Source organism: Chlorocebus sabaeus, chromosome 20 (genome assembly GCF_047675955.1).
Source record: "Chlorocebus sabaeus isolate Y175 chromosome 20, mChlSab1.0.hap1, whole genome shotgun sequence".
Lineage (NCBI taxonomy): Eukaryota > Metazoa > Chordata > Mammalia > Primates > Cercopithecidae > Chlorocebus > Chlorocebus sabaeus.
Window position 1 is genome coordinate 8,645,502 of NC_132923.1, and position 1,132,867 is coordinate 9,778,368.

At 46.5% G+C, this 1,132,867-nt stretch overlaps 35 protein-coding genes, 3 long non-coding RNA genes, 7 other non-coding genes and 4 pseudogenes across 127 annotated transcripts; 25 read left to right on the forward strand and 24 right to left on the reverse strand.

Moving 5' to 3' along the window:
• The first annotated feature begins 63,941 nt into the window (after positions 1–63,941).
• On the forward strand, positions 63,942–110,336 carry ADAR (adenosine deaminase RNA specific). Of its 5 annotated transcripts, none has more exons than XM_007976960.3 (15): positions 63,942–64,019; positions 88,921–90,503; positions 92,957–93,140; positions 93,568–93,716; positions 94,275–94,419; positions 94,547–94,737; positions 101,967–102,114; positions 102,452–102,623; positions 102,909–103,002; positions 103,697–103,819; positions 104,113–104,246; positions 106,002–106,184; positions 106,497–106,609; positions 107,065–107,192; positions 107,366–110,336. In XM_007976960.3, exons 1-15 carry the CDS (start codon positions 63,975–63,977, stop codon positions 107,601–107,603), a joined length of 3,630 nt encoding a protein of 1,209 aa, XP_007975151.1. In that variant the 5' UTR covers positions 63,942–63,974; the 3' UTR covers positions 107,604–110,336. The 5 variants fall into 5 exon arrangements, with proteins under 5 accessions (XP_007975151.1, XP_007975149.1, XP_072864444.1 ...); XM_007976958.3 differs by having other exon boundaries at positions 63,943–64,019; positions 101,967–102,192; XM_073008343.1 differs by having other exon boundaries at positions 63,963–64,118; positions 101,967–102,192.
• Positions 110,337–115,404: 5,068 nt separating this feature from the next.
• Positions 115,405–124,650, reverse strand: CHRNB2 (cholinergic receptor nicotinic beta 2 subunit). Of its 2 annotated transcripts, none has more exons than XM_007976964.3 (6): positions 124,337–124,650; positions 122,842–122,987; positions 122,613–122,657; positions 122,083–122,192; positions 120,286–121,258; positions 115,405–116,635 (listed from the first exon to the last, which is right to left on the reverse strand). In XM_007976964.3, the coding sequence occupies exons 1-6, from the start codon at positions 124,398–124,400 to the stop codon at positions 116,465–116,467; spliced, it is 1,509 nt and encodes a 502-aa protein (XP_007975155.2). In that variant the 5' UTR covers positions 124,401–124,650; the 3' UTR covers positions 115,405–116,464. The 2 variants fall into 2 exon arrangements, with proteins under 2 accessions (XP_007975155.2, XP_007975154.2); XM_007976963.3 differs by having other exon boundaries at positions 122,613–122,676.
• Positions 124,651–124,663: 13 nt separating this feature from the next.
• On the forward strand, positions 124,664–126,382 carry LOC103223918 (uncharacterized). Of its 2 annotated transcripts, none has more exons than XR_493934.3 (3): positions 124,664–124,886; positions 125,700–125,853; positions 126,276–126,382. It is a non-coding gene; the product is annotated as an uncharacterized lncRNA (long non-coding RNA). The 2 variants fall into 2 exon arrangements; XR_493936.3 differs by having other exon boundaries at positions 125,767–125,853.
• A 7,305-nt stretch (positions 126,383–133,687) lies between these two features.
• UBE2Q1 (ubiquitin conjugating enzyme E2 Q1) lies at positions 133,688–142,787 on the forward strand. Its single transcript, XM_007976976.3, has 13 exons — positions 133,688–134,142; positions 136,407–136,511; positions 136,842–136,946; positions 137,592–137,642; positions 139,588–139,728; positions 139,945–140,029; positions 140,303–140,363; positions 140,584–140,674; positions 140,790–140,848; positions 140,950–140,998; positions 141,274–141,369; positions 141,762–141,828; positions 142,299–142,787. The coding sequence occupies exons 1-13, from the start codon at positions 133,816–133,818 to the stop codon at positions 142,328–142,330; spliced, it is 1,269 nt and encodes a 422-aa protein (XP_007975167.1). The 5' UTR covers positions 133,688–133,815; the 3' UTR covers positions 142,331–142,787.
• On the reverse strand, positions 142,432–193,538 carry TDRD10 (tudor domain containing 10). Its single transcript, XM_007976974.3, has 11 exons — positions 193,436–193,538; positions 192,062–192,120; positions 172,561–172,631; positions 171,459–171,615; positions 150,565–150,607; positions 149,791–149,881; positions 148,538–148,685; positions 148,132–148,277; positions 147,700–147,854; positions 145,286–145,356; positions 142,432–145,089 (listed from the first exon to the last, which is right to left on the reverse strand). Exons 1-11 carry the CDS (start codon positions 193,536–193,538, stop codon positions 145,057–145,059), a joined length of 1,077 nt encoding a protein of 358 aa, XP_007975165.2. The 3' UTR covers positions 142,432–145,056.
• A 3,909-nt stretch (positions 193,539–197,447) lies between these two features.
• SHE (Src homology 2 domain containing E) lies at positions 197,448–230,980 on the forward strand. Of its 2 annotated transcripts, none has more exons than XM_073008345.1 (6): positions 197,448–199,282; positions 201,483–201,609; positions 212,519–212,824; positions 214,856–215,012; positions 215,481–215,600; positions 230,192–230,980. In XM_073008345.1, the coding sequence occupies exons 1-6, from the start codon at positions 198,692–198,694 to the stop codon at positions 230,235–230,237; spliced, it is 1,347 nt and encodes a 448-aa protein (XP_072864446.1). In that variant the 5' UTR covers positions 197,448–198,691; the 3' UTR covers positions 230,238–230,980. The 2 variants fall into 2 exon arrangements, with proteins under 2 accessions (XP_072864446.1, XP_007975159.1); XM_007976968.3 differs by lacking the exon at positions 230,192–230,980 and adding an exon at positions 217,197–222,189 and having other exon boundaries at positions 197,488–199,282.
• Positions 230,981–231,085: 105 nt separating this feature from the next.
• Positions 231,086–293,408, reverse strand: IL6R (interleukin 6 receptor). Its single transcript, XM_007976966.3, is given in 11 exon segments — positions 231,086–235,435; positions 245,108–245,201; positions 249,989–250,058; positions 251,820–251,866; positions 263,838–263,892; positions 263,894–263,980; positions 264,799–264,965; positions 265,253–265,434; positions 269,288–269,411; positions 270,453–270,701; positions 292,774–293,408. Coding segments are annotated over 11 exon segments (1,407 nt in total). The 5' UTR covers positions 292,859–293,408; the 3' UTR covers positions 231,086–235,188.
• Positions 271,455–286,976, forward strand: LOC140709401 (26S proteasome non-ATPase regulatory subunit 8 pseudogene; annotated as a pseudogene).
• A 56,036-nt stretch (positions 293,409–349,444) lies between the features above and the next one.
• Positions 349,445–375,975, reverse strand: ATP8B2 (ATPase phospholipid transporting 8B2). Of its 5 annotated transcripts, none has more exons than XM_073008347.1 (28): positions 375,956–375,975; positions 372,896–372,963; positions 370,603–370,661; positions 370,128–370,241; positions 369,910–370,008; positions 369,549–369,610; positions 369,376–369,448; positions 369,029–369,099; positions 368,307–368,386; positions 366,755–366,913; positions 366,429–366,517; positions 363,467–363,663; positions 359,946–360,154; positions 358,441–358,484; positions 357,999–358,164; positions 357,659–357,847; positions 357,402–357,517; positions 356,917–357,081; positions 356,720–356,831; positions 356,474–356,579; positions 356,187–356,331; positions 355,816–355,999; positions 355,425–355,648; positions 355,075–355,158; positions 354,491–354,736; positions 354,209–354,347; positions 352,150–352,280; positions 349,445–351,888 (listed from the first exon to the last, which is right to left on the reverse strand). In XM_073008347.1, the coding sequence occupies exons 2-28, from the start codon at positions 372,924–372,926 to the stop codon at positions 351,610–351,612; spliced, it is 3,573 nt and encodes a 1,190-aa protein (XP_072864448.1). In that variant the 5' UTR covers positions 372,927–372,963; positions 375,956–375,975; the 3' UTR covers positions 349,445–351,609. The 5 variants fall into 5 exon arrangements, with proteins under 5 accessions (XP_072864448.1, XP_037853796.1, XP_072864447.1 ...); XM_037997868.2 differs by lacking the exon at positions 375,956–375,975 and adding an exon at positions 375,376–375,543; XM_073008346.1 differs by lacking the exon at positions 375,956–375,975 and adding an exon at positions 375,369–375,543.
• On the reverse strand, positions 362,208–362,267 carry LOC119624592 (U7 small nuclear RNA). The gene has a single exon (XR_005240751.1). It is a non-coding gene; the product is annotated as a U7 small nuclear RNA (small nuclear RNA).
• Positions 375,956–389,695, reverse strand: AQP10 (aquaporin 10). Of its 2 annotated transcripts, none has more exons than XM_073008349.1 (6): positions 389,491–389,695; positions 388,977–389,103; positions 377,979–378,116; positions 377,739–377,857; positions 377,292–377,509; positions 375,956–376,817 (listed from the first exon to the last, which is right to left on the reverse strand). In XM_073008349.1, exons 1-6 carry the CDS (start codon positions 389,593–389,595, stop codon positions 376,619–376,621), a joined length of 906 nt encoding a protein of 301 aa, XP_072864450.1. In that variant the 5' UTR covers positions 389,596–389,695; the 3' UTR covers positions 375,956–376,618. The 2 variants fall into 2 exon arrangements, with proteins under 2 accessions (XP_072864450.1, XP_072864451.1); XM_073008350.1 differs by lacking the exons at positions 388,977–389,103; positions 389,491–389,695 and adding exons at positions 379,030–379,156; positions 379,545–379,699 and having other exon boundaries at positions 376,249–376,817.
• A 20,564-nt stretch (positions 389,696–410,259) lies between these two features.
• Positions 410,260–410,366, reverse strand: LOC119624584 (U6 spliceosomal RNA). Its single transcript, XR_005240744.1, has one exon. It is a non-coding gene; the product is annotated as a U6 spliceosomal RNA (small nuclear RNA).
• A 9,366-nt stretch (positions 410,367–419,732) lies between these two features.
• On the reverse strand, positions 419,733–419,803 carry LOC119624612 (small nucleolar RNA SNORD59). Its single transcript, XR_005240768.1, has one exon. It is a non-coding gene; the product is annotated as a small nucleolar RNA SNORD59 (small nucleolar RNA).
• Positions 419,804–431,619: 11,816 nt separating this feature from the next.
• Positions 431,620–434,966, reverse strand: HAX1 (HCLS1 associated protein X-1). Of its 2 annotated transcripts, none has more exons than XM_007976981.3 (7): positions 434,793–434,966; positions 433,984–434,246; positions 433,621–433,808; positions 432,528–432,579; positions 432,269–432,375; positions 432,026–432,116; positions 431,620–431,883 (listed from the first exon to the last, which is right to left on the reverse strand). In XM_007976981.3, exons 1-7 carry the CDS (start codon positions 434,843–434,845, stop codon positions 431,798–431,800), a joined length of 840 nt encoding a protein of 279 aa, XP_007975172.1. In that variant the 5' UTR covers positions 434,846–434,966; the 3' UTR covers positions 431,620–431,797. The 2 variants fall into 2 exon arrangements, with proteins under 2 accessions (XP_007975172.1, XP_007975173.1); XM_007976982.3 differs by having other exon boundaries at positions 433,984–434,102; positions 434,793–434,951.
• Positions 434,967–436,039: 1,073 nt separating this feature from the next.
• UBAP2L (ubiquitin associated protein 2 like) lies at positions 436,040–492,800 on the reverse strand. 30 transcript variants are annotated; one of them, XM_037997892.2, is made up of 28 exons: positions 492,609–492,703; positions 488,430–488,559; positions 485,939–486,016; positions 484,575–484,685; positions 475,020–475,188; positions 474,485–474,580; positions 471,722–471,767; positions 471,196–471,308; positions 466,792–466,844; positions 465,070–465,155; positions 462,008–462,179; positions 459,137–459,335; positions 456,578–456,855; positions 456,240–456,412; positions 453,777–453,966; positions 452,976–453,030; positions 452,545–452,719; positions 452,111–452,183; positions 450,276–450,471; positions 450,100–450,188; positions 448,496–448,549; positions 447,498–447,579; positions 446,409–446,626; positions 445,821–445,926; positions 441,006–441,073; positions 438,592–438,786; positions 438,137–438,187; positions 436,040–436,667 (listed from the first exon to the last, which is right to left on the reverse strand). In XM_037997892.2, exons 2-28 carry the CDS (start codon positions 488,517–488,519, stop codon positions 436,629–436,631), a joined length of 3,255 nt encoding a protein of 1,084 aa, XP_037853820.1. In that variant the 5' UTR covers positions 488,520–488,559; positions 492,609–492,703; the 3' UTR covers positions 436,040–436,628. The 30 variants fall into 30 exon arrangements, with proteins under 30 accessions (XP_037853820.1, XP_037853818.1, XP_037853824.1 ...); XM_037997890.2 differs by having other exon boundaries at positions 438,592–438,789; XM_037997879.2 differs by having other exon boundaries at positions 436,534–436,667; positions 438,592–438,789; positions 474,987–475,188.
• Positions 447,665–447,800, reverse strand: LOC119624622 (small nucleolar RNA SNORA58). Its single transcript, XR_005240778.1, has one exon. It is a non-coding gene; the product is annotated as a small nucleolar RNA SNORA58 (small nucleolar RNA).
• A 181-nt stretch (positions 492,801–492,981) lies between the features above and the next one.
• Positions 492,982–507,241, forward strand: C20H1orf43 (chromosome 20 C1orf43 homolog). 6 transcript variants are annotated; one of them, XM_007976993.3, is made up of 7 exons: positions 493,009–493,307; positions 493,702–493,803; positions 499,356–499,473; positions 499,993–500,046; positions 501,336–501,502; positions 501,582–501,640; positions 506,319–507,241. In XM_007976993.3, exons 1-7 carry the CDS (start codon positions 493,242–493,244, stop codon positions 506,512–506,514), a joined length of 762 nt encoding a protein of 253 aa, XP_007975184.1. In that variant the 5' UTR covers positions 493,009–493,241; the 3' UTR covers positions 506,515–507,241. The 6 variants fall into 6 exon arrangements, with proteins under 6 accessions (XP_007975186.1, XP_007975184.1, XP_072864453.1 ...); XM_073008352.1 differs by having other exon boundaries at positions 501,582–501,674; positions 506,319–506,426; XM_007976996.3 differs by having other exon boundaries at positions 493,059–493,230.
• Positions 507,242–513,455: 6,214 nt separating this feature from the next.
• Positions 513,456–515,443, forward strand: CFAP141 (cilia and flagella associated protein 141). Its single transcript, XM_007976992.3, has 2 exons — positions 513,456–513,755; positions 515,001–515,443. The coding sequence occupies exons 1-2, from the start codon at positions 513,558–513,560 to the stop codon at positions 515,100–515,102; spliced, it is 300 nt and encodes a 99-aa protein (XP_007975183.2). The 5' UTR covers positions 513,456–513,557; the 3' UTR covers positions 515,103–515,443.
• Positions 515,444–522,639: 7,196 nt separating this feature from the next.
• LOC119624287 (uncharacterized) lies at positions 522,640–527,505 on the forward strand. The gene is made up of 4 exons (XR_012089949.1): positions 522,640–522,889; positions 523,057–523,171; positions 523,489–523,614; positions 527,322–527,505. It is a non-coding gene; the product is annotated as an uncharacterized lncRNA (long non-coding RNA).
• Positions 527,506–531,566: 4,061 nt separating this feature from the next.
• TPM3 (tropomyosin 3) lies at positions 531,567–559,670 on the forward strand. Of its 5 annotated transcripts, XM_073008361.1 has the most exons (9): positions 531,567–531,806; positions 538,843–538,976; positions 542,218–542,335; positions 542,438–542,508; positions 543,294–543,369; positions 544,687–544,749; positions 544,928–544,997; positions 546,012–546,090; positions 547,802–557,435. In XM_073008361.1, exons 1-9 carry the CDS (start codon positions 531,675–531,677, stop codon positions 547,803–547,805), a joined length of 747 nt encoding a protein of 248 aa, XP_072864462.1. In that variant the 5' UTR covers positions 531,567–531,674; the 3' UTR covers positions 547,806–557,435. The 5 variants fall into 5 exon arrangements, with proteins under 5 accessions (XP_072864462.1, XP_007975196.1, XP_007975199.1 ...); XM_007977005.3 differs by lacking the exons at positions 546,012–546,090; positions 547,802–557,435 and adding an exon at positions 558,318–559,670; XM_007977008.3 differs by lacking the exons at positions 543,294–543,369; positions 546,012–546,090; positions 547,802–557,435 and adding exons at positions 543,910–543,985; positions 558,318–559,670.
• Positions 559,671–560,692: 1,022 nt separating this feature from the next.
• NUP210L (nucleoporin 210 like) lies at positions 560,693–728,857 on the forward strand. The gene is made up of 40 exons (XM_073008364.1): positions 560,693–561,472; positions 563,737–563,873; positions 573,163–573,294; positions 575,510–575,603; positions 577,135–577,285; positions 578,856–578,988; positions 580,673–580,831; positions 587,410–587,478; positions 589,338–589,444; positions 590,271–590,411; positions 593,572–593,709; positions 594,493–594,648; positions 608,259–608,457; positions 611,703–611,848; positions 617,000–617,221; positions 622,234–622,407; positions 637,365–637,557; positions 646,921–647,009; positions 647,542–647,646; positions 648,263–648,364; positions 650,244–650,372; positions 650,756–650,883; positions 652,003–652,135; positions 654,290–654,352; positions 654,743–654,922; positions 673,701–673,781; positions 673,870–674,001; positions 690,047–690,205; positions 692,510–692,601; positions 694,379–694,553; positions 696,488–696,663; positions 697,755–697,972; positions 700,876–701,012; positions 707,555–707,681; positions 711,057–711,206; positions 718,205–718,455; positions 719,123–719,327; positions 726,185–726,289; positions 728,605–728,679; positions 728,757–728,857. Exons 1-40 carry the CDS (start codon positions 561,270–561,272, stop codon positions 728,855–728,857), a joined length of 5,667 nt encoding a protein of 1,888 aa, XP_072864465.1. The 5' UTR covers positions 560,693–561,269.
• LOC103223935 (ribitol-5-phosphate transferase FKTN-like) lies at positions 658,794–669,601 on the forward strand. The gene is given in 2 exon segments (XM_007977015.3): positions 658,794–660,848; positions 668,864–669,601. Coding segments are annotated over 2 exon segments (1,395 nt in total). The 5' UTR covers positions 658,794–659,899; the 3' UTR covers positions 669,310–669,601.
• Positions 679,532–679,638, forward strand: LOC119624540 (U6 spliceosomal RNA). Its single transcript, XR_005240706.1, has one exon. It is a non-coding gene; the product is annotated as a U6 spliceosomal RNA (small nuclear RNA).
• Positions 722,349–722,429, forward strand: LOC119624516 (small nucleolar RNA U3; annotated as a pseudogene).
• On the reverse strand, positions 724,435–726,467 carry LOC119624288 (large ribosomal subunit protein eL34-like). The gene has a single exon (XM_073008363.1). It carries the CDS (start codon positions 724,775–724,777, stop codon positions 724,439–724,441), a length of 339 nt encoding a protein of 112 aa, XP_072864464.1. The 5' UTR covers positions 724,778–726,467; the 3' UTR covers positions 724,435–724,438.
• A 690-nt stretch (positions 728,858–729,547) lies between the features above and the next one.
• Positions 729,548–730,983, reverse strand: RPS27 (ribosomal protein S27). 2 transcript variants are annotated; one of them, XM_007977018.3, is made up of 4 exons: positions 730,908–730,983; positions 730,487–730,595; positions 730,033–730,143; positions 729,548–729,633 (listed from the first exon to the last, which is right to left on the reverse strand). In XM_007977018.3, the coding sequence occupies exons 1-4, from the start codon at positions 730,911–730,913 to the stop codon at positions 729,605–729,607; spliced, it is 255 nt and encodes an 84-aa protein (XP_007975209.1). In that variant the 5' UTR covers positions 730,914–730,983; the 3' UTR covers positions 729,548–729,604. The 2 variants fall into 2 exon arrangements, with proteins under 2 accessions (XP_007975209.1, XP_037853837.1); XM_037997909.2 differs by having other exon boundaries at positions 730,676–730,947.
• Positions 730,984–735,711: 4,728 nt separating this feature from the next.
• RAB13 (RAB13, member RAS oncogene family) lies at positions 735,712–740,400 on the forward strand. The gene is made up of 8 exons (XM_007977016.2): positions 735,712–735,986; positions 737,312–737,372; positions 738,499–738,559; positions 738,791–738,868; positions 739,284–739,373; positions 739,494–739,559; positions 739,650–739,703; positions 739,879–740,400. The coding sequence occupies exons 1-8, from the start codon at positions 735,863–735,865 to the stop codon at positions 739,954–739,956; spliced, it is 612 nt and encodes a 203-aa protein (XP_007975207.1). The 5' UTR covers positions 735,712–735,862; the 3' UTR covers positions 739,957–740,400.
• Positions 740,401–744,949: 4,549 nt separating this feature from the next.
• JTB (jumping translocation breakpoint) lies at positions 744,950–748,393 on the forward strand. Its single transcript, XM_007977017.3, has 5 exons — positions 744,950–745,708; positions 745,865–745,902; positions 746,104–746,186; positions 746,990–747,069; positions 748,070–748,393. The coding sequence occupies exons 1-5, from the start codon at positions 745,626–745,628 to the stop codon at positions 748,224–748,226; spliced, it is 441 nt and encodes a 146-aa protein (XP_007975208.2). The 5' UTR covers positions 744,950–745,625; the 3' UTR covers positions 748,227–748,393.
• A 152-nt stretch (positions 748,394–748,545) lies between these two features.
• CREB3L4 (cAMP responsive element binding protein 3 like 4) lies at positions 748,546–758,528 on the reverse strand. 9 transcript variants are annotated; one of them, XM_007977031.3, is made up of 10 exons: positions 758,439–758,528; positions 753,773–753,950; positions 753,289–753,535; positions 753,012–753,133; positions 750,088–750,180; positions 749,849–749,955; positions 749,664–749,732; positions 749,467–749,551; positions 749,196–749,292; positions 748,546–749,040 (listed from the first exon to the last, which is right to left on the reverse strand). In XM_007977031.3, the coding sequence occupies exons 1-10, from the start codon at positions 758,471–758,473 to the stop codon at positions 748,847–748,849; spliced, it is 1,227 nt and encodes a 408-aa protein (XP_007975222.3). In that variant the 5' UTR covers positions 758,474–758,528; the 3' UTR covers positions 748,546–748,846. The 9 variants fall into 9 exon arrangements, with proteins under 9 accessions (XP_007975222.3, XP_007975224.3, XP_007975225.3 ...); XM_007977033.3 differs by lacking the exon at positions 758,439–758,528 and adding an exon at positions 754,293–754,974; XM_007977034.3 differs by lacking the exon at positions 758,439–758,528 and adding an exon at positions 754,313–754,787.
• SLC39A1 (solute carrier family 39 member 1) lies at positions 758,040–763,095 on the forward strand. Of its 2 annotated transcripts, none has more exons than XM_007977025.3 (4): positions 758,040–758,129; positions 758,878–759,096; positions 759,274–759,404; positions 761,452–763,095. In XM_007977025.3, the coding sequence occupies exons 2-4, from the start codon at positions 758,910–758,912 to the stop codon at positions 762,106–762,108; spliced, it is 975 nt and encodes a 324-aa protein (XP_007975216.2). In that variant the 5' UTR covers positions 758,040–758,129; positions 758,878–758,909; the 3' UTR covers positions 762,109–763,095. The 2 variants fall into 2 exon arrangements, with proteins under 2 accessions (XP_007975216.2, XP_007975215.2); XM_007977024.3 differs by having other exon boundaries at positions 758,087–758,565.
• Positions 763,096–763,550: 455 nt separating this feature from the next.
• Positions 763,551–774,940, forward strand: CRTC2 (CREB regulated transcription coactivator 2). Of its 3 annotated transcripts, none has more exons than XM_073008353.1 (14): positions 763,551–763,848; positions 767,453–767,554; positions 767,631–767,744; positions 768,295–768,359; positions 769,008–769,076; positions 769,249–769,352; positions 769,775–769,804; positions 769,959–770,038; positions 770,163–770,212; positions 770,346–770,590; positions 770,943–771,346; positions 773,228–773,497; positions 773,968–774,154; positions 774,283–774,940. In XM_073008353.1, exons 1-14 carry the CDS (start codon positions 763,690–763,692, stop codon positions 774,501–774,503), a joined length of 2,100 nt encoding a protein of 699 aa, XP_072864454.1. In that variant the 5' UTR covers positions 763,551–763,689; the 3' UTR covers positions 774,504–774,940. The 3 variants fall into 3 exon arrangements, with proteins under 3 accessions (XP_072864454.1, XP_072864455.1, XP_072864456.1); XM_073008354.1 differs by having other exon boundaries at positions 763,552–763,848; positions 769,974–770,038; XM_073008355.1 differs by lacking the exon at positions 763,551–763,848 and adding an exon at positions 763,978–764,131.
• A 943-nt stretch (positions 774,941–775,883) lies between these two features.
• DENND4B (DENN domain containing 4B) lies at positions 775,884–792,353 on the forward strand. 5 transcript variants are annotated; one of them, XM_007977039.3, is made up of 29 exons: positions 776,210–776,307; positions 777,297–777,445; positions 778,181–778,520; positions 779,445–779,697; positions 779,953–780,022; positions 780,219–780,388; positions 780,462–780,706; positions 781,134–781,200; positions 781,285–781,343; positions 781,526–781,670; positions 781,952–782,127; positions 782,305–782,405; positions 782,756–782,971; positions 783,512–783,657; positions 784,382–784,521; positions 784,612–784,738; positions 785,471–785,677; positions 786,028–786,156; positions 787,226–787,433; positions 787,877–788,044; positions 788,309–788,697; positions 788,849–788,971; positions 789,138–789,307; positions 789,390–789,525; positions 789,716–789,952; positions 790,792–790,909; positions 790,999–791,164; positions 791,253–791,317; positions 791,414–792,353. In XM_007977039.3, the coding sequence occupies exons 2-29, from the start codon at positions 777,436–777,438 to the stop codon at positions 791,557–791,559; spliced, it is 4,527 nt and encodes a 1,508-aa protein (XP_007975230.1). In that variant the 5' UTR covers positions 776,210–776,307; positions 777,297–777,435; the 3' UTR covers positions 791,560–792,353. The 5 variants fall into 5 exon arrangements, 4 of the variants coding, with proteins under 4 accessions (XP_007975232.1, XP_007975231.1, XP_007975230.1 ...); XM_007977041.3 differs by lacking the exon at positions 777,297–777,445 and having other exon boundaries at positions 775,884–776,303; XR_012089948.1 differs by lacking the exon at positions 777,297–777,445 and having other exon boundaries at positions 775,956–776,303; positions 790,792–790,833; positions 791,414–791,457.
• LOC103223945 (uncharacterized) lies at positions 791,550–798,526 on the reverse strand. Of its 2 annotated transcripts, none has more exons than XR_005240316.2 (4): positions 798,223–798,526; positions 797,190–797,438; positions 795,226–796,265; positions 791,550–792,957 (listed from the first exon to the last, which is right to left on the reverse strand). It is a non-coding gene; the product is annotated as an uncharacterized lncRNA (long non-coding RNA). The 2 variants fall into 2 exon arrangements; XR_005240318.2 differs by having other exon boundaries at positions 795,226–795,420; positions 798,223–798,524.
• A 150-nt stretch (positions 798,527–798,676) lies between these two features.
• On the forward strand, positions 798,677–918,256 carry GATAD2B (GATA zinc finger domain containing 2B). Of its 2 annotated transcripts, none has more exons than XM_007977035.3 (11): positions 798,677–798,917; positions 894,390–894,725; positions 903,339–903,468; positions 904,467–904,598; positions 904,929–905,060; positions 905,552–905,722; positions 906,491–906,806; positions 909,569–909,771; positions 910,863–910,973; positions 911,146–911,263; positions 912,696–918,256. In XM_007977035.3, the coding sequence occupies exons 2-11, from the start codon at positions 894,391–894,393 to the stop codon at positions 912,827–912,829; spliced, it is 1,782 nt and encodes a 593-aa protein (XP_007975226.1). In that variant the 5' UTR covers positions 798,677–798,917; position 894,390; the 3' UTR covers positions 912,830–918,256. The 2 variants fall into 2 exon arrangements, with proteins under 2 accessions (XP_007975226.1, XP_007975227.1); XM_007977036.3 differs by having other exon boundaries at positions 798,807–798,917; positions 906,494–906,806; positions 912,696–912,962.
• LOC103223943 (perilipin-2 pseudogene) lies at positions 865,194–871,252 on the forward strand (annotated as a pseudogene).
• An 8,271-nt stretch (positions 918,257–926,527) lies between the features above and the next one.
• On the reverse strand, positions 926,528–929,183 carry LOC119624143 (uncharacterized). Its single transcript, XM_037997299.2, has 3 exons — positions 928,738–929,183; positions 927,214–927,515; positions 926,528–926,731 (listed from the first exon to the last, which is right to left on the reverse strand). Exons 1-3 carry the CDS (start codon positions 929,181–929,183, stop codon positions 926,583–926,585), a joined length of 897 nt encoding a protein of 298 aa, XP_037853227.2. The 3' UTR covers positions 926,528–926,582.
• A 15,720-nt stretch (positions 929,184–944,903) lies between these two features.
• On the reverse strand, positions 944,904–949,844 carry SLC27A3 (solute carrier family 27 member 3). 3 transcript variants are annotated; one of them, XM_007977045.3, is made up of 10 exons: positions 948,944–949,844; positions 948,381–948,590; positions 947,863–948,021; positions 947,200–947,324; positions 946,703–946,897; positions 946,505–946,595; positions 946,175–946,373; positions 945,839–945,936; positions 945,577–945,707; positions 944,904–945,218 (listed from the first exon to the last, which is right to left on the reverse strand). In XM_007977045.3, the coding sequence occupies exons 1-10, from the start codon at positions 949,662–949,664 to the stop codon at positions 945,042–945,044; spliced, it is 2,106 nt and encodes a 701-aa protein (XP_007975236.3). In that variant the 5' UTR covers positions 949,665–949,844; the 3' UTR covers positions 944,904–945,041. The 3 variants fall into 3 exon arrangements, with proteins under 3 accessions (XP_007975236.3, XP_037853845.2, XP_037853846.2); XM_037997917.2 differs by having other exon boundaries at positions 946,703–946,798; positions 948,944–949,774; XM_037997918.2 differs by lacking the exon at positions 944,904–945,218 and having other exon boundaries at positions 945,599–945,707; positions 945,789–945,936; positions 948,944–949,774.
• Positions 949,845–951,053: 1,209 nt separating this feature from the next.
• Positions 951,054–999,549, reverse strand: INTS3 (integrator complex subunit 3). Of its 2 annotated transcripts, XM_007977044.3 has the most exons (30): positions 998,719–999,545; positions 986,684–986,767; positions 986,050–986,133; positions 980,472–980,585; positions 980,179–980,263; positions 978,462–978,528; positions 975,966–976,110; positions 974,776–974,905; positions 972,481–972,578; positions 968,498–968,689; positions 966,677–966,764; positions 965,904–965,983; positions 965,379–965,470; positions 964,621–964,727; positions 963,445–963,564; positions 962,930–963,059; positions 962,410–962,464; positions 961,749–961,852; positions 961,240–961,284; positions 960,912–961,031; positions 957,576–957,729; positions 956,096–956,164; positions 955,225–955,300; positions 954,821–954,934; positions 954,402–954,450; positions 953,153–953,320; positions 952,699–952,799; positions 952,428–952,500; positions 952,061–952,217; positions 951,054–951,949 (listed from the first exon to the last, which is right to left on the reverse strand). In XM_007977044.3, the coding sequence occupies exons 1-30, from the start codon at positions 998,869–998,871 to the stop codon at positions 951,872–951,874; spliced, it is 3,132 nt and encodes a 1,043-aa protein (XP_007975235.3). In that variant the 5' UTR covers positions 998,872–999,545; the 3' UTR covers positions 951,054–951,871. The 2 variants fall into 2 exon arrangements, with proteins under 2 accessions (XP_007975235.3, XP_037853844.2); XM_037997916.2 differs by having other exon boundaries at positions 952,428–952,799; positions 998,719–999,549.
• Positions 972,994–973,097, forward strand: LOC119624651 (small nucleolar RNA U13). The gene has a single exon (XR_005240804.1). It is a non-coding gene; the product is annotated as a small nucleolar RNA U13 (small nucleolar RNA).
• A 2,514-nt stretch (positions 999,550–1,002,063) lies between the features above and the next one.
• On the reverse strand, positions 1,002,064–1,003,698 carry LOC103225873 (gem-associated protein 2-like; annotated as a pseudogene).
• Positions 1,003,699–1,032,045: 28,347 nt separating this feature from the next.
• Positions 1,032,046–1,048,050, reverse strand: NPR1 (natriuretic peptide receptor 1). The gene is made up of 22 exons (XM_007977049.3): positions 1,046,805–1,048,050; positions 1,045,913–1,046,112; positions 1,045,320–1,045,433; positions 1,044,778–1,044,913; positions 1,044,024–1,044,115; positions 1,043,106–1,043,241; positions 1,042,793–1,042,877; positions 1,041,522–1,041,642; positions 1,040,413–1,040,487; positions 1,040,093–1,040,170; positions 1,039,544–1,039,648; positions 1,039,208–1,039,279; positions 1,038,941–1,039,097; positions 1,038,509–1,038,664; positions 1,038,052–1,038,220; positions 1,037,172–1,037,318; positions 1,036,961–1,037,084; positions 1,036,738–1,036,806; positions 1,036,278–1,036,452; positions 1,035,921–1,036,019; positions 1,032,843–1,032,934; positions 1,032,046–1,032,686 (listed from the first exon to the last, which is right to left on the reverse strand). Exons 1-22 carry the CDS (start codon positions 1,047,523–1,047,525, stop codon positions 1,032,624–1,032,626), a joined length of 3,186 nt encoding a protein of 1,061 aa, XP_007975240.2. The 5' UTR covers positions 1,047,526–1,048,050; the 3' UTR covers positions 1,032,046–1,032,623.
• Positions 1,048,051–1,055,006: 6,956 nt separating this feature from the next.
• Positions 1,055,007–1,055,078, reverse strand: TRNAM-CAU (transfer RNA methionine (anticodon CAU)). The gene has a single exon. It is a non-coding gene; the product is annotated as a tRNA-Met (tRNA).
• A 231-nt stretch (positions 1,055,079–1,055,309) lies between these two features.
• Positions 1,055,310–1,064,801, forward strand: ILF2 (interleukin enhancer binding factor 2). Of its 3 annotated transcripts, none has more exons than XM_007977047.3 (14): positions 1,055,311–1,055,411; positions 1,056,111–1,056,170; positions 1,056,462–1,056,504; positions 1,057,726–1,057,830; positions 1,058,206–1,058,283; positions 1,058,627–1,058,729; positions 1,060,859–1,060,924; positions 1,061,242–1,061,358; positions 1,062,054–1,062,132; positions 1,062,394–1,062,481; positions 1,063,232–1,063,293; positions 1,063,378–1,063,492; positions 1,064,036–1,064,126; positions 1,064,277–1,064,801. In XM_007977047.3, exons 1-14 carry the CDS (start codon positions 1,055,407–1,055,409, stop codon positions 1,064,435–1,064,437), a joined length of 1,173 nt encoding a protein of 390 aa, XP_007975238.1. In that variant the 5' UTR covers positions 1,055,311–1,055,406; the 3' UTR covers positions 1,064,438–1,064,801. The 3 variants fall into 3 exon arrangements, with proteins under 3 accessions (XP_072864468.1, XP_007975238.1, XP_072864467.1); XM_073008366.1 differs by having other exon boundaries at positions 1,055,346–1,055,443; XM_073008367.1 differs by lacking the exons at positions 1,063,232–1,063,293; positions 1,063,378–1,063,492 and having other exon boundaries at positions 1,055,310–1,055,411.
• A 203-nt stretch (positions 1,064,802–1,065,004) lies between these two features.
• On the reverse strand, positions 1,065,005–1,068,129 carry SNAPIN (SNAP associated protein). Its single transcript, XM_007977052.3, has 4 exons — positions 1,067,927–1,068,129; positions 1,067,629–1,067,675; positions 1,067,250–1,067,368; positions 1,065,005–1,065,628 (listed from the first exon to the last, which is right to left on the reverse strand). Exons 1-4 carry the CDS (start codon positions 1,068,067–1,068,069, stop codon positions 1,065,527–1,065,529), a joined length of 411 nt encoding a protein of 136 aa, XP_007975243.1. The 5' UTR covers positions 1,068,070–1,068,129; the 3' UTR covers positions 1,065,005–1,065,526.
• An 8,686-nt stretch (positions 1,068,130–1,076,815) lies between these two features.
• On the reverse strand, positions 1,076,816–1,088,273 carry CHTOP (chromatin target of PRMT1). Of its 2 annotated transcripts, none has more exons than XM_007977056.3 (6): positions 1,087,996–1,088,273; positions 1,085,685–1,085,766; positions 1,083,891–1,084,044; positions 1,079,851–1,080,034; positions 1,078,908–1,079,045; positions 1,076,816–1,077,217 (listed from the first exon to the last, which is right to left on the reverse strand). In XM_007977056.3, the coding sequence occupies exons 2-6, from the start codon at positions 1,085,747–1,085,749 to the stop codon at positions 1,077,012–1,077,014; spliced, it is 747 nt and encodes a 248-aa protein (XP_007975247.1). In that variant the 5' UTR covers positions 1,085,750–1,085,766; positions 1,087,996–1,088,273; the 3' UTR covers positions 1,076,816–1,077,011. The 2 variants fall into 2 exon arrangements, with proteins under 2 accessions (XP_007975247.1, XP_007975245.1); XM_007977054.3 differs by having other exon boundaries at positions 1,079,851–1,080,037.
• Positions 1,088,274–1,090,310: 2,037 nt separating this feature from the next.
• Positions 1,090,311–1,094,368, reverse strand: S100A1 (S100 calcium binding protein A1). Of its 2 annotated transcripts, none has more exons than XM_007977058.3 (3): positions 1,094,195–1,094,368; positions 1,092,024–1,092,177; positions 1,090,311–1,090,652 (listed from the first exon to the last, which is right to left on the reverse strand). In XM_007977058.3, exons 2-3 carry the CDS (start codon positions 1,092,162–1,092,164, stop codon positions 1,090,509–1,090,511), a joined length of 285 nt encoding a protein of 94 aa, XP_007975249.1. In that variant the 5' UTR covers positions 1,092,165–1,092,177; positions 1,094,195–1,094,368; the 3' UTR covers positions 1,090,311–1,090,508. The 2 variants fall into 2 exon arrangements, with proteins under 2 accessions (XP_007975249.1, XP_072864469.1); XM_073008368.1 differs by lacking the exon at positions 1,094,195–1,094,368 and adding an exon at positions 1,092,367–1,092,457.
• Positions 1,094,367–1,104,082, forward strand: S100A13 (S100 calcium binding protein A13). Of its 4 annotated transcripts, none has more exons than XM_007977063.3 (4): positions 1,094,367–1,094,570; positions 1,095,094–1,095,209; positions 1,096,167–1,096,380; positions 1,103,842–1,104,082. In XM_007977063.3, the coding sequence occupies exons 3-4, from the start codon at positions 1,096,228–1,096,230 to the stop codon at positions 1,103,983–1,103,985; spliced, it is 297 nt and encodes a 98-aa protein (XP_007975254.1). In that variant the 5' UTR covers positions 1,094,367–1,094,570; positions 1,095,094–1,095,209; positions 1,096,167–1,096,227; the 3' UTR covers positions 1,103,986–1,104,082. The 4 variants fall into 4 exon arrangements, with proteins under 4 accessions (XP_007975254.1, XP_037853850.1, XP_007975252.1 ...); XM_037997922.2 differs by having other exon boundaries at positions 1,094,367–1,094,481; XM_007977061.3 differs by lacking the exons at positions 1,094,367–1,094,570; positions 1,095,094–1,095,209 and adding an exon at positions 1,095,320–1,095,559.
• A 1,633-nt stretch (positions 1,104,083–1,105,715) lies between these two features.
• On the forward strand, positions 1,105,716–1,108,699 carry S100A14 (S100 calcium binding protein A14). Of its 2 annotated transcripts, none has more exons than XM_007977066.3 (5): positions 1,105,716–1,106,083; positions 1,106,581–1,106,641; positions 1,107,000–1,107,107; positions 1,107,555–1,107,701; positions 1,107,918–1,108,699. In XM_007977066.3, exons 3-5 carry the CDS (start codon positions 1,107,078–1,107,080, stop codon positions 1,108,053–1,108,055), a joined length of 315 nt encoding a protein of 104 aa, XP_007975257.1. In that variant the 5' UTR covers positions 1,105,716–1,106,083; positions 1,106,581–1,106,641; positions 1,107,000–1,107,077; the 3' UTR covers positions 1,108,056–1,108,699. The 2 variants fall into 2 exon arrangements, with proteins under 2 accessions (XP_007975257.1, XP_007975258.1); XM_007977067.3 differs by having other exon boundaries at positions 1,105,716–1,106,046.
• A 1,042-nt stretch (positions 1,108,700–1,109,741) lies between these two features.
• Positions 1,109,742–1,115,966, forward strand: S100A16 (S100 calcium binding protein A16). 3 transcript variants are annotated; one of them, XM_073008370.1, is made up of 4 exons: positions 1,109,871–1,109,975; positions 1,110,511–1,110,712; positions 1,114,696–1,114,874; positions 1,115,180–1,115,966. In XM_073008370.1, the coding sequence occupies exons 3-4, from the start codon at positions 1,114,722–1,114,724 to the stop codon at positions 1,115,336–1,115,338; spliced, it is 312 nt and encodes a 103-aa protein (XP_072864471.1). In that variant the 5' UTR covers positions 1,109,871–1,109,975; positions 1,110,511–1,110,712; positions 1,114,696–1,114,721; the 3' UTR covers positions 1,115,339–1,115,966. The 3 variants fall into 3 exon arrangements, with proteins under 3 accessions (XP_007975262.1, XP_072864471.1, XP_007975263.1); XM_007977071.3 differs by lacking the exon at positions 1,110,511–1,110,712 and having other exon boundaries at positions 1,109,742–1,109,975; XM_007977072.3 differs by lacking the exons at positions 1,109,871–1,109,975; positions 1,110,511–1,110,712 and adding an exon at positions 1,113,532–1,113,999.
• Positions 1,115,967–1,132,867: the final 16,901 nt, after the last annotated feature.

Genomic DNA, 1,132,867 nt, shown 5'->3' on the forward strand with positions numbered 1-1,132,867 from the left:
GTGACGTGATCTCAGCTCACTGCAAGCTCTGCCTTCCGGGTTCACACCATTCTCCTGCCTCAGCCTCCCGAGTAGCTGGGACTACAGGTGCCCGCCACCACACCTGGCTAATTTTTTTGTATTTTTAGTAGAGACAAGGTTTCACCATGTTAGCTAGGATGGTCTTGATCTCCTGACCTTGTGATCCACCTGCCCAGGCCTCTCAAAGTGAGCCACCGCGCCGGGCCCACTAAGTGCTTTTTTTCTTTTGGTTTTTCCTTCTAACACTGCTCAGACTAAGACTTACTTTTATGAAGAGCAAATATATTCTGACCTTTCCCCTCAAAGTTGTATTCCATCTAGAATCAAGGAAACAAATGCAAATTCATCATTTGGGGAAAGTAGACCTCTTGACAGCAATTCAAGTCCATGGCTACATGCTAACCCTTGCTGCTCAAAGCGTGGTCCACAGACTGGCAGCGTTAGCATCATCTGTAAGCTTGTTAGAAATGCAGAATCTCAGGCCCCACACCAAACCTTCATCAGAACTGGCCTTTTAACAAATCCCCAGGTGACCTGTATGCACTGGAAATATTGATAAGCACTGGCCTCACCTCCCCGTAGTGATAACCAACCTTATTAATAATTAGATAATGAAACTATTTCTTCCTTGAGTCTCATTTACAGAATTATTTGACCATGTGAAGGTCCTGAATGATCATAAGGATTAAAAAAATGCATCTTAAAATTCCACTTGAGGTTATATAACTTGGATGGTCTACATCAAACATAATAAAGTCAATAAGAGATAGTCTTTTTCCAGTCTTCATATCCTTGAGCCACCTCAAAGCCCCCATTTTTAAGTTTTAGCCTTTTTTTTTTTTTTTTTTGCCTAGGCTAGCAGGGACATCAGAATATCAGGTGGAACCTCAGGGCAGGTCCTCTGGAAGGTTACAGGGGTCTCTGCTTAGCATAGTACAGAAATTGTTGTGTTTCTTGATGCTTGTGTTCTTCCCTTGAGGAACTCAGCATCTCGCCAGTGAGAACTCTTCTCCCCTAGAGGAAACTAGCAAGATAAGTTAGTTTAACCATCTAGAAACATTGCTAATCTCCTTTAAAGCCAATTCTCTTATTCATTGCACCAACAAGAAACACTCCAAGGTGGGCAAGGAAAGATGTGAATTCCGATATTGGCGCCATAACTTGATATGTACCCAGAAACAGTTATGTTCTAAATTAATGGCTTTAACCTGTTCATTGTAAAAAGTGCCTTGGACTTCAATCTAAAGAGGTCAGTATAAATATGTATGTGTGTGTGTGACGTGTATGTAGGCAAATATTTACAGATTTATACATACATAGGTACACACACATATACCCGCACATTCATATATAATATATACATACATATATAAATGCTTCATAATATTATCATATTGCTATTCACAGCTCCATTTCTTTTGTCTGGTCCTATGTTTATTTGTTTAGTGAGACCTTTACATAGAGAGGTTCTATTCGCAACATGGATGTATTTTTTGTTTGTTTTTTACTTTTTATTAAAAAGGTAAAGGATATTAAAAAAAAAAAAAAAAAGTCAAGTGCCTGAAGGTTTTGAATGGAGTTATGGTAAACTTTCTCAGGTCACCAAAGAGGAAACTGATTTTTCCTTTGGAAAACATTTTTCTGTTTCAGTGACTTTGTTTTCCCTTGGTGGTAATGCATAAATAAGAGTGGTTACAGTGATTTTGTAAGTTTTATTTCAATCCATTTCTGTGGTTCCCATAAGTCAACAGCTAAAAATTTGTTCAGTCTAGTATCCAGTTTTCTCCACACATCAGCATCAGAAGGGCCCGGTCTTCACATGCTCTGCGTGGTTTTGTTCGCATTGTTACTGTGTTCCTTACTAAGGAAAGGCAAATGAAATTACAGGGGCTGGAGCTTAGACCAGCTCCAAATATGGCTTCCTTTTAGTAACATACATGGAAGGTGGACTAGTGGGAAGTCTCTCTCCCTGAATCAGGTGGGAACCTGTGTCTTAGAAGGTGGAGGAGTCCAGTGAACTCTCCACAGCTCCATGGGCCCTGCCTGTCTACAGTTATGCCTGTATGAGTCAGCCTTTCTCTACCTTAGCCAAAGGTCTTCTCTTTCTATGGTATAACAGCTTGTAATGAACCAACTTACTCTGGTTAGAAGTCCCTAGAGCTCCAGGAAGAGTCGCCAGGTTTCCACTGCTGTGCTCAAAGCTCAAGGACACATTATACTTCTTTAAACCAACTAAAGCTCTCTAGCTCCCTGCCCCCATGGTGACACTTTCATAATAGGCAGGGCCAAGTCAGAGAGGTCATGCCCTGTATACAGTGTCAATCAGAAGAGACACTGCAAAATGTCAGAGGTGACCAGAAAGACAACAGATCTCTCCCGCTGTCCTCACAGCTGCAGGCACATTTGTGGAATTGTGAGTAGGAAGGCTTGGCAGCCAGGGGATGGGAAATGAATTTCTCCAAGTTGAAAACCCTGTACCCTTACTTTCCTTCCCATAAATTTTTCTGTAGTTCTAGGCAAATAATAATAATAATAATAATAATAATAATAATGCAAATTAGGTGCTTTAGAAGGAGTATGTAATATCTGGGACTTTTTCTAAGTTGGTAGACCTAAAAAATGTTTTCAAAAATATATCTAGCTGCATTTCTACTGCTGTCATTCCTTAAAACTCTCCTCCAAAAACTCCATATGAATGAATACATTGACCAACTCAGTGATTACTAAATAATAATACTTTATACTTGTATACAGTAATACTTTTCATCTAAGGACCTCAAATGCCAATATATTAGTCATCGCCCTGTAAGGTGGATGACATATTATTCCCATTATTCCAGTGGGAAAATTGGGCCATAGAAAACTGAGGAGCAAATGACTCATCTACAGGAATTAAATGGAAAAAACAGCCTAGGATTTCTCAGCACACTTTGGGAGTGAATGAAAACTTAGAGGCTTCAATCCTACTGCTGGCCACCATTGGATTTGTCAGATCCAGGATGTATGTTGACCACATGTGTCCAGACCCACCAGGCTTAGAGCATCTGGAATGAGAGTGGTGGACTGGTGTGTGGGTCTGAGGATCTGGATGGGAGACTGCATTTTCTTCTCTGTGCAAAGTATGGGAGTGTGACCTTGAAGGTGGGCTTAGTCTATGGCCTTCCCCACTCCCTTTTGAACTGAAGCTGGAGAGCATGGGCATTTTTAAATGTTACGGCATATGCTAATATAATATGATGGCATTAAATAAAAACAAGAAGAGAACTGACTAAAACCAAAAAACCAAAACCGCAAGCGACTGATTTCCTTTAATTTTATCTTCTTCCTTCCCTACGTGTATAGTTGTGAAAGCAAGATTTTTTAAAAGAGGAAATCTTAATTTAGATCGGAAACAGCGTCCCCTGGAAAAGGTTGCTTCTTTAAGCAAGGCCAGAACTGCTGTGGTTTTCATGGTAGTGTTGACTCAGGAGACTGGCCCCCCCAACATGGAGACACATGGAAGGCCTTAATACCAAACCCAGTTTTAACCACCTAGAGAGAGTGAGAGCCGCTCCTAAGGTGAATGGCTGTTCATCAATGAGAATATCTAGACACACTGATGTGTGATAAGGCACACTTGCAACTATGTTCAAGTAAAGTATCAGGCAGTTCAACACAGCACTGCTTCCATTTAGCTGAGCAGAGGGTCTCAGTAGACTCATCTTAGAAGCTTTTGAAAACCCCAAGTCAAGCTTCTCAATCCATGGAGACTCAGAAGCAGAGTCTGGGTGACACCTGGGCATGTCCCTGAAGCACCACAGGTGGTTCTAATGGGTGCCCTGAGTTGAGCACCACTGATCCAGAGCTTGCTGAGGTGAGGCCACCAGTGCCTAGCTTGGCACAGCCCTCTCCTGGGTCTCTCCCCTCCCCCTAGTTGGCAAGGAAAGGGGAGGGGAGGAGAGTGGGAGGGGGGCAAGGTTTTTCTAAAGATGGTGATTTACCCGAAGCTTGACCCCTTTTCATCTTGCCCTCATGTCTCTTCAGTCCTGGCCCCATGGGACTGTGCTGATCTGCAGTCTGGCTCTACGTGCACTGACAAACGATGCTGCTGGGTTACTCTTCCCTCACACGGTATTTCTCTGGCTGGCTGCTGCTTTCTCCTGGCACACTGTCTGGGTGTAATGTCTTCCTTTGGCCTTAGCTCTGGGTGAGGATTGAGGGAGGGCTATTCTGACATTTTTCACTAGATGAAAAAAGTTAAAATTAAACATAACACATTGTGCTTGCTAGCAGGTAACTCACTAAACCTAACGCACAAAAATGGGGTAACCTGCTATGTTATACACATTGATCTCTTCCAAACTATATTTAACCATTAAATAAAATGTTGTCTCCTATTATAAAGAAAATTCAATCCATTATTACATCATGCATAACTGTGGAAGCTGGAAAAACAGGACATTAGAACTCAAAAAAAAAACTGGGCCCAGTTTTCCAAAATGGACAATTACGCTAATTCAGAATTCAGGAGACTCTGAGTAAGAGCACCCCCTGCAGGCGGACGGGAATAGAGCAATCTGAGGGAAAAGGAAAGGCCCCTTGGCGTCCAGAAAAAGGCTCATCTGTATGGCTGTCAGAAACAGGGTGCTGGCACTGTATGTGCATGCAGATGAGAAGGCAGGCCATGCCTGTTAGAGCCGTTCATCTAGGTCATGGCCCTTGCCTTACACGTAGGAGACAGAGATTCAAGAGAAGTGATTTGCCCAGACTCAAATGGAGAATTATGGGCAGAAAGTGAACTGGAACCTTTTCATGCCACATTGAGAATGCCTTCTGGGCTGATGTGGTAAATTGAGGCCTGCCCTTAGCCTCTCCATGCTGTTCTTGATTCATCCTCATAAAATAGTTGGTTATCCATTCTGCAAATGTTTTTAAGAAGAAAAGACCCCTGCCTCTCAACACACGCATACACCACTAATGCATACACCTCATTAGCAATCTCTCAAAGAAAACAAAGATATGCATATTGTGACTGGTTAAAATAATTCATAGTGCATTTTGCATTCCAGAGGCATTGATCATTTTCAAAGTTATCTGCCTTTAGTTTAAAGAATTCACAGCTAATACTTGCAAAACTACAAGAACCCCCACTGGTTAGGAAACATTAAATTCGATTATTAAAATGATGTGATTTTACATCCAGCATTACAGTGGATTATGCTAATGATGGTCAAGGTTATTAATCTTCATTGCAGTCACCTCTGCAAATAATACATGAAGATTAGCCAAAATTAACTTAATCTGCTTGTAGCATGAATTTGAAATTTATACTTTATTTTTCCTGAGAACAAGTCACACATAATAGCATCTATTAAAATGCATTCCTACCCCCCTGGAAAACCAAAGGTGGAAAACATGCATGCAGTACGTTACCACTACCTGAGGGCGACTTCCTCTTCACTTAGGTAAAACGCCTTTCCAAACCTCTTCTGCTTCCTACCTTCAAACACTGGGGTATCACTTAAAAGCAATCAAGTACTTCTCAAGAAAGAATGCATACAGTAATGGGGCACCCACATCCCAGTCACTCATAAAGGGAAATGTCAGGTCTTCTGTAAGTGCCTGTAAGCTGTGATTCAATTGCCCTTTCTTAGAACACCCTCCTCACCTCCCACCTCTTGGAATGAGAAGGTAGATATATAACTCATCCTAAACTTCAGAATTTGGGAATCTTAACAAATTTACTCTTAGGATTTCCTAGAGACCTTTTTCCAAGAAAAACAAGGCAATGTTTACTTGATTCGCAAATTTGGGAACATAGGACCCTGTTTGGATGCAGTTTAGTTGAGAAAATACTCGGTGAGTATGGTCAGGTCATCAGTAAGAGGAACTGACACTCTCAGTTCTGTACTTGGAAATAAGATGTGAGAAAACCGTAGAGGACGTTTATTCACTATCTCCAGAGTTCCCATTCCCCAATTATCTGCCGACAGCATGCAGTTTTCTTTAGTGAATTTGCTCTTCCCCCATCCCAACTATGCACTTGGGTGGGGTTAATACAAGTTCCAGACCTCTGATGGGCCATGACAGGCTTAAGACAATCAGAGTGCCTCATCACCCTAGCCAAGGGATGGGCACATGGCCCAAATCAAGCCAATGGGAGCAAGTGAACCCCAGAGCCCAGGGCTTGAGCCGCAGTGACCAGAAAAGACCCTCTGCCCCAGGAAGGTGAGGTGCTGCTTGGTCAGGAGCTGCTGCAACCCTTTTGTTTGATGAGGGGAGAGGGAGGAGTTGACAGAGGGCCACCATGTGGAACATGAGGATGAAGACCACCAAAGGCAAAGGGAGAGGAGAGAAATGGGGATCGTGTGTGGCATAATAAGAAATATATTTTGGGTCTTTGTCCCTTGTTCCTGGCACAGAGCTCCTAAATCCCATGGGATTCCCTGGGTGATAGGACTCACTTCTTGTTATAATGAGGTGACTCTTGCTGGGCTCCTGGATAGCTCCAAAATTGGAGCTGGTCACCAGAAAGACCAAGCTCTGATTAGAAACCTGGAACCTTCAGCTTAGCTAACATGGTGAAACCCCACCTCCACTAAAACTATAAAAATTAGCCAGGCATGGTGGTGCACACCTGTAATCCCAGCTACTCAGGAGGCCGAGGCAGAAGAATTGCTTGAACTTGGGAGGCAGAGGATGCAGTGAGCTAAGATCGCACCACTGCACTCTAGCCTGTGCAACAGAGCGAGGCTTTGTCTCAAAAAAAAAAAAAAAAAAAAATTGATCATGCCTATGGGATGAAACCTCCACAAAATCCCTTAAACAAAAGGGTCTAGAGAACTTCCAGGTTGGTGAACACATCCATGTGCCAAGAAGGTGGCATACCCCAGCTCCATGGGATAGAAGCTTCTGTGCCTGGGACCTTTCTGGGTCTTGCCCTATATGCTGCTTCTCCTGGCTCTTCATTTATATCCTTTAAAATAAATCCATAAACATAAGTAAAACATGCTCCTGAGCTCTGTGAGCCATTCTAGAAAATTGTTGAACGTGAGGAGGGAGTTGTGGGAACCTCTCATTTATAGCCAGTCAATCAGAAGTATGAGAGGTCAGGACTTGTGACTGGCATCTGAAGTGGAAGGCAGACTTGTGGGACTGAGTCCTTCACCTGTGGGGTCCATGCTAACTCCAGATAGTTAGTGTCACAATTGAATTGAATTGTTGAATGCCTGTTCTTGTCTGGAGACTCAGAGAACTGGTTGTTGATGTTGGAGAACAACCCCCTTGGTAATATCCTTGGAGCCACTGAATCTCCTAATTACGTGAACCAATGACTTTGCTTTATATTGCAACCATTTGGAGATGAATTTTCTGTCATATCCAACATAAAGAGTCCTGGTGGAGAAGAACCAACCTCCTGGGCACACATCAAATCTCCCAGAGGAGTAACCAGAATGAGAATTAAAGAGAAATGCCACCTCAATAGTTCTGACATTTAAGAAGTTTAAAACACAAAAATTAAGTAGGATAACAAGAAAATTTGGAATGTCAAAATTGACTTTAGAGTGTACTTTGACCACTAAGTTAGCAGAGTGATGGAGAAAGAAAAGAACCACAGAAAGAGATTCTGTTAAATGAACCAACGTGGTTTGGAAAAAAAAAAAAATTAAAGCAGAAAATTATCTCTCAGTCAGGAAGGGGTGATGAGTGGAATAAAAGTGACCTAAGATCTTAGTATTTGTCTTCATCTATTTTTTGCTGCTATAACAGAATACTCGGGTAATTTATAATGAACAGAAATTTATTGGCTCACAGTTCTGGAGACTGGGAAGTCCAAGATTGAGGGGTCAGCATCTTTTGAGGGCCTTCTTGCTCCATCATCCCATAGATGGAAGATGGAAGAGCAAGAGAGGGCACAAGAGTGAACTTGCAGCCTCAAGCTCTTTTAAGAGTTGGCATGAATCCATTCATGAGAGCTTTGCCATAATAACCTAAAATATCCCCATAGACCCACCTCCCGACACTATTGCATTGGGGGTTAGGTTTCTACACATGCTTTTGGGGAGACACATGCAAACCTTAGTAGTATTGTTTGGAAGGAAGGTAAATATTGATAACTTCATAGTTTGATCATTTAAATTAAAAAAATATAATTAAAACAGAGCTTACAACTTTCAAACTAGTAGAGTTTGAAAAATAGAGAAAAAAATCAATTCAAAAGAAGGTAGGAAAGGATGAGAAAACACATAAAAGAACAAATTGGAAGGATGAAACAAAATGGTATAAACATAGCCAAATTTTTCCATAATCACAATGAAAGTTATGGACTCCAGGCAAAAGAAAAAGATTGTCAGACCAAATGTTTTAAATTATTCACATAAATGCTATTTACAAGGAACACATTTAAAACATAACATAAAGAAAGATTGAAAGTGTGAATTTGTAAAAGATTCAAGTATATTTTAATTTAAAAAATGTGGGTATAGCTAATAAATACCAGACGGTAGGGGGGAGGCTTTGATGTAAAAAGCACTGAGTTCTCCAAGAAAAGATAACAATTTAAAGTATATAGAATACACTTAATAATATGGCCTTAAAATATGTAAAGCAAACATTTACAGAACTACAACAAAACAGACAAACCTACAACCATAACAGGAAAATTTAATACATCTTTCTGAGGAAGTAGTTGATCAAGTAGACAAAATAAAAATCTAAAAGGATATAGAAAAATTGAATGACATAATAAAATCTGTAGGATATACTTTTTCCTTATACATTGAATATTAATGAAAATTGACCACATAATGGACACTAAAGCAAGCTCAACAGATTTTTTTTTTTTTTTTTTTTTTTTGAGGCAGTCTCACTGTGTCGCTCAGGCTAGAGTTCAGTGGCACGATCTCGGCTCACTGCAAGCTCCACCTCCCCAGTTCATGCCATTCTCCTGCCTCAGCCTCCCAAGTAGCTGGGACTACAGGCACCTGCCACCACGCCCAGCTAATTTTTTGTATTTTTTAGTAGAGACAGGTTTCACTGTGTTAGCCAGGATGGTCTCGATCTCCTGACCTAGTGATCTGCCCGCCTCAGCCTCCCAAAGTGCTGGGATTACAGGTGTGAGCCACCGTTCCCAGCCAAGTTCAACACATTTTAAAGGAATGGTACCATACAAACAAAATTATCTGACTTCAGTGTGATATATACCAAAGTTCAGGCCAGGCACAATGGCTCACACCTGTAATCCCAGCACTTTGGGAGGTTGAGACAGGTAGCTCACTTAAGGTCAGGAGTTTGAGACCAGCCTGGCCAACATGGTGAAACCCTGTGTCTACTAAAAATACAAAAATTAGCTGGGAGTGGTGGCACCCACCTGTAATCCCAGCTACTAGGGAGGCTGAGGCAGGAGAATTGTTTGAAAATGAGTTGAATGAAATTTTAAGAAATTAGAAAGATTAGGCCGGGTGCGGTGGCTCACGCCTGTAATCCCAACACTTTGGGAGGCCGAGGCAGGCAGATCATGAGGTCAGGAGATCGAGACCATCCTGGCTAACATGGTGAAATCCCGTCTCTACTAAAAATACAAAAAATTAGCCGGGCATGGTGGCAGGCACCTGTAGTCCCAGCTACTCCAGAGGCTGAGGCAGGAGAATGGTGTGAACCCGGGAGGCAGAGCTTGCAGTGAGCTGAGATCATGCCACTGCACTCCAGCCTGAGCGACAATGTAAGACTCCATCTTAAAAAAAAAAAAAGGAAAAAAGAAATTAGATTAACGTGAGATTTCCAAATAAAGTGGAATATACAAATAGAGACAAGAGCAGAAACAAATAGAAAGTAAACTCACACTAGATGAGGTTTTTCAAAAGTCAAAAGTTGTTCCTTTGAATTTACTAATAAAATTGATAATTCTCTGGCAGGATTAAACAAGAGACAGAAAAACAGAGAAAGGGAGAAAAGGGAGAGAGAGAGAATACAAAACATATTAGGAATGATGCTACAAATGCTAAAAAGATAAGAAGATATTTGGAAATGAAAAATATTACTTACCAAAACTGACTGAAGAAGAAATAGAAAAATGGAATAATCATAGTATCATTTTTAAAACTATAAATGAAAGAATGATTCAAAATTTTGTCATAAAGAAAACTGGCCTAGATGATTTTGGCAAATTCTACCAAACGTTTAAATAACAAAGTAAATCCAATTCACATATTTTTTTCCTAGAGCATAAGAAAAAAAAAGAAAAAGACTACTTCCAAAGTCATTTTATGAGGCTAGCAAAGGATTGATATCAGAACCTGATGAGGACAGTACAAGAAAGGAAAATTATAGACAAGTTTTACTTAAGACTGTTGATTCAAACATCCTAAACATGCTATGATCAAACCAAATCTAGAAATAGGTGTGGGAGGTGGGGGAGTACACCAGAATTAAATCTGACCCAAAGAATACAAGTTATTTTTTAATCTTAGTAAAGTAAAATAAAATTTACCAATGAACCAAAGACGAGAAATAATCTAACAATGATAGATTTTTTTTAAATGAATTAAACATTGGTAAATTCAAATTAAAAAACAAACCCTGAGCATTGCTTCTGGCCAATGGAATGTGGCAAAGGTGATGGGACGTCACCCCCAAGATTATGCTTTTTTATTTTTTATTTTTTTAAATGAGATTCCATGTTAATGGACTAGTGAGATTTTCCTACTGGCCTTGATGCAACAGATCTGTTGTGAACTGCCAAGGCCCACGGCAGGGGACTGTGGGCAGCCACGAGGAGCCGAGAGTGACCAACAGCCAATAATAAGCCAGGGCCACCAGTCATGTAGCCACCAGGAAATGAATTCTGCCAGCAATTTGAATGAGCTTAGAGAAAAGAATCTTCTCTAGTTGAACCTCCAGACAAGAATGCAGCCTGGCCAAATGTTGACTAATCCTTGTGAGACTCTGACCAAATGACCCAGCTAAGCTGTACCCAGGCTCCTGAACCATGGAAACTGAGGTAATAAATGTGTGTTGTTCTGAGTCATTAAACTTGTGGTGATTTGTTATGCAGCAATAGAAAGTTAATACAAAAGGGAACTTAATACAATCAATGGCATCTGCAAAATGATATCTTCCTAAAGCACACATCATACTTACCGGTAAAATCAAGATGCCTGTTATTACCCCCTCCACAGTGGAGGGTCTGGCAGTGTAATAAGGCTGGAAAAATAAATAAGAGGAAAAGGATTAGAAAGGTAGAAAATTTTGTCATTATTGGCAGCTGCTATGTTTATCTACCCATCTACTTAAAAGCATCTAAAGATAGATTATTAGAATTAATAAGACAGTATGATTGCTGGTACAAATTCAACATATACAAATTAATTACATTTCTATATCTTATCAATAAGAAGCTGGAAAATGAATTTTTTTAAAAAAGAAACCATTTAAAATGGCATCCAAAAATATTAACAACTTAGCAATAAACTAACAAAAGGCTTGTTAAAGCTTTACAGAGAAAATTATGAAATACTGTTAAAGAACAATTAAGAAAACCTAAATAAATGGAAAAATATCCATGTTCAGGATTATAAAGAGTTTATTCTTCCCCAAACGAGTCTATAAATTTAATGCAATGCCAGTCAAAATCCAAACATATTTTTAAATGGAAAATGGCAAACTGATTATAAAATTTACATAAAAACAAAAGAGGCTTTGCCATTTCTTTTCTTTATTTTATTTTTTGGTTTTTTTTTTTTGAGATGGAGTCTCACTCTGTCACCCAGGCTGCAGTGCAGTGGCACTATCTCGACTCACTGCAACCTCCGTCTCCCGTGTTCAAGTGATTCTCCTGCCTCAGCAACACCCTAGTAGCTGGGATTACAGGCGCCCGCAACCACACCTGGCTAATCTTTGTATTTTTAGTAGAGACAAGGTTTCACCATGTTGGCCAGGCTGGTCTCAAACTCCTGACCTCAGGTGATCCACCCGTCTCGGCCTCCCAAAGTGCTGGGATTACAGGCGTGAGCCACCGCGCCCAGCCGAGGCTTTGACATTTCTGAAGGAGAACAAGGTGGAGGGATTTGCCTTACCATATATCACGGGTGTTTGTCATAAAGCTTTAATAATTAAGGTAATGAGGTCTTTGTGTAGGGAGAGAAAGGCAAATTGAACAATAGAACACAACAGAGAGCTGATAAACAGACTCATACATTGATGGAAACTTGATATATTATTGAGCTGGCCTTGCAAATCAGGCAGGGAAGAAAAGTGGGATATTCAATAAATGATATTGGAACAGTAGTTATCTAATTTTACATACAAAAATTAACTCTGGTTGAATTAAAAGCGTAAATGTAAAGAAAAATTGTGATTTTTTCAGAAGGCAATGGAAAACATTTCTTAAAGAAGACTCCAAAAGCTCAGATCCTAAGGGGAATGATTGACAAATTTGAGTAGATTACATTAAGCCCTTCTGTTCCATAATTTTTTTTAAAGTGAGCAGACAAGCCACAAATTTGGAGATGTTTGCAATTCATATAACTTACAAAGTCAAGCAATTCCCCCTTCGAGGGAAAAATAAAACAGGCAAAAGCAAGGAACAGGGACTTCACTGTAAAAGAATCACAAATGACCGTAAACATGAAAAGATGGTCAACTTCATTAGCAATCAAGGAAATGCAGACGAAATCACAAAGTATCATTTCCCAACCACTACAGTGACCAAAAAAACCCCATGAAAATCAGACAATACCAAACATCGTATATGGAGCAATGGGACCTCTCACCCACTACTAGTTGATATGTAATTGGCATAAGCACTTTGGAAAACCATTTGGCATTATTAAGACAAGTTAAATATGTGCATATCTAAAGACACAGTATTATTTGCAAAACTAAACCCCAAAACCAATAGAATCAACCCAAATCAAGAATAGGATGGATAATAATCCATTTAATGAAGAGTCATCCAAAAGAATATGATGCAACAACAAAAATGAAATAGATGAACTACAGGTGTGTGCATCAGCAGCCATGACTCTGTCTCACAATGTTGAGGGAGGAAGTAAGCCAGGGAAGATGGCTTGTTCTGCATACAATCTGCATGTTCCAGTGGTATGATCTTCAAACACAGGCAAAAGTAAATAATAGGCTTAAAGATACACACGTTGGATCTCATGGGGGAGGCACAGGGATGAGGTTGGGGAGGGGTGCCAGGGGAATTCTAAGCTCCTGACACTGTTCTAGTTCTCAATCGGGGTAGGCAATACACAGGTGTTCACTTCATTCTCCTTTAACTTGGATAAGGACGTGTTTATACACTCTTTTGTATGCCTGCTATGCTTTATGGTTTTAAAATTTCTTAATAAAGCAGCTTCCTAAAAATGCAGTTTTCCCTCTGGTCCAGTGTGGCTGACTGGCATAGAGAGTGTATTCGCATCTGAGGTCACTGGGAGGAATGACCTGACACCCAGCGAAGCTGGCAGAGCTGCAGGGCACACTGGAGCCTCTGGCCATCTGGAGTTCAGATGACAAGACGTCCACACTTCAGTTAGGAGCGGAGCTTTTATCTCCAGAGGACTTTGACATTGAGCGTATGACAGAAGCTCCTAAAAACTGAGAAGGGACAAAAGAGAAAACAGTCCTTGCAAGTTTCCATGAGGAAAAAGAGCCCTGCTTAGCCTGGGATTGGAGTCAGCTAGACCAGAATTCTTATCTTGACTTAGGTACTTACCAGCTAGTAACCTTCTACGAGAAAGTTGCTTCAATTCTGAGCCTCAGCGTCCCCATCTGCAAAAGGGGAAAAATGATGGGACCTTTGCCAGAGGATTGCTGTGAAGATTAAATGGGATAACGTATGTGAGGTCACCTCCTGCAGGCACATCCAGCCGAGCCTCGTGTTGCTTGTGTAGGCTGCTTATTATTTCCAAGCTTTGTGTTTTACCCAGAGGGAGTTGACTTACCTAACCATTGTTTCTTTTCATCTAATGATGGCGACTTCTAGTCTCTGCCATATCTAGCTCCAACTGACTCTCAGCATAAAATAAGGAGGGCTGGAAATCTCAACATAGTGTCCCAAGGGTTGCAAATCAAGAATGTGGCTGGCACGGCTCATATTATACCCAGGGAATCTAAGTACATCAGGCACTGTGATTAAAAAGAGGCTTTACTGCTTCAATCTTGATCATCCTCCCAACCATCAATGAATTGTTAGAACTGACAAATATCCCAATCTAATTTTACAGAAATCTGAATTTTTAAAAGAAGATCATTAAAAAATTGAGCCCAGGCAGGGCGCGGTGGCTCACGCCTGTAATCACAGCACTTTGGGAGGCCGAGGCGGGCGGATCACGAGGTCAGGAGTTTGAGACCAGCCTGGCGGACATGGTGAAACCCCGTCTCTACTAAAAATACAAAAATTAGCTGGGCGCGGTGGCAGGCGCCTGTAATCCCAGCTACTTAGGAGGCTGAGGCAGGAGAATTGCTTGAACCCAGGAGGCAGAGGTTGCAGTGAGCCGAGATCGCACCACTGTACTCCAGCCTGGGCGACAGAGCAAGAATCTGTCTCGGGAAAAAAAAAAAAAAAAAAAGTCGAGCCCAGAACATTAAGTAAAACTCTGCGGCCCTGGGGAGGTGGCAGCCACTTGTTGCTGTGGAGGAGGCTCTCAGAGGCCTGTGTCTACTGTGTTGCCTCCCCACCTCACCCCTACAGAGCTCCCCTACACTGGTAACCCCGGCAGGCCTGCAGCTCCTTCCCACAGCTCTCAGCCCTTCTGCCCACCTAACTCACTAGTTAGTTAGGCCCCTCTGCCATCTTCCACCGGGTGGGGACTGGCACACAAATGGATTCTCCCCAATCATGCCTCCATATCCTACACTGTGAAAATACTCACTTTTCTTCCTTTTCCCCCCAAATGAGGTAAGTCTGTGAAATACACCCACCGTACATTCAACCCAACAGTCTACTCTCTTCTCTCACCAAAATTGCTGTGATGCCTCTGGCTAAATTAACTATAAATTGTGATCTCTCTTTTCTTGCTTATGTTCATTTTCCTTCAATATATCAAAATTCTTGGAGCCAAAAAGATGAGCTTTTAAATAAGAACCATCTAGAGCTCAAATTATACTCTCCTCTGCCTGAAAATTCTTCAGGGGCTCTCCCGGCCTGTGGGATAAAGTCTAGATTCCTTGGCATAATTTCTTTTTTTATTTGTTTGGGTTTTTTTTTTTTTTTTTTTTTTTTGAGAGGGAGTCTCACTCTGTCGCCCAGGCTGGAGGGCAGTGGTGCGATCTGGGCTCACTGCAAGCTCCCCCTCCCAGGTTCACACCATTCTCCTGCCTCAGCCCCTGGAGTAGCTGGGACTACAGGCGCCCGCCACCATGCCCGGCTAATTTTTTGTATTTTTAGTAGAGACGGGATTTCACCGTGTTAGCCAGTATGGTCTCGATCTCCTGACCTCATGATCCGCCCACCTCGCCCTCCCAAAGTGCTGGGATTACAGGCATGAGCCACCGCGCCCAGCCTAAATGATTACTTTGTTTGTTTGTTTGAGACGAAGTCTCTCTCTGAAGCCCAGGCTGGAGTGCAGTGGCACGATCTTGGCTCACTCCAAGCCCCGCCTCCTGGGTTCACGCCATTTTCCTGCCTCAGCTTCCCAAGTAACTGGGACTACAGGCGCCCGCCACCACGAAAAGAAAACCTGCCTTGGCATGATTTCTAAGCCTGTCATATGGTAGCCCCAACCCGCCTTTCCAGCCTCTCCTCTCTGCCTTTTGCCCTCCTTCCTCATCCCCCTCTCCCTCAGTTACCCTGTCTCACACTTAACACACACACAATCAGATTTCAGAAACCTGTTTCATAGACCTTTATTCCCTGTGGCTTTGCACCCGCTGTTCTCCCTGCCTGAATGGCTCTTATCTACATTTTGTTTAGGAAACTCTACCACATCCTTCAAGATTCACTCTATAAAGCCCTCCCTGTCTCCCTCACTCTGATGATAACAGCTCCCATTTATTTAAACACCCACTGATTCTCAACCTGCACATCAGGATCACCTGAACTACCAAGGATCATCCCAGAACTACCGAGTCAGAATCTCCCATGGTGGGAATAAAGCACTGTTCTTTTCCCAAAGCTTCCCAAGTGATTCTAATGCATGGCCATGGCTAAAAAGCTGTGCTGTGTGGGGCAGCAACTGAGATCCTGGGCTCTGGAGCCAAACACTGTGGGTCTAAAGGCCAGCTGTGCTGCTAACCAGTTGCCTAACCTTGGGCCAGACTCAACTTCTCCATGCTCTGTAAAGTAGGGATAATGGGCTGGGCACAGTGACTCACACCTGTAATCCCAGCACTTTGGGAGGCCGAGGCGGGTGGATCATAGGTCAGGAGATCGAGACCATCCTGGCTAACACGGTGAAACCCTGTCTCTACTAAAAATACAAAAAATTAGCTGGGCATGGTGGCAGGCGCCTGTAGTCCCAGCTACTCCAGGGGCTGAGGCAGGAGAATCACTGGAACACGGGAGGTGGAGGTTGCAGTGAGCCGAAATCACGCCACTGCAATCCAGCCTGGGCAACAGAGCAAGGCTCTGTCTCAAAAAATAATAATAAATAAATAAATAGAAATAAATTAAATGGAGGCACAGAATGGCTACAGTTTGTGAATTGCTTGATTTTTTCTTATCTTTATTTTATATATTCTATATATTAAATGTGATACACATACATATACTTCTAGTTTATATGTCTTTTAATATAGTAAGACACTTCCAAATCGTCTATGAAAATAGTGTGTTAGTTTGAGCTGCTGTAACAAAAATAGCATAGATTAGGTAGCTCAAACAACATAAATTGATTTCTCACGGTCCTGGAGGTTGGGAAGTCCAAGATTTGATTTCTGGTGAAGGACCTCTTCCTGGTTTGCAGACAGCCACTTTCTTGCTTTACCCTGATGTGGGGGAGGGAGAGAGAGAAAGAGAAGGAGTGTGTGCGCATCTCTCTTATGTCTCTTCTTTTAAGGGCAGTTCTCCTGTTCAAGAGGGCTTCACATTCATGACCTAATTACCTCCCAAAGACTCCACCTCCCAATACTATCACATTGCAGATTGGGGCTTCAACATATGGATTTGGGGAGACACAAACATTCAGTCCATATGAGATAGTATATAGATCCATTAACAATGTTTGTCAGTGATGTCGTTTTTATTCAAATTTAACTCCTTGAGAGAAGGGGTGGAGGGCTGAAATTCCTATTTGCTGCTGCTCTCTAATTAACAGAAATGCAAACATTTGTAATATGTGTTTGTTGAAGAATATGTTTGTTTTAAAGCATATGTGTCAAATGGAGGAGGCACAGGGTTGAGTTGCGGTGGAGCCAAGTAGCTGGCAAAGGTAGCAGCCACAACAGCAGCGGAAACCAACTCCAATGAAGACAAATCATTCTCTAGAGGGTAGATGTCATGTGACGGCAGCTCCTGCTGGCTGGAAGAGCAGCAATGGCCTCCACCGGGGCAGGAAGCAGCCCGAGATACCTGTCCTAACCCAGCCCGGTGGATGCTCTGTGCTGCAGGGACCTGTGTTAGGCTCAGTTGCTAGTAACAAGTGAGGGACCAGGGGTCAAGATCACACCCCATCATCAGAGCCGGGTAAAGTCGTGGTTCCCAACTCCCAGATCCCCAGTCGTATTTTTAAGTATTATTTTGGCTTTGTCTGTATAAGCTTTTTGGTCTATGGTCTTTCTTTCGTGTCATTCTGTTTCTCAAAAGCCTCTATTTTTCCCTGCGAGCTCACATTTCCTGGGAAGTGTAATGTGCACATCACAAGGGTGAGCGGCTGAAGCCCAGCCCTTGACCTATGATCTTCCTGGTGAGCTGGGGCAGCAGCAGGTGGGCTGGAAGGGTAGGTGATACTCACTGGGGTCACAGGCCTCTCTGGTGCCCAGTCTGGCTCCACACTCCTTATTCCTAGCACCCTGCCAGGTAACAGACAGAGGCACATCTCTTTTATAAGGGGTTGGTTATAGCAATCCCTTCTGAGGAAGAAGATGGGAGAAAACATTTAGGAACTCTTGGACCCTTGGGTCTGGGGCAGGCTCTGGAAGTTCAGATCAATTAGATTATAATAACCAAGTTTCTCTTTATTATTTATTTGTATCTTTTTGAGACAGGGCCTTGCTCAGTCACCCAGGCTGGACTGCAGTGGCACAATCAGGGCTCACTGCAGCCTAGACTTCCCGGGCTCAAGAGATCCTCCCACCTCTGCCCCCCAAGTAGCTGGGACTACAGGCATGCCCCACTACGCCCAGCTAATTTTTTTGAATTTTAGTAGACACAAAGTCTTACTGTGTTGCCCAGGCGGTATGGAACTCCCAAGCTCAAGTGATCCTCCTGCCCCAGCCTTCCAAAGGGCTGGGATTACAGGTATGAGCCAACATGCCCAGTCCAAGTTTCTCTTTACAGATGGCTACTCCAGGTAGCAGGTCAGACTTGCCTGGGACTGGAAGTGGCCAGCACAGCTGGTCTCCTCTGTAAATGTGAAGGCCTCCTACCTACCCACCTCTCTCCCTCCGTGAAGGCCTCTTTGGGTGCATTTGAAAGCCCAGCATGAGCAAGCCTATTCAGTTTGGACCAACCAGGTAAGAGCTGAGTGCAGAGGCTGAGTGCAGAGGAGAAAGAGGAGCTGAGCAGGAGCCTGGTCAAAGGGAGGCGACCACTGTGTTCAGCTAGACTGGAAGCCATAGCTCTAACCAGGCTGGCTCTCTCAATTCTCTTCTTCTGTGTCCTCCCCCTTCTCCACAAATGTTTAGAAAAAAATCCATCCCTGTCTCTGAGAGATCAGGCTTTAATATTTGATATAAAGTTGGGGGGCCGGTGTTGGAGGAAAGTTTTGCCGAGTAATAAATACAGAACAGATTCTCTCAACTCATCGCAGGCTGATGCACTGACGGCTCAACAATTGCTGGGCCCTGCATATGAGTCATTAATTTGCTGATTCACTTCTAGAGAAAGCCCACCAGCTTTAATTTCCTCATTTATTTCCATAGATAAACGGTGCCCTCTCTCCATGGGCAAGCTAATGGATTTTATAATTACTCACGTCTGCTTTCTTTTCACCTTATATTCCAGTTTCAAAATTGGAGTTTAGTGATTGAAATACCTATAATATCAATATTTCATTTCCAAAGACATTTTAATCTTTTTTAAAATTTTAATTTAATTTTTTTTTTTTTTTTTTTAAAAGACGGAGTCTCTCTCTGTCGCCCAGGCTGGAGTGCAGTGGCGCAATCTCGGCTCACTGCAAGCTCCGCCTCCCGGGTTCATGCCATTCTCCTGCCTCAGCCTCCCGAGCAGCTGGGACTACAGGTATCCGCCACCATGCCCAGCTAATTTTTGTATTTTTAGTAGAGACGGGGTTTCACTGTGTTAGCCAGGATAGTCTTGATCTCCTGACCTCGTGATCCACCCGCCTCGGCCTCCCAAAGTGCTGGGATTACAGGCGTGCGCCACCGTGCCCAACCAAGACATTTTAATCTTAAGTGAATAATCCAAAGAATCATGTCCCGTTACACACAAGTCCAGCTGTTTATTTCAGGTTGGCAGTTTGCTTCATTACTTTCATACCAGGCGAATTGCAAAGATTAATTATTATTGCTAACCTCTTAAAGATTAAAAGCACTACACTGGTGTTGGGCATTGTTTCATGTTTTCTGGAGCCATATGATTCAGAGAAACCCCCAAAGTATGATTTATTCCCTTTTTCTTGCAGAACAGTGCAGTGGACAGAGCAAGAGTTTGGCATTAAACCTACCAGGGTCCACATTCCAGCCCTCCACTGACTAGGGTGTGTCATTAGGCAAGTTATTTAAGCTTCTGAATCTCAGTCTTCTCATCTGCAGAATGGGGACAAAAATATCCATTAAAAGGACTGCTAAGAATTAAATGTGATTGTTTAAAGCAGTGATTCTCTGGACCAGCGGCATCAGCATCATCTGAGAACTTCTTAAAATGCAAAATCTCAGGCTCCAACCCAGACCTACGAAATCAGAAGTTCTGGGGGTGGGGGCCAGCAATCTGTGGTTTTTTGTTTGTTTTTTGAGACAGGGTCTCACTCTGTCACCAGGCTGGAGTGCAGTGGTGCAATCATCTCTTACTATAGCCTCAACCTCCTAGGCTCAAGCAATCCTCTCACCTATGCCTCTTGAGTAGCTGGGACTACAGGCATATGCCACCATGCTTGGCTAGTTTCTTAAGTTTTTCTTAAGAAGTTGGCTGATCTCCAACTTCTGGCCTTGAGTGATCTTCCTGCCTCAGCTTCCTGAGTATCTGGGATTACAGGCGTGAGCCACCATGCGAAGCCAGTCTGTTTTAGCCAGTCCTTCTAGGTGATTCTGATGCCCACTCAATTTGAGAACCCCTGGTTTAAAACATATAGCATACACCAAGTGCTCAATAGTTCCTTTTTCCTCCATTATCTTTAAATAACACTAGTAATTCTCTACATTAAATGACTTGTACACAGAATGAGCTGCTGAGTTCGGCCTGCTTGCTCAGTTTTAGCTAACACCAACTCTGGACCTAGATAGCCCTTTGAGGATGGATGCCTATAGTCCAAAAACATTGTGTCTTTCACCTCAAAGATGTCATTTTCCACGAAGTACATTGAAGAGCGGGTGGGCAAATAACACTGTCTATTAGTTTATGGAGGGTTCCTTCATGGGAAGAGACCTAAAGCACTGTTTTCATTTCAGGAAGAAACCAGGTCTTACGAATTCCCAGAGTCAAGCCCCTAGTGGGGCCGGAGCCCTGAGTAAATGCTGCCATCCTGTGGGCAGAAGCGAGACACAGTGCATGGCCACCCAGTCTGTCCAACTAGCACTTACCAGGTATCTGGAGCATACCAGGCCCAAAGAGGGGTCTGGGCAGATATAAAAGCCATACCCCGAGGTGCTTGCTACAGGATAGTGGACATGAACTTGAAAGCAGGTAAGTACGCACCCAGTGCAGAGGCCAGAGCAGGGAGGTGCTCAATCTCAAGAGCCTGAAAGGACTTTTTTTTTTTTTTTTTTTCCTGTAGAGACAGGGTCTCACTGTATTGCCCAGGCTGGTGTCAAACTCCTGGGCTCAAGTGATCCTCCCACCTTGGCCTCCCAAAGTGCTGGGTTTACAGGTATGAGCCACTACACCCAGCCGAGACTATTTAAATATACAATATTTTTCCTATGCGCAGTGGGGCATTTGCAGAGCTATTAATAAATTTTTCACAGAACAACAAATACATGGATTTTTTAAATGAGAAACTGAAAATTAAGGGTGATAAAAATGCTATTCAAAGGCTCAGTTTCTAATTATAGTCTTCTAATGGAGAAAACATGGAACAAATTCATTTCTCTTGCTGTAACAGACGCTCTGTGAGAGCTCCCATTGAGAAATAGGTGCTGTCATTAAATATCTGTTCATGCCACATGATGTAAAATTCTGGGAGGATATTTCATTTTAACACAAAATACCATCTTTTGAGCAAATGCAATTAACTTAAATTCTAGATATACCTTATTCAGCCTTTCATATAAGTAAAAAATCTTTATCTACCTACCAAAACAAGAAATTGCTTAAAACAATGATGGAGTGGCCAGGCATGGTGGCTCACACCTATAATCCCAGCACTCTGGGAGACGGAGGTGGGCAGATCACCTGAGGTCAGCAGTTCCAGACCAGCCTGGCCAACATGGCGAAACCCCGTCTCTACTAAAAGTACAAAAATTAGCCAGGCGTGGTGGCGGGCGCCTGTAATCCCAGCTACTCAGGAGGCTGAGGCAGGAGAATCGCTTGAACCCAGGAGGTTGCAGTGAGCCATGATCTCACCACTGCACTCCAGCCTGAGCGACAAGAGCAAGACAGTCTAAAAAAAAGAAAATAAAATGATGGAGCATGTCAAAATCATATGGAAGCCAGTTTGCAGGCACACTCAGTGGCCAAATCTAGAACAATTTAGGTATCAAAATCAGTAATCAAGTAGGCCGGGCGTAGTGACTCATGCTTGTAATCCCAGCATTAGGTAGGCCAAGGTGGGCAGATTGCTTAAGCTCAGGAGTTGGAGACCAGCCTGGGCAACATGGTAAAACTCCATCTCTACCAAAAATACAAAAAATTAGCTGGGCCTGGTGGCATGTTCCTGTAATCCCAGTTACTTGGGAGGCTGAGGTGGGAGGATCACTTGAAGCTGGGAGGTGGAGATTGTGGTATGCTGAGATGATGCCACTGCACTCCAGCCTGGGCAACAGAGCAAACAAAATAAATAAATAAATAAAATAAAAACAAAAATAAGTAATGAAGTAATAGCAGATAGATTGCAACCCATTGAATGAATAGGAAACGTGAGTCTAAAGTGATGCATATCAATTAAATAAATAAATAGAAAGTTTGATGAAGAATAGGATATTTATGTAGTTTTGGAATACCACTCTGCAAAATATTAATTACAAAGGGAGTAAGAGTAACTTTACGGTGAAAAGCCCTGGCAGACACCACTTAAATCAAGTGATCAGAGCACACATTATCAATAATGGAACAAATCAGAATCTTGTTGCGCCCGATGGAATGTGATGGGGACACAGTATCACTTCTGTGATGCTCCTCTTAAAGGTGTATAAGCTGAATCTAATCATGGAGAGACGGCTGACAAACTCAAAGTGAGGGACACTTTACTAAATAAGCTGTAATCCTCAAAAGTGTCAAAGTCATGAAAGTTAAGGAAAACCTGAGGAACTGTTCCAGACTGAAAGAAAGTAAAGACACTTAGGACCTAAATACAACATGTGATTCTGCACTGGATTCTTCTGCTGTAAAGACCATTATTGGAACAACTGGCAACACTTGAATAGGATCTGAGGGCTAGAGAATAGTTACATATCAATATCAAGTTTCTCATGGCGATGGCTGGAGTATGGTAACACAGGAGAATGACCTTGTTTGTAGGAATCACACACTGAAGTATTTGAGGGTAAAGGGACATCAGGTTGACAGCTTACTCTCCGGTGATTTTGGTAGTGGAGTTCTTTTCTTTTCTTTTCTTTTCTTTTCTTTTTTTTTTTTGAGACGGAGTCTCGTTCTGTTGCCCAGGCTGGAGAGTGCAGTGGCCTGATCTCGGCTTACTGCAAGCTCCACCTCCTGGGTTCAAGCCGTCCAAGTAGCCTCCCAAGTAGCTGGGATTACAGGCATGCACCACCACGCCCAGCTAATTTTTGTATTTTTAGCAGAGACAGGGTTTCACCATGTTGGCCAGGCTGGTCTCAAACTCCTGACCTCAGGTGATCCACCCGCCTAGGCCTCCCAAAGTGCTGGGATTATAGGCGTGAGCCACCGTGCCTGGCCTGTGGTGGAGTTCTTCGTACAATCCTTGAAACTTTTCTGTAAATTTGTGATTTTAAGATTAACAATAAAACTATTTTTTAAAAAAGAGTATCAACTCTGGAGTCAGATTATTTGGATTGTAATCCAACCTCTTCCCCTTAGTAGTTACATGCTCTTGGGTAAGTTACTTAAATTCTCTGTGCCTTAATTTTCTTTTTTTTTTTTTTTTTTTTTTTTTTTTTTGAGACGGAGTCTCGCTCTGTTGCCCAGGCTGGAGTGCAGTGGCCGGATCTCAGCTCACTGCAAGCTCCGCCTCCCGGGTTCACGCCATTCTCCTGCCTCAGCCTCCCGAGTAGCTGGGACTACAGGTGCCCACCACCTCGCCCGGCTAGTTTTTTGTATTTTTTTAGTAGAGATGGGGTTTCACCGTGTTAGCCAGGATGGTCTCGATCTCCTGACCTCATGATCCGCCCGTCTCGGCCTCCCAAAGTGCTGGGATTACAGGCTTGAGCCACCGCGCCCGGCCTAATTTTCAATCTGTACTATGCTAGCCTGATAATACCTAGCTCCTAGGATTACTGCGAGGATTAAATGAGAACAGTAAATGTTACATATTAATATGGTAACATATAATTTACAACAGTAGGAATCATTTAATTTATCATCCAAACTGGATACTTTTGAGAGTATAATATGTGTCAACTGCTCCTTCCCCAAAGAGATCATAAAAGCAACTTGTTTATCAGCAAAGCTAAATGTATTGTTTAATGGGGCAAGGAAGACTACTCCCTTGACAGCCTTAGTAGTATCTAAGGAGGAGATCATGGGTGGGATATTCACATGGGTTACAGGGTCTGGCTTAAAGTGGGTCTTTCAAGGCAGGGGCCTGGGGCACGGGGATGACTGCGATTGAGCAAAATTCATGATATTAATATAATAGTTTAGGATTGGTGGATACGGGGAGGAGAGGGTTTTGAAGCCAGCCTTGAGGAGTAAACAGCCCTTTGATGAGCCAGTTGAGTGACCTCCTGCTCTGAGAAGCAGGCTATTAACCTGATGAAGGCCAGCTGAGTTGTCTATATTGCGATAAATGAATTTTCTGTAAGTTCCTAAAACAAACAACAAAGCTATTTGTCACTTCATCTTCTTGGGCAAGAATTTCCTGGAATTGAAGACATATTAACTCCATCTTAGCTCTTAATCCTATTAAACGGTGTGGCTAAAGGTGGTTTCCACTCTCAGAGGACACTAACCAGACATGACTTAGGGAAAACAGACATAAGCCAGCATGTATGGTCACCCTACCTACCACGAGGCAGACACCAAAGCCATAGAGTATACATGGTATTATCTCCACCTTGCAGATAAGGAAATTGAGGCTTGTGGCCATTAGGAAGAGCAACTAATTGAGCTTTGGCAGATCAGCAGAGATTAAAGCCAAGTGTAGTTCTGAATAATTAGCAAGATGTAATTAATCAGGTGACAAAGGGAAGAGGTGAACAGATGGGGTAGAACAGGGCAGTGTTCTGTGGTGAGTGAATCTGCCGCCAAAGGACAAGGGAGGTGACAGCCTCTGAAGAAAGAGGCTGACAAATTCAGTTTCTCTGAAAGAAATATTTAATAGGAACTTATGAACCGAAGCCATGTCTCAGGTGGCTGCAAGATGGTGAATCCCCAGCCTGGCGCAGTGGCTCATGGCTATAATCCCAGCACTTTGGGAGGTCAAGGCAGGCGGATCACCTGAGGTCAGGAATTCGAGACCAGCCTGCCCAACATGGCGAAACCCCGGGGGTCTCTACTAAAAATACAAAAAATTAGCCAGGCGTGGTAGTGGGCGCCTGTAATCCCAGCTACTTGGGAGGCTGAGGCAGGAGAATCGCTTGAACCCGAGAGGCAGAGGTTACAGTGAACCAAGATCATGCCACTGCACTCCAGCCTGGGCAACAAGTGTGAAACCCCGTCTCAAAAAAAAAAAAAGAAAAATAGATGGTGGATCCCCACACTGGCCCTCCAGAAAGTATCTTTTGCAAAGGAAGCTTTTAGGGTAAAGACATGTTGAGCTGGTCACATCTCAGATTTTCTTGCTGAAACTCATAACCACTGGGAGCTCAGGTAAGCAATTTTTTGTTTGTTTGTTTTTTGTTTTTTGTTTTTTTGAGATGGAGTCTCGCTCTGTTGCCAGGCTGGAGTGCAGTGGCATGATCTCGGCTCACTGCAACCTCCGCCTCCTGGGTTCAAGCAATTCTCCTGCCTCAGCCTTCTGAGTAGCTGGGACTACAGGCACGCACCACCATGCCTGGCTAATTTTTGTATTTTTAGTAGAGATGGGATTTCACCATGTTGGCCAGGATGGTCTTGATCTCCTGACCTCATGATTTGCCTGCCTCAGCCTCCCAAAGTGCTGGGATGACAGGCGTGAGCCCTGGCCCAGGTAAGCTATGAGGAGTTATCTACGCTACAGGCATCACTTAAAAACGCTGCTGCAGAACACGTTGGTATGTGGGAGTCAAGCAGCCATCAGAGCAGTTTTGCTTCAAGATGGTATTGATGCAGGACAGGAGAGCCCCAAAACTGGGACTTAGCCCTGGAGGGTTCTTGGCTTTACTCAGGAAAGAATTCAAGGATGAGCCCATGGTGTTAAACAGCAGCTTTTATTGAAGTGACCGTGTGCAGCAGTAGCACAGGTACTGCTCCTTGCAGAGCAGGGACACCCTATAGGCAGTGGGCTCAAACTAGCAGCTAAGAGGCAGTTCAGCAGTGGCCTTTATACCCACTTTTAATTATATGCAAATTAAGGGGTGGTTTATGCACAAATTTCTAAGAAAAGGTAACTTCCAGGTTATTGAGTCATTGCCATGGAAATGGGCAGTAACTTCTAGGTGCTGCCATGGCATTGGTAAACTGACATGGCACACTGATGGGTGTGTCTTGTGGGAAGCTGCTTTTGTCCCACCCTGTTTAAGCATCCTCAATTTGGTCTGGTGTCTGAGCCCCACCTCCCGAGTCAAGTCCCACCTCTTATTTCACTGTTGCTCTTGCCATGCAACAGGTCGTTTTCCTACAGGCAGGAAGAAGTGTTTCTAGCAAAAGGAGCAGGGTCCTCCTGGGGAAGTAAAGTACTTCATTCTGGCAAGAGCTGCAGTGGAAGCAGAGAGGGCCCTGAGAAGAAGCCTGGGATCTCTTGCTGTGGAATTTGGGCTCCATTCCAAGGGTGATACCAAGTCACTGAAGGGTGGTGGACAGGAAGTGACTTGTGCTCAGATGAGCGTTTCAAAAATTAAAGCTGGCTGCAGTGGTGGAATGATGAGTTGGAAAGAACTGTTAGGGGCTGATTCAGTAATTCAAAAAGAAATAAACATGAATCTAAAGAAATTAGACTCAGTAATTCAAAAAGAAATAAACCTGACTCAAAATAAATTAGAATGGGAGAGAAGTGGGCTGATGGGAAAAAATGAAGCAGAACCAACAGGACTTCAGTGTTTTGAATAGAAGTAGGGGGACAAGGAGAGGGAGAAGGGAATTTTATTGGGATTGCAACTGACATGAGAGTGAATCCTCCTATCCATGATCATAATTCATCTTTTTTAAAAGTGTTTTAAAAATTGTCATTGAATAGTTCTATAATTTTCTTCACAGAAGGCTGAGATTTCTTTATTCCTATATATAATGAATATTGACTTGCTATTGTAAATGGTATCTTAAAGCCTTGATTCTCCTTCCCAAGCTGATGGGCTGAAACACAGCTATTAACAAAATGGCCTGTTTTATCTTTGGGCCAAATGCCCGGCCACTTTGGGACTCTAGCACATAATAAAAGAACTGTACCATCCAGGGCGGCAGCCAAGTGGCTGAACAGCAAATTGAGCTGGTTCCCTGGCTCCTTTCCTCAAAGACAGCAGGACCACAACTCCAGCCCCTAGTGGATGCCAAAGCTGTGATCCGTGCCCAGGGAAGCACTGATCTCAAGCTCCAAGGTGGGTTGTGAAGAAAATGCCAACACCCAGGAAAAAGAGCAGATCACCAAAAGATTTCTGTCCAGGAAGTGGTGTGCTATTTGTTAACATGTAGCTTATCGGGAACAGCAGGCAACAAGGAAGGCCTTTGGCTTAAAACAGAGTTCCAACCGCATAAGGGAAACACATTACCCTTAGACATCTAAAATTGTACATTTGTTGCTCTTGTTGTTTACTTAGAAACGAAGTAAGGAAGCTGTTCTACTGAATTTGCACAGAAATAACTGAGCCTTATACAAATGGTATTAGGTGTATAAATGCTAAAGAATAAAGGAAATTTTCAGAAACAGTTCAGATGCTATGTGGGTAATAAGCAATATTTTTATCTCACCCTTTTCCATTTCCAAAGCCCTTTTCTAGATTTATTTAATCCTCATAAAAACCCTATGAAGTGAGCAAGGAAGATATTACTAGCCCAGTTTTGTAGATGGGGAAACTGAAGCTCAGGTGGTTTCAGGACATGACCCAGGCGGGTCATAAAGATGTCACCCAGGAGAGTCAGGACCCAAAGGCCTGATTTTAGGCCACCAGGCCTTTGGCAATTCCACACTGCCCTTTTAGTTTTGAGTGTCATTTAGAAATCTACTTTCAGCTACTCAAGGTCTCTTGCCAGTTTGAAAATTGGACGTAAATATTAGCAGGGGGTGGGGGACAAGAAATAAACCGAAAGATAGATTGAAATATACTTACAATTTTTATGCTAATATAATTCAGTGTTTTACCCATTTCTTATGAAGTCATGGGAAAGCATGATGAAGGGGATTCTCAGGATAGCAAACTGGCCAAGAGATGTGAGCACACGGGAATTTTTCCTCACCTGGCATTTCTGATCACCAATAGCATTCCCTGAGCAGGGACTTGGCTGGCCTCCCTAAAGCCATGTACAACTGCTCAGATCGGGGTTGATCTTTAAGAAGTTTATGAAACTGTGAATAGGTCAAACTTCCATTGCGAACATCCTTGATTCTTGAGATGGGAAGGCAGTTATATAAAGTAGGCTTCACTTTTATTAAATATGCCATTAGGTAAAATAGGTTCTTTCCTGTGATAACTACATTACTTCTAGTAGAATATAGACTAAATGGTTCTTCCTGGAATAAAAATGCACTGGAGAATATCTGCTGCCAGCAACCAAATTAGCTTAAGTCTTTTTCCAAATACTCTAAGAAAAGTTGTTTTTTTTACCTTTGGGACATTAAGAGAAACTGGAAACCAAGAACACAATAACAACTGGCTTTAATCTACTCTGGCTAAATACAAGAGTGATAAGGAAATACTTTGAATAATGCATTAGAACCATTTGCATTAAGTAAGTTCAAATCTATGTATACTTGTTACCTCACAGTTCAGGCATGGCTTAACTGGGTGCTGTGCTTCAGAGTCTTTCACAAGGCTGCAATCAACGTGCTGACTGAGGCAGTGATCTCATCGGAAGACCCAACTGGAAAGGATCTGCATTCATGCTCATTTGCATCGTTATTGGCAGGATTCAGTTCCCCGTGAGTTGTTGTACTGAGGCCTCCTTCAGGTCATAGCCAGGTAAGTCTGTCTGTGAAGCATCTCACAATATCAGAGTGAGCAAAAGGGGTGAGAAAGTGCCAGCAAGAGAGAGAGTACTAGCAAGATAGGAGTCGTGGAAGTGACATCTCATTACTTCTGTTGTATTTTATTTGCTTATGGAAGCAAGTCACTAGGTCCAGCCTACACTCAGAGGGAGAGGATTATACAAGAGCACTAATACCAGAGGTGGGGACCATTAGGAGCTAGGTCAGGAGTTTCCTATGATCATTAAAATGGCCTGGAAGGTTTCCTGAAAGTGGAGGAATTTAATAGGTACAATTTGAAAGAATGAAAATTTGGGCAGAATTAGAGAAAAGTGGAGGGGAACATGAAGGGAAGCACATAAATGAAGATGCATAGGTAGAAAAGTAAATTAGCAGACCAGGCATGGTGTCTCACTCTTGTAATCCCAGTGCTTTGGGAGACTGAGGCAGGAGACTTGCTTGAGCTCAGGAGTTCAAGGCTACAGTGAGCTATAATTGTGCCACTGCACTCTACTGATCTCAGGTGATCTTCCCTTTGGGTGACATAGTGAGCCCCTGTCTCTATAAATAACCTTTTAAAAGCAGATAAGCATATTCAGAGTAGAACTAGACCACATTGTTGGGAAAGGTAAACTTTTCTTGGGAGTAATAAGGCTGGAGGAATAAGTTAACACCTGAATGCCAACCTAAAGAATTTTAAGTTTATTATCTGCAATGGCTAGCTATGCTTATTAATTGATATCCTTACCAAAAACTTACCCTTTTCTAGTTATGACATATTAATGACTTACTGATGGTTCAGGGTGATTATTACTATAAGGAGAGGTATCACATCATAATAGTATTACATAATAGGTATTACATCATAATATTCTGTGAATATTGTATTCACAGAATAGATACGTTCATAATAAACTGAAAGTTATTATATATTTATTCTAACCTCAGTATATTGCTTTGATCTCATTTTGTATGAGTAAATGTCAGATGTCACATAAGGAACCTAAAGATTTTGAAAATACTTTTACCATGAATTATATTGATTCCAATGTTATTAAATATTTAATATACATACGAATTCAGTACCAATGTTGATGCATCATGATGCAGTGAAATAAACAATATGTTTTGAAGCCATAAAGAGAATTTTAATATCATTTGTAACTACTTTTTGAATGTTTCAAGAAAAAAGGATGTGATAAAATGTGCTAAATACTACTAATAGGTTAAATAAGGCAAAGACACTGAAAGGTTCACTGAATATGGCAACATGGAGATGGTTGATAGCTTCAACAAGAGCAGTTTTAATGAAGTGGTAGAGACAGAAACTAGACTGGAGTGGGTTGAAGAATAAATGGGACTTCCATTCTGGCAACATAGAAGACAAGTTATCATTAAAAACATAACAAAACAAAAAACCCTCCTACTAAAAAAACTCCTTAAAGTACTGAATAAAATCTTTTTAAAAATCTCTTTTTATGCATAGCTGAGCTGGCAAGAGAGTAAGGGAATTCCTCAGAGTCCAAAATAAATCAACAGCACAAATCCAGTGGGTGAATGAGCACTGAATCCAGCAGCTTTCCAATGGGCATCTTATAAGCCCCAGTAACCTATCACTATCAACTATGCTATAAAACCAAAGGCAAAGCTTAGCGCCCTTGCAAGCTGGAGAATTGGTTGTAAAATCTTCCATAAAGTCAGGACCCCCAAAGGGCTATCCTCTCAGTGAAAGAATGAACTAGAAAGAAAAGCCTGTCTCATAAAGGAGAATGACACAGCTCTGACTAAAATGAAATAAAATCTCCCCCAAAATAACTCATAAGCATTAAATTGTCCTTCACAAAGCATTGGTGCCAAAATTCATGCTACCCGCCTGGTCAAAACAATTCCAAGCCAAGAATGTAAAGTGGTCCCAAGTTTGGTGTGTCCCTAATGCACTCAGCAGAGGAAAAACAAATTCTTTCTAATGGAATACACCTTTAATGTAAATTTCAAAGATTATTCACAGGTGCAGTTCCAACAAACATGAGATCACAATGAAAATTATAGGATACACATGAGGAAAAGACACCATATGAGAAAGTCAGCAAAGAGGCCGGGTGTGGTGGCTCACACCTGTAATCACAGCACTTTGGGAGGCCAAGGGGGCGGATTACAAGGTCAGGAGATTGAGACCATCCTGGCTAACACGGTGAAACCCCGTCTCTACTAAAAATACGAAAACAAAATTAGCCGGGCAGGTGGGACCTGTAGTCCCAGCTACTCGGGAGGCTGAGGCAGGAGAACGGCGTGAACCTGGGAGGCAGAGCTTGCAGTGAGCTGAGATAGCGCCACTGCACTCCAGCCTGGGCGACAGAGCGAGACTCTGTCTCAAAAAAAAAAAGAAAGTCAGCAGAGAAATTAACAACAAAATCAGACTCGCAAAGACTTCAGCATTGACATGACCATATGAAGTAAAACAAATGAGGAATTGACAGGTTTTTAAGAAAGATTTTAAAACATGATAAAGGAACAAAAGACTATAAAAATGACCTTGATATGAAAAAATGTCAAACATAAATTCTAGAAATAAAAAATAAAATTGCTGAAATTAAGACTTCAACACCGAAAAGGTTGGAAACTAATAATCTTTTTTGTTGTTGTTTGTTTGAAATGGAGTTTCACTCTTGTTGTACAGGCTGGAGTGCAATGGCGCCATCTCAGCTCACTGCAACCTCTGCTCCCAGGGTTGAAGCGATTCTCCTGCCTCAGCCTCCCAAGTAGCTGGGATTATAGGCGCCTGCCACCACGCCCGGCTAATTTCTTGTATTTTTAGTAAATATGGGGTTTCACCATATTGGCCAGGCTGGTCTCAAACTCCAGACCTCAGGTGATCCACCTGCCTTGGCCTCCCAAAGGGCTGGGATTACAGGCATAAGCCACCGTGCCCGGCCGGAAACTAATCACTTTAAATGCTTATAATTTAAAAAGTAGAGAGGATAAAAATAATGAGCTAAATCTCCAACTTGGAAAATCAGAAAAAAAAAAAAAAACAGCAGAATAAACATGAGGAAAGTAGTAGGAAGAAAAAAATAACAATACGTAGAGAAAGTAATGAAACTGAAAACAGAGGATCAACAAAGCCAAAACTGATTCTTCGAAAGTTGAAAGACTTCTGGAAAAATTTAAGAGACAGAGAGAGAGAGAGAGAGCGAGAGCGAGAGAGAGCGAGCATATACAAATAAGCAATACTGAAAATGGAAAAGGAGATAAAATGTGTAACTATGGTTATAGTGAACATTTAAACATAAAAGTATAAACAAATCAATGCCAATAATTCAAAACATAGATGATATGGAAAACTTCCTAGAAAATATAATTTACCAAAACAGATTCAAGACTAGAAAGGCAGAATGAATAGCTCTATAATAATTAAAGAAATTCAACCAGTATTTAAAGTGTTCCAGCAAAGAAAATACCAAGCCCAGATATTCTCCAGGTGAGTTACACGAAATTTTCAAGGAGAAGATCATTCCAATCTTACAGGAGTTTTTATGGATGATAGGAAAAGAAAGAATACTTGCTAGCTCAGTTTTGGAGGCATCTCTCGCTATCTCTGTGAGGTCTTTACATATGATCTCTCTAGCATGGTGGCTTCAGGGTAGCTAGACTTCTTATATGCTGATTCAGGGCTCCCAAGATGCTTGGAGAGGGTGTGTCTATGTGTGGAGAGAGACAGAGACAGAAACAGACACACACACGCACACACACACACAGAGAGAAAGAGACATGATATGACAAGTGTCAGCCTTAGACTTGCTTTAGCCAATGCAGAGTGAGTAGAAGTGACAGACTCCCAGCCAGAAGCCTAAGAGCCGGTGCATGCTTCTCCAAGCTTCCCTTTTAGGCTGAGCCCCAAAGTAAGAATGATAAAAATGTGGAACATTCTAAGGGTTTTAGAAGGTGAAAAAATATATACAAAAAAAGTAGAATGTGGAATAGAGCCCCCTGACTCATGATGAACATGTAGCATGAGGAAGAAATAAACTTTTCTGGTTGTTTTATTGCCATAGCACAACCAGTCTTTCCCGACTGATACAGGCACCTGGGAATACTTGCAGTACTGATACAAAGAAGATTGTAATGCTTTATTGAAATACATCAGGAAGAATTAAGTAAAAAGAGAGAAAGATTATCAATGGCTAGAAAGTCTCAATATCCTAAATTCTCACCCAACTGACTCATAGATTCAATGTCATTTCTATCAAAACTCTAAAGTGTTTTTTGTAATTTTGAGAAGCCAATTCTAAAATATATGTGAAAGAGTAAAGAGCCAAGATGATCCAAGATACTCTCTAAAAGAGAATAAAATCAGCAATTACATTCTTGGGCATTTATCCCAGAGATATGAAAAGTTATAGTCACACAAAACCTATGCTCAAATGTTTATAGCCACTTCATTCATAATATCTCAAAACTGAAAATAGCCCCAGTATCCTTCAGTGGGCAAGTGGTTAAGCAAACTGGTATATTCATACCACGGACTAGGATTCAGTCATAAAAAGGAGTGGGCTATTAATACGTGTAACAGCCTAGATGAATCTCATGGGAATTATGCTGAGTTGAAAAAAACAAAGCCTATCTCAAAAGGCTACAAACAGTATTATTTCTTTTATATAACATTACTTAAGTAACAAAATGATAGAGATGGAGAACACGTTAAAGGTTGTCAAGAATTAGGAATGAGGGGAAGGGGCAGTGGGTGTGGCTATAAAGGGGTGGCACAAGGGAGCCTTGCAATGATGAAGCTGTTCTTTATCTTGATTTTGGTGGTGGTTACACAAATATATACACATGATAAATTCGATACAAGACATGAATATAGACACCCAAGAAGTAAAATAAACTAAAGAGACCCACACTAAGACACATTATAATCAAACTTTTGAAAGACAAAGAGAGAATCTTCAACGCAGAAAGAGAAAAGCAACTTGTCACACACAAGGGATTCTAATTAAGATTATCAGCAAATTTATAATGAGAAACTTTGGAGTCCAGGAAGCAGCTGGGCAATATATTTGAAGTGCTAAAAGAAAAAAAAAAAAAAAAAAAAACTGTTAACCACGAATCCTACATCCAGCAAATTCATCCTTCAAAAACAAAGGAGAAATTAAGACATCTCAAGATAACCAAAGCTAAGAAAGTTTATTACTAGTAGATCCACCCTACAAGAAATGCTCAAGGGGGTCCTGCAAGGTGAAATGAAAGGACACTAGACAGTAACTCAAAGCTGTATGAAGAAATAAAGGTTCCAATAAAAGCAAACACATAAGAAATAATAAAAGCCAGTATTATTGTAAAAATGGTTTATAACTCCACTTTTTGTTTTCTACATGATTTAAGAAATGAATAGTTTTTAAAGAAATTATTAGTCTAAATGTTATTATAACTTTGGTTTGTACTCCACATTCTGTTTTCTACATAATGTAAGAGACTAATAAATTTAAATAATTATAACTTTATGTTTTGGGACACACAATGTATAAAGACACAATTCTGTGATATCAACAACCAAAAGGGGTGGGGAGAGAATGGTAAAGAAGCAGAGGTTTTGTATGTTACTAAAGTTAAACTGTATAAATTCAAATTAGAGCATTATAATGTTGGGATGTTACATGTAATCCCCATGGTAGCCACAAAAACAAACAAGCAAACAAACAAAAAAAACCAGATATAGAATACATGCAGAAGGAAATTAGAAAGAAAGTTAAATATTTCACTACAAAAAATTAAATACAAAAGAAGATAGTAAGGCAGGGAATGAGGAACAAAAAAGCTATACAGCATATGGAAAAAAATAGCAAAATGATAGAACTGAGTCCCTCCAAATCAGTATTTATTTATTTATTTATTTATTTATTTATTTATTTATTTATTTTCTGAGATGGAGTCTCACTCTTTCACCCAGGCTGGAGTTCAGTGGCACAATCTCAGCTCACTGCAAGCTCTGCCTCCTGGGTTCATGTCATTCTCCTGCCTCAGCCTCCCGAGTAGCTGGGACTACAGGTGCCCCCCACCACACAGGGCTAATTTTTTGTTGTTGTTGTTTTAGTAGAGACAGGGTTTCACCATGTTAGCAAGGATAATCTCGATCTTCTGACCTCGTGATCCACCCGCCTCGGCCTCCCAAAGTGCTGGGATTACAGGCGTGAGCCACTGCGCCCAGCCAGTAAGTGTAAGTTGGACTAAACTCTCCAATCAAAAGACAGAGATTGACAGAATCAATAAAAACAGATGGTCCAACTATATGCTGTCTCCAAGAGACTTACTTTAGATTCAAAGACACAAGTAGAATGAAAGTGAAAGAATGGAAAAAGATATTTCACACAAATAGTAACCAAAAGGGAGCAAGGGTAGTTATACTAATATCAGGTAAAAACAGATTTCAGATTATAAAAAGGTTACAAGAGACGAAGAAGGATATTAATATAACATATTAATAAAACATTCAAAACAGCAAGAAAACATAACACTTACATGCATTTTTGTACCTAATGACAGACCATCAAAATATATAAAGCAAAAACTGAAGGAAGAAATAGACAGTTCTACAATAGTAGTTGGACTTCAATACCCCACTCTCAATAATGGCTAGACCAACCAGACAGACGATAAGTAAGACATCAGAGGACTTAAACAACATAATAAACCAACTAGATCTAACAGACATATAAAGAACACTTTACCCAACAAGAACATATGCATATGTTTGGAAGCACACGTGGGACATTTGCCAGGATAGACCATATGTTTGGGCAAAAATTAAGTCTCAATAGATTTTAAAAGATCTACATCACACAAAGTATCTTCTCCAACTATGACAGGATAAAGTTAGAAATCAGTAACAGATGTAAAACCAGAAAATTTACAAATTTGTGGAAATTAGACACTAAACAACCATTAGATGGAAGAATAAATTAAAGGAATATTAGAAAATCCCCAGAGACAAACAAAAACAAAATCACAACATACCAAAACATGGAATGCAGCAAAAGCAGTGCTAAGGGAGAAATGCATAGCTGTAAATACTTACATTAAAAAAACAAGAAAGATATCAAGTCAACAACCTTAAGGAACTGGATGCACTTACGGAACTAGAAAACTTACAACTTAAGGACCTAGAAAAAGAAGAACAAACGAGACCCAAAACTGCCAGGAGGAAGGAAATAATAAAGATTAGACCAATATACAGAACAGAGAACAGAAAAAAACAGTAGAGAAAAATCAGTGAAACCAAAAATTGTTTCTTTGAAAAGATCAACCAAGTTGGTAAGCCTTTAGTGAGATGGACTAAGGAAAAACATAGAAAAGACAAAATACTAAAATCAGAAATGAAAGTTGGGACATTACTACTGATTCCATAGAAATAAAAAGGATTATAAGAACAATTGTATGCCAACAAATTGGATAATCTATATGAAATGGAAAAATTCCTAGGAACACAACACCTACCAAGACTAAATCATGAAGGAATAAAAACCTGAATAGACCTATAACTAGTAAGGAAATTGAAGCAGTAATTTAAAAAATCTCCCAACAAAGAAAAACACTGGACTTCATGACTTCACTGATAAATTCTACCAAGCATTTAAAGAAGAACTAATGCCAATCCTTATTAGACTTTTCCAAATAATGAAAGAGAAGGGAAAACTTCCTAATTTGACACATGAGACCAGCATTACCCTGATATCAAAGGCAAAGACCCTACAAAAAAGAAAAACTACCATTATAATATCCCTCATGAACATTGATGCAAAAATCCTCAGGAAAATACTAGCAAACTAAATACAGCAGTATTTTAAAAGGATTATACACCATGGCAAAGTGGGATTTATTCCTGGGTTGCAAAGCTAGTTTAACATACAACGATTGAGGCAATACACCACATTAACAGAATAAAGGAAACAAAAATCACATGATCATCTCAACTGATGCAGAAAAGGCATTGATGAAATTCAACACCCTTTCATGATTAATAAAAAACAAAAAAACAAACCAAAAAAAAAACAGCCAGATGCGGTGGCTCACACCTGGAATCCCAGCACTTGGGGAGGCTGAGGCTGGCGGATCACCTGATGTTCGCCAGCCTAGCCAACATGGCGAACCCCCGTCTCTACTAAAAATACAAAAATTAGCTGGGTGGTGGCATGCGCCTATAATCCCAACTACTGGGAGGTTGAGGCAGGAGAATCACTTGAACTCGGGAGGCAGAGCTTGCAGTGAGCCAAGATCATGCCACTGCACTCCAGCTTGGGAGACAGAGCGAGGACTCCATCTCAAAAAACAAACAAACAAATGAACAAACAAACAAAAACTCATCGAACTAGGATTAGACGGAAACTACCTCTACATAATAAATGTTCAATTGTTCTAAGCTGAGGCCATCTTAGATCAGTCTATAGGCAGCTGAACCTCAGACATGTGAGCAAGCCTAGTTAAAATCATCTGAGCCTTCAGACAACCCACAGCTAACGGCTAATTGCAGACACATAAGGAAGCCCAACCCAGATTAGCTGAACCCCACAGACTTGTGAGCTAAATGTGGATTGTTGTATGCCAACTGAGGTTTGGGGTGGCTTTTTAAGGTAGCATTAGAGTGCCAAAAATTATCTGAATCAACCAGACAGAAAATCAATAAAGGTATAAAAGATTTGAACAATACCATAAACCAACTAGACCTAACATCTACAGAACATTCCGCTCAACAATAGCAGAATATACATTCTATTTAAATGTGAATGGAACATTCACCAGGATAGACCATATGCTATGCCATAACACAAGCCACAATAAATTTAAAAGAACTGAGATATACAAAATACTACTTCTGCGCACAGTGTAATTAAATTAGAAATCAATAACAAAAAAATTCGGAAATTCAAAAATATGTGAAATTTAAATAATACACTCATAAATAACCAATAAATTAATCACAATGGAAATTAGAAAATATTTTGAGACAAATCAAAACAAATATACAACATACTGAAACTTGTGGAATGCAGTGAAAGCAGTGCTTAAGAAAAATGTATAGCTGTAAACACCAGTATTAAAATAGAAGAAAGGCCGGGTGCGGTGGCTCATACCTATAATCCCAATACTTTGAGATGCCGAGGCAGGTGGATCACCTGAGGTCAGGAGTTCAAGACCAGCCTGGCCAACATGATAAAACCCCGTCTCTACTAAAAATACAAAAAATTAGCCAGGTGTGGTGGTGGGTGCCTGTAATCCCAGCTACTTGGGAGGCTGAGGCAGGAGAATCACTTGAACCCAGAGGTGGAAGTTGCAGTGAGCTGAGATCGCGCCATTGCACTCCAGCCTGGGTGACAAGAGCGAAACTCTGTCTCAAAATAAATATATAAATTAAATTAAAATAGAAGAAAGATTTCAAATAAATAACCTAAACTTATATTTTAAGAAATTAAAATGAAAAAAGCAAACTAAACCAAAAACAAGCAGAAGGAAATAATAAAGACTAAAGCAGAAATAAATGAAATGGGGTATACAAAGAAAAAAACTAATAAAATCAATAAAACCAAAGTAAATTCTCTGAGATCAACAAAAATGACAAACCGTTAGCTAGACTAAGAAAGAGACTCAAATGACTAAAATCAAAAGTGCAAAAGCAAATTGTCTTAGTCTATTTTTGTTGCTGTAACAAAATATCTGAGACCAGATAACTCTGAAGGTTTGAGAGTCCACGATTGAGGCACCAACAGATTTGGCATCTGGTGAGGGCTACTTTCTCCAAGATAGCACCTTCTTGCTGTGTCCTCACATGGTGCAAGGGGACAACAAGAGACCAACGCTGTGTTCTTACAGGGTAGAAGAAGTGGAAAGACAGGCCAGGCATGGTGGCTCACGCCTGTAATCCCAGCACTTTGGGAGGCCGAGGTGGGCGCAGCACCTGAGGTCAGGAGTCCAAGACCAGCCTGGCCAACATGGTGAAACCCTGTCTCTACAAAAATACAAAAATTAGCTGGGCATGATGGTGGGTACCTGTAATCCCAGCTACTTGGGAGGCTGAGGCAGGAGAATTGCTTGAACCCGGGAGGCAGAGGTTGCAGTGAGCCAAGATTGCGCCATGGCACTCCAGCCTGGGGGACAGAGCAAGACTCCATCTCAAAAAAAAAAAAAAAAAAAAAAAGAAAGAAAGAAAAGAAAAGAAAAGGAAATGGAAGGGCAAAAGGCACTCAGACATTCCCTTTACCCTTTTTTAAAAGAGCACTAATCCATTCATGAGGATACTACCCTCATGACTTAATTACTTCGCAAAGGCCTCCTCTCTTATTACCATCACCTTGGGGTTTCAGTTCCAAAATATGAATTTGGGAGGGATACATACATTCAAACCATAATGGGAACATATCTACCAACCTTATGGAAATTAGAAAGAGTGTAAAAAAATACTATAAACAGCTGTATGCCAACAAATTAGGTCACTTAGATGAAATGGAAAAATTCCTAGAAAGCCACAAATTACTGAAACTAACTCAGTAAGAAACAGAAAATCTAAAAGAACCTAAAATGAGTAGAGATTGAATTGGTAATTTAAAAACTTCCCACAGGCCAGGCGCGGTGGCTTACGCCTGTAATCCCAGCACTTTGGGAGGCCGAGGTGGATCACGAGGTCAGGAGATGGAGACCATCCTGGCGAACACGGTGAAACCCCGTCTCTACTAAAAATACAAAAAAATTAGCCAGGCGCGGTGGCGGGCGCCTGTAGTCCCAGCTGCTCGGGAGGCTGAGGCAGGAGAATGGCGTGAACCCGGGAGGAGGAGCTTGCAGTGAGCCGAGATCGCGCCACTGCACTCCAGCCTGGGCGACAGAGCCAGACTCCGTCTCAAAAACAAACAAACAAACAAAAAAAACTTCCCACAAAGAAAAGTCCAACAGAGCAAGTCCCCATCTCTACTAAAAAGAAAAGAGAAGCCCTGGTTCACATTTCGTCACAGGTGAATTCTGCCAAACGTTTAAAAAAGAACTAACAGGCAGGGGGCGGTGGCTCACGCCTGTAATCCCAGCACTTTTGGAGGTTGGGAGGTTGGGAGGTTGAGGCAGGTGGATCACTTGAGGCCAGGAGTTCAAGATCAGCCTGGGCAACATAACAAAACCCCATCTCTACTAAAAATACAAAAATAAGGCTGGGCGTGGTGGTGCATGCCTATAGTCCCAGCTACTCAGGAGGCTGAGACATGAGAATTGCTTGAATCAGGGAGGCAGAAGTTGCAGTGAGCTGAGATCATGCCATGGCACTCCAGCCTGGGTGACAGAGTGAGACTCTATCTCAAAAGAAAAAAAGAAAAGAAAAGAAAAGAAAAAACAGTAATCCTTCACAAACTCTTCCAGAACAGAAGAGGAGAGAACACTTCCCAACTCATTCTAGAAGTCCAGAATTACCCTGATACCAAAACCATTCAATGACATCACAAGAAAATTGTAGAACACTATCCCTTGTGAGGATAGATGCAAAACCCTCAACAAAATACTAGCAAACCAAATCCAGCAACTTATAAAAAAGGATGATCTATAATGATCAAGTGAGATTTATCCCAGGATTACAACATTGGTTTAATATTCAAAAATAAATTAATGTAATACAGCATATTGATAGAATAAGAAGACCACATGATCATCTCAATGGATACAAAAAAAAGCATTTTATAAAATCCAAAACTTTTTTATAACAACACTCAACAAACTAGCAATAGTAATGAATTTCCTCAACTTGATAAAGGGCATGTATGCAAATCTTGCAACAACATCCTATTCAATGGGAAAAGACTGAATGCCTTTCTACTAGGATTGAGAATAAGACAAGGATATTTGCTCTTGCCACTATTCAACATTGTACTGGAAGTTCCAGGCAGTACAGTTAGTCAAGAAAAAGAAATAAAAGGCAACCAGCCTGGAAACGAAGAAGTGAAACTATGTCTTTCACCGGTAAAATGGTCTTGTGTCTAGAAAATCCTAAGGAATCGGCTGGGCACGGTGGCTCACGCCTGTAATCCCAGCACTTTGGGAGGCCAAGGTGGGCAGATCACGAGGTCAGGAAATCGAGACCATCCTGGCTAATAGGGTGAAACCCCATCTCTACTAAAAACACAAAAAAATTAGCCAGGCGCAGTGGCGGGCACCTGTAGTCCCGGCTGTTGGGGAGGCTGAGGCAGGAGAATGGCATGAACCCAGGAGGCAGAGCTTGCAGTGAGCTGAGATCGCACCACTGCTCTCCAGCCTGGGCAAAAGAGCAAGACTCCGTCTAAAAAAAACCAACAAAAAACAACCACAGAAAAAGAAAATCCTAAAGAATCTACTAAAAGCTATTAGAATGAATAAATTCAGCAAGATTGCAGTTTATACGATAAATATACAGATCTATTATATGTCCACATACTAACAATGAGTGTGTGGGCCTGGTATGATAGACAGCGGAATAAAATTAACAGTCCAGAAATAAACCCTTACATTTATGGTTAACTGATTTTTGACAAAAGCACCAACACAATTCAGTGGAGAAAAATAGTCTTTCAACAAATAGTACTGGGATAATCGAATATCTATATCCGAACAGATGAAGCTGGATCCTCTACCTCATACCATATACTAAACTAACTCAAAATGGATCACAGACCTAAATGTAGGAGTTAAGTCTATGAAACTCTTAGAAGAAATCATAGGACCAAAAAGCAATATTTTTTTTTCTTTTTACATATGACACCAAAAGTGACAAAAGAAAAAAAATTTTGAGATAGGGTCTCACTCTGTCACCCAGGCTGGCATGTAGTGGCATGATCACAGCTCACTGCAGCCTCAACCTCCTGGGCTCAAGGGATCCTCCCACCTCAGCCTCCCAAGTCGCTGGGACTACAGACATGTGCCACCACAACTAGCTAATTTTTAAATATTTTTGTACAGACTGGTCTCACTATGTTGCCAAGGCTGGTCTTGAACTCCTGGACTCAAGTGATCCTCCCACTTCAGCTTCCCAAAGTGCTGGGATTATAAGCATAAGCCACCATATCAAGCCAGAAAAAAATGTTTCGATAACTCAGACTTTATCAAAATATCAATTTTTGAACTTCAAAGAACATCATGAGGGAAGTGAAAAGACAACCTGCAAGCTGGAAGGAAATATTTGCAAATAACATATATGATTTAAAATCAGACTATTAAATAACTCTTATAATTCAATAAGAAGACAAATAGCTCAATTAAAACAATAGGTAACAATTTTGAATAAACATTTCTCCAAAGAAATATACAAATATCCAACACCAGTAGTGTCAATTAGAGAAGTACAAATCAAAACTACAATGAGATACCACTTCACTGTCTAGAATGGCTATAATTAAAAAGACAGACAAAAATGTGGAAAAAGTGGTACCCTTGTACATTGATAGTAGGCATGTAAAATGGTGCCAACATTTTGAAAAACACTTTGGCAGTTCCTCAAAATGTTATCTTTTCTTTTTTGGAGATGGAGTCTCACTCTGTCGCCTAGGCTGGAGCACAGTGGCGCGATCTCAGCTCACTGCAACCTCCACCTCCTGGGTTCAAGTGATTCTTGAGTCTCAGCCTCCCGAGTAGCTGGGATTACAGGCACACACCACCATGCCCAGCTAATTTTTGTTTTTTGTTGTTTTTTTTTTTTTTGAGACAGAATTTCCCACTGTCACCAGGCTGGTGTGCAATGGCGCGACCTCTGCTCACTGCAACCTCCACCTCCCAGGTTCAAGTGATTCTCCTGCCTCAGACTCCCAAGTAGCTGGGACTACAGGCATGTGCCACCACGCCCAGCTAATTTTTGTATTTTTAGTAGAGACAGGGTTTCACTATGTTGGCGAGGCTGGTCTCGAACTCCTCACCTCGTGATCTGCCTGCCTTAGCCTCCCAAAGTGCTGGCATTACAGGTGTGAGTGACGGTGCCTGGCCTAATTTTTATATTTTCAGTAGAGATGGGGTTTCATCATGTTGGCCAGGCTGGCCTCGAACTCCTGACCTCAAGTGATCTGCCCACCTCAGCCTCCCAAAGTGCTGGGATTACAGGTGTGAGCCACTGCACCCGGCCTCAAAATGCTAAACATAGAAGTATCATATGACTGTAAAATTCTACTCCTAGCTATCTACTCCAAGAGAAATAAAAACATGTCTATGCAAAAAGTCGTACACAAATATTCATAGCAGCATTATTCATAATAGCCAAAAAGTAGAAACGACCCAAAGTTCCATGAACAGATGAAAGACTAAACAAAATTTGGCATATCTACATGATGGAATACTATTAAGTATTACAAAGGAATGAAATACTAACATAGAGCCAGGTGTAGTGGCTCACGCCTGTAATCCCAACACTTTGGGATTATAAATCCACCAAGGCAGGTGGATCACTTGGGTGTGGGAGTTCAAGACCAATCTGGGCAACACGGCGAAACACTGTCCCTACAAAAAATACAAAGATTAGCCAGGTGTGGTGGCCTGCACCTGTAGTTCCAGCTACTTGGGAGGCTGAGGTGGGAGGAGTGCTTGAGCTGGGGGAAGCTGAGGTTGCAATGAGCTGATATTGCACCACTGCCCTCCAGTCTGGGTGACAGAGCAAGACCCTGTGTCAAAAACAAGCAAAACGGCAGGGCACAGTGGCTAGCGCCTGTAATGCCAGCACTTTGGGAGGCTGAGGCGAGTGGATCACCTGAGGTCAAGTGTTTAAGACCAGCCTGGCCAACGTGGTGAAACTCTGTCTCTACTAAAAATACAAAAATTAGTCAAGTGTGGTGACACACACCTGTGGTGCCAGCTACTCAGGTGGCTGACATGGGAAGATTGCTTGAACCTGGGAGGTAGAGGTTTCAGTGAGCCAAGATTGCGCCATTGCACTCCAGCCTGGTCAACAAAGCAAGACTCTGTCTCAAAAAACAAACAAAAAACAAACAAACAAAAACCTCACCTTGTGTAATTTTATTTATATGAAACATTCAGAATAGGCAAATCTATAGTGACACAAACTATATTAGTGGTTGCTGAGGACTGGGGAAAGGTTGGTTTGATGGGAACAGAGAACGATCTCTAAGGGTATGGGGTTTCTTTGGGGGTTGATGAAAATATTCTGAGTCTAGACTATGAGTGATGGTTGCACAACTATGTTAATATTGAATTGTGTACTTTAAACTGATAAATTTTATGGAGTGTAAATCATATCTCCATAAAGCTATTTTTTAAGGAAGAAAATGGATATAATGTTGATATAGTTTGGATATTTGTCCCCTTCAAATCTCATGTTAACATTGGATCCCCAAAGTTGAAGTCAGGGCCTGGTGGGAGGTGTTTGGGTCGTGGGGGCAGATCCTTCATGAATGGCTAGGGTCCATCCCCTCAGTGATGACCGAGTTCTCACTCTCTTAGTTCTCATGAAAGCTGGATGTTTAAAAGAGCGTGGCACCTCCTCCTCTTACTCTTGCTCCCTGTCTCACCATGTGACAGGCCTGCCCCTGCTTCACCTTCTGCTATGAGTGGAAGCTTCCTGAAGCCTTCACCAGAATCTGATGCTGATGGCATGCTTCTTATATAGCCTGCAGAACCATGAGCCAAATAAACCTCTTTTCTTGATAAATTACTCAACCTCAGGTTAAAGTTCCTTTATAGCAACACAAAATGAATGAATACAACTGTCTTTCTCCTTCTTCTGCTTGATTTTTCTTCGTTGTACTACCTGAAATTATACGCTCATTTATTTTTTTCTGTCTTTTCCTTCTCCAAACCAAAGTACAATTTTCATCAGGGCAGGTACTTTGACTATTTTTTCATAGCTGTATCCTCAGCAGGTAAAACTATGCCTAATACATAATGGGAGTTCAATAAATTCTGCTAAATAAATGGAGTGAACAAGACAAGGAAATCACTGCTAAGTTCTACTGTTGATCACAGACAATGACATAAGACCGAAAGAGAGCGGAAGTGAAATTGGAAGAGACAAAATAATCACTACTTCTGGACAATATTGTCTACATAGAAACACCAAAAGAATCCATTAAAAATTACTATGACTAATAAGATAATTAAATTAGGTATCTGAGACCAGGTGTGTGACTCACGCCTGTAATCGTGGTACTTTGGGAGGCCAAGGCAGGAGGATCACTTGAGCTCAGGCGTTTGAGACATGCCTGGGCAACATGGTGAAACCCCGTCTCTACCAAAAATGCAAAAAATAAAAAATAGCCAGATGTGGTGGCATATGCCTGTAGTTCCAGCTATTTGAAGGGCTGAGGTGGGAGAATCGCTTGAGCCCAGGAGGTGGAGGCCCCCAGAGATTGTGCCATGGCACTCCAGCCTGAGTGACAAAGTGAGATCCTGTCTCAAAAAAAAAAAAAAAAAAAAAAAAAAAGGTAGCTGAGTAAAAGCCCAACATTCAAAAATGAAAGCAACCTTTATCTACAGAGTCAATGAAATGTCAATTAAAATCTCAACAAGTTATTTTGTGGATATTGGCAAACTGATTCTAAAATTTTACAGAGAGGCAAAAGAACCAGAATAGCTAACACAATATTGAAGGAGAAGTAAAAAGTTGGGTAACTGATATTACCAGACTTCAAGACTCCCCATAATACTTTTTTTGTTTTTGAAGTGGAGTCTTGCTCTGTCCCCCAGGCTGGAGTGTGGTGGCGTGATCTCAGCTCATTGCAACCTCCGCCTCCCCAGTTCAAGTGATTCTCCTGCCTTGGCCTCCCAAGTAGGTGGGATTACAGGTGTGCACCACCAGGCCCAGCTAATTTTTGTATTTTTAGTACAGATGAGGTTTCACCATGTTGGCCAGGCTGTTCTCAAACTCCAGACCTCGGGTGATCCACCTGCCTCAGTATCCCAAAGTGCTGGGATTATAGGTATGGGCCACCATGCCCATAATACTTTAATTAAGAGGTGTGATATCAGAAAAAAAAAAAAAAAAAAGGCAAATACATCAGTGGAACAGAGTAGAAAACCCAGAAATAGGCCCATATAAATATATTCAATTGATCTTTGACAAAGAAGCAAAGGCAATACAATAGGAAAAAGCCTTTTCAATAAATGATACTGGAGTAAACGGACGACAACACACACGCACACAAAGAAAAGAATCTAGACACAGACTTAACAAAAATTAACTCAAAATGGACCATAAACCTAAACACAAAATGCAAAGCTACAAAAACTTTTAACACTGTAATACTCCTAGATGATAACATAGGAGAACATCTAGATGACCTAGGGTTTGGCAATGGCTTTTAAGATACATCAGGCCAGGCCTGTAATTATACCTGTAATCCCAATCACAGCACTTTGGGAGGCTGAGGTGGGCGGATCACGAGGTCAGGAGTTCGAGACCAGCCTGGCCAATAGGGTGAAACCCCATCTCTACTAAAAATACAAAAATTAGCTGGATGTGGTGGCGCGTGCCTGCAGTCCCAGCTACTCAGGAGGCTGAGGCAGTAGAATCACTTGAACCCAGAAGGCAGAGGTTGCAGTGAGCCGAGATTGCACCATTTCCCTCTGGTCTGGGCAACATAGCAAGAATCTGTCTCAAAAAAAAAAAAAAAAAAAAGACCGGGCACAGTGGCTCACGCCTGTAATCCCACCACTTTGGGAGACCGAGACTGGCAGATCACGAGGTCAGGAGCTCGAGACCATCCTGGCTAACACAGTGAAACCCCGTCTCTACTAAAAATACAAAAAATTAGCCAGGCGTGGTGGCAGGCACCTGTAGTCCCAGCTACTCAGGAGGCTGAGGCAGGAGAATGGAGTGAACCCGGGAAGCGGAGCTTGCAGTGAGCCGAGATCTGGCCACTGCACTCCAGCCTGGGCGACAAAGCAAGACTCCATCTCAAAAAAAAAAAAAAAAAAAAAAAAATCAAAGGCACAATCCTTGAAAGAAAGAATTAATAAGCTGGACTTCTGTTAAAATTAAAAACGTCTACTCTGTGAAAGACACTGTCAAGAGAATAAAGACAGAAACCACACTAGGAGAAAATATTTACAGAAGACATATCTGATGAAGGACTGTTATCCAAAGTATACAAAGAACTATCAAAATTAAGTAATAAAAAAGTAAACAACCCAGTTAAAAACTAGACCCTCATTTGATCATTACACATTGTAAACATGTATTGAAATATCACATGTACCTCATTAATATGTACAATTTTTTTTTTTTTTTTTTCCAAACGAAGTCTTGCTCTGTCGCCAGGCTGGGGTGCAGTGGCGCTATCTCGGCTCACTGCAAGCTCCGCCTCCCGGGTTCACGCGATTCTCCTGCCTCAGCCTCCGGAGTAGCTGGGACTACAGGCGCCTGCCACCACGCCCGGCTAATTTTTTTTTATTTTTAGTAGAAACGGGGTTTCACCGTGTTAACCAGGATGGTCTCAATCTCCTGACCTCGTTATCCGCCTGTCTCGGCCTCCCAAAGTGCTGGGATTACAGGCGTGAGCCACCGCACCCGGCCAATATGTACAATTATTACATGTCCATTGAAAATAAAGAAATATAAAAGGGGCCAACGACCTCAACAGACATGTTACCAAAGAAGATACACAAATGGCAAATAAGAATATGAAAAGATGCTGCTGGTCACATCATCAGGGAAATGCAAATTAAAACAAGATACCACTCTACCTCTATTAGAATGGCCAAAATCAAGAACATGGACAATACCAAATACTGACAAGGATGTGGAGCAACAGGAACTTGCATCCATTGCAGGCAGGAATGCAAAATAGTGTAGTCACTTTGGAAACAGTGTGGTGGTTTCCTGAAAAACCAAACATATTTTTAACACACAATCCAGCACTCACACTCTTTGGTGTTTACCCAAATGAACTGAAAACTTACGTCCACACAAAAATCTGTTCTATGGTGTAAATATGTCCCAAAAGTTCATGTGTTGGAAATTTTCTCGCCAATGCACCAGTGTTGAGAGGTGAGAGCTTTAAGAGGTGATTCTTATGAATGGATGCCATTATCTCAGGAATGGGTTAGTTATCATGGGAGTGGGTTCCTGATAAAAGAATGATTTTGGCCAGATGCAGTGGTGCATGGTTGTAAACTCAGCACTTTGGGAGGCCAAAAAGTGAGGAATTGCTTGAGGCCAGGAGCTCAAGACCAGCCTGGGCAATATAACCCTGTCTCTACAAAAAAAAGAAAAAAAAATTGGTAAAAGTGGTGGCATGTGCCTTTAGTCCCAGCTACTCAGGAAGCTGAGGCAGGAGGATCACCTAAGCCCAGGCATTAAGGTTACAGTGAGCTATGATTATGCCACTACACCCCAGCCTGGGTGACAGAGCAAACCCCTGTCTCTAAAAAAATGAAAATAAAAAATAAAATAAAAAGAGTTTGGCCACCTTTCTCTCTCACTCTTGTGTGTGCCTTCCTGCCCTTTCACCTTCCACCATGAGATGATGCAGCCCTGAGAACCTCACCAGATGCCAATGCCATGTTCTTGAACTTTCTAGCTTTCAGGATCATGAGCCAAATAAAATTCTATTGTTTGTAAGTTACCCAGTCTGTAGTAGTCTGTTGTAGCAGCAGAAAACAGACTAAGACACCTGCACACAGATGTTTATAGCAGCTTTTTTCATAATTGCCAATATTTGGAAGCAACCAATATATCTGTCAGTAGATAAATAAGTGGATATGTCTATCAGTAGATAAATAAATGGATAAATAAGCTGGGATACATCCAGACAAGGCAATATTATTCAACACTAAAAAAGAAATAAGCTATTAAGACATGAAAAGACATGAAGTCAACTTAAATGCATATTACTAAGTGAAAGAAGCCAATCTGAAAAGTCTACATTCTGTATAATTCCAAATCTATAGCATTCTGGAAAAGGCAAAACTATGGAGACAGTAAAAAGATCAGTGGTTGCTGGAGGTTGTTAGGAGGGAGAGATAAATCCATGGAGCACAAAGGATTTTTAGGGCAGTGAAATTACTTTGTTTGATAATGTAATGGTAAAATATGTAATTATACATCTGTCCAAACCCACAGAATGTACAACACCAAAGTGATCCCTGATGTAAACTATGGACTTTGGGTGATAATGATGTGTCAGTGTAGGTTCATTAATTATAACCAATGTGTTACTCTGGTGGGGGATGTTAATAGGGGGTATGCTATGCATGTAGGGGGGAATGGGGTTTCCCACAGGAAATCTCTGTGCCTTTTGCTCAATTTTGCTGTGAATTGAAAACTGCTCTAAAAAATAAAGTCTATGAAGAACAAAAAAGGAGGATGGAGAGAGCAAGGGGGAGGAGGAGGCCTGACTAAACTGAAGGGTGTGCTATAATAATAATTGCAAACAATAGCAAAGTCATGGAATCAACCTAGGTGCCCATCAACAGGGGACTAGATAACAAAAATGTGGTATATATACACCGTGGAATACTATGCAGCAATAAAAAAGAACAAAATCATGTCCTTGCAGCACCATGAATGCAACGGTAAGCTATTATCCTAAGTGAATTAACACAAAAACAGAAAACCAAATATTGAATGTTCTCACTTATAAGCGAAAGCTAAACGTTGGGTACACATGGATGTAAAGATGGGAACAATAGACATTGGGAACTCCAAAAGTGGGGAGGTAGGCAGGAGGGGCAAGGGCTGAAAAACTTCCTATTGGGTACTATGCTTGCTATTCATAGATAGATCAATAGAAGCCCAAACCTTGCATTGTGCAATATGTCCATGTAACAAACCTGACATGTACCCACCCCTTGAATCAAACATAGTTTTTTTAAACAAAAAAGAAACAGCGAAAGTATCTATCCCCTTTCTCCATAGTGTGAGGCCTTGTGTTGGCCCCTCTCCTGCTCCATTGAAAGACTTAGGCCTATTCTATGAAGAAAGTAAAACAGGGCCTCTAGTTTGGGATCAGATACAGTTGAGATTAAAGGTTATTGTTCTGAAAACAGGATAAAGGGAATACTTATTTGTTAAATGTTAAGACCCCTCAGTCCTCCTCCTCTGCTCAGTTATCAGAAAGTTATTAACCAGGGTTATATCCTCTAGGCAGGAAAATGGAAGGTTTTTCACAGGGGAATCTGAACAGCTTGAGAGAAAAGTAAAAAAAAAACCAAACATACCAACATCAGGGATTTTCCAACAATGGCCCAACCAGATCACCCTACAGCTGATGTTCTCAAAATCAGCTGCACATTAGATTTCCAAGGACCTCTTGAAAATCTCTATGCCCAAGCTGTATCCCACACCAATTCAATATGTAACTCTGGGAATAAAACCCAAGCATCTATAATTCTTACTACTTTTTTTTTTTTTTTTTTTTTTGAGATGGAGTCTCACTCTGTCACCCAGGCTGGAGTGCAGTGGCTGGATCTCAGCTCACTGCCTCCCGGGTTTACGCCATTCTCCTGGCTCAGGCTCCCAAGTGGCTGGGACTACAGGCGCCCGCCAACTCGCCCGGCTAGTTTTTTGTATTTTTTAGTAGAGACGGGGTTTCACCGTGTTTGCCAGGATGGTTTCGATCTCCTGACCTCGTGATCCACCCGTCTCGGCCTCCCAAAGTGCCGGGATTACAGGCTTGAGCCACCGCGCCCGGCCAATTCTTACTACTCTTAAATAGCATCTATAGCTATGTCCCCTTTCTGGTTCTGACTTTATTTTTGCCTCCTCTCTTTTATTCTAGATCAGTTTTATCAGTTTTTCTATTTTATCAGTCTTTCCAAAATACCAATTTGTGCCTTTATTGAGTCTCTATTATAAACCTGTTTTATATTTTATTTGTTTCTACTCTTTTTTGTTTGTTTGTTTGTTTGTTTGTTTGAGACGGAGTCTCGCTCTGTCGCCCAGGCTGGAGTGCAGTGGCGCGATCTTGGCTCACTGCAAGCTCCGCCTCCTGGGTTTACGCCATTCTCCTGCCTCAGCCTCCGGAGTAACTGGGACTACAGGCGCCCGCCACCTCGCCTGGCTAGTTTTTTGTAGTTTTTAGTAGAGACGGGGTTTCACCGTGTTAGCCAGGATGGTCTCGATCTCTTGACCTCGTGATCCACCCGTCTCGGCCTCCCAAAGTGCTGGGATTACAGGCTTGAGCCACCGCGCCCGGCCTCTACTCTTATCTTTATTTTTTATTTTCATTTTTTGTTTAACTCACAGGACATCTACTCCTATCTTTATCATTTCCTTTCTTTCTACTTTCTGTGTTTAATGTACTGTGTATGTGTGTGTATTTTTTTTTTTCTAATTTCTTGAGATGGATACTTACATCACTATTTTCAGGCTTTCTTTTTTCTATGTCATTATTTCTATACATATTCTGTGGTTCAATTGATACGTTTTCAATTTTAAGCCTATAAATTTTCCTCTAACGGCAGCTTTTGTTGCATCTTGTAAGCTTAGCTATTCTTAACATTATTTAGTCCAAAATGTCTTTTCATGTATATTGTGATTTCTTTAATCCATTAGGTATTTAGAAGTATGTTGCTAATTTCCAAACGTTCAGAGATATTCTACTTACCTTTTTTATTATTAATTTCTAAATTAATTTAAGTGTGGCCAGAGAAGACACTCTGTTTGATTTTAATCATTTTAAATTTGTTGAGTTGCTTTATAATCCAACATATAATCAGTTCTAGTAAATGTTCCATGTGTACTTGAAAAGAATGTATATTCAACAATTGTTGCAGTGTTCTATATGTAACATTTCAGTAACATTTATTGCATCATTCAAATCATTTATATCCCTACTGATTTTTTTGTCTGATAGTTTTCTAGTTAACAAGAGATGTTGAAATCTACTCTACTACTCTAATCAAGGATCTCTCTATTTCTTATTTTAGTTATGTCTTTTTTTTTTTTTTTTGCTTTCTATATACTGATGTCTTGTTATTAGGTACATACAAATTTTATATTGTTGTATTTTCTTGGTGAGCTGACCCCATTATTATTATGAAACATTTCTGTTTATTCCATTTTATTTTATTTTATTTTATTTTATTTTATTTTATTTTACTTTATTTTATTTTTTTGAGACAGGCTCTCAGTCTGTTGCCTAGGCTGGAGTACAGCCGTGTGATCTCAGCTCATTGCAACTTCCACCTCCTGGGCTCAAGTGATCCTCCCACCTCAGCCTCCCTAGTAGCTGAGACTACAGGCATGTGCCACCACACCCAGCTAATTTTTTTATTTTTTTCATAGAGATGGGGTTCTACTATGTTGCCCAGGCTGGCTATTCACTTCTTATCTTGCTTTATACATTAAAGTATTTATGCTACATCTGCTTTCTTTTGTTTTGAATTTGTGTTGTATCTATATTTTTTTTCATTATTTTGCTTTCAACCTTTCTGTGTCCTTATATTTAAGCTGTTTTTATTATAATCAACATATAGTTGTGTGTGTGTTCTTTAAATCCAGTGTGACAATCTTCCTCTTTAATTGGACTTTTTAGTCCATCTATGTTTAATGTAATTACTGACATATTCAGGCTTAAAATCTATCTTACTTATTTTTTCTATATTCTGTATTTCTTTTTCTCTCCTTCTTGCCTTCTTTTGAATTTTTCAAATCCTGTTTTCTTTATCTATTAGCTTACAAGTTATATCTTCTCTTACTGTTCTTTCAGTGGCTAATCTAGATTACAGCATGCATCTTAACTTTTTAAAGTATAATAAAAATTAGTACTTTTACCACATTTGGACAATGCAAAGAACTTAGAACTTTATATCTATTGACCACACTCTTTTTTTTGGTAAAATTATTGTCATATATATTTAAATTTTCTATAAATTTTAATCCACAAAATATTACTGGAGTTTTACCCTTTCCATTGCTCTTTATTTCTTCCTTAATTATTATGCTTCCATCTGAAATCATTTCCTTCTCCATAACTCTCTTCAGTATTTTCTTTACTGTGATTCTTCTAGGGATAAATTCTCTCAGGTTTTTTTTCTCTGAAACTGTATTTTTGTTTCATTCCTGAAGGATAGAGTCACTGGGTGTAGAATTCTTCGTTGTTACTTATTGTCTTTAAGTGCTTTTAAGTTAAAATTCACTGTCTTTTAGCTTTCATAGTTTTTATTGAAAATTTAACTCAGTCGGGCCAGGCGCGGTGGCTCATGCCTGTAATCCCAGCATTTTGAGAGGCCCAGATGGGTGGATTGCCTGAGGTCAGGAGTTCGAGATCAGTCTGGCCAACATGGTGAAACTCCGTCTCTACTAAAAATACAAAAAAATTAGCCAGGCATGGTGGCACATGCCTGTAATTCCAGCTACTCAGGAGGCTGAGGCAAGGGAATTGCTTGAACCAGGGAGGTGGAGGTTGCAGTGAGCCGAGATCGCGCCACTGTACTCCAGCCTCGGAGACGCAGCAAGACTCTGTCTCAAAAAAAAAAAAAGAAGAAAATTTAACTCAGTCTAATTGTTGCTTTTGTTTTCAGCAGCTTTACTGTAATCTGCCTAGGAGTAGATTCCTTTGTATTTATCCCTGTTGAGGTTGAACTAGCACTTCTTGAATCTATGGATCAACATCTCTTGACAGTATGGGGAAATTCTTAGCTATTATCTCTCTAAATATTTCTTCAGCCTGTGCTCCATTCTCTCTCTTCTCATTCTGAAACTCCAGTTACACATGTTAGATGTTTTCACCTTGTTTCAAACATCTTTTTTTTCTAGGTAGAAGATACTAGACTTTTTTTTGTGGGGGCTAGACTTTTTTTTTTGGACAAGGTCTCACTCTGTCACCCGGGCTGGAGTACAGTGGCATGATCTCAGTTCACTGCAACCTTCACTCCGGCTCAAGTGATCCTCCCACCTCAGCCTCCCAAGTAGCTGGGACTACAGGTGTGTGTCACCATGCCTGGCTGATTTTTGTATTTTTTGTAGAGATGGGGTTATGTTGCCCAGGCTGGTCTCAAACTCCAAGATTCAAGTGATTCACCTGACTCAGCCTCCCAAAGTGCTGGGATTTATAGGCATGAGCCACAAATATCTCTTATGCTCTTATATGTACTTTATATTCCTTATCTCACCATATTTCAGCCTAGATATTTTCTTCTAATATTTTATTTCTTTTATTCTCTCTTCAACTGCTTCTAATCAACTGTTAAACCCATCTATTGAATTATTAATTTCATTTATTGCATTTTTCAGTTCTAGAGTCTTCATTTGATTCTTTTTTTATAGTCTCTAGTTCTCTCCTGAAATTCTGCATCTTGTAATTTAATTTCTAGAACACATTAATCAAAGTTATCTTAAATTATGTGTATGATTTCTCCAATATCTGGATCTTCCATAGGTCTTTTTCTACTGTCTGTCTTGTAACTGAATTTTTGGCAGTCTTGTCTTTTTTTGCGTGCCTATTTTTCATTATCTGGATCTTCCATAGGTCTGTTTCTATTGTCTGTCTTGTAACTGAATTTTTGGTAGTCTTGTCTTTTTTTTTGCATGCTTATTTTTCATTACATGCTAGACATTATGTATGAAAAATTATAGCAATAATTTGAGGTACTGGACAATATTATCATCACCCAGAGAGGACTTATTCTTATTTATAGGAAAGGTTAAGGTAGGGGCATGGCACCAGAATAAATCTAAAATCAAGTTGCTTCAAACCAAATTTCAGTCTTTGAGAGTTAGTCAATTTTGGCTCATCCTTACTCCTAGGATATAGCCCTTTAGGAATCCCAATTGTAAGTCTGGGATGTTTACCAGCTACTCAGGAGGCTGAAGTAGGAGAATCACTTGAACCCGAGAGGCAGAGGTTGCAGTGAGCTGAGATCATGCCATTGCATTCCAGCCTGGGTGACAGAGCAAGACACAGTCTCAAAAAAAAAAAAAGAAAAAGAAAAAAGAAAAGAAAGAAAGTCTGGGATGTTTACTAGAACTCCTTCTCATTGATGAGCCCTGAACCACAGTTATTGTTTCCTCTGCCCAGAGAGACTTCCAAAAGTTCTGCTCAACTTCTCATTTTCTCAGGTTTGACTTTGAAACTAGGAACACCTCAGTGGTGCCAGATGTTTGTCTCACCTCTAGGGAATTCTCCCTTCTCCAGAATCTTGACCCCTAAGTTCTTTTCTATCTTGGTAGTTCTCCAATGCTTCCAAACAGATATTTTAAAAATATTTTGAACAGCTTTCCTAACTGTTCTTGATGGGAGGCTTGATCTGGTTTGCAATGTCTTTGGGTGATTTCTATTTATTCTGCCCAGCTCAGTGAACTTGAAAAAGGAAGCCATTAACAGTACCCGGGGTATTTCTCAAACTTCTCAAATGTAAAATTCTGCCAGCAATAACTTTGAGAACCCATTGGAACAAAGCAAGACATTGTGACACATAATTCAGCACCGCTCCTGGCAGCGATGCTGAGATGGACCATTCTAAAGCCTTTTCTTTGCCTTGTCTTTATCTCTCCCAAACTATCAAGCAAAAAAACATCTACACGTACAAACCTCTTTTACGCTCTCCCAGTAGCCTGTTTCTCTACTTCTAATTATTCCCAATGTTAGGAATTCAAATTCATGTGTTTCTAACCCTAAATTCTAGAGATTGCAAAAAAGGCTCACAGAAGTAAAAATACATTTACAAGAGTTCATATAGTAGGACTCCTTCGTTAGAAACGAATTGCTATTCTTGCATCTTACTAAAATAACAGTGCTTTCTCCATATTTGTATCTCTAAAATGCTGCTCCTTGTTTTGAGAACATTCTCTTTCTTTATTTCCCATCATATGCCCCACTTCAGATTCTCTTGGCCTCACCTGTCTCCAGGACATTTGAATCCACCTCCAGTCACTGCTGTTGGAAAAATAAATCTCAGGATCCCACATCACTAAGCCAAAGGGGAAAATCAAGCTAAGAACTCCTAAGGGCAAACCTGCCTCCCATTCTATTCCTAAAAAAAATAACTACTAAGATAAAAAAGCTATACACTTCCCTCACAATTTGCCCAAAAGGAAATTCCTTGGGGACAAAGGACAGACAGAACTTAGTCATCCCTCTGCTCACTGAGATAAATGTATATCTGATTGCGTCCTTTGGAAAGGCTAATCAGAAACTCAAAAACATTGTCTCTTACCTACCTATGACCTGGAAGCCTGCTTCAAGTTGTCCCGCCTTTCTGGACCAAACAAAGTACATCTTACATATGTTGATTGATGTCTCATGTCTCACTAGAATGCATTATAAAATTTAATATAGAATGTAACATAAAACCAAGCTGTACCCCACCCACCTTGGGCACATGTTGTCAGGACCTCCTGAGGCTATGTCGGACACACATTCTTAATTTGGCAAAATAAACTTCCTAAATTGACTGAGACCTGTCTCCGATTTTTAGAGTTCACAGAACTAAGTCTGCAGGGATTGCATTCACCTTCACGCAGGCACACGATGACAAGACCTTATTCCATACCAATACCACATGCTTCTTTCCACCATTCTGTTGATGCTGAGTCATCAAACACCAGGGGACACATATGTATGAGACAGAAGGGCAGGGGACTTAACCCTCATAACAGGAAAAACAAAAGCCAGTAGAGAAATTCCTCTCTTCTTTTCTCAAAGCAGTTTGTTGAGGGATTGAAGATGTCTTTATTCCCTCAAGCATAGTTTGCTGAGACACACTTTATACAACTTCTTGGAGGACAGCCCCCATTGATTGAGCTATCCCAGTTGTATTTAGTGGCAGCTACTTTGCAAACACATCCTCATATTGGCTTTGTTTGTTTCCCTGTATGTAAATCCTAACATTGCCTATGTAAAATAAAATGACAATTACTAATTTGTGGAGTTACAAAGAAAAGAAAGAACCAAAAAATTAGACAACAGTACCATATAAGTCAGAAAAGGTAAGAAAAGAATTAAAATATTCTAAATGTTTTATGCTATCTAGAAGAGAACAGTAAACATATTTAAAATTTATGCCTTGTTAAATTAAAATACATGACACATTTCTGAAGTAACCTCTAAAAAAATAAAGTATAATTCCAAATCTTTAGTGAAAACCTGGAAGAGGGAGAAAGGTGCAAAAAGAACTCAGTTAATCAAAAAAAAAAAAAAAAAGTCCAGAGACCTAGAAAATGTAGAACAAATATAAATATAAAAGGAAGAATCAAAGTCTAAATATATAAAGAATCATAATAGGCCGGGGGTGGTGGCTCAAGCCTGTAATCCCAGCACTTTGGGAGGCTGAGGTGGGCGGATCACCTGAGGTCAGGAGTTCAAGACCAGCCTGATCAACATGAAGAAATCCCATCTCTACCAAAAATACAAAAATTAGCCGGGTGTGGTTCCGCATGCCTGTAATCCCAGTTACTTGGGAGGCTGAGGCAGGAGAATCACTTGAACCTGGGAAGCAGAGGTTGTGGTGAACTGAGATCGCACCATTGCACTCCAGCTTGGGTAACAAGAGCGAAACTCCGTCTCAAAAAAAAAGAAAAAGAAATCATAATAAATATACATGGAACAAAATTAACAGTAACAAGACAGATGATCAGTTAGGACTTTTTTTTGTTTTGAGATGGAGTCTTGCTCTGTCGCTCAGGCTGGAGTGCAGTGATGCGATCTCTGCTCACTACAAGCTCCGCCTCCCGGGTTCACGCCATTCTCCTGCCTCAGCCTCCCCAGCAGCTGGGACTACTGGCACACACCGCCATGCTTGGCTAATTTTTTGTATTTTTAGTAGAGACGGGGTTTCACCGTGTTAGCCAGGATGGTCTCGATCTCCTGACCTCGTGATCCGCCCGCCTCGGCCTCCCAAAGTGCTGGGATTATAGGCTTGATCAGTTAGGACTTTTTAATACAGCTGTATGCATTAACACATCTAAAGCAAAGGAACTTAGAAAGGTTGAAAGTAAAAGGATTGCAAATATTACAAGTAAACACTCACTAAAAGAAAGCTGATTTGTCTATGATAACATCAGACAAAACAGACTTTAAGACAAACAGCAATGTAGGGATAGAAAGGGATAACTGTGTCATGATATAAAATTTAATTCACCAAAATGATAACACAATTCTAAACACATAAGCACCTAATCAAATGTGTTCCAAGTACAGGGAGCATAAATTGATAAAAACTGGAGAGGCTGACAAATCTACCATCATTGTAGGAGATTTTTCAACATGCCTTTATCTGTGACTGGTAATTCAAGCAGAAAGCAAGAAGCAAAGATACAGGATATTTGAACAACAAAACTAACAATCTCGTAATAATGGACATATATCAATTTTGCATTAACAATGAGAGAATACAAATTCTTATCAACCTTGTATTTCTCGGACTAGGTTATAAATTAACCAATTAGGCAAATATCAGCACATTTTAAATAAAAGTATAATAAAAATTATTATTATTATTATTATTTTGAGACTGAGTTTCGCGCTTGTTGCCCAGGCTGGAGTCCAATGGCGCCATCTCAGCTCACTGCAAACTCCACCACTTGGGTTCAAGCGATTCTCCTGCCTCAGCCTCCTGAGTAGCTGGGATTACAGGCGGGCACCACCATGCCTGGTGAATTTTTGTATTTTTGGTAGAGATGGGGTTTCACCATGTTGGTCTGGCTGGTCTCAAACTCTTGACCTCAGGTGATCTTCTCGCCTCAACCTCCCAAAGTGCTGGGATTACAGGCATGAGCCACCATGCCCGGCCTAAAAGTATAATAAAAATTAAGATAACAATGCAAATATGTCAGAAGAGACAGGGTCTGTTACCCAGGCTGCAGCATCAAACTCCTGGGCTCAAGTGATCCTCCCACCTCAGCCTCCTCAGTAGCTGGGACTACTATGCCTGGCTAATTTTTTATTTTTATTATTTTAGTAGAGATGGGGTCTCACTATTTTGCCCAGGCTGGTCTCAAACTTCTGGGCTTAAATGTTCCTCCAGCCTCACCTTCCAAAAGTGTTGGGATTACAAGGTGTGAGCCACCATGCCTGGCAAGAACATACTTTTTAAATAATGAGTCAAAGAAGAAACTACAATAAAATTTTAAATATTTTTGAACTGAATAATAATGAAAATGTTATATATAAAAACTTGTGGGATACAGAAAGCAGTGCTTTGAAGTAAATTTATTGCCTTAAATGTTTTTAAAGAGGAGAAAAACGGCTGAAAATTAATGAACTAAACACACAACTTAAGAAATAAACAGCCGGGCGCGGTGGCTCAAGCCTGTAATCCCAGCACTTTGGGAGGCCGAGACGGGCGGATCACGAGGTCAGGAGATCGAGACCATCCTGGCTAACACGGTGAAACCCCGTCTCTACTAAAAAGTACAAAAAACTAGCCGGGCGAGGTGGCGGGCGCCTGTAGTCCCAGCTACTCCGGAGGCTGAGGCAGGAGAATGGTGTAAACCCGGGAGGAGGAGCTTGCGGTGAGCAGAGATCCGGCCACTGCACTCCAGCCTGGGTGACAGAGTCAGACTCCGTCTCAAAAAAAAAAAAAAAAAAAAAAAAAGAAATAAACAACAGAATAAACTCGAAGAAAATGGAAGGAAGGGGATAATTATAAGAGCAGAACTAGAGATAGAAATGAAATAGAAAACAGGGAGAATCAACAAGGACCAAAGTTGGTTCTTTGAAAAATACCAACAAAATAAATAAACCTCTGCAATGATTTATTTAAGAAAAAAATGATAAGAAGTCATAGGCAAAAAATTTATCAGTCAGTTTTCACTATAATATGCTTTGGTAACTACAAAATCCCAAGTCTCTGTGTTTATTTCTTATTTGCTATATATGTTGACTCTGCTGGGCTCTCCTCTACATGTATTTTTCATTCTGGGGTCCCCAGTCAAGCACATGCCATTCTCATGGAAGAGAGAAAAGAGCAAGAAAGCTGATAGAAACAGGTATGATACCTTTTAAAGTTTCTGTTCATATATGATGATCAAGCCCATTCACAGCTGGTTGGGTATTAATTCTCCTGTCACAAGAGTCACCTCAAGTCACATAGCATTAGGTAGACATGCATAGTCCTCTTACAAAAAAAGAAGCAAATATTTGGAGAGCAATAACACAGTCTACCACAAGTAATATTATAAGTGAAAAAAGAGCTATAAATACAGCAGAGATTAAGAAGATAATATAATCAATAACTATGCCAATAAGCTTAAACCCTTAGATGACATGGAAAAAATTCTAGAACCTATTATTTTATTAAACTGACTCAAAGAGAAAGAAAATACTTGAATAGTTTCATAACTATTAAATAAATCAAAGTTGTATTTTACAATCTTCACACAAGGAAAATACCTAGCCCAGATGGTTTTGCTGTTCTGTTCTGTTTTGTTTTGCTTGGTTTTTGTTTTTTGGAGATGGAGTCTTGTTATGTTGCTCAGGCTGGTCTTGAATTCCTTGCTTCAAGTGATCCTTCTGCTTGAGCCTGTCAAGTAGTTGAGATTATAGGTGTGAGCCACTAAACTCAGTTCCAGACAGTTTTATTGGTGAATTCTACTGATGCTTGAAAGGAGAATCACTCCAATCTTATTAAAATTCTTCCAGAGGATACACAAAGAGGGAATACTCCTTATATCACTTTATGAGCCTTGAAACCCAAACAGATCAAGACAGAATGAGAAAAGAAAATCACAAGTCCATGTTTTTCATAAACACAAATACAAAAATCCTACATAGAATATAACATAGACACAGAATACAGAGTCGACAATAGCATATAAAATTGAGACTTTATGGTCCAGTTATTTATCCTAGGAATGCAAGGATAAGTAGTTTAATATAAACTCTATAAATATCATCTATCATATTAACATATTAAAGGGAGAAATTGTGTGATTTCAATAGATGTAGAAATAAATTAAATTCAAATTCATTCAAGATTTTTAAATTTTATTCAACTAGGAATAAAAGGTACCTTCCTTACCCTGATAAAGGAGATTTACAAAATGCCTACAAAAATATCATTCTGTTTTATCATAAAATACACAAAAATAATTCTAAGTTCCCTTTTTGAATATCAGGAGCATCAAGAATGCCTACTATAACCATTTCCAACAACACTGAACTGGAACAATGCATTGCCTTCTCCCCCAAACCAGTGTAACTTTTTTTTTTTTTTTGAGACAGGGTCTGGCTCTGTCATCCAGGCTGGAGTGCAGTGGTGTGATCTCAGCTCATTGTGAGCTATACCTCCCGGGTTCACACCATTCTCCTGCCTCAGCCTCCCAAGTAGCTGGGACTACAGGCACCCACCACCATGCCCAGCTAATTTTTTGTATTTTTAGTAGAGATGGGGTTTCACCATGTTAGCCAGGATGGTCTCAATCTCCTGACCTCGTGATCTGACTGCCTTAGCCTCCCAAAGTGCTGGGATTACAGGCATGAACCATCGCACCTGGCCAAATCAGTGTAACACTGTAAGATAGATAAAAAGCAATAAGAGTTGAATGTAGGAAAGGGGAAAACTGGCATTATTTTCAGATAATGATTGTTTACATACAAAATCCAAAAGAATCAATAAATAAATTACTACACACAAGAGTTTAGCATTGTGGCTGGGTACAATATCAACGTACAAAAATCAAATTTATTTCTATACCATCTTCAAAAAATTAGAAAGCATATTTTTAAAGGACATCACTTGTAATAGCAACAAAAACTACAAAGTATCTAGGAATAAACTCCCCAAAAGATGTGCAAGATCTGAACAAAGAGAATAATGAACCCAAATTAAAGCATTAATGAAGACCTGATAAAAAGAGAGTTATCCCTTGCTTATGGAATGGAAGACTCAGAATCATAAAATGTCAATTCTCTCAAAATTTATATATTATTTATTATTCAATGCAATTGCCAACAGGTTTTTGTTGTTGTTACTGCTGCGTGTTGCGTGTGTGTGTGTGTGCAACTTGTTTGTGTGTGCAACTTGAGATGCTTGCCTTAAAATATGGTAAAACTAAAGACCAAGCATAGCCAAAAAAAAAAGATGGATGAAGAATAAAAGGGAGATTTTGCACTACTAAATATCAAGACTTTTCATAAAGCTATGGTAATTAAATATTGTGGTATTGACATCAAGATAGACAAATTTTCCAGTAGAATAGAATAGATAGATCAGAAATAGACCCATAAGTAACAGGAATGTTGATATATAACAAAGTTGGGAAAGGTGGGGCTAGTCAATAAACAAAGCTGGGGGAAAATAAAGGTCATTTGTATGTAAAAAGTAAAATGGGATCCCTACCTCACACTATATACAAAAGTAAATTCCAGAGGGAATAAGGATTTATAGATTTTTAGGAGTAAGAGTAAGTGAACATATATTAGGTAGGGGGAAAATAAAAACAGGATAAATATTAATAAATTCAAAGTTAAGAACATCTATCAAAATAGAAAGTGAAAAGACACCAATGGGAGGATAAATTTGCAACACATATAACTGACAAACAATCAGTGCCCCAAGTTTATGAATAATGTAACAAACAATCCACTAAAACAACAGTAAAAGACTCAAACTGACTGTTATATAAAGAGCCAAAGATGGCCTCTGTATCTGAGTCCCCGGGTTGTTTATTTCTTCACAGAAAGCTGGTATCTATCATCTCAAAAGTCTTTCAGCACCTAATTCAAATGTTTATACATTCAGGCATTTTAGATATAACCCAACTAAGCAGATTTTTAGGCATTTAGAGCTGCTTGCCTGCTTTGTATAACTCAACAAACTGTGCCCAACATCTGTTAGTCATAGATAAGATAAATCCATGGTTCATGAAGACTCCAATTTACTGCTGCCCTTGGGAGCTTTCTGAAACAGAGACTTCCCACAGGCCGCTGAACATCATCACCTGGACATGGTAAGGCCACTCCCTTCTGGAAGTTTCCTTCTCTCCTCCCTTTTTGGATGGTTTCTCTCCACCCCCAATCTCTGGATCCTCTCATGCTGCGAGCGACTTCCCTTAAATGCAAACCTGTCAAAGCTCACACAAATAAAGCTTGAGTGTGCTAATGCCACCTTTTGGTCATATATTTTTTTCTTGCTCAGTCCTAAAATCCCTCAAATGCCCTACACTGACATTTCACAGAAGAGAAACTACAGATGGACAACACATATCTAAAAGAGATGCTTAACCTCAATAAGGCCAGTTTGAGACCATGCATTAGCAAAAACCAAGAAATCTGAGGTGTTAGAGAAGATGTACATGCTGGTAGGAGTATAAACTGGTACAACCACTTTGGATAAAAATTTGGTACTATCATATAAAGTGGAATAGTGGCATTCCAAAATCCTATCAATTTTATTCCTAGGTAAATACACCCAAGAGACATTTTTGCACGTGGCACCAGAAAGCAATGCTGATTTCCAACACTGGAAATTGCACAAAGATTTGGCAGCTGGAGAATGGATAAATTATGGTACATAATGGATTTTTACGTAGCAGTGAAAATGAACAAAATGTAACTTCAGTCAACGAAGATGAATCTTAGTAACATGTTTGTAAAGAAAAATGTACCAGGCCCAGGACTCTAGATGAAAGTTTGGAAACACACACAAAACTAAAAAAGTAAAAATACATTGCTTAGTAATATAAATGCGAAAAGAAAGTAAAGCAATATAATAGTTGTGTAAACACAAATTCAGGATGGGGGTTACTTCTGATGGAGAGGCAGTGGCAGAAGATGGGGACCACTTAAAAGTTGATGAAAGTTAATTGATAATATTTTAGTTCTTAGCATGTCAAGTTAAAGAAGGTGTTCATTATATTATTTTAAAAATGAATTCGTTTAATTTAATTTAAACGGTCCATTCAAGGTCTACTGGTTATAACGTATTATTGGCTAATTCTGTGGTCTATTTTTAAAAAGAGGATTGTACCTACGTATCTTCTCAGGCCTTCCGGCCCAACCACGTTATAAATGACTAAGAAGGAGTTCAATCAAGGCCATGGGCAAAAATGCAGCATCCTAAACCCATGTACCTACTCCCCACCCTACCCAAAACAGCGGCATTAACACAACGTAAAAAACCAAGGAAGACTTAGCAACAAAAACCTTGATTTCCTAGAGCGCAAACAAAAGAGGGTAGAATCACGTGGTTCTTCCTTCCACGCCCGGCGCGCCAATGATGTCACCAATCTGCGACCACACCATTGATTCCCGACTGAAGGTAGAGAGGGCTACGTGGTGGGGGAGGGCGGGGGGAGGGTATCGGCCGCACTGGCAGCCTCCGGGTGTTCGGCCGTGTCCGGAGGAAGTACAAGACCCGGTAAGAGGCTCTGTCCTTCTCGGCCACACCTTCCTGGGCTGGAACGCCCGGCGCGTGCGGCCTCTCCAGTCTCTGGCGTTGATGTTAGAGGAAGCGCGGGGGCGCCCCGGCGGGGCACTGAGAGTGGCCTCAGGGCTGGGTGGGGACGCGGCTGGTAGGGGCACAGTGGCCGGTCTCGGCAACTTTCCAGGAGGCGGACGCCCAGGGCCGGTGTACTTTTGTGCGTGTGTGTGCGCCCGTGTGTTCGCCTGTGTGTGCGCGGGTGTGGGCGGCAGAGGCTGCGCACGGATGCTCCGGCGCTCGTGCCAGCCGGAGCCCAACAGCTGGGTACCAAAGGCCCTTGTTTCCCTCTCGCCGACTCCCCCGCCTCGGAGAGTGACTGGAGAGCGAGGCTCCTGGGACTCGCCCCGGTAGGCGCTTTGCTGCGCCTTCTCCCACAAACTGCATTAGGACCGGCCCTTTATCCCAGAGATAACATCGCCGCCCTGGCGTGCCTTCCACAGGGAAGGCGTAGGAGGCCACTGTGGAGAGCCCACTGCGGGGTCACGGCCGCCGCGCTCAGCCTGTTTGGCGCAGGAGGCCTAGTTGCGTCACCTCCCCTTCCTTCTCTGTTTAGCTTGATTTGGGGGCCACACTAGAGGGTAATCCGGCCCCAGGTGTTTCGTGTTGGTGTCAGAGTTTGGGAAACTTGCCTTCCAAAAAGGGATACCTGTCATTGGATTTTGAATGTTGTGTGGAGGAGCCCAAGCATGCAGTTAGCGGAGGGAGCAGAGTCTAGGCTGCTACGGGGGGAGACTTGCAAACAGAGGCCTACATAGTGTCTTCTTGCTAGCGAGGGAAGCAGGATTGCTAGAGCGGGTCATTGGGAGCAGAGAAGGCAAGGGCGTCAAACTGTCAGCAGTTGTGATGCCAACTTCTTTTTCTACCAGAGAAGCCTTGTTTCCCATCTTTTTAAAGATCTTGAAATACCTTGTTCATTATTTACAAATAGTTAGTGCTTGCTATATGGGAAGCAGGGAAATAGAGTGGAAAGCAGACATGAACTTTGGAGTCAGGTCTGCCACTTAGCAGCTGTTTGACATTGAATGAGTTATTTAACCTCTCCATTCCTACTTGGGCTTATCTACAAAATGAGGATAATTATATCTACCTTGCCCTGGGTGTCAGAATTCGAAGTGTCTAGCTATTATTAGTAAGGGCCCAGTACCCAGGCGCTTGGACTTGCTCCCTTGCTGAAGGTTTCCTATTGGTACAGCTGCTTGAGAAGCAGGAGAACTTTTTGCTATTTTAGATGTTTGCTATACTGCCAGATATGATACGTAGACTTGGGGGGGGGGGTGGGGAGAATCTCAAAATCTATAATCTCTCTGCTGTAAAATCTCTCTGCATTAAATTCTAGAACTGCAAAGAGGTGAAAATCTCACTTTAGGCTGGGAGCAGTGGCTCATGCCTGTAATCCCAGCACTTTGGGAGGCTGAGGTAGGTGAATCACGTGAGGTCAGGAGTTCAAGACCAGCCTAGCCAACGTGGTGAAACCCCGTCTCTACTAAAAATACAAAAATTAGCCCAGCATGGTGGTGCACATCTGTGATCCCAGTACTCAGGAGACTGAGGCAGGAGAATCGCTCGAACCTGGGAGGTAGAGGTTGCAGTGAGCTGAGATCCTGCCATTGTACTCCAGCCTGGGTAATGAGAGCGGAACTCTGTCACAAAATAAAAACAAAACTCACTGTATTAATTATAGCTTCTCATTTTATTTTATTTTATATTATTTCTCATTTTATCCCAAGTAGCTGGCATCAAAGATGTGCACCACCATGCCTGGCTAATTTTTTTTTCTTTTTTTGAGACGGAGTCTCACTCCATCCCGCAGGCTGGAGTGCAGTGGCGCGATCTCAGCTCACTGCAAACTCTACCTCCCAGGTTCAAGTGATTCTCCCTCCTCAGCCTCCCGAGTAGCTGGGATTACAGGAGCATGCCACCATGCCTGGCTAATTTTTGCATTTTTAGTAAGACAGGGTTTCACCATGTTGGCCAGGCTGGTCTCAAACTCCTGACCTCAGGTGATCCACCTGTCTCGGCCTCTGAAAGTGCTGGGATTACAGGTATGAGCCAATGCGCCTGGCCTATGCCCGGCTAATTTTTGTATTTTTAGTAGAGACGGTGTTTCACCATGTTGGCTGGGCTGGTCTCGAACTCCTGACCTCAAGTGATCTGCCCACCTCGGCCTCCCAGAGTGCTGGGATTACAGGCATGAGCCACCGCACCTGGCCTTTTGCTTCTCTTTATATAGCACTTGCTGTGTACCTGACACTGTGTCAAGCACTTTACATATACTAACTTATTTCGTCCCTCCAGCAACCTAGTGCACTAGATATTATCCCCATTTTACAGATGCAGAAGTGAATCTTGGCTAAGGTCCTGACACTAGTTAACGACAGAGCTGGAACTGGAAGCCAGCTATGTGGTTTGAGTCTTGCTCTTTCTCAGTGACTAGTATCCCAGCAATGTAAACCTGGCGTGGTGGGGGAAAGGAGGCCCAGAGTTTAGTGGGCCAGCACTGGCTACAAGAGTAACATCTCAAATTGTCCAATGATACATTACCTTTTATTTTACATTTTTTACTCAGCATTGTCCAGATATGAACCAAGGTTTGGCCTTTTCACCCAGAGAAAAAGGAAAGGCTCATGGGCACACAGTGCTGTGATCCTGGGCACAAAGTAGGTATTCGGAAAATGCTTGTGGAAAAAAGAAATCCTGAGGCATTGTTATTTCTGCCAGAAGGAGGCCCAGTGCTTATGACACAAAGGCTGCTTAAGCCAGCTAATTTTATACTATAACACACTGTAATATGAGCATTTTTCTGGTTCTTGGATTTAAAGATTTGAAGCTCTGTTTCAGACCAAGATTGGTAGTATTATCTGTGACCAACTGATTAGAGTTCTCAGACATGTGAACAACAGAATCTGAGCTTTTGGGCTTCTGTAGTAATCTCTTGAGATAGAGCAATTTGTTTTGCTATAACATCTGTTAGACTTGGACCTTAATGGGTACAACTGCTTGAGTTTTCTGGAGAGCACTGGATGGTTGTTTCACATCAGGGATAAAGAGTTCAAAATATTATATTTGTCTCAAAATTAAATATTTGGGAAAGACCTGTCATTGATGTGCATTCATTGTAGGAACAGTACACTAGTTTCAAACAGATGATATTCCTGGTATTTTTGATGAGCTATTCTGTGTCTTAAAGATATTTAAAGATGACTTATGGTTGCATAGTGAACTATTAGGAACATACAAAATTTATATAAGCCATCCATATAGACTGCGACTTACACACACACTTCTCAGTTTCTCCATCCAAGGAGGTCTAGTTGCTGCTTCTATACCCTCTGGTTACCTTAAAGTTACCTATTTCACCATATTTATCAGACTTAATAGGTGAGACCCTCTGACATCAGCCTCCCTTTCCTTCTGTACCACCCCTTGCCACACGCACACAGAATTGAAGCTCTTCTCCAAAAGGACTGTATATTAATCTACTTGCAAGTGGCACAAACCCAGTGTGAATTAACTTAAGCAAAAGCAGTTTTTTTCCTCCCTTTGATTATTTAACTAGAAAGCCCAAAGGCAATCTTCAGGCATGGCTGGATCCGGGGTCTAAAATGATGTCATGAGGGCTTTCTTGGTCCTTCCTTTTTCCACTCCGTTTTGTTTATTGACCTCATCCTCTTTTGCTGCTTTCTTTTCTTTTCTTTCTTTCTTTCTTTTTTTTTTTGAGATGGAGTCTTGCTTGTCTTTCTCTGTCGCCCAGGCTGGAGTGCAGTGGCACGATCTCGGCTCACGGCAATCTCCACCTCCCGGGTTCAAGTGATTCTCCTGCCTCAGCCTCCTGGATAGCTAGGATTACAGGCACCCATCACTACCCCCAGCTAATTTTTGTATTTTTAGTAGAAACAGAGTTTCACTATGTTGGCCAGGCTGGTCTTGAACTTCTGACCTCAGGTGATCTGCCCACCTCAGCCTCCCAAAGTGCTGGGATTACAGGCATGAGCCACCGCGCCCGGCCTTCTTGCTGCTTTCTCTATGCGTACTGAAAAAGCTCCCAGTCAGCAGCCCCAAGCCTATGACCTGATGGCTGTCTTTTAGCATTGTAACCTAACCATTGCTGACAAATAGGGAGACCACAATTGGAGAGGTCTGCATCATAGACTCACTCCTGGGATGAGAAAGTAAACTGCCCCTCCATAACCTTATGGGATGGGAAGTTCAGAGGTCCTAGGCAGGCAGAAACAGCACATGACTACTTCAGGGGTGTGTGTATGCACACGTGTGCTTACATGTGTACTCTTATCTCACTTCTTTGGGGTCCTTCTAGAACCTTCCAACTGGAATGAATCCAGTGGGTTGTGTTTGTCCATCAAACTTAGACTCCCACTGTGGTATCCATTATGTGCTCTCCGTCCTTTCCGTACCTTTGCATCTGCTGTTTGGGTTGCCCTTCCCTGTTGCTTCATCTAGCTGATCCTTATAGATTCAGGTCATACTTCTCCCAGAAGCCTTCATTGACACCTTCCTTAACAAGCGAGGCATCCCTTCTCTCTGCTCCCATAAACAGCTGAGCATAACCCCCTTTTAGATTTTATTTCTGTTTGATAATTGTCTGTTTATTGGTCATTTCTCCACTAGACTGAGAGCCCCTTGAGGACAGAGTGCCCTTTGCTTTGTATTCCTTATCTCCTACCCTTAGCTAGCATTATTTGTCTTCATAGCACTCATAACTGACATTGTATATTTATTTCTTTATTGCCTATCTCTCCTCATTGACTGTCTCTCATTAGCTCCATGAGAACAATGTGGAAAGGAATTTTCTTTGTTATCAGAGCAAAACAAAACTACCTTGAGGCCTAGGACAGTGCCTCATACTAGCATATAGTATATGTTCAGTAAATGTTTATTAAATGAATGAATGGAAATCTTCCCACAGGAAGAAAACGCTGGCATTATGTTGATGAACATTCCAGTCTGCATGATAGATACACTTCTCACTGTAAAGATCTGAAACTTGAGTACCGTGGCATCCCAGGAAGGCAGCACACCTCTGCCCATATGTGTTTGAACCTGCAGAGGTCAGGCCCAAGGAGTCTCCAGCTGGAAATTCTACCCTGTGTGATGTTTCACTCCTCTCAAACCTTTCTGAACTTTGATGGGTTGTATATTAAGGCTTTCTCCATATTTTCAGGCCCTTTCCTTGGAGTATTTATTTTTAAAACATTTATTTAAGAACTTACAAGCTGACATGCACTCTTCTTAGTCCCTTATAAATAGGAACTCACTCTTGGACTGGAGTTTGGGGACCAAGGGTTGTCAACTTTAAAACTTTTTTCTTTTTAAATACCAAAACACTCAAGAACAGAAATAAGACTACTCTGCATCTAGTCCATCTCGCCCTCCATTAGAGCTATCTAACAGCCTGATATAGGTCTTGTCCCTGCCCTTTCCTCGAGTTTTTACAGCCATAGCTAGTAATTATACTGCATCTCATCGCCTTTGTTTGGTCTTCACCCAAATGCAGCCATGCTCTGCCGCAGGATATGTAGTAGCCAGGTGGGGAACCAGTGGCTCAGAGCCCACTCTGCTCTTCAGGACATGGGCTGCTCAAGCGTCTGTCTTCAGCCTTCTCCCAGGAAGGGCCTAAGCCCACATCCTCAGGCCCCTGCAGAGCACATCCATCTTCCTGGTTACATGTTATGCCTTATCTGCGGGAACCCTAGCCGTGCCACACCCACCCCTCAACACAGGAAGAAAGGGAAAAAAATACCTCTTTCTTTCTTTCAACAACAACAAAAAAGTACTTTTCATACAAATAGAGACTTGAAATGACAGGGTTATTATTTAACCCTGCTCTTACTCCAAACATCCAAGCGGCAGTTTCAGTCTAGCTGCAGTACTCTGTTGTAGGGCTTAGTCCTGATTTGCTTCCTAAAAAGTGAATACCAGTTTCCACTGCCATCAGCAATGCCTGAGTACTTACTGTGCCTCTCCCTCACCCTACCCTCCTCTCCAGAACTGAGTATTTTACTAAAAAAGGAAAATCTTAGCTAAATTTGAAATAGCATCTCATTTTAATTTGCATTTTTATTATAATTAAGTTTGAGCCCTTTTTACCCATACTTAGCCATTTTTATTTTTACTTTTTAAATTTTTGGTTAATGTTTTGTCTATTCACTTACTGCGTTTAAGTGATTTTTTAAATATACAAATATTCTAAAAAACATGAGTTTGTCCTCATAAAAAGCAAACAATTTTGTTTGCAGTGAATTTTTTTTAGTTTATTGTTTGTCATCTAATTTTGGCTTTATCATTAAAAATACAAATCTAATTTTCATTCTTTTGTAGACAAATTTTATCCTTTTTGTTTTCTTTTGCTTGTGAGCATAAAACGGTTTTTTTCCTTATTCTGTGTTCTAGTTTTTTTTTTTATGGCTTGCATTTTTACATACGACTTTTATAAAGCTAGCATTCAGTTTTATTTCAGATTTTAACAAGATATTTGATGAAAATAGTATAATATTTTAAATAAAATCAGTTTTAATTAAAGGTCTATGTTTTGTTTTAAGGATGTTTCTATTACTGTACTTATGTTTTTTCTTTTTAAATAATTTATTAGAACAGTAAAAAGCTTGCTTGACAAAACTAAGATTCACATATATAGATAATCATAATTTTAGTATTCTTAGTGTTTCCATAAATTGCTGCATGAAAATATATTTATGTATGGCTGTCTGGTTTAAAGAGGCACTTGTGCCTGGCAACAGCTTTTCAGCACGTAGCCAAGATGAGGAATTCAGCCTCTTCCAGTACCCCTTCCTCACTATTTCCGTAAGACTTTTTTCATGGGGGTATGTCTGTGTGTACCTCTGTGCACAGATTTTATGTGTACCTTTCAATGTATTTTAACAAAAATATATACCATTTAACTATCCAAATCAAGAAGTAAAACATTTTTCATTACCTCAGAAAGCTCCCCTATGGCCCTTTCTAGTCACCACTACCCACAAAGGCCAACACTATTGATGTCTGATATCTATCACTATAGATTAGATTAGTTTTGCTTGTTCTTAAATTTCATGTCAGTATGTGCTTTTGTGTGTGGCTTCTTTCAGTGAGGATCAACCGTGTTGCATGTGTCAGTATCCATTGTGTGAATATGCATCAAGTTATTTATTCATTTAGTTGATTGACATTTGGGTTGTTCTGATTTGGGGCTATTAAGAATAAAGCTCTATGAACAGTTTTTTTTTGTTTTTTTTGTTTTTTTGTTTTTTTTTTTTTGAGGAGGAGTCTTACTCTGTCGCCCAGGCTGGAGTGCAGTGGTGCAGTCTCAGCTCACTGCAAGCTGCGCCTCCCGGGTCCACACCATTCTCCTGCCTCAGCCTCTGCAGTAGCTGGGACTACCGGTGCCCACCACCACACCCGGCTAACTTTTTGTATTTTTAGTAGAGATGGGGTTTCACCGTGATAGCCAGGATGGTCTCGATCTCCTGACCTCGTGATCCACCCGCCTCGGCCTCCCAAAGTGCTGGGATTACAGGCGGGAGCCACCGCGCCTGGCCTCTATGAACAGTTTTTTTCCTGTCTTTTATTGTGGTAAAATACACAACATAAAATTTACCATCTTAAACCATTTTTTTTTTTTTTTTTTAAGACGGAGTCTCGCTCTGTTACCCAGGCTGGAGCGCAGTGGCACGATCTTGGCTCACTGCAACCTCTACCTCCCAGATTCAGTTATCTGCCTTAGCCTCCCAAGTAGCTGAGATTACAGGCACCCACCACCATGCCTGGCTAATGTTTGTATTTTTAGTAGAGATGGGGTTTCACCACCTTGACCAGACTGATCTTGAACTCCTGACCTCGTGATCCACCCGCCTCGACCTCCCAAAGTGCTGGGATTACAGACATGAGCCACTGCACCCGGCCCTTAAACCATTTTTAAGTGTACAGTTCAGCAGTATTAGGTATAGTCACATTGTAGGTGTAGTCACATTGTTGTGCAACAAATCTCCAGAACTTTCTCACCTTGCAGATCTAAAACTATATGCATTAACAGCTCCTCTTTTCCCCCATCCTCCAGCTCCTGGTTCTATGAACATTCTTGTATAAATCTTTTTGTGGCCATTTTTCTTGGGTAAGTACCCAGGAGTATAAATGCTGGGTTTAGCCTTAGAAGAAACTGCCTTACAGTTTTCTCAAATTGTTGTGCCATTTTATGTTCCCACGGTATACAAAAATGCTAGTTTGCTCCATATCCTCACCAACATTAGGTGTTGTGAGTCTTTTTTATTTTAGCCATTCTGTAGCCGTGAAGTGGCATCCCATTATGGTTTTCTCACATATTCTAGTCAGTTATTTACATGACTGTTCCCATTACTAGACTGTAAGCTTCATAAAGGCAAGATTCATGCAGTAAGTAGTTGGTTTTTGTTATTGTTGTTGTTGTTCTTACTAACCTTCCTCTTCTTATTTTGAGGGTGATACATGCTTTATTATTAAAAAGAACTTGAAAATTATAGAAAGCTATTAAAAAGTCAATAAAATCACAGGTTAGCCCACCTCTCAGACATCATCAGGAGTATTTTGGTCTTTCAGGCAGTGTTGTGTTGGTTCGTACAGATAGAGCAGTTCCCATGATGGTTGATTCAGCAACCCAGCAGTGTTCCAGCCTGCTGCCTTGCCGTCCTCTGGACATCACTTATTCCCAGCGAGGAGCCCTTTCTCTCAGACAGCCCCAGACAGATTGTTTTTGTGGTTTGCTGGTCACAAATGTTTCACATGTATCACTGACAAAAGAAGTGGAATCCTCAATACTGGATTAGATTAATTAACATCCTTCCTCTGGGGTTGGGGAGGGAACCTGGCCTTCTTAGGAAAGTGGACAGAATCACGGCACTCTCAGAAAGGGAGGCATGGTTCTAGCATAGGCCGCTAGCACTATCTGCCTCATTTTTTTTTTCTTTTTTTGAGATGGAATTTCACTCTGTCGCCCAGGCTGGAGTGCAGTGGCACGAACTCGACTCACTGCAACCTCTGCCTCCCGGGTTCAAGCGATCCTCCTGCCTCTGCCCCCCTAGTAGCTGGGATTACAGGTACCCACCACCATGCCCAGCTAATGTTTGTATTTTTAGTAGAGACGGGGTTTCACCGTGTTGGCCAGGCTGGTCTCAAACTCCAGACCTCAGGTGATCCACCTGCCTCGGCCTCCCAAAGTGCTGAGATTATAGGCATAAGCCACCGCGCCCAGCCTGTTTCTTGGTGTTTTTATTTAATTTTTTTACACTTAGTCTTTCAATACATTTGCAATTTGTTTTGGCCTATTAATATAAGGCTAGACCCTAGACTTTTTTTTTTTCTTCAAATAGCCATCCAGTTAGCCCAGCTCCATCTGTTGAATAACCCTTCTTCTCACTGCTGTTTTTGGTTCCTCCTCTTGCATTGGATTTCTGCACACATTAGGCTCTGTTTGGAGGGAGGTGGTTCTTTTCTGTTAGTCTGAAGCTCTACCCTTGCTTTATACCAGTGCTGCTTTGGTTTAATTAGCATAGCTGTCTTCTTTTTTAAAAAAACTGTTTTCTTTGTTCTTGTACTTGAACTTTATTTATTTATTCCCATCCAGGACCTATCAATTGCATCTGAACTTTAGAGTAATCATTTTGTCAGGTATCCACTCCTTCCTGCCCCAACCTCATAGTATTTGCAGTAAATCGTTATTTAATTTGGTATTAATTAGCATTCATAAAGTATTCTGCCATCACATTTGAGACTGGTATGTCCTTCTATTTAAGACATATTCCTCAGCAGAGTTTGTACTTTTCCACATGTAAGCGCTTCACATTTCTTAGGGTTATTCCTAGATATTTCTTTTTTTTTAATGTTTTATTTGCTACTTATGGTAATTTTCCTTGCATATAAAGAAGCTATTGTGTTTTATATATTTCTCTTATATTCAACCATATTCTTTGGTATTGGTTCTAAGAGTTTTTCATTTGATCCTCTTGGATCAACTAGGGTTATGATGATATCATCTGCAAATAATCTATTTTTCTTTTTAATAGTTTATCTCTTATTTTTGTTTTGTAATGTAGAATATGTAAGAATTTCCATATGTGTAAAATATATTAAATATATATAGTAAACATATGTGTTAAATACCATATTTCTCTTAAGACCATTGAGCATAAGGACATGCTATCGATTTAATAACAGATTTGGGGGACACTATATTAAATGTATACTTATACTATAATTCATATTCCAATATCAGAAATGTTAGGATATAAAAAGCAGTGCATCTTAGAATTAAGGAAAATAGCAATGGTAATGGTAGCCTGCCGTTTTGTTTCTCATTTGAGTGGTAGTGTCTAACTGTTCCATTCTACATATGATATTGGCTGTTGGTTTATGATAGATGGTCTTTATTATATTAAGTATCCTCTCATGTCTTCCTGTTTGGAAGAGGTTTCATGTTGGTTTAATCAGCTTAGGAGGGAAAGGTGATCATTAGCGTCAATCACTTTCATGCAGAATCCCACCTCTGCCCACAATGCCTGCCGTCTTTGAACTTTGTTAAAGTTAAGAATCTAGACTCTGGCATCAAAGATTGATATGCTAAGCAGAAGTTTTACTGCCCAGCAGAGAACCGGTTCAGTGCAAAAGTTAGGCTCTGTCTGAGATGTAAGCTTTGGGGGTGGCAATGAGGGATGAGGTAGGTGTTTAAAACTCACAGTCTCTGTCCCATATTAGGGAATCAAAGTCTCCAAAAGCTACTTACTGGCCAGTGTTATCTGGACTAGGCACTGTCTAAGCAACAAGCAGGACAGGATGCTTGCAGGGGCTTTTGATAAGTTCTCTCTCACTGTGTCTATGAGTCAGGATAATAGTGCCCCAGTCATTGTTTTAGTAGAAGTCCAGTCCACTGGCTAGGCAACCATGTTGGGATTCATCACTTTGTAGTTTTTAACTTTTCACTGTACTCCATATTGGGAACTTTAGCCCTCCTCTGAGATACCCATTATCGACTAGAACTCCAGACAAGTGCTGGAGAGGGCAGTGGGCCAGGTCAGGAAGACATAAGCCAGAGTTGAAGTACAACAGTGGAAAGAACAAAGTCTTTAGAGCAGTGCCTCTTAACCTTCGATTTGGGTGCACAGATCTATCTGGGAGTCTGAAAGCTATGGACTGTCTCTTGAGGGAAATGCACATGTTGAGTTTTTCAGTAAATATTTTTGAGCACACTGAAAGCAAAACACTAGTATAACCTTAGCTTCTTGGAACTTGTAGTAAGAGAGACGGACATTTACCAAAAAAACCACATGAAGAAATGTAAAATTACAAATGTAAATATGAGAAGGGGAGCTTGAAAGCATGCAGTGGGAGGGGGTAGGGGTTAGAGCTCAAGCTCTTCCTCCAGAAGTGTGGACTACGCAGAGATCTGAAGGGTAAATCACAGTATAGTGAAAAGGATGGGAAATAATCCAGAGAGAGGGGCAAGTATGTGGCAGGAGGGAGCATGGCAATCTAGAGGGAGGGAAAGAAGGCTCAGGGAGGCTGGGGGACAGAGAGATGGGGCATGGTCCAACAGAAGGGAGAAAGGTGGCAGGGCTAGGCCATGTAAGGCCTTGAAGCCATTGTGTAAAGATGTTTGCCTTTATCTTAAGAGCATTTGGAAGCCATCAAAGTATTTTTTTGTTAATAATGTAAATATTTGATTTGCATAAAAGATTCCTGCAGCATATATGTATCACTGAAATACAATAATGAAATGAATGTGCGTGAACCTAACACCTTCCCCCGAATGAGAACCTTATCTGTATTGCTGAAGCCTCCCTTGTCCCCTCTTGGAACCCATCTCCCTGTGTTCCCCCTCCCCCCTTAATTGCTAGTTTAGAATTTTCTTGAATTCCATGCATAACATGATCAGATTTTGGTTTTCAGAGATCACACAAGCTGTGTCGAGAAGACTGGATAGAAAAGAGGCCAAAGTACATGCGGGGAAACCGGTTAGGAGGTTGTAATCACAAAACACAATCTTACTAAAAGTTTGTCTGCATTTTATTTTATTGCCTTGGAAATTTATTTCTTTCACAGATGATTTATTTTCATCATTTAAAAAATAAATTAATGGTATCTTCCTAGAAAAAAAAATGAAATCAGACAAAACTAAAAGCTCTAATTCTGTTGGACAATAACAAGAAGGCTGTACTGTTTGGTTTAACTAAAAATGTGGCCAGGCATGGTGGCTCACGCCTGTAATTCCAGCACTCTGGGAGGCCAAGGCAGGCAAATCGCTTGAGCCCAGGAGTTCGAGACCAGCCTGGGCAACATAGTGCGGCCCTATTTCTACGAAAAAAATTTTTTTAAATTAGCCAGGCATGGTGGTATGTGCCTGTAGTCCCAGCCACTCAGGAAGCTGAGGCAGGAGGATTGTTTGAGCCCAGGAGTTTGAGATTGCAGTGAGACATGACTGCACCACTGCACTCTGGCCTGGGTGACAGAGACCTTGTCTGTTTAAAAAAAAAAAAAAGGACATCATGGCTGTGTATAAGTACATCTGTGACATCTAATCTGTTTTGGCCTTTTCCCTTTGATGTACCCAAATGCAGAAATTCCTGTCTGGCCTAGCAAAGCCTCTGGCAGCCCTGGACTTGGAGCTCCCTGGTTTGTACTGCCCAGCAAAGATGCTGTAGTAGTTTCCCATGGCTGTCTGCTGTAAAAAATAACCACAAACTAGGTGTTCTAAAACAACAGAAATTTATTCTCTGACAGTGCTAGAGGCCAAAAATCTGAAATCACTATCATTGGGCCATGTTGGCAGGGCTGTGCTTCCTCCAGAGACTGTAGGGGAGAATCCATTCCTTTCCTCTCCCAGCCTCTGGTGGGTGCTGGCATCGATTGTCTTGCGGCCATGTCGCTCTAGTCTTCAAGGCCAGCATGTTCCAATCATTCTCTACTCTGCCTTCACATGGCCCTCTCCTCTGTGTGTGTAGATGGAAATTTTTTTGAACTTGCCAACACTAAAAGAAACACTTCTAAAGACAAGTGGTCACTTGGAAATGGCTCTCTGTCAAATTCCAAGAAAACCAGTTCACTGAAAGTTCTACAGAAGCCCCTCCATCCTACCCCTTTGCCTCCTCAGTTTTCTCCTCAATCTTCTGCTCTGCAGCAGCAGGGAGACAGCAGAGCACATTTCCTCTAAATTCTATTAAGAAGACAGAATAAAAACTGGTCAATTAAGACTAGGGAGATTTAAGAAAAAAGTAAATGCAACATATTGGTTGTTTCGTAAATTGGTTATTCAAGGAATTGACCATTTGGCAAATTGACTTTCCGCAAATTGGCTGTTGGTGAAATCAGCCTATTTCCCTGAGAAACACTGCAGAACTCAGGGCAGTGGCTGCCTTGAGCCTGCCCAGGACAGGACTGTGATTGTCCCCTCCTGTTTTCTACGAGCCATGGAGATGGGGGCATTGCTCTTGCATGAGGCTGGGACTGAGAGCAGCCCCCACAGGCTGGATCTGAATCCTAGGGAAGAAGAAGATGGGAGATCTCCCACTTTTGGTCCCCACTCAGTAGAACCCAAATGTAGGCCAGTAGCTGAATGTCTGTGTTGGCCAGAGCCCGGCCAGAAGTCAGTCAGGTGCTGCATCGAAGACCAATCTAGCATCGGAGAGGCGGCTTAAGGGTATCAGGATATAATGTATAAAACCACAAGTTGTATAGGGTCACCCTGTGGGGTAATTATCAGACTGAATGTACATTTATTGGTTATATATACTTGCAAAAGATTGTACACAGGCCTATTAGTCATTATTGTTAGTATTATTTTACATATGTAATATTACAAATGTTATATCTTTATTATATAATACTTAAGCCTGGCACATATAGATAGTTGATAAATACCACTTTTTTTCTTTGTTACTAGATAACTTACTGGATTGGATAAAGGCACTTAATAGCTCTTAGATACCTCTTTTTCTTCTGGGGGTACCTGAGGTATTTCTTTCTTTTCTTTTCTTTTTTTTTTTTTTGAGACGGAGTTTTGCTCTTGTTACCCAGGCTGGAGTGCAATGGTGCGATCTTGGCTCACCACAACTTCCGCCTCCCAGGTTCAAGTGATTCTTCTGCCTCAGCCTCCCTAGTAGTTGGGATTACAGGCATGTGCCACCACGCCCGGCTAATTTTGTACTTTTAGTAGAGACGGAGTTTCTACATGTTGGTCAGGCTGGTCTCGAACTCCTGACCTCAGTTGATCTGCCCGCCTCAGCCTCCCAAAGCACTGGGATTACAGGCATGAGCCACTGCACCCGGCCACATTTCTTGCTTTCTGGTAACTTCAAAAGCCAGTTGTAGCCGGGAGCAGTGGTTCACGCCTGTAATCCCAGCATTTTGAGAGGCCGAGGCAGGCAGATCACCTGAGGTCAGGAGTTTGCAACCAGCCTGGCCAACATGACAAGACCCCACCTCTACTAAAAACACAAAAATTAGCCAGGCATGATGGCACATGCCTGTAGTCCCAGCTACTTGGGAGGCTGAGGCAGGAGAATCAGTTAAAGCTGGGAGGTAGAGGTTGCGGTGAGCTGAGATCACGCCACTGCATTCCAACCTGGGCAACAAAGCAAGACTCTGTCTCAAAAAAAAAAAAAGAAAGAAAATTAATGTTGATTGTTAGGAGCTGTTTTAGTGGAATAAAAAATTCAATGATAAAGAATTGAGGAGAAACAACAGTAACAAAAAAGGAGGGCAATAAATTTGTGCCTAGCAACTCTGAATTGCTTGCTATGCATTTCCTAAGAGTTATTCTAAAATGATACCCTGGTACTTAAAAATAACTGAGTAATTTATTACTTTCTTTGATAATATGTTGCAGATTGTTTAGGATACATTCACATGCAGTACATTTCTGTCCCAGTATCACTGTATGAGCAAATACTGAAGGAGTTTGCAGACATCTGCTTTACAGTAGACAGGGAGATAGACGTTCCAATTGGATATAGCCCATATGTGTAGTAAAGTCTGGTTATAGGAAATTACAGACTAAAAAAGACTGTTGTAAATATGTATCCCTGCATGCAGTAAGGTTAAACAGAAGATCCACAACAAACCAAATTAATAATTACTAAGCCAGACTAACAGTTACTTATAGTTAAAAAGCAAAAATGTCAGGGATTGGAAAACAAAACCAACTCCGGAACCCTGATAATAGCATGTCCTTTCCTATAAGTGGGGAAGTCTCATCCCCTGAATGCAGTTATGGAGCTAGAGCTTGGCACAGCTATGTGGAAGCCAGACTTCTGAGAATACTGAGTTTCTGAGTGCTTCATTTTTAGACAGTAACACTTAATCATTTAGGTGGTTTTTAATAACTCTAGGTGGTATAGACACATCTGGGGTCATTTCACAGGCCCCTGGGGAGGTGAGCCATTCTTTATAGGAAGAGCTCCTCCCTTGGGAGAGGACTGACCACCCATGTGTTGGCGGTGCCTTTGAGTGTTGGTGGTGCCTTTACGCACAGGGAAACCGCTGAAAGGGTAGGCACGGATGAATGATGAATTAACAATGGGTGATTTTTATTGTGTTTGCTGGTCTGTATTTTCTGAAATAAACCTATTACTTTTGTTTACTTTTTTAAAGACCTTCATCCAACTTGTCAAGTTCCTACAATAGAACAGTTAAAAAAAAAAAAAAAAGACATCACCACCTCTCAACCTTGGGGGAGTTAAAACAATTACTGAGGAGGAGGAGAAAAAACATTTATGAATAAGACTGCAGTTACTTGAGCTGCTAAGATTAAATGACAATAGGAGTTGTTCTTTCAAGGCGTAAACTGACCTTCTGTTGAGGAAAGGTCACTGCTTCGCCACTGTGTCCTATGTTAGATTAAAAGGGATGGGGGGAGCAGTGGTCCAGCTTCCCGCACACAGTAGTTGTGATTAAAGCTTTTCTGGATCATTTCTGAAGAAAGGTTAAAGGCTTTCAGATTGTCTTGCCTGAAGACAAGAAAGCAGAGGTAAGATACAACTCCTGTTACTTAAAGGAAGGGAAAAAAAACATGGGAAAGTGGACTGGAATTGCAACAGCAAGAGTTTGTTGTGGTTCTTGTTTGTTTTTAGCTTTTAAATTTGTGAAATACAGCATATATATATAGAAACGTGAATAAAACATAAATGTATAATTAAATGATTGGAAAGCAAACATATGTAGCCACTACCCAAGTCAAGAGCTAGAACATCACCAGTACCCAAAATATTTCTTCCCAGTCAAAACTCCCACCTTTCTACCTAGAAGTAATTAACCACAATTTTGTCTTTTTTTTTTTTTTTTTTTTTTGGAGACAGATGTCTTGCTCTGTCCCCAGGCTGGAGTGCAGTGGCACGATCTTGGCTCACTGCAACCTCCGACTCCCTGGTTCAAGGGATTCTCCCACCTCAGCCTCTGCAGTAGCTGGGATTACAGGCGCCCGCCACCATGCCCAGCTAATTTTTTGTATTTTTCATAGAGACGGGGTTTCACCATGTTGGCCAGGATAGTCTTGATCTCCTGACCTCGTGATCTGCCCACCTCGGCCTCCCAAAGTGCTGGGATTACAGGTGTGAGCCACCGCGCCTGGTCTCATTTTGTCTTTTATGCAGAGCATACTATAGTTTGGTTTTGCCTGGCTTGGGACTTTCTGTAAGTGGGACCATATAGTATACGTATGACTTTTCCCACTCAGTATCATATTTAGATAATTAGCTACCTTGTTGCATGTGTAGATCTTTCATTTTTGTTGCTGTATCGTATTCCATCATAGGCATATGCCACTATTTATCCATTTTACTTTTGCTGGACATTTGGGTTGTTTCCAGTTTGGGGGCTATTACAGACATTATGAATAATGCAACTATGAACTTCTTGGGGTGTGTAAAGTCAGACCTTTCTAGATAATGGTAAACTGGTTTCCTGTAGTGACTAGGAGCTGCTCTGCATCTTTGCTGCCACTGGTCTGATCAGTTGGCTAATGCTGTCTATTGGTGAATGGACAGTAGCTCTCTGTAGCTATACTGTGCATTTCTCTGATGTGATGGGGTTGAGGACCTTTTCATATGTTTGATATTTTGTTACCTCCTGTGAAGTTGTCTTTCGATTGTTTTGCCCTTGTTATACCTACTGAGTGGTCTGTTATTCAACTCACCAGCCCTCTGAAGGTGAAATAGGGATATAAAATATGCTGCCTGCCCCCGAGGAGATGACTTGACAATTCTAGAGGCAGATATATGAACAGGAAATACATGATAATTGTGATTACTGAGGCATCCATCTTCCCCACCAGACTAGCTAAAGGATGGCACTCTTATTTGTGCCATATCCTGGGTGCTTAACACAGTATCTGCCTCATAATTAGGTGCTTAGTAAAGTTTTGTTAAATGATCGAGTGGGGCATTTTTAGCGGAATGTACAAGTGCCCTATTAGGGATAGGTGCCCAGTAACTCAAGAAGCATGGAGTAAGAAACCACAAACAGCACATGCTCCCCCTCCCCTCTCCCTGCCTGCTGTGGGGAAGGCCTCCCTTGTAGATTTGAAAGGTTGCTTCACTGGAAGCAGTGGAGGAGGCATGCTAGGCCAACGAATAGAATGTGCAAAGGCCCAGAAGGAAGACAGAGCTCAGCCTGCAAGGGAATGTTAATTTGGAGTGACTAACACCGTGAAAGGGCATTAGCTGGAAATACTGCTATAAAGGGACTGTCTTGTAATCTCAGAAGCAGGGGGGTAAAATTAAGATCAAACACAGGGAAAGAACTTTCTCACAGGTGAGGATGGTGTTGAACCCTACAATAATCGTTTCCCAGATACCTTGAACAAAAATCAAGTAGTTAAAGAAGCCTGACTGGCCGGGTGCAGTGGCTCAAGCCTGTAATCCCAGCACTTTGGGAGGCCGAGGCGGGCGGATCACGAAGTCAGGAGATTGAGACCATCCTGGCTAACACGGTGAAACCCCGTCTCTACTAAAAAATACAAAAAATTAGCGGGGGCGTGGCAGCGGGCGCGTGTGGTCCCAGCTACTCAGGAAGCTGAGGCAGGAGAATGGCGTGAACCTGGGAAGCCGAGCTTGCAGTGAGCGGTGATTGCGCCACTGCACTCCAGCCTGGGCGACAGAGCGAGACTCCGAATTAAAAAAAAAAAAAGAAGAAAGAAGAATTCTGACCATGAAGCAAATCTGACTTTTGTCCCTCCAGATAACAAAAGTTATCTTTTTGAAAGTAATGGTGTAATTTGAATGAATGTAGAGAAGCCCCGAAGACTGAGCTTTCCGCCTTCAGATGTGGATTTAGCAGCAGCATGACCTTAGTCAAGCCTCGGTTTCTACACCTGCAAAGTGGGTATAATGCCTACCTTGGAGGGCTGTTGTGAAGATTAAGGGAGATGTAAAGTACTTAACCATTGCCTGGTGGGATAGTTTTTATGACCTAGATCCTAAATTGTTCACTGCTGCTGTTGCTACTCTTGGTACTTTTTACTGGCTGGCATCTGCTTAAGTTTGTAACATAGTAGGAGCATTAACAAGGTCCCACGGTGGGGACCTTCGTCGTTTGAAGAGATCCGCGCTCCCGCCCCCCCCCCCAACCCCGCCACATTGGCGACGCGGCCACCACCGCGCTGGCGCAGCAGGAGGGAGGACAGGGCCTCATGCTGTTTCTGGCCTGAAGTTTTGCGTGCCTTTGTTTTTCTTTTGCTCTATTCGTGTATTCCTGCCTAAGGCCTGTGCGGGGAATTAGGAGCTCAGTACTGGAACGGCAGTTTTGCTAAAGAAGAGTACCAGCCGGGCGAGGGGCTGACGCCTGTAATCCCAACACTTTGGGAGGCCGAGGTGGGCGGATCACTTGAAGCCAGGAGTTCGAGACCACCCTGGCCAAAGTTGTGAAACCCTGTTCCTACTGGGAAAAAAAAAAAAAAAAAATCCGGGAGTGATGGCGCGCGCCTGTAATCCCAGCTACTCGGGAGGCTGAGGCAGAAGAATCGCTTGAATCCGGGAGGCAGAGGTTGCAGGGAGCTGATACTGCGCCACTGCACTCCACCCTGGGCAACAAGAGCGAGACTGCGTCTCAAAAAAAAAAAAACAAAAAAAAGAAAAAATGCCTTCCGTAGTTCTCATGCAAGGGAGGGGTTCGACTTGCAACCGACCTGAAACCAAGCACTGGCGCAAGATTTGCTCAAGCCCCTCCTCTTGGCCAAACTTTCCGGAGGGGAAGGCTTTCCGAGGAAACGAAAGCGAAATTGAACCGGAGCCATCTTGGGCCCGGCGCGCAGACCCGCAGAGTTTCCTGTGCCGACGCTTCGGGCCACTTGCAGTGCGAAGCAGCAGGGGTGTGGGGGCCTCGAGGGGCTGGCGCGGCCCAGCGGTCTGGCCAGGGTCGTGCCGCCGGCGGGTCGGGTCGGGTCGGGCAATGCCTCGCGGGCGCCATGAACCCGCGGCAGGTAAGCCGGGCCGGCCAGGCAGGCCCTGGACCTTCGCCGCCGTCTGGGCTTGTCTTATAACCTCACGGGCTTTGTGTTGGAGTGCGTAGCATGTGCTGTCTTGTGAGTGTGTGTGTGTGTGTGTGTGTGTGTGTCGTCTTGCCAAGCAGCATTGCTGGTTTAGGAATTTGTGCGTCTTGTGAGTGTTAGAGTGTGTGTGGGGTGTGTGTGTGTGTTTGTGTCTGTGTGTGGGTGTGTGTGTGGTCTTGCCAAGCAGCATTGCTGATTTAGGAATTTGTGAATTTGTATCCTGCTTATTAATTCTGCAGAATGGAGCAGTGAGTGAAGAGGGCTTGAGGGAAAATGCGCCCCCGTCTGAGTAGGAAGGCCTGAGCCCATGTCAAGGCAGATACCCCGTCTCCCTTTCTGCTAGGGCCCCTTGGGAACCCCCTACCCCCGCTTTAGCACCATTTGAACAACTTTCGGACTCTGAGCAGCGCACACTATCCTCAGCGTACCCTGTCCACCTCCCGAAGGCCTTCCGGGAGTTAAAAATGGCCCTTCTTAAGCTGTAGGAGAAAGCTTGTTAACCGCTTTATAAATTATAGTTAAAAACTGGAAGAACACAAATGTCCTTCAGCAGGTTAACAGATAAACTGCTGAGCAGTGAGGAGGACCTACTGTTACAGGTAACAACACGGGTGACTCACAAGTGCGTTATGCTAAGCACGAGAGGCCAGACTCAAAAGACTGCATACTATATGAGTCCATTTATATGACATTCTGGAAAAAACACACAGTTATAGGGATGGAAAGTGGATCCGTGGGTGCCAGGGACTGGGTATCACGGAAGAAGTTGATTGTTGAGTGGCATGAAAAAACTTTTTAGGGAAATAGAAATGTTCTGTATCTTGATTGTGGTGGCAATTGTCAAAACTCATAGATTTATACACTTAAAAGGATAAATTTTACTGTATCTAAATTATATACCTCAATTTTGTTAAGATATACATACATACCACTCCTTTGAAAGGATTAGGGATGCCTGCCTTGAAGGAAAAGCATTTCTGCACAGGGATCAGTGTATGACACTGTGGAACCTGTGTGGTAAAGGCAAAGGGGGTGGTGCTTATCTCTTGGTCTGGTAGTGAGACCAGATCAAAGTGAAATTTGGGGAGCAATGAATGTTAAACAACTTGTTATGTAATTTGCACAGAGGCGATGCTGAGAGATTTAGAAATGATCACTATGGGTTGCTTGCTCACTTTCTTGCTCTCTTATTCAGTAGCTTTCCAAATGGCTGTTCTCAGTGGTGGCTTGGTTTTTAGGGGATTTAAGGGGGCAAAAAGAAAAATTAATCTCCGCCTCTCCCTCTAACCCTACTGCCCTAAGATATCCTTTAGCAAATTTATGTATCCTTTCTTTTCTCTATGTTCATTCCAGTGTGCACACACACATTCATGGATTTTCTCTTTTTGTTTAGGGGAAAAAAATTATAATGTACATATTATTCTACAACTTTTTGTTGTTTTATTTAACATATGGTTCCTAAATTATCCCCAGATGAATACAAATAGATATGACACATTTTGAAAAAATAAAATAACTGACCGGGTGCGGTAGCTCATGCCTGTAATGCCAGCACTTTGGGAGGCCAAGGAGGGCGGATCATGAGATCAGGAGATCGAAACCGTCCTGGCCAGCATGGTGAAACCTCGTCTCTACTAAAAATACAAAAATTAGCTGGGTGTGGTGGCACGTGCCTGTAATCCCAGCTAAGGCAGGAGAATCACTTGAACCCGTGAGGCAGAGATTGCAGTGAGCTGAGATCATACTGCACTCCAGCCTGATTGCAGTAAGCCGAGATCATGCCACTGCACTCCAGCCAGAGCGAGACTCCGTCTCAAAAAAAAAAAAAAAAGAAAAAGAAAAATAACTGTGTAAGTACTATTCCATAGAATGAATGTATCATAATTTAACTCTTCTATAGCCAGACATTAAAATATTTTCCAGATTTGGGCCAAGAGTAGCAGTTTAAAAAACATTTAGCTTTTAACTGACTTTAGCCACTTTGAAACACAGTTTTTTTTCCCAAGGTCACTCAAAGAGCTAATAGGAGAACCCCTAAGCTCTGGGAGCCAGCACTCACTGTACACACATTTGCCTCTGTTCCTAGCAATATGGTGGGCGCGAGGGTGCAGCAAGAGGAACAAGGAAGAAGATATGATTGCTTGCATAGTGCATAGCGGCATCTTGTTCATGCAGTCATTAATTCAACAAATGTTTGTTGAGAATCAACTTTGTGCCAAGTGCTAGGGAGGCAGAGATGATTGAAGCATAGTCCTTGATCCCCAGGAGCTCACCGTGGAATCAACTGAAGCCCCTCATCAATACTGTGTTGGGAATGTTGAGAATAGAGAGTTGAGTATAACTTGTAGGACACCTAATGTTAATTACCTTTCAGACACTACAATCTGTGTGTGCCATAAAAAAAAAAAAACCATAACTCTGATACAAGGTAAAGTAAATGGTCTAACAGGTACTGAGTGGGAGAAGCTCAAGGAGAGGAAACCCCAAGGGCTGAAGAAGGTGGGAATCAAGGAGTTTCTTGAAGCAAGTGGCATTTAAGGAGCTCTATAAGGAAAGGGTCAGAGTTGTGATAGGTGGCGGTGGAGGGAGATGTGCCACCTGGATTGGCATGTAGAGGGATAGGAAGATTAGAGGCCGTTGCAGTGGCCCAGTAAGAGGCAATGAGGGGCTGGAACTGAAAGAAGACATGTAAGAGACAGTACAGAGGTGACAGACAAGGTGGGACTTGGCAACTACCTGATTAGATCCAGGAGATGAGGCCAGGAGGCGGGCAGCAAAGATGACTCAGGTTTCCAGCCTCAGTAGGCTAGGAGGAGAGTGATGCCATTAGCAATAAGAACTACAGGAGAAGGAGCTGAGTTTGAGGGGATCTATTAATTTTGTTCAGAATATGTGCTGCTTGAATTATGGCAGGATATTTAAGTGGACAGATTGTCGACATAGTTGGAAATTCAGATCTTAAGCTCCCACACAAGGTAGTGGCTGGACATAGTAGATTTGAGTGTTTTTGCTTCAGAGGGCTAGTTTAGGTTCGGGCAGTGATTAAAGCAACCTAGGAAATAAATTATAAAGGAAGAAGAGGTCCTTAAAACCTTGGAGACTGATTATATAAAGGGTGGAACCGTTAATACAGTAGCTATTTAAAAAATTATAAGGGGTGGGAAAAAGGGACAAAGAAAAAAAAAAAGAAAGCACCTTTGGTGCTGTGTCACCAAACCCTGGGAGGAGAATTTTTTAAAAGAAGAGCGCTCAATCCACAGTGCACTAACGCATGTTTGTTAAACAGAATTGACCACCACACAGCGAAGACCCAACTGAAGTTGAAGAGAAGGAATTTTTATGGGCCCTGTTAGCATAAGTCAGGGGCCTTCTCCAGTACCATTGGGAAGCTTTGGAGAAGAAAAGGGGTACAGTGGGCCTTGGGTGGAGAAGGGAACTGACATGAGATCCAGGAGGGGTGAGGAGGTATGTGAAGTCAGAGTGGGGAAGAATCAGGGTGGCTGAATGGCGGCTTCGCCAGGGTCATGCGAGGAGCAGGTTTCACCAGAGTAAGGAGCGGAAGTTGTAGAAACACAGGGAAGTCACCATCAGAAAAGAGCAGGAGTCAAGAAACAATGGCCCACAGGTACAAACGACCTGTTTTTATAAATAAAACTTCATGGTAAATGAATTGTAAATAAAGGTTTGGCTATTGTGTGAGGCTGTTTTTGCGCTACAGTGGCAGAGCGATCTGGCCCTTTATAGAAAAAGTTTGTCAGCCACTGTAAAAGAGTTGCAGGATTTGAGGTCTTGGTGTGATGGCCTAGGTTACAGTCATAGTGAGATTGAAGGAGTAGCTAGACAAGCCAATTGTGTGGCAGAAAGGTAGAGATGGAGATTACTGGGTTAAGGATCCCTGTAGCCAGGGCACCGTGAGAGTGATTGACAAGAATGCTAAAATCCCCTAAGTGTGTCAGGATGTGGAAGAGTAGAAGGCTAGAGCTATGCAAGAAAGGGTCCCAGCAAGACCTGTGCAGCCTTCAGGAGAGTCTGAGGAGGGGGTGGTGAGTGTGAGCAAATGTTGCCAGAATCCCTCCTCCCAGTCTGCAAGCCTCAGGGAAAGGAAGCAAGTTATTTACTGACACCCCCAGGCTTGTAAGTACTTCTTGGCTCCATCACCCTCCAATGAACAGCCCTGGGGAGAAGACAGTACTGGTTTGCAGGTGGGTGGGTGGGGAAAGGGGTCACAAGTGCTCGGTGTTGTGGTAAATGTGCAGATGAGAACATGGGGTTGCTTATGCCCTGTCCGTCAGGCTTCAGAAGAACATGCGGTGGAAGCAGCTATGGGGAGGTAGCTAGGGAAGGAGGGCTGGTCTGAGGTGGTGAGGAGCAGATGCTGCCAGCTCCACACATCCAGGAGAGCCTGGGTGGTTTGGGCAAAAGTCTCTGGCATCCCTTCTGAGCCTGGGTACCACACTGAAGAGTGAGGACAGTGTGCCATTTTTATCAGGAAACCCTCCAGCTCCCTGAAAACCGAATTCTGATCCTCCCGGGATGGCAGTGGAGAGCCACAGAGATGACTCTCAGGTCCCGTGGCCTTTTCCCACCTGGAGGTTGTTTTCGTTACTGCACTGTTACAGCCTTGGAGGACTGGGGTTCAATTTGATCCAATCAGATTTATTCTTTTGTCGTAGTCATCCAAACGATAGATCTTAGAGACAGGTGGGCGGAGGTGCACTAGCTGTGCGCTAGTGAGCCTGACTCAAGGAGAGGTCATCTCGTCCCTTCCCTAGTCCCGTCTCCCTTGGTTATTTCATGTGATTGTACTGGTTATTTCAGGTTTCTGTTTTTGTTTTCAAAGCAAAATAACATTTATTTGTTGTTTTAATTTTAAAAGGGTAATTGTTTTGACTAGAAAATTTTCTTCTCAACTCCCTTAAATTCCATCAAAGGGAAAAGTAAGTTAGGTTGCTGGAGAGGCTATGCTGAGGCCTCAGAACCTCTGTGCTCCTGGAAGCTCCGCGTGCTTTGCTTCCTGCCCCCCTCTCCGTGTTCCTGTTGGCAGGCCCCTAGGCAGGTTTTAGGAGGTAGGCAAGTCACCCTAGCTGAGTCCATAAGCCCATGGCTCAATTGCCTTCTCAGCCCATGAAGGGCTGTTCCACAGGCAGCAAAGGGAGGGGCCTCCACAGGTTCGCCACTGCAGCCCTAATTCATTTTCTTTTCTGCTGTCTTATTCTGCAGGGGTATTCCCTCAACGGATACTACCCCCATCCATTTCAAGGCTATGAGCACAGAAAGCTCAGATACCAGCAGCCTGGGCCAGGATCTTCCCCCAATAGTTTCCTGCTTAAGCAAATAGAGTTTCTCAAGGGGCAGATCCCAGAAGCGCCGGTGATTAGAAAGCAGACACCATCACTGCCACCTTCCCTCCCAGGACTCCAGCCAAGGTTTCCAGTACTACCTGCCTCTAGTACCAGAGGCAGGCAAGTGGATATCAGAGGTGTCCCCAGGTGCGTGCATCTCGGAAGTCAGGGGCTCCAGAGAGGGTTCCAGCATCCTTCACCACGTGGCAGGATTCTGCCACGGAGAGGTGTTGATTGCCTTTCCTCACATTTCCAGGAACTGAGTATCAACCAAGATCAGGAACAAAGGATCTTAAAGTTCTTGGAAGAGCTTGGGGAAGGGAAGGCCACTACAGCACATGATCTGTCTTGGAAACTGGGGGCTCCAAAGAAAGAAATCAATCGAGTTTTATACTCCCTGGCAAAGAAGGGCAAGCTACAGAAAGAGGCAGGAACACCCCCTTTGTGGAAAATCGCGGTCTCCACTCAGGCTTGGAACCAGCACAGCGGAGTGGTAAGACCAGACGATCATAGCCAAGGAGCCCCAAACTCAGACCCAAATTTGGAACCTGAAGACAGAAACTCCACATCTGTCTCAGAAGATCTTGAGCCTTTTATCACAGTCTCAGCTCAGGCTTGGAACCAGCACAGCGGAGTGGTAAGACCAGACGGTCATAGCCAAGGAGCCCCAAACTCAGAGCCGAGTTTGGAACCTAAAGACAGAAACTCCACATCTGCCTTGGAAGATCCTCTTGAGTTTTTTGACATGGCTGAGATCAAGGAGAAAATCTGCGACTATCTCTTCAATGTGTCTGACTCCTCTGCCCTGAATTTGGCTAAAAATATTGGCCTCACCAAGGCCCGAGATATAAATGCCGTGCTAATTGACATGGAAAGGCAGGGGGATGTCTATAGACAAGGGACAACCCCTCCCATATGGCATTTGACAGACAAGAAGCGAGAGAGGATGCAAATCAAGAGAAATACGAACAGTGTTCCTGAAACCGCTCCAGCTGCAATCCCTGAGACCAAAAGAAACACAGAGTTCCTCACCTGTAATATACCCACATCAAATGCCTCAAATAACATGGTAACCACCGAAAAAGTGGAGAATGGGCAGGAACCTGTCATAAAGTTAGAAAACAGGCAGGAGGCAAGACCAGAACCAGTAAGACTGAAACCACCTGTTCATAACAATGGCCCCTCAAAAGCAGGGTATGTTGACTTTGAAAATGGCCAGTGGGCCACAGATGACATCCCAGATGACTTGAATAGTATCCGCGCAGCACCAGGTGAGTTTCGAGCCATCATGGAGATGCCCTCCTTCTACAGTCATGGCTTGCCACGGTGTTCACCCTACAAGAAACTGACAGAGTGCCAGCTGAAGAACCCCATCAGCGGGCTGTTAGAATATGCCCAGTTCGCTAGTCAAACCTGTGAGTTCAACATGATAGAGCAGAGTGGACCACCCCATGAACCTCGGTAAGAGACCACCCAGGACTGTACCTAGGGTTGGGGTCAGGTGCTCTTGCTCCTGACGCAGTCTTGGCTGGTTTGTGAGCAGTGCCATTTGGTGGCGCCTATCTTTTCCTCCTTCCCTTCTGCCTTTTAGCTAAATCCCCCTTGATTGGCCCTTTCTGCAGATGTTGAGCAGGGAATATAGACCTTGGACCAGCCAGAATCTTGGCTAAACAAGGGGGAGGTTGACTCTGTTGACTGTAATGAAGCTTTTCAGAAATGATTGGTTTTGGCTGTACGTGGTGGCTCATGCCTGTAATCCCAGCACTTTGGGAGGCCAAAGCAGGCACATCACGACGTCAGGAGTTTGAGACCAACCTGGCCAATATGGTGATACCCTGTCTTTACTAAAAATACAAAAATTAGCCAGGCGTGGTGGCACGTGCCTGTAGTCCTAGCTACTCAGGAGTCTGAGATAGGAGAATCACTTGAACCCAGGAGGCAGAGGTAGCAGTGAGCTGAGATTGTTCCACTGCACTCCAACCTGGGCCACAGAGCGAGACTCTGTCTCAAGAAAAAAGAGAAATGATTGGTCTTGAGGGTCAGGGGCAGTGGCTCACGCCGGTAATCCTGGTACTTTGGGAGGACAAGGCAGGTAGATCACGAGGTCAGGAGTTTGAGACCAGCCTGGCCAACATGGTGAAACCCCGTCTCTACTAAAAATATAAAAATTAGTCGGGGGTGGTGGCGCGTGCCTGTAATCCCAGCTACTTGGGAGGCTGAGGCAGGAGAATGCTTGAACCTAGGAGGTGGAAGTTGCAGTGAGCTGAGATGGTGCCACTGCACTCCGGCCTGGGTGACAGAGCGAGACTCCATCCCAGAAAAAAAAAAAATGATTGGTCTCCATGCATCAGCATCATGCCTGCCTCCTAAGGCCGGAGGTAATAAAGACTTAACTCCCTTCTATAGGCCTTCCCGTCCTTCATAAGCTGTTTCTGAGAGAGGTGCAGGAGCAGGTGGGTTGGGGCAGGCTGTATACACAGAGTGGGGGGTGGGTTGTGCTGCTAAGCATCTGTAGGTCCACAGTCCCCCCTCTGCATAGCTGCTGGGGGGAAAGGATGGAGGAGTGCATGCACGGCTGCCTGCCTGCCTATTGAAGGTGGTGGTTCTAATTTTATACACCTCCTCTGCACAGATGGGTGGGCTAGCACTTGCTGCCACTCCTGAGCTGTGAAGTCAGCAATTACCTCACTCAGATAGCTGGTCAGGCCCTACACTGTAGGTCCTAATAGGCCAGTGGACAGATTGAGGAAAACAGGAGCTGCTGAAGAGCATAAAAGAGAGCAAAACCACTGAAGCTGAGTGGCTGCAGCTGTAGCCAAAGAAAGAGCCAGTAGGATGGGGGAGAATTCCACTGACCTTTATGTTTACATAGCCTGATTTCTAGGGGTGTAGATTCCTGGCTAGGGCCCTTATTCCTTGTCTTGACTGTCTTCATGATAACAATTTGGCATTTCAGAAGAGCTGTTAAGAGAAGGGGATGTGTCTGTCCAAAAGCTGGCAAGGCCAGAGCTGGATTGTTTGGGGTAGAGACTGGATGGCCGTCATTCTCTTTTGTCTCCATCCCTCCTCCCTAGAGTTGGAGGAAAGCAGTGGGTTTTGTGGTTAATCATTCTTTGGACTCACACTATAAGAAACATTGGTGCCATGTTCAAATATATCGGAAGACCTAGGAAATAAGAAAGACCTACTTTTCTAAATGAAATCGCAGACTGAGCAAAGAGCTCACCACATTTGAACGCTTGAACAAAGGGGGGCCTAGGCTAAGTCCAGAAGCCTAGAACCAATGCTTTTTTATTTTCTACATAACAAGGGGAAATTCCTTGTTATGTAGAAAATAGCTTGAGACAAATGGAGCTATAGAGTGACTCTTAACAAACTACAGTGATATAGGTCTAGGGACAAAAGCCAGCCACTAATAAGTGGCAAATGCCTGATCCCCCTAGGTAGTGGGGAGTGTGAGACTGGGTTATAAGAAGCCTTCACTATCTTTTAGGACCCTCCCTTGAGGAAGCCAGTCTATCACAGTTGCTTTAGAATGAAGGTCTTTTGGTTGCTCACAAGACTGTAATGGCGATTTTTGGCCCATCAATTTTGTGTGGGGGGAGTTTATGTTAATTCATTGTTAAAAGATAGTGGGTTCCCCCTGAGCTAGTGTCCTATCATCTGTGCCTATGTTTGCTTCACTGAGCTATGGGGAAAGAGTCACTGGCTGCTTTGTTTACAAAAAGAAAGGACAGGCTGAACCTTAAGTAGTAGGAAGGAGTTCCTTGGCCTGTCCTTCATCTCGCCCACAAGTCAAAAGTCCCTTAGCGTAGCAGAAAATTCCAGGTTGATTCCAGGTTGAAGGTCTCTTTGGAGAAGGCAGAAGGAATGACTTAGACTCCTGTTCACACATCTAACCACTTTCCGTCAAGATTTAAATTCCAGGTTGTCATCAATGGCCGAGAGTTTCCCCCAGCTGAAGCTGGAAGCAAGAAAGTGGCCAAGCAGGATGCAGCTATGAAAGCCATGACAATTCTGCTAGAGGAAGCCAAAGCCAAGGACAGTGGAAAATCAGAAGAATCATCCCACTATTCCACAGAAAAAGAATTAGAGAAGGTAGGTGTCCTCCTGCCATCTGGGAGGCTATCAGTTCCCTGTCAGTGTCTGGATTGTAACTGACTCCCCTGAAGTAATGCCAGCCTAAAGAACTGACACTATCTCGGAGTCAGCTTCCCACTGTTCCCTCTACCCTACCTCGCCAGCCCATCTTTCCTCCTCTCATACCCAGCTCCTCTCTCTGCTCCTGTCCCAACATAATTGGATTTACAGAATTTCAGAGTTGAAAGAGACCTGAAAAGTTATTGAGGCCAATCTCCTCTCTTGGAAGATACGGAATGAGAGCCCCAGCAGCTCCTTTAACTTTGGAAAGCCAACCTGTTGACAGTTGGTGGGAAGAAAGTCCCCCATCCCCATCCCCTCTTCTGTGATGGACTAACCAGTGTTTTCTTAGTTTTGTTTTCTTCTTGTCTCTCATTTTCTCTAGACCACAGAGTCCCAGACCCCCACCCCTTCAGCCACATCCTTCTTTTCTGGGAAGAGCCCCGTCACCACACTGCTCGAGTGTATGCACAAATTGGGGAACTCCTGCGAATTCCGTCTCCTGTCCAAAGAAGGCCCTGCCCATGAGCCCAAGTATGTCCCACGTGTCCTCTATCCAGCTGAGGTTTTCTCAAAAAGAAAAAGAGACACATTTTCCTCCTTGCCTCCTCAGGGATGGCAGATTGACCAATTTCTCCTGTTTCAAAATGGGGTAAGGAGGGCTCTGAGGGCCTGGTTGCTACTTGTGAGGCAGAGAATTAGGGATTAGGAATTCAAAGGGAATTCCTGGCCCACTCTATCTTTTCTACAAGCACTGGGGAGGTTCATGGTTTGGAGGTCACTCACTGTTGGTGGGACAGAAAGGTACAGGACCTGAGAAGCTGTCTGCCTGTGGGTTTGTAGACTCACATATTCAAGAGAGGTGTTCCTGGAAGAGGTGAAACTAGGTTGATGCTTAAATGTTGAAAGGGGTCAGCCAGGCTAAGAGACACTGGCTGTTCAAGGCAGAAGTGACTGCATGAGATGTGACTGCACAGAGGTGATGTGTTCAAGGAAATTACCAGTAGTGGAAGATGGCAGCCTGGCAAAGGCTAGATCAGGCTCGTCAATCAAAATCATTTTAATCCTCCTACTTGCTTCATCTCCTATCAGGTTCCAGTACTGTGTTGCAGTGGGAGCCCAAACTTTTCCCAGTGTGAGTGCCCCCAGCAAGAAAGTGGCAAAGCAGATGGCCGCAGAGGAAGCCATGAAGGCCCTGCACGGGGAGGCAACCAACTCCATGACTTCTGATGACCAGGTAGGGCATTTTCCTACACAAAAGATACAGGCCATTTTTAGCAACTGAGTGGTTTGAGATTGCCAGTGACTCCCTCGACATTTCCTGAAGTGTTTACGGCTCCTCTGTTTGACGGATTCTCCTTTAGCCTGAAGGTATGATCTCAGAGTCACTTGATAACTTGGAATCCGTGATGCCCAACAAGGTCAGGAAGATTGGCGAGCTCGTGAGATACTTGAACACCAATCCTGTGGGTGGCCTTTTGGAGTACGCCCGCTCCCATGGCTTTGCTGCTGAATTCAAGTTGGTCGACCAGTCTGGACCTCCTCACGAGCCCAAGTGAGTGTCCTAGTCCTGGCTAATGCATGTGTCACCAGTTGGGGCGGTCTGTAACCCAGGGAAAACAAGGGTGTGCTTTAGCTGTGTAGGACAGAAGGGGCGAGTTGAGGGAAACAAGTCCAGCCCTGTCTCCATGGTCTCTTAGAAGACAATAGACTTGACAAGAGTGAATGTGTTCACTCTTCCAATAAGCATGATCCTTTTTAATTTTTTGACTTTTTAATTTTTAAAGGAATGTATATGTACATTAAAAAATCAGTCAGGCCAGACATGATGTCACACGCCTGTAATCCTAGCACTTTGGGAGGTTGAGGCAGGTAGATTACCTGAGGAGGAGTTTGAGACCAGCCTGACCAATATGGTGAAACCCTGTGTCTACTAAAAATACAAAAATTAGCTGGACGTGATGGCAGGCACCTGTAATTCCAGCTACTCAGGAAGCTGAGACAGGAGAATTGCTTGAACCTGGGAGGTGGAGGTTGCAGTGAGCTGAGATCGCGCCACTGCACTCCAGCCTGGGCGACAGAGTGAGACTCCATCTTGAAGAAAATCATTTAAGCTGATTGAAAAAGTAGTCATTTCAATGAAAAGTCTCCTTTCTGTCTCAGACTTCCAGTTTCTCTCCCCAGACCCATATACTACTATAGTCATGCATTAGCAACTGGGATGCGGTCTGAGAAACATGGTTTTGTTGTTGTGAGAACATCAGAGTGTATTTACATAAACCTAGATGGTATGGGCTCCTACACACGTACAGGCTGTATGGTACGGCCTGTTGCTCCTAGGCTGCAAACCTGTACAGCATGTAACTATAGTGAATACTGTGGGCAGCTGCAACCCACTGGAAAGTATTGGTGTCTCTATCTAAACAGAGAAAAGACAGTAAAAAGACAGCATAAAGGATAAAAAATACTACACCTGTATAGGGCGCCTGCCATGAATGGAGCTTGCGGGACTAGAAGTTGCTGTGGGTGAGTCAGCCAGTGAGTGGAGAGTGAATGTGAGGGTCTAGGACGTGACTGTACACTAGTGTAGGCTTTGTAAACACTTCACTTAGGCTAACTACATTTATTTAAAATAGTTTTCTTTAATAATAAATTAACCTTAGCTTACTGTAATTTTTTTACTTTATAAACTTTTTTATTTTTTGTTTCTTTTGTAATAATACTTAGCTTAAAACACAAACATGTACTGCTATCCAAAAATATTTCCTTTGTTTATATCCTTATCCTATAGTCTTTTTTCTGTTTTTAAATTTCATTTTATTTTTTAACTTTTTAAACTTTTTCCTTAAAAGCTAAGATGAAAATACATTAGCCATTAGCCTAGGCCGACACAGGGTCAGGATCCTCAGTATCACCATTTTCCACCTCCACGTTTGTCCCACTGGAAGGTGTTCAGGGGCAATAACATGCATAGGAGCCGTCATCTCCTATGGTAACAGTGCTTTCTGGAATACCTGCCTGAGGCTTTTTTTAGTTACTTATTTTTCTAAAAGTAGAAGGAGTATACTCTGAAATAATGATAAAAATATAGTAAATACATAAGGAGCGTGCAACCTAGATCCCTTGCATGCACAGTTCACAGTAGAGTTCGCACTCCCTATGAGAATCTCATGCTGCTGCTGATCCGACAGGAGGCGGAGCTCGGACCAGAATGCTTGCTTGCCCGCCACTCACCTCTTGCTGTGTGCCCAGGTTCCTAACGGGTTACAGACCCCTGCACTTGGTGATAAGAATTTTTCAGCTCCATCATAATCTTATGGGACCCCTGTCATATGTGTGATTTGTCATTGAACAAAACATTGTTATGCAGTACATGACTATACCAGTTTCTTGAGTCCTTCTAGAAATTGCTATGCTTAACTAGCACATTTTCCCTTTTGTCTTTTTAAACAGATATATCTTCTGTTTTACATGTTGACTCCTTTACTTACCAGACTCCTTGCATAGCTGCATAATATTTCATTGAATAGAAGCTGACAAATTCAGTTTCTCAGAAAGAAATGTTTAATAGGGACTTAGGAACAGAAATGATGTATTGGGTGGCTGCAAGACGGTGGATCCCTGCACTTATCCTCCAGAAAGTATGCTTCCTATAGAGACTCTTTTGGTTAAACATGCAGCTGGTCACACTTTATACTTTGTTGTGAAACTTATGAGCACTAGCTGGCGGGGAGGCTTGGTAGAAATCTTTGTGTGGAGTTATTTATGCTACCAAACACCTTGGGATGCAGGAGTCAAATATTGGTGGTCATGGTGGTTTTGCATCAAGATGGCATCATTCTTGCCATGCAACAGGCATGTTTTCTTAATCTCTAAGGTCTATCACAAAGTGGAAAAGCAAGGTGTAAAGTGAGGGGAGAGGTGAAGATTGTATATGGCTAGAATATTTTCTTGAAGGATCGAAAAAACTGGCAACTGTGTTTGTTTCTGGGGAAGGAGGGACACTTTAAAACTTATAAAATGCTATCTTGTTACTTTAAAGTTGTCTCTCCTTAATAGGAGTAATGTCAGCCGGGCGTGGTGGCTTACGCCTATAATCCCAGCACTTCGGGAGGCTGAGGTTGGTGGATCATTTGAGGTCAGGAGTTTGAGACCAGCCTGGCCAACATGGTAAAACCCCATCTCTACTAGAAATACAAAAATAGCTGAGCGTGGTGGTACGCGCCTGTAATGCCAGCTACTCCAGAGGCTGAGGCAGGAGAATTACTTGAACCTGGGAGGTGGAAGTTGCAGTGAGCTGAGATTGTGCCACTGCAATCCAGCCTGGGTGACGGAGTGAGACTCCGTCTCAAAAAAAAAAAAATAGAAGTAATGTCATTTCATGTATTCATATTTATGTGTTATTTGCATTTCCTTTTCTGTGAACCACCTGCTCTTGTCCTTTTCCAGTTTTCTTTCAGATTGTTACTCTTTATTGATACGTAAGAACTTTTAACATAATTTTTTAAAGTAGCCCTTTGCCCAACATGACCCAATTTAGAACACACATCTGCCCACGGTTTAAGCCGTCTGGAAAAGGAGAGGCCCAGTCTCTCTCCAGCTGCTCTTCTACTACTTCATATCCTTCACTTTCAATAAGCACCTCCTTATCTTTAAGCACAGGCCTTCACATGATAGGTTCAGTTCATTTCCTCCTTCTCTTCTGTGAAATCTTCTATGAAATCCTTTCTAGGACTTCAAGTCAGCCATTCACTGAGAATGTAAGAACTCACTATGAACTAGATTGAAGATATGAAAAAATGTTGCCCAAGTGCATAGCAGACATATAGCCATAGCTGTATTGAAATGTGCCATCGGGCCGGGCGCGGTGGCTCACGCCTATAATCCCAGCACTTTGGGAGGCCGAGGCGGGTGAATCACAAGGTGAGGAGATCGAGACCATCCTGGCTAATATGGTGAAACCCCGTCTCTACTAAAAAATACAAAACGTTAGCCAGGCGCGGTGGCGGGCGCCTGTAGTCGCAGCTACTCAGGAGGCTGAAGCAGGAGAATGGCATGAACCCGGAAAGTGGAGGTTACAGTGAGCTGAGATTGCACCACTGCATTCCAGCCTGGGTGACAGAGCGAGACTCCATCTCCAAAAAAAAAAGAAGAAAAAGAAATGTGCCATCAGAGGTGAATGCAGAGTGCTGTGGGGACACAGAGGGCACTGCCGCCAGTGTCTGCCAGGGAGTTGAGGAAGGTTGCATAGAGAGGGGAAATGCTAATTGAGTAACTACGTTTCTTAATAACATACTCTCGTTCTTTCTTAATGTGAATTATGCTGGGTCTTCTTTTTTTCCTTTCTCTCTACTCTTGTTGGTGACATTAACTAATTTTTTGACTTTTTTTTTCTTTCTTTCCTTTTTTTGGAGGTGGAGTCTCACTCTGTCGCCCAGGCTGGAGTGCAATGGCGCAATCTCTGCTCACTGCAACCTCTGCCTCCCGGGTTCAAACAATTCTCTTGCCTCAGCCTCCCGAGTAGCTGGGATTACAGGCATCTGCCACCACATCTGACTAACTTTTGTGTTTTTAGTAGAGACAGGGTTTTGGCCCGGCTGGTCTTGAACTCCTGACCTCAGATGATCCGCCCGCCTCGGCCTCCCAAAATGCTGAGATTACAGGCATGAACCACCATGCCAGCGATGACTTTTAATATCTAAATGCTGGAGACCACTCAGAGCTCCAGATTCCTCCATCTAGTTGCTTACTTGTCACTTCTCTTTGGATGAACATCCCGAATCTTACATGTCCAAAGCAGAACTCTTGGGTTTTGCCCCCTTCACTTCATTTCCCTCCAGTCTTTCCCAGCTCAGTAAGTGATACCACTGTCTGCCCAGTGGCTCCAGTCAGAAACCTGAGGATCATCTTTTCCTCTATCTCCTTTACCTCCTTTGTCAACTCATCCTTAAGTCCTATTAGTTATACTTAGAATTTCTATCCCATATCCCTTCCTGTTCTTTCCACCTCCAGTGTCGGCACTCTAATCCAAGCCACTATCTCATCTAGACTGTCAAAATAGCCTCCTAACTGATCTTTCTACTTTATTTACTCAACACTTATTTATGGAGTATCTTCTTTATTTTTTTTTTTTTAGAACAGGAGCCAAACATTAACCAATAGTCACCTAAAAAAATGTAAGATCTCATATTTGATAAGTATTCCAAAGGGCTCGAGTTGCAGTGAGAATCAGTTATAGCACAATTTGACTTAGTAAGCAGAGGGGGAAGGGCTGCTCCAAGAAGTACTGCCTGAGCTGGGACTTTAAGGATGATGAAGAGAGAGACCAAGGGTTCTAGGTGAAGGACACTGTTAAATCCTGTGGTGGAAGAAGAGCAGAGCTGGCAAAGGGGCTGAGAGGAGGCCCTTATGGGTGAAGCAGAGAGCACAAGGGAAGGCTGGCACTAGAGGATGTTAGAGAGGTAATCAGGGTGGCCCACCAGGGCCTGCCTTGTTTAGTCACGTTAGTGCTTTGACCACAAAAGCAGTGGAGAGCTGTTGAAGGTTTTTAATAAAGGACTGTGACTTGCCCTCTCCCCACACTCTTGTCCCTTTCCCAGCATTTTTCTTCTTAATTTTCTTTCCTCTGCTGAGAGAACCATTTCAGACCTTTGCCTCTTTCTTCAGATTTCCACCCATACCCCGTTCCTCACTTTCAACTACCTTACTTCACACTTAATTGAAAAAATAGCAGTAAGCATACAAGAAATACCTTATCCTTCCAGTACCAAACTACCCCGCTACCTCCATCTGTACCAGCAAGAGTGAAGGACGTATCCCTCATTCTATCCCTGTGTCCTGGATCCCCCATCCCTCTCATCTGCTCTAAGACTTTACCACTTTGGTTGTCTCCTCTCCCCTCATCTGCAGCATCTCCGTCTCAGATCATTCCCACCAGCCTTGAAACATGCCCATGACCGTCTTTTAAAAACCTTCCCTCTACCCCATATCTTCTTGCAGCTACCATCTCATTTCTTTGCTTCTCTTACAGCCAAACTTCTCAAAAGAGTTATTCATACTCATTGTCTTCACTTTAACTCATTTCACTAAAAAGGCCAACCACTAGCCACATGTGGTTATTGAGCACTTGAACTGTGGCTAGTGTGCTGTGGCACTGAATTATTAATTGCATTGTAATTAACGTAAATTCAGTAGCCCCATGTGGCTAGTGGCTACCATATTGGATAGCACAGCTCTAAAGGGTTCTAGTTGCATAATTAACAAACTTTATCATATATGTAAATATACTATTATAAAACTTTGCACATAAGAGTTCATATTCTTTTCAAACACATAGGGCAGTCATGAAATTCTCCTGGATCCCTGAGGTAAAGATCCTACACAGTCTGTCCCTGACCCCCTTCACCATCCTGTCTTCACGCCACTGTCCCTCTCATTCTGAACTTAAGCCCACTGGCCTGCACGAGCCTGCTAGCGTGGGCAAAGAAAGGAGTGAAGGCATTCAGTTGCTTCGGATCATCAAGGAACAGTGAGAAACTCCATGTGGTTGAACATAAACATTGATTCCTTTTACTGTCCGAGCTGCTAAGTCTTGAAACTGAAGCCTCTGTTGTATGCAGTTTGAGTATCCAAAGCTGGGTTTTCAGCCAATAGATTAGGATCTGGTTGAAAGTTAGGATTCTTGATGCCTTGTCTGATACATTTCCAAGCTGTTTTGCTTCACCATGCCCTTCCCTCTGTGTTTGTGGAAATTCCCGGCCGGAGCAGTAGAAGCCACCTCCCTGCTCCACTTGGGCACTTTATTATCAGCACAGCTCATGGGCCCAGGATCCATTCCTTAACCCAGAGTTAGCTCAAGCCTGCCAGGAGTTGCAAAACTACTCCCAGAAAAGCCTGGGTGCCTGGCCTAAGGCTGACCTTGACCTAATGACCTTTCTAGGTCAAGTCCCCTTGAGCTAATAGGAAGTAAATGAGGGAATGGAGTTGGGTGCTTTAAAAATCAGACAGTGTATGAAGTAAGAGTCCAAGTTGGTAATGGTATCTGGTCAGAATTTTATAACATGATTTTATCATATCCCGTTTTACAGCCACTTTCAATATGTGGCAGGTGATACTGGTTTTCCATTTACAATAGTGATACGAAGTTTCCTATTTCAGTGTGTTTACATTTTTACCTCTTTTTTCATACCTAGTATTGCAGATATTTACATTTTTAAAGAGTCTGTTTATTTATTTTAGAGATGGGGATCTTGCTCTCTCGCCCAGGCTAGAGTGCAGTGATACGATCATAGCTCACTGCAGCCTTGACCTCCAGGGCTCAAGTGATCCTCTCACCCCAGCCTCCCGAGTAGCTGAGACTACAGGCACACACCACCATGCCCAGCTAAATTTTTTTTTTCTTTTTTAAAGAAACAGGAGTCTTGCTATGTTGCCTGGGGGATTACTACGTTGCCCAGGCTGGTTTTGAACTCCTGGCCTCAAGTGATCTCCCACCTTAGCTCCTCAAGTTGCTGGGATTACAGGTGTGAGCCACATTGGCTGACTCTAAGAAGTCAATTTAGAGAAAAATATTAAGTAATAGTCCAAGTGATACCTGGATCTGGCACAGATCATGTGGCGATTCATGAATGACCAAAATCTAGGACATGCTGCCTTAGAAACAGCTTCTGTTTGACAGGTCCATATGTCTGCAAGACCGGCCACATCTTCAGCAAAACTAACCCTTCCTTGGAACAACTGTCAGGATCTGGCACTTGTCTTCATTCTCTGCTTCTCATCCCAAAGGTTCGTTTACCAAGCAAAAGTTGGGGGTCGCTGGTTCCCAGCCGTCTGCGCACACAGCAAGAAGCAAGGCAAGCAGGAAGCAGCAGATGCGGCTCTCCGTGTCTTGATTGGGGAGAACGAGAAGGCAGAACGCATGGGTTTCACAGAGGTAACCCCAGTGACAGGGGCCAGTCTCAGAAGAACTATGCTCCTCCTCTCAAGGTCCCCAGAAGCACAGCCAAAGACAGTTAAGACGTCTACTTTTGGTGCCTTTTTTTGGGGTGGGGGGTCCTCCTAACTTCTCTCTAAGTGGAGGTGGCTCTTGCTGTCATGCGAGTTATTCCTAGGCTTTACTTTTAGCCTCAAGAGAGCATATAACTGGGACACTAGATATAAGAAGGAAAAGATGACTCACACGACAAGTAGAGCTTGATCTCCCTACCATGGTGAATATGGTGGACGCAGCCTCAGCTTTGTGGTGCTGACACAGCCTCCTTTCCCCACAGCTCCCTCTCACTGGCAGCACCTTCCATGACCAGATAGCCATGCTGAGCCACCGGTGCTTCAACACTCTGACTAACAGCTTCCAGCCTTCCTTGCTCGGCCGCAAGATTCTGGCCGCCATCGTTATGAAAAAAGACTCTGAGGACATGGGTGTCGTCGTCAGCTTGGGAACAGGTGAGTGAGGCTGAGTCATGCCGCCTCCTGTGGCGCCTGAAAGCGGGTCCCTCTCATCCTCCCCTGGAGTCCGTGCAAGTCCAAGGCAGGGAGAAGAGACTTCATTTTAGCTGCAGTCAATTCAGAGTGAGGAATGAGTTAGTTCCTAGAGGAGAGAATATGGGAGTCTAGGATCTGAGAAGTTGAGGGTGTTTCTGCCTTGAAGCTTTCAGAACAAATAGCCATCATCCTGTTTGTCATCAGTTTCCTTCCATTATTCTATTTCTGTTTTAAACACCTTCCTAGGGAATCGCTGTGTGAAAGGAGATTCTCTCAGCCTGAAGGGAGAAACTGTCAATGACTGCCATGCAGAAATCATCTCCCGGAGAGGCTTCATCAGGTGAGCAAGATCAGAGCTGTGGCCTGGTTGCCCGGCTCTGGAGAGCTCCAGTTCCCTGTCGCACGTGGCTCTGACATGGCCTCTCTGAATCCCCCTCAGACAGACGGGTCATGATGTGGCAGTGGCAGCCTTTGCTTTTCACCCATCCATTTGAACCTGTCTGGTGGAGTCCATCCCCTCTGTGACCTGAGCTGCCTCCCACTACTCCGCGTGGTTTTAAATGCTGTCCTTTTTTCTGCTAACTCTGCTGCTTCATGTCCTTTTCTGAAAACACAAAATGACCTTTTAGTCCTCAGGGCCTTGGGGATGAGGCAGCTTGCCATTTCTATTTGAGGACCTGCACAACCCTGATGCCCCTGCCAGCTTTCTCCTCTAAGTCACCTTTTCTTTAATTTATGAAGGGAGAGACTTGGAAAGGAGCAACAGCTTCCTGTAGTCCTTGAATCAGTTTGCTCTGCCCTAGAATCCCTGTAGCTGCCATAGCGAGGAGCCCTCAGCAGAAATGAAGGAGACCCAAAGGGCTAACTATGCTTTATGAAATGCTGGGGTCTCCCCGGAGAATTTCCACCGGAGAAACTGAAAGGTCTGCACAACTGAGGCTTTTCCTTACTTGCTCATTTGGAGGTCAGATTATAGAAGCAGCTGTTTTTCCCAGGATTGAACCTGCCTTCCTAACCAGACTTTGTTTTTGTAGGTTTCTCTACAGTGAGTTAATGAAATACAACCCCCAGACTGCGAAGGATAGTATATTTGAACCTGCTAAGGGAGGAGAAAAGCTCCAAATAAAAAAGACTGTGTCATTCCATCTCTATATCAGGTCTGTACAGTTCTTGTTGCTGCCAGGGTGGGCCCTGCCAGGCTGTTAGAATTGGGTATCCGAATGCTCTCTCGGCCTGTAAATCGGACCTCATACAATAAGCCACACTCCACCGTGGGTTTGAGGTCCATATTCAGGTGTAGAATGACTCACGTATACTGCTGTCCACCTCCAATCTCCCATGGTAGGCCTTAGAAAACGTCCATTGCTTCTGTCACATCTAACTGTTTTGGAGCCCCATGAAACTGCAGATTTCCCACAGGTGAGTTTTAACAGCCACCCCTGTTTTTCAGCACCGCTCCATGTGGAGATGGTGCCCTCTTTGACAAGTCCTGCAGCGACCGTGCTATGGAAAGCACAGACTCCCGCCACTACCCTGTCTTTGAGAATCCCAAACAAGGCAAGCTCCGCACCAAGGTGGAAAACGGTGAGTGATACATGCCCCCGCCTCCTTTTTGCAAAAGGCTCTGCAAGACCCCGGGCCCCCAAGTCTCTGCAAGGCTGTTAGGATTTTACCATTAGTCACTGGGCACAGAGGTGCTGTTTACAGGAAAGGGAAGACCTGGGTGGGGAGCTGTGTGGTAAGATCAAGGTTCTATTTTGAATGTGTTAGTTTGGGAGACCTTGGAGATCCCCAAGTCAAATAGGAAGTGGGGGTTGCCATGTGAAGCTTAGAGGAGGGAGCTTGGCTGGAAATAGAAATATGGGAGTCATCCCCCTATAGGGTCTTCACAGCCACGGGAATGCATAGGATCACCTCGAGAAAGGGGGGAGGAAATGAAGAGTGCGGCACAACCAAGCCTTAAGGAGGTGACAGATGAGGATGCCAAGTGCCCGGGTCCCTCCTGTCTAGCTGGCAGTTGACTCTGCCTTGTCCACTGGCTCCTTCTCTCCTATCCTCTCCTGTCTCCTTACTGTCTCCTCACATCCACTCCGTTGCGTTCAGGCCACGTCAGCAGTCATCATGGTGGTCCTGAAACCCTGCTAAATACCCTAAAGTATAGACACAGTTACCATGGAGCCAGTGCTCCACTCCTAGGTGTATGCTCCAGAGAGATGGAGGCCTGTGTCCACACGGAAACTAATATGTGAATGTTCATGGCAGCGTTACTCACAAGAGCCAAAAAAGTGGAAACAACCCAGATGTCCATCAGCTAATGGATTCATAAATAAAACATCAAGTATATCCATAAATTGAGTATTATTTGGCCATAAAAAGAAGTGAAGTGCTGATACATGCTTACGATATGGATGCACTTGAAAACTTGATGCCAAATGAAAAAAGCCAGTCACAAAAGATCCCATATTGTATGATTCCATTTATATGAAATGTCCAGAATAGACAAATCCATAGAGACAGAAAGTAGATGAGTGGTTGCCAGGGCCAGGAGTGGGAGGGTTGGAGAGATGAGGAGTGACTGCTCCAATGGGTAGAAGGTTTCTTTTTGGAGCGATGAAATGTTCTAAAATTGACTGTGGTGACAGTTGCAGAACTCTGTGAATATACTAAAAACGACTGAATTGTATGCTGTAAATGGGTGAACTGTATGGCATGTGAAGTATATCTCAGTAAAGCTGTTTTTTTTTTAAACCCTATGGTGGTTTCCCACCGCACTGCATATACAAGCAAAACCTGCTGTGATCACCCGGCCTCCTCTCATGCCACTTTCCCCATTTCTCGCATATGCTGTGTCCACACCGGCTCTCTGTCTGCCCCCTGAACAGCCAATCCGCTGGCTGCCTTGGGGCCGTTGCTTTTGTCCTGTGTGCCTGAAACACTCTTACTCCAGCTGTCCTTCTCCTCCATGTCTGGGCTCCCCTGCTGCTGCTGTCCCAGGAGGTTCCCCCTGTGGTCCTCCGTCATAGCTCCCTCAAAGCCTTCAGAGCACTATCAGCATGTGGAATTCTTCTGTATGTACTGGCTCCTGTTTTAGTGTCTGTTCTCTCCCCTTTCAATCTCCTCACCACCGTAGATGTTTTAGGAGGACAAGCATCTTACTTGGTTTTGCTAACCGTTCTTTCCCAGCACCAAGCATAGTGCCTGGCACACAGCAGATGCTGTGAAATATGTGAAGAATGAATGAATGTTGCCTGTGGCTCAAGCTTAAGGAGGATAAAAACCACGCCAGGGAGTGGTTTGGTCCATTGGCCCCTGTAAGTCTGACCCAAGTCTCTCACATAGGAGAAGGCACAATCCCTGTGGAATCCAGTGACATTGTACCTACGTGGGATGGCATTCGGCTCGGGGAGAGACTCCGTACCATGTCATGTAGTGACAAAATCCTACGCTGGAACGTGCTGGGCCTGCAAGGGGCACTGTTGACCCACTTCCTGCAGCCCATTTATCTCAAATCGGTTACATTGGGTAAGAGGCCTGCCTTGGGATCTGGAACTGGTCTGTCGTCCTTGTGCCCAAATCCCAAACAGCATGTTTTGTTGCCAGGTGTTTTGTCTCCCCTGTCAAAGTGAGCATGAGTCACCCCTCAGTTACTGGTTGTCCAGTCTGCTGTGGTAGGGAGATCCTGGGTAGCCCCGGTCAGAAGGTGCTTCCTAACAAGGCAGCTGTTTCTCTTTCTTGACAACTGTATTTTGTGCCTCCAAAATCCCCACATGCCCCTGCCTCTTAACAGCATTTGGTGCAAACACAGGTATATATGTTTCTCTTTTTTGTACACAGGTTACCTTTTCAGCCAAGGGCATCTGACCCGGGCTATTTGCTGTCGTGTGACAAGAGATGGGAGTGCATTTGAGGATGGACTACGACATCCTTTTATTGTCAACCACCCCAAGGTGCTATAACCCCCTTCTATTTTCCCTGACATTTTTCTCCTTTTCAAGCAGTCATGTAAACAGAGGAAAAATGTACAATGTGAGCAAGGGGAGCATTGCCTGCAGTGGTAGCCCACATTGGAACACTGCCCCCAGGGGAACACTGCCCGCAGTGGTAGCCCAAAAGGGAACATTGCCCACAGTGGCCCACCACCACCATTTGTTGGTGTCCCAAGAACTTTAATTGTCTTCCTTTTGGATGCCAAGGGCTTTCATTCTCTTAGTCTGGAATTAATCTGAATCGAGGTAGAGTTAGTATGTCTAGAGTGTGCTCTGTCTTAGCCAAACAAAACCCTAAATACAAGAGAAAGATCATGACTCTACATTTCCTCTTTGCTATAAGTCTTGAGTCCCTGCTTCAGAATCTTATTCCTGAAAGGTTTCCATCTTTCTCCCATTGCTTCTGGGATTCCTAGGTTGGCAGAGTCAGCGTATATGATTCCAAAAGGCAATCTGGGAAGACTAAGGAGACAAGCGTCAACTGGTGTCTGGCTGATGGCTATGATCTGGAGATCCTGGACGGTACCAGAGGCACCGTGGATGGGTAAGGAGACAGGAGAGCGCAGTGAGGACCAAGCCTCTGCCCTGACTTGCAAGGGTGCATCATACCTCTGCAGTCTCAGGGCTTGAGAGCCACCTTCCCTGCCACGGTTTCTCCACTGTGAGCTCCTCATCTTACAGGTCCCAGGTGAATAATGAGTGCTTTTGTTTCTCTAGGCCACGGAATGAATTGTCCCGGGTCTCCAAAAAGAACATTTTTCTTCTATTTAAGAAGCTCTGCTCCTTCCGTTACCGCAGGGATCTACTGAGACTCTCCTATGGTGAGGCCAAGAAAGCTGCCCGTGACTACGAGATGGCCAAGAACTACTTCAAAAAAAGCTTGAAGGATATGGGCTATGGGAACTGGATTAGCAAACCCCAGGAGGAAAAGAACTTTTACCTCTGCCCAGTATAGTATGCTCCGGTGACAGATGGATTAGGGTGTGTCATACTAGGGTGAGAGAGAGGTAGGTCGTAGCATTCCTCATCACATGGTCAGGGGATTTTTTTTTCCTCCTTTTTTTTTTCTTTTTAAGCCATAATTGGTGATACTGAAAACTTTGGGTTCCCATTTATCCTGCTTTCTTTGGGATTGCTAGGCAAGGTCTGGCCAGGCCCCCCTTTTTTTCCCCCAAGTGAAGAGGTAGAAACCTAAGAAGTTATCTTTTCTTTCTATACTCAAAGCATACATAGTCACTGAGCACCTGCAGTCCATTTCCTCTTAAAAGTTTTTAATTTTTTTCCATTTCCTTTCCCTTTGTGTTTGCTACACTGACCTCTTGTGGTCTTGATTAGGTTTCAGTCAATTCTGGATCATGTCCGAGACTGATGATTTCTTTTGTGGATTACAAAGACCCCTCTACTTCCCCTCTTCCCCTTCTGAGATTCTTTCCTTGTGATCAGAATTTCTCCTTTTCTCCCTCAGAGGGTAAAAAGGCGAACTTAAAGGATTTGGTGAAACATTTGTAAGGGTAAGAGTTGAAAACTGCAGTTCCCAGTGCCACGGAAGCGTGATTGGAGCCTACAGATAATGCCCTGCCATCCTCCCATCCTGCACTTTAGCCAGCTGCAGGGCGGGCAAGGCAAGGAAAGCTGCTTCCCTGGAAGTGTACCCCTTTCCCCAGCAGCAGGGAAGTCTAGAACCAGCCAGACTGGGTTAAGGGAGTTGCCCAAGCAATAGCGGAGGTTTCACCCAGCAAGGTGACACAGACCACTTAGCACGGGCATGCCTTGGAATATTGCCAAGCTTCCAGCTGCCTCTTCTCCTAAAGCACTCCTAGGAATTTGCCCTGCAAATGCTGGACGTACACCCTAGCCAACGTAGGAAAAAATCCAGGACAAATCCTAGAGGGTAGAAAATCATCTCTGCTCAGATAATCATGACTTAGCAAGAATAAGGGCAAAAAATCCTGTTGGCTCACGTCACTGTTCTACCGTACATAATATCTCTCATGACAGTGACACCGAGAGAAGTTGACTAAGTCATATGTAAATTAGGAGTGTTTAAAAGAATGCCATAGATGTTGATTCTTAACTGCTACAGACAACCTATAATTGAGCAGATTTAAAATTCAGGCATACTTTGCCATTTATCCAAGTGCTTTCATTTTTCCAGATGGCTTCAGAAGTAGACTCGTGGGCAGGGCGCAGACCTGATCTTCATAGTGTTGACATAGAAAGCAGTAGTAGTGGGTGAAAGGACAGGTTGTCTTCAAACTCTGTGAGGTGGAATCTTGTCTACACCTCCATGAACATTGACTCGTGTGTTCAGAGCCTTTGGCCTCCCTGTGGAGTCTGGCTCTCTGGCTCCTGTGCATTCTTTGAATAGTCACTCGTAAAAATTGTCAATGCTTGAAACTATTTCTTTTACTCATGTTGAAGGGACTTTGTTGACTTTTAGAGTGTTGGTCATGACTCCAAGAGCAGAGCAGGGAAGAGCCCAAGCATAGACTTGAGTGCCGTGATGGCTGCGGTCCAGTTTTGTGATTCTGCTTTTACGTGTTACTTGATAACAGTCAGCTAGACACACTCAGGAGGACTACTGAGGCTCTGCGACCTTCAGGACCTGAGCCTGCCTCTCTCCTTTAGATGACAGACCTTCATCTGAGAATGTGCTGAGCCAGCACCCTCAGATGATTTCCCTCCAAACTGCTGACTAGGTCACCCTCTGTCTGGTAGAGACATTCACATCTTCGCTTTTATTCTATACCCTCGGTACTTTTGACCAAAAATTGACCAAAATAAGAAAATGCAACTTTAAAAAATAGACTAAGGATGCCTTTGCAGAACACCAAAGCATCCCAAGGAACCAGTAGGGAAATGATGCCTGTCTCCTGGGGTAGAAGAGGCCTGCTCCCTGGCTCTGGGTCTGCTGGGGGCACAGTAAATCAGTCTTGGCACCCACATCCAGGTCAGAGAGGTCTGTGGTTCTCAGCATCAGAAGGCAGCGCAGCCCCTCTCCAGGCTACAGGGTTGTCACCTGCTGAGTCCTCAAGCTGTTTGGCCTCTCTGGTCCGTCTTGGGCATTAGATTCTCCAGCAGAGCTCTGGCCAGCTGCCTCCTCTTTAACTGGGAACACGGGCTCTCACAAGATCAGAACCCCCACTCACCCCCGAGATCTTATCTAGCAAGCCTGTAGTATTCAGTTTCTGTTGTAGGAAGAGCGCGAGGCATCCCTGAATTCCATGCATCTGCTGGAAATGAGCCGTGTCAGATCGCACACCCCCGCGCCCCCATGCCCCTCTGAGTCACACGGGACAGAGGAGGCAGAGCTTCCGCCCACTGTTATCTTCACTTTCTTTGTCCAGTCTTTTGTTTTTAATAAGCAGTGCCCCTCCCCACTCTTGTTTTTAATGATTTTTGTAGTTGATTTGTCTGAACTGTGGCTACTGTGCATTCCTTGAATAATCACTTGTAAAAATTGTCAGTGCTTGAAGCTGTTTCCTTTACTCACATTGAAGGGACTTTGTTGGTTTTTTGGAGTCTTGGTTTTGACTCCAAGAAATGAGTCAGGAAGACCCCAAGCATAGACTTGGGTACCGTGATGATGGCTGCAGTCCAGTTTTATGATTCCGCTTTTATGTGTCCCTTGATAACAGTGACTTAACAATATACATTCCTCATAAATAAAAAAAACCTAGAATCTGAATTCTTAGAAAGTTTTAAGTCCTGGTTTCTTGGGGGAGGTGAAAATGGGAACAGGGGGACCTGTGGCCCTGGGGTTTCTGATAACAGCACCAGTGGCATCTGACATGAACCTGTTGGGGACAGGGCTGTCCCTCAACCTTTGGAAAGGAGCAGTTTCAAAGAACCTCCCTTTGTGGATAAGTTTGCATCTGGGTGGGGTAGGGTTCATCAGGCACCTTTTGATTAACTTCCCCAGCAGAGCCCACTATTTAGTTATTTAGAGATGGAGCATTGCTCTGTCGTCCAGACTGGAGTGTAGTGGCAGGATCTCGGCTCACTGCAAGCTCCGCCTCCTGGGTTCATGCCATTCTCCTGCCTCAGCCTCCTGAGTAGCTGGGACTACAGGCGCCCACCACCTCGCCCAGCTAAAAATTTTTTTATATTTTTAGTAGAGACGGGGTTTCCCTGTTAGCCAGGATGGTCTCGATCTCCTGACCTCATGATCTGCCCAGCTCGGCCTCCCAAAGTGCTGGGATTACAGGCGTGAGCCACCGCACCCAGTCAGTGCCCACTATTAAATATCGTGTCCCACGGGACTTGAGATGCACGATTTCAAGGCCCAGAGCAGGAAAACCCCTTCAGAGAGAATCACCTGTTAACATAATTCCAGCTCTCCTTCAGGGGCGTTTTCTACCTCCAAACCCCACTACTCCCAGCTGTTTGACTTCCAGGAATGTCCATATTTGGAGTAAAGTTGCAGCCGGGACCAGGACAGGCTTGGCTGTAGTTTTAGGAGATAGACCATTTTGTTTTTACATCATAGATGACATCCAAATTATCTCTCCATCTTGAATTTCAGAGAGAATGTACCTTTTTTCACATGTAACTTACATCAGAATTTCTAGAAGACTCATCCTGGACCTTTTAAAAATACCATACCAGAGGATCTAAAGTACCTAACAGGCTAAATCCCAATGAAACCTGCCTCATCCATTACACAGAAGGAACAACTGAGGCTAGAAGGGCCAGTGACACGTTGTTTGTGGGCATATTTCTTGAGGACCAGAACGTCACACCACCACAGGTGTCCTTCATCATCTACTGAGATTACATTGCTGGGTGAGCTGAACAGTGGTTTTTTGTTTTGTTTTGTTTAAGACGAAGTTTCGCTTTCATTGCCCAGGCTGGAGTGCAATGGTGTGATCTTGGCTCACTGCAACCTCTACCTGGGTTAAAGCAATTCTGCCTCAGCCTCCCAAGTAGCTGGGATTACAGGCATGTGCCGCCACCACACACAGCTAATGTTTTGTATACCATGTTGGCCAGGCCAGTCTCAAACTCCTGACCTCAGGTAATCCACCTGCCTCAGCCTCCCAAAGTGCTGGGATTACAGGCGTGAGCCACCGCACCTGGCCAACAGTTTTAAATTGAAGGACAGTGAAGGCTGTTGTCTCCACCTGCTATGATGTACCAGGAACCTCGAGTGCCTCTGTCCTCTCTGTTCGCAGACTGCTCCTGTTCCACATGGAGGGAAATGTAGTGCCAGGTCTTTCAGAAAGTGGACAGTTTCCTTAAAGCCTGAGGCAAGTGCCCAGCCAGTTTGTCTCCAGAGGGAACAACACTGTCCTCCCACAGCGCTCCCTGAGTGGGCTGGGAAGTAGGGCTGCCCTGTGGGAGCGCAAGAGGGAGTTTCTTCAGCTCATTTCAGTTGCTGTCCACCCTGCATTTCATTGAGGGGACTCACAATTTCATACTGTTTCCAGGATGTAGGCCCAGGTCTGCAGGTCTGGTCTTATGCAACCTGCAGCTTTAACTTCCCAGACCACAGGGACTGTGAGAGGAAACCCCAGCCATCCCCACCTCCAGGAGAGTGGTCCTCGCCTCCGACCAGTCCTTTACAAAGGACTCCCGGAGGCCTTTTCTGGACTCTGCCTACTCCAGGCCCAGTCGTTTGGCCATTTCTTTTACATCTGATGAGTGAATTTGTAAAGCAACAAATCACAGTGATTCAGCAGACTGTCACCACTCACCTTTTCTTTGGATTCTTGTGATGTATTTAACCTCTCATGAGTCCAGTTTCTCTAGCATTCTCCCTTTTTCCTATATTGGCCAACACTGGCCCCCGCGGGCTCTCTCCCAACCCCCAAATAGAGTGACAAGACAAATTTGGAAACAACTTTCTTTACGAGAATCTTGAGTTCCTAATGAGTCTGACCTGGAGTGGGCTAGACCAGTGCCAATACTCCAGGAGTGCAGATGGGGGAGGTGAATGGCAGTGTGGAGAAGATGGGGGCATCGAGGGTGGCTGAGTGAGTGTCCTAATAATTCCTAGACCTACGGTCCCTTAGGAACCGCGTGGCCATCACACTGACCGTCTCGACCTGTTGGGATGAATACTAAAAGGTGGCTGTTCTCTGTCTAGTCAAGGTCGGTGAATGGGAGTCTGGCCAGCACTGGTTGGGCCGGGAGGGATGCTATGACACCTGCCTGACTCTGCCCAGAAACAGAGGAGGACAACTGGAACCGGGGGTCTACTCTGGCTTGGAGAGTGATGCAGAGAAGGCCCTGAATGCCCCTCACTTTCCTCCCGAGGAGCTCTTCTGCCTGCCTCAGCGGCTACAGCAAGAGTATGAACTTTGGGGTTCAGGCCTGGCACTTGGGGTTCAGGCCCAGCACTACTCACTAGCTGTCACTTGGTCTCTCTGAGCCGCATTTCTGTTATGTAGGTGGAGGCCCCTTCCCCCAGGATTGTGAGGAATAAAGACAGCACACGCTGAGGACCTGGCGCAGAGCAGACCCTTAGTAACGGGAGCTAATACTGGGATACAAACAGCCCAAGGTCTCCAAACCACCCAAAGAGCCCTCCCTGAGGGGGAAACGGTCTTGCTCTTCCTCTGCCATAGCCTTCCTCAGCAGAACACACCACCTGGGGGCTGCTGTGTCTTGTTTGCTTTTAAATTTTCAGTAACTTGGTACCAGCTGTTACAGTATTTCTACCTCACTGCCAGGAAGCTGCCTTCCTCCCACTGCAACGCCACCTGTCAAAAGCAGAGAGCCTGTGCGCGCCTTCTTTTTAGACAAAAATAGTTCTCAGATCACCTGCGGCCTTGCCAGCTCTGATGGAGATAATCTCAACCTGTTTCCTCACTTCCCCTCCCAAACCCTTGCTCCAGGTTTCCATCCAGTCTCTGCCTCCTCCGGATCTGGAGCTTCCTCCAGTCCTTGCCCAGCTTGGGCACCTGATTCTCTGCAGAGATAGCCCCACCACGGGAAGGAGGCATAGGGGCTTCCCTGACATCAAGAGAAGAGGACACAGGATCCAAGAGTGGAAGAGACTGTGGTTCCCCAAAGCTTCCCAGTGCACTTGAGGGTTCACACTCTGTCCCACCACATGGTAACACCCTGCCTGGGCAGTGGAGCCTCCACCTCTGCCCTCACCTCTTCCTTATTGTGATGGTCCCCAAAGGGCTGCATACAGAGATGGAGAGAATGACACTGCCCAGGTAACCCTCTCATATACACTGACCCCTTTCTTCCTTGCTGAAGACCTCAGCTAGCTCTGCCTTCTTCATTTTGTAGATGCAGCACGGCTGGTTTTTATAAGAGGTCAAACAGTAGACAACCTCTAGGCCTCTGTTTCCTTGTGTGTTAACCGGGTCATGGAAAGGAGCTGGATAAGCTGCTCTCTGCCATCCCCTCTAGCACCATTTGGTGACGACTTGGACAACAGCCACATATGGGAAATATTAAAAGTAAGCACAGCCCCAGCAGCAGCTGCTGGGGCCTCCGGCTAGCCCAGGCCCTGGGAGGGCCAAGAGGGAGGGCCTCAGGCCGGCATCCTGCCCTTCAGAGGGAGGCTCCTGTCCTGTTGCTGCTTCTGGTTCCAAGACGCCTTCCCCAGGACCATGAGTTTGAGGAGCGTTCAGGCATAATACAGGCAGCTCCCAATCTGCTCTAGAAGAGGGGAAGTTTCCATAGTGCAGAGACACTCTCTTTGCTACCAAGAAAAGGTGTCCGTGAGCCCCTCCTGACAGACGAGGAGATGTGCTGAGGCCTGTCTCCTGCAGCCACTGGCTTCCTGTCCCAGTGATGTGCTTCCACAGCCAGTAGAGGACTGGAGCCTGAGGGCCCTGAGCACACACCTGCCCCAGAAGGGAGGTAGGGGCAGAGCAATGGTTCAGCCCAGGAATGGAATGAAACTGCTGAGGGGGCTCCAGAGAGAAGCCCGCCCACCTGCTAGACTCCCTCTGGTGTTCCTGTAATGTTCCTCCCAGCTCCCCCAGCTCTTCCTGATAAGGGAGACTTGGTTTCCTCAGGGAAGAGATGGGGGAAGAGTGGGCCTGGGAGGGAGGCTGGCATGACAGTCGGAACCCCATTCTCACCAGCACCAGCTCCAGTTGCCTCTCGGACTCAACATTCATGAAGCATCTACTCTGTGCCAGGTACAGCACTAGGCTTTTTCACAAGCACTGACTCACCCTCACAGCAATCCCAGGAAGAGGGCATTACCACCCACATTTTGTAGGCCAGGAAGCTGAGCTCTAGCAAGGTGAAGGGACTTGCTCGAGCTGGCTCACATGAATTATTAGCAGGGCTGGGACTTGAATCCAGACTCTGGGGTCACTGCCCCATGCTCTATGCCTGTGCTGTGTCTCCTCCCTCCTCTGCCCTCCCTAGGGAAGCAGGAGTCCCAGCTGGGCTCTAGGGACAAAATGACTTAGGTCAGGTCCCTCAGGTGCATTTGGCAGGCTGACCCCTCTGTAACCCACCATCTGCTGGCCCAGCATTGAGCCCAGGCTGGGAACACAAGCAAGCAGGAGATCCCTTAAGAGGTCTGTTCCCTGGGCTACCCAGCCAGGTGGCCTCCAGCCGGCCTCTGGGAGCAGAGTCAGGGTATAGCTTCCAGGGACAGGAAGCCAAGGCTATGCTTTCTGAGGTGTCGCTGGCAGCAGCAGCCCTGTCCTTCCCGAGTCCTGCTTCAAAGCTGCTCAGGTTTGGTTGGGAGGGGGAAGAAGAGTAACAGCCAGAAGGATGGAGCCACGAGCAGAACAGACTGGAGCAGCACGGATGTAGCAGAGTTCCAGCTATTCACCTCAGTTCTGCTGTGGGCAAAGAGGCTGGGCTGGCTTAAAGCTAACATCCTTAGTTCACTTCCTTCGAGTAACCAGTCAGTTCAAAGTGGGGAAAAACAGGGCACTCGACAGATGGATCTCAGGGCAGGGAGGAAGAGTCAGAGACCCACCTGGGCTTGAATCACCGTGTGGGTCAGTTTCTTCATCTGCAACATGGCTCATGTTGGAATCCATGGCTGTACAAAGTTCTTCCAGTTCCAAAAGCCCATGAACTTGGACTTCTCACAGAGTTCAAGTATTTGGACCTGAGACTCCAAGCAGGTCACCCAAAGATTCAGAACTTAGAAGCTCCCCTAATACTCAGCCTTGCCCACCACACCTTGAGCCTGAAGAAGGAAGGAAGGAGAGGGAAGTCCAGAGGGCGCAGAATTCTTCAGTGGGGAAAGAGGATCTGGGGCAGGTATCTGGACCCCTTAGAAGCAAGGGGCTGTGGGACTGATCTGGAAGCCTCCCCCAGGGGTCTGTGACAGTGGGGCCAGGCTAAACCTACTGGGCAGGCCCACCCAGTCCAGCTACTGTCCACTCAAGTAGTGGCAGGTGTCAGGTCACACCCAGGCCTCTCCTCTTCCCCTCCCTTCAGAGCTACCATTGTGTCAGGCCAGCCTGGTGCGGTCTGAGCTCCTGCCCTTCCACCCCTTGTCCTACACTCCTCTTCTCCCATGACTTGGAGGCAGCAGACAATCCTGGCCCCTTGCCCATCACTCTCTCCTCAAGGTAGATGGCTCTGCTATCCCTGTCTTCCACTTCTCAGCAGCCTTGCTCCCTCATCAACACTATTGCCTGGACTGGTACAAGAGGAGGAGAGCAGCCAAAACAGAAAGCAGCTGGTCCAGCCTCCAGGTTGGAGCTGCTGTGTGTGGATGGAGGTGTGAGGGAGGAGGGGCTCCAGATGAAGCAAAAGGATAGATCTGTGGGGGCGGCACCCCTCTTCTTGATAGCTCACTCGTCCGTCCTCCATCCAACACTACTGTGCAGCAGAGGGTGGCGGGGTGAAGGAGCATGGAGAGGAGGAAGGGCCTCACTTGGAGCTGGGGGCTGAGTGGTCTGAGTGGAGGAAGGTGGTGGTGGTGTAGTTCTGGAAGAGAGGCTGCAGGAACATGCCAATGGTGCCAAAGACACAAACAAAGACAAAGATCCAGAGGAAGAGGCGGTCGATCACCATGGCGACGTACTTCCAGTCCTCACTCACCTGGATGGAGGAGACGGAGGAGGCCCGGGTCACATGATGCAGGATGGGAGGCAAACATGTATAAACGGGTCCCAGCACGCAGACACACACCCCGCTCCTCTCCTGCCGTGATCCCAGAATGACCTTGCTGAAGCATGGCTCTGATCTTAGTCAAAGCCTCCAGTGGCCCCACTGCCTTCAGGGCCCATGCAAACTCCCAAGTCTGGAATCAAGACCCACCCATGACAAATATGAGCCTATCTCCTCCTCCTCCCACCGCATAACATAGCCCTACCAAACCCCAGTGTGTCCTCCCAGGTCTCTGTGTCTTTGGGTTTCGTTTGTGTCTGGAAATCCTGAGCTCCCTTTCTCTACCTGGTATACTCCTACATATCCTTCAAAGCCCAAATCAAACCTCACCTTCTCTGAAGGCTGCCTCGACCCCCAGATCAGCACGAACTATTGGCTGCTCTGGGTTCCCTCTGCACTGTGTACATGTCTCCATCATAGTATACTTACTGTACTGTATTGTTTCAATTTGCATGCCTGTCCCCCTACTAAGCTACAAGTCCCCAAACAACAAGGACCCTGATTCATCTTTGTCATCTCAGCATCTGGAACAGAGTGTTGAGTAAATGGCTGATGCTTTAGTGAGTAAATGGCTGCCTCAGCCGGCCTGGCTCCTTTTACGATCACACATTGAGCCCCATCCAACCACACCACAGTCCCCAGAGGGTGAGGACCAGGTCCCAGATGTGAACAAATCAGTCAAAAAGGTAATCCTGTCTGTGAGTTTGAGAGCCAGTCACAAGGCTTGCACAAAGGGCCAGCGCCTCCTCAGAGCTGCTCCATTCCTGCCTGAGTCTGGGCCTTTGTGCACGTGTTCATCTGGAGCCCGGCCAGCTCGGGGTGGGGAGACAGCCACTGAACATCTTTATTTAGTCAGCAGCTGAAGAACTCATTCGAGTGGCAACTGTGCCTGTTATATACCTGGCACCATGCTACACACTGGGGATGCGAATGAACAACAGAAACGCATCCAGTGGTTTCCAGTCTACTGAGGGAGGCGGAGCAAAAATAAGCACAAATTTAAAAATTCCACACTGGCAAACAAAGGACTGAGATAAAGAAGAGGAGGAGGTATCATTTAGAGTGTGGTCTGGGAATGCCTTTTTGAGGAGGTGAGATTTAAACCAAGGCCTGATGAGTGAGAGAGAACCAGCTGCATGAGGAAAAAGTTGAATAAACAAACAATCAGACAAACCCAAACGGGGGGACATTCAGCCCGCCTGGACCCTTTAAAAACGTTTATGCCATGAAAGACAAAGGTAAGGAACTGTTCCAGATTCAAGGAAACTAGAGACACAACAACTAAATGTAATTTGAGACCCTGGATTAGGACAAGGGTGGGGGGTGATGCTACAAAGGACATCACTGGGACAATTGGGAAAATTTAAATGTGGAATTTATATGAGATAAAGATATCAATGCTAAATTTCCAGAAGTTGATGACCGAACCTGGGTTATGCAAGAGAGTGTCCCTGTTCTTAGGAGAGACACACTGAATTATTTGGGATAAAGGGTCACAGTGTCTACAATTTACTCTCAAATAGTAGAGTGAAAGTTAATAATTGTAATAATTTTTTAAAAGAAAAAAACAGGGCATCTCAGGCAGAGGGACCGATGCATGCAAAGTTCCTGAGGCCACAAAAGAGCTTGGTTTGCTTAAGACAAGATAAGCCAGGCCGGGCGCAGTGGCTCATGCCTGTAATCCCTCCACTTTGGGAGGCTGAGGCAGGTGGATCACCTGAGGTCACGGGTTCGAGACCAGCCTGACCAACATGGTAAAACCCGTCTCTACTAAAAATACAAAAAAATTAGCTGGGCGTGGTGGCGGGAACCTGTAATCCCAGCTACTCTGGAGGCTGAGGCAGGAGAATCGCTTGAACCCAGGAGGCAGAGGTCGCAGTGAGCCGAGGTCATACCATTGCACTCCAGCCTGGGCAATAAAAGTGAAACGTCATATCAATTAAATAAATAAATAAACAAACAAACAAATAAAAGATAAGTCAGTGACCAGTGACCTGGGCAAGGAGGGAAAGGCATGAGCTGAGAGGGCGACATTGTTTGGATGCAGGAGCACAGGAACTGAAACAGGGAGACTGTTAGGAGACTCTCGCCCTAGACCAGGCAAGAGCTGATGATGTCCTAGAATCAGGGTGTTAGCATGGAGATGCTGAAAAGTGGATGAAGCTGAGAATTACTTTGGGCTTGTGACAGGACAAGACTTCTGATGACTTGGACAGAGAGGAAGGTGAGAAAGGACAGGGTCAAGGATCACTCCGAGTTTTCGGTCTGAGCCATTGAGTGAATGGTGATGCCGTGTACTAAAAACTGGTGGAGGAGCAAGTTGGTGGTTAGGATGTAGACCAAATACTCGGCTTTGAGCATGTTGAGTTTGAGGTGCCTGTGAAGCATCCAAGTAGGTCACCGCATCCTCAGCACCTAGCTCAATAAATGCACAATACATGCGTGACTGCAGCAGGAGAGGTGGAGGTGGTCACCACAGCCTGCTGAGTCCCTGAATCCCAGCATCTCCACTTGGTCTCAGCTGGCTCTAAGGTTCCCACCCCATCTCCTCTAGTGTTTGCCTCCCTCTTCTTCCATCAAGATTGTAAGATGTTCCCTGGCCCAAGCTTCAGCTCCAACCCATCTCCTGCTGTCCAGGGAAACATCTCTGAGGCCCACACCGCAATGCCCTTCCTCATCCCCCAGCCGAAATGGCAGCTGTCCCAGAGGAAACCTGGCCAGTCACCATGGCAACAGCTGAGTCTCAGCCTGGAACCAGCCAGGTAGCCAGAGACTGACCACAGGGTGGGTCTGGCCCCTGCCCAAAGTGCGGGGAGCGGGGGTGGATGTCAACCTATCATATCTCCCCTCAACTCTTGGTTCAGTCTCAAGGCAGCTCTTAGGGAATGCTGGAGAAGAAGTCAAAAACCGGGTGTGCAGAAAGCCTGGGGAAGGGGCCAAGGAGCCCTCTCCTTCACCCACCCCAATCTCCATAAATATTTCAGGAGGCCATCCCCTGGGACTCAGAAGAGCAGGGATATTGATTTGGGACTCCATCCTCTCCGCCACAAGCAGGCTCCTGGAATCTCTAACCCCACCACCAACGCCACCCCTCCCCCAACACACACAACTCCTACTGTCCTCAATTTTGCCCCCTCCTGCCCTGGGGTGCACAAAGGACTCATCTCCACTGGTGCTAAGAGCTGCAGGTTAACAACTTGGATGTGGGCATGCAAGCAGCAGTGAGGGACTCTGGGGGTCACAGCCACAGGCTGGCTGCCAACCCTAAAGGGCCTCCTCATGTTTCAGGCCTCCCTACCCATATAACGATACCCAGCTCAGGGATTTCGCCCTGGGTGCTAGCCCTCAGGAAGCAGCAAGGTCATCCTCCACCAACCCCAATTTAGGCTGCACCATCTCCCGGAAGCCAACCCAGAGGGGCCCTAGCCAGCGCCCAGACCCGCAACACAGGCCTGACTCACATTTCCCTCTCCTACACTCCTACTAGGTCTGCATGTCTACAGAACGCCGCTGCTTTCCAGACACCCGGGCCCTGGCAGACCCTGTATCTCACACCTGGGGTCCCAGCCTGCGGCACTCACGCTCTGGTCGTCGTCCTCGCTTCGCATGTGGTCTGCGATGAAGCGCACGCCGTCCACCGCCTCCCGGAGGCCACAGCCACATGGCTCCCCTGAGCGCCCCGGGCCCGCCACCGGTGCAGGCTCAGCCCCGAAGGCCCCAGCCAAGCCCTGCACGGACGCGCGGTTGACGAAGCACGTGCAGGAGTCGGCCCCAGGGGCTTCGCGGAAGAGGAGGGCTCCGGCGCCCTGGCGCTCACGCTGACGTCGCCGCAAGCGCAGGCGCTGGCGGGCGCAATGGTGGCGTGGCTGCTGCATGAAGAGCAGCGCGGGCAGCTTCTCCAGGAAGACAACCTTCACCCAGGGCGCCATGGTGTGCGTGGTGGGCGAGCGGTGGTGCACGTTGAGCACACACACGCTGGTGACGATGGAGAAGGTGACAAGCACCATGGTGAACATGAGGTACTTGCCGACGAGCGGCACGTCGAGGGAGGTGGGAGGCACGATCTTGGAGATGAGCAGCAGGAAGACCGTGAGCGCCAGCAGCACTGAGATGCACAACGTCATCTTCTCGCCGCAGTCGGATGGCAGGTAAAAGACAAGGATGGCTAGTGAGGTGATGAGCACACAGGGAATGATGAGGTTGATGGTGTAGAAGAGCGGCTTGCGGCGAATGATGAAGTCATAGGTGATGTCCACGTACGTGGAGTCGTCGGGGTTCTCATTGCGCCGGCCCGGCAGCGCCACGATGTCCCACTCACCACTAGGTGTGAAGTCGTCCAGGCTGGCCACGTCACTCTTCAGCACCAGGTCGATCTCCGTGCGGTCGTAGGTCCACGAACGGAACTTCATAGTGCAGTTTTGCTGGTCAAATGGGAAGTGCTTTACTTCAATCTTGCATGCGCTCTTGTAGATGGCAGGCGGCAACCAGAAGATGCTGCCGTCATAGGAGACCACCGCATTGGAATAGAAGGAGACCTCGTACATGCCGTCAGCACTGCCAAGGGATGGGCACAGTCAGCCCTGGCCTAAGCGTTCCTTCCTCCCTACCCATCAACCCAGCCCCTAGTTGGAGGAGAGCAAAACCAGAGGGAGACATGGGGAAGGGACACCTAGGTCTGAGAGTAACCTCCAGGAGTATAGAGAGGTGGAGCAGGAATTGAGCAAGAAGGGGATATGGGGGGTGGTGGTTAGTAACTAGAAGAAGTGTCCTGGTCAGAAGGCCTGTGTGATACCTTGCAGGTAGAAGGGGGTGGTGGGTGGATGGAGGGGACACGTCTGCTACTTGTCACATATTGTACAAGCTGGTTGATCTTCATGAGGGGGGAGAAGTTGGGGGAGCCAGGAGGCCAGTGTAAGGAGCCCCAAGCAATGGAAGGGGACAGGGCATGGTCCCATCAGTTGAGGAAGGTGGCTTTGCACCTTAGAGATGAGATGGATTATTGCAGGAGACAGGATAGAACCTGGAGGAGAAACTGGGACATTAAAGTTCTTTGATCCTTCCCAGGCTTCCAGGAAAGCCTGTTACTGAATCAGTTGAGGCACTGGGGGCTGTCAATACTTGTTTGTATCCCTACCACATCATCAAATACATACTGGGAGTCCTAACTGGCTGGGAGTGGGCTGGTCACTGCCCAGGTCACCTTGGCTGTCCACACTGTATACCTCACTGGTCTGGGTCTGTCTGTCTAGGTAGTGACTGTATATCTATTACAAGTCCCTCCCCTCCCACAGCATAAGTTAATTTCTCTTATTTTCCCCATAACCCCTTCCCTCCCTGAGCCCTCCAATCGTCTCCCCCAACCTTCCCATTGCTCCTACTTGTTGTACAGGACCACATCTGGGAGCCAGATGTGTTTGGAAGGGAGCCGAACTTTCTTCATATTGTCAAACTCTTCAGGTTTCCAGGTGAGGCGATAATCTTCCCACTCCTGGGAAATGAGAGAGGGAGGCAGTACCAACTTCTGCCCTGGGAGGGGCTCAAGGTTAAGGAAATGAACTAGAGGGGGCCCATATGGCTTGAGGGAGCTTTTAAAAGCCAGCCTCTTCCCCACAGTGACTTCTCTGCCCATCAAGTGTAGCTCATACGGTACTTTCTCATTTAATTTGCACAGCTAGGCCAAAGTACAGTATTAGAATCTACGTTTACAAATGAGAAAATGAATCTTGGAGAGTTTAATATGTTTAAAGTCACAAAGCTGGTGAGTGCCATGATTCAAATCCAATTATTTAGGACTCCAAACTCTATACCTTTCTGCCTCTTTTGAGAGATTAAGAAAGAAAAAAGCACATGGGGGAAAAGGCGGAGACAGAAGGCCAGGGGTGCAGGTAGAAGAGAGCACTTTGCTTACCTGGGTCAGCCAGACATTGGTGGTCATGATCTGCTCCCGCTCATGCTGCAGGGAGGAAGAGAGGCTGCCGAGAAGGCCCCTCAGCCTGTGGGCTCACTGCCACCACCCAGGGTCCCTCTCACACCTCCCCAAGCCTTGGAAACACCAGAGGAGGAAGCACACCAGCATTAACACATTTTGGCGGGGCTGACTTCAGTAGCTGGGCAGAGAGTCTGGGACCCCCACTCACCACACTGATGAGCTGGGCCAGTGATACCATGAGCTGTACTGTGACCAGCTCAGAGCCATTGGTGGCTGGGCGGATAAGCTTGTTGTAGCGGGAAGGATCCAGGAGATGCTCCACCAGCCGCTCCTCTGTATCTGTACCCCACACCCCTGGGCAGGGGAAAGGCAGGAAGAAAGTAAGCAGGCAAGGAGAACCCATCCAACATCCCACCCTCCCCGGGCAAATGGAACAATCCAGGCCCAACCAGTATCTGCCTACGTCCCTGAGGATACTGCAAAATGCGTAGATTACCCCCAGGGAAGCCCCAGATTAACGTCTTCGTAGAAAAGCCCCTCTCTGAGACCACTGACCAAGGAGTCCAGACAGCCCAACAGAGATGCCTTGAGACTGAGAACCCACTCTGCAAAGATTCGTGGAGACCAGCTCTTCCCCCAAAGTCTCAGAGGGCAGTTTGAGATTTCTGCTTCCATCGTTTCCCCAGCAAATACCTATGACTCAGGGGAGGTTTTGCAGGGCGGTGAAAGGGAACAGTTATTTGTCCCAGTTATTTGTGTCCCACAACACATGCCCTTTCTCCTGCTGATTGAGAAGGAGAAAGCATATGTGTGGTGGGACACAAATAACTGTTCCCGTTCACCATTTACATGTGCAAATGGCATTATGTGCCTCACATAATGACACGTGACTGTGGTCACGACGCCATCCTCCCCTCTCCCTAAAGGCACTGAGTTGGAGTGGAATAGCTGGGCTGCCTAAGCTGTGCGTCAGGCATATATCTAGCCCCAAGTTTCACACACACAGCAGCCCACCCCCAGAGGTGGCCTGTAGGTGTGGAAAGCCCATTCGGTTGTGCATTCGTTTCGTGCCTGCCCTCCCCACAGTGCACCCCCCTCTGCAACTCTGCGCGAACACACCCCTTCCCATCCCCTCAGAGTTCCTTCCTAGTCCTCAGCCTGGCAGAGCTTCTTCCCTTCCAAGTCTCCTGTCCCACCCTACAAGAGGGTTGAAAAGTCCGTTCCTTTCTCTCCCCTTCTCTGCCCCTGTGGGGTGACGAGAATCTGGAGCCCAATGTGGGGGATGGGAACCGATGGGGAGCCCAGGGAGGGGTGCTGGACCAGGTACCTTTCTTGAGATAATGTTTCACAAAAAGTCAGATGGCATCTTAGCGCCCTCAGAGCCGGCCCTCCTGCCACCCCAGAACACCTGGGGAGATCCCCTGCCTCCTTGCTCTCTGTGCCTGCACCACCCCTACCACCGCTGGCCAGGTTACCATCTCTTTTTTGCTTCACTTACTCCTTCGAGTATTGTCTCCTTCCCAGTGCAGCCTCCCAGGTGCTCTCTGCAGTCCCGGGGGCTCTCCCCTAACCCCTAGCAGACTATCCCACCTCTAGGGAATCCCTTCTTCCACCTTCCGGCCTAGCAGGGGTGAGTCACAGCACGCCGTGTTGGGCCGTTGGCTGGGGTGGGAGAACCTGGCCAGTGCCCGTCTTTCCCTTACCTGAGCACAGCCGGAGGAGGCCGAAGCCAAGGAGCAGCGCCACGGGGCCGCAGCGCCGGGCCATGCCGCGGGCATAGCTCGCTACCTCGCCTACACCGGCTGGAGCGCGCCGCCAGAGGGAGGGCCGCGGGCGGGGCGCTGTCCGTGGTGCTGAAGCCGCGCCCGCCTGGAGCTGGGCCCAGGTGGTGCCGGGCGCCTCGGTGGTTCCTGAGGCTCAGGGAGCCGGCTGCGAGGAGAAACCAGCTTCTCGCCTATCCCGGTCTGAGCAGGCGGAGGCTTTTCCGGCTGCTCTTCCAGGGAATACAATTGGGACGGTGAGGGGGAGGAGTCTGCGCCCCGGAGGCGGAAACGCTGGTTCCCAGAAAAAAAAAGGGGGGTCCCTGGGTGGGATAGTCTTCGATTGGTTCTGCCTGGGTAGGGTGTGGGTGAGGCAGAAGAAGGGCTGTCCCTCCACGGCACGGTGGAGGAGTTCTGAAGTCCTAAAGTTGGGGCAGGACCTGGAGCGTGGTCGGAGAAGGGACGTGAGACCCGCCGGGAAGCAGCAGCAGGAGTAAGACGAGTGGGTCAGGGCCTGCTTAGTACTGAGGGCCAGAGGGCCAGAACGAGGGTCGGGAGACAGGAGGAGTTTTCGGCCTCCTTTTTTCTCTTACCAAACCCAAATGATCCTGCTCCCCAGGTAGGCTGAGGATACAGCAGAGAAAATGCGTTTAGGCCCTTAAAGAGATACGGGGCTCTGGGTTTGCTATTTTTAAGAAAGCAAACGGCTTTGGAGTCTTGGAACAGCATCCCCTCACTTGTCCCCTTCTCTACTTCCCTGAAGTCCCTAAAAGGCTAAGCTTCCTGCCCACCCACTGAGGGTCTACCTGAGGAGGTCTAGACTTGCCTGCAAAGAAGGCAGCCTTGAGGGTAAGAGTGGAAAGATGAATAGCCCCTATTCATCAGCCTTCCTCACCCCTTTCTCTTGACTCTAGCTGTTGGCTTCTGTGTGACTAGGGAGATCAGAGACCACTCACAGAGGCCTGACCAAGAGAGAAGCTAACACAAAGGAGACCAAGGATGAGAATCCTGAACTCTTAGCCCCTCTTTTTCCTTCAGTGGGTTTGTTGTCACTTTCAATATTCCTAATGCAGACTTATCATACAGCAAGGCTCTGTCCTGTTCTGTCCCTGCTTACTTCAACCTCATCTGGGTCACTCCACCCGCAGCTCCACATTCCAACTATTGGCAAGGTCTTCAGGATCCTTGAACATTTTATCCGTGCCATCCCCCACACTTCAGGGACTTAAATGCATAGCTCTCTTTGGCTCTTTTATAACCCATGTTCCCCCTAATCACCTTCTACCTAACTGTGAGCATTTGGCAGGAATGTCAATTCAAGGAAGCTGCGCTTGACCAAGGACTAGATCAGATACCTTGTTATATGTTTCCAGAGCATGACCAGTGAATAAATGAATCCACCTGAGGCAGTGGCTGCCTCTCTAGATTATGAATCAACACAGTCCCTAAGGGCTCAACAGGTAAGGAAAAGGGCTAGTACTGGACTGACACTTTTTAATGTGTAGGGAAAATTCCTTTCTAAAAGCTCAGCTAGGGGCCAGGAGAGGTGACTCAAGCCTATAATCTCATCACTTTCTAAGGCTGAGGCAGAAGGATCACTTGAGCACAGGCATTTGAAATCAGCCTGGGCAACATAATGGGATCATGTGTGTACAAAAAGTTTAAAAATTAGTCGGGCATGATGGTGTGTGCCTATAGTCCCAGCTACTCGAGAAGCTGAGGTAGGAAGATCACTTAAGCCAGGGAGGTCGGGGCTGCAGGTTGGGGTGTGATGGCGCCACTGCACTCCAGCCTGGGCAATGAAGCAAGACCCCATTTCAAAAACTAAACAAACAAATAAATAAAAGCTCAGCTAAAAACGATGTATTTACCATGTCCCCAGGTCGTGGAATTCAGGGAAGAATCAGAAAAGTTCTAGAAGAGGACTGAAGGAGGACTACAGACCCGATGATGCACATGGAAATGGGCGTAAATCTGCACCACTTGCTCTGGGACATGCGCATGTGTAAACGCACAATAATCTCTTAAGAATTAAAGAAATCTTGGAACAAAGAAAAGGACTGAAGAAAAACCTTAAGGAAAAGGGAAGGAATGTGTGTGTAGTCTCTCTACTTAAGGAAAAGTTAGAGGGTGGGAAGAAGATCTTCCTTCAACAATTTAGATCAACATTTGTTAGGTATACGTGGTTTGCCAGGAAACCACATGTGTGTTGTGGACCGTATGTGTTGAGGATGCAAAAAGACTTAGTCCCAGCTATTAAGGAGTTCACAGTTTGGCAGCAAATTATTACAGAATGTGGTGGCTGTTCTAACAGACATATAAAGAAAGTGCTATGGAAGCACAGAGGAAGAAGAGGTTAATAGTGTCTAAGAACCTAGAAGGGATGAAGATGAAAATTGAGATTTGAAAGGTGAGAAAGTCATTAAGACAAGGATGACTTAAAGGTATTCCAAACTCCTAAGAGATACAGGGAGTTTTGGTGGATGCAGAATGATTGAGGAAGGCTGTGAAAGTCTTCTCTTACAAAAATCTCTTTCTGTAATGGTTGCTTGTTTATGGGACGAGAAACGGGGGGGTTATTTGCTTGCTTAAAGCCTCTGGCTTTTCCTGATGCAACTTCCAGGCCAGTCTACCTTCTCTTCTCAAATCCCCCAGCTTTTGCTTCAAGTTTACTTCCAGCCTGGCAAGGAGTGAGTCTTCTGAGCACAACCGCTCCGTGTCTAAGCAGGGCTGAAACACCCTCCTTCCCCATCTCTCCCACACATACTCCTTCCATACCCACCAAGAAGAAAGGCAGCCAGGAAGAGTGGACAGGTCCAGAACCACAGAGGGTGATGAACAGACATAGAAGTATCAATCCTGAGGCTAAATAGTAATTGGGCAAAGTTTTGGTGAGACACTCCCATTGTCTCTGATAAGGAATGTTTTCTCTTGAAAGGCTTAAAATTGGTGGAAAGCGGTGGCTCACGCCTATAATCCCAGCACTTTGGGAGGCTGAGGCAGGTGGATGGACTGAGCTCAAGAGTTCAAGATCAGCGTAGTCAACATGGTGAAACCCTGTTTCTACAAAAAAATTAAAACAATTAGCCAGGTGTGGTGGCATGTGCCTGTAGTCCCAGCTACTTGGGAGGCTGAGGAAGGAGGATATTGTGAGCCCTGGAGGTGGAGGTGATTGCAGTGAGCCGAGATTGTGTCACTGAATCCAGCCTGGGCAACAGAGCCAGACCCTGTCTCAAAAAAAAAAAAAATGCAGAAAAAAAAGGCTTAAAATCAATGTTATTGTCCTTTATTTAAGGTGTTTTAGACTGAGTGTGGTAGCTCACACCTGTAATCTTGGCACTTAGGGGGCCGAGGTAGATCACCTGAGATCAAAAATTCAAGACCAGCCTGGCCAACATTGTGAAACCTCTACTGAAAAATACAAAAATTAGCCTGGTGTGGTGGCACATGCCTGTAATCCCAGATACTCAGGAGGCTGAGGCAGGAAGAAATGCCTGAACCCGGGAGGCAGAGGTTGCAGTGAGCCAAGACTGCACCACTGTACTCCCAGCCTGGGCAACAGAATGAAACTCTGTCTCAAAAAAAAAAAAAAATGTTTTAAATTTTAAAATTTTTATTACAAAAGTAATACATGTATTCATGAATACCAATTGGAAAACAAGTTAGCAAAACATAGTAAGTACAAAATGGATTCATACTCCTACCTCCCAGGAAAAAAAATCAGTGTTAGCAATATTTCACACCACACCCCCCCCTCCAAATTTATCTATATGTACTTAGATATAACATTCATACAGCAAAGTATATACAAGTGTATAGCTAATTTTTCACAACATAAACACAGCCATACAGCCACCATTTAGATTTTTTTTTTAAAGGAACACACATAACTAATATCCAGAAGTCCCCATGATGACCCTTCCAGTAGTTATTCTCTCTTCTTCAAAAGTAACACCTTGGGGCCGGCGTGGTGGCTCACGCCTGTAATCTCAGCACTTTGCGAGGCTGAGGCCAGTGGATCACAAGGTCAGGAGATCGAGACCATCCTGGCTAACACAGTGAAACCCTGTCTCTACTAAAAATACAAAAAAACTAGCTGGGCGTGGTGGCGGGCGCCTGTAGTCCCAGCTACTCAGGAGGCTGAGGCAGGAGAACGGCGTTAACCCGGGAGGCGGGAGGCGGAGCTTGCAGTGAGCCAAGATTGCACCACTGCACTCCAGCCTCGGCGACAGAGCAAGACTCCATCTCAGAAAAAAAAACAAAAAAAAACTAACATTTTGGGAGGAGGGAGGAATGGGGAGTGGTGACTACTTACCTGGAACTAGACAGTGGTAATAGTTATACAATTTGTGAATGCACTGAATGCCACTGAGTCGTACACTTTAAAATACTTAAAGTAGCAGACTTTATGTGTATTTTACCACAAGTTAAAAAAAATGACTGAAGGTAAAATAAAGTACTGTCCTGTCTTCTAATAGCAGAGATCAACATTGCCTGCTGAACTTTTTATAAATGGAATCATAATCTTTTTTTTTTTTTTTTTGGCGTTTTGCTCTTGTTGCCCAGGCTGGAGTGCAATGGCGTGATCTAGGCTCACTGCAACCTCTACCTCCTGGGTTCAAGCAATTCTCCTGCCTCAGCCTCCTGAGTAGCTGGGATTACAGGTATGTGCCACCACACCCGGCTAATTTTTTGTATTTTTAGTAGAGACAGAGTTTCACCATGTTGGTCAGGTTGGTCTCAAACTCCTGACCTCAGATGATCCACCTGCCTCGGCCTTCCAAAGTGCTGGGATTACAGGTGTGAGCTACTGTGCCTGGTCTGTGTCTGTTTTTTTAAAAAAACATGCCAGTGAGAATCGTGAACACTGCTGAATCTAGTTGTAGTTCATTCACCTTCATTGCTGTGGACTATTCCATTGTATGAATATACTATCATTTATCAATTTCACCACTGATGGATATTTTGGTTGTTTCCTATTTGGGCTATTGAAAAATAATACTGCTGTGAACACTCTTTTTCATACTTTTGATATACAAATATAGTCATGTACCATGTAATGACTTCTCAGTCAACAACAGATTGCAATATACAAAGGTGGCCCCCATGAAATTATAACACTGTATTTTTGCTGTACCTTTCCTGTGTTTAGATAGATACACGAATACATATTATGGTGTTTCAACTGCCTACAGTAATTGCAGGAATTCTAGTGGGCACGGGGGATGCAGCGACTGTATTCAGTAGAGTATAACATGCAGTACAGGTTTGTAGCCTAGGAGCCGTTAGACCCTATAGGCTAGGTGTGTAGTAGGCTACACCATCTAGGTTTGTGTAAGTACACTCTATGACACTTACACAACAAAAAGCCACCAAGACACATTTCTCAGAATGTATCCCATCATTAACTGACACATGACTATATATGCATTTCTGACGGGTACATAACGAAATCACATATTTTTGTTAATGGAGCACACTGTAATATAGCTTTGTAACCACCTTTCTTTTTTAAATTTTTTAAATCTTCAGCTCACTTCAGTCTAATCTTTTTTCATTTACTATTTCTCAAACAACTCTCCATACCAATAAGTATTTTTGATAACTATTTTTCACAGGTACATAGCGTTCCCTTTTAGGCAGATTTGTGCACATGCCTTTTCTTTCCAAGTGTAATTGCTGGGTTAAAGTTTTAACGTGTTTTTAATATTAATTGCTAAACTGACTTTCAGAAGCATTGATACTACCAGGCTATCAGGGTTACCCTGGGATCTCAGGCGATAGCACCAATGACCAACACCTCTACAACTCTTGCCTGTGCTGAGCTCCCTCCTTGTCCCTTTCCCTTTTTTTTTTTTTTTTTTTTTGAGTCAGAGTCTCACTGTCACCCAGGCTGGAGTGCAGTGGCACCATCTTGGCTCCTTGGCTCGCTGCAACGTCCGCCTCCTGTGTTCAAGTGTTTTTCGAGCCTCAGACTCCCGAGTAGCTGAGACTACAGGTGCCCCGCCACCACGCCCGGCTAATTGTTGTATTTTTAGTAGAGATGGGGTTTCACCATGTTGGCCAGGCTGGTCTCAAACTCCTGCCCTCATGTGATCTGCCCACCTCAGCTGCCTCCCACAGTGTTGGGATTACAGGCATGAGCCACCATACCAGCCCCCTTCTTAAGTCATTCTTTCTTTGTTTTAGACCTTTCTTCCCAACCTCCTTCTACTTTAGGGCCTAGTTCTTTCAGAATGTTCTCCCATTCCACCTAAGAAACTCTTACTTTCAAATTCTTTTTTGGGAGTTAATCCTATTAATAATATTGCCCTTGAAGGCCCTTCCCCTTCTTGATCCCTATTATTGTGTTCATCATACTGTATTACTGTCAGTGAGATCTGGCTTCACTTCATCCATCACTGCGTGCTCCTAAGGGCTGGAGCAAGAATACAACAAAAGTAATGAGTAGGAGCTGTCACGTTAGGAGCCTCTCCTCTGTACCACAAATCATGTTCCCACGGGAGCCATTATCTTCTTTATCTCTGCATCCCCAGTGCCCTCTACAATTCCTGCAAAGATCAAGTGCTCAGGACATTATTTGTTGAGTCAATGACAGAATTCTATGCTCAGGGAGCAAGTCAAAGGAGGTTGCTCACTCTACTCCAAATATGGGCACCTGTAATGAATGATTTTTTGGAGGAAAAAAAAAAAATCCCTACAATCCATTTTCCACAGAACAGCCAGAGTGATCTTTTAAATTTGTTTTTGTTTTTAAGGGAGTCTTCCTCTGTCGCCCAGGCTGGGGTGCAGTGGCGCGATCTCGGCTCACTGCAAGTTCCGCCTCCCAGGTTAACGCCATTCTCCTGCCTCAGCCTCTGGAGTAGCTGGACTACAGGTGCCCGCCACCACGCCCGGCTAATTTTTTGTATTTTGTTTAAAAGAGACGGAATTTCATCGTGTCAGCCAGAAAGGTCTGGATCTCCTGACCTCGTTATCCACCCACCTTGGCCTCCCAAAGCGCTGGGATTACAAGCGTGAGCCACCACAAGAGGCCATCTTTTAAATTTTTAAATCAGCTCATGCCACTTCCTGCTTAAAATCCTCCAGGGGTTTCCCATTGTGCTTTGAATAAAACCCAAACAATGTACTGTGGTCTCCATAATCTAGCCCCTGCTTTCTTCACTGGACTTATCTCCTACCCTTCTCTCCGTTCACTAGACACAAGCCATGCTGAGCCCCGATTTTTAAAAAAATGTTTGAGTTCTTACCACTGGCACTATTTTATGCACTTTACGTGTGTTCTTACATAATCCTCCTAACAAGTCGGTACTATTACGATCTCCATTTTACAGGTGTGAAAACTGAGGCACAAACAAGCTAAGTAATTTCCCCACAGTCACATCATTAGTAGTTGGCAGAGCTGGGGTTCAAAGCACTAAAAAAGGCAGAGTGGGGTACAAGGGCATGGACTTTGGAGACAGGCCTAGAAACTCTTGTTTACAGGCTGTATCTCCTTGCAGAGTCACTCCTTTCCCCCAGTTGTAAATAGGGGTAAAAATACTTACCTTGCAATGTTGTTGGGAGATTTAAAAATATTTGTACCTGGGCACAGTGGCTCACATCTGTAATCCCAGCACTTTGGGAGGCTGAGATGGGCAGATCACTTGAGCCCAGGAGTTTGAGACCAGCCTGGACAACATACCAAGACCCCTTTCTACAAAAAAATACAAAAATTAGCCAGCTGTGGTAGCACGCACCTGTAATCCCAGCTACTTGGGAGGCTGAGGTGGGAGGATAGCTTGAGGCCTCCTTGAGGAGGTCGAGCCTGCAGTGAGCTGAGATTGTGCCCCTGCACTCCAGCCTGGGCGAGGTAGCAAGACCCTGTCTTAAAATATATATATATAAACACCTTCGCTCAGGAAATAATAAACAGGAATTCCTACCACAGCCTTTTAAGCTTTCAGCTTGCACACACAGACACAAAGTCAACATGTAACGAACCGTTCAGGCTACCCAAACCAGACAAATGGCCCCAGGAAGACCAGGAGCAGACCGTAACCGTAATCATCTTTAAATATCCATACCCCAACTTGACCAAAGGAGGCCTCTGCAGAGGTAACTGAATAGTCTTTCAGGAAAGGCTAGCTTATTTTAGTCCAAGTGGGAGAGAAAGCGGGCAATCCGGCTGGTGTAGGGGCTGAGTTGGCCCAGCAGAAATGACCAGGCCTTACCACAGGCTAACACCTGCCCTTGGCAAACGAACGCCAGCTCGGGATTTCTGTAGCTTCAGCCAGCTTTGTCCTTTGTGATAGTGCCACCTAGCGAGGGTCCGGAGGCACTACCTACTCCCGGCAACTGCCAGGACCACTGCGACAAGGTGTTTGCCATTTAGGCCTAGGAAGGGTAATGGGGTCCACCCGAGTCAGCACCCTTCCATGACTCCGTAGAGGAAGCCCATGCTGTCCTTCCCCCAACCTCGTCCAGACCCATGGAGTCTGAAAAGCGCGAAAAGCCAGATATTGACTAACACTTGTACATAACCGAGCAGTGATCTATTATCATTCCTCATTTTATGGTGTCCTCGCATCGAATCCCTCCCTGGGAATAGGAAAAACAGGCATCATCCTCATGAGAACCATTGTACAGATGAGGAAACTGAGACTTGGCGGGAAAGTGGTTAACCCAAGGTCACAAAACGCCATCAGAGAAAGGGCTAGGACGAGAATCCCCGCCACTTGCATTCCGGTCCCCGGCTTCTACCCCGTCCACACACCCCTCAGTATGAAGACGCCGCATGCCCACCCCCACGGGGACCAGAGGCTCCGGTATCCTGCGCCGAAAACCAGCATGGGGGCGCAGGATAAAGACTGCACGGCGAAGACCGCACTTCTTTCTTCTCTGTCCATGGAGCGCCGGGCACGCTCGCCACGGCTCGGGGGCGGGGGAAGCGGGACCCGAGGCAGGAAACAGCGTCCTGCGCGGGTAGCCCCTGGGAGCACGCGGCGCCGGGTCACGTGAAAGGGGAGCGCAGGCGAAGGGGCGCCGCGCGCAAGCACGCACGACGTACGCAAACACGCACAGAGGCGCTCACAGAGGCAAGCCCCAGACCCCGGGTCACATGTGGAGGGTGGCAGGCGAGAACAGGGGGGCGGGAAAGACGGAGAGATCACGTGGAGGAGGCCAGAGCAGGGAAGTCACGTGAGGGGGACGGAGGCGGGGCCGCCCAGGAGGAGGAGGAGGAGGAGGGGCGCGCGGCTTCCGGCGGCTGGGGGGGGGGGGCCAGCGAGCGGAGTGGGGGGGCCTGTCCCGGAGGTGGCGGCGGCGCCATCTTGGCGAAGGGGGGATCAGGAAGTGCGGACCGCGGCGGCGGCGGCGGCGGAGCCCGGAGCGGAGGCCGGAGGCTCCCGGCCCGCCGGCCCCGGAGCGGAGCGGAGCGGAGGATGCAGCAGCCGCAGCCGCAGGGGCAGCAGCAGCCGGGGCCGGGGCAGCAGCTGGGGGGCCAGGGGGCGGCGCCGGGGGCCGGGGGCGGCCCAGGGGGGGGCCCGGGGCCGGGGCCCTGCCTGAGGCGAGAGCTGAAGCTGCTCGAGTCCATCTTCCACCGCGGCCACGAGCGCTTCCGCATTGCCAGCGCCTGCCTGGACGAGCTGAGCTGCGAGTTCCTGCTGGCTGGGGCCGGAGGGGCCGGGGCGGGGGCCGCGCCCGGACCGCATCTCCCCCCACGGGGGTCGGTGCCTGGGGATCCTGTCCGCATCCACTGCAACATCACGGTGAGGACCCCCTCTCGTGCTCCTCTGTGGGGGCCCCTTGTCAGGGACCCGGGATTACTCCATCCAGCTTTTTGCTCTTGAAGGACCTGGGAGGCCGAAGCCCCTCTTAGGGCTCAGCTCTTTCTCTCCAGGTTACATTTGTTTCTGCTGCTAGAGGTTATGCGGTGCACCCAGAATCTCTACCATTGACCCCGATAGTGAGGGACACCCCGACATATGGCGCTTAGACTACCCGTTTCCACGAACCCACCCACCATCCCAAGGTTCACGATTTTGGCTCTTTTTGGCTACTCCTCCACAACTTTATCTTGCTACCTAGGAATGCTCCTTTCTTCCCCTTACTCTTATTTCAAGATACTAGGCCTCGGCACTGGTCCTAGCTGAAAAGACCTGGCCTGAAACCCTCTGCACATTTCAGTGATGCCCCCTTCTCAGTAGTACCTCTGACTTAGGAGGTTGCCACCTGTGGGATCCCCGCCTAGGTATCCCTCAGGCAGCCCCTCTTGCTCTCTCAACTTCACCAAGTGATAGTTTGCAATTCGTTGACTCCTCTTCCTTCTCTCCTTTTAATTCTCTCTTTCTGGTGTAACCTCTAACTCTCCTCTTTTTGCCTCAGCTGGTAGCAGTTCTGCCACTCCCCTCCCTGTTCCCTGTGGATATGTCCATTTGCCCTGGGTTGTTGCTTTTCCTGGTAATGATAGTGATGTGATGTGCCAGCGCTACCCCCATTTATTCTAGGCAGTAACAGTTCCATTTCTCCCCTGTGAGCGTTATTCCATCCTAGGCATACACCTTACATGTCTCCTGCCTGATCTACCCTCAGACATCCCTTGAATAGAGAATTGGCTTCTGCTAATTTGGGAATGTCTGGTACTGCATGGTATAGCACTTACATTGGTTGGTGTTACCTGCTGTGATGGTATTCTCTCTACCGGAGCAGTAGCTGAAATGCTAGCAGACAGTACTTTATCCAAGCAGGCAGACATAATCGGAGTAGCCTGGGGAAAGGCAGAGTTGTGAATTCTCTGCTACTTGGGGGACTGAATTCAACTTACATGGTGATTTCTGTCCGTTTTCTTAATCAGACCAGGTTAAGGTTTGGTGAGGTAAAGCCTCAGTTTGGATTGATTGGTGCCCCACCAAAACTCGTATGTCCCATTTCTCTTTCATTTCCTTTCTCTTTACCTGCTAGAAACTTAAAATTGAAGGACTAGGAGTGGCTTAGTCAAGTGAAGACTTGGGCATCTTTGATAACTATTTTTCCTTCAGCATTGAGGATTAGAGTCATGACAATGCTAAGATACCCAGTGGAGGTGGATAAGGTTTCCCTGGCTTGTGTGGGAACCTCAAGAGTTAATTTTGTTCCTGAATTAAGCTTCTAATTTCTTAAGGGTAGGTTTGCCCCCATCCAGCTGCTCTTTCTGTTGCCAGAGGCCATTTACTGCTTTTGTCCCTGGCAGGAAGTTAAATTTAGGGGGTCCTCAGCCAGACTCCCCATGGCTATAAAGGATACTTGGCCTAAACTAGCCCCCTTGGTTTGGGCAGAGGGGGAGTCTGGTCAGGCTGCATTTGGCACCGTGGCTCAGGAATGCTGGGAATGTCAGAAGCGTAGGCTTTCTCCCAGCCTGCCATGTGGAGCCCTACAGCCCACGCCTGGACTGAGAAGGTGGCAGGTTCCCAAGGGAGAGGTGGGGAGAATTGGTCTTTGAGGGGCTCTTCTGGGAGCAGTGTGGGTAGATTCTTGCCAGTACCCTTTTACTCTTGGGTTCTGGAGATACAGTCTAGTTTTTATACTTTCCTACAGAACTCTTTGCTTTTTTCACTTCAGTGTCATTGTGATGAGGTGATCCCTTCCTCAGCCCATTCTGGAGTTTGAAAAGCAAGCTTGGAGGACTCTGTTCTGGGTCCAGGGAGAACTTGAAGTCTAGAACTTGTATAGGCAGTGCAGGAGATGAGGACTCCCCCTTCGCTATTAGCCAAGTTTGGCTGTGCTAGGTTTCCTGGTTTGTACTCTCGAAGAAGAATGAAAAGGTTCCAGTCTGCTTCTTGGAAAGGGTCATCCCAGGGACTGTTTTTCGTCCAGTTTAGAATTTGTGGTGAAGCTGCTTGGTTAGATGCTGACCTGAGTTGGGCTTTTGTGTGTGTGTAGGGGTTGGGGGTGGGAAGAAAAGGGGCTAGAAGTCTTGGGGGAAAGAGGACAGGCAAAATTTGGCTTTTCCCAGAGTCACCCATTTTGATTGCTCTTGTTGCTCTTTTCCCTTCAGGAGTCATATCCTGCTGTGCCCCCCATCTGGTCGGTGGAGTCTGATGACCCTAACTTGGCTGCTGTCTTGGAGAGGCTGGTGGACATAAAGAAAGGGAATACTCTGGTGAGGGGGCCACAGGGTAGGGGTGCATTTTGTTCCTATGAGGCCCATGCCACAAAAGCATCCTGTGAAAGGGATCTTGAAAAGTGGACAGTACACAGCTCAACATTTAGGGTACGATCTCTCAGGGGAGTTGCTTACCGAATCCAGAGGGAGACCCTGCACCGGCCCCGGGATTGGTCCATCAGGAGACTCATTCCCACCGCCACATGGCCCATAAGGCTTAGAGAACTAGGTATTGGTGTGGGGCCCGAACTAAGAGCTTATCCATGTACTTGTCCAGATTGGAGTGGGGAAGGAGTATTTGATATCTCTGTGCTCCCCTACCTGTAGCTATTGCAGCATCTGAAGAGGATCATCTCCGACCTGTGTAAACTCTATAACCTCCCTCAGCATCCAGATGTGGAGATGCTGGATCAACCCTTGCCAGCAGAGCAGGTGAGCAGCTGAGGAGCCTCGGGCCCTGTTGTGCAGAGTTGCCCCACAGAGTACTCAGTAAATAAATGAGACAAATCTGCAGTAGTTTTTCTCCATCCCCACCAGCTCCCAAAAACGTACATGTCTTATGACTCTCACCCTTGTTCTTCTCCAGATGGGAATCTTCTCTTGCTAAATGGGGCACTGGTAGCTTCATCTCTCATATCAAAACTCACTCTCATGGGCGGCATCCCAAATGTTGAAAGGGAGCAGGGGAGTTTTTACCATTATCTTAGCAATAACAGTTGGTGGCCACTGGGGACCCAGGCCCCTTAGTGAGAACCAAGAATGCAATATCAGTCTAAAGAAGATCAAGAAAAGGAGGGGTTCTTAGGAAAATTAAACTGGGATTTATGAGGTGGGTGACAGAGACAGCCATTTTGCTTTTCTTTTATTCTTTGGCAGTGATAGGCGAAAAATAATGGGCTGGTAGCAAAGCCATTCCCTGGGCTGTTGCTTCCACTCAGATCTGGCTGGTAGAGAGACTGGCAACATGACAGGCAGGCACACAGCTTCCAGACCTGGGGACTCAGGGGAGTAGGTTGGAGGCTGCATTGTAGCAAGCCACTGGGGCTCTGATCTCCATCTTTCCCCTCCCCGCTGCAGTGCACACAGGAAGACGTGTCTTCAGAAGATGAAGATGAGGAGATGCCTGAGGTAGGCTTGCCCCCTGAGGTGGCACTGGCTGGAAGCTCTTTCAGTCAGCAGCATTGATCACCCATATCCAGAACTCAGTCTAGAACTGGAGAGAGAAAAATACCAAAGGAATTGATCACCCATATCCAGAACTCCAGTCTAGAACTGGAGGGAGAAAAATGTGAAAGAAATAAAGACAGATTTACTGACCCGGAGGAATAGCCAGTGTAGTAGAGGAGACAGGGCACCCATATCCAACCACTGAAGACAGGTGCAACGTGGTTCAAACCAAATACTGGGTAAGTTCATTTCAAATAACTTTGGAGTCCAACAAACCTGTGTTTGTATCCTAGCTATCCTAATTGAGGAATTTTATGTAATCTCACTAAGCTACAGTTTTCTTTTTTTTTTTTTGAGACAGTCTCGCTTTGTCGCCCAGGCTGCAGTGCAGTGTCGTGATCTGCGCTCACTGCAAGCTCCACCTCCCGGGTTCACGCCATTCTCCTGCCTCAGCCTCCCTAGTAGCTGGGACTATAGGTGCCCGCCACCACGCCCGGCTAATTTTTTGCATTTTTAGTAGAGACAGGATTTCACCATGTTAGCCAGGATGGTCTTGATCTCCTGACCTCGTGATCCGCCCACCTCGGCCTCCCAAAGTGCTGTGATTACAGGTGTGAGCCACCGCGCCCGGCCTAGTTGTCTTACCTATAAAGTAGGATTATAATACCTACTACGAGTGGTGGTTTTGAGATTAAATGAGGTGTTATATATAAAATACTTCAGACGATACATAAGTGCTAAACAATCTATCTGATATATTCTCTAAAAACATACTTGTACAGAATATAAAATCATGGTTAGGAATTTGAGATTTAGAGCTAGACAGAACTTGACTGAATCTTAGCTCTGCTAAGAGTTCTGGGACTTTGGGCATGATAATCAACCTCACTAGACTCAGCTTCCACATCTGTAAAATGGATAATGATAGAATAATGAGTGGTGGTGGTAAGAATGAAATGAACTAGTATGTGTGGCACCTAGGACAGAACCTGGCATGTAATAAACACTCAGTACACGTTACCTGCTGATGTAATAATTAGGTATGTCCTGCCAGAAATGGGGAGATCACTCTGATTACTTTTATTTCCTAACATTAGGTTAATATCCTAGGTTCTATAACCCTGTAAGGTTCTTGAGACTGGCAAAGGGCTGATGACATGAAATTTACTACTGCCAGACAGCGGACAGCCCTCTGGGCCACACCCCCAACATCTGGCTGAGGGGCTGAACCCTAGATAGGGTCTCCTCCTCCCCTGTGTTCAGTGAGCTAGCTGCTTGCTCACTTAGAGCAGGATGAATAAGGGGCTAATTCTGTTATTGACCTCTTCCATGTATCTCTCTGGACATCCTTTCTCATTTCCATCTGGCAGTGGGCGCCTCCGCATACCTGATTCATGCCCTCCATTTGTAGCGAGGAGAGGAGATTTAATGATCCAGGTTGCTCTTTTAGGCTTGGGGCCCTGAGAACTCCCGGGTGCAATAGTCACCTGGTGAAACATGAGCTTTGAGTCACAGGGTCAGGCCCAAGTCATTTCTGCTAGGAATTAGGGAAGAGTTTCTGCTGCCAAGGGAGTTTTAGGAACAGTTGGAGCAGGGTCAGTCCAGGGAACAAGAGGGCTAAGTCCCTGCCTGAGTCTCAGCTGCAGCTCTGCTCGCTTCCTAAGTCCTTGCTGTAGCTTGAGAGCTGAAGAAGACATTTGCCTTAATCCTTTAGACTGTGGGGGGAATGGGACTGGAAATTGTTCTAAAAATGGGAAGCGTGTCGCATTAATAAGACTTGCTGGATGGACTGCTGCACCTTAACTTTTGGCTCTTTGCCAAATGGGACTGGGAAGGTGGTGGTCATTCTCTAACCTGTGTTGGTTTTTTTCCTTTTCTTCTCACTCCCACCCCACACCTCCCCCAGGACACAGAAGACTTAGATCACTATGAAATGAAAGAGGAAGAGCCAGCTGAGGGCAAGAAATCTGAAGATGATGGCATTGGAAAAGAAAACTTGGCCATCCTAGAGAAAATTAAAAAGAACCAGAGGCAAGATTACTTAAATGTACGTGACTTCTAGAGAGAGGCTGGTGAAGGGGTTGGTGGGAAATGGCTGGGAAGTAGTAGGCCATCGTATCTCAGTATGGAGAGCAGACTCCTTTTTTGGGGTGTACCTAATCCTTCCTTAAATCCTGGGCAAGCTGCCAGACTGCCCCTAAGGTCTAACGTGTGTTTACAAACCACACGACCAAGGAATGTTCGTGTCATCCGTCCCTCACAGGGTGCAGTGTCTGGCTCGGTGCAGGCCACTGACCGGCTGATGAAGGAGCTCAGGGATATATACCGATCACAGAGTTTCAAAGGCGGTGAGTTTGCCCCAGAGAGGGGTCTGCACAGGAGTCACCCATAAAGAAGGGTATGGTGGCAAGGGGCCCAAGAGGTTCTGGGGTCCAGGACTGCTTATGAACTTTTCAGGCCAAGAATGGAGCTGCTCAAGCCAGTGGCTTGGTTGCATGTCCATCTGTGGTGAACCTACAGCTGTTGATCTTTTTCTCTCAGTCTGGGAAAGGGGTCTGCATTAGAATCCACTCTCACCACCTGGACCATCCTAGTAACACCTATCTTTTCCCTCCTTCCAGGAAACTATGCAGTCGAACTCGTGAATGACAGTCTGTATGATTGGAATGTCAAACTCCTCAAGTGAGTGGGGACTCTGGAATTGGAGAGGAAGTTGAGGGGGAGTATGAGTGGGGCTACTGTGGTGGGATCTCCAGGGCAGCCCCATCCAGCATTTTCGTTCAGGGTCCCGAAGTGGGTGTGGGCAGTGGTTTGGTGGTCTGCTGACAGCCAGGGCAGGGGAGCCCTTATGAAGCTCCTGAGCTGGAACCAGGCATCTGAGCCTAGGGTTGTTGCTTCTTAGAGTTGACCAGGACAGCGCTTTGCACAACGATCTCCAGATCCTCAAAGAGAAAGAAGGAGCCGACTTCATCCTACTTAACTTTTCCTTTAAAGTAAGGCTTTTCCTTTCCAGTGTCTCCCTCTGGCCTAGGCTGCCCTGCCTGCCTGACAGTCCTGTGGAGGATGTTGGCCTCCCTCCCCTGATTGTCATCTCTCTGTCTCTCTCAGGATAACTTTCCCTTTGACCCACCATTTGTCAGGGTTGTGTCTCCAGTCCTCTCTGGAGGGTGAGTGGCTGGCATGCGGAAGAGGGCATCTCCTCTGGCAGAGGGCGGGGAAGAGACTTGGAGCTTTTGTCAGGCACAGCTGACTAACCTTTCTCATGCAGGTATGTTCTGGGCGGAGGGGCCATCTGCATGGAACTTCTCACCAAACAGGTGAGCCTGCCTCTCCTTGGCCAGGCCAGCCTGGCTGGGGATTGGCTGAGCTTTACAGCATAAACCCCTGCAGGCTGGGTGATAGGCATGATGTGGCCCTTTCATTCTGCTGGGCTAGGTCTGCACCCACTGACCCAGAAAGACAGGTGGTGGCAATGCTGGGGGCAAAGGGCAAGGGCCCTCCTATAGACACAGCTGATTGCCCAGAGGACAAGCATGAGGCTTCTCTGGAAGCTCCATCCGGACCTGCTTGCCTTGTCCCTCCATTCACCCAGGGCTGGAGCAGTGCCTACTCCATAGAGTCAGTGATCATGCAGATCAGTGCCACACTGGTGAAGGGGAAAGCACGAGTGCAGTTTGGAGCCAACAAAGTAAGGATCTTGGCCCTGGGGCCGGTGGGGCTGGGTGGAACCAAGTATACTTGGGGCCACTAGCAGGCCAAGGCTGCCTTCTTTAGAGGAATGAGCATAAGGCCTCTGGACTGGTGGCATTGGATGAGAGGGCCTAGGGTCCCCACATTGGAACAACTGTGCCTTGGCCCCTAGGGGCACCCCTAGGACTTTTGGGAGGGTGCCGGTCTGGAAAAGGAAGACTATGGGATTATGCCCCCAACGGACCTCCCAGGTGGAGGGTACTTAGTGTTTTACTAGACCACAGTGCTGGGAGCTGGGACTCCGGGGTCTCTGGGTGACAGCCTGCAGAAGGTGAGGGGCAGTAAGGCCACAGCTGGCCATGGCCTGATGTGGTGGCTTCCTCCTCCCAGTCTCAATACAGTCTGACAAGAGCACAGCAGTCCTACAAGTCCTTGGTGCAGATCCACGAAAAAAACGGTGAGGCTGGAGCCAGGACTCAGGAGATTCGGACACTTGCCACGCCCAGGTTTTCACTTCCAGCCACAGAGCAAGAACCCCTTCTGGGTTTCTGATATTCAACCACCGATTAGCACAGCACCTGCCCCAGTTCTCCCAGGAGGGACTGGCGGTGGCTAACGTTCACAACCTCTTCCAGAAACACACCAAAATGATCATATCACCGATAAACTTGGTGCTACCCACTTCTTAACCACCTTTTGAAACAGCTCATCTAACTCCCCCATCATCTCAGGTTGGGCACATCATTCCCCTTTCTTTCTCATCTCCAGGTATGCAGGCTCTCAGCTTCCCATACACCTCTCCCCACACAGCATAGCCCTCCCCAACATCCTCTTACCTCTGACACTGGAGACATCGTCAGGAATTGGGGCAGGACAGGGAGGGTGGGCCTGAACCTCCACCTCACTGACCGTTCCATTTCTTTGCAGGCTGGTACACACCCCCAAAGGAAGACGGCTAACCCTGGAGTATCACCCTTCCTCCCTCCCCAGGCACCACTGGACCAATTACCTTTGAATGCTGTATTTGGATCTCACGCTGCCTCTGTGGTTCCCTCCCTCATTTTTCCTGGACGTGATAGCTCTGCCTATTGCAGGACAATGATGGCTATTCTAAACGCTAAGGAAAAAAAAAACAAACACAGAACTGTTTCAAGTACTCGAGACTGACTTACAGACCAACCAACCACCTTGCTGGAACCCTTGCTAGCAGGCATTCTTATAAAAGAAACTTTCAAGCCTCCTTATATTGCTGGAAACTCAGCTGTGCTCCAGACTAGAGCCTCCTTACCTATGCTATGGATTTTTAATTTATTTTCTCTTATTTCATGTACACTGCTTTTTTTGGTTACAGTGTATGATGGATGTGTATGAAAAAAATGTATCTTTGGGAAAACAATTACAGTTTGTTAATTTGAAGATGCTGGTCTTGACTCATCTTTATTTTTATTCGCACATCCCACCCCATCCCCTGAACTACTTGGGAGGTGGGGTGGGGTACGAGTCCACTGTTGCTTTGGTAGAGATGAGAGGCTGCGTTTTGCTGCTAAAGCAAGAGAAACATGGAGCTGAAGCACGCACTTGGTCTGCCCCTAGATTTCTCCTCAAGGCCTCTGGAGCAACCAGCACTTGCCCCCTTGGAATGCAGAGCCTGGCCTGCCAAACTACAATGTGGTAGGCTGAAACGATGGTGTTAATTCTTAGGACTACTTTTCTAGTCACAGATGTTTTCAAATTTCTAGGAAAAAGAAAATGAGGCTCGAGAGGCTGCTTCGTAGAATTCCTTTTGAATGAATTGAGTGGGGATGGGGACACAGTCTCCAAGTGTGTATGTGGTCTTTTCTGATCTCAGCTGTGTGGCTGCAACTCTTCGCTGTTCACTGGTTCCTCTCCTGGAAAGTGGCCTCTAACCAGCACCGGATGGTGATCATTGGTAAGCTCTGCTCACCTTCCTCTCTTGCTTCATTTGGCTTTATCAAAAAGAACAGGTGTAGCTCTGAAGTTGTTTGGCTTGGGAAATTATGGATTCTTTCAAGCCACTCCCCCTAGGTGGGTCCTACTAGAAAGGGTTAGCATTTTAAGGGGGTTGTTGTATACACCTGTGTCCTTATCCCAGGCTCAGGAACATCCAGGAAGGGAAGGTGAGGTGGGGAGTTTGTACTGAGATGGAACTGTCAGTGCTGTGTTGTATGTACTTGCTGTTGTAAAAGTTTGGGCATGACTTTGCATCTAGCGGGTGCTGCCTGTATCACTTTGTCTATAAGCTTGCTCTGGGACTGAGACAGCCTCTTAGGACCTACGATGCCAGCAGCTCTCATAAAGATTGAAATTACAGAGGCCAAGGATGGCCAAGTGAAGACCCAAGTCTCAGAAAACCCAGACTTGGGACAGCTGCCTGGGAACTGTAGGATGCTAGAGCAGTTCTGTAATGCTTTGAGACACGGCAATTTTCACATTGGCCATTCTTTCCCCCTCCCCCACCCCTTTTCTTTTGAGGGACTTTTAATGTTTGCTGCTTTAGGTGGATGGAGAGTCCACCAGTCCCACTCAATGCTGCTCTAACCCTACCCACACCCACATAATTAGGGGTGCTAATAAAACATATGCTGAGGTTGAGATAAAGATGGGACATAAGGGGAAAATTCATTCCATAGAGCTGAAATCTGGTTTTCAAGGCCTCTGTGGCTTTCTTCTGAACTTACCACCAGCCCTGGCTGGAATGTAGATTGTGTTTTTAGTAACGTGTACTGTGAGCTGTCTTCTGTATAATGTATTTTGTAATGTATTTTTCTCATCTACCAAAGGATGAAACAAATAAAATTATTTAAATAGTTTGGCTCTAATAAAATTATTTGAAGAAACAGTGGGGTTCATGTTCACTTTACATAGAGGGAAATGCCTGCTCCTGTGAGTTGCATAACACCAACTCTAAGAGAATCCTCCATTTTTCTTGCCAAACCCAGCACTCCCTTTTATGACCTTAAGTTTAGGGTTCTAATAAAGTACAAAGTATAAAAAAGAATCAAGGCCATATCATCATGAAACAATTTTCTTCTCTCCACTTAGAAGGCAAGAAGAAATGAAACTAACTCTTACCCTATACCTCAAGCATGTATCTATATCCCAGGCAGGGTTTGCATGGCCCAGAGCCCACACTGGCAGGCTCTAATCTCACTGCAGCAGTTTTAGAGGGCAGGGCAGGGCAGGGCAGTGGAAGGGTGGCTGGAAAGAAGTATCAATCACTCCAAACTCATGAAACATGCCAACATTTATTTGCTCATTGGTTAAATATTCTCTACCTATTCTACATTGAATGCCAGGAAAACTAGCAGGGGGCTTCTCTATTATCCAGAATCTGTTAGGACCACTTATATCATGCTCTGGGGTACAAAGAAGAGACACAAGAAAGACCATCCCAGCTGCCTCAGGCTTTCAACCTAATGGTAGTTTCCTATGTTTGGTTCAAATGTTCATGCCAAGTCGAGGAACTGAAGACACATGACAAATGAGACTTCACTCTCTTTTGGGAGGGAAGTTGAGAGTAAAAGCAAAATGAAAATCAATCCTGGGCACAGTCTGGCTTTTTTCACCTCCCAGGCCTCAAGGGTGAAAGAGGTACGAGAAGGCAGGGCAGGTGGCCTCTGGATCCGTGGCAAACAGGAGAGGGAACATGCTGAGGGGAGCCCCATTATTTAGACTCTTCAAACTTTAGGATGTGCGACTGGAAGAGAAAGACAAAGCCTTGGTGGGAAGGAAGGCCCACCCCAGCCAGTTCACCCAACCCCTCAGACAAGCAATTCATTTGATCTAAGAATGCCAGGTAAATACTGTATCCAGGCCTAGGCTGCAGCCTGCTGCAGAGACCCCAAGGGCAGGAGCAGAGGGAGAATGGCCAAGTTAGAAGCAGGGGCAGTTACCTCCGAGTTCAAAGCACCAGTGATTTTCCCTTTGAGGATTCGATGAACAACCTCATATGAACTCAAAATGTCTGCAAAACAAGACACAACAACAAAACCTCAGTGGCACGGGGTTGGGCAGGAGAAGGAAAGGAGGGAAGCAAAAGGCGGGGGCTGCAGGGAAAGTGCTCTGGCCGCCAACCAGCTCCAACCAGCAAGTCTCTGCTAGTTCCTGCTAAATCCCTGCTGCCAGGATCAAATGAGATGATAAATGCTGAAAAGGTAGCATAGGGGGAGGGCAAAATAACAGCAGATAAAGGGAGGAGGCACTTGTTAAAATAATTACAGGGATCTGGGATTTTTAATGAGAAATTCTACTGGGGACAGAAAATCATGTTCACTGAACTCTGTTCTGAGTGTTTCGGCTGGATAGAGGAAGGTTAAAAGTGGAGAGGTTTTCACCATGAGAAGCAGGCACTCTTACATGCTGGAACCACGCAGGGAGCTCATCAAAAACCCACCTTTCCCAAGGATATTGTCCCTCATGCAACTCCCACCATCCCACCACAGCCCCCAAACTCTGGGACTCTCTGTATGCATGAAACTGAATCACTAAGAGTCAGACCTAGGTTTCATCCCCAGCTATGCCATTTTCTTGCTATTAAGTACAAGTTCATTTCACTTTTCTGAGCCATATTTTCCTCATCCATAAAGGGAAGAAAACTGACACTTGTCTGACTTATCTCTGGGTCGGGGATTCTGGCCCTTCTGACAGGCTGGGATCTGCACTTTGAGACAGGAAGCTCCTCTTCCCTGGGTCACCTGAAGAAGCTCCTGATGCCTGACTGTTCCCAGGCTGGGCAGCAGGGACCCTCTTCATGCAATGACCCAAGACAACCTCTGGGTGGTGCTCCCTGCCCACTGGGCAGAAGCCCCACCAGCCTCCTAGGAAGCCTTGGCCCTGCACAATTGGGAGATGCCTTTCCATCTTTAAATATATATATATATTTTGGCCGGGAGTGGTGGCTCGCACCTCTAATCCCAGGACTTTGGGAGGCCGAGGCAGACAGATCACGAGGTCAGGAATTCGAGACCACCCTGACCAACATCGTGAAACCCCATCATTATTAAAAACAGAAAAATTGGCCAGGCGTGGTGGTGCATGCCTGTAATCCCAGCTATTCAGGAGGCCAAGGCAGGAGGATCATTTGATCCTGGGAGGCGAAGATTGCAGTGAGCCGAGATCGCGCCACTGCGCTCCAGCCTGGGTGACAGAGCCAGCCTCCATCTCAAGACTTAGTTTGTCTGAGGGCCGGGTGGCTCACACCTGTAATCCCAGAACTTTGGGAGGCCAAGGCAGACGCATCATGAGGTCACGAGTTCGAGACCAGTCTGGCCAACATAGTGAAACCCCATCTCTACTAAAAATTTTTTTAAAAAATAGCTGGGTGTGGTGGCGGGCACCTGTAATCCCAGCTACTCAGGAGGCTGAGGCAGGAGAATTGTGTGAACCTGGGAGACGGAGTTTGCAGTGAGCCAAGATCACGCCACTGCACTCCAGCCTGGGCGACAGAATGAGACTCCATCTCAAAAAAAAAAAAAAAAAAAAAAACTTAGTTTGTCTGTAAAATGTTTCCATCTCAGCTAAGCACAGCAGCCCATGCCTATAATCTCAGCACTTTGAGAGGCCAAGGTGGGAGGATCGCTTGAGCCCAGGAGTTTGAGGCTGCAATGAGTTATGATTATGCCACTGCACTCCAGCATGGGCAACAGAGTGAGACCCTGCCTCTGGAAAAAAAAAATTTTTTTAGATAAAACTTTTCCATCTTACTTCCTGTGTATGTATATGTATGCTTCTTCATCTCCACTTCTCCTGACTGCCCCCTAAAGCATTCTTTCATCCTTTTACATTTCACCTAACTTCGATCTTGAGAAGGGGCCTCTTCATTTTCACCTATGGAGAAACCCGCAGGTGTCTGAGGCTAAATGAACCACATTAGGAAAGTGCGGTGCTAAGTGGTGTGCTCTGGCCTCTAGCACTGGTATTCGAGTGCTAATTTTCTTCTATGGCAGAATCCTTTTCCAGTGAAATCTGAAGCAACATGCAAAGTATGTAAAACAGATGAAAGCTGAACAGCTCTGGTGGAAGCAGGGGTGGGAAATCTGCCCTCTTCTCTTCCCTTCCAGAGAACTCAGCCTTTGGGCAGCATCTGAGGTCCCTCTTGGGATCTTGGGCTCCAGACCCCAGGCATGAAAACCAACACTTGAGAGGCAGCTTTGCTGGGGTCAGATGCTGAAAACGGGGGTTGGGTTTTCAGAAAGAGAAACTGAAGCACCTTGGCCGCCCACTATGCTGTTTCCTGCTCAGGTCCCAGAAGCAACCATGGCTTCTCCTATCCCTGAAACCCTCAGTAGGAAGGTAGAAGATGTCTCACCTTTCTCCAGCATGAATGGCTGAGTCAGGGGTGGGATGGTCCAGAAGTCGTCACTGTCCAGGCTGCGCAGAGACCGCACAGGGATGGTGGCCAACTGTCCAAAATCAATGAACATGACCACAGCCCAGGTGTCCACCCTGTCCAGCACCCAACACCTGGCAGAGGAAAGGAGAAAGACAGAGGAAAGTCATTCCGCCTAGTGCCATGCATAGCAGTCTTCGACAAAGCGGATGTGAAAGTGGAGGTGGGAGGGAGGAAGAGCAAGTTTGCTCTGTTTCTCCCCAATTCTTGAGTGAGGAAATAATGATAAAGATGATTTTGAGAGAAGAAGCCACAGGAAAAAAAACCAGAGCCCAAAGGAAGAGAATGCAAGAAGGGAGCATTTTCCCTGCACACCTCTCCCATAGGTTCTACCCCTGCCCAGGTACACACCTGTTCCAGGCGTGTCCATAATCCCCCAGGTGGTACTCTGCCAGACAGCGAGTCCCACGCTTAACAGCGGAGTCCTCCAGGTAGGGCTGCTGCTCCTCCGCCTGAGCCAGGGTGTTAAACAGCGCCTGCATGTTCTGGTGCAGAGCCTGTGGGATGCAAAATGCAATGGCCCCATTGCCTGCACTGCATTACAAATCTGCCTCTGTAGATGTCACCTGTTACATTAGCACTGCTAATCTTTCCCAAAGGAAACAGGTACGAGGTGGGAGAGAACGAAACTGAACCTGGGGATCAGACTGTAGTTACCCTGCATCTCCACCACTGACCGGCCCTGTCACCGTGCCCACCCTAGGGAGGCCACGCAGGAAGGCACAGGAGCCTGAGGGGGCCAACAACCAGTCCATACCTCAGTGATGTGCATGGCCCAGAAAAACGGGGTCTTCGGGACGATACTGGTCACCAGCAGCCCTGCCTCCCCACGGACACTGTGGATGAGCGCCAGCCAGCTCAGGTCTCGGAAGCATTCCCTCAGGAGCAGCACCAGGAAGGACCCTCTGCGGGAAGAGCAAGGAGAGCAAGGAAAGGAATGACTGGACCAACGCCTGTCCTGCAGGAGGCTGAACTGCCTGGGGGATGAGACCCCTAAGCAGGACGGCTGTGCCCACCCTCTCCAGGGTGGGAGCCAAAGCCAGTTCCCAAGTAATCCCAGTCCACGGCAGAGGAAAGGAAGGGCCAGTCTGGGGGCGCACGGGTTGAAGAGTGCAGGAAAAGGATGCAGCAGAGGGAAACAAAAACACATTGAGAAACTCCGAGATAGAGAGGTGGACAAAAGTCCTCAATGGGTAGATTTTGGGTCTCCTAAGTGATTTATGAGTCTCTAAATGATGCAGGTGTGGACTGTCCACCATGCAGGATGTGCCTTCCATCCCAAAGCTGCTCCTCCCCTGCATTTACGCACATTCCAAATGTCACCTTGCTGCTCCACTCACTCAACCACCTGCCTAAACCACGTGACAAGTGACAAAAAGCCACAGGCCCTACAGCATTTCAAGTCAAACTGATAATTCTGGCACTCCTGACATTAAAAACAGTATCCACTGTTAAAGCAAAGCAGGGAACATGGTTGGCATGATGATCTCCTGGCATCCAGGGCAGGGGACAGTCACAGGCCTTTGCTATACGTAAATTTATTTATTTATTTATTTTGAGATAGAGTCTTACTCTGTTGCTCAGGCTGAACTACAGTGGCACAATCTCAGCTCACTGCAACCTTTGCCTCCTGGGTTCAAGCAATTCTCCTGCCTCAGCCTCCCGAGCAGCTGGGACTATAGATGCCCACCACCACGCCCGGCTAATTTTTGTATTTTTAGTAGAGACGGGGTTTTGCCATGTTGGCCAGGCTGGTCTTGAACTCCTGACCTCAAGTGATCCACCCACTTTGGCCTCCCAAAGTGCTGGGATTACAGGCATGAGCCACCGGGCCCAGCTGGGAAGCTGATTTTATAAGTCAGTGTGGGTCACAGCCTTACAGCTTGGATCTGACACACGAGTTCCTGAAAACTATCCCCCACCCCAGTACTATCCCTGTCCCCACTCTCTGTGGGACAGAGATGTCTGTAATCGCCATTTGCCCTGGTGGTCTTTCTATACCTTGCTCACCTCATTTCCAAGGGGACTGCAAAGAAGGCTGCCCTCAGTTTCTCTGTCTCACACAGGTCAACAGGAGCTTTAGGAGCGAGCTGTATAATAGCTAGAAAGCAGAAGACTAAGTCCCGGAGGCACCAGAGCTACCCAGAGAGGAATGTGCTCCCCTAACCCATAAGAGGCCCTCGCCCTGCCCTCAAAGGAAGCATAAAATGGGCCAAGAAGCTGCACCCTCCCAATTCTCAGTCTCTAGATTCTCATCTGGGTGGGAAGGGTCGGTCGGATGATATTCTTTAATTAAGAAAGCATCCTAGGGCTCGGTATGGTGGCTCACACCTGTAATCCCAGCACTTTGGGAGGCTGAGGTGGAAGGATCACTTAAGGCAAGGAGTTTAAGACCAGCCTAGGCAACATAGCAAGACTCCATCTCACAAAAAATTTTAACAATTAGCCAGGCATGGTGATGCACACCTGTAGTCCTAGCTACTGTGGAGGCTGGGAAGGAAGGATGGCTTGAGCCCAGGAGATCGAGGCTGCAGTGAGCTATGACCACGCCACTGCACTATAACCTGGGTGACAGAGCGAGACCTTGTCTCAAAGAAAAAATACAAGCAAGCAAGCATCCTAGAGGAACAAAGGGAAAAGGGATATTTCTACACTAAGGGTCACCAGGGGATGGAGCTGGAAGGGAGGCTGCAGAAGGGGGAGCCACCCCAAGTGGGGCTGGAAGAGGTCCATTAGGAGCTGCAAAGCCACATCCTGTGAACAGATGGCAGCACAGAATCTCACCAGCGGTTTTGCCAAATCCTTCACCAGAAGCCTTCTCCAACACCTGGGGAGAAAAATGAAAGGTCTCACTCAGCCACAGTGGCATTTGTTTTATTGATTTCTATGCTGAATCACTCCAGGTAGACTGAGAGACAGAGCATCAGCAGCCCCTGTTTTGACTCCGACTTTAGAGCTGACTTTTGAGACATCCACCCACTTTCTCCATCCTCATGGCATCCTGAGCCAACCCGAAAAAAAGATGATCAGGAGCAGGGAAGGCAGGGAGCAGGGCTGCTGCCAGGGAGCCCTCATCCGGAGGTAGAGTCACAGAATGAGCTGCCCAGCAGCCTTCCCTAGACAGGGGCAGAAGGCACCACCGGGACACTTAGCCTGGTGCCCTGCTGGCACTACCTGCAGGGAGGAAGACAAGAGGTAGCAGTCACACTGATGCAGGGCTGGGTGGGGACAGAAAGGCCTAGATGCCCTGCCACTCTCCACAGCCCTGCAGCCCCCAACCCACGCTGGTCTCCCTCTCACCACTGTTCTCATCTGAAAAACCCCCAACCCTGGGGACACCCAAGTATCCGTCCCCCTTCCCACTGCCCTGCATCCAGGTGCTTCCATCCCACTACCACCACCCACCCACCACACGCCTCGACTTTCCTTCTCTCCAAAGGACCTCATATCCTCTCCTTTCTTCAAAATGCCCACAACCCCTGCCCATTAACTTGCCTCTTCATCAGAGAGCAAACGGGAAGCAATGAGACAGGATGTCCTCTTCTCCCCACCCCAACCACCAGCCCCTCTCCCACTCCTGCCCTCCCTGCCATCCCTCCCCTGCACACTTGGCTGCATGGACCTGCTCCCTCCCGCTCTGGCTCAAGCCCTTACTCTGCAGACCCACCCTGCTGCTCCTCCAGCACTGTCTCCCTCCCGTGTGGGCCTTTTCCACGGCAAAACAAGCAGGATCTAACACCCATTTGGAAAGACCCTGACTGACCTCACAGCTCCCCCAATTCCTGCTTCTGTGTTCCTCTCACTGCAACTCCACAGTTTTACGGTCTCTGTGCTGTTTACATCCACACTCGCAAGTCTCCTCTCAGGCTTCCCCAAAATGGCCCTGCACAGGGTCAGCACGAACTGTCACGCTGCCAAATCCAACAGTCACTTCCCTGTTCTGAAGCCACCTGCAGTATTCTCTCTGCTCCCTCTTTCCAGAAACGCATCTCTTGGCATCACATGTATCTGGTTCTCCTTCTCTTTTCCTGGCTGGCCTTCCCAGTTCAACTGCTCAACACTGGCACATCTCAGGACTTGTCCTCTCCCCATCCACCTTCTCTCCAAGGCCATCTCCAGTGCAACGGTTTTAGGTATCAAGAATGTACCGTGCACTCTCAAAGCTGCAGCCCCAGCACTCATCATTCTCTGGAATTCCACTCACATGTGATGTCCACTTGACAGGAGAGTAAAGAGGTACACAAACTTAGCATGTCTGCATCAGACTCACCCAAGGAGTTGCAATCACAAACAAATAAAGCAGACCCTCCCCAGGCTAGCTTTCTCCATTTGAGTGAACTGCATCTTTTGTTGTTGTTGTTGTTGTTGTTGTTGTTGCAGCAGAGATGGGGTTTCACCATGTTGCCCAAACTGGTCTTGAACTCCTGGGCTCAAGCAATCCGCCTGCCTCAGCCTTCCAGAGTGCTGGGATTCCAGGCATGAGCCACTGTGCTCAGCCTACCACATCACTAACTACAAAGCAGTTCACCCAAGTTCTCTCTCCCAAGCTCCCTACAACAAATTCATCAGCAAGCCAAGCTACCTCCTCCTCCAAAACACACCTGAGCCCATGAACATTTTTCTCCGTGTCCATATCCACCACCCCAGTACTCGCCATCTCTTACCAGAATGACAAGGACAGCAAACAGGGAGCTCTGCTGCGGCACCTGCCCCCACAATCCAATCACCTGAGGACAGTGATCTTTTCCAAACAAAAAGCAGATCACATGACATCACTGGTTAAAATCTTCCAACATCTCTCCATCATGCTTACAAATAAAACCCAGTCTTGACCTTGGCTCTCAAGGCTTACCAACGGACGCCCCTTCCCAGTGACCTCTCTGCCTACTCCACTCCCCTTCACCTACCAGGCTCATACCTTGGGCCACTTGCAGGCCTCCCTCTGCCTGGAATGTTCTTAGTCTGGTCTTCCAAGTGGCTGGCTCTGAGCTGGCATTCAGATCGCAGTAGAGATGTCACTACCTCACAAAAGGGGGCTCCCTAAGAACCATCTAAAGAAGTGACATCTCACTCTTCATCACATCATCATATTTTAGTTCTCCAGCTGCTACTCATTATCTGGTATTTTCTTTTTTATTGTCTCTTTTACCACTGGAATGTAAGCATCGCAAGAACAAGAATGACAAGTGTCTTCCAACAATTACCTTGATCATGGAGGTAACACCAGGCCCTAGGAAATGCCTGGTGCATATTAAGCTCTCAGTAAATATGTGCTGAATGAAAGAATCAAATAAGAAATGACCTGGCGGCTGGGTGCTGTGGCTCACACCTCTAATCCCAGCACTTTGGGAGGCCTAGGTGGGCAGATCACATGAGGCCAGGAGTTCGAGACCAGCCTGGCTAACATGGCAAAACCCAATCTCTACTAAAAATACAAACAATTAGCCGGCCATGGTGGCAGGTGCCTGTAATCCCAGCTACTCAGGAGGCTGAGGCAGGAGAATCGCTTGAACCTGGGAGGCGGAGATTGCAGTGAGCCAAGATTGTGCCATTGCACTCCAGCCTGGGTGACAAAGTGAGACTCTGTCCAAAAAAAAGAAAAAAGAAAAGAGAGACAAGAAAGAAAGAAATGACCTAGGGCAAATTATTCACTCTCTAAATCTTGGTTTCCTTTTCCACACCAGGAATCCCACCTGCCTTGATATGAGGATTTAGTTGGGCTCAGGACAATGACACGCAGTAGGTACTAAGAAACAGAAGCAGCACAACACAGCAGTTACAAGTGCGGATTCAGGAGTTAGCTGTCTGGACCCCAATCCTGGTTGGGAGATTGGCTGCTTAACTCTGGGTGAGTTACTTGGTGTTCACATCTGCAGAACGGGATAGTTAACAGCACCTACTGCTGTAATTAAATGAGTTCATACAGTAAAACAATTAGACAGTGAGTCCTCAGTGAAAGTTAACTACTGCTATCAATCAACGAGACCCAAATTGAACCTTTCCTCGCTAAACCAACCACATTCTGCCTCTCTTCTTTATCCATAACAAAGCCAAGCCACGGTGCTAAAAATTGGCCCCCTCTAGGCAAGCACATAAGGTGCCTTTTTATTCAGAATCTCACTCTGTCGCCCAAGCTGGAGTGCAGTGGTGTGATCTCGGCTCACTGTAAGCTCCACCTCCCAGGTTCATACCATTCTCCTGCCTCAGCCTCCCAAGTAGCTGAGACTACAAGTGCCCACCACCACGCCTGGCTAATTTTCTGTATTTTTAGTAGAAATGGGGTTTCACGGTGTTACCCAGGATAGTCTCGATCTCCTGACCTCATGATCCACCCTCCTTGGCCTCCCAAAGTGCTGGGATTACAGGCGTGAGCCACCGTGCCCGGCCTCTCCTAAGGCAGTTCTAAATACCAAGCCCACAAACCAATTATCACCAGCAGTTTCAAGCTAAAAATGATTATTAATACAGAAGCATTTTACATCATTTTTGGTCTAATTATTATTCCCTAATGATTTAAGTGATAAATATAACAAGCCCGTTTTGACAGTTTATAAAATTAAGTTCCAGAGGAAAATCAACATAATTATCATCCAACAGCCACAGCAGGCATGTCACCTAAACACAGACCTCCAATTTCCAGATGTGTCTGTAATACAAAGGTGGCCACATGGAAGCCACAGAGATCAAGGCAGCACCTCAATAGCTGCAAGATCAGCTAATTTTAATTAAGTTCCATTGTTGCTACAAGCATGGTCACCCTCATGCCCAGATCAATCAACAGCTGTTAATTATCCCTTTACTTTGTTCTGAGACATTTCTACCAGCTGGTCAAGTGTTCTAAGAGGTGCGCCTGCTCCAGAGTGATGCTGGGGAGTCCGTGCAGTGGGAGAGGAGAAACAGGAACACAAAAGTTGGTCGGCAAAAGGCTTGGAGGTGGGACCATCCATCCAGTCCCCTCTACACACCTGGGAGAAGTTCTTGCATACACTCAGCAGGGTACAACCTCATGACACCCAGAACACAGGCAGCTTCCCAACCTGCAGCCTCCAAGTCTGCTCACTGCCACAACCCTGGGTCAACTCTCTTTAAGTGCTGTCTACCCCTGCCCTGACCTCCACCAACCCGGGGAATTGCACCTGGGAATACCTGAGGGGCCCATCCTGGTGGAAATTCCACATTTGCAGCTCTAACCTCAATTGCTTCCCTTTCATTCTTTAATCACTTGCACTGCTATGTGCCAGACACAAAATGACAAAGATGAAAGACAAAGACCTTTGCATGGGCTCCTCAGGGAGCCCCCATTTAGTCACCCACAAATATAAAATGCCACCACAAAGCTCACATTCTCCTGGGGGCAGCAGACACTAAATAAATATACAAAGAGGAATAATGTCTTTGGCTGGCAGTAAGAGGGATGAAGAGACACAACTCAGAGAGAGGGGATGAAGGGAGCCAGGGCTGGGTGGTGTCTCACGGAAAGTCCTCCTGAGGTGATGACTGCTCAGTGGAGCCTAGAATGAAGGGAGCTGGCAAATCCTATAGACACCTGGGAGAAAAGACTTTTGGGCTAACAATGGTAGGTCCAGAGGCCCTAAGGTGGGGATGCACTTGGCGTGTTTGGGGGGCAGCCTCAGGGCTGGTGTGACAATATATTTTCACCTCTTCCCTGGACCGCCAGAAGCAGGTCTTCCTGCCTCCATTCTGGCCTCCTCCAGTGGGTTCTAGAAGGTCCCTTTAAAAGTTAAATCTAGGTGCAAGGATGAGTAAATGGTGGCACATGATACAACAGAGTATCACTTAGCAATAAAAAAAGAACTGCTGATGGTGCAACCACATGGATGCATCTCAATAACATTCCGCTGAATGACAGAAGCCAGACACAAAGAAGCACGCACACCCTGATGCCATTTACAGGACACGCTGGAAAAGCTCCATCTCATCGAAAGGATGGACAACAGCTGAGGGCTGCTGGGGGCCCTGAAGGGGGAATCTTTTGGGCGACTGAAATGTTCTCTATCTTGATTGCGACAGTGGTTACATCCTGCATGCACTGGTCAAAATTCATCATGCTGTACACTTAAATGGGTTCACTTTAAGTAAATTATACTTCAGTAAGTATACTGAATACTTCAACAAAGTTGATTTTCTAAAACATATGAACATGTGAATGGGTTCTAATCTGGCTATGTCACTGCCTGCTCAAACCCTCCAGTGTTCTATTATGTGACTGAAAATCCTGATCACTATTGAATCAAGTCATGTGTTATTTTTTATTCTTTTTTTTTTTTTTTTTTTTTTGAGACGAAGTCTCGCTCTGTTGCCCAGGCTGGAGTGCAGTGGCCGGATCTCAGCTCACTGCAAGCTCCGCCTCCCGGGTTTATGCCATTCTCCTGCCTCAGTCTCCCGAGTAGCTGGGACTACAGGCGCCCGCCACCTCGCCCGGCTAGTTTTTTGTATTTTTTAGTAGAGACGGGGTTTCACCGTGTTAGCCAGGATGGTCTCGATCTCCTGACCTCGTGATCCGCCCATCTCGGCCTCCCAAAGTGCTGGGATTACAGGCTTGAGCCACCGCGCCCGGCTATTTTTTATTCTTAAGCAACTTTTTTTTTTTTCTTTTTTTTTTTTTTTTTTTTTTGAGACGGAGTCTCGCTTTGCCGCCCAGGCTGGAGTGCAGTGGCACGACCTCAGCTCACTGCAAGCTCCGCCTCCCGGGTCCACGCCATTCTCCTGCCTCAGCCTCCCGAGTAGCTAGGACCACAGGCACCCGCCACTACGCCTGGCTAATTTTTTTGCATTTTTAGTAGAGACGGGGTTTCACTGTGTTAGCCAGGATGGTCTCAATCTCCTGACCTCGTGATCCGCCCGACTCGGCCTCCCAAAGTGCTGGGATTACAGGCGTGAGCCACCGCGCCCGGCCTTTTTTTTTTTTTTTTTAACATAGAGTTTCGCTCGTATTGTCCAGGCTGGAGTGCAATGGCACAATCTCAGCTCACTGCAACCTCTGCCTCCCAAGTTCAAGCGATTCTCCCGCCTCAGCCTCCTGAGTAGCTAGGATTACAGGCACATGCTACCACACCCAGTTAGTTTTTGTATTTTTAGTAGAGACGGGGTTTCACCCATGTTGGCCAGGCTGGTCTTGAACACCTGACCTCATGATCCACCCCACCCATCCTGCAACCTTTTCTTAGGAATTAACTGCTGCTTTTTCCCTAGTCCATTTACTTGGATTTCCTTGAATCTTTAGCTAAGTTTTCCTGTAACCTCCAGTGACCCTTTTCCATTTTTCTTCCTGTCAACGTCACCCCTAGAGTCTCACCCCGTCCTGCTCTGTTCTGGACTGCTTGCTGCACTGTTCCAGGACTGCCTGTGGCCAATCTGGGAAGCCTCTCATCTCTCTCCTCTTGGGTCTGGGTTGGATACCAGACCCTGTCTTGTTTTGGCTTCACTGATTCATTTTTGTTGGAACACACTCCTTCATAGCTTTCTGAGAACACGTACATGGGAACACGTACATGGGAACACGTACATGGGGCACACATTTTTTGAGACCCTACCTTTCTGAGCAAGTCTTTTTCTACCTTTTTTAAAAAGTGACAGTGTCTTACTTTGTTACCCAGGCTGGAGTGCTGGCACAATCATAGCTCACTGCAACCTCAGACTCCTTCAGCTCAAGTGACCCTCCCATTTCGGCCTCACCAGTAGTTGGGACTACATGTGTGTGCCACCACACCTGGCACATTTTTTGAAGACAGGGTTGCCCAGGATGTTCTCAAACTCCTAGCCTGAAGCAATCCTCCTGCCTCGGCTTCCCAAATCCCAAATCCCAAAGCACTGGGATTACAGGTGCACACCACTGCAGATGGCCTACCCATACACACACACACACACACACACACACACACACACACACACATATATATATATATATATTTTTTTTTTTTTTTTGAGATGGAGTCTTGCTCTGATGCCCAGGCTGGAGTGCAGCAGCATGATCTTGGCTCACTGCAACCTCTGTCTCCTGGGTTCAAACGATTCTTCTGCCTCAGCCTCCCAAGTAGCTGGAATTACAGGTGTACACCATCACGCCTGGCTAATTTTCGTATTTTTAATAGAGATGGGGTTTCATCATGTTAGCCAGGCTGTTCTCAAATTCCTGACTTCAAGTGATCTGCCCATCTTGGCCTCCCAAAGTGCTACCCTTATTCTTGACTGACTTGTTTGGGCTTGGGCATTATTTTCCTGAAGAATTCTATCACACCACCTGATTCCATATCCTTCAATATGGATTCTCTTTCTAAGGCTTATCCCTAGTATTCTAAAATACTTCTGTAAAGTGCCTCCATGTAGGTTTTTATTTTCTCATTCATTATCCTGGGCACTCACTGGCTGCTTTGTATCTGAAAACTCACATCCTTACCCCATGGGAAATTATCTTACATCATTTGATAATCTCTCCCCCATGCTGACCTGAACTCTGCCTGGATGTGTGTGTCGTGCTACGTAAGCTGATCTTCTAATGTTACCTTTTCTTTTCTTTAAAACAATTTTACTACAAAATATTTCAATCAACAAATCCTCTCCCCAAAAAGCAATAATAAATCTTGACAAACTGTCAAAAACAACCACTTTAGGACTCTGGAAATTGACTGAAGCATACTTGAAATTGAACACATCTATTAAAAAGAAAACAGTAACAAGGACTGACCCTTGTATGAAAACAGTGAGCATCTGGGGCTTCCCCACTCCCTGCTCCTTCGGCAGACAGTTCTACCAGGATGGGCAAAACCACAGAAACCAGCAGCATCAAAGGTGGCTGACTCGACTGGAGCAGGTGATAGAAAACCACCAGGTGCCTGGGTGTTGTCAGAAACTGCCACCTTGTGGTAAGCAACGGGAAAGTTGCAGCCTGCGGATGTGGTCCTGCTGGCTTTTATGTATCTTCACCTACAAAATGCCTATTCCTAGCTCTTGCCCATTTTTCTATTAGGTTGTTTCTTTCTCGCATTGATTTCCAGGCACTTTCATCCTGTTTTTTTATTTTTGTTTTTTAAAAAATAGCCTAGATCTTAGCCCAGGAACTGGCAAACTTTTTCTGCAAAGGGTCAAATAGTAAATATTTTAGATTTTGGGGGACTTACTGTCTGTCATGAGTCCACTCTGCTGCTGCAGTGAGGAAGCAGTCACAGGCAATCTGTAAACAAACGGCTGAGGCTGCATGCCAGGAATGCTTCACGGACACAAACTGAATTTCATACAATTTTCATGTGTCATGAAATATTCTTCATTTTTTTTCCCATTTAAAAATACAGCTGGGGGTCTCACACCAATATAATCCCAGCAGTTTGGGAAGTGCAGGGGAGAGGATCGCTTGAGCCCAGGAGTTCAAGACCAGCCTGGGCAACATAGTGGGACCCTCTACAAATAGAAATTTGTAGAGCGGGATCTCTACAAATAGAAAATGAAAAAATATATATATATATATGGCTGGGCCTAGTGGCTCCCCTGCAATCCTAGCACTTTGGGAGGCTAAAGCAGGAGGATTGCTTGAGGCCAAATTAGCTGGGCATGGTGGTACACACCTGTAGTCCCAGCTACTCATGAGGCTGAGGCAGTATTGCTTGAGCCCAGGAGTTCGAGGTTGCAGTAAGTTCAGATCACGCCACTGCACTGAAGTCTGGGCAATAGAGCAGGACCCTGCTCTAAAAATATAAATAAATAAAAATTGTTCTTAGAACCTCCACTCTGAGAATATGAAATATACATACTTCATCTTAGTTCTGTTAAACACAACTAAGAGCCTGGGACATTACATATAAAACAAACATAAGAAGACTCTGAGAGGTGGAGAGAAGGGAACAGGCTGGCCAGAGACCTTGGAACTCAGGGTACAACGTGGTGATGACTTCTCTGGGTTTTCCTTTTGCTTTATATATTCCAAACTTAGAACTGAAGAGGCCAGCAACCCAGAAACACCAATAGGCACAGAAAAAAAAAAGCCCCAACAAAAGCCTGCTCTTTCTAGCCAAAGCACCAGAAAGGAGACAGGCTAGGAAGACAGAAAGCTTGTAGATAATAACTCCTCTACTCCAGCTAAACGCCACCAAAAAGGCGAGCCCAACTCCATGCATGCCAGCAAAGGCAGCATGCAGGACCCAGACATCTGCCCTCATGAGGCTGGGATGAGTCGCCCAATACCCCCACCCTGATCACAAAAGGCCAAGCAGGCAGCCAGGGATTTCATCCCCCACCCAATAACGAAACCGATCTCTCCCTACGGCCACCCTGCCTGGGTGTCAATATAAACTACTTGGGAACCTGGACTTCCACACCGACCTCACAGACAGAAAGCCCCCAATCTCTCCGTATTGGGGTGGTGTCAGAAGAGGTATAGTGGAGAGTCAAGACTTTCCCCAGGGGTAATGAAACCATCCAAGCCAAGATGTCAGTGGAGACCACAAACCAGAACTAGCAGTAACAAGGGGCTCCCTGACGCCTTAGAGGCTGAGTAGGGAGCCTGACTTTCATTCTCACCTGGCGCAGCGAGGCAGTACCATGTTCCCCTCTGGGAGCAGCGTCAGAGGAAGCCAGCTAAAACACAAGGTGTACACAAAATCTAGTCCAGCAATATAACAAGAAAATGTCCAAGTTTCCAGTGAAACTCACTCATACCAAGAACCAGGAAAATCTCATGTGGAATGAAAAAAGACAATCAACACCTGCCAATGCCGAGACGATACTGGTGCTGGCACTACCTGACAAACATTTTAAAGCAGCCATGACAAAATGCTTCAAGGAGCAATGACAAGCACCTTTAAAACAAATGAAAAAAAAAAATAGAAACTCTCGGCAAAGAAACCAAGTCTCAGCAAAAAACAGTATTTAAAAATGGAAATTTTAGGCCAGAAGTGGTGGCTCACACCTGTAAATCCTAGCACTTTGGAAGGCTGAGGCGGGAGGATCACTTGAGGTCAGGAGTTCAAGACCAGCCTGGCCAACATGATGAAACCCTATCTCTACTAAAAATACAAAAAAATTAGCTGGGCGTGGTGGCGGGCCCCTGTAGTCCCAGCTACTTGGGAGGCAGAGGCAGGAGAACCGCTTGAACCTAAGAGGCCGAGGTTGTAGTGAGCCAAGATCGTGCCAATGCACTCCAGCCTGGGTGACAGAGTGAGACTCATCTCAAAAAAAAAAAAAAAAAAAAAAAAAAATTTAAACTGAGAAATACAATAACCAAAATAAAAAGCTCAGTGGGTAAACTCTACAACAGAATGGAGGACCAGAAGAAAGAACTGGTGACTGGAAGGCACAGCAATAAAAATTTCGCAATCTGAACAACAGAAAGACGGTAGACCGAGAAAACCTAGACTCAAAAAGGCAAGCGAACCCAAAACAGCAAAAGCACAAAGAAATGCATGCCAAGACATATCATAATTAAACTTCCGAAAACCAAAAACCAAGCAAAAATCTTGAATGCAGAGAAAAACAATTTGAATGACAACAGATTTTTCATCAGAAACCATGGAGGCTCAGCTGGGTAATCTCAGCACTGTGGGAGGTTGAGGCAGGTGAACCACTTAAGTCCAGGGGTTCAAGACCAGCCTGAGCAACATGGTGAACCCCCCCTCTGTTTCAAAAGAAAAAAAAAAATTTAATGAAAAAAATCCTTAAAAAAAAAAAAAAAAAGAAAGAAACCATGGAAGCCGGAAGAAAGTGGCACAATTATGTTTCCAGTTTGAAATAAAAAAACTGTTTATCTAATGAAAATGTTTTTAGGCCAGACACTTCATGCCTCTAATCCCAGCATTCTGGGAGACCAAGGCGGGCAGATCACTGCAGGTCAGGAGTTCAAAACCAGCCTGGCCAACATGGTGAAACCCTGTCTCTACTAAAAATGCAAAATTAGCTGGGTGTGGTGGCGGGCGCCTGTAATTCCAGCTCCTCGGGAGGCTCAGGCAGGAGAATCACTTGAACCCGGGAGGCAGAGGTTGCAGTGAGCCGAGATCGTGTCATTGTACTCCAGCCAGCCTGGGCAACAACAGCAAAGACTCTGTCTCAGAAAAAAAAAAAAAGAAAAAGAAAATATTCTTTAGAAATGAAGGGGAAATTAACACATTCTCAGATGAAGGAAAAGTAAGAATTTGTTACTAGCAGACCTACCCTAGGAGAACAGCCAAAGGAAGTTCTCTAAACAGGAAAGAAATGATAAAAGGTAGAACTTTGGGACGTTAGCAAGTAAGAAAGAAGCCGGGCGTGGTAGTTCACACCTGTAATCCCGGCACTTTGGGAGGCCAAGACAGGCAGATCACCTGAGGTCAGGAGTTCAAGACCAGCCTGGCCAATGTAGTGAAACCCCATCTCTACTAAAAATATAAAAATGGCTGGGCGCAGTGGCTCACGCCTATAATCCCAGCACTTTGGGAGGCCGAGACGGGTGGATCACGAGGTCAGGAGATTGAGACCATCCTAGCTAACACAGTGAAACCCCGTCTCTACTAAAAAATACAAAAAACTAGCCAGGCGAGGGGGTGGGTGCCTATAGTCCCAGCTACTCGGGAGGCTGAGGCAGGAGAATGGCGTGAACCCAGGACGTGGAGCTTGCAGTGAGCTGAGATCGTGCCACTGCACTCTAGTCTGGGCGACAGAGCAAGACTCCGTCTCCAAAAAATATATATATATATGTGTGTGTGTGTGTGTGTGTATGTGTGTGTATATATATATATATTAGCTGGTGTGGTGGCGGGTGCCTATAATCCCAGCTACTTGGGAGGCTGAGGCAGGAGAATTGCTTGAACCTGGGAGGCAGAGGTTGCAGTGGGCCGAGACCACGCCATTATACTTCAGTCTGGTCAAAAGGAGTGAAACTCTGTCTCAAAAAAAAAAAAAGAAAGAAAAAAAGAATGAACACAGAAAAAATATGGGTAAATACTACGTTGGTGCAAAAGTTATTGCGGTTTTTGCTATTACTTTAAATGGCAAAAACTACACTTACTTTTGCACCAACCAATACATCTTCCTTCTCCTCCTGAGTTTTCTATTTGACAGTTGAAGCAAAAATTACGTTTTCTAGCCAGGTGTGGTGGCTCACGCCTATAATCCCAGCACTTTGGGAGGCTGAGATGGGTGGATCACCTGAGGTCAGGAGTTCAAGACCTGCCTGGTCAACATGGCAAGGTCTCTACTAAAACTACAAAATTAGCTGGGTGTGGTGGCACATGCCTGTGATCCCAGTTACTTGGGAGGCTGAGGCAGGAGAATTGCTTGAACCTGGGAGGTGGAGGCTGCAGCGAGCTGAGATCACGCCACTACACTCCAGCCTAAGTGACAAGAGGAAAACTCCGTCTCAAAAAAAAAAAAAAAAAAATTATAATTCTTTCCGACTTGGATCTAAATGTATATAGAGTAAATATTTTATTTCAAATACAAATGCATTATTAACAGGGAAAGGTAAAGGGAAGTAAATAGATGTACTCAAACTGGTAAAACCAACATGAGTAAGCTGTAAGTTATATGTATATAATGTAATAATGTAACATCTAGCACAACCATTTAAAAAGGTATACAAAGAGATGCACTTAACACTATAGATAAATAAAAATGGAATTCTACTTATTTTTATTATCATTACTTTTTTTTGAGACAGTGTCTCACTCTGTAGCCCAAGCTGGAGTGCAGTGGCACAATCTCACTCACTGCAACCTCTGCCTCCCGGGTTCAGGTTCTCCTGCCTCAGCTTCCCAAGTAGCTGGAATTACAGGCATGTACCACCACACCCGGCTAATTTTCGTATTTTTAGCAGAGACAGGGTTTCACCATGTGGGCCAGGCTGGTCTCCGCCCATCTCAGCCTCCCAAAGTGCTGGGATTACAGACATGAGCCATTGTACCTGGCCTATTTATTATTTTCGTTTTTTGTTTTTGTTTTTTTTTTGAGACGGAGTCTTGCTCTGTCGCCCAGGCTGGAGTGCAGTGGTGCAATCTCGGCTCACTGCAAGCTCTGCCTCCCAGGTTCACGCCATTCTCCTGCCTCAGCCTCCTGAGTAGCTGGGACTACAGGTGCCCGCCACCATGCCCGGTTAATTTTTTGTATTTTCAGTAGGGACGGGGTGTGTTAGCCAGGATGGTCTCAATCTCCTGACCTCGTGATCCACCCGCCTCAGCCTCCCAAAGTGCTGGGATTACAGGCGTGAGCCACCGCACCAGGCCTATTTATTATTTTTATGTTTAAAAAAATTTTGTGGTAGGGTGCAGCATGTCACACCTGTAATCCCAGCACTTTGGGAGGCTGAGGCGGGCGGATCACCTGAGGTCGGGAGTTCTAGACCAGCCTGGCCAACATGGTGAGACCCCATCTCTACTAAACATACAAAAAAATTTGCTGGGCGTGGTGGTGCATGCCTGTAGTCCCAGCTACTAGGGAGTCTGAGGAAGGAGAATCTCGAACCCAGGAGGCAGAGGTTGTCCAGTGAGTGAAGATCATGCCACTGCACTCCAGCCTGGGCAACAGAGCAAGACTCCATCTCAAAATAGATGAGGTTTCCCTATGTTGACCAGGTTGGTCTCAAACTTCTGGCCTCAAGCCATCCCTCACCTTGGCCTCCCAAAGTGCTGTGATTACAGGCATGAAGCCACTGCACTCAGCCAAGAAATGGAATTCTAAAAAATGATCAAGTAAGCCTCAGGAAAACAGAGAAACAAAAACTATAGAACAGACAAAAAGTAAAATGTTCTGTATTTGGACTGGGTCAATGTTACTATCCTGGTTGTGATCGTTTTTGTAAGATGTTACACTAGGGAGAAACTGGATAAAGAGTATATGGGATCTTTCTGTATTGTTGTTACAATTGTACGTGAATCTGCTATGAATCTCAAAATAAAAAGTGTAATAAAAAAGCATTTTTCGCTTGTCAGCAGTATAAAAATGGGCAATAGGCCATATTTGAATCACTGGCCAAAGTCTATGACACTTTTCCTGATCCTTTGTTAGTTATATTATTGCAAATATCTTCTCCCAGTTCTCAGCTTGAATTTATCTTCCTTTATATATCAACTTTCAAAGAGGTGGTCTTTATTTTAACTTATCCATCTTTGTTTTTCACCTGATGCTTTATGCCTTGATAAATCCTATCTGAGATCATATCTGGTAGGACATCTGACAAGATCATCTTCACTGAGATCAAAAAGATATTCGACTATGTTTCTTCTAAGTTTTTAAGTTTTGCCTTTCATTACCAAGTTTATAATCCACCTAGAATTTTTGTGCATGGGATAAGGTAAGGATATAATTTCATAGTTTTCTTCATGAATAAGCAATTGTCCCAGTTCAATTTACTGAAGTGTGTATCCTTTCCCCAGAGATCTACCACTCTACCTGAATAATAGTTTCTGTGTACGAATGAGCCTCTCTTTGAGTTATCCATTATATGTTATTGGTCAAACTGTCTGGCCCTAAGCCAATACAGCTGGTCTTCTATATCTGTGGTTTCTACATCCACAGATTCAACAAATATTAAAAAAAAATTCAGGGCCAGGCGCAGTGGCTCACGCCTGTAATCCCAGCACTTTGGGAGGCAGAGGCGGGTGGATGACCCGCATCAGGAGTTCGAGACCAGTCTGGCCAACATGGCGAAATCCCGTCTGTACTAAAAATACAAAAACTAGGCGGGCATGGTGGCAGGTGCCTGTAATCCCAGCTACTCGGGAGACCAAGGCAGGGAGAACTGCTTGAACCCAGAAGGTGGAGGTTGCAGTGAGCTGAGACTGCGCCACTGCACTCCAGCCTGGCGAGTGAGTGAGACTCCGTCTCAAAAAAAAAAAAAAAAAAAAAATTCAGGCAGGTTGCGGTGGCTCACACCTGTAATCCCAGCACTTTGGGAGGCCAAGGCAGGCAATTACTTGAGGTCAGGAGTTGGAGACCAGCCTCGCCAACATGATGAAACGCCATCTCTACAAAAATACAAAAATTAGCCGGGAATGGTGGTGTGTGCCTGTAATCCCAGCTGCTTGGGAGGCTGAGGTAGGAGAATGGCTTGAACTCAGGAGGCAAAGGTTACAGTGAGCCGAGATCACACCACTGTACTCCAGCCAGGCGACAGAGCAAGACTTTGTCTCAAATAAAAACCAAAAAAAGGTGAAAGTTTTGGTTTTTTGGGTTTTTTTTTTTTTTTTTTTTTTAGAGAAAGGGTTTCACTCTGTTGCCCAGGCTAGAGTGAAGTGGCATTATCATAGCTCACTATACCTCCCAGGCTCAAGTGATCCTACCACCTCAGCCTGCTAAAGTGCCTGTAGGCATGAGCCCTTGTGCCTGGCTAGATTTTTTTTTTTTTTAATTTCAATAATGTCAACTTTTTTTTTTTTTTCTTTTTTGAGATGGAGTCTCACTTTGTCGCCAGGCTGGAGTGCAGTGGCACAATCTCAGCTCACTGCAACCTCCCAGGTTCAAGCAATTTTCCTGCCTCAGCCTCCCAAGTAGCTTGGGACTACAGGTGCATGCCACCACACCTGGCTAGTTTTTCTTCTTTGTTGTTGTTGTTAGAGACAGGGTTTCACCATATTGGCCAGGCTGGTCTCGAACTCCTGACCTTGTGATCCGCCCACCTCAGCCTCCCAAAGTGCTAGGATTACAAGTGTGAGCCACTGCACCCAGCCTTTTTTTTTTGATACAGTCTTGCTCTGTTGCCCAGGCTGGAGTGCAGTGGCGCAGTCTCAGCTCACTGTAACCTCCACCTCCGGGGTTCAAACAATTCTCCCTGCCTCAGTCTCCCAAGTAGCTGCGATTACAGGCACTCACCACCACGCCCGGCTAATTTTTGTATTTTTTAGTAGAGATGGGGTTTTGCCATGTTGGCCAGGCTGCTCTTGAACTCCTGACTCAGATGATCTGCCCACCTTGGCCTTCCAAAGTGCTGGGAATACAGGTGTGAGCCACCGTGTCCGGTCATTAATGTCTACTTTCTACTTGGATTTCAAAATTACCTACTTCTTCAATCAACTCTTAGCTCATTAATATTCAACCTTTCTTCTTTGCTCCTCTAAGGTTGGACGAACCTCTAAATATTGCCTTCACTATATCCCGAAACTTTTCAGGGGTAGTATTTTCCTCATTATTCCATTCTAAGTGTTTTTAAGTTTCTTTATAATTTCTTATTTGACCCATGTGTTGTTTACATAGGAATGTTTTTAAATGTCCACATGTATGGAGATTTTGTGTTCAGCTTTTGTGTACTTATTTCTGATTCAAAAGCAGTGGGAACACTGGAAAATCATCTTTATCCCAAGAGAAAAAAAAAAGTGAGAGCCATGATTCTCTTTTCCAGTATCTGGTTCCGGCATGACACAACTTAACTCTCACCCCAAACAACTCTAAAACTGGACAAAATACAGGAACTCACCGTTTCCAGCATAGAACTAATGAGAGTAGATGGCAGAGGGCTGTTTCCTGAGGAAAGGAAAGCACGTGAGTGCCACATTCACCCTGGCCTTCTGCCTGGGGGCATTTTCCCAAACCACAGCAAAGGGAAACAGAGCCTAAGCAGAAAGTGGCTGTCTCACTGGGCAGCAACAGAGTTTGGGTGACAGGAATCTGGGGACAGAGGACCAAAGAGGAAGGAGCCACACAGAAATCCAAGGAATCTAAGTGTCTACCTCAGGTCCTTGGTTGAGGCCTAAGCTGTCCGTGGTGCAGGACAAGTACCAGGAGGCCTTAAAGAGAACAGCTGCTGTGAAGGTGGGGGAGAGGGCACTGAGAGAGGACACAGATGCCGGAGGTCTCACAGTGCTGGAGACAATGGAGTTCCAACCCAGCAAGGGGGACAGACCTTGGCAAGCACCCGGAGCACTCACCTGGGACCCTACAAAAGCCAAGCCTTAGGAAAAATGATGTTACCCAAGAAGAAGGCTCACAATGAAACATTCCAATCCTAACTATGACACACACACAAAAACCCTTAATAAGATAAAAGATCTGCTAGTAATTTAATCTTTGCTAGAAAAATTTCAACACCATTTAGAGGACAATAACATGTCTCCACAATATAGCATCCATAATGTCCAACATACAATAAAAAATTACTATAGGCTAGGTGCAGTGGCTCAGCTCATGGCTATAATCCCAGCACTTTGAGAGGCCAAGGTGGGCAGATCACTTAAACCCAGGCGTTTGAGACCAGCCTGGGCAACATGACGAAATCCCATTTCTACAAAAAATACAAAAATTAGCCAGGCAAGGTCTTGGTGCATGCCTGTAGTCCCAGCTACTAGGGAAGCTGAGGCGGAAGGATGGCTTGAGCCCAAGAGGTGGAGGTTGCAGTGAGCCGTGATTGAGCCACTGCACTCCAGCCTGGGTGACAGAGCAACACCTTGTCTCAGGAAAAAACAAAAAACTATTTGTAAAAGGACCTGAAAATTTTACCCATAATCAAGGGATAAATGTCAATAGAGCAGAGTGGCTCAAGCCTGTAATCCCAGCACTTTGGGAGGCCGAGACGGGCGGATCACGAGGTCAGGAGATCGAGACCATCCCGGCTAACATGGTGAAACCCCGTCTCTACTAAAAATACAAAAAACTAGCCGGGCGAGGTGGCAGGCGCCTGTGGTCCCAGCTACTCAGGAGGCTGAGGCAGGAGAATGGCGTGAACCTGGGAGGCGGAGCTTGCAGTGAGCTGAGATCCGGCCACTGCACTCCAGCCTGGGCGACAGAGCGAGACTCCGTCTCAAAAAAAAAAAAAAAAAAAAAGAAGCAGATTCACAAATGACTCAAATGTGGGAATTAGCAGAAAACGATTTTATAATAACTACTATAAAAATATTATCTTAAAAAAAGAGACAAAATAGGTGAAAAGATGAAAAAGTTCAGCAGATAAATGGAAAAAAAGAATCAAATGAAAGTTGAAAAATATCTAAAATGGAAAATTCATTAGATGGGCTTAAGAGCAGATTGGACATAGGAGGAGAAAAGATCAGAGAATTCCAAAACAGGTCAGTTTGGAACAGTGGGAAAGCCTGTGACCATACACACATACTGAGACCAGTTAGCAAGGTTGTGTGAATGTCTTCAGGGGCTCAGATGGTGGGTTCAGAATAGGCAGAGGGCTGGCTTCAACTAGGATTAGTGTTCTGCAAGCTATAACCTAGTGAGAAAAGGGCAATGGAGTTAAAGATGTTTGAACTAAGGTAGTTATTGACTATAGAATTTAGGCTAAGAGGAAAATGAGAGAACAAAGAGAATATTGAATAATGAAAAAACGGTGGGGTCAGTGGACTTTGGGTGCCTATGTGTGCCAATGCATCAACTGTTGGACTGAGGCTATAGAGCCTTGCTACTAAAATGTGGTCCCAGAGCCAGGAGCATCAGCACCACCTGAAGCTTGTGCAAATTCCCAGGCCCTACCCTACATGTACTGAGTCAGAATCGCTGAGGCTAGGACTCAGAAAGCTGTGTTCATAAACTCTTTTGTTGATTCTGATGCTTGTTAAAGCTTGAGAACCATTCTTTCAGAGTAAGAGAGCTGCAAAGACTAGGGGACAGTGCAGAGTGGGATGCTTGAAATGGTTACAGTGATGACAAGGTCTGAAATAGAGCTACGGGAATGAGAAACTGTGACCAAGTGGAAGAAAAGATCATTAAAGATACAACAATCCAGGTGGAGTGCAGTGGCTCACGCCTGTAATCCCAGCACTTAGGGAGGCTGAGGTGGGCAGAGCATTTGAGGTCAGGAAGGAGTTTGAGATCAGCCTGGTCAACGTGGTGAAACCCTGTCTCTACCAAAAAACACAAAAATTAGTCAGACATGGTGGTTCACACCTGTAGTCCCAGCTGAGGTGGGAGAAACCCTTGAACCTAGGAGGCAGAGGTTGCAGTGAGCTGAGATCACTCCACTGCACTCCAGCCTGCGTGACAGAATGAGACCCTGTCTCAAAAAAAAAAAGATACGGCCGGGCACGGTGGCTCAAGCCTGTAATCCCAGCACTTTGGGAGGCCGAGACAGGCAGATCACGAGGTCAGGAGATCGAGGCCATCCTGGCTAATACGGTGAAACCCCGTCTCTACTAAAAAATACAAAAAAACCCAGCCGGGCGCGGTGGCGGGCACCTGTAATCCCAGCTACTCGGGAGGCTGAGGCAGGAGAACGGCGTAAACCCAGGAGGTGGAGCTTGCAGTGAGCTGAGATCCGGCCACTGCACTCCAGCCTGGGTGACAGAGCCAGACTCCGTCTCAAAAAAAAAAAAAAAAAAAAGATACAACAGTCCAGGAAGTAAGTGACTGGACTCAGACAAATCATCCATGTGGATGCTAAATCTGCATGATGATAAGACAGAAAGATAATGAGCCAGAAGCGGAAGTTTTCGGTGAAGGGCATAACACAGAGAAGAGCAGACAACTGCTACTAGGAAGGTTCCTAAGCAGTATAGTCTGACAGTTTGCCCTTTCAAAGAGGGCGTAAGAGAGAAGGGAAGAGAAAGAGTTTGAAATTAGCAAAGGGAGTCACCTCTGACAATCTTTTTTTTTTTTTTCCTGTTTATAGAGATGGGGTCTTGCCATGTTGGCCAGGTTGGTCTCAAAGTCCTGATTTTAAGCCATCCTCCTGCCTCGGTCTCCTAGTGTTGGGATTACAGGTATGAGCCATTGTGCCCGGCCCAACTCTGAAAATCTTATTGTAGTCAATAATTCCAACCCATCTCTTGGCCTCCACCTCCAACCTCTCTAGCTCTGTGGCTGACCTTGTTAACTGCCAGCCATATGCATGCTCTGCTTCCTTGCTGACCCAACCCCAAGTTTAGCAACAATGTGTCTATCTTTCAAAACTACATCTCTCAGCATCTGTGCACTTAAGGCCACGAGTTACAGGGATATCCAGTGAAACACAAGCAGAACTGTCGTCAGGGCTCCTGGAAAGCCTTTTAAGCGGACACAGGCCCCTTTTGCCCTCTGCTTCTCCCCTTCTTCCTGCCTAGAACCCTGATACCACCATGGAGGCTCCAGAGCAACCCTGGACTCCCTACCTCCTGACTTCTACAGGAAAGAAAAACAAATCGCTAACTTGTTTAAGCCACTATTGTTCAGATTTCCTCATATGTGCAGCCAAGTCAGCTTCTAGCACTAACACTTCAGGCTCTGGAATGGGATCTTTTTCTCCTGGTTCACCTCTGTGTACCGAGAACGGGCCTCCTCCTTTTGAGGGAAGTTCCCAGGGGTTAGTTATGGACCTTATCTTCTCCGCCTGCAGAGGCAGCCTCCACCATTAACTGCCCCTCATACCTCATATTTGGCAATGTTTATCTTCCTGCCAGGAAGAACTGGATTTTATTGACTTGTCTTATACTTCACACCAGCAGCCAGAACAAGGCTGTACAAACAGTAGACACTCAATGTCTGCTACATTAACAAGGAAAACCTAAATTTCAATATTCCACGTTGTAAAAGCCCTTACTAAATAGCCTAATGACCCTTTGTATCCTTGCCAAAAATATAGTCTCCTTAATTTACAAATTCCAAGTTTTCTGCATCTGACCTTACTTCTGACTGTTAAAGGCCATAAAAGTTCCCTGATTTCACCGAAGACCCTGCCTGCTTCTCCACAGTCAGACTGGACTGGAGGTGGATGAAAGCACTGAAAGCAAAGTCAGCCACACTCCAAACGGTGAAAAGGGAACGCCCCAGAGCAGAAAGGCCAGAAGATATACCAGTGGCATCTGGGGCTGCTGTATCACATCAGGGGTCCTCTTGGGGGGCCTTCTGCTTGTATTCACGAACAGTTTTCGCTTGTGGAAGAGTTTGCCATTCAGCTTCTGGATTGCAAGTGTCACTTTCTGCATGGAGCCCAGATCTACAAATGCAAAGCTGAAAAGGGAAGAGAGAGAGGGCGGCTTTGAGCACATCTCCAGAGAAGCCCAGAGCTGCAGGGAGGCACCAAGCCCGAGCTGGAAGGGCAGTGTCCTCTCTCTCTGCAGTGACAGAATACGAACAAGCAGGCTACAAGTATGTCCAGACTTGGGGCTGTGCCACTGTGAGATACTGTCATGGGCCTCTAAGGAGCAGAAGAAATGAGCTGACTTTCACTATGCAGCATATGTCTATGACTTTGAGTTTCATTAATACTACTGCCCCAAAAGTTCAAAGCAAGCCAGGTGTGGTGGCTCACATCTACAATCCCAGCACTTTGGGAGGCCAAGACAGGAGGATCACTTGAGTCCAGGAGTTCCAGACCAGCCTGGGCAACATGACAAAACCCCATCTCTACAAAAAAATACACTAATTAGCCAGATGTGGTGGTGTACACCTGTAGTCCCAGCTACTTCGGAGGCTGAGGTGGGAGGACTGCTTGAGCCTGGGAGGCGGAAATTGCAGTGAGCCAAGACTGTACCACAGCACTCCAGCCTGAGCAACAGAGTGAGACCTTGTCTCAAACAAACAAACATTTAAACCACTTTTTACTGCCTTGAAAATAAGAAAGGGAAAATATAAGTAGGTCTGGTTTTCAGGAACAACTAAGGCTGAGGGTGGTATAGCAACTTATCTCAAGTCAGAAAACACAGCAAGGGCATGACCAAATATATACCCAGGTCTCTGGACTTCTAAGCCAGGATTGTGTTGATAAGACAGTATTCGCTGCTGGGTCAGAGGGTTAAATATGGAAAGGGGGTTTCCCAAATGTTCCTTTGCCAAGTCAGAGTGGGTGTGGATGTGGCGGTTGCTGGGCTAGTCTGCAACGTGAGTGCATCAGCAAAATGAACAGGGAGGAAAGGAGCTGCTTCCCAAAGAAAACAAAGGAAGAACAGTCATTACCATTTGCAGCCATTCTGGATTTTGTGGACATCAAGAGGGTTGAAGTCCTTTAGAAGGTACAGAATTTCTTCCTACAACACCAGGGTTTAAAAGAGAGAGACCCAGAGACATAACTTACAAACAGTTCTCAAGGTTTCAGATCCCCAGACAGCAAGTCTGGATCCAATTTAACCCATACTTAATGAAGATCTATTATGCGCTGTATGTGCCAGGTTTTGTAGGATACACAAGAAAGGCCACAGCCCTGTCTTCAGTGAAGCTCACCAGTCAAGCAGGGATGCAGACAACACAATCAAGTAAACAGACCGTTTCATCACTGCACATACAGCTGGCTATGGGTGCACACGTCCTGTCATTTAATCCAGATTTGGAGGGAAAGGAGGTGGTCCGGGCATGCTCCCAGGAGGAAGTGACTTCCGAAGCTTTGCAAGTACCTCCTCCTCACTGCTTCTCAACCCTGCCTGGCCTCTGCCCAGGGATATGGTTCCCTTCCTCATCCCCAGACACTTCCCCATACCCTTCTTAACTCCTCTCCTAGTCTGCCCTCAGGCCATCTTCCTCACCCCATCCCCTGCTCCCCATCCTGCTCCACGGGTTTGGGTTGCTGTCTACACAAAGGCATCAACCTCCCCTGCTTTATGATAATGTCTATGCCACCCTGAGGCCTTTTCGAGCTACACCCTATTTTTTCTCTTTTCTGCCAAACTTGTAGAAAGAGCCGTCTCCACCTAATGCCTCCATTTCCTCCCTGCCCACTCCCTTCTGACTGCCTGCGCCAGGCTGGTTCCAGCCCGACTGAAATGCTTCCTTGCAGGTCACAGACGTGCGCTTGCTGCCCACTGTGATGGCTTCACTTCAGGCTTCAGCTCTTTCAACTCCTGCCTGTACCCCTCAATACTTCCTCCTTCCTTGGCTTCCCCACAAGAGTGTTAATGATTATAACATTTCACAACCATGATGAAAACCAATTTTTCTCTGGAAAACTCTATTTTGGAAAAAATTAATATTTATACCATCTTCCAAAGTCACTTTGTTGGCTCAAGAAAATAGAAATGCATTATGTATAACTCATTTTTCTCAGTCTTAATGTTTATACTATGTTTATATTCAAATTTTCTAATTTGCTTTATCTTAAATATTTAATGTTTATTACACATGAATCTACAAGATGCTGAGCAACAAGCAATTTGTGAGAATGAGCAATGTGTGCTTAGCATTTTCAGTTTACCAAGCACTTTCATATCCTTTATTCCATTTGGTTTTCACAACCACCCTATAAAGTACACATTATTACTACACTCATTGCACAGAGGCATAAAATAAGGATCAGAGAGGTTAAATGATGTCGCTACGGCTATATAGCCAATTTAGAAACAGGACTTGAACTCCAGACTCTGAACTTCAAATCCTACATTTTTTTTTCCATTATATAGTGCAAAATCATAGTTTTCTTCTCAGGTTTTACCACTGTTAAAATAAAATAGAAAATGAATATTTTGGCAGGTATCAGGAAACCATAACCTTGGGCCAAATCCAGTCCACCACCTTTTTTTGTAAATAAAGTTTTACTGGAACACAGCCATGCACATCCATTCACTCATTGTCTACAGCTGCTTTCAGGTTACAATGGCCTTGAACGCATAAAGTATTTACTATGTGGCCGGGCACAGTGGCTCAAGCCTGAAATCCCAGCACTTTGGGAGGCTGAGGTAGACGGATTGCTTGAGTCCAGAAGTTCAAGACCAGCCTGGGCAACATGAGACCCTGTCTCTACAAAAAATACAAAAAATTAGCTGGGCATGGTGGTGCATGCCTGTAGTCCCAGTTACTCAGCAGGCTGAGGTGGGAGGATAGATTGAGCCCAGGAAGTAGAGGTTGCAGTGAGCTGAGATCATACCACTGCACTCTAGCCTGGGCAACACAGCAAGACCCTGTCTCAAAACAAAAACAAAAACAAAAACAAAACAGGAAAACAAAACAACAAAAAGCATTTACTATCTGACCCCTTACAGAAAAAGTTTGCAAACCCTTGTGCCATAGCAATGGTTCTCTATTTCGACTACAGACAACATTCAGTTGGGGAGTAAATACTTTTTCTCTTTTAATTACCAATGCAACACCTAGCCCACTCCAGGTATACAAAACCAGAATTGCTGGGGTTGGGACTAAGGCATCGGTGTTTTGTTTTGTTTTGTTTTGTTTTGAGACGGAGTCTTGCTCTGTCGCCCAGGCTGGAGTGCAGTGGCCGGATCTCAGTTCACTGCAAGCTCTGCCTCCTGGGTTTACACCATTCTCCTGCCTCAGCCTCCCGAGTAACTGGGATTACAGGCGCCCACCAACTCACCCGGCTAGTTTTTTGTATTTTTAGTAGAGACGGGGTTTCACCGTATTAGCCAGAATGGTCTCAATCTCCTGACCTCATGATCCACCCGTCTCGGCCTCCCAAAGTGCTGGGATTACAGGCTTGAGCCACCACGCCCGGCCGGCATCGGTGTTTTTTAAGAAGCTCCCCAGATGATTTCAATACACAGCCAAGACTGAAAACGAAAATGACTGTTCCATGGTTTCAGATTTAGGAAGCACGAGTTTCCAGAAAATGTGCCTGAGGGTGAGAGAAGAATCTCCCTCGCTCCCCACAACATACACACACAAATACTAAAAACCCAATGACATCTTTTTATCCACGGAATTTCTTATTTTCTTTTTTTTTTTTTTTTTTTTTTTTTTTGAGACAAGAGTTTGCTCTTGTCGCCCAGGCTAGAATACAAAGGCGCAATCTCAGCTCACTGCAACCTCTGCCTCCTGGGTTCAAGCAATTCTCCTGCCTCAGCCTCCCAAGTAGTTGGGATTATAGGCACCCACCACCATGCCCGGCTAATTTTTTGTGTTTTTAGTAGAGACAGTGTTTCACCATGTTGGTCAGGCTGGTCTTGAACTACTGACCTCAGGTGATCCGTCCGTCTCAGCCTCCCAAAGTGCTAGGATTACAGGTGTGAGCCACTGCGCCTGGCCCATCCATGGAATTTCAATCAGTGTTATCAGTAAGGGTGCCCCATCAGCAGATGCTGCTACAGTTGATAGTTATCACTAGGAATTTCTAAAATCTGAAAGCATGCCCTAATTTTGACATTTTTTCCTGCCCCTTAACAGTTTAATTTGTTTATTTAAAAACGTTTTGATCGGCTGGGCACGGTGGCTCACATGCCTGTAATCCCAGCACTTTGGGAGGCTGAGGCAGGCAGATCACAAAGTCAGGAGATTGCGACCATCCTAGCTAACACGGTGAAACCCCGTCTCTACTAAAAATCCAAAAAGAAATTAGCCGGGCGTGGTGGGGGGGCGCCTGTAGTCCCAGCTACTCGGAAGGCTGAGACAGGAGAATGGCGTGAACCTGGGAGGTGGAGCTTGCAGTGAGCCAAGATTGTGCCACTGCACTCCAGCCTGGGCGACAGAGCAAGATTCCACCTCGAAAAAAAAAAAAAAAAAAAGGTTTTGATCAATTATAGATATGAAAGGAGGCTTGGTACATTAAGCTAAAATTGCCTCATGCCCCGTAGGGAATTCTACATCTCATTTTAAATCATAAAAGTAACTTACCAGGATTTTTTAAAATTACAAAGACATTGAATGTGTATTGTAGAATTTTTTTAAAAAAACACAGATAAGCAAACTAGAAGTATTGTTCATAATCCTGCCACCAAAATATGAACACTTCACATCTACTATAAATATCATGAAATCATACTGTACCTTCTGCTTTGTAACCTATTTCACTTAAAGACACATCCCTTTCAGTTAATCACCGCCAACCACATGGTTTAAAGGATCTATAGCCTGCTATTAGTTAAGGCACCAGCATTTATGGACCACTGTCTCTGTGCCAGACAGGCAGGAGGTTACTGCAGTCACCTATGTGCTAAGTAATTTCATGCCAATCCAACTGGCAGCAACTTAACAGTTGGGCAACACCAAGCATTCATGACAGAGGAACCTTGTGCTGCTGGTGGGAGTGCAAGTCAGTCCCCTTCCTGGTCCAGCTGTGAGGACCATGCGGCCCAGATGCCCCACACCTAGGTACAGGCTCCAGAGGCACTCACACCTCGCACACCGATACGCATACAAGCTGGTTCACTGAAGCTCTGCTTAAGGTAGCAAAACCTAGGAAAATATTAGTTTGAACCATGTGAAATTGATGATTTTGCAGATTTAAAAAATGGTCCAAGCCGGGCACAGTGGCTTAGGCCTGTAATCCTAGCACTTTGGGAGGCCGAAGTGGGCAGATCCCCTGAGGTCAGGAGTTCCAGACTAGCCTGACCACCACATCTACTAAAAATACAAAATTAGCCAGGGATGGTGGCGGGTGCCTGTAATCCCAGCTACTTGGGAGGCTGAGGCAATTCCTTAAACCCCGGGGGGCGGAGGTTGCAGTGAGCCGAGATTGCACCACTGCACTCCAGCCTGGGCAACAAGAGCAAGATTCCATCTCAAAAAAAAAAAAAAAAAAAAAGGTCCAATACCAGCTATTTCATATGGTACAACCTAAGAACTGGAATGTCTATTTGCAGGTAAACATACTGTGGTAGGTTCATACAAAGGAATATTGTAACAGCCGAAATTTCTGCCTAGAGCTGCACATGCCAACACGGACATGATCAAAGCAAGCCACAGACAAACACGCAGACAGAAGGTGAGGGATCAACAACCACCTGCCCAGCATCTCAGCTCCCTGCTTTCCAGGGAACACCCCAGACATGGTCATTCCCAATGCCTACCCCCAAATGACAGCTTTGAACCCCGTGCTCTCTGACCCCCTCCTATCTTTCCTGCTCACACCTCTGGTTCTCCAACTCTTTTCCTCAGTACTGGGACCCTTCAGGCTCCACCGCTTTCCACCCTCCTGCAAACCCCTGACTCTGACCCTTTTCTCCTAACCGTCCTGCCCCACCCGAACCTACAATGTTCTTGCTGTGCTTTTTTTTTTTCAGTCAGGGTCTGGCTCTGTTGCCCAGGCTGGAGTGCAGTGACATGATCTTGGCTCACTACAGCCTCTGCTTCCCAGGCTCAAGCCAACCTCCCACCTTAACCTCCCAAATAGCTGAGATTACAGGCATGCGCCACCATGCCTGGCTTATTTCTGTATTTTTCATAGACACAGGGTTTTGTCATGTTGCTCAGGCTAATCCGAAACTCCTAACCTCAAGCAATCCACCTACCTGGGCCTCCCAAAGGGCTGGGATGACAGGCGTGAGCCACCGTGCAATGCTCCTGGCCCCGTGCTGTGCTCACTAACCAGCTTAGGTGCCTGGGTCTGTCACTGCAATCACTACCTGGTGTCCAGTACTTCATGGCATTCCTACTACTTATTCCTCATCATCAGACCCCCACTCTCCCAGAAAAAACTACCGTACACACTTTGCACATCCTTTCTATTCAGCAGAGAACCCTGATTTTTATTTCACTAAGAGAAGCAACCAAAGGGGAACTTTCATTCTCCCACCACCCCCACATCTGTACTCATCCCTCTACGTGGAAGACCTCTCCCTGCCCCGATCCCTTCCTTCCCACCTTCTCGAGGCCTCTGCCGCTAAATCAGCTCCTCTCTTTCCAGCATCAGTTTCCCTCTCCATTGGATGAGCATACGAATTCGCCATGTTAATACTTATCACACATAACATCTCAGACCCCTTACATCCCTCCAGCTACTACTCCATCTCCCTACTCTTCTTTTTGACTAAAATCCTTGAAAAAGTCATCAACGCTATCTTCACTTCCTCTTACTCTTTCATTCAATAGATACTTATTAGGTGCCCACCCTGTGCTAGAAATGTGTTAGGTGCAGAAAGCAGAGCCCTCCTGGGCTCATCTTTTATGGGGAAGAGATCATCACTAAGAGGAGTAAGTAGCAGGTGGCAGGGCATGGTGGCTCACGCCTGTAATCCCAGCACTTTTGGAGGCTGAGGCAGGCAGATCACCTGAGGTCAGGAGTTTGAGATCAGCCTGGCCAACAAGGTGAAATCCCATCTCTACTAAAAAAATACAAAAATTAACTGGGTGTGGTGGTGGATGCCTGTAATCCCAGCTACTCGGGAGGCTGAGGCAGGAGAATTGCTTAAGGAGGCGGCGGTGGCAGTGAGTCAAGATCGCACCATTGCATTCCAGCCTGGATGACAAGAGCGAAATTCCATCTCAAAAAATAAAAAAATAAGAGGAGTAAGTAGCAGGTGTGGTGAGTTCAATGGTGGAAAGTATTAAGGAGACATAGAGCAGGAAGGACAGGAAGAATGGGGGCTGTAACTGAGGGAGAAGAGCCAGGGAGGGCCTCTGAGAAGGCCACCTCCGAAGCAGAGCAGTGAGCAGAGGAAACTGCAGGTGCAAGGCCCTACGGCAGGTTCTGGGCTGAGCAAGGCCAGAGAAGCTACTGTGGAGCAAACAAGGAAGAAGGCAGGAGTGAGGCAGGCACAGGGAGTGGTTCACACAAGCCCACAAGGGACTCTGCTCTTCCTAAATAAGAAGGGAAGCCACTGGAGGCTTCTAAGTGGAGCGGGGCCAAGACCTGCTTGCCACTTTATGGGGTCACTCTGGCTGCTATGTTAAGATTAGACTGCAGGGGATTAGGGCAGAAGCAAGAAGAGCGGGCTGGGTGCAGTGGCTCATATCTGTAATCCCAGCACTTTGGGAGGCCGAGGCAGGCAGATCACTTGAGCCCAGGAGTTTGAGACCAACCTGAGCAACACGCGAAATCCCGTCATAAAAATTAGCCAGAGGCTGAGCGCGGTGGCTCATTCCTATAATCCCAGCATTCTGGGAAGCCAAGGTGGGCGGATCGCCAAGGTGGGCGGATCATTTGAGGTCAGGTGTTCGAGACCAGCCTGGCCAACATGGTGAAGCCCCGTTTTTAGAAGCCCTCTACTAAAAACACAAAAATTAGCCAGGTGTGGTAGTACACGACTGTAACCCCAGCTACACGGGAGGCTGAGGCAGGAAAATCGCTTGAATCCAAGAGGCAGAGGTTGCAGTGAGCCGAGATCACGCCGCTGTACTCCAGCCTGGGCAACAGAGTAAGGCTTCGTCTCAAAAAAATAAATACATAAATAAATAAAAAAGCCGGGTATGGTGATGTGTTCCTGTGGTACCAGCTACATGGGAGGCCGAGGTAGAAGGCTTGCTTGGGCCTGGGAGCTCAAGGCTGCAGTGAGCCATAACTGCACCACTGCATTCTAGCCTGGGTAACAGAGCAAGACCCTGTCTCAAAAAGAAAAAAAGACAAATGAACTAAGATCCCTGGCAGTAATCCAGATGGGACAGCAGTGCAAGCAGTGGCGTGACAACAGGTGCCAGGTTCTGGATGTAAGTAACTTTTTGTTATGAAATAATTCCAAACATACACAGAAGTAGAGAGTACAATAAACTCCCACAAGCCTATCACCATGCTTCAACCAGCACCCCCATTCCATGTGTTTCCCGTCTCTCCACCCCTTATTCACCAGTGTCTTAGAGAATCCCGGGCATTCTGTCATCTCACCTTTAAATACTTTAGCCTACTCCTCAAAGAGGCATTTTCTCACTAGACACACCATTATCAAGCTAAGAAAAACAATAATGTCTTACTATCAACAGGTAAACCTCACCAATTGTCTCAGAAATGTCTTTTTGTGGTTGTTTTGTCCAAAACAGGATCAAGACAAAGGCTAATCATTGTATTTCACTGTCATTTCTAAGTCTCTTCTATTTTATTTTATTTTTGAGACAGAATCTTGCTCTGTCACCCAGGCTGGAATGCAGTGGCACGACCTCAGGTCGCTGCAACCTCTGCCTCCCAGGTTCAAACAATTCTCCTGTCTCAGCCTCCCAAGTAGCTGGAATTATAGGCACCTACCACCATGTCTGGCTACTTTTTGTATTTTTAGTAGAGATGGGGTTTCACCATATTGGTCAGGGTGACCTGTCTTGGCCTCCCAAAGTGCTGGGATTACAGGCACGAGCCACCACACCCAGCCCCTAAGTCTCTTCCAAATCTCCTTAAATCTCTATCAGATCTACTTCAATTTTTCCACGACTGACTTGTTCTGGAAATCAGGTCAGCTGTTCTATACACAAGAGTGCTACTGCTTTATGGCGGCATTGTTATTTTTTTATTTTTTATTTTTTTAGGTTTTCTTTTTATAAAAATTATTATACTTTAAGTTCTAGGGTACACGTGCACAACGTGCAGGTTTGTTACATATGTATACATGTGCCATGTTGGTGTGCTGCACCCATCAACTCATCAGCACCCTTCAACTTGTCATTTACATCAGGTATAACTCCCAGTGCCATCCCTCCCCCCTCCCCGCTGCCCAAAATAGGCCCCAGTGTGTGATGTTCCCCTTCCCGTGTCTAAGAGATCTCAATGTTCAATTCCCACCTATGAGTGAAAACATGCGGTGTTTGGTTTTCTGTTCTTGTGATAGTTTGCTGAGAATGATGGTTTCCAGCTGCATCCATGTCCCTACAATGGACACAAACTCATCCTTTTTTATGGCTGCATAGTATTCCATGGTGTATATGTGCCATATTTTCTTAATCCAGTCTGTCACTGATGGACATTTGGGTTGATTCCAAGTCTTTGCTATTGTGAATAGTGCTGCAATAAACATACTTGTGCATGTGTCTTTATAGCAGCACGATTTATAATCCTTTGGGTATATACCCAGTAATGGGACAGCTGGGTCATATGGTATTTCTAGTTCTAGATCCTTGAGGAACCGCCATACTATTTTCCACAATGGTTGAACTAGTTTACAATCCCACCAACAGTGTAAAAGTGTTCCTATTTCTCCACATCCTCTCCAGCACCTGTTGTTGCTTGACTCTTTAATGATCGCCATTCTAACTGGTGTGAGATGGTGCCTCATTGTGGTTTTGATTTGCATTTCTCTGATGGCCAGTGATGATGAGCATTTTTTCATGTGTCTGTTGGTTGTATGAATGTCTTTTGAGAAATGTCTGTTCATATCCTTTGCCCACTTTTTGATGGGGTTGTTTTTTTCTTGTAAATTTGTTTAAGTTCTTTGTAGGTTCTAGATATTAGCCCTTTGTCAGATGAGTAGATTGCAAAAATTTTCTCCCATTCTGTAGGTTGCCTGTTCACTATGATGGTAGTTTCTTTTGCTGTGCAGAAGCTCTTTAGTTTAATGAGATCCTATTTGTCAATTCTGGCTTTTGCTGCCTTTGCTTTTGGTGTTTTAGACATGAAGTCCTTGCCCATGCCTATGTCCTGAATGGTATTACCTAGGTTTTCTTCTAGAGTTTTTACGGTATTAGGTCTAACATTTAAGTCTCTAATCCATCTTGAATTAATTTTCATATAAGGAGTAAGAAAAGGATCCAGTTTCAGCTTTCTGCTTATGGCTAGCCAATTTTCCCAGCACCATTTATTAAATAGGGAATCCTTTCCCCGTTTCTTGTTTTTGTCAGGTTTGTCAAAGATCAGATGGCTGTAGATGTGTGGTATTATTTCTGAGGGCTCTGTTGTGTTCCATTGGTCTATATCTCTGTTTTGGTACCAGTACCATGCTGTTTTGGTTACTGTAGCCTTGTAGTATAGTTTGAAGTCAGGTAGCGTGATGCCTCCAGCTTTGTTCTTTTGACTTAGGATTGTCTAGGCAATGCGGGCTCTTTTTTGGTTCCATATGAACACTAAAGCAGTTTTTTCCAATTCTGTGAAGAAACTCATTGGGAGCTTGATAGGGATGGCATTGAATCTATAAATTACCTTGGACAGTATGGCCATTTTCACAATATTGATTCTTCCTATCCATGAGTATGGTATGTTCTTCCATTTGTTTGTGTCCTATTTTATTTCACTGAGCAGTGGTTTGTAGTTCTCCTTGAAGAGGTCCTTCACATCCCTTGTAATTTGGATTCCTAGGTATTTTATTCTCTTTGAAGCTATCGTGAATGGGAGTTCATTCATGATTTGGCTCTCTGTTTGTCTGTTACTGGTGTATAAGAATGCTTGTGATTTTTGCACATTGATTTTGTATCCTGAGACTTCGCTGAAGTAGCTTATCAGCTTAAGGAGATTTTGGGCTGAGACGATGGGGTTTTCTAAATACACAATCATGTCACCTGCAAACAGGGACAATTTGACTTCTTTTTTTCCAAACTGAATATGCTTGATTTCTTTCTCTTGCCTGATTGCCCTGGCCAGAACTTCCAACACTATGTTGAATAGGAGTGGTGAGAGAGGGCATCCCTGTCTTGTGCCAATTTTCAAAGGGAATGCTTCCAGTTTTTGCCCATTCAGTATGATATTGGCTGTGGGTCTGTCATAAATAACTCTTATTATTTTGAGATACATTCCATCAACACCAAATTTATTGAGAGTTTTTAGCATGAAGGGCTGTTGAATTTTATCAATGGCCTTTTCTGCATCTATTGAGATAATCATGTGGTTTTTGTCTTTGGTTCTGTTTATATGCTGGATTACGTTTATTGATTTGCGTATGTTGAACCTGCCTTGAATCCCAGGGATGAAGCCCTCTTGATCATGGTGGATAAGCTTTTTGATGTGCTGCTGGATTCGGTTTGCCATTATTTGATTGAGGATTTTTGCATCGATGTTCATCAGGGATATTGGTCTAATATTCTCTTTTTTTGTTGTGTCTCTGCCAGGCTTTGGTATCAGGATGATGTTGGCCTCATAAAATGAGTTAGGGCGGATTCCCTCTTTTTCTATTGATTGGAATAGTTTCAGAAGGAATGGTACCAGCTCCTCCTTGTACCTCTGGTAGAATTCGGCTGTGAATCCATCTGGTCCTGGACTTTTTTTGGTTGGTAGGCTATTAATTATTGCCTCAATTTCAGAGCCTGTTATTGGTCTATTCAGGGATTCAACTTATTCCTGGTTTAGTCTTGGGAGAGTGTGTCCAGGAAATTATCCATTTCTTCTAGGTTTTCTAGTTTATTTGCATAGAGGTGTTTATAGTATTCTCTGATGGTAGTTTGTATTTCTGTGGGGTTGGTGGTGATATCCCCTTTATCATTTTTTATTGCATCTATTTGATTCTTCTCTCTTTTCTTCTTTATTAGTCTTGCTAACGGTCTATCAATTTTGTTGATCTTTTCAAAAAACCAGCTCCTGGATTCATTGATTTTTTTGGAGGGCTTTTTGTGTCTCTATCTCCTTCAGTTCTGCTCTGATCTTAGTTATTTCTTGCCTTCTGCTAGCTTTGGAATGTATTTGCTCTTGCTTCTCTAGTTCTTTTAATTGTGATGTTAAGGTGTCAATTTTAGATCTTTCCAGCTTTCTCTTGTGGGCATTTAGGGCTATAAATTTCCCTCTACACACTGTTTTAAATGTGTCCCAGAGATTCTGGTATGTTGTATCTTTGTTCTCATTGGTTTCAAAGAACATCTTTATTTCTGCCTTCATTTCGTTATATACCCAGTAGTCATTCAGGAGCAGGTTGTTCAGTTTCCATGTAGTTGAGCAGTTTTGATTGAGTTTCTTAGTCCTGCATTCTAGTTTGATTGCACTGTTGTCTGAGAGACAGTTTGTTATACTTTCTGTTCTTTCACATTTGCTGAGGAGTGCTTTACTTCCAACTATGTGGTCAATTTTGGAATAATTGTGATGTAGTGCTGAGAAGAATGTATATTCTATTGATTTGGGGTGGAGAGTTCTGTAGATGTCTATTAGGTCCGCTTGGTGCAGAGTTGAGTTCAATTCCTGAATATCCTTGTTAACTTTCTGTCTCGTTGATCTGTCTAATGTTGACAGTGGGGTGTTGAAGTCTCCCATTATTATTGTATGGGAGTCTAAGTCTCTTTGTAAGTCTCTAAGGACTTGCTTTATGAATCTGGGTGCTCCTGTATTGGGTGCATATATATTTAGGATAGTTAGCTCTTCCTGTTGAATTGATCCCTTTACCATTATGTAATGGCCTTCTTTGTCTCTTTTGATCTTTGTTGGTTTAAAGTCTGTTTTATCAGAGACTAGGATTGCAACCCCTGCCTTGTTTTGTTTTCCATTTGCTTGGTAGATCTTCCTCCATCCCTTTATTTTGAGCCTATGTGTGTCTCTGCATGTGAGATGGGTCTCCTGAATACAGCAAACTGATGGGTCCTGACTCTTTATCCAATTTGCCAGTCTGTGTCTTTTAATTGGACCATTTAGTCCATTTACATTTAAGGTTAATATTGTTATATGTGAACTTGATCCTGTCATTGTGATATTAGCTGGTTATTCTACTCGTTAGTTGATGCAGTTTCTTCCTAGCATCAATGGTCTTTACATTTTGGCATGTTTTTGCAATGGCTGGTACCAGTTGTTCCTTTCCATGTTTAGTGCTTCCTTCAGGATCTCTTGTAGGGCAGGCTTGGTGGTGACAAAATCTCTAAGCATTTGCTTGTCTGTAAAGGATTTTATTTCTCCTCCACTTATGAAGCTTAGTTTGGCTGGATATGAAATTCTGGGTTGAAAATTCTTTTCTTTAAGAATGTTGAATATTGGCCCCCACTCTCTTCTGGCTTGTAGAGTTTCTGCTGAGAGATCCGCTGTTAGTCTGACGGTCTTCCCTTTGTGGGTAACCCGACCTTTCTCTCTGGCTGCCCTTAACATTTTTTCCTTCATTTCAATTTTGGTGAATCTGACAATTATGTGCCTTGGCGCATAACTGGGAGAGGAGTATCTTTGTGGCGTTCTCTGTATTTCCTGAATTTGAATGTTGGCCTGCCTTACTAGGTTGGGGAAGTTCTCCTGGATGATATCCTGAAGAGTGTTTTCCAACTTGGTTCCATTTTCCCCCTCACTTTAAGGCACACTAATCAGATGCAGATTTGGTCTTTTCACATAATCCCATATTTCTTGGAGGCTTTGTTCATTTCTTTTTCCTCTTTTTTCTCTAGACTTCTCTTCTCACTTCATTTCATTCATTTGATCTTCAATCATTGATACTTTCTTCCAGTTGATCGAGTCGGTTACTGAAGCTTGTGCATTTGTCACGTAATTCTCGTGTCATGGTTTTTATCTCTATCAGTTCATTTATGGCCTTCTCTGCATTGATTATTCTAGTTATCCATTCTTCCATTCTTTTTTCAAGATTTTTAGTTTCTTTGCACTGGGTATGTAGTTCCTCCTCTAGCTCTGAGTTTGACTGACTGAAGCCTTCTTCTCTCAACTCATCAAAGTCATTCTCCGTCCAGCTTTGATCCGTTGCTGGCAATGAGCTGCATTCCTTTGGAGGGGGAGATGCGCTCTGATTTTTTTAATTTCCAGCTTTTCTGCCCTGCTTTTTCCCCATCTTTGTGGTTTTATCTGCCTTTGGTCTTTGATGATGGTGACGTACTGATGGGGTTTTGGTGTGGGTGTCCTTTCTGTTTGTTAGTTTTCCTTCTAACAGTCAGTACACTCAGCTGCAGGTCTGCTGGAGTTTGCTTGAGGTCCACTCCAGACCGTTTGCCTGGGTATCAGCAGAGGATGCTGCAGAAGGTAGAATATTGCTGAACAGCGAGTGTTGCTGTCTGATTCTTGCTCTGGAAATTTAGTTTCAGAGGTGTGCCCAGCCATGTGAGGTGTGAGGTGTCAGTCTGCACCTAGTGGGGGATGTCTCCCAGTTAGGTTACTCAAGGGTCAGGGACCCACTTGAGCATGCAGTCTGTCCGTTCTCAGATCTCAACCTCCAAGCTGGGAGACCCACTGCTCTCTTCAAAGCTGTCAGACAGGGTCATTTACATCTGCAGAAGTTTCTGCTTTTTGTTTAGCTATGCCCTGTCCCCAGAGGTGGAGTCTATAGAGGCAGGCAGGCCTCCTTGAGCTGCGGTGGTCTCCACCCAGTTTGAGCTTCCTGGCGGCTTTGTTTACCTACTTAAGCCTCAGCAATGGTGGGCGCCCCTCCCCCAGCCTCACTGCTGCCTTTCAGTTAGATCTCAGACTGCTGTGCTAGCAATGAGGGAGGCTCCGTGGGCGTGGGGCCCTCTGGGCCAGGTGTGGGGGTATAATCTGCTGGTGTGCCGTTTGCTAAGACCCTTGGTAAAGCACAGTATTAGGGTGGGAGTTACCCGATTTTCCAGGTGTTGTGTGTCTCAGTTTCCCTTGGCTAGGAAAAGGGATTCTCTTCCCCCTTGCGCTTTCCAGGTGAGGCAATGCCTTGCCCTGCTTCAGCTCTCGCTGGTCGGGCTGCACCAGCTGACTAGCACCAATTGTCCAGCACTCCCAAGTGAGATGGACCCAGTACCTCAGTTGAAAATGCAGAAATCACCCGTCTTCTGTGTCGCTCGTGCTGGGAGCTGGAGGCTGGAGCTGTTCCTATTCAGCCATCTTGCTGAGGATCTCAGTGGCATTATTTTGGTCTTCTATTCCCTATATTTCCTTTTGACCACAAATCTGTCATAGAGCTTGACTAGTATAGGTGTGTTTTTTTGGTAGAACTTTAAAATGCTGTGGTTGCCTTTATCTTGTATCACTTTTTAGGGGGCTCATATCTGGTTATCTCATTTTTAGTGAGGCTAAAATTAGCAAGTTCAAATGGTAACATCCTGATCCATCCATTGTAAAAGTGCCCATCAATACTTTACCTGATGAATTAAGGAAGCTCAGATAACCACTGTCTGAAACAGGTATCTTACTGGTCTTTGCACAATGGTCATTTTTTAATTCTATCATTTCTTCTGCATTTATGAGCTAGAGTTCTTCTGTAAAGAACTTTCTCTCATTCACCAGGGTTTTTTTGCTCTGAAAATGCTATTACATTGGCGTTGGAAAACAAGATAAATACTTCTTCCTTCTCTTTAATTATCAAGTTTTATGTTAATGAACCATTATCTTTCCATTTTTAGTTGTGTCCAGTGCTATTTCTCCCTTCTTTATACCATTACAAATTAATGCTTTTTTAAATCATTGGTGAATTTTAATCAACTGTAGTACTTGATGCTCAAATTGCTCCATCTTTGGCGCATGGGACACCCTCTTTGTTTGCTCTTGTGTCTTTTTCTTTTTGTTTGGAAACTTTCAAATCAGAATAAAAACAGATAAAATAGTATTACAAATCCCTATATGCCTATTACTCAGCAGCCTCAGCAATTCTCAATTCATGGCCATTCCCATTTCATCGTAACATCTCTCCCGGCCACTAGTCTATTCCGAAACAAATCTCAAACACCACATTGCTTCACATGCAAACACTTCAGCACAAACTCCAAGAAATAAGACCACCACCTCTAAATAAACCACCTCTGAATAAAACCTCCTGTCTTTTCATTCAAATTTCAATAGTCTTTGATAGCTTTCTGGCATAACAGCTCCAGATCTGGAATCAGCCATTTTTCTAAGAAGGCCTGGTTCTCTTTAGTGGAAAAGAACACAATCTATGGGCTAGGTGTGTTACTGCTATTGGGTAATCAGAGCTCCAAAGTCTCTCAGCAGACAGAGCTAGAAGATATGCACCTTAAAAGAGGAAAAAGTCGCCGGGTGCAGTGTCTCATGCCTGTAATCCAAGCACTTTGGGAGGCTGAGGCGGGCAGATCACCTGAGGTCAGGGGTTCGAAACCAGCCTGACCATCATGGAGAAACCCCCATCTCTACTAAAAATACAAATTGAGCCAGGCGTGGTGGCGCATGCCTGCAATCCCAGCTACTCGGGAGACTAAAGCACAACTTCTTGAACCCGGGAGTCAGAGGTTGCAGTGAACTGAGATCCAGCCACTGCACTCCAGCCCGGGCAACAAGAGCGAAACTCTGTCCAAAAAAAAAAGAGGAACAAAATACTAAGACACTCTAACACAAATGAACCCTAAAAACATGCTTAGTGAAAGAAAACACAAAATTCCACATTGTATGATTCTATTGATATAAAATGTCCAGAATAGGAAATCCTTAAGAGACAGAAAGTAGATTCGTGGTTACCAGGGGCTGGGAGGAAGGGGGAAAGGGAAGGACTGCTAATGGGTATGAGGTTTATTTTGGGGGTGATGAAAATGTTCAGAAATTAGGATTGATGGCTGCACAATCTTGTGAATATACTAGTAACTGAATTGTACTTTTTTTTTTTTTTTGGAGACACAGTTTCACTCTGTCGCCCAGGCTGGAGTGCAGTAACCCGATCTCATCTCACTGCACCCTCTGTCTCCTGGGTTCAAGTGATTCTTGTGCCTCAACCTCCTGAGTAGCTGGGATTACAGGTGTGTGCCACCATGCCTAGATAATTTTTTGTCGTTGTTTGGAATGGAGTCTCGCTCTGTTGCCAGGTTGCAGTCCAGTGGGGCAATCTTGGCTCGTAGCAACCTCCACCTCCCGGGTTCAAGTGATTTCCCTGCCTCAGCCTCTTGAGTAGCTGGGACTATAGGCACGTGCCACCATGCCCAGCTAATTTTTTATATTTTAGTAGAGACAGGGTTTCACCATGTTGGCCAGGCTGGTCTCGAACTCCTGACCTTGTGATCCACCCACCTCAGCCTCCCAAAGTGCTGGGATTACAGGTGTGAGCCACCGCGCCCGGCTAATTTTTATATTATTACTAGAGATGGGGTTTCACTACGTTGACCAGGCTGTTCTAAAACTGCTGATGTCAAGTTATCCACCCGCCTCGGCCTCCCAAAGTGCTGGGATTACAGGCATGAGTCACCACACCCGGCCTGAATTGTACATTTTTAAATAACAAATTTTCCAGACTGGGCAACATGGTAAGACTCCATCTCTACTAAAATTACAAAAACATAGCCAGGCATGGTGGTGTGCACCTGTGGTCCCAGCTACATAGGAGGCTAGGATCGCTTGAGCCTTGAAGGCAGAGGTTGCAGTGAGCTGAGATCGCAACACTGCATTCCAGTCTGGGTGACAAAATGAGACCCCGTCTCAAACAAACAAACAAACAAACAAACAAAAAGTTAATGGTAAATTTTAAGATATGTAAATAATATCTATATTAAAAAAAATTTTTTTTTTTTTTTGAAACAGGGTCTTACTCTTGTTGCCCAGGCTGGAGCACAATGGCACATGATCTCAGCTCACTGCAACCTCCACCTCCTGGGTTCAAGTGATTCTCCTGCCTTAGCCTCCCGAGTAGCTGAGATTACAGGCATGCGCCACCACGCCCAGCTAATTTTTGTATTTTTAGTAGAGGCGGGGTTTCTCCATGTTGGTCAGGCTGGTCTCGAACACCTGACCTCAGGTGATCTGCCCGCCTCTGCCTCCCAAAGTGCTGGGATTATAGGCGTAAGCCACCATGCCTGGACTTTAAAATGTTAATTACATGAAAAGTTTTTTTAAAATAGTGGCTATTGTAGTAGATGATCTTTCAACTCTGACCCAAGAGTCTGTCTTCTACCAGAAACTTGGAAACTGCTGCAGGCCAATTTATTAGTTTGTAATCAGGGTAAAATCTCAGACGTTTCAGTTTTTTTGTTTTTGTTTTTTTGAGATGGAGTCTCACTGTGTTGCCCAGGCTGGAGTGCAGTGGCACAATCTTGACTCACCGCAAGCTTCACCTGCCGGGTTCACGCCATTCTCCTGCCTCAGCCTCCTGAGTAGCTGGGACTACAGGTGCCTGCCACCACGCCTGGCTAATTTTTTGTATTTTTAGTAGAGGCAGGGTTTCAGCATGTTAGCCAGGATGGTCTTGATCTCCTGACCTTGTGATCCGCCCGCCTCGGCCTCCCAAAGTGCTGGGATTACAGGTGTGAACCACCACACTCGGCTCGTTTCACAGTTCTTGACACGGCATTAATGTTATCATTAGAAATTTCTTTTTCTCTTTTCTTTGTTTTAAGAGACGTGGTCTCACTATGTTGCCTAGGCTGGTCTTGAACTCCTTGGGCTCAAGTGATCCTTCTGCCTCAGCCTCCCAAAGTACTGGGATTATAGCTGTAAACTACCATGCCTGGTCTAGAAATTTCTTTTTAAAACCCTACTCCTTCTCTAAAGCACAACTCAAATCTTTCTTATGAGGCTGGTCCAAGTTGGAGTCGAAAGAAGGCACTACGGGGAGGGCTGCTGCTTTCTGTGAAGGGGATGAGGATGAAACGTTCCCTTACCATGATGTGGGACAGTATGGCCAAGCAAGCCCCAGGTGCTGGGCTCTGGAATGGGGTCTACTGGGTAGGGGGGAAGAGAAAGGTGGCAGGACTGCTCAGCATCTTACCTCCCCGGACCACTGCAGGACCCACATGTAGGGCTCCTCTGCCCACTGCACTGTCAAGTAACAGGTTGGAGCAGCCTGCCAAAACGGGGGAGAAGAACCAGCCCCAGTAGGCTCATCTATCAGGTGCCAAGAATCCCCCAGCCTGCCCCTTTGATTGAACATGATTTCATTTATTGGATCACAATGACTTACTATGCTCCAATACCATTTTCTTCTCTCTGTCAGACAAAACATAATGGTCCATCTCTTATTTGGTGAGTTATTTCCATATCTTATCGGTTACATGATTTGGCACAAAGCAAAGAACATGGGACTTGGGAGCAACTGAACCTGGATTCCACTCCTGGCTGACCACTCACTAGGTCTGTGTACTTAGCTGAGGGATGTGACCTCTCAGAGCCTTGGCTGTCTCATCTCCAAGATGGGGGCATTACCACCAACCAGAGTTACAATAATAATTTAATAAAATCACATGAATAAAGCATTTAGCTTACTTCCTAGAACATGCCTGACAGTTAAAATATAGTAAATAGTGTAAAGGAATAAAGTACAACTGGGCGGAGATGATTGAGTGGAACTGGTTAGCAAGGGAAAATGGAGACAAGAAAATTGTGAAAAATGTCTGCCATGCTGCAGGGGATCCACAAAGGTTAGTTTCTCTCATCCTTCTTCCAGGATTGAGCTCCTTGAGGGCAAGGACTAGGCTGTTTATCTTTAAGCATGACAAACTGGGGGCACAATATTTTGCATGTAGTAGATGCCAAAAAAAAGAGTCAGGCGGTGCTTCAATTCAATAGACCACACTTCCATTCTCCTTTCATCTGTATTTCAAATATACTTACTACAAAATTTAAGCACTTATATTGTTTTATAATTATTTCAGGTTTGTTGGTCTGGCCTCTCCAAATAGACAGTAAGGTGCCTGGGGTCAAAAATACGATTGCTTACATTCTACTCTCTAAGTCCCACTAACACAGCACTGACTTAACCAGCTCATTTCAAAGTCAAACAGGTGTCATTTTTTTTGGCTGAAACCAACTACTCCCCCTTACCAAAGGATCAGCACCTGAGCCCTAACAAGGTCCCTTCCTAAAAGAAAGCTGCCTCAACCCAAAGTGACAAGAAGGCTGACCAACCCTCCAGGTATACAGGGATAAAGAGTGGGACTAACTGTCCGGGATGCCAGTTTAGCATTTCAGTGCTAAAACTGGGAAAGTCCGAGGCAAACTGTGATGCATTGGTTACCCTAGTCACCAACCAGTGACTGTCTGCACTATCATAGCTCTCAAACGTCTTTAAAAACTGGGGAAATTAAGTTACTGGCAGGTTACTAAGTCATATGGGAGGGCCAAGGAAGATAAGCAGCCTATTGTGAAGAATACCTTAGAAATATCCAGTGGAAGATTGCCAACATACACCTCTGTCTCTCTTTTCTTGAATCCTAAGAAGAAAAACAGCATTAAATGGCAGGCATACATATGGTTACAGGATTCAGAGGAGTCAGAACACATAAGTCACTTTTTGTATTTCTTTCTTTCTTCCTTTTTTTTTTTTTTCCTTGAGACAGAGTACTGCTCTGTCACCCAGGCTGGAGTGCAGTGGTATGATCATGGCTCACTACAGCCTCGACCTCCCACGTCTACACAATCCTCCCACCTCAGCCTCACAAGTGACTGGGACTACAGGCACATGCCACCATAACTGGCTTTTTTTTTTTTTTGGTAGAGATAGGGTCTCTCTATGTTGCCCAGCCTGGTCTCAAATTCCTGTGCTCAAGCAATCCTCCTACCTCAGTCTCCCAAAGTCCTGGGATTACAGGCGTGAGCCACTGCACCTGACTTCACTTTTTCTTCAATGTTAAAATATTCCCATGCACATACACCCCTACAAACATCCCCCAACCCCCGTGAACACTGAATGGCTATACTGTACCCAATCATTCAGCAATACTTATCAATATTAAGGAGTGGTCCATGATAAGTGCTGGCCGTGCATATCCCTGCCCTCCCCCCAGCAGGGGATCACTCTGCAGGGACCTAGAGCCATGGGCACATCAGGAATCCAGCGCTTGCAATCAGAGAGGTAATTATGAAGTGTTTCAGGACCCATGGGGTTGTGCTTCCCGAGTTAACACTAAGCTGATGGTGGGGAGCATGCAGGGACCCAGGGGAATGCAGGAGGGAGGCTGAAGGGAATCCAGGCAGAGGGAAGAGCCCATGCCAGGACATGGAGATACGAAAAAGCTCAGCACATTTGGGAAATTGCTCACAGCCAGGACTAGGTGCCAGGTGGATTGCACACTGCATGCAATGAGTGGTGAGAGAGGAGGCTAGAAAGGCAGGTGAGGCCAAACTGTGAAATAACAGAAGGTTGTACCACAGCAGTCACAGTTTATTCCACTGGCTGGGTGATACGGGTGAGGGCTGTAACCGGTTAGGGGGTGTCAATAAACCTCGGTTTCAGAAAGATCACTTTGGAGATGGTAGAGGGAAAATTGGAAGAAGGCACAAGTGAAACAGAAGCACGGGATTAGGTGCAGCAGGTGCACCAGGGAGTAAGGGTCTGCATCGCAGCAGTGGCAGGCGTCACAACCACTATGAGACAGGAAACATGGTGGCTGACTAGAGGAAAAGCAGAATTTAGGCAGATCCCAAGTTTCACACTGAACAGAAACTGGGCAGACTGGGAACCATTAACTGGGATCCAAGTTGTAGGATGAGAGTTCCAGCACCAGCGAATCCCCCAGCCTAACTTACCTGGAGATTTCTGCTCTCCCAACACTCCATTCTTCCCAAACAGTTTAGCAGACAGTTGGGGGTCACTACTATTCCAGGACCTGTCAAACACAGGTGTCAGCATTGAACCTCCCAAGCTCAGACTCCGACAAAAGGAAACATGTGCCAGGCATAACCAGAGGGGCCTTGCATAAACCTCCATTCCCCTTCCTGACCAAGGACTTCCCTTTCTCTTCCCAGAATCAGGTTCCAAGCCAGGAAGACCTTCACTAGACCTTTTAAATCACTAACAGTTAAAGTATACTTAGGGTTAGGATTGACTGGCAAGAGATGCCAGTCTTAAGACCGGGGCATGGTGAGACAGGAATGGGAGAAAGAGAAGGCTGGGGGATGGAGTGAGGCTTGTTCATTAGCAAAAGGAAGTGACTTACATGCTGCAGTTGCTTTCCAACAGGATCTCCTGCAAAGCCAACCGGCCACAGTTAGAGGAATGCCAGGATAGTTCACCATCATGTAACCACTGAATAGGTACTGTGGTAAGCAGAATAATGCCCCCTCCCCCGACCAAAAGTGGTCTACATCCTAATCCTTAGAATCTGTGAATACATTAGATTCATGGCAAGGTTGCAGATAGAGTTAAGGTTGCCCATCAACTGACAAAACAGGCCCGGCACAGTAGCTCACGCATGTAATCCCAACACTTTGGGAGGCCAAGGCGGGTGGATCACCTGAGGTCAGGAGTTCGAGACCAGCCTGGCCAACATGGCAAAAACCTGTCTCTACCAAAAATACAAAAATTAGCTGAGTGTGGTGACAGGCACCTGTAATCCCAGCTACTCAGGAGGCTGAGGCAGGAGAACTGCTTGAACTCGGGAGGCAGAGGTTTCAGTGAGGCTAGACTGGGCCACTGCACTCCAGCCTGGGCGACAGAGTGAGACAACGTCTCAAAAAAAAAAAAGAGAGAGGTGATAACTGAAACAAAGTTAAAGCGATGTGATATGAGAAGGACTGGACTACTGTTGTTGGCCAGATGGAGGAAGGGGTTGCAGGCCAAGGAACGCTGGCAGCCTCTAGAAGTTGGAAAAGGCAGGGAAATGGATTCTCCAACTAAAGCCTCCAGAAGGAACACAGCCCTGTCGAAACCTTGATTTTAGCCCACCGAGAAGTGTGTCAGACTTGTGACTTACAGAACTGTGGGATAATATTTGTGTTGTTTAAGCCACTAAGGTTGTAGTATTTTGTTATGAAAGCAAATAGAAAACAGCATGAGCAACTTTAAAACCACACATAGTTCCGCACAGTGGCTGGCCTGTGGAAATAACAGAACTTTTGGAGTTAGATGCATCTGTGAGTCCAGTTTAGAGACCTTGGGCAAATTTCAACTGTCAAATCAGAATCAAAACACCCATGTCATAGATCATGGCAGTGAACTGAGACACTGCGCTTAAAGTACTTTTCAGGTGTCAAGAACTCAATGGTAGTTATTGTGTTTATTTTTATGGTTTTCACGGGCACTTTCCTACAATTCCGTGAGTATTATCTTCCCATTTTACAAATGAGAAAACCAAAGCTCAAGGATATCAGGTGATTTTATAAAATTATAAAAGATACTGAAGTAACTCAGTCCTGTGATTCCAAAGCCTTGGTTCTCTTTCTACAGATTACAAGGCCGTCAAAGTCATTTTAAAGGGATTTTTTTTTCCTGTACTTTACAGAAAACATAAATTAAAACATTAAATTTTAAAATAAAACAGTAACTCTTTTCTCTAAATTATTCCCAGCTGTAGGAGAGAACAACCATTTTAGCTGCAACCAATTCTAAATAGAACTAAAAGTAGTTCGGATAATTAAAAGACTTAGGTATGGATGGATAAAAATGGAGAGAGAGGTTTGTAGGCAAAATCAGAGATACAGGATGTTAGTCCCAGTTCCTGGTAATCCCTGGAAAAGCCTATGGGCTTCTGGAACAGAACAGGCACTGAGACCTCCCAAGCCAAGGCCCAGCATAAATCTGTCCAAGATGCCTTTAAGGGCCTGCCAGGTACTATGCTAAGCAGCTAAAACACATTCTCATTTAATCCTCACTCAAATTCTAAGAGGGAGACATTGTTAACCCACGTTACAGATGAAGTCCCAGAGGTGCAGAGGTGATGACCTAGTATCTGGCCAAGATCACTTAGTACCCATGCTCACAAATGGGAGAAGCCTGTTTTTGTTGTGAATCCAAACCATATGACCATATGATTCCAAAGTGCTGAGTTTCTTTCCAATCTATTGTTTGGTCTGGAGAAGTATCCTATTTGCGTAGTTTTTTTTGTTGTTGCTTTTTGTTTTTTTGTTTTTGTGTCACCCAGGCTGGAGTGCAATGGTGCAATCTTGGCTTACTGCAACCTCTGCCTCCCATGTTCAAGTGATTCTCCCACCTCAGCCTCCCAGATTGCTGGGACTACAGGCACGCACTACCATGTTGGCTAATTTTTGTGTTTTTAGTAGAGACGAGGTTTCACCATGTTGGCCAGGCTTTATTTGTGTTTTTAAAAAGACCTAAAGAATACATAAGGTGCTCTTACGACTCACCAACAAAGACAACAAATAAACCGATTAAAAAGTGAGCAAAGGATCTGCTAGATATTTCTCCAAAAATATACAAATGGCCAATAAGCACATGAAAAGATGCTCTGCATCTTTGGCCATTAGGAAAGTGCAAATCAAAACCACAATGATAACACTTCATATCAATCAGGGTGGCTAAAAGCAAGAGATACAGATAACATCCTGTATTCCTAACAAGTGTTAAGGACATGAAGAAACATGTCCTTAACTTAATGCTGGTAGGAGTGTAAAACGGTGCAGCCACTTTGGAAAAGTTTAGCAGGCTCTCAAAAAGTTAGACAGGGAATTACCATATGACCCAGCAAGTCCACTCCTGGGTATCTATTCAAGAGAAATTCAAATATGTGTCCACACAAAGACTTTTCCACAAATATTCATAGTAGTGTTGCTTATAATAGCCAAAAAGTGAAAACAATCCAAATATCCATCAACTGATGAATGAATGAAGTGCGGTATAACAATACAATAGAATATTATTTGGCGATGTAAAAGGAATGAAGTAGTAATACATGCTACACAACCTGGATGAATCTCAAAAATGATGCTAAGGGAAAGAAGGCCACATATTGCATGATTCCACCTCTCTGAATAGACAAATCAGTAAAGATAGAAAGTAGATTAGTGGCTGTCCAGGATTGGGGAGGCAGAGAGGGAAATGAGGAGTGACTGCTGACAGGAGATCTCTTTTGGGGGTGATGGAGATGTTCTAAAATTAGATTGTTATGATGGTTGTACTATAAACACACCAAATATACTGAAAACACTTGAGGTGCACACTTAGAACAGGTGAATTTTATGGTATGTGAATTATATCTCAATAAAGCTTTAAAAAAATGTCAATACGCATTTTCAAGAACGGTCAGTATGAGCACGCATTTCTTCAGCTTTCCAACCTCACAAACCACCACCCACACAAATGAGGCCGTCCACAGCCGGGATCATTCTGTTTCCATGACTTGTATATGAGGACTCAGTGTTGCTCAGCTCCTGCAGCACATTTAGTTTGCTAAACTAAAAGATTTCTGTTCAGCAAACTAAGTTTAAATTTCGTTTCTTAAACCATAAAGTTTTTTTTTGGCTTTTTGAGACAGAGTCTCGCTCTGTCGCCCAGGCTGGAGTGCAATGATAGGATCTTAGCTCACTGCAACCTCCGCCTCCCGGGTTCAAGCGATTCTCCTGCCTCAGCCTCCTGAGTATCTGAAACTATAGGCGCGTACCACCACGCCCAGCTAATTTCTGTATTTTTAGTAGAGACCGGGTTTCACCATATTGGCCAGGCTGGGCTCGAACTCTTGACCTCAGGTGATCTGCCCGCCTCGGCCTCCCAAAGTGCTGGGATTACAGTCGTGAGCCACCGCGCCCGGCCTCAGAAAGTTTTTAAAGGGCTTCGAAGGGACGGAGGAATGGCACAGGCGTCTTTTCCCATAGAGGCCACAGTTCTGCACATGGCGCTCCCCGCCTGCACAAATAAGGACTAGGAGGGCCGCTCCCACCCGGGGCGAGCGAGCGACGTCCCCGCGGGAACAGCGACCCCTTTCCCCCGTCCATCGGGACGAGGGCGTTTTCCATAGCTGCCTGCCGACGCCCCTCCCTCCCAACCCTCGCCCGGCAGCCCGGGACCTGGGAACAAGTCATACCTCGTCTCGCGGGCCACGCGCGTCCACCTGCGGTCACGACGCCCAGCCTTCGCGCCTTCTCCCTCCGCGCTCCGCCCCCTCAGAGCCCGGGGGCACGGGGCGGGGCTTGCCGGCAGCCAATCCCCAGCGGCCACGGGGGTAAGCGCCTCGCGGCGCCCAGGACCGTGTACCGCGGGAGAGTAACGGAACTAGCGCAGGAGCTGGCGACCGTTGTCCCTGCGCCCGACCCTCAGCCCGCAACCTCTGCCCTACCGCCAAAAATAACGTTTGCAGAAAGAGTGCAGCGGAGTAGGTGGGCGAGGGGCGCCTAGCGCAGTGCGGGCCAAGGGGCTTCCTTCCTGGGGGTGAGCGGCGCACGTGACACACTCCTGGGCGCGTGTGAAGGCAGCGCCCGGCCGAGACCGGCACCGTGCAGACGTGGGCTGTCGGCGGCAGCAGGGAGCTCTCCGCACAGTGGGGCGCGGCTGGTTCGCACGTGCGGCCGCCGCCCCTTTCTCCCGACCTCGTAGCCTCGGACCCGCCTCTCCCGTGGCGCTCACCCCGCCGCCCCTGGCTCTGGGCAGGAGGTGGCGGGGCTGGGAGGCGCCAGCCGCGGAGGGGAGGGGCGCGCGAAGTTGATGGGCTGTCCGCCGTCCGTCCACCGTTTGTCACGGCGCCGAGGACACTCCCGCCGCCTCCGCTCGGTCCCCTCTGGTCCCTGGGAGCGTGGGCTGGGCCGCAGGGGGCTTCCGTGGGCCTGGCCTCTCCCACCGCGGGAGCAAAGAGCAGGGGGAAGCCCCCGGCGCCCGCTGTCTCCGAGAGCCACGGTGTCCTCGGGACGGGCAGGCGTTGAAGACGAGCCCGGGCGGGGCCCCCGTGCGTCGTGCCTGTTGCCTGCCGTGTCCGGAGCAGAGGCTAGCGCCCGCCCGCTCGGCGCCCCGGGCAGTGAGGACCCCACCCTGCCGGGCGTGGGCGACGGCCGGACGGGTGCGCGCGGAGCAGCCGTCGCGGGGTCTCGCCGCGGCCTCCAGCGCCCGAGTCACGGGGAATGCAGTGGCCCCCGACCCCTGGCGCCTCTGCGTGTCTGGGCTGGGCCTCCTCGCTCGCCTCCTCCACGGCCGCGACGCTCCTGGGCCGAGCCGGCCCAGGCCCCCTCATGGCGGCCAAGTGGTTCAAGGAGTTCCCCCTGAACCTGAAGACCGTGTCGGAGCGGGCCAAGCCCGGGGGCGGCGGCGGCAAACTGCGCAAGAACTCGGAGGCGGGCGGCGCTGGGCCGGGTTCTGGCAAGGGCCGCAAGAACTCGGCGGCCGAGCTGGGGAGCGGCAGGGCCGGCGTCGGCCCCAAGGACAGCCGGCTGTCCCGCGACAGCCTGCAGGGTCTGATTCAGGCCGCCGCGGGCAAGGGCCGCAAAAACTCCCGGGCCACAGAGGAGGAGCCCCACCGGGGTGCGACCAAGAGCTCCGGCTGCAGCACCTACATCAACAGGCTCATCAAGGTGGACACTCAGGAGAAGAACGGGAAGAGCAACTACCCCAGTAGCAGTAGCTCCAGCTCCAGCTCCTCTTCCTCCGCGTCCTCTTCCCCTTCCTCCCTGGGGCCAGAGCTGGACAAGAGCAAGATTATTAAGCAGCAAGACACGGTAAGAATACAGCCTCCCTTGGACCACCTCTCAGTTGAAGGGGAGCCCGGGGCACCTGCTAAGCCCTAAGCTTCTTTAGACCTAAGAGGCGGTGAGGATAGGTTTCCTAAGGTCCTTTCTTCCTCCACAATTCGGGAACTTCTAAACGACCATTTAAAATTCTTAGACTGTTTTTTAATTCTTGAAAAATTCTTATTCTAGGGGTGGGGAGCTTTGCAGAAATGTACTAGCCATTGAATTCTGTTAGCAGTTTAGAAGAGTCGTTGAATGAGATATTCCTCTTTGGTTACATTTGACCCCTTTATAGATGTAGTTTATTTTAATTTTGATATTCAGGGGAATTGCGAAGCTAGACTTGTGTATGACTTTTATGCTTCTTGAACATAAGGAATGGTAACCTCTCAACTGTGTAAGTATGCATTTCAAAGCTTCAGGAAATGGGTTGACCAACGGCCTTCTCCACTGATTTGGAAGTTCCATCATTTTCTGCAGTTCACCGAGTAAAGGGCTCCTCGGAGCTTCAGCAAGTCTCCAAGACTGCTGCCCTTTCATTCATTCCATGGGTATTTGTTGTGCAGCAGCCATATGAGAAAAGGGGCACAGGGCATCAGGGACTGTGGGGAATACAGAATATGACAAGAAAATGCTCTCAAGGAGATTACAGATGAGAAGAGAGGGTGTGTCCTGCGACCGACACACTGGAGGTTTTCTGGGTGCTGTCCAGTGTGGAAAAGTTAAGAAAAGGAGTGTGAACATAGGAAGGGACTCCATCCATTCTTGCTGAGTTGAGTTGGTCTGATTTGGTTGTTTTTATCTTCTCTCCGATGTGAAACGGGGAGAGAAAAGAGCTCAAACCGAGATTTCAGACTCCGGTCCAGGCGATCATTTCCTAACATGGGAGCTTTAATATTCTCTTGCCCTGGCTTCAAACCTGCTACCTCCCTGTATGAAGTCAAGAGCCCATAACACATGCTATGTATGTCTGCATTGAGCACTTCTATTTACTCCTCCATTTTTTCATGCTGTAAATACAGCATGCCCACCCTGAGCCAGGCACTGAGTGGAGAGCTGTGTAAAGATGGACAGGGACCCAGCTCATATGTTATTCAGTGGTCCACCTGACTGTGTGACTAGATCAGAATCACCTTGAAGCCAAGGGCTGAGTATCATCTTAGGTTCCTCTGCAATACACATGGTGGGTAGTCAAGATAAATGTTGGTTAAGTGAATGGCAGTCGCAGTCACAGTCCCTTGCAGTGGTTGTCTGGTTATTTTTATGGTTGTCACTTCTGGATGTCTGAGGTTTCTGAGGCTATTTCCAGGCTGTTTCCTCCTCTTCGCTTCTCCTCATGTATCTGAATTCTCACCAACTCCAGTGTTATTTCTAAACTCTTTGGAGAATGTAAACGGAGGTTGTGGAGCAAGGCCTGGAGCTTCCTCCCTGAGAAGGGTCCCCTAAACCTCTGGTGTTGTCACCCATGTTGTCACACATCACCTCCTCAGGCACCTTCTATTTTTGGAAAGACAGATGCTTTCTGAAACAAAATAGGGGATCCCAGATAGGGATCAAAACCCTATCTGGTCTGTAGCCTGTGACAGTCAATTTGCCTGTGAATTATTGAACAAAGAACGCCTACAATACTGTTTAGTACTGATCTATTTCTCATTTATGAAGCCTGTCTCTTTGGAGCTGTGATCCACTCCTTGAGGACAGGAAGCATGTCTTAGATTTATTTTGACTCCCTCACAGTGCCTAGCCAGTGCTGGTGGATGACTGACTGACTCATTATGACTGTACTGCTCAGCGGATTGAAGTTTGAAAAACTCAATTCATAGGGTATATGGTAAAGCCACATACCCTTTTTGCTGTAAAGCCACGGGTACCCTTCACTCCCCACATCCACCCCTGCCACCCTCTAACCCAGAAAATGTTTTATTGCTTGGGGAAATGAAGGAAGGTATAAAGAGCCTTGGGGATAAGTGAAAGAGTTTAGATGAATTGTTGCAAATCAACTATACAACCAAAAAAATCAGGTGTTTGTCTAACTGGGACACATAATCAAGTGCAAAAGCTATCTGGAACTGGTTGTAGAGATTTTGACCTCTTTAGAGATGCAGGAGATGTCAGTAGCCATTTTGATACCATTGCCATTTTGGTTTATGGTGGCCCTTAGCAACTGTCCTCTCTTGTTCTTTTATAGGTCATCATTTTAGAAGACTATGCTGACCCTTACGATGCCAAACGGACAAAGGGTCAAAGGGATGCAGAGAGAGTCGGAGAGAACGACGGTTACATGGAACCATATGATGCACAACAAATGATAACAGGTTTGTAAGCAGGCTCTGCAGAATAGGGACTGAAATCTCACACTCAGTGAGAGTGTTGTAATACAGCAACCTGTGTCTATTGGGGAAGAGGGATAAAACAATTTAACCAGATCCTGCTGACTTGAAGAAACAGAAATTAGACCCCAAACTAATGTCAGACTAGGTAACTTCCTTTACGATTTAGTATCCTTCAGAGTTTTAGAATTTAAAGGAGTCTATTAAAGTTTTTCTAGTTCTGTGCAAGATGACATTTATGAGTGCAGATCTGCCCAGAATGTCATGTTCAGTTTTAACATGATTATATACATTTTGGGGCCACTTTCAGAAGCTTTAACATTCATAATGGGAGTCATACATCTTACCAAGGATCTAATACATACTTAAGGGAGTGTAATCTATTAAAGAATGCAAGCATGGCCAGGCACAGTAGCTCATACTTGTAATCCCAGCACTTTGGGGGAGAGGTGGGCAGATCACATGAGGCCAGGAGTTTGAGACCAGCCTGGCCAACATAGTGAAACCCCATCTCTACTAAAAATACAAAAATTAGCTGGGCATGGTGGTAAGCACCTGTAATCCCAGCTATTTGAGGATCTGAGGCATGAGAATCACTTGAACCAGGGAGGAGGAGGTTGCAACAAGCCAAGATCACACCACTGCACTCCAGCCTGGGCAACAAAGCGGGGAAAAAAAAAAAGGCCAGGCACAGTGGCTCACGCCAATAATTCCAGCACTTTGGTAGGCTGAAGTGGGAGGATCACCTGAGGTCGGGAGTTCAAGACCAGCCTGACCAATGTGGAGAAGCCCTGTCTCTACTGAAAAAAAAAAAAACCACAAAATTAGCCAGGCATGGTGGTGCATGCCTGTAATCCCAGCTACTCGGGAGGCTGAGGCAGGAGAATCGCTTGAACCTGGGAGGCGGAGGTTGCAGTGAGCTGAGATCATGCCATTGCACTCCAGCCTGGGCAACAGGAATGAAATTCTGTCTTAAAAAAAAAAAAAAAATGCAAACATGATGCGATTCTGCATTTTGTAGTAGAAGACTTTCTCAAGTTCTACAATATTGGAGCCAAAAGTTTAATTACTAAGCAATAATTAACAATCACTGCTGGCCAGGTGTGGTGGCTCACACCTGTAATCCCAGCACTTTTGGAGGCCGAGGTGGGCGGATCACCTGAGGTCGGGAGTTCGAGATCAGCCTGACCAACGTGGAGAAATCCCGTCTCTACTAAAAATACAAAAAATTAGCCGGCATCATGGTGCATGCCTGTAATTCCAGCTATTCGGGAGGCTGAGGCAGGAGAATCGCTTGAACTCGCGAGGCAGAGGTTGTGGTGAGCCGAGATCGTGCCATTGCACTCCAGCCTGGCCAAGAAGAGCGAAATTCTGTCCAAAAAAAAAAAAAAAAAAAAACTGCTGTAAACCAAGCCATTCAAGGCAAACCACCTAAAACCAAAGACTAATCTTGTAACTTTTCAAGTCAGAACAATTCCAGTTTGTGAGCTAAGCAGTCACTCTGTCATTCTTAGTGTCAAACTTTTCCCTTTTAGTCATAATTAAGTTGATATAAATGATACTTAAATAGGAATAATATAGAGTTATTTGTGAACTTTATGTATTCACCTAGTTTTCCTTAAACATTCTTCTATCCATAATGAAAAATGTAGTTGCTGAGTGCTGCCTCAGGGGAGCCTTATTTGAATCTTGTGGGTTTCATGCCTGGGAAGAGTAACTGGTCCCACATGAAAGACTCTGTCCCTTCTGTTTAGAACAGATTGAAGAGCTGTCAAGCTCAGGTTCTGTAAGTATAGTCTCAGAATGAGTTGAGCAGAGGGTAGCGGCAGCACACTGAAAGGGCCAAGACAGGCTTCAGAATGAAAACGAGCTGGAACAGGAAAGCCTGGCTCCACTTCCTGCTTCTCTGCTTACAGAGATAAGGCAGTCCGTGTGGGGAGGGTGTACCCTGGCCAGGCTGTGACCCTGAAGGTCACTGGACTGTGACCCCTAATGAAATCTGTGAATGAAAGGAAGTGAAAATGAACTGTCAGAGTTTTAAAAAACATCAGAGCCTTGAAAGGAATAGGGAAAAGGATTTACTTTTACATAAAATTGAGGAAAAGGATTTTCTTACTTTTATGCTTAATTGTGATTCACCTTTCTTTGTCCTTGGGTTATTATTCTTTTTAACTAAAGTAGGTAGTTTATACCGTACATCTGTTTGTTTGGAGAGCTGCACTGATAAGAGGGAATGTGCTGTGATTTTATAAAAATGAATATAATTTTGGGGGGTTTTTGGTTTGTTTTTTCATGTAATTCCCACAAGAGCTCTGTAAGCTAGGGGACTACAATGCTGTCCCCCTCGTGACAGGGTGAAAAAAAACAAGATCAAAGGGATTCAGGCTTGCCTGTGTTCAGGAGACGTTTTAAGAGACAGAGCAGGAATTAGCACCCGGATCTCCCACTCCACATTGAGTGGTCTGCCCCCGACACCACATGGCGTTCAGGACACACTTGAAGTGCCATATGCAAAACCACTGTAAACTTCACCCGTAAGTGAGGCATCTTTCCGCCCAACCAAGAATGTTGTCTTCAGAAGTCAAAATTGTCCAACATGGAATAAATGTAATAATAATCACTAGCATTTAGTATTTGAGGGTGTATTAAGTTCCATGCTCTGTTTTAAACAATTTCTGAAAATAAATTCATTTAGGAATACAAAATTAATATATTCAATTGGCAAATAAATTCAAATTTATTAAAAATCCAAATTACTTTCTAAACTGGTGATCTAAGTGTACTTTGCTCTTAACTTTAAAAAAATTTTATTTGTGGATTTTAAAGTTTCTTCATTTCGAATATCCGAAATCAGTGTAGAGACTCTACCTCTTATTCTACTCATAGGTTAGAAGCTGGACAGAATAACAGGAAGTGAGTTTATTGGAAGCTAGAAATAAAAGATTTGCTGCTGGGCTTTTGTTTTTTGTTTTTTAAACCTTTTACTTTTTTATTCAGTTTGCTCCTTGTGTACCTGATTGTCAAGTCCGAGTTCAGAAATTTCCCATCTTTCTTGAGAAACGATGGAGATTTTTTTTACTTGTTTCAACGTTTCTGGAGATGGAAAGGATTTTAATGAACACAGTTAAACTGTGGAGTGGTTAAATCTGTGTTGCCATTTCTGTATTGCCTTTTTTCTACCAGTGAAATGGGAATTACAGGCCTGGTTTTAACAGTATCTTAGGTGTGTGGAATACTGCCCATATGTTGTTTTAGAATACCCAACAAATATTTCTTGGGAGTTTATTTGTTATGTACTAGGCCCTGTCCTGAGCTCTGGGCATACAGGAAACAAGACCCACATGATTTCTGCCCTTGGACCTCACAACCTAAGGGGGAAACAGACCTAACACCAGCAAAGAAAATAAGTCATTGAAAAGCATGATTAAGTGCCATGAAGTTGAGAATAGGAGCCGGGCCGGGCGCAGTGGCTCACGCCTGTAATCCCAGCACTTTGGGAGGCCGAGATGGGCGGATCACAAGGTCAGGAGATTGAGACCACGGTGAAACCCCGTCTCTACTAAAAATACAAAAAAAAAAAAAATTAGCCGGGCGAGGTGGCGGGCGCCTGTAGTCCCAGCTACTCAGGAGGCTGAGGCAGGAGAATGGCGTGAACCTGGGAGGCGGAGCTTGCAGTGAGCCGAGATCGCGCCACTGCACTCCAGCCTGGGCGACACAGCGAGACTCCATCTCAAAAAAAAAAAAAAAAAAGAGAATAGGAGCCAGCATCTACCTCAGGGGCAGAGGAAACCCAGAGAAGCCCATGACTTTCCTGTGGCCAAATCGCTATGGGACCCAGGCTCCCTGGGTCTCCCCAAAACTTTGCTCTTTTAAAAGTTAAGAATTTATGAATTTATGAGTAAATTATCACTGAGATTTATCCAAAGGATTGTTCATAAAAAGATATGACTGAATACAAGGCAATATTCATATAAACCTCTGTTTTTCTGCTAAATTCACAGGAACATTTTAACTAGTCTAGCTAAAATATTTAGCTAAATATTTAGCAGAAATATTCTACATAGTCTAGCATTAGGAGTTTTAGCCAGCACTTTGAAACGTTAGCATTGGATGGGTCTTTAAAAGTTCCCATTGGCTAGTTAGCATGAGGATTCTTTCCGCAGTTGATGTCATACAGCTGTAAATTGAGAGCTTACTAGGTACCAGCCTGGCCAAATTACCTCACTAAATCTTGCAACAACCCTGTAAAGTGTTTTGTTTGTTTGTTGAGATGGAGTCTTGCTGTGTTGCCCAGGCTGGAATGCAATCTCAGCTCACTGCAACCTCTGCCTTCCGGGTTCAAGTGATTCTCCTGCCTCAGCCTCCCAAGTAGCTGGGATTACAGGCATGTGCCACCACACCTGGCTAATTATTGTATTTTTAGTAGAGACAGGGTTTTACCATGTTGGTCAGACTGGTCTCAAACTCCTGACCTCAAGTGATCCTCATGCCTCGGCCTCCCAAAGTACTGGGATTGCCAGCCACAAAGTGAGCCACCATGCAAGTGGGTTTCTTTATACGGTTGAGGAAACCTAGGTTCAGAAAGATTAAATAATTTGTCCAAATTACACAACTGAAAATACCATGTCATTCAGTAAGCTGTGGTTTTAGCTTTTGAGCTCCAGTCGAAGATTATTTTTAAAATTTTATTTTTACTTCCAAATGATTTTGTTGGTTTGTTTAAATAGCCAAATCTAAAAGAGAACCTCACTGTTCGAGTTTCCATTAAAAAAAAAAAAAGCTATTATGTCCATCTGGCCAGGCCCAGTGGCTCATGCCTGTAATCCTAGCACTCTGGGAGGCCAAGGTGGGAGGATCAGTTGAGACCAGGAGTTCAAGACCAACCTAGCCAACATCGTGAGACCCCATCTCTAAAATAAAAAATAAATAAAAAAAAAAAAAATTATGTCCATCTTTGCCTGAGATTTAAACAGAAAAAACCTTATGGAAAAAAGTGCAAATGAAGACTGGTTTTGATTTGTCTTTATTCTCCTTGCTAAATTTCAGGGTTTCTGAATTATACTTGCTTTTGTTCAGATGTTTAGATTTATTCAGTAAGAAAATATTAAAGTGATTTTAAAAGCTTGAGCACTGATCAAAGATGTGAGTAAAAAATTGCCAAACACCCCTGTTTCTGATGCCAGAAGGAAAATAGAGTCTTAAGAGGCTCTGAGTTTAATGTTTTGGAAACATGAAATGGATTAAAATGGATTAGGGAAAAAGGCATATTATCTGGAAATTGGAATTAACGTTTTACATGAAATCATTTGAGCATAAGGCATGGACTCTGGAGTTGGTAATAATTGGCCTCACCATAACTACTGCATGACTGTGGCTTCCGTGTATTCACCTGTGAAAATGGGGTAACACATCTGTCACTGCCTTAGTGAGGCATCAGTGAGATTCTGGGCATAATACACCTAGCAGGTGTATACCTAGTCGATACAGCCATGAGTTAGACACTCCAGAGACAATTCTATTTTCATAGAGCATTCTGGACTGTATAGGGCAATACTTACTGCTAACTACAATTAATTTAGTAAAAGAAAATCTTAGTCTTCTGCTAAGACTTTCTTGTTTTTGTGTGAATGGCATAATTACCTGCAGCGAGTTGGGGATTGAGAAGGGAAAATTTTGGGCCCCTATAATGTTTCACACCAACCAACCGCATGTTTTTAGTAGGTGCAGGTCAGTCCTGAGCTTCAGCCCCAGGCGCAAATGAATGTTTATCTGCTGCCCGTCCCCTGCATTCTGTTGTCTGCTGTGGTAAATGGCCTCTATCGGCAGCCAGGGTGTAGCTTCCTCTTGCCATTTCCTCCTTCTCAGGCTCGTTTCCTCTTGGAGCCAGCTCTGCACGTCAGGGGCTATTCTCCCTGCAGGAAGGGTCGGCTTGCGGCCCCACGATTGTTTCTGTTTCTGTGGCGCCTCAGGTTTGGGGGCAGCCAGGTGTTGGAATGGACTGGAAGGTTACTCCCCTTGAAGGGAGCGGGTGGTATGGGGAGGGGAGGCCTGTGCTCAAGCCCTTTCTCCCCCTAATTAAACATTGATTCAAAAGATGATAGCAGTTTGCAGATTTTGCCTAATCCCAGGATCCTGCAAGAAAGCATTCTCAACTCCATGCTTTGTGTATCTCCCAGAACTTTAAGTATGGGGAGACTGTCTATATAGAAGGACCTCACTGCAAAAGTAAAAACTCAAACACGTGTAATAACTCAAGATTCTAATCACTATACATCATTTTATTTTATTTTAGGGGAGGTGGGCTGGAGGGCCTGGTGGGAACACTGCCCGTCCAGCCTGTACATCATTTTAATCCAAATGTATTGAAATGTCCTTGTGAGCAGGGCTCCTTCTGTCTTAAGGTTGGAATCACCTCTTTTTCCTTTTAGTTTAGCTGGGGCAGAATTGCAGCGAGGACTTTGGGAAAGGGTTTCCCCAGCCTGTGCCAGATGGTCTCAACTGAGTGTAAACTATGATTAGAAACCTAAAAATTCTATTCTATATTCATCCTTCAAACTCCTTTGTGTTTTCTGCTTCCCTTTTCTTAGTTCTTTAGAAAAGTTCCTTTTAAAAAAATTACAGCCTTGTCTTAATTGAACCAAGAACAGAGTATGTTTTTGTTTCTTGTTTTCCGTATCTCCGTTTGGAGTAAGCAATGAAGAAGAAAAGCTGTAGGATTGAGAGTCCAGGAACTCAGGATATGCAGCTCTGACCTCAGACAACCCCAGATACCTGGCCTGGCCTGGGGGTGGGGGCCAGGGACAGTTCTTCCGACTCCTACATTCTGATGTGGAAGTTGTAGACACAGGCAGTACCTTTCTCCTCAGGATGGGACTAGCAATGACAGATAGGCTCCGGAACACGAGGAAGCAGGATAGGGACTGTGGGCACCCAGGAGGTGTGGAAGTGGTTCTCAGGTTTAGCTGCTCTTCAGAATCACCTGGGGGATTTTTACACTCTGACTCCCACACTGCGCCCCAGACCAATCCAATCCGAACCTCTGGTGGTTAAAGCAGTATGTGTTAAAGCCCCCAGGTGATTTCAGTGAGCTGTCCCTGCACAGAATTTGAGACAGCTGCTGACGGCCCCTAGTCAGCAGAGAACTATAACCTCAGCCTGTACCTAAGTTTTGCGCTTTTGAATTTGGTGTCCTGATTTTAATAACGTTTCCCTGATTTGTTGCCCTCTTTTTATTATAGAGGTCTTAATGAGTCAGTGGTGTTTCTCCACGGGCCATCCCCATGCCTGTTTTGAAGTTACAGATAGAAAGTCTTTCCACTCTTTGTGTCTGCGGCCCTGCGGTCTCTTAAGCCTCTTCCTCCTCACCTGACCCCTCAGCCTTCTTGGCTGGCACCTCTCCTTCCAGCCACCCTTAACTGAAGGAGTCCCAGATTCTGCCTTTGATCCTCTCTCGTTTTCAATCTGCCCTCCTTTTCTCTTGTGATTGCTTTCATTCTCACAATATTCACAACGATCCATTTGTTAACCCCTTGACATTCATCCAGATCCACACTGTCACCTGCCTGGAGACATTCTACAGCTCCCTCCCCTCCCTCTCCTCCCATCCATCCGTCCAGTCATTATTTAGCACAATGATATGTCCTGCAATAATAAACAAGATAAAGTGGTCTCTGCCCTGGCAGACTCCACCAAATTGAAAATACAAATGCATCAACATATAAATGGATGCAGTGGGAGAAGAGCAGGGTGAGAGTGGGTTGGTCCAGCCTTAGCACCTGATCAACTCTGTGGGGCATCAGAGAAGAAGGTGGGCAGGAAAGGCTTCTTCAGAGAGGAGAAGATGCTGAGTTAGACTGTAAAGGATTGCAAGATTGCCAGGACACCGGTGGGCTCAAGACAGTGTAGTATGCAGGGAACTGTAGAAGTTCCACTTGGTCAGAGCAAAGCGTTGAATTGTGGAGAGATGGGGCAGGGTAGTGTCGAGAAATTGGGGAGAAAGACAGTGACCTACTCATACAAGCCTCCTATGCCATTCTGAGTGTTCTTCACTTCTTTTTTTTTTTTTTTTTTTTTTTTTTTTTTTGAGACAAAGTCTGGCTCTGTCTCCCGGGCTGGAGTGCAGTGGCGCGATCTCGGCTCACTGCAACCTCCACCTCCTGGGTTCACACGGGTTCTCCTGCCTCAGCCTCCCGAGTAGCTGGGACTACAGGTGCCTGCCACCACACCCAGCTAGTTTTTTGTATCTTTAGTAGAAACAGGGTTTCACTGTGTTCTCCAGGATGGTCTCGATCTCCTGACCTTGTGATCCGCCCGCCTTGGCCTCCCAAAGTGCTGGGATTACAGGCATGAGCCACCACGCCCAGCCTCTTCACTTCTTAAGTAGACAGTCGGGAGTTTATGAGGTGTTAAGAGGTGAGATAAGATGAGATATCTGCATATAGAAAGTTTCTCCTTGACTCTGACCAGGTAGAGGATGGTTTGAAGCCTTCCTGATGGGCGTTTAGAAGAGCCACAAAAATGATGCTTCTGTTGGTGTATAATGTAGGCTCTATATCACCAGCTCTGGTTGTCCAGACTCCAGCCATCTCTAAGTCTACCTGGCAAGGCCCTTGACCCCAGGCTGCTCACCACCCTGTGCTGCTAGTTCCTTTTCACTGTGGCTGGCTGGCTGGTTAGCTAGCTAGTAGTTGGTTGGTTTGCATCTGGTTTTTTCCATCTATTTTTATGCCCCAGTTCAGACTGTACCTTTCTGATTTACTCTATCCTGTACACCATGGTTAGAGTTATCTTCCAGTGAGACACACATGTAATTGTTATTCCTTGCTAAAAACAAACAAACAAAAAACCTTATAATGGTTTTGTATTACATACACAACCGTCTAAACTTTGTGTCCTTACTTTTAAAATGTCTACACCTTGGCACCTGGCTTGCCTATGCTTCCAGCTGCTTCTCCTACTACCCATTGCCTCTCTCCTTTGTGGCCTTCTGGCCTTTAGACTCATCTCTCAGCTCCTCATTATGGAACAAGACCTCTGTCGTTCCCACCTCCATATCTTCACTCATGCAGCTTCCTCCACTGGAAATGACCTTCTCTATCAAAGTCAACTCATCTTCCATTTCTCTTCCACTTGGAGTCAATCCAAGTGTAGTGGCTAAAGAGTATAGCTTCTAGAGCCCAACTTCCTGCTTCTGAATCCAGGCTTTGGCACTTACTGGTTTAGGCAATTTCCTTAAACTCTTTGTGCTTCAGTTTTCTCGTCTATAATAAATAATGATATCCCATAATCGCAGAGTGATTGTGAAAGTTACTAGATACTTAGAATAGTGCTTCATACATGTGAAGCCATTGATAAATGTTAGCTGCTGAGTTGTTATTACTGGTTTTCCTTGTAACACTTCTTTTACTTTGATTTATCCTGGAGTTATTAGCCGAATACATATTATTTGTGAATGTGTCTGGCTTCCCCCAGTTTATTGAAACTGCATAGGAGTCAAGAATTCTGACTGATGCACATAAATGCTTTAACTCAGTGTATATGCAGCAGTGCTTTGAATATCCAGACAGTCCTTGACTTACTGTGGTTTGACTTACAATTTTCAACCTTTACAGTGGTGCAAAAGTGATATGCATTCAGTAGAAATTGTACTTTGAGTCGCATATAACCATTCTGGTGTTTACTTTCAGCATTCAGTAGATTACATGAGATATTCTTTTTTTTTTTTTTTTTTTTTTTTTTGAGATGGAGTCTCACTCTGTCACCCAGGCTGGAGTGCAGTGGCACAATCTCGGCTCACTGCAAGCTCCGCCTCCCGGGTTCACGCCATTCTCCTGCCTCAGCCTCCCGAGTAGCTGGGACTACAGGCTCCCGCCACCTCGCCCGGCTAGTTTTTTGTATTCTTTTGAGTAGAGACGGGGTTTCACCGTGTTAGCCAGCATAGTGTCGATCTCCTGACCTCGTGATCCGCATGTCTCGGCCTCCCAAAGTGCTGGGATTACAGGCTTGAGCCACCGCGCCCGGCCAGATTACATGAGATATTCAAAACTTTATTACAAAATGGGCTTTGTGTCAGATAATCGTGTCCAGCTGTGGGCTAATGTGTTCGTTTAAGGTGGGCTAGGCTAAACCATGATACTGAGTAGATTAGATGTATTAAATGCATTTTTGACTTGCAGTCCATTTTATTACAATTCTTTTATCTGGGCTTCCTGACAAGATATAAAAACTTTGAAGGTGAGCTATACTCAGAGCAGACACCAGAACCTGGAACTTAAGCAGGTTACCCTGAGGCCACTACTTACAAACTGCAAGTGGCACCCCAGAGGTGTGCTTGTCTTCAGATGTAATCTCCCACCTTAAAAGTGGATCCCAGCCAGCACGGTGGCTCACGCCTGTAATCCCAGCACTTTGGAAGGCCGAGGTGGGCGGATCATGAGATCAGATCGAGACCATCCTGCCTAACACAATGAAACCCCATCTCTACTAAAAATACAAAAAAAGAAAAAAAAATTAGCCGGGCGTGGTGGCAGGCGCCTGTAGTCCCAGCTGCTCGGGAGGCTGAGGCAGGAGAATGGCCTGAACCCAGGAGGCGGAGGTTGCGGTGAGCCGAGATCTCACCAATGCACTCCAGCCTGGGCGACAGAGCGAGACTCCGTCTCAAAGAAAAAAAAAAAGTGGATCCCATTATCTGACTCAGGCAGCTGGAGGGAATAAGTTGTAGGCACCTTCGTTTTGCTTTTGTAACACAGCTGAGAAGTAATCAGCCCATCAGGGAACAACCTTGGAGTTATCTGCCACCTTCAGACAGACAGAGGTGCTGAGGTAATTGGGTTAATGACCAGGCTTTTATGGCACCTTTGCTTTCAAGGCATTGTGTATGGTGTGTGTTTTTCAGAAATTAGACGACGGGGTTCCAAAGATCCCCTGGTGAAGGCTCTCCAGCTGCTTGACAGTCCCTGTGAACCTGCAGAGGGTGGCCTGAAGTCAGAGACCTTGGCCAAAAGACGGAGTTCCAAGGACCTCCTGGGGAAGCCGCCACAGCTGTACGACACTCCCTACGAGCCTGCAGAAGGGGGGCCCAGGGCAGAGGGGAAGGCACGGCCCCCTGATAGCCGGCTGCCCGAGAACGACGAGCGGCCCGCGGCTGAGTATGAGCAGCCGTGGGAGTGGAAGAAGGAGCAGATCGTGCGGGCTCTGTCAGGTGAGGGCGCCAGGCCAGGCCCACCCCAGTGTGACTTCAGGCTTCCAGCCACCGCACCGGCCCGGCATTTGTTTTTTTCCTTGTGGGTACCTTTATATTCCTTTCTCTTCTCAGTGTGCAGCTGTTTTGGAAATGCCTGAAATGACCATTGGAAGAACACACCTGGCTGGGTGGGTGGCTTGTGCCTGTAATCCAAGTCACTTTGGGAGGGCAAGGCAGGTGGATCACTTGATCCCAGGAGTTCAAGACTAGCCTGGCCAACATGGCGAAACTCCATCTCTACTAAAAACACAAAAATGAGCTGGGCCTGGTGCCGGGCACCTATAATCCCAGGTACTGGGCAGGCTGAGACAGGAGAATCGCTTGAACCCAAGAGGTAGGGAGTTTGCAGTGAGCCAAGATCGCGCCAGTGCACTCCAGCCTGGGCGACAGAGCAAGATTCTGACTCAAAAATAATAATAATACAAAAGTATAACCAGGCCAGGCGTGGTGGCTCATGCCTGTAATCCTAGCACTTTGGGAGGCCGAGGTGGGCGGATCACTAGGTCAAGAGATGGAGACCATCCTGCCAACATGGTGAAACCCCATCTGTACTAGAAACACAAAAGTTAGCTGGGTGTTGTGGCGCACACCTGTAGTCCCAGCTACAGCTCGAGAGGCTAAGACAGGAGAATTGCTTGAACCCAGGAGGTGGAGGTTGCAGTGAGCTGAGATCTCCCCACTGAACTCCAGCCTGGGTGACAGAGCGAGACTCCGTCTCAAAAAAAAAAAAAAAAAGTATAACCAATGTGAAGGGAGAAGGTAATATATTTGATAGCAAGCATTTGGGTCAGTTTTTGTCTTTTTTCTTGTTTTTTGAGACAGGGTCTCACTCTGTCACGCAGGCTGGAGTGTGTTGGTGCAATCATGGCTCACTGCATCCTCAACCTCCTGAGCTCAGGCAGTCCTCTCACCTCAGCCCCCCAAAGAGCTGGGACTACAGGTGTGCACCACCACTCCCGGATTTTTCTTTAATTTTTTAGAGATGGGGTCTCACTATGCTGCCCAGGTGGGTCTTGAACTCCTGAACTCAAGTGTTCCTCTCACCTCAGTCTCCCAAAGTGCTGGGATTACAGGCAAGAGCTACCATACCCAGCCTGGAGTCAGTTTCGTTTGATTTGAGTTGCCTTCTCGGGTACCTGCTCATCTCTCAGTCCTGTACCAGGTGCTGCCGTTTCATCTCCTTCTGTCCAGCCTAGGTGTCATGGCATCTCAGATGTATTATTTGGTAGTCTCTTTCTGTTTCTGAGTTGTCTTTTCTTTTTGCTTTCTTATTTCATATTAAGAACTGTTGGTTTGGTTTTATAGGATGGTACACATTCTTGCAAGGATTCAACCTGTAACTATGTTTAATCTTTTATTCTAAACATAGCAAAACAACAAGTAGTTTGACTTTTTTTTTTTTGTTGAGACAGAGTCTCACTCTGTTGCCAGGCTGGAGTGCAGTGGCGCGATCTTGGCTCACTGCAACCTCTGCCTCCCAGGTTCAAGTGATTCTCCTGCCTCAGTCTCCCAATAATTGGGACTACAGGCACGTGCCTCCACACCCAGCTAATTTTTGTATTTTTATTAGAGATGGGGTTTCACCAGATTAGCCAGGATAGTCTTGATCTCTTGACCTTGTGATCCACCTGCTTTGGCCTCCTGAAGTGCTGGGATTACAGGCATGAGCCACCATGCCTGGCTGCAAAACCACAAGTTTTTTGAAAGTCCGTGTTGAAATATATTAAAGTGGTTTCCTCTCATAATCTAAAACTGTTTTATACTGATGAATATTTTACAGAAAAAGTGTCTGTATGTGGGATGCTAGCAGTGTGATAAGATATCAAAGACAGCAGGAGCTCAGCTAGCCAGGGTAATTTGCAGTATATTATAGTTAAAGGGGGAAAATGCTTATTTCCTGAGCCAAGGCAGGCAAAGAGGATTTTTTCCTTTGGAGTTTACATGGATCACCCCAGTGGCCTGCGATGTTAAATGGAGTCTTTCTTCCAGTCCAGTTTGAAGGAGCTGAGCGACCTTCCGTCAGGGAGGAGACAGTGAGGCAGCACCACCGGCAGAAGAGCTGGACCCAGAAGATCCTGAAGCCAGCCCTCTCGGACCACAGTGAGGGGGAGAAAGTGGACCCGGGCCTGCCCCTGGAGAAGCAGCCGTGAGTCTCCTCCTCAGACCCTTGTAACAGATAATAGCTGGGAGCTTACTGACAGATTTGTATCGGGGAGCACACTGGCCCATTTCACATGATTATTTTTGTTAATGAATAGTTGCCTAGATGGGGCTTTTAATGAAAACCCATCTTCAAAGCCCAGTGCATTGTGCAAAATGGAAAGTGCACTGCATCTCAACAAGCTCATTGTAAATCTTATTCTTCTGTAGAGAGTGAAAACTGTTGAAATGACACTAGTGCCGTTAACTCACTCTTGTATGATTGATAGGCTTTGTGATCCGGGATCACCCAGATCTGCATTTTGTCTGTTCTGAATGTGAAGCAGGATCTAGTTCAGGCTGTTGCATCTCTGCCAGAAGTTCATTTCAAACAACGCTTTATGGAACGATGCCCAGTCTGGATTTGTATTTTGACACTCATGGTGCCTTCCTCTCTTCCACCCCCATTTTTCAGCTGGTATCATGGTGCCATCAGCCGTGCTGAGGCTGAGAGTCGACTACAGCCCTGCAAAGAAGCTGGTTACCTGGTTCGAAATAGTGAATCAGGGAACAGCAGGTACTCCATTGCCCTAAAGTAAGTAAGCCCCATGGCTTTCCTCATCTCCAAGGGGAAGGAACACTGTGTGACAGTCTTCTAGTCAAAGAAGACATACTGTGAAGGTGGTTCATAGGAGTGTGCATTGCAGAAAATAAGAGACATTTGTTTGGACAACGGAACATGAGACACTCGGATGAGAATGCAAAATTGGTATTGGGTAAATGCCTCCATTATCTATTATGATAATGAAGGTCTTATTGCATTATCTTTGTGCATTAGTCAATTTGTACCTTACATTACCTAATCTGGAGTAGGTCCTCTCAGTAGAGAAATAATTGCTGATGAAAAGAATTATTTATAACAGGGTAGTACAGTCATTTTTCTTTTATTGCCTAGTATTGGGGACTTTAATAAATAAAGATCCCCAATGATTGTCAAAATGCCAACTGCAATTTTGACACCAGTTTCTTCTGGTAAAGAAGGAAATACTAACTTGCCTGCTGCTCCCCCTGTCTGATCGTACACAGAAAATTCACTTTTGCCTGGTAGGCCTGGTGGAGTGTGTATGATGGAAATTCTCACTGCTCTGTGAGTTCAGTGGCCCTATATTGGAGGATCATTGTCAAGAGCTCTAACAGCATTTCCTTCCTGAGGAAGCTGAGCCCCTGCAGCTGAAACAATCAGGCTGGAGAAGAACAGAGTGGGGCGGGGGAGTTGAGCAATATGGCTCAGAAAATGGGATAGGCCACCAGATATACAATACCAGGAATAGCTTGACTGTGTTCCTGAAATTGGTGCTTGTGGATTAAATCTTTGAGCTTTCTGTGCCAGCTTTCATTTTATACAACCAGGAATGGTCTTTCCAGATGCGAGGGGAGGAAATGGTTATTATTATTATTTATGTGTTCTTTTTGGGAAAAAAAGGGAAGAAGAACCCTTACATATGTCCTTTTAGCTGTGGTGAGAAGGATGAGGGTTTTTTTTGTTTGTTTGTTTGTTTGTTTTGAGGTTGAGTCTGACTCTTGCCTAGGCCAGAATGCAGTGGCATAATCTCGGCTCACTACAACCTTTGCCTCCTGGGTTCAAGTGATTCTCCTGCCTCAGCCTCCCAAGTAGCTGGGATTACAGGTGCCTGCCACCATGCCTGGCTAATTTTTTTGTATTTTTTAGTAGAGATGAGGTTTTACCATATTGGCCAGGCTGGTCTTAAACTCCTGACCTCAAGTCATCTGCCCACTTCAGCCTCCCACAGTGCTGGGATTACAGGCCTGAGCCACCATGCCCAGCCGAAGATGAGTTTCTGTCTCACCTTAGTAACCTCGTGCTTGGGCATAAGCACGGGTTTTGCAATTTGAGGGCTAGAAGGGACTTGGCATTCTTTTTCATTGTTTTCTTTGTTCCAGTACCTGATGACTCATATGTAATAAGGATAAACCACTCAAGGATTACATGCATTTAGACTGAAATTTCTGAGAGCTCCACTAGAGTGTCAAATGCATTTATATGTGTGTAGAACCATTCCAGGAATGGATGAGAACCTATCAACCTAGTGTGAATCTGGCTGCAATTGTTTCCAGTGGGGAGGGATCCTCTGCCCACTCATTCATGTCTCCTCCTTGATTTTTATTCTAGGACTAGTCAAGGATGTGTCCACATCATAGTGGCTCAGACCAAAGACAACAAATACACACTGAATCAGACAAGCGCTGTGTTTGACAGCATCCCTGAAGTGGTACACTATTATTCCAATGAAAAGTTGCCTTTCAAAGGGGCAGAACACATGACTTTACTCTACCCCGTGCACAGCAAGCTTCACTAAGGTTCAGCCACTGCAAGCCCTGGGCCTCTGGCACCTGCAAGGGCACCATCAGCGCACAACCAGCATCTCAGAGGACAAGGCTGGACTAGCAATTGCTGGAAAATGGGAGTCTTCCTTGAAAAGTCGGAGTCTTTTGTTTTGTTTGAGACAAAGTCTCGCTGTGTCGCCTAGGCTGGAGTGCAATAGCGCAGTCTTGGCTCATTGCAACCCCTGACTGCTGGGTTCAAGCCATTCTCCTGCCTCAGCCTCCCAAGTAGCTAGGACTATTAAGTGCGCGCCACCACTCCTGGCTAATTTTTTGTTTTGTATTTTTAGTAGAGATGGGGTTTCACCGTGTTGGTCAGGCTGGTCTCAAACTCCTGACCTCAAATGATCCACCCACCTCAGCCTCCCAAAGTGCTGAGATTACAGGCATGAGCCACCGCACCTGGCCAAGTCTTTGGTCTTAAAGTGATTCCATGACACTTTGTTTCTGACCTGTCCCTTGTTTCCTTGCTAAGTAGTTCTACAATAAGAAATCATGATTTAGCTGTTGCCTCCAGCTCGAGTTTGGTGTTCTTTTTATAGTGTGACCCTCAGGAAAGTTAAGTCAAGAGTTCAGGAGCATCAGAGTTCTCCAGAAATGTGCCTACTTACTACCTGGAATACCTGGTCTCTAAACAAATCCACGTGGCTTTTTCACACGATGGTGCGGACTGGAAGAGTATGTTATATTGGACTCATTATTGGGGAAATAAATGAGCAGTAGAAAATGTGAATGACGGGCAAGAAGGTTGTATTTCTCCCTCAGAAGTCCTAATTCAGCTCTAGAGTTCATGGAAATTCACAACTTCAGAGTGTGGCCTAAGTATTATTTTGTTGGTCAGCCTTTCCAAGAAAGTGTGTGTTCTCTCAATCTCTATGGATTTTCTCATTTTTTAGCAAATCAATGAGATAAGCATAAATAGGAAGATACCCCAGGTTTACGTATCACCAATATTGTTAGGCATTGGCATCATTATTAGAATTCTGAATTATAGAATAAAAGGTACAACAAAGATTGCATTTCTGAATTTTAAAATTCTGGAAATTTGCAAAGCTCCACAACTGTTTTGTTACTGAATTCATTATATATAACTTCTGTGTCTTTTGTTTCATCATCATTGGGCATTTTAGTTGCTATGGAATAATTTTTAATTTTTGTCTCTAAAATTAGATTTGCTTTGTGTTTGTAGTAAATTTTTTAAAAATATAACCCTGAAATCTGATTGTACGAACTGGGTCTCTAAAGTCCACAAAGATTCTCTCATTCTGTACTGAAGAGACTGCCTCGTCCTTTACAGAAGTGTTTGAAAAGACCTGGAGGTTTTCTCTTAAATACCGTTACTTAAGATTCATAGTGTTAGCATCTTTATGATTTATCATGAGCTGATATCACCGGTTTACTTACTGTGAAAAGAAACCATGGGAATGGCATACTGTGAGGAGAGCACTATGGTGAGTGGCTCCGGAATTAAAATTCAGCAGATGTGTCTGTATTCTGGGGTTGGTCACTTGGGTCTCAAAACTGCCCCATATGCAAATGTACTGACTGACATCAATCAAAAGTTAACCTTTGTAGCTTATAAATACACACAAAATGTTGATTTGATTAATTTTTTAGGAAAATATACCTTTCTAGTTATTAGTTATATTTAACTATAAGATTTAGAGGTTAGTAAATTTTTGCTGCTTTATTCAGATAAGATCTCAGCCAAAAGGTTGTGTGATCTTTGATTTTAAAAATTTAAGAGGAACTTTTCCTCACTGGAACACAATGATTTTATTAATAAAGAATGTAGGCTGGGTGTGGTGGCTCATGCCTGTAGTCCCAACAATTTGGGAGGCTGAGGCAGGCAGATCACCTGAGGTCAGGAGTTCTGACACCAGCCTGGCCAACATGGCAAAACCCCACCTCTACAAAAAATACAAAAATTAGGCCAGGCACGGTGGCTCACACCTGTAATCCTAGCACTTTGGGAGGCCCAAGCAGGAAGATCATTTGAGGTCAGGAGTTTGAGACCAGCCTGGCCAACATGGTGAAACCCCGTCTCTACTAAAAATACAAAAATTAGCTGGGCGTGGTGGTGGGCACCTGTAGTCCCAGCTACTTGGGAGGCTGAGACATGAGAATCACTTGAGGCATGAGAATCACTTGAGCCCAGGAGGTAGAGGTTGCGGTGAGCCAAGATCACGCCACTGTACTCCAGCCTGGGTGACAAGAGCGAAACTCCATCTCGGGGAAAAAAAAAAAAATTAGCCTGGCCTGGTGGTGGATGCCTGTGGTTCCAGTTCAGGAGGCTGAGGTAGATGGATCACCTGAGCCCAGAAGGTCAAGGCTGCAGCGAGCTGTGATCGCACCACTGCACTCCAGCCTGAGTGACAGAGTTGAGACCGTGTCTTAACAAGCAACCAACCAACCAAAAGGAATGTTTTTTTCAGATACTGATAGAATGTTTTAAATGTGTATTGGTTCATTTACTGTATCTTTAGTGTAAGATTTTAAAAGATTTTTTCAGCATCCATTCAACAAATATTTATTATCTTTTTTATACAAATTATTCATTGTGTTAAACTTATTTTTAGTTTAACATTCTAGAAATGAAACCTTTTAACCTTATTCTACAAAGGGAATACAGCGTTATTCTAATTTTAATAAATGCTAAAAGCTTTATACAATTTTTCTTTGTGCACTAAATGATTTTTGGCCCATACCCAGCAACTGTGATGAATGTATAATGAAGTAACATTTTGAAAACAGCCCAGATACATTAAGTATTTATTGAGCTTCTATCATATGCCCAGTATTGTGCTGCTTCTATACTGTTTCTCTGTGACAAGTCATACTATATTCTTTATAGAATTAAAAGTAGAGGAGAGGCATAGTTTATATATTGTCCAGTTGCTTTACAGTTGTAAAGGAGGTTATAAGAAGAAATATAGTAAATTAGTGGGAAATGGGAGGTGGGGGGGTTAGTGAGCTACTGTTTTCTTCTTGAGGTTGTGACACAAGCTGACAAAAGCCAGGGAGTTTGCAGCTGTGTGGTGGCACAAAGTTCCATATGTTCTAAAAACAATTAGGCCCAGCAGGGTGTCCCTAATGGCTTCCTTGTTAAGCCTCCCTGGCCAGCTGATCTGAAGCTCTGTGACATGTTCTCTGAGCTCTGAACGCTTTGGCTTTTTGTCATTTTGTCTTGAGACAAGTATTTTCCTGTAGTCCTCATTGCTTTGAGTTACTCCATCTCCCAGGATATTCTCTCGTGAGAAGAATGTCTTTTAGTGAATTTGCCTTGAATTTAGCATTTGTAGAGCTGTGTCAGTGTTGTTCTTGCTCACACCTCTTGTAAAAAATACTCTGCTTGTGATGACTGGGCAAGTTCATTTGGTTAGTTTCAGGCCTGTAAAAATAGAGAGTAAAGGACCTTGTTATTTACTTTGATGCCATAGTTGTATCTATCAGGATGGCCTGCAAACCACTGGCCTTGTGTGTATTTAAACTAGGAATAAAATAATGGAAAAATGTTAATATGTCTACAAAAAGGTAAATATTGATATACCTACTGTCTGTCAGGGGCAGAAGTGTCATTTCAAGTTATTCAAAGCACTTTCTTAAGCATTTTAGAAAGCCTTTATTCTTTGCTGTTGGAAGTCTCCGTACTTTGCAGAATTGGTATTTGTGTACTAGCCTCTGCCACAGGATGGGGAAGTGGGCAGGTAGTTGATAAGGCAGCCAGGAGTTTTTGAGGCGGGTGGGAAATTGTCCTAATTTGTTAATTGGATTATGTAACTCTGTTACTAGTCTGTTATTGGCTGTTATTATTGGACGCATCTTGATACTCAGAACAACAACTGTGAGGCATTCTTCAGTTGCTTGTGAAGTGGGGTTAGTTTCTGTTCTATCAGATTCCCTTTTTCAGTCAAAGGTTAGCTCCTTGTTTCTGCCTCCTTCCAGGGTCCAGGGAGTGCAGTGATGTCGCTTTCATTTCCCTTCCCTGCACACCCTTGACACTCAGCAGGATTGCACTGAAACCCTTCTCAGATCTCTCGTTCATTAGTTGTCTCCTATTTTTCCATAACGAGCACTAGTTTGGCCTTATGACCTGGTTAGAATCGCTCTTCTGTATTCTCCTTTCTAATTTTTGTACTCCACCGACTTGGACTTAGATAAACTTGGCCTGCTGTGCAGTGGGCCTTCTCTTCAACTTTCCCTCCTTCACCACTGACCCTGTGTGAAGAAAGATGGTGCGTTACTGCCATCTAGTGGAAAAAGAGAAAACTACAGTTGGGAAAAGCAGCTATGCATTTAACGGTAGGGCTTTCTGAAGGATTTCTGTTACAGTCCAGAAAGGGGAAAATGATGACACAGCAGTTGCCATCTTGAAAAATGCCCTTTCCTGCAGAAAGGGTGCTTTTAAGCCTGATACAGCTATCATCACAAGGTCCCTGGACTAGGGCTGGATCGTGTAATTTAGAATCTCAAATTGTATTTTAATTAATATGCTGGCAACAGAATCATTGAGACAGGCATCTCATTTTGTCAAGTTCTTAGCCGTTCAGTTTGTCAGGGACTTTAATATTTTAGATATCAACTAATACATAGTTTCAACTTTTAAAAATATTTGAAGATTGTATGTGATATAGGTGCCTATCTGTAGTGCCTTAGTAATTTATATCAGAAATGTTTTATAAAATTTCTGGTTGTATTGCAGTAGCCAATATAGGCTTCATGCCCTCCTGAAGATGGTTTCCTCTGAAATGTAACTTTAAATAAACATTATTCCAAGAAAACTACAGTGGTTTTGCTTAATTCAGTTAGCTCTGAGAATCATCTTCCTTCAGAAAAAGACTTCCCATGGTAAGAGCTACAGCAGAGTTTCATTTGCAATCACCATTAATGAAATATAGAAACACCATGATGGAACATAACCAGCAGAATTCGATCTTTTCTTTCCTCTTTCACATTTAGAGTCCTTCTATTATGTTTTTTCTTCCGAGTAAAATAGTAATACAGGGACGTTTTACTCCCATTTCCTTGGCCCATTTCTTCCTGAGTCGAAAGTGCACTGGTTCTCATCCCTCTCTAGATAGAAGATTTGGGCTCTGCTTCTGTTTTTATCAGTTTGTTATTAATACAAATGCCCCATGCCATCTGCGGGATGCCCTAAGTCTGTTGCAAAGTTCAAAACCCTATTTTAAAAAAAGATTCTACCAGGTGATTTGGATACACAGCCAATGGTGGAGAAGCCCCGGTGGAAGCTCCTATTTGGAAATGCCCAAATAAATTCACGTGAGGTCCTAGAAGGGCATACTGTAGAGTCTGCTGTCAAAAAGTTTTCCCCTGAAAATTCCTGTTTAACATGGTATCAAGTTTTTAACTTCCATTAAACATTTATGTAAGTTGCCACCAGGTGGAACAAGTGCCTATTGTTTTTTCCCCATCTGTGTGTAAGAGAAGAGGAAGTTCGCATTAAGCAATGCTGCTGCCAACCAGCACCCGAGCAATTGAGAGTAATGGTTTTCAGAATTCAGATTGAACACAGGTTTACAAGCACCCAGGGTTTGGGTGTTGAATGTTGGATTCTGACCCTGTGAAAGGCCAAGATGTAAGTAGTGAGGATAGACTCTCTCCGCACCAGGTGTGCTGCTGGACAAATGCTTTTCATCATAACAGCGTCTCATTTTAACCCGCCACAACTCAGCCAGGTGGGAAGTTGGTTTTTCACATAAAGACACGGGTGCTTAGAATGATGAAATAACTTGTCCTGGGTCAGTCATAGAGTAAGTGGTAGAGCCCAGATTGTGGCCCAGGTCTCACTCTAGAGTGGCTTTTTGGGTTTTTTGGTTTTTTTGTGTTTTTTGCACTTTTTATGGTTTCATTTAAAAACAAAACATACACTGAGCTGTCTATTCATTGTCTTCACTGCACAGCCTGGCCTTGGGAGTGGTGACTGGTGGCCCACGGGGCTGCTCGCTCCACAATGGCCTGTGGTTCTGGAGGAAACATTGTGAGCAATCTCAGCTCAGTATAATTTGTTGCACATCAGCAGCACTTCACTTCCAGCTCCTTGACCTTGTAGATCAGGAATTTCTGGAGGCCACTGGGCAGCGTGTGCTTCGTTATCTTGCTAATCCCATAACTGACGCTGGCAATACAGGGGAGTATCATTCAGCCTCAACAAGGAAGGGAATCCTGACACAGCTTACAGCATGGATGAACCGTGAGACCATTATGCTGAGTGAAACCAGTCAGTCACAAAAAGACACGTGCTATATGATTCCACTTACATGAGGTACCCAGTCAAATTCATAGAAAGTAGTGGGGAAAAAGGAAATGGGGAGTTGTTGTTTAATGAGTGCAGAGTTTCTTTTCTTTTTTTTTTTTTTTTTTTTTTTTTTTTGAGGCAGGATCTAGTTCTGTCGCCCGTGCTGGAGTGCACTGGCGCAATCTCAACTCACTGCAACCTCCACCTCCCGGGTTCAAGCAATTCTACTGCCTCAGCCTCCCAAGCACTACAGGCATGCACCACAATGCCCAGCTAATTTTTGTATTGTTAGTAGAGACAGGGTTTCACCATGTTGGCCAGGCTAGTCTCAAACTCGTGACCTCATGTGATCCACCTGCCTTGGCCTCCCAAAGTGCTGAGATTATAGACACGAGCCACCACACCCAGCCCAGAGTTTCTGCGTGAAATAAAAAGTCCCGGAGATTGGTTGCACAACAATATGAATGTAGTTATTCATAACACTGCTGAATTGCACGCTTAGAAATGGTTAACATAGGCCAAGCGTAGTGGCTCGTGCCTGTAATCCCAGGGCTTTGGGTCAAAGTAGGTGGATCACTTGAGCTCAGGAGTTCCAGACCAGCCCAGGCAACACGGTGAAACCCCATCTCTTATAAAAAAGATTAGGTGGTTAAAATGGTAAATTTTATGTGAATGCATTTGTTACCACACATACACACACAGAAATGCCAGTCTATTATCTTACAATGGAAATGCATCTAGCAGACTGCACATTCGGGTCACCTGTGTCATCAATGTGCTCTCTACCCATAGAGGGGCCGCATGGACTCAGAGCAAGGGAAACAGGAATTGCGTTTTCGGTGTCCACCTCCACCTCCAGGACAATCCTCTGCTGGGTCTGGCAGGTTGCGTGCATGGGCCTAAGCAGCCTTTCCCCTGCTTGGGAGAGTCTCTGCCTATAGAACTGGGTAGTGTGAAGTCCTTCAGGTCATTTAAGTTCTGATAAACATACCTTGAGGAGATAAAGTCTGAGGCATGAGGTTATCATTTCCAGAATCCACAGGTAGCACCAGAATTACTTCCCCTTTGTGAATCATGTAGTATGAATCACTGTAATATCTTGATTCAAATTTAAAATACTTCCTACATGACATTTTTAAATGGTTGCCTTCTAATTTATGTGCATAAATAAGCAGGTTTACTAATTTGGATTGAGGGAAAGATAAATTATTACTTGATGAGCACATAAAAGCCAATTTGTTGATCAAGCTATCAACCAGCATGTTGGTAAGAAACATTTTACTTAAAAGATAAGAAAGGTGTGGATTATTTCAGATTGCTGTAATTTTTTTTTTTTTTTTTTTTTTTTTTTGAGATGGTGTGGTTTATTTTGGATTGCTTTACTTTTTTTTTTTTTTTTTTTTTTTTGAGACAGTCTCACTCTGTCACCTAGGCTGGAGTGCAGTGATACAATCTTGGCTCACTGCAACCTCTGCCTCTCTGGTTCAAGCCTCAGCCTCCTGAGTAGCTGGGATTACAGGCGCCCACCACCACACCTGGCTAATTTTTGTATTTTTAGTAGAGACAGGGTTTCACTATGTTGGCCAGGCTGGTCTCGAACTCCTGACCTTGTGATCCTCGTGCCTCAGCCTCCCAAAGTGCTGGGATTACAGGCGTGAACCACCATACTCAGCCTTATTTTACGTTATTTTTGAGATAGGGTCTTCTCTGTTGCCGAGGCAGGAGTGCAATGGTGTGATCATGGCTCACCACAACCTTGACTTACTAGGCTCAAGCAATTCTCCCATCTCAACTTCCCAAGTAGCTGGGACCACAGGTGTGTACCACCACACCTGGCTAATTTTTTGATTTTTTGTAGCAACAAGGTCTCACTATATTGCTTAGGCTGATCTTGAACTCCTGGGCTGAAGCGATCCTCCTGACTTAGCCTCCCAAAGTACATGGATTATAGGTATGAGCCACTGCACCGTCCTGGACTGCTTCAGATGGTGTGCTTGCAAGTGAAACATTCTTTCTAAAACACTTGCACATTTTAAAATGGAGAATCTCCAGCTTTTTTAAGAAACCAATACAATAGGCCAGGCACTGTGGCTCACGCCTGTAATCCCAGCACTTTGGGAGGCCGAGGCAGATGGATCACTTGAGGTCAGGAGTGATCCACCTCCAACCGGGAGGTGGAAGTTGCAGTGAACTGAGATCGTGCCACTGCACTCCAGCCTGGGCAACAGAGTGAGACTCCATCTCAAAAGAAATGAATACAATGAACCACACTGTCCCATCACCCAGCTTCAACAATTATTGTCTTACAGCCAATTTTGTTTTGTCTGTGATCCCCACCCACTTCTTGTACATTTTAAACAATTTTTCGTAGGCCATATAATATGATTGGATTATTCCAAAATAGAGGGGTTATAATTGTTTAATCAAGCTATCTTTAATTCTAAAAACAATGCTCATTTAAAAAAATTTAAATATGTACACAAGAAAAAAGAGCAAATCTGGTCTTCAGTGACTTCGTAAATGTGCTTAGAACATTGCAGAGGTTTGGCCGGGCATGGTGGCTCAAGCCTGTAATCCCAGCACTTTGGGAGGCCAAGGCAGGCGGATCACCTGAGGTTGGGAGTTCAAGACCAGCCTGGCCAACATGGAGCAACCCTGTCACTACTGAAAAATACAAAATTAGCCAGGCATGGTGGCGCATGCCTGTAATCCCAACTACTGTGAAGGCTGAGGCAGGAGAATCGCTTGAACCTGGGAGGCGGAGGTTGCGGTGAGCCAAGATTGCGCCATTGCACTCCAGCCTGGGCAAAAAGAGTGAAACTTCGTCTCAAAAAAAAAAAAAAGAACATTGCAGAGGTGCTCAATATAGTAGACATCCAAGGCAGCCTCTCTCCCACCTGGCCCCTGCCCGCAGCCCTCCCCTGCAGCCCTGGGCAGGCCTCTCCATCCCCAGACCCTCCTACTCTGCTCCCTCACTCCCTAGATCAGATTAGTCATTTGCTCCCAGACACAGCATTTGCTTGTTAATTGTGTGGCTGGCCAGGCACACTGCCAACTCCTGGAGGAGGACATCGGTTCCTCTTGTACCCCACACCCAGCACAGTGGCCTAGTAAACATTCCTTGAATGAATCGTTGCACCCAGAGAGCAACTCCACTCACAGAGTGGTGACCATCGTTTCAGAGGGAGTGGATGTAATAAGGCAATAAAGCACAGTTTGGCTGGATGTGGTGGCTGACGCCTGTAATAGCACTTTGGGAGGCCGAGGTGGGTAGATCACTTGAGGTCAGGAGTTCGAGACCAGCCTGGCCAACATAGCAAAACCCCATCTCTACTAAAAATACAAAAATTAGCCGGGCATGGTGGTATGAGCCTCTAATCCCAGCTACTCAGGAGGCTGAGGCAGGAGAATCGCTTGAACCTGGGAGGCAGTTGCAGTGAGCCGAGATCACACCACGGCACTCCAACCTGGGCGACAAAGCAAGACTGTCTGAAAAATAATAATAAATAAAGCACAATTGGAAGATTTTCAGGAAGTTCCCCAAAATTTATACCAAGGAACCAACAGGAGAAAACCAAACCATTCATGCCGTACAGAGGTGTGGATAGGTATAGATGGAGGGGAAGTGGCTTGATTTGGCCCCTGATCAGAGAGTTATTGTGTCAGAAATCAGTTGCTGCCCCTCTCCTTTGTGACCCATCTCTGGCTGCCGCTGCCTTAAGGTCATCTATGGGAGCCCCGAAGCCGTGCCTTTGTATGTGCGCTCAGACTCCCATGGGTTAGCCTCCAGCCCTAGCTCACACTGATAAACGTGACAAACCACATGAGGACACCAGGTCCATCTCCTCCCAGAGTGAGTGAGTTAGGCCCCACCCCACACAGGGTGAGGGCGCCTGGCCTGAGAAAGGGCTTGGTAAGAGAAGCCCCTGAGTGGCTGGGGCCTGAGCCCCATGGCAAAAGCAAAGAGCACTTAGAGTCCAGCAGACCCAGGTTTGGAGTCTAGTTCAGCCTCTTAACTAGCATGGGCATCTTGGACCACTGTCTTCAATATAAGCCTCAGGTGTCTCATCTGTAAACGGGTGAGAATAATTACATTGCAGCCACATTAAGGAAGAATATCCTGTTTACAAAGCACATGGTGGAGAGGCAGTAAATGGGAGCCGTTTTTTTGTTTTGTTTTGTTTTGTTTTTTTGAGGCAGAGTCTCACTTGTCACCCAGGCTGGAGGGCAGTGGTGTGATCACAGCCCACTGCAGCCTCAGACTCCCAGGCTCAAGTGATCCTACCACCTCAGCCTCCCGAGGAGCTACGACTACAGGCGCGTGCCAGCATGCCCAGCTAGTTTTTTGTATTTTTAGTAGAGACAGAGTTTTGCCATGTTGGCCAGGCTGGTCCCAAACTCCTGGGCTCAAGCAATCCACCCACCTCAGCCTCCCAAAGTGCTGGGATTACAAGCATGAGCCGCAGCACCCAGCTGCCATTATTTTTTTTTTTCTTTCTTCCCCTTCCACCCCTGTCCCCCCGACACACAGTGTCTCAACCTGTTGCCCAGGCTGGAGTACAGTGGTACTATCACAGCTCACTGCAGCCTCCAACTCCTGGGCTAAAGGGATTCTCCTGCTTCAGCCTCCCAAGTAGCTGGGACTACAGGCATGCACCACTATGCTCGATTAATTGGTTTTTTAAAAATTATTTTGTAGAGCCGGGCACAGTGGCTCACTGGAATCCCAGCACTTTGGGAGGCTGAGACGGGCAGATCACCTGAGGTCGGGAGCTCAAGAGCAGCCTGACCAACACGAAGAAACCCTGTCTCTACTAAAAATACAAAAAATTAGCCGAGCATGGTGGCACATGCTTCTAATCCCAGCTACTCGAGAGGCTGAGGCAGGAGAATCGCTTGAACCCGGGAGGCAGAGGTTGCGAGATTGTGCCATTGTACTGCAGACTGGGTGACAACAGCAAAACTCCGTCTCAAACAAACAAACAAAAAATTATTTTGTAGAGATGGGTCTCACTATGTTGCCCAGGTTTGTCTTGAACTCCTGGCCTCAAGCCATCCTCCCACCTTGGTCTCCCAAAATGCTGGAATTACAGGTGTGAGCCACTGCGCCCAGCCTGTAGCCATTGTTATTAGGTAATTTTAGTAGATATCTCTACCATAAAGGGCCTGTGAACTTCTAGGTAACCAGTAAGGCCAGTGGTGTACTGCTTTGCTGCCATAGATTTTTGTTTCCTAGTTAATACCCACGGAAACATGAATCTTACCTCCAGCCCTGTGGTCCCCGGCACAGAGATCTTCAAAGCTGGCTGCGCAGCAGCATCACCTGTGGAACTTACGCTCATGCTATTGTGATTGCCCGGGTCGAAGGTTGGCACCTGGCCTCCTCCTGATGCACAGGCCCACCCACAGAAGGGATCCACTGAAGCCCACCAGGTCCGGAAGTACGAGGAACCCCCAGCACCCACCTCATTGTGGAACTCACGGTCCAGCCACTCTCAGGATGGATCACCACCTTCATCAGAACCCTCTGAGCAGCTTATATAGCTTTCTGGGGGCCCAGCTCAAACCTGTTGAACTGGAATCCGTGAGGGTGAAGCCAGGAATGGGGTTCTAACAAGCTGGCCGCAGTGCATACCAAAGCATTTATCTTCTGCAGGAAGACGCGCTGCCTGCGTGAGTAGTGCGTGCAGGTGCTGGCTTCCATAAAGACACTAGAGATTGGGCAGTGTTTGAAAGATGGTGCAACAGGCCCCTCACCCTGGGGCCCGCGGGCTCACCACTCTGCCTAAGGAGTTGCTCTGAGCTCTCGCCCCAGCCCTTGTACACAGCAGTGCTGCATTTGAACCTTTCTTTAATTTTTTTTTTTTTTTTTTTTTTTTTTTTTTTTTTTTTGAGATAGAGTCTCACTCACTCTGTCACCCAGGCTGGAGTGCAGTGGTGTGATCTCAGCTCACTGAAACCTCCACCTCCCAGGTTCAAGCAGTCTTTTTGCCTCAGCCTCCCTTGCAGCCAGAATTAAGGTGCCCACCACCATGCCGGGCACATTTTTTTTATTTTTTTGAGACGGTGTCTGGCTCTGTTGACCAGGCTGGAGTGCAATGGCATGATCTCAGCTCACTACAACCTCTGTCTTCCAGGTTCAAGCGATTCTCCTGCCTCATCCTCCAGAATAGCTGGGATTACAGGTGCTCACCACCACGCCCAGCTAATTTTTGTATTTTTAGTAGAGATGGGGTTTCGCCACGTTGGCCAGGCTGGTCTCGAACTCCTGACCTCAAGTGATCCACCCACCTTGGCCTCCCAAAGTGTTGGGTTTACAGGAGTGAGCCACTGCACCTGGCCTTAAAGGCCTTTCACCTCGCCAGCACACCTCTGCTGCTGGAGGATGGCAAACACTGTTTCCTGCCCCTGTGCTGTAATTCTCACAGATACGCAGAAAGATTTGTTTGCCCTGCCTCAGTAAATAAGGAAAATACTTTCTTAGGAGGCTGTTCCAATAACTGCACGTTCCTTGCCGTCCTCTACAGAAATCACCATCTGCTCTCCCAAGTTCTTCTGGAAAGAGCACCGTAACCATGTCATCCTAACAGCGATGCCATGAAGAAAGGGAGGCAACTCCCTCCATGTCCTGGCTCCAGTGCCCACTCCTGTGTCCCCTCCACGGCCCACACAGCCTGGCCACCTGGGTGACATCTGGTGCCTGTGTCACTTTCTGCAAGACAAGGACCAGCCTCAAAGAGGAGAGCATGTTGTTCTGAAGGAGATGGTGGCTGCCATCACCTGTCCTGTGGCTTTCCTCTGACTGCCCAGGTGGGGGCCCAGAGGCGGCGCCTCTCACTCCAGTGGAGTTACATAATTTCCAGGCTTCCCTGCAGTTTTCTCCTCCCCATCCCTTAACTGTTTACACAGCAGCTCTCACCCACAGAGTCCGCGTGATGGCTTTTCCTCTGTTTGAAAGATGTGGATGGCTGTGTCCCAAGTTTTTCCTACCTAAGATCCTTTTCAGTAGGGGATGGATTCGGCCTATCTGATGATCAAGAGATCAGGGTGGCCTTTGTGATACTGTTACACCCGCTCCCAGGTCCAATAAACAGTCTTCTGACAAATAATGGCCCTTCCTTTTCCTTCCCCACCTGTCCACCACCTGGTAATGTAAGCGTGGCAAAATCCCACACACCCCTTCCAGAAATCCCAGGACTCGTGTGGGAAATACTTTCATAATTAAAGCCTTCTGAGAAATTGCTTCTTCCTTGAACTTACCTACTTTTGAGCGGTGCTTTAATCCTGCATTAAGGGGACACCCCCCAAAAATGGTTCTACTTAATTACCCACCCTTCCTCAATCCTTTTTCCTCATTAATCATGCAAGCCTTTTTTTTTTTTAGATGACCCAAGTGCCCAAAGCAATAATTGCATTTCAAGTGTATTTTAAAAAATTATTTATTACAAACATTTACAATGTTCACTTTAAATGCAAAATAGCTTGTAAAAGAAAAAAACACTGAGAAATATACTGACCCTTTGCCCCATATACAGACATCAGCCTTTGGTATTTGCTTTCAGGTAATTAAGTAAAACAAACAAACAAAAACTTGAAACTATTATTTATCTCCAAGAAAACAACGTAGAGTTGAGGTATTCTATTTAACAGATGTGATCTCCATCCAATAAGGTCTCTCTGTTAATTAACAGCCTTGCGACATGCTGTTCCAATCCTTTCCTCCTAAAGTAGAATTTCATTTGAGCATATGTTCATAAAACTGACAATGTTCCTTAATAATCACTAAGGTTGCCATAGAAACTCCCTGGTGCTGGCGCCCAGCCGCACAGAGGACAGGAGGCTGAAGGGCCCTTACAGGGCACTGAGGAGGGCCTAGCACAGACCCTGAACTGGCCCGCCTGCCCCTCCATGTGCAGCCCCCTGCCCACGGCTGCACGGGACAGCTGGGTGCAGGGCTCTTGCCTCAAAGGGTCACAGGTTGCCCCTGTATCTCCAAGCTAAGACAGATTTCTCACCAACTCCACCTGGAGCTGGTGTCCGCATCCTCCCCACCTGGGTTAGCCTTCAGGACGTGCTGTGAGATAACAGAGCTCAGCACCAAAGCAGCCAAGAAGACATTCCTGAACATTCTCCAGGAAACAACCCATAGACCACAACACTCCTAGCCTGCCCCGCTGGGCCCTGTTCACTACCAGGTGGGCTTCCAGCCTGGTTCCAGCAGCAGATTCCACACCCTGCCGCCACAACCAGTTTCCGTTCTCCCGAGACTGCAGGGAAATGCCAGAGGCTCCGTGTGAGCTCAGAGCCTGATAAAGAAAGTGCAAGGGCAAGTCGCCATCAGGGCCAAGAGCTTTCTGAGTTACCAAAGGCCTCGTCAGCATAGCCAATCTACCCCCAGACACATTTCTTGAAAATATTTCATTAATGCTACAAACATTATTTATCATTTTACTTTAGACCTTGAACCAGCATATTTTTTACTTTCCCCACCCAGCAAGATAAGCTGTCGTATTTAATCTAAATGGTCTCTGTCCCAGCGTTTCATGTCTGGCTGTGTGGCAGATGGCTACAGGCATTAGGCAAATAACAGCACTGCTGGGGACTCAAGGCAGTAGGGGTGCTGCAGAAATACAGGTAGAAGTGCCCCGTGGATTGAGACACATATTCAGTCACCACAAATTAGAGAACAGAGAGAGCTTAGGATGTATACCTGTGTACACTGAGCCAGGCCTACAGCCCAGAGAAGACACTTTTTCTTCATTTACAGTAGCTTATGAAAAATAAAGGGAAAAAAACCCTCTTCAATACAAAAACAAAACAAAGAAAAAAAAGCAAAAAAAAAAAAAAAAAAAGCAGTTCCATTACAATAAAAATGAAAGCAATAACAATTTGGAGATCAAAGCTGCCTAGCTCTTGGCAATAATGAGCTATCTGAATTTCACATCTTCCGCTAGCATGGTTCTGCCCGGCTTCGGTAATACCACATGTGGGTAAAACGGTATAAAGAATTAACTGTGGGCACATAATCACCCTTCATGCAGATTCTCATTCTTAATATTTCCCTTTAACAGCATTTTTGCTGTTCTCAAGTCTCAGAAACTTTATGCGGCAGGATGGGAGGGAACCACTATAACCACCTGCCTGCCTTTTTTTCTTCTTAAATGTTATTGTTTATAATAGAGATGGTATCTCACTATGTTACCCAGGTTGGTCTCAAATTCCTAAGCTCAAGCAATCCTCCCACCTCAGCCTCCCAAAGTGCTAGGATTACAGGCGTAAGCCACCACACCCAGCCATCCTGCCCTTTTGCCAACTTAAGATGAGGTGCCTCAAGCAGCAATAGGGTCTAAAATCTACAAACCAACCCAGCAATGAAAAGCACGGCTTGCTGAAGACAGTTAACTTAAACCTGGAAAACCGTAAACAAAACATGGTCACTTTCCTCCTTTTGCACCTGTCTGGTGATGGTGGCTGTTTTTCTAAGAGGGTAGAGTATTAGAAAGGTTTTGTGGTCTGGTAAATTTTGGGTCCATGGTTACATGGCTGATTTAAATCGTATCCCCACTGTGGAGTACCCTGATAACTTGAGAGCTAACTGGGTAACCACTAACACCACTGAATTTTCAAAGCTCGGGCAGAAAAGTCAGCTGAAGTGGTTAATCACGGTGTTACAATTAGACATGTAGTTCTGCTTCAATTCTTGCAGAGCTGAATCAACTCAAGGAGCTAAATAAAAAGAGGAAGGCACCGAGGTAAGGGATTTTTTTTAAAACCTCCCCCTTTGATAGCAGAAAGCTCAGGGCTTTCAGGGTGGGGAATTTCTAGGACCCTGCCGGGTAGTCGTGGGAGGCTCCCTTCTCAGCACTGGGACAGGGACCGGACGCCCTCTCCATAACCGCCTGGGGGAGTAGTCACACGCTGGTTTTTCCCTAGCGTAGAGAAGAGGCAGGCTATTTTTCCACTTTTAAGACAAAAACAAAATACACAATGAAACCACAATCTCTTCTCTAATAGGGAAAATATTTTTTCTTTTCTTTTTTGAGACAGGGTCTCACTTGCTCAGTCACCCAGGCTGGAGTGCAGTGGTGCAATCTCGGCTCACTGCAGCCTTGACCTCCCAGGCTCAAGAGATCCTCCCACCTCAGCCTCCCAACTAACTGGGACTTCAGGTGCACTCTACCATACCTGGCTAATTTTTATGCTTTTTGTAGAGATGAGGTTTTACCACATTGCCCAGGCTGGTCTCAAACTCCTGGACTCAAGTGATCCTCCCGCCTCGACCTCCCAGAGTGCTGGGATTACAGGCGTGAACCACCGTGCCTGGCAGGAAAAATATTATTTCTCTTCCTCCTTTTTCACTTGACTTAGTTTTGGGCTAAACAAAGTTATGGTGCTTCCCCCACACCTAAGTAAGTTACTTCTATGCTGACACAGCGAATATTGGCTATTCCACCCTCTCAAGAGAAAACAGTCAGCAGTTTTTTAAAAACCAAGTTAAAATGCATTCTTGCCGGGCTCATTTTTCTTTTCACATTGTCTTCCTTAATATTATCTTCCTAGTTACCCAGGTTCGGTTGACAACAAACAAAGCTGCAGTAAAACAGTTTTGATCTCAGCACTGGCAGAAGCCCTCCCTGCTGCCAGCTCTCCTTTGTGGGAGGTGGAGAACAGAGAACATTGGTTTTCAGAGGCTGTGATCCCCCGCTCAGCTCCCACTCTACAGGGGATGGTGGAGACCCTGTGCCCCTCTCCTCTCCTTCCTCTGCTTCTCACCTGAGGTCCTGCAACCCAAAGCCAATGCAGCTGCCTCTGTATTCAACAAATGCCTAAGATTACCATTCACATTTAGCAAAATGCTAATGAGGAACTAATTATAATTCCGTTGAAAACGACCAGGCCCTGAGATACTGTATTATTCACCCACCCACCCTCAGCTGTTTTTCAACTGTGGGGAAGAAAGGGAGGAGAGAGCTTCTTTCCCCAGCCTTGGCGGTTTAAGTAAAAGCCGTCCCCAGGCTCAGACAAACAGAATTTGCAAAGGCACTTGGGTTTTAGGAGTTTGAGCTGGAAGATGAAATGATGCAGTGGGCCAGGAGCGTGGCGGCTGAGGGAGGCTTTGGCTGGAAATCCACCCCCCCTGCCTGAGGGTGCAGCTTTTGCAGAGGTGTTGGGGGATGGGCTGCCAGCCGCTTCTCCACACTGAGGCCCCCACCAAGCTGCCCAGCTTTTGAGTGTCCGTGTTGAGTGTCCAAAGAGTCTTGACATGGTTCTCTTCACAGTGGCCCAAGTTCACTCTAACCCCTTTAAGCCAGGCATTTGGAAAGGGAGGTTTGAAACCTCAACCAGCTGAACACTGGAGCAGGCTGATTTTCCCCTGGTGTCGAACCTTCCGCAAGGCTCTTCCGTGAAGCCAAAGGCCCCACTCCCCTGAGATAAGCTGGCATGGCAGTAAGAAGCATCCTTTGCTGAGCCCGTTTGTGCTCTGTCATCCACAGGGTCCAGCCTGCTAGTGCCACCAGGCCAGCTATCTGGGGAAGAAGTAGTCTGTGTTGCTGATGTCGTAAGGGCTCCGTGGGTCCCTGGCATCTGGTCGGTTGTGGCTCGAGGTGTTGTCAGACCCCAGGCTGCTGGGGGACACTGGTGGGGAGATGAGAGGAACAAGCACTGGGGTGGGTCGCGGCCTCTCTGGGACCAGCTGCCCCAAAGAATACGGCGGGTGCATGCTTGTCTTGCCTTCCTTCAGAGCCCGCAGCTTCCACGTCTTCTTGAACCTTCACATAAACACACAAAGACAAACCACACAGATGTTTAGCTCCCCCTGTGACAAGCCCACATTGGAAAACACCAACAGCTGGCTGCCCTGGTGGCCTGGCGCTCCCAGGTTTCAGCTCAACGAAGCAAAAACTATCAGCTGTCTTTTTGTTTTTTGTTCATTTGTTTGTTTTGAGACAGGGTCTTGCTCTGTTACCCAAGCTGGAGTGCAGTGGCGCGATCTCAGCTCACGGCAGCCGCAACCTCCTTGGGCTCAGGTGATTCTCCCACCTCAGCCTCCTGAGTAGCTGGGGCTATAGGCGTGTGCCACTACATCCAGCTGATTTTTGTATTTCTCATAGAGATGGGGTTTCACCACGTTGCTCAGGCTGGTCTTGAATTCCTGGGCTCAAGCGATCTGCCCACCTCGGCCTCCCAAAGTGCTGGGATTACAGGTGTGAGCCAACACACCCGACCCGACTGCTTTTATCACCAGGGAGTTCACCATACTCTGAAGAGTTGCTGAGTTTCCAAAACGCTCCCAAGGAAATAGGTATTATTGGACCAATTTACAAGTGAGGAAACTGAGGCACCAAAAAGTCACTTAACAGTCCCTTAATTGTCCCATTCCAGAGGCTGTTCATTAGGCACACATCATCAGTCCCAAATACATTTACTTAAAAAAGAGAAAAATAGGCTGGGTGCGGTGGCTCACGCCTGTAATCCCAACACATTGGGAGGCTGAGGTGGGCAGATCACCTGAGGTCAGGAGTTCAAGACCAGCCTGGCCAACGTGGTGAAACCCCGCCTCTACTAAAAATACAAAAATTAGCTGGGCGTGGTGGCAGATGCCTGTAATCCCAGCTACTTGGGAAGCTGAGGCAGGAGAATCGCTTGAACCCGGGAAGCAGAGGTTGCAGTGAGCCGAGATCGCGCCATTGCACTTCAGCCTGGGCAACAAGAGCGAAACTCTGTCTCAAAAAAGGAAGAAAGAAAGAAAGAAACAGAAACAGAAAAGAAAAATAAAGTATTATTTTAGTAGGGAAAGAAAATGGGCCTCTCAAAGTAAGGCTGGCAGGAGCAGATAATTTGCAACTGCCATGTAATAGCAGGAAAAGGGTCCCACTGCTCCCTCAACTGCCCTCCTGTTCCTCTTGCTCCTAATGTTGCCAACCTCCCCAGTTCTCCCTACACCTCTGGGTCCACTCCTACCATGCTGATGAGTCCCCACAGACTCAACTGTGGGCACCACTGGGCACAATTTGACTCATCTAACAGGAAAGTCAATGCTACACAGGAAGGAGATAGACATCTCTCTGATCACAGCTTCGTTCACAGTGCTCCACTCTGGGCCCAAAGCCAGGGCTCAGTAACTGAGAAAAGTCACTTGACAGCTCAAAGAAAGATGAAATAGTGACATGGATCTTCAAAAGCACAGTCACGTCCCGTTCCTGAAGGGGCTCTTCAACTGTGCCAGGGTGGCCAGTGCGCCAAGCCTCAGCCCCTCCCTCTTGCTTCACACTTTGTGACTGACATGCCTACTAACCCCAAAGTGGGAACAAGGTGGCCTCCCTCAATTCCATGGAAGATCAGTTACACCAGGAAGGGCTGGGAAAGAGGAGGGGAAACCAATGTCAAAAACAAGATTGGGGGATTTTCCTTGGGTTTCTTTTTATATCGACAGGTTATTCCTGTCCTTGTTATGATAAATAACTAATAGTTGGCTCCAAATCTGCCACTGGCTTTTAGCTTGGTATCCAAATGGAATAAACAATCTGCAGAATGTTATTTAGGGCTTCACCATGTGGACACCACACAGGAAGACAGCCCAGTAGGGCTGCTGACTGGAGCTATGCTGAGTCACTGAATGGAGTTCTCCTGTAGGAAAGGACTGAGGAGAGAGTCATTACACTCTGGATTTCAAAGAATTCAGACTCTCTGACCCAGGAATTCTACTTCTGGGAAAAGAAAGAACATAGCTATAAAATAAAAAAACCTTCATGCACAAAGATGTTCAACACAGTGTTGTTTATAAAAGCAAAATAAGGCTGGGTGCGATGGCTCACGCCTGTAATCCTAGCACTTTGGGAGGCCGAGGTGGGTGGATCACTTCAGGTCAGGAGTTCAAGACCAGCCTGGTCAATGTGGCAAAACCCCGTCTCTACTAAAAATACAAAAAGAATTAGCCGGGTGTCATGGCGCATGCCTGTAATCCCAGCTACTGGGAGGCTGAGGCAGGAGAATTGCTTGAACCCAGGAAGCGGAGGTTGCAGTGTGCTGAGATCGTGCCACTGCACTCCAGCCTGGGCCACAGAGTGATATGTCTCCATAAATAAATAAATAAATAAATAAATAAATAAATAAATAATAAAACAAAAGCAAAATAATACCCAAATAATTGGTAATGTTTGGGTGCCACCAATTAGAAGTAATAGGAGGTTGATTAAGAGAACTCGGTATATCCACCTAATACCACAGCTAATGAAAGTGAGATTTATGGCCAGATGTGGTGGCTCACGCCTGTAATCCCAGCACTCTGGGAAGCCAAGGCGGACAGATAACGAGGTCAGGAGTTCGAGACCAGCCTGACCAACATTGTGAAACCCTGTCTCTACTGAAAAATACAAAAATTAGCCGGGCGTGGTAGCAGGCGCCTGTAATCCCAGCTACTCAGGAGACTGAGGCAGGAGAACTGCTTGAACCCAGGAGGCGGAGGTTGCAGTGAGCTGAGATTGCACCATTGCACTCCAGCCTGGGCAATAAGAGTGAAACTCCGTCTCAAAAAAAAAAGAAAGTGAGATTTACAAAGATTTTGTACTAATGTGAAAGAATGCCTATGTTATAGTGCTAAGTGTGAAAGGCAGGATACAGAGTTGAGGATACAGAATAATCATGGCTGTGTAAAAACAAACAAGAAACTAGGCAGAGGAAAAAGACTCAGGAAATTTGTCTAAATATTAAGTGTTCTTGATCTGGGTGTTGATTGTGAAACCATCTCCACAGGGTTGACAAAAATTGCATGCTGGGCTCTGGACAGAAATACATTAATAGTTATAATGAAGCAGTAATCAGGCTGCACTTTGGCCCATTTCCTTATTGCAAAAAGTCACGTAGCCCTAGACACTGACCATCTGCATCCCCGTTGTTTCTGTAGATAGGATTTCTGACATTAGGATCCTAAGACTTTTGTTTAAGGATCACTTAAGATGTTTTACAGACCCCGAATTCCGGCAACCAGTTTGAAGACCCTCACAGAGGAATGGGATTGGCATGAGAAGACAGCTTCTTCATCTCCCTGTCCCTGGACCTCACCCTACACCCTGCAACCAGTCAACCATCTCCACACTTTGGCCCAGTCCAACATTTTTACAACCCTAGCCCCAAATTCCTTGGGGAGACGGATTTGAGGTGCTGGCGGAGGATTACCTAGGTGCCGAGGCAAGAGACTGAAGGCACAAACTGTTTCAGTATACTAAAGAAAATAGAGTAGGCTGGGCGCGGTGGCTCACGCCTGTAATCCCAGCACTTTGGGAGGCTGAGATGGACGGATCACAAGATCATCAAGACCATCCTGGTTAACACAGTGAAACCCCATCTTTACTAAAAATACAAAAAATTAGCTGGGCGTGGTGGCAGGTGCCTGTAGTCCCAGCTACTTGGGAGGCTGAGGCAGGAGAATGGCATGAACCCAGGAGGCGGAGCTTGCAGTAAGCCGAGATAGCGACACTGCACTCCAGCCTGGGGGACGAAGCAAGATTCCATCTCAAAAAAAAGAAAGAAAATAGTTAGAATAAGAATAGTCATAATACAAATTAGATATACAGATGATCATTGACAATTATCAATCATTATTATAAACATTATTAATCATTAGCTTTTACTATTACTCTTTGTTACATTACTAATATAACCTAGGAATAACGGGTGGGTATAGGGTCAGGAGCTGAAACGACATTGTGAGACATGACCTAGATGGCAAGAGGTGAGCCTTCTGTCATGCCCACGCAAGGGCCGCTTGAGGGCTCCTTCGTCAAGCAGTAACACCAGTGTCTGGGAAGGCACCCGTTACTTAGCAGACCACAAAAGGGAGTCTCCTTTCCTTGGAGGAGTCAGGGAACACTCTGCTCCACCAGCTTCTTGTGGAAGGCTGATATTATCCAGGCCTGCCTGCAGTCATCCGGAGGCCTAAACCCCTCCCTGTGGTGCTGTGCTTCAATGGTCATGCTCCTTGTCCATTTTCATGCTCCTCCCGCACTCGTGGTTCCTCTTTGAAGTTCATAGTAGATAGCAGTAGAAGAAATAGTGAAAGTCTTAAAGTCTTTGATCTTATAAGTGCAGAGAAGAAAACGCTGATGTATGCTGCCTTCTCTCTCTGCTTCGGCTACCTAAAAGGGAAGGGCCCCCTATCCTGTAATCACGTGACTTGCTTCACCTTGTCAATCACTTAGAAGATTCACCCTCCTTACCCTGCCCCCTTGTCTCGTATGCAATAAATATCAGCACGCCCAGCCGTTCAGGGCCAAAACTGGTCTCCGCATCTTGATGGTAGTGGTCCCCTGGGCCCGGCTGCTTCCTCTTTATCTCTTTGTCTTGTATCTTTATTTATTACAATCTCTCATCTCCGCACATGGGGAGAATAACCACTAACCCCCGTAGGGCTGGATCCCACAGAGGTTTCCTCCCATCTCCTCCTTAGGTGACCCTCTGATTAAACCTCTTTCTCTGCTGCAACCTGGTGTCTTGGCATCTTGACTTGCCACGTGCATCTCATTATAATTACAATGACATGGGTGCGTACACTTCATGGCACTGTACATACGATGTGGGAACTTTTCTGTATATTTGTTAGACTTTAATCACATTTACATTTTGAAAATTAACAGTGGCTCTCTTTGGATGACATATTTTTTCCATTTGTCATTATTTAAGTCCCTGTTGACCTAATATGGAAGCAATCTCTGTCCTCAGTATTTTTTTTTTCAAAGTAACCGAATGGGTAGCCAAGAACGGTGAGCTTTCCTTCTGAAATATTCTAAGGAGAGTACGAATCCTTTTCTGAAAATCACTAAACTCAAAGAGGACTTTGAAACCAGCCAACCTGAGGGTGCCCAGAGCTGGCCTGGATGGGTGTGAGCAGGGCCTGGGGGCTGGAGAGGACGCGGGGCAGGCAGATAGAAGAAACAGATGAGCTCTCTGCTGCCTTCTTTTGCACCTGGACCTTCACCTTTTATCTATTTTACATATTTGGGCTTCAAAAAGTTTTGTTTAAAGAAAAGATTCTGTAGCTAAAAGAAGTTTTTAAAAATGCTCAAAACTCTCACTTTTTTAGAAAGATATGTAGAAACCAAGGTGCCACCCCTTACCCCAAAGGCCACAGACAGTGCCCACTGCACCCAGCCACCTCCACGGCCCAGAACACCATGAAAGTCCCTCTGCCCGTCCCCCAGCTGTGGAGGTAGGAGAAGCTCTGATTTTAAAATACTGGAATGATACACTACATTCAAAACAAAATGATGTTTAAGTCATAGGCATACACATAGGAAGTCCTCATTTAATGATGTAAGTTCATTCTAGATAAATATGCAGAAAAATAATTCTTTACTAGGAGAATCCTATTTTCCCAATGCCTGATAACCTAACATAAAGACAGAGAATCCGTGGGGGACAGGGAATAGGGTGGGAAGAATTGGCCCCTGTAAGATGGCAAGCCTTTTCAACAGCCTATTTGAATTTTAAAAAATCATCTATGATTCAGAAAAAAAGAATGAGTAATGAAAGACAAAGAAAAAAATCACCTATATTGCTGGAAAAAGATTTAGGGCCATACAAAAAATATAGTATAGACTGGCAGGATGAAGTCAACCTGCCTCTCACACTTCACCTACTGTAAATGTGGCCATCCCATGGTAACCATGGTTCAGCCATTTTGGCAGCCCAGAGCCCCACAGTATTTCTAAGTTTATACTCTTTGCTAGACAGAGGGGATTTGGGGAATAGAAGGATTCTTCATCGCTTGAAATAACTGGCCTCTTTCCAAGCAAATTTGCCTTATACAGAAGAAAATGGAAACTCACTAGGCTAGGAAATAAATTCCTGGCATGTTCTCAGCACAGGGCACTGGCCCTGTCTGTGCCTGCGGGGACTCTGGTTGTTTAGCAACCAGCCAGTGTCCAAGCATCATCAGCAGAACAGCAAACCAGGTCTGTTCCCAACCTGATGCTCCTCTATTTGCCGTTACGACACACCAAGACGGTGCTGTGTGTTAAGGGCTAGTGGTGGGCCGATGGGAGCAGCTGGGCCCAGCTCTTAGCCAAGAGCAGGTGGGTGCCATAGGCAGGGACTCTCAGGGCGTGTGTTCCACTTCTGGTTCTTGCTTGTCCTTAGGCAAGTCATTTTACCTTTGGGGGCTGTTTCCTCATTTATAAAATAAAAGAGTTTGACCAGATGACCCCTAAGGCCCTATAGAAAGAGCAGGAGTTTTTGGTTTGATTCTTGGCCTTCTTCTTCTTTTTTTTTTTTGAGACGGAGTCTCCTTCTGTTGCCCAGGCTGGAGTGCAGTGGCACGATCTCAGCTCACTGCAACCTCTGCCTCCTGGGTTCAAGCCATTCTTCTGCCTCGGCCTCCTGAGTAGTTGGGATTACAGGCATGCACCACCATGCCCAGCTAATTTTTGTATTTTTAGTAAAGGCAGAGTTTCGCCATGTTGGCCAGGCTGGTCTCGAACTCCTGACCTCAGGTGATCCACTCACCTTGGCCTCCCAAAGTGCTAGGATTACAGGCGTGAGCCACTGTGCCTGGCCTATTCTTACTAGCTGTTATCATACCATCTGTTTTAGCTTCAGTTTCCTTCCCTGTCAAATGGATATCACATCTGCTCTACTGGGCCTGTGGTGAGTTATGAGAAAAGCCTGTTGAATTCCTAATATAGACACAGAGCCAGAACACAGGAGGGTATACCTAGGGTGAGGCAAGGAATCCTTTGACAGGCAGGAGGTGGACCCGTGAATGCTGACATGGCCCCTCACTGGCCAAAATATATAAAAGGCTTTGCGTCCTCCAAGAAGCTACCTCCACTCATCAAGAATCTTATCTTCCACACACCCTTTAGATGGCTTGTTCTCTACTTCATTGAAAAAGCAAAGTGAAGGCCGGGCACGGTGGCTCACGCCTGTAATCCCAGCACTTTGGGAGGCCGAGGCGGGTGGATCATGAGGTCAGGAGACTGAGACCATCATGGCTAACACAGTGAAACCCCCTCTCTACTATGAAATCCCCTCTCTACTAAAAAAAAATACAAAAAATTAGCCAGGCATGGTGGCGGGCGCCTGTTGTTCCAGCTACTCAGGAGGCTGAGGCAGGAAAACGGCATGAACCTGGGAGGCGGAGGTTGCAGTGAGCTGAGATCGCACCATTGCACTCCAGCCTGGGCAACAAAGTGAGACTCCATCTCAAAAAAAAAAAGAAAAAGAAAAGTGAAAACAACCCTGAACCCAATTTGAGAAGGCATCTTGCTCATCTTTCAACCCACACCACACTTGGTAGTCAAGCTAGGTCAGGGCTACTGGCAGGGTCTGATGAGCTAACGGGTAGGAAGCTCTCTAGGTGTAGAAAGAAGGACTGAGTGCAATGTCACCTCCACTTGTATATTATCACAATAAACCACTGCCCAGAAGACCCAGCCTGACTTATTTTAGGGTTTCAGCTTATGAAAAACAGCCAGTTCCTGCAGTAAAATTGTGAACACTGAAAAATTTCATTATTGCTTGTTCGTTGAAGGCACTGTTGGCTGACTTTTCTGCAAACGTGGAAATGAATGACAAAACCAATGACCAAATGGAATGAAGATGATTGGGATGAAATGGGCATGAGGAGACAGAGGCCAGGGTGCAGCTCAGCGTGAAAGAGTATTTCCTAACCATGGCTGGAAAAGAACACTAGGGCAGAGCATTTAAAGGTGACCTTTAAGTTCCTGGATTGATACATAGAATATTCCTAAGGAGGTCCTGCTGGGCGCCTTGGATTTAACTGTGTGGTGCTTCTCAAAAGTTATTTTTTATTTTTTATTTTTTTTGAGACGGAGTCTTGCTCTGTTGCCCAGGCTGGAGTGCAGTGGTGCAATCTCAGCTCACCGCAACCTCTGCCTCCTGGGTTCAAGCGATTCTCCTGCCTCAGCCTCCCGAGTAGCTAAGATTATAGGAATGTGCCACTATGCCCAGCTAAATTTTGTGTTTTTAGTAGAGATGGGGTTTCACCATGTTGGTCAGGCTGGTCTTGAACTCCTGACATCAGGTGATTCACCCACCTCGGCCTCCCAAAGTGCTGGCGCAAGTTGCAGTGAGAAGAGATCGCACCACTGCACTCCAGCCTGGGCAACAGAAGCAAAACTCCATCTCAAAAAAAAAGAATCAATTCATGGCTCTCCAATCCATTGCCACCATCCTAAACAGTTTCTTATTATCTCTTGCCCAGACCCTGGGCTACTGTATCCATTTGCACCCACCTCATCCAGTCTCCAAACTGCATTTAGAGTGACTTTTTGGTTTTCTTTATTTGAGATGAGCCTCATTCTGTCGCCCAGGGTGGAGCGCAGTGGTGCAATTTCAGCTCACTGCAACCTCCACTTCCTGGGTTCAAGTGATCCTCCTGCCTCAGTCTCCCGAGTAGTTGGGATTACAGGCATGTACTACCATGCCCGGCTAATTTTTGTATTTTTAGTAGAGACAGGGTTTTATCATTTTGGCCAGGCTGGTCTTGAACTCCTGACCTCAGGTGATCCACCTGCCTCGGCCTCCCAAAGTGATGGAATTACAAGCGTGAGCCACCGCGCCTGGCCCAGGTTCTTCTTAAAACTCCAACAGACACTCATTACCCTCAAGAAAAGGCCTAAATTCCTCCCACCTCTCTTTCAAGGCCTTTTATGACCTGGCACCAGCCTACCTCTCCACTCTTCCCACCCCATATTGCCCCAACCACGCTGCCCCCCACAGACACATGCATGCACACACTGTCAACCATATTACATTCTGGGCTTCTCTCGTAAGAACCCTTTTTGGGCCAGGCGTGGTAGCTCACACCTGTAATCCCAAAACACTAGGAGGCCAAGGCAGGTGGCTCACTTGAGCCTAGGAGTTCGAGACCAGCCTGGGCAACATGAGACCTCATCTCTACAAAAAATAGAAAAATTAGCTAGGCAGGGTGGTGTGCACCTGCAGTCCCAGCTACTCCAGAGGCTAAGGTGGGAGGATCACTTGAACCTGGGAGGCAGAGGTTGTCCTGTGAGGTGAGATTGCACCGCGGCACTCTAGCCTGGGTGACAGAGTGAGACGCTGACTCAAAAAAAAAAAAAAAAAGAACCCTCTTCTTTCTCAGACCAATTCCTCTTCCTCCTTAATGCCAGGTCAGTTCTCCTCACCGTGGCATGCTTTTTGTAGCTCTTACCACAGCAGTGATTACCTCACCTCTTAGTGTCTGGCTTCTTCCTGAGACTGTACCTGCCCTGCCCAGCATTGTCTCCTGCAGCACCTAAAACAGGGCTTGGCATAATACTAGGTGCTGTGTGTGCTGTGGTGTGTGCATTCATTTGATGAATGGATAAATGAATAAATAAATGCACTGTAAATTTCATAATGGGCAAAGGAAAGCTACATAAATATGAGAACACCACAGGGCCATCCCCCAGGACCCATCTCACCTCAGAACAATGGCAATGCACAGGAGCGTTCCGAACGCCAGGCTCCCTCCAGCAACCAGGAATGTGGGCAGTGGTACCGAAGAAGAATCTTGCACTAGGTTAAAAAAAAAAAAAAAATGAAGATAGAGGAGGAAGAGGAGAATATGGAGAAAAAGGACCAGGAGGAGGAGAAGAAAACCACTTAGCCAGAGCTGTCAAAAGCCTCAAAGGAACTTTCCCCTCCAACCCCTCTCCCAGAAAATGAAACAGTTCTGCCAATCAACAGGCCGCTTGAAAAGCTTCACTGTTTTTTGTTTGTTTGTTTCTTAACAAAGCCCACTCTAGAAGAATCACCCCCAGCTTAATCTGGCAGACCTCAGGATTCCACCATGTGGCAAGAGAGACACCTCAAGCTCAGGGTTTCTGAGTGCCTGTGGCTAGCCATGGACTCCTATTCACTTTCAGGGTGGTTTTTCTGGTGGCATTCTACCGGCCCCCATAAGACACAAAGAGGGTACAAGAAATGGAAGACTTTGGGGACCTCCTTGATGGCAGTTCCTTTGAGGACAATGTCAGAGAGGATTGGATGCTTTAAACCAAATATTTGGAAGCAGTTTTCTCCGTGCGGGTGTCATCTCTTGCCTGTCCCCGCATTTGGTACTCAAGCCCCAGCTTGAGTTCTCCAACAAGCTTGTCGGTTCTCCAACAAGCTATGATCTTTTTCCTCCAGGGCTCTCCACACACGTTCCCTCTTCTTGCCTGTCTGCTTTCTCCACCTTTGCTGTACCCCTTTGCTGTCCAGTCCCTACTTGGCCTTTGGATCTCAGATGAAGTGATGTTACTTCCTTTGAGAACTGACCCCACTCCAAGCTGAGTAAGTGCCCCTCCCAGTTATTTCTCCAGTTCCACCTCTAGATTGAGTTTCCTGAAGGCAGGGACCGCATGTGTCTTTTTCACTGTAACACTGCCAGCAGCTTACACAGTGCCGAATACAAAGTAGGATCTCCAAAATACTTCCTTGAATGAAGGAAAGAACAAACAAGCTTTGCAAGCAGCCATGTCTTCCCACAGAAAGGCTCTTCCTACCACTGCCAGAGTTCCTGGACTGGACAGAGGGCACATCTAAGCAAAACCATCTCCTTCTGCTGGGAATGCAGTCACAGTTGTATGGACCCAGCATTCAGGCTCTTCTACCCAAAATGCAATCCACTGCTGAAGAAGAGGCTGCCTGCCAGCCATCACTTCAGATGCCTACTGGAGGCAGGCAGTGCAATGAGCCCAGACTAGTGGCTGCAAGGACAAGTTTCTCCAAGCGTGTCCCATGTCTCTTGAGAGATGCAGCCGTGTAATGAAAGCAGTATGCTTGGCTTGCTTATTTATTAATATTTCATCATCTTTTATATTTGTTCCTTCTTTTTTTTTGAAATGGAGTCTCGCTCTTGTCACCCAGGCTGGAGTGCAGTGGTGTGATCTCTGCTCACTGCAGCCTCCACCTCCCGGGTTCAAGCAATTCTCCTACCTCAGCCTCCCAAGTACCTGGGACAACAGGCACGCGCCACCACGCCCGGCTAATTTTGTATTTTTTGTAGAGATGGGGTTTTGCCATGTTGCCCAAGCTGGTCTCCAACTCCTGACCTTAGGTGATCCGCCCACCTCAGCCTCCAAAAGTGCTGCAATTACAGGCATGAGCCATGGCAGCAAGCCATATATTTGTTCCTTCTTTCATCCAACAAATATTCTTTGAGTGCCTATCATGTGCCTAAATGGATCTTACATCCAATCAAGGAAGACAGACAAACACATGTTTTTTAAAAAAATTCTCAAGAAAAAGTTCCCGGAGAAGGGTGCATCTGAGCAGAGACTTGAGTGATAGGAAGGAGCTGGCCAAGTGGATGTCAGAGGAAGCCTGTCCAGGCAGAGCACACAGCAAGTACAAAGGCCCTGAGGTAGAGCATGTGTGGAGGAGCAAGGAGTGCACTGTGGCTGGGGCAGAGCGAGGAAAGGGAGAATGGAGAGGCAACGTCTAAAGATAGGGGACCACATGGCTTCGCTGGGACTCCCCGTAGAAACTGGGGACTTTGTCAGGACTTTGACTTATACTCTGGGGGAGATGGCACTGAGCCAGAGAGAGCTTGGATTTGTGTTTTAAGGGACACTCTAGGTGCTGGTTGGAAAAGAGTTGGTTGGGGGTTAAGCCTAGAAGTTGGTAGACCAGTTGGCAGCCCAGGAAATCCTGCTGGATGAGAGGTGGCAGGGGCTGGACTGGGTGTTGGCACTGGAGATGGTGAGGAGAGGTCAGCTCCTAGATACGTCTCAAAGCACAAGGACAACACTTGTTGAGGGACTGGCCACAGGATGAGGAGTAGGGAGGAAGTGTGCCCGATCCCCCATCTGAGCAAATGCAGTACCAGTTATTGAGATAGGGAAGATGGAGAAGAACAGATCTGGGTTGAAGAGGTGGGGAAGTGTCAGGTGTTCTCTTTCAGACATGTTAAATTTGAGAATGCTGGCCAGGCGTGGTGGCTCACACCTGTAATCCCAGCACCTTGGGAGACTGAGGCGGGCAGATCACCTGAGGTCGGAAGTTTGAGACCAGCCTGACCAACATGGAGAAACCCTGTTTCTACTAAAAATACAAAATCAGCTGGACGTGGTGGCACATCCCTGTAATCTCAGCTACTCAGGAGGCTGAGGCAGGAGAATCGCTTGACCCCAGGAGGCAGAGGTTGTGGTGAGCTGAGATCACGCCATTGCACTCCAGTCTGGGCAACAAGAGCAAAAATCTATCTTAAAAAAAAAAAATATATATATATATATATATATATTTGAGACTGCTAGCGGATGTCCCATGTGTCAACTAGGCAGTTGGGTACATTAGTCTGGGTCTTAGTGGACAGATCAGGGTAGGGATATAAAATTGGGTGTTGCCAGCCTGTGGATGGTCTTTAGTGACATGAAGCTGGATAAAATCATCAGTGACAGGCTGGGCGCAGTGGTTCACATCTGTAATCCCAGCACTTTGGGAGGCCAAGGCGGGTGGATCACAAGGTCAGGAGATTGAGACCATCCCGGCTAACACGGTGAAACCCCATCTCTACTAAAAATACAAATAATTAGCCGGGTGTGGTGGTGGGCGCCTGTAGTGCCAGCTACTCGGGAGGCTGAGGCAGGAGAATGGCGTGAACCCAGGAGGCGGAGCTTGCAGTGAGCCGAGATCGTGCCATTGCACTCCAGCCTGAGCCAGACTCCAACTCAGGAAAAAAAAAAAAAAAAAGACCTCACTAAAGACCATACATGGGCTGATCTTTAAAAAAAGTTAAAAAAAAAATCATCAGTGAGGGTGGACGGAGAGGACTGGAGGGTCCCCTCCTCCATAGCAGCCTTTGTTTTTGTTGTTGCTGTTGCTTTTGGTTTTTTTTGACATGGAGTCTCACTCTGTGGCCCAGGATAGAGTGCAGTGGCTCAATCTTGGCTCACTGCAACCTCCACCTCCCCGCGATTCTCCTGTCTCAGCCTCCCAAGTAGCTGGGATTATAGGCACCCACCAACACGCCCGGCTAATTTTTGTATTTTTTAGTAGACATGGGGTTTCACCATGTTGACCAGGCTAGTCTTGAACTCCTGATCTCAGGTGATTCTCCCACCTTGGCCTCCCAAAGTGCGGGGATTACAGGCGTGAGCCACTGCGCCCGACCCATAGCAACCTTTGAACACTCAACCTCTTGCATCCCACCCATGCCATTCAAAGCCTATTTCAAATGGCACCTCCTCCATGAGCTTTCTGTGACTGCTCAGCTTGATGCACTCTCTCAAATCTCTAAATTCCACTTTGCTTTATCTGTGCCTCCCTTTCCGCCCATCTCACATTCTGGTCTTTGTCACAGTTACCAGTTTACTCTTTGTGGGGGCTTGGACTGTAGCCTCCTTGAGAAGAGGGATGGCTCTAATCCTCTCTGAGTCCCCAACTGTGCAGAGCTCAGGCCCAGGTATCTAGCAGGTCTTCCACAGGTGCACTGCACCATAGTAGGGCTTGGCACCTGGGCTGTTGTAGCAGAGGCAGCCAGCATCAGGTGCAGGCAGGAACCCACCCAGGGATGGGGAACGAGGGCAAGGACTGCCTCACAAAGCCCAAGAGTCATCAGCTGGAGCCACTCAACTACTGAACCTCTGGAGTCTGGATTCCATAAGTCCCATACACCTAGTCAAACACAGGACTTGTGATCTTTCTTGATTCAAATACTGGCAAGTTTTCCTGGTCTTGCAGGGATAGGGAATCAGAAGCATTGAAATCAAGGGCTCCCAAAATAAAGATTTCCCTCAACAGGTATTCCATTTCAGACTCCAGTAATCTTGTTTGCAGCACATTCATTTGTATTGTGGGCCAATTGTGAAATATCTCACTGATTTATCCCATTTTTCTTACGGTCTCCTCATTATAACTTAGCTAACAATATCAAACTTCAACATATAAAGTAACAAAAGAATATTTCTGGCCAGGCACGGTGGCTCATGCCTGTAATCTCAGCACTTTGGGAGGCCGAGGCAGGCAGATCACGAGGTCAGGAGTTCGAGACCAGCCTGGCCAACACGGTGAAACCCCGTCTCTACTAAAAATATAAAAATTAGCCGGGCACGGTGGCATGCCCCTGTGATCCCAGCTACTCGGGAGGCTGAGGCAGGAGAATTGCTTGAACTCGGGAAGTGGAGGTTGTGGTGAGCCGAGATCGCACTGCACTCCAGCCTAGGCAACAGAGCAAGACTCTGTCTCAAAACAAAAACAAAAACAAAAACAAAACATTTCTGCCATTGATCCTCTGACGACCTGTCCAAATAAGAAAGGACTTTCCGCAGAGACAAATCTGTCCCTCAGACCCTGTGAATATGAAAATACCCAGTCCTTACCTGGGAGGCTTGTCGCATTTGCAGAATCTCTGGAGAGAATATTATCGTCGTCTTTATTAGTAGTAGGTGCCTAAAAGAGACATTCCTCACCATCAGCCTGTTTCTGCAGATTCCACCACCATTCAGAACCAGTTCAGGAGGTACCTCCTCCTCAGAGCCCTCCCTGATCCGCCCAAAGCATTCCTTTCTCCATTTCATTCATAACAGTGGAAAAATCAATAATACTATTATTTGCATTTTTTCTATCCACACCGTGTCTGCTAAGGGTGGAGCTTTCTTTGCACCTGCCTCTCCACCAAAAGCTGAAGGGCACAGCACCCTGCACAGAGAAGATGCTCAGTGGATACACTGAAGCAGCTGTTGTCCTTACAGGTCCGATGCAAAGGTGCAGGTACCACTGTGACTGGAATCCTGGCTCCACTACTTATGAGCTATGTCACCTTGGACAGATTTCTTTTTATTTTTTGTTTTTTTGTGAAATGGAGTTTCACAAAAGAAATAGAGATTCTCGTCACCCAAGCTGGAGTGCAATGGCATAATCTCAGCTCACTGCAACCTATGCTTCCCGTGTTCAAGTGATTCTCCAGCCTCAGCCTCCTGAATAGCTGGGATTACATGCACGCGCCACCACGCCCAGCTAATTTTTGTGGTTTTGGTACAGACGGGGTTTCCCTATGTTGGCCAGGCTGGTCTGGAACTCCTGACCTCAGGTGATCCACCCGCCTCAGTCTCCCAAAGTGCTGGGATTACAGGAGTGAGCCACTGCGCCCGGCCTCAGACTTCTCTTTTTTTTTTCTTTTTTTCTTTTTTTGAGATGGAGTTTCGTTCTTGTTGCCCAGGCTGGAGTGCAATGGTGCGATCTTGGCTCACCGCACCCTCCGCCTCCAAGGTTCAAGCAATTCTCCTGCCTCAGCCTCCCAAATAGCTGGAATTACAGGCATGTGCCACCACACCCAGCTGATTTTATATTTTCAGTAGAGACAGGGTTTCTCCATGTTGGTCAGGCTGGTCTTGAACTCCTCACCTCAGATGATCTGCCCGCCTTGGCCTCCCAGAGTGCTGCGATTACAGGCGTGAGCCCCGGCACCTGGCCCTGGCCTCAAACTTCTTACCCCATGTTAAGCAGCCCTTACAAGCACTCCCTTGTAACGTTAACATAAGGAGCCAATGAAACAGCAAATGCAAGGCTCACAGTTTAGCAGGATGAGGCCAGTCGTCAGTCGGTGTCAGTTTCCCCAGAACCTGTGTTGGGAGCACTCTAGCCCCATGGGTATGGGCTCCACTTGCAGCTGTTCCTACATGGAACACAGATAAGGTTCAAGAGCCCCAGGCTCCTTCCCTGTGCTGCACAGCTCCAGAAGTGGCTGTGCCTCCCAGCTTAGCATTTAGGGAATTAAGGGCCACAGGAGGAGATATAGTTGGATAGGAAATTGGATTACTCATGGAATTTGTTAAGCAGCTTCAGAGGTAATCCTCTTTCCAGCAAGTTATGACACCAGGAGTCCACAGGGGAAGGACTCAGATGAACAGAATCCAATCTCAAGCTAAGCCGTTAGCAGTGTCCAAAAAGCTCAGAGATGAAATAGCTGCCGCTAGATGCAGGTCAGCTCTGCGTGCCAGGCCAGCGCTGCTCCACTCTTTACAGTCCTGGGACAAGATAATTTTTATGATTCCCTTTCACAGAGTCTTGAAAAGCACAGATAACTCACCACAGCCACATTTCTACTAAGTGACAGAGCTGGGATTTAAACCAAATTCAGTTTGGCATCCGCCCACACTCCTAACCACTAGGTGCTGCTGCCCTGACCCTTTTACAAGAACAGGAGCTCACCTGCGTGGGGGTGGACACCTCGTTCTCAGCTGGAGGACTCCTGGATTCTGTGGACAGAAGAAACGGTTGTTATTAGTGATTCACGGGCCCCGGAGTCCTGTCTCAGGCACTTGAAAATCAGAAAAAAGTTCATCTCAATGTTATTTAAAAGAACAGCATGGACTGGGCGCGGTGGCTTATACCTGTAATCCCAGCACTTTGGGAAGCTGGGCGGATCATCTGAGGTCAGGAGTCCCAGACCAGCCTGACCAACATGGAGAAACTCCATCTCTACCGAAAATACAAAATTAGCTGGGTATGCTGGCACATGCCTGTAATCCCAGCTACTCGGGAGGCTGAGGCAGGAGAATCACTTGAACCCAGGAGGCAGACGTTGCGGTAAGCAGAGATCATGCCATTGCACTCCAGCCTGAGCAACAAGTGAAACTCCGTCTCAAAAAAAAAAAAAAAACCCCAGCATGCTGGAGATAACCAAATATCCAACCATAAGGGACTAGTTATAGAAATTATGATATAACTACATAATGCAGAAACCTTTAAAATTTATTTTTTTTTTATATATATATATATATATATATTTTTTTTTTTTTTTTTTTTGAGATGGAGTTTCACTCTTTCGCCCAGGCTGGAGTGAAGTGACACGATCTTGGCTCACTGCAACCTCCACCTACTGGGTTCAAGTGATTCTTCTGCCTCAACCTCCCAAGTAGTTGGGATTATAGGAGCCCGCCACCACACCCAGCTAATTTTTGTATTTTTAGTAGAGACAGGGTTTCACCATATTCGCCAGGCTGGTCTCGAACTCCTGACCTCAGGTGATCTACCCGCTTTGCCTCCCAAAGTGCTCGGATTACAGGCATGAGCTACCGTGCCTGGCCAATTATTATACATTTTCAGAGATAGGGTCTCCCTCTGTTGCCAGGCTGCAGAGCAATGGCATGATGATGGCTCACTGTAGCTTTAACTTCTGGGCTTCAGTGATCCTCCCATCTCAGCTTCCCAAGTATCTGGGACTACAGGCGTGTGCCACCACGCCCGGCCAAAACTATTCTAGAAAAACATTGAAGACATGACATAATGCTGTACGAAAAATGCAAGACAAGAAAAATTCCACGTATTTTGATCCAAACTTTCTAAAGAAATATATTTTTATGATTATTTATTGTGTATACAGTATATATAATAATACTATATATTTGCACATAGGAAGAAGAAAATGGAAAGATACATATCACCAGAGATAAGCACTATTTCAATTTCCTTCTATGCACCTTTTTACAATAAAAAATATATAACAAACAAATATTCATTTGCCTGTGTGGGTTTAAGTACACATTGCAGCAGCAGAGATGTGGACCAGGCACCCTCACGGCTCCCTCCCCCTCCACGGGAACAGTGTTTCTGCAGAAACCCCAAGGCAAGAGGAGGCTAAGCATCCAAGCGAAAGCCTGGGCCTGGGCCTTAACCGTAACAGGCAGTGAGTGGAATGCTCTGGATTTCAAAATATTTTCTTGTCAGCTCATCATTTTTCCATCAAGAATTCTAAAATTCCACAGAATGGTTTATACAAAAATCATGAGCCTCACTGGGCCAGGAGTAAAAGGACTAGCAAGGAGGCGGGGAGAGAGTGACTCTGCTTCTACATGGGGGAGGGTTTCCAGAATTCCTGGAATATGCTGTCACCAGTAAGGGGGAAACCACACACCCGCAGCACTAGAGGGAGTATAAGAATGCATCCACTCTTCCCATTGTACAGAGGGGAAACAGAGGCCCAGAGAGGGAAAGCGACTTGTTCGAGGCCGCACAGCAAGTGTGACCAGAATTGAACCTAGAATTCATGGGCGGGATCCAGTTTCTTATTCCTTTGTGTTCTTCCCAGCTCAGCCCAGCCCAGCAGAGAACAGTCATACACTCATAGCCCAGGGTATCTAAAGCATGACCTGAGGGCATGGAGACACTAGAATGAAAGCTAAAATCAGAAGACAAAGAAGATGGAGCAGGCCTGACTCACACCTGTAATCCCAGCACTTTGGGAGACTGAGGCGGGAGAATCCCTTGAGGCCAGGAGTTTGAGACCAGCCTGGGTAACATAGTCAAACCTTGTCTCTAAAAAAAAAAAAGAAAAAGAAGAAAACAAGAAGATGGGGCAGCCCTAAATAGAAAATATGGCTGCCCACGGATGCTCATGCCGCCCAGCAGTTTGCCAAACCCAGCCAGAGTCAGTTTCATCTGGAGCCTTGTAGGCTCCACCTTGCTTGTCGCCGCAGAACCATGGAAATGAGACCCAGTCATTAGGGTTTTTTAAAGGCTCCCCATACTATACTCAAGACAGATGCTTCAGGAAGAAAGTTTCTACCCACAGTCCTGACCCCCAACACCGCCTGTGGCCCAGAGAATGCCCAGTAACCTCTGGAGGCTCAGGTTGCTGGGGTTAAAGTGGGAATGAACCACAAAGCCACAGGAAGAGGGGAGGAGAGACCGTGGGACCCACAGGCTCAGCAGCGCCAGGCAGCTCCTCCATGCTGAGCCAGCAGACCCTACTTCACACCTTTCCTCACAGCCTTTCAACCACCCAACAGACAGCTCATCACTGCTCCTCCATTCGTACAGAAACAAATACATAAACCTCACTGAGGAGCCTCCCGAGGAGAAATGACTCACCTCCAGCTGGGTCCCAAACGCCACTCGGAATGGTCTGCAGAGAGAAGCCTAGTGGCTTCAGAAAAGGCTGTGTGTACATCTCCACGGTGTCTGGTGCCAAAAGCGCCCCTCATTCTCACGTTTCACCCTTCCTCATCTGGGGGGGCGGGTGTGGGGGGCCGTTAAAGCAAGGTCGTTTTTTGTTATTAAGACAGGGTCTGGCTCTGTTGCCCAGGCTGGAGTGCAGTAGTGCAATCATAGCTCATTGCAGCCTCCAAATGCTGGGCTCAGGTGATCCTCCCTCCTCAGCCTCCCACTTAGCTAGGACTACACGTATGCACTGCTATGCCCGACTAATTTTTTTTTTAACTTTTTTTTTTTTTTTTTTTTTTAAGACAGGGTCTCCTTATGGTAGCTGGCTGGTCTCTATCTCCTGGGCTCAGGCAATCCTCCCCCCTCAGCGTCCTAAAGTGCTGGGATTATAGGCCTGAGCCACCACGCCCAACCAAGCATCTTTTAAGAAATTATGGTGACGGTTGGCCAGGCGCAGTGGCTCACGCCTGTAATCCCAGCACTTTGGGAGGCTGAGGCGGGCGGATCACGAGGTCAGGAGATCGAGACCATCCTGGCGAACACGGCGAAACCCCATCTCTACTAAAAACACAAAAAAATTAGCCGGGCGTGGTGGCGGGCGCCTGTAGTCCCAGCTTCTAGGGAGGCTGAGGCAGGAGAATGGCGTGAACCCAGGAGGCGGCGGAGCTTGCAGTGAGCGGAGATCGCGCCACTGCACTCCAGCCTGGGCGACAGAGCGAGACTCTGTCTCAAAAAGAAAAAGCTGGCAACCTTAATTGGTCCCCAGAATTGTTTTTGAAATTTTACAGACCCGTGAAATCCCAATGTTTAGGAATCGCCCAGTTGTGCACAGGGATGTCAGGCAGGTAGGCAAGGGGAGGATGCGGGAGGAGGGGCCGTGGAGAGAGGCACGAAGAGTGGAGTGCACCAGGCCGGCTGACTGCTAGATCCTACTGAGATGTGGTGAGAATCCAAACCAAGGCAGAGACGTTTGGCGTGATGTGCGAGCTCCTGGCTGGGTAGCTGGGTGGGTGGGGAGTCTGTCCCCTGGACAAGCAGGGCAGGGAGGTCTGTGAGGGGTGTGATATGTTTGGTTTGGGTCATGCTGAGCACCTGGCACAGGAGGGAGGATCTGGCCAGAAGTCTGGGCCGAGTTGAAGACATGAATCCAGAGCTCGAGAGACAGGCTTGGCAGGAGACACGGGTGAAAGGCAGTCCTGCTGGCATTTATTGCACCCTTGTCATGTGCCAGGCTCTGTGCTAATTGCTTCTCACCTCATTGAAGACTCACAACCCAGCAAGGCTGGGGTTCGGGTTTTTTGAGGCAGGCATTACTATTCCCACTTGACAAATAAGCTAACTGAGTCTCAGTGAAGTACTTCCCCAGGGTCGTGCTGGTCAAGGGCAAGGGCAGCAACTATACCGAATGCTACCTGACTCCAGAGTCAGTGCTCTGCACAAAGTGGCAGGTGATGCAGTAGAAGTGGCGGGGCCCCCAGTGGAATGTTCCAGAAAGCTGCAGAAAACAGGGCCGAGAGGGAATTCGGGGATGCCACATGGAGAAGTGAACAGGGCAAAATCTCTCCAGAAATGTGTAACCAAGGCTCTGTAACCCCAGAATGTCCCACTTGGGAGTGCTGCAGAGAGGAACAAAACAAACTCCTCCAGAATGGACAGCCAAAGAGTTTGAGAAGATAATATATAGCTGGAGGGACTGACTGCTCAGTCCTGGCTTCAGGGCACCCCCTCATGTGCAAATGCAAACCTTTGGCAGTACCTCCTCCAACAGGTGTGATTCCCATTCTTGGGGAATAAAGGAGGGAGTTAAAGGGATGTGTGAGGAGCAAGGAATAATCCCCTTGTGCCTAATGGGCTTTTCCCAGGCATTTTGCCCCATGCCCTCTTTGAAAAGGGGCTCCAGCCTGGCTCAGTGGCTCATGGCTATAAATCCCAGAGCTTTGGGAGGCCGAGGCAGGAGGATCACTCAAGGCCTGTGCAACATAGGGTGACCTCATCTCTGTAAAATATTTTTTAAAAAATTAGCCGGGCATCGTGATGCATGCCTATAGTGCTAGCTACTCAGAAGCTGAGGCAGGAGTTCAAGGCTGGAGTGAGCTATGATTATGCCACTGCACTCCGGCTTGGGCAACAGAGTGAGATCCCATCTCTAAAAAAAAAAAAAAAAAAAAAAAGATTTTGTGGTTCCCCCAGACTCAATGTTGATGTGACAGGGAGAACTCCCATCAGGGGAGGATAAATTCAGAACTCCTGCTTGAGAGAAAGCCGCCAACCACGCACCCTGTCCACGGATACCAGCCTGCACAATTTCCATGAGCCGCCCCTGCAGGTGCTGACAGATGTGACCTGGCCTTGCTGGCCAAAGCAGGGCTACGACAGAGTGACTCTGGGACCCCCAGCTTCATGCAAAAGGTTGTCCTGGGCTACAGTCTGTGCTGGGGCCAAGCCCCAGCCTCAAGGGCACCTTCAGCACCTGCTGAAGTCCAGGCTCCAGAGCCCCCCTCTATGGCATTCCACTTCCACTCCTACAGGGGCCCACCAAGGCCGGCCTCCACCTGTCCCACTCAGACCACCCACCCACACATGTGTCAGCCTCACCAAGCAGCTCCCTGCCACCCTCCCCTTGCTCACAGTTCCGTGCCTTTGTACCTGCTGTTCCCTCTGCCTACAATCCCCATTTTCTATCTGGGACCCTCCTACACATCCTTTAAGACACAATTCAATTGTCACCTCCTCCATGAAGCTTTTCCTGCTATCTCTAAACCGCCCCAACAGAACAGTCTGCTTACAGCCTTATCGTGCTGTAAGCACCATCTATTACGTATTAGATATACTACGGTGGGGCATGCGCCCTCCTCCAGCCCCCTCAAGCACATACTAAAACCACCAGGAAAGTTTTCTCAAACCGCCCACTCCATTTCCTCCTCCAGACTCTAACGCAGTGAGTTCAGGATGACCTCCAGGATACTGATTCTGGGACGCCTCTGGTCCCATTCTCCTCCTCCCAAGCAGCAGCACTGTCCTGTAATTGCTGATCCCCTTATATGTGCAGTATGCTTTAGCATTTCTAAAGAATATTTTTTCATCAGACTCATAAAAACTCTCTGAAAGGAACAAGATTGGTGCTATCATCCCTACTTTACAGATGACAAGACTGAGGCTCTGGGAGCTGAACTAACTTTACCAAGGTCATACAACCTGACTCCCAGGTGCTTCCCAGGACCTCTGTGTCTCCCAAAGGCCACCACTCCCACACCTAGGCTGGGAGGCAGGTGCATCCTGTCTGTCTGGGCTTTGAGAGCTGAAGGTCCTTGGGGTGGGTAAGCTCACCCCACATGGTGATACAGTGTCTAGTACACTGACGCATCCCTAACAGCCTAATAACTGTGGTCCACAACAAAAGCCTCACCTAGTGTTCTAACCTTCCTCTTATTTTTCAGAACTGTCTGCCAATTTCCAACCTGAATCCCCCTCTTGCATCAGAATCATCCAAGTTCCTCTTGCTCTGCCCTCAGCAGAGAGGGGAGCAGCAGGTTTCTTTCTTGGATATATTCACCACTGGGTTTTGAAGACTTCCCCTGCCTCAAACCACATATGTATAGGGTGGAGGGCTCAAAGTCTTCCGCTTCTTATGTGAGAAGAAACCAACTGTTCTGTCTGAGCTCCCACAGAAGCTGTGTCTATGCCACAGAAGTATGTCCACCCGAGGCTGGAAAGTGAAGACCATACCCAGTGCTGGCCAGACAGCCCCCACCACACCATCTTCCAAGAGAGGGAGGGTGTCAGCAACTTAAAGAGGGACATCCACAAATGAGACCAGATTCAGAGGAAGGGGGCCAGACAGGTAAAGAATTCACAGACCACCCCATGTAACAGCCTGGGAAGAGGAGCCCAAGCAGATGCAAGTCTGGGAACTCCAAAATAATTCAGAGAGCAGACTAGGAAATTTGTCATCAGTTATTCCTGAGGACAGAGCAAGGGCCAGTGAGGCCAGAGTTAGGTTCACATAAGAAAGAACTTTCTATTCGAATAGATATTTCTTCACAGATACATGAATGGCCAAGAAGCACATGAAAAGATGCTCAGCCTGGGCGTGGTGGCTCACGCCTGTACTGGCAGTACTTTGAGAGGCCTAGACGGGCGGCTCACTTGAGGTCAGGAGTTGAGAACAGCCTTGCCAACACGGCAAAACCCCATCTCTGCTAAAAATGCAAAATTTAGCTGGGTGTGGTGGTGCACGCCAATCCCAACTACTCGGGAAGCTGAGGCACGAAAATCACTTGAACCCAGGAGGTGGAGGTTGCAGTGAGCCAAGATCGCCCCACTGCACTCCGGACTGGGTGACAGAGTGAGACTCTGTCTCAAAAAAGACATTAATCATTAGGGAAATGCAAATCAAAACCACAATGAGATAACACTTCACATCCACAAGGAGGACTATTGCAGCAAAATGAAAAATAACAAGTGTTGGCAAGGATGTGGAGAAACTGGAACCCTTATACACTCTGGTGTAAGTGTAAAATGGTGCAGCCACTGTGGAAAACGGCATGGCATTTCCATGAAAATTTAAAATTAGAATTACCATATGATACCACAAATAAACTTCTGAGTATATACACACAAAAGAACTGAAAGCAGGAATCTAAACAGATATCTCACAGCCATGTTTATAGCAGCATTATGCACGACAACCAAAATGGGGAAGCAAACCCAGTGTCCCCTGACGAACGAATGAATCAACAAAATATGGTGTCTCTACACAACGGAGTATTATTCAGCCTTAAAAAGGGAGGAAAGTCTGATACATGTTATAACATGAATAAATCTTGAAGATATTATGCTAAGTGAAGTAAGTCAGTAACCAAAAGACAAATACTCTCTGATTCCACTTATTTGAAGTACCTAGAGTGCAGCCTGGGCAACATGGTGAAACCTTGTCTCTATAAAAAGTACAAAAATTAGCCAGGCATGGTGGTGCATACCTGTAGTCCCAGCTTTTGGGAGGCTGAGGTGGGAGGATTTCTTGAGCCCAGGAGGTCAAGGCTGCAGTGAGCATGATCGCACGCCACTGCACCCCAGCCTGGGTTGTAGAGGGAGAACCTATCTCAAAAAAAAAAAAAGAAAAGAAAAGAAAAGAAAAGAAAAAAGAAAGAAAAAGAGAAAGGGAGAGGGCCAGGCGCAGTGGCTCACGCCTGTAATCTCAGCACTTTGGAAGGCCAAGGCGGACGGATCACTTGAGGTCAGGAATTCAAGACCGGCCTGGCCAACATGGTGAAACCCCATCTCTACTAAAAATAAAAAAATTAGCCAGGCATGGTGGCAGACGCCTGTAATCCCAGCTACTCAGGAGTCTGAGGCTGGAGAATTGCTTGAACCCGGGAGGCAGAGGTTGCAGTGAGCCAAGATCACGACAGTGCACTCCAGCCTGGGTGGGCGACAGAGTGAGACTCAGTGTCAAAAAAAAAAAAAAAAAAAAGAGAGAGAGAAAGAAAGAGACAAAGGCAGGCAGGCAGGCATGCAAGCAAGCAAACAGTCAAGCAAATGAAGTACCTAGAGTAGTCAAACTCACAGAGAAAGCAAGTAGAATGGTGGTTGCCATGAGCTGGGGGAAGGAGTGGGTGAAAGGAGAGTTACTGTTTAACAAATTCTGAGTTTCAATTTTACAAGATGAAAAAAGTCCTGGAGAAGTAAAGTGGTGATGGTTGCACAACGATACTTAATGCCACAGAGCTGTACACTTAAAAAAATAATATAAATGGGCAGGGCGCGGTGGCTCATGCCTGTAATCTCAGCACTTTGGGAGGCTAAGGTGGGTGAATCACCTGAGGTCAGGGGTTCAAGACCAGCCTGACCAATATGGTGAAACCCCATCTCCACTAAAAATACAAAAATTAGCCAGGCACGGTGGCGGGTGCCTGTAGTCCCAGCTACTCGGGACGCTGGGATAGAAGAATTGCTTGAACCCGGGAGGTGGAGGTTGCATTGAGCTGAGATCACGCCACTGCACTCTAGCCTGGGTGACAGAGCAAGACTCCATCTCAAAAAACAATAATAATAATATAAATGGTAAATATTATATTATGTATATTTTACAATTTGAAAATTTTTAGACGAGGAAACTTTCTAACAAAATGAGATTGCTTCAAGCTGCTTATGACTATCTAAACTAAGCGGTTGGAATAAAAGGTAAAATAGGGGTCAGCCTATATCTGGAATTCCTATTCCTCTGCATGATGTTAGAGCTGATTTCTCCCCCCTTAAAAAGGCCCCCAAAGCCATACTGATGCTCAGCATTCAGATAAATCAGTGTATTTGGCTCAAAGTATACACAAATCAAAGAAAACCATGGACAGGTCAATACGATCTACCCTGAAGGATGCACTGATTTATTAAAATGGTCTAAGATATAGTAGTTAGGCCCCACTCCTTGTCCAGGCCTGAGCAGGAAAAAAGCTTTTGAGGAGAGGGCTCAATAGAAAGCTGCCTCCTGTTCTTGATGAACAGGGAAAGTGCCAACAAAGGTGGAAGCTTGTACTTGATATTACTGCATCCAACTAGGATTACATCCTAAGCCCCAGCCTACTCCTCTGGCTCTCCCCAGGACAGGAAAGACAAGGGACAAGGACTCCACAGAACAAAGCCAGCCAGGAGGAACAGCCATCACCCCACACCATCCAATCTGGCAGAAGAATGTGCAGCTGGTAGATGAAAGCCTTCTCTCCCTGGGGCCAGGGCTGGGAGAAAGTGGCAGTGGTAGGGATGGGACTGATGTCAATTCTGCCTTTTCCTTTTTATCCATACTTACTCAAATACATAGGTATCTTATTCTTTTTTTTTTCCTAACTGCGAGTTATTTAAGAATGATTAATTTGGTTCAACTATGCCACAGGGCTAGAAACGTTTGACCCCAAAGTGAGCCAGGAGGCCATTCTACAACAAAAACACTGGGAAAAATAAAACAGATTGCTACAAGAGGTAGTAAGCTCTCTGGCTCTGGAAGCATTCAAGCAGAGGCTGGCTGACCACTGTCTGGGTTGTGGTCAGGGAGATTCCTGCATTCTAGGTCTGCTTCATCCTAACCTTTCATAGCAGGGTGTTAATAGATAATGTCTCAAGTGGTTTTATCGGGAAAAGAAAAAAAAAACCATATAAGCTTGTTGTTTAGAGTTAAAGAGGGCACCAACAGAGGAACTACAAACAGAAAGAGTCAAGCAACTTCCTTAGAAAGCAGGACTAGAAATGGAAGGCATGGGACAAGGGACCACTGCTCAGTGTTATAAGCTGTTTATTACTTCTTTGCCATGTGCATGTATTAATTTGATTACAATTTTAAAAGTTTAGGCCGGGCGCGGTGGCTCACACCTGTAATCCCAGCACTTTAGGAGGCTGAGACGGGTGGATCACGAGGTCAGGAGTTGAAGAGCAGCCTGGCCAAAATAGTGAAACCCCATCTCTACTAAAAAATACAAAAATTAGCTGGGCGTGGTAGCGTGCACTTATAGTCCCAGTTACTCGGGAGGCTGAGGCAGGAGAATGGTGTGAACCCGGGAGGCAGAGTTTGCAGTGAGCCAAGATCACGTCACTGCACTCCAGCCTGGGTGACAGAGCGAGACTCCATCTCAAAAAAAAAAAAAAAAAAAATTTCTTTTTTTTAAGTTTAGCCAGGTGCGGTGGCTCACACCAGTAATCCTAGCACTTTGGGAGTCTGAGGCTGGTGGATTGCTTGAGGCCAAGAGTTCAAGACAGCCTGGGCAACATGGTGAAACCCTGTCTCTACAAAAAAATTTTTAAAAATTAGCCAGGCGTGGTGGCACATGCCTGTGGTCCCAGCTACTTAGGAGACTGAGGCAGGAGGATTGCTTGAACCCAGGAGGCACAGGTTGCAGTGACCTGAGATTGCACTGCTATACTCCATCCTGGTTAACAAGGAGAAACCCTGTCTCCAAAAAAAAATTTAAGTTTAAAAAAATTTCCATGGGGTTTTTAAAAATATATATTGATGATGCAGTTACTAAGTTTCCAAAAGTAATTGACAACATGGGGACTATCACATTTATACATATAAATACACACACACATACATGTACTTAGAAAAAGGAAAGCAGCATACTAACATCATCTCACTGGTTTTCTCTAGGGAGTAAAACTACTGGTGATCATTATTCTTCATATTTTTCTGGAATTTTTCATGTTCTACAACAAACATGCTAATTTCAACAGTCCGCAAATGGCAATTATTATTACCTTTAACATTTGAAAAAAATAAAAAGCATGAGTGACTGCCCTAGATTAAATATGGCTAACTTCGCATCCCTCCAGCTGTGGCGAGATCCCCACCCGCCTGCCCTGAGTCTGGGCTGGCAGCTGAGGGTGAGAAGCCATAGGGAGAACCAAGGGCCCCGACCACCAGCCAGCACCATCGTCAGACATGTGACCAAGGCCACCTCAGACCATCCCAATCTGATGGCAGCTGCATTCCTGATTCAGGCAAGACCAGCAGAAAAGCTGCCTAACTGACTGTATTTTTGGAATCCCAAGCAGATAAATGATTGCTGTTTTAAGCCGCTAGCTGTTTATTTCTTTTTTTTTTTTTTTTTTTTTTTTGAGACGGGGTCTCGCTCTGTCGCCCAGGCTGGAGCGCAATGGCGCGATCTCCGCTCACTGCAAGCTCCGCCTCCCGGGTTCACGCCATTCTCCTGCCTCAGTCTCCCGAGTAGCTGGGACTACAGGTGCCCGCCACCACACCCGGCTAATTTTTTGTATTTGTAGTAGAGACGGGGTTTCACCATGTTAGCCAGGATGGTCTCGATCTCCTGACCTCGTGATCCGCCCGCCTCGGCCTCCCAAAGTGCCGGGATTACAGGCGTGAGCCACCGCGCCCGGCCGCTGTTTATTTCTTTTGAGACGGAGTTTCGTTCTTGTCGTCCAGGCTGGAGTGCAATGGCGTGATTTCGGCTCACTGCAACCTCTGCCTCCCGGGTTCAAGAGATTATCCTGCCTCAGCCTCCTGAGTAGCTGGGATTATAGGCAACCACCACCATGTCCAGCTAATTTTTTGTATTTTTAGTAGAGACGGGGGTTTCACCACGTTGGCCAGGCTGGTCTCGAACTCCTGACCTCAGGCAATCCACCCGCCTCAGCCTCCCTCCCAAAATGCTGGGTTTACAGGTGTGAGCCACCGCACCTGGCCTAAGCCACTAGTTTTGAGGCGACTTGTCACATAGCAATGGATATCTGATGCAATGACAGTTGAAACACCCCTTCCTTCCTCAGTGCCCACCCCAGTACCTGTCCAAGGCGTGCCCATGGCCTCTGGGCTCCACTCGCTCCACTCGCCTTGCCCCGAACTCCTCCTGGGCGCGAAGCTGCACCACATGCCTCAGGCCGCTCCAGGCGTCGTGGATGACACAGTGATGCTGGAGGTCCTTGACCTGAGGGTGGGGGCACAGTGACTCTGGGGAGGGGTCCAGGGTGGTGCTGGGCAGGCATCTCCCCAGTGGGTTGGTGCCTTGACCAGCCCTGTGCTTCAGCTGGCAGAGGCCTCTAGAGGCTCTCACCACCCCGGAGGCTCCACTAGTGAGGGGGTTGCCCTCAGGGCCCACGGGAGCTGAATCAGAAAGTCCCTGCCCCATCCATGCACTACAGAATCCTGCAAGCCACAATGCTTGACAGGTTTATAGCCCAAATCCCTTCCCACATTGCTCTCCTCACAGGCAAGCCTGGGAAGAGGAGACTGGCCTAGCATTATCCTTCTCATTTAATAAATGATATATCACCAAGGCTCAGAAAGCTTAAAACATTTATCCAAAGCGACGAAGGTAGCCAATTTTGAAGCAGGACCTAGAGCCTATGGTTTTCTTTTTAGTATTCTTTCTTTCTTTCTTTCTTTCTTTTTTGAGATGGAGTCTCCCTCTGTCACCCAGGCTGGAGTGCAGTGGTATGATCTCCACTCACCACAACCTCCACCTCCCGGGTTCAAGGGATTCTCCCGTCTCAGCCCCCGAGTGGCTGGGATTACAGGCGTGCACCACCACGCCTGGCTAATTTTTTGTAATTTTAGTAGAGACGGCATTTCACCATGTTGGCCAGGCTGGTCTCCAACTCCTGACGTCACGTGATCCACCCACCTTGGCCTCCCAAAGTGCTGGGATTACAGGCGTGAGCCACCATGCCTGGCCTCTAGTACCCTTTCTACTATGCCTAAGCATCTGGGGGCACCTCTCTGACCAGAAGTAAAACATAAATTTACCATCCATGTTGTGAATGTCTTTGACCGTTCAGCTCGATATCTGAGCTCAAACCGTAGTCTGTAGAAAGATGAGTTCCAGGAATGGGGGTCTTGCCAGGTGACACTGAGCCAGCGGGGGTTTCTGGCCACGGCAGTGACTGTGATGTTGGCAGGCGGATCAGGCTGCACTGTGGGAAAAGGGAGCATGGCTCCTATGCAGCAGCAAATATAGTGTAGAGAAGCCCATGTAGGCTGAGTTCCCAGCAGGCAGGGCCCCACCCAGCCCCGTTCACTCCCCGGGCACAGCTCCATAAGGGCCTGCTTCATCATTGCCACACCTCCCGGCAAGCAACGCCCAAAAGCCACCAACTCACCAAATCCCTCAACCACCCCTTCCCTGACCCTCTGAGAAGTCGATAAGAAGGATTAAATCAAAAATGAAGGAAACTGCTGGAGGGGGGAAGAGTTTACGTACAGATTCCACAACCCTGAAAGGTCTGAGTTTTGCTGAACTTGCTCCCGACACTACTGGCGACGCACATGGACACTATGTAGAAAGAGCTGTCTCCCTCCGGGACTGCCAACTGGCAGGAGAACTTCTGGGACTCCTGGGAATACTGGCACGGCTCCTGGAAGTCTTCGGCCGGACTGTTCTGACTGTTAGACACAAAACAAGGGCAGGGCTCGCCTGTCAGTTTCGCACAGACTCAAGAGGGGAGAGAAGGGGGAAGTGGAATCCCGGGGTTTGAATCCCAGCTCCAGACTCATGAGCCCTGTACCTCTAAGTCTTCTTTTCTCATTTACAAACAGGAATATTAATACTACCTATCTCGTAGGGGTTCTGTTAAGATTTTTTTTTTTTTTTTTTTTTTTGAGATGGAGTCTCACTGTGTCGCCCAGGCTGGTGTACAGTGGGGTAATCTCGGCTCACTGCAACCTCCGCCTCCAGGTTCAAGAGATTCTCCTGCCTCAGCCTACCGAGTGTGCCCAGCTAATTTTTGTGTTTTTAATAGAGATAGGGTTTCACCATGTTGCCCAGGCTGTTGGCAACATGTTGCACCACGTAAGCCATCATGCCTGGCTGGTTCTGTTAAGACTGAAAAATAATGGCCGGGCGCGGTGGCTCACGCCTGTAATTCCAGCACTTTGGGAGGGCAAGGAGGGCAGATCATGAGGTCAGGAGTTCGAGACCAACCTGGCCACTACGGTGAAACCCTGTCTCTACTAAAAATACAAAAAAAGAAAATTAGCCTGGCGTGGTGGCACATGCCTGTCCCAGTTACTCGGGAGGCTGAGGCAGAAGAATCGCATGAACCCAAGAGGCAGAGGCTGCAGTGAGCAGAGATCGTGCCACTGCACTCCAGCCTGGGTGACAGAGTGAGACTCCATCTCAACAAAAAAAAAAAAAAAAAAAAAAAGAGCAATAAATGTAAAATCTACAGAGGAGGAAACTAGCTGGATTTATAAATATATATAAACACGTAGCCTAGCGCCTGACACGAAGGGTGAGGGGAGCTAGGCTGGAGGGCTCATTCAGTCACTCAGGCCTTGGTGGGCTGGCCAGCTCTGGTCTCCCGCTGGGCCTGTGCTCTTGGCACTATAGGGGATGTAGAAATGAATTGAGAGGCCCCACCCTGGCTTTAAGGCACTAACAAAAAAGACCTGTCCTCAGATGACTAGACACCCAGCAGAAACGCCGCTCCAGAGATGCAAAAAGTGCTAGAGGGATTCTGGCAGGGGAGTCCAGAAAAGAATTCTGGGTGACTGAAGACGTTCGAGGTGAGTCAGTCACCATCCCACCTGGCCTGGAAACCTGAGGTTTCACCCTCTTATGACACATGTGGGGATATGAGGCCACGTCAGCCACTCACCATCTGGCTGGGGTGACGAGTCTGCCATCTCTGACTTGGGTTCGAACCCTGGGCTCCTGCTGAGTCCAGCACATGGGACAAACCCAACCTTTCCAGGCTGAGTTAAAGCCCCCTTCCTCCTCCCCACAACACCACCCAGGCTTCCACCTAGCCACAAAGGCAGGGTCACCGACTGCTTTACGTGTGTGCCCAGGCGGGGTCAGAGGGCCGGGGCTCAGTCTTGTTGGCCTGCGTCTCTCCCACTGCCCCAGCACCACGCCTGGTCCAAGGCAGAGGCTGAACTCACCCATGCCTGTGGAAGAAGGAGTGAATGGTGCTGCAATTGGGCCAGGGTATGAAAGCAGACACACATGAGAAAAAGCAGAGCTCCCAGTAATCCCTTTCCAGGGGCCTGTCTCTTCCAGGCCCTGCAGTGGCCTGAGGTCCGGGTAGGGCCTCAGTGGGGGCTGGGGCCCCTGAGACTCTCACAGCCACTTCCCCTGCTCTTTCCTCACTTCAAAGGTGCCCAGTGGCCATGCTGACTCTTCAAAGCAGATGGAAGCAAACGCTCGAGGCTGCTCAGGAGGAGGACAAGCACTGTAACACGGACACCGCACCCTCTCCCACTCCTGCTGTCAACATGGAAAGTATTCCAGTCAAGCCGGGCGCGGTGGCTCACGCCTGTAATCCCAGCACTTTGGGAGGCCGAGATAGGTGGATCACCCTAGGTCAGGAGACCAGCCCAGCTAACATGGTGAAACCCCATCTCTACTAAAAATACAAAGATTAGCCGGGCGTGGCGGCGTGCGCCTGTAATCTCAGCTACTCAGGAGGCTGAGGCTGGAGAATCGCTTGAGCCCAGGAGGTGGTGGTTGCAGTGGGCCGAGATCATGTCACTGTACTCCAGCCTGGGCGACAGAGCGAAACTCCATCTCAAAAAAAAAAAAAAAGTATTTCAGTTGAAGTGTCAGACATGACAGAGATTTCCACAGGCTGGCCTGGGAAGCTGCCAGCCAACGTCTCTATCCTGCCTAATCCTGTCTATGGTACAAGCCTTTGAGGTACAAACAAGGCGTATCCTTCACTGGACTGCGAAGCTACCCAGGCTTGGGGCATGAGCTGACGGTGCTGATGGCAGCTGCATCACTCACAGATGGGTAATCCGCACTTTTCATTATAGAGGACAGAACAAAAATACGACTGCCGGGCGGCCCAGTAACTCTATGGAAACAGACCCAAGTGGGAGCCGAACCACCCTGCTGAAGTCACTGCTCTGGCTTTCTGATGCAGTAGTCCTGCCTTATCTGAGGTTTTGCTTTCCAAGATTTCGGTTACCTGTGGTCAACTGCAGTCTAAAAATATTAAATGGAAAATTCCAGAAATAAGCACTTCAGAAGTTTTAAACTGCCCCCTGTTCTGAGAAGTGTGATGAGATTTCATGCCGTCCCGCCCAGGACGTGAATCATCGTTTTGTTCAGCATTTCCACGCTGTACATGCTACTCGTCGCTCGTCCTGACATCCACCACCATCATCATGGCTCAGTGATCCCGAGTCACCCAAAACAGGTGATCCTCCTTCTGACACATGGTCAGAAAGTCCTAGTAGCCTAACACCAAGTCACAATGCCTACATCATTCACCTCACTTCATCCCATCATGCAGGCATTTCACGACCTCACATCATCACTAGAAGGGTGAGTACAGTAATAAGAGATTTTGAGAGAGAGACCACATTCGCATAACTGTTATTACAGTATATTATTATCATTGTTCTATGCTATTACTATTAACTTCTTACTGTACCTAACTTATAAATTAAACTATCATAAGTACATATCTATAGGAAAACATAGTATATATAGGGTTCAGCACCATTTGCAATTTCAGGCATCCACTAGGGGTCTTGGAATGTGTCCTCCTTGCCACTGTATTCTGATGACTGACAGCTCAAAATCAATTGTAAACCTCTGGACTGGGGAGACTGTGGCTCTGGGATGGAGACTGGCAAAACCGCAGAGGCAGATTTGTTTTCAGCATCTTCTACCTCCTCTACATCCATGCCTGAACCCATCCCAAGTCTTCCCATGTTAAGCCGTCTTCCTGTGATGACGCAGGGACCCTCAGGCAGGTGTGACTTCTTGCCCCATGGCCCCTAGCTTCCTCTCCCCTGACCATCACCGCTTTCTCTCTTGTGCCTTTATCATGGAAATAGCCTGAGATGCCCACAAGGGCCCAGACACTGATAAGAGGCTGGCTGTGCTACCCTCTCCTAGGGACATTTGCATGTTTTTCAGAGCAACGCCCATAACCTTCGGACTTTGAATGAAATCAGACAGACTGGGACTGAATTCTCAGCAGAGCCACTTACTAGTTAAGTGACCCAAACCCATTAATCAGTCTCTGGGCCTCAGTCTCTCCATCTGTTAAGTGAGAAAAATAATGCCCACTTCCCATAGCTGTTGGGATAACAGTGAATAGGACAAGGTTCCAAGCACAAGCACAGTGCCTAGCTCAGGGGGGCAGTCAAATGTAAATCTCAGTTTCCTCTCATCTCCTCTTCCTCAGCCTGAAGGAATTACTTCCTAATTGAACCAGCCCCTCTCTGGGGGCCTCGGAAAGGAGGGAGCCGACGTGCACCCAGCTCAGCCCAAGATACTTACAACTTCCTCACCAACAGCACAGCCTTGGTCGTCGGAGATGGGGTGCTCCGAGGACCCCACTCACAAACAACGTTGCTGAGGGGGCTCTTCCGGAAGCAGGAGAGCTGGGGCTCCTCGGGGGGAACTGAAAGGAGAGCATCACAGGTGTGAGCAGGCCGGCGGGGATCCTGGGGCACACCCGACCTCGCAGGCAGGGCAGCCTCCCTTGAAGGGAACGCATGGCTAGGGGCCAGTCCTGGGGCCAGTCAGGACCAGACACCATGGCCACACTTCGTCACACACGAATGGAATCGCAGCTTGGAAATTAAAGGACACCAAAGACCTCATGTCAGTCTGGGACACGCATCCGGGACAGGGGAAGGGAAGCACCTCAGGGCCAACTTGTCTGAAGAGGAGATAGGATGATTGAAAAAAAAGGGCTTTGGAGTCGCACAGACCTGGCTGTGTGGCCTTGGGCAAGTCGTAGCCGCTCTTCAGTTTCCTCATGTATAAAATAAACTGATGATAATGTAATGATGATGGCAATGATGATAAGCCTGCTTTCCCTGACAAGGCTGCTGAAGGATTACAAGAGATACAAAGAAGAAAGTGCCTTGGCATAGGGCTCGGCACACAGGGCACTGGTTCCAGCAAGTCTTTATCTACGTGTGAGGGAGCTAAGAACTTGCTAATTCTAAAAAAGAATAAGAATAGCTAATTTGAGAGCTTAGGATGTGCTATACAGACTTTTTAGCACCATATGTGTATGATACACACATACACGCGCACACATAGGCGAATTCATATATACCCCCTTTGCAACAACTCTAAGGTAAGGTAATAAAATTAACCTTATTTTGCCAAAGATGCCACTGAGGGGCGGAGAAGTTAAGCTGTATGTGAAGGAGTAGGATTTAAACCCAGGCTGCCTGACTCCAGGCCCCAGGCTATTCACCAATTCACCGGAAGTCCTAACTCCCAATGCCAATGTTCCCCATCAGTCAGACGCTCCCACCCAGCAGCTGTCTTTGCCGGCATCTGGGTGGCAGACATTGGTGGGCCTTCCCCAAAATTCTTGCACCAAGGAAATGGAGGGAGTTTGAAGGCTCAGACAGGGACTGCCTGGAATGCACAGAGCCTCATTTCTTACGAGAACTATCTCCAGGAGCTCTGAGGCACCACTCACCATCCACCAGCAAGTGCACAGTCCCAGCCGGGTGGCCGGCCCGGTAGCATGAATAGTTTCCAGAGTCATGGAGCTGCACCGACCTCAGCAGCAGCCTCCTTCCCACGCCAGCCCATCTGCTGAGGTGCGAGCCTGCAGCTGGCTTCCTGAGAACCCAATGAACAGTGGCATTGTCTTCCGGCTCTCCCCCTGGGCAGGTCAGAGTCACGCTGTCTCCTGGCAGACTGGTCAGCACACCTCTCGCCACCTCTGGAAGAGGGAGAAGACACTCGGTGAGCCCATAGCCACTGAAGAAGGGGCTTCGTTCTGGTCTGAGGAACCCACAAGAGGCCTCAGTGATAATCATAAAGTGGTCCAGGCTACCGTCACCTCTGCCTGGATTAGGGCAGCAGTCACCTGGTGGCCTCCCCAACCTGGTCCTCACCATCCAGCTGCCTGGGAGAGCCTTCTGAAGCTACAATCCAGCCGCCCCACTCCCTGGATTAGAAAACCCTTCAAGGGCCTGCCACCATCCACAGGATGAAGTCCGAGTTCCTCAGCGTGGCCCGCAGGGCCCTGCTGTCCTTGGAGGTCTCATCTCTCCCCACTCCTTAGAAGGTGTGGAGCTCTCCCCTCAGCTCCCGTAGCTCTCCTCCTCACACTCATTCTTCACACATCATCCCCTCGACAACTCCTCCTATTCCAGGTCTTGGCCTAAACATCGTTTCCGGTCCCTCGGCTGCACTAGGCCCTCATTCTGCACTACGTCGCCCACACGCTGCCATGTAATTACCAATTCCGTGTCTCCCTTTCCCTCAAGACTCCAAGCACCACAAGAATAGGCACCCTGCTCTGTTGTTCTCCGTCACATTCCAGTGCCCGGGACGTTGCCTGGCACATGGCAGGGGCCTGCTGAGTGCTTGATGAATATGTGAATGAATGGATGCCCTTAGGAATGAATGCCAGGCACCCAAGCGCACATGTACACAGGAGGCCTCCAAATCGCAGGGTATTCATGGCAGAATGCCTATTGTACAGTTGGCAACCAAGGCACAGAAGAATCAGGAGACTGGCCCAGATGCACAGCTGGGGTGGAAACCAGAGCTCCTGGTTCCCTGTTCCACGCTCCCTCCACTACCCTACATCTACTACAGCAATGCTGTGTTTACTCTAGGGACCAAACTGGAAGGTTAAAAAGCAAAATGCATTATCTGCCCCTTGAAAAAAAATTGGGTGTATTCTACTACTCAAGAAAAAGGAGATTAAAGATTAAAGGAACAAGTACACTTTTTTTGAGTAGCAGTTATAGATTCATAGAATCTAAGATAAAAATTAGCCCAACCACCTTGGACTCATTTATTAACCAATCAATCAAATTAGTCCAACCAGCTAAGGAAACAGAGGCCAGGGAACACAGCCAGTTTTCATGTAAGCACACTTGGTCCTTCGAACCAAATACATAACTGTTTATTAGCAAGCAGTAGCAATATATCTGGCCAAAGATTTCAGAAAGGACCAGCAGCTGCTGAGTGCCTGACCTCACCTCCTGGCCCATGCTCCTGGGACTCAGAAGCAGCACGAGGCTCCCTGCCTGGCCTGCAAAGCCCTTCTTGTTTATGAGGCGTTATCTCATACTTAGCAGACTGTCCTTCCTTTCACCTCATCCAAGGTGGCTGTCAGAGGAGGGAGTAAGGATCAGTGACTCCCAGGCAGATAACACCCCCAAAGCTGGTGAGGTTGGAGCCCACACTGGCTACTGGCCACAGTCCAGGGAGACAGACATAGACATCAAAGGGGCAAAGATAGCTCTGCCTGGCATTGGGCCCTGCCTAGCTATACAGATACCCTTCACACTTCCCTCTCACTTTCACACCTGGAGCCAGAGTCCTCCTCCCTGGCACCCTCTACCCGGAGGCTGACAGAAAAGGACAGATACAAGGCCATCATGGCAGCCGGTCATCTAAGGTTTTCTCTGGTCACCAACAGAGCCCTGGACCTTGGGTAAGAAAGGTGGTTGAATTGTCACCATGCAGCCAGGGGAGTTTGGGCAGGTTCCCAAGACCCCTATGGCCTCACTTTCTCCCACAGTGAGCAAGTCCTATGTTTGATAAACATTCGAGGAGGCTGTAGCAGCCAGGCACTGGCGAGGAAGACACAATCAGGCATCCCAGAGACCTGCCCTTGAGAGATGGGAGACGCATTCGCTGCTGCAAGGCCAGGACACAGTATACAGTACTCTCCTGGTCCTCAGCAAAATCCGAGTCCCAGCTGGGCCTCACACCTGTAATCCCAGCACTTTGGGAGGCTGAGGCGGGTGGATCACCTGAGGTCAGGAGTTCGAGACCAGCCTGGCAAACGTGGTGAAACACCATCTCTACTAAAAACACAAAAATTAGCTGGCCATGGTGGCGCATGCCTGTAATCCTAGCTACTCAAGAGGCTGAGGCAGGAGAATTGCTTGAACCTGGGAGGCGGAGGTTGCAGTGAGTCGAGATTGTGCCACTGCACTCCAGCCTGGGTGATAGAGTGAGACTTTGTCTCAAAAAAAAAAATCTGAGTCCCTAGAAGGTGAAGTCCACTGAGGGCAATAAGGAGTGGACCGCTACTGCCCAGAGGGCTTGAAAGAGTTATAAAAAGCCCCAACTACAATATAGCTTTCACAGAAATAGAATGTTCAACAATATATTTTTAGCATTGCAAACATCATTTTTTAATATATTACATAATCCATGCAAATTCATATATGTAATGTATGTAAAAGCTACATACATAAAAGTTAATTTAGGAAGCATAAAACACCCAGGAGAGCCCACCAACCTAACTTTTAAAATTAAGTTCACTACCCCTGGATCCCTAAATTTTTCTTAACTTTGCTTCATTTTTGAGCTTCATATAAATGGTTTGAATATAGTCTTCTGCTGTGATGTGCTTTTCTCTTTTCATTTTCTTTTCTTTTCTTTTTTTTTTTTTTGCGGGGGAAGGGACAGTCTCGCTCTGTCACCTAGGCTGAAGTGCAGTGGCGTGATCTCAGCTCACTACATCCTCAACCTCCCATGTTCAAGTAATTCTCCTGTCTCAGACTCCCAAGTAGTTGGGACTACAGGCACACACCACCACATCCGGCTAATTTTTTTTTTTTTTTGTATTTTTAGTAGAGATGGGGTTTCACCCTATTGGTCAGGCTGGTCTTGAACTCCTGATCTCAGGTGATCCACCCACCTCTGCCTCCCAAAGTGCTGGGATTACAGGCATGAGCCACCACGCCCAGCTGGTGCTTTTCTCGAACTTCCTGTGTGTGTGTGTGTGTGTGTGTGTGATACAGAGTCTCAGTCTGTTGCCCAGGGTAGAGTGCAGTGACACAATCATAGCTTTTTGCAACCTCAAACTCCTGGGCTCAAGCAATCCTCCCACCTTAGCCTCCTGAGTAACTGGGACTATAGGTGCATACCACCATGCCCAGCTAATTTTTTTTTTTTTTTTTTTTTTTTTTGAGATGGAGTCTCGCTCTGTTCCCCAGGCTGGAGTGCAGTGGCGCAATCTCGGCTCACTGCAAGCTCCACCTCCCGGGTTCACGCCATTCTCCTGCCTCAGCCTCCTGAGTAGCTGGGACTACAGGCGCCCACCACCGCGCCCGGCTAATTTTTTGTATTTTTAATAGAGACAGGGTTTCACCGTGGTCTCGATCTCCTGACCTTGTGATCCGCCCGCCTCGGCCTCCCAAAGTGCTGGGATTACAGGCATGAGCCACCGCGCCCGGCCGCCCGGCTAATTTTTTAATTTTTACTACAGACAAGTTCTCAATATATTGCCCAGGCTGGTCTTTAACTCCCGGCCTCAAGCCATCCTCCCGCCTTAGCCTCCCAAAGTGCTGGGATTACAGGCATGAGGCATCGTGCCCGGCTGCTCTTTTTTTTTTTTTTTTTTTCTTTTTCTTGGAACAGGGTCTCACTCTGTCACTCAGGCTGAAGTACAGTGGCATAATTACAGTTCACTGCAACTTCAAATTCCTGGGCTCAACTGATCCTCTCACCTCAGTTTCCCAAGTAGCTGGGACTACAGGTACATGCTACCATGCCTGGCTATTTTCTTTTCTTTTTTTTTAGACATGAAGTTTCACTATATTGCCCGGGCTGGTCTCAAACTCCTGGCCTCAAGCAATCCTCCCACCTGGGCCTCCAAAATGTTGGGATTACAGGCATGACCACCTGGCCCAGCCTCATTGATATGTTTCTCTGATTCACTGACATATATAGTTAATTCAGTTTCACTGCTATGTAGTATTCTGTTGTGTGACCCTATCATTCTCTCACTGAGGGAGGTTTGGGGTCATTCCCAGTGTTTTGCCATATCAAAGAGGGCGGCTATTAACTTTCTTATGACTCAGTGCACTTGCCCAGGAACTTCCCTAAGAGTGAAACTGCTGGTGTTGGCGTGTGTGTGATATGTGTCCTTTTCCTTCACAACTGAACACATGGTCCAGTGTGTTGAACTCCAGTGGGCACCTGATGGAGGCAGCAGTTTACCACATCCAGTCCACATCTTGAAGTCCATCAGTGCCTGAATGTGGTTACGTATGGAAGATGCAACGACACTTCTAATCAATGCACCAATATTTCCACTTTTCCATTTTCCACTTGATAAAGCAGCTGTCAAGATAAAGCCTAACACGGACTTCAAGTTCCTGCATAAATGACAAACTTGCAGGAACAAAGATGGAAACAGTGCCCAAAGAGAACTGCTCCCAGTGCAATGCTTGCAATATCCCTTCCTCAGCTGATTAGCAGAAATCAGAATTCACAGGGCAGTCTAGGAGCACCAGCATGCAACAGACACAAGTGCAGGATGCATGAAGGTCGAAGGCAGGGGTCAAGGACCACCACGGCTCATCCAATCACTGGCACTTTTCACACGGCACAGTCCTCAACTATAAAAAGGTCCCTTCCCCGACCATGGTGACAACACTGGAAGCTCCTGGTCATCACTCACCAGAGAACTCAGTAGGTGCTTAATGCATGTTTGCTGAATATAGGGCACGTTGGGGTACCCACAGAGAGGGTCTCGGCACCAAAAACTCCCAGGAGCACGGTTTGCGGAGAGGGGGTCTAAGTGGTGCCTTCTCGTGTTGTGCGATGGGCAGGCCCAGGCTGGGGGGCAGAGGAACCCGCTGAGGCAAGGAAATAGACTCCTGGAGCCACAGGAAGCTCTCTTTTCTGCTTCTGCCTTTGCCAAATCCAGTAAATACGTCTTTCTGGTCATTTCCCCTACCCCAGTTCAGCGGGAAGCTCTTGCCATGTTTAGCAGCCAGCCTGAACAATAGCAGGGGCTGTTCTGCTCCTGCACTCACTAACAATGGCCAAAGTATCTGAGCAGCTCAGAGAAATATCAAATAAAAATACTTTTTTTTTTTCCTCTTCCACAAAAGCAGAGCTGCAGGGAGCAACATAATGGCCACTTCCTCTGCCAAGGAACTTCAGTAATGGTTTTCTGAATCTTTAAAACTGAGTCACTATTTTTTAAAATAGGGAATGATTAATTATAAACCACCCATTGGCAAGTATTGCCTGTCACAGCCCTGCTTCAAAATATATTTCCTCTAGAACCTGCGAACAACACTGGGTTAACTACGCTTTTAAAAGCACTGTATGCAGAATGATCAAAGAAATACTCATAAAGACCATAAGAAAATATACTTGCTAAAGTCAGAGTGGGCAGCACCACCCCTCCCCTCCCACCCACTCAGCCCTCTGCCTCCTGACCCAAATCTCTGACTCAGTACCCGTGACAGCCGGGTGGCAGTGGGGAAGCCTCATGTGTGACTCTCAGAACAAGTAACATTCACAGAAGTGTCCTCTTGCTACCTCTGCCCTCCTCTCCAAATGATGGTGCTGGAAGTGATTTCTTTCTCTTCCCTGCGTCTTTCTGTACTGTTTGAATTTTCTATAAGTTGCCTATATTGCTCTTATAATGAATATATATATATAATTAAACAGGCTAGATAGCCTGGGTCTGAGTTAGGATTTCTAGGAAGGAGGGAGAGGGTACGGCAGAGCACAGTGGGCACTGAGGGATATCGGGGGATGAGGGTGGGTTTTTCAATACAAGCAGCTTCTGAGCACCTTCAGGCCAGACAGTGCCACTTTGCCCTTGCACTGCTGAGTTCTCTCACTGTCACTGTTACTGAATTCTGCACCCATAGCCCAGCCTTCCCCTGTAGGCCTGATTCCCTAGTGGACACAAGACACCATCCCTGGGCTCAGCCTTGATTCCTCCCATCCGTCCCTGTTTTTCTGTTCCCTGGGAATCTGCTGGGGCCCTCCCTAAATAGGCCCCACCAAAGAGAAGGGCCAAAAGGAAGACACACGATGGGGAACCAGGTGAGGAGGGGGCTCCTGAGAGCAGTCCTTCCTGCTCCTGGGAGATATGCCCAGTTGTTTTCATGCTCCCCGCTAGCCTGACACAGGCCTTGCATAGCAGGCGCTAGGAGACGGCGGGCAGGCGGGGGCGAAGGCGTGGCTGGTGCACACTCTGAAATTTAGCAAAGAGCACACAATCAACAGAGCATTTGTCCGTGAGAAATTGCTAGCATTTAGAGCCAGGATTACAAGCCTATGCCTGTCCCTTCTTTAAGAATTCAATAATTTTTGTGCACCCATGATGTGCAAGTTCAGAAGTTCCTAATCCAGGAAAAAAAACTCCATATTGAAGTTACTGAGTATCTACGATGCACTGGCACTCCTTCCCGTCTTTTCTATATCGTAATCTTCTTTAAACCCCACAAAGCCCTAGAACTTAAAACTATCTATAATACAGGCCAACCTGATATAAATGTCTCCAACATACTGAGGGAACTAAGAAGAGGGATCAATTATTCTAAAGGGGGAAGAGAGATTTGATCGATCAAGGCCTTGATAAATGGATGGGGGTTTGATAAGTGGAGCCACAGGGAGTTACATTCCATAAAGAGAGAACAGCATATGCAAGGCATTAAGAACTGAGAGTCACCGGGCATAATCCCAGCACTGTGCGAGGCCAAGGTGGGCAGATCACCTGAGGTCGGGAGTTCCAGACCAGCCTGACCAACATGGAGAAACCCCATACTAAAAATACAAAATTAGACGGGCATGATGGCACGCGCCTGTAATCCCAGCTACTCGGGAGGCTGAGGCAGGAGAACTGCTTGAGCCCAGGAGGCAGAGATTGCAGTGAGCTGAGATCATGCCATTGCACTCCAGCCTGGGCCACAAAAGCAAAACTCCATCTCCAAAATAGTAATAATAATAATAATAATTAAAAAACAAAAATAATTGAGAGTCCAGGCACCATGGCTCACACCTGTTATCCCAACACTTTGGGAGCCTGAGATGGGAGGATCATTTGTGCCCAGGAGGTTGAGACCAGCCTGGATAACATGGCAAAACTCCATCTCTACCAAAAAACTCTAAAATTAGCTGGGCATGGTGACACATGTCTGTGGTCCCAGCTATCTGGGAGGTTGCGGCAGAAGGATCACTTGAGCCTGGGAGGTCAAGGCTGAAGTGAGCTGTGATTGTGCCACTGCACTCCAGCTGGGACACAGAGCAAGACTGTGTCTCAAAAAAAACAAAAAACAAAAAAAAAAACAAACCGTGAGAGTTCTGGGGAGGGCTGGTGTCTGGATTATCTGAAACGCAGTAAGGAGGGAAGGAGGACCCACAGGGGAACATGGAGGGTGTTAGCACCCTCAAGGAGATCAGGCCTGACTCCACAAGCAGGGGGACCTTCGGTTCCTCTGTGGCCCCTTCTGAAATGCTATGCCTTTGCAACCCAAGAGCCTGGGTTAGGTTGGACGCTGTCCTGTGCTGCCAGCTAGCCTGGACAGTGGGCACCCATGTCCCTGCTCAGAAACCCAGGCAGTGGGATGGGATTGGCAGGCATGAGCCAAGCCTGTCAAAATTATGTGCAGGCTCAATGGCTTCCCCACTTCTCCCCACTGCCCCGCCAGCCTCCAGGACAGGAGCATTCCATTGCTTCTTGTTTCTGTTCTCTTCCAATCTCCCTGAGAAAAAACCGACTGTCCCCTGCCCCTCCTTGGTTCCTGTGCACCATGAAGCAGTACAGAGGCAGGATGGAGGAAGGGGCACCCAAGGACTGCAGCAAGGCCAGGGTCACATACGGGGAGGGAGCACCTTCAGCCCAGGCTAAGAAGGAATGGGATTCTGCAGAGAGGACAAGGAAGCACCTCACCTGGGACTAGATCACAAAAGGAGGGAGTATTGCCTCCCGAAAACAAACCCCCAAGCTCCTCCTCAACAGTCAATGGCACTTGGTGTCTGGTCTGGTCTGGTCAGTTTAATCACTGACTAATAATTGTGTGGGGTTGGGCTGACACAAACATACAGTCTGCCTTGATTTGTTCTTTAATATAAAATACATCTCAGCAGGATGCGGTGGCTCACGCCTGTAATCTCAGCATTTTGGGAGGCCGAGGTGGGTGGATCACCTGAGGTCAGGAGTTCAAGACCAGCCTGGCCACTATGGTGAAACCCCATCTCTACTAAAAATACAAAAAGTAGCCAGGTACCGTGGTGCGTGCCTGTAATCCCAGCTACTCAGGAGGCTGAGGCAGGAGAATCGCTTGAACCCGGGAAGCAGAGGCTGCAGTGAACCAAAGGCTGCAGTGAGCCGAGATTGCACCACTGCACTCCAGCCTGGGCAAGACTCCTTCTCAAAAATAAATAAATAAATATATAAAATACAGTACATCTCCACAAGCAGGAGGCCCCTTGGTGTAGAGGAAACAGCTCTGTGCTGTCAGGCGACCTGAGTTCTATTCCTGGTCTTGTGATGACTCACAGGCAGCCACGGGCACGTCACTGCCCCTGGCAGAGCCCACTGGCCTTCTCTGTGAAATGAGGGTTCAGACTGTGACCTGTAGGTCCCCCACAGGCCCCCACTCCTGCGGTCTAGCATCCCATAGCGCCCAATCATTAGCTCTCATAGGGCAAGAAGCAGACAATACTCAGCTTGAAAACACATAATTAATCTATGGATTTATTATTTTAGTAGTTGATGGCTTTGGGAGAAGGATGATGACCAGATCGTCCCAGTGCCCTCAGAAAAATGCTTCTTTCTCCCTGGAGAGCTCTAGAGGAGGGAAAATTCCCACAACCTCCCTTGCCTCCTATTCCTCAAGGGAAAGAGAGTTTAGGTCCTAGTAACTCCCAGCAAGCAAGCCCGTATCTCCCTGTCCCAGTGGCCTAGGAATCTCCCTCCCAGGGGTACTGGGACCCCCACCATAGCCCAGACACCCCTTGGCCTGGGGACCCTGCAGCACAGCTCTGGGAAAGTGGGGTTCCTCCCTAGTTGGGATGTAAGTTTGGGTGCAAGGAACCCAAACAGCTTTGTTGTTTTTCTTTTTTCCCCCTTTTCAAGTAAACTTGCAAATGTCAATAACCAGAGAAAAACACGCACACGGAGACACATATTTCTCAACTCTCTTGCAGCTTGCCGTGGCTCTTGCCAGCAAAAACAAGTTCAGCTTCCTGGCCCCATTTATGTAAGCGGTGAACCAGCTGCCTGGCCTGCCACCGAGGACATAGACTTGGCTCGTGCCTGCTAATCCCATCCCACCACCCCGGTTTCTGAGCAGGGACGTAGATCCCCGCTGCCCAGGCCAGCTGGCGGCACAGGAGGCCCCCCAGCCTGACCCAGCTTCTTGGGTTGCAAACGCATAGGATTTCAGAAGGGGCCACAGAGAAACCAAAGGTCCCCTGCCAGCAATAATGGTCTTGATCTAAAAGTAGGTGGGTGCTGAGAAGCCTCCAGGAGAAGCCTGTGGGTACCTTGTGTCCAAATGGAAACAAATGTAGAATCTGCTCCCACGAGGGCTAGGACAAGTCCCAGGGCTCTTGGTCGCCTGTTCTTGCATTCTCCATCTTTGGACCGAGACTGGCTCCTGGCTTTGATGTGATGATAACTGTAATAATCATTAGCAGTTGGGACACTTACCCTGAGCCCTGGGCTTTCCCTACGAGCACACTACTCCTCACCAAAAGTCTTCCAGGAAGGAAGTCTTGTCCCCATTTCATTGTTGAGGCGACAAGAGATCAGAGAAGTTAGGGAACTTGCCCAAATTCACACAGCTCACGCGTGAGGGAATCCATGCTGGACCCAGGTGAGCCTGGCCAAAGCCTCTCCCTCCTTGGCCCAGGTAGCTCTCCATACTCCACCCCCAGCTCCCTTCTCTGGGCTCCCCACCAGCCTCTCTCTCCCCCTCTCCAATTTCCTCTCCTCTTCCCCGCTCTTCTCAGATCTTTCTACCCTTCAGAGCCCAGGGAAGGGAATGCTGAGGCTTGAGGGGTGTGCATAAGTGGGGGGTCAGCGCCATCACTGCAGCTACCAACCTAATGGGATACCGGGGGACTCTCAGGAGCCAGGAGTCATGCCCTTGGCCTTTCTTGCCCTTCCCCACAGCCGCAGCGTGTATAGGATGAATTAGACCCTAAAACTGCCTCCCCTTGGACTCCAAATCTCGCATCCTCCCCAGGTCACCCCATCGTCTGGGCCCATTCATTTCTCCTTAACATTTCAGAGGGCACCCTCGGCCACTGTCCAGGAAGAGGCAAGGCCGCAGGCTACGGCAAGTCAAGGCTCCCAGGCTCTAACCAGAGGCCCAGGGGCCTTCTCTGACTCAGCTCCCAGCCCCACCTGTCCACAGCCCCCTCTTCTCAGATGACTAGCTCTGGCTGGCAGGCCTTTGCTCCCTCCCCCACATATGTATTTGTACTTCTTGTACCTGCTTGTATTTGTCTTGTATTTGGCGGAGTCAGTATTTACCTTGGCCTTGCCTTCCTCCCATCCACACCATGGACCGTATACTGCTAGAGAGAGGGTCTGGGAGGGAGGTTCCTTTGGACCCCTAAACAGGTAATGCTCAATGCTGACTCAGAGACCCGCGTGCGCATGTGACCAACTCAGGAGATAAAACATTTAATCCTCCCCTGGCAGCATCAGAGATAACCACCTGGCTCCAGTCCAAGAAGGTCCAGCCTGGGTCAACTCTCAGAGATTATAAACTAATTAGAGGAAAAGATATCTAAGGCCATGTGCTGCAGCTCACGCCTATAATCCCAGCACTTTGGGAGGCTGAGGCGGGCGGATCACCTGAGATCAGGAGTTCGAGAACAGCCTGGCCAACACAGTGAAACTCCATCTATACCAAAAAACAAAAAAACTAGGCTGGGTGCGGTGGCTCACGCCTGTAATCCCAGCACTTTGGGAGACCAAGGTGGGTGGATCACAAGGTCAGGAGTTTGAGACCAGCCTGGCCAACATGGTGAAACCCTGTCTCTACTAAAAATACAAAAATTAGCTGTGTGTGGTGGCAGGTGCCTGTAATCCCAGCTATTCGGGAGGCTGAGGCAGGAGAATCACTTGAAACCAGAAGGTTGCTGTGAACTGAGATTATGCCACTGCACTCCAGCCTGGGCAACAAGAGTGAAACTCCGTTTCAAAAACAAAAAACAAACAAAAAAAAATTAGCTAGGCATGGTGGTGCGTGCCTGTAATCCCAGCTACTCGGGAGGGTGGGGTAGGAGAATCACTTGAACCCTGGAGATGGAGTTTGCAGTGAGCCAAGATCATACCACTGCACTCCATCCTGGGCGACCCTGTCTCAAAAAAAGAAAGATATCTAAGGAGGGCAAACAATCCACTCCCTGGTCCCAACCTAACCCCAGGAGCAGAGAGAGAAATAAAGAGATGAAAGGCAGGACGCAGCAGGGCCTGAGAAGAAAGCCATTAGTACCTGCAGATGGACACACACAGGATTTTGGTCCCAAAGGGGACAGTGAGAAGCTACAGCCAGGGAGTGGGGTGCTGAGATGAGGAGTGCTATTTTAAGGCTATTCAGGGCTCTTAAGGACAACTCAGGCCAACCTACTCATTTTGGTGGATGAGGAGAACCAGGGCCCAGAAGTCACGCAGCAGTGAATGGTGTTGCCGGGACTGGAGCTGGGCTCTGGGACTCTTGGTCCAGGCTTAACACGCAGCCCTCTGCCTTCCCAGAAGTACAGCCTAAAAGGTCTTGTCTTTTATCTCTGAGCACAGTCTCAGAGTGTAACAGGCAGGCTGGCCCTCAGTCAGATTTTTTTATGTGCTTCTGGAGGGCAGGGAGAGGGAGGGACCTGATGTATGCACCCCCATTCCATATCTACAGACTCCCCAGCTTCCCCTCCCTGATCCCTTTAGCTATGAGGCAGCAAAGCTGAAGATTTAAGAAGTCATGTGGAGGTGTGGATGCAGCAGCCAGTAGGGGTAAGGGGAGGTTTGAGGGGTGTGCATAGGGGGCTTTAGGGCTCCCCTGAGGATGCTTCTGTTCAGTTCTTATTCTGGGTGGTGGTTCCACGCGTGTGTTCAGTTTGTGAAAACTCACCCAGTGTGAGACCTATGCTGACCACACTCTTTTGTAGGTGTGTCACTCTGCCATAGCACTTTTTCATACAGGCCCAAAGTCCCCACTCTTGCATTCCAATCACTGCTGAGCCATCCCCACCCCCTCCCCACCCAATGTGCCATGAGCTTGGGTACACACATGCATGCACACACTGGTCCAGCTCACTCCACATCACCGTCAAGGAAGCAGTTCTGAATGGAAGTGTCACGGGCACATCTCCCCTCAGTGAGACCTGAATGTTGGGCTCTCCTGCCCCAGCTCCTCCTCCCTCATAAATAAGCCCCATCAGGCCTACCAAGAGATAGGAAGACTCGGCATTATAAATACGTCAATGTTCCCTAATTAATCTCTAAAGTTTACTTGGCCAGGTGTAGTGGCTCATGCCTGTAATCCCAACACTTTGGGAGGCTGAGACGAGAGGATCTCTTGAGATGAGGAGTTCAAGACCAGCCCAGGCAACATAGCAAGACTCCATCTCAACAAAAAAAAAAACAAAACTTTTTTTTTTTAATTAACCAGTCATGGTGTCACTCACCTGTGGTCCTGGCTGCTCAGAAAACTAAGGGAAGAGGACTGCTTGAGTACAGGAGTTCAAGATTGCAGTGAGCTGTGATCGAGACACTGCACTCCAGCCTCAGCAACACAGTGAGACGCTGTCTCTAAAAAAGTGAGACCTGTCTCTAAAAAAGTAAGAAGGAAAAAATAAAGCTACATAATTAAAACAGTGCAATACTGGCACATGGGGATAGGGAGACCAAATTAAGAGACTACAAAGTTCGGAACTAATAAAAATAAAAAATAGTTCAGTCTGCACTACTGATCTGTATACTTTAAAATGGTTATGATATATATATATACACACACTTTTTTTTTTTTTTTTTTGAGACAGAGTGTCACTCTTGTCGCCCAGGCTGGAGTGCAGTGGCACGATCCCAGCTCACTGCAACCTCTGCCTCCCGGGTTCAAGTGATGCTCCTGCCTCAGCCTCCCAAATAGCTGAGATTACAGGTGCCCACCACCACGCCTGGCTAATTTTTGTATTTTTAGTAGAGATGGGGTTTCACCATGTTGGCCATGCTGGTTTCAAACTCCTGACCTCAAATGATCCGCCTGCCTCGGCCACCCAAAGTGCTGGGATTACAGGCGTGAGCCACTGCACCCGGCTGATACATTTTATATTATGTGTATTTTACCACATTAAAAAAAATAATAACTTAGTCTAAGTGCCTGCTACACATACAGGCAGTTTCTAAGCGTGCTGCATGGATTAACTAACTTGATCTTCTCAATAGTCAATTTGACAGAAGAAGAGACTGAGGTTATGTAGCTAATTAGGGGTGACCTGGATTCAAGTCCAGACAACGGGGCCTCAGACTTTGTGCTTTTAACTACTCACTATGCCAAGAGGCAGTATAAACCCAAGTATACAGGAATTTGGTAGATTTAAAATGTAACTTTGAAAATCAGTGGGGGAAACATGGATTCAATAAACTGTAAAGGGATGTCAGGTGACAATTGGAAAGAAAAAGCTGGAGTCAGACTTTATACCTCATCCATAACATTAATAAGTTCAAAAATGGATCAAATATTTAAACTTTTGAAACTCTTAACAATACCAGAAAAGGAGAATCTTTTAAAATATTGGAATGAGGGGAGGTGAACGGTGCAGCCGGCACCGTGAGCTCCGGGCCCATGGCGACCTAGGGCCCTGTCCTGCAGGCTGCAGACGGCAAGTGCAAGCAACTCAAGGGTGAGTGGAACCATAAAAGCCCCAACCTTAGCAAGTGCAGGGAAGGGCTGGGCCGCCTCAAGCTAGGTCTTCTGGAGCTCAACTTCTTGCCAACCACAGGGACCAAGCTGACCAAACAGCAGCTCATTCTAGCCCGTGACATACTGGAGATCGGGGCCAGTGGAGCATCCTATGCAAGGACATCCCCTCCTTCAAGCGCCACATGGCCCAGCCCAAATGCTGCTACTTTGATTACAAGGAACAGCTTCCCGAGTCAGCCTACATACACCAGCTCTTGGGCCTCAACCTCCTCTTCCTGCTGTCCCAGAAGCAGGTGGCTGAGTTCCACATGGAGTTGGAGTGGCTGCCTGCCAAGGACATCCAGACCAATGTCTACATCAAACACCTTGTGCCGCTGGAGCAATACCTGATGGAGGGCAGCTACAACAAAGTGTTCCTGGCCAAGGGTAACATCCCCGCCGAGAGCTACACCTTCATCGACATCCTGCTTAACACTATCAGGGATGAGCTCGCCGGGTGCATTGAGAAAGGCTATGAGAAAATCCCTTTCACTGAGGCCACCAGATCCTTTTCTTCAACACACCCAAAAAGACGACCGACTACACCAAGAAGTGAGGGTGGGTCCTGGGTCCCAACAACTAATATAGTTTTGCCAGCCAGCAACAGGAGTCGGAAGATATTACCATTCCCTCCACAGAACTGGCCAAACGGGTCACCGAGTATGCCCGGCAGCTGAAGATGATCACCTGAGCCCACCAGGCACTCGGTGGGGCAGGGCACACATTATTTAAAACAGTTACAGTGCAAGGTTTCCTCCAATAAAGGTAGATTGACCTTCTCTAAAAAAATAAATAAAATAAAATATTGGAATAGGAAGGATGTTATTAAGTATGACACAAAACCCAGAAGCTATAAAAAAGACTGGTAAATTCAATTACAGTTGGAAAAAAAAGTCTGCAGCCAGGCACAGTGGCTCACACCTGTAATCCCAGCACTTTGGGAGGCCAAGGAGGAAGGATTGCTTGAACCCAGAGTTTGAGACCAGTCTGAGCAACATGGCAAAATCCCGTCTCTACAAAAAATACAAAGACTAGTCAAATGTGGTGGTGTGCGCCTGTAGTCCCAGCTACTCAGAAGACTGAGGCAGGAGGATCGCTTGAGTCCCAGGAAATTGAGGCTGCAGTGAGCCATGAGCATGCCACTGCACTCCAGCCTGGGTGACACAGTGAGACCCTGAGAGAGAGACAGAGACAGAAATTGCATGGCAAAAACCACCCCTATCACCAAAAAAAAAGTCAAAGACAAATTGGAAAAATATGCAACTCATGTATGACATGTTAATATGTTAAGAGCTCCTGTAAACAATAAGATCAATGACCCAATCAAAATAAAATTAGCATTGAATATGAACAGGCAGGTCATAGCAGATTATGTAAATGTCGGTTATGCATTAAAAAACCCATACAATCTTTTTCAGATAAGATAAATGCAAATTAATTCCACACAGAAGCCATTGTCTGTATAGATACCAGGTTAATAGCACACTTTTGGCAAGGGCGTAGGGACACAGGTATTCTCACAATGCTGCTGGAAGTATACATTGGTGCAACTTCTATTCTCTCAAAATGACAAATCTCATGGCCTTTGCCCATCAATTCCCCTTCGGGGAATATATCCTGCAGGAGTACTTGCACTCACACAACAAGAGGCATATGCAAAGTTATTCCCCACAGCAGGGTGTGTAAGAGCAAAAAGGGAACAACTGTAATCCCAGCACTTTGGGAGGCCAAGGTGGGCGGATCACAAAGTCAGGAGTTTGAGACCAGCCTGGCCAACATGGTGAAACCCCATTTTTACTAAAAATACAAAAATTAGCTGGGCTTGGTGGCGCATGCCTGTAATCCCAGCTACTCGGGAGGCTGAGGCAGGAGAATTGCTTGAACCTGGGAGGCGGAAGTTGCAGTGAGCCAAGATCGCGCCACTGTACTCAAGCCTGGGCGACAGAGCAAGACTCCGTCTCAAGGAAAAAAAAATGACTGTTAGGATCAATAACATTTATCAAGCATGCATTTTTGTCTGTTACAGTATTTTATACTTTTTTTTTTTCTTTTTGAGACAGGCTGGAGTGCAGTGTTGCTGTCATGGTACACTGCAGCCTCAAACTCCTGGGCTCAAGTGATCCTCCTGCCTTGGCCTCCTAAAGCACTGGCATGACAGTCATGATACACCACACCCGGCCTCAGAAAGTATTTTATACTTTAAAGCTTGTAGTGACTTGCCCAAAGGTCCCCTGGCTGGTGAAGCAGTTAATGAGGAGACAGGCCTGGATTGCCTGTCCTGAAAGCTGTTTTCTCTCTGCTACCTCAGGTGCCTCTCTCAGAGACTGAGGAAATTCATTTATAGTGATGTGGATTGTAAAACATTCCCCTGACCAAAAGTCCTAGGAATAGATGTGGGGGACCTCAGCCACTCTCAGGGCTTGAAATAATATCTGCCAGCACGTGACTCCCACATTTACATCTCAAGCTCAGTCTTCATCCCCAAATTTCTGACTCCCATATCCAACTCCTTCTCAGTATCCTCTCTTGATTGTCTAGCAGACACTTTCATTTCGGCCAGGTGCGGTGGCTCACGCCTGCAATCCTATAGCACTTTGGGAGGCCAAGGCAGGCAGATCACTTGAGGTCAGGAGTTCAAGACCAGCCTGGCAAACTGGTGAAAGCCCTTCTCTACTAAAAATACAAAAATTAGCCAGTTGTGGTGGTGTGCACCTGTAACACCAGCTACTCTGGAGGCTGAGGCAGAAGAATCGCTTGAACCCAGGAGGCAGAGGTTGCAGTGAGCCAAGATCACTGCACTCCAGCCTGGGAGACAGAGACTCTGTCTCAATACAAAAACGAAAACAAAAACAAAAGACATTTCAGTTTCCATCTGTGCAAAACTGGCCTCTCATCTTGTCCTGCAGCCCACCGGCTATGCAATGGGGCCAGCACTCCTCTCACCTGAGGCTGTTTTGAAGATTACATGAGATCGCAGATGCCAAGGGCCTAGCGCGGCTACTTGCACACAGTTGACACACCATAAATGTTAACAGTTATTGTAACCGTCATATAGAGAGGGAAGACCAAAGGATGCTTTTCGGGAAAGCAGTTGGGAAGTGGAGTGGGAACTGATTCAGAGAACAGGTGCTGGATGCAGGGCCTCAGGGGCACACTCCTAAGGGTACAAACTACCCAACAGAGCTGGCAAGGGATGAGCAGGAGTCGGGGAGGCTGCTGAGGTCCAGCTAACGTCAAGCCTGAACTCAGTGGCAGAAAAGCCTCTGCCTTTGCCAGGGACTTTTGACCTCTTCAGATCCCAGGCAAGAGGAGAGGGTAAAGAACAAAGATTAACTACACAAAAAAAAACCCTCCCAGCTGGACACAAAGGCTCACGCCTGTAATCCCAGCACTTTAGGAGGCCAAGGAGGGTGAACTGCTTGAGCCTAGGTGTTCCAGACCACTCTGCAACATGGCGAAACCCTGTCTCTACAAGAAATACAAAAAATTAGCCAGACGTGGTGGTGCACACCTGTACTACTACTACTCAGGAAGCTGAGGTGAGAGGTCTACAGGAGTAACATCCTGTATTCAAAAAATGAAAAAGGCTTTTCTTTGCCACCTTCCCCTTGCTACTCCAGCCCTCAAGGATCCCACCTGCAGACTTGCAGTTAATGACCTGGCATTTAGCACTTCCCTCTGCTAGACTTCAAGGAGCTAAAGGGTCGAGGACTTGTTACCCCAGAGATACCTCTCCAGGGCAGGGGCATCCACAGAGCCCTCTGCTCCAGAACATAACACATCCACAGGTGGTACATATTGTTAAAGAGGAGGCAAGAATTTTCCTGCCCAAGACGGACATATAGAGAATCTAAAGATTTGTATATTTCCTTCAGATCTTCACTCAAATATTATGTTCTCAGCAAGGCCTTCCCTGGGCTCCCATCTAAGGCACCTTGCCACCCCACCCTGCCACAAACACACACGGGGACTGTCTCCCTCTCGACTTTAGTTTTTCTCCTTAGCACTAGTCGCTAGCATACCACATATTTAATTTACGTCCCATTAATAGCCTCCCACACTAGAAGGAAACTCAACTAAGCCTGGAATTTTTGTCTCTTTTATTCACGGTGTATCTCCAGCTCTTAGAATCATGCCTGGAACAGAGTAGGAGCTCAAAATATATTTTTGGAGTGAATGAATGATTACCCACACTTATTTAAGCACTTGCTGTGTGCTAGCGACTTCTGTAAACACTCTATTTAATACCTTACTTAGCTCATCTCATCTTCATAACCACTCTTCGAGGTAATACAATTATTTCTATTTTCTAGAACACTGGCTCTCAGAGAAGTCAAATCACTTGCCCAAGGTCTTATAATTTTTACTTGGCAGGGCAGGGCAGAGATGTGTCTGGCTTGCAGGCCTTAGCCATTACCTACACAAAATGAGCTGTGTTCAGGTGGAGGAGAGCAGCAGGTAGAGGGGGATAAAGGAAAAAGAGAGCAGAAAACCTCTGGAAGAAACTGACTAACACTCTAGCCCAGCACTGGCCGGTAGGAGTTTCTGCAATGATGGAAGAGATCGGTATCTGCACTGTTCAGTACAGTAGCCACTAGCAACAGGTAACTGTTGAGCACTTTAAATGTGACTAGTGCAACTAAGAAACTAAGTTTTTTATTTGATTTCATTTAAATTAATTTACTTTTTTTTGGAGACAAGGTCTCCTGTTGCCCAGACTGGCATTCGGTAGTGCAAACATGGCTCCATGCAGACTGGACTCCAGTGATTCTCCCACCTCAGCCTTCTGAGTAGCAGGGACTACAGGCTCATGTCACTGTGCCCAGTTAATTTTTTAAAATCTTTTTGTAGAGACAGCATCTCACCCTGTTGCCCAGGTCGGTCTCCAACTCCTGAGCTCAAGAGATCCTCCTGCCTCAGCCTCCCAAAGTGCTGGGATTACAGGCGTGAGTCACTGCACTGGCATAATTTAAATTTAAATAAGTACACGTGGCTAGTGGCTACCGTATTACAGAGCACAGCTTCAATCCAGACTAGATTCAGTGACTGGAAACGAGGTTGGCTTGCTGGGTCTGTGGCTTCCACGCTTGGTGGGACAGGGATTCAGGAGAGGGGGGAAGGGAGTGTATATTTTCAGCAGTGAGCGCCTAGGTTACTTTGTGTAATCTACGAATACCCAGCAAGGGGAGTATTTGTTTACCCCGGCTGCTAAGGACTGGAGATGAGGCTCACGGTCAGGATCAGTGTGCCTGCTGCCTTGGGATCTTGGTCCTCAGTCAAAGGAACTTCCTCTCTCTAACCACCCCCCACCCCAAGCCAGACAATCTGTTCACGGGTAGTTGGTACCGAGTGGCCCGGTCAGAGTCTGGGGCTTCTCAGTCCTTCTCAGGATTTACCCATGACCATTTTCAGGCTCCTTTTATGGTGGAGTCTGTATAGCTGATCCTACACAGGCCTCACAGGCTTTACACGGACTCAAGAAATGTTTGCTGCAATGAATAAACAAGCAGCAAGCCAAAGCAAGGAGAGATTTCTGGCAACAGAGAGCCCGAGGGGGGAGGGCCTTCATTCAGCTCCTCGACGACACCATTTAGGAAGCCGTCCTCAAAACTGACAGTCCCTAAGAATCACGAGGGGCAGTTTGTTTAAAATGACATGCCCCAGGCCTCACTCCCAGGTGTTCTTATTTAATAAATCTGGGTTAGGGTTCAAAAATCATGATGTTTACCAAGCCCTCCCACCCAACACACACACCCAACACACACACTAAATCTGGTGCTAGGCTCAGAACTAAGCTTTTGAGAAATACTGATTTAGGGTGAGGCTAGGCATGTATGTGGGTATTGGCGGCAGGAAGAGGTTGCCCTAGAAGGAAATTCAGAAGCTGAGATAAGTCTTTGAGATACTTAAAGGTATACATACTTCTTTTGTGTATTTTCTTGCATTGCAGTAGCAAGAGGGAACTTGAGTCACCCAAGTCCAGCCTTCCAGCACCAGAGTGTTGGAACTGGCAGAAGCCTAAGTCCCAGCTAGTCCAGGCCCTTAGACAACGAGTACACCTGAGAAGTCCTGGCAGCTACAGGGTGTGTGGGCGGTAGCTGATCCCCAGGAAAACAAATCTCTGGGCTCTAAGAGCCCCGCAGGCTGTACCTGCGGATTTCCCCTCTCAGCCAACTCCAGCCTCTGCTCCCCCGTCTGCTCCTCACTTCTCTAAAGCGAAACATCTCACAGTCATTTGCTCCATGCTTCCTGTACGATTTCTTTATTTTTACTCTCCAGTTTGTGGGCTGAGTTTGTGTGGGTGTGGGAGAGGAGCTGGGTATTTCTACTTCTCTGCGTTTTCCTTCTGAGCTGGGAGGACTTTCACTTCCTCCCCAATCTCTCAGTTCTGCCTTTCATGGGCTGTCCAGGTCATGAGACCTCCTCTCCTATCCTTCCTGAGCACCAGGGAAACAGAAAACTGACGGCAACTGGCTGCCCTGGAAGGGCCTAGCATCCACTGAGGAGCAACAGGTGGTGGCAACTACAGCAGTAACAATAACCTCCCTGGGCCAGGAGCCCTGGGTTGGCGTGACAGAAACGGAGGCAGCCAAGGGAGCCCTGCTTGCTCCTGAGGCCATCCAAGGCCTGAAACCTGTCTTGCATCCCTCTAACACCACCATGGGCAAGGCTGGGCTTCCACTTCCCTCCCTCAGCCTTTTCTGCCCCAGCACTCAGCCAGACAAAAGTGACTCTCAGCTTGCCCCAATGCCCCCAGCTCTGCCTGCTGATCTAGTTCTATATTTGAGAGTCTTAGACATCTACCACACTGGAGCACAGAGCCACAGGAGGGGTCGGCCTCCACCACCGGGGCCTGATAACCTGCCTTCCCAACCTCCCTGAACCTCAGTCTCCTCTTTCGAACAGTTATATGTAGATACAGAGGAGGATTAGAAAACATTGAATGGGTGCCTCAATCAACAGTGGCTGTTAGTGGCAGGAGTTATAAATGTGTATTGAAAAAGTAATCCCTTCCTTTTTTCTTCCAATCATAAGGACCACAACCATCCAAATAGCAAAGAGAGCCTCAGACACTCCAGCTCAGCCTCTAGCTGCAGAAAGTCACCTTCCCAAAGGGAGAGATCGGTGTTCACCTAGGACTGGAACGCAGTGTGATCTAGTGGTTGAAAGTCTTAGGGCCTTCAGCCTCCCCAGCCTCATCAGCTGTTCCAGAAGCCTGTCAGCTGCCCCTTAGTTTTCTGCTGTGTCCTCAAATAAGCACTTGGACCCTAAAATAAGCCTCTGGAGAGCCAGTTGCCCAGCTCTTCCAGAAGAGAGACTAGACACACAGCTGGGCATGCGGCCAGAGTCCAAGAAAAGCCTGGTTTGCCAGGGGCAGATTACTGTCAACAGGAGCAACAAGTGCCTCTGCCCTCTCCCTCACAGCTCCTTCTCTTGTCTGGAGGGGAGTCCAGCACGTGCCAGCCCCAGGAGGTCTCATTCCCTTGCCAGCCTCCCGACTCGTGGCTTCCCAGAGTTGGTGGCTGCCGAACTGACTCCGTGCAGCGGGAAGATCCGTGACTCAGCGCCCATGATGTCAGTCCCTTCATAGTCAGGGCACTGTCATCCACACATGCATCCGCGGGGGTCGGGGGAGGACAAGGCGAGGTGGACCCCCAATGCAGAGGGAGAAGAGGGGCGCTGCTGGTACAAAGGACTTCCCAGGCGGGTTCATCACCCCGCTGGGGCGCGCCCTCTCGGGCCATTTCCCCTTAGAGTAACCCGGCTCGCGGTTGTGTAAAGGCTCATGGGGGCACCGGGAAGGAGAGTCAGGTTTGCAAGGACACAGCCCTATACACTGACCTCAGGGAGCTTCCCGCACAGCTTCACAGGGCATTCCGGGGAGAGCTCTGGGCCAAGGGAGCAAGTGCAGCAGGGGGCGCAAGAGCCACTGCCCGCGACCACACAGCTAGGTGCCCGCCGGGCCTCAAGGCAGCCACAGAAAAGGGGAGCCGTCGCACCTCCTTTCCTCCCTCCAACCTCCCCCAGACTGCGGTGGCCACGGCGGTTTCCCCCAGCCGCCAGCTGCCCCAGCCCTCCAGGTGCGCCCGAATCCCTTACCTTGCGCAGGGCAGCCCCCTGGGGCCAGCGTCGCCCCGGGCGCGGCCAGCAGGGCAGCCAGCAGCGCGCAGCCGACGGCCAGCATGCTTCCTCCTCGGCTACCGCTCCATGGTCCCGCAGAGGCGGACAGGCTGGTGGGAACCGGGCGGCAGGGGCGGGGCGGTGGGCGGGGAGGCTGGCTCAGTCTCCGGGGGCAGCCCCCATTCGCAGGAGCCCGGCGCTCTACATACACTGCGAGTCCCTCAGCCCCGCGCCGCGCTCGGCTCCGCTCCCTCTGGCCCGGCTCAGTGTCAGTGCGACTTCCCACTCGCACATGACTCAGAGCGGCGGACGGTCCTGGCAACACAGGAAAACATTTGAGGAACTCGCGCTGGAGCGTCTCTGGGCAGTCCCAGGGTGCGGTTACGAAAGCTGGAGCTGATGGCGCAACAGCCCCGCGCACCGGCCGACCGAGGGGGTGGCTTCCTGCCACAGCGCCGCACCTGAGCGGGGAGAACAGGGGACCGCCAGCCCCGTCAGAGCCCTTCCTCCCGGTTCTGTTGATGAGAAAAGGGCACTTGTTTTGATTTTTGGTTTCGTGAACAGGATTACGCTGTGAAAGGCACACCTGGAGAGCCCTCGAGGAGGCGATGTACCCTTATGGTAAAGCAGTGCTTGGTAGCCTGGTTGCCCACTGGAATCAGCCGGGAGCCCTAAAACCCACCAATGTCTGGGTCGGGGCTCCAGAGATTCTGATTTCATCGGTCTGGGGTGAGGCTTGGGCATCGGAAGACTCACCACCGTAAAGGCACAGTCTCTCTGTCCAGCTGCTCCTCGCAGGCTGGAGCAGAGGCAAGGAAACGGTTTGGACTTTGCAGTCAGATAGACCTGGGTCCCCATTTAGACCCACCATCTACTGTGTCTGTGACTTCGGTTCAGAATCTGAGTCTCCATTTCCTCATCTGTTAGAGATAAGAAAGCCTATGCTGCCCAGGGTTATTAGGAAGGTTCTGTGGATGGCACCTAAACACCCGACACACGGTCTGGGCCACAGGTGCTCCGTAGACATCAGAACGTGCATGGCTGCCCTCCTGATTTGACAGACAGAAACTAACACCAGGGGCAGTGGCTCACGCCTGTAACCCCAACACTTTGGGAGACCCAGGTGGGTGGATTGCTTCGGTCCAGGAATTCCAGACCAGCCTGGGTAACAAAGTGAGACCCCCCATTTCTATAAAAAATTTAAAAATTAGCTGGGTGTGGTGGTGCATGACTGTAGTCCCATCTACTAGGGAAGCTGAGGTGGGAGAATTGCTTGAGTCCCGGAGACCCAGGCTACAGTGAGCTGTGATTGGGGGCCGCTACTCCAGCCTGGATGACAGTGAGACCCTGTCTGGAAAAAAAGAAAAGAAAAAGAAAACAAAAGGAAGGAAGGAAGGCAGGAGGGAGGGGAAGGAAGGAAAGGAAGGAAAGAAAAACGAGCGCTTGGCTTTTGAGCAACCACAAGGACCCTGAAGGCGACCATCTGTCCCTCCCTTGGAGGGGAACTCTCTCAAGGATCCCACAGAGCCTAAAGCTGATAGGATGGCCTCATGGCTGAATTCAGAGGGAAAGAAAAATGCTGAAATAAAGTTTAGGCTGAGAAGCTTCTAGATCAGCGACTGCTCATTAGAATGTGTTTTTCTGCTTTGGGTTTCAGGCCCATCCTAACCCAGATCAAAGATCCTGGGACAGCTGGAAGAGGCATGGCCTAATGGAACTCCCAAGTGGACAGGGCCAGGCATGGAGGGACAGAGCTTCTGAAACAGTCCTCAGAGCCCGTGCATCTGGGTCTTTCTGTAGGAACCGCCCCATCAGCAGTGCCAGGCAGCACCAAGCACACGCACTGATCCACCGCACGATGGGGGCTGCTGTGGGTGGGTTTGTTTGCTTCAGCCATGCCCGCAGACAGGAACAGAAGAGCACGCTGGAGGCCACCAGCCCTCTCGCCTGCTAGTTCAAAAGGGGTTGCAGCAGGGCTGGAAAGCGGTTCCCACTGTGGTTGCCCCCTTCCTCTCTGTGGCACACACAGACCTGAAAATAACCAGAGAGGGACTGCAAGCTGCCAGCCTAAAACAGGAAGGCTGCAGAAAGTCCTAGGCTCAGATAGGAGAGTTTAAAAGAATGTTGAAACCAAGAATAGGCATCACAGATCCCACCTGTCTCTGCACCAAAGCAGACCTCCCCCTCTCTAATCTACTGATGGGGAGCCTGTGTGCTCTGTAGTCACGCAAATCGAGTTCCCATCCCGGCTTTACCACTTGCTGGCTGTATGACTTGAGCAAGTTACTTAACCTCTCTGAGCCCCTATTTCCTGATTTGTAAGATAAGAGCAGCAACATACAAATTTTTAGTGTTGTGGTTCACATGAAAAAATGTAGTCCTGGCCAGGCCAGGCGCAGTGCTTCACACCTGTAATCCCAGCACTTTAGTCGAGACCAGCCTGACCCACATGGTAAAACCCCATCTCTACTAAAAATACAAAAATTAGCCGGGCATGGTGACGCACACCTGTTGTCCCAGCTACTCAGGAAACTGAGGCAGGAGAATCACTTGAACCCAGGAAGCAGACGTTGCGGTGAGCCGAGATGGCACCACTGCACTCCAGCCTGGGCAACAAGAACGAAACTCCATCTCAAAAAAAAAAAAAAAAGAAAAGAAAAGAAAAAGAAAAAAAGAAAGAGAAGAAAACATACCTGCACAATTGAGCCTGACTTGCCCTCACTAGACAACAGAAGGAACAACGAAGACTTCAGTTGTCTGAGTCAGAATACCTCTCGGATAACCGCTGCTTACAAATTGCTTCATATACACAATCTCCTCTGAAATTCTAAACCCTGAGTGCTGGGAGGTATTGCCCCTAATTTTCAGATGAGTAGACTGAGGCTAAGAGAGGTAAAGTGGCTTGTTCAAAACTGCACTACTAGTAACTGGCAGCTCTAGGGTGAGGTCTGGCTCCTGGCCCAGGACTCTCACTGAGCAAGGGCTCGGTGGGCCCACCCAGGACCAAAGACACTGCAGACCATGGCAGCAGGCACTTGGTGTTCTGTAGTCTGTGAGGGGAGAGCAGAGAGCAGAACTTGGTGTGTAGGACACCCTGTCCATCACGGGTGTTCCTGCAGGGACCCTCCGTCTCCCCTAAAGGGGGAAGCCCGAGGTTGACTCTCAGCAAGCAAGTCCTCTCTTACCTTCCACCTGAAGTGATGAAACATCTTAAAGTTTGCCAAAAGCAGAAGTCTATAGGAGACTCCACAGAATAAATATGTAAAGTTTTTTGGAAACCAAAAGGGACTTGGTCATCATCTGCTCCTCCTCCTTCACTTTTCAGATAAGGAAGCGAGGCCTCAAGAAGAGAAGTTGTTTGGTAAAGAGGGCACAGGCAGTTGGTGACAGAGCTGGTCAAGATCCCAGATACCCTGACTCAAAGTGGTCTTTTTAAATTCCCACCCTGCCCCCAACCTCCAGGTCTGGGCTGATGTGTTGGGGCCATTCTCAATTGTGAGAGTTTAAAACTACGCACTTTATTCTCTATTCACCATGTGAATCCATCTTTAGGGACAATGATTATTCTGAGAAGTGCAGTGGGGTAGGGCTGGACTGACCTGCAGATCCCTCCCTGGCCTCTGGCCCTGGAGCCAGCCCCTGGTTAATCAATAATTACAGGAAGGTGCTCCTTATTCTCTGAAACCTTCCCCTCCTGCTTTCTCATCAGCCTGGGAGGAGGTTACGTGGGCAGACAGAGGTCTAATAACAGAACTCAGTGTCTGGCCAGTGGCATCCCTCAGAGTCAGGCTCCAGCCAGGGCCCACTGAGGGCCTCAGCCTGCCCGTGGAGACCCTCACCTTCACAGTGGAGGAATGCAGCATCCCCGGCTCCGGCAGCATGACAGTCTGGCTCCCCGTTGCATCACTTGCATCAGGTGAGTTTACACCCAGAAAAGGGATTTTTTTTTAGCACCATTCTCAGAAAGGGGTCATAAAAGTTTATCCCCTTCTTGTAATATTTAGAGAATGTTATGATTTTATAACTGCTAAAAAGCATCACAGTTATAGCTGGGCATGGTGGCACATGCCTGTAGTCCCAGCTGCTTGGGAGATTGAGGCAGGAGGACTGCATGAGCCCAGGAGGTCAAGGCTGCAGTGACCTATGATTCCACCTTTGGCACTCCAGCCTGGGCAACAGAGCAAGACCCTGTCTTTAAAAAAAAAATAAAAATAAGGCCAGGCACAATGGCTCACGCCTGTAATCCCAACACTTTGGGAGGCCAAGGCGGGCAGATCATCTGAGATCAGGAGTTCGAGGTCAGCCTGGCCAACATGGTGACACCCATCTTTACTAAAAATACAAAAATTAGCAGGGCTTGGTGGCACATTTCTGTAATCCCAGCTACTTGGGAGGCTGAGGCACAAGAATTGCTTGAACCCAGGAGGCAGAGTTTACAGTGAGCTGAGATCGCACCACTGCACTCCAGCCTGGGCAACAGAGTAAGACTCTGTCTCAAAAAATAAATAAATAAATAAACAGCATTGCAATTAAAATTAAACATAGAATTGTCATATAATCTAGCAGTTTCACTTCTGGATATATTCACAAAAAAATTGAAAGCAGGGACTGGAACAGATATTTGTACACCCATATTTTTAGCAGCATTATTTACAGTAGGTAAAAAGTAGAAACAATTCAAAAGTCCATCAAGAGATGAATGGATAAGCAAAATGTGGTATGTACATATAATTGAATATTACTCAGTCTTAAAAAGGAAGGAAATTCTGACATATGCTACAACATGATAAACCTTGAAGACATTATTCTAAGTGAAATAAACCAGCCACAAAAGGACAAATATTATACGATTTCATTTATATGAGGTACCTAGAGTAAACAAATTAATAGAGATAGGAAACAGAGTGGTAGCTGCCAGGGGTTAGTAGGAGGAGAGTGGGAAGTTATTGTTTAATGGGTACAGAGCTTCCGTTTTTGCAAGATGAAAAGAGTTCTGGAGACGGATAGTGGTTATAGTTTCACAATAATGTGAATGTGCTTCATGCCACTGAACCATTTAAAAATGGTTAAAATGCCCACGTGAGGGGGATTGCTTGAGGCCAGGAGTTCAAGGCTAGCCTGGTCAACATAGCAAGACCCTATCTCTACAAAAAATGTAAAAATTAGCCGGGCACGGTGATACACATCTGTAGTCCCAGCTACTCGGAAAGATAGCTTGAGGTAAGGAGTTCAAGGATGCAGCCAGATATGACAGCGCCACTGTACTCCAGCCTGGGAGACAGAAAAAGACCTTCCTTATCGTAAATAAATAAATACGGTAAAACGGGAAATTTCATGTTTTGTATATTTTATCACATTTTTAATAAAGCATTGCAATTATAAAATTAAACAAGCTAGATGCTTGGAAATCCAGAAAACAGATTGCATTATTGAGTGGGTGGGGAAGGGAAGATAACTTTTTTTTTTTTTTTTTTTTTTTTTTTGAGACGGAGTCTTGCCCTGTCCCCCAGGCTGGAGTGCAGTGGCGCGATCTCGGCTCACTGCAAGCTCCGCCTCCTGGGTTTAGGCCATTCTCCTGCCTCAGCCTCCCGAGTAGCTGGGACTACAGGCGCCCGCCACCTCGCCCGGCTAGTTTTTTGTATTTTTAGTAGAGACGGGGTTTCACCGTGTTAGCCAGGATGGTCTCGATCTCCTGACCTTGTGATCTGCCCGCCTCGGCCTCCCAAAGTGCTGGGATTACAGGCTTGAGCCACCGCGCCCGGCCCCAAGATAACATATTTTTAAAGGATATAGAATGAGATTCCTTTAAGATAGTGGACTTTTTTTGGTGACTATACAATATAATTCTATGAATACAAACTCTGGAGCCAAAGTGCCTGCGTTCAAATCTCAGTTCTGCCACTTATCAGCTGTTTGTCTCTGAACAAGTCACTTAACTTCTCTGTGTCTCAATGTCTTCATCTAAAAAATAAGGGGGAATACCCTCATAGAATTCTAATGGGAATTAAATTAGTTAACATATGTAAAACGTTTATAACAATGACAATACATGATAAACTCTATATGAGGGTTTGTTAAATAAATGTAAATAAGTAAACTTTCCCAGAATATATTCTTTCTAGACACAGAAGTTCATCCAAATGTTTTTTAAAATATAATTCATTATATCACCCATAAAATGAATATGTTGAAGTAGAATTTGGTCATTAGCTGTTCTGTGAGGTCCCTTCTCAGAAGATCCACAGATTTAACGTGAAGGGCCATTGGTAGCAAGTCCTCCGATGACATCATTTAGGTCAATGTTTCAAAAAATAGATATATTATATGATATATAATATAATAGATATATTATATATAACATGAAGGGCCATTGGTAGCAGGTCCTCCGATGACATCATTTAGGTCAATGTTTCAAAATAATATATACATATTATATATAATATAATATATATATGTTTTTTTTTTTTTGAGGCAGAGTTTCGCTCTTGTTGCCCAGGCTACAGTGCAATGGCACAATCTCGGCTCACTGCAACCTCCGCCTCCTGAGTTGAAGCGATTCTCCTGCCTCAGCCTCCTGAGTAGCTGGGATTACAGGCATGTGCCACCATGCCTAGCTAATTTTTGTACTTTTAGTACAGACAGGGTTTCACCATGTTGGTCAGGCTGGTCTCCAACTCCTGATCTCAGGTGATCCAGCCGCCTGGGCCTCCCAAAGTGCTGGGATTATAGGCGTGAGCCGCTGTGCCCGGCCGAAATAACATTTTTTTTGAGACAACGTCTTGCTCTTTTGCAGCCCAGGCTGGTGCAGTGGCACCATCTTGGCTCACTGCAACCTCTGCCTTCTGGATTCAAGCGATTCTCCTGCCTTAGGCTCCAGAGTACCTGTGACTACAGGTGCATGCCACCACACCAGGCTAAATGATAATTTTTATAAGGAAAAAAATCTATTCCCAGCCTGGGCCCCTGTCTGTGTGGAGTTTGCATGCTCCCCCAATGCCTGTGTGGGTTTTCTTCTGGTACTCTGAGATGCGCCTGTTAGGTTAATCAGCATGTCTAAACTGTCCCAGTCTGAGAGAGACAGAGAGAGAGGGGGGTGGGTGGGGGAGAGAGAGAGAGAGGAAGTGTGTGTGTGTGTGTGTGTGTGTGTGTGTGTGTGTGTACCCTGTGATGGGATAGCGTCCTGTCCGGGGCTGTTTCTTGCCTTGCACCAAGTTGCTGTGATAGGCTCCGCCACCCACAACAGAGACACTAAACTGAAAAAACTGGGTACACAATGTTCTTCGTTCCTTTTATTAATCTCTCTTAAATGTATATATAGCTCACATTTATTTCAATGTTTGATATTAGAAGTGTTTTGGGCCTTACTTAGAAGTTTGGTGATGTCTTTGTGACCAGAAATGCCGTAGAAACTTAACTCTAGTTGATATCAATTGGCCTATGGTAAAATTGGTTTCATTATACGTTGTTTTGCTTAAAGTCGCAGTTTTCAAGAACCTGTTAACAAGGTTAAGTGAGGACTTACTGTACCAGCTGACTTAACAGTTTCAGTCAGGTTTGCTTCTGCTGTTAACAGCAATCTGCTGTCAGAGCTAGGGCCCTGCAGTTACTACCTCTGCCTGCCATTTTACCTTTTCTGGAAGATAGTCTAAACTGGGACTTCACAAGTACGCGTGAGCTATTTGCTCTTACACTTCCTGGCAGAGGCTGCATTACACCGTAGATTTGTGCAGAATGAGGGTTGAGTAATAATTACCGTTCACGTGCCAATCACGTGCTCCATGTGCATTCATTATTAGCATGCTCTTCAGCAATCACTTGTCTATGCCGAGCTATTTATGTAGACACAGACATGTGAGCAGATTCCTGAGCCAAACTGCCTGAGTTCAAATCTAGCTCTGCCATTGACCAGCTGGGACCTTGGATGCTGTAATTTTATCTAAACTTCACTTTCCTTTTCTATAAAATGGGAATATTAAGAGTGTCCGCTGTGCAGGGTTATTGTGAGGATTAACTGATAAAACTACCTAAAGTACTTAATACAGTCCTGGCACCCAGTAAATGCTCAGCTTGATAATGGCAATAATCTGTACGTGTGGTAACCTCATCCATTTCAGGGAGAAGAGGAAGAGGGTGGATATCAGTTAGAATCAATTTTTTTCTGTTAAGTGAAATTTCCCTCCAAGGAAAAAACCTTACTTATATTAACCATTACATAAGTCTTTTTTTTTTTTTTTTTTTTTTTTTTTGAGACGGAGTCTCGCTCTGTCGCCCAGGCTGGAGTGCAGTGTCACGATCTCAGCTCACTGCAAGCTCCACCTCCCGGGTTTACACCATTCTCCTACCTCAGCCTCCCACGTAGCTGGGACTACAGGCGCCCGCCACTGCGCCTGGCTAATTTTTTTGTATTTTTTAGTAGAGACGGGGTTTCACCGTGTTAGCCAGGATGGTCTCGATCTCCTGACCTCGTGATCCGCCCGTCTCGGCCTCCCAAAGTGCTGGGATTACAGGCTTGAGCCACCGCGCCTGGCCTATAAGTCTTTTTTTCTAAACATGCTGTACAATTTTCTGGCCCATAAAATGAATTAGGCTGACCATAATTTTAACAAAGTTGAAGCAATACAGCATAAAGGTTAAAAGCTTTTTCAGCACCATAGGAAAGGTAAAAAAATAAAAATAAAATTAAGACTGGGTGCAGTGGCTTACACCTGTAATCCCAAAACTTTGAGAGGCCAAGGCAAGCAGATCACTTGAGGGCAGGAGTTTGAGAGCAGCCTGGCCAACATGGAAAAACCTCATTGCTACTAAAATTACAAAAATTAGGTCAGGTGCGGTGTCTCATGCCTGTAATCCTAGCACTTTGGGAGGCTGAGGTGGGCAAGACACTTGAGGTCAGGAGTTCAAGACCAGCCTGGCCAACATGGTGAAAACCCATCTCTACTGAAAATACAAAATTGGCCAGATGTGGTGACACACACCTGTAATCCCAGCTACTTGGGAAACTGAGGCAGGAGAATCACTTGAACTTGGGAGGCGGGGGTTGCAGTGAGCTGAGATCCCCCACCGCCACTGCACTCCAACCTGGGTCACAGAGCAAGACTCCATCTCAAAAAAAAAAAAATACAAATACAAAAATTAGCCGGATGTGGTGGTGCATGTCTGTAATCCCAGCTACTCGGGAGGCTGAGGCATGAGAATCACTTGAACCCAGGAGGCCGAGGTTATAGTGAGCCAAGATCATGCCACCGCACTCCACCCTGGGTGACAGTGCAAGACTCCATCTCAAATAAATAAATAAATAAAAAGTATTTGAACTTGCTATAATCAAAAAGCCATATAATAACAGGTGTTGGTGGGCAAGCTAATTTAATTTTTGTATGTTTAGTAGAGATGGGGTTTCACCATGTTGACCAGGCTGGCCTCGAACTCCTGACCTCAGGCGACCTGCCCTCCTCGGCCTCCCAAAGTGCTGGATTACAGAGCCACTGCATCCGGCCTGATAATTATTCATTAGATGACAGCTAATTGCCAGACTTTTTTTGCTCCTCTCTCCACTACAACAAATTCAAAGACAAATAAGGCACAGATTTTGCCCTTCTCACCTAATGCTAATACCTCCAAGGATTACTCCTACCCCCCATCTCTAGAGCCTTAAGCTGTGAATTATCCCCCTCTTCTCCTATGTTAAACCTCTCCCTCTCCAATGAATCCTACTAATCAGCATTTAACATGCTCTAGTCTCTTCCATCTTAAGAAGCAACTTTCCCTGTGCTACCACTACCTACCTGCCTGACATCTGCAACTGGAGATCGCATACACATCTCAAACTCAACATACCCAAACCTGAGCTTTATCTTCCTGTCACTACTTGCTCTCCCCTTATGTTCTCTATCTAAGGGATTTGCCCCACCATTTGCTCGTGTTAGAAACCTAAGAATCATCCTTAACTCCTCCTTCTTCCTCTCCTCTGTCATCCAGTTCTTACAATGTTGCTTCAACCTCGAGAAGAGATTTCAAATCCATCTGCCTCTCTCCGCATTCACTGCTACCATACATGTCCAAGTTACTACCATCTCTCTCAGACTTCTAAAGTATTAACCACTGATTTCTCCCATTAAGTATTTCCGCTTCAATCTATTCTCCGCATTTCACAGGATGCTTTAAAAATATGTAAATTAGATCGCGTTATTTTTCTGCTTAAAACCCTTCAACACATTCCCATGGGCACTGTGTCTGTCTAGCCATTGCTTTATCTTCAATGCATAAAACAATACTAGACACAGAGTAGACACTCAATAAATAACTGTTTTATGAATAAAAAATAGTATTCATGACTTTATTCAAGGTCTCTATTTAATAAATGTGGAAGGAAGAATGAAGGCTGTATTTTTAAAAACCCACAGCTAAATCATATTTCATAGTGAAGGAATAAAAGCTTTTCTCTCTAAGATCTGAAATAAGACAAGTATGCCCACTTTCGCCACTTCTGTTCAACATAATATAACAATTTCTAGCCAGGGCAAGAAAAAGAAATTAAAGGCATCCAAATTGGAAAGAAAGAAGTAAAAAAGTTTTTTGTTTTTTTGAGACAGAGTCTCACCCAGGCTGGAGTGTGGTGGCGCCATCTCGGCTCACTGCAAGCTCTGTCCCCCAGGTTCACGCTATTCTTCCGCCTCAGCCTCCTGAGTGGCTGGGACTACAGGCGCCCGCCACTGAGCCCAGCTAACTTTTTGTATTGTTAGTAGAGACGGGGTTTCACCGTGTTCTCGATCTCTTGACTTTGTGATACGCCCGCCTCAGCCTCCCAAAGTGCTGGGATTACAGGCGTGAGCCACCGCGCCGGGCCAAAAAGAAGTAAAACTATCTCTGCTCACAGATGACATGATCTTTTATATGTAGAAAACTCTAAGCTGGGCGCGGTGGCTCAGGCCTGTAATCCCAGCACTTTGGGAGGCCAAGGCGGGCGGATCACGAGGTCAGAAGATCGAGACCATCTTGGCCAACATAGTGAAACCCTCTCTACTAAAAATACAAAAATTAATCAGGTGTGGTGGCGGGCGCCTGTAGTTCCAGCTACTTGGGAGGCTGAGGCACGAGAACCACTTGAACCCAGGAGGCAGAGGTTGCAGAGAGCCAAGATTGCACCACTGCACTCCAGTCTGGCAACAGAGTGAGACTCCGTCCAAAAAGAAAAAGAAAAAGAAAATGCTAAAGATAACACACACACACATAAATACAAATAAACAGCTAATAAATGAAATTCAGTAAAGTTGCAGTATACAAAATCAACACTTATGACTTCCTGATGGTAAGGATTTTTTTAAATTAAATTTTAAAAATTAAAAGAAAACAAGATTAACTCATAAAAGTTAGTCAGGCCGGGCACGGTGGCTCACGCCTGTAATCCCAGCACTTTGGGAGGCCGAGATGGGTGGATCACGAGGTCAGGAGATCGAGACCATCCTGACTAACACGGTGAAACCCCGTCTCTACCAAGAATACAAAAATTAGCCAGGTGCGGTGGCGGGCGCCTGTAGTCCCAGCTACACGGGAGGCTGAGGCAGGAGAATGGCGTGAACCTGGGAGGCAGAGCTTGCAGTGAGTGGAGATCACGTCACCGCACTCCAGCCTGGGCGACAGAGTGAGACTCCATCTCAAAAAAAAAAAAAAAAGTTAGTTGCATTTCCATACACTAGCAATGAACAATAAGAAAAAGAAATTAATTTTTTTTCATTTATAATAGCATCCAAAAAAGTAAAATACTTGAGAATATATTTTACCAAGGAGGTAAAATACTTGTACATAGAATACTGCAAAACATTGCTGAAATAAATAAGAAGACCCAAATAAATAGAAAGACATCTCATGTTCATGGATTGGAAGTCTTAATATGGTTAAGACAACAATGCTACCCCAAATAACCTACAGACTCAATGTAATTCCTATCAAAATCCCTACAGCAATTAGCCAGGCATGATGATGCACACCTGTAGTCCACCACCTCAGGAGTCTAAGGTGGATCACTTAAGCCCAGGAGTTCAAAGCTACAGTGAACGCTGATTGTGCCACTGCATTCCAATCTGGGCAACAGAGAGAGATAATGTAAAAAAAAAAAAAAAAAAAGAAAGAAATCTCAACAGCAATTTTTGCAGAACTAGAAAAAAAATCCTAAAATCTCAAAAAATCCTGAATAGCCAAAACAATCCTGGGAAAAAGGAGCAAAGTTGGAGAGCTTAACATTTTCTAATTTTAAAACTCACTACAAAGCTACAGTACTCAAAACAATACAGGAGGCTAGGCAAGGTGGCTCATGCTTGTAATCCCACCACTTTGAGAGGCCAAGGCGGGTGGATCACGTGAGGCTGGGAGTTCGAGACCAGCCTGGCCAGCGTGGTGAAACCTTGTCTCTACTCAAAATACAAAAATTAGCCAGGCATGGTGGCGGGCACCTGTAATCCCAGTTACTTAGGAGGCCGAGGCAGGAGAATTGCTTGAACCCAGGAAGCAGAGGTTGCAGTGAACCAAGATCGTACCACTGCACTCCAGCCTGGGTGACAGAGCAAGACTCTGTCTCAAAAAAAAAAAAAAAAAAAAGACAACCTACAGAATGGGAGAAAATATTTGCAAATCATAAATCTGATAAGGAGATTAATATCCAGAATATATACAGAACTCCCACAACTCAACAACAAAAAGAAACAACCCAATTTGGCCGGGTGCAGTAGCTCATGCCTGTAATCCTAGCACTTTAGGAGGCCAAGGCAGGTGGATCACCTGAGGCCAGGAGTTAGAGAGCAGCCCGGACAGCATGTTGAAACCCTGTCTCTACTAAAAATACAAAAATTAGCCAGAAATTGCTTGAACCCCGGAGGCGGAGCTTGCAGTGAGCCAAGATCGTGCCACTGCACTCCAGCCTAGGCAACAGAGTGAGACTCCGTCTCAAAAAAAAAAAAAAAAAAAAAAGAAACAACCCAATTAAAAAATGGGCAAAAACAGTCTGGTCAACATGGCAAAACCCCATCTCTACTAAAAACACAAAAATTAGCTGGGTATGGTGACGCACGCCTATAGTCCCAGCTACTTGGGAGGCTGAGGTAAGAGGATCACTTGAACCCTAGAGGCGAAGGCACTACTGCACTACAGCCTGGGTGACAGAGCAAGACCCCACTTAAAAAAAAAAAAAAAATTGGGAGGGCAAAACACTAAAATAGACATTTCCCCAAAGAAGATACACAAATGACCAACAAGCACATAAAAATATGTTCAATCAACATCATTAGCCATCAAGGAAATGCAAGTCAAAACTATAATGAGACCACAGCCATTAGGATGATAGCTGCTATTCAAAGAAACAGGAAAGTAACAACTCTGGGTGAGGACGTGGAGAAACTGGAATCCTTGTTCATTGCTGGTGGGAGTATAAAGTGGTGCAGCATCTGGGGAAATGTTTGGTGGTTGCTTAAAAATTAAAAGTAAAATTACCATATGGCCCAGCACAATAGTGTGCACCTATAGTCCCAGCTACTCAGGAGGCTACAGTGAGCCTTGCTTGAGCCAAGGAGTTCCAGTCCAGCCTGGGCAACATAGCAAGATCCTATCTCTAAAAATTAAAAAAAAAGCCTGGTGTGGTGGCTCGCACCTGTAATCCCTTGGGAGACCAAGGCAGGCAGATCACCTGAGGTCGGGAGTTTGAGACCAGCCTGACCAACGTGGAGAAACCCTGTCTCTAGTAAAAATACAAAAATTAGCTGGGCATGGTGGCTCATGCCTGTAATCCCATCTACTGGGGAGGCTGAGGCAGGAGAATCGCTTGAACCCAGGAGGCAGAGGTTGTGGTGAGCTGAGATAGTGCCATTGCACTCCAACCTGGGCAACAAAAGCGAAACTCCATCTCAAAATAAATAAATAAATAAATAAATAAATTTTAAAAAATTTAAAGAATCCAGAAAGTCTAATTTTCGCTCTCTCTTTCTTTCTTTTTTTCTTTCTTTCTTTCTTTTTTTTTTTTTAGATGGAGTCTTGCTGTGTCACGCAGGCTGGAGTGCAGTGGCGCAATCTCAGCTCACTGCAACCTTCGCCTCCCAGGTTCAAGCAATTCTCCTTCCTCAGCCTCCCGAATAGCTGGGATTACAGGCGCCCACCACACCCAGCTAATTTTTTTGTATTTTTAGTAGAGATGAGGTTTCACCAAGTTGGCCAGGCTAGTCTTGAACCCCTGATCGTGATCCCACCTGCCTCGGCCTCCTAAAGTGCTGGGATTACAGGCATGAGCCACCACACCCGGCCTGTGTCTGATTTTCATAAATCAGAGATATGCTTAAGAAAACAAAAACCACACCAAGGATTTCAGACTAAGGGAATGTAATATAAGGAGCTAGTTACAAAGATGTTGGAAGGGCTAAAAGAACAAAAGGAGAAAGTGAAGGTACTCAAATATTAGTAGTTACAGGAAGGTACCACCACTTCTAGGCTGTAGGAGCAAACAGGAAAGAGTGTTTTTGTTGTTTGTTTGTTTGTTTGTTTTGAAGACAGAATCTCACTCTGTTGCCCAGGCTGGAGTGCAGTAGCGCCATCACTGCAACTTCCATCTCCAGGGTTCCAGCAATTCTCCTGCCTCAGCCTCCCAAGTAGCTGGGATTACAGGTGCCTGCCACCAAGCCTGGCTAATTTTCTTAATTTTTGTAGAGACAGGGTTTCACCATGTTGGCCAGGCTGGTCTTGAACTTTTGGCCTCAGGTGATCTGCTCTCCTTGGCCTCCCAAAGTGCTGGGATTATAGATGTGAGCCACTGTACCCGGCCAGAAAGTGTTGAAGTCCGTGATGACTGCACCATCAAGGCTGCTGGAGCCTCCGCTGCTGCTGTGGTTCTCATTGGAATCACTGCAGATATCACCTTGCAGGGAAGGAGTGCATTCCTGCGGTTGTTACAAGAGCCCAAAGTCACACCACTGTTGCTGCCTCCTCCAGCCCGAGTCCACAGTCACTGTGCTGCTGTGGCCACAATCACTGTGCTCGTGAAGCAAGGAATCTAGGAGCCTACATCCACCTGCTGCTGCCACTGTCAGAGGAACTGCCAAAAGAAGAGAACAAGAAGACCTATTCCTTCAGCTTCCCTTCTCATCTTTCACCAGGGACACCCATTGCAGAACCTAGCCAGAAGCCAGCTGGAAAGACAGTCAGGGGAAAGTAGCTTGCAGCTTCCCAGTTCCTTACAATACAACCAAAGCAAGGAAGTGCAGTGTGATGGTTAATGTTATGTGTTGGTGGCATGCTGACTCCCGCTTGTAATCCTAGCACTTTGGGAGGCAGAGGCAAGACGATTGCTTGAGGCTAGCAGTTTGAGAAAAGACTGGGCAATGTGGCAAGACCCCATTTCTACAAAAAATTTTGAATTGCTGGGTGTGATATCTCACACCTGTAATCCCAGCACTTTGGGAGACCCAGGTGGGAAGGTTGTTTAAGCCCAAGATTTCGTGACTAGCCTGGGCAAGATAGCAAGGCCTCGTCTCTACTAAACAATTAGCCAGGCGTGGTAGTACATGCCTGTAATCTCAGCTACTCCAGAGGCTGAGGCACAAGAATCTCTTGAACCCAGGAAGTGGAGTGTTGTCACTGCACTCCAGCCTGGGCAACGGAACCAGACTCCATCTAAAAAAAACAAAAACAAACAAACAAAAAAAACATTAGCCAGGCGTGGTGGCACACCTACTGAAAAGGCTGAGGTGGAAGGATCGCTTAAGCCCAGGAGTTCAAAGGCTATGATTAATTCATTGTACCCCAGCCTGGGTGACACAGTGAGAGCCTGTCTCAAAAAAAAAAAAAAAAAAATTATGTGTGAATTTCACTGGGCCATGGCATACCTCAAACATTATTATGAGAGTTTCTGTAAGGATGTTTTAAGGGTAGCTTTTTTTTTTTTCTCTGAGGTAGAGTCTCGCTTCATCACCCAGGCTGGAGTGCAGTGGCACCATCTTGGCTCACTGCAACTGCCACCTCCTAGGTTCAAGCCATTCTCCTGTCTCAGCCTCCCAAGTAGCTGGGATTACAAGCATTCGCCACCACGCCTGGCTAATTTTTGTATATTAGTAGAGACAGGGTTTCACCATGTTGGCCAGGCTGGTCTCAAACTCCTGACCTCAAGTAATCCGTCCACCTCTGCCTCCCAAAGTGCTGGGATTAGAGGCATAAATCACTGCACCCAGCCTGTAAGGGTGTTTTTGGATGGGGTTAACATTTAGGCCAGGTGTAGTGGTTTACACCTGTCATCCCAGCAGTTTGGGAGGTTCAGGTGGGTGGATCCCTTGAGCCCAGGAGTTCAAGAGCTCGAGATCAGCCTGGGCAACGTGACAAAACCACATCTCTACAAAAAAATACAACCATCAGCCAGGCACGGTGGTATGCGCCTGTGGTTTCAGCTACCCAGGAGGCTGAGGTGGGAGGATCACCTGAGCCTGGGAGGTGGAGGTTGCAGTGAGCTGAGATCATGCCACTGTACTCAAGCCTGGACGAGAATCCCTATCTCAAAAAAAAAAAAAAAAAAAAAGGAAAAAAGGTTGGTTGCAGTGGCTCATGCCTGTAATCCCAGCACTTTGGGAGGCCAAGGCAAGTGGGTCACCTGAAGTCAGGAGTTAGTTCCATACCAGCCTGGCCAACATGGTGAAACCACGTTTCTTTTTTTTTTTTTTTTTTTGAGACGGAGTCTCGCTCTGTTGCCCAGGATGGAGTGCAGTGGCGTGATCTCAGCTCACTGTAACCTCCGCCTCCCAGGTTCAAGCAATTCTCCTGCCTCAGCCTCCTGAGTAGCTGGGATTACAGTTGCGCACCACCATGCCCGGCTAATTTTTATATTTTTAGTAGAGATGGGGTTTCATCACATTGGTCAGGCTGGTCTCGAACTCCTGACTCATGATCCGCCTGCCCCAGCCTCCCAAAGTGCTGGGATTACAGGCGTGAGCCACCACGCCTGGCCAGTGAAACCACATTTCTACTAAAAATACAAAACTAACTGGGAGTGGTGGTGGGCACCTGTAATCCCAGCTACTTGGGAGGCTGAGGCAGGAGAATCACTTGAACCCAGGAGTTGGAGGTAACAGTGAGCTGAGATCGTGCCATTGCACTCTAGCCTGGGGGACAGAGTGAGACCGTGTCCCAAATAAATAAATTAATTAATAATTAATTTTTTAAATAATTAGACTGAGTAAAGCAGATTGCCCTGCCTAATGTAAGTAGTTCTCATCCAATCAGCTAAAGGCCTGAATAGAGCATAAAGGCTGACTATTCCCCTAGTAAGAATTCCTCCTGCCTGACTGCCTTTGAAACAGAGAACACTGGCTTTTTCCTACCTTTGAACTGAACATCAGCTCTTCCTGAGTATCAAGACTTTCACCCTTCAGGCTGGAACTCCACCATCAGCTGTCCTAGGTTTCCAGCTTGCTGCCTCACCCTACAGATCTTGGGATTAACCAGCTCCAAGCCTCTGTAATTGCACAAACCAATTCCTTAATACACACACATATATATAATATTAACATATTATATGTAATATATTATTGTATTAATATATTTATATGTTATATATTATAGTAATATAATATGTTTTATATAGTATAGAGAGAGAAGATACATATTCTATATATACAGAAGATATGTATCTATCACATATATAGATATATATTTATACAGAAGATGTATATTCTATATATACAGAAGATATGTATCTATCACATATATAGATATATATTTATATAGAAGATGTATATTCTATATATACAGAAGACATATATTCTATATCCACATATGTATATATAGAAGATAAATATATATTCTGTTTCTCTGGAGAACCTTGACTAATACAGGTGGGCAGGAATGGAGGTGAGAAAAAAATGGCCATCGTTAAAGTTGGAAAGTTCTCATGTAGTTTGAGGGCAGCAGACTCACAGTGGGGTTGACCTTTAGCTGGGCCTTAAAGGTATCATTTCTTTTTTTTTTTTTTTTTTAGATGGAGTCTCACTCTGTGACACATGCTGGAGGTTGGGCCTCGGCTTCCCAGAGTGCTGGGATTGTAGGCGTGAGCCACTGTGCCCAGTCAAAGGTATCATTTCTATAAGTAGAGATGGATGGATTGGAGAGGTGAGGGAGAAGATAGAGAAAACTCCAAGCAGAAGCAACAGTATTAGCAAGGACAAAGACAGGAACATTCTGGCTGCATTCAAAAAATAATGTATCACATTAGTACAGCACTTTATAGTTTACTGTTTCCACACCCCTATTGAGGCATCATATAGGAAGCAATAAAAAATTGGGACTTGGCTGGGTGTAGTGGCCCACGCCTGTAATCCCAGCACTTTGGGAGGCCAAGGCAGGCAGATCACAAGGTCAGGAGTTCGAGACCAGCCTGGCCAACATGGTGAAACCCCATCTCTACTAAAAATACAAAAATTAGCCAGGCATGGTGGCAGGTGCCTGTAATCCCAGCTAATTGGGAGGCTGAAGTGGGAGCCAGAGGTTGCAGTGAGCCAAGATTGCGCCACTGCACTCCAGCCTCGGTGACAGAGCAAGGCTCCATCTCAAAAAAAAAAAAAAAAAAGAAAGAAAGAAAATTGGGACCTAATAGATAATAAACTTCTCAAAGGACCCATGTACTTAGACCTCAGTTGCTATCTCCCACCCCTAAACCCATGGTCTCTAGAGTTAAGTACAACCTACTCGGCCGGGTGCGGTGGCTCACGCCTGTAATCCCAGCACTTTGGGAGGCTGAGGTGGGCGGATCATGAGGTCAAGAGATCGAGACCAGCCTGACCAACATGGTGAAACCCCATCTCTACTAAAAATACAAAATTAGCCTGGCATGGTGGCACATGCCTGTAATCCCAGCTACTCAGGAGGCTGAGGCAGGAGTATCACTTGAACCTGGGAGGCGGAGGTTACAGTGAGCCGAGATCACTCCACTGCACTCCATCCTGGGCAACAAGAGCAAAACTCCATCTCAAAAAAAAAAAAAAGTACAGGCCGGGCGCGGTGGCTCAAGCCTGTAATCCCAGCACTTTGGGAGGCCGAGACGGGCGGATCACGAGGTCAAGAGATCGAGACCATCCTGGCTAACACGGTGAAACCCCGTCTCTACTAAAAAATACCAAAAAAACCTAGCCGGGCGAGGTGGCGGGCGCCTGTAGTCCCAGCTGCTTGGGAGGCTGAGGCAGGAGAATGGCATAAACCCAGGAGGCGGAGCTTGCAGTGAGCTGAGATCCGGCCACTGCACTCTAGCCTGGGCGACAGAGCGAGACTCCGTCTCAAAAAAAAAAAAAAAAAAAAAAAAAAGTACAATCTACTCAAACACTTCCCAGTCTGGCCCCAGGATGCCTTTTCTTCCTCTTTCTTGCAAGCCCTCTCTCAAATATACTATGTTTCAGCCAAAGAAGATTTGAAAATTCCAGATGTAGCCCAGGAACCAGAAAACCCTCTGGGTTTAGGTGGCAACTGATGTAGGCAACTTGAAATATCCAAATCCTGGCCAGGCACAGTGGCTCACGCCTACAATCCCAGCACTCTGGGAAGCCAAGGAGGCGGGTCATTTGAAGTCAGGAATTCAAGACCAGCCTGGCCAACGTGGTGAAACTCCCTCTCTACTAAAAGTACAAAAATTAGCTGGGTGTGGTGGTGCACGCCTGTAGCCCTAGCTACTTGGGAGGCTGAGGCAGGAGAATCTCTTGAACCCGGGAGGTGGAGGTTGCAGCAAACCAAGATCATGCCACTGCCTGGGCAACAGAGCAAGAATATTGACTCAAAAAAAAAAAAAAAAAGAAAGAAAGAAAGGACAGAAAAGAAAAAGAAAAACAAGCCAAATCCTAAATGGCTAGCAGAGAAAACTGAGAAGCAACCCATCTATTCATAAAATCCTCAAAATGTTCGTGAGCTGTCAGCTCCAAGCACCTCTGGAACTGAGTTTGTGTGTCTCAGAATGTGTGAAATGTGTGAACAAGGAGGACTGCTTGAAAGCTGTTTGAGAAGCATCCTTCATTACTGAGTAACTACCCCTCCCTTCCTCCCACAGAAATCTGCAAGCTTGTTCTCTGTACAGAATAAAACAGAGGGTCTCTGAACTGGGTGATATCAGGCACATTTGACAGCATGGCTATGGCTTGTAAACTAGGGAACTAAGGGACTGTGTATGCCGAATGCCCCCAGCTGAGACCCACAGCCCTCTGCCTCCTTTCGGGGGCCAGAACACTGGTAGCCTGGCCTGTTCCCTCCTAGAAGGAGATTCTTCTCTGGGTAACCTGACTGACCCCAGAGGAAAGACCTAAAGATCCAGACATGTGGGGATTCCCCCGGCAAACAGTCCCGTCCAGATGGTCGCCACGTGAGCTTCCAGTCAGCACCTTGGTTCCCATATCAGAGCTTTCTCTTTGCTTCTCCCCACCCACGCTGCCTGGCCCTCTGCACTGGGGGTATTCCAGGAAGAGACCACATGAGCAATACCCCACACCCTCTGACTTGCAGTTGGTCTAGACAACACAGAACCCAGGAAGAAGACCAGAGGGAGGAGGAGAGTGAGATCAAGGTATCTGTTCCTCTGGTTCCTCTCTTAGAGGTCACCTTTGGCTGCCTGTGTCTCTCAACCAGAGGTTATAGCTCTCCTATACTCTGTCTTTGTAAATGGCCATTTTGTAAAGAAAACTTCCTAAAATGATCCTAACTTGAGTGAACCACATGTTTAAGGACTTAACAGATATTTGCCTGTCCTATAAATAATCAAAGATCACCAGACAGCTGAAAAAACCTCAGGCATGGACGATAAAAACAAATGAGCAAAAAGCAGACTGAAAAGCAATTTTCAGAAATAGATTCTATACAGGAAGAAGAAAACTTCAAAAGAAAAGTACCAAATAATACTTCAGAGAAGCTGGGCGCAGTGGCTCACACCTGTAATTCCAGCACTTTGGGAGGCTGAGGCGGGTGGATCACCTAAGGTCAGGAGTTCAAGACCAGCCTGGCCAAAGTGGTGAAACCTCATCTCTACTAAAAATACAAAAATTAGCCAGGCGTGGTGGCACTTGCCTATAATCCCAGCTACCTGGGAGACTGCGGCAGGAGAATCGCTTGAACGTGGGAGGTGGAGGTTGCCAGGAGGTGGAGGTTGCCATGAGCAGGAGGACACGTGAGTTTGAGGCTTCATACAAACGTGTGGTCAATAACAGAACAGGCCTGTGTTTACCTGTGTACAAAAATGCCTGTGTGTCTACAGCTCCAGACAACCCACTATGAAACAACTAATCATTTCCTCATTGCTTTCAGAATCAGTCTTCTCCTCCAGACATGCTTAGCTGTGGTTTAGGAGCTGCCCGGCTTACGGGGTCTTTCCAGTGCCTTCCTAGCGCCTTCCTTTCCTCTCTCAACCCCTACGCCCTCTGCCCGCAGGGTTCCCAGGTTAAACAATCAAGATACACACTTCCGCCTCCAGGCACCACACCCCATCCTCTTCCTGGAGCTCCACCCACAACAAGGTACTGAAGAGGAGGTGAGGGAAGTAGAGAGGAAGAACTCTAGATTATTGAATAAATAACTTGAGAATTGAATAAATTGGAAGTTAGCCCTATTGTTAACCTTTGAACCATGGGAAATGGTAGCATGGGAAGAATGACCCCTAAAGTCATTGAGTTTAAAACCCCTCAGGGCTCTGGCTTATTCCCAGGATAAGGCTGAAATGCCATCACCGAGAAAAGGGTTCTCCAGAAGTCACCCTGCTTTTCTCTCCTGCCTCATCTCTTGCCACTTTCTCCTTATTATCTGGGCTCCAGCCACAATAAACAATGTTCTTGCAGACAAGAGCATTGACTTGATGTGGGCAAGTGTGGTTCTTGTCCCGGGCCTCATGGTTAGAGGACCCTGAATTATTCACACATGTGCACACATTTATTTAACACACACTGCTCCTCTGTCATTTGGGATCGGGTGCTTTTTGCTGACCTAGAGAAACCCCACATCTGAAACCTACTCATCTGCTCTCAGGAGTGGTAGTAATTGTCACTGCTCATTGATAAACACTCCCTGTCTTCATTGGAGCAGGCCCAGGGGTTGTTGGGTTTGACTCCATCCCAAGTTCCAGGGATGAACCAGGTTGATGTAAGCTAGTCAGGGGATCTCTCTCCATCTGTGTCTTCCCTGCACCCACAAGCATGCACAGCACTTCCCTGGTCAAAGGGCTCAGTTTGATCAAGGACAGAGTGGGTGGACGGCACAGGAGACGCTCCCCTCCCTTGCTCTGAATCGGGCAGAATGTAGACGTGAGGTCTGGGGATGATAACAGCCATTTAGTTCCCTCAAGATAAGTCAGACTTGGAACATTGCCACTTGACACCCCCATTACCCAAAGACAACTGCAGATAGCTGAGCTAAAGCTCATGCACCTGCCATTTGGAGTGTGTGTTTGTTTGTTTGTTTGTTTTGAGACAGGGTCTCTGTCACCCGGGCTGGAGTGCAGCAGCACGATCTTGGCTGACTTCAACCTCTGCCTCCCAGTTTCAAGCGATTCTCCTGCCTCAGCCTCCCAAGTAGCTGGGATTACAGGCCCACATCACCATGCCCAACTAATTTTTGTATTTTTAGTAGAGATGGGGTTTCACCATGTTGCCCAGGCTGGTCTTGAACTCCTGACCTCAAGTGATCTGCCCACCTCAGCCTCCAAAAGTGCTGATATTACAGGCATGAGCCATAGCACCACTGCACTCCAGCCTGGGCGATAGAGTGAGACTTTGTCTTCAAAAAGGGCCAGGCGTGGTGGCTCACTCCGGTAATCCCAGCACTTTGGGAGGCTGAGGCGGGCAGATCATCTGAGCTCAGGAGTTTAAGACCAACCTGGTCAACATTGTGAAACCCCATCTCTGCTAAAAATACAAAAATTATCCAGGTGTAGTAGCTCACGCCTGTAATCCTAGCCACTCGGGAGGCTGAGGCATGAGAATCGCTTGAACCTAGGAGGCGGAGAGTGCAGTGAGCCGAGATCATGCCATTGCACTCCAGCCTGGGTGACACAGCAAGACTCTGTCTCCAAAAAGAAAAAGAAAACCATTACCCTCAGGTCTCATCTGGCCCACTACCTATTTTTATCCAGCATGTGATGGTAAATCTCATGAATGTAAAAGACGCACAGACGCACATTACAAAATAGTATATATTACGTGATTCCATTTATATAAGGTGCAAAAATGATCTATAGTGTTGGGGATCAGGATACAGGCTTCCTTTGGGGGATGGGGAATAGTGTCTGAGACAGGACACAAAGGGATGTTTGTTTGTTTGATTGTTTGTTTTTGAGATGGAGTCTCGCTCTGTAGCCCAGGCTGGAGTGCAGTGGTGCCATCTTGACTCACTGCAATCTCTGTCTCCCAAGTTCAAGCAATTCTACTACCTCAGCCTCCTGAGTAGCTGGGATTACAGGTGTGCACCACCACACCTGGCTAATTTTTGTATTTTAGTAGAGATGGGGTTTCACCATGTTTATCAGGCTGGTCTTGAACTCCTGACCTCAAGTGATCCACCTGCCTTGCCCTCCCAAAGTGCTGGGATTACAGGCATGAACCATGGTGCCTGGCCAAATAGTATTTTTATATACCTTTTTATTAAAATATATTATACATAGCTGTGAAGTGCGTTAATATGAAGTGCATAGTTCAATAAAGCTTTGCATAGGAATAATATCCAGGAAAGCACCACCCAGATTAAGATATAGAACACTTCTTTTTTTTTTTTTTCCAGACGGAGTTTCACTCTTGTTGCCCAGGCTGGAGTGCAATGCCTCAATCTCGGCCCACTGCAACTTCCACCTCCTGGATTCAAGAGATTCTCTTGCCTCAGCCTCCGGATTAGCTGGGATTACAGTCATGTGCCACCACGCACAGCTAATTTTTGTATTTTTAGTACAGACGGGGTTTCTCCATGTTGGTCAGGCTGGTCTTGAACTCCTGACCTCAGGTGATCCGCCTGCCTTGGCCTCCCAAAGGGCTGGAATTACAGGTGTGAGCCACTGAGCTCAGCAAGATATAGAACATTTGTTTTTTTGTTTGTTTGTTTGTTGAGACAGAGTCTCGCTCTGTTGGCAGGCTGGAGTGCAGTGGCGCGATCTCGGCTCACTGCAACCTCTGCCTCCCAGATTCAAGCAATTCTCTTGCCTCAGGCTCCCGAGTAGCTGGAATTACAGGTGCCTGCCACCACACCTGGCTAATTTTTGCATTTCTAGTACAGACAGGTTTCACCATGTTGGCCAGGATGGTCTCTTCTCGATCTCTTGACCTCGTGATCCACCCGCCTCGGCCTCCCAAAGTGCTGGGATTACAGGCGTGAGCCACCACGTCCGACCAGAACGTTTCTCTATCTAATAAAGATATCCTAGATGGTTCCTCCCTACCCCCATCCCTCCACCCGCTGAAAGTTTAACCATGGATTTGTTTTGCCTCTCTTGATTCTAGCATAAATGAAGTCATATACAAAGTTACCTTTTGTATCCGGCTTATTCTGTTCAGCAGAATGAATGTGAGATTAATTCATGCTGTTGGGTTATCTATTGCTCATTCTTTCTATTGCCATATATTACCTCATTATATGAGTATAACATTTGTTTATTCTCCAGTTGATACTCTTGAGCTATTTTGACATTTTGGCTGCCGTGAGTAAAGTTGCTGTAAATAATCTTGAACATGTCTTTTGATGGATATATGCACGTACTTCTCTCACCTAAGAAGTTAATTTTCTGGTCATAGGGTGGGCATACTTTTAGATTTAGTAGTTAGCTAATACAGTGGTAGATGCTGCCAAACTGTTTTCCAAAGTGTATGAACCCACCAGGCATGGTCAGTGATCACTCCTGTAATCCTAGCACTTTGGGAGTACAAGCGGGGAGGATGGCTTGAGCCCAGGAACTCAAGACCAACCTGGACAACGTAATGAGACCTTGTCTCTTAATAAAACAAAAACACTGCTAAATATGACTGGCTTAAAAAAAATATTTAAAACAAGTTTTTAAAAAGTGCGTGAACCAGTTTACAATCCCACCAGCAAAATATAAAAGTCACAGTTGTTTCACATTCTTGCCAACACTTGGTATTGCCAGTCTATTTTAGTTCCTCTAGTAAGTATGTAGTAGTGTCTACTTGTGGTTTTAATGTACATTTCCCTGTGGTTAAATATATTTCATATTTATTGGCCCTTTGGATATCATCTTTTTTGAAATGTCCATTAAAATCTTATGCCCAATTTTTAGATGGAAGATTGCCTTTTACTTATTTGTAGTTATTTATATATTCCAATGTAAATTGTTTGGGTATGTGTAATTCAAATATCTTCTGCCAGTGAAGCTGCATCTTCACTCAGTAATGACTTTTTTTCTTTTTGAAACAGAGTTTAGCTCTTGTCACCCAGGCTGGAGTGCAGTGGTGTGATCTCGGCTCACTACAACCTCCGCCTCCCAGGTTCAGGCGATTCTTCTGCCTCAGCCTCCCGAATAGCTGGGATTACAGGCATGCACCACCACAGACTGCTAATTTTGTATTTTCAGTAGTGACGAGGTTTCTCCATGTTGGTCAGACTGATCTCGAACTCCTGACCTCAGGTGATCTGCCTGCCTCGGCCTCCCAAAGTGTTGGGATTACAGGCGTGAGCCACCGCGCCCAGCCACTGCTTTTTCTTAAAAGTCATCATTGGCCAATCACGATGGCTCACGCCTGTAAACCCCAGCACTTTGGGAGGCCAAGGCGGGCGGATCACGAGGTCAGGAGATCGAAACCATCCTGGCTAACACGGTGAAATCCTGTCTCTACTAAAAATACAAAAAAAACTAGCTGGGCATGGTGGCGGGCGCCTGTAGTCCCAGCTACTCGGGAGTCTGAGGCAGGAGAATTGCTTAAACCCGGGAAGCAGGGGTGGCAGTGAGTCAAGAAATAGTGCCACTGCACTCCAGCCTGGGCGACAAGAGCAAAACTCCATCTCAAAAAAAAAAAAAAAAAAAGAGAGAGACCAACCTGGCCAACACAGACACCACATCTCTCAAAAAAACAAAAACAAAAACAAAAACAAAATTTTAAGGATAAACAAATGTGTTTAACACTTTTCCTGTCTGCCCCAGGAATATTTGCCAGCAGTGCTTGTGGTTGCAGTGTTTACCTCGAGATAACTTTGCCAGGAAATATCTTGCTTTTATTATTATTTTGCATCATTCTAGTATATCACATCTTTGGAAACAAAAGCCATCGTTCTATTTATAGCATTCTGTTTTTAGTAGTGGTATTTCCATTTACAAAACATAGTAATTCTCGATCACTGAAAATGTCAAATCCTAGAAAATGTAGCATTCCTATGCGTGATGTTAACATCGTTCTGGAACAGTTGTTGGCTGAAGATTCATTTGATGAATCGGATTTTTCCGAAATAGATGATTCTGATGATTCAGACAATCCTGATGTTAGCTCTGTTCAGAAATAACTCCAAGAACAGTTTCGATATTTTATTTTCATATTAAAAATCAGTCAGATTTGCTTCAGCCTCAGAGAGCCTGTTTATGTAAAGTTAAATGAGCGCTGGCAGTGAGCTGCACTTTTTTTTCTAAATGGGAAATTAAAGAAGCTCTGTGTAACTTGATTGCCTCGGTAAAGAAAGAAGAAAATAAATAAATAAAAGAAGCTCCATGGAAAGGGGAAACCAAGTAAAGGAAAAGGGAAAAGAGCAGTAAAAACAAAATAATGTCGGCCCATCAAGAGGGGAAATTTCTTCTTCAGTGACAGAAAAAAGGGTATTTATTAGCCAGGTGTGGTGGCATGAGCCTGTAATCCCAGCACTTTGGGAGGCCGAGGCAGACGGATCACCTGAGATCAGGAGTTCAAATACCATCCTGGCCAACATGGTGAAAACCCTGTTTCTACTAAAAACACAAAAATTAGCCAGGTATGGTGGCACGTGCCTGTAATTCCAATTACTTGGGAGTCTGAGGCACAAGAATTACTTGAACCCAGGAGACAGGTTGCAGTGAGCTGAGATGGCACCATTGCACTCCAGCCTGGGGGACACAGTGAGACTCTGTCTCAAAAAAAAATAATAATCACAATCATAAAATAAAAAAGGAAAAGTATTTATTGTCTTTCCAGATACTGGCTGAATGTAATATTCCTAAATGAAGGTTATTTAGAGGAACACTGTGTTGAAGTCTAATCCAGTTAAATTGTAACTGGTTTCTTGACCACATTCTAACCTTGCAAAATTATTTTGCTATGGCTTTGTGATCCGAGGTTTACCTAATTTTCTGATGAAGTGAGTACACTAAAAAAAAAAGAAATATAGGCCGGGCGCAGTGGCTCATGCCTATAATCACAGAACTTTGGAAGGCCGTGGCAGGCGGATCACAAGGTCAGAAGATCGAGACCATCCTGGCTAATACGGTGAAACCCCATCTCTACTAAAAATACAAAAAATTTAGCCGAGCATGCTGTCACTTGCCTGTAGTCCCAGCTACTTAGGAGGCTGAGGCAGGAGAATGGCTTGAACCCGGGAGGCAGAGGTTGCAGTAAGCCGAGATCACGCCACTGCACTCCAGCCTGGGCGACAGAGCAAGACTCCATCTCAAAAAAAAAAAAAAAAAAAAAATGTTTATTAATCTTAGTTCTTTTAAACAAACCAACTTTTTGCTTTGTTGATTTATACTATTCTATGTTTGTTTTTTGTTTCACTAGTTTCTGTTCTTAGATTTATTATTTCCTCCTTCTTCTTCTTTTTTTTTTTAAACAGAGCCTCTGTCTGTCTCCCAGGCTGAAGTGCAGTGGCACCATCTCGGCTCACTGAAACCTCTGCCTCCTGGGTTCAAGTGATTCTCTGGCCTCAGCCTCCCGAGTAGCTGAGACTACAGGCATGTACCACCACGCCTGGCTAATTTTTATTTTTGTATTTTTAGTAGAGACAGGGTTTTGCCATGTTAGCCAGGCTGGTCTCGAACTTCTGACCTCCAGGATCCACCTGCCTCAGCCTCCCAAAGTGCTGGGATTACAGGAGTGAGCCACCCGGCCCTACGTGTTTTTGTTTTATTTTATTTTTTTTATTTATTTATTTTTTGAGACACGGTCTCGCTCTGTGGCCCAGGCTGGAGTGCAGTGCCATGATCTTGGCTCCCTGCAACCTCCACCTCTCGGGTTCAAGCCATTCTCCTGCCTCAGCCTCCCTAGTAGCTCGGATTTCAAGCATACACCACCAAGCCTGGCTAATTTTTATATTTTTAATAGAGATGGGATGTCGCTATGTTGGCCAGGCTGGTCTTGAACTCCTGGCCTCAAGTAATCCACCTGCAGCCTCAGCCTCCCAAAGTGCTGGGAATATAAGAGCAAAACTCCGTCTCAAACAAACAAAACAAAAATAATAATAATTGGCCGGGCGCGGTGGCTCAAGCCTGTAATCCCAGCACTTTGGGAGGCCGAGACGGGTGGATCACGAGGTCAGGAGATCGAGACCATCCTGGCTAACCCGGTGAAACCCCGTCTCTACTAAAAAAATACAAAAAACTAGCTGGGCGAGGTGGCGGGCGCCTGTAGTCCCAGCTACTTGGGAGGCTGAGGCAGGAGAATGGCGTGAACCTGGGAGGCGGAGCTTGCAGTGAGCTGAGATCCGGCCACTGCACTCCAGCCTGGGCGACAGAGCGAGACTCCGTCTCAAAAAATAATAATAATAATAATAATAATTAAGACTGGCCGGGCATGGTGGCTCATGCCTGTATCTCAGCACACTGGGAGACTGAGGCGGTGTGAGCCACCATACCTGTCCCATATGTGTTATTTTAGTTTATTTTTATTTATTTATTTATTTTTGAGATGGAGTCTCACACTGTCACCAGGCTGGTGTGCAGTGGAGCAATCTTGGCTCATTGCAACCTCCGCCTCCTGGGTTCAAGTGATTCTCCTGCCTCAGCCTCCTGAATAGCTGGATTTACAGGTGCCCACCACCACACCCGGCTAATATTTTTTGTATTTTTAGTAAAGACAGGGTTTCACTATGTTGGCCAGACTGATCTCAAACTCCTGACCTCGTGATCCGCTGGCTAAAAACTAAAGCCCAGGGCCAACCAAGCCCAAAATGAGGCAGTTGAGTAGAAGACCAAGGTCATAAGAGAGTATCAAGGTCACAAGGTCACAAGAGAGTATTAAGATCACAAGAGAGTATTAAGACAGTATTAGTAGAAATGTGGCAGGAGGAGCCACAGACAAGAACCCCTCAGACACCAAGTTGTAGAAGGAAAGGGTTTTATTCAGCTGGGAGCATCGGTGGACTCACGTCTCCAAAAACCGAGCTCCCCGAGCGAGCAATTCCTGTCCCTTTTAAGGGCTTACAACTCTAAGGGGGTCCACGTGAGAGGGTCGTGATTGATTGAGCAAGCAGTGGGTACATGACTGGGGGCTGGCTGCATGCACCGATAATCAGAACGGAACAAACAGGATGGGAATTTTCACGATGCTTTTCCATACAATGTCTGAAATCTAACGTCTGAAATCTATAGATAACACAAGCAGTTAGGTCAGGGGCTGATTTTTAACTACCAAGCTCAGGGTTCAATGCTGGGCTATCTGCCTGTGAATTCCATTTCTGCTTTTTAGTTTTTACTTCTTCTTTCTTTGGAGGCAGAAATTGGGCATAAGACAATATGAGGGGTCATCTCTTCCCTTAGAAATAAAGGAGAAAAATGACCTTGGCCCCCAATATACTCTACAGGTAGAACTTCAGGGTCTCTCTGTTCTCTTCAAATATCTGCTTCTTCTCTCCTGGGCCCACTTTGCCTTTGGGCACCATGGTGTAATGCAGACACCCAGCTAGGGAAACAAGAGAGAGATACTGAAACTACAGTCAGTAGGTAACATGTTGGCAATGCATGCACTTCTCATGCAGACTAAAGTCTTTTTTCTTTTTTTTGAGACGGAATCTCGCTCTGTCACCAGGCTGGAGTGCAGTAGCGTGATCTCGGCTCACTACAACCTCCACCTCCCAGGTTCAATCGATTCTCCTGCTTCAGCCTCCCAAGTAACTGGAATTATAGGTGCATGCCAACACGCCTGACTAATTTTTTGTATATATATTTTTTTAATTAGAGATGGAGTTTCGCCATATTGGCCAGGCTGGTCTCAAACTCCTGACCTCATGATCTGCCCACTTTGGCCTCCCAAAGTGCTGGGATTACAGGTGTGAGCCACTGCATCCAGCCCAATTATACATTCTTTTACTATTTTTATTGATTATCCTAGAACAGCTATTTTATTATTATTATTATTATTACTATTTTTTGAGACAAGGTCTTGCTCTGTCACCCAGGCTGCAGTGCAGTGGTGCAATCTTGGCTCACTACAGCCTCGACTTCCCCGGTTCAAGCGATCCTCCCAAGTAGCTGGGACTACAGGTGCATACCACTACACCCAGCTAATTTTTGTATTTTTTGTAGAGATTCAGTTTTCCCATGATACCCAGGCCAGTCTTAAACTCCTGACCTCAGGTGATCTGTCCACCTCAGCCTCCCAACATGCTGGGATACAGGCATGAGCCACTACGCCAGCCTTAATTATTATTTTTGTTTTATTTTGTTTGAGATGTAGTTACACTCTTGTCTCCCAGGCTGGAGTGCAATGGCGCCATCTCAGCTCACTGCAACCTCTGCCTCCTGGGTTCAAGCCATTCTCCTGCCTCAGCCTCCCAAGTAGCTGGGACTACAGGCATGCACCACCATGCCTGGCTAATTTTTGTATTTTTAGTAGAGATGGGGTTTTGCCATGTTGGTAAGGCTGGTCTCAAACTCCTGACCTCAGACAATCCATCCACCTTGGCCTCCCAAATTGCTGGGATTATAGACATGAGCCACTGTGCCCTGTGCCTTAATTATTTTTTAAATTGACAAATAAAAATAGTATATATTTAGGGTGTAGGCTGGGAATGAAATAATTAAATTTTTTCTGGCCGGGTGCAGTGGCTCACGCCTGTAATCCCAGCACTTTGGGAGGCTGAGGTGAGCAGATCATGAGGTCAGGAGATCAAGACCATCCTGGGTAACATGGTGAAACCCCGTCTCTACTAAAAAAAAAAAAAATACAAAAAATTAGCTGGGCATGGTGGTGGGCATCTGTAGTCCCAGCTACTCGGGAGACTGAGGCAGGAGAATGGCATGAACCTGGGAGGCAGAGCTTGCAGTGAGCCAAGATCAGGCCACTGCACTCCAGCCTGAGTGACAGACCAAGACTCCATCTCAAAAATGACCTTAAATGACCTGATGGAGCTGAAAACCATGGCACGAGAACTACCTGACACATGCACAAACTTCAGTAGCCAATTCGATCAACTGGAAGAAAAGGTATCAGTGATTGAAGATCAAATGAATGAAATGAAGCGAGAAGAGAAGTTTAGAGAAAAAAGAGTAAAAAGAAATGAACAAAGCCTCCAAGACATATGGGACTATGTGAAAAGACCAAATCTACATCTGATTGGTGTACCTGAAAATGATGGGGAGGATGGAACCAAGTTGGAAAACACTCTTCAGGATATTATCCAGGAGAACTTCCCCAACCTAGCAAGGCAGGCCAGCGTTCAAATTCAGGAAATACAGAGGACACCACAAAGATACTCCTTGAGAAGAGCAACTCCAAGACACTTAATTGTCAGATTCACCAAAGTTGAAATGAAGGAAAAAATGTTAAGGACAGCCAGAAAGAAAAGTCAGGTTACCCACAAAGAGAAGCCCATCAGACTAACAGCGGATCTCTCAGCAGAAGCTCTACAAGCCAGAAGAGAGTGGGGACCAATATTCAACTTTTTTTTTTTTTTTTTTTTTTTTGAGACGGAGTCTCACCCTGTCGCCCAGGCTGGAGTGCAGTGGCCGGATCTCAGCTCACTGTAAGCTCCACCTCCCGGGTTTATGCCATTCTCCTGCCTCAGCCTCCCAAGTAGCTGGGACTACAGGCGCCCGCCACCTCGCCTGGCTAGTTTTTTGTATTTTTTAGTAGAGACGGGGTTTCACCATGTTAGCCAGGATGGTCTCGATCTCCTGACCTCGTGATCCGCCCGTCTCGGCCTCCCAAAGTGCTGGGATTACAGGCTTGAGCCACTGCGCCCGGCCTCAACATTCTTAAAGAAAAGAATTTTCAACCCAGAATTTCATATCCAGCCAAACTAAGCTTCATAAGTGAAGGAGAAATAAAATCCTTTACAGACAAGCAAATGCTGAGAGATTTTGTCACCACCAGGCCTGCCTTACAAGAGCTCCTGAAGGAAGCACTAAACATGGAAAGGAACAACCAGTACCAGCCACTGCAAAAACATGCCAAATTGTAAAGACCATCAATGCTAGGAAGAAACTGCATCAACTAACGAGCAAAATAACCAGTTACCATCATAATGACAAGACCAAATTCACATATAACAATATTAACCTTAAATGTAAATGAGCTAAATGCTCCAATTAAAAGACACAGACTGGCAAATTGGATAAAGAGTCAAGACCCATCAGTGTGCTGCATTCAGAAGACCCATCTCATGTTCAGAGACACACATAGGCTCAAAATAAAGGGATGGAGGAAGATCTACCAAGCAAATGAAAAACAAAAAAAAGCAGGGGTTGCAATCCTAGTCTCTGATAAAACAGACTTTAAACCAACAAAGATCAAAAGATACAAAGAAGGCCATTACATAATGGTAAAGGAATCAATTCAACAAAAACAGCTAACTATCCTAAATATATATGCACCCAAGACAGGAGCACCCAGATTCATAAAGCAAGTCCTTAGAGACCTACAAAGAGACTTAGACTCCCACACAATAATAATGGGAGACTTTAACATCCCGCTGTCAACATTAGACAAATCAATGAGACAGGAAGTTAACAAGGATATCCAGGAATTGAACTCAACTCTGCACCAAGCAGACCTGATAGACATCTACAGAACTCTCCACCCCAAATCAACAGAATATACATTCTTCTCAGCACCACATTGCACTTATTCCAAAATTGACCACAGAGTTGGAAGTAAAGCACTCCTCAGCAAATGTAAAAGAACAGAAATTATAACAAGCTGTCTCTCAGACCACAGTGCAATCAAACTAGAACTCAGGATTAAGAAACTCACTCAAAACTGCTCAACTACATGGAAACCGAACAACCTGCCCCTGAATGACTACTGGGTACATAATGAAATAAAGGCAGAAATAAAGATATTCTTTGAAACCAATGAGAACAAAGACACAACATACCAGAATCTCTGGGACACATTTATAGCAGTGTGTAGAGGGAAATTTATAGCACTAAATGCCCACAAGAGAAAGCAGGAAAGATCTAAAATTGACACCCTAACATCACAATTAAAAGAACTAAAGAAGCAAGAGCAAATACATTCAAAAGCTAGCAAAAGGCAAGAAATAACTAAGATCAGAGCAGAAGTGAAGGGGATAGAGACACAAAAAAACCCTTCAAAAAATCAATGAATCCAGGAGCTGGTTTTTTGAAAAGATCAACAAAATTGATAGACCACTAGCAAGACTAATAAAGAATAAAAGAGAGAAGAATCAAATAGATGCAATAAAAAATGATAAAGGGTTATCACCACTGATCCCACAGAAATATCAACTACCATCAGAGAATATTATAAACACCTCTATGCAAATAAACTAGAAAATGCTAGAAGAAATGGATAAATTCCTGGACACATACACTCTCCCAAGACTAAACCAGGAATAAGTTGAATTCCTGAATAGACCAATAACAGACTCTGAAATTGAGGCAATAATTAATAGCCTACCAACCAAAAAAAGTCCAGGACCAGATGGATTCACAGCTGAATTCTACCAGAGGTACAAGGAGGAGGCAGTACCATTCCTTCTGAAACTATTCCAAGTGATAGAAAAAGAGGGAATCCTCCCTGACTCATTTTATGAGGGCAGCATCATCCTCATACCAAAGCCTGGCAGAGACACAACAAAAAAAGAGAATTTTAGACCAATATCCCTGACGAACATCTATGCAAAAATCCTCAATAAAATACTGGCAAACCAAGTCCAACAACACATCAAAAAGCTTATCCACCATGATTAAGTGGGCTTCATCCCTGGGATGCAAGGCTGGTTCAACATACACAAATCAATAAATGTAATCCATCATATAAACAGAACCAAAGACAAAAACCACATGATTATCTCAATAGATACAGAAAAGGCCTGTGACAAAATTAAACAGCCCTTCATGCTAAAAACTCTCAATAAATTCAGTATTGGTGGGACGTATCTCAAAATAATAAGAGCTATTTTTGACAAACCCACAGCCAGCATCATACTGAATGGGCAAAAACTGGAAGCATTCCCTTTGAAAACCTGCACAAGACAGGGATGCCCTCTCTCACCACTCCTATTTAACATAGTGTTGGAAGTTCTGGCCAGGGCAATCAGGCAGGAGAAAGAAATAAAGGGTATTCAATTAGGAAAAGAGGAAGTCAAATTGTCCCTGTTTGCAGATGACATGATTGTATATTTAGAAAACCCCATCATCTCAGCCCAAAATCTCCTTAAGCTGATACGCAACTTTAGCAAAGTCTCAGCATACAAAATCAATGTGCAAAAATCACAAGCATTCCTATACACCAATAACAGACAAACAGAGAACCAAATCATGAGTGAACTCCAATTCACAGTTGCTTCAAAGAGAATAAAATACCTAGGAATCCCACTTACAAGGGATGTGAAGGATCTCTTCAAGGAGAACTACAAACCACGGCTCAATGAAATAAAAGAGGACACAAAGAAATGGAAGAACATTCCGTGGTCATGGATAGGAAGAATCAATATCGTGAAAATGGCCATACCGCCCAAGGTAATTTATAGATTCAATGCCATCCCCATCAAGCTACCAATGAGTTTCTTCACAGAATTGTAAAAAAAAAAACTACTTTAAAGTTCATATGGAACCAAAAAAGAGCCCACATTGCCAAGACAATCCTAAGCCAAAAGAACAAAGCTGGAAGCATCATGCTACGTGACTTCAAACTATACTACAAGGCTACAGTAATCAAAACAGCATGGTACTGGTACCAAAACAGAGATATAGACCAATGGAACAGAACAGAGCCCTGAGAAATAATACCACACATCTACAACCATCTGATCTTTGACAAACCTGACAAAAACAAGAAATGGGGAAAGGATTCCCTATTTAATAAATGGTGCTGGGAAAACTGGCTAGCCATAAGTAGAAAGCTGAAACTGGATCCCTTCCTTACACCTTATACAAAAATTAATTCAAGATGGATTAAAGACTTAAATGTTAGACCTAAAACCATAAAAATCCTAGAAGAAAATCAAGGCAATACCATTCAGGACATAGGCATGGGCAAGGATTTCATGTCGAAAACACCAAAAGCAATGGCAACAAAAGTCAAAATTGACAAACGGGATATAATTAAACTAAAGAGCTTCTGCACAGCAAAAGAAACTACCATCAGAGTGAACAGGCAACCCACAGAATGGGAGAAAGTTTTTGCAATCTACCCATCTGACAAAGGGCTAATATCTAGAATCTACAAAGAACTTAAACAAATTTACAAGAAAAAAATCAAACAATACCATCAAAAAGTGGGCAAAGGATATGAACAGACACTTCTCAAAAGAAGACATTTATGCAGCCAACAGACACATGAAAAATTGCTCATCATCACTGGCCGTCAGAGAAATGCAAATCAAAACCACAATGAGATACCATCTCACACCAGTTAGAATGGCGATCATTAAAAAGTCAGGAAACAACAGGTGCTGGAGAGGATATGGAGAACTAGGAACACTTTTACACTGTTGTTGGGACTGTAAACTAGTTGAACTGTTGTGAAAGACAGTGTGGCGATTCCTCAAGGATCTAGAACTAGAAATACCATTTGACCCAGCCATCTCATTACTGGATATATACCCAAAGGATTATAAATCATGCTGCTATAAAGACACATGCACATGTATGTTTATTGTGGCACTATTCATAATAGCAAAGACTTGGAACCAACCCAAATGCCCACCAATGATAGACTGGATTAAGAAAATGTGGCACATACACACCATGGAATACTATGCAGCCATAGAAAAGGATAAGTTCATGTCCTTTGTAGGGACATGGACAAAGCTGGAAACCATCATTCTGAGCAAACTATCGCAAGAACAGAAAACCAAACTCCACACGTTCTCACTCATAGGTGGGAGTTGAACAATTAGAACACTTGGACACAGGAAGGGAACATCACACACTGGGGCCTGTTGTGGGGTGGGGGAGGGAGGAGGGATAGCATTAGGAGATATACCTAATGTAAATGACGAGTTAATGGGTGCAGCACACCAACATGGCGCATGTATACATATGTAACAAACCTGCACATTGTGCATATGTACCCTAGAACTTAAAGTATAATAATAAAAAAAAGGTGTGTGTATATATATATAAAAAAATGTATATCCAGTGGAAAAAAATTCTTTTTTTTTTTTTTTTTTTCTGTTTTTCGATACAGGGTCTTGCTCTGTCATCCAGAATGTAGGACAGTGGTATAATAATAGCTCACTGGCCAGGCACGGTGGCTCACGTGTGTAATCTCAGCACTTTGGAAGGCTGAAGGGGGTGGATCATGAGGTCAAGAGATTGAGACCATCCTGGCCAACTTGGTGAAATTCTGTCTCTATTAAAGATACAAAAATTAGCCGGGAGTGGTGGCGGGCACCTGTAGTCCCAGCTACTCGGGAGGCTGAGGCAGGAGAATCGCTTGAACCTGGGAGGTAGAGGTTGCAGCGAGCCCAGATTGTGCCACTGCACTCCAGTCTGGTGACAGAGAAAGACTCCATCTCAAGAAAATAAATAAATAAGTAATAAATAAAATAAATATTTATGTTGTACAACATGATGTTTTGAAATACGTATGCACTGTGGAATGGCTAAATCAATCTAACAACTGCATTATCTCACATACTTTTCATTTTTTTGTGATGGGAACATTTAAAATATGCTTATTGATTTTCATATACATAATATATATTAAATTCTTTTTTCATACAGATAGGATTTTGCTATGTTGTCCAGGCTGGTCTTGCACTCCTAGGCTCAAGGAATCTGCCCTCCCTGCTCTCCCAAAGTGCTAAGAATACAGGCATGAGCAAATATGCCGGCCAATAGACATTATTATTAACTACAGTCACCATTTGGCACGATAGATCTCTGTCTTAATTGAAATTTTGAGCCAAGGGCAGTGATTCATGCCTGTAATCCCAGCACTTCGGGAGGCTGAGGTGGGAGGATCACTTGAGCCCAGGAGTTCTAGGCTGTAGTGAGCCGTGATGATGCCACTGCATCATCATGAGACACAGCAAGACCCTGTCTCAAAAAAAAAAAAAAAATTAAAAAGACAAAATAATTATACTAAAAACAAAGATTGTTGAGAACACAATTGGATATCTACATGTAAAAGAATGAAGCTGGGGCTGGGCACAGTGGCTCACTCCTGTAATCCCAGCACTTTGGGAGGCCAAGGCGGGTGATCACTTGAGGTCAGGAGTTCAAGACCAGCCTGGCCCAAACAGTGAATTTTTGTATTTCTACAAAAAATACAAAATTAATAGGGCGTGGTGTAATCCATGCCTGTAATCCATGCCTGTAATCCCAGCTACTCGGGAGGCTGAGGCAAGATGATTACTTGAGCCTAGGAGTTTGAGACCATAGTGAGCTAGAAATTAAAAAATATATATATATATATAAAATAAATATATATATATATTTTGAGACTGTATCTCTCTGTCAGTCAAGCTGGAGTTCAGGGACAAAGTCACAGTTCACTGTAAACTTGACCTTCAAGCCATCCTCCCAACTCAGCCTCCTGAGTAACTGGAACCACAGGCAGGTACCACAACACCTGGCTAATTATGTATGTATGTATGTATGTATGTATTTATTTTGAGACAAAATCTCACTCTGTCGCCCAGGCTAGGGTGCAGTGGTGTGATCTCCGCTCACTGCAACTTCTGCCTCCTGCATTCAAATGATTCGCCTGCTTCAATCTCCCAAGCAGCTGGGACTACAGGCGCCCACCACCACTCCTGGCTAATTTTTGTATTTTTAGTAGAGACAGGATTTCACCATGTTAGCCAGGCTGGTCTCAAAACCCTGACCTCAAGTGATCCACCAGCCTTGGCCTCCCAAAGTGCTGGGGTTACAGGTGTGAGCTACCATACCCAGCCCATAATAATTATTTTATTTTATTTTATTTATTTTGAGACGGAGTCTCTCTCTGTTGCCCAGGCTGGAGTGCAGTGGCATGATCTCGTCTCACTGCAACCTGTGCCTCCCGGGTTCAAGTGATTCTCATTTCTCAGCCTCCCTAGTAGCTGGGATTACAGGCACCCGCCATCACGCCCTGCTAATTTTTGTTTTTGTTTTTGTTTTTTTTGTGAAACAGAGTTTCGCTCATGTTACCCAGGCTGGAGTGCAGTGAGCGATCTCGGCTCCCTGCAACCTCCGCCTCCTGGGTTCAAACGATTCTTCTGCCTCAGCTTCCCGAGTAGCCTGGATTACATACGTGCACCACCACGCCTGACTAATTTTTTTGTATTTTTTAGTAGAGACGTGATTTCTCCATGTTGGTCAAACTGGTCCCAAACTCCCAACCTCAGGTGATCCGCCCACCTCAGGCTCCCAAAGTGTTGGGATTACAGGTGTGAGCCACCATGCCTGGCCCAATTTTTGTATTTTTAGTTAAGACGGGGTTTTGCCACATTGGTCAGGCTGGTCTTGCACTCCTGACCTCAGGTGATCCACCCACCTCAGCCTCAAAAAGTGCTGGGATTACGGGTGTGAGCTACCAGGCCTGGTAATAATTTTTTTTTTTTTTTTTTTGAGATGGAGTCTTGCTGTTGCCCAGGCTGGAGTGCAGTGGCGCAATCTCGGCTCCCTGCAAGCTCCGCCTCCCAGGTTCATGCCATTCTCCTGCCTCAGCCTCCGGAGTAGCTGGAACTACAGGTGCCTGCCACCATGCCCGGCTAATTTTTTGTATTTTTTTTAGTAGAGATGAGGTTTCACGGTGTTAGCCAGGATGGTCTCGATCTCCTGACCTCGTGATCCGCCCACCTCGGCCTCCCAAAGTGCTGGGATTACAGGCGTGAGCCACCGCGCCCAGCTGCAAGCAATAATTATTTCAAAAAGGAAAGTAGGCCGGGGAATGGAAAATGAATATGAAATGGTGCAGCTGCTGTGGAAAACAATTTGGCAGTTTCTCAATAAGTTAAACATAGCATTGCCATATGACCAGCAATTTTACTCCTAGTATATAACCAAAATAATTGAAAACAGGTGTTCAAATCAAAACTTGCACAAAAATGTTTTGTTTTGTTTTGGTTTTTTTTGAGACAGAATTTTGCACTTGTTGCCCTGGCTAGAGTGCAATGGCGTGATCTCAGTTCACTGCAATCTCCACCCCCAGGGTTCAAGAGATTCTCCTGCTTCAGCTTCCCAAGTAGCTGGGATTACAGGCACCCATCACCACGCCTAGCTAAGTTTTGTACTTTTAGTAGAGGTGGGGTTTCACCATTTTGGCCAGGCTGGTCTCAAACTCCAGACCTCAGGTGATCCACCTGCCTCAGCCTCCCAAAGTACTGGGATTATAGGCTTGAGCCACCGCGCCCGGCAGCACATGAATGTTTATAGCAGCCCTATTCACACTAGCCAAAGGTGGAAACAAAACCAAAAGCAGTGGTGCGCCTGTAGTCCCAGCTATTCAGGAGTTTGAGGAGGGAGGATCGCTTGAGCCCAGTAGTTTCAGGCTGTACGGTATGGTATGATCATGCCTGTGAATAGCCACTGCACTCAGCCTGGACAACGTAGCAAGACTATCTCTAAACAAAATGGTTTTTTGGCTGGGCATGGTGGCTCACACCTGTAATCCCAGCACTTTGGGAGGCCGAGGTGGACGGATTACGAGGTCAGGAGTTTGGGACCAGCCTGGCCAGCATGGTGAAACCCCGTCTATATTAAAACTACAAAAAATTTGTGGAGCATGGTGGTGTGCACCTGTAATCCCAGCTACTCAGCAGGCTGAGTCAAGAGAATGACTTGAACCCAGGAAGTGGAGGTTGCAGTGAACTGAGATCCCGCCACTGTATCCCTGTACCCCAGCCTGGGCGATAGAGCGAGACTTTGTCTCAAAAAAAAAAAAAAAAAAAAAAGAAAAGAAAAGAAAGAAAGAAAGGCATTTTTTTGGCATAGGATCTGTCTCTGTCACCCAGGCTGGAGTGCAGTGGTGTGAACACACTCACAGCAGCCTGGAACTCCTGGGCTCAAGTGATCCTCCTGCTAAATAGTGTCCTGAGTAGCTGGGACTACAAGCGTGCATCCCCATGCACGGCTAATTTTTCAATCTTTTCTTTTCTTTTCTTTTCTTTTCTTTTCTTTTCTTTTCTTCTCTTCTCTTCTCTTCTCTTCTCTTCTCTTCTCTTCTCTTCTCTTCTCTTCTCTTCTCTTCTCTTCTCTTTCTTTTCTTTTCTTTTCTTTTCTTTTCTTTTCAGACGGAGTCTCGCTCTGTCACCCAGCCTGGAGTGCAGTGGTGCGATCTCGGCTCACTGCAAGCTCCGCCTCCCGGGTTTACGCCATTCTCCTGCCTCAGCCTCCCAAGTAGCTGGGACTACAGGCACCCGCCACCTCGCCCAGCTAGTTTTTCGTATTTTTTAGTAGAGACGGGGTTTCACCATGGTAGCCAGGATGATTTCGATCTCCTGACCTCGTGATCTGCCCGTCTCGGCCTCCCAAAGTGCTGGGATTACAGGCTTGAGCCACCGCGCCCGGCCTTTTTTTTTTTTTTAGATTGAGTTTTACTCTTGTTTCCCAGGCTGGAGTGCAATGGCGCGACCTCCGCTCACTACAACCCTACCTCCGCCTACTCAGGAGGCTGAAGCAGGAGAATTGTATTTTCAGTAGAGACGGAGATGGGGTTTCACCATATTGGCCAGCCTGGTCTCGAACTCCTACCCCAGCCTCCCAAAGTGCTGGGATTACAGGCGTGAGCCACCGCACCCGGCCTCAACCATTACCATTATCTAAGTCCCAGGGCTTTTTCATTACCCCAAGTAGAAACTTCAAACCTAGTAAGTAGCCACTCCCACGTCCCTCTCCCACCCCAGATCTGGGCAACCACTCATCTGCTTTTTGTTTCTATGGGTTATGCCTGTTTTGGAAATTTCATACAAATGGAAATATAATTCTCCTGCCTCAGCCTCCTGAGTAGCTGGGATTACAGGCGCCCGCCACCACACCCAGCTAATTTTTGTATTTTTAGTAGAGACGGGACTTCGCCATGTTGGCCAGGCTGGTCTCCCGACCTCAGGTGATCCACCTGCCTTGGCCTCCCAAAATGCTGGGATTAGAGGCATGAGCCACTGCGCCCTGTCTTTTAAAAATTTTTGTAGAGACTAGGTGTTTCCTTGTTGCCCAGGGTATTCTCAAACTCTGGGGCTCAAGTGATCCTCCTGTCTTAGCCTCCCAAATTCTGGGATTACAAACTTGAGCCACCATCCTCAGCCTAAAAAAAAATTTTGTTTAAGGTAGAAACAACGTAAGATGTCCATCAGAGGAATGGATAATCAAAATGTGGTATATTCATACAATGGAATATTATTTGACCATAGAAAGGATTAAGTAATAGTACATGATGAACTTTGAAATATTATGCTAAGTGAAAGAAGCCAGAGACACAAAAGGTCACATATTATATTTCCATTTGTATGAAATTTCCATAGTAGAAATAACCCACAGAAACAGAAAGCAGATGAGTGGTTGCTGAGATCTGGGGTGGCAGAGGAACATGGGAGTGGCCATTTTCTAGGTATGAAGTTCCTACTTGGGGTAATGAGAGACCTGAGACTTAGATAATGGTAATGGTTGAGGCCAGATGCAGTGGCTCACGCCTGTAATCCCAACACTTTGGGAGGCTGGGAAGGGGGAATCACAAGGTCAGGAGTTCGAGACCAGTCTGGCCAACGTGGTGAAACCCCATCTCTACTCAAATACAAAAATTAGCCGGGTGTGGTGGTGCGCACCTGTAGTACCAGCTACTTGGGAGGCTGAGGCAGAATAATTGCTTGAACCCAGGAGGCAGAGGTTGCATGAGCCGAGATCACGCCACTGCACTCCAGCCTGGGTGACAGAGCGAGACTCCATATCAAAAACAAAAAAAAAAGCTAACGGTTGAACAACATTATGAATGTACTTAAAGCCACTTTGTTGTACACTTTGAAATGGTTACAATGGTAAATGTTATATTATCTATTTTATCATAATTTTAAAAATATTGAGGACTCCAAAGAGCCTTTGTTTATGTGAGTTATGTCTAAGAATATTTACCATATTAGAAATTAAAAGTGTCCAGGCACAGGCCAGGAGCAGTGGCTCACATCTGTAATTCCAGCACTTTGGGAGGTCAAAGTGATCAGGAGATCAAGACCAGTCTGGCCAACATGGTGAAACCTTGTCTCTACTAAAAATGCCAAAATTAGCCCGGTGTGGTAGCGTGCGCCTGTAGAACCAGCTGCTCAGGAGGCTAAAGTGGGAGAATCACTTGAGCCTGGGAGGCGGGGTAGAGATAGGGTTTTTAGTAGAGATAGGGTTTCACCATGTTGGCCAAGCTGGTCTTGGACTCCCGGCCTCAAGTGATCTGCTCTCCTAGGCTACCCAAAGTGCTGGGATTTTAGGCGTGTGCCACTGCACCCAGACAATTTTTTTTTTGAGACAGAGTCTCTCTCTGTCACCCAGGCTAGAGTGCAGTGGTGAGATCTTGGCTCACTGCAACCTCTGACTCCTAGGTTCAAACGATTCTCCTGCCTAAGCCTCCCAAGTAGCTGGAATTACAGGTGCATGCCACCACACCTGTCTAGTTTTTTAGTAGAGACAGGGTTTTGCCATGTTGGCCAGACTGCTCTTGAACTCCCAACCTCAGATGATCTGTCCACCTCGGCTTCCCAAAATGCTGGGATTACAGGCATGAGCCACTGTGCCCCACCAAATTTTTGTTTGTTTAAAATAAAGAGAAATAAGAGAGGCATTGTTTTACAATTTTTGCTTTTACTTTAATGTCTGGCTTATAAAAGACAATATGAATCTAATTTTGGCTTCTATATTCAATCTGTTCCTATATGATGGTTTAGTTGAAGTATACAAAGAAAGTTTGGCCCTACATAGATATGTAGTTGGAAAATGGAGAATTTTAATAGCCTTTTCAGATAATTGTGGATTTTCTTTTTTGATGTAAAACTCAACAAGTGGTAGTTTATTTTATTTTACTTTATTTATTTTTAACAAAGTTCTCACTCTATCTTCCAGGCTGGAGTGCAGTTGTATGATCGTGGCTCGCTGTAGCCTCCATCTCCTGGGCTCACGTGTTCTGCCTGCCTTAGCCTCCAAGTAGCAAAGGCTCCAGGTATGCACCACCACACCCAATTATTATTATTTTTTTTTGAAACAGGGTCTCTTTTGCCCAGGCTGGAGTGCAGTGGCTGATCTTGGCTCACTGCAAACTCTGCCTCCCAGGCTCAAGCAATCCTTCTGCCTCAGCACCCCCAAGTATTAATAACTGGGATTACAGGCGTGCACCCCTACACCCAGCTAATTTTTGTATGAGACCGGCTTTTGTCATGTTGCCCAGGCAGGCCTCAAACTCCTAGGCTCAAGCGATCTGCCTGCCTTGGCCTTTCATAGTACTAGGATTACAGGCATAAGCCACCTCCCCTGGCCTAATTGTTTTATTTTATTGTAGCGACAGTGCTCTCACTTTGTTGCCCACTCTGGTCTCAAACTCTTGGCCTCAAGCAATCCACCCGCCTCAGACTCCCAAAGTGCTAGGATTACAGGCATGAGTTCGCACACCTGGCCAACAAGTGGTATTTCCTTAAGGACTAGTTGCAATATGGAATCTGAAACCAAATCTCAACTTCATAAAGTTTTCTTTTTTTTTTTTTTGAGACGGAGTCTCCTCTCTCTCCCAGGCTGGAGTCCAGTGGCGTGATCTTGGCTCACTGCAACCTCTGCCTCCCGGTTTCAAGCGATTCTCCTGCCTCAGCCTCTCGAGTAGCTGGGATTACAGGTGCACGCCACCATGCCCAGTTAATTTTAAATTTTTTTTAGTAGACACAGGGTTTCACCATATTGGCCAGGCTGTTCTCAAACTCCTGACCTCGTGATCCACCCATCTCAGCCTCCCAAAGTGTTGGGATTACAGGCGTGAACCACCGCACCCGGCTAAGTTTCATATTTTTTGTACATGAAAATCCATTGTTCTGTCTTGCACGTTAAGTGTTTTTTTTTTTTAACTATACAAAATTTTGTAACATCATGCATTGGTTATTTGGAAAATACTGGGTCACTAAGTTATAAAGATTGTTGACATAATTCATCATACAATGTCAAAAAAATCACATTTGTTAATACCACCATTCTCATCAAAAGTCTTTTACATACTGGTAGCCAAGTAATAATGGTGAATACAGTTCAAGTAAATGTGATCAACAGTCTGAGTCTCGTGGAACTAATTTTCATTCTAGTGGTTTTGCGTCAGCAGGCTGACGTCATGAGGTCACCTACTGTGGAACTGAAATGATCCTAGGAATTCTGAGTCTTGGGTCCTTCGTTTCATTCTTTCCTCTGTGTTCCTAAGGTTATCTTTCTTGGATGTTTCTTCCAGAAGACCCTATTGGGGTCTGTACCATGCAGCAAGGGCCCTGAGGCTTGTGTGAGAGGACAGCAAAAACCATCAGCTGATGGCATCTGGAATGACTTAGATTTGTAAACCCAAAATATCCGAGACAGGCCTTAACCAATTTAGAAAGTGTATTTTGCTGGCTGGGCGTGGTGGCTCGCGCCTGTAATCCCAGCACTTTGGGAGGCCAAGGCAGGTGGATCTTGAGATCAGGAGATGGAGACCATCTTGACTAACATGGTGAAACCCCATCTCTACTAAAAACACAAAAGATTAGCCGGGTGAGGTGGCGAGCGCCTGTAGTTCCAGCTACTCGGGAGCCTGAGGCAGGAGAATGTCGTGAACCTGGGAGGTGGAGCTTGTGGTGAGCTGAGATTGCGCCACTGCACTCCAGTCTGGGCAACAGAGTGTGACTCTGTCTCAAGAAAATTATTTTGCCAAGGTTAAGGACACATCCGTGACACAGCCTCCGGAGGTCCTGAGGACATGTGCCCAAGGTGGTCGGGATACAGCCTGCTTTCATACATTTTAGGGAGCCATGAGACATCAATCAATATGTGCAAGATGTACACTGGCTCTGTCTGGTAAGGAGGGACAAGTCGAAGTAGGGGAGAGCGCTTCCAGATCATAGGTAGATAAGAGAAAAAAGTTGTATTCTTTTCAGTCCTTGATCAGCCTTTCACAGAGTACACAATTTATTCTGGCTCAGTGAATCTGCATTTTTACATTAACAATAGGGCAGAGGAAGCAATAAGATAAGAATTTGTCTCAAGTCAGCAGAGGGATGACTTTCTGTCCTGTACATGTGAAAATAAGCTAACAGTTTACATTGCCAGGGTGAAATTCAACAGAACTATTTTAGGATAAAGATTTTGAGGGCCACAAGGAATTTCCTTGTGGACAGATTGTGAGGGAGGTATGTAGCGCTTTTATCTTTGTAGCTATCTTATTTAGCAATAAAATGGGAGGCAGGTCTGCCTGATGCAATTCCCAGCTTGACTTTTCCCTTGGCTTAGTGACTCTGGGGTCCTGAGATCTACCTTCCTTTCACAGATTGATGGGTCACAGTGTTTGAAAACATCAGAAGGTCTTTTTATTTTTTATTTTTTGAGACAGGGTCTTGCTCTGTCACCAGGCTGAAGTGCAGCGGCATAATCATTGCAACCTTGACCTCCTGGGTTCAAGTGATCCTCCCAGCTCAGCCCCACCGCCCGCCCTGCGCCCCCCAGTAGCTGGGACTACCGGCGAGTGCAACCGTTCCTGGCTAATTTTTGTATTTTTTCTAGAGACGTGGTCTCACCATGTTGTCCAGGCTGGTCTTGAACTCCTGAGCTCAAGTGATCCTTCCACCTCAGGCTCCCAAAGTGCTGGGATTACAGGCGTGAGCCACCGTGCCTTGCCAGGATGTCTTTTTATAAAAACATTTATTAGCAGTTATCATTCCATTTAGGTGAGTACAGTTGTTTATACTCTCCTTCTCTGAAATATTTAGTGGAAGTAAAGCAGCTTATCTGACCAGTAAAGCCAGCAAAGGACATTTAGAAAGTTCAGATTAATTAAACTTTGCAAAAATAAAGTCTTAGATAAACTAATATTATGCAAACAATACTTTCCACACTGTAATAAAATTAGAAGAAGGTAAAAAGCAAGGTTGTCTTTTTTTTCTTCTTCTTCTCTTTTTCTTTTCTTTTTTTCTTTCTTTTTTTGAGACGGAGTTGTTTCACTCATGTCACCCAGGCTGGAGTGCGGTGGTGCAACCTCAGCTCACTGCAATCTCTGCCTCCCAGGTTAAAGCACATCTCCTGCCTCAGCCTCTCAAGTAGCTGGGACCACAGATGTGTACCACCATGCCCAGCTCAAGAGCTGTCCTCTAGGATGATCTAAAGCTATCCAATCAGTCTGTATTAATCAACTCCAGTTGCTGTAACAAAATACTGGCCGGGAACAGTGGCTCATACCTGTAATCCAGCACTTTGGGAGGCCAAGGCAGGTAGATCACTTGAGCTCAGGAATTTGAGATAAGACTGGGCAACATGGCAAGACCCTGTCCCTACGAAAATTACCTGGGCATGGTGGTGTGTGCCTATAGTTCCAGCTACTCAGGAGGCGGATGAAGGAGGATGGTTTGAGCCCCAGAGGCAGAGATTGCAGTCAGCCGAGACTGTGCCACTACACTGCAGCCTGGGTGATAGAGTGAGACTGTCTCAAAATAAAAACAAAATAAACAAAAACAAATACAGTCACATTAGGGGTTATGACTTCAACATATGAATTGAGGGGGAGATACAATTTATTTCATAGCACAGCCTTATTTATCTAAAGATTTATTTTGACACACCTGGTTTACTTGAAATTTGATGCTTGTAACATATTTCTGTATTTATACATCAAATAGTAAAAACCAAATCAAAATTTTGATATCAAAAAGTTTTCAGCCCAGCATGGTAGTACAAACCTATAATCCCAGCTACTCAGGAGGATGAGGTGGGAAGATTGCTTGAGGCCAGGAGTTGGAGAACAGATTGGGCAACATAGCAAGACCACATCCTGAAAAAAACAACCTTTTTAAATTAAAAAAATAAGAATTAAGCTCTTCTGTCATATAACAGATTTCCTCATTTATGAATACATACCATGCCTTTGATTCCCTTGCCTGTCATTGGCCACTGGCCCAATGGAGACTTAGCACTATGATATGAGATGATACTTCAGACTTCTTGATAAGTCATGCTAGAATTCCTACGCAGTTCAGGAGTCTACATCCCACTATATCCCTTCATCGTGCTGTTACCAGAAAGGGGTCCCAATCCAGACCCCAAGAGAGGGTTCCTAGATCTCAAGAAAGAAAGATTTTGAGGCAAATCAATAAAGTGAAAGCAAGTTTACTAAGAAAGTAAAGGAATAGGCCAGGCACCATGGCTCATGCCTGTAATCCCAGCACTTTGGGAGGCCGAGGCGGGCGGATAGTTTGAGCTCAGGAGTTTGAGACCAGCCTGGGCAACATGGCAAAACCCTGACTCTAGTAAAAATACAAAAATTACCCAGGTATAGTGGTTCATGCCTGTAATCTCATTTACTTGGGAGGCTGAGGCACGAGAATCTCTTGAACCCAAAAGGCAGAGGTTGCAGTGAGAGGTTGCAGTGAGATCACACCACTGCACTCCAGCCTGGGTGACAGAGTGAGACTCTGTCTCAAAAAAAAAAAAAAAAAAAAAAATAGAAAGAAAGAAAGTAAAAGAATAAAAGAATGGCTATTCCATAGGCAGAGCAGTGGCATGGGCTGCTCAACTGATAATATGACTTGGCTGTGTCCCCACCCAAATCTCATCTTGTAGTTCCCATAATCCCCACTTGTTATGGGAGGGACCTGGTGGGAGGTAATTGAATCATGCAGGCAGTTTCCCCCATTCTATTCTCATGATAGTAAGTACTCACAAGATCTGATGGTTTTATAAGGGGCTTCCCACTTCACGTGGCTCTCATTCTTGCCCTGGCTGCCACCGTGTGGAGAAGGACATGTTTGTTTCCCCTTCTGCCATAATTGTAAGTTTCCTGAGGCCTCCCTAGCCATGCTGAACTGTGAGTCAATTAAACCTCTTTCCTTTATAAATTACCCAGTCTTGGGTATGTCTTTATTAGCAGCATGAGAACAGACTAATCAAGTAACAATTGATTATACTTATAGTTACTTCTTGATTATGTGCTAAACAGGGAGTGGACTATTCATGAGTTTTCCAGGAAAGAGGTGGGCAATTCCTGGAACTGAGGAGAGTATTACTCCCCCCCGCTTTTTTTTTTTTTTAACCATATAGGGTAACTTCCAGACGTTGCCATGGTATTTGTAAACTGTCATGGCACAGGTGGGAGTGTCTTTTAGCATGCTAATAATTAGCATATAATGAGCAGTGAGGACAACCGGAGGTCACTGTCACTTGTGTCACCATCTTGGTTTTGGTGGGTTTGGCTGGCTTCTTTACTGCATCCTATTTTATCAGCAAGGTCTTTGTGACCTCCTTGTGCTGACCTCCTAGCTGTATCTTGTGCTGACCTCCTAGCTCATCCTATAACTAAGAATGTCTAACCTCCTGGAAATGCAGCCCAGTAGGTCTCAGCCCTATTTTACCCAGACCCTATTCAAGATGGACTTGCTCTGGTTCAAACGCCTCTGACAATACCACCCAGACTCAGACAAGAAAGGCTACTGATGCAGGCTGATCTAAAGAGCTCCCCTCACCACCACCACCTCTGGCCATGCCCTTCCCCTAAAATGATGAGTCAAAGGGGCCGACTGGACTTGCCCAGTTAGAGCCCACACTGCCTCCTTCTAGACCAGCACACTCAAATTGTGGCCCTTGAACTACTGCCATTCAACAGAGGGCTTATTACTGGACCACAATGAGCCAAGTACAGAAATGAAAAGCAGCAGAGGCTAGGCACGGTGGCTCATGCCTGTAATCCCAGCACTTTGGGAGGCCGAGGCAGGCAGATCACCTGAGGTTGGGAGTTCAAGACCAGCCTGACCAACATGGAGAAACCCTGTCTCTACTAAAAATACAAAAAAAAATTAGCTGGGCATGGTGGCGCATGCTTGTAATCCCAGCTACTCAGGAGGCTGAGGCAGGAGAATCGCTTGAACCTAGGAGGCGGAGGTTGCAGTGAGCGGAGATGATGCCATTGCACTCCAGCCTGGGCAACAAGAGTGAAACTCCATCTCAAAAAAAAAAAAGAAAGAAAAGAAAAGCAGTAAGGCACAGTGGCTCACACCTATAATCCCAGCACTTTGGAAGGCCGAGGCAGGTGGATCACATGAGGTCAGGAGTTCGAGAGCAGCCTGGCCAACATGGCAAAACCCCATCTCTATTAAAAATACAAAAATTAGGCCAGGTGCAATGGCTCACATCTATAATCACAGCACTTTGGGAGGCCAAGGCAGGCGGATCACAAAATCAGGAAATCGAGACCATCCTGACTAACACAATGAAACCCATCTCTACTAAAAATACAAAAAATTAGCCGGGCTTGGTGGCGGGCGCCTGTAGTCCCAGCTACTCGGGAGGCTGAGGCAGAAGAATGGCATGAGCCCAGGAGATGGAGCTTGCAGTGAGCAGAAATTGCGCCACTGCACTCCAGCCTGGGCAACAGAGTGAGACTCCGTCTCAAAAAAAAAAAAAAAAAAAAAAAAATGGGCGTGCTGGCACCCACTTGTAGTACCAGCTACTTGGCTACTCGGGAGGCTGAGGCAGGAGAATTGCTTGAACCCAGGAGGTGGAGGTTGCAGTGAGCCAAGATTGTGCCACTGCACTCCAGCCTGGGTGACAGAGTAAGATTCCACCTCAAAAAAAAAAAAAAAAAGAAAGAAAGAAAAGAAAGGCCGGGCGCGGTGGCTCAAGCCTGTAATCCCAGCACTTTGGGAGGCCGAGACAGGCGGATCACGAGGTCAGGAGATCGAAACCATCCTGGCTAACACAGTGAAACCCCGTCTCTACTAAAAAATACAAAAAACTAGCCGGGCGAGGTGGCGGGCGCCTGTAGTCCCAGCTACTCGGGAGGCTGAGGCAGGAGAATGGCGTAAACCCGGGAGGCGGAGCTTGCAGTGAGCTGAGATCCGGCCACTACACTCCAGCCTGGGCGACAGAGCGAGACTCCGTCTCAAAAAACAAAAAAAAAAGAAAGAAAAGAAAAAGAAAAGAAATGAAAAGCCAAGCATTTAGAAACTTTTATCACAATTTGACTTTGCTGCAACATCCAAGCTCCTGATCATTTTCCATTTTCCAGGAATTTGTTTTCATTGTATTTTATAAAAGTATCAGCCAGCCTATCACAGATTGGAAATTTTATTTATTTATTTTCAAGAAGAGAAAGAAAGGCTGGGCACAGTGGCTCACACCTGTAATCCCAGCACTTTGGAAGGCTGAGGTGGGCGGATCACTTGAGGTCAGGAGTTCAAAACCACCAGCCTGGCAAACATGGTGAAACCCCATCTCTACTAAAAATACAAAAACTAGCCTGGTGTAGTGTCGCACGCCTGTAATCCCAGCTACCTAGGAGGCTGAGGCAAGAGAATTGCTTGAACCCAGGAGGCGGAGGTTGCAGTGAGCCAAGATAGCACTACTATACTCCAGCCTGGGCAACAGAGTGAGACTCCGTCTCAAAAAAAAAAAAAAAAAAAGAAAGGAAAGAAATTTAACAGATTGGAAACTTTAAAAGCTGGTCATTCACCTGAAGCACTGTTCTAGACTCTGGCATTTTTCTACCCAAATGGTGTTAAGTTCATTTCCAAGGTCTCCGCAGCCTTCTGCCTCAGGTATTCTCTGGCAAGCAGACCCGTCTGCCAGTGTACACCTGGCTCCAGTAAATGGCCAGGAACAGCTGTTTGCAGGTGTGCAGATGGAGCTTGGACTTGTGTGCTGGGGTGTGCTGCAGGAGCAAGGCCCCTCACAGTGCAGAATGGGACAGGGAGGGAAGTGGGAAGAGGAGGGGCAGGCTGGGGGCTGTAGGCCAAAGGGGCAGGTTCTAAATTTAAACCTGCCATTCCAAGTTGTTAGCAAGATATATCTGTCAAGGTAGGAGGACAGAGCATACTTTGATCTCATAACTCCTCTGTACTCAGACACGTGGTATGTGGGCCTCCATTTGCTACTTGCCCTGAGTCCCATGAACATTTAGGGCAGGCCTGCCTCAGGCGTCCCTACGCGAACAGCTGAGGAGCCTATTAAACTGCATGCACTTTGTAAAAGTACATGAGCATTTCATCACATGGTTTCATTGGATTTTCAGAGGTGAACCTGAGCCAAAAGGATGCAGAACCACAGTCCCAGACATTGCAGAAAACCTGAGAGGCAGGGCAAGTTGGCCCATTCCACTATGCTGGATCCAAAGCCGGGGTCCAAGGCTATCTCACCCACTTCTTTGCGTGAGGGTAGACCTAGAGAACAGCCAGCATCTGGGGGTACTAAGGAGGTCTATAGTCTTCTGGTATCCTTTGTACCTCCACAGAATAGACTTTCTGCATTTCTAGAAATCTTCCCTTCCCCTGCAGAGGAGAACCAACCCCTGGGCCCAGACTCCTGCATCTTCGCTTCCATCCCCAGCGGTTCTCCAGGCGTTGTAGAAGCAGCTACTCAGCTGTGCAGCCACCTGCTTCCGGCCCCGGGGGTGTCCCTCCCTGCGTGGGGGGCTCAGGCACAGGAGCAGGCGCCCAGAAGGTTCTGGCAGAAGTGCTGCACCCAAGGTAGTGGGGGACCAGAAAAAGCGGTACCCTCAGCTTGTAGCTGTGCACTGCAGGGCTGCGAGTGAAATGAAGAGCAGCCCGTGAGGAAGGAGTGGGGAGTGAGACATGGTCCTTTCCTTCCACCTGTCACCCCCTCCTCACCTCCTGCATGCCCTTGAGTAAACCTGGGCATCCTCTCCTCCTTGCCCCAGTCCTGGGGCCCACACAAGTCCCTGCTGGGCCCCGGGAGACAGAAAACACAGCTCAGGCCTCCCAGTCCTATTCCCAGTAGCAGGGTGGAAGATTTCTGCAGAATTTCCAGCCCAGGCCAAACGCAGGCTGTGCTAGGCTGGAGGAACTCCCTCTTTCTGTGTCCAAAAACACTCCTTTCTTAAGAGGAGACACTCCATCACGTTTTGGAGAGAGAGAGTGCATGTGTGTGTCTGTGTGTGTGTGTTTTGTTTTGTTTTGTTATTTTATTTTTATAGAAAGGAGTCTTGCTCTGTCGCCCAGGCTGAAGCATAGCGGTGCGATCTCGGCTCACTACAACCTCTGCCTCCTGGGTTCAAGTCACTCTCCTGCCTCAGCCTCCTGAGTAAGTGGGATTACAAGGGCGTGCCAGGACACCCGCCTAATTTTTGTATTTTTAGTAGAGACAGGGTTTCACCATGTTGGCCAGACTGGTCTCGAACTCCTGGCCTCAAGTGATCTGCCTGCCTTGGTCTCCCAAAGTGCTGGAGTTACAGGCATGAGCCACTGTGCTGGGCCACTGTGTGTGTGTTTTTGTTTTGTTGTTGTTGTTGTTGTTGTTGTTTTTAGATGGAGTTTCGCTCTTGTTGCCCAGGCTAGAGTGCAATGGCATGAGCTCGGCTCAATGCAACCTCCACCTCCCAGGTTCAAATGATTCTCCTGCCTCAGCCTCCCGAGTAGCTGGGATTACAGGTGTCTGCCACCATGCCCAGCTAATTTTTTGTATTTTTCGTATAGACAGGGTTAAGCCGTTTTGGTCAGGCTGGTCTCAAACTCCTGACCTCAAATGATCCACCCGCCTTGGCCTCCCAAAGTGCTGGGATTACAGGCGTGAGCTACAGCGCCCCGCCCAGTGTGTTTTAACAGACTAGTATTGGGAAAGACTTCCCTGTTTCAACCCGGCAAGATAAGTCTACACCCTCCCCAGGTGGGTGCTGGGCAGGGCAGCTCCCAGCAACTCACTGAGAACTGGAAAGTTTCCAGGAAGGGTTGGGAGGGTCAGACAGGTCATGTCTCTCACTGTGGTCAGGACACAGTCCTTCAAGATAGGACACTGGAACAGAGATAAGCGGGAGAACTCAGCTCCTTCCTTCAGTCACAGAGCCCAGTGTTTAGTGCATCTCCGTCAATGGCTTGCTCCCTTTGAAGTAGAGACTGCAGTCAGTAGTCCTGGTGCTTTATCAGTGAGTCCCTCCCCCATGTTCTGCGGGGTGGCTACCACGGGACGCTGCAGCTGCCTGCCTGTTAATCTGAGCACTCTGGTCTCTCCAGTTTCTCTTTTGGGACCAAGGAAAGTGATATTGAACCTTTGTGGCAGAATTTCTTTGTGTTTTGAGTCCCAACCTAAATAGCCCCTCTTTGGGGACAGAAATATGGCTGTCGTGACCCTGCCTGGGTCACAATCACTGGGAAACAGTGGCTCAGGACATTGCGGCTTAATCATTTCGTGCTCCACATCAAAGAAGATGAAATATATGATTTACAGTGTTGTGGCCCCAGAGCGTTGTGGCACATGTTTTCTCCAGGACATGTGCGTCTGGCTTTGTTTTGGTGACTGGTGAGATTGTATGCTGCGCACTGAAATAGAGGATGCGGGAGGAGCAACGGGTGTTGGGAAAAACAATGTTCAGTGTGGGGCATGTTGAATATGAGGTGGTGGTGGGTCGTCCTAGTGGAGAGGTCCAATGGATAATTGAATACAGGGTCTGGAGCGTGGAGTGAGAGGAAGAAGTCCAATCTAGAGGTGAACAATGGTGACTCTCCATTTAATTGCTAAATCTTATTTGTTTAAACAAATCTTATTTAAACCATGGATTTGCACGGGGACCTTCAAGGACCCTGAACAGACCAGAAAAGCTTAGAGCCAAGGATGGAGTCCTGGGGCATGGTGGGAAGAACAGAGGAAGGAGCTCCAAGGAAGGAGATGGAAGGATCAACCAGAGAGGCAGCGGTTACCAAGAGAAGGTGGAACAAAGTCAGCAGAGGGCAGAGTTTCAAGGAGAAGGCAGCCAACACAGTCAAATGACTAAGAGATTGCAAGTCAGATCAGACCTGGAAATGCCTTCTGGACTTGGCCAACATGAAGGTCAAAGGTGATTTTAGTGAAAGCATTTCAGGGGCTGGTGAAGGAGACGCCAGATTACAGGCAGTGGAGGAGATAAGAGAGAGGCTAATGGGAGGGACACAGACCACAACAGAGTTGATAGGGGTTAGGGGTCGGGTGAGGGGGAAGAAAACTGAGCAGGCTAATTTGGGGAAGGAAAGAATCAACGGAGGGGGAATGAAGGCAAGGTCAAGAGAGGGTCCTGGTGAAGGACAATGGAAGGTGCAGTGGTGGGAGGAGGGGAGGGGCGGGGCCACAGCGAGCAGGTTAGGAGGGCCCAGCCTCCCTCGGCACGGGAAAGGAAAGGGGAAGGCCGGCGCGCCTGTGCGCAGTGAGATTTGTAGGTGAGAGGAAAGCCGCAGAAGTTATTTTGCCCGGTAAAGTAGGAGGCAGAACCATCTGCTGAGAGCAGGGTGGGAGGTGGTGGCAGGAGTTGAGGGAGGGGCAGGAGAATGAGGTTCCCAGCATCTCCTAACCGTGCAGAGGCGCCTGCAGAGGGAGCCCGTGCAGCTGCCGCTCCTCTTGCTCCGTGGTTGTGTGCTGCCCTTCAGCATTCCACAGCTCACCCTGGGAGACGCTGGGCTGACCCAAGGCTGGAATGTTCCGGGGCAGAGCGACGAGTATCAGACCACGGGCTCCGGATTGGATTGGAAAGCAAGTTCACAAAAGTAAGCAAGCGACCAGGAGGAAAGGGAGGGGCCGTTGTTTGCACTGGAAGCACAGATGGAAGGGGGAAGAACTGAAGAATATGGATGGCCAAATGCTGAATGAATTGGGAGAGTTCACAGGTGGAGCTCCTCCCGACGGCAGTGGGCGCCCATGGGTGTGTGCTGCTTTAGCGGAGTGGAGAGGAAGGCCTTTGGAGATAAGGAGCTCAGTGGAACAAAGCTGGGGTATCGGACGGACTTCACCTCCACGCACTCAGAAAAGGCACTAGGACGATGGAGCCCTAGGGGCTGGAAGCCACTCCAACAGGAGCCCAAGTGCTCAGTCAGCACAGGGAAGGAAGACCTGGGATGCCTGCGGCAGAGGGGAGAAAACGGGGAGCCGAGTGTCCGGAGCCTCCGTGGAGGCGTGTGTCTATATCGCGACGGAGAAAATGCGTCCCCAAGATGAAAGAAAGTTAAAATGACATTGGCCCTGCCGCTCAGACACACCTAATAGGATCCTGGGTGCAGGAGAGCCCGGGTCAGCGAGAGGAGCCAGGGAAGACATTCCCAGCGGCTGAACAGACCCCCAGCGGGAGGCCAGCGCGGTGCTGAGACCTGTCTTGGGGGAGGGGTGGAGTTGGGGCTTCACCAGCCTCAAGGGATTAAGGCCTCGTTCTGTTTCGCGGGTGGGGGCACTGAGGCCGGATGCCACTTGCTGCCCAAAGCTCAGGGTTCCAGACAGACCCCAGAGAAAGGCTGGTGTGGACTGGACAGCCTCTCCTGGGTGGAGGTGGGTGTCAGGTGGTGTTCCTGGGGGTCGGTGGTGGGATTCCCGCGGGGGGCCGTTTCTCCTGAAGAGGGAAATAGATCTTATCTTCACATCTTTCCCCCATACACCCTCCGCCGCACACCCCCGCCTTTTTTTTTTTTTTAATACAGGCGGGGTCTCCCCATGTTGCCCAGGCTGGTCTTGAACTGGGCTGGGCTCAAGTGGTCCTCCTGCCTCAGCCTCCCAAAGTGCTTGGATTACAGGCTTTGAGCCACCGCATCCAGTCTATGTTTTTGGGAAGTAAGGATTGTTCTGTAATAGAACACTGGCTGGGTCAGGGGGAAATCAGCCTGTGGGTGGGGCTGGATCATGCTGATATTGACCATCAGTGGAGGAAGCCATACTTCTTTCTCCTCAGGCCAGCACTAACCCTAGCCCTGACTCCTAGGACCCCATCCTCATCTGCCCTCCCTTCCCTGGAGGAAAGCTCCCTTTAATGTAAGACTTAGCTTCCTTGATACTCACTTGAGAAGCCAGGAAGATGTGAGGCATGCGGAAAAGCGGGGCGTTAAAAAACAAAACCTTAAAATATTTATCACATACTTTCCCAACACACACATCCATCTGGCGTGTGTCAGGGATGAGAGGCTGGCCTGTGTTTGGAGAAAGGTAAACAGTTCAAGGTCCTAGGCACCCAGCCGAAGTCCATACGATATGCCGTTCGGTACCACCCACTGCCCCATCTTCATCTTCAGCTGAAACTCAGATCCCGGGAAGTCTGCAAATGGGCGAGGTGCTATCCCCCACCAGTCACATTCCAGTTTGTCCACGATATCCCAGATCTACCCACTCAATTGCATTTAAGAGACAGTTTCTGTCTTTACTTTCACCACCAGCCTTGGTTAAACATCAGAAAAGAGACAAATTACACACTTCTCAGAAATTGAAATTTTATAAAAAGGCATTTTCTCTTATATCCATAAAATGATATAATTTTTGCAAGTATAGAAATGTGTCATAAATTATAATGTTCCTTAATTACAGCTCAATGCAACTTGGTACTTTCTTCCCTCCCTAAAAAACGAGAGAGAACCAAAAAATAATATATATATATAACTGTATATATATATTTATATAATATAGACAAACAAAATATGAAAAAAAATCATTTCCTCTTTGGTATAAAAATCAGACTCTCACCTCGAGAGACACACAGACAGACATGATACTGGGTTTGTAAACTGTGTGGCCAAAAGGGATTTCCCTGCCAAGACTTCCCCTCTCCCATTCCCTGCCCACCCACCCCCACCTCACTGCAGCCCCTCCAGTTCCTTTGGGGCTCCCACATGGAACATTTAAAATCCCCCTACCCACTCCCAGCTCCACACCATTCCTGAAGTATCCCCCGACCCACTACCAAGTAAGAGGAAAGGATTCTTCTCAAGGCTGATTAGGTAGCGACTAACTTGGGAAATACCTTATTTAGGGAATAGCTCCACAGGTGTGGACGAAGTAAAGGACAGGCTGTGGCCAAACTCCGACAGTGTCCCATCCAGACCAAGCCAGGCGCTGGCCTGGGCCTGGTTTTGCCCTTCTCCTCCTCTACTACCTGGCACAAGGACTCCACCACCTCCTGCCAGAGGCTGGGCCTGAGGGGCAGGGCTCCTTGCTTACTGAAGAAGGGAGCAGAGAGGCCGATTCCTGTTCCAGCCTCATCTCAGGTGCACAGTTTCCCCCTGCAGCCCCACCACAGGGCCCTGGGGTGTAGGTGCAAGAAAGCACCAGATGGGGAGGCAAAGGGAGGTCAAAAGGGAGTCTGCCAATAAACTTGGGTTTAAATTTAAAATCAAAGAAAACTACCCCTCCCCTAGCTGGGCATGGTGGCTTACGCCTGTAATCTCAGCACTTTGGGAGGCTGAGGTGGGCAGATCACGAGGTCAGGAGTTTGAGACCAGCCTGGCCAACATGGTGAAACCCCATCTCTACTAAAAATACAAAAATTAGCCGAGCGTGGTGGTGTGCGCCTGTAATCCCAGCTACTCAGGAGGTTGAGGCAGGAGAATCGCTTGAACCCGGGAGGCGGAGGTTGCAGTGAGCCGAGATCGTGCCATTGCACTCTTGCCTGGATGACAAGAGTGAGACTCCATCTCAAAAAAAAAAAGAAAAAGATAAAAGAAAAGAAAACTACCCCTCCCGACCGACCAAATTTCAGACCCAGCTTTAGCTCACTAAGGATTTGGGGGCCACTTTCCTAGGCTCCAGCCCAAGGCCAGCAGGACTAAGGAATCCAGGAATTGATATGTATGTGTGTTAGGGGCAGAGGGCAGCACTTTACTCTCAAGGTGAGGAAGTAGACAGGACCAAACCCTCCTTTACACTCTCCCACCACCCTCTGCTGATGGGTACCTCCCTCCCTGGTCAGCTCCTCTGTCCCACAGAGCACTGGTCACTGCAGGGAGAGCCGACATGGATCCTCCCAAACCACCCCACAGCCGGCCAGACTGCGGCATCCCAGTGTGTGCCAGCCTCCTCTTCCCAGGAGAGTTAAGACACCAACCACAACATAAAAGTCACATAAAAGCCTCCTCCACTTGCCAAATAAAAAAGACAAAACCAAACTGGACACAACACAAATCAAGGAGACATACACAATGTGAGGGGCCGAGGCCCCCGCAGGTCTCTGGCTTCCCGGCATGGTACATTCTTGTGTAATTCAGGAACAGAGGCACTAGGGCCCCTCTGGGGAGTAGGAGTAAAAAAATAAGGAGATTATAGTCTCCCTGTGGGTCCCACGCAGGGCAGGGGCAGACGCAATCTCTCACAGTTTTTTCTTGTTTTTGGTTCCACATCTGGGGCTGGCTCCCCGTGCCTCAGCCTCTGCTCTGCCCTTGGGTCTGCTCCCTCTAGCTCCCCAGCTGATGGAAGGGCCTGCAGCTGGGAATGGATGTCCCAGCCATGTGTGGTGGGACCAGCAGGACAGAGTCTACCAGGGGGACAGGAGGCAAGGAGTGAGGACCAGCAGTTCCGAGACACTGTTCCCTCAGTGACTGGCCAGCCGAGTGCTCTGGTCACTGGCACAGGGCATCCATCTTCGGCCTTCAGCCCTTGAGAGGCTTGTCGGCACCGCCACTGGGGCTACTGGCACTGTCACTCTTTTTCCTGCGCAGGCTCTCAATCCAGCTGGAGCTGGAGCGGGTGGTGAAGCTGGAGAGCGCGAGGGAGCTCAGCCGCATGTTCTTGCCAGACATGATGAGCTCCCCAAAGCCCTCCTGGTGGGAGAAGGCATAGCCGGAGCGCCGGGAGCCTGTGCGGCCAACCCGCCGCATGCAGCGGTGCTGGGCTTTCTGCTTCTTCCTCACCAGCTGCGTGTAGCGGACCTGCAGAGGGGCACAGGAAAGAGCCCTCTGTCATCGTGGAGGTGTCAGACATCGCCAAGGAGAAGGGACCCACAGCACCCAGGACCAGGCTGACTCAGAGGCCTCCAAGGCCAGCTGCACACGGTGTCTGTCCCCAGGAAGAGCAGATAAGCACCAACACACTGAGCAGCCACACGGCCCCACAGAGCCCCCCAGGGTTCACACGAGGCCTTTCGGGCCATCCCGTCTCTGCCTCCCACAGCAGGTAGCCCAGCTTCTCACCGTGTCAGAGAGATCCGGCTTCAGGTTGAGCCTGAGGAATCTAAAGGCAACCACGGGCATGATGCAGACGACCGTGGTAAGCACGATGGTCAGCCACACCGTGGGCTGGGCCAAGGTGTTCTGGGCATTCCCTGGGGATGGAGAGGAGTCGGTGGCCTTGGGAGTCACAAGGTGGACATTCCCCATTCCATTTCTGGCAGCTCCACTTCCCCACTCTCAAAGCCTAAGTCACCTCTGGCTTCCCGCTTCTCCAGGCTCACCCTCCAAATGTAGATCTCCAAATTTAGTTCCAAACTCCCTCAGAGCTCCAGACCTGCTGCTTCAACTGCCAGACTTGACATGTCTGTTGAACATCTACCAGGCATCTCGAATTTCCCGTGGCCCAAACTCAACTATTGTTTCCTTCCCCCAAATCTGATCCGGGTCTTTCTCAGCTCAGGAAATGCCACAACCCATTCAGTTGCTCCAACTAAAAACCCCGCAACGGATCTTGATTCATTTCTTTTTAAAATTTTGTTTTGTTTTGTTTTTTACCTTGATTCATTTTTCTCTCTTCTTTGGACCCCACATTCAATCTGTTGGTTCCATTTTCAAAACATCTCTGGAATCCCACGGCCTTTTACTCTATTCTAAGCCCTCATCAGGCTCTCACCTCCTAACTAGTCTCCCATTTCCACCCTTGCCCCCTACGCTTTATTATCCACAAAACTGTAAGAGTGGCCCTTTAAAAACATTATAAGCTTATGGTATTTCTCTGCTCAAAACCCTCCAATGGCTTCCTCTCACATTTAGATTAATATTAAAAATTCAAAGTTTTTAATATTTTAATAAACCCATAAGGGCTTAAATAATCCAGAATGATTCCACACCCCCACCCTCCAACTCATTTCCTCCACTCCTCCCCAGCTCCACGCGCAGAAGACCTGCTCCCAGGCCCGGGCTGAAGGCCTTTATATATATTGCTGTTTCCTCTTTTTGGATTGACGGTTCCCAGAGAGCCACATGGCAGGCTCCTTTTCCCTTTATTCAGATTTCTCTGTGCCAGCTGGGCGCGGTGGCTCACACCTGTAATCCCAGCACTTTGGGAGGCCGAGGTGGGTGGATCGCCTGAGGTCAGGAGTTCAAGACCAGCCTGGCCAACATGATGAAACCTCATCTCTACTAAAAATACAAAAATGAGCCAGGCGTGGTGGCAGGTACCTGTAATCTCAGCTACTTGGGAGGCTGAAGCAGAAGAATCACTTGAACCCAGGAGGCAGAGGTTGCAATGGGCCAAGATCATGCCACTGCATTCCAGCCTGGGCGACAGAGCGAGACTCTGTCTCAAAAAAAAAAAAAAAAAACTGCTCATGTGATAAATGAACAAACAGATCTGAAGCAAATGCCAAGATCTGTAAATACTTCCTTCACTTCATACCTCCCACCTCTTTGCCACCCACCACGGCCACCATGGCACCAATTCTGAACCAGTTCGCACTTGGTCACTCTGGTAACTTCCTTGCTGGACATCAACACCAGCTTCATCTTTCTCAAGCAGTCTTTTGATGCTGCTCCCTCCTCTTCCTCTAAATAAATGAATCAAGACTCCCAGCAAGTTGGATGCAATCCTGACAGCCTGGCGTTCTGACACCTCAAATGCTCCACCTTTCCAGCCTCTCCCCCACTGCTTCTCAATGAGCATTCTTGCCCATTCTCGCTAGAGCAGTCTCCATTCCCTACAAACACCTCCAGCTCTCCAACTTGGAATCTGACTCCCCAGTCCTGCCTCCACTCACAGCAGCCCCCTCTCTGGAACTGTCCCTGGCTAACTCAACAAAAGCAACTCTACTGACCGTGAAGCCTGGCCTTCCGTGGTCTGGCAGGGCTGTTCTTCACTTTCATGGATATGGAAGCTCTTTGGGGGCAAGGCCTGGGTCAGATATAACTCGATATTCCCTCAGCACCTCACTGAATACTTGGCACATAAGCAATGTTGAAATGTGCAGATTGGCTGACCGTCCTGTTAGTCCCGGAACAGCTGTGATTCCTTCACTGATTCAAGGAGGCCACGGGGACTTACCCACAAACCGGAACTGGTTGGGAAACATGTCGAAAAGCCCATTGCTGTGCATGGCAAAGAGGATGGCAAAGTAAACAGCAAGGCTGCCCCAGATGAAGAAGTGGTTGATGGCCGTCCAGTAGCCTGTGTCCAGCCCAATCTGCAGAAACTAGGCATAATCAGGCAGGCACACCCCCTAAAAACCCCTTCCCCCAGAAACAGAACTGTGGTGCCCACGGCAGCCCCAGGGACAGAAGGTTCACTCCTTCCAGAGAAGAGGGGAGTTCCTGGACGGCCTCATACCTGCACGCTAACCACAATGACCAGGGATGTGGCCACAGTGACTGCAAAGGACTGGTAGTCAGCCAGTTGGGTGCCATCATCCCGGGTGGCATCGGCAAACACCCCGTAGGGAATGAAGAACATGAGCACGGAGGTGTAGATGCCCTGGGCGATGCAGATGAAGAACTCCCGCTTGTTGAAGAGAAGGTTCAGCTGGCCCGGCTCATACAGCTTAGGGTACTCCATGCTCCGCTGCTCAGGGACATCCTGTGTGGGAGGACCATGTAGCACAGGGGGCCTCAGAGGTTGCCGTTTTGACTCCACAAGGCCAAGGGCAGACTCTGTCCCTGCCTCCTCCTTTCCAAAGTCTTTGACAGCTAGAACCAACCTCAAGCCAGGTACCCCCAGTCTAACTTAGTTCAGCAACCCAAGAGAGTTCTAGATCAGCTGCAACCAGGAGGGAGAACCAGTCACACCTTCCCCAGCTGAAAGAACTGCCTTCCCAGTGGCCACAGACAATGGGCACAAGTGTCACACCCGTCTATGTGACTCCTTCAAGCAGTGACCTTCCCCGCATCCCATCTGATCATCAAACTCCCCCATACCTGATCAAAGACCCCCATAGCCAGGACTGGCAGGGAGGTGTACACGATGTTATACAGGGTGATGAAATACTGGTCATAGACGGTCTGGAAGAGAACAGGGAGCAAGGGAGCAAGGGAGCACGCAACCTTTCTTTGCTACACATCAGGCACAGGAAGACAGCTGATGTCACACACAGAGAACCCTAAGAAATTTTCTCAGGCTCCTTCTCTCCTCCTTTAATAAGCATTTTTAAAAAGTATGTACCAGAAAATAGCTAGGCCCTGGGGGACTGAGTGATAAACAAGACAGATAGAACCTCTGCACTCAGGTTAACAGATTTGCACTACAGTGGACTGGGAACACTTATTACCTGGGCTGAGAAGCCGCAGAAGAAGCCAAACCAGAAGTGGACCATGGTGAAAGCAAAGTTTTTGTAGAAGAAATAGCAAAGAAACTTGCACATTCGCAGGTAGGACCAGCGCCCATGCACCAGCAAAAGGCGCTGCAGGAACTTGAACTGGGAGAAGGAGTAATCGGAGGCCAAGACAGCCTGGATCCCTTCCTGCCCACTGATGCCCACACCAATGTGAGCCGCTGCAGAGACAAGAGATGACAAGAGGGTGAAGATGGCCACCGGCCACACACTTTAGAGCCTACCAAGTTACAACCCCCTTCCCATCATCCTTCTGCAGTCCAGAGACCCCAGTGGGCCCCTCCCCAGCCTCAAGCCCAACCTACACACCTACATAGCCCACACTCACTTTTGATCATGCTGACATCATTGGCTCCATCTCCAATGGCAAGCGTCACAGCCTTCTTGTACTTCTTGACCAGTTCTACCACCTGGGCCTTCTGCAAGGGGGTCACCCGGCAGCAGATGACAGCTTTGCAGGCACATGCTGTCTCCAGAAACTCCAGCTCCATGTCCGCCTCCAGTGCATGGGCCTGGAGCACAGAGAAACCTGAGAAAGCCAGTCTTTCCAGGAGATACCTGGGAGTCTCAGCTCCTCCCAGTCCCCTTTGAGACCAGAGTCTTCTCTGAAGTCAGGGGAAATTAAAACAAGATATAAAAGCCCTGGACAGAAGTGCTCCCTGAAAAGATACTGCCCAAGCTAAGGACAGCGATGCCTACCAGGCTGTGACCATTGATGACCAGGGCGTACTCCCCAGCAACGGCCTCCAGGACAGAAGTTAGCTTGGAAGAAGAAAGCTTCTCCTGGTAGGTGAAGCCGTTGCCTACGGAGCGGGATGAATCCATCATCTTCTCCCGGGCTTTCCTGTCGAGGTGGAAATGATATGCTTGTGGTCCTTCAGGACGGCAGTGGGGAGCAGGGATTCAAGCCTAAACAGGGTCCAGAAACCCCCGCCTGAGCCCTGGGCACAATGCAGAGCACCGCCTCCCTTAGGCTTCTTGTTTACCTGAGCTCCTCCCGCACCTCCAGGACAGTATGGCCAGTGACTATGAACACCTCGGTCATGTCGTCCGTCAGCATCTTGCAGGAATAGCCGATGTTCACAGCCGTCTCTACCAAGAGAGAACGCAGGAGCTACGGACAGGCACCCAACAAGGTCAGCACACTCGCCCGCCTGATGTCCTCGGCTCCATGCAAGGGTCCAACAGAGCTACTGTCAGTTGCAACTGCCTCTGCCCTGCTGGGCTCTCACCTTGCTTGTCTCCGGTTAGCACCCAAATCTTGATGTTGGCCAGCGTCAGGAGGGCAATGGTCTCTGGAACCCCTTGCTGAAGCTTGTCCTCAATGGCCGTTGCACCCAGCAGCTGAAAATACCACAAGGATTCCTGGCACAAGAGTCGCAGGCATGAGGCCTCCGTGCCCACCCCTGGCCCGTCCCACAGCCCGTACCATCATGTTGTTCTCAACCTCCTCGTAGATGCTAGCCAGCCTGTCCTCCCGGCTGTCCTGGGCCAGGCTGGCCTGGAGGCGTCGCTCAGCCCACTCCTCATAGTACTCTTCATCCAGATCCTTGTAGGCCAGCACCAGGGTCCTCAGCCCTTCCCCTGCGTACTCCTGGAGGCAGAGTGGAAAGGCACACCTGGGTAAGTCTGGAGAGCTAATGGACAGCATGAGGGCGACAATGGATAATCCTGCACTGTAGACTGGGCGTGTGCCACATTCCACAGTTAGGGACCGTCACCACACACACAAAAAGAGGTAACTATGGGAGCTGGCTGATGTGTTAACGTGTCTGACTGTAGTAATTACTTCACTATATATACACACCAAAACATCACGTTGTAGACCTTACATTTACACAATAAAACATACAAGCCGCCTCCCCGACACTAAGAGTAGAACCCCCAGGCTGGCCCTCCTCTCCTCACACCCACATTAAGGTGGTCCATGGTGGTGTTGAGCAGCTCTTGAGTGGAGTGGTGCAGTCTGTCCAGCAGGATAGTGTCAGCCCCTTTGCAGTAGAGTCGGATCTTCCCCTCTGGATTCCGCACTATGAATGGGGCAGGTAGAGAAAGTGCCAGAGAAATTCAGACAGGCAACCTAAACACATCAAGAGTCACCTGGCACACTTCACCCATTCCAGGCCTTAATGCTGCCCCCAAACGCCCCAGCACCCCAGTCCTGGCCTCACCTATGACTGACATCCGCTTGCGGATATTGTTGAAGTCCAGGATGGCCAGCAGCTGGTAGGTGATGGCTGTGCCCATCTCATGGACGGTGATCGTCTTGGGGGTGCGAGAGCGGAAAACAAAACCAAAGTTCCTGGCTGCAGTGACCAGGGCCCCCTCATCTGGGGACTGAGCTTTGTAGTACAGCTCTCCTGGGTGGGGAGGAAGAATACACGTGATATAAGTGGCCTCTCTCAGCCATGTGCCCCACCCAGGAAGCCCCAGCCCAGCCACATTGCAGAGGAGAGCAGAGCCCAAGGGCAGAGTTAGGTCGGAAGAGTGCGAGCCGGCTCCTCAGCCCACCTTCGTTCTTTTCTTCTGACATGACAGTATGACACAGGGAAAGGAGGCGGAAGAACTCATGTGTGTGGGGGTCCCCGATCTTGACAGCCTCCAGGAGGCTGGGGTCCCAAAATAAGAACTTCTTGTCAGCCAGAGGATTGAAGGAGAAGTCGACAGGTTCAGGCCTCTGGAACATGTAAGAAGGCTCTTAGGAAAGGCTGGGGTGCCAGGCTGCATCCCGGGGAAGCGTTCATCCCTGCCCTCCCAAGTCTTAGTAGGCTCTTGTCCACGGTGGACCTCAAAATTTCCACTTCTGTCATCACCAGTTCTGCCTTAAAACACCCATTTCTCCAAGCAGCTTCCATCTCCTATCCAGACAACACATCACTCCTGACTACACTAACTGTTACTGGCCAGGCACCCTGTTTCACTGGCACATAGAATTAGGGAGACTGAATCTTACCTCTCCCAATTCAGCTTTGTGTCCCAGGACATCAAACACATCACCTACATACAGCCAGGGCAGAAAAAGAAGCAATGTCAGAGCCAGAGAGCTCCAGAGCACGGAAAAACACCTCCAACACAGAATCCCCACAGCCACTGAGCCCCTCAACCCTAATCGCTGAGCAGCTGTCACAGTGTGAGTCACTCAGTCACACTACTGACCTTGCGGGATAGGAGACAGCAGGCACCCTAGACCCTAGAACCCCAAGGCCTGGCCATGAAAGAGCCCCGGCACCCACTGCTCACCATCCCTGTCTCCACCCTAGGTGGCACTCCCCTTAGGGCAGCTCCAATTCCACACCTCCCAGGCCTCCTTGCACCCATTAGACCCGTGCAGCAGACAAGGCTCAGACACTGACTGAAAGGCATCGGTCAGTACAGAAAGCAGTTACAAGAGGGGTCCACACTCTGCATAAAAGTCAGCCCCACATGCTGCCCCAGGCCATCCCAGCAGCACAGCCACAGGCCACTAAGGCAGGGCCACACTGGGAAGTCCAACCACAGCCACATTCCACAGACTCCCAAGGACCCTGAGCAGCAACAGGGGAGAGTGCAGCAGGGTTCCGCCTGGCCAGGATGCCCAGAGGCCAGTGTCTCACTTCGAACAGCCAAGGAGCTCCCTAATTCCTGGAGCTAAGACCAGGGTCAGGGCATCAGGGGAGGACTCTCAGAATCTAACTTTTTTTTTTTTTTTTTTGAGATAGAGTTTCACTCTTGTCACCCAGGCTGGAGTACAATGGCGCAAACTCGGCTCACTGTAACCTCCACCTCTTGGGTTCAAGCAATTCTGCCTCAGCCCTCCAAGTAGCTGGAATTACAGGCGCCTGCCATCATGCCCAGCTAATTTTTGTATTTTTAGTAGAGACTGGGTTTCACCATGTTGGCCAGAATGGTCTCGAACTCTTGACCTCAGGTGATCCACCCGCCTCAGCCTCCCAAAGTGCTGGGATTATAGGCATGAGCCACTGCGCCCAGCCAGGATCTGCTTCCTGACATGGGACACAGAATGGACCTCTTCTTTGTGTGTTAATTTTTCTCAAGAGACGGGGCCTAACTCTGTCATTCAGGCTGGAGTGCAGTAAAAGGATCATGGCTCACTGTAGCCTTGACCTCTCAGGCTCAAGTGATCCTCCCACCTCAGCCTCTTGAGTCACTGGCTGGCTGAGACCACAGGTGCCACCACACCTGGCTAATTTTTAAATTTTTTGTAGGGATGGGGTCTCACTATGTTGCCCAGGCTGGTCTTGCACTCCTGAGCTCAAGCACAACTCCCACCTCAGCCTCCCAAAGTGCTGTGACTACATGCATGAGCCACTGTGCCTGGCCAGGATGGACCCTTTCGAGGCCCCTCAGACCCAACTAGGAAGGAAGAAAAAAACCAATGTTAAGGAAACTGTGGGGCCCCAGTTCCACTGTCCTTCCAGGCGAGGTGCAAGCCCCCAGTCCCCAGTGGTGCCACCATACCGTAGCTGCGGCCATTGATGGAGCACTTGTTGAAAACCATAATGTTCTGAGTGAGGGTGCCCGTCTTGTCGGAGAAGATGTACTCCACCTGGCCCAGCTCCTCGTTTAGCGTGGTGGTGCGGGCTTCTGCAGGCGTCCGCTTCTTCATGCAGAACATCTTCTTATCCCAGTTGATGAAGTAGCTGTGGCCCAAACGGATGACCTCCACACTGCACAGGGGACAAGAGGTGAAGCTTGGGTTGGGAAGGGGAGGAGGTGCCCCACCCGCACGGGCCTTCGCTGCAGGCCCTCCGCCTGGGGAGAGACGAGAACGGAGAAGACACCTGGGCACAGAAACCTGGGTGGGAAAGGGCAAGGAGAGCCTGAAGGTGGAGCTGGCTGCACACAGCCAGCAGAGGAATGCCCCGACCCGACCCTCCTGACGCTCTCCAGACAAGAAGGGGCAAAGGGCCTGGGTGGGCAGGACAGACAGCAAAGGAGGAGAAGGGGCTATAGACAAGGCACTCGGCCAGTTCTTACCTCAGTACTAATAATACAGAAACCATGCAGAGAAAAACAAGTGAAAGTGCCAGAGGGAGGGGAGAGAAAAAAGAGAGAGAAATAATGAGGGTGCTGTGCATGCCACAGCAACGCAGACGCCACCTCAAAGAGGGGCCGCACCAGGGAGGGGAAATGGAGTAAGCTTGAAGCCCACTCCTTACTGTCCCAGCACAGGCAGGGTGCACTCCTTCCACCCTGGGCTCGCAGCGCTACATCCCTTATTCTGAACAGGGGGCAGGGCTGAGGTGCTGACTCCAGACAGAGAGGGCCCTAGGCATCTGCAGAACACCACCACTTCACAACGGCACAACGCTCTGTGGTGGTGGTTGTTAGATCATTTGTTTTTTGAGCTAGGGTCTCTGTCACCCAAGCTGGAGTGCAGTAGCATAATCATAGCTCACTGTAGCCTCAAACTCCTGGGCTCAAGCAATCCTCCCACCTCAGCCTCCCCAGTAGCTGGGACTACAGGTGCACGCCACCACACCTGGCTAATTTTCATTTTTTATAGACATGGATCTCGCTGTGTTGCTCATGCTGGTGTTGAATTCCTAAACTCAAGAGATCCTCCCACCTTCACCTCCCAAAGTGCTGGGATTACAGGCGACAGCCACTGTGCCAGGCCAATATAGTGCCTTTAACATCTCCAGGTCTGTTCATATCCTCTTCTTTGCTAATCATATTCACTGTTAGCATTTCCAGAAAGGGCCATGTTTAGGTCCAGTGCAGCCAAGCAATGGGGCCATATCCGGAGCTCTGCTTCCCACCTGACTAAGGCTCCTATCAGGATCCCATTACCAGGCAAATGGGAATGTCTTCACATTCCGAAGAGCCTTCTCCTCATGCAGCTCTCCAACCCCCTCTCAGTCTCCCCAAAACATACACACTGTGACCTGATGAGACTCAGAAAGAAAACTGTTTTAGCTGCTCCCAAGGGCTTCAAGTGAACTGAGATACAAAACACAGATAGCAAAAGCCCATAGGTGGGAAAACAAAATTAGGTTGTAAGCAAAAAGGCATTTAAATAGTAATACAGAAGGGAGTGGTAACAGTCACGATGAACAGGCTACCACCCAATAACTGTACAGTCATTTAAGTTTAATATGTTATCTTCTAAGCCAGTATCTTATATCAAGACATCCTATTAAAAGGTGAGACAAGTACTCCTGTTCCTGTTTCACACGGGAAAACTGACATCAAGTGAGGCCCTGAGTGACTGTGGATTTTCCTGAGGTCACATGGCCACTGAGGGGACAGGACTAAACCCAGAACTTTCTGATTCTCCTTTTCACACCCTGGAAAAGCCTAAACTGTATTCCCTCAGCAGAGAAATGCTGTATCTTCTATTTATTATCACAGCAGTTAAGATTGGAGGCTGGGAACGAGTTGAGGACTATTTGGGGAATCTGTATGAACAAAAGATGGGAGACAGGACAAGTTTTCAGCACCTCCATAAAACATTTCCTTAAAAATGTCACAGGTTCCCTTATCTCAAGGGCAAGACACTAAGCAAGAAAGTTCCTTTCCCCTGGCCGTTCTTCCTGCCTCCTCTTCCTCCTCCTCCCCTTCATTCTCACTGGCCTGTCCCTGCTAACATTCTCTTTACCTCAAACATCCTAGATGTCGCCTTGATCCTATTCATGCTGTACACCACTGCCAGTCAACACTTCCTAAAGCATTCTTTAGATTTTTTTTTAGAATGCTTTTTTTTTCTTTTTGTGGGGGAGGGGCTCCAGTGAAAACCGGAAAACCTGCTAGAGAAATTCTAAAAGAGCTGTGACACTTGGAATGCATTTTTAGAATATAGAATACATTCTTTTCACTTCCTTCAAAAACTTTTGTTTGTTTGTTTGCTTTATTTTGATTTTTGAGACAGAGTTTCGCTCTTGTTGCTCAGGCTGGAGGGCAGGGGTGAAATCTTAGCTCACTGCTACCTCCACCTTCTGGTTTCAAGCGATTCTCCTGCCTCAGCCTCCCGAGTAGCTGGGATTACAGGCACCTGCCACCACACCTGGCTGATTTTTGTATTTTAAGTAGAGACAGGGTTTCACCATGTTGGCCAGGATGGTCTCGAATTCCTGACCTCATGATCTGCCCACCTTGGCCTCCCAAAGTGCTGGGATTACAGGTGTGAGCCACTGTGCTTGGTCTCTTTAATAACTTTTAATGGTTAGTAAGTACAAAGTCCACAGGCAAAGATTCAAAAGCCTTCACAATCAGTAGCAAGCTATGTTTCCAGCTCTCGCTCTTGGCCCAAGACCCTAGCCAACTATTTCCATAGGCCAGTCCCAGGCTCCCATCTCCACACCTATGCTTCCAGCCCTCTCCTCCTCCTCTCCTTTGCGGCTCCACCTTCACCCAGCCCAATCACCACTCAAAGCCCAGAGCAAATGCCATCTCTCCCTCCCTGCCTACCTGCTTAGGGAGCGACACCCTCCCAGCCCCCAGCACCCTGTGCCTCCCGCATGGTATCTCAGTCTGACACTGTCTAGATCTCCCCTCCTCGACCCACCCATCTGCTGCTGCTGAAGGCAGAGGCCACCTAATACACCTCTGTATCCCCTTGCTTCACACAGAAGACTCTAGGTCGAGTTCTACAGCACTGCTCCCTATTTTGTTTTATAATGTGTTTAGATTTTCCTTCCTTTACTAGATGCAAGCACCTAGAAGGAAGGACACCCATTCCTAATTCATCTTTTATGTGTGATGGCACCAAGCACACTTCTTTGTACACAGTAGGCATGTGATAAACAGGTGCTGAATAAATCAATATTTTTTTTTCTCTAATACAGTTCCAAGTACCAGGAAACTGTGGTAAAAAGTTTGCTCTGCCCACAAAGATAAACAGATAACATCAAATGTTTACGGTACAGGAAGAAGAGGACTTCAAGTTACTTCTCAAAGACTTCATCTTCATAGAAAAGAAAAGTTCTATGGGACCACCTGACTCCCTGGAGAAACCCCAGGGCAGAGAAGGCACATACCTGACGTAGAGTGAAATGGGCACAACGGTGTTGAGGATGATGATGTAGGACCAGAAGGAGAGGAAGCCAGAGAAGAAGGCACTGTCCACTGCCTCATCCCACGGCAGGTAGACCTGGAAGCGCGTCCCCACCTCGTGCTCCCAGATGGCATTGCCAATGGCCAGGATCACCCCCATGCAAACCAGGAATCCAAAAATCTGGGGAGGAAAGAGAAGCACAGGTGAGGCTGACACGTAGGAAGCCCTCAAAACCAAGTGCATCTGTGATGTATTCATCCCTTGAGCCCTCAAAAGCTCAGATGCTCTAGTGCAAGCTTGTCCGACCCGTGGTCTCTGGGCCACATGTGGCCCAACACAGATTCATAAGCTTTCTTAAAACCCTATGAGAGGCCAGGCGCGGTGGCTCACGCCTGTAATCCCAACACTTTGGGAGGCTGAGGCGGGCGGATCATGAGGTCAGAAGATCGAGACCATCCTGGCTAACACGGTGAAACCCCGTCTCTGCTAAAAATACAAAAAAATTAGCCGGGCATGGTGGCGGGCGCCTATAGTCCCAGCTACTCGGGAGGCTGAGGCAGGAGAATGGCGTGAACCCGGGAGGCGGAGCTTGCAGTGAGCCAAGATTGCGCCACTGCACTCCAGCCTGGGTGACAGAGCGAGACTTCGTCTCAAAAAAAACAAAACAAAACAAAACAAAACAAACCTGTGAGATTTTGGTAACAGCTGAATGTTAAAAGAAAAATAATTTTAAAAAACCAAAAAAAAAAAAAAGATTATGGGCTGGGCGCAGTGGCTCATGCCTGTAATCCCAGCACTTTGGGAGGCTGAGGCGGATGGATCACCTGAGGTCAGGAGTTTGAGACCAGCCTGGCCAACATGGTGAAACTCCATCCCTACTAAAAATACAAAAGAATTAGCCAGGCCTGGTGGCACTTGCCTGTAGTCCCAGCTACTCAGGAGTCCAAGCCATGAGAATTGCTTGAACCCGAGAGGCAGAGGTTGCAGTGAGTCAAGATCGCACCACTGCACTCCAGCCTGGGCAACAAAGCAAGACCCTGTCTCAAAAAAAAAAAAAAAAAAAAAAAAAAGGCCAGATGCGGTGACTCACGCCTTTGGGAGGCCAAGGCGGGCAGATCATGAGGTCAGGAGTTCAAGACCAGTCTGGCCAACATGGTGAAACCCCATCTCTCATCTCTACTAAAAATACAAAAAATTAGCCAGGTATGGTGGCGGGAACATGTAATCCCAGCTACTAGGGAGGCTGAGGCAGGAGAATCACGTGAACCCAAGAGGCAGAGGTTGCAGTGAGCCGAGATCATGACATTGCACTACACTCCAGTCTGGTGACAGAGTGAGACTCCGTCTCAATAAATAAATAAATAAATAGTTATTTTTTGCAATTATTTTTTTCTAAGCTCATCAGCTATTGTTAGTGTTAGTGTATTTTATGTGTGGCCCAAGACAATTCTTCTTCCAATGTGGCCCAGGGAGGTCAAAATGTTGGAAACCCCTGCTCTAGTGGAAAAAGCTCAGAACTGGTGACAGGTTCTAGTCTGTCACCAATTATCACGTGGCCTTCTGTCTGACCATTATTTCATCTATATGATGAAGAAACTGAAATAGTTGATTAGCTCCCAGTCTGGCACCTCGAAACCTTCCAGAGTCCTCAAAGTTGGTAAGAGTGGGTATAAGCTACTTGTAACATACCACAAAACTTGCTGTAAATCATCTATTCACCTGGGCTAGGCCTCCACAAGCCAACAAAAATGCCAAGCCACAATAATGTTCACTATCTCACATAGATTGCCTTTTTTTTAAAACTTGGGAAACAAACTAAATCTTCATAAACACAGATTTCTCTTTTTTTGAAACAGGGTCTTGCTTTGTTGCCCAGGCTGGAGTGCAGTGGCATGATCCTAGCTCAATGCAGCCTCAGTCTCCCAGGAAAGCAATCCCCCCGCCTCAGCCTCCAGACTAACTGGGACCAAAGGTGCATGCTACCAAACCTGGCTAATTTTTCAATTTTTTGTACAGACAGGGTCTCACTATGGTATCCAGGCTAGTCTCGAACTCCTAGGCTCAACTGATCCTCCCACCTTGGCCTCCCAAAGTGCTGGGATTACGTGTGTGAGCCACCACTCCTGGTCTAGATTTCTTGATTAGTCAAAAATCTTACAAATTTTGGAGTCTCTGGAGAGACTGGTAAAAAACCAGACCACTGTCCAATTTCCTACATCTATTTCCAAAGCTGCCTCCACTGTTGAGGCTTTGAAACAAAATAGGAGATTGGTGCCCAATGACCACCAGGGGGCGACTGGAGCCCCCTATGTGATAGACAACCACGCCCACCAGGCTGAGTTTCTGCACATCCTTTAAAGCCAGAGCGGAAACCAGCTCACCAGAGGCTGGCCCCAGCCTTTGCAAGCTGGCATGTAGGGGGCAGGCAGCAGACAGGGCGCAGGAAGGGGAGGAGAGCCCAACAAGGAGTTCAGATTTCTAGCTAAACAAGAGAAGGATTCAGGAATTGCCAAAAACCAAAACAGAAACTTTTCCTTTGGGATCCTTGGTTCTTAGAAGTTGGGGGGAAAAGACCCTGCCAACCTCTTCCAAATGGAAATTTTTCTTTTAATTCCCTCTCCATCCCCATGAAGGCCTCCTTGTCCCTGGCAAAAGCAAACAGAAGGTCACATGCTTTACAAAGTCATCATCAGAACTGGAATCAGAGAAGGGATGATTTGTTTTAGCTTTAAGTTGTTGATTCATGCACGTTCCTAAAGTTTTTTTAAATAACATCTTCCAACTAAAAGGAGCCTAAAATAAACACTGCCTTTGTGTAGCTGACCTGCTAGTGGCTTTAAAGCCAAATTTGAAGACTACTGCCCAAAGAAGAGAGAGGAAAGGAAAAGGAGCCACCCAGGGAGAAGGCAAGGGCAGGGACAGGGACCAGATGTGGGGCGCCTTACCCAGAGCACCAGGGTATTCATTAGGCGATCAATACTCGTTCTTTTGAACTTTGTTCTGCCGCTGTTTTGCATCAGCTTAGTGTCAGGACCTGGAAAAAAATGGGAAGGACTGGGAAAGCCAAATAACACATCTGCCTCTGGGCTTCTGCCCTGATCCCCAGACTGCAGGACACCAAGGGGGAATAGAGACACTGGCTGGATAAAAGGCCTGAATACAGAGCTGGAGGTTTTTTACCTTAGGTATTCTCCCACCTCATCCCATACTCCTGAGGGAGGGCTGGCTGGGTCCCTCTTACCCTTCTTTCTTTGGATGCTAGGAGGCTCACCTGCAAAGATGACCAGCCCGAAGCACCACTCGGTGTTTCGCAGCACACAGCCCCGCAGCAGCATGTTCTGGTTGCTCAGGGGGAACTTGTTTTCCTTCCAGTAGAGGGTTCCGCTGAATTTGTCCAGTTTGTTGTTGGGAGGTTCGCAGATCACTTCACCTGAACAGGAGACAAAAATTCCACTGCTCAAGGTCCAGTCTACAGCCTGACCACAAGACAATAAAACAAAGAGAAAATGCACTGAGGGAAGAGGATGCAAGAACAAGGGCCCATCCACACGCTCCTGGTGGGAGTGTGAGCTAATGCAGCTCTTCAGGAAAATAATGAAGCAGGCCAGGCACGGTAGCTCATGCCTGTAATCTCAGCACTCTGGGAGGCCAAGATGGGCAGATCATTTGAGGTCAGGAGTTCGAGACCAGCCTGGCCAGCATGGTGAAACCCTGTCTCTACTAAAAATACAAAAATTAGCCAGGCGTGGTGGCGGGCACCTGTAATTCTAGCTAATCAGGAGGCTGAGGTACGAGGATCACTTGAACCTGGGAGGCAGAGGTTGCAGTGAGCCAAGATTACATGACTGCACTCCAATCTGGGCGACAGAGTGTTTCAAAAAAAAAAAGCAGCAGCATGACCTAATATTTGTTTGTACAAACATGTATGAAAAGTGTGGATGAACACACACTGAATGTCAGTGTGGCTATCTGAGCAGGGTAGAAGAAGAAGGAAGAGCTATTTTCTTTTTTTTTTTTTTTTGCTTTTTTTTGAGACAGAGTTTTGCTGTGTTGCCCAGGCTGGAGTGCAGTGGTGTGATCTCGGCTCACTGCAACCTCCACTTCCTTAGTTCCAGCAACTCTCATGCCTCAGCCTCTCGAGTGGCTGGGACAACAGATGTGCACCATGCCACCTGGCTAATTTTTCTATGTTTTTTTTTTTCTTTTTGAGATGGAGTTTCGTTCTTGTCACCCAGGCTGGAGTGCAGTGGCACGATGTCGGCTCACTGCAACCTCCGCCTCCCAGGTTCAAGCAATTCACCCGCCTCAGCCTCCCGAATAGTTTGGATTACAGGCACGCACCACCACACCCAGCTCATAATTTTTGTATTTTTAATAGAGACAGGGTTTCACCATGTTGACCAGACTGGTCTCAAACTCCTGGTCTCAAGAAATCTGCCCGCCTCGGCCTCCCAAAGTGTTGGGATTACAGGCGTGAGCCATGGTACTGATCTTCATTTACTTTTCCTTATACACTTTGTATGGTTTGTCTTGTAAGGGACATATATTATTATTCCGAGCTAATAAGCAAAAAGAATATGCTGAATTTCTCTCAACATGCATAGCAAGTGGGGAGCTATCACCCACAAAGTTCCCTTGAAGTAATTATCAACTCACAATCAAGAGGGAGCCAAATGACATTACCAACACTCCCCTCCCCAAAACAGTCCAGGAAGTTGCATAACAACAACAAAAAGTCCAAATGAAAAGGTATAATTTAACGCCCCCAAGCAAAACCCAACGCCCCTCCTCTACCTTCAGGCTGCTCCCCCAAAATTACTCACCATCAAACTTGGCAAGCTTACTGATGTCTCCCAATTCTGAGGTGACTGGAATCGCCTGACGTACTTTCATGTTGGTCTCACTGGAAGGACAGTATCCCTGAGTCCCCGATCCCTCCTCATCCTCTAAGTATTTTTTTTTCATAGATGGGTTCTTGCTCTGCTGCCCAGGCTGGAGTGCAGTGGCACAATCATAGCTCACTAAGGCCTCAAACTCCTGGGCTCAAACGATCCTCCCGCCTCAGCCTCCCAAGTGGCTGGGATTACAGGCGTTAAAACCACCATACCCAGCTAATTTTTAAAATGATTTATTTATTTATTTTTTATTTATTTATTTATTTTTTTTGTGTGTGTGTGTGTGTGTGTGTGTGTGTGTGTAGAGACGAGGTCTCACCATCTTGCCCAGGCTGATCTCAAACTCCTGGCCTCAAGCAATCCTCCCACATTGGCCTCCCAAAGTGCTAGGATTTACAGGAGTGAGTCACCATACCCACCTTTCCCCATCCTCTAAATTCTACCTGGTGACACCTAAGCGTGGTGTATAACTGCTTACTTAGCCCAGCAAACACCGGCCGAATAACACTTTGCACATCCCATCCAAAGTTTTTCTTACCCTAATTTTTCCAAATTCAGACAGAGCCCAGGCCTGAGAACCTCATTCAAAGACAATCTTTTTACCTCCAAAGAGACAGAAGGAGAGGGCTGACACTGAGCATGCCACTTACCCATCAAGTTCTGCTGTCTCTATGTAACACAGCCCATGGGGCTCACTGCTGGAAAGGAGGAGGAGATCCGCCTAGAGAGAAAAACTAATGAGAAGTCCAAATATGCAAACCTCCACCCCCAGTGGGCTGTGATGGTGGCTCCTTCATCCAAGCATTCTCGGTTTGCTTAGTTCCAGATGCATACATGGCTAGTCCCAGGCATATCAGCATGACACAGAAGCCTCTGATGTGAGAAAGTTTCCTGCCATGGGTGTTTACGAGGCAACAGTAAATCAGGAAAGATTCATCCCTTTTTGACAAAGAAGAGGAAGAACCCTACCAGCCTAGAGGGGTACCCTGTCCCTTACCGCCACAAACTGGTTATTTTCTAGCTTGATAATATCGCCAACACAGACATTCATCCACTGCTCCTGCTGAAGGCTGAGGCAACAAGAAGACAGTGAAGAGGCTGTCAGGAGCTAAAGAGGTTCCTAGGGGACCCCCTTCCTCCCCAGAGCTCTTGTCTCCAACAGGCACTCACATTCCATTGATCAGCACCTGAGACTGGCGGTTATTCACCTGGTTATCACTCTTGTGGCGAAACTGAAAAGAAGAAAACTGTGAAAGGTAAGACACTTTCCCTTGCTTCGAAGGAATTCGTTGATCAGTAGAACTCAGAGCATGCTGGGTAACACCTCATATATACCCCATCACAAACCAATTCACTCCCTGACTCCCCCTCCCCACCCTCAGCAAAAAGACATCAGAGATCTAGCCAGACCGGGTAAGGGATGTCAAAGTCACCAAGAAATTGTGCTGGGTGAAGGTGGCTGTGAGTTGGGGGTCGGGGTTGGAGTAGGGGTGGGTGACTGGGACAAAATAGAGGAATGAAACCAACTCACATAGTCATCAGTGGCATCTTTAACAGCTGTGATGGTGAGGACAAGAACCAAAGGCACAATGGTGGTGAACCAGGACAGGGAAGAGATCTGTGGGATCAACTGAAAAAAAAAAAGTGAAGTATGCCTCTGAGGCCCCATCTGATGCCTTCACTCCCTTTCCTCTTCCTTGGCTTTATTCAGTTTGGGGAGCTGCAAAAGATCTACTGTGGGTCACCTACCTGCAGAATAAGGAGGAACAGGAAGTAAGTGTTGGCAACTTCCTGGAACTGCTCAAAGAGGTTGACAGGCAGGAAGGTGAGAATATTGTACTTGGAGGTCTTGATGCAGTTACTCTATGGCAGCAGGAGAGAAGATAATGAGCAGCCTCCAGCCCCAACCCAGAACCAGACTGAGGCTGCCTCCCCCATCTTTATACTTCCCCAGACCTCTACCCCAAAAGCCAGCAAACACAGGTGTGGGAGTGGGAAAGGGGAGGAGAGAAGGGAGTCTCAAGGGGGTCAATGTATTCTGCTTCACTGACAGGTGAAGGCATGAAAAATTCAGCACGGTAGCAGATTGAGAGTGGCTGAGGAGCTTGCCTTCCCCTCCCCCAAGCACTCTTCCCAGGTTGCCCTCAGTCCCAAGGGTAGGTTGTCCTTGCCCCTTTCCCCTCTCCAAACAGAGACAGGGAACGGGTGGTCTAGAGTCACTTACCGCATACTGGAATTTCTCATTGTATTCTCGGTCATTAGCCCGCGCCCTCCTTTCTTCTTCTGCAACAAAATGATGCTGCAGTCAGGAGGAGCAAATTGAGGTCTGGACCAACACTTTGTGGGGGTTCCCTGTTTTTTTCCACAGAACATCATTTTAAGGAGTTAGCTCCACAACTGAGGGGGGTCATCAAATTCTTCCCTCCAGTCCACCTCTCACCAGCAGCCGGACCACACGGCTCTCCAGGTTACATTCACAGGATAGGGTATGTTCTCTTTTCCTTACCACCAACCTTCACAGTCTTCCACTGGGAGCACCCAGTTTGTCTCCCCCACCCCCACTGCAGAGGAATCTTAGCCACTGACAGTCCTGGGATTCCCCAGCCCCTTTTGCTGCTATTATTAATGCATATATCGTCATAATCAAGGAGTAGCACTGAAAACATAAAGTTTCCTTCCCCCTGGGGACCACTGCAGATCTAGTAGCAGTACTGCTGTCTCCCTAATTTGGAGGGTTGGGTAGGTGGCAAGAAGGAGGCTCACTGTGCCCTGGAGCTGCTCTGCGGCAGCATCCCAGCCCCACGTGCAGTCCCCCCTACAGGAGCCTCTGCTTGTCACATGTCACCAGCAGCTGCTTCTGACTGGCCCACAATGACATCATCTTATTTCAAAGCTCATCTTCAAGTAGAAAAGTGGGAGGGGGGGCGTTTCAGGGATATGGGTCATGCAGACTGAGATAGAGATGGAGGAGGGAGGAATGAAATGTAATGGAAACAGCTGCGCTCTAACTGGACTTTCCTTGTACCATCTGCACGCATTTCCCTTTAAAGGGCTCATTTGTCACTCAGTTAGTGACACCCATCTAGGTAAAACTATCCCAAACCTTTGCAGGTCTGGGACTGCAGGCACCAAATTCATGCCGCAGAGTAAGGAGCTGTTCTATAATAGATTCCCCAGCCCATCTCCCTGGAGGTCACCATGACCTCATGCTGCAAAAAGGGGTAACTTGGTGGCAGCAAACCTAATTCCTTAAACCTGTCCAGGAGCCAAAGACAGCATTCCAGAACCCTTTCTACACACCCCAGGACCCCTGCAGAGCACACTGCAGTAACAAAACCCCAGGCCACAGTGCCCCCTGCCTACCAAGCCACTTCACTCCCATAAACTTCCCTAGAGGGGCTCCCTTGGGCTGAGTCCCCTGCGCAATCACCAAAGACCATGCAAAGGAAGAAGGTAGGGACTGGATCCTTCGGAGCCAGGATCTCTGGGTCTGGAAAGAGGATCAGGGGAGGCAGGGGAAGGCTGGGGACAAATGAATGTAGGGATTGGAGGGGGGAAATAATGGGTGCGGGAGAGCTGCCAGGTGCTGCCTCCAGTTACCTGTCCCCCAGGAGGGCTTCTTTCGGCTCCAAGAGGGAGGCGCCTGGGCCCGGGCCCACTTCTCGGGCATCTCCTTGGGGACCGTCATGATCCCGGTTTGAGTGGGGGCGGGCAGACCGTCTATACGTCCTTGGCCTTAGCGGCATCGACCGGGCGGCCCCCCGGGGAGGTGCAGGAGCCACGGCCGCTCAGAGGGGAGCCCCGGCTGTCGGGCGCGCGCCCCACCCGCAGCCCAGGCCATCCTCCCGGCCGCCGGCGCTCGGGGACACCGCGAGCTCAGCTGCGCCGCCGCCGCCGCCCCCCATTCCCCCCGGCGGATGCCAGCGTGCGCTGAGTGGCCCCGGACACCTCGAGCACGCCCAGGGCTCCGCCCCCGCCCGCTCCCCGACTGCAGGAGCCGCAGCCTGCCAACGCGCCGCGTAGGCGAAAGCTCGCGCGCGAGCCCCGCCTCCCCTCCCACCCCCGGGCCCGGCCAATGCGGGGGCCCGGCCAATGCGGGTGAGCGGACTGCCGGCGTTGTTGGGGGCAACCGCTTTCACGCACACACACCCCCGCCCGCGGAAAAACCAGGACTGGTAGATGGAAAAATGAGGGGAGCAGGGAGGGGGTGAGAGGACCAAGCAGAGATGAGAACACAGCTCCCTGGGCCAGAGAGCAGGAGCTGCAGGTGCCCCACGATAAGACTGCAGGTGTTTCGGGGCGTAGGGCTGGTGCTCAGCGCCGTCCTGGCACATAACCCAGCTTTGGGATCAAGCGGAAGAATTCGGTTTCCTAGGTTCCCCCTAAGCTTGGCAGAGACTGCTGTAAGCTACCCTCCCTCAGACCCATACCAGTTGTCCCTTTTCCTTTTGCTCCCTGAGCCATAACAACACCCACTCTTGATGGTTCCCGGGATCTCCCCTCCTTGCCTGTCTTACCTGGGGGGCGCTTTTTTGCACACAGTGCCATCTCACCCAGCAAGGTCCCAGCAATCCCATGGGAGACCCTGCAAGAAGTGACAGACGAATGAGGTCAGGAAGCTGAGGGTAACCCTTCCCTCCCCTCATGAGACCTCTTTTGAAGACCTTCTTCTCCAGCTCTGACCCTGCCCCTCCCCCAGCCTCCTCTTCCCAGTCTCTCCTCTTACTGCCATGATGGGTCTCTGGGAAAGAGGGGACTTCCCCCACCACCTCCCATCATGCCCCTCCCTTGGGTGACATGGGGGACTGAGACTTTACAGAAGCCCATGCCTGTAGGGAAAGGAGAAGAGGCCAGATATTGATAAAAGGGGCACAGCTCTCACGGTATCCATCCCAGGGACAATGGAGGTCCTCATGTGTTCTGGTGGCAATGAGTAGTGCTTGTGCTTACTAGAAAGCAGTTTCCCCAAAGGGTGGGGTGGAGGGAACATAAGCCAGGAAACACCTGGCAGGGCATCAGGAAACAGGGTGGGCAGGCTCCACCCTTCTCGAAAGGCTTATAAGTTCCCTGCCATCCCCACCCCCATTACTAGGGCTTCCATCATCACCTTCTCCAGGGTAGCTCACATTAGAGGCATGGCCCTCACTCTCTGCACAGTCCCCAAACAGCTTCCCTTCAGCCTGGGTCGGCCACCCTTCTGGGCTGCCAGAGGGGTCTTCCCAACCCTGGTGGGGAGTTTGCCCCTCCCTCCATCCCACCCCAAGCCTAGTCCAGTCAGTATGGCACAGGATACAGGCTCAGGGAGCACCAGTGAGACAGGCCTCTGCCTGCTTCCACCTTCCCATGTCCTTTCTTTCTCCCAAAAGGTTCAAGGCCTGGCCTTACAAAGCAGAGCCTCATCCTTACTCCCCAGCCTGGCCCAAAGGAAACTGCCAGCCAGTCACCTCCTCTTTCCTTTTCTGGGTGGAAGGCTTTTCACCTCCTCATTCTCTTTGGTTCCCTTTGCCTCTAGCCTACCAGGCATACCCCACCAGCATGTCAGCCCCAAGAGATACTAATTGCCTGTCTGGCCAACCTCTGTAATTACAGACTCTGCCCATGGCCCAGTCACCCACACCAGTTCTCCCTGCGCTAGCTCAGATCCAGCCCTTACGCCAGGTCAGGCAATCCTGAAAACCAGAAGTCCTTTTCATCCCTGACCTTCTCCAACTATGGCAGGCCAGGGTGCCTGGCTCAGGAAGAAAAACCTCATCCATATTTTAGAGATGCCAAGCCCTCCTCCAGGGCCCCCAGCCAGGGTCTCCACCCAGTCTGAGTATGAGTCACGGGAGGGTGGGGAGCACAGGGAGAGGTTAAAGGATGCAAGGGTGGACATCACAAGTTCTACGGGCAGCCCCGCCCTTGGGGAGGAAGGGATCAAGAAACACTATCAGCCTAAAGATCTGAGTTTGAGTCCCATGAAAGAGTTAATGTAGGAGCTGCACACGCCATCAGGAGTCAGGAGTCTGGATATGGACCAGGAAAGTTGTTTTACCTCTGAGACCCTGGGGAGACTGGAAGCAGGCCTGGCCCCAGACCTCATCCCCTCTGCGGGGGCCATCATTCCAAGGGGAAGGGAGGAGAAACCTGGGAACAGGGATCCCCACTCACTTTTCCTTCTCAGTCTCACACTGCCTGGGTTTTTTCTGAGCAGGTCAGGCCCATTAGCCACGTTGCCCGGTCACCCAGCCCCAGCCCCCTCTCGGCCACATTTGGGATAAAAATAGCCAGCCCCGGCAAGCAGGCAATGCTCCATGGAGGAAAACAGCTCCTCCTATAGGTTCGATCCCTGCTCCCTTCCAAGCAAGAGCCCCAAAGGTTGGCCACTTCTTTCAGAGGAGGCTGGCAGGTCAGGGAAACAGGAGGAACTGGAACTCGAGACCCCCAGCTCACTGGCCACCAACACGAGCTCGGGACACCTTCCCTCACCAAGGACAGAACTCAGGGCTCCCAGCACAGCTATCATGTCCCAGAGCTACCGCCCCTCCTGACACCCTCAGTTTTCCTTAGGCAGAGACCTCCACCTTACTGAGACAAAGCCTACCAGCCCAAACTCCCTTCTCCAGGCACCAAACCCTCGGGTCCCGGTTACTCCTCTCGCCCAACAACTCTCTGGGCGGGTCTCCCCTGGCCGAGGCTGCACGAGCTTCTCCTTGGCACTCGCGCCGCTCTCCTGCTCTCCACGCGCCCCTTCGGCACTCCATCCTCCCATCCTGCACACACAGCCCCCCGCTCTACCCTGTCCCCGGGCACCCGACGGCCCCTCCTCTCCAGTCGGCCGCCACCTCCGTCCCGTCTGGCCGCAGCTCCCGACTCTCGGCCCCTGGTGCTCCCCTGTCTACACCCGCTCCCGGGCCCCTCCAGCCCCGCGGCTGCGGCCGCATCTCCCTCTGCCCTCCCGGCCCCGCGCTCCCGGGCGCCCCCGCCTTGCCTCGCCTCGCCTCGCCTCACCTCAGCGCTCAGCGCTCAGCGCTCGGCGCCCGCCCCGGCGGCCCCGTACCGCCCATGCCGGGGGCTGGGGCGGGGGGCGCTCGGCTCGGCTCCCCGCGGGCTCCCGCCCCCCCAGCTGCGGCCCCGCTCCCCCGGGGCCTCGGCCCGCTACTTTGTGTCAGTTTCGGCCACGGCGGGGCGGAAGTGACGGAGCCGGCGGCGGGGACCGGGGGGCGGGAGGGGGTTTTGGGGAGGGGAGAAGGAGCGGGGAGGAGGGAGTAGCCATCTTTGTGCGGGGCAGGGGGAGGGTCTTAGCCCTTCCGAGGCTCGGCGTGGCCGGGCTGGGAAACCGCCACACGTACTACCATCCGCATCTTAAAAGAAAAAACAATTCGGGAGGCTACATCGTTCTGAGGGTTTTTTTTTTTTTAATTCGGAAGAAGGGAATAGAGGAACACTGCCTTCTCTGCAAAACGAGCATCCTCTGCAGGGAGCGGCAGGAGAGCTGTAGAAGTGGTGAACAACCAGAATTTTCCCCAGCGCTAGGTTGCCTTCAGCCCCAGACTTTCGCACCTCGGAGCCGTCCGCCCTCGGTTCCTTCACCTTACCTCCTCGCCCTGGCTCATTTCACTGTTTTTCAACTCTTTGAATGAACGACACAGCACCGAGATTTCTAGGAACGGTGCCTCAGTTTCCCCGCCTTGCTCTCTGTGCTCCGCCGCCCGCCCGCCCTCTCGCCCGCCCTCCGCCCCCACCACGCCCCCTGGGTGGAGGCGGCTTTCCTACACCTAACACGCCCCCCCACACCCTCTGGGGGAGGCGCCCCTGAGGGGGTGAAAGTGGGAGGCGCCGAGGCGATGCGAGATGGGAGTCGGCAGTCGGGACAGGCTACGGAGGGCAGTCCCCAGGGTTGTGCCCTACACTGGATGGGGGCCCCCTCCACCCTGCAGATGCCCGCAGCAGTCCCCATCCAGCGGCCAGGTGTGCACCCTCTAGCGGCTACCTCCAGCAACTACTTTACGAGAGGCCTTGAGGGTCAGAAAACCGCTTTGCGGAAGGAGGGAATGAGAAGCCTGAGTCCTGGTACCTTATCCTCCTCCACTTCTCCCTGTCCAGGATCCTTCTTAGTTTAGGAAGAAGGGATGCCAGATGGGTAAACAGAGAAACCTCCCAGGTTCTGGCACATTAACAAAGAGGAAGAATAACTGTTGCTCCCAGGCGGGGTCAGTGGCTGGCTCCAGGGTCCATGAGTGAAGTAAGGGTTGTCCTAATCATAGCTTACACTCCAGCCTCTGAGCGGAGGCAGGAGTTTCCAACTCTGAGGCTTTGTGTTGGGCAGACATCAGATCCTGAGCTGGCTCTGGGTCCTCAGGGTGGTGCAGAGCCACTAATAGCTGGTAAGTGGCTGTGCCAAGGGTGGCCCCCACCAGAGGGGCCAGCACAGGCACCCACCACCAGCCATTACCAGCACTGCAAAAGAAGGACAATGGGAAGGTATCAGGAGTGACTCCCTTTGCCTCCCCCTCTCCAAGGACAGGGGGTAGTAACAAGAGAGTGCCCTAAAGTTGTTCCCAGGGTGGTAGACACCAGGAAGAGGATTGCCTTGGCACCAAAGCATAGTATTTAGAAGAGGGAACCCCAGGAGAGCTTGGTCCAGCCTCTTGCCTTAGGGAATTATCTGAATATATTAATTTTGCTGTTGAAGTAACTAATGTGCACGGAGGTAATATGGCATGCCTAAGAACACAACCTCTAAATCTTACTGTTTCAGTGAAAAGTTGGGAGGGAAACAAGGGAGAAAGGGGGAGCATGTGACTTGGAGAAAGAACACTGTCCTAAGAGGCCAAGAGAGCTATTTAAAGGCTGAGTGCTGTGGACCTAGGGACAGAGCCCTTAGCAGAGGAAGGTGAGTGGAGGCCAGCACCAGGGGAGGCTGTCTCCCACCTGAAGACTTCAGGACCCCAGCCAGCCACGTAGGTGAAGAGACGTGGGCCCAAGTCCCGGGCAGGGTTGAGTGGAAACCCACAGTTGGCACCCATGGATAACCCGATGGCCAGGATCAGCATCCCCACCACCACAGGCTCCAGACCCGCAGGGACTCCCTTGTTCCGTCTGTCCAGGATGGCTAAGAGCCCCACCATCAGCATACCGGTGCCCAGAACCTTGGAGTCAACAGAGGCAGAGGGTTCCCTGTCAGCTGCCAAGTGCACCGTCTGCCCTCTCTCATCCAAATATTCCATGTCATCTGGCTTTGTGCCACACAGGCAGTTGGGGATGGTGGGGGGCGCCAAGATAGACCCAACCCACACTCCACCCAGAGACTGAACAATAGGCTGGGGTCCCGAGGAATGGGGCAAAAGTTGTGTCCCCAGGTCTCCCCCTCACACCTACCTGATCCAGGAAGCCATTGTTCAGGGACAGATAGGGGGCAGGATAGGTGGCAAAAATGGAGGCTGTTTCCTTGGGGCCAGTCACTGTCAGGTTCCCACCTGTATAGTTCTGTAGGGCATCTGTGGAGGAGGGGAACACCCAGGATTTCCCTCTTTGCTCATTCATCCAAAACCATTCTGAGGCACCCCTGGCCACCCACAGGTGCTCCCAAGGCACAGCTCCCTCTGTTCCCTCTGTCACCATAGTAGAGAACGTAGGTGGCTCCTGAAGCACAGAAAGCAGACAGCAACTGCACTAAGATGTAAATGGGGAGCTTGACCCAGGGGAGGCGTCCAACGATGCACATGGCCAGGGAGAAGGCTGGATTCAGGTGGGCCCCTTCAAGGATCAAGGAAAGAAAAACAGCATCTATCAAGTGTCACTGCCAGGCATTGCCACCAGACAACACTGCTGCTCCTTCCTACAGCTCTTAAGGCAGATAGTATAATTCCCATCACACAGCTTAGCAAATTGAGGCTCCAGGATGTTAAGCGACTTAGCAAAGTCACACTGTGGGCCGGGCACAGTGGCTCACGCCTGTAATCCCAGCACTTTGGGAGGCTGAGGCGGTGGATCACTTGAGGTCAGGAATTCCAGACCAGCCTGGCCACATGGTGAAACTCCATTTCCTCTAAAACCACAAATATTAGCCAGGCGTGGTGGCAGGCACCTGCAAAATCAGCTATTCGGGATGCTGAGGCAGGAGAATCGTGTGAACCCAGAGGGCCGAGGTTGCAGTGAACAGAGACCACATCACTGCTCTCCAGCCTGGGCAACAGAGTGAAACTCCATCTCAAAAAAAAAAAAAAAAAGAAGAAGAAGAAGAAGAAGACACTGTGAATCCAAGGTTGGAACCTAGGTCTGTCTGCTTTTTCCACAGCAACACACTATGTCTCAAGGCTCCAGCCAGGCACACCGACGCAGTGTGTATCTGGGGAACAAACGAGAGGTCCTGAGCAGAGATGAGCCCCCAGAGGAATTCAGGTGGGGGACACAAGAGGATAGCACCTGCCCTTCGTGCCCTGCCTTCGATTTCTGTCTAGGTGAGCCAAGCATTAGTGTGAGGAAACAGGATGGAGAAATACAGAAAGGGGACGGGCTGGTGGGGCTAAAGGCTTATCTCAGTCTGGGGCACTAGTCAAGGAGAGAATGTCCACAAGTCACAGAAGGATTTGCGTTTCCACCATCACCAGACAGACACGCTCGCATGCACGTCCCACCTGCTCTGATGACCAGACCCCACCCTCCTCACCTGAGACGTTACCACCCACGTAGATGGCTATCACAACGGCCAGAGAGCCAGCCAGAAACATGGTGAAGAAGTTGCCTTTGGTTTCTCCACTGGTGACAGCCTGGGCCACAGCTCCTTGGGTGAGGAGCTGGTGAAAAGAGGAGAGATGAGGAACAGGGAACCCAGGAGACCAGCAGGGAGAAAGGTCGGGAAGGCCATGGGAGAAGCCAAGAACATGAATGGGCACGGAAGACAACCAAGGGAAGGAGAAAAGCAGAAGGAGGGAAGGGAAAAGAAATGGGGAAAGTGGAAGAAGAAGAAAGGGAAAGAATATGGGAAAAAAGGAAGAAAAGTGACAAGAATAAAAAAGATGAAGAAGGAGAGGAAAGGAGATTAGGAGAGGTGAGAGGATAAAAACGAAAACGCTTAGGGAGTTGGGAGGAAGGGGGACACCAAGAGAAAGAGATAAGGACAGCAGAAGGAGTCAGGAACTTTTGCCCACCCACTTCTTTCCTTTCCCCAGTGACCCTACGTACCATGAGCACAAACACACCCAGAAACTCTGCCAGGCACTGCCGGGCCAGGAGGCTGCGGATCCGGAGGTGGCCCCTGATTCCAGCCAGGGCCTGAGCGACGACCATGGTGGAAACACCCTATCACTGTTCACTGCTCCCTCTGTCTGCACAGGCACACTGCCACTGCACAGCTACTGCCTGCCCCAGCAAAGATAAGGAACAGACTTTAAAACCATTAGCTCAATTCCTGAACAGCAGCTACTGTCTGTGCACGTGTGTAGGCTAGGAAACAGAGAGATAACAGGAGAATGTCCGGCAGCAGGCTATGAGCACAGAGCCTGGGGTTTGCCCAACATCTGTCTCTTCTGTCATTCATTCCCATTCATCACAGGACTAGCCTCCCCTATCCTGACAAATCAAAGGAAGTACCCTGCTTCATATACATTAGATCTCTTAGTCCTGAAGTCAGTTCTGCAAAGTAGTACTATTGCTTCCATTCTACAGGTGAAGCCAGTGGGCCTCAGAACTCTCCAAGATCACACAATTTTCTTTCTCTTTTTTTTTTTTTTTTTTTTGAGACAGAGTCTCTCTCTATCGCCAGACTGGAGTGCAGTGGCACCATCTCAGTTCACTGCAACCTCCGCCTCCCACGTTCAAGCGATTCTCCTGCCTCAGCCTCCCAAGTCAATAGGACTACAGGTCCACCACACCTGGCTAATTTTGATATTTTTTAGTAAAGACGTGGTTTCTTGGGAGGCTGAGGCAAGCAGATCATGAGATCAGGAGATCAAGACTATCCTGGCCACACGGTGAAACTCCATCTCTACTAAAATACAAAAAAATTAGCTAGGCGTGGTGATGCGTGCCTGTAGTCCCAGCTACTCGGGAGGCTGAGTCAGGGGAACTGCTTGAACCAGGGAGGCGGAGGTTGCAGTGAGCCGAGATTGCGCCACTGTACTCCAGCCTGGGCGACAGAGAGAGACTCTGTCTCAAAAAAAAAAAAAAAAAAAAAGAAAGACGGGGTTTCACCATGCTGGCCAGGCTGGTCTCAAACTCCTGGCCTCTAGTGATCCACCTTCCTTGGCCTCCCAAAGTGCTGGGATTACAAGCGTGAGCCACTGTGCCCAGCCCAAGATCACACAACTATTTCATGGCTGAGTGAATTCAAATCCACATCTTCTGACTCTCCGTCTGTTAACCCACAAAGCATCTCATTTAGAACCTGAAGCCTTTCCCCAAACCATTTAGATGCTTGAAGAACTCAACAGGCATCTGGAGAGACTAGGTTAAAGACCATAGACTGAGGCCGGGCGCGGTGACTCAAGCCTATAATCCCAGCACTTTGGGAGGCCGAGACGGGCGGATCACAAGGTCAGGAGATCGAGACCATCCTGGCTAACACAGTGAAACCCCGTCTCTACCAAAAAAATACAGAAAACTAGCCGGGCAAGGTGGCGGGTGCCTGTAGTCCCAGCTACTCGGGAGGCTGAGGCAGGAGAATGGCGTGAACCCGGGAGGTGGAGCTTGCAGTGAGCTGAGATCCGGCCACTGCACTCCAGCCTGGGCGACAGAGCGAGACTCCGTCTCAAAAAAAAAAAAAAAAAGACCATAGACTGTGGGAATGAAACCCACACATTGAGTGCTTGTACTTCCCTTATGCCGAGTCTCACATAGGTTAGAGAAGGCTCCATCTTTGTGTCCCCTGACACATGGCTTGACATGAGGCCTTCATGCTCCTACTTCTTCATATCTCAAGCCTGCAATTGAATGCATTCAAAGAATCTACTTCTAGACACTGGAGAAACAGTGGTGAACAAAACATAGTCACTGCCCTCCTAGAGCTTATGCTCTAGTAGGTGGAAACAAACCATATGCAATTTTAAAAAATACAACATACAGTTTATGAGGTTCTTCAGGGCTACCATTACGATTTGTGTAACTCTGTGGGCTCTACCACTGTCCTGGGCACATCTGTGTGAAATAATATTTCTTTACTGGGTTTAATGAATACTATAGTGCTCCATCCAGATTCCCCCTTGGGAGTCAATATGCCCATGCACTAGCTGCAGGTAATATCAGCTGCTGATACCACATAGCTACCTCCCTCATTGGGCAATGCCCTTCAAGTCAGAAAGGCGCATCACTGAAGGTTACATGCCCTCACGGAGCCCATGTCCAACACTGATTGATGCAGAGATATAAAAGTCTAGCCTCTTTGCCTTGCTTTGCAACAACTCTAAAGGGCAGTTCCAGCTCCAGTTCCCCCACAGGATCCGTTGAGGCATCTGTTATATCATCCACGTGTGTCAGTTTCTCCTGATGCCTAATCTTGTTACAGGAAAGGGGTCTGAATTCAGATCCCAAGACAGGGTTCTTGGATCTCACACTAGGAAGAATTCAGGCTAGGCGCAGTGGCTCACGCCTGTAATCCCAGCACTTTGGGAGGCCGAGGCAGGTGGATCATGAGGCCAGGAGATCGAGACCAGCCTGGCTAGCACGGTGAAACCCAGTCTCCACTAAAAATACAAAAAAAATAGCCAGGCGTGGTGGCGGGCACCTGTAGTCCCAGCTACTCAGGAGGCTGAGGCAGGAGAATGACATGAACCCAGGAGGCAGAGGTTGCAGTGAGCTGAGATCACGCCACTACACTCCAGCCTGGGTGACAGAGCGATACTCTGTCTCAAAAATAGTAATAATAATAATAATAATTCAGGGCGAGTTTGTAGAGTAAAGTGAAAGCAAGTTTATTAGGAAAGTAAAGGAATAAAAAAATGGCTACTCCATAGACAGAGCAGCCCCAAGGGCCGCTGGTTGCGCATTTTTATGGTTGTTTCTTGATGATATGCTAAACGAGAGGTGGATTATTCACTCCTCTCCTTTTTAGACCATATAGGGTAACTTCCTGTCATTGCCATGGCATTTATAAACTATCATGGCATGAGCCACCATGCCCGGCCATGACCTGTATCTTATTGCAACTTCCCTAACTCATCCTGTGACTTAGAATGCCTTAACCATCTGTGAATGCAGTCCAGTAAGTCTCACTCTTCTTTTACTCAGCTCGTATTCAAAATAGACTTGCTCTGGTTCACATGCCTCTGACATTTCCCCCCTTCCTTTTATAAGAGAACCACTAATCCTAAGGGTTGCAGAGGGACGAAGATCCATCTTCTGTAAGTTCTTCAGGTTGAATAGGGGTGATGATATTTTTGCCTAACTCTCAGCATCTCTCATATTCATGGTAGGAGGAGTTCAGTTGGAAAGTGTTGGTATGGGCCAGGTAGGGTGGCGCACGCCTGTAATCCCAGCACTTTGGGAGGCCGAGGCAGGCAGATCACCTGAGGTCAGGAGTTCGAGACCAGACTGGCCAACATGGTGAAACCCTGTCTCTACTAAAAAATACAAAAAAAATTAGCCAGGTATGGTGGCAGGTGCCTGTAACCCCAGCTACTTGGGAGGCTGAGGCAGGAGAATCGTTTGAACCTGGGAGGCGGAGGTTGCAGCAAGCCGAGACTGTGCCATTGCACTCCAACCTGGGCAACAAGAATGAAACTCCATCTCAAAAGAAAGGAAGGGGAGGGGAGGGGAGGGGAGGGGAGGGGAGGGGAGGGGAAGGGAGGGGAAGGGAGGGGAAGGGAGGGGAAGGGAGGGGAAGGGAAGGGAAGGGAGGGGAAGGGAGGGGAACGGAAGGGAACGGAAGGGAACGGAAGGGAAGGGAAGGGAGCATTGGTATGGTGAGGGCCACTCATGAGTTCTGACAGAAGGTGATACTCTGGAAGATTTGTAAGTGTTCAATTTAAGAAAACATTCAGTAAACTTGTCCTGCATTCCTATACAAAGATTACAACAGCTATATATTCCACAGCAGTAAAGCAAAATAAGTAAAATTATCCCAAGTAAACTAAACTAGAAGGCTTTCCATGAACTGAGGAACTGTTGGAACCATGCTGATACGGGGTTGCTAGATGATTCCAGTACATGCCCAGAATTAGAATATTGATGCAGATTTTTACATTACCCATCCCTCTTGTTTCTTCTGAGCAGCAGTCAGAGGCCACTGGTTGGTTCACAGGATTAAGCAGGGTTAGCCTAAATCGCAGAAGCAAACTTAAAGACAACTGCTGAGACTGGAATTTAATAACAAGTGTGTCATAGTTCTTGAAACATAATTTTTCTCTCCAGTTTCCCATTTTTATGAAAGACCATTTTTATGGTAAGACTGATGTGCTTTATTATACTTGGCCTGATGATTGTATAAAGTGCAGCAAGAATAAATAATTTTCACATAGGCTTTTAAAATTGTCTTTGATGGAACTCTGTTCCATAGAAAGAATCTTAGATAAGACTTTTTTAGAGCTGAGCCCTGTCATGGGTTTGTACCCTCACATACCTATGAGTTGGGTAAATTCCTCCTCTCCTTTTGAGGTCCCAAGATAACTTGGGGCTCCTGGACCTTTTAGAAGGTGACATTCTTTACTTACCACAGGTCAGAAACCCTGTACAGAGACTGTGTAGGCAAGGTTATGAGCTCAGTTCACTAAGTGGCTTTTATAGGCTTTACAAGTCAAGTTTGATTCCTTAATGGAAAGCACACCATTCCAGTCAAAGTCTTGATAAAATAACCAATTTCTCCAATTGTGTCCTCTTGCAAAAGAAAACAGATTATTATTACCCTTATGCAAATAACTACATTGCCATAAATTAAGAATACACACAAATAATTTCCAAATTCTGGAGAAATCAGGTAGAGAGATAAATATTCTCCAAGTGTTATTCACAGGAGTGTACTTTACTGGATTGTTAAAAGCTGTAAATATCTGAAAAGAAAAGTTGCCTTGACTCTGAAAAATAAAACAAAGGATCAGCAATGTTTTAAGCAAAGGCAAAAAGATTGCTTTAGTCTTCTTTAGTTTATGCAGTTAACTTTTGTTTGATATCTATGAACATTTCAGCTCTCCATGAGAGTTCTGAAAGTTGTTTCCTCTACTCTAATGTCACAATCTCCAAAGTTTCAGAAACCTGCATTTAAGTGCACCTGTTAAAGTCCTATGGCTGATTATAAACCACCATCTAAAGAAGATCAAAACAAGACAACAATTGTCTGTGGATGATAAAAAGTCTTAGGGCCGGGCGCAGTGGTTCACATCTGTAATCCCAGCACTTTTGGAGGCTGAGGCGGGTGGATCACTTGAGGTCAGGAGTTCGAGACCAGCCTGGCCAACATGGTTAAACCCCATCTCTACCAAATATCAAAAAAACAGCCAGGCATAGGGCAGGTACCCATAATCCCACTACTCAGGAGGCTGAGGCAGGGGACATGCTTGAACCTGGGAGGCGGAGGTTGCAGTGAGCTGAGATCATGCCACTGCACTCCAGCCTGGGTGACAGAGCAAGACTCCATCTCAAAAAAAAAGTCTTAGGACAGACACTAGTAAAGCCACATTGACTAGGAAATTTTGGTTACTTCTGTGGCATACAAAATGTTATGCAACAGTTATTAATAACATATGCTAAGTCATATTAGAATTATAGGATTTTTTCATAATTTTGGAACATGTACCAATAACACATTTAATCTAATGCTCCAAAGTAGATAAACTGAACAATTTTTTTGTTGTTGTTATTTTTTGTTTTTGGGTTGTTTTTTTTTTTTTAGACCAAGTCTCCCTCTGTTGCCCAGGTTGGAGTGCAATGGCATGATCTCAGCTCATTGCAACCTCTGCCTCCTAGGTTCAAGAGATTCTACTGCCTCAGCCTCCTGAGTAGCTGGGATTACAGGCACACACCATCACGCCCAGCTAATTTTTTGGTATTTTTAGTAAAGACAGGGTTTCACCATATTGGTCAGGCTGGTCTCGAACTCCTGATCTTGTGATCCACCTGCCTCAGCTGCCCAAAGTGCTGGGATTACAGGCGTGAGCCACCGCACTTGGCTTAAATTGAACAATTTTTTTTTTTTTTTGAGACAGAGTCTCACTCTGTTGCCCATGCTGAAGTGCAGTGGTGCCATCTCAGCTCACTGCAAGCCCTGCCTCCTGGGTTCACCGTTCTCCTGCCTCAGCCTCCTGAGTAGCTGGGACTACAGGCGCCCACCACTATGCCGAGCTAATTTTTGTGTCTGTGTTTTTAGTAGAGACAGGGTTTCACCATGTTAGCCAGGATGGTCTCGATCTCCTGACCTTATGATCCACCCGTCTCGGCCTCCCAAAGTGCTGGGATTACAGGTGTGAGCCACTGTGCCTGGCCTGAACAATTTTTAATAGTCAAAGAAGCAGCTTATGACCTTAAAGAATTTAGCAAACTTAATATCTGCATAATTTAGACCAAATGTTTACTTTTTAAATTTGTTTTGGTTTTTTGTTTCTTTTTAGTCAGAGTCTTGCTCTGTCACCCAGATTGGAGTGCAGTCACTTGATCTTGGCTCACTACAACCTCCACCTCCTGGGTTCAAGCGATTCTCCTCCCTCAGCCTCCCAAGTAACTGGGACTACAGGCTTGCACCACTACACTTAATTTTTGTATTTTTCGGTGAGATGGGTTTTCATCATGTTGGCCAGGCTGGTCTCGAACTCCTGACCTCAAGTGATCTTCTCGCCTCAGCCTCCCAAAGAGCTGGGGTTCAGGCATGAGCCATCACACCCGGCCAAAATGTTTACATTTTTGAAGATTTTTTTATTTTGCCAATAATCTTTCAAACTGTCTTTATTTCCCAAAGATTACTTAAGTCACATGAACTAAATAAAGGGCATTCCACTTTTTACTTTTCTGATAAAATGTTTGATTTAAGCACTTCTTATTGTTAAACCAATGAATTAAAGCTTTTTCATATATAAACTTTACATACATAATACATATAAATACACAGGCAGACAGAAGATAAGGATCATCCTCTGTGGGGAAAAGAAAGAGATCAGCCTGTTACTGTGTCTATATAGAAAGAAGTAGACATAAGAGACTCCATTTTGTTCTGTATTTGAGATGCTGTTAATCTGTGACCCTACCCCCAACCTTGTCCTTGCAAGAGACATGTGCTGTGGTAACTCAAGGTTTAATGGATTTTGGGCGTGCAGGGTGTGTCTTTGTTCCTAGAAAAGCTAGGTGTTGTCCAAGTTTTATCCCCATGTGATAGGATGAAACAATGCTGCTAAAAGGTTTATCTCAAGGCACAGGATTTTCCTTTAAACTTATTCATGTCACAGAGATCCTTGTTCTTATGTCTTACTGCTGATTTCCTCCCTAAAAAATGATCCTATTGTCCTGCCACTCCCTTATCTTTAAGATGGTAAAGATAATTATCTATAAATACTAAAGGAACTCAGAGACCGGTGCTGGAGTGGGTCCTCTGTAAGCTGAGCGCCGGTCCCCTGGGCCCCCGCTTTTCTTTCTCTATACTTTGTCTCTGTGTCTTATTTCTTTTCTCAAGTCTCTCGTTCCACCTAAAGAGAAACACCCACAGGTGTGGAGGGGCAGGCCACCCCTTCAATCCCCTAAGATGGGAATTAGACCTTAAACCAGGGCTGCCATTGTGAAAAGAGAAAGCATGGCCACATGGCTACAAGGTCAAGCTGCTAAGGACATACAAGACAAGAAGGAAGGCCGGGCGTGGTGGCTCACACCTGTAATCCCAGCATTTTGGGAGGCCGAGGTGGGCAGATCACCTGAGGTCAGGAGTTCGAGACCAACCTGACCAACATGGAGAAACCCCATCTCTAATAAAAATACAAAATTAGCCGGACGTGGTGGTGCATGCCTGTAATCCCAGCCACCTGGGAGGCTGAGGCAGGAGAATCACTTGAACCTGGGAGGCAGAGGTTGCAGTGAGCTGAGATGGTGCCATTACACTCTAACCTGGGCAACAAGAGCGAAACTCTGTCTCAAAAAAATAAATAAATAAGAGAATGAAATGTGAAAGCATTTGTAGCTCATGCAAGAAAGAATTCAGGGTGAAGTCCATACAGTAAAGTGAAAGCAAGCTTATTAGGAAAGTAAATGAATAAAAGAATGGCTACTTCATACACAGAGCAGCCCCGAGGGCCGCTGGTTGCCTATTTTTATGGTTGTATCTCAATTGCATGTTAAACAAGGGGTGGATTATTCATGCCTCCCCTTTGAGATCATATAGGATAACTTTCTGTAGTTGCCATGGCATTTGTAAACTGTCATGGCACTGGTGGGAGTGTAGCAGTGAGGAAGACCAGAGGTCAGTGTAGTCATCTTGGTCTTGGTGAGTTGTAACTGGCTTCTTTACTGCAACCTATTTTACCAGCAAGGTCTTTATGACCTGTATCTTGTGACAACCTCCTACTTAATCCTATGACTTTCTTTTTTTTTTTTTTTTGAGGTGGAGTCTCACTCTGTCACCCAGGCAGGAGTACAGTGGTGCAATCTTGACTCACTGCAACCTCCGTCTCCTGGGTCCGAGCAATTTTCCTGTCTGAGACTATCGAGTAGCTGGGACTGTAGGCACATGTCACCACGCCTGGCTAGTTTTTGTATTTTTAGTAGAGACAGGGTTTCGCCATATTGGCCAGGCTAGTCTCGAACTCCTGACCTCAGGTGATCCATCTGCCTCAGCCTCCAAAAGTGCTGGGGTTACAGGGGTGAGCCACCACACCCAGCTGTCCTTCCTACAGCTCTTCAGGCAGATAGTATTGTTCCCATCACACAGCTTAGGAAATTGAGGCTCCAGGATGTTAAGCAACTTATCAAAGTCACACTGTGAATCCAAGGTTAGAACCTAGGTCTGTGCCGAGTGCGTTGGCTCATGCCTGTAACCCCAGCACTTTGGGAGGCTGAGGTGGGTGGATCACCTGAGGTCAGGAGTTCAAGACCAGCCTGGCCAACATGGTGAAACACCATCTCCACTAAAAATACAAAAATCAGCTGGGCATGGTGGCACACATCTGTAATTCCAGCTACTCAGGAGGCTGAAGCAGGAGAATCGGCTTGAACCCGGGAGGCAGAGGTGCAGTGAGCTGAGATCGTGCCACCGCACTCCAGCCTGGGAAACAGAGCAGGACTCCATCAAAACAAAACAAAACAAAACAAAACAAAAAACCTAAGTCTGTCTGCTTTTTCCACAGCAACGCACTATGTCTCAAGGTTCCAGCCAGGCACACTGATGTCTGGGGGAAAAGCAGGAGAGGTTCTGAGCAGAGATGAGCCCCCAGAGGACTTCGGGTGGGGGCACAAGAGGATATCACCTGCCCGTCATGCCCTGCCTTCAATTTCTGTCTAGGTGAGCCAAGCACTAGTGTGAGGAAACGGGATGGAGAGATACAGAAAGGGGACGGGCTGGTGGGGCCAAAGGCTTATCTCAGTCCGGGGCACTGGTCAAGCTCAAGGAGATAATGTCCATGAGTCACAGAAGGATTTGCGTTTCCACCATCACCAGACAGACACGCTCACATGCACGTCCCACCTGCTCTGATGACCAGACCCCACCCTCCTCACCTGAGACGTTACCACCCACGTAGATGGCTATCACAACGGCCAGAGAGCCAGCCAGAAACATGGTGAAGAAGTTGCCTTTGGTTTCTCCACTGGTGACAGCCTGGGCCACAGCTCCTTGGGTGAGGAGCTGGTGAAAGAGGAGAGATGAGGAACAGGGAACCCAGGAGACCAGCAGGGAGAAAGGTCGGGAAGGCCAGGGGAGAAGCCAAGAACATGAATGGGCATGGAAGACAAGCAAGGGAGGGAGAAAAGCAGAAGGAGGGAAGGGAAAAGAAATGGGGAAAGTGGAGGAAGAAGAAAGGGAAAGAATGTGAGAAAAAAAGAAGAAAAGTGACAAGAATAAAAAGGATGAAGAAGGAGAGGAAAGGAGATTAGGAGAGACGAGAGGATAAAAATGAAAACGCTTAGGGAGTTGGGAGGAAGGGGGACACCAAGAGAAAGAGATAAGGACAGCAGAAGGAGTCAGGAACTTTTGCCCACCCACTTCTTTCCTTTCCCCAGTGACCCTACGTACCATGAGCACAAACACACCCAGAAACTCTGCCAGGCACTGCCGGGCCAGGAGGCTGCGGATCCGGAGGTGGCGCCTGATTCCATCCGGGGCCTGAGTGACGACCATGGTGGAAACACCCTATCGCTGTTCACTGCTCCCTCTGTCTGCACAGGCACACTGCCACTGCACAGCTACTGCCTGCCCCAGCAAAGACAAGGAACAGACTTTAAAACCATTAGCTCGGTTTTGCGCATTGGTTCACACCTGTAATCCCAGCACTTTGGGAGGTCGAGGTGGGCGGATCAACTGAGGTCAGGAGTTTGAGACCAGTCTGACTAACATGCTGAAACCCTGTCTCTACTAAAAATATAAAAGTTAGCTGGCGGTGGTGGTGGGCACCTGTAATCCCAGCTACTCAGGAGACTGAGGCAGGAGAATCGCTTGAACTCAGGAGGCACAGGTTGCAGTGAGCTGAGATAGCGCCATTGCACTCTAGCCTGGGCAACAAGAGCAAAACTCTGTCTCAAAAAAAATAAAAATAAAAATAAAACAAATAAAAGGATGAAATGTGAAAGCATTTGGAGTTCATGCAAGAAAGAATTCAGGGTGAGTCCATACAGTAAAGTGAAAGCAAGCTTATTAGGAAAGTAAAGGAATAAAAGAATGGCTACTCCGCCGGGCACGGTGGCTCAAGCCTGTAATCCCAGCACTTTGGGAGGCCGAGACGGGCGGATCATGAGGTCAGGAGATCAAGACCATCCTGGCTAACACGGTGAAACCCCATCTCTACTAAAAAATACAAAAAACTAGCTGGGCGAGGTGGCGGGCGCCTGTAGTCCCAGCTACTCGGGAGGCTGAGGCAGGAGAATGGCGTGAACCCAGGAGGCGGAGCTTGCAGTGAGCTGAGATCCGGCCACTGCACTTCAGCCCCGGCGACAGAGCGAGACTCTGTCTCAAAAAATAAATAAATAAATAAATAAATAAATAAATAAATAAAAGAATGGTTACTCCATACACAGAGCAGCCCCGAGGGCCGCTGGTTGCCTATTTTTATGGTCGTATCTCGATTACATGTTAAACAAGGGGTGGATTATTCATGCCTCCCCTTTGAGATCATATAGGGTAACTTCCTGTAGTTGCCTTGGCATTGTAAGCTGCCATGGCACTGGTGGGAGTGTAGCAGTGAGGAAGACCAGAGGTCAGTGTAGTCATCTTGGTCTTGGTGAGTTGTAACTGGCTTCTTTACTGCAACCTGTTTTACCAGCAAGGTCTTTATGACCTGTATCTTGTGACAACCTCCTCTTAATCCTATGACTTTCTTTTTTTTTGAGGTGGAGTCTCACTCTGTCACCCAGGCAGGAGTACAGTGGTGTAAACTTGACTCACTGCAACCTCCGTCTCCTGGGTCCAAGTAATTCTCCTGTCTGAGACTACCGAGTAGCTGGGACTGTAGGCACACGTCACCATGCCTGGCTAGTTTTTGTATTTTTAGTAGAGATGGAGTTTCGCCATATTGGCCAGGCTGGTCTCGAACTCCTGACCTCAGGTGATCCATCTGCCTCAGCCTCCAAAAGTGCTGGGGTTACAGGGGTGAGCCACCACACCCAGCTGTCCTTCCTACAGCTCTTCAGGCAGATAGTATTGTTCCCATCACACAGCTTAGGAAATTGAGGCTCCAGGATGTTAAGCAACTTATCAAAGTCACACTGTGAATCCAAGGTTAGAACCTAGGTCTGCGCCGAGTGCGTTGGCTCATGCCTGTAACCCCAGCACTTTGGGAGGCCGAGGTGGGTGGATCACCTGAGGTCAGGAGTTCAAGACCAGCCTGGCCAACATGGTGAAACACCATCTCCACTAAAAATACAAAAATCAGCTGGGCATGGTGGCACACATCTGTAATTCCAGCTACTCAGGAGGCTGAAGCAGGAGAATCGGCTTGAACCCGGGAGGCAGAGGTGCAGTGAGCTGAGATCGTGCCACCGCACTCCAGCCTGGGAAACAGAGCAGGACTCCATCAAAACAAAACAAAACAAAACAAAACAAAAAACCTAAGTCTGTCTGCTTTTTCCACAGCAACGCACTATGTCTCAAGGTTCCAGCCAGGCACACTGATGTCTGGGGGAAAAGCAGGAGAGGTTCTGAGCAGAGATGAGCCCCCAGAGGACTTCGGGTGGGGGACACAAGAGGATATCACCTGCCCGTCGTGCCCTGCCTTCAATTTCTGTCTAGGTGAGCCAAGCACTAGTGTGAGGAAACGGGATGGAGAGATACAGAAAGGGGACGGGCTGGTGGGGCCAAAGGCTTATCTCAGTCCGGGGCACTGGTCAAGCTCAAGGAGATAATGTCCATGAGTCACAGAAGGATTTGTGTTTCCACCATCACCAGACAGACACGCTCACATGCACGTCCCACCTGCTCTGATGACCAGACCCCACCCTCCTCACCTGAGACGTTACCACCCACGTAGATGGCTATCACAACGGCCAGAGAGCCAGCCAGAAACATGGTGAAGAAGTTGCCTTTGGTTTCTCCACTGGTGACAGCCTGGGCCACAGCTCCTTGGGTGAGGAGCTGGTGAAAGAGGAGAGATGAGGAACAGGGAACCCAGGAGACCAGCAGGGAGAAAGGTCGGGAAGGCCAGGGGAGAAGCCAAGAACATGAATGGGCATGGAAGACAAGCAAGGGAAGGAGAAAAGCAGAAGGAGGGAAGGGAAAAGAAATGGAGAAAGTGGAGGAAGAAGAAAGGGAAAGAATGTGAGAAAAAAAGAAGAAAAGTGACAAGAATAAAAAGGATGAAGAAGGAGAGGAAAGGAGATTAGGAGAGACGAGAGGATAAAAATGAAAACGCTTAGGGAGTTGGGAGGAAGGGGGACACCAAGAGAAAGAGATAAGGGCAGCAGAAGGAGTCAGGAACTTTTGCCCACCCACTTCTTTCCTTTCCCCAGTGACCCTACGTACCATGAGCACAAACACACCCAGAAACTCTGCCAGGCACTGCCGGGCCAGGAGGCTACGGATCCGGAGGTGGCGCCTGATTCCAGCCGGGGCCTGAGTGACGACCATGGTGGAAACACCCTATCGCTGTTCACTGCTCCCTCTGTCTGCACAGGCACACTGCCACTGCACAGTTACTGCCTGCCCCAGCAAAGACAAGGAACAGACTTTAAAACCATTAGCTCGGTTTTGCGCATTGGTTCACACCTGTAATCCCAGCACTTTGGGAGGTCGAGGTGGGCGGATCACCTGAGGTCAGGAGTTTCAGTCTGACTAACATGCTGAAACCCCGTCTCTACTAAAAATATAAAAGTTAGCTGGCGGTGGTGGTGGGCACCTGTAATCCCAGCTACTCAGGAGACTGAGGCAGGAGAATCGCTTGAACCCGGCAGGCGGAGGTTGCAGTGAGCTCTGATCGTACCATTGCACTCCAGCCTAGGTGATGGAACGGGACTCCATCTCAAAACAAACAAGCAAAAACCCATTAGCTCAATTCCTGAACAGCAGCTACTGTCTGTGCACGTGTGTAGGCTAGGAAACAGAGAGATAACAGGAGAATGTCCGGGAGCAGGCTATGAGCACAGAGCGTGGAGTTTGCCCAACCTCTGTCTCTTCTATCATTAATTCCCGTTCATCACAGGACTAGCCTCCCCCATCCTGACAAATCGAAGGAAGTACCCTGCTTCATATACATTAGATCTCTTGGTCCTAAAGTCAGCTCTGCGAAGTAGTACTGTTGTTTCCATTCTACAGATGAGGCTAGTGGGCCTTAGATCTCCCCAGATCATACAATTTTTTGTTTCTGTTTTTTTTGTTTTGTTTTGTTTTGTTTTTGAGGCAGTCTTGCTCTGTCGCCCAGGCAAGAGTCTGGGCATCATCTCAGCTCACTACAACCTCCATCTCCCAGGTTCAAACAATTCTCCTGCCTCAGCCTCCTGAGTAGCTGGGACTACTGGTTTGCACCAGCATGCCCAGCTAATTTTTATATTTTTTAGCAAAAACGGGGTTTCACCGTGCTGGCCAGGCTGGTCTCGAACTCCTGGCCTCTAGTGATCCACCCACCTAGGCCTCCCAAACTGCTGGGATTACAAGCAAGAGCCACTGTGCCCGGCCCAGGATCACACAACTATTTCATGGCTGAGTGAATTCAAATCCACATCTTCTGACTCTCCATCTGGTAACCCACAAAGCCTCTCATTTAGAACCTGAAGCCTTTCCCAATCCATTTGGATGCTTGAAGAACTCAACAGGCATCTGGAGCGACTAGGCTAAAGACCACAGACTGTGGGAATGAAACCACACATTGAGTGGTTGTACTTCCCTTATGCTGAGTCTCACATAGGTTAGAGAATGCTCCATCTTTGCGTCCCCTGACATGGCTCGACATGAGGCCTTCACACTCCTACTTCTTCATATCTCAAGCCTCCAATTGAATGCATTCAGAGAATCTACTTCTAGACACTGGAGAAACAGTGGTGAACAAAACATAGTCTCTGCCCTCCTAGAGCTTATGTTCTAATAGGTGGAAACAGACAATATGCAGTTTTTTGGTTTTTTTTCTTGAGACGGAGTTTCACTGTCGTTGCCCAGGCTGGAGTGCAGTGACGTGATCTCGGCTCACCACAACCTCTGCCTCCTGGGTTCAAGTGCTTCTCCTGTCTCAGCCTCCCAAGTAGCTGGGATTACAGGCATGTGCCACCACACCCGGCTAATTTTGTATTTAGTAGAGACGGGATTTCTCCACGTTGGTCAGGCTGGTCTTGAACTCCCAAACTCAGGTGATCCGCCAGCTTCGGCCTCCCAAAGTGCTGGGATTACAGCTGTGAGCCACTGCGCCCAGCCAATATGCAGTTTTTAAAAATACCATGTACAGGCCAGGCACGGTGGCTCAAGCGTGTAAATCTAGCACTTTGGGAGGCTGAGGCAGGTGGATCATTTTTAGTCAGCCTGGCTACTCTGGAGGCTGAGGCAGGAGAATCGCTCAAACCCAGGAGGCAGAGGTTGCAGTGAGCAGAGATCGTGCCTCTACACTCCAGCCTAGGTGACAAGAGCAAGACTCCCTCAAAACAAAACAAAACAAAACAAAAAAACTAATCACCACATCAAGGCAGACTACGAAAGCCATCAGGCCTTTTTGACAGCATTTAAGGAAAACCTAATCCCCTGTATCCACTGGGCATTAGAGTGAAGGAGCAGCTCAAGTGTTAATTATATAAGTAGTAGGTCTTTAGAGAATGTTGAAGTCTCAGCCCCTGTAGATCTCCTATGCGAAGGCTAGGGTCAAAAAAGAAAAACTGTAGGATCTTGAGACTTGGGTTAGAGACATCTAGGTAGATACAACAGAATCTTGAGTCCCCAGATTCCTCTGAAACCTCTGTCCAAGCCTGCAGAGTTTGCTCAGTATATATATATTTTGAGACAGTATCTGTATTAGTCCATTTTCACACTGCCAGTAAAAACATAGCAAGACTGGGTGATTTATTACAGGAAAAAGGTTTAATGGATTCACAGCTCCACATGGCTGGGGATGCCTCACAAACATGGCAGAAGGCAAGGAGGAGCAAGTCACATCTTACATGGATAGCAGCAGGCAAAGAGAGCTTGTGCAGGGAAACTCCTTCTTATAAAACCATCAGATCTCAGGCCAGGGCTGGTGGCTCATGCCTGTAATCGCAACACTTTGGGAGGCGTAGGCGGGCAGATCACCTGAGGCCAAGAGTTCAAGACCAGCCTGACCAACATGGCAAAACCCTGTCTCTACTAAAAATACAAAAAATTAGCCAGGCATGGTGGCAGGTGCCTGTAGTCCCAGCTACTTGGGAGGCTGAGGCAGGAGGATCTCTTGAACCCCGGAAGGCAGAGGCTGCAGCAAGCCTAGATGGCACCATTGCACTCCAGCCTGAGCAACAAGACCAAAACTCCGTCTCAAAAAAAAAAAAAAAAAAAAAAAAAGAAAACCATCAGATCTCGTGAGACTTACTATCACAAGAACAGCATGGGAAAGACCTACCCCCACGATTTAATTACCTCCCACCAGGTCACTCCCACAACATGAGGGAATTCAAGATGAGATTCGGATGGGGACACAGCCAAACCTTATCAGGGTCTCACTCTGTTGCCCAGGCTGGAGTGCAATCTTGGCTCACTGCAGCCTCCATCTCCTGGGTTCAAGCAATTCTCGTGCCTCACCCTCCAGAGTAGCTGAGACTACAGGCATGTGCCACCACACCCAGTTGGCTCACTCTTCACTTGCAAAATGATCATACAAAGGCTTCAAAGGAAGCAGGTGCTTTACAAGATGATACTCATCCTCTCCAGGATCTATCACCACCTCCTTTCCTGGCAACAAGACAAATAACAAGGATTGAATTCTAGCAAAGACCCAAAGAGAATGTTCTGGCCTACTAAGAGAAGGGAGAAAATACATGGTAAAGGCACTTCAGGATGTGGCTAATACGTACCTGCAGAATTTGGTAGAGACACATGGAACTGGATACTGAGAATGTTGGATCAAGGGAGGTGGAACACAAAGTTAGATATGGAAGATGTAGATATGGAAGATTTATTGATATGAGAGCACTCGCCTGTGACATAGGATTTAACACCTTTGTGTAACCACCCAGTGGGTTCACCTTGCCCACTGCCTAGACAGAGATGATTTATCAAGGCAGGGGAATTCCAATAGAGAAAGAGTAATTCACACAGAACTGGCTGTGCAGGAGACCAGAGTTTTGTTATTACTCAAATCAGTCTCCCCAAACATGAGAGGATCAGAGTTTTTAAGGGCATCTTAGTGAGTAGGGGAAGTCAGTGAGCCAAGAGTGCTGATTGGTCAGGTCAGAGAAGATATCATAGGGAGTCGAAGCTGTCTTCTTGTGCTGAGTCAGTTCCTGGGTGGGGGCCACAAGATCAGATGAGCCAGTTTATCGATCTGGGAGGGGCCAGCTGATCCATCAAGTGCAGGGTCTGCAAAATATCTCAAGTACTGATCTTAGGAGCAGTTTAGGGAGGGTCAGAATCTTGTAGGCTCCAGCTGCATGACTCCTAAACCATAATTGCTAATCTGTTTTTTTGTTTTTGTTTTTGTTTTTTGGAGTCTTGCTCTGTCATCCAGGCTGGAGTGCAGTGGGGCAATTTCAGCTAAATGCAACCTCCACCTCCTGGGTTCAAGCAATTCTCCTGCCTCACCTCCTGTAAAAATTGGTTAGATCATGGCAGATGGCAGCAGTGTACCATAAACTTAACCAAACAACAACCCCAATTGCAGTTGCTGTATCCCACATGGTAACTTTGTAAAACAGTTTTTTTTTTTTTTTTTTTAAAGTCTCACTTTGTCCCCCAGGCTGGAGTGCAGTGGCATGATCTCTGCTCACTGCAAACTCTGCCTCCTGGGTTCATGCCATTCTCCTGCCTCAGCCTCCCAAGTAGTGGGACTACAGGTGCCTGCCACTACGCCCGGCTAATTTTTTTTTTTTGTATTTTTAATAGAGATGGGGTTTCACTGTGTTAGCCAGGATGGTCACGATCTCCTGACCTCGTGATCCACCTGCCTCGGCCTCCCAAAGTGCTGGGATTACAGGTGTGAGCCACCACAGCCAGCCGTAAAACAGTTTGACATGGCCTCTGGGTGTTGGTGTATAGCCATTAATTTGGTTGGTGAATGTTATTTTCCATCCCAAATGGATCAGAAAGGAGAATCAGAAGCAGGATCATTTGCATCCACATGGGAAGGACAACAATATTTATGGGCTTGTCCCAAGATTATGGTTTTTTGTTGTTTGTTTTTGTTTGTTTGTTTTGTTTTTGAGATAGTCTCACTCTGTCGCCCAGCCTGGAGTGCAGTGGTGCGATCTCAGCTCACTGTAACCTCCACTTCCTGGGTTCAAGCGATTCTCCTGCCTCAGCGTCTTGAGTAGGTGGGATAACAGGTGCATGCCACCACACCTGGCTAATTTTTGTAATTTTAGTAGAGATAGGGTTTAGCCATGTTGGCCAGGCTGGTCTCGAACTCCTAACCTCGAGTGATGTGCCCACCTCGGCCTCCCAAAGTGCTGGGATTATAGGTGTGAGCCACTGTGTCTAGCCAGTTCTGCCTTCTTAACATTTTTTGTGTTTTGTTTTTGAGACGGAGTTTCGCTCTTGTTGCCCAGGCAGGAGTGCAATGGTGCAATCTCAGCTCACTGCAACCTCTGCCTCCCAGGTTCAAGCGATTCTCCTGTTTCAGCCTCCCAAGTAACTGGGATCACAGTGTATACCACCATGCCCAGCTAATTTTGTATTTTTCACCATGTTGGTCAGGCTGGTCTCGAACTCCTGACCTCAAATGATCTGCCTGCCTCGGCGTCCCAAAGTGCTGGGATTACAGGCGTGAGCCACGGTGCCTGACTCCAGAATTATGTTAATTCTCTGGCCCTCTGTCATAATATACTCTGAAGGCATCTTGACTATATGAACATTCTGAAGAACATCATTTTAGCTCCAAAGCAAGCTTCAAAGCAAGTGGCCCAGTTCACTATACATATGACATCATGATAGTCATACCAGAAGAGCAAGAAGTATATTGGAGGCCTTGGAAAGATACATGTATTCAGACAGTGGGAAATAAAACCCCACAAAGATTCAGGAAATTGCTACATTGGTTAAGTTTTTAGAGGTACGGTGATCCGAGACATGCTGGGATATCTAACCAAAGTCAAGGTCAGATATTGCATCTCATGCCTCCCACCACTAAGGAAAAAAAAGAAGTACAATATCAATCTTCTTAGGACTCTGGAGCAATATTTCACAGTTAGGAATACAACCCTGGCCAAGTTACTAGCTGACACTGAAGGACGTCAACTTTGAGTGGGGCCAAAACAGAAAAGGCCTCTGTAGCCTTGTGACCTAGCAGAACCTAAGAGACTGGAATATCTGTGGTTGGAGAAGATGTTGGTTTTGGTTTGGCAAGCTCTCATAGGAGAATCATAATGTAGGCCCCTGGAGCTCTGGAGCAAATCCATGCCATCTGCAGCAGGAAAATACCCACCATTTGAAAAGCAGCTCTTGAAATGCTCCTGGGCTCCGGTAGAGACAAAGCATCTGACTATAGGACATCACATGACCAAGTGGCCAGAACTAACCAGAGCTGGGCTCTGTCAGATCCTCCATGTCATTAGGAATAGTGGGCCCAGCAAGAACATATTGTGGTGACAGAGTGAGACCCTGTCTCAAAAAACAAAACAACAACAACAAAAACATTTTAAGATAGAAGTGGCATCTTTGATATCAGGCATAAGCAGGATCAGAGGGCAAAGCAAGCTTCAAAGCAAGTGGCCCAGACTCCCAGGTCACTCAGCAGTGTTGCACTGACATCTCTCATCAGCTCCCACCTATGGGCCCATCAGGGATCCCTGTGACTCGCTGACAGGGAAGGCAAAAGCCCAAGCTTCACTCACAGATGGATTGGCATGGTAAATGGGGAAAAGCCAAAAACGAGAATCCTGCTGCATTGCAGCCTCACTCAGAAGCAGCTCCGGAAGATAGTGGTGAAGGGAAATCCTTCCAGGGACAAAGATTTGGACAGTATATCTGGTCATCCCCTTTGTGTGGAAAGAGAAGTAACCCTACGTGAGAATATTCACATGGGCAGAATATTCACACAGTCACATAGTCAGTGGCAAATGCCCCAGCTGGTTGGTCAGGAGCTTGAGAAGAAAGATTGAAAGATCAAGGACAAAAAGGTCTGAGAGCCAGGGCATGATGGCACACGCCTGTGGTCTCACCTTGGGAGGTTGAGGTGAGAGGATCGCTTGAGCCCAGGAATTCAAGGCTGCAATGAGCTGTGATTGCCCCCCTGCACTCCAGTCTGGGCAACAGGGTGAGACTCTGTAACGATGGGAGTGGTCTTGGAGTGTAAGGATCTTTGTACAACATGTTAATGCCCACCAGAGAGCATCCGTTACAAAGGAGGCATTGAACAGACAAGGAGACAGAATGACTCAGCCATTGTCATCAGCCACCCCAGCTCTGAACAATGGGTACAATGAATGGAGTAACTGGTCGTAGAGATAGAGGTGATACATTGGCCCACCTCCATGAGCTCTGTGATGATTAATTTTAGGTGTCAACTTGACTGGATTGAGGGACGCCTCCATGGCTGGTGAAGCATTGTTTCTGGGTGTATCTGTGAGGGTGTTTCCAGGGGAGATTGACATATGAGTCAGTGGACTGAGCTTAAAAATCCCCTCTTTTCTCTCTCTCTCTCTCTCTGACTCTCTCTCTCTCTCTCCAGTATATCCTATTGGTTCTGTCTCTCTGGAGAACTCTGACTAATACAAACTCCTACTCACCATGGCTGAAATAGCTACGGCTGCTGCCAGTGTTCAATCTGTCATTAATAAACGCCAGGGCTAAGCCCGCATATGGCTCTATCCCATGAGGAGAACAAGCAGCCATTCAGGGATAAGTTGATGACAGTACACCCCACCACCTTTGATTGAAATTGACCCGTATTCTGAGTATAGGTTTGCCTTTCCTGCCCATAACTGGTACCACCCTCCAAGGACTTACAGTGTGTTTGATCCATCAAAATGAAGTCTGACCAGGCACGATGGCTCACACCTGTAATCCCAGCACTTTGGGAGGCTGAGGCGGTTGGATCACTCGAGGCTAAGAATTTGAGATCAGCCTGGCCAATGTGGTGAAACCCTGTCTCTACTAAAAATACAAAAATTAACAGGGCATGGTGGTGCACACCTGTAATTCCAGCTACTTGGGAGGCTGAGGCAGGAGAATTACTTGAACCTGGGAATTGGAGGTTGCAGGGAGCTGAGATCATGCCAATGCACTCCAACCGGGGCCACACAGTGAGACTTCAACAACAATAACAAAAATAAAAATTAAAAAAAACCCATGAAATCTGAATTACATTACTTTACCCTAAAAGATCAACATTACAGCAATTGGGATGTGGCAGTGGGCATGTGACAAAAGGATCTACTGATCTGGTTTTTTTTTTTTTTCTTTTGAGATAGATTCTCACTCTGTTGCCCAGGCTGGAGTGCAGTGGCACAATCTCAGCTGACTGCTACCTCTGCCTCCTAGGTTCAAACAATTCTCCTGCCTCAGCCTCTCAAGTGGCTTTGATTACAGGCCTCCCAGGTTCACGCCATTCTCCTGCCTCAGCCTCCTGAGTAGCTGGGACTACAGGCGCCCGCCACCACGCCCAACTAATTTTTGTATTTTTAGTAGAGGCAGGGTTTCACTATGTTGGCGAGGCTGGTCTTGAACTCTTGACCTCAGGTGTTCTGCCCGCTCCCAAAATGCTGAGATTACAGGCATGAGCCACTGTGCCCAGCCAAGTTTTTTTTTTTTTTTTTTTTTGAGACAGAGTCCCTCTGTCACCCAGGCTGGAGTGCAATGGTGTGATCTTGGCTCACTGCAACCTCTGTCTCCTGGGTTTAAGTGATTCTCCTGCCTCACCCTCCCGAGTAGGTGAGATAACAGGTGCATGCCACCATGCTCGGCTAATTTTTGTATTTTTAATAGAGATGGTGTTTCACCATGTTGGCCAGGCTGGTCTCGAACTCCTGACCTCAAATAATCCACCTACCTCGGCCTCCCAAAGTGTTGGGATTACAGGTGTGAGCCACTGCGCCCGGCCTTTTTTTTTTTTGAGTTGGAGTTTTGCTCTTGTTGCCCATGCTGGAGTGCAGTGGCATGATCTTGGCTCACTGCAATCTCCACCTTCTGGGTTCAAGGGATTCTCCTGCCTTAGCCTCCTGAGTAGCTGGGATTACAGGAGCACACCACTGTGCACAGCTAATTTTTTATATTTTTAGTAGAGATGGGGTTTCATCATGCTGGCCAGGCTGGTCTCAAACTCCTGACCTCAGGTGGTCTACCCACCTCAGCCTCCCAAAGTGCAAGGATTACAGGTGTGAGCCACTGCGCTCAGCCTTGTTTTCTTAAATTAAAGACAGACTCTTGCTCTGTAACCCAGGCTAGACTGCAGTGGCGTGATCATAGCTCTAGATCATAGTCTAGCATGCCAGGCTAGACTGCATGGTGTGATGCAAGCTCAACCTCTTGGGCTCAAGCAATCCTCCTGTCTCAGTCTCCTAAAGTGCTGGTATTACAGGCATGAACCCCCATGCCTGGCCAGGAGGAATACTTTGGCATTCAGGTCATCCACTGGGATGCCTCTTGGTGCTACTGTGATCAATTCTTACAGTAAATAGAAAAGTATAGCAGCCAGCCAGGCGCGGTGGCTCATGCCTGTAATCCCAGCACTTTGGGAGGCTGAGGCGGGCAGATCTCAAGGTCAAGAGATCGAGACCACAGTGAAACCCTGTCTCCACTAAAACTACAAAAAATTAGCCAGGCGCGGTGGCGGACGCCTGTAGTCCCAGCTACTCAGGAGGCTGAGGCAGGAGAATGGCATGAACCCGGGAGGCGGAGCTTGCAGTGAGCTGAGATCATGCCACTGCACTCTAGCCTGGGCGAGAGAGCAAGACTCCGTTTCAAAAAAAAAAGAAAAGTATAGCAGCCACATGGTAACCAAAGGCACTCTCAGCATTTAGGGTCTGGGTCACCCTGCTACCCAGCTGTCTAGATCACCCTGCTACCGGGCTGTCTAGACCAGCGGAAGTGCTAGCCAAAGGTGAGGAGAATCTGGAATTAGTGGTACAGGAGGGGATAATGAGAAGTTCTTAGAGCCTCAAAACCAATTGCAGCAGTAAAAAGGCTATAAAGTTTTCCACTTAATCCTTCTCTCAAAGTTCCCCCAGGAAATGAAACCAATCAGAATGCTACAGATGCCTTTCCCCAACAGGGCAAACTAACTATAAAAGGAATGAAATGGGTCGGGCGCGATGACTCACACCTGTAATCCCAGCACTTTGGGAGGCCGAGGCAGGTGGATCACCTGAGGTCAGGAGTTCAAAACCAGCCTGGCCAACATGGTGAAACCCCATCTCTACTAAAAATACAAAATTTGGCTGGGTGCGGTGGCTCACACCTGTAATCCCAGCACTTTGGGAGGCCGAGGCAGGCGGATCACCTGAGGTCAGGAGTTTAAGATCAGCCTGACCAATATGGTGAAACACCATCTCTACTAAAAATACAAAAAAAAAATTAGCTGGTCATTGTGGCTCATGCCTATAATCCCAGCTACTCAGGAGGCTGAGGCAGGAGAATCACTTGAACCCAGGAGGTGGAGGTTGCGGTGAGCTGAGATTGCACTGCTGCACTCCAGCCTGGGCGAAAAGAGCAAAACTCTGTCTCAAAAAAAAAGATTTAGCTGGGCATGGTGGTGCATACCTGTAATCCCAGCTACTCGGAAAGCTGAGGCAGGAGAATCGCTTGAACCCGGAAGGCAAAGGTTGCGGTGAGCGGAGATTGTGCCACTATACTCCAGCCTGGACGGCAGAGTGAAACACTGTCTCAAAAAACAAAAAACAACAACAAAAAGAAGAATGAATCACGCGGTGACTCACGCCTGTAATTCCAGCACTTTTGGAAGCTGAGACATGTGGATCACGAGGTCAGGAGTTCAAGACCAGCCTGGTCAAGATGGTGAAACCCCGTCTCTACTAAAACTAAAAAAAAAATTTAGCCGAATGTGGTGGCGGGCGCCTGTAATCCCAGCTACTTGGGAGGCTGAGGTGGAGATTAGCTTGAACCCAGGAGGCAGAGGTTGCAGTGAGCCAAGATCGCCCCACTCCACTCTGTCTCAAAAATAAACAAACAAAAAAGGATAAACTGTAGAAAACACCAGTGTTTCACCCAGATTCTCTTTCTAGGATCATGAGCCTATTCCCCAGCTGCTAGGAATATCAGCCACTGATGGCCCACTGCTGCCTCCCTCACTGGACATTACCAACAGGAAATTGTCTTGACCTTTCTTTCCTGCAGCCAGTGATTGGCTAATGCAGCAACACAAAGTCATGGTCCCTTTGCCTTCATCTGGGACAACTCTGAAATATTATCTTCTTTCCAGAGCTCCCTGTAAAATCTGAGGATCAGTTAAGGTTCTGTTGCAACCACATTGTGTGTCAACTACTCCCTCTGCTCAATTCTGCCTTCTTAACTTTAAAAATTTTTTTTTTTCTGCTGGGTGCAGTGGCTTACGCCTGTAATTCCAGCACTTTGGGAGGGCAAGGTGGGTGGATCATTTGAGGTCAGGAGTTCGAGACTAGCCTGACCAGCATAGTGAAACCCTGTCTCTAATAAAAATACAAAATTAGCCAGGCGTGGTGGCACATACACCTGTAATCCCAACTACTCAGGAGGCTGAGGCAGGAGAATCACTTGAACTCAGGAGGCAGAGGTTGCACTGAGCTGAGATTGCACCATTGCACTCCAGCCTGGGTGACAGAGCATGACTGTCCCCCACTGCAAAAAAAAATTAATATTTTCTTCCCTCAGAGATCCCTGTTCTGAATGTTTTTATGTATGTATGTATGTATGTATGTATGTATGTGGTAGATATGGGGGGTCTCACTATGTTGCCCAGGCTGGTCTTGAACTCCTTTTCTCAAGTGATCCTCCCACCTCAGCCTCTCAAAGTATTGGGATTACAGGCATAAGCTGCCACACCCAGTCTGTCTTTTGATATTCTTCAACCTGAAAGACTCAAGGAGGGTGGCTAATGATATGAAGTGTGTGGGTTGGTAAAACTAAATGTCTTAGATTGGATCTCCCTGGAAAGACTCTGATATGGAGAGTTCCATGTAGAAGGTTTATCTGGGAGTGATCTTCAGAGATACACTTGTAAAGAAGTAAAGTGGCTGGGCGCGGTGGTTCATGCCTTCCATCCCAGCATTTTGAGAGGCCAAGCCCAGGCATGAGAATCACTTGACCCCAGGAGTTCGAGACCAGCCCGGTCAACATAGTGAGACATACCCCCATCCAGGCCTGGCTCTCTTATTCTTCTTTTTCTGGTGAAGGAATAAAAGAATGGTTACTCCATAGGCAGAGCAGCCCCGGCTCTTTAACAAAACACAACAAACACATTTAGGGCTGAGTGTGGTGGCTCAAGCCTGTAATCTCCACACTTTGGGAGGCTGAGGTGGGAGGATCGCTTGAGGCCAGGAGTTTGAGACCAGCTGCCTGGACAGCATACTAAGACCCCCATCGCTACAAAAAAAAAAAAAAAAAATCAAAAGAAAAAAAAAAGAGTATCAGAAGTCACCATATACAGCTGGGTGCTGTGACTCACGCCTATAATCCTAGCATTTTGGGAAGCCAAGGTGGGTAGATTGCTTGAACTCAGGGGTTTGAGACCAGCCTGGGCAACATGATGAAACCCGTCTCCACAAAAAATACAAAAAATTAGCCAGGCATGGTGGCACATGCCTGTAGTTCCAGCTACCAGGAGAGCTGAGATGGGAGGATCACTTGAGCCCAGGAGGTCGAGGCTGCAGTGAGCCAAGATCTCGGCCACTGTACTCCAGCCTAGGTGACAAAGTGAGATCCTGTCTCAAAAAAAAAAAAAAACAAAAAAAGTCACCATATCCTCCATCTCTCTCCCCTGTCACTTTATAAAAGAAGAAAAAATTGGTTTTATTTTCATAGTTTCTAAAGTAATATGTACTCATTATCCTTATACCACATACTCATGTTTCCAGGTAGAAAAATTTCTATTAGACCCTTTTTTTTTTTTTTTTTGAGACACAGTCTTGCTCTGTCACCCAAACTGGAGTGCAATGGCATGATCTCAGTTCACTGCAACCTCTGCTTCCCAGGTTCAAGCAATTCTGCCTCAGCCTCCCAAGTAGCTGGGATTACAGGCGCCCACCACCCCACCACCATGCCCAGCTAATTTTTTTTTTTTTTTTGTATTTTTAGTAGAGACGGGATTTCGCCATGTTGGCCAGGCTGGTCTCCTGACCTCAGGGTGCGGTAGCAGGCGCCTGTAGTCCCAGCTAATCGAGAGGCTGAGGCAGGAGAATGGCGTGAACCTGAGAGGTGGAGGTTGCAGTGAGCCGAGATTGTGCCACTGCACTCCAGCCTGGGCGACAGAGTGAGACTCCATCCCAAAAAAAAAAAAAAAAAAAAAGTATATGATCTCAGAATGTGACTCTTTCTTTGTATACAAACATAAAGCATTTTTTAGGAGATTTTTTTTCTTTTTTTTTTTTTTGAGATGGAGTCTCACTCTGTCACCCAGGTTGGAGTGCAGTGGTGCGATCTCAGCTCACTGCAACCTCTGCCTCACGGGTTCAAGTGATTATCCTGCCTCAGCCTCCTGAGTACCTGGAATTACAGGTGCCCACCACCATACCTGGCTAATTTTTATAATTTTAGTACAAATTTAGTAATTTTCGCCATGTTGGCCAGCCTGGTCTCAAACTCCTGACCTCAGGTGATCTGCTTGATTCAGCCTCCCAAAGTACTGGGATTATAGTCGTGAGCCACCTCGCCTGGCCCTAATTTTAAATTTTTTTTGTGGAGGCGGGGGTCTCCTTATGTTGTCCAAGCTGGTCAACTTCTGAGCTCAAGTGATCCGCCTACTTCAGCCTCCCAAAATTCTGGGATTACGGGCGTGAGCCACCGTGCCTGGCCTCTCTTTATCCTCTTATTTTGCTTTTTTTTCTTTTCTTTTTCTTTTTCTTTTTGTTTTTGTTTTTGTTTGTTTGTTTTGAGACAGAGTCTTGCTCTGTTGCCCAGGCTGGAGTGCAGTGGTGCGATCTTGGCTTACTGCAACCTCTACCTTCCAGGTTCAAGCAATTCTCCTGCTCCAGCCTTCCAAGTAGCTGGGATTACAGGTGTGAGCCACCATACTTTGCTAATTTTTGTATTTTTAGTAGAGACAGGGTTTCACCATGTTGGCCAGGCTGGTCTTGAATTCATGACCTTAGGTGATCCACCCGCCTCTGCCTCCCAAAGTGCTGGGATTACAGGCGTGAGCCACCGTACCTGGCCTGTTCTTTAAGTGTTGATACAATTTAGCAATAAAGCATCTGGGCCTGGGCATTTTCTTGTGGGATGATTTTAAATCCAAATTCTTTTCCTTTTACTTGGTATAGGTCTATTTGGATTTTCTTTTATTCTTTCTTTAGTTAGCTTTTCTAATTTGTCTCTTTCTAGGGTTTTCTCCATATCATTTAAATTCTCAACAATCTGAGCCATTTGATCAGGAAAAAAAAATCCAAAAAATGGTAAATTCCCTAACTTGTTGGCATACATATACATTCATAATATTTCTTTATTATCCTTTTAATTTCTAGGGTCTAAAGAGATGTCTCCTTCCTTCCTTCCTTCCTTCCTCCCTCCCTCCCTCCCTTCCTTCCTTCCATACTTCCTTCCTTTCTTTTTTTTGACGGAATCTCGCTCTGCCACCCGGGCTAGAGTGCATTGGCACGATCTCAGCTCACCGCAGATGCCACCTCCTGGGTTCAGGTGATTCTCCTGCCTCAGCCTCCTGAGTAACTGGGACTGCAAGCATTCGCCACCATGTCTGGCTACTTTTTTTGTGTTTTTAACAGAGACAGGGTTTCCCCATGTTGACCAGGCTCATCTCAAACCCCTGACCTCAGTTGATCTGCCCGCCTTGGCCTCCCAAAGTGCTGGGATTACAGGCATGACCCATCACACTCGGACAAGATGTCCCTTCTTTCATTCTTGATTTTGGTAATTTGTATGTTCTTTCCTCTTTTCTTGGGCAATCTAGCTAAAGATATGTCTGTTTTGTTGATCTTTCCAAAGAACCAAGTTTTTGTTTAATTGCTTTTCTCTAAAGTTTTTGTTTTCTATTTCATGGATTTTTCAGTCTGGCATTTATTATGTTCTTTCTTCTATTTACTTTATGTTTGATTTACTCTTATTTTTCCAGCTTCTTGAAGTGAAAGTTTAGATTATTTATTTTATTTTATTTTATTTTTTATTTTTTTGAGATAGAGTCTTGCTCTGTCACCCAGGCTGGAATGCAGTGGTGCAATGTTGGCCAGCTGTAACCTCTGCCTCCCAGGTTCAAGCAATTCTCCTGTCTCAGCCTCCCGAGTAGCTGGGATTACAGGTGTGTGCTACTGCACCCAGCTAGTTTTTGTATTTTTAGTAAAGACAGGGTTCCATCATGTTGGCCTGGCTGGTCTCAAACCCCTGACCTCAGGTAATCCACCCGCCTCAGCCTCACAAAGTGCTGGGATTACAGGCGTGAGCCACCATACCCAACCTAGATTATTGATGGTAGACCTTTCTTTCTTTCTACTAAAGGCATTTAAGCTACAAATCTTCTAAGCATTGCTTTAGCGTTATCCCTTACAACTTTTTTTTTTTTTTTTTTTTGAGACAGAGTCTCAATCTGTCACCCAGGCTGGAGGCTGGAGTGCAGTGGTGCCATCTTGGCTCACTACAACCTCCGCCTCCTAGGTTTAAGTAATTCTCATACCTCAGGCTCCCAAGTAGCTGGGACTATAGGCATGCACCGTCATGCCCAGTTAATTTTTTGTATTTTGTTACATATTTATTTAGAGATGGAGTCTCCCTCTGTGTGGGGAAAAGAAAGGTCAGACTATTACCATGTCTATATAGAAAGAAGAAGACATAAGAGACTCCATTTTGTTCTGTATTTGAGATGCTGTTAATCTGTGACCCTACCCCCCAACCCTGTCCTTGCAAGAGACATGTGCTGTGGTGACTCAAGGTTTAAAGGATTTGGGGCTGTGCAGGGTGTGCTTTGTTAAACAAGTGCCTGAAGGCACTATGCTGGTTAAAAGTCATCACCATTCTCTTAATCTCAAGTACCTAGGGACACGTACACTGCCAAAGGTCACAGGGACCTCTGCCTAGGAAAGCTAGGTATCGTCCAAGGTTTCTCCCCATGTGATAGTCTGAAATATAGCCTCATGGGAAGGGAAAGACCTGATCGTCCCGCAGCCTGACACCCATGAAGGGTCTGTGCTGAGGAGTATTAATATAAGAGGAAACAAGGCCTCTTGGCAGTTGAGATAGAGAAAAGCATCTGTCTCCTGCCCGTCCCTGGGCAATGGAACATCTCGGTGTAAAACCCGATTGTAAGTTCTATTTACTGAGAAAGGAGAAAACCACCTTAGGGTGAAAGGCAGGACTTGCTAGCACAATGCTGCTCTTTATGCCCTAAAAAGGTTTATGGAGATGTTTGCATATGCATATCAAGGCACAGCATTTCCTTAAACTTATGTCACAGAGATGTTTATTCATATATCTTACTGCTGACTTTCTCCCTACGATGATCCTATTATCCTGCTACTTCCCTTTTTCTAAGATGGTAAAGATAATGATCAATGGCCAGGCGTGGTGGCTCAAGCCTGTAGTCCCAGCACTTTGGGAGGCCGAGATGGGCAGATCACGAGGTCAGCAGATCGAGACCATCCTGGCTAACACAGTGAAACCTTGTCTCTACTAAAAAAAATACAAAAAACTAGCGGGGCGAGGTGGCGGGCGCCTGTAGTCCCAGCTACTCGGGAGGCTGAGGCAGGAGAATGGTGTAAACCCAGGAGGCGGAGCTTGCAGTGAGCTGAGATCCGGCCACTGCACTCCAGCCTGGGCGACCAAGCGAGACTCAGTCTCAAAAAAAAAAAAAAAAAAGATAATGATCAATAAATACTGAGGGAACTCAGAGACCGGTTCCGGCGTGGGTCTGCTGTATGCTGAGCACTGGTCCCCTGGACCCACTTTTTCTTTCTCTATACTTTGTCTCTGTGTCTCATTTCTTTTCTCAAGTCTCTTGTTCCACCTAACGAGAAACGCCCACAGGTGTGGAGAGGCAGGCCACCCCTTCACCTCTGTCAGCCAGGCTGGAGTGCAGTGGCATGATCTTAGCTCATTGCAAGCTCAACCTCCCGGGTTCACGCCATTCTCCTGCCTCAGCCTCCCAAGCAGCTGGGACAACAGGCGCCTGCTACCACGCCTGGCTAATTTTTTTTTATTTTTAGTAGTGACAGGGTTTCACAGTGTTAGCCAGGATGGTCTCGATCTCCTGACCTTGTGATCTGCCCACTTCAGCCTCCAAAAGTGCTGGGATTACAGGTGTGAGCCACCATGCCCGGCCTTTTTATTTATTTTGACATCAAGTCTCACTCTGTCACCCAGGTTGGAGTGCAGTGGTGTGATCTTGGCTTACTGCAACCTCCGCCTCCCAGCTTCAAGTGATTCTCCTGCCTCAGCCTCCCGAGTAGCTGGCATTACAGGTGCCCGCCACCTCACCCAGCTAATTTTTTGTATTTTCAGTAGAGACAGGTTTTTGCCATGTTGGCCAGGCTGGTCTCAGACTCCTGACTTCAAGTGATCCACCCACCTTGGCCTCCCAAAGTGCTGGGATTACTGGTGTTAGCCACCACACCTGGCTAATTTTTTTTTGTATTTTTATTATAGTCAGGGTTTTGCCATGTTGGCCAGGCTGGAACAACTGGCTAATTTTTAAAAAATTTTATGTAGGGATGGTGCCTTGCCATGTTGTCTAGGCTAGTCTCAAATTCCTGGGCTCAAGTGATCCACCTGCCTTGGCTTCCCAAAGTGCTGAGATTACAGGCATGAGCCACCACACATGGCCCTAATTTTCTTTCAGCTCTTAAAATATCTCATTCCATTGCCTCCTGGTCTCTATTGTTTCTGATGAGAAGTCTGCCGTTAATTGTGTACTTCTTCCCCCGTATTTGATGAGTCTTTTTTTCTTGTTGCTTTAAATATATTTTTGTCTTTTTTATTGTAATCACTTATTTTTAAATTCATTCTTCCATGCTCAGACTTTTTTAATATGCATCTGTGTACTTAACACAGTAGTATTACTCTATATATATAGCACATTTGCTTTCATTTTTTCTTTTACTTACATGTAAAAATATGGAATACTTCACAAATTTGCATACCATTCTTGTACAAGAGCCTGACTAATCTTCTCTTGAGCTGTTCAAATTTTAGTAGCCAATTGTCTTTAAACAAGTTGACTATGATGTGTCTAGGTATTTGAGGTTTATTGCGATTCTTAGATCTGTAATGTTTTTCATCAAATTTGAAAAATGTTTGGCTATTATTATTATTTTTGTTTTGTTTTTTGAGGTGGAATCTCACTCTGTCACCAGGCTGGAGTTCAGTGGCGAGATCTCACTTCACTGCAATCTCTGCCTCCTGGGTTCAAGCGATTCTCCTGCCTCAGCCTCCTGAGTAGCTGGGACTACAGGCCTCCACCACTACACCTGGCTAATTTTTGTATTATCAGTAAAGATGGGGTTTCACCATGTTGGCCAGGATGGTCTCAGTCTCTTGACCTTGTGATGTGCCTGCCTTGGCCTTCTAAAGTACTGGGATTACAGGTGTGAGCCACTGCACCTGGCCTTTGGCTATTATTTTTTCAGCTACTTTTTTCTGACCCTTTGTCTCCTCTCTTCTGGACATGTATTACATGTATATTGACATGCTTGATGTACCACTGGCCTCTGAGGCTTTTTTTTTTTTCGTTTTTTTTTTTTGTTTTTTGTTTTTTTTGTTTCTTTTTTTGAGACAGCCTTGCTTTGTCACCTAGGCTGGAGTGCAGTGACATGAACATGGTCACTACAGCCTTGACCGCCCAGGCTCAAGCGATTCTTCTGCCTCAGCCTCCCAAGTAGTTGGGACTACAGGGGCACAGCACCATATCCAGCTTACTTTTGTAAGTTTTGTAGAGATAGGGCTTCATCATGTTGCCCAGGCTGGTCTTGAACTCCTGGGCTCAAGCAATCTATCTGCCTCAGCCTCCCAAAGTGCTGGGATTACAGGTGTGAGCCACTCTACCCAGCTCTTCACTTTCCTTCAATCATTTTTGTCTCTATCATTCAGACTAGATTATTATTACTCATCTATCTTCAAGTTTATTAATTTTTTCCTCTGCCATCTTAAATCTGCTGTCGGGTTCATTTAGTAAAATTTTCATTTCAGTTATTATACTTTATAATTCTAGAATTTCTGTTTGATTCTTTTTTATAGCTTCTATTTCTCTATTGAGATTCCGTATTTATTGAGTCATTGTTTAACGTTTTTATTTAATTCCTTGAACATATTTATAATATGTGCTTTAAAATCTTTGTCTGCCAAATTCAATTTCTAGGCCTACTCAGAATCAGTTTTTATTTTCATTTATTTGTAGGGAAAAGAAAGAGAGACCAGACTGTTACTGTGTCTATATAGAAAGAAGTAGATATAAGAGACTCCATTTTGCTCTGTATTTGAGATACTGTTAATCTGTGACCCTACCCCCAACCCTGTCCTTGCAAGAGACATGTGCTGTGGTGACTCAAGGTTTGATGGATTTAGGGCTGGGCAGGATGTGCTTTGTTAAACAAGTGCCTGAAGGCAGTATGCTTGTGAAAAGTCATCACCATTCTCTTAATCTCAAGTACCCAGGGACACGCATACTGTGGAAGGTCGCAGGGACCTCTGCCTAGGAAAGCTAGGTATTGTCCAAGGTTTCTCTGCATGTAATAGTCTGAAATATGGCCTCATGGGAAGGGAAAGTCCCCCAGCCTGACACCCATGAAGGGTCTGTGCTGAGGAGGATTAATATAAGAGGAAAGAAGGCCTCTTAGCAGTTGAGATAGAGAAAGGCATCTGTCTCCTGCCCATCCCTGGGCAATGGTACATCTCGGTGTAAAACCCGATTGTATTTTCTATTTACTGAGAAAGGAGAAAACCGCCTTAGGGCTGAAGGTGGGATGTGCTAGCAGCAATGCTGCTCTTTATGCACTAAAAAGGTTTATGGAGATGTTTGCATATTCATATCAAGGCACAGCACTTTTCCTTAAACGTATTCATGTCACAGAGATCTTTATTCGTATGTCTTACTGCTGACCTTCTCCCTACAATGATCCTATTATCCTGCCACTTCCCTTTTTTCGAGATGGTAAAGATAATGATCAATAAATACTGAGGGAACTCAGAGACCGGTGCTGGCGTGGGTCCTCTGTATGCTGAGCCCCAGTCCCCTGGGCCCACTTTTTCTTTCTCTATACTTTGTCTCTGTTTCATTTCTTTACTTAAGTCTCTTGTTCCACCTAACGAGAAATGCCCACAGGTTTGGAGGGGCAGGCCACCCCTTCATTTATTTATTTATTTTTTTTGAGATAGAGTCTCGCTCTGTTGCCCAGGCTGGAGTGCAGTGGTGCCATCTTGGCTCACTGCAAGCCCTGCCTCACGGGTTCACGCCATTCTCCTGGCATAGCCTCCCAAGTAGCTGAGACTACAGGCACCTGCCACAATGCCTGGCTAATTTTTTTGTATTTTTAGTAGAGACGGGGTGTCACCGTGTTAGCCAGGATGGTCTCAATCTCCTGACCTCGAGATCCGCCTGCCTCAGCTTCCCAAAATGCTGGGATTACAGGCGTGAGCCACTGCGCCTGGCCTCAGTTTTTATTTTTTATTTTTTATTTTTTTGGAGAAGGAGTGTTGCTCTGTCGCCCAGGCTGGAGTGCAGTGGAATGATCTCAGCTCACTGCAACCTCTGTCTCCTGGGTTCAAGCAATTCTCCTGCCTCAGCCTCCCCAGTAGCTGGGATTATAGGCGCCCATCACCACACCTGGCTAATTTTTGTATTTTTTTTTTTTTTTTTTGAGACGGATTCTCACTCTGTCGCCCAGGCTGGAGTGCAGTGGCCGGATCTCAGCTCACTGCAAGCTCCGCCTCCCAGGTTCACGCCATTCTCCTGCCTCAGCCTCCCGAGTAGCTGGGACCACAGGCGCCTGCCACCTCGCCCGGCTAGTTTTTTGTATTTTTAGTAGAGACGGGGTTTCACCATGTTAGCCAGGATGGTCTCGATCTCCTGACCTCGTGATCCGCCCGTCTCGGCCTCCCAAAGTGCTGGGATTACAGGCTTGAGCCACCGCGGCCGGCCTAATTTTTGTATTTTTAGTAGTGATGGGGTTTCAACATGTTGACCAGTCTGGCCTCAAAAATATGACCTCAGGTGATCCACCCACCTCAGCCTCTCAAAGTGCTGGGATTACAGGCGTGAGCCACTGTGCCCGGATAGTTTTTATTGACTTTTAAAATCAGGATATGAGTTACTGTTTTTTATGTTTCTTTGCATGTGTTATAATTTTTTGTTGAAAACTGGTCATTTTATCCTCCTCTTCCTCCCCTAAAAAACTGATCATTTTAGATAATAGACTGTAATAAGTCTGAATTCTGTTGTATTTTTCTGAATGGTGGTGATGCTGGTGATGCTGGTGATGCTGGTGTGTGTGTGTGTGTGTGTGTGTGTGTGTGTGTGTGTGTGATTTGTCTGGAGTTAAACTGTAGAGTCTATCATTCCACAGTGTGCAGCTGCTAATGTGTCTGCTCAGTTTTTTATTCTTGTTTTTTTGTTTTGTTTTGTTTTTTGAGATGGAGTTTTGCTCTTGTTGCCCATGTTGGAGTGCAGTGGTGTGAGCTTGGCTCACTGCAACCTCTGCCTCCCGGGTTCAAGTGATTCTCCTGCCTCAGCCTCCTGAGTAGTGAGTAGCTGGGATTACAGGCATGTGCTACCGTGCCCGGCTAATTCTGTATTTTTAGTAGAGACAGGGTTTCACCATGTTGGCCAGGTTGGTCTTGAACTCCTGACCTCAGGTGATCCACCCTCCTCGGCCTCCAAAATGCTGGGATTACAGGCATGAGCCATCGTGCCCGGCCATTTATCCTCGTTTTTAAAATTTTCTCACAGCGGTCAGGCATGGTGGCTCACACCTTTAATCCCAGCACTTTTGCTGCATTGACACTATCACTGCAGCCTCTACACTACTAGGCTCAAGTGACCCTCCCACCTCATCTCTCTGAGTAGCTGGGACTACAGGCAAGTGGCTTGAGCTCAGGAGTTTGAGAGCAGCCTGGGCAACATACCAAGACCCCATCTCTACTAAAACTACAAAAACTTAGCAGATTGTGATGGCATGTACCTGTGGTCCCAGCTACTCATGAGCTGAAGTAGGAAGACTGCTTGCGGCCGGGAGGCAGAGGTTGCAGTGAACCAAGATCATGCCACTATACTTCAGCCTGGGTAACAGAGTGAGACCCTATCTCAAATAATAACAATAATAAATTTTTCCAGCCAGGTGCAGTGGCTCATGCCTGTAATCCCAGCACTTTGGGAGGCTGAGGTGGATGGATCACTTGAGGTCAGAAGTTTAAGGCCAACCTGGCTAACATGGCGATACTCTATCTCTACTAAAAATACAAAATTTAGCCGGGCATGGTGGCACCCAGCTATACTCTCAGCTACTCGGGAAGCTGAAGTAGGAGAATCACTTGAACCTGGGAAGCAGAGGTTGCAGTGAGCTGAGATCGAGCCATTGCACTCCAGCCTGGGCAACAGAGTTAGACTCTGTGTCAAAAAAAAAAAAAAAAAAAAAAAGTTCCCTCAGGTATTAGAACAGGAATTAAAAGAAATTAAAGCCTGTAGGCTGGGCATGGTGGCTCACACCTGTGATCTCAGCACTTTGGGAGGCTGAGGCAGGTGGATCCCAAGGTCAGGAGTTCAAGACCAGCCTGGCTAACACAGTGAAACCTCATCTCTACTAAAAATACAAAAAATTTAGCCAGGCATGGTGGCGGACACCTGTAGTCCCTGCTACTTGGGAGGCTGAGGCAGGAGAATGGCATGCACCTGGGAGGCAGAGCTTGCAGTGAGCCAAAGTTGCGCCACTGCACTCCAGTCTGGGCAACAGAGCAAGACTCTGTCTCAAAAAAAAAAAAAAAAAAAAGAAATTAGACACTGTGTAAGCAAAAACTCAGTTGTATGTAAGAAAACCCAATTCCCCTTGAGGATGGCAAAGGGCTGGGGTCCTTTAAAATTAACTGCCTGTTTTTCTGTGGCTAGTGAGCCTTATCTCTCCCTTTCCCAGGCATTGTGAAGACTCTGTTTCTCTAGCTGTGCAGCTGCAAGGTCACTAGACAGATAATCTCAAGTCGTAAAACATGTTGTTCCTTGAAAAGTAAGAAATGATGTAATGCATGTCTTAATTGAATAACTGTCTTTGTTTCTCACTTCTGTAATATGCTTCCCCCTGCACAGATCTCCCCCAGTCCACAAAATGCTTAAAAGGTAGCTTGACTCTTTGTTCGGGGCTCAGTCCTTTGGATGTTAATCCGATTTGGTCAGTGCACCTAAATAATTAAACAATTCCTCCTCAACCCCTCAGTCTCTCTGATTCCTTAATTATCCTGCAGCAATATCATCCCTATGATTACACAGCACAGTGTTCAGCCAATGATTAGATTAAGCATTGTCTTCAAATATCTCAAGCCCATATAGCATCCACTTCTGCCAATATATCTGTTTGAAGATTGAGAAGTGCATTAAAATGTGCAGCCAGTGTTCAAGACTTCCTTGTCTTTTATTTTTTCAGGGAGCTCTCTGAGGTATCCTCCATGCATATGATAGTTTCTCAGTGAGCCAGGGATGTAGGAGAGCTTATCTCAGCCCTTTTGTAGTTCCCTACTTTCCACCTAAATTTCTGACTTTTCCATCACTGAACCCAACTAGGTGTGCCACTTTGAGCTAGCACACCTAGAGGGTTTTTTGCCTGTTTATTTCCTACCAACTTCATGTCATTCAGCTGAGAACGTTGCAGGCTTTTGTCCGCCTCCACCTAACTCTTACAATTTCAGTCTACCCACTGTGACAGCAAACATGCTGGTTTTCACGGCCGGTTCCACACTGGTAAAACTACAATTCCCAGCCACCTTGGAAGTTGGATGGGAGCAGCCTCAGACAAGAAGGCTGCAAACTCACATTGCTTTTGCTTGAAGCTGTAGCAGTTTTTCAAGAATAAAAGCTCCTCAATTTGTTTTCTGCCTTGCTCAGTTTCCAGAGACTTGAAATAGTTGTTTGGAGCAATTTTATTTAATTTCATAGTTGTTTTTTGTGAAGATTCACAGACCCCTTTACACTGCTATAGCCAGAAGTTCCTTGGTGTAGTTTTATTTATTTATTTATTTATTTAAATGTATTTTATTTATTTTTAGTTTTAGTTTTAGTTTTAGTTTTTTGAGATGGAGCCTCGCTGTGCTGCCCAGGCTGGAGTGCAATGGTGTGACCTCGGCTCACTGCAACATCTTCCTTCTGGGTTCACGTGATTCTCCTGCTTCAGCTTCCCAAGTAGCTGAGATTACAGGCACCTGCCACCATGCCCAGGTAATTCTGTATTTTTAGTAGAGATGGGGTTTCACCATGTTGGCCAGGCTGGTCTCAAACTCCTGACCTCAGGTGATCTGCTGCCTCGGACTCCCAAAGTGCTGTGATTACAGGCATGAGACACTGCACACGGTCCTTGGTGTAGTTTTAAATTGACACAAGTGTTACTGTGCCAAAAATATGGTTTTGTTTTTTCACTCATTACCATTTTTAAGATCTCTCCATGTTGTCTTTTGAATATTTTGTATATCTGCTGAGTAGCATTCTATACTATGCAACTCCCATATTTAACCTTTCTTTTTCTTTCTTTTTTTTTTTTGAGATGGAGTCTCACTCTGTTGCCCAGGCTGGAATGCAATGGCGTGATCTCAGCTCACTGCAACCTCCATTTCCCAGGTTCTAGCAATTCTCCTGCCTCAGCCTCCCGAGTAGCTGGGACTACAGGCGCCTGCCACCAAGCCTGGCTCATTTTTGTATTTTTAGTAGGGACGGGGTTTCACCATGTTGGCCAGGCTGGTCTCAAACTGGACCTCAGGTGATCTGCTCTCCTTAGCCTCCCAAAGTGCTGAGATTATAGGTGTGAGCCACTGCACCGGGCCTATATTTAACCTTTCTACTTTGTTAATGAAAGTCACCTGAAACTGAGTTCTAACATTGAGCTTCCACAAATAATGCTGTGATAAATATTCTTGTGTACTCAGCTACTCATCAGTGAAGGCTTAATCATGTTTTTTACCTATTTTCTTGCTTTTAGTTTACTGCCTTTTTTTTTTTTTTTTTTTGAGACGGAGTCTCGCTGTGTCCCCCAGGCTGGAGTGCAGTGGCGCGATCTCGGCCCACTGCAAGCCTCGCCTCCTGGGTTCACGCCATTCTCCTGCCTCAGCCTCCTGAGTAGCTGGGACTACAGGCGCCCACTACCGCGCCCGGCTAATTTTTTGTGTTTTTAGTAGAGACGGGGTTTCACCGTGGTCTCGATCTCCTGACTTTGTGATCCGCCCACCTCGGCCTCCCAAAGTGCTGGGATTACAGGCTTGAGCCACCGCGCCCGGCCTAGTTTACTGCCTTATTGATTTGAGGAGTGGGTTGTATGGTCTAGATATTAACCAATTGCTTGTTTTAAACTTTGCAAATTCCCCCCTAGGTCTATTCACTATCTATTACCTTTGATTATAGTTTCCTTTATTGAGCAGGATTATTTAATTTTTAAAATATGTATATTTAAGAAATTTTAAATATATATATTTAATATTCACATGCAAGAATCTAGACACAAGTTTCTGTGTAACATATATGAAGGAGTTGAGGATTAAACTCTGATTTTTTAAATCTTACCCAAATTCCTATCTAAGGGATCTGGGGAGTCATGCCCTACAAATCATAAATTCTCATCAGATGGGTTTTATTTAACCCTGTATATCATGATTTGCTTTCCAACCTGACTCTGGTATAACATTACGAGACAAAGAAGAAAATCAAAATATTTTACCCCAAAACATGTTTCTTTGTCATATTTTTTAATGCCCCTGCAAAGCTGTTCTTTTTTTTTTTTTTTTTTTTTTTTGAGACGGAGTCTCGCTTTGTCGCCCAGGCTGGAGTGCAGTGGCCCGATCTCAGCTCACTGCAAGCTCCGCCTCCCGGGTTCATGCCATTCTCCTGCCTCAGCCTCCCGAGTAGCTGGGACTACAGGCGCCCGCCACCACGCCCGGCTAGTTTTTTGTATTTTTTAGTAGAGACGGGGTTTCACCTTGTTAGCCAGGATGGTCTCGATCTCCTGACCTCGTGATCCGCCCGTCTCGGCCTCCCAAAGTGCTGGGATTACAGGCTTGAGCCACCGCGCCCGGCCTCAAAGCTGTTCTTTGTGGGGAAAATCTACATCCATAAAGAATCTTTATTAACATAGCTAGGGCTGGGCGCAGTGGCTGACGCCTGTAATCCCAGCACTCTGGGAGGCCGAGGAGGGAAAATCACTTGAACCGAAGAGTTGGAGGCTGCAGTGAGCGGAGATCACGCCATTGCACTCCAGCCTGGGAGACGGAGCGAGGCTCCATCTCAAAAACAAAACAAAACAAACAAACAAACAAATATATATATACACACACATCTTTTTCTTCCAGACCCTCCCAATCCTAAAGAGACTAAGATCTGAATAGGAAACATCTGTCACCTATTGTCTCCAAGGGCAGCCATTATGCGACTTCAAAAGAATGTTGGTCTCCACAATCTTTACCTTAACCTGAACATTCCCTTTCTATCTATCCCAGGTCTTTAGACAGACTTAACCGATTGCCAACCAGAAAACATTTAAATTTACCTATAGCCTCGAAGCCCCCCACTTTGAGTTGTTCCGCCTTTCTGGACCAAACCAATGTATTTCTTAAATGTATTTGATTGATGTGTCATTCCTCTCTAAAGCGTATAAAACCAAGCTGCACTCCAACCACTTTGCACACATGTTCTCAAGACTTCCTGAGGGCTGTGTCACAGGCCATGGTCAGTCATCTTTGAGTCAGAATAAATCTCTTCAAATATTGTACAGAGTTCCACTCTTTTCGTTGACAGATTAGAATTGCTGGGTCATAGAGCATGTGCATATTTAATTTCACAAAGTTCTGCCAGATTTCTTTTTTTTTTCTTTGAGACGGAGTCTCGCTCTGTCACCCAGGCTGGAGTGCAGTGGCCGGATCTCAGCTCACTGCAAGCTCCGCCTCCCGGGTTTACGCCATTCTCCTGCCTCAGCCTCCCGAGTAGCTGGGACTACAGGCGCCTGCCACCTCGCCCGGCTAGTTTTTTGTATTTTTTTAGTAGAGACGGGGTTTCACCGTGTTAGCCAGGATGGTCTCGATCTCCTGACCTCATGATCCGCCCGTCTCGGCCTCCCAAAGTGCTGGGATTACAGGCTTGAGCCACCGCGCCAGGCCCAGATTTCTTCACTGCAAAAATGGAAATGGATGCATGCTCACACTCCAGGAGTACAGCAGAGATTTGTTTCCTCACATCTTGCATCTTGCTAATATTTGGTATTACCAGACTAATTTTTGCCTACCTGATGGGTGTAAAGTGGTATCTTATTAATATTTTAATGTGCATTTTTCTGATTGCATTCAAGGTATTGTTAGTATTCAGATTTCCCCTTCTGTGGTTGCCTACCATGTTTGTTTTTTTCCTTTTTTTTCCTTCCTAGGAATGGCATCTGGGTTCAGCAAACTCAGAAGAATGAAAGTTAGAAGCTACTCATCAGTGAGTGCTTAATCATGTTTTTTACCTATTTTCTTGCTTTTAGTTTACTGCCTTATTGATTTGAGGAGTGGGTTTTGTGGTCTAGATATTAACCAATTGCTTGCTTTAAATTTTGCAAATTCCCCCCAGGTCTATTCCTATCTAGTACCTTTGATTATAGTTTCCTTTATTGAGCAGGATTATTTAATTTTTTATATATATATATAGTTTCATTACCCAGGCTGGAGTGCAATGGCACATTCTTGGCTCACTGCAACCTGTACCTCCCTGGTTCAAGTGATCCTCCTGCCTCCACCTCCCAAGTAGCTGGGACCACAGACACGTGCCACCATGCCCAGCTAATTTTTTGTATTTTTGGTAGAGATGGGGCTTCACCATGTTGCCCAGGCTGGTCTCAAACTCCTGAGCTTAAGCAATCTGCCCACTTCAGCCTCCCAAAGTGCTGGGATTACAGGTGTGAGCCACCACACTCAGCCCTTTTTTTTTTTTTTTTTTTTTTTGTGAGACAGAGTTCCGCTCTTGTTGTCCAGACTGGAGTGCAATGGCATGATCACGGCTCCCCACAACCTCCACCTCCCAGCTTCAAGCGATTCTCTTGCCTCAAGCTCCCGAGTAGCTGAGATTACAGGCATGCACCACCATGCCTGGCTAATTTTGTATTTTCAGTAGAGACGGGGTTTCTGCCTGTTGGTCAGGCTGGTCTCGAACTCCCGACCTCAGGTCATCTACCCGCCTAGGCCTCCCAAAGGGCTGGAATTACAAGTGTGAGCCACTGCGCTCGGCCCCTTAATTTTGATATAAAAAAATTAACCCGTTGTCTGCCTTATGGTTTGTATTTTGAGGTCTTATTTAAGAAGCCCTCTTTTGCTTCAAAGTCAGAAAGATAACACAGGTTCTTCTATTACCATTATAGATTTGAGACAGGAAAATGGGGTCTGGAGACAGGGAACATAAGGCCAATTCACACTTCAGCTATGACAGGAAATAATCTCTCCATAGGGCCTAGGCCAAGTAAATGATTTTGTAACTTTACTTCATCCTCTCCATTTACATAGGGCGTACACCACATAACCAATGGAATCCTCTAGGGGGGTACTTAAACTCCCAAAATTTCTGTAACAGGGTCTTTGAGCCCCTCTGCTCGCCCGCTCCCACACTGTGGAGTGTACTTTCATTTTCAATGAACCCCTTCATTCCTTTCTTGCTTTTTTTGTGCGTTTAGTCCAATTCTTCCTTCAAAACGCTAAGAACCTGGATGCCCTCCACCATTAACAGTTTCACCTGTAACCTTTATATTTCCAATCCATCTGAACTGGCATGCATTAGAGTAGTTTTCTTTTCTTCCAGTTTTTCCAAAATCATCTCTTAAAATAATCCATCCAGGCTGGGCATGGTGGCTCCGCCTGTAATCCCAGCACTTTGGGAGGCTGAGGTGGGTGGATCGCAAGGTCAGGAGTTTGAGACGAACCTGGCCAACGTGGTGAAACCTCGTCTCTACTGAAAATAAAAAAAAAAAAAAAAAAAAAAAATTAGCCGGGCATGGTGGCTCACACCTGCAATCCCAGCTACTCGAGAGGCTGAGGCAGGAGAATTGCTTGAATTCAGGAGGCAGAGGTTGCAGTGAGCCAAGATCACACCACTGCACTCCAGCCTGGGCGACAGAGCAAGACTCTGTCTCGAAAACAAAAAAAAAACAATCCATTCTTCCTCCACTGGTCTGTTGTATCAACCCTGTCAAATGTCAAGACTGCTATAAACGTGTTTTCTTTACATTAACTCACTTTTTTTGCATTACATTTGTAAATTAAAACTTTTTAATTTATTGCTAATATATGGAGTTTTTTTGTTTGTTTTTTTGTGTGTTTTTTTTTTTTTGAGATGGAGTCTCGCTCTCTGGCCCAGGCTGTAGTACAATGGCACAATCTCTGCTCACTGCAACCTCTGCCTCCCGGGTTCAACAATTCCCGTCTCAGCCTCCCAAGGAGCTGGGACTACAGGCGTGCACCACTGTGCCTGGCTAATTTTTTGTATTTTTAGCAGAGACAGGGTTTTGCCATGTTGGCCAAGCTGGTCTCAAACTCCTGACCTCAGGTGATCCACCCACCTTGGCCTCCCAAAGTGCTGGTATTACAGGTGTAAGTCACTGTGCCTGGCTATATGAATACTTCAAGAGTGAAATAATTAAACATTTTTCTTTTCTGTTTTTTTCTTTTTTCTTTTTTTGAGACAGGATCTTGCTCTGTCATCCAGGCTTCAGTACGGTGGTATAATAATAGCTCACTGCAGCCTCAGTCTCCTGGGATCAAGTGATCCTCTTGCCTCAGCCTCCTCAGTAGCCGGAACTACAGGCATACGCCACCACACCCAGCTGATTTTGTTTGTTTGTTTGTTTAGACAGGGCTCTAAAAGGGCTGGGATTATAAGCATGAGCCACTGTGCCAGGACAAAGTCAAATCATTCTACAACACATGAAAAATAGCTTCCTGACTTCAGTTTCAATATGGTCCATCCTTTTCCAATCCCGAGAGGCAACCATTACCAACCTTTTTTTTTTTTTTTTGAGACAGAATCTCCTTCGGTGGCCTGGGCTGAAGTGCAGTGGTGTGCTCTCGGCTCACTGCAACCTCCGTTTCCTGGGTTCAATTGATTCTCGTGTCTCAGCCTCCTGAATAACTGGGACTTCAGGTGTGCACCACCACACCAGCTAATTTTTGTATTTTTAGTAGAGATGGGGTTTCTTTATGTTGGCCAGACTGGTCTTGAACTCCTGGCCTCACATGATTCATCTATCTTGGCCTCCTACAGTGCTGGGATTACAGGTGTGAGCCACCAGGCCCGGCCAACCATTACCAAGTTTTAAAATGTTTTCTTTAATATTTAGCATTATATATCTAAATATGCTTACAGGGGTACTTATTTTTTGTTTTAGAAACTAACTATTGGCCGGGAGCAGTGGCTTACGCCTGTAATCTCAGCACTTTGGGAGGCTGAGGCGAGTGGATCATGAGGTCAGGAGATCGAGACCATCCTGGATAACATGGAAACCCCGTCTCTACTAAAAGTACAAAAAATTAGCCGGGCATGGTGGCGGGCACCTGTAGTCCCAGCTACTCGGGAGGCTAAGGCAGGAGAATGGCGTGAACCCGGGAGGTGGAGCTTGCAGCGAGGCGAGATCGTGCCACTGCACTCCAGCCTGGGCGACAGAGCACGAGACTCCGTCTCAAAAAAAGAAAAAAAGGAAACTAATTATTGTGTTTAGAGTATGGAAGGTAAGGATTTAGTACACATTGTACTGCCCACAGCAAATATATGCATTTGTTCCTCCATCTTCCCAATGTAGACACGTATTTTTGAATTTTTTTTTTTTTTTTTTTTTTTTTTTTTGAGAGGGAGTCTCGCTCTGTCGCCTAGGCTGGAGTGCAGTGGCACGATCTCACCTCACTGCAAGCTCCACCTCCCAGGTTCACGCCATTCTCCTGCCTCAGCCTCCCGAGTAGCTGGGACTACAGGCGCCCGCCACCACGCCTGGCTAATTTTTTGTATTTTTAGTAGAGACGGGATTTCACCATATTAGCCAGGATGGTCTCGATCTCCTGACCTCATGATCCACCCGTCTCGGCTTCCCAAAGTGCTGGGATTACAGGCGTGAGCCACTGTGCCCGGCCTTTTTTTTTTTTTTTTTTTGAGACGGAGTCTTACTCTGTTGCCCAGGCTGGAGTGCAATGGTGCAATCTCAGCTCACTGCAACCTGCAACTCTCAGGTTCAAGTGATTCTCCTGCCTCAACCTCCCGAGTAGCTGGGATTACAGGCACGTGCCACCACGCTCGGCTAATTTTTGTTTTGTTTTGTTTTGTTTTGAGAGGGAGTCTTGCTCTGTCGCCCAGGCTGGAGTGCAGTGGCGCGATCTCAGCTCACTGCAAGCGCCGCCTCCCAGGTTTATGCCATTCTCCTGCCTCAGCCTCCCAAGTAGCTGGGACTACAGGTGCCCACCACCTCGCCCGGCTAGTTTTTTTCGTATTTTTTAGTAGAGTCGGGGTTTCATCGTGTTAGCCAGGATGGTCTCGATCTCCTGACCTCGTGATCCGCCCGTCTCGGCCTCCCAAAGTGCTGGGATTACAGGCTTGAGCCACCGTGCCCGGCCTAATTGTTGTATTTTTTAGTAGAGATGGGGTTTCACCATGTTGGCCAGGCTGGTTTCAAACTCCTGACCTCAGGTGATCCGCCTGCCTTGGCCTCCCAAAGTGTTGGAAATACAGGCATGAGCCACCATGCCCAGCCAACTACATTGTTATTAACTATAGTCACCATGTTGTACAACAGATCTCTTGAACTTATTCCTCCTGTCCAACTGAAATTTGGTATCCATTGACCAATGTCTCCCCAACATTCACCACCCCCTAGTCTCTGGAGCCACCATTCTACTCTATACTTGCATGAGGTTTTTTTTAAGATTCCACATGTAAGTGAGATCATGCGGTATTTGTCTTTCTGTGCCTGGCTTACTTCACTTAACATAATGTGCTCTAGGTTCATCGATGTTGTAAATGACAGAATCTCATTCTTTGTTTTTTATTTTTCCCGTAAAGAATGTCTTTATTTTAGAGATGACGTCTGGCTATGTTGCCCAGGCTGACCTTGAACTCCCTGGCTCGAGCAATCTTCCTGCCTCAGCCTCCTGAGTAGCTGGGACAACATGAGCATGCCCCCGAGCCAGGCTTCATTCCTTTGTAAGGCTGAATAGTACTCCATTGTGTATATATGCCACATTTTCTTTATCCGTTCATCCACTGAAGGAGACTTGGGTTGATTCCTACTCTTGGCTATTGTGAACAGTACCGCAATGAACATGGCAGTGCAGGTATCTCTTCAACATACTGATTTCAGTTCCCTTGAAAATATACCCAATAGTTGGATTGCTGGATCTCCATTGTCTTATATTTCGTGTTGCTGATAAAGTTTGAGAACCTTATGATTCTTGATCCTTTAGGGTTTTTTGTTTGTTTGTTTCGTCCACTGCCACAGCCCTCAGGAGATCCTGAGAACATGTTCCCCATTTTTTTTTCTCTCTCCCTCTAGAATCTTTTAAACTCTGTTGTCTCCAGTGTTCTAAAATTTCATATGGTGTGCCTTAGAGTGAGTTTATTTTCACCACTGGTCCGGCGTGTGGCAAGTCCTTCCAGGTTAGAAAGTAATATCCTTCAGGCTGGGCGCAGTGGCTCATTCCGGTAATTCCAGCACTTTGGTAGGTCGAGGTGGGAGGATCACTTGAGCCCAGGAGTTGGAGACCAGCCAGGGCAACATGGCAAGACCACCGTCTCTACCAAAAACAAAATGAAAAAACAAAAAACAAAAATTAGTTGGGTGTGGTGGTGCACACCCAGCCACTCAGGAGGCTAAGGCAGGAGGATCGCTTGAACCCAGAAGTTCGAGGCTGCAATGAGCTATGATTGTGCCGCTGCACTCCAATCTGAGTGACAGAGTGAGATTCTGTCTCAAAAAACATTAAGTAATATTCTTAAATTCTGGAATATTTTCATGACATTTCATTGATAACTTATGCCATTCTAGTTTTATGTCTCTCTCTCTCTCTCTCTCTCTCTCTCTCTCTTTTGAGATGGAGTCTCACTCTATTATCAGGCTGGAGTGCAGTGGCATTATCTCTGCTCACTGCAAACTCCACCTCCCAGGTTCACACCATTCTCCTGCCTCAGCCTCCCAAGTAGCTGGAACTACAGGCACCTGCCACCACGCCCAGCTAATTTTTTGTATATTTAGTAGAGATGGTGTTTCGCCATGTTATCCAGGATAGTCTCCATCTCCTGACCTCGTGATCCACCCGCCTTGTCCTCGAAAAGTGCTGGGATTACAGGCGTGAGCCACCACGCCCAACCTTTTTTCTCTTATTTTTCGATCAGTTATTTTGTTTACTTTTTGGATAATTTAACTTTATTTTCCTATTTTTTATAGTTTTTTTTTTTTTTCATTTCTGCTATCATATTTGTGTGTGTGGTGTTTTTTTCTTTTTTTGGAGATAGAGTCTCACTCTGTCACCCAGGCTGGAGTGCAGTGGCACAATCATAGCTCATTACAGCTTTGAACTCCTGCACTCAAGTGATACTCCTACCTCAGCCTTCCCAGTAGCAAGTACTACAGTGTGCACTACCCTGCCTGGCTAATCTTTAATTTTTTGTACAGACAAGACTCACTATGTTGCCTAGACTGTCTCCAACTCCTGGGCTAACGCCATTCTCTCCCTTCAGCCTTCCAAACTGTTGGGATTACAGGCATGAGTCACTGCGCCCGGCCAAGTACATAAATCTTTATAGTGCTTAGAAATACGAAGCAATAAGCCAGGCGCAGTGGCCCATGCCTGTAATCCCAGCACTTTGGGAGGCCGAGGCAGGTAAATTACTTGAGGTCAGGAGTTCAAGACCAGCCTGGCCAACATGGTGAAAGCCCGTCTTCATCAAAAACACAGAAATGTAGGCTGGGTGGCCTGTAATCCCAGCATTTTGGGAGGCCAAGGCGGGTGGATCACCTGAGGTCAGGAGTTCAGGACCAGCCTGGCCAACATGGTGAAACCCCATCTCTACCAAAAATACAAAAATTAGCCAGGCATGGTGGCATGCACCTGTAATCGCAGCTACTTGGGAGGCTGAGGCAGGAGAATCACTTGAACTCAGGAGTGGAGGTTGCAGCGAGCCAAGATCATGCCATTACACTCCAGCTTGGGCAACAGGGTGAGACTCAGTCTAAAAAAGAAAAAAAAAAATTGCTGGGCGTGGTGAGCCTATAGTCCCAGCTACTCGGGCGGCTCAGGCAGGAGAATCCTGAGCCTCCACCTGGAGGTGGAGGTTGCAGTGAGATAAGATTGTACCACAGCACTCCAGTCTGGGAAACAGAGCGGGACTCCATCTAAAAAAAAAAAAAAAAAAAAGTGCACATTTAAAGTTTTTAATCTCTCTGCATAGTCTCTGTTTCTTACAAGTTGCTTCATTTGTCTCTACCACTCATGTTAGATGCTTTCTTCATGTATCTGGTGATTTTTAGCTCCATTTATATTTGTGATGGAATTCTAAAAAGTTGATTCAAAAAACCAATTGTATTTTTATACACTAGACGGATTAAATAATAATAAAAAGGCAGGAAGACTGGTCTTACTAAATAAATCTATAGTATTTTAAGGTATGATATGGACACAAAGATAGACAAATAGATTAATAGAATAGAAAGATCCCTTACTGTGTGTATGCATGTGCGTGTATTGTTGTTGCTGTTGTTTTGGGGCTTTTTTGTTTTATTTATTTATGTATTTTTAGCTGGGATTACAGGCGCCCACCACCACGGTCAGCTAATTTTGTATTTTTAGTAGAGACGGGGTTTCACCATGCTGTCCAGGCTGGTTTGAACTCCTGACCTCAGGGGATCCACCTGCCTTGGCCTCCCAAAGTGCTGAGATTATAGGCATGACCCACCATGCCTGGCCTATTTATTTATTTATTATTATTATTATTTGAGGCAGAGTCTCGCTCTGTCACCCAGGCTGGAGTGCAGTGGCATGATCTCTGCTTACTGCAACCTCTGCCTCCTGGGTTCAAGCGATTCTCCTGCCTCAGCCTCCTGAGTAGCTGGGATTATAGGTGCACGCCACCATGCCCGGCTAATTTTTGTACTTTTAGTAGAGACGAGGTTTCGCCATGTTGGTCAGGCTGGTCTCGAACTTCTGACCTCGTGATCCACTCGCCTTGGCCTCCCAAAGTGCTGGGATTACAGGCGTGAGCCACCACACCCAGTCACCACTCTTTTTTTTTTTTTTTTTAATTTTTTTTTTATTTTATATTTTGAGATGGCGTCTTGCTCTGTTACCCAGGCTGGAGTGTATGGTGCAATCTCGGCTCACTGCAACCTCTGCCTCCCAGGTTCAAGTGATTCTCATGCCTCAGCCTTCCAAGTAGCTGAGATTACAGGCTTGTACTACCATGCCTGGCTAATTTTTGTATTTTTAGTAGAGACAGCAAGTTATCTGCCTGTTTCAGCCTCCCCCCAAAGTACTGGGATTACAGGCGTGAGCCACCATGCTTGGCCTTTTTATTTTGAGAGAGAGTGTCACTCTGTTGCCCAGGCTGGAGTGCAGTGGCATGGTCATGGCTCACTGCATCCTTGACCTCCTGGGCTCGACATCGTCCCACCTCAGACTCCTGAGTAGCTGGGACTACAGGCATGCACCACCATGCCCAACTAATTTTTAAATTTTTTTGTAGAGACAGGGTTTTCCTATGTTGCCCAGGCTGGTCTCTATTGTTCCTCCCCACTCAGCTTCCCAAAGTGTTGAGATTACAGGTGTGAGCCACTGTGACTGGCCTCAGATTTGCCCTCTTAACCATAGTACTAAAAGCTTTTTTTTTTTTTTTTTTTTTTGAGATGGAGTCTCCCTGTGTCACCCAGGCTGGAGTGCAGTGGCGCGATCTCAGCTCACTACAAGCTCTGCCTCTCAGGTTCACGCCATTCTCCCGCTTCAGCCTCCGAGTAGCTGGGACTACAGGCGCCCACCACCACGCCCGGGATTTTTAGTAGAGACGGGGTTTCACCATGTTAGCCAGGATGGTCTCCATCTCCTGACCTCGTGATCCACCTGCCTCGGCCTCCCAAAGTGCTGGGATTACAGGCTTGAGCCACCGCGACCGGCTAAAAGCTTTTGTTGTTGTTGTGATCGGGTCTCACTCTGTAGTCCAGGCTAGAATGCAGTGGTGTGATCATAGATCATGGCAGCCTTGAACTCCAGCCTCCAGAGATCCTCCTGTTTTAGCCTCCTGAATAGCTGAGACTACAGATGTGGGCCACCATGCTCAGCTAATTTATTTATTTATGTTTTTTGAGATGGAGTCTCGCTTTGTCACCCAGGCTGGAGGACAGCAGCACAATCTCGGGTCACTGCAACCTCGGCCTCCTGGATTCAAGTGATCCTCCTGCCTCAGCCTCCTAAGTAGCTGGGATTACAAGTGTGCACCACCCCACTAAGCTAACTTTTTTTTTTAGTAGAGTTGGGGTTTCACCATGTTGGCCAGGCTGGTCTCGAACTCCTGATGTCAAGTGATCCGCCCACCTTGGCCTCCCAAAGTGTTGAGATTACAAGTGTGAACCACAGTGCCCAGCCTGCTTGAACTCCTGACCTCAAGTGATCTGCCCACCTCAGCCTCCCAAAGTGCTGGGATTATAGGCGTGAGCAATGATGCCCAGCCTGCTCAGCTAATTTTTAAAAAATATTTTGGGCCGGGCACAGTGGCTCAAGCCTGTAATCCCAGCACTTTGGGAGGCCAAGACGGGTGGATCAAGAGGTCAGGAGATCGAGACCATCCTGGCTAACACAGTGAAACCCTATCTCTACTAAAAAACACAAAAAAACAGCCGGGCGAGGTGGCAGGCGCCTGTAGTCCCAGTTACTCGGGAGGCTGAGGCAGGAGAATGGCATAAACCCAGGAGCTGGAGCCTGCAGTGAGCTGAGATCCGGCCACTGCACTCCAGCCTGGGCAACAGACCGAGACTCCGTCTCAAAAAAAAAAAAAAAAAATTTTGCCGGGTGCGGTGGCTCACGCCTGTAATCCCAGCACTTTGGGAGACTGAGGCAGGTGGATCACGAGGTCAAGAGATCGAGACCGGCCTGGCCAACATGGTGAAACCCCGTCTTCACTAAAAATACAAAAGTTAGCTGGATGTGGTAGCACATGCCTGTCGTCCCAGCTACTCAGGAGGCTCAGGCAGGAGAATCACTTGAACTCGGGAGGCAGAGGTTGCAGTGAGCTGAGATCGCACCACTGCATTCCAGCCCAGTGACAGAGAGAGACTCCGTCTCAAAAATATATATATATATAAAATATATAAATATATATATTTTATATATAAATATATGTTATATATTTATGTCATTATATATTTATAAATATATATTATATATTTATATATTATATACAAAATATATTATATATGTAATCATATATATGCAATCATATATATTATATATGCAATCATATATAATATATATTATATATTTGTATTATATATATTATGCATATAAATCTATATATTTATGTTACACATATAAATCTATATATATATTTTAGAGATAGGATCTTGCTATGTTACCTCCACCTCCTGGGCTCAAGTAATCCTCCTATCTCAGCCTCCCAAGTAGCTGGGATGATATGTGCAGTCTAACACACCAGATTAAAAACTTTTATAATGAGAAAAGGAAGCCTGGGCAACACGGCAAAACTCCGTCTCTACAAAAAATACAAAAAATAAATAAATAAAAAAACAACAAAAAAAGAAAAAGTAATTAGCTAGGCATGGTGGTGTATGCCTGTAGTCCCAGCTACTCAGGAGGCTGAGGTGGAAGTATTGAGCCCAGGTCGAAGCTACAGTGAACCAACATCACTCCCCTACGCTCTAGCCTGTGTGACAGAATGAGACCCTGCCTCAAAAAGAAAAAAGGGGCCGGGCGCGGTGGCTCAAGCCTGTAATCCCAGCACTTGGGGAGGCCGAGACGGGCGGATCACAAGGTCAGGAGATCGAGACCCTCCTGGCTAACAAGGTGAAACCCCGTCTCTACTAAAAAATACAAAAAACTAGCCGGGCGCGGGTGGCGGCGCCTGTAGTCCCAGCTACTCGGGAGGCTGAGGCAGGAGAATGGAGGGAACCCGGAGGCGGAGCTTGCAGTGAGCTGAGATCCCGCCACTGCACTCCGCCTGGGCGACAGAGCGAGACTCTGTCTCAAAAAAAAAAAAAAAAAAAAAAAAAAAAAAAAAGAAAAAAGGACCTAGTAACATTTGTGCCAGGTGTATTTTCTCTAACATACATAATATTTTTTTTTTTTGAGATGGAGTTTTGCTCTTTTTGCACAAGCTGGAGTGCAATGGCATGATGACAGCTCACTGCAACCTCCGCCTCCTGAGTTCCAGCAATTCTCCTACCTCAGCCTCCCAAGAAGCTGGAATGACAAACATGTGCCACCATACCTGGCTAATTTTTGTATTTTTAGTAGGGACGGGGTTTCACCATATTGGTCAGGCTGATCTCGAACTCCAGACTTCACATGATCCATCTGCCTCGGCCTCCCAAAGTGCTGGGATTACAGGCGTGAGCCACCACGCCCAGCCACATAACAATTTTTTTAAGGCCAGTAAAGTAAGGAAAATTTACCCATGTACTTCCTCAGTTACCTCATGAACTCTCCAGTCAGTGATCCACACTTCCACACCCACACCCTTTTTTGGGAATCTGATGTATCCCTTTCTAGAAATTCTGGAAGTTTTCCTGAAATTATTTCTAGTTATCTCCTCAGTAAGAAAAATCATTTTTCTTTTCTTTTTTTTTTGAGATGGAGTTTTGCTCTTATTGCCTACGCTGGAGTGTGATGGCACGGTCTCGGCTCACTGCAACCTCCGCCTCCTGGGTTCAAGTGATTCTACTGCCTCAGCATGGGATTACAGGCACCCGCCACCATGCCCAGCTAATTTCTGTATTTTTAGTAGAGACAGAGTTTCACCACGTTGGCCAGGCTGGTCTTGAACTCCTGACCTCAGGTGATCTGCCTGTCTCAGCCTCCCAAAGTGCTGGGATTACAGGTGTGAGCCACCAAACCTGGCCTCTTTTTTTTCTTTTTTAATTTATTTCTTGCTTGAGAAAGAAAAATCATTTTCTACTCAGGTTTTAGATGTAGAATAAAATATTAAGGAATAAGGAGAAGGTAGAGGACTAAGATAATTTCGGAAGTGTTGGATGGTTCTAGAAACTGAAATAGCCTTGACAAAACCAAGACAAATAATTAGCATAAATAAAAGTTTTATTGGTCAGTTTGGGTGAGTGACAAACTGACATGCCCCCAATTCACTATTCCACATATCCAAGCCTCTGAGGTGGCAAGAGGAGAAGCTAAGCTTATTAATGGTGGGCAATGGGTGAAAGGTGGAAAGGACTTTGAAGGCTTCTGAGGGTTAACAAGGCTACCGGGACCGGAACCAACGTCCTAGGAATAAGTCCAGGATGGAGAAGGCATCATCCAGGGCTGGAGGTCTTGGTGACTCTGGATCTAAGGAAGAAAGTCATACACACAAATAGGCTAAATGAAAGAGACCAGGCAGAAGCAAAGGAGAGAAATATTCAAGGGTAGAAGAGTAAGAGTTCCCTTCCCCAAGGAATCTTGAGATGAACCCCTTTGTCTTTTAACTTACCAACCCTAGGACTGCTCTCTGCTTCGTGTCGGGTTACTGTAGTCTCCGTCCGGCCCTCACTGTCCACCACAGTCCGGCGCTCCTCCACTATCTACAAGGAGAAGTCCCCACCATATTCCTCACATCACTAAAGATAACGCTCAGCAGTTTCTTTACAGAGATCCCTGTTTCTTTACAGAGATTCCTGTTTCAGGGCATTCATTCCCTGGCCACAATTTCCTTTACCTCTTTCTTTCAACTCACCCCATCTGGTTTAGTGATCTTGGTTACAGAGATGCTCTTGAAATAGGATTTGGGTTGGGGCTGTAGAACCGGGCCAAGACCCTCCTGGGAAACCTGGGAATCAAGATCTGGAAGAGCAGAGAGATGAAGAAGCAGGAGAGAAAGAGTCCAAGGGAAAAAAGGAGACAAGTGTAGAGGAAGAAACTTCAGGGAGGGAAAATGGACAGAACTTCAGAAGAATAACAAAAGGCTGATAAACTTCCTCTTCCTCCAGACTTACCATTGTCCTCTCTGGTTCTAGGATGGGGGTCCACAGGCCATATGTCATCAAACTGCAGAAGAAACCATAGTAAGTGAAAAGACACCTTCCAATCTGAAATTTGAAAAGTCATAGACCTCAAACTAATCCCGAGCTCCAAAACCCACTGCCCCGGGGGAGATAATTCCATTCAGAATAGCTTTATTTACACACTCCTTCCTCCTTCCTGGCTGTTTTATGTATCCTTCTACCAGAAAGACTTCCTGAACTGATATATGCCTATACTCTGTGCACAATCCTGCCTTATCCAAGAATTATCTAGACCAGTGGTGGTTTATTGTTTTGTTTTGTTTTAAAGAAACAGAACACCCATCTCCCCCCAAAGAAAATCCCACAAGCTTAATAGAGAAAACAGAAAACACTAAATGGAGGGTTTAGGATTCCAGCCCAAGGCTATCAGATTCAAACAAGAATTGCAATCTTTGGCCAGGCATGTTGGCTCACACCTGTAATTCCAGCACTTTGGGAGGCCAAGGTGGGTGGACCACCTGAGGTCAGGAGCTCGAAAGCAGCCTGGCCAATATGGTGAAACGCCGCCTTTACTAAAAATACAAAAATTAGTTGGGCGTTTGGCAGGTGACTGTAATCCCAGCTACTCAGGAGGCTGAGGTAGGAGAATCACTTGAACCTGGGAATTGGAGGTTGCAGTGAGCTGAGATTGTGCCACTGCACTACAGCCTGGGTAACAGAGCAAGGCTGGGTCCCAAAAAAAAAAAAAAAAAAAAAAAAAAAAAGTGCAATCTTTGTACTTTTTTTTTTTTTTTTGACATGAGTCTCCACCTCCTGGGTTCAACCAATTCTCCTGCCTCAGCCTCCCGAGTAGCTGGGATTACAGGTGCCCGCCACCACGCCCAGCTAATTTTCTGTATTTTTAGTAGAGACATGGTTTCACCATGTTGACCAGGCTAGTCTCGAACTCCTGACCTCAGGTGATCCACCCTTGGCCTCCCAAAGTGCTGGGATTACAGGCGTTAGTCACCGCGCCCGGCCAGTCTTTGCACTTTATTAGTGGTCTCTCACAAGCTCTCACTTTAGGACCCGATGGGATACTCACCCTATGAAATGGTCTCTGGGAGCCCCAGTCTGGTGCTGGTTTGGGGGATTCACTTCTTCCATCACTCTCCAAGACCCCCCCAAAGATCCTGGGCTGGTGACTATCTGGATACTTAAGCATTGAGTCCCGAAGTGTCTGTCCCTCCCGCAGTCTCTCACCAGGTGTCTCTGACTCAGGACCTGGGAGTTCTGCAGAAAGGTGGCAGGTGTTTGCTGGGGTGGGAAAGGACTTGGGCTCTATAAATCTCCCTGAAATCATCAGTCTTCTCACACTTCCCATCCCCCAGCTACTCCCTGCAGGCTCTTTATTTCACCCACCAACCCACTAGAAACCGCAGGTTGTCCCTCAGGGAAAGTCACACACCAGGAGGATGGGAAGGCAAGGTCCAGGCCCCCATATCGCTGAAGATGCTATTGAAATCTCGTACTAGGTCATCAAAGCCGAAGTTATCGTGGAAACGTATCCCTCCTCCTGGGCTGAAGCTGAAGCCGAAGCCAAATTCCTCAGGGGGGTGCTGAGGACTATGGAACCTTGGGTTCCCATGGCCCCATGAACCCCCTTCTTCCTCTTCTTCCTCATCATCATCTTCATCTCGAGTCATCCCTCCAAAAAAGGGATCTCTGTGGCTGAGAGTGGAGGCAGATTGGCCACCAAGATGTCAGCACGATTTAAGCCATAAAATCAACTCATGGGTGGCAAAGTGGGACAAGAGCAAGGGGTCTGGGAAGCTGGGGAGAGGGTCGGAGGACTGGTTGCCGCATCAAAACATTAATACAATGGCTGACAGTTCTTTCTTTCTTTTTTTTTTTTTTTTTTAATCAAAGTCAGACCTCAGCTCGCAGCTCCCTTCTTACACCTTCCCCCAGAGTCCCTCCCCTCTCTCCCAAGGTCCTGCTCACTTGCCCACTGTCCTATTCTCCCGACCCCCATTGTCTTCCCCGCCCGGGTCCCTGTTGCATCACCCCAGGTTGGAGAAAGGCTTAGTTTGCTGTTTCTCCTCTTAACGACCGCCTTGGTTACTGTGGCGGGGTGAGTGTTCAATGTTGCCACTTCTGTCCTCTCTACAGCAGTTGAAGGAGTGGGACAGAGGATGTTTTTCCAAAAAATAAGACGTAGGGGTCAAGCTCCCTTCAGACGACCCCCACCCTTGTCCAAGCCGGACCTACTCTCACCTCCGAGGTCCAGGAAAGCCGAAAAAGCCCCGGAAGAGATCAAAGAGGCTCATTCCCGTATTGGGACGCGAACCTTTGAACCCCTCCAGTGGTCCATTCGCAGAAGGGGCAAACCTGCGCAGCCCTGTGGGAAATTGAGCGAGGCGTCAGCCCACGCTACCGGAAAGCAAGCCCGCGATCCTGACACTGTCGTAAACGACTGTAAGCCGGACATGCAAGGGAGGCGGGACGGAAAGTCTTCCTCAAATTTGAAAGGTTTTATCTTTACCCCACCTTTTAGAGAGCAGTTTCCGTGACGGGAGTGAGCGTGACGCACTTTCAGGTTCCTATGACCGCCTTCCTCCTAAACCTGTTCTTCTTTCTGGAGACAACTCAGTCCGAAAAGCGATTTCGAGGGTTTGACTCTGGATAGCACCCGCATAAAGCCGCCAGAGGGCAGCCCAGACGCACAGATGAACCGGCTTGAGGGCATCCCTCAACCTCCCCACCCCCGGGGCTGGCCAGCCTAACAGCAGAAGCCACCTAGCCACTTACTCGGGCGTTCGTTTTGACTGACCTGGGTGACGTCTGCTGTTAGAGGGATGAACAAAATGCTTTTCCAAGCTCTTTCTAGTATTGAATTCCCCAGAGAAGAGATCAAGACATAAGAGACGCATGGACTTAACTTCCTCCACCTCTCTAGCTACTAGGGAGTCTGTTATAACCATATAGGATTCTTCTATCTAAGCAGGCTCTGCAACCAGCAAGACAAAGGATTTGTAAGGGAAGGGAAACTAGTCGTGTCCTGAGAAGGAACAAATTGGGGGCGATAAAGAAGTATCCCTTTGGTATCTTTTTTTTTTTTTTTTTGAGACAAAGTTTTCTCTCATGTCTCCCAGGCTGGAGTGCAGTGGCACCATCTCGGCTCACTGCAACCTTCGCCTCCCAGGTTCTCTCCTGCCTCAGCCTCCCGAGTAGCTGGGATTACAGTCATATGCCACCCTGCCCAGCTACTTTTGTATTTTTTGTAGAGACGGGGTTTCACCACGTTGACCAGGCTGGTCTCGAACTCCCGACCTCAGGTGATCTGCCCACCTTGGCCTCCCAAAGCGACTGGCCTCATTTTGTTTACTGTTGTATCAATTTTCAAAGCCTATCCGAAACCTGTCTCTCCCTGTACCCCATCCCCAAGCCAGACTTGGCTCTAGATTCTTTTTCAAAGAATTGGGTATAGCTATGTCACAGAAAAGCACCCAAGAAGCAACCACTACAGTAGTCCATTCCTAGGGGGAATGTGCCCCAAGGTTTTGTTTATTTCGTTTTTGGGGTACAGGTGGTGTTTGGTTACATGGATGAGTTCTTTAGTGATTTCTGCGACTTTAGTGCACCCATCACCCGAGCAGTGTACACTGTACCCAGTATGTAGTCTTTTATCCATCACCCCACTCCAAGATTTAGTTCTGTCAGACGATACATGTTGCCTTCACTTCTTTTTAGTTTATTTACCTGGACCCATCTAAGTCATAACTTAAAACTCTATAAAGCCATTTTTTTCCTTTGAAATGGTCTCAGCTCCTTCTTGATCCTCTCCATTTTCCACCCAATCTCCTCTATCCCTCTCCCTTTACTGCCTGAAATCGGCTGTAGATGTAGCAGTTTCTGGAGGAAATGAAGATTTGTGGTGGTTCTTTCCAGTCAACAGGTTGTGAAAGTCTTAGGGGTGAAGGGAAGGAAATCCCCTCAAGGACAAGATACTACTACCACATTAAGGTCAGGAGTTCTTAAAGGGCGAAGATTTCATTTTATTCCACTGCCTTCAGGGGCCTGCTAGAGGAGGCCCCGTTGGTACAGTAATACTTATTCACCAAGCTGGTCATCGACGAAATTGAGGATGTCCTAGACGGAGCAAGAATAGGCAGAGGCTGAAGGTAGAGGTTTTCTTTTTATATATACAAGACACATTAATCCATTAAATTTGAGGACACAGTACAAAAAAAAAAAAAAAAAAAAAAAAAAACACTTCAACTAATTCATCTGACAATGCTGTTCATATTCATGACGCCATTTTTTTGTTGTTGTTGTTGTTGTTTTCCTAATAATAAAGGAGGAGACTTAGGGCTGTTGGGCTGATATATATTTGGAGGTCCCACCTCCCCACCTCATCCGTACACCACCAGGGTGAACAGGAGGAAGCAAAGGAAGGGCAGGGCCCATAGCAAAGTTTCATAATCTTGAATGCAAGAGGGGAGAAGGAATGGAAGGGGGGAAAAAAAAGGAGAAAATACAAATCCTATAATACATACAACAGGGTGGGGATGGTATAGGAATGGGACAGACATGAAGCTGAGGCATGGGGTGGGCCGCTGGGGGTGGGGGGCAGCGGAAACCCCCCACATTCCTTTCTCTTTGATGTTGTTTCCATAGTTTCCAGGCTGAGAAGCCCTCTCAGAAGATGGGACCGGGAGAAGAGGGTCAGGGCCTCAGTTGGCCCCCCAGCTGTAGCTGTTGTAGGCAGACTTGTTGGTCTGGGGCTTCTGCGGGATGGAGCTGGTCTGGCTACGTTGCCCGCTGCCCGTCTGCAGGGGAATGGGAGGATGATGGGGAGGAAAAAGGTGTCTAGTTAGTGGTACAAATTTGTAACATCTTCAGGTGGAGATGTGCAAACTGTCTTGCTCTCCCATTCCCCTCACTACTATTAGAACCATAGAAAATTTAGTCTGCATAGCTGCTAAAGCCCCTTTCTTACAAGCAGGAAGGCATTTTTGACTTTTAAATAGGGAAAAGATGAAGAGGGCAAGATACCTTTGGAGATAAGGTAGTGAGTGAGTTCTACTCATTTTCAATTCTACCTTCTCCTACTACCCCTTCTCTCCCCTGCTCTTGGAGATGAGTGATCACAAGGCAATTTCATTTCCATTGATCCCCATGAATGCCTCAATTTGGAAAGCTGTCTTTGAGAGGAAGGAAGTCCTTATTCTAGCTCCAGCCACCTACAATGGAGCTCTCAAGAGGCCACTTGCATTGCCCCACAGATCCCCACCCCTACCACACATCACATCTGTGAGCCCATTTCAGGCAGGTACGAGAGGCAGTCTGAGGCCTCAGCCTGCAGATGCTGCCCCAATAATCTTTTCCATTCTGGTAACCAAATGTTTTCCACAGTTGGGGAAGGGTACAAAGATAAAGAGGGTGTTGGGGAGAGGAGAAGGAGAGAGGAAGGGGAGGCCAGAGAGCTCAGCAAGGTGTTTGTGTTTGTGTATCCCGATTTGTGACCGCGCAGTCTTTTCAAGTTCCCTGAGGCTGTGAAGGTGAAATGGGGACTGAAAAGGAGTGGGTTCAAGCATATGATCATTCAATTTCATTACCTGCTCCTCCTGCTGGCGCTGGCAACAGAGAATCATCTGCAAATATGGTAGCTGAGGCAGAACCAGGATATATGGAAAATAAAGGGACAAACTTTGACAATAGAACTCCACCATTAGAAGGGAAAGCTAAAATGTCAGGGAAGAGGGAAGGCTGGGAGAGGAAAGAGGGGAGGTGTGACCCAGGTCTGATGGGATGACGACAACTGTGGCATAGGAGGAGAAGGGCACCAAAGGAATTGGGCAAAAAAGGTTTCAATCTGGCCCCTTCTCTGAGATATCCTTTGCCGGCCGCTCGTGTTATGTGCGCTTGTGTCTGTATGTGCTGTGTGCCCATGACTGGCGCTGGGGAGGGATTGGGTGAAGGTGGTGGTGAGGAAGGGTAAGAAAAGGAAAGGGAAGGCAGTTTTAAGGGATAGGAAGAGGAAGGGAAAGGAGAGAGGGGGAAGGGCTATTACCTGGCCATCCTGCTGCAGGTGATGGTGAAGGATCTGAGAGTGCGGCTGCTGATGGGGGGTCAGAATGTGCATAAAGGGGGCAGGTGGGTAGGCAGCAGCTGTGGCCGGATTGATGGGGCCCCCACTTCCTAGGGCTGAAGGCAAGTTGAAGGAAGCAGCAGGAGTACCGGAATGAAAACCTTGTTTCTCAAAGGACTGCTATCCAGGAGGCCAGGAGGAGACAGAGTAAAAGGGATCAGCAAACCAATCTTGGGATTTTCCTGAGCTCAAGTTCCCTGACCCTCAGAAAGCAGCATGGTGTCACGGAAGGCACAGTACACTTGAAATCACATTTTCAGGTCTCAGTCTCAGCTCTGCTCTTATTTAATAACTGTGTGAACCTGGGCAAACTACTTAACCTCTTAGCCTCAGTTTCGTCAGATACAAAACAGGGACACTACAAACCTGTTGTAAAGATCAAATAGGCTGGCACGATGGCTCACACCTGTAATACCAGCACTTTTGGGAGGCCAAGATGGCCGGATCACACAGAGTTCGAGACCAGCCTGGCCAATATGGTGAAACCCCATCTCTACTAAAAATACAAAAATTAGCCAGACGTGGTAGCGGGTACCTGTAAATCCCAGCTACTTGGGAGTCTGAGGCAGGAGGATCACTTGAACCTGGGAGGCAGAGGTTGCAGTGAGTCAAGACTGTGCCACTGCACTACAGCCTGGGAGACAGAGGGAGACTCCATCTGAAGAAAAAAAAAAAAAAAGAAAAAAAAAAAAAAGGCTGGGCACAGTAGCTCACGCCTGTAATCCCAGCATTTTGGGAGGCCAAGGCGGGCGGGTCACCTGAGGTTAGGAGTTTGAGACCAGCCTGACCAACATGGAGAAATCCCATCTCTACTAAAAATACAAAATTAGCCAGGCATGGTAGCACATGCCTGTAATCCCAGTTACTCGGGAGGCTGAGGCAGGAGAATCGCTTGAACCCGGGAGGCGGAGGTTGTGGTGAGCCAAGATCACGCCATTGCACTCTAGCCTGGGAAACGAGTGAAACTCCGTCTCAAAAAAAAAAAAAAAACAACCAAAAACAAACAAAAAGACCAAATAAGAGGATGAAATGTGGAAGCACTTTGTAAAACTGAATGTCATATTTGAACATCATGAAATTTGAACTTAGAACTCCAGGCTGGGCATGGTGGCTCACACCTGTAACCCCAGCACTTTTAGGAGGCTAAGGCGGGTGGATTGCTTGAGCCCAGGAGTTCAAGATGAGCCTGGGCAATATGACAAAACCCTGTATCTACCAAAAAACAAAAATACAAAATACAAAACAAACAAAAAACAAAAATACAAAAATTAGGCCTGGTGGTACACACCTATAGCCCCAGCTACTCAGAAGGCTGAGATTCCACCATTGCACTCCAGTCTGGGTGACTTCTTGAGACTGTCTCCAAGAAAAAAAAAAAAAAGCAAACCAAGTGTCCCCACCCCTTCCAATATTCCTTTAAAAAAAAATAAATAAATAAATAAATAATAACTCCGCTGGGCACGGTGGCTCACACCTGTAATCCCAGCACTTTGGGAGGCCGAGGCGGGTGGATCATGAGGTCAGGAGTTCAAGACTAGCCTAGCCAAGATGGTGAAACCCCGTCTCTATTAAAAAATACAAAAATTAGCAGGCGTGATGGCAGGCGCCTGTAATCCCAGCTACTCGGGAGGCTGAGGCAGGAGAATCACTTGAACCTGGGAGATGGAGTTGGCAGTGAGCTGAGATTGCACCACTGCACTCTAGCCTGGGTGACAGGGCAAGACTCTGTCTCAAAAACAAAAACAAAAAGAACTCCACGGATATTTCAAAAGAAATAAACACATACTGAGATATTTGAAGTGTTGAAGGTCTTGTTCATGAAGTGCCCCGCCCCAGACCCCCAGTGCTTAATAACAAACTTTAAGTATTTATGGTGATGGGGGATAAAAGCAACATAACAAACCTGTGGATCACTCAAATGCTTCATTCGTTACTAGGTGTCTCCTTTCCCACTCCCACTGTTACAGATTTACTCAAAGAATGGAATGAACTAGTTTCCTGTCACTCTCATACTTACTCTCTTGAAAAGTCATGAAAAAGGTTGGGAGTAGGTAGGAAAAGGGGCCAGGAGAGTTGCACAGTAAATCACATGACACATTAAACAATTTGCCACGCTTCACCTTCCTGTTACACTTCTCTTGTTTTTTTCTCAGAGGGCTAAATTTTAACTTCTTAGAGGAAGTGAAGTCTAGAGAAGACCTTTCATTTAGAAAAAGTAGGATGGGTTTCCTGCCACCTCTCCTAGGGCTGTTCTTGTCCACTGTATTTCTACCATTACAACTCCACCTCTTCTATGTCTATCTCTTTTCCACTTCTGTCCAGAGCCAGGCACCTACCTGGGTTTTGGAGTACACAGAACCCGAGATATCTGGCACGCCCGTGTTACTGGAGGTGACTGAAACACCTGGGGGAGGAGGAAACAGACAGGAGGATTAGCTCAGCTAGCTACCTGGCCCTTATTCCTGAGATGAGGTGGTATCTGTAGCCTTTCTAGCTATACCAATGCAAGGGAATTTTGGTTGATTTTCCAGCTTCACGTCAGTCCTGAGAGTTAAGAGTTTATGAAACAAAAGCTCCCTAAGGGTTCTTTGGACCTTTCCAGGTGTGTGTTGAGTATACATGAGAGAGTGAGGTTGTTTTTTTGGTGGGCAAGGGAATATGACCAAACCTCACTAGCATATACTGTTTCAAAACACTTCTGTGCCAAAGTCTAGCAGGAATATAATAAACTTTTAATTTTAATGTCCATTTCAAATCAATCCACCCAAACTCCACTCAGTTTTATTCCTGGAGACTTGGGCAGTCTGGCTCTCTCTTTTCCTGAAGTGACATTTCTGGGCTCAAAATCCATGCCTCCACTGCATAAGTACGAGAGGAGCAGTTCACTTTAATCCCCAAGGGCACTCTCATTCTCATAGCCTCAGCTCAGTCAGTCCAGCTTCTTTAGTCTTGGAGCATCTAGGCTAAATCTTTAAACTTAATATGTAAAGGCCTGCCATCAAGATCAATTTCCATGTACACAACTTAAGCCTAAGTGTAGTGGGGTGGGGAGGGATAGGTAGACAGGAGTAGGCCATCTCCTATAGCCTAGGTGGAACACAAAAACCATGTCATTTTCAGTATACAACTTCAGCTTCTCCGTAAGATAAAGTTCTAACCCATACCCCAACTCTCATATTTCCTGTTGAAAACTCCCTACTAACCACTACAACCTTAAAGAAACCAGAGTAGTACAACATGTCATTTTAATTTGTATTCCTCAAATACTCATACTATACTCTATCACCTGGGGTATAAGGCAATGGGTCAAGGAGATAGGAAAAGCCATGAAATAAATAATCTAACATCTTTTAAACTTTCCATTTTTAAACAAAGATTTGAAGAAAAGTAAGTAATTTAGGAATATAAAGCATGATTTTAAAAAGATATATTAGTTTTTATAAAAATAAAATGAAGCTTCAGAAAAACTTTGCCTTTCTGTCTATGCCCTTGGATCCTTCCCATGAGAGGTACACATTTCCTTCTCCTCTGCTGTCAGGAACACTGATGGAAAAGTGTTTTAGAAGCACTGTACTAGAGTGGCCACATCACAAATAAGGAATCCTCCATTCACCCACAATTCAAACTCTAGAACCCAAATCCTCCCAATGCCTCAGACAAAGGCAGCCTTCCAAAGTTAAGCCCATCTTGAACAGTCACTTTTGAAGTGGTATCTTAATCTGGAAAAACTTCCCAACATCCTAAGTCCAGATAATTCCTGGGAGGGGCAAACACTAACTAGGAAAAATAACAGAACTACAGAAAACCAAGCAAGAGAAAATACTTCCTTATCTCCAAAGCATCAACTGTCTAAAGACACTGAAGTAAAAGAAGGGAACGGTATCTTAAGGGGCTAATGGGTATTTTTTCCGTTCCCTTTTCAAACCTGAGGTGCCCATCTAGCAAATCACTGGGTAACAGTCATAACTTTCAAGAACAGAAGGTTCAGTTATGGAAAAGGCTTAAGCTAATAGTTTGTGTGGAAGAGTTGAGAGTAAAGGTGGAATAAACAGGATATAAGTAGAACATTTTTAAGTCAAACCAAAAGAGACAATTTATTGCAAAGGCAAAAAAAAAAAAAAAATAGCATATTTGGTCACTCTCTGCAGTGAAGCTAGGCTGCCTATATCTAGGAATGGCAGAAATGACTAACTGGATGCTCAAGCTGGGTGGTAGGGAGGAATTCAGCTCCAGTGTGCCCCTACCTGATCTCATTCTTTCCAGAGTTTAGGCTAAAAACAACTTCTAGTCCAGAGGCCTTATCTTGGATATGAGGTTGAAGGGACTGGGAATGCAGGAACCATAATACTCTGTAGTAGCCATAATAATCTCAATGATATTAGAGACCTAGAAAATAATGGGTACTGATTTCACTACCCCTTACCAGTTATTAGAAAGATCTTCAGACTACAGAGTTCTCTTGCTTTCCTTCCAACATCAACACCCCCTACTTATCCCCAAACAGTGACAATACCAGTATCACGTGGGCAGCAGGGCAGAGAAACAGGAATCTCTCTCTCCCACCATGGCAGCCCCTGGGAAACGTGGTCACACTCCACAGAACAAAATTACTTCAAAGGGCTGGGAACAAACACAAGGAAAGCTGAATACTTTGGTTTCTAATTAACCCAGGGTGGTGATCTCACTGTCCACATTAACTGTATAAACAAAGGGCTAATGTTGTATGCTAGCTGGACTGGGAGGGAATTAGAATTTCCACAGTCAAGATGTCTGACCAAACCGCTCCCACACATCCTTAGCTTATACCCGCAAATGCAAAACTGATAATCCAAGATTTCGGAAAAGCCATCAAGGGACTAAGAACAATGTTCCAGGATAGTATAGTCTCCACAGAGCCTGAGTCATCAACTAGCTGATCACTAATGACTTTATCAGATCTTAACCACTTGGCCTTTAGGAACCAGATAGATGTGGGAATTAAGCCTTGGAAGATACTTCCCTAACAGCTCTGAACACTCTCTCTTTTGCCTTTCACCATGACATGACACTCCAAACTTTTTTGTCCTTTCCCCCACTGCTTATGTAAGAGGCAAATGAAAGATCTAAATGGAAAAATGAAGCAACATAAACATGGAGAATTGGGGATTTTTACAAAGTTTCCTGTACCAACCAATCAACAGGCAGGAAACTGAGGCTATTTCCCCTCCCCCCACCTTCATAAAACCACCATACTGAAAAATTAATAGTTCTTTGGCTATGCTGGGGTTTGATTAAAAAGGCCACCCTCCACCCTTCATTCATAGCACAGCATTGGTTCCTAGTGTCCAGAAAGACATGCACGGAAAGAACGCCAGAGTTAGCTAAAGAAATACCACAGTTTATTGAAGACTACAAATATTTTTGTTACAAGTTGAAACTACATGCCTTCCAGAAATCAAAAGCAACAGCGGGTGTGTGCATTGATGCTTCGAAGGTGCTGCACCGCTTGAACTTGAAATGGGTAAGACAGGGTCAGACACATGGGGGAGAGGGAAATGGGGGAGGGGCAAGTTCAAAAGCCCAGAAGGTATCCACCAACTCATTTCCCCAAGCCACGCAGGCCATGGCCTCAGCTCAGCAGGCTCTCCTCAGTGGTCTGGTTTCTGAAACAAGACTTCAGTGCAAATTTATACACACACACAAAACATAGCCCCCAGCCTTGGGCCAAATTAGCTCTCAGCCGTCCAGAAATGCTTGTAAGGGGGTGGATATTTTCTTCCTAAAAGGAATCAAATACATAAAAATAAATGAATGGAATGACAAAAGCCCTTTGTGGGGTTGGGAACTGGGGGTTCTCAAGGGCTGATATAATACGTTTCTGAATTCTGAAGGGAGGCAAGACGCTGGGATTTCTAGAATCAGGTATGCCAATTCTCTTATATTATCAATCACCTACCTCTTAAAATTTGTGAACCTGGTCCAACTAAGACTTCAACCTAATGTCCTCAGAACGGGGCCACCACTCCAAGTCAAAAAGCTTATAATCCTCCCCACCAAGATTCAGGGTGGACCTTGCTCAATAAGAGGGGTGGCCACAAGGAGTCTATGTATTAAATCTCAATGGAGCTTCTCAGGATTTAACTGATGACCCACTCTAACTCATAAAGCACAGTTCAAAGCTCCACCTGGCTATCAGTTCCTAGTCCTTACTGCCTTCTGTGCTGTTCCCAATTATAGAAAACTGTGGGCAACTGACCCACCCAGAGCCCACATAAGGGTGAAGAACACATGCTGCTCTATCCAAATCACCATGAAACTGTAACTGAGCTGACAGCTTTGAAGGACAACCCCCATCCCCAATCCTAAGCAATCACAGAAACCTGCTCCTCCCCTATTCATCTACAAGTCGCTGAAAAAGTACAATTATATTATTCAAAGATTTCTTCTCGCTCCCTGTCCTCCAAAAGTAGAGCACAGATGTCAGGTATGGAAGCAAGGGAGAGGCTGAGTATCTTTTAGGTAAGTACCCATCCAGAGGATTCCTACAATTCCCTCCTGCCATCACATATGTAAACGGACTTTGCAAAGAGACCAGCCATACAAATGAAGGAACCTAAAGGCCCAACTCTCCCAGTACAGTTCCCACTTTATTGAGTAATAGTCACGCCTACTCCTTTTCCTCCATGGTTTAGGTCTTCTAGCTAGGGAATAAAAAAGGACACATAAAAGTAGTGCTACAAAGTGATTTAAGCCAAACTTATCGTAGTCTGCTAGCTATGAACCCACTTAATGCTACTACTCAGTGAATATACCCCCTTTTGTATTATCAGTGCCATACATATTATCAACACTTGCCTCCACTGACATTTCAGCAAAATCTTGGGGCTCCTTGCCCTACTTCCACCCACACTTTTGGCCAACCAACATATTCTAAAAGCCAACACATACTCTTGGGCATTCCTGTCACAAAGAGTGGACACATGTCCTAGTATCAAGCTCCTCTGCTGGTGCTGCTCCCACAGATACCCAAGTCAGCCAAGTATTAACAATCATACCTGGGGCAGTAGTACACCCTCACCAACCCCATTTTCTTAAGCACCAAGTCTTCCTCCCTGAAATTTATCTAATAACACCCCACAGATACCACCGAGCCAGGGACAAGGTCAGCTTACCAGTGTTGTATCCATGAGACCCATATCCACTCGGCTGTTGGAAAGGGGTGGCCGATGCATTCACACTGACATTCACACCATGCTGCTTGGAAGAGGTAGGAGCCACCTAAAGAGCAAAAAGGCCAGACTTGCAGTGACGTGGCAGCAGAATACCATCTGTCCCACTTGTCCTGCTCCAGGTACTGGACATTCAGATGGCTACCCATCCTGATGCAGGTTGACCACAGCTTGCTTAGTGAAATTAGCTCCTTACCAACCGTTCTAGAATCTACTAATGAAGTCAAGAATTGGTAGTTTGGAGGAAGAAAAAGGGACAATGGCAGCAGGGAATGAATGAATCTGAGTGAAGCAAAGCTGTATGGTATCATATTCTCCCTTTGGCAAATTCTAAGACTAGGCAATCCCTATCCTAATTCCACCAATTCCAGCCCCATTCCCCCATCACCCTGCACCAGGCCAAAAACAGGCCAGAAGTGGAAACTGTTCCTCCTCATCCATTATTGAAGTCATTGATCCTTAAAAGCAGCTAGAATAGTGTCCAGGGCTAGGATCCTTCACCACAAGGAGTGACCAAAGCCAGGTACTCACAGGGAACACAGCAGGCCCATACTGGAAGGTGCTGGGGAGGCCCGGGACCCCTGTATAGTATGGCAGGCTGGTGTAACTGTAGCCAGGAGGCAGCGCCGGGTTCAGGAATGTCTGCTGCGTGGTATGGTGCGTCTGCGTCTGGTTCTGTTGGGGTTGGGCCAAGGTTGTGGCCGGGGCTGGGGAGGAGGCATCCCCACGGCCGAACTTTGTGAGGTCACCTGTGACAGGAGAGGCTAAATGTACCTGCCTCTTTCACCCCAATACCAATGCAGAATTACCTCTTCTGGTTTCACATGATTCCAGGAGATCCTATTCAAAGACTATTAAAGTTCAATTCCTTGAATTACATTTCTGAGTGGCTCCAATTAGTGTTGCTCAGCATATACTGAGCACAGTTGCTGTAAGCCAAGGACTAGTGTTGAATAACTGTGCGATGCTATGGCAGGGACAGGCTCCTGGAATAAGGCACCTGCACAATTTCTCTGCCCACTTGTGTTCTCTTTCATCTTCTCCCTTCTTCCCTCCCCTCTTCTCCTCCATGGGGAATACCCCATGTTGGACTTGAAAGACAATGATGGATCAGGGAAAATGGTAAGTCAATGAGGACAATGATAGGTCAAGTAAAAGAAGAAGGCCCCAGACCTAGCAAGGCAGTGAGATTGCCACTGTGAGTAGCATAAAGGGGCAGAGATGAGCAAAGAAGACCACATCGACCACTGTACTTCCTGGAAAAAGCTAGCAAATGGCTTGAAACTAAGTCAATATATCACTTTTTTGGAGATGGGGTCTTGCTATGTTGCCCAGGCTGGTCTTGAACTCCTGGGCTCAAGCAATTCTCCCACCTTGGCCTCCCAAGTAGCTGAGACTACAGGTGTGTGCTACCATGCCTGGCTAAGATATCATGTAGAAATCACAGGGAGACAACAGAAAGTGGGATGAATAGGAAAAGCCACGACATGCCCAACTTTAGCAGGATTTTGAATCTACCAATCCTGATTTATCACATTCCTTCTTGCTACCAATCAGGTTTCTGCCATCAATCCCAACACTATCTCCCTTTTTATTTATTTAGTCCCATCCCAATCCTACCAGAATAAGGGTTGCTGGCCAGGCTACCATCCCTCCCAGTCAGCGGAGTAGTGGGTGTGGGAAATGGGATGCTGTAGTAATCCTAGAAAAGAGGGAAAAAAAGAGCAGACATTCAATGTCACTCATTCCCCAGCATGAGTATTATTTCCACAGAGGAAAGAACAGAAGAATGTGAGAGTTGTGCAATTTATCCAGTCACTAATTAAGCTGGCTAGAGTTAGCACAAACTCCACATTACTCTTGCATACACTGTCCCCCTTGCCTGGCCATGAGCACAGTCAGGCAAGGTCTACAGGTATGCCCACTTGAGAATATGTCAAAGTCCATGAGGACCAATATTTTCAGCACTTTAGATGTCATCCCTATCAGTTTATACCAAGCTTATTCTACTGAGAAAACAGATCATTCTGTAATTTAAAGTGACTGGGACAAACAAAAAGCACCCTGAGTGCTCCAGATTACTTTACTAGGCTATAGATTAGGTTAAATGGCATTTACTAAGATGCCACAACTCTGATTTAAAAAAAGAAGAAAAACGGCTGGGTGCGGCAGCTCACGCCTGTAAGCTCAGCACTTAGGGAGGCAGAGGCAGGTGGATCACAAGGTCAGGAATTCAAGACCAGCCTGGCAAAGATGGCGAAACCCCATCTCTACTAAAAATACAAACAAAAAATTAGCCAGGGGTGGTGGCGGGCCCCTTTAATCCCAGCTACTCGGGAGGCTGAGGCTTTGACCCAGGTGGCAGAGGTTGCAATGAGCCAAGATGACGCCACTGCTCTCCAGCTTGAGAGACAGAGTAAGACTCTGTCTTTAAAAAAAAAAAAAAAAAGTTATCTTCTGTTGGAAACCCTCCCCCAAATCCCTATATTCTACTATGCCTTCAATCAGAGTGTATGGAGGGCTGGGATGGGAAAGAGCTATGTCTGTGACTGAGGTAATTCTCCCAACCCTAATTTTAAGACTACTTTATTTTCCAACGCTCTATCCCACATACTCACCAATGGAAATCTTGTCTGAAGCATCTGCAAGTCATCATAACCATATACTTGTGGCTGAAAGATACAGATATATAGCAATAACAGGAACTGGTCATGATGTTAGCAAACTAAGGAGCCAAGAGACAAGCTAATTCAACAGAATATTCATCCTCATTCTGGATTAGAACAGGACACGGATTATTTCCTTCAATTTTATTTAAGGAAAAGGCAGTAAAGTACAAAGAGATCAAATGATTCATGAAAGGTCTTGAAGCTTTCCTTGAGCTAAATACTACTGATTCTAGTAGGCTGGCTTCTTGATACCAATAGAGTAGACACAAAATATACAGGAACAACCAGTTTTACTCTCTATTCTACAAGTCTCTGTCTCTTATACTCTTCAAAATCTGGCTTAAAAATCTCCTCCACAAAGAATATTTTACTTTTCTCCAATTTCAGGGTTTTAAGGTAGTGACTACACATTAAAAATGTGTAACTGTATTATTTGGATGTGTCAGCAGTATGATATTTATCTAGACTTTGTCTCTGAGGGCAGGAACAGGTATCTTTTAAAACTTTTTCATATACCCTTCATCTTAATAGCTACCAAATACTTGAGGGTCAAGAAGATACACTAGGGCAACAAGCTACTACTACTATCAGTCACCCACTTATTCTCAAAGTCCCAGATTGAGTCAGGAAACTTTCCTCTAACCAGGCCAGACCAGCAAACACACTCAAAAGTTACGGATTTAATCAAATCAGAGAAAATAATTCTTAGGGCCAGGAGTAGTGGCTCAGGCCCATATATAACCCCAGTTCTTTGAGAGGCTGAGGCAGGACGACCACCTGAGCCTGGGATTTTGAGACCAGCCTAGGCAACATACGAAGACCCTGTCTCTAAAAGAAATTTTTCAAACTTAGCCAGGCATGGGGATGCACACCTGCAGTCTTAGCTACTTGGGGAGTCTGAGGTGAGAGGATTGCTTGAGCCCAGAGTTCAAGACTGCAGTGAGCTAGCTATGATTGTTTCACTGCACTCTAGCCTGGGTAAAAGAGCAAGATCTGTCTCAAAAAATAAAATAATAGTCATAATTATCTAAGACACTAAAAAGGATTCTAGATGAACATTCTGGCCTTTGGCTTCTGAGGCCCAGAAGTTGTGTTTCAAACAGGGCAGATACTCTCATCACACATATACATACATATTGTGCACACACACATGCATACATGTGTGCACCATAAACCAGAGCAGAAACACAATAGATGGGTTGGCCTCAGTTTAGTCCATTAGTACTTTTTCCAAAACTGCAAAGATTAAAAACCAGTTTGATTACATGTGGCAATTCCTCATTTATTTTATATTTTAATTACAGTTGACCCTTAACACAGGTTTGAACTGCATGCTGTTTATACGTGAATCTTTTCCAACCAGACACACAGATCAAAAATACAGTCACATTTACAGAATGCAAAACCCATATACATGGATTCCACAGAGCCAACTGCAGGGCTTGAGTATGTGCAAGTTTTGGTATTCACAGGGGTCCATCTGAAGCCAGAGCTATAAAAAGAGCAGCCACAGCATCCTCACCTTTTGAAGAAGATCCTTTAGTCCCACTTACCGGGTAGGCATGTAACAGCCCTGGAGCCATAATATACGGATTAGGCAACAACGGCGGGACCCCAGGAGGGAGGTTGGGAGGAGCTTTTCCTAAAAGAGAAATTACATTTTTATCCTGTCACACAATTACTTACCTCTTCCATCCCAGAGGAATGCCATCTGATTATGCAAGGCTACCTGAAGTCGTAGCAACTGAGCTTCGAGTCGAGGCTGTGACAGTGGAGTTGCTGCCTAGGCTGAGGCCCAGGCTACTGCCACTATTGAGACTGGAGGAGACACTGACCACTGGGGGAGGTGCAGAGACTGTGCTGGATGTGGTGGAAAAAGTGCTGGAGGAAGAATGGAGATTCGCCTCACTCTCCACACTTGTGTGCTTCAAAAGGGGGAGCAGTGGAAGAGAAAAGAAGAAAAGAGATCAGCGTCATAGGTCAGGAAAAATAAGATAAGACAATCCCTCCTGCTGAATATATTATTATGTCAACTTCCTAATTAAAGAGGACCAAGTAGGCAAGGTACCAAAGTACACTCTGCTAAAGTAGTTAGAAATAATCTCCAGCTGCCGGGCGTGGTGGCTCAAGCCTGTAATCCCAGCACTTTGGGAGGCCGAGACGGGTGGATCACGAGGTCAGGAGATCGAGACCATCCTGGCTAACCCGGTGAAACCCCGTCTCTACTGAAAAATACAAAAAACTAGCTGGGCAAGGTGACGGGCCCCTGTAGTCCCAGCTACTCGGGAGGCTGAGGCAGGAGAATGGTGTAAACCCGGGAGGCGGCGCTTGCAGTGAGCTGAGATCCGGCCACTGCACTCCAGCCTGGGCGACAGAGCGAGACTCCGTCTCAAAAAAAAAAAAAAAAAAAAAAAAAAAAAGAAATAATCTCCAGCTACATATTCCTCAAGACTCATCTGGCAAGAATGGTAACACACTCACTGCACATCATCATCCTGTTCAGAAAGACAGTAACGCAAATGGAGACAGATTCGCCAGAGACTAACATTGGTTCATAAAGGAACAGAGAGAGTTGAGATGTAAAAAATACATCACAGCTTTCTCTCCCCAACTTTTCTTTACTAGTTGAGACCAGTTTGTGGACTAGGAGAAAGCAAAAATTCTGATTTTACTTTTTTTTTTGAGACAGGGTCCCATCTGTTGCCCAGGCTGGGGTGCAGTGGTGCAATATTGGCTCACTGCAACCTTGGCTTCCTGAGCTCAATCCTCCCACTTCAGCCACCCGAGTAGCTAGGACTCTATGAGTGTACCACCATGCTTGGCCAACCTTCAAAAAATTTGTGTGGGGATGAGTTCTCACTGTATTGCTCAGGTTGGTCTCAAACTCCTGGGCTCAAGCAATCCTCCTGCCTCGGCCTCCCAAAGTGTTGGGATTACAGAGGTGAGCCACTGCACCTGGCCACAATTCTGACTTTAAACCTGAAACTGTGTATTTGAACAGAGACTCCTAAAGGAGCCTTAGCCCTCATATCTCCCAGGCTTCTGGCAAATCTGACACTTCTGTCCAAAATGGGTCCTTCCCTTTACAGGCTCAGCTTAATTCTATTAATAGTTGTTACAAATCGAAACAACAAAATTGACTCTTGGACCAAAAGCTCTCACCTGGCATCTACCTTCACAAAAATGTCCAGCCTTGCACTGATTCTTTTCAGAACTCATGTTTGGCATACCCAAGACCAAGAAAAGAGAACAGCTCTACCAGTTAGAAAGGTATGTTCTTCCAGAATTTATTAAAGCATACAAAGCCCAACTACATATTCAGTAGGGGAAAAAAGTCAGAAAGTCACTTTCAGGGCTTTTAGGAATGGCCCAGAGCTCAATGTTTAGGGACTGTTCTGCCTCTCTTGGCTTCCTAACATCCCTTTACTCGTTTTCCTGCAACCTCAAATCAATTATTCTGCCGACTCATGAAGAAATTTTCAATAATTCTCTCTTGGGACAATCTCAGGGTTGGAGAGTTCTAAGTGTAAGAAAACCACACATCCTTCTCTGCATCACACTTACCAAAAGAGTGGATGTCGAAGTGCGCCCAGAAGATGTTGATGATGAAAGGGTATTCTGCTGCGTTGATAACGTGCTGTCAGAATAAAAGAGGTTGCCATCAGCCATAGTGCTATAGTTACCTGACCTAGAGCTTCAGCCAAGAACATAACAAGGAAATAAGAGATAATATGAGACACCAAGGAGGTCTGAGATCATATATATGTTAAGCACAATGCCCAGCCAGGGCTAGTCAGCAGCTAAAGCAAAAGTGGATGTTGAAAGGGGAAAATTAAAACAAGCCTCCTCTGTCTTCACTTCCCACAGTTCTCAGGTCACCCACTTACCACAAAAGCAGGGCTAATGTGGTCTCTGCCAGGTCAAGGGAATAAGAAAGAACCAGAGAGCTCTGTTACTGCTATTCACCAACCCCAACCTCCATCCTCACCCCAAATCACCTGCTGTGTTGCGTGGTGGTAGTATTTGGAATCTCCTCACTGTGGCTCAAGCCACCCAAGGAGGATGAATGCTGATTGGTTGTCGTCAGTAAGGAAGCTGCAGATACCGTTTCATTGAGAGGGGGGATGCTAGAAGTGGAAGGTGAATCAGATTTCACTGCAGAGCCTGTAGCACCTAGAAACATAGAAAGAAGGAAGTCCACTTATCAGAAAAAAGGGAATGTCTATAAGAGGTGACTACAGTCCAAGGCTGCTCCAAAGACAAGAGGATGAGTTAACAGTGGACTGTATTACGTAGAATCTTTTTTCTTTAATGCTGAGAATTACACAGCATAGGTCTCATTTGTCCAATGAAGGGAACTAATGGATTATCACCATTTTAAGATAGAAAACCAGAAACGTAAGAGGGGAAAAGCCTGAAGAACACTCACCTTCAACAGATTGTGTGGTCTGTAACTGCGTGGCCTGCACAGAACTGAAGCCATTCTGGTAAAAAAAAAAAAAAACAGAAGAGCAAGAAACAGACAAACGCATGTGAATGAGGCAAGTTAGCACTGATTCAGCTTTATTTTGGTCAACAAATCTTTAGGAGAAATTCTGTAAATTAACCAAAAGGATTAATATTAATACAATGCAGACTATCCAAAAAACCAAAATAGTAACAAAAATTAAACAACAGAACTGAGATATACCAACACTGTGTGACCAAAAGCAAAGGAAGGAAACCCTACAAATTGCTGAAGACACCCCAAACCTAAAACAGATAGAGGAAAGGTCCAAAGTCCACATTCAGTGATTTTTGGGGAAGGATGAGTACAACAGTTCAGTCATACCACCTATTCCACTGGCAGCATCTGACAGTCACTCAACATCACCTCTGGCATATGCTGTCTCCCTCACCATGCCAGGACATAGCAAGGTAAGGTCTACTGACATGCACCCAGAAATCTGGCAATCACATCTTCCCAGAAGACAGGACAGGCACTTGAGACTGATTCTACTAGTGACAATGAATTTTTTGTACAAGAGAATGGTTTCCTGACTCATCAGTCTTCAGGTTTGCTGATAAGAACTTTTAATTCACTAATCACAGATGTGTGCCTTTTTCATATTCTCAATCACTACTTCCAAAGTTTCTTTGCACCATTTGCTGAAAAGTAAAACACTAATATTTAAGGAATTTTTGCTCACTATTCTCCTAACCAATTCCCAGGGGTTCATGAAGCCACTACCTTTGCCTGAGTCAGGTCCTTTTGGGGTGATGAAGAGATGGAGCTGGGGTACCGCCGAGTCTGTGTGGATCTCTGTTCATAAAGAGGGCCCTGAGCATTATTTTGGGAGGTATAGGTTGTTGACTGAATTGGGCCGCTCTGATAACCAGACTCCTGACTCTGGTTAGATGAAATTGTAGAGGAAGATTCACTGTAAATAATGAAGAAAAAAATCTCAGACAAACAAAACAGATCAGATCTACTGATACTAAGGAAATTGTGGAGATCTACTAGTGGAATAACTTGATTTGAATCAAGAAATTTTTCAGCAACAAGTAAAAGAATCTATCAAAATTTTCTCCTGATAACACTAGGAATCCCTACCTTCTATAGTGCCAGAGATCTAAATTAAGAATTAATCTTAAAAACATCTAGGCTGGGTGCGGTGGCTCACGCCTCTAATCCCAGCACTTTGGGAGGCCGAGGCAGGCGGATGACGAGGTCAGGAGATCGAGACCATCCTGGCTAACACAGTGAAACCCCGTCTCTATTAAAAATACAAAAAAAGTAGCCAGGCGAGGTGGGTGCCTGTAGTACCAGCTACTTGGGAGTCTGAGGCAGGAGACTGGCAGGAACCCAGGAGGCGGAGCTTGCAGAGAGCCGAAATAGTGCCACTGCAGTCCAGGCTGGGTGACAGAACAAGACTCCGTTTCAAAAAAACAAACAAACAAAAAAATAAAAATAAATCTTAAAAACATCTTCAAGTCTTCAAGGAAGAAAAAAGTCCCTTGGCTCCCCCCTACATTCTGCTGTTGTAAGAAAAAGTGGATCCGGAAGCTGTGGCTCATGCCTGTAATGCCAGCACTTTGGGAAGCCAAGGTGGGCGGATCACAAGGTCAGGAGATCAAGACCAGCCTGGCCAACGTGGCAAAACCCCGTCTCTACTAAAAATACAAAGAACAGCCAGGCATAGTGGTGGGCACCTGTAATCCCAGCTACTCAGGAGGCTGAGGCAGGAGAATCGCTTGAACCTGGGAGGCAGAGGCTGCAGTGAGCTGATAGTGCCATTGCACTCCAGCCTGGGTGACAAGAGCAAGACTCTGTCTCAAAATAAAAAATAAAAAGTGGCTAAATGTCAGTATACAAGATACATTACTCTTGGCCCCTTCTATACATTCATGGACCCTAAGCACAGGAAAAGCCATCTTTTGTTCACATTCATTTTAGAGAATTCTGAATTCTAGGCTCCCTCAAGAACCATGTAAGATTTGGGCCAGGCGTGGTGGCTCACGCCTGTAACCCCAACACCTTTGGAGGCCAAGGTGGGTGGATTACCTCAGCTCAGGAGTTCAAGACTGGCCTGACTAACATGGTGAAACCCTGTCTCTACTAAAAATACAAAATTAGCCAGGCATGGTGGCGCATGCCTGTAATTCCAGCTACTAGGAAGGCTGAGGCAGGAGAATTGCTTAAACCTGGGAGGCGGAGGTTGCAGTGAGCAGAGATTGCGCCATTGCACTCCAGCCTGGGCAACAAGAGCAAAACCCTGGGTCAGGTGTGGTGGCTCATGACTGTAATCCCAGCACTTTGGGAGGCCGAGGCAGGCGGATCACCTGAGGTCAGGAGTTCAAGACCAGCCTGGCCAAGATGGTGAAACCCTGTCTCTACTAAGAATACAAAAATTAGCCAGGCATGGTGGCACATGCCAGTAATCTCAGCTACTTAGGAAGCTGAGGCAGGAGAATTGCTCGAATCTGGGAGGCAGAGGTTGCAGTGAGCCGAGATCACGCCACTGCACTCCAGCCTGGCAACAAAGCAAAATTCCATCTCAAAAAAAAAAAAAAAAAAAAAAAAAAAAACTGGGGGCACAGTTGCTCACGCCTGTAATCCCAGCATTTGGGGGGGCTAAGGCGGGTAGATCGCTTGAGGTCATGAGTTCTAGACCAGCCTGGCCAACATGGTAAAACCCCATCTCTACTAAAAAATACAAAAATTTGCTGGTTATGGTGGTGGGCACCTGTAATCCCAGCTACTCGAGAGGCTGAGGCAGGAGAATCGTTTGAACCCGGATGGCAGAGGTTGCAGTGAGCTGAAATCGTGCCACTGCACTCCAGCCTAGGCAACAGAGTGACACTCTTGTGTTTAAAAAAAAAAAAAAAATTTGTAGAGACAGGGACTCATTATATTGCCCAGGCTGGTCTTGAACTCCTGGCCTCAAGCAATCCTCCTGCCTTGGCCACCCAAAGTGCTGGGATTATAGGTGTGAGCCATCACATCCAGCCCCTAGGGGGCATATTTCTACCTGTTTAGTTACAGATAACCCTAATAATAATGTTTTAAAGCACTCAAAATGCTATGATTTACTACTTTCCCCCAGTCATGCAGAGAGGCTTGGCCTCTCTCCAGAGTTCTAAAAATTACCCGCAGATTAAAAAAGTAGTAAAAGGTTAATAAGAGAGGTCTTAAGGCTAATGTTTCCTCTACCTGGCCGTGCTGGTATACAGGCTACTTGGAGCCTGGCTTGAAGAGGCGCTCGTGGTGGGGGTGGACTCATAATCAGAAAGGACAGGCTCTGACCCAAATTGCAATGCCCCAAACTGCAGGTTTAGCCCTGAGATATCTGCTGAGCCAGGCATCTCCACAGCCAGAGCAGGAATCTATAGAGAAAGGTGAAGGAGAAGAGAAAGTAATGGCTTTAATACAACCTTACTAAAGACTAAAACAACCCTTCCCCTTTAAATTTCCAAACTTACCTTTTAATCTCAGTTCTCAAGCCCCACACCCCTTGCCATAAGATGTTATCTACCTAAAAGTTTAAGTACCTTAGAAGTCAAGGAGGCTTTTTTCTTCTGCTGTTTCAGTTTCTGCTGAGCTGGCTGAGGGCTAGAGGACTGGTTGTCTGAAGATCCAGGCGACATCTGTGGAGCCGATGTGGATTTGCTTGGCAGAGGAGAAGACGGAGGTGGAGGTGCAGCTGTGGAGGTAGCCACTGCAGGTGACTTCTCCTGAAGGAACACCTCCATCATGGTTGAAGACGGGGTAAAAGCCTGGCGCTTTGTAAAGGGGCTGTGCACTGTTGAATCACTTGGGTTCTTCAAATCTGCAAGAGGAAACCCAGAATATGAAGCCAGAGATGCTGATGAATCTCAAGGAAATGCTATTATCCTGCACTAGCACCATGAATGAGGACTGTAAAAATCAGAAACTCATATAAGCAGGCCCTCTTTTGGGGCTTAATCTCATTTCTATAGGTGACAATCACTGGATTACTTTTTTTTTTTGAGATGGAGCCTCGCTCTGTCACCCAGGCTGGAATGCAATATGCAATGGCGCAATCTCAGCTCACTGCAACATCCACCTCCTGGGTTCAAGCGATTCTCTTGCCTCAGAGTAGCTGGGACTACAGGTGCGTGCCACCATGCCTGGCTAATTTTTGTGTTTTTGGTAGACACGGAATTTCATCACGTTGGCCAGGCTGGTCTCAAACTCCTGACCTCAAGTGATCCATCCACCTCAGCTTCTCAAGTGCTGGGATTACAGGCATGAGCCGCCGCACCTGGCCTACATCCATCCTTAAATAAAGCCTAATTAAATCAACACCATTACCCAGCCTGTGTAAGAAAGGAATGCACAAATTGTCCAAGTTTAAAGTACCGCAAGTTCTCATTTAACATCATCCATAGATGCTTGGAAACTGGCTTTAAGCAAAAACAATGCATGGCACATCTTTGAATAACAGTTTCCTTCAACATGATTTCATTATAATGTTGATGAGGGGCCGGGCGCGGTGGCTCAAGCCTGTAATCCCAGCACTTTGGGAGGCTGAAGCGGGTGGATCACGAGGTCAGGAGATTGAGACCATCCCTGGCTAAAATGGTGAAACCCTGTCTCTACTAAAAATACAAAAAACTAGCTGGGCGTGGTGGCAGGCGCCTGTAGTCCCAGCTACTCGGAGGTTGAGGCAGGAGAATGGCGGGAACCCAGGAGGCGGAGCTTGCAGTGAGCCGAGATCGCGCCACTGCACCCCAGTCTGGGCGACACAGCGAGACTCCGTCTCAAAAAAAAAAAAAAAAAATGTTGATGAGGAGAAAAAAAAAAAATGGCCAGGCGCAGTGGCTCATGCCTGCAATCCCATCACTTTGGGAGGCCAAGACCAGCAGATTGTTTGAGCCCAAGAGTTCGACACACACCTGGGCAACATGGTGAAAACCCATCTCCAGAAAAAATAAAAAATTAGCCAGGCATGGTGGTACAAGCCTGAGGTCCCAGCTACTCAGGAGGCTCAGGTGGGAGGATTGCTTGAGCCCAGGAAGATGAGGCTGCAGTGAGCCAAGATAGTGCCACTGTACTCTGGCCTGGATGACAGAACGAGACCTTGTCTTTTTTTTTTTTTTTTTTTTTTTTGAGACGGAGTCTCGCTCTGTCGCCCAGGCTGGAGTGCAGTGGCCGGATCTCAGCTCACTGCAAGCTCCGCCTCCCGGGTTCACGCCATTCTCCGGCCTCAGCCTCCCGAGTAGCTGGGACTACAGGCGCCCGCCACCTCGCCTGGCTAGTTTTTTTTGTATTTCTTAATAGAGATGGGGTTTCACCATGTTAGCCAGGATAGTCTCGATCTCCTGACCTCGTGATCCGCCCGTCTCGGCCTCCCAAAGTGCTGGGATTACAGGCTTGAGCCACCGCGCCCGGCCGAGACCTTGTCTTATGTTTCGCAAAAAGTCGCAGTTTCCAAGAACCTATCAATGACATTAAGTGAAGACTTACTGTATAAAGTCTTAAGATGGCGAAGTCTATGAACCTAAAGGCAATATGTTATTTTCAAACACTGAAGATAAATCTAAGGAGAATAATAATTAAAACCCCAATCAACAGAAGACTGCAAATATGTATATGGTTAAATTTTTTTTTTTTTTTTTTTTTGAGAAAAGCTAGCTACACACTAGCTCTGCAGCCCAGGCTAATGTACAGTGGTGCAAACACAGCTCACTGCAACCTCAACTTCCTGGGCTCAGGCAATTCTCCTGCCTCAGCCTCCCTAGGAGCTGGGATCACAGGTGCACACCACCACGCTCAGCTAATTGAAAACGATTTTTCCTAGGCTCAGGCTGTACTCCCACTTCAGCCTCCCAAAGTGCTAAGATTACAGGTGTAAGCTACCATGCCCAGCCTCTAAATCTGATGAGAAATATATAGCCTCAAATTTTATTATTCCCCAACTTTCTGAATTCAGCTTATCTGGTTAGGGGAAATACGTGTAGGAAGGTAATCAACTAGCTTCCCCTTTTCTTCACTTCAGGACACATTCTCCACCCCCTCCCCCTGCTAGCCTCTTGACAGTAATGCTCCAATGCTTTAAAGATTCAAGTCACTTTCCATCTTCTCACCATACTGCACCAGTGATGGGGATTGTGTCGTTGAGCCCATGTCCCAAGAGGAGGTGGTGGTGCTTCCAGACTGAGAATGCTGAGCTGCCAACTGAGCCAGGGCTTGGGCAGTCTTGAATTGCTCCAAGAACTGGGAGCCCGTAGTACTGCCGCCTTTAGCTTCACCGACATCACCAAATCCTTTCCCTAACATGCTCACCTGTAGATCAATAAAGAGATGAGAGAAACCTACAGCCAGTAACCTTGTTCAGCTACTCATAGAGACACTTATCCAGACAGAGTGCCAGTATAGATCAAGCAAGTAAAGAATACTGTCACACTGGGTATACAGCGTAGTCCACTAGAGTATAGGACCTAGAGTCAAACTGTCTTAGATTGAAATCCTGGCTATGTAAGCTTGGAAAAATTATTTTTTAATCTCTCTTTGCCTCACTTTCCTCATCTGGAAATAGGAATAAAAGTAAAGCTGTATGAGGATTAAATAAATTAAAGCACTTAATACATGCATGGCACAAAGTCATCACTCAAAAAAGAGAGCCATTAAAACTTTATATAAGTTTTATATCATCATTACTTCCTTCTTCCTGCTTCTCAGGGATAAAATTCTGCTGACTGGAGAATTTTTTTTTTTTTTGAGACGGAGTCTCGCTCTGTTGTCCAGGCTGGAGAGAAGTGGCGCTATCTCAGCTCACTGCAAGCTCCGCCTCCCGGGTTCACGCCATTCTCCTGCCTTAGCCTCCCGAGTAGCTGAGACTACAGGCACTGGCCACCACACCTGGCTAATTTTTTGTATTTTTAGTAGAGACGGGGTTTCACTGTGTTAGCCAGGATGGTCTCAATCTCCTGACCTCGTGATCCACCTGCCTCGGCCTCCCAAAGTGCTGGGATTACAGGTGTGAGCCACCGCACCCGGCCGAAAAATTTTAAATCAACCAATAAAATTAACATAAACGTAATGTAAGATTTTACTTTAGCCATTAAGGTCCTTGCCCTTCTCATTAAAAAAACTCAAAAGAAACACAACTAAGTGGAGCCTCATCTCGATGCTGCTAATAACTAGCACAGAGGCAAAAAGGGAAAGTTAAAGGGCATCCCAACTTCTATACTAGACAATCAAGTAACGAGTCAGTATGATTTGATTGTTTTCTCCATGTACATACAAGTTCTAAAGAGTAATCACTGCGCCGAATGCAGTGGCTCACGCCTGTAATCCCAGCACTTTGGGAGGCTGAGGTGGGCAGATCACCTCAGGTCAGGAGTTTGAAACCAGCCTGACCAACATGGTGAAACCCTGTCTCTACTAAAAATACAAAATTAGCCGAGCGTGGTGGCGGGCGCCTGTAACCCCAGCTACTCAGGAGGCTGAGGCAGGAGAATTGCTTGAACCCAGGAGGCGGAGGTTGGGTGAGCCAAGATCGCGCCATTGCACTCCAGCCTAGGCAACAAGAGTGAAACTCTGTCTCTAAATAAATAAATTTAAAAAAATTTTTTTAGATAAAGGGTTTCATTCTGTCACCCAGGCTGGAGTACAGTGACGAGCTCATAGCTCACTATAGTCTTGAACTCCTAGTCTCAAGCAATCTTCCCACTTTAGCCTCCAGAGTAGCTGAGACTACAAGAGTGTGCCACTGTCCCCAGCTGAAAACGTCTTTTTGATATCAAAAGTCTGATTTCGTTGTAAATTTTCACAATTTCAGACATTAAGAGGGCAATTAACAATTAAGAGACATAGATCACATAACCACATTTTCCAGTCATTTATCTTAAGGGTTGGTAGTTATTTCTTGATCTTCATTACACCTTCTTACAATCTTGGTGTTATTTTCTTTCCTCTTTTTCTACTTAATCCCAACACTTCTCTCCATTTCCCTTCTCCCACCTCTTCTCACCTGTTACCTTTCAGATGTGGCAGGACATTGACCACCAAATTACTAAGTTAACACACACAAAAAACATTTTAAGACACAGTTAAAAACTGACCGAGTTCTGAATTAGTAGCTAGCTTGGCAGTTTTCTAGTTAAACTAATTACTCTAACTGGAAAAATAAAATTATATGCACACACGGTCTGCTTACCTCTTACAACTTTAGTATCCCTCCATCAAAAAATAAACAGACAGGAGAGAAAAAGAGAAAAAAAGAAAAAGCAGTACTTCTTAGGACTCACTGACTATGAGAAAACTGGTACTTGCTTAGTTTAAATGATTCTAAGCATCTTTGTTTAAATGATTCCTTTGATGTAGTTAATGACCTTGAATGTTTTAAATGCTCTGAGTCAACAAGTAATGTGCCATAAATGTTCTAAGTTATTCATAATACCACTACTGAAACCACACTTGTATAGCCACCTTTGGGGAGACGGAAAGGACTAGCACTTTTATCTCCACTTACGTAGAAATGGAGACACAGCTAGTAAGTGGCAGAAATGGGAAGACCATAGGTTTCTGGAGGCCTTGTCTACAAATATCTAGCTTAAGTAAATACAGAAGACAAATTCTGCCCCATCAAGAAATGGGGAACTGCTACAATCTCCCATCAGAGTTTAATGAGGGCTGCAAAAGGATTAAAATGAATTGACAAGTTTATGTCATTGATTTTCTCTCAATGGCAAACAGTATTCATTCAGCACAATGAGTAGTCAATAAATGATGTTAACTTATTCTTGTAAGAATATTCAGTCTGTCCAGAACTAAGTCCTCTCTTAGAGCTATCCCCTATTACCCAACTCAAACATCTCTACATCCAAGTCTGCTTAAGAAAACAAAGAGGATGCTTCATCTACCAAAAACCTGACTATCTTTGGAAAGAACCACGTATGTGTGTTAGGATTAGCAGGAAGGTTTGATTAGGACAAACCATGTTTCCTACTCACCATACTGTGATGAGAAAATGTGTTCCCTGAAGCAGGCTGTGATATGGCAGTCTGCTTCGAATTACTGAACACCAGAGGCTGGGCCAGAGAAGGAGCCTGAGACGGATCCAGATTAGATGAATCATTCTCCATTGTAGATGGTGTCTTCCCCAGCAGAACAGCAAGGTCAATTCTAGTGGGGAAGGGAAGGGATCTTGATGAATAATGACTGAACATGCTAACATTCCCCAACACTCAAATCAGATTAGATCAAAATGAAGCCACTTGCTAGGGCTTCTTCTAGCCCTTTTAGGGCTCAAACACAAAGCCTTGAAATGCTTAATTTCCCAAAATAACTGATGCATAAGAGCCACTATAGTATATAGCTGAATTCCACTGATGTTGCCAATAATAATGATTAATTTTTTAAGTTATTAATTTAATGAAATATCAAAATTTTTTTTTTTTTTTTTTGAGACAGAGTCTCTCTCTGTCACCCAGGCTGGAGTGCAGTGGTTGGAGTGCAGTGGCACTCGGCTCACTGCAAGCTCTGCCTCCCACGTTCACGCCATTCTTTGGCCTCAGCCTGTAGCTGGGACTACAGACACCCGCCACCATGCCTGGCTAATTTTTTATTTTATTTTATTTTTAGTAGAGATGGGGGTTTCACTGTGTTAGCCAGGATGGTCTCAATCTCCTGACCTCGTGATCTGCCCACCTTGGCCTCCCAAAGTGCTGGGATTACAGGTGTGAGCCACCGCGCCTGGCCTCAAATGCTAGTTTTAATGCGGCAGCTCAATAACTGAGCCAAAACTTAGAAGTACTTATCCATGATTTTTATACTGAATACCTGTCATCACCAATTCCTAAAATAGAAAATCATATACCAGAACACTGGAATATTCAAATGGCTTTAGAACAGGGGAAGTTTGGAAGATATTTTTTCCCGCAATTTTCGTAAAATTTCAAAAGTTACCTGTGGTATAATATATACTTGTTCCTGGCACAGAGCTCCTAAAACATTTAGAACTTCCTAAGTGATAGTGTCCTTTGTTATTCATAATACACTTCTTTCAACCATACCTGAATTTACGCTAATGAGGTAGCCCAGGGTGGGGCCCCAGATAGCTTCAGGATGAGGGCTGGTCACTAGAAAGACCAGATAAGGCTGGGCAAGGTGGCTCACACCTGTAATCCCAGCACTTTGGGAAGCCGAGGCAGATGGATTAGTTGATGTCAGGAGTTTCAGACTGGCCTGGCCAACATGGTAAAACCCTACTAAAAATACAAAAATTAGCCAGGCATGGTGGTGGGTGCCTATTATCCCAGCTACTCAGGAGGCTGAGGCAGGAGAATCACTTGAACCTGGGAGGCAAAGGTTGCAGTGAGCCAAGATTGTGCCACTGCACTCCAACCTGGGCAACAGAGTGAGACTATCTCAAAAAGAGAAAGACCAGGTAAGAGGGTTGGAACTTTCAGAAGCCCCTCCCAATCCCACCAAATTCCAGGGGTGTAGGGGAGATGGCTATTAAGTCCAATCACCAATGGCCAATGATTTAATCAATCATGCCTCGGTAATAAAACTCGTAACAATAAGATTTGGAGAGCTTCAGGATACCTGCAGAAGACAAGGAAGGTGTGTGTGCCCCACCCACACACCCATTCATACCTTGCCCTGTGCATTTCTTCCACTTGGCTGTTCCTGAGTTGTACCTTTACAATAAACCAATAATGGCCCAGGTGCAGTGGCTCACACCTGTAATCCCAGCACTCTGGGAGGCAGAGGTAGGTGGATCACCAGAGGTCAGGCTGGCCAATATGGTGAAATGCCACCTCTACTAAAAATGAAAAATTAGCTGGGCATAGTGGTGCATGCCTGTAATCCCAGCTACTTGGGAGGCTGAGGCAGAAGAATGGCTTGAACCCAGGAGGTGAAGGTTGTAGTGAGCCAAGATCACACCACTGCACTCCAGCCTGGGTGACAAAGCAAGACTCCATCTCAAAAACAAAACAGTAATGGCAAGTAAAACTCCTGAGTTCACAGTCATTCCAGTGAGTCATCAAACTTGATAAGGGGGTGATGGGAACCTCCAAATTCGTAGCTGGCTGGCAGAACCTCTGAAGCTGAGGCAGTCTTGTGGAACTGAGCCTTCAACTTGTGGGGTCTGCACTAACTCTGGGTAATGTCAAACTGAATTTTTGAGCTATCAGGCCCAGGTCTAGAAAAAATCCAAGAAGTTTCCAGGGAATTAAAAATATTCCCTGAAGAGTGTATCTCCTACCACTGATCCCTAGAGATTCAAATTCTAAAATGTTTATTAGCTGGATCCTGCTGATCCAAAGGAAAAAAGCGACCATTATAGTCAGTGGGCTCAGAGAACAGGAGAAGAAACTACTGAACGGTTCTAAAAAAATCAGAAATAAATGAAAACATTTCTACTTTTGGCTCTTCTTTCCCTGACTTACTTCAAGGCAAGTTATATACTCAATGCTGGTGATATGAAAGGCTGATCTTTGTAATTAAAGTGCTATTTGTGGGGAGAATCAACTTTAAAATTGTAACATATAAACTTCCATTCAGTAGATTAACTAGTACTAAGTTTTAGAAGTCTCTCCATCAACTGGCCGGGCACGGTGGCTCACGCCTGTAATCCCAGCCACTTTGGGAGGCAGAGGTGGGCAGATTACCTGAGGTCAGGAGTTCGAGACCAGCCTGGTAAACATGGTGAAACACCATCTCTACTAAAAATAGAAAAATTAGCCAGGCGTGGTGGCACATGCCTATAATCTCAGCTACTCGGGAGACTGAGGCAGGAGAATTGCTTGAGCCCAGGAGGCGGAGGTTGCAGTGAGCCGAGATCGTGCCACTGCACTCTAGACTGGCTGACAGAGTAAGACTCTATCTCAAAAAAAAAAAAAAAAGAAAAAAAAAAGAAGTCTCTCCATCAACTTAAGAGGAATGTAATGTAATTTGGTTATCATTATTACTGACACCATGGGAGTTTACAAAGGCCAGTGCCACTCCTCCTTACAGTTAGCAGATATGTTTAAAGAAATGGTAATAAATTCTACTGCACACTTGCCTCTGACCAGCAGTGATTGTCACATTCTCCGCAGGCAGAGGCACTGAAGACACGTTAGAGGCAGTGAAGATCTTGGTCTCAGAAAGCTGGAAAACAGAGGGATTAGTCACTCTTGGTGTCAAGGATGCTACAGTCAGAAACCTGGCATAGGTAAGGGGAATTAAACATCAAGAAAAGGTGAAAGCCCTATAAAGAGAAAACTATCTACCCTGAGGAATCCTGAATGGATTGACTTTCAAGCCGTTCAATATATCCTCAATGGTTTTAGCCAAAGAAAGAGTAGAACCAAGGAACCCAATAAAATATAGTGAAGTCACATGATCATATGCATACTGAGCTTACAGGGATACTAGACAAAAAAAAAAAAAAAAAAAGAAAATCCCTCTATATTTTCCCATTACAGTTCCCAATTCCCACCTCTACCCAAAGCACACTTGTATTCTACTGCTCCCTTCACAGCTCCACCCCTCCCAAAGAAAGATCATAACCAAGATGAAGAAATAAAAGAAGTTCATTTTTGACTTTTGAGCAGTAAGGGCCCAAATACTGGTGAATTAAGGTTTTTTTCGGAGATCGTTTTAACTAGATGTTATTTTTACCTTAATATTTGACTTTGTGACATCTAGTCTTTCCACTATTAAGGCATCAAACTTAGGTAAGCAAATGCAGGGATTAACTTTTCCTACTATTCAAAAGTTGATTTGGGTTTCGGTTTTATTTCTTGATTAAAATCGCTAAAGCACAGAGAATCCACTCTCCCCTTAATACCCAACACCATGTATCATTCTCTGAAAGTTGCTTAAGCAGACAAGCCAAATCTCAGAAAGGAACATAATTTTCCCATTTTCACAAAGCAGTCTAGTTCGTTGATTATACAATAGAAAATAATCACCCTGTGATGCTGATGCCTCTGAAATTTAAAAAACCCAGAACTGGCAACCAAAACAGTCTTCACGTCATTTCCTCTTATCACAAAAGCTGTCTTGCCTAACTACGCGAAAGTATAGAAAAGTACACAGATTAAAAATGTTAAAACAAAAGTTTATCCACGATCAATGAAAACCATAATTCATAGCAAAAGCTTGACTGTGACCAGGAATCAGCAAAATTCTTACTCAGGTAGTATTCAAATGAATTCATAGAGCTTGTTTACGTGCCACCCATCTATGAGGTTTCCAAGTTGAGTCAAGCTGGCAGATAGCTTGACAGATATTTATCTCAATCACAATTATACAGTTGGGCTTCAAATAAATACAAGGGTTCCAGAGTCAACCAGATTACAAGTTTGAGGATTTGGTACCACAACACTAGCTTTGTATCCACTGCCAATCCATTACAGGACCTTAAAGGAAATACTTAAAAGCACCAAGTAGTCATGTACCACCAGCAGCTGTTACTCAATGCACTCCCTGCCTAACTCCACTTCTGGTGCCCTACCCAACCACCAATCTCTTCCTGGGATAAATCCGACAATCAGATATTGGACTTACACAAGTGCACTTGCCCTTTCCATAGTGTGGTTCCACAGAGTCCTGTTCATGCCCAGTCTCCTTCATATAACATATGTGAAATGTTCTGGCTCAGAACACTATTTTGGATGTAAAAGTTTTGGGTCAGAATCTTAAGGGTGAATTTTGAGGGGTAGAAACATACCCATTTTCTATCCCTAAACAACACTTAGGGATAGAAGGCATTAGTGAGGAATGACCTGGGAATACCTACATCTTCATTCCAATCTTCAGTCCCCCACTCCTCTGTTGCAGTCCTCCACGCACCTGAGAATAAAGAAAAATATTGAAGTAACTTCACTATTAAATGCCAGTACAAAACGTGTAGAAAACATCAATGTATTAATTTTTTTGGCTGCCAAAAGTATGACTAAAATTTAGTAATCAGAAGGCGGCCAGGCGCGGTAGCTCATGCCTGTAATCCCAGTACTTTGGGAGGCCGAGGTGGGTGGATCACTTGAGGTCGGGAGTTCCAGACCAGCCTGACCAACGTGGCGAAACCCTATTTCTACTAAAAATACAAAAATTAGCCAGGCGTCGTGGCGCATGCCTGTAATTCCAGCTACTCAGGAGGCTGAGGCAGAAGAATGGCTTGAACCTAGGAGGTGGAGGTTGCAGTGAGCCGAGATTGCGCCATTGCACTCCAGCCTGGGCAACAAGAGTGAAACCCTGTCTTAAAACAAACAAACAAAAACAAAACAAAACAAAAAGAAATTCTTGGGCTTCAAAGATAGGGAAAACCTCTTTAGAAAGGGATACCTCAGAGTACCAGGGTTTTAATAAGATGATGATTTCACAGCTACTTTCAGTTTTTGTTATAAAGCAGGGATGGGCGTTGGGGGCGGCAGACAGACAACCACCCAATGCTCGAAGCAGTATCTTTAAGGCCCTCAGGTCGATTTAGTGGTCAATTCAGTGAAATGGCAGCAACCAATTTAAACCATAACTACACCTCTTTATCTAGTATAAGACAAAAAAAACTGCAGGCAGTCCGAAGGATAGTAGCACTGATAGAGAAACACAAATGGTTACCACCTAATAGTGAAAGAGCAGTGAAGAAGGGTGGATTTGAAACCCGAACTGAGGGCACTGAAAACTATCTGCTATGAGAATTGGATTAAAAATGCATACTCAGCAGAAGTCAAGTTTATAGATCTTATTGGTTTAACTATATAAGAAAAGCCCCATATAGAGCTGTTCTCTTCAAAAGATAATGAACAAGACTGAAAAATCAAGTATCAATGATATTGTCCTAACCCTACTCATATAGAACTTGAAATCTGACCTGCTGTGGTCATGGCACAGACAATCGGAGTATACACTCTCCTTGTGTTTGTTGGTAAACCAAAGCTGGGATACAGTTTCTACTGGAGAAATCCAAAAGCAATCAAGCCACCTTCCACATTCCTTTTTTGTGCTTCATGTATACATGTACTTTCAGAAAGAAAAAATGCCCTTTCTTAAAAAATAAGGGTGAGAATTTCTTTTAGAACCAGGATTCTTCCCTTTAGCCAAAGGCATAGTAAAAACAAGAACCTGTCTAAAGAAGGGACAAGAGCACCCTTATTTTCTTGCCAGGATAATATATATTAAATAACTCTTCAATCCTTCCCTCCTACTGGAAAAAGCTTGTAAGAATGAAAAGTCTCACATTCAGATACTGCGCCACTGAAGAGAAGTATTCTAACACCACATTAGAAGTATTCTAACACAAAACCCATCTAAAATTCTTCTAAACATTGAATAATGCAAAAATATTATTTATTAAAGGAAAATACATTCATTGTAAAGACTTCCCCAGGAAAATATTTAAATTGCACCAGGGAAATCCCAAACCACTTAATAATGACAACATTCACGAAACCAAAGTCCAATATCAGTACAGACAAGTTACAAATCAGATTATTTTCTCCTCCTTCATTGATACCACACTTTCTTCTCAATGACATCCATCTTATCCTGGCTCGATGGAATCCAAGATGAGTTAGCACTTATACACAATCCTAGAGTTAGATGTGATCTAACAAGTTATCTAATCTAAGCTTTTGATGCAAGAATTTTTTTCTGCACACTGATGACTTCAACTGGGATGGAAAGGAGGAATGTAGATACCTAACTGATATGTTCCTATTCAGGATACACGGTCATGGCTGAAGAAGAGAGATCTAAGGAAGCATTAAGGAACAGTAAAGATGGAAATGCTCTAAACAACAGACGAGGGTTTCCGTTCCATTAGCAGAAAGCAATCAGTGTAATTGTCAAATATTCATTAAGTGAACAGAAAGAAAAGTGGACACAGAAAAATGAGTGGAAAAGGCAGAAAGAGAAAAAGAAAGATAGAAAAATGACCTATCCACAGATATTACAGCTCATAAAAATCTACAAAAATGTCCGGGGCAGTTAGGCACCTGGATGTATCATACCAGGAGCAGTCTCAAATTTCTGGGGATAATTTGACCCCTCAACCCCAATGAAATTAAGTCCTGAAACAAAAAAGAAAAGAAAAAACCACCAGTGAAATTTTGCTTGTAAATGAGAATGTCTGCCCAAATACATAATTCCCATTGTACCTGTGGAAATTTTAAGGGTAGGCTTGGATTTTTTTTTTTTAATTTAAAGGGGAAATTGAAGTTTGCTATCAGGAAAACACAAAGAGACCATGCATGAAGGTATGTTCATACCATGAAATTAACAATGGCCAGGTGTGGTGACTCACACCTGTAATCACCAGCACTTTGGGAGGCCAAGGCAGGTGGATCACTTGAGGTCAGGAGTTTGAGACCAGCCTGGCCAACATGGTGAAACCCCATCTCTACTAAAAATACAAAAATTAGCCAGGCGTGGTGGCGTGCACCTGTAGTCCCAGCTACTCAGGAGGCTAAGACATGAGAACAGATTGAACTCGGGAGGCAGAGGCTGCAATGAGCCAAGATCGCGCTACTGCACTCCAGCCTGAGTGACAAAACAAGACTATCTCAAAAAAGAAAAACAGAAAAGAAGAAAAAAAAAAAAAAAAAGGAAATGAACAACAATGGGAATTCATGAAGCTATAATCAACACTTTGACGCTAGTAAGATGATAGTGGCATCACATTCAGCCACAAATCAGATTTCCAATTCCAGCCTTCCACATCTGCTTCCTTTTCTACTCAGTAGAAATTAATACACACACTTTACCCTTCCCTGTGTACCCAACCAGATCCTTACTGAAGACAGCTAAGGCTAAGGACTAGGACCCGATGCCTGAATTTCCATTCACAACTAAAAACAAACTTTTCAACTTCTGCCATCTTACCTGCCAAAGATAAAAAGCCAAATACCCAGGAATAAGCTAGAGCTCAAAAACAGTAACTTATTTGTTATAGACTGCTACTACCGCCTCTACAAAGCCATCAATAGATGAATGAAGAGCAGTTCTAATGTCTCCAAAGTATAGTAAGTTAAACTGTAACAGGACATTTTATAACTAAACAATGCAGAAATTCAAAGATACCTATAATTCAACTTCAGCCTCCACCCATGAAATATGTTAAAAATGAATTTGTAAGATAGCAACTTGGCGAACAAAAAGCAGACAACATTCAGAGTCTCAGGAATAATATATTGTAGGAAAAAGGTGAGAAGCTATTTGTGCCAAAGGCTCTCCTAAAGGCCCAGAGGTCACGTATCTGAGAAAGGCGACAAGGCAAATTTAAACAGGTAAGGAGTCAAAGAGCCTACTTCAGGCCCTACTCATCCCCCTTTGTAAGAGGAGAAAAAGCCTTAGGCTCTCATGTGTTAGCTCAGCCAGAATAAGGCAGCTGTTCAAGAAAGTACACCAGAGTTTTCTTACTAAAATGAACTGCTCTTATTAAAAGTGGCACACGTATCCACCCCCAAACACATCTTAGGTGTATACGACAGCTTAACATATCCTTAAACATTTATACCCAGCCCAGACACAGGCACCAAAGTCAGTTAACAAAAAAGTAATCTTATTCCAATCCTGAATACTCCATCACACCAAGAAGGCTGTTCAACGGGGCACCAGAAAGACTAGAGAGATTTCAAAATCTTTTTATTCAGATACTGATGTGTCCCAAAAATAAAGGGAAAAAAAGGATAGTCTTATCTCAGTAACAGAAAACAAATAAATGGATAGTGTGGACTTTGATTCTGGGCCTTGTTCATCTTTACAAGCAGTGGCTTGATTAATTCATTCTGGCTATCTTTTCAAAAGGCAAAGCTACCCTAACATAAACACTAGAAAATACACTTGGACCTAATAGCATGCCATAGTATAATTGAAAGGGCATGGACTTTCAGGGTCAAACAACACTGAGTTCAAATGCTAGCAAATTTATAACCTCTCTTTCAGCCTTAGTTTTGTCATCTGGAAAGTGATGATAAATATTGACTATTTCATACAATATAAAGCAGCATTAACTGAAATAGCATGCGTAATGTGCCCATATGCACGTTACATAAACAGTACACATAGTAATACAATTGCCAGCCCTTTCTCACCCTATCTCCATAACCAAATACTATTCCTCCACATTTTAATGTAACTATAACCACAAAAAAACTATTTCCTTAGATTCCCCGAGACAAGAAATGAATGATAAATGGTCACTCACTCGTCCCATCATCTGGTTCAAAGTGGCCAGTGTTGTTCCACGTATTGCCGCTACTATTGCCATAGTTATCATCAGTATTGGCTGGCTCTGCATAATCAGCTGGGTTAAAGGTTCTGGAAAAAATAAAACTTAGAGTCTTTGACCTCTAAGCAGCTTTGGCAAATATTAACTCAAAGAATCAAAATCTTGACTGCATCCTTTCTAGTACAAATCTATCATGGCCCCATTCTATAATCCTGTGTGTTACCTACTTTTTCTCTTATCACTCTACCCAAAATTTCATGGTATAATCTCAACATATATCTAAGACATTCTGAGAAAATAACAGGTGTATTGATTCAAATAAAGATATATAAAATATAGGTAATGATCCAGGTGGTAAAGGTTTATCCCTAAGAAATGAGTCCTAAGTCCTCACATCTTTTTGACCATATAGTCTAGAAATCATTCTGATCATTCTGGTTAAGGCTCCCTACAGTAATTTTTAAGGGAAAAAAAATTAAGACATTAGATGAATGAAACTTACCCCATTCCTTGAGCAGAAAACCTTCCTCCTCGCCTACCAGAGCCACCTAAAGAAAGAATGACAAAAAGAGAAGAGAGATGTATCTTAAAAGTTGATATAAAACTTCCTTGCCAGGCAGGCATAGTGGCTTATGGTGGTAATCCCAGCACTTTGAAAGGCTGAGGGCGGGCCGGGCGCGGTGGCTCAAGCCTGTAATCCCAGCACTTTGGGAGGCCAAGACGGGCGGATCACAAGGTCAAGAGATCGAGACCATCCTGGCTAACACGGTGAAACCCCATCTCTACTAAAAAAAAAAAAAAAAAATACAAAAAACTAGCCGGGCGAGGTGGCGGGCGCCTGTAGTCCCAGCTACTCGGGAGGCTGAGGCAGGAGAATGGCGTGAACCCGGGAGGCGGAGCTTGCAGTGAGCCGAGATCGCGCCACTGCACTCCAGCCTGGGCGACAGAGCGAGACTCTGTCTCAAAAAAAAAAAAAAAAAAAAAAAAAAAAAGGCTGAGGGTGGGTGGATTGCTTGCATCCAAAAGTTCAAGACCAGCCTAGGCAATAGAGCGAAACACTATCTCTACAAAAAGTACAAAAATTTGCCAAGTGTGGTAGCACACGCTTATAGTCTCAGCTCCTTGGGGTGCTAAGGCAGGAGGATCACTTGAGCCCAGGAAGCAGAGGTTGCAATGAGCTGAGACCACACCACTGCAGTCCAGCCTGGGTGACAGTGAAACCTTGCCTCAAAAATACAAAAAACTACCTTGCCAGCTGAGGCAGCTCAGGAATAAAAAGTGGTTGATACTATCAGATGTTCTTTCTCTCTGTCCCATGTTACATATCAGTAATAGAGTAGGACTACTAATAGAGTAATAGAGGAGGACACGTCAGAGAGATTGTTCTTTTGCTGCTCAGACTACCACGTCCTCAAGCAAATACAATACTAGCAATAAAGACTAGAGGAAATGACATCTACCTTCTTTCTCACTCTCCCCTTCTGCAACCTCTAATATATGCATGAGACTTCAATAATTAACTAGACTTCATGTTAATTTGCTTTTAAACAAAGACGACCCTGGAGCCAAGTGCTGTCTCTCACACCTATAACCTCAGCACTTTGAGAGGCCAAGCAGGAAGAGCTCTTGAAGCCAGGAGTTTGAGACCACCCTGGGCAAGACATTAAGACTCCATCTCCACAGAAGCATTTAAAAATTAGCGAGGCGGGCGCATCACTTGAGGTCAGGGGTTCGAGACCAGCCTGGCCAATGTGGTGAAACTGCATCTCTACTAAAAATACAAAAATTAGCTAGGCATAGTGGTGCACGCTTGTAATTTCAGCTACTCGGGAACCGGAGGCAGGAGAATCGCTTGAAGCCGGGAGGCAAAGGTTGCAGTGAGCCAAAAATTAGCCAGGTGGGCCAGGCATACTGGCTCACACCTGTAATCCCAGTACTTTGGTAGGCTGAGGCAAGTGGATCACCTGAGGTCAGGAGTTCAACATCAGCCTGGGCAACATGGTGAAACCTCGTCTCTACTAAAGGTAGAGGCTGCAGTGAGCCAAGATGGAGTCACCGCACTCCAGCCTAGGCAACAGAGTGAGACTCTGTCTCAAAAAAAAAAGTGGCTGGGCGTGGTGGCTCATGCCTGTAATCCCAGCACTTTAAGAGGTCAACGCAGGCGGATCACGAGGTCAGGAGATCGAGACCACCTTGATCGACACCATCCTTGCTAACACAGTGAAACCCCGTCTCTTCTAAAAATACAAAAAATTGGGCCGGGCGGGGTGGCTCAAGCCTGTAATCCCAGCACTTTGGGAGGCCGAGATGGGCGGATCACGAGGTCAAAAGATCGAGACCATCGGCCGGGCGCGGTGGCTCACGCCTGTAATCCCAGCACTTTGGGAGGCCGAGGCGGGCGGATCACAAGGTCAGGAGATCGAGACCATGGTGAAACCCCGTCTCTACTAAAAAAATAGAAAAAAATTAGCCGGGCGCAGTGGCGGGCGCCTGTAGTCCCAGCTACTCGGGAGGCTGAGGTAGGAGAATGGCGTGAACCCGGGAGGCGGAGCTTGCAGTGAGCCGAGATTGCGCCACTGCACTCCAGCCTGGGCGACAGAGCGAGACTCCGTCTCAAAAAAAAAAAAAAAAAAAAAAAAAAAAAAGATCGAGACCATCCTGGCTAACCCAGTGAAACCCCATCTCTACTAAAAAATACAAAAAACTAGCCAGGCGAGGTGACGGGCGCCTGTAGTCCCAGCTACCCGGGAGGCTGAGGCAGGAGAACGGCGTAAACCCGGGAGGCGGAGCTTGCAGTGAGCCGAGATCTGGCCACTGCACTCCAGCCTGGGCGACAGAGCGAGACTCTGTCTCAAAAAAAAAAAAAAAAAAAAAAACTAGCTAGGCGTGGTGGCGGGTGCCTATAGTCCCAGTTACTCAGGAGGCTAAGGCAGGAGAATGGTGTGAACCTGGGAGGTGGAGTTTGCAGTGAGCTGAGATCGTGCCACTGTACTCCAGCCTGGGTTACAGTGCGAGACTCCATCTCAAAAAAAAAAAAAAAAAAAAAAGGCATACTGGCAGCCACCTGTAGTCTTAGCTACTAGGGAGGCTGAGGCAGGAGGATCACTTGAGCGCAGGAATCTGAGGCTGCAGTGAGCTATGACTGGGCCACTGCACTCCGGCCTGGGTGACAGTGAGACTACCTCTAACAATAAAAAGTAAAGCAGACCGCTAATGAATAAAGAGTAACCTGCCCCCAATATCCATCCCCCTACAAACTGATCACCTCTGCCTCGGCCACGGCCCCTTCTGCCTCTTTCTGTTCCTCTTCCAGAAGGCCCTCCACTCTTGGTGCCATCCAATCCATTTTCCTGACCTCGAACTGAAATAAAAATAAAAATTAAAAAACAAAACAAACAAACAAAAAAACCAAACCACAGATGGCCAGAGCACAGTCAACAAGATATATACAAATATATAAATAGTATGTAATATGGTATTGGGAATTAAAAAAACAATGAAGAGAAAATGAGCTGGAAGGATGGGAACATGTTACTCAGGGAATGGTAATGTGCCTTAACGGAGAGCTGCAAGTCAAATTTAACTTTACAAATGACTACAGGGTAATCTCATGCCAGACTGGTGGCTGTTGGTACAAAAGGCTACATGCAAGAGATGTCAAGGTCTCAGAAGAGATGATGGCAAGAAAAGCAAAAGGATAATATAATGGTTCTTGGGTCCTGCCTAGCAGGGCCCTGGCACATCCCTAGAGTCTAGACATTACTGACCCACAGCTGGTTTTGATAAAGCCCCATGCATACACTCTCGTCCACGGCTGGCACCTCTCCCCCGTCTTGGTGGCCCACCACGTCGCCGACTATAGTCTCTGTCCCGGTCTCGATTTTCTTTGCCTTCCTCGTTGGATTCCGTCTGGCCACCATCCTTCTGGCCTGAGACTCCCTTCTTCTTCCCGACCATCTCCCAGGAATGCTATAGAAGGGTAGAGCATTCATATCTAATCAATATGGAGGACACCAGAGATGAAAGCTGGGACAACTGATTGACTTAACCATTCTCCACTCAGCATCCATGTCTAAGACACTTCCATTAGTTTGCTTTTACTTCTGTTTAAATATTTTATACACATCACTACCAAAAGCAAAGTCCTTTATTTTTTTATTTTATATTTACTTATTTATTTGAGACAGAGTCTTGCTCTGTTGCCCAGGCTGGAGTGGAGTGGCGTGATCTTGGTTCACTGCAACCTCTGCCTCCCAGGTTCAAGCGATTCTCATGCCTCAGTCTCTCGAGTAGCTAGGATTACAGGCACACAACACTATGCCTGGCTAATTTTTGTATTTTTAGTAGAGACAGTGTTTCACCACGTTCGCCAGGCTGGTCTCTCGAACTCCTGACCGCAGGTGATCCACCACCTCAGCCTCTCAAAGTGCTGGGATTAACAGATGTGAGCCACTGAGCCCAGTCTTTTTTGTAGGGAAGGTACTTACAGGAAACAGATTGCCGGGATCACTTCCAAGAGGATTACAAAGACCTCTATCTAATTCAGTCACTTAAGCATATTAGCCAAAGGACCAAGTTATTGGTCCTTATCTTTCAAGTGTTATTTCCTGGGCTAAAAAAAAACAAAATAAAACACTAATTTCCTTCAGAGTCAGTGACCCACAACTTTTTATAGCATCATTCATACCAAATAAAGCAAAAAAGAAAACAATGTTTCAAAAAGTTACCTATGAATTCAGAATGAATGAGCAGCATTCTACTCTTGAGCACATTCTCTAATCTCACCCATAAATTTAGGAGGAAAACAGCTATAGCTACCTACCTACAGACACACACAAAAACACACACAGCAATTTCATTTAAAAGATCAGGCTGATGGCCGGGCATGGTGGCTCATGCCTGTAATCTCAGCACTTTGGGAGGCCGAGGTGGGTGGATCACGAGGTCAGGAGATCGAGATCATCCTGGCTAACATGGTGAAACCCCGCCTCTACTAAAAATACAAAAAAAAAAACTAGCCGGGCGTGGCACCTGTAGTCCCAGCTACTCGGGAGGCTGAGGCAGGAGAATGGGGTGAACCCGGGAGGCGGAGCTTGCAGTGAGCTGAGATGCCCCACTGCACTCTAGCCTGGGCAACAGAGCGAGACGCCTTCCCTAAATCAATCAATCAATCAATCAATCAATCAATCAATCAAGGTCAGGCTGGGTGGCCAGGCACAGTGGCTCACACCTATAATCCCAGCACTTTGGGAGTGGGAGGCCAAGGCAGGCAGATCACAAGGTCAGGAGTTTCAGACCAGCCTGGCCAACATGGTGAAACCCTGTCTCTACTAAAAATACAAAAATTAGCCAGGTGTGGTGGTGCACATCTGTAATCCCAGCTACTCAGGAGGCTGAAGCGGAGAACTGCTTGAACCCGGGAGGAGGAGGGTGCAGTGAGGCGAGATCGTACCACACCACTGCACTCTAGCCTGGGCGACAGAGCAAGACTCCCTCTCAAAGAAAAAAAAAAAAAAGAAAAAAAGGGCTGGGTGCAGTGGCTCACACCTGTAATCCCAGCATTTTGGGAGGCTGAGGTGGGTGGACTGCCTGAGGTCAAGAGTTCAAGAACAGCCTGGCCAACATAGTGAAACCCTATCTCTACTAAAAATACAAAAAATTAGCTGGGCGTGGTGGCAGGTGCCTGTAATCCCAGCTACTAGGGAGGCTGAGGCAGGAGAATTGCTTGAACCCAGGAGGCGGAGGTTGCAGTAAGCTGAGATTGCACTCCAGCCTGGGTGACAGAGTGAGACGCCGTCTCAAAAAAAAAAAAGAAAAAAGAAGGCCGGGCGCAGTGGGGCTCAAGCCTGTAATCCCAGCACTTTGGGAGGCCGAGACGGATGGATCACGAGGTCAGGAGATTGAGACTATCCTGGCTAACACAGTGAAACCCCGTCTCTACTAAAAAATACAAAAAACTAGCCGGGCGAGGTGGCGGGCGCCTGTAGTCCCAGCTACTGAGGAGGCTGAGGCAGGAGAATGGCGTAAACCCAGGAGGTAAAGCTTGCAGTGAGCCGAGATCTGGCCACTGCACTCCAGCCTGGGCGACAGAGCAAGACTCCGTCTCAAAAAAAAAAAAAAAAAAAAAGAAAAGAAAAAAGAAAAAAGAAAAAAAGATAAGGCTAGGTGTGGTGGCTCACACCTATAACCTCAGCACTTTGGGAGGTCGGGAGGTCAAGGCAGGAAGATCGCTTCAGGCCAGGAGTTCGAGACCAACCTAGGCAACGAAATGAGACTCTGGTCTCTACTAAAAATTTAAAAATTAGCCAAGTGTGATGGTACACTCCTGTTACCCCAACTACTTGAAGGCTGAGGCAGAAAGATCACTTGAGCCCGGGAGGTTGAGGCTGCAGTGAGTCATGGTTATGCGACTGTACTCAGTCTAGGTGACAAAGTAAGACCCTGTCTCAAAAAGTATATAAAAATAAAAATAAAAGAAGACCAAGCAACAGTCACAGCCCTGACCCCAAGAGATACTGATTATAGGAAGCCTTCCATCCAGATTTTACTTGCAGTGTTCTCCCTGTATTTCCTAAATTGTTATCAGTCAATTTAACTTTCCCCAGTGAAAAATGTGTATCTATGATACATTCCTAATTGCAAGACGGAAAGTCTGTGGTAAGGAAAGTAAGCTAAACACCCTTGCAAAACACTCTTCCTCAGGAAAACGAGCATTATAAACTAAAAGTTTTTTTAAAATGCTACCTTGATTTACACATACTTTTGCAAAAAACCTATACAAACGAAACTTCCAGGACAAACACCAACACTATCAGATTTTTCTTTTCTTTTTTTTGTTGAGACTTAGTCTCACTCTGTCACCAGGCTGGAGTGCAGTGGTGCAATCTTGGCTAACTACAACCTCCACTTCCCGGGATGAAGTGATTCTCCTGCCTCAGCCTCCCAAGTAGTTGGGGCTACAGGGCACCACTACACCCAGCTAATTTTTGCATTTTTAGTAGAGATGGGGTTTCACCATGCTGGCCAGGATGGTCTCCATCTCTTGACCTCGTGATCCACCTGCCATGGCCTCCCAAAGTGCTAGGATTACAGGCATGAGCCACCGCACCCAGCCTCAGATCTTTATTATCTTACCATCAAACTCAATCATGGCCCTAGTGCTCAGTAACAGCTACCTAATATCTAATCACTTTCAGAATATGGGCTGAGTATTAGATAATATAAAATTATTGACCTTATCAGGATTGATAATAGTAGTATGGTCATGTAAAAGAGTAGCCTCCTTTAAGGGGAAGCATGTTGAAGAACTTAAGGGAATCAAGTATTAAGTCTACAATCAAGTATTAAGTATAATCAAGTATTAAGTCTACAACTTCCAGATGCCCAAGTATTAAGTCTACAACTTCCAAGTGCCCACTGATGAGTGAACAAAATGCCACATATATGTACAATGGAATATTAGCCTTAAAAAAGAATGAAATTCTGACCCATGTCACAATATGGATGAACCTTGAAACATTACGCTAAGTGAAGTAAGTTAGAAACAAAAGGTCAAATATTACATGATTTCACTTATATGAGATATCTAAAACAGGCAAATAGAAATAGAAAACAGGGCCAGGGATGGTGGCTCATATCTATAATCCCAGCACTTTCTGAGGCCAAGGAGGGTGGATCACTTGAGGCCAGGAGTCTGAGACCATCCTAGGCAACATGGCAAAACCCTGTCTCTACTAAACATACAAAGTTAGCCAGGTGCGGTGCCACACGCCTGTGGTCCCAGCTACTTGGGAGGCTGAGGTGGGAAAATTGCTTGAGCCCAGGAGGCAGAAGCTGCAGTGAGTCATGATCACACCACTGCACTCCAGCCTGGGCAACAGAAGACCCTATCTCAAAAAAAAAAAAAAAAAAAAAAAAAAAAAAGGAAAAAAGAAAACAGAACGGTCTCACACAGTTCTGAGATTTGCTTAAAGAAAATAAGTGCTCGCCGGGCGCGGTGGCTCAAGCCTGTAATCCCAGCACTTTGGGAGGCCGAGACGGGCGGATCACGAGGTCAGGAGATCGAGACCATCCTGGCTAATACGATGAAACCCCGTCTCTACTACAAAATACAAAAAACTAGCCGGGCGAGGTGGCGGGTGCCTGTAGTCCCAGCTACTCGGGAGGCTGAGGCAGGAGAATGGCGTGAACCCGGGAGACAGAGCTTGCAGTGAGCCGAGATCCGGCCACTGCACTCCAGCCTGGGCGACAGAGCAAGACTCCGTCTCAAAAAAAAAAAAAAAGAAAAAAAGAAAATAAGTGCTCACTTCGGCAGCACACACATTAAAAAAGAAGAACAGAACAGAACATAGAAGAGGTTACTTAGAAGCTGGGAACAGGGAGGAATGAGGATTTATTATTTAATGGATACAGAATTACTATTTGGGATGATGAACAAGTTCTGGAAATGAATAGTAGTAATGACCACACTCATTATGAATGTACTTAACGTCTCTGAATTATACATTTTAAAATAAGTCTAACGTAATATATCTTACCATAATAAAAGTATTTTTAAGAGACAAGGTCTCACTCTATAGCCAGGCTGGAGTGTGGTGGTGTGATCGTGGCACACTGCAGCCTCCAGCTCCTGGGCTCTCAAGTGATTCTCTTGCCCCATCCTCCTAAGTAGCTAGAACCACAGGCGCATGCCACCACAGCCAGCTAATTTTTGAATTTTTTTTTTTTTTTTTTTTTAAGAGACAGGATCTCACCATATTGCCAGGCTGGTCTGAAACTCCTGGCCTTAAGCGATCTTCCCTCCTCAGCCTCCCAAAGTGCTAGGATTACAGGCATAATCAAATCCAGTCCACAAAGTTTTTTAAGTTCAAAAAAACGAAACTTAAAATTATAACAGGGCCAGGTGCGGTGGCTCACACCTGTAATCCCAGCATTTTGGGATTACAAAACACTGCCTTGGATTTAAAAAAAAAAAAAAAAGAAAAAAGAAAGAAAAAAGCAAAGAAAAAAGGCTAAAATGATAAATTTTATTTTTTTTATTTTTTTAATATATTTGAGACAGAGTCTCACTGTGTCACCCAGGCTGTAGTGTGGTGGCTCTTGATTTTGGCTCACTGCAACCTCCGCCTCCCAGGTTCAAGCGATTCTCATGCCTCAGTCTCCCAAGTAGCTAGGATTACAGGCGCATGCCACCATGCCTGGTTAATTTTTCTACTTTTAGTAGAGACATGGTTTCACCATGTTGACCAGGCTGTTCTTGAAACTCCTGACTTCAAGTGATCCACGTGCCTCAGCCTCCCAAAGTGCTGGGATTACAGGTGTGAGACACCATACCCAGCCGGCAAATTTTAAATTAAAAAAAAAAAAAAAAAAAAAAAATTGTAGGCCAGCTGTGGTGGCTCACGCCTGTAATCCCAGCACTTTGGGAGGCTGAGGCAGGTGGATCATGAGGTCAAGAGATCAAGACCAGCCTGGCCAACATGGTGAAACCCTGTCTCTACCAAAAATACAAAAATTAGCTTGGCAGGGTGGTGCGCACATGTAGTCCCAGCTACTCCAGAGGCTGAGGCAGGAGAATCACTTGAACCTGGGACTCAGAGGTTGCAGTGAGCCGAGATCATGCCACTGTACTCCAGCCTGGCAACAGAACGAGACTCCATTTCAAAAAATATATATGTATATAATAAAAGAATATCTACATATTACAAGGAGTCAATTGTCCATAATAAGTAGTTTACTAAAGTAATAATTTCGCAGAGGTGGGAAGACTGCTTGAAGTCAGGTGCTTGAGACCAGGCTGCAAAATACAGCAAGACCTTCACTTCACCTCTCAAAATGTGTGTGTGTTTTTTTTTTTTTTTAAAACAGCTGGGGCCAGGTGCGGTGGCTCATGCCTGTAATCCCAGCACTTTGGGAGGTCGAGGTGGGCGGCTCACCTGAGGTCAGAGGTTCAAGACCAGCCTGACCAACATGGCGAAACCCTATTTCTACTAAAAATACAAAAATTAGCCAGGCGTGGTGGTGCATGCCTGTAATCCCAGTTACTTGGGAGGCTGAGGCAGGAGAATTGCTTGAACCCGGGAGGCAGAGGTTGCAGTGAGCCAAAATCAAGCCATTGCACTCCAGCCTGCGCAACAAGAGCAAAACTGCATCTCAAAAAATAAAAATAAAAAATAGGCCGAGCGCAGTGGTTCACACCTGTAACCCCAGCACTTTGGGAGGCCAAGGCGGGCAGATCATAAGGTCAGGAGTTTGACACCAGCCTGGCCAATATGATGTTTATCCCATCTCTACTGAAAATACAAAAATTAGCCAGGCGTGGCGGCAGGCGCCTGTAGTCTCAACTACTTGGGAGGCTGACACAGGAGAATCGCTTGAACTCAGGAGGTGGAGGCTGCAGTGAGCCGAGATCACACCACTGCACTCCAGCCTAGGCAACAGAGCAAGACTCCATCTTTAAAAAAAAAAACAAACAAAAAAACCGGTGTGATGGCACACACCTGTTGTCCCAGCTACTAAGGAGGCTGAGGTGGGAGGGTTGCTTGAGCCCAGGTGTCCATGGCTGCAGTGATCATGCTACTGCACTCTAGCCTGGGTGGCAGGGCCAAGAACCCAACTCTTAATTCATTTGTTTTAAAAAGACTACCTACCCAGGACTTGGAAGTTTGTGGCTGCCTACTCTTTCAACCCAAGCCTATTACACATTACAGTTGGTGGGTCACTTTATGCTCACAGTAAGTTAGAACAACCCTGTAGCTAAATATACACCAGGAACACTCTGGAAGCTAGACTCAAAACAGCTTTTAGAATTTATGCTACTGTCTCAAAACCTGGCAAGTTTCAGGAAACTGTAACCTTTCTCCCTCCTCTGTATGCACATCTGCTGCTGGCACCAGATGGGTCTATAAGGAAAAAGAATTACTATTATCTTCCCAAAGGCACCCTCAGTTTTCTGAAATGATCTCACCCACCCAAATACATCCAACATCCCTGGTAGATGACTTTGCTTCCCATTGGTTTCACTAGTAGCTGGTCTATTCGTAGCATAAACCTGTATTCTCCAGCTTATTTTCTTTTTTGATACTGTGTAACATCAGCCTTACAGCACTAGACAGAAGATACTGGAAGGTAAGATAAAATGTGATAACGCGAAAAAACATTCAGACTTTTAAAAAAACATAAATAGCCCCACCTCACTCCCCCCATAAAATCTAGAGACAATTATTCTAGAGTAAACCCAAAACAAATCAAAAGCATTATATCTTGACTGACCAGACAGTAAATATTCAAATAAGGTCAATAGTGTAAAATTTAATACAGGACTACACTTTTGAAGAAAAAAATCCACCAATTTAAATTCAATTGTTGTTAAAAGTTTTCCATTATTATTTCCCATTGTCTCAAAGAAATTGACAAACCTCCTGCATTTAGCTGGAGTGACTCTGTAGTATCAGAAAGTTGTTGTATCTGAGGCCAGGTTCCATGGCTCACACCTGTAATCCTAACACTTTGGAAGGCCCAGGCAGGAGGATTGGCTGAGCTCAGGAGTTCAAGACCACCCTGGGTAACACAGTGAAACACTGTCTCCACTAAAACACAAAAAATTAGCCAGGCATGGTGGTGCATGCCTGTAGTCCCAGCTACTCAGGAAGCTGAGGCATGAGAACTGCTTGAACCCAGGAGGCGGAGTTTGCAGTGAGTAGGGATATACTCTGGCCTAGGAGACAGAGAGAGACTCCATCTCAAAAAAAAAAAAAAAAAAAAAAATTAGCCAGGTGTGGTGGTAGATGCCTGTAATCCCAGCTACTCTGGAGGCTGAGGCATAGGATCACTTGAACCTGGGAGGTGGAGGTTGCAGAAAGCAGGTTCGCACCACTGCACTCCAGCCTGGGCAACAAGACCAAGACGCTGACTCAAGGAAAAAAAAAAAAAAGCTGTTATCTCTAAGGATGAATTTTAATATCTATCCCAACCAAAGAGCCCCCGTATAACACCCAATAAATGAAAATGATTTCAAAGTAATACACTGGACCAGGTGCAGTGGCTCATGCCCATAATCCCAGCACTTTGAGAGGACGAGGCGGGCAGCTCACTTGAGCCCAGGAGTTTGAAACCAGCCTGAGCAACATGGAGAAACCCTGGCTCTACTAAAAACAGGAAAATCAGCTGGACATGGTGGCCCATGCCTGTGGTCCCAGCTATTCAGGAGGCTGAAGTGGGAGGATCACCTAAGCCCAGGACAAGGAGGTTGCAGCATGTCGGTGCACTCCAGCCAGGGCCACAGAGTAAGACCCTGTCTCAAAATAATAATAATAATACACTGCTTATTAAAAAAACAAAATTTCTCTAGTAAGCATTGCAGGAACATTCTGAAGGTTAATAAGGCAGTCAGAGGATTACAATTTGCTACAAACATAAGACAAGCACAAAAACAGAATTCTCATGAAGTGGGAAAGAGAAGTGAAAGCAACTTGTCTAAATTCCAGGGGAAGAGATCCTCCAAGATATCCCCTACCATCTCCAGGGATGGTCAGCAGGCTACAAAGCTTGTTTCTCTGCTACCTCAACAGAAATAAGTTCAGGCAATGAAACAGTATTGTGCAATGCAAAGCTGATACTGAGGGGAATGTACTGAATTCAGAATCAAATATGTAAAATAAATAAAACGAAATAAAAAGGTCAAGTGTGGTGGTTCACGCCTGTAATCCCAGCACTTTGGGAGGCCAAGGTGGGCGGGTAAGGAGATCGAGACCACGGTGAAACCCTGTCTCTACTAAAAAGACAAAAACTTAGCCGGGCGCAGTGGCGGGCACCCATAGTCCCAGCTACTCAGGAGGCTGAGGCAAGAGAATGGCGTGAACCCGGGAAGCAGAGTTTGCAGTGAGCTGAGATCAGCCACTGCACTCCAGCCTGGGCAACACACAGAGACTCCGTCTCAAAATAAATAAATAAATAAATAGGAAAAAAACAAAAACAAAACCAAAACCAGAATCAAATATAGTGTGTGACTTTGTTCAACAGCAATATCCAAGGCTATCAAATCGCACCTCTAATTCAGCCTAACCCCACAGCCTGAAAACAAGTCACTAGCCTGGAATAAATAATTTATTTCAGGCCAATTAGCAGAGACTGATTTCACTGTTTTCTCCTATGACCATTATCCTCATAAAGAGGATGTAGTACACATAAATTTTAAGTATCTGTAACCCATGGTGAACAATCTCCAAGAAAGTTCCCAACTTTACTTTGAGAAAAAGGTGCTCTGCTTTAAGGTGTGTTGCCACTTGCTACTTTTAGAATATTACCAGCCTCCCAATTGAGGACCCATGTCCTAGAACACTCTATAAGCACTCTACCGTGTCTGGGTTTCCTTCCAGAAGAACATTGATGGCTCTGTTGACATCTCCATTGCAGTCATGCAAAGCAATCACACATTCATCCTGGTTCTTTCCTGTAATATCAATCAACTGAAAGAGAAAAAAGAGCAACCATCATGAACAGGCTTATGCTAACACTCCCAATGAAAGGAAACTAGGTGAAGGGAAACGGTACCAGCTGAGTTTGAAAAAAACAGGTTTAAAAAGCAAAAGATGAGGGCCAGGCACGGTGGCTCATGCCTATAATCCCAGCACTTTGGGAGGCCAAGGTGGGCGGATCACTTGAGGTCAGGAGTTTGAGACCAGCCTGACCAACATGGTGAAACCCCATCTCTACTAAAAACACAAAAATTATACAAGTGTGGTGGTGGGTGCCTGTAAGCCTAGCTACTTGGGAGGCTGAGGCAGGAGAATCGCTTGAACCCAGGAGGCAGACGTTGCAGTGAGCTCAGATCGCGCCACTGCACTCCAGCCTGGGCCACCGAGCAAGACTTCGTCTCAAAATTAAAAAAAAAAAAAAAAAAAAAGAAAAAGAAAGAAAAAGGATGTAGAATTTGCCTAGCAGGTTTTCCAGAACCACCCCTACCCCTAAAAAGAGGAAACCGGAGAATTTTGGTATTCTATTTCCAAAAGCCAAATATTAACACCTGTGGTTCAGGGATGAGGTCAAAAGTATTTACAAAGCAATTAAGCATCAAATACAGAACCAAACTCTGAAACACACAGACTTCAGCATGAATTTCCACGTTTCCTATATCCACAACTGCTCAGTTTCTACAAAATGGCATCAGCAACAGGCAAGAGGTTAAAATTAAGATTAAATTTCCAAACTAAGTTTCTATCCAAAGTGCTACAATAGGCTGGGTGCGGTGGCTCACCCCTGTAATCCCAGCACTTTGGGAGGCTGAGGCAGGCAGATCACCTGAGGTCAGGAGTTCAAGACCAGCCTGGCCAACATGGTGAAACCCCACCTCTACTAAAAATACAAAAAAATTAGCCAGGTGTGGTGGCAAGCGCCTGTAATCCCAAACTACTCGAGAGGCTGAGGCACGAGAATTGCTTGAATTCGGGAGGCAGAGGCTACAATAAGCCAATATCATGCACTCCAGCCTGGGTGACAGAGTGAGACTTCATCTGAAAAAAAAAACAAAAAACAAAACAAAGGGCTACAATAAATGAGAGAATGAAAACACTTATTTATCAGCCTGACCTATTATATTTCAGGTGAAAATTCTCCTAATACCTACAAGAGAAAGTATCCTGGCATCTATCTATGGTATTTGATTATGCCTTAATCCTGGTATCTTTTCTCATAGCGTACAGTAAATTAGTGGTACACTCACTTGTTTCACCTTCTCCTCAAAGTCAGCATCATTATGGTCCGAAATCATCTGTGCAAGTCTAATTTGTTCTGCAGTGGCCTAGGAAGTGAGATGAGATCAAGAAAGCATAATCATGAGGCAACAGTTTAGAGAACAAAAACCTACTGCGTCCGTCTCCACTGCCCCAATTTTATTTTCCTTGTAACAAATGAGCAAGTAATAAAGCACCATTTAGGACACTTAAATCAGGGATAGGCGCGGGTGGTGGCTCACGCCTGTAATTCCAGCACTTTGGGAGCCTGAGGCACGCATATCACGTGAGGTCAGTAGTTCGCATATCACCTGAGGTCAGTAGTTCGAGAGCAGCCCGGCCAACATGGTAAAACCCCCACTCTACTAGAAATACAAAAATTAGCTGGGTGTGGTGGCGCACACCCGTAGGTCCAGCTACTCCGGAGGCTGAGGCAGGAGAATTGCTTGAACCCGGGAGGAGGAGGTTGCAGTGAACTGAGAGGGCCACTGCACTCCAGCCTAGGCAACAGAGCAAGACTCCACCTCAAAAAAAAAAAAAAAAAAGATGCGGCCGGGCGCAGTGGCTCACGCCTGTAATCCCAGCACTTTGGGAGGCTGAGACGGGCGGATCACGAGGTCAGGAGATTGAGACCATCCTGGCTAACACGGTGAAACCCCATCTCTACTAAAAAAAAATACAAAAAACCTAGCCGGGTGAGGTGGCGGGTGCCTGTAGTCCCAGCTACTCGGGAGGCTGAGGCAGGAGAATGGCGTGAACCCAGGAGGTGGAACTTGCAGTGAGCCGAGATCCGGCCACTGCACTCCAGCCTGGGTGACAGAGCGAGACTCTGTCTCAAAAAAAAAAAAAAAAAAAAAAGATGCTTAAATCAGTAAAATGACAAAAATTGAGTGAAACTGTTATAGAAAGAGTAAGGAACTCATTCACCAATCTTCACAGTTAAAGGGACTTCCCTCTTAGAATCACAAAACCACTCTGAAACATCTGCCCCTTAATTCATATTAAGTTACAAAGCCATGTGTAAACTCTATTCTTATTTCTGTGATAACCAACACCATCCTCTTATTCTTAGAGCTTAGAATACTACAAGTCTGACAATAGACTCAACATATCTTCTGTATATCCAGTGTATGTTAAGATACTAGGAATTTTACTGCCCCAACTAAGTATTATAATTCTACCAGAAATTCACCTGAAAACACAGATGAAAGAAAAATGCATACGGGGGAAATTCCACTCTTACATATTCAATTTATCTGACCATAATAAAATATAAGTAATTCATTCACATTACATACCAACTAACATCAACCTGATATGAGAAACAGAATATATCTACGTCAAAGTTAATATCCAAGAGATTAATTTACTCCTTAAAACTTAAAATTGAGCAATGCTCTAAGGTGTTTCGTTTCGTTTTGAAGAAACACAGTGAAGCTGCCAGCTCCTCCTGGGAAAGGAACAATCAGGTAAGGCCTCAATGGGACCGGATAGGAAAATAAAAGATAAGTTGGGGAAAAGAGGAGCAAAGGTTAAAATCTGGAATGGAAAAGGCTGGCTAGAGAGATATCAAGGTGGGATAGGGTGCAGTGGCTTATGCCTGTAATCCCAGTACCCTGGGAGGCCGAGGCAGGTGGATCACCTTAGGGCAGGAGTTTGAGACTAGCCTGACCAACACGGTGAAACTCTGTCTCTACTAAAAATACAAAAATGTGCTGGGCGTGGTGGCACACGCCTATAATCCCAGCTACTCAGGAAATTGAGGCAGGAGAATTGCTTGAACCCGGGAGGGGGAGGTTGCAGTGAGTCAAGGTCGCGCCATTTCATTCAAGCCTAGGCAACAGAGCCAGGCTCTGTCTCAAAAAAAAAAAAAAAGAGAGAGATATCAAGGTGGAAGGTCTAAGAAAGGTATTGCTAAAACGGCCTAGGTAAGAAAAGGGAAATGCTATCTTAAATATCTTAAGAGTTATAGAGCCGGGCAGTGACTCACACCTATAATCCCAGAAGTTCAAGACCAGCCTGGGCAACGCAGCAAGACTACCATCTGTACAAAAATTTTAAAATAAGCCTGGCATGGTAGTGTGCACTAGTAGTCCCACCTACTCAAGGGGCTGAGGCAAGAAGATCACTTAAGCCCCAGAAGTTGAGGCTACAAATGAAAGGTGACTGTGCCACCGCACTCTGACCTATGCAAAGGGAGATCCTATCTTAAAAAAAAAAAAAAAAAGATAAAAAGCACAGGACCCCTAATAAAGTGCTAAGCCTCATAATACACTATTAAACAACAAAAAAGTAAGCATTCTGCCTTACAGCATGTCATGAACAGTTATCAGAACCTAAGTAAAAACAGAGCCAAGGACCAGAAAACAAAAATAAGGAACCTAAACCAACAGTTCAAAGCACAGAATGACGCTGTACTGCATGGAAACCAGCATCAGCTGGCAATGTTATCCATGAATCCATATGCTTTGGGTTATTTACCTGTGGCCGCTGCTTGTGCTGTGTCTGGTTTTGGTTTTGAGGTTGTTCCCAGTTTCCCCGGGCTCGGTTAGTGCCCACCGACGTCATCATTTACAGTATATACAAATAACAGTATTTACAAGGTAGAATACTGAAAGATTTAAAAGAAAATTAGGTATTAAATATGGGCAAAATATGTTAACTCTCTCACCAGCACCTTCAGCATTAAACACTTTCACTTCTTCAAAGGAACAAATCAAGAAGATTCATTTATTCTTACAATATAATTAGCTTGATCAATTCCTTAAGGAGCTATAGCTGTTAATCCATTTTTATGTAACAAGAAATGTATAAAGCATGTGTAAGTGACTTTTTTAAGAAGTTACAGCAGTTTGGTTACTAGTCCCCTATAAGCACACTTTACAATTAGCTAATAATCAAAAGCCTTTTATATAGGTGCAAGCATCTAAAGTACCTTTGACAGAAATAAAGATAATCAGTAATGTCTGGAAACAAAAGCCTTCCAGGAAGGAAATTAGTCTACACTCCAGAAAAACAATTTTAAATACTATATTCAATCACCTAAGAAAACAGCCTTACCTGCCTTACAACCTTTTTATGTAAGCTGCATGTGACCTCCATTGTTTGGGAAAGCACAAGTTCAAGTCTAGACTCTTCTTTCTCCCTCAAGTTTCATCTCTCTCAGTATGCTATGGGTTTGTTTTGTGTTTGTGGGTTTTTTTTGTTTTTTTAAAACACAGCCTTCAACAGGGTACATATTAGCCCCAATGACTTTGTCCAGAATCTCTGCTCTCTGAAAATGATTCCAACACACTGCTTTCACAGGTGCTTCTCTTGGTCTCCTAGTCCACATTTTCAAGAAACCAGAATGGCAATTACCCTCCACCACTCACCTTAATACACAAGGAATCTCAAATTTGTCTCAAACCAAAAGCATCTAGCACAAAGTTTTATTTGGAAGAAAGTGCTTCTAGGAAATCATTTTAAACTTGAGACCTTAATGCTGGCAAGATGACTTAGTTGAGTCTTTAAAGAGACACAGAACACACAGGGCCTTCCCCAAACCAGAATATAGTTTTTGTTACAAGACTTCTAACAACGAAGGATTCTACTGAATTCAAGTTCCTTTAGTTCATACTTTGTTTTATAATGCAATCTCAGCTGCTGCATTTAGTACAAAAGAAAACATTAATCATATGATGGAGTGCTCAAAATAATAGGTTACTCTGCCTTTATTCCCTTCCAAAGAGGGTAAGTTTATACTTTTCTGCTCTATATTTAATTTTTCTTGTTAATGAAACCTTATACAGCATAATTCTAGACTGCCCAGAGATATTACTGGATTCGAGTGGGAGGAAGGACTTCTAAAGAAATATGCAAGGATTAACTATTAGGGAAGTGAATTTCATCGGATTTTCTTGGATGTCACAGAGAAAGTTGACTTTTTCTATGCATAAATTCTTCACCAAGTTGTGTCAATAGGTTACACAGGTCTTTGTATCAAGAAAGGTTTTTTTAAGGCAGCTTCAGGTAATTTTTAAGCCACTACCTCTTCCCCCTACACATATAGGCACACAAAGACCCATAAATATTTCAAGCTAGAAAGGATTATTTGCTACACAGTAGCCCATTTTCCCAGGTTAGCATTATAGCCAAGTTTCAACTTTACAAAAAAAAAAAACGTTGTTTAACCAAGAACCCCGAATCCAAATCAACAAGACTACATATACACGTATATATGTATATATATCAAGATGAGAGAAAAACTATTTTGTTTTAAAATCGGCTCTAAGATGAACTTTCTAATATGGCATAGTCATTTCCAACCCACTACTGTAACTTACAAATAATGACTGTTTTCTACTCCATATGTGATATCAATTTGTGAGAATAAGTTATATTGCAGGCATAAACTGCATGACTAGCTATATACGATTGCATATACTGTACCAGTCAGATGTAAACATATTAAAAAGTCATCTTGAAAGATATAATTAACCAAGAAAGAAAAAAACCCTCCTAATCACTCTTGCTAGTAACATTTCCCTCTTACAAGTGCTTCGAAATGTGACTAAGAAAATTTTACCACCTAGTAGTGACAACGCTGAGCAACAGGTTAAAAGTAAGTTATCTGGAATGGATCACTTGAGGGCACAGAATTAGTAGCAAGCAGACCCATTCCCAGCTATCACACTGGAGGCGAAGATCTTGTTACTTACTTGCTCTTTCTTAGAAAATAAAAAGATTTAAAGGAAGTAGGGTGAGAAGTATTGGAGACCAAGGAAATAGTGCGAGAATAAACACAGGTTTCAACACAGGAGTGCCCTTGACTCTTTTTTGAAAACCAGCTACTTAAAAAAATAGCCAGAGAAATTTCACTGAAAAAACTAAATAACAAATATTTATTGAGAATCTACTATGTGTCCAATACTTCAGGAAAATACAAAAGCAGTATGACTTCGTAGCTGCCCTCAGGGAGCTTACAATCTAATTTAAGAAACAATTCAGAAACTGAAGCTGGACTGGGTTGGGTAAAACTTGCTACCTCTAACAGAACAACTAATTTCTGTAGATGCTTTGCTGAAATGGTCCCTGCATCCCCTTCCCCACCACCCTGAAATCTAGTTAGCAAGAGTACTTCCCAGTAAGGACATAGCAAGGAGGAGCTTTAAAGATCAAAAACAAAACAGGACATTTTTAGGCCTTTCATCACTAGTTTACGTGCCAGCAATACTTCCCATTCACAAAGGAAACAATCATTGAGATAGGCTAATCTTTAAGGACAATGGTGTCAGATCTCAAAGCAGTTTTATCAACTGATACACAGCCAAAATGTTTTAATTCTCTATAATCATTGGGACAGTCTAATATTTAAGTACAATGGAGACAGATTTCAAAGCAGTTTTATCAACTGATACACAGCCAAAATGTTTTAATTCTCTAGAAATGCTGGTTACTAGTAATGCTCATCACCTCCCAGCAAGTCACATCAGGTATCCCCAAAACAGGATGTGGGGCGGAGGAAGGTAGGATGGGAGAGAAGACCAAAAAAAAAAAAAAAAAAAAAAAAGGTTTCTCCATGTAATAATCAGGGAAAGTCAAAGGCAAAAACGTTAACAATAATAACAAAAACGCCTGTTACTGTGATGTTTTTCTTCCCACAACATTCTACACCAGAGGTGGCTACATTTCAAGAAGGGTGGAAAAGGAGCAGTCTCCAGTTTGTGACATCAGTTTGCAAATCAATTTAAGGGCTGTCCACAAGGTTAAGGGTTTGAAGAAACTGGGCATTCCTGTCCCATTATGAGAAGAGTGAACAAATACCCCAGTGCTCTAGTGACGTCCCTTAAGCGTAATACACCCTATGGGGGCTTCCATGTCCAGCTTCCCAAATAACATAATTGTTTGGGGTACCCAAACTACAGTATAAACAGGAAGCTAAAGACAGCAGCAAAAACATATTCCAAGAACTGGGTTGGTGAGAAAGGAGGGAGGGAAAAGGAGCTGACAAAGAGCCTGGAAACGGAGAGGGGACGCAAGCCCACGCGTGGAGGATGGGAGGCTCACCCCCCTCAGCGCCACATCGAGAGCCCACGGGGCCAATCTCCTTCCTACCTCCCAGCCGGAACAAATTAATCCTTCGCACACCAATCTGAGGGCCACATGGGGGAGTTTGGGGCAGCTCCACCCCATCGCCCGCCCTCCCCCACGCCACCCCCAAACCAGGCCGGATCCGGATCAGGGGAGGCCCGCAGTGGGTGGAAAGGGAGGAGGCCCTCTCCTCCGCAGGCACCGGCCGGGGTGAAGAGAGGGCCCTACCTCAGGCAAGGCCCAGGCCTCGCTCGCTCGCGCTCTTTCTCGCTCTCCCCTCTCAGGCTCTAGCCGCATGGCCCCCCCTTCCTACGGCTGCTCCAAGCCCCGCCCCGGCCACGCTCCCAAATCGAGGCCCCGGCTCCGGCGCGGCCCACTAGGCCCCGAACCCAACCATAAACAAAACCTCCGGCGGCCGACTCGCGGGGGGGGGGCGCCAGGGCTCGCATGACTACGAGGGGGGGTGTACAGTGGGGGAACACACGGTGCGGGGGGGCCTACCGAGGGAGGGGGCATACGGCGGGGGCAGGGGAGAAAAGAGGGAGGGTAAAAGGGGGATCGCGGATTTAAAGGGGCCGCGGACAATACCCGGCCCCGCCGCGCTGCCGCTGCCGCCGCCGCCGCCGCCAACGCCGCTGCGCTCCCAACTTTACCTCAGTCTCCTCCACACTGACACCCCGGGCCGCGCCGCCCCTGTCACGTGATATAAGATTCCCTCTTCCCCACCCCCTCCCTCCTTTTCCCTCTCGCGCTCGCTCTCGCGCCTTTCCCCGCCCACTTGCCTTCCTGCGTCCCCCAGCGCGTGACGCTAAAAGGGGCGCGCACGCAAGCGTGCGCGTGCCACCTCGCCACGAGACACCTCTTTCCGGCTCCGCGAGTCTGCCCCGCCTCCTTCACGGCGGCCCTGCCTCCACCACGTGACCCACGGATGGCCGCGGCTTCCTCTTACTGTCGTAGTTCCGCGTCTCAGCGCTCGACGCTCCTGGGTGCCATTGCCTGCCTGAGTCACGTGTCAGGGGGAAGCTGGAAGGCATCGTTCTCCTTTCCCAGCCCCCCTGCCTGTCCGCCATGTTTTCAGGCCGGGTCTGGCTTGGTCTTCCCCCATAAGGAAATGGCCGGGGAGCTCCAGGGGACCCAGGCGCCGTCGCTGCGGCGGAGCCTGGGCTGACCAGCCAGGACAGCGGGGTAAACCCGAACAATTCTGCGCGAGGTAGGGAGGCCATGGCGTCCGGCAGTAACTGGCTATCCGGGGTGAATGTCGTGCTGGTGATGGCCTACGGGAGCCTGGTGAGGAGATTCCCCCACCCCATTCCTGCTGTCGCATCTTAACTAGTAGAGACCCTCTTCTTGGCTGTTCCCCGTCAGCATTCTCCACCCACTCACCTGCGACTATCTGGGCTTTGATTCCTTATTCCAGGAGTAGGTGGGAGTTTAAGTCACCTACTCCGGCCGACCCGCCCTCTTTGGCCTAGAACTCTCCCTCTAACACTAGAGCACAGACCCCACGCCTCCCTGCTACTGGCTTCTTAGATCCACCCCTATCATAATGGTCTTGCTTTACCCCAAGTTTTACCCTGAAACATTCCCGAGAGCCAGAATCTGGGGATTTGGAATGAAGGCATGCTTAAAAAAAAAACCCAACTGTCTTTTTATTAAAGAATTTTTACATCTTTTTGGACAGGTGTTTGTACTGCTATTTATTTTTGTGAAGAGGCAAATCATGCGCTTTGCAATGAAATCTCGAAGGGGACCTCATGTCCCTGTGGGACACAATGCCCCCAAGGTAGGTCCTTAGGGCACGAGTTAAACATACTTTTCAGATCTTTTAGGGTCAAGAATGAGATTTCCTCTGCCTTTAGTGATGACTTTAATTCTCGTGTTTCTTTGCGTGCACTTGTGCTTGTTCTAAGTTGAGCAGGCACTGTGCACTTTGGGACTTGGCTCCTGCTCAGTGCTGTGGCAAGCAGGAACTTCTGTTATTGTATCTGCAGAATGAAGGGCTTGGGTCGGAGTTCCCAACTCTTTGTAGTAAAATATTTCCCAGCTCATCTTAAACTACCCAGTGTTTTTTGTTTGATTAGGATGGGGTTGAGATCATTAAGGTTAACCCAAGAGCAATGAGAAGGGTTACCTCTACATAACTGTAGACTTAACAGGAGCTCCATAAATCACGTAGTTCCACCATTCATGTTACCAACAAGCCCAAGAAAAGGAAGCAGTTTACCAGAAGACATGTAGGAAGTGAATAACCCAGTGGTCTTTTATCTTTGTGTGTACTTTCTCCTTAGGTGATTGTCTTCCTTTCCTTGGCTTTAGCTAAAGATGAAATTTTATCTCTATCCCAGAACTCTTTCCTGAGTTCCATGCATATATTGCGAACTGATTACCTGACATTTTGACTTAGATTTCTAATAGGCATCTCAAACCCAGCATATGTGAATAAGAGTTATTGATACTCTGCTGTCACCCTCATTCTGCTTCTTTAGTCTTTCGTTTCTAAGTAAAAGACACCTGCTTCCCTTACCAACCTCCTTTTGTGTGGCTCTCCCCAGATCACTGGGACCCAGCTCTACTGGCTGAATTTTCCACTCTTTTTGCTCCTGTGATCTGGAATGGTCTTCATTTGGCTAGCTCATTCATTCTTTTAATCTTAGCTTGAATGTTACTTCCAAAAAAGAAATGCTTGTTACCTGTTTTAAAGTAGGTTCACCCCTCTTTATTTGCACATTTTACTTTGATTTTTTCTTCATAGCATTTACCATAATTTTTCTTTTATGTTTGTCCATTTATTTAAAACATGCCTCTCTCTTGCGCTAGACCGCAAGCTTCAAGAATGCAGGCACCATACCAGTTTTGTTCACGACTATAACGCCAGGACCTACACGTAGTAGGTACTCAGTAATTTCTTGTTGAATGAAAAACAGGTTAGTGCCAGAGCCTACACATAGCAGGTACTCAGTAATTTGTTGCTGAATGAAAAACAGGTTAGTTGTAGAGCTAGAGCGCATGACTCCCTCAACTCCTAGAGCACTGTACTTTCATTAACCAGTGCTATAACCTTTCCCTCTTTGTTCCTTGCTGAAATACTACATGGAAAGGCTCTAGGAGGATGTCCTGGCTTGAAACCTTAACAGTCCTTCCTGCCTCATGAGAGAGACATAGGGTTAGTTTCTAGCACATCGTGAACCAATCAATAGTTTGGCTATTCAGGGGTCCCTTGGTCTAATTGAGAGCAGTATTCCTTTTGCTTAAAAAATTTTTGCTAAATTCTCAACCATTGCTAGTGAAAGTATAAATTAGTAAAACCACTTTGGAAAATAACTGGTCATTGTCTTGTAAGATTGCACATGTACCTAATCCCTGCCCCAGCGGTTTCTCTCCTATCATAGATACTAAGTTTTGCTCTTGTGTACCAAGAAACATGTACAAGATTATTCATAGCGGCATTGTTCGTAATATTTGAAGAAGAAACAATTCAAATGTCCACTTTTCAATGATTTATATGGGCTGAGTGCAGTGGCTTACACCTGTAGTCCTAGCACTTTGGAAGGCTGATGCCAGAAGATCACGTGAGCCCGGGAGTTACAGACTGCAGTGAGCTATGATTGCACTGATGCACTCCAGCATGGGCAAGAGCAAGACCTTGTTTCTAAAAAATAGATAGTGGCATATTCATGTGGAATAATGTAAAAAATGAAAAACTGAAGATATATATATGAAGACAAATGCTCAAAATACTTTTGAATGAAAAAAATTGCAAACATGAATGAATCTCTAAAACATGATGAGTGGGCCGGGCGTGGTAGCTCATGCCTGTAATCCCAGCACTAAGGGAGGCCAAGTTGGACAGATAACACTTGAGGTCAGGAGTTTGAGACCAGACCAGTCAACATGGTGAAACCCCATCTCTACTAAAAATACAATTTAAAAAATCCCAACTACTCAGGAGGCTGAGGCAGGAGAATCCCTTGAAACCAGGTGGCAGAGATTGCAGTGAGCCGAGATCAAACCACTGCACTCCTGCCTGGGCGACAGAGCAAGACTCCGTCTCACCAAAAACAAACAGACTAAAAAACCATGCTGAGTGAGAAAAGTCGAAATGCCATTGACAAAAGAATATGTACCATATGCTTCCACCCCATTTATATGAAATTCTAGAACAGGCAGAACTGTAAAAGAGAGTACATGGGCTGGGTGCTGTGGCTCAAGCCTGTAATCCTAGCACTTTGGGAGGCTGAGACGGGCGGATCACGAGGTCAGGAGATCGAGACCATCCTGGCTAACACGGTGAAACCCCGTCTCTACTAAAAAATACACAAAAAACTAGCCAGGCGAGGTGACAGGCGCCTGTAGTCCCAGCTACTCAGGAGGCTGAGGCAGGAGAATGGCGTAAACCCAGGAGGCGGAGCTTGCAGTGAGCTGAGATCCGGCCACTGCACTCCAGCCTGGGTGACAGAGCGAGGCTCTGTCTCAAAAAAAAAAAGAGGGTACATGTTGCCTGGGCTGGGAGAGGGGAGATTTCCAGGTGATGAAAATATTCTTTATTTTGATTGATGTGGTGGTGAAGAGGGTATGTTCATTTGTCAAACTCATCAGTTTATATACATAAAACGAATACATTTATTATATGTAAATTCAACCTCAAGTATATTTTAAAAATTTTGGCCGGGCGCGGTGGCTCACGCCTGTAATCCCAGCACTTTGGGAGGCTGAGACGGGCGGATCACGAGGTCAGGAGATCGAGACCATCCTGGCTAACACGGTGAAACCCCGTCTCTACTAAAAAATACAAAAAACTAGCCGGGCGTGGTGGCGGCGCCTGTAGTCCCAGCTACTCGGGAGGCTGAGGCAGGAGAATGGCGTAAACCCGGGAGGCGGAGCTTGCAGTGAGCTGAGATCCGGCCACTGCACTCCATCCTGGGCGACAGAGCCAGACTCCGTCTCAAAAAAATAAATAAATAAATAAATAAATAAATAAAATAAAATAAAATAAAAATTTTGCTGGGCACGGTGGCTCACGCCTGTAATCCCAGCACTTTGGGAGGCTGAGGCGGGTAGATTACCTGAGGTCAGGAGTTCAAGACCAGCCTGGCCAACACAGTGAAACCCCGACTCTACTAAAAATACAAAAAAATAAGCTGGGCCTGGTGGTGCGTGCCTGTAATCCCAGCTACTCCGGAGGCTGAGGCAGGAGAATCACTTGATCCCAGGCGGAGGTTGCAGTGAGCAGAGATCACACCATTGCACTCCAGCCTGGGTGACAGAGTGAGACTTGTCTCAAAAAAAAAAAAAAAATAAGGCCAGGTGAGGTGGCTTACACCTGTAATCCTAGCACTTTGGGAGGCCAAGGCAGGCTGATCATGTTGGCTGAGGAGTTCAATATGGGGAAACCCTGTCACTGTAAGAAGTTTGAAAATGGGCCGGGTGCAGTGTCTCACGCCTGTAATCCCAACAGTTTGGGAGGCTGAGACGGGCAGATCACAAGGTCAGGAGTTTGAGACCAGCCTGACGAGCATAGTGAGACCCCATCTCTACGAAAAATACAAAAAAGGAGCCAGGCATGGTAGCATGCGCCTGTAGTCCCAGCTACTAGGGAGGCTGAGGCAGGAGAATTGCTTGAACCTGGCAGGCAGAGGTTGCAGTGAGCCAAGATCATGCCACTGCACTCTAGTCTGAGTGATAGAGCGAGACTCTGTCTCAGAAAAAAATATTTTTTTAATAATAGCCATGCATGGTGGTGTGTGCCTATAACCCCAGCTACTCAGGAGGCTAAGGCAGGAGGATCACCTGAACTCAGGAGGTGGAAGTTACAGTGAGCAGAGATTGTGCCATTGTACTCCAGCCTGGGTGACAGTGTGACCCTGTCTCAAAAGAAAAAAAAATTTTTTAAACAATTCGCAGAGGGATTCTTAAAGTATTTTTCCATTTGTATCAAGTTCAAAACCAGGCAAAGGTAAGCATCTTTTTTAGGGTGACACGATAAAACAGGGAAGAAGTGTATGAGGACTATTGACAAGGTTTGGGATGGGAAGCATTCATTGAGGGATGGCCACACAAGACTTCAAAGTTAGTGGTAATGTTCCATTGCATAAACTGGATATTGGTTATAGGTGTTCATTATGATTTTTATAATTATTTAAAATGTACATATATGTTATCTGTATTTTGTGTGTCTTATGTTTCACAGTGGAAGTTTCTAAAAAGTTGCAACAAAAAATTTATTTCCTGGGGCTCTGGTAACCCTCTTAGGTAAGAGAGATTGATATGAAACTAAAAATAGTAATTGCTGCTGGGTGACTGATAGGTGCTACCTTTAGCATCTTTTTTTTTTTTTTTTTGGAGACAGAGTCTCGCTCTGTTGCCCAGGCTGGAGTGCAGTAGTGCGATTTCGGCTCACCACAAGCTCTGCCTTCCAGGTTCACACCGTTCTCCTGCCTCGGCCTCCCAAGTAGCTGGGACTACAGGCCCCCGCCACCACGCCCGGCTAATTTTTTGAATTTTTAATAGAGACCGGGTTTTACCATGTTAGCCAGGGTGATCTCTATCTCCTGATCTCGTGATCCACCCGTCTTGGCCTCCCAAAATGCTGGGATTACAGGTGTGAGCCACCGTGCCCGGCCCCTTTTAGTATCTTTAAAATTTTTATACCATGGATTTTACTTGGTTATTTTAAAAGTTAAATATGTGTGTGTGTGTTTTTTTTTTAAGTAGCCTCTAGGTAGGTGCATACCTGTAATCCTAGCTGCTCAGAAGGCTGAGGCAAGAGAGGCTGGGCACAGTCGCTCACACCTGTAATCCCAGCACTTTGGGAGGCCAAGGCAGGCGGATCACTTGAGGTCAGGAGTTTGAGACCAGCCTGGCCAACATGGTGAAACCCCATCTCTACTAAGTATACAAAAATTAGCCAGACATGATGGTACGCGCCTGTAATCCCAGCTACTCTGGAGGCTGAGACAGAATAGCTTGAACCTGGGAGGCGGAGGTTGCAGTGAACTGTGATTGCGCCACTGCACTCCAGCCTGGGTGACAGAGTGAGACTCTGTCTCAAAAAAAAAAATTAGAAATAATGTTGATGCTGTATAACTTGAAGGATTTCTGGCAAGTTAAAAGTTCTAGCTTAGAGATGTGCAGCTTGGAGAGGTTATTGGAAAACCCAATCACATTCTTTCTTAAATTCTTACCTCTTATCTGGTGATTTTATTAACTACATGAGCATCATGAGCATCTTCTCTATTTCTGTTGTCCTAGTTGTTCGTTAACTCTGCCCCATTTTCAGATTGGTGGAAAGCAGAGTGCAGGGTAAATGATTGTGTATTCTTTTCTTTATGTGAACAGGACTTGAAAGAAGAGATTGATACTCGACTCTCCAGGGTTCAGGATATCAAGTATGAGCCCCAGCTCCTTGCAGATGATGATGCTAGACTGCTACAACTGGAAACCCAGGGAAATCAAAGTATGTGGCAAGCTCTTGAAAGGCTTCAGTGAGGAGTCCCACAAGTCCAGAATTCCTTTGCTCTCAGAGTTGTCAAAAGCTGCTGGCAAAGCCTTAGTTATTCCTGTTACTGGATATATGCTAGATGCAGAGCCCATTTATTAGCTTGCTGGAGTTTGGGGAATTTTTTTTTTTTTTTTTTCCTTTTTTGGGACGAAGTTTCACTCTTGTCGCCCAGGCTGGAGTGCAATGGTGCGATCTCGGCTCACTGCAACCTCCACCCCCCCAGTTTAAGCAACTCTTCTGCCTTAGCCTCCTGAGTAGCTGGGATTACAGGTGTGCCCACCACACCTGGCTAATTTTGTGTTTTTAACAGAGACAAAGTTTCTCCATGTTGGTCAGGCTGGTCTCGAACTCCTGACCTCAGATGATCCGCCCGCCTCAGCCTCCCAAAGTGCTGGGATTACAGGCGTGAGCCACCACGCCCGGCCTGGGGAATCTTTTTAGGCTTATGCCTAACACCAGTCTTTTCCTCAACAGGTTGCTACAACTATCTGTATAGGATGAAAGCTCTGGATGCCATTCGTACCTCTGGTAAGGGATACTTGACAGTGTCCATTCTAGGATCCTGAAAGCCCACCTAGGGAACAGAGTAATGAACCCACTTTATATGTTAGGATTTGTCTTTTCTGCACATCCCTGGCTAGTAGGAAATTCTAGAGTTTTGAAAGTACTGGGTTAGAGATTTTGCTGAAGGAAATGATATAAGCGGGTTATTCTCCAAAGAGTCTGGGTGTTTTGTTTTTTAAAGTTCTTCTCTTGAGACCTTTAGTTTCGTGAAGTAGATGATGGTAATTTGCTTGTTTTTCCACAAAGGACAGGTGGCACCTGCTTTTTCACTAAGCCCAAGATAGATTGTTCTTGAATTTCTTCCATTCTGTCAACACTTGTCATATATGCTGTATCTCTATGAAAATAGTTTATATCTTAAACCTAGGATGGATGGGTAAGCAGGATGGCAAAATATGTGATGACACTATCACGTGTCATTGATATAGGTTACAGCTGTGGTGTTACCATCAAATGATCACTCAGGCATAGCTTTGTACCTTTGGTCTCATTAATCAGAATCTCCCTCTAACTCAACTCGCTCGTTTCATTAGACCTATTTCTTTTTATTTTTGTAGACAGAGTCTTGATCTGTTGCCCAGGCTGGAGTGCAGTAGCATGATCTTGGCTCACCACAACCTCCACCTCCTAGGTTCACGTGGTTCTCCTGCCTCAGCCTCCCCAGTAGCTGGGATTACAGGTACCTACCACCATGCCCGGTTAATTTTTGTATTTTCAGTAGGGACAGGATTTCACCACGTTGGCCAGGCTGCTGTCAAACTCCTGACCTCAGGTGATCTGCCTGCCCCGGCTTCCCAAAGTGCTGGAATTACAAGCGTGAGCCACTGCGCCCAGCCTCATTAAACCTATTTCTAAGTTTGGGGAATTAACTAGAAAGACTAAAGAATAGGGCAGGTGCGGTGGCTCATGCCTGTAATCCCAGCACTTTGGGAGGGTGAGGCAGACAGATCACATGAGGCCAGGAGTTCAAGACCAACCTAACCAACAAGGTGAAACTCTTTTCTATTTTTGTCTCTACTAAAAATACAAAAATAAGCCTGGCATGGTGGTGCACATCTCCAATCCCAGCTCATCAGGAGGCTGAGAGTAGAGACTTGCTCAAACCTCGGAGGTGGAGGTTGCAATGAGCCAAGATCACCGCCACTGCATTCCAGCCTTGGTGACAGAGCAAGACTCCATCTCAAAAAAAAAAAAAAAAAAAAAAACCACTAAAGAATGAAAGAAAGTATATCATTGTGCTGTTTTCTCCACAGAAATACCATTTCATTCTGAAGGCCGGCATCCCCGTTCCTTAATGGGCAAGAATTTCCGCTCCTACCTGCTAGATCTGCGAAACGCTAGTACACCTTTCAAGGGTGTACGCAAAGCCCTCATCGATACCCTATTGGATGGCTATGAGACAGCCCGCTATGGGACAGGGGTAAGCCAGTTTTTTCTTCAAGGCACTAAAGAGATCCCTCAGGCTGAGAGATCCTCACTCTTCCTTTCTCTTTCCTAAGGTCTTTGGCCAGAATGAGTACCTACGCTATCAAGAGGCCCTGAGTGAGCTGGCCACTGTGTGAGTTTGGAGGGGAAGGTGTCAAAGGGAGCTGGTACAGTATTGTTGAACTGTTCCCACAATGCAATTACCTTCATAAAGCAATATGAACAAAATCCATGATACCATAAGAGTTGTCAAGTTCTAGACTATTAGATCAGTCTCTTACATTAGGAAGCAGATGTGGCCAGGTGCGGTGGCTCACGCTTATAATCCCAGCACTTTGGGAGGTTGAGGCGGGAGGATCATCTGAGGTCCGGAATCGGAGACCAGCCTGACCAACGTGGTGAAACCCTATCTCTACTAAAAATACAAAATTAGCTGGGTATGGTGGTGCATGCCTGTAATCCCAGCTACTCGAGAGGCTGAAGCAGGAGAATCACTTTAACCCGGGAGGTGGAGGTTGTGGTGAGCCAAGATCACGTCATTATACTCCAGCCTGGGCAACAAAAGTGAAACTCTGTCTCAAAAAAAATAAAGAAGAAGAAGAAAAGAAAGCAGATGGGTCTATACAAGCTAGTAAGAGAAGTTTTTACTTCTGTGTGCATTTTTCTTGTCTTTTTTTTTAGCCCAAAAAAATGTCAAAATTGGTGTAGCCTAGCAAAGGGAATAGTTTTTCAGCACACAGAGATTCCTTCTGTACGGAGTCTCAGTGTCCTTTTTGTGTCTTGGCCCAATAAAAGTAAGAATTAAATAACATCTTTTTTTGGCCGGGTGCCCAGCCCGTTGGGAGGCTGAGGAGGGTGGATCACGAGGTCAGGAGTTCAAGACTAGCCTGGCCAACATGGTGAAACTTCATCTCTACTGAAAATACAAAAAGTAGCTGGGCCTGGTGGCCAGCGCCTATAATACCAGCTACTCGGGAGGCTGGGGCAGGAGAATTGCTTGAACCCGGAAGGCGGAAGTTGCAATGAGCCAATATCGTGCCGTTGCACTCCAGCCAGGGTGACAAGAGCAAGACTCTATCTCAAAAAAAAAAAAAAAAAAAAAAAAAAAAAAAAAAAAAAATCTGTTTTTACTACCACTTAAAACATTAGTAACCCTGTCTGAAATAAAGGCTATCACTATAGAGTCAGCTGTTGAGCATTTGTGTCACAGGAGAGGATTCATGACTTTTGTTTGGGAATGTTTTTAATACATACTAAACATAGTCTCGTATTTTCATGCAAATGTTAAAATCAAAGTTCTTGGTGAGAAAGGAAAGTCAATCTGGAATAAAAACTTAGGCCAGATGCAGTGGCTTACGCCTGTAATCCCAACACTGGGCGGCCAAGGCAGGTGGATTATCTGAGGTCAGGAGTTCAAGACCAGCTTGACCAACATGGTGAAACCCCATCTCTACAAAAATGCAAAAATTAGCCGGGCTTGATGGTGTGCACCTGTAATGCTAGCCAGTCAGGAAGCTGAGGCAGGAGAATCGCTTTAACCTGGGAGGTGGAGGTTGCAGTGAGCCGAGATCGCGCCATTGCACTCCAGCCTGGCGACAGAGCAAGACTCCCATCTCAAAAAGAAAAACAAAATAATAAAAAGTTAGTTACTAGCCATAAAAAGAATTAATCTGCTATGTTGAATATTGCCCTTTCTCAAGAGATAAAAGGTATGTCTCTCCTGTCTTCTCTCTGTCCCTAAAAATGGGCCACCTTGTCGTAAAGGATGAAAGGTCCAAGGCCTGGAGCAGTGGCTCACGTCTATCATCCCAGCACTTTGGAAGGCCAAGGCGGGCGGATCACTTGAGGCCAGGAGTTGGAGACCAGCCTGGCCAACATGGCAAAACCTCATCTCTACTAAAAATACAAAAATTAGCCTGGCCTGGTGGCACATGCCTGTAATCCCAGCTACTCCAGAGGCTGAGGCAGGAGAATTGCTAGAACCCAGGAAGCAGAGGTTGCAGTGAGCCGAGATTGTGTCACTCTACTCCAGCCTGGGTGACAGAGCAAGAGTCTGTCTCAAAAAAAAAGATGGGCCGGGCGCGGTGGCTCAAGCCTGTAATCCCGGCACTTTGGGAGGCCGAGACGGGCGGATCACGAGGTCAGAAGATCGAGACCATCCTGGCTAACACGGTGAAACCCCGTCTCTACTAAAACTACAAAAAAACTAGCCGGGCGAGGTGGCGGGCGCCTGTAGTCCCAGCTACTCGGGAGGCTGAGGCAGGAGAATGGCGTGAACCCCGGAGGCGGAGCTTGCAGTGAGCTGAGATCCGGCCACTGCACTCCAGCCTGGGCGACAGAACGAGACTCCGTCTCAAAAAAAAAAAAAAAAGATGAAAGGTCCTAGTAAAAACTGCTTAGAAGGCCAGCTGCAGTGGTTCATACTTGTAATCCCAACACTTTGGAAGGCTGGGATGGGTGGATTATTTGAGCCCAGGAGTTTGAGACCAACCTGGGCATCATGGCGTAACCCTGTCTCTGCTAAAAATACAAAAATTAGGCCAGGCGCGGTGGCTCACGCCTGTAATCCCAACACTTGGAGAGGCCAAGGCGGGAAGATCACGAAATCAGGAGAGCGAGACCATCCTGGCTGATGCAGTGAAAATCCGTCTCTACTAAAAATACAAAAAAAAAAAAAAATTAGCTGGGCTTGGTGGCAGGCCCTGTAGTCCCAGCTACTCGGGAAGCTGAGGCAGGAGAATGGCGTGAACCCAGGAGGTGGAGCTTGCAGTGAGCCAAGATTGCATCATTGCCCTCCAGCCTGGGCGACAGAGCGAGACTCCGTCTCAAAAAAAAAAAATTAGCTGGGAGTGGTGGCGTCCACCTGTAGTTCCAGCCACTCAGGAGCTGAGGTGCGTGTTTCACTTGTACCTGGGAGGCAGAGGTTGCAGTGAGCCAAGATCATGCCACTGCACTCTAACCTGGGCAACAGAGCGAGAGACTGTCTCAAAAAAAAAAAAAAGAAAAACTGCTCAGAGCACTAATGAAAATGAACATGTAGAGAGACTGGAAAAGGGCATTTGGTCTAGAAGTCAGCAGAAGTCTGTTCAAAATTCACTCTCTTTGAAAGATAAATACTGGATGATGCCAGTTACATGAGATACCTAGGTAGTCATACTCAGAGACAGAAAGTAGAATGATGGTTGCAGGGGCTGGAGAGTGGGAAAAATAGGGAGTTGTTCAGTGGGTATAGTTTCAGTTTTGCAAGATGAAAATGTTCTGGAGGTTGGTTGCACAACACTGAATATACTTAACACTACTGAACTATACATTTAAAAATGCTTAAGATGGTAAATTTTATGTTACATGTATTTTACCACAATCTTTTTAAAATTATTTTTGAAAGCCAGGCGTGGTGGCTCACAGCCATAATCCCAGCACTTTGGGAGGCTGAGGCAGGTGGATCACCTGAGGTCAGGAGTTCAAGACCAGCCTGGCCAACATGGTGAAACACCGTCTCTACTAAAAATGGAAAAATTGGCTGGGCATTGTGGTGTGCGCCTGTAATCCCCAGCTACTCGGGAGGCTTAGACAGGTCGTTTCAACCTAGGAGGCAGACGTTGCAGTGAGCTGAGATCATGCCGCTGTACTCCAGCCTGGGCAACAGAGCAAGACTCCATCTCAAAAACAAAAAATTATGTTTGATTGGTAGTTTCTAGGAATGTTTTAATGGGAATAGTGAAGAGTATAGGTTTTGAAATCTGACAACCTTAGGTTCGAATCCCAGTTCTGTCACTTACTAGCTTTGTGACCTCATGCAAGCTAATTATTGGACCCTTAGTTTCCTAATCTGCAAAACAAGGTGATAACCTGTATAGGACATACCTGTCTCTCAAGAAAAAGCTTGAGCCAGAGGCAAGAACTCTGGGAAGTTGGTTTCTCTGGTGCTAGTTGTTTTTGATGTGAGTAGGTGTGTGTCAGGGTACCCAAACAGGGCCTTTATTCTGTCACCCAGGCTGGAGTGCTGCTACTTTTTTAGGGTGTGTGTGAGAGAGAGAGACAGGGTCTCTGTCACCCAGGCTGGAGTGCAGTGGCACAGTCATGGCTCACTGCAGCCTCGAATTCTGGGCTCAAGCGATCCTCCTGCCTCAGCCTCCTGAGGAACCAGGACTACAGGTGCTTGCAACCATACCTGCCTAATTTTTTGTAGAGATGGAGTCTCACTTTGTTTCCCAGACTGGTCTCAAACACTCCTGGGCTCAAGCGGTCTCTGGCCTCTGCCTCCCAAAGTCCTGGGATTACAGGTATAAGTGACCATGCCCAGCCTCTCTGCTACTTCTTTTTTTTTTTTTTTTTTTTTTTTTTTTTTTTTTTTTTTTTTGAGATGGAGTCTTGCTCTGTCACCCAGGCTGGAGTGCAGTGGCACAATCTCGGCTTGCAACCTCCGTGTCCTGGGTTCAAGTGATTCTCTTGCCTCAGCCTCCCAAGTAGCTGGGATTACAGGCACCCACCACCACGCCCAGCTAGTTTTTGTATTTTTAGTAGAGATGGGATTTCACCATGTTGGCTAGGCTGGTCTCAAACTCCTGACCTCAAGCAATCCACCTGTCTGGGCCTCCCAAAGTGCTGGGATTACAGGCATGAGCCACCGTGCTCAGCCTCTCTGCTACTTCTAAGCTACTAGATGGGATTTTAGTAACTAGTTTACTAAATAGGACAGATAGGACACAATTAACTATTTGTGGCTATTGCTGCATTTATAGCCTGGGATAAGCCCTGATTTATTTGATTAGTCCTCATTCTGTGAGTGACCTCCCCTCTCTGTTTTTCAGGGTTAAAGCACGAATTGGGAGCTCTCAGCGACACCACCAGTCAGCAGCCAAAGACCTAACTCAGTCCCCTGAGGTCTCCCCAACAACCATCCAGGTGACATACCTCCCCTCAAGTCAGAAGAGTAAACGTGCCAAGCACTTCCTTGAACTGAAGAGCTTTAAGGATAACTATAACACATTGGAGAGTACTCTGTGATGGAGCTGAAGGACTCTTGCCGTAGATGAAGCCAGTCAGTTGCAGTGTGCAAGACAGGCTGCTTACCGGGCTGCCCTGGGGACATCTGACTCAGCAGGCCCAGACTGTATCCATCGAAGTTCCCATTGTATCCAGAGTTCTTAGAGCTTGTGTCTAAAGGGTAATTCCCCAACCTTTTCTTATGGGCATTTTTAGAACATTGGCTAAGACTATTTTCCCCTAGTAGCACTTTTTTCTGAGTTTGCATTCAGGTGTTATTCTTAATGTTTCTGTCAAAGCTTCTTAAAAATCTTCACTAGGTTTCAGCCATAGTTCACCTTCCCTGTTCCAGGTTTATTTAATTCCAAAGGTGAGAGTTGGAGAGAGATGTCTTCCATATCTATACCTTTGTACACAGTTGAATGGGAACTGTTTGGGTTTAGGGCGTCTTAGAGTTGATTGATGAAAAAAGACAGGAACTGGTGGGAGGTCAAGTGGGGAAGTTGGTGAATGTGGAATAACACCCTTGTGCTCCACTTAAACCAGATGTGTTGCAGCTTTCCTGACATGCAAGGATCTACTTTAATTCCACACTCTCATGAATAAATTGAATAAAAGGGAATGTTTTGGCACCTGACATAATCTGCCAGGCTATATGACAGTAGGAAGGAATGATTTCCCCTAACAAGCCAATGCACTGGTCTGACTTTATAAATTATTTAATAAAATGAACTATTATCAAATAAAACATATGACTCAGTCCTTTATAGTTGTCTTTTAATAAAACAGGCATTTGATAATGTTATCTGCACATTTCTAACAGGGTATAAGGCGTGAGGATTTGCCTCCAGAGAATTGGTGGGACTGTGTGCATACCCTGGACCTAGGACCATACAGATACTCCTTGGGACCCTAGCACAAGAAATCCTAAAATCAGGACTGTGACCCTTGCTCATAGAATTGCCTGTGTCATCAACAGAAGGATGCAGAACAAAGATTCTCTCAAGGTTTCTGGGGCAACAGGCCAGGTGGCCAATCAACTCCTAGGCCCAGGGTTATTGTTGGAGGCGTAAATGTTACTATGACTACTGAAACCTTGGTTACTGAACTAAACAGAAAGAGGAGCCTGTCAGTCTCCTCAGGCTGTATCAAGCAAATCTATAGACATGTCTGTGGAAAAGATGACAAAAGTAGAAGAGGTACGCAGAGTTGGAAGGAGGGGCTGGGCTGAAGTTTGATGAGGTTTCCAGATCAATTTACTATAAGTGCATCTTTTACTGGGAAAGGCTTTTGATGTAACAAGGGTACAATGCAGTTAGTAACAGGAGTGGGAGGCTATGTCTAGAACATAGTAGGTATTCAAATATGTGTTCCATCCAACCCCTGCATGTTTTCTTTGATCCATTCTGAAAGTAGAGCTTTCCTCTCCCTATTTCCCCCTAGGAAATTGCTTTCTCAAAAATGTCTATGTGGCTGGGTGCTGTGACTCATGTCTGTAATCCCAGCACTTTGGGAGGCTGAGGCAGGCAAATCACCTGAGGTCAGGAGTTCCAGACCAGTCCGACCAACATGGAGAAACTCTGTCTCTACTAAAAATACAAAGTTAGCCAGGCGTGGCAGTGCATGCCTGTAATCTCAGCTACTCAGAGGCTGAGGCAGGAGAATCACTTGAACCCGGGAGGAGGAGATTGTGGTGAGCCGAGATCACGCCACTGCACTCTGGCCTGGGCAACAACAGCAAAACTCTGTCTCAAAAAAAAAAAAAAAAAAAAAAAAAGGTCTATGTCTTTCATTAGAACAGGGTTCTAGGGGTGAGGTTCTGGAGACTGAGGCAGATCAACAGAACTACGTTTTCTTGCAGAATTTTCAAAGGGCCATGGGACTTAAGAAGATGGTTGACAGGTAATCTGCCTCTATCCCCTCCCTTTACCTTTCAGCTTGACCTTTCCACTCTGCTGTCTTCCCTGAGCCATCTCCCAACTCTGCTGCATCTCTTTAGGGGCTCATTAAGAAGGAAAAGAAATGCAGAAGGGGTGAGAAGCAGCCTTGTCCTCAAAGTAAATGAGATCAGCCTGCTAGTGCCCACTAGGTTAGGTGATATAGATTGGTTTTTATTGTCCCCTGCTTCTCATTCTCTGGAGGAAAATTGAAGCATGTTTTTATTTTCTTTTTTTATTAAGAATTCAAGTATTTGTTGCCTAGCTTTGTACTAATTATGTGGTTGGTAGTGCAGTATTTGTTGAATCAGTGAATGAGAAGATTCACAAGACTGGGCTACATAGCCTTTTCACCCTGATGAACTTTTGAAAAAACACTGATGCGGCCGGGCGCGGTGGCTCATGCCTGTAATCCTAGCACTTTGGGAGGCCGAGGCAAGAGGATTGCCTGAGATCAGGAGTTTATGACCAGCCTGGGCAACATGGGGAAACCCTGTCTCTGCTAAAATACAAAAGAAATTAGCCGGGCATGGCGGTGTGTGCCTGTACTCCCAGCTACTTGGGAGGCTGAGGCAGGAGAATTGCTTGAACTCAGTGAGCCAAGATCGCACCACTGCACTCCAGCATTGCAGCCTGGGCGACAGAGCAAGACTCCATCTCTACAAAAATAAAAAATAAAAATAAAAACTAATGCAAGCCTGGCATGGTGGCTCACACCTATAACCTATAATCCCAGCACTTTGTGAGGCTGAGGCAGGGGGATTGCTTGAGCCCAGGAGCTCAAGACCAGCCTGGGCAACATAGGAAAACCCTGTCTCTGCCAAAAAAATTAAAATCAGCCAGGTGTGGTACATGCCTATAGTCTCAGCTACTCAGCAGACTGAAGCAGGAGGATCACTTGAGCCCAGGTCAAGTGATGCCACCACTGCATTCCAGCCTGGGTGAGAGAGGAAGACCCTGTCTCAAAACAAAAAATGGGCTGGGCACATTAGCTCATGCCTGTAATCCCAGCACTTTGGGAGGCCAAGGCAGGTGGATTGCTTGAGCTCAGGAGTTCGAGACCAGCCTGGGCAACATAGCAAGACCCCCATCTCTACCAAAAAATTTAATTTAAATAAATAAATAAACACCAATGCCTAGTTCTTAACCCTAGGAGATTCTGATTAAAGTGGTCTGAAATGGGATAGGAGAAGCCTTTTTTTAAGGTTTCACAGGTTATATCCAGAGCTAGCAAGGATGTGAAGAAACAAGAACACATGGCCGGGCGCAGTGGCTCAAGCCTGTAATCCCAGCACTTTGGGAGGCCGAGACGGGCGGATCACGAGGTCAGGAGATCGAGACCATCTTGGCTAACACGGTGAAACCCCCTCTCTACTAAAAAATACAAAAAATTAGCCAGGCGCAGTGGTGGGCACCTGTAGTTCCAGCTACTTGGGAGGCTGAGGCAGTAGAATGGCGTAAACCCGGGAGGCGGAGCTTGCAGTGAGCTGAGATCCGGCCACTGCACTCCAGCCTGGGCGACAGAGTGAGACTCCGTCTCAAAAAAAAAAAAAAGAAGAACACATGATTTCAATAGGAGTCTAGGTTGATACAGCCATGTTTACAAAGGCAGTTTGATAAAATCTATCAAAATTTAAATTTACATACCCATTGAACTGGCAAAAATAGGAATTTATCTTAAATATACATACTTGGAAAAGCACTAGAAGGTACATACACAAGAATGTTCATGACAGTATTGCTTTTATATATATATATTTATTTATTGAGACGGAGTTTTGCTCTTGTTGCCCAGGTTGGAGTGCTGTGGCACGATCTTAGCTTGCTGCAGCCTCCACTTCCCGGGTCCAAGCAATTCTCCTGCCTCAGCCTCCCGAGTAGTTGGGATTACAGGCGCCCGCCACCACACCTGGCTAATTTTTGTATTTTCAGTAGAGTCAGGGTTTCACCACGTTGGGGTTTTGCCATGTTGGCCAGGCTGGTCTCGAACCCCTGACCTCAAGTAATCTGCCCGCCTCGGCCTCCCAAAGTGCTGGGATTATAGGGGTGAGCCACCACACCTGGCCTGATTACATGTTGTTTTTTTTTTGAGACGGAGTCTCACTCTGTCGCCCAGGCTGGAGTGCAGTGGTGCCATCTCGGCTCACTGCAAGCTCCGCCTCCCGGGTTCACGCCATTCTCCTGCCTCAGCCTCCTGAGTAGCTGGGACTACAGGCACCTGCCATCACGCCCGGCTAATTTTTTTGTATTTTTAGTAGAGACGGGGTTTCACAGTGGTCTCGATCTCCTGACCTCGTGATCCGCCCACCTCAGCCTCCCAAAGTGCTGGGCTTACAGGCGTGAGCCACTGCGCCCGGCTGATTTCATGTGTTTTAAAAAAGAAGATGTACTTCCCAGTTTATGATAGAAACATTTTCTGAAAATGTGCACAAGTAGCTGGGTGTGGTGGCTCACACTTGTAATCCCAGCACTTTGGGAGGCCAAGGCAGAGAATCACTTGAGCCCAGGAGTTTGAGACCAGCCTGGGTAACATAGTGAGACTCCGTCTCTACAAAAAATAAAAATTAGCCAGGCACACACCTGTTGTCCCAGCTATTTAGACGGCTGAGGTAGAAGCATTGCTTGAGCCCAAGAGGTTGACGTTGTAGTAAGCCATAATCACAGACTGCACTCCAGCCTAGGCAACAGAATGAGACCCTGTCTCAAAAAATATATATATACAAAAGTCAGCTGGGCGTGGTGGCACATGCCTGTAATCCCAGCTACCCAGTAGGCTGAGGCAGAAGAATTGCTTGAACCCGGGAGGCAGAGGTTGCAGTGACTGGAGAGCACGCCACTGCACTCCAGCCTAAGTGACAGAGCAAGACTCTGACTCAAAAAAAAAAAAAAAAAAAGTAAAAACTAAGTCATTCTCAACAAAGTGTATATATATGTATATATATTTGCCCAGTCAGAGATAACACTTTTTTTTTTTTTTTTTTTGAGCCAGAGTCTCTCTGTTTTAAGACAGGCTTACTCCACTATCCACGTTAGAGTGCTGTGGTGCGACCTTGGCTCACTGCAACTTCCACCTCCTGTGTTCAAGCGATTCTCGTGCCTCAGCCTCCTGGGGAGCTGGGATTACAGGCGCGTGGCAGGCTCGGCTAATTTTTGTATTTTTAGTAGAGATGGGGTTTCACCATGTTGGCCAGACTGGTCTTGAACTCTTGGCCTCAAGTGATCTACCTGCCTTAGCCTCCCAAAGTGCTGGGATTACAGGCGTGAGCCACTGCACCCAGTGAGTTTTTACTTTTCACTTAGTATATTTCTGTGTGGATTCAAGTTTTTCAACATGTGGAAAATGTACTTTTACTTTTTTAAAAAATGCCAACAGTAGATATATACACATATGTACATGCATGATGTATATTTATATTCCTTCTATATATTAAAAAGCTTAAAACTGGCCTGGCATGGTGGCTTACTCCTGTAATCCCAGTACTTTGGGAGGCTGAGGCAGGCTGATCACTTGAGGTTCAGGAGTTCAAGACCAGCCTGGCCAGCATGGCAAAACCCCATCTCTACTAAAAATTTAAAAATTAGCAGGTGGGCGTGGTGGCTCAAGCCTGTAATCCCAGCACTTTGGGAGTTTGAGACAGGTGGATTACATGAGGTCAGGAGTTCAAGATCAGCCTGGCCAACATGGTGAAACTCTGTCTCTACTAAAAATACAAAAATTCGCCAGGTGTGGTGGCATGCCCCCATAATCCCAGCTACTCGGGAGTCTGAGGCAGGAGAATTGCTTGAGCTCAGGAGACGGAGGCTGTAATGAACCAAGATTGCGCCACTGCACTCCAGCCTGGCTGACAGAGTGAGACTCTGTCTCAAAAAAAAAAAAAAAAAATTTTACCTGGGCGTGGTGGCGGGCGCCTGTAATTCCAGCTACTCAGGAGGATGAGGCATGAGAATTGCTTGAACCTGGGAGCAGAGGTTGCAGTGAGCCAAGATCATGCCATTGCACTCTGGCCTGGGTGACTGAGCGAGACTATTTCTAAAAAAAAAAAAAAATTAAAACTTTAATGAAGATTCCAGTCTAGCCAGGGCTGAGAATCACTAGTATGATGGAAGGGATATTAGCTTTAGAGAAATTGGATTTGGGGCCAGGCGCGGTAGGTCACACTTGTAATCCCAGCACTTTGAGATGCTGAGTCAGGCGGATCACCAGTGGTCAAGAGTTCGACACCAGGCTGGCCAACATGGTGAAACCTCGTCTCTACTAAAAATACAAAAATTAGCCAGGTGTGGTGGCACATGCCTGTAGTCCCAGCGACTCAGGAGGCTGAGGCAGGAGGATCACTTGAACCCTGGAGGCAGAGATTGCAGTGAGCCAAGATTGCCTCACTGCACTCCAGCCTGGGTGACAGAGTGAGACTCTGTCTCAAAAAAAGAAGCTGGATTTGAGACCCAGGTCTGCCATTAAGTGACCTTGGGCATCTCACAACTTTTAGTTTCCTTATCTGTATTATGTAAAAACTAATGCCTAATCCCAGCTACTCGCGAGGCTGAGGCAGGAGAATCACTTGAACCCGGGAGGCGGAGGTTGCGGTGAGTGGAGATCGCGCCACTGCACTCCAGCCTGGGCAACAGAGTGAGACTCCGTCTCAAAAATAAATAAATAAATAAATAAATAATGCCTATGCCACATAGTTATTGTAATGATTAAATGATATTATGTACTTAATACATACTAGGTTCTAAATTACCCTTTCAAGGATTTTACAGTCTTCTAACAGTGGGGCAGAGGTTCCAGGTGAAGAAACAGTCTTGGGCCAGGAGTCATGGCTCACACCTGTAATCCCAGCACTCTGGGAAGCCGAGGCATGTGGGTCACCTGAGGTCAGGAGTTCGAGACCAGCCTGACCAACATGGTGAAACCCTGTCTCTACTAAAGATGCAAAAAATTAGCTGGGCATGATGCCAGGTGCCTGTAATCCCAGCTACTTGAGAAGCTGAGGCAGGAGAATCGCTTGAACCTGGGAGGCGGAGGTTGCAGTGAGCTGAGATTGCACCACTGTACACCAGCCTGGGCAGCAAGAGTGAAACTCTGTCTCAAAAAAAAAAAAAAGAAAAAAGAAACACCCTCACTCTATGGGATTTTTGTCTCTACTCCTAACTCTAACCCACCCATTCAACCCCCACCTCTGTATCTGGAGCAGGTGGCGAAATTCACATACTCACTGTCTGTGGCAAATGACATTGGGCCAGAGAAGAAACCCATATGCCACCCTAAGGATGCAGGACACCATGGTACAGGAATTGGCACTGGCCAAAAAGCAACTACTAATGGTGAGTTCTAGCAGGGCAGCCTGAAGTCTCATTCACTACTGCTCTGTGTCTTTGCCCACTGAGTTTTCCAAGCTCTTAGTGTGTGTCATTGCACTTTTATCTTGTTTGCCTCTAGGTTTTCAGCATTACACCAGAGCAACACAACTCCATTGCCAAAACTCTTTTTCATTAAGTGATTCTTTGCATCCTCCTTACAGGTGGAAGGCACATCTTAAAGTCCCAAAGTAGGCCGGGCGCGGTGGCTCAAGCCTGTAATCCCAGCACTTTGGGAGGCCGAGACGGGTGGATCACGAGGTCAGGAGATCGAGACCATCCTGGCTAACACGGTGAACCCCGTCTCTACTAAAAAATACAAAAAAATACTAGCCGGGCGAGGTGGCGGGCGCCTGTAGTCCCAGCTACTCAGGAGGCTGAGGCAGGAGAATGGCGTGGACCCGAGAGGCAGAGCTTGCAGTGAGCTGAGATCCGGCCACTGCACTCCAGCCTGGGCTACAGAGTGAGACTCCGTCTCAAAAAAAAAAAAAAAAAAAAAAAAAAGTCCCAAAGTATACTGTAGTTCCTGCTCCTTTCATCTTGGTGAGACTCAAAACTGCCTCTTATATTGGGCGTGATGGCTCACACCTGTAATCCCAGAACTTTGGGGGGCCAAGACAGGCAGATTGCTTGAGCCCAGGAGTTGGAGACCAGACTGGCCAACATGCCAAAACCATGTCTCTACTAAAAACACAAAAATTGGCTGGGCATGGTGGCACATGCCTATAATCACAGCTACTTGGGAGGCTGAGGCACAAGGATCACTTGAACCGAGGCAGAGGTTGCAGTGAGCTGAGATTGTGCCACTGCACTCCAGCCTGGGCGACAGAGTAAGACTCGGTCTCAAAAAAAAAAAAAAGAAAGAAAACTGCCTCTTAGTGCATGCATAGCACTTGCCTCTCAGTACCTCTCTCTCTCCCAGGGTCCCCGCTTGCTGTCATGTAACCATCTGTGTATCCCAGTTACTTAGTAGAGTTCCTGTTTCATGGTCTGTTCTCAGCAAATATTTGCTGAATATAGGGCTTCGCCTGTGGAGAAAAAAATTGGATAGGCTTCCTCTCCACTGGTTCAGCCTCTCTGCTACCACCCAGCTTTATGTCACAGCTAAGTCCAGCTCCAAGAGAACACAAGTAATGGGAAAGCAACTAGGGAGAAAGAATAAGAAAGTGTGGTAAACAGAGGCAAACAACACTATTCTGCCCTCTCAATCAGGTCCGTCAAGCTGCCCTGCACCAGCTGTTTGAAAAGGAGCATCAGCAGTACCAGCAGGAACTAAATCAGATGGGCAAAGCTTTTTACTTAGAGAGATTCTGATGGCATCCAAAACACTGTTCTTCCATTCTCAACATGCCTGCAAACCTAGCCTTCTAGAGCCTGTATCACCTTGAACCTCCTTCCCAAAACGTACCTGGATCTTGCTGTCTGCCCAGAACTTAAGACAGGGCTCCCACTCTCACTTCTCCACTCTCTTGTTAATCCCTTGTTGCTAATTTGGGAAACAATCTATGGAACAACAGTAAAAACAAGAGTGACGCCTTGTGGTCAGAGTGGGATTTACTGTATTGATGTAAGGGGGCAGGGGTGGGGAGGGGTGGACATTGTGAGTTGAGGATCCTGATTTGGTATAACAAATAAAGTTAGTTCTTAAAGGCTCAGACTTAGACCACTGGGTTCATTCTTTCAGGTCTAAATCTTGATTTGTTTCAAAAGTGCTTATTTTTCAGCTACCGTAATCTTAACTTCCTGGATTTCGCTCGCCACCTCTCAGATATCACTTTCACTTATCTTTTATTTATATTTGGACAAATTGCTCTGAATGTGGCTATTAATCTATAGACACTGTGGTGCTTGAGTGAGGAGGCCTGCATTTTGGGTTTTGAGTTAGCCAGTTATTGTGAAACTTTGGACAAGTCTCTTTCCGCTGGGCCTGAATTCCCACCTATGCCAAGTGAGAGGATTCCAGACTTAAATGTCTCCAGGAATCAGGCAGGTAATGTTGCAGTTGTAAGGAAATAAGGAATGGTGGGATTTCTAGGGGGCTGGAAAGAGCAGTCAAAATAAAGGCACTCAAAATTCTGAAAAATACTGAAAAGTACTGATTGACCATGTGCATCATATGAAGGCCATAGACAACTTTACTTACAAGGGTCTACTTTACAGGTCATGCGGGGTGGCTCACACCTGTAATCCCAGCACTTTGGGAGGCTGAGATGGGCGGATCACCTGAGGTCAGGAGTTCAAGACCAGCCTGGCCAACCATGGCCAACATGGTGAAACCCCATCTCTACTAAAAATACAAAAAATTAGCCCGGTGTGGTGGCAGGCACTTCTAATCCCAGCTACTCGGGAGGCTGAGGCAGGAGAATTGATTGAACCCAGGAGGCGGAGGTTGCAGTGAGCTGAGATTGTGTCATTGCACTCTAGCCTGGGTGACAGCAAGACTCCATCTCAAAAATAAAAAGGGTCCACTTTACATGTGAATGACATCCCAAGCCAGAGACCCCCATTTCACAGCCAGTGACAGCTGTAGGAATACACCATGAGTCCCTGAATACACTCCCTGAACACACCATCGCTCCCTGATGTAAGTGCCATTATACATTATTTTGCCCTGTGCTCTCACCTTGCCGTTGGCGTCCTCACTGGTCACTCGTCCTGTCCTGACCTCAACTCTATGTGCCTATGTCTCCACTGCAAAACTCATACCCTTCCCTCCAACCCAAGTCTGTCTCCATCCTTCAGTCTCCTACTAAATCCCCCATTTTTCTTCTATGTGTCAGAGCTTCTTCCTCTGCCCCTACACATCCCACTGATCCAGAGGCAGTAGAATATAAAAATAAGAGCACAGGCTTTGAAGTCAGGTGTGGGTTCAAATTCTGGCTTCACCTCTTTAATTCTTGTGCCATCACGTGGAAGTGATTTAGTTTAACTGACCTCAATTTCCTCTTCTGGGCCAGGTGTGGTGGCTCACGCCTGTAATCCCAGCACTTTGGGAGGCCGAGGCACGAGGATCACCTGAGGTCAGGAGTTCAAGACCAGCCTGCCCAATGTGGTGAAATCCTGACTCTACTAAAAATACAAAAATTAGCCAGGTGTGATGGCGGCCCCCTGTAATCCCAGCTACTTGGGAGGCTGAGGCAGGGGAATTGCTTGAACCCAGAAGGCAGTGGTTGCAGTGAGCCAAGATTGTGCCATTGTACTCCAGCCTGGATGACAGAGCAAGACTCCATCTCAAATAAAAAAATTCCTCTTTTGAAAATTAGGACAACAATACCCATCTCATAGGATCATTTGAATAATTAAATAAGATAATGTATATAGCAATACAGAGCAAGCCCAGTGCTTGGCACACAGTAGGTATCCTCCATGTTCTCCCTCAGGAGATTTCTCTGTGACCCAGGTCCTCCAGAGGTTGCTTGCTGACCTCTAGAGCAGTCTTCTTATCCAATCAAATATCATTCTCCACCCATGTCCATTCCTCTGTCTTTGCTACATATCCATTCAACCCCTAGCTCCCATCACCTCTGCTTCCCAAACCCGCTCTTTAGTCAATAACTACTCATGAGTACTTACACACCAGATGACGTGGAATTCGCAGCCTAGTTGGAGAGGTAGGCACTGAACAAGTAACAAGTATGGTGTAAGTTTTATAGGAGACAAAACATGTGACCTGGATTTGACCCAGAAACCTGAGACTGAGTCGCCCATTCCTTCTGTTTGCCTGTGTCCTCCCCTACCCTCTATTTTCTGAAGCTTCATCTCAATCTCACCTTCACTTTTTTTTGTTTTTTTTTGAAATGGAGTCTCGGCCGGGCGCGGTGGCTCAAGCCTGTAATCCCAGCACTTTGGGAGGCCGAGACGGGCGGATCACGAGGTCAGGAGATCGAGACCATCCTGGCTAACACGGTGAAACCCCGTCTCTACTAAAAAATACAAAAAACTAGCTGGGCGAGGTGGTGGACGCCTATAGTCCCAGCTACTCGGGAGGCTGAGGCAGGAGAATGGCGTAAACCCGGGAGGCGGAGCTTGCAGTGAGCTGAGATCCGGCCACTGCACTCCAGCCTGGGCGACAGAGTGAGACTCCGCCTAAAAAAAAAAAAAAAAAAAAAAGAAAGGGAGTCTCACTCTGTCACCCAGGCTGGAGTGCAGTGGTGCAATCTCGGCTCACTGCAACCTCCCCCTCCCGGGTTCAAGCGGTTCTCCTGTCTCAGCCTCCTGGGTAGCTGGGACTATAGGCACCCACCACCATGCTCGGCTAATTTTTGTATTTTTAGTAGAGAGGGTTTCACCATATTGGCCAGGCTGGTCTTGAATTCCTGATGTTGTGATCTGCTCACCTCAACCTCCCAGAGTGCTGGGATTACAGGTGTGAACCACGGCACCGGGCCTTTTTTTTGAGACAGTCTCGTTCCATTGCCCAGGCTGGAGTGCAGTGGTGCAATCATGGCTCACTGTGGCTTCGACCTCCTGGGCTCAAGCAATACTCCCTCTTCAGCCTCCTGAGTAGCTGGAAACACAGGCACATGCCACCACATCTGGCTATTTTTTTTTATTTTTATTTCTTGTAGAGATGGGGTCTCACTATGTTGCTCAGGCTGGTCTCGAACCCTTGGGCTTAAGCAGTCCTCTGCCTAGGCCTCCCAAAGTGCTAGGATTGTAGGCATGAGCCAAATAGCCAGCTGCTCCTTCACTTCTTTTTTCTTTTTTTTTTTTTTAGATGGAGTCTCACTCTCTTGTCACCCAGGCTGGAGTGCAGTGGCACGATCTCGGCTCACTGCAACCTCTGCCTCCCGAGTTCAAGCGATTCTCCTGCCTCAGCCTCACAACTAGCTGGGACTACAGGCGCCCGCTACCATGCCTGGCTAATTTTTTCTGTATTTTTAGTAGAGACAGGGTTTCACTATGTTGGCCAGGCTGGTCTCAAACTCCTGACCTTGTGATCCGCCTGCCTCGGCCTCCCAAAGTTCTGGGATTACAGGCATGAGCCACTGCACCCGGCCTGCCCCTTAACTTTTTAAATCCTCCCCCATATGTGTCTCCCAGGCCACTCTTTGCTTCTTTTGCATAGGCAGTATAGCTTGGCATTAGGAGAACAGGCTTTAACACTGGATAAATCTGGGTCTCAGTGCTGGCTCTGTCACTGACTGCATGGCCTTGTGCAAATTATTTTAATTTTCGGAGTTATAGTTCCTTATGCTGTATGTAAAAAGGGAGATAATGCCTAATTCCTTGGGTTGCTGTGGGGATTAAATAAAGCGCTTAGCAGCAAGTAGCACAAAATGTCCAATAAATGGTAACCCATAATGATGTTTTCTTGCTCCTATGATAGTTTTTTTCCTTAATTCCTTTCCATTACCTGGGCTCCCCCTACCTCCAACCAGACTCCCTCACCAACTCCTTCTATTTTTCTATTCGTCTTTCCTCTGTTCCTCTGAACCCACAGAATGCCCCATCCCCTCTGCCTTGATCCCTGACCTTGGCCTCTTCCCCCAGGGCTTGTCAGTGCCAGGCTGGCTCCAGTATTGGCAGGTTGGCCCCCTACAGAGCCCATCTCTTCTGATCCTCTCTGTGTATTCTGTCTGCTCTCATAACATCACCCCATCACACCCATTCAGCCCCTCTTCCCTCTGTGGCGGATGCTATACCCAGCTCCTCTGGCTCAGAGGGGCTCATTCCTGTTTGAAATGGCGGCATAGTAGATATTTCCAGGAGAGCTAAACAGCTTTCATCAAAGGCCATCTGATGTTTCTGCCTAGGTATGCCATACAAAGTCTCCTTCCAAGACAGCTGCTCCTCCCCTGCCTCCACATTCCCAGTCTGCCTCTCTGTTCCTCTAGTGCCCCAAACATTAAAGTCTTTTCATTCCTGCTAGTCTCTTTCCCAGCCTCTCTTCCTCGAGCTTCTGGTTCTTGAGTATGGGTAACTTTCTCAGAGAAAGGAATTAGAACTTGAGGGGTTAAGGGTAAGAAGGGAGAGCAAGAAAGTACAAATTACATACATATCCCCTTTAGGAGCCAAAAAGGAACAAAGACATAAGACAACATCACAGGGGCCTACCTTGGGGCCTGTATATGCTCATTTGTTAGTCTTCCCCTGAAAGGCAAGAGCCACACAACAGGAATTGACTGGGGCTTGGGACAAGCTATTGATCTCAATCAAGGACACTGTGGAGTTGGTATATGCTGGGGGTTGGGGTGGGTGTCTGGAATGGGAACAAGGACACATGGAACAGGCCTGGGGGCTGAAGCAGCGCGTCCTTCTCCCACCCCCACACTTCCACTCAAGCCCCCCAACCCCCAGTGCAGCTATAACTTGGGCTCTTTTCTGCCACAGTGGAGAGAAGCATCTGCCTGCCACACGACACTCAACAGATCTGATTCTCTCCGGAACAGAAATCCCCCATATGGGAATCCGGCAGGATTCCTGTGAGGGAAAACCCTTGGAGAAGCCAGACTGGAGTTCTGGTAAAAAGCCCTAGAAGAGAAGAGGACTCCTGTGGACTGCAGGCTGCTTCCTGGCAGAAGTTTCCTCTCTTATCCTCAACCTAAAGCCTTAGTTTCATTTCTGCCGGGCAAGGTGGGGAACTATAAGTCTTCTCTTCTGGAGCCCACGATGGAGCCTGCCAGGGAGATAAGTTATTCTTCTGTTCTGGACATCCAAGGGTGACTTTAACGAGGATGCCTGGAGGACATGGGGAGAAGGTGAGAAGCGTTAAGCTGGCAGAAAGGGGGAGCCAAGCATCTGCAGCACTTAAGAGTAGGACAGTGCCAGGATGGTGCCTCCTAAACGGACCTCAGTAGTCTTGTGGGGGTGATCTGGGAAGGTTAGGAGTTCTGTTGGAAAGGTAAAGCAGGATGTACAAGTCCTCTGCCCCCACCCCGGAAAGCCTCAGGGCAGCTGGAATGGCATTGAAGAGAGCAGGTGGCAATTTTGATGAGGAGCTGCTGACATAGCTGATCCTCTGGGCGCTGGGGCCGTGACATCAGGGGGAGAAGCTCTGTGTGGGAGCTCTAGGGAATGATAGTTGCCCGGATGTGGAGCCCTGCCAGGTATTCTTCCTGGTTCAGGCCAACGTGATCCAGCAAAGGCCAGGCGCTGGTAGAGGAGGAGCTGAGGCAGGGATGACACGTAGGGCGATAAGCAAGAACTGGCTGTATTGGGAGGTGAAGAGCGGGGGCCAGTACCCTTCCTCAAGGAGGTGGCTCTCCATCTAGACATGATTGGTGCCTGGTGTCTGCGCTATTCTTCCTTTGCAACTGGGGGGAAGGCAGATGACCCCCAAAGCTCTCCTGCCTGCTTCTGTGTGATATGTTTGATATTGGGTTGTTTAATTAGGAACCAACTAAATGTCAAACATATTCTTACAGCAGCTGGTGATTCAGCACCACCCTCTTTCATGCTTCAATCTCTGGGGCTCCTGTCTCTTTTACTGAATCTCTTCTCCAGGACCCCCCCAAAAGTCCAGTAGCTGCAACCTATGTGGATTTCAATCTTAACCTAAGAGGGCTGGTGTGGGAGTGGGAGAGAGTTGGAATTTGAGGATCAAATCTTTCTATTTCTTGTCCCCTTATGCTAGAAGGGACATATCTCTTTTATCTCTTTTTGTCCTCGTATTTTTCTCCCCCTTATTCACCTGCCCACCCCACCCCCATTTTCCACTCCTTCCTCTCCCTGTTCCCTAATCCCTTCCCTGGCTAATCTCCAGGGAAAGGAGACTTGGTTTCTCCTCTCTCTGTCAAGAGTCAGCTGATGGTCTATCTGCTTATCTACCTCTAGTGACTGGAAGCTCTCGAGAGTGGACTCCAGCTCTGCTCTACCCACTGGTCTGGTGGGTGTCTCAGTTCTCCCATTGCTGGGGCTTAGCGTTAACTCTCACTATCCTTGACATAAATGACTAACTAGAGCCATTTATATTTGTCCAATATATCTGGTCATCTTGAACAGTGCCCCCCTCTCCCCGGGCATATTTTCAGGTGTATGGTGCCAGTGGACTGGTATCCTTGCCACCTGTTAGTAACAAGGCTCCCATTGGCAGAATAAACATGGCCTGGAACTAAACTGGGAAGAATAGAGCTGATAATGATGATTATGATGATGTGGTGAGCGGCAGTGTTGGGGAGAATTAAGAAGGGAGAAGACAAAGGGAAGAAGAGGAGAGAGTACAACAGTTCTATTTTAAGATTACTGTGGGAAAACAGAGGGCATTATCCTGTCTGGATTGTTCTGACCCTCCCCTGTTTCTCTCCCCACCTCACTTGAAGCTCTGGGATAGATCTTGGAGATTCCAACCCCACCCTCTTACTCTACTCTTGTGGCTCTTAGTGGGGAGGAAAAAAGTCTCTCTGCCAATTGGAGACTCTCAAAATAGCACAGCAATTTGATCTGGGGATCTGGGAGAATTGTCAAGGATCATCTGTGACCTCCCCTCTTCCCTGTTGCCCAAGCTCCTTGAATACCAGAAATCGAAAGCTAAAACTCAACTAATGGAGTTTGACCAGCATTCAACACGGTCTGGGGGAGAGTGAAAGGGGAAGCTGAAAGGCAACCAGGACCCTCTGGATGTAAACTGCCAACCTAGAATTGCCGAAGTACCCTTCTCTATTTTAATGTTCTTCCCTGCCCTCTTCCTGCTCTTTTAAAACATCCATAGAGCTGCCCAGAATGAGTGGAAAGTTTTAGGGTCAGGGAGAACCTCTTCCCTCCCCCACTTTCCATTGTCTAAAATCAGCCTCAGCTGTTCCTAGATATTTTTTTGCTGGTGATGTCAGTTCATCAAAGCGTCTCACCCTGTGTTCCCCCAGGAGAACAATGATGGGGTGGAGGGAGCTGCAAAGACCATATTAGGAACAAAAGGTGGAGCTATGAGCACAGATAAAGACTCAAGTCTGAGGACCTCCTGGTCACTCAGGCAGCAGCCCCTTCTTTCTTGCCCCAGTCTCCAGTTCTCCAGTGTTCACAGGTGAGCCTGCCAACAGCCACTGCTCATGATGGAGGCCATCAAGAAAAAGATGCAGATGCTGAAGTTAGACAAGGAGAATGCTCTGGATCGGGCAGAGCAAGCTGAAGCTGAGCAGAAGCAGGCAGAAGAAAGAAGTAAACAGGTAGGCACTAGCATCGGTCTCTCTCATCTGCTAATGAACAAGACTGTGAAATGGAAGGGAGTTTTCATGGGAAAGACAGTGACTACTGGTGTCAACTCCATTTTGGGGTGGGATGGACTCCCCAGCCTCACTGGAGGAGCAGAGGACATCTAACATATCTGTCTCAGACTGCCTTTGTGACCTTGGGAAAGTCAGTGGCCTCTTCTGAGCCACAGTATGTCTGCTGAATTTAAGTAGAAATGGATCATGTTTTGGAAGAACCCTTGACTTCCAGAGGAAAAGGTAAGAGTTCTAGAGGGAAAGAGCATCTCTTTTCACTCAAATAGCATCACGGGCATCTACACTTCAGATATTTACCATCCAAGGGTCTTGGATGAAAACCCAGGATGGCTTGGTCACCTTAGGATCAGAGATTACACGGTCACAGACCAAGCTACAGCATAACTCCTGAGGCAGTGGGCTGGAAGTGGCTGGGGAGAAAGTGTGTCTCGCTAGGGACAGTAACACGGAGGTTACACTCAGGGCTCCAAGAGCCCAGGGTCCAACCCTGCATTGTTGTGTTTGTGTGTTTTTGTGTGTGACTCTCTGGGCTCCTATAGCTGGAGGATGAGCTGGCAGCCATGCAGAAGAAACTGAAAGGGACAGAGGATGAGCTGGACAAGTATTCAGAAGCTTTGAAGGATGCCCAGGAGAAGCTGGAACTGGCAGAGAAGAAGGCTGCTGATGTGAGTATTAGAGAGATGGAGGATGGGTTTAATCTACACATATAGATCTTTATGTTAATGTATGACGAAATTCCAAACACACTTGTGGGTTCATGGAACACAGACATATATACTCACGTACATTTTTGCATATAACCACATGCTGGTATTTTCTCATAATGGCAGGTATTTTCTTTCCTAAAGACATCTCCAACACGTTAAAAGAAAAGTTTGTTTGTTTGTTTTTTAAATACATGTAAAAGTCTCATTTATCTCCTCTCACCAGCCCAGGAATTTAATTATCTTTCCCAGGACTTGGACAGAGAGGGGACTCGAAGTTCAGAATGCTGTCACTTATCCTACCTCCTCCCCCATGCTACATTCTTAGCTTTTATGTCCAAGTCTTGGCATGTGGATATGTGTATTAATAGGGAACCTCTCATCTCTCAACTGTCCAACAAAACCAGCTCGGATTTCACAATGGGAAATGGAGGTCACACTGACCTGGCCCTATATGGGTTTATTTATCTTGGCCAATGTGGGCATTTGCCTTTATGCCATGGAGATGCCATACGAAGCATTGCTCATAGGGCAGCAGAGAGATCCTTACAGTGACAGACTATAATAGAAACTAAGAAGGAACCTTAGAGGGTAAAGGTTATCACCACCAGACTTCACTCTATACCGTGAGTAATTACTCAGCTTGTCTAGGGCTGAATTTTCCCATTCTAAAATAAAATAAATTCTCTTTTCCATGTCATATTATCCCGTCATCACCTACTTTCCTTCATCTTCAACCTTGAAGTTTGCCGCAAAGATAAATGAAAGATTAGATTGAAAAGTTTTTTAGAAGAAAAGTACCATAGGAATCTTACCAACAACAATAAAAATGTCCCAGTATTGGTGGAAACAAGTCTCTCAGTGAACTGAGTTAGTAGGAAAAAAGAAGCATGTAATATTTAAAATCATATTTAGGCTGGGGTGGTGGCTCACGCCTCTAATCCCAGCACTTTGGGAGGCTGAGGCGGGTGGATCGCCTGAGGTCAGGAGTTTGAGAGTAGCCTGGCCAATATGGCGAAACCCTGTCTCTATTAAAAATACAAAAATTAGCCAGGTGTGGTGGTGGGTGCCTGTAATCTCAGCTACTCAGGAGGCTGAGGCAGGAGAATCGCTTGAACCCAGGAGGCGGAGGTTGCAGTGAGCTGAGATCGTGCCACTGCACTCCAGCCTGGGCAACAGAGAGAGACTCCATCTCAAAAAATAAATCAATAAAATAAAATCACATTTGGTTTTGGAAAATAGCTAGAAGGACAGACAGAATGAACCATTCGTAAATGCTTTTAGATCCTCATATTTGGTCTCTCTGCCATTAGATTTCTTTTCTTTCTTTCCTTTTTTTGAGATGGAGTTTCACTCTTGTTGCCCAGGCTGTAGTGCAATGGTGCTATCTCGGCTCACTGCCACTTCCACCTCCCAGGTTGAAGGGATTCTCCTATCTCAGCCTACTGAGTAACTGGGATTACAGGCAAGCACCACCACACCTGGCTGGCTAATTTTCGTACTTTTAGTAGAGACGGGGTTTCATCATATTGGTCAGGCTTGTCTCAAACTCCTGACCTCAGGTGATCCGCCTGCCTCAGCCTCTCAAAGTGTTGGGATTACAGGCGTGAGCCACCCCACCCAGTCAGGTTTCTTTTTATTCTTGTGGTTGAAATGGAGTCTCGCTCTGTTGCCCAGGCTGGAGTGCAGTGGCGCAATCTCGGCTCACTGCAACCTCTGCCTCCTGGATTGAAGCCATTCTCCTGCCTCAGTCTTCCGAGTAGCTGGGATTACAGGTGCGTGCCACCATACCCAACTAATTTTTGTATTTTTTTTAGTAAAGACGGGGTTTCGCCATGTTGGCCAGGCTGGTCTCGAACTCCTAACCTGAAGTGATCTGCCTGCCTCGGTGTCCCAAAGTGCTGGGATTACAGGAGTGAGCCACTGCGCTCAGCCTAAGCCACTGTGCCTGAGCTTTTTTTTTTTTTTTTTTTTGAGATAGAGTCCTGCTCTATCACCGAGGCTGGAGTGCAGTGGCAAGATCTCGGCTCTGAGGAAGTGATTATCCTGCCTCAGTCTCCTGAGTAGCTGGGATTACAGGCATCCACCACCATGCCCGGGTAATTTTTTGTATTTTTTAGTAGAGACAGGGTTTCACCATGTTGGCCAGGCTGGTATCCAACTCCTGACCTCAAGTGATCCACCCACCTCAGCCTCTCAAAATGCTGGTATTAGGGGTGTGAGCCATCATGCCTGGCCTCTGCCATTAGGTTTCTGATCTTCTGTTTTGTTTTCCGCCACTTTCAGTGGCCAGGGAAAGTGGAGGGAATTGAATATATTATGCCAGAGGTTAGAAACACAAACTGGATAATATACATCATTTAAACTCATTGTTTCCAAAAATTAAGGCCACCACAAACTATAGGTTTTTTTGTTTTTGTTTTTTTTTGAGACAGAGTCTTGCTCTGTTGCCCAGGCTGGAGTACAGTGGTGCCATCTCGGCTCACTGCAAGCTCCACCTCCCAGGTTCACAGCATTCTCCTGCCTCAGCCTCCCAAGTAGCTGGGACCACAGGCACCCACCACCAAGCCTGGCTAAATTTTTGTATTTTTAGTAGAGATGGGGTTTCACCGTGTTAGCCAGGATGGTCTCGATCTCCTGACCTTGTGATCCGCCCACCTTGGTCTCCCAAACTGCTGGGATTACAGGCGTGAGCCACCGCGCCCGGCCAGGCCACCACAAACTATTAATTCTCCCTTCTTGTGCTCAGTGTGGTGACTCAGACCTGTAATTCTAGCACTTTGCTTTGAGAGGCCAGGGCAGGAGAATCGCCTGAGGCCAGGAGTTCAAGACCAGCCTGGGGAACATAGTTAGGCCCTATCCTTACAAAAAATTTAAAAATTAGCCAGGTGTGGTGGCACGTGCCTGTAGTCCTGGGTACTCAGGAGGCTGAGATGGGAGGATTGCTTGAAGCTAGGAGTTCAAGCTTGCAGTGAACTATGATAATGCCACTGCACTCCAGCCTAGGTGACAGGGCAATACCCTGTCTCTATTTAAAATAATAAAAATTCCCCCTTCTTGGAAAACTCAAAAAACAAAACAAAACAAAACAAAACAAAAAACAGCCCTACCAAATCTATAGTTTACCCCCAGACTTTGGGCAAGTGGATGGCCTGCTGGAGTTGTATAGCCTAGGTTCCTGGTATATTTGAATGGATCTCTCTGTTTCTAACATATGGGCGTGAAGATAGAAGTTTTCACAAACTAGCACAATGTCAGGTTAATAACAGTTTTGTGAGAAATTGGGTAACATCAATCTGGGTCTGTTCTTAGGCTGAAACAGCTAGTATGTGGGCTGGAGGAGGTGTTTCCAGGAGCAAGAGAAAGAACAAACAAGTCTAACCTGAGATCATGAGAAGGAGAATGACACAGAGTCTCTATGCAATACATCAAAATCATTAGGAATATAAAAGGATTTCCTGGGGATGAATTCTGTCTATCTTAATCTGTTTTACACATGTACAGACATACACATACACACACATAGCATCCCTCACCGAGATATGGTCTACTCAGTATATTCATTTGAAAGACACTTCTTCATATTTACATAGGAATCCACCAAAACCCATTTAAGTATGTAAAGTGAGGGTTAAAAATACTCATTCAACCCCTCTTCCCTTCATTAGCTTTCCCAAGTCAGAAAGTACCCTCAGAGATATATATAAGAACAAGAAACAGGAGAGGAAGGTTATGGCCAGGAGCAAGCAAGAAGAAAGGTTTCTTTCCTCAAAGCTAGAGTCAGCAAACTACCACCTGTGGGTTAAATCTTGCAACAGCCTGGTTTTGTAAATAAAGTTTTATCAGAACACAGTCATGCTCATTCATGTACATATTATCTGCTGGCTTTCTTTTCTCTCTGGCCACAAGACCATAAAAGTTCGATGACCCCTGCCTCAAAGGGTCAAAGAAGGAAATTACAGTGTTTATAGGAATTGGGAGAGGTGCTGAATAAGGAGCAACAAGGTTAAAAGCAGAAAACAAAGGTAAGAGTCATCAGCAGCCTAATATATGCATCTTTGGAGGGAATATACTCTGTCCAATACAAAGGAAGTTAACAGCTCAGCTTCTGTCCTTGAGGTTAATAAATAAGTAAACAGAGCATATTATCTTGATGTAGATATAAGGGGTAGAGAAGGAGGAGGGAGTCAATAACTACGTGTTTACACAAGCAGTTCAGGTTATCTGACAAGCCTTTCTGAAAAGTGCAGGATTTACTAGGACTGCTTGAATAAAGAAAGGGCAAGGGTATGGCAAGGCGAGTCCAGACTTTTGTTTTTTTCCTCCCTAAGTTTGTCTAACTTTGTTTTCTAAGTTGTGGTAAAATACACATACATATAACTTACCATTTTAACCATTTTAAAATGTCTAATTCAGTAGTAGCATATTCACATTGTTGTGCAACCACATCTAAGATCATTTTAATCCAATATGAAATCAGATGCTGTTCAGGAAGAAACAAAGGGAAAGAGGAGTGCATTGTTAGGACATAGAGTCATAATATCGTTTTTTAGGGACAGGTGGTGGGAAGGACGGGGACAGAAGGGACAACGATGGACATATACACCTGTTGATATACTGTATTGCTGGTTACTAGGAAAACAATAGCACTGGGCCCCTTGCTGGCTATCCATTGTGCTTCTAAAGGCTATCATGAGTCAGTCCATCTGTTTCCCTGGATCAAGAGGAGATTATCTGCTCAAATCTACCAGTCTCAGGAATGCAGTGGTGCTCCCAACACCCTTTTGGTTTGGCTAGGATGAGGTCTTCTGCTTCTTTACCAGGGCACAGGGAGGTACAATAGTGCCCCCTGCTGAGCAGCACCCAGATGACAAAGTGTCACTTCAGCCACATCTTGATCAGACTTCTCCAAAGCAAGTTAGAAAAATTCTTAGGCCATCAGGGTAGAGTTTATTAAGTGTCAGAACCCTGATCTTCCTTCCTAATTTCTGGGGGAAAAATCAGTGTGCAGGTTACTCTATTGAGAAAATTATTATCTATCCAAGTTGTTTCTTCTGAATAGTCTCATTGCTCGGTATTTCCAAAAGGTGATAGGAGGACAGAGGCTCTGGAGGGAGCATTCTCAGAACTAGACATTGAGGGTAGCAACTGTCTTGCCTACTATTCCTTTCAGGGATTAGGACTCTTCGTTATAAGTCCTGTTCCATGTCCTAATTTTCTAGGAGAAAAGAGAGCTGCCCCAGAGGAAAAAATTTATCATGATTACCTACTGGGAAGGTGGAAGGAATACAAAGAAATAAGAGGAAAGATAACATTCTCAAGTCTCTTTACTATTGTGCTTCCAGAAATCCTGCATGGCAGTGCCAGTAGGGAAAGTTTCTTTTTTTTTAATTTTAATTTTTATTTTTTTGAGACTGCGTCTCACTCTGTCACCCAGACTGGAGTGCAGTGGCACGATCTCAGCTCACTGCAACCTCTGCTGCCTGGGTTCAAGCAATTCTCCTGCCTCAGCCTCCTAAGTAGCTGAGATTACAGGTGCCTGCCACCGTGCCTGGCTAGTTTATTATTATTATTTATTTTTATTATTTTTATTTTTTTTCTTTTGTGGTTTTTAGTAGGGACAGGGTTTCACCATCTTGGCCAGGCTGGTCTTGAACTCCTGACCTTGTGATCCACCTGCCTCAGACTCCCAAAGTGCTGGGATTACAGGAGTAGGCCACTGCACCTGGTCTGTTTTGCCTTTTTTTTTTTTTTGATACAGAATCTCACTCTGTCACCCAGGTTGGAGTACAGTGGTGCCATCTCAGCTCACTGCAACCTCTGCCTCCCAGGTTCAAGCAATTCTTTTGCTTCAGCCTCCCTGAGTAGCTGGAACTACAGGTGGGCACTACCATGCCCGGCTAATTTTTGTATTTTTAGTGGAGACGAGGTTTTGCCATGTTGGCCAGGCTGGTCTCAAACTCCTGACCTCAGGTGACCTACCCGCTGCGGCCTCCCAAAGTGCTGTGATTACAGGCATGGGCCACCACATCTGGCCAAGGGGAAGTTTCTAACTCACCAACAGTTCCTTGGGGTACTTAGTATAGTGGCAGTGAAATTGGTGAAAGTTGTAACAGAATGGAGGCTCAATTCTACAGTACAGTTTACTCATGTCTGGCTGTTGCATGAAGGATCTAGTAACAGTCATCTGTTTTTTTATTTTTTTGAGACAGGTTCTCAATTTGTCACCCAGACCGGAGGCAGTGGTGCAATCTCGGCTCACTGCAACCTCTGCCTTCCCGGCTCAAGAAATCTTCCCACCTCAGCCTCCCAAGTAGCTGGGACTACAGAAGTACTGCCACCAGGCCTGGCTAATTTTTTAATTGTTTGTAGAGACGAGGTCTCACTATATTGCCCAGGCTGGTCTCAAACTCTGGGCTGAAGTGATCTTCTCGCCTTGGCCTCCCAAAATATTGGGATTACAGCCATGAGTCACCCGTGTCGGCTGACAGTGGTCTGTAATAGAGGATTTCTTTCTGATAAAATGGGGGCATATCTTTCTTATCTACAAAAGGAATTGTTAAGTGATGATTAATTAATTTATTTATTTTTAGAGATGAGGTCTTGCTATATTGCCCAGGCTGGTTTTGAACTACTGGGCTCAAGCCATCCTCCCATGTCAGCCTCCCAAAGTCCTAGGCTTACAGACATGAGCTACCACACTCAGCTGATGATTAAATTACCAAGTCCTGAATCATTCCAAGGTTTGGAGGGGCTGGAAGGTTGGTTAATTTGGTGCATAATGACTCTCAAAAGTAACAGGGACCTGTAATCCCAGCACTTTGGGAGGCCGAGGCGGGCGGAGCACGAGGTCAGAAGATCGAGACCATCCTGGCTAACACGGTGAAACCCCGTCTCTACCAAAACTACAAAAAAATTAGCCGGACATGGTGGAGGGCGCTACTTGGTAGGGTGAGGCAGGAGAATCGCTTGAACCCGGGAGGGGGAGCTTACAGTGAGCCGAGATGGCGCAACTGCACGCCAACCTGGGCGACAGAGGAGACTCCGTCCCAAAAAATAAAAACCAAAACAAAAATAGAAGAACAGGGAGCCCGACGGGGCGGCGTGCACCTGTAGTCCCAGCTACTCCGGAGGCTAAGGTAGGAGGCTCGCTTGAGCCCAGGAGTTCGAAGCTGTAGTGAGTTGTGATCTCGCCACTGCCTGCACTCCAGCAACAGAGCGAGATCTTGTCTCCAAAAATAAAAATAAAAATAAAAAATAAACAAAAAAGGGAAAAGTCTGTTCCAAATAGCACTTAAGTTCATACCATGCCAAATAGAATGAGAATTTGTGCCAACTTGCCACATTCCTTCCACTCCGACAGTTGCATTCATTGACTTCCAGGAGACGGGAGAGAGAACCTACCTACCTGAGTCGACTTTGAAAGGAGACTGAGTGGGGCTCTTTTGAACCCTGAGGCCCAGAAAGTCTTTTACACTTTTCTTAGAACTTGGTTTTGGAGTTTGTCGTGGGGTGAGTGGAAGCAGAGACTTGTAGGATGTTTGTATTGTGGATCAAATACAGTGAGCGGTGAGGGGTATCGGTATTGGGGGAGTGAGGGGCCAAATGAGGGAGTTGGGGCCAACTGCGGGAGTGTAAGGTCAGCGGACTACCTGCATAGGGCCCAACCATTGTGGGCAGCCAGCCTGGCGGGAAAGGCTAGACCACGAAGCACCGCCCAGTTACCATGGTAAACACTCCCTCGTCCCAACCCCGTCCCAGTTTACTGGCCCAAGGTAAGGCTGGGAGCAGTAGCCCGGGGCAACTGGGAGGATCTACTCCCTGCCGCGCCTCTCCCTCCAGTGGACTGCCTTCCCGCCTGCCTGGCGGTGGGAGGGCGCGGCAGAGGGACGTCACATCCGAGCGGGTTGGTAAGTTCCGGTATTTCAGGGCGTAGCAGGCGGAAGTAAGGGTGAGAGGAGGCTGCAACGCCGAGCGGAGGAGGCAGGAACCGGAGCGCGAGCAGTAGCTGGGTGGGCACCATGGCTGGGATCACCACCATCGAGGCGGTGAAGCGCAAGATCCAGGTTCTGCAGCAGCAGGCAGATGATGCAGAGGAGCGAGCTGAGCGCCTCCAACGAGAAGTTGAGGGAGAAAGGCGGGCTCGGGAACAGGTACGGAGATGGCGAGGCTCATGAGGGAGGGTCAGGCGCTGGAGTAGCCGGCAAGCGGAATAAGGTCCCTTTTGCCGTGGAGCACGGTCCTCTGAGGGCCGGCCTGCTCGGAGATGAAGTTGGGAGCGCGGAGGATGGGTGGGGCTCAGCTCCAGTAGGACAGCAAGCGGACGAGGGGGAAACTGAGTGCTCGGTCGAGCAGGCTTGACCTTTGAAGGAATTGAGGCACAGGGTTTGGGGTGTGGCCTTCCTCCTCTTTTTTTTTCTCCACCTCATTCATTCAGTCCCTCTGATCCGGGCGCGGCCGGGGGAGGGGCTCAGCGGCTTCTCCCTCCCCCACTTCCCCCTGGAGGGTGGGAGAACTTTGCTCTTGCTTGAGGTTTCCTGCCCAAGGGGTTAGAGTGGGTGAGTGCTTTTCTGTTCGGGGAGAGGAAGTACTGTGCCTCCTGTGAAATGGTGAGGGCTGTGGGGTGGGAACCGCCGGAAAGACCCCGGCCTGCCTGCTGGCAGCTTTTCCGCTCCCTCCTCTTGCTCAGGAAATGAGGCAGCAGTTGGCTGAGAGGAAGCGTGGTGCCCTCCCTCCCTGGAGGAGCTCGAGGCCACAGGACCGCCTCTCAACCTCTGGCCAGGGGCCCTTCCTCTTACGGGGTGCTCTTGCAGCTGCTACACCCACTCAATCTACGTGAAACGGCAGGGGAGGGGATAGTACTTCTCTCAACGTTAGTGCAAATGTAGGAGCCAACCAAACTTGCCTGGCCCTACCCACAATGACCTGGAAGGCAGGAACTTCTGCCAGATTCAGGCCTTTATTGCTGAAGTGTGATCAGTGCAAGCCGAACTGGTTAAGAACATTTCTTCCGAGCAGAGCTGATAAGCGAGTGTATGGCAGAGAATTACATGGCGTGCCAGTCTCAAGGTTTCTGATTGACTTGGGCAATTTGGTGGAGACAGAATAATGAATTCCAGGTGACTCTAGTGGAATATTTGTTCAACTGAAAGTGGGAACATAAAATGTTGGTGGAATGAACGGTGATTCTAGTGATTTCTTTCTTTTTTGTTTTTTTGAGACAGAGTCTCACTCTGTCGCCCAGGCTGGAGTGCAATGGCGTGATCTCGGCCCATTGCAACTTCCGTCTCCCTGGTTCAAGTGATTCTCCTGCTTCAGCCTCCTGAGTAGCTGGGATTACAGGAGCGTGCCACCACGTCCAGCTAATTTTTTGTATTTTTAGTAGAGACGGGGGTTTCGCCATGTTGGCCAGGCTGGTCTTGAACTCCTGACCTCAGGTGATCCACCCACCTCTGCCTCCCAAAGTGCTGGGTTTACAGGTGTGATCCACCGTGCCCAGCCTATTCTAGTGATTTCTTTAAACGACTTTCCGATTAAAAGAGGTTGATTAGTTTTAGTGTAAGCCATAAGATTTTCCAGGGTCGGCAGAGCTTGCAGTGAGCTGAGATCACACCACTGCACCTGGGCAACAGAGCGAGACTCTGTCTCAATTAAAAAAAAAAAAAAGATTTTCCAGGGTCTAGGATGTTGTCTAATAGATGGAGCTGATACGAGTTGAGGTTTTAGAGGATCTTGAGAGAGTAAAGTAACTGTTGCTAAAATTTAAGATCCAGTGAAATAACTCATGTGGTTTATTCTTTGTTCTTTCCCTTGGTAAGTTTTTATTTTTGTTTTTCTTTTTGGCTGCTCCTCTGGGAAATAACTGAGAATGTTTTTGGGAGGGAGGGGGTGGATTTCAGAAAAGCATGGTAATTGGTGGACATCTGCCCTCTAGGTTAAATACTTAAAGATTGTTGGAATACTCACTTATTTTTATAACTGGGCATGGAGATGCTGGGATGGGAGCTTGTTGTCTTCCTCAGTCACCTTTTTGTAGGTAGATTTTTTTCTTCTGTTCAGTTTGCCAGCAACTTCTCATTATCTGTTCAAGTGAGATGGATTGGCTGGGTGACTTTATGGCCAATGGTACTTTCTCATCTCCTTTCTTCTGGAGACCAGATAGCTTTAAAGGGGAAGACAGGCTAGCCAGAGGAACTGGCCATATGTTGAGCTGCAGAGTCTTAGGCTCAGTATTTAAATATGGACATTCTAGGAGTAGTTCTAAGGTGGGTGGTTCCTGCCCCCCATCCCCCCCCTCTTTTTGATGGAGACTTGCTCTGCTGTCCAGCCTGGAATGCAGTTGCATGATCTCTGCTCACTGCAACCTCCACCTCCCAGGCTCAGGTGAATCTCCTGCCTCAGCCTCCTGAGTAGCTGGGATTACAGGCATCCACCACTACACCGAGCTATTTTTTTTTTTTTTTTTTTTTTTTTTTTTAAGAGATGGGTTTCACCATGTTGGCCAGGCTGGTTTCGAACTCCTGACCTCAAGTGATCTGCCTGCCTCAGCCTCCCAAAGTGGTGAGATTACAGGCATGAGTCACTGCACTCGGCCTGGGGTGATGTTTCTTAAGCTACTCTCACTCAGAGCCTGCCAAATTTGCTTATTGAGCTGAGGTCTAGTGAGGAAGTCCTCAGAATGGGGAAGTAGGGTAATAGTTAAATATTGATGAAATCATTACTTCTACTGCCCAGCCTGAAGAAGCTTAATCTTTTGACTTTCTGCTCTACTGAATTTTGAACCCCTACTGAGGAGGAGACACCTGTGGGATGGTAGGAGGGTTGTTTGGTCTACCTGTTATCCTCTTAAGGCATTCTGGTGGAATGTGGGTTTTGCAGACTCCTCCCTCCTCTGGAACTGGAAACTGCACTCTCTGATGGCATCTCATGCTGTTAGTGGGATTGTCACTTAATTATTTTCGTGGTTACTTTGTGTGACCATCCAAGCCACCCTTATTGGGAAGCTACATGAGTCCAAAACTGAGACACTGGTGTTCTAGGATCCATCTTTCTTTTCTGCTCTTGGCCTGGAATTGGTCTTTTATAGTGTAGCACCTTGTCAAATTTACTTTCAGTTCTGCGTTTCCTTTGTACTTCTGTCTAAATGGGAAACAGATGGCAACATAATGTTTAAATGCAGTCTTTTTCGTTATCTCTTTTTTGTGTGTGTGTGTGGTAGTGGTGGTAAAAATACATATAAAATTTACCATTGTAACCATTTATAAATGTACAGTTCACTTTGTTTTTAATACCTCTTTCCTAATTGTCCCTGATATTTTTCTCTTTTTAATTTTTTTCTAGTCTAAAAAACTTAAGAGGCTGGATGCAGTGGCTCACACCTGTAATCCCAGCGCTTTGAGAGGCCAAGGCGGGTGGATCTGAGGTCCACCTGTGGATCTGATGAAACCCCATCTCTACTAAAAATACAAAAAATTAGCCGGACATGGTGGCGCATGCCGGTAATCCAGCTACTTGGGAGGCTGAGGCACAATAATAGCTTCAACCCTGGAGGCGGAGGCAGAGGTGGCAGTGAGCCGGGATCGGATCACTGTACTTCAGCCTGGGCGAGTATCGGCATTGGGGGAGTGAGGGGTCAACTGCAGGAGTGTAAGGTCAGCAGACTACCTCTGCCTCAAAAAGAGAAAAAAAAATTAATAATAAAAACCTTAAGAGTACTACCGGGGAAGTGGGCTTTGAACAGCAGTTTTGATTCTGGCCTTAATCCTAAATTCCTAGTCTCTAGAGAGTAGAATGTTTGACTGTTGTCAACATTCTATTTGTGGGTCTCGTGGACTTCTATTTGTGGGTCTCGTGGACTAAGCAACAGGCTTTATCACGTTTCTTTGGTTGCTTTGCTTTCCTTTTTTTCCCGGGTACTAGAACACACATTCACAGGGGAGAGGCAGATAGCCTTTTACCCCTGCTTAGGCTCCGCCTTTGTTTACTCTGGGGCAGATAGCTCTACTCCCTTCCAGCTTGCCTACCCTTTGGTGAAGTTTAAATTCCCCAAGGACACGGTATCTCCCTGGTTAATGCATTTGTGAGCACAGGGAACTCAAGTAGTCCTTTACTCACAGGGCTCAAGCCTAACTTTCTAATACTCTTTCATTTGAATTTTCATCTGTGGCTTTTATCTAATAAGAGAAACCCCAGTGTGGCAGAAAGCCAGATTTAGGCTAATCCCCTTCTGTCCTTGGCCCTATTCTGCCTGAGAGTACCATCCCACTGTCAGTTTCTTTACTGAAGGGGTTGACGTATTTGGGAAATCTCTTTGGAGTGGAGGATAGCTGAAGCTGTTGTCAGCCATCTTATAATGTGACTGAATTGCTGCTGCATGCCACTCCTCCCCCAATCCCCCACCCAGGATCTTTGCTTCCTGGGCAGTGGAGAATCCTATTACCTGCAGGGAAGGACCACAGAATACTGTATATCCTCCAAGCTAGGCAGAGATAGGTCAGCTGAAACATCAAAACCACATCTGGAGGGGCATGCTAAAACCTAAGATGATTAGGAAAGTGCAAAGCTTAACGTTTCCCAGGGCCACAGGTAGCCTGGTCAACAAAAAGTAGGCCTGTTCAATCTCTTGGTACCCCTTGGCATTATTTGACCTGACAGGGACAGGCACTGTGCATAGACTCATGAGGGAAAAGTCAGCTTGTCTTCCTTGTTCCTTTAAACAAAGTATCAAATCTTGATTCTGCAGGCTTTTGTTTCATTGTAAAGAGAACTGATCCTCTGTGCTAGCAGAAAAGAGAAAGGCAAGGTCCCATTCCCTCCCACCCCACCCCCGAGGGGTTCTCTGAAACTTTTGCTAGGCCTCCCATCTCGGGTTCTGCTTTTGATACAGGCTTGTTCATGTGTGCATGCTCTTAGGAGGGCACCAAGATGTGTTTCCACCCCCTCGCTTTTCAGCCTTGCTAAGAATTCTATTGTAAATGCTGATTTGTGGGAGAAACTGCCTGAGCCAGCTTGCTGTCATGGCAACTGTACACCCCCGCCCCAGAGCCTGTTATCTTCTACTCCAGTTTGGGTAACTACTGGTGAGCTGGATGATGCCTTACATTTCATGAGCTTCCTCTAAATCTAGTTGTATTTTTCGTCTGAGGCGGGTAAGTCATTTTACTAGCAGTGTCTCATAGTTCTTGCCTGATAGCCTTCACTTGTGGCCTTGTTGGGTTTGTGAGGATAAATGTGTGTTGTTACAGAGGACATCTGTTTTTCTGGAAGAGGCAGAAGCAGAGAATACTTGCCTTTGTGGTGTTTTGAATAGTGTAGTTAGAAGCACAAATGGTTTGTTAGTAATTTCAGCTTATGTTGACTTCTCGATTTTCTTTGCCTGGTGGCTAGATTAGCCCCAGCCCTCTGCTTCCCTTCCTAGTCTCTTCAACCTCTCATGTTTGTATGTGGAAGTTTTTGTGCCAATCCTGATTGTTAAAAAGGAGTCTTTTGGTCTATATTCTTCCTCATCAGAGCTAGTGGCCCAGGCTATTTCTATAGCTGCCCCAACTCCTGTCTGCCAGGAAGAAATCAGGGTAATAGAATTCAGGCACAATCTGGGCTATAGAAGAGAGATCGTGTTTACCAGGCACTTGGATAAGCATCTGAACTGGGTGGTGTAAGGGGCATATTAAATTCTCGTATATTGTTGCAGTCAGGGTACCTCCCACCAGTAAAGGTAGTGGGGAAGCAGTCATGGAAAGAGATTTTCCTACCATTAGAATTTATCCATCCACCTACAGGCTGCCTCCTCCTTTCCTTGTTTCTTATTCCATTGCTAGGGAAACCCATCCAGGATGGGTTTACTTGGACTCTAGCCTATACTTCATTGTGAGATGGAGGCCAGGGGGAAGATTGCCATAAGCTGTATTAGAGGGTGAAGCTAAGGGGATGGCTGGAGGAATAGAAAGGAGACAATTCAGAAATTTGGAGGAATGGTAGTGGGTGTGGTGGAAATGTTCTTTCTTTTTTGTTATGCTATCAAAACAGATAATTTTAGCCAGAAGCAGCTCCTTGTAGCCAACTTAAAAAAGGAGTAGGGGGGCACAAGTTTAAGGGATGGTGAGTAGGCATCCCAACAATGTTCCATTCTTTTGCTTTCCAGTCTGGAAGGCTATTCTGGAAGACGTTCCCTTGGCTAGTTATTTTTCTCATATATTAGGGTAAAGTGATCATAGGAATAACAGTTTGAGTTAAGCAGCAATTAATAGGTAATCCAGGATTCCCTCTTTTTTTTTTTTTTTTTTTGAAACAGAGTGTCACTCTGTTGCCCACGCTGGAGTGTAGTGGTATGATCTCAGCTCACTACAATCTCCGCCTACCGGGTTCAAGCGATTCTCCTGCCTTAGCCTTCCGAGTAGCTGAGACTACAGGTGCCCGCCACCACGCCTGGCTAATTTTTGTTTTTTTTTTGTTTTTTTTTTGTTTTTGTATTTTTTAGTAGAGACGGGGTTTCACCGTGTTAGCCAGGATGGTCTCGATCTCCTGACCTCGTGATCCGCCTGTCTCGGCCTCCCAAAGTGCTGGGATTACAGGCTTGAGCCACCGCGCCCGGCCATTTGTGTTTTTTTTTAATTAGAAATGGGGTTTCACCATATTGGCCAGGCTGGTCTCGATCTCCTGACCTCGTGATCCACCCGCCCCAGCCGCCCAAAGTGCTGGGATTACAGGCGTGAGCCACTACACCCAGCCAGGATACCCTCTTTAAGAAACCTTGCTTATTTATTTATTTATTTATTTATTTATTTATTCTGCTTTATGAGACACTTAGACGGTTACTGAGGATGAGATATGCCTCCGAGCCAGAACTCAGGCAGAAGGAACACTTCATTGACTTTCTTTTCTGACTGCAGTGTGTTTAGGAATTTGAACTGAGTCCAGGAAGTGGGTGGTACTAACTCACTGGGCTGGGCAAGGAACTGAGTTTTAAACCACTCTTCCTGTGGAACATATGGGAGTTCGTTGATGGGAAAGGGAGGAAATATATATATATATAAAGTTATGTCTGCTAGATCTTTTAACAGCTGAGCTAAGACAAGTTCTACCCTGCGAGACTCTGGCTTTTTCATGGTAGTCAACCCTGATCTTAATGTCGTAGTTACTTCTTTTCACCATGCCTCTGCTTCCCTTGTCCATTCTTTCCTTCAAATGTAGGCTGAGGCTGAGGTGGCCTCCTTGAACCGTAGGATCCAGCTGGTTGAAGAGGAGCTGGACCGTGCTCAGGAGCGGCTGGCCACTGCCCTGCAAAAACTGGAAGAAGCAGAAAAAGCTGCTGATGAGAGTGAGAGGTGTGTAGTGAAGCCTGATGGAGTGTGGATTTTAAAAGACATTCATAATAGTTCTGATCAAGATTTCCTTATAGACTGTTTTTCAAATAGCAGTTCTGGCTGTGTGTGGTGGTTCACGCCTGTAATCCTTGCACTTTGGGAGGCTGAGGCAGGAGGGTGGCTCGAGCCCAGGAAATTGGGGCTGTAGTGAGCTGTGATTGCGCCACTGCACTCCTGGGTGACAGAGCAAGACCCTGTCTCAATCAATCAATAAAAATAAAATACTAACTCTATCATACAGGATCTCCTTTCTTTTTTTCTTTTTTTTTAATTTTTTTATTTTTTAGTAGAGACGGGGTTTCACCGTATTAGCCAGGATGGTCTCGATCTCCTGACCTCGTGATCCGCCCGTCTCGGCCTCCCAAAGTGCTGGGATTACAGGCTTGAGCCACCGCGCCCGGCCTTTTTTTTTTTTTTTTTTTGAGACAGAGTCTCGCTCTGTCGCCCAGGCTGGAATGCAGTGGCGCGATCTCGGCTCACTGCAAGCTCCGCCTCCAGGGTTCACGTCTTTCTCCTGCCTCAGCCTCCCGAATAGCTGGGACTACAGGCGCCCGCCGCCACGCCCGGCTAATTTTTTGCATTTTTAGTAGAGACTGGGTTTCATGATGTTAGCCGGGATGGTCTCGATCTCCTGACCTCGTGATCCTCCCGCCTCGGCCTCCCAAAGTGCTGAGATTACAAGTGTGAGCCACCGCCCCCAGCCCAGGATCTCCTTTCTATTCTGCATGTTCTGTTCCTTTGAAGACAGTAAGGGTAACTTAGATGTTATGACCCTTTTGTAATTGGTATTTCTCTACAAATTGGCCCAATGATCCTTAAAATGGGATCACCAGTATGACTTCCACTTTCTGGATCATAAATTTCTATTTGTGAGATTAATTTCTCTAAAACAGAGGTTCTCTAAGTAAGGTCTCAGACCAGCAGCATCGGCAATACTTGGGAACTTGGTAAAAATTCACATTCTCAGCTCCTATCCTGATCTACTGAATCAGAAACTTTGGATGTGGGGCCTGGCAATCTGTTTTTAGTAAGCCTTCTCAACCCTGGTTGCATTATTAGAATCTTAGGTGGGGTGAGCGGGGAAATCACTGGGGAATTTAAAACTGTGGATGCTTAGATCTCATCCCAGTTCCATTAGAATCAATTGCAAGAGGGGTCTGGGCATTGATGTTTTTAAAGTTCCCCAGCTAATTTTAATGTGTTCCTAGGGTTGAGAACCATGGCCCTTGAACCAAATCATAACTCATCTTTTTGAAAATAGCCAGTTGTCTCCTTGCCATATGTGAGTTAAACTAGAACAGAGGTGCTTGACAACTCAGGGTTTTCAGAATAAATAGTGCCCTGCAAAGGGTACGTTACTACTGTGCAGCTGTGAAAATGAAAGAGGCATCTATGTGTGTACTATTAGAGTAGCGTGCAAATTATAGAAAGTGAGGGCTCGGGCGCAGTGGCTCACACCTGTAATCCCACCGCTTTGGGAGGCTGAGGTGGATGATCACTTGAGGCCAGGAGTTCAGGACCACCCCGGCCAACACAGCAAAATCCAGTCTTTACTAAAAGTACAAAAATTAGCTGGGCATGGTGGGGGCGCGCCTGTAATCCCAGCTACTCAGGAGGCTGAGGCACAAGAAACACTAGAACCCAAGAGGCGGAGGTTGCAGTGAGCCTCCCTTTTTTTTTTTTTTTTCTCAAAAAAAAAAAAGAAGAAGAAGAAGAAGAAAGTGAGGATAGCTGCATGCTAAATACCAGGAAAAAAAAAAAAGAGTATGGAAAGTTGCAGAACTGTGTAGTATATGATTACTTTGGGGAAGCTGGGATGGGATTTTTTGTGTGTGTATATGTGTATATGTGTGTATATATATATTTTTAAAATAATATTTATTTAGGTTTTTGAGACAGAGTTTTACTCTGTCCCCCAAGCTGGAGTGCAGTGGCATAATCTCGGCTCATTGCAACCTCCACCTCCTGGGTTCAAGCACTTCTCATGCCTCAGCTTCCCCCAAGTAGCTGGGATTACAGGCGCCTGCCACCACGCCTGACTAATTTTTGTATTTCTAGTAGAGACGGGGTTTTGCCATGTTGATCAGGCTGGTCTCAAACTCCTGACGTCAGGTGATCTGCTGGCTTCAGCCTCCCAAAGTGCTGGGATTACAGGCGTGAGCCACCGCGACCAACCGCATATATCCATATATTTTTTAATATTTTAATATTTAATTTCTTACTAAGTTTTTTTCTGGGCATTGGGGGAGATGGAGTCTCACTCTGTTGCCCAGGCTGGAGTCCAGCAGTGCGATCTTGGCTCACTGCAACCTCTGCCTCCTGGGTTCAAGTGATTCTCTTGCCTCAGTAGGTGGGATTACAGGTGCTTGCCACCATGCCTGGCTACTTTTTGTATTTTTAGTAGGGACAGGGTTTCACCATGTTGGCCAGCCTCATATCAAACTCCTGACCTCAAGTGATCCACCTGCCTTGACCTGTCAGAGTACTGGGATTATAGGCATGAGCCACCGGGCCTGGCCAGGATGTATTATCTTTATAACAATAAGGTTTTTTTTGTTTTTTTTTTTTTGAGATGGAGTTTCACTCTTTTTTTTTTTTTTTTTTTTTTTTTTTTTTTTTGAAACGGAGTCTCGCTGTCTCCCAGGCTGGAGTGCAGTGGCCGGATCTCAGCTCACTGCAAGCTCCGCCTCCCGGGTTTACGCCATTCTCCTGCCTCAGCCTCCCGAGTAGCTGGGACTACAGGCACCCGCCACCTCTCTTATTGCCCAGGCTGGAGTGCAGTGGCTGGCTCTTGGCTCACCGCAACCTCCACCTCTCAGATTCAAGTGACTCTCCTGCCTGAGCCTCCCAGGTAGCTAGGATTACAGGCATGCGCCACCATGCCCAGCTAATTTTGTATTTTTAGTAGAGACAGGGTTTCTCCATGTTGATCAGGCTGGTCTTGAACTCCTGACCTCAGGTGATCTGCCCACCTTGGCCTCCCAAAGTACTGGGATTACAGGCGTGAGCCACCGCACCCAACTACAACAAAACGTTTTAAATGAAATAATTAAACTAAGGTGTGCGAGTAGTAACATGGAATTTCCATTTGAAGGGCAGACAGAGAGGAATGGGCTTTTAAAAGTACAATTCTGAGACCCTTGGAGTGGAGCTGACGACACTCCTCAGGGTGTCAGTATTGCTTTTGTCCTGTTTCTGGCAGAGGTATGAAGGTTATTGAAAACCGGGCCTTAAAAGATGAAGAAAAGATGGAACTCCAGGAAATCCAACTCAAAGAAGCTAAGCACATTGCAGAAGAGGCAGATAGGAAGTATGAAGAGGTAAGTGACCTTCTGTTAGTCCCTCTCTTAGCCTTTTACAAAGAATAATGTGGTAAATGGCTCCTTTGCTTCACTAAGCTATACTGGGATCTTTTCCTGTAGGTGGCTCGTAAGTTGGTGATCATTGAAGGAGACTTGGAACGCACAGAGGAACGAGCTGAGCTGGCAGAGTCGTAAGTATCTAGCTCCCCAAATCTTGTCATACCAATTTGTTTCTTCCCCTTTGGCTTGGGCACTAATATGAATAAATTAGCATTCCTTCAACCTTGTTAAACAGGGCCTAGGAAATGGGAGTCATCTATAGTGCTTTTTTAGGCCCAAGAATGGTTGTAGACTTCCTTATTCTCCTGACTAGTGACAAGTGACAAAAGAGGCTTTCTTATTTTTTGTTGGTAGGTTTTACAAATTGAGAGCAAATAAGGACTAATACATGGTGAACAGTTAACTGGAAGATCCTACTGGGTCCTTCCACCTGGGGTGGAAGACATCAAAGTGGCTATCCTGATATAAGATCTGGTGTCTGGCTGGGTGTGGTGGCTCACACCTGTAGTCCCAGCTACTTAGGATGCCAAGGCAGGAGGATTGCTTGAACCCAGGAGTTGGAGGCCAGCCTGGGCATCCAAGGGAGACCCTGTCCCTAAAACAATAAATCTGGTGTCTGTTTTTGCCACTTTGCCAATCTGCTGGGAACCTTAGGGCAAGGGTAGATACTAACTGCTCCCCCGTTGGTACCTTCTCGGCCTTGATTAACAAAGTCAGTGCTGATGCATATATATTTGTGCTTCCCTCTTACATTCCCGTCTGCCAGACATAACATATCATGACCATGGTGGTGTTCTCTTCCCATTTTTTGAATTTTTTTTTTCGTTTTGCTGCTTGTTTTCTTGCTGTGTTCCTTTTTGACCTTTCTCCCTCCCCACAACCTGGCTTGTGCCATCCCCGTGACTATCACTAACAGCCGTTGCCGAGAGATGGATGAGCAGATTAGACTGATGGACCAGAACCTGAAGTGTCTGAGTGCTGCTGAAGAAAAGGTACTAACCATTAAAACCCACAGCAAGGTTATATATATGGTGTGGTTTTGTTTTGTTTTGTTTTTGTTTTGCAGCTGCCTCCCCTCCACTTGATTTTGTTGAGTGCTGTCTCATCTCTTCATGGAATGCTCCATTCTTTTCCACTTACTTGGCATCTTTCATCTCTTCTTTCCTAGTTGCTTTACTGCCTCTCCGCAGGGTCTCCTTCCTTTGGGTGATTTGGGGGACTGTTTGGGTTGGGCATTTGTTCCCACCTCCACCCCAGGTAGCAGTTATGACTCATTCCTGGTAGTGGATTTCTCTCAAGTGCTTTATTAGTATTCAAACATTTTGAGCCCAGGAAGGTCTAGCTCCTGACACGTTCTATGGTAGAGGGAGGAGGGTTGATGCTTGCTCAGGTTACTTGGGAACATCTCTTCCCCAGTATGCCTTCCAACTCTCTCTACATATAGGTTCAATTCACGTCTGTGTGTCTCTCTCCCTTTTTTTATTCTCTTCCTTTTCCCTTTTCCTCTCCTGTGGTATTTAAAATATTCACAGTAAGTGTTCTGAGCTGGAGGAGGAGCTGAAGAATGTCACCAACAACCTCAAGTCTCTTGAGGCTCAGGCGGAGAAGGTAGGGGCTGGTTTGTGAAAGTGACAGGCTTTGGGGCCTGGGCCCAGCCCTGCCCTTGATGAAAGACTGGAGACGCCCATTCCATATATAATCCAGTGAGGCGTGTCCTTTTCCTACTTCCTTACCATGTATTCAGGTTCTGGGTTTAATGCTACTTTCTGTGCACTTTGATTGCTTTAATTAAAATAACTTCATGGTCTCAGGTTACTGGAGTCATGTGCTCCTCAGGCTGATACTGCTGTGCTGAAAAGCAATAATCAGGGGCCCTAACAGGCTTTCTGGCAGACAGATGGGGGCAACAGACAGAATCAGCTCTGAGACCTAATGAGCAATCAAGACAGATGACTTCACTTTGCCATCATGTGGGTGTGTTTTAGTCATGTGACCTTGGGGTGCCACTACTCTTGCTCATTAAGCAGAGGAAAGGAAAAACCCCTCCTTGGGTTGATCTGAATAATATCAAAGCTTAGATCCATCTTAAAAAGTCATGGAGAATTTTAACCTGAGGATCTCATGGCTCTAAAGACAGATTTCTGGATTTCAAGGACCTGTTTTCCAGAGCCAGGCCTTGCTCTTACTCTTGGACCATTCAGCACATTTAGTCCAAGAGGATATTCAATGTAAGAGTTAAGTGTAGGGAGGTGGGTATTGCTTGTGTGATTGATTTCTACTCTGAAATTTTTAATCTACTTATCTTACAGTACTCTCAAAAAGAAGACAAATATGAGGAAGAGATCAAGATTCTTACTGATAAACTCAAGGAGGTGAGCTAAGGGGATTATAGGGCAGGACCCAAAACATTTAGAGGTATATAAGACATTAATGTGGACTTAGACTGGCTGGTTTGGGTTCTGAAAGGTCCAGAAGTAGAAGATGGAAGAAATAGAGATTGTTCTTCTTTGTCTTCATCTCTGATTCTGACTAATTTCATATTTCCCCCAGGCAGAGACCCGTGCTGAGTTTGCTGAGAGATCGGTAGCCAAGCTGGAAAAGACAATTGATGACTTGGAAGGTATGGAACCTTGAGTAGGGATTGAAATAGAGAAATGTAGAGGAAGACCTTGGCCATTAACTATTAATCTCTTTTTCTGTATACCAAAGGAAGTTGGTATGACTTGGCATGTATTAATACGTGCACTGTCCTATGCCACAGCTAGGCAAAGTGGGTCAAACCCTAGAATTGGTTTTTCAAATGTAATCTTTTCCTTTAAGAAGACTTCACCAAATAGTCTGCAATTTGTACCCTTCCCTTTGAGGAGAATGATAATGGCTGCATTAACCTCCAATTTAGTAGTCTTAAACCTTTAGTCTGTGGGTTTAAACGGAAGCCATGATTTCAGAAGGGCAAGGTGCAGGTCATTTCATGGCTACTTTCCACAGTTCTTTTCACCACTCAAGTTGTGGGGTATTTATCCAAGAAATGAAGTTGTGGAGTAACCACATCTGAACACTGACCACTGTCAGGAGCTTTCTAAATATTTTCTGTCCCTGTAAGTTGGTAACTGCCATCCACCCTGACAAGGGGACGTACTCTTTGCTTTGAGAACTCTGATGTATGCTCCTTTGGTACGCTCTGTTGGCGGAGTTGCAGGGGCAACCTGTGAAGCAGAGGGGCCACTAATAGGTCTCACATTTTATAGGTAGAGAAGTGTCTGAATATGGATGTATACTGTTTCCCTTTGCTATTTTTGTTCAATTAAGTGTTACCACTGCTAGGAATTGGGTACCTGAATGGGAGTGGTATCCTCTTGAGTGCTTTTGGTAATAGGAATTTCTAGTTATGACTGTGCCCAGGTTCTCAGCCCTTGCTGCAGTCAATTAGGAGTATCAAGAAAGGCAGTTGGTCATAGGAGAGAGTAGATCTGAAAATGTCCAGTCATAGTTGCCAGAGTAGATGTTTTCCTAACTGTGGTATTAGACCCACAGTCACACTTCCCTAATTTCTAATGATTCCCTCTCTTCATCTGCTTCTGAAACCTTTCACTCTGTCCCCTCATTCCTCCCTGTGGTTCCTGTGCCTGTCCAGATGAGCTCTATGCCCAGAAACTGAAGTACAAGGCCATTAGCGAGGAACTGGACCACGCCCTCAATGACATGACCTCTATGTAACTATCTGACAGCAGAGTGGGGCTGGGATCTTGGCTTGTGGGTGGATGGGGGTACAAGCTATGCATAGTGGTGTGCTTTGGTTTTATCCTTTGGAAACTATAATCTCCACCCTCATCTTTGAAACATTGGTGCTGGTTATTTGTTTGGCAAAAGCTCTGGAGGCATGGCCGGGCGCGGTGGCTCACGCCTGTAATCCCAGCACTTCGGGAGGCTCAGGCGGGTGGATCACTTAAGGTCAGGAGTTGGAGACCATCCTGGCCAATATGGTGAAACCCCGTCTCTACTAAAAATATAAAAATTAGCCAGGTGTGGTGGCAGTGCGCCTTTAATCCCAGCTACTCAGGAGGCTGAGCCAGGAGAATTGCTTGAACCTGGGAGGCAGAGGTTGTAGTGAGCCAAGATCGTGCCACTGCACTCCAGCCTGGGCAACAGAATGAGACCCCATCTCAAAAAAACAAAACAAAACAAAAAAAACATTAAAGGCCGGGCACAGTGGCTCACACCTGTAATCCCAACACTTTGGGAGGCCGAGGTGGGCAGATGACTTGAGGCCAGGAGTTCAAGACCAGCCTGACCAACATGGCGAAACCCTGTCTCTACTAAAAAATATTTAAAAAGTTAGCCAGCATGGGCCGGGCGCGGTGGCTCAAGCCTGTAATCCCAGCACTTTGGGAGGCCGAGACGGGCGGATCACGAGGTCAGGAGATCGAGACCATCCTGGCGAACTCGGTGAAACCCCGTCTCTACTAAAAAATACAAAAAAAAAAAAAAAAAAAAAAAAACACTAGCCGGGCGAGGTGGCGGGCGCCTGTAGTCCCAGCTACTCGGGAGGCTGAGGCAGGAGAATGGCGTGAACCCGGGAGGCGGAGCTTGCAGTGAGCTGAGATCCGGCCACTGTACCCCAGCCCGGGCGACAGAGCGAGACTCCGTCTCACAAAAAAAAAAAAAAAAAAAAAAAAGTTAGCCAGCATGGTGGCGCACATCTATAATCCCAGCTACTCGGGAGGCTAAGGCAGGAGACTCACTTGAAACCAGAAGATGGAGATTGCAGTGAGCCGAGATGATGCCACTGCAGTCCAGTCTGGGTTAAAGAGTGAGACTATTTAAGAAAAAAAAGCTCTGGAGGCAATTAATCTTGGATCAGAAGGAGAACCCTGACTGACTTGTAATTTTTATGTTTTGTATTCATAGTTTCTTCATTATGTTGTGATTTTTCTATTTGCTTCTCAAATTTAGTCTTCTCAGAAGGAATACTGCTAGAGGTAGAATCCATACAACTAAGGAAATAGGGCCCACAGAGCCAGGGACTTGGGCCCTGACACATTAAAATAAAATTCAGGCCTCCTGGGTGTGTTTAATTGGTTCCCTGATATTAAAGTTCAGGGAACTACCCAAGATGGGAAATAGCAAATTCACCTAAGAATTGAGCTGGGTCCCAGAAGCAAGCCAAGTGATAAACAGCACCAAAACGAGTTGTTGGGACTTCATCTGTTTGCTGTGGATCCCTGATCCTTGATGCTAATCTGCCTCTTTGTATCTTTCCCACTAACCCTGAAAAGAAGCCACATTTCTCAGGCTGAAGTGTCTGGCTCTCTTTTATTATTCCTGCTGCCACCTATTCCTTTTTTTCCTCTTCCTTTCTCCCAATTTGCTATCTAGATTGATGCTAGTCCTTCTCACCTAGAGTATCCTTACTTTTTCATGCAGATAATTATCACCGTTTCTGCTCTGTTCTGGATCTGCCCCCTTTACTCCTCGGGGAACCCAACGCCCCACTCTCGCTCTGGATTCCATTTGGGTCAGCCTGGCTGGTCCCCAAGGCATTAGGATGGAGGGACACAAAGCAACTTATGTATTTTCTTCCACCCCCACCCCAGATTAAAATGTTAAGCTGCTGGAAACCTCATGCCACCCTGCATTTGTGTCATTGACAAAGCTGCTGCTGTCCCTAAGAAGGAGCCTTGGGGGTGTGATGTGGGGAAGAGCTATCGTAGGCTCCCCCTCCTCTGACTTATATAATCAAAGCCACTTTTGTGTGTGTCTATTTTTTCTTGACATTTAAACTCAGCTGATCTGATTCTACCAGAGTGATGGATTTAGTACAGGTTCCTCAGGATAGTAATTTTAGTTACACGCCTCAAGCTGAACAAGATTAAATTCCTTATTTCTAGGTTTTTAAATCATCCCGTCTGCAGTGTTTCCATTCTCTCTTCAGGTCTTCCTCCTTTGGTGTGGTGTCATTGAGAAGCCATTGAGGTGACTCTCAATACACATTCCCCTTTTACTTGTGGTTCAAATGGAGCATCCTCAGAACACCCAGTGAACCCAATATATTATTGCTAAGATTGACTAATTATGTCAACCCCAGTCACAGAAAAATACACAAAGGATAGAATTCTCGACAGTTTTACTTTTTCTTCTTTAATCCTTTCTTACATATTTGAGACTTGCTACCATTTGTCTGCTAGTGTGTGACTAGTGGGATGTAAGACAAGTGATAAATTATTATTGGGAAAACTAAAATGGCCAATCATGCATATTTCAAATAATGTGCATGTGAGGCCAATGATTTATTACATACATAAATTTCTGCTAGTAAAATTTCCCTTGGTTCATATTGTGGAATCAAATATCAACATTTTAGAAATTCCCATTACAGGCTGGGTGCTGTAGTTTGCACCTGTAATCTCAGCACTTTGGGAGGCTGGGGCGGGTGGATCACCTGAAGTCATGAGTTCGAGACCAGCCTGGCCAACATGGTGAAACCCCATCTCTACTAAAAATACAAAAATTATCTGGGCTTGGTGGTGGGTGCCTGTAATTCCAGCTACTCCGGAGGCTGAGGCAGGAGAATCGCTTGCACCTGGGAGGAGGGGTTGCAGTGAGCCAAGATCGCGCCACTGCATTCCAGCCTGGGCGACAGAGTGAGACTCCATCTCAAAAAAAAGGAATTCCCATTCCAATTTACACAGCAGAGATTTCTTAATAGTATAGTGAATTACATTAATCCAAGCACCTAAGTGTTGTTCACTTAGTACTTTAGTTTCCCAGCAGGGTATGTATTTAAAATTTGCTTTTCTTTTAGCTGGGTGCAATGGCATGTGCCTATAGTACCTGTAGCTACTTAGGACACTGAGGCAGGAGGATTGCTTGAGCCCAGGAGTTCTGCACTGTAGTGTGCTATGCAGGTCAGGTGTCCTTACTAAATTAGGCATCACTATGGTGACCTCCTGGGAGTGGAGAACAACAAGGTTGCCTAAGAAGGGGTGAACTGGCCCAGGTCAGAAATGGAGCAGGTCAAAATTCCTGTGCTGATCAGTAGTGGGACTGCACCTGTAAATAGCCACTGTAGTACTCCAGCCTGGGCAACACAGCGAGATTCCATCTGTTAAAATTACTTTTGCTCTTCTTTTAAACAGATATAATCAGGCAGGGAAGTTTTCCTTAATCTAAAACTTTAAGTCTCATATCAAATTCAGGTTTCTTTTTGTGCATTCCATTTCTTATTGCTGCATAGCCTTTGAGATTAAGGTTCAGATTTCATTTATTCAACTGACACTTCCTGGTATCTTCTAGGTATAGGATATTAAGATGGAGACAGAAATAAAGATGGAGGCACCATTCCTACTCTCAAGTTGCTTAGAATCTACTAGGAGAGAGAACATACATAAAGCTACAGATACTGTGTGATGAGTGCCACAAATAATAGTGTTATGGGAGTTGAGTAGAGGGGAAGAGATTGATCCTAGTGGGGATGAATTAGAAAAACTCATGGAAGAAGGCATGTAATAGGTACTTCATAAACAAGTTACAACTTTTTTGTTTTTTTGTGGTTTTTTTTTGGAGATGGAGTTTGAGTCTTGTCACCTAGGCTGGAGTTCAGTGGCATGATCTCAGCTCACTGCAACCTCTGCCTCCCGGGTTCAAGCAGTTCTCCCACCTCAGCCTCCCGAGTAGCTGGGATTACAAGCACCTGTCACCACACCCAGCTAATTTTTGTATTATTAGTAGAGGTGAGGTTTCACCATGTTGGCCAGGCTGATCTCAAACTCCTGACCTCAAGTGATCCACCCACTTCAGCCTCCCAAAGTGCTGGAATTACAGGCGTGAGCCACTGCGCCCGACCAACATGTTAAACTTGCATATTCATTTTTATTGGGTTCCAAAAGTGGATTTTTGATAAGCAGAGTTGGGTCATGTGAGAGTGAATATTGAGCATTCCATTTATTTATTTATTTATGTTTCTCTTTTTAAGATGGAGTCTCGCTCTATGTTTCTCTTTTTAAGATGGAGTCTCGCTCCGTCACCCAGGCTGGATGGAGTGCAGTGGTGAGATCTTGGCTCACTGCAACCTCCGCCTCCTGAGTTCAAGCGATTCTCCTGCCTCAGCTTCCCGAGTAGCTGTGATTACAGGTACCCGCCACCATGCCCAGGTGATTTTTGTATTTTTTAGTAAGGATGGGGTTTCAGCATGTTGGCCAGGCTGGTTGCGAACTCCTGACCTCAAGTGATCTGCCCGCCTCAGCCTCCCAAAGTGTTGGGATTACAGGCATGAGCCACTGCACCTGGCCTGAGCATTCCATTTAAAGAGAAACAAAATAATAAAGGCATTGATAGAGATGAGAAGGCCACAATAGCTATAAAGTTAGATTTAGACAGAGTAGGGGACAGGGTTGTGTGTTAAAATCAGGCTGAGGAGTTATCATTTTACTTGGGAGGTAATGGGGATGCCACTGGAGATTTTGAACAGGAATATGCTGTGATCCGAATAGCATATAAGAAGAGTTAATTTGGTAACGAGTTTGCAGATTAGCAAAGTGATTCACTAACATGGTGTTTCCCACATTTCAGCCATTAACGTTACCATTTTTGATGGCTTTTTCCGTATCCACTGCTGCCTACGTTGAATAGATCAGATCTACTCATTTCCAAATTTATTTTATTCTTTTTTTTTTTTGAGACGGAGTCTCGCTCTGTCTCCCAGGCTGGAGTGCAGTGGCGCCATCTCGGCTCACTGCAAGCTCCGCCTCCCGGGTTCATGGCATTCTCCTCCCGAGTAGCTGGGACTACAGGCGCCCGCCACCTCACCCGGCTAGTTTTTTGTTTGTTTGTTTGTTTGTTTGTTTGTTTTTTGGTATTTTTTAGTAGACATGGGGTTTCACCGTGTTAGCCAGGATGGTCTCGATCTCCTGACCTCGTGATCCACCCGTCTCGGCCTCCCAAAGTGCTGGGATTACAGGCTTGAGCCACCGAGCCCGGCATTTTATTCTTACTTGACACAATTCTATTTTAAAATCAAAGGTTTGATATGTTAGTGTTTTTTCCTAATCACATTAAAGTAACTATAGCAGTGAATGTACCACACTTTGGAAAAAATTGGGTTAGGTTAATTCAGTTTTCTAGGAGAGAATAATCAGGGTCTGAGCTACAGTAGTGGCAGGAGAGATTGCGCTAAATAAAGACAGGCATTGTGAAAGGCCTGGCCACTTGATGTGAGGAGGAAAAGACAAGGATGACTGGTTTTAGAGTAGGAAAATGAGCCAGGTGCAGGCTCATGCCTGTAATCCCAGCATTTTGGGAGGCTGAGGTGAGAAGATTCCTTGAGTCCAGGAGTTCGAGACCAGCCTGGCAACAAAGTGAGACTCTGTCTCTACAAAATATTGTAAAAACTTAGCCAAACATGGTGGTGTGTGCCTGTAGTCCTATCTACCTGGAGGGCTGAAGCCAGAGAATCCTTTGAGCCCAGGAGTCTGAGGCTGCAGTGAGCTATGATCGTACTGCTGCACTCCATCCTGGGTGACAGAATGAGACCTCCCAAAAAAAGAGAGTAGGAAAATGGTAGGGTTAAAGATGTAAGGAGATCGTGTTGTCCTGGTTTGGGGAGCTGGGGGAAGGATAAGAAGATACGGCTGACAATCTGGCAGGTATCTAGGTGAAAACAAAATTCTAGGGCTTAAGGCAGAGAGGCTGACATAAGAGAGTTGGGAATCCATATGGGGTACAGGTAGTTTATGCCATAGAGGTAAATTAGAACCATAAAGGACAATTGCAAATATAAAAAAGAATTAAACAATGAGGAAAATGTTATGTAAGAGGAGGAGCCAAATGGAACTGATTGGAGGGAAAGAAGATGGATGAGTAGTTCTTTAAAAAGTTCCGGGTTGGATCGTTTCTAGTGGTTCTTCAACAGAGAGGCTGAGAAGGAAGATAACTGAAAATGGGACATTCACTGATACTTTAGTAATTTGAGGGTACATTTTGAGTGTTAAGAAGTCAAGAGGAGGAGTCATTTTCAGGAGCAAAGAGTGTATTGGTAGGAAGAAGAGTATATAGGCAATATAGTTTACTTTAGAGCAGAGTTTTCCAGCAGAACTTTTGGTAATGATGTCTAGTACATTAGCCACATGTGGCACTCAAAACGTGGCTAGTGTGGCTGAGGGGCTAAAATTTAATTGTATTTCATTGTAGTTCATTTAAATTTAATTAGCTACATGTGGCTAGTGGCTATTATGTTGGAAAATGCATTTCTAAATATTTAGATTCTGGGCAGAAGAAATTGGCTTTGACATGAAGAAAGGATTCTTAGAAAGGCAGGAAGTAGACCGGGTGCGGTGGCTCACGCTTATAATCCCAACAGTTTGGGAGGCTGAGGCGGGCGGATCACAAGGTCAGGAGATCAAGACCATCCTGGCCAATATGGTGAAAACCCATCTCTACTAAAAATACAAAAATTAGCTGGGTGTGGTGGCACGTGCCTGTAGTCCCAACTACTCGAGAGGCTGAGGCAGGAGAAAAAAAAAAAAAGGAGGAAATAAGAGAGAGAGAATGGGAGAAAAGTAAGACCTCTGATCTATGGTATCTCCTGTTTTCCCTGTGGTATGACTAGTGTGAGCAAGGATAGAGACCCACAAGCTGGGGTAGCAAAGTGAACAATGAAGTACTATGTAGTTAGTGCTAATGCTAAATTCATTCCTTTGTTTAAGTCTTAATATCCTTGCAGAAGCCATCCTGTGTTACTTGAGCCTGGACTAGTACTGGGGTGAAGTCAAGCATCAGAGTAAAACATTTGTCCCCTTAATGTTGCCCCTCCTCTTAATTTCTAAGAACCACAGGCCCATTTTGCCCTTGCTTGTTACCATCATTGAGATGAGGAATAAGGTGTGGTAACCCCATGTTATCTGATAGGTGCAACTGACCTATTCTGTTGGGCAGCTTTATCTTAGCCCCAACCAAAGCTCTTCCTTTCAGTGTGGCATTGGTTGAATACTATCCAGCTCCATGGGTTTTTTGTTTGTTTGTTTGTTTGTTTTCTTGAGACGGAATCTCGCTCTGTCACCCAGGCTGGAGTGCCGTGGCACAATCTCGGCTCACTGCAACTTCTACCTCCCAGGTTCAAGCAATTCTCCTGCCTCAGCCTCCCAAGTAGCTGGGATTACAGGCACACGCCAGCATGCCTATCTAATTTTTATATTTTTGTAGAGACGGGGTTTCACGTGTTGGTCAGGCTGGTCTTGAACTCCTGACCTCAAATGATCGGTCCGCCTCAGCCTCCCAAAGTGCTGGGATTACAGACGTGAGCCACGATGCCCGGCCTTTTTTTTTTTTTTTTGAGACGGAGTCTCGCTCTGTTGCCCAGTAGCATGATCTCGGCTCATTGCAAGCTCTGCCTGTCGGGTTTAAGTGATTCTCCTGCCTCAGCCTCCTGAATAGCTGGGATTACAGGCGTGCGCCACCATGCCCGGCTAATTTCTGTTTTTAGTAGAGACTAGGTTTCACCATGTTAGTCAGGCTGATCTCGAACTCCTGACCTCGTGATGCACCCGCCTCGGCCTCCCAAAGTGCTGGGATTACAGACTTGAGCCACTGCGCCCAGCCAGGGGGCTGTTTCTTAATTAGGTATATAGCAACTTTAACTAAGGAGCTAGTACTGATCTTAATTTTTAATAACTAGAGATAGCAGAGTTAGAAGCTATGTTCAAAGTGAGAGAACAGCTGCATTTGTCTTTCTGACCTCAGGCAATTCCTGGGGAACTCTGTGTTCTGGGATTTAGTCAGGCAATAAAATGCTCCCACTCCTTCTCTGTCTCTTTATTTCTTCCCTAAATAGAACAGAACTCTCATTGACCAGGCTGCTTTGAGGGATAAAGATCCTGATAACACTGCTGAGTGCGGTGGCTCATGCCTGTAATCCCAGCACTTTGGGAGGTGGGCAGATCACCTGAGGTCAGGAATTCAAGACCAGCCTGGCCAACATGGTGACACCCCATCTCTACTAAAAAAAAAAATACAAAAATTACCTGGCCGTGGTGGCAGGCACCTGTAATCCCAGCTGCTCAGGAGGCTGAGACAGGAGAATTGCTTGAACCTGAGAGGTGGAGGTTGCAGTGAGCCAAAATCGCACCTTTGCACTCCAACCTGGGCAACAAGAGTGAAACTCCGTCTCAAAAAAAAAAAAAAAAAAAAAAAAAAAAAAAGGATCCTGATAACATCCTTCTTTCCCAAGTGAGAATCACAGAAACTAACTTGGTTATAGGTATTATCTAAGTTCAGGCTGTTCATGAGATTTTTATGTAATGTAACATCACAGGAAGTTTGCGAGATTAGTTCACAAACACAAATTTCAACACCCATTATTTTGACAAGGATGCCCCAGTGAATAAGACTGGTCCAATCCCAGGCCTCATGAAGCTTATACACTGTTAATACAGTTTTGAGTATCCCTTATTCAAAATGCTTGGGGCCAGAAGTGTTTCAGATTTTTGCTTTTTTTTTTTTTTTTTTTTTTTTAATATTTGTATTATACTTACCAGTTGAGCATCCTAAATTCGAAAATCAGAAATTTATACCAGGCATGGTGATGCACACCTATAGTTCCTGCTACTCAGGAGACTGAAGCAGGAGGTGTGCTTGAGCCCTAGGAGTTCAGGGCTGTTGTGCACTATGATTAGGTCTATGAAGAGTCACCACACTCTAGCCTGGACAACATAGTAAGACCCCGTCTCTAACATATATATATATATATACACACACACACACACACACACACACATATATATACACACACACACACACACACACCCATATGTGTATGTAAAATCCAGAATACTCCAATGAGCATTTTCTTTGAGCATCATGTTGGCATTCAAAAAGTTTCAGATTTTGGAGCATTGGAGCATTTTGGATTTTGGACTTTCAGATTTGGGTTCTCAGCCTGTATAGTGTTTCTCAATGGTTAACGTTTGTCATTTAGAGTAGGACAGTTCTGTTGATGTACAGAACAATCCTGTGTATTGCTGTCCCCTGCCCAACAGATACCTGTATGGGCCTTCTAGTCATTGTGATATCAAAACCTCCCACACATACTCAAAATCTCCCCTCAGAGAGAAGAGTACACAATACCACTCCTATTGAGAACCATTGGTTTAATGGGAAGTGCAACTTTTAAAGGTTCACCCTGATTCTGCTCTTTAATACAGCTGGTATTTTTAGTCATTCTCTCCCAGGCTTTTTATACATGTATGCTTTCTGTTTTGATAGTGTGCATAAAGTGGCAAGTATTACTGGTACTATACTGGTCTCTAGCTTCCTGGTCAATCTGGGGAAAGCCTCAGCCCAGAAGGCAGGGTGCCTGAGCAATGCTCACATATGCAGATGATTTTAGGACAGAAAAGTATCTTTTTCCTGTCGAGGTCCTGAGACCGTTTTGAAACGGGCTGTAAAATATAGGGAGAAACTTATGAATTTCAGAGGTTGATGCTAGGAGTATACCAGGAAGAGTTTGGTTTTCCTGTCCCCAAACTTGTATTATCCCTGTGCTAGTCAGATGGATTTGAATCTTCCATATCCCACTATCTCTTTAAAGTGTGCTTCAAATAGAAAATCCAGATAAACTCGTTAGATTTGAGCACTTATCTGCTTGTATCAGGAATGCTTGCTAAATTGTCCTTTAGCCTGACTTTGTGAAAAAAGGAAACAACTTACTGGTAGCTAAATAAATACGGGATTTGTTTTTTAATCACATATATCTAGCCATGAGCAACTGTGGCCTGTTGTAGCTGGGCTTTCTGTGATTCTCTTGGTCTTTTCTCTTAAGATTGAAATATGCAACTCTAGTCATCACATCCATGTTGAAGGCAAGAGGGAAAGCTAAAGTTTTCCCAGAAGCCCCCAGCAGACTATCTTTCTACATCTTATTGGTTAAAACTGGATCATATGATCACCCCTAGCTGCAAGGGAGGCTGAAAAACAACAGGATAGTCTTGATTAACTTATACCAGTAATTTGCCTTCCCTGGGACTAGGCACACTATTTGTTGACTCTGACAGGTTTGGGGTTCTTTTAAAGAAGAAGAAGAAATTGAATATTGACTAGTCCTCTGAAATGGGTCTATCTCACAATATCTGTAACAAGAAGCATTAGAAAGTATAGGAGTGAATGAGTGTGGGGATATTTATCCCAGTCTACCAATTATAATGCTGTTTTGAATGCTTTCACAGAAAAATGTTCAGCTGTTCACTTCCGTTCCTTTCAAACCCTGATTATTGTGAACACATTTCTTCAAAGCCAACTATATTCCTTCCTTTGCCATTTCCCTTATTTCAGTTTCTCAACCCAGGGAATAAATATTGTGAAGAAAGTATTTTTTCTCCCTCAAAATGTTGTCCTACCAAATCGTCAGTCTGAATTTCCTCTGTTGGTCTTTCCACCAACTGACTGACTCTTACTGCCCTCTATCTGAATCCTCCTTGCATCCACCCTGCCTTACAGATGCATGTTATATATACCAGCTAGTTGAAAGACTCATAATTTACTTCTGGTACTCTACTAACTTTCCCTTTTTCTCTTTCTCCTCCTCTTTTCCTCTCCTTTTCTTGTGTTCCCCTCCTCTCCGTTGCTGCTGCAGAGCGTCTCTACAGCCAACTTGAGCGAAACCGCCTGCTTTCTAATGAGCTGAAGCTAACGCTGCATGATCTGTGTGACTGATGGGCAGGGCTCACTGATGCCCATTAAACTGAGCTTACTGCTCACACCACTGACCTGGACCCCAACAAAAAGCTGATTGTCTTTTTAAAAGTTATTATTTTGCCCTGAGCAAATTGCATTTTAATTGGGGCAGTTAGAATGTTGAAATCAACAGCATTGTAAAGTTGACCATTGTGAAGTTTTTGTCCCTTTAGAAGAGATTATGGGTGAAGAAGGGAGGGGCCTGAGATATTATAGTGAGAAAACTTGCGAGAATTTTGTTTTCCACCCTTATTTGCTGCTCTTTCACTTGTGCACTGACTGTAGGATATGTTCCCTTGCATGAATATTTCTAACAATAAAAGGACTGACTTGACAAGTTGTTGTAACTGCTTCATCTGCAGGCCCAGGGATGGGTCCTTCTGACTGGGTGGAAAAAAGGGAAGTGAAAGAAAAGTTGTGGGATATGAATATGGGTCTGTGTTGCCATCACCTTCTCTGAGTTGAAGATTTGAGTATTTTCCTCACCTCTTTAGAGCACTCAGAGTGGTTTGATTGCTAGACAGATTAGATTCTCCTTAATGTTCAGCTACTGATTTTCTTCCTGACATTTTCCCCTTTGCTTCCTTTTTCTGGTTTTATGTTTAATTTCAAGTAACTGTCACAAGCTAGTTCTGTTCAGTAGCTCTGCAGCAATCTCAAGGTTTGCTTACAACTACTTGTTTCACTAGTATTCTTGGCTTTGTTTTCTTTAGAGATTATTTGACTTAACTGTGAGCGCCCTTTTATTTATCCCATCAGTTACTACTTTGGCCTCTACTTTTTCGAAAAAACATGTAGTGCATGAGGATCTTCCTGTGCTCTTTATAATCTGAGATTCTGATGTTTCTGTTGTTTGCAATGTTCAAACTCCAGTGAACCATTTCAAGAGGGCAAAACCTGGAAAAGTGGATGGCTGATGCTTAAGGCTTGCTCTTTCATTGACTGAAAGCTGAAAGTGTTGGTTGGGTGTGGGAGGGAGAGGAAATGGCTGATAAGGGCCCTAACTCCCTCACCCAGGAAGTGCAGCAACACCTACAACTTCAGTAGGCAAGCCAAAGGCCCTACAAAACCGGATGATGTAATAGCTCACTTCTGTGGCTGAGAAAGCAGCTGCTTTATTAGTCCGCAGCTTTTCTGCAACAGGAGCAAGTCTCAAAGAGCAGGTGGACCTTGAAATTTACTTCTAGTTTTTGTAACTTCTCTTCTTTACCCCCATTAGATAAACTGAAATGCACCAAAGAGGAGCACCTCTGTACACAAAGGATGCTGGACCAGACTCTGCTTGACCTGAATGAGATGTAGAACGCCCCAGTCCCACCCTGCTGCTGCTCCTCCCTCTGACCCAGACTCCGCCTGAGGCCAGCCTGCCGGAAGCTGACCTTTAACTGAGGGCTGATCTTTAACTGGAAGGCTGCTTTCTCCTTACGCCGCCCCCTCCTTCCCTGTGTCTTTTTCGCCAAACTGTCTCTGCCTCTTCCCGGACATTCCAGCTGGGCTAGAGGCTGAGCACCTTTGGAAACAACATTTAAGGGAATGTGAGCACAATGCATAGTGTCTTTAAAAAGCATGTTGTGATGTACACATTTTGTAATTACCTTTTTGTTGTTTTGTAGCAAACATTTGTAAAACATTCCAAATAATTCCACAGCCCTGAAGCAGCAATCGAATCCCTTTCTCACTTTTGGAAGGTGACTTTTCACCTTAGTGCATATTCCCTTCTCCATAGAGGAGAGGAAAAGGTATAGGCCTGCCTTACTGAGAGCCAAACAGAGCCCAGGGAGACTCCACTATGGGAAACCTCATTGCTCTGTACAAAGTACTAGCTAAACCAGAAAGGTGATTCCAGGAGGAGTTAGCCAAACAACAAAAACAAAAAAATGTGCTGTTCAAGTTTTCAGCTTTAAGATATCTTTGGATAATGTTATTTCTATTTTTATTTTTTTTTCATTAGAAGTGACCAAATTAAGATAGTAAGACCTCTGAGACCAAAATTTTGTCCCATCTCTACCCCTCCCCACTGCTTAACAGAAAGGATCATGTGCCCCTTACGTTGAGGTGACCACTTAATTGCTTTCCTGCCTCCTTGAAAGAAAGAAGATTGTGTTTTTGCCACTGATTTAGCCATGTGAAACTCATCTCATTACCCTTTTCTGGGTTTGAAGCTGCTGTCTCTAGAAGTGCCATCTCATTGTGCTTTGTATCAGTCAGTGCTGGAGAAATCTTGAATAGCTTATGTACAAAATTTTTTAACTTTTATATTATTTTGAAACTTCGCTTCTTTGGGTTTGTGGCACCCTGGCCACCCCATCTGGCTGTGACAGCCTCTGCAGTCTGTGGGCTGGCAGTTTGTTGATCTTTTAAAATTTCTTTCCCTACCCAGTCCCCATTTTCTGGTAAGGTTTCTAGGAGGTCTGTTTAGGTGTACATCATGCAGCTTATTGGCTTAAAATGTTACTCTCCTTTGATGTGGTCTCCTTGGGGCCGATTGGGAGAAAGAGAAATCAATAGTGCAACTGTTTTGATACTGAATATTGACAAGTGTCTTTTTGAAATAAAGAACCAGTCCCTCCAACCCTCAGACCTATTTGACTTTTCTTTATTAAAACTAAATGTGCTTTCTCCACAGAAGCTATGAAGTTTGGGTTAAAAATCGCATCTTTGTGGGTGGTAGCAACAGGATTTATTATTTATTATTATTATTATTTTTGAGACGAAGTTTCTTTCTTCTTGCCCGGGCTAAAGTGTAATGGCTCAATCTCAGCTCACTGCAGCCTCTGCCTCCTGGGTTCAAGAGATTCTGCCTCAGCCTCCCGAGTAGCTGGGATTACAGGCACCCGCCACCATGCCCGGCTAATTTTTTATATTTTAAGTAGAGACAGGGTTTCACCATATTGGCCAGGCTGGTCTCGAACTCCTGACCTTCAGGTGATCCACCTGCTTCGGCCTCCCAAAATGCTGGTATTACAGGCGTGAGCCACTGTGCCCAGCCGGAGCAACAGGATTTAATATAGAGAAAATGTTTATTTTCATCATCTGTAAAATGGAGATTAGAAAGAACAATGTGCTGGGCCTTTTATAGGTTAACATAGACATCTCAGGCTGAACTATACATTTTCCTTCACAACCATATTAATCCTTATAAACTGGATTTATTATGCTCCTTAATGTATAATGCTGATCACTACTATAAATGTATGGTTTTAACCAACTGTACTGAAACAGCCTTTGAGTTTATATTCTGTTTGGGTATTTGGAGAAAACAAGTTAACAAGAAGTGCTCTCAGAGGATTTGCTTAGAGGCTGGCTTTGTGAGTGGATAACTTTCAAAGCTGCCTTTGAGACGCCAGTGTCTGGCGTTTCCTGCATTCTGGCCTGAATGCTGGACGTGAATCTGACTTCTAGTAAAAATACACAGTTCCCTTGACAAAGTCGAGCTGTTTATCCCAGAGACTGCACAACTTTCCGTTTATAGGCATAGACCAATGCTGACTGGAAATCATTGCAAAAAGTTTTTTTTTGTCGGGTGGAGGGTGTGGTGTTAAGATAAACGGTGTGCAACAGAAGAAATTAAACTGGAAGAAATTAAAGGTTTTTTAAGACTTTTCTGCTTGTTCCTTACTGTTAAAAAGGTCTGCCATCCAGTATTTAGGAAAGACCTTTAAGAGAGTTTGAGGTGTTTTAGCTGGGTTTGTGCCAAAAGTTTCCATTATATTGGCTTGCTGAAGGACAGCATTTTTTTTTTTTTTATTTTTTGAGATGGACTCTCGCTCTGTCGCCCAGGCTGGAGTGCAGTGACGGGATCTCTGCTCACTGCAAGCTCCGCCGCCTCCTGGGTTAACGCCATTCTCCTGCCTCAGCCTCCCTAGAAGCTGGGACTACAGGCGCCCACCAAAGCGCCCGGCTAAGTTTTTTGTGTTTTCAGTAGAGATGGGGTTTCACCAGGATGGTCTCGATTTCCTGACCTCGTGATCCGCCCGCCTCGGCCTCCCAAAGTGCTGGGATTACAGGTGTGAGCCACCGCGCCCGGCAGGGCTGCGCTTAAAAATGCCCACACTTCCGAGCAAGAAGCAGGTCCCATCCCCCTCTGCTGACGTCACGCCTGTGGATTGGCTGATGGAGCTGTGAGCGCGGCTGTAGTTGAGCGCTGGGAACCCGAAACCTGGCAGTCGCCATGACTGGCTCTCCGGCGTCATCAAGCTGCCGAGGCTTCAAGCTCTTTTTCTTCTTGCCCCTACACCGCCTCCTGTTGTTGTTTCTGGTTTTGCTTGGGACCCTGGCCAACAAACTTAACGTGCCACAGGTGTTGCTACCCTTCGGCCGAGAGCCAGGAAGGGTGCCTTTCCTGCTGGAGGCGCAGCGGGGCTGCTACACTTGGTGAGCGGTGGTGGGTGACAAGGATATGCACCCTCACCATCCAGTAAGGGTGAGAGGGGTTCCCTCTGTAAGATCCCACAGGGAAACCGTGTGGGGCCACGTGAAGGGGCCTAGCCAGTAGGGAAGGAGAGTGTGATGTCAGTGAAGGTGGCGAGGAGCAGACACTTGGGCGTGGCGTGTCCTACTCATGTGGTATATCCTCCAGCTGTGTGACGATCTTCCAGACGTGTGAGGAATTCTCGGGATGTGGGACTGGACTTTTCTCTGTGTTGGGAAGGGGTGGTCACTAGGAGCAGCTGTCAGGGTAAAGGGAAGCCCAGTGTTGGAGGCGACAGGTACTGATGACTTACAATGTAAACAACTAGAGTAAGAGGAAGTTCCTCATATCTGAGGAAATTTCTATAGGAACAGGAAAACTTGGGGTGCGAAGGGTCCCCACTAACTATAGATGAGCCATTCAATGTGAGAAGGACTTAAAACACAACAGCCAAGTATTGGGGGTTAACTAAGCACTTTGCATGTATTAACTCATTTGCTTTTTACAGTCTTGTGAGGTAAGTACTATTACTCCCATTTCACAGACGAGGAAAGTGAGGCCCAGAGACTATGAAGTGTAAAATTCTGGGAATGTGAGAAGATTCATCGTGGGTGGAGATGAGATCTGTCTGTATTATCAAAATTGCCCCATTTATAAAAGGGTACCCACTTGAAGTGTGAGGACAGGGGGTACACACAACTCCGGGATAATGACTTCCTGACTGAAGGTGGAAGAGACATGATTTTCTAGTGTGAGAGGACCCAATGATGGGTTATGTGGTTGCCTAAGGTGTGAGAGAACCTAACTGAAGTGAGCTTCAGGATGCCAGTGCATTCATCCTAGATGGAATAGATACCCCTTTGCCATCTCCTAGGAGAAGCAATGAGGTTCGTTCAGAGTGTAAATTCACCTCTCATTGTATGAGGAAGTAGAAGGAAAGTGGGCTTGTAAGATGATCCAGTGTGATGTGTGTGTTTCCTGACCGTGAGGGTGATGCAAGGCATCTTTCCAGCATTGAAAGCCATTTCTTCTATCGCTCCAAAAATATTAATGAGGCCGGGCATAGTGGCTTATGTCTGTAATCCCAGCACTTAGGGAGGCCAAGGTAGTAGGATTACTTGAGGCCAGGGGTTTGAGACCAGCCTGATCAACATAGTGAGACCCTGTATCTATTTAAAATAAAAACATTCAGCTGGGTGCAGTGGCTCACGCGTGTAATCCCAGCACTTTGGGAGGCCGAGGCAGGCGTATCGCTTGAAGTCAGGAGTTCAAGACCAGCCTAGCCAACATGATGAAAGCCCGTCCCTACTAAAAATACAAAAATTAGCAGGGCATGATGGCAGGCACCTGTAATCTCAGCTACTTGAGAGACTGAGGCAGGAGAATCGCTTGAACCCTGGAGGCGAAGGTTGCAGTGAGCTGAGATCACCCTGCTGCACTCCAGTTTGGGCGACAAAGTGACTCCATCTCAAAAACATAATAATAAATAAAAATAAAAACACTTATGAATGTTTTTGGTATTCGAGTTGGACTCACACCTCATAATTTAGACAACTTTTCCATCCTAGATATCAGCAGCCTGGTTTCTAGGATTGAAGGAAACTTTCCTCAGAGTATGAGAGAGTCCCATCTCATTACTAGAAACACATCAGTCCTATTTCTGCATACTGAAGGAAGAATATAACAATCTTTAAAAAAAATATATTAGGCCGGGCGCGGTGGCTCAAGCCTGTAATTCCAGCACTTTGGGAGGCCGAGACGGGCGGATCATGAGGTCAGGAGATCGAGACCATCCCGGCTAACACGGTGAAACCCCGTCTCTACTAAAAAATACAAAAAATTAGCCGGGTGAGGTGGTGGGCGCCTGTAGTCCCAGCTACTGGGGAGGCTGAGGCAGGAGAATGGCGTAAACCGGGGAGGCAGGACTTGCAGTGAGCTGAGATCCGGCCACTGCACTCCAGCCTGGGCGACAGAGCGAGACTCCGTCTCAAAAAAAAAAATATTGAGGGAGGGATATTTCTGAGACTTTGCTCAAAGGATCATTGGGAAAGTTCTGATCAATCTCTCACTTTAATTATCACATCCCTAAGGGATGTTCCTGCTTTAAAAAGTGTCATTTACATATACCTGGTAGTATGTAACGTGGAAGAAGGATGAGAATCTATGTTCCACCAAAAGTTAATTTTAACCCACCTATTTCATAGTCTTAAGAATTTTGTTCTGGCAGGCATTCCACCCATCATGATGCAGTTACTGTTGAGCCTTTATATGAAAATGGCACCTTGTGTTCCCAAAAAGCTGTACTCATTGCTGAATCTACGCAACCGATACGCCTCAGCAGTATTATTCTTGCTCGAGAAATAGGTATGTTGAGAGCAAAAACACTTATCACTTTGTCTGGGGTAGAATAATCTGGTATTTTGTATAGATGGTTAACACAAATGGTGTTGGCTTCAAATGATTAAGAGGGAGAATAAATGATCCTAGCCAGCTGCAGTGGCTGACGCCTTTAATCCCAGCACTTTGGGAGGCTGAGGCAGAAAGATTTCTTGAGCTCAGGAGTTCAAGAACAGTCTGGGTAATATAGTGAGACTTGTCTCCACAAAAAAAAAAAAAAATTATGGCAGAGAGTGGTGGCTCACGCCTGTAATCCCCCCACTTTGGGAGGCCGAGGTGGGTGGATCACCTGAGGTCAGGAGTTTGAGACCAGCCTGGCCAACATGGCAAAACCTCGTCTCTTCTAAAAATATAAAACAATTAGCCGGGCGTGATGGTGCACGCCTGTACTCCCAGCTACTCGGGGAGGCTAAGGTGGGAGAATTGCTTGAACCCGGGAGACAGAGGTTGCAGTGAGCCAAGATCACGCCACTGCACTCCAGCCTTGGTGACAGAGGGAGACTCCATCTCAATAAAATAAAATAAAATAAAATTAAGATAAAATAAAAATGAAGAGTATTAGGCAGGATTTTCTTTCTTTTCTTTTCTTTTTTTTGACGGAGTTTCACTTTTGTTGCCCAGGCTGGAGTACAATGGCACCATCTCGGCTCCCTGCAGCCTCTGCCTCCCGGGTTCAAGTGATTCTCCTGCCTCAGCCTCCCGAGTAGCTGGGATTACAGGCATGTGCCACCATGCTCGGCTAATTTTGTATTTTTAGTAGAGACGGGGTTTCTCCATGTTGGTCAGGCTGGTCTCGAACTCCCGACCTCAGGTAATCCACCTGCCTCAGCCTCCCAAAGTGCTGGGATTACAGGCATTTTTTTTCCTAAAAAAAAAGAAAACTGTGCCTGGACAGCGTTATTTTTTTTTTTTTGAGACAGGGTCTTGCTTTGTTGCACAGGTGGTAGTGCAGTGGCACGACAGTAGCTCACTGCATCCTGCCTGGCCTGCACAACATAGTGAGACTCCATCTCTAAAAACAATAATGATAAATAAATTAAAGAATTTTAAAAAACGACCTAAAACCTACTCTTAAGTGGACTTTGCAATTAGATATAACTAATCTGTTTTTGTTTCCAGCTTTGGAAAATTTCCTAGTACTTCTGAGTCATCACTTTTCCCCCACTCTCTTTAACCTTTTGGTTCCTAGGGAATAAGAGTCCTCTACTATTGTTCACCAGATTTTTTTCCAACTACTAACACCTATTCTACAAATTTTGATACTGGCCCTCTTAATGTTTTCTCATGTACAGTCAGTGACAACTATGCCTTGACTGCTGCCTGGCTGAGAGCACTTGTAAGATGTCATCAATTATAAGATAAATCCCAACTGCAGAGATGTTAAAAGATAAAAAAGGAGTGTCTAAGAATCAATGAAATATGGTATGAAATTCTCAAATATAAGAATCTTTGAAGACCATGTCATGCAGGGTAGCTTAAAAGGATAGAGAAGGATACGAAAGTCAGAAAAAACAAAAAACGTTGATTTGGTCACATATGCTATTTTAAAAATGTAATCATTTTTAACTACACAAATTCATTCTGATATAAACAAATTCGCAGAAGTACTAGGAAAAATGTCAAACCTGGCTCTCAGCTTAACTTCATCTGACTTGTGACTAATTTTCCAAAATTAAGTATCCTTAAATCAACTTTCCCAATTTTACTATTAATACAATTGTGTACGTAGATGAGATCCCCAGTGGTAAGGGTCAGTCTTGGTGTCCTACTAGGAGCATCTGAATGGGAGCAAGTAGTATGAAAGGGGTGGGATTGGGCATTTTAAAAGGGAAGTACATGCCTAAGAGAAATTGTTCATTAATTCATTGGACAAATATCTATTGGGTTGCCTACTTTATAAGGCATATATAGAGATAAAAAGATTTAAGCTTGCCATTGGCATTTAAGTCCTTTGTTTTTTTGGGGTGGAGTCTTGCTCTGTCATCCAGGCTGGAGTGCAATGGCGTGACCTTGGCTCGCTGCAACTTCCACCTCCTGGGTTCAAGTGATCCACCCGCCTTGGCCCCCCAAAGTGCTGGGATTACAGGCGTGAGCCACCGTGCCCGGCCTTAAGTGCTTATTATAAAATTTTGTTTATGATGGTTTTGGTGATAGTATAGTAAAGAAGGTGGCTGTGACAAAGATGATGGATAGACTTGAGGTAAGAGACTTGAGTGCAATGGTGTGATCTCCGCTCACCACAACCTCTGTCTCCCAGGTTCAAGCGATTCTCCTGCCTCACCCTCCCGAGTAGCTGGGATTACAGACATGTGCCACCACTCCCAGCTAATTTTATATTTTTAGTAGAGACGAGGTTTCTCCATGTTGATCAGGCTCATCTCGAACTCCCAGCCTCAGGTGATCCGCCCACCTCAGCCTCCCAAAGTGCTGGGATTACAGGTGTGAGCCACTGCACCCAGCCTTGCCCCACTAACTTTTTGTAGAGGTGGGGGTTTCACCATGTTGCCTAGGCTGGTCTCAAACTCTTGGACCTAAGCAATCCACCCACCTTGGCCTTTCAAAGTGCTGGGATTACAGCCATGAGCCACCACACCCAGCTGAGAGCATGATTTTAGGTGAAAAAGCTCACAGGGCAGATGAAGAAAAGGTCTGGACAACTGAAGTAATGTGGAGCTGTAAATAAAAATGTTATATTATTTAATAAAGTTGTATTCTCTTCACTTTAAAAGTTAAATGTTTGGTATTTCTCCTGATCATTCTAAATTTACTTGTAAATCAACCAAAGTAATTCCATTTATTTATTATTTTTTATTTTTTGGGACAGGGTTTCACTCTGTCGCCCAGGCTGAAGTTCAGTGGCACAAACGTGGCTCATTGCAGCCATGACCTCCTGGGCTCAAGTGATTCCCCTACTTCAGCCTCCTGAGTAGCTGGGACTACAGGGGGGCACCACTAGGCCTGGCTAACTTTTTTTATTTTTTGTAGGGATATGGTGGTGGGGTTGCTCAGGCTGGTCTTGAACTCCTGGGCTCAAGCAATCCTGCTTCAGCTTCCCAAAGTGTTGAGCTTATAGGCGCGGGCCATTGTACTGGGCATTTTTTTTCTTTATGGTCAATGACCTTGTATTGAAAAGTTTTCTAGGCTGGGCACAGTGACTCACGCCTGTAATCCCAGCACTTTGGGAGGCCAAGGCGGGTGGATCACCTGAGGTCAAGAGGTCGAGACCAGCCTGCCCAACATGGTGAAACCCTGTCTCTACTAAAAATGCAAAATTAGCTGGGTGTGGTGGCGGGCGCCTGTAATTCCAGCTACTTGGGAGACTGAGGCAGGAGAATCGCTTGAACCCTGGAGGTGGAGGTTGCAGTGAGCCAAAATGGCATCACTGCACTCCAGCCTGGGCGACAAGAGCGAAACTACTTCTCAGGAAAAAAAAAAAAAAAGTTTTCTGCTGTTGAGGTAGTCAGATGAGTAAGCATTGTGTGTACAAGGCTTTTTATATTTTTATGTAAGGTCACAGCTGCTTCTGTTTGCCATTGTGCTACACATTTCTCTACTGAAAAGGGGGCTTTAGTTTCTCATTTGACAAGTGCTAGATTATTCAGTGCCTGATTATCAAGTTATGGATTACCTAAACTTAGCCTCCCTCCCTTCCTTCCTTCCTTTGCCATCCTGGAACACTTCCTTAGTGGTAATTCTACCAGCAGATCCTGTGAGATTTCAACTTACCTTGTTGTTTTTTGTTCACAGACCCCATGTCTTTGTCTTTAATTTTTTTAACTTGGGGTTCTGTTTGTCAGTTAAATGTTAATCAAGTAGAAGGCTAATTTAATTTTAAAACTTTTAAATTTAAAAATGATTTTAGATTTACAAAAGAGATGTAAAGATAATGCAGAAAGTTCCCATATACCCTTTACCCAGTTTGCCCTAATGTTTCACTAATCTTCTCTAGGATTCAATTAAAGATACCACATTGCTAAACTAAGTTGTCATATTTCCTTTGTCTCCTCCAATCTGTGAGTTTCTCAGTCACTTTTCTCTTGAGACAGAGTCTGTCTCTGTCACCCAGGCTGGAGTGCACTGGCACTATCTGGGCTCACTGCAACCTTTGCTTCCAGGTTTCAAGTGATCTGCCCACCCCAACCTCCCCAGTAGCTGGGACTGCAGGCACACAATACCATGCCCAGCTAATTTTTGTAAAGATGGGGTGTCACCATGTTCAGCCTTTCAGTCACTTTTGATGCTTTTTTTTTTTTTTTTTTCTGAGACTTGCTCTGTTTCCCAGGCTGGAGTGCAATGGTGCAATCTCGGCTCACTGCAACCTCTGTCTCCTGGGTTCAAGCGATTCTCCTGCCTCAACCTCCTGAGTAACTGGGATTATAGGCACGTGCCACCATACCCAGCTAATTTTTTGTATTTTTAGTAGAGACAGGGTTTCACCATGTTGGCCATGTTGGCTGGGCTGGTCTCGAACTCCTGACCTAGTGATCCACCCACCTCAGCCCCCCAGAGTGCTGGGATTACGGGCATGAGCCACCGTGCCCGGCCTTGACACTTAATGAGTATTGGGTGGCCTGGCATGGCTCACCTCTGTAATCCCAGCACTTTGGGAGGCCGAGGTGGGCGGATCATGAGGTCAGGAGTTCGAGACCAGGCTTGCCAACATGGTAAAACCCCATCTCTACTAAAAATACAAAAAATTAGCCAGGCTTGGTGGTGTGTGCCTGTAATCCCACTTACTCTGGAGGCTGAGGCACAAGGATTGCTTAAACCCCTGAACCCCAGAGACAGAGATTGCAGTGAGCCGGATTGCACCACTGCACTGTGACAGAGAGAAGCTTTGTCTAAAACAAAAACAAAAAAAAAACAGTGTTGGGCTGAGGGCACTAGCTCAGGAGGCCTGTAATCCCAGCACTTTGAGAGGCTGAAGCAGGAGGAACACTTGAGCCCAAGAGTTCAAGACGAGCCTGGGCAACATTAGCAAGACCAAGTCTCTACTAAAAAAAAGAAAAGAAAATGTTAGCCAGGCATGATGGTACGTGCCTGTAAACCCAGCTACTCAGGAGGCCAAGGCTGGAGGATTGCTTGAGTCCAGGAGTTTGAGGCTGCAGTGAGCCACGATCGAACTGCTGCATTCCAGAGACCTTGTTTAAGGAAAAAAAAAAAAAAAGAGTACTGGTCAGATGTTGTATATAGAATGTTTCTCAATTTGGGTTTTTCTCATGATTAGCCTGGGGTTATGGATTTTGAGGGAAAAAACCCACAGAATTGAAGAGCCCTTCCCATTGCATTATTTCAGGGGGTTCATGATATCCGCATGATTTATCACTGGTGGTGGTAACCTTGATCACTTGGTTAAGGTGGTATCTGTCAGGTTTCTCCACTGTAAAGTTACCATTTTCCCCTTTGTATATGCTATTCATTAAAAGTGGCCATGAAGCCTAGCCTACAATTTAAAGGAAGGGGGATTGGCCTGGACAACAAAGTGAGACCCTGTCTCTACAAAAAATTAAAAATTAGCCAGGCGCAGTGGCATGCACCTATAATCCCAACCACTCAGGGGGCTGAGGTGGGAGGATCACTTGAGCCCAGGAGTTCGAGGTTGCAGTGAGCGATGATTGTGCCACTGATCTCCAGCCTGGGTGACAGAGTGAGACCCTGTTTTTAAAAAAACAAAACAAAAATACAGGAAGGAGAATTAACCTTTGCCTCTTGGAAGGAGGAGTGCCAAAGAATTTGTGCACATGTATTAACCACTACAATAACTAATAAATATTTGATGGAGATACTTTGATGTATCCTGTTTCTCCTTGAAGCTTTACCCACTGATTTTAGTGTTTATTCATGAATCTTAGGAATCATAGTACTGTGTTGTTCTTTTTTTTTTTTTTTTTTTTTTGAGATGGGATCTTGCTCTTGCAGTGGCATGGACTCAGCTCACTGCAACTTTGACCACCCAGGCTCAAGCGATTCTTCCACCTCAGCCTCCCAAGTAGCTGGGACCATAGATGTGTGCCACCACACCTGGCTAGATTCTTTTTATTATTTGTAGACATGAGGAGGTCTCACTATGTTGCCCAGGCTGATCTTGAACTCCTGGGCTCAAGGGATTTCCCTCATATCTTCTATACTTATTAACTAGTATTCTTCTGAAAGAAAGATGTCTTACATCTTACAAATAGCTTCTTCCCAGTTAATTTATTCAATTATATATGTCAGTATGGGTTCCTGAGTATTTATTTAATTTTGGGGCTATATTTCAATATTATAATTTATTCTGCTATTCCAGTTTTTCCAGCTTTGGCCATTGGGGGCTCTTTCAGGTTGGCTCCTATGTCCTTTGAAATTGCCCTTACCTTTTGTTTAATTTTCGTGACTGATTGATTAATTGTACTTTCTTACTTTTTAGTTCTATGAGATGGGCCAGGGTCATATTAGCCATTTCTTCAAGGAGTCCTGGTTTGTTATATTAAAGAATTATATTTAGTGCCTGTAATCTCAGCAGTTTGGGAGGCTGAGGTAGGAGGATCGCTTGAGGTCAGGTGTTCTAGACTAGCCTGGGTAACGTAGCAAGACTCCATCTCAACAACAACAAGAATTATATTTAGAAACCAAGATCTGGGTGCCAGTGTGCTTGTTGCTACTGGTGTATCCACTGCTTCTAGGCCCGCTCAGCAAACATAACTAGGAAATATATGTATATATGCTAATCATGTATATACATATATCTACACTTATTTCTATATCTATCTGCATAGATATTAAAATAAACATGAGCTCATACTGATATCTTCAATTCTAATCTTGGAGCTTAGGGCTTATGCTAGCCTTCCCACCTTGTTTATTTTAACTTCTTTCTCTGACAGGGAGAAAACTGACTTTCATTACCTATGATGTATTTACTTATTTGTTCAATTCTATTGTCTATATAAAGTCATTTCGGTCGGGCACAGTGGCTCACGCCTGTAATCCCAGCACTTTGGGAGGCCGAGGTGGGCGAATCACAAGGTCAGGAGATCGAGACCATCCTGGCTAACTCGGTGAAACCCCGTATCTACTAAAAATACAAAAAATTAGCCGGGCGTGGTGGCGGGCACCTGTAGTCCCAGCTACTCGGGAGGCTGAGGCAGGAGAATGGCGTGAACCTGGGAGGCGGAGCTTGCAGTGAGCCGAGATGGCGCCACTGCACTCCAGCCTGGGCGACAGAGCGAGACTCCATCTAAAAAAAAAAAGTAGTTTCAGGATGAGTAATTCAATTTTTAATATTTCTTGTGAAAGGAAGCATACCATTTTCTGAAATAAGCATATTTTAGTGTACCTTAGCCCTTGTTGAGGGGCATTTACCTCTATTATCTGATTAACATTCTCCTTTGTTTTTTTTTCAATGTTTAATTTTTTTTTGTAGACGGAATCTCGCTCTGTCGCCCAGGCTGGAGTGCAATGGCACAATCTCGGCTCACTGCAACCTCTGCCTCCCAGGTTCAAGCAATTCTCCTGCCTCAGCCTCCCAAGTAGCTGGGACTACAGGCGTGCACCACCACACCTGGCTAATTTTTGTATTTTTAGTAGAGACAGGGTTTCACTATGTTGGCCAGACTGGTCTTGAACTCCTGACCTCAGGCGGTCTGACCGCCTTGGCCTCCCAAAGTGCTGGGATTACAGGTGTAAGCCACTGCGCCCAGCCAATTTTTAATTTTAATTTTTAATTTTTTTTTTTTTTTTGAGACAGAGTCTTACTCTGTCACCCAGGCTGGAGTGCAGTGGCCTGCAGTGCAGTGGCACAATCTCAGTTCACTGTAACCTCTGCCTCCTGGATTCAAGCAATTCTGTCTCAGCCTCCTGAGTAGCTGGGATTACAGGCATGCACCACCATGCCCAGCTAATTTTTATATTTTAATAGAGACGGGATTTCACCATGTTGGTCAGGCTGGTCTCAAACTCCTGACCTCAGGTGATCCACCTGCCCTGCCTCAGCCTCCCAAAGTGCTGGGATTACAGGCATGAGCCACTGCACCCGGCCTCTCTTTTGATTTTAAAATTCCGTAAAAGCAGATCTATGGCTGGGGACAGAGTTTATCCCTGATGTTTACTGGTAATTTTGGGTCATTGGAAAGTGGTAGTAACTTTGCTTTTTAGTTTTTTTGAATGAAGCTAAAACTAAAAATGTTACGATAGAGTGGAACAGCTATATAGACAGTTCTCAAATACATGGCAGATGTGGTAGGAGAGAGTGCTGTTAAAATATAGTGGTACAAAACAATTTTTATTTCATTCTCATTTTATTCTGTACTGTTTCAATTAGTGTTTCTGAATTTCATTATGGGTATATTGACTAGAACTCTGGTTGGACTGGGACTCTAACTAGATCTAATACAGTGGTTCCCAGGCTTTTTAATCTCATGGCCCAGAAGAAAAAATAACTGAAATAAAGGAAAAGAGAAAGAGATAGAGAAGTTTAATGATAGGACCAACTTACAGTTGCCACCGTTTTACTTTCCTAAATACATTTTTTAAAATCTAACACCATTATTTCAAAAAAGAAAATTTTTTATCATTTTAAAAGTAAGACATATGAATAAAGTATAATTCTGTAATATGACTACAACTTAATTTTATTATTCACTTTTATTTTATTTTATTTATTTTTTTTGAGATGGAGTCTCGCTGTGTCGCCCAGACTGGAGGGCAGTGGCACAATCTCAACTCACTGCAACCTCTGTCTCCTGGTTTCATGCCATTCTCCTGCCTCAGCCTCCCGAGTAGCTGGGGCTGCAGGTGCCTGCCACAACGCCAGGATAATTTTTTTGTATTTTTAGTACAGACGGGATTTCACTGTGTTAGCCAGGATGGTCTTGATCTCCTGACCTCGTGATCTACCCGCCTTGGCCTCCCAAAGTGCTGGGATTACAGGCATGAGCCACTGTGCCCAGCCTATTATTCGCTATTTTAAAATTTTTATTTGTTATCAGGATCTTGAAGAATTTGGAGAAAAAAATTAAAATTTTTATTTTTCTCATATTTCCATGGATGTGTAAAAACATCATCATAGATCAGTGTTTTGGAATCTCTGGTCTAGTGCCTCTTGTTATAAAGAAAGGCTCTTATATATCTTGTTATTATGCTATTTTCTTCCATAGGTAAAAGCAGCTGTCATAGTCTTTCTTTTTCATAATCTTTAGAATACAGTTTTGAGTATTTGAGACATTTAATAGATTCATGACCTATTGAATTAAATACTCAGTTTTTGGGTTCATTGTAGTGACTGACCATGAGCTACGCTGTGATGTTAAGGTTGATGTGATAAACAGCATTGAAATTGTATCTCGGGCCCGGGAACTTTATGTAGATGATTCGCCACTGGAACTGATGGTGAGGGCATTGGATGCTGAAGGTAAAGAACTTCAGAGGATTCAACAAAATTACCTAAAATAAAGTAATATCCCTTTATGTTTAGCACTTGGAAACAAAAACTTGAGTGACAAAAGTAGATTAGAAATAATATCTATTTTCTCATTTGGAGCTCATATAGATGAATAATAATTCTGAGTATGATTTAATGTATTAGCTACACATTTTCATAAAATATTCCTGCTATTGTTAGTTATCTCAGAACTGTTCCTTTCTTTTTTTTTTTTTTTTGGCGTGGTGGGGACGGAGTTTTGCTCTTGTTGCCCAGGCTGGAGTGCAACGGCATGATCTTGGCTTACTGCAACCTCTGCCTCCCGAGTTCAAGCATTTCTCCTGCTTCAGCCTCCTGGGTAGCTGGGATTACAGGCCTGTGCCACCACTCCTGGCTAATTTTGTATTTTTGCTAGAGACGGGGTTTTACCATGTTGGTCAAGCTGGTCTCGAACTCCTGACCTCAGGTGATCCACCCACCTCAGCCTCCCAAAGTGCTGGGATTACAGGCGTGAACCACCGCACCTGGCCATTTTCTTTTATTTTGAGATGGAGTCTCGCTCTGTTGCCTAGGCTTGAGTGCAGTGGTGTGACCGTGGCTTACTTTAACCTCTGCCCTCCGGGTTCAGGAGATTCTTGTGCCTCAGCCTCCCGAGTAGCTGGGAATACAGGCGTGTGCCACCATGCTCGTTAATGTTTGTATTTTTAATGGAGACGGGTTTCACCATGTTGACCAGGCTGGTCTCAAACTCCTGCCCTCAAGTGATCTGCCCACCTCAGCCTCCCAAAGTGTTGGGATTACAGGCGTGAGCCACGACGCCGGCCTCAGAACTTTTCTTATATATCCAATCTACTACTGAGCTTCTGCTGATGGTCGCTACATCAACAATTAAGAACACTTTTTGGAATTTATTGCTAGCTCTGTTTGATCAATCCACTTTCTATAGATCAGGAGAATTAAATGGAAATCTGTAAAAAAGTTACAATCTTGATCTAATATGTAATGCTTTTAATACTATATACTATATTAATGCTATAATGTGGTATTAAAAACATTTAGGTGGTAAAAAAAAAAATTTAGGTGGGACGTGGTGACTCATGCTTATAATTCTAGCACTTTGGGAGGCCGAGGTTGAAGTATCCTGTGAGGCCAAGTTTCCCATGGTTGATTAAAAAAAAAATTATAATGTATTGCCACTTTCTTTTTTTTTTTTGAGATGGAGTCTTGCTCTGTTGCCCAGGCTGGAGTGCAGTGGCCGGATCTCAGCTCACTGCAAGCTCTGCCTCCCGGTTTTACACCATTCTCCTGCCTCAGCCTCCTGAGTAGCTGGGACTACAGGTGCCCGTCACCTTGCCCGGCTAGTTTTTTTGTATTTTTTAGTAGAGATGGGGTTTCACCGTGTTAGCCGGGATGGTCTCAATCTCCTGCCCTCGTGATTCGCCCATCTCAGCCTCTCAAAGTGCTGGGATTACAGGCTTGAGCCACCGCGCCCGGCCTGTATTGCCACTTCCTTTGTAAATTATTTGAGTGATTTGTTTTTTTAATTTGAAAAATGAACTATTCTGGAAGCTTTTTTTTTTTTCTTTTGGATACAGAGTCTGTTGCTCAGGCTGGAGTGCAATGACACAAGCATGGCTCACTGTAGCCTTGACCTCCCAGGCTCAAGCAATCCTCCTATCTCAACCTCCTGAGTAGCTAGGACTACAGGTACAGGCCACCATTCCTGGCTAAGTTTTTATTTTACAGACCAGATGTCACTATGTTGCCCAGGTTGGTCTCAAACTCCTGGGTTCCAGCGATCCTCCTGCCTTGGCCTCCCAAAGTGCTGGGATTACAGGTACAAGCCATTGCACCTGGCCTGGAAAATTTTTACAAAAATTTGTGTGGAGGGGACCAGGATTAAGGATGCCTTGTCAGCCTTTATGTAGAAAGGAACAGAAGGAGCATGGCATAATTATTGTCAGTCAGGAGTTAATCAGCTTGAGTCCTTTTTACTTTCAGATAGCTTGTGCAGCAACATCATTTACTGTTTGTGTTGGGAACTTTCTCATATATATGTTTTAATTCATTAATGATAGTGCTTTCTATTTCTTAATGAAGGAGGCCTCAAAATAATTTTCTAGTTAAGTTTCCCTTTCTTGTTGTAAATACCTGAATATTTTTTAATATGTGATCCTATCTTGTCTGCTTTTGGCTTGCTGTACAGGAAATACATTTAGTAGTTTGGCAGGGATGATGTTTGAGTGGAGCATTGCCCAGGACAACGAGTCAGCAAGAGAAGAACTGTCCAGCAAAATTAGGTAAACTTGAAACCAAACATAAATCACCTGACTATGAAGAAGACAGCTGCCATTAAGTGGCATGCTGAACAAGCAACCATTTTTGTGGACTTTGATGATCTTACTGTCTGTACTTTTTTGAAACTGATAAATTACTGAGGAAAATGTCTTTGATAGAATGAAATATGACATAGATGTAGGTACCTTTATGATCAATTAATCTGAGTTATTATGGAGGAGTTCATGGGCTAAATACTACACAATGGGCTAAATACTACACAATTATTTGAGCCAGGTGTATCTTCTGGCAGTTCTTTTTATTCAAGCTACCTGCACATGCTGAAGTAGAGGGAGAAGGATAATAGTATGAAATTTTGTCTTCAGTACCAAGGAGAAGATCTCAGATCCAAGTTTTACTCCCACCACAATTTTAGCCAGAGGCTCATAAATACCTTTCTTTTTTTTTTTTTTTTTTTTTCCCGAGATGGAGTCTCGCTCTGTCGCCCAGGCTGGAGTGCAGTGGCGTGATCTCGGCTCACTGCAAACTCTGTCTCCCGGGTTCACACCATTCTCCTGTCTCAGCCTCCCGAGTAGCTAGGACTAGAGGGGCCCGCCACCACACCTGGCTAATTTTTTTTTTTTTTTTAGTAGAGAATGGGGTTTCACCATGTTAGCCAGGATGGTCTTGATCTGCTGACTTCGTGATCTGCCCGCTTTGACCTCCCAAAGTGCTGGGATTACAGGCGTGAGCCACCGTGCCCGGCCTTTTTTTCCCTTTTCTTTTCTTTTCTTTTTTTCTTTTTTTTTTTTTGAGATGGAGTCTTGCTCTGACACCCAGGCTGGAGTGCAGTGACACGATCTCGGCTTACTGCAACCTCCACCTCCTGGGTTCAGGCGATTCTCCTGCCTCAGTCTCCCAAGTAGCTGGGACTACAGGCGCCCGCCACCACACTTGGCTAATTTTTGTATTTTTAGTAGAGACGGGGTTTCGCCATATTGGCCAGGGTGGTCTCAAACTCCTGACCTCAAGTGACCTACCCGCCTCAGCCTCCCAAAGTGCTGGGATTATAGGCATGAGCCACTGCCCCTGGCCTCCTCCTTTCCTTCTTTCCTTCCCTCCATCCCTCCCTCCCTCCCTTCCTTCCTTCCTTTTTTTGACAGAGTCTTGCTGTGTCACCCAGGCTGGAGTGCAGTGGCCTGATCTTGGCTCACTGCAACCTCCATCTCCTGGGTTCAAGTGATTCTTCTGTCTCAGCCTCCCAAGTAGCTGGAATTTCAGGCGCATGCCACCATGCCCAGCTAATTTTTGTATTTTTAGTAGAGACGGAGTTTCGCCATGTTGGCCTGGCTGGTCTCAAATTCCTGACCTCAAATGATGTGCCCACCATGGCCTCCCAAAGTCCTGGGATTACAGGCATGAGCTACCATGCCCAGCCAAAAGTGTTTTACATTCTACAGATATTGAAGAAACTATGTTTAAAGTCTCTTAGGGACTTTTGAAAGAACACTTCGTTTAATTCTGCTAGAAACACATTATATTTTATGTCTTTAGGATTCTTAAATACTCTGAAGCAGAATATGCTCCCCCAATGTATATAGCCGAGATGGAAAAAGAGGAGAAACAAGGAGATGTGATTTTAGTGTCTGGGATTAGAACTGGTGCTGCTGTTGTAAAAGTTCGAATTCATGAACCATTCTATAAGGTAAAAAGTTTGTGCTATAAATTTTCCTTACTTTTTTTTTTAAGATAGGGTCTTGCTCTGTTGCCCAGGTACTACAGGAATGCACTACCACGCCCTGTTTTTTGGTTTTGGTTTTGGTTTGTGTGTGTTTTTTTTTTTTTTTTTGGAGAGACAGACAGGGTTTCACCACGTTGCCCAGGCTGGTCTCAAACTTCTGAGCTCAAGCAGTCTCCTGCCCCAGCCTCCTAAAGTGCTGGGATTACAGGCGTGAGCCAGCACAACTGGCCAGTGCTGTAAATGTTTCATCTAATAGTCTTGCCTATGGAAAATATAGTTTTTAATGTTTATCTGTAGTAGAAGCCCTCTAGTCTGATGTGATTTGGGCCAACAGTTGGTCATTTAATTGAAAAAGTTATTTGAAGTAGGTAAGCGTTAAAAAATTATCTTAAACATTTTATTGCCTGATTACAATTACAAATGTGACTGGCATTTTCTCTTAAAATATATAACTAACATTTTATTCACCAATCCTTGATGTAGATGCAAGGCCTTTCTTTGACCATGGGTTCACTGATTTGAAATCTACATACACTTTCTCCCATAAATTACAGTTTCTAATTTCTTCCTTTTTTGGGGTTGGGAGGGTTCAAGTGATTCTTGTGCCTCAGCCTCCCGAATATCTGGGATTACAGGTATGTGTCACCATGCCCAACTAGTTTTTGTATGTTTAGTAGAGACAGGGTTTCACCATGATGGCCAGGCTGGTTTCAAACTTCTGGCCTCAAGTGATCCACCTGTCTCGGTCTCCCAAAGTGCTAGGATTACAGGTGTGAGCCACTGTGCCCAGCCCTAATTTCTAGTCAAGTGAAAATTTAGATGCAGGAAGAATTTGAGTGCAGAAATTTATATTTTAAAGGATTTTCCCTAATAATTTACATTTCTCACTTATACCTAATTGATAGTACATATTAGCAGCTTGCCTTTAACTTTTTTTGAAACATTTAAATTTTTAATAGAAACAACAGTTCTCTTTTCACATCTATAGTTTTTGTTTTAATGTGATTATAATTACAAGCACAACTTGCATAAATAGGTTTGGGAAAAAACAAATGTCTTTTGGTAAGCATTTAATTCAATGGCAAGAACCTGAGTGTGTGGACCTCCAAGAAAATCCTACCAACCTTGCATTGGGTAAATCTTCATAAAAATCAATGTGTTCAACAGAGAGTGGAAAGTAACTTAATCTGGCAAGTCAGTTAATTGGAGGTTGGCTAAAAGAATGTCTGTGTTCTACAATTAAGTCTTACCTTTTCTCATTTCAGCATACTTACCTTTTTATTTACCTACTTTTTCTCTTTTAGAAGACTTTTCTGTTCTAAGTCTGAGTACCTTAGAAAGTTAATTAGGTATTAAGATTCATGATCACTTTTTAAGGCTAGCTGAAATTATGACTTGTGATTAGGAAAGCTTTTTAAAAAAAATTTATAAAAAAATTTAAAAGAAATTTAAAAGAAGTAAGCGTTTATCAAGAAAGACTACTGTGAGGATTCCGTCCATGGAAACTTTTTTTTTTTCCCCCTCCCTCTTTTAGAAAGTGGCAGCAGCATTAATACGTCTGCTTGTTTTGGAGAATATATTTCTTATACCATCCCATGATATTTATCTCTTAGTAGGAACATATATTAAATACCAAGTTGCAAAAATGGTTCAAGGGAGAATGACAGGTAAGGTGATTTATTTTTTCTCCTGTGACTCACATTTCCCAAATCTTTTCTGCTGACAGGATCAGCAACTCCACGTTATATATGAAAAATACTTGGGTTTTTAGATTTTGTGGTAAAGTTATTAATTGCTGTACTTAACTAATATTAGACAGAAATAGCCCCATATGTTGAACATATTAATAGCAGAGTTAGGCTGCTTAGCTTCAGTGCCAGTAGGCATCTGAATTCTCTATTAAAACAACAACTAGCCAGGTATGGTGGCTCTCACTTGTAATTACAGCTACTCTGGAAGCTGAGGCAGGAAGATTGCTTGAGGCCAGGAGTTGGAGACCAGCCTAGGCAACAGAGCAAGATCCCCATACCTTTTTTATTTTCTTTTATTATTTTTATTTTTTTTGAGATGGGGGTCTCACTCTGTTGCCCAGGTTGTAGTACAGTGGCATGATCATGGCTCATTGCAACCTTGGACTCCTGTGCTCAAGTGATCCTCCCACCTCAGCCTCCTGAATAGCTGGAACTACAGGTTCCTGCCACCATATCCAGCTCTTTTTTTTTTTTTTTTTAGATGGAGTCTCGCTCTGTCACCCAGGCTGGAGTGCGGTGGCATGATCTCGGCTCACTGCAACCTCCACCTCTGGGTTCAAGCAATTCTCCTGCCTCAGCCTCCCAAGTAACTGGGATTACAGGTGTGCGCCACCATGCCCAGCTAATTTTTTGTATTTTTAGTAGAGACAGGGTTTCACCATGCTGGCCAGGCTGGTCTTCAACTCCTGGCCTTGTGATCCATCTGCCTCAGCCTCCCAAAGTGCCAGGATTACAGGCATGAGCCATCGCGCCCAGCCTCTTTTTTTTTTTTTTTTTTTTTTGGTAGAGATCGGATCTCATTATGTTACCCAGGCTGGTCTTGAACTCCTTGTCCCAAGTGATTCTCCCACCTTGGCCTCCCTCCCAAAGGGCTGAGATTATAGGCGTGAGCTACTGTGCCAAGCTGAGACCTCATCTCTAAAAATAACTAAATAAATAAAACAACAAAAGCTTTATTAGCTTTTGAAGGGCAAGTGAAGACACTTTACCAGAAGGGACTTGAATCATCATTGCAATGATCTTTGCAAAAGTTACTTCTTGAGAAACTCAATTCTCGACTGAAAGCTTAATATTCTATTGATAGTAAAAGTTACATTGAGCTTTTTTTTTTTTTTTTGAGATGGAGTCTCACTCTCTTGTCACCCAGGCTGGAGTGCAGTGGCACAATCTCGGCTCACTGCAACCTCTGCCTCCCAGGTTCAAGCGATTCTCCTGCCTCAGCCTCCCAAGTAGCTGGGATTACAGGAGTCCGCCACTATGCCCAGCTAATTTTTTGTATTTTTAGTAGAGACAGGGTTTCACCATGTTGGCCAGGCTGGTCTCGAACTCCTAACCTCAGGTGATCCACCCGCCTTGGCCTCCCAGAGTGCTAGGATTACAGGCGGAGCCACCACACCGAGCTTCCAACAATATATTTTAACTCATAAACTCCACACAAATGGTTACATGTAGAAATTCATCATAGCAGGAAAAACATTAAAGGCAGGTCATACTCTTATTTTATGTCTGCTTCCTGATCACTCCTTTATGATCAAGAATACATCATTATCTACTGGAATGGCTGCTGTCATTACATTTATGTATCTTTCATGTCTTACAGAGGTGAAATTTCCCCTGGAACATTATATACTGGAATTGCAAGACCATAGAGTTGCACTTAATGGGTCTCATTCTGAGAAAGTAGCTTTACTGGATGACAAAACAGCCATGGTGACTGCCTCACAACTGGGCCAGACTAATCTTGTCTTTGTCCATAAAAGTATCCTTTTGTTCAAGTTTTAGCTGCCAGTCTACACTTCCTTGAGCATGCTAGACATGTTCTTTGGTAAAATAATTTAAGAATGATTATAGTACTACTACAGTGTTTTCCTATAGGTTTTATTTTTAACAAAGAATTATAAGTTATTGCTGTGATAATTTCTAACAGAGTAAGTAGAGAAAAGGAGTATAGTTAGACCTTGGGATCTACTAACTTCAGTGCTTATTTGCAACCTCAATCAAATTGTAATTAGGGAAATAAAAAGAATTGTAATTAGGGGAATGGGGAAAACGGAGTTTGGAAGAATATGTGAGAATTTTATTTAATTTGTTCTTTCTTATTGTACATGATAATTGAGAAAATATGCTATTGTCTGCAGTAGATGTTTAACTAATATTTTAAAAATTGTGTTGAGAGCAATTTTTAAAAATTCACTAAACCTGCTATGCAAGGATTGAACAAAGAAAGGTACACAGAGACCTGTAATAGTCAATGAAAACAGAAGAGAATGAAGATTTAAATTCTCAGAAAATTGAAACATGATTTGGACTCCATCTCTCAGTGCTTTATTTGGAAATTTTTTTGAATATTTGAATCTGAAAGAAATTCATTCAGAAAATATCTATTACATTTATACTATATGCTCAACATTGTTCTAAGCTCTGGGTATACAAACTGCCATTTTGTCCAGCATAGTTAGATTTTTAAATTATTACTATTATTATTATTATTTTTTGAGACAGAGTTTCGCTCTTGTTGCCCAAGCTGGAGTGCAGTGGCGTGATCTCTGCTCACTCCTGCCTCTGCCTCCCGGGTTCGAGTTATTCTCCTGCCTCAGCCTCCTGAGCAGCTGGGATTACAGGCGCACGCCACCACACCTGGCTAATTTTTGTATTTTTAGTAGAGACGGGGTTTCATCATGTTGGCCAGGCTGGTCTCGAACTCCTGACCTCAGATGATCCACCCACCTCGGCCTTCCACAGTGCTGTGATTACAGGCGTGAGCCACTGTGCCTGGCCAAAAAATTATTATTTTTGTAGCGACAGGGTCTCACTCTGTTGCCCAGGCTGGAGTGCAGTGGTGCAATCTTGGCTCACTGCAACCTGTAAACTCCCAGGCTTAAGTGATCCTCGCAGCTCAGCCTCCCAAGTAGCTGGGACCACAGGCACTTGCCACCATACCCAGCTAATTTTTATATATTTTTTGTAGACACGAGGTCTTGCGATGTTGCCCACACTGCTCTTGAACTCCTGGACCCAAGCAATTCACCTGCTTTGGCCTCCCAAAGTGCTAGGATTCCAGGCATGAGCCACCACACCCAGCCAGATTTTTTTTTTTTTTTTTTTTTTTTAGAGATAGGGTCTCACTCTGATGCCTAGGTTAGAGTGCAGAGGCATGATCATAACTCACAGTAGCTTTGAGCAATCCTCCCACCTCAGCCTTCTGAGTAGCTGGGACTATAGGCACATACCACCATGCCATACTAATTGTGTCTTTTTTTGTAGAGATGAGGTCTTGCTAGGCTGAGTAGGCTGGATGATCTCCTGGCCTTAAATGAACCTCCCAAAGTGCTTGGATTACAGGTGTGATCCACCACACCCAGTCTTTACCTAGCATAATTAGAGAAGTCCTCTCTGATGAGGCGACACTGGCACAATAAGCCATGTGGATAATTGGCGAAAGACTTCTAGGGAAAGGAAAGAGCAATGGCAAAGGTTCTGAAGTAGGAACATATTTGGCATGATTAAAGAAGAGTAAGGAAGACAGTGAAGCTAAAGTGCAGTGAATCAGGAAATAGTAGAAGTAACAGAGTAGGAGAGGGGCAGATTAAGTAGGGCCTAATAGGCTTACTCTGAATAAGAATGTCTCTACGCGGGGCACACTGTCCATAGGGTAGCCCTGCTCGGAAAGGAACAGTACTTCTGCTATTCCGCTTCAATAAAAGTTGCTAACACCAGAAAAATTCTATCAGGCTTGAAAGGTATAGTATTTCTTGTATAATAGTGTTAGTTAGCTGCTTATATTATTTGTCTTACACACATTAAGGAGACTTATTGATCCAATGTTGTTTGCTTTTTAGTCATTTTAAGGTACCCAGGACATTTTTCAACAAATGCAATCATACCTACAAAATAAATTAAGTTATTCAATATTTATTGAGACCCAACTGTGTGTCAGGCACTTCCCTGAATTCCCCAGGTGAACTTAAATGTTCTTTTTTCCCCCCATATTTTCAGTTCATATGGTTATTTTTTCCCAAAGTATCAAATATTAAAATACATTGTGTTTGTCTATTTGTATATCTTTTTTGAGGACATGGATGGTGACTATTCATAATGAGTCCCAGCACCTGGCATAGAGTAGCTGGTGGAACTGTTCATGGAGATAGAGAATATAAGAGAAAGAGCAGTTTTAAGGAAAAAGATAATGAGTTCAGTTTTTCACATGTTAAATTAAAACATCAAAACTGTGGGATAGATATCCAAGCAGAAATTTTCATTATGCCTCTGGAGGAGAAAGATTGAGGATCAAGATAGATATTTGAAAGTTAGTTTATAGATAGGTGGTAGTTGGAGCTATTATTGTAGACAAAATCACCTAGGGAAATTATATAGAGTGAGAGAATTTGGCCAAAGACAAAATTGTGTAATGCTGGCTTTTAAGGTTCATATGGAAAAAGAGGATGTGTAAGGAGGATCTAAAGGAATGCTTAAAAGGTAGTATTATAGAAAAACCAAGGATGGGCGCAGTGGTTCATGCCTGTAATCTCAGCACTTTGGGAGGCTGAGGCAGGTGAATCACTGGTCAGGAGTTCGAGACCAGCCTGGTCAACATGGAGAAACCCCGTCTCTACTAATAGTATAAAAATTAGCAGGGTGTGGTGGTGCATGCTGTAATCCCAGCTACTCAGGAGGAACTCCTGAGGCAGGAGAATCACGTGAACCTGGGAAGCAGAAGTTGCAGTGAGCCGAGATGGCACCACTGCACTCTAGCCTGGGCGAGAGAGTGAAACTGAGTCTCAACTATAAAAAAAAAAAAAGAAAGAGAGAAAAATCAGAGAGAGGAGTTTCCTGATAACCAAATTAGGAATTTACAAAGAGGAGAAGACTGTTCAACAGGTCAAATCTGGTAGTGATGTCAAGATAAAGACTGAAAGGTTGTAGTAACTAGGAGGTCTTGGGTCACTTTGTCAGTAAAAACAGCTTGACTTTCACAAGGACAAAAACAAAGTGGAAGTTTGAAAAAGACACAAGGAATACTTTTTTTTTTTTTTAAGATTGGAAAAACTTGAACATTTCTCTTAATTAAACAGAGAAAGATGGCAGAGATAAGGGAGAAAAGAGAGCCAGTTGATGGAGCATGTGTTTTCTGAGAGGCAACAGAAAATGAGATTTGGAATGCAGATGGAAGGCTTAGATCTTATTCTGATATCTTATTTTGATATCAGAAGAATGAATTGTTTTAGAGATCTGTTGAGATGTTTCCTCATTTGTTAAATGAAGGGAATGTTATTATTTCTGACTTTCCTTCTAGCTCTTATATTTTATGAATATTATAGTAAAGTACATATCAGAACTAAACCTAAGTTTGGCACAGAGTTACCCATAAAGTATTTAGAAGATTTGCTTTAGGCTGGGCACAGTGGCTCATGCATGTAATCCCAGCACTTTGAGAGGCTGAGGCAGGAGAATTGCTTGAGTCCAGGAGTTTAAGACCAGTTTAGGCAACATAGTGAAACCCCTGTCTCTACAAAAAGTAAAAGGTTAGCCAGATGTGGTGGTGCAGGCCTATAATCCCAGCTACTCAGAGGCCTGAGGGTAGGAGAATCGCTTGAGTCCAGGAGTTAGAGAGGCTGCAGTGAGCTGTGATTGTACCACTGCACTCAGCCTGGGTGACAGAGTGAGACCCTGTCTCAAAAAAAAAAAAAAAAAGATGGGGCCAGGTGCAGTGGCTCACACCTGTAATCCCAACACTTTGGGAGGCTGAGGCAGGTGGATCACCTGAGGTCAGGAGTTCGAGACCAGCCTGACCAACATGGCAAAGCCCTGTCTCTACTAAAAATACAGTAATTAGCTGGGCATGGTGGTGCACACCTATAGTCCCAGCTACTTGGGAGGCTGAGGCAGGAGAATCGCTTGAACATGGGAGGCAGTGGTTGCAGTGAACCAAGATCATGCCGTTGCACTCTAACCTCGGTGACAGAGTGCAATGGCGCAATCTCAGCTCACTACAACCTCTGCTTCCTGGGTTCAAGCAATTCTTCTGCCTCAGCCTCCTGAGTAACTGAGATTACAGGTGCCTGCCACTATGCCTGGCTAATTTTTGTATTTTTAGTAGAGACAGGGTTTCACCATGTTGGTCAGGCTGGTCTCCTGACCTCAGGCAATCCACCCTCGTCAGCCTCCCAAAGTGCTGGGACTACAGGCATGAGCCATCGTGCCTGGCCAATTTTTAAATTTTTTTTTTTTTTTTGAGACGGAGTCTCGCTTCGTTTCCCATGCTGGAGTGCAGTGGCGCAATCTCGGCTCACTGCAAGCTCCGCCTCCCGGGTTCACGCCATTCTCCTGCCTCAGCCTCCCGAGTAGCTGGGACTACAGGCGCCCACCACTGCGCCCGGCTAATTTTTTCTATTTTTAGTAGAGACAGGGTTTCACCATGGTCTCGATCTCCTGACTTTGTGATCCGCCCGCCTCGGCCTCCCAAAGTGCTGGGATTACAGGCGTGAGCCACCGCGCCCGGCCTAAATTTTTTTTTTATAAGCTTTTTTTTTTTTTTTTTTTTTTTTTTTGAGACGGAGTCTTGCTCTGTCGCCCGGGCTGGAGTGCAGTGGCCGGATCTCAGCTCACTGCAAGCTCCGCCTCCCGGGTTTACGCCATTCTCCTGCCTCAGCCTCCCGAGTAGCGGGGACTACAGGCGCCCGCCACCTCGCCCGGCTAGTTTTTTGTGTTTTTAGTAGAGACGGGGTTTCACTGTGTTAGCCAGGATGGTCTCGATCTCCTGACCTCGTGATCCGCCCATCTCGGTCTCCCAAAGTGCTGGGATTACAGGCTTGAGCCACCGCGCCCGGCCTTAAATTTTTTTTAGAGGTGGGGTCTCACTATGTTGTCTAGGCAGGTCTTGAATTCCTGGGCTCAAGTGATCCTCTCATCTCAGCCTCCCAAAGTGTTGGGATTATAGGCATGAGCTACTGTACCTGGTCTATATTAGTGTATTTCAGATTGAGTGTTTTCTGTTTAGCCATGTCAGTTATGTATTTCTTTCTTTTTTTTTTTTTTTTTTTTTTGAGATGGAGTCTCACTCTGTCACCCAGGCTGGAGTGCAATGGTGCGATGTTGGCTCACTGCAACCTCTGCCTCCTGAGTTCAAGTGATTCTCCTGTCTCAGCCTCCTGAGCAGCTGGGATTACAGGCGCCCGCCACCACGCTCAGCTAATTTTTGTATTTTTAGTAGAGAGGGTTTCACCGTGTTGGCCAGGCTGGTCTTGAACTCCTGACCTCATGATCTGCCCCCTTGACCTTCCAAAGTGCTTGGATTATAGGCATGAGCCACCATGCCTGGCCTTTTTTTTTTTTTTTTTTTTTTTTTGAGATGGAGTCTTGCTGTTGCCCAGGCTGGAGTGCAGTGGCGCCATCTCAGCTCACTGCAACCTCTGCCTCCCAGGTTCAAGTGGTTCTTCTGCCTTAGCCTCCCGAGTAGCTGAGATTACAGGAGTGCACCACCACACCTGCTTATTTTTGTGTTTTTAGTAGAGACGAGGTTTCACCATGTTGGCCAGGCTGGTCTTGAACTCCTGACCTCAAGTGATCCGAAGCCCTGCCTTGGCCTCCCAAAGTGCTGGAATTACAGGCATGAGCCACTGTGCCTGGCCAGTTATGTGTTTCTCAGAGCAGAAGTAATTTATTCTTAGCTTTTGGAGGTAGTATATTTTTGAGAACAAAGCATAGTCTTAATTAGATTCTATATAGACTGATAATGGAATAAATTTATATTTCTGCCAGGATTATCTGAAATGGTAGTGGTAGAATGAGGTATAAGTTACCCAAAAGTATCTTTGATGGCAAGCAGAGAACATTTTGGTGTTAAACATTTATTGCAGACAGAAAATCAACTAGTAATTTTGAAACTGTCTGTGGAGTTCTAGGCATGTTGCTGAATGGCAAGTCATGCCTCTCCCTCTGCCTCCATCAACACTGTTCACCTTTCAGCCAGAAGGTCTCTTCCTCCAGAATGGAGCCACTTCGTCCTGCTTCCATACTGGGCTCCTATGTAGGTATTTATTTGGAGAAAGAGGTCTGCAGCTACATTAATATTAAAAGCACAAAGCATGATCTTTTTTCTCCCTTTCTTCCTCAAATTTGAAATTCAAGAATATCTGACTCATAAGATGACTAAGCGTCCCTCAGACTTTTTGCAGAAATATACACATTTAAGTTTTGACTCTCCAAAGGATAATAAAAGATAGGACTTTTGTTTGTTTTCATTTGTATGTTTGTTTGTTTGTTTGTTTGTTTTCTCCTTTGGTGCCTCACCTTTTCACCCAACTCTGGCTCACATGATTTCCTTAAGCAAACATTAAGATGTTCATGTGCGATCTGTGTCTGGATTCCCAAATTGCACCATATATGTTGTAGAGCCTGGATTTTTAGGTACTTTAGATCATACTTTTCAGAAAGGTAGATAGTTTAAATGATTTCACTAAAATGAGTGCATTAAAAACTATAGCATTTCTTCAACTTTCAACTTTCATTCTGGGACTTAATTTCAAATTCAACCTTACTTTGACATATTTTATCAAATTGTTCTGATTAAATGCTATCACAAGAGTGAAGCATGTTGAGAAAGATTGTGAAAAAAATATGAAAATCCATATAATACAATTTTGAGGTTAGGAAAAGAAACTTTATACAAAGAAAAAAGAATCTTAATGCTCATAGGCCACATGAAACAATGAATCTGACTGAAAGAAGCTGAAATATTGCCTGACACATTAGGAATGAGCTGAAAGTATGGTTTCTTCTTGTCTACAGATATAAGTGAAAGTGTTTCTTTTTATTGTTTGTGTTTGTTTTGTTTTTGTTTGAGACAAGGTCTTGCTCTGTCACCCAGGCTGGAATGCAGTGGCGTGATCTTGGCTGACTGCAACCTCTGCCTCTTGGGCTCAAGCAATCTTCACACCTTAGCCTCCCAAGTAGCTGGGACTACAGGTGTGCCACTATGCCTTACTAATTTTTGTTTTCTGTAAAGATGGGATTTTGCCACATTGCCCAGGCTGGTCTCAAACTCTTGAGCTCAAGCGATCTGCTCTCAGCCTCCCAAAGTGCCAGGATTACAGGTGTGAACCACCATGCCCAGCCTAAAGTGTTTCTTTATACCTGAGATGAGCTAAATTAAACCAGGATTTTTGGAACCCTAAACTATTATACAATTTTTTCTTTTTTGTCTGAGACAGTGTCTGGCTCTGTTGCCCAGGCTGGAATGCAGTGGGTATAGTCACAGCCCACCGTAGCCTCCAATTCGTGGGGTCAAATGATCCTTCCACGTCAGCCTCCTGAGTAATGGAACTATAGCTGCAAGCCACCACGCTCAACTAATTTTTAATTTTTTTTGTAGAGATGGGATATTGCCATGTTGCCCAGGCTGGTCTCAAACTCCTGGGCTCAAGCAATTCTTCTTCCTTGGCCTCCCAAAGTGCTAGGATTACAGGCGTGAGCCACCAGGCCAAGCCTTATACAATTTGAGAGAAGGAACTAAAAGATCTACATTGGAGAGCTGGATGCAGTGGTTCATGTCTAATTCCAGCACTTTGGGAGACTGAGGCTGGCACATCGCTTGAGTTGAGGAGTTCAAGACCAGTATGGGCAACATGGTGAAACCCTGTCTCTACTATAAATAGAAGAATTAACCAGGCGCAGTGTTCTAAGCCTAGTCCCACCTACTCAGAAGACTAAGGTGGAAGGATCGCCTGAGCCCAGGAGGTTGAGGCTGCAGTGAGTCATGATCACACCACTGCACTCCAGCATCTTGTGATAGTAAGACCCAGTTTCAAAAAACAACAACAAAAAAATCTACTTTAGACCAGTCACAGTGGCTCAGGCCTGTATTTCCAGCACTTTGGGAGGCTGAGGCTGGCAGATCTCTTGAGGACAGGAGTTTGAGACAAGCCTGGCCAACATGGCAAAACCTCATCTCTACTAAAAATACAAAAATTAGCTGAGCATGATGACGCACACCTATAATCCCAGTTACTTGGGAGACTGAGGCACAACCATGAGTTGAACCCAGGAGGTGGAGGTTGCAGTAAGCCAAGATCGTCACTGCACTCCAGCCTGGGTGACAAAGCAAGAATCTGTCTCAGAAAGAAAAAAAAAAGAACCTACTTTGGAAATAATCTCCATCTATTAGTACATTTTGCTGTTTGAACAGCTTTATAAAGATTGTATTTTTAAATTCATTGTAGAAAAATGTTAGCCTCTTCTAATATTTTTGTTTCTTGATTTGTGTATAGGTTTCACTGTCCAACCTGGAAACCGATGGAGTCTAGAGGTGGGACAGGTGTATGTCATTACAGTAGACGTCTTTGATAAAAGCGGCACAAAGATCTATATTTCAGATGTGAGTCAGTCTTTTTTATTTTTCTGAGCTCCTTGTAGGGATAAGATACATAAGATATGGAGTGGGCCATCTTCCTGGCTAGAAAGCCCTCTTTTTTTCTTTGATTCTAGATTTTTACCTTTGGAAAAGCAAGTTGCTAATTTATTATTATCATTAATTCTGTTCTTCTTTTTTTTTTTTTTAAAGAGACACAGTCTCACTCTGTCACCCAGACTGGAGTATAGTGGTGTGGTCATAGCTCACTGCAGCCTCCAACTTCTGGGCTCAAGCAATCCTCCCGCCTCAGCTGGGATTAAAGGCATAAGCAACCATGCCCAGCTAGTTCTGTTCTTGAGGAATGCTAAATCAGAAGTAAAAGATATAATTTGGTCAGAAGTATAGAAAAGAGTTGAAATGAGTACCAGTGATAACACTTTGGAGGGTGTCCTCATTCTACTACTTCACATCAGAGATGGTTACCAGAGTTTTGTGGTGGTGAGAGTAGTAATATGAATATCAGATGTGAAGTATTGTACTCACTTTCTAGGGTCCTTATTTTATCCTGAGAACTGTCAATTTATAAAATGTTAAAAATTACACTAAAATTTGCATAAGCTTTGACTCTTGCTATTCCTGATGCTTGCCATTGATAGATCTTTCAAAAACTAGTACGATTTTAAAATTATATCTCCCCAACTTATAATTTCCATGAGGGAGAGCGAAAGTTTTGTTTTTATCTCTTTATTCCATGAATGCATAGCTACAGTTTTATAGATGGCTTGGGATTAAGATGGCTTCAGGGAAAGAACTATCTTCAGGTTTGTGTTACTGTGGGGCTGATTTTCAGAATCTCAGGATTACACACGACTTTCCTAAAGAGTACTTTGGAGAGCAACTAACTACTGTGAATGGATCTTACCATATAGTAAAAGCCCTGAAAGATGGTGTTGTGGTAATAAGTGCATCCCTGACCTCCATCATTTACCAGGTAGGAATTAAAAAGACAGTGTTTGTATTTTAACAATACTGAAGAGGCTTGGCTGACTTGTTGATGTGCAAGCAGATATATAGCATATACCACCTTTATCTTTCACAAAAGTAAAGAAACAGATAAACAACACACTCATAAGTTTATTCCTCTACAAATTTTCTGTTCTAATCTATGTTATTGTACATGAAAATATCTGTATTTGTGGTCATCGTGTATATATCATTTGGGGTTTCAGGTTTCATTAAAAACATTTCTTTTTCTTTCTCCTTCCTTCCTTCTTTTCTTTCTTTTCCTTTTTTTTCTTTTCTTTTCTTTTTCTGAGAGAGCGCCTCATTTCATCAGCCAGGCTGGAGTACAGTGGTGCAATCATGGCTCACTGCAGCCTGGACCTCCGAGGCTCAAGCAATCCTCCCACCTTGACCTCCTAAGTAGCTGGGACTACAGGCACATGCAACCACACCTGGCTAATTTTTGTTTTTGCTTATTTTTTTGAGGCAGAGTCTCACTCTGTTGCCCAGGCTGGAGTGCAGAGGCATGGTCTTGGCTCACTGCAACCTCGGCTTCCTGGGTTCAAGCGATTCTCCTGCCTCAGCCTCCTGTGTAGCTGGGGTTACAGGCATCCACCACCATGCCTGGCAAATTTTTGTATTTTTAGTAGAGACAGGGTTTCACCATGTTGTCCAGGCTGGCCTTGAACTCCTGACCTCAAGTGATCCACCCACCTCAGCTTCCCAAAGTGTTGGGATTACAGGCGTGAGCCACCACAACCAGCCACATCTGGCTAATTTTTAAAATTTTTGTAAAGAAGGCATTTCACTGTGTGGCGCAGGCTGGTCTTGAACTCCTAGGCTCAAGTGATCCTCCCATGTCAGCCTCCCAAAGTGCTGGGATTATAGGTGTGAACCACTACACCCAGCCATGATGTATTTCATATGCACATTTCCATGTGTCATCAGGTCCACATAGGGTACTTTATTTTTCTTTTTTTGGAGACAAGTCTCACTCTATCAACCAGGCTGGAGTGTAATGGCATCATCATAGCTCACCTGCAGCCTCAACCTCCTGGGCTCCAGTGATCCTCCTGCCTTAGCCTTCCAAGTAGCTGGGACTACAGGCATGTGCCACCACACCCAGCTAATTTTTGTGTTTTTTGTAGAGACAGGTTCTTGCTATGTTGCCCACAATGGTCTCAAACTCCTAGGCTCAAGTGATCCTCCTGCCTTGGCTTCCCAAAGTGTTGGGATTACAGGTGTGAGCCACCACTACCAGGTGCATAAAGTACTATTAATTCTAAAAATCCAAAGGTTTAATGTGCCAATTTAGTTACCCATGCCCCAAACATTGAACTATTGCATTGTTTCCACTTTTTTTTTTACTATTGTAAATGGCATAACTGAGTATCTTTGTACATTTATTTTTTCCTTTTGGATAATTTCCATACTGTGTAACAACAGAAATGGAGTTATTGGGTAAAGGGATAGGGAATGAATCTGTTTCTAATGCCTCCAAATACATAAGTATCCTGATTTTAGTAGCCTGCCAAACCTGCTTTCCTCTCCCAAACCTACTTTTTCTTCAATGCTCCCTCTTTTCACTCAGTTTAGACAAAATCCGAAGTCACCCTTGACTCTCCCTTCTCCCTCAGCTTCTGTATTCAGTACATTATTAAGCACCACATCAATTCTTCTAAATGCCCATCAAATCTTTTTTTTTTTTTTTTTTACCATCCCCATTGTGCGCTCTCTCTCTCTCGCTCTCTCTCTTTTTTTTTTTTTTCTTTTTGAGACAGAGTCTCACTCTGTTGCCCCTGCTGGAGTGCAGTGGCGCGATCTCAGCTCACTGCAACCTCCACCTCCTGGGTTCAAGCGATTCTCCTGCCTCAGCCTCCCAAGTAGCTAGGACTACAAGCACATGCCACCACGCCCAGCTAATTTTTGTATTTTTTTAGTAGAGACGGAGTTTCACCATATTGGCTAGGCTGGTCTGGAACTCCTGACCTTGTGATCCGCCCACCTCGGCCTCCCAAAGTGCTAGGATTACAGGCGTGAGCCACCACGCCCAGCCTCTCTCTCTTCTTTTTTCTTTTTTTCTTTTTTTTTTTTCTGAGACAGAGTCTCGCTCTGTCGCCCAGGCTGGAGTGCAGTGGCGGGATCTCAGCTCACTGCAAGCTCTGCCTCCCGGGTTTACACCATTCTCCTGCCTCAGCCTCCGGAGTAGCTGGGACTACAGGCACCCGCCACCTCGCCCGGCTAGTGTTTTGTATTTTTTAGTAGAGACGGGGTTTCACCGTGTTAGCCAGGATGGTCTCGATCTTGTGACCTCGTGATCCGCCCGTCTCGGCCTCCCAAAGTGCTGGGATTACAGGCTTGAACCACCGCGCCCGGCCTTTTTCTTTTAATTGAGACAGAGTCTCACTCTGTCACCCAGGCTGGAGTGCAATGGCGTGATCTCAGCTCAATGCAACCTCCACCTCCCAAGTTCAAGTAATTCTCCTGCCCGAGCCTCCCAAGTAGCTGGAGTTACAGGCATGCGCCACATGCCTGGCTAATTTTTTGTATTTTTAGTAGAGATGGGGTTTCACCATGTTGGCCAGGCTGGTTTTGAACTCCTGACCTCAGGTGATCCACTCACCTCATCCTCCCAGTGATGGGATTACAGACATGAACCACCTCACCTGGCCAGCCCTGTAGAACCTTATACAAAAAGTTGGCCCTCTATATATGGGTGAGTTTTGCTTGTTTTTAAGCATGAGGAGAATTTCTTACCTTAGCACCTTTAAATGTTCTCGTTTTCTTCTGAATAGCTTATAGCATCCCTTGGCCTTTACAGTTTATGGATGTCCAGGGGTCTTTCTTCTGAAAGTATGATTTCCCGTCCTATGTTGATTTTTTTAAAAACCTCTTTTATTTCAGGGAATTTTAAGCTATTTTCCCTGATTGTGATAATTAGTTTAGGTCTAGCAAAACCCTTTTCATTATTATTGAACCATAGTAGCTATGCTTATTTAATGGAGATAAATATTTCTTTATTTCTTTTATAGATAGAAACTGGTTAATTTATGAGCATACTATTTTGCTGACGTTTTGAGTGTAGGAATGTGTATTATAAGAACAGTCCTTACAAAATACATTTTGCTCCTTTTTTCCTGCTCTTATAGAATGAAGATATTCAGCCTATAAAATTTCTAATCAAACACCAACAAGAAGTGAAGATTTATTTTCCCATCATGCTTACACCCAAATTTCTGGCATTTCCTCACCATCCTATGGGAATGTTATATCATTATAAAGTACAGGTATGGTGTCCTATAAGGCTTCACAACGAGATAAGCTGGTTTCTCTTATAGCTTAATTTATTGAAATTTGATTAATGTTACATTTATTTCTTCCCAATCCTAAGAGTATAACTTGGGTTTTGGTGACAACCAGAATTATACTCTTGAAAAATGTCATCTGTGACAAGACTTGGTTATGGATGCTTTCTCTCTTCCCAGTATCCTTTCCTTGTGAGTTTTATAAAGTTCTGTTGTGTCTTTTTTTGACATTTTGTGACACTACCATTACTTTGCCTCCCTTTAGTATTTCCCTTACCTGTTAAGGTACTTTACTATAGTGTCACAGTTTCTTTTCTTTTTTTCTTTTTGTTTTTCTGAGACAGAGTTTTGCTCTTGTTGCCCAGGCTGGAGTGTAATGGCGCGATCTCGGCTCACTGCAACCTCCGCCTCCCAGGTTCAAACGATTCTCTTGCCTAAGCCTCCAGAGTAGCTGGGCTTACAGGCACGTGCCACCACTCCCAGCCAATTTTGTATTTTTAGTAGAGACAGTGTTTCACCACATTGGCCAGGCTGGTCTTGAACTCCTGATGTCAGGTGATCCACCCACCTTGGCCTTCCAAAGTGCTAGGATTACAGGTGTGAGGCACTGCGCCCGACCTAGTGTCACAGTTTCTAATGTGTCCAAAAATAATTTATTACATTATGTTATTATTTGTAAACTTTATTTCACCAGTCAAGTTTTACATTTTCACTTAAATTTCATTTTCTTCCGATTGTAATTGAATGTAATGTGCGTTTTCACAGGTAGAGGGTGGCAGTGGCAACTTCACCTGGACTTCTTCTAATGAAACAGTGGTCATAGTAACCACTAAAGGAGTAGTGACTGCAGGTCAGGTCAGGGGGAATAGTACTGTTTTGGCCCGAGATGTACAAAATCCCTTTCGATATGGAGAAATTAAGGTAAATGACTCTCCAGATAGTCTTCTTCTTATCCCTACAACACTACTGTCTAAATTTAAGTAATTAACACATTTTTTAAAAATAGCCCAACATGGCTATTTAAAAATATTACTCACATTCAGTCTAGAAATACTTTTTTTTTTGGAGACAGAGTCTGTCTCTGTTTCCTAGGCTGCAGTGCAGTGGCAAGATCTCAGCTCACTCACTGCAGCCTCTGCCTCCCAGGTTCAAGTAATTCTCCTGCCTCAGCCTCCTGAGTAGCTGGGATTACAGGTGCCCACTACCACACGTGGCTAATTTTTGTATTTTTAGCAGAGGTGGGGTTTCTCCATGTTGGCCAGGCTGGTCTTGAACTCCTGACCTCAGGTGATCTGCCTGCCTTGGCCTCCCAAAGTGCTGGGATTACAGGCGTGAGCCACTGCACCCAGCCAGAAATACATATGTTTAAAATATTTCTGTAACTAGGTTGAATCTTGTTTCACTTAATAGTCACTTGTTTAACATCTATGTTTGTTTCCTCATAGGATGATGTTAGTATCCACCTCAAAGGTTATTATCAGAATTACTGAAAAATGTTTTTAACTGGAGAATTTTGGCAAAAAAATGATGAAATGCATTCTGTATTTATTATACTAATTATAAAAACACATGTAAAACTGAAAATAGTAATAGGTAACATTTTGAGCATTTGTTACAGTGCTCTACATGTTCAGAGAAACTTCCCTTGTAATGAACTGTAGAAATGATCACTGGAAGTATAGTCTTTGTTGTCAAGATTAAATGAGATAGTGTTTACTCCAGTGCTTAGCATGTATTTAATATTTAACGTTAACTTTTTTGTTATAGTTATACATATGATTTTTAAATGGTCTTTATAGTAACTTTATCTCTAGTGTCATATTTCGGTTTGTCAATCTGTTTCTAAAAGATCGAAAACTCTTTTTTAGTATATTATGTAACCATTTTCCTATTTTTCTCCTTTATTTTTTCTTTTTTTGAGACTGAGTCTTGCTCTGTTGCCCAGGCTGGAGGGCAACGGCATGATCATAGCTACTGCAGCCTCAAACTCCTAGACTCAAGCAGTCCTCCCGCCTTGGCCTCCCAGGTAGCTAGGACTACAGATATGCACCACCCCAAACAGTTAATTTATTATTTTTATAGAGACAGGGTCTCACTGTGTTGCCCAAGCTGGTCCCAAACTCCTGGCCTCAAGTGATCCTCCTGCCTTGGCCTTCCAAAGTGCAAGGATTATAGGTGTGAGCCACTGTACCCAGCCCAATTTTTTTTTTTCCTGAAATGGAGTCTCACTCTGTCACCCAGGCTGGAGTGCAGTGGCGTGATCTCAGCTCACTGCAACCTCTGCCTTTCAGGTTCAAGCAATTCTCCTGCCTCAGCCTCCTGAGTAGCTGGGACTACAGGTACCCGCCACCACACCCAACTAAATTTTTTTTTTTTTTTTTTTTGAGATGGAGTCTCGCACTGTTGCCCAGGCTGGAGTGCAGTGGCGCGATCTCGGCTCACTGCAAGCTCCGCCTCCTGGGTTCACGCCATTCTCCTGCCTCAGCCTCCCAAGTTGCTGGGACTACAGGCGCCCGCTACCATGCCCGGCCAATTTTTTGTATTTTTAGTAGAGATGGGGTTTCACCGTGCTAGCCAGGCTGGTCTCGATCTCCTGACCTTATGATCCACCCGCCTCGGCCTCCCAAAGTGCTGAGATTACAGGCGTGAGCCACTGCACCCGGCCTAATTTTTTGTATTTTCAGTAGAGACAGGGTTTCACCATTATGGCCAGGCTGGTCTCGAACTCCTGACCTCAAGTGATCCGCCCACCTCGGCCTTCCAAAGTGGTGGGATTACAGGCATAAGCCACATTGCCCAGCCCCAGCCCCATTTTTAATATATGTTGCTGTTCTCTATAGGACTTAACAGTTTGTCATCACTCAGTGAACATTTATTATCTCATAGGTATTATTGGACATCCAGAGATACATAACACATGATCCCTATCTTAAAGTATTTAAAGTCTAACTAGGAAGATATATTGACATGAAAAAAGTTAAATAACATTTTAAGAAAATGATATGTGAGATATTTTAAAGCCCTGTATGACTGAGAACTACTTGAATTGTACAGTACGTGCTATTAGTAAAAGAGAAATCCTTGTGTATGGGACTCTCAGAGACTATTGTGAAAGAGGTGGGACCTTGAACAAGACTTTTGGAGGATGGAATAAAAGTAAGGCCCAAGGGTCAAATTTAGAGTGCTTCCTTATTTGGTAAATAAATTTTTATCAGAATACAGCTACTCCCATTCATTTACATATTGTCTGGGACTGCTTTCAAGCCACAGCTGCTGAGTTAGTAGTTACCACGGAGACTGTGTAGCCTGAATAAGTCTGAAATGTTTACTATCTAGCTCTTTACAGAAAGCTTTGCCAATCCTTGCTGTAGACAATGGGGAACCAATACAGGCTTGTAACAGGTCAATGGTATGGTAAGGTCTCTGTTCTGAAAGATATTTAATTATTTTTATAGTCAGGCAATAACAACCATGATACTAAAAAACAAAAGATACTTGCTGGTGCTATAGACTAGTAGATTAGAATGGATTGAAGGGAGAAAGTGAAGACAAAAACTTCAGTTAAGCTTGAACTGGTGAAATGGTATTGAGAATAGCCGGAAATGGACAAAATGAGAATCTTTTTCAACAGGTAAACTCAATCAGATTTGATGCCTACTTGAGCAGGGAAGAGTGAAACATTTAAAGCCACAGAGATGATGTGGAGGTTTCTCACTTTGCCAGCGGGGTGGATAGAAAATGCAAGAGGCTAGGAGTGCTGGCTCACACCTGTAATCCCAACACCTTTGGGAGGCCAAGGCAGGAGGATGGCTTGAAGCCAGGAGTTTGAGACCAGCCTGGACAACAAAGCAAGACCCCCATCTCTTAAAAAAAATAAATAACCAGGCGTAGTGGCACGTGCCTGTAGTCCTAGCTACTGAGACAGGAGGATCACTTGAGGCCAGGAGTTTGAGGTTGCAGTGAACTATAATCACACCTCTGCGCTCTAGCCTAGGTAAGAGTGAGACCCTGTCTTTAAAAAAAGAAAAGAGGCCGGGTGTGGTGGCTCACGCCTGTAATCCCAGCACTTTGGGAGGCCGAGGCGGGCGGATCACAAGGTCAGGAGATCTAGACCATCCTGGGTAACACGGTGAAACCCCGTCTCTACTAAAAATACAAAAAATTAGCCAGGCGTGGTGGCAGGTGCCTGTAGTCCCAGCTACTTGGAGGCTGAGGCAGGAGAATGGCCTGAAGCCGGGAGGCGGAGCTTGCAGTGAGCCGAGATCGCCCCAATGCACTCCAGCCTGGGTGACAGAGTGAGACTCCGTCTCAAAAAAAAAAAAAAAAAAAAGAAAAGAAAAGTAAAAGAAAAGAAAATCAAAAAAATGGAAAAGATGATGAATTTAGTTTTGGATACATTTAGTGTAATTCACCTATGGAGCATCCAAGTGGATGCTTTTAATTGGAAATAGGGGTCTGAAGTTCAACTGAAAGATTAGGGCTGGAGAGTTTGCATATGGTTAGTCACTGAAGCTTTGGGACTGGGTAAGGTTTCTCAGGAAGAACATATGGATCCTGTGTAACATAAATATCACTTTAAGAAACATAGGCAGAGGAAGAGGAACTAGCAGAAGAAACACAGAAAGTGGCAAAAATGACAAAATAAAAGATATTTTATTTTATTTATTAATTTTTGAGATGGGATTTCTCTTGCCCAGGCTCAGTGCAGTGGCACGATCGTGGCCTACTCCAGCCTTGACCTCAAGCAATCCTCCCACCTCAGCCTTCCAAGTAGCTGGGACTACAGGCATGTACCACTATGCCTGGCTAATTTTTTTTTTTTTTTTTTTTTGAGACGGAGTCTTGCTCTGTTGCCCAGGCTGGAGTGCAGTGGTGCGATCTCGGCTCATTGCAACCTCCACCTCCTGAGTTCAAGCAATTCTCCTACCTCAGCCTCCCCAGTTGCTGGGATTATAGGTACCTGCCACCATGCCCAGGTAATTTTTGTACTTTTAGTAGAGACGGGGTTTCACCATATTAGCCAGGCTGATCTTGAACTCCTGATCTCAGGTGATCCACCCGCCTGGGTCTCCCAAAGTGCTGGGATTACAGGTGTGAACCACCACACCCGGTCTAATTTTTTATTTTTGTTTTTGTAGAGATGGGGTCTCGCTATGTTGCCCAGGCTGGTCTCAAATTCCAGGACTCAAGGGATCCTCCTGCCTTGGCCTCCCAAAGTGCTGGGATTACAGGCATGAGCCACCACACCCAACCAAAACATATTTTTAAAAGATATCAAGAAAGAGGAAGTGCTCTAAGTCAAAGGTCGGCAAACTTTTTCTGTAAAGGGCCAAATAGTAAATACATTAGTCTTGTTTTGTTTTGTTGTTGTTGTTGTTGTTTTTGAAATGGAGTCTGTCGCCCAGGCTGGAGTGCAGTGGCACCATCTTGGCTCACTGCAAACTCCACCTCCCGGGTTCAATGGCGCCATCTTGGCCAACTGCAAGCTCTGCCTTCAGGGTTCACGCCATTCTCCTGCCTCAGCCTCCTGAGCCGCTGAGACTACAGGCACCTGCCACCATGCCCCACTAATTTTTTTGTATTTTTAGTAGAGATGGGGTTTCAGTGTTACCCAGGATGGTCTGGATCTCCTGACCTCCTGATCTGCCTGCCTTGGCCTCCCAAAGTGCTGGGATTACAGGTGTGAGCCACCGTGCCCAGCCTCTTTTTTTTTTTTTTTTTTTTTTGACATGGAGTCTTGCTCTGTTGTCCAGGCTGGAGTGCAGTGGTGAGATCTCAGCTCACTGCAACCTCCACCTCCCAGGTTCAAGCAATTCTTCTGCTTCAGCCTCCTGAGTAGCTAGGCACGTGCCACCATGCCTGGCTAATTTTTACAGGCACGTGCCACCATGCCTGGCTAATTTTTGTATTTTTAGTAGAGACGGGGTTTCACCATATTGGCCAGGCTGGTCTCGAACTCCTGACCTCGTGGTCTGCCTGCCTCGGCCTCTCAAAGTGCTGGGATTACAGGCGTGAGCCACCACGCCCGGCCTAATACATTAGTCTTTACAGGCCACATATAGTCACTATCTCATATTCTTTTTTGTGGTTGTTATTGTTTTATTTTACAACTTTTAAAAATGTAAAAACTGTTCTTAGCTCATTGTATAAAAACAGGTTGTACACAGGCCATAGTTTGCCAGACCCCTCCTATGTAGAGTTAGATGCTTTAAAGAGGTCAATAAATTTAAAAATGTAGAGTGACATGTTTAGCCCCTTGTGTGTGTGTATATAGAAGAGACCTGTACCATTACATTATGTATAATAGTGAATAACATATATATATAATGTGTTTATATATGTTCATGTGTATGTAAATATTTAAGGAATGATTTCTTCTAAGTCTTTTTCTTAACATTTTAAAATTATATATATATATATATATATATATATATATATATATATATATGTATATATATATTTTTTAAGACAGGGTTTCTCTCCCATCACCCAGGCTGGAGTGCAGTGGTACACTCTCAGCTCATTACAACCTCCATTTCCTGGGCTCAAGCAATCCTGCCTCAGCCTCCCAAGTAGCTGAGACTACAGGCGTGCACCACCATGCCCAGCTAATTTTTGTATTTTTAATAGAGACAGGGTTTTACCATGTTGGCCAGGCTGGCCTCGCACTCCTGACCTCAGGTGATCCACCTGCTTCAATCCCCCAAAGTGCTGGGATTATAGCCATGAGCCACTGTGCCTGGCCTTTTTTTTTTTCTTTTTTTTTTTTTCAGACAGGGTCTCACTCTGTTGCCCATGCTGGAGTGCAGTGGTGCAACCTCAGCTCACTGCAATCTCTGCCTCCCAGTCTCATCCGATCCTCCCACCTGAGCTTTTCAAGTAGCTGGGACTACAGATGTATACCACCACACTCAGCTAATTTTTAAACTTTTTTTAGAGACAGGGTCTTCCTATATTGCCCAGGCTGGTATTGAACTCCTGGGCTCAAGCAATCTTCCTGCCTTGGCCTCCCAAAGTGCTGTAATTTTTAATCTTTAGGTGTACATGGTAGGTGTTTATATTTACGGGATACATGAGATATTTTGATATGGTCATACAATGCATAATAGTCACATTAGGGTAAACGGAGTATCCATCACATCACCTCAAGAATTTATCCTTTCTTTGTGTTACAAACATTCCAGTTATACTCTTTTAGTTATTTTAGCAATTTTTTTTGGAGACAAGTTCTTGCTCTGTCACCCAGGCTTGAATGCAGTGGCAGGAACATGGCTCACTGCAGCCTTGGCCTCCGGGGCTCAAGCAGTCCTCCCACCTCAGCCTCCCAAAGTGTTAGGATTACAGGAGTGAGCAACCGTGTCTGGCCATTAATGATCTTTTTAAAAAATGTGTTGTTGAGGCCAGGCGCAGTGACTCACGCCTGTAATCCCAGCACTTTGAGAGACTGAGGCAGGCGGATCACAAGGTCAAGAGATCGAGACCATCCTGGCCAACATGGTGAAACTCCTTCTCTACTAAAAATACAAAAAATTAGTCGGGTGGTGCGCACCTGTAGTCCCAGCTACTCCGGAGGTTGAGGCAGGAGAATTGCTTGAACCTGGGAGTCAGAGGTTGCAGTGAGCTGAGGTCGTGCCATTGCACTCCAGCCTGGGCAATAGAGTGAGACTCCGTCTGAAAAAACAAAACAAAACAAAAAATACCGTGTTGTTGAGTTTGGTTTGCTAATATTTTGTGAAGAGTTTTTGTATCAATATTCATCAGGGATATTGGTCTGTAGTTTTTTTTGTTTGTTTGTTTTTTGATGTCTTTGTCTGGTGTTTGTATCAGGGTAATACTGGCCTCATAGAATGAGTTTGGAAGTATTATCTTCTCCTCTATTTTTCAAAATACTTTGAGTAGGATTAGAATTAGTTCTTCTTTAAATGTTTGGTAAAATTTAGCCATGAATTCATCAAGTCCTGGACTTTGCTTTGCTGGGAGACTTTTATTACAGCTTCGATCTCTTTACTTGTTATTAGTCTTTTCAGGCTTTGGATTTCTTCATAGTTCAATCTTGGTAGGTTGTGTATGTCTAGAAATTCATCCATTTCTTCTAGGTTTTCCAATTTATTGGCGTATAATTGCTCATAGTAGCCCCTAATGATCCTTTGAATTTCTGTGGTATTGGTTGTAATATCTGCTTTTTCATCTCAGATTTTACTTTTATTATTTATTATTTGCTTATTTTATTTATTTATCTAATTTTTGAGACTGAGTCTCACTCTATCGCCCAGGCTGGAATGCAGTGGTGCAATCTCGGCTCACTGCAACCTCTGCCTCCTGGGTTGAAGTGATTCTTATGCCTCAGCCTCCTGAGTAGCTGGGATTGTAGATGCCTGCCACCACACCTGGCTACTTTTTGTATTTTGAATAGAGATGGAGTTTCACCATGTTGGCCAGGCTAGTCTCAAACTCCTAACCTCAGGTGATCTCTCAGCCTCAGCCTCCCAAAGTGGTGGGATTACAGGCATGAGCCACCGCACCCAGCCAGATTTTACTTATTTGGGTCATTTCTCTCTCTTTTTTTTTTTTTTTTTGTCTGGCTAAAGGTTTGTCAATTTTGTTTATCTTTGCAAAAAACCAACTCTTCATTTTGTTGATCTTTTGTATTTTTTAAAATTTCATTTATTTCTGCTCTGATCTTTATTATTTCTTCTACTAATTTTGGCTTTGGTTTGCTCTTGCTTTTGTAGTTTTTTTTTTTTCCAGGCAAGGTGTTGCTCTTTTGCCCAGGCTAGAGTGCAGTGGCGAGATCACAGCTCACTGCAGCCACTACCTCCTAGGCCCAAGTGATCTTCCCGCCTCAGCCTCCCAAGTAGCTGGGAATACAGGTGAACACCACCATGCCCCCCTAATTTTTGTGTTTTTTGTAGAGACAAGGTTTCACCATATTGTTCAGGCAGATCTTGAACTCCTGGGCTCAAGCAATCCACCTGCCTCAGCCTCCAAAAGTATTGGGATTACAGACATGAACCACTGTGTCCAGCCAACTTTTCCAGTTCTTCAAGATACTTTGGCCAGGTGCGGTGGCTCACACCTGTAATCCCAGCACCTTGGGAGGCCAAGGCAGGTGGATCACAAGGTAAAGAGATTGAGACCATCCTGACCAATATGGTGAAACCTTGTCTCTACTAAAAATACAAAAATTAGCCAGGCATGGTGGCGCGCACCTGTAATCCCAGCTACTCAGGAGGCTGAGGCAGAATTGCTTGAACCCAGGGGGCGGAGGTTGCAGTGAGCTGAGATTGCACCACAGCACTCCGGCCTGGCAACAGAACAAGACCGCGTCAAAAAAAAAAAAAAAAAAGAAAAAGAAAAAACAAAAACAACAACAACAACAACATTAGGTTGTTTTTTTCAAGTTTTTCTACTTTTTTTTTTTTTTTTTTTTTGAGATGGAGTCTCGCTGTGTGGCCCAGGCTGCAGTGCAGTGGCCCGATCTCGGCTCACTGCAAGCTCTACCTCCCGGGTTCACGCCATTCTCCCGCCTCAGCCTCCGAGTAGCTGGGACTACAGGCGCCCGCCACCACGCCCGGCTAGTTTTTTGTATTTTTAGTAGAGACAGGGTTTCACCATGTTAGCCAGGATGGTCTCGATGTTAGCCAGGATGGTCTTGATCTCCTGACCTCGTGATCCACCCGCCTCGGCCTCCCAAAGTGCTGGGATTACAGGCTTGAGCCACCGCGCCCAGCCTTTTTTTTTTTTTTTTTTGAGACAGAGTTTTGCTTGTTTCCCAGGCTGGAGTACAGTGGTGTGATCTCAGCTCATTGCAACCTCTGCCTCCTGGGTTCAAGTGATTCTCCTGCCTCAGCCTCCTGAGTAGCTGGGATTACAGGTGCGCGCTTCCACGCCCTGCTAATTTTTTGTATTTTTGTTAGAGACAGGGTTTCATCACGTTGGCCAGGCTGGTCTGAAACTCCTGACCTCAGGTGATCCACCTGCCTCGGCCTCCCAAGGTGCAGGGATTACAGGTGTGAGCTACCGTGCCCAGCCTTTACTTTTTTGATGTAGGCATTCATTACTATAAACTTTCCTCTTAGTACTGCTTTCACTGTATTTCATAGGTTTTGTTATGTTGTGTTTTCATTTTCATTTTTTTAAAGAAATTTTAAAATCTCCTTAATTTCTTCATTGATATGCTAGTCATTCAGGAGCAAGTTGTTTAATTTCCATGTGTTTGTATAGTTTCCAAAATTCCTCTTGTTACTGATTTCTAGTTTTAGTCCACTAAGTCAGAGAGGATATTTGACATAGTTTCAATTTTTTTGAATTTTTGAAGAATTGTTTTGTGGTCTAACGTAGTCTATTCTTGAATATGATCAAGAATACTCATTCTTGCTGAGGAGATGAATGTGTATTCTGCAGCCATTGAATGAAAAGTTCTGTAAATATCTATTAGATCCTTTTGGTCTACATTGTAGAGTAAGTTTGATGTTTCTTTGTTGATTATTTGTCTGGAAAACCTGTTCAATGCTGCAAGTAAGGTGTTGAAGTCTCTCGCTATTAATGTAGTGGGGTCTATTGCTCTCTTAAGCTCTAATATTTGCCTTATACATCTGGGTCCTCCAGTATTGGGTGTATATATATTTATAAATGTTATATCCTCTTGCTGAATTGACCCCTTTATCATTACATAATGGCCTTCTTTTTTTCTCTTTTTATAGTTTGTCCTGAAATCTATTTTGTCTGATATAAGGATAGCTATTCTTGCTCTTTTTTGGTTTCCATTGGCATGGAATCTTTTTCCATCTCTTTATTTTCAGTCTACGTGTGTCTTTACAGGGGAAGTGTGTTTCTTGTAGAAAACACATTGGGTTTTTGTTTTTGTTTTTGTTTTTGAGATGCAGTTTCACTCTTGTTGCCCAGGCTGGAGTGCAATGGTGTGATCTCGGCTCACCGCAACCTCTGCCTCCCAGGTTCAAGCAATTCTCCTGCTTCAGCCTCCCGAGTAGCTGGGATTACAGGCATGTGCTACCATGCCCAGCTAATTTTGTATTTTTAGTAGAGACAAGGTTTCTCCATGTTGGTCAGGCTGGTCTTGAAATCCCAACCTCAGGGGATCCACCCGCCTTGGCCTCCCAAAGTGCTGGGATTATAGGCATGAGCCACTGCACTCAGCCTTTTAAAAAAAAATCTATTCAGTCACTCTGTCTTTTTTGATTGGAGAGTTTAGTCCATTTACATTCAACGTTATTATTGATAAATAAGAACTTACTCCTGCCATTTTTAATTTGTTTTCTGGTTGTTTTGTGGTCTTCTCTTCCTTCTGTCCTTCCTTCCTGCCTTCCTTTTTGTGAAGGTGATTTTCTCCGGTGGTATGTTTTAATTTCTTGTGTTTTATTTTTGTCAGGTTACCATAAGGCTTGCAAATAAAATCTTATAACTCATTATTTTAAACTGATGATGTCTTAACACTGATTGCATAAACAAACTAACAAATTAACAAAGAGAAAACTAATCAAAACTCTAGGCTGGGTGCAGTGGCTCATGCCTGTAATCCCAGCACTTTGGGATGCCAAGGTGGATGGATGACCTTAGGTCACCTAAGGTCAGGAGTTTGAGACCAGCCTGGCCAACATGGTGAAACCCTGTCTCTACTAAAAATATAAAAAATAGCCGGGCATGGTGGTGCATGCCTGTGATCCCAGCTACTCATGAGGCTGAGGCAGAATTGCTTGAACCTGGGAGGTGGAGGTTGCAGTGAGCTGAGATTACACCACTGCACTCCAGCTTGAGTGACAGAGCAAGATTCCATCTCAAAGCAGAAACAAAAACAAAAAGTTCTACATTTTAATTTCATTCCCTTGCTTTTTAATTTTGTGTTGTTTCTATTTATATCTTATACTGTCTATGTCTTGAATAGCTGTTGTAGTTATTCCTTTTTATAGGTTCTTTTAGTCTTTCTACTCAAGGTATCAGTAGTTTAAATCTCTCTCTTTACCTCCTCTTTGAGGCCAGTAGCTCTTAGATTTGCCATTTTGTGGCCATTTTCTAGATCTTCATTCTTTTCTATTATTTTTTCTTTATTCTCCCCTAACTGTATTTTCTTTCTTTTCTATTTTTTTGAGGCAACATCTCACTCTGTCACCCAGGCTGGAGTGCAGTGGCATGATCTCTGCTCACAGCAACCTCCACCTCCTAGGTTCAAGCGATTTTCACACCTCAGCCTCCAGAGTAGCTGCGTGCGCCACCATGCCCAGCTTATTCTTTCTATTTTTAGTAGAGACAGGCTTTCACTGTGTTGGCCAGGCTGGTCTCAAACTCCTGGCCTCAAGTAAGCCACCCACCTTGGCCTCCCAAAGTGCTGAGATTACAAGTATGAGCCATTGCATTTGGACCATGACTATATTTTCTTTTCTTTTTTTTTTTTTTTGAGACAGAGTCTCGCTCTGTCGCCCAGGCTGGAGTGCAGTGGCCGGATCTAGGCTCACTGCAAGCTCCGCCTCCTGGGCTCATGCCATTCTCCTGCCTCCGCCTCCCGAGTAGCTGGGACTACAGGTGCCGAGACTATATTTTCAAATAACCTGTCCTTAAGCTCACTGATTCTTTCTTTTGCTTCATCAGTTCTGCTGTTGAGAGACTGTGATGCATTCTTTAGTATGTTAATTGAATTTTTCAGCTCCAGGATTTCTGCTTTTTAAAATTATTTCAATATCTTTGTTATATTTGGCTGATAGGATTCTGAAATCCTTCTCTTGAATTTCATTGAACTTCTGCAAAACAGCTGTTTTGAACTCTTTGTCTGTAAGGTCATATAGCTCTGTCACTCCAGGATTGGTCACTGGTGCCTTATTTAGTTCATTTGGTGAGGGCATGTTTTCCTGTATGGTCTTGATCTTTGTGGTTGTTCACTGATGTCTAGGCATTGAAAAGTTAGGTATTAATTGTAGTCTTTGAACAATGTACTTCTTTGTACCCATCCTTCTTGGGAAGGCTTTCCAAGTATTCAAAGAGAATTGAGTGTTGTGATCTAAGTCTCTGGTCATGCAGTACATATCTCCATCGGGGGACACCCCAAGCCCAGTAACGCGGTGACTCTTGCAGACTTGTGGAGGTACTGCTTTGGTGGTCTTGGGTAAGATCTGGGAGAATTCCCTGGATTACCAGGCAGACTCTTGTTCCTTCTCTTTCTTTTGCCCAAATAGTCTCTCCCTCTCCTTGCTAAGCTGTGTGGAGGTGGGGGTGGGGTTACACAAGCCCCTCTGTGGCCACCACCACTAGGATTGCACTGGGTCAGACCCAAAGCTAGCACAGCACTGGGTCCTGCCCAAGTCCTTCAGTGACCACTGCCTGGTTACTGCCAGTGTTCACTCAAGGCCCAAGGACTGTACAGTTAGTGGGTAGCAAATTCAGCCAGGCTTGTGGCCTTCCTTTCAGGGTGGGAAGCTCCTCACCAGCCCGGGGCAGGTCCAGAAATTCTATCCAGGAGCCAGGGCCTGGAGTCAGCAACCTTAGAAATCTACCTGATGCTCTATTCTACTGAGACCAAGCTGGCACCCAACCTGCAAGATAAAGCCCTTCTCTATTTATTTATTTATTTATTTATTTATTTATTTATTTATTTTTCTGGAATGTAGTCTCACTCTGTCACCCAGGCTGGAATGCAGTGGCATGATCTCAGCTCACTGCAACCTCCGCCTCCTGGTTCAAGTGATTCATTCCCCTGCCTCAGCCTCCCGAGTAGCTGGGAGTACAGGCATGCACCACCATACCTGGGTAATGGTATGAGTTATGATACCATTACAATGGTAACCTCCCAGATTTATGAGCTGTGCTGCCTGGTATGTGGGGAGGAGTAGTACAAGCACTCTCTTGGCCACCCCAGTAGGTGTCTCACTAGGTCATATGCATCCCAGGTCCACCGGTTTCAAGCCTAGCACAGCACCAGAACTTGTCCATGAATTGCAGTCTTTGTGGCCTAAACTGCCTTTCGAGTTTATTTAGGATCCCAGAGTGCTTTAGCCCACAGTGTCGGGGCTAGCTGGAACTCAGGTTCAAACCACTGTGATGGGCAATTCATTCCCTTTGGCTAGCGCTGGTCTAAATGCTTCTTCCACAGGCACTGACTGAATTCTGCCCTGTGTGGCTTTCCACTGTAGTAGGCAGCACTGAGTTCCAAATCTGTGCACCTGGGGGAGTGCAGTGATTGTGGAATGCAGAGTCCCACAATCACTGCACTCCCCAGGTGCACAGATTCTCTCTGCACCACGTGGCTGCTGCCACTGCCTGGGAATGGAAGAGAGTGATGTTGGCAATTCTAGACTCTTTTCTTCCCTCTTCAGTGACTCTTTCCTTGATATGATGTTAAAACCAGGTACTGTGATTGCTTACCTGATTTTTGATTCTTATGAAGGTGCTTTCTTGTATGGATAGTCATTCAATTTGGTGTTCCTGCAGAGGGGACTTGAGGGTTGTATTTGGCCATCTTGCTTCTCCTCCTCCTAAGACTTTTTTAACATAACTTTCTTGAAAGATGAATTTTTCCCCTCCAGATACATGTCCTGAAACTGAACAAAATGGAACTGTTACCATTTCATGCTGATGTGGAGATTGGCCAGATTATAGAAATCCCCATTGCAATGTATCACATAAATAAAGAGACCAAAGAAGCCATGGCATTCACAGACTGCTCTCATTTATCCTTGGATCTGAACATGGATAAACAAGGAGTCTTTACTCTTCTCAAAGAAGGTAAAAGTAGCCTTTTTAAATCTTCTCCTCCCTTTCTCTTTATTTATTTATCTTTAACTCTGCCACTGTGACAGATTACTTTCTTTGTCTTTAAGGAAGCAATCAACAATTCAGAAACTACCAATTGTAGAAAAAATTCACATATTACTTTCCTTTATAATACTTTATTTTGTCAAATGCCTCGTAGTAAGTGTTATACTCCTCATTTTACAGATGTAGAAACACAGGCACAGAAATTGAACAACATCGTGGCTGGACAATGTCAGTTTTTTGGTTTTTTGTTTTTGTTTTTTGAGACAGTGTCTCGCTTTTGTTACCTAGGCTGGAATACAGTGGCATGATCTCGGCTCACTGCAACCTCCACCTCCCAGGTTCAAGTGATTTTCCTGCCTCAGCCTCCCAAGTACCTGGGATTACAGACACCCACCACCATGCCCGGCTAATTTTTGTATTTTTAGTGAATATGGGGTTTCACTATGTTGGCCAGGCTGGTCTTGAACTCCTGACCTCAGGTGATCTGCCCACCTTGGCGTCCCAAAGTGCTGGGATTACAGGCATGAGCCACTGCGCCTGGCCAGTTTTTATTTATCAATTTATTATTATTATTATTATTATTATTATTATTATTATTAGAGACAGGTTCTCACCGTGTCACCCAGGCTGGAGTGCAGTGGTGCAATCATAGAACATTGTAACCTTGAACTCCTGGGCCCAAGCTACGCTGCTCTCTCAGCCTCCCAGGTAGCTTGGATTACAAGTACAAGGTCAATACCAGATTTTAGTTCACAGTAAGGTTTTCCATTTCTAGCCTCAAGGTCTTTTCTTCTTTCTTTCCCTAATATATATATCATATGTCTTTCTAAGAGGAATGTAGAGCCATTTAATATATGCATACATTCAATTTATTGAAAAAGGATAAAATATCTCTAGTAAAACAGAAAATATGAATAAAGGTCAACATCCTTTCCTGCTATTGAACTTCATATTTGATCCTGATCCCCATTGTTTTTTCATCAATATAATGACAGTAGTAGCATCTAAGATTTGCTCAGCATTTATTCTTTGCCAAGCTCTGTTCTGAATAATTTTTATACCTTAACTGTTTAATTCTTACATCTGTAAGCTTGGTATCAAATTGGACTTTTGCTTTGCCCTTGTTCATTATACTACATGCATACATATGTACATACCCTCACTCCCGGGTTCAACTGATCTTTCCCCTCTTCTCAGAGTATTTTAATTTTTAGCCCCTTATTTCCAATGTAGGACAACAAAATCCTCCTGACTATTCTTACCTCTGATCATCATGGCTATCAGATGGATCTTTATGAACTCAACTTTGGTCTTTCTTTTTCTGCTCAAAAATTTTTAGAGACTTCTCATTGTCAGTGGAATGGAGTCAAAATCCTTTTAGTTTGATATTCAAGACCCCTCTACAATATAACCCAACCTAGTTTTCATGATTTCATACTTTTGCTTCATATATGGTTCTAGCTAAATCAACTACGTTATGTATTTATTTTTATTTATTTTTTGTTTTGTTTTGTTTTGTTTTTTGAGATGAATCTCAGTCTGTCACTCAGGCTGGAGTGCAGTAGTGCAATCTCGGCTCACTGCAACGTCCACCTCCAAGGTTCAAGTGATTCTTGTCCCTCAGCCTCCTGAGTAGCTGGGACTATATGCACGTGCCAGCACACCTGGCTAATTTTTGAATGTTTAGTACAGACAGGGTTTCACCATGTTGGCCAGGCTGGTCTCGAACTCCTGACCTCAAGTGATCTGCCCATCTTAGCCTCCCAAAGTGCTGGGATTACAGGCGTGAGCCACCATGCCTGGCTAAATTAACTACTTTAAATTCTCTCATATATATCTGTCATATTCTCATTTATATCTCATTTGTATTTCTTTGTTCATTCTGTTTTCTCAGCCTGAGATACTTTCAACTTTCCTCGATCTCTCCAGCTTGAAATAATCTTTCTATTTTCTAGACTTCTATAATACTTATCACTTTCTATTAATGTTTTAAGTGACTTATTTACATTTTCACTTTCCCCTTGAAACTATAAATGCTTCAGGTCAGGATCTTTGCTCGTATATATATATTCCCACTGTACATACAACTGTGTCTTATATATGTCTCTCAATAGAAAGAACAGATATCAACTTGATATAAAGGGCCTAATTGATAATGTAAGAGATCAAGATGGGTTTTGTTTGTTTGTATGTTTGTTTGTTTTTAACAGTCTTACTCTGTCACCCAGGCTGGAGTGCAATGGCATGTTTTGGCTCACTGCAACCTCTGCCTCCAGGGTTCAAGCAATTCTCCCTGCCTCAACTTCCCGAGTAGCTGGGATTACAGGCATGCGCCACCACGCCCGGCTAATTTTGTATTTTTAGTAGAGATGGGGTTTCTCCATGTTGGTCAGGCTGGTCTCGGACTCCTAAGCTCAGGTGATCCACCCGCCTTGGCCTTCCAAAGTGCTGGTATTACAGGCGTGAGCCACCGTGCCTGGCCCAAGATGGTATTTTTAATGTATTAAAATTCTTATATTTTTGTAGCTTAATTTCCTTTAAAACTAACCGGTCGTGGCTGGGTGCGGTGGCTCATGCCTGTAATCCCAGCATTTTGGGAGGCTGAGGTGGGTGGATCACAAGGTCAGGAGTTTGAGACCAGCCTGGCCAACACAGTGAAACCCCGTCTCTACTAAAAATACAAAAAATTAACCAGGCATGGTGGTGGGCGCCTGTAATCCCAGCTACTTAGGAGGCTGAGGCAAGAGAATCGCTTGAAGCTGGGAGGCAGAGGTTGCAGTGGACTGAGATTGTGCCATTGCACTCCAGCCTGGGCAACAAGAGTGAGACTCCATCTTAAAAAGAAAAAAAGAAAACTAACTGCTTGTTACCCCACTGAAATCATATTTGTTTTGTTTTGTTTTTTTAGGTAAGGTGTTACTCTGTGGCCCAGGCTGGAGTGTAGTGGTACAATCACGACTCACTGCAGCCTCAACCTCCTGGGCTCAAGCGATCCTCCTACCTTAGCCTCCTGGGTAACTGGGACTACAGGTGCACACCACCGTGCCTGGCTAATTTTTTAAATATTTTGTAGAGATGGGGTTTCACCATGTGTTTCAGGCTGGTCTTAAACTTCTGAGCTCAAGCAATCTGCTTGCCTCGGCCTCCCAAAGTGCTGGGATTACAAGCCTGAGCCACCACGCCCTGCCAAAATCATGGTTTTTGATTCACAGGTATTCAAAGACCTGGACCAATGCATTGTTCCAGTACACATATCGCAGCTAAATCTCTCGGCCATACTCTGGTAACAGTAAGTGTGAGTGAATGTGACAAGTACTTGGAGAGCAGTGCTACATTTGCTGCTTATGAACCCCTAAAGGTAAGATATTTCATGGTAAGGAACTGGCATTTCTTTTAATGGACTCAACTATGTCAGCTTATGGGCTTGCTAGTTATCTGTGGTCTCTACTAAGGATCAATGACATTTATGTTCTCTTTACTTGCCACTCTTTTGTTTTTAGATCTGCAGCTGTCTCCTCAAACCTAAGTCTCCAGGGAGTTTACTCCCTCACAGGAATATCTTTAAGTTGTATCAGAAAGTTTTAGATATTTCCCTTTCTTCTTTTTTGCTGAGGTATAAAATATGTACAGAAAAGTTCATAAAGTACGCTCATCTTAAGTTGTTATCTGAATTTTTATATGAACATATATCTCTGTAAATACCAAAATTAGTATATTAGCATACTCCCTTTTGAAGAACTCTGAAAGATAATTTCTGTCCTATGGAAGGAAGTCAATCATCTTTTACCCTATCTACTTATGGATTTTAAGCACAGAAGCCGTTATATTGAGCCCTAAGGACTGGTTCATTATAATGGAGATAGTATGATAAGTGGTTCTGATGGCAGCGGCAGCCTGTCTGGAGCAGCTGCTGCCCTCATGCCATCTGCAGCAGGGAAATGCAGCTGGGGCTGCACACTCCATGGAGCCGTTTGGAGCCGACACCAAGTGGGAGCCCCGGGAGCCCTACTCCTTCTGAGTTGGTGGGGCAGGAGCTCCCTGGGTGCAGCTTTGGCTGCCCAAGTCATGGCTGCGGACCCAGGCCTCCTGCTCCACTGAGCAGGCAGGAGATACACCCCTGCCCCCGCCCCACCACCTCCTTGCCATGCAACTGCAGCCACCCAAATGGCAGCTGCAGACCCAGGCATCCTTGTACTCTTGGGGGCCCAGGAAGGCCCCTTCTGCGTGCTCCCACTGCCTGGCTTCTCCCTGCTGTCAGCACCAACTGTGATCTCAGAACAAAGTTGGGCCAATCCTGGGTGCTGTCACAGTCTGGCCAGATGAGCACATGCTTGGGGCAATTTTGACATGCCAGGCCCCTGCTGCCTTGGCCCCCTCCAGACTTTGGGCACCAACAAGCGTAGGAGGGAAGCCAAGGGAGAGCTGAGGGCAGCTCAGCACTGGCCTGCAGGTGCCCCTTGGCACCTACAGCCTGGGTGCCATGAACAGCAGTAGGAGGCAGACAGGTTCCTGGGCAGAAGGTACAGTCCCTGGTGAGGCCCTACCTTCAGACCAGGCAGGGCCTGAACGCTGGGGTCCAGGCTGCCAGTCCTGCAGACCAGAGTGGGAACTTGTGATGCCTTTTCTGGGCCCACCCATGGCTGCCCATGGACCAATCAGTGTAGACTTCCTCCCCTTTGATGACCATAAAAGCTCCAGGCTCAGCCAGAGCTGGGCAGATGTTGGACAACCAGCTGCAGAGAGGAGCTACCAACTCCAGGGCCTCCTCTCTTCTGAGAGTTGCAGACACTGGGATGACCAGCAGCAGAGAGGTACTACCCACTCCAGGGCCTCCTCTGAGCTATTCTGTTACTCAGTAAAGCTCTTCTTCACCTTGCTCACCCTCCACTTGTTCTGCGTACCTTATTCTTCCTGGATGCAGGACAAGAACTTGGGACCTGCCCAATGGCAGGGCTGAAAGAGCTATAACACAAACAGGGCTGAAACATGCCCCTTGCTCATCACGTTGTGGGTGAAGAGAAGAACTGCGACTCTTCAGGGAGCCGAGACCTGGGAGCTCCCCAAGCCACGGCTGTGACTCCCACTTTGGGGCCCTGTGGTTCCTGGAGTCTCCAAGCTTCCAGGCACCACTGTGTTCCCCAGTGGCATCGTGGAAGCTGCTTGCAGTGCACCTGATCTAGCCACAGGCTTGCAGAGAGCCAGTGCCCATGCCAGCACCTGGAGCTACCTGTCCCACTACAGCAACTGGTGTGCCTGACTGTGTGCAGTGGCTGGACCCCATGCTCACTCACTCACACACCTGTTGCCATTCCATGCCTGGCTCACCTTTGGCAGGTGTGAGATCCAGGCTGGTAGCATGAACCAAGCACAGCCTGCCAGGCCGAGTGGATGGAACAAGCCCTGTGGGCCCAAACAAAACTTGGGCAAAAGTGCCACCAGCCACAGAGGTTTCCAGCCGGAAAAGCGACACCCCAAGGATCCTGCAACAATTCAGAATAAAAGTAGATAGAGACTGGCATGCTTTCTACATCCTATTGGATTCCAGCAGGAGCTAAAATTGGTATCTACAAGTTCTTGCTGATAGATACTGACAAATCCTGACTCAATGCCTCTTGGAATAAGGAGCATCCACAGGGAAAAATGTTAACACTAATGAAAGAAGTAAAGTAAAGTAAAAGAAAAAAGATAAACTATTCATTCAAATCTCCATTTTAAGTTGGCCTCATTGTACATTGTGTAGCATATATATTAAATATAGGTTCAAGTATGTTTCACTAGTTCCCTTGGTGGGTGAGTCCTCCTTCTTGCCTCACTAAATGCAAGTGCTTGGCTGTGCCTCACTGTAAAGTTCCATTAGGTTTTTTCTTACTTTTATCATTGTCCTTAGGCTTATTTTATATGTATTGAGTATCCACAAATAGATCTCCCCTGAATGAAAGTTGTCCTTAAAGGAAAGGAAGTAAGATGATGATTTTCTTTTTTACCTAGTATGTTAGTCATGTGTCTTTCCCCTTGCCTGATGAAAAAAAAAATTGTTTAAAAAATGTGTGTTCTACCCTTGTTATCATTACTGTGTTTCAGTACATGGTACAGTTCTCAATTTGTCCTTTTGCATTATCAGCTCAATTCAGTTCGTCTGGTTAGTTTTGGACTATACATCTAAGAAAAAGGAATCATTTCGGTTTTGCTTTTCCAGAAAGGCCATCTATGAGACCTCTGTGTTTATTTTTTCTATTCATTTCTTCTGTCAAAAACATTTTTTTTCTTTTTTTTTTTTTTGAGACGGAGTCTCGCTCTGTCGCCGGGGCTGGAGTGCAGTGGCTGCATCTCAGCTCACTGCAAGCTCCGCCTCCCGGGTTTATGCCATTCTCCTGCCTCAGCCTCCCGAGTAGCTGGGACTACAGGCGCCCGCCACCTCACCCGGCTAGTTTTTATTTTGTATTTTTTAGTAGAGACGGGGTTTCACCGTGTTAGCCAGGATGGTCTCGATCTCCTGACCTCATGATCCACCCGTCTCGGCCTCCCAAAGTGCTGGGATTACAGGCTTGAGCCACCGCACCCGGCCTTCTTTTTTTTTTTTTTTTGAGACAGAGTCTCACTCTGTCACCCTGGCTGGAATGCAGTGGCGCAATCTTGGCAACCGTCACCCCCCCAGTTCAAGCGATTCTTGTGCCTCAGCCTCCAGAGTGGGTGGAATTACAGGTGCGCACCATGATGCCCAGCTAATTTTTGTATTTTTAGTAGATACGGAGTTTTGCCATGATGGCCAGTCTGGTCTCGAACTCCTGGGCTCAAGTGATCCACCTGCCTTGGCCTCCCAAACTGCTGGCATTACAGGAATGAGCCACCACGCCTGGCCAAAAACTTGTATGGTACTCTGTAACATGTCTTTTTTTTTTTTTTTCTGAGACCAAGTTTTGATCTTGTTGCCCAGGCTGGGGTGCAATGGTGTGATCTTGGCTCACTGCAACCTCTGCCTCCAAGTGATTCTCCTGCCTCAACCTCCCAAATAGCTGGGATTACAAGCGTGCACCACCATGCTCGGCTAATTTTGTATTTTTAGTAGAGACAGGATTTCACCATGTTGGCCAGGCTGGTTTCAAACTCCTGACCTTAAGTGATCCACCCACCTCAGCCTCCCAAAGTGCTGGGATTACAGGTGTGAGCTACTGCACCTGGCCACATGTCTTTTTGTAACACTTATTGTACTCTTTACCTACTCTATCTCTGCCAGATTGTGGGCTTCCCTGTGAGACAAGACTTTATTTGAATTTCTATTACTGTATCCTCATAAGTGAATATTTATTGAATTATATACACATTATTTAAGAGAATACTACCATCAGGGATAGGAATGTTCAGTTTTAATAGTACTCAATAATAAATATGACTGAACAGTTCCAGAAAAAAAGCATAGTTTGCTTACATTTTTAGAATAATTGCTTCAACTCTCTACTTAGTTTTAAAACTCTCTACTTCGTTTTAAGAACTGTAGTGGGAGTTGAACAATGAGAACACATGGACACAGGAAGAGGAACATCACACACCAGGGCCTGTTGGGGGGTGGGGGAGTTGGGGAGGGATTGTATTATGAGAAATACCTAATGTAGATGACGGGTTGATGAGTGCAGCAAACCACCATGGCACATGTATACCTATGTAACAAACCTGTACATTCTGTACTTGTATCCCAGAACTTAAAGTATAATTTAAAAAATTAGTCACTATTGTGGACATTGTGTGCCATAAAAAAATAACCTACAATTTGCGAATACTTCATTCCCCTAATGCCAGTTTCCTTATCTATAAATGGGATACAACTCCTCTATACTGAATTGAGTAATACCTATCTTGTCTACTTCTTAGCTTATAAAGTTCTTGGAGAAATATGGTGAAGTATATATATGTATTATTTTTATATTTTTAGGGCAGAAGTTCTTTGATACTTTAGTAAAATATCAGTTTAAAATGCTTATGCATCTTATCTTTCATTCTCTAGCCTGAAAAAAATGCTTATGCAGTTATTTATAAATACCTTTTCTGTGCACAACATTGTACTAAATCCCAGTGAAGAAGAGAAATACGAAAACAAATTAGGTGTAAGATACTGACTCCTCTTAAGGAGTTTATATAACTAGAGAAAACAACAAAAATTATTAGATTTATACATAGCATTTGACATACATATAATAACATTAGGAAATGAACAGTGTGCAAATGAATGGTACAGATAAATACTGTAAGAGCTTAGAGGATGCAGAAGTGGTATGGTCTAGAATGACTGGACACAAATTAATGGATAAAGTAACCTAATAGTTAGATTCAAATGATAGGTAGGATCCAGATTAGGTTGAGAAGCATTCCAAGTGAGAGGCATGGCATACGTATCTCTTAATTTGGGAATTAAGTTTAACGTCATTTGCAGCATATTCAGATAACTAGTGTTTCACTTTAGAAAATGATTGAATTCCCTAACCAGTCAGGGATTAATTTCTTTAAATATCTTCAGGCTCTAAATCCTGTGGAAGTGGCATTGGTGACATGGCAGTCTGTGAAGGAAATGGTATTTGAAGGGGGTCCTCGTCCATGGATCTTGGAACCCTCCCGATTTTTTTTGGAATTGAGTGCAGAGAAGACAGAGAAGATTGGAATAGCACAAGTGTGGCTGCCATCTAAGAGAAAACAGAACCAGTACATCTACCGGATCCAATGCCTGGATTTAGGGGAACAAGTAGGAAAACAGTTTTTTATAACATTTTCTTTAGTATAATACTCCAAATCCTTTGTACTTCCAGCCATTCCTTTTTAGATTCCACTGAATTTAGTTTATGGACTAAACAGGAAAATTCTAATTATTGATCAAAGGATTGTTTTTTCTAAAACCTTATTATCCTTAAAATGTACCCAGAGGTTTCAATTTGCTCATCCAAGAATTCCAGCAGTTCATGAACTAAACAAGATCTTTTTGTAGTAATTTGCTTATTTCACATTATTTGCAACCACATTATCATTATAATTCACTTCCTTGTTTTGTAGACTTTAGGATATTTAGTTTCCCAACTTTAAGAATTCAAGGAAGGGAAACTTTGAAGTATCATCTATGGTTAGCAATTTTGAGGAACTAATTAGATCTACACTGATAAGAATAATAAATATATTGCCCTCTATCAGTTGAATTATTTTTAATTATTTTTATTTATTTATTTAGAGACAGGGTCTCGCTGTGTTGCCCAAGCTGGAGTGCAGTGCACGATCTCGGCTCACTGCAGCCTCTGCCTCCTGGGTTCAAGCAATTCTCATGCCTCAGCCTCTTGAGTAGCTGGGATTACAGGCACACACAACCATGCCCAGCTAATTTTTTTTTTGAGACGGAGTCTCACTCTGTTGCCCAGGCTGGAGTTGCAGTGGTGCAATCTCGGCTCACTGCAACCTCCGCCTTCCGGGTTCAAGAGATTCTCCTGCCTCAGCCTCCTGAGTAGCTGGGATGACGGGTGCGCACCACCACGCCTGGCTAATTTTTGTATTTTTAGTAGAGATGGGGTTTTACCAAGTTGGTCAGGCTGGTCTCAAACTCCAGACCTTGTGATCTGCCTGCCTCGGCCTCCCAAAGTGCTAGGATTACAGGTGTGAGCAACCGTGCCCAGCCATTTTTGTTTTTTTGTATAGACAGTGTTTCACCATGTTGGCCAGGCTGGTCTCGAACTCCTGGAATCAAGTGATCCACCCACCTTGGCCTCCCAAAGTGCTGGGATTACAGGCATGAGGCACTGCGCCCAGCTGAGTTTTAATTATTTTTGGAGGTACTGGTGGATTTACATAGTTTTCATTCACAGCTGTGCTGTACTTCTATCAAAATCAGTAACAAAGATTTGCAGTTTTACTGGGCTTGAGAATTCAAGGTATGACTGTGAAACAGCAAAGCTAACCAGCACATAAGGAAATCAATGTAAGATTTTAACTTGGTAAGAACTGTGCTGTAATCCATAAACTTCATTCTATTTTATTTTATTTATTTATTTTTATTTTTTAGAGACAGGGTCTCACGCTGCTGCCCAGGCTGGAGTGTAGTGGAACAATCATAGCTCACTGCATAGGTTTCTTTCTAATATTTGTAGTGAACTTTACTGTATATATAACTAGCTATTAGTAATTTCAGAGCTAATTACTTATTTTCTTCCTCAATTTTTTATTGTGGTAAAATACACATAAAATTACCATCCTTTTTTTTCTTTCTTTCTTTTTTTTTTTTGAGATGGAGTTTTGTTCTTGTTGCCCAGGCTGGAGTGCAATGGCACAATCTTGGCTCACCACAACCTCCGCCTCCTGGGTTGAAGCGATTCTCCTGCCTCAGCCTCCCGAGTAGCTGGGATTTCAGGCATGCGCCACCACATCCAGCTAATTCTGTATTTTTAGTAGAGAGGGGGTTTCTTCATGTTGGTCAGGCTGATCTCAAACTCCTAACCTCGGGTGATCTGCCCACCTCAGACTCCCAAAGTGCTGGGATTACAGGCATGAGGCACCGCACCCGGCCTAAAATTACCATCTTAATCATTTTTAAAATGTACAGTTCAATAGTATTACGTACATTCATAATCTTGTGCAGCCATCACTACCATCCATCTCTTTTCATCTTATACAACTGAAACTCTAAGGCTGGGCACAGTGGCTCATGCCTATAATCCCAGCACTTTGGGAAATCAAGTCAGGAGGATCACTTGAGGCCAGGAATTCAAAGCCAGCCTGGGCAACATAGTGAGACCCTGTCCCTACTAAAAAATAAACAATTAGCTGGGTATCGTGGCAGACACCTATAGTCCTAGCTACTTGGGAGGCTGAGGCAGGAGGATCACTTGAGCCCAGTAGTTTGAGGTTACAGTGGGCTATGATCTAGTCACTGCACTCCAGTCTGGGTGACAGTGCAAGATCCCGTCTCAACAAACAAACAAAACATACTAAAACTCTATACCCATTAAAGAATAACTCCTGGCTGGGTGTGGTGGCTCATGCGTGTAATTCTAACACTTTGGGAGGCTGAGGCAGGTGGATCACTTGAGGTCAGGAGTATGAGAGCAGCCTAGCCAACATGGTGAAACAAAACAACAACAACAAAAAAAACAACTAGCCAGGTGTGGTGGCATGCACCTGTGATCTCAGCTACTTAGGAGGCTCAGGCAGAAGTATTGCTTGGACTTGGGAGGCAGGGGTTGTGATGAGCTGAGACTGCGCCACTGCACTCCAGCTTGGACGACAGAGCGAGACTTCGTTTAAAAAAAAAAAAAAAGAATAGCTCCCCATTTCTGCTTCACCCCAGCCCCTGGCAACCACCAATCTACTTTCTGTCTCTAATTTTGGCAACTCTAAGTACCTCATATAAATGGAATACATATAGTATTTTTCTTTTTATGACTGGTCTATTTCACTTAACATAATGTTCTCAAGGTTTATTCACGTTGTAGCATACGTCAGAATTTCCTTTTAAGGCTGCATAATATTCCTTTATATATATATGTATATATAAAATATGTACATATAAAATTATATACATATATATGTATATATGAAATTTTGCAGCCAGGCGCAGTGACTCATGCCTATAATCCCAGCACTTTGGGAGACCGAGGTGGGCAGATCATTTGAGGTCAGGAGTTCGAGACCAGCCTGGCCAACATGGTGAAACCCCGTCTCTACTAAAAATACAAAAATTAGCTGGGCGTGGTGGTGCGCACCTGTAATGCCAGCCACTTGGGAGGCTGAGGCAGGAGAATCACTTGAACCTGGGAGGTGGAGATTGCAGTGAGCCGAGATCGCGCCATTGCACTCCAGCCTGGGCAATAGAGCAAGAGTCACTCTCAAAAAAAAAAAAAGAAAGAAAAGAAAAAGAAATTTTGCTTATTCACTCATCCATTGATGGACACTTGGGTTGCTTAGAGTAAGGTTTTAGTGATGATGAATAATGCTGCTGTTGACCAGGCACAGTGGCTCACACCTGTAATCCCAGCACCTTGGGAGGCTGAGGCAGGTGGATCAATTGAGGCCAGGAGTTCGAGATCAGCCTGGCCAACATGGCAAAGCCCTGTCTCTACTGAAAATACAAAAATTAGCGGGGTGTGGTTGTGTGTGCCTGTAGTCTTAGCTACTCAGGAGGATGAGTCACAAGAATCTCTTGAACCCAGGAGGCGGAGGTTACAGTGAGCCAAGATCATGCCACTGCACTCCAGCCTGGGCAACAGGGCGAGACTTTGTCTCAAATAATAATAATAGCAATAATAATAATAATAATGCTGTCAACAAACACAGCTATCTCTCAAGATCCTGCTTTTTAATTGTTTTGGGTATATACCCCCAGAAGTGGAATTGCTTGATCATATGGTAATTCTATTTTTAATTTCCTGAGGAACCACCATATTATTTTCCACAGCAGCTGTACCATTTTACTTTCCTACCAATAGTGCACCAGGGTTCCCATTTCTCCAGAACCTCACCAACACTTGTTATTTTCAGTTTCTTTCTTTTTTCTTTTTTGCAAGACGGAGTTTGACTCTTGTCACCCAGGCTAGAGTTCAATGGTATGATCTTGGCTCACTGCAACCTCTGCCTCCCAGGTTCAAGCGATTCTCTTGCCTCAGTCTCCCGAGTAGCTGGGACTACAGACGTGTGGCACCATGCCCGGCTAATTTTTGTGTTTTTAGTAGAGATGGGGTTTCACCATATTGGCCAGGCTGGTCTTAAACTCCTGACCTCAGGTGATCCACCCACCTCAGCCTCCCAAAGTGCTGGGATTACAGGTGCAAGCCACTGCACTGGGCCTTTGCCCATTTTTGGAATCAGTCTTCTACTATTGAGTATGATGTTAGCTGTGATAAGGCTTTTATTATGTTGAGATAGTTTCCTTCTTTTCCTAGTTTGTTGAGTGAGCTGTTAGTAATTTCAGGCCTAATTAACCCCCATTTGAAGTTTCCTAACTTATTTTTGTTTCCACATTCCGTTATTCATTAGTACTTCTACTAGAAATGAGTGGAAACACAAATTAGTTTTTTCACTTTTTATCAACTTGTAACAAAATATTTGGTGGAGGAAAAGACTGAAGTAATTGGTCAAAGTTAGATTCTTTTTTTTTTCTGAGACAGGGTCTCACTATGTTGCTCAGGCTGGTCTTGAACTCCTAGGTGCAAGCAATCCTCCTGACTCAGACTTCCAAGTAGCTGAGATTACAGGTACACACCACCATACCCAGTCAAAGTTAGATTTTTTTTTTTTTTTTAGACAGGGTCTCACTGTGTTGCCCAGACTGGAGTGCAGTGGCATGAACATGGCTCACTGTAGCCTTGACCTCCCGGGTTCAAGGAATCCTCCTGCCTCAGTCTCTCAAGTAGCTGGGACTACAGGCGTGCACCACCATGCCTCGCTAATTTTTAGATTTTTTGTAGAGATGGGGTCTTACTGTGTTGCCCAAGATGGTCTTGAACTCCTAGACTCAAGTGATCCTCCCAAAGTGCTGGGATTATAGGCATGAGCCACTGTGCCTGACCTAGATTTTTTTAATGTTCCATTTGTTTTCAAAGTTTCATGATATTATTAATGCCCTTTAGCACAGATAATTAAGAATTATAATGTCTTTAAGGGATTTGCCAGATTATAATGTGAAAGGGACTCTCTATGCTGGAATTTGAATAATTCTAACACATTTATATTGGCATCAAGTATCTACCCACAATTATCTCTTGCTTTGATATTTCCTTAAAGGTTCTCACATTCCGAATTGGAAATCATCCAGGTGTCCTGAACCCTAGTCCAGCTGTAGAGGTTTTGCAGGTTCGCTTCATATGTGCCCACCCTGCCAGTATGTCAGTAACTCCAGTATACAAGGTGCCAGCTGGTGCCCAGCCATGTCCTCTGCCACAGCACAACAAACAACTGGTAAGTACAGAGTATGTTTCCAACTAAGTTGGCACTTTTATCTTCCATGCTTTAGAGATAGTCTGGAATTCTTTGGGGTATATATCCAGAAGTGGAATTGCCAGATCATATGGTAATTCTATTTTTAATTTTTTGAGGAACTGCCATACAGTTTTCCATAGCAGCTGTACTATCTTACATTCTTACCAACAGTGCACAAAGGTCCCCATTTCTCCACTTATCAACATTGAATAAATTATTTTATTCATTACTCATTTTCTGATAGTGTCTGAGGAGAGGTGATTAAACTAGATTAGAATTGGCTACACTTGTTTACTATACTTAAGTACATAATCAGCTTGTGATAATGGCAATAGACAATTGAGTTCTGACTACATAACTTCCAAATTTTGCTGATATCCTTCGCTACCAAATCTTTTATTAACAATATTAATAAGTAATAAAATTTACCTCTTCTCCAAACCAATCATGAAGAATAGTGGTAAGCAATAATGTAGCTACTAAGTAGGAAATGGGGTATGAAAAATAAATGAGTTATCTATCCTAGAAAGTAGAACATCATATTATATAATAAACAATGTTGAGTACAGGTCCAAGCTTGGGAGCATAGAAGTCATTACTTAGCCTATACGGAACAGAGCAATCAATTAGTTATTCCCATTTTCTGGATGAGAAAACTGAGCCTCCTAAAAGTCGATTAATTTTCTCAGTCACAAAGCTAGAAAGGAACACATTCTGTCTGACTCCAAAGCACATGTTATTTGTGCCATTCTGCCTTTTATTATAAAGAACAACAGTATGGGATGTTATAGGTTGTGAACTCATTTTTTCGAGTCAGACTTCACATTAAATATTATTTGAAGTTTATGAAGGAGTTACTTTTTTTAAAGCACTCTGAGTGGAGTAGAATAAAAGTTACCCCTATAACATCATTGTCATTCAATGGCATTTTTCTTTTCATTTGAAATAATTCAAATTTACAGACAAGTTGCAAGAAAAGAACTTTTTCCCTGAACCATTTGAGACTAAGTTACAGACATGATTATCCATCACCCTATTGACCTACACTAGCATATATTCACCCTTTTTTTCTTTTTTTGAGACAGGGTCTCACTCAAGTCATCCAGGCTGGAGCACATGGCACTATCTGCAGCCTCAACTTCCCCCTCAGGTGATTTTCCCACCTCAACCTCCCAGATAGCTGGGATTATAGGTGTGTGCCACCACGCTGGCTAATTTTTTGTATTTTTAGTAAAGATAGGGTTTCGCCATGTTGCCCAGGCTGGTCTTGAACCCCTGGGCTCAAGGGATCCACCCATCTCAGTCTCACAAAGTGCTGGGATCAGAGGTGTGAGCTAACGCGCCCAGCAGATCACCCTTTTAAAATGTTCAAATCAAAGTTGTGCAACCATCGCTGCTATCTAACTTCAGATCATTTTCATTTTCTCCGGAAGAAACTCCATACCCATTAGCAGTCACTCCCTATTTCCTCCATTTCTCAACCCCTGGCAACCACTAATAGACTTTCTGTCTCTATGGATTTGCCTATTCTGACATTTCATATGAATGGAATAATACAATATGTGTCCTTTGTGCCTAGCTTCTTTCATTTAGCATGTTTTCAAGCTTGTATCAGTAGTGCATTTTTAATGGCTAAGTAATATTCCATTGTGTAGATATACTACATTTTGTTTATCCAGCCATCAGTTGATGGATATATGTGTTGTTTCCACGTTTGGCTATTATGAATAATGCTGCCATGAACATTCATCTACAAGTTTTTGTGTGAACATATGTCTTCATTTCTCTAGAGTATATAGCTAAGAGTGGAATTGGTGGTTTTTATGTTAATTCCATGCTTAGCCTTTTGAAGAACTTCCAGCTGTTTACAAAGTGGCTGCACCATTTACATTTCCACTAGCAGTGTATGAGGCTTCCAGTTTCTCCATATCCTTGCCAACAATTGCTATTATGTGTCATTTTGATTATAGCCTTCCTAGTGGGTGTAAAGTGGTATCTCATTGTGGTTTTGATTTGTATTTCCCACTGTCTAATTATGTTGTGTATCTTTTTTTTTTTTTTTTTTGAGATGGAGCTTTACTCTTTTCGCCCAGGCTGGAGTGAAGTGGTGCAATCTCAGCTCATTGCAACCTCCAGCCCCCAAGTTCAAGTGATTCTCCTGCCTCATCCTCCTGAATAGCTGGAATTATAGGCATGCACCATCACGCCTGGCTAATTTTTGTATTTTTAGTAGAAATGGGGTTTCACCATGTTGGCTAGGCTGGTCTCAAACTCCTGACCTCAGGTGATCCACCTGCCTTGGCCTCCCAAAGTGCTGGGATTACAGGTGTGAGCCACCATGCCCAGCCTATGTTGTGTATCTTTTTATGTGCTTATTGGCCATTTGTATATATTCTTTTGACAAATGTATATTCAGATCCTTTGTCAATTTTTAATTGAATTATATTTCTTTTTATTGAGTTGTAAGAGTTCTTCATTTCTTATATTCTACATACAAGTCTCTTTTCAGATATATGATTTGCAAAAATGTTCTCTCATCACATGGGTTATCTTTTACTTTTTTTTTTAAAGACACAGGGTCTCACTTTGTCACTCAAGCTGCAGTGCAGTGACATGACCATAGGTCACTGTAACCTCCAACTCCTGGGCTCAAGCTCTCTATCCTCTCACCTCAGCCTCCTAAGTGGCTGGGACTACAGTCACATGCCACCACACCCAGCTAATTTTTTTTTTTCTGTAGAGACAAGGTCTCACTATATTGCCCAGGCTGGTCTCAAGCTCCTGGCCTCAAGTGATCCTCCAGCCTTGGCCTCCCAAAGTGCTGGGATTACAGGCATGAGCCACCATGCTTGGCCTCACTTTTCTGATGACATCTTCTGAAGCACAAAAATTTTTAACTTTGATGAATTCCAATTTATCAATTTTGTTACTATAGTTGTTGTTTGTACTTTTGGTGTTATATCTAAGAAACCATTGCCTAATCCGAGAGCATGAAGATTTATGCCTTTGATTTATTCTATGAGTTTTATAGTTTTAACTCTTACATTTAGCTCTCTGATCCACTTCGAGTTCATTTTTATGGTGTGAGGTAGGGATATAACTTCATTTTTGTGTTTTGGTTTTGTTTTTCTTTTTCTTTTTTTTTTTTTTTTTTGAGATTGAGTCTTGCTGTATTGCCCAGTCTGGAGTGCAGTGATGTGATCTCAGTTCACTGTGATCTCCGCCTCCTGGGTTCAAGTTATTCTCATGCCTCAGCCTCCCCAGTAGCTAGAATTACAAGTGCCCGCCACCACGCCTGGCTAATATTTTATTTTTAGTAGAGACGGGGTTTCACCATGTTGGCCAGGCTGGTCTCGAATTCCTGATCTCAAATGATCTACCCGCCTTGGCCTCCCAAAGTGCTGGGATTACAGGCATGAGCCAGTGTGCCCAGCTTCACTTCATTTTTTTTACATGTTGGTATCCACTTGACCCAGCACCATTTGTGAAAACGATTATTTCTTATCCCTTGAGTTGTCTTGGCACTCTTGTTGCAAATCTATTAACCATAAACATGACAGTTTATTTCTGGACTCTGAAATCTATTCTATTGATCTATACATCTTTATGCCAGTACCACACTGTCTTGATCACTGTAGCTTTGTAGTAAGTTTTGAGGTTGGGAGGTATGAATTTTGCAACTTTGTTCTTTTTCAAGATTGTTTTGGCTCTTCTGGGTCCCTTGCATTTCCACATAAATTTTTAGGGTCAGCTTGTCAATTTTTGCAAAGAAGCCAGCAGAGATTTTGATAGGGATTGCATTGACTCTGTAGATCAGTTTGGGGAGTATTGCCATTTTGATAATGTTGTCTTTTGATTTATGAACATGGATGCCTTTCTGTTTATTCGTATCTTTAATTTCTTTCAACAATGTTTCCTGTTTAGAGTATACAAGTTTTACACTCATTAGATTTATTCCTAAATATTTTGCTTTTTTGATGCTATCATAATTGGAATTTTTCTTTAATTAATTAATTAATCTATTTATTTATTTTGAGACGGAGTCTTGCTCTGTCGCCCAGGCTGGAGTGCAGTGGCACGATCTCGGCTCACTGCAAGCTCCGCCTCCTGGGTTCACACCGTTCTTCTGCCTCAGCCTCCCAAGTAGCTGGGACTACAGGCACCCGCCACCAAGTCCAGCTAATTTTTTTTTTTATTTTTAGTAGAGACAGGGTTTCACCATGTTAGCCATCGAGGTCTCAATCTCCTGACCTCATGATCTACCTGCCTCAGCCTCCCAAAGTGCTAGGATTACAGGCATGAGCCACTGCACCTGGCCTTTAATTTTATTTTTAGTCCAGGCGCTGTGGCTCATGCCTGTAATCCCAGCACTTTGGGAGGTCGAAGTGGGTGGATCATCTGAGGTCAGGAGTTCAAGACCAGCCTGGCCGCTGTGGCTGGTAACTTATTGGTTATTTAGGAGTATTTTTGTTTAATTTCCACACGTTTGTGAATATTCCAGATTTCCTGTTACTGATGTCTGATTTCACTCCATTGTGGTTAGGGAACATACTTTTAAATTTAAATTCCCCCCCTCCTTTTTTTTTTTTAAAGAAATGTGGGTCCCGGATGGATGCAGTGGCTTATGCCTGTAATCCCAGGACTTTGGAAGGCCGAGGCAAGTGGATCACTTGAGCCCAGGAGTTGGAGACCAGCCTGGGAAACATGGCAAAACCCATCTCTACCAAAAATACAAAACTTAGCCAGTCTCATAACCTGGTCTCAAAATAAATAAATAAATAAATAAATAAATAAATAAATAGACAAAATTAAAAAAAATAAATAAATAAAGCAGGGTCTCAACCAGCCTGGGCAATATAATGAGACCTTGTCTCTACAAAAAAATTTAAGGCTGGGCGTGGTGGCTCATGCCTATAATCCCAGCACTTTGGGAGACTGACATGGGGGGATCACTTGAGGTCAGAAGTTCAAGACCAGCCTGGCCAATGTGGTGAAACCTAAAAATACAAAAACTAGGTATGGTGGCGCATGCCTGTGAGTCCAGCTACTCAGGGGCCGAGGTATGAGAATCGCTTGAACCCAGGAGACGGAGGTTGCAGTGAACCGAGATCACACCACTGCACTCCAGTTTGGGCAACAAAGCAAGACTGTCTCAAAAAACAAAAAAAAAAATTAAAAATTAGCCAAGCATAGTAACGTGCTCCTGTAGTCCCAGCTACTGGGGAGGCTGAAGTGGGAAGATTGCTTGAGCCTGGGAAGTAGAAGCTCCAGTAAGCCAAGACTGCGCCACTGCACTCCAGTCTGGGTGACAGGGTGAGACCCTGTCTCAAAAAAAAAAAAAGAAAAAGGAAAGAAAAAACAACAGCGTTTATCACCCTGTTGAGTCTACCACCATCTCTAAATTGCACTGGTTAACTTTTACCCTTAGTAACTGAACACAGCACAGCTGCAGTTTCATACCATGGATAACAAGGTAGCCACCCAGGAATTAAAGGTTCCTCATCCCCCATCCTTTCATCCTTTCTTGTCCCAAACCACATGTTTCTGTGCCACAGTGCCATTCTATCAAGTCCCACCTTATTCACACCAATTGTTTGCAAAAAACTCTCAAACTGTGTTTTTCCTCTGTTCTCACACCACCACAATCATTAACACAGAAGATTTCTGTTTCATGAAAAATATGAGAGAGGGAAGAAGAAAAAAGAAGACTCCTGCAACCAAATATATGCGGTTTTCCCCACATATCAAGCAGCAGACACCAGCTGGGTGTCCTCCAATTCAATTCTGACACTACCTGGAGCTACTGTCAAATCTCACAGGTTGAGGGCTCAGTCACCAAGGCTGCCCCCACCTAAGACACAAGTTGCGAATCCAGGTCTCCAGAACTTCTGACCAACTGGCCTCAAGTTGGGGTTTCCCTGACTTCCTCTTTGGGTTCAATTAATTTGCTGAAGATGAGAGGTGAAGCTGGCTGGGCTTTTGGGTCGGGTGGGGACTTGGAGAACTTTTCTGTCTAGCTAAAGGATTGTAAACACACCAATCAGGGCTCTGTGTCTAGCTAAAAGTTTGTAAACGCACCAATCAGTGCTCTGTGTCTAAAGGTTTGTAAACGCACCAATCAGCACGTTGTAAAAACGGACCAATCAGCGCTCTGTAAAATGGACTAATCAGCAGGACATGGGCGGGGCCAAATAAGGGAATAAAAGCTGCCCCTCCCCCCCTTTCCAGGCTGTGTAATCTTTGTTCTTTTCCTCTTCACAATAAATCTTGCTGCTGCTCACTCTTTGGGTCTGCACTACCTTTATGAGCTGTAACACTCACCACAAAGGTCTGCAGCTTCGTTCCTGAAGCCAGGGAGACCACCAACCCACCAGGAGGAACGAACAACTCCAGACTCACCACCTTTAGGAGCTGTTAACACTCACTGCGAAGGTCTGCAGCTTCACTCCTGAAGCCAGCGAGACCACGAATCCACCAGGAGGAATGAACAACTCCAGATGCGCCACCTTTAAGAGCTTCAGGACGAAGGTCTGCAGCTTCACTCCTGAAGTCAGCGAGACCATGAACCCATCAGAAGGAAGAAATTCCAGACACATCTGATCACCTGAAAGAACAAACTCCAGACACACCATCTTTAAGAACTGTAACACTCACTGCAAGGGTCAGCGGCTTCATTCTTGAAGTCAGTGAGACCAAGAACCCACCGGAAGGAACCAATTACGGACACAGAGTGACTCATAGAACTCAGGGAAATATTTACTTATGTTTATCAGTTTATATATAAAGGATATTGTAAAGGACACAGATGAAGGGATACATAGGGTGAGGTATAGGAATGGGGTGTTGAGCTTCCATGCCCTCCCTCAGCATGCCATCCTCTGGGAATCTCCACCTATTCAACTATCTACAAGCTCTCTCCAAATATTATTGAATTGTCTGTTTCTTCCTCAATTCTGTCAGGTTTTGCTTCCTGTATTTTGAGGCTCTGTTATTAGGTACATACGCATTTACAATCGTTATATCTTTTTAATAGATTGACCCTTGGCAATACCACAATGCAATTCTGACACCAATATACAGTTAGCTCAGACTCCACAGTTTTCAGGGCGCAGTTCCCAACAAGACTGCCCTCACTTTGGATGATAGCTGCAAATTGAGGGACTCACAGGCCATCCACACTTCTGACCAAGTTTGGTAGTTTGTTAGAATGACTCACAGTTTCATTATAAAGGATACAAATCCTTTTGTATCCTTTGAGAAAGATCTTCAGAGAGTCCCAGACACGGAGCTTCCATGCCCTCTCCATGGAGTTAGGATGTGGTGAAAACATATCAGGTGGAAGACATCAATGTGTTTACCAAACAGTAAATTCCACTGAGATTTGGTGTCCAATGTTTTGTTTTGTTTTTTGTTTTTTGAGACAGGGTGTCACTCTGTTGCCCAGGCTGAGTGCAATGGCATGATTATGGCTCACTGCAGCCTCACTTCCTGGGCTCAAGTGATCCTCCCACCTCAGCTTCTCAAGGATCTGGGACCACAGGTGCGCGCTATTACACTCAGCTAATTTTAAATGCCTGGGCGCCACTCTAGGCAGGGTCCCCACTCAAGGGGTCCCTCTGTCTTAGGACTGTAGTTACTGTGGCTTGTAGAATGGGGCAGTCAAGGGGCTGAGATCAGGAGTTTGAGACCAGCCTGGCCAACATGGCGAAACCCTATCTCTACTAAAAATACAAAAAGGAGCCAGGCATGGTGGTGCATGCCTGTAATCCCAATTACTAGGCAGGCTGAGGCAGGAGAATCGTTTGAACCTGGGAGGCGGAGGTTGCAGTGAGCCAAGATTGTGCCATTGCACTCCAGCCTCGGCGACAAAGCAAGACTCCATCTCAAAAAAAAAAAAAAAAAAAGAAAAAGGAGAAAGAAGTGGCTGGGCACAGTGGCTCATACCTGTAATCCCAGCACTTTGGGAGGCTGAGGCAGGCGGGTCACTTGAGGTCAGGAATTTGAGACCAGCCTGACCAATATGGTGAAACCCTGTCTCTACTAAAAATACCAAAAAATATCCCAAACATGGTGGCATGCACCTGTAGTCCCAACTGCTTGGGAGGAGAGTCTGAGGAGAATCAATGGAACCCAGGAGGCAGAGGTTGCAGTGAGCAGAGATGGCAACACTGCACTCTAGCCTAGGTGACAGAGCGAGACCATCTCAAAAATAAATAATAAATAAATAACAGCAACCGAAAAAATCTTTAGTAGAGATGGGGTTTCATTATGCTGCCCAGGCTGGTCTTGAACCCCTGAGCTCAGGCAAATCCACCTGCCTCAGCCCCCGAAAGTGCTAGGGTTACAAGCGTGAGCCACCACACCTGGCCCTTTTTCTTTCATTTTGAATGTGTCATCTCATTGCCTTCTGGTCCTCATGGTTTCTAATGGAAGATCAGCTATTGATCCCATGGAAGATCCCTTAATGAGGGGTGAATCCCTTCCCTTTCTGTTTTTATGATTCTATCTTTGACTCTGGACAGACGGATTATGATGTGTTTAGATGTAAATCTTTTTGAATTTATTCTGCTTGATGTTGTTTGAGCTTCTTGAATGTTTAGATTAATGTTTTTCATCAATTTGGTAAGTTTTGGCCATTATTTCTTCAAATATTCTTTCTTCCTCTATTCTTCTATCTCCTCTCCTTCTAGCATATACTGATACATGTGATGGTGTTCCACAGGTCTCTGATGTTTGTTCTTTTTTTTCATTCTTTTTTCTTTTTATTCATCAGACTGGATAATCTCAGTTAACCTATCTTGAAGTTCTCCAATTCTTTCTTCAGCCTGTTCAAATCTGCTGTTGAATTCCTCTAGTTAATTTTTCGTTTCAATTATTGTACTTTTCAACTTCAGAATTTCTTTTTGGTTCTTTTTTGTTATAACTTCTCTCTCTTTATTGGTATTCTCTATGTAATGTGATACCACTTTTGTATTTTCCTTTAGTTATTCAAACATGAATGCCTTTAGTTCTTTGGACAGTAAAGTTAATTAGAAGTCTTTGGCTGGGCTCAGTGGCTCACGCCTGTAATCCCAGCACTTTGGGAAGCTGAGGTGAGTGGATCATGAGGTCAGGAGTTCAAGACTATCCTGGCCAATCTGATGAAACCCCGTCTCTACTAAGAATACAAAAATTAGCCAGGCATGGTGGCGCATGCCTGTAGTCCCAGCTACTTGGGAGGCTGAGACAGGAGAATCGCTTGAACCCGGGAGATGGAGGTTGCAGTGAGCCAAGATCTTGCCACTGCACTCCAGCCTGGTGACAGAGTGAGACTCTGTCTCAAAAAATAAAAAAGAAGTCTTTGTCTGGCCCAGGCATGGTGGCTCATACCTGTAATTCCAGCACTTTGGGAGGCCAGGGTGGACAGATCCTTTAAGTTCGGGAGTTCAAGATCAGCCTGAGTGACATGGCAAAACCCTGTCTCTACAAAAATACAAAAATTAGCCATGCATGGTGGTGCATGCCTGTAGTCCCAGCTACTTGGGAGGCTGAGGCAGGAGGATTGTTTGAGTCCAGGAGGCACAGGATGTGGTGAGCTACGATTGCATCACTGCACTCCAGCCTGGGCAATGAAGTGAGACTCCATCTCAAAAAAGAAAAAAGAAAAGAAAAGAAAAGAAAAAAGAAGTATTTGTCTTGTAAGCTCAAAGTCTGGGCATTCTCAAGGACAGTTTCTATGGAAACTGCTTTTATTCTCATGTATGGTCATACTTATTTCTTTACATTTCTAATAATCTTTTGTTAAAAACTCAACATTTTGTATAATGTAATGTAGCAACTCTGAAATAAGCTTCTTCCCCTCCCCTGCTTTTGTGGTTGCTTGTGTTTTTTTGTTTTTGCTGAGAACATTTATTTAGTGACTTTTCTGAACTAGTTCTGTAACATCTGTACTCTTTGACCTCTGTGGCTACTAAAAGTCTCTGCTTGATTAGCTTCATGGACAGCTAATTATTGGTAAATATTTATTTGTGTTTCTGGTATTTTTATTGAGATTATGTTAAATTTATTTATTAACTTGGAATAAGCAGAATATTTATGATGCTGAGTCATTGAGTCATCTTGTCAAAGAATGTGTATATGTGTGTGTATACATATGTATGTGTATGTCTCACATATAATGAGAGTTTACAGACGTGTTTTAAAATTGCTGTACAACTTATGATACTTTTTTTAAACAAATTTTATTTACAAGCTCTGTTCACTGAAAGGGCCTACACCCCAATAGTGATGTACAAACATCTTGGTTTCTAAATACTGGTCCCCATTTAAAGGAATCAGAGCATTTTGGAGAACTAGTTGATTCCAGCTCAGTAGGGAAAGTACACAATGATTCTGAAACAACTTGTGTTAGAAAGCAAAGAAGCACTCAAAGAGTAATGGTGACTTCTCAAAAAGAAGCTGACTTGAAGGGACCCCTGCTGTCCCAATTGTAGATAATTTGAGCATCCAAAAAATAATGGCAGAGGGTTGAAAAATTACCTATTGAGTACAATGTTTACTACAGTAAAAGCCCAGGCTTCACCACTATGTCATACATGCATGTAAGAAATCTGCATTTGTACCCCTTAAATATCTTTTAAAAAATAATGACAGAAATATCAACTTAAAATTAATGATCCCAGCCGGGTGCGATGGCTCACTACTGTAATCCCAGCACTTTGGGAAGCCGAAGCGGGTGGATCACAAGGTCAGGAGTTCGAAACCAGCCTGGCCAACATAGTGAAACCTCGCCTCTACTAAAAATACTCAAAAAATTAGCCAGGCGTAGTGGTGGGCGCCTGTAGTCCCAGCTACTCGGGAGGCTGAGGCAGGAGAATCGCTTGGACTGGGGAGGCGGAGGTTGCAGTGAGCCGAGATCGTACCACTGCACTCCAGCCTGGGTGACAGAGTGAGATCTCCGTCTCAAAAAAAAAAAAAAAAAAAAAAAAAAAAATCATGATCCCATAGTGATGCTCAAGATTATAAGAGGAAAATGAAGGAAGAGAGACAGAAGGAGGGAGAAAGAGAAGAGAAATGAATTGAGGAAGGAAGGAAGAGAAGGAGGATGGAAGAGAAAAAAGGATGCTCTTTTCCAGGAAAATACCAGCTTATATAAAATGAATCATAGAATTAGAAATTTATGGTTTTGTAATCCTCCTTGTAATAATTGATCCTGGCGAAGATCATCAATGGATATTAAGACTAGTAGGTGAAAGCTTGTTGGGAAATGGGATAGTCTCAAGACTTCAAATTATCACCCGCACAGGAGAAACCATACCTTTATACTGGAGAGATCTCCAGTGGCAGTCACCACCTTCAGCAGATAATCAAATTTGACATCACTAATAATGGTGCAACCTGATATTATGTGCAAGTAAATTTTTAACAGACTCTCAAAAAAAAAAAAAAAAAACCAAAATACTAAGGGGGACCCAATTTGTAACATGTGCCAAATTCTATGGTGTTAATATTCCCATCATGGCCGATTTCAGATTACCAATATGATATCACTATTCAGAGTTGTAAAGAGATGCTAACAATCAGCTTACCTATGAGCCTGCTCCAGTGTAACATTGAATTTATTTATTTATTTATTTATTTATTTTTATTCATTGAGACAGAGTCTCACTCTGTCGCCCAGGCTAGAGTGCAGTGGTGCATTCTTGGCTAACTGCAACCTCCACATCCCAGGTTCAAGCGATTCTCGTGCCTCAGCCTCCTGAGTAGCTGAGATTACAGGCACACACCATTCCTGTAATTAACCATGCCCGGCTAATTTTTGTATTTTTACTAGAGACAGGGTTTCGCCATGTTAGCCAGGCTGGTCTTGAACTCCTGACCTCAAGTGATCCACCTGCCTTGGCATCCCAAAGTCCTGGGATTACAGATGTGAACCACCATGCCTGGCCCTTATTTATTTATCTGAGATGGTCTCACTCTGTCACCTAGGGTAGAGGGCAGTGGTGTAATCATAGCTCACTGTAACATTGAACTTGGGCTCAAGCGATCCTTCCACCTCAGTTTCTTGAGTAGCTGCAACTACAGGTGCACACCATCATACGTGACTAATCTTTTATTTTTTGTAGAGATGCGGGTTTCACACTTTGGGAGGTCGAGGTGGGAGGATTGCTTGAGCCTAGGAGTTCAAGACCAGCCCTGGCAACACAGTGAGACCCCATCTCCACAAAAAATAAAAAAAATTCTTGCAGCAGTAAGGTGATATCGCATTGTGGTTTTGATTTGCATTTCCCTGATCATTAGTGATGCTGAACATTTTTTCATGTTTGTTGTCCATTTGTATATCTTCTTTTGAGAATTGTCTCTTCATGTCCTTAGCCCACTTTTTGATGAGATTGTTTGGTTTTTTCTTGCTAATTTGTTGAAGTTCATTGTAGATTCTGGATATTAGTCCTTTGTCAGATGTATAGATCGTGAAGATTTTCTCCCACTCTGTGGGTTGTCTGTTTACTCTGCTGACTGTTCCTTTTGCTGTGCAAAAGCTCTTTAATTAAGTTCCAGCTATTTATCTTTGTTTTAATTGCATTTGCTTTTGGGTTCTTGGTCATGAAATCCTTACGTTAGCCAGTATCTAGAAGGGTTTTTCCAGTGTTGTCTTCTAGAATTTTTATAGTTTCAAGTCTTAGATTTAAGTCCTTGATCCATCTTGCATTGATTTTTGTATAAGGTGAGGGATGAGGACCCAGTTTCATTCTCCTACATGTGGCTTGCCAATTATCCCAGTACCATTTGTTAAATAGGGCGTCATTTCCCCACTTTATGCTTTTATTTGCAAGAATGGCCATAATTGCTGGGCGCAGTGGCTCACGCTTGTAATCCCAGCACTTTGGGAGGCCGAGGCGGGCAGATCACAAGGTCAGGAGATCAAGACCATGCTGGCTAACACAGTGAAACCCCGTCTCTACTAAAAATACAAAAAATCAGCCAGGCATGGCGGCAGGCGCATGTAGTCCCAGCTACTCGGGAGGCAGAAGCAGAAGAATGGTGTGAACCCGACAGGCGGAGCTTGCAGTGAGACAAGATCTCACCACCGCACTCCAGCCTGGGCAACAGAGCGGGACTCCATCTCAAAAAAAAAAAGAATAGCCATAATTAAAAAATCAAAAAATAATAGATGTTGGTGTAGATACGGTGAACAGGGAACACTTCTCCACTGCTGGTGAGAATGTAAACTAGTATGACCACTATGGAAAACAGTGTGGAGATTCCTTAAAGAACTAAAAGTAAAACTACCATTTGATCCAGCAATCCCACTACTGGGTATCTACCCAGAGGAAAAGAAGTCATTATACAAAAAAGATACTTGCACACACATGTTTATAGCAGCACAATTTGCAATTGCAAAGATGTGGAACCAATTGAGATGCCCATCAATCAACAAGTGGATAAAGAAATTGTGATACACACACACGCACACACGCACGATGGAGTACTACTCAGCCATAAAAAAGAATGAATTAGGGCCGGGTGTGGTGGCTTATGCCTGTAATCCCAGCACTTTGGGAGGCCGAGGCAGGCGGATCACGAGGTCAGGAGATCAAGACCATCCTGGCTAACACAGTGAAATCCCGTCTCCACTAAAAATACAAAAAAATTAGACGGGCATAGTGGCACACACCTGTAATCCCAGCTACTTGGGAGACTGAGGCAGGAGAATTGCTTGAACCCAGGAGGCAGAGGTTGCAGTGAGCCAAGTCTGTGCTACTGCACTCCAGCCTGGGTGACAGAGCAAGACTCCATCTCAAAAAAAAAAAAAAGGAAGGAATTGATGGCATTTGCAGCAACCTGGATGGGATTGGAGACTATTATTCTAAGTGAAGTAGCTCAGGAATGGAAAACCAAACATCGTATGCTCTTACTTATAAGTGGGAGCTAAACTATGAGGATGCAAAGGTAAAAGAATGGCACAATAGACTTTGGGACTCAGGGGAAAAGGTGGAGGGGGTAAGAAATAAAAGACTACAAGTCGGGTCCACTGTATACTTCTTGGGTGATGGGGGCACCAGAATCTCACAAATCATCACTAAAGAACTTACTCTTGTAACCAAATACCACCTGTTCCCCAAAAACCTATGGAAATAAAAAAAAATAAAAAATAAATTGAAATTAAATTTAATAAAATTAAAAAAATTATCCAGGTGTGGTGGCATACACCCGTAGTCCTAGCTACTCAGGCGACTGAATTGGGAGGATGACTTGAGCCTGGGAGGTTGAGGCTGTAATGAGCCATGGTCACACTGCTGTGCTGCAGCCCATGCCACAGACAGAGACCCTGTCTCAAAAAAACAAAACAAAAACTAGCCTGGACTTTACAAAAAATTCAATACCATGAAACACAATAACAAAAAAGGGCAAATGTGTCTTTTCTAGATTAAAATATACTAAAGAGGTAAACAAATACAATGCATACATACACCTTAATTAACTTCTAGATCTAAACTAAAAAACATTTAAAAACATTTTGGGGCGATGTTTTGGGAAATGAAAATATTGACTATATATTTGCTGACATTGAATTAGTGTTAATATTATTATGTGTGATACCTGTTTCTTACATAGCAGAATGTTCTCGTATTCTTAGGATACAAGCTGAAATACTTAGGGGTGAAGTGCAATGATGCCTACATCAACAAAACAAAATAACATCCATATATGGAAGGTGAGGAAGGAGAGGGAGAGAGAGAAAAGGCAAATGTAACTAAATGTTAAGAACTGGTGAATCCAGGTGAAGTGTGTGTGTATAGGTAATTATTATATTGTTCTTTCAATAGCAAAAGTTTGCAAATTGTTAAGGTAAAAATATTGAGAGAAAACTCAATCCCTAGCTTTAGAGATATCTTACTAGCTCTTAGGCTATTGATTTTTAAATTTTTGTTTTATTACTTTTTATTTTAATGCAGATTCCTGTGTCAAGACTGAGGGACACAGTCCTGGAACTAGCAGTGTTTGATCAACATAGGAGAAAGTTTGATAATTTCAGTTCACTAATGCTAGAATGGAAATCCTCCAATGAAACACTAGCCTATTTCGAAGATTATAAATCAGTGGAAATGGTAGCAAAAGATGATGGCAGTGGGCAGACCCGGTTACATGGTATTGTGAAAATATACAAGTCTTTTCGTATACCTGAGTGTTTCTTTTTTTTTTTTTTTTTTTTTTTTTTTTGACTTTAAGTTCTAGGGTATATGTGCACAATGTGCAGGTTTGTTACATATGTATACATGTGCCATGTTGGTTTGCTGCACCCATTAACTCATCATTTACATTAGGTATTTCTCCTAATGCTATCCTTCCCCATCCCCTCACCCCATGACAGGCTCTGGTGTGTGATATTCCCCGCCCTGTGTCCAAGTGTTCTCATTGTTCAGTTCCCACCTATGAGTGAGAACATGCAGTGTTTGGTTTTCTGTCCTTGTGATAGTTTGCTCAGAATGATGGTTTCCAGCTTCATCCATGTCCCTACAAAGGACACGAACTCATCCTTTTCATGGTTGCATAGTATTCCATGGAGTATATGTGCCACATTTTCTTTTTTCTTTTTTTTTTTTTTTAGGCGGAGCCTTGCTCAGTCGCCCAGGCTGGAGTGCAGTGGCACGCTCTCGGCTCACTGCAAGCTCCACTTCCAGGGTTCATGCCATTCTCCTGCCTCAGCCTCCTGAGTAGCTGGGACTACAGGCGCCCGCCACTGCACTGGGCTAATTTTTTTTTTTTTTTTTTTAGTAGACATGGGGTTTCACCATGTTAGCCAGGATGGTCTTGATCTCCGGACCTCATGATCCACCCGCCTCAGCCTCCCAAAGTGCTGGGATTACAGGTGTGAGCCACCGCGTCCAGCCCAGTTTCAGCTTTCTGCATATGGCTAGCCAATTTTCCCAGCACCATTTATTAAATAGGGAATCCTTTCCCCATTTCTTGTTTTTGTCAGGTTTTTCAAAGATCAGATGGTTGTAAATGTGTGGTGTTATTTCTGAGACCTCTGTTCTGTTCCATTGGTCTATATCTCTGTTTTGGTACAAGTACCAAACAACAGAGATATAGCTCTGTTTTGGTTACTGTAGGCTTGTAGTATAGTTTGAAGTCAGGTAGTGTGATGCCTCCAGCCTTGTTCTTTTGGCTTAGGATTGTCTTGGCCATGTGGGCTCTTTTTTGGTTCTATATGAACTTTTCCAATTCTGTGAAGAAAGTCATTGGTGGCTTGATGGGCATGGCATTGAATCTATAAATTATCTTGGGCAGTATGGCCATTTTCACAATATTGATTCTTCCTATCCATGAGCATGAAATGTTCTTCCATTTGTTTGTATCCTCTTTTATTTCATTGAGCAGTGGTTTGTAGTTCTCCTTGAAGAGGTCCTTCACATCCCTTGTAAGTTGGATTCCTAGGTATTTTATTGTCTTTGTAACAGTTGTGAATGGGAGTTCACGCATGATTTGGCTCTCTGCTTGTCTGTTATTGGTGTATAAGAATGCTTGTGATTTTTGCACATTGATTTTGTATGCTGAGACTTTGCTGAAGTTGCTTATCAGCTTAAGGAGATTTTGGGCTGAGACGATGGGGTTTTCTAAATACATGATCATGTCATCTGCAAACAGGGACAATTTGCCTTCCTCTTTTCCTAATTGAACACCCTTTATTTTTCTCCTGCCTGATTGCCCTGGCCAGAACTTCCAACACTATGTTAAATAGGAGTGGTGAAAGAGGACATCCCTGTCTTGTGCCAGTTTTCAAAGGGAATGCTTCCAGTTTTTGCCCATTTCAGTATGATATTGGCTGTGGGTTTGTCATAAATAGCTCTTATTATTTTGAGATACGTTCCATCAGTACCTAGTTTATTGACAGCTTTTAGCATGAAGGTTTGTTGAATTTTGTCGAAGGCCTTTTCTGCATCTATTGAGATAATCACGTGGTTTTTATCTTTGGTTCTGTTTATGTGATGGATTACGTTGATTGATTTGCGTATGTTGAATCAGCCTTGCATCCCAGGGATGAAGCCAACTTGATGTTGGTGGATAAGTTTTTTGATGTGCTGCTGGATTCGGTTTGCGAGGATTTTATTGAGGGTTTTTCCATCGGTGTTCATCAGGGATATTGGTCTAAAATTCTCTTTTTGGTGTGTGTCTCTGCCAGGCTTTGGTATCAGGATGATGCTGGCCTCATAAAATGAGTTAGAGAGGATTCCCTCTTTTTCTATTGATTGGAAAATTTTGGAAGGAATGGTACCAGCTCCTCTTTGTACCTCTAGTAGAATTCGGCTGTGAATTCGTCTGGTCCTGAACTTTTTTTGGTTGGTAGGCTATTAATTATTGCCTCAATTTCAGAGCCTGTTATTGGTCTATTCAGCAATTCAGCTTCTTCCTGGTTTAGTCTTGGGAGGGTGTATGTGTCCAGGAATTTATCCATTTCTTCTAGATTTTCTAGTTTATTTGCATAGAGGTGTTTATAGTATTCTCTGATGATAGTTTGTATTTCTGTGGGATTAGTGGTCATATCCCCTTTATCATTTTTTACTACGTCTATTTGATTCTTCTGTCTTTTATTCTTTATTAGTCTTGCTAGTGGTCTATCAATTTTGTTGATCTTTTCAAAAAACCAGCTCCTGGATTCATTGATTTTTTTGAAGGGTTTTTTTGTGTCTCTGTCTTCTTCAGTTCTGCTCTGATCTTAGTTATTTCTTGCCTTCTGCTATCTTTTGAGTTTGTTTGCTCTTGCTTCTCTAGTTCTTTTTTTCTTTCTTTCTTTCTTTTTTTTTTTTTTATACAGAATCTCGCTCTGTCGCCCAGGCTGGAGGGCAGTGGTGCAATCTGGGCTCACTGCAAGCTCCGCCTCCCGGGTTCACGCCATTCTCCTGCCTCAGCCTCCCGAGTAGCTGGAACTACAGGTGCCCGCCACCACGCCTGGCTAATTTTTTGTATTTTTAGTAGAGACAGGATTTCACCGTGTTAGACAGGATAGTCTTGATCTCCTGACCTTGTGATCCGCCCGCCTTGGCCTCCCAAAGTGCTGGGATTACAGGTGTGAGCCACCGTGCCCGGCCTCTAGTTCTTTCAATTGTGATGTTAGAGTGTCGATTTTAGATCTTTCCTGATTTCTCTTGTGGGCATTTAGTGCTACAAATTTACCTCTACACACTGCTTTAAATGTGTCCCAGAGATTCTGGTACGCTGTGCTTTGTTCTCACTGGTTTCAGAGAACATCTTTCTTTCTGCCTTCATTTCTGTCATGCGCGTCCGTGTGAAGAGACTACCAAATAGGCTTTGTGTGAGCAATAAATTTTTTTTTTTTTTTTTTTTTTTGAGATGGAGTCTTGCTCTGTCGCCCAGGCTGGAGTGCAGTAGCCAGATCTCAGCTCACTGCAAGCTCTGTCTCCCGGGTTTACGCCATTCTCCTGCCTCAGCCTCCGAGTAGCTGGGACTACAGGCGCCCGCCACCTCGCCCGGCTAGTTTTTTGTATTTTTTAGTAGAGACGGGGTTTCACCGTATTAGCCAGGATGGTCTCGATCTCCTGACCTCGTGATCCGCCCGTCTTGGCCTCCCAAAGTGCTGGGATTACAGGCTTGAGCCACCGCACCCAGCCGGCAATAAAACTTTTTAATCACCTGGGTGCAGGCGGGCTTTGTCTGAAAAGAGAGTCAGCAAAGGGAGATAAGGGTGGGGCCGTTTTATAGGATTTGGGTAGGTAAAGGAAAATTACAGTCAAAGTGGGGTTGTTTTCTGGCAGGCAGGAGTGGGATGCGATGGCTTGGTTTGGGCTCAGAGCCCTGACAATTTCGTTGTTTATCCAGTAGTCATTCAGGAGCAGGTTGTTCAGTTTCCATGTAGTTGTGCGATTTTGAGTGAGTTTCTTAATCATATATCTGAGTGGTTTTTTTTTTGAGACGGAGTCTCGCGCTGTCGCCCGGGCTGGAGTGCAGTGGCCGGATCTCAGCTCACTGCAAGCTCCGCCTCCCGGGTTTACACCATTCTCCTGCCTCAGCCTCCAGAGTAGCTGGGACTACAGGCGCCCACCACCTCGCCCGGCTAGTTTTTTGTATTTTTTAGTAGAGAAGGGGTTTCACCGTGTTAGCCAGGATGGTCTCGATCTCCTGACCTCATGATCCGCCCGTCTCGGCCTCCCAAAGTGCTGGGATTACAGGCTTGAGCCACCGCGCCCGGCCATATCTGAGTGTTTCTACACTCACTTTCTTTCCTTTTTTTTTTTTTTTTTTGAGATACAGCCTCACTGTGTTGCGCAGGCTGGAATGCAATGGTGCTATCTCCGCTTACTGTAACTTATGCCTCCAGGATTCAAGCAATTCTTGTGCCTCAGCCTCCCGAGTAGCTGGGACTACAGGCACGTGCCACCATGTTCAGCTAATTTTTTGTATTTTAGTAGACACCGGTTTCACCATGTTGCCCAAGATGGTCTCGGGCTCGTGAGCTCAGGCAATCCACCTGCCTCGGCCTCCCAAAGTGCTAGGATTACAGGCATAAGCCGCCACACCCAGCCCTAAGTCTTTTCTTATGGGCAAGAATTTTATTTTAGATTTTATCGTATATCACCTTTTATCTTTGACTCTTGTACTTTTTAGAAAACATGAAGGTAGTTTTCCTTGTTTACAAAGCTAGGGCTGAGGGGCCAACATTTCTTACAAAAACATAAAATTAAATTAATTTTAAAATATATTTCTTTTTCTTTAGAGACAGAATATTATTCTGTCTCCCAGGCTGGAGAGCAGTGGAGCAGATCGTAGCTTACTATAACCTCAAACTCTTGGACTGAAGTGATCCTCCTGCCTCAGCCGCCCTAGTAGCTAGGACTGTAGGTGCATGCCACCAGGACCAACTGATTTTTTAATTTTTTGTAGATACAGGTTCTCACTATGTTGCCCAAGTTGGTCTCAAACTCCTGGCCTGAAGTGATCCTCCTACCTCAGCCTCTCAAAGTGCTAGAATTACAGGCATGAGCCATTGTACCTGATTTTATTTTATTTTATTTTATTTTATTTTATTTATTGAGATGGAATCTCGGTCTATCTCCCAGGCTGGAGTGCAGTGGCGCGATCTCGGCTCATTGCAACCTCCACCTCCCGGGTTCAAGTGATTCTCCTGCCTCAGCCTCCTGAGTAGCTGGGCTTACAGGCCTGCACCACCTCGCCTGGCTAATTTTTTGTATTTTTAGTAGAGACAGGGTTTCACCATGTTGGCCAGGCTGGTCTCGAACTCTTGAACTCAAGTGATCTGTCTGCCTCGATCTCCCAAAGTGCTGGGATTATAGGCATGAGCCACTGCGCCCAGCGCCTGACTCAATTTTAAAATGTATTGACTCCCTGTTATTTTCCTAACATTATTTATTTGTTAGCAAATATTTATTGAATGGCTACATTTAAGGTCCTCTGCTAGGCACTGGAGATGTAATGATGAATGAGACAGACATGGCTTCTGCCCTCATATACTTACAGTCTAAGGCATACGATAGCTCGAGAAGCCAGACTTTAAACATTACAACTGTGTTAAGTGCAAATATAGAAAGACTTGAGAGCTTTAGGGGGACCTAACCTCATCTTGAACAGGGAAGGCTACCCTGAGAAAGTGACATTTATGCTGAGACCTGAAGTGGTGACAGGAAGAGGAAATAGCAAGAATGAGCTTAAGAAGGCTAGTGAGGCCTGACGCAGTGACTCACGCCTGTAATCTCAGCACTCTGGGAGGCCGAGGCGGGCGGATCACGAGGTCAGGAGATCGAGACCATCCTGGCTAACACAGTGAAACCCCGTCTCTACTAAAAATACAAAAAATTATCCGGGCGAGGTGGCGGGCGCCTGTAGTCCCAGCTACTCGGGAGGCTGAGGCAGGAGAATGGCATGAACCCGGGAGGCGGAGCTTGCAGTGAGCCAAGATCAGGCCACTGCCCTCCAGCCTGGGCGACAGAGCGAGACTCCGTCTAAAAAAAAAAAAAAGAAGGCGAGTGAGACTAAGTCAGAGAGGCACGAGGCATAGATGAGGTTCTAAAAGAGCAACAAGACCTCATGCCCAAGTGCTTATTAAGCTTCTGCTTGTGTCACATTTGCTGATGTCCCATTCACTAATGGAAGTCACCTGACAAAAACCAGAGTCAAGATGGGTGGGACTACATAAAGGCATGGATACCAGCAGGCATGATTCACTGTGGACCATTAATATAACTGTTTAGGCCAGGTGCAGTGGCTCATGCCTGTAATCCCAGCACTTTGGGAAACTGAGGCAAGAGAATCAAGCCCAAGAGTGCAAGACCAACCTGGGCAATGTAGTGAGACCCCCCCACCTCTATTTAAAAATAATAAAATATTATTTAATATATATTTTATGCATACAAAATATGTAGACATGTTATGCCGAGACCTGCTCGGTCGGGGAGACCCTAACCCAGTGGCACTAGAGGAATTGAAGACACAAACACAGAAACATAGAGGTGTGAGGAATCAGGGGTCTCACAGCCTTCAGAGCTGAGAACCCCGAACAGAGATTTACCCACATATTTATTAACAGCAAACCAGTCTTTAGCATTGTTTCTATAGATATTAAATTAACTAAAAGTATCCCTTAAGGGAAACGAAGGGATGGGCCGAATTAATTGCAGCAGGAACATGCTCTTAAGACAGAAATCGCTCATGCTTTTGTTTGTGCCTTGAGAATGCCTTTAAGCAGTCTTCCACCCTGGGCGGGCCAGGTGTTCCTCACCCTTGTTCCCGTAAACCCACAACCTTCCAGTTTGGGCATTACAGTCATTATGGACATGTTACATTGCCGCAGAGATTTTATTTATGGCCAGTCTTGGGGCCAGTTTATGGCCAGACTTTGGGGGGCTTGCTCCCAACAATTTTATATATAATATGTACATATTATATATAATATACCATATTATACATATATATAATATATGTATTTTTGTGTTCCCTATTCCTTTGAATGGTTCTACATCTACCCAAATGCTCATACCAGAAATCTAAAAGTTAGCCTTTGTACCATTTTCTTCTACACCAGAAGATAATTCTTCTTCACAATACAAGTCTGAATATCTCTCTTCATCCTTTTTTGGTTGCTATTTACTGAGCTCTCATGACATGCCAGGCACTGCACTAAGTACTTTACACATTTTTTCACATAATCTTCTAACCACCGTGAGAGATTGGTATTATCATTCCCATTTTGTGAATTTATTGATTTATCAAACATTTATTTAGTTCTTACTATAACCGGCTCAGTTTTAGGACCTAAGATTACAAAGGTAAACAGATGAAGCAATAAACTCTCTGACATCAAAGCCCGTAGTCCTGACCACTGACTATACTGTCACCATATTGTCTTCAGAGACTCCCCATACTTTCTGGGTAAAATTTGTATGTTGTAGCCTCACAGACTGACCCTGTTTACTTCTTTGGTTTCACCTCTTATTAGTATCCACACATATCCTATATTTTTCTCACACTCAACAACTTTAGATCCCTAACTATAACAAGGCTTGTCATTCTACTTTCCTTTGCATATATTGCTTATGCTCTATTTTCTTAAAACATGTTTTTCTCGCATCTTCACTGGGTTGAAATCTTCCTCTAGGGAACCTGGGAGTTTTCTGTCCCTCTATATTCCCAATCTAAAATAAATATTCCTTCTTTGTGCTCTTGTATACTCTATGTGCTCTGTACATACTTCTGTAATAGCACTTATCACACTATATTACAGTGATTGGTTTACTACTCAGTCACCCCTCACTAAATTATGGGTTTCTTTGAAGGCAAGGATTGTGTTTTCTTCTTAATTTCTGTATTCTAATTACCTAACATAGCACCTGGCATGTAGTAGGCCCTCAATAAATATTTGTTGAATGAATGTGGCGTCAGGAGAAACTGCCTCACAGATTTAGTCATGATTATATATTGAGGACAAAATTAAAACTGGACTAAGTGAAGTGGCAGATTCATGTTTGTTAAATTAAAAAAAGAAAAAAAGGCCAGGTGCAATAGCTCACACCTGTAATCCCAGCACTTTAGGAGGCTGAGGCAGGAGGATCACTTGAGCTCAGGAGTTCAAGACCAGCCTGGTTAACACAGCAAGACCCCGTCTCTACAAAACATTAGCCAGGCATGTTGACGTGCACCTGTGGTCCCAGCTACTTGGGAGGCTGAGGTGGAAGGACTGCTTGAGCTGGGTAGGTAGAGGTTGCAGTAAACTGTGATTGCACCACTGCACTTCAGCCTGGGCGACAGAGTTAGACCCTGTCACACACACACACACACACACACACACACACACACACACACAAAGGAAAAAGAAAAGAGAGAAAGAGGAAAGAAAAGAAAGAGAAAGAAAATGAATGATTAAAGCAGAGTCAGAATATGGAAGCTTTCAAATACAAGTTTAAGGAGTTTGGATTGATCTAATTAAGAATAACCATTTAAAAACTTTGTTGGCCGGGCCCGGTGGCTCAAGCCTGTAATCCCAGGACTTTGGGAGGCCAAGACGGGCGGATCACGAGGTCAGGAGATTGAGACCATCCTGGCTAACACAGTGAAACCCCTTCTCTACTAAAAAATACAAAAAACTAGCCAGGCGAGGTGGCGGGCGCCTGTAGTCCCAGCTACTCTGGAGGCTGAGGCAGGAGAATGGTGTAAACCCGGGAGGCGGAGCTTGCAGTGAGCTGAGATCCGGCCACTGCACTCCAGCCTGGGCGACAGAGCGAGACTCCGTCTCAAAAAACAACAACAACAACAAAAAAAACTTTGTTAAGTGACTTACTTGACATATAAATGTAGAGAACAGTTTAGGAGAATTAAAGATGAAAGATCTCAAAGGACTATCCCTTTCTCACTTCCATTTGTAAATTGGACAAAACGTTACACCTGTCAGCCTATTTTTGGACTCATAGACCATCAAAGCTAGAAAGAATTTTAGATTTTGCCTGGCCCAGTCCCTCATTTAATAAAGAAACTAAGAGATAAAGTGTTTACTCAGGGTCATATGGGTATATATTGGCATGGTCAGCACAAAAACCCAGTTTTCAGGCCAGGTGTGGTGGCTCATGTCCGTAACCCCAGCACTTTAGGAGGCCGAGGCGGGCAGGTCACGAGGTCAGGAATTCGAGACCAGCCTAGCCAACATAGTGAAACCCCATCTCTACTAAAAATACAAAAATTAGACAGGCATGGTGGTGCGCAGTCCCAGCTACTTGGGAGGCTGAGGCAGGAGAATCGCTTGAATCCGGGAGGTTGTGGTGAGCCGAGATCACGCCACTGCACTTCAGCCTGGGCAACACAGCGACACTCCATCTAAAAAAATAAAAATAAAAAACAGTTTTTTCTTGTGTATTTCCCCATTGAGAGTTTTTCTTCCTCTGCAATAAAGCACCATTTGGAAAAACTGTGGCAGAATGTGGTTTTCTAGAAACACTTGTATTCTATATGTTATTGTTTCTCACAGGGTATTTTTCTGCATGTTTTCAGGTCATCAGATCCTTAAAGTACGTCAGATAAAAGGAACTGTACTTATTGGAGTCAATTTTGTGGGCTATTCAGAGAAGAAAAGCCCAAAAGTGAGTGGAGATTATAATATAAGAAATATAAGTTAAATAATTGGAATATAAAGCTCTTCTTTAAAAGTTATACAACTTACATAAAGCTGAGACCATATACCTCTGTAAATCTGTTATTTTTGGCACTCGAGAGAGTTCTGGAAACTTCTCCCGTAGAGCTGAAGAATTAGACATTGATTATTATTATTATTATTATTATTTGAGATGAAGTCTCGCTCTGTCTCCCAGGATGGAGTGCAGTGACATCATCTTGGCTCACTGCAACCTCTGCCTCCCAGGTTCAAGCGATTCTCCTGCCTCAACCTCCCAAGTAGCTGGGAGTACAGGTACCCACCACCATGCTCGGCTAATTTTTGTATTTTTAGTGGAGACGGGGTTTCACCATGTTAGCCAGGATGGTCTCAAACTCCGGACCTCAGATGATCTGCCTGCCTCACCCTCCCAAAGTGTTGGGATTACAAGTGTGAGCCACTGTGCCCGGCCAAGAATTAGACATTTATATTCACTTTTGTGGTTCTTATTATATTTCTAGGAAATTTCCAACTTGCCCAGATCTGTAGATGTGGAACTGCTCCTGGTAGATGATGTAACTGTAGTGCCTGAGAACGCCACCATCTATAACCACCCTGATGTGAAGGTAGAAGCTGTATGAGTCTGGTTACATGGAATCGTATTGGAGGGAACGTTATTAAAATTGATAGCATAACAATTAAAAAGCTCACTTATGTGTTGAAAATAATTGATACATATATATGAAACACATATATGATGGTTGCACCGTCCTTAAAAATTGTACCTTAATAATTGTATTTTGGCCGGGCGCGGTGGCTCAAGCCTGTAATCCCAGCACTTTGGGAGGCCGAGACGGGCGGATCACGAGGTCAGGAGATCGAGACCATCCTGGCGAACACGGTGAAACCCCGTCTCTACTAAAAATACAAAAAACTAGCCGGGCGAGGTGGCGGGCGCCTGTAGTCCCAGCTACTCCGGAGGCTGAGGCAGGAGAATGGAGTAAACCCGGGAGGCGGAGCTTGCAGTGAGCTGAGATCCGGCCACTGCACTCCAGCCTGGGCAACAGAGCCAGACTCCGTCTCAAAAAAAAAAAAAAAAAAAAAAAAAAATTGTATTTTGTCTTTTGTCCATTCACTGTAATCTTTTTATCCATATTCTTTCTTAGGTAGGTAGAAATTATTTCCTTTGAGCTATTTATAAACTGAAGTGAACAGAATATTGTTTGTCTGATTTTTCCATAGGAAATATTTAGCCTTGTGGAAGGATCTGGTTATTTTTTAGTCAACAGCAGTGAGCAGCATGTTGTCACCATCACTTACACGGAAGCAGAAAGCTCTGTTGAGGTGAGCTCTGGAGACAGTCTCAGATTGATGGTCTCAGGCCAACGCTCATTCTTAAGAGATTGATTGGAAAAATTCCATTTTGTGTCTAAAACTTGTTACACAAGTAACATTTTCCTTTCTTTCTTTCTTTAACCTATATAGATTCTTCAACCGAAAGGGAGTGCTTTTTTTGTTTCTGGTTGAACTGGCACAGTATAAGAGATCTCTAGTTAAAAGAAGTTTTTTTCTTTTCCATTAAAAGAGTTTCATTTTTTAAGTTTCAAAGCACACATCTGTGTAGATACTTAAAATATTTAAATATGCTATTGACTTTATTTATTTATTTATTTTTTGAGATAGAGTCTCGCTCTGTTGCCCAGGCTGGAGTACAGTGGTACAGTCCTGGCTCCCTGCAACCTCCACCTCCCAGGTTCAGGCAGTTCTTCTGCCTCAGCCTCCTGAGTAGCTGGGATTACAGGAGCCCACCACCATGTCTGGCTAATTTTTGTATTTTTAGTAGAGATAGGGTTTTACCATGTTGGCCAGACTGGTCTTGAACTCTTGACCTCAAGTGATCTGCCCAAAGTGCTAGGATTATAGGCGTGAGCCACCGCGCCAGGCCACTATTGACTTTACAAGATGAATATATGATGTTTTCAGCCAGGATATGACAACTCAAAACATTAACCTAACTCCATAGTCAGTATGTCAAAGGATTTGTTTTTAGTTGATTTATAGTAATAAAAATAATACCATATACTAATATATGTATATAGTTCCTTTCTACAAGCTTCAAGTAATTTAACTTACCCTAGTCATAATATATGTTTTAAAAAGGGAAGACTGAGGTACAAATGATGTGAAAAAAACATGCTATTGTGCAGGAACTGTAGCACAAAGAAAGAAAAAGCAGTGTTAGTTGGCCCAATGCTTTCTCCCCCTACTAGTGATTGTGGCATAAATGGATGCGATTTTTCTTCATGACATCCTTTCCTTGTTCATAATTGAGAAGCTGAATACATATGTTGGATTCTGCTTGAATTCAATCAACATAAATTCTGCTCTTTACTATTTGTTTTTTGTTTCGTTTTGTTTGGTAGAGATAGGGTCTCACTCTGTTGCTCAGGCTGGAGTGTGTGGCGTGATCATAGCTCACTGTAGCCTTGAGCTCCTAGATTCAAGTGATCCTCCCACCTCAGCCTGCTGAGTAGCTGGGATTATAAGTGTATGCCACCATGCCCAACTAATTTTTTTTTGAGACAGGATCTCACTGTTTCCCAGGCTGGAGTGCAGTGGCACAATCTCAACTCACTGCATCCTCAACCTCCCAGCTTCAAGTGATCCTCTCTCAGCCTCCTGAGTAACTGGGACTCCAGGCACGAACCACCGTGCCCAGCTAATTTTTGTTTTGTTTTGTTTTGGGTAAAGACAGGGTTTCACCATGTCGCCCAGGCTTGTCTCAAACTCCAGGGCTCAAGCAATCCTCTCACCTCAGCCTCCCAAAGTGCTGGGATTACAGGCATGTGCCACCATGCCCAGCCTTGCTAATTTTTTTAAAAAAGTTTTTATAGAGACCAGGATTTTGCTTTGTTCCCCAGGCTGGTCTTGAACTCCTGGGTTCAAGCGATCCTCCTGCCTCGGCCTCCCAAAGTGCTGGGATTGTAGGGGTGAGCCACTGTGCCCAATCTATATTTGTTAAAGTACATATTTTGCCATGATTGGAAACATCACATTAAGAGTACATATTATGCTATGCCTGAATAATGTTATGTGACCTCTGAGAGTCCCCAGTTCAAAGAAAGCAAGATGTTGTCTATTCTGCTTTGGGTAAAAATAGTTGCTTTGATTATGCTTGGAGCTTGTTTGCTTCTTTATCCAGCTACCATCTTCTTACTTCTAGTTAGTTCCATTACATCCTGGATTTCTTACCTTGGAGGTCTATGATCTTTGTTTGGTTTTCTTGGGTCCAGCAACAGCCCATCTCAGGGTGTCAGACATACAAGAGCTGGAGCTTGATCTGATTGATAAGGTGAGACATGTTTGCTTTATCCCAGAAATTAAGCAAGCCTTATTCTCATTCCCCAGCATTCCTTAATATGGTCTCTGCTCAGCTACTCTGTGTGTGTGTGTGTGTGTGTGTGTGTGTGTGTGTATACCAGGACTTCTGGTAATGCTAATGGAAATACCTGCCCTTAAAGAACAACATTTCAACATTAAACAGATGAAGATAAATAGACTGTTAAAGAACAACTTAAAACAATACACACAGATTAAGCTTATTTGATTGAAGGCTGACCAGGATCATTTAGCATGAAAGAAAAAAAAAAAAAAAAGTACACTGCCCTCTAAGAGTTAGACTGCCATTGGTGAATGAGACACCTTTACTAAAATCTTTTTCTTTTTAACTACTAGGTTGAAATAGGCAAAACTGTGTTAGTGACTGTGAGGGTTCTTGGCTTTTCCAAACGCCCATTTCAAAATAAATACTTCAGAAACATGGAACTCAAACTGCAGTTGGCTTCTGCCATTGTCACCCTGACGTAAGTACCATTTCAATACTTTCTTTCCCCTATGCATAATACCATAAGACTCTCCCTCCTAGTAACCTGGTCAGCTTTCCCTTAGATTATTTCAGATTTTCTCCCTTACTTTTTTGTTAGAATACATTTCAGCCTATACTCTCTTCCCATATTCAGCTCTCTACAAAATACCTATTTGAGCCTGGCATGAGGGTATATGCCTGTAGTCCCAGCTACTCAGGAGGCTAGGGCAGGAGACTCACTTGAGCCCAGGAGTTGGAGGCTATAGCGCACTATAATTGCGCCTGTGAATAGCCACTGCACTCCAGCCTAGGCAACATAGCAAGGCCCACATCTCTTAAAATACACACACACACACACACACACACACACACACACTCTCTCTCTCTCTCTCTCTCTCTCTCTCTCTCTCTCGGTCCTCAGATGCCTTGTGTCATTAATATTTCCAATTTCTGAAACTTCTCCTTGGGTGATATCTTTTGGGGGTGCTTCAGGCTAGAGGACCCTTCAAAAATATATTTAGAGGCAGAGGTACTGGTATTCCCCTCTGAGAAAGGAGAAATTCAGGAATTTCAGGCAATTTAGTATTTGCAATTCTACCAGTCTGTTTTTATATTGCCCTTATTCCTCTGGAGCCTTAGAACAAATTTTTGCCTCTCATGAGCCTTCCACCATTCCCTTGAAATTTGTCTTCACTCTGGAAATTTATTTTCTGGCAATTCCCCCTAACCAGAGTTAAAATGAGCAGAAAATGTTAGGCACCTTGGAAAGATGCACCACTGGCCACTTTCAGAACCTAATCTTGGCCAAGAGTGGTGGCTCATGCTGCAATCCCAGCATGATGGGAGACTGTGGAAGGAGGATTGCTTGAATCCATAATTCAAGACCAGCCTGGGCAACACAGTGAGACCCCTGCTCTACAAAAAATAAGAAAATTAGCCAGGCGTGGTGGTATGTCCCAGTTACTCAGGAAGCTGAGGTGGGAAGATACCTAGAGTCTGGGAGGTTGAGGCTGCAGTGAGCCGAGATCATGCCACTGCACTCCAGCCTGGGCGACAGAGTAAGACACTGTCTTGAAACAAAAATCTTTCTCACCTGAAAATACATGGGTTTTTGCAGGCTAATGGAGGAACAGGACGAATACTCTGAAAATTATATTCTTCGAGCTACCACTATTGGGCAAACCACACTTGTGGCTATTGCTAGGGACAAGATGGGAAGAAAATACACATCAACTCCTCGGCACATTGAAGTAAGGAAATTATCTCACCCAAAATTTGTACTTTTTCTTGCTTAACATCATTTGTCTTTTTCTGTTAGTTTATACAAGTTAAAAATCATTTGACTGGCTGGGCACAGTGGCTCACACCACCGTGTGAGCAGTTTGGGAGACTGAGGTGGGAACATCACTTAAATCCAAGCATATGAAACCACCCTGGGCAACATAGTGAGACTCTGTCTCTACCAAAATAAAAATAAAATAAAATAAATTAGCCAGACATGGTGGTGTGCCTGTAGTTCTAGCTATTCAGGAGGCTAAAGTAGGAGGATCACTTGAGCCCTGGAGGTTGAGGCTGCAGTGAGCTGTGATTGTGCCATTGCACTCCAGCCTGAGTGACAGAGAGAGACCCTGTCTCAAAAAAAAAAAAAAAAAAATCATTTGACTGAAAAAAGGGATAGTGTCTAACTCTTGCACAACATGCAGTATTTTTGGTTTTGTTTCTCTGTATAAAACAGTTCTCATAGAAAATTTAGAAAAACTTGTGTAGTGGTGCATGCCTGTGGTCGCAGCTACTTGGGAGACTGAAATGGGAATGTCACTTGAGCCCAGGAGGAGTTCCACGCTGCAGTGAGCCGTGATTGTGCCACTGCACTTCAGTCTGGGTGACAGAATGATACCCTGTCTCTTAAAAAAAAAGAAAATAAAATAAAATTTGGAAAGCACAAATTTTGAAGATGTTAAATGAAAATCACCTGTAATTTCACTTCTTAGAGGCAACCGTTGTTTTTTTTCGTTTGAGAGAGTCTTGCCCTGTCGCCCAGGCTGGAGTGCAATGGCGCGATCTCAGCTTAATGCAACCTCTGCTTCCCGGGTTCAAGCGATTCTCCTGCCTCAGCCTCCTGAGTAGCTGGGATTACAGGTGTGAGATACTGCACCGCCCAGCTGTTCTACTTTTGTTTTTGTTTTTGTTTTTGTTTTTTTGAGACGGAGTTTCTCTCTATCACCCAGGCTGGAGTGCAGTGGCGCAGTCTCGGCTCACTGCAAGCTCCGCCTCCCGGGTTCAGGCCATTCTCCTGCCTCAGCCTCCCAAGTGGCTGGGACTACAGGCGCCCGCCACCATGTCTGGCTAATTTTTTGTATTTTTAGTAGAGACAGGGTTTCACCGTGTTAGCCAGGATGGTCTCGATCTCCTGACCTCGTGATCCATCCAACTCGGCCTCCCAAAGTGCTGGGGTTACAGGCATGAACCACCGCGCCCGGCCAGCTGTTCTACTTTTATGTGTTCAAAAAAAAGAAAAAAAGAAAGTTAACTGTAAACATAATTTTAATGGTCACTTTTACTCTAGTGAGTGGATATATAACTTATTTAAGTATTCCCACTTAAATACTTTTAAATTTTTTGCTATTATAAATAAAATTACATATCTTTGTGTGTAACTTTTTTGTATATAATTAGGAGTTTTCCTTAGAATAAGATCATGATGGGCTGGGTTTGGTGGCTCATGCCTGTAATCCCAGCACTTTGAGAGGTTGATGCAGGAGCATGACTTGAGCCCGGGAGTTTGAGACCACCCTGGGTAACATAGGGAGACCCCATCTCTGCAAAAAATTACTTAGTCAGTCATGGCCAGGCGTGGTAGCTCACACTTGTAATCCCAGCACTTTGGGAGGCCAAGGCAGGTGGATTACCTGAGGTTGGGAGTTTTAGACCAGCCTGGCCAACATGGTGAAACCCCATCTCTACTAAAATACAGAATATTAGCTGGGCATGGTGGCAGGTGCCTGTAATCCCAGCTACTTGGGAGGCTGAGGCAGGAGAATCGCTTGAACCTGGGAGGCGGAGGTTGCAGTGAGCTAAGATCTCACCACTGCACTCCAGCCTGGGTGACAGAGCGAAACTCCGTCTCAAAAAGAAAGGAAAGGAGAGGGGAGGAGAGGGGAGGAGAGGAGGAAGGAAAGAAAGAAATTAGTCAGGCATGGTGGTGCACACTTCTGGTCCCAGCCACTCAGGAGGCCGAAGCACCCAGGAGTTCAAGGCTGCAGTGAGCTATGATCATGCCACTGCTCTCCAGCATGGGCAACAGAGCAAGGCTCTGTCTAAAAAAAAAATTTTTTTTAATGACTATGGTATGTTATAAAATTGACTCTAGTTAGTTACTTGTCCTTTTGGTTTTCTCCTTCAAGGTGTTTCCTCCATTCAGACTTCTTCCAGAGAAAATGACACTGATTCCAATGAATATGATGCAGGTGAACTTACAGGCAGAAAAATAAGATTTACCTTTTCTCCTTATCCCTCTCTCTCTCTCTCTCTCTCTCTCTCTCTCTCTCTCACACACACACACACACCCCTTTTCCTATTGATCTCTTATTTACTCTCACCCAAATACTACTGAATCTGATAAAGAACAAGATTAGTATTTTTCCTGGCCTATGATGTACATCATATAAAAACTCTCTTGGAATCCCATGGATCATTTGCAGTACTTCCATCTCTTCTGCATTTGAGTTGATATGGGATATATTTTTCAAGAAATGGGGGGAAATGAAGAAGTTAAGTTGCTTTGACAAAATGTTGGGAAAAAGAGACATGATTTCTCCCTCATGTTCTGGGCATTCAATGGTATATTTAAATTCCAGGTAATGTCTGAAGGTGGCCCCCAGCCCCAATCCATCATTCACTTCTCCATCAGTAATCAGACCGTGGCTGTTGTTAATAGAAGGGGGCAAGTTACAGGGAAGATGGTTGGCACAGCTGTGGTTCATGGCACCATCCAGACAGTAAATGAAGATACTGGCAAAGTCATTGTGTTTTCTCAGGTATTGGTTATTTGCTCTGCTTTGCTTCTACTCTTCTATCGAGGAACCATACTGGGGGAGATGGGGAGGGAGTGGTAATGAGGAGGGTGTCAGCAGCCCAGGTAAAGCCTTTTAGTGCCCCCATCTGGCATTTTGTCAACCAGGCATGGAAGATGTCATCTGTAGTGAAAACCCCACAGAATACTTGGCACTGTTATAAGATATGGTCCCCATCCTTAAAGAATTATTTGAAGAAGAGAAAAACAAATACGTCTATCTAATAAGTTTTTTCCAAATGTTTGTAATTCATAATAATATATATATGTATGGGGTACATTGCCAAGACCAGCTCGGTCATGGAGACCCTAACCCAGTGGGACTAGAGGAATTAAAGACATACACACAGAAATATAGAGTGTGGAGTGGGAAATCAAGGGGCTGGCAGCCTTCAGAGCTGAGAGCCACGAACAGAGATTTACCCACATATTTATTGACAGCAAGCCAGTGATAAGCATTGTTTCTATAGATTATAGATTAACTAAAAGCGTTCCTTATGGGAAACAAAGGGATGGGCTTTGGCTAGTTATCTGCAGTAGGAGCATGTCCTTAAGGCACAGATCACTCATGCTATTGTTTGTGGCTTAGGAATGCCTGAAGTGGTTTTCTGCCCTGGGTGGACCAGGTACTCCTTACCCTCATTCTGGTAAACCCACAACCTTCAGCGTGGGCATCATGGCTATCACAAACATGTCACAGTGCTGCAAAGATTTTGTTTATGGCCATTTTGGGGGCCAGTTTATGGCCAGATTTGGGGGCCTTTTCCCAACATGTTCCCCCTTTTTATTTTTGCAAGACAATAAAAGCAAAGGCGGCTTTATCATGGTGAGCTACTTCTTGCAGAAGTCAGGATCTGCATCTGCAGACTATACAAAGACAAACTACACAGATTAAAAGCACAATTATCATTGAAATCACAGAGCCTCCAAGTGTTTTTATCCATTTTAACAGGTTACTAGCTGCTAATCTGTCTGCAGCTCCTTCAAGCACTCCAGTTCCTGGCATTAAGGTCAGGTGTGCCTGGGATGCTTTAAATATTTGTTCTTTTAATTTTGCAATATCCAAAGACAAGTCTGTAGAGTGTCCTTCTAGATGCCTTTTTATTCTTTCCCAAATTTGAATCTTATTAAGAGCCATTAATAGTTTCCACAAATCCTTATGTTTAGCTCCTACAGTGGGCCATATAATTTGAGGTTGAGGTGCCATTCTACTGCCATGTTTCCAGATAATAGGAACTCTTGCCGTACTTCTTATCATTTCTACCATCTAACCATTTTGTTCAGACCAGCTGAACATAGTGTGGCCATGGCACACAGAGTGGGAGGTGCAATTCATGCTAAACATTCCCTTAGGGGACCAATCAATAATGCAATAATGTTTCCATAGGAATCATTGTGCAGCACCTCTGCCTGTTCTGCAATACAATCTTCCCAAACAAGTACATTCATTATTTCTGGCCAGGTTCATTTCTGTTAACAAATAGGTTCTTGAGGGCGGTATGCCTCAATTATAGGAGCAGATTTATTGTGGTAAATACTGAGGTCAGAAAGCAACTGTGTCATAGTGTGATTACACCCAGGCATTATTGCCAGCCAAGATTGATAAATATGTCCAATAAGTATAACTGTTCTCTGTGCCAGCCCTTGTTGAAGGAATACTCATGGCAATGGTGATCACCACTATCATAGCTTTTGTTAAATTACTTATTGTGACTGGTTGTCCCGCTTTCCTCAGGTTTTCTTCTGCCGTCTGTGACAGCTTCTTGATCTGTCTCCGGGTAGGTGGCTGTGTTCGACGGGTGTTGCTTGTGACAGTTGGGGTCCTCCTCAGCATCAGTCTCAACATGGCTGCAACCGGGGGGTCCTCAGGTTTCTCCCAGAATCTCTTCAGCCTCTGTCTCATGATAAGGTTCCAGGTGTCCTGATGGTATCCAAATCGGCTGTTGATTTGGTCCAGGAGAAACACAAGCATAACCTCTACCCCAAGTTATTATTTTACCTATTTCCCAACTTTTTGTTATCGGATCTCTCTACCAAACCAGTTTTTCTGCTTCTGTCTTTGTAGCTGGTTTCTGTAGATGCTGTTCAGCTGCCGATAGCATCTGGCCTTTAGGCAGGCTCAAAAAATTTAAAGTCAATAATGCTAGATTCAATTGCATATGTGGTGTCCTGTAGTCCCTATTTCTCCCCTTTTGCTTTTGCAACTGCTATTTTAGGGAGAGGTTCATTCTTTCCACTATGGCTTGTCCTTGAGAATTATATGGGATACCAGTAATGTGTTTAATATCCCATATAGAGAAAAATGTAGCTAGAGCTTGGCTAGTATAGCCTGGGGCATTATCTGTTTTAATAGAAGCTGGAATGCCCATCACCACAAAACACTGCAAAAGGTGACGTTTAACAGAGGCAGAAGATTCTCTTGATTGGCATGTAGCCCAGACTAAGTGAGAAAAGGTGTCCACACATACATGTTCATAAGCTAGTCTCCCAAACGAGGGAACACGTGTGACATCCATTTGCCAAAGAGAATTATGTTCTAATCCTTGAGGATTAACTCCTCCTGTAAAAGATGAGGAATGTATCATTTGGCAAGTTGGGCATTGCTGGATAATAGCTTTAGCTTCTTTCCAGGTAATGCTGTATCTGCGCTTTGAGACCAGAGGTATTAACGGGTTAAACTGTGAAAGTGTTGGCCAGGCACAGTGGCTCACGGCAGTAATCCCAGCACTTTGAGAGGCCAAGGTGGGCAGATCCTGAGGTCAGGAGATCGAGACCATTCTGGCTAACACAGTGAAACCCCGTCTCTACTAAAAATACAAAAAAATTAGCCGGGCATGGTGGCAGGTGCCTGTAGTCCCAGCTACTTGGGAGGCCGAGGCAGGAGAATGGCGTGAACCCAGGAGGCGGAGCTTGCAGTAAGCTGAGATCGCTCCACTGCACTCCAGCCTGGGCAACAGAGCAAGACTCCATCTCAAAAAAAAAAAATTGTGAAAGTGTCTAGCATTATATATTGTAGTAGCAACTAGGCGATCAGCCATTCGATACCCTTCAGTTAAAAGTCCTGGAAGAGGTTTATGAGCCCTAAGGTGAATGATGTAAAATGGGTGCATTCTACTCCTAACTGCTGTTTGCAATTGGGTAAATAAAATCATCAGTTGCTCATCTGTGTGGAATTATAGCTGAGCATTTTCAACTAACTGTGTAGAATGAACCACATATGAAGAATCAGAACTCACATTAATAGGCATATCAAAAGCAGTCAATACCTCAATTATAACTACGAGCTCTGCATTTTGAGCTGAAGTACAGGGCATCTGAAAAACTTTATCTTTCAAGCCAGAATAAGAAGCTTTACCATTATTAGACCCATCTGTGAAGACATTTTCAGCACCTTTAATTCGTTTAAATTTAGTTAATTTAGGGAGAATCCAATTAGTTAATTTCAAAAATTGAAATAATTTTGTTTTAGGAAAATGATTATTGAGAATACCCACAAATCAGCTAAATGGGTTTGCCAAGTAAGACTATTTATAAAAGCTTGCTGTATTTGTGCCTTTGTGAGTGGGACAATAATTTTTCCAGGATCTTATCCATGTAATTTGACAATCCGAGTTCTCCCATTTCCTATCGTGTGTAGCAATTTGATCCAAATAAGGAGTTAGAGTCTGTGAATTAGTATGTGGAAGAAAAAGCCATTCTACTAAGTCCTGCCCTTGGACAACACCACCAGTAGGTAAATGCTGAGTTGAAAAAATTGGCAAATCTAGAGTCTTCTCTGAATCTATTCTATTTATCTGAGCTTTATGGACTTGCTTTTCAATCAGCTGTAACTGTGCCTCAGCCTCTTTTGTTAATTGTCCAGGGCTAGTGAGACTAGGATCTCCTCAAAGGATAGAAAATAGATTACTCAAGGCAAGGTAGGAATGCCTAGAGCAGGTTGTATCCAATTAATGTCCCCTAGTAATTTTTGAAAGTCATTTAATGTTTTCAGTTGATCCCTATGTATGGTTACTTTCTGTGGCACTAGTGTAGTGTCATTTACTAAGGTCCCTAAGTAGGAGTAAGGAGGAGTAGTCTGAATTTTGTCAGGAGCTACAATTAAACTGGTGCGAGAAATCTCAAATTTTGCAAGTGATCATGACATTGGGGTAATATTTCTCGGGTGGGGGCAACACAAAGTATATCGTCCACATAATGAAAAATGTTAACACTGTGAAAATTTTTTATGAGTAGGTTCAATTGCTTGCTCTACACACCTCTGGCAAATTGCTGGACTGTTTAACATGCCTTGTGGCAACACTTTCCAATGAGAACGCTTAGCAGGCTGCAGGTTGTTTACTGCAGGAATTATAAATGCAAACCATTCACAATCTTGCTCAGCTAAGGGGATAGTAAAGAAACAGTCTTTAGTGAGGTAAGGTATGGCAGGCTCAGCTCGGTAGCCCGGGATGGGTGGGCGCCTTCAGACAGGTACCGCTGGTGGCTCAGGTGCCCTTACCGGGCATCCTCCAGCATTCTGGGCACCTGCCTACCCCTTGGTGGGGAGGCTGGCCACAGGCTGAGCACGCTCCGGGCTGGGTACTCCTCAGTCAGTCCATGAGCATCGCGTGGTAGACTTTCACTTGGCCAGCCCTTCCCACACTTCTGGGCATGTCATCAGGAAGGTAAAACTAGGTTGGAGGTGGAGGGAGCACTTCTAACCTGGAAGAATATTGAAGACTTCACTGAAGAAGTGTCATTTGAGAGGAGCTATGGAAAGAAAGATTGAAAGAAAACACATTGAATGAGGAAAAACTAATATACAGTCATCAACATCCTTGTATAACCTAGTTTTTAAAAAACTGGATTTCAAAGAAAACAAAATTATCTTCCTTTCCAAATCCAAAAAGATGAAAACGACTGAGATACTTTCAAAAGACAACCAAGTGAGCACCACAGACTAATGAGTAGAATCAATAAGAACGTGGTTTTGGCCTTTTTAACGCTGACAAGTTCTGCATTTCTGCTGTTTCAGTTGTACTACTACAAGCACTATTTATCAACAAAGAATGGAGCTGGTTTGTCAAAATCCAAAGGAAGCCGAATTGGATTTGACGGCACACAGTGGCGTGCAGTTAAAAAATTTATTATGCTAACATCCAACCAAAATGTACCAGTGTTTCTTATTGATCCTTTGGTATTGGAATTGATTAATAAGAACTTTGAACAAGTCAAAAATACTTCTCATGGCTCCATTTCCCAGTGCAGGTTTTTCTGTGTTCCAAGAGACTTTACTGCACTTGCACTGCAGTCTCACCTATGGAGGAATGAGGAAGGCTGGTTTCGGGTAGCTGAGAATATGGGATTTCAGTGCCTAAAGATTGAGAGTAAAGATCCCCGGCTAGACAGGATAGACTCCCTTTCTGGAACTGAAATCCCCCTGCACTATATCTGCAAATTGGCCACTCATGCGATCCACTTGGTAGTCTTCCATGAGAGGAGTGGCAACTATCTCTGGCATGGCTGCTTGAGACTTAAAGAACACATTGACAGTAAATTTGTTCCCTTCCGAAAGTTACAGTTTGGTCTTTATCCAGGAGCTTTTGACAGGCCAGAGTCACAGCAAGTTACTGTTGATGGACTGGAAGTTCTCATTCCAAAGAATTCAATGAGCTTTGTAGAAGAAGTACCACACTGTAGGTTTATTGACTGTAGATATAAAGAAGCTCAAGCATTCTTTTAGCAGTACCTTGATGACAACACTGTGGAAGCCGTGGTCTTTCGGAAGAGTGCAAAGGAATTACTGCAACTAGCAGCGAAAACATTAAACAAAATGGGAGTACGATTCTGGCTGAGCAGTGGGACTTGTCTAGGATGGTATCGACAATGAAACATTATTCCTTATAGCAAAGGTGTTGAAAATAGATTTAGAAACTTAAAAACCTTTAAATTTATAGACTTAGAAGCTCAGAGACTTAGAGACTTAGAAACTTAGAAGTTTAGAAAAGCCACACCAGGTGGCTATCTAAAAGCACCCACCCAACGACCAGGTGGCCATCTAAAGCACCCGCCTGATGTCCGTGTGGCTATCTAAAACACCCACCCATATTCCTGGAACTCAAACAGAAGAACAAGTCCGGGAAATACCCCGCGCGGGTTCAAACCAGGTTCAAACCAACCAATTAAAGTAAGACATCTCGCTCAGGCCATAACCTGCTCCAATCATCTTGCGCCTCAAGCTTTGTAAAATTTTGTGGTTTTCTGCCTTTATAAACTGTCTGTAACAAGCATTCGGGGTCCTGTGGCCAACCTCGGACATGGGACCCTAGCGCGCTAGCAATAAATCTCTCCACTGTGACTTCCGTGTCGAGTGGTCTCTCGTGACGACCCCTGCCCAGGAAGGAATCTAAAAACTAGGTTCCTACATTTGGTGCGTTGGCCGGGAATGGGGGTCGCCCGAGGACCCTCGACCCCTCCAGTGGAGACACAATTGGCCCGGGCCACCGACTGCTGACCGGACGAACGGACTCTTGTCAGGTACTTTCGTTTCGCTCTGTGCTCTGTTTGTCTTGCCGGCTAGCTCTGAGGAGTACTCCGTCTGAATAATCAAGTGGGGAAGGGGGGCAGACGTGTCCGGCACCTTCCCCCTTGCGCCCCGGGGGACGCCCTGGTGGTTGTCGGGAGGAAAGCTGACGACTCTGTTGGCCTCCTCAAATCGGTAGGCAGGTTACGCCTGCCGTCTGAATCTTTTGTAATCTTGTGGCGCCACTCTCTGGCCGCGCGGCTCCTCTGTGTTTGTTTGGTCACTGTGTATATTGTTGTCATTTCGTCCTTGTGTGTGCGTGACTTTCTGGACGAAACTATGGGACAGACACTAACAACTCCTTTAGCCTTGACTTTGACCCACTTCCCTGACGTCCGGGCGCGAGCCCACGATCTCTCCGTGGAAGTCCGTAAAGGACGATGGCAAACTTTCTGTTCGTCTGAATGGCCAACCCTCCAGGTTGGGTGGCCCCAGGACGGAACATTTGACCTCTCCATTATCTTACAGGTTAAAGCAAAAGTGATGAATCCTGGGCCACAAGGACACCAGGACCAAGTGGCCTACATAATCACCTAGGAAGATTTGGTCCGAAACCCCCCTTCCTGGGTGAAACCCTTCTTCCATTCCCCCTCCCCGTCCCAATCTACCCTCCCTGATGGAACTCAGCCACCTTACGCTTCACCCTCGTCCCTTACCCTATCCCCAATCCCTCCCACTACTCCCTCGGCCCCTACTCTTTCTCCAGCCCCTTCATCGGTCCCTTCCTCGACCTCGCCTCCCTCTCCAACCCCGCCCAAATTAACCCCTAGAACGCCGCCACCGTCCCGTCCTCCCCGCTCGCTCCGCGCGTCAGGGGGCCGGAAGCCCGCCCCGCGGCCCGCCCGGCCGCGCTCGCAGCCACATTCCCGGGGTTTGCGTGCCTCCAGCGGTAAAAGGCGAGTCGGAGGGGTTGCGCAGTGAAAAAAAAAAAAAAAAAAAAGGTCAGGGGAGCCCGCACCTGGTGGTGGCCCGGCGTCCGGCCGACCGCCGCTCCCGCGCCCCTCCTCCCCTCCGCCGTTCCGCGCCGCCACCAACACCTCGTCTCCGCTTGCGGCGGACTGAAGACCCGGATGGCACTCCCACCTGGCAGTCTTCCCTTTTCCCCCTTCGCACGGTCAACCGCGCAATCCAGTACTGGCCCTTTTCTGCCTCCGACCTCTACAATTGGAAAACTCACAACCCCCCCTTTTCCCAAGACCCTCAGGCCTTAACCTCATTGATAGAATCCATTCTCCTCACCCACCAGCCTACCTGGGATGATTGTCAACAGCTTTTGCAGGTCCTTCTGACCACCGAAAAAAGGCAACAAGTCCTCCTGGAGGCCCGGAAAAATGTGCCGGGGCCAGGAGGCCTTCCAACCCAGCTCCCCAACGAAATAGACGAGGGATTTCCCCTCACCCGCCCAGACTGGGATTATGAGACAGCACCAGGTAGGGAGAGTCTCCGAATCTATCACCAGGCTCTGTTGGCGGGTCTCAAGGGGGCAAAGAAACACCCCACCAATTTGGCCAAGGTAAGGACCATAATTCAGGGAAAGGACGAAAACCCGGCAGCCTTTATGGAAAGACTTCTAGAAGGGTTCCGAATGTTTACCCCATTTAATCCAGAGGCTCTAGAACATAAGGCTGCCGTGGCCATGTCGTTCATAGACCAAGCAGCACTAAATATTAGAGGGAAACTCCAAAGATTAGATGGGATCCAGACCTATAGATTACAGGAATTAGTCAGAAAGACAAAAAAGTGTATAATAAGAAAAAAAAAAAAAAACTCCCGAGGAAAAGAAGGCCAGGCTAGCGAAGGAACAAGAGGAACGAGAGGATCAAAAAGATAAAAGAGAGATAAGTATTTAACAAAAATCCTGGCGGCAGTAGTAATGAAGAAAAGGCCAGGGAGACGGGGAAAAGCGGAGGCGGCCTAAAGTAGATAAGGACCAGTGTGCCTACCAGGCATTTACTTCAGGAGCTGAGTGCCTTACAACTTGCTCAGCACCTTAATTAAAAGATGCATTCTTTTGTCTACCCTTGGCCCCCCAAAGCCAAGAACTCTTTGCCTTTGAGTAAAAAGATCCTGAAAAAAAGAATTTCGGGCCAATTGACCTGGACCCGACTTCCCCAAGGGTTCAAGAACTCTCCCACTCACTTTGATGAGGCTCTCCACCGGGACCTAACTGACTTCCGGACCCAGCATCCAGAAGTGACCTTGCTCCAGTATGTAAATGACCTCCTCCTGGCGGCCCCCACAAAGGAAGCCTGCATGCAAGGTACTAGGCATCTACTCCAGGAACTGGGTGAAAAAAAAATACCGGGCATCCGCCAAGAAGGCACAAATTTGTCAGACCAAGGTAACCTACCTGGGGTACATACTGAGTGAGGGGAAAAGGTGGCTCACCCCTAGGCGCATAGAGACTGTGGCTCGCATTCCACCGCCCCGGAATCCCAGAGAGGTGCGTGAATTCCTGGGAACTGCTGGGTTCTGTCGCTTGTGGATACCCGGTTTCGCTGAACTGGCCGCCCCCCTTTATACCCTCACCAAGGGAAGTACCCCTTTTACCTGGCAGGAGGAACATCAATTGGCTTTTGAGACTCTAAAGAAAACACTCCTCTCTGCCCCAGCCCTTGGGTTACCGGATACCTCAAAACCTTTCACCCTCTTCTTAGATGAGAGGCAAGGAATTGCAAAAGGAGTCTTAACCCAGAAATTAGGGCCCTGGAAGAGACCGGTAGCGTATCTGTCTAAAAAGCTAGATCCTGTAGCAGCCGGTTGGCCCCCGTGTCTCCGCATCATGGCAGCCACTGCCATGTTAGTCAAAGACTCTGCTAAGTTAACCCTTGGGCAGCCATTGACTGTTATTACTCCACATGCTCTAGAGGCCATAGTGCGACAGCCCCCGGACCGGTGGATTACCAGTGCACGCTTGACCCACTACCAGGCCCTCCTATTGGACACAGACCGCGTCCAGTTTGGCCCTCCGGTCACCCTGAACCCTGCAACGCTGCTGCCGCTACCAGGAGACCAACTGAGCCCTCACGACTGTCGGCAGGTGTTGGCAGAAACCCACGGAACGCGGGAGGACCTCAAGGACACAGAACTCCCAGACGCGGACCACACATGGTATACAGACGGCAGCAGCTATCTTGACTCAGGTACCCGGAGGGCGGGAGCGGCAGTGGTAGATGGCCACACCACCATTTAGGCGCAGTCACTGCCCCTGGCACGTCTGCACAAAAGGCTGAGCTAATAGCGCTAACAAAGGCCCTAGAGCTGTCCAAGGGGAAAAAGGCTAATATTTATACAGATAGCCGATATGCTTTTGCAACGGCTCATACCCATAAAAGTATTTATGAAAGAAGAGGTCTCCTAACATCAGAGGGAAAAGAAATCAAGAACAAAGCTGAAATAATTGCCTTATTAAAAGCCCTCTTCCTCCCACGAGAAGTAGCCATAATCCACTGTCCCGGACATCAGAAAGGACAGGATCCAGTTGCAGTGGGAAACAGACAGGCAGACCACGTGGCCAAGCAGGCAGCCATGGCAAAAGTACTAACCTTAGCCTCAGAACCCAACAAAACCGACCAGGATAGACACACCTACACCCCAGAAGACCAGGAAGAGGCAAGAGCCATAGGAACTATAGAAAACAAGGACACCAAGAACTGAGAAAAAGAAGGGAAGACAGTCCTCCCACAAAAAGAAGCCGTGGCTATGATCCAGCAGATGCATGCCTGGACACACTTAGGTAGCCGGAAGTTAAAAATGTTGATTGAAAAAACTGACTTTCTAATTCCTAAGGCAAGTACTCTAATAGAACAGGTGACTTCTGCCTGCAAGGTCTGTCAGCAGGTGAACGCTGGGGCTACTCGAGTGCCAGCAGGAATACGAACCCATGGCAGCCGCCCGGGGGCTTATTAGGAGGTAGACTTCACTGAAGTAAAACCTCACTATGCTGGGTATAAGTACTTACTACTGTTTGTAGATACCTTTTCAGGATGGTTAGAAGCCTACCCCACCCGGCAAGAAACGGCACACATAGTAGCCAAGAAGATTCTGGAAGAAATCTTTCCTAGATTTGAACTTCCCAAGGTAATTAGGTCAGACAACGGGCCGGCCTTCGTTTCCCAGGTAAGTCAGGGGCTAGCCAGGATACTGGGGATTAATTGGAAATTGCATTGTGCTTATAGACCCCAGAGCTCAGGACAGGTAGAAAAAATAAATAGAACAATAAAAGAGACCCTTACTAAATGGACCTTAGAGACTGGCCTAAAAGATTGGAGACGCCTCCTATCTCTAGCTCTTTTAAGAGCCCGGAATACGCCTAACCGCTTTGGGCTCACTCCATATGAAATCCTCTACGGAGGACCTCCCCCTTTGTCGACCCTACTTGACTCCTTTTCTCCTTCCAACTCCAAGACTGACCTGCAGGCCCGGCTAAAAGGACTACAAGCAGTACAGGCCCAAATCTGGGCCCCCTTGGCAGAACTGTACCGGCCAGGACATTCGCAGACCAGCCACCCCTTCCAGGTGGGGGACTCCGTCTACGTTAGACAACACCGTTCTCAAGGACTGGAGCCTCGGTGGAAAGGACCCTACATTGTTCTCCTGACCACACCCACAGCCATAAAGGTTGACGGAATCGCCACTTGGATCCACGCATCCCACACCAAGGCTGCTCCAGAGACGCCCGGACCACCTGGGACATGGAGACTCCGTCGCTCCGAGGACCCCCTCAAGATAAGACTCTCTCGTACCTAACCCTTTACTTACTACTAGCCCTCCTTCCCCGCGTTGCTGACACCAAAAACCCCCACCAACCTTTTAACCTAACCTGGAGAGTAACTAATTTTAACACCCATGAAGTCTTATATGAGACTTCACAAATTGCCCCTGTGGGAACTTGGTTCCCTGACCTCTATCTCAACCTAGATAAAGTAGCAGGGGTAGATAACATGGAAGGGGGAGCATGGAGAAAACAGGCTAGAAGGGTGTCCATAAGCCGGAACGGGTTCTATGCCTGCCCCGAATTCCGGACAGGAGAAATAAAACAAACTTGCGGGGATATAACTTCCCTGTATTGTGCTAGCTGGACTTGTGTAACTAGTAATGATGGAGAATGAAAATGGGCCACAACACCATGGTACATATCCATGTCCTTTGTTAAGCCCTGCACCAGAACCCGGTATTCGGCTGATTGTAATCTGGTCTGCATCAAATTCAAAAAAGCGGCGAAATCTGATGGCCGCTAGATGTCAGGGTTAATATGGGGCCTATATTTACACCAAAAGCCACTATTTAGGATCCCCATCCAAATTAGACTAGCAGTCAGCCCTGCCTCAGCTCCTGTCTCAATAGGGCAAAACCCAGTTTTACCAGAAGCAAGGCCTCCTCAGCCGGAGGCCCCTCAAGGCACTACCCTGCCCTTGAGTTCTCCGGGCTTAGGTGACAGGCTCCTTAATCTCATAAAAGGGCTCTTACTTTGCCTTGAACCAGACCAGGCCAGAATCCACCTCCTCTTGTTGGCTGTGCCTAGCGACAGCCCCCCCTTATTATGAGGGCATTGCCTCCACTAATAATTTCACCAACTCCACTAATCCTACTGGATGTGCATAGGATCAGCATAAAAAGCTGACCCTGGCTGAAGTTTCCGGGTCAGGAATCTGTATAGAAAAGGTACCCACTAGCCATCAGCATCTCTGTGACAAGACTCTGACAGTGCCTAGCTCCAATCACTATTTGGTCCCTTCCGGGACAGACTGGTAGGCTTGCAACACTGGACTCACTCCCTGTGTATCCACAGCAGCGTTTAACTGCAGCACAGACTATTGCATGTCAGTACAGGTTGTTCCCCGAGTATACTATCACTCTGGAAACTCCTTTGACCTCCGGTATGAACAGAAAGCTTATAGTAGACCCAAAAGGAAACCTGTCTCACTCACCCTCGCTGTAATGCTAGGAGTGGGGGTAGCAGCTGGGGTTGGGACCGGAACAGCAGCTTTAGTACGTGGTAGCTACCATCTGCAACAACTTAGGGCAGCCATAAATAAAGACCTTAGAGCCATAGAACACTCTATTTCAAAACTTAAAGAATCTCTAACCTCTCTGTCTGAAGTTGTATTAAAAAAAAAAACCGGCGAGGACTAGAAATTGTCTTCTTAAAGGAAGGCGGGCTCTGTGCAGCCCTCAAAGAACAATGTTGCTTTTACGCAGACCATTCAGGAGTGGTTAAAGATTCTATGGCAAAACTAAGAGAAAGATTAGACAAACGGAAAAAAGAAAGAGAGTCTCAACAAAATTGGTTTGAAAGCTGGTACAACCAGTCTCCTTGGTTCAGCACCTTAGTCTCCACCATCTTAGGCCCCCTTATCCTACTCATGCTCATCCTTACTTTCGGGCTGTGTATACTTAACCGCTTACTCGCCTTTATTAAAGATAAGTTAAACATTGTGCAGGCTATAGTCCTAACCCAACAGTACCAAGCCCTCAGGACAAAAGAGGAGGCTCAAGATTGAGCCTCTTGGTCACGAAAAGAGGAGGGAATGAAAATAGATTTAGAAACTTAAAAACCTTTAAATTTATAGACTTAGAAGCTCAGAGACTTAGAGACTTAGAAACTTAGAAGTTTAGAAAAGCCACACCAGGTGGCTATCTAAAAGCACCCACCCAACGACCAGGTGGCCATCTAAAGCACCCGCCTGATGTCCGTGTGGCTATCTAAAACACCCACCCATATTCCTGGAACTCAAACAGAAGAACAAGTCCGGGAAATACCCCGCGCGGGTTCAAACCAGGTTCAAACCAACCAATTAAAGTAAGACATCTCGCTCAGGCCATAACCTGCTCCAATCATCTTGCGCCTCAAGCTTTGTAAAATTTTGTGGTTTTCTGCCTTTATAAACTGTCTGTAACAAGCATTCGGGGTCCTGTGGCCAACCTCGGACATGGGACCCTAGCGCGCTAGCAATAAATCTCTCCACTGTGACTTCCGTGTCGAGTGGTCTCTCGTGACGACCCCTGCCCAGGAAGGAATCTAAAAACTAGGTTCCTACAGTGTCGACCTAGGAATTTTTTTTTTTTTTTTTTTTTGAGACGGAGTCTGGCTCTGTCGCCCAGGCTGGAGTACAGTGGCCGGATCTCAGCTCACTGCAAGCTCTGTCTCCCGGGTTCACGCCATTCTCCTGCCTCAGCCTCCCGAGTAGCCGGGACTACAGGCGCCCGCTACCTCGCCCGGCTTGTTTTTTGTATTTTTTAGTAGAGATGGGGTTTCACCATGTTAGCCAGGATGGTCTCGATCTCCTGACCTCGTGATCCGCCTGCCTCAGCCTCCCAAAGTGCTGGGATTACAGGCGTGAGCCACCGCGCCCGGCGACCTAGGAATTTTTATACAAGATTACAAATCTGATATTATTTTAGCATTTCAGGATGCAGGACTTCTGCTCAAACACAAATTTGGGAAGGTAGAAGACAGCTTGGAACTATCCTTCCAGGGAAAAGACGATGTAAAACTTGACATTTTTTTCTTCTGTGAAGAAACCGATCACATGTGGAACGGAGTCACTCAGGCCAAAACAGGAAAAAAATTCAAGTACCTGTTTCCTAGGTTTACATTGTGCTGGACTGAGTTTGTAGCTATGACGGTCCATGTGCCCTGTAAAACCCTCGAATACATTGAAGCCAACTATGGTAAGACCGGGAAGATTCCTGTAAAGACGTGGGACTGGAAGCGCTCTCCTCCCAATGCGCAACCCAGTGGAATCTGGCCTGTTTCTTTGTGGGATGAGGTTATCCAGTTATACTGAGATAATAGGTTGAAATGGGAGAATTCCTCTCTTGGAAAAAAAGGTAGATAACTGTTTAAAAAGATACATGTCTATTTGTCAAACATAAGTGGGAACCAAAGAAAATAAATGACAAGTTTGAAGACACGGAAAGGGTCCTAACTCCAGAACCATCTGATTTAATTCTCTCATTTAGCACTGAGGAATTTTCATGTACCTCATATAATGCTAGGTTACAGTGGAGAAGCCTAGATGAATGAGACAAATACCTGCTTCTTTTATTCCTCCCTTTGCTAAACAACTCAATTTTTCCTTTGAGGAAACCCTCCCCCACCCTTCGAAGAGTTCAAGTTCTGTAAAGGTTTTTAAAATGTTAAGTAATGTTTGAACTGGAAGATGAGCTCACCAGGCAAAGCAAAGGAAGGATATACTAGTCAAAAAGAATAACCCATTCCTGTTCTGGGCATTTAAGCTGGTATGTCAGTGCTACTTTTAAGATTGTGAGTTAATACTTTTAATAATCTGAGTCAATATTCAAGTGATCAGACTTTGAGTGGCATCAAGAAAAGATGATATCAGGTTCATTTTTCAACTAATCTTTTGTGGAATTGAATTAGAGAACAAGGCATTACTCTTTTAGGGAAGGTGAGAGCTTATTTATATCAGAGTTTATTACTTGTCAGGATAAGTAAATTTCTATACCTGTACTGTTTTCATATTTGAAGTGAGAAGAAAGTTTATGCTTGTGTAATGCTTAAATTTCAATCCATTGTGAGAATATTTTCACTGACATCTGATGGCACTTGTTGACAAATCATACAAGTGAGACCATGCTACTAGACATGATTTGAAAGAGTCCATGATGTCACAAAACTCATTTTTATTTTATTCTCAGTCACTCGATGTTAGGTAAAAATATAAGAAATTCATGTACATTTTATATTTTCTGAATTTATAATCCTTGCACTCCCAATTTTATGACAATAAAATATTAATAGAAAAAAAAGAAACAGTCTTTTAAATCTATGACTATTAAAGGCCAGTTTTTTGGAATCATAGCAGAAGAAGGCAATCCTGGCTGTAATGCCACCATAGGTTGTATAACTGAATTAATGACTCTAAGATCTGTCAACATTCTCCATTTACCAGATTTTTTTCTTAATAACAAAGACTGGAGAATTCCAAGGGGAAAATGTTGGACCTATGTGTCCTTTTTCTAATTGTTCAGTAACTAAGTCCTGTAAAGCCTCCAGTTTCTCTTTACTTAGCGGCCATTGTTCTCTCCAAATTGGCTTATCTTTTAACCATCTTAAAGGTATAGGTCCTAGAGGCTTAACAATGGCTGCCATCAAAAATGATATCCTAAACCCTTGGCAGGAACTTTGTCTTTCCACTTGAAGCGGCTCCTTCAAACCTTGCAAATATTTTTCTAGTCCCATACCAGGGACATACCCCATTTCATGCATCATATGTTGACTTTGAGGGCTATATAATTGTTCTGGAATTAGAACTTGTGCTCCCCATTGTTGTAATAAATCTCTTCTCCATAAATTTATAGGTACAGAAGTTATCATTGGTTGAATAGTCCCAGGTTGTCCATTGGGTCCTTCACAATGCAAAATATAACTACTTTGATATACTTCAGGGGATTTACCAACTCCAACTATGTTAAATTGAGCGGGTTGAATTGGCCACGTGGACGGCCAGTGCTGTAGAGAAATGATTGAAATGTCCGCTCCTGTATCTACCAAACCTTTAAATTTCTTTCCCTGAATAGTTATTTCACAGGTAGGATGTTTATCAGTAGTTTGATTCACCCAGTAAGCTGCTTTGCCTTGTTTATTTGTGCTTCCAAATCCTCTTGTTTTTCACTTTTCCCCATTTCTACATACAGCACAATCAGGGGCTCTGCTATACACTCTCCTGGCTCTGCTTTCCAGGGAACAGAAGGAGATATAACAATTTGAATTTCCCAACTGTAATCTGAATCAATGACTCCTATATGTACTTGCACTCCTTTTAAGTTTAAAATAGATCTACCTAGAAGTAATCTTATTGCCCCTGCTGGCAAGGGTCCACAGACTCCTGTTGGTACTTTTTGCAGGGGTTCCCCAGGCAGAAGGCTCACAGCTTTTGTGCAGCATAAATCTACTGCGGCACTGCTGGCTGTGGTGGGGGACAGACATTGTACAGAGGTGAGGGAGAGCTGGAGATGTCTGGGTTTGGAATGGGGTCCGGGAAAGGCCCCTCATGGTGTTTCCCGTGACACTGATTAGCCCAATGTTTTCCTTTTTTACACTTTAGGCATACATCTGGTTCATACTGATTGATAGCCTGTTTAAACTCTTTAAGTATTTTAAAAGGAAAAGGCTCAAACACAGTTATATTTCCCTGTTGATCTGGGGGATGTATCCTAACAGGGAACTGCCAAGCCTCTATATCACCCTCTCTTCTAGCTTGCTGGATTCCTGCCTGAATAGAACTGAGAGCGGTTGCTCGAAGCACTGCTTGAACAGTCACTGGGACAACTACTTTTTGCCCAGTGTCCTCCGGAAAAGAAAGATCTGGAGGGTCAAGCCACTCTTCTTCTTCAAAATAAGGAGGGGGTGCAGAAGGGTAGGGATGAACCTCTTCCTCGTTTGCCACTTTAGCTTTAACTGGCAAACAAACCTGCTCTGTTACCTCTTCTGTTATTTCGATATACTTTCCTTCCTCCTTAACATCAGTGTGAAAAGGTTCCAAGGTGGAATGAACCAGAGCCCACACTTGTCCCATTGTTACCCTGATGCTTCCAAGCTCTCCTTCTTACTCACCACGGGGATTGCTTAAGAGTACTCGGGTGTCCTCCAGCTTAGTTCCACGTTCTCCAACCATCACTCTGGTGACCCTTTGACCTGGGTTGGAGCCCCATGTATGGGCACCACTTGCCGAGACCAGGTCAGTTGTGGAGACCCTAACCCAGTGGCGCTAGAGGAATTAAAGACACACACACAAAGAAATATAGAGTGTGGAGTGGGAAATCAGGGGGCTGGCAGCCTTCAGAGCTGAGAGTCATGAACAGAGATTTACCCACATATTTATTGACAGCAAGCCAGTGATAAGCATTGTTTCTATAGATTATAGATTAACTAAAAGCGCTCCTTATGGGAAACAAAGGGATGGGCTTTGGCTAGTTACGTGCAGCAGGAACATGTCCTTAAGGCATAGATTGCTCATGCTATTGTTCGTGGCTTAGGAATGCCTTAAGCAGTTTTCCACCCTGAGTGGGCCAGATGTTCCTTGCTCTCATTCTGGTAAACCCACAACCTTTAGCGTGGGCATCATGGCCATCATGAACATGTCACAGTGCTGCAGAGATTTTGTTTATGGCCATTTTGGGGGCCAGTTTATGGCCAGATTTGGGGGCCTGTTCCCAACAGAACATGAGTTATTTTGATACAGGCATACAATGCATATTAACTACATCAGGGTAAATGGGGTATCCACCACTTCAAGCATTTATCCTTTCTGTGTTACAGACAATCCAATTATAGTCTTTTAGTTATCTTTAAATAAACAATAAGTTATTGTTGCCTGTAGTCACCGTGTTATACTATAAATACTAGATCTTTTTCATTCTATCTGACTATATTTTTGTGCCCATTAATCATCCCTATATTCCCCCTACCCACCCACTACCCTTCCCAGCCTCCGGCAACCATTGTTCTACCTTTTTGTTTGTTTTGAGACGGAGTTTTGCTCTTGTTGCCCAGGCTGGAATGCAAAGGCATGATCTCGGCTCACTGCAACCTCCGCCTCCAGGATTCAAGTGATTCTCCTGCTTGAGCCTCCCAAGTAGCTGAGACTACAGGCACGTGCCACCATACCCGGCTAATTTTTTATTTTCGGTAGAGATGGGTTTCACCATGTTGGTCAGGCTGGTCTTGAACTCCTAACCTCAAGTGATCCACCCAGCCTCCCAAAGTGCTGGGATTGCAGGAGTGAGCCACTGTGCACAGCCCATCATTCTATTCTTTATCTCCATGAGTTCAACTGTTTTAACTTTTAGCTCCCACAAATGTGTAAGTGAGAACATGTGAAGTTTGTCTTTGTCTTTCTATGCCTGGTTTATTTCACTTGACATAATGATCTCTAGTTCCATCCATGTTGTTGCAAATGACAGGATCTCATTCTTTTTATGACTGATAGTTCTCTGTTGTATATATGTACCACATTTTCTTTATCCATTTGTTTGTTGATGGACACTTAGGTTGCCTCCAAATATTGACTATTGTGAATAGTGCTGCAGTAAACATGGGTAAGGTTTTTTACTGAATGTTAAAAACAGTAACAAACTAGTTATCATAAGCATCTCTGTCCACCCCACAGAAACTCTCTCTTAGCCTAAGCTTGCTCTCCACCCTGTTGAGCAGGATGAAGTACAGATTGAAGTTGTTCAGCTAAGGGCTGTTAGGATCCTTGCAGCTGCAACTCGGCTCATCACAGCTACCAAGGTCAGTATGATGGCTCTGTTCAGGGTTCATTATTCTGATAATTGCAACTGGGCAGGTTGTATAGCACAATGCCACTATTTATTTTCAGATGCCAGTTTATGTCATGGGAGTTACCAGTACCCAGACCCCTTTCTCCTTCAGCAATGCTAATCCTGGGCTCACATTCCACTGGTCTGTGAGCAAAAGGGATGTATTGGATCTAGTGCCCAGGCATTCAGAGGTAAGAATGTACCTGTTTAGTATGTTATTTTAGGGATCTTGATATTAAATTTATTTTATTTTATCATACATTTCTTTTTGGTTTGAGATGAGGTCTCACTCTGTCACCCAGGCTAGAGTGCAGTGGTGTGATCTCAGCTCACTGCAACCTCCACCTCCTAGGCTAAAGTGATCCCCCCACCTTAGCCTCCCAAGTAGCTGGGACCACAGGCACATGCCACCATGCCTGGCTTTTTTTCTTTTTTTTTTTTTTGTATTTTTTTTTGTTGAGATGAGGTTTTGCCTTGTTGCCCAGGCTGTTCTTGAACTCCTGAGGTTAGGTGATCCACCCACCATGACCTCCCAAAGTGCTGGGATTACAGGCGTGAACCACCATGCTCAGCCTATCATAAGTTTTAGACTGATTACTCACTCTCTAAACTACACAATATTATTACTTATTTACTTTTCCTACTGTTCTCTGAACTCTGAACTCTGGAAACCTGCAGAGCAATAAAGAATCCAAATTTGAGTGTGCAGATAATACTGTATGATTATTTATTTATTTATTTATTTTGCTGGACAGAGCTCTCAAAAGTGATCTTTCTTTTAATATTATATTTATTAATGTTGTTGTAATAATGTTGTATTTGTGAGCAGATGACTATGTAAGATGAGTAACACTATGAATATAAAGTATATGCATAGAGTTTAAATATACAATTTTTATTTTTTATCATGTTCAGACACACATTTGATTATATTCATAATCATGTTTATGCTACATCATGGGTGATTACATTAACAGTAAGAAAAGTAAATGTGGAGGGCTGTAGGTGGCATTGCTTTGTTTCCACGCTCCCAGCCCACCCTACTTGGAATTGGGGAAGAACTGGATTCCCATGTCAGGCACTGGATTCCCATGTCAGGCACCATGGGTACCAGGGCGCTATAGTCACCTACCAACTGGGCAGCTGATTCTGGACTGGGTGTCTTATATCAATGACAAATTTAAGAACAGTGATTAATTAAACTGCCCCTCCATGGTTGCCTTTGGTATCTGGTGGTATTGGCTCCTCCCAATTCACTACCTGCTGTGTCTGGAACCACAGAAGACCTCAGGATAGACATCTACGATATCCACAGTTCACCTTGAGAGTATATTTCTCTGAAAAAAAGCTTTGATGTTTTGATGCATATAGTATTAAACCTCACACGGAAACCTGAAAAAAAAAAAAAAAAAAAGCAAGTTTGGCAGAAACTGCAAAGTTTGCTACCGACAAATTTTACCTAGTTAAAGGAAACTCACCCAAGGTGGTCTGAGGACACTGGCAACAAGCTAGGTCTGGGTTTTACCCTAGGAAAAAGGACATGGGGCCATGATACCCATTAGGTCACCATTCAGTGCTCATGAGAACAAAGAATTAGAGTTATATCTTGGGAGATAATAGAGGGGTTACAGGAGCTAGAATTAGGAGGATATTTCAGTAGCCAGCTAAAAAGAAAAGAGAACTTTGGAAAAAGTAAAAAAATATATTTGTAATCTTTCTAAAAATATCCTTAACCTATAATTTAGGGAAACTCTAGTGGTTAGATCTTCTGTCTGTGACTTCCTAGAGTCTAGTTACACTGGAATTGTGGAAGAATGGAACTCTACTTAGTTTGATGCAATTTAGTGTAAGGATTTGGCTTTTTTCTTTTTCTTTTTCTTTTTTTTGAGACAGAGTTTCACTCTTGTTGCCCAGGCTGGAGTGGTGCAATGGTGTGATCTCAGCTCACTACAACCTCCACCTCCTGAGTTCAAGCAATTCTCCTGCCTCAGCCTCCTGATTAGCTGGGATTACGGGTGCCCGCCACCATGCCCGGCTAATTTTTTGTATTTTTAGTAGAGACGGGGTTTCACCGTGTTGGCCAGGCTGGTCTCGAACTCCTGACCTCAGGTGATCCCCCCCACCTCGTCCTCCCAAAGTGCTAGGATGACAGGCATGAGCCACCACGCCCAGCAGGCTTCTTTCTTGAATAACAAACAGGAGTGTGTGAAAGGAGGGAATGGTCTAGGCCTTGGCCTCTATTCTCCTTCTCCCTTTCTTTAATTTTTTTTACCTAAAGCATCACTTTTTCTCTAGCAGAATAATTGAGAGCCACACAGATTTTTTATTTTCCTGCCTCAGATCTAGTATAGGCAAATTGGGTAATGAAATGGGCAATAGAAAGGCCTTCATGAGGCCTATAATCCCAGCACTTTGGGAGGCTGAGGCGGACTTGGAATCAGGAGTTTGAGACTAGCCTGGCCAACATGGTGTAACCCCACCTCTACTAAAAATACAAAACTTAGCTGAGTGTGGTGGCACACACCTGTAATCACAGCTACTTGAGAGGCTGAAGCAGAAGAATGGCTTGAACTCAGGAGGTGGAGGTTGCAGTGAGCCAAGATCACGCCACTGCACTCCAGCCTGGGCGACAGAGGGAGATTCTATCTCAAAAAAAAAAAAAAAAAGCCAGGTGCGGTGGCTCACGCCTGTAATCACACAGTGGCTTACTTTGAGAGGCCGAGGCAGGTGGATCACCTGAGGTCAGGAGTTTGAGACCAGCCTGACCAACTTGAAGAAACCCTATCTCTACCAAAAATACAAAATTAGCTGGGTGTGGTGGCGCATGCCTGTAATCCCAGCTACTCGGGAAGCTGAGGCAGAAGAATCGCTTGAACCCGGGAGGTGGAGGTTGCGGTGAACCGAGATCACGCAATTGACTCCAGCCTGGGCAAAAAGAGTGAAACTCTGTCACAAAAAAAAAAAAAAAAAAAAAAAAGGGCGGGGTGCAGTGGCTCACACTTGTAATCCCAGCACTTTGGGAGGCCGAGGCACGTGGATCACTTGAGCCCAGGAGTTCCAGACCAGCCTGAGCAACATGGCGAAACCCCGTCTCTACCAAAAATACAAAAATTAGCTGGGCATAGTGGCATGCACCTGTAATCCCAGCTACTCAGGAGGCTGAGGCAGGAGAATTCCTTGAACCCGGGAGGCAGAGGTTGCAGTGAACTGAGATTGCGCCACTGGACTCCAGCCCCGGCAACAGAGCAAGACCCTGTCTCAAAAAACAAAAACAAATAAACAAAAAAGGCCTTCATGGGCAGGGTGCGGTGGCTCATAGCTGTAATTCCAGCACTTTGGGAGGCCAAGGCAGGTGGATCACTTGAGCCCAGGAGTTCAATACCAGACTGGCCACCATGGCAAAACTCTGTATCTACTAAAAATACAAAAGGTAGCTGGGCATAGTGGCGTGCGCCTGTAATCCCAGCTACTCAGGAGGCTGAGGCAGGAGGATTCCTTGAACCCAGGAGGTGGAGGTTGCAGGGAGCTGAGATTGTGCCACTGGACTCCAGCCTGGGCAACAGAGTGAGACCCTGTCTCAAAAAAAAAAAAAAAAAAAAAAAAAAAAAAAAAGGCCTTCATGGGCTAGGTGCAGTGTGGCTCATAGCTGTAATCTCAGCACTTTGGGAGGCCGAGGTGGGTGGATCGCATGAGCTCAGGAGTTCGAGACCAGCCTGGGCAACATAGTGAAATCCTGTCTCTACAAAACACACACACAAGATTAGCCAGGCATAGTGGCATGCACCTGTAGTCCCAGCTACTAGGGAAGTTGAGGTGGGAGAGTCACCTGACCCCGGGAGGTGAAGGCTGCAGTGAGCTGTGATTGCACCACTGCACTCCAGCCTGGGTAACAGAGTGAGACCCTGTCTCAAAAAAAAAAAACAAAAAAAAAAAAACAAAAAAAGAAAGAGAGAGAGAAAGAGAGAGAGAGGGAAAGGCCTTCTTGCTCCAATAGGTAGATTTCCTACACTGTGGAAATGCCACCATTGAGAGGTTCACTTGGATTAAACAATTATAAAACACTCATTTTTTAGCATGAGACTCTTCCAGATAACTGATTGAAATCTGCACAAAGGAAATGGGATTTTTTGTGTGTGTAGGGGACAGGGGAAAGGTGATTTGGGAACATGGGACTTTGTCGTAATTCTAGAGCGCTAGAAGGAAAGTTTCAAGGGTTGTGAATGGCAAGAAGGCAGGGGATACAGGACCTGAAATGCCTACTTCAATGTTTGCCTTAATGGTGGTCTTGCCTTCCCTATTATCGGAATTCTATCAAGTTCTAATCCTCCCTATCCAGTCTAGAAGAGGGGCAAGTAGAAAGACGGTCAGTTTTTTTTCATCTTTTTCTTTTTTTTTTTTTTTACTTTTCATTGAATATATTTCTGTGTGGGCTGGGCACAGTGGCTCACACCTGGAGGCCGAGGCAGGTGGATCACTTGAGGTCAGGAATTCGAGACCAGCCTGGCCAAGGTGGTGAAACCCCGTCTCTACTAAAAATAAAAAAATTAACCAGGTGCGGTGGCACATGCTTGTAATTCCAGCTACTCGGGTGGCTGAGGCATGAGAATCACTTGAACTTGGTAGACACAGGTTGTAGTGGGCTGAGATTGTACCACTGCACTCCAGCCTGAGTGACAGAGACTCTGTCACACAAAATAAATAAATAAATAAATAAATAAATAAATAAATAAATAAATGGGTTCAGACAGTAGAACCTGGGATGGGAGAGAAGTAAGGCAAAGGCCAGGCTCAGTGGCTCACGCCTGTTACCCCAGCACTTCGGGAGGCTGAGGTGAGAGGATCACTTGAGCCCACGAGTTTGAGACCAGCCTAGTTAACATAATGAGACCCCATCTGTTAAAAAAAAGTTGTAAAATTAGGTAGGTGTGGTGGCACACACCTGTAGTCTCAGCTACTTGGGACACTGAGGCAGGAGAATCATTTGAGCCAAGGAGGTTGAGTTTGCAGTAAGCTGCGTTTGCACCACGGCACTCTAGCCTAGAGGACAAAGTGAGACCCTGTCTCTCAAAAAAACGCACAAAAAAGAAACTACTTCCATCATTTTCATTCTTCTTACATAAAAAAATTTGACTTTGAGGTAACATAAGAAAGAATCTTAGGGAGGCTTCCCAGAATTAATTGAACACTACAAACAGAGGTTTACTTTAGGCGTAATTATGCTGCTGAGAATATGAAAAGAAATCACTAAGAAAACAATCTCTTGTACACTATTTCTCCTCCTCCTCCTCTTCCTACTCCTTCTCCTTCTTCTTCTTCTTCCTTCTTTCTCCTTTATTCTTTCTTTTGTCTTCTTTTCTTCTTTTTTTTTTTTTGACACAAGGTCTTCTTATACTGCCCAGGATGATCTCAAACTTCTAGGCTCAAGTGATCCTCCTGCCTCAGCATCACAAGCATCTGAGATTACAGGGGTATACCACCCCCCCCAGCTCCTCTAGTTCTTCTAGAAAGCTATTTTCAACATACATTTTCCTTGTTGTTACAACAAACAAGGAAAGATTAGCCAGGTATCGTGACACGTGCCTGTTGTTCCAGCTACTTGGGAAGCTGAGGCAGGAGGATCATTTGAGACTAGGAATTCCAGGCTGCAGTGACCTATGATTGTACCACTGCACTTGAGCCTGAGTGATAGAGCAAGATCCCATTTCTAAAAAAAAAATAGTAGTGCTTACTTTGGCAGCATATCTACTAAAATTGGAATGATACAGAAAAGATTAGCATGTCCCTTGCACAAGGATGACCTGCAAATTCATGAAGTGTTCTATATTTTTAAAAAGGTAGACAGACAGAAATCAGAGTAGAAAGTTTATTCAAAGGGATAATAACAGAGAACTTCCCAAACCTAGAGAAAGATATCAATATTCCAATATAAGAAGGTTATAGAACACCAAGCAGATTTAACCCAAGTAAGGCTACCTCAAGACATAATCAAACTCCCAAAGGTCAAGTATAAAGAAAGGATCCTAAAGCAGAAGGGAAAAGAAACAATATACAAAGAAGCTCCAATATGTCTGGCAGAGAACTTCTCAGTGGGAATCTGATAGGCCAGGAGAGAGTGGCATTACATATTTAAAGTGCTGAAGGAAAAAAACTTTTATCCTATAATAGTATATCCAGTGAAGTTATCCTTCAAAGGTGAAATAAAGAGTTTCCAGGCTAGGCACGGTGGCTCATGCCTGTAATCCCAGCACTTTGGGAGGCCGAGGCGGGTGGATCATCTGGGGTCAGGAGTTCGAGACCAGCCTGGCCAACATAGTGAAACCCCATTTCTACGAAAACTACAAAAATTAGCTGGGCGTGGTGGCAGGCACCTGTAATCCCAGCTAATCAGGAGGCTGAGGCAGGAGAATCGCTTGAACCCGGGAGGTGGAGGTTGCAGTGAGCCGAGATCACGCTATTGCACTCCAGCCTGGGCAACAGGGTGAGACTCCACCTAAAAAAAAAAAGTTTCCCAGAAAAACAAAAGCTGAGGGATTTCATCAACAGCAGACCTGTTCTACAAGAAATGCTAGTGGGAATACTACAATCTGAAAGTGAAGGACATTAATGGGCAATAAGAAATCATCTGAAGGTACAAAACTCACTGGTAATATTAAGTACACATAAAACCATAGAATATTGTAACACTGTAATTGTGGTGTATAAACTACTCGTATCTTGAGTAGAAAGACTAAAAGATGAACCTACTAAAAATAACTACAACTTTTTAAGACAAAGAGAATATATAATAAGATATAATAGAAGTGACAAAAAGTTAAAAAACAGGAGAGATAAAGTGCAGAGTTTTTTATCAGTTTTCTCTTTCCCATTTGTTAGTTTGTGTGTTTATGCAACCAGTGTTAAGTGTCATCAGTTTAAAGTAACAGGTTATAAGATGTTATTTGCAAGCATTATGGTAACCTCAAATCAAAAAAACCTACAACAGGCCAGGCACGGTAGCTCACACCTATAATCCCAGCACTTTGGGAGGTTGAGGCAGGTGGATTGCTTGAGCTCAGGAGTTCAAGACCAGCCTAGGCAACATGAAAGAACCCTGTCTCTGCTGGGCATGGTGGCTTACGCCTGTAATCCCAGCACTTTGGGAGGCCAAAGCGGGCAGGTCACCTGAGGTCAGGAGTTCGAGACCAGCCTGGCCAACATGGTGAAACCCCGTCTCTACTAAAAAAATACAAAATTTAGTTAGGCATGGTGGTGCATTCCTGTAATCCCAGCTACTTAGGAGGCTGAGGCAGGAGAATCGCTTGAACCCAGGAGGCAGAGGTTGCAGTGAGCTGAAATTGTGCTATTGCACTCCAGCCTGGGCAACAAAAGTGAAACTCCATCTCAAAAAGAAAAAAAAGAAAAAACCCTGTCTCTTCAAAAATACAAAAATTGACTGGGCGTGGTGGTGTGCACTTCTAGTCCCAGCTACTCAGGAGGCTGAAGTGGGAGAATCTCTTGAGCCTGCGAGGCAGAAGTCGCAGTGAGCCCAAATTGCACCGCTGCAATCCAACCTAGGCAACATAGCAAGACCCTGTCTCGAAAGGTAAAATAAAATAAACCTGTAACAGATAAACAAAATAAAATGTAAGAATTAAAACATACCACTGGAGAAAATCACCTTCACAAAAAACAAAACAAGAAGGAAGTAAAGAAGGAAGAGGAGACCACAAAACAACTAGAAAACAAATAACAAAATGGCAGGAGAAGTTCTTATTTATCAATAATAACATCGCATGTAAACGGACTAAACACTCCAATTTAAAAGATATAGAGTGGCTGGACGTGGTGGCTCATGCTTGTAATCCCAGCACTTTGGGAAGGCTGAGTTGGGTGGATCACTTGAGGCCAGGAGTTCGAGACCAGCCTGGCCAACATGGTGAAACCCTGTCTCCACTAAAAATACAAAAATTAGCTGGAAATCACTTGAACCTGGGAGGTGGAGGGTGCAGTGAGCTGAGATCACACCACTGCACTCCAGCCTGGACAAGGAGCGAGACTCCATCTCAAAAAATAAAATAAGATAAAATAAAATAAAAGACATAGAGTGGCTGAAAGGATTAAAATAAAAAGATTCAACAATCTGTTGCCTACAAGAAACACACTTCACCTATAAAGACACACGTAGACTGAAAATAAAGAGATAGAAAAAGGTATTTCATGTTAATGGACACCAAAAAAGAGCAGGAATGGTTATACTTACATTATAAAATAGATTTCAAGACAAAACTATAGAAAGAGATGAAGGTCATTATATAATGATAAAGGGGTCAATTCAGCAAGAGGACATAACCATTATAAATATATATGCACCCAATACTGGAGTACCCAGATATATAAAGCAAATAATAATAGAGCTTAAGGGAGAGGCAGACCCCACAACATTAACTGGAGACTTCAATAACCCACTTTCAGCATTGAACAGGTCATCCAGACATAAAATCAACAAAGAAACATCAGACTTACTCTGCACTATAGACCAAATCGATCTAATAGATATTTACAGAACTTTTCATTCAACAACTGCAAAATACACATCCATCTCCTCAGCACATGGCTCATTCTTAAGAACAGACAATATGATAGGCCAGAAAACAAGTTTTTAAAAATTAAAAGAAAAGGCCGGGTGCAGTAGCTCAAGCCTGTAATCCCAGCACTTTGGGAGGCCGAGACGGGCGGATCACGAGGTCAGGAGATCGAGACCATCCTGGCTAACACAGTGAAACCCCATCTCTACTAAAAAATACAAAAAAATAGCCGGGCGCGGTGGCGAGCGCCTGCAGTCCCAGCTACTCGGGAGTCTGAGGCAGGAGAATGGCGCAAACCCGGGAGGCGGAGCTTGCAGTGAGCTGAGATCCGGCCACTGCACTCCAGCCTGGGCGACAGAGCAAGACTCCATCTCAAAAAAAAAAAAAAAAAAAAAAAAGTGGCCAGTCATTGTGGCTCTTGCTTGTAATTCCCAGCACTTTGGGAGGCCAGGATGGGCAGATTGTTTGAGCTCAGTAGTTTGAGACCAGCCTGGGCAACATGGAAAAACCCCATTTCTTCAAAAGGTACAAAAATTAGCTGGGTGTGGTGGTGTGCACCTATAGTCCAGGTTACTGAGGAGGCTGAGGCAGGAGGATGGCTTGACCCCAGGAGGCAGAGGTTGTTGCAGTGAGCTGAGATTGCACCACTGCACTCTAGCCTAGGTGACAGAGTGAGACCTGTCTCAAAAGAAAAAAAAAGTCCAAAAAATTCAAGCCAGCAGTGAGCTATAATGGCACCCCTGCACCCCAGCCTGAGCAACAAAGCAAAACCCTGTCTCTTAAAAATATATATGTTCTGGCTGGGCACGGTGGCTCATGCCTGTAATCCCAGCACTTTGGGAGGCCAAGGAGGGCAGATCACTTGAGGTCAGGAGGTTGAGACCAGCCTGGCCAACGTGGTAAAACCTCATCCCTACTAAAAATACAAAAATTAGTTCGGCATGGTGGTGGGCGCCTGTAATCCCAGCTACTCAGGAGGCTGAGGCAGGAGACTTGCTTGAACCCAGGAGGCAGAGGTTGCAGTGAGCCAAGATCGCGCCATTGCACTCCAGCCTGGGCAACAAGAGTGAAACTCCATCTCAAAAAAATAAAATATATATATATATAGGCTGGGCATGGTGGCTCATGCCTATAATCCCAGCACTTTGGGAGGCCAAGACGGGTGGATCACGAGGTCAGGAGATCGAGACCATCCTGGCTAACACGGTGAAACCCCTCTCTACTAAAAATATAAAAAATTAGCCGGGCGCGGTGGTGGGCACCTGTAGTCCCAGCTACTGGGGAGGCTGAGGCAGGAGAATGACGTGAACCCGGGAGGCGGAGCTTGCAGTGAGCTGATATATTGCCACTGCACTCCAGCCTGGGCAACAGAGCGAGACTCTGTCTAAAAATATATATATATATACACACACACACACAAACACACACCCCCTATGTTCCAACTGTCCTATACATTAAATAAATACATTTTTAAATTAATTAAAAACACTGAAATTATATCAAGTATTTTTTCTGACCACAATGGAATAAAACTAGAAATTAGTAACAAGAGGAATTTTGGAAACTATGCAAACACAGGGTAATTAAACAATATGTTCCTGAATGACCAGTGGGTCAATGAATAAATTAAGAATTTAAATTTCTTGAAACAAGTGAAAATGGAAACACAACAATACCCATGAGATACAGTGAAACCAGTACTAACAAAAAGTTTATAGGCCGGGCGCGGTGGCTCAGGCCTGTAATCCCAGCACCTTGAGAGGCCGAGGCCAGTGGATCACGAGGTCAGGAGTTCAAGACCAGTTGGCCAAGGTGGTGAAACCCCGTCTCTACTAAAAATACAAAAAATTAGCCAGGCGTGGTGGCAGGCGCCTGTAAGCCCAGCTACTTGGGAGGCTGAGGTGGGAGAATTGCTTGAACTCGGAGGGCGGAGGTTGCAATGAGCCAAGATCACGCCACTGCACTCCAGCCTGGGTAACAGAGTGAGACTCCATCTCAAAAAAAAAAAGAAAAGAAAAGAAAAAAGTTTAAAGCAATGAGTGCCTACATCAAAAAAATAGTAGAGGCTGGTCACAGTGGCTCACACCTGTAATCCCAGCACTTTGGGAGGCCCAGGTAGGTAAATCACTTGAGGTCAGGGGTTCGAGACCAGTGTGGCCAACATGGTGAAACCCCATCTCCACTAAAAATGCAAAAAATTAGCTGGGCGTGGTGGCAGGTAATCCCAGCTACTCGGGAGGCTGAAGCAGGAGAATTGCTTGAACCCAGGAGGTGGAGGTTGCAGTGAGCCAAGATTGCACCATTGCACTCCAGCCTGGGCCTCAAGAGTGAAACTCCGTCTCAAAAACAAACAAACAAAAAAAAGTAGAAAATATTGAAATAAAAAAAGCCTAATGAAGCATCTTGAAGAACTAGAAAAGCAAGAGCAAACCAAACCCAGAATTAGTAGAGGAAAAGAAATAATAAGGATCAGAACAGATAAATGAAATTGAAATGAAAAAGAATACAAAAGATCAACAAAACAAAAAGTCAGTTTTTTGAAAAGATAAAATTGACAAACCTTTAGACAGACTAAGAAAAAGAGGACCAAAATAAATAAAATCAGAGGTGGAAAAAGAGACATTGGCTGGGTGTGGTGGCTCACGCCTGTAATCCCGGCACTTTGGGAGGCTGAGGTGGGTAGATCGCAAGGTCAGGAGTTCGAGACCAGCCTGACCAACATGGTGAAACCCCATCTCTACTAAAAATACAAAAATTAGCCAGGCATGGTGGTGCACACCTATAATCCTAGCTACTCAGGAGGCTGAGGCAGGAGAATTGCTTAAACCTGGGAGGCGGAGGTTGCAGTGAGCCAAGATCAGGCCACTGCACTCCAGCCTGGGCAACAGAACAAGCTTCTGTCTCAAAAAAAAGAAAAGAAAAGAAAAGAAGGAGACATGACAACCAATACCACAGAAATTCAAAGGATCATTGGATCATTAAGGCTACTATGAGCCAATAAATTGGAAAACCTAGAAGAAATGGATAAATTCCTAGATACATACACTCTACCAAGATTTAACCATCAAGAAATCCAAAACCTTAACAGACCAATAACAAGTAGTCAGATCAATGCCATGATGAAAAGTCTGCCAGCAAGGCAGGCTGGGCACAGTGGCTCACTCCTGTAATCCCAGCACTTTGGGAGGCCAAGGTGGGTGGATCACTTGAGGTCAGGAGTTCCAGACCAGCCTGGTCAGCATGGTGAAACCTCATCTCTACTAAAAATACAAAAATTAGCTGAGCATGGTAGTGGGCGCCTCTAATTCCAGCTACTTAGGAGGCTGAAGCAGGAGAATCACTTGAACCAGGAGGCAGAGGTTGCAGTGAGCCGAGATCATGCCACTGCACTCCAGCCTGGGTGACAGAGTGAGACTCTGTCTCAAAAATAAAAATAAAATAAAAATAAAAAAGTCTCCCACCAAAACAAAGCCCAGGACCTAATGGTCTCACTGCTGTATTTTACCAAACATTTAAAGAAGAACTAATACCAATCCTACTCAAACTATTCTGAAAAATAGAGGAGGAGAGAATACAGCTAAACTCATTATATGAGGCCAGTATTACCCTGATAACAAAAACAGGCAAAGACATATCAAAAAAAGAAAACTAAAGGCTAATATCTGTAATGAACATTGATGCAAAAACCCTCATCAAAATACTAGCAAACTGAATTTAACACCACATTAAAAAGATTATTCATGGCCAGGCATGAGAATCGCTTGAACCCAGGAGGTGGAGGTTGCAGTGAGCTGAGATCATGCCATTGAACTCCAGCATGGGGGAACAGAGCTAGATACCATCTCAAAAAAATAAAGAAAGAAAATAAATGAAGAAGACACACAAAAAAATGGAAAGATATCGCATGTTCATGGATTGGAAGAATCAATATTGTTAAAATACCCATACTACCCAGTGTAATCTACAGATTCAATGCAGTCCCTATCAAAATATCAGTAATATTCTTCACAGAAATAGAAAAAATAATTCTAAAATTTATATGGAACCACAAAAGACCCAGAATAGTCAAAGCCATCCTCAGCAAAAAGAATAAAACTGGAAGACTCACATTACCTGACTTCAAATTATATGACAGAGCTATAGTAATCAAAACAGCATGGCACTGGCATAAAATAAACCATATAGACCAATGGAACAGAATAGAGAACCCAGAAACAAATTCATACACCTGCAGGAAACTCACTTTTAACAAAGGTGCCAAGAATATACATTGGGGAAAAAACAGTCTCTTCAATCAGTGGTGCTGGGAAAACTGGATATCCATATGCAGAAGAATGAAACTACACCCCTATCTCTCGCCATATGCAAAAATCAAATCAAAATGTATTAAAGACTTAAATCTGAGACTCAACGTATGAAAATATTACAAGAAAACATTGGGGAAACTCTCCAGAACATTGGAGTGGGCAAAGATTTCTTGAGTAATACTCCACAAACACAGGCAACCAAAGCAAAAATTGACAAATGGGATCTAAGGCCCAGCCTTAGATATTTCTTAAAAGAAGACATACAGGCCAGATGCGGTGACTCACGCCTGTAATCCCAGCACTGTGGGAGGCCGAGGCAGGTGGATCACAGGTTAGGCAGGTTAGGAGTTTGAGACCAGCCTGGCCAACATGGCAAAATCCCATCTCTGTGAAAAATACAAAAATTAGCTGGGTTTCGTGGCATGCTTCTGTAGTCCCAGCTACTGGGGGAGGCTGAGGCAGGAGAATTGTCTGGACCCAGGAGGCAGAGGTTGCGGTGAGCCAAGATCACACCACGGCACTCCAGCCTGGGTGACAGAGCGAGACTGTATCCCCCACCAAAAAAAAAAAGACATACCAATGGCAAACAGGTATATGAAAAGGTGCTCAACATCATTGATCATCAGAGAAATGCAAATCAAAACTACAATAAGATATCATCTCACCTCAGTTAAAATGGCTTATATCTGAAAGACAGGCAACAGTGAATCCTGGCAAGGATGTAGAGAAAAGGGAACCCTCATATACTGTTGATGGGAATGTAAATTAGTACAGTCACTATGGAGCATAGTTCGGAGGTTTTCAAAAAACTAAATATAGAACTACCAAACTACCATATGATCCCAACAATCCCACTCTTAGACATATACCCAAAAGACAGGAAATCATTATATCAAGGAGATATCTGCTCTCTCATATTTACTGCAGCATTATTCACAATGGCCAAGATTTGGAAGCAACCTAAGTGTCCATCAATAGATGATTGGATAAAGAAAATGAGGTGTATATACACAAGGGAGTACAACTTAGCCATAAAAAAGGAATGAGATGGCTGGGCACCATAACTCACACCTGTAATCTCAGCACTTTGGAAGGCCAAGGTGGGAGGACCACTTGAGCCCAGGAGTTTGAGGCCAACCTAGGCAACATAGTGAGACTCGATCTCTACAAAAAAATAAATTTTATGGCCGGGCGCGGTGGCTCACGCCTGTAATCCCAGCACTTTGGGAGGCCAAGGCGGGCGGATCACAAGGTCAGGAGATCAAGACCATCCTGGCTAACACGGTGAAACCCCGTCTCTACTAAAAATACAAAAAATTAGCCGGGCGCGGTGGCGGGCGCCTGTAATCCAGCTACTCAGAAGGCTGAGGCAGGAGAATGGCGTGAACCTGGGAGGCAGAGCTTTCAGTGAACCGAAATTGCGCCACTGCACTCCAGCCTGGGGCACAGAGCGAGACTCCGTTTCAAAAATATATATATATATATATAAATAAATAAATAAATTTTAAAAAATTTAGCCAGTCACAGTGGTGCATGCCTGTAATCCCAGCTACTCGAGAGGCTGAGGCAGAAGAAGCACTTGAGCCCTGGAGATTGAGGCGGCAATGAGCCATGATTGTGCCACTGTACTCAACCTGGGCAACAGAACAAGACCCTGTCTCAAAAAAAAAAAAAAAAAAAAAAAAAAAAAATGAGATCCTGTCATGTGCAACAACATGGATGATGGAATTGGAGACACTATGTTAAGTGAAAAAAGCCAGGTATAGATAGACAAACTTTGCATGTTCTCACTTATTTGTGGGAGCTAAAGATGAAAACAATTGAACTCATGGAGACAGAGTAGAATGATGGTTACTGGAGGCTGGAAAGCATAGTGGGTGGGTGGCAGGGAAGTGGGGATGCTTAATGAGTACAAAAATATAGTTAGATTAAATGAATAAGATCTAGTATTTGATAGCACAACAGGGTGAGTACAGTCAACAATAACTTATCGTATGTTTTTAAATAACGAGGCCAGGGGCAGGGGCTCACGCCTGTAATTCCAGCACTTTGGGAGGCTGAGGCGGGTGGATCATCTGAGGTCAGGAGTTTGAGACCAGCCTAGCCAACATGGTGAAACCCTGTCTCTACTAAAAGTACAAAAATTAGTCAGGCATGGTGGCAGGCATCTGTAATCCCAGCTATTTGGGAGACTGCGACAGGGAGAATTGCTTGAACCCAGAAGGCGGAGGTTGCAGTGAGCTGAAATCATGTCATTGTATTCCAAACTGGGCAACAGAGCAAGACTCCATCTCAAAATAAAATAAAATAACCAAAAGAGTATAATCGTGTCTGTAACACAGAAAGGATAAATGCAGCTGGACACAGCGGCTCACACCTGTAATTGCAACACTTTAGGAGGCTGAGGCAGGAGGATCACTTGAGCCCAAGAGTTTGAGACCAGCCTGGGCAACATCGGGAGACCCTGTTTTTAGAAAAAAAAAAAATTTTTTTTAATTAGCTGGGCTAATTGACACATGGGGACACATGCCTGTGGTCCCTGCTACTTGAGAGACTGAGGTGGGAGGATTGCTTGAACCCAGGAGGTCAAGGCCACAGGAAGCCATGATTTCACCACTGCACTCCAGTCTTGGCAACAGAGCAAGACCCTGTCTCAAAAAAAAACAAAAAACGTTTCAACTTAAAGTATGCTTGAGGTGATGGATACCCCACTTACCCTGATGTGATTATTACAAGTTCTATGCCTGTATCAGAGTATCTCATGTACCCCATAAATATGTATGCTTACTACATAGCCACAAAAATTAAAAATAAAAACAAAAAATTAATTGTAATCCCAGCACTTTGGGAGGCTGAGGTGGGCAGATCACTTGAGGCCAGGAGTTCGAGACCAGCCTGAGCAACGTGGCGAAACCCCATGTCTACAAAAAATACAAAAATTAGCTGAGTGTGGTGGTATGCCCCTGTAGTCCCAGCTACTAGGGAGGCTGAGGTGGGAGGATCACCGGAGCCCGGGAGGTCGAGGCTGCAGTGAGCTGAGATTATTCCACTGCACTCCAGCCTGAGCGACTTTTAAATTTTATTTTTAATTTTAATTTTTCCATAAGTTATTGGGGTACAAGTGGTATTTGGTTACATGAGTAAGCCCTTTAGTGGTGATTTGTGAGATTTTGGTGCACCCATCACCCGAGCAGTATACACTGCACCCTATTTGTAGTCTTCTATCTCTCACCCCCTCCTACCCTTCCCTGACTTTTTATTTTTAATTTAAAAAATGTTCAATATTAAAAAAGTTAAAAAAAAAAAAAAGGAAAGACACCATGTTTATTCATGAATATTTCTTAATCTATCCCTTCACTGTCTAGGTTTTTCTACAGCTCCCAGTAGAGCATAACTTTGCCATGGTTGTCCACACAAAAGCAGCAGGCCGGACCCGTATCAAGGTCACCGTTCACTGCATGAACAGTTCCTCTGGGCAGTTTGAGGGGAATTTGTTGGAACTCTCTGATGAAGTACAGATCCTGGTAAGCTTCCAAATCTAAATCTTTTTTTCGTATATTAAGGATAAGAAAGTTATATTCTCTTACCATCAACGAAGAGCTTATTCTGGATAGAGACAGATAATTGTTAGAGCGATTCCGGGAACAGGTTTGTACTTCCTAGATCTTTATCATTCCTGCTGATTGCTTGTATATAGTTTTTGTTTCTGTTTTTGTTTTGTTTTGTTTTGAGACAGAGTTTCGCTCTTGTTGCCCAGGCTGGAGTGCAATGGCACGATCTCGGCTCACTGCAAACTCCGCCTCCCGGGTTCAAGCGATTCTCCTGCCTCAGCCTCCCGAGTAGCATGTGCCACCAAGCCCAGCTAATTTTGTAATTTTAGTAGAAACGGGCTTTCTCCATGTTGGTCAACCTGGTCTCAAACTCCCGACCTCAAGTGATCCGCCTGCCTCAGCCTCCCAAAGTGTTGGGATTACAGGCGTGAGACACCGCGCCTGGCCTGTTTTTTGTTTTTTTTGTTTTTGGTTTTTTGGTTTTTTTTTTTAGATGGAGTCTCGCTCTGTCGCCCAGGCTGGAGTGCAGTGGTGCAATCTCGGCTCCCTGCAAGCTCCTCTTCCTGGGTTCACACCATTCTCCTGCCTCAGCGTCCCAAGTAGCTGGGACTACAGGCGCCTGCCACCACGCCCAGCTAATTTTTGTATTTTTAGTAGAGATGGGGTTTCACCGTGTTAGCCAGGATGGTCTCGAGCTCCTGACCTCATGATCCGCCCGCCTCGGCCTCCCAAAGTGCTGGGATTACAGGCGTGAGCCACCACGCCTGGCCTGTTTTTTGTTTTTGAGCCAGAGTCTCACTCTGTCGCCCAGGCTGGAGTGAAGTGGCACAATCTCCACTCACTGCAGAGTTCAGGTAATTCTCCCTGCCTTAGCCTCCCAAGTAGCTGGGATTACAGGCGCCCGCCACCATGCCTGGCTAATTTTTGTATTTTTAGTAGAGATGGGGTTTCGCCACGTTGTCCAGGCTGGTCTCAGACTCCTAACCTCAAGTGATCCACCTGCCTTGGCCTCCCAAAGTGCTGGAATTATAGGCGTGAGCTACCATGCCCGTCTGCTTTTATATATTATTGACATCAGAAACTATTAGTACTTGCAGGTGAGCAGTCTGGAAAAAAAAAGAAAAGAAACTGTAGCACATACATTCCCTTCAGCTCCCCATACCAGGAACACAGGATATGAACACCACGGTAATTAGAGAAGGATTCATTTCTGATCCACTCCACCTGACATAGATATTATAAGTCCATTTAAAATTTTTATTTATTTATTTATTTATTTATTTATTTAGAGAGTTTTACTCTGTTGCCCAGGCTGGAGTGCAGTGGTATGATCTCGACTCACTGCAACCTCTGCCTCCCAGGTACAAGTGATTCTCCTGTCTCAGCCTCCTGAGTACCTGAGATTACAGGCACATGCCACCATGCCTGGCTAATTTTTGTATTTTTAGTAGAGACAGGGTTTCATTATGTTGACCAGGCTGTTCTCGAACTCCTGACCTCAGATAATCTGCCCTCCTTGGCCTCCCAAAGTGCTGGGATTACAGTCATGAGCCACTGTGTCCAGCTGATATAAGTCCATTTAAATATATTCACAGTTAGGATAAAACATAATTCTAACTTTTTATAAGGTGTAAGATTATGAATAGTTTCTACAGATACTCTCAGGCTAACAGCTAAATGGTTCTGTTGTTTTTAGAATTCAGAAAACAAGTTATCACTTATATGGGTCGAGTAAGTTTCACTGCCTCTGATTTTGAGACTTTTTTTTTCTTTGACTTTTTTATTTTTTCCTTTATTTTGGCTTTGGTTCTCTGATTCAATGTGAAGTAGAGGAAAGAGTACTTTACTAGAAGGTGGAAGACCTGGATGGTGTTTCATGCTAATTGAATATTATAGGTTCTTTTTCCCAAACTTCATGTCATTTTACCAGAGCTAAAATCAGAAATTTCAAACTAATTTTATACCTAATATCTAAGTAATATGGAAGACGTGGTAAGTGTAAACTTTGCTACATGCTCAGTCCCTCAGAGTCAGAAACAGGGCTAACATTAGGTTATATCTTCTAGAATACCTAGTTATGTTTTGAGTGCCTGGTTCATTTTGGAGAGGAGTATTGTGGATGATTTTAGACTAATTAGAAGTTAGGCAGACTGTTGATTTGTAGTTGTCATTTATTTGCATGTTAATCTCTTGGGGATTATACTGAAGTTCATATGTAAGTAAAAGTCATAATTTGTCTTTGCCAAAAATGAGGAATGCATTATTTTCTCATTATAGGTGTTTGAAAAACTCCAACTCTTCTATCCAGAGTGCCAACCAGAGCAGATTCTGATGCCTATAAATTCTCAGCTCAAACTCTATACCAACAGGTAAGGAAAAGAGAGAATAAGGAAGTGCCAGGATCCAAGCTTAAGTATTTTCAGTAAAACATTGACATAGAAAGAACACCTTTGCCTTCTAGGAGATTTTTCTAACCCCCAAATAATTTTTTGTATGAGGTGAAATTTCCATAATGTAAAACCATTGTAAAGTATAAAATTCAGTGGCATTTAGTACATTCACAATATTGTGTATTCAGCATCTCTATCTAGTTCCAAATATCTTTATCACCACCAAAGGAGATCCCATACCTATGAAGCAGTCACTCTTCTTTCTTTCCTGCTCGCAGCCCCTGGAAATCACTAATCTGCTTTCTGTGTACGGTATTAGCTATCCTGAATGTATTTCATATAAATGGAATCCTACAATATGCAACATTTTGTGTTGGTTTCTTTTTTTTTTTTTTTTTTGAGACAGTCTTGCTCTGTTGCCCAGGTCAGAGCACAGTGGCACAATCTCGGCTCACTGCAACCTCCACCTCCTGGGTTCAGGCAATTCTCCTGCCTCAGCCTCCCGAGTAGCTGGGATTACAGGTGCCTACCACCACACCCGGCTAATTTTCGTATTTTTAGTAGAGATGGGATTTCACCATGTTGGCCAGGCTGGTCTTGAACTCCTGACCTCAGGCGATCTGCCTGCCTCGGCCTCCCAAAGTGCTGGGATTACAGGCGTGAGCCACTGCGCCCAGCCTTGTGTTGGCTTCTTTAAGTTAGCATAATGTTTTTGAGGTCCATCCATGTTGTAGCATGTATCAGTGCTTCTTCCTTTTTATGACTGAATAGTATTCCATTATATGGAAATACCACATTTAGTTTATAATTTCATCTCCTAATACAAATTTGGGGCTGGGCTCACGCCTGTAATCCCAGGCCTTTGGGAGGCCAACGCTGGTGGATCACCTGAGGTTGGGAGTTCGAGACCAGCCTGACCAACATGGAGAAACCCCGACTCTACTAAAAACACTAAATTAGCCAGGCATGGTTGCGCATGCCTGTAATCCCAGCTACTCAGGAGGCTGAGGCAGGAGAATCACTTGAACCCTGGAGGTGGAGGCAGCAGTGAGCCAAGATCACGTCATTGAACTCCGGCTTGGGCAACAAGAGCGAAACTTCATCTCAAAAAAAAAAAAAAAAGAGAAGAAATTTGTGTTGTTTTCACCATTTGGCTATTGTGAGTAGTGCTGCTATGAATATTCATTTGCAAGTATTTACTTGAATACCTGCTTTCAATTGTTTTGGCTGAATAATTTTCTTTTTGAGATGGAGTTTTGCTCTTGTCGCCCAGGCTGGAGTACAAATGGTGCCATCTCGGCTCACTGCAACCTCTGCCTCCTGGGTTCAAGCCATTCTCCTGCCTCAGCCTCCCAAGAAGCTGGGATTACAGGCGCCAGCTATCACACCCGGCTAATTTTTTTTTTTTTTTTTTTTTTTTTAGTAGAGACAGGGTTTCACCATGTTGGTCAAACTGGTCTCAAACTCCTGACCTCAGGTGACCCTCCCGCCTTGGCCTCCCAAAGTGCTGGGATTACAGATGTGAGCCACCACACCTGGCCTAAATAATTTTTTAATGATAAAAGATTTGATTTTAAATAAATAAGCATAATCCAAAGGCAGACTTCTATCTGAGGAACAAATAATTACACACGTGGAGAATGGCAAGCAGTTTTCTCGAGTACATGCCCTAACAGTGATCCTGGAAATTTTTACTCTTTTCTCTCTGGTCAGATAGGACCCCCAAAAGATGCCACTTTCTTTACTTGTTCCCTAGGGAAGGAGCTGCCTTCGTGAGTTCTCGTGTTCTCAAGTGTTTCCCTAATTCATCCGTCATTGAGGAGGATGGTGAAGGGCTCCTGAAAGCTGGTTCCATTGCAGGTACTGCTGTATTGGAAGTCACTTCTATAGAACCTTTTGGAGTCAACCAAACAACCATAACTGGGGTCCAGGTGAGTTCAGTTACTTACTTAAAAAACAAATAAATAAAAGGCATTCCCTGGCGTTAAGAAGCAGAGTTCCTTTTTTAAAAAACTAGAAATTTTCTTCTCATGCATTAAAGAAAAAAAGAAAAAGAAAAGAATTAGAAACTTCTCTATCATGAGAGAACATGAACCAGGAAAAAAAAAAAAAAAAGAAGAAGAAGAAGAACTCTCTGGGAGTCAGAAATGAACCTATAAGAGGCCAGTCTTGACATGATTATAAGCCATAAAATTAAAATGAACTTTAGAGCCTTTGTTGTAAAACAGATCAGCCTAAATTTATATGATTGTCTTCCTAGCAGCTTTGGCAAAAGGGTTCGTGTCAGAGGAGTGTAGGACAATTGCTATCAAAATCTGCTGGGCTTGGTGACTCATGCCTGTAAGCCCAGCACTTTGGGGGGCTGAGGCAGGAGAATCACTTGAGGCCAGGAGTTTGAGACCAGCCTCAGCAACATAGTGAGACCCCCATCTCTACAAAAAATGAAAAAAAAAGAAAAAATAGCCAGACTTGGTGGCGCATGCCTGCAGTCCTAGCTGCTTGGGAGGCTGAGGTGGAGGATCGCATGAACCTAGGAGTTTGAGGCTGCAGTGTGCTATGACTGAACTGCTGCACTGCAGCCTAGAAAACAAAGCAACAATCTGTCTCTTTTTAAAAAATTAAGCTTTGCTGATAGAATTTAAAAAACTGAGAAAAGACCTCAGAGATAAGTTAGTCTTAACATGAAAAAAAAAAATTTTAGACATTAAACATCTACTATATACTATATTGGTCATTGTATGTATATTATCTCTTTTAACTACCACAAAAGCCCTATGAGATAGGCATTATAATCCCCATCTAACTGTTAACTGATAAGAAACCTGAGACCCAGAAAAGTTACATGAGGCTATGAAAATGATAAAGCTATGATTCAAACCTAGACTTCACTTACTGTATCGCAGCTCTCTTACAGTGTGAAACACAATATAGATTGTGTTCCTGATAAGTAATCGATTTATTTAACCATGAATATTGAACACTGCATGAAATGGATGAATTAGTCCTTTCCTCATAAAGCTCCAGCTTCTCTTCACATTCCCACAGCTTTAAAAATTAAAAACCCTGCTGGGCGCAGTGGCTCACACCTGTAATCCCAGCACTTTGGGAAGCTGAGCCGGGTGGATCACAAGGTCAGTAGTTCAAGACCAACCTGGCCAAGATGGTGAAACCCCGTCTCTACTAAAAATACAAAAAATTAGCTGGGTGTTGTGGCAGGCACCTATAATCTCAGCTACTCAGGAGGCTGAGGCAGAGAATTGCTTGAACCCAGGAGGTGGAGGCTGCAGTTAGCTGAGATTGCGCCACTGCACTCCAGCCTGGGCAACAGAGCGAAATTCCATCTCAAAAAAAACAAAAAATTAAAAACCCATTTCAAGCCGGGCGCAGTGGCTCACGCCTGTAATCCCAGCACTTTGGGAGGTCGAGGTGTACAGATTGCTTAAGGTCAGGAGTTTGAGACCAGCCTGGCCAATATGGTGAAACCCTGTCTCTACAAAAAATACAAAAATTAACCAGGCAAATGCCTGTAATCACAGCTACCTGGGAGGCTGAGGCAGGAGAATTGCTTGAACCCGGGAGGCAGAGGTTGTAGTGAGTCAGAATCATGTCACTGCACTCCAGCCTGGGTGACAGAGTGAGATTCTGTCTCAAAAAACAAAAAGAAAAGAAAAAAAAAAAGAATTTCCTATGCTGCTATGCTGTCATATTTATTTTCACTCTGACTTAAGTCATCTCACATCAAAAGCTAACTATTTCCTATGGAAGAGAAACATCACTCTTTATCATTGATTATAAGTCTCAGAATATGGTTACAGCACTTCTCCAGTGCATCTTTTTCTGTACCAGTAGGTTTTGTTTCCCACAGGTAGCACCGGTGACATACCTGCGAGTGAGCAGCCAACCCAAGCTATACACAGCCCAAGGAAGGACCCTGTCAGCATTTCCCCTGGGCATGTCTCTCACCTTCACTGTTCAGTTTTATAATAGTATCGGAGAGAAATTCCACACACACAATACCCAGCTTTATCTGGCTCTGAACAGGTATGGAAGTCAAAGGAATAGTATTGACACTATGGTAGAAATCTTGCAGATTAGGCTAGTATTATATAGCAGCTCCAGTAAATTCCCCTCACATTCTGAATTTGGAATTTGATCTTTTTTTTGTTAAAAAAAATTTTTTAAGTGAGGCCAGGTGGGTGACTCATACCTGTAATCCCAGCACTTTGGGAGGCTGAGCAGAGAGGATCACTTGGGCCCAGGAGTTCAAGACCAGCCTGGACAACATGGTGAAACCCCATCCCTACAAAAATACAAAAATTAGCTGGGTGTGGTAGCGGGTGCCTGTAGTCCCAGCTACTAGGGAGGCTGAGGTGGGAGGATCACTTGAGCCCAGGAGGCAGAGGTTGCAGTGAGCAGAGATTGTGCTATTGTACCCCAGCCTATGTGACCAATTAAGACTCTGTCTTAAAAAAAAAAAAAAAAAAAAAAAAACCAGACTTAGATAATGGTATTAGTTGTCACTTAAGAAAAATTTCAGGATATCTTAAATCTGTCAAGTTCTAATTCACTAAAAGATCCATAGGGAGCTAATTGGAGTATTATTATCAAAAGGCTTTACTGGGAAAAAAAAAAAAAAAAAAAAAAACCCTTCCTGGGCACTATACATGTGAAGGTAATAGACTAATCCTTGGCCCATACTTACTTACTCTTTTTTTTTTGAGATGGAGTCTCACTCTGTCTCCCAGGCTGGAGTGCAGTGGCATGATCTCGGCTCACTGCAAGCTCTGCCTCCCGGGTTCACGCCATTCTCCTGCCTCAGCCTCCTGAGTAGCTGGCACTTGCCACCATGCCTGGCTAATTTTTTGTGTTTTTTAGTAGAGATGGGGTTTCACTGTGTTAGCCAGGATGGTCTCAATCTCCTGACCTTGTGATTCACCCACCTCAGCCTCCCAAAATGCTGGGATTACAGGCGTGAGCCACCATGCCCAGCCTACTTACTCACTCTTTATTGTGGAATGCCTTCTGAACTTTTCAGCTGTTGAATATAAAATGTGATAGGGTGTTCCCAAGAACTATTTTCTAACTATTGTCTTCTCTTTTGAAAGATTTCTACCTTTAATGTCTACTTGCAGAGATGACTTGCTGCTTATTGGACCAGGGCATAAGAACTATACTTACATGGCCCAGGCTGTGAACAGAGGGCTGACACTTGTGGGGCTTTGGGACCGGAGACATCCAGGCATGGCAGATTATATTCCTGTTGCTGTAGAGCATGCCATTGAGCCAGACACCAAGCTTACCTTTGTTGGAGATGTCATCTGCTTCAGTACTCACCTTGTCAGCCAGCATGGTATGTATACATTCCCTTTCTCAACCTTACAACCAATAGTTGTGAAGATTAAAACGCAGTTATTTAACAGCAACAACAAAAAAGCAGTTACTAATCCCTTGAACTGGTGTGGTGGTTTATACCCATAATCTCAGCCCTTTGGGAGGTCACGCTGGAGAGGTCACTTAAGGCCAGAAGTTCAAGAAAGCAATTAATCCCCTAGAATATTTGTTTCCAAATTATCTAAAATCTCAGGGCCTGAGAAAGAAAATACTTTTGAGTATTTTATTATTTGTAATGTTAACTGATAATTTTTAGATTAATGCCTGTTTCACTCACTAGGCAGCCAATTAGAAGCCAGCCAGTAATATTTATCAAGAGTCTATTGAATACATAGCTCTATTTTATATCCTGTAGATAGTGCAGGGCACGATGTCTTTTCCTCCATTCCCAGCTTTTGAAGGAGGGTAATGACTATGTTGAAGGACAGTAAAGGATAACAGGAAGGAAAAGGCAATAAGGCTTTAGTTCTAAGAAATAGTTGTGTGTATGCTATTTTGTGAGGCACATTTGAAGGCCTAAATCCTAACATATCATCATCGTAATAAGGTTTTTTCTTGTACCCAGATAAATTATACTTTTTTTTTTTTTGGAGACAGAGTCTCACTCTGTCATTCAGGCTGGAATGCAGTGGCACGATCTCGGCTCACTGCAACCTCTTGACTCCTGGGTTCAAGTGATTCTCCTGCCTTAGCTTCCTAAGTAGCTGGGACTACAGGCACACACTACCACGCCGGGCTAATTTTTGTATTTTTATACAAGGGGTTGGCGCCTGGCCAACTCTACTTTTGAAAACAAAGCATTTCTGTCCTAAGTACTGAGTTAAAAATAAAATTATAAGCCAGGTGCGGTGGCCCATGCCTGTAATCCCAGCACTTTGGGAGGCCGAGGCGGCCAGATCACGAGGTCAAGAGATTGAGACCATCCTGGCCAACATGGTGAAACCCCATCTCTACTAAAAATACAAAAATTATCTGGGCATGGTGGCACATGCCTGTAGTCCCAGCTACTCAGGAGGCTGAGGCAGGAGAATCTCTGGAACCTGGGAGGCGGAGGTTGCAGTGAGCCCAGATCGTGCCACTGCACTCCAGCCTGGTAACAGAGTGAGACTTCGTCTCAAAATAAATAAACAAAATCATAGAAAATCATTTGGGAGGCCAAGGTAGGCAGACCACCTGCGGTCAGGAGTTCAAGACCAGCCTGGCCAACATGGTGAAACCCTGCCTCTACTAAAAATACAAAAATTAGCCGAGTGTGGTGGCAGACACCTGTAATCCCAGCTACTCAGAAGGCTGAGACAGGAGAATCACTTGAACCTAGGGTGGAGGTTGCAGTGAGCTGAGAATGCGCCACTGCACTCCAGCCTGGGTGACGGAGCAAGACTCTGTCTCAATAATAATAATAATAATAATAATAATAATAATTAAATTAGCCCAGTGTGGTGGCATATGCCTTTGGTCCCAACTATTGGGAGGCTGAGGTGGGAAGATTGCTTGAGCCCAGGAGATCAAGGCTGCAGTAAGCTATGATCGCACCACTGCACTCCAGCCTGAATGACAGGCTGTCTCTCAAAAAAAAAGAAATCAGTTTTTGGTTAGGAAATGAGTGAATTCTTTGGGTTTCCAAATACCATATCCCAAAGTGGTGTATACTGCCTGGATATATACATCCAACTAAGACCTGCTTGTGGTAATATATGGCTTTGGCTTTGCAGCCTCTTCTGGTAACTATGGATACATATGTTTAGGTAAAGTGATGTAAATGTTGGACCTGACTTTAGCATTAACTATGTGTTTTGGACCTTGATGCAAAAGGGCTCTATACAGCTGAATCCCCCAATGCTATAACAGCTGATTTGCAAACAACTACTACCAACATGCAATCCAGGACCAATGAGCTAACCCTACTTTAAGGTTGACAATGAGAGTTATAATCCCCTGATTATAAATCCCTTGTCAATGAAGCAGAGTATTTTTTACTCTCTCTTTTTTTTGTTTGTTTGTTTTTTTGAGACAGAGTTTCACTCTTATCACCCAGGCTGGAATGCAATGGTGTGATCTCGGCTCACTGCAACCTCTGCCTTCTGGGTTCAAGTGGTTCTGCCTCAGCCTCTCAAGTAGCTGAAACTAGAGGCATGTGCCACCATGCCTGGCTAATTTTTGTATTTTTAGTAGGATGGGGTTTCACCATGTTGGTCAGGCTGGTCTCGAACTCCTGACCTCAGGTGATCTTCCAGCCTCGGCCTCCCAAAGTACTGGTATTACAGACGTGAGCCACAGCGCCTGACCTATTTTTTACTCTTTTTAGCTAGATTTTGACAGGATTGTCCTATAGTCTTCCAATCTGGAATTTTGGGAGGCTTTATCATATGATGAAGGAAAGGGCCATATGCCAGGATCAGTAGTCCTGCAGGCTAAATACAAACTCTAACCCAGTTTTTAGCATTCCTCGGCCATCTTTAGACTTATGCCAAAATAAATAAATCCTTTCTCTTCCCAGTAGTCACTTTTTTGCAGTCTTTCTTGCTGTCATCAAACAGTAGCTCAAAGCAAATTTGTCCTTAGCAGCATCTAAACAAAATTTATTCAGAAAGTTATCCCTGTATGTAAAAAAAGCTTTTCTTTTTCCTAAGGAGAACAGTTACATTCTCCAACTAAGTAACTCTTCTTACGATTCTTTATTTTGCTGGTATGATATATGAAGAGGAACCTGACACTGAGAAAACAGTTATCTTCAAAGCTGGCCATTTCTCCTAGGAGGAGATATCTGCATGCTTGAAAAGTTTGCTGATTTGTAGTATGAATAAGTCTAGAGTGATTTATATCAAAGGCTGCTGCCGAGTGCTTTCTCTTGCCTTTTCCTAGGCGAACCTGGGATATGGATGATTTCTGCTGACAATATTCTACAGATAGACATTGTCACTGGAGTAGGAGTGGCCAGGAGTCCAGGGACTGCAATGATTTTTCATGACATCCCAGGAGTAGTGAAAACATATCGAGAGGTAAACATAACTGTATCAGAGTTTAAGAGACTATGGTGACTATTGCCACATATGAGGATATGCATAGAGAAAATACATCATAGGAAAGGAAATACACTCATAAAACACATATGAAGCCAGCCAGCAAACATTATTGGAACACAAAGCTAAACAGTGCTTAGGGTTCTTAACCGCAGAATGACTACTTATGTTTTAAGAGATCACTGTGGGTACTGGTTGGCACTAGATAGTAGATGCCAGGTAGAAGCTGAAAGACCATTTGGGAGTCTACTGCCCTAATCCAGGTGACATATGTTGGCAGATCAGGGTGGTGACAGAGGAGGTAGTAAGAAGTTGACCAGATTCTAGGTATCTTTTATAGGTAGAGCCAATAGAGTTTCCTCACAGATTATATCTAGAACATAAGAAAATCCAGAATGATTCAGGTTTTTGGTTGAACAGCTGAAAGGACAGCATTACCATCAACTGAAATGGGGAAGACTGTAGGTGGAACAGTTTTGGAGGGAAAAACAGTCAGCTTTGGATATGTAAAACTGGATATGTCTCTTAAATGTCAACTGGATATGTTGAGGTAGCTGGATATAAAAGTCTGGGACTCATTGGAATAGAGATATTTAAGGCCATTAGATCACCAAAAGAATGAGCGTAAAATAGAAAAAAGGCCAGGTGCGGTGGCTCACATCTGTAATCCCAGCACTTTGGGAGGCCAAAGCGGGAGGATAACCTGAGGTCAGGAGTTCAAGGATAACATGTTCAGGAGTTCAAGAACATGGTGAAACCCCGTCTCTACTAAAAATACAAAAATTAGCCGGGCCTGGTGGCTCCCGCCTGTACTCCCAGCTACTCAGGAGGCTGAAGCACAAGAATCGCTTGAACCTGGGAGGTGAATGTTGCAGTGAGCTAACATCAAGCCACTGCGCTCCTGCCTGGGCAACAGAGTGAGAGTCGGTCTCAAAAAATATATATATATATATAGAAAAAAGATCTAAGTACTAAGTTCTGGGAGCACTTCAATCTTAAGAGTTCTGATTGCCTTTTGATTAGTGGCAAATGGAAAAAGAAAGAAACAAAAGGGAAAAAGGGAGCTCTGAGAGAAGAACCAATAAGAAAGACTTATAAGAAACAACCAGACTGGGCGCCATGACTCGAGCCTGTGATCCCAGCACCTTGGGAGACCAAGGCAGGCAGATCACAAGGTCAGAAGTTCGAGACCCAGCCTGACCAACATGGTGAAACCCCATCTCTACTAAAAGTACAAAAATTAGCTGGGCATGGTGGCACGCACCTGTAATCCCAGCTACTCAGGAGGCTGAGGTAGGAGAATCGCTTGAACCCAGGAGGCGGAGGTTGCAGTGAGCCAAGATCACACCATTGCACTCCAGCCGGGGCAACAGAGTGAGACTCCGTCTCAAAAAAAAAAAAAAAAAGAAAAAAGAAACAACCAGTGAAATGGGAGGAAAATCTAGAGATACGGGTATCCTGGAAGGCAAGTGAAGAAAGTATTTGCCTCAGCCTCCCAAAGTGCTGGGATTACAGGCATGAGCCACTGCGCCCAAACAGAGTGACCTGAATGAATGTTTGATTGGAGAATTGGAGAAAAAGACTTGGAGACAGCAAATATAGAAAGCTCTTTTAAGGAGTTGGGGTTAAGAGTTTGTTTTGTGGATTTTTTTTTTAATAAGAGAAATAGTGAATTGGGAATGATTCAGTGAAACGAAATTTGATCTAAGTCAGAGGATTGCTGGAGGGAGTAATATTCTTCAGTAGGTCAGATAGGTAAACAAGTAAAGGAATTTTTTTTTAATTAAATATTTTCGGCCGAGTGAGGTGGCTCACGCCTGTAATCCCAGCACTTTGGGAGGCTGAGGTGAGTGGATCACGAGGTCAGGAGATCAAGATCATCCTGGCTAACACAGTGAAACCCCATCTCTACTAAAAATACAAAAAATTAGCCAGGCGTGGTGGCAGGCACCTATAGTCCCAGCTACTCAGGAGGCTGAGGCAGGAGAATGGCGCGAACCCGGAAGGCAGAGCTTGTAGTAAGCCGAGATCACGCCACTGCACTCCAGCCTGGGCAACAGAGCGAGACTCTGACTCAAAAAAAAAAAAAAAAAAAAAAAAAAAGTCTATTCCCCTCTTTTTTTTTTTTTTGAGACGGAGTCTCTCGCTGTCGCCCAGGCTGGAGTGCAGTGGCCAGATCTCAGCTCACTGCAAGCTCCGCCTCCCGGGTTTTCGCCATTCTCCTGCCTCAGCCTCCCGAGTAGCTGGGACTACAGGCGCCCGCCACCTCGCCCGGCTAGTTTTTTGTATTTTTTAGTAGAGACGGGGTTTTACTGTGTTAGCCAGGATGGTCTCGATCTCCTGATCTCATGATCCGCCCGTCTCGGCCTCCCAAAGTGCTGGGATTACAGGCTTGAGCCACCGCGCCCGGCTATTCCCCTCTTAAATATATGTAATGTCTCCTTCCTCTTTGCCCAAAGCACTTCTTTGTTACTCTTTTTTCATTCCTCAAACATGGTAGCTATAACTTTTTGTGTATCTACTATGGGCTTGGCGCTTCTCATCTCTTTTTTTTTTTTTTTAAGAGATAGTGTCTCACTGTTGCCTGGGCTACAGTACAACGATGCAATCATGGCTCACTGCAGCCTCAAACTCCTGGATTCAAGCCATCCTCCTGCCTCAGCCTCCAAAGTAGCAGGACCAACAAGCGTGTGCCAGCATACCTGGCTAATTATATTTTTTTTTTTGCAGAGACAGGGTCTCACTATGTTGTCCAGTCTGGTCTCAAACACCTGGATTCAGGTGATCTTTATGCCTCAGCCTCCCAAAGTGCTAGGATTATAGGCATGAGCCACTGCGCCTGGCCATCTATTTTTTTTTTTTTTTGAGACAGGGTCTTGCTCTGTTGCCCAGGCTGGAGTGCAGTGGGTGTTATCTCGGATCACTGCAACCTCCACCTCCTAGGCTCAAGTGATCCTCCCACCTCAGTCTCCCAAGTAACTGGGACCACAGGTGCATACCACCACACTCAGCTAATTTTGGGGGGGTGGTGTGTGTGTGTGTTTGTGTTTTGAGACAGAGTCTCTGCCGCCCTAGCTGGAATGCAGTGGCTGAATCTCGGCTCACTGCAACCTTCGCCTCCTGGATTCAAGCAATTCTTCTACCTCAGACTCCCAAGTAGCAGGGATTACAGGCACCTGCCACCACACCCAGCTAATTTTTGTATTTTAGTAGAGACAGGGTTTCACCATGTTGGCCAGGCTGGTCTCAAACTCCTGACCTCAAGTGTTCTATCTGCCTCAGCCTCCTAAAGTGCTGGAATTACAGGTGTGTACCACCACATCTAGCCCAGTCTTTTTTTTTTTTTTTTTTTAACATCCAGTACACCTATCACTTTTAATAGTATCACTTTTAACTCTGCAAAGTAAATATGGGGGGCATGGAGGGAGGGAGAGCATCAGGAAGAATAACTAATGGATGCTGGGCTTAATACCTGGGTGATAGGTTGATCTATGCAGCAAACCACCATGGCACACATTAACCTATGTAACAAACCTGCACATCCTGCACATGTAACCTGGAACTTAAAAAAAAATTGAAAAAAAAAAAAAAAGTATTATCAGCTGGGCGCGGTGGCTCAAGCCTGTAATCCCAGCATTTTGGGAGGCCGAGACGGGCGGATCACGAGGTCAGGAGATCGAGACCATCCTGGCTAACACAGTGAAACCCCGTCTCTACTAAAAAATATACAAAAAACTAGTCGGGTGTGGTGGCAGGTGCCTGTAGTCCCAGCAACTCGGGAGGCTGAGGCAGGAGAATGGCATAAACCCAGGAGGCAGAGCTTGCGGTGAGCTGAGATCCGGCCACTGCACTCCAGCTGGGGCGACAGAGCGAGACTCTGTTTCAAAAAAAAAAAAAAAAAAAAAAAAAAGTATTTATCCCAACTTTGTTTTATTTTATGTATTTATTTATTTTTATAACCGAATCTCACTCTGTTGCCCAGGCTGGAGTGCAATGGCACAATCTCTGGTCACTGCAATCTCCACCTTCCAGATTCAAGCAATTCTCATGCCTCAGCCTCCCAAGTAACTGGGACTACAGGTATGAGCCACCACACCCAGCTAATTGTTGTATTTTTAGTAGAGACAGGGTTTTGCCATGTTGGCCAGGCTGGTGTCAAACTCCTGGCCTCAAATGAGCTGCCTGCCTCAGCCTCCCAAAGTGCTAGGATTACAGATGTGAGTCACTGCACCTGGCCCCAACTTTACAGATGAGTAAATTACTCAATATGTGTCCACATCGTATCTGGTACCTTGTTTTAAGGAGCTCATAGTCTAGTGGTGACATAAACAATTACATATATGGCACAAATAATTACAAAAGGCAAGTAAACGTACATGTTGTGTTTGAAGACTAATGAATAAATCAGGGTAACTTCAATACAAAATAAATAAGGGTAGAGAGGGAAAATTTGGATAACATCCAAAAAGAACTTGTATTATAAGCAGATAAGAGGTTCAAGGACAGAGGTAGCATGAAACGAGTACTAGAAAAAAGAGACTGAGAAGGTATTAGGAACTAGAAAAGCAAAGAGAAAGAGTGTCATAGAAGGCAAAGGAGGAAATGGTTGTGGTGTTAGATGCTACAGGGAAGTCAAAAGATTACTCCTATTCTAATTTGTGTACTTTGTAGAATCCTCATCTAATTATTCACTAATTAGCAGATACTCATTGAAGCCTATTAAGTGTCAGGCATTGTGCTGGTCTCCAGAAATACAAATATGAAAAAGACAAAATTCCTTTCTTTATTAAACTATTAATGTAACTAATTTGGGTTTTAAGGTTCTTGGATTTTAAAAACCTGTGGTAATACTAAGGAGAATGTAGAGTATATTGCACTTAAATTTAAAATATTAAGGGCTGGGCATGGTGGCTCACACCTGTAATCCCAGCACTTTTAGAGGCCGAGGTCAGTGGATCACTTGAGGTCAGGAGTTTGAGACCAGCCTGGCCAACATGGTGAAATCCCATTTCTACTAAAGATACAAAAAATCAGCCAGGCATGGTGGCACATGCCTGTAATCCCAGCTACTTGGGAGGCTGAAGCAGGAGAACTGCTGGAACCCGGGAGGCAGAGGCTGCAGTGAGCTGAGATTGCACCAGTGCTCTGTAGCCTGGGTGACAGAGCAAGACTCCATCTCAAAAACAAACAAACAAACAAAAAAAACTTACAATATAAGGCAGAACACTACAAGTATTCTTGAGGAAAAAAAAAATGTACTTTGAGGTTTCAGAAAAGATTGAGATTATATGCAACCAGAGAGAAAGAGAAAATGTCCTAAAGAAAGTTACAGTTGTTTTGTGTTTGTGTGTGTGTGTGTTTGTTTGTTTGTTTTTTGAGATGGAGTCTCACTCTGTCACCCAGGCTGGAGTGCAATGGCACAATCTCGGCTCACTGCAGATTCCACCTCCCAAGTTCAAGTGATTCTCCTGCCTCAGCCTCCCTAGTAACTGGGATTACAGGCACGCTCCAACATGCCTGGCTAATTTTTGTATTTTTAATAGAGGCGGGATTTCACCTTGCTGGCCAGGCTGGTCTCACATTCCTGACCTCAAGTGATCCACCCGCCTCAGCCTCCCAGAGTGCTGGGATTACAGGCATGAGCCACCACCCCTGGCCTCAAAGGCATTTTAATAGGGAGTCATACAAAGGGAAGATATGTCTGAAGGAATAATTGGACCCAAGACTTCCTTCTGGAAAAAATGTTATTTTGGGGCTGGGCATGGTAGCTTATGCCTGTAATCTCAGCACTTTGGGAGGCCAAGGTGGAAGGATGGCTTGAGGCCAGGAGTTCGAGAACACCCGGGACAACATAGTGAGACTCCATCTTTTTTTTTTTTTTTTTTTTGAGTCTCGTTCTGTCACCCAGGCTGGAGTGCAGTGGTGCCATCTCCACTCACTGCAAGCTCCGCCTCCTGGGTTCACACCATTCTCCTGCCTCAGCCTCCTGAGTAGCTGGGATTACAGGCACCCGCCACCAGGCGCAGCTAATTTTTTGTATTTTGTAGTAGAGACGGGGTTTCACCGTGTTAGCCAGGATGGTCTTGATCTACTGACCTCGTGATCCATCCACCTCGGCCTCCCAAAGTGCTGGGATTATAGACGTGAGGCACTGTGCCCGGCCAAGACCCCGTCGTTTTTTGGCTAGGCATGGTGACACATACCTGTAGTCCCAGCTTCTCTAGAGGCTGAGGCAGGAGGATTGCTTGAGCCTAGGAATTTGAGGCTTCAGTCAGCCATGATCATGCCATTGCACTCCAGCCTGGGTGACAGAGCAAGACCCTGACTCAAAAAAACAAAAAAGTTATTTTGTTTTCAAAGGCAAACAGATTTTGTTGTTCTCAAATATGTGGTCATGAGATGGGCAATTTGTACTTGTGTGAAACAGATACTTTTGGTTAAATAAGTTATGAGGGGTGGATCTGGAAGGAATCAGATTCTCTAGGAACTTAGGTGCAGATTTTCCTTTGATTTGCTGACAGGTGGTGGTCAATGCATCATCAAGATTAATGCTCAGTTATGACCTCAAGACTTATCTCACCAACACCCTCAATTCAACTGTATTCAAGCTCTTCATCACCACTGGCAGAAATGGTGTCAATCTTAAAGGTCAGGAATCTCTTTATGGTTTCAGTGATTGTTCCTATCTTTCTCATTTTCCCTCAATTCATTTATCCCTTTGGATTAGTAATCCAGATTTTCTTTTTATTTCAAAACTGACTCCATCTTGACAAATAAATCATAGAGCTCTATGAGATCTCAGAAATTATGACAAGACTAAGGTTTTAAAATAGGCTCATCCTAGTCACTATTGTCTTTCTAGTTTTAAAAATACAAATTTTAGGCCGGGCATGGTGACTTACACCTGTAATCCCAGCACTTTGGGAGGCCGAGGCAGGCAGATCACCTGAGGTCGGGAGTTCAAGACCAGCCTGACCAACATGGTGAAACCCCGTCTCTACTAAAAATACAAAAACTACCTGGGTGTGGTGGTGTGCGCCTATAATCCCAGCTACTTGGAGTCTGAGGCAAGAGAATCGCTTGAATCGAGGAAGCAAAGGTTAGAGTGAGCCAAGATCGCACCACCGGACTGCAGCCTGAGCGACAGAGTAAGACTCCATCTCAAAACAAAAAAACACTTAAGGTAATTTTAGGACTCTGGAGTGGTGGCTCACGACTGTAATCCCAATTATTTAGGACGCTGTGGTGGGAGGATCGCTTGAGACCAGGAGTTTGAGACCAGCCTGGGCAACAGAGAAAGACCCCATCTCTCAAAAAAAAAAAAAAATAGATGGCCGGGAGCTGTGGCTCACACCTGTAATACCAGCACTTTGGGAAGCTGAGGCGGGTGGATCACAAGGTCAAGAGTTCGAGACCAGCTTGGCTAAGATGGTGAAACTCCGTCTCTACTAAAAATACAAGAATTAGCCAGGTGCAGTGGTGGGTGCCTGTAATCCCAGCTACTTGGGAGGCTGAGGCAGGAGATTTGCTTGAACCCGGGAGACAGAGGTTGCAGTGAGCTGAGATCACACCACTGCACCCTAGCCTGGGCAACAGAGCAAGACTCCATCTCAAAAAAAAAAAAAAAAGAGAGATAATTTTAATTCTATTTGCCTTTTGTTCTTCAAGCATTTAACATATTTTTTCAAATTAGCTATTTGATTTTATTATAAATACAAAGATAGATAAATAAGTAAAGAATATTTTATCTTTAAAATTTCCCAGGTTCTTTTATAGATAAAAAACACTAAATGTTTCTTTGTAACATATTCACCCACTGTTGTCCAAATTACGATTTTATAAACAGACTTTTTTTTTTTTTTTTTTTTGAGATGGAGTCTTGCTCTGTCGCCCAGGCTGGAGTGCAGTGGTGTGATCTCGGCTCACTGCAACAACCGCCTCCTGGGTTCAAGCAATTCTCCTGCCTCAGCCTCCTGAGTAGTGGGGACTACAGGCACATGCTACCATGCCCAGCTAACTTTTGTATTATTAGTAGAGGCAGGGTTTCACCATGTTGGCCAGGCTGGTCTCGAACTCCTGACCTCAGGTGATCAGCCCGCCTCAGCCTCCCAAAGTGCTGGGATTACAAGTTTGAGCCACCACACCCAGCCAACAGACTGCCGTTTTATTCCCCAGAATCTTTCTAAAATCACTACTTATTTTATTGAGAAACCTCATGCATCAGTCCCTTTGATTTTGCTGAAGATTTTTCAAGAAGAATACCACCCGGCCGGGCGCGGTGGCTCAAGCCTGTAATCCCAGCACTTTGGGAGGCCGAGACTGGCGGATCATGAGGTCAGGAGATCGAGACCATCCTGGCTAACACGGCGAAACCCCGTCTCTACTAAAAAAAATACAAAAAACTAGCCGGGCGAGGTGGCGGGCGCCTGTAGTCCCAGCTACTCGGGAGGCTGAGGCAGGAGAATGGCGTAAACCCGGGAGGCGGAGCTTGCAGTGAGCTGAGATCCAGCCACTGCACTCCAGCCTGGGCGACAGAGCGAGACTCCATCTCAAAAAAAAAAAAAAAAAAAAGAAGAATACCACCCATTGCAGCTGACCCAATGATAACAACAGTCCACTTCTTGCTGTCTATATGATTCCTCTTAAGGTACCACTTGTGATGAAGTTCTAGGGGCTTGGGGCTTGAATTATATTGTAATTATATTACAATATTGTATATGAAAAACAAATTATCCTAGACCTAAAAGCCACCTCCAAACTGTACTGCTTTATTTTTATTTATTTGTCTATTTATTTATTTATTTATTTTGAGGCGGAGTCTTGCTCTGTCGCCCAGGCTGGAGTGCAGTGGCACTATCTCGCCTCACTGCAAGCTCCGCCTCCTGGGTTCAGGCCATTCTCCTGCCTCAGCCTCCCGAGTAGCTGGGACTACAGGCGCCTGCCACCAGGCCCGGCTAATTTTTTTGTATTTTTAGTAGAGATGGGGTTTCACCGTGTTAGCCAGGATGGTCTCGATCTCCTGACCTCATGATCCACCCATCTCGGCCTCCCAAAGTGCTGGGATTACAGGCTTGAGCCACCGCGCCCGGCTTATTTGTCTATTTGAGATGGAGTTTCGCTCTTGTTGCCCAGGCTGGAGTGCAATGGCACAATCTCGGCTCACCGCAACTTCCGCCTCCTGGGTTCAGTTGATTCTCCTGCCTCAGCCTCCCAAGTAGCTGGGATTACAGGTGTGCACCACCACCCCCAGCTAATTTTGTATTTTTAGTAGAGATGGAGTTTCTCCATGTTGGTCAGGCTGGTCTTGAACTCCCGACCTTAGGTGACCGCCTGCCTCGTCTTCCTGAAGTGCTGGGATTACAGGTATGAGCCACCTCGCCCGGCCTATTTTTAATAGATTTCTAACTTCCCTGTAATCTTTTTTACTCCCACTGACAAATTCAAAAAAAATATTTGAAAAAAGACACCACCTATGTATGATACTGATAATGGAAGCCCCACTGTAGTCATTCACAAATTAGAATGCGAGGGTCTCACACTATTCTTTCACCTTGATTGAAGCAGAGGTGGGCAAACCAGCCATAATTTTTTTTTTTTTTTTTTTTTTTTTTTTTTTTTGAGACGGAGTCTGGCTCTGTCGCCCAGGCTGGAGTGCAGTGGCCGGATCTCAGCTCACTGCAAGCTCCGCCTCCCGGGTTTACGCCATTCTCCTGCCTCAGCCTCCAGAGTAGCTGGGACTACAGGCGCCCGCCACCTCGCCCGGCTAGTTTTTTGTATTTTTAGTAGAGACGGGGTTTCACCGTGTTCGCCAGGATGGTCTCGATCTCCTGACCTCGTGATCCACCCGTCTCGGCCTCCCAAAGTGCTGGGATTACAGGCTTGAGCCACCGCGCCCGGCTAACCAGCCATAATTGACCCTCTTTCTTGCTTATGTTTTTTTATGATCCAAAGTTGCCGCCGTATAATCTCTTTTTACAAATTATTGTTAGTGACAAAGCTATTTACCTCTTTTCTGCTTTTCAGGATTCTGTACCCCAAACCAGGCCTTGGCCGTTACAAAAGTACTTCTTCCAGCAACCCTCATGCTGTGCCATGTACAGTTCAGTAATACTTTGCTAGACATTCCAGCAAGTAAAGTCTTTCATGTCCATTCAGATTTCAGTATGGAGAAAGGTAGGTTACACCAGTTGACTCTGGTTTCCCCATTCTGTTTATCTATTTGTACAACTGTCCCATTCTTATTTGACTGCTTTTATATCTGTAGTTTCATCTGATACATAACTGTGGAATTTTTCTCAGGCAACACTTTTGTTCAACCCATTCAACCCCTTTTTTTTTTTTTTTCTTTTTTTTGATACAGGGTCTTGCTGTGTTGCCTAAGGCTGGAGTGTAATGGTATGATCATAGCTCATTGTAATCTTAAACTCCTAGTCTCAAGCAATTCCCCTGCCTCAGCCTCCTGAGTAGCTAGGACTACAGGCACATGACATCATGCCTTTTTTTTTTTTTTTTTTTTAAGAGCGACATGATCTTCCTATATTGCCCAGGCTAGTCTCAAACTCCTGGCCTCAAGCAATCTTCCTGCCTCAGCCTCCCAAAGTGCTGGAATTACAGGTGTTAAGCCCACTGCCCCCAGCCCTATTCAAATAATTTTTAACACATGCCTCCTAGAATACCCTGTGCTTTTCTATTACAGTTTACTATTTTCTTGTTAGTCCCCATTAACTCTGTGAGGCTCTGCATTGTGTCTCATTCATCTTGCATTTCCAGCATGTAGCACAGTGTTTGGATGTTTTGTTGAACTGAAAGATACTCCAAATTAAAGAACAGGATTAACAAGTGAAAAGTGGAAATAGGCATGATGTTAGGAGGACTTTATGTAAATCAGCTTATCTAAAAATGAAAGGATTCATATCAAATGTAAGGTATAGGGCTGGGCGCAGTGGCTCACACCTGTAATCCCAGTACTCTGGGAGGCCGAGGCAGGCGGATCACCTGAGGTCAGGGCTTCGGAGACCAGCCTGGCCAACATGGTGAAACCCCCATCTCTACTAAAAATACAAAAATTAACCAGGCGTGGTGGGAGGCACCTGTAATCCCAACTACTGGGGAGACTGAGGCAGGGAGAATTGCCTGAACCGGGAGATGGAAGTTGCAGTGAACCAAAATCATGCCACTGCACTCCAGACTGGGCAAGACTACATCTCAAAAAAAAAAGAAAAAAGAAAAAGTAAGGTATAAATAAGGTAGTGCTTCATCATGAGAGAACCTCTAATGCTAGATCAGGCAGTCTGAATGGTTTGGGTCATTAGCAACCACTGAAGGAAGGTTCATTCAGCAAACTGTTTATAATACCTGATAGCAGGAGAAGATGTGGAGTAACAAAGAAAAGTAATTTTTGGTTTGTTTGTTTGTTTGTTTTGTTTTGTTTTGTTTTTGAGATGGAGCCTTACTCTGTCTCCCAGACTGGAGTGTAGTGGTACAATCTCAGCTCACTGCAACCTCTGCCTCCCGGTCACAAGCTATTCTCCTGCCCCAGCCTCCTGAGTAGCTGGGATTACAGGTGCATGTCACCATGCCCAGATAATTTTTGTAGTTTTAGTAGAGATGGGGTTTCACAATGTTGGTCAGGCTGGTCTGGTCTCGAACTCCTGACCTCGTGATCCACCCACCTCAGCATCCCAATGTGTTGGGATTACAGGCGTGAGCCACCACACCCAGCCATTTTTGTTTCTTTATTTTGTTTGTTTGTTTGTGTAGGGACAGGATCTCCCTATGTTGCTCAGGCTGGTCTCAAACTCCTAGCCTCAAGTGATCCACTTCGGCCTCCCAAAGTGCTGGGATTATAGGCACGAACCACCATGTCCAGCCTAAACCTTTTAACTTTTAGTGTTACCCTACCAGGTGATGAGTTACAGGATAGACACATATATGTTTGTGACTTCAACTTATTGATGAAAAAATAAATCAGGCCAGGTGCAGTGGCTCATGCTCATAATCCCAGCCCTTTGGGAGGCCATGGCAGACAAATTACTTGAGGTCAGATGTTTGAGACCAGCCTGGCCAACATGGTGAAACCCCATCTCTGCTAAAAATACAAAAATTAGCCAGGCATGGTGGCAGGCACCTGTAGTCCCAGCTATTCGGGAGGCTGAGGCAGGAGAATCACTTGAATCCAGGAGGCAGAGGTTTCAGTGAGCCAAGATGGTGCCACTGCACTCCAGCCTAGGCAACAGAGTGAGACTCCGTCTCAAAAATAAATAAATAAGGCCGGGCGTGGTGGGTCATGCCTGTAATCCCAGCACTTTGGGAGGCCAAAGCGGGCGGATCATGAGGTCAGGAGATTGAGACCATCCTGGCTAACAAGGTGAAACCCCCTCTCCACTAAAAAAATACAAAAAATTAGCCGGGTGGGGTGGCGGGTGCCTATAGTCCCAGCTACTCAGGAGGCTGAGGCAGGAGAATGGCGTGAACCCAGGAGGCAGAGCTTGCAGTGAGCCAAGATCATGCCACTGCACACCAGCCTGGGCGACAGTGCGAGACTCCGTCTCTCAATAGATAGATAGATAGATAGATAGATAGATAGATAGATAGATAGATAGATAGATAGATAGATAGAAAAAAATACAGGCCAGGTGCGGTGGCTCACGCCTGTAATCCCAGCACTTTGGGAGGCTGAGGCGGGCGGATCACCTGAGGTCGGGAGTTCATCACCAGCCTCACCAACATGGGGAAACCCGGTCTCTACTAAAAATACAAAATTAGCCGGGTGTGGTGGCACATGCCTGTAATCCCAGCTATTCGGGAGGCTGAGGCAGGAGAATTGCTTGAACCCAGGATGCGGAGGTTGCAGTGAGCCGAGATCACGCCATTGCACTCCAGCTTAGGCAATAAGAGTGAGACTCCATCTCAGAAAAATAAATAAATAAATAAATAAAAAGAAAGCAGAAAGAAAGGAGGAGTATCTACATGAAACCTGAGGCAAAAATAAGTAAGGTTTTACAGAGGGAATGACCTTTAGAAGTATGATTAAGAGTGAACTAGATGTGAAGAGAACAGGACATTCCAGGCAATATAGGGCCCTAGAGAAGTTTGTTTTAGTTTTGGTTTGGTTTGTTTTTTTCCCCCAAAAATAAGATGAAATCACTTGGGCCGAGGAGGTTGAGGCTGCAGTGAGCCATGATAATGCCACTACACCCTAGCCTTGGTGACAGAGCAAGAGTCTGTCTAAATAAATAAATAAATAAATAAATAAATAAAATAAAAATGAAGGCAGTTTTTGGCCAGGCACTGTGGCTCATGCCTGTAATCCCAACACTTTGGGAGGCTGAGGTGGGCAGATCACCTGAGGTTGGGAGTTCAAGACCAGCATGACCAACATGGAGCAACCCCATCTCTACTAAAAATACAAAATTAGGGTGGGGCGTGGTGGCTCATGCCTGTAATTCCAGCACTTTGGGAGACTGAGGCGGGCAGATTACCTGAGGTCGGGAGTTCGAGACCAGCCTTACCAACGTGGAGAAACCCCGTCTCTACTAAAAATACAAAATTAGCCAGGTGTGGTGGCACATGCCTGTAATCCTAGCCACTCGGGAGGCTCAGGCAGGAGAATTGCTTGAACCCGGGACGGGGAGACTGTGGTGAGCCGAGATCATACCATTGCACTCCAGCCTGGGCAGCAAGAGCAAAACTCTGTCTCAACAAAAAAAGAAAAAAAATACAAAAATACAAAATTAGCCAGGCATGGTGGTGCATACCTGTAATCCCAGCTACTCGGGAGGCTGAGGCAGGAGAATCGCTTGAACCCAGGAGGCAGAAGTTGTGGTGAGCTGAGATCACACCATTGCACTCCAGCCTAGGCAACAGGAACGAAACCCCATCTCAAAAAAACAAAACAAAACAAAACAAAACAAAAAACACTGGGCCTGTAATCCAAGCACTTTGGGAGGCTGAGGCGGGTGGATCACCTGAGGTCAGGCCTTCGAGACCAGCCTGGCCAACGTGGTGAAACCCCAACTCTACTAAAAATACAAAAATTAGCCAGGCCTGGTGGCTCACGCCTGTAGTCCCAGCTACTTGGGAGGCTGAGGCAGGAGAATTGCTTGAACCGGGGAGGCGGAGGTTGCAGTGAGCCGAGATCACGCCACTGCACTCCATCTTGCCTGGGCAACAGACAAGACTCCATCTCAAAAAAAATAAAAAAATAAAAAGAAATAAAATAAAATAAAATAAAGAATGAAAGCAGTTTTTAAGGATTTAGTGGCAGTATATAGAATGGATAAGAAAAAGAAAAGAGGGGCCGGGCACGGTGGCTCATGCCTGTAATCCCAGCACTTTAGGAGGCCGAGGAGGGTGGATCACGAGGTCAGGAGTTCAAGACCAGCCTGACCAACATGGTGAAACCCCGTCTCTACTAAAAATACAAAAATTAACCGGGCGTGGTGGTGCACACCTGTAATCCCAGCTACTCAGGAGGCTCATACAGGAGAACTGCTTGAACTCAGGAGGTGGAGGTTGCAGTGAGCCAAAAGTACGCCACCGTGCTCTAACCTGGGCAGTAGAGCAAGACTCCATCTCAAAAAAAAAAAAAAAAGAAAAAGAAAAAGAAAAAGAAAAGAAAAGAAAAGAGAAAGAGGAATAGCCTGGCCACAGTGGCTCATGCCTGTAATCCCAGCTACTTGGGAGGCCAAGGTGGGAGAATCCCTTGAGCCCAAGAGTTCAAGGCTGCAGTGAGCCGTGATCACACCACTGCACTATAGCCTGGGCAACAGATGGATAACCTGTCTCAAATAAAGAGGAATAATACCAGGACACGGTGACTCATGCCTGTAATCCCAGCACTTTGGGAGGCTGAGGTGGGCGGATCATTTGAGGTCAGGAGTTCAAGACCAGCCTGGCCAACGTGGTGGAACTCTGCCTCTACTAAAAATACAAAAATTAGTCGGGCGCCTGTAATCCCAGCTACGTGGGAGGCTGAGGCAGGAGAATCACTTGAACCTGGGAGGCAGAGCTTGAAGTGAGCTGAGATTACACCACCACACTCCAACCTCGGCGACAGAGTGAGACTTGGTCTCAAAAGAAAAAAAAGAAAAGTGGAATAACAGGCAAGGATACCTGTGAAGGGGCAATAACGCAAGCATGAACTGATAAGGGTCTAGACCAGACTAAGGGGTCTGGACCAGACTAATTATCCATAATTATCCAACTGCAATAATCCAAGCATACATTTTGATAAGGGTCTAGACCAGACTAATAGAGAAATACTAAGAAGAGGCAGATGTCAGAGACATTTCAGAGGAGGAGTTAGCAAGATTTGGAAATGACTGGATATAGGGATGAAGGAAAGGATGTAAAGACAACTAAGGCCAGGTGCAGTGGCTCATGCCTATAATCCCAATGTTTTAGGAGGCTGAAGCAGGAGGATCACTCGAGCCCAGGAGTTTGAAACCAGCCTGGGCAACATAGCAAGACCTTGTCTCTCAAAAAATAAAATAGCGAGGCCTGGTGGCGCGCACCTGTAGCCCTATCTCTGAGGCAGGAAGATTGCTTGAGCCCAAGAATTCAAGGTTTCAGTGAGTTGTGTTCATGCCACTGCACTCCAGCCTGGGCAAGAGCAAGACTCTGTCTCTACAAAAATAATAAATAGGCCAGGCATGGTGGCTTACGCCTGTAATCCCAGCACTTTGGGAGGCCGAGGTGGGCAGATCACGAGGTGAGGAGATCGAGACCATCCTGGCTAACACAGTGAAACCCCGTCTCTACTAAAAATACAAAAATTAGCTGGATGTGGTGGCGGACACCTGTAGTCCCAGCTACTCGGGAGGCTGAGGCAGGAGAATGGCGTGAACCCCGGAGGCAGAGCTTGCAGTGAGCTGAGATTGCACCACTGCACTCCAGCCTGGGCAACAGGACGAGACTCCGTCTCAAAAATATATATAAAATAATAATAATAAATAAAAATTAAAAATTAGCCAGGCATGGTGGCACATGCCTAGAGTCCTAGCTACTTGGGAGGCTAAGGTGGGAGGATTACTTGAACCCAGGAGTTTAAGGCTGCAGTGAGGTAGAATTGCGCCACTGCACTCCAACCTGGGCAACAGTGTGAAATTCTCTCTCTTTAAAAAAAAAAAAACGAAGACAGCTAAGGATTAAGCATGGGTAACTAGAAAAACAGTTCCTACCATTGACTAAAAATAATGACACCAAGAGGTGGTCTGATGCGTAAGTTATTAATGACACTCAAAGCTTGTCTTTCTTTCACAAATCCTTTCCTGAGTTCACCAGCACTGACTCCTTCGTTCTGTATCCCCAGCTCTTAAGTGCCCTGCTTGTGTTATATCATTTAATATTCCCTGACATGTTGAATAAGAATGGTATTCTTAGCCAGGGGTGCTTTCTCACACTTGTAAACCCAGCCCTTTGGGAGGCCAAGGCAGGAGGATGGCTTGAGCCCAGGAGTTTGAGACCAGCCTGGGCAACATAGTGAAGCCTCATCTCTACAAAAAAAATACAAAAAAAATTTTTTTTTTTTGAAACGGAGCCTTGCTCTGTCCCCAAGCTGGAATGCAGTGGTGCGATCTCAGCTCACTGCAACCTCCATCTCCCAGGTTCAAGCAATTTCCCTGCCTCAGTCTCCCAAGTAGCTGGGATTACAGGTACCCACCATCACACCCGGCTAATCCTTGTATTTTTAGTAGAGATGGGGTTTCACCATGTTGGCCAGGCTGGACTTGAACTCTTGACCTTGTGATCCACCCGCCTCAGCTAAAAATACAAAAATTAGCCAGGCATGGTGGTTCATGCCTGTAGTCCCAGCTACTCGGGAGGCTGAGGTGGGAGGATCGCTGGAGCCTGGGAGGGCAGGACTGCAGAATGCCATGATCGTGCCACTGTGCTCTAGCCTGCATGACAGCACGAGACCCTGTCTCCAAAAAAAAAGAAAGAATGGTATGCTCAGTAAACAAATTCAGTTGTGGTTTCTCTAGGACTGTTTTTATTTGGTATCCTCCTCATAGTGACCAATATTGTGCTGATATTGAACACTCAAAACTAAATTCACATTTTCTCTTTTGCTGAATTCGCATGTCACAGTTTCTCCTTCCTATCCTAATTCAGTTGGCTCAGTAGAGCCTCTGAACCTTCCTGATCAGTTTTTCCTCTTTTTTTTTCAGGGGTTTATATCTGCATAATCAAGGTTCGACCGCAGTCAGAGGAGCTGCTACAGGCCCTCAGTGTGGCTGACACCTCAGTCTATGGGTGGGCTACACTGGTCAGTGAACGTAGCAAGAATGGAATGCAACGAATCCTCATTCCTTTCATCCCAGCCTTTTATATTAACCAGTCAGAATTGGTTCTTAGCCACAAGCAAGATATCGGAGAGATAAGAGTACTGGGAGTGGACAGAGTTCTTGGGAAGCTAGAGGTATGTTAAGGACTGAACCAAAACAGAACAAGAGATCAAGAATTTGAAAAGATATTTTTCATGCGCACTTCAAGGGCAAAAGAAGTTACTGAGTGACCTAATAAAAATCACCATGGGAAATGACCAAATCAAATGAAGAAAACCCGTCTCCTTCATAATGCCAGGCAGACTCCCAGAGTCCAAAATCTAGGTCATGAGCTTTGTCAACATACCTAAAGGAGTAAAAAGTAAACGATTGGCCGCGCGTGGTGGCTCACGCCTGTAATCCCAGCACTTTGGGAGGCCGAGTGGGTGGATCACAAGATCGAGATCGTCCTGGCCAACATGGTGAAACTTCGTCTCTACTAAAAGTACAAAAATTAGCTGGGCATGGTGGCAGGCGCCTGTAGTCCCAGCTACTCGGGAGGCTGAGGCAGGAGAATCGCTTGAACCCGGGAGGCGGAGCTTGCAGTGAGCTGAGATCGTGCCACTGCACTCCAGCCTGGGTGACAGAGCGAGACTCCCTCTCAAAACAACAACAAAAAAGTAAATGATTTATTGTTTGTCGGCCAGCTAGCTAGAAATCCAGATCTTGACAATTATTGTACTGTATATATTTGAGATTGGAACATACTGATACAAAACTGATTTTCTTCTTTTAAATAAAAGGTTTTATCTTTTCTCCAAGGTCATCTCCAGCTCCCCAGTTCTAGTGGTCACTGGCCATAGCCGTTCTCCCCTCACTCCTGGCCTGGCCATCTACTCTGTAAGAGTGGTCAACTTCACTTCCTTCCAGCAGATGGCATCACCTGTTTTCATCAATATTTCCTGTGTACTCACCAGTCAAAGTGAGGCAGTGGTAGTGAGGGCTATGAAAGATAAGTTGGGTGCAGGTAAGCATCAGAGATTCCTATTTATAATCTAGAGAGGAAAAGAAGAAAGAATGTATTACATTAGTACCCCCATCTGCAGTTTTGCTTCTGAAGTTCACTTAACTGACAGTCAACCATGGTCCAAAAATAAATGGAAAACTCCTGAAATAAATGGTTTAAATTGTGCACTGTTCCAAATAGCATGAGGAAATCTCACACTGTCCTGCTCTGGTCCCCTAGGATGAATCATCTCTTTGTCCAGTGTGTTCATACTTACCACACTATCAGCCCTTTAGTCACTTAGTAGCAGTCTCTGCTATCAAATCAACTGGTATCAAGGTATCACAGTGCAGTGCTTGTTTCAAGTAACCCTTATTTTACTTAATAATGGCTCCAAAGCACAAGAGTGGTGATGCCTGCAATTCGGGTATGCCAAAAAGAAGCTGGAAAGTGCTTCCTTTAAGTGAAAAAGTGGAAGTTCCCAACTCTTCCACTTTTTCCTTTCTATGTAAGGAAAAAACATAGTACATAGAGGGTTCAATATTATCTGCAGCATCCACTGAGGGTCTTGGAACATGTTCCCCACAGATAAGGGGGCACAGATGTTATCACAGTTTAGTTAATGGGAAACATTCAGCCACTTGACTAAGATTACTCAAACTAGTTGAGGCATGAATCTTCCAAACCTACCCAAAATGCAACTTTTAGGTAGCTTTCTTAACACTACCTAAATTTTACATTTAATTTCTATATTTAAGAATAGTTGTTCGCCAGGCATGGTGGCCCACGCCGTAATTCCAGCACTTTGGGAGGCCGAGGTGGGCAGATCCCTTGAGCTCAGGAGTTCGAGACCAGCCTGGGGAACAAGGCAAAACTCCGTATCAACAAAAAAGTACCAAAAAAAAAAATTACGGCCGGGCGCGGTGGCTCACGCCTGTAATCCCAGCACTTTGGGAGGCCGAGACGGGCGGATCACGAGGTCAGGAGATCGAGACCATCCTGGCTAACACGGTGAAACCCCGTCTCTACTAAAAAATACAAAAAACTAGCCGGGCGAGGTGGTGGGCGCCTGTAGTCCCAGCTACTGGGGAGGCTGAGGCAGGAGAATGGCGTGAACCCGGGAGGCGGAGCTTGCAGTGAGCTGAGATCCGGCCACTGCACTCCAGCCTGGGCGACAGAGCGAGACTCCGTCTCAAAAAAAAAAAAAAAAAAAAAAAAAATTACCTGGGCATGGTGGCATGGACCTGTGGTCCCATCTACTCAGGAGGCTGAGGCAGGAGGATTGCTTGAGACCAGGAGTTCAAGGCTGCAGTGAACAGTGATTGTGCCACTGCACTCCAGCCTGGTGACAGAGCAAGACCCTGTCTCAAAAAAAAAAAAAAAAAAAAAAAAGGAAGGAGGAAGAATAGTTGTCAGTTGAACACGAGTTTGCCAGCCTTGTAACGATACTATTTGCCATATTTTAAACTTTTTTTTTTTTTTTTTTTTTTTGAGACAGAGTCTTGCTCTGTCACCCAGGCTGGAGTGCAATGGCATGATCTTGACTCACTGCAACCTCCACCTCCCGGGTTCAAGCGATTCTCCTGCCTCAGACTCCCAAGTAGCTCGGATTACAGGAACACACCACCATGCCCTGCTAATTTTTATATTTTTGTAGAAATGGGGTTTCACCATTTTGCCAGGCTGGTCTTTAACTTCTGACCTCAGGTGATCCACCCACCTTGGCCTCCCAAAGTGCTGGGATTACAGGCGTGAGCCACCGCGCCTGGCCAATCTACCTGTTTTGTTGTCTTCAAAAGTATTTAAATCTTTTTGCATCAGGCAATGGGCCAATGTTAACCCTAGAACCAAGACTTAGCTCCCCCAAATTCTGATTCCAGGCATTACCTAGTTTAGGAACAATGCCACATTTGGATAGGATGGGAATAGTTATGAAAAGGTGTTAGAAAAGCAAGAGAACCATCAGTCTCCTTATATTGTATTTGTCACACCCGCTTCCCCACCCCTCAAGGGAAACTACTTAATTACTGGGAACGATCTAAACTAAATTATAGTATATCTCCTAATGGGAAATAGGTTTTTGTTGATGTTTACGTGAGCATCTGGTTTGTACTGACTATTATCCTAAGCACATTTATATGCTTTTGGTTTATTTCTCATAACTCTAGGAGGTAGGTATTTTTTTCCCAAGAGCTGAGGAAACTGAGATGCTGGCGCAGTGGCTCACACCTGTAATCCTAGCACTTTGGAAGGCTAAGACTGGAGGATCGCTTGAGCTCAGGAGTTCAAGACCAGGCTAAGCAACACAGCAAAACCTTATCTCTACTAAAAATCCAAAGAATTAGCCAGGCATGGTGGCATGCACCTGAAGTCCTAGCAGGAGGTTGAGGTGGGAGGATTGCCTAAGCCCAGGAGGTTGAAGTTGCAGCGAGGCATGATTGCACCACTGCACTCCAGCCTGGGTGACAGAACGAGACCCTGTCTCAGGAATTTAAAAAAAAAAAAAAAGGTATCTCTAGATACCATCACTAGAATGTATTGAAGCAGAGTTTTAAAATCTAGAGACCATGGATCCCCACAAAGAGGTCCATAGATAGAATTCAAGGTGTCCATGACCCTGAGTGGAGAAAAATTGCATCTTCTTTTTTCTTTGAGACAGAGTCTTGCTCTGTCGCCCAGTCTGGAGTGCAGTGGCACCATCTCAGCTCACTGCAACCTCCACCTCCCAGGTTCAAGCGATTATCCTCCCTCAGCCTCCAGAGTAGCTGGGATTGCAGGTGCCCACCACCACGCCCGGCTAATTTTTGTATTTTTAGTAGAGGCGAGGTTTCACCATGTTGGGCACTCCTGATCTCAAATGATGCACCCACCTCAACCTCCCAAAATGATGGGATTACAGGCGTGAGTTACCACGCCCGGCCATGCATCTTTATTTTCAACTGACCACTAACTTAAAGTTAGCACTTTCACTAATTATTAATATAGGCAGCAAACCATCATAATATCAGCAGTATTGTGTGCTTTTGTCACCTACGGAATTCATTGACTATACTTTCAGGGATCATTTCTATAGTTCATTACTAGAGAAGTTTCTCAGAATGTATAGAGAGAGAAAAAAAGAATCCGTAGATATATTCATGTTCCTCCTGCCATATCTAAAAAATATTTCTCACTTAAAAATTACAGTAATCGGCCAGGCATGGTGGCTCATGCCTGTAATCCCAGCACTTTGGACGACCGAGGCAGGTGGATCACAAGGTCAGGAGTTCGAGACCAGCCTGGCCAACATGGTGAAACCCCGTCTCTACTAAAAATAAAAATAAATAAAAATAAATAAAAAATAGCCAGGTGTAATGGCACACACCTGTAATCCCAGCTACTTGGGAGGCTGAGGCAGGAGAATAGCTTGAACGGGGAGGCGGAGGTTGCAGTGAGTCAAGATTATGCCACTGCATTCCAGCCTGGGACAGAGCAAGACTCTGTCTCAAAAAAAAAAAAAAAAAAAAAAATACAGTAATCACCAGCCTGGGCAACATGCAAAACCCCATCTCTACAAAAATACAAAATAATTAGCCAGGTGTGATGGCCTGCAGTCCTAGCTACTCTGGAAGCTGAAGTAGGAGGATCACTTGAGCCTGGGCGGCAGAGATGGAGTGAGCTGAGATCTCACCACTGCACCGCAGCCTAGGTGAGAAAGAAAGGCTGTCTCAGAAAAGAAAAAGAAAGAGAGAGAGAGAGGAGAGAGAGAGACAGAAAGAAAAACAGCCAAAAGGCCAGACACAGTAGCTCATGCTTGTAATGCCAGCACTTTGGGAAGCTGAGGTGGGCAGATCACCTGAGGTTGGGAGTTCAAGACCAGCCTGGCCAACACGGTGAAACCCCATCTCCACTAAAAATACAAAAATTAGCTGGGCGTGGTGGCGGGCACCTGTAATCCCAGCTACACAGGACGCTGAAGCAGAAGAATCACTTGAATCTGGGAAGTGGAGGTTGCAGTGAGCCGAAATCATGCCATTGCACTCCAGCCTGGGCAACAGGAGTGAAACTCCATCTCAAAGAAAAAAATAAAAAAGTCAGACGTGATGGTGTGCACCTGTAGTCCTAGTTACTTGGGAGGCTGCAGTAAGCCATGACTGTACCACTGCACTCCAGCCTGAGACCTTATCTCAAAAAAACAAAAACAAAAAAAACAGGCAAGTCTAAAGTTTTATTGAGGATAAGGTTAGATACAAATCAGAGTGCTCCCAAAAAATGACATCCTGAGTAGGAGAAAGGTACTGTGGATTTAAGTGGTCACTAATGATCTAAAAAAAAATGTTTTGGCCAGGCAGTGGCTCACACCTGTAATTCCAGCACTTTGGGAGGCCAAGGCAGGTGGATCACCTGAGGTCAGGAGTTCAAGACCAGCCTGGCCAACATGGTGAAACCCATCCCTACTAAAAATACAAAAATTAGCCAGGCATGGTGGTGGGTGCCTATAATGCCAGCTACTAGGGAGGCTGAAGTCTCGCTCTGTCGCCCAGGTTGGAGTGCAGTGGCGCGATCTCGGCTCACTGCAAGCTCTGCCTCCTGGGTTCAGGCCATTCTCCTGCCTCAGCCTCCCGAGTAGCTGGGACTGCAGGCGCCTGCCACCACGCCCAGCTAAATTTTTTGTATTTTTAGTAGAGATGGAGTTTCACCGTGTTAGGATGGTCTGGATCTCCTGACCTCGTGATCCACCCGTCTCGGCCTCCGAAAGTACTGGGATTACAGGCGTGAGCCACCACGTCCAGCCAAGTCTTCTCATTTTTATTACTCAAAAGTTTCATTCTTTTTTTTTTTTTTTTTTTTTTTTTGAGACGGAGTCTGGCTCTGTCACCCAGGCTGGAGTGCGGTGGCCGGATCTCTGCTCACCGCAAGCTCCGCCTCCCGGGTTTACGCCATTCTCCTGCCTCAGCCTCCCGAGTAGCTGGGACTACAGGCGACCGCCACCTCGCCCGGCTAGTTTTTTGTACTTTTTAGTAGAGACGGGGTTTCACCGTGTTAGCCAGGATGGTCTCGATCTCCTGACCTCGTGATCCGCCCGTCTCGGCCTCCCAAAGTGCTGGGATTACAGGCTTGAGCCACCGCGCCCGGCCTAAAAGTTTCATTCTTTATTTAGCTTTCTGACTCTGTGCTTGTGCCTTCAGCACTTTCACAACAATTTTCTTCTCCTCGATAAGGAAAGCACACTTGATCCAGTCATGAACACATTTAGCATACATGGAACCTGACATGTTTTTTGTTTTGGACAATCTCGTAAGAACTTCAGGTTTTACAGCATGAATCCCTTGAAGTCTGCCTGGGCACATGCCACATGCAGATTTTGGTGCTTTCCCATCCTTCTTGGTATAGAGGTAAACAATTCTATTATCAAGGGTTTGGGACAGCCTAGTTTTGTTAGAGGCTGTATTGTAGGAAAGCCTGCATTGGTATGTCAAACGCTGGACCATTCTGAGTGCCTGCAGACAATGTCCCTGGAAGAGGAAGAAGTGGTAACCAGCATTTTAAAGTAGCAGAGGATTTAAAGCATCCTTTTAAATCTAAGAGGAAGAAATAACAGGCTCAAGAATTGGAGTTTTACTACTCTGGAGATAGGAAGAAGTCAAAAAGAGGTGGTTGAACCAAGCATAGTTTACAACTGAAGCTCTCTTCTCTCTGAGAGAGCTGGGTTTTGGATACTTCTAACAGATACTCTTATTACTATTTTTAGTCGTAAGTTTTAAAATGCAGCATCTGCTGGAGGTTGCAGTGAGCTGAGATCGTGCCACTGCCCTCTAGCCTGGGGGACAGAGAGCAAAACTCTGTCTCAAAAAATTAAATTTAAAGGCTGGACGTGGTGGCTCACGCCTGTAATCCCAGCACTTTCGGAGGCCGAGACGGGCGGATCACGAGGTCAGGAGATCCAGACCATCCTAACACGGTGAAACTCCATCTCTACTAAAAATACAAAAAATTTAGCTGGGCGTGGTGGCAGGCGCCTGCAGTCCCAGCTACTCGGGAGGCTGAGGCAGGAGAATGGCGTAAACCCGGGAGGCGGAGCTTGCAGTGAGCCGAGATCGCGCCACTGCACTCCAACCTGGGCGACAGAGCGAGACTTCACCTCCAAAAAAAAAAAAAATTAAATTTAAAAAATGCAGCATCTGGCCAGGCGCGGTGGCTGAAGCCTGTAATCCCAGCACTTTGGGAGGCCGAGATGGGCGGATCACGAGGTCAGGAGATCAAGACCATCCTGGCTAACACAATGAAACTCCATCTCTACTAAAAAAAAAAAATACAAAAAACTAGCCGGGCGACATGGTGGGCGCCTGTAGTCCCAGCTACTCGGGAGGCTGAGGCAGGAGAATGGCGTAAACCCAGGAGCCGGAGCTTGCAGTGAGCTGAGATCCGGCCACTGCACTCCAGCCTGGGCGACAGAGCCAGGCTCCGTATCAAAAAAAAAAAAAAAATGCAGCATCTGTCCATGGTTGTTATAAAATAACTATTATCGGCCGGGCGCGGTGGCTCAAGCCTGTAATCCCAGCACTTTGGGAGGCCGAGACGGGCGGATCACGAGGTCAGCAGATCGAGACCATCCTGGCTAACACGGTGAAACCCCGTCTCTACTAACAAAATACAAAAAACTAGCCGGGTGAGGTGGCGGGCGCCTGTAGTCCCAGCTACTCGGGAGGCTGAGGCAGGAGAATGGCGTGAACTCGGGAGGCGGAGCTTGCAGTGAGCTGAGATCCGGCCACTGCACTCCAGCCCGGGCGACAGAGCGAGACTCTGTCTCAAAAAAAAAATAAATAAATAAATAAAATAAAATAAAATAAAATAAAAGAAAATAACTATTATCTTGTTTTGTTATGGCCAATGTATAGATCATTGTGAAGATTCAGCCATCCTCAAGCGGTTCACTGGCTCTTACCGGATCCTGCTCTTGACCCTCTTTGCAGTGCTGGCATCAACAGCTTTCATCTTCCTAGGTAAACAGTCCTTATATTCAATACCATGGACTTTGACATGGAAACTGCTTTTTTTTTTTTTTTTTTTTTTTTTTTTTTTTTTTTTTGAGATAGAGTCACACTCTGTCACCCAGGCTGGAGTGCAGTGGTGTGATCTCGGCTCACTGCAACCTCCACCTCCCAGGTTCAAGCAATTCTCTGCCTCAGCCTCCCAAGTAGCTGGGATTACAGGTGCCCACCACCACGCCCAGCTAATTTTTTGTATTTTTGGTAGAGACAGGGTTTCACCATCCTGGCCAGGCTGGTCTTGAACTCCTGACCTCGTGATTCACCCACCTCGGCCTCCCAAAGTGCTGGGATTACAGGCCTGAGCCACTGTGCCCAGCTGAAACTGCCTTCATTTTATTTCACAAACTAATAAGGATGAAAATTAGCTGCTTATCACATGTAATTTTAACAAGCAGTGTAAACTAAGTTTGCCTTCTAGTCCTAGTAACCTAGTGGATTAAAGGTCCTCCTCAGCCGGGCGCCGTGGCTCACACCTGTAATCCCAGCACTTTGGGAGGCCGAGGCGGGTGGGTCACCTGAGTTCAGGAGTTCGAGACCAGCCTGGCCAACATAGTGAAAATTCATCTCTACTAAAAATAACAAAAATTAGCTGGTGTGGTGGCACACGCCTGTAATCCCAGCTACTTGGGAGGCTGAGGCAGAAGTGCTTGAACCTGGGAGACGGAGGTTGCAGTGAGCCAAGATAGTGCCACTGCACTTCGGCATGTGCTACAGAGCAAGACTACATTTCAAAAACAAGAACAAAAAAAAAGGCCCTCCTCTGGATTTGGCAAATACACACCGCTCAGAAGTGGAAGCCACTACTAAATCTTTTTTTTTTTTTTTCTGAGACGGAGTCTCGCTCTGTCGCCTGGGCTGGAGTGCAGTGGCCGGATCTCAGCTCACTGCAAGCTCCGCCTCCCGGGTTCCCGCCATTCTCCTGCCTCAGCCTCCCGAGTAGCTGGGACTACAGGCGCCCGCCACCTCGCCCGGCTATTTTTTTGTATTTTTTAGTAGAGACGGGGTTTCACCGTGTTAGCCAGGATGGTCTCGATCTCCTGACCTCGTGATCCACCCGTCTCGGCCTCCCAAAGTGCTGGGATTACAGGCTTGAGCCACCGCGCCCGGCAACTACTAAATCTTGAGGTGTAACAGCTACTTTTGCTGAAATTCATAGTTAGGGATAATTCAAGTAATACAACAGACTGGGTGCAATGGTTCATGCCTGTAATCCTAGCACTTTGGGAGGCTAAGGTGGGATGGCTTGAGTCTAAAAATTTAAGACCAGCCTGGGCAACACAGTGAGACCCCATTTCCACAAAAAAAACTTAAAAATTAGCTGGGTGTGGTGGTGGCACACATCTGTAGTCCCAGCTACTAGGGAAGCTGAGGCAGGAGTATTGCTTGAGCCAGGGAATTCAAAGTGGCAGTAAACCATGATTGTGCCACTATACTCCAGCAATATCCTGTGATGATTTTTGAGATGGAGTCCCATTGTCACCCAGGCTGGCGTGAAGTGGTGCAATCTCGGCTCACTGCAACCTCCACCGCCCAGTTTCAAGCGATTCTCTTGCCTCAACCTCTCGAGTAGCTGGGATTAGACACCCACTACCACAACTGGCTAATTTTTGTATTTTTAATGACATGTTGGCCAGGTTGGTCTTGAATGCCTGACTTCACGTGATCTGCCCACCTAGGCCTCTCAAAGTGCTGGGATTACAGGCGTGAGCCACCATTCACAGCCTAAAAAAAAAAAGAAAAAAAGTTAACACATCACTATCATGTACATTCCATTTCCCCTTTTTTTTTTTTTTTTTGAGACGGGAGTCTGGCTGTCGCCCAGGCTGGAGTGCAGTGGTGCCATCTCTACTCACTGCAAGCTTCGCCTCCCGGGTAATCACCATTTTCCTGCCTCAGCCTTCCAAGTAGCCGGGACTACAGCAGGTCACCACAACCAGCTAATTTTTTGTATTTTTAGTAGAGATGGGGTTTCACTGTTAGCCAGGATGGTCTCATCTCCTGACCTTGTGATCTGCCCACCTCGGCTTCCCAAAGTGCTGGGATTACAGGCGTGAGCCACCACGCCCGCCCATTTCCCCACCTTTTAGTCAAAAGCTGAAGGTAACTCTAAAGTGGATTAAATTGGGATAAAAACTTCCTGTAATAGTGCATTACTATTACTTATTTTGAAGAATTATTTTTAGCAATATTCTCATTCTAGAGTTGACTTTGCCCTTTAAGGCCTTCCTCAGATATGCCTTGTGACATTTCCTTTGTCGTTTTTCCAGCATATAACGCCTTCCTAAACAAGATACAAACAGTTCCAGTTGTGTATGTACCAACTCTAGGAACACCACAGCCAGGTAAAAAAGCCTCTGTCCTCTCTTTGAAAAGCTCAGACATACACATTTAGTTCACTGAACTTTTCCCTCTTCTTTAGGTTCTTTTAACTCCACAACTTCTCCCCCTCACTTCATGAGTCTACAACCTCCACTGGCCCAAAGTCGGCTGCAACATTGGTTATGGAGTATAAGACACTAATCTCTGCTTGGACAAGTTCCTTTTAACTGTAGGGGAATGAAGATTTCTAGTCCTAGACAAGAAGCCTAACAACAACTTCTACAGTAAGTTTCCAGATAAGGCTTCTGAGAACTATAAATAAAGCATCCTAAGCTGTTTCTTAAAACTGGTGTGTTGGACTGTGTTGTAGAGAGTTAACTGTCAGACGGGCGTGGTGGCTCACGGCCTGTAATCCCAGCACTTCAGGAGGCTGAGGCAGGAGGATCACCAGGTCCAGCAGTTTGAGACCAGCCTGACCAACATGGTGAAACCCCGTCTCTACTAAAAATACAAAAATTAGCCGGGCATGGTGGCAGACACCTGTAATCCCAGCTACTTGGGAGGCTGAGACAAAGAATTGCTTGAACCCCGGAGGCAGAGGTTGCAGCTCCCACCACTGCACTCCAGCCTGGGAGACAGAGCAAGGCTCCATCTCTTAAAAAACAAAAACAAAAAAACACACACACCCAACACAACACTTGAGCTAGTATCACAATTAAAAAAACAAATTTACCCAATGAGCCTTAGGTGGTTAAAAATGCCCCCAAAGGGACTTTTAAAGTACTTGGCCACTTACGTGCCCCAAATGACTCTAATATTCTTCTCTTTCTGGTTGCCCCTGAATACTTGAGACAGGAACTTCCTAACCCTTAAACAAGACAATAAACAGGATTTATCCAAAATGTGTTTATTGAGATGGTTTCCCACTCATCTTGATTCAGAGTGCCTTTAGTGCTGCTTCCTCCTAAAGGAACATCCTGGAGGAAAAAGATTCAGAGATTAGCTGACATCAGTCCAGGTATTCTGCCCACCTCTCCCACAAAAGAAGCAGATGCATGATGATCCACCACATCTTTTATTTCTCTCAACTCTTAGCTACCTACTCATTTATATATCACTTTGGTCACTTCATATCAACTTGAGCCCTTTTATCACCCATTGATCCCCGCTTTAGACAGTAGTGCTTTGAGATTAACACATAGCTTTTGGTAGTAGCTACTTGAAAAAAAAAAATTTTGTAAATCCAACACTTCCTGTCTAAAAATTTACATTATACATGGTCTCTGTCACTGTAAGACTGAAAGATCCTGAGAAACGTTTCCATTTCTAGAAAACAAACTGAAAGCCCCAAATCACAACATTAGTACACCATTTACCTTCTGTAAGCCTTGCTTTTCCTCCTGTAGGCTGGCAGAGGACAGTGGAGCAGCCAACACACAAAACTACCGTTTGTGCATGGCTAAAGACCGTGGTGATTTTATAGCATCCTGAAAGAAAAGCAGATAACATTTTTTTCCTCTATTACACCCATATCTTTCCTGCACTTATGCCCAACTCATCATCCATTACATTGTTTCCCAACACAAAAAAAGTAGGGATTGTATGTGAAATGTGATGGGAAATCACGCTGAAATGAATCACTTCTCCTAAGATGCAAAACTTTGCCAGTCTCATACATTCGAATTTTAAGAGTATCAGGGAAAATATTTTCCACAGGCGAAGAAACTGAAGCTGCTGGACAGCTTCAAGGATATGAGACAGCTCACACTACAACATTTTCCAACTCTTATTGTCCAGTGCTTTCCCCACTACAGCAAGTCGTCTCCTCACCTGGGCATTTCACATCCATGAAGTAGGAATTGGGGCTCTGCACCAGGCGTTTCTTCTTGTGTTTCCTCTTCTCCTCTTCTGGGGAGGGATGAAGGAGATCCTTTGCGAGCTAACAGGGACAGAAATGCAGAGATTTAGAAACCAACGGCGAAAATGGGATGGTCGAAAACAGCCCCCACTGTCACACACCGGGGAGAGCTCGCCCCTCGCTGCCCCTGGTGTCTGCGCAGCTGGGCCGCCATCTTATCTCCTCTCCGCTCCCGTCTATGCGGGTGGCCCGTGGGCCGCTGCGGTCCCTGGAGTTAATGTCCTAAGAAGTGCAAAGGGTAAATGAGAACCCTCTACGATCCGAAATCAGCGTGAGGGGAGCGTGCAGACAGAACAGCGAGATCTCCGCCGAAAGCTGGACCAAAGCACTCACAGGCATGTTCTCGTGTGGGTAGGTCGTCACCGCCGGAAAAGAGCGAAAGCGGAAATCCTGCCCCTTATATTGTGCACACTACAGGAAATGACGCAAGGATCTTGTGCCACCATGCTTGGAAGGTCCTACTTTGGTCTGATGCGGTGGAGAGACAAGGGAGCTGCCATTTTCGGAAGGTCTTCAACTGTTAGTTGTGACACATATGCGTCACCATGTTGAAAGGGTTACCTTGCTAATTTAAGGTCAGCGTTTGATCACTATCCAGGGATAAATGGACACTTTTAAAATTTTGTGTCATACTTTGACATTTGGAGCCTAATAGGAAAGGTTAAGGAAAACACCAGGGAGAAGGAGCCATATCCGGGACTTCCGTACTATTTTTAAAATACCTATATTCTTAAATCTTTTTCTATTGGTTTAATTTAACAATTTAGGCCGGGCGCGGTGGCTCATGCGTGTAATCCCAGCACTTTGGGAGGCCAAGGCGGGTGGATCACCTGAGGTCAGCAGTTCGAGACCAGCCTGGCCAACATGGTGAAACCCCGTCTCTACTTAAAAAAAATGCAAAATTTAGCCAGAGATGGTGGTGCATTCCTGTAATCCCAGATACTTGGGAAGCTGAGGCAGGAGAATCGCTTGAATCAAGGAGGAGGAGATTGCAGTGGACCGAGACCGAGTCATTGCACTCCAGCCTGGGCAGCAAGAGCAAACTCGGCCTCAAAAAAAAAAAAAAAAAAAGTCAGATTCCAGTGAAAGCAGGTATACCAGAATAAGTATAATTATACCAGAATAAGTACAGTTCAGAGAGGTGAGCACGAATAATACATTGCTAAGGACGAAAAGTCCAGATCCAGGCAAAATAAGATAAAAAGAACTGATGGATTTTTATCAGGACAATTCACAAAAATTGAAGAGTAATTTAAAGGATTGTAAAGCTGAGTATGGTGGCCCACATCTGTAATCCCAGCACTTTGGGAGGCTGAGGTGGGAGTATTGCTTGAGGCTCAGAGTTCAAGACCAGCCTGGGCAACATAGTGAGACTTTGTCTTTACAAAATATTGAAACATTAGCCAGGTGTGGTAGCTGGTGTCCGTAGTCCCAGCTATTTGGGAGGATGAGGCAGAAGAATGGTTTGGGCCCAGGAGCTCGAGGCTGCAGTGACCTAGGATAGTGCCACTGTATTCCAGTGTGGGTGACAGAATGACCCTGTCTCTAAAAAACATAAAAATAGACCAGACACAGTGGCTCACGCCTCTAATCCCAGCACTTTGGGAGGCCGAGGTGGGTGGATCCTTTGAGGTCAGAGTTCGAGACCAGCCTGACCAGCATTATGAAACCCCGTCTCTACTAAAAATACAAAAAAAATTAGCCAGGTGTGGTGTTGGGTACCTGTGATCCCAGCTACTCTGGAGGCTGAGGCAGGAGAATCACATGAACCTGAGAGGCAGAAGTTGCAGTGAGCCGAGATCCTGCCATTGTACTCCAGCCTGGGTGACAGAGCAAGACTTGATCTAAAATAAACAAACAAACAAACAAACAGGTGAGACATGGTTTGGTCAGTGAAAAGACTCAAGGAGATAATGAGAGGTGAGAGAATAGACAAAAGGAGATTGAATAGTTTAGCTTGAGAAGGGACAAGCATGGACACGGAAGGTGATGGGGATAAGTGAAATGACAAAAGATGCCTTCTTAACAACCAGTACACATTTTTTTTTTTTTTTTTAGACACAGTTTTGCTCTTGTTGCCCAGGCTGTCGTGCAATGGTGCCATCTCAGCTCGCCGCAACCTCTGCCTCCCGCGTTCAAGCAATTCTCCTGCCTCAGCCTCCCGAGTAGTTGGGATTACAGGCATGCGGCACCACGCCCGGCTAATTTTGTATTTTTAGTAGAGACGGGGGTTTCACCATGTTGGCCAAGCTGATATTGAACTCCCGACCTCACGTGATCCGCCCACCTCAGCCTCCCAAAGTGCTGGAATTACAGGTGTGAGCCACCACACCCAGCCTTTAATTTTTTTATAGGCAGCCGGAATAGGCTCGAGAGAGACTCCCTTGAATAATTTTTTATTTGCCGGTTGCGGTGGCTCATGCCTGTAATCCCAGCACTTTGGGAGGCTGAGGCGGGCGGATCATGTGAGGTCGGGAGTTGGAGACCAGCCTGGCCAACATGGTGAAACCCCGTCTCTACTAAAAATACAAAAAAAAATTTTAGCTAGGTGTGGTGGTGGGTGCCTGTAATCCCAGCTACTTGGGAAGCTGAGGCTGGAGAATCGCTTGAACCCAAGAGGCGGAGGTTGCAGTGACCAGAGATTGAGCCATTGCACTTCAGCCTGGGTGACAAGAGCAAAACTTTGTCTCAAATAATAAAAATAAAAATAAAGGCTGGGCGCAGTGGCTCACACCTGTAATCCCAGGCCTTTGGGAGGCAGAGGTGGATGGATCACCTGAGGTTGAGAGTTCGAGACCAGCCTGACCAACATGGAGAAACCCCGTCTCTACTAAAAATACAAAATTAGCTGGGGGTGGTGGCGGATGCCTGTAATTTCAGCTACTCGCGAGGCTTAGGCAGGAGAATCGCTTGAATCTGGGAGCCGAAAGTTGCGGTTAGCCAAGATCACACCATTGCACTCCAGCCTGGGCAACAAGAGCAAAACTCCGCCTCAAAATAAATAATTTAAAAAAAAAAAAATAGGCCGGGCACGGTGGCTCACGCCTGTAATTCCAGCACTTTGGAAGGCCAAGGCAGACGGATCACGAGGTCAGGAGATCGAGACCATCCTGGTTAACATGGTGAAACCCCGTCTCTACCTAAAATACAAAAATTTAGCCAGGTGGTGGCAGGCGCCTGTAGTCCTAGCTACTCAGGAGACTGAGGCAGGTGAATGGCGTGAACCTGGGATGCGGAGCTTGCAGTGAACCGAGATTGTGCCACTGCACTCCAGCCTGGGCAACAGAGCGAGACTCCGTCTCAAAAAGAAAAATAGGGCCGGGCGCGGTGGCTCACGCCTGTAATCCCAGCACTTTGGGAGGCCAAGGTGGGTGGATCACAAGGTCAAGAGATCGAGACCATCTGGCCAACGTGGTGAAACCCCATCTCTACTAAAAATACAAAAATTAGCTGGGCTTCGTGGCAGGCACCTGTAATCTCAGCTATTCCAGAGGCTGAGGCACAAGAATCGCTTAAACCAGGGAGGTGGAGGTTGCAGTGAGCCGAGATCGTCCCACTGCACTCCAGCCTGGCGACAGAGCAAGGCTGTGTCTCAAAAAAATTAATTAATTAATTAATTAAAAATAAATAAATTAAAAAAATTTTTTGAGACAGGATCTTACTCTATCACCGAGTCTGGAGTGCAGTAGCATAATCATGGCTCACTACAGCCTTGGACTCCTGGGCTCAAGTGATCTGCCCACTTCTGCCCCCCAGGTAGCTGGGGCTGGGACTACAGGCGCACACCACCATGTATAGCTTATTTATTTATTTATTTATTGTCGAAGCAGAGTCTCAGTATGTTGCCCAGGCTGGTCTTGAACTCCTGGACCCAAGGGATCCTCTCACGTTGGCCTCCCAAAGTGCTGGGATTACAAGTGTGAGCCACCACACCGGGTCTTAAACAATTTCTTTCTTTCGTTTTTCGTATTTTTTCCACCCCTAGCACACATATAGCAAGAATAATTTTTTTCTTTTTTCTTTTTTTTTTTTTTTTTGAGACGGAGTCTCGCTCTGTCGCCCAGGCTGGAGTGCAGTGGCCGGATCTCAGCTCACTGCAAGCTCCGCCTCCCGGGTTCCCGTCATTCTCCTGCCTCAGCCTCCCGAGTAGCTGGGACTACAGGCGCCCGCCACCTCGCCCGGCTAGTTTTTTGTATTTTTTTTAGTAGAGACGGGGTTTCACCGTGTTCGCCAGGATGGTCTCGATCTCCTGACCTCGTGATCCGCCCGCCTCGGCCTCCCAAAGTGCTGGGATTACAGGCTTGAGCCACCGCGCCCGGCCAAGAATAATTTTTTTCTAAAGGCAGGGATATACTTGTTTCTTTGTAGCCATGCTGTCCATATTTCAGCTTCCTGGTGGAGTACTGCACCTTAAGTGGGCCATATTAAAAGATCCACGTGAAGAATGACATTTTTAGTTCAAATCTCTGTTTTCTTAAGCTATTTGGTCAGATAAATCACACATGCGGCCCCCATTAGAGAGGTCGTTCCAACTGAAGCACCAGGACGTGTCTAGGTAGGCTGTGAGTCTTGGGGCGGTGGGGCCGATTCTGTAAAACTAATTTACGTTTTCACCCTGTTCCACCAGGGGGCAGACTGACTCAACAAATAACCTACTTCTGCGCATCCCGCTTTTTTCAAAGGGAATTGGGATCCATAGAACTAAGGGCTTGGACAACTAACGCTAAAATTCTAGGACTGACTTTTACGCAGCCCCAGAAACCGATGATAACTCATCTTCTAGCTTCGTTGAATAGCACCTCCAAAAATCAGCCCCATTTTTTTTTTCAATTTCTAGTGCCCTCCCTACCTTCACCGTTATTCCCAAAACTCTTTCTCTCTTCCCCTAATCCCTCTAAAATTTCTCTTCCCCTGGTCGTCGTGGTTAAACCTCTACTTCCCTTCACCCCAGACTCTCGCCTCAGAATAGAAGAGTAAGGTCGTAAGAGGGGAGCTACAGTTACCAAAAGGCTGTGGAAAATAGCGAGACAGGTAGGCCGGCCTAAGCTGGGAAGGGAAAACCGAGAGAGCAGAGGCCGGGCTGGCCGCCTTGGCCTGCCCAAAAGGGTGGGCGGGCAGGGGGTGGAGCCTGGAGGGGTGCCGCCTCTCCTTTTCCCGGAGCCTGGGCGGAGAGGGAGGAAAACTTCTTCCTGGCCTGGGCTCTGTGCTGCTCTGTTTGCCAACCGTCCAGTCCCGCCTACCAGTGCCGGGAGCTCCCCACCCCTCCCCCGGCTCCCCCGGTGTCCGCCATGGCCAAAGCCTACGACCACCTCTTCAAGTTGCTGCTGATCGGGGACTCGGGGGTGGGCAAGACTTGTCTGATCATTCGCTTTGCAGAGGACAACTTCAACAACACTTACATCTCCACCATTGGTGAGCCCGCTGGCCATGTCCCAGACCCCTACTGTCTTGTGACCTCCTTCTCAGGCTCCCGGATTACTAGTGACCCCAATTTTCAGTCCTCTTAGAGTAAGGCTCCTAAATTCTAGTCCCTCAACCCCTGGCTCTGACCCCTCCCCCATGCATGTCTCTGTATGGTAACCAAACCTCTCACCTCTCTGAGGCCTTCAGGTAACTCTTCAACTGCTGCCAGCTCCTCATTTTCTTGGTGCCATCACCTTAGTTTCCCAAAATCCACAAGAACTCTTCTTTTTCTCTGTGCCCCTCTTCCCCTACCCCCACCACTTAGAACTCTCTCGATCCATTCTCCACGTTTCCTGTATCCCTGTCTGCCACATCTTTTTCTCCCGATCCGATCTGTTAGCCTCTTTCCCTCTTGCCGACCTTCAAACTCTCCCACTGCGTCCCCAGCTCACCATCTACTTCCCAGGTTCCCTGCCCCAGTCTCCCTGCACCTCAGCTGAACAGGGGTTTGGGAAGGGTGGAACAAGGTGGCTGGGTGTGCTGGAGGGCGGCCCAAGGACTGTGATCATGAATATGCAGCCAGCTTGGTGAGGAACGTGGAAATGAGGGGACTTTTGGGGTCTCTGAGTCAGCCTGGTGACTCATCCTCCTCCCAGGGGCCCCCAGCAGGCTTGGGGGAGGTGCCCAAGTTTCTACTAAGAAGAACATTGTCTCCCCTCCTCCCTTCTTTCTTCATCTCCTCTGGCTTGGGAAATAGACAGGAAGAGTCTTATGACAATTCTGGTTACAAAGGAAAAGGAAAAATGCCCCCCTTTCCTAATTGTCTCAAAAGTAATCCTGTTTAGCCTCAGACTTTCCTAGTGCCAAGTTTGGCCCACTAGTTAATTCACATAGACTGGCTTCAGCTGCTTTTTTCCTTACTCTCTACTAGGAGGGTGGGTGAAATACCAGGAGTAGAGGGCTCTAAGAAAACAGAGAAGAGGAATGTGAAAGTAATATCTGGTGGGGAGACAGAGACTGAATTCAGAGAGTTGTCAGCTGGTATAGCTGAATGGACCCAAGAGGTGGCCTAAGGATCTTAAGCCTCCATGCAGAATTTTCATCACCTTTTCCCTCCCCAAATCCATAAAACGTAAGTAAAAATAGTATTCTTGCTATACAAATACAGCTTTGGGAAAATTCTCCTAGCTTGGCATTTCCAACAAGATTGCTCCCCAAGTGCCTCTCCTGCAGAATTTCTGGTGCTGACACTGCTCCCTTCCTATCCCTCCCATCACACAGTTTTACATGTGTGTGTGCATGTCTCAACTTCAGTGCATACTTTCCACCCCTAGGAATTGATTTCAAGATTCGCACTGTGGATATAGAGGGGAAGAAGATCAAACTACAAGTCTGGTAAGTGAATCCTCTGGGACGCCTCACCAGACTTCCTCATTTACCTCCTACACGCTTTTCCTTCTATTTTGTTTCATTTTTCTTCCTTTCCTCATTGCTCCTTCTAGCACTTCTAATCTATTTCTCTGGATGCACTCAGCTGTCCTTCGTCTCTCTTCCTGCTCTCCCAACTAGTTCCAGCTTTTTTGTAACTCTTGCCTCCTCTGGCTACAGAGCATCCTCTTAATTTGACAACAAACAACTGTTCAGTCATAACGTGGAAACAGGCTGTGAACCGTTAAATGGCAAAGGCAGAATTAAGACTTGACTCTAAGTCTAGTGTTTTCTCCAAAATATGGTGAGCCCAGAGAGCCAAATGTAGACCCTGAAGGGGTTTAAGTGGTATGAAGCTTAGTGGAGGCATAATGCTATGACATATAAGAGCAGAGTGGTGCACAAATCCGGTTCTTTTACTTATCTGCTGCCTGACCTTCATGAATTATTCAGCCTATCCAAATCTGTTTCCTCTTTTTTTTTTTTTTTTTTTTTTTTGAGACAGAGTCTTGCTCTTATCGCCCAGGCTGGAGTGCAATGGCACAATCTCAGCCCACCGCAACCTCCGCCTCCTGGGTTCAAGTGATTCTCCCACCTCAGCCTCCCAAGTAGCTGGGATTACAGGTGCCTGCCACCATGCCCGGCTAATTTTTGTATTTTTAGTAGAGACGAGGTTTCACCATGTTGGCCAGGCTGGTCTCGAACTCCTGACCTCAGATGATCCACCCGCCTCGGCTTCCCAAAGTGTTGGGATTACAGGCGCGAGCCACGGCCCCCGGCATGTTTCCTTATTTGTAAAATAGGGACAATAATACATGTCTTACAAGGAGAGAGTAAGGATTAGATAAAATGATACATATGCAGTGCTGGACACATAGCAAGCATTCAATGAATAAGCAAAGACATCTTGTTTCTTGGGCCACTACCATCTCTGGAAATCAGGTCAACTGTCTTTAATCCCACTCCCCTTTACTTTTCCTTAATCTGTTGCCCCACCATGTTGCAAAAGCTAAATTCTTGCGAGAGAGGAAGAATTCTTCCATTAGAGAATTCTTTCCTCTCTTCCATTCCATGAAACCTTCTCCTTCTTTAGGGACACGGCTGGCCAAGAGCGATTCAAGACAATAACTACTGCCTACTACCGTGGAGCCATGGTATGAAGTGTGGGTCTGGACAAAGGATGAAGGATGAGGCCACAGAATATATTATGAATACAAAGGGTCAGGGGTTGAGGCAGGTAAAAATGGGAGGGGTGTAGTGTGGGTTGCAGAGGACCCAACGTGGCCTAGTGTTTAGACCCATGGATGGAACTTGGTGGGTCACTTACAGGGCAGTGGGAAGCCTCAATGGGAATATGGTCCAGGTTGAATTTTGTCATCTCCCAGGGCATTATCCTAGTATACGACATCACGGATGAGAAATCTTTCGAGAATATTCAGAACTGGATGAAAAGCATCAAGGAGGTGAGGACCCTCCAGAAGAGATGGGGGAACTGGATAGAACCTGGAGAATGAAGGGAGCCATAAGGATAGGCAGGACCTAACTTTTTTTTTTTTTTTTTGAGATGAAGTTTCACTCTTGTTGCCTGGGCTGGAGTGCAATGGCACCATCTTGGCTCACTGCAACCTGACTCCCGGGTTCAAATGATTCTCCTGCCTCAGCCTCCTAAGTAGCTAGGATTACAGGCATGCACCGCCATGCTCAGCTACTTTTTTATTTTTAGTAGAGATGGGGTTTTACCATGTTGATCAGGCTGGTCTTGAACTCCTGCATCAGGTGATCCACCCGCCTTGGCCTCCCAAAGTGCTGGGATTACAGGTGTGAGCCACCGCACCCAGCTGGTGGGACCTAACTTTTACTTGTCTTTTGCCCCCCCAGAATGCCTCGGCTGGGGTGGAACGCCTCTTGCTAGGGAACAAATGTGACATGGAGGCCAAGAGGAAGGTGCAGAAGGAGCAGGCCGATAAGGTGAGGGCCAGGCTGAGCAATTTCTAGAACTGGGCTGGGAGGGCCAAGATAGGTTGCATTGCAGAGGACTTGGCTGCTGTCCTTAATTCAATTCTCTCCTTCCCACTTCACCCCTTATAGTTGGCTCGAGAGCACGGGATCCGATTTTTCGAAACTAGTGCTAAATCCAGTATGAATGTGGATGAGGTGAGATCCACACCCCCATCCCTGACCAAGAGAGGAAGTATTAAAAGGTAGATTCTCCTCCCTCCAAACTGATTCTATTCCCCACTTTAGGCTTTTAGCTCCCTGGCCCGGGACATCTTGCTCAAGTCAGGAGGCCGGAGATCAGTAAGTTGGTTTTGCTGGACTAGGTACAACTCTGGTGTGTGTGTGTTGGTGTTGATAAGAACTGAGGGGAGCAATGCTAAGATTTCTCATGAGGGTGGATTCACTTCAAACAGTTTATACCCTCACACCCTAACCAGCCATTCACACCATGACCCCTGTGCCCTTCTCCCTCTAGGGAAACGGCAACAAGCCTCCCAGTACTGACCTGAAAACTTGCGACAAGAAGAACACCAACAAGTGCTCCCTGGGCTGAGGACCCTTTCTCGCCTCCCCACCCTGGAAGCTGAACCTGAGGGAGACAGGGCAAAGGGACTGAGCAGGGGAGAAATAGCAGAGGGGCTTGGAGGGACACATAGGTAGATGGTAAAGAGAATGAGGAATAAAAGGAGAAGAGAAAAGGGAAAAGCAGAAAGGAAAAGAAGGAAGAGAGAGGAGGGAGAAGGGAGAGGAACGGATTGAGGAAGTGAAAGAAGGTAAGGAGGTAAGAAGAGGGAGGAGGAAAGGAAGGGGAGATGGCCTCAGGCTTCAGACCTTACCTGGGTTTTCAGGGCAAACATAAATGTAAATACACTGATTTATTCTGTTACTAGATCAGGTTTTAGGGTCCTGCAAAGGGCTAGCTCGGCACTACACTAGCAGATTTGCTCCTGTTCTGTCACTTTTCATGGTCTTTAATAAAGGCCACCATTTGCACAAATGTTCCTGTTTTGGGTAACTTGGATTCTTGTCAGAATTGTTCTCCACTCAAATCCAATTACTGTGTCTTCAAAGTGATTGATCTGCCTGAATCAGGCTGGGTTTCTGTGGAACCAGGACTAATCCTACCGCTGTCTCTTCCCCACTGTTCAGTTGGTAAGGAAAATAGCAAAGAGCAGGAGCTAGAGTGATCTGAAGGTCTGGATATCCTCTTTCCGCTATGGGGTCTGGATGCCCTTGTGGGCAGAGCCTTGTCCTGAGCACAGGAAATTCCAAGCGAGAAGGACTCTTAACAGTCCTAGCCTCAGGGAAATAACTGCACCTAGTGTTTTATCCAGTGATTTGTGCAAGCTTCTTTGATTCTGCTAGCAATCCATTTAGGTATTTGATAGGCATTAATATCTGCTTTTATTAGTGAGGAAAATGAGAAGTTCATTTATTCATAGATGTCTATTGAGTAATTTAAATATATATTGAGCGTCTACTAAGTGCCAGGCACTATGGCCAGTTATTTTATTTATTTATTCATTTATTTTTAGAGACAGAGTCTTGCTCTGTCTCCCAGGCTGGAGTGCAACAGTGCAATCTCGGCTCACTGCAACCTCTGCTTCCTGCCTCAGCCTCTCAAGTAGCTGGGATTACAGGCATGAGCCACCACGCCTGGCCACAATAGTCAGTTAATATAGCCCTTGGGTGGTACAAGGACATTTTTTTTTTTAAAAAACCAAGTCTGGCTCTGTCACCCAGGCTGGAGTGCAGTGGCATGATCCCAGCTCACTGCAACCTCTGCGTCCTGGGTTCAAGTGATTCTTCTGACTCAGCCACCCGAGTAGCTGGGACTACAGGCATGCACCAGCACACCTGGCTAATTTTTGTGTTTTTAGTAGAGACAGGGTTTTGCCATGTTGGCCAGGCTGGTCTTGAACTCATGGGCTCAAGTGATTGTCCTGCCTCAGTCTCCCAAACTGCTGGGATTACAGGCGTGAGCCACTGCGCCCAGCCTGGGACAAGCAAATTTTTTTTTTTTTTTTTGAGACGGAGTCTGGCTCTGTCGCCCAGGCTGGAGTGCAGTGGCCGGATCTCAGCTCACTGCAAGCTCCGCCTCCCGGGTTTACGCCATTCTCCTGCCTCAGCCTCCCGAGTAGCTGGGACTACAGGCGCCACCACCTCGCCCGGCTAGTTTTTTTTGTATTTTTTAGTAGAGACGGGGTTTCACCGTGTTAGCCAGGATGGTATTGATCTCCTGACCTCGTGATCCGCCCGTCTCGGCCTCCCAAAGTGCTGGGATTACAGGCTTGAGCCACCGCGCCCGGCCGGGACAAGCAAATTTTAACAAAAACAGCTCTTTGGCTGGGCGTGGTGGATCACGACAGGAGTTCAAGACCAGCCTGGCCAACATAGTGAAACCCTGTCTCTACTAAAAATAAAAAAAAAATTAGAGGGTGCCTGTAGTCCCAGCTACTTGGGATGCTGAGGCAGGAGACCCGCTTAAACCTGGGAAGTGGAGGTTGCAGTGAGCCGAGATCACGCCACTGCACTCCAGCCTGGGCAACACAGCCAGACTCTGTCTCAAAAAAACAAAAACAAAAACAAAAACAGCTCCTTACTGAATAACAAAGATGGCAAAACTACTGGAAATGCAAATGAGAATTCAGGCTTGGGCTGGGCACAGTGTCTCACGCCTGTAGTCCCAGCCCTTTGGGAGGCCAAGGTGGGTGAATCACTTCAGGTTGGGAGTTTGAGACCAGCCTGCCCAACATGACGAAACCCCATCTCTACTAAAAATACAAAAAATTTAGCTGGGCGTGGTGGCGGGTGCCTGTAATCCCAGCTACTCGGGAGGCTGAGGCAGGAGAATCACTTGAACCTGGGAGGCGGAGGTTGTGGTGAGCAGAGATAGCGCCATTACACTCCAGCCTGGAGACAGACTCCATCTTAAAAAAAAAAAAGACGAAAATTCAGGCTTGATGAACAGCATCCTTAAGTATATATATATTATATATTACAATTTATAATTACATATAACAAATATAAGTATAATATATAATTTATAAAATATAAATATATAAAATACATATATATTATAAAATTATATAATATATAATTATTTATAATGTATATTTTATTTTTTATTTTATTTTATTTATTTATTTTTTTTGAGACGGAGTCTCGCTGTGTCTCCCAGGCTGGAGTGCAGTGGCGCGATCTCGGCTCACTGCAAGCTCCGCCTCCCGAGTTCACGCCATTCTCCCGCCTCAGCCTCCCAAGTAGCTGGGACTACAGGCGCCCGCCACCACGCCCAGCTAGTTTTTTGTATTTTTAGTAGAGACGGGGTTTCACCATGTTAGCCGGGATAGTCTCGATCTCCTGACCTCGTGATCCACCCGCCTCGGCCTCCCAAAGTGCTGGGATTACAGGCTTGAGCCACCGCGCCCGGCCTATAATGTATATTTTATTTTATTTTATTTTTTATTTTTTATTTATTTTTTTTAAACGGAGTCTCGCTCTGTCGCCCAGGCTGGAGTGCAGTGGCCGGATCTCAGCTCACTGCAAGCTCCGCCTCCCGGGTTTACGCCATTCTCCTGCCTCAGCCTCCCGAGTAGCTGGGACTACAGGCGCCCGCCACCTCGCCCGGCTAGTTTTTTATGTATTTTTAGTAGAGACGGGGTTTCACCGTGTTCGCCAGGATGGTCTCGATCTCCTGACCTTGTGATCCGCCCGTCTCGGCCTCCCAAAGTGCTGGGATTACAGGCTTGAGCCACCGCGCCTGGCCTATAATGTATATTTTAATATATAATATATATATCCCCCTTTCACCATACATAATATTTTTTACACAGCAAAATGTAATAACTTGATAAATGCAGTAAGGATCCAAGCATTGATGGGGTAATGATAAGCCTTATTTGTGGCTTATGTTTAAGTTCTTTTTTTTTCTTTTTGAGATGAAGTCTCTCTCGTTGCCCAGGCTGGAGTACAATGGTGTGATCTCGGCTCACCACAATCTCTACCTCCCAGGTTCAAGTGATTCTCCTGCCTTACCCTCACGAGTAGCTGGGATTACGGGCATACGGCACCATGCCCAGCTAATTTTGTATTTTTAGTAGAGGTAGGGTTTCTCCATGTTGGTCAGGCTGGTCTCAAACTCCCGACCTCAGGTGATCCACCCACCTTGGCCTCCCAAAGTGCTGGGATTACAGGCGTGAGCCACCGGGCCCAGCCAGATACACTGTCAATCCCAAAATAAAGTGTTCTATCCTTTAAAGCTGTTGGGGAGGGTAGAAGCAGTGGTCTTTAGCCCAGAAAGATGCCTTGGGGGAGGAGAATGGGGAGCAGAATTAACAAGAAAAAAAATATGGAAATAAGCCCTTTGATCTTCAGAGGTGGGGTCCACATTATTTTATTAGCGCCCATGTTTATATGAGGTTTATTTAAGTACCTCCTTGTCTATCGAGCATCTAAGAAAACTAAAATCATATGGTCCCAATGTCTTGGGAGGCTGCAGGTAACACATATGTGAAACTAGGGGGCAAATTAGGGCAGAATTAGGTTAGATTAATACATTACCAAGGCCCAGGGCGGTGGCTTACACCTGTAATCCCAGCACTTTGGGAAGCTGAGATGGAGGCAGGTGGATCCCTTGAGCTCAGGAGTTCCAGATCAGCCTGGGCAACATGGCAAAACCTCCTCTCTACCAAAAATACAAAAAATTTTAGCCAGGCATGGTGGCACGTGCCTATGGTCCCAGCTACTCAGGAGGTTGAGGTGGGAGGATCCCTCGAACCCAGGACAGGGAGGTTGCAGTGAACCACGATCACACCACTGCATTCTGGCCTGGGTGACAGACCGAGACCCTAAGAAAAAAAATAAAAGTAAATGAAAATTCATTATCAGACAGTAAAGCATGAACCCAGAGTGCTGGTCAAGTCACTGCAGGTCTGAGTGTATATCAAGGTTTCACTACGTAGGATGAAAAGCAGGCAATGAATCTCTGGCCTGGGTGTTGACAGTCTAGGCCCAAGCCTCAGCTTTCCCACTCACTAGCTTGCTGACCCTGGACAAGTCACTTACATTCTCTGAACTTACTCATGAAACGGAGACACATTTCATTTGCCTCTCGCAAGAAAAAGTCCTGGTAAATGCACATTAGCATTTCCGTTTCACACAGAACACTGAGAGTCAGATACTGTCCTAAGATCATGGAGTTAATAACCACCAGAACCTAGACTCAACACTTATTGGAACTTCAAATCTCATGCTTTCTCATTGCACTTATGATTACTCCACTATGTAGGAGCAAGGGAGAGTTGAGAACATTTGAAGAGATTATGCAAAGGACCAGCTCTGCGGAGTAGGCTTAGCAAGTAACAGGAGGGAAAGTGACACCGTTCATCTGTGTAGCGGAGTGGGAGCCAAGAGACAAGGAGAAAGTTTCACGTTCGCCATGTGTCTCGGATATTCCCGCTTCTGCAGGGACGAGAACGCGCAGTTTCGCCTCCATCCCTTGACCTCCAACACAGCTTCTCCACTGGACCATCGGTGGCGATGAAGGGGCAGCTGCAGAAGGATGACAAACTGAAGCTTGACGGTGAATCCTAGGGTTTTAAGGAGAGAGCAAAGTCCTGAGACGGCGACGTATTGTCCCTGCTCACCAGTCCAGAATGAACAAACAGGAGCCAGCCAGGGATCAGCGAGCCAAAAATCCCGACGAGCCTCTGCAACCGCCATTTGCCATTCTCGCAAAGACTACCGGGACCACAATGCAACGGGGCGCCGAGTTAATTCCCAGCAGGCGAGGCGCCACCGACCGCGGAAGACTACAAGCCCCAGCGGGCTACGACGGAACGCGCCCGGGAACACCGGGCCCCCAGCTCGGGCCAGCGCCCGAGGATCATCCACGGGGCTAGATGGCTGCGTTGGGGGCGGGAGCGGAGGTGAGCGGGCGCTAGGGCCGTGCTCCCCCGCCGGCCCTTCCTCCAGCGCCCTGTGGACCCCGCAGAAGGCGCTCGCCTTCCTGGCCCGCAAACGCGTAATCGATTTTTCTCGCTGTGGCAACGGGGACGTCCCGAAAGATCCTCTGCTCCGACAGGCAACTTCGGCCTTCCCTGCCCTGACCTGGAACCTCTGGGAGGGCTGCAGAGTAAGTGCCGCCTCTGCGCTCTGACGGAGGCACGAGGCCTGCGGCGTAGGTCCCTCTGTTCTGACAGGTGCGACACTTAGCGCTCCATGCCTGCGGGCTCCGGGAGGCATGGCCTCCCCCAGGGCCGCCACCTCTGCTGGTTGCTCTGTGCTTTCACCTTAAAGCTCTGGTAAGGAGCGGGTAAGGGGAGGGAAAAGGAGGTCACTGGAGGACAGGATCGCTCCCGGCCCCGGGGTTGGGGGAGACCCTATCCATGGACAGCGCAGGAGGGGGTGCCCTATTTTCTGGATTTTGACTTTCGTCCCTTCCGCCCACTCCGCTGCAGTCAAGCAGAGGCTCCTGTGCAGGAGGAGAAGCTGTCAGGTGGGTGATTGTCTGGGAACCCGACACTTCCGTCATTTGTTTTTGGTTTTAGTATCTTCCCCATATACCAAGAGCACAGGTGGAAAAGGGCGGCACCACATGGAATGAGGGCAAGCGCTGTGCCGGGAATTTGGCTGGGCAGAGCCTTTGGGAGAAATGTTTTCTGAATGGTCTGGGATTGGCATTTATCTTTCCTTTCAGCGAGCACCTCAAATTTACCATGCTGGCTGGTGGAAGAGTTTGTGGTAACAACAGAGTGCTCTCCATGCTCTAATTTCCAGGCTGTGAGTATCTGTTTCTCTACCCCCCCCCGCCTTTTATTTTTTTTGGACATCCAAGCAAACACTTAAGCAACATGTTAACATCCAAGTCTTATTAAGCTGCCTTTGCATCATCTTTTTTTCTTTCTTCTTGCGGTCTCAGTGTATGTCCAAATCTGTACTTGCCTTTCCCCTGAAAATGTGCCTCTTTCTTTCCAAGCTAATGGCAGTATTCAACTGACAACTATGGTTTTTTTGTTTGTTTGTTTGTTTGTTTTTGAGATGGAGTCTCACTCTGTTGCCCAGGCTGGAGTGCAGTGGCGTGGTCTCGGCTCACCACGACCTCCACCTCCCGGGTTCAAGCGATTCTCCTGCCTCAGCCTCCCGAGTAGCTAACTGGGACTGAAGGCGCGTTCCACCTTGCTTGGCTAATTTTTGTATTTTTAGTAGACTCGGGTTTCACTATGTTGGCCAGGCTGGTCTCTTAACTCCTCACTTCATGATCTGCCTGCCTCAGCATTCCAAAGTGCTGGGATTACAGGCGTGAGCCACCGTGCCTGGCCTCAGATGATAACTATGTTTTATTCACTTTTAGTATAGTAGGCTCTGGAATGGAATGTATGCTTGCCTCTCTTAGATTGTTGCCTCTGAAGTGTTCTAACATGCAGCCACCACCTCCACCATCCGCATCAGAACTCTTTCATTAGCTCTCTGTTGCCTACCACTCCAAACCATAATAGTTGGGCACCTGCACCTTCTGAATGGCAGCCTTTTTGTTTCTCTGTTGCCCCTTCCTAACATGTACTTTGCTCCTTTTCTCCTGGCAGAAAACTACCCCTGAGTGTGGTCCCACAGGGTATGTAGAGAAAATCACATGCAGCTCATCTAAGAGAATTGAGTTCAAAAGGTGAGTGCTGTTTCTCTTCTCTGGATCACCTCCTTTGCTCCTATGACTTTAGATGGATGGTCCCACCTTTTCCCCTGGTCTGGCGGTAGCATGGAATATTTGAAAGAAGAGGTGGCCGGGCTCACACCTATAATCCCAGCACTTTGGGAGGCTGAGGCTAACGGATCACCTAAGGTCAGGAGTTCAAGATCAGCCTGGCCAATGTGGTGAAACCCCATCTCTACTAAAAATACAAAAATTAGCCGGTGTGGTGGTGGGTGCCCATAATCCCAGCTACTTGGGAGGCTGAGGCAGGGAGAATCGCTTGAACCTAAGAGGCAGAGGTTAAAGTGGGCCAAGATCATGCCACTGCACTCCAGCCTGGGTGATAGAGCGAGACTGTGTCTCAAAAAAAAAAAAAAAAAAAAAAAGGCCGGGAGGGGTAGCTCACACCTGTAATCCCAGCACTTTGGGAGACTGAGGCGGGTGGATCACGAGGTCAGGAGTTCAATACCGGCTGGCCAAGATGGTGAAACCCCGTCTCTATTAAAAATTCAAAAATTAGCCGGGCTTGATGGCAGGCACTTGTAATCCCAGCTACTTGAGAGGCTGAGGCAGAGAACTGCTTAAACCTGGGCAGGGGAGTGGTGTGACCTCAGTGAGCCAAGGTCACACCACTGCACTCCAGTCTGGGTGACAGAACGAGACACCATCTCAAAAATAAGAAACAAGGAAGATGGGATTTGGAACCAAATTACTTGAATCCAAGTTCCAGCTCTATTCCTCAGCACTATGTTATTGGCCATATTTTCTCATCAGTAAAATTAGTTAATACTAGCTCTGCTTATCCAGAGAATAAATTAAATGATCTATTTGAGAGGGATTTGTGTACTATACACACACCAGAAGCCTGGCTCTGATTTCCTCTTGAATATATCCTGGCTAGGCTGAAGTAGAAGGGAGATTAGAAGGAGAAGCTGTCTGGCCTTCCCTGGGAATAACTATTCCTTCCTGCCCTCAGCTGCCGCTCAGCTTTGATGGAACAACACTTATTTTGGAAGTTCGAAGGGGCTGTTGTGTTTGTGGCCCTGATCTTCGCTTGTCTTGTCATCATTCGTCAGCGACAACTGGACAGAAAGGCTCTGGAAAAGGTCCGGAAGCAAATCGAGTCCATATAGCTACATTCCACCCTTTTATCCTGGGTCTTAGAGACCCAATCTCAGACAGTGAAAGTGAAATGGACTGATTTGCACTCTTGGTTCTTTGGAGCCTTGTGGTGGAATCCCCTTTTCCCCGTCCTCTTCTTTCAGATCATTAATGAGCAGAATAAAAAGAGTAAAATGGTTTCCTTCCCTTCTGTAACTTGGAGCAGGAAGTCATAGGGGCAGAGAGGGAAAGGAGGCGGCTACTTAAGGCCCTAATCTACCAAGTCTTCCCCACCACTTCTCCCTTGTTTTCCCCCTCTTCTACTACTTGTATCAGACTTCTGGGATACAATTTCAGTTAAAACGTTTATTTATCACTCAAAACTTATTTCCCCTCAACCCTATCCCCAAAGAAGAAATAAAATCATAGATACATAACAAAAGTATTTGAGGTACCCTCTCATATATGCAAACAAATGCAGACTGGGCCTCAGGCAGAGAGAGACTAAAGGACATCTCTTGGGGTGTCCTGAAGTGATTTGGACTCCTGAGGGCAGACACCTAAGTAGGAATCCCAGTGGGAAGCAAAGCCGTAAGGAAGCCCAGGATTCCTTCTTGTGATCAGCAAGTGGGCCAGGAAGGTCTGTTCCAGCTCACATCTCATCTGCATGCAGCACGGTCCCGATGCGCCCACTGGGTCTTGGCTTCCCTCCCATCTTCTCAAGCAGTGTCCTTGTTGAGTCATTTGCATCCTTGGCTCCAGGTGGCTCCCTCAGTCTGGACTCTACCACTTGGGTCTCCAGATTTTCTGTTATGTCCTTGTGGGTCAGGATATTTCTGGAAGTCACTGTGAGGTGAAGGAGAGAAGGCAGTAGTAGAGTGCTCCCCTGGGTGGGAGACCCTAGACAGGACAGGACCTCCCTTTTGCTTCTTGACGACCTTGGAGAACATAGTCCCCATCCCTTGCTCAGCCAGGGGTTGCTCCCTGCCCTTGCCTCTCACCTCCGTGAGGCTGGTAATCCTCAGGCCCAGCTTCTGGTCGACCCTGGAATGGACTGAAGCTGGGCAGGATGATGAGAGCCAGGGAAAAAAGAAGAATCTGGGAGGAAGCAAGAGGAACAGAGGAAGGGAGTAGGGGGCAGAGTGAATGGAGGCCAGCTGGGGTTATCAGATGTGGGAAGTAGATCTGGCTGGGTAGTCGGGGTATAAGGATAGAAGTGTGGGGGAAGATGGTGGACGTGGGGGCAGATGGGAGTAGATAGACTAATGGTACCAGAACACAAGTGCTGGTCTGGGCGGCTTTGTTGGAAGTTTGAGCAATTAGCGTCTGCAGCTGGCGGAGCTGAGCTACCAAGGAGCTGGGAAAGGAGGAATGAAGAGTTAGTATCTTCTGGGTACCAGGAGCCAAGAATGGTGCCCCTGTGTGCTGTACCCGCCTTTAAAACACACACACACAATGCTTTCACTCACATATTGTGCCTCTCCAGCTCCTGGACTTTTTTCTGTAATTCTTGGTTCTGTGCAGAACAGGCTGCCACCCTAGAGTGTGGGGAGGTAGGACAAGGCTCAGCAACCTAAGTCCCTTACTTTCCCTGCCGTGGTGAGGAAGGGGCCCAGACATGGCCCACAGGAAGCCAGAAATAATCCAGGCATACCTGCTCTCCAGCCCATCAATGTACTCCTTCTTCCGCCGCCGACTGTCCTGAGCTGACTGCTTGTTACGGATTTTCCTCCTGACCTTCTTGAGGACCCTCTCCTCTGCCTGGAGGCCCAGGATGTGTGAGTCCTGGGTCCTTCACCTGCCCCCAACTCCCCAGTGCTTCTCCTGGGATATTGGCCAGGTCAACCCAGGTGAGGCCCCTGGGTTGGGATACCCTTAGGGGAAGCATGTTACCTTGGTGAGGGGCAGGTGAGAGGGCAGAGAAACCCCTTCCTGCCCCAGCAGACGCTTCTCCTCATCCGTCAGGAACAGGGTTTGACAGGGCAGCTGGGGATAGGGGCAGGAGAAGATGCAGTAGGATTGAGGAGGGGGTCATGCCATTTGCAACACCCAGGCTACTCCCTCTACATGCCTTCTGGAGAGTGCTTCCTATTTGCACTGGGAGACAACTTTAATCTAGAGGTGAGGTGAGGGGCAGAGACCTTAATTCCGACAGGTTCTAGATCAAGCCAAAGGGACTTCCTGAGGCCAAGAAGGGAGAGAGGAGGGTATTGTCATATCCTTCACCCAGAGACTTAGGACCTTGGCACCCTGAGCAAGCTAGGGAAGGCTTATTCTGGTCCATGTCTCCCCATACCCAAGAGAACCTGAAAGAACTCACTACAGTGAAGTTTACATAATTTCCTTACAGCAAGCACATGATTCACTTTCAGCCATTAACTTCCATTTAGCAGAGTGTGTTATTCAGTTGCGTGTCAACCACAGGGAATTCCCTGGGGCAGTGGCCTATTCTCCCCTAGGGTCTGAGCTCCGCTTCTCAGACTAAGGTTCTGTCCCCTCTCATACGAAGCTTCCCAAAGGCAGCCATACGTCTCACAGCAAATCACAAGAGAGGATGCAGGGAGAGTAGATGGTGCTGGTGGTGAACCTGAGCCCATCAACTGAGTAACTTGCCTTTCTCACTAGTATTTCTTTTTGAAAGATGTATATGTGGCTGGGCTCACGCCTGTAATCCCAGCACTTTGGGATGCCAAGGTGGGCGCATTACCTGAGACCAGCCTGGCCAACATGGTGAAACCCTGCCTCTACTAAAAATACAAAAATTAGGCCAGGCGCGGTGGCTCACGCCTGTAATCCCAGCACTTTGGGAGGCCGAGGCAGGCGGATCACGAGGTCAGAAGATCGAGACCATCCTGGCTAATAACATGGTGAAACCCTGTCTCTACTAAAAATACAAAAAATTAGCCGGGCGTGGTGGTGGACACCTGTAGTCCCAGCTGCTCAGGAGGCTGAGGCAGGAGAATGGCGTGAACCCAGGAGGCGGAGCTTGCAGTAAGCCAAGATTGTACCACTGCACTCCAGCCTGGGCGACAGAGCGAGACTCCATCTCAAAAAAAAAAAAAAAAAAAAAAATTAGCTGGGCATGGTGGCACGAGCCTGTAGTCCCAGCTACTCAGGAGGCTGAGGCAGGAGAATCGCTTGAACCTGGGAGGCAGAGGTTGCAGTAAGCTGAGATGGCACCATTGCACTCCAGCCTAGTGACATAGAGAGACTCTGTTTTTGTTTTTTTTTTTTTTTTTTTTTTTTGAGACGGAGTCTTTGCTCTGTCGCCCAGGCTGGAGTGCAGTGGCACGAACTCGGCTCACTACAAGCTCCGCCTCCCGGGTTTACACCATTCTCCTGCCTCAGCCTCCCGAGTAGCTGGGACTACAGGCGCCCGCCACCTCGCCCAGCTAGTTTTTTGTATTTTTTAGTAGAGACGGGGTTTCACCGTGTTCGCCAGGATGGTCTCGATCTCCTGACCTTGTGATCCGCCCGTCTCGGCCTCCCAAAGTGCTGGGATTACAGGCGTGAGCCACCGCGCCCGGCCAAGAGACTCTGTTTTTTTAAAAAAAAAAGATTCTAAGATGCTTAACTTGGCTTTTGGTCCCAGCTTCAACTGCAGATTTGAAGAGAGGCTAGGACCTGGTCCCTGCCTTTTGGGTACAAGGAGTAATTTTCAGAGGAAAGGGAGGAACAGTGATCTGAGCACAGCCCCCTCTTTACCTGGCCTTGGACTCTGCCCAGCCGGCCTTGAGAAGGCATCTAATGTGATACCTCTGCTACACTGTAGCACTAGCCAGTGGGTGCCTCCTGGGCAACTGTTCCAGTGGAAACATTGCTGCTATTGTTTTTCTTCCTTCCCGTACCTATAACTAGTTGGGATTCCCAGGTGGCCTGTCCCATTTCTGTGTCCTGACCCAAGGCCGAGATAATGGCTCTGGCTAAGAATACAATGCACACAAAGTCTGGGCTTTCTCCTGAGCCCTGTCCCCAGATTCCCTCACCCCACCTTAACTGAGTTGTTGCTACCTTACCCACAAGGGTTCTCTCTCTCTTGTCCTTTCCTGCTTTTAAAATTGTTCATGTTGGGTTGGGCGCGGTGGCTCACACCTGTAATCCCAGCACTTTGGGAGGCTGAGGCAGGCGGATCACAAAGTCAGGAGTTCAAGACCAGCCTGGCCAATATGGTGAAACCCCGTCTCTACTAAAAATACAAAAATTAGCCAGGTGTGGTAGCAGGCACCTGTAGTCCCAGCTACTTGGGAGGCTGAGGCAGGTGAATCACTTGAACCCAGGAGGCGGAGGTTGCAGTTGAGCTGAGATCGTGCCACTGCACTCCAGCCTGGGTGACAGAGTGAGACCCCATATTGTTCATGTTGGCCGGGCACCATGGCTCATGCCTGTAATCCCATCACTTTGGGAGGCTGAGGCAGGGAGATCGCTTGAACTCAGGAGATTCAGACGAGCCTGAGCCTGGGCAACATGGCGAAACCCCAAAACCCCATCTCTACCAAAATTAGCCAGACGTGGCACACACCTGTAGTCCCAGCTACTCAGGAGGCTGAGGTGGGAGGATTGCTTGAGCCCAAGACATTGAGGATGCAGTGAGCCATGACTGCACCACTGCACTCCAACCTGGACGACAGAGTAAGACCCTGGCTCAGAAAATAAAAAATTGTTCAACTGTTCATGTCTCCTTGGTCTTCAGGCCCAATGCCACAAAAACTGGGGCAAAGGCAGTTCATCATCAGTTTCCCTTCCCTCATCCCTTTGCCCTGTCTGTGTCATTACATATGTATCAAGGAGTAGTGGTTCTGGCTGACACCAAGACTCACCAGGGTTGTACAAGGCACTGGGGCTAAGGTGCCTGCTCTGGGCAAGATGTGGGCATGAGCATCAAAGGGCAGCTCACTGACCATGCAGGAATCAGGTACCATAAATGCTGGGCTCCACTGATCTGGAGTAGAAAACAGGTAGCTGGGAGAAAGGATACTTAGGGACCCTGACAGCAGCAGGGCCTGGGTAGTGGCACAGGTTGGGTAAACCCCCTTAACCCCATGGTTAGGGCCAGTCTCAAAGGGCCATTTTCCCCTTCCCACAAAGAACACTGACCTAGCTGGATGGAGATGAGGCCTACAGTTGGCCCAGTTTCCCCCTGCATCCTCTCCAGGGCCCCTGCCTCATAGACAACTTCATAGAGCGTAGGAGAACTGGTTGCCCTGGGGGCAGGGGGACTGTCTGGACGGCAGGGGTCCTCAGAGGTGCCACTGTCATTGCCAGGAGATGCTTCTGAGCAGTACACCTCATTGGGATCAATGAAAAGCTTCAAGAAATCTTCAGGCTCACTCTCTTGAAGGCCCTACAGTAGGAAAAGGTTATATATATGTGCGGGGAAGAATTTTGGAAGTCCTACCTGACATCAGCCTTATGCTTCATTTTCAGTCCTTTCACTTCTTGGGCATGGAGATAGTTATTATACAACTTACATCTATTTTCGGGGTGGTCTGTTTTCAGACCTGTCTCCAAGTGGGAGCTGAAGCCTCTTACAACAGAGTTGTGTCTCAACCCCACCCCAACTCCCACTCGTCACACTCACACAGCCATGGTCCCCACCGGACTTCCAGCCTTGCAGTCCCTGTTCCTGTAGCCTAGTCACCGGAACCTCTGGAGGGGGGCAGTGGAGTCCCAGCTCCAGGACGGATCCTGTCGAGAAGATATCCTCTGGGGGCTCCAGCCACGCGTCCAGCAGGTCAGGGATACCGAGATCCATGCTTCTGCAGGAAGGCGTGTGAGACGGAGGGTTGCAGAAAGGGAATGATGGCTGCTTCCTACACCCTACAGTTTCTGGGCTCCTCTGCTCCCTCTTCCATTATCCCCGCTCCCCCGCCCCCCGCGCTTTCTCACTAGCAAGCCCCCTCACCTGTCCCCTGGATATTTCACCTTCAGCCCTATCCCTCACGTTCAGACAAACAGGCCCCCCAAGCATTACCTGTTCTGAAGAGTCCAGCCCTGTCAAGCCAGCGTAGCCCGTTGACCGCCCCAAACACAACACCTTTTCTTTCTTCCAGGATCTCGTATCCTGGACCTGCCCAGCCAAACCCCGCCCCCATTCTTACACTACAAAAGTGGGTGACACCTTGCCAGGAGCCACGGTAGGGCCGCTGTATCTGGGAGTAGGGAACTAAGAGTCTGAGGGTCCACAAACGGAATTTAAGAAGTAGGTATCCGCGCCCTTTCTGCTTCAGTTTTCTCTTAGCTATAGTAAATCTTCCCCAGGGTTTGGTGTCTCCTAGCGGAAGAATAGAAAAGGCTGTGACTGGAGCACAGGATATTTGAATGCCTGTTCTCTAGCCCTCGCTTTTTCAACAGTGAGATCACAACGGGGTTGTAAACAAAGGCGGAAAAGTCAAAAGACCTGCGGATTTACTGGGCATCCTCTCGCCCACCGCGTGGCGCTCTTCCCAAAGCTGAGTCCTGATTGGAAGCTAAAGACTTAGGTTTCGGAAGGGCAGGACATCGAGCCAATGGGCACTACCCTCTCAAGGCCGCCTCCTCCGTAACTGGTCGGAGACAGCTAGGCTGTTCAGAAGAGTCAGGCCAATGGGGCCGCAGTTCTTTTTTTTTTTTTTTTTTTTCTTTATTCTTATTTTTGTAGGTAGGGTCTCGCTCAGTTGCCCAGGCTGGAGTGCGGTGGTGCGATCACGGTTCCATGCAGCCCCCGACCTCCCGGGCTCAGGTGATTCTCCCGCCTCAGCACCTCGAGCAGCTGGGGCCACAGGCGCGCGCCACGGCGTCCGGCCGGCGGGACTGACTTGTCAGGCGGGGATTGGGTTCCGCCGGACCAAAGGGAGGGGTAAGCGCCAGAATATGAATCGCCAGGAAGCTGGGGGAAAGCTACGGGAAACCCTGAGCAGCCTGGTTTGTTTTCGCGCGCCACGTGACTCGGAAGCTCCGGTTTCACCCAGGCGGGGAGTCAATAGCCCACTGACCCCAGTGGAACGGTGAGCCTCGCTCGGCAGGCCGCAAGCCGAGCAGTGTGGCGTTGATGGAGAACCGCAACTGCGCGCACATGCTCGCTGCACGCTGCTCATTCGCGGAGGGGACACCGGGCAGGAAAACTGCAACAAGTTAAAAAGGCTTTTGCGTTTGTTTTGTTGTCTTATTGTTTGCATACAGTTACCAGGAACATTATGTCCCACATTTGTATAATTTACAAAACGTTTTCATAAACATTGTTCTCTTCCTTAATCCATAACGGTTCTGAGGCACACACGGCGGGTAATATTTTGCAAATTTTACCTGTGAGGAGGCAGATCCATGACTTGAAAGCAGTAATACCAAAACTCAGGGTTGATTGATTTTTTTATTTTTATTTTTAGCTTTGGTCTAATGTCTCATGGTCCAGGAATTCACTTCAAGTAAAATAATGGAGGTTAACTGATACAGGTATGGTTTTCCAGTAGTATTTCAGAAAAGGGTAGCTGGGTGAGCAAAACAGTAGTTTGGAGTGTGAATCCCAGAACTCAAACTGCTGTTAATAATCCTCATGAAGATTTGAACGAGCTAAGACTAAAAACAGGAACAGGGTCTAGTCAGGCATTTTCATGTTACTCATATAGTTCTTACAGCAAATAGAGCTGACAAATTTTTGTTTTTGTTTTTTTTCTCTTTTGAGACGGAGTCTCGCTCTGTCGCCCAGGCTGGAGTGCAGTGGCAAGATCTCGGTTCACTGCAAGCTCCGCATCCCGGGTTCACGCCATTCTCCTGTCTCAGCCTCCGAGTCGCTGGGACTACAGGCACCTGCCACCACGCCCGGCTAATTTTTTGTATTTTTAGTAGAGACGAGGTTTCACCGTGTTAGCCAGGATGATCCTGATCTCCTGACCTCGTGATCCACCCGCCTCGGCCTCCCAAAGTGCTGCGATTACAGGCGTGAGCCACCGCGCCCAGCCCCAATGTACATATATTTCAAAACATCATGTTGTACACCATAAATATATACAACTATTAGCCATATATGACATATCTGTATGTGTGTATATATATATATATTTGACAACTATAAAGGTAGAGCTTGGACCAGAGTCCAGGTTTCCTCACCCCTCCAGTCATAATTCCTTGTTAATGTTACCAATTACGAATAATTTTTTTTTTTTTTTTTTTTTTTGAGATGGAGTCTCGCTCTATCACCCAGGCTGGAGTGCAGTGGTCCACGGTCTCTGCTTACTGCAAGCTCCGCCTCCCGTGTTCAAGCCATTCTCCTGCCTCAGCCTCCCAAGTAGCTGGGACTACAGGCGCCTGCCACCACACCCAGCTAATTTTTTTGTATTTTATTTTATTTTATTTAGTAGAGACGGGGGTTTCACCGCGTTAGCCAGGATGGTCTGGATCTCCTGACCTCGCGATCCGCCCGCCTCGGCCTCCCAAAGTGCTGGTATTACAGGCGTGAGCCACCGCGCCTGGCCAATTTTTTGTTTGTTTGTTTGTTTTGAGACGGAGTCTCGCTCTGTAGCCCAGGCTGGAGTGCGGTGGCGAGATCTCGGCTCACTGCAATCTCCGGCTCCCGGGTTCAAGCGATTCTCCTGCTTCAGCCTCAGCCTCCCAAGTAGCTGGGATTACAGGCATCCGCCACCACGACCGGCTAATTTTTGTATATTTAGTCAGACGGGGTTTCACCATGTTGACCAGGCTGGTCTTGAACTTCTGACCTCAGGTGATCCACCCTCCTCGGCCTTCCAAAATGCTGGGATTACAGGCGTGGACCACCGCGCCCAGCTCCTTACGAAGTCTTCACATTCCTCTTTTACTTAAGGAATTACTGGGCTTCGTTTCTGGAGCCTTGTGAGAAGCATTACACTGTTCCTTTTTTTCTTTCTTTCTTTCTTTTTTTAAAATTAATTTTGCTGTAGGAAGCAAGATCCCATCTCCTTCTTTAGGCAATGAAGCTTTTTTCACCTTTGCATAAAAGAATAGCTTGGCCCCCTTTTTAAATTTTCTTTTGTCTTTACCGTCCTTTGAGGCTAGAAGAGGATCCTCATAGCACAGGGTTGCGAGTCACAAGAATCCAGGTTGAGGAAACGGTGAAAGTCCTGAGCTGAAACAACTACCTTGGGGCATTCAAGGAACAGCAAACAGCAAGCAGACCGGCGAGGGTGGCGGGAGCTGGGCTGGAGATCAGGTGGGAGAGCTGGCCAGATGCCCGCAGGCGCGGTGCGCAGGTAGCCTGGAATGCGCTGGGGGCTCTTCCCTGGGCGTGGCTTCAGCACCCCGCATTCCGGTCCCACCACGTCCCCACCCACCTGGAGAAGGCGGAGGCTGCACTGAGTGTCAGGAGTAGTCGAGAAGAGATGATTTTCAAAACATACCCTCTCTCTTTGCTTTCCCCGCTTTCCAATTCTGCTTTGTCTTTTTCCTTGTTGTGGGTGCTGGCGAGGGAAAGCAGGCAAGGAAATTGGTGACAAGAAGGGAATGCCTTCCCTTGGGCGCCAAGAGGCACTGACGGGGTGTCAGAGCCTTCTGAGAGACAGATGAGACTTTGGCCCAAGGCCAGGAACATGTCTTCAGATGTAGGCCGGAAGACTTGACAGTGCGGGGTCTCCCTCTTTTAAAAATATCCATATAATCAAAGCCTTTGTTGACCAGCCCGCTCTGGCCCGTCGTCAGTCCTCCACAGATGCGCCCCAGGGGACCAGCCCCGAGGTCCTTTTCCTAATCTCCGCCCTCGCTCTCGCTCACTCTCCTCTCGTTGCCTGCTCCGCCCGCTCCCGCTCCCGGTCTCTGATTGCTACTAACTCACGTCACTCCCGGTCTGTCCCCGCCCACTCGGCTCTGCCATTGGCAGTCGGGCGTGGGTACGCGGCTTCTGTGGGGGAGGGGGGAGCTATGCAAGGGGGCGGGAATTCCCGACTGTAGGCCGGAAGCGCGCGGAGACCATGTAGTGAGACCCTCGGGAGGTGAGTGCGGGCTTTCTGGGAGCGGGGTCCAGGTCGGGCTGCCCAGGCCTCCCCGGGCCCGGGAGCAGGAGTCCCAGTTCACGTATTCTTCATCTGCTTCCCGCGACGCTGGCGGCCTCGCACCCCGCCTCCTGGAGCCCGGACTTTCAGGCACCGCCCTCAGTGTCGCCTTAGTCCGTCCCGGGACCGCAGACTCTTAGGGCCCCTCTCCTTGGCCATCTGCCTCTAGGTCCCAGCCTGGGGCCTGAAGCGCTTGCTCTCTGTGCTGGGAAAAGGGGAACGATGGAGCGATCCAGCACCCAAACTTACCCTGTCCAGGCGAGCCACGAAGATACCCATGACATCTCTGCACAGCCCCAGCCTTTTTGGCTTCACCCACTCCGTTCGGGAGTTGGGGACCTGGCCTCTACATTCCTTAGGGGAACTCCAGCTCCAGGTCCTATTAGGAGGCGGCTCCTAGTTTCCTAGTTCGCTGGGGGCGCCAGGTGAAAGGGTGATGAGATACCCATACAGCCTTTCCCAGGCCTAGTTTTCCCCCTTGCAGTCTCCCTGAATAAGTCACTTGGGAAAGAAAGTGTGAGAAGAGAGGAATGTTCCTGGTACAGGAGTAGATGAGTCACCCTGGGTTGGGGAAGGTCACAAAGTGGCTGGGGCCAGGGAGCTGCACTCTGCTGACCAAGCTTCTCCATTCCTTGCCCCATCTTCCCTTGCATGATTTTTCCCCACCCACTGTGGTCTGTCTTCCTAGGTCTGAGAGTCACTGGAGCTACCAGCAGCACCATGGGGCCCTGGGGAGAGCCAGAGCTCCTGGTGTGGCGCCCAGAGGCGGTAGCTTCAGAGCCTCCAGTGCCTGTGGGGCTGGAGGTGAAGTTGGGGGCCCTGGTGCTGCTGCTGGTGCTCACCCTCCTCTGCAGCCTGGTGCCCATCTGTGTGCTGCGCCGGCCAGGAGCTAACCATGAAGCCTCAGGTAAACCTCTCCTTTTCCCCACACTCCTAGGAATGCTTGGCTTAGGGAGGGCTCTGGGGCTGTGGGGAGTGACCAAAGGAGGAGGGAAAGGCAAGGGTAGCCATTGTTTGGGTTGGGGTGGTGGGCCCTGGAGGGGGTTTGTTTGCTCATTCTCCTCTGTGCTTAACCCCTACCCAGCTTCCCGCCAGAAAGCGCTGAGCCTAGTAAGCTGTTTTGCGGGAGGCGTCTTTTTGGCCACTTGTCTCCTGGACCTGCTGCCTGACTACTTGGCTGCCATAGATGAGGCCCTGGCAGCCTTGCACGTGACGGTGAGCGCTGACCTGGACATGTGACATGCGGGAGGGAAATCACACACCTCTAGGAGTGTTGGTTTGTGGAGATCGATTCATGTGCCACTCCGTGACTTTGTGGAAGGCTCTTGGCATGTGATATGAATAGTGATTTTTGGTTATGGGGCATAATTCTTTCTGTGTTCCCTCCCCCTTCCCCATTCCCTGTGTGACCCCTACATGCCCTTTGAGACAGTAAGACATTTTTTCTCAGGTGTGTGACTTTCTCTGTGGGTTCTCAGTTCTAGCTACCAACAAGTGCTCCAAGAATCATCTTCACTCTCTCACCACTTTCCTTTTTTTTTTTTTGAGGCGGAGAGTGCAGTGGCCAGATCTCAGCTCACTGCAAGCTCTGCCTCCCGGATTTACGCCATTCTCCTGCCTCAGCCTCCTGAGTAGCTGGGACTACAGGCGCCCGGCTAGTTTTTTGTATTTTTTAGTAGAGACGGGGTTTCACTGTGTTAGCCAGGATGGTCTCGATATCCTGACCTCGTGATCCGCCCGTCTCGGCCTCCCAAAGTGCTGGGATTACAGGCTTGAGCCACTGTGCCCGGCCAACCACTTTCCTAAAGGGCTGGAGATAGAGGTCTCTGTAGGCATGAGAAGGATAGGAGGTGATTCCCTGGGTCCTGGTGTTGCTGACCTTTTTAGGCCTTGGCCTAAGGAAGTGGGCTGTGAGGAATGATCAAGTCCACGGCATAGGACTTGGTTTATTGTAGCAAAAACTGAGGCCGTTGGATAGTGGGGCAGGAAAGTCATCCTGGGCTCTTTCCTCTCTTTTTTCCCCTAAAACTGAGGAAGTGGCACTGGATGTAATCCTTTGTATCTGTGACTGAGTGACCTGTGTCTCCGTGTGACTGCGTATAAGCCTGAATGTCCTGTGATATGTGGCTCTATGTATTTGGGGAGGTGGGCTAATGTGTGACCATTTCATGTATGTCTACATCCATGACTCTCAACTAGGAGTGTGGCTTTGCCCCTCAGGAAACATTCTAGGGATATTTTTAGTTGTCACAGTGGGGAGGGGGATAGAGGGAACATTGTGCCTGCTGTTGGCATTTGGTAGGTAGAGATCAGAAATGCTATTAATCTACAGTGCACAAGACAGCTCCCATGGCAAAGAATTATCTGGCCCAAAATGTGTTTTTGTTTGTTTGCTTGTTTGTTTGTTTGTTTTGAGAAAGAGTCTTGCTCTGTTGCCCAGGCTGGAGTGCAGTGGCACAATCTTGACTCACTGCAACCTCTGCCTCTGGGGTTCAAGTGATTCTCCTGGCTCAGCCTCCTGAGTAGCTGGGATTACAGGCATCCACCACCACACCCTGCTAATTTTTGTATTTTTTTTTTTTTTGAGACGGAGTCTCGCTCTGTCTGTTGCCCAGGCTGGAGTGCAGTGGCCGGATCTCAGCTCACTGCAAGCTCCGCCTCCCGGGTTTACACCATTCTCCTGCCTCAGCCTCCCGAGTAGCTGGGACTACAGGCGCCCGCCACCTCGCCCAGCTAGTTTTTTTTTTTTTTTTTTCGTATTTTTAGTAGAGACGGGATTTCACCTTGTTAGCCAGGATGGTCTCGATCTCCTGACCTCGTGATCCGCCTGTCTCGGCCTCCCAAAGTGCTGGGATTACAGGCTTGAGCCACTGCGCCCGGCCTTAATTTTTGTATTTTTAGTAGAGATGGTGTTTCACCATGTTGGCCAGGCTGGTCTCAAACTCCTGGGCTCAAGTGATGTGCCTGCTTTGGTCTCCCAAAGTGCTGAGATTATAGGCATGAGCCACTGCAGCTGGCCCAAAAATGTTAATAGTTCCAAAGCTGAGAAACTTTGGTCTACATGTAACCCTGTGAGTGACACCATAATCTGTGTGTGTGTGTGTATCATTCTGTGTCAGTGTTACCAATTCACTCTATCTTTGTGTGACTGAGAGTAGCCCTGTATCTGTGTGGGACCCTAAGTCTGTGTAACTGGGCTTCCACCAGATTTTGCATCTCACTCTTCCTTCCCTGAACGTTTTGCTGCCGTTTCTGCCCACAGCTCCAGTTCCCGCTGCAAGAGTTCATCCTGGCCATGGGCTTCTTCCTGGTCCTGGTGATGGAGCAGATCACATTGGCTTACAAGGAGCAGTCAGGGCCGTCACCTCTTGAGGAAACAAGGGCTCTGCTGGGAACAGTGAATGGTGGGCCGCAGCATTGGCATGATGGGCCAGGGATTCCACAGGCGAGTGGAGCCCCAGCAAGCCCCTCAGCCTTGCGTGCCTGTGTACTGGTATTCTCCCTGGCCCTCCACTCTGTGTTTGAGGGACTGGCGGTGGGGCTGCAGCGAGACCGGGCTCGGGCGATGGAGCTGTGCCTGGCTTTGCTGCTCCACAAGGGCATCCTGGCTGTCAGCCTGTCCCTGCGGCTGCTGCAGAGTCACCTTAGGGCACAGGTGGTGGCTGGCTGTGGGATCCTCTTCTCATGCATGACACCTCTAGGCATCGGGCTGGGTGCAGCTCTGGCTGAGTCGGCGGGACCGCTGCACCAGCTGGCCCAGTCTGTGCTAGAGGGCATGGCAGCTGGCACCTTTCTCTATATCACCTTTCTGGAAATCCTGCCCCAGGAGCTGGCCAGTTCTGAACAAAGGATCCTCAAGGTCATCCTGCTCCTAGCAGGCTTTGCCCTACTCACTGGCCTGCTCTTCATCCAAATCTAGGGTGCTTCAAGAGAGGGGCAGGGGAGATTGATGATCAGGTGCCCCTGTTCTCCCTTCCCTCCCCCAGTTGTGGGGAATAGGAAGGAATGGGGAAGGGAAGTACTGAGGACCAAAAAATTCTCTGGGAGCTAAAGATAGAGGCTTTGGGCCTATCTGACTAATGAGAGGGAAGTGGGCAGACGAGAGGCTGGCCCCAGTCCCAAGAAACAAGAGATAGTCAAGCCGCTAGAGACATGATCAGGGGACATTAGGATTGGGGAAGACACTTGACTGCTAGAAGCAGAAGTTGGACACTATACATAAGGACAGGCTCACATGGGAGGCTGGAGGTGGGCACCCAGCTGCTGTGGGACAGCTATGTAGAGGTCATAAACCTAGAGTCAGTGTCCTGTTGGTCCTAGCCCATTTCAGCACCCTGCCACTTGGAGTGGACCCCTCCTACTTCTCTTAGCGCCTGCCCTCATATCTATCTCCCTCTTCCCGTCTCCCAGGGGACTAGTGCCAAATGGTCTCTCCCTGCCAATTTTGGTATCTTCTCTGGCTTCTCCAGTCCTGCTTACTCCTCTATTTTTAAAGTGCCAAACAAATCCCCTTCCTCTTTCTCAAAGCACAGTTATGTGGCACTGAGCCCTACCCAGCACCTCAGTGAAGGGGTCCTGCTTGCTCTTTATTTTGGTCCTGGATCCTGGGGTGGGGCAGAAATATTTTCTGGGCTGGGGTAGGAGGAAGGTTGCTGCAGCCACCTACTGCTACTGTACCCTAGGAATATGGGGACATGGACATGGTGTCCCATGCCCAGATGATAAACACTGAGCTGCCAAAACTTTTTTAAATACACCCGAGGAGCCCAAGGGGAAAGGGCAATGCCTACCCACAGCGTTATTTTTGGGGAGGGAGGACTGTGCATAGGGCCATATTCTTTAGAATCTATTTTATTAACTGACCTGTTTTGGGACCTGTTACCCAAATAAAAGATGTTTCTAGACATCTGTACAGTATCTGATTCATTTGTTTTGGGAAAGGGGTGGGCATGTGGCCAGCCTGAGAGGGCCTGAGTCCCAGATGTTTACAGCTGTTTTAAGATTCTTGGTCTCACTGTTTTCACTCAGGCCCCGATAGTCCCCTTCCTTGAAGATAACCAAATTTTTCCTCCTTTGTGTCTTGGTACTTCTTTCCCGGTCCCCCTCCTCTCCGCTCCGCTCGCTCTTCCTTTCCTCTCTAATTCCTCTCCCGTTTCCATTCGTAGTCTCAGGACTAATTTAGAACTACTCTTCCCAGCTTGCCCCTCTCAGGGAGTAGCCGAGAGGGTGGAGCGAAGTCCCCAGTTTCCGGAATCAGCAGGGCTGCTGGGAAGTGGAGTCCGTTTCCTCCCGGTGCTGCGTGGCTGGGGAAGGGAAAGAGTCTCGTAAACAAACTACAATTCCCGGCGGCCCCCGCGCTCAACAGGTCAGGGCTAGGCTGGGGCCGGGTTCGCGGTGCTCGCTGAGGCGGCGGTGGCTACGGCTGGAGGAGCCGGGCCAGGGCAGCGGCGAAGGCCGCGGCTGGTACTGGAAGGGTGGCAGGCAGGGACGGGGAAGGAAGATGGCGACGTCGGGGGCGAACGGGCCTGGCTCGGCCACGGCCTCGGCCTCGGCTTCCAATCCGCGCAAATTTAGTGAGAAGATCGCGCTGCAGAAGCAGCGTCAGGCCGAGGAGACGGCGGCCTTCGAGGAGGTGATGATGGACATCGGCTCCACCCGGGTGAGGGGCCGCGCCGGGGAGCCGAGCAGAGCTGAGCAGTTACAGAGCGGAGACCGGAGAGGCGGGGCGGGGGCGGGCGTCGCAGCGAAGGAGGCGGAACGGGGCAGGGGACGCGGGCGCCGCCGTTTGGGAGGCGCAGGTTGAGGGCCGAGGGACAGGAAGAAGGATTTTGCCGGGGGAGACCGAAACACTGGAGAGGTTGGGGGTGTAGAGGCGACTGGGGGCCCGAGTACGTGAGGCGGGAGTGGACGGAGAGAGGAGATGGGTCCGGCGGAGGTAGGAGGTGAGTGGTCCTTGTGCATCCCTGACGGAGTCCCCTCGAGGACGCTACTGAAGCATGCCTGGTATTGGAGTATGGCCTGGGAGGAGGGCTGCTTGCCTGTAACCTGGCTTCTGAGTTTGTGATCTCCTCCAAACTGGTCCCTCTGCCCTCTGCGCTTTGGTGCCCCCGGGAAAGGGCCCCTTGCGTGGTTTGAACGAGCGGTGCTGTGTATAGTGGGGCAGGAAGTCCCCTCCTGCGTCCCGTCCTTTTGCTTCCTTTTTCAAATACTTCTTGTGGTTTCCTGACGTGAATGAAGGTGAGGTCCATTGCTTGGTGTTTTGTCCTGGCCTCCTTGGAGGAGAGGTAGGGTTTTGAATCCTAAAACTGGGTAACCGTTCCACCATAAGTTGTGTGGAACTCTATGGTTTACTGAGCTTTCTAGGGAGATGGCTGCTTTGTGGGTCCGTGTGTAGGGTGCCTTGGAGGGTTTCTATGTGTAGGGAATATTCATTCCTAGAAAGTTCTTGAGAGAACTTTCAGGCCTCTGCCAGGCTGCCTCTGAAGCCCCCCGGCCTTGATTTCTTGCTTTCCAAGGCTGGATGTCAGAGGGACCAAGGAGTGGGAGTCCGCCTAGGTGGTATGCAGTCTTAATTTAGGGACACATTCTTCTAAAAAAACTGCAATAAGGATATTGCAGTGATTCCTCATGGCAGAGAGCTAGAAGGAATTTAAGGGTTGATGATGGAACGTTACTACAACATCTCTAGCCTTTTTCTGCTGGTCTGACTGGGGTTGCATCTGTGACTGTGACTCTGGTTGTATTTTTGTGGGTATCCCCCTTGACTCTGTTAGTCTTTTTTTTTTTTTTCCTCGTCCTTTCCCCTTTGAGTCTCTAGGAAATATGTGCCCTAGTTTGTGGGAGTCAGAAGTTAGGTGGGGAGGCAAATCTGGGAGGGTGTCTGTGCATGCATGTGCACACTTACATGCATGTGTGTGCATAACCCACCGTAACCACTGTGAGGATTATGATCTAACTGTAGATTACTCCCCTTTAGGAGCTTTTTCATCATGTTGGGGACAGAGACAGGAAGATGGGAGTCTGATCTTGATAGCGTGAGGCCCTGCCCTCAGGACTGTGATTCTAGCAGAGGCACGGTGGGATCTTAGGGCTTGTGTGTGCAAAGAAAGGCTGTGCGAAACTCAAAAGCTGGGGCTTCTCTTTACGGTGCCTTGATCTCTTAAAAGGCCCCCTCTACCCACCTTGCTCCTGTTGGTTAATTTCTCAGCTACACAGAAAAGTCTAGTGGGCTTACATGGCCAGGGGACCCAAAAGTCTAGAGCTAGGGACAAGAGATCTGGGACTCAGCCTGTTATCTGGCCAGGTGGGAGGGCTCATTTGAGACAGAGATGGTCATGGGAGGCTATACCACTGAGAGACTGGGGTTGCCATATATGTTGATGGTGGTCTTGAAGTGGTCCAGAGGTCAGCACAGTGCCCACTGAACTCACTAGGCTGACCTCCTGGAACAGAACGTCAGTTCTGATGTTGGCTTCTGTACAAGAGTGTGACCCTGGAAGCTCTTAGAACTTGCCCCTCCTCAGCTACCCTCCTCCCCATGGCCTTGCCCTGGGCCTGTTTATTTGGCTGGTGGCAGGGGCTGAGCCTTGGAAATAGATGCTCACCTCTCACAGAGATAGGATATCTGTACACAGGCTAAATCCATGTCAGGCTCTCTGACGTCTATGCCAGACATATCTCCCCAAAGTGAGGATGAGACCAGGAAGATGGCTCTGGCCCATGCTGGAGTGGGCTGCTGCTCTCTCCACCCTCTTCCTCCAGGCTTCCCTGCCCATTCAGGAGCCTTAGCTTTCAGTGGAAGAAGGTCCCTTGGTTTTGGTGCTGTTTTTCCAGCGAGGAGAGTTGTCATTCCTTGGATGTTCTAGTTTGGGAGGTGCAGGCTTTGTGTAGCCTTCCTGAGACTGGGCAAGTGGCAGAGCCCAGAAGCCTGTGCTCTCCAGAGTGGGAAGGAAAAAGGCTGGCAGTAATGGCTCTGTGACATCCACCTGTAGCCTTCCTCTTAATGACCCAATTAGGCCGGGCGCGGTGGCTCAAGCCTGTAATCCCAGCACTTTGGGAGGCCGAGACGGGCGGATCACGAGGTCAGGAGATTGAGACCATCCTGGCTAACCCGGTGAAACCCCGTCTCTACTAAAAAATACAAAAAACTAGCCGGGCGAGGTGGCGGGCGCCTGTAGTCCCAGCTACTCCGGAGGCTGAGGCAGGAGAATGGCGTAAATCCGGGAGGCGGAGCTTGTAGTGAGCCGAGTTCGTGCCACTGCACTCCAGCCTGGGCGACAGAGCAAAGACTCCGTCTCAAAAAAAAAAAAAGACCCAATTAGTCCTGGATGCATCTGGAAAGAAAGCAGAGGTTCCTAATAGGCACTCTCCTTTGTGAGTAGCCCGGGGGCTCCTGGCAGCCCCTCAGGGACTCTGCTTAGAGTGATGCCAAATGAGACAGGTCCTGAGCAGAATATCTGTCTCCGCCTGGCAGGATGATGTCAAACAGTAGTGATATCATTGATGAGGGCAGTCTGCAGATGGGCTCTGGTGGGTTATTTGCACCAAATCTCAGTGGACCTTTCAAACCCCAACACTGGCCTTTTTTCTGGCAGATTATTTCTTTATTTTTATTTACTTTTTTTTTGGAGACAGGATCTCACTCTGTCACCCAGGCAGCTGGAGCAGAGTGACATAAACACGTCTCACTGCAGCCTCTACCTCCCAGGCTCAAGTGATCCTCCTGTAGCAACGGAGTCTTACCGTGTTGCCCAGTCTGCTCTCCAACACCTGGGCTCAAGCGATCCTCCTACCTCTGCCTCCCAAAGTGCTGGGATTACAGGTGTGAGCTACTGTGCCTGGCCTAGATTTTTTTTTTTTTTTTGAGACGGAGTCTCGCTCTGTCACCCATACTGGAGTACAGTGGTGTGATCTTGGCTCACTGCAAGCTCTGCCTCCTGGGTTCACGCCATTCTCCTACCTCAGCCTCCCTAGTAGCTGGGACTACAGGCGCCCGCCACCACGCCCAGCTAATTTTTTGTATTTTTAGTATAGACGGGGTTTCACCGTGTTGGCCAGGATGGTCTCGATCTCCTGACCTCGTGATACACCCACCTCGGCCTCCCAAAGTGCTGGGATTATAGGTGTGAGTTACTGTGCCTGGCCTAGATATTTTAAAAGCAGTGACGACAGCAGCATATCCTGGTGACAGAGATGGCAAGGATGACTGAAGGAAATAGTGCTCAGGACCTTCCTGACATTCCCACTTGTTCCCCATGTCTCAGTTACAGGCCCAAAAACTGCGACTGGCGTACACAAGGAGCTCTCATTATGGTGGGTCTCTGCCCAATGTTAACCAGATTGGCTCTGGCCTGGCCGAGTTCCAGGTGAGTAGACACCAGCCAGGGAGGAGTGGAGGTTCTTTAGGCTGCTTCCTCTGCTGACTTCTGTCCTTTTTGGCAGAGCCCCCTCCACTCACCTTTGGATTCATCTCGAAGCACACGGCACCATGGGCTGGTGGAACGGGTGCAGCGAGATCCTCGAAGAATGGTGTCCCCGCTTCGCCGATACCCCCGCCACATATCCTTCACAGGGGACTTGGGAGTGTCTGAAAGGTAGTGGGATGGGGTTCCTCAGGGACTTGTAGGAAGCACTTGAAGTGTTGTGCAGTCCCATCCTTCTCCTGGAGCTCTTCTTTACCCAGCTTCCCTGAAAACAACCATAGCTCCTGCATCAGCACCTGCTCCTGTGATAAGGAGTTTTGCTCCTGAGGCTGTGCCCCCTGTCTCTGGCTGGCTCTGGCTGTCTTCACATCAGCTTGCTGCCAGAGGCAGCCTTCCTTGTCTCTTGCTAAAGGAGATTGCGTCCCTTCTCCTCACATTTCTGAGTTTTCAGTCTCAGAGACATGTGTACCTGTATCCTCGAAGTCCTGCCTGGACATTCTCCTGGATTTTTTCAGCCCCGTTAGACCTGATTCCCTTCTTCTCTTCCATTATTGTTGTCCCTTATAGAAGAGGAGAAAGGTATGTGTTTCTCAAAACAACTTATCTGCTGCCTCCACTGTTCTTTCCTCATCTGGCCTCTATCTCATCTGTCCTCTCTACTTTTTTCCTTAACTGGTGCTGTTCACATTGACAGCTCTCCCTACAGTCCTGCCTACTTATCTCCTCCCCCAGAGTCTAGCTGGCGAAGGTAAGTGTCCAGGGCAGGCAGAAGCTCCTGCCTACTCTCTGACGTGTTTCTGGAGGGAGCTGCCCCTTCTGGGTTGGGGCTGGGATTACTGAGCTAAGGTTTCAACAGTACCTCTTCCTATAACGCCAGGGCTGAGAGAGGTGGAGGCAGTTGGAGTAGGTGGGTCAGAGTCCAGCCTTGGCCATGTTGACACGAGTGGTCAAGCCTCCCAGTCCAGCTAGAGCAGAACCAATAGGAACTGTAGCCAGCCTGGGGTGTGTGTGTAAGGGGGAGGGGAGAATGGCAGAGGGGCAGGTGAAAATGGCGACCTTCTGTCAAAGGTGGGTGCAAGATGTAGTGCTCTGGCACTTTTAGATTTCTGAAACTCTCCCCTTGTCCATCTCACCTTCAGTGCTCATACCCAGAAGAGCTGCTGGGCTCCAAGATTCCCATTCAGCTGGTCCTGGCAGAGAGAAGTTTCCAGCTGTCTTAGATTGACTGGGGGAGGGGTCAATCATAAACAGGAGAAGAACCAGAAAGAAAAGGGGATGATCTGGGTGCCTAGCCATCTTCACTTCCATCTTGGCTGCCCCACATTTTCCAACCCCTATACCCACCTTCTTGTCCACTGCCAGCCTTCCTCCTCATGACTTTGTTTTTCTACCCCAGGACGATGCCCTGGGGCAATTTCCCTGCAGAGAAGGGGCAGTTGTTTCGACTACCATCTGCACTTAACAGGTGATGGCCTTTGCCTTCTTTAGGCCACATCTCCTCTTATCTGTAGTTTCTGGGGCCCTGTTCCCTCACCACCCCCTCATTTCCAGCCCAGCTAGTGTTTTCCCTTGCTGGGCAGGGCTTAGGGACCAGGAAGACTGTCACTGGTGTCAGCTCATTCCTGCTCCTCCCATAGGACAAGCTCTGACTCTGCCCTTCATACAAGTGTGATGAACCCCAGTCCCCAGGATACCTACCCAGGCCCCACACCTCCCAGCATCCTGCCCAGCCGACGTGGGGGTAAGTGGCCCTGTCCCAGGGTTGGGAGTAACCATGGAGCTATTTATTTATTTATTTATTTATTATTATTTTTTGAGACAGAGTCTCACTCTGTCGCCCAGGCTGGAGTGCAATGGCACGATCTCGGCTCACTGTAACCTCTGCCCTCTGAGTTCAAGTGATTCTCCTGCCTCAGCCTCCTGAGTAGCTGAGGTTACAGGCGTCTGCCACCGCGCCCAGCTAATTTTTTGTGTTTTTAGTAGAGATGGCGTTTCGCCATCTTGGCCAGGCTGGTCTTGAACTCCTGACCTCGTGATCCACCCGCCTCGGCCTCCCAAAGTGCTGAGATTACAGGCGTGAGCCACCACGCCTGGCCTCCATGGAGCTATTTAAAGCAGGTAGGCAAGTGGGCACTGCAGCCAACGCCACTGTATCCCTTGCAGGTATTCTGGATGGTGAAATGGACCCCAAAGGTATGTGTTCCTCACTGCTGTGGGTACTGGATGCCAAACAATTTCTGGGCTGGTGTTGGGATTGTGTGCAGGTTCAGGGAGCAGGACTCCTTCCCGCCTGCTTCTGCTTCCTGTACTGCCTTACGGGCTCTTTCTCCAACTCTCCCATCACCAGTCTTTCTCTTTCAAGTACCTGCTATTGAGGAGAACTTGCTAGATGACAAGCATTTGCTGAAGCCATGGGATGCTAAGAAGGTAGGTGGAGGCCACCGGGTGTCACCCACTAGTCTCTCTGCTATCCCCTTGCCATGGGGCAGGCCTTCCAGGGTTCTCCACTGAGCACTGTCCTCATTTTCCATATTCTTCCTTCTTTCCTCAGCTATCCTCATCCTCTTCCCGACCTCGGTCCTGTGAAGTCCCTGGAATTAAGTAAGTATTCCCTGAGGTTGGCTGAGAGTTGGGGGAAGGAAGTACAGGGAGATGTAGAAGACTGATCTCTGCTCTTCCCTGACCACCGCACCCCACTCCTGTTTACATCTTTCTTTTTCTCTCCTTCCCCTAGCATCTTTCCATCTCCTGACCAGCCTGCCAATGTGCCTGTCCTCCCACCTGCCATGAACACGGGGGGCTCCCTACCTGACCTCACCAACCTGCACTTTCCCCCACCACTGCCCACCCCCCTGGACCCTGAAGAGACAGCCTACCCTAGCCTGAGTGGGGGCAACAGTACCTCCAATTTGACCCACACCATGACTCACCTGGGCATCAGCGGGGGCATGGGCCTGGGCCCAGGCTATGATGCACCAGGTGAGTGGCTGTCCTGGCCCTGTGCCCACTGGGTGCTGCCTGACTGGAGGGATGAAGGGGAGGGCGGTTTGAGCACCTGAGATCCTGCTGTGACCGCCCACACCAGCCTGTCACCTCTGCACCCCAGGATTCCCTCACGGCAGTTCTCAGCCAGTGATAACTGGTAGGTGTGGTGTTTCCTAGAAAGAAGAGGAAGGGCAGCTCCCAGATGGGCAGTGCTGTCAGGGATAGAGTAGGGAGGACGTTGTGTTGCTGCTTTCATAGTCTGGTCACTGCTACCCGTTCTGGGTGGAAAGGGGCCCAGTTCGCATCAGTAATGTTGGCATCTCTGGTTTTTTGTCTGTGCCTGCAGGACTTCATTCACCTCTCAGCCACCCATCCCTGCAGTCCTCCCTAAGCAATCCCAACCTCCAGGCTTCCCTGAGCAGTCCTCAGCCCCAGCTCCAGGGCTCCCACAGCCACCCCTCTCTGCCTGCCTCTTCCTTGGCCCGCCATGCACTACCCACCACCTCCCTGGGCCACCCCTCACTCAGTGCTCCGGCTCTCTCCTCCTCCTCTTCCTCCTCCACTTCATCTCCTGTTTTGGGCGCCCCCCCTTACCCTGCTTCTACCCCTGGGGCCTCCCCCCACCACCGCCGTGTGCCCCTCAGCCCCCTGAGTTTGCTCGCGGGCCCAGCCGACGCCAGAAGGTCCCAACAGCAGCTGCCCAAACAGTTTTCGCCAACAATGTCACCCACCTTGTCTTCCATCACTCAGGTATGCGTGGCTGCCTTCCCTGCACGTCTGTCTCCCTTCCCTTTTCTCCTGCCATGTTGTTTCCCTCCCACCCTCCTTTCCTCAAATACCTACTCTATACTCATCCCCTTCCATTCCTCTGTCCTCCACCTGCCCCATCTTTTATCCATCTTGTCTCCTCTTGCTTCACAGTGCAAACACAAAAGCTGTGGTTAAGCTTTTTTAGTTTCAAATCCTGGCTCTACCTCTTACTAGCAGTCACCTTGGACAAGTTATTTAATTTCTATAAGCCTCAGTAGTTTCATTTCTAAAACAAGGATGGTTCATGAGGATCAAATGAAATAACATACATAAAATACTTAGCACCACATATAGCCCAGGTATATGCTTGACAAATAGTAGCTTACCCTTTCCTTTTATTTGCCTCCTTTGTTCCTATCCATTTCGTATCTGTCTGTTATCTGATGCCTCTATCCTGTCACATCTCCTCCCTGTATCCCCTCCTAATTTCATAGAATTTGTAGAATCAGAGAATCTCCTACTGTGGAGCCCAATCCCTTCACTTAATAGATGAGGAAAGTAGGACCTAGAGAGAAAGTGTCTTTTCCAAGTTTACCCAACAAGTTAGGGAGAGTTGAGACTAGAACTCGAAACTCTTAGTTTAGGACTTTTTCCACAGAGATGAAATTCTTAGCCCTTGTCTCCCTTCCTATCCTTTTCTTCTTGTTCGCTATCTCTGCTCCTCTTTTCTTTCATCCAAATGTTCTTTTCCCTCTCCTCTGCCCAACTTTTCCTCCTTCATTGCTATCCCTGGAATGTGTGATCTATGTTCCATCTTTACTCAGGTCCCCGCTTTTGTAGGAAAGACAGGCCAGATTAGCAAGGGCTCTGTTCCCAGAGTGTGGAGTGAGCTTGACTTCCCTTCCTTTCTTTCTCTTTTTCCTTCCTTCTTCTTCCACTCCCTCGGGCCTCTTCACGGCTATAGAACAGCAGTTCTCAACCTTAGTTCCTTATTTACTAACAATAAATAGTTCAAGTACCAAGGTTTAAGAGTGGTTTACTTCTAAGGCTGGGCACAGTGGCTCATGTCTGTAATCCCAGCACTTTGGGAGGCCAAGGTGGGAGGATTATTTGAGCCCAGGAGTTCAAAACTAGCCTGGGCAATATGGTGAGACTCAATCTCTACAACAAATAAAAAATCAGCCAGGCGCAGTCATGCACGCTTGTAGCCCTGGCTACTGGGGAGGCTGAGATGGGAGGATCACCTGAGCCAGGAAGGTTGAGGCTTCAGTTCCAACTATGATTGCACCACTGTACTCCAGCCTGGGCAACAGAGTGAGGCCCTGTCTCGAAAAAGGAGAATAGTTTACTTACGGAATAGATTTAAAATTACCCCTGTGTTAGCCTCACTATATCACTTTCATTCTGATATGCACTTTTTTTTTGAGACAGTCTCGCTCTGTTGCCCAGGCTGGAGTGCAGTGGTGTGATCTTGGCTCACTGCAACCTCCCACTTCCTGGGTTCAAGCAATTCTCCTGTCTCAGCCCTCCGAATAGCTGGGACTACAGACGCCCGCAACCATACCCAGCTAATTTTTGTATTTTTAGTAGAGACGGGGTTTCACCATGTTGGCCAGGCTGGTCTCGAACTCCTGACCTTAGGTGATCCACCCACCTTGTACCTCCCAAAGTGCTGGGATTATAGACATGAGCCACCACACCCTGCCAACTAATACCCATTTTTGAGTAACTGCACTCAACCCCAGGGATGCCCGTGAGAATGTAGAATGTTGTCACATTTGTTTTGGGAGTGGTTGTAGCTAAAGAAGGTGGGAAGCCCTGACTAAGAGTTTTTGGGGTATACACTGAGCAGTAAGCTTCCCTCTTTTTACTTCTTTTCAGGGCGTCCCCCTGGATACCAGTAAACTGTCCACTGACCAGCGGTTGCCCCCATACCCATACAGCTCCCCGAGTCTGGTTCTGCCTACCCAGCCACACACCCCAAAGTCTCTACAGCAGCCAGGACTGCCCTCTCAGTCTTGTTCAGTGCAGTCCTCAGGTGGGCAGCCCCCAGGCAGGCAGTCTCATTACGGGACACTGTACCCACCTGGGCCCAGTGGGCACGGGCAACAGTCTTACCACCGGCCAATGAGTGACTTCAACCTGGGGAATGTGAGTACTCAGACTCCTTGCTCAAAAGCAGGGGAGGGGGTGAGGGTGGGTCAATGGGGCCTGAATGGCATGGCTGGTGCACTGTGAATGGGGAGGTCTAGGTGGGGTGGGTGGTGGGGAGATCTCGTCTCCCCAGAGGTAACATAGTACTGCCAGCTTGGGGCTCCTCTCTTCCTGCGTTTGACCCTACTCCTGCCCCTCTATTTCTGCTCAGCTTGCTCTTTGATGACTTCTGCCTTGACCCGTTCTCTTCCTGGCATGCACATGCTCTGGCCCAGCAGGTACGGTGCCCATACTTACTTCGGGCCCCGTGCTCGCTTCTGTCGCTCTGCTTGCTGCCACCTCCCTCTGTCATTGCCTCTGTTCCTGGGGTGGATGAAGATTTCTGGGCAAAGGGGATATGTTAGCAGGGCTAGGCAGGATACCAGTTCTAAATCCTACTTCCTCAAGATTTGTCTGTGTGTCCATAGCTGGAGCAGTTCAGCATGGAGAGCCCATCAACCAGCCTGGTGCTGGATCCCCCTGGCTTTTCTGAAGGGCCTGGATTTTTAGGGGGTGAGGGGCCAATGGGTGGCCCCCAGGATCCCCACACCCTCAACCACCAGAACTTGACCCACTGTTCCCGCCATGGCTTAGGGCCTAACATCATCCTCACAGGTGAGTGGGGGTGGCTGGTGATGGGAAATGGAAGGAGGGAATGACACATTCACTAATGAGTAGGAGATTGAGGGGTCTTGGAAAAGTGTATAGGACATGGGGTCCTCACCTGTCTATTCTACCCACAGGGGACTCCTCTCCAGGTTTCTCTAAGGAGATTGCTGCAGCCCTGGCCGGAGTGCCTGGCTTTGAGGTGTCAGCAGCTGGGTTGGAGCTAGGGCTTGGGCTAGAAGATGAGCTACGCATGGAGCCACTGGGCCTGGAAGGGCTAAACATGCTGAGTGACCCCTGTGCCCTGCTGCCCGATCCTGCTGTGGAGGATTCATTCCGCAGTGACCGGCTCCAATGAGGGGACCTCATCACCATCCCTCTTCTTGGCCCCATCCCCCACCACCGTTCCTTTCCTCCCTTCCCCCTGGCAGGTAGAGACTCTGCTCTCTGTCCCCAGATCCTCTTTCTAGCATGAATGAAGGATGCCAAGAATGAGAAAAAGCAAGGGGTTTGTCCAGGTGGCCCCTGAATTCTGCACAAGGGGTGGGCCTGGGGGAACTCAAGGGAGGGCCTAAAGCACTTGTAACTTTGAACCGTCTGTCTGGAGGTCAGAGCCTGTTGGAAAGCAGGGGATAGAGAGGAGCCCTGGAGGCAGGGCTTGTCCAGATGCCTAGGGGTGGGCAGTGCCAGCCCCTCCTCACCACTCTTCCCCTTGCAATGGAGGAGAGAGCCAGAGTGGATACTATTTTTTATTAAATATATTATTATATGTTAATAAAAAAATATCAAACCCTTGGTGTGGTTGGTTTATTATTTGGGGCATGACTGGGGATCTAGGGAGTTATAGAACCATGGGTCTTTTTATCTATTAGGCTTTTTGCATCTTCTTAGCACCACTGTGCTTTGTGGAAGGGCCCGACAGCCTCGGAATTTGTACCTAGCATGGACGTAGGCTTCGCCTACATGTAGGGGAGATCACTTCATGTGCCCTCCTGTCTGTCCAGGGCCCTGCTGCAGCATCAGATGGGGGCTTTGACTGGTCAAATTATTCCTCTTCCTCAACCCCAGGCCTGGCAGTGAGGGAGTGAGGAGGTGATTGCTGGCTGAGCCCACAGGTCTAAAGTGCTCCTGGGTCTCAGGGAAGCCTTCCTCCTCCCTCCCTCACTGCAGGAATTCACTTCACCCTCTCCACTCTTCACGACTCATTCATTTTAGTTTTAATTAAACAGATTCTTCGTTGCCATGTATGTTCTGAAGGTTTTCTCTTTCTGGATTGGGTTGCTAGCCCTTGGACCAGCCCTCTGGGCCTCCGCACTCCTCACTCCCACAACCAGCATAGTGAGAAGAGTAGTGCCCCCCAGTTATCTTACCCCCACCTCCACTCCTCTATTCCACACCCTGCAGTCCTGGCCTCTCCTCTTCCTCTTTCCAAAGCTCTTGTCATTTTCAGGAAAGAGAACTGAGAGCTTCTGGTTCTGGCCCGAAGGGAATGCCCTGTGCCCCAAACCTGGAAGTAGGGGGAGCCACCTGGGTCCCTGTAGACTAGGCCTTCGGGGCTTCACCTACGCCCACATCATGCATCTGACTGCAGGACCCAGGCGGGAAGGGAGCGCGCTGCGGACCTCAGGGGCGCCTGGGGTCAGTGTCCTGCGGCACGGGCTGGATGGTGGGAAGCTACCTGGGTGCAGGGGGCCCTCCCAGCCGCCAGGGGTCGGGCTGCAGGCGGCTGGGCGCTGGGCAGACGCTTGCCAGGGTCACGGCCGCCGGCCGAGGAGGAGGGGTGGGGGTAGCGGCGGCGCCCGCGGCCCGGAGCGGGGGTGGGGGGGAGTAGAGAAAGCGGGGCGCGCGGAGGAACGCTGGGTCCCCGGCGCCGCGGGAGCTGGGAGGACTGAGCCGCCCGAGCGAGGAGCGCGGCAGCACAGTCCCCGCGTGGCGCAGCGCGGCGGGGACGCAGGGACCGCCCGGATCTCCTTCCAGGGCGCCCCGCGCCCTGCTGTCCTCGGCCGCCTCTTCTTCCTTCACTCACTGCCCGGGCGGGAGCGGCGCCCAAGTCGGGTGCGCCATGTCCGGGGCCGGGTAGCCCCGCCGCCCGCCGGCCCGCCAGCTCGCCCTCCGAGCCACCCGCCAGCGGGCCGGCCGGCCGGGAAGCGCGGGACAGGCAGGTAGGGGCTGGACCGGGCGGGGCGGCAGGCGGGGACGGGCAGGAGGGAGCGCGGGCGGCAGGCGGGGTGGGGGATGGCCCCCAGCTGCTGTCCAGCGCTGCACATCTGGTTCCGGTTCCTCTCTCCTGGGGAAGTGAAAGTGGAGGGGAGGGCACCGCCCGCAGTTAGCTCGCCGTGCCCGGCCTCCTGCACCCCTCCTGCTCCCATGGGTGCCGGAGCCGGAGCCGCCCTCCCTCCCGCTTAGGTCACGCGGCGGCCGGCGCTGCTGCCGTCACGTCCTCGGCCGCCGGCGCGCAGGCTTCTCTGCCCTCCTGCTCCTTCCATAGCCACCTCCCCCTCGGCGCGCCCTCTGCCCCAACCCGAACTTCCCGTCACCCAGCACGCGAGCGTGAGGACCCGGAGTGGGCCCTGTGCCCGTTGCCTTCCCCAGGGAGAAAGAGCTGTTTTCTGCAGTACTCTTCCCTGGCTTGGTGAGGGGAGGCCCCGGTGCCCAGGTCCTGCGGATGGGTGCCACCCGCTTGCCCCTCAGAAGGTCCCACCTAATAGCCTCTGCCTGCTGCCTTGGGCATAGGGCTCCCATTCGCCCTCAGTGGATGAGGGACAGGTCTGTGCCCCAGAGTTAAATCAAGAGGCTGACGCTGACTCCTGGCTATACCTCCCAGAAGTGGAGTCTAAATTTAGCTGGGGTTGGTGTGTGTATGTGTGTGTGTGTGCCCAGAGGCCAGGTGAAGATGACAGCCAGCCTGGCTCTGTGAGATTCTTTATTCCCTGTTCTCTGGGGAACAGTGGGAGGTTAGTAGGACTGCACATCCTGGAACCATTATGAGCCTTCTCTGCCTTGCTCAGGGTCCTATAGTCTGAGGTTCCAACTTGGCGTGATGCTGTGCTGGCACCTTCAATGGTAATCCCACCACCGCCACCGCCACCACTACCACACACACTCATAGGCTGACTTCCTCTGAGTTGCAGCTTCCCCTCCACTGTTTCAGGAAGTAACCTCCCTTCCCCTCTGAAGCACCCCCCACGCTTCCGGGCCCCTGCTGCAAGCTACCCACCAGGCTTTTTCCCAGCTTCTGCACCCTGGGGCGCCTCAGGACCCTTGGGGCTCCTACTCCCCAGGGTTGGGCCATGGAGGCAGGTGAGAACTAGGCTATTGTGGGCCTGTTTCTGTCTCTGGGCTCCATGGTGGAGGGTGTGGGATGGCCGGGACTTGTCTCCCACAACCACTTTGTATCTAACGAGCTACCTAAAGATCCTGGAGGTGTGAGAACACTGGTTTTTGGGCCAGATTGGTAGAGTTAAGCTAGGAGAAAGGACACTTGGGTTCGTTGAAAAGACTCTTAAGCTTGGGTTTTGTGGGCTTTCTCAGAAACCTGTGGGGTCCTCTTTAAAACCTAGGAGTGGGCTCTTTAAGAACATTGGCAGGATCACATGGTTCTTATGGTGTCATAACTAGAGTAGGAAGGTCAGAAACCCTTAAAAAGACTGTAAGGCTGGTATGATGTCATGGCCAGCAGGAATGATGTCATGGAAGGCTATTACAAAAAAGATTGTGATCTCTGTGATATTGTAACTGGCAAGCCTTTAAAAGGGACACATGGACAATATGATGTCATAGCTCAGGTTAGCTGTGTGTGGTGGAGTTTAGGTTCTTTGAGGGGAGTGCCAGGACCATTAAGTGGGAGGGATTTGGTCTCTTTAAGAAGCTGTTGTGGGCAGTGATGTCATAGCGGGGAGAGTTCAGGATTGGCCGACCCCTTATCCTGCCTTTCTTTGGAAGGACTAGGAAGAGGAGGGCAGCAAGAGGGAACCCTGGTTGCCATGGCATCCCCCACCTTCCTCACTTCATCGCTCTCCCATTTGACCATTCCAGATGCAGTGAGTGAGGGGGGGGCCATGGCGGAGGAGCGGCCCCCCCGGCTGGTGGATTACTTCGTGGTAGCTGGGCTTGCAGGGAACGGAGCACCCATCCCTGAGGAAACGTGGGTTCCTGAACCCAGTGGGCCCCTGCGCCCTCCCCGGCCAGCTGAGCCCATCACAGATGTGGCAGTCATCGCTAGGGCACTGGGCGAGGAAGTGCCCCAGGGCTACACATGCATCCAGGCTTCCGCTGGGGGCCACCCCTTGGAACTCAGTGCTGGGCTTCTGGGTGGAACTCAACCCGTCATCTGCTACCGCAGGGGCCGTGACAAGCCCCCCCTCGTTGAGCTGGGGTGTGTGCCCCTACCCATGCTGGCACCAGGGGAGGCTGGGAGGGACTCCAGTGAGATAGGGAGAGGTAGGACTATGGAACAAGGGAAGGGCAATGGGGATGGAAGCCAGGTGGGCCAGAGGCCAGGGAGGAAGGACTGAAGTTGTACGTACTTAGTCCTCACAGATGCGAATTCATGTGCTAGTGCGGCTCCTTGCTAGCTCTGAGAGCTTAGGCAGGTTTTTGAGCCCCTCTGGGCCTGTTTTCCTCATCTATCAAATGGGGAAAGTCATTCACCCTTATAGGATGGTCGAGATTAAATGAGATAACCCATATGACAGACTTAACAGAGTCAGTCAGTGGTAGCTTGTATTACTATTTTTTTTTTTTTTTTTTTTTTAGATAAAGTCTCGCTCCATCACCCAGGCAGGAGTGCAGTGGCGCTATCTTGGCTCACTGCAATCTTTGCCTCCTGGGTTCAGGCAATTCTCCTGCCTCAGCCTCCCGAGTAGCTGGGACTATAGGCATGTGCCACCACACCCAGCTAATTTTTGTATTTTTCGTAGAGATGGGGTTTGACCATGTTGGCCAGGCTGGTCCTGAACCCCTGACCTCAGGTGATCCACCTGCCTCAGCCTCCCAAAGTGCTGGGATTATAGGCATGAGCCACCGTGCCCAGCTGACTCTTAGTGTTTATTAATGAGTATGAGAGCCATAGAAGTCATGCAAGATTGTTGCTGACCACAGAATAAGGCCAAAGGCCAAAGAAAGGGCACAGGATTCTGGAGGGCAGAGTTCAGCAAGAAGAGGTGGGCCCTGGTGTTAGAGTTTGACAAGGCTGCGGGTGCAAGGCAGGTTCAAGGGGTTAGGTAGGCAGATCTGGCAGGATTGGGTCTTTGTCCTCTACCCTGACCTCCCAACATCTCTCTTTGCTTTCTGTGCTAAGGGTGTTGTATGAGGGGAAGGAACGTCCCAAGCCCGGCTTCCAAGTGCTTGACACGACACCCTACAGCCACTCAGCAAACCTGGCCCCTCCAGGCCCTGGGCACCCCCGCACCTACCTCACTTACCGGCGGGCAGCAGAGGGGGCAGGGCTGCATGCCCTGGGCATCACTGACCTCTGCCTGGTACTGCCCAGTAAGGGCGAGGGCACTCCCCATACTTACTGCCGGCTGCCCCGCAACCTCAACCCTGGCATGGTGAGTGGGGTCAAGAGCTGACACCTGGTTCTTCTTGGTGTAAGAGAGTGGGTGTGGACACTGGGAACAAAGGGCATCCCAGGACCAAGGCTCTGACCACAGGGGTGAGTCCAGAGGGGTAACTCTGGTCTTCGGGCACTGGCATTAATGGGAGCTTTAAAGACAAAAGAACATTTAGGGGTGGTAGAAAGAAAATGGACCCCAGAAATCTTTGTTAGCTATGTATCTGCTTGTCTCTTGCCATTTCTGGGGTAGTGGGGCCCAGCAGTGTACCTGTGCTATAAGGTGGGCCTGGCGAAGGCCAACACGCTGGTGTACGAGGCAGGTGAGTGGCCCCTTTATCCCTCCAATCCTGTGACCCTACATCCCTTTGCCCTGGTGCCTCTTGGCAGGCACCTTAATTGTCCCTGGAATTTACTTCTTTGCTACTCGGGCCTTCTCTGGGATTCCCTGGTTCCTTTCCCTTGGAGTCTGATGGACCCTGCTCCTTTTGGGTACCCCCAACTTTGCTGGGGGTGCAGAGCTGCTGGGCCGCTACCCGGAGGAGGACAATGAGGCGTTCCCGCTGCCCGAGTCAGTGCCCGTCTTCTGCCTGCCCATGGGGGCTACTATCGAGTGCTGGCCTGCCCAGACCAAGTACCCCGTGCCCGTCTTCTCCACCTTTGTGCTCACGGGTGCAGCTGGTGATAAGGTGGGTGTGTGGAGTGTGGCAAGGGGTCCGGGCTACGCAGGGCCTGCCTGACCACCTCTCTGCCCCCTGCCAGGTGTATGGTGCCGCCCTGCAGTTCTACGAGGCGTTCCCAAGGGCCAGGCTGTCAGAGCGACAGGCACGGGCACTGGGCCTGCTGAGCGCGGTGGAGCGGGGTCGGGCACTGGGGGGCAGAGCTGTGCGCAGCCGACGCGCCATCGCCGTGCTGTCCCGCTGGCCTGCCTTCCCTGCCTTCCGCGCCTTCCTCACCTTCCTTTACCGCTACTCCGTCTCAGGCCCCCACCGCCTGCCCTTGGAAGCGTGAGCATGGCTCCTCTGCCATTGGGAAGGAGTTAGGAAAGGATAAGGGGGCCAGGAGAGATGGGAGAGATTCAGATGTGCGGGGGGGAGGGCTGGGCACAGGGTAAGGGACAGGGCTGCAGTGTGTGGTTGTACAGTTTATCCACTGTAAAAACGCCACAGGCTGAGGAGGGGAGCAGGGCCTGAAATCCAGTCTAAACTTGCTAGTTAGGTCCTGGCAAGGGGCTGTGTATGCCCAGGGAGGATTTCTTTTCTGATCTGCGCAAATTATATGCGTAATGGAGGCTCTGTTGGCTGATAACAGGTCTCAAAGTGGGGTTCAGGAAGGAATAAGGTTCTTGAGAACTGGTGAAAAAGCTGAGAAAATGTGGAGGGAGGACAGGGATGGACTGGGGAGTATGCTCTGACCTGTTTCTCTGTTCCCCAGGCACATCTCCCACTTCATTCACAACGTGCCCTTCCCTTCCCCACAGAGACCCCGCATCCTAGTGCAGGTGAGAGCTGAGGCTGGGGCCGGGCTGATGGAAGGAGGGGAGTTGGCCTCATTACCCTGAGCCGTGGCTCTTCTTCCCTCCCAGATGTCTCCCTATGACAACTTGCTCCTCTGTCAGCCTGTATCCTCGCCCCTGCCCCTCAGGTATGTGCTCAGATTATGGGGAAGGGAGCTTTAATGACCAAGGACATGGTAGGTGCTGGGCAGGTGGGTGCAGCTATTGAGGTTTATGCAGGCTGGGTCCAGGTAGTGGCTGTACCTGGCATCTGGGGAAGGGTCCCCAGGGTCTCCTGGTGACCCCTTCCCCACCTCGGCATTGCCTGCAGTGGTGCCAGCTTCCTGCAGCTGCTGCAGAGCCTGGGCCCTGAGCTGGCTATCACACTGCTGCTGGCTGTGCTCACAGAGCACAAGCTGCTGGTCCACTCGCTGCGGCCAGACCTGCTCACCAGCGTCTGCGAGGCCCTCGTCTCGGTGAGTGCCGCCCCGCCTGGCCCATCTTCCCCAGAACCATGCTTCTTTCTGGTGCCCCTATCCCTGCCTGGACTGTTCCCTTTTCCTACCTTTCCTTTCCCTGGGCACAGCCTGCAGGGACACATAGCTTCCATCAGGAGCTCTTCTCTAGTGCCTACTTCCAACAGCCTCTCTCAACAGGCACCAACTCCCCAAGGCCAATGCCCTCTCTCTCTCTCTCCTGTGCCCCCCACTGCTGCCTCAACCCCCTGCTCACTGGTTCTCACTGCCTGGTGCTTCAGATGATCTTCCCACTGCACTGGCAGTGCCCCTACATTCCTCTGTGCCCGCTGGTGCTGGCAGATGTGCTGAGTGCCCCAGTGCCCTTCATTGTGGGTATCCACTCCAGCTACTTTGATCTGCATGACCCGCCTGCTGATGTCATCTGTGTCGACCTTGATACCAACACACTCTTCCAGTAAGAGGCTGGGTCTCATTTGGGGACTGCAGGGTGGTGGGCAGGAATGGGCTAGTGTGTGAAGTGCTACGGGCTCAAAAAGAGCTTCAGGCACAAAGTGAGGGAGGCTGGCAAGGAGCCCTGTCACCCTATCCCAGAGCCTCGCCACTCCTCCTTCCCCTTATGCGTCTCTCACAGGACTGAGGAAAAGAAGCTCCTCTCCCCTCGGACCCTGCCCCGCAGACCCTACAAGGTTCTGCTGGCCACACTGACAAACCTGTACCAGCAGCTGGACCAGAGTGAGAAGCCTGGGTCGGGAGGGAGGCTGGGAACTGTCATTGGCCTCAAACCTCCAGTTTGCAGAGATCTGTGGGGAGCTAGACATTTCTTGAGGAGGTGAGCGGAGTTAGGATTGCATTTGGTAGAACTGAGGGAGATTCCAATTCCAACTGAAGCTAGAAGGAAGGGCAGACAGTATTCCTGAACATGTGGGAAATGTTGAGCTTGAACCTGTTAGTTGAAGGTAATGCTTCGTTGCTACTGGTGCAAGTTCTGTCAGAGGCTGGAGGTGGAGATGGAGGCGTGAGAGCAGACTTGAGGCTAACGCTATGGGAGCCAGCCCTGACTCTCAGGCTGCCCTGGCCCCCAGCATACACTGGACCTGAGGAGGAGGCATCCCTGGAGTTCCTACTGACAGACTACGAGGCAGTGTGTGGCCGCAGGGCCCGGCTGGAACGCGAAGTCCAAGGAGCCTTCCTCCGCTTCATGGCCTGTCTGCTCAAGGGCTACCGGGTCTTCCTGCGCCCACTCACCCAGGCCCCCTCCGAGGGAGCTCGTGATGTTGACAACCTTTTCTTCCTACAGGGTACCGAGGGCCTGTCTCTGCTTGGAGATGGTATCACGGGAGGAGGTGGCGAGGGGCTGGGCTCTGTCAGAAAGGCAGAGGGGACTGGGAGCCACTGCGTTGTTCATTCCTTCACTAGGCAAATGTTTTTATGGGCACCTGCTTTGAGCCATTCACTCTTCTGGTCTTGGGGGGAATCAGGGTACAAAGATGAAACCAGCTGTGGTCCTGCCTTCTAGAGCCCCGGGCTTGGGGTAGACAAAATAATCCCTGTAGTGAGCAGACCCCATGGGCAAAGCTTTGTGCAGGGACCCTGCCCTTGGAGACCCCCCAGCCTGAGGCAGTGGGTACAGGCAGACAAAGGGAGGGATTCTCTAGGGCCATTGTGCTGGGGGTGCTCAGCCGCTCAACTTGCTATTAGGGTAGTTGTGCCAGAGGGTCCAAGAGATGATGGCTTTGGGCCTGAGTGGGCAGGGAGCCAAGAAGAGATTCAAAAAAGCTATGGCTGTGGTGGAGAGCCCTGGTCACACCCCTCCTCTGCCCCATTCTCATCCCCCTCAGGCTTCCTCAAATCTCGGGAACGCTCCAGCCACAAACTTTACTCTCAGCTGCTGCATACACAGATGTTCTCACAGTTCATTGAGGAGTGCTCTTTCGGCTCTGCTCGCCATGCTGCCCTCGAATTCTTCGACTCTTGTGTTGACAAGGTATCGTCCCTTCTCTGTGTGCTCATTGGCCTTTGCTCTCTCCCTCATTGTCTCTGTTGCCCCAAGGCCATTTTAGACGGGATCAGGAATATTCAGGGTGGTATGGCTGTAGACCCCAGGGCCATTTTGTTTTGTTTGTTTATTTATTTTAATTTTTTTTAATTTTTTAAAAATTTTTAAAAATTTTTTTGAGATAGAGTTTTGCTCTGTCTCCCAGGCTGGAGTGCAGTGGCTCACTGCAGCCTCCACCTCCCAGGTTCAAGTGATTCTCCTGCCTCAGTCTCCCAAGTAGCTGGGATTACAGGTGCGCGCCACTATGCCCAGCTAATTTTCTTATTTTTAGTAGAGACAGGGTTTCACCATGTTGACCAGGCTGGTCTCAAACTCCTGGCCTCAAGTAATCTGCCCACCTCGGCCTCCCAAAGTGCTGGGATTACAGGCGTGAGCCACTGTGTCTGGCCCCCAGGGACATTTTAAACACAACTCTATATCTTAACTGTGACTGGGATGGCACTCCTGGAGTTATACAGTGCACAACCTGTGCAGCCATACACAGCTGGCCCCATACATGTAACTTACTGTCCTCCGGTTCCTGACTCCATCTTCCCAGGCTGTGTCTCTTTCCCTGTGGATGAGCTTTCCTGGGAGATGCCATCGTCTGGACACCCTGGCTCTGTTCTGTGCCCACCATCTCAACACTTGCTGTCTCAAAATCCTTCTCCAGGTCCACCCAGATCAGGAGAAGCCTGAGCCGACACCCTTAGTGGAGCTAGAGGAGCTGTCAGGAAGTGAGCTCACCGTCTTTATCACACCTCCCGAGGAGCCTCCCGTACCAGAGGGCAGTGAATCCACTCCCCAGTACTGGTGAGAGTCTCTTGGCCCCTCACGTGGTCCAATCCAACTTGCTTGACCCTGTACTGACTGCCCTGATGTTGCTTCTCTCTGCCCCTCCAGCTACGATGGGTTCCCAGAGCTACGGGCTGAGCTGTTTGAGTCTCTTCAAGAGCAGCCTGGGGCCCTGCCTGTGCCAGGCCCTTCACGTAGCGCCCCCAGCAGTCCTGCTCCTCGCCGTACCAAACAGGTAAGTAGTGGGTGGACCGCACTGAGGGACCTGGATCAGGCTGAGGGTGGCTGCTGCTTCAGTTTCCTCATCTACAAAATGGGGATAACAATAGTACCTAACCCATGAGGTTGTTAGAAGTTTAAATGTGCTTGGCACATAAGCAAGCCTGTATAAACATTAGTTGCTATTATCACTGTCATTATCATCATCATCACCTTCATCTTCTGAGCACTCTGGGAATCCAGGGACGGGCCATGTCTTCTAGGGCACCTGTCCATGCTTAAGGGCCAGCCTCTCTGCACGGGGCTCCAGGCAGGGCTGCAGCCTATGGAATACAGCATCCCTCCTCCTCCTTAGAGCACAGATCCTTCCTCAGAGAAGGTGATACTTCTCCCCACACCACTTTAGGGTCTGTCCTGGTGGCTCACGCCTTTAATCCCAGCGTTTTGGGAGGCTGAGGCAGGCAGATCACTTGCGCCCAGGAGTTTGGGACTAGTCTAGGCCACATGGCAAACCTTGTCTCTACAAAAAGTACAAAACAATCAGCCGGGCATGGTGGTGCATGCCTGTAATCCCAGCTACTTGGGAGGCTGAGGTGGGACAATCACTTGAGCCCAGGAGGCCGAGTCTGCAGTGAGCCAAGATTGTGCCACTGCACTCCAGCCTGGGTGACAGAGCGAGACCGTCTTAAATAAATAAATAAATAAATAAGACTTGTACTCACCCTGATGTGTTCCCTGTCCTACCTAGGAGATGAAGGTTGCACAGCGGATGGCACAGAAGTCAGCAGCTGTGCCTGAGCTGTGGGCCCGGTGCCTGCTGGGGCACTGCTATGGGCTGTGGTTCCTGTGTCTGCCTGCCTACGTGCGGTCGGCACCCTCCCGGGTACAGGCACTGCATACGGCCTACCATGTGCTGCGCCAAATGGAGAGCGGCAAGGTGGTGCTCCCTGATGAGGTAGGCAATCTATGTGGCCATGCTCACACCCAGGCCCAGTGAGCCTTGTGCAGCTGGAGAGGGCTGTGAGAGGGAAACTTGGAGACTAAGGAAAGAAGTTGCAGATCCCCAGAGCTGGGCAGATTATCTGTAAACATTCATCGAGTGAATAAGCATGTTCAGGGTATAGCAGTGGAGACTGTAGGGTGGCAGTGTCAGCAGAAAGGGTGGGTGGCTCTCAGGTAGCCCCAGGATGCGCCAGGGGCCAGTGATGTCTGTGAGAATTGGGGAGGCTGGAAGAGGGTGCTTGCTGAGACTTTGGTTTTGGTTGGGAGTGAGTCTCCCATTGTCCTGTGCCTCTCCTGGCCCAGGTGTGTTACCGGGTACTGATGCAGCTCTGCTCACACTATGGGCAGCCTGTGCTGTCTGTGCGGGTCATGCTGGAGATGCGGCAGGCAGGCATTGTGCCCAACACCATCACCTATGGCTACTACAATAAGGTACCTACTTTGGGGTGACGGGTGGGATGGCAGCTGTGCCAGGTGTGTTTAGGGAGACTGCTGCTGCTCCCCTTGCTCCTTGGAGATTGGGCTGGTACTGTTTGCCTAGGTCCTGGAACCACTGCCATCCACATTGCACTCCTGTGGTGCCTTAGCACCTACCGTTTCTCAGCTTTGATTCCCACTCATGACAGCTCTGCCTACAACTAATAGCATTAGCCGCTAAGCCAGGCATAGGTCCATACACATCACACCTTTTACATCATTTTATCTTCACTACAGCCCTATGAGGTGGGATGATCATTATCCCCATCTTATAGACGTGGAGATGAGGTTGTAGAGAGTTAGTAACTTGTCCAAGGTCCTGCAGCAAAGAAGTTAAGGAGTTAGAATATGGGCACAGGGCTGGGTGTGGTGGCTCATGCCTGTAATCCCAGCACTTTAGGAGGCTGAGGCAGGTAGGTCACCTGAGATCAGGAGTTCGAGACCAGCCTGGCCAACATGGTGAAACCCTGTCTCTCTTAAAAATACAAAAATTAGCTGGGTGTGGTGGTGGGTTCCTGTAGTCCCAGCTACTTGGGAGGCTGAGACAGGAGAATCACTTGAACCCAGGAGGCTGAAGTTGCAGTGAGCCGAGATTGCGCCACTGCACTCCAGCCTGGACGACAGTGTGAGACTCTGTCTCAAAAAAAAGAAAAAGGAATATGGGCAGAGGCATATCCGTATCTCCTGAATTCAGGCCCTTAGCCATGATGTTTTTTAGATGAGGAAACTAATGACCAAGTAAATGAAATGATTTCTTCAGAGCCATAAATTTTATATTTCTAAACAGCAAGGTCTGGATACAAATTTTCTCCATTGCCTCTGGCTTCTTCTAAGCCCCTTGGGAGGCAGCTGCTGCCTACTGTCTCTTCTGGGCTCTTGTTCCTGGCTAAGCCATTGGCCGGACGGTCCTAGGCAGGATGTCTGCAGGGGAAGGGCGGTCCCTGGGGCTCCAGGACGGGGAGTGGGTATGAGGCAGGGTTAGGGTGTCAAAGTAGGCCATCCTGATGGGTACTGTGCTTGGTAGGCTGTGCTGGAAAGCAAGTGGCCGTCTGGCACGCCAGGCGGGCGTCTGCGCTGGGCCAAGCTCCGGAATGTCGTCCTGGGGGCTGCTCAGTTCCGCCAGCCCTTGAGAGAACGGCGACAGCAGCAGCAGCAGCAGCAACAGCAACAGCAGCAGCAGCAGCAGCAGCAGCAGGTGTCAGCACCTCAAGAGGCAGGCAGCTCCCAGGCAGGTGGGTAGGGCCTGGTGAGACAGGCTTGGGGATGGAGTAACTGGGCTCAGGCAGGGAAAGGCATAGAGAGCTGGGGCTGGTCTAATGGTTGGTATTAGGTTTCTGGTGATTGATAAATTACAATTGCCTGGTAACAAAAGGGATAAAAAAATTAGCTGGGTGTGGTGGCATGCACCTGTAGTCCCAGCTACTTGGGAGGCTGAGGCAGGAGAATCACTTGAACCCGGGAGGCAGAGGTTGCAGTGAGCTGAGATGGCGCCACTGCACTCCACCTGGCTACAGAGCAAGACTCCATCTCAAAAAACAAAACAAAACAAACACGAAAGGGATAAAGCTTTGCCTGGGAGGAACCCTGCAAACCCAGGTCCATCTAAGGAGCTCTATTTTGGAACAGGGGACTGGGTTCCTAGCTGGCTGCCTCTAAACCCCTTCTTGTCTTTTAGAGCCCTATTTGGAGCGCCCTTCCCCTACTCGCCCCCTTCAGCGCCAGACTACTTGGGCTGGGCGAAGTCTGAGAGACCCGGCCTCACCCCCTGGACGCCTGGTGAAGAGTGGTAGCCTGGGCAGTGCCCGAGGGGCACAGCCCACTGTGGAGGCTGGTGTGGCCCACAGTGAGTGCCCTTGTCTGGCTCCTCCCACTTCCCTAGTCAGCTTTCCTAACCACTTGCTAGTGAGGTTTGGAAGACCAGAAACATAGTGGAGGGTGGCCCTCTGTGGTGGGTGCTGTAGATTCTCAGGGAATCCTGCCCAGAATATCATCATGGTGGGGGTTGTGGTACCAGAGTTTGTGCAGCCAGGAATTGTGTTTACTCAGGAAAGGGGAAGGTGGTGCAGAGGCTGGGGTACATCTTCCCTTATTCTTTTCTGTGCTGCAGTGATAGAGGCCTTGGGGGTCCTGGAACCCCGGGGATCACCTGTGCCCTGGCACGATGGAAGTCTCTCAGACCTGAGCCTGACGGGGGAGGAGCCGGTCCCTGGAGGCAGCCCAGGGGGCTCAGGCTCAGCCCTGAGTGCCCAGTCTACTGAGGCCCTGGAAGGGCTAAGTGGGCGGGGACCCAAGGCTGGTGGGCGACAGGATGAGGCAGGCACCCCCCGACGAGGGCTGGGTGCCCGCCTCCAACAGCTGCTCACTCCTTCCCGCCACCCCCCCACTTCCCGCATTCCCCCACCTGAGCTGCCTCCTGACCTGCCTCCCCCAGCCCGCCGCAGCCCAATGGACAGTCTTCTGCGCCCCCGGGAGCGTCCTGGATCCACTGCCTCCGAGGTAGCCAGCGAAGGAGGGTTCAGACGCCTTGGGGAGGGGCTATGACTGGAAGAATGCCCTAAAAGGGGCTCTGAGGGGTGCTTGAAACACCTCCTCTTCCTGGGTGGAAGAGCATGGGGTTGGCTGACCACGGTTTCTCATGTCATGGCAGAGTTCAGCCTCTCTGGGCAGTGAGTGGGACCTCTCAGAATCTTCTCTCAGTAACCTGAGTCTTCGCCATTCCTCAGAGCGCCTCAGTGACACCCCTGGATCCTTCCAGTCACCTTCCCTGGAAGTGAGGATAACCCCTCCCACACAGATGTGCTTGAACACACATAGCACACAGTCACCCTGTCAAAGGCAGGAGATGGGGAGGAGGTGGGAGGGGCTAGGGAAGGGGCATGGGCTCCAGAGTGCTGGTGGCCAGACAGGGCCTACTTCCCGGCTCTCCCTGCCCACAGATTCTGCTGTCCAGCTGCTCCCTGTGCCGTGCCTGTGATTCGCTGGTGTACGATGAGGAAATCATGGCTGGCTGGGCACCTGATGACTCTAACCTCAATACAACCTGCCCCTTCTGCGCCTGCCCCTTTGTGCCCCTGCTCAGTGTCCAGACCCTTGATTCCCGGCCCAGGTGCCCAAGGCAGGGCAAGTGCTGTGGGTGGGATAGGGAGGTGAAGGTCCAAGAGCTGACCCCTGCTGCTGTCCCCCTGCAGTGTCCCCAGCCCCAAGTCTGCTGATGCCAGTGGCAGCAAAGATGCTCCTGTCCCTGGGGGTCCTGGGCCTGTGCTCAGTGACCGCAGGCTCTGCCTTGCTCTGGATGAGCCCCAGCTCTGCAACGGGCACATGGGGGTAAGAACTGGGCCAAAGGGGCATGAGGAATGGGATTGTTGGCCTGTGGGGTGCCAGAAAGAGATGGGCACATCTCTTGCCCTTGAGGGCAAGAGGCATCCCAGAAGCTGTTGGATGTGGTGGCTTAGTGGGAGGCAAGGCTCTGGGGATGTACATGCCCTCTACTGCCCTCCCCCTTTGTGCCTGATAGGGACCCTCCCGGCGGGTTGAGAGTGGGGCATGGGCATACCTGAGCCCCCTGGTGCTGCGTAAGGAGCTGGAGTCACTGGTAGAGAACGAGGGCAGTGAGGTGCTGGCGTTGCCTGAATTGCCCTCTGCCCACCCCATCATCTTCTGGAACCTTTTGTGGTATTTCCAACGGCTACGCCTGCCCAGTATTCTACCAGGCCTGGTGCTGGCCTCCTGTGATGGGCCTTCACACCCCCAGGTCAGTGCCCCCATGTGGCCCGTTTCCTAAGTGCCTCCCTCTTCATCTCTCAGCCATTTGTCTGCTGTGTCCTTGGCACTGTACACAGAGCATAGACTGGCCGGGCTCAGTGGCTCATGCCTGTAATCCCAGCACTTTGGGAGGCCGAGACAGGCAGATCACGAGGTCAGGAGATTGAGACCATCCTGGCTAACACAGTGAAACTCTGTCTCTATTAAAAACACAAAAAAAACATTAGCCAGGCATGGTGGTGGCGCCTGTGGTCCCAGCTACTTGGGAGGCTGAGGCAGGAGAATGGCATGAATCCGGGAGACGGAGCTTGCAGGGAGCTGAGATTGTACTGCACTCCAGCCTGGGCGACAGAACGAGACTCCGTCTCCAAAAAAAAAAAAAAAAAAAAAAAAAAGAGCATAGACTTTGGAGTCTGCTGCACCTAGTTTGGATCCTGGCCCTTTCACTTTACCATTCTGAGCCTCAGTTTGGTCATCTGTAAAATGGATGCCAAAAGCACCCATCTCACTGGGCTGGTGTGTGGAGAACCTTGTGTAGAGCCTGGTACCTAAAAAAAATGATTCATTCATATTTTTCTATTCATTCTGCCAGTATTAAGTGCTTTTTATGTTCCAGGCACGGTTTTAGGCACTAGGTATGTAGCAGATTACAAAATAGTCCCTGCTCTCAAGAGCTTACATTCTTGTGGGGGATGAGAATTCCTTTCCCTCTTCTCTTTGGCTGTGTCCTGTAATGGCCCTCTGTCTCTTTGGCATCACCTGTCCATTTCTTGTCCTCTGCCTCCCATTCTTTGAGCCTAACTGTCTCCCCTATCTCGGCTTCCCCAGGCCCCATCTCCTTGGCTGACCCCTGATCCAGCCTCTGTTCAGGTACGGCTGCTGTGGGATGTACTGACCCCTGACCCTAATAGCTGCCCACCTCTCTATGTGCTCTGGAGGGTCCACAGTGAGTCTGGTATTTGGCCTGGGTGGGGAGGGTGGGTCCTATACCCAGAGGGCTCAGTGATCCTGGTGGCCTTCTTTCCTTTCATCCAGGCCAGATCCCCCAGCGGGTGGTATGGCCAGGCCCAGTACCTGCATCCCTTAGTTTGGCACTGTTGGAGTCGGTGCTGCGCCATGTTGGACTCAATGAAGTGCACAAGGCTGTGGGGCTCCTGCTGGAAACTCTAGGGCCCCCACCCACTGGCCTGCACCTGCAGAGGTATAGTGCTACCATCTGGGTGGTCCCTGACCTGTCCGGGGCTCCACACCCCTTTTCTCTCACTCATACACTTCTGCCTCCACTAAAGGGGAATCTACCGTGAGATCTTATTCCTGACAATGGCTGCTCTGGGCAAGGACCACGTGGACATAGGTGAGGGAGCAGGCAAGGGGCTGAGGAGTTTAGGGATCTGGGGCCAGGTGTGGGAGGCTGGGGTCCTAATGTATTGACTTCCATCTTCTTCCCTAGTGGCCTTCGATAAGAAGTACAAGTCTGCCTTTAACAAGCTGGCCAGCAGCATGGGCAAAGAGGAGCTGAGGCAGCGGCGGGCACAGATGCCCACTCCCAAGGCCATTGACTGCCGAAAATGTTTTGGAGCACCTCCAGAATGCTAGAGACTCTTAAGCTTCCCTCTCCAGCCTGGGGTGGGGAACTGAGAGAGAAGGGATTCTAGAGTTAACCTGCTTCCATGTTCCCTTCATGGAGTTGGGAACAGGCTGGGAAGCATGCCCAAAGGCTCCAAGCGAGGACAGCAGGAAGAGGGATCCACTGTTACCAAAAGTCCTGATTCCCCCATCTCCAACCTACCCAGTTTGTTCGTGCTGATGTCAGGGGAGATCTGGGGGGAGTTGGTACAGCTCTGTTCTTCCCTTGTCCTATACCAGGAACTCCCCTCCAGGGTACCCACAGATCTGCATTGCCCTGGTCATTTTAGAAGTTTTTGTTTTAAAAAACAACGGGAAAGATGCAGAGCTACTGAGCCTTTGCCCTGAATGGGAGGTAGGGATGTCATTCTCCACCAATAATGGTCCCTCTTCCCTGATGTTGCTGAAGGAGCCCAAGGCTCTCCATGCCTTTCTACCTAAAGTGTTTGTATTTTATTTTAAGTTATTTATTCTGGAGCCACAGCCCCCTTGCTTATGAGGTTCTTATGGAGAGTGAGAAAGGGAAGGGAAATAGGGCACCATGGTTCGGTGGTTTGTAGTTCCTCCAAAGTCAGGCATTGGGAGCTAGAGGCATCTCAAGCTCCCCTTAGGAAGAACTGGTACCCCCTCCAGTCCTAATTTTTCTTGCCCATCCCACCTTGGGGAATGCCTCACCCACCCAGGTCCTGACCTGTGCAATAAGCATTGTTCCCTGCGAAGTTTTGTTGGATGTAAATATAGTAAAAGCTGCTTCTGTCTTTTTCCTTCGGCCTCCTGTTCCCTGGGTCTGGGGTAATACGGAGATATCTTTCATTTTCCCCCGGCTATACATCTGCTTTTCCACCTTCCCATCCTTTATAGTGTTCAGGCATACCCTGCTTCCCCTGACCATGTCTGAGACTGGCTCCTTGAGGCACAGGGAGTTCTCAGAGCAGGAGAAGGGTGAATCTGGTGCTGGCTATGGTGGTGCCAGTCTGTGTGGCACTTCCGGCCCTCCCACACAATCACCCCCTTGTCCCTCATCTGTACCCCACACAAAGGCTCCATTCTCTGGGGGCCCTGAGCTCATCTCTGCCTTATTTCCTCTCTTCCACCTTCCCCCACCAACCTTCTCCATACCTCCACAGGGATGACAATCATCTCCCCAGCAGTTGGTGTTGGCAGCCCTCATGCATCCTGGCAGTCATCCTAGGCTGCCTTAGTTGCTCTAGCTGCAGGCACTATTCCTCCAACCAGGGTCTCAGCCTGGCAACAGCACCAGGAAGGCAGGGGCAAAGATTAAGGGACTTGCTGCATGTGGACATCAGGAAAACATGCATCACTTTCCTTATCCCTTTGGTCCACTTAAGAGCTCTCTCTTTTTTTCTCCTATAATGAAATAAACACAGGAAATGACTCCTAACAGAGCGGCAAACCAATTACCAAAGGGAATCAGCCAACAAAACAAATGCCTTGGGGAAGGAGAGTAGGTGTATCAATGGAGGAAATAACTTAGGAAAGCACATTTCTGGGGGGTGGAGATCACTGGATGGAGAGTGAGGTACTACTGGATGCTGAGTCTTTCAAGCCAGAGGATCGTTTTCTATCCTGTCTTGAGCATGTTAGGATGCTTTTTCAGTGTCCTAGAGGAGCTACAAAGAAGGGAACCAAGGGGCTTAGGAAATTCCATTTGTCTTACTAGGAGATGCTTTCTTCAGAGGGAAACTCTCATGCCACCCCAGTTTCTCATCAGACCGCAGTCCCCAGAATAAACCTCTCCCTGTTTCATCCCCCAAAGACCTTTTCAAGGGAGGACTTGGCCTTTTAAAATCATTTTAAAATGAAGTTTCTGTTGAGTGTAGTGTGCTCAGCACTGTACCGAACTATAGAGAGAATTTCAGGGCTCAGTCCCTACCCTAATGGAGCATACAGTCTTACTGGTCTGGAGGGCACCTTTGTTCACAAACAGTAACAATAATGAACTCTCTCTCCTAGCTTATGCTTCTCACTTTTGGGCCTCCTTCTAGAGACTTGCAGTCAGATGGGAGAACTACAGAATTCCTTAACCATAAGAATATCTAGGCTGGGCAGATCACTTCAGGCCAGGAGTTTGAGACCAGCCTGGCCAACGTGGCAAAACCCCGTCTCTACTAAAAATACAAAAATTAGCCGGGCGTGGTGGCTCATGCCTGTAATCCCAGCTACTCAGGAGGCTGAGGCTTGCTTGAATCCAGGAGGTGTAGGTTGCCATGAGCCAAGATCATGCTACTGCACTCTAGCCTGGGCAACAGAGCGAGACCCTGACTCAGAAAAATAAATAAATAAATAAATAAAAATCTGGGAATTTTAATAGGAAAGTATTCAACATGATATCTGACATATCTGTCTGTCCTATGGCCTAGGGAGCTGTATGAGAGGAAGGATATGCCCAAGTTACCTGGCCCAATTTCTCTTCCCAGGCTTTAGAGTGTATAGGCTCAAGTATGAAAAATTCGGGCCAGGCACGGTGGCTCACGCCGGTAATCCCAGCACTTTGGGAGGCTGAGGTGGGCGGATCACGAGGTCAGGAGATCAAGACCATCCCGGCTAACACAGTGAAACCCCGTCTCTCCTAACAAACACACACACACACACACACACAAATTAGCCGGGCGTGGTGGCACCTGCCTGTAGTCCCAGCTAATTAGGAGGCTGAGGCAGGAGAATCACTTGAACCCCAGAGGCAGAGGTTGCAGTGAGCCGAGATTGCGCCACTGCACTCCAACTTGGGCAACAGAGTGAGACTCCGTCTAAAAAAAAAAAAAAAAAAAAACGTTGGCTGGGGCCGGGCACAGTGGCTCATTCCTGTAATCCCAGCACTTTGGGAGGCCGAGGAGGGTGGATTGAGGCCAGGAGTTCGAGACCAGCCTGGCCAACATAGTGAAACCCCAACTCTACTAAAAATACAAAGATTAGCCAGGTGTGGTAGCATGCGCCTGTAATCCCAGCTACTTAGGGTGCTGAGGCAGGAGAATCGCTTGAACCCAGGAGGCAGAGGTTGCAGTGAGCCAAGACTATGCTGAGACCATGCCATTGCACTCCAGCCTGGGTGACAGAATGAGACTCCATCTCAAAAAAATAAAAAAATAAACAAAAAATTAGCTGGGCGTGGTGGTGGGGGCCTGTAATCCCAGCTACTCAGGAGGTTGAGGCATGAGAATTGCTTGAATTTGGAAGGTGGAGTTTGCAGTGAGCTGAGATCGCTCCACTACACTCCAGCCAGGGCAACAGGAGACTCCATCTCAAAAAAAAAAAAAAAGAAAAAAATCGGCTGCATGTGAGGGCTCACGCTTGTAATGCTAGCAATTGTAATCCAATGCTTGGGGAGGCTGAGGCAGGCAGATTGCTTGACTTCAGGAAGTCGAGATCAGCCTGGGCTAAATAATGATAAAACCCCATCTGTCTCCATAATTTTTTTTAAAAATTGAGGAAAATATTGTGTCTGCCACTTAATAATTTTATGATGTCATACAAGTTACTTTACTGCTGTGCCTCAGTTTTTCCTCATCTGCAAACTGGGGGTCATTTAAAGATTAACTATATAATCCATAGCTTCAAAAAGGGAACAAACAAGTAGAGCCTGCATTGGGCACAGGTCATGTCCACTACAGTACTGACCTCACGTACTTGTCTTCCTTAAAGCTCGATCATTCCAGATTGACAGTCCCCCTCCATGGCCTAATTTTCGTCTTGTTGAGAAGTATTTTCTCGGCCTACTTTTATCTTCCTCGGGCTGGTATATACCACCATGTTTTTCCTATCTCCTTGAAGCCCTTGAAGGATGGCATTTCAGATAGCAAATAATGCACTGGACTGATAATGGACAAAGAAGTAGGTTAGGGAAAGACGAATGCACCTTCAATGAGGGCAATGACTTTGTCTAATTCACTGCTATATCCCGAGCACATGGATGAGTGCCTGATAACCTAATAAGTGCTCTATCATGTGTGTTCAATGACTGAAAGGAGTCTGAAAGCATTAAAATATTGTAGTTAGTACAGAAGATCGGTATCATGGGTAGAATACCAACAGAAGCTGAATTTAGAGGTAGGAGAGTGAAATTGTTGAAAAAGCAAGGAAAGTTCTCAAAATAGTTACTATATATTATGTTGAATGCTTTAACTATATTCTTGGCAGTGCTCTGAGCATTTTGAAGGTATTATTTTATAATTCTCATAATTAGCTGGTGAACTGGGTACTCTTATTCCCATTTTATAGATAGGGAAACTAGGGGATACAGAATAGAGGTAAGTAATTTTCAGCCAAATCACACAACTGGTGAGAGGGAAAGCCAAGATCCAAACTCAGGCAGTCTGACTCTAGAGCCCATGTTCTTACCTGGATACCATACTAGCATAAAAACAAGTTTTAATCTATTTAAAATAAGAATTAGGCCAGGTCTGGTGGCTCACAACTGTAAATCCCAGCACTTTGGGAGGCCAAGGCGGGTAGATCACTTGAGGTCAGGAGTTTGAGATCAGCCTGGCCAACATCTCCACTAAAAATACAAAATTTAGCTGGGTGTGGTGGTGGGTGACTGTAATCCCAGCTACTCAGGAGGCTGAGGCAGAATTGCTTGAACCCAGGAGGTGGAGGTTGTGGTGAGCAGAGAGAGCGCCACTGCACTGCAGCCTGGGCAATAGAGGGAGACTCTGTCTCTAGAAAAAAAAAAAAAAAAAAAAAGAGTTGAACGCTGCTTGCAGCGATGTACATCTGTAGTCCCAGCTATCTGGGAGGCTGAAGTGGGAGGACCTTTTTTTTGTTTGAAACAGTCTCCCCCTGTCACCCAGGCTGGAATGCAGTGGCGGGATCTCGGCTCACTGCAAGCTCCACCTCCCGGGTTCACGCCATTCTCCTGTGTCACCCTCCTAAGTAGCTGGGACTACAGGCGCTCGCCACCACGACTGGTTATTTTTTTGTATTTTTAGTAGAGACGGGGTTTCACCGTGTTAGCCAGGGTGGTCTGGATCTCCTGACCTCGTGATCTGCCCGCCTCGGCCTCCCAAAATGCTGGGATTACAGGCGTGAGCTACCGCGCCAGGCCGGGAGGATCTCTTGAGCCCAGGAGTTTCAGAGCAGCCTGGGTAACATAGCAAGACCTCATCTCTAATTTAAAAAGTAAATAAATAATGTGGGGGCTGTGGTGGGCGCAGTTGTTCACACCTGTAATCCCAGCACTTTGGGAGGCCAAGGCGAGTGGATCACTTGAGGCCAGGAGTTTGAGACCAGCATGGGGAACATAGTGAAACTCTGTCTTTACTAAAAATACAAAAATCAGTCGGGCTTGGTCACGCGCGCCGGTAATGCCAGCTACTTGGGAGGGTGAGGTGGAAAGATGGCTTGAGCCTGGGTGGTGGAGATTGCAGGGAGCTGCAATCGCGACACTGCACTCCAGCCTGGATGACAGAGGGAGACTGTCTTAAAAAAAAAAAAAAGAAAAAGAAAAAAAGAAAAAAAGAAAAAAAAAATGGGGGCATGTGTTTGTGTAGGATCTACCTATGGCTTTGTCATGTTCTCCATTATAGTTTCATTTCCATTGCACAGCATGACTTTTAAATAATTTGAAAAACATGTTCAAATACCTGTGGAGACTGGTGTGGTGGCTCACACACCTGTAATCCCAGCACTTTGGGAGGCTGAAACAGGAGGATCACCTGGGGTCAGGAGTTCGAGACCAGCTGCCCAACAAGGCGAAACCCCGTCTTTACTAAGAACACAAAAATTAGCCGCGCGCCTGTAATCCCAGCTACTCGGGAGGCTGAGGCAGGAGGATCGTTTGAACCTGGGATGCGGAGGTTGCAGGAACTGAGATTGTACCACTGCACTCCAGCCTGGGAGACAGAGTGAGAAAAAAACAACAACAAAATGCCTGTGGAACCAGTTGTTTCTGAGTTTAAACCACTGTTTAGTCACTAACTAGCGGTCTGACCTTTGGCAAGTTACTTAGCCTCTCTGAGCCTTAGTTTCCTCATCTACCTGGGTTCAAATTTCAGCTTCAATTTCAGCTCTACCACTTAATGTGTAACTGGACAAATTTTCTGATCCTAATTTTCCTCATCTGTAAAGTAGGGATAACAGTACCTACCTCACAGTCATGAGGAATAAATACTTCATGTAAAGTTCTTAGCACAGAGCCTGACACAGTCTCCGAAAACGTTGGCTACTATCATAACCCCAACACCCGGACTCTCTTACTTGATCCCCATCCTCAAGATGCTCCAGAAACGCTGAGTTTAGGAGGGCCTAACTGCTCCGTGGAAGCAGGGAGGCCAGCAAGAGGAGCTGGCCCTTGAGTTGATTAGGTGGAATCGGGCGGGGTGGGAGGCTGTTTCCTCGCTGAGAACCTAACCAGACCAGGAGTTCCCAAGAGAAGGAGCTGCGAGGGCTCTGCACACCGTAATTCCTCAGCAACTTGGCTAGCTGCCTTTTTTTTTTCCCCTGCTGTCGTGGTTTAGTCACGACAGCACCAAGCGGAGGTACGATGAACACCAGGAAGCTCAAAGCCTTTGGCAGACGGAGACAGGCCACACCCCAAAAAGACGGCAAGGCCCAAACGCCTAAAGCTAGTTCTATCGTGAAATTTCCTAGATTCTGTCGCGACGAAACACCGCCCACCTCAGACCCCAGCGCCGTTCGCCAGTCTCCATCTTTAGAATTGAAAGAATGAGAGCTGGCCAAAGGGGAATCCCGGTTTGGAGAGACTGGGGTACGGCGGCTGCCTGGGGACCAAAACGTCTCTAAGGTAAAGTTGCAGCCTGAAGCGATTTTTTGACCCCCGACACTTAATGGGCTGTCGAAGACCCGGATGTGTCTGGGACTGGCCGAGGTACCCATTAACGCGCCCCCGCTAGACCATCCCCCCCTCCTCCGTTTATGATTGGGTTTTAAGCACGCCAATCATCACTTCTCCGGCCACTCATTCTTCAAGGGTGGGGTGAAGTCCCGGCATCTAATCTTCTACTGGCATGGCCGAGAAGATGAGGGCGGGGTGGCCGGCTTAGGTCGCCCAATGGGCGTCGTGGCGTGTGGGTAAGGCGGAGCCGAGGCGCTTGGCAGCTGCCCAATCAGCGTCCTTGTTTGTGTGGTGCCGCCGCCGCCGGTGCAGCCGCCGCCGCCGCCGCTGCCCCCGTCTGTACCGCAGTGTCTGCTCCGCCCGCCCGCCCCGGTCCGGCCCGCCCCCCTCCCCCACCCCCGTCCCTAGTCCCGTCAGCGGGGTCTGGATCCCCCTGTGCCGTCGCCTCTTCCTTTTTCGACGCCTCCGCCGCTGCCTGAGGAGGCGAGCTAGCCGGGAGTTACACCGCCACCGCCAGGTGAGGAGCTTTGGCCTAGGCCAGCCTGGCCGCCCGCCCGCCCGGGGGCGGTGAGGAGCGAGGAAGGGAAGGAGGCTGGGAGGAGGCAGTGGTGGCGGAGGTGGGGGAAGGGAAAGGTGGAGGGGCGGGGGGAGGGGAAGCGCCCGCGAGCCGACGCCCGCCCGCGCGCCCCCGCCTTGCGTCCCCCTCCCCCCACCCCGGCACGGCGCGCCCCCGCCTCGCGCTCCCTCTTCACCTCATCCTCTCCCCCCTCCGCGCGCGCGACCCGGTCTTTCACTTCGGCCTCGCGCACCCCCAGCTCGTGTCCCTTCATTTCGTCTCCTTGTACTCTTTCTCCCCTCCCTCACTCCCCGTTTCCCCCGCCATCCCCGCTTTCACTCCCTGCCTCATGCCCGCCATGCTCCCCTCCTTTCCTCTCTAGCGCGCCCCCCCCTTTTTTTTTTTTAACTCTCTCCACCCCCAGTGGTGCCCTCAGGGTGCGGGGGCCGCTCCCTGCTCTCAGTCTTGTGTTTGCGGTCGGATGGGACAAATGGGGAATCTAAGGGTGAAGGAAGCACCAGATAATTATCTTTATTTAGGGAAAGGGATCAGGAGCGCAGAATCTTACCCCTTTATTTCGTCGTCCACCGTTCTCTCGCCCTCCCGTAGGAGAAGAGAATTGTCTCAGCCTGTGTGGGCACTTAGCTTCTACAGCGACTGGGCTTGTGGGACACACTGGATCTGTTTTCCAGTTCAGTTCCTGAGGGTTGGTGGAACTTACCCTTCCCTACCCAAACCGAGACTTAGAGTACTTTTGGCCTCCCTGCTCTCAATTACACTGAGGAGCGAGCCACTCCTGCGAGTGCAGAGGTTTAGGTGCCATTCGCGCGCCCGGTACAGCTTTCCCCTTTCATAAAGGTATGGAAGCCTCTTTGGATTCTTCCCCAGCATCAACTTCCAAACACAAGATGTTAGCTCATAGGGCTGGCAGTGAGGTGGAGATGGAGGCTTGGTGGTGGGTGGCGTGCGGATGCTAACTGAGCTAGCTAGCAACCTTTTTCTCTGTTGTCCCCTGAAGAATCAGGTAGCCTCCTGAGAACCAGTTTTCTCATTTCTGATAAACGCTTATTTGGAGGGCGTGTGTGTGTGTGTGTGTGTGTGTGTGTGTGTGTGAGTGAGAGAGAGAGATGGGGGGATACTTAATATATTTCAGCAAAAGGCAAGAGCAGTGTTTTCAGGCGAGGCTGCAAAAGAGGGATTTGGAGTTGTAACTGATGGAATTAAAACAGGTTTAACAGATCTGTGTTGGAGAAGAGCTGATGCTTTTGTAGTTTTTGGGATATTTTTTCTAAAAATTTATATTTTGAGTAGAAAAGCATGCATGTGGTGGTACAAAGTGAAAAACAAGCTTCCCTCCCGTCTCTGTCCTACAGCCATCTAGTCTCCTTCCCCTCCTAGCGCAGGTGACTTTGATGTTTTCTGGCAGCAGCATGGTGTCTATATGTTGTTGGTGATTATCCTGTTTGGGAGTTTAGTGCTAACTTTATTGCTCTTTATTTGGTATGCTTACCTGAACTCTTCTTTGCAGTCTGATAACAACTTGGATTCTTATTTTTGGTGCTGGAGCTGTCTTTCAAGTATTGTCCTAGAGTAGTATTTCTGTCAGTACTTAGTTGAGAAGGAGGCCACTTATTAAGGTGCTATGAAGGGCTTCTGTATGTTTTGAGGGAAGGCCCACACTTGTTGGATCGTGCTGCTTTTTTTGTGACTGATATCTAGTCGCTGGCTATTTGGGAATGGATCAGATAGCTATTTGGGAATGGCTGTTTGGGTCAAGGATCGGATTCACATAAGCGGATAGCTTATATGAATAACTAGTTGATGGTAGGGCTGTCTTCACTTTTTAGGGGAATAGAGTTTTTTAGTCCAGTGGCAGTGATAGTCATCATGGAACAAGATAGAAAAGTACTAATCAGCAGGAATCAGAAGGCTGAATCTATAGGCTGAGTGACCCAATTTGAGTAGAGGTGAGGTTTACAGACTTCGGTCCTGCCTATTATTCCTTACTTGAGAACACTCTCCATGAGGTGAGAGTGATTTGTAGTTGACAGCAGCATCCATCTTTATGACACTGTGGTTTGCCTTCCCTGACCGTATGTGATGTCTGTTAACTTCCTGTTTAGAGGCAGTCCGAGTAGGGTCTGAATATAGGCTGCATTCAGATAATTTTCTAGGAACATTGTTAACCAGGTCCCCTGATCAGCCCTTCACATCTAAATTCTGTCAGTAACTTTTACTGATGCGCTTAGCATAGGGCCACAGGGTGGTGACAGAGGGAAGTGTGAGGAATTTGTTCTGAGCCTCACAACCTTAAAGTACTTTCAGAAGCTTGTATGCTGTCCCCCATTTTGGGGGTTCGCCCGCTCCTCCCCTTTTTTTTGCCAGACGGGCAAGGCTGGACCTCCAGGTTGAATTTTGGGGATCATTGTGTCAGTGAAGGTATCCTAATCATGTGTTGAGACCTCTGAATTCATCTCACCTTTAAGCAGTGAGTCTTGTATGTTGCATGTAAAGCGTGCCTCTTGTTTCAATTTACTGATTCTTCCTTCCTTTCCTCCCCAACCCACCAAACTGGAGGGGCATGTGGGGGAAAACAGCAGCTGTGCTGTCCTGATTTCTAGACTCTGGAGCATATTCCATGTTAGCCACCCCATTGGGAGTCATGCTGACAAGCAGCCCCTCTGCACTTAGCTTAGAACGTTCATGTTGTTTGGCTCATTGAGAAAAGCCAACCAGCTTTGGTTGATTACTACAAGTGCTAGAGAAATCGTAAGATTTGAGCCATAACTGGGACTGAGGGACTTTCTTTTCCAGACTTTTGCAGTACTAAAAGCCGTGCATTATTACGTATCAAGGCACAATAGCCAGACATTTTCTGAGGTAGTTTGGAGGGAAAGAAAAAGTAAAGACACACACCCAGATTGACTGTAAATCTAGTCCTGGCATAAAACTGTCCACCTCTTGCTTGGGGAAAAAATCCAACCTATCAGACAATATGACACAGAGTTGCAGTTCTCCTACTGTTGGCTAAGCCTAGGAAAAGATACATAAGGAAGTTCAGTTTCTGTTAAAATGGCTGGATTTTGTGGTGAACCTTCTATTAGCCATATTGTTTGGTTTATCCTCAGTAATCTGTGTGAAACTTTTTTATAGGTCCAGGTTGGGGATTTTGGTGGCTCCAGAATCCTTGAAGCAGGAACCTCCTTTCTTTGTGTAGCAGTGATGAAAGCCTCTGAAGAGTAGGTCTGATTTGAAACAGACCCCTCCTCATGTTCCATCTTTTACCTTCTCCCTTGTGGATATTTGAAATATTCCTATCTAGCTTGAATTCATCCAGTAAGAAGGGAGTGACCCAGGGTCATTAGGGCTTAACCTGTCTAAGGTATTTAGATTGTGGCTTGGTAATGTTTGCTGTCTTTCACAAAACCCCCCTTACCTTTGCTATTTACCTAAGTTGCCATCAACTGACAAGAAAGTATCAACAGATTTGGGTTATAGTACCAAAAGCAGCAGAGTACTAAGAACACATCATTTGTTACTTTTGAGATATGAAGTGGTCAAATCCAGACCTCGAATCATAGTAACTGCAGAAACATCTTTGACAATGTGTGAACTTAATTGTTATTAATATTAACTAGTAAATTGCTAAAGAAATTAAGGGAAATTATGGCAATTCCATATTCCTGAGCCATTCTCTTATTGTTTTTCACACCTGGCTAGTTCCATTTCGTTTATTTTTATTTTATTTTATATTTTTTGAGATGGAGTTTCGCTCTCGTTGCCCAGGCTGGAGTGCAGTGGCGTGATCTCAGCTCACTGCAATCTCTGCCTCCCGGGTTCAAGCAATTCTTCTGCCTCAGCTTCCCAAGTAGCTGGGATTACAGTCACCTATCACCGTGCCTGGCTAATTTTTGTATTTTTAGTAGAGACAGGGTTTCACCGTATTGGCCAGGCTGGTCTCGAACTTGTGACCTCAGGTGATCTGCCGACCTTAGCCTCCCAAAGTGCTGGGATTATAGGCATGGAGCCACTATGCCCACTACGCCTGGCCTTAGTATCCATTTGAAAAAATAAATCAGGTTACTGTTACCTAAAGCTGAGAGTCATACTTTAAATCTCCTGATCAAAGCTTTCTTGGGCTTGTCTCATTTCAAGGGCAGGTGGAATTTATAATCTTTAAAAATATATGCTGGAATGTTAGTAGGATTTAGATTAGACGCCAGGATTAATAAACTCACATTATAATTGTGAAGGATTGCAAATACTAACTGGAAGGCTTGTGCGTCTCTTACTCAGAAGATTTTTATAATGTTAGCATTTCGAGAGTATTTAAATTCAAACTTGCTGGAAGAGAGGGGGTAAGCTAATATGTTGCAGATTGGACTAGTGGAACACAGGTTGTGGAGAGCCTCGAAGTCCTGGGTTGAATTCTAGCTTTGTAGTTTATTAGCTAACTGACTTTGGGTAAGGCTACTAATTTTTCAATTCCCATTTCTTGCAGAGTGATGCCAGTCCTTGCAATAGCCTTTAAGGTTTTACATGGTTTGCCCTCCCCACCCTCTTCCATTTTTGATCGGCTGTCATCTTCCCTCTTGCTCTCTCCATTCCAGCTACACTGACTTGTTTCTTGAATGCTGATCAGTCACACTCTTTATCTTAGAACCTTTGCAGGTTCCTAAGACCAAGTGATTCCTTCCAGTGGGAAAACAGCTAGGTTTCCCCACAGAGAATGGCTGATTGTGTCACCTCCTTAACATCTTTGCTTAAATGTCACCTTTTTAATGAAGTCTTATCCTTCCTCTCTTTAAAATTGTATTGTCAGTCCCCATCCCTCATGCTTAATTATCCTTCCCTGCTCTATTTTCTTTTTCATAGCCCTTTCACCTTTATAATATATTTGTTACATGTATTACCTGTTGATTCTGTTTCTATGTTGTAGGTCTTAGAAGGCATGGATTTGTTTTGGTAGTTTGTTTAGTGCCCAGTACAGTGCCTGGCATGTAGTTAATAATAAATGTTTGTTGGCTGGGGTTGGTGGCTCACGCCTGTAATTCTATCACTTTGGGAGGCTGAGGCTGGCGGATCACATGAGGTCAGGAGTTCAAGACCAGCCTAGCCAACATGGTGAAACCCCGTGTTTACTAAAAATACAAAAATTAGCTGGGCGTGGTGGCGGGCACCTGTAATCCCAGCTACTTGGGAGGCCGAGGCAGGAGAATAGCTTGAACCCTGGAGGTGGAGGTTGAGTGAGCGGAGATTGCACCATTGCACGCTAGCCTGGGTGATAGCGTGAGACTCAGTTTCAAAAAAAAAAAAAGGGCCGGGCACGGTGGCTCACACCTGAAATCCCAGCACTTTGGGAGGCCGAGGCGGGTAGATCACGAGGTCAGGAGTTCCAGACCAACCTGGCCAAGATGGTGAAACCCCATCTCTACTAAAAATACAAAAATTAGCCGGACATGGTGGCGGGCACCTGTAATCCCAGCTACTCAGGAGGCTGAGGCAGAGAATTTCTTGAACCCAGGAGGCAGAGGTTGCAGTGATCTGAGATCGCCCCTTTGCACTCCAGCCTGGGCAACAGAGTGAGACTCTGTCTCAAAAATAAATAAACAAATAAAATTTTGTTGATCCAATAGGAATAGAAATGACCTGTCATACTAATCTCATGTTTGTAACAAAAGTATGAAATATAAGCATAAAATGTTTTGTGAACTTTAAAGCATAATGCAAATAATGATGAAATTATTGCCTTTGCATTAAAATGGTAAAATACACTTGATTATTGAAAAAAATCTTCATATGTATTCAATATATTGTCATTTCTCTCCTAAACTCAAGCCCCTTGTTTCCAGTTGTCTCCTGTGTGCTAGACATATCTACCTTTGTATCAGGTTGGTACTCAAACTCATTTCCAACATCATCTCTTCCCTGTGATTCATTGAGTCATCTAAACCAGAAACGTGAGCATCGTCGTCACTTCTGTCTTACCTATTACTTTGTAAATATTTCTGAATCTGTAGCTGCTTCTGTGTCTCCACTGCTGTTCTCATTCAGCAGCTCTGATTTTGAGATACTGCCTTGATCTCTTACAGATCTGTTTATAGTCTTACTCTCTTTTTCTTTTTTTTTTTCTTGAGGTGGAGTCTTTGTCACTGGAGTGCAGTGGTGCAATCTTAGCTCACTGCAACCTCCACCTCCTGGGTTCAAGTGATTCTCCTGCTTCAGCCTCCCAAGTAGCTGGGATTACAGGTGTCTGCCACTACACCCAGATAATTTTTGTATTTTTCGTTGAGACGAGGTTTCACCATGTTGTCCAGGCTGGTCTCAAACTCCTGACCTCAAGTGATCCGCCCATGTGGGCCTCCCAAAGTACTGGGATTATAGGAGTGAGCCACTGTACCCGGCCGTCTTATTCTCTTGTAAACTCTCTTGTAAACTTGTATCTTCAAAATAGTCTAACGCTTACTGATTATTCTGCTTTCCTCATCTTAAAAGTATTCAGTAGTTTCCAATTATTAAAAGATTGAAATTTAAACTTTGAATGGTATTTAAGACCCTTTATGATGTTGGCGTTTGCCTTCCTATCCAACCTTTTTTCTGTACCTTATAGTTAATGTGTGAGCAAATTTTAGTGGTTTCTTTGTTTGTTTGTTTGGTTTGTTTTTTTGAGACAAGATCTGACTCTGTTGCCCAGGCTCCATGGAGCACTGTGGCACGATCTCGGCTCACAGCAACTTCCGCCTCCTGAGTTCAAGTGATCCTCCTACCTCAGCCTCAGTAGCTGGGACTATAGGCCTGTGCCACTTTGCCCAGCTAATTTTTGAAATACTGTTCTTTTAGTTACAGGTAGCTTCTAAATCTCATCAAAAATGCCACTTCTTCTGGGAAGCCTTCCCTGACTTGCCTAAAGAGACTTAGATACATTTTCTTCTTTGCTCTCTTTATAATTTTTATTAATTTTATTTTTATTTATTTTTTGAGATGAGTCTCGCTCTGTCACCCAGGCTGGAGTGCAATGGTGCGATCTTGACTGATAGCATCTGCCGCCGCCCGGGTTCAAGTGATTCTCCTGCCCCAGCCTCCTGAGTAGCTAGGATTACAAGCACGCCACTGCGCCCAGCTAATTTTTGTATTTTTAGTAGAGACGGGGTTTCACCACGTTGGCCAAGCTGGTCTTGATCTCTTGACCTTGTGATCCGCCTGACTCGGCCTCCCAAAGTGCTAGGATTACAGGCATGAGCCACCGTGCCTGGCCTTTTTATTTTATTTAATTAATTTTTTTTTTTTTTGCGGGGGAGACAGAGTTTTGCTCTGTCACCCAGGCTGGAGTGCAATGGCGCGATCTCAGCTCACTACAACCTCCACCTTCTGGGTTCATGCGATTCTCCTGCCTCAGCCTCCCAAGTAGCTGGGGTTACAGGTGCCTGCTGCCATGCCCAGCTAATATTTTGTAGTTTTTGTAGAGACGATGGAGTTTCACCATATTGTTCAGGTTGTCCGGACTGGTCTTGAACTCCTGACCTTAGGAGATCTTCCTGCCTTGGCCTCCCAAAGTGTTGGGATTACAGGCGTGAGCCACTGTTCCTGGCCTTTTTTTTTCTTTTGAGACACAGCTTTGCTCTGTTGCCCAGATTGAAGTGCAATCGCACAGTCAGTTTAGTGTAACCTTGAACTCCCGGAGCTCAAGCAGTCCTGCCTCAGCCTCCTGAGTAGTTGAGACTACAGGTACACACCACCAAGCCTGATTTTTAAATTTTTTGTAGGGATGGGGCCTCCCTGTGTTGCCCAGTCTGGTCTTGAACTCCTGGCCTCAAGTAGTCCTCCCGCCTTGGCCTCCTAAGGTGTTGGGATTACAGGTGTGAACCACTGCACCCAGCCTTGCTGTGTCTTTTTACTGTTGTATTTCCATTGCCTAGCATGGTGCCTGTCACCTAAAAAATATTTTAAAATATTTGCTGAATAAATACTCCTATGGGTTTAGAAAATACAGCATAAATTTAGAAATGCCCCTTCTGTTATATTCTGGGAACAGAACAAGGTTGGAGCCTTGATTCTGCCGTTTACCATCTGTGTGACCTTGGTTGAATCACTTGAAGTCTCTGAGCCTTAGTTTCCTCACCTTAAAAATTAGAATCAGTAACTGCTTTATTTATTTTGCTAAGTTTCTTTGTCAGTCAAATAAGGTAATGCATGTCAAGGTACTTTATAAACTGTAAAGCACTGTGTTATTTTTAATCATTATGTGTCTACACAAGTTGAGCTTTCCTCACAACTCTTTTTTTTTTTTTGAGATGGAGTCTGGGGGCTAGAGTGCAATGGCGCGATCTCAGCTCACTGCAACGTCCGCCTCCCGGGTTCAAATGATTCTCCTGCCTCAGCCTCCTGTGTAGCTGGAATTACAGGTGCCTGTCGCCATACCCAGCTAATTTTTGTATTTTTAGTAGAGTCGGGATTTGACTGTGTTGGCCAGACTGGTCTCGAACTCCTGACCTGTGATCCCCCTGCCTTGGCCTCCTGGAGTGGTGGGATTACAGACGTGAGTCACTGTGCCCGGCCCCTTGTAACTCTTGACTTGTTTTTTTTCTTCTTCTTCTTATTTTTTTTTGAGACGGAGTCTTGCTCTGTTGTCCAGGCTGGAGGGCAGTGGCACCGTCTCGGCTCACTGGAAGCTCTGCCTCCCAGGTTCACGCCATTCTCCTGCCTCAGCCTCCCGGGTAGCTGGGACTACAGGTGCCTGCCACCACGCCTGGCTAATGTTTTTTTGTATTTTTAATAGAGACGGGGTTTCACTGTGTTAGCCAGGATGGTCTCGATCTCCTGACCTCGTGATCTGCCTGCCTCGGCCTCCCAAAGTGCTGGGATTACAGGTGTGAACCACTGCGCCCAGCTTAGGCCAGATATCTTTTAGAAACATCAGTGGTATGAGGGCTGCCATTTTTCCTCCATGAATTCGAAGGCAAATGTTGCAGTTCAACCAACTCAGCCTTTACCTTCAGCATTCCCAGGAAGATAGTTGTAACTGAGCTGGTGCCACTGCCTTTCATCTAACAATAGAGACAGGGTTTTACCTTGTTGGCCAGGCTGGTCTCGAACTCCTGACCTCAGGTGATCCCCCTGCCTCCACCTCCCAAAGTGCTGGGATTACAGGTGTGAGCCACTGCCTGGCCTGTCCTGTCTTATAAAGGCATAAAGGTTATTTAAATGATGTTCACTGCTAGATTCCAAACTTTTTATTTAGCAGTGTGAAATTTTAATCTACCAGTAAATAAATTGAAAAGATTTCCTCAATAGGGTAACATTTTCCAATCACTCTTTAACAATTACGTGGCTAGGTTGATGTGTTGCCATCAAAAGGATTGAAACAGTTGATCACGTGTTGCTACTGCCATGGATAGGTTGGCCAGAAGACCTTTGAAGTATGCGCTGTTAGGTTCTGTGAAATTTGATGTGAATAGCATGACTTTCTTTCTGTGTACTACACTTTGGCCTTTAATAAGTATCCGTGCATAAATTTACGTGTTACTGTGTCATTCTCTTATTTTATAATTCAGATAGTAATGAATTCTCAGTTTCTCACCTGAATGTATAGAGAATTTGAAAGTTTTGCTTATTTATTTGTTTTGAGACAGATTCTTGCTGTGTCAACCAGCTTAGCCTTCACCTTCAGTTCAACCAACTTAGCCTTCACCTTCAGTGCATTCCCAGGAGGATAGTAATTGAGCTGGTGAAGAAAAAAAAATTTCTTGTTTTTTTTTTGAGAACTCATGAATTTACATACATAGGTACCACCCTTTATGAACATTTTGATTGTTGCATGACTTTGTACCATGAAAGCCTTTAAATCTACCTAATATTATACTGTAAGTTCCTAATTTTGTCAAATATATTGTGGTAGATATCACCAAAGAGTATAACTAAGGTTAGAATCTGGACATTTTTAGTTTCCAAGTTAACCCTTCTATTCTGGCTCACTGAATACTTGACAATTACAGGGAGAGTAAAATGGAATATGATAAAGTTGTATCAAAGTACAAAAATTACAATGTAGTTTATGTGTGACTTTTGTGCTATGTTCTAGATTCGGTTGTATTGAGGGTATAAAAGAACAGAGCGAGACTCCGACTCCGTCTCAAAAAAAAAAAAAAAAAAAAACCGATGAATAAAGGATACTGTTATGGTGCAGGAAGGTATTAGAGGAGGACAGTGAGATTTTTTACCCATTATTTTATAGGTTTATGAATTAAGTGAAGACGACTTTGGAAGTTGGCTTTTTGTTGTTGTTGTTGTTGTTGAGACGGAGTCTCGCTCTGTCGCCTAGGCTGGGGTGCGGTGGCCGGATCTCAGCTCACTGCAAGCTCCGCCTCCCGGGTGTACGCCATTCTCCTGCCCCAGCCTCCCGAGTAGCTGGGACTATAGGCGCCTGCCACCTCGCTTGGCTAGTTTTTTGTATTTTTTTAGTAGAGACGGGGTTTCACCGTGTTAGCCAGGATGGTCTCGATCTCCTGACCTCGTGATCCGCCCGTCTCGGCCTCCCAAAGTGCTGGGATTACAGACTTGAGCCACCGCGCCTGGCCCCTTTTTTTTTTTTTTTTTTTGAGAAGGAGTTTCGCTCTTGTTGCCCAGGCTGGAGTGCAATGGTGTAATCTCGGCTCACTACAACCTCTGCCTCCTGGGTTCAAGTGATTCTCCCGCCTCAGCCTCCCAAGTAGCTGGGATTACATGCGCCTGCCACCATGCCCAGCTAATTTTTTGTATTTTTAGTAGAGACAGGGTTTTACCTTGTTGGCCAGGCTGGTCACGAACTCTTAACCTCAGGCGATCCACCCGCCTCGGCCTCCCAAAGTGCTGGGATTACAGGCATGAGCCACCACACCCAGCCCGGAAGTTATGCATTTTCAATTTGGTTGTTAATTTTTGTTGATGCACTGCTTAGTAAATCTTTAATGAGATGCCTAAACTGTGTCACATTAGCTCTTTTGTTGGTTGTTGTGAAGACTTTGTTGATTTGTGTGTATGTGTATCTTTCATTCTCTCCTCTTGCTCTTTTTCTTTAAAAAAAAAATATTCTCAGTGTTGTGTATAAATTGAATTTTTGTGGCTGGATATGAGAAAATAGTATGGTGGTACTCTTAGTGGATATTTTTCATTTAATTTCTTAAAAGCTTTCCTCCTTTGGTTAAACTAGAATAGCTTTTGCTCTTTTTTCACTTTATTCCCTGGAACATCTGTGTTCCAGAGAATATGCTTCAATTTCTCACTGATACTCTTAAAGCTTCTATGAATCGAAATATTTTAGAGATATATTTCTCTACCTTCTCACCTGTAGGGGACACCTTTTATTGTACTATATACAGGTGCTCCTTGATTTATGATGAGGTTATGTCCCTGTAAACTTATTGTAGGTTGAAAATAGCCTAAGTCAAAAATGCATTTAATACAACTAACCTGCTAAACATCATAGCTTAGGTTAGCTTACCTTACATGTGTTCAAAATGCTTACATTAGCTTACAGTTGGACAAAATTATCTAATACAAAGCCTATTTTATTTATTTATTTATTTAGAGACAGAGTCTTGCTCTGTCACCAAGGCTAGAGCACAGTGGCGTAATCTCGGCTCACTGCAACCTCTGCCTCCTGGGTTCAAGTGATTCTTCTGCCTCAGCCTCCTGAGTAGCTGGAATTACAGGTGCCTGCCACCACATCCGGCTAATTTTTGTATTTTTAGTAGAGATGGGGATTCACCATGTTGGCCAGGCTGGTCTTGAACTCCTGACCTCAGCTGATCCACCCACCTTGGCCTTCCAAAGTGCTGGGATTACAGGGATGAGCCACTGTGCCCAGGCCAAAGCCTATTTTATAATGAAGTATTGGCTATCTTATGTAATTTATTGAATATTATGCCAAAAGTGTAAACCAGAATGGTTGAATGTGTATTTGAAGTACAGTTTCTACTGAATGTGTATCACCTTCACACCATCGTAAAGTTGAAAAATTTTAAGTTGAGCCATTGTAAGTTGGGGAATATACATACTTGGCAAGTGGTCTTCTAACCTGTGTGTGAAAATCACTAGTAGCTTACCAATTCACTTTGAATTCCTTGTTTATTTTTAGGCAGTATTTTAGAAAGCTTACATACCTATACATACAACATTACTTTTTAAAAATTTTATTATTATTATTATTATTATATTGAGACGGATTCTCGCTCTGTCACCAGGCTGGAGTACAGTGGCACAGTCTTAGCTCACTGCAACCTCTGCCTCTTGGGTTCAAGCAGTTCTCCTGCCTCAGCCTCCCAAGTAGCTGGAACTACAGGCATGCGCCACCACACCCAGCTAATTTTTTTTTTTTTAGATGTTGCCAAGACTCGAGTGCAGTGGCATGATCTTGGCTAACTGCAACCTCTGCCTCCCAGGTTCAAGCAGTTCTCCTGCCTTAGCCTCCCAAGTAACTGGGATTACAGGAGCGTGCCACCACACCCAGCTAATTTGTTTTCTTTTTTTTTTTTATTTGTATTTTTAGTAAATGCAGGGTTTCACCATGTTGGCCAGGCTGGTCTCGAATTCCTGACCTTGTGATCCACCCACCTCGGTCTCCCAAAGTTCTGGGATTACAGGCATGAGCCACCACGCCTGGCCAAATTGTGTATTTTTAATAGAGACAGGTTTCACCATGTTGACCGGGATGGTCTTGATCTCTTAACTTGTGATCTGCCTGCCTTGGCTTCCCAGAGTGCTGGGATTACAGGCGTGAGCCATCGTGCCCAGCCTTAAAAATTATTTTTAATATGGCCGGGCACGGTGGCTCACACCTGTAATCCCAGCACTTTGGGAGGCCGAGGCGGGTGGATCATGAGGTCAGGAGATCAAGACCATGGTGAAACCCCGTCTCTACTAAAAATACAAAAAATTATCTGGGCATGGTGGCAGGTGCCTGTCAAGATCAGCCTGAGCAACATGGTGAAACCCTGTTTCTACTAAAAATACAAAAATTAACTAGACGTGGTGGCGCATGCCTGTAATCCCAGCTACTCAGGAGGCTGAGGCAGAAGAATCACTTGAACCCAGGAGGTGGAGGTTGCCGTGAGCCGAGATCATGCCACTGCACTCCAGCCTGGCAACAGAGCGAAACTCCATCTCAAAAAAAAAAAAAAAAAAAAAAAAAAAAATTAACCAGGTGTGGTGGCAGTTGTTTGTAGTCCCAGCTACTCAGGAGGCTGAGACAGGAGAATTGCTTGAACTCAGGAGGCAGAAGTTGTGGTGAGCTGAGCTTGCGCCACTGCACCCCAGCCTGGGTGACAGAACCAGACTCCGAGACTCCGTCTTAAAAAAAAAAAAATTGACCATTTTGAAGTATACAGTTTAGTGACATTAAGTACATTGATGTCGTGTAACCAACACCAACATTAATCTCCAGAACTTTTTCATCTTCCCAAATTGAAACTTTGTACATACTGAACTATAACTCTCATTCTCCCCTCTCCCCACCTCCTGGCAGTCATCATTCTACTTTGTTTCTATGAATTTGACTACTTCAGGTACTTCATATAAATGGAATCATACCACATTTGTCCTTTTGTGTCTGGCTTATTACACTAAAAATATCTTCAGGGTTTATCCATGTTGTAGCATATATCAGAATTTCATTTTTTAAGGCTGAATAATATTCCGTTGTATGTAAATATCTCATTTTGTTTATCCATTCATGGGTTGGTGGATATCTGGATTGTTTCTGCCTTTGGCTGTTGCAAACAAGGCTGCTGTGAACATGAGTGGGCAGATACCTGCTTGAGTCCCTGTTTTCCGTTGTTTTGCATATAGGGTATATATCCAGAATTGGAATTGTTAGATCATGATACTTCTGTTTTTGAGTAATTGTTACAGTTTTCCACAGTAACTGTATCATTTACATTTCTGTCAGCAATGCACTAAGGTTCCAGTCCCTCAACATCCCTGCCAATACTTGTGATTTTTGTTTTGTTTTTTTGAATAGGAATTCTAGTGGATGTGAGGTAGTAGTGTCTCATTGTGGTTTTGATTTGGAATTCCCTAAGATTAGTGATGTTGATCATCTTTTCAGGTGCTTATTGGCTATTTGTATGTTTCCTTTGGAGAAATGTCTATTCAAATCCTTTGCTTAGTTTTTAATTGGGTTTTTATTGTTGTTTTTGTTGCTAAGTTGTAGGAGTTCTTTGTATATTCTGTATTTTAATCCATTATCCATATATATGATTCTCATTCAGTGGGTTGCCCTTTCACTCTGTAGTGTCCTTTGATGCACAAAAAATTTAATTTTGATGAAGTCTTTTTTTGTTGTTGTTGTTTTTTGGGTTTTGGTTTTTTTTTTTTGAGGCGGAGTCTCGCTCTGTCGCCCAGGCTGGAGTGCAGTGGCCGGATCTCAGCTCGCTGCAAGCTCCACCTCCCGGGTTTACGCCATTCTCCTGCCTCAGCCTCCCAAGTACCTGGGACTACAGGCGCCCGCCACCTCGCCCGGCTAGTTTTTTGTATTTTTTAGTAGAGATGGGGTTTCACCAGGTTAGCCAGGATGGTCTCGATCTTCTGACCTCGTGATCCACCCGTCTCGGCCTCCCAAAGTGCTGGGATTACAGGCTTGAGCCACCGCGCCCGGCCGATGAAGTCTTGTTTATCTGGGTTTTTTTTCCTTTTTTTTTTGCCTGTGCTTTTGGTGTCTTTTTTTTTTTTTTTTTTTGAGACAGAGTCTCGCTCTGTCGCCCGGGCTAGAGTGCAGTGGCCGGATCTCAGCTCACTGCAAGCTCCGCCTCCCGGGTTTACGCCATTCTCCTGCCTCAGCCTCCCGAATAGCTGGGACTACAGGCGCCCGCCACCTCGCCCGGCTAGTTTTTTGTATTTTTTTTAGTAGAGACGGGGTTTCACTGTGTTAGCCAGGATGGTCTCGATCTCCTGACCTCGTGATCCGCCCGCCTCGGCCTCCCAGAGTGCTGGGATTACAGGCTTGAGCCACCGCGCCCGGCCGCTTTTGGTGTCTTAATAAGTCATTGTCAAGTCCAACATCATGAAGCATCTAAGAGTTTTAGCTCTTCTATTTAGTCTTTCATTTATTTTGAGTTTTTTCTCATTTTTTAAATTTACTTTTTGTATTGTATCATTTTTGTGTTACTGTAAATGTGTTAAAGCAACTCAGAACAATATTTTGTGTTAATTTTTTGTTGTTGAGGCAGCGTCTGGCTCTGTCACCCAGGCTGGAGTGCAACTTCTGCCTCTCGAGTTCAAGTGATTGTCCTGCTTCAGTCCCCTGAGTGGCAGGGACTATAGGCACACGCCACCACACCTGGCTAATTTTTGTATTTTTAGTAGAGACGGAGTTTCACCATATTGGTCAGGCTGATCTTGAACTCCTGACCTTGAATCAAGTGACCTCCCTACTCCTGGCTCTCAAAGTGCTGAGACTACAGATATGAGCCATCACACCAGGCCCCACACTGTTTTGTGTATGTGTGTGTATGCGCTTTTTTTTTTTTTAAGAGGCAGTCTCCCTCTGTCGCCAGGCTGGAGTGCAGTGGCGCGATCTCGGGCCAGTGCAACCTCCGACTCCCAGTTTCAAGCGATTCTCCTGTCTCAGCTTCCCTGGTAGCTGGGATTACAGGTGTTTGCCACACGCCCAGCTAATTTTTGTATTTTTAGTAGAGATGGGGTTTCACCATGTCGGCCAGGCTGGTCTCGAACTCTTGACCTCAGATGATCTGCCCATCTCAGCCTCCCAAAGTGCTGGGATTACAGGCATGAGCCACGGCACCCAGCTTTTTTTTTTTCCTGTAGAGACAGGTTTTTGTTATGTTACTCAGGCATCGTTTCAAACTCCTGGGCTCAAGCGGTTCTCCTGCCTCAGCCTCCTGAGTAGCTGGGATTACAGGCAGGTGCCACTATGCCTGGCTGCCACACTGTTTTGATTACCGTAGTTACATAGTAAGTTTTGGAATCAGGAAGAATGAGTCGTCTGACTTTGTTCTTTTTTTTTTTTTTCAAAATTGTTTTGGCTGTTTGGGCTTCCTTGAGATGCCGTATGAATTTTAGGACGGGTTTTTCTTTTCACATAGTTTTTTACATCAGGCTAAAAATCTGAATGGGATTCTGCTCGGTTGTAGATAGTTTTTCTTTCACATAGGCCCTTGGATCACTGTATTTTTCTTATTTTTTTGAGATGGAGTCGGGCTCTGTCACCCAGGCTGGAGTGCAGTGGCACGATCTCTGCTCACTGCAACCTCTGCCTCCCGGGTTCAAGAGATTCTTCCTGTCTCAGCCTCCCAAGTAGCTGAGACTACAAGGCGCTTGCCACCATGCCCGGCTACTTGTTTGTATTTTTATTAGAGACGGAGTTTCACCATATTGGCCAGGCTGGGTATTTTTCTTTATGTGTTAGAAACTGCATTGCTCTTGGCCAGGTGTAGTGTGTCATACCTGTAACCCCAGCACTTCGGGAGGCTGTGGCAGGTGGATCACCTGAGGTCGGGAGTTCGAGACCAGCCTGGCCAACATATAGTGAAATCACATCTCTTCTAAAGAAGACAAAAATTAGGGCTGGAGCGGTGGCTCATGCATGTAATCCCAGCAATTTGGGAGGCCAAGGCGGGCAGATCGCCTGAGGTCAGGAGTTCAAGACCAGCCTGACCAGTATGGTGAAACCCCATCTCTATTAAAAATAGAAAAATTTGCTGGGTGTGGTGGCAGGTGCCTGTAATCCTACCTGTTGGGGAGGCTGAGGCAGGAGAATTATTTGAAGCACGGAGGTGGAGATGGCATTGAGCCGAGATGTGCTACTGTACTCCAGCCTGGGCGACAGAGCAAGAGACTCTGTCTGAGAACAAAAAAAAATTAGCTGGGCCTGGTGGCACACGCCTATAGTCCCAGCTTCTTGGGAAACAGGCGAATTGCTTGAACCTGGGAGGTAGAGGTTGCAGTGAGCTGAGGTCATGCCACTCTACTCCAGCCTGGGTGACAGAGCGAGACTCTCTCAAAGAAAAAAAAAAAAGAAATAAATTATGTTGCTCCATACATTTTTGCTCTTACAAATGAATTGTTTTGTTATGGTTGGAGCACTTTCTTCTTGTTTTAATGTTTGTTTTCACATTTTAAAAAATTAAGATATGGTGTGGAAAGTTTCTTGTCATTGTGTTTTACCTGCCTAGTTTTAAATTCCATCACTGTTTTTCCATTTCTATCATATTAGAGTTTCTTTATACATATACAAGCAAATATTTATCTTTTTTTTTTGAGATGGAGTTTCACTCTTTCACCCAGCCTGGAGTACAGTGGCGTAGTCTTGGCTCACTGAACCCTCTGCCTTCTGGTTTCAAACGATTCTCCTGCCTCAGCCTCCCAAGTAGCTGGGATTACAGGCACCCGCCACCACGCCCAGCTAATTTTTGTATTTTTAGTAGAGACTGGGGTTTCTTCATGTTGGCCAGGCTGGTCTCGAACTCCTGACCTCGTTATCCACCCACCTCAGCTTCCCAAAGTGCTGGGATTACAGGTGTGAGCCACCAGGCCCGGAGTATCTATTTATTTTTAAGACAAGGTCTCATGCTATTGTCCAGGCTGGAGTGCAGTGGTGCAGTCACAGCTCACTGCAGCCTTAACTTCCCAAACTCAGATGATTGTCCCACTTTAGCCTCTGAAGTAGGTGGTACCACATGTGCGTGCCACCATGGCTAGCTAATTTTTTGTATTTTTTGTAGAGGGGATTTTGCCATATTGCCCAGGCTGGTTTTCAACTTCTGGTCTCAAGCTGTCTGTCTGCCTCAGCCTCTCGAAGTGCTGGGGTTACGGGTGTGAGCCCCATGCTTGGCCAATATTAGAACTTTATTGGGAAAGAATATTTAGGCATATGGTAAAGAATATTTAGGTATATTGTAATATATGTCCTGTTATGGAAATTCTGTACTTTTCCTATTGCTTACAATTTTGCTATTTAATTATTTTCTATTATTAATAGAAAATGATTATTTTTTTGTTAACATTGAACAATTTGAGTACTACTAGTACTCAAACTTAAAGTACTTTAAAATATTTAAACTTAGTTTAGGAATGCTGATTGCCTAGTTCATGAAGTCTTATTTTATAATTTCATCTGTAATCCTAAATCTCAAACTACGGCAGAAAATCCAGGGCTCTGGGCAATGATATGAATTTATTTTTCCAATTTCTGGAGTGAAGATCCCAGATACTTTTCTCTGTCTTAGGCCTGTTGTCTGGAAAAATGATAGTTAATTGCTCTGATAAAGAGAAAACTTGGGTCCGGTCTTCTGTCCTGCTTGTTAGAGCTACTTACTTTGTAACCACTTAAATCTGCTGGTTGTGGGAAACTGCAAAGGCCTCAGCATAACATTTCTTGTATACCTACTATGTAAAGTAGTATGTAAAAGATATAAACATATGTATGATAGAGGATATGAAGATAAATTTCGAGAAGATGCAGTCAGTAGACTAAAGACTACATGTATTAAAAGACTGCAGCTGGGCTTGGTGGCTCACACATGTAATCCTAACACTTTGGGAGGCTGAGATGGGAGGACTGCTTGAGCCTAGGAGTTCGAGAACAGAGTGGGCAACAAAGTGAGACCCCATTTACAAAAAATATAAGAAAAATTAGCAGGGTATGGTGGTACGTGCCTGTGGTCCCAGGTACACAGGAGGCTGAGGTGAGAGAATCCCTTGAACCTGGGAGGTCAAGGCTGCATTGAGCCATGTTCGAGCCACTTCGTTCGAGCCACTTCACTCCAGGCTGGGTGACAGAGTGAGACCCTGTCTCAAAAAAATGAAATAAAACAATTATAATACTAGGTGCAATATATTTATAAATTAAGTAACTTGCATATTAGGAACAAGTGCCCCTTAAGTAGGAATTACACCCTCATTCAGCACTTTTTACACCTTGGCTCTAAGTATGATAGACTTACCAAATCCTGAAAATTCTATTTTTTTTTGAGACGGAGTTTTGCTCTTGTTGCCCAGACTGGAGTGCGATGGCGCGATCTTGGCTCACCGCAACGTCTGCCTCCCGGGTTCAAGTGATTCTCCTGCCTCAGCCTTCCTGAGTAGTTGGGATTACAGGCATGTGCCACCATGCCCAGTTAATTTTGTATGTTTAGTAGAGACGGGGTTTCTCCACGTTGGTCAGGCTGGTCTCGAACTCCTGACCTCAGGTGATCTGCCCGCCTCAGCCTCCCAAAGTGCTGAGATTACAGGTGTGAACCACTGTGCCTGGCTTTTTTTTTTTTTTTTTTTTTTTTTTTTTGAGACAGAGTCTGATTGGCCCCTGCTCTCCTCTTGATTGTCCTTGTTGCCCCAAGACCTTTTTAGACGGGACCAGGCATGTTCAGGGTGGTATGGCTGTAGACCCCACGGCCATTTTATTTTATTTATTTATTTTTTAAATTTTTAAAATTTTTTTCTTTTTTTCTTTTAGCAAGAGTTTTGCTCTGTCTCCCAAGCTGGAGTGCAATGGTGTGATCTCGGCTCACTGCATCCTCCACCTTCTGGGTTCAAGTGATTCTCCTGCCTCAGTCTCCTGAGTAGCTGGGATTACAGGTGTGTGCCACCATGCCCGGCTAATTTTTGTATTTTTGGTAGAGATGGGTTTCGCCATGTTGGCCAGGCTGGTTTCAAATTCCTGACCCCAGGTGATCCACCTGCCTTGGTCTCTCAAAGTGCTGGGATTACAGGTGTGAGTCACTGTGCGCAGTTGGACATTTTAACCAAAGAATAATCAATCAGCTAGTAAACTTTCATGGGAGTATCAAAATGGTGTTGTCCAATGAAGTCTCATCTTGAATAAATTTAACTCTAAAGCATTTCCCTTCTACGCATCACTCTTGTTATTAAAGTTCCTGATTCTCATTTTGCCTTGGAGATGCGATAGTTTTATTTATTTAGAGACAGAACCTTGCTTTGTCACCCAGGCTGGAGTGCAGTGGCATGATCTTGGCTCACTGCAACCTCTGCCATCTGGGTTCCGACGATTCTTGTGCCTCAGCCTTAACATACAAACATATAAATATTTTTCTTTTTTCTTTTTTTTTGAGACAGAATTTTGCTCTGTTGCCCAGGCTGGAATTCGGTGGCACTATTTCTGCTCACTGCAACCTCCACCTTCCAGGTTCAACGGATTCTTCTGCCTCAGCCTCCTGAATAGCTCGGATTACGGGCACAGGCCACCACACCTGGCTAATTTTTGTATTTTTAGTAGAGATAGGGTTTTGTCAAGTTGGCCAGGCTGGTCTCAAACTCCTGACCTCAAGTGATCCGCCCACCTTGGCCTCCCAAAGTCCTGGGATTACAGGTGTAAACTACCACGCCTTGCCGGTTTTTATGATTTTTAAATGATTGAAAAAAATCAAGAGATTATTTTGTGATGTGAAAATTGCATGAAATTCAGATTTCAGTGTTTATAAATAAGTAAAGTTTTATTGGAAATAACTATGCTTATTTTTTTCCACATTGTCTGTGGTGGTTTTACGCTGCTACAATATCAGAGTTACTAGTCACAACAAAGATGTTAAGGCCTCCAAAACCTAAAATGTTTACTATCTGGCTAAAGAAAAGACTTGCTGGGCCTGGCTTGATGGCACATGCCTGTAGTCACAACTACTTGGGAAAGACTAAGGTGGAAGGGTTGATTGAACCCAAGAGGTTGAGGCTGTAGTGAGCTCTGATCACACCACTGTACTCTAGCCTGGATGACAGAGCAAGACCCTGTCTCAAAAAAAATAAAAGGAAGAAAAAGAAAATAAGCTTGTCAGTCTGTGATGTAGATGAATTCTGGTCCCATATTAATGGTCATATTACTGGATACGCAAACTATTCTATTCTTTTCTTTTCTTTTTTTTTTTTTTTTGAGTCGGAGTCTCTATTGCCCAGGCTGAAGTGCAATGGCATGATCTCAGCTCACTGTAACCTCCCCCTCCCTGGTTCAAGCGATTCTCCTGCCTCAAACCTCCTGAGTAGTTGAGATTGCAGGTGTGTGCCACCACATCCGGCTAATTTTTGTATTATTTTAAGTAGAGATGGGGTTTCACCATATTGGCCAGGCTTGTCTCGAATTCCTGACCTCGTGGTCTGCCCACCTCGGCCTCCCAAAGTGCTGGGGTTACAGGCGTGAGCCACTGTGCCCAGTAAAAAATATTTTTTAAAAAGAATATATATATGACATTTGTAGCTCATTGTTTTAGTGACTGTATAATATTTCGTTGTATGACTATACCTTAATCTGTCCACTTCCGAGGAACAGTTAGGGTGTTTGCAATTTGTGTGTATGTGTGCTATGATAACCAACATTCCAGTGAAACATCTTACATAGATCTTTACACATTTAAGTATATTTGTAGGTAAAAGTCCTAGAAGTGTAATTAGTGAATCAAATGGTATGTGCCTTTACAATTTTGTTAGACTTTGAGTTATTCTCCAAAAATGTGTACCAATTTACAATCACACCTACAGGCTGTAAGAGTTTCTGAAACAACTCAGTTGAAATCTAAACTTGAGAGAAGTAGTGTAGCTGGCCAGCAGTGAGAACTGTCTATCTTCGAGTGCCTTTGGGAACACTTATATACCTTATTAGCATTTCCTTTCAAAAAAGTGGTTGTCTTTGGATTTTGATTGTTAGGCATGTGACTACAGCCCAATTATTGGAAAGAGAAGAAGGAGGCTTTTTTTTTTTTTGAGATGGAGTTTCGTTCTTGTTGCCCAGACTGGAGTGCAGTGGCGTGATCTTGGGCTCACTGCAACCTCTACCTCCCAGGTTCAAGCAGTTTTCCTGCCTCAACCTCCCAAGTTGCTGGGATTACAGGCATGTGCCATTACACCTGGCTATTTTATATTTTTAGTAGAGGCGGGGTTTCACCATGTTGGCCAGGCTGGTCTCAAACTCCTGACCTGAGGTGATCCGCCCACCTTGGCCTCCCACAGTGCTGGGACTACAGGTGTGAACCACTGCACCCGGCAAAGGAGGCTTTTTAAAATTTTTTATTTATTTTATTTTATTTTTTGGAGACGGAGTCTCGCTCTGTCGCCCAGGCTGGAGTGCAGTGGACAGATCTCAGCTCACTGCAAGCTCCGCCCCCCGGGTTCACACCATTCTCCTGCCTGAGCTTCCCAAGTAGCTGGGACTACTGGCGCCCGCCACCTCGCCCGGCTAGTTTTTTGTATTTTTTAATAGAGACGGGGTTTCACCGTGTTAGCCAGGATGGTCTCCATCTCCTGACCTCGTGATCCGCCCGTCTCGGCCTCCCAAAGTGCTGGGATTACAGGCTTGAGCCACCGCGCCCGGCCTTTAAAATTTTTATTTTAAGAGATGAGATCTTGCTATGTTGCCCAGGCTGGAATGCAGTGGCTGTTCACAGGCATGATCACTGCAGCTTCGAACTCCTGGGTCAAGCAATCCTCTAGCCTCAAGTTTCCCAAGTAGCTGGAATTACAGGTGTGTGGACCATCGCACCCAGCTGGAGTATACATTTTAAAATAAAAATTGTCTTCTTTGAAATGTTCCTCAAACATCTCAACTTTTAGTCTAAGTGTAAAAGTTTTGATAATCTGATTTCTTGTCTTCACAATCTTTTAAAATCAGAGGCAGCTTCAGGAGTAAGGAGCATGTACAGTTCCTAGTTGAGCTAATTGGCAGAGGTAGAGAGCCAAACACAACTACATCAGCAGGGTCATACTGTTTTCAGGGAATGGAGATATTAAGGTAGGTAAGGACAAATTCCTTATAAAAGTTAGATTTCTTTGCTGACTGATTTTCTTGTTCTAATAGATCACTTGTCTTTCTCCTCATCTCATTTCTCTGCTTTTACAGTGAAGGTGATTATTTTATTCCATAGATACAGGTTTTGTTCAGTGAATTTAGAACTTACTAGGAGGCTTTCACTTGCTCACAGTAGAGCCAGAGTAGGTCAAGGTTATCTTTGTTGGTACCTCAGCCTCCTGAGTAGCTGGGACTACGGGCGTGCACCAGCACACCTGGCTAATTTTTTTTGTATGTTTAGTAGAGATGGGGTTTCGCCATATTGGCCAGGCTGGTCTCCAACTTCTGGCCTCAAGCAGTCCTCCCACCTTGGCCTCCCAAAGTGCTGGGGTTACAGGCGTGAGCCACTGCCCAGCCAAGATTTGAATCTTTTAAATACCTACCAGAGAGCTATGTGATTTGGGATTGATATTTTTGTAGTTTATTATAATTTCTTTTTTTTTCTGAGACAGGCTGTTACTCTGTTACCCAGGCTGGAATGCAGCGTTACAGTCATAGCTCACCACAGGCTTGAACTCTGGGTTCTAGCAATCCTCCCCCTCCTTTAACCTCTCTAGTAGCTGGGACTACAGGCATGTGCTGCTACACATGGCTAATTTTTTTGTACTTTTTGTAGAGATGGGGCTTTACCATGTTGCATAGGCTGGTCTCAGACTCCTGGACTAAAGCGATTGGCCTGCCTCCGCCTCCCAGAGTGCTAGGATTATAGGCTTTAGCCACTACACCCGGCCTGGGTTTTTTTTTTTTTTTTTTTTTTCCTGTTTGGTTTTTGAGACAGGGTCTCATTATGTTGCTTGAGCCAGTCTAGAACTCCTAGCTTCAAGCCATCCTTTTGCCTAGGTCTTCCAAAGCATTGGGATTACAGGCATGAGCCACTATGCCAGGCCCAAGGAATGAAATATTTGAATATAGAAACATATGTAGTTACTGAGGAAGTACATCGTTTTCAGCAGTTCTTTTTTTTTTTTTTTGAGACAGAGTCTTGCTCCGTCACCCAGGCTAGAGTACAGTGGCGCGATCTCGGCTCACTGCAAGCTACACCTCCCAGGTTCACGCCATTCTCCTGCCTCAGCCTCCCGAGTAGCTGGGACTACAGGCGCCCGCCACCACGCCCGGCTAATTTTTTGTATTTTTAATAGAGATGGGGTTTCACCATGTTTGCCAGGATGATCTCGATCTCCTGACCTCGTGATCCGCCCGCCTTGGCCTCCCAAAGTTCTGGGATTACAGGCGTCAGCCACCGCACCCGGCCTTCAGCAGTTCTTTAAAAAAATTTTTTTTAATATATTGGCCAGCTGTCTAACTTTGAGACCTTAACCTATATAGCAGGAGTGGTGATTTGAATCCATTACGTTATAGTTGATATTTTTAGAAGACATAAATTCTGGGTCCCTGTAGAAAAAATTTTTCTTAAGCAGAAACTTCCACTTTAGAGCAATATAATGTAGTTTTGACTTTTCGTAGAAAATATTTACTTAGTCTCTCATCAGTTATTTCCCTGAGAAGCATTAATCTTTCTCTTGCACCCACATTGGGTGGTCTGAGATACTTAGCACCAAAAGTCAAGTAGTCCTATTTGAGGTAACTGTCTTGTTCACATTCTCCCCATCTTGCGTAAGAGCATTCTGTTCTCATCATATTAGAAGAAGCAGAAAAGCCAAAATCAGATGATTTGAGTGTTTTTCATCTTTTCCTTTTTTTTTTTTTTTTTAAAAAAAAAGGTATTTTAAGAGCTATTTTAGTTCTCAGAGCCATAGCCACAGTATTTTTTAATTAACTGGAAGTATTTGTTTAACCAATTTCTCTTTTTAAAAAGATCCTTCAAAAATGGATCTTACTAATGTTGCTTTGGATATTTAAAGCAATGAATATAAAATCTGTAGTTTGATGACATTTTTCCCTTAAGAAATTTATGGATGTGTTAGCAGACTATAGCATGATCTCCTGAACTCTCTGTAGTTAATATTTCAGTCAGTATTAGGAGTTGCTTCATTGGCCTTGAAAATTTTCCTGTTCATAGCTGGGCACAGTGACTCATACCTGTAATCCCAGCACCTTGGGAGGCCGAGGCAGGCGGATCACCTGAGGTTGGAAATTCGAGACCAGCCTGACCAACATGAAGAAACCCCAGGTCTACTAAAAATACAAAATTAGCCGGTTATGGTAGTGCATGCCTGTAATCCCAGCTACTCAGGAGACTGAGGCAGGAGAATTGGTTGAACCCAGGAGGTGGAGGTTGAGGTAAGCGGAGATCGCGCCATTGCCCTCCAGCCTGGGCAACAAGAGCGAAACTCCATCTCCAAAAAAAAAAAAGAAAGAAAGAAAGAAAAGAAAATTTTCCTGTTCACTCTTTATTTATTTATTTATTTATTTTTTGAGACGGAGTCTTGCTCTGTCACCCAGGCTGGAGTGCAGTGGCCAGATCTCGGCTCACTGCAAGCTCCGCCTCCTGGGTTCACGCCATTCTCCTTCCTCAGCCTCCCGAGTAGCTGGGACTACAGGCACCCGCCACCTCGCCCGGCTAGTTTTTTGTAATTTTTAGTAGAGACGGGGTTTCACCGTGTTAGCCAGGATAGTCTCGATCTCCTGACCTCGTGATCCGCCCATCTCGGCCTCCCAAAGTGCTGGGATTACAGGCTTGAGCCACCGCTTCCGGCCTCCTGTTCACTCTTATAGGCCCTCAAGCCATTCTGTTTTTATGGTCCCTCCTACTTTCCCTTTTGTTTCAGATTATCCCCTTTATCTGACCTACTTGTTGGAGTGGAGAATCCAGTTCTTCTTTGAGTGGTGCTTTTGATTCAGGATAGGCAACTGTCTTGATATTAGGAGCCAGTATCTGTTTTATGCCCCATCTCATGCAGCTTTCTTTAATGCTATTTGGAGACTTCCTTGTTAGATGGAATTTTTTTTTTTTTTTTTTTTTTTTTTAATATATTGTTAAAGAGACAGGGTCTCATTCTATTGCTCAGGCTGCAGTGCAGTGGCTGTATCATAGCTTACTACAGCCTAGAACTGCTGGGCTCAAGTGATCGTCCCACTTCCTCCTGAGGAGCTGGGACTGAAGGCGCATGCCACAGCACCTGGCTAATTCTTTTTTTTTTTTTTTTTTTTGTAAAGGCAGAGTCTTGCTGTGTTGCCCAGGCTGGTCTTGAACTCCAGGGTTCAAGTGATCCTCCCACCTCAGCCTCCCAAAGTGCTGGGATTATAGGCATGAACCACTACACCTGGCCCAGATGGATTTTTGAAGAGCCTTTCTTATTTCCAAAGTCAGAGGTATAAAAGTCTCAATGAACAGCGTACTCAGCCCTAACCCTTAGCTGTGATCATCAGACTTAGAAATCTTTGTAGATAAAAAGAAACAGGTAACTGAAGCTATATGGATAAAGGAAGGACCCAAATACTGCATATCTTAGATTCAAGAGTACATCATTATATTGTCAATAAATTTTTAGTAACATGACTCCTTTGCCCCTCAGATGTCTCGGTTCTTTTTTTTTTTTCTTCAGAGACGGTCTCACTCTGTTGCCCAGGCTAGAGTGCAGTGGCATGATCATGGCTCACTGCAGCCCCAATCTCCTGGGCTTAAGTGATCCTCCCATGTCAGCCTCCCAAGTAACTGGGACTACATGCATGTGCTACCACGACTGGTTGGTTCTGTACCTCTTGTACCTGACTGTCATCAGCATTAAGCCAAGGAAATACTACCAATCTCTTGTTTATCAGTTTTTGTAAACTTTTTTTTTTTTTTGAGATGGAGTCTCGCTCTTATCACCCAGGCTGCAGTGCAGTGGCGCGATCCTGGCTCACTGCAGCCTCTGCCTCCTGGGTTCAACTGATTCTCTCGTGCCTCAGCCTCTCAAGTAGCTGGGACTACAAGCGCGTTCCACCACGCCCAGCTAATTTTTTTGTTTGTTTTTGAGACGGAGCTTCGCCCTTGTTGCCCAGGCTGGAGTGCAGTGATATGATCTTGGTTCACTGCAACATCTGCCTCCCGGGTTCAAGGGATTCTCCTGCCTCAGCCTCCTGAGTAGCTGGGATTACAGGCATGTGCCACCACGCCTGATTAATTTTGTATTTTTAGTAGAGATGGGATTTCTCCATGTTGGTCAGTCTGGTCTCGAACTCCTGACCTCAGGTGATCTGCCCACCTTGGCCTCCCAGAGTGCTGGGATTATAGGTGTGAGCCACCATGCCCATCCTTTGTTTTTTTGAGACGGAGTCTCACCCTGTCACCCAGACTGGAGTGCAATGGAGCAATCTCGGTTTACTGCGACCTCTGCCTCCCGGGTTCAAGCGATTCTCCTGCCTCAGCCTCCCAAGTAGCTGGGACTGCAGATGCGTGCCACCATGTCTGGCTGATTTTTTGTATTTTTAGTAGAGACGGGTTTCACTGTGTTAGCCAGGATGGTCTCAGTCTTCTGACCTCGTGATCTGCCTGTCTTGGCCTCCCAAAGTCCTGGGATTACAGATGTGAGCCACAATGCCTGGCCCGTAAGCTTTTTTTTTAACTGAGCTGTAATATACATTCAGAAAAGTAGTTTAATTATAAGGTGACCACCCAGATATAGATATAGAAGACCCAGAAGTCTTTTTTTGTTTTTTGAGAGAGGAGTCTTGCTCTGTCACCCACACTGGAGTGCAGTGGCACAGATTCAGCTCACTGCAACCTCTGCCTTCCAGGTTGAAGCGATTCTCCTGCCTCAGCCTCCCGAGTAGCTGAAACTGCAGGTGCGTGACACTACACCTGGCTAATTTTTGTATTTTTAGTAGAGACGGGGTTTCACCATGTTGGCCAGGCTGGTTTTGAACTCCTTACCTCAAGTGATCTGCCCATCTCGACCTCCCCAGGTGCTGAGATTACAGGCATAAGCCACTGTGCCCAGTCCCAGAAATCTTTTTTGTGTTCTCTCCTAGTCATTAGCCTCCTCCACTCCAACAGGTAACCATTATTCTGACTTCCTCTGGTAGTATTTGTATTCAACTACAAGCTTGAGACTTGGTAATAATTGCCACAAAAACCTCATTGAAGATAAGGTCATGTTGGTGTTGTTTAATATAGTGGTTCTGGTTGGTATGGGGACATTTGTTTTTGTTTTTTGTTTTATTGAGATGGAGTCTTGCTCTGTCGCCCAGGCCAGGTGCAGTGGTGTCATCTCAGCTCACTGCAACCTCCACCTTCCAGGTTCAAGCGATTCTCCCATCTCAGCCTCCCGAGTAGCTGGGATTACAAGCACCTGCCACCACGCCTGGCTAATTTTTATATTTTTAGTAGAGATGGGGTTTCACCATGTTGACCAGGCTGGTCTCGAACTCCTAACTTTGTGATCTACCCACCTTGACCTCCCAAAGTGCTGGGATTACAGGCGTGAGCCACTGTGCCCAGCCAATAATAAACTTTTTTAAAAGTTCAGATTTACTTAGGGGAAGGGATAAACTTATTTTATTTTTTTGAGACAGAGTCTTGCTCTGTTGCCCAGGCTGGAGTGCAGTGTTGTGATCTCGGCTCACTGCAACCTCTGCCTCCTGCAACTCAAGCTATCCTCCCATTTCAGCTTCTTGAGTAGCTGGGACTACAGGCATGCGCCACCCTGCCCAGCTAACTTTTTGTCATTTTTGGAGAGATTGGGTTTCGGCGTATCACCCAGGCTGGTGTGAAACTTCTGGGCTCAAGTGATCTGCCTGCCTCGGCCTCCCAAAGTGCTGGGATTACAGATGTGAGCTGGCCCGTGCCCAGCTGGGATAAACTTTTTAAGGTGAATATTTACTGCCCAGTAAAATGATAAATCTGCCTACTATACCAAATCCTAGTAACAACAATCAGAATTTTGACAAATCTTTCTGTCACCGAATTGAAGAAAAGTGTCACTGTTTTTCCTATAGGTTGCGTGTGCTCATCAATGCTAATGGGCAAATCTCAGCTAATAGTGTGCTAGAAGTTTCCTTTAGGTAAAATCCAGACCAGACAGGGTTTTCCTCTTGGACTGTGTTTAGGTACAGCTTCACAGAACTTGATCCACTCCTCTGCATGAATATTTTCTTCCTTCATTTCAATAAAGAAGGTTTCTTGGCCGGACGCAGTGGCTCACGCCTGTAATCCCAACACTTTGGGAGGCTGAGGCGGATGGATCACAAGGTCAGGAGTTCAAGACCAGCCTGGCCAACATTGTGAAACCCTGTCTCTACTAAAAATACAAAAATTAGCCAGGCGTGGTGGCTGGTGCCGGTAGTCCCAGCTACTTTTGAGGCGGAGGGCAGAGAATTGCCTGAACCTGGGAGGCAGAGGTTGCAGTAAGCAGGCGCAACTGCACTCCGGTCTGGGTGACAGAGGGAGACTGTCTCAAAAAAAAAAAAAGAAAAGAAAAAAAAAAAAAGAACATTTCTCACAAGTCTGCTGAATACTGTCTAATGTTGGGCCCATTTTGATGACAAAGTTACTTTATAATACTGTTTGACAGAAGTGATGAATGTCCAGAATTTCACATTGGCATATCTAATCCATCAATTCTGATTTTAAACTTCTTGACCATTTACTAGTCAGTTGTTTTGAGCAGCTATATATTCATGTATCCCTCTACAGTCTAGGGAGTTCTAGGTGAGTGATGCTGCTTTGACCCTGAGACCCCTTTACTTACCAGTTTATTTTTCCCTTGGATTCAGTAGGAGGGAATACTTATTAGTATATTTAATATTTGGTCAGCTAGATCTTTTTCTCTTAGATATCTGATCTATAGCCTTTAGTGTGTCTTTCCTTAACTAGTGGTAGTGTCCTATATACTATAATAGTCTTGTTACCTATTTTACTCTTGAGTTTTTTGAGTGAGTTATGCTGCTTCTGGCCTCACCTCCCCTCCGTTCCCCTTTCCCTCCCTTCCCCTCCCCTCTCCTTTCTTTTCTTTCTTTTTTTGAGACAGAATCTCACTCTGTTGCCAGGCTGGAGTGCAGTGACATGATCTTGGCTCACTGCAACCTCCGCCTCCCGGGTTCAAGCAATTCTCCTGCCTCAGCCTCCCTGGTAGCTGGGACTACAGGTGTCTGCCACCATGTCTGACTAATTTCTGTATTTTTAATAGATATGGGGTTTCACCATGTTGGCCAGGATGGTCTTGATCTCTTGACCTCATGATCCACCCGCCTGGACCTCCCAAAGTGCTGGGATTACAGGTGTGAGCCACCACACCCAGCCATAACTCTGTCCCTGATTTTCATTGTGCTTATGTCTTTTAGTAATTATGGTAAATCTAGCCATTACTTTTATTTTTATATTTTAGTTGGTTTTTGGATAGGTGATATATGCACATGGTACAGAATTCACAATTGGAAAAAGTTTACAGTAAAAAAGACATCTCTTTCTTTGGAGACAAAACTTAATCTACTTCCTTTCCCTCCCCTCCTCTCCTATTACCCTTCCCCTCCCCATTTCCCTTCGCTTCACCTCGCCTCTTCACCCAGCTTTTTTTTTTTTTTTTTTTTTTTTTTATGAGACAGAGTTTCACTCTTGTTGCCCAGGCTGGAGTGTAGTGGCACGATCTCAGCTCACTACAAACTCTGCCTCCCAAATTCAAGCAATTCTGCCTCAGCCTCCCAAGTAGCTGGGATTACAGGTGCCCACTCCAGCACTTGCCTTATTTTTTGTATTTTGAGTAGAGATGGGGTTTCACCATGCTTGCCAGGCTGATCTTGAATTGCTGACCTCAGGTGACCAACCTGCCTTGGCCTCCCAGAATGCTGGGATTACTGGTGTGAACCACCACTCCTGGTTGCCTTCCCTTTTTTCTTCCCTTTCCTCCCCTCTCCCCTTCTTTCCTTTCCCTTCCCTTTTTCCTTTCCTTTCGTTTCCTTTTTTATTTGTTTCTTTGAGGCGGAGTCTCGCTGTCGCCCATGCTGGAGTGCAGTGGTGCGATCTCAGCTCACTGCAACCTCTGCCTCCCAGGTTCAAGCAGTTCTCCTGCCTCAGCCTCCTGAGTAGTTGGGATTACAGGTGCCCACCATCACACCCAGCTAAGTTTTGTGTTTTTAGTAGGGACGGGGTTTTGTCATGTTGATCCAGCTGGTCTCGAACTCCTGACCTCAGGTGATCCACCTCGGCCTCCCAAAGTGCTGGGATTACAGGCGTGAGCCACTGCACCTGTCGGCACATTTTATTAAAGAAAAATTTTGCATTGTTTACTTTTCGCCAGTCTGTTCTCGCATGCTTTTAATGATATCAGACTCACCTGCTTAACAGTAGCCAGTGTGCAAACTCTGTAGTATTTTCTGTATGCCTTACAGTTATTGCCACTGTAATGATGGATGCCAGTTTTGGCCTACATGGTGTTTAGTACTGTATTTTGAATTTCCTTAAAGATGGGCAGTTGTTGGTGAGGATGACCAGTTTCACTTTAAATAAGTTGGAGCCTAGAGTTGATTAACTCCAGCTGCTTTTTCTTTCTTTCTTTTTTTTTTTTTTTTTGAGACAGAGTCTCGCTCTGTCGCCCAGGCTGGAGTGCAGTGGCCGGATCTCAGCTCACTGCAAGCTCCGCCTCCCGGGTTCACACCATTCTCCGGCCTCAGCCTCCCGAGCAGCTGGGACTACAGGTACCCGCCGCCTCGCCCGGATAGTTTTTTTGTATTTTTTAGTAGAGACAGGGTTTCACCGGGCTAGCCAGGATGGTCTCGATCTCCTGACCTCGTGATCCGCCCGTCTCGGCCTCCCAAAGTGCTGGGATTACAGGCTTGAGCCACCGCGCCCGGCCACCGCTTTTTCATCCTCTTTGCGGCCACCAACCTTCTGTCTTAGGTTCAGGATGGCCCCCAACCAAGAGCAGCTGCCAGGCTGGCTGGGAAGTAAGAAAGCCTTATTTGAGACAGAGTCTTGTTCTGTCACCTAGGCTGGAGTGCAGTGGTGTGATCTTGGCTCACTGCAACCTCTGCCTCCTGGGTTTAAGCGATTCTCCTGCCTCAGCCTCCTGAGTAGCTGGGACTACAGGTGCGTGCCACCACACCCGGCTAATTTTTTGTATTTTTAGGAGAAGACGGTGTTTCACCATGTTAGCCAGGATGGTCTTGATCTCTTGACCTTGTAATTGCTCGCCTCAGCCTCCCAAAGTGTTGGGATTACAGGCGTGAGCCACCGCACCCGGCCTCTTACTTTCTTTCTTTCTTTTTTTTTTTTTTTGAGATGGAGTTTCACTCTTGTTGTGCAGACTGGAGTGCAGTGGCGCAATCTTGGCTCACTGTAACCTCTGCCTCCTGGGTTCAAGCAGTTCTCCTGCCTCAGCCTCCCAAGTAGCTGGGATTACAGGCATGCCCCATGCCTGGCTAATTTTTTGTATTTTTAGTAAAGGCAAGGTTTCTGCATATTAGGCTGGTCTTGAACTCCCGACCTCAGGTGATCCGCCCACCTCAGCCTCCCAGAGTGCTGGGATTACAGGTGTGAACCACTGTGCCCAGCCGGCCTCTTATCTTTCTATTGATAATCTAGATGTTTGTAAATTTACTGTGACGACTTTTTTTTTTTGTAACTTTTTATTCTAAAGAATTTACATACCCAGATAGAGTACAAAGTAATTAACTTCCATGTGCCCACCACAAGCTTCAAAAATTACTAACATTTTGCTATTCTTTACAGTTAATTTTAATGTTGAAAATAGAGAACATATAAAAATAAGTAAATAACATGAGTGTATTTTAAATTTGACGATCACACATCTACAACTTTCCTCTTGCCAGTTATTTCCTTTTATATTGTCTCTATCTTTCTCATTAGTATAATTATGAGGGGGATTAATTGTGTGATTGTCTTGAAATTCTGGTAACGGGGTGGCTCACAAATCTACCAAGTCTGAGTGAAGTAAATTCTGAACTTGCCCAGAGTGATTTATATTTATGTATGGTACATTCTTTTTTTTTTTTTTTGGAGACAGAGTTTCGCTCTTGTTGCCCAGGTTGGAGTGCAATGGTGCGATCTCGGTTCACCGAAACGTCCGCCTCCTAGGTTCAAGCAGTTCTCCTGCCTCAGCCCGCCGAGTAGCTGGGATTACAGGGATGCATCACCACGCCAGGCTAATTTTCTGTTTTTAGTAGAGATGGGTTTTCTCCATGTTGGTCAGGCTCATCTGGAACTCCCGGCCTCAGGTGAGCCACCACACCTGGCCTGATACATTCTATTTTTATTCAGTAATTAGATCTAGTTCTAGTATAGCCTGTTGAGCATAGCAATTCAGTGAGGTAATTTTTTTTTTTTTTTTGAGACGGAGTCTCGCTCTGTCGCCCAGGCTGGAGTGCAGTGGTGCAATCTCGGCTCACTGCAAGCTCCGCCTTCTGGGTTTTTACACCATTCTCCTGCCTCAGCCTCCTGAGTAGCTGGGACTACAGGCGCCCGTCACCTCGCCCGGCTAATTTTTTGTACTTTTTAGTAGAGACAGGGTTTCACCGTGTTAGCCAGGATGGTCTCGATCTCCTGACCTCGTGATCTGCCTGTCTCGGCCTCCCAAAGTGCTGGGATTACAGGCTTGAGCCACCGCGCCCGGCCTAGTGAGGTACTTATTAAAGTGGAGGGCAAATTAAAAGATTTATGGAAGTCACTGACGGTATGGCCGTTATAACTTACTTTTTAATCTTAGGTTTCCTATTACTCCTCATGGTTTGGGGCTCTTCTAAGTCAGAGATTCAGTAGAACGTCACTATATTGAGGGTAGCTGTATTTTCTTTTTCTTCTTTGCACTGTTTATGACTTCAGTGGATAAAGATAAGAGCAACCTTCACAACAGAAGTGAAAGATGAGAAGCTTAATGTAGAGTAAAACGTCTGAAGCTCTAAGTGAAACTGTTGATAGCCGGGGATTTCTACTCTTGGAATGCTAGAGAGGAAGAGACACTTACTTAGTAACAGCAAAAATCCAGGCCAAAAAGTAGAACTCAAGTGCTTAGAAAATGTGTGGCAAAAAAGATAAATGTGACTACTAAAACTACTTTTCTCTTTCCTCTGTGGCACTTAGTTGACAACAGTTGTTAGCACATGTAGATGTTCAAGTTTAGTTTTTATTGTCAGATAAGTATGAACATTTGTGACTCGCCTAAAAAGAACTTAGTCCCCCTGCAAAGATAGAGGGAAGGTACCAATCAGAGTGAATGAAAATAATCAGCAATCAAGTATTAAGAAATGAAGTATTTGCACACCTCATCACTGGGAATCAGCAGCATGCTGCTGATACAGGATGAGAATAAGTTAGGGATTTAGGAGTATTCTAGTTAGGTACATACACTACTGGAGATACTTTGTCTTTTGGAAGACAGAAATTGTTCTGTAGGTATTAAATACTAATATAATGCTGTATATGATTTTCATGTTTCTTTTTCCAAAGATAGGCAGTGGAATCCCCCAGTTCCCTTAGGAAAATGTATACCGCCCTTACAGTAGAGACTGGCCTAGACACATCTTGTGCTATATGATAAATGAAAAAATTGATCCGTTTACTTTCTCTATTCCTGTATGATGATTAAGTCATTGAGTAGTGTAAGGCAGTAATTTTTTTTTGAGACAGAGCCTCACTGTGTTACCCAAGCTGGAGTGCAGTGGCGACATCTCAGCTCACTGCAACCTCCGCCTCCCAGGTTCAAGCGATTCTCCTGCCTTAACCTCCTGAGTAGCTGGGATTACAGGTGCCTGCCACCATGCCCGGCTAATTTTTGTATTTTTAGTAGAGACAGGGTTTCACCCTGTTGGCCACGATGGTTTCCAACTTCTGTCCTCAAGTGATCCAGGCTGCCTTGGCCTCCGAGAGTACTGGGATTATAGGTGTGAACCACCACACCCAGCCTGCAGTAATTTTTTATGCTTATTTGCAATACTTGAGTCAGTAGAAGTCTTTATGGCCTCTACAGTTACCTTACTTCCTATAAACCCATAATGAGTTAACACATTAAGGAATATGCTTTGACTGTGTACAGTGGCACACACCTTAGCCCCAGCCACTGGGACAACATAGCGAAACCTTGTCTCTTTAAAAAAAATGAAATAGCAGTACTACTTTTTTTTTTTTTTTTTGAGACGGAATCTCGCTGTGTCGCCCAGGCTGGAGCGCAGTGGCGCGATCTCGGCTCACTGCAAGCTCCGCCTCCCGAGTTCACGCCATTCTCCTGCCTCAGCCTCCAAGTAGCTGGGACTGCAGGCGTGCACCACCACCCCCAGCTAATTTTTTTTGTATCTTTAGTAGAGACGGGGTTTCACCGTGTTAGCCAGGATAGTCTCGATCTCCTGACCTCGTGATCCACCCTCCTCGGCCTCTCAAAGTGCTGGGATTACAGGCGTGAGCCACCGCGCCTGGCCAGCAGTACTACTTTGAGAAAAATATTACTCCCTAATTTAAATGCTGTCTCAAGACTGGAAGTCTTGTTCTCATTTCTTGTGTCTGTGTTAAGACCTAGTCCATATTCTGCTTTATTACAAGGTAGTGTACCTAGTTTTACTTTGGCCAACATTTTGATAAATACATTTCCCCAAATAGTGGTAAACACTTACTTCACTTGTCAATCAATCAGTCATTAATTTGTAACTCCCAAGTGATTGAAAACTGACTTCCCTTAATACACTTAACTGCCTTTTTCCAGAGAACTCACCAGTACACATTAGCTTGGGTGTAATTCCCAATTTGTGTATCAGGGATTGGGAAAGCAAATGGTTTTCTTTGTATTGGTGCTTGATTGCCTGGTGTACTATTTCTAAACATGTGGAGAGGAATCCTCATCTCCAAAGAATTGATGTTTTCTTTTGATTAGTTGAGCTATTTTCTGCTTAATGAGGAAAAAATGTAACTTTTTGACCATATGAATGGGGTTTGGCTGTTCTGTGATCTGATTTGTTGTTGTAATAGTAATTCTGAAGCATCATTATCTGATTTCTCCAAATAGGCTAGACCCACTCAAGCAGACAGCACTATAAGGAGGTAGGAGAGGACTAACCGCTAGATAAACAAATTTTGGCTTGTTTTATTGCACACCAGTGAATAAGTGTAAGTTAACCATTTAGCTATGTTTCAGTATAATGTTGACTTTTTAAAAAATAGCTATTTTTTGGCCAGACGCGGTGGCTCATGCCTGTAATCCCAGCGCTTTGGGAGGCCAAGGTGGGTGGATCATGAGGTGAGAAGGTTGAGACCATCCTGGCTAACATGGTGAAACCCCGTCTCTACTAAAAATACAAAAAAAAAAAAAAAAAAAGAAAGGCCAGGCATGCTGGCAGGTGCCTATAGTCCCAGCTAGTTGGGAGGCTGAGGCAGGGGAATGGCGTGAACCTGGGAGGCAGAGCTTGCACTGAGCCAAGATATATAGTGCCACTGCACTCCAGCCTGGGCGACAGAGTGAGACTCGGTCTCAAAAAAAAAAAGAATAAAAGCTATTTTTCAGCCTTTGTAATGGTTCTAATATTGATCTGCCTGCTGAGTCCAAGGATATACAGTCATGCCCCACATAATAGTGGTCCTATAAGATTATAACCATACTTTTGCCATACATTTTCTGTGTTTAGATATGTTTAAACAAATACCATTGTGTCCTAATTGTCAATATAGTAACAGACTATATAGGTTTATAGCCTAGGAGCAATAGGCTGTATACCATCTAGGTTTGTTTAAGTACACTTTACGATGTTCACACAACAATGAAATCGCCTAATCTTGTATTTTTCAGAATGTATCCCTGTTGTTAAGCAACACATAACTGTATGTTAAAATGGGGACAAAGATTTAGCAAGTTATTTATAAAATTTGTAAAGGGCAAACATAAAGACTGTTTTTGCCAGTTTATGATATTACTGAGTTTTTGTTAAATGTTTGGTTCTGTGAAGTTTGTATTTCTTTTGTAGGAGTACCTTTAAGCTTTCAGTTGCAGTTAATTTGAACTCTGTTGCCTAAGCCTAGATAATCACCTCTTTTCTTATGCTATTGTTTGTTATTTGATCCTCCCAGATATCATTTATCAAATTCTTTTTGTATCTAGGTTGTACATCTTTAGTCCTATTTTTTTTTTTTTTTTTTTGGAGATGGAGTCTTGCTCTGTTGCCCAGGCTGGAGAGCAGTGGTGCAGTCTTGGCTCACTGCATGCTCTGCCTCTGGGTTTCACGCCATTCTCCTGCCTCAGCCTCCTGAATAGCTGGGACTGCAACCACCCGCCACCACACCCGGCTAATTTTTTTGTATTTTTAGTAGAGATGGGGCTTCTCCATGTTAGCCAGGAGGGTCTCGATCTCCTGACCTCATGATCCACCCACCTCAGCCTCCCAGAGTGTTGGAATTACAGGTATGAGCCACTGCACCCAGCTCACACTCAGCAAATTTTTGTATTTTTAGTAGAGACGGGGTTTCACCATGTTGGCCAGGCTGCTCACGAACTCCTAACCTCAGGTGATCCACCCGCCTCTGCCTCCCAAAGTGCTGGGATTGCAAGCGTGAGTCACCATGTCCAGCCCCTTTTCTTAAATTTAAATATTTTTCCTTTACTTGTCACTGACTTGAAGCTCATGTCCTTAGCTTTTCAGAAGTAATCCTAGGTGAATTTATATCTGAGTAGAGATCATACATGCCTGTCAGAGAGTTTATATGTTTTTACTTCCATCGTTTTTGGCTAATATTTTCTTTAATCCAGTGGGTAAAGTGAAGACTGGCAAGGCAAGCATGGTTACCCTGGAGAACTGAGCTCTTGAGTGTTTGCTGAGAAATGCTCAAGGCAGCACGGTATAGTGGAAAGTGTATGGGCTTTGGAGCCAGCCTTTAATTGTGAGCTGTATGAGTGACTTCATTTAAGCTTTTTAAAATTTCTCTGAATTAATTTCCTTATCCAGAAAATGGAGAACAGGGCTGGGCACATTGCCTCACACCTGTAATCTCAGCACTTTGGGAGGCCAAGGTGGGCGGATCACTTCAGGCCAGGAGTTTGAGACCAGCCTGGCCAACTGGTGAAACCCCGTCTCTACTAAAAATATAAGTAGCTGGGCATGGTGGCAGGTCCATGTAATCCCAGCTACTTGAGAGGTTGAGGCAGGAGAATCGCTTCAACCCAGGAGGTGCAGGTTGCAGTGAGCCGAGATCGCACCATTGCTCTCCAGCCTGGGCAACAGAGCGAGACCGTCTCAAAATGAATGAATGAATGAATGAATGAATGAGGAGAAAAGATCCTACTTTCCTGGCTTAGTGCATTAAATGCTCAGTGAATGTAAATCTTTTTGGTATTCTTTAGGGTATCACAACTTGAGTAATATTTACCAAGAGGAAGTTTTTTTGTTTTTGTTTTGTTTTGTTTTGTTTTGAGATGAAGTCTCGCGCTTGTCCCCCAGGCTGGAGTGCAGTGGCGCGATCTCGGCTCACTGCAGCCTCGTCCTCCCAGGTTCAAGCAATTCTCCTGCCTCAGCCTCTCGAGTAGCTGGGATTATAGGCACCTGCCATCACACCTGGCTACTTCTTTTTTGAGGTGGAGTCTCGCTCTGTCACCCAGGCTGGAGTGCAGTGGAGCGATCTCAGCTCACTGCAAGCTTGGTCTCCCAGGTTCACGTCATTCTCCTGCCTCAGCTTACCGAGTAGCTGGGACTACAGGCACCCGCCACCACCACGCCTGGCTAATTTTTTTGTAGTTTTAGTAGAGACAGGGTTTCACCATGTTAGCCAGGATGGTCTCGATCTCCTGACCTCGTGATCCGCCTGCCTCGGCCTCCCAAAGTGCTGGGATTACAGGTGTGAGCCACCCGCTGGGCCTTGCCCGGCTAATTTTTGTATTTTTAGTAGAGATGGGATTTCACCATGTTGGCCAGGCTGGTGTCGAACTCCGGACCTCAGGTGGTCTGCCCGCCTCGGCCTCCCAAAGTGCTGGGATTATAGGCATAAGCCACCGCGCCTGGCGAAGAGGAGGTATTTTTAAATTTAGTTTTCACCTCACACAATTAAGTACTTCGGTTTTTGGTGAGTATGATTTAGCTGAAAAGAGTAGGGTCTCTGCCTACTATATAGTTCTTAATTTTCCAAGGCCCTGAAGATACCTGTTGGCTTGAGAGCATCTGTAGTACCTCTGGACTACTAATCAATCCAACATATAGAGGGAGATACAGTAAATGTAGAGTACTGCCTCAGCCTCCACAATGTTGAAGATTTAACTCATGGCAATCAGTGGTAATCGCTACAGACAACTTAATTGTATCTAAGCTTTTTATATTAAAAACGGATAAAAATGACCAGTGCAGTCAGATGTATTCAGCAGACTTACTTGGGAATGATCTTTGAATGATTGTTAAAAAATAGACAATCCTACTTACCCTCATCAACATGGAACCTAGTGAGCTTCAGTTTAAAATTCATAATTGTTTTCCTGTGGAAATGTGATGAATGAGAAGAAGTAATCTATTTTGCTTGCCACATTTATCATGTTTTCCTTTATGTTGTAAAATGATAGCATTGTCTAGATCTGGATACCTCTGATGGTCTCCTATTAAGAGCACCTTATTGTGACTGAGATAGTACAGTATCAACCACTTGAAGCTCAGCTTGTGTTGTAGATAAAAGATTTTCCTTTGTAGTTTGTAAATTGTTGAATTTCTTATGCCGGTGGCCAGTACTACCTAGTTTCGATTTAGCTCAGTGTTAATTTTCTGAAAATTGAAGTTAATATTATATGACTAAGGAAAATTTTTATTTAGAAATAATATTTTTGAGTAGGGTGAAGATTATTTTTCTTCGTATTTGCTAGAAACTTTAATATTTGAGAAGAACAAGGGCTTTGTGAGAGACTATGATGGAGGCAGTAATTATGATGTGAGTTTCAGAGGTCCAAATGAGGCAAGCATTTGGAATGATGTATTGATGGGAGATACCAGTTGAAAAATAAGAAAATCCCTCCCCTCCTTGTTATTCCTTGTTACAATTTATAACTAGATGATCAGATAGACAAGATCCTAGAGCAAAGGTCCTCAGCCAGTAGATCTCCAAGAAAACAATTACCATTGCCTTTCTTCCTCTTTGGTTTGCTTAGATTTCTTCCCCACTATTTTCTGACCGTGTATCAGCACTTTGGGGAAGTGAAAAGTCCTTATAAAATGATTGGAACCAGTTGCTCTAAAACAGAAAAGGGAAAGTTAATCAGAGACCAGGCTTAGATATGTCTAGCATCTGGATTTGTCTATAGAATGAAATAGGAATGTGTGTGTGGTAAGTGGAATATGGTAGGTGAGGAGGTGCTAGATTGGAAAGAGTAGAGTGTTCTAGCTGTGACACAGGAAAGTGGAATAATATTGCAATCATACTATGGTTGGGCTTAAACCATTAAAAAATTTTTTAATTGCAGTAAAATATACATAACAAAGGCCTAAGCTGTTTTTAAAGAATGTGCATGTACTATCTTGACTACTTTGCTGTGAAACCTTGCTACGATTTGTGTTAGGTGCGGATTCAACTGCCCTGAATGGTGTCAATGGATAGGGTTAAATCAGATATCCTACCTGTAGGACAGCTTCAGGAAAGAAGAAAAATTAGTGAATACACCTGCTGTCTTATTGGTACCTGTTCTCTAGCACTAGCAGTAGGGATAAAGAAAAGAAGTTTGGTGGGCGGTATGTCTTCATTTTGTTGTAATTTGGAGTGTGCTTTGGTATTGATGCTGCGATTTCCTATCTGGAATGTTGGCTTTGGAAACTAAACAGTTAAAGCATCATGATTTGAGAGGAAACTAGCTCTCATTCATGAAGGCAAAGTTTGGCACTAGGCCACAATAATGGGGGGATAGTTAGGGTGGGGAGACTAACAGACTTTTTTGTACCACAAATGACTTTTAAAAATTAAGAGATAATTCCATGTCCTGAGGTTATAAACCGGCTACAACTGGTTTTTCTCTCCCTCCCTCCTGCCCCCGCTAGGCATCATGGGTAAAAGTAAGCATCCCCCTGTTTCTTTTGTTTAATATAACAGTACGCCATGTGATTGGCAGGGCAGTGCCCGCTTGGAGACCGGGTTTGTGCAGGTCTCTCAAGGGGCTGGCACGCATGGGGGCCACCTCTGTGCTACAGAAAGAGCTTCTCTTATGGTAGAAAAGAGACGATGGAAAAGAGAAAGAAAGGGGACCCTCCACACACACACGACCCTCCACACACACACACACACTCACACACACACACACACGAAAAAAACCTAAACCCATCTCATCATTTTCCTCCTTTTCCTGTTCTCTTTCTCTATTTCTTATCTCTCACACTTTTCTGGAAGCTAGAGGAGGGAACAGAAAAATGTATACCTGTAAGTACTTTTAACTGTCTTGCCCTCCCCACCCCTTATATTTCTTTGCTAAAAGCACAAACTCGAAATCTCTTCGAGTTTTCCTGGTGGTTTTCGGCTATGTGTAGAAGGTAATATGCTGAGGTTTCTAATGGGATTGAAGTAATAAACACTTGCTTTAAAAAATTCTGTTGCAGAATTATTGTTTCTCATACAAAGCTGCTTTCGGTTTGGATCTTCTTTCTGTCTGCTTCATCCATTGCTATAATGGTAAGGGTCTCTGACTTCTGGTTCTCTTCAAGCTGAAGCAATAAGGAGAATGTTATATTAAGGTTTTCTCTTTCTCCCTCCCCACCCTTTTTAAAAATTTCTTTTGTCTGTAGCAGTGATGGTTCTAGCTCCCCCTTACCCTTTCTGCCCCTCCCCTTTTCCATGTCAGCTCCAGCCCTGCTCTGTGAATGGAGTCAACCAGCTGACTGAGTGTTGGCATCATGCCAGGGGCTGCAAAGCAGTGAGAATGTGCGCGCGCTCGTGTGTGTAAGTGTATACAGAACACAAAGGGAAAGGCCTGCAGTCTAGGAAATCACAGGCCATTATATAAGGAAGTCTGCGTCATCTCTGCTTGCTTGGGCTGATGGACAAGGAGAGAGGGGAGGCTTAGAGCAAGAAAAATACCTTTTTGACACACCCACACATACACTTTTTTCCTTGCTGTCTTAGAAAAAAAAGTATTTGTGTTGTGGCAAAACAAGAGAGCTTCTGTGTGCAGGTGGTATTGACCATGTTCCTAGTGGAAGTAGTAATCGTCCTGGATCTCTTTTTTTTTTTTTTTTTTGGGGGGGAGACAGGGTCTCTCTCTGTCACCCAAGCTGGAGTGGAGTGATATGATCACGGCTCACTGAAGCCTCGACCTCCTGGGTTCAAGCTGTCCTCCCAGCTCAGCCTCTTGAGTACCTGGGACGACTGCAGGCGTGCACCACCACACCTGGCTAATTTTTGTATTTTTTATTGAAATGGGATCTTCCTATGTTGTCCAGGCTGGTGGGTCTCTTCTTTCTGTTCGCATTCAAAGGTGTGTGTGCTTGAGGAAAGAATGATTAAAAGAGGAATGCCTCCTGGATTTTACAGCTGTAGTTTGTTAAGATACTTAGGGGTTGGGAGCAAGGAGGCAGGGGACAGGCCACACTGTGTGTGTGGTTTTTTTTTTTGTTTGTTTGTTTTTAAGACAGTCTCACTTGGTAACCCAGGCTGGAGTGCAGTGGTGCAATCTGCAACCCCCGCCTCCCAGGTTCAAGTGATTTTCAAGTGCCTCTGCCTCCCGAGAAGCTGAGATTACAGGTGCCCACCACCACACCCAGCTAATTTTTGTAATTTTTTTTTTTTTTTTTAGTAGAGACAGGGTTTCACCATGTTGGTCAGGCTGGTCTCGAACTCCTGACCTCAAGTCATCCGCCCGCCCCTGCCTCCCATGGTGCTGAAATTACAGGCGTGAGCCACTGCGCTTGGCCTACTGTTTCTAATAATTCAGAATTGCCAAGGGTACAAGGATGGGTGGGGGAAAGGGGTCGTTCTTAAGGAGAAGCAAAAAGCCAGATAAATAGAGTGAGTAATATCTATTAGCTACTCATTTGAGACTCCCCCGCTTTTTTCTTTATTTTTTGTTTTCTGTTTAGTATGATATTATCAAAATGCAGTATTCTTTCCCTGCCATCTGCCAGAGTTAGAATTGTGCAAAAGGACAGTCAAACAGCACATGGAAGGAAGGAAAAATTAGAGATTGTTCTGAGTGTCCATACATTGCAAGTGTTACAATTTTGGGGTTCAGTTGTGGTGATTGTATCTTTCATTGGCAATTAGAGAGTCAGCATTCATTTAGAAATTATAATTCTCCTCAGTTTAGTATGATGTCTTTTTTTTTTTTGTAGACGGTGTCTCGCTCTGTTGCCAGGCTGGAGTGCAGTGGTGCAGTGTTGGCTCACTGCAGCCTCTGACTCCTGGGTTCAAACGATTCTCTTGCCTCAGCCTCCTGAGTAGTTGGGACTACAGGCGTGCGCCACCATGCCCAGCTAATTTTTGTATTTTTAGTAGAGATGGGGTTTTCACCATGTTGGCCAGGATGTTCTTGATCTCTTGCCCTCATCTGCCCGTCTTGACTTTCCCATAGTTCTGGGATTACAGGTGTGAGCCACCGCACCCTGCCTTTCTTTTCTTAAATTCTTTTTAAGAATTTAAAATTTAATTGATGTCTTTTCTTAAATTCTCTTTATGTGCTTCCTAGGTGTGTGATATTTATGAAGCAGCTTTTGTGTTAGGTGGAAATGAGAAAGTATATTAAAGAATAAAGTATGGGGCTGAGAGCAGTGGCTCACGCCTGTAATCCCAGCACTTTGGGAGGCCGAGGTAGGTGGATCACATGAGGTCAGCAGTTTGAGATCCACCTGGCCAACATGGCGAAACTTCATCTCTACTAAAAATACAAAAGTTGGTCAGGTGCGGTGGTTCACACCTGTAATCGCAGCACTTTGGGAGGCCGAGGCGGGCGGATCATGAGGTCAGGAGGAAAGAGACCATCCTGACTAACACAGTGAAACCTCGTCTCTACTGAAAATAGAAAAAAATTAGCCGGGCGTGGTGGCATGCGCCTGTAGTCCCAGCTACTTGGGAGTCTGAGGCAGGAGAGTTGCTTGAACCTGGGAGGCGGAGGTTGCAGTGAGACAACATCGCACCACTGCACTGCAGCCTGGGCGAAAGAGCAAGACTCTGTCTAAAAAAAAACAAACAAAAACGTAGCCAGGCATGGTGGTAGACACCTGTAATCCCAACTACTCGGGAGGCTGAGGCAGAAGAGTTTCTGGAACCTGGGAGGTGGAAGTTGCAGTGAGCTGAGATTGCACCACTGCACTCCAGCCTGGGCGACACAGCAATACTCTGTCTCAAAAAAAATAAATAAATAAAAAAAAAGTATGGGTCATACTGTTACAGTTGGTTTTATGTGAGTTTATTTTTGCATCTGACCATTCAGAATAACAGCACTGATGGGGAGAATTTGGAATGGGAGGGAACTTGCAAACTATCCTATAGTAAGAGTTTTTGTCAGGTTGCAGTCTAAAGGAAGTTCCTTAATTTGATTGGTAACTTGTATATTTTTGTGAAAGCCTGTAAATTTCTCTTCTTGCCACATCTTTACAAGCAATAGTCTTTGAATGTCTGTATTTTTTGGTGTAAATATCTGTGCTTTTTTTCCTTTTGTTAGGAAGTGAATACGAGGTTATTACTTTCTTCAAGGATTGTAGGATGAGCTGGGCACAGTGGCTCACACCCGTAATACCAGCACCTTGGGAGACCAAGGCTGAATTGCTTAAACTCAGGAGTTTGAGACCAGCCTGGGCAACATAGGGAGCCACCATCTTTACAAAAAATTTGTGGTGGCATGTGCCTGTGGTCCTAGCTACTCGGGAGGCTGGGGTGGGAGGCTGCCGTGAGCCAGGATTGCACCACTTCACTCTAGCCTGGACAACAAAAGTGAGACTGTGTCTCAAAAAAAAAAAAAAAGAAAAGAAAAAAAAGATTGCAGGATGGGACCTACCAGAATGGTTTTTCTGCTTATTCCCCAGGCTGCCTGCAATTATTTCCCCACCCCAAGTAGCTGGAACCCACTTTTCTAAGTCCCTTTATAAGTAAACTAAGGAGTATTATTTCCTAATCTGTTGAATACTGAAAGACAGAATAGCAACAGACCAAACTTGCTACAACCTAGAGGCTAGGTAAAGATTCATTCATTGTTGTTGTGGGATTCCCTAGTTCTTAGAAGTAATAATTACCGTTTTTTGTTTTGTTTTGTTTAAGTTTTTTTTTTAGATGGAGTCTCACTCTGTTGTCTAGGCTGAAATGCAGTGGCATGATCTCAGCTCACTGCAACCTCTACCTCCTGTGTTCAAGTGATCCTCCCACCTCAGCCTCCCAAGTAGCTGGGATTATAAGCATGTGCCACCACACCCAGCTAATTTTTGTATTTTTAGTAGAGACGGGGTTTCACCATGTTGGTCCGGCTGGTCTGGAACTTCTGAGCTCAAGCTGTTGCCCCACCTCAGCCTCCCAAAGTGCTGGGATTACAGGCATGAGCCACATGCCCAGCAACATCCTTTATTTTTACCTTTTCTCTTGATGTTAGGAGTCAGATTAGTAAGGATAATCTTAGTGATTAAGTAGTCGTAATCAGCAAGGCATAAACCAGTATCTTCTCTTAATGGATAGATTTGATTTTTTTTTTTTTTTTAAACTCTCATAGGCCTTAATAGCTGTTTAGGAGTGGCTGAAGAGTAGTTTTGAACTGTATGTGAAATCTGCCCTTTGGCCACGTCTGTCCCTTTAATTTTATTTATTTATTAGAGACAGGATCTCTCTCTGTTGCCCAGGCTGGAGTTCAGTAGCGTGATCATAGCACACTGCAGCCTTGAACTCCTGGGCTCAAGTGATCCTCTTGCCCCAGCCTCCCAAGTAGCTAAGACTGACTATAGGCATGTCACCATGCCTGGCTAATTTTGTTATTATTTTTGGTAGAGACAGAGGCTCACCGTTTTGCCCAGGCCAGTCTCAAACTCCTGGCCTTAAGCAGTCCTTCTGCCTCAGCCTCCTGAAGTGCTGGAATTATGGGCATGGGCCAGTGCAAAGAATCTTTCATTCTAATACCACCTGTTCTTTTTTTCTTTTTTGAGGCAGATTCTCTCCTTTTACCCAGGCTGGAGTGAAGTGGTACGATCTTGGGTCACTGCAGCCTCCACTTGCCGCCCTCCCCTCATCAGGTTCAAGCAATTCTCCTGCCTCAGCCTCCCGCATAGCTGGAATTACAGGCGCCTGCCACCATGCCCAGCTAATTTTTGTATTTTTAGTAGAGACGGGGTTTCACCATGTTGGCCAGGCTGGTCTCGGACTCCTGACCTCAGGTGATCTGCTCGCCTTGGCCTCCCAAAGTGTTGGGATTACAGGCATGAGCCACCGCTCCTGACTAATATCACCTGTTCTAAATGATTGTCCGGCAGATTTGCTTTTGTGGAACATGTCAGAACTTATATGCTGATTTATAAGGTTACAGTAGGAGAAAGCTGTTTACCTCCTGTTCATTACCTTTAGGCAGCACACTCCAACTTGTCACATTTAAGCAAAGCGACCTTTACAATCCTTGGTGCATATTACTAAACAGTATGTTACCCACTGCAAGGTCATCTAGGCTCTTTCATTCAAGAATGTGAGCCAGAGGTTTGTGTAGTAAACTCAGTGATACAGAGAAGACACTGTAAGAGCATGTAAACAATAATAGTCTTTCATAAGAATTACTCTCTTACCAGTCTGGTTGGATCAGAAACCAAAAGTGACAATATAGATAGTATGATGGTTAAGAACATTGACTTTTAGGTAAGACAGTCCTGTGTTTTAACCAGACAGCCATTTAAGGACTGTGAAATCTATTTTTTTTTTTTTTTTTTTTTTTTTTTGAGACGAAGTTTCACTCTGTTGCCCAGGCTGGAATGTAGTGGCGCGATCTCAGCTCACTGCACTCTACCTCCTGGGTTCAAGTGATTCTCCTGTCTCAGCCTACTGAGTAGCTGGGACTACAGGCACGCGCCACCCCACCCGGCTAATTTTTATATTTTTTAGTAGAGACGGGGTTTCACTATATTGGCCAGCCTGATCTCAAACTCCTGACCTCACAATGCGTCTGCCTCGACCTCTCAAAGTGCTGGGATTACAGGCATGAGCCACTGCGCCTGGCCTGGACTGAAATCGTATAAAGTTACTCAGTTTATCTGTTTTTATTTTCTCTGTAACAGGAGGATAATTAATCGCCAGAGGTTCTAAGTGACATAATGCATTGTGAAGCACTTTAGCACAATGCCTACCACATAGTAAGAGCTCAGTGAATGTTAGCAAGATAGATATTCTTATCTGTTGGGTTCGTTTATACTATTTTCATTGTTTTTACTAGTTTCTTTTAGCCAGCTTGTGGCTTTTTTTTTTTTCTACCTTTTTTTTTTTTAAACTCATGGTAGGTCTTTGACTGGGTTGATTGACTCTAGATCAGGAGTCAGCAGACTATAGCTGCTGCTTGTTTTGGTAAAAAAAAAAATTTGTTGAAACACAGCCACACCCACTTGATTACAAAAGCAGAGTTTAGTACTTGCCCCACAAAGTCTAAATATTATTATCTGGCTGGGCGCGGTGGCTCACGCCTGTAATCCCAGCACTTTGGGAGGCCGAGGCGGGCAGATTACAAGGTCAGGAGATCGAGACCATGGTGAAACCCCGTCTCTACTAAAAATACAAAAAATTAGCCGGCCGCAGTGGCGGGCGCCTGTAGTCCCGGCTACTCCGGAGGCTGAGGCAGGAGAATGGCGTGAACCCGGGAGGCGGAGCTTGCAGTGAGCTGAGATCGCGCCACTGCACTCCAGCCTGGGGGACAGAGTGAGACTCCCTCAAAAAAAAAAAAAAAAAAAAAAATTATTATCTGGTCGTCTACAGAAGAAATTTGTAAGACCCCCCCATGGTTGAGATCAAGCTTGTCCAACCCACAACTCGTGGGCTGCATGTGACCCAGGACAGCTTTGAATGCGGCTCAACACAAATTCAGAAACTTTCTTAAAACGTGAATTTTTTTTTTCTTCCAGCTTATCAGCTATCTTTAGTGTTAGTGTATTTTATGTGTGGCCCAAGACAGTTCTTCTTCCACTGTGGCCCAGGGAAGCCAAAAGATTGGATACCCTGGTCTAATCAAGTGTCTTTTTTTTCTGGAAAAGTGACCTGTGAAGCAAGTTCTAGAAATCAAAAGAGAAATAATTAGACTAAATTTGGCTGGATGTGGTGGCTCACACCTGTAATTCCAGCACTTTGGGAGGCCCAGGCAGGAGGATCACTTGAACCCAGGAGCTTGAGACAAGCCTGCTTACAAGAAAAAATGGGCATGGTGGCATGTTCCTATAGTCCCAGTTAGTTGGGAGGCTGAAATGGGAAAATTGATTGAGCTGTGATAGAGCCCCTGCGTTCCAGCCTGGGTGACAGAGCAAGACCCTGTTTCAAATTAAATAGGCTGGGCGCAGTGGCTCACACCTGTAATCTCAGCACTTTGGGAGGCCAAGGCGGGTGGATCACCTCATGTCTGGAGTTCAAGACCAGTCTGAGCAATATGGTGAAACCCTGTCTCTGCTGAAAATACAAAAATTAGCTGGGCATGGTGACGTGCGCCTATAGTCCCAGCTGCTTGGGAGACTGAGACAGGAGAATTGCTTGAACCTGGGAGGTGGAGGTTGCAGTGAGCCAAGATCGCGCCACTGCACTCCAGCCTGGACGACAAGAGGGAGACTCTGTCTCAAAAACAAAAACAACAACAACAAAAAAACCCAAAAAATAAATACATAAAAATTAAAAAATAGACTAGACTTACATGGACTAGAAGGAATTAATCATTTCAGATTTTTAGGAATAGGATTTTATAGAAGGGAGGGTCCATTAACGTGACTAATAAGCATTAGGTGAAGTGAAGTACCATTTGAAGTTGGTTAGGCAATAACAGCACTTATTTTTATTCTCTTAGGGGCACTTCATAGTAGTGTGTTGTCTTAGTCCATTTTCTGTTGCTATAACCTGAGACTGGGTAATTTATAAAGAAAATAAATATTTCTTTTCCTTCCCTCCCTACCTTTTTTTTTTTTGGAGACGGAGTGTTGCTCTGTCTCCCAGGCTGGAGTGCAGTGGCACGATTTTGGCTCGCTGCAAGCTCAGCCTCCTGAGTTCAAGCGATTCTCCTGCCTCAGCCTCCCAAGTAGCTGGCACTACAGGCATGCGCCACCACGCCCAGCTAATTTTTGTATTTTTAGTAGAGATGGGGTTTCACCATGTTGACCAGCATGGTCTCAGACGATCTCTTGACCTCACAATCCACCCGCCTCGGCCTCCCAAAGTGCTGGGATTACAGGCATGAGCCACCACACCCTGTCCCCTCCCTACCTTTCTTCCTTTCCTCTTTCCTTTTTATTTCTTCTCTGTCACCCAGGCTGGAGTGCAGTTGTGCAATCATAGCTTATTGTAGCCTTGAACTCCTAGGCTTAAGCAATCCTCCTGCCTCAGCCTCTCAAGTAGCTAGAACTACAGGTGTGCGCTTCTGCACCCAACTAAATTGCTTAAAAAATGTTTTTGTAGAGATAGGGTCTCACTGTGTTGCCTAGGCTGGATTGGAACTCCTGGAGTCAAGCAATATACCCACCTTGGCCTCTCAAAGTGCTGGGATTACAGGCATGAGCCACCATGACCAGCCCTAAGACATTTATTTCTTATGGTTCTGGAGGCTGGAAAATCCAGGGTCAAGGGGCCATATCTGCTGAGGGCCTTGTTGCTGGTGGGGACTCTGCAGAGTCCCAGAGTGCCACAGGGCATCACATGGTGAGGGGACTCATGAAGAGACAGTCACATTGGCTTTTATTACAGACCCACTCTTGTGATAACTAGCCCATTCTCTGAATAACCCATTAATCTGAGAATGACTCAGGCACTTCCTAAAGGTCTTGCCTCTCAACACGCCTGCATTAGGCACCAAGTATCCAACAAATGAACTTTTGGGGGACACATTCAAATCGTTCTGTGGTATTAAAGAGAAGTACAAAGAAGAGAGATTTGCTATCAAGTAGTTTGCATTAAACTTGGAAATAAATATGAATTGGTAGGTTACCTATTAAGCAAGTGTGTTAGAGTAGCCTAGCAATTTTCAAAGTGTAGTCTGTGGAATCGTAGAGAATAGACCCCCTTTCATGGTGTCTGTGAGATCAGAATAGTTTCATAATAATAATACTAAGGCATTATTTACCTTCCTCACTGTGTTAACGTTTGCAGTGATACCCAAAAGCAGTGCTGATTAAAACTCCTGAAACGTTAGCATAACCACGAGCAATAGTGCCAGACTACTAGCAGGCATTGTTTTCTTTATTGCCATGCAGTTTAAATTTGCAGTAAAAAAAAAAAAAAAAATACAGTTTTATTTAAGAATGTTCTTGATGAAGCAGTAAAAATTGATTTTATTTAATCTTGACCTTTCAGTACTTGGCTTTTGAATATTTTGTGTGATAAAATGGGAGGCACTCAAAAAACATTTCTGTTACATATTGAAGTACTGTGGTTGTCTAAGGAAAAGTACTTGTACAGTTATTTGGGTTTCCAGCTAACGAGTTGCCTTCTTCATAGAACAGCATTTTCACTTGATGAAAGAATAAGCAACAAAGTACGTTATTTAGACTTGGGTATTTGGCAGACGCTGTCTTGAAAATTTTCAAGGAAAACAACTGACTCTATTTTTGCCCAGTGATAAAATTAAAGCAAAAATGAGAATTTTGGAAAGTTTATATACTCCACCATGAGACTGTCCACTTCCCAGTTTTGTGATTTTTTTTTTTTTTATATTATGTAATATGTCAACCTTTGAAAGATCTGCATGACTTGGTGAACTAGAATTTTTCAAATGACCAATATATGATGTGACAAAATCAGATTTGGGTAAGAGGTCCACTCAAAGTATAAAGTAGACCAACATATTTTAATGTAATAATGCAAAAAGTTCATTGATAGGGTTTCAGAGTTCACATTTGCTGCTAACCTTATGTGGGATACACACATACACACAGGTTTGAGTATCCCTTATCTAAAATGCTGGAAATCAGAAGTATTTCCAATTTTGAATTTTTTTGGATTTTGGGATATTTCCGTGTACATAGTGAGGTATCATGGGGGTGAGACTCAAGCCTAAACACAAATTGATTTGTTTTGTATGTACCTTAAACATACAGCTTGAAGGTAATTTTATAACTGCATTTTGGTGTGGAATTTTTTCACATTTTGAAGTACTTTGGATTTTTTTTTTTTTTTTTTTTTTGAGACGGAGTCTGGCTCTGTTGCCCAGGCTGGAGTGCAGTGGCCGGATCTCAGCTCACTGCAAGCCCCGCCTCCCGAGTTCACGCCATTCTCCTGCCTCAGCCTCCCGAGTAGCTGGGAGTACAGGCGCCCGCCACCTCGCCCGGCTAATTTTTTTTGTATTTTAGTAGAGACGGGGTTTCACCGTGTTCGCCAGGATGGTCTCGATCTCCTGACCTCGTGATCCGCCCGTCTCGGCCTCCCAAAGTGCTGGGATTACAGGCTTGAGCCACCGTGCCCGGCCTGATTTTTTCTTTTTTTTTGAGAGAGTCTTACTCTGTCGCCCAGGCTGGAGTGCAGTGGCGCGATCTCTGCTCACTGCAAGCTCCGCCTCCCGGGTTCACGCCATTCTCCTGCCTCAGCCTCCCTAGTAGCTGGGACTATAGGTGCCCGCCACCACGCCTGGCTAATTTTTTATATTTTTTTAGTAGAGACAGGGTTTCAGTGTATTAGCCAAAATGGTCTTGATCTCCTGACCTCAGGATCCGCCCGCCTTGGCCTTCCAAAGTGCTGGGATTACAGGCGTGAGCCACCGCGCCCGGCCGGAATTTTTCTCTTTTTAGTAAAAAGTAGAGAGAGGGTGACCAGGTGCAGTGGCTCATGCCTGTGATCCCAGCGCTTTGGGAGGCCAAAGCAGGTGGATCTTTTGAGGCCAGGAGTTCAAGACCAGCCTGGCCAACATGATGAAGCCCTCTCTCTACTAAAATTACAAAACATTAGCTGGGCATGGTGGCAGGCGCCTATAATCCCAGCTACTCAGAAGGCTGAGGCAGGAAAATTGCTGCTTGAATCTGGGAGGCAGAGGTTGCAGTGAGCGGAGATCGTACCTGGATGACAGAGCCAGATTCCATCTCAAAAAACAAAAAACAAAAAACAACAAAAAAAAAACGGGTAGAGACAGGGTTTTTCCATGTTGCCCCAGCTGGTCTTGAACTCCTGGGCTCAAGTGATCTGCCACCTCAGCCTCCTAAAGTGCTAGGATTATAGGCATGAGTCACCATACCTGACCCAGTTTGGATTTTCTGATTAGGGATCTTCAAGGGGTACACACATATGCAAATACAGATATAGAAAAAGATATGGATGTTATGTGTGTATGCATGCATTTTATTTCCTTTTCTGAAAGGGCCTGGAAGTAGTGACACCAGCATAGCAGTAAGCACACCCGACACCAGATCTTGGTTTCGCAACACCATTCTCCAATAAGAGGAGCCAGAGCTGCTTGGAGAAATGGCTAGGGCAGATAAAAAAAGATGATGAACCTGGAACATCATGTGGGGACCAGAAGCTAATAAATTGCCAAAAAAGTGATAGGGAGCCAGCTTGAAGGAGATTTCAATGGCTAGATCTAGGACAGTTTGAAAAACAAATAATGATAGTAGATTATAACCCATGGAGTAAAATAAATATGCATAAGTTTATGCTGCTATAAATAAATATGAGAACGAAAACAATTGTTTTCTGCAGTGAAACTCAAGTTGATAATTAGGAAAGGAATGATGGAAACATTAGGCAGATACTACAGTAGTTGTTGCAGGCAAGAATTGTCTTTTTTTTTTCTTTTTTTTTGGAGACGGAGTCTCGCTCTGTTACCCAGGCTGGAGTGCAGTGGCACTATCTCGGCTCACTGCAATCTTCTCTTCCCAGGTTCAAGTGATTCTTCCAGCTCAGCCTCTCGAGTAGCTGGGGCTACAGGCACCTACCATCATGCCTGGTTAACTTTTCTATTTTTGTAGATGGAGTTTCACCATGTTGGTCAGGCTGGTCTTGAACTCTTACCTCAGGTGTTCTGCCTACCTTGGCCTCCCAAAGTGCTGGGATTACAGGCGTGAGCCACTGTGCCCAGCAAGAATTGTCTTTGTGGCCGGGTGCGGTGGCTCACGCCTGTAATCCCAGCACTTTGGGAGGCCGAGACGGGCAGATCACGAGGTCAGGAGATCGAGACCATCCTGGCTAACACGGTGAAATCCCGTCACTACTAAGAAATACAAAAAATTAGCTGGGCGAGGTGGCGGGCGCCTGTAGTCCCAGCTACTCGGGAGGCTGAGGCAGGAGAATGGCATAAACCCAGGAGGCGGAGCTTGCAGTGAGCTGAGATCCGGCCACTGCACTCCAGCCTGGGCGGCAGAGTGAGATTCCATCTCAAAAAAAAAAAAAACAAAAAAAAAAAGAATTGTCTTTGTATGCTAAAATTAATATGTGGAATTTTGATTGGAGATAGGATATTTACATAGTGGCGTCTAAGTATCTCTCCATCATTATCAGTGGAGAAATCTATCAGATACCACCTTAATCAAGCAATTGAGTTAACATTACCAGTAATACAACATACTGACATCATGTACTTCCTGATACGATACACTGAAAAGGGCACATTACTTCTGTGATGCTCTCACCAAAAACACATAACCTCAGTCTGATTATGAGAAAACATCAGACAGACCCAAATTGAGGTGCACTTTTCAAAAGAACTGGTCACTATTCTTCAAAAGTATCAAGGTGAAGACAGACTAAGAAACTCACAGATTGGGAGGAGACCAAGGAAGGACACATGACAACTAAATGTGGGGTTGTAGATTGTGTCCTGGATCTGAAAAGAATATTAGGAGGGGCTGGGCATGGTTGCTTACACCTCTAATCCTAGCACATTGGGAGACTGAGGTAGGTGGATCATCTGAGGTCAGGAGTTCGAGACTAACCTGGCCAGTGTGGTGCAACCCCATCTCTACTAAAAATATGAAACTAGCCAGGTATGGTGGTGCGTACTTGTAGTCCGAGCTACTCAGGAGGCTGAAGCAGGAGAATGGCTTGAACCCAGGAGGCGGATGTTGCAGTGAGCCAAGATGGTGCCATTGCACTCCACCCTGGGTGACAGAGCAACAATCAAAAAAAAAAAAAAAAAAAGTATATAGTATATATATTAGTAGGAAAACTGGTGACGTGAATAAGATCTATAGAGTAGTTAATAAACACTGTTGTTTCCCGGTTTCAATAATTGTACTGTGTTTACATGTTAACATTTAGGGGAGTAAGGTGAAGAATATTTGGGGCTTCTGTAAGTCTAAAATTATTTCAAAATTTACAAAGTTTTAAAACATAAGTTTATTAAATACTTTAAATTTTTTAAAAAAGAACTCCTGCCTTCTTGTGTATCTGTGTGAGACCACATCCCCTCCACCCCTGTCCCCCATACTTGTAACTAGAACAACATCACTGCACATTGAATGCAGAGGCAACTGTGAGAATCCAGCTGTCTACTATTGAGCTAGCCATTAAAGAGATTTGTAAAGATATAAAACAATGCCACTTTTCTCACTAAATTGTTCTGTTATTTTGGAAAATATTTTTCATAAATAAGAAGTTATGTTAACATGGAATGGGTTTGTTATTTTTAAATGAATTAATGTTTTTAAAATTTTTATTTTATTTTATTTATTTTTTTGAGATGGAGTCTGGCTCTGTCCATCCAGTCTAGAGTGCAGTGGCACGATCTCAGCTCAGTGCAATCTCCACCCTCCCAGGTTCGAGCAGGTCTTCTGCCTCAGCCGCCCGAGTAGCTGGGACTACAGGTGTGCAGCACCACGCCTGGCTGATTTTTGTGCTTTTGAGTAGAGACGGGGTTTCACCATGTTGGCCATGCTGGTCTCAAACTCTTGACCTCAGGTGATCTGCCCACCTCGGCCTCCCAGAGTACTGGGATTATAGACATGAGCCACTGTGCCTGGCCTAAAATTTTATTTTAATTCTTTTTCTAATATGGCGACTCATTTTTGAGACAGAGTCTCACTTTGTCGCCAAAGATGGCATGCGTTGACACCAAGTCGGCTCACTGCAATCTCCGTCTCCTGGATTCAAGCAGTTCTCCTGCCTCAGCCTCCTGAGTAGCTGGGATTACAGGTGCTCACCACCATGCCTGGCTAGTATTTATATTTTTAGTAGAGACAGGGTTTCATCATGTTGGCCACGCTGGTCTTGAACTCCTGACTTCAGGTGATCCACCCGCCTCTGCCTCCCAAAGTGCTGGGATTACAGGCTTACCTGAGCCACTGCACCTGGCCTCTAATATGGTGACTCTTTTAGTTACTGCTCTCTTTGGGGTCCTTGATTTTATTTATTTATTTATTTATTTATTTATTTATTTATTTAGAGACAGGGTCTTGCAAGACCCTGTCACCCAGGCTGGAGTACAGCGGTACAGTCATAGCTCACTGTATGTGACTCACCCATTGTCCTGAGTCCAGACAATCCTCTTGCCTCAGCCTCTCAAGCAGGTGTCTTCCATAGTCATGTCAAATTATTTTCCCTGATTTGCCAAATTTATTTCTAACCTCCTGGTTGCTAACCTTGCCAGATATATTGTAGTATAATAAGCACTTTGAGGTGTGATATGTCCTGTTCGTTTCTATCATGTAAGGAGATCAGTGTAGTTTCTTTTGGTTCTATGTTGTCTAAGTCTCCTCTTAGAAATAGTTAGTTGTGTTCCCATACCACGCCGATGTGTGCTCTTCTCAAGCCCTTGTTCATACCCTTTTCCATTCTGACAGTTAATTCCAACCTCTAAGATAATCCTATAAAATGGTATATTGCAGGCCGGGCGCGGTGGCTCACGTCTGTAATCCCGGCACTTTGGGAGACTGAGGCAGGCAGATAACTAGGTCAGGAGATCAAGACCATCCTGGCCAACATGGTGAAACCCTGTTTCTACTAAAAATACAAAAATTAGCTGGTGTGGTGGTGTGCATCTATAATCTCCAGCTACTCAGGAGGCTGAGGCAGGAGAATCTATTGAACCTAGGAGGCAGAGATTGCAGTGGGTGAGATAGTGCCATTGCACTCCAGTCTGGCGATAGAGAAAGACTCCATCTCAAAACAAAACAAAACAAAACAAAAGGTACATTGGAAATAGTTTCACTTCTTTGTAGCATCAAAAATGAAACCTTTTCTGTACCCATTCTGCTTTTCCTTAGGACCTTTTACCCTTTTTTTTTTTTTTTGATGAATTTGTTTTGCAGTTTGGTTTGTGTGTGTATAAATTCCATTAGGAAACTGAAATGGAGAGGTTACATACTTGGGAAGTGCAGAATAATTACTGGGGTTGATTGATAATAGGAAACATTAGATAGCTTGGAACAAGCTCAGCCATCTGGTTTGCATTACGGCAGGTTGGAGATGATGCAAGACCATTGCTCTGTGATTTTTGCCAGAAACTGAAAGTGCATTTTGTTTACAGTTTAGAAGACAAATCGTCTTTCACTCACCTGTACAGTTGTAAGTAGAGGACACAGACCCACTAATCTCAGAAGCTTAGTTGAGAAATAATTTATTTGGATCATTATTTGCTCTTTTAAAATATATGAATTGTCACTAGAGAATATAGCTAGGCTGCTACTGGATTAGCTATACTTATAACATTCTCACCTCTCTATTATGACTAGTGTACAGAGCTATGAATTTTTTTGAGACCTAGTCTCGCTCTGTTGCCAGGCTGGAGTGCAGTGGAACCATCTTGGCTCACTGCAACTGCTGCCTCCCAAGTTCAAGCAGTTGTTCTGCCTCAGCCTCCCGAGTAGCTGGGATTACAGCTGTGTGCCACCACACCTGGCTAATTTTTGTATTTTTGTATAGACGGAGTTTGACCATGTTGGCCTGCTGGTCTTGAACTCCTGACTTCAGGTGATCTGCCTGCCTCAGCCTCCCAAAGTGCTGGGATAACAGGCATGAGCCACTGTGCCCGGCCTCAAACTCCTGGGCTCAAGTGATCTACCCACCTCAGCTTCCCTGAATGCTGGGGTTACAAATGTGAGCCATTGCACCCCACTGAGACAGTTCTAAGGTTTAAATCATTGCTCTTTCCCTGTCATGACCACCTTTCAGCTCTTGTTTCTCTAAAGTGCAAAATGTGGTTACCCTTATAGGCTACTGAATTCAAATTGCCTGTGGCATTTTTAGTCTGATTATGAGAATATTCTGGTAAATACTTGGTTTATATATGTGCTAGTGTTTTTATATGTTATTCTTATGGCAGACAATAATTGATTAAAAGTCTCTACTTTCGTAACAGAATGTTACACGTCGTCACCATTGGTAATATGTGGTTGGTATTAGAATTTAAACCCACTTATCATACTTCTAGTAGTAGAAGGGGAGTGTCCTGGTCGTTAGAATTAGATGTAGATTTTTTTTTTAATTATTTTTTTGAGAGGGAGTCTCACTCTGTCACCTAGGCTGGAGTACAGTGGCATGACCTCAGCTCACTGCAACCTCCGCCTCCCGGGTTCAAGCAATTCTCCTGCCTCAGACTCCTAAGTAGGTGGGACTACAGGCACGTGCTACCACGTCTGGCAAATTTTTGTATTTTTTAGTAGAAATGGGGTTTCATTATGTTGGCCAGGCTGTTCTCGAACTCCTGACTTCAGGTGATCCACCTGCCTTGGCCTCCCATAGTGTTGGGATTACAGGCGTGAGCCACTGTGCCCAGCCAGAATTAGACATAGATTTTAATCATGACTTTACTGTTTGTTGTGTTTCTTGGACAGGTTTCTACTAAATAAGAAATTATGTAGTATACTAAATAATACTATTTTTTTTTTAAATGGAGTCTCGCTCTGTCACACAGGCTGGAGTGCAGTGGCGGGTCTCAGCTTACTGCAACCTCCACCTCCCAGGTTCAGGCAATTCTGCTGTCTCAGCCTCCCAAGTAGCTGGGACTACAGGCACATGCCACTATGCACAGCTGATTTTTTGTGTTTTTAGTGGAGATGGGGTTTCACTATGTTGGCCTGGCTGGTCTTGAGCTCCTGACCTCAAGTGATCCGCCCACCTCAGCCACCCAAAGTTCTGGGATTACAGGCGTGAGCCACCGTGCCTGGCTGTATTTAGTATTTCTGAGTCTCAGTTTTTTCATTCATAGCATGGGTATAATATGGACTTAATAGGAATGTTCAGAGAATTAGATACTCGGGTTTTTGTTGTTGCTCTCTTTCTTTCCTTCCCCTCCCTCCCTCTCTTTCATCTCTTTCTTCTCTTTCTTTTTTTTCTTTTCTTTCTTTCTTTCACAAGGTTTTGCTCTGTCACGCAAGCTAGAGTGCAGTGCCACAATCATAGCTCACTGAAGCCTCGACCTCCTAAGTTTAATTGATCCTCCTGTCTCAGCATTCCAAGTAGCTGGGACTATAGGCATGCGCCATTGTACTCAACTAATTTTTAAATTTTTTGTATCTCCCTATATTGCCCAGGTTGGTCTAGCATTCCTGAGCTCAGGCTCTCCTCCCCACTCCGCCTCCCAAAGTGCTGAAATTACACGTGTTAACCTAAATACTGTTTTTTTTGGTTCTTAGCTCTCACCGTTCTGATAATCAGCATTCATTCAGATGTTAATCTTTCTCCTGTATCCCCTCTCACCAAGCCCCCAATACATACCTTGTTACTTGCCTTCCTTTTGGAGTGCACTTTCCCCCAACTGTTCTCAGACTTGTGTGATGAATGTATCACTTACAACATGTTTTATCTGGGAAGAGGAGGCTCTCTCAAGTATGTGTGTGTGTACGAATTGTACCTAGGAGATCATGCTTTTCAGAGCATTGTGAAAGATTTCTGTTCAAAACTCTGCTCGCCTAGTGCCTATTATTATTAGTTCCATGGTATAAACAATAAAAAGAATATTTTGTTTTTCTTTAGTATGAAAGCTATTCCCAAGGAAAGCCTGCATCCGTTCTACTTTGCATGAAGAAAAACAGGGTTTTCAGGCTGGGCACGGTGGCTCATGCCTGTAATCCCAGCACTTTGGGAGGTCAAGGCGGGTGGATCACGAGGTCAAGAGGTCGAGACCATCCTGACCAACATGGTGAAACCCTGTCTCTACTAAAAATACAAAAAAGTTACCCAGGCGTTGTGGCACGTGCCTGTAGTCCCAGCTACTCAGGAGGCTGAGGCAGGACAATTGCTTGAACCCGGGAGGTGGAGGTTGGTTGCACTGAGCCAAGATTGCACAACTTCACTCCAGCCTGAAGACAGAGCGAGACTCTGTCTTGGAAAATAAAAAAAAAAACCACAATTTTTATAGATGAGTACTGGAGAAGGTTGGAAAAATGTAGCTAACTCCTATTCCTTTATTTAATTATGTACTTAGATTGCTTACTTTCCTGTTTTTTTTTTTTTTTCTTTCTTTCTTTTGAGATGGAGTTTCACTCTTGTCACCCAGGCTGGAGTGCAGTGGTGCAATCTTGGCTGACTGCAACCTCCACCTCCCGGGTTCAAGTGATTCTCCTGCCTCAGCCTCCCGAGTAGCTTGGATTACAGGCATGCACCACCATGCCCAGCTAATTTTTGTATTTTTAGTAGAGACAGCGTTTTGCCATTTTGCCAGGCTGGTCTTGAACTCCTGACCTCAGGTGATCCACCCACCTCAGCCTCCCACAGTGTTGGGGTCACAGGCGTGAGCCACCGTGCTTGGTGTAGGCTGAGGTAGGTGTATCACTTGAACCCAGAAGGCGGAGGTTGCGGTGAGCCGAGATTTCACCATTGCACTGCCTGGGCAACAAGAGCAAAACTCCATTTCAAAAAAAAAGAAAGTAAGAAAGAAAGAAAAGTAGAGATTGGCCAGACGTCGTGGCAAATTAACGCTTTTGCTAAATACTCTCAATTTCTATGCTTATCTTGTGGTTCATGGAACTGCAGTGGTCAGTGGCCCACACTTTGAGTAACATTGCTCTTCAAAAAATGAAAATGATTGTGTGTGGAAACTGGCAAGCTGGAAGCTAGTTTTTTCTGCAAGCGCAAGAAGACTGATTTTTTCATCTATAAAATTGAAACAATTTTACTACTTTGCCCATCTTTATAGGGATGTTATGAGGATCACATAAGATATAATGTATGTAAAGTCTGGGAGCGTTGGCTCATGCCTGTAATCCCGGCACTTTGGGAAGTTGAGGCGGGCGGATCACCTGAGGTCAGAAGTTTGAGACCAGTCTTGGCCAACATAGTGAAACGCCGTCTTTACTAAAAATAAAAAAGTTAGCTGGGTGTGATGGCATGCGCCTGTAATCCCAGGTACTCAGGAGACTGAGGCAGGAGAATCGCTTGAACCTGGGAGGTGGAGGTTGCAGTGAGCTGAGATCGTGCCGCTGCACTCCAGCCTGGGTAACAGAGGGAGATTCAGTCTCAAAAAAGAAAAGGTTGTAATGTGTGTAAAATACATTGTAAACTGAAAAACTAATGTAAGTTATATTAATCTTCACATTTATTGAGCAGAAACTTTTTGCAACTAGGGATATAGAGATACATGGCAGGGAGCTTATTATTCAGATATATATTAGCCACAAGGTTGGCAGTATGCAGAATTAAGTTTTTATTTCCTAAAAATTTTCCTAGACTTGTGCAGTCCTTCTCTAAACTTCAGTAATATGTATGCACATATATTTTTTTTTTTTTAAACGGAGTCTGGCTCTGTTGCCCAGGGTGGAGTGTAGTGGCTTGATCTCGGCTCACTGCATCCTCTGCCTCCCGGGTTCAAGCAGTTCTTCTGCCTCAGCCTCCAAGTAGCTGGGACTACAGGCATGCACCACCATGCCCAGCTAATTATTTTGTATTTTTTTTTTTTTTTTAGTAGAGATGGGGTTTCACCATATTGGCCAGGCTGGTCTTGAACTCGTAATCTCGTGATCCTCCCACCTGGGCCTTCCAAAGTGTTGGGATTATAGGCGTGAGCCACTGTGTCCGGCTGTATTTTTTAAATATATAACTTAATGATGTTTCTTTGAAATGTCTGAGAACCTTTTTTTCCTTTTTTTAATGTATATATTTCTAATTTTTAAAATAAATAGAGATGGCCCGGGCTGGGAGGCGCAGTGGCTCACTATGTTGCCCAGGCTGGTCTTGAACTCCTAGCCTCAAGTGATCCTCCTGCATTGGCCTTCTAGAGTGCTAGGATTACAGGCATGAGCCACCACCCCAGGCCTATTTTTACTTTTCTGATAACTTTTTGAAGGTTTGTTTTTTTTTTTTTTTTGAGACGGAGTCTCGCTCTGTCACCCAGGCTGGAGTGCAGTGGCCGGATCTCGGCTCACTGCAAGCTCCGCCTCCTGGGTTTACGCCATTCTCCTGCCTCAGCCTCCTGAGTTGCTGGGACTACAGGCGTCCGCCACCTCGCCTGGCTAGATTTTTGTATTTTTTAGTAGAAACGGGGTTTCACCGTGTTAGCCAGGATGGTCTTGATCTCCTGACCTCGTGATCCGCCCGTCTCGGCCTCCCAAAGTGCTGGGATTACAGGCTTGAGCCGCCGCACCCGGCCTGAAGGTTTTAATATATATCTATTTTTAATGGTTTGGAAGCAATTTGGAGGCAGGTGTCCTTTTCGGTTAAAGCTCTGAGACTCCTTGTATATGGATCCTTTTCTGTTAATCTTAGGTTACCCTTTCTTCCAACTTACTCTCAGCTTTAAGCTTGCTGCCTGAAGCAACTCTACACATTTTCTCTCCTCTGCCTAGCTCCTCTTTTTAGAGTATGTTTGCAGGAGACAGAGAGACCTTTAAAGCCAGGAGTTCATTCAACAAGAAATGTTTTGAGTGCCTGTTATATACAGGTTAGGTGAAAAAGTTAAGAAAATGGGCTGGGCCCTGTGGTTTATGACTGTAATCTCAGCACTTTGGGAGGCCACGATGGGAGGATCACTTGAGGTTAGGAGTTCAAGAGCAGCCTGAGCAACATAGTAAGACCCCTCTCTACCAAAAATTAGCCATGTGTGGTGAAATGCACCTGTAGTACCAGCTACTTGGGAGGCTGAGGCCAGAAGATCACTTGAGTCTAGGAGTTGGAGATGGCAGTGAACTATGATTGTGCCACTGCACTCCAGCCTGAGTGACAGAAAGAGACCCTGTCTCTTAAAAAAAATTTTTTTAAGTAGGTAAGAAAATGAATTTTAACTACCAGAGGCAGTGAGTCATGCCTGGAATCTTAATGTTTTGGGAAGCCAAGGTGGGAGGATCGCCTGAGGCTAGAAGTTTGAGACCAGCCTGGGCAACATAGCAAGACCCAATCTCTGCAAAAAATTTTAAAATTAGCTGGTTGAGGTGGCACACACCTGTAGTCCTAGCTCCTCGGGAAGCTAAGTTGGGAGGATTGCCTAAGCCTAGGAGTTCAAGGTTACAGGAAGTTTTGATTGCACCACTGCACTCCAGCCTAGGTGACAGAGTGTGTCTCTTGGAAGAAAAAGGAAAGAAAATAGTTTAACTACATACCATTCCTGACTTCTGGGTGCTCGCAGTTTTCTGTGGGAAATAGACAAGTAATTCAGTAATAAGACACAGAAAATGACGTTCCCAAAATTCCTTGACAGGCCAGGCGTGGTGGCTGACACCTGTAATCCCAGCACTTTGGGAGGCCGAGGCAGGTGGATTACTTAAGGTCAGGAGTTCAAGACCAGTCTGGCCAACATGGTGGAACTCTGTCTCTACTAACAACACAAAAATTAGCTGGACATGGTGGGCACACCTGTAATCCCAGCTACTTGGGAGGCTGAGGCAGGAGAATGGCTTGAACCTGGGGCAGAGGTTCCAGTGAGCTGAGATCCCGCCCCTGCACTCCAGTCTGGGCAACAGAGCAAGACTCTGTCTCATAAAAAAAAAAACAAAAAAACAAAACAAAACAAAAAAAAACAGAAAAGAAAATAAAATTCCTTGACAGCACAAAGAAAGGAAAAATTGCCTGGAGGAATGGAGAAGTTTTCGTAGGGATGACCATCTAATTTACTCTCCAAACTAGGACACTATTAAAGGTGAAAGGAACATTGTTATCATCATGAGAGGATAAACTGGGACATGTCCTATACAGACTAGGATATATTATTAGTCTATTCATAAAAGTAATGTCTTTGTATGGTTGGTTTTTTTTGTTTGTGTTTTTGAGACAGAGTCTTGCTGTTGCCCAGGCTGGAGTGGAATGGTGCAGTCTCAGCCCACTGCAGCCTCCACCTCCTGGGTTCAAGTGATTCTCCTGTCTCAGCCTCCCAAGCAGCTGGGATTACAGGCCTGTGCCACTACACCTGGCTAATTTTTGTATTTTTAGTAGAGACAGGGTGTCACCATGTTGGCCAGGCTGGTCTCGAACTCCTGACCTCAGGTGATCCATCCACCTCAGTCTCCCAAAGTGCCGGGGTTATAGGCGTGAGCCACCTTGCCCAGCCTTGCATGGTCTTTTTTTTTTTTTTTTTTTTTTTTTTTTTTTTGAGACAAAGTCTTGCTGCCCCCCAGGCTGAAGTGCAGTGGTGAAATCATGGCTCACTACAGACTAGATCCCCCAAGCTCAAGCAATCCTCCCACCCCAGCCTCCTGAGTAGCTGGAACTACAGGCACACTCCACCACACTTGCCTGATTTCTATTTGTATTTTTAGTAGAGATGGAATCTTGCTATGTTGCCCAGGCTGGTCTTGGACTCCTGAGCTCAATCAGTCCTACATACCTTGGCCTCCCAAAGTGCTGCGAGCCACTGCACCCTGTATAGTCTTAAAGTACCACCCTCCGTCTTGGATTTAGCACTTCATCTGTACCTTTTTACTGTTGATTGCACAGGCTAAGTGCTATCCTGTCTCAAGCAACATCCTTGCTGCGACCACTACTTGTTACCTCCTCTCTCCAGATATTTGCCTTTAATTCAGAACTGCCCAATTATTCAGGACTTGCTCAAATGTTATTTTTTTCTGACAGGACTTTACTGACCATACTTTTAAGAGTAGTCTCTTCCCCTACCCTAACACCACTCCGACCCATTTTAATGTCTAATTTTTTTAATGATACTTACAAATACATAACACATATATACCCACATACATACACAATTTAGTTGTTTCTCTCTTTTTTCTTTTTTGGAGATAGGGTCTTGCCTTGTCACCTAGGCTAGAGTGCAGTGATACAATCATGCTCACTTCGGCCTTTACATAGACCCAAATGATGCTCACGCCTCAGCCTCCCGAGTAGCTGGGGCTTTGTTTGGTTTTGAGACATGGTCTCGCTCTGTTCCCCAGGCTGGAATTCAGTGGCATGATCTCGGCTCACTGCAGCCTTGACCTCCTGAGCTCAAGTGATCCTCCCACCTCAGCCTTCTAGGTCGCTGGGACCACAGGTGCACGCCACTATCCTGTGATAATTTTGTATTTTTTGTAGAGATGGGGTTTTGCCATGTTGCCCAGGCTAGTCTTGAACTCTTGTGTTTTTTGTGGACATGGGGTTTTGCCATATTGCCCAGGCTGGTCTTGAACTCTTACCCATCTTGGCCTCCCAAGGTGCTGGGATTACAGGTGTGAGCCATCATGCCCCCAGCCTGATTTCTGAGTTTTTAACTCAATAAAGGGAATGATGACGTCTTTATTATAAATATGGACTATAAGAAGAGAAGTAAGGTAGATTGGAAGGAAGGATATTCCGTCACTTTCCCGTAACTCACCAGACAGAAGAAAGAACAACCTTCTAGGAAGGAGGAAGGAATCAGAACTATTTAGTTTGAGACCTTGATCCTATTCTTGAAGTCAGCCATGTTTTAACATTCTTGTTACTGGGCCTCTTCTCTATTTGAGAGCAATTGCTTCTCCAGATTTCTCCAGTTACTATATTATCCTTGTATTCACTGTCAAATTACTTGTATTTCTTACAATACTAGGTAGGTGCTTCAAAACTGAATGATTTCAAAAGAGTCTTCACTTGACTTCTTCAATGAGATGGAAGTTCTTATTGCTTCCAGTCTTCTTTGTGTATTGTTGGATTATCTAATTCAGAGTTTTAAAAAACATTACATAGGGGTGAACAGGTCTTGGACCTCTGGCTAATTGATGTCTCCTGTGGCAGAAGGCAAACTACAAAGGAGCTCTTCTTCACATGTAAGAATGGGTGATGAGGCCGGGCGCGGTGGCTCAAGCCTGTAATCCCAGCACTTTGGGAGGCCGAGATGGGTGGATCACGAGGTCAGGAGATCGAGACCATCCTAGCTAACATGGTGAAACCCCGTCTCTACTAAAAAATACAAAAAAAATCTAGCCGGGCGAGGTGGCAGGCGCCTGTAGTCCCAGCTACTCGGGAGGCTGAGGCAGGAGAATAGCGTAAACCCAGGAGGCAGAGCTTGCAGTGAGCTGAGATCCAGCCACTGCACCCCAGCCTGGGCGACAGAGCAAGACTCCGTCTCAAAAAAAAAGAAAAAAAAAGAATGGGTGATGATTTCAGCACTTACTGATTATAAATATCTTAAGGACTCATGTTCCGGGACCATTCCAGAGACATCTCTCTCTCCTTTTTTATCTCCCACTTTCTGACTTGATAAGGGGACTATAGTGAATATAGTGACTAACTTTTACATATTTTATCAATGTGAAAAGTTTATCAGGCGCCACTAATTTTATTAGTGCCTATAGTAGAAAAGGGCATCCGTTTTCTATGAAGGGACACTATATCAAAGGCAAGTCACAATTACACACAAACTCTGTCTCTCTCTCTCTCTCTCTCTCTTTTTGGTTAGCTGGTTTATTTATTAGAGGTGGGATCTCTCTATGTTGCCCAGGCCAATCTTGAACTCTTGACCTCAAGTGATCCTTCCACCTCTGCTTCCCAAAGTGCTGGGATTACAGGTGTGCACCACCATGCTCAGTAGACATTTTTAGAAAAAGGAATCCATTGTGTTCAGCTTATTTGTTTTAAGTTTTTTAATCTTAAAGTTCTAAATGTTTTAGTTTTTAAATATAAAAAAATTGAGAATATTTAAGCATACAGAAAAATAGGGTAGTACAAGCAACAGCTATGTAACTACCATCTTGTCAGCAGTGAATATTTTGCCGTATTTGCTTGGCACATATCAGTATGCTATTGATATATAGCATAAACATTTTTTCTAAACCACTTCTAAGTAAGTTTTAGACTTTTACCTCTAAATACTTAAGATTGCTGTGGTAGGCAAAATAATGCCCCTTCTCCCAAGATGTCTACACCCCAGCCCCCATAACCTGTGAATATGTTCCGTTTCATGGCAACAGAGAATTAAGATAGTAGATGGAGGCCGGGCACCATGGCTCATGCCTGTAATCCCAGCACTTTGGGAGGCCGAGGCGGGTGGATCACGAGGTCAGGAGATTGAGACCATCCTGGCTAACACAGTGAAACCCCGTCTCTACTAAAAAAATGCAAAAAATTAGCCGGACGTGGCGGTGGGCACCTGTAGTCCCACCTACTTGGGAGGCTGAGGCAGGAGAATGGCGTGAACTCAGGAGGTGGAGCTTGCAGTGAGCCGAGATTGCGCCACTGCACTCCAGCTTGGGCGACTGTGTGAGACTCTGTCTCAAAAAAAAAAAAAAAAAAAAAAAGATAGTAGATGGAATTAAGGTTACTAATCAGTTGACCTTAAAATATGGAAATTAGTCTAGATTATCCAGGTGGGCCCAATATAATCATAAGGGTCCTAAAATGGAAAAGGGGAGCAGAAGAGTGTCAGCGAGATGGCAGTCAGAGGAGTAGGCCTGAGATTTGAAGATGAAGGAAGTGGCCATGAACCCAGCAAAGTAGATTGTCTCTAGCAGGTAACAGCAAGACAATGGATTTTCCTCTAGAAACTCCAGAAGAAATGTAGGAGCTGACTAGGCACGGTGACTCATGCCTGTAATCCCAGCACTTTGGGAGGCCAAGGCAGGTGGATCACTTGAGGCCAGGAGTTCGAGACCAACCTGGACAACATGGCAAAATCCCATCTCTACAAAAAACACAAAAATTACAAAAATTAGCTGGGCGTGGTGATGCACACCTGTAATCCCAGCTACTTCTAGTCCCCAGAGGCTGAGGTGGGAGAATCGCTTGAGCTGCAGAAGGCAGAGGTTGCAGTGAGCCAAGATCGTGCCACTGCACTCCAGCCCAGGTGGCAGAGCCAGACTCTATCTAAAAAATAAATAAATAAATAAGTAGGAGCCATACCCATGCCTTGAATTTAGCATAATGAGACCCGTTTTAGACTTAATGACTTTCTGAGTGAAAGGTAATAACGTTTGTATTGTGTTTAAGCCACTAAATTTGTGGTAATTTATTATAGCAGCCATAGAAAATTAATAGTAGACTGGGCTCGCACCTGTAATCCCAGCACTTTGGGAGGTGGAAGGTGGGTGGATCACTAGAGGTCAGGAGTTTGAGACCTACCTGACCAACACAGGAAAATCATGTCTCTACTAAGAATACAAAAATTAGCCGGGTGTGGGGACACATGTCTGTAATCCTGGCTACTTGGGAGGCTGAGGTAGGAGAATCACTTGAACCCAGCAGGCAGAAGTTACAGTGAGCCAAGATCTTGCCAGTGCACTTCAGTCTGGGCAACAGAGCAAGACTCTGTCTTGGAAAAAAAAAAAAAAGAAAGAAAAGAAAAAAGAAAACTAATGGTACAGTTACATCTCAAAAAAAATACGGACAATCTCCTGTTTAACCACAATACCATTATAACCAACAAGATTAATAATAATTCCCTAATATTATTTAATACTGAGTCCATTTGAAAATTTACCCAGTTCCCCATAATATCTTTTGTAGTTGTGTTTAAACCAAGATTCAGTCAAAGATTATACATTATATTTGGTTATGTCTCTTTAAGTCTCTCAACTTAGGACAGTCTGTATCACCGCCTCTTTTTTTTGATATCACCTGTTCTGAAGAGACAACGCTTATTTATTTGAAATAGGTTCCACATTGTAGATTTGTCAGATTGTTTCCATGTTAATTGTCTCAGTGCCTGCAGTGAAAAGTTTGATCCCTAGGGTAAGGTAACAACAAGATTGTTCCATTGTTAAGATATGTTTTTCCTTTTGCATTTAGTCGTCTGTGGAGTTATTTTATTTAAACTGAACTAGTTCTTATGAAAATAAATGTTAAACTTCCAGACCAGCATATTTTATAATGCCAGGATAACAGACCATATAACCTAAAACCCTTATGCTATTCCATTACAAAACACCTAGTAATGCTGGATGAAATGTAACAACTATTTTTAAATTTTTAAACAAATGTTTAAAAATGCATAGCTAGCTAAGCCTGAAAGAATTAAGGAAAATTCTCAGGGACTGCAGATGAAAGAGGAACTGAAAATGAGCAGTATGCATGTGACTTAATGCTGTGGTGTTTCTGGGTGCTTTGCCTAGTCTCAGTTACCTAAAGGCTTAGTTTTAATGTCCATGAGCCTTAGGCCTGTATGGAACAGAGTTAGAAATGCAAATCTGTATATAAAGCAGGGAGCCTTAAAGGTTCATACTCAAGAGAAAGGAAGAGACCACAGAAAATTCCATCTACTGTTTGAGGAAACAAGGAAACTTTTGTGTCTCAGCCTGGGCTCTGGCTGGGGGTAGATGGGAATGTCTCCTGAAAATTTATGTTTGGACTCAAGAATACACAATAAGGAAAGGATCAATAGGGCAAGGATGGTCCCTCCAACAAATGGTGCTGGGAAAACTGGATATCCACAGCAAAATAATGAAATTTATATTGTACTGTACACAAAAATCGACTCAAAATGGATTGAAGAGTTAAACATAAGATCTGAAACTATAAAACTCATAAGAAGAAAATAGGGAAAAAGCATTATGACATTGGTCTTGGCAATGATTTCGTGGATATGACATCAAAAACACAGGCAACAAAAGCAAGTGGAACTGCATCAACCTAAAAAGCTTCTGCATGGCAAAGGAAACAGCAGAATGGAAAGGCAGTCTACAAAATGCGAGGAAATGTTTGTGAACCATGTATTTGATAAGGGGTTAATCTCCAACATATGTAAAGAACTCATACAACTCAATAGCCAAAAAAAAAAAAAAAAAAAAAAAAAGGGGGGCCTAAAAATAGGCCCTTTGCTGCCGTCCATCAATTTATTTCTCCAGGAAGAAAAATGGCATCTTTTTTTTTTTTTTTTTTTTTGAGACGGAGTCTCGCTCTGTCTCCCAAGCTGGAGTACGATGGCGCGATCTCCACTCACTGCAAGCTCCACCTCCCGGGTTTGCGCCATTCTCCTGCCTCAGCCTCCCGTGTGGCTGGGACTACAGGCACCCGCCACACCGTGCCCAGCTAATTTTTGTATTTTTAGTAGAGACAGGGTTTCACCGTGTTAGTCAGGATGGTCTCGATCTCCTGACCTTGTGATCCGCCCATCTCGGCCTCCCAAAGTGCTAGGATTACAGGCGTGAGCCACCGCGCCCGGCCGAAAAATGGCATCTTTTGCAGTTGATCCACAACCGAGTGTGGTGACTTGGGTGGTCAGCCTGCCCTTGGTGAGCTCCATGTATGACCCCATGTCCTCAGCCCATGTCAGTACAAAGGACCAGTGTCCCTACTTGAAGTCTGTGTGTGAGATGGCAAAGAAGGGCGTGAAGACCATCACCTTGGTGGCCATGTCCAGTGCTCTGCCCATCATCCGGAAGCTAGAGCTGCAGATTGCAGTTTTGCCAATATCTATGCCTGTAAGGGGCTTGACAGGATTGAGGAAAGACTGCTTATTCTGAATCAGCCATCAGCTCAGGTTGTTGCCAGTGCCAAAGGTGCTGTGACGACTACTGTAACTGGGGCCAAGGATTCATCACAGGGGTAATGGACAGGACCAAAGGGGTAGTGACTGGCACTGTGGAGAAGACCAAATCTGTGTCAGTAGCAGCATTAACACAGGCTTGGGAAGTCAGATGATGCAGCTCGTGAGCAGTGGCATAGAAAATGCACCACCAAATCAGAGCTCTTGGTAGGACAGTACCTCCCTCTCACTGAGGAAGAACTAGAAAAAGAAGCAAAAAAAGTTGAAGGATATGATACGGTTCAGAAGCCAAGTTGTTATGTTAGACTGAGATCCCTGTCTACAAAGCTTTACTCCGTGTCTACCAAACTTCACTTCCTACCAGCAGGCTCTCAGCAGGGTTAAAGAAGCTAAGCAGAAAAGCCAAGAGACCATTTCTCAGCTCCATTCTACTGTTCACTTGATTGAAATTGCCAGAAAGAGTGTGCATAGTGCCAATCAGAAAATTCAGGATGCTCATGATAAGCTCTACCTCTCACGGGTGGAGTGAATAAGGAGTATTGGATATGATGATACTGATGAGTCCCACTGTGCTGAGCACATTGAGTCACATCCTTTTGCTGTTGCCCACAACCTGACTTAGCAGCTCCAGACCACATGCCATACCCTTCTGCCCAACATTTAACGGAGTGCCACAGAACATCTAAGGTCAGGCCAAGCACATGGGGGTGATGGCAGGTGACATCTACTCAGTGTTCCATAATACTGCCTCCTTTAAGGAAGTGTCTGACAGCCTCCTCGGAATCTTTAAATGACTTGATGGGTTATCTTGTTAATGACGTGCCCCTCAACTGGCTTGTTAATGACATGCCCCTCAAAAAGCTGGTAGGTCCCTTTTACCCTCAGCTGACTGAGTCTCAGAATGCTTAGGACCAAGGTGCGGAGATGGACAAGAGCAGCCAGGTGGCTCAGTGATCTGAGCACAAAACTCATTAAACCTGCCGCTGTCACCAGCGCATGATGTGGCCAACCAGTTAACACCTTTTGTTATGTTGAAATTAACCTGCTAGGCAACCCTAAATTGGGAAGCAAGTAGCTAGTAAAAAGGTCCTCAATTATAGTTATTTCCAACTGGATTAAGAGCTTTAAAGTTTCTGGCATTAGCAGATGATTTCTGTTCACCTGGTAAGAAAAGAATGCTAGGCTTGTTAGAGCCTAGCCAGAACTCACAAAAAATTCGAGTGCACTTACATTCTCATTCTGTGGCCATTGTGTTACTCTCTGTTACCATTTGTGTTGAACAAAAACATCTTCATGCGGGCTGGGTGTCTGCTCTGGTATGATTTGAGCAGGACTCTTTACTGATTTATCTCATGATTGCTTGTACAACTTGATTTTAGTTTTTTATTTCTCAAATAGGAATACTACCTTTGAATTCAATATAATTCACTGTAAGATTTAGCAACAAAAAGTGGACCAAGGACCTGAATAGACATTCTCCAAAGAAGACATAAAAGTGGCCAAGTATATATGAAAAATTGCTCAACATTGCTAATCATCAGAGAAGTACACATCAAAACCACAGTGAAATATCACCTCGCACCTGTCAATGTCAAGATGGCTATTTTTTTTTTAATTGACAAGGGAGTGAAGAAATTGAAACCCTTGCACACTGTTGGTGGGAATGCAAAATGGTACAAGAAGCCACTATGGAAAACATGGAGGTTCCTTGACATATTAAATATAGAACTACCAGATGGTTCAGCAATCATGCTTCTGAATTTCCAAAATAATAAAATCAGGATCCCTAAGAGATACTAGCACTCCCACATGTGACAACATGGATGAAGCTTGAGGACATTATGCTAAGGGAAATAAGACAGTCACAGAAAGACAAATAACTGTGTGAGTCTACTTATGTGAGGTATCTAAAGTAGTCAGATTCATAGATTGACAGTTAAATGGTGGTTGCCAAAGGCTGAGGGGGAGGAGAAATTGGGGAGTTGCTAAACAATGTATGTAAAATTAATGTCAAGCAGGAGGAAAAAGCTCTAGAGATCTGCCATACAACACTGTATCTATAGTCAACATTAATCAATATTAATGTATTGTACACTTGAAAATTTAAGAGGGTAGATCTTGTGTTAAGTGTTCTTATCACAATAAAACGAATTTTTTTTGTTTTTTTGAGATGGAATCTTGCTCTGTCACCCAGGCTGTAGTGTAGTGGCACGTTCCTGGTTCACTGCAACCTCCGCCTCCCGGGTTCAAGCAATTCTCCTGCTGCAGCTTCCTGAGTAGCTGGGATTATAGGCACATGCCACCACGCCTGGCTAATTTTTGTTATGTTGAAATTAACCTGCTAGGCAACCCTGAATTGCCTAAATTGCTGGAGTTCAAGACCAACATAGGCAACATGGTGAAACCCCACCTCTGCTAAAAATGTAAAACATTAGCTTGGTGAGGTGGCACATGTCTGTAATCCCAGCTACTCAGGAGGCTGAGGCAGGGGAATCGCTTGAACCCGGGAGGTGGAGGTTGCAGTGAGCTGAGATCACACCATTACATTCCAGCCTGGGCGGCAGAATGAGACTCCATCTCAAAAAAAAAAAAAAAAAAGGATTAAATATAAACATTTTGGAAAAAAAAAAAATACTTTGGAGGAGACATTTGAAAAAGAATCAAATAGAAAATCTAGAAATGCTAAAGAATATTTTGTAAATATTTTGTTTTGTCTTTGAGACAGAGTCTTGCTCTGTTGCCCAGGTGGAGTGCAGTGGCATGATCTTAGCTCTCTGCCCTCTCCACCTCCTGGGTGCAGCCTCTGGAGTAGCCAGGACTACAGGGCTGCGCCACCATGTCCACCTAATTTTTTTTTTTTTTTTTTTTTTTTTGTAGAGATGAGGTTTTGCCATGTCTCTCAGGTTGGTCTTGAACTTCTGGACTGAAGCCATCCACCTGCCTCAGCATAGCCAAAGTGCTGAGATTACAGGCATGAGCCTGTAATCAAGAATATAGTCTTTTATCAGCACATATTTTATCTAGTAAATATTGTGGGCCAGGCACTGAATAAAATAGAAACCTGTCCTAAGGAGTGCTTACATTTTATTGAATGGGAAATAGATGAACAAATAGAATATGTCAGATGATAATAATTACTGTGAAGGAGAGTAACATGTCTGGTGCCTGGGCTGAAATGACTCAAAAAGCAGAGGAGTGCCAACTCGGTGTCTATTGTGGTCTCTCCCTAAGGCTTGGCTTTTTTCACAGTGTGGCAACCTGGGGGTAGTGAAACTTCTTAGTAGCTCAGGGCTCCAGATTTGAGTATTTCAGTAAATAAGAGAGAAGCTGCATTGTTTTTTACAGCTCAGTAGCAGAAATCGCACAGCAACTGGTTGAAACAGACCCCATCCCCCAACTCCCAGCCAGATTCAAGAGAAGAAGACATAGACTCTGCCTCTTGATGTGAGGAGTCAGGCTTTTTTTGTTTTTGAAATGGAGTCTTGCTCTGTTGTCCAGGCTGGAGTGCAGTGGTGCGATCTCAACTCACTGCAGCCTCTGCCTCCCGGGTTCAAGCTATTCTCCTGCCTCAGCCTCCTGAGTAGTTGGGATCACAGGCGGCCACCACCATGCTGCCTAATTTTTATATTTTTAGTAGAGATAGGGTTTCATTATGTTGGCCAGGCTGATCTTGAACTCCTGACCTCAGGTGATCCACCCACGTCAGCCTCCCAAAGTGCTGGGATTACAGGCATGAGCCCCCGTGCCTGGGCCTGATTTGAGGAGTTTTGAAGAATTTTAGGGGGACAGTGTTTTTAAACTGCGACAGATGCCATTTAAGCATTTTGAGCGAAGGAGTATTATAATCTTAAATTTTAGAAAGATCACTGTGATTTCTCTATCGGATATAGACTGAAAGCAGAATAACAGTAGAAACAGAGTTAAAAAGAATTACTGGTAAAACCCATCTCTACTAAAAGTGCAAAAATTGACTGGGCATGGTGGTGCACGCCTGTAATCCCAGCTACTTGGGAGGCTGAGGCAGGAGAATCGCTTGAAACCGGAAGGTGGAGGTTGCAGTGAGCCAAGATCGTGCCACTGCACTGCAGCCTGGGTGATGTCTCAAACAAAGGAAAAAAAAAATCAAATTTAAAATACATTTGGAAGGTGATGCTGATAGCGTTTACAGATAGAATGCATGTGGGTATGAGAAAGAGGAACTAAGAATGACTCCAAGTGTTTAGTTTGAATGGTGGTGTCATTTGCTAAGATGTGTAACAATAGGGGAAGAAACAGTTTTGGACATAAGATTATAAAATGCTTGTTAGATATCTGCTATCTTTTGAATGTTTGTCCCTCCAAAATTCATGTTGAAATTTAATTGACATTGTAATAATATTAAGAAGTGAGACCTTTAAGAGGTGATTAAGTTGTTAGGGCTTTACCCTCATGGGTGGGATTAATGTTATAGAAGGGCACCTTCTCTTTGCCCATCTGCTGTGTTATTAGACAGCAAGAAGGTCTTCACCACATGCCAGCACCTTGATGTTAGGCTTCCCAACTTCTGGAACTGTATGCCAATAAATAGCCAATAAACTTCTGGTCTTTATAAAATACCGAAAGCTGGGTACAGTGACATACACCCATAGCCCCAGCTACCTGGGTTGCTAAGGTAGGAGGATCATTTGAGCTCAAGGAATTTGGCAACATGAAGAGACTCCATCTCTAAACAAAACAGAACACACACACCCACACACCCCTATGTAAATTACCCAGTCTGTGGGGGGTTTTTTGTTTGTTTTTTGTTTTGTTTTGAGATGAGTCTTGCTGTTGCCCAGGCGAGAGTGCAGTGGCGCAATCTTGGTTCACTGCAACCTCTGCCTCCCGGGTTCAAGCAATTCTGTGCCTCAGCCTTCTGAGTAGCTGGGATTACAGGCACCCACCACCACACCCGGCTAGTTTTTTTGTATTTTTAGTAGGGACAGGGTTTCACCATCTTGCCAGGCTGGTCTTGAACTCCTGACGTCATGATCCCCCTGCCTCAGCCTTCCAAAGTACTCAGATTACAAACATTAGCCACCACACAAAATGGACTAAGACAACATCCAAATGGAGATGTTAGTTAGGTAATTGACTATATAAAGAGAGTTTTGGGGGAGAATGACAGCTAGGAATATCAATTTGAGAATTAGTATATAAATGCTATTTAAAGCCATAGGAACACTCCATTTTTACAGTTAGAAGATAGAAAGATGAATAAAAACTAATGAAGAAGACTAAGAATAAAGGATCATGAGTGTAGAATAATACCCAGAGATGTGAAGTCCCGAAAGCCAAGTGAAGAAAGCAGTTCAAGAAGGAAGGAAGATTGAATTGATAAAATGCTGCTGAAAGTTCAAATAAGATAAGGATTGATAAATACATAATTATTGGACTTGGCAACATGAAGGTAATTAGTGACCTGGAAAAAATAATCTCTTTAAATTGAGGGAATAAAACCTGAACTGAAGTGGTTTTAAGCCAGAAGAAAGAGACAACAAGTATAGGTAACTCTTGAGGAATTTTGCTGTAGAAGGGTTCAGGGACATGGGGCAGTGACTGGAATACGACAGGAAGTCATGGGAAGAATTTTCTGAGGTGTAAGAAATACTGTACCAAGTTGGTATGGTGATGGGGTGATTCTCAACACTGGCTAAATAATAGAACTGACTGGGGAATTTGTTAAAGGATAGCTGCATGAGTTCAATGGCAGACTGATTAAATCAGAATCTTTGGGAATTGGACCGTGGTATCAGTATGTTTGTTTTACAGTTATTTAGATGATTCTAATATGCATCCAAAGTTGATCTGCTTTGAAATAGATCAGTAAAATTAACTCGTTATATAAACAGTATATCCAACACAGTTGAAAATTAGGAACAATAGAAATTACACAGAATGTAGCATAGGAATATTAAAAACGGAAAATACGAAAAAAGAGATGAGACATGGAGACTAGAGTGAGATGGTCCAAGATATATCTCATGGGAGTTCTAAGGTAGGGTAGAGAAAATGGAGAGTAGCAACATTCAAAGAGATAATAGCAGAAAATTTCACATAATTTCTGAGTATGAATCTTCAAGGAAAAAAAATAGTGAATCCTGAAAGAATAACACTAAAGACAAAGATCTTACGAAAGCAGCCAAATAGATTACTGCAAAGGAATGAAAATTAGACTCAGGCCAGGCTCTGTGATTCATGCCTGTAATCTCAGTGCTTTGGGAGGCCTAAAGAGGAAGATCACTTGAGTTCAGGAGTGAGACTGCAGTAAGCTATGATTTTACCAGTGCGCTTCAGGCCGGGTGACAGAGGGAGACTCCATCTCAAAAAGATGTGGTCTTTCTTAGTTATCCACAGAAGTGTATCTAGTTACTCAGCTGTAAGCATTCTGAGGTCAGGGACTAAATACAACAATTAAGTACAATGTTGCAAAAACACTGACATTAAAAATAGAAGTTCCAGGCCAGGCACAATGGGTCACACCTGTAATCCCATCTGTGATCCCAGCACTTTGGGAGGCTGAGGCAGGCAGATCACTTGAGGCCAGGAGTTCGAGACCAGTCTGGCCAACATGGCGAAACCCTGTCTCCACTAAAAATACAAAAGCCAGGCGTGGTGGTGCACGTCTGTAGGCTCAGTTACTTGGGAGGCTGAGGCACAAGAATCACTTGAAACCAGGAAGCAGAGGTTGCAGTGAGCCAGGAGATTGTGACATTGCACTCCAGCCTGGGTGACAGAGCAATACTCTGTCAAAATAAAATAAAATAGCTTTGACGGTATGTAACACACTAATGATGACTAATTCATTGGAACTAAAAACAAGATAGGACTGAAATAAAAAATAAAAATTTAATAGAAGGCATAAAAGAGCAAGAAGGGCCAGGTGCAGTGGCTCACGCCTGTAATCCCAGCACTTTGGGAGGCCGAGGCAGGTGAATCACAAGGTCAGGAGTTTGAGACCAGCCTGGCCAACATGGTGAAACCCCGTCTCTGCTAAAAATACAAAAATTAGCCAGGAGTGGTGGCGGATTCCTGTAATCCCAGCTACTCGGGAGGTTGAGGCAGAGAATTGCTTGAACCCAGGAGGCGGAGGTTGCAGTGAGCCGAGATCACGCCACTGCATTCCAGCCTGGGCGACAGAGTGAGACTCCATCTCAAAAAAAAAAAAGCAAAGAACAAGAAGGGGCTGGACATGGTGGCTCATGCTTGTAATCCTAGCACTTTGGGAGGTTGAGATGGGTGGATCACTTGAGGCCAGTTCAAGCCCAGTGTGGCCAATATGGTGAAACCCCATCTCTACAAAAAATACAAAATTAGCTGGGCATTGGTGGCACACACCTGTAATCCCAGCTACTTTAGAGGCTGAGGCAGAAGAATCACTTGAACCTGGGAGACAGAGGTTGCATTGAGCCAGGTTCACACCACTGCACCCTAGCCTGGATGACAGAATGAGACTGTCTCAAAACAAACATAGCAATAAGGAAGCACAGAACAAGCAAGGTAAATAGAACAGAAGATGGTAGAAATAAAACTAAATATATTAGTGATCATTATAAGTGTAAATGTACTAGTCAGTTTTTTAGAAACAATTCAATGGAAAAACAAAGGTAAATACTGTCAAAAACATAAAGGTGTAGAAATTGAAATTAACAGTGAAAAAAATGTTATAGATAAATATTAACCAGAAAGTTAATGTCACCATACTAATATAAGACAAACTTTAAGGCAAAAATAATTATTATGGGAATGGTTTTTGGGGAGTTTTTTTGTTTGCCTTTTTAAATAGAGATAGGGTGTTGCTCTGTCATCCAGTGGAGTACAGTGGTATAATCATGGTAAACTGCTGTCTCAAATACCTGAGCTTAAACAGTCCTTCCACCTCAGCCTCCTGAGTAGCTGAAACTGTGGACGCATGCCACCATGCCTGGTTAGTTTTTTTTTTTTTTTGAGATGGAGTCTTGCTCTGTCACCCAGGCTTGAGTGCAGTGGTGCAATTGTTCACTGCAGCCTCAGCCTCCCGGGCTCAAGGAATCCTCCCACCTCACACCTCCCCCCTCCGCCGCCCCCGCCAAAGTAGCTGGAACTATAGGCGCGCACTACCATACCTGGCTAATTTTTTATATTTTGTAAACATGGGGTTTTGTCGTATTTTCCAGGCTGGTCTTGAACTCCTGAGCTCATGGGATCCACCTGTCTCAGCCTCCCAAAGTGCTGGGATTACAGGTGTGAGCCACTGCCACGCCCAGCCTAATGTTTTAAATTATTTTTAGAAGACAGGCTATCAGTATTTTGCATAGGCTGGAACTTTTTTTTTTTTTTTTAATTTAAGCTGATACAGGGTCTGGCTCTGTCATCCAGGCAGGAGTTCAGTGGCTTGATCAGGCTCACTGCAGCCTCAGCCTCCTGTGCTTAAGCAATCCTCATTGAATTGTCTTGGCACCCTTGTTGAAAAATCAATTGACCATAAATATTAGGGTGTATTTCTGAGTTTTTTTCCATTGATCACATATCTGTCTTTATGCCAGTACCACACTATTGTTAAATCCACTGTAGTTTTCATCTCAGACACTAGTCTTCATCTCTAGAAATTTGACTTGAATCTTTTTGTACATCATCCATTTCTCTGCGTAACTTTTTGAACATAGGGAATGCAGTTACAGTATTAATCTGTTTTAAAGTCATTTTAATTCTAACAGAATAGTTCTGGGTAAATAGATTTCTTCTGATTGATTATTCTTCTCATTATGGGTCATGTTTTCTTGCATCTTTGCAAACCTGTTCATCTTTAATCAAATTCCAGATATTGTGAATTTTATGTTTTTGGGTGCTGGATTATTTTTATTCCTATAAATCTTGAGGGTTGATTTGCAATTCAGTTATTGTATTTGTCAACTGTGTGGGTCTTTGCTTTTTTTTTTTTTTTTAATAGTATATAATTTGTTAGGGCAGTACTTAAACTAAGGAGTACTTAGTTTAGGGCTAAAAGTTCCCTAGTACTAAGGTAGGACTTTCCTGCACACTCTACCCGATACCCCATAAATTTAGTTTTTCTAATCTAGCTATTAAGAATAGGCACTATTCCTGGCCCCGTGTGAGTGCTGGGTAGTGCTTGCTCCATTCCTTTCATATGTTTTTTTCCCCCAGTCTTGGATAGTTTCCTCAGTTACATGTGCTGATCAGCACTCTGATCTCCTCAGTATTTGAGGGGATCATTTTACAGATCTCTGGGCTTCTGAGACTTTATCTGCAGCTTTCTCTGCTGTGATACTCTGTCCTTTGAAATCTGGCTGCCATTATCTCATTATATTCTCAGCTCCATCTCTTCAACTCAGGAGTCTCTCAGGCTTTGCCTCAATCTCCCTCCCCTCCTGCATCATGTCCTGGAAACTCCCTTAGGGCAATAAGCCAGGCCAGTTGTAGAGCTCACTTCATTGCTTCTTGTCACTCTGGGGTCACTGTCCATTGTTGCCTGATGTCCATTGTTTTCAAAACCCTTGTTTTTATGGTTTTTTTCTTTTTTCTTTTTTCTTTTCTTTCTTTTTTTCTTTTTTTTTTTGGTGGTGGTGGTTCTTTTAGGTGAGAGGGTAAATCTCTGGTCTCTTGAATCATCTTGACCAGAAGTGGAAATTGCAACATTGGTTTTTAACATCAACAAATTGATCCCTAAATGCTGAGGTGGAGAATGGATAACTAATTGTATATTCCTGCTGTGGGATTCTACACAGCAATTAAAGCAAATGAAGTAGAGCTTTATCCAGTTACTTGGACAGATTTTAAATATAAAAAAATGAAGGCTGGGCATGGTGTCTCACACCTGTAATCCTGGTGCTTTGGGAAGCCAAGGCAGGAGGATCGTGTGAGGCCGGGAGTTCAAGACTAACCTGGGCAACATAACAAAACCCCATCTTGACAAACAATTTTTTAAAAATTAGCCAGGTGTGGTGGTGTGCACCTGTAGTCCTAGCTGCTTGGGAGGCTGAGGTGGGAGGATTGCCTGAGCCCAGGAGGTCAAGGTTACAGTGAGATATGATCACACCACTACATTCCAGCCTGGGCAACAGAGTGAGATACTATCTCTTAAAAAAAAAAAAAAAAAAAAAAAAAGCCAGCTGCAGTGGCAAAAATTAGCCTGGCATGGCAGCATGAGCCTGTAATCCTGGCTACTCGGGAGGCTGAGGCGGGAGGATCACTTGAACCCAGGAAGCGGAGGTTGCAGTGAGCCAACATGGTCCATTGCACTCCAGCCTGGGTGACGGCGAGACTCTGTCTCAAAAGTAAATAAATAAGGCTGGGCGAGGTGGCTCACGCCTGTAATCCCAGCAGTTTGGGAGGCCGAGGCGGGCGGATCACCTGAAGTCAGGAGTTTAAGACCACCCTGACCAACATGGTGAAACCCTGTCTCTACTAAAAATACAAAAAAATTAGCCAGGAGTGGTGGCGGGCACCTGTAATCCCAGCTACTCCAGAGATCGAGGCAGGAGAATTGCTTGAACCCGGAAGGAGGAGGCTGCAGTGAGCTGAGATCGTGCCATTGCACTACAGCCTGGGCAACGAGTGAAATTCCATCACATACATATATACATACATACCTACAAACAAAATATGTTAAAAAGCAAAAACAATATTGGAAAGAAAAATGAAGGATAGCACAGAAGTGATAATTTCTAAAAATATACAAAATATTCTATATATTATTAATGGCTACATGTATATGCAATAAACTTATTAAAGTATTTATGAGAATGGAAACAACATCTGAAGGAGGAGGGAGGGGAAGAAAGGGTTGAGAGTGAAGTTACACAGTGCTTCAGTTTTATCTAATGTTTTGTCTCACTAAAAATAGGAGACCACATAGATGTCTCATGACTAGTATCTAAAATACATAAAGAACGCTCAAACTCAACTGTAAAAAGGAACAGCAAAGAGCTCGGTTAGGAAATGAGCAAAAGACATGAACAGAAGTTTCATAGAAGAGAATTACAGAAGGCAAATAAACATGTAAAAAGAACATCAGTAGCCATTAGGGAAATGAAAATTGAAACCACAATGAAATACTACCACACACCTATCCAGATGGCTTAAGTAAGAAATAAAGACACCAGCCAGGTTCAGTGGCCCACACTTCAAGTCACTTCTCCTCTAGTGGCTGAGGTAGGAGGATGGAATGAGGCCAGGAATTTGAGACTGCAGATTGCTAAGATGGTGCCTCTGCACAGCCACTGCGCTCCAGCCTGGGTAACATAGTGAGACCCCATCTATTAAATAACAGTAATAAAAATGACACCACCAAATGCTGGTGAGGGTGTGAAAAACCTGGATTTCTCGTACATCGCATCTGGGAATATATGATGGAGGAAAACAGGTTGGCAGTTTCTTATAAAACCAAACATTCACTTACCATATGACTCAGCAGTTGTACACTTGGGCATTTATCCCAGATAAATGAAAACTTTTCTACAAAAACATTGCCATGAATGTTCATAGCAGCTTTATTCCTAATAACCAAAAGCTGAAAACAACTCAGATGTCCTTCAGTGAGTAAATAAACCATGGTACATCCATACCATGGAATACTACTCAGCAATAAAAAGGAATAAACTGTTGGTACTTGCAGCCACTTGGATAAATCTCAAGGAAATTATCCTAAGTGAAAAAGGCCAATCCTAAAAGTTACATACTGTATGATTCCAACTTTATAATGATTTGAAAAGCTAACATTTTCGAAATGGAGAACAGATGAGTGACTTCTAGGAGTTAGGAATGAATGTAGCAGGAGATGGGAGGGGAGAGGTAGATGTTATTATAAAACGGTAACACGAGGGATACTTGAGGTGATGGAATGGTGCTGTTTCTTAACTGTAATAATGGATACACAAACCTAAAAATGTGACAAAATTGTGTAGAACCAACTACATACAAATGAATACTAATAAAATGGGACATCTGAAGGTCTGCTTATTGTATCAATGCTGAGATCCTGGTGGTGATATGGTACTATAGTTTTGCAAGATGTTACCATTGGGGGAAACTAGATAAAGGGTATGTGAGATCTTTATCTCCATCTTTGCAATATTTTATAATAAGAATATGCCATCTCTTCAGTGTGTACAATAAAATTCTCTGTGACCATTTGAGACATCTCGTGACTATTTGAGTCACAAGAAGAGGAATCAGAAAAAATAGTGGAAACATAAGAAATGAAAAGTTTTTGCTTATTAATATTTACTTCAAAGTTTTTAGATTTTAAAAAGATAAATTAGAATTTATGAAAGTATTTTTTTTTAAGAATATATTTTTGGCCGGGCACAGTGGCTCACGCCTGTAGTCCCAGCACTTTGGGAGGCCAAGGTGGGCGGATCACCTGAGGTTGGGAGTTCGTCTGAGACCAGCCTCACCAACGTGGAGAAACTGCATCTCTACTAAAAATACAAAATTAGTTGAGCGTGATGGTGCATGCCTGTAATCCTAGCTACTCGGGAGGCTGAGGCAGGAGAATTACTTGAACCCGGGAGGCGGAGGTTGCGGTGAACCGAGATCGCGCCATTGCACTCCAGCCTGGGCAACAAGAGCAAAACTCCGCCCAAAAAAATAATAATAATTAATATTTTCGGCAGGGCGCAGTGGCTCATGCCTGTAACCCCAGCACTTTGGGAGGCCGAGGCAGGTGGATCACCTGAGGTCAGGAGTTTGAGACCAGCCTGACCAACATGGTGAAACCCCGTCTCTACTAAAAATACAAAAAATTAGCCGGGCATGATGACGGTTGCCTGTAATCACAGCCACTCGGGAGGCTGAGGCAGGAGAATCGCTTTAACTCGGGAGGCGGAGGTAGCAGTGAGCCAAGATCATGCCATTGCATTCCAGCCTGGGCAACAAGTGAGACTCCGTCTCAAAAAAAAAAAGAAAATGTTTTCATTTCTACTTAAGAATTTTAAACCAAAAGAGCTTTTTGTTTGTTTGAGACAGATTCTCACTTTGTCACCAGGTCTAGAGTGCAGTGGCATGATCTCAGCTCACTGCAACCTCCGCCTTCCAGGTTCAGGGGATTCTCCTGCCTCAGCCTCCCAAGCAGCTGGGATTATAGGCACCCGTCATCATGCCTGGCTAATTTTTTGTATTTTTAGTAGAGACACGGTCTCAACATGTTGATCAGGCTGGTCTCATACTCCTAACCTCAAGTGATCTGCCTGCTTTGGCCTCCCAAAATGCTGGGATTACAGGTGTGAGCCACTGCACCCAGCCTTCAAAACAGTATTTTTTTTTTTTTTTTTTTTTTTGAGAGGGAGTCTCGCTCTCTCGCCCAAGCTGGAGTGCAGTGGCGCAATCTCGGCTCACTGCAAGCTCCGCCTCCTGGGTTCACGCCATTCTCCTGCCTCAGCCTCCCGAGTAGCTGGGACTACAGGCGCCCGCCACCGCGCCTGGCTCATTTTTTGTATTTTTAGTAGAGTCGGGGTTTCACCGTGGTCTCGATCTGCTGACCTTGTGATCCGCCCGCCTCGGCCTCCGAAAGTGCTGGGATTACAGGCGTGAGCCACAGCGCCCGGCCAAAACTGTTTTTTAAACTTACTTTTTATGTGTTAAACACTATTGTTTTATAAGGATTGTTGTCTCTTGTTCATTATAAATACTGATAACTTTTCATAGGTAACATAACCATCTTAAGATCTTTTAGACTATTGCTACTTTAAACTTTTAAGTAACATTATATAACTATAGGCTCCACTTTCGTCATTTTTGAGAATTAGAGGTTTTCCAACCTAGCTAACAATTTAGGTTTTTCTGTTCTCTGATGTGATTAAATGGAAGAACAAAGGACAAATATAAAGAGCCTTGTACATTGCCTTATACAGAGCAGGTACTCCAGTATGTTAATTTATTTTGTTCAAATAACCTCTTCATTCCCCTGTCCTCCGTCTGCCTCTCAGGATCCTCTTAAGTCTTTGCTGCAAATCCAGGTTTTGGTTTGATATTGTCAGAAACTTCACAAGCATGAATGTAGAGTGATTTCATTTGGCATTCTTGTTTCTTATAGGAGTCCAACAGCAAGTTTAAAGTTGGACATTTTTCTTTTTCTGCTGCAGTTGTTTGACACAACTGCTCTCTTCCTTAAACTTTTTTTTTTTTTTTTTTTTGAGACAGGGTCTCGTTCTGTCACCCAGGCTGGAGTGAGGTGGCCTAATCTCAGTTCATTGCAACCTCTGCCTCCCAGGTTCAAGTGATGCTCATGCCTCAGCCCCCCGAGTAGCTGGGATTACAGGCATACACTACCACACCTGGCGATTTTTGTATTTTTAGTAGGGACAGGCTTTTGCCATGCTGGCCAGGCTGGTCTCAAACTCCCAGCCTCAAGTGATCTGCCATCCTCGGCCTCCCAGAGTGCTAGGATTACAGGCGTGAGCCGCTGTGCCCAGCCTCTGCCTTCTTATATACTGCTTTTCATCCTCACATTTCAGTAAAGAGAAAATTCACCGAAAGGCAAAAGCCAAAGCCAGGGAATAATCCTTTTCTCTGACTGCAAATCTCAGTCACCAACTCCTATCAATTCTGTGTTCTTCCTCTGAATGTAAAAGAGAAAATATGCACATGGTGGCACGCATCTGTAGTTCCAGCTACTCAGGAGGCTGAGGCATGAGAGTTGCTTGAACCCAGGGGCCCAGGCTTCAGTGAGCCATGATTGCACCACTGTACTCCAGCCTGGATGACAGAGTGAGACAAAAAAAAGAGGCAGGGCACGTCTCTTTGCAGTGAGCTGAGATTGCACCATTGCACTCCAGCCTGGGCAACAGAGCAAAAACTCCATCTCAAAACAAAAAAAAGGCAGAGAAAATGAGTTCATGTAAACATCCAAGTATGTATTTTTGTTATATGCACATCCTTCTGTTGGAATGAAATTCTGCAAAACAGTAACTTAGTCTTTTTCTAAAAATCTTTACTCCTAATGCCTGACTTTGACATGTAGTATATGATCAATATTTGTGGGGTGGATGGTTGGATAGATGGGCAGATACTTGCTTCTTAAGAAGTACTTATTACACAGTACTTGCTTCTTAGGAAGTCTGCCTCTGAGAAGGGTGTTGTACTGTGTAATAGATTGTGGAAGTGAGCTAGACCTGTGTTGTAATTCCAGATTTACTCTCTAAAGCTTTGCAGTTGGGATACACCTCTTCACACCTGTGAAGTAGAAACAATACTACCTACTTAGTGACTTGTTGAAAAGATTTAACTAAGTTTCTTCTCCAACTGGAATGGAGAAAAAAAAAATTCAAGAAAGAATACATGATAAAGTGTCCAATAGCATGTTTGGCTTTAAGTGGGTGGTTAAAAAATAGTAGCTGTTACTATTAGGATCACAGAAGAAACAAAAAAAAGATTGGTTAGGCATTAAAAGGCAACATACAACCTTCATTTTACAAAATTTTCTTTTTTTTGCAGAGGAATATTTATGTGATAAATTTTCAGTGAATATTATTTTTACAAATTTATAATGGAGGCGTAATTTAACTGTAGAATTTATTTTTAGTATATTTACAAAGTTGTGCAACCATCACAACAGTCCATTTTAGAAGAACATTTACAGTCACCCTAAAAAGATCATGTGTGCCCTTTCGTAATAGTTATGTTGGATTTTGTTCTTGCGATTTTATTGTGGTAAAATATATGTAATGTAAAATTTACTATCTTAAACATTTGTAAGTATATAATTCAGTGGATTTAAGTATATTCACATTGTTTTGCAGCCATCACCACTATCTACTTGCAGAACTTTTTCTTCATCCGGAGACTCTGTTCCCATTAAACAATCCCCATCACTCCCCACCCCTACCTTAGCTGGAAACCTCTATTCTACTGTTTTTTTGTTTGTTTTGTTTTGGGTTTTTTGTTTGTTTGTTTTTGTTGTTGTTACTGTTTTTGAGATAAGGGCATCTTACTCTGTTGCCTAGGCTGGTCTTCAACTCCTGAGGCTCAAGCATTCCTCCCACCCCAGCCTCCCAAGTAGCTAGAATTATAGGCACTTGCCACCATGCTCAGTTCTCTGTTATACTTTCTATCTCTACGTACCTCATATATGTGGAACCATACAATATTTATCCTTTTGTGTCTGGTTTATTTTACTCAGCCTAATGTTTTCAAAGCTCGTCCATTTTACATTAGATTTTGAGGCAGGCATGGTTGTGAGTGCATAAAGTTGAGGTTTATAGATTAGTGAAGACAAGTAGCCGTGGACAGATTGGTCAGAATTCTCAAGCTACCTATTAGGAACGACTTACCTCAGACATTCGTATATCTGGGTTTTGGTTTCTCGCAGCCTCTGATGGGTCAGTTTCTTTCTTGAATCATTAGTGTATAGTAAGGGGAAATTTTTTGATTTACTTTCAGCTGTTTGTATAATGACAGTTCAAGGAGCCAAGGTAATGATGGCATCCCAAACTCTAGGTCTAGGTTATTGAATTTTGTTGTTTTGTCATATACTATCAATGCTCATGAATATATCTCAAAACTTAGAATACTGTAGTATATCAACTTAAATGTATATATCTTGCTGTGTGTACTTAAGAGACGGGGTCTTGCTTTGTCACCCAGGCTGGAGTAGAGTGGTGCATCATAGCTCACTGCAGCCTCAAACTCCTGGGCTCAAATGATCTTCCCACCTCAGTCACTATGCCCAGCTAATTTTTTTTTTCTTTTTTTTCTTTTTTTTCTTTTTTTAAAAATTTTTTTAGGCCGGGTGCAGTGGCTCATGCGTGTAATCCTAGCACTTTGGGAGGCCAAGGTGGGTGGCTCACTTGAGTTCAAGACCAGCCTGACCAACATGGTGAAACCTCGTCTCTACTAAAAATGCAAAAATTAGCCTAGTGTGGTGGTGAACACCTGTAATCTCAGCTACTTGGAAGGCTGAGGCATGAGAATCACTTGAACCTGGGAGGCAGAGGTTACAGTGAGCCGAGATTGTGCCACTGCACTCCAGCCTGGGTGACAGACTGAGACCTTCTCAAAATATCATAATAACAAATTTTTTTTTTTTAGAGTCTCCCAGGCTGGTCTCAAACTCTCAGCCTCCAGTGATCCTCTTGCCTTAGCCTCTTGAGTCATTGGGATTACATATACAAGCCACTGCCTTACTGTGTACTTTTCTAAAGTACAGACATACCTCAGAAATTTTGTATGTTCCATTCCAGACCACCACAATAAAGCAAATACTGCAATAAAGCAAGTCACACGAATTTTTTGGTTTCCCAGTGTATATAAAAGTGATGTTTAGGCCAGACGTGGTGGCTCACGCCTGTAATCTCAACATTCTGGGAGGCTGAGGCGGGAGGATTGCTTGAAGTCAGGAGTCTTAGACCAGCTTGGTCAACATGGTGAAACCTCTTCTCTACTAAAAATAAAAAAATTAACTGGGCATGGTGGTATGCGCCTGTAATTCCAGCTACTCAGGAGGCTGAGGCAGTAGAATCGCTTGAATTCAGGAGGTGGAGGTTGTAGTGAACCGACATCATGCCACTGCATTCCAGCCTGGGCAACAGAGCAAGACTCTGTCTCAAAAATAATAATAATAATAATAATAATAATAATAATAATAAACATAAGTTATGTTTAGGCTGGGCGTGGTGGCTCACGCCTGTAATCCCAGCACTTTGGAGGCCGAGGCGGGTGGATCATGAGGTCAAGAGATCGAGACCATCCTGGCCAACATGGTGAAACCCCGTCTCTACTAAAAATACAAAAATTAACTGGGCACGGTGGCACGCACCTGTAGTCCCAGCTACTCGGGGCTGAGGCAGGAGAATCATTTGAACCCGGGAGGCAGAGGTTGCAGTGAGCCAAGATCGCACCACTTCACTCCAGCCTGGGTGACAGAGTGAGACTCTGTCTCAGAAAAAAAAAAAAAGTTATGTTTACACTATGCTGTAGTCTATTAAGTGCAATAGGATTATGTCTAAAAAAACAATGTATACATCTTAAATAAAAAAGCCGTCTTGCTAAAAAGTGCTAACAATCATCTGAGCCTTCAGTAAGTCATTATCTTTTAGCTGGTAGAGTGTCTTGCCTTCATGTGGATGACTGCTCACCCGTTAGTGTGGTGGTTGCTGAAGGTTGGGGTAACCTGGCAATTTTTTATTTTTTATTTTTTTTGAGATTATAGGCGTGAGCCACCGTGCCTGCCTAACCTGGCAGTTTCTTAAAATAAGATGAAGTTTGCCACATGGATTGGCTCTCCTTTCGTGGAAGATTTTCATGTAGCATGTGGTACTCTTTGATACCATTTTATCCACAGTAGAACTACTTTCAACATTGGCGTCATTTCTCTCAAACCCTGCTGCTGCTTTGTCAGCTTAAGTTTATGGAATATTCTAAATCTTCTGGTGTCATTTCAACAGTGTTCACAGCATCTTACCAGGAGTAGATTCCATCTCAAGAAACCACTTTCTTTGCTCATCCATAAGAAGCAATTCCTTATCCATTCAAATTTTTTTTTGTTTGTTTGTTGGTTTTTGCTTTTTAAAGAGTCTCAGTTGTGGTCCGTCACCCAAGCTCGAGTGCAGTGGCATGATCGTAGCTCATTGTAACCTCAAACTCCTGGGCTCATGCAATCCTCTCACCCCACCCTCCTGAGTGAGGTGCATGCCACTGTGCCCAGCTAATTTTTTTTTTTATTTTTTGTAGAGATGGGGTCTCACTTTGTTGTCCAGGTTGGTCTCAAACTCCTGAGCTCAAGTGATCCTCCTGTCTCAGCCTCCCGAAGTGCTGGGATTACAGGCATGAGCCACTGTGCCTTGCCCAGGCTCCCTTCTAATTGTAGTTTTCTTGCTGTTTCTACCACTTTTGCAGTCATTTCTTCCATTGAAACCTTGAACCTATCAGAGGTCATCTGTGAAAGTTATAATCAACTTCTTTCAAATTCCTGTTAATGTTGATAGTTTTAGGCCAGGCGTGGTGGCTCATGCCTGTAATCCCAGCAATTTGGGAAGCCGAGGCAGGTGAATCACCTGAGGTCGGGAGTTCGAGACCAGCCTGACCAACATGGAGAAACCCTGTTTCTGCTGAAAATACAAAATTATCTGGGCCTGGGGTGGCACATGCCTGTAATCCCAGCTACTCAGGAGACTGAGGCAGGAGAATTGCTTGAACCTGGGAGGTGGAGGTTGCGGTGAGCCAAGATCGCACCATTGCACTCCAGCCTGGGCAACAAGAACAAAGCTCTGTCTCAAAAAAAAAAAAAAAAGAAAGAAAGAAAAATGTTGATAGTTTTGCTTCCTCCTGCAATGGTAAATAATTTCCAGGAAGTTTTTAAAATTTTTATTTGTATAGAGACAGGGTCTTGCTGTATTGCCCAGGCCAGTCTCAAACTCCTGGGCTCAAGTGATCTTCCCACCTGGTCCTTGAAAGCACTGGAATTACATGTGTGAGCCACCATGCCTGGCCTAAAATATATTAATATTTCTTTTTCTTTCTTTCTTTCTTTCTTTTTTTTTTTTTTGAGACTGAGTTTTGCTCTTGTTGCCCAGGCTGGAGTGCAGTGGCATGATCTTGGCTCACTGCCACCTCCCCCTCCCAGGTTCAAGCAATTCTCCTGCCTCACCCTCCCAAGTAGCTGGGATTACAGGCATGTGCTGCCACGCCTAACTTTGTATTTTTAGTAGAGACGAGTTTTCACCATGTTGGTCAGACTGGTCTCGAACTCCTGACCTTAGGTAATCCTCCTGCCTCAGCCTCCCAAAGTGCTGGGGTTACAGGCATGAGCCACCATGCCCAGCAATATTTCTTACATGGGAAGACTTGAAAGTCAGAATTACTCCTTGATTCATGGTCTATAGAATGGATGTGTTAGCCACATGAAAACAACATTAATCTCCTTGTTCATCTCCATCAGAGCTCTTGGTGACTGGGTGCATTGTCAATGAGCAGTAATATTTTGAAAGGGATCTTTTTTCTGAGCAGTAGATTTCAGCCATGAGCTTAAAATATTCAGTAAACCATACTGTAAACAGATGTACTGTCATCCAGACGTCATTGTTCCATTGAGAGAGGCAGAATAGATTTAGCCTAATTCTTACCTTTTTTCTAAGAGATGGAGTCTTGCTGTGTTGTCCAGGCTGGAGTGCAGTGGCTGTTCACAGGTGCAGTCATAGTGTTCTACAGCCTCAAAATCCTGAGCTCAGGCAACCTTGCTGCCTCAGCCTACCACATAGCTGAGACTACTGGTGTGCACTACTATGCCCAGTTTATTTAACATAATTCTTAAGTGCCCTAGAATTGTTGGAATAGTAAATGATCACTGACTTCAATTTAAAGTCACCAGCCATATTAGCCTCTAACAAGAGAGTCAGCCTATCTTTTGAAGCTTTGGAGCCTGGTATTGACATCTCTCTATGAAAGTCTTCCAGTAGAAGGCTATTTTGTCTACATTGAAAATGTACTATTCACATGGACTTATAGATGAAAACAGTAGATACTGAGTACTCCAAAAAGGGGAGGAATAGAGTGGGGGGATAAAGGTTGAAAAACTACCCATTGGGTACTATGTTAGCTATTTGGGTGATGGGTTCAGTAAAAGCCCAAACCCCAGCATTATGCAATATATCCATTTAATAAACCTACACATGTATCCCTTAAATCTAAAATAAAAATTAGAAAATTTTAAAAAGGGAAAATAATGTACTGTTATTGTGTCACCCTTTGTGGGTTATCTCACCTAGATCTTATGGATAACTTGCGTTAGCTTCTACATTAGGACTTGGCTACTGCTGTACCTTGTACTTTTGTGTTATGGCATGACTTCTTAAACCTCATGAACCAGCCTCTGCTAGTTTCCAACTTTTCCTCTGCAGCTTCCTCACCTCTCCCAGCCTTCACAGAATTGAAGAGAGTTAGGGCCTGATTCTGAATTAGGCTTTGGCTTAAAGGAATGTTGTGGCTGGTTTGATCTTGCCAGTACACTAAAACTTTCTCCGTATTGCCAGTAAGGCCTTTGCACTTTGCCATTATTTGTGTGTTCACTGGAGTAGCACTTTTAATAATTCCTTCAGGAACTTTTTCTTTGCATTCACAACTTGGCTAACCTTTTTTTTTTTTTTTGAGACGGAATCTCGCCCTGTCGCCTAGCCTGGAGTGCAATGGCGCCATCTTGGCTCACTGCAACCTCCGCCTCCGGGGTTCAAGTGATTGTCCTGCATGATCCTCCTGAGTAGCTGGGATTACAGGCGCATGCCACCACGCTTGGCTAATTTTTTGTGTCTTTAGTAGAGACAGCGTTTCACCATGTTGGCCAGGCTGGTCTCGAACTCCTGACCTCATGATCTGCCCACCTCGGCCTTCCAGACTGCTGGGATTACAGGCGTGAGCCACCACACCCGGCCACAATTGGCTGTTACATGCAAGAGGGCTAGGTTTTAGCCCATCTTGGTTTTCAACAAGCCTTCCTCGCTGAGCTTAATCATTTCTAGCTTTTGCTTTAAAGTGAGAAACGTGTGACTCTTCCTTTCAGTTGAACACTTAGAGACCCTTGTAGGGTTAATAATTGGTCTAACTTCAGTATTGTTGTGTCTCATAGTAAAGAAGCTGGAGAAAGAGAGAGATGGGAGAACAGCCAGTCTGTGGAACAGTCAGAGCACACACAACATTTATTAAGTTTGCCATCTTCTGAGTACAGTTCATGGTGCCACAAAACAATTAAAATAGTAATATTAAAGATACTGATCATTACCAAAATGTGACACAGAGACAGAGTGAGAACATGCTGTTAGAAAAATGATACCATTAGGGTTGCTCAATACAGGGTTACCGCAAACATTCGTTTTTTGTTGTTGTTGTTTGTTGTTGTTTGAGACCGAGTCTTGCTTTTGTCGCCTAGGTTGGAGTGCAGTGGCGCGATCTTGGCTCACTGAAATCTCTGCCTCCTGGGTTCAAGCGATCCTCCTGCCTCAGCCTCCCAAATAGCTGGGATTACAGGCGTGTGCCACAATACCCGACTAATTTTTGTATTTTTAGTAGAGACAGGGTTTCACCATGTTGGCCAGGCTGGTCTCGAACTCCTAACCTCAAGTGATCCGCCTGCCTTGGCTTCCCAAAGCGCTGGGATTACAGGTGTGAACCACTGTGCCTGGCCTTGTCTTCTTTTAACACAGTATCTGCAAAGCACAATAAAGTGAAATGCAATAAAATGAGGCATGGCTATACTTATTGCATCTAGGTGTATAATCAGTTGAGTGGCAGACTTTTCCTACCCTCCCCAACTTACCATAGTATGCCCAGTTACTACTCTCAGTTATACAGTGCTGATTGGAGTACTAAAGACATTAACTATAGAGTTAGGGGGGTGTTCTGTAGCACTCCACTTTCTAGTCCCTCCATCTGAAGATTTTTTTTTTTTTTTTTTTTTGAGACGGAGTCTCGCTCTGTCGCCCAAGCTGGAGTGCAGTGGCCGGATCTCAGCTCACTGCAGGCTCCACCTCCCGGGTTTACGCCATTCTCTTGCCTCAGCCTCCCGATTAGCTGGGACTACAGGCGTCCGCCACCTTGCCCAGCTAGTTTTTTGTATTTTTTAGTAGAGACGGGGTTTCACTGTGTTAGCCAGGGTGGTCTCAATCTCCTGACCTCGTGATCTGCCCGTCTCGGCCTCCCAAAGTGCTGGGATTACAGGCATGAGCCACCGCGCCCGGCCTCCATCTGAAGATATTTTTCAGAGGTAAATTGGGAGGTGAAGTGTGATAAAAATGTTCTAAAGTTGATTATCATGATAGTTGCACAGCTTTGAATATGCTAAACATGGAATTGTATACTTTACATAGGTAAATTGCATGATATGTGAATTATATCTCAGTAAAGCTCTTCTTTTTTTTTTTTTTTTTAATTTTACTTTAAGTTCTGGGATACACGCACAGAAACTGAAGGTTTATTACATAGGTATACATGTGCCATGGTAGTTTGTAGCAGCTGTCAACCTGTCATCTAGGTTTTAAGCCCCACATGCATTAGGTATTTGTCCTAATGCTCTCCCTCCTTTTGCCTCCCACCTCCCAACAGACCCAGGTGTGTGATGTTCCCCTCCCTGTGTCCATGTGTTCTCATTGTTCAACTCCCACTTGCGAGTGAAAACATGCAGTGTTTGGTTTTCTCTTCCTTTGTTACTTTGCTGAGATTGATGGCTTCCAGCTTCATCCACTTCCCTGCAAAGGACATGAACTCATTCTTTTTTATGGCTGCTAAAGCTGTTCTTTAAAAAGAGAAGGAATTAAAAAACATTACCCCAAAATTCAGAAGTTTGGGTTCTGACTTTTCTCTTGTCTCTAAAAGGTGTGTTTCTGCCTATAATCCCCAGCACTTTGAGAGACTGAGGCAGGAGGATCATTTGAGCCCAGGAGTTCCCCACCAGCCTGGGCAACATAGTGAGACTTTGTCCTACAAAAAACTGAAAAGTTAGCCCGATGTGGTGGCATGCATCTCTAGCTACTTAGGAGGCTGAGGCGTGGAGGATTGTTTGAGCCCTAGAGTTTGAAGCTGCAATAGGCTATGATTGTGCCACTTGCACCCTAGCCTGGGTGATAGAGTGAGACCCTATCTCTCAAAAATAAAAATAAAAACAGGCCGGGCATGGTGGCTAATGCCTGTAATCCCAGCACTTTAGGAGGCCGAGGCGGGCAGATCGCAAGGTCAAGAGATCGCAACGATCCTGGCCAACATGGTGAAACCCCGTCTCTACTAAAATACAAAAATTAGCTGGACGTGGTGGCACACACCCATAGTCCCAGCTACTTGGGAGGCTGAGGCGGGAGAATCACTTGAACCTGGGAGATGGAGGTTGCAGTGAGCTGAGATCTCACCACTCCACTCCAGCCTGGTGACAGAACAAGATTCCATCTCAAATAAATAAATAAATAATAAAAGGTGTGTGTTTCATTTTTTGGTTTTGTTTTGTTTTTGTTTTGAGACAGAGTTTCACTCTGTCACACCCAGGCTGGAATGCAGTGGTGAAATCTTTGCACACTGCAACCTCCACCTTGCAGGTTCAAGTGATTCTCATGCCTCAGCCTCTCAGGTAGCTGGGACTACATGAAAGCACCGCCATGCCTAATTTTGGTATTTTTAGTAGAGACAGGGTTTCACCATGCTGGCCAGACTGGTCTCGAATTCCTGACCTCAAGTGATCTACCTACCTCAGCCTCCCAAAGTGCTGGGATTACAAGCGTGAGCCACTGCAACCAGCCCCTGTTTCTTTTTTTTTTAATTTTATTCCTCCCTCCCTCCCTTCCTTCCTTCTTTCCTCCCTTCTTTCCTTCCCTCCCTCCCTCCCTCCCTCTGTTGCCCAGGCTGGAGTGCAGTGGCGAGATCTCAGCTCACTGCAACCTCCACCTCCTGGGTTCAATCAATTCTCTGCCTCAGCTTCCCAAGTAGCAGGGATTACAGGCGCCCGCCACCCCGCCTGGCTAAGTTTTTGTATTTTTAGTAGAAATGGGGTTTCACCATCTTGGCCAGGCTGGTCTTGAACTCCTGACCTGGTGATCCACCCGCCTCAGCCCAATGCTGGGATTATAGGTGTGAGCTGCTGTGCCTAGCCCTGGAATAGAAGAAAATTTTAAGCACTCCATTTTTACAAATGAAATTGAAACTTGGGAAGGTAAAGTAACTTACTAAATATTTGACCTGGTTAACATAAGTAGCAATTTTAACCTGTGTTTCTTTGACTTAAAAGATTTTCTTACTATTTTATCTTTACCGTTTCCTACCAGGACAACAACCCTGGATTTGAAAGTGTTGGAGACTATCTAAATCTGAATTTGCATTTGAATTTTTTGTTGTTTGTTTCTTAAGACAGAGCCTCGCCGGGCGCGGTGGCTCAAGCCTGTAATCCCAGCACTTTGGGAGGCCGAGACGGGCGGATCACGAGGTCAGGAGATCGAGACCATCCTGGCTAACATGGTGAAACCCCGTCTCTACTAAAAATACAAAAAAAAATAAGCCGGGCGAGGTGGCGGGCGCCTGTAGTCCCAGCTGCTCGGGAGGCTGAGGCAGGAGAATTGCGCGAACCCGGGAGGCGGAGCTTGCAGTGAGCAGAGAGCGGGCCACTGCACTCCAGCCTGGGTGACAGAGCGAGACTCCGTCTCAAAAAAAAAAAAAAAAAAAAAAAGACAGAGCCTCACTGTATCACCCCAGCTGGAGTTCAGTGGGGCGATCAGGCTCATGGCAGCCTCAACCTCCTGGTCTCAAGCAGTCCTCCCACCTTAGCCTCCCGAGTAGCTGGGACTACAGGCATGTGCCACCGTGCCTGACAGATTTTTAATTTTTTTGTAGAGATAGGATCTCACGATTTTTCTCAGGCTGGTCTTGAACTCCTGGGCTCAAGCAGTCTTCCCACCTCAGCCTCTGGAGGAGCTGGGATTATAAGTTGAGCCACCATGCTCGGCCTACATTTAGATTTTGTTAGTGTAAAAAAAAAGTGAAAAGGGAAGATAATGATTTAATTAGCTTATCAATTTTGCTTCATGAGTAAAGAAAAAAATAGTGCTGCTTATCAGGCTAACTACCTAAGTTCTTCATTTTAAAAAGCATCTTAAGTTTCTTCAGATTTTGAATCTGCTAACCCTGGTAATATGCAGTTTACCTATGTAACAAACCTGTACATGTACCCTTGAAATAAAAAAAAAAAAAAAAGGTTTTCAGTCTGTATCCATATAGAATTCAGGGCAAATATCAACAGGCCTCACTTACGTAAATTTAAGTTTACTTAAATTGCTGAGGTTGAATGGAGAGATCTCCTTTAATATAGATGTTCTAGGACAATATCAGGACATTAGCTTAGTTAACTTTGAACTGTGTGTGTGTGTGTGTGTGTGTGTGTGTGTGTGAGAGAGAAAGAGGGAGAGATTCTTGTAACTTTACCATCCCATCTTTTTAAAAATATACTATTTAAGGGACTTTATTCTGATCTTACTTGTAGTTTTCTTTCCACAGGATGGATCGAATGACAGAAGATGCTCTTCGCTTGAATCTGTTGAAGCGGAGCTTGGACCCAGCAGATGAGCGAGATGATGTCCTGGCAAAGCGACTCAAAATGGAGGGGCATGAGGCCATGGAACGTCTGAAAATGTTGGCATTGCTCAAAAGGAAGGATTTGGCAAATCTTGAGGTGCCACATGAGTTACCCACCAAACAGGATGGCAGTGGTGTCAAGGGCTATGAAGAAAAACTTAATGGGAATCTCAGGCCTCATGGAGACAACAGGACTGCTGGAAGGCCAGGCAAAGAAAACATCAATGATGAGCCTGTGGATATGAGTGCTAGACGGAGGTATGGCTCGGTTCATCTGCCTCCAGGGATAGGGTCATCTCATAAAGCCTGTGAAAATGGAATGAATTCCAGTGAGAGGAGGGTATTTTTCATCCTAAAGATTCTTAAAAGAAGATACATCATCGAGTTTGACCATAAATTCATTTTATTTCCAAATGAAACCAGGTGCCTCAAAAACTGCTTAGCCTACAGAGAATCATAGTTCTTACTCTTAAGAGAAAAAATGGTCATTTCTAGATAAAGGGGCCACTAGATATCTGATAGGCCAAATGGAAGTGAGTTAATGTGTACCTTCAGTCTAATCTTCATGGCCATCTTATGAGGAGAAAAATAGTCTTTTTGTCAGATAATTCCAGGAGTTTTAGGATGTATTTATTGTGGAGTCCCAGCTTTTATTGCATCCAAAAATGTGGGCCTAGCTTTTCTTGTGTCAGAAAGCAAATTATCTTCATGTGGTAAGTCTCTGCATTCTTGCTGTATCTGTACCACTTCCCCCAGCTCCCCCATATACATATACATTCATTTGTACATATATGTTACTCTCTCTTTGACTCACTCACACATGCAAACGTGTTTTCCCAGGCCTTTTTTTCTGGTGTCTCTCAAGGTTGAGTACTTGAAACTATAGAGCACACGGTAAGGAGAGATACCTGGATCTGGCCAATGGTTGAGTCTACCTGTGCAGTGAATCATAGTACAGATAACCCTAGTTTGGGGTTTTTTTTTTTTCTTTTTGTTTTTTATGAGTTTTTTTGGTGGTTTTGGTTGGTTTTGTTTTTTGTTTTGTTTTGTTTTGTTTTGTTTTTTTGAGGCAGGGTCTTGCTCTGTTGCCCAGGCTGGTGTGTAGTGAGTGGCGTGACCCGCTGGATTCAAGCGATCTTCCCACCTCAACCCCAACTCACACCCCACCCCCGAGTAGCTGGGACTACAGGCACATCCCACCATGCCCGTCTAATTTTTGTATTTTTGTACAAACGGGTTTTTGCCATATTACCCAGGCTGGTCTCAAATTCCTGAGCTCAAGTGATCCTCCCTCCTTGGCCTCCCAAAGTGCCAGATTACGGGCGTGCGCCACCGCACCCGTCCAGTTTTTTTTTTTTTTAAAGATAGGGTCTCACTTTGTCACACAGTCTTGAGTGCAGTAGCATGATCATAGCTCATTGTAACCATGAACTCCTGGGCTCAGGTTATTTTCCTGCCCTAGCCTCCCAAGTAGCTGGGACTAAAGGTGTGTGCATCATCACACCCAGCTAAATTTTGAATACTTTTGTAGAGACAGAGTCTCACTATGTTGCCCAGGCTGGTCTCAAACTCCCAGCCTCAGGTGATCTTCCCACATTGGCCTCCCAAAGTGCTGGGACTACTGTCGTGAGCCACCACACCCAGCCTATAACCCTAGTTTTGTGTGTGTGTGTGTGTGTGTTTGTGTTTTTGTTTTTTTTTTCTTGAGTTGGAGTTTCACTCTTTTTGCCCAGCCTGAGTGCAATGGTATGATCTCAGCTCACTGCACCCTCCACCTCCCGGGTTCAAGTGATTCTCTTGCCTCTCTACTCTCATGAGTAGCTGGAATTACAGGCGCGTGCCACCACACCCAGCTAATTTTGTATTTTTAGTAGAGATGGGGTTTTACCATGATAGCCTGGCTGATCTCGAACTCCTGACCTCAGGTGATCTTCCCACCTCTGCCTCCCAAAGTGCTGGGATTATAGATGTGAGCCACCACACCCAGCCAACCCTAGCTTTTAAAACATTCAGTTTAGGCTGGGTGCAGTGGCTCACGCCTGTACTCCCAGCACTTTGGGAGGCCGAGGCGGGTGGATCACGAGGTCAGGAGATCGAGACCATCCTGGCTAACACGGTGAAACCCCGTCTCTACTAAAAATACAAAAAATTAGCCAGGCGTGGTGGCAGGTGCCTGTAGTCCCAGCTACTCGGGAGGCTGAGGCAGGAGAATGGTGTGAACCCGGAAGGCAGAGGTTGCAGTGAGCTGAGATTGCACCACTGCACTCCAGCCTGGGTGACAAAGCGAGACTCCCTCTGAAAAAAAAAAACAAAAACATTCAGTTTATAAATAGTTCAGAAACAGCTGATAGCTGTGAGAATTAGTCTTCAGTGTTCAGTTGCCCTCCAAATGACCTTGCTGAGTTTGTTGTAGGACTGATCCAAAGCAGAATCTCTAAAAAGCTGGACTGATGGAGAATGAAGAAGAAAGGAATGGTTATAACCTTACACATGTTACTTTCTCTACCTTTTGATGTCTCCTTACTGGTCTTGTCCGAGGATTATTTTTTTAAACCACGCTCCACAAGCAAACATTATTCTTGGTAGTAACTTTAAAAACTCTTAGTAAGCGGTGGCTCACACTTGTCATCCCAGCACTTTGGGAGGCCGAGGTGGGTGGATCACCTGAGGTCAGGAGTTTGAGACCAGCCTGGCCAACGTGGTGAAACCTTGTCTCTACTAAAAATATGAAAAAATTAGCCAGCTGTAGTGGCACGCACCTGTGTTCCTAGCTACTTGGGAGGCTGAGGCGTGAGAATTGTTGAACCCCGGTGGCAGAGGTTGCAGTGAGCTGAGATCGCACCACTACACTCCAACCTGAGCGACAGAGTGAGACTCTTATCTCAAATTTTTTTTTTTTTTTTTTTTTGAGACGGAGTCTCGCTCTGTCGCCCAGGCTGGAGTGCAGTGGCCGATCTCAGCTCACTGCAAGCTCCGCCTCCCGGGTTCACGCCATTCTCCTGCCTCAGCCTCCCGAGTAGCTGGGACTACAGGCGCCCGCCACCGCGCCCGGCTAGTTTTTTGTATTTTTTAGTAGAGACGGGGTTTCACCATGTTAGCCAGGATGGTCTCGATCTCCTGACCTCGTGATCCGCCCGTCTCGGCCTCCCAAAGTGCTGGGATTACAGGCTTGAGCCACCGCGCCCGGCCTCAGTTTTTTAAAAAAGCAAAAAGAACAACAACAAAAAACTCTTAGGAAACCTCAGGCAGATTCCCTAGAGGTCCTTGAAGAGAAGAAAAATACTTGTAATTTATAGGTAGTGCCAGCAGAATATTATATAAATAGGTTCATTTTTAGATTGCTTGAAAGAAAAGGACGTCGGTGAATGAGATCATGAACCTGAGTAACCTACTTGCTTTTATAATCACCCTTACCCTTCTGGAGCAAGTAACTTATCCTACTTCATTGGGGACAAAGAGTTAAAGAAATGTTAGGTGGATTCTTCACATCCCAAATTGGAACTCTTAAATGCATTTTTCTTTCCTTCCCTTTCCCTTTCCTGACAAGGTCTCACTCTGTCGCCCTGGCTGGAGTGCAGTGCGGCATGATCTCCACTCACCGTAACCTCTACCTCCCAGGCTCAAGCAATCCTCCTGCCTCAGCTTCCCAAGTAGCTGGGACTACAGGCGTGTGCCCCTATACTTGGGTAACTGTTTTGTATTTTTAGTAGAGCCGAAGTTTTGCTATGTCACCCAGGCTGGTCTCTAACTCCTGCACTCAAGTGATCTGCCCACCTTTGCCTCCTAAAGTGCTGGGATTACAGGCATGAGCCACCGTGCCGGGCCCAACATTTTTCATAGAAACTTTGTTAACACAGTATTTTTTTTCCTGTTTTCAGTCCTGCTGCTCCTTCTGTAGACATTTTGGTAAGATCTCATTAGTGCTATTGGAATTCTATTACATTGCAGATAGATACAGTATGTGTTAAAAAGTCAGACTTCCTGAAAACCCAACTTTTTTTTTTCTTTTTTTTTTTTTTTTTTAAGATGGAGTCTCGCTCTGTTGGCCAGGCTGGAGTGCAGTGGCACGATCTTGGCTCACTGTAACCTCCGTCTCCTGGGTTCACACGATTCTCCTGCCTCAGCGTCCTGAGTAGCTGGGACTACACGCTGGCTAATTTTTATATTTTTAGTAGAGATGGGGTTTCACCATGTTGACCAGGATGGTCTCTATCTCCTGACCTTGTGATTCACTCGCCTTGGCCTCCCAAAGTGCTGGGATTACAGGCGTGAGCCACCATGCCCAGCCAAACCCAACAATTTTTTAAAAAATGTTATTTTGGGGTGATTTTTAAAAATCATTTAAAGAGATGGGGTGTCGCTGTGTTGCCCAGGCTGACATGCATTGGCTATTCACAAGCACTGTCGTGCACTATTTCCTCAAATTCCTGAGCTCAAGCAGTCCTCCCCACTTGGCTTCCTGAGTAGCTGGAACTATTAGGCATTGGCCGCTGTACCCAACATGGGGTGATCTTTTGAAACACAATCCTCTGGAAGCTTGGGACTCCAGATATACTGACAGTTATTTCCATTTAGCCCTGAGATGTTGTATAATAATGAACAAGACTACTGGGCACAGTGACTCACACCTGTAATCCCAGCACTTTGGGAGGCCAAGGCAGGAGGATCATCTGAGGTCAGGAGTTCGAGACCAGCCTGGCCAACATGGTGAAACCCCATCTCTAGTAAAATTACAAAAATTAACCAGGCGTGGTGGCGGGTGCCTGTAATCCTGGCTACTTGGAAGGGAGGCAGGAGAATCGCTTGAACCCAGGAGGTAGAGTTGTAGTGAGCAGAGATTGCACCACTGCACTCCCAGCCTGGGCGACAGACCAAGACCCTGTCTCAAAAGACAAACAAAAAAACAAAAAACCAACAGTGAGCAAAACTGATACATTCCCAGCAAGGAGAACCATAGTTTCTTTGATAGTGATAAAAGGAGGAAAGAGCTGGGTGCAATGGTGCATGCCTGTATTCCTAGCACTTAGGGAGGCCAAAGTGGGAGGATTGCTTGAGTGCAAGAATTTGAGATCTGCCTGGGCAACATAGTGGTACCTCATCTCTACCAAGAAAAGATGAAAGAATTTGAAAGCAGAAGGCAAGAGAAGTTCTTAACATAATAGCCATGTCATAATAGCCTAAATAGCTTATTTTACCATCAGTTGGTCAAGTTATGATACCTGTGAAATAAAGTATGTATGAAACCAACGCTACTAATGTTTTGAAATTCTAGAAAGACACGGCAGTTCTCAGCTTAGTTGTTTTTACTACTAGGATAAGGATTAAGAGCTTTATAGCTTCTGAGAATATGCCAGACTAAGTCACAAGTGATGTCACAGCAAGTGGGGCTTTTAATAATATCTCTCTAATAGGTAGGAGTTCATACTTAACTACCCCCAGTGTTGTAAATTACATGTATGTTTAGGAAAAGAGCAAAATAATTTCTCTCGGAATGTTTAACAAATGAGGCCAGAATCCTAGCTCATTAGTTTTTGAAAATTGAGGAATGAGGCAGGGCATGATGGCTCACGCCTGTAATCACAGCACTTTCGGAGGCCAAGGCAGGAGAATCACTTGGGCCTAGAAGTTTAAGACCAGCCTTAGTAACATAGGGAGACCCCTTCTCTACAAAAAATTTAAAAATTAGCTACTCAGGAGACTGAGGTGGGAGGATCTCTTGGGTCTAGGAGATTGAGACTGCAGTGAGCCACGAACGATTGCACCACTGCACTCCAGCCTGGGTGACAGAGTGAGACCCTGTCTCAAAAAATAAAAGCAAAAATAAATACAAGAAAAGAGGCTGGGCGCGGTGGCTCATGCCTGTAATCCCAGGTCTTTGGGAGGCTGAGGCGGGTGGATCACGAGGTCAGCAGTTTGAGACCAGTCTGGCCAACATAGTGAAACCCCATCTCTACTATAGATACAGAAAATTAGCCAGGTGTGGTGGCGGGCACATGTAATTCCAACGACTCGGGAGGCAGGAGAATCACTTAAACCTCAGAAGAGGTTGCAGTGAGCCAAGATTGCACCATTGCCCTCCAGCCCGGGTGACAGTGCAAGAGTCCGACTCAAAAAAGAGAGAGACTTTGGCTTTGCCTTATCTGTGCTATCTACCTAATACTGGTGTGTTTATATCTGGGAATAAAATAATCATTTAAAGTTGTTCTCAGATATAACTTCCTGATAAATGGCATACAATTCCCAAATCTCCATCCAGTAATATCTCTGTTTGTCTTGGCACTGGGCGGGCAGTTCCTAAGCAGTAAGTGGCACTCATTTGAGCAAGGAAGAATTCCTTACCTTAGAAATAACTTGTAATATATATATCCAACCAGGACTAGAAAGAGCTTCTGCATGAAAAATCTTCCAGATTCCAAAATTACCCATGATTTATTTTTTATTTATTTTTAATTTGTTTGAGACAGAGTCTTGCTCTGTCACCCAGGCTGGAGTATAGTGATGCAATCTTGGCTCATTGCAACCTCTGCCTCCCAGGTTCAGGTGATTGTTGTGCCTCAGCATCCTGAATAGCTGGGATTACAGGCATGTACTACCATGCCCGGCTAATTTTTGTATTTTTAGTAGAGACAGGATTCCTCCATGTTGGCCAGGCTGGTCTCAGACTTTTGGCCTCAAGTGATCTGCCCACCCAAAATTGCCCATGTTAATCATAGACGGGGAGTATAAAGGAATATAGATATGAGAAGTAAATCACACTTTAAAAATGAATTCAGGCCGGGCACAGTGGCTAACGCCTGTAATCCCAACACTTTGGGAGGCAGAGGCAGGCGGATCACGAGGTCAGGAGTTTGAGACCAGCCTGGCCAAAACAGTGAAACCCCATCTCTACTAAAAATACCAAAAAAAATTAGCCAAGTGCCATGCTGGGTACCTGTAATTCCAGCTACTGGGGAGGCTGAGGCAGGAGAATCGCTTGAACCCAGGAGATGGAGGTTCCAGTGAGCTGAGATCACACCATTGCACTCCAGCCTGGGTGACAAAGCCAGACTGCATTTCAAAAAAAAGAATGCAGACACTTTATTCAGGCCTAACCATTACTCCTCATATTCGGGGTTAGAGAATGAAAGGCTCTTTTCTCCCTCTAGTGGTTTCTTTTTCTGTATTTCTACCTTCTCAGCTTGCTGTGTCTATGGCCAGCAATCTAGTCAAACTTAATAATAGTTCACAAGATAGTCATTCTTATCTTTCTGTCCCCCTATTCTGTTTCCTTACCTAAGTTTGGTTGATTTTAGCAACTCAGATTTACCCTGTTGAGAAATTGAATGCTTATGCCAGTGATCAGGGTTGCCCTGTTCAAAAGGTATCCATGTCCTGACTGGGCATGGTGGCTCACACCTGTAATTCCAACACTTTGGGTGGCTGAGGCAGCAGGATCACTTGAACCCGGGAGTTCAAGACTAGCATGGGCAGCATAGCAAGACCCCCACCACTTTCCAAAAAATTCAGAAATTATCCAGGCACTCAGGAGGCTGAGGCTGGGGGATCTCTTGGAGCCAGGAGTTTGAGAATGCAGCGAGTACCACTACGCTCCAGCCTGGGCAATAGAATGAGACCCTGCCTCAAAAAAAAAAAATCCATGTGCCAACAGCAGCTAGGACAAGAAACCCTGAGAAGTGGACAGCTAGTGATCTGTGATCGTTAAGGGTTTAAGTTGATTATTTAAGGCCAAATGGGAGGCCAAGGCAGGAGGGTCACTTAAGACCAGCTCAGGCAACATAGTAAGACCCTATGTCTACAAAAAGTACGAAAATTAGCCAGGCATGGTGGCACATGCCTATAGTCCCAGTTACTCAGGAGGCTGAGGTGGGAGGATCACTTGAGCCCAGTAGGTCAAGGCTGCAGTGAGCTGTGATCGGGCCACAGGACTCCAGCCTGGGTGACAGAGTGAGATCCTATCTCAAGAGGGGGAAAAAAAGGACCAAAGAACAATCAACCTAAATACTCCCAACTACACTGACAATCTCAAGGAAGGTAGGATCTGGGAATGTATCTTTGAAGTCAGAGGAGAATTAGAAGATACAGTCATTGATTTGGAACCTGAAGCAATTAGAGTTTCTGGAATTCTTGTTACTAGGTCTGAAGCAGTATGTGCCATTTTTTATCATCTTACACAAATAAGCATGATGCTTTTAAGGCTATCCCCAGAATAACCTAAATTAGAGTTATCTAGTAAATAGGATTAGGAGTAAGAGGAACCAATATGGGAGATTTAGATTTCAAAGTAATTTCTAGACTCTTTTTGAGGTAAGATGCTGGATAAAACTCTGGTAAGTAGATGCAAGTTCAATATATTTGTTTCTGGAGGTTTAATCCTTTTCTATAAGGCTGTAGACATTATGCTTGACACTATTCCGTCAAATTATTAATACTTCCTTCTTTTGTGTATTCTTCAGTACCTACTCTTGATCGGATAGAGTATTCTTTTTTTTTTTTTTTTTTTTGGGGATGGAGTCTTCCTCTGTTGCCCAGGCTGGAGTGCAGTGGTGCGATCTCGGCTCACTGCAACCTCCATCTCACAGGTTCAAGAGATTCTCCTGCCTCAACTTCCTGAGTAGCTGGGACTACAGGCGTGTGCCCCAATGCCCAGCTAATTTTTGTATTTTTAGTAGAGGCAGGGTTTCACCATGTCGGCCAGGCTGGTCTCGAACTCCTGACTCCAGGTGATCCACCCACCTCGGCCTCCCAAAGTGCTAGGATTACAGGAGTGAACCACCGTGCCCGGCCCCCCTTGGATTTTTTTTAATTCAGCATAGATAAGGAATTTTCTTAACTTTTGTTGGAAATAGCTTATTTTTTCCTTTTCTTGTCTAGTGAGCCAGAGCGAGGAAGGCTAACTCCCTCACCAGACATCATTGTTTTGTCTGACAATGAGGCTTCCAGTCCCCGTTCCAGTTCCAGAATGGAAGAAAGACTCAAAGCAGCCAACCTAGAGATGTTTAAGGTAAAAAGAAAGAAGAATTTCTTTTTTCATGTTACACTCCTTCTATTTTATTTAATTCCTCAAGAGTCTTCTGTTTTTTGACTGTTTACTGTTTGGATATAAATACCCATTGATGAAAACTTTATAGTGACTCTCGACTTCAAGGGCTTTTAAAAGGAACTGTTAGAATCAATTGGAGACTACAGTTTGAAAAGCATGTGTGTAGGCCATTATACTCAATGTTATTTATCTTTGAAAAATGAAAACAAAAGTTCATAATTAAGTCATATAAAGTAAACTCTTGGCTGGAAGGATACCTTCTGCACTCTAACCTGAGTACCTGAGTATGAAGGGATTCCTAAGTTTTTGTGTATATCTAGAGGAAATGTGGCTTTAAGAGATTTAGGAATATTTATTTTAAAAGAAGACAGTGTGGCCGGGCGCTGTGGCTCATGCCTGTAATCCCAGCACTTTGGGATGCCGAGGCAGGCGGATCACGAGGTCAGGAGATCGAGACCATCCTGGCTAATACAGTGAAACCCCGTCTCTACTAAAAATACAAAAAAATTAGCCGGGCGTAGTGGCGGGCGCCTGTAGTCCCAGCTACTCGGGAGGCTGAGGCAGGAGAATGGCATGAACCCAGGAGGCGGAGCTTGCAGTGAGCTGAGATGGTGCCACTGCACTCCAGCCTGAGTGACAGAGCGTGACTCCGTCTCAAAAACAAAAAACAAAACAAAACAAAAAAAACAATGTTTCTCTTTAGTCATTCTTCTTTTTGCCAGGAATCTGACTGATTAGCATTTATATGTGGTCTCTCCTTTAATTCTGTAAGCATCTCTTTGAGTACCTACTGAATGCCAGGCACTTTGCCAGACCCCAGTGATACAAAGATAATCCTATTGCCACTTTTGCTTCTTGTGAAAGATGAAGGTTTCAGAGCTAAGAAGTAAAGATTGTCTCTTGCAGGAAGGAATTCTGGGTACCTGCTGCCATAGCTGACAGTCTTGTTGTTTCCTTAGGGGAAAGGCATTGAGGAACGGCAGCAACTTATCAAGCAGCTGAGGGATGAGCTACGATTGGAAGAAGCCCGACTGGTCCTATTAAAGAAACTGAGACAGAGTCAGCTACAGAAAGAGAATGTGGTCCAGAAGGTAATGTGCCCTAGAAATAAGGGACTAAAGGAAGGTAGAGAAAAACTGGTTTGAGAGTAGGTTACCCCAGGTGGGTTCAGGTGGGTGGCCCATTTCTTCCTGGGTCCATAGTTTTTTAGTCTGTAGTAGTAGTGATTTTTGTTTGTTTTTTTTTTTTTTTTTTTTTAATCTCAGGCCTTAAGAAAACCTTGACTCCCTTTTTCTGGTTTTTTCTGCTGGTTGACAAGAACTTCACACTGATAAGGAACTTTTAAAGTCTAGAAATGTACCAGATTTCCACCTCTGATTATTGGCCCTTTCCACAGTCTTATTTTCTCTTCCCTCTCCCAGACTCCAGTTGTACAGAATGCAGCATCTATTGTTCAGCCATCTCCTGCCCATGTGGGACAGCAGGGCCTATCTAAGCTTCCCTCCCGGCCTGGGACCCAAGGGGTTGAACCTCAAAATTTGAGAACATTACAGGTATGTGACTCATAGTGGGATCTTAGTGTTGGAGGGCCCTGTCTAATCATGTCTGTTTTTGGGCTTTTGTGAAGATTATAGAAGAACCTGGCCATGATAGAGGTGTTATTATTACTGATTGTTCTGTTGGTCCATTATGGCATGATTTAGTCTTTAGTAGAAAGATGAGTAACTTTCATCTTTCCACTGTAGTTTTTCTTATCTAGGGAATGCTTCCAGTTTCTCTAGAGAAGGGGTAGTTTTCTGTCTAACCCTATAGGATTAGATAGTTTATACGAAAAAAAGCCAAGGACTTCCTAGCCACTAATCAGGGTTTACAGTGATGGTAGATTTATCTCATAGACCATTAAATGAAATTACCAAGTCTGGGTGTGTTCCTATGTTTCTACTCAGGTATGTATTACAGGCAGTGTTTTCCTTTTTGCATTTCATGCTGTGTTATACACAGCGTACAACCTGTGATTAGTTCTTTTCCTCTTCTTCTCCTCCAGGGTCACAGTGTCATCCGTTCAGCTACCAATACCACCCTTCCACACATGTTGATGTCTCAACGTGTTATTGCACCAAACCCAGCCCAGCTACAGGGTCAGCGGGGTCCACCTAAGCCTGGCCTTGTACGCACCACAACACCCAACATGAATCCTGCCATCAATTACCAACCGGTAAGAGAGAGCTGAGCCCTAATGTGGAAACAGAGAAATCCTTTATTTGCTTTGCTTGTCGAAAGGGCCATAGGTTTTAAGTTTTTATACATAGATAAACTCTAGGACAAAAATGGTTATTTGGGTAGGAATTTAATTGAGAGCAGTCCCAAAAGTAGAAGCTTTGAGGAATTATATTAAAATAGTAGTAGAGAAGAGAGGTTATACAGCAGAGCAGCAGTAAGCTAAAAATCTGCCTAGAAGAGAGTGATCTAGGGAATAAGAAGCACAAGAATGTGTGACAGAAAGCAAAATCTTTATTTCTCTCTCTTTTTTTTTTTTTTTGAGATGGAGTCTCACTCTGTTGCCCAGGCTGGAGTACAGTGGCATGATCTTGGCTCACTGCAACCTCCAACTCCTGGGTTCAAGGAATTTCCAGCTAATTTTTTGTATTTTTTGTAGAGACGGGGTTTTACTGTGTTGGTCAGGCTGGTCTCAAACTCCTGACCTCAAGTAATCTGCCCGCCTCGGCCTCCCAGAGTGTTAAGATTATAGGTGTGAGCCACCATGCCCAGCCTTTATTTCTTTCTTAGCAATTTTAGCTCATGGTCATCATCATTTTCCTTTCCTATGTGTCAGAGTTCTTTTTCAATGAATAAGTTGACCACCTCCTATTGTGGAGAAGCGAAATAGTCCAAACCAGGATCAGACATTGTCCTCTGCCAAGAACGTAAGAGTTGGTCCTTTCTCCTACATACCATGATTGACCCCATTCTCAATCTGTTTCAGCAGTCAAGTTCTTCTGTTCCATGTCAGCGTACAACATCCTCTGCCATCTATATGAACCTTGCCTCTCATATCCAGCCAGGGACCGTGAACAGAGTGTCCTCGCCACTTCCTAGCCCCAGCGCCATGACTGATGCTGCCAACTCACAGGCTGCAGCCAAATTGGCTCTTCGCAAACAGCTGGAAAAGACACTCCTGGAGATCCCACCCCCTAAACCTCCAGCTCCCTTACTTCACTTCTTGCCTAGTGCAGCCAATAGCGAGTTCATCTACATGGTAGGCTTGGAAGAAGTCGTACAAAGTGTCATTGACAGCCAAGGTAAGGCTATTTCTTGAGCAAGTGGTTGCCAAGCCTAATTGACATAGGCAGAGTATCAGAGGGTACTGTACAATATTAAATAACTTCTCCTTCCTGTTACCAAACCACCTCCCCTCCCTTCTTTACAGGCTGTTTGGGAGCAACATGTTAGAAGTGGAGAGAGAGTGTGTGTGTGTGTGTGTGTGTGTGTGTGTGTGTGTGTGTGTGTGTGTGTTTTGTTTGAGATGGAGTCTCGCTGTGTTGCCCAGGCTGGAGTGCAGTGGCACAATCTCAGCTCACTGCAACCTCTGCCTCCTGAGTTCTGGCAGTTCTCCTGCCCCAGCCTCCCATGTAGCTAGGACTACAGGCACATGCCACCACACCTGGTTAATTTTTGTATTTTTAGTAGAGACAGGGTTTCATCGTGTTGGCCAGGCTGGTCTGGAACACCTGACATCAGGTGATCTGCCCACCTCGGCTTCCTAAAGTGCTAGAATTACAGGCATGAGCCACTGCACCCGGCCAGCCGGCTGGGGCCGGCCGTTCTGTCTGTCTGTCTATCTGTCTTCAGCTTGTTTTTTTTTTCCCTGCGTTAGGTCAGGTATCATTGAGGCTTGATGTTTTTATTTGTATTGTATCTATCTTGTATGTTTTTTGTAGGACAGTAAGTTCTCACTTAACATCATCAGTAGTTTCTTAGAAACTATGACTTTAAGTGAAACAGCTGTGGTGAAGGGGGTCCTCAAATAACACCATTTTATTATAACATTGGTAAGAAAAAAGATTGGTTTTGTAGTATGTCGTTTCACTGAAATCACAGTCTCTAAGAACCTGTCAACAACACTGAGGACTGACTGTATTTTGTTTAGTTCTTTTAAATGGTGGCTAGCATGATGCTTGTGTAATTTGATAAATAGAACTTCTTTCTCTTTTTTTTGTTGTTTGTTGTTTTGAGACAGGGTCTGACCCTATTGTCCAGGCTTAAGTGCAGTGGTGTGATCTGAGCTCTCTGCAGCCTTGAACTCCCAGGCTCAAGCCATCCTCCCATTTCAGCCTCCTGAGTAACTGGGACCACTGCCATGTACCACCATGCTAGTTTTTTTCTTTTGTTGGTTTTTTTTTTTTTTTTTGGAGACAGAGTCTTACTCTGTCACCCAGGCTGGAGTGCAGTGGCATGAACTTGGCTGGCTCACTACCTCTGCCTCTCGGTTTCAAGCAATTCTTTTTTTTTTTTTTTTTTTTTTGAGATGGAATCTTGCTCTGTTGCCCAGGCTAGACAGTATAGTGGCATAATCTCAGCTCACTGCAACCTCCACCTCCTGGGTTCAAGCGATTCTCCTGCCTCAGCCTCCCGAGTAGCTGGGATTACAGGTGCCTGCCACCACGCCTGGCTAATTTTTGTTTTTAGTAGAGATGGGATTTCACAATGTTGGTCAGGCTGGTCTTGAACTCCTGACCTCAGGTGATCCACCTGCCTCGGCTTCCCAAAGTGCTGAGGTTACAGGCGTGAGCCACTGTGCCCTGCCCAAGCAATTCTTTTGCCTCGGCTTCCCAAGTAGCTGGCATTACAGATGTGTTCTACTACACCTAGCTAATTTTTTCTGTTTTTAGTAGAGATAGGATTTTGCTATGTTGGCCAGGCTGGTCTCAAACTCCTGGCCTCAAGTAATCTGCCTGCCTCAGCCTCCCAAAGTGTTGGAATTACAGGTGTGAACCACCATGCCTGGCAGGGAACTTCTGTTTTTAATGTCAGTGTTTTTGCAACATTGTACTAAATTACTGTATTTAGTCTTTGACCTACCAATGCTTACAGTTGAGAAACTAGACACAGTTACATAGATAACTAAGAAAGACCATATAAAAAGCTGTAAACCAATACTAAACCATACTATAGAGTATTAACAACATATAGTCTAGACTAACTGAAGTTATTTAACTTGAATTTCTAAACATGTAGACTTCTGAGAAAGCCTGCCAGTAAAGGAAAATGCCCAGAGGAGTCAGTATTAGCTATAAATAGATCACAAAGTGAATAATTCAGACACTGATAACTATTTAAAACCATAAATGTATATGACAGGGTAAGTACAGTCTGAGGTAAAGAGATACTAAGAAGCAGAAGTATTGGTTGAGTAAGACAGGGTCCTTTGACTTTGAATTGACACAGTATTTTCTTCTCAGTGTGATACAGTAGAAAATCAGGAAACATCCCAGCTTTATCAGAAGCTACCTTTGTTGTTGTTGTTGTTGTTGTTGTTGTTGTTGTTGTTTGAGACTGAGTCTTATTCTGTTGCCCAGGCTGGAGTGCAGTGGCACAGTTTTGGCTCACTGCAACCTCTACCTCCCAGGTTCAAGCGATTCTCCTGCCTCAGCCTCCTGAGTAGCTGGGATTACAGGCGCGTGCCACCACGCCCGCGTAATTTTTTTGTATTTTTAGTAGAGACGGGGTTTTACCATGTTAGTCAGGCTGGTCTTGAATCCTGACCTCATTAGCCTCCCAAAGTGCTGGGATTGTAGGTGTGAGCCACCGTGCCCAGCCAGAAGCTACATTTCTTCGACTTCTTTCCTCATTTGAAAATGAGGATGGCACTGTCTGAATTCCCTAAAGTGATATTGTTATAATCAGATGAAATAAAAGTATTTTATAAATTATAGAATATCTTTTTTGTAGAGTCTCTTTCTTTAATTCAACAGAATTAAACTCCTGGAAAAGATCTGTTTGATTAAGAGAAACAGAGGCGATAGGAAATGTAGAGCCACTGACTGTTTTTGTTGGTGTCTAGGCAAAAGCTGTGCCTCACTTCTGCGGGTTGAACCCTTTGTATGTGCCCAGTGCCGCACAGATTTCACCCCTCACTGGAAGCAGGAAAAGAATGGTAAGATTCTATGTGAGCAGTGTATGACCTCCAACCAGAAGAAGGCTTTAAAAGCTGAACACACCAACCGGCTGAAAAATGCATTTGTGAAAGCCCTACAGCAGGAACAGGTAAGAATTCTGACTGCTCTCTGGCCACCTGTCCCATTTTTTTTTTTTCCCAAAGGGTCATGCCTTCTAGTTTGCAGGAGTAGTTCATGTGATCCCTACAGGTCCAGAGGTTCCCTTTTTGTCTCCTTATCATTCTGTCCCATTTCCATTTGAGCGAGTATTCTGATTAAGAACATGGTAAAATATAATGGCTGAGGTTAACAGAAAGGGACAGAAAGCTTGGGGCTCTTGGCTTTTCCATAGCACTCTATTCTCATCTTCATTTTCTCCTAAAACAAATAACAGATTTTGATGGGAGGAATTTATATTTGTACTATAAATCTCTTTGAAACAGTTGTTTACAGTGCATATTTGACAAGAAATGACAAAAGAAAGAGTGAATTATGAAGTAGCCCAGTGAAGAGTAGTGGTTCTGGAGTATGTGAACATCTCATGTAGCAGTTAGAGGATGAGAGTATCTTAGAGAGGGAAAAATGTGTTGGGAAACTCAGATCCTTTTCTTCCTATTTCCCACTCCACCCATTAGACTCCCTTGTTTGAGTAGCATCATGGACTCCTTGGAAAATCGGGTAGGCAGGAGTCAAAAATAAAACCCCATTTATGCTCTAGGACTGGTGGTAAACAAATAAATAAATAAAAATTTTAAAAAAGAAAAAGTGTTGAAATAAAACCCCAGTAATTCATCAGCCTTAATTATATCAGTTGGTTCATCACCTCTAGCCAACTTCTGAGAGCCAGCTTTCCTGGAGAAAGGAGGATCCCTTGATCAATGAAGCAAGTTAGCTGCTTATACCCAGAATCTCAGTGTACCACCCCACCAAACTCTTTTGCCTTTTCCATATTCCACCAACTAGCCAACAACATTAGAGGTTAAGAATACCTCTAGGTTTTCTGGTTAGGAAATTGGGTGGGCCAGGCGCAATGATTCATGCCTGTAATCTCAGCACTTTGGGGAGGCTAAGGTGAGAGGATTGCTTGAGCCCAGGAGTTAAGACCAGCCTGGGCAACAAAGGCAGATTGTGTCTCTATTAAAAAAAAAAAAAGAAAATTGGGTTCTGTCCTACTCAACCTGATCTGATGACTCCCAACAGGAAATTGAACAGCGATTACAGCAGCAGGCAGCCCTCTCCCCCACTACAGCTCCAGCTGTGTCCAGTGTCAGTAAACAAGAGACCATCATGAGACATCATACGCTTCGGCAGGTAAGGAACTTTTTGCCTAATCCTTATTTCTTTAGAAGATTTATCAGCCATTTATCACAGTTTTTCCTTTCTATTGTGGGAAATCATACTCTTCTTCTGTACCCCTTATCTTTGCCCTCACTTAACATTCTATCATAGCAAAGTTGTATCAACTGTCTCCTCATCATTGCAGGCTCCACAGCCCCAGAGCAGCCTCCAGCGTGGCATACCCACATCTGCCCGCTCGATGCTTTCAAACTTTGCACAGGCACCCCAGTTGTCTGTGCCAGGTGGCCTCCTTGGTATGCCAGGTAAGGAGGATTAATCTGAAAACGTTTCCCATGGGTGAACTGTTAGTATACAGTTCTGTAGCAGCGCCTTTAGGGGAATTGTTCCTTCCTTTACTTTCTGTTCTTTCTGTAGGGCATGCACCCTCACTCTTCTGTTGCTCAGCAAATGTTTGCTAAATTCATATTACATGCCAGTCACAGTGCACTAGGGTTTTGGTGGTGAAAGTGACCCAGATCCTACCATTATAAATTTAACTTTTAATATCCCTTCAGTAGAAATGTGGTTATTGATCTCTTTTGGCCGGGACAGCCGGGTTAACTGTTCAGTTTGAATGATCCAGGGATGCTTCTCCACAATCTGCAGTCTCAAAATCAAAGCTGATTTAATGATTCTGTCTCTCATAATTATTCATCTTCCTCTCACCACTGTTTCACTTGTCTCTCCTGTACCATCAGAAGCATGTTCATTATTCTTGGTAGGACTGAAATTTTAGGAAGTCCCCTTTTCCTAAAGCTTAGGAATATGAGTGGGAATTGAAATAAAGTTGCTGTGTGGGGCGCGGTAGCTCACACCCGTAATCCCAGCACTTTGAGAGACCGAGGCAGGCGGATCACTTGAGATCAGGAGTTTGAGACCAGCCTGGCCAACATGGTGAAACCCTGTGTCTACTAAAAATACAAAAATTGGCTAGGCGTGGTGGCTCATGCCTGTAATCCCAGCACTTTGGGAGGCCAAAGCGAGTGGATCACCTGAGGTCAGGAGTTCGAGACCACCCTGGCCAACATGATGAAACCCCATCTCTACTAAAAATACAAAAAATTAGCCCAGTGTGGTGGCGGGTGCCTGTAATCCCAGCTACTCAGGAGGCTGAGGCAGGAGAATCGCTTGAACTTAGGAGGCGGGGGTTGCAGTGAGCTAAGATTGCGCCACTGCACTCCAGCCTGGGCAACGAGAGCAAAATTCTGTCTCAAATAAATAAATAAATAAACAACCAGACAAAATTAATTGACCAGGCGCAGTAGCTCACGACTGTAATCCCAGCACTTTGGGAGGCTGAGGCCAGTGGATCATTTGAGGTCAGGAGTTCAAGACTAGCCTGGCCAACGTGGTGAAACCCCATCTCTACTAAAAATACAAAAAATAGCCGGGCAGTAGTGGCACGTGCCTATAATTCCAGCTACTCTGGAGACTGAGGCAGGAGAATTGCTTGAGTCTGGAAGGCAGAGGTGAGCCAAGATCGCACCACTGCACTCCAGCCTGGGTGACAGAACGAGACTGCATCTCAAAAAAGAAAAAGAAAGTTGCTGTTGAAATAAAGCTAACAAAGTGTGGCCAGATACTGGTAAATTCTGCTTCCTTTCCATCTCCAACTCTGCAGCCCAAGGGTAGAGCGGAAGGGAATGTTATTTCCTCTTTTAATACCTGCCCTCCACTTTTGTCTCCTGGGTCCAGGTGTCAACATTGCATACTTGAATACTGGCATCGGAGGACACAAAGGCCCCAGTTTGGCAGACCGACAGCGTGAATACCTTTTAGACATGATCCCTCCCCGGTCTATATCGCAGTCCATCAGTGGACAGAAATAACGCCTGTTCCACTTGTACTGCCCCATCCTTGAATCCTTTATCCCTTTCCTCTTTCATTCCCCCAACTTCTGTCGCATGCAGTGCCTGTACTGGTGCCTACCATACACGGAAAGCAAAACAGAAAAACAGAAGACAAAAAATAGAAATCAGCAAGAAAACACACGCCCTGCCCTGCCACCTCCCCTTTATTTCACACTGCTGCGATCTGTTTTTCTGCCGCTCTGTCTTCTCTCTTCAATTTTCTTTAACAGTGAGGTGGATCTTTACCTCTGATAGAGGTCAGAATGAGGTCCTGGGGAGAATCTAAGCCCTCCAATGTGTGTTTCTAAAGTTGTTTTATGCTATAATTATTACCATTTTTAATGATGTTGTGTGTCCTCCCTTTGTTCAGTGGACGGTTAAACCTTCCCCCACTCAAGCAATCTTTTTCTTTTTCCTTTTCTTCCTTTTTTTTTTTTTTTTTTTTTTGTAAACACAAATGATATTCAGTTCAATGATACGAGCATTGCAGATTGCAGTAGGGGTCCCAGCTGCCGAGTAGGACATGACTAGGAGTGTTAGGGGCAGAAGTTTTGAATGCACTTAACCGGAGGAGGGCGTGGGGTTGGGGGTATCGAACAAGGATGAATAGCACCCCACCAGTGTTTGGGGGCTGGACAATTTGGGTGGCAGTGTTTAGTATTGAAGTTGGACTCTTAAGAATGAGGGGAAAGAGCCTGGAGGGAGGAGCTTTAAAACTCAACCACTCTGGAATTTACCCATAGAAGACAGAGAGAGAGAGGTATGAAGATGGGCTTAATTATGAGCCAGGGAGGATTGAAACTAGGTCCTGCCCTTCTGGATCTTGGGGAAATAAGACCAATCTCCTGACCCCAGTGGGAACACGGAAGTCTATTCCAGGCCAACCAGCCCAAAATTATTTCATCTTGTATCCTTTGTAAAATTATCTCTCACCCCACCCTGCTTTTAAAAATTCTAATCTATCCCCTCTAACTATAGCCCCATCTATAATACAGAGGAACGGCTGTTCCAAGACTGTTTGCTGGGTGTCCCACAAATTGGATGGACATGAATGAGTCAAGTGACAACAGGAGGTAATAGAGGAAAGAAGGGATCTCTCTCCCAACAGTTGAGATTCTCATATTTGCCTATTCTTTCACCCTCTGAGTGCCAGGAGATGAGAGGCTGGGGGCACACAATCAGGTTGGAGTCCTGTCCTTACTCTGCTGCACCAGCTGCAGAACCAGCTGCTCAAAGCCAAACAGTTCGTGGCAAAACCAGCTTAGGACCTCTGCTGTACAAATAGTTGTTTCCCGCCCCCAGAATGATACTAATTTTGTCCTTTTTTTTTTTTTTTTAAGCGCTACTAATGTAGAGAATGAATTGAATTGTGCAATGTTGCTGTTCTGGGGATTGGGGAGATTAGCATCCCATTTGCCCACACTGTGGGAAGAGGGAGTGGACCAGGCTGTTTTTGAAGTAAGGGAAGCCCCTTAAAGGTACGGGTTTCTGCTCTTCTCATAGTGTACACCCACCTGCCTCTCTGGCTCCAGAAGCTGCCATAGTGCACTGGGGGCAATGTTCTCAGCAGAGAAGAATGAGGAGAAGTTTAATATGTTGCCCTTGAAAGTCACCTGAGGAAGTTTCCCCACTTTTATTTTTTAAAATTAACTAATTTTTTTAAAGAAGGCACTTTTAAAATTAACACACACACGAACTGCACCTCTTCCCCATAAAATTTGGAGGTGGGGTGGGAGAAAGAGCTAAAATCAGGCTCAGTTCCCCTACTCTGGCCTCTACTCCCTACACCCCAGTGCCACTGTGGGTGACTATACTGGCCCTACGGGCCTTCCTGGCTTTTTTCTTTCCTCCCTTTCCCCCAAATTCATTGAGCACTTAAAGGAGCAGAGATGCAGCCAGTGTCTGGGCTCTCCCAGTGGTGAAATGATCTGGAAGCTAGAAGCTAGTGACAGGTAGTGATTGGGTCTTTTCGAGTATTTTTCTGGGGAATGTGGTGCCCCTGACTGTAAGTGGTGGGAGAGGGAGGGGGGTTAATGGAACTGGGTCTGGGATTATTTTAAAATTATATATATATATATAAAGATATATTCTTACATCTTTTCTTTGCCCTCTGTGCTTTGAAAGCACTGGATAAATTGTTTGGTTTTGCTTTTCTCTCTTCCACAAAATTGGAAGCTTTTTTTAAAAATATTTTCCCTACAAGTCATCTTGCCTTGTGGCATGTCTGTCTAGCCTCTTCCTCCCTCCCTCATGATGAAGTGCCATTTCTGTTACGTCTCCCTCTCCCCAAGCTCAGAGGTGCTCAGAGGTACGAGATGCCCAAGTTTGTCAGTTGAGATTAAAAGTAAGGAACAGAGAATGTGCAATACCGTCTGGCTGTGGGCCGTCCTTGCCCTGCCCTGAGCTGAGTCCTTTCCCTGGGAGCCAGGCCACCTTAGAATGGGGTTTGGAAGTAAGATGTGTAGAGTTGGGGAATCATGGAGAAGGAAAGCCTATAGTCAGTGCCTGCTTAGGTGCTGAGGCCATAGGGGAGATGGTGGAATCTTCCCTGTTTTTATCCCCTCAGGGTCAGTTACATAGAAGCTGCTTCTTGACTAGTATAGCTCGGTGACCCTTTGTTCAATCGCTGAGGTTTGATTTCTTACCCTTTCTTCTCCCCATTTTCATACTCTTCCCAGGGATTAGTGATGGAGGTGAGGTCTCCCTAATCATGATAAAGTATTAACCTTCCACCTCCTTCCTTCCCTCCTCCTTCCTCATCCTTCTGTCTTCCTCAATTCTCTTTCTCTTTTTCATCACTGATTGCCTTGTGTCCCTCCAAGTCTACTTGTTACTATCCATCTCAAGGCTCTGGGCCGTGTAGACACTAAACCTCATGCCCTAAGGACAGGAGGGAAGACCCTCTGTTTGGAACATTATTAGTAGAGTGAGGATCCCACCAGTTCTGCCTGGCTTCCTCCATCCCCAGAGGCACTAAAAGCAGTAGTTTAAGGTTGGTGTCTTACTCCCTAGAAGCCTGAAATGGGTGAAATAGTGGTAAGGCTTGGGTAAAACTAGGGGACAGAGGTTCTTATTTGTCGATTTTATTTTATAATTTGACCACGGCATCTGGACTCCCTCTATCCCTGGAATAAGTATTTTTCCCACATTTTTGGATATATGTATGGTAGACAATTTTTTTTTAAGACACAGAGATAAATGTTTTCCTGCTTTGGTTACCTTTCCTTTCCCCTTTAAAAGGAATTAGCTATAGAACTGCTTTGTAAAGATGCTTCTTGATATTTTACTTTTGTTCCTTTTCCCTAATCATTCCCTTTTCTCCCTACTCCTCCAGAAGGCATAACCCTTCTCTCCACACCCCTACCCCCAACCCAGTCCTAGGCTCCCATCCTTTCCATCAAGACCTTCATTAGCTTATGATATTTGCTGCCGAGATGTTATAACAAGGACTCATTCGTGTATATAAGCTATTTCTTGATCCATTTAAAAGGAATTGTACATTGTGTAGAAAAAAAAAAAAAGCCTGAAAAAGAGAAAAAAAAGCCCTAGCCATGGATATTGTGAAACTGTGTTATGTCATTTTGTAATGTGCCCGTTTGTGTATGATCCGTGCAAAAGGGTTTCTGGGGAAGGGGAGGGGGTAGGGAGGCAGGGCTGTGGAGGGTGGGTAGGGGAGTGGGCCGGGCCCAGCACACTGAGACTGGCAGCTGCTCCAACCCCATCCCTCCTTAGAGATGCCACCTCCCCCACCACCCACCCCTAATTTGTGCCTTGCCTCCCCACCCTGGAGTAGTCCCTCCGGGTCACCAGCACTGCCTTGGCAGAGCCCACTCCCTACCCTAACCTGCCCACCCTCCCTGTCCCCCAGCATTAGGTTGATACTGCGGGGAAGTGCTGGGGGTTGGGAGGTAGCCGAGGAATGGGGCAGTTCCCGGGGGCATCGAAACCAAGTATTATTATGAATTGTAATTGTATTTGCACTGTTTTTTTTCCTCTGATTGCATCAGCATATATACAATATACCTATATAACAAAATTCAGTGTCAAGCTTTCTTATGCAAGGGATTTCCCCCACCCCACCTCCTCAAAAAGGAAAGAACCTAGTCTTACGGGCCTTTGAGGGTGGATTGTCAGGGGATGATAGAAAGGATTTTAATAAGTCATCCCGAGGAAATTTCACCTAGTGAGAGCCACATCCATCTGCACAGTCTTAGGCTGTGTGAACCGAGGTGAGGCTGAGCTCCTGTGAAAGCCATGACCTCCTGGTCCCGGACTGTGCAGAGGAAAAAGAACCACCAACACAAAAGGGGTTGAGGGGGCTGCAATCTGGAGACCTGGGGTCTCCTAACTTGCTATGTGATCTTTGGTAGTTAGTTTTCTGGGTCTCAATTTTCTTATCTGTGAAGTGAAGCGGGAGATCATCTGGCCACCAAGTTTAAAATTCTGTACTTCTTTCCTCACCTGCCAAAGCCAAAAAACAACTTGAGGTGAGGAAAGTGTTGGGCCAAGAAACCAGGGAGGAACTGAAAGTGACTCGTGTTGAAGTGGTTATGTGTATGACAGTGCCCTTGGAGAACTGCCAGTCCTCTACGGTTACTCTTGATTTGGGAGAGGCAGCAGAGTCTTGTCCAGGGTGTCAGACCAGTGACATCTTTGCCTTTATGCCTCTAGTCACCTGAGGGCAGGGACCAGGCCTCAAGCCCCATCTCACAGCCAACCACAGAGCCCTTAAGGGTGATTGACAACTGAATGCCCCAGGTTGGTGCTCTAGTCATTTACTCCCTTCGTGAGCTACAGGATATGGAACTTCCCCCATCTTGGTGATAAAATAGGAGAGCGCAGACACAGCCCACATTTTGTCTCCTTCCCTCAGATTTCATCTGAACCCCCCTAAAGGCAGCTGTTTCACAGTCTGTCTCCCTCAGGGGCCCAATTTCCCCACAGCCTGGGCTGAGTACTCCTACTCTCTTTAGGTTCTGGGCTGATAAAGCCTGGAGAGGGTACAGGGTGATGGGTGAAGCCCTGGTGAAGGTGGAAGGATAGATTGGGGTTGGGGGGTGGGGAGCAGGGAGGTGGGATGGGGAATGGCCTTCCCTGAATAGGGTGGGTGGGAGGGGAACAAGACCCTTTTGCACAACTCTCTTTAAGTTTCCTTTATTTCTTTTTTAACTCATTCTGATTTTCTGCATTGTGTTTGGGAAATAAAATGAAAAAACTAAGACCAATAGAAACTGGTTTTCAAAAAGGCAAATACACTCCCATCTGTTTCAGATGCTGCTGAGCATTTCAGCAGTGACAGATTCAAATAATAAGCTAATTTTTGGAGAAAGGATTAAAAGAAAAAAAAACTTTGTAATATTTATCACTTGCAAGCTATGTTTAATAAAGAAAGGAATGGTTTCTAAACTTTCCTGTGGCTTGTGCTTTCATTATGGGGCTGGGGGTGGCAGTTTGGTGGGATAATTTTTGGGGTAATTGGGAGATGAGCTATGGCTGTCTTCCCTAGTGAGTCCAGCCATGGACTGAGTGCCTTTGGTTTGTATCCTGTGATGATTATTTAAAGCCCTGACCTACTTCTGTGTTCTTGTTCCCCTCCAACTCTAGCTGGAGCCAGTGTTCTGGAAGCCACCAACCCCACGTTAGTTATCTGATGACTTCAGGTCTAATGGTATCATGGGGAGGGGGCTGGGTCTCCATTCTCTCCTAGGGAAAGGTGTCCCCTGGCAGTCCTTGCCCCTTTCCACCACACTGCTCTGGTCTCTAGTAACAGAATCCTTTAGTCAGGCACAGTGCTGCATGCCTATAGCTACTCAGGAGGCTAAGTGGGGGAGGATCACTTGAGCCAGGAGATCAGCCTAGGCAATGTAGTGAGACCCCATCTCTATAAAAGAAAATAAATATTTTGTAACATGCTTGTTCGTCTAGATGGTTGCCATATACCAACAGGGGCTCACATTGCTGTTTTCTAGCAAACTACGGAATATAGTTATTTAACAATCTGAATACAACATCCCCTGAAAGATCTGGAACTGCACTTTCTCACCATCTCATCACTCCCCGTCCCCAAGTTTTTCTTTCAGCCGAAAGCATTAACCAGATCCTAATTTATTTTTTCCATTTTGGTTATTTATTTCCAACAAAGCAGTTAGACCAGGCCCAACCAGAGAAGAGGATGTCATTTCCTCAAAGACTTGACGTTTGGGGCTATTCTTAGCCCTCTTGCTCCTCAGCCACATTTTTTAGTTACAGCTGCTGCTGTGCCTTGTGCAGAGGGCGCTATTGTGGAGGGCCAGAGCCCAGCCTTTCAGGAGTCTTGTTGTCATTGGTACTAGCATTACTCTAGAAGAGCACAGGAGACAGTTTTGGGGTCCTCTAAGCCATGGACTTTCCTTCCCTCAAGACCCTTCCCTTTTTGGCACAATACCGGACAGCCTTGGAGAGAGAGATTGAGGGAGTGGCTAGGGCTTTGGCTTTAGAGCATGGCACAGCTGGATGAGGAGGGACTATGGTGCCCTGGATGCCATAGGCTGGTAGAGGGAGAAGTGGGAAAGAAGTGCTCTTTGGACCCCCAAGAGTTGAAGGGAGATGGGGGATGCTCCCCAGCCTCTGTGCTCATTCTACAGGCGATTGAAGACTGCCAAAACCCTGACTCAAACTAATCTCTTTCAAAAATAGAAATCAAATGGGTAAGGATGCCCCCTGAGGAGGAGCCAGGGCTTTGGATCTGGGAAGGGGGAAATGGGTATTTGGTTGCTCAGAGAAGCTCATATGAGCTCAGATATTTAAGACTCTTACGTTGTAGGGAGAAGGGGGGCAAGGAACTCAGCACCCCTTTTGCCCACTTGCCCACTTGGACCACAGGGAATGCGGGTCACCTGTCCCTGGGCAGAGCTCAGCTTGGGCACGAGGAGACTGAGATTTTAGACTGGAGGGCTTCAGGTTATGAGACAGAGATGATGACAGCCTCTTCCCCTGCCCCCACTTTGTGGGGAACTCTTAAAGCTATGTGTCTTTGGGCAGGTTCATATTTGGATCAAGAAGAGGTGAATATATTGGATGGGGTTATGAGGCAGGAGTAACTGGGTTGGGAGTAACTCCCAGCTGGGCTTGGTTTAGTTTGAGGTTATTTGATGTGTTGGGGGAAGGAATTCTGATTCTCCCATTTCTTGAGGTCGGGGAGGAACACAGAAACCACACCCTCTTCTCTCCCGCTATGGCCAGTCCTGCCCCTTCCTGGAGAGGGGCTGAGGGACTTTTGGTTCTTTCCTGACTCCAGGGTGACAGGGACAGGTGAGGTAGATTCTTTGGTGTATCTGGAGTTAGTGGCATCTTGGAGGGAGCCAACTTGAAGGGCCCTAGGCCAAGGCCAGCTGTTCCACGGCCACCTGAGGGTGAAGGATGTCAGGCCCCTGGAACAAGGCCTCAAACACGCCAGCTTCCCCCACTCATTTCCCGTCACTGAATCCCCCTCACCTGGGTGGTGAGTTCAGTCTTCTCCCCCGGCTTCCCTCCACTCTGAATCTGGCCTTGACGGCCCCCAGCTCTATCCAAGGCAGTCGGAGGCATTCCCCAGCATTCCTGGGACCCCTGTTTGCAGAGGAGGCTGCCAGGATAGGAAGGGTCAGCAGTGTAGTCTGTCTGGTGCCTCCCTCTTCCTCACATGACTCCCAACCCCTCCTACTCCATGCTCCCCAGAGATGGAGAAGGGTGGACCCCTCCTCATGTTGCAGGATGGCAGGGAACTGGCTCTAGCTCATTTCTGCTGCCCTTGTCCTTTGCCTTGGGAGCTCCAGTCCTCTTTTCCCGCTCATGGCAGGCCTTCTCCTGCCCCTGGAACCACACAGCTCTGAAAAGAATTGGCTTCCCCTCTCTGCCTGAGTCTCCTCACTAGCAAAATTGATTGTGGATTGGGGCTCTTTCCTGCTCTCTTTGGTCCTGTGCCACAGTGACGCAGGCTGTCTCCCTGGCAGATTTCCCACATTAGCCCTTACCTGGCCCTTACCTATGTCTCCAGCCCAGGAAGAGGCAGAGGAGGCAAACGATGAGAGCAGCCAGGCCCACGTGGATGCCCACCACAACCCCAGGCAGTGGGCTGCTCTCACCCTGGCTGCAAGAGCACCCAGCCTTGGACTCTGTGGACACTGTGCCATCTGTCAGAGAGAGGACCAGGGTTGGAGGTGAAGCTCAGCCCTCCTCCTCCCTGAAGACTGGCAGCCATGGGGGCCTGCTCTGACCCCAGCCCTACTACCCTCCTACCAGACCCCACTTACCCGGAGTGGCTAGGGGCACATCACACAATGAGACAAAGCGGGCACTGCTATTTCCACCCCCGTTGCCATTGAATGCCTGCAGCTTGATCTCATAGAGGGCTGCTGGTTCTGCAGGAAGCAGGAGAATGTGAAGGGGATGGGCATTTATGGGCCAGGAAGCTCAGTACCTGGGGCAAGATCACACTGAGAAGGGCGGGCCTTGAGCGGCACAAGAAGGTTCAGAGTCTCACCCAGGTCTGTGTAGAGGAAGGATCTGACACTGCTGGCCAGGAGCAGGGGCCCCTCAAAATGGGCAGCAGGCAGCTTGCAGTGAAAGAGTTTGAAGCCTTGGATGGGTCCCAGCTGTGGTGGCAGCTCCCAGGAGGCCTGCACAGAGGTGGCACTGAGCACTTTGGTGGAGAAGCCCAGGGCAGCAGGGGCTACAGAGGAAAACAAGCAAACTGGTTGGCAGTCCCTGCCCACCTGAGGCCAGGGACTTCCCAAGGCTGGAGAGGCTGTCACTCACTGCTGCCCATGGTGGAGGCAAAGACAGGGGCAGAGTCCTGACTGGCACCCTCTGCTGAGTAGGCCCGCAAATGGATGGTGTAGGCTGTGGCAGGCTCCAGGTTGGAGAAGACGTGCTCAGAGGTGCCTTTGCTCACGGCCTCTTGGAGCTCCGGGCCAGATGGCTCTGAGGAGCAGAGCAGCATCTTCTCAGTAGTCATGTCCTTGCACCCTCACAAACTGGGGACGAAGCCCCCTCCTGGTGCCTCTCTGGACCAGCCAAGCCTCCAAGGAGAGCAGGGAAAGAGGCTGCAGAAGTTGGAGCTAAGCTGAGAAAGGATGAGGATGAGGAAAGGGCCTAGAGTCAAGCTGAAAAGCAATAAGGAAGCACCAAAAGACCATGTACAGAGGCAGCCAGTCCAGAGAACCACAGGCCCAGAGGCCTGGGAAGAATCCGGAAGGGTCTGGGGTCATGGAGGAGACTGGGACCCAGAGAGTGAGAGGGACTCGCCTAGGACATCAGCAGTCAGGAGCAGAGGTGGGCTGGCGCTGGGGACTCCTGGCTCCTGGCCCTGCTCTGAGCTCAAAGCCCTGTCCACCCACCCACACCCACCTCCCACAGGCCGGAGGTGCAGCACATAGCCAATGATGTCCCCGCCGGAGGGGGGTGGCTCCCAGGACACTCGAATGGCAGAAGTAGAGAGAGCCATGGCATGCAGGCCCCTCGGGACGGGGGGTGACTCTGGGCCGCCTTTCACAGCCAGGCGGGCACTGGCCTGATTGGAGCCTGCACTGTTCTCTGCCATGCATTGATAGATGGCCTCATCCTCAGCTGAAATGCCTGCCAGCATCAGCGTACTAGAGAAAGACAAACTCAGCTGCTGGGAGCCCTTTCCCACCAAGCCTTGGCGGAGCGGCCCTAGAGGAGGAGGCTGTGTGGGGGCATTACCTGTAATGAAGTCAGGGCAGAGCCTCCTGGGGGAAGGGGGAATTGCTGGAAGTAGAAGGTAATTTGCTGGGGGTTTGTGGATGGGTGTGGATTTTTGAGATTTAGGTAGTGAGTGTTGCATGTAGGTGGAGGTGGATGCCCAGGGTGGGTAGGGGGACATACCATTGCCAGTGGCCAGTGGGGAGTGGTAAGACACGAGTACCTATTGTTGTGGGTCAGCCTGATGTTATCCCCAGGACTCAGCACCTTCCCATTCTTCAGCCAGACCAGATGGGGCTCAGGGACGCCCTGGGCCACGCAGGTGAAGATGGCACTGCTGCCCGGAGGCTTGGACAAGGACTGTGGCCATTGGACAAACTCAGGTGGAGCTGGGCAGGCAATAGCACAGAGGAAGACGCCATGAGACCCAGCCTCTTGCCTCCTGCCCTGGACCCTCTCCAGATCCAGGCTCCTGTCAGGGAGCTGGGGTCCCCCAGCACTCTCCCCACCCGGTCGGGCCCTTGGGGCTCACCCTGCACGAGCAGGACGCCCTGTGCTGTGCGCTGGACGTGGGTGCCCGGCCGATTGGCAGCGCAGACATAGACACCTGAGTGCTGGACTGACACGTCGGAGATCATGAGATTCCTGGTGCCCAGAACTTGGATGCCCTCCATGCCGATGGAGCGGCCATCTGCAAGAAGGCGTTGGGGGGGTCAAGTTGGGATAGGACAAGGGCACGGGGCTCTGAGAGACAGGGCGGGGCAGCTGCACACCCAGGTGGCTCCAGGAGACAAGCGGCCGAGGGTGACCCGTGGCGATGCACTCCAGCACTGCCTTCTGGTGCACTGTGAGGGTCAGGTTCTGAGGCCGAGACAGGATCTCCGGCTCCTGCAGCAGCCTCGGGGGTCCCACTGTGTGGTGGAAACAAGCAAATCGGATCAGGAAAGGAGAACCTCCTTCCAGTACTCAACTTCTACTCCAAGCACACTCTTCCAGTCCACAAATGTCACCAGACCTCAGAGGTGTGCTTTGCAGCTGCTATTCCATCTCCAACTTAACAGATTTTTAAAATGACCTGCCCAAAGTCCCATGGCAGTAGCTATCAGGCCGAAGGTCTGGTAGACTGGGGGTGCGGAGAGAGAGGACAGTGAGCAATTCTTCTCCTACAAACCCTGTGGGTGGCCCCACCTTCCCTGGGCGCCTCACCCTGAGGGGCAGGTAGAGGCACCCACAAAGTTAGTAGGAGGCCTTCTCTCAGCATGACCAGCCTCCTAAGACAGCCTGCTTAGCTGCTTAGGAGGGATGTAAGTGTTTTCCGAAAGTAACTCTTGTTTTGGGTCTAAATCACATCTTCATTTTATACCATGCTCCCCCGTTTCATAAGTTTATTCAACAGATCATCACTGGGGGCTCCCATGTGCCAGGCATCACCCTCAAACTGGGAGCAGGGTTGTGAACAACATCGTGTTAAACAGAGCTCTGCTTTCCCGTAGGCCATCATCCCCATTTTCTTTATTACCTTGTATCATGTGAGGCCTTAACGTGTCTTTAACCTTTCATAAATGCCCTTTATTAAGAATGTCTCAGATAAAATGTGTTTCTAAAATGAAAGTCTCTCAAGGGCTGGTCTAAAGTCTTACACATCTTTATCCCTCAAGGTGTAGAATTGTGTTTTGTTCATTCATTTTTTCAGCAACTATAGATTGAAGGCCTACTTTGGGCCCTGCCTTTCTCCATTTGCCTCTTGCAAGCTGCAGTACAGGCTGTAGGCTGCCCTGGAATCTCCTGGCCTCATGCAAAGAGGCTGTGTCCTGCCTGGCCAGACAGTTCAGTGAGGAGAGGCTGGGTCACCCGGGCCGACCCCTTCCCCATGCCAGTCATTGGCTGTGAGCCCCACACATTGTCCCATTTTGCCCTTACCACAGCCTGTGAGCTGAGTACTGTTATTTCCCCCATTTACATGAGAAGATCAAGGATCAGAGAGGTTGAGTAACTTGCCCAATGACAGAGGGACTGGCAGAACTGGGGGACTCCCTGGATCTCGGTAGCACTGAACAGCTGACAACGAGCTTCCCCTCTTTAGCCACTGTGTCCTTGAAGTCTGGGAAATTCTGTCTCACCCTGGTGCATGTCCAGGGTAAGTGCCTGCCCAGGTGTGTGCAGTTGAGTGCGTTAGGGGTGAATGACTTGGGGCCTTTGTCCCCAGCTTCTGCCCCTGAGGAAGACTACTCTGACACCAGCTCCTTTAGGCAACCCTTGAGCCTTCGGTTTTTAGTTGGTCCTCTGCCCCCAACAGACACCTGCTCCTCCTGCTAACCTCCTGTCACTCTCCAGCCATTCGTCTCCCTGCTCCACGGGCAGCAGAATCCTGTGTTTGCCGGATAGCCTTGAAAGACATAGCCTCCTGCCCTGCCCTCCTGCCCCAGACTGTGGATAGGAACGGGAGCCACAGGCCAGAGGGACCCCACCGGGCTCCTCTCTGCTCCTGCAGAAGAGCCGCTGACCCCCACCCTCGCTTCTAGTTTCTAAGTCAGTTATAGATCAGAAACACAACCGTTCCCCCTTCCCCTGCCAGTCTTCAGTTTAAAAATTATATACCAGCCGGGCACGGTGGCTCATGCCTGTAATCCCAGCACTTCGGTAGGCTGAGGCGGGCGGATCACTAGGTCGAAAGATTGAGACCATCCTGGCCAACATGGTGAAACCCTGTCTCTACTAAAAGTACAAAAATTAGCCGGGCGCGGCGGCGGGTGCCTGTAGTCCCAGCTATGCGGGAGGCTGAGGCAGGAGAATCGCTTGAACCTGGGAGGCAGAGGTTGCACTGAGCCGAGATGGCGCCACTGAACTCCAGCCTGGCGAAGGAGTGAGACCCCGTCTCAGGAAAAAAAAAAAAAAAAAGATACAGCCTTCGGTGAAATTTTGTCGGAGATGTTTTGAAAGTTCGTCCAGGCACGGCGGTGGTGTCCGGTGGTACACTTGCTTATTTATACCCTGGAGCCCCCTAGTGGCCGATTCAGGCATGACTGTCCCTCACAAACACCTGTGGCATCTCCAGTTTGGGCGGGGTCTAACCTGCCTCTCCCGCTAGGCACCAGCCCCTCATAGGCTCTGCTGTGGCCTTCACTTTGGGCACAAAACTGTCCCACCCCACTTGGCCTGCAAGTGAGGTCACCCTGGGTGTTTCATCTCAGGTACAAAGCTATTTTCATCCTCACCCCAAGGAGACATGCAAATGTCCATGCACACATGCACATGTACATGCAAGCACAGACACATACACAAACACATGCACATCTACACGCCATGTGTATGAGGGCCATGTGTTCAAGACACAGGCTGACTCAGCCCCAACGCTAGACCCTCCAGAGCTCCCACTGCCCTCTGGATCAAGTCCAAACTATTTTCATGACATGCCTTGCCTACCCACCAACATTAACTTTACTACCCTGAATTCTGCCCATTCTGTGGTCCAGCAACACAGAACTGCCTGTGTGAACTTTGTTGTTCTCCCTTGTGCATTTGTTCAAGGAAATGCCCCGCCCTGCCCTCCTGACCTTGGCTTGCCTCTCTCCACTCACCCTTCAACATCCAGCTTGGGGTAGCTTACTCCAGAAGCCCCTGACAATCCTTACCCACAGCCTAACCCTAGGTTCCCACAGAACCACCTTCTCTCTCAGGTTGTGAGCTCCAGGAAGCCAGGGATGGCTCAAGCCTGCTGCCCTCCCACACCTGGCACAGTGCTTAACATGTCATAAGTGCTCAAAATGCCTGCCTGTCCCATGTACAACCACAGCAACCATACCCTCCTCTCTGCCCAGTGCCCACACTGGGCTTGGCTTACCGCTCAGCGTCAGCTGGGCATCCTGGCTGTGGCAGGTACTGGCCATATTCCGTGCCACGCAGCGGTAGGTTCCCACGTCCGCCTGGCTCACACTGGTGATGTGGAGGATGCCACGAGGCAGCAGTGTGACCCTGAGGATGCACAGGTCAGGGCTCCATGGCCTGTGCCCTGGCTCACAGCCCGCCGTCCCATTGCACTGCTGGCAGGTGCTCACCGGTGGTTGGCAGTATTCAGGGCTGTGCCATTGTGCTCCCAGGAAATGGATGGTTCAGGCACCCCCTGGATCAGGCACTGGAAACGAGCAACTCCACCCCGCTCCACCTCAACCGATTCTGGATGTTGGTGGAAGCGGGACAGACCTAGAGGATGGGGGGAGGCGGTTGGGCACCTGAAGAGCTGGCGATGGGCTATCCCCCCACAACCAAGTCCCAGGGCCAGGCCCCACGCCTATGCCCACATCTGCCACTTCCTCTTCAGTATGGAGCCCTGCGGCCTCATGTCTAGGACTTCTGTGGGCTATAAGCACTTTGCCTTCCTCCATTACAAATATCTTAAATCATAGTTTACAATGGCATTGGAATATAGACAAATGTAATCCATTCTGGACTCATTTTTGCATATTTATTATTATATTCATTTTTTTCTTCTTGTTCTGAGGAAGTTAAAACATTTTTGTGGGCCCCTAAAAGAATCAGAGGCTCTACCAGTGTGTACACTGTGTCTAATGGCTGGGCTGGCCCTGCTCAGGCCCACTCTCAGCGACTCTGGACCCCATGGGTGCCTTCTGTGGGTGCCCCATGCACTTTCATCCCCCAATCCCAGGAGCAGCCCTGTCACTTACTTGCCGGCTGTACCCGGGCCCGTCGGCTCACCAGCCGCCCGCAGCGGTTCTGGGCCACGCAGTGGTACTCGTGGGCATTGGAAAGGAGGCTCCAGCGGGAAGGCAGGGCAGCCAGGTGCAGGGAACCTTCTGGCATCAGGGTGGCACCGCTGTCATTGGCTAAGGCCAGCCCATCCCGCTGCCAAGAAATGGACACGGGCGGCTCACCCTCTACCTGGTAGGGCAGCACCCGTGGGTGCTCCTGCACAGCCGCTGTGTCCCCCGGCTCTGCACAAAGGCCAGCTCGGAGCCTGCAGCACGGCCTGTAGGGACAGCCAGCACAGCCTGGACACGGCGGTCCCCTGTGAGCCACCCTCTGACCACCACCTCCCCCACGGCTTTGACTCCCTCCAAGCTTTGGCAAGGGGCAAGGGACAGGACTTGACTTTAGGGAGACTTTGGGGCAGCAAAAGAGAAACAGGGAAGAGAGGGCAGGGCCCGGCCATCTGAGGAGCACGGGGGGCCACTGGCCGGCTGGCGGGTGGGGTGTGGGCCTGGCAGGCCGGCTGTGATTGATGGCCTCTTTCAGCGGGGCCCTGGCAACGGGGAGGGGGTGGGGTGGGCAGAATGGTGAGGTCAGGGGCTGAGGCGTGGGCATTGTGATCCCCAGGGGACAATGGGATTGCCCCCTCCCTCCCCTGCCGGCCCATCTGCCTGTCTGCCTGCAGGGTCAGCTTCCCAGGACTCCTGGCTCTCCCCTTTCCCCCTCCCGCCACCAGGACCCTGGCCTCTGAATAGGGAAGGAACACACTTACACTCACACACACTCATTCACGGACACACACACGCTTGGATTAAAAATCACAACCTCACTGGCCACCAGGTCTTCTAGATACAGACAGATTCCATCCCAGACACACACTCAAGGAGGCCCCAAACACAGGTAACACGTAGATGTCCCTACAGACTCAAAGTCACAAATACATAAGCACAGGGCCACAGACACTAATGGCACAGGCCCAGAAATGCACGAGCAGAGCTGTGAACCCACATACACAGCCCCCTTCCCACACACCCCCATCAATACAATAACTCAGCCTGTGAGGCTAAGCCAGGACCCCCGGCAGATGGGGTGGATGGGCGGGCAGACAGAGCCTCCGAGGGGCGCATGGGCAGGGGGCTGAGCCAGCCTCAGTTGGCTCAGGGACATCTGTGCGGAAGCCTCTGGGGCCCTGCCTCTGTATGCCTCGCAGTCTGCTCAGCCACTTGCCTCACGTGGACCCCAGGTCCCCTTCTGGCCACTGTGCCCCAAAGCCTGGGCTCCTAGAGTCCCCCATGGCTCTTCCGCAGCCCTGCCTGCCCCTCCTGAGGGCTCACCCCTCTCCTCTGCTGTCCTCAGGGTTTCTCCACCTCCACTCCGGCCACCTCCATCCCTCTGCTCCCCCAACCTTTCCCCCCAACTGTCCCACCCCTATGCCTGCCTCTTTTTCTTCCCCGTCCCTCTGCCCTGGTTTTCCCTATGGCCCTCATGGCCCAGCCTCTTACCGCAGCCTGGGAGCAGCAGCAGCAGCAGCAGCGCCATGGCCCTGCCAGGCCTGGCCCCTCAGCCTGGACGACTTCCCCAGCAGCCCCAGTCTCCTGCCTTCAGCCTGGGGGCCCTCGGGCTGTGGGCATTCCCCACCCCGCACTCTGGCGCACAGTGTGGGGGCCCTGGTCTTGCTTTGGAGAGCCCAGGTTCTGGGGCACCAAGGTCTGGGGTCAAGGCTGAAGGTTACGGTACTTCTCTTCGTGCTTCTGCAGCTGGCTCTGCTTTCAGCCTGAGCCCCCTCCCCACTCCTATCCTCACTGTCCCCTCCTCCCAGGGCCAGGACCCAGACACGGAGACAATTGGGGCAGGGAAAGGGGAGGGGGGGAGGGCCAATGAGAGCAGGGCAAAGTTGGGGGGTCAAACCCGCCCCTTTCTCAGCTTCCAGAAATCTCTCCCAGCCCATCACCCACCCCTTACTCCCTCTCAAACTTTGACTGAATGAGAGTGAAGTTCTAGGAGGAGCTGGGGCATCTGGTTCCCCAAGCCCATCCCTGGGAATCCATGTCCTGGACAGGGGTGGCTTGGAGTCTGATTTGGGGGTCCTGGGGAAGGGTGCAAAGCTCCCACCCTCCTAGTAGAGTCTCTGTCCCAGGTGCTGAGCCCAGGCCTGAAGTGGTGGACCTCATCCCATTAGTTCGGTCCCAGCCCCAGCAGCCCCAGCACCATTCATAGCGTCATTTTCCAAAGCTGTTCTCTCTATTCTGATTGGGACAATGGATTGGGGCCGCCAGGGGCCGGGAGGCTGCCAACCAGCGGGAGGTGGAGGACCAGCCCCATCCTAAAGAGAAGAAAGAAACCCAGGCCTCCTGCCCCTTGCCAGGCTGACCACCTAAAACATGCAAAAAGAGGGACTACCCTTCCACCAAAGGAGCCTGGGACTCAGGCAAGAGCTGACTTGAAGACTTGCTGTTTCTGCAGGATGCCCTCCCCTAAACACCACCCTCCTGAAAAAGAGCATAGCTTAGGAAAGATGACAGGGGTACCAGGGATGTATGGGAGTATCTGTGAGAGGTGACAAGGAGAAAGGCTGGGCTGGGGGAGTTTCATGTGGCAGAGAATGAGGCCCCATCACCCAGCTTCCAACCCAAGGAGCTCCAGCCTGTCTGGCCCCCAACTCAGTCACCCCCTGAATCCCAGTCCCCTTGCCCGCTCCCATCAGCCTCGCCATCTGGCCTTGCCCTGCCCACTTGAGGCTGCCCCTTGCCTCTTCAGCACAAGCTCTCACCCTCAGTCTTCGCCCCCACTTGCTCGCTGTCTCTCTGGCTTGTCCCACCTTGCTCATAGGCTGCAGAATCAACTCAGGCCATTGTCCCTCCCAACTCAGCCTCCTCCTCCCAGACAGCAGTCCTTGGTGTCTGTGTCCCAGGAGGGGGCTGCCCCTAGCAGAGACCTCTGTGGGACAGGAGAGCGAGCAGCCTCCCCCTGGAGCCTCCTCATCCCAGCCCTACATCTCTCTGTCCCGGAGCCTCCTATAAGGGTTCCTGCTGCTTCCCCAGAGGGGCCTCCTAAGTCATGGCGGTGGCCTGGGTAGGGAAAGGCGCATAGGCCCTGGGGTCAGATGTGGAACAAATCACCTAGGAGCTGCGTGTCCTTGCGTAGGCAAATTTACCTTTCTTTTTTTTTTTTTTTTTGAGACGGAGTCTTGCTCTGTCGCCCAGGCTGGAGTGCAGTGGCTGGATCTCAGCTCACTGCAAGCTCCGCCTCCTGGATTCAGGCCATTCTCCTGCCTCAGCCTCCTGAGTAGCTGGGACTACAGGCGCCCGCCACCACGCCCAGCTAGTTTTTTTGTATTTTTTAGTAGAGACGGGGTTTCACCGTGTTAGCCAGGATGGTCTCGATCTCCTGACCTCGTGATCCGCCTGTCTCGGCCTCCCAAAGTGCTGGGATTACAGGCTTGAGCCACCGCGCCCGGCCTCTTTTTTTTCTTTCTCTTTTCTTTCTTTCTTTTTTGAGACAGAGTCTCACACTGTCGCCTAGGCTGGAGTACAGTGGCGCGATCTCGGCTCACTGTAACCTCCGCCTCTGGGTTCAAGTGATGCCCCTGAGTAGCTGGGATTACAGGTGCCTGCCACTGTGCCTGGCTAATGTTTTGTATTTTTAGTAGAGACGGAGTTTCTCCATGTTGGCCAGACTGGTCTTAAACTCCTGACCTCAGGTGATCCGCCCACCTGGGCCTCCCAAAGTGCTGGGATTACAGGTGTGAACCACCGCGCCCAGCCTGTTCTGTGACCTTATAAGAGAAGGAGAGATCTCTCCATGTGCACATACCAAGGAAAGGCATGTGGTGACTCCACAGGAACGCAGGCCTCTGCAAGCCAGGGAGGGGCCCTCGCCGGGAATGGGATTGGCGGGCACCTTCAGCTTGGACTTTCCAGGCTCCAGAACTGTGAGAAATAAAGTCCTATTGTTTAAGCCATCTAGTGTCTGGTGTTGTGGCAGCCCGAGATGACTCAGACATCCCATCTTCCCGGCCAGCTTCCCCTGCTGCTGTCAGAACTGCCCACTCTCTAACAGCTACTGAGAAGATGCATCACTGACTGTGCCACTTGCCTGTCACCTCCAAATCCGCACTCCAGCATGGCTCGCAGGACAAAGAATGACCCATACAGGAGACCTGGTCCAAGGATGTCACTAAACAGCCATTCTGTCTTAGCCTAGTGACCCTTCGCCTCTCTGCCATCTGCTCACCTGTAAGAGGGGAGAAGCAAGACCTGCCTTTCACAGTTGCAAGGACAAAGCAAAATGTGGTGCTAAGGGCCAAACACCTCCTCTTTTTTTAGAAGAGATAAATCTATTTTTTGAGACAGGGTCTCACTCTGTTGCCCAAGCTGGAGTGCAGTGGCAAGATCACAGCTCACTGCAATCTCCACCTCCTGGGCTCAAGTGATTCTCCCACCTCAGCCTTCCGAGTAGCTGGGACTGCAGGTGTGTGTTACCATGCTGGGCTATTTTAAAAATTTTGGGTAGGTATGTAGAGATAGGGTCTCACTATGTTGCCCAGGCTGGTCTTGAACTCCCAGACTCAAGCCGTCTTCCCACTTCAGCCTCCCAAAGTGCTGGGATTATAGGCGTGAGCCACTGTGCCTGGCCCACTTCCTCTTTTTTCTAGGAACAGCTTTACTGAGATATAATTTACATAGCAGAAATTTCACCCATCACCCATTTAAGGAATTCAGTGGCTTTCCGTATATTTTCAGAGTTGCACAGCCATTACCACAATCTATTTTAAAACATTTCATCATCCCAAAAAGAAACTTAGTACTCACTAACATTCACTCCCCATCTGCCCTCTCTCAGTCCCTGCCAATCACCATTCTACTTTCTGTTTCTATGAATGTGACTACTCTGGGTACCTCATAGACAGTGGAAACATAGATATTTGTCCTTTCGTGTCTGGCTTCTTTCACTCAGCGTAATGTCTTTAAGTTTCATCCACGTTGTAGCCTGTCTCAGAACTTCATTCTTTTTAATCCCTGAATAAGATTCCATTGCATGGACAGACTACATTTTGTTTATCAGCCCATCAGGAGACTGACATTTGGGTTGTTTCCACTTTTTGGCTATTATGAGCAATGCTGCTACAAACATCTGTGGATAAGTTTTTGTGTGGACGGATGTCTTCTGTTCTCCTGGGCATGCGCCTGGGAATGGAGTTGCTGGATCACATGGTAACTGTATTTTGAGGAACTGCCAAACTGTCTTCCACAGTGACTGCAGCATTTTACATTCCAAGCACTTCTTTTTATAACACTCAGGATAGGAGTTAACTTTTCTCGGTCCCAGGACCCTTTGAGAATTTGATTAAAGCCTCCCTCCTGCCACCAAGAGGATAGACCCACACTCCCTGGGACACTGGCAAACGCCGTCCTGATGCAGGCCAGGGAACTCCATCCCAGAGATGGAGCCCGGAATAGCCTTGGAACTCAGGAAACGCCGCCAAGATGGACTTGCTGAGAGCTGCCCTCCTTCCCTCCCTCTCCAACAATTGCCTATTGGCTCAACCCCGAACAGTCCTCTGGCGTCATCTGAGGTTTCACAGCTGCCCAGGCTTTCCTGGAATAACGTCCCTGGAAAGTCTCAGCTGGCAGATAGAATCCCCCGAAAAGTCCCCAAGCACGCCCAGGACACTGTCTCCTTTCCCAGCCACCTCCTCTCTCCTCTCAGCCTGGTCCTCTGCCTCTCTCCGAGCCTTTTTTCTGCCTCTTCCCTTCTCTGTCCATCTCCATCGGCTTTCCCATCTGTGGTCGGCAGAATAGGACCCTGAAGAGATCCAAGTCCTCATCGCCAGAACCTATGAATGTGCTAAGTTACATGGCAGGGGGGAATTAAGGTTGCTACAGCTGATCTTAAAGAGGTGCTCCGGGATTATCCAGGTGGGCCCAATGTCATCATGAGGGTCCTTAAAAGCGGAAGAGGAAGGCAGAGGAGAGAAGAGGGAGATGTGGCCGCAGAGGAGAGTCAGAGACGTGATGTGCAGGAGGAAGGGGCCACAAGCCAAGGATGCCGGGTGGCCTCTAGAAACCGGAAAAGGTGAGGAAGCCCATGCTCCCCTAGAGCCTCCAGAAGGGAACATAGCCCTGCCAACGCCGATTTTAGGCCAGAGAGCCCTGTCAGGCGTCTGACTGCAAAGCTATCAGATCAGACATTCATGTTTGAAGCCCTTATGTCTATGGTAATCCGTTACAGCCCCCGCAGGAAACGCACGACTCCTGTGGGCTCCGTCTCTGATGTTCAATCCAGGGCGCTGCATTTCACACCCGGCTTTCATGCGTGTCTCCCCCGGAGCAAGCTCCAGGAGGATGGGGCTTTGTGGTGCTCCCAGCTGTGTACCCTGAGCAGAGTCTGGTACACGAAGGGCTCTCAGTTAATGTTTGTTAAGGGGAGGAGGTGCCGGGCACGGTGGCCGCGCCTGTAATCCCAGCGCTTGATCACTTGAGGTCAGCCTGGGCAACAGGGTAAGCCCATCTTTACAAAAAATTAGCCGGGCATCTGTAGTCTCAACTACTCGGGAGGCTGAGACAGGAGGTTCATTTGAGCCCAGGAGGCAGAGGTTGCAGTGAACCAAGAAAGTGCCCTGCATGCCAGCCTGGGTGACAGAGTGAGGGCCCTGTCTCAATAAAGAAAAAAAAAAATTACAAACGTTTTCTTCATAACCACAATGCCATTATCATATATAACAAAATTCCTTAATAATTCCTTAATATCATCTACTATCTAGTCCTTAACCAAATATCCCTGATTGTCTCAAAAATGTCTTTCTACTGTGTTTCTGTTTTGAATCAAGAACAAGGTTTATACACTGCATGTGATTATTGTGTCTCTTAATGATTTTTTCAAAGGCAAACACTCCCAACCCTCACCCTTATATGTCATTGAATTGTTGAAGAGACTGCATAAATTTTCCAGTAAAATTTTGAATGTTCTGGGATCTGTCTGATTTTTTTTCTGTGTGTGTGCTATTGAATATGCTCCTCTATAAATGGATGTTGGCTCAGAGGCTTGGTTTATTCAGATTCCACTTTTAGGCAAGAAGACTTTATTGGTGGTATTTTTTTTTTTTTTGAGACGGAGTCTTGCTCAGTCGCCCAGGCTGGAGTGCAGTGGCGCAATCTCAGCTCACTGCAAGCTCTGCCTCCTGGGTCTACACCATTCTCCTGCCTCAGCCTCCTGAGTAGCTGGGACTACAGGTGCCCGTCACTACGCCTGGCTAAATTTTTTTTTTTTTTTTTTTTTTTTGTATTTTTAGTAGAGACAGGGTTTCACCGTGTTAGCCAGGATGGTGTCGATCTCCTGACCTTGTGATCCACCCACCCTGGCCTCCCAAAGTGCTGGGATTACAGGTGTGAGCCACCGCGCCCGGCCTATTGGTGGTATTTTATGCTGCACACTGCATTCAGGAGTTGCACAATATCTGGTTGTCTTACTGTTAGTGATTCTAAAATTGATTAGGGGCTACAGGTGCTGATAACCTGATCCCTCCAAGATTCCTTGTCAACCTTTTCTTTTTTTAATTTTTTTTTTTTTTTTTTTTTTTTTGAGATGGAGTTTCATTCTTCTTGCCGAGGCTGGAGTGCGATGGTGCCATCTCAACTCACTGCAACCCCCACCTCCCGGGTTCAAGTGATTCTCCTGCCTCAGCCTCCTAAGTAGCTGGGATTACAGGCGCCCACCACCATGCCTAGCTAATTTTGTATTTTCAGTACAGACGGGGTTTCACCATGTTGGCCAGGCTAGTCTCAAACCCCCGACCTCGGGTGATCTGCCTGCCTTGGCCTTCCAAAGTGCTGGCATTACAGGCGTGAGCCACCATGCCTGGCCCCTGGTCAACCTTTTCTTTCTTTCTTTCTTTCTTTTTTTTTTTTTTAAGAGACGAGGTTTCCCTGTGTTGCCCAGGCTGGAGTGCGGTGGCTATTCACAGGCACAATCATAGTTCTCTGCAGCTTCAAACCCCTGTGTTCAAATATTCTCCTTCTGCAGCCTCCCAAGTGGCTGGGACTACAGGCATGTGCCACCATACCCAGCCTCATCAACCTTTTATCCAATAGTCATATCTATTGGTAATAAATTGCCTGACAGTTATTTCATTAGGGGTTTCAAAATGCTGATTTTCCAGTTCTGTCATTCCTTTCTCATTTATTAACTGAAATTCTTCTGTAAAGAACATTCCCTCATCAACTAGGACAATTTGGTAACCCTGAAATTCAGTTCACACGGGAAAGAAGGGAGAATGCTTAGTTTTTTCCTTTGTTTGCCAATTTTCAGAGTAAGGACTTGGTACTCTGTCCACTGTTTCTTTTTCTCTCTCCCTTTATCCATCTTCCCTTTAGTGGAAGTGCCTTTAGTGGGAGTCTGCACTGATACATTTGTTTTAAATTCAGGCTTTCTGGTGTAATCTCTCTGAGGTTCAGTTTGTCTCTATCTTAGGCCAGTGGGAGTTCAGTGTCCGTTTGCTATTCCCCCGTTCTTTGTTATCTTTGCTTTCTGGAACCATCTGCCCCAGGCTCATTCAGAGTATTTTCTTCCCCAGACCTTAGATCAACCATTCCTCCAAGGGTTCCAGGATTTCTATTCAATTAGTTTTATTTATACTTAAATACTTTTTCTTCTTCTCTGGAAATATTGACCCCTAATATGTGCACTGTTATACAACACGTCATTAAATAGTTTCAAGTAACACCACCCATATTACCTTTAACAAGTACATTACCAAATGAAGTATAAGATATCTTTATTCTTCCCTGGGGAAAAACTAAGTATTACAAAATTCTCACCATACAAAAATAAATAAATAAATAAATACAAAGATAAACTGTTCTTCATCAAAATTTAAAGCCTGGGCCAGGCGTGATGGCTCATGCCTATGATCCCAGCACTTCGGGCAGCCGAGGTGGGCAGATCATCTGAGTTCCAGAGTTTGAGACCAGCCTGGCCAACATGGTGAAGCCTTGCCTCTACTAAAAATACAAAATCGGCCAGGCACAGTGGCTCACACTTGTAATCCTAACACTTTAGAAGGCAGAGGCGGGTGGATTGCCTGAGCTCAGGAGTTCGAGACCAGCCTGGGCAACAAGGTGAAACCCCCCCCACCTCTACTAAAAAAAAAAAAAGGCTGGGCGTGGTGGCTCAAGCCTGTAATCCCAGCACTTTTGGAGGCTGAGACAGGCGGATCACGAGGTCAGGAGATCAAGACCATCCTGGCTAACATGGTGAAACCTTGTCTCTACTAAAAAATACAAAAAACTAGCCGGGCATGGTGGTGGGTGCCTGTAGTCCCAGCTACTTGGGAGGCTGAGGCAGGAGAATGGCGTAAACTGGAGAGGCGGAGCTTGCAGTGAGCTGAGATCTGGCCACAGCACTCCAGCCTGGGAGACAGAGCGAGACTCCGTCTCAAAAAAAAAAAAAAAAAAAAAAAAATTAGCCAGGCATGGCAGCATGCGCCCATAGTCCCAGCTACTCAGGAGGCTGAGGCAGGAGAATTGGTAGAGCCCAGGAGGTGGAGGTTGCAGTGAGCCGAGATCGCTCCACTGCACTCCAGCCTGGGTGACAGAGCAAGGCTCTGTTTCAAAAAAAAAAAAAATTTAGCTGAGCATGGTGGTACACACCTGTAATCCCAGCTACTTGGGAGGCTGAGACAGGAGGATCGCTTGAACCCTGGAGATGGCGGTTGCAGTGAGCCAAGATCGTGCTACTGCACTCCAGCCTGGGTGACAGAGTGAAACCCTGTCTCAGAAAAAGAAAAAAAAATTAAAACCTTTGTGCTTCAAAGGATGCTTTTGACAAGAAAGTGAAAAGACAAACAGAATCAAATATTTGCAAACTATATATCTGATAGGAAACTCATGTCCAGATTAAAAGAAAAACTTGTACAACTCAATAATTAAAAGGTAAATAACCCAGTTACAAAGTGAGCAAAAAATATGAATAACCATCTCTCCAAAGAAGATCTGCAAATGGCCAGAAAACACATGAAAAGAAACTCAACCTCACTGGCCATGGGAAAATGCAAATCAAAGCCACAATGAGATACCACATCACACCCAGTAGGATGGCTACAGTAAAAAAAGACAGATAATAGTAAGTGATGGGGATGTGGAAAAACTGGAACTCCTTATAGACTGCTGGTGGGAATGTAGAATGGTGCAGCTACTGTGGAAAACAGTTTGGTAGTTCCTTCAAAAAGTTAAACATAGAGTTACCATTTGACCTAGCAATTCCATTCCTAGATATCTACCTAAGAATATTGAAAATATATGTCCACACAAAAATTTGTACATGAATGTTGATAGCAGTATTATTCAAATAACCAGAAGGCGTAAATAGCCCCAATGTCCATCAGCAGATGAATGGATTAACAAAATGTGATAGATCCATATACTGTAATATTATATGGCCATAAAAAAGGAATGAAGCCAGGTGCAGTGGCTCGAAGCTGTAATCCCAGCACTTTGGGAGGCTAAGGCTGGTGGATCGCTTGAGCTCAGGAGTTTCTGATCAGCCTGAACAATGTGGCGAACCTCCATCTCTACAAAAAATTAAAAAGAAAATTATCTGGGCATGGTGGGACACACCTGTAGTCCCAGCTACTAGGAAGGCTGAGGTGGAAGGATTGCTTGAACCTGAGAGGCACAGGTTGCAGTAAGCTGATAAAATGCCACTGCACTCCAGCATGGGTGACAGAGTGAGACCCTGTCAGAAAGAAAGAAAGAAAGAAAGAGAGAGAGAGAGAGAGAGAGAGAGAGAGAAAGAAAGAAAGAAAGCAAGCAAGCAAGAAAGCAAGCAAGCAAGCAAGCAAGCAAGCAAGCAAGCAAGCAAGAAAGAAAGAAAGAAAGAAAGAAAGAGAAAGAGAGAGAGGGAGGGAGGGAGGGAAAGAAAGAAAGAAAGAAAGAAAGAAAGAAAGAAAGAAAGAAAGAAAGAAAGAAAGAAAGAAAGAAAGAAAGAGAGAGAGAGAGAAAGAAAGAAAAGAAAACATTCTGCTAAGTGAAAGAAGACAGACACAAAATGCAACTGAATGTGGCTCTGGATGCTTGCTGCTTTCAGAGTCCAATAAACAAGAGCAAGGTCTGGTAGAAAGTGATTTTAGGCTGGTCTGAGTGCAGTGGTGTTTATAACTCATTGATCACAACTAGTTACAGATTTCTTTGTTCCTTCTCCACTCCCACTGCTTCATTTGACTAGCCTTAAAAAAATTTTTTTTTTTTTAAAGAAAATGATTTGCCGGGCGCGGTGGCTCACGCCTGTAATCCCAGCACTTTGGGAGGCCGAGGCGGGCGGATCACAAGGTCAGGAAATCGAGACCGCGGTGAAACCCCGTCTCTACTAAAAATACAAAAAATTAGCCGGGCACGGTGGCGGGCGCCTGTAGTCCCAGCTACTCAGGAGGCTGAGGCAGGAGAATGGCGTGAACCCGGGAGGCGGAGCTTGCAGTGAGCAGAGATCGCGCCACTGCACTCCAGCCTGGGCAACAGAGCGAGACTCCGTCTCAAAAAAAAAACAAAAAACAAAAAACAAAACAAAACAAAAAATACCCGATTTTATTAACCAAAACTAGTAAAGGAAAAGTGGCCGGATTCCCATTCAAAGCAACCACCTTGATTTTTGCGGGGAAGGCAGGGATTAAAAAAAGAAAAAGAAAGAAAAAAGAAAAAAAATGGATAAAGAAGGCATGCAAGAATTGAGCTGTGTCTTGTTCTGGTGGCTAGCTTCGGTCCCAGTTCACCTGGATTTCAGGCTGGTGTCATCTCAAGAATGGCTGGATTGTTAACTAGCCACCTTGAAGTAATCTCTGGAATTTTGCAGCTGGGTCTCCGGACTTGGTTCATCTATCTCAAGATTAGCCCCTGGAACCTCTAAGAAGGCACATAATTAGACACTAGCATATAGTTAGATAAATGTGAAGGGAATACATACTGCAGGAAAGGGAGGGATGCGGAGTCTATTTTAAGGCTAAGACAGAAGGCTTCTGCAGTTTTCCTCAAGATTATACCTTAAAACCCAAGATTTAAAAAAAAAAAAAAAAAGTTTACAGGAGGCTGAGGCAGGAGAATCACTTGAACCTGGGAGGCAGAGGTTGCGGTGAGCTGAGATCACACCATTGCACTCCAGTCTGGGCAACAAGAGTGAACCTCTGTCTCAAATAATAATAATAATAGTAATAATAAATTAATTTTTTTTTAAAAAAGGCCGGACGTGGTGTCTCACGCCTGTAATCCCAACAGTTTGAGAGACCAAGGCAGGTGGATCACCTGAGGTCAGGAGTTTGAGACCAGCCAGGCCAAAATTGTTAAACCCCGTCTTTACTAAAAATACAAAAATTAGCCAGGTGTGGTGGCGGGTGCCTGTAATCACAGCTACTTGGGAGGCTGAGGCAGGAGAATTGTTTGAACCCAGGGGGCGGAGCTTGCAATGAGCCAAGATTGCGCCATCACACTCCATTCTAGGTGACAAGAGCAAGACTCCGTCTCAAAAAAAAAAAAAAAAAAAAAAAAAGGCCGGGCGCGGTGGCTCAAGCCTGTAATCCCAGCACTTTGGGAAGCCGAGACGGGCGGATCACGAGGTCAGGAGATCAAGACCATCCTGGCTAACACGGTGAAACCCCGTCTCTACTAGAAAATACAAAAAATTAGCCGGGCGAGGTGGCGGGTGCCTGTAGTCCCAGCTACTCGGGAGGCTGAGGCAGGAGAATGGCGTAAACCCGGGAGGCGGAGCTTGCAGTGAGCTGAGGTCCAGCCACTGCACTCCAGCCTGGGCGACAGAGGGAGACTCCGCCTCAAAAAAAAAAAAAAAAAAGAAAAAAAAAGAAAAAGTTTAGGGCTAGGTGCGGTTGCTCACGCCTTAATCCCAGCACTTTGGAAGGCTAAGAAGTTGGAGGATTGGCCGGGCGCGGTGGCTCAAGCCTGTAATCCCAGCACTTTGGGAGGCCGAGACGGGCGGATCACGAGGTCAGGAGATCGAGACCATCCTGGCTAACACGGTGAAACCCCATCTCTACTAAAAATACAAAAAAATTAGCCGGGCGCAGTGGCGGGCGCCTGTAGTCCCCGCTACTCGGGAGGCTGAGGCAGGAGAATGGCGTGAACCCAGGAGGCGGAGCTTGCAGTGAGCCGAGATAGAGCCACTGCACTCCAGCCCGGGCGACAGAGCAAGACTCCGTCTCAAAAAAAAAAAAAAAAAAAAAAAGAAGTTGGAGGATCACTCAAGTCCAGGAGTTTGAGACCAGCCTGGGCAACCCGGCAAAACCCCATCTCTACAAAAAATACAAAATTAGCCGGGTGTGGTGGTGCCCATCTTTGGTCCCAGCTACTGGGGAGGCTGAGGTGGGAGGATCACTTGAACCCAGGAGATTGAAAAAAAATTTTAAATGCATTTTAAAGTTAAGGTGCGAGGTTACAAAAACGGAACATATGGCCAGGTGCGGTGGCTCACGCCTATAATCCCAGCACTTTGGGAGGCCAAGGCGGGCGGATCACAAGGTCAGGAGTTCGAGACCACCATCCCGGCTAACGCGGTGAAACCCCCCAAAATTAGCCGGGCATGGTGGCATGTGCCTGTAGTCCCAGTTACTCGGGAGGCTGAGGCAGGAGAATCGCTTGAACCCAGGAGGCAGAGGTTGTAGTGAGCCGAGATCGTGCCACTGCACTCCAGCCTGGGCGACAGAGCGAGCCTACGTCTCAAAAAAAAAAAAAAAAAAAAAAGGAACATGTTCTATACTTCCACTTATATGAAATGTCTACGATTAGTGGTTGCCGGGGCCTAGGGTTAGGGGTGAGTGGACAGTTACTGCTAATGAGTAGGGATTTCCTTGTGAGGTGACAAAAATGTTCTAAATTAGGTGGTGGCCGTTGATGCACAACTTTGTGAATATACCAAAAACACTAAATTTTACACTTTAAACGGGTGAGTTTTAAAGAAGCTCTGGGAGGACAGCTCCAGGTACTTCTGCCGCGCCCCTCCATGTGTCTTTTTGGCCGGAGGCGAGGAGCTGCTGGTACAGTCATAAGAATGGCTCCGCCCTCCTCCCCAGCCTGCCCCGCCCCTCTCGCGCGCCGGACGGGCGCCGATTTGCGCTTGCGCAGCGAGGCCAGGTTTACGTAGGCGCGAAGCGCCGTCCTGCAGGAGCCCGCCTGGCGGAGGCCGCCGGAGGCCGCCAGGGAGTAGGGTGGCTCTCTGCGCCTGACGCTTTTGCGTCCCCAGCAGCGCCCGAGATGGGTTTTTTTTGCCAAGCCCCACGGGGCTTCTCCGGGCGTCGCGCGCGAGGGGCCTCCCGACTCTTTCTGCCCTGCCATCTCCCCGCTTGTGGGGTCGCGCGCGGCCGCCCAGGGTGTCTCCCGGCTCGCGGGTTTCCTTCCACTTCCCCTTCCCGGGGCTCACGGAAGCAGCGGCAGCCCAGGGGCGCAGGAGGGATGGGGCCGACAGAGGCGCCGGCAAACTCTTTCCGTGTAGGGCCGCACGAGAAGTATTTTCTGCTTTGCAGGCCATCGGGTCTCATAAACACTCGGCCCTGCTGTTGTGGCAGGAGAGCGGACATAGACAATCATAAGGAACGAGCGCGGCTGTGTGCCAGCAGAACTATTTATGGACACTGAAATTTGAACCCGTGTAATTTTTACGTTATGAAATAGTCTTTTGTTTTTTGTTTTTTGTTTTTTGTTTCAACCACCTAAAAATATAAAAAACAATTTTAGTGTGCTGTATGTAACAAAAACAGGCAGCATCGTTTGCTGCCTTTGAGGCAGGTTTGGGAAGGGAGCCCCTTTACCCCCAGGGAAGATTCCGCAGACACAAGGCTGAGAGTATTGCTACGCTTTGAGGACTGGGTTCTCTGCGTCCACCATCCTCCTCTATCCAACCTGCTGAGAAAGGGCACTCACCACCTGAGGGCCACCCTAGTTCATCTGTTTTTTGTTTTTGAGACAGGGTCTCACTCTATTGCCTAGTCTGTATTGCAGTGGTGCAATCTCGGCCTCCTGGGCACAAGCGATCTTCCCACCTCAGCCCTCCAAGTAGCTGGGACTGCAGGTATGCACCACCACGCCCGGCTAATTTTTGTTTTTCGTAAAGATGGGGTTTCGCCATGTTGCCCAGGCTGGTCCCGAACTCCTGGGCTGAAGCCATCCTCCCATCTCAGCCTCCCAAAGTGCTGGGATTACAGGCGTGAGCCACCGCACCTGGCCACTGGTTCATCTTTGCAAACTATCTCATGATCTCATTTAATTTTATTTCAATCAACTTTTTGTAGGGCAACTTAATTTTTTTTTTTTTTTTTTTTTTTTTTTTGAGACAGGGTCTCACTCTGTTGCCCACGCTGTAGTGCAGTTAGCACCATCACTGCTCATTGCAGTCCCGACCTCCCAGACTCGAGGGATCTTCCCACCTCAGCATCACCCCTCTGCCCTGGTAGCTGGGACCGTAGATGCGCACTACCATGCCTGGCTGTGTTGCCCAGGCTGGTCTCAAACCCAATTCTTTTATAATTTATTTTATTTTTAATTATAGCAAACAGAAAACCTGATGCTTTTGAATTAAAAGCTGGCCTTCTTACAGCTTTCCATTTCTTTCTTTCTTTCTTTTTTTTTTTTTTTGAGACGGAGTCTCGCTCTGTACCCCAGGCTGGAGTGCAGTGGTGCGATCTCAGCTCACTGCAAGCTCCACCTCCCGGGTTCATGCCATTCTCCTGCCTCAGCCTCCCGAGTAGTTGGGACTATAGGCGCCCGCCACCACACCCGGCTAATTTTTTTGCATTTTTATAGAGATGGGGTTTCACCGTGTTAGCCAGGATGGTCTCGATCTCCTGACCTCCTGATCCGCCCGCCTCGGCCTCCGAAAGTGCTGGGATTACAGGCGTGAGCCACCGCGCCCAGTGCTGCAGCTTTCCATTTCTATCACTAGTTGCAGCCTCTGTGACAAAGCTGGTTCAAAGAGCCGAGCCATGAGCTCAGCATAGGAGTGGAAGACAGAACTCTGTCCCAGCGACTGGCTCAGCCCAGTCTGCCAGAATCCCCTTCCTCCCAGCAGACCTTGCTAAAGTGCAGATACTGAAGAGCAGGGGTGACACAGGTGCAACTGACATGTTTCACTTGGCATTTGTGGGTTTGCAGAGTGAAGTGTGGGGTCAGGATTTAGGCCAGCACTGTTCAGTAGAAATATAACCTGAACCACATGTGTAATTCTACATTTTCTAGTAGCTACACTTTAAAAAGCAAAAATAGGCTGGGCGCAGTGGCTCACACCTGTAATCCCAGTACTTTGGGAGGCCGAGGTGGGCAGAAACCTAGTCTCTACTAAAGATAGAAAAAAAAAAAAAAAAAAAATTAGCCGGGTGTGGTGGCGTGCACCTGTAATCCCAGCTACTCAGGAGGCTGAGGCAGGAGAACTGCTTGAACCCGGGAGGTGGAGGTTGCAGGGGGCGAGATCACGCCATTGCACTCCAGCCTGGGCTACAGGGCGAGACTCCATTTCTGAGTTAAGGTGTGGGAGAGCAGCTGCAGGAGGTGCCCCACTGTGAGCCAACAGGCTGCCTACCTGCCCTACCCCCAGGCACACCCTAACTATTGTACTCCTCCTGGGGCAGATTGGAGAGGTGCTCAGAATGAGCTAAATCCCACATTTATTGGTCTATGCGTGAAGATGTCCCCGGCACCTCAGCATGTGTCTTACCTAGTCTGTCAGTGAGGCTGCACTGGGCTTGCATGTGGAAGGGGGCAAGTTGTAAAGTTTTGGAACAGGAGGCTGGCAATAGAGACCCAAGTGTGCCAGTAGGGCCCCTGACCTCTCATGTTGGGCAGAGGGGCTAGAAGGGGAAAGGCAAAGTAGCAGAAAATTTCAAGGACCCACAGCTCAAAACAGACGGGGACTGTAGTTCCTAGGAGAAGCAGGAGCTTCATCATTTCAAGCTTTTAGATGATGAACTTTCTGGACACCTCATTTGGGGGTCGAGAGGCCTTTTTCCTTTTGATTCTCACCATCCCTCCTGCCACCACATGCACTCTGAGCCTCACTCCATGGAGGGGCTTCTGTCAAACTCTCCTGCAGTATCTGAGGGTCTCCCCTGGGAACTGCTCCTTCTGGGAATGTCTGATAGTCACCAGGTAGGAGTAGGAACATCTGGAGGCAAGGGCACCCCACTCTTCCCCCTCAAAGACTGGCTTCTCAGAGACAGCTGTGAGGCAGAGGGGTATCTTGAGCATCCTTGCCCCCACAGTCAGACACTTGTTTGGACTGGTTAAGACTCTTCCTCAGGCCCGGCCATACCTGATTCTCGGGGAGCAGTGTGGGCTGGCTGTGGGGGGCAGCGTTTCTGTGTGCCTCTGTCCACCTCTGCCCTTTGAGCCAACCCCTCGGGTCCTCCAGTTCCCAAGACAGAGCAGTGGGAGCCTGGCACTCGAAGAGTAAAACTGGAGTGAGCTACACAGGAACACAGACAAACATCAGTAACCAGAGGTTCTCCAAGGACAAGGGTCACACAGGATCTCCTGAGAGGAAAACACCAAGGTCCAGACATGGGACTCTGGTCCACAGCCAGTAAGGGCAGGAACGTGTGGCCTGTGGCTCCACGCCAGGAGAAAACTCTCGAGGAAAAAGCAGTTCCACAGAGAGATAGACACATACTGTAGGTCAGAAAGACAGCTGGATCTGCTGTAGCCACATTTATTACAAAATAGTGACGGCAGTTCTGGTATAGCAAAGGTCCCTGACAGCCCAGCACCCCTGCAATGGCCCCCACCCCACAGAGTCCTTCTCTCAGGTGCCTCAGGTGTGGAAGGTCTCAGATTCGAAGATCCCCTGCCAGGAGGGCGCTGTACCGGGTAGGTGTGAGGGGCAGGTAGGCACCTGCAGCCTGGTCCAGAACGTACAGTGGGTCGGACAGGGTGCTGGGGTCGAAGCCCTCCTCTGCCATCCGCACTTTCTGCTGTTTGAAGGTCTCTGTGGTGGCCAAAGACTCCTGGGGACAGGAGGAAGGGTCAGAGGGAGTTGGAGGGAAGGGGACTCTGCCCAGCTGGTTCAGGGGAATTGCCTGAATTTTGTTAAGGAGCAAGTCTGGGGAAAGGGAGTGCGAGGTCAAGGTTTAGGGGAGGAGGTGACAGGGAGGAGAAAGAGCCAGGCCAGAAGGCGGCAGGGATAAGGGAAGAAGTGGGGTGAAGGGCATATATCTCTGTGTTTTTTCTCTTTGTGGAGTGTATTACGTTGGGGGCCCCTTTGTAGAGTTTGGGAGCCATCAAACTCCCAAAGTTGATACATGGGGTGGATATGTGGAGTGAGGATATATGGGGTGAGGGGCTGCGGGGGGAGTGGCTGGTTACCTGGAGCCTGAGGAATCGGGGCCGGGCATAAGGTGGCAAGTTCTCAGACACGTGGGTGTAGAGCTGCATAAGGTCCAAAGAGTGGGGGGGACGCAGGACCAGGGCCGCCATTCCAGCCCTGCCTTCATGCCCTGATGGGTGTGGGAGACAGAGTAAGCCCCTCCATGGCTGACCACCATGTAGGCCTCGTGCTCCCTGCGCCCAAGTATTACCAATTCGGGGTGGTGGCTGGGTGCCTCCCCCACCTTCCATGCCTAGGCACCTGGCACAGTGACTCCATAGACGTTCACCTCCTGAAGAAAATCCAGGGCCTCAAAGACCTCTGCCACCTCGGTTGTGGCCACATTCTCCCCCTTCCACCTGTCAGAGAGCAGAGATCTGAAACTGGGAGTCAGGGGTCAGGGCCTCATGGGCTTGGTGGGGAGATGAGGTCAGAGGTCAGCGTGCCAGACTGTCACAGGGATGAAATGGTGAGATCGGAGAATGAGAGATTAGCTGAGGACCCGGGTTGAGGTGGCAGATCAGGGAGTTGAGGTTCAGAAGCTTTGGATCACAGAGATCAGATGTCCAGGATGAAGAATCAGTTATGGACAGATACCTGAAGGTGTCTCCAGTACGATCATGGAAGCGGAGAAAACCTTGGTCATCGCAGACCAGCAAGTCCCCAGTGTTGAAGAAAACATCCCCAGGCCGGAAGACATCCTTTAGCAACTTCCCCTGGGCCAGCTCTGGCCCACCAGCGTAGCCCAGGAATGGGGACTGCTGGCTTACCGGGGCCACCAGCAGCCCGGGCTCACCTGGCAGAGTCACCAGGGTCAGAAGTGCTGTCACCTTTCCCAGAGCCTCCTGCCCCCATCGACCCGTCTCCAATTCCAGTCCTCCTGTGCCAGCGTCAGCACCTCGCCCACCCTACCAGAACACCACCAACCTGGAGATGTGGCCACACAGTGCCCCCGGGGGTCCCGAATCGGCTCTCCTATGGTGACATCATAGCGAATCAAGGAGAAGGGGAAGATAAGCTGGGGAAAGGGAGACCCGGGTACTGAACCATTGCAATCACATGAGCCCCCTCTCCTGCCAGCCCTCTGCTGTTCCACGGGTTCTCAGTTTCCTCTCTGCCCCTCACCTTGTAAAGCCAGGAAGCACGCCCCACAGCGCCCTGCTGTCCTGTGTAGTTGATGGTGGCCACATTGCCCTCTGTCAGTCCATATGTCTCCAGCACCTGCAGGGGCCCAAAGCGCCGCACAAAACGCTCCCAGGTGTCTGGGCGCAGCCCGCTGCCCACTGCCAGCCGGACCTTATGGCCATGTTCTGCCTTGCTCTGAGATGAGTGGGAGAGGGGCTGGAGCTTCAGCACCAAGATGCCTGCTCCCCGAAGTGAATTCCTGTTCTCCATTCACCAGAACCCCCCACTACTGTGACCTCCTTCAGAGGCCGTAAGCGTCAGATGGCCTAGGCCATCTCCGGCTCCTTATCTTACACTGCCATTTCCTTCTTGCTGCTTCTCCCTCCAACTCCCTGTCTCAGTCCTGTTGACAGGAGTCCCTCACTCCTGTCAACTGTCCGGTTCCCTGTGAGCTAGCCCTTTGTCAGCAGCTCTGCCCAGGATCTGTGCCCACGCACCAGGGGCTGGTTGACAAGGTATCGACACAACTCCCCAATGTACTGGAACACGGTCACCCTGTGCTGCTGGCAATCTTCCCAGAACTGACCCGCCGAGAACTTGGACTTCAGCACCACTGTGGCCCCTGCCAGAAGTGGGAAGTGGGGAAGAAGGAAGCAGGTAAGATTAGGAGCAGAGTGGGGAGCCCGAGCCCCTCTTTCCAGACCCCGGCCTTCACTGTAGTCATTCCCTGGGAAGGGCCCACTGTGGGAGTCACACCGTCAGGAAGCTGTGCTGGCCCTCTTTCCCCTCCCCCGGACCCTGTCCCCAGCCTTGGAAGAGGTGAATGCCCTTTCCCTACTTCCCAGCCCCAAAGATCCCATCCTCCACACTCTCACCTCCTTGTCTCTCTCTCCCTCTTCTCTATTTGCCTGTTCCTGGACTGACAGTCCTTCCCTGCCTTTGATCCTGCAGCCTGGAGTTATGTGGCTATATGGCCCCCCTTGCCCCATTCCTCAGTCTGTAGGTCTAGGCAGGTCACATTGCCATTGTAGAGCTCCTGGTGAGTAGGGCTCTGCCCCATCCGTCCTCTAGATTATCTACCCTGGAGGACTCACACCACAGTAGGTGCTTAATAAATGTCTGCTGGATGAATTAATGAAGGTGGGGTTGGGGAGACTGACCAATGCCCAAGCACCCCACAACGCCCAGCAGGGAGCCGGACATATGGTAGAGTGGGAGGGCGAGGTAGATCACATCTTCCTGGTGGACACCACACAGCTGGTAGAAGCCCTGGCATTGCAGGATCTTCAGATGACTGATCCGAGCAGCCTTGGGGAGGCCTGTGGGGTGGCAGTTGTGGGGCGATCAGGGGAAGGGTGGACTCCAAGCTCTACCTATCTGTTTGCACCCCCACTGGGTTTCCCACAGAAAGAGGCGGACGCAGGACGGAAGCTGAGGATGGAGACCAGGCTGTCCTGGAAATCTGGGTGGTCTGGGGAAGGTGGAGAAATGAGTAGGAGGTGAAGGGACTGGGGAGTGAAATGATGAAGAGAAAAAGGAAGTGCCAGTGAAACCAGCATCCTGTCTGGGGGCTTTGAAGGAGTGGTCTGGGAGCTGAGGAGGTCCCAGTCTCTGTTCCCAGAACCCTGCCTTCCTCTGCCTTAGTTTCGGGGAGCTAAGTATGGTGCCCGGCTCTCACCCGTGGTGCCAGAGGTAAAGATGTACAGGCACGTGTCTGTTATGCTCTGGGGGGAAGAGAGGTATCCTGGCACTGGCCCATCCACTTCAGCGGACACTTCAGCCATCAAATCGCTAATTCCAGCAGGGTGGGTTCCTGGGCCTGCAGCCCACAGGTGAAGCCCCATGCCTCTCAGGGCGGGCAGGTCCGGCTCCAGGGACTCCAGAAACTCTGGAAGGGCGGGAAAGCACCGCGCCGGGGCCCTGGCTCTCCCTAGAAGAGCCTATGACCCACGTCCCCTCCCCATCCCAGCCCACACTGCTCTTGGGTGAGGGTGAAGGGTATGGACATTCCATCTTGGGTCTGAGGCCTGGAACTCGACTCCTTGGGGATCCTTGGGGCACCAAAGATTCAGTCTCAACCCTTTGCAAACCCGGGGACTCCTAGCTCCACTCACTTTCGAACCCCAAGGGATAGTCGGCTTCTTCCCTGGCCCAGGGATGAATCCAAGCCCTTCTGCGGTCCCCGACACGCCCCCTTCGGTGGCTGGCCGCGCCTTAGTTAGTTCGCCGCTCCAGCCTTACCTGGCGCCAGCACCAGCGCGCGCGCGCCGCAGCTGCGGAGGCAGTGCAGCAGGGGGCCCCGGCGCAGGGCGGTGGGCACAAAGGCCGTGCGCAGGCCGGCCTTGGCCAACCCGAACCAGAGCCACAGAAAGTCTGGGCCGGCGGGGAGGAGCAGCGCCACGGTTGCTCCAGGTGCCAGAAGGGCGGCGGCTCCTCCACCTCTGGCCGCACCGTTCCCTCCAGTAAGCCCCGCACCGCTTCCGGCCGCTGCATCTCCGGCGCCCGGCGCCGCCCGCTCGCCTTCTCCAGCGCTCCCCGCGCCACTGTCGCTGCCGCCGGGTCCCCCGTCCCAGCCTAGCGCACGTAGGAAGGCGCGTGCAGCCCTGTTACTCTCGCGCTCCGCCTCCGAGTAGCTAAAGCGCCGCGAGCCGTGAATGAGAAAGGTGTGCGCGGGGCGCTGCCGGGCTAGTTCCGCGAGGCGCCAGGCCAGGCTGCAGCCCCCCTCGGGACTTTCCGGGTCGGCGGCAGCCGCGGCCAGGGCGCGAGCTCGAAGAGCCCTTTTGCAGCGCAGGGCGCGCAGCGCGAAGGCCAAGTCCGCCGGGAGCCAGCGCAATTGCGGCCAGAGGGGTAGCTTCAGCAGCAGCAGCAGCGGTAGCAACAGCAGCAGGGGCAGCAGCAGGAGGGCAGCCATGGAGCCTGCTTCTTCCGTCGGCACCGTCTGGTTCCAGCCGCTAGCAAACATCCCTGTTCCTCCCTCCCGAAAACCTAGGGCCTCTCGTTCTAGCTGAGACCTCTCCTTCCCAGGAGCGCGCCTGCGCTGGCACACGCCCCTTCCCACCCAAGCCCCCACCACTCCCCACGGGCGGAGAGCAGAAACCCGGGAGGAGTGCGGGTGTGGGGCGGCCCCGGACTCCCAGCCCTCCCCACAGCCTACGCTCCGCCCTAGGCGCGCTCCCTCCCGGACTGCTCGCGCCTCGCACCCTACCAGGTCCGGGGCGGTGCTCGCGCCTTCCCTCAATCCCAGGGTTATGTCTGTCTTCTAAATTCTTTCTCGGCTTGGGCGGTTTAGGCATCTGGCTAAGCTCTACAGTCCAGGCCTGACAGCCAGGGCTTTTGGATCGCAGTCCATCTTCCCCTCAATGTTTCTCATTTTCCCGTGAAGGGAAGGTACCATTGCTCTCTCCCAAAAGAATGAAGAACTTGGCCCCTGGCCCATTTGGTTCTGCAAGTCCCAGCAGGATAGGCAGGCCCATCCCCTCCTACCAGCCGCAACCCCAGGGGATGGGTGGGGGCTGAGACTTAAAATAGGGGAAAGGTGGAAACCCAGACTGCCAGATTTCTGAGGGGCCACGACAGAGGCCCCTCCCTTTGGGCAAGGGTACAATAATTGGGGCCAGTCAGCAAATGCTCTCCATTCTGGTTTTAATTGGGGCAGAGGAAACTGGGGAAGGAGAGAGGAAGGAAAAAGGCCTCTGGTGGTTTAGACTTTCAAAGGAAGGAACAGCAGTGATGAGAGAGGGGAGAACCTGGATTCTGTAAAAAGACAAATTTTCAGGGTGAAGAGGAGCAGCTCTGTGCAGTTCACCCAAACTTCACTCCTCAGTCCGCCTCCATTCTCCCTGGACAGCGGGGGAACAATAGCATAGCCAAAGAACTCTCCTCTGCTGGTTCACATGGCCCAGCAAAGTGGACAGACTGTGGAAGGAAGAGCATCTCTATCCCTCCCTGGTATCCGAACTTCATCTCCAGATACAGTTGTCCCTGGAGACCAGGCTGGAGTATCCCTCCCGTCAAGCAGGGAGTCCTCCGGCAGTTGTTGGTAGGCACACAGACTTCAACTGGAGAATGACAGACCTTTTGGAAGCCTCATTTCTTGAGAAATGAGAAAGGACAGGCCTCATCCTACAGGGGATGGTTCTGCATAGATAGGTCAGCGCCTGGCTCCCACCTCCAGTGGTAGCAGGAAGGATGGGTAGGGGCCAAAGCCAAGTCCCTTCTGCTCTAGACAAAAGTGGGGGCAGAACAAGAAGGGAAAGGGGGTTGTTCTGAGGTTACAAGTAGCGATGCCAATCAAATCAAGACAAAGCTATACACGCACGGGGCAAACGCCAGCAGACACTCCAGCACAAAAGACATTCTGGCTTGTTTTATTGTCATTTAAAAACAACTTTTAAGACACGATTATCTCTGCCAAAAAAACCCAAAACAAACAAACAAACAAAAAAACCCAAAAAACCCAGATTCAAGGAAATGGGATCATTTGACAGTTCTGTGAAACTTGCCTCTGGGACTCCCTGGACTCTGGTGTAGCTTGAGGTGCCAACTTCAGGCCAACCTAAGCCTCCAGGGCACACCACATGGGGCTGTGGCCACCCTTTCAGACTCCTTTCTGAATGCTTGCGGCGTCTGCCCCATGATTAGGAATGGACACCCTGACCACGTCACAGATGCCCATTTCACACTGGCATGTGGATAGTGACTATAAAACACCCCTTCAAAACAAACCAAGACCCGAAGGGGGAAGCGGGAAGGGACACCCACACACTGAGTCTCTGCTCTTATCCCAGCTTCTCTGGCCAGCTGCCCCTTTGTCATTTCCCTTCTTTGTTGCAATGGCTCCTTGGGAGACGGGGAGGAGACTGGGGAAGGGGCCTGGGGGCTGAGGACTTCCACTATGGCCTGATTTTACAGAGCCTCTGGCTTCAGTCAGATTCCAAATATCACTGGGAACAGCAGTGTGAGGGGCTGGAGGCCCCAGGAGGGAAGGGGCTAGGGGCTGCATGGCAGCTTCTCAAACTCAGCCAGAGGAGAAAGCTCCTCCTTCCACCGGGGAAGCTTGGGGATGCGGCAAGGGTGTTTCCCTTGCAATCTCCCCAGCCTCTATTAACCTTTGAATCACCAAGGAGGAGAAAGCAATCCAGCTGGGGTTGGGATGGGGAATGCAGGGCCTCAGTCACTGTCAGAGCCCACTGCAGAGGACCCTTTTCGTTTCCGCTTGGTAGGCTTCGGTTTCGTGTCTTCCTCCTCCTGGAAGAGATGGGAGGGGAAATGGGAAGTTACCAGCCTGGGCAGCTGCTGGTGCTGACTCCACCTGCACCCAGTGCTCCTTTTCCCCCTGTGCACTGGCTGGGCTCTCACCGAAGCACTGCTGGAGCCCGACTCTTCTTCAGCATTGGGGGGCTGTGTGGCATTCTTACGACTTCGAGGGCTGGACAGAGCTGCTTTTCGCCGGCTCTTGGGTGGCTTGGTGGAAGAGTCCTCATATTCCTCCGCCAGGGAGAAGAGATCACTGAACCTAAGGAAAAGGAGCAGGAGCTCTGAGTGGGAGCCTACTGCTCCTACGGCACCTCCCATCCTCTTCTCTGCCCCCAGGCCTAGGCCTCTTTTTCTTCAACCCTGGACCCTAAGGTCTTGCTGGCCATTACGTTTATGTCCCTAGCAGGCTTCCTCTCCCTTAGGCTTTTCCCCTACTACTTTCCAAGGCCCAAAGTGGCAGGAGCCTCACTTCATCTTGTGGGCTTCGTCACAGCTCGCCTGGACATGCTGCAGCGCCTGGAGAATTGGGGTCTGGCTAAAAACTAGAGGAAGAAAAGGGAGAGCAGGGAAGGAAAAACAATCAGATGTCTGGGAGCTTATTAAACAGCACCCAAAGGTTGTTTTATCCCCAGTGTGGGCTGTGGCCCCGAGTGTCCTGCCCCTGCCCCCAGCCTGGCTCCAGGCATAGTCTGGGCCAGGGCAGCACCGTCTACACTGGACGCCGAGGGTGGAAGGCATACAGTTCTGCTTGGTGTTGGTCAGGTTGAGCCGCAGGTTGTCCAAGTGCTCCAGGATCTGCTCCAGAGTCAGCTGGGCCAGCTTGCTGCTAGAGCTCCTCAGGCTGTGCAGGAATCACCAGAGCCAGAGTCTGAGTGTGGGAGGGTTCCAGAGTGCAAGACACCCTCCACCCGCCAGGGCCCCCTTAAGACAGAGGCAGCCTACATGGGGAGCAGGACAGGCAGGCTGGAAGGGCTGGGGTCAGGTGAGAAAGGTGTGCCTAGAGCAGGGGATCCTGGCCACAGGGGCACTGGAAGATGGGGAGAAGGGGCCACAGTGGTCTCGCATGCCATGTGGCTTCGGACCACTAGATGTCGCCCACAAACCAGGCTGGGACAGCACCAGCCCCCATCACCACCGGGCAGCAGTCACTGCAGACCGCCATGGCCTGGAGGGTAGACAGGGACCGTGTCCCACCTCTGTCTCTTGCGAGGCAGGCTGTTGTTCTTGATGAGCAGGGACTTGATGTGCTCGGCCAGCAGCTCGTCATGTTTCATGCACCAGTGCCGCAGGATGCTGGTGGTGAACTGGTCGTCAGGATGGCAGGGCCGGCTCAGCACCATCTTTACCATCTCCTCACTGGGCCTGGGGGAGAAAGGGGGCACTGGGTGCTGCTTGCACAGTGGCCAGAGGGCATGCTGGGTCTCTCCCACTGATTTCCCAAACCCCGGCCTCCCTACCCACCCACTACTCTCACATCCCTCTCCCTCTTCTCCTTAGGTCAAGGAATGCCTGGTTTCATCCTCTGTGGAAGCCAGGAGAGGAGAAGTGAGATTCTTCACTTGCTGTAGTAGAAGGTGTGTGCGTGTGTGTGTTGGGAAGGAGAACCCTCAGTTCTCCTCTTCCTCCCCTAGAACAGTCAGGGAGTGGGCCTGGGAGGCAGAAGCACAAGCATGTGACATGCAGATGCTCCCCTACCCCTACCCTGCTAGAGCTGTGGGCCAACCTGGCTTCCAGCTGGAGGAAGAGGGCAGGAGAGGGTTGTGAAGCCACAGCCCCACACAGCCTCCAAGCTTCCCTCTTCCTCTAGGATACTCTGTACCATTTCTAGTCTCTCAGGCAAGGGAGCAGAAAGGGTGGAAGGAAGGCAGAAAGGTAGGAAGGATAAGATACACAGCTGCTGCCCCATTTATCGGGGGATGTTGCTAAAGCGGCTTTGTGGGAAGAGGGGGCTGCCACCCTCTCCCTCTCTGCCCCACCCTGTCAAGGCACAATGGGTCCAGCTGGCTCTGCTCTGCACAGGGTGAGGGAGAGGATGGTGCGTGACCCCTCTACCCTGACCCTCCCTCCTCTTGGATTAGCTGTGCAGTGGCCGCAGGAGCATGGGGTGGCGGGGGCGGGGGTGGGGTGGCGGGGGCGGGGTGGGGGCGGGGAGCAGGAGCCACCAGGGATTAGAACTGCTGTGGCAGCAGGAAACAGGGATGTCCGGTCCCCACCTCCCCACCTCCGAGGGCAGCTCCTGGTGGGCAGGGGGGTAAAGTCGAGAGGAAGCCCAGATCCCAGGGGAGCTGCTCATTTGTAAGTCACGTTGGGGGAAGGGCAGAATAAGCAGATGTTAACGACAGGAAAAAATATGGCAATAAGGAGCAGGACAGAAGCCCTTTACACCACGGCAGCTCTTGGGATGTTAAAACTGAGGGCTAAAGAGCCCAGAAGTGGAACTCACTTTTCTCTTCGGAGTTGAAGCAGTAGGCAGGACAGGGCCTCTGGGTGCTCTGTGAGGGAAGGGCAGAGGCTGTTCAGGGGAAGGTATGATTCCAGGATGGAATCTGGGGACCTCTCTCATCCCCCAACAGCCACTGGAGGGAATAAGGATAGTCTTTGATGAGGAGCCAGGAAGAATCCCCTACCCCACTCCTATCAGTCCCTGAGCCGCCTGAGCCCCAGCCCAGAGCCTGGCTCATGGTGGACCCACAGGACTCATCTAAAGAACAAAAGTGGCTGACAGGGAGCCTGCCCTTGTGCACTTTGGTGGGAAGGGGGACAATGGATCTGGGCTTATCCTAGAAGCCTAAGCCTCAGTCTTGCCCTAGCTGTATAGGAAGTGTCATGTCTGATGTGCTCCCTACCCACAAACCTACTCACCCTTGTATTTGAGGTGCTGCAGGATGGGGATTATGGTCTCCAAGGGAATATTGTGGGCCAGAAAGAGCTGCCAGGCACAATACTGCTCAAAGGTCTCCCAGTCTAGGCTCTGAACTGGAAGAGACAAAAGAAACCTCTCTCTCAAGAACACACACACACACACACACACACACACACACACACGCCCCTAATCCACTGACTACCAACCAGCACTCCAAGCAGGGATGTTACAGAGGTAGGACAGATCCAGAAAGACACTGCCCCAGACCACACCAGGGTGGAGTACAGTTCTGTCCCCTTAACTTCCCAGCCCCAGAACCAGCTTTCCAGATAGTGTAAAATACACAGGACTGACACCCTGCCCTCCTCTCCTCTCCCAGGTACCTAAAGGTTTGATCACTTACTGAGTATGTTGAGAACTGAGTCTTTTCGAAACATAACCAGGTTACCCATCATCACGTGGCAGACCAGCTCCTGGAGCTAAGGAGGTGGAGGAAGGAGGCAGAACCCATCAGCTCTGAAAGGGGCCAGGAAGCTATATGGAGGGGGACGCAGGAGGGCTCATAAGGGGAAAAAAAATTAGAAGAAGTGAAGGCCCAGTTTAAAGGAATGGGAAGGAGATGGCACACAATGAATGCTGCCGTCTCTGAAGGATGAAGGGGCTGATAAAGTAGCCACAGGCCTGAGTAGGAATCTTAGGACTATTTTGGGCAAAAGTAGTTACAGCCTTGGTCTGAACCTGAGAAGGAAAGGACCCTGAGAGGCTGGGCTCTAGATGTAGGTTGGGCAGGGTAAAGACAAAAGAAGGAGGATTCTTGGGTGCTAAGCTTCCTCTTTTATAAATGGGAACTAAGTGGAGAGGAGGAGAAATGGGATCCCAGTACAGGCCTGAGAAGGACCCGAGCAAAGCTACAGCCTCTTGGGGACCTACGCATGGTGAAAAGGTCAAATAGAAATGGTCTGACCATTTTCATTCCGAGTCAAAGGAAAGGCCAGTTGAGAGCTAAAACCACAACCCCCTCAGCTTTTGCTGTGGAACAGGAGTGCCCAAACAATATGGAGAATAAGGGGAACTCCAGGCAGGATTGGCCTAACCTCAGCCTGCCTTGCTTGGGCTCCACTTTTCCTTCCCAGGCCCCATGGCTGAAAGTGCACATCACTGTAGCCAGGAGGGAGCATGGGCTCCCTGTCTGCAGGCCTGGAGGGAGAGCAGAGGCCCTATTCCCCTAATGCTGCCTCCAGACCTTTCTGGGGAGGTCAGAGCTCAATGTTCACCTGTGCAGAGTCAATAACAGCCACAATCATGTTCAGCAGCTCTCCGCTCCTCAAGGTTTCATCTGGAAACTAAATGGAAAAAGAGAGGGGAAGAGTCCTGGGTGGGCTCCTCAGCTTTCATCCCATAACCCACTCTCCTTCCTTATTACATCTCAAGGTGTGACTGGGTCAGCCAGACACAGGCCCTAAAATAAACCGCTAAACAGAGATCTAACAGCTATGATGCTGGAAGACTTCGAGAACTTGAAGACCCCAAGTGCTGTTATTTACGTGTGCACACCATCAGGGGTGTGGGTTTTCTCTGATAGTTCCCACAGTGTGTGTACAGAAAGGGATGGGGAACTACTAGAGATAAAGCCAGAGCTGAGAGGACTGGCCATGATGCCTGATTCTGTGTAGGAGCAGCGGTAGAATAAATATTTGCATCCCTGGCAGCAAAGAAGTCCAACCTGTGCTGACCTTTGGCCAAAGAGGTGGTGTAAAGAGTTTATGTCTGGGCCGGGCGCGGTGGCTCAAGCCTGTAATCCCAGCACTTTGGGAGGCCGAGACGGGCGGATCACGAGGTCAGGAGATCGAGACCATCCTGGCGAACACGGTGAAACCCCGTCTCTACTAAAAATACAAAAAAAAAAAAATTAGCCGGGCGAGGTGGCGGGTGCCTGTAGTCCCAGCTACTCGGGAGGCTGAGGCAGGAGAATGGCATAAACCCGGGAGGCGGAGCTTGCAGTGAGCTGAGATCCGGCCACTGCACTCCAGCCTGGGAGACAGCGAGACTCCGTCTCAAAAAAAAAAAAAAAAAAAAAGAGTTTATGTCTGGAGGTATGTGGGGTAGGCAGGGCCCCATCTAGAGAAGGGGGAGCAGGGGGAGGGAAGTACCCTGTGTCCAGCATCTGCACCCCTCCTCCCTCCAGTACTCGGCCGAGATCACAGTTCCTCCTGTCATGCCCTGGATCCTCATTTCCCTCTTCCTGGGAACTTCTACCAAGAGGAGAAAGGGCTGATACCTGTTTTGTCCCAGTTCCTAGAGCGTGAGTGAACCAGGGGAAATGAAAGTGAGTCTCCACTACAGAAGCCCCGGTCATCAGGAACTATCAGAGAGAATCCAAGCAAGGGTGAGCCATCAGAGGACAAGAGGGCCTGCTGATGTGGATCTGTCCATGTTGATATGAACATAGATCTGGTTTGTGGGACCTGTCCTAGGTCCAGATGATGGGACCCAATATGAGAAGCCAAGTATATAGGCCCAGACCCCAGAGCACATCAGTTACACTGAAGTATAGGAATTCAGGGAGTTCTAGAAATGTTTCAACCACTAATAAAGAGAAGTGGAAGGAGGGGACAGCTGTGATTGTGGGAAGCAGTGGCCCACCTAGGTTAGTGAGGATGAACAAAAGAGGGTTCAGGGTTGTGTGTGCTCAGAGTGTTCACTGAAGTGTGTTCCTGTGAGCCGCCTGGCACAGATATGGAGGCAGGCACTGACCTCTGTGTAGATGGAGGGCGTGAGGTGGCACAGGAGCCGCACATCATCCTCCTGGCAGGCCTTCATGTCCATCATCAGGCAGGTGTGTAGATCGCCCAGCTGGGTAGCCTGGGCAAATGACTCGTACAGGTTCATCTTCCCTGCGGCGGCTTTGCTGCAAGACCAGCTGGGCCTGAGCCAGTAGCGTGACCCCAGTGCCCACCTTCAAGCATCACTGAAGCAGGCTCCCGCTCTAAAACTGCTTCGCTGGCTCCAGATGCCCTGTGCTGATCTGCCTCATGTCCCTCCCAACTGCCTCCCGCAGGGGCTTGATAACTCATGGGAACCAGAGGATACTCCTCTTTCTCTCCATCCTTCCCCAGAACTCAGAGGGCTCCAACCATGGTCAGTGAGTAAAGCTACTGACTGATGAGAGTCAGGAACAGAAGAGGGAGGGCTCAGGTCAGGCTGGAGAAGGCTTTTTCTCCTGCTTTCTGGGCTCTAACCATGAGGGCAATGGCACCTCACAGCATATACAAACTTAGCTCAAAACGGCTTGTAGGCCTAAACGTAAGAATTAAAGCCACACAATTTGTAGAAGAGAAATAGGAGTAAATCTTCATGACAACAAAAACACAAGTGGTAAAAGAAAAAAATAGACAAATTTAACTTCATAAAGAGTTAGCACTTTTGTTCAAAAGTGCTATCAAAAAAGTTAAAACTTACAGAATGGAAGAAAAAATACTTGCAAATCATCATGTCTGAGACTTGTATCCAGAATATATAAAGAACTCTTTTGGTATGCAACAAAATCTTAAAAAGATTCCTAAAAGTTGGCCGGGTATGGTGGCTCATGCCTGTAATCCCAGTGCTTTGGGAGGCAGAGGAGGGTGGATCACCTGAGGTCAGGAGTTCAAGACCAGCCTGGCCAACCAGCCTGGCCAACATGGTGAAACCCCGTCTCTAATAAAAACACACACAAAGAAACCAGCCGGGCGTGGTGGTGCGCTCCTGTAGTCTCAGCTATTTGGGAGGCTGAGGTAGGAGAATCACTGCAACCTAGTCTGCGGAGGTTGCAGTGAGTGGAGCTCACGCCACTGCACTCCAGTCTGAGCAACAGAGCAAGACTCTGCCTCAAAAAACAAAAACAAAAACAAAAACAAAAATTTAAATGTCAATAATAAAAAGACAAATAACTCAATTAAAAATGGGAAAATTTTTTTCTCCAAAGAAAATATACAAATGGCTGGGCCCGGTGGTTCATGCCTGTAATCCCAGCACTTTGAGAGGCCAAGGTGGGCGGATCACCTGAGGTCAGGAGTTCGAAACCAGCCTGGCCAACACAGTGAAACCCCATTTCTACAAAAAATACAAAAATTAACTGGATGTGGTGGCGTGTACCTGTAGTCCCAGCTACTAGGGAGGCTGAGGCAGGAGAATTGCTTGAACCCAGGAGGCAGAGGTTGCAGTGAGCTGTGATCGTACCACTGCACTCCAGCCTGGGTGACAGAGCAAGAATCCATCTCAAAACAAACAAACAAACAAAAAAGGAATGAAGAAACGATACATGTTACAATATAGATGAACCTAGAAAACATTATACTAGGTGAAAAAAGCAAGTCACCAGCCAGGCGCGGTGGCTCACGCCTATAATCCCAGCACTTTGGGAGGCTGAGGTGGCCAGATAATGAGGTCAGGAGATCGAGACCATCCTGGCTAACATGGTGAAACCCCGTCTCTACTAAAAATACAAAAAAAAAAAAAAAAAAAAAACTAGCCAGGCGTGGTGGCGGGCGCCCGTAGTCCCAGCTACTTCGGAGGCTGAGGCAGGAGAATGGCGTGAACCCAGGAGGCGGAGCTTGCAGTGAGCCGAGATTGCGCCACTGCACTCCAGCCTGGGCGACAGAGTGAGATTCCATCTCAAAAAAACAAAACAAAACAAAAAAAAAACCAAAGCAAGTCACAAAAGATCACATACTGTATGATTCCATTTATCTGAAATGTCCAAAATAATCTATAGAGGCAGAAAGCAGATCAGTGGTTGCCAGGAGCTGGGTGAAGGGCAGAATGGCAAAGTGATTGCTAATGGGTATGAGGTTTCTTTTTGGGGTGATAAAAATGTTCTTTCTAAATTAGATAGTAGTGATAGTTGTATAACTTTGTGAATATACTAAAAAATTATTGAGGCCGGGCACAGTGGCTCACACCTGCAATCCCAGCACCTTGGGAGGCCAAGGCGGGTGGATCACCTGAGGTCAGGAGCCTGACCAACATGGTAAAACCCAGTCTCTACTAAATACAAAAAAAAAAAAAAAATTAGCCAGGTATGATGGTTCATGCCTGTAGTCCCCGCTACTTGGGAGGCTGAGGCAGGAGAATTGCTTAAACCCAGGAAGAGGAGATTGCAATGAGCCAAGGTTGTGCCACGGCACTCCAGCCTGGGAGACAAGAGCGAAACTCTGTCTCAAAAAAAAAAAAAAAAAAATTGAATTGTACACTTGAAAATAAATTTTAAATTTTCAAATTTTATGGTTTTTGAATTATATCTCAAAAAAGCTATTAAAAAAAAAAAAACCTTAAGGCTGGGCGGAGTGGCTCATGACTGTAATCCCAGCACTCTGAGAGGCCAAGGTAGGCAAATCACTTGAGCCCAAGAGTTTAAGGACCAGCCTGGGCAACAGGCAAAACCATATCTGTACAAAAATACAAAACTCAGCCAAGGGTTGGTGGCTTACGCCTGTAGTCCCAGCTATTCAGGAGGCTGAGGCAGGAGAATCACTTGAGCCTGGGAAGCAGAAGTTGTAGTGAACTGAGATCGCACGCCAGCCTGGGTGACTGAGTGAGACCCTGTCTCAAAAAATAAATAAATAAAAATTTAAGCTTAAAAAAAAAAGCCTTAGGAGCACACAAGCCTTACTGAGAGGGGGAAAAAAAAAACCCAAAACCAATAACTGGGCATGGTGGCGCATGCCTGGATGTAATCCCAGCTCCTCAGGAGGCTGAAGCAGGAGGATCACTCGAGCCCAGGAGTTTGAGACCATCCTGGGCAACAAAGTGAGACCCTGTCTCTACAAAAAAATTTTAAAAAATTAGCCAGGCATGGTAGTGCAAGGCTGTGTAGTCCCAGCTACTAAGGATGCGGAAGTGGGAGGATGGCTTGAGCCCAGGAGTTTGAAGCTGCAGTGAGCTATGATCAGGTGACAGAGTGAGATGCTGTCTATTAAAAACAAACCAATCCAACCAAACAAACCCACAAGGCCCTGGTGATGACAGTCCAGGGTGGGGGAGCCAGTGGGCGGAAGAGAGGCTCTTCAGGATGTGTCCTGACACCATTTGAAACATGGGGACCATACCCACCTGGCCCTCAGGTAGTAGAGCAGGTGGTAGCCAATCTTGGGCTGCTTCTGATACAGCTCAGAGAGAAGGTCTAGAAGCAGAGAGAAGCTGCTGTTGTCTTCCTGCATCTGACATAGGTTCCTGGAGTAGGGCATGGGAGGAGAGGAACAGAGCTTTACCCAGGGGAGACTCTCCCGTGGAGTTTCTCAGGTGGCATGGGCTGTCTGTGCCCACAGCATATGTCCTCCTCCCTGGAAAGGAAATCCCATTACCCCAGGACAGGAGCACATGTGTGTGCTGTCAGGGAGGACGGAGGGCAGAACAGTATCTCCTATACCTGCATACTTACCTAAATATTAGGTACAGAGGCTTTCCTACAGACTCCTCTAGGGACCTACAAGAAGAGGGTTATATTTGAGAGTCCATGTGAGGGGGTGAGGTGGGCTATGGGCAGATATGGAGGACCAGCTGGAGGCTAGATGCCAGCCTGCTCCTTCCCTACCCAAAAGGCAAACTTCCTGCTGCTCTGTAGGCTTGGTAACAGAGAAAACAGGTTCCTAACATGGGACCACGCTCTCGCCCTTCAGAGACAGGCTCCAGGCCAGTGTCCAATCACACCTGATTCAGCAGATTAGAGTTACTTGGCCCAGCAGCAAGGGCTGGAAGCATGAGGAGGGGATGTTAGTCCACCTCCCCAGTACACACGGTGTTCAGCAGGTAAAAATAAGCCCTTGTTTAAATGAGTTGGTACATGTGAGAATAAAAACACCAAGTGAACAGATTTTTCTCCAGTCTACAGTAAGGGGTCTCTTGGACTCAGACTCCTGAGGCTCAGGAGTGAGGGAAGATGAGCCTTACTCCTCAGTAATCTCCTCGGGCAAGACCTCCCCTCGAAAGTGGGCCTTGAAGAGCTCCTGTAGGCAGGAAGCAAGGACAGACAGCTGCTCCGAGTCAAAGTCTTCCTGAGTGATGAGACAAGGGAGAGAGAATCACTACCTACACCCACGCCCTGCTGCCCCCACTATCCCAGTCTTGGAACTCATCTGCTTCCACCTCCAGGATCAGCAAGCTCCCCTCCCCACTATAAGAGGGACTCATCGCCGGGCGCGGTGGCTCAAGCCTGTAATCCCAGCACTTTGGGAGGCTGAGACGGGCGGATCACAAGGTCAGGAGCTCGACACCATCCTGGCTGACACGGTGAAACCCCGTCTCTACTAAAAATACAAAAAAAAAAAAAACTAGCCGGGCGAGGTGGCGGGCGCCTGTAGTCCCAGCTACTCGGGAGGCTGAGGCAGGAGAATGGCGTGAACCGGGGAGGCGGAGCTTGCAGTGAGCTGAGATCTGGCCACTGCACTCCAGCCTGGGTGACAGAGCGAGACTCCGTCTCAGAAAAAAAAAAAAAAAAAAAAAAAAGAGGGACTCATCTAGGGGAGGGAAAAAGTGAGTTGGCTTCCCTGGGAGACGTGTAAGCTAAGCAGGCTAGGCTGCTTCCTCCCTAAGGGGTTGGGTTCCTCCTCACCTCCAGGACCTGGTCCACAATTTCCTGCATGACCTCACACTGGGCCTCCGTATCACTGCAGGACAGAAATGAGAGGAAATCCCAGGGACATAAATGATAGCAGAGGGCAGGACACACACCCAGAACAGTGCACAAGCACACTCACATGCACAGAGACAAAACAAAGGAGCTCTGTGTAAAATCCCAGCTTGGATGGGAAGGCTTTAGGGCAGAACTGGTGCTCTCTGGGCAGAGGCCTAAAGAAAAGGAAAATCCCCACCAACCCTGCTTTGGTTCTCAGAGGCTCTTCTCCCAAGAATCTGCAGTGGGAACTCAAGGTGTTAGGGAACGAGGCTGCCCTACTCCCAGCTTGTACTCCCAACGTAAACTGCAGAAGAACTCCCTCATGAAGCTTCAGCTGCCTCTCCACACACTCCTATCATGTTTGCCTCCAACCCCCATCTCCTGCTATACCCATTAAGCACCAGGTGGAGAGCCTGGGGCTGGACCTCTTGAGGTTGAGAACAGGGTCTGTACCCACCTCCCCTTCTGTAGCTGGAGTACTTTGTCCCTCAGGGACTCATCCAACTGGTCAAGGTAAGGGGTGATATCAACTGGCTCCTCCACAACTGTCTCCTTGATAGGGTGGAAGCGAAACTCTCTCTTCTTTCCTAAAGGGAGTGATTTGGGAAAGAAGTCAGTTTGCCCAGATGCCAGCAACAGAGACAGTCCCCTCAACTACTTATCCCCTTCCTCACATGCCCTAAGTGTGCATCTGTTTCCTCAATGCTGTGTGAGTGCCTGAAGCATCTCCCTGAATGTGCACATGTGCTAGCTCTTACAAGCAAACAAGGGCAGGAACCACTTCTTTTTTCCTTCCTGCCTTGAGTGTTAAGTGCAGGGCTCTGCACTCTGGAGTCTCATCCAGACACCCTGTGAACAAAACTTTAACTCACAGGAATAAGGGTGACAGGAAGAGTGCAGAGAGGCTGCTTCTGGGAACTGGTCCTCTCAGGGCTGGCATAACCCTGAACTAGCCCTTGCTGATACCCTCACCTTTGCTGTTGAGATCCTCTTCGTCGTCACTGAAGGCTGCCTCTGCATTGTCATAGCAACTCTCATCCTTATCCGACATATGGTTGTCCATCTCCATGGAAACTGGCTCCTCAATTTTGACTTGGGAGTAAAAAAAGATAAGGCATATGATGGCCTCCTGGGTCCTCTAACATGCCTCATGCTTCTAGGAAGGGAGAATGGAGGGCAAGTGAGAGAATAAGGTGTTTATGATCTAAATGGAATTCTGACCCTGGAAGGACAAACCTCTTGACAAACCTCTTGTCCTCATAACCCTCCATGACCTGCAGAGGGATGTTGCCAGGAATAAGAGCAACACAGGACATGACTCCTCTATGCTCAGCTTGTTAGGATTGGTAATTAGAGTAAGACCAGGGACAGTCCCAAGTGCTAGTCTCACTCTTGTCGCCTGGGCTAGAGTGCAGTGGCGCCATCTCGGCTCACTGCAACCTCCGCCTCCCAGGTTCACACAATTCTCATGCCTCAGCCTTCTGAGTAGCTGGGACTACACGTGCCCGCCAAATACAAATTTTTTTTGTATTTTAATAGAGACGGAGTTTCATGATGTTGGCTAGGTTGGTCTTGAATTCCTGACCTCAAGTGATCCGCCCGCCTCGGCCTCCCAAAGTACTGGGATTAGAGGCATAAGCCACCACGCTTAGCCTCCAAGTGCTCTTTAATTTAAAACCAAGTTGGAAGATACTACTTGGCTTAGACCCTTATCCCAAAACAAAGTGTGTATGTGTGGTAAGGAGATGGCAGTTGAATTCTGAGCAAGGTTTGAGGCCCAACATGACACACTGTCATCAGAGGCCAGGACCTAGAGCTGGGAAGAGAGAAGAAATGGGCAAGTTAAAGTGAGATAAATATTGTAAATATTACATGAAAGCCTTCTAACTACTGAGCAGGAGTTACTAGGAGAAAAAACAAGAGTTAAGAGAGCAAGAAAGATGAGCACGTCAAACAAGATTAGATGAAGCAAGAGAATCAAGACAGACAACACAAAAATGAATAAAAAAGATAAACTGAAGAAGGAAAAACTGTGATGGACAGCGTCACGGAAGTGGAAAACTGTGAACATCCTGAAAAGGGCTCTGGCCTGAAAGCCTTGTCTTGCCCCTCTTTTGACACAGGTGATGGAATGGGAGGACCTCATACCTTCCACAGGTGGGGAGGGTGAGCTGCAGAACTCAGGAAACTTCTCCCTCAGCATTGCCCGCAGCTCCTTATCCAACTTAGGGTTGTCAAACAGGGGAGCCAGGTGTCTAAATGGGGAACATGATGAAGGTCAATATCAGAGCTTCTCTCTTTTTTTTTTTTTTGAGACAGAGTGTCACTCTTGTCACCTAGGCTGGAGCACAGTGGCACCATCTCGGCTCACTGCAACCTCCACCTCCCGGGTTCAAGCAATTCTTGTGCCTCAGCCTCCCAAGTAGCTGGGATTACAGGTGTGCGCCATCACACCTGGCTAATTTTTGTATTTTTAGTAGACACGGGGTTTCACCATGTTGGCCAGGCAGGTCTCAAATTCCTAACCTCAGGTGATCTGCCTGCCTTGGCCTCCCCAACTACTGGGATTACAGGCGTGAGTCACTGTGTCCGGCCAGAGCTTCTCATTGCTAACTCAACATGGAGCTGAGATAGGTCTAAGCCCAATCATTATAACTGGACCACACTCAGATCCCTGAAGGGGGTCAACAGGGAAGATGAAGGCATTTGAATTCCTTTGTAATACGATGGCAGCAGAGAAATTCCTCTAAGAGCCAGGAAGACATATGCCCAGCAGTCTGAGGTAGAGCCAATACTTTTTACACCTGTGAGAGAAAAGGGCCAGCAGTGCTATGGCAACATTTGGATATGCCTGGACCTGATGAAAAAATGGGAAAACAACCTCCTTCCCCCACCAAATTCCTTACGCCAAGACTCGTTTCTCCACAATGTGGTTGAGAGAGGAAAAGACACCCTGCCGCACGTGGCCTTCCAATGGTGGATAGAAGTTGGGAATGATCTGGAAGGGAAGAAGGAGGGGAAAAATGAGCACAGGACTCCATCCAGAGAGTTCTGCTGAATTAGATCTGAAAAGCTGCTTTGGTTTTGATCAGGAGACACTGGGGAGTATGGCTGCAGAGAGAACTGGACTTCCTGACCATTCCAGGCCACTCAATGAGAAACTCTTACTGGACCTGGCTGCTCCCCAAGGAAACTAGATTCTACCTTAAGTCACCATCCCTGTGATTGAGCAACCCCACAGAAAATGGAAGAAGCAACTGCAGACAGTGGAATATGGAAGGGAAGCATTTATTAACTTGGGGGATAGGACCTATGACCACTTCTGCTCTCAGTCAAGGCATACTGAGAAGACGCATGCACTGGGAGATCGGGGAGATACACTTAATTCTGCTCATCCAGGCATGGGGAGAAAAGAGAGCTCTAACACTTACGCGGCACATGAAGTCCAAGAGTGTGGCAGTGATGGCTGGGTGGGGCTTCATGGAGTGGTGCATAACCAGGATGGCTGGTTCTGGAGGATGTGAAATTAAAGAGCCACTCACATCAGTCAGTCTCTTTTTTTCTTTCTTTCTTTTATTTATTTATTTTTTTGAGACAGAGTCTTGCTCTGTCACCCAGGCTGGAGTGCAGTGGTACAATCTTGGCTCACTGAAGCCTCCACCTCCCAGGTTCAAGCGAATCTCGTGCCTCAACCTCCCCAGCAGCTGGAATTACAGGTGCGCGCCACCACGCCAGGCTAAAGTCAGCCTGTTTCTGTCTCCATAAAATGGCATGTCAATATACATGAATGACTCTGGGAAGTGCTATGTCTATTCCCCCGATTCCCACTGAGCAGACCCAAGAGCTGACAGCCCCAAAACAGCTTGTAGTCCTCATTTCCCTTCTTGTTCCCAGCATTCAGCTTGGAGAAGGGAAGTAATAGGAGAGGAAAAGCAGGACATGGTACAGCCTTTTCCTTTGCCCAGGCCCTCCCCTCCTGAAGACCATGCATCAGGCTGCGGGGAGGAGGTACGGTGATGGCTTAGCCTTATCAAAGCAATTCTCTTTCTAGGTCAAGGGAAAACTGATGAAGAACAACAGAGCTGCTCCCAGATAAGCTGCCTCTACTCCATGGTGCCCTGAGATTTATGACTGCTATCACTAAGACAAGGCAGTGGGGCTTAGGGTGGTGGGGAAGTGGAGCCGCCTGGTCTTGGTCACATACCTATGTTCATAATGCTATCCTTGTCTGGACTAAAGAACAGCCAGTCGTAAAACAAAGCCAGTTTGGCATTGGAGGCAGCGACATTTGACTGGAAAAGAGAGGAGAGAAACAGAAGGCTAGTTTCATCAATCACCTCCCTCCATTTCAGAGTCCCAAGACAGATTCCAAGGCCCACTTGGCTGTTCCATCTATGAAATTCAGTTCCTAGTGAAACAGGTGGAATGCTCACCCCCCTTGTGTTGTGTACGGGTGAATACTCTGTGGTCTTAACCAAGAGGACAGGGATTGGGCCAGGTACCCCCCAACCTTTTTTTTTCCAGACAAGGTCTTGCTCTGTTGCCCAGGCTGTAGTGCAGTGGCACGATCTCAGCTCACTGCAACCTCCACCGCCCAGGCTCAAGAGATCCTCACCTCAGCCTGGGACTATAGGCACGCACCACCTCACCTGGCTCATTTTTGTATTTTTTTGTAGAGATGAGGGTCCTGCCATGTCACCCAGGCTGGATCACAGTGGCATGATCACGGCTCACTGCAGCCTTGACCTGTTAGGCTCGGGTGATCCTCCCAACCTCAGCCTCCCGGGTATCTGGGACTACAGGAGCACACCACCATGCCTGGCTTTTTGTTTTGTTTTGGTGGAGATGGGTTTTGCCATGTTGCCCAGGCTGGTCTTGAACTCCTAGGCTCAAGTGATCCTCCCGCCTCAGCCTCCCAAAGTGTTGGGATTACAGGCATGAGTCACCATGCCTGGCCAGGCCTGGGTTCTTTTCTTTTTGTTGTTGAGATAGGGTCTGACTCTGTCACCCAGGCTGGAGTGCAGTGGCAGGATCTCAGCTCACTGCAACCTCCACCTCCCAGGTTCAAGCGGTCCTTTCACCTCAGCCTGGGACTACAGGCGCACACCACCATACCTGGCTAATTTTTGTATTTTTTTGTAGACACGGGGGTCTTGCCATGTTGCCCAGGCTGGTCTCAAACTCCTGAACTCAACAATCTGCCTGCCTCAACCTCCCAAAGTGCTGGGATTACAGGCGTGAGCCACCGTGCTCAGCAGGCCTGGGTTCTTAATAAAGCCAGCAGTTCGTATCTCTGATTTCCGTAAGGGAGAATGCTTGGACTCAGAAGTTCACTCATCACCCCTGAGCTGAGGCAACAGTCAGACTAGCACCCCTTGCCTGCCCTTGCTGGGCTCTCCAGGCACATTCCTGAAGAAGAGACCCCCACCTCTCCAGGAAGAGCCTGTTGTCATATCTGAATCAGCACATTCCAAGGACCCAGTCAAACGGGGGAGGAGGAGCCCTGTTGGAAGAGGTCAGGGAGCAGCCAGATGCCAGAGAATGGATAGTTTCCCACCCTAGGCACAGAGAGGAAAACACTTGGAAGGAAATGCCTCCACTGCAGACTTGCTGCATTTACAGAAGGGAAGTAGACAAAGCTGAAGCCAAAAAGGCATGGCGGTGAGGGTCTAAAGAATGCAAGCTCTGAATCTGAGAAAGAAACAGTTAAGAGGAATAGCTGTATATGGTTTCTGGAAGCAAAAATGAAAAAGGCAGGGATGCTCCAGAAACCCAGGCTTTTGGGGGTTGGCAGTAATGAGGGAGATGAACCTGTTCAATCTCAAACCCAGATGGAAAATAATGAGTGTAAGTAAATTTCTAGAGACACAAAGGGAAGTGGGGCAGAAGGCTGAGATACTCTGGGGGACCAGAGTGAAAGAAGGGCCCTTAGGGGTCAAGTGGCCCTGGAGTCAGGAAGAAGAATGGAAATATGGGAAAACCATGGAGGAGGCACCCTTCACCACCCAGTATCTTTTGCCCTCACCGTGCACGTTGTCAGGAGCCAACCAATGATGGCCCACCGGGGCAAGATATCTGAACTCAGTACTTCATTAGAAGGGTGGACTACCCCACAGATGTAGCGAATGAGGTCACAGCGCAGAGACTGACTATCTGGAGTTGACAGGTACTGGCGCTGGAACCAATCTTGGTATCGCTTTTGTTGACCAAATCGCACCTGGGGAAAGCGGAAGCAAGAAAAAGAACTTAGAAGACAGTGTGGGTCCCTGGACAGAGGAAAACAAGGACCACTTAACTCTAGGTTTGCCTTAGACCTCCATTTCTTCCCACAACTTATTCATTAGCTCATATTGTGTTGTAAGTCTCCTCTCTTTTAGAACTTCTTGATTTGAAAAAAAAAAGCTGTGCCAGGCACGGTGGCTCACGTCTGTAATCCCAGCACTTTGGGAGGCCGAGGCGGGTGGATCGCCTGAGGTCAGGAGTTCAAGACCAGCCTGATCAAGATAGAGAAACCCCATCTCTACTAAAAATACAAAAAAAATTAGCCAGGCATGGTGGCGCATGCCTGTAATCCCAGCTACTTGAGGGGCTGAGGCAGGAGAATCGCTTGAACCCGGGAGGCGGAGGTTGGGGTGAGCTGAGATGGCGCCATTGCACTCCAGCCTGGGCAAAAAGAGCAAAACTCCGTCTCAAAAAAAAAAAAAAAAAAAGCTGAAAATTTCTAGCTTGCACTACTGCACGCTAGTGTTACAGTCATTTTTGCCACCTACCTCAGGCTACATCTACCCCCAACTGCAACTTCAGTCCATTTTTTGGCTCTTTACTCCTTGTACTAGTCACTGACTCTCCAGTCAGAAGTATAATCTTGCTGGGCACGGTGGCTCATGCCTGTAATCCCAGCACTTTGGGAGGCTGAGGTGGGCGGATCACGAGGTCAGGAGCTCGAGACCATCCTGGCTAACACGGTGAAATCCCGTCTCTACTAAAAATACAAAAAAATCAGCCGAGCATGGTGGCGGGTGCCTGTAGTCCCAGCTACTCAGGAGGCTGAGGCAGGAGAATGGCATGAACCTGGGAGGCGGAGCTTGCAGTGAGCCGAGATCATGCCACTGCACTCCAGCATGGGTGACAGAGTGAGACTCTGTCTCAAAAAAAAAAAAAAAAAAAAAAAGAAGTATAATCTTTTCTCATTTTCTTGAGCCACTGGTGAACAGCAAGAAATGTTCTTCAAGAGTAAGAGCTGGGCCTGTTCACCACTCAACATCAACTGAGAATTTCCTGGTGCTGACCTAACAGGACCATTATCCAAAGCCTAGACTCTCCAAACCTTCTTGTGGAAAGTTTTTCCTCAAACAGACCCTAAGTGATCACAAATAATAACACTAAATAAGGAAAAGGATCTGGTTTCCCTCTTCTTATATTCTCCCATCTGTCAGAAGAAATCAACCAAGATAGAGCAAAAAGGTAAAAAAAGCAAACAAAAAGATACTTCTAGACCAACACCATCCAACAGAACTTTTGGCAATGATGGTTGCTATTGTGCACGTGAAATGCAGCTGTTGTAACTGAGATATCAAATTATTATTATTATTTATTTAATTTTTTTGAGACAGAGTTTCACTCTTGTTGCCCAAGCTGGAGTGCAAAGGAGCGATCTTGGTTCACTATAACCTCCACCTCCCAGGTTCAAGTGATTTTCCTGCCTCAGCCTCCCAAGTAGTTGGGATTGCAGGCATACACAACCATGCCCAGCTAATTTTTGTATTTTTAGTAGAGACAGGGTTTCACCATGTTAGTCAGGCTGGTCTCGAACTCCCGACCTCAAGTGATCCACCCACCGTGGCCTCCCAAAGTGCTGAGATTACAGACGTGAGCCACCACACTCGGCCCGAATTATTCTTATTATTATTATTACTATTATTATTATTATTTTGAGATGGAGTCTTGCTCTGTTGCCCACGCTGGAGTGCAGTGGTGTGATCTCGGCTCACTGCAAGCTCCGTCTCCTAGGTTCACGCCATTCTCCTGCCTCAGCCTCTTGAGTAGCTGCGACTACAGGTGCCCGCCACCATGCCCAGCTAATTTTTTGTATTTAGTAGAGACGGGGTTTCACCGTGTTAGCCAGGATCATCTCCATCTCTTGACCTCATGATACGCCTGCCTTGGTCTCCCAAAGTGCTGGGATTACAAGCGTGATCCACTGCGCGCGGCCCAAATTATTATTTTTTAAGAGACAGGGTCTCATTGATGGGAGGATTGCTTGAGCCAGGTTGGTCTCTAACTCCTGGGTTCAAGCAATCCTCCCACCTCAGCCTCCTGAGAAGCTGGGATTACAGGCACATGCCACTGCACCAGGCTCTGAATTTTTTTGTTGTTGTTTGTTTGAGATGGAATCTCGCTGTTGCCCAGGCTGGAGTGGAGTGGCATGATCTCAGCTCACTGTAACCTCTGCCTCCTGGGTCTGGGTTCAAGTGACTCTCCTGCCTCAGCCTCCTGAGTAGCTACCACCACACCTGGCTAATTTTTGTATTTTTTGTAGAGACAGGGTTTCACCATGTTGCCCAGGCTAGCCTTGACCTCCTGACCTAAAGTGTTCCCACCAGCCTCGGCCTCCCAAAGTGCTAGGATTGTAGGCGTGAGCCATGGCGCCCAGCTGTGGGTTTTTAATTTTAACTCATTTTAACTAACTTAATTTTTTTTTTTTTTTGAGACAGCGTTTCACTCTGTCGCCCAGGCTGAAGTGCAGTGGTGCGATCTTGGCTCACTGCAACCTCTGCCTCCCGGGTTTAAGTGATTCTCCTGCCTCAGCCTCCCGAGTAGCTGGGATTACAGGCGTGTGCCACCACACCCAGTAAAATGTTTGTATTTTTAGTAGAGACGGGGTTTCACCATGTTGGCCAGGCTGGTCCCGAACTCCTGATCTCAAGTGATCTGCCCACCTTGGCCTCCCAAAGTGCTGGGATTACAGGTATGACCCACGGCGCCTGGTCAAGAATGTTTATCATACCTAGTCCTGAAGACTAACTTAAATTTAAATGGCAACACATGGCTGGTGGCTACCGCATAGTACAACACAGACCTCGACAATTAGTCTGGGTGACTTGGGAAAGCTGATTAGGAAAGTAGTTCTCGACAGCCAGACGGCCGCAGAGGAATGGCCTGGGAAGTCTGCTAAAAACAGACTCTGGCTGGGTGCAGTGGCTCACTGTAATCCCAGCACTTTGGGAGGCTGAGGCAGGTGGATCACCTGAGGTCAGGAGTTCAAGACCAGCCTGACCCACATAGAAAAATCCCTTCTGTACTAAAAATACAAAATTCGCAAAGTGTGGCGCATGCCTGTAATCCTAGCTACTCGGGAGGTTGAGGCAGAAGAATTGCTTGAACCCAAGAGGCGGAGGCTGCAGTGAGCCGAGATCGCGCCACTGCACTCCAGCCTGGGCAACAAGAGCAAAATCCCGTCTCAAAACACAAACAAACAAACAAAAAAAAACAAAAAAAACCTCCACAGATTCCTCAATCAAATTATCTGGGACAGTGGGATCCAGGAAGCTGCATCTTTAACATGCTCAAGTAATTCTGTCATTATTCAGCCAAGTTTGGAAAGATACATAACTCTTTTCCTGAGACTTCATGGTTCTCCTGGAGCAACTGTGGGTTTCTTAACATGAACACTTTCACTCTCCCCTTTATAGAACATTTCACACTTGTAAATGATACTAGTATTTCTACATAATTATTGGTTTAGTGACCACTTTAGATAAACTAAAAGCTTCACGAGAGCTGGACCTGTATCTCTCTTATTCGACAGTGTATCCCCAATCCTTAGCACCACGCTCAATGTGTAGGCATAGAATGAATAAAGGACAAGGAAGCCAGTAGCCAGGCAGATCAGGTATGATTATTTAGCTACCATTCTACTGGTTAGTAAACAATGGTAACAGCTCCACAGACCAAAGCAAAGCCCAACCAGCGTGTGACCTCTTTTCTTGCTGCAACACCTTAGCTTACCCGAGATGTCATGAAGAGGAGTTTAGTCTCCATGTCTGGGGTTAGACGACATGCTAGGAATTTTCGGGATGTTCTTGACTGAAGAAGCTGTAGGATACCTGAATCAAATGTGGAAGGGAAGAGAAAAGAGGAAGCCTGAGGACCAGAAAGAATGAAAGGCAGGTTGGGAACCTGGGCCCAGGTACTGATGGCCAGTAGTCTTGCTCATGGAGAAATTCCAAGACAAGACCAAGGGAGGTCAAGCACAGGTGGGGATTCCAACTAGCACTTATGTGTTCTGCTCCAACCAACCACTATCCCCAGGACCCAGCTATATTACTTCCTGTCTTCTGCCGGTCTTCCAGAGCCTCCTACCCACATGATTCCCACTGGAAACAGATGGGAAAGTTAAGGGGAAAATATGGGAAACCCCAGCTGCTCTTCCTGCTCCTGATAATCCCATCCTTGGGTCCTGGAATCAGTGTTATCTGTGGCATGAGCATAAGCCCTGGAGTCAGAAACATGTGGATCCAGATCCTACTGTAGCTCATAAGCATGATTATTGGTTTTTCACATTCATGCGTGACATGTGCCTCCCTCAAACCTTGTTACCATGTCCTCACGTTACCTGCCTGACATGAGAGAACAAAAATAATTTAAAAGGCCAGGCATACCAGTGGCTCACACCTGTAATCTTAGCACCTTGGGAGGCCGAGGCAGGTGGATCCCTTGAGCCTATGAGTTCAAGACCAGCCTTGGCAACATAGTGACACCCCATCTTAAAAAAAAAAAAAGAGGCCAGGTGCAGTGGCTCATGCCTGTAATCCCAGCACTTTGGGAGGCCAAGGCGAGTGGATCGCTTGAGGTCAGGAGTTCAAGACCAGCTTGGCCAACATGGTGAAACTCCATCTCTACAAAAATACAACATTTACCTGGGCATGATGGCAGGTGCCTGTAATCCCAGCTACTTGGGAGGCTGAGGTGGGAGAATCACTTGAACCCAGGAGGCAGAGGTTGCAGTGAGCTGAGATCATGCCATTGCACTCCAGCCTGAGTGACAGAGCGAGACTCCATCTCAAAAAAAAAAAAAAAAAAAAAAAAAAAGACTTGGATCAAAATCCTGCCTCTGTCACCTAACCTACCCGCTGTATAGCCTTGGGCAAATTACTTAATCTCCTTAAACCTCAGTTTCTTTTCTTTTTTTCGGGGAGGTGGCGACAGAGTCTCACTCTGTCGCCACGCTGGAGTGCAGTGGCATCATCTGCAACCTGCGCCTCCTGGGTTCAAGCGATTCTCTTGCCTCATCCTCCCAAGTAGCTGGGAATACAGGCATGTGCCACCATGTCCAGCTAATTTTTGTATTTTTAGTAGAGACAGGGTTTCACCATGTTGCCCAGAATGGTCTTGACCTCTTGACCTTGTGATCCGCCTGCCTCGGCCTCCGAAGGTGGTGGGATTACAGGCGTGAGCCACCATGCCTGGCCTCAAACCTCAGTTTATGTATAAACGTAGAAACTAAAATACTTGTAGGGCTGTCCAGAAGATTAAATGAGGTAATACATGTTTGTCTAACACAGAGGAGGTACTTAAAAGCAATGAAATAGATGTTCAATATAAGAGGACTACAATTTCCAGCACTTTCCTCTCTTTCCTGACTTCCCAGGTCCTGGACAACTGCCTTCCGTGTGTGTGTGTGTGTAGGAGGGGAAGGGGTGTGTGCACGATCACAAGCACATGTGTGTTGAGGTGGGGTGGGGAGCAAAGCTGTACAGTTATTGTTCAGACCATAGCAGGACCCTGGGAAAGGGAAAGGGATATAAAAAGGACCTTGTCAGGGGGAGGCACACGGAGACTCCCTCCTCCAAAGTAGATTTTGCCCAAGCTGGATCCTTGGAATTCGAGGCAAGACTGTTCCCAGGGAGGGGCCTTCTCTTATAGGATTAATTCCAGGCCTCTACTGACTCAGTCTCACGAGTTGACCTCTGACTCCCCTGCTAGACTCTGAAGCTGAACACTGGCCACTGGCTCACCTCCCGTGAAGAGGGGAGGAGGACTACCGTTCTCTGTCTCTCTTTTTTCTTCGTAGTAATGTGGCAGCTGGAGTCTGCCAAGTAGGGGCTGTCTAGGAACTACATGAATTGTTCTGTACCTCTACCATTCCCAGTTGTACTTGGCAAAGCTTGCCCTGTCCCAAGCTTCCTAAAATCTGATCGCCAAAAACTCTCCTACCCACCAACCTCTACCTTCTTGATTCAAGCAAGACATATACATTGAACTCCCAGCTGTCAAGGACAGGATGCCTAAGACCCTACTTACCTGTGAACTGAGGACTCAAGGCCTGAGGATTATGGATAATATCTTTCCAAAGCAGTTCAAATTCTGGTATCCTAGCAACATTCTGAAGCAGTCTTACGAGATCCCGACCAATCATCAGACATTCCATGAACTTGATAAGGAAGAGGAAGTGGGGGACAGGAAAGAGAATAAAAACATGGATTGTTTACCTGCTGGAGGGAGGACAAAGGAACAACATGTTCTAGGGAGGGAAGGAAAGAGGGTTGAAGAGACTATAGGATTTCTTCTGGAACCAAAGGATTGGCTCCTAGCTGTTCAGGGGAAGAGAGCTGGAAGCTGGAAGCTGGGGACTGATATCAAGAATGAGAGGTTAGTGGGAAGTGCTGAAGCCCTGCTGGCTTTTACATTAATCTACCTCCCTCTCCACCCAGAACTGTTTCAATCCAGTTCAAGGACGACTAAAGTTTCAAAAGGATGGGACTGGCAAGTTTCAAAAGGATGGGACTGGCAGAAACCCTAACCTCAAACTCATTTTGTCTAACAAAATTCTGCAGTATCTAATTCTGTGGGTCCAATTCTGTGGTAGAAATGTCTATATCTGTGTAGTCTAAATGAAACCCATTAGCAACATGTAGCTAATGCAACTAGAGAAGTGAATTTTAACGTTTTATCTAACATTAATTTTAGGCTGGGCACAGTGGCTCACGCCTATAATCCCAACACTTTGGGAGGCTGAGGCGGGAGGATCACTTGAGGCTAGGAGTTCAAGACCAGCCTGGGCAACAAAGCAAGGTCCAGTAGCTACAAAAATATAAAGTAAAAAAAAATTTTAATTGCCACGTGGGAGGTCTGATAGAGGACAATTCATAATCTCACTAGACCATGGGAATTACCCAGGAGAGTAGGTGGGGGACCGTGTCATGGTAGGCACACAAGGACAGCTTATCTCTGTGGTGTACAACAGTATCCTTGAAGCTGACCAGGGAAATCCCAAGGATGCCAGCTTAACGGGTAGCATTTCTAGGAATTAGGGCTATTCTACACTAACTCCCCCTCCTTTCTACCCTCATCTGTTGACAAATGATGGAAAACACCACATCTTTACGCACCTTCGTCTCTAACAAGGTATTTCTGACTTCACTGCATAAATCTCCAGAGGTATCTCAGCCTGAGTCTCACTTCCCCACATTATTTTTGTCCTGTTCCCTCACCCGTTCCCGAAGCAGTGAGATGCAGAAGTCCACTTCCTTCTGTCGCAGGGTCTGGAGCTGGGCAGTCCCATGGTGGTCCACGATGAGGCGGAGATACGTGTAAACAGCCATGGCAATGAGGATGCTGCTCTTCAGGACCCACTCCCTGCAGGGAAGAAACACACTGGCTCCTATGGTCTGTCTAGAACTATTCACCCTCCCAATTCACCCTTCCTGGGCTTGGCTACAGTGCCTCAGAAATAACTGATGATTTGACACTGGAAGTAGATGCTTTGATTTTTTGCTTGCTCACTCAAGCTAGTATCTATCTTGGACTAACAACTGGCTAAGCTACGGACAACTTCCTAATTTTCTCTTACAAGTGCCTAAAAGGTAACTGCCAAATAAAAGCAATCTCTTTTTACCACCTAACTACTTAGCTTCCAAGAAAATAACTCTCTTTGTTGACTCATTCATTCAAACATTTACTGAGTGCCTATCAGGCGCCAAGCAACATGTGAGGTACTAGGGACAGAATTAAGCCACAGTATCCACCCAGGTCAGACTACGGGGAAAAGCTGGGTAAGTGTCCCTAAGTCAGTGGTTCTTAAGTGTGATGCAAGAACATGTGGGGATTGCCAAGACCCTTTCAGGACCTGGAGTTCTGAGAACGTACTGTGCTAGCTCAGTCTGCTGATCATTAGCAGCTCACCATGCCACAAACCTTTCCCTGGCTCTATCTAGTCACCGACACACAATGAGTCCCCACTCCCACACAATGAGTCACCTGTCCTAAATCACAACCTGAAAAAAAGAATCCGATTTTGGGTGGCAAACTCATCTGCTCATGAGTTTCAGAATATCCCTGAGGAAAAAGGGGGTAATGAAAGGTTTGTTCGCAGTTGCTTTAAAAGGAGCAGAGAGAAAGACACAGTGGGGATATTCCTAAAACTCTAATCCTGTCTCTAAGTGACAAAATTGAGATGCTATCTCCTCCCAGCAAACAATTTGTAATGGTTTTGGCACCCCTGCTGGAAGGCAGGGAACTGGAGGAAGATGACATGACGTTTAATTAGTCCAAGCAGGCCACATCCTGATTCCGGAAAACTACTCAAGCCACCTAATTAAAATACTCTGTGGCCTTTTCTTTTCACAGAATGGGTGCACTAGCCAAGGTTACTGGGGAAGGTTTCCTCCCCTACCTGCTACCTTTTAACTCCACAGCCCTAGAAACATTTGGAAGGGAGTGAGGAGGAGGGTGTAGGAGAGGACACACTTTTAAATTTCTAGGTATTGACTTTCACCAAAAGATGTTAAGTTTTTTGGAGGGTAGAAAACAGGGCAGTTATCTGGCTATCATCTGATGCCTGTACAGAAAATTCAGCTTTAAGGTATGGGGATAGGAGGTATTTGGCACCAGGAACAAAATAAGAAAAATCACTTTTTAGAAAGATTGCTAGCAAAGGTAATGAAATTACCTGAATCCTGGAATGGCATTATAAAGAGAAAGAAAGAGTTGAAAGGCCCCCTGACCCAGGACAGTAAAAAGGAACAAAGACCTAGGAAAAGCAGAGATCTGGTAAGAGACTGTTAGAATCTAACGTGCTACTGCAATGGCACCAATAACAGAAGTGGCTCCAGGCCCAGATGTGGCCGCACACCTGTGCTGAGAGCTCTAGGTGGCACTGCACAGCAGATAGGGCAGGGCTCTCAGACCTGAGCAGAGCACAGCACACAGCCATCTCTTTTGCAAGGGTGAACGTTGGGAGGAGGGCCATTCTTCGGAACTACAGATAGTATGGACACTATTAGCCCTCTCAATCATTCGACTGCTATGGACATGTCCTCAATCAGAAAAGAGACTCAGAAGTCAAGCAAGAGGAAGACTGAAACCAAGGGGAAAGCCTCACCTCCAAACAAGTTCAGAGGTGGAATAGCCCTCATAAAATTTCTGGCCTTTTATTTTGATGGATAAGGGAAAGAATCAGCCAGAAAGTCCAGTATGTACCCCCGATGCACTCTCTACCACTGGAGCCTCCAAACCCCATATGCAAACTCCAGCAGGATTCACTAATCTCTATTACCTGCTCATACCAATTGCCCCCTGTGCCACTTCAAAAAGAGCATGGGTTCGATGGAGAAGCTTGGAGGGGAGACAAGGATACCTGCCAGGCGTGGGTGTTTGCCTGGCCCAACTCTGCTGAGCTCATTCCTCCCCAGCTTTCCCCTAAGATAAACATTCCAAGGAGGTCTGGATCAAAAATAAACCCTTATCAGATGGAGCCAGTTTTTCTGGGCTATGCGATATTTTGGCAAAGACCTCTTTCCCATTCCTTCATTCCTTGGGCATTAATTTCTTCACTTGCCAACAATACACTTGTCTCTCCCTCTCCTTGCCTCCCCCTCTCTGACTTAAGGTGTTCATGGGCCACACAATCCTTTCATCCCCATTTCCCACACTCACACTCCTAATGGCCATTATCTGGCCTGTATCCCACCCTTCATGGTGGACTCTACCTTTGCTCTGTCAGGATATCCAGAACACTTTCTGCCAACCAGATATTTTTGGCTGTAACGTCTCCACCTTATTTCAAAAGGAGAAAAAAAGAATAGCTCTGATTAGCAACTCAGCCAATCCAATACATCTCTTCACCCATTCTGTTGGTTCACCCTGACTGCCATCCCATCACTGCTGTTCTTAGTGCTGAGATAAACTGCCTTCTGTTCTGTCAGGCTTTAAAGTTTCACCCTTTGCCTCCGGAAAGAAGAAAAGGGAAGGTTCTGAATTTTTCTAGAAACCAGAGCTGCTGCTTTTCCACAGATTGTGAGTTGGAGTGGGAACATTTTGGCCCTTGAAAATGAATGTCTGACAAGTAGATATAAGAAGCCCACAGTTGGAAAGAAAGGATGGTATCTCAGAGAGGGCCTGAGAGGTACAGGTGGCTGACAACAGCTGCAGTCTAGCAACTGGATGTCCTGAGTCCTGCACTCAGGCCCCCAACAGGCCAAGAGTTTCTTATTTCCAGGTAACAGTCTTTCCAGGTAACAGTGCTTGCTATGAAACTTCCTGGGGCAGAATTAACATACAGCAATGCCAGACCAGTCTTGGGATAAGAAGTGGGGGCTGGGAGTGCCAGACAGGGAAGAGGCCAGGAAAGAGGATAAAAATAGCCAAAACTATGCCTTGCCCCAGGTCCCAATTAAAAAATTCAATGTTCACAAAGTCACACATGACATAGATTAAGGTTCATACACATCAAAACAGGAGCATCAGTGTTACATAAAATTTTAAAGAGGAAGCAAGCCCCAATGGGCTAATGGTGAGGTAGTAGCAGGTCACTTTTAAACAAACGCATGCAATCTTGGGAGTAGCCGCTTGAATATGCGGTGGCTCAGACAGATGTCACCGATGCCAAGATGAGAATAAAACCTAAATGTCAGGGTCTGTTCTGTGACATAGTTTGTCCTAACTCTGGCCCCAGTAAAGGGCCTAATTATTAGGGAGCAAGCATTCAGATCATGGGGGTGGAGCCAGGGAAGATGTCTAGGTTTCTGAAAGCACAGGGACTTGGGAACAAATTTATTTGCCCTCACTTCTCTCCCCATTTCTTCCTGCTCTGAAATGCTATCAACTCTCAGAGTGAAGACTGGCTAAAATAGGCCAAATAGTCTGTCAAGCCCCGGGTTTAGTAGGAAAGAAAATGAGGCAAGACTTACTGCTTTAAAAGGACCCCCCATGATTTTTCAGTCAATTTATTTATACAACATATGTGGCCAGAAGATGTCTGTATCAGAAAGAAACAGTCTAAGCAATCCAGGAATTCCATCCCTTTGGCACTTAATCATTCTCCATTGTCTCTATTTAGTCTCTGGGCTCTCCTCCTTTCTTCTTCTTTTTTTTTTTTTTTTTTTTGAGACGGAGTCTTGCTCTGTCCCCCAGGCTGGAGTGCAGTGGCCGGATCTCAGCTCACTGCAAGCTCTGCCTCCCGGGTTCACGCCATTCTCGTGCCTCAGCCTCCTGAGTAGCTGGGACTACAGGCGCCCGCCACCGCGCCCGGCTAATTTTTGTATTTTTTTAGTAGAGACGGGGTTTCACCGTGTTAGCTAGGATGGTCTTGATCTCCTGACCTCGTGATCCGCCCGTCTCAGCCTCCCAAAGTGCTGGGATTACAGGCTTGAGCCACCGTGCCCGGCCCTCCTCCTTTCTTCTTTATGCTCCTGCCATCAAACTCACCTGCAATCTGCTTCATAAACGTCATACAAACACCATCGGCTCCCAGAACCCCGCTCTTCACCAGTTCCCGTACCAACCACACCAACTAAAGGAAAGAGGGAAAAACAGATGAAGAGCAGGACCTGTGAGTTTGAGAAGGGAACTAATTCAATTACAACTGAAAGGAGCACATTACAATTTAGACACACAATGACAGGGGTGTGTTAGCCCTGATTCCTCTTTCCCACTCCTGACAGAGAGAAGATTCATCCTCTCTCTTTGAGCTGGATCCTGTCTTTTCTTTCTGGCCTTACCTGAGTACGGCAGGTATCCTGCAGTTTCAGGTACTTCTCCATAAGTATCTGGTTGATTTTATTCAGGACAATATTCATGCCATCACGACTCACCAGAGCCAAGTCCCGGTAACACTGTAAGAAGTAAAGTTTGTGATCAGCCAGCAAGCTGAGGATAAGGTCCTTAACCCCACCCACAGTGGCCCCCTTGCCCTCTAATCCCTTAAACTTGAATAACACCAGTAAGGCACCAAGTAGCAATGAAATACTTTCCATTCTGGACACTTTCTTTCCATAGGGGTCCTGCATTCCCAATCCATCCCTTGTTCTGTCACACAGAGTGGGGAAAAGGTACTGGTTATCCTTTAATGAGGTAGAAAAGCCTGCTGGGCAGCTGGGTGCGGTGGCTCACGCCTGCAGTCCCAGCACTTTGGGAGGCCAAGATGGATGGATCACGAGGTCAGGAGATTGAGACCATCCTGGCTAACACGGTGAAACCCCGTTTCTACTAAAAATTAGCCGGGCGTTGTGGCGGGCACCTGTAGTCCCAGCTACTCAGGAGGCTGAGGCAGGAGAATGGCGTGAACCTGGGAGGTGGAGCTTGCAGTGAGCCGAGATCGCACCACTGCACTCCAGCCTGGGCAACAGAGCGAAACTGTCTTGAAAAAAAAAAAAAGAAGAGCTTGCTGGGCAAGGCTCCTAGTACTATCCTTGTCCCCCCACTTCCCCTCTTAGGAAGTGTCATACTGTTTGATGCCACAGGCTGAGCAAAACCAGGTGGAGGCCATCTGCTTTTCATCTGCCAATAAGTAAAAGGTCACTGCAAAATGGGTTTGGCTGAACAAGCCAGAAAGGATCCTAAAGAGGTTTTTAGACCAGTACTGACCCAGCCAGATACAGTAAAGGGAATAGTAAGGGAAGAAGATCCAGGGCAGGGCCCTAGACAGTTAAGGACAGAACCAAAACTGAAATTTTTTTGAATTTTTAGTTTTTTTATACTTGGGGTCTTACTCTGTTGCCTGGGCTGGAGTGCAGTGGCACGATCGTAGCTCATTGCAGCTTCGAACTTCCGAGTAGCTGGTACTACAGGCATGCACCAACATGCCCAGCTAATTTTTAAAACTGTTTTTTTTTAGAGGCAAGGTCTCACTATGTTCCTAGGCTGAAACTCTTGGCCTCAAGTGATTCTCCCGCCTCGGCCTCCTGAGCAGCTGGAATTACAAGCACGAGTCACCATACCCAGTTGAACTAAATATCTTCATTCTTTTCTCTGTGATGCCCTTTCCTTCTGCCACGTATTGAAAAAGGAGAGGTGCTTCAGCATACCAAATCCTGGGAGAGGTAAGGGAGGGCGTGCTAATTTCTTCTGTGAGATTATTGCTTCCCTTCCCCTTAGTTTTTTGTTTTTTGTTTTTTCCTTCACTCTGTCTCTATTGTGAGACCAGACTCTTGGAGGAATACCTTAGGGGGCCTCATTAGCAACTTCCTTAGCCTGCTGAGTTCTATCCTGTCAGGGTCTCATCAGAAAGAGTAGAAATTAGGCAGGTAGCTTCCCACAACCTCTGAAGACCAGTAGCAAGGATGGCATCAACAATAATAATAATATAGTATAGCAAGGGCTGGGTACGGTGGCTCATACCTGTAATCCCAGCACTATTTGGGAGGCCGAGGCGGGTGGATCACCTGAGGTCAGGAGTTCAAGACCACCCTGGCCAACATGGTGAAACTCCATCTCCACTAAAAATACAAAAATTAGCTGGGTGTGGTCGCACGTGCCTGTAGTCCCAGCTACAACTGAGGCTGAGGTGGGAGAATCACTTGAACCCAGGAGGTGGATGTTGCAGTGAGCCAAGATCACACCATTGTACTCCAGCCTGGGTGACAGAAGGAGACCGTCTCAAAAAAAAAAAATAGAGCAAGGATGTTGTTATACTATAGCAAGCAATAATACAGCAAGGATGGCATCAAGAATAATAATTTTATATATATATATATATAAACATATATATAACTGCATTTGATATACGTAACAACCTTTTTTTTTTTTTTTTTGAGATGGAGTCTTGCTCGTCACCCAGGCTGGAGTGCAGTGGCGCAATCTTGGCCTCCCAGGTTCATGCCATTCTCCTGTCTCAGCCTCCTGAGTAGCTGGGACTACAGGCGCCCGCGACCACGCCCAGCTAATTTTTGTATTTTTAGCAGAGACAGGATTTCACTGTGTTAGCCAGAATGGTCTCGATCTCCTGACCTCGTGATCCGCCCGCCTTGGCCTCCCAAAGTGCTGGGATTACAGGCGTGAGCCACCGCGCCCGGCCAACAACCTTTTAAAATAGGTACTACTTATTATAATTACTACTTTTACAGATGAGGAAATAGGCATGGAGAGCTTAAAAGTTATTTGCCCCAGGTAGCCGGGCACGGTGGCTCATGCCTGTAATCCCCAAGCTTCTTTCTAGAGCTGCCTGCTGGGAGAAATACCTGGACCAAGGGCTGCCTGGGCCTGAGTCCTTGACCCTTTGATGAAGACAGACCTTGACATTAGACCCTTTCCCATTACCTTTATCTATGGACTGCCAGCACCTGCACAGCTTAGGACTCTACCTTAGCCTCCCTCCTTGCCACAGTTCCCCAGCCAGGCCTGCTCCCAGCTGTTTAGTTCAGACACCAAATAGAAAATAAATAAACTCAAAGGATATAAACATTCCTAAGAGCTGCCAAGAGGGCTGATGCAAATCAAGAAGGTACAAGTGAGACAAAATCCACCCCATGCATCCTCTATTCTTTCCCAGTACTGACCTGCTTTCTCCTTAACTGAATTCTCTTGTTCACCTGTTCAATCCATCCTAATCCCACCCACTAAGTCCCAGAGAGTTGGCCCTAACTCCTTGAACCTGCCTGCCAGTTCCTCAGCTCATGCTTCCCTATAGCAGGATTCTATTTGTTCAGGACTCAGTTTCCACTACTTCTCCACCATATCCACATCCCATCTCGGTCCATGGAGATTCAAGAACAACTAAATCTCAAATCCATCCTGAGGTTTCTGTTCCAAAGTCAGAATTAACCCCAAATATAAATCCTTAGAAAGCAGTCCCGTTGCTTTAAGCTGAAGCCTAAAATGATGCATTACAATCAGTCCTCATCAGTAATTCCCACCTAAAACTTCTGTAGGACAGAAGTATTTTTACAAAATAATCACTCTTTTAGGGAGAAGGATCAAAGCTGTAGGGAGATACGTCACTAATTCTTCCATCATGCTCTGACCTGGCTCAAGGTCTCTGAATGAGTCACTACTTGATAGTTCCTCACCCGCCTACAACTGTGTCCTCCTAATTCTGTCTTTACTGCCTTTGTCTGAAGAGGTCTGACCTGCAGGCTTGGCCCAGAAAGGCTCACAGGTAGGGGATTTACCTGGAAACTTTTAGCATGTGAACATGAATGCTAGTGAAGGTGTCAACCAGCTATGAGACCCAAGGCAAATGCTTCACTTCCCCAGAGGGCCTGGGCCTCCCGCATAGGGCTGTTATAGGGCAAAAAGAAGAGGAGATACTCTAGTCTCTTGCTGTTATAGGGCAAAAAGAAGAGGAGATACTCTAGTCTCTTGCATTTACATTGCAAAACCCAGCAGCCTCTTACTGATAGGCCAGGCAAAGAGCTAGAAATACCACACATACTCTGCCCCCTTCACTTAGGTTTACTGATTTACCCAGGTTGGTCCAGATCACCTGAAACAAACAAACAAAACTTTCCAGCCTTGCCTGCACTGAGATGACTAAATGGAATTTGAATGGTATTTATAAAAACTCACACATAGCCAATGATGGGCGCACACAGACACACACACACACACACACACAAAGATTAAAAAACCCACACAAGAGGAAGTTAAACTTTAACTCCAACCCATCTACTCTCATCTTTGCCAACAATTTCTTTAAAATGGATGGGCTGGACTGGATCACATCACTCTTTAACACCACCCAACTGGAAACATTCATTTGTCTTCAAGGATCTTGATGATAAATTCAGTACAAAAATGAAACAGCAATTTAACTCGACAAGGTCCCAGCCCAGAATGGCCTTGGCTCTCCTGGGAAACCAAGGATTTCTGAATACTTGCTGCCTCACTGCCCACCCTCACCCCAGACCCTATTCTAGTTCGCATTAGAAGTACAAACAGATCAGGTTCCCATGCCCATAAATCCTTCCCTTGGCATTAATTCAAGCAGCTATGCCAAGGAATCATGAGCATCCTGCTCTTATCCCCGGAAATGATTTTCCTTTGGTTCCCCTTGAACAAACGACATCATCTCTGACCTCCAAGTTACCTCACAGGTAAACTGGGAGTGGTTAGGAGGAGACAGAGCCACCAACTTCATATGGTTTTGTAAGAGGATCAAATGAGATCTTGTCTGGATAGAGTCTAATAGAATGCTGGGCACTGAGTATGTTTGTTTCCCTCTACATCACCTTTATTCAGAGAAGAACCAATGAAACGTTAATTCCCCCATTCCAAGCTCTTCTTAGTGTCATATAGTTAATGCCAGATAACAGACACATACCTTAACTCATTATACCAAGACTCAAAGGACATAGCATTGCTCGACAGGGGAAATTTGGAGAGGCAAAAGACAGAATTTTGATACTTTATTTTAAAAACAACAGGCCGGGTGTGGTGGCTCACGTCTGTAATCCCAGCACTTTAAGAGGGCGAGGTGGGTGGATCATCTAAAGTCAGGAGTTCGAGATTAGCCTGGCCAACATGGCAAAACCCCATATCTACTAAAAATACAAAAATTAGCTGGGCATGGTGGCATGCGCCTGTAATCCTAGCTACTCGGGAGGCTGAGGCAGGAGAATCGCTTGAACCTGAGAGGCAGAGGTTGCAGTGGGCCGAGATCAGGCCACTGCACTCCACCCTGAGCAACAGAGCAATACTTCATCTCAAAATAAATAAAAAGAACAGAATTCAAAGAGATCACCCTGCCTAGTCCCTCACCTCAAGGAGGGAACCTACCTGAACCATTCCACATAAAGGGGACTCTTCAGTTTGTGAAGAACCCCAAACTAGTTTTCATATAATATTCCTCAGAAAGTCTGACTCCAGTATATTCCAGTGTTCTCCTAACCACTATATTATTTACTGTATCAATCATGTAACATTAAGCTGTCTCATCTAAATCCTACCTACTAAAATTTTAAGCCTGTTTTCTATTCACCTGCCAATGGCAGAATCTACAAACTACAGGCCATGCTCTTTTGAATAAGAACTCTCATGGACTTGGTTACAATTGTTCTCTTCTATTCCCTGGATTAAATCCCAACCGTTTTAGCATTGCCTCATAAATTTAAAATTTAAAACTCTTATGTGTTTTTCCACCTTCATGACTGCCATTTAGCTTCAGAATCTGGAGAAAGAGAGGGGACTTTAATCAGAGATGACAAATTCACTGAGTAAAAAGGGACTTATAACTATATTTAGAGAACAAGGTGATCCAGCTCTGGTCAAAGAGTCTCATACTACCCCAGTTAAACTGTAAGTTCCACCATATCCTGGATCATATATGAGGAGGGTTTATGGGTCCAGAGCAGGGTGCCTTACCTTCTGGGCTTGGGCAGGTTCAGTGAGGATAAGAGTAAACAGACCTAGGCAGATTTCTTCATGCTGGGGGAGGCCTTTGCACACCTGGAATATGAGAAAGGAAAACAAACTAGTTGTCACTCAAGGGCAGTAAGTTCTCAAACTCAGTTTCTCCCAGAAAACATGGGACTCCTAAGGAAGATGCAAAGGAGAATAATCAACTTTTAAATCTGATGATTTCCTTCTCTTAAAAGAGATTTTTTAAAAAAGAAGAGAGATAAGGACAACAGGTGTGGTGGTGCACACCTGTGGTCCCAGCTACTCCAGAGGCTGAGGCAGAAGGATTGCTTGAGCCCAGGAGTTCAAGGCTATAGTGCATTATAATCATGCCTGTGAATAATCACTGCATTCCAGCCTGGGCAACATAGCGAGACCACATTGCTATAAAAATAAAAAGCTATACTGAAAGATGCCCAAGTCTCCAAGAGATAGGCTCCCACAGTAAGAGAGAAGAATTGAGAAATTTGATTCAGGGAGCCAAGACTTGATGAACTTCAGTCCCCTACCCCCAACCACTTAGTCTTCCCATCTTTTTGACCATGTTTCAAGACTTTCATAGCAGCAGCAGTGGCTGCAGGGATAGCATTCTACTTACATAGGCATTGAGGGCATCATTGGCTTCTCTCTCGGAGACACCAGCAGTCATCGATGTCACAATGCTCATACACCTTTCCAATCTCTGGGAAGGGGTGAGAAAAAATGAATAGTGTGCCGTAACACCACTTAGGAAGTACTTCTGGGCCCCTAAAAGTTTAACAATTCAAACCTGATCATGCCCGTTGATGTAACTGCCAGTTTACTAATAAAGTCACCATGAGGATATAACCAGCAAAATCTAAAATATGGAAACCGTAACAGGTGACCTCATTTTTTTAACACATAAATCACAAGAAAAAAAGTGAGGGAAACCCATATATTAAGAGACTTAGGGCCAGGGGTGGTGGCTCACGCCTGTAATCCTAGCACTTCAGGAGACTGAGGGGGGCAGATCACCTGAGGTCAGGAGTTCGAGACCAGCCTGGCCAACATGGTGAAACCCTGTCTCTACTGAACAGCAGCAGCAGTGGCTGCAGGGACAGCATTCTACTTACATAGGCATTACATTGTATTACATGAAAATACAAAAATTAGCTGGGCGCAGTGGCACGTGTCTGTAATCCCAGGTACCTGGGAGGCTGAGGCAGGAGAAATGCTGGAACCCGGGAGGCAGAGGCTGCAGTGAGCAGAGATCGCGCCATTGCACTCCAGCCTGGGTGACAGAGCGAGACCCTGTCTCAAAAAAATAAAATAGGCCGGGCATGGTGGCTCACGCCTGCAATCCCAGCACTTTGGGAGGCCGAGGTGTGTGAATCACAAGGTCAGGAGTTCAAGACCAGCCTGACCAACACGGTGAAACTCCGTCTCTACTAAAAATACAAAAAAGTAGCTGGGCACAGTGGCATGCGCCTATAATCCCAGCTACTCAGGAGGAGGAAGCTGAGGCAGAACTGCTTGAACTCGGGAGGCGGAGGTTGCAGTGAGCAGACTTCGTGCAACTGCACTCCAGCCTGAGTGACAGAGCAAGAGTCTCAAAAAATAATAATAATAATAAATTTTTAAAAATAAAATAAAATAAAAGGGACTTAGGCCAGGCCAGATGCAGTGGCTCACGCCTGTAATCCCAGCACTTTGGGAGGCTGAGGTGGGCGGATCACCCGAGTTCAGAAGTCTCGTCAAGACCAGCCTGGCCAACATGGTGAAACCCTGTCTCTACAAAAAATACAAAAATTAGCTGGGTGCGGTGGTTCACACCTGTAATCCCAGCACTTTGGGAGGCTGAGGGGGTTGGATCACCAGAGGTGGGGAGTTCGAGACCAGCCTGACCAATATGGAGAAACCCCGTCTCTACTGAAAATATAAAAATTAGCCAGGCATATTTATATTTATAGTTATATCCTCATGGTAGCACATGCCTGTAATCCCAGCTACTCGGAAGGCTGAGGCAGGAGAATTGCTTGAACCCGGGAGGCAGAGGTTGAGGTGAGCCGAGATCACATCATTGCACTCCAGCCTGTGCAACAAGAGCAAAACTCCAGCCGGGCGTGGTGGCTCATGCCTGCAATCCCATCACTTTGGGAGGCAGGAGGACTGCTTGAGCCCAGGAGTTCAAGACCAGCCTGGGCAATATAGGGAGACCCCACCTCCATAAATAAGAAAAAAATTAGCTGAGCATGGTTTTGCATGCCTGTGGTCCCAGCTACTCAGGAGGCTGAGATGGGAGGATCGCTTGAGCCCAGGAGGGCAAGGCTGCAGTGAGCTATGATGGTACTGCTGCACTCCAGCCTGGGCAAGAGAACATTATTGTTAATGTTTTTAGTTATGATATAAATACTATGATTATGTTTTTAAAAAGTCCTTTTCTTATAGACTTTATATAAAATGTTTACAGATAAAACTGTGTATCTTAGATTTGCTTCAAAGTAATAGAGGTGGCTGAAAGAAGATAAAAGAAGATTGCTATCTACTGTTAAGTACCGAAGCAGAGTGATGGCTACATGAAGATTTTATTATTCTACATTTTTATACTTGAAATGTCCCCCCAAAATGTTAAAACCAAACTTAAAAACTAATGAGAGTGTGAGGAAAGAAAAATAGAGCACCAAAGGCCAAACTAAAACCTACCAGGGGCTGGGCGCAGTGGCTCATGTCTGTAATCCCAGCACTTTGGGAGGCTGAGGTGGGAGGATCACTTGAGGTCAAGAATTTGAGACCAGCCTGGCCAACATGGCAAAACCCTATCTCTGCTAATACAAAAACTAGCCAGGTGTGGTGGCGCAAGCCTGTAGTCCCAGCTTCTTGGGAGGCTGAGGCAGAAGAATTGCTTGAACCTGGGAGTCGGAGGTTGCAGTAAGCTGAGATTGCACCTCTGCACTCCAGTCTGGGCTACAGAGAGAGACTCTGTCAAAAAAAAAAAAAAAAAAAAAAAACACCAAAAACCTACCAGGGTCTCTAAACAAGGATGGAAATAGCTGTATTAAAGCCTACCCAATAGTCACTCTGGTTTCAAATCCACCATGGCATGGGGTCAACATTCTAAGGGAACCTTAGTCATGGGTCCCTGTTCAGAAGAAGCAGTATTGGTAAGATACTGACAAAATGTATCTCGTAAGTCAATGAACCTCTCCATTATCATCACCTAAACTATTTCCTGAGTCCTTTTAAAACTTTATCTTGAGGCCGGGCGCGGTGGCTCACGCCTGTAATCCCAGCACTTTGGGAGGCCGAGGCGGGCGGATCACAAGGTCAGGAGATCGAGACCATGGTGAAACACCGTCTCTACTAAAAAATAGAAAAAAATTAACCGGGCGCAGTGGCGGGCGCCTGTAGTCCCAGCTACTCGGGAGGCTGAGGCAGGAGAATGGCGTGAACCCGGGAGGCGGAACTTGCAGTGAGCCGAGATTGCGCCACTGCACTCCAGCCTGGGCGACAGAGCGAGACTCCGTCTCAAAAAAAAAAAAAAACACAAAACTTTATCTTGAGGATTAACACAAAAACTGTTTAAGGAAAACCAATTTCCAATGATAATTATTCTGGCAAAAGGAGGACAAAGGAAGGCTGGTTTACTTCTACCTGATCTTAGAGGTCATCACCACGTATCTTATTGAGAAGTGGTTCTATTGCATCATTTTGAGGAACTGACAAATATGTATAATAGGATAGAGGTTTAAGAATGAAAGACGGCTGGGCGCAGTGGCTCATGCCTGTAATCTCAGCACTTTGGGAGGCCGAGGTGGGCGGATCACGGGGTCAGGAGATCGAGACCATCCTGGTGAACACGGTGAAACCCCGTCTCTACTGAAAATACAAAAAAATTAGCCGGGTGTGGTGGCGGGTGCCTGTAGTCCCAGCTACTCAGGAGGCTGAGGCAGGAGAATGGCGTGAACCTGGGAGGCAGAGCTTGCAATGAGTGGAGATTGTGACACTGCACTCTAGCCTGGGCGGCAGAGGGGACTCTGTCTCAAAAAATTAAAATAAAAAAAAAAGAAGAAAAAGAATGAAAGACAACTGGGCTGGGCGCGGTGGCTCATGCCTGTAATCCCAGCACCTTGAGAGGCAGAGGGTGGGTGGATCATGAGGTTAGGAGTTCAAGACCAGCCTGACCAACATGTTGAAACCCTGTCTCTACTACAAATACAAAAATTAGGTGGGTGTGGTGGCATGCGCCTGTAATCCCAGCTACTCGGGAGGCTGAGGCAGGAGAATCGCTTGAATCTGGGAGGCAGAGGTCGCAGTGAGCCAAGATTTCGCCACTGCACTCCAGCCTGGGTGACAAAGTGAGACTCCGTCTCAAACAAAAAAAAAGAATGAAAGACAATCATGCTTCTCCTTTACCATTATCCTCAGGTTGCCTATGTCTATCCTGTGTAAGAGCATAAGGTGGCACAGGGTAGAACTGAGTGGTAAGGCAAGGCAAGTGTTTGTAGCTGCCATAGCTACAAAACTTCAAGCTAAAATAAGCCCCAAGCCACTTATTACAACTTAATATCAGGTCTGACTATGCCCCAAATTAGGTCAGATTGGTAGCTCAGCCTGAATAAAAAGCACCTGTGTACTTGTGAAAAGGAGCTGTGAGGTCACATGAAAGCTGAGCTATGACTCTCACAGCCTACCTCTCCCACAAGCTCTGAGATCCAGTATTACCTAGTCCATCTCCTATATGATAAGGGGAGGGAAGGAAAACCCTCTGGCTGGGCTTCCTCTGTTTTTAAATCTTATCCCACTTGCCAGGCACAGTGGCTCATGCCTGTAATCCCAGTACTTTGGGAGGCCGAGGCACGTAGATCACTTGAGGCCAGGAGTTCAAGACTAGCCTGGGGAACACAATGAGACCCCCCCGCACCATCTCCACAAAAACTAAATAAATCAGCCAGGCATGGTCGTGTGCACCTGTAGTCCCAACTACTTGGGAGGCTGAGGCAGGAGGATCACTTGAGCCCAAGAGCTATAGGCTGCAATAAACCATGATTGCACCACTGAACTCCAGTCTGGGTGACGAAGCGAGGCCCTGTCTCAAAAATCATCCCTCTCTACCCAAGATAGTTATCAAGAACTGGGGAATCAACTACATCCAGCTGCTAGGTTCAGATTGTTCTTACTAGGAGATGTGGGGGAAGCCCTGTACACAGCCTAGGTTAACGGTTTCAGAGGAGAAGGAGATGGTGAACAAGGAGTGGCATAGCATTCTAAAATTCTAGATATTCTTTCCTGTCAAAGGGAAAAATCTCTGCTGAATCAATGGAGAGGAAAGGCAAGCAAAATCAAACAGTGGCTAGCTAATAAGCAAACTGACAGGAAGCATAACATAGAAAGAACCCTCTACCACTTGCCAGCCTTAGGCTAATCTTGGGTAATTTAGCCACTCAAAACCCCTCAAAACAGAGATAATGCCTCTATCACAAGGTTGCTGTAAGGGTTACACAAAATGACATGTGAAAACACCTAGCATACAGCGTCAGTTAAATTAGAATCTATTCAATCTGCAGCCAGGCATGGTGGCTCACGCCTGTAATCTCAGCGCTTTGGGAAGCCAAGGTGGGGAGGAATCACTTGAAGACAGGATTTCAAAACCAGCCTGGGCAACATAGTGAAGATGCTGTCTCTACAAAAAAAAATGTTTAACAATTAGCTGGGTGTGGTGGCGTACCTCTAGTCCAAGCTACTTGGGAGGCTGAAGTGGGTGGATCATTTGAGCCCAGGAGGTTGCAGATGCAGTGAGCCATGATCACGCCACTGCACTCCAGCCTGAGTGACAGAGCAAGACCCTGTCTCAAACAGAACAAAAACTATTCAATTTGCAGGAAGTTCAGCAATTGCAAAACTAAATTTAGAGGATTAAAATCTCTCCACTCCCAGCCACTACTTCTATTCTAATGGGATGGCCTTAAAGATTCCTGAAAACTCCTACCACAGGACATGAATGCCTGACCAGGCTAAAAAGCTTTCTCTCCTATCTACTCTCTGTAAACTTTTGTCTTCTAGGAGACAAGATGAAAAGGTAGGAGAGAGGGAGGGGCCTGAATGATGTATCCTGTACCAGATCTTGCAAAGATGGCTACACAGACCTAAGGGCTAGCTGAGTCTCAGGCAATGATCTATGGCTGAGAGACCTTGGGTTGAACAGTTTCTCTAGGCCCCTTCCCTAGCTCCCGCGAGTTCTGCTCAGAGGCCTGAGTCAATTCTATGGGTCACTGCCCAGTGAAGGAGAAAAGTGGCCTCTTGGAACAGAGAGGCCCAGCTAAGGTTGTAGAAAGTGAGAGTCCAGAATTTGGATGGGTGGATAACTGCAATGAGGAAAAAATATGAGGCCCAGTCCTTTCTGTTCACAGACGAGAAGTATAAATGATACTTTACTCTTCCTGAACTATACAAATTACTTTTCCAAACAGGGATGGGAAAATTAATTACAAATCATTCAGGGTGACAAAGGACCATGTCCCTTCAAAGAGAGCCACAGGAAGCCAGATTCCTACAATCAAGTAATAGCAACCCTTTTCCCCTAGTCTTCAGAGGCTCTTAGTAAAGATCAAATCATAGGTTCAGATGCCAACAATTGCTGGCAGAATGGCTCTGTTCAGAGTAAGCCCTCCATGACAGTACCTTAGAGAGATGAGTAAATATTTACAATCTCTAGGAGCTCCTGAACTAATTTTTCTAATACTAAGACTACCTGACCATGGTTTCCATGACAGCAGCAGCAGATGAAATGGGGGAGAAAGGGGGGAAGGCCTTTCTCTTTGCCAGTATATACCCAAAGCTGGAGACTCAAGCTTTCCATTTCCTCTAACCTTTCCATTTCCCCTCCCTCAGCCAGGTGGATATAGAGTCTGGTAAAAAGCATACAGTGGCCGGGTGCAGTGGCTCACACGTGTAGTCCCTGCATTTGGGGAGGCTGAGGAGTGTGAATCACGAGGACAGACTGAGAGTAGTCTGGCCAACATGGTGAAACCCCATCTCTACTAAAAATACAAAAATCAGCTGGGCGTGGTGGTGCACACCTGCAGTCCCAGCTACTCGGGAGGCTGAGGCAGGAGAATCACTTGAACCCGGGAGGCGGAGGTTGCAGGAAGCTGTTGCGCCACTGCATTCCAGCCTGGGTGATGGAGCAAGATTCCATCTCCCAAAAAAAAAAAAAAAAAAAAGCATAAATACTGCTCCCTATGGCAAGTGGCCTTAAAAACTAAATTCCTGGCCAGGCACTGTGACTCACGCTTGTAATCTCAGCACTTTGGGAGGCCAAGGCGGGCAGATCATGAGGTCAGGAGATCGAGACCATCCAGGCTAACACAGTGAAACCCCGTCTCTACTAAAAATACAAAAATAATAGTCGTGAGTGGTGGCAGGCACCTGTAGTCCCAGCTACTTGGGAGGCTGAGGCAGGAGAATGGCATGAACCCGGGACGCAGAGCTTGCAGTGAGCTGAGATTGTGACATTGCACTCCAGCCTGGGCGATGGGGCAAGACTCTGCCTCAAAAAAACAAAAACAAAAACAAAAAAACCTAAATTCCCCATCTTCAGAAAAAGAAGATACAATCTAACTCATAAAATCCCCAAGGACGGCTGGGCGTGGTGGCTCATGCCTATAATCCCAGCACTTTGGGAAGCTTGCCAAGGCGGGTGGATCACAAGGTCAGGAGTTCCAGAGCAGCCTGGTCAATATGGTGAAACCCCATCTCCACTAAAAATACAAAAATTGGCCGGGCGCGGTGGCTCAAGCCTGTAATCCCAGCACTTTGGGAGGCCGAGACGGGCGGATCACGAGGTCAGGAGATCGAGACCATCCTGGCTAACCTGGTGAAACCCCATCTCTACTAAAAAATACAAAAAACTAGCTGGGCAAGGTGGCGGGCACCTGTAGTCCCAGCTACTCGGGAGGCTGAGGCAGGAGAATGGCGTAAACCCGGGAGGCGGAGCTTGCAGTGAGCTGAGATCCAGCCACTGCACTCCAGCCTGGGCGACAGAGCGAGACTCCGTCTCAAAATAAATAAATAAATAAATAAATAAAAATACAAAAATTAACTGGGTGTGGTGGTATATGCCTGCAGTCCCAGCTACTTGGGAGGCTGAGGCAGGAGAATCACTTGAACCCAGGAGGCAGAGGTTGCAGTGAGCTGAGATCACACCAATACACCCCAGCCTGGGAGACAGAGCAAGACCCCGTCTGCAAAAAAAAAAAAAAAAAAGAAAAAAGAGAGAAAAAGCATACAGTAAATACTGCTCCCTATGGGAAGTCAGTGGCCTTGAAAGACTAAATTCTGGCGAGGCACAGTGGCTCATGCCTGTAATCCCAGCACTTTAGGAGGCCGAGGTGGGAGGATCACAGGTCAGGAATTCAAGACCAGCCTGACCAACATGATGAAACCCCGTCTCTACTAAAAACACAAAAAAATTAGCGGGCATGGTGGTGCATGCCTATACTCTCAGCTACTCTGGAGGCTGAGGCAGGAAAATCACTTGAATCTGGGAAGTGGAGGTTGCAATGAGCCAAGATCATGCCACTGCACTCCAGTCTGGGCAACGGAGTGAGACTCCATCTCAAAAAAAATAAATAAAAAAAATTAAAAAAAAAAAAAAACTAAATTCCTCATCATCTTCAGAAAAGGAATATACAATCTAACTCATAAAATCGCCAAAGATGACTGGGCACAGTGGCTCCTGCCTGTAATCCCAGCACTTTGGGAGGCTGAGGCGGGCAGATCACCTGAGGTCAGGAGTTTGAGACCAGCCTGGCCAACATGGTGAAATCCCATCTCTACTAAAAATACAAAAAAATTAGCTGGGCATGCTGGTGGGCACCCGTAATCCCAGCTACTCGGGAGGCTGAGGCAGGAGAATCACTTGAACTCAGGAGGTGGAGGTTTCAGTGAGCTGAGATCACGCCATTGCACTCCAGCCTGGGCAACAAGACGGAAACTCTGTCTTAAAAAATAAAAATAAAAAATCTCCAAGGACTCATGCAGGTAAGGAGTTACTGAACAAGCTGGGTTCAAAGTATTCCACAACCATGAGTCACTTGTATATGAAATTATGATTTAAGGGGACAAAAACTAGAAGTGACTCAAAGTCCATTCCCTGGAGATTCCTCCCATATGGATATGAATTATTCCTTGGGGAAAACCAGGTAGGGACATACCTCTACCAAATGCAACCCTGAGACCTATCCAGGGCTTAAGAGGAAGCTCTGGCCAGGTGTGGTGGCTCATGCCTGTAATCCCAGCACTTTGGGAGGCCGAACACTTTGGGAGGCCAAGGTGGATCACCTGAGGTCAGGAGTTTCAGACCAGCCTGGCCAACATGATGAAACCTCATCTCTACTAAAAATACAAAAATTAGCCAGGCGTGGTGGTGCCTGTAATCCCAGCTACTCTAGAGGCTGAGGCAGGAGAATTGCTTGAACCCAGGAGGCGGAGGTTGCAGGGAGCCAAGATCGTGCCACTGCACTCCAGCCTGGGCAACAAAGGGAGACTTCGTCTCAAAAAAAAAAAAAAAAAAAAAAAGTTAAAAAAAGAGGACGCGGGGCCAGGCGCGCTGACTCATGCCTATAATCCCAACACTTTGGGAGGCCCAGGTGGGCGGATCATGAGGTCAGGAGATCGAGACCATCCTGGCCAACACGGTGAAACCCCATCTCTACTAAAAATGCAAAAAATTAGCTGGGTGTGGTGGCGGGCCCCTGTAGTCCCAGCAACTCGGGAGGCTGAGGCAGGAGAATGGTGTGAACCCGGGAGGCGGAGCTTGCAGGGAGCCCAGATCATGCCACTGCACTCCAGCCTGGGTGACAGAGTGAGACTTGTCTCAAAAAAAAAAAAAAAAAAAAAAAAAGGATGCTCTGACTTCTTGGGCCTCCTGCTTTCAGCCTGATTTAAAAGTGGTTGGTCCCTCTTTGGCAGAAGAAAAACCAGGAGCTACCAAGGCTCATGAGATTAGGAACTACATGTTCTAAACTCCTTCAATCTCTGGCACTATTTTTATCTCATTCCCTCCCCAAATTGGGATGGGAATGGGCAAGAAGACTTCCGCCTTCAAAGGGAAAAACAGGGCCAAAGAGAAGAAAGGATACACCAAGTGTTCCCTAGGGTCGAAGACTTAAGAGTTCCTGCCTGGAATGCTCTTGACCAGTGCTTCCTACTCCAAATCTCTAAAGGTCTTTCCTAATCACACCCAATTATAATGACCCCAGTCTCTTCACTACTCTAACCAGTTTTTTTGTTTGTTGTTTTTGTTTTTTTTTACCTTCCTTGTGGATGTGTTAACTCAAGCTGTGAGATGATAAGCTTTGAAAGGTAGACCTTGGATGTCCTCCATCCTGTTTTCCTATAAGACCCAGCACATAGTAAGCATACATGGTCAGGAAACTACCTCTGTGTTCCTGGGCAATAGGTAGGTCTGTGATGGAAAATAACCAAGCCAGAACAAGCAAAGGTCAGTTGATCAACACCAAGTTTTCATAACTTCGGTGTGCAGAGATCTGTGGGGAGACCCAGAGGAAGAAGCCAGTAAGTCCTGCCCTTAGAGACCCTCTGGTCTAGTGGGGATAACCGAACCACACACATAGGGAAAAAAAATAGTGTGGCAAGTATTGTGAGAAAATTCAAATGCAAAGGACAAACGGCAAAGAAGGGGGACCATGAAACGTACCGGAAAACAACCACATTATGGAGATCAGAAAAAAAGAAAGACCCTCCCTCCCCTGGAAACAGCTGAAAAGTTCACTCTCAGTATAAAGAAAGTCAAAAAATGCATGCTTCCCCTCTTCAATGGTCCCCTCCTGCCACATCATTTCATTCAGTAGCAAACACATCACAGCTCAGAACAGGATGCTGTACTATTCAGTGAATTGAATTAAAGCAGAGACACAATGACGCCTCTAAGAATCAGGGTGGGGATTCCAACCCCTGGGTCTTTTGCCCTCCACTCAAACTGATGGAGGGATCAAAGGCAGTCCATTATTGACTTTCTATACTTCTACAGCTCCAGTGCTAGTACACAGGGATCAAGAAATGCCTTGACAATGATAGTGGCCATTTCTTAAAAAGTAGATAACACCAATTGCCAGGCAGTCCTAAAGTCATTCTCACTTGTTTTGGGAATACATTGTTTACATTCATAATTATATCTACCTTAGCTGATAACTACAGACAACAGAAAACAAACACTGATTTACCTGAATGCCCACAGAATTACAAGGGTAAAGCATGATGGGAAGGCAGACCGCAAGTAGACATTTGCTGGTGGATCAAGCCACTTCTTGATTCACAAAGTTCATTTTTGCATATATGTTCTACGATCTTGTATTTGACCCATTTTTTCAAATCTAAATTCTGAATTTCACCTGTCTGCCTGCCCACCCTCTAATAGCTGACAAAGTTAGAAGCAGGGAAACAGCCAGTGAAGAGCCAAGGCCTGTTAACGTACTCATCCTATCCCTGGATAACCACCAAGTTGAATATTAGGCCTTACAAATCGTTAAGCAATCAATGTCCCAGTTCTGGATCTCATATTCTTTTTTTTTTTTTTTTGAGACAGGGTCTCTCGCTCTGTCGTCAGGCTGGAGTGCAGTGGCGTGATATTGGCTTACTGCAACTTCTGCCCACGGGTTCAAGCGATTCTCCTGCCTTAGCCTCCCAATAGCTGGGATTGCAGGCATGAGCCACCATGCTCATCTAATTTTTGTATTTCTAGTAGAGACGGGGTTTCACCATGTTGGCCAGGATGGTCTAGATCTCTTGACCTTGTGATCCGCCTGCTTTGGCCTCCCAAAGCGCTGGAATTACAGGCATGAGCCACTGCGCCTGGCCTAGATCTCATATTCTTAAGTGCGTATTCTCGTTTGTAGCAGTGGAAAGGTATACATGATCAACTCTGGGATGGCAGAATGAAGAAGCTGGGTAAGAGGACAGGAGGGGCAACTATCAGGACCCCTGAAGTCCTCATTCAGGTCCATTCCATTGCTTCACTCCACCTTCTTATTCAGAAGCGATGTGTTCTCTCCTCTGTGTGTGCTATGTGGTTCTGAAGGAGAGTCCCCTAGGTACCATTCACCCCACTACTGTGGCTAATGCCACCAAACTAAACACTACTCACTTAAGTCTTCACTCATTCTAAATGCCCAGTTAAATCACTAGCAATTGGTTGTGTGTACATGAAGTCAATGACAGCATCTAACAGGAGGGTCCAAGGTCTACTGCCCGCTCTTATCAGCCCCCCAAACATCTACACACACATACATTACATCTCAACTCAACATATTAACCTAAGTCTGAAACAGGGTTGATAGTAAAAATAGCTGTGGTGTGTATGTGGAAAGGAATATCAAAAATAAATTCGGTAAATCTGGATGCTGTATCCCTTCCTTCACCAACACCCCCCACCCATTTTCATACTAGTGGCTGCTGTTACTATGACAACCTGTCCAGGAAGTTGGCCCACACTTCTTCCTTCAGGAGCAGGAAGCTGGAGCAGTGTTTGTGTTGCTTCAGAAAAAAACTTGAAAGCCTCCTCCCCCGCCCCCCCCTCGTCCCCCCACCCGGTATCCGCTCCAGTATCCCTCCAAAACCCAATTTCTTAACTCCCTTCCCTCCCCCCACACCTACCTCCTCTAACTCATCCTTGGCATCCAAACTGGTTGAAAGTAGCAGCCTCCCCCCTCCTGGGGCTCCTGCTCCCGCTCCTCCTCCTCCACCTCCCGCTGCTCCCGAAGCAGCTGCTGCTGCTGCTGCTGCCCCTTTTCCCTTCTGCAACTCCATGGCTGCAGCCAGGAGATGGGAAAAGGTCAGGGAGTGGATGGATGGAAAGTCCTAGATATCGGGAACTCTGAATTGCCAGGGACTGGAGGACAAGAGGCACAAGTTGGGGAGGGGAGAGCAAGGGCCCCTGTCCTCTCCACTCCTCCCTCCTCTCCAAAAGGCCGCGCCTGCGTTGGGGGCGAAGGCAGAGTCCTCTGGGTCCTGACTTTGGGGTGGCAGTGCTGAGGGAAAGCCGCTGGCTCCGAGGTACAGTGGGATAAAAGCCTGTGCCCCTATGGGAAGGGTAGGAGAGGCTTCTGCCCCTGAAGAAGTGGACCCTAAGAGCGTCTGATCCTAAGAAAAGGAGGGAAAACCCTAAGTTTCTGCCTCTTTTCCCCGTTGGGGGGGAAAGAGGAGTCCTGCCCCTGAACTAGGAGGTAGGAAACCTTCCTGGCTGATGCCCCAAGGCTTGGGAAGTGAAGCGCCTTTGGATCCGGCCCCTAGGGGGTGAGGGTGAGGCAATAAGCGCTATGGGAGGACAGGGAGGACCAGCGTCTCCCCACACCACACAGAGGCAGCCATGGTGGAAGGGCGGGGGGTGGGAAGGCGGAGGGCGAGGGCGAGGGCGAGGGAGGGGGAGAAATCCTCTAGGCCCGCGCCGGAAGTGAGCAGTCGCGGCCTCTGGCCTCCGCCAATAGCTGCTTCCGCGGTGGCACTGAGTCTCCAAGGGGTAGGAAGATCTCGGCGGACTGGCCTTTTCCCTGTCTGCCAATTGTGTTGAGGGAGAAGAGAGCCTGGTCTGATGGGCAACTAGCGTGCCCAATCGCTTCCCTCCTTTGCTCTCAGGTGGGGTGGGAGCGCGAGGCGATCAGGAAGGAGAGAGGCTGCGCTTGCGTGCGCTGACGCGCATGCGCGATGTCACCCTCCGCCCTCCTCCCTCCTCCTTCTAGAATTTGGGTGGGTGCAGGAACCTGGGCAATGTTCCTGCGTGGCTTTGAGAGACACGAAGCCTGCAACGAAGTGGCAGGGTCGGGGAGGCAACGGTACCCCAACCCGTAGGCAGTCACAGAGCAAATGCCGTCGGATGGTATGAAGCCAACTCCCAGAGCTAGGAGTGCATCACACAGGCAAGTGTGTGCACTCTCACAAGTGCAATTATCAGACTTTGCAAAAAAAGTGCATTGACCCTTAGGCCGGGCGCGGTGGCTCACGCCTGTAATCCCAGCACTTTGGGAGGCTGAGGCGGGCGGGTCACGAAGTCAGGAGATTGAGACTATCCTGGCCAACATGGTGAAACCCCGTCTCTACTAAAAATGCAAAAATTAGCCGAGCGTGGTGGCAGGCGCCTGTAGTCCCAGTTACTTGGGAGGCTGAGGCAGGAGAATCGCTTGAACCCGGAAGGCGGAGGTTGCAGTGAGCCGAGATCGCGCCACTGCACTCCAGCCTGGGCGACAAGAGCAAAATCTCGTCTCAAAAAAAAAAAAAAAAAGTGCATGATCCACTTGTTCAAAACAAGTCGTTCGAGTCGTGCCAGCACGACGTCCAGCAAAAATGTTCCAAATGATAGAACCAACTTCATTTTTGTTTTGAGTATCTGGGACTGACCCATGTCACTGAAGTCACTGTACTTTCACCCAGTGCAGAGTGTTGTGATGTGTTGCGAACCTAATGTAGCCTTGATTGTAAGTCCATTTGTATTTCTTGGTTCTCCATTTGTGTGTCTCAGTGGCATTTTTTTTTTCAAGAGCACTTTAGGATTATTTTTCGCAGATCCAAAGACAGATCAAATTTCGCTTTTTTTTTTTTTTTAAGACGGAGTCTCACTGTTTTCACCCAGGCTGGAGTGCAATGGCGTGATCTAGGCTCACCGCAAACTCCATCTCCCAGGTTCAAGCGATTCTCCTGCCTCGGCCTCCCGAGTAACTGGAATTACAGACACCCACCACTACGCCCGCTTAATTTTTTTTTTTTTTTTTTTTTTTTGAGACGGAGTCTCACTCTGTCGCCCAAGCTGGAGTGCAGTGGCGCAATCTCGGCTCACTACAAGCTCCGCCTCCCAGGTTCACGCGGTTCTCCTGCCTTAGCCTCCCGAATAGCTGGGACTACAGGCGCCCGCCACCATACCCGGCTAATTTTTTTGTGTGTTTTTTTTTGAGGCAGAGTCTCACTCTGTCGCCCAGGCTGGAGTGCATTGGGGCGATCTCGGCTCACTGCAAGCTCTGCCTCCCGGGTTCATGCCATTCTCCTGCCTCAGCATCCCAAGTAGCTGGGACTACAGGCGCCCGCCACTGCGCCCGGCTAATTTTTTGTATTTTTAGTAGAGACGAGGTTTCACCGTGTTAGCCAGGATGGTCTGGATCTCTTGACCTCGTGATCCGCCCGCCCAGGGATCCCCAAAGTGCTGGGATTACAGGCGTAAGCCACCGCACCCGGCCAAATTTCGCTATTTTTAAAGACTACTTAAAAAAAAAAAAAAAAAATCCACAGGCTTGTCCTAGTGCAGTGGTGTTTACAACTCATTGATCACAACCAGTTACAGATTTCTTTGTTTCTTCTTCATTCCCACTGCTTCACTTGGGTAACCTTTAAAAAAAAAATCCACATTCCTGCTTGTTTTACTTCCAGTAAAATGGAGACAAAGGTTGCCTGTGAGCTTTGAGAACATTATGTGACCTAACGGATGTGAGATCACATTTTAAACTGGAATACACTGCACAGATACTAGTTACCACTGCAGGCAATCCTATTTATTTTTACACTTGTAGTGGCTTAACATTTTAACTCTATATGTGAATGTTCCTTTAAGTTGGCTCACTCATTCCTTTCTTTAATAGTAGGTGTAAGACCTTAGGGAAGTCCCAGCAAGACCATCCTGGCTAATACGGTGAAACCCCGTCTCTACTAAAAAATACAAAAAAACTAGCCGGGGAGGTGGCAGGCACCTGTAGTCCCAGTTACTCGGGAGGATGAGGCAGGAGAATGGCGTAAACCAGGGAGGCGGAGCTTCAGTGAGCCGAGATCTGGCTGGCCATTGCACTCCAGCCTGGGCGACAGAGCGAGACTCCGCTTGAACCTGGGAGGTGCAGGTTGCCGTGCGCCGAGATTAGATTGCACCATTGCACTCCATCCTGGGCAACAACAGCGAAACTCCATCTCAAAAAAATAAAATAAATACATATATACATACATACATACATACAGAAGTACATAAATTCAAAGCAGGAACCCTCTCATCATCTTTGCTATCCACTAAGAGCCTCACACTTCAGAGCACCTTCTTGCAAGCTGCCGAATCAGTGAATGAACCTCATTTAGTAAAGGTTTTTCAAGGCAAGCCAATAAAGCCATCTTCTCAAATCCAAAGTAAAGTCTCTTTCTCCAAACCAATTACTCAGATATTCCAAGATAGTAGCTACTGTTGTCTGATTCATCTGCTAACCAAGGGAAGAAAACCAATTTGTACATAATCAATTCCAGGACTTTCATGTGTAGCTGTCAGTGACCACACCAGCACGTAAACTTTCATCCAGACAAAATTTCTTCCAGCCTTCTACATCTTTAGATTTTGGCGTAGTCACATTACTATCCAACTGTCGTGATTTCCAGTGACTTCTATGTTTGTGCACATTCTGTCTTACGTTGAAAACAGTGCCACTTGATGTTGCCACTGAAGTGTTGGGGAATAACCTTCAGGGGCAGGTTGGCATCCTAAAAGAGAAACATTCACACCTTGCTTTCAACTTTTTTTTTTTTTGAGATGGAGTTTTGCTCTTGTCGCCCAGGCTGGAATGCAGTGGCATGAGCTCAGCTCACTGCAATCTCCGCCTCCTGGGTTCAAGTGATTCTCCTGCCTCAGCTTCCTGAGTAGCTGGGACTACAGGCGCCCACCATGATGCCTGGCTAGTTATTGTATTTTTAGTGGAGACGGAGTTTCACCATGTTGCCCAGGCTGGTTTTGAACTCCTCACCTCAGGTGATCGCCCGCCTTGGCCTCCCAAAGTGTTGGGATTACAGGCGTGATCCACCGTGCCTGTCTTTCCTTTTCTTTTCTTTCCCTTTTTTTTTTTTTTTTTTTTTTTTGAGACAGAGTCTTGCTTCTTGCTCTGTCGCCCAGGCTGGAGTGCAGTGGCCAGATCTCAGCTCACTGCAAGCTCCGTCTCCCGGGTTTACGCCATTCTCCTGCCTCAGCCTCCCGAGTAGCTGGGACTACAGGCGCCCGCCACATTGCCCGGCTAGTTTTTTTGTATTTTTTAGTAGAGACGGGGTTTCACCGTGTTAACCAGGATGGTCTCGATCTCCTGACGTCGTGATCCGCTCATCTCGGCCTCCCAAAGTGCTGGGATTACAGGCTTGAGCCACCGCACCCGGCCTGTCCTTCCTTTTCAACTTCTTTGGGTCAGTTTGAGCTACCACAGCATCTGGACATTGAGCTGCTTTGGTCTGGACCTGCCTCAGGTATTCCTGAGGCATCCTCGGGGATAATGAGGGATGGAAACCTTCTGTCTGGTGGCAGAGCTCTACTGGCAGTAGCCGAGGTATCAACTCTTCCACTGCAGACTCTGCTCGTACCCATGCCATGATTTTCAACCCAGCCAGTTCCCCACAGAATCTTTTTCTATTCCCTTTCTCTTCCCAACTTATGTATCCATTTAGTTTTATCTATATCTTTATTCCTTCCAATTGAAACAAACTTTAAGTAACTTGTAAAATAGAAAAAATTATTTTTTTCTCAACACTTTTACATGCTTTTACAACTTTCCTTGCCAAAAATATATCTTGCTTTTGTTTATACACTTTGTATACAGAATTGTTTCTTTTATATCTAGTAGGTTTTTTGTTTGTTTGTTTGTTTGTTTGTTTTGAGATGGAGTCTCTGTCACCCAGGCTGGAGTGCAGTGGCACCATTTTGGCTCACTGCAACCTTGGCCTCCCTGGTTGAACTCCTGGGCTGCAGTTATTCACTTGTGTTAGCCTCACAAAATTACAGGCGTGAGTCACCACAATCATACCAATTTTTGTTTATTAAGAGATCTATCTAAATATATTTGTTTTCTATATTGCATATAAATAAGATGCCAAAGTATAAAACTTATGTTTAATAATTAATGTTTCTGGCCGGGCGCGGTGGCTCACGCCTGTAATCCCAGCACTTTGGGAGGCCGAGGTGGGCGGATCACAAGGTCAGGAGATCGAGACTATTGTGAAACCCCGTCTCTACTAAAAAATAGAAAAAAAATTAGCCGGGCGCAGTGGTGGGCGCCTGTAGTCCCAGCTACTTGGGAGGCTGAGGTAGGAGAATGGCGTGAACCCGGGAGGCGGAGCTTGCAGTGAGCCGAGATTGCGCCACTGCACTCCAGCCTGGGCGACAGAGCGAGACTCCGTCTCAAAAAAAAAAAAAATAATAATAATTAATGTTTCAGTATTTTAACTTACTTAGAAATGACTCAGACATTTTGTGATTATCTGTTACTTAATTTAACATAATATGACTTAATAATTTATTTTATTTTATTTTATTTTGGCCAGGCGCGGTAGGTCACGCCTGTAATCCCAACACTTTGGGAAGCTGAGGCGGGCGGATCACTGAAGGTCGGGAGTTCGAGACCACCCTGACCAACATGGAGAAACCATGTCTCTACTAAAAATACAAAATTAGCTGAGCATGGTGGCGTGTGCCTGTAATGCCAGCTACTCGGGAGGCTGAGGCAGGAGAATTGCTTGAACCCATGAGGCGAAGGTTGTGGTGAGCAGAGATCACACCATGGCACTCCAGCCTGGGCAATAAGAGTGAAATTCCATCTCAAAAAAAAAAAAAAAAAAAAAAAAAAAAAAAAAAAATCTCACTATGTTGCTCAGGCTGGTCTTAAACACCCGGGCTCAAGTGATCCTCAGCTTCCAAAAGTACTGGGATTATAGGCATGAGACACCACACACAGCCTTTATTTTACTAACAAATTTAAAGCTAGTTTTATTTATCAAAAATTGTCACATAAACATAGCACATATAGACATATAGACAGACAAACAGAAGTACATCTTATAGCTTTCATAAAAAGTTATCATTTGCTGGCTTTCAAACAGTTTTTCTTGCCATGTGTGATGGTGCATGTCTGTAATCCCAGCTATACAGGAGACCGAGGTGACAGCATTTAAGCCCAGGACTTTGAGACCATTCTGGACTCATAGTGAGGTACTATCTCAACAACAAAAAAACAAAAAAACAACATAGTGAGGTACTATCTCAACAACAAAAAACATAAAACAAAAAACAAAAACAGACTGGGTGCAGTGGCTCATGCCTGTAATCCCATCACTTTGGGAGGCTGAGGAGGGCGGATCATTTGAGGTCAGGAGTTCAAGACCAGCCTGGCCACCACAATGAAACCCTGTCTCTACTAAAAATACAAAAATTACCCAGGCGTGGTGGCGCGAGCCTGTAGTCCCAGCTACTGAGGAGGCTGAGGCAGGAGAATTGCTTGAACCCGGGAGGCGGCGATTGCAATGAGCTGAGATCACACCATTGCACTCTAGCCTGGGCTATAGAGCAAGACTCCGTCTCAGAAAATTGCAAAAATGAAATAAATAAATAAATAGTTTTTCTTTTTGCCATTCAGACTATCAATCTTCTAATTACCTGTTTTATTACCCTAAGCAATTGTTAGCTAGGCAGTCCTAAATTTGCATGTCTAAAGGGATGAATCTTAGGTAAAACAAGGTAGAAAATTTAGATCTCAAAGGCACAGAGCTTAAACCAGGCCCACATATTGTACCTTCATTTGCCCAAACCAAGGAAGAATGGGCAAAATCCCAGTTAAGACGAGATGCCGAGCTGGGCAACAGAATGAAACTGTCTCAAAAGAAAAAACCAAAACAAAACAAAACACGATGCCAAGGAAAAGCACCTTAAACAACGTTATAGCTTGTTATGTAAATTTTTTTTCTTTTCTTTTTCTTTTTTTTTTTTTGCCTATAGTTTCAACTACTTGGGAGGTTGAGGCAGGATCACTTCAGCCCAAGAGTTCAAGGCTACAGTGAGCTGTAATTGCAGCACTACCCACCAGCCTGGGCAACAGAGTGAGACTCCAATTCTTTATTTTTCCACAAAATCCAGATCCTACACAACAGCAACTGTTTTTTTTTTTTTTTCTGAGACACAGTCTTGTTCTGTCACACAGGCTGGAGTGCAGTGGTACGATCACGGCTCACTGCAGCCTTGACATCACAGGCTCAAGTGATCAATTCTCCCACCTCAGCCTCCCAAGTTTGTGGGACTAAAGGCATGTACCACCATGCCAGGCTAATTTTTGTATTTTTTGTAGAGATGGAGTTTCACAATGGTGCCAAGGCTGGTCTCCAACTCCTGGGCTCAAGTGATCTGTGCAACTCGGCCTCCCGAAGTGCTGGGATTACAAGTGTGACCCACCACACCTGGCCAACCGCACCTCCCTCTTTTTTTTTTTGAGATGGAACTTCGCTCTTTGATCCAGGCTAGAGGGAAGTGGCACGATCTCGGCTCACTGCATCCTCCGCCCCCTGGGTTCAAGCGATTCTCCTGTCTCAGACTCCAGAGTAGCTGGGAGTAGCTGGGATTATAGGTGCCCACTACCAAACCAGGCTAATTTTTGTATTTTTAGTAGAGACAGGATTTTGTCATGTTGCCAGGCTGGTCTTGAACTCCTGAACTCAGGTGATCCACCCGCCTCGGCCTCTCAAAGTGCTAGGATTACCATGTGAGCCACTGCACCTGGTCAAACCCCAACTTTTTTTTTTTTTTTTTTTGAGACCAAGTTTCATTCTTGTTGCCCAGGTTGCAGTACAGTTGCACAATCTCCGCTCACTGCAACCTCTGCCTCCCGGGTTCAAGCAATTCTCCTGCCTCATCCTCCCGAGTAGCTGGGATTACAGGCAAGCACCACCAACCCTTGTTAATTTTTGAATTTGTAGTAGAGAGGGGGTTTCACCATGTTGACCAGGCTGGTCTTGAACTCCTGACCTCAGGTGATCTGCCCACCTTGGCCTCCCAAAGTGCTGGAATTACAGGCGTGAGCCACCGTGCCCGGCCACCCCAACTCTTTTTTTTTTGTTTTTGAGACAGAGTCTCGCTCTCTTGCCCAGGCTGGAGTGCAGTGGTGTGATCTCAGCTCACTGCAACCTCCACCTCCCGGGTTCAAGCAATTCTCTTGCCTCAGCCTCCCGGTAGCTGGGATTACAAGCACCCGCCACCACGCCCGGCTAATTTTTGTACTTCTAGTAGAGATGGGGTTTCATCATGTTGACCAGGCTGGTCTCAAACTCCTGACCTTGTAATCTGCCCACCTCGGCCTCCCAAAGTGTTGGGATTACAGGTATAAGCCACTGCGCCTGGCCACCCCAACTCTCAAACAAACAAACAAAAATTTGGCCAGGCTTGTCTGGAACTCCTGGCCTCAGGTGATGTGCCCTCCTTGGTCTCTCAAATTGCTGGGATTACAGGCATGAGCCACCATGCCTGGCCCAGACTTTTAAAATTTCAAAAAGCAACCTATGAGATATCACTAAACACTTTCTAGAATAGCTACAATTGAAAAGACTGAAAGTACTAAGTGTTGACGAGTATGTATAGTGACTGGAACTCTCAGGTTTTGCTGGACCTAGTGAAAATTTGGCTAAGTCACTGTAGAGGTCAAGGGAATACTTTCCTTTCTGCCTCTGAAGGCACACTGAAAATCAACTGACAATTGGACAGATTTTTTTTTTTTTTTTGAGACGGAGTCTCGCTCTGTCGCCCAGGCTGGAGTTCAGTGGCCAGATCTCAGCTCACTGCAAGCTCCGCCTCTCGGGTTTTTACGCCATTCTCCTGCCTCAGCCTCCCGAGTAGCTGGGACTACAGGCACCCGCCACCTCGCCCGGCTAGTTTTTTGTGGTTTTTTTTTTAGTAGAGACGGGGTTTCACCGTGTTAGCCAGGATGGTCTTGATCTCCTGACCTCGTGATCCGCCCGTCTCGGCCTCCCAAAGTGCTGGGATTACAGGCTTGAGCCACCGCGCCCGGCCTGGACAGATGATGATGATGATGATGATTATTATTATTATTATTTTGAGACAAAGTCTCACTCTCTTGCTCAGGCTGAAGTGCAATGGCATGATCTCAGCTCACTGCAACCTCCACCTCCCAGGTTCAAGTGATTCTTCCACCTCAGCCTCCTGAGTCGCTAGGACTACAGGTGCCCGCCACCATGCCTGGCTAATTTTTTGTATTTTTAGTAGAGACGGGATTTCACCATGTTGGCCAGGCTGGTCTCAAACTCCTGACCTCAGGTTATCCGTCCACCTCGGCCTCCCAAAGTGTTGGGATTACAGGCGTGGGCCACCACGCCCGGCTAAAAGGGCAGATTAATAGAAAAAAAAGGTATACAGATTTTATTTTAAGGTACATAACAAGGGGGAATAGCAGGAGAATTATTACCCAGTAAACCAATGGGGGCCAGGTATGGTGGTTCAGGCCTGTAATCCCCGCACTTTTGGAGGTTGAGGCAGGCAGATCATCTGAAGCCAGGAGTTTGAGACCAGCCTGGCCAACGTTGCGAGACCCCTGTCTCTACTAAAAATGCAGAAATTAGCCAGATGCGCTAGCGTGCGCCTGTAATCCCAGCTACTCAGGAGGCTGAGGCAGGAGAATCACTTGAACCCAGGAAATGGAGGTTGCAGTGAGTCAAGATTGTGCCACTGCACTCCCGCCTGGGTGACAGAGTGAGACTGTCTCAAAAAAACAAAAGAAAACAAAACAAAAAAAGGCCAGGCTCGGTGACTTGTGCCTGCAATCCCAGCACTTTGGGAGGCCAAGGCAGGAGGATCAACTGAGGTCAGGAGTTTGAGACCAATCTAGCCAACATGTGGAAACCCTGTCTCTACTAAAAATACAAAAATTAGCCAGACGTGGTGGCCTGCACCTGTAATCCCAGCTATTTGGGAGGCTGAGGCAGGAAAATCGCTTGAAGTGAGGGGCAGAGGTTGCAGTGAGCCAAGATTGTGCCACTGTGCTCCACCCTGGGTGACAGAGAGACTCTGTCTCTAAATAAATAAATAAATAAAAACAAATAAACCACTGGGGTACAGAAATTTATATACTCTATAGGGGAGGGGAGAGATGAGAATGTAGACAGTTCTTTTGAGGGGCAAAATGATTAGGGAGAAGGAATGGACATGGGAGACAGAAATTATCTCATAAATTATTCTCTTTGGAATTTGAATGGTCTCAGAGACAGGAATTATCCTGTGAAAAAGTCCCTCCAGGTGTATTTGCATTCCTTAGTTTTCTTTTCTTTGGCACATGATGAAATTTCAAGGAAGTAACAGAAGGCAATTGTGTTTCTTTCTTTTTTTTTTTTTTAGACGGAGTCTCGCTCTGTCACCCAGGCTGGAGTGCAGTGGCACAATCTCAGCTCACTGCAAGCTCTGCATCCCAGGTTCACACCATTCTCCTGTCTCAGCCTTCTGAGGAACTGGGACTACAGGCGCCTGCCACTACGCCCAGTTAATTTTTTGTATTTTCTTTTTTTTAGTAGAGATGGGGTTTCACTGTGTTAGCCAGGATGGTCTTGATCTCCTGACCTTGTGATCCGCCCGCCTCGGCCTCCCAGAGTGCTGGGATTACAGGTGTGAGCCACTGTGCCTGGCCGGCAATTGTGTTTCTTTTGGAAAGAAGCTTTCTTGGTCAGATCAGGAAATTCCAGAAAGAGTCCTTCCTTGAGCTTGGTGAAGGAACAAGACAAGGTTAGAAAGACCTTCATTAGGAGGCTTTTTTTTTTTTTTTTTTTTTTTGAGATGGAGTGTCCCTCTGTCGTCCAGGCTGGAGTGCAGTGGCATGATCTCAGCTCACGGCAACCCCCGCCTCCCAGGTAAAAGCAATTCTCCTACCACAGCCTCCCAAGCTAATTTTGTATTTTTAGTAGAGACGGGGTTTGACCATGTTGGCAAGTGTGTGGCCTCTAACGCCTGACCTCGTGATCCACCTGCAGACGATCAAAGCATGTTTAAGGCCACAGCATGTTAAAGCACCAGTCTTTGGGGTATTACTTTTTGAACCCCAACAGTACATTGGTAAATTGTTGAGCAGTCCCATGATATAGCATTTATAAGTATATAGCTGAGAGAAATGAGTACATGTGGCTACTAAAAAGCATGTATAAGAATGGCTGGGTGTGATGGCTCCTACCTGTAATCCCAGCACTTTGGGAGGCTAAGGCGGGAGGATTGCTTGAGGCCAGGAGTTTGAGACCAGTCTGGACAACATAGTTTAACTGCCTTTGCAAAGATTATGCCTGTTTAGAGGAATCTAGCATGGCTGACTCTATCTTGCTTCTAGCCTCACAGGCTAGCTATCTTCTCTTATTCCTAGGCATAGGCCAAGCTACCCATAAGAGGAATTTAGTGCATAGCTTAATTTAAAAGCAAGGATGATAATAGTGCCTTCCTAAAACGAACACCCTTCTTGCTCAGGGACTGAAAGCTGCCTTTATAAGACTAATGAAAGTCCACAGGATTAGGATTATGGGAGGGACGTGAATTCTGCTAAAATGTAGGCATAGTTTCTATAATCCCTTACTGTTCAGGAGTCATGTGGCCAGTGGTCTCAAGATTTGTGACTTCCCCAATTGCTCCTATAGATAACATCAGTATTGTAGAACCTCAGATTGGTCCTTTAAAATGTTTTCAGGGCAGGTGAGGTGGCTCACGCCTGTAATTCCAACACTTTAGGAGGCTTAGGTGGACAGATCACCTGAGGGCAGGAGTTCAAGACCAGCCTGGCCCACATGGTGAAACCCCATCTCTACTAAAAATACAAAAATTAGCTGGGTGTGGTGGTGCATGCCTGTATTCCCAGCTCCTCAGGAGGCTGAAACAGAAGAATCGTTTGAACCCAGGAGGCAGAGGTTGCAGTGAGCTGAGATTGCGCCGCTGCACTTCAGCCTGGGCCACAGAGCAAGACTCTGTCTCAAAAAAAAAAAAAAAAATTAATAAAAGTGTTTCAGACTTCTATTAGGGTGGTGCAAAAGAAAGGGTCAAAACTGCAATTACTCTTGCACCAACCTAATACATTCTGGCAACTTACTGACCTTACCCAGACTTGTGACTCATGATATAACCAAATGGTCTTGTGCCCGCTCCTCACCACCCAGAGGCCGACTCAGCACACAAGGACATTTTTCCACACCCACATGATTATATCCCCAACAAAATAGCAGCACGCATTCCCTAGTTCCCTGCCTACTAAACTGTCTTTGAAAAACCCTAACTTTGATGATCACTTGAGGCCAGAGTTCGAGACCAGCCTAACCAACATGGCAAAACCCCATCTTTACTAAAAATACAAAAAATTAACCGGGCGTGGTGGCATGAGCTTCTAGTCCCAGTCACTCAGCATGCTGAGGCATGAGAATTGCTTAAACCGGGGAGGTGGAGGTTGCAGTGAGCCGAGATTGCATTGCTGCACTCCAGCCTGGGTGACAGAAAGAGACTGTCTCAAAAAGAAAAAAAGAAAGAGAAAGAAAGGAAAGAAGGAAAAAAGGAAGGGAAGGGCAGGAAAGGGAGAAAGAGGAAGGAAGGAAGGAAGGAAGGGAGGGAGGGAGGGAGGGAGGGAAGGAGGGAGGGAGGGAGGGAGGAGGCGGTCATGGTGGCTCACACCTATAATCCCAGCACTTTGGGAGGCTGAGGCAGCGGATTACCTGAAGTCAGGAATTCAAGACCAGCCTGACAAACATGGTGAAACCCCGTCTCTACTAAAAGTACAAAAATTAGCCGGGTGTGGTGGCTAACGCCTGTAATCCCAGCTACTCAGGAGGCTGAGGCAGGAGAATCGCTTGAACCTGGGAGGTGGAGGTTGCGCTGAGTCAAGATCGCGCTATTGCATTCCAACCTGGGCGACAAGAGTGAAACTCCGTCAAAAATAAATAAATAAATAAAAATAAAAACAGGCCCTAACCTTCTAGCCTTCAGGGAGGTTGATTTGAGTGATAACTCTGATTGTACTACACGGTTGGCCTTCCATTGATTAAACTCCTTATTGCAATAACAGGGTCTCAGTGGATTGGTTTCATGTGTTCAGTGGCCAGAAGAACCCACTGGGGAATTACAATAGCCAGACACCATCTCTCTAAAAAACAAACAAACAAAGTTATCTATGTCAATAAAAGTAAGAATAAGTTGGGTGTGGTTGCTCACCCTGTAATCCCAGCACTTTGGGAGGAAAAGGTGGGCAGATCACGACGTCAAGAGATCAAGACAATCCTGGCCAACATGGTGAAACCCTGTCTCTACTGAAAATAGAAAAATTAGCTGGGCGTGGTGACGCACGCCTGTCGTCCCAACTATTAGGGAGGTTGAGGCAGAAGAATCACTTGAACCTGGGAGGCAGAGGTTGCAGTGAGCCGAGATCATGCCACTGCACTCCAGCCCAGTGGCAGAGAGAGACTCCACCTGAAAAAAAAAAAATAAGAAGAATGATTACATCTAAGGGGTTGAGGGTCAGGGGAGGTACTGATTAGGAGGGACAAGAAAGAACCTCTGAGGTGTTGGGAACAATCCTATCTTTTCCTGGGTGATGGTTATATGAATGTATACACATGTAAAACTTTATTGAGCTGTACACTTTACTATATGTATGGTTTTGATGTTTGTTTTGTTTTGTTTTTGAGACAGAGTCTCGCTCTGTTGCCCAGGCCAGAGTGCAGTGGAGTGATCTCCGCTCACTGCAACCTCCGCATCCCAGGTTCAAGCTATTCTCCTGCCTCAGCCTCCCAAGTAGCTGAGATTACAGGTGCCCACCACTATGCCTGGCTAATTTTTTGTATTTTTAGTAGAGACAGGGTTTCACCATGTGGGCCTGGCTGATCTTGAACTCCTAACCTTGTGATTCGCCTGCCTCAGCCTCCCAAAGTGCTGGGATTACAAGCGTAAGCCATCACGCCCAGTTTGTTTTTGTTTTTGTTTTTGTTTTTGTTTTTGAGATGGAGTTTGCTCTTGTTGCCCAGGCTGGAGTGCAATGGCGTGATTTTGGCTCACTGTACCCTCTACGTCCCAGGTACAAGTGATTCTCCTGTCAGAGCCTCCCAAGTAGCTGGGATTACAGGCATGTGCCACCACGCCCGGCTAATTTTTGTATTTTTAGTAGAGATGGGGGTTTCACCATGTTGGTCAGGCTAGTCTCGAACTCCTGACCTCAGATAATCCACCCGCCTTGGCCTCCCAAAGTGCTGGGATTACAGGGGTGAGCCACTGCACCCAGACTTACCTCACTTTTTAAAAAATTGAGCAAATAAAGCTAAACCGAGGTACCACTTTTTATCTGTCAGGTTGACAAAAATCCCAATTTTTATATAGGAGTTAAGAAAATGGCGGGGCGCAGTGACTCACGCCTATAATCCCAGCACTTTGGGAGACCAAGGCAGGTGGATCATCTGAGGTTAGGAGTTCGAGACTAGCCTGGTCAACATAGTGAAATCCCATCTCTACTAAAAATACAAAAATTAGCCAGACCTGGTGACATGGGCCTGTAATCCCAGCTACCTGGGAGGCTGAGGCAGGAGAATTGCAGGAACCTGGGAGGCAGAGGCTGCAGTGAGCTGAGATTGTGCTACTGGACTCCAGCCTGGGCAACAGAGCAAGATTCTGTCTTAAAATTAAAAACAAAGGCCGGGCGCAGTGGCTCACGCCTGTAATCCCAGCACTTTGGGAGGCCGAGGTGGGCGGATCATGAGGTCAGGAGATCGAGACCATCTTGGCTAACACGGTGAAACCCTGTCTCTACTAAAAATATAAAAATTAGCAGGGCGTGGTGGCAGGTGCCTGTAGTCCCAGCTACTTGGGAGGCTGAGGCAGGAGAATGGCGTGAACCCGGGAGGTGGAGCTTGCAGTGAGCCAAGATCGCGCCACTGCACTCCAGCCTGGGCAACAGAGCGAGACTCTGTCTCAAAAAAAAAAAAAGAATCTACTTAGGCAGATAATGAGGGTATGGAAGTCCTCGGTAAGGTTCTCCTTTTATTTTTATTTATTTGTTTGTTTGTTTGTTTGTTTATTTATTTATTTTTTCAGATGGAGTTTCACTCTTGTTGCCCAGGCTGGAGTGCAATGGCACGATCTCAGCTCACTGCAGCCTCTGCTTCCTGGGTTCAAGCAATTTTCCTGTCTCAGCCTCCCGAGTAGCTGGGATTACAGGTGCATGCCACCACACCCAGCTAATTTTTGTGTTTTTTTTAGTGCAGACAGGGTTTCATCATATTGGTCAGGCTGGTCTCACATTCCTGACCTCAGGTTATCCGCCCTCCTCAGCCTCCCAAAGTGCTGGGATTATAGGCGTGAGTCACTGCGCCTGGCCATTATTATTATTACTATTACTATTATTATTATTATTATTGAGAAGGAATCTCACTCTGTCACCCAGGCTGGAGTGCAGTGGCCGATCTTGGCTCCCTGCAACCTCTGCCTTTGGGTTCAAGTGATTCTCCTGCCTTAGCCTCCTGAGTAGCTGGGAGTACAGGCGCGTACCACCACGCCTAATTTTTGTATTTTTAGTAGAGACGGGGTTTCACCATTTTAGTCAGGCTGGTCTTGAACTCCTGACCTTAAGTGATCTACCTACCTCGGCCTCCCAAAGTGCTGGGATTACAGGCGTGAGCCACCATGCCCGGCCTATTTATTTATTTATTTTCGAGATGGAGTCTTGTTCTGTCACCCAGGCTGGAGTGCAGTGGCAGGATCTCAGCTCACTGCAACCTCCGCCTCCCAGGTTCAAGTGATCCTCTGCCTCAGCCTCCCTAGTAGGTGGGATTACAGGCACGTGCCATCACACCTGGCTAATTTTTGTATTCTTAGCAGAAACGGAGTTTCACCATTTTGGCCATGCTGGTCTCAAACTCTTGACTTTGTGATCCACCTGCCTCAGCCTCCCAAAGTGCTGGGATTACTGGCATGAGCCACCAGGAGGGTCTCCTTTTAATGAAAAGCAGCCCCGAATCATTTTGCGTTCTAACAAAGAGCAGCCTGTAAAATCGAGCTGCAGACATAGATGCCGGCAGTTGTGCCAATCATGTTCAAAATGGCGGTTCCATCTTTCCTTCTCTTTGTCAGCCACAGTGTACAGTAAGGAGCAGATAATATGGCGCCTGCCAAGGGGAGAGTTCATTTGCATAATAAGATTAGGGTGGGGTGGCCAACCTTCCCCTCATGCTACATAAACGTCACACCTGATTGAACCAATTTGATTTACCTACGTAAATCAGACATCACCTTCTCAAGCCTGCCTATAAAACCCGGCGAACTCTGCTGCCGGCCAGTCTTTTCCTTTGGGAAGCCCCTATTTCTTGCCAGAGAGAGAGCTGTTCTCCTTTCTCTTTCTTTCTGCAGCCTCCGTCTCCCGGGTTGCAGGAGTAAATAAAGCTAAACTGAGGTATCACTAAACTCCTCCTGTGTGTATGTGTCCTAAATTTTCTTGGTAGGAGACGACGAAACTCGGATATTTACCCCAGGCAACGAAGCCACTTTAGTTTGATACTGTTGTCAAAGTTTTGGGGAATTAGGCACTATCATGCATTGCTGGCGGGTGTGCAAGTTGTTAAACCCTATATAGGGTCAATTTGGAATAGATATAAAAGTAACAAATGCATATTATATCTTTTGACTCACTAATCCCATTTCTAGGAGTTTATCTTACAGAGATATTGAATGAAACAGATATAACACATTAAATATAGGTATGGGATTAGACATAGCATTTATATGATAGTGAAAGATTAAAAATATATAAATGGGCTAGGCACAGTGGCTCACGCCTGTAATCGCAGCACTTTGGGAAGCCAAGTCAGGATTGCTTGAGGCCAGGAGTTCAAGACCAGCCTGGGCAAAATAATGAGACAGTGACTCTACAAAAAAATTTAAAAATCCGCCAGGCATGGCATTGCATGCCGGTAGTCCCAGCTACTTGGGAGTCTGAGGCGGGAGGACCACTTGAGCCCAGAGGTTCAAGGCTGTAGTGTGTTGTAATCATGCTATTGCACTTCAGCCTGGGTGACAGAGTGAGACCTGTCTCAAAATAAAAAGAAATAAAATAAATAAAAATAAACTTCAGATGGGCCAGGCACAGTGGTTCACGCCTGTAATCCCAGCATTTCGGGAGGCCGAGGCGGGCGGATCACGAGGTCTGGAGATCCAGACCATCCTGGCTAACACAATGAAACCCCGTCTCTACTAAAAATACAAAAAAAATTAGCAGGGCATGGTGGAGGGCGCCTGTAGTCCCGGCTACTGGGGAGGCTGAGACAGGAAAATGGCATGAACCCAGGAGGCTGAGCTTGCAGTGAGCTGATATCGTGCCACTGCACTCCAGCCTGGGCGATAGAGCAAGACTCCATCTCAAAATAAATAAATAAAAATAAATAAACAAACTTCATTTGATTTTGCTAGAGAAAAGATTGAACTTTTTATCTTTCTTTTTCCTCCATAAAAAAACGATACTATGGGCTGGGCACACTGGCTTATGCCTGTAATCCCAGAACTTTGGGAGGCTGAGGCAGGCAGATCACTTGAGCCCAGGGGTTCGAGACCAGCCTGGGCAACATGAAAAAACCCCATCTTTACTAAAAATACAAAAAAGTTAGCTGGGCGTGGTGGTGGGCACCTGTAATCCCAGCTACTCCGGAGGCTGAGGCAGAAGGATCGCTTGAATTGGGGAGAGAGAGGTTGCAGTGAGCCAAGATCGCGCCACTGCACTACAACCTGGGTGACAGAGTGAGACTCTGTCCCAAAAAAAAAAAAGTCTAAAAATTAGACAGGGGTGTGTGCCTGCGGTCCCAGCTACTCAGGAGGCTGAGGTGAAAGGATTGCTTGAGCCTGAGTGATTGAGGCTGTAGTGAGCTATGATTATGCCACTAGACTCCAGCCTGGGTGACACAGCAAGATCCTGTCTGAAAAAGAAAGAAAATGCTATTACAAAATCATTATTATATGAAATAACAATCAGAGTATGCAATGAGAAAAGTAGGAGTTTTAGCTGTACAGTGTCTGGCAGAAAATAAAAAAACTTTTAAAAACTTTTTTAAAAAGGAAAGAAGAGAAAGGTAGTAGTTAGTATTATAGAAGTGAGATGGGTAGTTACTAATAAAGATATCCTTCTAGATTATGAGATGTTTGGATTTTTGTCAGCTTTTTGAAATTTGTAATTTCTTTTCACTTTCTAATTAAATATTTATTTCATAACAATTTTTTTTTTTTTGAGATGGACTCTTGCTCTGTCGCCAGGCTGGAATGCAGTGATGCGATCTCCTGTGTTCAAGCGATTCTCACGTCTCAGCCTCCTGAGTAGCTGAGGTTACAGGCACACATCACCACACCCAGATAATTTTTGTATTTTTAGTAGAGATGGGGTTTCACCATGTTGGCTAGGATGGTCTCAATCTCCTGACCTTGTGATCCGCCTGCCTCGGCCTCCCAAAGTGCTGGGATTGCAGGCTTGAGCCACCGCGCCCAGCCTGTATTCTTTTTTTTAAAGGGGGACCCACCAAACTGTGTAAACTCCAAGTCCCACAAAACCTGGATCCACCCTGGCTTGGGCCAGCTACAGAGGGACTTTGAGGAGACAGTAAAACTGTCCACTGGAGTTTTTAAACAAAACAAAACAAAAACAAAAACTGATCTCTATGTGACATATCCCTCCTTTCCCCCAAATTCTGTATGAAATATTTAGCAAAATAGCTATTTTTTAACTTTAAAATTTAACAGAGAACCAGGTGGAAGAGACTTAGATTAACAGGAGCAATGTGAGAAATTCTGCGGGGGTAGAGGGAGGAGTGTATGTGTGGCCACAAGTTCCATAATAGGTAGGGAGGTGACAATTGCCTGCTCTCTGCACTCCTCAGGCTGCACCTGGAAGATTCTGCCCCAGATAAGGAGGCAGGTTGTCAAAGGGACATGGACAAACTAGGGCAAACCCACAGGCACTCACCCAGAGTGATAGAGTTTGGAGTCAGAGCCCGGAGATTTCTTTCTTTCTCTTTTCCTTCCTTCCTTTCCTTCCTTTCCTCCCTTCCTCTCTTTCTCTTCCTTCCTTCTTTTTTTTCTTCTCTTCCCTTTTCTTTTTTTCTTCCTCTCCTTTCCTTCCTTCCTTCTTTCCTTCCTTCCTTTCTCTTTCTTTCTTTTTTCTTTCTTTCTCTTTCTTTCTTTTTCTTTCTTTCTTTTCTTTCTTTCTTTTTCTTTTCTTTTCCCTCCCTCCCCCCTCCCTTCCTCCCTCCGTCTCTTCCTTCCTCTTTCTCTCTCTTCTCTCTCTCTCTCTTTTTTTTTTTTTTTTTTTTTGATAGTCTCCATATTTCCCAGGCTGATCTTGAACTATTGGCTTCAAGGAATCCTCCTGCCTTGGCTTCCCAAAGTGCTGGGATTACAGGTTTGAACCACATGCCTAGCCAAGATCTTGGAGAAATGTCTCAAGAAACTACAGATGATCTTTGACTTACTATTTTTCTTTTCTTTTCTTTTCTTTTTTTGAGATGGAGTTTCACTCTTGTTGCCCAGGCTTCAGTGCAATGGCACGATCTCAGCTCACCTCAACCTCCACCTCCCTGGTTCAAGCAATTCTCCTGCCTCAGTCTCCCAAGTAGCTGGGATTACAGGCATGCACCACCACGCCCAGCTAATTTTGTATTTTTAGTAGAGACGGGTTTTCTCCATGTTGGTCAGGCTGGTCTGGAACTCCCGACCTCACGTGATTCGCCCGCCTCAGCCTCCCAAAGTGCTGTGATTACAGGCATGAGCAACCGTGCCTGGCTAATATTTAATTTTTAATTATTATGGATACTTGCTAGTTGTACTAAATGTATTTTCTTTTTTTTTTTTTTTTTTTTTTTTGAGACGGAGTCTCACTCTGTTGCCCAGGCTGGAGTGCAGTGGCCGGATCTCGGCTCACTGCAAGCTCTGCCTCCCGGGTTCACGCCATTCTCCCTCCTGCCTCAGCCTCCCGAGTAGCTGGGACTACAGGCGCCCGCCACCTCGCCCGGCTAGTTTTTTGTATTTTTTAGTAGAGACGGGGTTTCACCAGGTTAGCCAGGATGGTCTCAGCCTCCCAAAGTGCTGGGATTACAGGCTTGAGCCACCGCGCCCGGCCTAAATGTATTTTCAATTTATAATACTTTCAATTTAGGATGGACATATTGGGATGTAACTCCATCACCCATAAGTCAAAGAGCATCTGTAGTGATGTTGTACTGCTGAGACTCCACATGGAGGGGTAGGAGGGGGGCAGGCACTGTTGTTAGAAGAGGCAACGGACCTCTGCCTACTTAAAAAGACAGTGCTGGGCCTGGTGCAGTGGCTCATGGCTGTAATCGCAGCAGTTTGGGTGGTCAAGGTGAGCAAATCGCTTGAGCCCAGGAGTTCAAGACCAGCCTGGCCAACATGGCAAAACCCCATCTCTACAAAAAACACAAAAATTAGCCAGGTGTAGTGGTGTAGGCCTGTAGTTTCAACTACTTGGGAGGCTGAGATGGGAGGATCACTTGAGCCCAGGAAGTGGAGGTTGCAGTGAGCCGAGAAGGCATCCCTGCACTCCAGCCACTGCACTCCAGCCTGGGTGACAGAAGGAAACCCTGTCTCGAAAAAAAAAAAAAAAGGCCAGTGCTATGCAGGGCAGGTGAGCTCCAAAACTGGGGCTTAGCCTGGGAGGGTTCTTGGTCTCCCCCAGGAAAGAATTCAAAGGTGAACCAGTGGTATTAAACTGCAACTTTTAATTGAAGCGGCAGGGTACAGCAGCAGCACAGGTGCTGCTCCTTGGGGAGCACAGCTACCCCATAGGCAGTGTACCCAGAGTAGCAGCTCAAAGGCAGTTTGCAGTCATATTTATAACTCACTTTTTTGTTGTTGTTGTTTCTGTTTTTTGAGATGGAGTCTTGCTCTGTCACCTAGGCTGGACTACAGTGATGAGATCTCAGCTCACTGCCTCCTGGGTTCAAGCGATTCTCCTGACTCAGCCTCCGGAATAGCTGAGATTACAGGCGTGCACCACCACTCCCGGCTAATTTTTATATTTTTAGTAGAGATGGGGTTTTACCATGTTGGCCAGGCTGGTCTGGAACTCCTGACCTAAAGTGATCTGCCTGCCTCGGCCTCCCAAAGTGCTGGGATTACAGGCGTGAGCCACCTCACCCCATCTATAACTTACTTTTAATTACATGCAAATTAAGAAGTGGGCTATGCAGAAATTTCTAGGAAAAGGTTGGTAATTTTCAGGCCATCAGGTTGTTGCAATGGAAAGGGGCGGAAACATCCCAGTGTTGCCATGGCAATGATGAACTGACAGGGCACACTGTTGGGCATGTCATGGAAAGCTGCTTCTCTTCAGTCTGTTTTAGCAAGTCGTCAACTTGGTCCTGTTTCTGAGCCCCACCTACTGAGTTGAGTCCTGCCCGCTACCTCTCTAGGACCATTGGAAGAGGTGGGGAACCAGATTGGCTTTTCTATAAATGTGAAAGGCATTTATATTAAATACCTAACATCAAACAATTTATAATTAACATTGGAATGATGTTCATCAGATTTTTTTTTTTTTTTTTTTTTTTTGAGACGGAGTCTCGCTTTGTCGCCCAGGCTAGAGTGCAGTGGCCGGATCTCAGCTCACTGCAAGCTCCGCCTCCCAGGTTCACGCCATTCTCCTGCCTCAGCCTCCGGAGTAGCTGGGACTACAGGCGCCCGCCACCTCGCCCGGCTAGTTTTTTGTATTTTTAGTAGAGACGGCATTTCACCATGTTAGCCAGGATGGTCTTGATCTCCTGACCTCATGATCCGCCCGTCTCGGCCTCCCAAAGTGCTGGGATTACAGGCTTGAGCCACCGCGCCCGGCCTCATCAGATTTTTTTACATTTTATTTTCATTTTTTATTTTTTTGAGACAGGGTCTCACTCTGTAGCCCAGGCTGGAGTGTGGTGGCAGGATCTCAGCTCACTGCAGCCTTTGCTTCCCAGGCTCAAGCAATCCTCCAACACCAGCCTCCCTGGTAGCTGGGACTATAGGCACGTGCCACTGTGCCAGGCTAAATTTTTTTTTTTTTTTTTGAGATGGAGTTTCACTCTTGTTGCCCAGGCTGGAATGCAATGGCGCAATCTTGGCTCACTGCAACCTCTAGCTCCTGGGTTCAAGCAATTCTCCTGTCTCAGCCTCCTGAGTAGATGGGATTACAGGTGCCCGCCACCATGCCTGGCTAATTTTTGTACTTTTAGTAGAGATGGGGTTTTGCCACGTTGTCCAAGCCGGTCTCGAACTTTTGACCTCAGGTGATCTACACACCTTGGCCTCCCAAAGTGCTGGGATTACAGCTGTAAGCCACTGTGCCCAGCCTTAATTTTTTGTATTTTTAGTAGAGGCAGGATTTTGCCATGTTGCCCAGGATGGTCTCGAACTCCTGCGCTCAAGTGATCCATCTACTTCTGCCTCCCAAAGTGCTGGGATTACAAGGGTGAGCCACCGTGCCTGGCCTTATTTTTAGTTTTTTAATTTTTAAAAAATGTGGGTTTGGCCAGGCGTGGTGGCTCATGCCTGTAATCCTAGCGCTTTGGGATGCCAAGGCAGGTGGGTCACCTGAGGTCAGGAGTTTGAGACCTGCCTGGCCAACATGGTGAAACTAAAAATACAAAATTAGCCAGGTGTGGTGGCTCCCACCTGTAATCCCAGCTACTTGGGAGGCTGAAGCAGGAGAATCACTTGAACCCCGGAAGTGGAGGTTGTAGTGATCTGAGATCACACCACTGCACTCCACCCTGGGCCACAGGGCAAGTCTTAAAAAAAAAAAAAAAAAAAAAACCCAAAAAATTCAGGGTCTTGCTCTATTGCCGAGGCTGGAGTGCAGTGGCTATTCATAGGCTGGATCCCATTACTGATTAGCATGGAAATGTTGACCTACTCTGTTTTTGATGTGGGCCAGTTTACCCCTCGTAAGGCAACCTGGTGGTCTCCTGCTCCCAGGAAATCACCAGATTGATGCCCAATGTGGTGGGGACACCTGATTGCATAGTGCACTACAGCCTAGAACTTCAGCACTCAAGTGATTCTCCCGCCTTCCCACCCCAAGTAACTGGGCCTACAGGCATGTACTACCAGGCCTGGCCAAATACTAACAAATACTATATTTATAATTGTAGAGACAGGATCTTGCTATATTGCTTAGGCTTGTCTCAAACTCCTGGGCTTCAAGTGATCCTCCTGCCTTGGCCTCCCAACATGCTGGGATTATAGATGTAAACCACTATGCACTGCCAATAATGACTATTTTGATGTCAGAATCTTAGGTGATTTTTTTTTTTTTTTTTTGTAAGTCTTCGTCTCACTCTGTACCCAGGCTGGAGTGCAGTGGCATGATCATGGCTCACTGTAACCTTGAACTCCTGCGTTCAAGGGATCCTCCTGCCTCCTCAGCCTATTGAATAGCTAGGACTACAGGCATGTGCCACCACACCTGGCTAATTTTTTTTTTTTTTCTTCTGTAGAGATGAGGTCTTGTTATATTGCCCAGGTTGGTCTTGAACTCCTGTCCTCAAATAATCCTCTTGCCTGGGCCTTCAAAGTGTTGAGATTATGGGTGTGAGCCACCATGCCTGGTCTCTTAGGTGATTTTTTATTTCTTTTTTTTTTTTTTTTTTTTTTTTTTTTTTTTGAGACGGAGTCTTGCTCTGTCTCCCAAGCTGGAGTGCAGTGGCCGGATCTCAGCTTACTGCAAGCTCTGCCTCCCGGGTTCACGCCATTCTCCTGCCTCAGCCTCCCGAGTAGCTGGGACTACAGGCACCCGCCACCTCGCCCGGCTAGTTTTTTGTATTTTTTAGTAGAGACGGGGTTTCACCATGTTCGCCAGGATGGTCTACGATCTCCTGACCTCGTGATCCGCCCGTCTCGGCCTCCCAAAGTGCTGGGATTACAGGCTTGAGCCACCGCACCCAGCCAGGTGATTTTTTATTTCTTCTCTGTAATTCCTTTTCTAAGCGTATGGTATTTCTAGAAATAATAAGATCACTAATCTTTTTATTTATTTATTTATTTTGTTCTGTTGCACAGGCTGGAGTGCAGTGGCACAATCTAGGCTCACTGGAATCTCTGCCTCCAGGGTTCAAGCGATTCTTCTGCCTCAGCCTCCCAAGTAGCTGGGACTACAGGCTGGTGCCACCATGCCTGGTTAATTTTTGTATTCTTAGTAGAGATGGGGTTTTGCCATGTTGGCCAGGCTGGTCTTGAACTCTTGATCTCGTGATCCACCCTCCTTCGGCCTTCCAAAGTGCTGGGATTACAGGTGAGAGCCACCTCACCCTGCCCAAGGTCATTAATCTTAAAAAAAAAAAAAAGAAAAAAAAAGAGACTAGGCCTGGTGACTCACGCCTGTAATCCCAGCACTTTGGGAGACCAAGGCGGGCGGATCACGAGGTCAAGAGTTCGAGACCAGCCCGGCCATCACGGCAAAATCGTGTCCCTACTAAGAATACAAAAATTAGCCGGGTATGGGGCACGAGACTGTAGTCCCAGCTACTCGGGAGGCTGAGGCAGGAGAATTGCTTGAACCCGGGAGGCGGAGGTTGCAGTAAGCAGAGATTGCGTCACTGCACTCCAGCCTGGGCAACAGAGTGAGACTCAGTCTCAAAAACAAACAAACAAACAACAACAACAAAAAACTCGACCAGGTGTGGTGGCTCACACCTGTAATCCCAGCACTTTGGGAGGCTGAGGTGGGCAGATCACCTGAGGTCAGGAGTTCGAGACCAGCCTGGCCAACATGGCAAAAACCCATCTCTACTAAAAATACAAAAAAGTTAGCCAGGCGTGGTGGTATGCCTGTAATCCTAGCTGCTCTGGAGCCTGAGGCAAGATAATTGCTTGAACCTCGGAGTCGGAGGTTGCAGTGAGCTGAGATCATGCCACTGCACTCCAGCCTGGGTGGCAAGAGTGGGACTCCGTCTCAGAAAAGAAAAGCCTCTTTTAGATACATGTAGTCTCCAAAATTCTAATTCAGCTACTGAAATACCTCTACCGTTGCTTCTTCTCTCAATTATCACACAAGTGGATTAAGTTCATCCTGAGTTTCATGATGTGTATAAAAACTCATTCCAAGCTCAACAAAACAGAGGATCTCCCATCCAACAAGATGTGCCTTCCTGGCTGGGCCTGGTGTCTCATACCTATAATACCAGCACTTTGCGAGGCAGAGGTGGGCAGATCACCTGTGGTCAGGAGTTCAAGACCAGCCTGAAACCTTACCACTGCTAAAAATACAAAAATTAGCCAGGCATGGTGGCGGGTGCTGTAATCACAGCTATTGGGGAGGGTGAGGCAGGAGAGTCACTTGAACCCAGAAGGTGGAGGTTGCAGTGAGCCGAGATTGCACCACTGCACTCCAGCCTGAGTGACAGAGTGAGACTCTTATCTCAAAAAAAAAAAAAAAAAAGAAATAGGCCGGGCTCGGTGGCTCATGCCTGTAATCCCAGCACTTTGGGAAGCTAAGGTGGGTGGATCACCTGAGATCAGAAGTTCAAGGTCAACCTGACCAACATAGTGAAACCCCATCTCTACTAAAAATACAAAATTTTTACTGGGTGTGTTGGCGGGTGCCTGTAGTCCCAGTTCCTCGTGGGGCTGACGCAGGAGAATTGCTTGAACTTGGGAGGCGGAGGTTACAGTGAGCCAAGATCTCACCACTGCACTCCAGCCTGGGCGACAGAGCAAAACCCTGTCTCAAACAAACAAACAAACAAACGAAACCCAAAGAAACAAACAAAAAGCAAAAAAAGGTGCACCTTCCTTAGATGGCAGTTTCAGGGTCAAGCCCCCTTTTCCACAAATAAAATGAGCTTCTGTTCCCTCAAAAGGAATTGTGGTGATTGAAACATTTCCATCTTCTTTTTCTTCTTCTTTTTTTTCTTTTTTTAGATGGAGTCTTTCTCTGTCGCCCAGGCCAGAGTGCAGTGGTGCGATCTTGGCTCACTACAACCTCTGCCTCCCGGTTTCAAGCGATTCTTGTGCCTCAGCCTCCCGAGTAGCTACAATTACAGGTACCCGCCATCACGCCTGGCTAATCTTTTTGTATTTTTAGTAGAGACAGGGTTTCACCATGTTGGTCAGGCTGGTCTTGAACTCCTGACCTTATGATCTGCCCACCTTAGCCTCCCAAAGTGTTGGGATTACAGTTGTGAGCCACCGCGCCCAGCCCAATTTCTTTTTTTCTTTTTTTTTTTTTTTTGAGAAGGAGTTTTGCTCTTGTTGCCTGGTCTGGAGTGCAATGGCACGATCTTGGCTCACCACAACCTCTGCCGCCCGAGTTCAAGTGATTCTCCTGCCTCAGCCTCCTGAGTTGCTGGGATTACAGGCACGCGCTACCATGCCCAGGTAATTTTTGTATTTTTAGTAGAGATGGGTTTCACCATGTTGGTCAGGCTGGTCTCAAACTCCCAACCTCAAGAGATCCACCCGCCTTGGCCTCCCAAAGTGCTGGGATTATAGGCGGGAGCCATCGCACCTGGCCGAAGATCACGGATATTTTTAAAAGGATTTCAGACCTGGATAAGCAGTTAGATTGCATAATCTGTACTTTTTCTTTTTCTTTCTTTCTTTCTTTTTTTTTTTTTTTTTTGAGACAGAGTTGCCCTCTTGTTGCCCAGGCTGGAGTGCAGTGGCGCGATCTCGGCTCACTGCAACCTCTGCCTCCCCGGTTCAAATGATTCTCCTGCCTCAGCCTCCCCAGTAGCTGGGATTACAGGCATGTGCCACCATGCCTGGCAAATTTTTTTTTTTTTTTTTTTTTTTTTTGTATTTTTGGTAGAGACAGGGTTTCTCCATGTCGGTCAGGCTGGTCTCAAATTCCTGACCTCAGGTGATCCGCCTACCTTGGCCTCCTAAAGTGCTGGGATTACAAGCATGAGTCATCACGCCCGGCCTAATCTGTACTTTTTCTAATACAAAGATTTTTAGATCTTACTAATATCTCTCATTAAGGGGTTCAATCAGGTGCTGCATTTCACTTTCAACTATTCTCCAGACATAAGCAACTCCTTAAATCTAGCATTATGGGCCAGGTACATTGGCTCACACCTGTAATCCCAGTACTTTGGGAGGCCAAGGCAAGATCACTTGAGGCCAGGAGTTTGAATCAACCTTTGGCATCATAGTGAAACTTCGTCCCTACTAAACATTTTTAAAAATTAGCTGGGGGCCAGGCATGGTGGCTCACGCCTGTAATTCTAGCACTTTGGAAGGCCAAAGCAGGTGGATCACCTGAAGTCAGACCAGCCTGGCCAACATGGCGAAACCCCATCTCTACTAAAAATACAAAAATAAAACACAAAAATTAGGCCAGGCGTGGCAGCTCATGCCTGTAATCCCAGCACTCTGGGAGGCCAAGGCAGGCGGATCACGAGGTCAGGAACTTGAGACCAGCCTGACCAACATGGTGAAACCCTGCCTCTACTAAAAATACAAAAATTAGAGGCCAAGCACAGTGGCTCAAGCCTGTAATCCCAGCACTTTGGGAGGCCGAGGTGGGCAGATCACGAGGTCAGGAGATGGAGACCATCCTGGCTAACACGGTGAAACCCTGTCTCTACTAAAAATACAAAAAATTAGCTGGGTGTGGTGGCGGGCACCCGTAATCCCAACTACTCGGGAGGCTGAGGCAGGAGAATGGCATGAACCTGGGAGGCAGAGCTTGAAGTGCGCTGAGATTGCGCCACTGCACTCCAGCCCAGGTGACAGAGTGAGACTCTGTCTCAAAAAAACAAAAAAAAAATCTCAAAAAAACCAAAAAGTAGCTGGTCATTACACGCACCTGTAATCCCAGCTACTCAGGAGGCTGAGGCAGGAGAATTACTTGAACCCGGAAGGCGGAGGTTGCAGTGAGCTGAGATCACGCCATTGCACTCCAGCCTGGGCGACAGAGTGAGACTCCGTCTCAATAATCATCATGATCATCATCATCATCATCTAATTAAAAATACAAAAATTAGCCAGGCTTGGTGGCAGTCACCTGAAATCCCAGCTACTCGGGAGGCTGAGGCAGGAGAATCGCTTGAACCTGGGAGGCGGAGGCTGCAGTGAGCTGAGATAATGCCATTGCACTCCAGCCTGGGTGACGGAGTGAGACTTCATCTCCCAAAAAGAAAAAAAGAATTAGCTGGTGGGGGTGGTGTGTTCCTGTAGGCCTAGCTACTCGGGAGGCTGGGGTAGATGAATCACTTCACCCCAGGAGTTGCAGGTTGCAGTGAGCTAGAATTGCTCCACTGCACTCTAGCCCAGTCTAGGAGACAAAGTGAAACTCTGTCTCAAAAAAAAAAAAAAAAAAAAAAATTCTAGCGTTATGGTTTGTATAATGTTGACTCTTAATCATACCAACAAACACTTACCTAATTGTTATTACCTGCCAGTGTTCTGAGGATGTAACAGGAATTATTAAGTCATGTAATTCTCAAAACATACCTATGAAGTAGGTTTTATGATCATTACTGAGTTACAGAATAGAAAACTGAGGGCAGAGGGAAGTTGAGTAGTTTGCACAAGGTTACATTGATTATGAGTGACAGAGCTGGGATCTAAATCCAGGCAGGCTATCTCCAGAGTCCAGTCTCTTACCCAACTTTGCACTGCCTCTCATTTGATAGAGGAGTGTAATTGTGCCAGTTTTGAACACTGAGATCTGCATGGTATTTTGGCCTAGTTTTTGCCTGCCTGAAGTTTAGTGGGCTGACCTGATCATCGGACATGCAATAGCCAAGGCATACCATATGTAGTCCACATTTGGAAGCCAAAGGCAGATAGTCATGCTGGGATGATTGCATCAGTTTCAGACAGGGTGCCACTGTCATGAACAGATGTGCCTGATTATGGAATCTTCCCTTTGGAAAGGTTCTTAAAGGGCAACCAGCCTATCCTCTGACTCACTGGTGCCAGTGGATGTGGTATGGAAGTGGGTGGCTGGGGTCTTTTCCTATCTGGACTCTCTCACTGCTTCTCTAACCTTAGTCTGAAGTACAGTCAAGCAGGTTTTTGCCACCACCTCCCCTGTTCCTAGTAGAATGCAGTCTGGGAGCAGGCACGGGATGTGGGCTCATCTTCCTCCAGAGCGTTCTCTCCTGGCTTTGTGCAACACCAAATTCATCCTCATCCCGACCCTTCACGTTGGTGGTAAACACCTCGCCTAGAATCTTACTTGCGTTCCAACCCAAAGAGATTAAATCTCTCTGGACAGTATTCTTCTTTATAAATAAATGGTTAATTTATTTATTTTTATAGCTCCTGCAATTTAATTAAAAAATTGACTTTCAGTCTGCAAAACTGGCCTCTGCTTAATTAGATTCCATGGATCTGTCCTGAAAGGTATAAATCTTTTTTAAAAATAATTGTTACTAAATATACTGCTATGATAAATAAATTACTCAAACCCTTTGACGTAGAGAAAAGAACGGGTGGGGGAGGAGGTTATTTGTCTGTTTCTGTCAGCTCCATTTTTGTTCCAGGCCCTGGCCTTGTTCGGGGCTGGCTGGGCGGGGGTTCCCTCTGCACAGCCTCCAGCTGGCCCTCCCACCCGCCTGCTGAGCTGCCTTCTCAGCCCGCCCCACTCTTCCAGGGGCGTCACGTGGGCTGATGAGATAATGTACGTGAAAGCCGTTGTCAACTGCAAGGCATAATTGAATGCCAATTATTATTGTTATTCTTACCATACTCTGGGGAAACCCTGTGGCCCCCATCCCTCCCAAACGTACTAGGCGGGACAGCCCGGGAAACTGAGAGGCTAGACTGCCCCTCCCATGTGGGCGGAGGTTCCTGGCACAAGACGGTCTCCGCGGCCTGCGGGGAGGGCTTTATTGCTACCCTCCTGCCCCCTCACAAATGGCTTTCCCAGTTCTTCCTGGCTTCAGGGGCCTTCCTCCGGAAGGAAATCTCCTTAGTTCCAGTGAAAGTTCTCGGGCCGCTGAAATTATCGACTCCTTAGGCCCCTCCTCACCTCCGCCGCACAGCCCCTTCCCCTCCCGGTGCCCACAGTGGAGCCAGGCTGCCTCGGAAGGATCTGACCGGCAATTTCCTAGAATTGTGCTTCTGGAGCTCCTCAGTCGTCCACTCCCTGCCCCTCTTCCCCACCTCATTTAAGACTCCTCTCCCCAGAGCCCAACTCCCGGTAGCTGTCCCAGCTCCACCCTGATCTAACTTCCTAGGCCTCACAGCTCTCTTTATCATAGCCAGTCTCTTCAGGGGCTGTCTACTACCCTTGTGGGGGGGAACTGGGGCACGGGAGGCTACAGGGCCACCAGGGCCCATCAGGAAGTTCAGTAGCTGTGGTTGACAGGACAGCCACTCTTGGTAAGGCCTTCCCACTGCTGTTCATCCGTGGCTTGGCTGGTGAGAGGACTGAACCATGTCTGCTCCCTCTCCCAATAAATTGAGCCTGACTGGGGCCAAAAAGGGTGGGTGGGAAGCACAAAACAAGAAGAGTCACTGGACAGGAGGGGAGCAATTTGTCTTTTCTTCATCCCGAACTGCCAGCTGTGTACCAGGCAGTAGTGCCACGCCACACCTCCAAGCTCCCAGTGGCCAGCCTACATCCAGGTCCTACAGGGTGGACTCCAGGAAGAGGCCTGGGAGGTCAGGGTAGAGGCCTGCCTGCACTTGATGGATGGTCCTGAAGAAATGTCTGGCACTTTCCTCCCCCGTGGGGGCGGTGGAGCTGCAGCCACCTCTCCCCTGCATTCCTGCCTGCCTGCCTCGAAAGGAGGGGGTGAGGGGTGGGTCCAGCAAGGAAACCAGGGCTCCTGGCCCAGCTGAGAGGCATTTTGCAAACTATGACTCACATTTGTCTACACTGACATGGGGAATGGAGGAGCAGGTGGACAATCCCTAAATTTCACCTGGGTTGAAAGGCATCCATATGTTCCCACCCGACTCCCACTTCCTCCCCAGCTCCCAGGACTCTCCATTCAGTCCATATTAATTATCTGATTCCTACTGTATGCCAGCCATTGAGTAACATAACAGTTCTCAAGGTGTGGTCCACAAATCCTGGGAGTCCCCAATATTTTTTCAGGGCATAGATGAGGTCAAACGATTTTCATAATAATTCTAATATGTTATTTCCCCTTTTGACAGAGTTGACACATTGCATAGAAGTGCAAAAGCAATGGGGGCAAAACTGCTGTGGCTTTACATAAATCAAGGCAGTAGCACCCAATTAGTATTGCATGCATTCTTCACCACTGCACATTGAAAAGGCTAGTTTCACATAAAAATGTTCTTGATAAAGCAGTCAAAAATTATTAACATGTAATGGGTTTATTATTGTTATCTTATATGAGTTAATAAATAAGGATTTGTGGCCGGGTGCAGTGGCTCACGCTTGTAATCCCAGCACTTTGGGAGGCCGAGGCAGGCGGATCACGAGGTCAGGAGATCGAGTCCATCCTGGCTAACACGGTGAAACCCCATCTCTACTAAAAATACAAAAAATTAGCTGGGCGTGGTGGCGTGCACCTGTAATCCCAGCTGCTGGGGAGGCTGAGGCAGGAGAATGACGTGAACCTGGGAGGTAGAGCTTGCAGTGAGCCAAGATCACGCCACTGCACTCCAGCCTGGGTGACAGAGCAAGACTCCATCTCAAAAACCAAAAATAAATAAATAAAAAATAAATAAGGATTTGTTTTAATATCTACTATGGCAAATATCAATAGATATTCACATAAACAAAAGCTCTTTAGGTCCTTAATACTTTTTTTTTTTTTTTTTTTTTTGAGGTTGAGTTTCACTCATTTTGCCCAGACTGGACTGCAATGGCACGATTTCAGCTCACTGCAACCTCTGCCTCTTGGGTTCAAGCAATTCTCCTGCCTCAGCCTCCTGAGTAGCTGGGATTACAGGCGACCACCACCATGCCCAGCTAATTATTGTATTATTATTATTTTTTTTGAGATGGAGTTTCGCTCTTGTTGCCCAGGCTGGAATGCAATGGCGCGATCTCGGCTTACCACAACCTCTGCCTCCCAGGTTCAAGCGATTCTCCTGCCTCAGCCTCCTGAGTAGCTCAGACTACAGGCACGGGCCACCATATCCAGCTAATTTTTCTATTTTTAGTAGAGACAGGGTTTCCTTATATTGGCCAGGATGGTCTCGAACTCCTGACCTTGTGATCCACCCGCCTCAGCCTCCCAAAGTACTGGGATTACAGGTGTGAGCCGCTGCGTCCGGCAACTAATTTTGTATTTTTAGTAGAGACTGAGTTTTTCCACGTTGGTCTGACTGGTCTCAAACTCCTGATCTCATGTGATTTGCCTGCCTCAGCCTCCCAAAGTACTGAGATCACAGGCGTGAGTCACTGTGCCTGGTGTTTTTTTTTTGTTTTTTTTTTGAGACAGAGTCTCCCTCTTTTGCCCAGGCTAGAGTACAGTAGTGCCATCTTAGCTGACTTCAACCTCTGCCTCCTGGGTTCAAGAGATTCTCCTGCCTCAGCCTCCCCAGTAGCTGGGATTACAGGCACATGCCACCACACCCAGCTAATTTTTGTATTTTTAGTAGAGATGGGGTTTCACCATGTTGGCCAGGCTGGTTTTGAACTCCTGATCTCAGGTGATCCATCCGCCTCAGCCTCCCAAAGTGCTGGGATTACAGGCATGAGCCACTGTGCCCGGCCAATAATAATAATTCTTTTTTTTTTTTTTTTTTGAGACAGAGTCTTGCTCTGTCGCCAGGGCTGGAGTGCAGTGGCCGGGTCTCAGCTCACTGCAAGCTCCGCCTCCCAGGTTTACGCCATTCTCCTGCCTCAGCCTCCCGAGTAGCTGGGACTACAGGCGCCCGCCACCTCGCCCGGCTAGTTTTTTGTATTTTTTAGTAGAGACAGGGTTTCATCGTGTTAGCCAGGATGGTCTCGATCTCCTGACCTCGTGATCCACCCATCTTGGCCTCCCAAAGTGCTGGGATTACAGGCTTGAGCCACCGCGCCCGGCCAATAATAATAATTCTTAAGGGTGTAAATGGGTCCTTAAACCAGTTTCAGCACTGCTGGGCAATTCATAGGCTGTTACTACTCTCAGAGCCTGCATTCCCAGCTTAAGAATCGAGTCTTTTTTTACTTCTCCTTCTAGGCCCTTGTAGAACAAGAAGCGAGAGTCTTATTTGAAGTAGAGAGTGGAGAACTGACTGTTTTCTGGCAACCCTCTCTCCCTCAAGAAGAGACACTGTCACTGGAATAAAGATTTTAATTGTCTCTGCTCACAGTAGAAGCAAGGCATACAGGCCCCCAACCCTTCTGTGCCACCCCTCTTCTCCCCTGTGCACTGTGTCTACTGCTGCGTGGAGGGGGTTGGGGAATCAGGTATTGTGGGCCAGGCCCAGATGTGGGCTCCCCTGCCCTCACTTCACCTAGTCTCTGTTCATGTTCCCCTTCAGGTGACTATTTCTCCTCCCAATAAGTCACAGGGTAGCAAGGCTGAGGGAGGAGAGCATGGGGAGGGGAGGGGAGCAGGAATCCACAGCCCAGCCCGGCCTGAGTCCAGGTGGAGAGCAGGTGCATGTGCCTGTGTGTGTGTCCCTGTGCATGGCCGTGGGCTTGGCTCAGCCTGTAAGCTCTGAGATCCCCCCATGCCAGTCCCCTCTCAGAGGTCCTATCTGGTGTCTTCACTGGGGTCAGCACACCTGAGCTATTCAAACGACTTCCATCCTTTGGTGATGGGGCTGCTGTGGGCGATGCTGAGGCCTGGCACCTCTGTCGCTTCTGGCACAGGGTAGGGAGGTGTGGAGGGATAGGAGAGGAGGCAGGTCAGCCTCGGGTGCTACTCCCCCGCTCCCCCAGGAGCCAGTAGGTCCGAACCTTGCCTTTGCCCTGGAGGGAAAAAGAAGAGGATGGGCTGGGGAGTGGCACATGCCCTTTCCCCCGTCAGATGAGAGGCTTAGGGATGGGAGTGGTGTTGGCTGCTTGAGAAGGGTAACTCCTTCTAGGACCCCAAAAGGTGGGGAGGACAGAGGCTTCCCCCTTTACCTTCATTTCTACATCCCCTCGAAGCTCCAGCTCGAAACCACCAAACTCCTCCAGGACAGCCTTGGTCTCAGAAGACAAGTGGATCTTCAGGGCTAGGTAGGACAGGGGAGAACGGAAGGTGAGCAATGTGAGACAGGAGAGTAGGAAAGTAGAGGCAAAAGAGACCAGGGACTGTGGGGGTGGACAGGTACCCTCTCTCCCTCTTTTCCCTCTCTAGCTCAGAGCGGCCCCACTCCCTGCATGTAGTGCATGACATTAGCCTCTCATTTAGAACTCTGGAGCTGTGTAATCCAATACAGTAGCCACTAATCACGTGTGCCTGTTTCAACTTAAATTAATTTAAACTAAATACAGTTAAAAATTCAGGCTGGGTGCTGTGGCTTACACCTGTAATCCCAGCACTTTGGGAGGTTGAGGCAGGAGGATCACTTGAGGCCAGGAGTTCAAGACCAGCCTGGCCAATATGGCGAAACCCCATCTCTACTAAAAATACAAAAATTAGCTGGGTGTGGTGGCTCACACCTGTAATTCCAGCTACTCAGAAGGCTGAGGCAGGAGAATCACTGGAACCTGGGAGGTGGAGGTTGCAGTGAGCTGAGATTGCACCACTGCACTCCATCCAGCCTGGGCGACAGAGTGAGACTCTGTCTCCAAAAAAAAAAAAAATCAGGGCCTCATTTGCACCCATCACATTTCCAGTGATCAGTAGCCACATGTGCCTAGAGGCTACTGCATTGGACAGCACAGAATACAGAGCATTTCCATGACTGCAGGACATCCCGTTGGACAGCACTCTGGAGTGTCACTGGGCTCAACAGAGCATAGTGCTTAGGAGCTGGCAATTTGGATCCTGCACTGCCTCAGTATGAACCTCAGCTTGGATACTTGCTTGGGTATGTAATATAAATTCTCTCTGCTCCTTTTCCTAATCTGTAAAATGCTGATAGTGTCAGTATCTATCTCAAAACCTTGTTGTGAGGATTAAATTCAACATCCATAAAGTATTCAAATGGAATGTGCTACCTAGGAAGCACTATGTAAATTGTTGCTTTCACGATTTAATAATCTTTTTTTTTTTTTTTTTTGAGACGGAGTCTTGCTCTGTCGCCCAGGCTGGAGTGCAGTGGCCGGATCTCAGCTCACTGCAAGCTCTGCCTCCCGGGTTCACGCCATTCTCCTGCCTCAGCCTCCCGAGTAGCTGGGACTACAGGCGCCCGCCACCTCGCCCGGCTAGATTTTTGTATTTTTTTTTTAGTAGAGATGGGGTTTCACCGTATTAGCCAGGATGGTCTCGATCTCCTGACCTCGTGATCCGCCCGTCTCGGCCTCCCAAAGTGCTGGGATTACAGGCTTGAGCCACCGCGCCCGGCCTGATTTAATAAATTATACCCTCATTTTGTGGCCGAGGACCTGAGGCCCAGGGTGATCTGCCCAAGTGGCTGAGGAGGTCAGTGATGGAGTGGGGCCCAGTATTGCCACACCCTCTCTTTGACCACTGTCTGAACTCACGTCCTTACTTCTGGGGTTTGCATCAATCACAGTGGCCTTGTGTTTAACAGTTTCTTTCTTTTCTTTTCTTTTCTTTCTTTTTTTTTTTTTGAGACAGTCTCTCTCTGTTACCCAGGGGTGCAATCTCGAATCAGTGCAACATCCACCTCCTGGGTTCAAGTGATTCTCATGTCTCAGCCTCCTGAGTAGCTGGAATTACAGGCACACGCCACCACGCCTGGCTAATTTTTTGTATTTTTAGTAGAGACAGGAGGTTCACCATGTTGGCCAGGCTAGTCTCCAATTCCTGGCCTCAAGTGATCTGCCTGCCTTGGCCTCCCAAAGTGCCGGGATTACAAGCGTCGCTGGCACCCAGAATGTTGAACAATTTCTGGCAATGTGCTTCTTGAGGCCTGGACCTCAGCAAGGGGCTCTACTCTGACAGCTCCCAAAACAGTGCCCAGGGAATATCTGCCGAACTAGATCCCTCTGGGCTCCCAGGACTGGCTCCCAAGCAGCCTTTCTTTCACCATAAGGTTTAGATGGGGTCCACGTGAATTTCTCAGCTAACTCTGGGTCTGGATCATGTTACTATCCAAGGGCCTGGCATTCAGTAGTCACTCAATAAATGTTTACTGCATTGAATTATGTCGAATACAGCAGGAGGACAGAAGATAAACAGGAGGCAAGAGCAAGGGGTGGGTGGGAGCAAGAATTTATTAGGTGCCTACTGGGTACCAGGGTTTGTGCTAGGCTTCTTGCAATCCTGAGATAGACATCATTTTACAGATAATCAGCTAAGGCTTAGAAAAGTTAAATGACAATTATGTGGTAGACATTTTTTATGGATTTCTCACATAACCCCTGTGAGGTAGATTTTTTCCCCTCATTTTACAGATGAGGAAAACCATGGCTCAGAGAGGTATAGCAAACTGACACACAGCGAGCTGTGGAGCTGAGATTCACAGCCAAGTATGCTGGCTCTGAAGCCATCTTTACCACATCAAAGGTGGAGCAGAGGGTTTTTTCTCAGACAGAGTTTCACTCTTGTTGCCCAAGCTGGGGTGCATGGTGCCATCTTGGCTTACTGCAACCTCTGCCTCCTGGGTTTAAGCAATTCTCCTGCCTCAGCTTCCCGAGTAACTGGGATTACAGGCGCCTGCCAGCACGCCTGGCTAGTTTTTTGTATTTTTAGTAGAGACAGGATTTCATCATATTGGTCAGGCTGGTCTCGAACCCCCGACCTCAGGTGATCCACCCACCTCGGCCTCCCAAAGTGCTGGGATGACAGGTGTGAGTCACCGCGCCCAGCCCACAGAGGGTCTTAAAATAGGATTCCTGCTGGGAACTCTCCAACACTGGTCTGGAAATACTTTTACATCGTTTGACAAGAGGGGCAGCAGGAACCTGAATCTCTGATTACAGTCAAGGTGATGAGCCCAGGTTGAACTATTTATATTATGAGAAGGGGAACCTGGGAGGCTAAAGGGCTAGGAGCTGAAACGGGCTGTGCAGGCACAGGCTGCCCCAGGGTGGCATTTCCCTTGGCCACCCTGCCCTCCCCATTCCCTCTAGAAGGGGGCACTGTACCTTCCCCATTAGACTCCATTCTTGAGGCTGTGTTGACTGTATCTCCAAAGAGACAGTAACGGGGCATCTTCAGTCCCACCACTCCAGCACACACGGGTCCTGGGAGGAGCAAGGGAAGGAGCAGAGCCCACCAGCGAGTGAGGGAGGGAGGGGTGTTAAGGGAGGTAGGTGGACAATCCAGGAGAGGCAGGAGGCAGGATCTGAGGTCCCAGCTGTGTGTGTGTGTGTGTGTGTGTGTGTGTGTGTGTGTGTGAGACAGAGAGAGAGAGATGAAAGGGTGAGGGGCTGGGCCAGGGGACAAGTTCCCCTGTGAAGCCTTGGCCTCTGGATGCCCGCCTGCACCTTCAGTGGCTTTACCTGTGTGGATGCCAATGCGCAAGCGCAGCTGCTCCTGCGGCCGGTGGCGGATTCGGAAGGAGCGCACAGCATCCAACAGAGCCAGGGCCATGCGGGCTACCTCGCAGGCGTGCAGCCGCCCATTCCGCACAGGGAGCCCCGACACCACCATGTAGGCATCGCCAATTGTCTCCACCTGTGGGAGTGGCAAGGGGGTGAAGGACTTGAGGGCTGCAACTGTGCGGCTAGCCACACCGTCACACTGGGTGCAGCATCTGTCATTCTGTACCCTCATCTATCTTTGCTCATCTCCCATCCCACATGGGTTCTCTACCTGTTCCCGGGTCTCCCTGTGTCACTGTCTCTGCCCGTGTCCCCTGGTCTCCTCTCTTAAGACTCCACATCATTCTGCCTACGCCTCATCTTTTTCTGACCTTGTCCATGTCTGTCTGTCCCTTCCCATCCCCACTCCCACCCTCACCTTGTACACATCAAAGTTATCTATGACAGCATCAAAGCAAGTGTACAGGTCATTGAGCAGCGTCACCACCTGGAAGGGAAGAGAAGCTAAGAGAGACAGGAAGTAGGGGACCCCACCTGGGGTCAGGTGGGTAAAGCAGAACCAGAAGGCAGGTCTGGTGGGATCCAGACACTGAACCAGGCCAGCGTGCTTACCTGGCACCTGCAGCTGAACCCCAGCCTACCTGCATGGGCGTGCTCTCCGCCGACAGTGCTGTGAAACCCACAATGTCACTGAAGTAGATGGTAACGCTGTCAAAGGCTTCGGCCTGCACTGTCTCCCCACGCTTCAGCTGCTCAGCCACTGAGCTAAGGGGTCAGGGCAGGTGCAGGATCAGAATGGGGTGTCGGGACAGGGGCTTTGTTTGTGTGGGGTCCCCAGACTCAGGCACTCACTGAGGCAGGATCTGGTAGAGCAGGGCCTCAGCCTTGCGCTTCTCCTCCAGGTACGCCTGGGTCCGCTCCTCCACCAGTTCCTCCAGATTGTTTGCATACTGCTCCATGCGGGACAGCAAGTTGTCTAGGATGTTGCTGCTGTTCTCTCTGGGGGCAGAGGGTGGCAGTGGGGGTGGTGAGAGAGGAGCAGCACAGCCTACCCGGGAGCGCCCACCCCTAGGCTCTCCCCTGGCTCAGGCTGCAGTGGGGTCTCTAGAGAGGCTCAGGGTTGAGGGCATAGCAGGATACTGGGGAGCAGGGGAAAACAAAAGGAAGAAAGTTCAATTCCTCTCTAAGACCCCAAGATCAAGTATGAAGCTTCAGACATATGGACATTTTGTTCATCTTTGTTGAACCCAGTGAGTTAGAAGGAGGTAGAGAAGGTGGAGAATGACAAGGGTCAATTGTGGACAAAGTGATGGCCACAGAAGGGTGTGTCTGGAGGAACTGGGCCTGGTGGGCACAATGGGGAATGGAAATCAAGGGCTGGGCCAGGAGCTCCCATGGAGGGCCAAGAGCCTACAGGGCAGGAGGCAGGAGGCCCATCTACTCTACACACTGCTGAGAAGTCTAGAGGCCAGCAAGGGGAGTGGGCAGGAAGGGTGTGGGGTGTCAATGGTGGAGGGAAGGGGTATGAATGGCAGGGGACTGGGGGGACAGCTGAGTCATGCTGTATTTGTGAAGAGGGTCGTGAGGCTGTGGTGGTCTGGAGCAGACTATGTATAGGGAGGAGGTGAGTGGTCTTCCTCTGCCACTGCTGGGATAAGCCAGAGCCAGAAGCGTTGGGTAAATGGCAGCTGTGGAGGAGGGGCCTGGGGGATCCATGACAAACACCAGGGACCTGTTAAACTTGCGCAACGTCAGGCGGATCTGCTGGAATGGTGGCCTCTCCTGTGGGTCCTCAGCCCAGCACCGCTGCATCAGCAGTCCCAACTCCTCCAGGTGACTCTGCAGGGCCAGGGAGGGCCGGAAGGGGGGCTGCTCACCCCGAGTCACCCGCTCGATGATCTCTGTATTGGGGGGTAGGGGAGCTGAGGGGTGGGGCCACTAGGCCAAGGGCCTAGTGAGAGACTGGGACAACCAGCTGGGATGGCAGGGGAAGTCCAAGACCAAGGCATGGGGGCGGGGGACTGGTCACTGGCAGCAATGGGTCGAAGGGTGGTGACTGAGCCCCATTCCAAAAGGAAGATGTGGTGGTGCTGCCAGGGGACCCTCTCCCTGGGGCTGGGGTTCTTTGAGACTGTGGCCGGGGTTCTTTGAGACTGTGGCCGGGTTTAAGGAAGGCGTGGCCCTCTCACCTTTGGGGCTGAGGTCCAAACCTTCCACATGGAAGACCCCACTCCTCAGGGCAATCTCCTGAAGGATGATCCCAAAGCTGTATATGTCACCAGCCTGGGAGCCCCGCACAGGGGGTGAAGCCATTCGCAGGAGCTCAGGGGCCGTCCACAGCTTTTCTGTGGGTCAGAGGTCGGTGGTCACCGAGTGAGGGAGCCCAAAGCTAAGGGGTGAGGGGGAAACAAGGATGTGGCCGAAACTGATCTGGATGCATCACAGAGTGTTAGAGCTAGAGGAGGCCTTAGAGACCACGTTGTCTGGCTTTCCTTTTCATGGGTGAATGAATTGAGGCTGGAGTCAGGACAAGCATGCCCAAGCCCATCAGAGGCCTTGCATCAGTCTCCCTGCTGGGTGGTGCTGGGGGCAGGTGTTAGGGTTCAAGAGTCGAGGCTCACTGGCATAAAGGGTGTGTCCTTGTTCTGGGTCCAGGTCTCTGAAGCTCTCCAGCCCATAGTCGGTGATCTTGAGCACAAAGCGCCCATCTACCACGCAGTTGGATGACTTGAGGTTCCCATGGGAGCAGATAGCCCCATTGTGTAGAAACAGCATGCCCTGGAAACGTGAGTGGGCAGAGGTCTTGGCCATGAGTGGGACCTACACCCGTGGCCAGGAGAAGCATGCCTGGCCCCTCCCCTATATCCAATAGGTGCTTAGGGTCATACCTTGACAATGTCATTGGTGAGCGAGTACCGGAACATCCAGTCCAGGGTGATGCTCTCATTCTCCAGAATGTCCTACTGGGGCAGTAAGAGTCAGACCAATCCCCTGCAGACCCCCCTGGGAGTTGGAGGAGGGTGCAGGGTCCTACTGATGAGAACTGGTAGAACAGGACAAAACTTTGGATTGGCTCTAGTGCCACTGCCCTCCCCCAACTCCCATTTTACACATGGAGCCAGAAAGGTCAGAAAGAGGGTGAGGCATGCCTGGGGTCTTATGGCCAGTCAGGGGCAGAGCCAGGGCTAGAATCCAGGTTTTTTGACACCCCTTGTCCACCTCACCTGCAGGCTCCCACGGGGACAGTACTCTGTGAGGATGCAGATATTGGGGGGGTCGGTGCAGGCTCCCACAAACCTGGTCAGGTGTTCATTCTGCACATCCCGCATCTGCAAGTGGGACCAGCATCCGGAGCTTGACAGAGACCTCACTCGTCACCAAGCTGCTCATTAGCCTCAGGGACCCTCATTCTTCTTAACTCCTTACTCATTTTCTGCAACCATCACTAGGATCTTCCCTGGTGATTCCCACCCATGTCCTTTAGCCCACCCTCCCCAGAATCTGCTCCTATTCCCTCTGCCTCCTAAGCTCTCTCTCCCCCAGGGACATCACATATGGCCCCTCAAGATTCCTCCAGGTTATCTCCAGTGGTCTCTTCTCCAAGCTTAGGATCCCCCCATCCCACCCACAAAATGAAGGTCCATCCCAGGGCTCCAGTCCCTGCCTCTTTCTTGGGGTACCCTGAGGTCCCTCCATAAGTAGTTCTGTTGGCCAGTCTCCCTTGTGTCCCCATGGGCCCCTTCTCCATGCCACTGCCTCACTCCCCACATTACATGCTTCAGTTCAAACAGGACTTTTCGTGTCAGCTCAATGCGTTTACGGTTCACACGTTTCACAGCCACGAGGTTGCCCTGGGCATGGAATGGAGACTGTCACTGTGAAGAGCATGGTCCCATGTCCTGGGAATTCCAGCTGCTCCCGACAGCCCACCCCTGCCCTCAAGACCCTCACTTGTTCCCAATAGCCCACCCCCAGGGCCTCCATCTGCTGCTCCCCACCAGCTTACTCCTTCCCTCAGAACCCCCCACCAGTCCTCCATCAGAGTACACTCCTGCCCCAGTCCCAAGGCCCAGTGATCTTTCCCCAGGCCCACCTTATAATATGCTGTCTTGGCAAAGACTTGGAACTGGCCCTCTGTGGTTAGCAGGGAGCCATAATTGGAGCCTCTCTGAAAGGAGAGAGAGCAGGAGGAATGGTCAACCAGTGGGCCCAGTCTGCATCCTGATTGCTTGTGCTCTGGTCTTTATTACCCTGCCTTATCCTGCCTTATCTTTGTGCCCTTTTTGTTGTTGGGTTTTTTTTGAGATGTAGTATTGCTGTGTCGTCCAGGCTGAAGTGCAGCAGTGCTATCCTAGCTCACTGCCGCCTCAGACTCTTGGACTCAGATGATCCTTTCACCTCAGCCTACAGAGTAGCTGGGACTACAGGCATGTGCCACCATGCCCGGCTAATCTTTGTATTATTTGTAGAGATGATGTCTTGCTATGTTGCCCAGGCTGGTCTTGAACTCCCAGGCACAAGCAATCCTCCTTCCTCGGTCTCCCAATGTGCTGGGATTGCAGATGTAAGCCACCGTGCCTGGCCCGCCCTGCTTTATGTTCCACATCATAAAATCTCCTCATTTGCTTTTTTTTTTTTTTTTTTTTTTTTTTTTTTTTTTTTTGAGACGTAGTCTCGCTCTGCCGCCCGGGCTGGAGTGCAGTGGCCGGATCTCAGCTCACTGCAAGCTCCGCCTCCCGGGTTCATGCCATTCTCCTGCCTCAGTCTCCCGAGTAGCTGGGACTACAGGTGCCCGCCACCTCGCCAGGCTAGTTTTTAAAATTTTTTTAGTAGAGACGGGGTTTCACCATGTTAGCCAGGATGGTCTCAATCTCCTGACCTCGTGATCCACCCGTCTTGGCCTCCCAAAGTGCTGGGATTACAGGCTTGAGCCACCGCACCCGGCTGCTTTTTTTTTTTTTTTAATGTGTTTTCACAGGTACTGTCTCCTCTGACCTTTAAAAGAGCCCTGTGAGGGAGGCTCTGCAGCTGTAATCATCATCTGAAACAGTCTCGGAGAGGGACTATGAGTCGCTCAAGGTCACACAGCAAGTGAAAGCAGAGCTGGGACTAGAATCCTGCTCCCTTCCCTACCCCTCAGGCACTGCCCCTTGTACCTAGCTTTCCTTTATTGCCCCCCAACACAAACACTAGCGTTCTTACTCCGCTCAGGGTCAGCCGGCTGCCCGCACTCCGCAGGTGCCTCTCAAGGCTACTGGGCTCAACGTCCTCCCAGCGCACCCGCCACAGCTCCGAGGCCAGTTCCTTCTCCAGCTGCATCTTCCTGGGGTACGAAGGTTGCATCTGAGCCCGTGGCTGAGCCCCTGACCCAGGGCAGGGTGCTCAGCAGCCCCTCCTCAGAGCCGTGGGACCACACCATGATGCGTGGTCAGAGATGGAGGGGGAATTGTATACTCTGGACCGAGAATCAGGATGGCTGGGGGAAATTCTGCCTCACTGGGGACCTTGGGGGAATCACCTCAATGTCCTTATTTGGGAATGAGGCCTCAATATCTATTTCATTCTTAACTATTATAAGAATGAAAAGAAAGTGTGTGTGAGGCCAGGTGCGGTGGCTCATGCCTGTAATCCCAACACTTTGGGAGGCCGAGGCGGGCAGATCATGAGGTCAAGAGATCGAAACTATCCTGGCCAACATGGTGAAACTCTGTCTCTACTAAAAATACAAAAATTAGCTGAGCCTGGTGGCATGCACCTGCAGTCCCAGCTACATGGGAGGCTGAGGCAGGAGAATCGCTTGAACCTGGGAGGCGGAGGTTGCAGTGAGTCGAGATCATGCCACTGCACTCCAGTCTGGCGACAGAGCGAGACTCCATCTCAAAAAAAAAAAAAAAAAAAAAGAAAAAGAAAAAGAAAAAAGAAATAGTATACGTGGAAGTGCTTGGCATATATTTTATGTTCAACCAGCAGTGATTTTCTCTCCTCCTTCTTTGCTTTCGTATATCATTAACTCCTCCTGTACTTCATTTTAGCCTCCACTGGACAGCAGGAACAGGGCTCATTTAGCTCCCCTCTCCACTCTAGGTTGAGCACCTGGCACACACCAGGGCTCATCACCCTTCTCAACCAACATGGGCATGATCCCAAGGTTCAGAACATTGCTTCCCATCTGGCCTGCAAGAGTAGCAAGGGAAACCAGTCTACGCCCCTATGATGTCACGCATCAACTTCTCTGCTTCTTGGATCTCTCTGACTCTCCTTGGCCATTCCTATCCTTGTCTCCTCCCCTCGCCTGCCATTCCCTTCTCTTTCTCTCTCCTCTGGCTTTTAAGCCTCCTTTCTTCCTCATCTCCCTTAGTTTTCCCCTGCTGTCCGTTCACCCCTGTCCTCTTCCCTCTGGGTCCCCACCACCTCCTCTGCTATTGGTTCTCCAGGTCCTCCAGCCTCACTCAGCCCCCCACATCACAGCTCACCTGTATATGAAGAAGGAGACAATCAGAATGCTGAGCAGGGAGAGGCTGCCCACCAAAGCCAGCACCTCCAGGGTAGAAAGGTGATCTGCAGGAGAGAGTCCATATTGCAGCAAGAGAGATTTGGGTTAGACAGCAGGAGGAAGAACTTTCCAATAGTCCATCAGTGAACTGGGATGATGGATGAAGGGGAGAAAAAGGCAGGAATCATTCTCCAGGAAGCCCTCAGCGTGGGACAGGAGCACCTACTCAACTGTGCTTAGGGGAAGGATGCAGCATCTCCGGGATAGAGTCCTGGAAGGCAAGGGGCAGTCACCTTGGTTGCATGCTGGGTCTTCATTGTCAAAGCCACATTTGGGGATGTCAGGAGGAGGGTACCCCAGGGGCCAGTTCAGTTTGCGCCCTGACACAGCCACCAGCTCTTGGGAAGTCCCATTGTAGTTCAGTACAACCTAAGGGAGAGCAGGAGTGGTGGCTAGGCCAGGGCCTGTGGGGAAGGCCTGCTGTGCAGTGCAGCAGTCTTACCTCCCATCTACCCCAGCTCTGCTTCCAGAGCCTATATATATCTGGGTTGTCACCTGCTTACCAAGCCCCTGCTGCAACTGGAGACAGGACCTCATACCACACACATATTATTCAAGTGGAAACACCTGAAAACTATTAAGGGATTTATAAAGAAAACTCCATTTAGAACCCGATGTCTACACTCAGGGGGTTTATAATCTTGGTTGAAGCACCAACCAAGCACTGATTTTTCTCTACCTATTTTCTTGGTAGAAAACAGAAGGTAGTGTTCACCTCAGCCTACATTCCCAGGCCCAGTCCATGTGCCTCTCTTCCAGGAGGCCTTCTCTGGATGACCTGTCCCTTGCCACCATTGGCCTCAGCGCCTTCCTGTCCCCACTCGCTTGCAGAGTTATGTAATGTGCATCCTTCACCACCCTGTCTCTGCTGGGAGGTGGTCCTGCTGCCTCCTTTCGGGGCTCCCCGAGGGCAGGGCTGTGCTCCTTCCTCAGGCATGGGGCTCCCCAAGTGTGATGCCTGTGGGTCCCTATCATTCTGGTGGCTTCCCCAGACTGGAGCTGGGTCTGTTTTATCCAGGGCTCTCGTAAGTGTCCAGGCATGGTAGAATGGCTACAGGATAAACACGTGCCCTGGCAGGGCTGTGAGGGGGGAAGTGGGAGGGTGAGATGTCATTTGGAATTGGCACTGTCTTCTGGGTGCACAAACTTACCCTGAAGGCACCAGTCTCGGGATCCATATCCCAGAGGGAGAAGTCTGTTTCCCGATCGCCACTGCTATCAATTTTCAGGTATCCTGTCACACCTGAGGACATGGGGGAAGACGATTATGTTTGAGAGAATGGAAGTTCAGGGGTGCCCCACTTCATCTCTTCATTCTCTAATCTTTTTTGTCTTGCCTTCCAAACATATATGTATACAGAATGATAGTAAATGGTAAAAGGGCTGGGCACTGTGGCTCACACTTGTAATCCCAGCACTTTGGGAGGCTGAGGCGGGCAGATCACCTGAGGTCAGGAGCTCAAGACCAGCCTGACCAAAGTGGTGAAACCCTGTCTCTACTAAAAAAAGAAAAAAGAAAAAAGAATTAGACAGGCATTGGTAGAGGGCACCTGTAATCCCAGCTACTCAAGAGGCTGAGGCAGGAGAATCGCTTGAACCTGGGAGGCGGAGGTTGAAGTGAGCTGAGATCGCACCACTGCCCTCCAGTCTTGGGGACAGAGTGAGACTCCATCTCAAAAAAAAAAAAAAAAAAAGAGGTAAAAGAATTCAGCGCCCAGCAGGGATGATTGAGATTGGACACTTAGTAGGACTTCTGAGGGATGGGCCTGAAAAAAAGCTGTGGAGGAAAAGGTTGGTGTGCATAGGTAACTGTGCTGCAGGGCAATAGGCTTCTCATGGCTTTACACTGGGCACCTGGGATTCATCCCCCAAGGCAGCCCATTCCAACCACCTCCAGGCCCTGACCTTGAAAGCTTCGGTTCCACATCCGCTGAGTGATGTTCTCCCCATCAGTAACAGTTCCCCCATGTGCCAGAGTCTCCGTCACTGCCTGGATATAGAGCAGGAGCCCATCGTGGAAGGATGCTGGGATGGTGTTCACCTGTAGGGGCAAACAGAGGTTGGCTGGGGTGGGCGTATGAAGGGTATGGAGGTGGGAGCTGTGGGGAAGGGAACGAGAGGCACTGGGATTTTGGAAGAGGATGGGAGAAAATAACACCGCTACATCACAGGGAGATTTTACTATTTAAATGATGCATTTGGATTAGCATCACGTCCTGAATCCTGCTAGGTAGACAGGGCAGGATGTATCGTCTCCATATTACTGATGATGACCTGAGTTTCAGAGGCTGAACTTGCCAGTGTCCTCCTCCATCATCTCGAGAGACATGGAACAATGGGAAGGGAGGGAAGGGGAGAACTGGGAATAGGGAAGGATGGAGGCTGGCAGAGGGTCGTGGAGTGGGGGCTGGAGGTCCACGCTGGAGGGTCCCGGGACCCCTTCTTACCAGGCCATCCTCCATGGTGAAGTTGAACTGCTCACGAGCCAGGTGTTTTAGCTGCTTCAGGAATTCCAAGTACTCAGGATTATCTGGCTCTTTATATGTAATGATTTTGGCAGCCTGAGGAAGGTGTCAGTGGAGAGCAGAGAGTTGGGAGCTGACTCTATCCCCTCAGTACTGTGGGGCCCCAACAGTCGGGAGCCCACCTCCCAGAGCTGCATTTCTGCTTAGCTCAAGGTCAAACTGGACCCTATGCCCTGCATGAAGTGATGCCCACTCCAAAGCAGGGGATCCAATGGGATGGCTTCTCCAAGTCCTGTCCAGGCTGTGGGACTTTATCCTCCTCCCGCCTCAAGCCATGTTCTTATCTTTTTAGCCTGCTGGTGCCAAAGCGCCCCTGTGCAGTCCCCTGCCCTTCATTGCTTAATTCCCAGTGAGCATCACCAACCTCTTTTGTTCTGTGAGTTACCAGGAGTGCATAAAGAAACAAATAGACAAAAACCTTTTTTCTGGAATTCTTTCAGACGCTGAGGGACACAGTGCCCAGAAATTATGTGCCACAAGCTGAGACAGCCTGGGCTTCAAACCTAGGTACTCACTTGAAAGGCCTGGCGGGCACTGACATCGTGTCCATCCCCTCTCTCCCAGGGCCTGCGGGGAGCAGGGCCCTGTCCACCTTGCAGGCTTTGCCCAAAGATATCCAGGTGGAAGAAAACGTAGTCCTCCCCACACAAGCCAGCTTCCAGGGCCAGGAGCATCAGGGTTCTGAAGGCGTCAGGGGAGCTGCAGATGTAGATAACTGGAGAAAAAGATGGGGAGTCAGAGGGAGAAGCCTAGGTACTGCGGGAGAGACAGGAGTAGGAAAGCTGGGGCATCCAGGGTAGGAAGTTTAGAGGTAGGGGGCAGGAGAGACCCAGTGAGAGTTAAGTGGTAACTCCCGGCTCAGCCTAGGCCACAGCAGGAGATAGACGAAGGGTGGAAGGAGAGGCGGGGCGGGGGGGGGGGGGGGGCGGGGGGCGCGGGGAGGAAAGAGGGGAGGAGGGGGCGGAAGAGGGAAGGAACAGGTAGGGAGAGCGGGATAGTGGAGCTGAAGGTGGAGAAGGGTGGGGCCGGGAGGGCGAGAGGAGTGAGGGAGGGGGAGAAGAGAGGGGATGAGGAGCAATGGGAGGAGAGGATGAAAGAGGGGAGAAGGCTATAGGGAAGAGAGAAAATGCAGGAGGAAAAAAGGGACCGGAACCGAGCTGTACTAGGGTGGGAGGGAGTGAGTGGGGGTCGGCGAGGTGAGAGGATAGAGATGTGGTGAGGGTGGCGGAAGAAGAGAGGGAAATAGAAACTCAGCTGTACAAAGGACCGGGGAGCTGAGAGTGGAATGAAGAACGGCGAGGAGAAAGAAGAGTACCCGCAGACAAGAGAGGAAGTCTCGATGCCTCCGGCGGGTCAGAGGGGAAGCCCTGCAGCTAAGCTGCGCGACGGGGTGTGCCAGCGTCTCACCTCGGCCTTTGCGCGGCATGGTCCGCAGCAGCCTGGTGTAGTGGCTGAGGTCGTCCTCGGCGAACTCCAGGTGGTCCACCGTAATATTGAGGCGCTCGCGGACCCGCATGAACAGCCCCTCCACGAGGAAGAAGCAGTGTTCTTCGTCACCCGGCCGGTAAGCGTAGAGCATGAGCGCTTGGCGCTCCCAGCCCAGCCGTCGGTGCAGCGCCGCCACGAAGTCCCCCAGCTTGGCGTAGCTGGGCCCCGCGCGGGTGGTCAGCGCATACTCGTCCTTGACACCAAAGCCCAGCGCCGGGGCGCCGGCGGTCAGCAGCGGGACCCGCCAGTGCGCGGTGAAGCGCCCCACCGGGGCGGCGGCGTACACGCAGCCGGGGCCCAGGAACGCGGCGGGGTTGTGCTCCCACTTGAGGTCCACCGCGGCCAGGGGCGCTGCGGTGTCGGAGCAGACGCCCAGCGCGTTCTCGCTGCTGCCCAGCACCGTGCGGACCGTCCAGCCCGGCAGCAAGTCGGGGCGCGCCTTCACCCGGGCCAGGGCCAGCTCCACGGCGGGTCCCACGCGCGCCCACGACCATGGGTACGAAGTGTTGGCCAGCGGCAGTACCACGGCTACCGTCAGGTTGCCCGCGTGGCTGCCCCGGAGCAGCAGCAGCAGCGGCGGCAGCAGCAGGAGCAGGAGCAGGCGCAGGCGGGAGCCGGCGGGGCGCCGGGGCTCCGGCATGGTCTCAGCGGGCACCGGAGCGGGCGAGCGCTCCCACCATGGCCTTCTCGGTCCCCACCGGCTCAGCGGCCGGTCCCAGGCATCAGGCGCGTCCCTATGGGAGGGAGCAGGAGCGGGAAGGGGGCGCTCACCCCGGGGCTTGAGGCCCCCTGTAGCTGCGACGGTCTGGGCCGAGAGCGCAAGGGGCGCGACGGAGGGAGGCGCGCAGGGCACCGCGGAGCAGGTGGGTGCCAGGAGAACGTCGGACCGGAGAGGACCCGAGTGTGAACAACTGGGCGTGTGCGTGCGTGTTAGAGGGAGAACAGTGAGAGAGAGAGAGAGAGAGAGAGAGAAAGGGTGCGAGCGAGCGCTTCGTGAAGAAGGATGGGAGAGGGCGCGCGAGGGAGGAAAGAGGAGTGTGTGTTTGTAGCGTGCGTGTGCGCCTGCCCCAGGGAGTGTGCCAGAAGGGGCGTCCGGCCGGCCCAAGTCTCCAGCTATCCGGAGGGAACCGTGGAGGACCCGAGCCAAGCTCCGAACCCTCCCTCCCAGCCGCTTCCCCTCCCAGACTCCGTGACTGAAGAGCCAATCCTGGATCTTTAACTCCTTCCTCCCCGCCGCCCAGCCCGCGCGCTTCCCGGTGGACCATCTTCCCGGGTCTCGGTCGCCCCACGCCTGCCTCCTTGGAGGACAGGACCTTCTGAAGGCGCGCCCTCGCCGGAATGGAAAGGAGGGCTGAACGGAGGGTGTGTGTGGAAGCAACCGGGTCCCCCCTTGCGCCCCACCTTTTCCCTCGCCCCACCTTATCCCTCGCCCCCTACCTGGTCTTATCGGGGAAGAGTGAAAGGTGTGCTGGTTTGGGATCCTGGCAGGAAACTGTGTGAGTGCGTGGATGTGTGTGTTTGGGAGTGGGGTGGAAGGTGACGGGTTTCTGGAAAGTCCGTTAAAGTTGAAGGCGAGCCCAGAGTGCTTGTTACCCAGTCCTTCTATGATCCCCCTCTCTTTCCCTCCGTGCCACCTTCCAGATTGTGCAGATTAGCTGTGAAAAATAATCTGGTGTCAGGGCGGAAATAAATCTTTAGCGCCCAAATTGTAGGAAGATGGGGAGAGTGGGTAGGTGACTGGGAGGGAAGAAGTTCACACCTCAGGGCCGCCCCAAGGAAATAACTGTTTTGTGTTGAGGGTTGTTAAAATGAAGGCTATGGAAGATGTTGTTGGAAATGACCATTGAAGGCGTAAGTTGCGGGAGTGGGTTTTGGAGCACTTGACAGCTGGGCCCCCGGTGCAGACTGCTGTGGAATCAGTGTGCCCTCTAATGGTCATCAGGGGTCATTGACGGCATCGCAGCGCCAACCTCTCCAACGCTGCGCCTAAGCAGGACATGTAAGATCACCAAACTTCAGGTCAGCAAACATTTCCAGAGAACCTTTGGTGCGTCAAGCACGCACTAGGTGCCGAGGGCTTAAAGATGAATATATATAGTCCGTGCCTTTGAGGCGTTCTATTTGGGACAAATAACCGTAATGCAACATGCATTAAGCACTACAGGGGAGACATGGATAAATTGCTAAAGGACTCAGTGAGGGCTATTCATTCTGCTTGGATTGGGGCCAGAAAATCTCCAAAGAGAAATAATTCAAGAGGACAGAAGGATGAGAAAAGTATTCTGTGTAGACAGAGCAGAATTTTGAAGTATATTTCCTATATATGGAATTTTAGGAGACTTGAATATTCTTATTATCTGGAGCAAATTGTGGTCGATAGGCCAACTTGAGATGGTAGGCATGCTTTGGTTTGCATTCTCTCTGTGTATATTGTTTTTAATTCCCCACACTTAAAAATCATAAGATGGGGCCGGGCAAGGTGGTTCAAGCCTTTAATCCCAGCACTTTGGGAGCCAGGGTGGGTGGATCATGAGGTCAGGAGTTCAAGACCAGCCTGGCCAAGATGGTGAAACCCCGTCTCTACTAAAAATACAAAAATTAGCTGGACATGGTGGTGGTCACCTGTAATCCCAGCTACTTGGGAGGCTGAGGTAGAGAATTGCTTGAACCCGGGAGACAGAGGTTGCAGTGAGCCAAGACTGCGCCACTGCACTCCAGCCTGGGCAACAGAACAAGACTCCGTCTCCAAAAAAAAAAAAAAAAAAAGTCATAAGATGGCACATGAATATTTGGATTTCTGACTTTTTTTTTTTTTCTTCCAAATATGGAGGTCTCTCTATGTTGCCCAGGCTGGTCTTGAACTCCTAGGCTCAAGTGATTCTCTTGCATTGGCCTCCTAATATTCCTGGATAACATGTGTGAGCCACCAGGCCCAACCTGGATTTCTGACTTTTCCTAAAATATTGGAAGAGCTGGCAATATATTGTCCTGCATCCCTCCATGAGCAACCAACCAGAACAAGTATCCATTATCTCCTTGAAATGAGTCTAGTTCATCATGGTTCCTAGGCACCCTGCTTCATTCAGGTGCATTACCTGCCTGGCTGTAGTAGGAGTCTGTGTTTTCAGCCCTGATCTTGGATGTAAGGCGTCTGCATGTAGGATGACTGAGGAAAAGAGGCAGGGAAAAGGGCAATGGAGGGAAGACTATGAAAGCTTTTGTGTGACAGGCATAATGTTCTTGTCCTGTGATGGAGATGGCTGGTTCCAGAGATTGTAGAGGTAGACAGCAGTTGGAGATGGGGAGATGTTTTGTAAGTAGAATCAGTTGAAATTTGGGAAATGAGGACATTATACAAATAACAGGTCTAGGTGACGTTGACCCCATTAGTTGAGAAGCTGAAGAAGGAGGTTTTGGAAGGATGATACTTTTAGTTTATTGGATGTGAGGTGCCTACAGATACTCAAGTGGAAGTGTCTGATAGGCCTTGGACTAGTGGAGCTGGAGCTCAGAAGAAATGACTGGACTAGAAATATAGTTTAGTAACTGAGCTCCTTTCAATAACGGTGAACTAGCCCTAAAGCTATAGACAACCAAAAGTGTTGGATGAAATACTTTTTTTTTTTTGACACAGAGTCTCGCTCTGTCGCCCAGGCTGGAGTGCAGTGGCGCGATCTCGACTCACTGCAAGCTCCGCGGATGAAATACTTTTTTAAAAATCAAAGAACTGGCTGGACATGGTGGCATATCCCTGTAGTCCCAGCACTTTGGGAGGCGGAGGTGGGCGGATCACTTGAGGCCAGGAGTTCAAGACCTGTCTGGCCTTCATGATGAAACCCCGTCTCTACTAAAAATACAAAAATTAGTCAGGCATAGTCCATGTGCGGTGGCTCACGCTTGTAATCCCACACTTTGGGAGGCTGAGGCGGGCGGATCACCTGAGGTTGGGAGTTCGAGACCAGCCTGACCAACACGGAGAAACCCTGTCTCTAGTAAAAATACAAAAATTAGCCAGGCGTGGTGGTGCATGCCTGTAATCCCAGCTACTTGGGAGGCTGAGGCAGGAGAATCGCTTGAACCTGGGAGGCAGAGGTTGCGGTGAGCCGAGATCGTGCCATTGCACTCCAGCCTGGGCAACAAGAGTGAAACTCTGTCTCAAAAAAAAAAAAAAAAATTAACCGGGCTTGGTGGTGCATGCCTGTAATCCCAGCTACTCGGGAGGCTGAGGCACAAGAATCAGTTGAACCTGGGAGGCAGAGGTTGCAGTGAGCTGAGATCGTGCCACTGCACTCCAGCCTGGGCAACAGAGCAAGACCCTATGTCAAAAAACAATAAATAAATACAAATAAAAATAAAAGAACTAATAAGATAGTGAGGTGAGGCACAGTGGCTCACGCCTGTAATCCTGGCACATTGGGAGGCTGAGGCAGGTGGATCACCTAAAGTCAGAAGTTCAAGATCAGCCTGGCCAACATGGTGAAACCCCATCTCTACTAAAAATACAAAAATTAGCCGGCGTGGTAACAGATGCCTGTAATCCCAGCTACTCGGGAGGCTGAGGCAGAATTGCTTGAACCCAGGGGTGGAGGTTGCAGTTAGCCGAGATCGTGCCATTGCACTCCAGCCTGGGCAACAAGAGTGAAACTGTCTCAAAAAATTAGCCGGGCTTGGTGGTGCACACCTGTAATCCCAACTACTCGGGAGGCTGAGGCACAAGGATCATTTGAACCTGGGAGGCAGAGGTTGCAGTGAGCCGAGATTGCACCACTGCACTCCAGCCTGGGCAACAGAGCAAGACCCTGTCTCAAAAAACAATAAATAAATAAGTAATAAATAAATAAATAATAAATAAATAATAAAAGAACTAATAAGATAGTGAAGCCAGGCGCAGTGGCTCACCCTGTAATCCTAGCACGTTGGGAGGCCGAAGCAGGTAGATCATCTGAGGTCAGGAGTTCAAAACCAGCCTGGCCAACATGGCAAAACCCCGTCTCTACTAAAAATACAAAAATTAGTCAGGCATAGTGGCGGGTGTCTGTAATCCCAGCTACTTGGGAGACTGAGGCAGAATTGCTTGAACCCAGGGGGTGGAGGTTGCAGTGAGCTGAGATCGTACCATTTCACTCTATTTCGAGCAAAACTTCATCTCAAAAAATAATAATAATTAAAAAAAATAAGATAGTGAGAAATTATTGGTGTGAGAGCACAAAAGTAAAGGAAAGTAGAGAAGTAAGCCCAGTAGTAGGGCTGATTTTACCTTGGGATCATTTGCTAATTTGGAATTAGTGGCAGAAAATACGCTGTGTGGCGCTGGTGAAGTCCAGGCCAGGTGTGGTGGCTCACACCTGTAATCCTAGCACTTTAGGAGGCCAAAGTAGGAGGATGGCTTGAGCTTAGGAGTTTCAGACCAGCCTGGGCAACAGGGCGTGACCCCATCTCAATTTTTTAAAATTAAAAAAAAAAAAGGGCCAGGCACGGTGGCTCATGCCTGTAACCTCCGCACTTTGGGAGGCTGAGGTGTATGGATCATGAGGTCAGGAGTTCAAGTCCAGCCTGTACAAGATGGTGAGACCCCCATCTCTACTAAAAATACAAACATTAGCCAGGAGTGGTGGCACGCGCCTGTAAGCCCAGCTACTTGGGAGGCTGAAGCAGGAGAATCACTTGAACCCAGGAGGCAGAGGTTGCAGTGAGCCGAGATTACACCACTGCACTCCAGCCTGGGCAATAGAGGGAAACACACTCTCAAAAAAAAAAAAAAAAAAAAAGGAATCCAAATGTCCCCAGAGGTAACCACCTTCATGTTTTGGGCTAGGATCTCAAAAGGCTGCACTCCTAGGGGCAACCTGGGAGTAGAATAAATAGAAAATCTAAGGTCCTGCTTGGTGGCTCACATCTGTAATCCCAGCACTTTGGGAGGCCGAGGTGAGGATCACTTGAGCCCAGGAGTTGGAGACCAGTTTACACAACATAGTGAGACCTTATCTCTACCAAAAATTAAAAAAATTAGTTGGGTGTGGAGACATATGCCTGTAGTCCAAGCTACTCTGGAGGTTGACACAGGAGGATCACTTGAGCCCAAGAGGTTGAGGCTTCAGTGAGCCGTGTTTATGCCACTGAACTCCAGCCTGGGCAACAGGAGTGAGACCCTGTCTCAAAAATAATAATAATCCAGACCCAAAACATTAAAAGACCAAAATTAAGAACCAATTGATAGATTTAATACTATGTTAGACTAAACTGAGGAGCAAGTAATGAATTGGAAGAAAGGACAGCAGAAACTACCTAAAATGAAGAATGGGTAAAAAGGAATGAAAAACATAAAAAGAGAGGGTAAAAGCCCTTTGCAGTGGCTCATGCCTGTAATCCCAGCACTTTGAGAATCTGAGGCGGGCGGATCACCTGAGGTTGGGAGTTCGAAATCAGCCTGACCAACATGGAGAAACCCTGTCTCTACTAAAAATACAAAATTATCCAGGCGTGGTGGTGCATGCCTGTAATCCCAGCTACTCAGGAGGCTGAGGCAAGAGAATCACTTGAACCCAGGAGGCAGAGGTTGTGAGCTGAGATCATACATTGCACTCTAGCCTGGGCAACAAGAGCGAAACTCCGTCTCAACAAACAAACAAAAACAAACAAAAAAGACCAGCTTTGACAGCATATAAAGTATCCCATCTCTAAATAAATAAATACATACATAAATAAATAAATAAGCCCGGGGGCAAGGGAGGTGGCTTATGCCTGTAATCCCAGCACTTTGGAAGACAGAGGCAGGAGGATCACCTGAGGTCAGGAGTTCGAGACCAGTCTGGCCAGCATGGTGAAACCCCATGTCTACTAAAACTATAAAAATTAGCCGGGCATGGTAGCATGTACCTATAGTCCCAGCTACTCAGGAGGTTGAGGCAGGAGAATCGCTTGAACTGGAGAGGCGGAGGTTGCAGTGAGCTGAGATGGCGCCACTGCACTCCAGCCTGGGAGACAGAGGGAGACTCCATCTCAAAAAAAAAAAAAAAAAAAAAAAAAAAAAAAAAAAAAAAAATTTTAGCTCAGAGTGTTGTGGCCTGTGCCTCTGAGTAGTCCCAACTACTGGGGAGGCCGAAATGGGAGAGTCTGTTGAGCCCAGGAGGTCGAGGCTGCAGTGAGCTATGATGGTGCACCACTGCTCTCCAGCCTGGGCAACAGAGTGAGACCCTGTGTACAAATAAAATAATAGAAGAGAGGGTAAGAGACAAAGAGATTACTGGGGGAAAAGTCTAATACGTCTTTGGAGTTCAGGAAGGAGGGAAATAATAGGTAAAACTAATACTGGAAGATATAATAGCTAATAAATTATATAAATGGACGACAAACCTCAAGCCATTGATTCAAGAAGCTCAACAAACCTCAAGCAAGATTTTTTTTTTTTTTTTTTTAAGACGGAGTCTCCCTCTATCGCCCAGGCTGGAGTGCAGTGGCACCATCTCAACTCACTGCAACCTCCGCCTCCTGGATTCAAGATTCTCCTGCCTCAGCCTCGCGAGTAACTGGAATTACAGGCGCCCGCCAGCACAAGCCACCGCACCCGGACCTTTTTTTTTTTTTTTTTTAATTAATAACATTTATTTTAATCTGGATGGTGGTTATGTGGACAGAATACGTTTAGACTTAAGATGTTTACATTCTGCTGTAGTAAATTAAATATAAAAAAAGTACGTATGGAATGGAAGTAGATGAGGGATAAAAGTCTACAAGTTGGATTCAGTGTATACTGCTCGGGTGATGAGTGCACCAAAATCTCACAAATCACCACTAAAGAATTTATGTAACCAAGCCGGGCGCGGTGGCTCAGGCCGGTAGTCCCAGCACTTTGGGAGGCTGAGGCGGGTAGAACACCTGTTTTCCACATTAATTCAATCAATATACTCCTCCTATCTGAAACCTGTTTCTCCTGCTTCGAGTTTGTAGACGTGTAGTGTTCATAGTTGCCTAAACTCCCTTTTCCCCATCAACTTCAACTGCTGGTGGCAAAAATGGCTGATACCACTTGCATTTTTGAGGTAGGAAAATCGGCAAGGTATTTTCATCCACTGAATGAAATGTAAATTACGTGTGCCGTACAGGGCAATGAAAAAATTCCGATAGCAGAGGATGGTTTCGATCCATCGACCTCTGGGTTATGGGCCCAGCACGCTTCCGCTGCGCCACTCTGCTATCTGAAGTCAAGTGTTCTCTTAACTGTTATAGAAGATCACCTAGTCGTTGTCCTGACTTCTTTAGTGCCACCTAATGTCCGATCAAAAATTCGTCATTACTATAGAACCAGTTCTTATTGGCTAGTTCCTGACACAGTAGGCGTTTTTTATTGGTTCATAAGCCCGGTTTGACAAAGTAAGCCAATAGGCATAAGCGATGGGGTAAGGCGGGAGCCAATCACGCCGGGTTTTATTGGGACACGCCGGCAAGACGCCTCTTCAGTTGTCTGTTCCTTAGAGGAAAGGGGCGGTTGGTGCGGCCTCCATTGTTCGTGTTTTAAGGCGCCATGAGGTGAGGGGGTCGAAGTGGTCGAAAGGTTTCAGGTATTCGACGGAAAACTTTGGGAACGTGGGTCGAAAGAAGTCGGAGTACCTAAAAGGACCATGTATCCGGGAGCTGGCCAAAAACCTGAGAACTCCTGGTCTAGGAGAGTGGGAGAGAGTGAGGCCGGTAGAGGCGGGGAAACTTGGGCCCGGGATGGGGTTGGGGCCCAGGAGTGGGGAGGCGGGTTCGACACCTCTCTCTGAAGGGTTGCGATGAGGGGGTGTCCTCAAGTCCCCGGAGGAGCTCCCCAGCTTCCCTCCGCCCCCGTCATCCGGGCTGAGAATGCTGGAGCGAGCCGCATTCATCCTCAGTGCGAAGGGCTTGACATATAGGACATGCCCGATAAATGTGTACGTTAATGAAGAAATGAGCAATCTTTAGCTTCCGAAGTATTAGGATTCGTGTGGCCCAGGATTATGGGTTATTTCGTGTAGGGCTCACTGTCTGAGCCCCATCATTACTTGATGGGGGGTTGTGATTAACTTATCCAGAATGAGGTGGTTATGGGGTATAACTGGGCACCATTTGGAATGGGGAGAAGTGTAAGTGTGAGTGGGGTCTCTTGCCTACCGTTGGGAGGTTCCGAGGGATGAAAGTAGCCAACTTAAAATGATGTGGCCGGTGGGTATTCCTTCAATGAGATCAAAATAAAATCTGCATTTCTAGGGGTGACAGAGGCCGTGGTCGTGGTGGGCGCTTTGGTTCCAGAGGAGGCCCAGGAGGAGGGTGAGTGCCAGCTTTTAGCATCTCTGCACTTAGTTGTTAGTTTCTGCTTGTCATCTAAATAGGAGTTTTGGAGTAGACTAATGTCACTTGGTTTTGTGAGAGCCAACTGTGGTCTTTTCCGCACTCCTGCTAAATGAATTTGGCCCCACTATGCTAAGAATGATTCTCTCCCTCCCCAGAGACTTTGTCACTCATTCTGAGGTCTGACATGTTTTCAAAATTGTTGGTGTGTTATTTAAATCTCACTTGATTCCTACATAGGGAATAATTTGGCTGTTTTTCATGTTTTAGGTTCAGGCCCTTTGTACCACATATCCCATTTGACTTCTATTTGGTGAGTACCTTGGGTTAATAATACACAATTTCTGGCCATTCTTGAAATGGAGCCTAGTATCTCCCAGTTAATGAAGTTAGATAGTGATTGAAGAGGGCAGGCACAGTGCCTCACACCTGTAATCTCAGCACTTTGGGAGGCCGAGGCGGATGGATTACCTGAGGGTCAGGAGTTTGAGACCATCCTGGCCAATATGGTGAAACCCCATCTCTACTAAAAATAAAAAAGTTGGTTGGGCATGTGCCTGTAATCCCAGCTACTTGGGAGGCTGAAGCAGGAGAATTGCTTGAACCTGGGAGGCGGAGGTTGTGTGAACTGAGATGGCACCACTACCAAAAAAAAAAAAAAATGGTGATTGAAATGGGGGGGAAAGTGATTTTTGAAAAGACTTGGGGTTTTGAGTCAACTGTGTGTTGCTTTACATACAGAAACAGTGTAAGCATGGTGGGGAGAATAATTCCTTGACTACTGTTGGCATTAAACATGATTATAATCTTTGTTCTGAACAAGTAATCGTATCTATGGCTTATTTGTTACTATAAAGATAGTGATAGCTTAAATTATGGCTATTCCAGCTTGTATCCTTGTTTGAACATTTTTTCTTTTTTTTTTTAAGATAGAGTCTCACCCTGTCACCCAGGCTGGAGTGCAGTGGTGCAATCTTGGCTCACTGCACTGAACCCGGGAGGCAGAGGAATCAGGACCTCTGCCTCCCAGGTTCAAACAGTTCTCCTGCCTCAGCCTCCCAAGTAGTTGGTATTATAGGCGCCTGCCACCATGCCCAGCTATTTTTTGGGTATCTAGTAGAGACGGGGCTTCACCATGTTGCCCAGGCTGATCTTGAACTCCTGACCTCAAGTGATCTGCCCACCTCGGCCTCCCAAGGTGCTGGGATTACAGGCGTGACCCACCATGCCTGGCCTTTGAACAAATTTTTTTTTTTTTTTTTTGGGGCAGGGTCTTACCGTGTTGCCCAGGCTGGAGTGCAGTGGCGCGATCTTGGCTCACTGCAACCTCGCTTCCTGTGTTCAAGGGATTCTCCCACCTCAGCTGGGATTACAGGCGTGAGCCACCATGCCCAGCTAATTGAACAAATTAAGGAGTACAAACAAGTGTAGAATTTTCTATTTGTAACCTTTTTCTGTCATAGTAATAGAAAAAACAATCTCTCTTGTATATTATTTTCGGCAAATAGAATGTAGTTGTTTACTTCTGGTTTAGTGTGAAATGGCCTTCCCCCGGGTCAAGCCAGCACCTGATGAAACTTCCTTTAGTGAGGCCTTGCTGAAGAGGAATCAGGACCTGGCTCCTAATTCTGCTGAACAGGTATGTTCTTTTGGCTGTCTTCCAGAAATGTCTCTAAAGCAGGTAAAAGTATTGGTAAAGAGTAACTGTTGGTAAGGTTAAGAATGGTGTTAACAGAGCCTGAAATCCACAGAGGGTTTAATTGTTCTCCTTATTTCTCATTGTGGGTGGAGATAGCCAGGTGGATATATAAACAAATTACATATGCATTATTATTTTTATTGGGGACAAAGAGTTGTTCTCTTTCCATATATTCAAGGCCAGAATGAAGTGTTTTTAAAGCCCTAGGTCAGTATTGAGTCAGCTTGTATGGAAGGGATTAGGAGAAAATACTCAAACTCTGAGAAGTTGCTTCTAATTTTTCATCTTCGAGTATTGTTTCATGCTGTTTTTCAGGCATCTATCCTTTCGCTGGTGACAAAAATAAACAATGTGATTGATAATCTGATTGTGGCTCCAGGGACATTTGAAGTGGTGAGTTTTTGATGATTTAGTTTTAGGAAAGGGCACCTTTGGTAGTGTGGAAATTTCCTTGGCTCCTGACTTTTAATTTTCAGTTGTCTATTATCCAAAGCCAAGCTTAAAATGAGAACGTACAGTGGGATTTCTTTGTACTACTGATCTTGGGGACAAGACTCGTATCATTGTTATGCTAGCTGTGATGTATCGGGCTTTCATGTGGTGGTTCTGGGGGTGATTTCACCTCTGCTACTTCCTAATTTGGGTAACAGGTGGCTATGTTGTAACAGTTCTGAGAGGACTTAGGCACCTTTTTTTCTTCTAAATTGTTTTTCCCCCGAAATCCTTTTTCCAATAGCAAATTGAAGAAGTTCGACAGGTGGGATCCTATAAAAAGGGGACAATGACTACAGGACACAATGTGGCTGACCTGGTGGTGATACTTAAGATCCTGCCAACATGTGAGTGTGCCTGTTTCTGGTCATGGGAACAGAACATAGCACTTGGATTAGGGGCTTAGGGATCTTTTTTTGTTTTGAGACAGATTCTCACTCTGTTGGCCGGGCTGGAGTGCAGTGGTGCCATTGTGGCTCACTGCAGCCTTGACCTCCACTACAGCAAGTGATCTTCCTGCCTTAGCCTCCTGAGTAGCTGGGACTACAGATGTGTGCCACCACACCCAGCTAATTTTTTTATTTTTTGTAGGTACAGGGTTTCACCACATTGCCCCGACTGGTCTCAAACTCCTGAGCTCAAGCAATCTGCCCACCTCAGCCTCCCAAAGTGCTGGGATTGCAGGCGTGAGCCACTGTGCCCAGCCCTTAGGGATCTTGAAAGCTCAAATTTCTTGTGCAAAAGGATGTTTATTTATTTATTTATTTTTTTGAGACGGAGTCTCGCTCTGTCGCCCAGGCTGGAGTGCAGTGGCTGGATCTCAGCTCACTGCAAGCTCCGCCTCCCGGGTTCATGCCATTCTCCTGCCTCAGCCTCCCGAGTAGCTGGGACTACAGGCGCCCGCCACCTCGCCCGGCTAGTTTTTGTATTTTTTTAGTAGAGATGGGGTTTCACCGTGTTAGCCAGGATGGTCTCGATCTCCTGACCTCGTGATCTGCCCGTCTCAGCCTCCTAAAGTGCTGGGATTATAGGCTTGAGCCACCGCGCCCGGCCTCACGAAAGGATGTTTATAAGACAAATGTTTTTTGTTTTTGTTTTTGTTTTTGAGACAGATCTCGCTCTGTTGCCCTGGCTGGAGTGCAATGGCGTGATCTTGGTTCACTGCAACCTCCCCTCCTGGGTTCTAGCTGTTCTGCCTTGGCCTTCCGAGTAGCTGGGATTACAAGTATGTGCCACCACTCCCGGCTAATTTTTCTATTTGTAGTAGAGACGGGGTTTCACCATGTTGGCCAGTCTGGTCTCAAACTTCTGACCTCAGGTGATCCGCCTGCCTTGGCCTCCCAAAGTGCTGGGATTACAGGCGTGAGCTACTGCGCCCTGCCTGACAAATGTTTTTTAATGGGTGATAAGGGACAAACGCTGAAGCGTGTGTGTCTGAAAGAATGTATAGCAGGTTACTGTAGAGCCATGTTTCTCAATGCCACCCAGGGGATATCTGGCAGTATCTGGAGGTACTATTGATTGTTAAAACAAGGGGGTGCTACTGGCATCAAAAAACGGTGGAAGCCAGGTGTGGTGGCTGTATTCCCAGCACTTTGGGGAGGCTGAGGCAAGAGGATCACTTGACCCCAGGAGATTGACCAGCCTGTGTAACATAGAGAGACCCTGTAGCTGCAAAAAGAAAAAAATTAGCTGGGCATGGTGGTGCATGTTTTGGTCCCAGCTACTCAGAAGCCTGAGGTGGGGCCGGGTGCAGTGGCTCATGCCTGTAATCCCAACACTTCGGGAGGCCGAGGCCTGGAGTTCAAGACCAGCCTGGCCAACATGGCAAAATCCCGTCTCTACCAAAAATATAAAAATTAGCCAGGCGTGATGGTGGGCGTCTGTAATCCCTGCTACTTGGGAGGCTGAAGCAGGAGAGTTGCTTGAACCTGGGAGGCAGAGGTTGGAGTTAGCAGAGATAGTACCAGTGCACTTCAGCTTGGGTGACAAGAGTGAGGCCCTGTCCCAAAAAAAACAAAGAAAAAAAAGCGGCATCCTGAGGTGAGAGGATTGCTTGAGCCCGGGAGACTGAGGCTGCAGTGAGCTGTGATTGTGCCACTGCACTGCAGCCTGGGTGACAGAGTGACACCCTTTCTCAAAAAAAGAAAAAGGATAGAGGCCATGGATGCTGTTAAAACATCCTACATCCCCATCACCCCAAAGATTTATCTAGCCCAAAATGTTTTTAGTGCCACTGACCTAAAAAACCTTGCTGTAGAAAGAGGATATGAGTACAGGAGGGGTCCTGTTGCCTGAGTCTTGCAATTTTTCTGTCCAGGCCTTGGCTTCCTCTTATAAAAGTATTTATTCTATTACTTACCCTTGCTTCAGCCTTGGATATGGGACAGAAATGAGAATGCAAAGTAGCTTAGAGATATATAGAAAGTCTAGATAAATAAATTATTACAACATTATGCCCTTTTCTGTCAATTAGTGGAAGCTGTTGCTGCCCTGGGGAACAAAGTTGTGGAAAGCCTAAGAGCACAGGATCCTTCTGAAGGTTTGCATTTGTTGCTGATTATGTATTTAGTAGCCACAGGAACCAGGTCTTGTAATTGTAAGTACACTTTCAACAAAATCAGGTCAGACCAGATGGAAGAGTAAATGCAGAGTTTTATGTTGTGGGAGTTTTTGGCAGGGGCTTCAGGTGTTCAAGGGAGATCTGTTTGATCTCCCTTCTAAAGCTCTGTATTCTAAATTCTCATTCTGGACTTTGTGCTGTTTTTAAAAATCCACCTGTTCCCCCGCACCCTGGATTTAACTTTGGTCATCTAATGGAAATGTGAGTTACAGTTTTTGTTTATTCTGTTTTTTCAGTTTTAACCATGCTGACCAACGAAACTGGCTTTGAAATCAGTTCTTCTGATGCTACAGTGAAGATTCTCATTACAACAGTGCCACCCAATCTTCGAAAACTGGACCCAGAACTCCATTGTTAGTTCTTTTTTTTTCCATTGCTGGAAAATTTAGGGGATATTCAAAACATGGTATTGTTGCTGTTTAGTTTATTTAGCTTGTTGCTATTCCACATGCAGCTTTCTGGGAATTGAAGCACTTAGGTTTATTCTGAGCTTTGCTCTCTCCCTCTGTAATTTGGAAATAGTTTTTTTATCAGCTTGCCAGTGGAATTTTCAGATGGGCTGACCAAGAAAGCATATGGAGGACTTAAAAAGGACCGAAAAAATATTTATGGCAGGGGATAGGCTTTTGGAGAAAATCATCGTTCTTGCCTGCTTCTAGTGATTTTTAGACAAGTGATTTGCTGATATGAGAAACACGGGGTGGCTTAAAGAATTGCAAAGTTGGTCAGGCGCAGTGGCTCACGCCTGTAATTCCAGCACTTTGGGAGGCCGAGGCAGGCAGATCACCTGAGGTCAGGAGTTGGAGACCATCCTGGCCAACATGGTGAAACCCCGTCTCTACTAAAATACAAAAATTAGTGGGGCATGAGTAGCTGTAATTCCAGCTACTCAGGAGGCTGAGGCAGGAGAATCACTTGAACCCCGGAGGCGGAGGTTGCAGTGAGCTGAGATCGCGCCACTGCACTCCAGCCTAGACTGTAGCAGTGGTAATGAGTAGCTTGTTTAATGAAAATGTTTCATCCTGGCCTATCATGCTTGTCTTTTTAGTGGATATCAAGGTATTGCAGAGTGCCTTAGCAGCCATCCGACATGCCCGCTGGTTCGAGGAAAATGCTTCTCAGTCCACGTGAGTCCCTCCCTGACCATTTGGATTAAGATAAACTTTTTAACTGCAGTGAATAGCAGGATACCCCCATACTTCCTCTGACAGAACTATTTTGCCTGTGACTTTTTTTCTGGATTTTTATTTTTACCTTAAGCAAGTTAAGATTTAGAGAAAGCAGAGAACGTATAGTTCTGTAAACAGCAGAGTCAGCTTCAATTCTACCTTAGGCGTGGAAATACATGATGGTATTGATTTTAATGTTTGGGTCACTATTACTTTCAGAGTTAAAGTTCTCATCAGACTACTGAAGGACTTGAGGATTCGTTTTCCTGGCTTTGAGCCCCTCACACCCTGGATCCTTGACCTACTAGTAAGTAAAGATGGACAATTGGAGTTCCTCATCATCCTTATTTACTAGTAGTAGTAGTAGTAACTCTGAAATTCACCAGAGTCTGAAATTTGGTGAAACTTAAAAGAAATTTTATTGGTAGACAAGTAATCCAATAAAAATTCAACATTTACATGACTCAGAGACATTTGTTTAAAAAAAAAGAAAAAATTCAGGTTTTTTTTTTTTTCTGTATATTCAATTAAATGAGTAGTTACTGAGTTATAGTGTCCTGTTTTCTTCTCATGACTGCTACCATTTCATCATGGTAGTAGAGAGAAATGAGTGAGCAGCCATTTCAGAATTGCTTCTGAACAACATGAAAATTTTGGCTAGGCTTAGACCTTAATAACCAGTTTTCCTCGTGATGATTTAAGGTTTTAGTTTGATGCCTGTAATCCCAGCACTTTGGGAGGCTGAGGCCAGAGGATCACTTGAAGCCAGGAGTTTGAGACCAGCCTGGGCAAAATAGTGAGACTGTCTCTACCAGGAAAAAAAAAAAAAAAAAAAAAATATATATATATATATATATCCAGTTGTAGTGGCTTGTACTTATAGTCCTAGCTTCTCAGGAGGCTGAGGCAGGAGGGTTGCTTGAGCCCAGGAGTTTGAGGTTACAGTGAACTATGATTGTGCCACTGCACTCCAGCCTGGGTGACAAAGTGAGGCTACAGTTCTAGTTATCAGAATTGCCATTTTGATGGTGCATCTACTGGATTTATTATTTTCCAGGGCCATTATGCTGTGATGAACAACCCCACCAGACAGCCTTTGGCCCTAAACGTTGCATACAGGTACAGCATGCTTCTTTGGGTTTAGGGTTGGTTTTAAGCTATTTTGTGCATTCTTTTAATACCTCATACTTCCCTGTGTTCTAGACGCTGCTTGCAGATTCTGGCTGCAGGACTGTTCCTGCCAGGTTCAGTGGGTATCACTGACCCCTGTGAGAGTGGCAACTTCAGAGTACACACAGTCATGACCCTAGAACAGCAGGTATTGGGACAGATATGAACTGAGTTGTTTTGCCCCACTCTTGAATACTCCTAGTCAGCTGGCGAAGTGGAATATGGTGTTTAGGGGTCAGGAATTGGGGGATTCTGAAATACTTTGTTTTTTTTTTTTGTTTTTTTTTTGAGACGGAGTCTTGCTCTGTCGCCCAGGCTGGAGTGCAGTGGCGCAATCTCGGCTCACTGCAAGCTCCGCCTCCCGGGTTTACGCCATTCTCCTGCCTCAGCCTCCCGAGTAGCTGGGACTACAGGCGCCCGCCACCTCGCCCGGCTAGTTTTTTGTATTTTTTAGTAGAGACGGGGTTTCACCGGGTTAGCCAGGATGGTCTCGATCTCCTGACCTCGTGATCCACCCGTCTCGGCCTCCCAAAGTGCTGGGATTACAGGCTTGAGCCACCGCGCCCGGCCAATTCTGAAATACTTTGGTCCTGAGATTTAAAAAATTGTCTTAATCTCTCTTTTCACAAGGGTATTACTCAAAGTCTTTTGATTTTCCTTGCTAACGTACTCTCACTTTGCTCTCCTTCAGGACATGGTCTGTTACACAGCTCAGACTCTCGTCCGAATCCTCTCACATGGTGGCTTTAGGAAGATCCTTGGCCAGGAGGGTGATGCCAGCTGTGAGTGACTACTGTGGGTCAGGGGTTTTGTATTGTAATCTGGTCTACAAAGAAGCTGTACACTATTTAAATGTCTTTAATATTTCCACAGTGTAAATAATGTCTTTTATGCTGGGCTACTTGTCTAAATCACCTTTTTCTCTTTCCTAGATCTTGCTTCTGAAATATCTACCTGGGATGGAGTGATAGTAACACCTTCAGAAAAGGCTTATGAGAAGCCACCAGAGAAGAAGGAAGGAGAGGAAGAAGAGGAGAATACAGAAGAACCACCTCAAGGAGAGGAAGAAGAAAGCATGGAAACTCAGGAGTGATGTTCCCTTCACTCCTTTTCCTACCCGAGGGGGAAGACTGGAGCCTAAGCTCCCTGCTACTGGGCTTTACATGGTGACAGACATTTCCGTGGGATAGGGAAGATAGCAGGAAGAAAAGTAAACTCCACAGAAGTGTCATTCCACTGGGTTTTGATATTGGCTTTGCTGCCAGTCTCCCATTTGTGACCTATGCCATCCATCTATAATGAAGGAGGATACCGACATTTCTTCCTAATATTCTAGAATCCCCAACTCCTGAAAACCCCTCTCTCAATTAATACTTTGCTGTTGAAATGTTGTGAAATGTTAAGTGTCTGGAATTTTTTTTTTTCTAAGAAAAACTATTAAAGTACTTCCTAGTAGGGCTCTTGGCCTTTTTGGTTGGTTTTTTGGGTTTGTTTTTTTGCATGTAGCAACCTTTTTTTGCTTCTTTTTGCTTTGTATACTCTTGCGTTGAAAATAGTATTTGAGTCTTTTAATTATAAATACTCAGATCACAATTTGAAGCTGTCTTTGAATTAAAGTACAAACTCCTAGAACCTTTCCATATACCAGAGTAAACTAGAATACCGTTTTAAGTATTTATTGAATAAAATGATTCTATCAACACTGCTACTGTATTGAAGCCAGTGCAATAAAAAACTGGGGGGACAGAGGTCATTCACTTTGACTTTGCCTGCCCCTCCAAATCCCCATTGTAAACAGGAAAATGAGAAGTCACAGGTAGAGGACATGCTGCCCAGGCCCATGTAACTAGGCATGTAACAAAGGAAGCCCCTCTGGTTAACTAGGCCTGAAGAAGGTAAGCCTCAAGTATGCAGGTTAACAAAAAGTAGAGGCCTCTGCTCATTTGTGAAAGGAAGCAAGAGCCATAATTAACGTAAGTCCTTTGGGAACCTCATTCTGGCTGTGGGTAGCTTTCCTGGGGCCCCTACATAAATGAGTAAGACAAAGTGCTTCAAACAACCCATACAGCTGCCTTTTTAAATGTCTGAAGGTCTAGGGACTGTCTCCTAGGATCTTTGCATGTCTGTCGAAACAAGGCAGCTAGGAACAGTACTTGCGCTACTGAGTCCATAGGCTCATCTGTTATTTGCTTGGGGAGCCAGGGGGGTAAATTCCCGAATCCAGCATTGCTCTCCTGCGGGCTGTTTCCTTGGCAACACTGTGGTTTAGCCGCCTCAGTCTTTCCTGCAAGACAAGGGAGGTTTGGAATCTTAACCACTGTGAAAGGCTTTAGAGTATAAGTGAACTAGGTGCTGAAAAATATCGGGCTTGGTCTACCTCAAAGTCAGTCTTCTAAAGCATATATAAGAATGTAGGTGGGGCATGGTGGCTCACCTGTAATCCCAACACTTTGGGAGGCTGAGGCGGGTGGATTACCTAAGGTCAGGAGTTCAAGACCAGCCTGACCAACATGGTAAAACCTGTCTCTACTAAAAATACAAAAAAATTAGCTGGGCATGGTGGCGGGTGCTTGTAATCTAAGGCAGGAGAATCGCATGAAACTGGGAGGTGGAGGTTGCAGTGAGTTGAGATCGCGCCACTGGCCACTGCACTCCAGCCTGGGTGACAGGGAGAACTCCGTCTCAAAAAAAAAAATAGTCCAGGCATGGCGCTCATGTCTATCCCACCACTTTAGGAGGAAGTGGCAGGAAGATCACTTGAGCCCAGGAGTTCGAAAACAGCCTGGGCACCATAGTAAGATTCTTTTTTTTTTTTTTTTGATACGGAGTTTTGCTCTTGTTGCCCAGGCTGAAGTACAATGGTGCGATCTCAGCTCACCACAACCTCCGTCCCCCATGTTCAAGTGATTCTCCTGCCTCAGCCTCCCTGGTTGCTGGGATTACAGGCATGTGCTACCACACCCAGCTAATTTTGTATTTTCAGTAGAGACAGTGTTTCTCCATGTTGGTCAGGCTGGTCTCAAACTCCCGACCACAGGTGATCTGCCCGCCTCAGCCTCCCAAAGTGCTGGGATCACAGGCATGAGCCACCTCACCTGGCCAATCCTGTCTTTTTATTAAAAAAAAAAAGAAAAAAGGCCAGGCAGGCCGGGTTCAGTGGCTCGCACCTGTAATCCCAGAGTTTTGGGAGGCCCAGGCAGGTGGATCACTTGTGTGCAGGAGTTTCAGACCGGCCTGGGTAACATGGTGAAACCCTGTTTCTAGAAAAAAATACAAAAATTAGCTGGACATGGGGGTGCATGCCTGTAGTCCCAACTACTTGGGAGGCTGAGGTGGGTGGATGGCTTGAACCTGGGAGGTAGAGGCTGCAGTGAGCCGTGATCATATCACTGCACTCCATCCTGGGTGACAGACCTTGTCTCATAAAAATAAATAGCCAGGTGTGGCGGCTCACTCCTGTAGTCCCAGCACTTCGGGTGGCCGAGGTGGAAAGCTCACTTGAGCCCAGGAGTTCCAGACCAGCCTGGGCAACATGGCAAAACCCTACCTACTTCTAGAAAAAAATACAAAACTTAGCTGGGCGTTGTGGTGCACGCTTGTAGTCCTAGCTACTTAGGAGGCTGAGGCAGAATTGCTTGAGCCCAGGAGGCAGAGGTTGCAGTGAGCTGAGATTGAGCCACTGCACTCCAGCCTGGGTGACAAAGGGAGATCATCACACACACACACACACAAAAGAATGTAAATGGCAGCAACTGAATACTGAGAATAAGACAAATTCTCCTAGGTATTTTCCAAGTACTGAGAGAAGAGAATTTCCTTTTCGCTGTTTTAAAATTACAGCGGCTTTCACTGTGTTGAGGACTTACAAAAAAGGGCAAAGAATCACAGGTATGATATTCTTTTACCTGAGCATTCTGTAGAATGTTGTTGACCAAGACAACGCGTCGCCGGGCGTTAAGTAGCTTCTTAACATACGGGTCAAGATCCAGGGCCACCTTCTGATCCTCATTGATGCGGCACAGTTCTGGGGATGCAAGGTGCAGCTAAGATCTAATGGCTCATCTCTTGTTCTGAGGGAAAGCAGGCTGGTAACGGGAGGGAAAACACTTGCACCCAAACGGGCCACAGCCATTAAGAGATTTAAGACATCCCTGAAAGGAGGAGTCCTTTGGCAGCCCTGATGCCCTGGAAGCAAGCGATAGAAACCCAGCCCAGGAGTTGGCAAAAACCTAAGGTCCTGAAAGTGGGCTGAAGGGTTCCGGGTACACAGGGATGCTCACTCACCTGTGGCTAGGTTGTCAATTTGTTCCCGGAGCTCTACCTGGCTCTCTCTGCAAAGAGGTACAAGGCCTACACGGTCAGACAGTTACCGGAGCTCAGGAAACGAACTCCCCCTACGTATTTACCAAGTACTCAAAGAAGCCAGCCTCCGCTGAATCCTCCACCTGCGGCCTTCCGCCTGTCCTCCCCGCCTCGAATCAGTTTCCTAAATTTATGCCCACTCCCAGCTAGAACACTTTCTTGGCCCCGCCCCTACAAAGCCAGAGAGACAGGTCCCGCCCCCAACTTCCCTCCCGGGCACCTGACGGCGTGCACGTGAGAATCCAGCTGCTGCACAGCGGGTCGCAGGAACTCCAGCAGCCCTTCGGCGAAGAGGTCGCGGCCTGTGGGCCCCGCCACCGGTGTCCCTGCCCCCGACACAGCGGCGGAACCAGGCCCCGCCATCACGAACTGTCCTGACGCCCGGAAACTGCCGCGAGGGCCGCCGGGAACCGGAGCCGCGCCGTACTGCCCCGCGAGGGGGCGTCCGGAAAATGCTGTCTCCACCGAGGCACTGGGGTTTCTGGGAAATGGAGTCTGGAGCGAGCCGGGCGGGGAGGAGGGCCAGGCCCTAGGAGTAGAGGCCTTGTGGCTGGTCTTGAAAATCCTCAAAGGTCAGGTTGTAGAAAGGAACCAGTTTTTGGTGTGGATACTTTTTGTTTTCTCCAAAGGTGAAAATAAACACGAATAACTTCAGTTGTCCATAGCCTTCCTATGTTAACTTTATGAGATAGTCGGGCGTGGTGGCGGGTGCCTGTAATCCCAGCTACTTGGGAGGCTGAGACAGGAGAACCGCTTGAACCCCGGAGGCAGAGGTTGCAGTGAGCCGAGATCGCGCCACTGCACTCCAGTCTGGGCGACAGAGAGACTCCACCTCAAAAAAAAAAAAAAAAAAAAAAAAAAAAAAAAAAAAACAAACGAAAACAAACCAAAAACAAAAAAACTTTATGAGAAAACCACATTATATTCATAATAATGTTTTCTGTTTCTAAAGAGTTTTTTGTGGTTGGTTGTTTTTAAGACAGGGTCTCTCTCTGTCGCCTAGGCTGAAGTGCAGTGTCACGATCTTGGCTCACTGTGGCCTTCACCTCCAGGGGTCAAGAGGTCCTCCTGCTTCAGCCTTCCAAGTAGCAGGGACCAGAAGTGTTAGCCACCATGCCTGATTAATTTTTTATTTTCTGTAGAGAAGAGATCTCACTATGTTTGGTGCCCAGACTAGTCTGGAACTCCTGGGCTCAGGTGGTCCTCCCACCTCAGCCTCCAAAAGTGTTGGGATTACAGACATAAGCCACCACGCCTGGTCTATTTCTAAAGAGTATATTTTTAATGGCATTAAATATGTACAAAACTGCATGTATCCAAATTTCATTCCTTTTTAAGGTTGAATAATATAAACATGCAGGCCGGGCATGGTGGCTCACTCCTGTAATCCCAGCACTTTGGGAGGCTGAGGCAGGTGGATCACCTGAGCCCAGGAGTTTGAGATCAGTCTGGGCAACAAACCTAGTGAGACCCTGTCTCTACAGGAAATAAAAAATTAGCCAGGCATGGTGGCTCACAGCCGTGGTCCCCGCTACTTGGGAGGCTGAAGTAGGAGGACCTTGAGCCCAGGAAGTCGAGGCTACAGTGAGCCAAGATCGTGGCATTGCATGCACTTCAGCCTGGGTGACAGGGTGAGACCCTGTCTCAAAAAATAAAAATAAATTTTAAAGTTTCCTTAGTTCACTTCTTTTTCCTTTCATTTTTAGAGACAAGTACTCACTCTGTTGCTGAAGCTGGAGTGCAGTGATGCTATCATAGCTTACTGTAACCTCAAACTTCTAGGCTGAAGCCATCCTCCTGCCTCAGCCTCCTAAGTAACTGGGACTACAGTCACCTGCCCCCACGCTTGGCTAATTTTTAAAATTTTTTGGTAGAGACAGGGTCTCCCTATGTTGCCCAGGCTGTTCTCGAACTCCTGGCCTCAAGACAACCTTCCATGGTTTTCTTTTTCCCTGAGGCTTATGAAGACAATGATTCCTTTTGGATTCGGTGTGGTTTTTCATGGCTTTCCAGATAATTTACATCTGTCTCCTAGGCTCTAATGTGTTCCAGTGGCTCCCAATTCCCTAGGCCATGGGGAAGGATGTATGTGCAGAAATGCTTCTGGAGGACAGGCAAAGGCATCCATAGTGATAAATAGGCACCAGAATGTTCAACCTCAAGCTTCATCTTCAGTAATAAAGGAAGATAAGGCATTTGAATCACTGTGAGATTTGGTGGTCAGCAGCTCTAAACCTGAGACCCCCAACTATGATAACTTTTTTTTTTAATTTTCTGTAGAGATGAGGCCTCTCTGTTGTGCCCAGGCTGGTTTTGAACTCCTGGATCAAGCGGTCCTCCCACCTCAGCCTCCCAAAGTGCTGGGATTACAGGCGTGAGCCACCAAGCCCAGCCCCAACTGTGATAACTTTTAAAATCTTATACACTTACACTGGGTGGGGTGGCTCACGCCTGTAATCCCAGCACTCTGGGAGGCTGAGGCGGGAGGAATGCTTGAGGCCAGGAGTTCACGACCAGCCTGTGCAACACAGGGGGACTCCCATCTCTACAAAAAACTTGATTAAAAAAATAATAACTGGGCATGGTGGCACACACCTGTAGTTCCAGCTACTCGAGACGCTGAGGTGGGAGGATCGCTTGAGCCTGGGTGGTAGAGGTTGCAGTGAGCTGTGATCATGCCACTGCACTCCAGCCTGGGTGAAAGAGCAAGATTCTGTCTAAAACACACACACACACCCCCCAAAAACAACCTTATACACTTTTTGTCATTGATTACGCTTGTGTCCCTGTATCTTCCTCTCCGGTGATTAGAGTAACGCTCTTGTGAGAGGCTAGGAGCTTATTTTGGGAGTAAGTGGCAAGGCAACTGCAACCTGCTTCATAGTTGGGCCTTGGGAAAAGGAAGCCCAGGGGAGAGAGTGGTGACAGTGTTGAAGAGGAATGGAAAAGTGTTGAAATCTCTAAGGCTTGTACTGGAGAGAGAAAACAGGTGTTGACCTGGGCTGGGAAAGGGCCTTGGAGGTTGATGGTCCACTGTTTGCACAAGAAGCCCTTGGGTTAGGCCACTGTCCTTTCAGGTGCCTCTTCAACTCTTTAGATTAAATGCTCCCTAATACCAGATTTAGCAAACAGAATAAACAAAACACTTGGGACACCAGGTAAATTTGAATTTCAGATAAACAACCAAAAAAAATTTTTTTTTAAGAGTCTTGCTTTGCCGGGCGCGGTGGCTCAAGCCTGTAATCCCAGCACTTTGGGAGGCCGAGGTGGGTGGATCACGAGGTCAGGAGATCGAGACCATCCTGGCTAACACGGTGAAACCCCATCTCTACTAAAAATACAAAAAAATTAGCCGGGCGTGGTGGCAGGTGCCTGTAGTCCCAGCTACTCGGGAGGCTGAGGCAGGAGAATGGCGTGAATCCAGGAGGCGGAGCTTGCAGTGAGCCGAGATAGTGCCACTGCACTCCAGCCTGGGCGACAGAGCAAGACTCCGCCTCAAAAAAAAAAAAAAAAAAAAAAAAAAAGAGTCTTGCTTTGTTGCCTGGGCTGAAGTGCAGGGGTGTGATCTCTGCTCACCTCCCGGGTTCAAGTGATTCTCCAGCCTCAACCTCCCGAGTAGCTGGGATTACATGCGCCTATCACCATGCCTGGCCTTTTTTTTTTTTTTCCTCCTCCAGACGGAGTTTCACTCTTGTTGCCCAGGCTGGAGTGCTGTGGCGTAATCTCGGCTCACTGCAACCTCTGCCTCCCGAGTTCAAGCAATTCTCCTGCCTCAGCCTCCTGAGTAGCTGGGCTTACAGGCGCCTGCCACCACGCCTGGCTAATTTTTGTATTTTTAGTAGAGACGGGGTTTCACCATGTTGGCCAGGCTGGTCTCAAACTCCTGACCTTAGGTGATCCACCCGCCTCGGCCTCCCAAAGTGCTGGGATTACAGGCGTGAGCCACTGTGCCCAGCAACAACAAATAATTTTTTTATTATGGTTATCTAGTAATCTGACTTCAAAGGCTGGTTCTCTGAGGAAAAGCATGTGTTTTGTTTTTATGCTTTCCTTTTTCTTGACCTTTATCTCTCATGGGGTCTATTGCAAAGGCCTCCTGATCTTCTTGCCTGTAGTCTGTATATTCCAGGTCAGCCTGCATTCTAAAATACCAGTCAGATTTCATAATACGCCTGCTTAGAGAAAATTAGTGCTGAAAGGAATTTTAGACTCTCTCCTTTGTTCCTGGGACACTTGTGAGGAAAACTGGGCAAAGGTCTTGAAGAGTCCTTGAAGTCTGATAATAGGTTGAAGGCCAGTGCTAGTGTAATTTTTCATTCCCTAAACATGTATCACACTCTAGGTCCAAGGTATTCAGCACAAAACCCCCTTCCTCCCTGCCTTCACCTGTATCATACAGCTGTGGCCCGCCCTCCTCCAGGCCTTGGCTTTTCCAGAGAGACTGAAGACATAGGTCCTAAGAACACCCCTTCCCAACCAACTACTGCACATACAACCACCATGCTGTTTGTATGTCAGGGTCCAATCAAGAGAGACAAATGACACAATATCAACAGGGAGAGTTTACTGTAAAGAATTATCAACTCTAGTTGATAACGGGGGATTGGAGTAATGAGGAATTGGCTAATAAGCAGAGAGAACTCTAAAGCACATAGGAAGAGCAGATGTTAGGAGCAGCTGTTACTCCTAGAGTTAGAGTACATAGGGAAGAGCCCTAGCCACCAGGTCTGAGATCCAGACATTGTTGAGTATATATATATAAAATCTTGGGGTGATGAGTTGGGTGCTTTTGGGATTTCAGTGACTACAAGCCTTTCTGTTCTAGACTTTAGGTCTCTTCTCATCTCCTGGAAGCGCTGGCTCTTCCCTACCTCTCAGACCCTCTCTTCTGACTCTGTTCTGCCCATGCTTAGGTTGAACTGCCTTCTTGCTGGCTACCTCAAGGTGGGTTCTGGGGTAGGCCCATGTGGAAGCTCTGCGGGAACATGCTATATTCTCAGGCAGTACACATAGTGCCCTCTGCCTGGAGGCCACCCGCAACCTGCACCCTCTGTAGAGCCTGGGTGGGACTTAGAAGAAGGCCTTTCTTGTGGGAGAGAGGGTTCACAGAATGGTGTCTGGTAATGCCTTTAACTGGGGAGGAAGACCTGAGAGTCAAACTTCTTTGGGCCTCTGTGAGCTCCAAAGGATAGGGATGAGGATATTCCTGGTTCATCCTGCTTTCTGGGAGGCCAAACCTCTGTTTGGGGAGCCTTACCATGCTTCACTGGAAGAACCGGAGGGGCAGCAGTAGAGGCGGGAGCTGGGAGGGGTTAGGGCAGGCAGTCAGGTCTGTGGTTCTAGCTATCTTAACTGGTGCTCCTGGAGAGCTGCCATCCCCCCACATCCCCCATGGGTGAATATCTGGCCAGACCCTAGGACTCCTGCTTATCACAAAAGGGTCAGAGGCTGAAGGTGAGGTCCTGCCTTGGCAGTGCTGAGGAAAGCATTAGGGGCCTTTCTTCTTTTATCTTTCCCATCTACCTTTCCCCCATTCTTCTCTGTTGTCTGAACTGGCTTTCCTCTTGAAATTAAACTCCTTGAGAGTATATGCTTTGAATTAAAATCCAAAGGGGAGGCTGGGTGCGGTGGCTCATGCCTGTAATCCCAGCACTTTGGGAGGCTGAGGCGGGCAGATCACCTGAGGTCAGGAGTTCAAGACCAGCCTGACCAATATGAAGAAACCCTGTCACTACTAAAAATACAAAATTAGCCAGGTGTGGTGGTGCATGCCTGTAATCCCAGCTGCTGGGGAGGCAGAGGTTGTGGTGAGCCAAGATTGTGCCATTGTACTCCAGCCTGGGGAACAAGAGTGAAACTCTGTTCAAAAAAAAAAAAAAATTCCAGAGGAAAGCTTTAGGACTTTCTGAGGGAACCCCTTCTCCCATCTCCTCATGGATATGTTTAAATCTTGAGCTGATAATCACTTACACTAAAGGGTAAGACACTAAATCGCCCAGCATGGTGGCTCACGCCTGTAATCCTTACAAGGTCAGGAGATCGAGACCATCCTGGCCAACATGGTGAAACCTCGTCTCTGCTAAAAATACAAAAATTAGCTGGGCGTGGTGGTGCATGCCCGTAATCCCAGCTACTCGGGAGGCTGAGGCCGAATTGCTTGAACCAGGGAGTGCGAGTTTGCAGTGAGCGGAGATTGCACCACTGCATTCCAGCCCGGCAACAGAGCGAGACTCCAAGAAAAAAAAAAAAAAAAAAAAAGAAAAGAAAAAACAAACCCCCCCCCCCCCCAAAAAAAAAAAAACCAAGCCTAAATGGAGCATTTAGTGAATCCTTTAAAGAGATCTCATGGGGATCTTAGCTGTCCCAGGTTGCCCACACAGTTTGAGGCCTATGACTGGGGGCTGCTGCCACCATTAAGGGTCCCAGAGCTGTCCAGGGCCTCAGTCTCCACCCTCAGTAGTCATCCTGCCCTGCTTCACAACGCTCCCCTCTCCTTCCTTCCTTGCCCCTGGAACAGGTGGTCAGCCAGAGTCCCCAGCACACCTGACTGGGTCACTAGCCAGGGTGTGATGTAGGTGGGAGAGCCCACCCAGGCATAAGTGGGAGCCTCTACCCTAATCCCTGCTGGGTCCATGGAGCTAGCCATAGTAGCAGAACCTTTTTTTTTTTTTTGTGACGGAGTTTCGCTCTCGTTGCCCAGGCTGGAGTGCAATGGCGCAATCTCAGCTCATTGCAACCTCCACCTCCCGAGTAGCTGCGATTACAGGCATGTGCCACCATGCCTAGCTCATTTCGTATTTTTAGTAGAGATGGAGTTTCTGTGTTGGTCAGGCTGGTCTCGAACTCTTGACCTCAGGTCATGTGCCCGCCTCAGCCTCCCAAAGTGCTAGGATTACAGGGATGAGCCACCGTGCCCAGCCTCAGGTGTTCCCTCTGCTTGGTGTATTCTTTTCTCTATACTTTCCCGTCTTACAAGATCCAGCTCATCGACCTCTTGCCTGTGCTCCCATCCTTACAAAGGATGCCTTCGTTGGTATGGCAAGCCATCAGCACATGGCAGCTGAATGAAAGGCTGACCCAGAGGTGGTCAGGTTTACTCACCTTGTCCCACACAACTAGTGACTGAGGATGACAGGGACACAGGCCTCAAGAGACCCTGGGAACTGTAGCAAGCAGTAGGTGGGGCTGGAGGACCCTCGGCTGACAGGAGTGTTTCCTGTGCCCCACTGAGGGGCAATTTGGGGATAAACTCTTTCATGAGGTAGGAAGGACATAGAGGAGGTAGAGAGATGGAAGCCTAGGCTATGGCAGTCACCTCCTTCATACAGAACTCTTAAGCATCAGTCTCCTCTGGGGTGGGACGGAGCCTGGCGTTTTGCACTCGTTGGAGTTGTCAGGGAAGGGGAAGTCGTCATGCTTTAGCACTGGAAAAGGCAGAGGGAGCTAAACTGGGGGTTCAGTTCTGCAGTCACTGTCCAACCTGTAGCCTTCTGCTAGACCCCCACTGCCCATCTCCCTTAGCACCTTCAGACACCCCACATCACAGTCAGGATTCAAGTTTGGGTTGTCCTGACCAAAATTTCCTTCCCAGTCCCCAGTAAGTACAACCTCCTAGCAGTTTAGAGTGAAAGGCAGCCCAATGACAACTGGCTTGGCTGGGCGCTACCAGGTTCTTTTCTCTTCTGCAACACAGGGAAAAAGGGAAGTATGTGCCAGGGCCCAAGGGCCCAGAATGTTGCCCAAGACAATCCTCCTCGAGTTTTTGTGGGCATGGTATTATCTCTGCAGAGCTCCGAGGAAGTCAAATTCTTCACCTTCTGCTCAAAGCCACAGGCTCTCCAGAATTTTAATGCAAGTAGGAAGAAAGAGACTCTCAACCACACAAGGGGTATATCAAGACATCATTAAAGTAGCTGGGTGCAGTGGCTCACGCTTGTAATCCCTGCACTTTGGGAGGCTGAAGCGGGTGGATCACCATGTCAAGAGATCAAGACCATCCTGGCCAACATGGTGAAACCCCGTCTCTATTAAAAATACAAAAATTAACTGGGTGTGGTGGCACGTCTCTAGTCACAGCCACTTGGGAGGCTGAGGCAGGAGAATCGCTTGAACCAGGGAGTTGGAGGTTGCAGTGAGCCAAGATCGCGCCACTGCACTCCAGCCTGGTGACAAGAGCGAGACTCTGTCACAAAAAAAAAAAAAAGAAAAAAAAAGACATCATTAAAGTAGCCATGGCATTTTGAGGCACCCCAAATAAAGAGTGTCCTGGGTGGATCTGAGCAAACGATTTGTTATAATGAACCAGAAATACAAGATTCCACTGCAGCTGGAACAGTTGATAGAATATGGCTGAACTTAATTGAACCTTCAAGGGAAATAAAGGTGAAACAAAGCTGATGAGTGGGAAAGTCCAAAATTAGTTTGGGATAAACATGAGGATATAATTGCATTTTAGCATGGGTATCTTCTGACCTCTTCCAGCAGTTTGTCTGCCATCATTCTTCCTTCTGACACACCTACCAAATCAAATGGCTTCTTCCTCTATATTGCAGTATAAACCAACCCTATAGTATCCCTCTGGCCATGATACACACCTCGGAGAAAAGTTTGTAAATCTCATACAAAGGTAGAAAGTGCAATTCAACCCAGCACGCTGGTTATGGTATATGTGGTGTCAATGTACATGACAGCAACTTCAATCAAATCAGAGCTGCTACCACAGGTAAGCAACCTCTTATGCTGCCCTGTAGTGATGTAGTGATGTCAATGTTCTCAGTTCACTAAATTATCAATGTGGAAGAATGCATTTTTGAGCTCCAGACTTTCTAAATATTTTAAATAGGCTATCAAAGAGGATGTAACAGAACCCTATCTCAGAAACCTAAGCATCAGGGAGGAACACTGACTGTTTTTTCTGGCATCTTTCTGTGGGGGCAACAGAGATGAACAAAAGAAATGTTAGCATGTCATAGCATATGACAAGTGAGGGGAGACAGAGGTAGGAAGAGGATGTTCTAGCCACAAGGCTAATGCATTTGTGTTCAAAGAGAAGTCTGGGCAAAGGAGGGGAACCCCCCACTCCAAAAAAAAACAAAAACAAAAAACCAAATCAAAGGACAAAAGGGTTTCATACAACACAGTATCAAAAAGTAACACACTAAATGCACAAGCTGGTGGCAAGTAAGTCCACAACCTATTGTGATAGGTCCATCCAGCATCAATCAGATTTCTTCTCATCTGTTATCTCAAGGTTATTTACAGATGTGTTGACTAACAAGAGTCTCTCATGGGAGGGTGGGCAGGCTTCAATCATTGGTTTCAGGATCTGTCTGCGCCATGTAGGCATCCAACTCAGCATCCAGGTGTCCTTTTGTTTTCGACATGTATGCATCCAATTGGTTGTCCAGTTGCTCCTTGGTCAATACAGGGCGAGTTAGGGCACCTCTCCCTCGTCCACGGCCTCGGCCTCGGCCTCCAAAGCCCCCTCTTCCCCGACCTATCATACCCCGACCTAGCCCAAAGGGGGGGAAAAAAAAAAAAAAAAAAGAGACAGTTACAAGTACGTTTAATAGGTGCTGTAGTAAATGCCCCTTAGAGCAGTGGGGCCTAGCTGAGAAAAGCTGAAGGGCAGGGCAAAGAGGAGAAATCTGGAAAAACAGGAAACACACTGGGTAGAAAGCAACACATGGAAAGCACACATAATGAATCCTCTATCACATGATCGTCTCTAAATGCTATTTTAGCCATTTTTATTCTATCGATAAAGGAAAATAATTAACTGACAACTATAATTTTAAAAAACCTTAATCGATCCTAAGATAAAATTACCTAATATTTGAGATTCACTAAGTTTGTAATTAAAATACATGATAGATAACCCCATTTAGTAAGATAGAGAGGTGGTAACAAGGGCACAGAGAATGAGGGGTGTGAAGATAAGACAGTTTTCAAATTAAGTTTACTGGAGACCCTTCTGGAAAGTCATCTCATCTTTCCTTAAGCTTATCAAGTCTAATGAGCTAACTGACCTCATGTGTCAGGAGACTGAGTTTCTCTGACACAGGAACAATGTAGGGGAGATTTGAAAAAATATTTTGAGTTGTCCTAGCTATTTCTACTTCTAATTCTAGTTACCTTATGACAACTGACAATTGTGGTTATCTGAGTAGTCTGAATTCAGTTAACAAACAAACTCAGCTTTTTGAAAAGTTATTTTAGTCTCTGCCACCCTCGTGATGTCTCTCTATCAGAATCCAAGTCAAGATAATTTGGAAACATGTTATTTCATCCTGAAACCCAAACTAGCTCGCACTTCACTCAGTAAGCCAAGTATCATATAATGGGAGAGAAGAAAACAAGCCCCTGGTTATCAACTTTTCTAAGTTATTATTCCTTGGCAACTTCAAGGTCAGAAGTTATGGAAGACCCAAGATACCTTTTAAGAGAACCAAAGCAAATATACACAGGGGCTACAATAGTGTTTTTTTCCTGTACAGGTGTTGTTGGAAGTTTTCCACTAAGCTCTGAACCAGAAGGCTCCCATGAGATTTAGTATTAACAGCAGCAACACCATTCAACTCTTTGCCAGTCTGGGTCATGAGGTCACAAGACAGACTTCAATAAATTTCAAAGGCAAGATTATCAACAAGAGTCAGTTAGTTAACTGATGATAATTCCATCTTGCTCTCTACCTTGAGCAAAAAAAGTCATCTCTGGTTCTCCACAGGCAAAAATGTGACACTGAATTTATCTGGTTTCAGAGCCAATGCCCAGCTCCAAGTCTCACCACCCTCTTAACTCTGCTTCATCTTTGTACCTCTCTCTCTTCTATAATCTCATGTGACTCAAACTAGGATCTGGAGCTACATGGTGGTGTGTGGTGGGGCAGGGGCAGAGAAAGGTAAAACCTAAACTGACCATTTTGAGGGGTATTTTCAACTGTACAATTTAAATTTGCAAGAGCCTGGAGGAAGATGGTGTATAATCTGGCTCTATAATATGCACTTGATTGATTCTTGGAAAAATCATGAGACTTTTGCACTACCAGCATGGCAATTTGAAAAATAAGCCAGTTTCAAATAACAAAACAAGACAAACAAAGAAGCCTGCCTATGACTTGAAGCTGTGCAGAAAGGTGGCTCTGAGTTTTTAAGGGAGGAAAGTAAAGGGGAGCTACTCTCTGAAGTTGGTAGCTGACTAACCTCTACCACCGATTCCGCCACGACCCATAGCTCCACGCCCTAGGCCCCCTCTCCCAGGACCTCCACGACCTCGAACACCACCTCTTCTTAAGCCCATTCGGGGAGCTACGGCTCGTCCACCTCGGAGCAGGTTTTGACCTTGGAGAGGAGGCATACAATGTATATGCAGGTAAATCCAAGAGACACAAAGTAGATTCTAACCAAAGGAGGGCGGTGAGGGTTAAATGAGAGTAATCCAGTTAGTTTTTTGGTTGGTTGGGGCAAGCTGCATACTGCAAATAGATTAAGCTACTCTTTATTCAATCAATTCAACAAGTCTGACCACAAATCCATTTTTGGAAGAAATTGGGAGTTAATTCAATCAGTAAGTGCATACATTTAATAAATATCTACTGAATAATCAGATAGATGCCTAGCATTATGGTAAATTTAAAAATAAATGCTATGGTTCCTGAGCTCAACAGATTATTCTAGGGAACAAGAACTATACAGGGAACAGAACAAGAGTGCCCCAAATGAACATACATAGGTAAGTGCTGTGGGTCAACTTGTCCTCTTTTTCCAGCTGTATCAGTGTTTTACTAGCACCAGGAACAAAGAGTTAAGATACAGGTCAAAAGACCTATAAATTTCTTACGTTTGACTTACTTCTAGAACTTGAATGTGCTTTGATTCAAGCAGCAGCAGGGTGTTTTAAAATGGAATGGAGATGACATGAATTACCTGTTGTTACGCAGGTCATAGCCTCTCACCATTGCACATTATCAGAAAAGGAATGGTATCGATAAAAGACATGCAACACTATTAAAAATATGTGATTTCACAAGTTATTATATTAATACAAATTCAGGCTTAAAGATGTTAAACGAACGTGTCCATAAGCAGCCCAAGAGAAAAGGGAAGGGAGCAGGGCCCGACAATTATCAGGGTACACAGCACTGACCTCGGAGCGACATCCCGCCCCTAAGTAGGGTTCTGGTAGCACGTCCCCCACGTAGTCCTCCTCTGGGCAAGCCTCTCTGGATTATGGGTAGGCCTCGTCCTCCGATGGCTCCCCTGGCCAGCGCCCCTATGGGTCGGCCTAACCGTGCCTGGATGTTACTCTTACCCAGGCGCTGCTTTAAGCTCTTCTGGAAGAAAAGGTGTTAGGGGATTGAGATCAAAAAAGCAATCCAACAGGATTTGGCAACTCAAAGTGCAGAGAAAAAGAAGCAAGTGAGATGCTGGTGTGAAGGGAGATAAACCTGCTGTGGGTGTCATAAGGATCCCAAACCAGAAGCAAGCCTTTGCCTCAGAACATGTTATACAAGCAGCAGAATTTTGATCCAGAGCAGAAACTCCAAGAAGCTCAAGGGTGGTCCCATGAAATGGGCATCTCCACAAATTACCTCACTAGTTTGGCTACGTATGTCATACACTGCCAGTTGAAATTTAAGTTTCAGTAAGAACATTCTATAGTTCAATCCTGGATTGTACTGCTTTTCAACTACAGGTTGACGATTATATGACTTGATTCATACCTGCCCATGGACTACCACTGTCTTCAAAGGCTTACTCAAACACCACAGGAAGTTCATCATACTCTGGGCAAAACTTAAATTACAAGTTCACTTGAGTTCTTGTCACTTAACAACAACATTGATTTCTCAAAGAGGCCCGTGTGCTCCATTTTTCCTCTGGGAATCTATTTCCAGACGGTCCACTTTTTACCTTAAGATGTAAATAAACACAAGAAAGTCAAACCTCCTTTCATTTCTTAAAAATCCCTAATTCCATGCCTGCACTTGCAAACAGCTCCTTTAAAACAATATAATGACCTTAAATTCAAAATAAACATGTAACTCCAATATATCTCCACAGCCAGCCAGCCAAACATATGTTAGAATTATTCGGGTGATTACAAAACTCAGGGCCATATACGAGGACAAGGACACACTACAGAGATAAGAGTATTTTTAACAATCTGTTCTCAGAAACCATTAAGACTACATCTGAACTAAATTCCTTCAAAGGAAAAAGGGACAGCAATAGCCCTGAACACAGCCAAGGTCCTAGCAAGCCTAATTGTCCATAAAGTCATCAGTCAATATGAAAGAAAATAAGTTCTATGGCCCCTTCAGGCTCCACCCAGAAGTGACTACCAATGTGTGTGTGTTTTCTAATCATACCTCTCAAAAAAGATGCTGTGAAGCATTATTGTTAACTTTCTAGCACAAGATCATAAATCGCTTCTAATCAGTGGGAAAGGCTCCAAACATTATGCATCTAGCGTAAGTAGGTGTAACCAACCATAACAGCCTGTCCTATTACTCCCCTGATTAACACACAATTATGAGGTCAGACTGCATTCCACAGGTCTCTTGCATTCAGTTATCCTGCATATATTAATTCTCCCAAGCTTTGTGCTTTAAAGGGAGAACTGTACCGTGCTCGGAAGTTCTTTATCCATTCCAATCCTTAACCGCCCCCAATACTGGCCTTTAATATTAACAGGAAACTTAAGGATGTCAACTATACCACTTAGTTTTCACTCTAGAGCTGTGTTGCGTAAGGCAGCCTCTAGCTACATGTGGCTATTTAAATTATTATTATTTTTATTTTGAGATAGAGTCTCGCTCTGTCGCCCAGGCTGGAGTGCAATGACACGATCTTGGCTCATTGCAACCTTCGTCTCCCAGGTTCAAGCAATTCTCCTGCCTCAGCCTCCTGAGTAACTGGGATTACAGGCGCTGTCACCATGCCCGGCCTATTTTTGGTAGAGATGGGGTTCTGTCATGTTGGCTAGGCTGGTCTTGATCTCCTGACCTCAGGTGATCCACCTGCCTAGGCCTCCCAAAAGTGCTGGGATTATAGGTGTGAGACACCAGACCCAGCCTAAATTAAATTTTATTTATTTTCTTGAGACAGAGTCTCACTGTCGCCCAAGCTGGAATGCAGTGGTGCTATCTCCACTCACCACAACCTCCACTTCCTGAGTTCAAGATATTCTCTAGCCTCAGCCTCTCGAGTAGCTGGGATTACAGGTGTGCGTCACCATGCCCGGCTAATTTTTTTTTTAGTAGAGATGGGGATTTGCTGTGTTGGCCAGGCTGGTCTCGAACTCCTGACCTCAAGTGATCCGCCTGCCCTGGCCTCCCAGAGTGCTGGGATTACAGGCCTGGCCTAAAATTAAATTAAAAAAAAAAATTAAGCTCCTTAATTGCACTAGTCACATTTAAAGTTTTCAATAGCCACATGTGGCTAGTGGCTACTGTACCAGATAGCAAACAGAACATTTCCATGTTATAGAAAGTTTTGGCTGGGCACGGTGGCTCATGCCTGTAATCCAAACACTTTGGGAGGCTGAGGCAGGCAGATCACTTAAGGTCAGGAGTTCAAGACCATTCTGGCCTTGGCCGGGCGTGGTGGCTCAAGCCTGTAATCCCAGCACTTTGGGAGGCCGAGACGGGCGGATCACGAGGTCAGGAGATCAAGACCATCCTGGCTAACCCGGTGAAACCCCGTCTCTACTAAAAAATACAAAAAACTAGCCGGGCGAGGTGGCGGGCGCCTGTAGTCCCAGCTACTCGGGAGGCTGAGGCAGGAGAATGGCGTGAACCCGGGAGGCGGAGCTTGCAGTGAGCTGAGATCCGGCCACTGCACTCCAGCCTGGGCGACAGAGCGAAACTCCGCCTCAAAAAGAAAAAAAAAAAAAAAAGAAAAAGAAAAAAAAAAAAAAAAAAAAAAAAAAAAAAAAAAAAAAAAGACCATTCTGGCCTTGAACCAACATGGCAAAACCCCGTCTCTACTAAAAATACAAAAATTAGTCAGGCATGGTGGCGGGTGCCTGTAATTCCAGCTACTTGGGAGGCTGAGACAGGAGAATTGCTTGAACCCGGGAGGTGGAGGCTGCGGGTGAGCTGAGATTGCGCCACTGCACTACAGCCAGGGTGACAGAGACTCCATCTCAAAAAAACAAAACCACATAAAAAAATTCTAGTGAATATTACTATTCTGGATCGGGACTACTTCCTGCAGAGCCTATACTTAAAGCTTCTTGTTGAAAGGTCTTTTGGAATGATCTGTCAGAGACTCATCTTCAGCAATTTCCATTTACTCTTGGAAAATGGTGGTGCCTTTTGCTGCTTTCCTGAGTCAGGGAGGAATCCAGTCACTCCAAGGCTTAAGACAGCCGAAGCAGAAAGTCTTGTTTATTTTTGGTCAGTGAGCCCAGTGGTTCAGGGTGGGGGTGTAAGGGTGTTATATTTAACTGCTGAATTTATGCACAGCCATGCAATGCTACCAAAGCCCTTACAGTTGCATGGCACCGCCCTCCAGACGCCCAGCCACAGCTTGGACATATCCTTCCACAGCCACTGTCCGGACTTGCATATAAATTCTATGAATAATAAAGAGTAGGTTTTATTCAGGTCTGAATAGGATTATCTCTCACTGTAAGTTTGAAAGAGAAACCCTAACTCAAATTACTCAGTACTCTTGCTCCACTTTACTGGTAAAACTTTAGGTGCTGTGGAAATGAAGGTCACTCTACTCTGTATATTTTAGCATTGAAAATCTTTGACTAAGGCCATGCAAACTCCCTGCACTAGGGGAACAAGAATAAAATTATTTCCCTGGTGGGTAAATCATTTAACAGAGAGTAAAGGATGCTGTGAGATTATCTAAAGCTGAAATAAAGTTTCTTTGTGGAATAAGCCATTAATTTATGTTAAGGGTTAAAGATCAGAAAACAAAAGATCAATACTCATTGGTAACAGAAACAGGCCACATAGATGGCAAACTCCCTAAAAGAGAAAGACAATAAAAAGTTACTTATTGGTACCTGCCAAAATTGGAATTCTCTGAACTTCTCTTTCTTCCAGAGAAGTTTCAGTTTTTTGCCCTGAGCCACTTTGCAATCATCCATCACGTTCTGACAGCCTCAGTGGACTCCCTGACAGAGATCACCAGCTGCTTCTGGAGCATTAAGACCCATTCTCTCACCTGCTTAAGTTTTAATGCTGCCTGGACAGAGGGTCTATTCTCCATCTGCTGGGCCAGTCTTCTGTTTCTGGCACTGGCTAGCTGCTGTTGTTGCTGCATCGAAGCCCGAATATTCACTGGCGTCGGCTGTTTGTTCTTCAGCATATTAGTAAAGCTTCAAGGTCGAACAAAATGGATGTTTAAATAAAAGCTTTATTACAAACATTTATTGGCATTTTCATGGCTTGCTAGACCAGGAGCTCCAGATCCCACGAACTTTTAAGTAAAGTGGTACACTTAGATCAAGGCTGATGTGGGTTAAAGACTCCTCTGTTTCCACAAACTTGCAAGAATCAGAAACTCAGAAATGCAGCTAAGTGCAGCACATTCAACCAAAAGTGATAACAAGGGCTCAGGTAACGGCTTTTAGAGAGGTGGAAGGTATGAAAAACACGCAATAAGCAGATATGACAAGAGACAGAGATATAGTTTCAAAGACAAACAAAGAAAGCCTAAACCTTGGGGGATCCAAGGTGCATTTTAAGGCCAAATATGAGGAAGGACTAGAGCACCTTCAAAGCTCACAGCAATTAACATACTCTCATAAATTACAGGAGTGTATCACATTTTAAAATATGTCACTTAGTAACATGCAAACATAAATATTATGTAAATATAAATAATTAGCCTATAGCCAAAGAGATAAGGAGAGAAGCACACATGCTTCAGAAGAGGCAAAAATAGACATTAAGTAAATTCCAGTGGTCTAAAGTCAACTTAATGAAATCACTGATCAAAGGCAATCTTTTTTTTTTTTTGAAACAGAGTCTCACTCTGTTCTCTGTTGCCCCGGCTGGAGTGCAGTGGCACGATCTTGGCTCACTGCAACCTCCGCCTCATGGGTTCAAGTGATCCTCCTGTCTCAGTCTCCCGAGCAGCTGGGATTACAGGCATGCGCCACCACGCCCAGCTAATTTTTCTATTTTTAGTAGAGACAGGGTTTCACTATGTTGGCCAGGCTGGTCCTGAACTACTGACCTTGTGATCCGCCCTTGGCCTCCCAAAGTGCTGAGATTACAGGCACGAGCCACTGCGCCCAGCCAAAGGGACTCTTAATGAACAAAGTTGTCAGAAATAGAAACTGCCTTTAAATACTTTTACTTTTCTTAGTCTCAAATCATCACTTTTTCTGACTCCAAGTAGTTACTTTTGAAAGTTAGATTAGTTCGATCATTTATGAGCCCGTGAAGAGACTCATTATTTCTGTCAAGGAAGTGTAATGGAATGGAAGAGAAGAACACTTAACTGTAAAAGAATCCAAAACAAAACCAAACTAAAGCAGAATGGAAAGAAAGTGAAATGGAGCAAAGCAAGTGCCTCTTACAAGGCCCAAGAACGACATTCAAGGACCTTTGGACATATTCATGGCTTGCTACCTGCCTCTTACAGGCCAGACACAACACTGCTGGCCTTGGACTGGGCAGCAAGCCTACTGTAGCCAGGGTACCATGCTACCGTGCTGCACGACCCCTGTATCAATGTAAAAAAATGTGAAAAGGGAGGGTGTTAGGAGTCTTTCAAAATACATCCCACCAAATAAATATTTCAGACAGCTTAACATAAAAGTTTACTGATAAGGGGTTTTGAAACAACCGCCCAATTTGTTTTGTGTACCACATGAGATGCAACTAAGAACAGAGGTCTGTAGCCTTCTGTTGGTATTTAGCTTAAAACTGGCTTTGTGCACTGGACCCCAGGGCCAAGTTAAGTAATGTTTTCTTAGGAAGGAGCTGAAGTTGCTGTTGGCTGCCTCACCGCTCATTTAGAGACATCTTGGTGGTGCTTTTTAGCACAACTTTCGGCGCTGACTGTGCAGCCATCTTCAAATCCCGAGAATCTACAAAGGACAATACGTAAAATGAGCAAATCACAATAATGACCACATCATTTCTGTAAGTGGCAAGGCCCAAGTCAACAATAAATAAAAAGGCTTTATCACTGATGACTTAAGAGCACACGAGGGCACATTTCAAGTGCTTAAATTTCTTTTTCTTTTTTTTTTTTGAGACAGGGTCTTACTCTGTCACTCAGGCTGGAATGCAGTGGCACGATCTTGGCTGCAGTGGCTCACTGCAGCTGTAATCTCCAGGCCTCAAAGGATGTTCCCACCTTGGCCTCCCAGTGTTGGGATCACAGACATGAGGTGCCACACCCAGCAAAAGTGCTTAAATTTCTATGGCAATTACCTCACATTACTGTAACTTCAAGGTGGCTGGGCGTGGTGGTTCACCACCTGTAATCCTAACACTTTGGGAGGGCGAGGGCACAGGATGGTTTGAAGCCAGGAGTTAGAGATCAGCTTGGGTAACAAAGTGAGACCCAGTCTCTACTAAGAAAATAAATAAATAAATAAATAGCAGTGCATGGTGGCCAGCACCTGTGGTCCTAGCTACTCAGGGGGAGCTGATGTGGGAGAAGCACTAGAGCCCAGGGGTTGGAGGCTGCAAAGAGCTGTGATGATGCCACTGCACTGCAGCCTGAGTGAGACCCCATCTCTTTAAAACCACCAACCCACCCCAAACAAACTTCAAGGCTCAGAAAATACCCAAGAAATTCTCAAAAATGGCAGAACCCAATTTAGCAATCAAAGTATGGAGTCTGGCCTTTTTTTTTTTTTTTTTTTTTTTGAGACGGAATCTCACTCTGTCGCCCAAGCTGGAGTGCAGTGGTGCGATCTCGGTTCACTGCAACCGCTGCCTCCCGATGCAACCGATTCTCCTGCTTCAGTCTCCTGAGTAGCTGGGACTACAGGCACGTGCCACCACGCCCGGCGAATTGTTTTTGTATTTTTAGTAGAGACGGGGTTTCTCCACGTTGGCCAGGGTGGTCTTGAGCTCCTGACCTCACCCGATCCACCCACCTGGGCCTCCCAAAGTGCTGGGATTACAGGCGTGAGCCACCGCGCCCGGTCGAGTTTGGCTTTTTCTCTAGAGCAGTCATTTTCAACCTTGACTACATATGACTTATCCAAGGAGCTTTCAAAGGGCCGGACAGGCCGGGCACGGTGGCTCACGCCTGTAATCTCAGCACCTTGGGAGGCCAAGGTGGGCGGAATGCTTGAGCCCTAGAGCTCAAGGCCAGCCTGGGCGACATGGCAAGACCCCGTTTCCATAAAAATATAAATTAATTTAAAAAATAAAAAATACAGATATCTGGGCCTAGATCAATTAAACCAAAATCTCTAGTAACGAGGTTTGGAAATGAACAATTGTGGGGTGGAGGGAAAGCTACCTAGGTGCTTCTAGCGTGCAGTTAAAGTTGAAAACTACTGATCTAGAGTGAAAATATAGGCAGGGCGGGGCGCGGTGGCTCACGCCTGTTTTCCCAGCACTCTAGGAGGCCGGGACGGGCGGATCACCTGAGGTTGGGAGTTCGAGACCAGCCTGACCATCATGGAGAAACCCTGTCTTTACTAAATATACAAAATTAGCTGGGCGTGGTGGCGCATGGCTGTAATCCCAGCTACTCGGGAGTCTGAGGCAGGAGAATCGCTTGAACTCGGGAGGCGGAAGTTGTGGTGAGCTGAGATCGTGCCACTGCACTCCAGCCTGGGCAAAAAGAGCGACACTCCGTCTCAAAAAAAAAAAAAAAAGCCTAGTTTAAAAATTGGCTTTCAACTCCAGAATCAAGTAGAGACTTTTGTAACAATAAACTAATGATCTCGGGGAGTGCGTAGGAAAGGTTTTCTAAATTCACCTGCGGAATGAGCTCGCAAAGAGCCCTCCACAAAACTTAACCCTAAAGCCGCCATTAATTTCCAACATTCCTCAAAGTCTTGTATTTCTTAATCTCCCTACCATCCTCAAAGCCCTATCAAGACTTCCACTTTTGCTCAACCCAAGTTTCCTTTTAATCCCTATCAAACCCCAACCTCCATCAGTCCCGCCACCAGGTTCCAGTTCAGCCCCTCCCCCGCCCCTTCGCAGGGGCTCCGCCTCCTCCCCCGGGCCTCCACGTTCCAACACCGTAGCTGTGTCCACATGCCACCACCCCCTTTCCGCGTCCGCCGGCCCCTTCCGCTCCCCACGACCCCGCCACCCCACTCCTTCTCACTACAGAAACTCACCGAAGGAAACAGACGCCAGTGCTCCTCCCGGGGCTGCCACCACGGCTCCGGCAGGCGGGCCGGGGACCGGCCGAACCTGAGTTGACGGTGGAGGGGCTCGGGTTAGCTAGATGGGCGGTTGGTCAGATGCGTAAGCGGTAGTATGCGAGCTCAGTTCGTTGTTGCTGGTTGGCTGTCTAGCCGGCCGATCCGTCTGCTCACCCGGCCTACCCTTTCTTGCCTTTCGTCTGCAGCGGCCGCCAGCTCCGGCTCAGTGTCCAAAACAAAATGGCCGCCACATGCAGTGCTTGTGGGACCGGCTAAAATGGCGTCTACGCCATTACGTCAGGCGTCAGATCCGCTCACGACTAGAGGGCGTGAAAGATTTGAGCTACGCCTGCGCAGGGATCAGAGGCGGAGCCTTAGGGTGAACTTCAGCAAACTTTACCTCAGCGGTATAAGCAGTGCCCCGCCCCCTGGGGGCGTGGCAATGGCCCTATCGGGGCGTGCTGGGACTTCAAGTTCCCGTAGTGGTTAAGCTGCAACCTCCTGGGTTACTAGTTAGTAATCAGGGTCTTAGAGGGGATTTGGATCCCGAATTCCCTCGCCCCTCTGTTTCTTAGGCAAGGTACACCGTCTAAAAATCTTTACGCGGACTTGCCTCGTCTTCTTCCGGACAACTGGGCCTGGGGAATTTGCACTGGTTTTCCCCTCATGGCCAGTCGCCCAGTCTGAGAGTTGTAAAGTGCCGTAAATGCTCCCGCCAAGGCCCAGGAGGCCAGTATTGGGAGCACATTCCTCTCCCATCCTGCGCTGGCCAACACAACCGCCCGTCCATGTTTTCCTCCTCACTTCCTCCCCTTCCCAACTTGGCCTAAATACTGTTTAATCCTTCTTGCGGGGGGTGCACCTTTGCGTCCTCGATTGCGCTTCCATGTCCTCCCTCCACACCTGCCATCCGTGTTTATTTTGTGGCAGACCTACATAGGGATTTCTCTTTTCTCGCTTTCTGATTTTTTGTTGTTGTTGTTTTGAGACGGGGTCTGGCTCTGTTGTCCAAGCTGGAGTCAGTGGCGCAATCAATCACGGATCACTGCAGCCTTGACCTCCTGGGCTCAGGTGATCCTCACCTCAGCCTCCCAAGTCCTAGGATTATAGGCATGAGCTATGTGTCCTGCTCAATTAAGGGATCTTTCTTTCTTTCTTTCTTTTCTTTCTTTTCTTTCTTTCTTTTTTTTCTTTTTGCAGATGGAGTCTCGCTCTATCACCCAGGCTGGAGTGTAGTGGTACCATCTCGGCTCACTGCAACCTCTGCCTCCCAGGTTCAAGCGATTCTCCTGCCTCAGCCTCCTGAGTAGCTGGAATTACAGGCGCGTGCCACCACGCCCTGCTAATTTTTGTATTTTTAGTAGAGATGGGATTTCACCAGGCTGGTCTCTAACTCCTGACCTCGAGTGATGTGCCCACCTCTGTCTCCCAAAATGCTGGGACTACAGTCGTGAGCCACCATGCCAGGCCTCAATAAGGGATTTTTCTAATGGCTATGTGCACAATACAGTGTGCATATGTTTGAGTAATGAGAGAATGACACATCTGTCCCTGCCCACCCTTTCTCCGCCCCATAGGCACGTGAAGACCCTTTCATTTTCCTTCCTGGCACTGGCACGTGTGTGTATGTGTGTGTGTGTGTGTAAGGCCCATGTGAGGGTAAGGATCGTGGTTATTTTGCTTAATGCTGGAGCCTCAGTTCCTACATAGTGTTTACACACACTACCACTTAGGTAAATGTTTGTTGATTGAAAGAAGATTATTTTGGCCAAGCGCGGTGGCTCACGCCTGTATTCCCAGCACTTTGGGAGGCCGAGGCAGGCAGATCACAAGGTCAGGAAATCGAGACCATCCTGGTCAACATGGTGAAATCCCGTCTCTACTAAAAATACAAAAAATTAGCTGGGCATGGTGGCAGGCATCTGTAGTCCCAGCTACTCGGGAGGCTGAGGCAGGAGAATTGCTTGAACCCGGGAGTTGGAGGATGCAGTGACCCGAGATCGTGCCACTGCACTCCAGCCTGGGTAACAGAGCCAGACTGCGTCTCCAAAAAAAAAGAAAGAAAGAAAGAAAGAAAGGAGATTCTTTCTTCCTCTGGTTTTATAGCTGAGAAGGTGATGTCTCCTCGACTTCCAACTGGAACCTTGAACCCCCACATTCCTGGACCTTGAGCTTTCCTCAAGTAGGAAGATGTAATGCACCTTGACCTCTTTCTAAATAAGACACTTCCCCAAATAAGGGAAGTGGGATCCACCCACTTCCAGATCCCAGAGGAGACAGACATCGGATGGCTGGCGAGAGAGAAGCCTTTAATGAAAGATGAGTTGCAGGCTTGGACCGCTACTCTTGCGCCCTTGGTGTGTGTGTGGGTGGGCTGGGCAGGGCTGGGGTTATGGAGAGGGATAAGTGGAATGAGGTGGAAGCAGGGGCAAGAGGCAGATCTGGGAGGGTGGAGAGGAAGGGCGCTGCCCAATGTGGCTGTCTGCTCAACTGTTCTCCCAGAAGAAGTTGTTACAGGCCACTGTGAGAGCGGCCACAAGCACCACATACTCCTGGAAGTCCACCTCCCCGTCTCCATTCTCGTCTAGCTCCTTCATCACCTTGTCCACAGCATCCACATCCTTCTGGGCCTGTGGTGGGATGAGAGGAAGAGGGAGGTGTATAGGGAGGGGTACAGCACTGAGTCAGAGGCAAGGGGGTGGTTGAGGAGAAGGAGGCAGAGATGAGCAAGAGGAACTGCACTGAATTATGGGACTATTTTGGGCCTCAAAACTCTTGAGGGCTCCTGTTGCCTACAGCATAAGCTCTTTCACCTGGCAGAATGAATAATAATAACATCAGTTACCGTATGTTGAGTGCCTACAATACAGCAAGCACTACGCTAGGAGCTTTACAAGCACTGTCTAATTTAATTCTAATACAAATAACGTGAGGTATGTTTCATTATTTCCATTCTAGAGAAGAAACAAATTGGTAATTGGTGGTTAAATAAATATGCCCAAAGTCCCACAGCTAGAAAGTAGCAGGGCTGGAATTTGAACCCAGTCCAATAAAACCTCAAAACCGGTGCACTTTCTTTTGTTGTTGTTGTTTTTTTTTGACACGGAGTTTTGCTCTTGTTGCCCAGGCTGGAGTACAATGGTGTGATCTCAGCACACTGCAACCACCGCTTCCCGGGTTCAAGCAATCTCCTACCTTAGCCTCCCGAATAGCTGGGATTACAGGCATGCGCCACCACGCCTGGCTAATTTTGTATTTTTAGTAGAGACAGGTTTTCTCCATGTTGGTCAGTCTGGTCTGGAACTCCCAACCTCACGTGATCCACCTGCCTCGGCCTCCCAAAGTGCTGGGATTACAGGCGTGAACCACCATGCCCGGCCTAAACTGATGCACTTTCTACCATATCCTGAGGCTTCTTTACTTTGTGGCCCTGGTTAGCCTTTGCAGCCTACTTTTCTATATCCTTCATGCCAGTGGAATAAAACTACTGGCATGCTCCACATTCTTCTTTCTCTTGTGCTTTTGTTCATTCAGTTACTTCCTCCTAAAATGTCTGCATTTACGTAGATAATCTTCCCATGGAAATCCATGGCTCAAGTGCTACCTCTTCAGGAAAGCCATCTCACTTCAATCAGGTTAATAATCTCTCATAACCCTTTCTGGCACATCTGTTAAGGCTCTGTGTACTTCCTGGAGTTCATGGTTTACTTTTAATTATCAATCTTTCCCTTCTAGTCTGTGAGTCTTATTACTGATGAATCTACACAGGGCCTAACACTTGTTATAGTGATCAATAACATATTGGTGATCAATAAACCGGGGCATTTTGACTTGACCCAGCTGGTGTAGGGGAGCCTGGAAAAATCCAGGAGAGAAGCCTGAGAAAGGAAAGAAGGAGGCTGGGCTGAGCTGGAGGTGGGGTGGGGAGAGAGCAAGGGGGTGCCCACCCCATTCCCCCAACCTTCACCCACTCCACTCCCACTCCACCACTCTGTACTTACATCCAGGAAGCCAGAGAGCTCCGTCTGCAGCAGCTCTTTCAGCTCCTTCTTGCTCAGCTTGTACTTGTCCCCCTCTTTGCCCGAGTGGGCGTGGAACACGTTGATGAGGGTCTCCATCGCCGTCTCCAGCTCAGAGCCCATTGCAGCAGTGCACCTACCCACCCCCATCATGGAAGTGAGCCTTGAGGACCAGGCCCAGAGTACCAGCGTCTAGGTGAGGGGAGCCCTCAGGCCTGGCCTTGGCTGACAGCTCAAATAACTGTGGGATTAAAGCCCAACTGCAATTGATCTTTCCCTGAGATTTTACAATGTGAGGGAGACCCCAGCAGACCTAAATGCAGACCTGTTCTCCGTGTCCCTCAGTCTGTACCCCAGCCAAAGGGAATCAGGGTTAGGGCATGGAGAGAGAGCAGTTGGAGCTGGGCTGGCTCCAGAGGCCTGTGGTAGATGTCTGCAGTGGCTGCCCAGGCAGGGATTGAGGAGGGTGGGGCAGGCAGGGGTGGTCACAGGAAGAGGCCATGCTTCCTCTGGCTCTATTTTTACCCTGGACCTTGCCTGCCTAGCATAGCCAAGCTCTGCTGTTGAGGGTGGTGGGCTGGGGTGTCCACTACAGCCTTCCCTCTGCTGCCCACCCCTAGCAAGAAGTCAGTCTGGTACCCTCGGTCAGCCTGGTAGAGGGGGTGGCAGCCCCAGTGGGTGGGTGGCCTAAGGCTTCTAGGGGAGGGAGGTCTCACTGACTCTGAGTTTCCTGTCAGCAGCTGGGGGCCCCTTTTGGTCCTTCAACTCTGTTCTCCCCTGAACATGTCATTTTGGCTTCTCTGGGGTATGCTCCCATTGCTTCTGCAAAATTATCCCTTCCATCTGGTGGGTGGCAGAAGGGGAGAGAGGAATGTTTGAGCCTTTTCCTTGGAGCCAGGGTTCCCAGGGAAGGGGAGAGGAGACCTGCAGGCATTGTCCCTGCGACTGCTCACTCCTGGTTGATTTGGGGATAGTGGGAGCAAGGGGAATGGGGCTGGTATGTGTTGGGGGGGATAAAGGGCTGAGAGCATGCAGTCCTTTGAGTTCAAGGGGCTGGGAGAGAGTAGGAGAAGAAAGGAGAAAGGAGGGGTCTGTTGAGAGAGAAGACTGCCAAGGGGGGCCTCTTTCCCTTGGCCCTGGGACAGTCTGGCCTTCCGCAACCCCAGGGGGGCAGCTCAGGTGTCTCGGATCAGATGTCCCCATCCTTCCCCAGGCCTAGGGGGCTGGACAATGGCCCCTGATCGAATGACATCCCAGTTCTTCAATGGGGCCCTTGTGAGTGTCATCTGAACTCCGGACCTGAGAAGCGGTTGTCACAGAGACATGGGGGAGATGGAACCCAAGCTGTGGCTGATGAGGGGATAAGGGGTGCTTGAGGGAGGGATGCTGGTGGCTTGATTACCTGCTCCATGCCAGAGGGGCAGCTGGAGGTCGCCTGGAGCCCTAGAGCAGCCTGGGATTTTATGTGGTGGCAGTTCTGAGAGGACTTGGGGGCAGGGCAGATGGGAAAACAAAGAGGAAAGAATTGGGGGAAAGAGGAGTCAAGAGGTCTGGGCCAAAAAGGGGAGGAGGAGAAAGGGGAGGTCCTGTGGAGGTAGCGTTGGGAAGGGGTACAGCACCCTCCATCCCCCACTTCCCCATATCTTGGGAGCTTTGTCTTGCGACCCCCAGACTCCCCAGAGACCTGAGCTCTTGGCAAGGCAGAGTGGGGGTGGCAGAGACTAAGGCTGGTAAGAGAGGTGGGGGCAGAAACAGCTGTTGTATCTGCTCTCTTCTTCTTACCCCACAGGAGGCAAGGCAGGGGAGGGCTGGGGCCCTTCCCAACACCTGGGAGACAGAGGGGGCCTTGGCAGGGACTTGAGGGCTCCCTGTGGGAGGGCCAGGTGGCCAGGAAGCTCTTGGTGGGTTCCCCACTGACTTCCTCCTTTGCTGAGCTGCCAGCTCTCTCTCCGACCTTCAGTTCATTTGTCTCTCATCACCACCTTCCAAACCCCGTCTCCCCCAAATCCCAAACTGCCCTCACTCTGACTCACTCCTCCCAGATCCTTAGTGCCCCACAGTGCTATGGTCCCCAGCCTCTTGGAGCCCTTCTGAAGACCCCTCTCCCAGAAGCTGGCAGGCCAGGGACTAGCCCGGTGGGGCAGGGTACTCACCGTCGGCCTGGGCCTGAGGCGGGAGCAGGTTCTGGACAGATAGCCGAGGCTGCAAATGTGGCTGCTGGAGCTGTGTGTGGAGACCTGTCTTCAACAGTCCCTCCCCCGCTGACCCCCCCACCGACTCCACCCCTTCACAGACGAACACCCTGTGGGGCAAGGGGCCAGGAGCAGACAGAGGCGCCCTCTGTCTCCTGGGCTGGAACAGGCGGCCCTTGTCTCTTTCCCAGCCTTGCTTGCCCCGTTCCCTTCTCTTTAGGCAGCAGTGGATGGTGCAGGGGAAAGAGGTGGGAAGGAGGTCCTGGGAGGGATACTGGTTGTCTCACCCCAAACCGGGCTTTGCAGTACTTGCAGCTGACTGTGCTGGTTGACCCGGGTAAGGGGGGAATTCTGCTGAGGGGGTCTTAGTCTGTGGCTCCTCCATGGGGCCTCACTGAGAGGACCTTCAGTGAGTAACTTAGTCTTGGGAGTCTGAGAACTCACAGAGGGATTTCAATCCAGGACTCTTCTATGGGGGTCTCAACCTGGATCCCCCTCTGTGTGTGGGGCCTCAGCCTGGGGTTCTCTGAGGGATCTTGGGCTATAGCATCCTTTGTGGGGTTTCATTCTAAGGGACCTCCGTGTATGTCTCAGATTGGGCCTCTCAGTGTTGAGCTCCCTCAATTGATTTTCTCCCTCTTCCCCCCTCAGCATACACACTCCTGATTAGATGTGGGGTGTGGTGGCAGCAGCCCCCAGTATTGAAAGGACTAGGACCCTGGGACCCCTGCTGAATGAAATCTGTCCAGACAGCTCCTCTCCCTGACCAAGTGGGGGCGCTCATGTGGCTGGCAGGGAGCCCAGGTCCAGGCCTGAGGGTTCAGGGCAAGAGGCCTGATTGGACTGTCTCTGGTCTTCAGAATCCACCACGGAAATTTGACACCTCCGGGCTTGTAAGCAGCTCTCTCCTCCTTCCCTGCTGCTTATAAACCTCAGCCCTGAGACTCCAGCTCGCTCTACCCCATCTCCTTGCCCGGTAAGTCTCATTGCCGACCCTGGAGGGAGCCTGGAGATCATTTTTTCTTCCGGGGCTCCCAGGTCCCTCCCCCAGAGCTGGCTCAGACAGGAATTCAGGAAGCAGCTTTGGATGATCGAGCAACAGTGCATGCCAGAGTGCGTGACCGGGTGGACGGAAAAGAGAATGCCTCTTCCAGCCCCACCCACCGCACCCCAGGGGGCTGTGAGTGCCTGTACTAAACCCGTCGTGGGGCAGGGAGTCAGAGACACCCCGTTCCAGGACCCTTATCTCCCGATGGGGAGACAGGAGCGGGGAGGATCTGTGGGGTCCTGGGTTCAGCACTCTGCCCTGCTGCCCTGAGGAGAGAGGTAAGGGTGGATCCCGGCAGAGAAAATGGGTCTGTTCAGGCGGAGCCAGCTCTGACCACAGGGGACATTTGCCAGACCCTGTGCTTCTCTGCTGGGAGAAGCGGTCAGAGTGTGTGTGGGCAGATGCGAGTGGCTGGAGACCAGGTCCCAACATAAACAAGCTTTGGAGACAAACAACCTTGTGACCTGTGAGGCTGGGTGAGACAAGAAGGGACTCTTGAGACAGACACGCCACAGAGGGGCCACCAGACTCGAAGGACTCCAGGAAGGACCCTCAACTGAAAACCTCCTCTCAAGTTGAGAGGTCTCCAGATCGAGGCATCACCACAGAGGGGTCCCTAAGCCACAGACATTTAAAAAGGAGCCCAGATTGTGAGACCTACAGAAGAGGGGGTTTCTGGATCCGAATCTTCTGCCCCCACCTAAACTGAGATGCTGTTGTCTGGTCTGCTGCCCCAAGCTCAACCCCTGTCCTCTCCCTCTTTCCCTATAATGCCCTCTCCAGGCCAAGACCTGATGCGGTAACACCAAGGCAGGGGCCTTCTGAACCATTCCTGCATCTTGGGGCTCTCTGACTCTCCCTCTCTGCTCCTTCTCTGTTCCACAGGTCAGCCCTGACAAAGGTCAGCTAGCCCCTTGAGGACATCAGCTTTGGCCTCAGGGTCCTAATGGCAGCAGAACCACTGACAGAGCTAGAGGAGTCCATTGAGACCGTGGTCACCACCTTCTTCACCTTTGCTAGGCAGGAGGGCCGGAAGGATAGCCTCAGCATCAACGAGTTCAAGGAGCTGGTTACCCAGCAGTTGCCCCATCTGCTCAAGGTAGGCAGAGGTCTGGGACTGAGATTTTGTGAGACGGTGATTATGGGACACTGTGTTTAGGATGTGATGGTGCCGAGTACGATAATGTGACCACAAGAAAGGATGTGGGTAGCTGCATGTATAAATGGTTGCAGGTTTTATTTTTATTTTTATTTTTTGAGACAGAGTCTGACTCTGTTGCCCAGGCTGGAGTGCAGTGGTGCAATCTTGGCTCACTGCAACCTCCATCTCCAGGGTTCAAGTGATTATCCTGTCTCAGCCTCCTGAGTAGCTGGGATTACAGGTGCGCACCACCACACCCAGCCAATTTCTGTATTTTTAGTAGACACAGGGTTTCACCAGGTTGGCCAGGCTGGTCTCGAACTCCTGACCTCAGGTGATCCACCCGCCTTGGCCTCCCAAAGTGCTGGGATTGGTTTTCTTGCCTAGTGTGTGTGTGTGTGTGTGTGTGTGTGTGTGTGTGTGTGTATGCATATAATTAGATAAGCAAAGACACTATGTGCCAGTGGGAGTATGGGTTTGTATCAGAAGATGCTGTTGGGTTCTTGTGTATGCTCTGTGCCTTTCTGGTCTAATTTCCCCAAGACAGGATTGGACCCAGAGTTGGCTTCCACGAGATTCACAGACTGTCACAGCTGGAAGGAGGCCAAGAGAAAACAGTCCGTGTTCCTCACTTCACATATAGAGAAACTGAGGCCTAGCAGTGGAAAGGGGCTTATCAAAAATGAAAACACAGCCAAATTCATGGAGTCATAGATGTCAGTGTAGGGGGTCTGTGGGATGCATCTGTGAAGACTTCCCACTCGCTATGGGCATCCCCTTACTAGGGTGTAAGACAGAGTCATTCCTTCTCTCCCACTCACAGGCTGGAGTCAGGTCTTAAATTTCATTGCCTCTGGGCTCGAAGAGGCCTGGTCATTTCAGGCTGTTGACAGTTTGTTTTACGTCTTTTCTGAAAATCCACAGGCACATTGAAGTGTGTGAATGTGGACTCCTTGAACACAGTGAGTCTCTGAAACTCATGGTCTTTCATCTGCAAAATCCCCTACAACTTCTAACTTCTCAGATTTTTTTTTTTTTGAGACAGTGTCTCACTCTGTTGCCCAAGCCACTGTGCGATCACAGCTCACTGCATCCTTGACCTTCCAGGCTCAGGCAATCCTCCTGCCCCAGCCTCACAAGTAGCTGGGACCACAGGCACATGCCACACTGCCCGGCTAATGTTTTCTTTTTTTGAGACAATCTCACTCTGTCATCGAGGCTGGAGTGCAGTGGTGCGATCTTGGCTCACTGCAACCTCTGCCTCCTGGGTTCAAGCGGTTCTGTTGCCTCAGCCTTATGAGTAGCTGGGATTGCAGGCAACCGCCACCATGCCCAGATAATTTTTGTATTTTTAGTAGAGACGGGGTTTCACTATGTTGGCCAGGCTGGTTTCGAACTCCTGACCTCAGGTGATCCGCCCCCCTCAGCCTTTCAAAGTGCTGGGATTACAGGCGTGAGCCACCGTGCCTGTCCTAATTTTTAAGTTACTTGTAGGGATGGGGTCTCTCTATGTTTCCCAAGCTGGTCTCAAACTTCAGGCCTCAAGTGATCCTCCTGCATTGGCCTTCCAAAGTGTTGGGATTACAGGTGTGAGTCACTTGCCCCGTCAGACATTTCCTTTCATCTTTTTACTGGAAACTTCAGTTTCTCTCCTGAAGGGACAACATTCCTTATATCCTTGTCAAGCAGTGACTTTTTTTTCCTAAATTCAACTTCCTCTGGGCCTGGAAATGTAGGAAGTGACCTCTCTGCTTTGCATTACCTCTAGATTTTAGTTTCTTCTTCTTTCTAAGAGTTCCCAGTTCCTTGGAAGCTCGTCTGCAACCTGCCATTCTTTTTATTGCACTCCTTACAGCTCTTCAGCTCCTGGCTCACTGTTTTCTTCTCGTCACTGCTTCTGTTGTTATTCTCAGTGGCTTCAGCATCCACACAGACAATTCATCCAACACCTGGGCCTTTCAATTTTCTCAACTACTCATTTCCAGAAAGATTTGTCTTCTTGCATCTCAGCATCCCACTTCTCTGTTCATGCTTTAGACTGTGTCATTAACAAAATGACACCCCACTTCCAAAATCTTGATTTCAAGTCTCCCTTTATCTGCTGACCTCCTCCTGGTTCTGTTCCCCTCTCTAGCTTCTCCACTCCAGCACTTCCCTGACTCCTCAGGTACTTTCAGTCTCTTGACCCTCTCACTCGTGTCCTCATTGCCCTTCTTCCTCACCTCAGGTTCTAAGGCTTCTCATTGTAATCACTACCTTAACTCTGTTGATTCTGTCTCTCTCTGTTCTCAACCCAGTTAATCCACCATTTCACCTGTAGTAACTTGCTGGTTAAATCCACTGTTCTGCACCTGCACTTGGATAGCTGAATCTGGCTGGAGAAAAATGCACAGCTTTGTTGACTTGTCTCACTTTAAATCTATAACCACAGACCCCAAAAGGGACCCTTGGCAATGCCTGGTGGTTCTACTAGGTTTCCCTGGTTGATTCATTTACCAGTTCTTTCAGATGATTATTTCACAATTTGTCTTCTCTCTTCAAAGCTCAGTACATCTTTCCACATTCTCCCTTTTCCTGAGAAGTTTATTCACTGAGAAGGTCAGGAGTTCGAGACCAGCCTGGCCAACATAGTGAAACCCCATCTCTACTAAAAACATATTTAAAAAATTAGCTGGGCATGGTGGTGTGCGCCTGTAATCCCAGCTACTTGGGAGGCCGAAGCAGGAAAATTGCTTGAACCTGGGAGGCAGAGGTTGCAGGGAGCCAAGATCATACCACTGCACTCCAGCCTGGGCAACAGAGGGAGACTGTCTCAAAGAAAAAAAAAAAGAAAAGAAAAAAGAAAATAGGAGCAATCAGGAAACTTATACATGCTCCCTCCCTGAAATCAGCAGTCTTTCCTGTTATGCAAATGATCTGTCACTGCCCCTAAGGCCAACCCTTCACCGGTGCCCTGGATCCCATCCCCTCTCACCTACTTAAAGACTTTCCTCTTGAAATTACTCCTCTCTTTCTTGTGTTGTCAAATTTTCCTTCTCCACTGTATCATTCTTATAAGCTTATAACTGATATCTCTTTTTTTTTTTTTGAGACAGGATCTCACTTTGTTGCCCAGGCTAGAGTGCAGTGGCATGATCACAGTTCACTGCAACCTCCACCTCCCAGGCTCAAGTGATCCTTCCACCTCAGCCTTCTGAGTAGCTGGGACTACAGGCATGTGCCACCATGTCCGGCTAATTTTAAAAATTTTTTGTAGAGACAGGGCCTCTGTATGTGTGCGTGCATGTAATTAGGTAAGCAAAGATACTGTGTGTCAGTGGGAGTATGGGCTTGTATCAGATGATGCTGTTGGGTTCTTGTATATGTTCTGTGCCTTTCTGGTCTAATTTCCCCAAGACAGGACTGGACCCAGAGCTGGCTTCCAGGAGATTCACAGACCATCACAGCTAGAAGGAGGCCAAGAGAAACCACAGTCCGCATTCCTCATTTCACATATATGGAAACTGAAGCCTAATTTAAAAATTTTTTTTGTAGAGACAGGGCCTCATTATATTGCCCTTGCTGGTCTTGAACTCATAGGCTTACGTGATCCTCCTGCCCTGGCCTCCCACAGGGTTGGGATTACAGGCATGAGCCACTATGCCCAGCCCAATCCTTTACTGATGGAAATTTTTCTTATGTCCATTTCTTCCTTCTTGCACATATCCGTGTTTGTATACCTACGTACTGGTGGGAAAATAACAACATAAGGTAAATGTTTGGCAGTAGAAACATTAGGTTAAGTGGCATGTTCATTTTCAATTTTTTTTTTTTTTTTTTTTTAAACAGACTCTTGCTCTTTCACCCAGGCTGGAGTGTAGTGGTGCAATCTCGGGTCACTGCAACCTCTGCCTCCCAGGTTCAAGCGATTTTCCTGGCTCAACCTCTCTGAGTAGCTGGGACTACAGGCTCATGCCACCATGCCTGGCTAATTTTTGTATTTTTAGTAGAGACGAGGTTTCACCATGTTGGCCAGGCTGGTCTCGAACTGACCTCAGATGATCTGCCTGTCTCGGCCTCCCAAAGTGCTGGGATTACAGGGCTGAGCCACCAAGATCGGCCTTCATTTTTAATTTTTGTGACTATTACCAATTTGCCTCCTAAAAAAGTTGTACCAGTTTATGTGGCCACCCACACTTCATGTGATGCCTGTGTACTTGTCCAAACTGGGTATTATTGAGCTTTTAATTTTTGCTAATCTACGATATGAAAATGGTATCTTTTTCTGATTTATGCTTACATAATTTGGAGTGAAATGGAACTTCTTCTTCTTCTTCTTCTTCTTCTTCTTATTATTATTATTATTATTATTATTATTTTTTTTTTTTGAGATAAGGTCTCACTCTGTCACCCAGGCTGGGCTGGAGTGCAGTGGTGTGATCTCGGCTCACTACAACCTCTGCCTCTCGGGTTCAAGCGATTCTCCTGCCTTAGCCTCCCAAGTAGCTGGGACTATGGGCATGCGTCACCATGCCTGGCTAATTTTTGCATTTTTAGTAGAGATGGGGTTTCATCATGTTGGCCAGGCTGGTCTTGAATGCCTGACCTTGAGTTATCCACCTGCCTTGGCCTCCCGAAGTTCTGGGATTAAAGGTGTGAGCCACCATGCCTGGCCAGTAACATTTTATAATGTTAAAAAGAATCCTGTAAGCCAGGTGTGGTGGCTCATGCCTGTAATCCCAGCTCTTTGGGAGGCTGAGGTGGGTGGATCACCTGAGGTCAGGAGTTTGAGACCAGCCTAGCAAACATGGTGAAACCCCATCCCTGCTAAAAATACAAAAATTAGCCAGGTGTGGTGATGGGTGCCTGTAATCCTAGTGACTCGGGAGGCTGAGGCAGGAGAATTGCTTGAACCCAGGAGGCAGGGGTTGCAGTGAGCTGAGATCGTACCACTGCACTTCAGCCTGGGCAACAGAGTGAGACTCCATCTCAAAAAAAAAAAAAAAAGAAAAAAAAATCCTGTAAATAGTTTAATTGGGATCATATAAAAGATACATTTTAGGGAAAATTGACATTTTTACCCAGTTGAGCCTTTCTCTTTAAGAAAAAAATATATTTATCTAATTTTCTATTTATTCAAGTTTTTTTAAAAATATCCCTGTGGTATAATATGAAATATATAGTTGTCATTTTGTATCCATGGGAATTATTCCCAGGACCCCCTTGGATGCCAAAATCCTTGGATGCTCCAGTACCTTTTTTTGTCCCTTTCTTGTAGAGATGGGGGTCTCACTATGTTGCCCTGGCTGGTCTTGAAGTCCTGGGCTCAAGCGATCCTCTCACCTTGGCCTCCCCAAGTGCTGAGATTACAGGTGTGAGCCACCATGCCTTGCCTCAAATCCCTTATATAAAATCAGATAGTACTTGCATATAACCTATGCACATCCTCCTGTATACTTTAAATTACAAGTAACTCTAGGTTACTTGTAATACATAATGCAATGCCTACTCATCACTTCATTCACATGGATTCAACGTAGTACTTAGCATGGGGCAAAATTTAAGTTTTGCTTTTTGGAATTTTGTGGATTTTTTTCTTCAAATATTTTTGGTCTTAGGTTGGTTGAATCCAGGGCTGTGGAACCCACTGATACTGATATGGTATTTGGTATTTGGCCTTCGTTTTGTTTCTGTCACAGCTCTTTTTTTTTTTTGAGAGAGTCTCGCTCTGTCACCCGGCTGGAAGGCACTGGCTTGATCTTGGCTCACTACAGCCTCTGCCTCCCATACTCAAGGGATTCTTCTGATTCAGCCTCCCAAGTAGTTGGGACTGCAGGTGTGCACTACCACACCCAGCTAATTTTTGTATTTTTTTTTCTTTTTTTGAGACAGAGTCCCACTTTGTAGCCCAGGCTGGAGTGCAATGGTGTGATCTCTGCTCACCACAACCTCTGCCTCCCAGGTTCAAGCAATTCTCCTGTCTCAGCCTCCCAAGTAGCTGGGATTACAGGCTCCCACCACCATGCCTGGCTAATTTTTGTATTTTTAGTAGAGGTAGGGTTTCGCTTTGTTGGCCAGACTGGTCTTAAACTCCTGACCTCAAGTGATCCACCCACCTCAGCCTCCTAAAGTGTTGGGATTACAGGCGTAAGCCACCACACCCTTCCTGCTTCTTCCTTCTTAATACTTATTTGTTTATCTTTACTAATTGAATGCACCCCCAATATAATATTACAGTAGCCATCCTTGCCTTCCACTGGCAGTGCTTATAGTGTTTTATAATTAAATGTGGTTGTAATTTAAAAAAAAAAAGTCTTTTTAGCTCTTCTGTGAATCAGCTTTGTTCCCTTTAGAGATTTGGTGAGTCTTCTCTGTCTGCATCCAAATGTTAGTTCAAATCTTGAACATCACACCCTGCCTGAGGCACCCTTCTCTGGTTTGATGTTGAACTATTGTTCAACAGTCAACTTTTTGGTTGTGCTTGTTTATCTGGCAACAGGTCCTTCGATCAGGACATCCGGTTTACTGTTGCCATTGATTTCACAGGCCTATGAGAGAGACCGTGTCAAGGGCCCCCTAAAAACCCAGATACTCCATGTCTTTTCCCTGATCTAGTGACCCAGCTAGATAAATGAAAAGACACAAGGGTTGTGCGAATGAGCAGCTAAGTACTGGGAGCTTCTCCAGCTTTCTGATAAAGAGGAGGGTGGCCCCAGAAAGCTCAGACTGGGTTCAACCCTGCAGCATCTCCCCGAGATGCTGGCAAATCCTTGGGCCGATCCCACAGCAGCTGCAGCAGTGTGCTGGTGAGAGCAGATTGTGTGCATTTCTTTCCAGCTTTATATTAAGTGACAACCTGTTTGTGCCATGGTGGAAGTATTTACACAATGGCAAGCACTAGGACTCAGGACCCCCACCTCTCTCTGTTGGTGCTCCTTGGAGAGGCACCCCGTGGCAGTGCAGTTTTGGGGCTGTAGCCTCATTCTTTAGAGAAGGGGCAGGTGCCACTGCTCTCGGAGGGAAGGGCCTTGAGAGAATGGCAGCTGGCAATTCTTCCCTCCCTGTTTTCTCAAGAACCCCAGTTTCCTTTTTTTTTTTTTTTTTTTTTGAGGCGGAGTCTTGCTCTGTCGCCCAGGCTGGAGTGCAGTGGCACTATCTCGGCTCACTGCAAGCTCCGCCTCCTGGGTTCACGCCATTCTCCTGCCTCAGCCTCCCGAGTAGCTGGGACTACAGGCGCCTGCCACCACGCCCGGCTAATTTTTTTTTGTATTTTTAGTAGAGATGGGGTTTCACCGTGTTCGCCAGGATGGTCTCGATCTCCTGACCTCGTGATCCACCCATCTCGGCCTCCCAAAGTGCTGGGATTACAGGCTTGAGCCACCGCGCCCGGCCTAAGAACCCCAGTTTCTAACTCTACCCTTTCCTTTGGTGTCTTCTCAGGATGTGGGCTCTCTTGATGAGAAGATGAAGAGTTTGGATGTGAATCAGGACTCAGAGCTCAAGTTCAATGAGTACTGGAGACTGATTGGGGAGCTGGCCAAGGAAATCAGGAAGAAGAAGGACCTGAAGATCAGGAAGAAGTAAAGCCACCTGGCTGGGATGGGGGTGGGCAGGGCAGGGCTGGTCAGGGCCGAGCAGAACTGCACTCTTCTCAAATAAAGCTTCATCCTTGAAACACAAATGTTTCTTACTCACACGCCATCCTGATTTCTTTTCTTGAGACCAGAGGGTGGGAAAGCTGTCTCTTGACCTGAGGATGGATCTGAAAATTATGAGCCCCTTGAGCACAGGGAATGTTATTCATCTTTGAACATTCCGCAGCATCTAGCACCAGGTCTTGTACAGAGCAGGTGCCCAGTAAATGGTTAAATGAATATATGAAAAGTAGAGGCAGAGGACTGGGCACAGTGGCTCACGCCTGTAATCCTAGCACTTTGGGAGGCTGAGGCGGGTGGATCACTTGAGGTCAGGAGTTCAAGACCAGCCTGGCCAACATGGCGAAACCTCATCTCTACTAAAAATACAAGAATTAGCTAGGCTGGCGCCTGTGATCCCAGCTACTCAGGAGGCTGAGGCAGGAAAATCACTTGAACCCAGAAGGAGGAGTCTGTAGTGAGCTGAGATCGCACCATTGCACTCCAGCCTGGAAGACAGGAGCGAAACTCCATCTCAAAAACGAAAACAAAACAAAACAAAACAAATGAAAAATGAAAAAGAAAAAAGAAAAGTAGAGGCAGAGATGTGGGGCAGGAGAGGTGACTCAGGGACTCAGCTGCATGGTCCTGCTGTGCTTCCTTTTTCTTGGAGTTTGTCCGTTGGATGACAGTGATGGTGAACATGTATGGAGGGCTTACTAAGTACCAGGTGCAGTGCTAAACATTTTGCCTGTATTGTCTTAGTTAATTTTCACAGTCCTTTGAGGAAGGCGCTATTTTTAACTCCTGTATTAAAGATCAGGACACGGATCTTAGGTAGAGTCATTAAGACAAGAATAGGTGGATTTCAGAGCTCTGATTAACCAGGATCCTCTCTGGCTGGCTGCTCAGGAACACTAGGCCCTCCTCCTCTTACCCTCTGGAGCAGTGGGGAAGCCAGAAGGAGGGGCCCGATGTTCTGCTCAAGGACTGTGGGGTGAGGGTGTGGTGGTGCCACGGGAGGCAGAACTTGCCTTGCCTTCCTGGCTTGAGGGCCATATGGTGTACACGACCACCACCAGAGGGTGCAGGGGCGGGCAGCTCGGTGGCCAGCCTCCCAGGGCTGTCTCTGCCTCACTGGCAGGCATCCATGTGGGGCAGCTACGAGTCCAGAGGAACCTTTAGGCTGAGGAAGCTCCCCGTTACACACCATGGGAGGATCCCAGATAGACCTCAGAGGGACCCCCAGACTGGGAATCCAAGGGGCCATTGGTGGAGACATTCTAGAGGGGTTCCTGTACTGAAGGGCTCCCTCACTGTGAGAAGCCCTGTGGGGAACCCCCAGCCTGAGCCTCTTCCTGAGGAACCAAGGCTAAGTCACTCTCAGAGGGACCCACAGGCTGAGAGACCCTCAGAGGGACCTGCAGGTTGAAGCCCTTCAGAGGAACTCTCAGAATGAGACACTGTTGGAAGGTCCTCTCCATTGCGACACAGAAGGCCCTGGGTTGAGAAGGTGACATGGGGAGGAACGTAGTGGGGTGTGCTCTGATCTCAGTGTTTAGGAAAAGATCCTGGGAACTTTGGCTCTGGGCCGCACCCCATCCTTGCCCTGACTCATGCCTACTGCTCTGCCCTTCTTCCTACCCCCTCCCTGTGACTTCAGGTTGTGGGTGTCTGGGCCTGGGCAGGTGAGGAGGGCCACTGGGGTTGGGCTTTCTGGGATGTCATTCTGGGTTCTGGATCAGGGGGTGTTGCTCTGCAGCTGGGTTAGGGAAAGCATGGGGCTCTGAGGGAGGGAGAGAGAAACACGTGGCCCGACCAGTTTGGAGTGGGTGTTAGCTGCCAAACAGTGCAAGTGGCCTTGTATTTGTGCACTCTGGGCCGCTGAGGGGAGCTGAAGGGAGGTCAGGTGAACACTCACTCAATCTGCCTCCCTCCACCAGGCTGCCCTTCTCTGGCTTCTTCCTCCTGATCCAAGCTCTCTACATTCATCTCTCTGCCTCCAGGACTGGTAAAGGCTGGGCTCCGGGATCCAAGCAGGCTTAAGTGTCAGTATCCAAACTGGGCCTGGCTGGGAGAAGCATGTGTGTGTGTGTGTGTGTGTGTGTGTGTGTGTGTGTGTGAGAGAGAGAGAGAGAGAGAGAGAGAGACAGAGAGAGAGAGAGACAGACACACACACACACACACATGGAGGGTACAGAGGCTCCTGCTTCTCCTTTCCCGGTCACAGATTCAGACCCCCTCTGCCTCCCTGCCCTACAGTTCCCCAGGCCCTTCCACTTCCTAGGGTGACCCCATGAGATCTCCAAGTCCTCCCTGTCTCCTCAGCCTTGTTGCCTCTCTTTCTCTGGCTCTGCACGCTGATCTGAGGCCAGGGTTTTCCCAGCCCCAGCGCTCTGTGGCTCTCTCCTCGTGGCAGGGTCAGGGTAGGCTCTGGAACTCTGGCTAGTGCAGGGTGGGGCTCATAAAGCTGGCTCACAGCCCAGGCTGCTGCAATAGCAGGGGTGGCTTAGGTCCAGCCCCTGCCTCCACTCCCTTCCCCCAGGTATAAGAGCTGAGCTCAGGTGAGCTGGCTCCTCCTGTCTTGTCTCTGCGGCTGCCAGCAGGTAAGGAAACCCAGGGCTTTTCACCCAAATATACAGCCTGCTGACCAGAGGGCACACTTAGGGTAAGGCCTGGGGGATCAGATCCTGGAGGTTGGTGTGTGTGTTTCAAGCAGAGGTGGGTGGTTGGAGGAGGTGGAAAGAATGAGGCTAAGGTGAGGCCCAAAGGATTCCCCCTAGATGCGTTGGCCTGGGGGATATGACCTCGGCTCCTGAAGCCTAGGCAGGGCCTGGGCCTGTGTGGTGTTGGTTTTGACCCCCTGGTGAGGCACAGAATATCTGAGGTGGAGCCAAAGTGGGCAGTTGAGAAAGAAATGCTAGACTCTCCCCTCACCTCAGGCCTGCCCCCTCCTCTGGGCAGATCATGAGCCATCAGCTCCTCTGGGGCCAGCTATAGGACAACAGAACTCTCACCAAAGGACCAGACGCAGCGGGTACCATGGGACAGTGTCGGTCAGCCAACGCAGAGGTGGGCTCATTCACTCCTGGCCTTTCTGCTCCAACACTCCTCTCCTTCACCCTGAGAGTCTATGTCCCCCCACTGACTTTTGCCCTTCACATTGGCCTTGCCCTGCACCCCAGACCCTGTGAGTGAGATGTGAACCCTCCTCTGAGGCCCACACAGGGTGATGCAGATGGAGTCCTCCTGGGAAAAGGATGCCTGGGTGCATGCTGGGACCTGCACTGCCTGCAGCTGGGGAGTGTGGGGAGGGAAGCCTTCCCCAACCTGTGGCCGCTGTGGCCTGAAGGCCGAGCTGGGGTAGGGGAGAGGGGTTAGATTCTGGGCCCTGGAGTGGGTGGGAGCTGTGTGCCTTCCAGCAGTCTTCTGCCCCGAGGGCTTTGCCAGACTCCTGGAGAAGCAGGGTGTTGGGATGCGTGGAGCTTCACTGATGTGGGTGATGTCCCCTGCCCTCAGGATGCTCAGGAATTCAGTGACGTGGAGAGGGCCATTGAGACCCTCATCAAGAACTTCCACCAGTACTCCGTGGAGGGTGGGAAGGAGACGCTGACCCCCTCTGAGCTACGGGACCTGGTCACCCAGCAGCTGCCCCACCTCATGCCGGTATGGAGGGAGCACACCCCACCCCAACCAGTCAGTACCCTGACTTCCCAAGCAAGTGTTCCAGGACCCCACCCACACTGGCACTTGCAACCCCCAGCTCTTCTCCCTTCCCAGAGCCAGGCAAGCTCTGCTCCTACTGTCTGCCCCTGGGCAGGGTGGGGTGGGAAGATCGGAAGCTGCTGCCTCCCTGAGCCATGGTGTCTTCACTCCCCTTAGAGCAACTGTGGCCTGGAAGAGAAAATTGCCAACCTGGGCAGCTGCAATGACTCTAAACTGGAGTTCGGGAGTTTCTGGGAGCTGATTGGAGAAGCGGCTAAGAGTGTGAAGCTGGAGAGGCCTGTCCGGGGGCGCTGAGAACTCCCCCTGGAATTCTTGGGGGTGTTGGGGAGAGACTGTGGGCCTGGAAATAAAACTCTCCTCTACCACCACCCTGTTCCCTAGCCTGCAGCTCTCCTCATCTCTACAAAGTTCAGCCTTCTAACGGCCTTCCCAAGGGTCTCTGTGCACTTCTGCCTTGGATGCTCTGTGGAGCTCATGAGTGCAGGAGTCCCCGCCAGAGGGAGGCTCAGGGAACTGGTTGGGCTAGGGATGAATATTCGAGGGATAAAAATTGTGTAAGAGCCAAAGAATTGGTAGTAGGGGGAGAACAGAGAGGAGCTGGGCTATGGGAAACGATTTGAAGAACGGAGCTGGGAATATGGCTGGATATCTGGTATAAAAATGGGTCTTTAAGAACCTGCTTCCCAACCTCTTCCCCAACCCAAACCATAGCTGTCTGTCCAGGGCTCTCTTCCTGCCTCCAGCTGTGCCCCAGGTTCCTCCTAGACTCTGTCCCTGGGCTAGGGCCGGAGAGGAGGGAGAGTAGGGTTGGGGGAGAGGCTGAGGAGGGTGTGACATGCGGGGAAAGGACCAGCTGGGTGCTTGGGCATTGACAGAATGATGGTTGTTTTGTATCATTTGATTAATTAAAAAAATGAAAAAAGTGAAGCATGTTGTCTTGACTGGACACCCTCTTCCCCAGGGTCCATGGGTGAGAGGAGCTTGGGGGTCAATGGCAAAGTCATTGGTAGGGTGGGGCATGTGGGGCTGGAATGCTTGGCAGTGGAAGTGAATGGGAACTCACTTTTCCCTATGGGTTTGGGTTGAGGGTGGTACCAGGCCCAAAAGGGCAACATGGTCCTCTCTGAGGGACAGGTTCCTCTTTGCCAACGGGCGGACCCTCTTATAGGAGAGGAGAGTATGTGTGCACACTTGGGGAAAAGGATATTAGTCCAGGTGTTCTGAGCCCTGGCTGACATAACAAGGGAAATGCGGTGGGTGGGGGTGGAGGGTTAGAAACAGGCTGACTGGCCTGAGTTTGGATCTCAGATCTGCCACTTATCACTGGAAATTTGGGCATGCTCTTAGTATCAGTTTCCTCATCTACAAAATGGGGATTATGAATATTACTTCCACAGGATTGCCAGGAGGACAATGCCACATGTCATGTAAAGCACATGTCAGAGAGCCTGGCACACGGTGAGTGCCCAATGAGCCAATGTCATTACTCCTGGAGTGGGTGAGTGGGCTCCTCTTTGGTTTCAGCTACTGCCCTAGTGTAGGGAGGTCGAGTTGGCCAGTTTCCTTGGGTATCTTAGGGCAACAGTGGGGTGTGGGGAGTTTCCAGAGGAGTCCTCCTCTTAGGGCTGGGTCTCAGAAGAGCTGATGGGCTGGACTGGAGACAGAAGACCAGGGAGCCAGACAGGTCCCTGGCATCTGCCTTCTGATTTGAGCACAGAAGTCGGGAGTTACTTCTGAAACCCCAATGGCAAGGAGGTTTCTGTGGCCAATTAGGCTGGCCTGGAATGTTAACTGAACTTGTCTGTTGGGAGCCCCCGAAACTGGGATCCCAGTGACCCAGGTGAGAAAGGCAGGTGACAGTCCTTCCCTTCCTTTCTCTGCCCTGTCAGGTTCTGCTCAGCCCCTGCGGGGCTGGGAGGGTGGGGTTGGGGGAGTGCCAGCTTTCACCACTCCCTCTGGGATGGGGGTAGAGGAGTGTGAAAAAAGGTGTGTATCCCTTTAACAAGGGCCCAACCCCAGGGCCAAGTCAAGAGGCAGCTCAGCCACTATCTCCCCACTGAGCCAGCTCAGCGGGCAGGGCTGGGAGGGAGTGGGACAGATTCTGGGAGTGCAGTGGGGAGGAGTCCCGGCTGGGCTGAGTGCAGGGAGCTGCTTGGCAGTGCCAGAGCCCAAGCCCCAGAGCCCTGCTGGAGCGGAGGCAGACCGAGGCAGCAGGTGAGAACCCCAGGCCCGGCCTGGGAGGTCTGTGGTTGCCGGAGGGCCCCACAGTATTGGGAGGCCAGGAGAAGGGGCAGTGAAGGGGGCCTGGGGAGAGGGGCCTGCTAGAGAATGGGCAGGAAGATTTTGGTAATTATTAACTTTCCCCCACAGGCCAGTTTGGGAATGCGGAGTCCTGGGGGGTTGGGGACTGGGTGAGGCCTTCAGAGGGGATGCATGGGGTGGTGAGACCCCTCCCTGCCGCAGCAGCTGACGGAGCTCCTCTCCTGGGGCAGAGCGTTTGGAAGCTTTGCCCGCAGCTACTCGATCCTTCCCAATAGGAGAGGACAAATGCGTGTTGGTCTGGGTTGGGGGTGGTCAAAGCTCGGACACAGGCCTTGCTGGGCTCTGGGAGCCGTGTCCTGGGAGAGGCGATGGGGTCCAGAAGGAACCAGGCAAGTCCCAGGGAGCCTGAGATTCCAGGAAGAGGAGGCAGGGGCTGAGGTGGTGTCTCCTCTACCTCATGACCCAAGCAGGCCCCACTGTGTTCCAGGAGCTGTTCCTTGAGGGGGATGATGAGATCTGGGAGGAACCCGAGTGAGGCTGTGGGGAGCCTGTGAGCTCCCTGGAAGAGGGTCTGAACTCAGCAGCTTCCCCACCTCAGGACCCAGGCAGGTCCCGGCTTGAGTTGCTTTTCTTGGCAGAGCCACCTGCACTATGGGAGCCTTCCCCTGCCCAGCCCAGTCGGGATGGAGGTGAGGGCAAGGGTTCTGGGGAGCCAGCTCTGCCTTTCCCCACATTCTAGTAAATGTTGGTGAGGCTGTGACAGTTGTGTGTGTGTTGGGGGAGGCGGCGGCAAGATCCACACCGAACTCCTCCAACTTCACTTGTCTGGAAAAATATCAGAGGCTGGCTTCTTGCTCCAAGAGCTGAAGTGAGTGAAAGGGCGATGGGTTACCCAAGCAGAGGGGATCAGGAATGGCAGAGGTCCTTGCTCCGTGTGTGTGTGTGTGTGTGTGTGTGTGTGAGTTAGACGCAGAGAGTCCTGTGAGGATGGTGAGGGGTGAGGCAGAGTGGCTACCTTGAGACCCAAGCAGGCCCCACTGTGCTCCAGGAGCTGTTCCTGGAGAGGGCCTTGTGGAACTAGAGAAAGAACACAGGAAGGAGCAGAGAATGGAACAGCTGAGGCTGGAGAAATTTCATTTGAAACAGCCTTACTGATAGAGGTGACATTGTCAGCCCAGTTCAGATGGCACCTTCGCTATATATTGAAGGCAGAGAGGACAAATGAGTAAATGAAAAAGGGAATGAATTAATGAATGTGCAAGAGAGTGAATGCATTATTGAATGAGCAAGTGAATGAGTGAGAGTGAGTAAATGAGCCACTGAATGAATGAGTAAGCAAACTCATGGTGCCTAAGTGAGCAAATGAATTCCAGGTAGATGGAAGGGACACAGAGAATCCATACTTAGGCTTGGCAGTGGGCTAGGCTCTGGAGAGAACAGTGACCAGGAGGGACAGGAGTCTAGGGACACATCCCAACACCTGGAAAAACCTTAAGACTCTAGAGGTGTGTGTGGGGTGAGAAGAGAAGGTGGACTTAGGAGGGTGTGGCGGATGTTCGGAGCTCCAGATGGAAGGAGCCTGGGGATGTTGGGGGTGGTTAGGAGGCATCTGGAGGGTGTGGGGCCCAGAACCTGGGGGTGGGTGGGTGGGGCTGGAGTGGCTGGGATCCATGGGCATGGTGTCAGGGCAATTTGGGCTTTTGGAGAAGTCAGCAAGTTGGGCTGAGGTGGGCGGGGTGGGGGTGGGAGACTGCCGGTTGCTCAATGATGAATCAGCCAAGGGGAGGACAATGAGAACATTGGGGTAGGGCTGGAGGCCTGAGGTGAGAGGGCCCATTGGAGGACTCGTGGTCCTCCCATTCCCACATTTCTGGAAGGCTCCAGTGTGCACTGTCCACTCAGGCCAGGATCTACCTGTGGCAGGGCCAAGGCAGGAACGACCTCCTGCTTGACCTTTCTAGGAAGGGGCTGATGGGATAGAACATATGACCCACCCCTGAACCAGGAGACCCAAGGCCTGGCTGGTGGGGGAATGGGGCAGGCGGGAGGAGTAGGTGGTTTGTGGGATGGCAGAGCCTGTCTCCTGGCCTCCAGGGTAGGGAAGCAGAGGAGGGTAATGATCCCTGCCTGCCTACTACCCTATCCTTCCTTCAGAAAAAGCTCCAGAAAAGCACTTGTCAGATGGTTATCTCCAGCACTGTCCATTTTACCGAAGGTGGGGAGTGGGTGGGTTCCTGGGAGGATGGGCTGGGAGCTGAAGCCCTGAGGCGCTGGAGTTCCCGCTGTGGGTCTCCCAGTACTCCTGGGAGCAGGTGGCAGAGTCATCTCTGGGGCTCATCTGTGTCTTGTCCACTTGGCTACTGCCAGAGGCCAAGCACGGGTTGAGTCATGATATTGAGGAGGGCCTGGAGGAGACAGCTCAGAGAAATGACTCCAAGAAGGCAGGTGGTGGGAGAGGTAGGCTGGCCTGTGGGGAGAGTGGCAGAGGGAGGTGTACCACCCATTTCCTTCCCTCTTCCTCTCCCTGACCGTTTCCCACAAGATCCCTCATTTAGGGAATGAGGATTGGGATGGCTAAGTGTGAAGAGGTTCTCTGAATTATCTTCCCACTCCCAAGGCTTGGTTGGGAGTGAACTTGGCACAGTCTTTCCAGAAATGGGCACGGTTTTCAGAATCACCTGAAACACTGGTTATGAACCTGAGCCACCTCCAACCCAAGGGCAGCATAGCGGACAGACCACAGGTTGAACAACGGTCTTCCTCTTCATCTGTAAATGTTAAAGCGTTTGTATGAAAGTCTTATAGCGGAATAGACATGGAACCATGCAGTTACACACTTAAATAAAAGAATATGGAAAAGAGTGTGGCTTCCTGCCATCCCGGTACTGTGCTCCATCCTCCCAGCTGGGACTAGAGGGTTCGGGCAGGTGGAGGAGGGGAGACAAGGGCAGGATTTCCCTTCAGAGAAGCTGCAGCCTGACTCTCCCTCTCAACTCTCCTTCCTTCTTGCTTCCTGGCCTGTTCCCTCCTGGTCCCACCCTTCCTTCAGAAGAAGCTTCATGAAAGAAAAAGCTTAAAAGGTGGTCAGGGACCTGCGATACCTGTTATCAGGACTGGAAGGAGGTAGAATATGTATAGAACGTCTACCTTGAGCAAGGCACTGGACCAGGCAATGTGGCCTGGAGAGATGCAGAGATTAAAAGCAGGGAGTGGTGTATACCCAGGATTAAAAAAACTGTCCTAAAGTCTGAGTCCCGCCGTTTGGTTCAGAAAATACATTGGCCGTGTGTAAGAAAAACAATGCTTGTCTCAAGGAACAAGACAGGACCCAGGAAGACACTGTGGCCTCACCAGTTAGTGGGCCCCAGCCAGTGCTAGCTGAGTGGTGATGACAGACACGTCTGTGGGAGTCAGGGAGGATGGCACCCAGGGCAGGGGTCAAGGCGGGCTTACTTTGGAGGTGTGGTTTGGGCAGGGCCCGAGTGATTGGCAGGCTTCAGTTGGCTAGAGAGGGCAGGGCAGCCGGCATGGGAGTAGGAATGGCCACGAGGGGCCAACGGAAAGCAGGTGGCAGGACAGAAGGCTGTGGTGGGGCCTGACCGAGCAGCCTTTCCTTCCAAATCTGACTGTGGCTCGCTCAGGCCCTTATGGTGGCTGTGTCCCTGTTTTGTCCATCTCCTTTCACCAGGACCCGCCGGGTGAGGGTGGCTGGAGCACATTCCTGGGCTTGGGAGTGGGAAGGGAGTCTGATTTGCCCAGGGTTGATGTGGGGGGGCTCTGGGCACGGGCCGTGACTCACAGAGTAGATCCAGATCCGCCTGCTCCCCTCATATCCTGTTATTCAGAAGGCTGTATCCGCTTGGAAAGTGTCTTTTGTCCAGGGGTAAGCGGGTGACGCATGTGCCCTCTGGCAGTCTGCTGCTGTGTCCAGGGTCCGACTCCAGCTGGGCTGTAACTGGGCTTGGCCCTGCCTTAGGTAATGAAGTGTGGGTGGGGGTGTTCTTGAATCCTGCTGTGTATTTAGGGATGGGCATAAGGGAGGAGAAGCTAGCAGGGTGTGGAGCGGTGTGTTGGGAGAGCTGCACAAAATCTGATCCAACAGATCTGGACCTTGTCCTTTCTCAAAAGGGGCAGCCGGGGCCTGAGACCCTGGACTCACTGCCCTGGAGCCCGGCAAGGGATTGGGGAAGGCCTACTCCTTCCTTTCTGCTTTATTTCCTGGGAGTGGGAGGCAGTAGCCTCTGCCCCTAACCTCCATGGCTCATCTCAGCTGTCCCAGCCATGCTCGGACCCAGGGAGGTAGGCCAGCTGCAGAGCAGGGTGGGAGAGCAGGTGGCCTCTTCTCCTCTTCCCGTGACAGCCTCTTGCCCCTTAGGTCTCTGACACTAGGGATCTTGCTCCCTAGGGCTGGAACCTGGTGCCTGGGGCTGGGGCAGGGCCTGGAGAACCTGTTGAGGTGGTTCAGCTGGGAAGCACCTGGATTAGAGGAGCCGCATAGTTCTCATTCCAGGGCTTACTCTCCCCCACCCACTCTGTTCCCCTTTTCCTGCCACCTTCTTCTCCAGGGACCAGAAGCAAGGGAGGAGGAGGGACCCAGGGCCTAGGGTGGGCGTGGAGGAGGAGGTATGGCCTGTGGGGGTCTCTTCTCAATTCCCCTCCTCCTGGTGTCCAGGCCCCACCAGCAGGCGAAGCAGGGAGATGTCAGACTGCTACACGGAGCTGGAGAAGGCGGTCATTGTCCTGGTGGAAAACTTCTACAAATATGTGTCTAAGTACAGCCTGGTCAAGAACAAGATCAGCAAGAGCAGCTTCCGCGAGATGCTCCAGAAAGAGCTGAACCACATGCTGTCGGTAAGGCCTCTCACCCAAGGCCTTGCCTCCCTCTCCCCTTCCCTCCCCTGCAAGCCTCTGGCCTCTCAGGGTGTCTTTCCCTGTTGAGGCCTCTATCCTTCCAGTGCCCCCTAACTCCAGGGTCTCCTCCACCCCCAGGCTTCTGTCTTCTCAGGATGCTCAGGCCTAGCCAGTGGGGCTGTGTTTGCATTTCCCAAGGGAAGCAGCTGCCCAGGCCAGATCCTAGGTCTCTGCCTAGGGTCCTGCCTGGAGTCTCTCTCTGGGGTTTCCACCCTCAGCATTGCTGACCCCTGCTTCCTCCCCAGGACACAGGGAACCGGAAGGCTGCGGATAAGCTCATCCAGAACCTGGATGCCAATCACGATGGGCGCATCAGCTTCGACGAGTACTGGACCTTGATAGGCGGCATCACCGGCCCCATTGCCAAACTCATCCGCGAGCAGGAGCAGCAGAGCAGCAGCTAGAGACCCCTTTGGCCACACCTTCCAGGCACCGGCCTGACACCCCGCCCTGGTGCTCTCCCCAGGCTCCCTCCTCAGCCTCCTGCCCACCCAGGGCCCTTTACTCTCTTCTCTCTCCAGACCTTCCTCTGACCCTTGCTGAACTGGGGTCCTTTTGTGAGTGTCTCAGTCTAAGGGTACCTCCCTCCCTGGGGTGTCTCAGCCCCTGGTGTCAGTGGGCTCTTGGGGCCCCTCTGTGAGATCTCAGTGCTGTCTGGGGACCCTAAGAATTTTCTCACCTGTTCAGTCTCATCTAACTTTCCAATGTCTGATGTTCCTGCCCAATTCCTGCCAGATTCTGGGTCCGTCCTGACCTCCAGAGGTCAGCCTGGTGCTTGAGGTCTCCCTGCTTTTGGTGGCAGCGGCGGTAGCAGCAGCAGAGACCTCTCCACTTTCCTTCCTTAGCCCCTCTGTTGGGTAAAGAGGCACTTTCAGGGACTTCCCTCCAGTTGCCTCTTCATCTGGGAATGAGCTAAGCAAGGCTGAGCCTCCTCTCGTTGCTTGAAATAATGGTGATATAAAGGCCGGATTTGGAGTTTGTATCCCCTGGTCCCTTTGGGATGCTCATTAAAATCTTCCCACCCCTTGGAAACGTTTTATGCTTTGGTGGTCTTAGGCCTTGGGCCCTGTGACAAGAGAGAACCTCACAGAAGAACCTCAAAGGCAGAGCAAGAAAGGAGCCAGAACTCCTGAATTCCAACAGGCACTGTCAGCTGTGGACCAGCAGCTCCCTCCATCCTCCTCCATGAAGGGCCAAAAGCCTTAGGTCACCAATCTCTGGGCCCTTTTAGCCCAGACTCAGACTCAAATTCAACTTCCAGGCACACAATAAGTCCCATTTAGTCCTCACTGCAATTCCATGAGAGAGGGGCCATGACCCTTAGTCTTTTTTTGGTTTTATTTGGAGAGTTTAATAGGCCAGAAGGGGCGAGAAGGAAGGGAGAAGGAAGAAGCTCCCCTGTACAGAGACAGAGGGAGGGGGGCCCCAAAGCTGAGAGAAGGAACCCCAGCTGCCACAGATACCATCTAGGTATATACACAGAGGCTGGAGGAGGAGGTGTCTGATTTGCATAGGGCTCACGGGATTGGTTTGACTATGCATGGCATTCACATAGCCCTCGGAAAAAGTTGGCCCTCCCACTCTAGCTTTTTTTTTTTTTTTTTTTTTTTTGAGACAGAGTTTCACTCTTGTTGCCTAGGCTGGAGTGCAGTGGCGTGCAATCTTGGCCCACCACATGCTCCGCCTCCCGGGTTCAAGCGATTCTCCTGCTTCAGCCTCCTGAGTAGCTGGGAATAGAGTCATTTGCCGTGACACTCGGCTAATTTTTTTTGTATTTTTAGTAGAGATGGGGTTTCTCCATGTTGGTCAGGCTGGTCTCGAACTCCTGACCTCAGGTGATCCGCCCGCCTCATCCTCCCAAAGTGTTGGGATTACAGGCGTGAGCCACTGCACCCGGCCCCACCCTAGCCTTTTAATATGCAAGTGCAGGGTACCATGATGTTCTACACACCTGGGGATACGTGAGGGCGGCCACATTGCCAGGAACATGTGGGGAAATGGCCAGAAGGCCGTGGGAATCACCATGTTTGGGTGGACCCAGTTTCTATGGGCTTGCATTTGCATATCAAAGGTTGCCAACCTGGCTCTAAGGGCTGGGGCTTTACAAGAAACTTTTCTGGAGATGCTTTAACAGAATGAAAACATGGAGAACCCCCGTCTCTACTAAAAGTACAAAATTAGCTGGGCATGGTGGCACATGTCTGTAATCCCAGCTACTTGGGAGGCTGAGGCAGGAGAATTGCTTGAACCCAGGAGGTGGAGGTTGAGGTGAGCGATCACGCCATTACACTCCACCCTGGGCAACAAGAGAGAAACTCCGTCTCAAAAAAAAAAAAAAAAAAAAAAAAAAGAAAACTTCCCAAGGACCCAAGGACCCCTTTTCCTCTCCATCTGCCTAAAATAATTTGTTAATAACTCCTACAACATTCCCCACTGTGGAGATGCTACACTAACTGCTGTTAGGGGGTTTTGGGCGACGACTCCTTCTGGCTACTTCTTGTTGAAAAGGGGCATGGAATGGGGAACAGCAGCTAGGGCTACTCCTGGGGTCAATCTAAGGGTCCTCAGAAGAATGGCGTGTCCATGTGTGGCTCTGTTTACAGCACCATTTGGAGTTTGATTGTTTCTAGATGAGAAAAAACAATTTGAGTTATAGTATTGCGTATACAGGGTCCAAATATCAATACAAGACACACAAGCAAGAGAGGGCTTAATAAAGGGGTTAACTAATTCCATAAAGAAGACTGCAATTTATTCAAGAGGGATTGTAGCCACTCGGGGATGAAGCTGGCATTTTCCCTGAGCCTGTCAATAATTTTGATTTGTTTTTTAAGTATTCGTAGATTTTCCTTTACTTTACTAGAAGTGTTAATCCAAAAGCAGCATGTTTCATTTAAAACTGCATCACTAAACCCAATAAAAAGTCCTAGCAGATTCAGTGATAGTAAAACTTTCATGCTTCATTTTCATTAGTAACTACTATCCCTGCTATAAGGATAATGATTAAGCAAAATATGACAGCGATGGAAACTCTCTGTTTGATATTTCAGTTAGAAGGTACTACCATGTATAATCCGATTGCAAATAATAGAGTGAGTAGGGCAGTTTCCATAAGTGTGGTGTGGTAGATAATTTCCATCTAAACTTTTACCTGTCAAGATATAGAATTCCCCTTTGGGGGTCTGTGAAGTTCCTTGGTTTTATTTTTCTAAACAAAGAAACCTCTGGGTTATGGGCACCCTACTCACTTTTATTACCTGGCAGAATTTGCAGAATAATTGCCCAGAACTAGTATATTGATGCAGATTTTCTGTTACCCATCCCTTATTTTTTCTTCCAAGCTGCAGGAGATCACTGCTTGATTCACAGGAATAAGTAGGGTTAGTCTAAAATGTAGGCGAAAAGCTTGAAAACAATTAATGAGACTAGGACTTAATGATAAATGTACGATAAGCTTTGGGGCACCGTTTTTCTCTCTAGTCCTCATTTTTTGAAAAAACAAATCACGAATAAACTGTAGTCTTACACTTGGCCTGATTATTTGCATAAAGTGCAGCAAGAATGGTTATTTCCGCACAGGCCTTTTGGATTGACTTTGATGAAACTCTGTTTCACAAGGAATTTCAGATAAGACTATTAAAGCCTAGCCCAGTCATGGGTTTGTATCCTCAAATACCTGTTAGTTGAGTGATCCTCTCCTCTTGAGGTCCCAAGATAAACTCGGAGCTCCCAGACCTGTTAGAAAGTGACATTCTTTACTGACCACAGGTTAGGAACCCTGTGCAGAGATTGTGTAGACAAGGCATGAGGCCAGTTCTCCCCAAGGGGCTTTTATTGACTCTGCATGTCAAGCTTGATTCAGATAGTTTCCAAAATCTAGAGGAACCAGGCAGAGAAATAAACATGCTCCAAATTTTGTTCATAGGAGTACACCTTACTCGATGTTTAAAGGCCATAAATAGTTTAAAATAAGTTTCCTTGACTCAATCAGATGAATGAATTTCCTTTCCTGGCCAACGCACTAAAATGATATGTCTCTGATGAGTGGAGGAACACCAAGGTTCTTGGTCCTCATGCTGGTTTAGATAAAACGACCCGGACACATGTGGAGTGGTTTTAAGGAGGAGAGAGTTTAACAGGCAAGAGGGACAAGAAGGAAGGGAGAAGGAAGAAGCTCCTGTATACAGAGACAGAGGGAGGGGGGCTCCAAAGCCAAGAGAGGGAACTCCCATGACCCTTAGTCTTGAACCATGAGTGGCACTGAGGCTCTGAATTCTCATTAGTAGACTATCCTGATACAGAGAGAAGTTGTGGGATGGAGAAGTAGAGGTGCAAGGAAGAAGGAGTGTGGGAGGCCAGGAGGAATGGAAGCCATGACTTGCAGCTGCTGGAGGGAACATTGCCAGTTCCTTGGTTTCTCCCCTGCCCTTGTACTGAGGGAGATCCCAGTAGGAAACTCACCCTGCAGAACTGGGAATCAGTGGTTTTTAGATGGGAACAGCTTAAGGCTTTCCAAAAGATGCACAGGCACAATAGTTTTATTGGTATCCGCTTTCAGATCCTCAGCCTTCTAAAACTGATCTGCCCTGGAACAGGGCAGCGCTCAAGGTTTGGCACTGTTCCTCCTTTCCCACCCCCAGTAGCTGGGATTACAGGCTGGCGCCACCACACCCAGCTAATTTTTGTATTTTTAGTAGAGAAGGGGTTTCACTGTGTTGGCCAGGCTGGTCTTGAACTGCTGGTCTCAAGAGATCCACCTGCCTCAGCCTCCCAGAGTGCTGGAATTACAGGCGTGAGCTACCATGCCCAGCCTACTATGCTATCTTGACTGAACGATAAAGAATGAGTTAACATGTTTTGTTGGGGGGGGGGGGGGTTATCTCTCTCTCTCTCTTTCTCTCTCTCTCTCTCCATCCATCCATCTATCTTTGTATCTATCAATCTATCATCTATTTATCTACCTACCTATCTACCTATCTGCTATCTATCTATCTATCTATCTATCACTATCTGTTAACTGGTTAAAAAAAGACATAAATTTACTCTCTTTTTTTAGTGTGTATTACAGTATTGTTAACTGTATATATGTTGTACAACAGATCTCTAGAACTTTTTCATCTTGCACGATTGTAACCCTATACCCTTTGAACAACAACTGTTTCTCCCTCCCCACAGTGAATACAATTTTACTTTCTGTTTCTTTTCTTTTCTTTTTTTTGAGACAGAATCTTCCTCTGTCACCCAGGCTGGAGTGCAGTGGCACAATCTTGGCTCACTGTAATCTCGACCTCCCGGGTTCAGGCGATTCTCCTGCCTCTGCCTCCCGAGTAGGTGGGACTATAGGTGTATGTCACCACGCCCAGCTAATTTTTGTAATTTTAGTAGGGATAGGATTTTACCATATTGGCCAGGCTGGTCTCGAACTCCTGACCTCAAGTGATCCATCTGTCTTGCCCTCCCAAAGTGTTGGGATTACAGGTGTGAGCCACTGTGCCTAGCTATTCTCTTACTTATTTCTGCTCTAAACTTTATTATTTCCTTTCTTCTGCTAACTTTGAGATTAGTTTATTCTTCTTTTTGTAGCTCCTTAAAGTGTAAAGTTAGGTTGTCAATTTGACATCTTTCTTCTTTTTCTTTTTCTTCGTTTTTGTTTTGTTTTTTGAGATGCAGTCTTGCTCTGTCACATAGGCTGGACAACAGTGGCGCGATCTCAGCTCGCTGCAACCTCTGCCTCCCAGGTTCAAGCAATTCTTGTGCCTCAGCCTCCCGAGTAGCCGGGATTACAGGCATGTGCCACAAGGCCCAGCTGAGTTTTTGTATTTTCAGTAGAGACAGGGTTTTACCATGTTACCAGTCTGGTCTCAAACTCCTGACCTCAGGTTACCTGCCCACTCAGCCTCCCAGAGTGCTGGGATTACAGGTGTGAGCCACCGGGCCTGGTCATCTTTCTTCTATTTAAATTTAGCATTTACCACTATAAACTTCCCTCTTTATACTACTTTTGCGGCATCTCATAAGTGTTGGTATATTGTGTTTTTGCCATTATTTTATTTTTTTTGGAGATGGAGTCTCGCTCTGTCGCTCAGGCTGGAGTGGAGTGGTGTGATCTCAGCTCACTGCAAGCTCTGCCTCCTGGGTTCACGCCATTTTCCTGCCTCAGCCTCCCGAGTAGCTGGGACTACAGGCACCCGCCACCACACCCGGCTAATTTTTTTTTGTATTTTTTTTAGTAGAGACGGGGTTTAACCATGTTAGCCAGGATGGTCTCGATCTCCTGACCTCGTGATCCACCTGCCTTGGCCTCCTAAAGTGCTGGGATTACAGGTGTGAGGCACCGTGCCCAGCCTTTCTCAAGATGTTTTATAATTTCCCTTGTGATTTCTTCTTTGACCCACTGGTTGTTCAAGAGTATGTTGTGCAATTTCCACATATTTGTGAGTTTTCCAGTTTTCCTACTGCTATTGATTTCTAGTTTGATTTCGTTGTGATCATAAAAAATATTTGGCATGATTTCAATCTTCTTAAATTTGTTAAGGTTTACTGTGTGACCTGACATGTGCTCTGTCCTGGAAAATATTCTGTGTGTGATTAGGAAGAATGTGTATTCGGATGTTATCAAGTGGAGAATTCTATGTATACTCTTAGGGACAATTGGTCTATACTGTTGTTTAGGTTCTCTGTTTCCTTACTGATCTCCTGTCTGGTTGTTCTATCATACATATATATTTTAAATGGATGATGGAGGCCGGGTTCAGTGGCTCATGCCTGTAATCCCAGCACTTTGGGAAGCTGAGGTGGGCAGATGACCTAAAGTCAGGAGGTCGAGACCAGACTGGCCAGCATGGTGAAACTCCGTCTCTGCTAAAAAATACAAATAATAGCTGGGCATGGTGGTGCATGCCTGTAATTCCAGCTATTCAGGAGGCTGAGACACGAGAATCACTTGAAACTGGAAGGCAGAGGTTGTAGTGAGCTGAGATCATGCCACTGCACTCCAGCCTGGGCAAAAGAGTGAGACTGTGTCTCAAAAAATAAATGAATGAATAAATAAATAAATGGATGGTGGAGGGTATCAAGTCATTATGATATTTAGATTTAATTGAACATACAAATTTTAGAACAGAATCTTAGCAGTTTTATTTTAAAACGTTGCAATATGTAAAACACTTCAGAAACTGCACACTTGGCAATGACTTAAACATGATGAAAAATCTTAACTGTCAACCTGAAAAATGTGCAAGCCAGTACATAGTTTAAGAAATTCCTTTAGGGCTCAAGAAAAGAACAATTCCTTCAAGGAGCACAGAAACAAACCTTGTGAAGACAGACTACTGCTTTAGGGAACAGCAGGGTCACCAGCAATGCAGAGTAGGTGCCACCTAGGAAGGCTTCCTAGAGGAGGCATGAGCTGGGCTGGAACAGAAGGCAGGAGCAGGGCAGGCCTGGAGAGGGTGAGGAGGAAAAAGGCAAAGAGCCTTCTGTGGAAGACAGAGCAAGGATGATGGTGCCAAGGCCTTGGGGTGGTGAAGGAGGTGGATCCTCGAAGCCCAGGGGATGGGGGATCTCCTGGAAAATCCTGGAGGCAATTCAGGATAGAGCTGCCCTTCCTGCCTCCTCCCTCATTTTCCATTCCTTAATACTGTGCCTGCTCCCTCTCACCCCACTGAGCATTCCCGTCTTTCCTTCTAAAAGGAGAAGGGGCTGGATACGGTTGCTCACACCTGTAATCCCAGCACTTTGGGAGGCTGAGGCAAGCAGATTGTAGGCAGATTGTCAGGAGTTCAAGATCAGTCCGGTCAAGATGGTGAAACCCCATCTCTACTAAAAATACAAAAAATTAGCTGGGCGTGGTGGTGCACGCCTGTGGTCCTAGCTACTCAGGAGGCCAAGACAGGAGAATCTCTTGAACCTGAGAGTTGGAGGTTGCAGTGAACCGAGATCGCACCGCTGCATTCCAGCCTGGGCGACAGAGCGAGACTCTGTCTCAAAATAAATAAATAAATAAATACATACATAATAAATAAAAGGAGATGGAAACTGGGGAGAGAGGGCAATGTTATCTCTGTATCAGAGACAAGACAGAGACTCTCTTAGGAGGGGTGAGGGAGCAGCTGCAGACCAGCCCCATCTCTGTCCCCAGCACCACTTCTTTTTTTTTTTTTTTGAGTCGTCGCTCTGTCACCCAGGCTGGATCTCAGCTCACTGCAAGCTCCGCCCACGGGTTTACGACATTCTCCTGCCTCAGCCTCCCGAGTAGCTGGGACTACAGGCGCCCGCCACCTCGCCCGGCTAGTTTTTTGTATTTTTTAGTAGAGACGGGGTTTCACCGTGTTAGCCAGGATGGTCTCGATCTCCTGTCCTCGTGATCCGCCCGTCTCGGCCTCCCAAAGTGCTGGGATTACAGGCTTGAGCCACCGCGCCCGGCACCCCAGCACCACTTCTGCCTCCTTGAGAGAAGATGGGTTTTGCTCCCCTCACTGCCTGCAGTACTCGGAGGAAACCAGCCCTTCCACCCCACCGAGACTGTAGGACAGCTGGCAGGAAATGAGTATGTGTGTGATGCTAATCAGAAGCCTGTTGCTAGGGGGTGTAAGGGCTCTGGGGAGGAAGCTGAACTTCAGAGAAGGTCAGAGGACTGTAACAGTAGCCAGAGCTTTGGCTTCAGAGCCTGGAGCCAGAGAGGTCCCAAAGGAGAAAAAGCAGCCACTAGAGGGTCAGTGGGCTCAGCCTGCGGCCTCCTTCCGGACTGCTGGGGCAAGAGAAGGGCATGCCTCCCTTACCCAGGAGCTGTGAACCAGACGCCTGCCTGAGCATATCAAGAGAGAGAAGGGCCAGAAGCAGGTGTCTGTGGGGCCTGACTGTGGAGCTGAGAAGGCCTTTCCTCTGTCTGGGGTCCAGCACTGGCCTGGCCCAGTGTCTAACCCTCTTGGGACTGAGGTGGTGGGTGCCCTGTAAGTTGTGCCCGTCAAACCCATCTGTAGCATACCTTCCATTGTTTTTTATTTTTCAGACAGGGTCTTGCTCTGTTGCCCAGGCTGGAGTAGGGGTGTGATTACAGCTCACTGCAGCCTTGACCTCCCCAGTTCAAGCAATCCTCCTACCTCAGCCTTCTGAATGGCTAGGACTACAGGTGCAGGGTCACCATGCCTGACTAATTTTCGAAAGTTTTCTGTAGAGATGATGTCTCCTTATGTTGGCCAGGCTGGTCTTGAACTCATGGGCTCAAGTGATCTTCCCACCTTGGCCTCCCTAAGTGCTGGGATTATAGGTGTGAGCTACTGCACCTGGCCTCAGATCTATCATTCTTTAGGGTGAGATCTATCATTCTTTAGGGTGGCTCATTGTGTCACATAGGGTGAGAAACCTGAAATTATCTGTGTCAACTTTTGTATTTTCTGTAAATTTGGTTTTATTTTACATTTAGATTCCTAGTAAAGTCCCTTTTGAAAAACTAAACAATACTATCTTTGTCCAGTGTTAAAAGTGTTGTTTTTGGTTTGGCATGGTGGCTCACACTTGTAAGCTCCCGGCACTTTGGGAGGCTGAAGAGGGAGGATAGTTTGAGCTCAGGGGTTCCAGACCAGCCTGAAAAACACAGTGAGACTATACACACACACACACACACACACACACAGACACACGCACACACACACAGACACACAAAAGTGGATTTCTTTTTTTTTTTTTTTTTTTGAGAAGGAGTCTCGCTCTGCCGCCCAGGCTGGAGTGCAGTGGCCGGATCTCAGCTCACTGCAAGCTCCGCCTCCCGGTTTCACGCCATTCTCCTGCCTCAGCCTCCTGAGTAGCTGGGACTACAGGCGCCCACCACCGCGCCCGGCTAATTTTTTGTAGTTTTAGTAGAGACGGGGTTTCACCGTGATAGCCAGGATGGTCTCGATCTCCTGACCTTGTGATCCGCCCGTCTCGGCCTCCCAAAGTGCTGGGATTACAGGCTTGAGCCACCGCGCCCGGCCGGATTTCTTTCTTTCTTTTTTTGAGACAAGTTCTCACTCTGTCATCTAGGCTGGAGTGTAATGGCATGATCCTAGCTCACCACAGCCTCAAACTCCCTGGTTCAAACGATCCTCCTGTTTCAGCCTCCCAAAGTGCTGGGATTACAAGTGTGAGCCACTGCACCTGGTAAAAGTTTTTTTTTTTGAGACAGAGTCTCGCTCTATCGCTCAGGCTGGAGTGCAGTGGTGCAATCTTGGCTCATTGCAACCTACGCCTCCTGGGTTCAAGCAATCCTCCTGCCTCAGCCTCCGGAGTAGCTGGGATTATAGGCACCCGTCTCCACACCCGGCTGATTTTTTGTATTTTAGTAGAGACAGGGCTTCACCATTATTGGCCAGGCTGGTCTCAAACTCCTGGCCTTGTGATCTGTCCGCCTCGGCCTTCCAAAGTGCTGGGATTACAGACGTGAGCCACCACGCCCAGCCTGGCAAAAGTTTTAATGAGCACTTTCACATCCAAGGTTTTTGTGGTCCTCTTGACAACTGCAGTGAGACAAGAATCATGCCCCACATTTTACACATGAAGATGTCAAGGTTCAGAGAGGTGATGTGACTCAGCCAAGGACTCACTGCTGGTGACCAGGAGACTTGTGACTCAGACCCCATCTTTTACTAACTCTGTGTGGACTGCCCAAAGGGCAGAGGTTCTTGTCCGGTTTTGGCACCAATAATTATGGAGGAGTAAGAGTGTTCCCCAGAGGCCCTGTATAGTGGTTGTGTGGTTTCTGCTTCAGACTCATTTATTCATTCAATAAGAATAAAATACCTTGAGGCTGGGCGTGGTGGCTCACGCCTGTAATCCCAGCACTTTGGGAGGTAGAGGCAGGCAAATCACGAGGTCAGGAGTTTGAGACCAGCCTGGCCAGCATAGAGAAATGCCGTCTCTACTAAAAAAAAAAACAAAAAAACAAAAATTAGCTGAGCATGGTGGTGTGTACCTGTAGTCCCAGCTACTTGGGAGACTGAGGTAGGAGAATCATTTGAACCCAGGAGGCGGAGGCTGCAGTGAGCCAAGATTGATCCACCACACTCCAGCCTGGGTGACAGAACAAGACTCCATCTCAAAAAAACAAACAAACAAAAAAACGAAACAAAAAGAATAAAGTACCTTGTACATTCCGGACACAGTAGATGCTGTAGCAAAAAGAGTAGAAACAGACATGCTTCCTGATTTTATGGGGCTTACAGTTTAGAGGAAAAGTCAGCAGATAGCCACAGGGTCACACAAACAAGTGGATAATTACAAATTGAGATAACTTCTGAAGGATCACATTTGTAGGAGTTTTTAACAAAGAAACTTGACTTAGTGTCAGTGTGGGAAGATCCTTGTGGAAGGGACGCTTGAGCTGAGATCTGAAAGATGAGCATAAGTTATCCATGCAAGGGGAGCAGGTGAGAGTGGAGTTGAGGAGGAAAATGACTTTCCAGATAGAGGGACCATCATGGGCAAAGGCCCTATGGCATGATGAGTTTGTAACTGAGAGAGAGAGCAGGCATGGCTGAAGCTCAAGAGCAAGAAGGAGGGAGGTACCAGGTAAGGCTGGAGAAGCAGGCAGGGCCGTGGGGGACACAAAAACCACAGAATGGTTTTTCTAGTGATGTGTGTGTGTGTGTGTGTGTGCTTGTGCATGTGACATGGATTTGCATTTTGGAAAATTTCACTCAGTCTGCAGTATGGAAACGATCAAGAGGGGCAGAATAGATGCAGGAGGACCAGCTAAGAGGCAAAAAATAACATCTAATATTTATTGAGTACTTACTTTATACCAAGTGCTATTCTGAGTATTTTGTGTGTATTAACTCCCTAATCCTTATGACCTTATGAAGTAAAGACTTCCATTATTTTCATTTTACAGATGATGAAACCAAGGTGCAGAAAAGTTACATAAGTTGTTGGAGATCATAGAACTGATAAATGGTGGAACCCAGACGCTCTGATTTCAGAGCTTTTGCTCTTCACTGCGATTGTCTCCTGAGCACTCGGGTGGTGATAATGAGGACTCATGCGTCATGCATTCAATCAACATGTACTTATGCTGTGGTCACTATGTGCCAGGCACTGTTCTATTTTTTATTTTTTGTTTTTTGACGCAGAGTCTCACTCTGTTGCCCAGGCTGGAGTGCAGTGGCGTGATCTTGGCTCGCTACAACCTCTGCCTCCTGGGTTCAAGCGATTTTCCTGCCTCAGCCTCCTGAGTAGCTGGGATTGGTTATAGGCACCCACCACCATGCCCAGTTAATTTTTATATTTTTAATAGAGATGGTGTTGCATCATGTTGACCAGGCACCTGATCTCAGATGATCCACCCACCTTGGCTTCACAAAGAGATGGGATTAGCCACCCAGTCCAGTTGTGAGCCACCGTGCCCAGTTTTTTTTTTTTTTTTTTTTTTTTTTCCCCTGGGACAGAGTCTTTCTTTGTAACCCAGGCTGGAGTGCAGTGGCACAATTATAGCTCACTGAAGTCTCAACTTCTCAGATTAGGTGATCCTCTACTTCTCAGATTCAGGTGATCCTCCCACCTCAGCCTCTTGAGTAGCTGGGACTACAGGTGTGCCGCTACCACACCTGGCTAATTTTTAATTTTTATTTTTTTGTAGAGACAAGGTTTTGCCATGTTTCCCAGGCTGGTCTTGAACTCCTGGGCTCAAGTGATCTGCCCATCTTGGCCTCCCAAAGTGCTGGGACTACAGGCATGGGACACCACTCCCAGTCTCAGGCCCTGTTCTGTCTCTGCCATCACAGAACTCATAGTCCACTCAGGTGGAGATATACAATCAGTAAGCAGACAAGGAAATCGTATGGCATGTGGAGAAAAACAAAGCAGGAAAGAGAACAGTGAGTCCTGAGGAATGGGGCTGGTGGAGAGATGTAACGATGGGATGGATTTGGGAGAAATGTAAGGGGTAAAAAAGTCAGGCCTTGATTATGAACTGAATCTGATGGACCAGAGAGAGGAAGGTGTCCAGGCAACTCCCACATATCTGGTTTGTGCAGCCAGAATGGTAGTGCCATTCATTGATATAGGCAATCCTGGAAGAGGCCCAGAACCCTTTTTCAGAGTGGGTGGGGAAGGAGGACATGTGGACACTGCAAGTTTAGTTTCAGACATCCCTTTGGGGTAGTGATGTGGTGATGACAAAATGGTAGTTGAGGGGTGCACAGCAGGCGCGGTGGCTCTTGCCTGTAATCCCAGCACTTTGAGAGGCTGAGGCAGGTGAATCACTTGAGGCTAGGAGTTCGAAACCAGCCTGGGCAACATGGTGAAACCACATCTCTACTAAGCATGCACCAGTAATCCCAGCTACTTGGGAGGTTGAGGTGGGAAAATTGCTTGAACCCAGGAGGCAGAGGTTGCAGTGAGCCGAGATCACGCCACTGCACTCCAGCCTGGACGACAGAGTGAGACTTCATCTCAAAAAAAAAAAAAAAAGGATAGTTGGACATCCACATCTAGAGTTCATAGGGGAGGGCTGGATTGGCAATTTGGGAGCCAGAAACATTTAGATGGTAACCTAAGTGTTGGGCATGGATGAGCTTGCCCATGGCAAGCATGGAGTGAGAAGAGGGTCTGTCCAAAAGGCACATCCAAATGGAAACTCCATATGCCCCCTTTGTCCTCAACCTGCTCTTCCTGCTCTGGTTCACTGGCAGCTCTGTTCTCAGTATGGAGCCATTCATTGTTTCTTTCTATATTTCGCATCCCACATCTTGTCTGTTTTGAAGTCCTGCTAGTTCCGTCTTCAAAACACATCCAGAATTAATCCCTCTCTCCACTTCTACTGCTACCATATTGATCAGAATCATGCTTGTCTCTTACTTAGACATTCCAAGCATCTCCCCTTGTTCCTTTATAGGAACATACTAACCTTATATACTTATATAGCAGCTAGAATCGTTCTTTAAAAATGTGCTTCAGGCTGGGTGCAGTGGCTTGTGACTGTAATCCCAGCACTTCGGGAGGCCGAGGCAGATGGATCACTTGAGGTCAGGAGTTCAAGACCAGCTTGGCCAACATGGTGAAATCCCATCTCTACTAAAACAAAAAGTAGCTGGGTGTGGTGGCACATGCCTGTAATCCCAGCTACTTGGGAGGCTGAGGCAGGAGAATCGCTTGAACCTGGGAGGCGGAGGTTGTAGTGAGCTGAGATCGTGCCACTGCACTCTAGCCTGGGCCACAGAGCAAGACTCCATCTTGCAAAAAAAAAGTTATGAAAGTAGACCATAATAAATGTTATTTATCAAAAAAGTACAATTTGAATTATTTTACTTGTAGTTAACCAAAGGGAAAATGAACAAAATATTGAACTCAGGTAATTTTTTTTTTTTTTTTTTTTTTTTGAGATGAAGTGTGTCGCTTAGGCTGGAGTGCAGTGGCCCGATCTTGGCTCACTACAACCTCTGCCTTCCGGGTTCAAGCAATCCTCTTGCCTCAGCCTCCTCAGTAGCTGGGATTATAGGTGTCTGCCACCATGCCCAGCTAATTTTTAAAAATACTTTTAGTAGAGACAGAATTTCACCATGTTGGCCAGGCTGGTCTCAAACTCCTGAGCTCAGATGATCTGCTCACCTCAGCCTCCCAAAGTGCTGGGATTACAGGCATGAGCCACTGTGCCCGGCCCTCACCACAGGTTTTCATTTTAGACAGTGACTTATGAATTCTTCCAGGGGGATGAGGAAAATAATACATTTACACTTCCATTTCCCGTACCCCAGTGTAGCACTATCTGATAGTTACATTATGTATACAGTATTTACATTTTGCCTTGTAACCGTGATTTCCATGTGAGTTTAGCCTCAGTTCTCTGAATTCGATGCTCACAGACACAGCGCTTAGCTTGGCTTCTTAATTCCTGCATCCTTAATGTGATTTATTATTTGGTTGGTTGGATTTCAAAGGGCCCTTGTTTTATGTATTCCCTGAGTTCTTTCAACTTGAGTCTTTTGCTGCTTGGCAGGGAATACAATTCTTGGGTCTCTCTTTCTCTCTGAGCCCTGTGACCATCGCTCTACTGTTTGCTGACATTGTGTGTTTCATGGGAAAATCGCAGGGGAACTGGTCTCTCCTCCCTGATCCACGGCTTGCTTTCTGTTCATGGATGCTCTTCCTTTTTAAAGATTCTTTTTCTTTTCCTATTGTTCTAATGATGAAGTATTTCAAAGGTACAGAAAAGTACAGAATATAACACAATATCTAATCATAAGCTTTGTTGAATTTGAACATTTTTCTATATTTGTGTTAGATTGCTTTAAATAAATAACTAAAACTTACAGATCCAGTTAAAGGCCTCTGTGTACACTTCCATGTTGTACTTGCGTTTTCCACAGCTGTAGTCACTATCCTGAATTGTGTATTTATGATCCGCTTGGTTGAAACATTTTTTGATCACATGTTACAAATTTCTAAACAATATATTATTATTATTATTATTATTTTTCAGATGGAGTCTTGTTCTGTTGCCCAGGCTGGAGAGCAGTGGCACAATCTCGGCTCACTTCAACCTCCACCTCCCAGGTTCAAGTGATTCTCATGCCTCAGTCTCCCAAGTAGCTGGGATTACAGGCGTGTGCCACCACGCCCAGCTAATTTTTAAACAATATATTATTTAGTATTGCACGTTTTTGCACTTTACATAAATGGTATCATAACATATAAATTCTTTTGCAACTTCCTCTCTTGTTTAAAATAAGATATTTTATTTATTTATTTATTTGAGATGGCATTTCACTCTTGTTGCCTAGGCTGGAGTGCAATGGCATGATCTTGGCTCACTGCAACCTCTGCCTCCAGAGTTCAAGCGATTCTCCTGCCTCAGCCTCCCGAGTAGCTGGGATTACAGGCATGCACCACCATGCCCGGCTAATTTTATATTTTTAGTAGAGACTGGGTTTCTCCATGTTGGTTAGGCTGGTCTTGAACTCCCGACCTCAGGTGATCCACCTACCTTGTCCTCCCAAAGTTCTGGGATTACAGGTGTGAGCCACCGCACCCAGCTAAAATAAGAGATTTATTTTAAGATTTATATTGATGGAGTTCATTCATTTTCACTACTCTATCATATTTCATTGTATGAAAGTACCTTATTTATCTATAGTCCTATTGATGGACATTGGGCTGTTTTTAGTTTTTTGGGGTGATTTATTTTAAAACTCTTTTATTATCTATTTTTATTTGTTTGTTTGAGACGGACTCTCACCCTGTTGCCCAGGCTGGAGTGCAATGGCTCGATCTCGTCTCACTGCCACCACCGCCTTCTGGGTTCAAGCGATTCTCCTGTCTCAGCCTCCTGAGTTACTGGGATTACTGGCGTGTAGAGAGTGGGTTTCTCCATGTTAGCCAGGCTGGTCTCAAACTTCTGACCTCAGGTGATCTGCCAGCCTCAGCCTCCCAAAGTGCTGGGATTACAGGTGTGAGACACCGTGCCTGGCCTTTTTTTTTTTTTTCCTTTAAAGACAGCATCTTGCTCTGTTGCCCAGGCTGGAGTGCAATGGCACAATCATAGCTCACTGAAGCCTCAAACTCCTGGGCTCAAGCGATCCTCCTGCTTCAGCTTCCCAAAGTGCTGGGATTATAGGTGTGAGCCAACACATCTGGCCTTAATCTGATAATAGTGAGTCTCTGAAATTTTTCATGGCTTTTTTTGGTAGCATCCAACATATTCAATATTACCTGATACATACATGCTAGAAAAGAATATGTATTTTCTCTTTGTTGGGTGTGAAATTCTGTATACACCAATAGCTTATATATTTTTTTGTTGTTGTTGAGGTGGAGTCTTGCCCTGTCGCCTAGGCTGGAGTGCACTGTCATGATCTCAGCTCACTGCAACCTCTGCCTCCCGGGTTCAAGTGATCCTCCTGCCTCAGCTTCCCTAGTAGCTGGGACTATAGGTGCCTGCCACCACCCCCAACTGATTTTTGTATTTTTAGTTGAGATGGGGTTTTGCCATGTTGGCCAGGCTGGTCTCGAACTCCTGACCTCAGGTGATCCATCCATCTTGGCCTTCCAAAGTTCTGGGATTACAGGATTGAGCCACCACGCCCAGCCCAATAGCTTGAATTTGCCAATGATATTATACAGCTATTTTATACCTTTGCTTATTTTTGTCTCCTTGATCAACCAGTTTCAGAGAAGGGTGTGTAAAAAATCTCTAACCATAATTAATCTATTTCTTCCAAAAAACATTTTTTCTTTTTAATTTTTAATTTATTATTATTATTTTTTAATAGAGATGAGGTCCCACCATTCTGCCCAGGCTGCTCTTGGAACTCCTGGGCTCAAGCAATCCTCCTACCTCGGCCTCTCTAAATGGTGGGATTATAGGCATGAGTCACCACACCCAGCCTCAGAAATTTTATCAGTTGTTGTTTTATATATTTTGAGGCTATATGAGTAGGCTTTTATGTTCCTGGTGTTTGTATTTTCTTGTATTACATCCTTCTTTGTCTTTTACATTTTTCCTCTTGTATCCTCTTTTGTCAAATATTAAAATTACTTCCCTGATTTTTTCTGGTTCATATTTGCTTCATGTATTTTCTTCCTTTTGTTTACTTCTTCTATTCTCTTGTTTAAATATTTGAAAAAATTGTTTTTAATTTCTATTTATTTGTTTATTTTTTAGATAGAGTTTCACTCTTGTTGCCCAGGCTGGAGTGCAATGGCGCGATCTCGGCTCACTGCAACCTTTGCTTCCCGGGTTCAAGCAATTCTGTTGCCTCAGCCTCCTGAGTAGCTGGGATTACAGGCACATGCTACCATGCCCGGCTAATTTTTCTGTATTTTTAGTAGAGATGGAGTTTCCCCATGTTGGTCAGGCTGGTCTCGAACTCCAGACCTCAGGTGATCTGCCCGCCTCGGTGTCCCAAAGTGCTGCGATTATAGGCGTTAGCCACTGCGACCAGCCCTTGATAAAGTTTTTT

Excerpts from the sequence above, each read along its gene's own strand:
- CFAP141 (XM_007976992.3), top strand. The coding sequence starts at position 513,558 with ATGGGATTTTTGTCTCTACTCCTAACTCTAACCCACCCATTCAACCCC. Across the intron at positions 513,756-515,000 it reads CCAAAAAGCAACTACTAATG|GTCCGTCAAGCTGCCCTGCA; the intron begins GTGAGTTCTAGC and ends CCTCTCAATCAG.
- TPM3 (XM_007977005.3), top strand. The coding sequence starts at position 531,675 with ATGGCTGGGATCACCACCATCGAGGCGGTGAAGCGCAAGATCCAGGTT. Across the intron at positions 544,750-544,927 it reads TTACTGATAAACTCAAGGAG|GCAGAGACCCGTGCTGAGTT; the intron begins GTGAGCTAAGGG and ends TATTTCCCCCAG. Across the intron at positions 544,998-558,317 it reads GACAATTGATGACTTGGAAG|ATAAACTGAAATGCACCAAA; the intron begins GTATGGAACCTT and ends TACCCCCATTAG.
- NUP210L (XM_073008364.1), top strand. The coding sequence starts at position 561,270 with ATGACTGGCTCTCCGGCGTCATCAAGCTGCCGAGGCTTCAAGCTCTTT. Across the intron at positions 561,473-563,736 it reads CAGCGGGGCTGCTACACTTG|GCATTCCACCCATCATGATG; the intron begins GTGAGCGGTGGT and ends TTGTTCTGGCAG. Across the intron at positions 611,849-616,999 it reads CTGCTTATGAACCCCTAAAG|GCTCTAAATCCTGTGGAAGT; the intron begins GTAAGATATTTC and ends AAATATCTTCAG.
- ATP8B2 (XM_007976980.3), bottom strand. The coding sequence starts at position 372,066 with ATGACGGTCCCCAAGGAGATGCCCGAGAAGTGGGCCCGGGCCCAGGCG. Across the intron at positions 370,009-370,127 it reads TGTTCCTCCTTATTCTGCAG|TTGATCCCACAGATCTCTTC; the intron begins GTAGGTGACCCA and ends TTTTTTTTTCAG. Across the intron at positions 369,449-369,548 it reads CAGGTGCTGATCAATGGAAT|CCTTCAGCAGGAGCAGTGGA; the intron begins GTGAGTGCCTGT and ends TTGTTGCCTCAG.
- UBE2Q1 (XM_007976976.3), top strand. The coding sequence starts at position 133,816 with ATGCAGCAGCCGCAGCCGCAGGGGCAGCAGCAGCCGGGGCCGGGGCAG. Across the intron at positions 139,729-139,944 it reads AGAGGCAAGATTACTTAAAT|GGTGCAGTGTCTGGCTCGGT; the intron begins GTACGTGACTTC and ends CGTCCCTCACAG. Across the intron at positions 140,675-140,789 it reads TACTTAACTTTTCCTTTAAA|GATAACTTTCCCTTTGACCC; the intron begins GTAAGGCTTTTC and ends TGTCTCTCTCAG.
- S100A14 (XM_007977066.3), top strand. The coding sequence starts at position 1,107,078 with ATGGGACAGTGTCGGTCAGCCAACGCAGAG. Across the intron at positions 1,107,108-1,107,554 it reads GTCGGTCAGCCAACGCAGAG|GATGCTCAGGAATTCAGTGA; the intron begins GTGGGCTCATTC and ends CCCTGCCCTCAG. Across the intron at positions 1,107,702-1,107,917 it reads AGCTGCCCCACCTCATGCCG|AGCAACTGTGGCCTGGAAGA; the intron begins GTATGGAGGGAG and ends CACTCCCCTTAG.
- LOC119624288 (XM_073008363.1), bottom strand. The coding sequence starts at position 724,777 with ATGGTCCAGCGTTTGACATACCAATGCAGGCTTTCCTACAATACAGCC.
- HAX1 (XM_007976981.3), bottom strand. The coding sequence starts at position 434,845 with ATGAGCCTCTTTGATCTCTTCCGGGGCTTTTTCGGCTTTCCTGGACCT. Across the intron at positions 433,809-433,983 it reads CTTGCCTTCCCATCCTCCTG|AACTCCCAGGTCCTGAGTCA; the intron begins GTGTGTGACTTT and ends ACCTTTCTGCAG. Across the intron at positions 431,884-432,025 it reads AGAGAGCAGTCCTAGGGTTG|ATCCAGAGTCACCAAGACCT; the intron begins GTAAGTTAAAAG and ends TTTCTTCCTTAG.
- RAB13 (XM_007977016.2), top strand. The coding sequence starts at position 735,863 with ATGGCCAAAGCCTACGACCACCTCTTCAAGTTGCTGCTGATCGGGGAC. Across the intron at positions 735,987-737,311 it reads CACTTACATCTCCACCATTG|GAATTGATTTCAAGATTCGC; the intron begins GTGAGCCCGCTG and ends TTCCACCCCTAG. Across the intron at positions 739,374-739,493 it reads AGAAGGAGCAGGCCGATAAG|TTGGCTCGAGAGCACGGGAT; the intron begins GTGAGGGCCAGG and ends CACCCCTTATAG.
- SHE (XM_007976968.3), top strand. The coding sequence starts at position 198,692 with ATGCAGTGGCCCCCGACCCCTGGCGCCTCTGCGTGTCTGGGCTGGGCC. Across the intron at positions 199,283-201,482 it reads TTATTAAGCAGCAAGACACG|GTCATCATTTTAGAAGACTA; the intron begins GTAAGAATACAG and ends GTTCTTTTATAG. Across the intron at positions 215,601-217,196 it reads AGGTACTCCATTGCCCTAAA|GACTAGTCAAGGATGTGTCC; the intron begins GTAAGTAAGCCC and ends TTTTTATTCTAG.
- CHRNB2 (XM_007976963.3), bottom strand. The coding sequence starts at position 124,411 with ATGCCCGCGGCATGGCCCGGCGCTGCGGCCCCGTGGCGCTGCTCCTTG. Across the intron at positions 122,988-124,336 it reads CCTCCTCCGGCTGTGCTCAG|GGGTGTGGGGTACAGATACA; the intron begins GTAAGGGAAAGA and ends TCCCCTGCCCAG. Across the intron at positions 121,259-122,082 it reads GATGTGGTCCTGTACAACAA|TGCTGACGGCATGTACGAGG; the intron begins GTAGGAGCAATG and ends ATCCCTTGGCAG.
- CREB3L4 (XM_073008356.1), bottom strand. The coding sequence starts at position 758,473 with ATGTCATGGGTATCTTCGTGGCTCGCCTGGACAGG. Across the intron at positions 753,536-753,772 it reads CCGGTGGGGACCATGGCTGT|GGCCTTCAAGAGAGTGAGCC; the intron begins GTGAGTGTGACG and ends TTCCTACTGTAG. Across the intron at positions 749,041-749,195 it reads GGATTACCAGCCTCACGGAG|TGACTTCCAGAAATATCCTG; the intron begins GTGAGAGGCAAG and ends TTCACCTCACAG.
- RPS27 (XM_007977018.3), bottom strand. Across the intron at positions 730,144-730,486 it reads CATGGATGTGAAATGCCCAG|GATGCTATAAAATCACCACG; the intron begins GTGAGGAGACGA and ends CTTTTCTTTCAG. Across the intron at positions 729,634-730,032 it reads AAAAGCAAGGCTTACAGAAG|GATGTTCCTTTAGGAGGAAG; the intron begins GTAAATGGTGTA and ends TTTTTCCTCCAG.
- SLC27A3 (XM_007977045.3), bottom strand. The coding sequence starts at position 949,664 with ATGTTTGCTAGCGGCTGGAACCAGACGGTGCCGACGGAAGAAGCAGGC. Across the intron at positions 946,898-947,199 it reads ACCTTGTCAACCAGCCCCTG|AGCAAGGCAGAACATGGCCA; the intron begins GTGCGTGGGCAC and ends CACTCATCTCAG. Across the intron at positions 945,219-945,576 it reads CCCGATTCCTCAGGCTCCAG|GAGTCTTTGGCCACCACAGA; the intron begins GTAACCAGCCAC and ends TCCTGTCCCCAG.
- SLC39A1 (XM_007977024.3), top strand. The coding sequence starts at position 758,412 with ATGGAGCGATCCAGCACCCAAACTTACCCTGTCCAGGCGAGCCACGAA. Across the intron at positions 759,097-759,273 it reads AGCTAACCATGAAGCCTCAG|CTTCCCGCCAGAAAGCGCTG; the intron begins GTAAACCTCTCC and ends ACCCCTACCCAG. Across the intron at positions 759,405-761,451 it reads TGGCAGCCTTGCACGTGACG|CTCCAGTTCCCGCTGCAAGA; the intron begins GTGAGCGCTGAC and ends TTCTGCCCACAG.
- UBAP2L (XM_037997871.2), bottom strand. The coding sequence starts at position 488,519 with ATGATGACGTCGGTGGGCACTAACCGAGCCCGGGGAAACTGGGAACAA. Across the intron at positions 471,309-471,721 it reads TTTTCTGCTCAAGGAATGGG|AACCTTTAACCCAGCTGATT; the intron begins GTAAGTTTCATT and ends TATTTTTTCCAG. Across the intron at positions 452,184-452,544 it reads ACCACCACGCAACACAGCAG|CACGTTATCAACGCAGCAGA; the intron begins GTGATTTGGGGT and ends TTATTCTGACAG.
- S100A1 (XM_007977058.3), bottom strand. The coding sequence starts at position 1,092,164 with ATGGGCTCTGAGCTGGAGACGGCGATGGAGACCCTCATCAACGTGTTC. Across the intron at positions 1,090,653-1,092,023 it reads AGCTCTCTGGCTTCCTGGAT|GCCCAGAAGGATGTGGATGC; the intron begins GTAAGTACAGAG and ends ATCCCACCACAG.
- INTS3 (XM_037997916.2), bottom strand. The coding sequence starts at position 998,871 with ATGGAGTTGCAGAAGGGAAAAGGGGCAGCAGCAGCAGCAGCAGCTGCT. Across the intron at positions 976,111-978,461 it reads GATATCCTGACAGAGCAAAG|GGAGTGGGTCCTGAAGAGCA; the intron begins GTAGAGTCCACC and ends TCTTCCCTGCAG. Across the intron at positions 968,690-972,480 it reads TCCTCTTCATGACATCTCGG|GTGCGATTTGGTCAACAAAA; the intron begins GTAAGCTAAGGT and ends CGCTTTCCCCAG.
- TDRD10 (XM_007976974.3), bottom strand. The coding sequence starts at position 193,538 with ATGCTGACACCTGTGTTTGACAGGTCCTGGAATAGTAGTGACCCCCAA. Across the intron at positions 172,632-192,061 it reads TTCCACTGGATATTTCTAAG|GAAGAAATTCTGTACCTTCT; the intron begins GTATTCTTCACA and ends CTGGTGTTGTAG. Across the intron at positions 150,608-171,458 it reads AGCAGCCCCAGATGCCACTG|GTGTTGGAGAAGGCTTCTGG; the intron begins GTATATCTTCTG and ends TTTTCTCCCCAG.
- CRTC2 (XM_073008353.1), top strand. The coding sequence starts at position 763,690 with ATGGCGACGTCGGGGGCGAACGGGCCTGGCTCGGCCACGGCCTCGGCC. Across the intron at positions 768,360-769,007 it reads CCAGAGTCTAGCTGGCGAAG|GACGATGCCCTGGGGCAATT; the intron begins GTAAGTGTCCAG and ends TTTCTACCCCAG. Across the intron at positions 773,498-773,967 it reads GTGACTTCAACCTGGGGAAT|CTGGAGCAGTTCAGCATGGA; the intron begins GTGAGTACTCAG and ends GTGTGTCCATAG.
- ADAR (XM_073008343.1), top strand. The coding sequence starts at position 63,975 with ATGATGTCACCAATCTGCGACCACACCATTGATTCCCGACTGAAGGTA. Across the intron at positions 102,624-102,908 it reads CGTCGTCAGCTTGGGAACAG|GGAATCGCTGTGTGAAAGGA; the intron begins GTGAGTGAGGCT and ends ACACCTTCCTAG. Across the intron at positions 103,003-103,696 it reads TCCCGGAGAGGCTTCATCAG|GTTTCTCTACAGTGAGTTAA; the intron begins GTGAGCAAGATC and ends TTGTTTTTGTAG.
- LOC119624143 (XM_037997299.2), bottom strand. The coding sequence starts at position 929,183 with ATGGGCTGGGAGAGATTTCTGGAAGCTGAGAAAGGGGCGGGTTTGACC. Across the intron at positions 927,516-928,737 it reads GCTGCTGCTCCCAGGCTGCG|GCCGTGCTGCAGGCTCCGAG; the intron begins GTAAGAGGCTGG and ends CTGTCCCTACAG. Across the intron at positions 926,732-927,213 it reads GGCCCGGGTACAGCCGGCAA|GTCTGTCCCGCTTCCACCAA; the intron begins GTAAGTGACAGG and ends CCCATCCTCTAG.
- C20H1orf43 (XM_007976993.3), top strand. The coding sequence starts at position 493,242 with ATGGCGTCCGGCAGTAACTGGCTATCCGGGGTGAATGTCGTGCTGGTG. Across the intron at positions 493,804-499,355 it reads TGGGACACAATGCCCCCAAG|GACTTGAAAGAAGAGATTGA; the intron begins GTAGGTCCTTAG and ends TTATGTGAACAG. Across the intron at positions 500,047-501,335 it reads GGATGCCATTCGTACCTCTG|AAATACCATTTCATTCTGAA; the intron begins GTAAGGGATACT and ends TTTTCTCCACAG.
- CHTOP (XM_007977054.3), bottom strand. The coding sequence starts at position 1,085,749 with ATGGCTGCACAGTCAGCGCCGAAAGTTGTGCTAAAAAGCACCACCAAG. Across the intron at positions 1,080,038-1,083,890 it reads CAGCATTAAAACTTAAGCAG|AAGAGCTTAAAGCAGCGCCT; the intron begins GTGAGAGAATGG and ends CTTTTCTTCCAG. Across the intron at positions 1,079,046-1,079,850 it reads GGGCGGGATGTCGCTCCGAG|GTCAAAACCTGCTCCGAGGT; the intron begins GTCAGTGCTGTG and ends CTCCTCTCCAAG.
- ILF2 (XM_007977047.3), top strand. Across the intron at positions 1,058,730-1,060,858 it reads ACTTAAGATCCTGCCAACAT|TGGAAGCTGTTGCTGCCCTG; the intron begins GTGAGTGTGCCT and ends TCTGTCAATTAG. Across the intron at positions 1,062,482-1,063,231 it reads CCTGGATCCTTGACCTACTA|GGCCATTATGCTGTGATGAA; the intron begins GTAAGTAAAGAT and ends ATTATTTTCCAG.
- SNAPIN (XM_007977052.3), bottom strand. The coding sequence starts at position 1,068,069 with ATGGCGGGGCCTGGTTCCGCCGCTGTGTCGGGGGCAGGGACACCGGTG. Across the intron at positions 1,067,369-1,067,628 it reads AATTGACAACCTAGCCACAG|AACTGTGCCGCATCAATGAG; the intron begins GTGAGTGAGCAT and ends TTGCATCCCCAG. Across the intron at positions 1,065,629-1,067,249 it reads ACATTCTACAGAATGCTCAG|GAAAGACTGAGGCGGCTAAA; the intron begins GTAAAAGAATAT and ends CTTGTCTTGCAG.
- S100A13 (XM_007977063.3), top strand. The coding sequence starts at position 1,096,228 with ATGGCAGCAGAACCACTGACAGAGCTAGAGGAGTCCATTGAGACCGTG. Across the intron at positions 1,096,381-1,103,841 it reads AGTTGCCCCATCTGCTCAAG|GATGTGGGCTCTCTTGATGA; the intron begins GTAGGCAGAGGT and ends GTGTCTTCTCAG.
- GATAD2B (XM_007977035.3), top strand. The coding sequence starts at position 894,391 with ATGGATCGAATGACAGAAGATGCTCTTCGCTTGAATCTGTTGAAGCGG. Across the intron at positions 909,772-910,862 it reads AAGCCCTACAGCAGGAACAG|GAAATTGAACAGCGATTACA; the intron begins GTAAGAATTCTG and ends GACTCCCAACAG. Across the intron at positions 911,264-912,695 it reads TGGCCTCCTTGGTATGCCAG|GTGTCAACATTGCATACTTG; the intron begins GTAAGGAGGATT and ends TCCTGGGTCCAG.
- DENND4B (XM_007977039.3), top strand. Across the intron at positions 781,671-781,951 it reads TCTGCGAGGCCCTCGTCTCG|ATGATCTTCCCACTGCACTG; the intron begins GTGAGTGCCGCC and ends CTGGTGCTTCAG. Across the intron at positions 784,522-784,611 it reads GAATCCACTCCCCAGTACTG|CTACGATGGGTTCCCAGAGC; the intron begins GTGAGAGTCTCT and ends CTGCCCCTCCAG.
- NPR1 (XM_007977049.3), bottom strand. The coding sequence starts at position 1,047,525 with ATGCCGGAGCCCCGGCGCCCCGCCGGCTCCCGCCTGCGCCTGCTCCTG. Across the intron at positions 1,039,649-1,040,092 it reads TCCTGTTTGAACTGAAGCAT|ATGCGGGATGTGCAGAATGA; the intron begins GTAATGTGGGGA and ends TCCCACTTGCAG. Across the intron at positions 1,038,665-1,038,940 it reads AGGACACACCCTTTATGCCA|AAAAGCTGTGGACGGCCCCT; the intron begins GTGAGCCTCGAC and ends TCTGACCCACAG.
- AQP10 (XM_073008349.1), bottom strand. The coding sequence starts at position 389,595 with ATGGTCGTCACTCAGGCCCCGGATGGAATCAGGCGCCACCTCCGGATC. Across the intron at positions 377,858-377,978 it reads CACCTACGTTCTCTACTATG|ATGCCCTACAGAACTATACA; the intron begins GTGACAGAGGGA and ends CCTCCTCCACAG. Across the intron at positions 377,510-377,738 it reads ACAATGGCTTCCTGGATCAG|GTTCTGGGCACCGGTATGCT; the intron begins GTAGGTGTGAGG and ends GTTGACTCCAAG.
- S100A16 (XM_007977071.3), top strand. The coding sequence starts at position 1,114,722 with ATGTCAGACTGCTACACGGAGCTGGAGAAGGCGGTCATTGTCCTGGTG. Across the intron at positions 1,114,875-1,115,179 it reads AGCTGAACCACATGCTGTCG|GACACAGGGAACCGGAAGGC; the intron begins GTAAGGCCTCTC and ends CTTCCTCCCCAG.
- JTB (XM_007977017.3), top strand. The coding sequence starts at position 745,626 with ATGCCTGCGGGCTCCGGGAGGCATGGCCTCCCCCAGGGCCGCCACCTC. Across the intron at positions 745,903-746,103 it reads GCAGGAGGAGAAGCTGTCAG|CGAGCACCTCAAATTTACCA; the intron begins GTGGGTGATTGT and ends CTTTCCTTTCAG. Across the intron at positions 747,070-748,069 it reads AAGAGAATTGAGTTCAAAAG|CTGCCGCTCAGCTTTGATGG; the intron begins GTGAGTGCTGTT and ends TCCTGCCCTCAG.